This window comes from Fusarium solani (genome assembly GCF_023522795.1).
Source record: "Fusarium solani strain SB1 chromosome Unknown bctg00000010, whole genome shotgun sequence".
In the NCBI taxonomy this organism is placed as follows: Eukaryota; Fungi; Ascomycota; class Sordariomycetes; order Hypocreales; family Nectriaceae; genus Fusarium; species Fusarium solani.
The window spans coordinates 632,281-1,668,623 of record NW_027072147.1 but is presented as its reverse complement, the minus strand read 5'-3'; the positions used below and the strand labels follow the sequence as shown (position 1 = coordinate 1,668,623).

At 50.4% G+C, this 1,036,343-nt stretch overlaps 350 protein-coding genes across 350 annotated transcripts; 189 read left to right on the top strand and 161 right to left on the bottom strand.

Annotated features, from left to right (window-relative positions):
• Positions 1–40,217: 40,217 nt before the first annotated feature.
• On the top strand, positions 40,218–41,236 carry MRS44_014597 (uncharacterized protein; the record flags this gene model as incomplete). The annotated part of the gene is made up of 2 exons (XM_065618475.1): positions 40,218–40,323; positions 40,386–41,236. The coding sequence occupies 2 exons, from the start codon at positions 40,218–40,220 to the stop codon at positions 41,234–41,236; spliced, it is 957 nt and encodes a 318-aa protein (XP_065474547.1).
• Positions 41,237–42,431: 1,195 nt separating this feature from the next.
• On the top strand, positions 42,432–46,163 carry MRS44_014596 (uncharacterized protein; the record flags this gene model as incomplete). The annotated part of the gene is made up of 3 exons (XM_046284720.2): positions 42,432–44,608; positions 44,665–45,371; positions 45,424–46,163. The coding sequence occupies 3 exons, from the start codon at positions 42,432–42,434 to the stop codon at positions 46,161–46,163; spliced, it is 3,624 nt and encodes a 1,207-aa protein (XP_046127279.1).
• A 1,641-nt stretch (positions 46,164–47,804) lies between these two features.
• MRS44_014595 (uncharacterized protein) lies at positions 47,805–49,758 on the bottom strand (the record flags this gene model as incomplete). Its single annotated transcript, XM_065618474.1, has 3 exons — positions 47,805–48,860; positions 48,905–49,494; positions 49,545–49,758. 3 exons carry the CDS (start codon positions 49,756–49,758, stop codon positions 47,805–47,807), a joined length of 1,860 nt encoding a protein of 619 aa, XP_065474546.1.
• Positions 49,759–50,144: 386 nt separating this feature from the next.
• Positions 50,145–52,953, top strand: MRS44_014594 (uncharacterized protein; the record flags this gene model as incomplete). Its single annotated transcript, XM_046277279.2, has 3 exons — positions 50,145–50,217; positions 50,298–52,863; positions 52,920–52,953. 3 exons carry the CDS (start codon positions 50,145–50,147, stop codon positions 52,951–52,953), a joined length of 2,673 nt encoding a protein of 890 aa, XP_046127281.1.
• Positions 52,954–53,188: 235 nt separating this feature from the next.
• Positions 53,189–54,663, bottom strand: MRS44_014593 (uncharacterized protein; the record flags this gene model as incomplete). The annotated part of the gene is made up of 2 exons (XM_046277280.2): positions 53,189–54,327; positions 54,423–54,663. 2 exons carry the CDS (start codon positions 54,661–54,663, stop codon positions 53,189–53,191), a joined length of 1,380 nt encoding a protein of 459 aa, XP_046127282.1.
• Positions 54,664–56,043: 1,380 nt separating this feature from the next.
• On the top strand, positions 56,044–57,882 carry MRS44_014592 (uncharacterized protein; the record flags this gene model as incomplete). The annotated part of the gene is made up of 5 exons (XM_046271451.1): positions 56,044–56,090; positions 56,147–56,423; positions 56,493–56,815; positions 56,867–57,386; positions 57,439–57,882. The coding sequence occupies 5 exons, from the start codon at positions 56,044–56,046 to the stop codon at positions 57,880–57,882; spliced, it is 1,611 nt and encodes a 536-aa protein (XP_046127283.1).
• Positions 57,883–58,305: 423 nt separating this feature from the next.
• Positions 58,306–60,690, bottom strand: MRS44_014591 (uncharacterized protein; the record flags this gene model as incomplete). Its single annotated transcript, XM_046271433.2, has 4 exons — positions 58,306–58,432; positions 58,487–60,149; positions 60,218–60,524; positions 60,625–60,690. 4 exons carry the CDS (start codon positions 60,688–60,690, stop codon positions 58,306–58,308), a joined length of 2,163 nt encoding a protein of 720 aa, XP_046127284.2.
• A 1,653-nt stretch (positions 60,691–62,343) lies between these two features.
• Positions 62,344–64,513, bottom strand: MRS44_014590 (uncharacterized protein; the record flags this gene model as incomplete). The annotated part of the gene is made up of 4 exons (XM_046284721.2): positions 62,344–63,762; positions 63,814–64,223; positions 64,272–64,340; positions 64,402–64,513. The coding sequence occupies 4 exons, from the start codon at positions 64,511–64,513 to the stop codon at positions 62,344–62,346; spliced, it is 2,010 nt and encodes a 669-aa protein (XP_046127285.1).
• A 575-nt stretch (positions 64,514–65,088) lies between these two features.
• On the top strand, positions 65,089–66,194 carry MRS44_014589 (uncharacterized protein; the record flags this gene model as incomplete). The annotated part of the gene is made up of 3 exons (XM_065618473.1): positions 65,089–65,388; positions 65,449–65,511; positions 65,583–66,194. The coding sequence occupies 3 exons, from the start codon at positions 65,089–65,091 to the stop codon at positions 66,192–66,194; spliced, it is 975 nt and encodes a 324-aa protein (XP_065474545.1).
• Positions 66,195–66,253: 59 nt separating this feature from the next.
• MRS44_014588 (uncharacterized protein) lies at positions 66,254–67,944 on the bottom strand (the record flags this gene model as incomplete). Its single annotated transcript, XM_046277282.2, has 3 exons — positions 66,254–67,075; positions 67,140–67,598; positions 67,657–67,944. The coding sequence occupies 3 exons, from the start codon at positions 67,942–67,944 to the stop codon at positions 66,254–66,256; spliced, it is 1,569 nt and encodes a 522-aa protein (XP_046127287.2).
• Positions 67,945–68,333: 389 nt separating this feature from the next.
• MRS44_014587 (uncharacterized protein) lies at positions 68,334–70,225 on the top strand (the record flags this gene model as incomplete). The annotated part of the gene is made up of 3 exons (XM_046272274.2): positions 68,334–68,500; positions 68,562–68,757; positions 68,810–70,225. 3 exons carry the CDS (start codon positions 68,334–68,336, stop codon positions 70,223–70,225), a joined length of 1,779 nt encoding a protein of 592 aa, XP_046127288.1.
• A 306-nt stretch (positions 70,226–70,531) lies between these two features.
• On the bottom strand, positions 70,532–73,743 carry MRS44_014586 (uncharacterized protein; the record flags this gene model as incomplete). The annotated part of the gene is made up of 3 exons (XM_046284722.2): positions 70,532–73,470; positions 73,553–73,649; positions 73,711–73,743. 3 exons carry the CDS (start codon positions 73,741–73,743, stop codon positions 70,532–70,534), a joined length of 3,069 nt encoding a protein of 1,022 aa, XP_046127289.1.
• Positions 73,744–76,108: 2,365 nt separating this feature from the next.
• On the top strand, positions 76,109–79,574 carry MRS44_014585 (uncharacterized protein; the record flags this gene model as incomplete). Its single annotated transcript, XM_046274159.1, has 2 exons — positions 76,109–76,636; positions 76,731–79,574. 2 exons carry the CDS (start codon positions 76,109–76,111, stop codon positions 79,572–79,574), a joined length of 3,372 nt encoding a protein of 1,123 aa, XP_046127290.1.
• An 807-nt stretch (positions 79,575–80,381) lies between these two features.
• MRS44_014584 (uncharacterized protein) lies at positions 80,382–82,257 on the bottom strand (the record flags this gene model as incomplete). The annotated part of the gene is made up of 5 exons (XM_065618472.1): positions 80,382–80,863; positions 80,917–81,050; positions 81,104–81,701; positions 81,770–82,100; positions 82,168–82,257. The coding sequence occupies 5 exons, from the start codon at positions 82,255–82,257 to the stop codon at positions 80,382–80,384; spliced, it is 1,635 nt and encodes a 544-aa protein (XP_065474544.1).
• Positions 82,258–83,120: 863 nt separating this feature from the next.
• MRS44_014583 (uncharacterized protein) lies at positions 83,121–84,605 on the top strand (the record flags this gene model as incomplete). Its single annotated transcript, XM_046273004.2, has 2 exons — positions 83,121–83,171; positions 83,226–84,605. The coding sequence occupies 2 exons, from the start codon at positions 83,121–83,123 to the stop codon at positions 84,603–84,605; spliced, it is 1,431 nt and encodes a 476-aa protein (XP_046127292.1).
• A 174-nt stretch (positions 84,606–84,779) lies between these two features.
• MRS44_014582 (uncharacterized protein) lies at positions 84,780–85,773 on the top strand (the record flags this gene model as incomplete). Its single annotated transcript, XM_065618471.1, has 3 exons — positions 84,780–84,825; positions 84,895–85,204; positions 85,266–85,773. The coding sequence occupies 3 exons, from the start codon at positions 84,780–84,782 to the stop codon at positions 85,771–85,773; spliced, it is 864 nt and encodes a 287-aa protein (XP_065474543.1).
• An 835-nt stretch (positions 85,774–86,608) lies between these two features.
• On the bottom strand, positions 86,609–88,001 carry MRS44_014581 (uncharacterized protein; the record flags this gene model as incomplete). The annotated part of the gene is made up of 2 exons (XM_046281566.1): positions 86,609–86,704; positions 86,757–88,001. The coding sequence occupies 2 exons, from the start codon at positions 87,999–88,001 to the stop codon at positions 86,609–86,611; spliced, it is 1,341 nt and encodes a 446-aa protein (XP_046127293.1).
• A 1,147-nt stretch (positions 88,002–89,148) lies between these two features.
• MRS44_014580 (uncharacterized protein) lies at positions 89,149–90,537 on the bottom strand (the record flags this gene model as incomplete). Its single annotated transcript, XM_046271450.2, has 4 exons — positions 89,149–89,635; positions 89,683–90,055; positions 90,106–90,370; positions 90,436–90,537. The coding sequence occupies 4 exons, from the start codon at positions 90,535–90,537 to the stop codon at positions 89,149–89,151; spliced, it is 1,227 nt and encodes a 408-aa protein (XP_046127294.2).
• An 857-nt stretch (positions 90,538–91,394) lies between these two features.
• MRS44_014579 (uncharacterized protein) lies at positions 91,395–92,922 on the top strand (the record flags this gene model as incomplete). Its single annotated transcript, XM_046282393.2, has 3 exons — positions 91,395–92,184; positions 92,235–92,654; positions 92,708–92,922. 3 exons carry the CDS (start codon positions 91,395–91,397, stop codon positions 92,920–92,922), a joined length of 1,425 nt encoding a protein of 474 aa, XP_046127295.1.
• A 902-nt stretch (positions 92,923–93,824) lies between these two features.
• MRS44_014578 (uncharacterized protein) lies at positions 93,825–102,560 on the top strand (the record flags this gene model as incomplete). Its single annotated transcript, XM_065618470.1, has 14 exons — positions 93,825–94,002; positions 94,063–95,458; positions 95,512–95,617; positions 95,664–95,851; positions 95,903–96,038; positions 96,090–96,198; positions 96,252–97,004; positions 97,202–97,215; positions 97,537–97,611; positions 98,360–98,527; positions 99,211–99,498; positions 99,924–100,057; positions 100,114–102,435; positions 102,494–102,560. The coding sequence occupies 14 exons, from the start codon at positions 93,825–93,827 to the stop codon at positions 102,558–102,560; spliced, it is 5,934 nt and encodes a 1,977-aa protein (XP_065474542.1).
• A 1,536-nt stretch (positions 102,561–104,096) lies between these two features.
• MRS44_014577 (uncharacterized protein) lies at positions 104,097–106,001 on the top strand (the record flags this gene model as incomplete). The annotated part of the gene is made up of 1 exon (XM_065618469.1): positions 104,097–106,001. One exon carries the CDS (start codon positions 104,097–104,099, stop codon positions 105,999–106,001), a length of 1,905 nt encoding a protein of 634 aa, XP_065474541.1.
• A 630-nt stretch (positions 106,002–106,631) lies between these two features.
• MRS44_014576 (uncharacterized protein) lies at positions 106,632–107,658 on the top strand (the record flags this gene model as incomplete). Its single annotated transcript, XM_065618468.1, has 4 exons — positions 106,632–106,820; positions 106,877–106,930; positions 106,981–107,137; positions 107,195–107,658. The coding sequence occupies 4 exons, from the start codon at positions 106,632–106,634 to the stop codon at positions 107,656–107,658; spliced, it is 864 nt and encodes a 287-aa protein (XP_065474540.1).
• A 279-nt stretch (positions 107,659–107,937) lies between these two features.
• MRS44_014575 (uncharacterized protein) lies at positions 107,938–108,501 on the bottom strand (the record flags this gene model as incomplete). The annotated part of the gene is made up of 1 exon (XM_065618467.1): positions 107,938–108,501. One exon carries the CDS (start codon positions 108,499–108,501, stop codon positions 107,938–107,940), a length of 564 nt encoding a protein of 187 aa, XP_065474539.1.
• Positions 108,502–108,988: 487 nt separating this feature from the next.
• Positions 108,989–109,958, bottom strand: MRS44_014574 (uncharacterized protein; the record flags this gene model as incomplete). Its single annotated transcript, XM_046284290.2, has 2 exons — positions 108,989–109,861; positions 109,914–109,958. 2 exons carry the CDS (start codon positions 109,956–109,958, stop codon positions 108,989–108,991), a joined length of 918 nt encoding a protein of 305 aa, XP_046127299.1.
• A 1,487-nt stretch (positions 109,959–111,445) lies between these two features.
• On the top strand, positions 111,446–113,449 carry MRS44_014573 (uncharacterized protein; the record flags this gene model as incomplete). Its single annotated transcript, XM_046274160.2, has 2 exons — positions 111,446–111,670; positions 111,722–113,449. The coding sequence occupies 2 exons, from the start codon at positions 111,446–111,448 to the stop codon at positions 113,447–113,449; spliced, it is 1,953 nt and encodes a 650-aa protein (XP_046127300.2).
• A 1,153-nt stretch (positions 113,450–114,602) lies between these two features.
• On the top strand, positions 114,603–115,948 carry MRS44_014572 (uncharacterized protein; the record flags this gene model as incomplete). The annotated part of the gene is made up of 6 exons (XM_046271449.2): positions 114,603–114,646; positions 114,704–114,836; positions 114,901–114,983; positions 115,059–115,659; positions 115,716–115,847; positions 115,913–115,948. 6 exons carry the CDS (start codon positions 114,603–114,605, stop codon positions 115,946–115,948), a joined length of 1,029 nt encoding a protein of 342 aa, XP_046127301.2.
• Positions 115,949–116,585: 637 nt separating this feature from the next.
• On the top strand, positions 116,586–117,427 carry MRS44_014571 (uncharacterized protein; the record flags this gene model as incomplete). Its single annotated transcript, XM_046277284.2, has 3 exons — positions 116,586–117,127; positions 117,202–117,306; positions 117,364–117,427. 3 exons carry the CDS (start codon positions 116,586–116,588, stop codon positions 117,425–117,427), a joined length of 711 nt encoding a protein of 236 aa, XP_046127302.1.
• A 411-nt stretch (positions 117,428–117,838) lies between these two features.
• On the top strand, positions 117,839–119,065 carry MRS44_014570 (uncharacterized protein; the record flags this gene model as incomplete). The annotated part of the gene is made up of 1 exon (XM_046284724.2): positions 117,839–119,065. The coding sequence occupies one exon, from the start codon at positions 117,839–117,841 to the stop codon at positions 119,063–119,065; it is 1,227 nt and encodes a 408-aa protein (XP_046127303.1).
• Positions 119,066–119,073: 8 nt separating this feature from the next.
• MRS44_014569 (uncharacterized protein) lies at positions 119,074–121,150 on the bottom strand (the record flags this gene model as incomplete). Its single annotated transcript, XM_065618466.1, has 10 exons — positions 119,074–119,890; positions 119,937–120,037; positions 120,085–120,144; positions 120,209–120,370; positions 120,434–120,454; positions 120,510–120,635; positions 120,700–120,777; positions 120,831–120,928; positions 120,994–121,030; positions 121,088–121,150. 10 exons carry the CDS (start codon positions 121,148–121,150, stop codon positions 119,074–119,076), a joined length of 1,563 nt encoding a protein of 520 aa, XP_065474538.1.
• A 4,793-nt stretch (positions 121,151–125,943) lies between these two features.
• MRS44_014568 (uncharacterized protein) lies at positions 125,944–128,057 on the top strand (the record flags this gene model as incomplete). Its single annotated transcript, XM_065618465.1, has 3 exons — positions 125,944–125,971; positions 126,042–126,338; positions 126,394–128,057. The coding sequence occupies 3 exons, from the start codon at positions 125,944–125,946 to the stop codon at positions 128,055–128,057; spliced, it is 1,989 nt and encodes a 662-aa protein (XP_065474537.1).
• A 759-nt stretch (positions 128,058–128,816) lies between these two features.
• Positions 128,817–132,631, top strand: MRS44_014567 (uncharacterized protein; the record flags this gene model as incomplete). Its single annotated transcript, XM_065618464.1, has 8 exons — positions 128,817–128,898; positions 128,982–129,552; positions 129,612–129,838; positions 130,099–130,158; positions 130,240–130,372; positions 130,792–132,053; positions 132,103–132,500; positions 132,560–132,631. 8 exons carry the CDS (start codon positions 128,817–128,819, stop codon positions 132,629–132,631), a joined length of 2,805 nt encoding a protein of 934 aa, XP_065474536.1.
• Positions 132,632–133,334: 703 nt separating this feature from the next.
• Positions 133,335–136,902, top strand: MRS44_014566 (uncharacterized protein; the record flags this gene model as incomplete). Its single annotated transcript, XM_065618463.1, has 3 exons — positions 133,335–134,829; positions 134,886–135,967; positions 136,039–136,902. 3 exons carry the CDS (start codon positions 133,335–133,337, stop codon positions 136,900–136,902), a joined length of 3,441 nt encoding a protein of 1,146 aa, XP_065474535.1.
• A 1,253-nt stretch (positions 136,903–138,155) lies between these two features.
• On the top strand, positions 138,156–139,726 carry MRS44_014565 (uncharacterized protein; the record flags this gene model as incomplete). Its single annotated transcript, XM_046284726.2, has 4 exons — positions 138,156–138,459; positions 138,514–138,652; positions 138,702–138,908; positions 138,967–139,726. 4 exons carry the CDS (start codon positions 138,156–138,158, stop codon positions 139,724–139,726), a joined length of 1,410 nt encoding a protein of 469 aa, XP_046127308.1.
• A 361-nt stretch (positions 139,727–140,087) lies between these two features.
• Positions 140,088–142,832, bottom strand: MRS44_014564 (uncharacterized protein; the record flags this gene model as incomplete). Its single annotated transcript, XM_046271428.1, has 2 exons — positions 140,088–140,992; positions 141,044–142,832. 2 exons carry the CDS (start codon positions 142,830–142,832, stop codon positions 140,088–140,090), a joined length of 2,694 nt encoding a protein of 897 aa, XP_046127309.1.
• A 1,206-nt stretch (positions 142,833–144,038) lies between these two features.
• On the top strand, positions 144,039–147,892 carry MRS44_014563 (uncharacterized protein; the record flags this gene model as incomplete). Its single annotated transcript, XM_065618462.1, has 6 exons — positions 144,039–144,057; positions 144,113–146,262; positions 146,310–146,601; positions 146,660–146,814; positions 146,866–147,501; positions 147,557–147,892. 6 exons carry the CDS (start codon positions 144,039–144,041, stop codon positions 147,890–147,892), a joined length of 3,588 nt encoding a protein of 1,195 aa, XP_065474534.1.
• A 1,274-nt stretch (positions 147,893–149,166) lies between these two features.
• MRS44_014562 (uncharacterized protein) lies at positions 149,167–151,615 on the top strand (the record flags this gene model as incomplete). Its single annotated transcript, XM_065618461.1, has 3 exons — positions 149,167–149,199; positions 149,247–149,431; positions 149,485–151,615. 3 exons carry the CDS (start codon positions 149,167–149,169, stop codon positions 151,613–151,615), a joined length of 2,349 nt encoding a protein of 782 aa, XP_065474533.1.
• A 1,875-nt stretch (positions 151,616–153,490) lies between these two features.
• MRS44_014561 (uncharacterized protein) lies at positions 153,491–156,282 on the top strand (the record flags this gene model as incomplete). Its single annotated transcript, XM_065618460.1, has 5 exons — positions 153,491–153,503; positions 153,660–153,721; positions 153,837–153,868; positions 153,966–155,943; positions 156,010–156,282. 5 exons carry the CDS (start codon positions 153,491–153,493, stop codon positions 156,280–156,282), a joined length of 2,358 nt encoding a protein of 785 aa, XP_065474532.1.
• Positions 156,283–157,221: 939 nt separating this feature from the next.
• MRS44_014560 (uncharacterized protein) lies at positions 157,222–160,537 on the bottom strand (the record flags this gene model as incomplete). The annotated part of the gene is made up of 4 exons (XM_046284727.2): positions 157,222–157,468; positions 157,523–159,474; positions 159,527–160,033; positions 160,088–160,537. 4 exons carry the CDS (start codon positions 160,535–160,537, stop codon positions 157,222–157,224), a joined length of 3,156 nt encoding a protein of 1,051 aa, XP_046127313.1.
• A 906-nt stretch (positions 160,538–161,443) lies between these two features.
• MRS44_014559 (uncharacterized protein) lies at positions 161,444–165,865 on the bottom strand (the record flags this gene model as incomplete). Its single annotated transcript, XM_046271426.1, has 5 exons — positions 161,444–163,260; positions 163,316–163,661; positions 163,704–164,219; positions 164,275–165,405; positions 165,638–165,865. The coding sequence occupies 5 exons, from the start codon at positions 165,863–165,865 to the stop codon at positions 161,444–161,446; spliced, it is 4,038 nt and encodes a 1,345-aa protein (XP_046127314.1).
• A 4,327-nt stretch (positions 165,866–170,192) lies between these two features.
• On the top strand, positions 170,193–171,636 carry MRS44_014558 (uncharacterized protein; the record flags this gene model as incomplete). Its single annotated transcript, XM_065618459.1, has 4 exons — positions 170,193–170,487; positions 170,564–170,719; positions 170,784–171,338; positions 171,380–171,636. 4 exons carry the CDS (start codon positions 170,193–170,195, stop codon positions 171,634–171,636), a joined length of 1,263 nt encoding a protein of 420 aa, XP_065474531.1.
• A 337-nt stretch (positions 171,637–171,973) lies between these two features.
• Positions 171,974–174,068, bottom strand: MRS44_014557 (uncharacterized protein; the record flags this gene model as incomplete). The annotated part of the gene is made up of 3 exons (XM_046277288.2): positions 171,974–173,113; positions 173,161–173,555; positions 173,606–174,068. The coding sequence occupies 3 exons, from the start codon at positions 174,066–174,068 to the stop codon at positions 171,974–171,976; spliced, it is 1,998 nt and encodes a 665-aa protein (XP_046127316.1).
• Positions 174,069–175,775: 1,707 nt separating this feature from the next.
• On the top strand, positions 175,776–176,701 carry MRS44_014556 (uncharacterized protein; the record flags this gene model as incomplete). The annotated part of the gene is made up of 4 exons (XM_046271445.2): positions 175,776–175,787; positions 176,042–176,311; positions 176,444–176,576; positions 176,631–176,701. The coding sequence occupies 4 exons, from the start codon at positions 175,776–175,778 to the stop codon at positions 176,699–176,701; spliced, it is 486 nt and encodes a 161-aa protein (XP_046127318.2).
• An 833-nt stretch (positions 176,702–177,534) lies between these two features.
• On the top strand, positions 177,535–178,088 carry MRS44_014555 (uncharacterized protein; the record flags this gene model as incomplete). Its single annotated transcript, XM_065618458.1, has 3 exons — positions 177,535–177,552; positions 177,596–177,601; positions 177,657–178,088. 3 exons carry the CDS (start codon positions 177,535–177,537, stop codon positions 178,086–178,088), a joined length of 456 nt encoding a protein of 151 aa, XP_065474530.1.
• A 155-nt stretch (positions 178,089–178,243) lies between these two features.
• On the top strand, positions 178,244–180,271 carry MRS44_014554 (uncharacterized protein; the record flags this gene model as incomplete). The annotated part of the gene is made up of 6 exons (XM_065618457.1): positions 178,244–178,436; positions 178,485–178,853; positions 178,903–179,145; positions 179,828–179,934; positions 180,022–180,136; positions 180,186–180,271. 6 exons carry the CDS (start codon positions 178,244–178,246, stop codon positions 180,269–180,271), a joined length of 1,113 nt encoding a protein of 370 aa, XP_065474529.1.
• A 699-nt stretch (positions 180,272–180,970) lies between these two features.
• MRS44_014553 (uncharacterized protein) lies at positions 180,971–181,989 on the top strand (the record flags this gene model as incomplete). Its single annotated transcript, XM_046284729.2, has 3 exons — positions 180,971–181,015; positions 181,128–181,527; positions 181,586–181,989. The coding sequence occupies 3 exons, from the start codon at positions 180,971–180,973 to the stop codon at positions 181,987–181,989; spliced, it is 849 nt and encodes a 282-aa protein (XP_046127320.1).
• A 284-nt stretch (positions 181,990–182,273) lies between these two features.
• MRS44_014552 (uncharacterized protein) lies at positions 182,274–182,918 on the bottom strand (the record flags this gene model as incomplete). Its single annotated transcript, XM_046284730.2, has 2 exons — positions 182,274–182,599; positions 182,660–182,918. 2 exons carry the CDS (start codon positions 182,916–182,918, stop codon positions 182,274–182,276), a joined length of 585 nt encoding a protein of 194 aa, XP_046127321.2.
• A 922-nt stretch (positions 182,919–183,840) lies between these two features.
• MRS44_014551 (uncharacterized protein) lies at positions 183,841–185,701 on the bottom strand (the record flags this gene model as incomplete). Its single annotated transcript, XM_065618456.1, has 6 exons — positions 183,841–183,879; positions 183,931–184,214; positions 184,288–184,856; positions 184,946–185,251; positions 185,321–185,471; positions 185,533–185,701. The coding sequence occupies 6 exons, from the start codon at positions 185,699–185,701 to the stop codon at positions 183,841–183,843; spliced, it is 1,518 nt and encodes a 505-aa protein (XP_065474528.1).
• A 4,547-nt stretch (positions 185,702–190,248) lies between these two features.
• Positions 190,249–190,659, top strand: MRS44_014550 (uncharacterized protein; the record flags this gene model as incomplete). Its single annotated transcript, XM_046281568.1, has 4 exons — positions 190,249–190,263; positions 190,327–190,367; positions 190,427–190,495; positions 190,569–190,659. The coding sequence occupies 4 exons, from the start codon at positions 190,249–190,251 to the stop codon at positions 190,657–190,659; spliced, it is 216 nt and encodes a 71-aa protein (XP_046127323.1).
• A 907-nt stretch (positions 190,660–191,566) lies between these two features.
• Positions 191,567–192,766, top strand: MRS44_014549 (uncharacterized protein; the record flags this gene model as incomplete). The annotated part of the gene is made up of 1 exon (XM_065618455.1): positions 191,567–192,766. One exon carries the CDS (start codon positions 191,567–191,569, stop codon positions 192,764–192,766), a length of 1,200 nt encoding a protein of 399 aa, XP_065474527.1.
• Positions 192,767–193,591: 825 nt separating this feature from the next.
• MRS44_014548 (uncharacterized protein) lies at positions 193,592–199,055 on the bottom strand (the record flags this gene model as incomplete). Its single annotated transcript, XM_065618454.1, has 3 exons — positions 193,592–194,963; positions 195,017–198,736; positions 198,790–199,055. The coding sequence occupies 3 exons, from the start codon at positions 199,053–199,055 to the stop codon at positions 193,592–193,594; spliced, it is 5,358 nt and encodes a 1,785-aa protein (XP_065474526.1).
• Positions 199,056–203,144: 4,089 nt separating this feature from the next.
• Positions 203,145–208,839, top strand: MRS44_014547 (uncharacterized protein; the record flags this gene model as incomplete). Its single annotated transcript, XM_046274161.1, has 3 exons — positions 203,145–203,452; positions 203,513–208,752; positions 208,808–208,839. 3 exons carry the CDS (start codon positions 203,145–203,147, stop codon positions 208,837–208,839), a joined length of 5,580 nt encoding a protein of 1,859 aa, XP_046127326.1.
• Positions 208,840–209,775: 936 nt separating this feature from the next.
• MRS44_014546 (uncharacterized protein) lies at positions 209,776–213,220 on the bottom strand (the record flags this gene model as incomplete). The annotated part of the gene is made up of 3 exons (XM_065618453.1): positions 209,776–211,780; positions 211,846–213,007; positions 213,064–213,220. The coding sequence occupies 3 exons, from the start codon at positions 213,218–213,220 to the stop codon at positions 209,776–209,778; spliced, it is 3,324 nt and encodes a 1,107-aa protein (XP_065474525.1).
• A 456-nt stretch (positions 213,221–213,676) lies between these two features.
• On the top strand, positions 213,677–215,248 carry MRS44_014545 (uncharacterized protein; the record flags this gene model as incomplete). Its single annotated transcript, XM_065618452.1, has 3 exons — positions 213,677–213,869; positions 213,914–214,462; positions 214,518–215,248. 3 exons carry the CDS (start codon positions 213,677–213,679, stop codon positions 215,246–215,248), a joined length of 1,473 nt encoding a protein of 490 aa, XP_065474524.1.
• Positions 215,249–217,111: 1,863 nt separating this feature from the next.
• On the top strand, positions 217,112–217,363 carry MRS44_014544 (uncharacterized protein; the record flags this gene model as incomplete). The annotated part of the gene is made up of 1 exon (XM_065618451.1): positions 217,112–217,363. The coding sequence occupies one exon, from the start codon at positions 217,112–217,114 to the stop codon at positions 217,361–217,363; it is 252 nt and encodes an 83-aa protein (XP_065474523.1).
• A 524-nt stretch (positions 217,364–217,887) lies between these two features.
• On the top strand, positions 217,888–219,608 carry MRS44_014543 (uncharacterized protein; the record flags this gene model as incomplete). Its single annotated transcript, XM_065618450.1, has 2 exons — positions 217,888–219,200; positions 219,251–219,608. The coding sequence occupies 2 exons, from the start codon at positions 217,888–217,890 to the stop codon at positions 219,606–219,608; spliced, it is 1,671 nt and encodes a 556-aa protein (XP_065474522.1).
• Positions 219,609–220,521: 913 nt separating this feature from the next.
• MRS44_014542 (uncharacterized protein) lies at positions 220,522–222,173 on the top strand (the record flags this gene model as incomplete). Its single annotated transcript, XM_065618449.1, has 2 exons — positions 220,522–220,802; positions 220,856–222,173. The coding sequence occupies 2 exons, from the start codon at positions 220,522–220,524 to the stop codon at positions 222,171–222,173; spliced, it is 1,599 nt and encodes a 532-aa protein (XP_065474521.1).
• Positions 222,174–222,996: 823 nt separating this feature from the next.
• MRS44_014541 (uncharacterized protein) lies at positions 222,997–223,850 on the top strand (the record flags this gene model as incomplete). Its single annotated transcript, XM_065618448.1, has 2 exons — positions 222,997–223,101; positions 223,257–223,850. 2 exons carry the CDS (start codon positions 222,997–222,999, stop codon positions 223,848–223,850), a joined length of 699 nt encoding a protein of 232 aa, XP_065474520.1.
• A 741-nt stretch (positions 223,851–224,591) lies between these two features.
• MRS44_014540 (uncharacterized protein) lies at positions 224,592–225,534 on the top strand (the record flags this gene model as incomplete). The annotated part of the gene is made up of 2 exons (XM_046284291.2): positions 224,592–224,709; positions 224,759–225,534. The coding sequence occupies 2 exons, from the start codon at positions 224,592–224,594 to the stop codon at positions 225,532–225,534; spliced, it is 894 nt and encodes a 297-aa protein (XP_046127331.1).
• Positions 225,535–225,902: 368 nt separating this feature from the next.
• On the bottom strand, positions 225,903–227,239 carry MRS44_014539 (uncharacterized protein; the record flags this gene model as incomplete). Its single annotated transcript, XM_046277290.2, has 3 exons — positions 225,903–226,029; positions 226,079–226,908; positions 226,961–227,239. The coding sequence occupies 3 exons, from the start codon at positions 227,237–227,239 to the stop codon at positions 225,903–225,905; spliced, it is 1,236 nt and encodes a 411-aa protein (XP_046127332.2).
• A 1,241-nt stretch (positions 227,240–228,480) lies between these two features.
• On the top strand, positions 228,481–230,967 carry MRS44_014538 (uncharacterized protein; the record flags this gene model as incomplete). Its single annotated transcript, XM_046277291.2, has 1 exon — positions 228,481–230,967. One exon carries the CDS (start codon positions 228,481–228,483, stop codon positions 230,965–230,967), a length of 2,487 nt encoding a protein of 828 aa, XP_046127333.2.
• A 382-nt stretch (positions 230,968–231,349) lies between these two features.
• Positions 231,350–232,549, bottom strand: MRS44_014537 (mitochondrial 54S ribosomal protein mL44; the record flags this gene model as incomplete). The annotated part of the gene is made up of 1 exon (XM_046277292.2): positions 231,350–232,549. The coding sequence occupies one exon, from the start codon at positions 232,547–232,549 to the stop codon at positions 231,350–231,352; it is 1,200 nt and encodes a 399-aa protein (XP_046127334.2).
• A 349-nt stretch (positions 232,550–232,898) lies between these two features.
• MRS44_014536 (uncharacterized protein) lies at positions 232,899–233,358 on the top strand (the record flags this gene model as incomplete). Its single annotated transcript, XM_046277293.2, has 4 exons — positions 232,899–232,901; positions 232,954–232,973; positions 233,040–233,222; positions 233,295–233,358. 4 exons carry the CDS (start codon positions 232,899–232,901, stop codon positions 233,356–233,358), a joined length of 270 nt encoding a protein of 89 aa, XP_046127335.1.
• A 2,539-nt stretch (positions 233,359–235,897) lies between these two features.
• Positions 235,898–236,761, top strand: MRS44_014535 (uncharacterized protein; the record flags this gene model as incomplete). The annotated part of the gene is made up of 1 exon (XM_065618447.1): positions 235,898–236,761. One exon carries the CDS (start codon positions 235,898–235,900, stop codon positions 236,759–236,761), a length of 864 nt encoding a protein of 287 aa, XP_065474519.1.
• A 23-nt stretch (positions 236,762–236,784) lies between these two features.
• On the top strand, positions 236,785–237,681 carry MRS44_014534 (uncharacterized protein; the record flags this gene model as incomplete). Its single annotated transcript, XM_046278879.2, has 1 exon — positions 236,785–237,681. The coding sequence occupies one exon, from the start codon at positions 236,785–236,787 to the stop codon at positions 237,679–237,681; it is 897 nt and encodes a 298-aa protein (XP_046127336.2).
• Positions 237,682–239,529: 1,848 nt separating this feature from the next.
• Positions 239,530–240,006, top strand: MRS44_014533 (uncharacterized protein; the record flags this gene model as incomplete). Its single annotated transcript, XM_046284734.2, has 1 exon — positions 239,530–240,006. One exon carries the CDS (start codon positions 239,530–239,532, stop codon positions 240,004–240,006), a length of 477 nt encoding a protein of 158 aa, XP_046127337.1.
• Positions 240,007–241,012: 1,006 nt separating this feature from the next.
• MRS44_014532 (uncharacterized protein) lies at positions 241,013–244,472 on the top strand (the record flags this gene model as incomplete). The annotated part of the gene is made up of 7 exons (XM_065618446.1): positions 241,013–241,124; positions 241,172–241,290; positions 241,343–242,065; positions 242,116–242,161; positions 242,215–243,494; positions 243,546–243,742; positions 243,794–244,472. The coding sequence occupies 7 exons, from the start codon at positions 241,013–241,015 to the stop codon at positions 244,470–244,472; spliced, it is 3,156 nt and encodes a 1,051-aa protein (XP_065474518.1).
• Positions 244,473–245,098: 626 nt separating this feature from the next.
• Positions 245,099–247,769, top strand: MRS44_014531 (uncharacterized protein; the record flags this gene model as incomplete). Its single annotated transcript, XM_065618445.1, has 19 exons — positions 245,099–245,143; positions 245,268–245,415; positions 245,468–245,500; positions 245,551–245,590; positions 245,649–245,657; positions 245,717–245,781; positions 245,834–246,031; positions 246,081–246,109; positions 246,162–246,549; positions 246,599–246,707; positions 246,759–246,802; positions 246,863–246,906; positions 246,964–246,975; positions 247,033–247,059; positions 247,117–247,190; positions 247,244–247,358; positions 247,412–247,564; positions 247,617–247,675; positions 247,724–247,769. 19 exons carry the CDS (start codon positions 245,099–245,101, stop codon positions 247,767–247,769), a joined length of 1,638 nt encoding a protein of 545 aa, XP_065474517.1.
• Positions 247,770–248,334: 565 nt separating this feature from the next.
• On the bottom strand, positions 248,335–250,267 carry MRS44_014530 (uncharacterized protein; the record flags this gene model as incomplete). Its single annotated transcript, XM_046284736.2, has 6 exons — positions 248,335–248,474; positions 248,532–248,619; positions 248,678–249,544; positions 249,599–249,751; positions 249,805–249,927; positions 249,980–250,267. 6 exons carry the CDS (start codon positions 250,265–250,267, stop codon positions 248,335–248,337), a joined length of 1,659 nt encoding a protein of 552 aa, XP_046127340.2.
• Positions 250,268–250,818: 551 nt separating this feature from the next.
• MRS44_014529 (uncharacterized protein) lies at positions 250,819–251,546 on the bottom strand (the record flags this gene model as incomplete). The annotated part of the gene is made up of 3 exons (XM_065618444.1): positions 250,819–251,328; positions 251,374–251,426; positions 251,489–251,546. 3 exons carry the CDS (start codon positions 251,544–251,546, stop codon positions 250,819–250,821), a joined length of 621 nt encoding a protein of 206 aa, XP_065474516.1.
• Positions 251,547–251,991: 445 nt separating this feature from the next.
• MRS44_014528 (uncharacterized protein) lies at positions 251,992–257,166 on the bottom strand (the record flags this gene model as incomplete). Its single annotated transcript, XM_065618443.1, has 10 exons — positions 251,992–252,678; positions 252,862–253,130; positions 253,190–253,598; positions 254,095–254,179; positions 254,225–254,423; positions 254,479–256,200; positions 256,328–256,410; positions 256,466–256,848; positions 256,965–256,992; positions 257,045–257,166. The coding sequence occupies 10 exons, from the start codon at positions 257,164–257,166 to the stop codon at positions 251,992–251,994; spliced, it is 3,987 nt and encodes a 1,328-aa protein (XP_065474515.1).
• Positions 257,167–257,451: 285 nt separating this feature from the next.
• On the top strand, positions 257,452–259,941 carry MRS44_014527 (uncharacterized protein; the record flags this gene model as incomplete). The annotated part of the gene is made up of 6 exons (XM_046284739.2): positions 257,452–257,501; positions 257,664–257,868; positions 258,979–259,258; positions 259,313–259,371; positions 259,469–259,587; positions 259,647–259,941. The coding sequence occupies 6 exons, from the start codon at positions 257,452–257,454 to the stop codon at positions 259,939–259,941; spliced, it is 1,008 nt and encodes a 335-aa protein (XP_046127344.2).
• A 2,074-nt stretch (positions 259,942–262,015) lies between these two features.
• MRS44_014526 (uncharacterized protein) lies at positions 262,016–263,176 on the bottom strand (the record flags this gene model as incomplete). The annotated part of the gene is made up of 1 exon (XM_046284740.2): positions 262,016–263,176. One exon carries the CDS (start codon positions 263,174–263,176, stop codon positions 262,016–262,018), a length of 1,161 nt encoding a protein of 386 aa, XP_046127345.2.
• A 2,216-nt stretch (positions 263,177–265,392) lies between these two features.
• Positions 265,393–268,227, top strand: MRS44_014525 (uncharacterized protein; the record flags this gene model as incomplete). Its single annotated transcript, XM_065618442.1, has 1 exon — positions 265,393–268,227. The coding sequence occupies one exon, from the start codon at positions 265,393–265,395 to the stop codon at positions 268,225–268,227; it is 2,835 nt and encodes a 944-aa protein (XP_065474514.1).
• A 760-nt stretch (positions 268,228–268,987) lies between these two features.
• Positions 268,988–270,119, bottom strand: MRS44_014524 (uncharacterized protein; the record flags this gene model as incomplete). Its single annotated transcript, XM_046278880.2, has 2 exons — positions 268,988–269,025; positions 269,078–270,119. The coding sequence occupies 2 exons, from the start codon at positions 270,117–270,119 to the stop codon at positions 268,988–268,990; spliced, it is 1,080 nt and encodes a 359-aa protein (XP_046127347.2).
• A 3,733-nt stretch (positions 270,120–273,852) lies between these two features.
• Positions 273,853–274,782, top strand: MRS44_014523 (uncharacterized protein; the record flags this gene model as incomplete). Its single annotated transcript, XM_065618441.1, has 1 exon — positions 273,853–274,782. One exon carries the CDS (start codon positions 273,853–273,855, stop codon positions 274,780–274,782), a length of 930 nt encoding a protein of 309 aa, XP_065474513.1.
• Positions 274,783–274,829: 47 nt separating this feature from the next.
• MRS44_014522 (uncharacterized protein) lies at positions 274,830–277,956 on the top strand (the record flags this gene model as incomplete). The annotated part of the gene is made up of 5 exons (XM_065618440.1): positions 274,830–275,107; positions 275,172–275,317; positions 275,443–275,600; positions 275,648–276,796; positions 276,847–277,956. The coding sequence occupies 5 exons, from the start codon at positions 274,830–274,832 to the stop codon at positions 277,954–277,956; spliced, it is 2,841 nt and encodes a 946-aa protein (XP_065474512.1).
• A 472-nt stretch (positions 277,957–278,428) lies between these two features.
• MRS44_014521 (uncharacterized protein) lies at positions 278,429–278,779 on the bottom strand (the record flags this gene model as incomplete). Its single annotated transcript, XM_065618439.1, has 2 exons — positions 278,429–278,707; positions 278,756–278,779. The coding sequence occupies 2 exons, from the start codon at positions 278,777–278,779 to the stop codon at positions 278,429–278,431; spliced, it is 303 nt and encodes a 100-aa protein (XP_065474511.1).
• Positions 278,780–278,892: 113 nt separating this feature from the next.
• Positions 278,893–280,593, top strand: MRS44_014520 (uncharacterized protein; the record flags this gene model as incomplete). Its single annotated transcript, XM_046277295.2, has 5 exons — positions 278,893–278,958; positions 279,015–279,048; positions 279,104–279,141; positions 279,193–279,468; positions 279,526–280,593. The coding sequence occupies 5 exons, from the start codon at positions 278,893–278,895 to the stop codon at positions 280,591–280,593; spliced, it is 1,482 nt and encodes a 493-aa protein (XP_046127349.1).
• A 164-nt stretch (positions 280,594–280,757) lies between these two features.
• On the bottom strand, positions 280,758–283,711 carry MRS44_014519 (uncharacterized protein; the record flags this gene model as incomplete). Its single annotated transcript, XM_046279660.2, has 2 exons — positions 280,758–281,196; positions 281,247–283,711. The coding sequence occupies 2 exons, from the start codon at positions 283,709–283,711 to the stop codon at positions 280,758–280,760; spliced, it is 2,904 nt and encodes a 967-aa protein (XP_046127350.2).
• Positions 283,712–283,824: 113 nt separating this feature from the next.
• On the top strand, positions 283,825–285,773 carry MRS44_014518 (mitochondrial 37S ribosomal protein uS4m; the record flags this gene model as incomplete). The annotated part of the gene is made up of 4 exons (XM_046281569.2): positions 283,825–283,835; positions 283,943–284,120; positions 284,220–284,765; positions 284,823–285,773. 4 exons carry the CDS (start codon positions 283,825–283,827, stop codon positions 285,771–285,773), a joined length of 1,686 nt encoding a protein of 561 aa, XP_046127351.2.
• A 2,369-nt stretch (positions 285,774–288,142) lies between these two features.
• On the top strand, positions 288,143–290,834 carry MRS44_014517 (uncharacterized protein; the record flags this gene model as incomplete). Its single annotated transcript, XM_046284743.2, has 2 exons — positions 288,143–289,707; positions 289,754–290,834. 2 exons carry the CDS (start codon positions 288,143–288,145, stop codon positions 290,832–290,834), a joined length of 2,646 nt encoding a protein of 881 aa, XP_046127352.1.
• A 3,604-nt stretch (positions 290,835–294,438) lies between these two features.
• Positions 294,439–297,334, top strand: MRS44_014516 (uncharacterized protein; the record flags this gene model as incomplete). Its single annotated transcript, XM_065618438.1, has 4 exons — positions 294,439–294,784; positions 294,831–296,441; positions 296,549–297,138; positions 297,191–297,334. The coding sequence occupies 4 exons, from the start codon at positions 294,439–294,441 to the stop codon at positions 297,332–297,334; spliced, it is 2,691 nt and encodes an 896-aa protein (XP_065474510.1).
• Positions 297,335–299,326: 1,992 nt separating this feature from the next.
• MRS44_014515 (uncharacterized protein) lies at positions 299,327–300,603 on the top strand (the record flags this gene model as incomplete). Its single annotated transcript, XM_046272275.2, has 2 exons — positions 299,327–300,367; positions 300,421–300,603. 2 exons carry the CDS (start codon positions 299,327–299,329, stop codon positions 300,601–300,603), a joined length of 1,224 nt encoding a protein of 407 aa, XP_046127354.2.
• A 697-nt stretch (positions 300,604–301,300) lies between these two features.
• On the bottom strand, positions 301,301–302,002 carry MRS44_014514 (uncharacterized protein; the record flags this gene model as incomplete). Its single annotated transcript, XM_065618437.1, has 3 exons — positions 301,301–301,445; positions 301,497–301,722; positions 301,780–302,002. The coding sequence occupies 3 exons, from the start codon at positions 302,000–302,002 to the stop codon at positions 301,301–301,303; spliced, it is 594 nt and encodes a 197-aa protein (XP_065474509.1).
• Positions 302,003–302,864: 862 nt separating this feature from the next.
• On the bottom strand, positions 302,865–304,310 carry MRS44_014513 (uncharacterized protein; the record flags this gene model as incomplete). Its single annotated transcript, XM_046284746.2, has 2 exons — positions 302,865–304,015; positions 304,067–304,310. 2 exons carry the CDS (start codon positions 304,308–304,310, stop codon positions 302,865–302,867), a joined length of 1,395 nt encoding a protein of 464 aa, XP_046127356.2.
• Positions 304,311–304,991: 681 nt separating this feature from the next.
• On the bottom strand, positions 304,992–309,499 carry MRS44_014512 (uncharacterized protein; the record flags this gene model as incomplete). The annotated part of the gene is made up of 2 exons (XM_046284745.2): positions 304,992–306,112; positions 306,169–309,499. The coding sequence occupies 2 exons, from the start codon at positions 309,497–309,499 to the stop codon at positions 304,992–304,994; spliced, it is 4,452 nt and encodes a 1,483-aa protein (XP_046127357.2).
• Positions 309,500–309,537: 38 nt separating this feature from the next.
• On the bottom strand, positions 309,538–311,364 carry MRS44_014511 (uncharacterized protein; the record flags this gene model as incomplete). The annotated part of the gene is made up of 1 exon (XM_065618436.1): positions 309,538–311,364. The coding sequence occupies one exon, from the start codon at positions 311,362–311,364 to the stop codon at positions 309,538–309,540; it is 1,827 nt and encodes a 608-aa protein (XP_065474508.1).
• A 3,963-nt stretch (positions 311,365–315,327) lies between these two features.
• On the top strand, positions 315,328–321,018 carry MRS44_014510 (uncharacterized protein; the record flags this gene model as incomplete). The annotated part of the gene is made up of 3 exons (XM_046277297.2): positions 315,328–315,856; positions 315,916–320,858; positions 320,908–321,018. The coding sequence occupies 3 exons, from the start codon at positions 315,328–315,330 to the stop codon at positions 321,016–321,018; spliced, it is 5,583 nt and encodes a 1,860-aa protein (XP_046127358.2).
• A 513-nt stretch (positions 321,019–321,531) lies between these two features.
• MRS44_014509 (uncharacterized protein) lies at positions 321,532–322,141 on the bottom strand (the record flags this gene model as incomplete). Its single annotated transcript, XM_046277298.2, has 4 exons — positions 321,532–321,714; positions 321,776–321,826; positions 321,882–322,022; positions 322,139–322,141. 4 exons carry the CDS (start codon positions 322,139–322,141, stop codon positions 321,532–321,534), a joined length of 378 nt encoding a protein of 125 aa, XP_046127359.1.
• Positions 322,142–322,418: 277 nt separating this feature from the next.
• MRS44_014508 (uncharacterized protein) lies at positions 322,419–324,323 on the top strand (the record flags this gene model as incomplete). The annotated part of the gene is made up of 1 exon (XM_065618435.1): positions 322,419–324,323. The coding sequence occupies one exon, from the start codon at positions 322,419–322,421 to the stop codon at positions 324,321–324,323; it is 1,905 nt and encodes a 634-aa protein (XP_065474507.1).
• Positions 324,324–326,044: 1,721 nt separating this feature from the next.
• Positions 326,045–327,977, top strand: MRS44_014507 (uncharacterized protein; the record flags this gene model as incomplete). Its single annotated transcript, XM_046272276.2, has 3 exons — positions 326,045–326,954; positions 327,002–327,343; positions 327,394–327,977. 3 exons carry the CDS (start codon positions 326,045–326,047, stop codon positions 327,975–327,977), a joined length of 1,836 nt encoding a protein of 611 aa, XP_046127361.2.
• Positions 327,978–328,343: 366 nt separating this feature from the next.
• On the bottom strand, positions 328,344–331,897 carry MRS44_014506 (uncharacterized protein; the record flags this gene model as incomplete). Its single annotated transcript, XM_046277299.2, has 3 exons — positions 328,344–329,918; positions 329,969–330,957; positions 331,009–331,897. 3 exons carry the CDS (start codon positions 331,895–331,897, stop codon positions 328,344–328,346), a joined length of 3,453 nt encoding a protein of 1,150 aa, XP_046127362.2.
• Positions 331,898–332,211: 314 nt separating this feature from the next.
• On the bottom strand, positions 332,212–334,238 carry MRS44_014505 (uncharacterized protein; the record flags this gene model as incomplete). The annotated part of the gene is made up of 3 exons (XM_046277300.2): positions 332,212–333,468; positions 333,515–334,123; positions 334,173–334,238. 3 exons carry the CDS (start codon positions 334,236–334,238, stop codon positions 332,212–332,214), a joined length of 1,932 nt encoding a protein of 643 aa, XP_046127363.1.
• Positions 334,239–334,722: 484 nt separating this feature from the next.
• Positions 334,723–336,080, top strand: MRS44_014504 (uncharacterized protein; the record flags this gene model as incomplete). The annotated part of the gene is made up of 3 exons (XM_046277301.2): positions 334,723–334,950; positions 335,002–335,578; positions 335,626–336,080. The coding sequence occupies 3 exons, from the start codon at positions 334,723–334,725 to the stop codon at positions 336,078–336,080; spliced, it is 1,260 nt and encodes a 419-aa protein (XP_046127364.1).
• Positions 336,081–342,482: 6,402 nt separating this feature from the next.
• On the top strand, positions 342,483–344,400 carry MRS44_014503 (uncharacterized protein; the record flags this gene model as incomplete). Its single annotated transcript, XM_065618434.1, has 5 exons — positions 342,483–342,879; positions 342,957–343,010; positions 343,059–343,202; positions 343,250–343,716; positions 343,765–344,400. The coding sequence occupies 5 exons, from the start codon at positions 342,483–342,485 to the stop codon at positions 344,398–344,400; spliced, it is 1,698 nt and encodes a 565-aa protein (XP_065474506.1).
• Positions 344,401–345,617: 1,217 nt separating this feature from the next.
• MRS44_014502 (uncharacterized protein) lies at positions 345,618–346,240 on the bottom strand (the record flags this gene model as incomplete). Its single annotated transcript, XM_046284747.2, has 4 exons — positions 345,618–345,947; positions 346,001–346,094; positions 346,149–346,167; positions 346,222–346,240. The coding sequence occupies 4 exons, from the start codon at positions 346,238–346,240 to the stop codon at positions 345,618–345,620; spliced, it is 462 nt and encodes a 153-aa protein (XP_046127366.1).
• Positions 346,241–346,731: 491 nt separating this feature from the next.
• MRS44_014501 (uncharacterized protein) lies at positions 346,732–347,384 on the top strand (the record flags this gene model as incomplete). Its single annotated transcript, XM_046277302.2, has 2 exons — positions 346,732–346,758; positions 346,806–347,384. The coding sequence occupies 2 exons, from the start codon at positions 346,732–346,734 to the stop codon at positions 347,382–347,384; spliced, it is 606 nt and encodes a 201-aa protein (XP_046127367.1).
• Positions 347,385–347,715: 331 nt separating this feature from the next.
• Positions 347,716–348,480, bottom strand: MRS44_014500 (uncharacterized protein; the record flags this gene model as incomplete). The annotated part of the gene is made up of 1 exon (XM_046277303.2): positions 347,716–348,480. The coding sequence occupies one exon, from the start codon at positions 348,478–348,480 to the stop codon at positions 347,716–347,718; it is 765 nt and encodes a 254-aa protein (XP_046127368.1).
• A 1,113-nt stretch (positions 348,481–349,593) lies between these two features.
• On the top strand, positions 349,594–350,625 carry MRS44_014499 (uncharacterized protein; the record flags this gene model as incomplete). The annotated part of the gene is made up of 1 exon (XM_046271460.2): positions 349,594–350,625. The coding sequence occupies one exon, from the start codon at positions 349,594–349,596 to the stop codon at positions 350,623–350,625; it is 1,032 nt and encodes a 343-aa protein (XP_046127369.2).
• A 271-nt stretch (positions 350,626–350,896) lies between these two features.
• On the bottom strand, positions 350,897–352,825 carry MRS44_014498 (uncharacterized protein; the record flags this gene model as incomplete). The annotated part of the gene is made up of 4 exons (XM_065618433.1): positions 350,897–351,523; positions 351,576–352,535; positions 352,588–352,649; positions 352,699–352,825. The coding sequence occupies 4 exons, from the start codon at positions 352,823–352,825 to the stop codon at positions 350,897–350,899; spliced, it is 1,776 nt and encodes a 591-aa protein (XP_065474505.1).
• A 928-nt stretch (positions 352,826–353,753) lies between these two features.
• Positions 353,754–355,372, bottom strand: MRS44_014497 (uncharacterized protein; the record flags this gene model as incomplete). The annotated part of the gene is made up of 3 exons (XM_046284748.2): positions 353,754–353,842; positions 353,898–354,599; positions 354,646–355,372. The coding sequence occupies 3 exons, from the start codon at positions 355,370–355,372 to the stop codon at positions 353,754–353,756; spliced, it is 1,518 nt and encodes a 505-aa protein (XP_046127371.2).
• Positions 355,373–359,642: 4,270 nt separating this feature from the next.
• MRS44_014496 (uncharacterized protein) lies at positions 359,643–360,412 on the top strand (the record flags this gene model as incomplete). The annotated part of the gene is made up of 2 exons (XM_065618432.1): positions 359,643–360,061; positions 360,103–360,412. The coding sequence occupies 2 exons, from the start codon at positions 359,643–359,645 to the stop codon at positions 360,410–360,412; spliced, it is 729 nt and encodes a 242-aa protein (XP_065474504.1).
• A 13,434-nt stretch (positions 360,413–373,846) lies between these two features.
• MRS44_014495 (uncharacterized protein) lies at positions 373,847–375,013 on the top strand (the record flags this gene model as incomplete). The annotated part of the gene is made up of 1 exon (XM_046277304.2): positions 373,847–375,013. One exon carries the CDS (start codon positions 373,847–373,849, stop codon positions 375,011–375,013), a length of 1,167 nt encoding a protein of 388 aa, XP_046127374.1.
• Positions 375,014–375,848: 835 nt separating this feature from the next.
• MRS44_014494 (uncharacterized protein) lies at positions 375,849–377,396 on the bottom strand (the record flags this gene model as incomplete). Its single annotated transcript, XM_046277305.2, has 1 exon — positions 375,849–377,396. The coding sequence occupies one exon, from the start codon at positions 377,394–377,396 to the stop codon at positions 375,849–375,851; it is 1,548 nt and encodes a 515-aa protein (XP_046127375.2).
• Positions 377,397–378,065: 669 nt separating this feature from the next.
• Positions 378,066–384,115, top strand: MRS44_014493 (uncharacterized protein; the record flags this gene model as incomplete). The annotated part of the gene is made up of 7 exons (XM_046277306.2): positions 378,066–378,279; positions 378,334–382,672; positions 383,144–383,229; positions 383,312–383,352; positions 383,404–383,664; positions 383,715–383,849; positions 383,900–384,115. The coding sequence occupies 7 exons, from the start codon at positions 378,066–378,068 to the stop codon at positions 384,113–384,115; spliced, it is 5,292 nt and encodes a 1,763-aa protein (XP_046127377.2).
• Positions 384,116–384,311: 196 nt separating this feature from the next.
• Positions 384,312–384,985, bottom strand: MRS44_014492 (uncharacterized protein; the record flags this gene model as incomplete). The annotated part of the gene is made up of 4 exons (XM_046277307.2): positions 384,312–384,598; positions 384,648–384,738; positions 384,787–384,872; positions 384,922–384,985. 4 exons carry the CDS (start codon positions 384,983–384,985, stop codon positions 384,312–384,314), a joined length of 528 nt encoding a protein of 175 aa, XP_046127378.1.
• A 693-nt stretch (positions 384,986–385,678) lies between these two features.
• On the top strand, positions 385,679–388,381 carry MRS44_014491 (uncharacterized protein; the record flags this gene model as incomplete). Its single annotated transcript, XM_046277308.2, has 5 exons — positions 385,679–385,858; positions 385,907–385,922; positions 385,976–386,257; positions 386,307–386,374; positions 386,420–388,381. The coding sequence occupies 5 exons, from the start codon at positions 385,679–385,681 to the stop codon at positions 388,379–388,381; spliced, it is 2,508 nt and encodes an 835-aa protein (XP_046127379.2).
• A 174-nt stretch (positions 388,382–388,555) lies between these two features.
• Positions 388,556–390,339, bottom strand: MRS44_014490 (uncharacterized protein; the record flags this gene model as incomplete). Its single annotated transcript, XM_046277309.2, has 7 exons — positions 388,556–388,873; positions 388,920–388,955; positions 389,006–389,102; positions 389,190–389,545; positions 389,920–390,033; positions 390,087–390,234; positions 390,293–390,339. 7 exons carry the CDS (start codon positions 390,337–390,339, stop codon positions 388,556–388,558), a joined length of 1,116 nt encoding a protein of 371 aa, XP_046127380.2.
• Positions 390,340–390,832: 493 nt separating this feature from the next.
• On the top strand, positions 390,833–391,484 carry MRS44_014489 (uncharacterized protein; the record flags this gene model as incomplete). Its single annotated transcript, XM_046277311.2, has 3 exons — positions 390,833–390,957; positions 391,017–391,325; positions 391,373–391,484. 3 exons carry the CDS (start codon positions 390,833–390,835, stop codon positions 391,482–391,484), a joined length of 546 nt encoding a protein of 181 aa, XP_046127382.2.
• A 355-nt stretch (positions 391,485–391,839) lies between these two features.
• MRS44_014488 (uncharacterized protein) lies at positions 391,840–393,951 on the bottom strand (the record flags this gene model as incomplete). The annotated part of the gene is made up of 3 exons (XM_046272278.2): positions 391,840–393,500; positions 393,553–393,631; positions 393,682–393,951. 3 exons carry the CDS (start codon positions 393,949–393,951, stop codon positions 391,840–391,842), a joined length of 2,010 nt encoding a protein of 669 aa, XP_046127383.1.
• A 281-nt stretch (positions 393,952–394,232) lies between these two features.
• On the top strand, positions 394,233–394,817 carry MRS44_014487 (uncharacterized protein; the record flags this gene model as incomplete). The annotated part of the gene is made up of 2 exons (XM_046271435.1): positions 394,233–394,434; positions 394,492–394,817. 2 exons carry the CDS (start codon positions 394,233–394,235, stop codon positions 394,815–394,817), a joined length of 528 nt encoding a protein of 175 aa, XP_046127384.1.
• A 15-nt stretch (positions 394,818–394,832) lies between these two features.
• On the bottom strand, positions 394,833–395,990 carry MRS44_014486 (uncharacterized protein; the record flags this gene model as incomplete). Its single annotated transcript, XM_046277312.2, has 3 exons — positions 394,833–395,501; positions 395,550–395,875; positions 395,927–395,990. The coding sequence occupies 3 exons, from the start codon at positions 395,988–395,990 to the stop codon at positions 394,833–394,835; spliced, it is 1,059 nt and encodes a 352-aa protein (XP_046127385.1).
• A 502-nt stretch (positions 395,991–396,492) lies between these two features.
• MRS44_014485 (uncharacterized protein) lies at positions 396,493–401,268 on the top strand (the record flags this gene model as incomplete). The annotated part of the gene is made up of 3 exons (XM_046277313.2): positions 396,493–396,779; positions 396,827–399,732; positions 399,905–401,268. The coding sequence occupies 3 exons, from the start codon at positions 396,493–396,495 to the stop codon at positions 401,266–401,268; spliced, it is 4,557 nt and encodes a 1,518-aa protein (XP_046127386.1).
• Positions 401,269–402,467: 1,199 nt separating this feature from the next.
• MRS44_014484 (uncharacterized protein) lies at positions 402,468–404,176 on the bottom strand (the record flags this gene model as incomplete). Its single annotated transcript, XM_046277315.2, has 2 exons — positions 402,468–404,002; positions 404,128–404,176. 2 exons carry the CDS (start codon positions 404,174–404,176, stop codon positions 402,468–402,470), a joined length of 1,584 nt encoding a protein of 527 aa, XP_046127388.1.
• A 3,606-nt stretch (positions 404,177–407,782) lies between these two features.
• MRS44_014483 (uncharacterized protein) lies at positions 407,783–408,359 on the top strand (the record flags this gene model as incomplete). The annotated part of the gene is made up of 4 exons (XM_046271421.2): positions 407,783–407,833; positions 407,906–407,926; positions 407,981–408,052; positions 408,138–408,359. The coding sequence occupies 4 exons, from the start codon at positions 407,783–407,785 to the stop codon at positions 408,357–408,359; spliced, it is 366 nt and encodes a 121-aa protein (XP_046127389.2).
• Positions 408,360–408,385: 26 nt separating this feature from the next.
• Positions 408,386–409,267, top strand: MRS44_014482 (uncharacterized protein; the record flags this gene model as incomplete). Its single annotated transcript, XM_065618431.1, has 4 exons — positions 408,386–408,731; positions 408,785–408,901; positions 408,962–408,996; positions 409,067–409,267. 4 exons carry the CDS (start codon positions 408,386–408,388, stop codon positions 409,265–409,267), a joined length of 699 nt encoding a protein of 232 aa, XP_065474503.1.
• Positions 409,268–410,571: 1,304 nt separating this feature from the next.
• Positions 410,572–412,064, bottom strand: MRS44_014481 (uncharacterized protein; the record flags this gene model as incomplete). Its single annotated transcript, XM_065618430.1, has 2 exons — positions 410,572–411,249; positions 411,297–412,064. 2 exons carry the CDS (start codon positions 412,062–412,064, stop codon positions 410,572–410,574), a joined length of 1,446 nt encoding a protein of 481 aa, XP_065474502.1.
• Positions 412,065–412,202: 138 nt separating this feature from the next.
• MRS44_014480 (uncharacterized protein) lies at positions 412,203–412,598 on the bottom strand (the record flags this gene model as incomplete). Its single annotated transcript, XM_065618429.1, has 1 exon — positions 412,203–412,598. The coding sequence occupies one exon, from the start codon at positions 412,596–412,598 to the stop codon at positions 412,203–412,205; it is 396 nt and encodes a 131-aa protein (XP_065474501.1).
• Positions 412,599–414,648: 2,050 nt separating this feature from the next.
• Positions 414,649–415,341, top strand: MRS44_014479 (uncharacterized protein; the record flags this gene model as incomplete). The annotated part of the gene is made up of 1 exon (XM_046284751.2): positions 414,649–415,341. The coding sequence occupies one exon, from the start codon at positions 414,649–414,651 to the stop codon at positions 415,339–415,341; it is 693 nt and encodes a 230-aa protein (XP_046127391.1).
• Positions 415,342–417,725: 2,384 nt separating this feature from the next.
• Positions 417,726–419,176, bottom strand: MRS44_014478 (uncharacterized protein; the record flags this gene model as incomplete). Its single annotated transcript, XM_046284750.2, has 4 exons — positions 417,726–417,911; positions 417,979–418,279; positions 418,337–418,956; positions 419,009–419,176. The coding sequence occupies 4 exons, from the start codon at positions 419,174–419,176 to the stop codon at positions 417,726–417,728; spliced, it is 1,275 nt and encodes a 424-aa protein (XP_046127392.1).
• A 999-nt stretch (positions 419,177–420,175) lies between these two features.
• Positions 420,176–421,138, bottom strand: MRS44_014477 (uncharacterized protein; the record flags this gene model as incomplete). Its single annotated transcript, XM_046282399.2, has 1 exon — positions 420,176–421,138. One exon carries the CDS (start codon positions 421,136–421,138, stop codon positions 420,176–420,178), a length of 963 nt encoding a protein of 320 aa, XP_046127393.2.
• A 3,516-nt stretch (positions 421,139–424,654) lies between these two features.
• MRS44_014476 (uncharacterized protein) lies at positions 424,655–426,325 on the bottom strand (the record flags this gene model as incomplete). The annotated part of the gene is made up of 1 exon (XM_046278882.2): positions 424,655–426,325. One exon carries the CDS (start codon positions 426,323–426,325, stop codon positions 424,655–424,657), a length of 1,671 nt encoding a protein of 556 aa, XP_046127394.2.
• A 9,153-nt stretch (positions 426,326–435,478) lies between these two features.
• On the bottom strand, positions 435,479–436,408 carry MRS44_014475 (uncharacterized protein; the record flags this gene model as incomplete). The annotated part of the gene is made up of 1 exon (XM_046284753.2): positions 435,479–436,408. One exon carries the CDS (start codon positions 436,406–436,408, stop codon positions 435,479–435,481), a length of 930 nt encoding a protein of 309 aa, XP_046127396.1.
• Positions 436,409–437,787: 1,379 nt separating this feature from the next.
• MRS44_014474 (uncharacterized protein) lies at positions 437,788–438,171 on the top strand (the record flags this gene model as incomplete). Its single annotated transcript, XM_065618428.1, has 1 exon — positions 437,788–438,171. The coding sequence occupies one exon, from the start codon at positions 437,788–437,790 to the stop codon at positions 438,169–438,171; it is 384 nt and encodes a 127-aa protein (XP_065474500.1).
• Positions 438,172–443,325: 5,154 nt separating this feature from the next.
• On the bottom strand, positions 443,326–445,638 carry MRS44_014473 (uncharacterized protein; the record flags this gene model as incomplete). Its single annotated transcript, XM_046279661.2, has 4 exons — positions 443,326–444,899; positions 444,951–445,124; positions 445,174–445,369; positions 445,558–445,638. The coding sequence occupies 4 exons, from the start codon at positions 445,636–445,638 to the stop codon at positions 443,326–443,328; spliced, it is 2,025 nt and encodes a 674-aa protein (XP_046127398.2).
• A 640-nt stretch (positions 445,639–446,278) lies between these two features.
• On the top strand, positions 446,279–447,583 carry MRS44_014472 (uncharacterized protein; the record flags this gene model as incomplete). The annotated part of the gene is made up of 4 exons (XM_065618427.1): positions 446,279–446,587; positions 446,700–447,092; positions 447,143–447,457; positions 447,521–447,583. 4 exons carry the CDS (start codon positions 446,279–446,281, stop codon positions 447,581–447,583), a joined length of 1,080 nt encoding a protein of 359 aa, XP_065474499.1.
• Positions 447,584–448,600: 1,017 nt separating this feature from the next.
• On the bottom strand, positions 448,601–449,159 carry MRS44_014471 (uncharacterized protein; the record flags this gene model as incomplete). The annotated part of the gene is made up of 2 exons (XM_065618426.1): positions 448,601–448,997; positions 449,146–449,159. The coding sequence occupies 2 exons, from the start codon at positions 449,157–449,159 to the stop codon at positions 448,601–448,603; spliced, it is 411 nt and encodes a 136-aa protein (XP_065474498.1).
• A 2,174-nt stretch (positions 449,160–451,333) lies between these two features.
• Positions 451,334–452,878, bottom strand: MRS44_014470 (uncharacterized protein; the record flags this gene model as incomplete). Its single annotated transcript, XM_046284757.2, has 4 exons — positions 451,334–451,897; positions 451,948–452,192; positions 452,246–452,725; positions 452,785–452,878. The coding sequence occupies 4 exons, from the start codon at positions 452,876–452,878 to the stop codon at positions 451,334–451,336; spliced, it is 1,383 nt and encodes a 460-aa protein (XP_046127401.1).
• Positions 452,879–454,423: 1,545 nt separating this feature from the next.
• On the bottom strand, positions 454,424–455,629 carry MRS44_014469 (uncharacterized protein; the record flags this gene model as incomplete). The annotated part of the gene is made up of 4 exons (XM_065618425.1): positions 454,424–455,018; positions 455,070–455,157; positions 455,206–455,258; positions 455,307–455,629. The coding sequence occupies 4 exons, from the start codon at positions 455,627–455,629 to the stop codon at positions 454,424–454,426; spliced, it is 1,059 nt and encodes a 352-aa protein (XP_065474497.1).
• A 718-nt stretch (positions 455,630–456,347) lies between these two features.
• Positions 456,348–457,842, bottom strand: MRS44_014468 (uncharacterized protein; the record flags this gene model as incomplete). The annotated part of the gene is made up of 7 exons (XM_065618424.1): positions 456,348–456,426; positions 456,481–456,557; positions 456,608–456,987; positions 457,051–457,218; positions 457,271–457,608; positions 457,656–457,689; positions 457,749–457,842. 7 exons carry the CDS (start codon positions 457,840–457,842, stop codon positions 456,348–456,350), a joined length of 1,170 nt encoding a protein of 389 aa, XP_065474496.1.
• A 533-nt stretch (positions 457,843–458,375) lies between these two features.
• Positions 458,376–460,208, top strand: MRS44_014467 (uncharacterized protein; the record flags this gene model as incomplete). The annotated part of the gene is made up of 6 exons (XM_065618423.1): positions 458,376–458,469; positions 458,521–459,249; positions 459,372–459,543; positions 459,592–459,732; positions 459,780–459,844; positions 459,895–460,208. 6 exons carry the CDS (start codon positions 458,376–458,378, stop codon positions 460,206–460,208), a joined length of 1,515 nt encoding a protein of 504 aa, XP_065474495.1.
• Positions 460,209–460,982: 774 nt separating this feature from the next.
• Positions 460,983–462,212, top strand: MRS44_014466 (uncharacterized protein; the record flags this gene model as incomplete). The annotated part of the gene is made up of 3 exons (XM_046284758.2): positions 460,983–461,070; positions 461,120–461,707; positions 461,758–462,212. The coding sequence occupies 3 exons, from the start codon at positions 460,983–460,985 to the stop codon at positions 462,210–462,212; spliced, it is 1,131 nt and encodes a 376-aa protein (XP_046127405.2).
• A 2,443-nt stretch (positions 462,213–464,655) lies between these two features.
• On the top strand, positions 464,656–468,022 carry MRS44_014465 (uncharacterized protein; the record flags this gene model as incomplete). Its single annotated transcript, XM_065618422.1, has 2 exons — positions 464,656–466,897; positions 466,950–468,022. 2 exons carry the CDS (start codon positions 464,656–464,658, stop codon positions 468,020–468,022), a joined length of 3,315 nt encoding a protein of 1,104 aa, XP_065474494.1.
• Positions 468,023–468,351: 329 nt separating this feature from the next.
• Positions 468,352–469,697, bottom strand: MRS44_014464 (uncharacterized protein; the record flags this gene model as incomplete). The annotated part of the gene is made up of 3 exons (XM_065618421.1): positions 468,352–469,426; positions 469,481–469,569; positions 469,644–469,697. 3 exons carry the CDS (start codon positions 469,695–469,697, stop codon positions 468,352–468,354), a joined length of 1,218 nt encoding a protein of 405 aa, XP_065474493.1.
• Positions 469,698–470,190: 493 nt separating this feature from the next.
• Positions 470,191–473,211, top strand: MRS44_014463 (uncharacterized protein; the record flags this gene model as incomplete). The annotated part of the gene is made up of 1 exon (XM_065618420.1): positions 470,191–473,211. The coding sequence occupies one exon, from the start codon at positions 470,191–470,193 to the stop codon at positions 473,209–473,211; it is 3,021 nt and encodes a 1,006-aa protein (XP_065474492.1).
• Positions 473,212–473,281: 70 nt separating this feature from the next.
• MRS44_014462 (uncharacterized protein) lies at positions 473,282–474,241 on the bottom strand (the record flags this gene model as incomplete). Its single annotated transcript, XM_046271430.2, has 2 exons — positions 473,282–473,607; positions 473,656–474,241. The coding sequence occupies 2 exons, from the start codon at positions 474,239–474,241 to the stop codon at positions 473,282–473,284; spliced, it is 912 nt and encodes a 303-aa protein (XP_046127408.2).
• Positions 474,242–474,679: 438 nt separating this feature from the next.
• Positions 474,680–475,590, bottom strand: MRS44_014461 (uncharacterized protein; the record flags this gene model as incomplete). Its single annotated transcript, XM_065618419.1, has 2 exons — positions 474,680–475,083; positions 475,197–475,590. 2 exons carry the CDS (start codon positions 475,588–475,590, stop codon positions 474,680–474,682), a joined length of 798 nt encoding a protein of 265 aa, XP_065474491.1.
• A 2,330-nt stretch (positions 475,591–477,920) lies between these two features.
• Positions 477,921–479,802, top strand: MRS44_014460 (uncharacterized protein; the record flags this gene model as incomplete). The annotated part of the gene is made up of 7 exons (XM_046277319.2): positions 477,921–478,240; positions 478,291–478,492; positions 478,545–478,586; positions 478,637–478,784; positions 478,834–478,939; positions 478,988–479,347; positions 479,397–479,802. The coding sequence occupies 7 exons, from the start codon at positions 477,921–477,923 to the stop codon at positions 479,800–479,802; spliced, it is 1,584 nt and encodes a 527-aa protein (XP_046127411.1).
• Positions 479,803–480,005: 203 nt separating this feature from the next.
• Positions 480,006–482,054, bottom strand: MRS44_014459 (uncharacterized protein; the record flags this gene model as incomplete). The annotated part of the gene is made up of 2 exons (XM_046284292.2): positions 480,006–481,552; positions 481,601–482,054. 2 exons carry the CDS (start codon positions 482,052–482,054, stop codon positions 480,006–480,008), a joined length of 2,001 nt encoding a protein of 666 aa, XP_046127412.2.
• A 393-nt stretch (positions 482,055–482,447) lies between these two features.
• Positions 482,448–484,393, bottom strand: MRS44_014458 (uncharacterized protein; the record flags this gene model as incomplete). The annotated part of the gene is made up of 3 exons (XM_046284293.2): positions 482,448–483,540; positions 483,590–484,073; positions 484,126–484,393. 3 exons carry the CDS (start codon positions 484,391–484,393, stop codon positions 482,448–482,450), a joined length of 1,845 nt encoding a protein of 614 aa, XP_046127413.2.
• Positions 484,394–486,202: 1,809 nt separating this feature from the next.
• Positions 486,203–486,668, top strand: MRS44_014457 (uncharacterized protein; the record flags this gene model as incomplete). Its single annotated transcript, XM_046284761.2, has 2 exons — positions 486,203–486,495; positions 486,545–486,668. The coding sequence occupies 2 exons, from the start codon at positions 486,203–486,205 to the stop codon at positions 486,666–486,668; spliced, it is 417 nt and encodes a 138-aa protein (XP_046127415.1).
• A 125-nt stretch (positions 486,669–486,793) lies between these two features.
• Positions 486,794–487,699, bottom strand: MRS44_014456 (uncharacterized protein; the record flags this gene model as incomplete). The annotated part of the gene is made up of 1 exon (XM_065618418.1): positions 486,794–487,699. The coding sequence occupies one exon, from the start codon at positions 487,697–487,699 to the stop codon at positions 486,794–486,796; it is 906 nt and encodes a 301-aa protein (XP_065474490.1).
• A 253-nt stretch (positions 487,700–487,952) lies between these two features.
• Positions 487,953–489,164, bottom strand: MRS44_014455 (uncharacterized protein; the record flags this gene model as incomplete). Its single annotated transcript, XM_046277320.2, has 1 exon — positions 487,953–489,164. One exon carries the CDS (start codon positions 489,162–489,164, stop codon positions 487,953–487,955), a length of 1,212 nt encoding a protein of 403 aa, XP_046127417.2.
• A 336-nt stretch (positions 489,165–489,500) lies between these two features.
• On the top strand, positions 489,501–490,109 carry MRS44_014454 (uncharacterized protein; the record flags this gene model as incomplete). The annotated part of the gene is made up of 2 exons (XM_046281572.2): positions 489,501–489,536; positions 489,672–490,109. The coding sequence occupies 2 exons, from the start codon at positions 489,501–489,503 to the stop codon at positions 490,107–490,109; spliced, it is 474 nt and encodes a 157-aa protein (XP_046127418.2).
• A 928-nt stretch (positions 490,110–491,037) lies between these two features.
• MRS44_014453 (uncharacterized protein) lies at positions 491,038–491,700 on the bottom strand (the record flags this gene model as incomplete). Its single annotated transcript, XM_046281573.2, has 2 exons — positions 491,038–491,264; positions 491,316–491,700. The coding sequence occupies 2 exons, from the start codon at positions 491,698–491,700 to the stop codon at positions 491,038–491,040; spliced, it is 612 nt and encodes a 203-aa protein (XP_046127419.2).
• Positions 491,701–492,039: 339 nt separating this feature from the next.
• Positions 492,040–493,598, bottom strand: MRS44_014452 (uncharacterized protein; the record flags this gene model as incomplete). The annotated part of the gene is made up of 3 exons (XM_065618417.1): positions 492,040–492,929; positions 492,983–493,063; positions 493,115–493,598. The coding sequence occupies 3 exons, from the start codon at positions 493,596–493,598 to the stop codon at positions 492,040–492,042; spliced, it is 1,455 nt and encodes a 484-aa protein (XP_065474489.1).
• A 2,189-nt stretch (positions 493,599–495,787) lies between these two features.
• On the bottom strand, positions 495,788–496,779 carry MRS44_014451 (uncharacterized protein; the record flags this gene model as incomplete). Its single annotated transcript, XM_046284762.2, has 2 exons — positions 495,788–496,041; positions 496,095–496,779. 2 exons carry the CDS (start codon positions 496,777–496,779, stop codon positions 495,788–495,790), a joined length of 939 nt encoding a protein of 312 aa, XP_046127421.2.
• A 4,664-nt stretch (positions 496,780–501,443) lies between these two features.
• On the top strand, positions 501,444–504,893 carry MRS44_014450 (uncharacterized protein; the record flags this gene model as incomplete). Its single annotated transcript, XM_046277321.2, has 2 exons — positions 501,444–503,650; positions 503,696–504,893. 2 exons carry the CDS (start codon positions 501,444–501,446, stop codon positions 504,891–504,893), a joined length of 3,405 nt encoding a protein of 1,134 aa, XP_046127422.2.
• Positions 504,894–505,105: 212 nt separating this feature from the next.
• Positions 505,106–505,504, bottom strand: MRS44_014449 (uncharacterized protein; the record flags this gene model as incomplete). The annotated part of the gene is made up of 1 exon (XM_046284764.2): positions 505,106–505,504. One exon carries the CDS (start codon positions 505,502–505,504, stop codon positions 505,106–505,108), a length of 399 nt encoding a protein of 132 aa, XP_046127423.1.
• Positions 505,505–507,022: 1,518 nt separating this feature from the next.
• On the top strand, positions 507,023–508,831 carry MRS44_014448 (uncharacterized protein; the record flags this gene model as incomplete). The annotated part of the gene is made up of 3 exons (XM_046284763.2): positions 507,023–507,098; positions 507,142–507,660; positions 507,705–508,831. The coding sequence occupies 3 exons, from the start codon at positions 507,023–507,025 to the stop codon at positions 508,829–508,831; spliced, it is 1,722 nt and encodes a 573-aa protein (XP_046127425.2).
• A 407-nt stretch (positions 508,832–509,238) lies between these two features.
• Positions 509,239–509,962, bottom strand: MRS44_014447 (uncharacterized protein; the record flags this gene model as incomplete). Its single annotated transcript, XM_065618416.1, has 3 exons — positions 509,239–509,496; positions 509,734–509,811; positions 509,864–509,962. 3 exons carry the CDS (start codon positions 509,960–509,962, stop codon positions 509,239–509,241), a joined length of 435 nt encoding a protein of 144 aa, XP_065474488.1.
• Positions 509,963–511,187: 1,225 nt separating this feature from the next.
• Positions 511,188–511,983, bottom strand: MRS44_014446 (uncharacterized protein; the record flags this gene model as incomplete). The annotated part of the gene is made up of 3 exons (XM_046282403.2): positions 511,188–511,457; positions 511,513–511,882; positions 511,952–511,983. The coding sequence occupies 3 exons, from the start codon at positions 511,981–511,983 to the stop codon at positions 511,188–511,190; spliced, it is 672 nt and encodes a 223-aa protein (XP_046127428.2).
• Positions 511,984–512,519: 536 nt separating this feature from the next.
• MRS44_014445 (uncharacterized protein) lies at positions 512,520–513,433 on the top strand (the record flags this gene model as incomplete). The annotated part of the gene is made up of 4 exons (XM_065618415.1): positions 512,520–512,764; positions 512,821–513,082; positions 513,142–513,151; positions 513,306–513,433. 4 exons carry the CDS (start codon positions 512,520–512,522, stop codon positions 513,431–513,433), a joined length of 645 nt encoding a protein of 214 aa, XP_065474487.1.
• Positions 513,434–514,793: 1,360 nt separating this feature from the next.
• MRS44_014444 (uncharacterized protein) lies at positions 514,794–515,907 on the top strand (the record flags this gene model as incomplete). Its single annotated transcript, XM_065618414.1, has 6 exons — positions 514,794–514,960; positions 514,999–515,065; positions 515,260–515,581; positions 515,673–515,686; positions 515,762–515,806; positions 515,857–515,907. The coding sequence occupies 6 exons, from the start codon at positions 514,794–514,796 to the stop codon at positions 515,905–515,907; spliced, it is 666 nt and encodes a 221-aa protein (XP_065474486.1).
• Positions 515,908–516,222: 315 nt separating this feature from the next.
• MRS44_014443 (uncharacterized protein) lies at positions 516,223–516,870 on the bottom strand (the record flags this gene model as incomplete). Its single annotated transcript, XM_065618413.1, has 1 exon — positions 516,223–516,870. One exon carries the CDS (start codon positions 516,868–516,870, stop codon positions 516,223–516,225), a length of 648 nt encoding a protein of 215 aa, XP_065474485.1.
• Positions 516,871–516,944: 74 nt separating this feature from the next.
• MRS44_014442 (uncharacterized protein) lies at positions 516,945–517,875 on the bottom strand (the record flags this gene model as incomplete). Its single annotated transcript, XM_046284769.2, has 2 exons — positions 516,945–517,617; positions 517,676–517,875. 2 exons carry the CDS (start codon positions 517,873–517,875, stop codon positions 516,945–516,947), a joined length of 873 nt encoding a protein of 290 aa, XP_046127431.2.
• Positions 517,876–518,500: 625 nt separating this feature from the next.
• On the top strand, positions 518,501–519,601 carry MRS44_014441 (uncharacterized protein; the record flags this gene model as incomplete). Its single annotated transcript, XM_046280230.2, has 2 exons — positions 518,501–519,432; positions 519,484–519,601. The coding sequence occupies 2 exons, from the start codon at positions 518,501–518,503 to the stop codon at positions 519,599–519,601; spliced, it is 1,050 nt and encodes a 349-aa protein (XP_046127432.2).
• Positions 519,602–520,796: 1,195 nt separating this feature from the next.
• On the top strand, positions 520,797–522,702 carry MRS44_014440 (uncharacterized protein; the record flags this gene model as incomplete). Its single annotated transcript, XM_065618412.1, has 3 exons — positions 520,797–521,124; positions 521,171–521,396; positions 521,442–522,702. The coding sequence occupies 3 exons, from the start codon at positions 520,797–520,799 to the stop codon at positions 522,700–522,702; spliced, it is 1,815 nt and encodes a 604-aa protein (XP_065474484.1).
• Positions 522,703–525,634: 2,932 nt separating this feature from the next.
• MRS44_014439 (uncharacterized protein) lies at positions 525,635–526,921 on the top strand (the record flags this gene model as incomplete). Its single annotated transcript, XM_046272280.2, has 7 exons — positions 525,635–525,769; positions 525,819–525,978; positions 526,030–526,213; positions 526,264–526,324; positions 526,373–526,439; positions 526,485–526,546; positions 526,595–526,921. 7 exons carry the CDS (start codon positions 525,635–525,637, stop codon positions 526,919–526,921), a joined length of 996 nt encoding a protein of 331 aa, XP_046127434.2.
• Positions 526,922–527,750: 829 nt separating this feature from the next.
• MRS44_014438 (uncharacterized protein) lies at positions 527,751–529,416 on the top strand (the record flags this gene model as incomplete). The annotated part of the gene is made up of 4 exons (XM_065618411.1): positions 527,751–527,983; positions 528,032–528,415; positions 528,470–529,221; positions 529,265–529,416. The coding sequence occupies 4 exons, from the start codon at positions 527,751–527,753 to the stop codon at positions 529,414–529,416; spliced, it is 1,521 nt and encodes a 506-aa protein (XP_065474483.1).
• A 414-nt stretch (positions 529,417–529,830) lies between these two features.
• Positions 529,831–530,118, bottom strand: MRS44_014437 (uncharacterized protein; the record flags this gene model as incomplete). The annotated part of the gene is made up of 1 exon (XM_065618410.1): positions 529,831–530,118. The coding sequence occupies one exon, from the start codon at positions 530,116–530,118 to the stop codon at positions 529,831–529,833; it is 288 nt and encodes a 95-aa protein (XP_065474482.1).
• A 1,616-nt stretch (positions 530,119–531,734) lies between these two features.
• MRS44_014436 (uncharacterized protein) lies at positions 531,735–532,139 on the bottom strand (the record flags this gene model as incomplete). The annotated part of the gene is made up of 1 exon (XM_065618409.1): positions 531,735–532,139. One exon carries the CDS (start codon positions 532,137–532,139, stop codon positions 531,735–531,737), a length of 405 nt encoding a protein of 134 aa, XP_065474481.1.
• A 4,419-nt stretch (positions 532,140–536,558) lies between these two features.
• MRS44_014435 (uncharacterized protein) lies at positions 536,559–538,793 on the bottom strand (the record flags this gene model as incomplete). The annotated part of the gene is made up of 3 exons (XM_046282405.2): positions 536,559–537,165; positions 538,206–538,603; positions 538,659–538,793. 3 exons carry the CDS (start codon positions 538,791–538,793, stop codon positions 536,559–536,561), a joined length of 1,140 nt encoding a protein of 379 aa, XP_046127437.2.
• Positions 538,794–539,580: 787 nt separating this feature from the next.
• On the bottom strand, positions 539,581–539,910 carry MRS44_014434 (uncharacterized protein; the record flags this gene model as incomplete). Its single annotated transcript, XM_065618408.1, has 1 exon — positions 539,581–539,910. One exon carries the CDS (start codon positions 539,908–539,910, stop codon positions 539,581–539,583), a length of 330 nt encoding a protein of 109 aa, XP_065474480.1.
• A 2,909-nt stretch (positions 539,911–542,819) lies between these two features.
• MRS44_014433 (uncharacterized protein) lies at positions 542,820–544,249 on the top strand (the record flags this gene model as incomplete). Its single annotated transcript, XM_046271439.2, has 2 exons — positions 542,820–542,961; positions 543,015–544,249. The coding sequence occupies 2 exons, from the start codon at positions 542,820–542,822 to the stop codon at positions 544,247–544,249; spliced, it is 1,377 nt and encodes a 458-aa protein (XP_046127438.2).
• Positions 544,250–547,290: 3,041 nt separating this feature from the next.
• MRS44_014432 (uncharacterized protein) lies at positions 547,291–548,561 on the top strand (the record flags this gene model as incomplete). The annotated part of the gene is made up of 4 exons (XM_065618407.1): positions 547,291–547,412; positions 547,478–547,690; positions 547,759–547,820; positions 547,873–548,561. 4 exons carry the CDS (start codon positions 547,291–547,293, stop codon positions 548,559–548,561), a joined length of 1,086 nt encoding a protein of 361 aa, XP_065474479.1.
• Positions 548,562–550,677: 2,116 nt separating this feature from the next.
• MRS44_014431 (uncharacterized protein) lies at positions 550,678–553,675 on the top strand (the record flags this gene model as incomplete). Its single annotated transcript, XM_065618406.1, has 5 exons — positions 550,678–551,536; positions 551,593–552,495; positions 552,694–552,896; positions 553,040–553,296; positions 553,345–553,675. The coding sequence occupies 5 exons, from the start codon at positions 550,678–550,680 to the stop codon at positions 553,673–553,675; spliced, it is 2,553 nt and encodes an 850-aa protein (XP_065474478.1).
• Positions 553,676–555,513: 1,838 nt separating this feature from the next.
• MRS44_014430 (uncharacterized protein) lies at positions 555,514–556,485 on the top strand (the record flags this gene model as incomplete). The annotated part of the gene is made up of 1 exon (XM_046282406.2): positions 555,514–556,485. The coding sequence occupies one exon, from the start codon at positions 555,514–555,516 to the stop codon at positions 556,483–556,485; it is 972 nt and encodes a 323-aa protein (XP_046127442.2).
• A 454-nt stretch (positions 556,486–556,939) lies between these two features.
• On the bottom strand, positions 556,940–557,323 carry MRS44_014429 (uncharacterized protein; the record flags this gene model as incomplete). The annotated part of the gene is made up of 2 exons (XM_065618405.1): positions 556,940–557,130; positions 557,182–557,323. 2 exons carry the CDS (start codon positions 557,321–557,323, stop codon positions 556,940–556,942), a joined length of 333 nt encoding a protein of 110 aa, XP_065474477.1.
• A 3,499-nt stretch (positions 557,324–560,822) lies between these two features.
• Positions 560,823–561,593, top strand: MRS44_014428 (uncharacterized protein; the record flags this gene model as incomplete). Its single annotated transcript, XM_046282407.2, has 1 exon — positions 560,823–561,593. One exon carries the CDS (start codon positions 560,823–560,825, stop codon positions 561,591–561,593), a length of 771 nt encoding a protein of 256 aa, XP_046127443.2.
• A 509-nt stretch (positions 561,594–562,102) lies between these two features.
• Positions 562,103–562,962, top strand: MRS44_014427 (uncharacterized protein; the record flags this gene model as incomplete). Its single annotated transcript, XM_046277323.2, has 2 exons — positions 562,103–562,641; positions 562,689–562,962. The coding sequence occupies 2 exons, from the start codon at positions 562,103–562,105 to the stop codon at positions 562,960–562,962; spliced, it is 813 nt and encodes a 270-aa protein (XP_046127444.2).
• A 281-nt stretch (positions 562,963–563,243) lies between these two features.
• On the bottom strand, positions 563,244–564,699 carry MRS44_014426 (uncharacterized protein; the record flags this gene model as incomplete). Its single annotated transcript, XM_046273007.2, has 2 exons — positions 563,244–564,539; positions 564,592–564,699. The coding sequence occupies 2 exons, from the start codon at positions 564,697–564,699 to the stop codon at positions 563,244–563,246; spliced, it is 1,404 nt and encodes a 467-aa protein (XP_046127445.2).
• Positions 564,700–565,606: 907 nt separating this feature from the next.
• Positions 565,607–566,830, bottom strand: MRS44_014425 (uncharacterized protein; the record flags this gene model as incomplete). Its single annotated transcript, XM_046273008.2, has 2 exons — positions 565,607–566,720; positions 566,769–566,830. The coding sequence occupies 2 exons, from the start codon at positions 566,828–566,830 to the stop codon at positions 565,607–565,609; spliced, it is 1,176 nt and encodes a 391-aa protein (XP_046127446.1).
• Positions 566,831–568,345: 1,515 nt separating this feature from the next.
• On the top strand, positions 568,346–569,053 carry MRS44_014424 (uncharacterized protein; the record flags this gene model as incomplete). The annotated part of the gene is made up of 1 exon (XM_046282408.2): positions 568,346–569,053. One exon carries the CDS (start codon positions 568,346–568,348, stop codon positions 569,051–569,053), a length of 708 nt encoding a protein of 235 aa, XP_046127447.2.
• A 1,086-nt stretch (positions 569,054–570,139) lies between these two features.
• Positions 570,140–571,583, top strand: MRS44_014423 (uncharacterized protein; the record flags this gene model as incomplete). The annotated part of the gene is made up of 2 exons (XM_046277324.2): positions 570,140–570,479; positions 570,526–571,583. The coding sequence occupies 2 exons, from the start codon at positions 570,140–570,142 to the stop codon at positions 571,581–571,583; spliced, it is 1,398 nt and encodes a 465-aa protein (XP_046127448.2).
• Positions 571,584–575,375: 3,792 nt separating this feature from the next.
• Positions 575,376–577,414, bottom strand: MRS44_014422 (uncharacterized protein; the record flags this gene model as incomplete). Its single annotated transcript, XM_065618404.1, has 2 exons — positions 575,376–577,096; positions 577,156–577,414. 2 exons carry the CDS (start codon positions 577,412–577,414, stop codon positions 575,376–575,378), a joined length of 1,980 nt encoding a protein of 659 aa, XP_065474476.1.
• A 1,001-nt stretch (positions 577,415–578,415) lies between these two features.
• On the top strand, positions 578,416–578,764 carry MRS44_014421 (uncharacterized protein; the record flags this gene model as incomplete). Its single annotated transcript, XM_065618403.1, has 3 exons — positions 578,416–578,438; positions 578,485–578,653; positions 578,711–578,764. The coding sequence occupies 3 exons, from the start codon at positions 578,416–578,418 to the stop codon at positions 578,762–578,764; spliced, it is 246 nt and encodes an 81-aa protein (XP_065474475.1).
• A 488-nt stretch (positions 578,765–579,252) lies between these two features.
• Positions 579,253–581,161, top strand: MRS44_014420 (uncharacterized protein; the record flags this gene model as incomplete). The annotated part of the gene is made up of 3 exons (XM_065618402.1): positions 579,253–579,511; positions 579,574–580,569; positions 580,650–581,161. The coding sequence occupies 3 exons, from the start codon at positions 579,253–579,255 to the stop codon at positions 581,159–581,161; spliced, it is 1,767 nt and encodes a 588-aa protein (XP_065474474.1).
• Positions 581,162–581,356: 195 nt separating this feature from the next.
• MRS44_014419 (uncharacterized protein) lies at positions 581,357–582,763 on the bottom strand (the record flags this gene model as incomplete). The annotated part of the gene is made up of 1 exon (XM_046284772.2): positions 581,357–582,763. One exon carries the CDS (start codon positions 582,761–582,763, stop codon positions 581,357–581,359), a length of 1,407 nt encoding a protein of 468 aa, XP_046127454.2.
• Positions 582,764–585,205: 2,442 nt separating this feature from the next.
• On the bottom strand, positions 585,206–586,375 carry MRS44_014418 (uncharacterized protein; the record flags this gene model as incomplete). Its single annotated transcript, XM_046277326.2, has 1 exon — positions 585,206–586,375. The coding sequence occupies one exon, from the start codon at positions 586,373–586,375 to the stop codon at positions 585,206–585,208; it is 1,170 nt and encodes a 389-aa protein (XP_046127455.2).
• Positions 586,376–587,235: 860 nt separating this feature from the next.
• Positions 587,236–587,946, bottom strand: MRS44_014417 (uncharacterized protein; the record flags this gene model as incomplete). Its single annotated transcript, XM_046284773.2, has 1 exon — positions 587,236–587,946. One exon carries the CDS (start codon positions 587,944–587,946, stop codon positions 587,236–587,238), a length of 711 nt encoding a protein of 236 aa, XP_046127456.1.
• Positions 587,947–588,458: 512 nt separating this feature from the next.
• Positions 588,459–590,775, bottom strand: MRS44_014416 (uncharacterized protein; the record flags this gene model as incomplete). The annotated part of the gene is made up of 5 exons (XM_065618401.1): positions 588,459–589,566; positions 589,614–589,777; positions 589,831–589,926; positions 589,975–590,605; positions 590,687–590,775. The coding sequence occupies 5 exons, from the start codon at positions 590,773–590,775 to the stop codon at positions 588,459–588,461; spliced, it is 2,088 nt and encodes a 695-aa protein (XP_065474473.1).
• Positions 590,776–591,825: 1,050 nt separating this feature from the next.
• On the top strand, positions 591,826–592,722 carry MRS44_014415 (uncharacterized protein; the record flags this gene model as incomplete). Its single annotated transcript, XM_046277327.2, has 1 exon — positions 591,826–592,722. The coding sequence occupies one exon, from the start codon at positions 591,826–591,828 to the stop codon at positions 592,720–592,722; it is 897 nt and encodes a 298-aa protein (XP_046127458.2).
• A 1,993-nt stretch (positions 592,723–594,715) lies between these two features.
• MRS44_014414 (uncharacterized protein) lies at positions 594,716–596,176 on the top strand (the record flags this gene model as incomplete). Its single annotated transcript, XM_065618400.1, has 3 exons — positions 594,716–595,089; positions 595,142–595,922; positions 595,985–596,176. The coding sequence occupies 3 exons, from the start codon at positions 594,716–594,718 to the stop codon at positions 596,174–596,176; spliced, it is 1,347 nt and encodes a 448-aa protein (XP_065474472.1).
• Positions 596,177–598,394: 2,218 nt separating this feature from the next.
• Positions 598,395–600,773, top strand: MRS44_014413 (uncharacterized protein; the record flags this gene model as incomplete). Its single annotated transcript, XM_065618399.1, has 6 exons — positions 598,395–598,452; positions 598,518–598,726; positions 598,784–599,195; positions 599,242–599,694; positions 599,749–600,022; positions 600,470–600,773. The coding sequence occupies 6 exons, from the start codon at positions 598,395–598,397 to the stop codon at positions 600,771–600,773; spliced, it is 1,710 nt and encodes a 569-aa protein (XP_065474471.1).
• A 36-nt stretch (positions 600,774–600,809) lies between these two features.
• Positions 600,810–601,330, bottom strand: MRS44_014412 (uncharacterized protein; the record flags this gene model as incomplete). The annotated part of the gene is made up of 2 exons (XM_065618398.1): positions 600,810–601,202; positions 601,262–601,330. The coding sequence occupies 2 exons, from the start codon at positions 601,328–601,330 to the stop codon at positions 600,810–600,812; spliced, it is 462 nt and encodes a 153-aa protein (XP_065474470.1).
• A 56-nt stretch (positions 601,331–601,386) lies between these two features.
• On the top strand, positions 601,387–602,235 carry MRS44_014411 (uncharacterized protein; the record flags this gene model as incomplete). Its single annotated transcript, XM_065618397.1, has 1 exon — positions 601,387–602,235. One exon carries the CDS (start codon positions 601,387–601,389, stop codon positions 602,233–602,235), a length of 849 nt encoding a protein of 282 aa, XP_065474469.1.
• Positions 602,236–602,385: 150 nt separating this feature from the next.
• On the top strand, positions 602,386–603,006 carry MRS44_014410 (uncharacterized protein; the record flags this gene model as incomplete). The annotated part of the gene is made up of 1 exon (XM_065618396.1): positions 602,386–603,006. One exon carries the CDS (start codon positions 602,386–602,388, stop codon positions 603,004–603,006), a length of 621 nt encoding a protein of 206 aa, XP_065474468.1.
• A 130-nt stretch (positions 603,007–603,136) lies between these two features.
• MRS44_014409 (uncharacterized protein) lies at positions 603,137–606,521 on the bottom strand (the record flags this gene model as incomplete). The annotated part of the gene is made up of 3 exons (XM_065618395.1): positions 603,137–605,148; positions 605,195–606,354; positions 606,409–606,521. 3 exons carry the CDS (start codon positions 606,519–606,521, stop codon positions 603,137–603,139), a joined length of 3,285 nt encoding a protein of 1,094 aa, XP_065474467.1.
• A 2,090-nt stretch (positions 606,522–608,611) lies between these two features.
• On the bottom strand, positions 608,612–609,519 carry MRS44_014408 (uncharacterized protein; the record flags this gene model as incomplete). The annotated part of the gene is made up of 3 exons (XM_065618394.1): positions 608,612–608,841; positions 608,904–609,303; positions 609,364–609,519. The coding sequence occupies 3 exons, from the start codon at positions 609,517–609,519 to the stop codon at positions 608,612–608,614; spliced, it is 786 nt and encodes a 261-aa protein (XP_065474466.1).
• Positions 609,520–610,160: 641 nt separating this feature from the next.
• Positions 610,161–612,765, top strand: MRS44_014407 (uncharacterized protein; the record flags this gene model as incomplete). The annotated part of the gene is made up of 8 exons (XM_065618393.1): positions 610,161–610,360; positions 610,418–610,822; positions 610,879–611,512; positions 611,559–611,656; positions 611,720–612,064; positions 612,121–612,201; positions 612,259–612,426; positions 612,495–612,765. 8 exons carry the CDS (start codon positions 610,161–610,163, stop codon positions 612,763–612,765), a joined length of 2,202 nt encoding a protein of 733 aa, XP_065474465.1.
• Positions 612,766–612,872: 107 nt separating this feature from the next.
• On the bottom strand, positions 612,873–614,713 carry MRS44_014406 (uncharacterized protein; the record flags this gene model as incomplete). The annotated part of the gene is made up of 6 exons (XM_046273010.2): positions 612,873–612,944; positions 613,003–613,778; positions 613,829–613,920; positions 613,979–614,300; positions 614,359–614,523; positions 614,575–614,713. The coding sequence occupies 6 exons, from the start codon at positions 614,711–614,713 to the stop codon at positions 612,873–612,875; spliced, it is 1,566 nt and encodes a 521-aa protein (XP_046127464.2).
• A 376-nt stretch (positions 614,714–615,089) lies between these two features.
• Positions 615,090–616,809, top strand: MRS44_014405 (uncharacterized protein; the record flags this gene model as incomplete). The annotated part of the gene is made up of 3 exons (XM_046271456.2): positions 615,090–616,287; positions 616,345–616,531; positions 616,584–616,809. The coding sequence occupies 3 exons, from the start codon at positions 615,090–615,092 to the stop codon at positions 616,807–616,809; spliced, it is 1,611 nt and encodes a 536-aa protein (XP_046127465.2).
• A 416-nt stretch (positions 616,810–617,225) lies between these two features.
• MRS44_014404 (uncharacterized protein) lies at positions 617,226–619,031 on the bottom strand (the record flags this gene model as incomplete). The annotated part of the gene is made up of 6 exons (XM_046273011.2): positions 617,226–617,365; positions 617,418–617,627; positions 617,692–617,826; positions 617,873–618,079; positions 618,129–618,336; positions 618,399–619,031. The coding sequence occupies 6 exons, from the start codon at positions 619,029–619,031 to the stop codon at positions 617,226–617,228; spliced, it is 1,533 nt and encodes a 510-aa protein (XP_046127466.2).
• Positions 619,032–620,221: 1,190 nt separating this feature from the next.
• Positions 620,222–621,215, top strand: MRS44_014403 (uncharacterized protein; the record flags this gene model as incomplete). The annotated part of the gene is made up of 3 exons (XM_065618392.1): positions 620,222–620,378; positions 620,435–620,576; positions 620,657–621,215. The coding sequence occupies 3 exons, from the start codon at positions 620,222–620,224 to the stop codon at positions 621,213–621,215; spliced, it is 858 nt and encodes a 285-aa protein (XP_065474464.1).
• Positions 621,216–621,531: 316 nt separating this feature from the next.
• MRS44_014402 (uncharacterized protein) lies at positions 621,532–622,934 on the bottom strand (the record flags this gene model as incomplete). The annotated part of the gene is made up of 4 exons (XM_046274165.2): positions 621,532–621,835; positions 621,902–622,071; positions 622,123–622,556; positions 622,607–622,934. 4 exons carry the CDS (start codon positions 622,932–622,934, stop codon positions 621,532–621,534), a joined length of 1,236 nt encoding a protein of 411 aa, XP_046127468.2.
• A 512-nt stretch (positions 622,935–623,446) lies between these two features.
• MRS44_014401 (uncharacterized protein) lies at positions 623,447–626,995 on the top strand (the record flags this gene model as incomplete). Its single annotated transcript, XM_065618391.1, has 6 exons — positions 623,447–623,887; positions 623,963–624,140; positions 625,383–625,557; positions 625,611–625,888; positions 625,938–626,415; positions 626,470–626,995. 6 exons carry the CDS (start codon positions 623,447–623,449, stop codon positions 626,993–626,995), a joined length of 2,076 nt encoding a protein of 691 aa, XP_065474463.1.
• A 529-nt stretch (positions 626,996–627,524) lies between these two features.
• MRS44_014400 (uncharacterized protein) lies at positions 627,525–627,924 on the bottom strand (the record flags this gene model as incomplete). Its single annotated transcript, XM_046277332.2, has 2 exons — positions 627,525–627,579; positions 627,629–627,924. 2 exons carry the CDS (start codon positions 627,922–627,924, stop codon positions 627,525–627,527), a joined length of 351 nt encoding a protein of 116 aa, XP_046127471.1.
• A 499-nt stretch (positions 627,925–628,423) lies between these two features.
• MRS44_014399 (uncharacterized protein) lies at positions 628,424–629,365 on the bottom strand (the record flags this gene model as incomplete). Its single annotated transcript, XM_046277333.2, has 1 exon — positions 628,424–629,365. The coding sequence occupies one exon, from the start codon at positions 629,363–629,365 to the stop codon at positions 628,424–628,426; it is 942 nt and encodes a 313-aa protein (XP_046127472.1).
• A 1,125-nt stretch (positions 629,366–630,490) lies between these two features.
• On the bottom strand, positions 630,491–631,270 carry MRS44_014398 (uncharacterized protein; the record flags this gene model as incomplete). The annotated part of the gene is made up of 4 exons (XM_046277334.2): positions 630,491–630,751; positions 630,855–630,940; positions 630,995–631,086; positions 631,149–631,270. The coding sequence occupies 4 exons, from the start codon at positions 631,268–631,270 to the stop codon at positions 630,491–630,493; spliced, it is 561 nt and encodes a 186-aa protein (XP_046127473.2).
• A 754-nt stretch (positions 631,271–632,024) lies between these two features.
• Positions 632,025–634,089, bottom strand: MRS44_014397 (uncharacterized protein; the record flags this gene model as incomplete). The annotated part of the gene is made up of 5 exons (XM_065618390.1): positions 632,025–632,368; positions 632,422–633,028; positions 633,086–633,259; positions 633,315–633,532; positions 633,585–634,089. The coding sequence occupies 5 exons, from the start codon at positions 634,087–634,089 to the stop codon at positions 632,025–632,027; spliced, it is 1,848 nt and encodes a 615-aa protein (XP_065474462.1).
• Positions 634,090–635,090: 1,001 nt separating this feature from the next.
• On the bottom strand, positions 635,091–635,674 carry MRS44_014396 (uncharacterized protein; the record flags this gene model as incomplete). The annotated part of the gene is made up of 2 exons (XM_046284774.2): positions 635,091–635,383; positions 635,434–635,674. The coding sequence occupies 2 exons, from the start codon at positions 635,672–635,674 to the stop codon at positions 635,091–635,093; spliced, it is 534 nt and encodes a 177-aa protein (XP_046127475.2).
• A 1,326-nt stretch (positions 635,675–637,000) lies between these two features.
• MRS44_014395 (uncharacterized protein) lies at positions 637,001–638,594 on the top strand (the record flags this gene model as incomplete). Its single annotated transcript, XM_046277335.2, has 2 exons — positions 637,001–637,308; positions 637,361–638,594. 2 exons carry the CDS (start codon positions 637,001–637,003, stop codon positions 638,592–638,594), a joined length of 1,542 nt encoding a protein of 513 aa, XP_046127476.2.
• Positions 638,595–639,105: 511 nt separating this feature from the next.
• Positions 639,106–641,044, top strand: MRS44_014394 (uncharacterized protein; the record flags this gene model as incomplete). The annotated part of the gene is made up of 3 exons (XM_065618389.1): positions 639,106–639,242; positions 639,348–639,415; positions 639,474–641,044. 3 exons carry the CDS (start codon positions 639,106–639,108, stop codon positions 641,042–641,044), a joined length of 1,776 nt encoding a protein of 591 aa, XP_065474461.1.
• A 562-nt stretch (positions 641,045–641,606) lies between these two features.
• Positions 641,607–642,598, bottom strand: MRS44_014393 (uncharacterized protein; the record flags this gene model as incomplete). Its single annotated transcript, XM_046277336.2, has 2 exons — positions 641,607–642,192; positions 642,243–642,598. The coding sequence occupies 2 exons, from the start codon at positions 642,596–642,598 to the stop codon at positions 641,607–641,609; spliced, it is 942 nt and encodes a 313-aa protein (XP_046127478.1).
• Positions 642,599–643,811: 1,213 nt separating this feature from the next.
• Positions 643,812–646,020, bottom strand: MRS44_014392 (uncharacterized protein; the record flags this gene model as incomplete). Its single annotated transcript, XM_046284295.2, has 3 exons — positions 643,812–644,196; positions 644,250–645,563; positions 645,611–646,020. 3 exons carry the CDS (start codon positions 646,018–646,020, stop codon positions 643,812–643,814), a joined length of 2,109 nt encoding a protein of 702 aa, XP_046127479.2.
• Positions 646,021–647,244: 1,224 nt separating this feature from the next.
• Positions 647,245–648,907, top strand: MRS44_014391 (uncharacterized protein; the record flags this gene model as incomplete). Its single annotated transcript, XM_065618388.1, has 3 exons — positions 647,245–647,286; positions 647,334–648,076; positions 648,313–648,907. The coding sequence occupies 3 exons, from the start codon at positions 647,245–647,247 to the stop codon at positions 648,905–648,907; spliced, it is 1,380 nt and encodes a 459-aa protein (XP_065474460.1).
• Positions 648,908–649,802: 895 nt separating this feature from the next.
• MRS44_014390 (uncharacterized protein) lies at positions 649,803–650,279 on the bottom strand (the record flags this gene model as incomplete). The annotated part of the gene is made up of 1 exon (XM_065618387.1): positions 649,803–650,279. The coding sequence occupies one exon, from the start codon at positions 650,277–650,279 to the stop codon at positions 649,803–649,805; it is 477 nt and encodes a 158-aa protein (XP_065474459.1).
• A 1,594-nt stretch (positions 650,280–651,873) lies between these two features.
• Positions 651,874–652,608, bottom strand: MRS44_014389 (uncharacterized protein; the record flags this gene model as incomplete). Its single annotated transcript, XM_046282412.2, has 1 exon — positions 651,874–652,608. The coding sequence occupies one exon, from the start codon at positions 652,606–652,608 to the stop codon at positions 651,874–651,876; it is 735 nt and encodes a 244-aa protein (XP_046127481.1).
• Positions 652,609–653,970: 1,362 nt separating this feature from the next.
• Positions 653,971–654,783, top strand: MRS44_014388 (uncharacterized protein; the record flags this gene model as incomplete). Its single annotated transcript, XM_046282413.2, has 3 exons — positions 653,971–654,214; positions 654,266–654,548; positions 654,603–654,783. The coding sequence occupies 3 exons, from the start codon at positions 653,971–653,973 to the stop codon at positions 654,781–654,783; spliced, it is 708 nt and encodes a 235-aa protein (XP_046127482.2).
• A 691-nt stretch (positions 654,784–655,474) lies between these two features.
• Positions 655,475–656,449, bottom strand: MRS44_014387 (uncharacterized protein; the record flags this gene model as incomplete). The annotated part of the gene is made up of 1 exon (XM_046280234.2): positions 655,475–656,449. One exon carries the CDS (start codon positions 656,447–656,449, stop codon positions 655,475–655,477), a length of 975 nt encoding a protein of 324 aa, XP_046127483.2.
• A 658-nt stretch (positions 656,450–657,107) lies between these two features.
• Positions 657,108–659,636, top strand: MRS44_014386 (uncharacterized protein; the record flags this gene model as incomplete). Its single annotated transcript, XM_046284775.2, has 1 exon — positions 657,108–659,636. One exon carries the CDS (start codon positions 657,108–657,110, stop codon positions 659,634–659,636), a length of 2,529 nt encoding a protein of 842 aa, XP_046127484.2.
• Positions 659,637–660,986: 1,350 nt separating this feature from the next.
• Positions 660,987–662,155, bottom strand: MRS44_014385 (uncharacterized protein; the record flags this gene model as incomplete). Its single annotated transcript, XM_046284776.2, has 2 exons — positions 660,987–661,681; positions 661,732–662,155. The coding sequence occupies 2 exons, from the start codon at positions 662,153–662,155 to the stop codon at positions 660,987–660,989; spliced, it is 1,119 nt and encodes a 372-aa protein (XP_046127485.2).
• A 527-nt stretch (positions 662,156–662,682) lies between these two features.
• MRS44_014384 (uncharacterized protein) lies at positions 662,683–664,386 on the top strand (the record flags this gene model as incomplete). The annotated part of the gene is made up of 4 exons (XM_065618386.1): positions 662,683–663,384; positions 663,442–663,804; positions 663,866–664,241; positions 664,295–664,386. The coding sequence occupies 4 exons, from the start codon at positions 662,683–662,685 to the stop codon at positions 664,384–664,386; spliced, it is 1,533 nt and encodes a 510-aa protein (XP_065474458.1).
• Positions 664,387–666,011: 1,625 nt separating this feature from the next.
• On the bottom strand, positions 666,012–667,486 carry MRS44_014383 (uncharacterized protein; the record flags this gene model as incomplete). The annotated part of the gene is made up of 2 exons (XM_046282414.2): positions 666,012–667,135; positions 667,186–667,486. 2 exons carry the CDS (start codon positions 667,484–667,486, stop codon positions 666,012–666,014), a joined length of 1,425 nt encoding a protein of 474 aa, XP_046127487.2.
• An 898-nt stretch (positions 667,487–668,384) lies between these two features.
• Positions 668,385–669,734, top strand: MRS44_014382 (uncharacterized protein; the record flags this gene model as incomplete). The annotated part of the gene is made up of 3 exons (XM_065618385.1): positions 668,385–668,550; positions 668,866–669,355; positions 669,407–669,734. The coding sequence occupies 3 exons, from the start codon at positions 668,385–668,387 to the stop codon at positions 669,732–669,734; spliced, it is 984 nt and encodes a 327-aa protein (XP_065474457.1).
• A 1,696-nt stretch (positions 669,735–671,430) lies between these two features.
• Positions 671,431–673,149, top strand: MRS44_014381 (uncharacterized protein; the record flags this gene model as incomplete). The annotated part of the gene is made up of 4 exons (XM_046282415.2): positions 671,431–671,813; positions 671,862–672,343; positions 672,395–672,780; positions 672,838–673,149. 4 exons carry the CDS (start codon positions 671,431–671,433, stop codon positions 673,147–673,149), a joined length of 1,563 nt encoding a protein of 520 aa, XP_046127489.2.
• Positions 673,150–673,866: 717 nt separating this feature from the next.
• On the bottom strand, positions 673,867–675,238 carry MRS44_014380 (uncharacterized protein; the record flags this gene model as incomplete). Its single annotated transcript, XM_046284777.2, has 4 exons — positions 673,867–674,111; positions 674,167–674,758; positions 674,817–674,942; positions 674,993–675,238. The coding sequence occupies 4 exons, from the start codon at positions 675,236–675,238 to the stop codon at positions 673,867–673,869; spliced, it is 1,209 nt and encodes a 402-aa protein (XP_046127490.1).
• A 679-nt stretch (positions 675,239–675,917) lies between these two features.
• MRS44_014379 (uncharacterized protein) lies at positions 675,918–676,368 on the top strand (the record flags this gene model as incomplete). The annotated part of the gene is made up of 3 exons (XM_046277338.2): positions 675,918–675,969; positions 676,019–676,092; positions 676,144–676,368. The coding sequence occupies 3 exons, from the start codon at positions 675,918–675,920 to the stop codon at positions 676,366–676,368; spliced, it is 351 nt and encodes a 116-aa protein (XP_046127491.1).
• Positions 676,369–677,333: 965 nt separating this feature from the next.
• On the bottom strand, positions 677,334–679,415 carry MRS44_014378 (uncharacterized protein; the record flags this gene model as incomplete). Its single annotated transcript, XM_046277339.2, has 1 exon — positions 677,334–679,415. One exon carries the CDS (start codon positions 679,413–679,415, stop codon positions 677,334–677,336), a length of 2,082 nt encoding a protein of 693 aa, XP_046127492.2.
• Positions 679,416–680,089: 674 nt separating this feature from the next.
• MRS44_014377 (uncharacterized protein) lies at positions 680,090–681,585 on the bottom strand (the record flags this gene model as incomplete). The annotated part of the gene is made up of 2 exons (XM_065618384.1): positions 680,090–680,281; positions 680,344–681,585. 2 exons carry the CDS (start codon positions 681,583–681,585, stop codon positions 680,090–680,092), a joined length of 1,434 nt encoding a protein of 477 aa, XP_065474456.1.
• Positions 681,586–682,308: 723 nt separating this feature from the next.
• On the top strand, positions 682,309–683,118 carry MRS44_014376 (uncharacterized protein; the record flags this gene model as incomplete). Its single annotated transcript, XM_046282416.2, has 1 exon — positions 682,309–683,118. One exon carries the CDS (start codon positions 682,309–682,311, stop codon positions 683,116–683,118), a length of 810 nt encoding a protein of 269 aa, XP_046127494.1.
• A 477-nt stretch (positions 683,119–683,595) lies between these two features.
• Positions 683,596–687,277, top strand: MRS44_014375 (uncharacterized protein; the record flags this gene model as incomplete). Its single annotated transcript, XM_065618383.1, has 12 exons — positions 683,596–683,666; positions 683,722–683,800; positions 683,873–684,267; positions 684,316–684,358; positions 684,423–684,475; positions 684,532–684,654; positions 684,707–684,753; positions 685,535–685,717; positions 685,769–686,348; positions 686,420–686,663; positions 686,725–687,020; positions 687,076–687,277. The coding sequence occupies 12 exons, from the start codon at positions 683,596–683,598 to the stop codon at positions 687,275–687,277; spliced, it is 2,316 nt and encodes a 771-aa protein (XP_065474455.1).
• Positions 687,278–687,658: 381 nt separating this feature from the next.
• MRS44_014374 (uncharacterized protein) lies at positions 687,659–689,150 on the bottom strand (the record flags this gene model as incomplete). Its single annotated transcript, XM_046280235.2, has 2 exons — positions 687,659–688,958; positions 689,011–689,150. 2 exons carry the CDS (start codon positions 689,148–689,150, stop codon positions 687,659–687,661), a joined length of 1,440 nt encoding a protein of 479 aa, XP_046127497.2.
• A 473-nt stretch (positions 689,151–689,623) lies between these two features.
• MRS44_014373 (uncharacterized protein) lies at positions 689,624–690,913 on the top strand (the record flags this gene model as incomplete). The annotated part of the gene is made up of 2 exons (XM_065618382.1): positions 689,624–689,689; positions 689,810–690,913. The coding sequence occupies 2 exons, from the start codon at positions 689,624–689,626 to the stop codon at positions 690,911–690,913; spliced, it is 1,170 nt and encodes a 389-aa protein (XP_065474454.1).
• Positions 690,914–691,792: 879 nt separating this feature from the next.
• Positions 691,793–692,046, top strand: MRS44_014372 (uncharacterized protein; the record flags this gene model as incomplete). Its single annotated transcript, XM_065618381.1, has 2 exons — positions 691,793–691,833; positions 691,887–692,046. The coding sequence occupies 2 exons, from the start codon at positions 691,793–691,795 to the stop codon at positions 692,044–692,046; spliced, it is 201 nt and encodes a 66-aa protein (XP_065474453.1).
• Positions 692,047–692,628: 582 nt separating this feature from the next.
• MRS44_014371 (uncharacterized protein) lies at positions 692,629–694,840 on the top strand (the record flags this gene model as incomplete). Its single annotated transcript, XM_065618380.1, has 6 exons — positions 692,629–692,816; positions 692,863–693,378; positions 693,751–693,836; positions 693,889–694,515; positions 694,565–694,669; positions 694,722–694,840. 6 exons carry the CDS (start codon positions 692,629–692,631, stop codon positions 694,838–694,840), a joined length of 1,641 nt encoding a protein of 546 aa, XP_065474452.1.
• Positions 694,841–695,050: 210 nt separating this feature from the next.
• On the top strand, positions 695,051–696,223 carry MRS44_014370 (uncharacterized protein; the record flags this gene model as incomplete). The annotated part of the gene is made up of 1 exon (XM_046277340.2): positions 695,051–696,223. The coding sequence occupies one exon, from the start codon at positions 695,051–695,053 to the stop codon at positions 696,221–696,223; it is 1,173 nt and encodes a 390-aa protein (XP_046127501.2).
• Positions 696,224–696,783: 560 nt separating this feature from the next.
• MRS44_014369 (uncharacterized protein) lies at positions 696,784–698,810 on the top strand (the record flags this gene model as incomplete). The annotated part of the gene is made up of 6 exons (XM_046279664.2): positions 696,784–696,924; positions 696,981–697,275; positions 697,348–697,565; positions 697,615–698,356; positions 698,410–698,521; positions 698,570–698,810. 6 exons carry the CDS (start codon positions 696,784–696,786, stop codon positions 698,808–698,810), a joined length of 1,749 nt encoding a protein of 582 aa, XP_046127502.2.
• Positions 698,811–699,136: 326 nt separating this feature from the next.
• Positions 699,137–700,803, bottom strand: MRS44_014368 (uncharacterized protein; the record flags this gene model as incomplete). Its single annotated transcript, XM_065618379.1, has 5 exons — positions 699,137–699,530; positions 699,583–699,721; positions 699,778–699,825; positions 699,878–700,661; positions 700,714–700,803. The coding sequence occupies 5 exons, from the start codon at positions 700,801–700,803 to the stop codon at positions 699,137–699,139; spliced, it is 1,455 nt and encodes a 484-aa protein (XP_065474451.1).
• Positions 700,804–701,326: 523 nt separating this feature from the next.
• MRS44_014367 (uncharacterized protein) lies at positions 701,327–702,502 on the bottom strand (the record flags this gene model as incomplete). The annotated part of the gene is made up of 1 exon (XM_046281578.2): positions 701,327–702,502. The coding sequence occupies one exon, from the start codon at positions 702,500–702,502 to the stop codon at positions 701,327–701,329; it is 1,176 nt and encodes a 391-aa protein (XP_046127504.2).
• A 547-nt stretch (positions 702,503–703,049) lies between these two features.
• MRS44_014366 (uncharacterized protein) lies at positions 703,050–704,042 on the top strand (the record flags this gene model as incomplete). Its single annotated transcript, XM_046281579.1, has 1 exon — positions 703,050–704,042. The coding sequence occupies one exon, from the start codon at positions 703,050–703,052 to the stop codon at positions 704,040–704,042; it is 993 nt and encodes a 330-aa protein (XP_046127505.1).
• Positions 704,043–704,179: 137 nt separating this feature from the next.
• On the bottom strand, positions 704,180–705,700 carry MRS44_014365 (uncharacterized protein; the record flags this gene model as incomplete). Its single annotated transcript, XM_046280236.2, has 1 exon — positions 704,180–705,700. One exon carries the CDS (start codon positions 705,698–705,700, stop codon positions 704,180–704,182), a length of 1,521 nt encoding a protein of 506 aa, XP_046127506.1.
• Positions 705,701–706,502: 802 nt separating this feature from the next.
• On the top strand, positions 706,503–707,952 carry MRS44_014364 (uncharacterized protein; the record flags this gene model as incomplete). Its single annotated transcript, XM_065618378.1, has 3 exons — positions 706,503–706,912; positions 706,987–707,201; positions 707,246–707,952. The coding sequence occupies 3 exons, from the start codon at positions 706,503–706,505 to the stop codon at positions 707,950–707,952; spliced, it is 1,332 nt and encodes a 443-aa protein (XP_065474450.1).
• A 1,431-nt stretch (positions 707,953–709,383) lies between these two features.
• Positions 709,384–710,613, top strand: MRS44_014363 (uncharacterized protein; the record flags this gene model as incomplete). Its single annotated transcript, XM_046282419.2, has 1 exon — positions 709,384–710,613. The coding sequence occupies one exon, from the start codon at positions 709,384–709,386 to the stop codon at positions 710,611–710,613; it is 1,230 nt and encodes a 409-aa protein (XP_046127508.2).
• Positions 710,614–711,148: 535 nt separating this feature from the next.
• On the top strand, positions 711,149–712,525 carry MRS44_014362 (uncharacterized protein; the record flags this gene model as incomplete). Its single annotated transcript, XM_065618377.1, has 3 exons — positions 711,149–711,186; positions 711,348–711,733; positions 712,284–712,525. 3 exons carry the CDS (start codon positions 711,149–711,151, stop codon positions 712,523–712,525), a joined length of 666 nt encoding a protein of 221 aa, XP_065474449.1.
• A 255-nt stretch (positions 712,526–712,780) lies between these two features.
• MRS44_014361 (uncharacterized protein) lies at positions 712,781–719,291 on the bottom strand (the record flags this gene model as incomplete). Its single annotated transcript, XM_065618376.1, has 11 exons — positions 712,781–713,246; positions 713,308–713,431; positions 713,492–715,355; positions 715,473–715,597; positions 715,653–715,668; positions 715,745–716,520; positions 716,593–717,332; positions 717,611–717,807; positions 717,869–718,614; positions 718,670–719,112; positions 719,170–719,291. The coding sequence occupies 11 exons, from the start codon at positions 719,289–719,291 to the stop codon at positions 712,781–712,783; spliced, it is 5,619 nt and encodes a 1,872-aa protein (XP_065474448.1).
• A 2,712-nt stretch (positions 719,292–722,003) lies between these two features.
• Positions 722,004–723,660, top strand: MRS44_014360 (uncharacterized protein; the record flags this gene model as incomplete). Its single annotated transcript, XM_046277341.2, has 4 exons — positions 722,004–722,494; positions 722,547–722,731; positions 722,792–723,176; positions 723,231–723,660. 4 exons carry the CDS (start codon positions 722,004–722,006, stop codon positions 723,658–723,660), a joined length of 1,491 nt encoding a protein of 496 aa, XP_046127510.2.
• An 824-nt stretch (positions 723,661–724,484) lies between these two features.
• On the top strand, positions 724,485–725,798 carry MRS44_014359 (uncharacterized protein; the record flags this gene model as incomplete). Its single annotated transcript, XM_046271424.2, has 3 exons — positions 724,485–724,873; positions 724,934–725,408; positions 725,460–725,798. The coding sequence occupies 3 exons, from the start codon at positions 724,485–724,487 to the stop codon at positions 725,796–725,798; spliced, it is 1,203 nt and encodes a 400-aa protein (XP_046127511.2).
• Positions 725,799–726,450: 652 nt separating this feature from the next.
• MRS44_014358 (uncharacterized protein) lies at positions 726,451–729,159 on the top strand (the record flags this gene model as incomplete). Its single annotated transcript, XM_065618375.1, has 3 exons — positions 726,451–726,591; positions 726,644–728,627; positions 728,681–729,159. The coding sequence occupies 3 exons, from the start codon at positions 726,451–726,453 to the stop codon at positions 729,157–729,159; spliced, it is 2,604 nt and encodes an 867-aa protein (XP_065474447.1).
• Positions 729,160–731,397: 2,238 nt separating this feature from the next.
• Positions 731,398–733,659, top strand: MRS44_014357 (uncharacterized protein; the record flags this gene model as incomplete). Its single annotated transcript, XM_046284781.2, has 5 exons — positions 731,398–731,445; positions 731,578–731,815; positions 731,884–732,074; positions 732,161–732,272; positions 732,341–733,659. The coding sequence occupies 5 exons, from the start codon at positions 731,398–731,400 to the stop codon at positions 733,657–733,659; spliced, it is 1,908 nt and encodes a 635-aa protein (XP_046127513.2).
• A 636-nt stretch (positions 733,660–734,295) lies between these two features.
• On the bottom strand, positions 734,296–735,405 carry MRS44_014356 (uncharacterized protein; the record flags this gene model as incomplete). Its single annotated transcript, XM_046277342.2, has 1 exon — positions 734,296–735,405. One exon carries the CDS (start codon positions 735,403–735,405, stop codon positions 734,296–734,298), a length of 1,110 nt encoding a protein of 369 aa, XP_046127514.2.
• Positions 735,406–735,671: 266 nt separating this feature from the next.
• On the top strand, positions 735,672–736,372 carry MRS44_014355 (uncharacterized protein; the record flags this gene model as incomplete). The annotated part of the gene is made up of 3 exons (XM_046284782.2): positions 735,672–735,684; positions 735,743–735,945; positions 736,022–736,372. The coding sequence occupies 3 exons, from the start codon at positions 735,672–735,674 to the stop codon at positions 736,370–736,372; spliced, it is 567 nt and encodes a 188-aa protein (XP_046127515.1).
• Positions 736,373–736,443: 71 nt separating this feature from the next.
• On the bottom strand, positions 736,444–738,597 carry MRS44_014354 (uncharacterized protein; the record flags this gene model as incomplete). The annotated part of the gene is made up of 5 exons (XM_046282420.2): positions 736,444–736,683; positions 736,734–736,904; positions 736,952–738,428; positions 738,482–738,530; positions 738,588–738,597. The coding sequence occupies 5 exons, from the start codon at positions 738,595–738,597 to the stop codon at positions 736,444–736,446; spliced, it is 1,947 nt and encodes a 648-aa protein (XP_046127516.1).
• Positions 738,598–739,133: 536 nt separating this feature from the next.
• On the bottom strand, positions 739,134–740,212 carry MRS44_014353 (uncharacterized protein; the record flags this gene model as incomplete). The annotated part of the gene is made up of 6 exons (XM_065618374.1): positions 739,134–739,179; positions 739,234–739,361; positions 739,413–739,718; positions 739,770–739,830; positions 739,991–740,000; positions 740,074–740,212. The coding sequence occupies 6 exons, from the start codon at positions 740,210–740,212 to the stop codon at positions 739,134–739,136; spliced, it is 690 nt and encodes a 229-aa protein (XP_065474446.1).
• Positions 740,213–741,187: 975 nt separating this feature from the next.
• On the top strand, positions 741,188–742,340 carry MRS44_014352 (uncharacterized protein; the record flags this gene model as incomplete). The annotated part of the gene is made up of 3 exons (XM_046272283.2): positions 741,188–741,202; positions 741,269–741,622; positions 741,678–742,340. 3 exons carry the CDS (start codon positions 741,188–741,190, stop codon positions 742,338–742,340), a joined length of 1,032 nt encoding a protein of 343 aa, XP_046127518.1.
• Positions 742,341–743,095: 755 nt separating this feature from the next.
• On the bottom strand, positions 743,096–743,964 carry MRS44_014351 (uncharacterized protein; the record flags this gene model as incomplete). The annotated part of the gene is made up of 2 exons (XM_046284783.2): positions 743,096–743,748; positions 743,808–743,964. 2 exons carry the CDS (start codon positions 743,962–743,964, stop codon positions 743,096–743,098), a joined length of 810 nt encoding a protein of 269 aa, XP_046127519.1.
• Positions 743,965–747,490: 3,526 nt separating this feature from the next.
• Positions 747,491–749,361, top strand: MRS44_014350 (uncharacterized protein; the record flags this gene model as incomplete). Its single annotated transcript, XM_046284297.2, has 2 exons — positions 747,491–748,231; positions 748,288–749,361. 2 exons carry the CDS (start codon positions 747,491–747,493, stop codon positions 749,359–749,361), a joined length of 1,815 nt encoding a protein of 604 aa, XP_046127520.1.
• A 1,254-nt stretch (positions 749,362–750,615) lies between these two features.
• Positions 750,616–752,348, top strand: MRS44_014349 (uncharacterized protein; the record flags this gene model as incomplete). The annotated part of the gene is made up of 2 exons (XM_046273013.2): positions 750,616–750,676; positions 750,751–752,348. 2 exons carry the CDS (start codon positions 750,616–750,618, stop codon positions 752,346–752,348), a joined length of 1,659 nt encoding a protein of 552 aa, XP_046127521.2.
• An 842-nt stretch (positions 752,349–753,190) lies between these two features.
• MRS44_014348 (uncharacterized protein) lies at positions 753,191–754,610 on the top strand (the record flags this gene model as incomplete). Its single annotated transcript, XM_065618373.1, has 2 exons — positions 753,191–753,446; positions 753,496–754,610. 2 exons carry the CDS (start codon positions 753,191–753,193, stop codon positions 754,608–754,610), a joined length of 1,371 nt encoding a protein of 456 aa, XP_065474445.1.
• A 474-nt stretch (positions 754,611–755,084) lies between these two features.
• MRS44_014347 (uncharacterized protein) lies at positions 755,085–755,671 on the bottom strand (the record flags this gene model as incomplete). Its single annotated transcript, XM_065618372.1, has 2 exons — positions 755,085–755,589; positions 755,664–755,671. 2 exons carry the CDS (start codon positions 755,669–755,671, stop codon positions 755,085–755,087), a joined length of 513 nt encoding a protein of 170 aa, XP_065474444.1.
• Positions 755,672–756,041: 370 nt separating this feature from the next.
• MRS44_014346 (uncharacterized protein) lies at positions 756,042–756,872 on the bottom strand (the record flags this gene model as incomplete). The annotated part of the gene is made up of 1 exon (XM_046282421.2): positions 756,042–756,872. One exon carries the CDS (start codon positions 756,870–756,872, stop codon positions 756,042–756,044), a length of 831 nt encoding a protein of 276 aa, XP_046127523.2.
• Positions 756,873–757,449: 577 nt separating this feature from the next.
• MRS44_014345 (uncharacterized protein) lies at positions 757,450–759,427 on the bottom strand (the record flags this gene model as incomplete). The annotated part of the gene is made up of 4 exons (XM_046284785.2): positions 757,450–758,009; positions 758,064–759,100; positions 759,152–759,261; positions 759,314–759,427. The coding sequence occupies 4 exons, from the start codon at positions 759,425–759,427 to the stop codon at positions 757,450–757,452; spliced, it is 1,821 nt and encodes a 606-aa protein (XP_046127524.2).
• A 434-nt stretch (positions 759,428–759,861) lies between these two features.
• On the bottom strand, positions 759,862–761,406 carry MRS44_014344 (uncharacterized protein; the record flags this gene model as incomplete). Its single annotated transcript, XM_046284784.2, has 1 exon — positions 759,862–761,406. One exon carries the CDS (start codon positions 761,404–761,406, stop codon positions 759,862–759,864), a length of 1,545 nt encoding a protein of 514 aa, XP_046127525.2.
• A 1,495-nt stretch (positions 761,407–762,901) lies between these two features.
• On the top strand, positions 762,902–763,897 carry MRS44_014343 (uncharacterized protein; the record flags this gene model as incomplete). Its single annotated transcript, XM_065618371.1, has 2 exons — positions 762,902–762,997; positions 763,040–763,897. 2 exons carry the CDS (start codon positions 762,902–762,904, stop codon positions 763,895–763,897), a joined length of 954 nt encoding a protein of 317 aa, XP_065474443.1.
• Positions 763,898–765,188: 1,291 nt separating this feature from the next.
• Positions 765,189–767,813, top strand: MRS44_014342 (uncharacterized protein; the record flags this gene model as incomplete). The annotated part of the gene is made up of 3 exons (XM_065618370.1): positions 765,189–766,355; positions 766,395–766,975; positions 767,024–767,813. 3 exons carry the CDS (start codon positions 765,189–765,191, stop codon positions 767,811–767,813), a joined length of 2,538 nt encoding a protein of 845 aa, XP_065474442.1.
• A 1,503-nt stretch (positions 767,814–769,316) lies between these two features.
• On the top strand, positions 769,317–771,452 carry MRS44_014341 (uncharacterized protein; the record flags this gene model as incomplete). The annotated part of the gene is made up of 1 exon (XM_046277346.2): positions 769,317–771,452. One exon carries the CDS (start codon positions 769,317–769,319, stop codon positions 771,450–771,452), a length of 2,136 nt encoding a protein of 711 aa, XP_046127529.2.
• A 1,825-nt stretch (positions 771,453–773,277) lies between these two features.
• Positions 773,278–774,405, top strand: MRS44_014340 (uncharacterized protein; the record flags this gene model as incomplete). Its single annotated transcript, XM_046271459.2, has 1 exon — positions 773,278–774,405. One exon carries the CDS (start codon positions 773,278–773,280, stop codon positions 774,403–774,405), a length of 1,128 nt encoding a protein of 375 aa, XP_046127530.1.
• A 139-nt stretch (positions 774,406–774,544) lies between these two features.
• On the bottom strand, positions 774,545–776,784 carry MRS44_014339 (uncharacterized protein; the record flags this gene model as incomplete). Its single annotated transcript, XM_046271432.2, has 4 exons — positions 774,545–775,661; positions 775,714–776,207; positions 776,267–776,533; positions 776,626–776,784. The coding sequence occupies 4 exons, from the start codon at positions 776,782–776,784 to the stop codon at positions 774,545–774,547; spliced, it is 2,037 nt and encodes a 678-aa protein (XP_046127531.2).
• Positions 776,785–778,829: 2,045 nt separating this feature from the next.
• Positions 778,830–786,427, top strand: MRS44_014338 (uncharacterized protein; the record flags this gene model as incomplete). Its single annotated transcript, XM_046273015.2, has 11 exons — positions 778,830–779,269; positions 779,338–780,664; positions 780,737–780,946; positions 781,002–781,605; positions 781,662–782,023; positions 782,077–782,190; positions 782,243–783,030; positions 783,094–783,433; positions 783,489–783,575; positions 784,571–785,662; positions 785,717–786,427. The coding sequence occupies 11 exons, from the start codon at positions 778,830–778,832 to the stop codon at positions 786,425–786,427; spliced, it is 6,075 nt and encodes a 2,024-aa protein (XP_046127532.2).
• Positions 786,428–786,875: 448 nt separating this feature from the next.
• MRS44_014337 (uncharacterized protein) lies at positions 786,876–787,934 on the bottom strand (the record flags this gene model as incomplete). Its single annotated transcript, XM_046278886.2, has 1 exon — positions 786,876–787,934. One exon carries the CDS (start codon positions 787,932–787,934, stop codon positions 786,876–786,878), a length of 1,059 nt encoding a protein of 352 aa, XP_046127534.2.
• Positions 787,935–789,464: 1,530 nt separating this feature from the next.
• Positions 789,465–790,931, bottom strand: MRS44_014336 (uncharacterized protein; the record flags this gene model as incomplete). The annotated part of the gene is made up of 1 exon (XM_046273016.2): positions 789,465–790,931. The coding sequence occupies one exon, from the start codon at positions 790,929–790,931 to the stop codon at positions 789,465–789,467; it is 1,467 nt and encodes a 488-aa protein (XP_046127535.2).
• Positions 790,932–793,167: 2,236 nt separating this feature from the next.
• On the bottom strand, positions 793,168–793,995 carry MRS44_014335 (uncharacterized protein; the record flags this gene model as incomplete). The annotated part of the gene is made up of 2 exons (XM_046282422.2): positions 793,168–793,360; positions 793,418–793,995. 2 exons carry the CDS (start codon positions 793,993–793,995, stop codon positions 793,168–793,170), a joined length of 771 nt encoding a protein of 256 aa, XP_046127536.1.
• Positions 793,996–794,836: 841 nt separating this feature from the next.
• MRS44_014334 (uncharacterized protein) lies at positions 794,837–795,868 on the bottom strand (the record flags this gene model as incomplete). The annotated part of the gene is made up of 1 exon (XM_046277347.2): positions 794,837–795,868. One exon carries the CDS (start codon positions 795,866–795,868, stop codon positions 794,837–794,839), a length of 1,032 nt encoding a protein of 343 aa, XP_046127537.2.
• Positions 795,869–797,415: 1,547 nt separating this feature from the next.
• Positions 797,416–798,912, top strand: MRS44_014333 (uncharacterized protein; the record flags this gene model as incomplete). Its single annotated transcript, XM_046277348.2, has 1 exon — positions 797,416–798,912. The coding sequence occupies one exon, from the start codon at positions 797,416–797,418 to the stop codon at positions 798,910–798,912; it is 1,497 nt and encodes a 498-aa protein (XP_046127538.1).
• A 373-nt stretch (positions 798,913–799,285) lies between these two features.
• MRS44_014332 (uncharacterized protein) lies at positions 799,286–800,360 on the bottom strand (the record flags this gene model as incomplete). The annotated part of the gene is made up of 3 exons (XM_046280238.2): positions 799,286–799,370; positions 799,419–799,819; positions 799,950–800,360. 3 exons carry the CDS (start codon positions 800,358–800,360, stop codon positions 799,286–799,288), a joined length of 897 nt encoding a protein of 298 aa, XP_046127539.1.
• Positions 800,361–801,670: 1,310 nt separating this feature from the next.
• Positions 801,671–802,635, bottom strand: MRS44_014331 (uncharacterized protein; the record flags this gene model as incomplete). Its single annotated transcript, XM_065618369.1, has 3 exons — positions 801,671–802,113; positions 802,166–802,350; positions 802,610–802,635. The coding sequence occupies 3 exons, from the start codon at positions 802,633–802,635 to the stop codon at positions 801,671–801,673; spliced, it is 654 nt and encodes a 217-aa protein (XP_065474441.1).
• Positions 802,636–803,007: 372 nt separating this feature from the next.
• MRS44_014330 (uncharacterized protein) lies at positions 803,008–804,201 on the top strand (the record flags this gene model as incomplete). The annotated part of the gene is made up of 1 exon (XM_046277349.2): positions 803,008–804,201. The coding sequence occupies one exon, from the start codon at positions 803,008–803,010 to the stop codon at positions 804,199–804,201; it is 1,194 nt and encodes a 397-aa protein (XP_046127541.2).
• Positions 804,202–804,533: 332 nt separating this feature from the next.
• MRS44_014329 (uncharacterized protein) lies at positions 804,534–805,544 on the top strand (the record flags this gene model as incomplete). The annotated part of the gene is made up of 1 exon (XM_046282423.2): positions 804,534–805,544. The coding sequence occupies one exon, from the start codon at positions 804,534–804,536 to the stop codon at positions 805,542–805,544; it is 1,011 nt and encodes a 336-aa protein (XP_046127542.1).
• Positions 805,545–810,006: 4,462 nt separating this feature from the next.
• On the top strand, positions 810,007–813,198 carry MRS44_014328 (uncharacterized protein; the record flags this gene model as incomplete). The annotated part of the gene is made up of 8 exons (XM_065618368.1): positions 810,007–810,150; positions 810,205–810,574; positions 810,621–811,057; positions 811,105–811,299; positions 811,426–811,532; positions 811,579–812,389; positions 812,701–812,821; positions 812,876–813,198. 8 exons carry the CDS (start codon positions 810,007–810,009, stop codon positions 813,196–813,198), a joined length of 2,508 nt encoding a protein of 835 aa, XP_065474440.1.
• A 103-nt stretch (positions 813,199–813,301) lies between these two features.
• Positions 813,302–815,121, bottom strand: MRS44_014327 (uncharacterized protein; the record flags this gene model as incomplete). Its single annotated transcript, XM_065618367.1, has 2 exons — positions 813,302–813,652; positions 813,715–815,121. The coding sequence occupies 2 exons, from the start codon at positions 815,119–815,121 to the stop codon at positions 813,302–813,304; spliced, it is 1,758 nt and encodes a 585-aa protein (XP_065474439.1).
• Positions 815,122–815,573: 452 nt separating this feature from the next.
• MRS44_014326 (uncharacterized protein) lies at positions 815,574–816,193 on the bottom strand (the record flags this gene model as incomplete). Its single annotated transcript, XM_046272284.2, has 2 exons — positions 815,574–815,805; positions 815,856–816,193. The coding sequence occupies 2 exons, from the start codon at positions 816,191–816,193 to the stop codon at positions 815,574–815,576; spliced, it is 570 nt and encodes a 189-aa protein (XP_046127548.1).
• A 1,436-nt stretch (positions 816,194–817,629) lies between these two features.
• Positions 817,630–820,337, top strand: MRS44_014325 (uncharacterized protein; the record flags this gene model as incomplete). The annotated part of the gene is made up of 4 exons (XM_046280239.2): positions 817,630–817,739; positions 817,796–818,095; positions 818,153–818,968; positions 819,020–820,337. 4 exons carry the CDS (start codon positions 817,630–817,632, stop codon positions 820,335–820,337), a joined length of 2,544 nt encoding a protein of 847 aa, XP_046127549.2.
• Positions 820,338–820,995: 658 nt separating this feature from the next.
• On the top strand, positions 820,996–821,694 carry MRS44_014324 (uncharacterized protein; the record flags this gene model as incomplete). Its single annotated transcript, XM_046282425.2, has 1 exon — positions 820,996–821,694. One exon carries the CDS (start codon positions 820,996–820,998, stop codon positions 821,692–821,694), a length of 699 nt encoding a protein of 232 aa, XP_046127550.1.
• Positions 821,695–821,883: 189 nt separating this feature from the next.
• Positions 821,884–823,727, bottom strand: MRS44_014323 (uncharacterized protein; the record flags this gene model as incomplete). The annotated part of the gene is made up of 3 exons (XM_046272286.2): positions 821,884–823,210; positions 823,263–823,437; positions 823,487–823,727. 3 exons carry the CDS (start codon positions 823,725–823,727, stop codon positions 821,884–821,886), a joined length of 1,743 nt encoding a protein of 580 aa, XP_046127551.2.
• A 1,725-nt stretch (positions 823,728–825,452) lies between these two features.
• Positions 825,453–827,192, top strand: MRS44_014322 (uncharacterized protein; the record flags this gene model as incomplete). The annotated part of the gene is made up of 1 exon (XM_046277351.2): positions 825,453–827,192. One exon carries the CDS (start codon positions 825,453–825,455, stop codon positions 827,190–827,192), a length of 1,740 nt encoding a protein of 579 aa, XP_046127552.2.
• A 1,961-nt stretch (positions 827,193–829,153) lies between these two features.
• Positions 829,154–829,600, top strand: MRS44_014321 (uncharacterized protein; the record flags this gene model as incomplete). The annotated part of the gene is made up of 1 exon (XM_065618366.1): positions 829,154–829,600. The coding sequence occupies one exon, from the start codon at positions 829,154–829,156 to the stop codon at positions 829,598–829,600; it is 447 nt and encodes a 148-aa protein (XP_065474438.1).
• A 569-nt stretch (positions 829,601–830,169) lies between these two features.
• On the top strand, positions 830,170–831,054 carry MRS44_014320 (uncharacterized protein; the record flags this gene model as incomplete). The annotated part of the gene is made up of 2 exons (XM_065618365.1): positions 830,170–830,851; positions 830,897–831,054. The coding sequence occupies 2 exons, from the start codon at positions 830,170–830,172 to the stop codon at positions 831,052–831,054; spliced, it is 840 nt and encodes a 279-aa protein (XP_065474437.1).
• Positions 831,055–831,961: 907 nt separating this feature from the next.
• On the top strand, positions 831,962–833,532 carry MRS44_014319 (uncharacterized protein; the record flags this gene model as incomplete). Its single annotated transcript, XM_065618364.1, has 2 exons — positions 831,962–832,811; positions 832,865–833,532. 2 exons carry the CDS (start codon positions 831,962–831,964, stop codon positions 833,530–833,532), a joined length of 1,518 nt encoding a protein of 505 aa, XP_065474436.1.
• A 200-nt stretch (positions 833,533–833,732) lies between these two features.
• MRS44_014318 (uncharacterized protein) lies at positions 833,733–835,747 on the bottom strand (the record flags this gene model as incomplete). The annotated part of the gene is made up of 4 exons (XM_046277352.2): positions 833,733–834,850; positions 834,898–835,511; positions 835,559–835,636; positions 835,692–835,747. 4 exons carry the CDS (start codon positions 835,745–835,747, stop codon positions 833,733–833,735), a joined length of 1,866 nt encoding a protein of 621 aa, XP_046127555.1.
• A 1,203-nt stretch (positions 835,748–836,950) lies between these two features.
• MRS44_014317 (uncharacterized protein) lies at positions 836,951–839,632 on the top strand (the record flags this gene model as incomplete). The annotated part of the gene is made up of 4 exons (XM_065618363.1): positions 836,951–836,972; positions 837,460–837,954; positions 838,283–838,720; positions 838,947–839,632. The coding sequence occupies 4 exons, from the start codon at positions 836,951–836,953 to the stop codon at positions 839,630–839,632; spliced, it is 1,641 nt and encodes a 546-aa protein (XP_065474435.1).
• A 1,823-nt stretch (positions 839,633–841,455) lies between these two features.
• On the bottom strand, positions 841,456–846,196 carry MRS44_014316 (uncharacterized protein; the record flags this gene model as incomplete). The annotated part of the gene is made up of 7 exons (XM_046279665.2): positions 841,456–841,638; positions 841,694–841,975; positions 842,030–842,828; positions 842,878–843,516; positions 843,574–845,147; positions 845,209–846,013; positions 846,063–846,196. The coding sequence occupies 7 exons, from the start codon at positions 846,194–846,196 to the stop codon at positions 841,456–841,458; spliced, it is 4,416 nt and encodes a 1,471-aa protein (XP_046127557.1).
• A 671-nt stretch (positions 846,197–846,867) lies between these two features.
• Positions 846,868–851,722, bottom strand: MRS44_014315 (uncharacterized protein; the record flags this gene model as incomplete). The annotated part of the gene is made up of 8 exons (XM_065618362.1): positions 846,868–848,847; positions 848,942–849,233; positions 849,289–849,631; positions 849,682–850,131; positions 850,183–850,355; positions 850,406–850,672; positions 850,745–851,440; positions 851,547–851,722. The coding sequence occupies 8 exons, from the start codon at positions 851,720–851,722 to the stop codon at positions 846,868–846,870; spliced, it is 4,377 nt and encodes a 1,458-aa protein (XP_065474434.1).
• Positions 851,723–853,237: 1,515 nt separating this feature from the next.
• Positions 853,238–854,810, top strand: MRS44_014314 (uncharacterized protein; the record flags this gene model as incomplete). Its single annotated transcript, XM_065618361.1, has 5 exons — positions 853,238–853,264; positions 853,486–853,983; positions 854,036–854,218; positions 854,284–854,310; positions 854,421–854,810. The coding sequence occupies 5 exons, from the start codon at positions 853,238–853,240 to the stop codon at positions 854,808–854,810; spliced, it is 1,125 nt and encodes a 374-aa protein (XP_065474433.1).
• Positions 854,811–855,191: 381 nt separating this feature from the next.
• On the bottom strand, positions 855,192–856,589 carry MRS44_014313 (uncharacterized protein; the record flags this gene model as incomplete). The annotated part of the gene is made up of 1 exon (XM_046277354.2): positions 855,192–856,589. The coding sequence occupies one exon, from the start codon at positions 856,587–856,589 to the stop codon at positions 855,192–855,194; it is 1,398 nt and encodes a 465-aa protein (XP_046127560.2).
• A 509-nt stretch (positions 856,590–857,098) lies between these two features.
• Positions 857,099–859,655, bottom strand: MRS44_014312 (uncharacterized protein; the record flags this gene model as incomplete). Its single annotated transcript, XM_065618360.1, has 4 exons — positions 857,099–857,869; positions 857,915–859,339; positions 859,382–859,539; positions 859,589–859,655. The coding sequence occupies 4 exons, from the start codon at positions 859,653–859,655 to the stop codon at positions 857,099–857,101; spliced, it is 2,421 nt and encodes an 806-aa protein (XP_065474432.1).
• Positions 859,656–861,092: 1,437 nt separating this feature from the next.
• On the top strand, positions 861,093–861,913 carry MRS44_014311 (uncharacterized protein; the record flags this gene model as incomplete). Its single annotated transcript, XM_065618359.1, has 2 exons — positions 861,093–861,135; positions 861,189–861,913. 2 exons carry the CDS (start codon positions 861,093–861,095, stop codon positions 861,911–861,913), a joined length of 768 nt encoding a protein of 255 aa, XP_065474431.1.
• A 435-nt stretch (positions 861,914–862,348) lies between these two features.
• MRS44_014310 (uncharacterized protein) lies at positions 862,349–863,651 on the bottom strand (the record flags this gene model as incomplete). Its single annotated transcript, XM_065618358.1, has 4 exons — positions 862,349–862,360; positions 862,414–862,696; positions 862,754–863,083; positions 863,137–863,651. 4 exons carry the CDS (start codon positions 863,649–863,651, stop codon positions 862,349–862,351), a joined length of 1,140 nt encoding a protein of 379 aa, XP_065474430.1.
• Positions 863,652–864,263: 612 nt separating this feature from the next.
• On the top strand, positions 864,264–865,312 carry MRS44_014309 (uncharacterized protein; the record flags this gene model as incomplete). The annotated part of the gene is made up of 2 exons (XM_046280242.2): positions 864,264–864,374; positions 864,425–865,312. 2 exons carry the CDS (start codon positions 864,264–864,266, stop codon positions 865,310–865,312), a joined length of 999 nt encoding a protein of 332 aa, XP_046127565.2.
• Positions 865,313–866,551: 1,239 nt separating this feature from the next.
• MRS44_014308 (uncharacterized protein) lies at positions 866,552–868,302 on the top strand (the record flags this gene model as incomplete). Its single annotated transcript, XM_065618357.1, has 7 exons — positions 866,552–866,617; positions 866,663–866,931; positions 866,991–867,250; positions 867,298–867,409; positions 867,460–867,934; positions 867,988–868,077; positions 868,129–868,302. The coding sequence occupies 7 exons, from the start codon at positions 866,552–866,554 to the stop codon at positions 868,300–868,302; spliced, it is 1,446 nt and encodes a 481-aa protein (XP_065474429.1).
• Positions 868,303–868,925: 623 nt separating this feature from the next.
• On the top strand, positions 868,926–870,053 carry MRS44_014307 (uncharacterized protein; the record flags this gene model as incomplete). The annotated part of the gene is made up of 1 exon (XM_046277355.2): positions 868,926–870,053. One exon carries the CDS (start codon positions 868,926–868,928, stop codon positions 870,051–870,053), a length of 1,128 nt encoding a protein of 375 aa, XP_046127567.2.
• An 811-nt stretch (positions 870,054–870,864) lies between these two features.
• On the top strand, positions 870,865–872,164 carry MRS44_014306 (uncharacterized protein; the record flags this gene model as incomplete). The annotated part of the gene is made up of 2 exons (XM_046273017.2): positions 870,865–871,080; positions 871,130–872,164. The coding sequence occupies 2 exons, from the start codon at positions 870,865–870,867 to the stop codon at positions 872,162–872,164; spliced, it is 1,251 nt and encodes a 416-aa protein (XP_046127568.2).
• A 294-nt stretch (positions 872,165–872,458) lies between these two features.
• Positions 872,459–873,619, bottom strand: MRS44_014305 (uncharacterized protein; the record flags this gene model as incomplete). Its single annotated transcript, XM_046274166.2, has 2 exons — positions 872,459–873,519; positions 873,580–873,619. 2 exons carry the CDS (start codon positions 873,617–873,619, stop codon positions 872,459–872,461), a joined length of 1,101 nt encoding a protein of 366 aa, XP_046127569.2.
• Positions 873,620–874,214: 595 nt separating this feature from the next.
• Positions 874,215–875,872, top strand: MRS44_014304 (uncharacterized protein; the record flags this gene model as incomplete). Its single annotated transcript, XM_046281582.2, has 4 exons — positions 874,215–874,232; positions 874,289–874,376; positions 874,429–875,676; positions 875,730–875,872. The coding sequence occupies 4 exons, from the start codon at positions 874,215–874,217 to the stop codon at positions 875,870–875,872; spliced, it is 1,497 nt and encodes a 498-aa protein (XP_046127570.2).
• Positions 875,873–875,960: 88 nt separating this feature from the next.
• Positions 875,961–878,335, bottom strand: MRS44_014303 (uncharacterized protein; the record flags this gene model as incomplete). The annotated part of the gene is made up of 5 exons (XM_046277356.2): positions 875,961–876,623; positions 876,675–877,196; positions 877,243–878,011; positions 878,063–878,191; positions 878,250–878,335. The coding sequence occupies 5 exons, from the start codon at positions 878,333–878,335 to the stop codon at positions 875,961–875,963; spliced, it is 2,169 nt and encodes a 722-aa protein (XP_046127571.2).
• A 985-nt stretch (positions 878,336–879,320) lies between these two features.
• On the bottom strand, positions 879,321–881,835 carry MRS44_014302 (uncharacterized protein; the record flags this gene model as incomplete). Its single annotated transcript, XM_065618356.1, has 9 exons — positions 879,321–879,535; positions 879,592–879,739; positions 879,796–880,033; positions 880,089–880,292; positions 880,344–880,584; positions 880,632–880,698; positions 880,753–880,797; positions 880,842–881,398; positions 881,826–881,835. 9 exons carry the CDS (start codon positions 881,833–881,835, stop codon positions 879,321–879,323), a joined length of 1,725 nt encoding a protein of 574 aa, XP_065474428.1.
• A 477-nt stretch (positions 881,836–882,312) lies between these two features.
• Positions 882,313–883,389, top strand: MRS44_014301 (uncharacterized protein; the record flags this gene model as incomplete). The annotated part of the gene is made up of 2 exons (XM_046271422.2): positions 882,313–882,475; positions 882,530–883,389. The coding sequence occupies 2 exons, from the start codon at positions 882,313–882,315 to the stop codon at positions 883,387–883,389; spliced, it is 1,023 nt and encodes a 340-aa protein (XP_046127573.2).
• Positions 883,390–884,292: 903 nt separating this feature from the next.
• Positions 884,293–885,910, top strand: MRS44_014300 (uncharacterized protein; the record flags this gene model as incomplete). The annotated part of the gene is made up of 3 exons (XM_046284298.2): positions 884,293–884,598; positions 884,648–885,278; positions 885,333–885,910. The coding sequence occupies 3 exons, from the start codon at positions 884,293–884,295 to the stop codon at positions 885,908–885,910; spliced, it is 1,515 nt and encodes a 504-aa protein (XP_046127574.2).
• Positions 885,911–886,232: 322 nt separating this feature from the next.
• On the bottom strand, positions 886,233–887,704 carry MRS44_014299 (uncharacterized protein; the record flags this gene model as incomplete). The annotated part of the gene is made up of 4 exons (XM_065618355.1): positions 886,233–887,122; positions 887,169–887,264; positions 887,315–887,609; positions 887,669–887,704. 4 exons carry the CDS (start codon positions 887,702–887,704, stop codon positions 886,233–886,235), a joined length of 1,317 nt encoding a protein of 438 aa, XP_065474427.1.
• A 1,359-nt stretch (positions 887,705–889,063) lies between these two features.
• Positions 889,064–890,845, top strand: MRS44_014298 (uncharacterized protein; the record flags this gene model as incomplete). The annotated part of the gene is made up of 1 exon (XM_065618354.1): positions 889,064–890,845. The coding sequence occupies one exon, from the start codon at positions 889,064–889,066 to the stop codon at positions 890,843–890,845; it is 1,782 nt and encodes a 593-aa protein (XP_065474426.1).
• Positions 890,846–890,978: 133 nt separating this feature from the next.
• MRS44_014297 (uncharacterized protein) lies at positions 890,979–891,725 on the bottom strand (the record flags this gene model as incomplete). The annotated part of the gene is made up of 1 exon (XM_046282430.2): positions 890,979–891,725. One exon carries the CDS (start codon positions 891,723–891,725, stop codon positions 890,979–890,981), a length of 747 nt encoding a protein of 248 aa, XP_046127577.2.
• Positions 891,726–892,737: 1,012 nt separating this feature from the next.
• MRS44_014296 (uncharacterized protein) lies at positions 892,738–893,596 on the bottom strand (the record flags this gene model as incomplete). Its single annotated transcript, XM_046281583.1, has 2 exons — positions 892,738–893,266; positions 893,328–893,596. The coding sequence occupies 2 exons, from the start codon at positions 893,594–893,596 to the stop codon at positions 892,738–892,740; spliced, it is 798 nt and encodes a 265-aa protein (XP_046127578.1).
• A 1,958-nt stretch (positions 893,597–895,554) lies between these two features.
• Positions 895,555–899,463, top strand: MRS44_014295 (uncharacterized protein; the record flags this gene model as incomplete). The annotated part of the gene is made up of 1 exon (XM_046284787.2): positions 895,555–899,463. The coding sequence occupies one exon, from the start codon at positions 895,555–895,557 to the stop codon at positions 899,461–899,463; it is 3,909 nt and encodes a 1,302-aa protein (XP_046127579.1).
• A 3,618-nt stretch (positions 899,464–903,081) lies between these two features.
• MRS44_014294 (uncharacterized protein) lies at positions 903,082–903,876 on the top strand (the record flags this gene model as incomplete). The annotated part of the gene is made up of 1 exon (XM_046273018.2): positions 903,082–903,876. One exon carries the CDS (start codon positions 903,082–903,084, stop codon positions 903,874–903,876), a length of 795 nt encoding a protein of 264 aa, XP_046127581.2.
• A 2,029-nt stretch (positions 903,877–905,905) lies between these two features.
• On the top strand, positions 905,906–907,476 carry MRS44_014293 (uncharacterized protein; the record flags this gene model as incomplete). The annotated part of the gene is made up of 4 exons (XM_046284788.2): positions 905,906–905,962; positions 906,038–906,487; positions 906,540–906,668; positions 906,724–907,476. 4 exons carry the CDS (start codon positions 905,906–905,908, stop codon positions 907,474–907,476), a joined length of 1,389 nt encoding a protein of 462 aa, XP_046127582.1.
• Positions 907,477–910,991: 3,515 nt separating this feature from the next.
• On the top strand, positions 910,992–913,685 carry MRS44_014292 (uncharacterized protein; the record flags this gene model as incomplete). Its single annotated transcript, XM_065618353.1, has 3 exons — positions 910,992–911,344; positions 911,439–912,968; positions 913,025–913,685. 3 exons carry the CDS (start codon positions 910,992–910,994, stop codon positions 913,683–913,685), a joined length of 2,544 nt encoding a protein of 847 aa, XP_065474425.1.
• A 1,246-nt stretch (positions 913,686–914,931) lies between these two features.
• MRS44_014291 (uncharacterized protein) lies at positions 914,932–915,509 on the top strand (the record flags this gene model as incomplete). The annotated part of the gene is made up of 3 exons (XM_046284789.2): positions 914,932–915,034; positions 915,085–915,290; positions 915,348–915,509. The coding sequence occupies 3 exons, from the start codon at positions 914,932–914,934 to the stop codon at positions 915,507–915,509; spliced, it is 471 nt and encodes a 156-aa protein (XP_046127585.1).
• A 1,022-nt stretch (positions 915,510–916,531) lies between these two features.
• MRS44_014290 (uncharacterized protein) lies at positions 916,532–918,049 on the top strand (the record flags this gene model as incomplete). The annotated part of the gene is made up of 1 exon (XM_065618352.1): positions 916,532–918,049. The coding sequence occupies one exon, from the start codon at positions 916,532–916,534 to the stop codon at positions 918,047–918,049; it is 1,518 nt and encodes a 505-aa protein (XP_065474424.1).
• Positions 918,050–918,654: 605 nt separating this feature from the next.
• MRS44_014289 (uncharacterized protein) lies at positions 918,655–920,565 on the top strand (the record flags this gene model as incomplete). The annotated part of the gene is made up of 2 exons (XM_046284299.2): positions 918,655–919,068; positions 919,120–920,565. 2 exons carry the CDS (start codon positions 918,655–918,657, stop codon positions 920,563–920,565), a joined length of 1,860 nt encoding a protein of 619 aa, XP_046127587.2.
• A 945-nt stretch (positions 920,566–921,510) lies between these two features.
• MRS44_014288 (uncharacterized protein) lies at positions 921,511–922,857 on the top strand (the record flags this gene model as incomplete). Its single annotated transcript, XM_065618351.1, has 3 exons — positions 921,511–921,979; positions 922,230–922,419; positions 922,473–922,857. 3 exons carry the CDS (start codon positions 921,511–921,513, stop codon positions 922,855–922,857), a joined length of 1,044 nt encoding a protein of 347 aa, XP_065474423.1.
• Positions 922,858–922,947: 90 nt separating this feature from the next.
• Positions 922,948–927,517, bottom strand: MRS44_014287 (uncharacterized protein; the record flags this gene model as incomplete). The annotated part of the gene is made up of 6 exons (XM_046278893.2): positions 922,948–923,027; positions 923,090–924,729; positions 924,777–925,025; positions 925,077–926,111; positions 926,380–927,142; positions 927,505–927,517. 6 exons carry the CDS (start codon positions 927,515–927,517, stop codon positions 922,948–922,950), a joined length of 3,780 nt encoding a protein of 1,259 aa, XP_046127589.2.
• A 326-nt stretch (positions 927,518–927,843) lies between these two features.
• Positions 927,844–932,328, top strand: MRS44_014286 (uncharacterized protein; the record flags this gene model as incomplete). Its single annotated transcript, XM_065618350.1, has 7 exons — positions 927,844–927,954; positions 928,010–928,127; positions 928,181–928,339; positions 928,394–928,418; positions 928,478–929,074; positions 929,127–929,175; positions 929,239–932,328. The coding sequence occupies 7 exons, from the start codon at positions 927,844–927,846 to the stop codon at positions 932,326–932,328; spliced, it is 4,149 nt and encodes a 1,382-aa protein (XP_065474422.1).
• A 661-nt stretch (positions 932,329–932,989) lies between these two features.
• MRS44_014285 (uncharacterized protein) lies at positions 932,990–933,787 on the bottom strand (the record flags this gene model as incomplete). Its single annotated transcript, XM_046277359.2, has 1 exon — positions 932,990–933,787. One exon carries the CDS (start codon positions 933,785–933,787, stop codon positions 932,990–932,992), a length of 798 nt encoding a protein of 265 aa, XP_046127592.2.
• Positions 933,788–934,915: 1,128 nt separating this feature from the next.
• MRS44_014284 (uncharacterized protein) lies at positions 934,916–935,419 on the bottom strand (the record flags this gene model as incomplete). The annotated part of the gene is made up of 1 exon (XM_046282432.2): positions 934,916–935,419. One exon carries the CDS (start codon positions 935,417–935,419, stop codon positions 934,916–934,918), a length of 504 nt encoding a protein of 167 aa, XP_046127593.2.
• A 755-nt stretch (positions 935,420–936,174) lies between these two features.
• Positions 936,175–937,296, top strand: MRS44_014283 (uncharacterized protein; the record flags this gene model as incomplete). The annotated part of the gene is made up of 2 exons (XM_046281584.2): positions 936,175–936,580; positions 936,629–937,296. The coding sequence occupies 2 exons, from the start codon at positions 936,175–936,177 to the stop codon at positions 937,294–937,296; spliced, it is 1,074 nt and encodes a 357-aa protein (XP_046127594.2).
• Positions 937,297–937,642: 346 nt separating this feature from the next.
• On the top strand, positions 937,643–938,632 carry MRS44_014282 (uncharacterized protein; the record flags this gene model as incomplete). The annotated part of the gene is made up of 1 exon (XM_046282433.2): positions 937,643–938,632. One exon carries the CDS (start codon positions 937,643–937,645, stop codon positions 938,630–938,632), a length of 990 nt encoding a protein of 329 aa, XP_046127595.2.
• A 698-nt stretch (positions 938,633–939,330) lies between these two features.
• Positions 939,331–940,470, top strand: MRS44_014281 (uncharacterized protein; the record flags this gene model as incomplete). The annotated part of the gene is made up of 2 exons (XM_065618349.1): positions 939,331–939,455; positions 939,813–940,470. 2 exons carry the CDS (start codon positions 939,331–939,333, stop codon positions 940,468–940,470), a joined length of 783 nt encoding a protein of 260 aa, XP_065474421.1.
• A 1,027-nt stretch (positions 940,471–941,497) lies between these two features.
• Positions 941,498–942,608, top strand: MRS44_014280 (uncharacterized protein; the record flags this gene model as incomplete). The annotated part of the gene is made up of 2 exons (XM_046281585.2): positions 941,498–941,898; positions 941,957–942,608. 2 exons carry the CDS (start codon positions 941,498–941,500, stop codon positions 942,606–942,608), a joined length of 1,053 nt encoding a protein of 350 aa, XP_046127597.2.
• Positions 942,609–943,190: 582 nt separating this feature from the next.
• MRS44_014279 (uncharacterized protein) lies at positions 943,191–944,955 on the bottom strand (the record flags this gene model as incomplete). Its single annotated transcript, XM_046278894.2, has 4 exons — positions 943,191–943,302; positions 943,356–943,608; positions 943,658–944,688; positions 944,735–944,955. The coding sequence occupies 4 exons, from the start codon at positions 944,953–944,955 to the stop codon at positions 943,191–943,193; spliced, it is 1,617 nt and encodes a 538-aa protein (XP_046127598.2).
• A 1,382-nt stretch (positions 944,956–946,337) lies between these two features.
• On the bottom strand, positions 946,338–947,738 carry MRS44_014278 (uncharacterized protein; the record flags this gene model as incomplete). Its single annotated transcript, XM_046282434.2, has 1 exon — positions 946,338–947,738. The coding sequence occupies one exon, from the start codon at positions 947,736–947,738 to the stop codon at positions 946,338–946,340; it is 1,401 nt and encodes a 466-aa protein (XP_046127599.2).
• Positions 947,739–948,387: 649 nt separating this feature from the next.
• On the top strand, positions 948,388–951,124 carry MRS44_014277 (uncharacterized protein; the record flags this gene model as incomplete). Its single annotated transcript, XM_046277360.2, has 2 exons — positions 948,388–950,163; positions 950,213–951,124. The coding sequence occupies 2 exons, from the start codon at positions 948,388–948,390 to the stop codon at positions 951,122–951,124; spliced, it is 2,688 nt and encodes an 895-aa protein (XP_046127600.2).
• A 1,596-nt stretch (positions 951,125–952,720) lies between these two features.
• On the bottom strand, positions 952,721–953,967 carry MRS44_014276 (uncharacterized protein; the record flags this gene model as incomplete). Its single annotated transcript, XM_046272287.2, has 2 exons — positions 952,721–953,641; positions 953,701–953,967. 2 exons carry the CDS (start codon positions 953,965–953,967, stop codon positions 952,721–952,723), a joined length of 1,188 nt encoding a protein of 395 aa, XP_046127601.1.
• A 2,165-nt stretch (positions 953,968–956,132) lies between these two features.
• Positions 956,133–957,296, top strand: MRS44_014275 (uncharacterized protein; the record flags this gene model as incomplete). The annotated part of the gene is made up of 1 exon (XM_046271420.2): positions 956,133–957,296. One exon carries the CDS (start codon positions 956,133–956,135, stop codon positions 957,294–957,296), a length of 1,164 nt encoding a protein of 387 aa, XP_046127602.2.
• Positions 957,297–957,469: 173 nt separating this feature from the next.
• MRS44_014274 (uncharacterized protein) lies at positions 957,470–959,059 on the bottom strand (the record flags this gene model as incomplete). The annotated part of the gene is made up of 6 exons (XM_046284790.2): positions 957,470–957,899; positions 957,953–958,219; positions 958,279–958,420; positions 958,473–958,647; positions 958,699–958,805; positions 958,864–959,059. 6 exons carry the CDS (start codon positions 959,057–959,059, stop codon positions 957,470–957,472), a joined length of 1,317 nt encoding a protein of 438 aa, XP_046127603.2.
• A 1,122-nt stretch (positions 959,060–960,181) lies between these two features.
• On the top strand, positions 960,182–960,988 carry MRS44_014273 (uncharacterized protein; the record flags this gene model as incomplete). Its single annotated transcript, XM_046277361.2, has 1 exon — positions 960,182–960,988. The coding sequence occupies one exon, from the start codon at positions 960,182–960,184 to the stop codon at positions 960,986–960,988; it is 807 nt and encodes a 268-aa protein (XP_046127604.1).
• A 601-nt stretch (positions 960,989–961,589) lies between these two features.
• MRS44_014272 (uncharacterized protein) lies at positions 961,590–962,728 on the top strand (the record flags this gene model as incomplete). The annotated part of the gene is made up of 3 exons (XM_065618348.1): positions 961,590–961,711; positions 961,759–961,976; positions 962,022–962,728. 3 exons carry the CDS (start codon positions 961,590–961,592, stop codon positions 962,726–962,728), a joined length of 1,047 nt encoding a protein of 348 aa, XP_065474420.1.
• Positions 962,729–963,034: 306 nt separating this feature from the next.
• Positions 963,035–964,170, bottom strand: MRS44_014271 (uncharacterized protein; the record flags this gene model as incomplete). The annotated part of the gene is made up of 3 exons (XM_065618347.1): positions 963,035–963,155; positions 963,261–964,092; positions 964,149–964,170. The coding sequence occupies 3 exons, from the start codon at positions 964,168–964,170 to the stop codon at positions 963,035–963,037; spliced, it is 975 nt and encodes a 324-aa protein (XP_065474419.1).
• A 497-nt stretch (positions 964,171–964,667) lies between these two features.
• MRS44_014270 (uncharacterized protein) lies at positions 964,668–966,218 on the top strand (the record flags this gene model as incomplete). Its single annotated transcript, XM_065618346.1, has 1 exon — positions 964,668–966,218. The coding sequence occupies one exon, from the start codon at positions 964,668–964,670 to the stop codon at positions 966,216–966,218; it is 1,551 nt and encodes a 516-aa protein (XP_065474418.1).
• A 401-nt stretch (positions 966,219–966,619) lies between these two features.
• On the bottom strand, positions 966,620–967,756 carry MRS44_014269 (uncharacterized protein; the record flags this gene model as incomplete). Its single annotated transcript, XM_046282436.2, has 2 exons — positions 966,620–967,289; positions 967,353–967,756. 2 exons carry the CDS (start codon positions 967,754–967,756, stop codon positions 966,620–966,622), a joined length of 1,074 nt encoding a protein of 357 aa, XP_046127608.2.
• Positions 967,757–968,519: 763 nt separating this feature from the next.
• Positions 968,520–970,195, bottom strand: MRS44_014268 (uncharacterized protein; the record flags this gene model as incomplete). Its single annotated transcript, XM_065618345.1, has 4 exons — positions 968,520–969,293; positions 969,343–969,504; positions 969,554–969,976; positions 970,028–970,195. 4 exons carry the CDS (start codon positions 970,193–970,195, stop codon positions 968,520–968,522), a joined length of 1,527 nt encoding a protein of 508 aa, XP_065474417.1.
• Positions 970,196–970,876: 681 nt separating this feature from the next.
• On the top strand, positions 970,877–972,085 carry MRS44_014267 (uncharacterized protein; the record flags this gene model as incomplete). Its single annotated transcript, XM_065618344.1, has 1 exon — positions 970,877–972,085. The coding sequence occupies one exon, from the start codon at positions 970,877–970,879 to the stop codon at positions 972,083–972,085; it is 1,209 nt and encodes a 402-aa protein (XP_065474416.1).
• A 173-nt stretch (positions 972,086–972,258) lies between these two features.
• MRS44_014266 (uncharacterized protein) lies at positions 972,259–974,723 on the bottom strand (the record flags this gene model as incomplete). Its single annotated transcript, XM_046277959.2, has 8 exons — positions 972,259–972,704; positions 972,750–972,927; positions 972,975–973,153; positions 973,205–973,478; positions 973,532–974,064; positions 974,113–974,441; positions 974,494–974,616; positions 974,671–974,723. The coding sequence occupies 8 exons, from the start codon at positions 974,721–974,723 to the stop codon at positions 972,259–972,261; spliced, it is 2,115 nt and encodes a 704-aa protein (XP_046124199.2).
• A 467-nt stretch (positions 974,724–975,190) lies between these two features.
• On the top strand, positions 975,191–976,456 carry MRS44_014265 (uncharacterized protein; the record flags this gene model as incomplete). The annotated part of the gene is made up of 1 exon (XM_046277960.2): positions 975,191–976,456. The coding sequence occupies one exon, from the start codon at positions 975,191–975,193 to the stop codon at positions 976,454–976,456; it is 1,266 nt and encodes a 421-aa protein (XP_046124200.2).
• Positions 976,457–977,456: 1,000 nt separating this feature from the next.
• On the bottom strand, positions 977,457–978,299 carry MRS44_014264 (uncharacterized protein; the record flags this gene model as incomplete). Its single annotated transcript, XM_046283079.2, has 3 exons — positions 977,457–977,662; positions 977,714–977,779; positions 977,831–978,299. The coding sequence occupies 3 exons, from the start codon at positions 978,297–978,299 to the stop codon at positions 977,457–977,459; spliced, it is 741 nt and encodes a 246-aa protein (XP_046124201.1).
• A 1,860-nt stretch (positions 978,300–980,159) lies between these two features.
• On the bottom strand, positions 980,160–980,867 carry MRS44_014263 (uncharacterized protein; the record flags this gene model as incomplete). The annotated part of the gene is made up of 1 exon (XM_046279807.2): positions 980,160–980,867. The coding sequence occupies one exon, from the start codon at positions 980,865–980,867 to the stop codon at positions 980,160–980,162; it is 708 nt and encodes a 235-aa protein (XP_046124202.1).
• Positions 980,868–981,250: 383 nt separating this feature from the next.
• MRS44_014262 (uncharacterized protein) lies at positions 981,251–982,381 on the bottom strand (the record flags this gene model as incomplete). Its single annotated transcript, XM_046277961.2, has 1 exon — positions 981,251–982,381. The coding sequence occupies one exon, from the start codon at positions 982,379–982,381 to the stop codon at positions 981,251–981,253; it is 1,131 nt and encodes a 376-aa protein (XP_046124203.1).
• Positions 982,382–982,666: 285 nt separating this feature from the next.
• On the top strand, positions 982,667–984,271 carry MRS44_014261 (uncharacterized protein; the record flags this gene model as incomplete). The annotated part of the gene is made up of 9 exons (XM_065618343.1): positions 982,667–982,759; positions 982,808–982,848; positions 982,906–982,957; positions 983,086–983,130; positions 983,185–983,342; positions 983,413–983,469; positions 983,525–983,879; positions 983,933–984,123; positions 984,238–984,271. The coding sequence occupies 9 exons, from the start codon at positions 982,667–982,669 to the stop codon at positions 984,269–984,271; spliced, it is 1,026 nt and encodes a 341-aa protein (XP_065474415.1).
• Positions 984,272–984,349: 78 nt separating this feature from the next.
• MRS44_014260 (uncharacterized protein) lies at positions 984,350–986,528 on the bottom strand (the record flags this gene model as incomplete). The annotated part of the gene is made up of 11 exons (XM_065618342.1): positions 984,350–984,478; positions 984,524–984,653; positions 984,703–984,924; positions 984,978–985,055; positions 985,106–985,158; positions 985,213–985,416; positions 985,470–985,592; positions 985,663–985,969; positions 986,025–986,212; positions 986,269–986,354; positions 986,414–986,528. 11 exons carry the CDS (start codon positions 986,526–986,528, stop codon positions 984,350–984,352), a joined length of 1,635 nt encoding a protein of 544 aa, XP_065474414.1.
• A 1,183-nt stretch (positions 986,529–987,711) lies between these two features.
• Positions 987,712–988,623, top strand: MRS44_014259 (uncharacterized protein; the record flags this gene model as incomplete). The annotated part of the gene is made up of 1 exon (XM_046279169.2): positions 987,712–988,623. The coding sequence occupies one exon, from the start codon at positions 987,712–987,714 to the stop codon at positions 988,621–988,623; it is 912 nt and encodes a 303-aa protein (XP_046124206.2).
• A 364-nt stretch (positions 988,624–988,987) lies between these two features.
• MRS44_014258 (uncharacterized protein) lies at positions 988,988–990,164 on the top strand (the record flags this gene model as incomplete). Its single annotated transcript, XM_065618341.1, has 3 exons — positions 988,988–988,999; positions 989,057–989,179; positions 989,229–990,164. 3 exons carry the CDS (start codon positions 988,988–988,990, stop codon positions 990,162–990,164), a joined length of 1,071 nt encoding a protein of 356 aa, XP_065474413.1.
• A 472-nt stretch (positions 990,165–990,636) lies between these two features.
• On the bottom strand, positions 990,637–991,675 carry MRS44_014257 (uncharacterized protein; the record flags this gene model as incomplete). The annotated part of the gene is made up of 5 exons (XM_046277964.2): positions 990,637–991,037; positions 991,085–991,153; positions 991,213–991,296; positions 991,349–991,425; positions 991,476–991,675. The coding sequence occupies 5 exons, from the start codon at positions 991,673–991,675 to the stop codon at positions 990,637–990,639; spliced, it is 831 nt and encodes a 276-aa protein (XP_046124208.1).
• A 173-nt stretch (positions 991,676–991,848) lies between these two features.
• Positions 991,849–994,137, top strand: MRS44_014256 (uncharacterized protein; the record flags this gene model as incomplete). The annotated part of the gene is made up of 3 exons (XM_046268557.2): positions 991,849–992,467; positions 992,520–993,214; positions 993,268–994,137. 3 exons carry the CDS (start codon positions 991,849–991,851, stop codon positions 994,135–994,137), a joined length of 2,184 nt encoding a protein of 727 aa, XP_046124209.2.
• A 583-nt stretch (positions 994,138–994,720) lies between these two features.
• On the top strand, positions 994,721–995,458 carry MRS44_014255 (uncharacterized protein; the record flags this gene model as incomplete). The annotated part of the gene is made up of 1 exon (XM_046277965.2): positions 994,721–995,458. One exon carries the CDS (start codon positions 994,721–994,723, stop codon positions 995,456–995,458), a length of 738 nt encoding a protein of 245 aa, XP_046124210.1.
• Positions 995,459–995,895: 437 nt separating this feature from the next.
• On the bottom strand, positions 995,896–996,665 carry MRS44_014254 (uncharacterized protein; the record flags this gene model as incomplete). Its single annotated transcript, XM_065618340.1, has 3 exons — positions 995,896–995,935; positions 996,064–996,280; positions 996,347–996,665. The coding sequence occupies 3 exons, from the start codon at positions 996,663–996,665 to the stop codon at positions 995,896–995,898; spliced, it is 576 nt and encodes a 191-aa protein (XP_065474412.1).
• A 1,111-nt stretch (positions 996,666–997,776) lies between these two features.
• Positions 997,777–999,375, bottom strand: MRS44_014253 (uncharacterized protein; the record flags this gene model as incomplete). Its single annotated transcript, XM_065618339.1, has 4 exons — positions 997,777–998,237; positions 998,493–998,880; positions 998,931–999,107; positions 999,163–999,375. The coding sequence occupies 4 exons, from the start codon at positions 999,373–999,375 to the stop codon at positions 997,777–997,779; spliced, it is 1,239 nt and encodes a 412-aa protein (XP_065474411.1).
• Positions 999,376–999,534: 159 nt separating this feature from the next.
• MRS44_014252 (uncharacterized protein) lies at positions 999,535–1,000,548 on the bottom strand (the record flags this gene model as incomplete). Its single annotated transcript, XM_065618338.1, has 1 exon — positions 999,535–1,000,548. One exon carries the CDS (start codon positions 1,000,546–1,000,548, stop codon positions 999,535–999,537), a length of 1,014 nt encoding a protein of 337 aa, XP_065474410.1.
• A 946-nt stretch (positions 1,000,549–1,001,494) lies between these two features.
• MRS44_014251 (uncharacterized protein) lies at positions 1,001,495–1,002,733 on the top strand (the record flags this gene model as incomplete). Its single annotated transcript, XM_065618337.1, has 1 exon — positions 1,001,495–1,002,733. One exon carries the CDS (start codon positions 1,001,495–1,001,497, stop codon positions 1,002,731–1,002,733), a length of 1,239 nt encoding a protein of 412 aa, XP_065474409.1.
• Positions 1,002,734–1,003,152: 419 nt separating this feature from the next.
• Positions 1,003,153–1,004,395, bottom strand: MRS44_014250 (uncharacterized protein; the record flags this gene model as incomplete). Its single annotated transcript, XM_065618336.1, has 4 exons — positions 1,003,153–1,003,434; positions 1,003,497–1,004,047; positions 1,004,121–1,004,326; positions 1,004,379–1,004,395. The coding sequence occupies 4 exons, from the start codon at positions 1,004,393–1,004,395 to the stop codon at positions 1,003,153–1,003,155; spliced, it is 1,056 nt and encodes a 351-aa protein (XP_065474408.1).
• A 1,039-nt stretch (positions 1,004,396–1,005,434) lies between these two features.
• On the bottom strand, positions 1,005,435–1,006,670 carry MRS44_014249 (uncharacterized protein; the record flags this gene model as incomplete). Its single annotated transcript, XM_065618335.1, has 1 exon — positions 1,005,435–1,006,670. The coding sequence occupies one exon, from the start codon at positions 1,006,668–1,006,670 to the stop codon at positions 1,005,435–1,005,437; it is 1,236 nt and encodes a 411-aa protein (XP_065474407.1).
• A 1,938-nt stretch (positions 1,006,671–1,008,608) lies between these two features.
• On the top strand, positions 1,008,609–1,010,516 carry MRS44_014248 (uncharacterized protein; the record flags this gene model as incomplete). Its single annotated transcript, XM_065618334.1, has 5 exons — positions 1,008,609–1,008,696; positions 1,008,748–1,008,917; positions 1,008,982–1,009,506; positions 1,009,559–1,010,157; positions 1,010,234–1,010,516. 5 exons carry the CDS (start codon positions 1,008,609–1,008,611, stop codon positions 1,010,514–1,010,516), a joined length of 1,665 nt encoding a protein of 554 aa, XP_065474406.1.
• Between the last annotated feature and the right edge of the window lie 25,827 nt (positions 1,010,517–1,036,343).

Genomic DNA, 1,036,343 nt, shown 5'->3' with positions numbered 1-1,036,343 from the left:
AATAAATAATATCCTTAGATTATATTAAGACATAGCCTTTATATTTATATAGAGATATTAAGGGAATCTTTAAAAAAAAAGTCTCTTATTATCTCTTATTTTCTTAGATTAGCTATTTAAGGTCTTTTATATTTATATAACCTAAGATCCCTAATCTTATAATTAAGCTAATAAGTAATATTATTATTTTTCTCTTTTATTATAACTTTATTAAGTTATTTTTATTAATATAATATTAAGCTATTAGCTATTAATTAATAGAGGTATTTTTATATAATTTATTTATCTTAATAATATATTAATCTTTTATAAGGGTAAAAATTAAAGAATTATAAAGATATAAGCTTAATTAATATAAGTAAGGTACTATTAGAGATATAAAATAAGTTTATTTATTAATTAGACTTTAATTTAATAAAGTTTTTATAATACTTTATTAAGAAGTATTTTATATAGCTTAATACTTATATAATTATCTAAGGATTTCTTAACTTATTAATAATAGCTAGTATAACTTAAATATTTTTATAAAAGGCCTAAGGACTAAGGTAATAACTATTAAGAGAACCCTTTTAATATAAGGCTTAAGTAGTATTTTTTAAGAAAAAAATCCTTTTCTTAGGGCTAATATAAATAATAGCTAAAGAGCTAATAAAATCTTAGACCTCTTAATAGCTAATTTCTAGACTTATAATTTCTTATAAATCTTTTATAAATATTTCTTATTTAAATATAAAAACCTTAAGAAAAAAATTATAACGGTTTAAGATTAAGTCTTTAAGATAATTAATAAGTCTTTTATTTATTATTATTACTTAGCTAATAATATATTTATAAATTAAGTAAAATCCTTATATAAGGAATTCTCTTTAGCTATAATAAATAAGAAATAAAAAGCCTAAAAAGTATATAAGAGCTACTTAATTTAGTTTTATTAAAATTATTTAATTTCTTATTAAGCTCTTAATAAATAAATTATAAGGTAATATAATATAATTAATAAGGTAAGAGATATAAACTTCTAAGAAGCTAAGAAAGTAAATTAATAATTTTTAGACCTTCTTAAAGTATTTTATTTATTATTCCTTAAGTTATAAATCTTTACCTATAATATAATAAAAAAAATAATATAAAAGAAAATACATTTATAATAGCTCTTATAATTATAGATATAAGATAAGCCCTTAATAACCTTAGAGAATCCCTAAAGAGAGGGAAAGTAATATATAATACCTTTATAGTAATTAATAAAGATAACTTAGAGGAGGTTTTTAAACCTAAATAATAAAAAGACTATCTTAAAAAAACTTTAAGAGAGGAAAAAAAAGCCTAAAAAACTAGAGATAAAGGTATATAATTAATATACCTAGTATATAATTACTTATATCTCTTAGTTAATTATTATAATGTATTCCTAAAGAAGAGATATAAGAAATATAAATTAAATATACTTTAAGAAGAAATAATAAAAAAAAAACCTTCCTTAATATTAATAACTTAATTAATTAGATATAAAAAATTAAGCTAAAAAGATTAACCTAATTATAATTTATTAGTTCTTATAATTAAATAATAGCCTTATTAGCTATTAAGTATTACCCTCTAAGAGATAATATATTATTTAATTCTAAGGCTATATTATATATTTTTAGAAATACCTTAAGACTTAAAAACTTATAAGTTATCTTAATAAGGGATTTCTTTTAATTAAGAATAAATTAAATACTAATAGATAACTATAAAGATATTATTATTACCTTAAGAGGGGCTAATAGCTTAATAAAGAGGTTAAGGCTTTAAGATATTACCTTATATATTAATTTTATTATAAATTTTATCTCTTTTATTAAGCTAAGAAAATAAAGCTTTTAATAACATATAAGGCTAAGTAAAAATTACCTAAGAAAAATAAATAATAGCTCTCTTAAAAAAATAAAAGAAATTTATACATAATAAGTTATAAAGTATTAAGAGGTAATTTAATAAAGCTAGCTTAATTAAGCTATATTTATAATTAATAAAATAATAACCTTTCCTCCTAAGGTAAAATATAAATATATAACTTATATAATATAAAGACTACTTAAAGGAGATTTGTTTATATAATATTAATACCTAAGGCACTTAAGATTTAATATTTTTTAATACCTTATAATTACCTTAAGAGGTATAAAATTAAGGCTAAATAACCCCTAGGGTCTAGAGAGAATTATTATAATTAATTATAATATATATAATATAACTAAGGCTTAATAAATAATCTAGAGAGCCCCTAAAGAATTAATAAAAAAAATAAAACTAAGGGAATATATTATTATAAATTTTTACTTAATAACTTAAGGCTATAATAGCTATACCTTTATTTAGATCTTAATAGATAAAGCCTTAAGCTACTTATAGGATTATTATATTATTAATTATTATATAAGTATTATCCTCTTAGTAATAAAAGAATTCTTAAAGCTCTTAGAGGCTTAATATTCCTTAGTAATAAAAGTCTTTAAGTATAATAATAAGATTATAAAAATCTATCCCTAAGTAGCTATTTATTTCTAAAAAAGAGAAATATATTATAAGCCTTTTATATTAAATATTTAAATATAATATAATAAAATTAAAAAGATTAAAGTAATTATTATTTAAAAAAATAAAGTAATAAAAATAAAAATTAAGCTTTTAAAATATGCTTAATTAGAGATAATAAAAATAATAATATACTTATATAATTATATATCTTTAATTTAAAAAAAAAAGAAATTATTTTATAAAATCTTTTATTTTTAATAATACTTTAAGAATATATTAAAGTTAGATCTTTTATATGTATAAATATTTAGCTATAAGGTATATATCCTTATAATTAATACTTAGCTATAATAAAACTACTTATAAAAATAAGCTCTTTAAAGATAAATAAAATTCTTTATTAATTATACCCTAAGTAACTTATTTTATATATAAAATTTACTTTATAGGAAAGTAATTATAACCTAAGATATTATATTTAATAAAAAGGTAATTCTTTTATAATTAAGTTAAGTATTTAAGGTATAATTTCCTTAAAAAAAACCTAGAGGTAATTTAAAGATAAATCTAAGAGCTTATAATAAAGTAAAAGATATTAAGCTAATAAGTTATATATAAGCCCTAAATATAATATTAAATAAGGTTAATAAGTTCAAGTATAATAAAAAAGAAAAAATACCTTAGACCTCTCTTTAAAATTAATAAAAGAATTATATAAAAAAAGACTTCTTAAATTAAGAGAGTATATATTAGCTAAGTTTATAGTCTTTCTTATATTATTTAATTCCCTGCTAATAAGATTTATTTATACCTAGGTTATTTCCTTAAATATAAAAAGAGATAATAAGAAGGATATATATAAGGAAGATAAAAGTATTCTCGGCGAAGTATATTTAAATCTCTTTTTTAATATTATATTTCTCTTAGGGACCTTTTAATCCCTAAAGTATTATAAAAGTATTTACTAAAAGGTACTTAGAGGCTTAGCTAGCTCTAATTTATTATTACTAAAAAGAAATATAATTTATTTTTTCAAAATAAGTATATAAAAAGCCGCTAAGAGTAATATAAAAAGCCTTATATTTATTAATAAAAAATAGCTTAATATTCATATATATTAAAGGCTATTAAAATAATTTCTTAGCTTATATATAAATATAAAGAATTATTTATACTAAGATATAATTTATAAAGCTAAAAAGATATATCTCTAAAGCTATAAGTAATTATATATATAAATAGAAATCTTAAGGCTAATAATAAAAGGCTATAAGGTCTTAGGGTATTATTAAGTATATATTTATAACTTAAATAAATATAATAAGTTTCTTAAGGTTAAGATATATCTTATAATTTATAGAGATTAATAAATAAGAAATAATTAATATATATATATATCTATACTTATACGTATATTATTTAAAACCTTAGTAGTTATTATTAATTACTTTAATTATAAGATATTATAATATAATATAATTAATGCCTTTATATATACCTTATTTAATAAAGACATCTTTATAAAGATATTAAAGGGTTATTAAAAGCTAAGTAAAGTATTAAAGCTCTAAAAGGCCTTATATAAATTAAGAAAGTCCCTTTTATTATAGTAATATTACTTTAAGAGAAAGCTCTTAAATAATAATATAAAAAAAATATTAAGTAAAAATTATTATTAAATAATTAATAATATTATTTTATTTTTTTATATAAATAATTATATTTTTTATTTTTTAAAGTATAAATAAAAAAATATAATAATATTAATAAAGAATTTATAAGAATTATATTACCTTGAGAAAAAAAACCCTTTATTAATTCTTAGGGATAAAAGTTATATAAAACTAAGAGAGCTATTAATTATAACTCTTTTAAGCTATTTATATTAATAAGATATATTATTTTCTCTTTAATACCTTACCTTAATTTAAGATAATTATCTTAATACTATAAGAAATACTTCTCTTTTATAATAAATTAATATCCCTAGAGAGTATTAATTTATACCTAAGGAAAATAAATATAATTATATATACTATAGTAATAACTTAGCTAAATATTACCTTTACTATAAATAAGCTTATAAGGTTTAATTAAAACCTAGGCTTCTAGTACTATAAAGCTATTAACTAAGTCTTATAATATTTACTCTAGATTAAAGACTATACCCTGAGGTTTAATATAGACTAAGGGTCTAAGAAAGATATATTCCTTATAGCTATTAATATAAGCTTTATTAATAATAAAGAAGACTAAAAAAGCTTTTAAGTACTTATTATAAGGCTATTTAGAGAAATAATTACTTAGAGGGTAAATAAATAAAATATAATTATTATATTTATTATTAAGGTTAAAGCTCTTTGCCTTTATATAAGTAGCTAAAAAGGGCATTTTTATAAGCTATTTATTATCCTCCCTTAGAGTTAACCTTATAGGGCTAGCTACTTAGCGAGGCTTAGTAATAATATTAGCTAAAATTATTATTTAATATAATAATTAATAAATTATATATGTTATTAAGATAGAGCTAATTTAATTATATATAAAGCTTTATTATATAGATATATATAATTATTAGCTAAGGTAAGAGATTAAAGAAAAAAAATTAAAGTAAAATATATCTCCTTAGATAAGCTTATTATTAATAGCTTAATAAAGGTTTTTTTTATTAAATATGTTTAAATAATCTTATATTTAATTAGGCTTAAAATATATCTTAGCGAGGCTATAATAAAAAGAGGACTAAGAGCTATTTAATTAATAAAAGGAAAAAGATATATAATTATATAATACCTTTATTAGAGCCCTTAAATTAAAGCCTAAATAAAAAAATAAGAAGCTAAATTATTAGGCTATTAATCTTAAAGGCCTTAATAAAAATAATATATAATTATATACTTTTAATAAAAATATATAAATTAAAGCTTAAAAGAGAATATAAGAATTAAGTTATTAAAAGAAGAGGTATTAAGTAAATAAATAAAATATATAAAATATAAATAAATTTATTATAAAAAAATTATAAAATTAGTTTTTATAAATAATAATAAAAACTTATTTAATTAATTAAAGTTAGTTTATATAACTAAAAAGAGCTAAGAGGTTATTACTTTTTTTCTTAATAAGGCTAAAGGCCTATAGAATTAATAGGCCTAGGCTAAGAGAAAAAAAAATATAATAATTATAAAAAAAACTAAGTAAATAAGTAAGAGTATATTTAATTATTATTAAATAAATTATTACTTAAGGAATTATTATTATTATTATTAAGGCGCTATTATTAAGAGGGATAGCTCTTAGGAGCTAAGCCTAAAGTAGTTTATTTATAAGTATTATAAATAAATAGCTTCTTAGTATATAAAATAATATAATTAGGGGATAAGTTATTATAATAAAAAAATAAAAGCTATAAAAAGTTAATATTAATACTTAGAGCTAGCTTATTAGCGCTAATCTCCCTAGGATAAGAGGTATTTTTATAGTTATTAAGCTATAAGATAGCCTCCTTGAGAATATAAATAAGAGAATTATTAGAAATATATAAGGGTATAGTAATTATTATATAAGATTAAATCTTAGAGAGAGAAAGCTTAGCGCTTATTTATAAGATATATAAGTTAATTATAGAGACTTAAGAGAGAAAAAAATATATATATTAATTATAAAAAAAAGAGAATTAATAATTACTAAGAAAAAAATAAGCTCTTAGAGTATTATTTTATTTTTTAAAATAGCTTTAATAGAGGTACTTAGAGCTAGCTTAATTAAGTGCTTAAGGATTAAGTTCTAAGTAAAACTATAATTAACTAAGGTAATAGCCGCCTACTTAACTTAATAGCGAGACTAATAATTATTTAAGTTATTATATCGCTATTAAAGGTTCTTTATAGCTATTTAATAAGCTTAAGCTATAACTAAAAGCGCTAAGAGTATTTATCAGAGATTAATAAGAATAAAGAGAGATAGAGATCTTAGTTATTTATTATATTATACCCCTTATAGTTATAATTATAAAAAATATAAGTCTTTAGCTTATTATTAATTATATATAATAAAATAAAATTTTAATAAGTCTAAGTAATATAATAAAAGTATAATACCTTATTAAGTATATAATTAATAAAAATATAATTAGGGTTATAAGAGAAATAAGCTAATTTAATAATATATATTATAAAAAGAGATATAATAAAAGATAATATAGATATTTAAATAAAAAAAAAATAAAAAGAGGTTATATCTAATTAGAAATTAACCCTTATAATATTAAAGCTATTTAAGCTTAAGTATTTTAAGCTCTTAGTAAGGATTAAAATAAATAAATTATTATAGGTATAAAAGAAATAAAAATAATTCTATTTATACTTAAGTAATATAAAGACTTAGGAGAATATATAGAAATATCTAGGCTTTAATTAAAGGCTAACTTAATAAAAGAAGTTATTTTAAGATAACCTTAGTAATATTAAGGTAATACTCTTATAATAAAGGGGCATATTAGATTAAACCTTATATAATAGCTTAGAGGGTAATTATATGCCTTTAATATTAGGCTAAGTAATCTATAGATTATTAATATACTAGGCCTAATTAAGAAGGTTATATTATAGCCTAAAAGGGAAAGAGGGGATTCCCATAGGAATAATAATATATGTAATATATATAGGTTTAAGGATAAGCCTAGCTTATTAATATATAAAACTCTAACGCTAACTTTAAGAACTAATCCCTCTAAGTAAACCTATAATACTAATAACCTCTATTTCTTAATATTATGCCTATAGCTATATAGCTAGATCCTAGCTAGCTATAAGACTTCTTTAATTTTTTTATTTAGTCTTATAAAAGGTATTAATAATAATAATAAGGGTTATAAGCTATGCTTTATATTAGTTATTATCTTATAAGTCCTCGAGGAATATAATATTTCTATTAATAAGATCTTTCCCTTTCTTTAGTTTTTTTTTTAAGAGCCTTTAATAAAAAAAGCTCTTATTTAATAAAGTTAAACCTTTTATTAATATTATAATTAAGTAAAAAAAGGCTAAGAAAAAAAGAAAGATAGTATAATTAAAAATCGTAAGTTTAATTTATATTAATTAACTAAGCTCTATACTTAATTTAATACTCTAAAGGGCTTTATTTAATATTATTTTTTATAGCTTATAATAAGTATTTTTAATGCCTTTATGAAGCTAATAAATTACCTTAATAAAATTATCTAAATTATATTAAAAGTTATATTAATAGGTATTAGCTATATTATTTTAATTATTTAATTAAAGGTCTCTATAAAAAGCTATCGCGATTTTATTATTTATATATTATTAATTAATTAATTAATTATAAACTAATTAATTAATTAGTTATTATTAGTTATATTTAAACCTTCTCTAATAAGGATAAAAAAAGTTTAATCTTTTAAGATTTTAGTCTCTTTAAGTAATTAAGAATTATAAAAATAATTAAAAGGTTAATATTAAAGGGGAGAGCTATTATATAAAAGGGTTAAATTTAAACCTCTTTAGCTAGTTAAGATATAACCTATTTATTATAAATAAAGCTAGTTTTAATATATTATTAAAGCTATTAATAAGTATATAGATAAACCTTATTAATTTAAGCTTATTAAGACCTTAGGCTTTAGGCATAGAGCCTTTATTATTAAAATTATTAAGATATTAATTAAGATACTTTAATCCCTACTTTAAGTAAAATAAAATCTAAGAATAATATTTTAATTTATTAAAGAGGTTAAAATCTAACCCCTTTATATAATGATTCCTCTTTAATATTAACTTTTTAATTATCTTTATAACTTTTAATTCCTTAAAAATTTTAATATAATATAGCGGCCTAGTTCTATATAACTAGTCTTATAACTATTATATATTATAAAGGAACAACCTCTCTTATATTAGAGGCTAATTATATAAAAGCCTTAAGCTTTAATCTTATTATATAATAAATTATTACTTTACCTCTACTAAGCTATTATATTATATACTTATTTTATTATAATTTTAAAGGTTTTATATATATAACTTCTTAGAAATAAAATAATAAAAAAAGCTCTTTTAAATTAAAGAGCTTTAATTATATCTTTTTAGCTTAAAAATCTTATATTAAAGGGCTTCTTAGAGCCCTTATATAAGTTAATATCTATAATTAAGCTAAGTAATAATAATCTTATTATTATTATAGAGGATACCTCTAGGGATATTAAAGCACTTATATAATAAATCTAATTATATATAAAATAACTTAAGAAGCTAAAAGCCATAAAAAAATAGAAGGCAAAATATAAGCTAAGATTAAAGGGCTTTATATAAATAAAATTAAGTTAAAAACTTATTAATATAAAAGTAATTTATCTTTAAGTAATAAAAAAGAGGTTTAAATTTAAAATTTTATAAAGCTTATATTATTTATTATATCTTAAAAAACAGATATTTAATTAAGTAATTTATATTAGACCGTTATAAGGGCTTAATATAAATATAAAAAAGATATTAAGAAGATTTTTTTAACTTTTAATATTATAAATTAAAAGAGCGATATAAAATAAGATTAATACCTTAATAAATTACCTTTAAATATAAGAGAAGTTATTAAAGAAGATTAAAAGAAATTTAAAATATAAACTCTTAATTTAATTAAGGACTTAATTAATTAAGAGCTTATATTAATAAGGTAACTTAAGGATATTAAATAAAAAGAAATAATTTCTTTAAGCCTTTTATTAATATCTCAATTCCTTAGAGAAAAACTTTAATAAAAAAAATATTAAAAAGCTTTTATTTTTTATATTAAACTTATATCTTTCCTTTAAGATTACTTAATCATATATTTACTTAAGATTTTTAATACTTATAAGGCTATTATTACCTTAATTATATAAATTTAAGACTTTATAAAAAATCAAAAAATCAAAAAATAAAAAGCTAATTAAAATTATACTCTTAGAAAAATAATAAATATAATTAAGGAGAATTTATATTTATATCTCTATAATTTTAAAAGAAATATTAATTAATACTTATTAAGCTAAGATAATAATAAGGCTTTAAGAATCTTATAATTCTTAAGGTATAATAAATCTTAATTTATTATAAGTATAATAAGACTAAATACTTAAGGTAAGAATATAATAAGACCTGAAGGTCTTAGGTTAATATTTATTAAGAAAAAAAATATAAATAGTTATATAGGTATTAGGCTATATAAAATACTTCTTAGCGAAGTATTATAAAAGCTTTACTAAGTTAAAGTCTAATAAATAAATATAACTTATCTTATATCTCTAATATTAACTTAATTATATTAATTAGGCCTATACCCTTATAATTCTTTAATTTCTACCCTTATAGAAAATTAGCGCGTTATTAAGATAAATAAATTATATAAGAATACCTCTATTAATTAATAGCTAATAGCTTAGTATTATATTAATAGAAATAACTTAATAGAGTTATAATAAAAGAGAAAAATAATAATAATACTTATTAGCTTAATTATAGGATTAGGGATCTTAGGTTATATAGATATAAAGGACTTAAAATAACTAATTTAAGAAAATAAGAGATAATAAGAGACTTTTTTTTTAGAGATTTTCTTAATATCTCTATATAAATATAAAAGTTATTCCTTAATATAATCTAAGGATATTATTTACTTATTTAATAAGGAATAATAATAATAAAAGGGCTATACCCTAGGTATAATATTATATTAGAGAATAACCTCGCTAAGGTAATAATAAAGAAAAGTAAGCTTATTATTAATATCTTTCTTAGGTTTTTTATTTTTAAGAAGATTAAAGAGATTATAAAAATAAAAATAATAATATTATTAATAAAATAAATAAATAATAATAAATAATATATATAATAAGTGAGTGCACTAGATAAGTAAGTGTACTAAAAATCTCTACCTTAAAGATAGAAATCGCTATAAAAATACTATAAACCATTTAATTAATTAAAACTACTTATTATACTCTTCCCTAGATATTTTAATTACTACCTAATAAGTCCTTGTATTATAACCGGGCTTACCGTAGATACTATAATGCCGAACTCCCGCTTATGCTAACCTCTCTTAACTACTACTCTGCGACGATTCGGCTACTACCTATGCATTAATATCTATCTAATTAATTACTTGCTTTTCTTCCTCTATTATTATTACCCCTCTTTTTTATAGTTGGGTTCTTTTTGCCCTCTGGCGCTGGCTTAGTATCTTATTTACCTCTCGAAGGTCTTTATTCTTAGCGGTCAATAAGGTAACCTGATGTATAACTGCCTTTATCCCCTTTGTAAGAGACTATAAAGCTTCTAAAATTAACTCTAAGGAGCTACTTTAATGCCTTTTAATTTATCTTTCAAGGTATTTAGACTGAGATCTAGCCTTAAGCACGGTCTTTAAGGTCTTTAAGGCCTAAGGGGTTAATAATTTAGCTACCTCTTTAACCGGCGTTAGTATATATAGCTATATATTAAGCTTTAAGATTATATTTTCTATATTAAGAGGAATAAGCCTAGTTCCTTTAAAAGCCCCTTTAATATTTCATTTTATTATAATAGCTTAAAATATAGCATAGAAGGCTAAAAAGAACTTAATCTTTAAAATATAAGTTATAAAGTATTTAATTAGATATTTTATTTCTTAACTATAAGTACTCTTAAGTATATTAAAGTACCTAATATTAAGGGGCTAAAATAAATAAGAGGAATAAGGTAGCATATAAAGCCTAATAATCTTATTCTTCTTATAATATCTCTTAAATTTAATAAAATAGTAACTTTTATAATTATTAAGGATTAAAAGATAATAAATATTAATTAATTAATTAGTTATATATTAATTAAAGTATTTAAGTTACTTAAGACTAGTCTTATTATTAGTCTAGCTATTTTAGGTTATTATAATAGCCTAATTGCCCGGGAGGTTACTTTCTTAGTACTAATTAGCGAGATAATATTAGCCCGTATTAATAATAAATAGCGGGATTAGCTAGCCTTCCGCATTAATCGCCTAAATAACTATAATCTATTCCTAGTTTCTAGGCTATATTGCTTTTAGCTTTTTATGCCTTTTTATGCCTATAATAACTATTTCGCTTATAATTATACCTATAAGAAAGCTAATTTTATTAATATTATAGATATTATCTAATTAGATATTATACTTCGTGATTATATTTACTATAAGCTAAAATTAATCGCGGATAATAGTTAGATCTTTATACTTAGCTCTCTAGTAGTTATATTTGCGAAAAGAATACGTCTTAAGGTCTAGGTATCGCTTAATAAAGTTTAAAGCCTAGTATATGCCAACTAGTGACGCGTCGTAGTCAATAAGTAATTAATTAGCTATTTCTTTTATACTATATAGCCGAGAGAGAAATCCTCGCGAATCTAGGTTAAGAATAAACTAAATAATAATCTATTCCTCTAGATCTAATAGTTTATGTGATTTCGGGATAGTATCGCGTTGAGATTATATGCTATTATGCCGATGACGTAAGGCATAGTAGTTAACCTAGTAGAGCCTTATAGTTTATTATAGTTTTAAATCTGGGTTATTTTGAAGGGCCTAAAGTGCAAGAAGTAATCTAGCTTCTTTATTTAATTAAGATATATCTAGTTGTGAGGAATTAATTAATTAAATAGTAATAATATTAGATAAGGGATTTTTAATGCACTCGCTTATCTAGTGCACTCGCTTATTATATATATTAATCTAAAATTACTTATTATAATAAAATTAAATATTAATATAATTTATTAAGTAATTAATATTTATTTTTTATAAACATTATAAGAAATTATTATAATATAATTATAAGTATTTAATTAAGTATATTAATATAATTAAGATTAATAATTAAATTAAAGCTATTAAAGCTAGTAATTAATTAAGGCCTAATATTATAATTAAATAATAAATTAAATAACTTATAATTAAGCTTAATTATATATTTTAAATTAAATAAAAAATATATATTATTAGCTTATTAATAAACCTTTTCTCTTAAGAAAAATATTATATATTTATATAAAGATAATATATTAATTTAGAATTATATAAATAATACATAAGGGACTAATTTATAATTATTATATAAGGGAAAAAAAAAATTCCCCTTTAAGATTTTATATAATAATATACCCTCTATAATATATTATTAATAATATAAGAAAAAAAATAAAGGCATAGTCTATTATTACTTTTATTATTTTATACTTAGGGTTAAAAAAAAGCTTAAGAGAATTAAATAGCCTTTAGAGAGGGCTAAGGATATTATTAATAAGATAAAATATATCTAGAATTAGTCCTTAGTTAAGAATAAAGCTAAGAGGAAATATAAATTTAATATTTTTAAACCTTTAATAAAGAGATATTAGTTTCTTTATTAAGAAAGATATAAAAAAACCTATAAAAAAGCTCTTTTTTAAGGCTACCCTTAAGAATAAGCTTAAAATACTACTAAGAAACCTAAAGTTATTTAAATATACTTATAATAATAATATATTATATATAAACTAGCGAGAAATTAATAGTAATTAGATATTATAACTATAATTAATTAGGCTATAAAGCCTTAAATTACTTATTAAAAAAATAAAGTAATATAAATTAAATCTTTCTTAAAAAAAGTAATCCCTTAGTAAAAGTTAATTATATTTAAATTAAAAAATTTAATAATTTAGAAAATTAAAATAAATAAAAAAGGAAATTAACCCTTTATTTATAACTCTTATTAAATAAATATCTATAGGGAAAATAACCTAAGTAAGAGAATTAATTCTCTAAGGGCTCGCTAAGGAAGAGCTTAATATACTTCTTAATATAAGATCTAAGATTAATTTAATTAATATAGACCTTATTAGAAAGCTTAGACTTAAGCCTATAATAAACTATACCGCCCTAGGGTTAAAGTCTTTTAGAAGAGATAAAATAAACCTCGGGAATACTTATTAGCTTATATTTTTTTTTCTTAATAATTATAAAAAGCTATAAAAAATATAATAAGTATTTATAAGTTCTAATATTAGCTTAGGGAGGTATAATATAATTTTTTTTTATTATTTTATATGCTAAGAGGGTATTATTATTAATTATATTATTAACTTATAGTATTATAAAGAGATTACTTTTATAAACTTAGAATCTCTTTTTTAAGATATTATTAAAAACAAAGAGGTTACTTATATATTATATATTATAGCTATTTTTATATCTTAGGAGAAAAATATAGCTATATTTAATAAGTTATTAGATATAAGGGTAGAGAATATTAAAGGGCTTTTACTTAAACTTAAAGATCTAAAAGGGTTTTTTAATAAAGAAATAGCTAAGACAATATTATTCTTACTAGAAGTAACCTATAAGATTAACCTTATTTAAGAAAGTAAATTACCTTATAAGTTATTATACCTTATAAATAAGGTATAATATATTACCCTTTAAGAATATCTTATAAAGAATTTAATAAATAAATATATTAAGTATTTAATAAGTAAAATACATACCTTAATATTTTTTATACCTAAGAAAAATAAAAGAATATATTTATATATAAATTATTATAAGTTAAATTAGGTTATAATTAAAAATTAATATTTTTTCTCCTTTATTAAAGACCTCTTAGATTAATTTATTAAAATAAAATAAATCTCTAAGATTAATATTTATAATATATATTATTAAATAAGAATTATAAAAATAATTAATAAAAGATAGCTTTTTATATAAGATATAAGTATTTTTAATATATAATTATATTATTTAGGCTTATTAATACCTTTATTATATTTTATATATTATTCTTAGACTTTATTTTACCTAAAATAGGGATTAAAGTATCTTAGTTAATATCTTAATAATTTTAATAATAAAGGCTCTATGCCTAAAGCCTAAGGTCTTAATAGGCTTAAATTAATAAGGTTTATCTATATAATTATTAATAGCTTTAATAACGCGTTAAAATTAGCTCTATTTATAATAAATAGGTTATATCTTAACTAGCTAAAGAGATTAAAATCCCCTTTATATAGTAGCTCTCCCCTCTAATATTAACCTTCTAATTATCCTTATAATTCTTAACTACTTAAAGAGGCTAAAATCTTAAAGGATTATATTTCTATTATCCTCATTAGAGAAGGTTTAATTATAACTAATAATAACCAATTAGTCAATTAATCTATGACTAGCTAACTAATTAATAATATATTAATAATAAGATTATAATAACTTTCCGCAGAGACCTTTAACTAAATAATTAAAGCAGCGCAACTAATACCTATTAGCATAGCTTCTAATATAACTAAGATAACCTTACCGAGGTAATCTATAAGCTTCATAAGGGCGCTAAAAGTACTTATAATAGGCTATAAAAAATAATATTAAATAAAGCCCTTTAGAGCATTAAGTTAAGTATAAAGCTTAGCTAATTAATATAAATTAAACTCGCGGTCTTTAATTATAATATCTTTCTTTTTTCTTAGCCTCTTTCTACTTAGTTATAATATTAATAAAAGGTTTAATTTTATTAAAAAAGAGCTTTTTTTATTAAAGGCTCTTAAAAGAAAGCTAAAGAAAGGGGAAAATCTTATTAATAGAGATATTATATTCCTTAAGGACTTATAAGATAATAACTAATATAAAGCATAGCTTATAACCCTCGTTATTAATATTAATACCTTTTATAATACTAAATAAGAAGATTAAAGAAGTCTTATAGCTAGCTAAGATCTAGCTATATAGCTATAGGCGTAACTATATTAAGAAATAAAGGTTATCGGCATTATAGGTTTACTCGGAGGGATTAGTTCTTAGAGTTAGCATTAAAGTTTTATAAACCTAAAAAGTATTAGCGCTAAATTAAAACTTAATAGTAAATAGAGGTCTATAGGTTTAATTAATTAAACCTATTTAGTTAAATATATAATATATATATATATTAGCTTATATAAATATATAAATAATAGTAATTTTAATAGTAATTTTAATAATAATATATTTTAAATATATATTTATTAATTACTTTTTAATATATTAAATATATATTATATATCTTATATAAATAATATCTTAATTTATATATAAATAAAAAAAAATATATTAAGTATCTTAGAGAGGTCTTATAATAGCTTATTAAAATATAATTATATAATAAGTTATTTAAATATAATTTTTATTAATAAAGTATTAAATTCCTTAGGTATATTATTACCTAGGAAAAAATAAAAATAAATCTTATTTAAGTTAAATTAATATCTAAGTAATAAGCCCTAATTAGCTTTAAAGATATATAAGTTTTTTTAGGTTTTTATAACTTTTATTAGAAATTTATTATATATTACTTAATAATAATAAGTTTAATTACATTTTTATTAAAAAAAATAAAAAATAATAAAAATAATAATAAATTTACTTAAATAATTAATATAAAATAAGCCTTTTAATAATTTAAATAAGCCTTTTATTTTATAATAATTCTTTATTACTAAGACTTATTATTTTTAATTAAAATAAAAATAAATACTTTAATAAAAGCTATTTTAAATATTTTAATTTAATTAATTAATACTTAGTAATAATTAATTACTTATTAATTATAGAAATTATAAGACTAAAAGTAATAATAAGCTATAAGATAATAAGAGTTATTAATAATTATTAAAAGCCTTAAATATTAATTTTATTACCTATAAGAATTCTTAGAAAAATTCTTAATTTTAATAAATTATTAAATACTTATAAATATTATTAAGGTAGTAATTAAAGACCTATAAAGTAAATTTATTTATTAGGTTTATTAATTATTTACCTTTACTTTTAATATTAAATATAAGCTAAAAATAAAAAACCTTATAAATAATCTTTTAAAGAGACTTAATTATATAAAAAAAGAGAAATCTCTTATAAAAATATTTTATTTATATTAGCTAAGAAGTTAAAGCTTATATATAAGTTATTAAAATTTACTTAGTAATATATTATTATACTTAAAGATAAAATAAGTATCTTAGTTATAAATATTTATATAATATAAGCTATAATAAGAGGTCTCTCTTTTTTATAAATATAAACTAAAAAGTAATACTTATTATATAATATTTATTATAATAACTTAATATTAATAAATAAAAATATAAAAAAAAAATATTTTATAGATTATTAAATAAATAAACGATTCTTAATAAGCCTTTAAGGACTTAATTATAACTAAGGTTATTATTTTAGAGTAATATATCTTATACCTAGTTATAAAAGAACTTATAAGAGGTAAAATAATATTTCTTTCTTAGCCTTTTAAAAACTATAAGGTATTAATTAAGGAATTATAAAGCTAAGATTAATAATATTAAGAATTTAAGGTAAAGACTTAGAAAATTACTAATAAATATAAGAGATATATAATAAATTCTTAAGACTTATTATATTACAAAGAAAAATTAATTATCTTAGATTAAGGTATTATAAAAATAAAGAGCTTTTATTAATATTATAATAATCTAAGAGTAAACTATATAAGATTATAAAAAATATTTAATTTTATTTTAAGAAAGTTTTATTAATAAGATATTATAAAAAATATTAAAGAATATATTAATAGTTACTTAACTTATTAAGGTATTAAAATTCTTGGATATAAGCCTTATAAAGAACTTTAGTCTATATTATTATTATTATACTTATTTTAAGAAATTAATCTTAATTTTATTATTAAATTATTATTTAGTACTTAAAGTAATAATAATAATTATAATATAATTCTTATTATTATTTATAAAATAATTAAGTTTATATTATTTATTTTCATTAAGAAAAAACTTAGGGCTATAAAGCTTATAGCTTTTTTATATAAATATATTAAAAGCTATTTTAATATATTAAAAGAGATTATTAATAACTAAAATAAGCTAATTACTAATAAGTTTTAAATAAACCTTATAAAAATATAAATAATTTATTATTAATTATTAATTATATATTACCTTTAAATAAATAATTAAATAAAGTATATATATTAAATATTTAAGAAATATCTAAAAGTATATAAGAAAATTACTTAAAAGGTAAGTAATATAATTCCTAGATATTACTTTTATTTATAATAATAATAAATATTTAATTATTAAGGTCTCTTTAATAGAGGTATTATTTAATTATTATTTATAATATATAAAATATATCTTAATAAAAATAAAAATAAAAATATAAGATATTATTAAATACTTAATAATATTTAGCTATATATAAGCCTAAATATAAAAATATTAAAAGAGAGCTTTAAAGTTATAAGTAATATATTATAACTTTAGGTATAAGCTATAAACTTATTATTAAGAATAAATTATTAAAATATTAATAAAAAACTAAAAATTTAAATACCTTAAATTAGCTTTATAATTTATAAAAACTAAGGTTCTTAATAAATATAAAAAATAAGCCTATATCTTATAGTTACTAAAGAAATATTAATATATATATAATATATTTTATATATTATTTATTAAATTATAAAATAATTATAAGAAGATTAATAATATTATATAAAATTAATTAAAGCTTAAAAATAAGCTTAATAAATAAGAAATAAAAAAAGTAATCTTGTATAAAAAAATATAAAATAAAGCTTTTTATTTTATTAAATAATAAAAAATAATAATTAATATAATATATAAAAACCTAAAAAATACTTATAAAATATATAAATAATAATAAAGAAATACTTTAAGATTATAAAAAATAATTATAAAAAATAAGATAAGATATAATTAAACTTATAGTAAAAATATAATAAAAAAAGACTTATTAATCTAAGTATAAAAAATAAAGACTTAAATATAAAAATATAAATAAAATTAGATTATATTAAGTTATAAATTAATATTAAGGATTATTTATTAAAATATTATAATATAAGCATAAAATAATTAATATAAGGGCTAGGCCTAAAAAAATAAAAGTATAAAAAATATAAAACTAAAAGAAATAATAACTAAGATTTTAATAATAAGATAAAAAAGCCTTATTATAACTTAAGGGTTATTATAAGTAAAATAATATCTATTAATAAACTTAATAATATTAATAGCCTTAGGCTTCTTAGCCTTATAATACTTATTTTAAGTAATATTTAGTAAATTATTAATATTTTTATTTTTATTAAAAGAATATATATATTTATAATTACTAAGGGTTAATAAGAGATTAATAAGGCCTTAGAGATAAAAAATATTAATTAATAAAAGAAATAAAATAAATAAGACCTAAGTTATTATTATTAAAGGCCTAATTAATATAATTATATAAGGTATTAAAAATATAAATAATCTTATAAGTATTACTTTTAACCTTAATATTAACTCTTAATATATTTTTATAGTCTTTAAGATAATTAATTACCTTTAGTAATAAATAAGTAAAAGTATTATTATAAATATAAAAAAAAAATAATAATAATATAATTAATTATCTTAAATAAGGTTATTTTAATCTTAGCTTATATATAAAAGGTTAATTAATATCTAGGCGAAATAAAAGAAAAGAGATATATATTTTAAAGGTAAAAGAGAGATAATATCTCTTAATTAAATATAAGCTCTTATATTTAGATATAAGATATCTAGAGAGGTATTTTAATACTTTATAATATAAATTTATAGAAATAATTAATAAGCTTTTATTAAGCATATATTATATCCTTAAGAATATAATTAATATATTAGATCTAGGTATATATATAAATAGTGAGATTATTAAGAACTTTATTAATAATAATATAAATATTATTCTAAGAATCTTAAGTAATACCTTAGAGCTTATAAGAAATCTATAAAATATAAATAATAGTTTATATAAAATAAATAAAAGATAAAAAAATAACTTATAGAGCTATATTTCTTTTTATTATAAGTATAAAAAAGAAAATAACTTAGTAAGTTATTAGTAATATAAGGGATTTAAGGATTTTTATTAATATATTTTAAGTAATATATATTAGGAATCTTATTAATATTTATCTTTTAGAAGTATATATTAGGATTATATTTAAACTTAGAGAGTATAAAAATATAAATAAAAAAGAGAGATATTATTAAAAGCTCTATAATAATAAGATAAATAAATAAAGTATAAAAAAAAAAGATTAAAAAATCTTTTATAATAACTTAAGAAATAAAATAAAGGATAATTATAGAGGCTATAGTAATAATATTATAATAAGTAAAAGAATTATTATTATAAAAAAAAAATAAAAAAAAAATTATTATAGAAAAAAAAACTTTAATTATAATAATAATAATTATATTTAAGCTATTAATATTAAATAGTTAATAGTATAAAGTAATTATTAACTTAATAATTATTAATTAATTATAAAAAAAATAATATAATTTATAATAAAGACTATAAATATTATAATAAAAAAATATAAAAAAAATAATAAATAATTAGCGAGGTCTTATAAAAGAATATTAAAGCCTAAGATTATTAAAAGATAATTAAATTTAGATATTTTTTAATATTAAATAAAAAAGTGATATAATTAGCTAAATAAGCTTATAGGATTAAGCTCTCTAGAGAGGGGGTAATTATAAGAAAATTTAGGTTATATTAGTTATTACTAGTCGGTTAAGAAATCTTTAGATAGTTATATAGGTATTAGGCTATATAAAATACTTCTTAGTAAAGTATTATAGAAGCTTTATTAAGTTAAAGTCTAATAAATAGATATAACTTATCTTATATCTCTAATATTACCCTAATTATGCTAATTAGGCCTATACCCTTATAAAAGAATTAATAAAATAACTTAATTATTAGCTTAAATTCCTTAAATTAAGGTTAAAGGTATTTTTAATATTATAATAACTATTTATAAGTAATATTTTATTAAGACTAAGGCTATTTTAGACTTAGGCGCTAAGGTTAATTTAATTAATAAGATTTTTACTATTTAATATATATTAAAATAAGCTTATACTTAGAGGCTTAAATTTAATATAATATAAAGAGCTCTCTTAAGGGTTAAATATATATAAGAAATCCTAATTATAATAATAAATCATACTAATATTATATATAAGTTTATATAAGTATATCTTAATATTTATAAAAACTTAAGAAATAAAAAAAATCCCTTTATAGTATTAAAAAAATACTTTAATTAATATATAAATTACTATAAATTATATTATAAAAAAATACTATTATTATTATAAGTATAAAAGGCTTAGATCCTTATATTAAGGTATTTTTAAAAGTCTTATAAAAACTTAACTAAGATTTTTATTATTTTTAAACTTTATTTTACTTAAAATAAGAATTAAAATATCTTAATTAATATCTTAATAATTTTAATAATAAAGGCTTTATACTTAAAGCCTAACGTCTTAATAGGCTTAAATTAATAAGATTTATTTATATAATTATTAATAGCTTTAATAATATATTAAAATTAACTTTATTTATAATAAATAAGTTATATCTTAATTAACTAAAGAGATTAAAATCTAATCCCTTTATATAATATTTCTCCCTTTTAATATTAATTTTTTAATTATTTTTATAATTCTTAATTACTTAAAAAGGCAAAGATTTTAAAGAATTATATTTTTATTAATGTTATTAAAAGAGGTTTTATTATAATTAATAATTAATTAATTAATTAATTAATAATATATAAATAATAAAAGTATAATTACTTATTATAAAATATTTTAATTACATAATTAAAGTTATATAATTAATACTTATTAATATAATTTTTAATATTATTTAAATAATCTTATTAATATAATTTATAAGCTTTATAAAAGTATTAAAAATACTTAAAATATAATATTAAAAATAATATTAAATAAAACCCTTTAAAGTATTAAATTAAATATTATTCTTAGACTTTATTCCACCTAAAATAAGGATTAAAATATCTTAGTTAATATCTTAATAATTTTAATAATAAAGGCTCTATGCCTAAAGCCTAAGGTCTTAATAGGCTTAAATTAATAAGGTTTATCTATATAATTATTAATAGCTTTAATAATGCGCTAAAACTAGCTCTATTTATAATAAATAAGTTATATCTTAATTAGCTAAAGAGGTTAAAATCCCCTTTATATAATAGCTCTCCCCTCTAATATTAACCTTCTAATTATTCTTATAATTCTTAATTACTTAAAGAGGCTAAAATCTTAAAGGATTATACTTTTATTATTTTTATTAAAAGAGGTTTAATTATAACTAATAATAACTAATTAGTTAATTAATCTATAATTAGCTAACTAATTAATAATATATTAATAATAAGATTATAATAGCTACTTTCTATAAAGACCTTTAATTAAATAATTAAAGCAATATAGCTAATACCTATTAGTATAACTTCTAATATAATTAAGACAACTTTGCCGAGGTAATTTATAAGCTTTATAAGGGCGCTAAAAATACTTATAATAGGCTATAAAAAATAATATTAAATAGAGCCCTTTAGAGCATTAAGTTAAGCATAGAGCTTAGCTAATTAGCATAGATTAAACTCGCAATCTTTAATTATAATATCTTTTTTCTTTTTCTTAGCCTCTTTTTACTTAGTTATAATATTAATAAAAGGTTTAACTTTATTAAAAAAGAGCTTTTCTTATTAAAGGCTCTTAAAAGGAAGCTAAAGGAAAGGGAAAATCCCATCAGCGGAGATATTATATTCCTCGAGGACTTATAAGATAATAACTAATATAAAGCATAGCTTATAACCCTTATTATTAGCATTAATACCTTTCGTAACGCTAAATAAAAAGATTAAAGAAGTCTTACTATAGCTAGCTAGGATCTAGCTACATAGCTATAAGCGCAATATTAGGAAATAGAGGTTATTGGCGTTATAGGTTTACTTAGAGGGATTGGTTCTTAGAGTTAGCATTAGAGTTTTATAAACCTAAAAAGTATTAGCGCTAGACTAAAACTCAGCGGTAAATAGAGGTTTATAGGTTTAATTAATTAAACCTATCTGGTTAAATGTATAATGCGTATATCTTAGCTTATATAAATATGCAAATAATAGTAATTTTAATAGTAATTTTAATAGTAATTTTAATAATAAATTAAATTAAATATAAAACTTAATTAATTAATATATATTAAATTCTTAATTTTTAATTATAATATTTTTTTATTTTTTTATATTTAATTATAATATTAATAAAAGGTTTAATTTTATTTAAAAAAAAGCTTTTTTTTATTAAAAGCTTTAAAAAAATATTAAAAAAGTTTTTTTATTTATAAAATATTATATTTCTTAAAGACTTATATAATAATAATTAATATAAAATATAGCTTATAACCTTATTATTAATATTAATATATTTTATAATATTAAATAAAAAAATTAAAAAAATCTTATAACTAGCTATAATTTAGCTATATAGGTATAGGTATAATTATATTAAGAAATAAAGGTTATTAATATTATAAGTTTACTTAGAGGGATTAGTTCTTAGAGTTAGTATTAGAGTTCTATTAATAAGATTAATACTAGAGCTAACTTACTTTAGTATAGCTTATTACTATTATACTTAGTAAACTTAAAAAGTATTAGCGCTAGACTTAGTATTAAATAAAGGTCTATAGGTTTAATTAATTAAGCCTATTTAGTTAGATATATAATATATATATCTTAGTTTATATATAAATAATAATACTTTTAATAATACTTTTAATAATAAAATATAATAAATAATAATTATTTTTTAAATACCTTTAAGGCTATTTCTTAAAAAAGCTTTAAATAAAAATTTAATTATAATATTTATTATATTAATTATATTTATAATATTATTATATAAGATATTTTTAATAAATATCTTAATATATATTTCTCTTATTTATTTATATATATAAATAATTTATTTATTATTAAAATTACTATTAAAATTACTATTATTTATATATTTATATAAACTAAGATATATATATTATATATTTAACTAGATAAGTTTAATTAATTAAACCTATAGACTTCTATCTACCACTAAGTTTATCGCTAAGCCTTATATAAGGATATGGGTCACGTGCGAGGTCACGTGACCACGGAAGAGCCTTATAGATAAAGGTATGGCATAGTTAGGCATATTATACCGCAACTAGTTAATCTTTTGCAAAAGAGGTCTATTAGCTTAATTGGCATACTACCTAAATATATTATAATTATTGCGGCATAACGTAGGTCTCCTAGCGCGAGGTCGCGTATTTAATTCCTATTACGCGCGTATAGGTAACTAGCTATAAAACGGCCCATAATAGCGGCAAGGGCTCAGCGGCGAATCGGCTTATATTAGGCTTATAAGGCGGTATATAGTTGCCTACTGCGGCTAGCCTTGGGGGTTAACCTCTATTAGTATTACTTCTAACCCTGCAGCGGGGTCACATAGTTATATAAGCGTAATAATCCGGGGGGCTCTAATTGGTCTATAGGGTTATAGCTCGGATCGCGCCACTATAAGAAGGGGAGTAATTATAAGGATATAGGTTACGTGCGAGGTCACGTAACTATGGAAGAGCCTTATAGATAGAGGTATGGCATAGTTGGGCATGTTATATAATAGCGCTTAGAATAATTTACTATTAATAACCTAAAAAGATAAGTTATTTTTAAGCATAAAATATAAAACCTTCTCTAAATAAGTCTATTAAGAAAATATTAATTTAAGGTATTTTTCCCTAATTGAAGGATTAAAGAAATCCTCCCTTAAAATAAGGATATATTCTAGGTTATCTTCTATTAGTAATTAAAGTAATATATATAAGTATATAAAATAAGCTAAATAACTTATTTCTTTTCTAAGTTTTTTTACTTTTATTACTATAAGTAATAATAAGATATTTTTACGTATAATAATATAAAGAATTAGAGGCTTAAAAGCAAACTACTTTTACTATCTTTTTCTTAAGGCACCTAAAATAAATTAATAAATAACCCTAATATAAAAAAAATAACCCTTATATAATGCATTAAATAACTATTTACCTTAATTTATTTTCTTTTATAAGTAAAAATAACTAAGTAAAAAGCCTATATTTAATAATATAGATTTTAGCCTTTTTAGGGGAGAGAAATTAAAAATAAGGGCTATTTTCCTTTTCCTTTTAATAAGGACTAAAATAAGAAAAAAAAATAAAAAAGATAGCATTAGAATTAGATAATTAAGACTAACTTTGGTCTTTAAAGCTAATATAGCTTAATAATACTATTTTAATAATAAAGAAATAAGGTTAAAGTAGTAAATAAGGGTTATATTATATATAAGATAAGATATTATAATAATAATAAAAAAAAACAATTTAAAAAAGAGCTTTTTCTTATTATTATAAAAAAAAATTAATTAAAAATTAAAAATAAATTAAAAATTTAAAAAATAAGATTAAAAATTATTAAGAACCTTTTTAGCTAATAAGAGGGAAGATTACTATAAAAATCAATCTAATAACCCTCTCTAATTATATAATTATTAAGTAAAAATTAATTTATAATTAATTGATAATAAAGGCTTTACTATATAAGGTAGGTAAATAATTATCTAAAAAAGTAGCTTAATTATTATTTTCTAAGTGCATATTTAAGCTATATTTATATTATCCAGCACTAAGCTAGGGTTTTCTTACTAGAAGGCCTAGAAGCTAAAAAGAGGGGTAAAGAAAAATAAAGGTTATTAGGGTTAAAATCTTATTATTCCTTTAAAATTATATAAGATCTACTTATTTTTATATTACTAATTAATATATACTATATATAAAAAATACTATATTATAGTTTTTCTTTTATCTAAAATAAGGTTTTTTTATATAAGTTAAGGCCTTTTTATAATATCTATGCTCTAAAGAGCCCAATTAAAGCATTTTAAGATTTATATTTTTAACTAAATCATAGAGGGTTAGGGTTAGCTAATAATATTCCAATATATTATACATAAGGTAGGAGCACTAGTCTAGTTTATAATAATAATTTTTATATTATATAATATACCTTATATAAAGCTATAAAAGATAAATAAGTAACTTTTTGAAAAAAGATACTATAAAGTGCTTAATTCTAGCTTTTTAGAAATAAAAACTAAAATTATTATTATAAGGTTAGGGTTAGCTAGTAAAATTCCGATAAACTATATATAAGGTAGGAACACCGATCTAATTTATAGTACAAATTTTTATATTATATAATATGCCTTATATAAGACTATAAAAAATAAATAAGTGACTTTTTTAGAGAAGGTACTATAAAGGGCTTAATTCTAGCTTTTAAAAAATAAATACTAAAATTATTATTATAGGGCTAGGGTTAGCTATTAAAATTCTAATAAATTATATACAGGGTAGGAGTATTTATATAGTTTATAGTAATGATTTTTATGTTATGTAATACTTGTTATATAAGGCTGTAGAAAATAAATAAGTGACTATTTTAAAGATAATACTATAAAGCGCTTAATTCTAGGTTTTAAGAAATAAAATCTATAATAATTAATTAAAGGTTAAGATTAATTAATAAAGCTCTAAAAAATATATATATAAAGCAATAACCCTAATCTAATTTATATAAGAATCTTTATATTATATAATTAACCTTAATAAAGTAATAAGAAATAATTAATTAATTATATTTTATATATTTTTAAGGCGAATTATATAGTAACTAAAAAGGTAACTTTTTAATTACTTTTAGTTAAATTAACAAGTCTTAGTGAAAAAGGCAAGGTAAACCTTATTTTTAGGTAATATTTTTTTCATTCTATTAATAGGGAAAAATAATAAAAACTAATATTTTCTTAATAGACTTACCTAGAGAAGGTTTTAAACCTTATTATTAAAAATAACCTATCTTTTTAGGTTATTAATAGTAAATTATTCTAAGAGCTATTATATTAGTATAATAGGTATTTTCTTTTCTTTTTATTTTTACTTATTAAGCTTTTCTTAATTAATAATTTTTAGTAATTCCCCTATTATTAATAGGTAGAATTTTAAAAGCTTTTTAAAAGATATTTTTAAAATAGCTTTATTTTAGCTAAATATATACTTAAAAGAAAATATCTATAGTCTAGGGACTTTTTCTCTTATTTTTAATATTTAATCTTTTAATAGGCAAATTTCTTAGTTAAGAATTATTTTAGCCTATATTTCTTTTAACTTTATTTATAAATATAAGGTTATTAATAAGTTAAATAACCCTAGTTTAATTATATAAATATTAATACTTATTAGGGTTTAATAAGCTAAAAGAGGCTTATATAGGGTTATATATATATAACTAATTTAGAGATACCTTAAAGGATTTTCCTTTTATTCCTCTATATAATATTTTTAAATAAGCATAGTAATTTCCTTATAAGTTTTTTTATTATAATTTATATCTTATTATTATTATAAAATTAATAATAATAAGTATTTAATTAGTATTTTTAAATATAAAAGGATTTAATTAATACTTATTAGTATTACTCGGGATAATATAGCAAATAATAATTATTTATTAAATACCTTTAGGCTATTTCTTAAAAAAGCTTTAAATTAGAATTTAGTTATAATATTTACTATTTAGCTAATATACATAATAAGCATACGCCGCATCCAAGTATGCGCCGCACTTTTCCCTCTTATACTAAACTTTCTAGTTAATTAATTGATTTTTATACCACGAATAATATTAGACCTAAATACCGAAGCTAGAACCCTTCTTACCCTTTAAGCCCTTTAAAATAACCTAAAACTAAGCATCCGACGCGCCGCAGGAATCTATAAGATTAATAAGTAGCGGTTATATTATCGCAGATAAGGGATTTAATCGCGACGTAATTAGATCCCTAAGTCACGCCGACTATCTAATCTAGAGGAATAGATTATAGTATAGTTTATTCTTAACTTAGATTCATAAGGATTTCCTCCTTAATTATATACTATTAAAGAAATAGCTAATTAATTACTTATTAACCGCGATGCATTACCTATCAATAAGCACTAGGCTTATAACTTTATTATGCGATATAAAGAGCTTAAGACTTATTTCTTTTATAAATATAATTACTAGAGAGCTAAGTGCGAAGATTTAATTATTATTTATAAGTAGTTTTAGCTTATAGCGAATATAATCGCGAAGTATAGTATTTAATTAGATAATATTTAGAACTTTAATAAGATTAATTTTCTTATAAGCATAATTATAAGTAAAATAGTTATTATAGGTATAAAAAGGTATAAAAGACTAAAATTAGTATAGCCTAAAAGCTAGGAATAGATTATAGTGATTTAGGTAATTAATATAGAAGGCTAAGCGATTTAGCTATTTATTATTAGTATAGGCTAATATTACCTCGCTAACTAGTACTAAGAGAGTAACCTCCTAGGCAACTAAGCTATTATAATAACCTAAAATAACTAGACTAATAATAAGATTAGTCTTAAGTAGCTTAAGCACTTTAACTAATATATAATTAAGCGATTAAATAATCGCTATTATTTTTTAATCCTTAATAGCTATAAAAGTTATTACTTTATTACCTTTAAGAGATATTATAAGGAAAATAAAATTATTATGCTTTATATATTGCCTTATTTATCTTATTTACTTTAGCCTCTTAATATTAAGTGCTTTAGCCTACTTAAGAAGGCTTATAGCTAAGAAATAAAGTATTTAATTAGATGCTTTATAACCTATGTTTTAAAGACTAAGTTCTTTCTAGCCTTTTATACCGCTTATTAGGCCATTATAATAAAAAGAAATATTAGATTAGCCTTTAGAGGAGCTAGGCTTGTTTTTCTTAACCTAGAAAGTATAGTCTCAAAGCTTAATATATAGCTATAGACTTTAATGCCTGCCGAGGAGGTAGTTAGCCCTATAAACCCTTGGGTCTTAAAGACCCCAAAGACTATACTTAAGGCCTAATCTTAGTCTAAATACCTTAATAAATAAATTAGGCGGCATTAAAGTAGCTCCCTAGAGTTAATTCTAAGAGCTCTTAAGTCCCTTGCTAAGAGAACTATAGCAATAATGCATAAGAATGCCTTATTAAGGGCTAAAGTCTAAGACCTTCGGTAAGTAAATAAGATATTAAGCTAGCGCTAGAGGGCAAAAAGAACCCAACTATAGAGAAGAGGGGTAATAATAATAGAGGAGGGAAGGTAAGTAATTAATTAGATAGATAGTAATATATAGGTAGTAGCGGAATCGTCGAGAAGTAGTGGTTAAGGAAGGTCAGCGCGACCGGGGGTTTAGCGCTATAGTATATACGGAAAGATCGGCTATAATACTAGGACTTATTAAGTAGTAATTAAGACTTCTAGCGAAGAGTATAGTAATTAGTTTTAATTAATTAATTAGTTTATTATATTTTTACTATGGTTTTTAACTTAAGGGTATAAGAAAAGTATAGCATATACTTAGATGCGGCGTATGCTTATTATATATATTATATCCTTAATATTATTATATAAGATATTTTAAAAGAATATCTTAATATAGAATTTTCTTTTTTACTTATCTATATAGATAATGTATTTATAAGAGAAATTTTAGAAAAAAATACATTTATAACCCTAGGGTTTAATAATAAGTTTTTATTAGGGTTATTTCTTATAAAAATTATACTTAGTTTTTATAGCCTTTATTACTTAATTATAATAAATTATTACTATTATTAAGTATAATAGTAATATAAAAAGGTATTTCTTAAAGGTATTAAATGTAAAAAAGAAAAAAAAAATTACCTTTAAATTTTAATATATAATCTATTCTATTAGGTAAATTTAATCTTATTTCTAACCCTATTTTTAACCTTAATTATAACTCTTTTATTAATTATATTAATTTTATTATAAATAATATAACTAGGTAAAACTCTACTTATAATATAACTAATATAACCTTAATCTTTAAAGAGGTTATTAATTATAATATAAAAGTAGATTTTATTAATAAATTAAAAGCTATTACTTTTAATGAGCTTAATTAGGCTACTTTCAAAAACCTAAAATTAAATTTTATAGTATTTTTAAAAGTCTTACTTAAGCTTAAAGGTTAGGTTTATATATCTATGCCCTGAGGGCTATTATATATATATACCTTATATAAAGACCTTAAAAAGCTTAAAGAAAACTTTTAAAAAAGGTTTAAAATTAAAAGAGAAATAAGTAAATTAATACTTATTTCTCTAGGTTTTTTACTAATTAATTTATAAGAATATTCTTATAGCTATTATATTAGTTGTTTCTAAGAGTCTAGAAAAACTAAGAAAATACTTTCTTAGAAAGTTAGATTATAGCTTTCTTTTAACTTAGAAGTAAGTTTTTTTTTAATTATATAAATCTATATTAATTATTATATTTTAGGGCTTATATCTTTATAATGCTATTAGACCCTAGGTTTAAGATAGCATATTTGAAATTACTAGGTAATATATATTATTATTCTAATATAAATAATAATATAAATGAAATATTTAAAAAAGAATATAAATAGTATATTATTTTTAAATAGTTAATTCCTTATAAAAATATATTAATTAAGATTTTAATTATAAGGTTAAGGTAAAAAAAAGGCTTTTTAAAGACTAATCTATTAATTAATAAGTTAAATAGCGAGTTTATTTATTAAAGCCCTAATAATAGCCTTTTAGAGGAAGTTAATTCTACTAATAAGTTATATATTAAAAATATTTATAAATTTATGAACTATAATACCTATTTAAGTAAAAATACGGTTAAATAAAGGGTAAGCCTAACCTTAAACCTAACCCTTATTTTTACCTTTTGTATATTATATATTAATTTCTTTAATAAAAAAACCTATTATATTAATAAGAATGAAATTCTAATACATTTCCTACTTTAAGTATATTATTAGGTATTATTTAATTATTCTTATTACTTCTATCTCTATAAAAAGGATTTTCTCTATTTCTAGTTATATTATTACTAGAAACAGAAATGGAATTTCCTGTAGCCTAATTAAGTAACTTATTTTATAAAATAAATAAGAAATCTAGGACAAAGATAGCCTAATTAGGCTAATAAATAATAAAAGAAAAAGTAAGGAAGCTTAGAAGAAGCTAAAAAGAAAAATAGGGCTAATTATACTGATAAAGAGCCTATTAAGGTAAAAGATAATAATTCTAATAATATAAATAATAATATATAGCTCTTCCTTATATAATAGATTTCTTACTATATACCTCTTAGCTTATTCTAATTATATATATACTCTTCTATTTAATAGTCTGTTTTTTTATTTAAATAGCTATTTTTTTTATATAATTATTACTATTTCTAAGGCTATAAGTCTCTTAACATATATAGTGTAGCAGCATTTTAAAAGTTAAAGTTATAATTTATTATAACTTATTAGGGTTCAACCATTAAATTATATAAAAATATATATAAGATTTAATAAATAGTAGTTAGAATTATATTAACTCTCTTAATATAATATAATATAAGCTAAGCTAGTAAAGACATAATTAGGTGACTTTAAAACCTAAAAGACTAGAAAAGTACTAATCTGCCTTAAAACAGAGTAAAAAGTCTATTTTACTTTATATTATAGTTAATTAATATATTAAAATTAGGTAAAAGTATATATAAGATTTTATAAATATTAATTAATATTATAATTATTCTCTTATTATATAATTATATAAGCTAAGCTAGTAAAAGAATAATAAAATAGCTTAAAAACCTAAAAGATATAAAAAGCTCTAATTTACCTTAAAAAAATATCTATTTTCTTTTATATTATATTTCCTTAATATATTAAAATTATACATAAATATAGATAGGACTGTATAAATAGTACTTAATATCCTAACCTTTTTTTATTATATAGTTATATAAGCTTAGCTAATAAGAAATTAATTAAGTGCTTTTTTATTGAGCTATATTTTTTATAACTAAATAGCTAACTTTTTAGTTAGACTAAAAAGTCTTAGTCTTAATCTTAGTCTAACTAAGACTAAATAGCCTTAATTAAATCAAGGCCCTGACTAAGACTAAAAGAATTAGTTATTAGCTTAACTAGACTAAAATGAATTAATTATAGGCTTAAGTAAGACTAAAGTGACTAAATCATAACCCTATAATATATTAATTAAAAGTCTTTATAAAAAACTAGTATAATCTTATTAATATATTATTAAATAAATAATTAATTCTTATTAATTATAATTAAACTTTTTTTTATAAAAATAATAAAAATATAATCTTTTAGTATTTTAATCTCTTTAAGTAATTATTAATTATAAAGATAATTAAAAGATTAATATTAAAAAGGAAATATTATATAAAAGAGATTTTAATTACTTTAATTTACTAAAATATAACTTATTTACTATAAATAAAGCTAGTTTTAATATATTATTAAAGCTATTAATTATTATATAAGTAAGCCTTATTAATTTAGCCTATTAAGACCTTAGGCTTTAAGTATAAAGTCTTTATTATTAAAATTACTAAGATGATAATTAAGATATTTTAATGCTTATTTTAGGTAATATAAAGTAATAAAGTAATATTAAAATTATATTTAAACTTAAAGAATATAAAGATATAAATAATAAAAAGAGATATTATTTAAAGCTTTATAATAATAAGATAAATACTTAAAATATAAAATAAAATAAAAAGTTTAAAATGTCTTATATAATATTTAAGAAATAAAATAAAAGATAATTATAAAAGTTATAGTAGTAATATTATAATAAATAAAAAATAAAAAGAGTATTATAAAAAAAATTATTAATTATAATAATTAGAATTATATTTAAGCTATTAATATTAAATAACTAATAATATTAAATAATTATTAATTTAATAATAATTAATTAATTATAAAGAGAAATAATATAATTTATAATAAAAACTATAAATATTATAATATAAAAATATAAAATAAATAATAAATAATTAATAATATATTATAAAAAATATTAAAGCTTAAAATTATAAAAAAGTAATTAAATATAGATATTTTTAAATATTAAATAAAAAAGAAATATAATTAATTAAATAAGCTTATAAGATTAAGCTCCTTAGAGAGAGGGTAATTATAAAAATATTTAGGTTATATTAATTATCGCTAATAGGTTAAGAAATCCTTAGATAATTATATAGGCTTTAGGCTATATAAAATACTTCTTAGCGAAGTATTATAAAAGCGTCGCTAAGTTAAAGTCTAATTAATAAATTAAACCTATCTTATATTTTTAATATTACCTTAACTATACTAAATAGGCCTATACCCTTATACTCTTATTATATCTTATTCTTTAATATTAGTTATTTAAAGTCTTTTATATATATATAACTAAGGACCCTTAATCTTATAGTTATATTTATAAGTAATATTAATATTTATCTCTCTTATTATAATTATATTAAATTACTTTTTATTAATATAGCGCTAATTAATTATTTATAATATAATTAAGGTATATATATATAAATTATTTATCTTAATAGTATATTAATCTTATATAAATATAAGATATTTAAGAATTATAAAGATATAAGCTTAATTAATATAATTAAGGTAATATTAAAGATATTAAGGAGAAGTTTAATCTTTAATTAAACTTTAATTTATTAAAGCTTTTATAATACTTTACACAAAATAGTTTTATATAGCTAAGGGCCTATATAATTATTTATAGTTTTCTTAACCTACCGGCGATAGCTAATATAACTTAAATGCTCTTATATTATAAGGTATTTAAACTAAGATCTTAATTTAATACCTAAGGGGTTAAACTATTAACCCCCTCCTTAATAGCTATTAAGGCTTATACCTATGTATTAAGCTTTAAGTATTATAGCGCTAAGTATAATAATTAATAAGGTTAGGGTTGTGATTTAGTTATTAATTAATTTACTAATTAAATACCTAAGCTTATTTATAACTAAAAAGTTATTAATTTTTATCCTTAGTTTAATTAAATTATTTTATAAGTATAATTAAACAAAATAAATTCAATTAATTTATATAGCCTTTTTAACTAAAAGCTTTTTAATCTAACTATAAGTAATTAAAAAGTTAGATTTTTAATTAGTATATAATTAGCTATTAAAGTAATTTATTAAAAAGATTCTTTAATTATTTTTAGCTCTTTTAATAGGGCTAATTAGATAATAAAAAAGGTATTAATACAGATTAGGTTAGTGCCCTATCTTATTATATATTTTCACTAGATTTTAATTACTTACCCTCACCTTAGAGGAATTATTTAAAATATTATATTTTAAAAGTATAAATTAGAGAATTAAAAGTAAGTTATATAAAAAAAGATATTTAATTATTTTTTAGCTACTTTAATAAGGCTAATTTTATAGTAAAAAGAACCGTAATATAAGCTAGACTAATTCCTTAACGTAGCCTATAATTTTGTAGAATGTTAATAGCTTACCTTAACCCTAGAGGATTTAAATAAAAATAAAACTCTTAGAATACTTTAATTAAGGCCTTAAGAGTATAGATATTATTAATAGGCTCTATCTTAATTAAACAAAATCTTTTTTAAAGTTAAAAAACACTATAATATAGTATTTCTACTAAATAATATATATTAATTAGTAATATACAAATAGGCTTAAATATTTCTTTAAGAAAAAAAATAAGATTTTAGCTTAATATTTTATATTACTTATTCCCCCTCTTTTTAGGTTCTAGCCCTTTTAATAAAAGAAAAAACTAACTTTATATTAAATAACTTTAATATTACTAAAATATATACCTAGAAAATAAGAATTAATAGACTTTCCTAAATAATTATATACCTACTTTATATAAATATAGCTTTTTTTACTAATTAACTTATAATTAATTATAAATTAAATATTTTATAATTATAAAGGGTTGTTAGACTAATTTCTATAGTAATTATACCTATTACTAGTTAAAGAGGTTTTTATTAATTTCTAATCTTATTTTTTTTTAATTTTTAATATATTTTAAATTATATATATATTTCTTTTAATCTTAAAATTTATTTTTAATTATAATAATAAGAAAAAAGCCCCTTTATTAGCGATTATTAGTATTTTTATTATAATATATTATCTTATAGATAATATACATTTAATTCTTTTTTTTTAAAATAATATTATTAAGCTATATTAAGTCTAAAGACTAAAGTTAAGCTTAATTATTATTCTTAGACTTTATTTTACTAAAAATAAGAATTAAAATATCTTAATTAATATCTTAATAATTTTAATAATAAACGCTTTATACTTAAAGCCTAAGGTCTTAATAGGCTTAAATTAATAATATTCATTTATATAATTATTAATCGCTTTAATAATATACTAAAACTAACTCTATTTATAATAAATAAGTTATATCTTAATTAATTAAAGAGGTTAAAATTTACCCTCTTTATATAATAGCTCTCCCCTCTAATATTAACCTTTTAATTATCTTTATAATTTTTAATTACTTAAAGAAGCCAAAATTACTTTTATTATCCTTATTAAAAGAGGTTTAATTATAACTAATAATAACTAATTAATTAATAGTATATAAATAATAAGATTATAGTAATTACTTATTATAAAGACCTTTAATTAAATAATTAAAGTAATATATTTAATACTTATTAATATAATTTCTAATATAACTAAAATAATCTTATTAAGGTAATTTAGAAGCTTTATAAGGGCCCTAAAAATACTTATAATAAGCTATAAAAAGTAATATTAAATATAGCCCTTTAAAGTATTAAATTAAGTATAAAGCTTAATTAATTAATATAAATTAAACTTATAATCTTTAATTCTAATATTCTTTTTTTTAATTTTTTTTTAACTTAGTTATAATATTAATAAAAGGTTTAATTTTATTAAAAAAGAGCTTTATTTATTAAAAGCTCTTAAAAAAATTAAAAAAAGAAAAAATCTTATTAATAAAGATATTATATTCCTTAAGGACTTATAAGATAATAATTAATATAAAATATAGCTTATAACCCTTATTATTAATATTAATATCTTTTAGAATATTAACTAAGAAAATTAAAAAAGTCTTCTTATAATTAACTAAGATCTAGCTATATAGCTATAAGTATAATTATATTAAGAACTAAAGGTTATTAATATTATAAGTTTACTTAGAGAAATTAGTTCTTAGAGTTAATATTAGAGTTTTATAAACCTCAAAAGTATTAATATTAGACTTAGTAGTAAATAAAAGTCTATAAGTTTAATTAATTAAACTTATTTAATTAAATATATAATATATATATCTTAGCTTAGCTTATATATATAAATAATAATAATTTTAATAGTAATTTTAATAATAATAGTCTTAATTATATATTTTTAAAAAATATTATTTATTTAATTTTTTCTTTTTCTTTTTTTATATAAATATAATAAGAAAAATAATTTTTATTTTTAGTTTTTTTTTCTTAAATAAGTTATAATCTAAATTATAAACATAGGCTTTTTATTTAGCCTTTTTTACTTAATAATAAAAATATATTAAGAGAAATAATTTTTTAATATATTATATACGGGTTTTTCTTTATTAAGGTTATTTATTAATTAAGTTTAGGTATATAAAAAAAGATAAAAGTAATAGGCTTTTAAGTATTTCTTTTTTATATGAGTATAAGTAAAAAATATCTTATTATTACCTCTAGTAATAAAAGTATAAAGATTTAAAAAAAAAAGTAAATTATATAACCTATCTTATACCTTTAAATATATTAATTTAATTTACAATAAAATATAACCTAGAAATAACCTTATTTTAAGGTAAGATTTCTTTTATCTTATTAATAAAGAAAAATAATAAAAACTAATATTTTCTTAATAGATTTACCTAACAAAGGGTTTAGATTTTATTATTAAAAATAACTTATTTTTTTAAGTTATTAATACTAAAATATTTTAAGATCTATTATATTATTATATTAAGTATTTATTTTTAATTTTTTTTATTATAATTTATTTAGCTTTTCTTAATAAATAATTGTTAATAATTACCTTATTATTATATTAATATATAAAATTTTAAAAGCTTTTTAAAAAATACTTTTAAAATAGCTTTATTTTAGCTTAATATATAGTTAAAATAAAACTATTTAAAGTCTAAGGATTTTTTCTTTTACTTTTAATATTTAATATTTTAATAAGTAAATCTATTATATAATAATTATTTTAGCTTATATTTTATCTAACTTTATATATAAATATAAAATTATTAATAAATTCAATAACGTTAATCTAGTTATATATAAATATTAAGAATTATTAGGGTTTAATAAATTAAAAGAGGCTTATATAGGGTTATATATATATAATTAAATTAAAGATACCTTAAAGAAATTTTTTAATATTACTTTATATATTACTTTTAAGTAAGTATAGTTATTTCCTTATACGGTTTTTTTTTATAATTTATATATTATTAGTATTATAAGATTACATAATAATAATTACTAAATTAGTATTTTAATATATAAAAGCATTTAATTAATATTTATTAATATTACTTAAAATAATATAATAAAAAATTATTTTATTACTTTATATTACTTAAAATAAAGGTTAAAATAGCTTAATTACTATCTTAGGAATTTTAATATTAAAAGCTCTATACTTAAAGCCTAAAGTCTTAATAGGCTTAAATTAATAATATTTATTTATATAATTATTAATAGCTTTAATAATTCGCTAAAACTACCTTTATTTATAATAAATAACTTATAGATTAATTAGCTAAAGTAATTAAAATCTAATACCTTTATATAATAGCTCCCCTCTAATATTAACCTTTTAATTATTTTTATAATTCTTAATTACTTTAAGAGATTAAAATCTTAAAAAATTATATTTTTATTATCCTTATAAAAAGAGATTTAATTATAATAAATAATAGTTATAATTAACTAATAAATTAATTTATAATTAGCTAATAAATAAATAATATATTAAAAAGATTGTAATAGCTATTTTTTTATAAAGACCCCTTATTAATAAACTAAAGTAAAGTAATTAAATATTTATTAATAAACCTTCTTATATAAGTAAGATAATCTTATTAAAAAGGTCTATAAGCTATATAGAGATATAAAAAATACATATAATAAGTTATAAGAGATAATATAATATAAAGTTATTTAAAGTATTATAATAAGTATATAGCTTATTAAATAAAAGATTTAACTTAAACTTATAATCTTTAATTATAACTTTTTTCTTATTTTATTTAGCTTTTTTTTATTTAATTATAATATATAGACTTATTTTAATTATATTAAAAAAAGCTATAGAAATATAAGTATTTTACCTAGAAAGAAATTAATTTTCTTAATAACTTAAGAAATAATAATAATATATACCTATATAAGGTATAACTTATACTTCTTATTATTAATATTAATATTTTTATAATATTAAATAAGAAAATTAAAAAGTTTTATTATAACTAGCTAAGATTTAATCATATAGCTATAAATATAATTATATTAGGAAATAAAGGTTATTAATATTATAGGTTTTAGAGGGATTAATTCTTAGAGTTAATATTAGAGTTTTATTATTAAACTTAAAAGGTTTTAGTATTAAAGTAAAACTTAATAATAAAGAGAGATTTATAGGTTTAATTAATTAAACTTATTTAATTAAATATATAATATATATATCTTAGCTTATATAAATATATAAATAATAATAATTTTAATAATAATTTTAATAATAAAAGATTTACTTATAATTAATAATAACTAATTAATTAATTAATAATATACTAATTATAAAACTATAATAACTTTTTATAAAAACCTTTAATTAAATAATTAAATTAATATAACTAATACTTATTAATATAACTTTTAATATAATTAAGATAATTTTATTAAGGTAATTTATAAGCTTTATAAAGGTATTTAAAATATTTATAATAAGCTATAAGAAATAATATTAGATAAAGTCTTTTAAAATATTAAACTAAATATAAAGCTTAATTAAGTTATATAAGTTAAACTTATAATCTTTAATTATAATATTTTTCTTTAGCTTTTTTTATTTAAATATAATATTTAAAAAAAATCTAATTTTATTAAAATAAAGCTTTTTTAATTAAAGGCTTTAAAAAAAGAAAAAAAAAACTTTATGAATAAAAATATTATTAATAAAAATATTATATTTCTTAAAGACTTATAAAATAATAATTAATATATAATATACCATATAACCCTTATTATTAATATTAATATCTTTTATAATATTAAATAAAAAAAATAAAGAAATTACTTAGCTAAGATCTAATTATATAGCTATAAGTATAATATTTTGAAATAAAAGTATTAATATTCTAGGTTTACTTAGAGGGATTAGCTCCTAGAATTAATATTAGAGTTTTATAAACCTAAAAGTATTAATATTAGGGTTTAGCGCTAAATTAAAACTTAGTAATAAATAAAGGTCTATAGGTTTAATTAATTAAAATTATTTAGTTAAATATATAATATATATATCTTAGGTTATATAAATATATAAATAATAATAATTTTAATAATAATTTATTATAATAATAAAAGTAATTTATTTTTTATTTAAAATTAATATAAATAATATTAATTAAATATATTTATTATAATTATAAGATATATTTTCTTACTTAATAATATAAATATATATATATATTATAATATTATACTATAATATAATAGTTTTATAATTTATTAATTTTATTAATATTAAGTTTTTAAAAAGTATTTTAATAACTTAAAGATATAAATTTATTAAGGCTATTAAAAAAGAGGCTTTAAATAATCTTTAAGCCCTTATTAAATCTCTAGAGGGTTAATTTAATTATTTTTAATTACTTCTTACTTATTAAAAAATAAGTATTTAATAATAATACTAAAAGGTATTTTATTAAAATATAAAAATAAAACTTAAACATTTAATAAAGTAATTTAATTATAATAAATTATAAGCCTAAAATAAATTATTTCTTAGCTAATTATAATAAAAAGAAATATAATTATAAAAACCTTTTTATTACTTAAAGTAAGTCTAAGTAATAAGGTAATAAGTAAAAAAAGTTTTATAAGCTTAATAAATATAAATAAATTAAAAATAAAATAAAAATAAAATATTTATTAATATAATTTTAAATAAAGTTTTAAAATATAAATATAATAAATAACTTAATTAAATTATTACGAGATAAATTTAATATAAAATATATAAGTAATTTCTTTATTTTTTATATTATTTTAAAATATAAATCTTAAATTTATAAAAATACTCTCTTAATAATATTATAAATTAATAATATACTTTATAATTATATATTCTTAGCTTATTAAGTAAGACTTTAATACTAATTCTTATAATTAATTTTTTTTAATTAACTTATAATATTAATATTTTTTATTTTTTAATATAATTATACTTATAGTAATATAACTAGATCTTAATTAGCTATAATAAGACTCTTTTTAATTTTTTTTATTTATTTTAATTTTTTTTAATTTAAAAGTTATTTTTAATTACTTTTACCTAATTTTTTTTAATACTTAGTCTCTTAAGATGTAATATTTACTTAATTATATTCACATAAGCATTTAGGCACCTATATTACCTTTACCTCTCTATCCTTGACTTAAAACCATCTTATCAAGCCAACAATGGAGAAAAGGAGACCAACAAGTGACCCTGACGCCGGTGGCGATTTCCATCACCTGGAACAAGAGGGAGCGCATGCGCGAAACACAACACCACCACCATATTCAGGTCCCTCGACCTCGTTGATCGCCTCAGCCTCATCCCCCCCGAGGCCGAGACAGCTCCGAAAGGCCCAACACGATACCCTGGATTGCCACGTCTCGATTATCATCTTTACTCGCCTCCTCTCTTCAAGCTCTCCAATGACTTCAAGACGCTCTCATCTCGTGCCGAATATCTGTCGTCCAAGCCGACCGCCTTGGTCTCACTCATCCGCGCTCAAGCCTCGGTGCCACCCAAGCCCCAGATCCATGTCCGAGGCAGCCGGGGTCGCAAGGTTGACTTCGACATCAAGCTGAACCTGATGAGCCTACTAGTCCCAGACGATGAGAAGCAACGCATCGACTACATCCGCTGTGTGGGTGATGGGGAGCTGGCTTACCGCGGAGGCGCGAAACCGGATGTGCTTCCCGAGGTTGGCGATGGCGGGTTAGAAGAATGGTGTCGCCGCTTCGTGGAAGACACGGCTTCTGTCAAAATGTTTGCGCTTGATCGCGTCGTGGCCAATCTTGACACGTCTTGGATCGAGGGTCAGCTACGAAGCCTAGTTGCAGCGCTCAACTACCGCGGAGTGGTGGATGTGACGTTCGTCGTCACCCATAGCCGCGTCATGGTGCAGAACCCGGACAAAGTGAACCCATTTTTCACCAGCGTGACCAGCCTATTTTCGGGCAAGAACAAGTATGAAGTGGTGAAAGCAGTCTGGCCCTTTGCTACCACCAAGAACGGCGAGCCAGGTCGGCGGTGTGTTGTTCAGAGCGAGGAAATCTGGTGGAGAGAATGGAAAGACCCCATCAAATATGCCATCTCCCAGAAGCGCCATGGCTGGGTCACTGTTGAAGATAAACTGGAAGCGGTCATGGAGGGCAAGGGACACGAGACGGGGACAATCGACTGGGGGCCTGACAACATGGCATCATGAGGTATGAGCAGAGATGACTGTTGCTGAGTTTCGCAACTTTATAGTCTCAGCGGGACTACCCTGGGAGCTAAACCTCCGTGGTGCTCAATGACGTCCTCAGTCGAGATAAAATCGTAAGTCATTGGTAGTTAGGTGTCTGTTGTCTTCTGGGAGTAACGCGATGGCGGCAGAGAGTTTGGTCACGCATTTCAAGTCTACCGTCTACATTTCTCTCGCTTGAGGTAGAGCGCATATGGGCGGATATGTTGCAAATATTTTGTAATTTGTGGTTTTGGTTCTATCAATTGAACCGCGTCTAGAAAGAGTAATACAGCGACATTCCTTCTCGAGCATGATTGACAGATACAGATCGTGATCCAGGTCGCCGCAAAAGCTCAAAGCTACCCCAGTGCAAGACCAAGCATCGCTAAGAAGACAATGATAAGTAGAAAAAGTGAGAATAAGGCCAGACTGAGTCACATATGCATGTTGTTTGCCTATTTCTTAACCAGCGTGCTTGCTCACCCGGTTCAGAGTTACCTATTAGACATTGCAACAGCAATAAAGGAAGATCTATCTCCTCTAAGATTAGAAGTGATTTAATACAAAACTTGTTTAAGTAATAAAGGAGCTACCATATGTATTTTCTTTGTTTTGCGTCTATTATATCTAAGCCTTAGGGGAGGATATGCTGATGCCATTTTTCTGCTGCCTCTCGGGCTTTCCTTGCCCGCATGACAAGTAAGCGGCGACTCTCATGAGTCACGCCGCCTGCACCGCCGCAACTTCTCCTGAGACCCGTCGTCAATCACCCAGGGAAAGAACAAAGAGTGCCTATGAGTCAGTAAGGCATATTGCCGTTCACTAAGGCCTCAAATCATTAGAGTCAAGAATACATACATATGGATGCTTAGCCGCATATCTCTTGCAATTGAAGAAGACGCAAGCACCTCCCTCTCTCGTAATCATACATTGAGCTGCCATTCGCCAACAAGTACCCCTCGCTTGAGCCCCTGTTAAAAGAGGGGCTGGTTCACATCCGCTCAAGTACCTTTCTCTCCAGCACAAGTACCTGCCAGCCACTAGGAGACAGGGGTCGAACCAGCATTTCCCGCTTTACCTCACTGGGTAATAGATTCTCGATTTTGCTTCCCTTGTCGGCAGCGCTCTCACAGAACCTTAACACATTACGCCATCCAGCGTCTTGCTCACAAACATGGCGAATCCCGACCCCACGTCGCAATTCGCATTCAAATCTCATGAGACCGCGCTCTGTCTTATCCCGCCACGGTATCTTTGGTCATCAGTTGATCAGTTAAGAAGCCTATATGATAAGGCTTTCAGTGCTTGGCCTCCTCACATCAATCTTATTTATCCATTTGTCAGACCCGAGGTCCTCCCCGAGGTAACCAACCTTCTGCAGGATCTCTCGATTGAACATCAACCTCGCATCACCCTAGAAGGGGCGGATACGTTCAACCACAAGCATCACAACACTATTTTCTTCCGCCCATCCCAGGGTTCGACTGCCGATATCACACAACTTCGACGTCGTATTTGCCATACCCTTGGCCAGCCGCGGACCAACCATGGTAGCTTCAAACCACACATGACCATTGGACAGAGTGAAGACTCAAATGCTGCACCCCACCACTTTCTTGTTGAGAAAGTTCGTTTGCTGCCTCAGTTAGCTTGGGATGTGGACTCCATTGCAATTCTGGTTCGAGACGATGCAGCTTCAGGCTCCAATGGATCGCGACCGATGAGGCTTTGGGGTACTCTCGACCTTTCATCCCGTCTTCTCACTCGACCAACATCACCTCAGGATTTCAGAGACTCCTCTGAATCTACCTCCGATATCATTTTCCAACCGCCTTATCATTCACCTCAGCCATCCGGACCCTGGGCAGTCCTGGCGCCGCCTGCCCCTGTCACCAATGATGAGGAACTCATTCTGGGTCGATTGGTCATTGCATCATATAATGTCTTGGCCGAGTTCGAGTGGCCTCCTCAGTCAGTTCGACACTCGGGCTTAGTGGATAATCTACTTTCCACCCGCTCAGCAGCCGATATTCTCGTGCTTCAGGAAGTCACAGATCACTTTCTCCCTGTCCTGCTGGCCGACCAAGAAATCCGTCGTCGCTATCCATTTGCCACACACGGGCCTCCAGGCCAGTTTGGCATTGGGCCACTTCCCAGCCTTCTCAATGTCGTTGTCCTGAGCAGATTCCCCCTTGAATGGCATCATCTGCCCTTCCAGAGAAGACACAAAGGCTGCACGGTAGTCCGGTTCCCGACAATAGGCATACGTGACCGCAACGCGTGCTTCAGACCATGGATTCTTGCCGCCTGCCATCTCAGTCAAGGCCTCACCGATGGTGCTATTACTGCAAAGAAGCGAGAGGTTCAAAGGATGCTTGATCATCTGTCTGTTCACTTCCCGCAGCATCCTTGGATCCTGGCTGGTGACTTCAACTTGGCAACTTCATCTTTCACCATTGATGCGGCCAGGAAAAAGCAGGATATTTCATCACAGACCGTTGATCACTTGCAGAGCATCGATCACATGCTCCTGGATGTCGGTTTCACGGATACCTGGCTGGCAACAAGGCTCGAGTCTGGGGAATCTTCCGACGTTGTCAATGACAAGCGGAATGTCTTGGACTCCTTCCAGGGTGAACAAGGGGCTACATTTGATCCTCTAACAAATACTCTAGCATCTGACCTTGTGGGCAGTGGTTTGAACAATCGCCCTCAGAGGTACGACCGGATTTTGGTCAAGGTGAATGATCAGTACCACCCATTGGGATTCAACATGTTTGGCCAGGCCCCTTTGCAGCCAATGGAGCAAGGCGGGCCGACGTATGCTAGCGACCACTGGGGCGTACGCTGCCTTCTACTACACTCTCCGTCTACCGAGATATCACGGTCTTCTGTGCCAGCGATGGCCGTTCAACTGCAACGGGCCCCAGCGAGTCTTGCAGGTAACGAGGTGCTGGAGCATTTCCTGGGGAGTCAGGGGTTTCTTCCGACGGCCCATGAGAGAGTTACGAGGGCAGAAGCTCTCAAAGCTCTTGAGCATGCGCTTCTGGATGCTACGTCGTCAGTTTCACAGGGTGATGCCCGCTCTGGGCCTGTCCTAATTCTGGTCCCGGTTGGCTCGTATGGTCTTGGTGTTTGGACAAGCTCATCTGACATTGACTGCCTGTGCATTGGCTCTATAAGCCCCAAGACTTTCTTTGCTCTGGCCGTCCAGAGGCTGAAGCGAGCAGCAACAGGAGGCATCAGGATCCTGCGACGAGTCAAGGCCAACTCGGGATACATGCTGGAATTGGAGGTTCAAGGGATCAAGATGGATCTTCAGTATTGCGCTGCAGCATCAATTGCAGAGAGGTGCGTACAACAAATATGCACTGATGTATACTCATCATCCTAATCGTCACTCTTAGATGGCCTGAAGTCATGAAGCGTCCTGCAAGCGATCCTGCATTTGCTCTGCCCTTCCAGACTCTAGCAAAGCTGAAACCTGTTCGCGATCTCTTTTATTTGCGTCGCTCCATTCCTGACATGGTTCAATACCGCATGGCCCATCTGTTTATCAAGGCATGGGCCCAGTCGCGAGGTATATACTCAGCCAAGTTTGGGTTCCTTGGTGGCATTCATATAAGCGTCCTCCTTGCACCGTTGTGCAAGATGCTCGCCAACGATGGTGCAACCGTTTCGACAGCCGACATTATCGTCACTTTCTTCCAGCACTATTCACGGTTCGGCTGGAAGACCGCCCTCGTGTTTGATCCTTTCTTCCACAAAGACCTGCGATACAACCGGACCTTTCGAGAGCCCCTCTGTCTACTGGGCTGGCACGCCCCGTCACTCAACACTGCCGTGAACGCTTCTGTTCCCACTGTGGATGCCATCGCCGCCGAGTTTGAGAGAGCCGAAAAACTTCTCTCCGTGGAAAGTTTCTCATGGAGTAACCTCCTAGGCGTCGCGCCTGACAGCCCACCAAGCTCTTTGGGTGGTCCTGGGGCCACAGAGTTTCTTCAGAACTACAAAAGCTACATCAAAATTGACGCACACTACTGGGGCCCTTCCCAAGAGAAGAGCGGTCGGTTCATTGGATGGCTTGAGTCTCGATGCGTTATGTTGCTAGTTGGTAAGACAGATAGCATTGCTGGGTCTAATAGCCAAGCTAACTTTGAACACAGATCTTGATAGGAAGGTGAAGAATATCCATGCGCGGATCTGGCCAGCCAGGTTTTTGGACATGGCCTCAAGTGTAAAAGGTCCCGGTGCTGAATACCATGGGCAATACTTGATTGGTCTCTCACGAAACGGTGAGGAGCCTAACAAGGACGATGCCAAGGCAACGCAGGTTGCTTTGCAAGCAGCACTCCAGGAATTTGAGGCAAGGATCCGTCGCGACGAAAAGTACTACGATACGCAATTCTGCTGGATGAGCGCAGCCGTTGTCCGGGCTCCTGAGCTGGGCAACCTGGAGCTCGATCAAAGTCGATGGGGCGAATTTGCGGGTGATACGGATGACGAGGATGAGGACGATGAAGTGGAAGAAGAGGATGAGAACGACAGCGACGGAGAGTCCCAGTCAACAGCAAAGAAGAACGTGGCATCGTCTCACGGCTCCAGGGCTGCTGTTGTGAGCAAGACGCCGGGACTGGGTAAATTCCGTACTGCTGCTGACGTGCTCAACCGACTGCGATGGGATGCTGGCTTCGATGCAAACGACTTCATAGTTGGCTATGAAGACCGCTTCCTTGGACCTCGTGAGAGGGCGGTGGAACAGTGGAAGAGTGAGCAAACAGACGAGGAATTCATCCCGCAGCACCGGATACTCTACTTCAAACGCAAGAGCGACGGGGTTGTCGTGTGGGAGCGACGGAGTCGGATTGACGACATCTTTGGCAGCGGGATAAAGACCGACGGATGACGCTCGTGGCTGTGGCATCCATAGCCGGCGCCTAGCGCGCCAGGGATCCTGAAATCAAAAGGGCCACCCACCCAAGGACATGGATGTGCCTGGATGGATAGATGTATGTGATAGACTCGGTGAGCTGTCAGATTAGGCGCAGATAGATTTCACGTCTGCAATAGACTCATCGTGTTGTTCGATCAGGAGTGGCATGCTAGCGTCCAAACTCCTTGCGCTGCCACGTATTGAACTTTGCAATGAGGCTGGTGGTTACTCACTCGGTCGATTGGAAACGGGTCGGCTATTGAACTAGATATCAGGGTACAGCATAGGAGACAGACACCACACTCTCGGTCGTGATACGTCCGGAGCCCAAGGCAATGACTGCCTGTCGGTAGCTCAGCCAAGTCGGGCGGTTTTGATGCCCAGTCGGAGGGGTACAGCGCATTATAGAAGTGGAGGGAGGCCAGACGGATTCTCGAAACGGGTGCCAGGTGACAGGTGCCAGCTGCCGGGGTCTGTGGCATGGTTCCGAGTGTCGGGATTCCAAGTTCCAGGAACTTGGTGCCAGGTCTTCAGGGGTCAGAATCACGTCGTTTAGTGGTTGCAGCCCATGTGCCATGGCAATCTTGTTGGGCCGTCGCCCGTCGAATACGCTCGCTCTGGCTCGCACTCAAGCTGGTAGAGGCAGTGTCGAATCTGCGCATGATGACGCGCTCGTTACCTACGTGGGGTGTGGGCCTGTTTCACGTTTCAATCCATCCAGAGACCGAAGACTGCAGAATCCCTGCCCGAGTGCCCGAGTGCTGCCACCAGACCGTGGTTACCTCGACTGGACATACCATCAGCCTCACTTTCGGACCCACGGATGAGACCGTCGTGGCATTGCTGCCCCAGACCCCTGAAGATGGCTCAAGTATAAATCTTCGAGAACCGTCGATCAACTCCTCGTCGAGGAAGATATGAGCACCATCATCTCAATTCCGCACCAAGAACCCAGTCCACTGGACCAGACTTCTCCCACCAAACCATCCAAGAAGTTTCTCCCCCTCTTTATCTTCAACATGGCCATTTCCGAGCTTCAGCCACTTGTCGACGGTTGCTGCACTGCCTGTTGCAAGGCCAGTGACCTCGGCACTCACGACTATTGCGGCACTTGCCCCAAGTGCCCCTGATAACCCGGCATATAATTCGCCACTGTGTCTGCGTATCCAATTCGATTCAAGCATGTGAGAGGACTGAATGACACCGAGGTCATTTACTCGCCCGTGCCCATTCTCTTTCATACATTGCATTCAAAGGTTGCAGCGACGAGGTGCAGGCTCACCTTGTCGCGCGGTGTCGGAGGAGTCGGGAGTTTGGTAGGGAAAGCTGTTCTTTGGGTTTGGCGAACGCCCAACAGAATGAAACCAGAAGGGGTATCATGGTGAACAGAGGATTCGCGGTTTGGTGTGTCATTGGAGATGGTTTACCGCGTCACCACGAAGCATCGCATTGATATGAAGGATCCATGCATGGGCAGAATAGAGTACAAATAGCAGCAACTGCATCCATCGAAATTGGTAGTACCGTTCATTTGCACACGGGGCAGCGGGTTGCGCTGGCAGTCGTGAACAAGTCGTCAGTAGTTGAAACCATCGCGGTTCAGATTGAGCTTCGTTATGACGCAAGGCTGAGGAAAACGGCAGCAATCGAAGATTTGTCATACTTGACATATTTGCCTTTGCCCTTGTCAATTTCGTGGTAGCGATCCCAAAAGCGGTCGTAGAGCGGCTGCAGTTTCTGGCGGATATCCTCTCCGAAGATCTTGCGGACCTCACGTTCCATGCTGTATGACTTGTGCCGGGAGACCATGTCATCAAACGCACTGTTGAATTGCGTAAACTTCTCCTTGATCTTGTCCTTGTCTTTGCTTCCGAGCGCCTTGATGATGGACGCCGAATCAACGGGTCCAGAGGTGGGACGGTGTGAGCGATTTGTGTGGATAGTGTCAAAAAGATGCACTGAGAGGTCTTTGCAAATATCCGTGTATGCTGCTGTGCTCTTCTTCCGCCATTGATCGAGAACATCCAGCTTCGATTCCAACAGGGGCGATAGATCGGAGTCACGCACCATGCGTTGGATGATGATGACGGTGTTGGCCATGAATACTCCCGCAACCGCTCTTGTCTTGAGGAGCAACCGCGCCTTTTGGTCCAGACCCGAGAGAAGCGTTTCGATGGTGTCGAGACAGTAGTGGGCAAAAATGTCTCGGCCATCTGCCCCAATATCGAAAGACGCGAGGCTCGGGATCACATCTGCCGATCGGTTGTTGGATCCCGCGTTAGATTTCCATCCACCATTGCCGATAGATATCATGATGCTTGAGATCGGTCGCAGGAACTCCACCATGGTCTGTAAACGCTGCATCGTTTCCGAAACAAGTGGTATCGGTGCGCCATCTGACGGCAACACCTGCAAGAACGCAACCTTGCGTCTTGTATCCTCCAGTAATTCGGCAAGAGACGACTTGGCAGTCTCTCGAACGGGTTTCAGAGCGGCGGCGAGAGCCCCTTTTAGCTCGCCGGTTCGTGTGTCCAGGTTGCCGGACAGCGCCGAAACAATCTCGGTGACTTCGTATCCCAGATAGCAGTCTGTATTGAGGTGATTCTTGATGTGGGCATTCAGTTCGCGCAAAGTGCGTGCCAGCTCGGCCAGTGCTGCCTGGCATGTAGCCTGAAAGACGACGCCCCAATCCTCCCGGTGAAGATGCTGCACACATTGTCATACTCTGCTAGGAATAAACCCTCCATAGCCTGTGCGTAGGTCCCGATACCGTTGGTGCCTGCTCGATAGATAGCATCGGGATTCTTCTTCTTGGCCGTGTTGACGCTCGCAGCAGCTAGGTTGGCGAGGGATCCAGAGAGGTATGGCCCACGTACGTCAGCATAAATTCTGGCAACTGGGGACTCCGGTCCTCCTTGATGCTGACTTCCTGCCACGTAAGAATAGACAAGACCAAGCCGAGCGATCTTATCCTGAGGAAGCGCAGGGAATGGCTTGTCCTTGGTGATGAAATGTAAAGGCTCGATGGATCGTGGTGTTTCTGCGCGAAGGAGGGTATCGAAGTGGCTTTCGAGCTGATTGTTGCCCGTTTTGATCAGACGGGCCAGATCGGCCATCGTTTGCTGGTTCGCGCGCAGGTTAGATGCTTGCATCTCGTTCAACGCCTTGTTCAGACGTTTTATGGAAGCCAAATAGTTGGGAAGGCCGGCCTTTTCAGGTCCTACCCGAATGATCTGTTCTTCGTCATTCTTGCTATCAGCAGGTTGGCGGAGGCGCTCGATCGCAGCGAGGACAGAATCAACGTCTAAGCTATGTCAGTGTTGCGCACATGTCAGGCCTTGTCGTACCACTCACTATTTCCCAAAGTTTGTAGCCGCTTGGTCTCCCCAGTAAGCGGGCCAGCAACATCACGCACGCTTTTGCCAGTAGTTTCAAGCCGGTTGAGACAAGACTGGATTTTCCTGGTCAACTGTGTTGTCTTTTCTAGACGCGAGTTAAGAACATCGACCTCGGCCCTCGCCTCCTCGTCCAGCGTGTTGTGAGCACTGTTAACAAGTCCAACTGACATGGCTCCACGAATAGATGATGGCAAATAGAAATGGTGGCGAGTTTGTCAGGACTCGAAGCTCTCGGCAAGTGTCAGGAGGTGACAGGACGAGGTCATCAGCGTTGGGGGTAGCGACATCAGGTAAGGTACGCAGTAGGGAAGGTGCAAAGGTCATTACGGTATCAGGACTAGCTCAAGTCTCAGCCACATGTCAAAGCCACGGGCCATTCGTTGGCTCCACTCAACCACTTTACGCGAACAAGTCGCGTCTAAAGAAGCGCGACAGCAATTTCAAGGAGCCCCAGCAACGCCCCACCAGGTTCAGATCTGCCCCTCGATACACTGTTCGCATCGTCGTTGTGAGGATAGCTTGTTGTGAACAAAGGCATCACACACGAACAGACATCATGGATTCTTTCATGCTCGGGGATGAAGGCGTACGCGATCGCATTCGCCAGGCCGAGGAATTTTTAGATCCCAGTATGCCCACAACCCGCCCATGTTCCCGAGGCGGTGGTCGTTTGTTTGGTTCACTCCATGGCTAATTTCTGAATCTCCAGATGACCCTCAAGTGCGGAGTTATCGATCAGACATCATATTGATGCTACAGAAGAACCAGCGCCGCTTGACTGTCAATCTCGACCATGTGCGCAACCACAACGCAGACCTCGCCCAGGGCCTGCTGGAACAGCCCTTTGACTACACCCTGGCCTTTGACCAAGCCCTGAAGAACATCGTGCAGGCGCTTCCGCAGGCTCGGCCTGACCAGTCAGCAAAAGATACTGTGTACTATTGTGCATGGGCCGGCAGCTTTGGCCTGAATGCTTGCAATCCCCGCACATTGTCGTCACATCTGCTCAACTACATGGTTTCTATCGAGGGCATTGTCACTCGTTGTTCGTTGATTCGGCCCAAGGTTGTCAAGAGCGTTCATTACAATGAAACCAAGGATAGGTTTCACTTTCGCGAATACCAAGATCAAACCATGACCAACGGCGTCACCACCTCGAGCGTCTACCCTCGCGAGGACGACGACGGCAACCCTCTTATCACCGAATATGGTTTCTGCACTTACAGGGATCATCAGACAATCTCTATTCAGGAGATGCCCGAGCGAGCACCTGCAGGACAACTCCCCCGCGGAGTGGACGCCATCCTCGATGATGATCTTGTCGATCGAGTGAAGCCAGGCGATCGCGTACAACTTGTTGGTATATACCGGACCCTGGGCAACCGAAACACCAACCACAACAGCGCCTTGTTCAAGACAATGATCATAACCAACAATGTCGTTCTTCTTTCGTCAAAGTCTGGCGGCGGTGTGGCAACTGCAACTATTACTGATACCGATATTCGCAACATCAACAAGGTGGCTAAGAAGAAGAACCTACTCGAACTGCTCTCTCAGTCGCTCGCTCCCAGTATCTATGGGCACGACTATGTCAAGAAGGCTATACTTTTAATGCTTCTAGGTGGCATGGAGAAGAATTTGGAGAACGGAACACATCTTCGAGGAGACATCAACATCCTCATGGTCGGTGATCCCTCTACCGCCAAGTCCCAGTTGCTCCGTTTCGTCCTCAATACCGCCCCTCTTGCCATTGCAACGACAGGTCGTGGCTCCTCCGGTGTTGGTCTGACAGCGGCCGTCACTTCGGACAAGGAGACGGGCGAGCGGCGACTGGAAGCTGGTGCCATGGTCATGGCTGACCGTGGTGTCGTTTGTATTGACGAATTCGACAAAATGTCAGATGTCGACAGAGTTGCAATTCACGAAGTCATGGAACAGCAGACTGTAACCATCGCCAAAGCCGGCATTCATACATCCCTCAATGCTCGATGCAGCGTCATTGCTGCTGCCAACCCCATCTTCGGCCAGTATGACCCACACAAGGATCCTCACAAGAACATTGCTCTTCCCGACTCTCTTCTTTCACGATTCGATCTGCTTTTTGTTGTCACGGATGACATCGAGGACACGCGTGACCGCCACGTGTCGGAGCATGTTCTCCGCATGCATCGATACCGGCAGCCAGGGAGCGAGGAGGGTGCCCCTGTTAGGGAGCAGGGGGCGCAATCTTTGGGTGTCTCCGCCACCAACCAGGCAGATTCGCAAGGTCCGACAGAGGTGTATGAGAAGTACGATGCCATGCTTCACTCGGGTGTCACTGTCACATCCGGACGCGGCGCGAACAAGAAACCCGAAATTCTGAGTATCCCGTTCATGAAGAAGTACATTCAATACGCCAAGACAAGAATCAAGCCAGTCTTGACACAGGAGGCCTCTGATCGAATTGCGGACATCTATGTCGGCCTTCGAAATGATGAGATGGAAGGCAACCAGCGACGAACAAGTCCCTTGACTGTGCGTACCTTGGAGACCATCATCCGTCTCGCGACAGCACACGCCAAGTCTCGACTATCCAACAGGGTTGAAGAGCGGGATGCAGTTGCTGCGGAGCGCATTCTAAGATTTGCTCTCTTCAAGGAGGTTGTAGAGGATGCCTCTCGCAAGAAGAGGAGAAAGACACAAGCGGTCGACTTTGCTTCTTCCAGCGAGGAGAGTTCCAGTGATGACGACCAGGACGGAACTCAAGCCGATGGCACACGGTCAAACAGATCGACATCCCGAGCGACACGTACCAGCAGCCGTCTTCAAACGACCGCCTCCCGGGCAGCACGTAATGGAGGCGATACGGCATCCTCTAGCAGAGAACCAGACTTGGATGAGGAGGAGGAGGAGGACACTCTCGCACAGCCCACACCGCGCCGCTCTGGCAGACGAACACAGAACACCTCGCAATCGCAAACCTCATTCGCATCTTCCATACCCGCATCCCAGTTGCCATCCCAGACTCAGGCGGAGTCGCAAGATGACGATGAGTTGGCGGATGGCACCGCCGGACTGGCAATCGATGACACGCCCATCAGCACCCAGCGTCTTGGAACATTCAGGACAGCGCTTGGTCAGCTTCTTAGCACGGATCTGTTCGAGGACGACTCTGCCGAACTAGATGCCGTGGTGGAAGCGGTCAATCGCAAGGTTGGAAACCGTGACGGTGGCGCTTTCACCAAGGGAGAGGCCACCAAGGCCCTACAAAAGATGGGAGAGGCAAACCAGATCATGTAAGTTTCTACCCCTGAGTAAGACTTTGAGCAGGTTCGACTAACATCAATGGCAGGTTCACCGAGGGAGATCTTGTGTACAAGATTTGAGACAAGATGTTATTGATAGGTAATTCAACGAGTGTCGGAAGAAGTGTCAGTTTATTACGAGCATCTACAGGTCAGGACCTCGGTAGATTCGATTGAGACATGATGATTATGCTGGTTATGAACGGGATCTGGTCGTATTAAGTAGTCAGATGAAAGCAGGTAGACCAAGGTACTTTTCTATTCAGATTAATCTACATTGCACCAAATCGTGCATCTAGCCAAGGGGCGTCGTTATTCACAACCGCTGGCGGAACTCCTTTAACCGAGCATCAACATTGTGCCCATTCCATGCCTCGCGGCCGTCCGCATCCCTACCCAAGGTGGGAACGCCAACCTGTTCGATGGCGAAGCTTGCGGCCACAGCACCCCAAATCACAGCATCCTCCAGACTCTCGCCTCGCGCAAGGGCAACACCCAGGCCACCGAGGAAGGTGTTTCCGCCACCCGTAGGGTCAACAACGTTAGCCGGGTCTTCGTGGTAGGCGGGTATCCATCGCTCGATACCGGGATCAACCTCAATCTCCTCGCGGGCGACGATTCCATCTTCATCCTGGAGCAAACCAGCGAAGAGGGCTTCCATGTCGGTATCTGGCCGCAAGCCTCCTCTCACGTAATCCTTCTTCCGTCGTTTTGTCTTTGACTTGGGATCTCGCTGACGCTTCCTCCCACCGTTCTTTGCGATGTAGCAGCCCTTATCGCCCGCGCGAACAACTAGCGAAAATGACTGCAGAGGCATGCTCGCCAGTAGTTGTTCGCATGCGCGTTCCACTGCTACGGTGGATATCTCCCCCGTCTCCGGGTCCAGGCCGTCGTCACCCATGAAGCCAGCCAGCTCGGCGTGATTAGGACTGCAAACGTCGACAAGGGGCAAGCAATTGGTGCAATTCAACAGCTCATCCGGAGTGCACAGATCAGGGACCGGCTCCCAGATGAAGATGGGCTTCGTGTATGTCTCTAGGGGAACAACCTTTTTGCGGAGTGATGTTATCTCAGACACAAGCTCCCGGCATCGGTTGGGGGAGCAGATGAGGTGAAATGAACGCGACTGGAGCAACGCTGGTGTGAGGTCCTGGGCCGTCAGTCGCTTCTTTGGAGTCAGATACTTGAAGGCACGCTTTTCGGCGGCGCCCTCGTAGCCGTTCCATCCACGAGTCGTGAGTCGAAGGCCATCATGACGAAAGATGGCAGAGGTGGTCCAGCTGTCAATAAGGGTCGACAGTGACGGAGGGAAGTCGGAGCCTTGATCAATGATCCAACCAACTGAAGTAGACAGCGGTGGCGGAGAAAATAGGCGAGCTCCTAGGGCGGAATAGGTGCCAGCGCCACCGAGGATGTTCTTGACAGGCGGCGTAGGGGGGACAAAGTCGATATCATCTTTGAGGTCAGGTTAGCTTTGTCTTACGATACATCCATCTCTAAAAGAGCAGCAACCGCAAGGTTCAAGGATGGACTGAGGAGGCTCCGCTAACCAATGATAAACATTCCCAAAGTGACAAAGTCAATCGTGGCAACCTGGTCATCTGGTGTTTGAGCGTCAATCACCGACGAAGCTTGTTGATCTTCTTGTGGTTCATCGTGACTCGGGTCTGGGACTTGGTCTTGATCTTGGGTCTGCTCTAGATCTAGATTCTTTTCACCCTCTGCATGGGGCTCCTCTTCGCCATCGATGGGCAGTTCTGACTTGGGCCGATCATCGACAACGGCCTCCATGACGCTGGTGGTGGTTCAACCTCTCACTCAGCGGGTTGGTGGACGGCGCGACACGTAATGAGCCGATGGCAATCCGATGAGCGCAACAGCAACACAGAACCTCAAATTCAGGCCGGCCAGGCAGGGGAAAGAGGTTGGCTCAAAGGAATAGCAGGCTCGGCTGTGGCCGATCCTAGTTATTGCCCACGGACTTGGAAATTCCCAATAGGTTGGTGGTGGAGATGGTGCCGGGGATGGATGTCAGAGACCTGAGGGATCGTATTGCAGGGGTGGAAACGCTCAGGCTCAGCGAAGCGAAAGAGTTTATTCCGGTATTGCGAGGACACTAGACGAGAGCTCATGGAATGCGCTCTTTGGGCACTGTTCAGTAGGTATCTAGCGAAAACGCAAGGTGGAATTGGGAGGCCGTGAATGATGTGTTGGTGTTGTTTTCAGGTTCAAGTTCAAGCGGTGTCTGCGTTGGGCTGATCGGAGCTGCAGCATCTGGCGTATGGCCTTGAGCCTCCTCCACCGGTACCCAGTCTATCTTATCTAAGGTACCTACATACCTCCCCTGTCCTCCCAAGGCAGCTCCCGTTCTTTATTGGAAACCAAAGCCATTAATGTTTTCCGTGTTTTGCCGAGAATAGAGGCTTATATTTTAACTTTTACTCTATCAATATGGTGGTCGAGGTGCGATAAATCAATCCGGTTAAATGCCGTCAAGTTCCAAAGATAGGGTACTTTGAGACCAAGATGACCACGTGGCTCACAACCAACTGCGTGCCTGCCCCTGCGGGTACCTGGGCACCTGCAAAGACAGAGGAGGCTGCGCCGGAACCGGGCAGTCAAGCGCCGAGCAGCCAGGCCCAGGGGTGCTGGAATGGACGGAAACCTACCTAAGTATTTGGAGGCCAAGGTCATGGTGCTACCTTACCTAACGGGCTTGCAGGGGAGTGAGAGCTAGTCCAGCTGTACCTACAAGCTACCTACACTTCGCACCTAGCCAGGCGACCCAAAAAGTCGAGCCCGAGTACCTCCAAACCTCCTTACCACCTGCCTAGCTCATCCCTATTCCGCAACCTCCTCGGTCAAGCTCCCATCTCCTCACCTCGTACCATCGCATCGCATCCTCGCTGAGCTTTTGACTGTTGCAACATATTCATGGTCAAGGTAAGCGCCTAACCGGCAGTTTTTTTGCGTCTGCCTCTTGTGATGCCATGTCATTGACTCGTTCTCGACTAGGTGGCATAACCCTCGACGATTACGACTTGCGCAATCCACCAGGCAGAGCGAACTATTCTGTTGCCTGCGCACGTCGCCGTTCGCCGCGTACTGTATATATAAAGAAGGATTCTCCCCAAGCTCTCCCAGTGACCGGAGCGAACCGAGACCGACACCATGGCCGCCACAAACCACATGCATAATCTCACCACTCTGATCAAGCGGTACGGATTGCCAGAGTCTTGGTTTCAACCGCCGCCCATGCTGATAACATCTCCAGGCTTGAAGCTGCTACCTCTCGCCTTGAGGATATCGCTGCTTCTACTGAGCTTCCGCCCGATGCCCCCGCTACTTCGTCTTCCAACGCTGCCATCGCAGCACCGCCAGCTCCAGCCGCCCCTGCTGCTCCTGTCGCTCCTCCCAAGCCCGAACCTGTCCCTAAGCCAGTCGCCGAGCCACTTCCAGAGTCTATTGAGGAATTCGATGCCTTCCTGAGCTCCGCCGTCGAGAAATATGTTGAGCAGAGCCAGGAGCTTGGTGGGGTCATCGCTGAACAGGTACAACCAATTCCAACAACGGGATCTCTTCGAGGAAGACCAATAGCTGACCATTGCCCTAATGTCTAGGCATTGGAAGTTAAGAAGGGCTTCCAAGAGCAGCGGAAGTTTCTCCTTATCTCGACCAAGGCTAAGAAGCCCAATCTCTCGGGCCCCGATCTGCCCATGTACGAAAGCCTTCTCAAGCCCATCACCGACGCTTTGTCGGCTGTCACCACCCTCACGGAGGCCAACCGACCTGACCCTGCTTATAACCATTTGAGCGCTGTTTCCGCCGGTATCACGGTTCTGGCCTGGATCACTATTGACACCCGCCCCTACAAGCATGTCGAGGAGTCTCTTGGTTCGGCTCAGTTCTTTGGAAACAGGGTGCTTAAGGAGCACAAGGAGAAGTAGGTCGAATCCTAGGCAGGCACGTTTCGCAGTACTGACTGGATGCGCAGGGATAGCAGGCACGCCGATTGGGTTCAAAGCCTGTACCAGATCTTCCGCGATCTCGCCGACTACGTGAAGCAATACTTCGCCAATGGTATCCCCTGGAACCCTAACGGACAGCCAGCGCAGGAGGTCGCCAAGTCACTTTCCAGTGGTCCCAGCACTGCACCCGCTCCGCCTGCTCCGGCTCCTCCTGCTGGTGGTGCTCCGCCGCCTCCCCCGCCGCCTCCGGGCCCTCCTCCGGTTCTGGATATCAAGACAGAGCCCGCCCCGGCTGCGCCAAGTGGTGGTTTCGGTGCAGTCTTTTCGGAACTCAACAAGGGCGAGTCTGTCACACAGGGTCTCCGTAAGGTGGACAGGTCTGAGATGACGCACAAGAACCCGTCCCTCCGCGCGGGCTCAACAGTCTCTGAACATCACGGTGCTACCCGGGGCAAGAGTCCAGCGCCAGGAAAGAAGCCCAAGCCCCAGAGCATGCGTGTCAAGAAGCCTCCCAAGAAGGAGCTGGAGGGCAACAAGTGGACTATTGTATGTCTCAACCAGTACGATTAGGCGAAGCAGGTCACTAACTTGAGCTTAGGAAAACTACGAGAAGGAGCCCGAGCCCATTGAGATCGAGGCCTCCCTGACGCATTCCGTTCTGATCAGCCGATGCAACAACACAACCATTATAATCAGGGGCAAGGCTAACCAGGTGACGGTTGAGAACTCGACCCGCTTGTCCCTCATTGTCGAGACCCTTGTCTCTACGGTTGATGTCGTCAAAGCCCAGAACTTCGCCCTTCAAGTTCTTGGCACCATTCCTACAGTCATGCTGGACCAGATCGATGGGGCACAAATCTACTTCAGCAAGGAGAGTACAGGCACCAAGGTTTTCACCAGCAAGTCGGCAGGTATCAACCTCAACGTTATCTCGGGCGAGGATGAGGACTACAAGGAGGTGCCTCTGCCCTCACAGATCTGCTCCTACTACGATGAGGCCAAGGGCGACTTGGTTAACGAGATAGTGGCGCACGCCGGCTAAAGTAGTCGAGTTTCATCCGCTGCTTGGATCTATCAGTTTGTAGGAGTAGGATATACCGTAGTACCTTCATCAGCCATGTCATAAGTCTTCTTATCATGTACATCTAGACTTGTTGCGGTGACATGAGAAATGACAAGATTTTTTGACCTTTTTTTATTTATTGTTGTAGTTATCATCGCTCCAACTTTTGATCTACAGCTTCCTTCTGCCCCCCAATGCGTAGGCTCCAATTCATCGCTTTCAAATAAATCGCCAGGTCTTCTCTCCAGGCGGTAACAATATCATGTCTAGAATACATGCACAATCAGGTGAGAACGCCGCTCCTTCTCAGCCCGATACCATATCTAAACTACCCAGCCATAGTATTGTGTCATATGTAAAATTGGCATAACTCCGTCTAAGAAACATTGAAGATGCACATTCTTACAGCTTAGCCTTGGGAGGCTCAAGAGTGGGTGTCAGCAGCTCGCGCATATCGTTGGCGGCCTCGTTCAAGTAGTGGCTCATGCGGTCACTGCCTAGACCCTTGGAGACAACGTTGAAGTTAAGGCTATCATATGTTGTTAGTACTGCGCTCTAAGAAGATAAAAGTCTGGTTACATACCTGTTCTCGTTGATCATGTAGGCAATGCCAAAGCCGGCATCGATGACCTGGCTCCATCCGTAGCCGTTGAAGAACTCAGAGCTCAGCTGAGAAGTGGACAGATGCCATGAGCTGGAGTAAGCATAGGCAGGGTCCTTGTAGATAGCAGGGACCTCCTGGCCGGGCTCAAGAAGCTTCTTGAGGCCAAAGAGGTGTCTATCAACACCCTTGCCGTCTGAAGCGGCGGTGATGTACTCGAGGTGGGCGTTGATGGCCTTGCGGAATAGGTCAACACGAGACTTCTCATCAACTGAAGCATCTTCCATGGCCTTGCACCAAGCCGTCGATTCATCCGAGACAGTTCGGCATGTCTCGGTACGACCAAGCTGGAAGCGGCGTGTGGCAGCAGACTCATAGGTAGGGCGGTTCTTGCCGTACATCTTGAAGTAGGCAAGCTGGATGATCATTTGGACATAGGCGTCGGGGGAGCACTTGAACTTCTTGATGAGGCCCTTTCCGTAGCCCTGGTAGGCCTGGACAGCAAGCTGGTGCTTGCCGATAACTTCGTTAAAATCCTTGGTCGCACGGTCAATTTCGGCCTGGACTTCATTGTTGATCTCGAACTTGACGAGCTGAGGGTCGGGCAAGTTGGATCGGACACTGGGGTTGGAGTAGTCGAGCTTATTGCCAAAGATGAGGTCGTTGACGTAGTCGTTCAGGCGGTGAGTAGGAGTTCCGTCCATCATTGAGTGCTCGCCCATGAAACCAGAGGTGCCGTTGTCATTGACAATGAACTGCAGGGGTTTGTCGTACCATCGGTTAGCACCATCACCGTGCCAGTACTGGTGAGCGCGCTCCTCAAGAGTAACGGGGGAGGCATCGTCCAGACACACGACGAAAGAGGCTGACTCGATAGCCTCAAGAGCGGCCTTGTTGTTGGGGCTGGCCTGCAGCAAGATGTTGCGCGCATCAGTCCAGATATCTCGGTTCTCCGAGGTGAGAGCGCCGACAGCTGGGACGCGTCGAGCAACCTCGTAAACGTGCTTGAATTGCTGCTCAAGCTCCGAGGTGTTGAGCTGTTGGCCGTTGACCTCGTGCTGGATCTTGAAGAACTGGTTCTTGCGAATAGCAATGATGTGCTTGTTCTCTTCGGCAGAGAACTTGACGGGGTAGTCGGCAGGCTTGGCAGCGACACGGGAAGCGTTAAACATCCACTTGTAACTATCCATGCAGATGGGGAGCTTCTTCATGTACTCGGGCTCGAGGGTGCCAGCATCGACCTGCTTCTTGAACTCAAGAACTGAGGTGGTGATGGCAGCGGCGCGCTTTGCAGGATCTCGTCTGCGTCGGTCGTCGCGGTGGGAATAGAAGTAGCTGACATAGGGAACGACCGGGTCGCGATAAGACAGGTAGGCCGCATCATTCCACCACTCGTAGATCCAGTTCTTGGTCTTGGGGTCCTCGCGATGGGCGACGAGCTTGTCTTGGAGCTTTGAGCCGACACCGCCAGGGCGCACAAACTCCTCGACAGCCTTCTTGCTGTTCTCGTACTCGGCGGGTGTAAGGAGCGGATGAAGGGACTTAAGATAGCGTCGGGCGGTCTCATCGAGCGATGGCACAGGCAGACGAGGGAGGGAGTCCTGCCACCTAAGCATTGGGCCCTTGGACTTATCCTCGACGTAGCCTAAGACCGCGGCGCATCAGTATTCCGGTTCAAGACACAATCGCTCTTTGACACTGGGAGTGGCATACCTGAGGCAGAGGAACTGTTGGCTCGCTTAGCTGGGGCCATGATGAGAGTCTGTGCCTGAAGGTGAGTTAGCGAAAAGAAAGGTTTGTAATTATAGAAGATTGCTGCTGGGCGACGAATATGAAGATATGCAAAACGAGGGAAGGAGTGAAAATGGCCGTTCGGAAAGCGACCGAGGCATCGCTGGGCGGCCGGAGCCGTGGTGCGGCCGATCACAAGCACCGGCGGCTGGATGTAGTTCCCGCCGCCCGGCCATGACTCGGCATCCACCTGAACAGAGAATAGGAAGATGACAGAAGAGCATTCATTCTATTCCATGTCCTAGATGGAATCCGAAGCATGTGAAAGTCTTCCATGAAGAGCAAACAGATCGGTGTAGGTTGCATGGCAATGGGGAGGGCCAACTTACGGCGCGTGCTGATGTCAAGTGACGGAAGCTGTTCCTCAAGGCGGACGAGCGGGCTAGAGTCAACATGGCCGGCGCGAACAGGAAAAGGGTCTGGAAGAACCGAGAGGCAGGAGAGGGCCTTTTAGGGCGGAGGCGGCGATGTCGGCCTTTTATACAAGAGTATCCAAAGACCGGTTGACAGTCGACACGGACGTGGGACAAGCTGCGCTTATCACTTCGGCCTCGGTTGAGAGCGGTAGCAACTGGGGAAGAGAGACGGACCCAGGAGGGGAAACGGCTAGACAGGTTCAGACGAGTACCGACAGTGGAGGCGAAGCCAGGGGCAAGGCGGGAATATCTCCGGGGGGCAGTCAATGGTGCGCAGCAACGAGATGGGCGTGATGAGCTCGTGGTGGAGTATGGAGTCGGATGCGACGATGTCCCATGGGCAGGGGCAGGGGGGCACGTAGTCCGCGCCAATGCTCTTTCCTGTCCTTGGCTGCTTGTGACCGCGACCGAGGACGTCACCCCGCATCAGCCTTGGGCCGAGGTACAACGGTAAGGGCCGCCAGGGCAGGTGCAACCCACGGAGAAGGTACGTACATGCCTTCGTCGGGACAGTTCAAAGGAAGGAAGGGAAAGCGGCCAATCATGCCGCTTTATCTCGAACGATCTAGATCCACTCTCTCCGAGGCAAGCTTGAGGCTCTTCTGGGGTATGAACTATCCCTTCTCCAACTACAATATCTGAGAGGTTATAAAGTGCTGTAAGGATTATAGTTTGTCAATGCTCGGCTAACATTAGACCACTTTCCTATAACACTCGTCAGGTTTCACTCTTCTTCTCTCATAACAATTCTCTATCACTATCCTCATCCCAATTGGCTCTCCCTGCTGTAAGTTCACCACCACCTTGTTGAAGTGGAGTGAAATCCACGTCCCCTTTGCAAGTTTCGTTGGCCCACGTCCCACGCAAGCCTGCAGGATCTCTATCATATCCACGACCTCACGGAGCGTCTCCTCTGCCCTCCATAGGCCCAGTACCCTACGTGGGCGTTCTCGGAACAGCTGCACTCACACTGGTACCGTCCCGCTGGCCCGGCCCCGTCCGGAACTCGACCGAACCGATTCGACAGATCCTCCCACGGGGTCGGTAGTTACCCGCGCTAGTTTCGGCACCGCATGCAATGATCTCACTTGAATGAAGGCAATGCGTGGGAATACGTTGTGGCAGGATGGGGATCCCGAATCCTGAGCATAGTGTTCAACGGACAAAACAGACTGCAAAACAAATAGATCAACTACATATGTAAATCATTCCTATTCGCCCCATGTTCACAAACAAGGATGTCAGTAAAAAACAGCCGGGGTAGCAAAAAAACAACGACCAAGGCATCTATACCACATAATAGTACACCCTTTCGCAACTGATTATATCGCCATGCATGCCCATTGCCTTGGCAATGCATCCCCGGATAGCCACCCAGTCGGTATTTCCAACTGCTTGACGGCCTGCAACGGCTCTTCTGATCTAGACCTCTGTCATGGCCTGTCCGTGACAGTGACTGCAAACCAGTGGCGTTGACTCCGTGACAAGTTGGCACCTTTGGACCAAGTCAATCAATACACTCCGATCCCCCGCGCCAATCATACGCCATCATCGGCATTGAACCCAATCTGTCCTGTCACATCAGCTTTTCCCATTTCCTGTCTCGTGCTGTGCCATTCTTAACCCAAGCTTCTAAGCTTCGTAGCTCTTCACTTGGCCATCGTTGCTTGGAGGTGGAACGGCTTGCGCTCCAGGTGCCGGCTGGAAGCTCAATCGGTCACCCTCGTTCATAGCATCCTGGGCCATGCGTACACCCTGCTCGCCGCCAGCCGCTGCCGCAGCCTTGAGGCCTTCTTGGACCTCACGCACTCTTCGGCGGAAAGCCAGTCGGTCGAGGAATAATTGTTGACGCGCCCGCTCAAGCTCTCGTCGCTCTGCGCGCAGTACAGCCTCCATCTCATCAAAGTACTTCAGCTTCATTTCCAGCTTCTGGAGAGTCACATTAGATGCAGCAGACACCAATCGTGTCATTTCTCGCTCCTCATGTGATGCAAATCCTGCCGCCCGAGCGCCAATTGATGCCAGAGGGATCGAAGCAAGCGCGCTTGTCTTTGTCGTTGTTGTGGTCGTCGTCGTGGTTGTGGTGGTTGTTTCTTGGCGGACATCAATGTCCATCGAATCAGCCTTGGTCTTGCCGTCACCGTTAGCCTTGGCTTCATCGCCAGCCTTTTCGCCATCCAGCTGCTTGCGAAGCTTTCGCTTGAGCTCTTCAGCGGACTTGCTCGCCGCCGCAGCCGTGCTAGCTGGATCGGCTAGACTGGCCAGGAATCCAACGACCGACATCACAGGGTTATCCACTTGGCTGAAGGGAAGCTGTCCCTGTTGAGGACCAAGCATCGACAACCCAGTAGGACCACTGATGGGGGCCTCCGAATCAAGATATTTCTCCTCAATATCCAGCTGCAGGAACTGAAGGACACACTCCTCCCGCGTGCGGGTCCCGACATGCTCGGCAATCTCACCCCAGTCATCATCAAACCGCTCGAGACCTTCGAGCAGTCGCAAGATCTCGGCATCCGTCCACGGGGCGTCCCGGTCGAGAGTTGATGTGTATGTGGGGTTTTCCATCTTCACATACATGTTGCTGGTATGGTTGGCAGGCAGGCGACCCTCAGTGAAGCAGTTGGGGCAAAGATCGTATTTGGCCTTCGGGTTCGCGTCGGTGTGGTTGCTGTGGTAGTAGATTCGGGTACAGTCGTTTCCACACTGATGGCAGTGAACCTTCGCAATAGAGGTCTTGGTGGCATCTTCAGACCCAGGAACACCATTAGTAGCAGGAGTCTCTCCATTCGTCTTGCCCTCCGTCTTAGTGATGAGAGTGTTCTTAGCATTGGCTTCGTAGATGTTACGTCCAATCTCGAGATTCTGATCGGCCTTCGCTGGCGCGGTCGCGTTGGCCTTGTTGTCGGTATCTTGACTCTTCTTGCCCTCCAAGACCACTGGGTCAGCAGAGGGCTGCCATGCCTGAAGACCTCGGGGGGTGTCGCAGATGATCTTGAAATGGCCGGTGAAGGGGGGTCCAACATGCGAGGGACGTTGATCAGCATCAACCTGCTAAGAGTTAGAAATGATCACGATAAGTCGCCAAGCCACATGTCTTACCTGGTAGTTGATCAATCCCCATTGCTCCAAGAAAGCATGAACGCGCATGATGGCGCAAACGTCACCAGCCAGGTTTCGGCGACAGGCGGTCACCGTCAAGTATTCAACGGGATTGAGACGATATGTGTTGATCATGAAGTCGCGGTAGTCCTTGTAGACAGCGGGTGTCTTGCTACGGTTTCGGTTGTTGAAGAATTCGGCCATCGCCTTGCGCTCGATATCGTGGATGGTGTTCATGTCAAACCAAGTGCTGTAACTAGGAAGGACAATCGCGTGTGTCTGGGTCATGAGGTGCTCACGAGCAGCAGACTCGGCTGTCTCCTTTGACTTGTCCTGACCATCAGTGCCTCCAGCCGCCTCATCTTTGCCCTTGGCATCAGGCGCATCGTTCATCTCCTCATCGCCGCGAGCTAGCAATCTTAGCAAACTCTCCGTCAACTATCATCAATTCATCCTACCTGGAGCAGGAGTCGTGCTGTCCTGTTTAATGTTTGAGTCGGTTGCCAGTCCCTCTGACATCTGGACATCTAGATGACCCATCAGCAACATAAACGGGGGGGCCAGGGACAGAGCGTAATGCGCGCGTACCTTCACCATCGCCAGCACTTGGGTCTGGTTGCAAAGGAGGTTGCGCAAGGATTGGATTGCTGTTAGGCGAAGCACCGTTGCCGGGCGAGCCGTAGGTCGCAGTGTCATCCATCTTGATGAGGATCGCGATCGGCCAAGGGTCGCGGGCGACGGGTTACGACAGACGGTCAATCGAGCGCGCGCGACGAAGGCGTTGCGCGGAGACAGGCGAACAGGGAATGTCGCGCAACAGCAGACGTGACTGTTGGTTGGTGTGCCGTTGGGAAATCGATGCCACTAGCGTCGTGATGTTGATGGAGTCTGGCGATGGATGGGATGGGTCGCGTCTTGGAGAAATTTTGGCGCGACAGGAACGGGGAGATTGACTGGCATTCAGCTTCCTGGCTACTGCATCCTGAACGCGCAGCGCCAGCAGGGGATCAGCTATATCACGTGACTCTTATCAGTCACGTGTTTCACCTCTCCGTGATCATGTGATTGTCCTCTCAAGTCGGCTCGGCATTTCCGTCGCACCTGCCGTCAGTTCCCGGCGAGTGGCCGATGACGGGGGCGCCCCAAGAGCGATCAAGTCGGCCGCTACCTCGGGCCGTCACCAGCCGTCGCCGACTCACAGAGTGCCTTAAACAGCCATCATCTCCTCCTAGAGTTGGCAGCTGGCCAACCCACGCAACCAATTCCACCGACAAGATGCTTCCGACTGCGAGACGAGTATTGGCGAAGCAGGCCACTGGCCTCATGGGTCGCGCCCATGCCTATAGCCTCAACGCACAAGCCCGCCAAAGGCTGTTGTCGACCCTGGCCATTCTGGAGCAGAAGGATGGACAGCTCAACCACAGCTCATTGAGCGCCTTTACAGCTGCCAAGAAGCTCGGTGGAACGGTTCATGGCTTTATCGCTGGCAGCAACATCAAGTCTGTTGCAGAGGAGGCCGCCAAGGCTGAGGGCGTCGAGAAGATTATCGCCGTGGATAACGGCGCCTACGACAAGGTCAGCACCGTCGCAGAGTACATCCTCGACCTCATAGGCACAGACTAACAACTCAATCAGGGTCTCCCCGAAAACTATGCCCCTCTCCTAGTTGAGAACATCAAGAAGGGCGGCTACACTCACGTCATCGCTGGCCACACCGCGTTCGGCAAGAACCTCCTCCCCGAGTTGCTGCTCTTCTCGATTCGCAGCAGATTTCCGATATCACGGCGATTGAGGGCGAGAACACGTTTGTCCGACCCATCTACGCCGGCAATGCGATCGCCACCGTCGAGTCGTCAGATTCCATCAAGGTCGTCACTATTCGAGGAACTGCTTTTGCCGCTGCTGCCCTTGAGGGTGGCTCTGCTACTGTGGAGGAGGGTGTTGACCCCAAGACCGAGTCGCCTACTGAGTGGGTGTCTGAGGACCTGGCCAAGTCGGACCGTCCCGATCTTTCCACCGCCAGCCGCGTTGTCTCCGGAGGCCGTGGTCTCAAGTCCAAGGAAGACTTTGACAAGGTGATGCTACCTCTGGCCGATGCTCTTGGTGCTGCCGTCGGTGCCTCCCGTGCTGCCGTCGACAGCGGTTATGCCGATAACAGTCTTCAGGTTGGACAGACCGGCAAGGTTGTTGCTCCTCAACTATATATGGCCGTTGGTATCTCAGGTGCTATTCAACATCTTGCGGGTATGAAGGACAGCAAGGTCATTGCCGCTATCAACAAGGATGCGGATGCACCCATCTTCCAGATCGCCGATGTCGGTCTGGTTGGAGATTTGTTCGAAAAGGTCCCTGAGCTCACCGAGAAGATCAAGAGCTCTTAAGTATCTATGATGTACAGAGTGATGTGATATACAAATAGTTAAAAACGTCTTTTTGAGCGTCATCCAAGTACCGCGAGCATGTCCGCAGTGTTGGTGAACTTTTCTCTCTCCTTTCCGTTCTTTTGTCCTCGTTTTCTTTCTGCTTGGTCGATCCGACGCCAATCATCCCATGCGACGGCTTGAGAAGCCGATGGCCCTATCTCCTGCCTCAGCCCATCCCAACCACACACACTCGTCTCATCGGATGCGTTCATGAATTGGCCACCTGAGAGCCAGTCCTCTGCGATTGCCTCGCCCGTAATGAATGCATCTTGCATGGTTGATGCAATGACTCCAGTCGGACCTCTCTTGACCCAGCCTGCACAATAGAGTCCTGGAACTCGCTGGTTCCGGATACCTTCAGCGTGTGTATCAGACACCATTCTCGTGACTCTGCCAAGTCCGTCGTTGTCAACGACACCCCGACGCTCATCAAATTGAATGCCAATATCCTCAAATCCCGGTAGGGCCACAGACTTGTAGCCCACAGAACGGAAGACTACGTCGGAGGGGAGAAAGGTGGTTTGCCCGGTTGCCTTGACGGATGACTTTGGGTCGAAAGGATCTGCAAGCTCCGTAACGTCGAATTCGGTGCTCGCAACCTTGGAGGGTGCGTCCTGGTTTCCGAGGAAGTGCCTTGGGGAGAGACAGCTGTCCAGAGACCACACCTTGGACGCACTTTCAGCCGGTGTCGGCGAGCCCTTGACCAAAACTTCCATCAACCGCTTGGAAGCACGGGGCAACGTCTTGAGGTCTTCGGGGACCAGGGATCGATTGAATGGTAAGAACCCAACTTGGTCGAGTTTCATCAGCTCTCGGACCTCCTTGATCGTGAAGGCAGCCTGTACAATTTGACGTCAGCGTCTCATTCGTTGCCCTTCCGGTGTCGCTTAATATTCAACGTACCTGCATAGGTCCTCTTCTTCCCACAACGTGCACTCTTCTGACCCGACTCCGGGATAGTGTCTCGAGTGCCTGTTCTGTGATGTCTGTCTTTTTCAGAACATCAATGTCTTCCAGCAGCATCCTTGCAACATCAAGGGCAACATTTCCTTGACCGATGATGACAGCCTCCTCAGCCCGTGATAGGTCCAGGTTGAGGTTGGAGCAGTCGGGAAGACCATTGTACCAGCCAACGACTTCACGGGCAGAGTAGATTCCACTCAGTGTCGACTCGCCAGGGATCCCAAGTTTCTTGTCTTCTGAGGCTCCGTATGCGAATAGAATCGCATCATAATGGCGCATCAAGTTTTGCAACTCTATAGTACAATGGTTCGCGGAATGACCGGGATGGCCAATGGAGACATTGCCAATAAAGGTGAAATTGGGAGACGATGCAATCTCATCAAATTTCTCCTGGCAATTCTGGGGTAGAAAGATCAGCTGCGATCTTTTTTGCTCCATGTCTTGTAGGGTAGCCAACCTTGACCTCTGGATGGTCGGGAGCGACACCATGACGAACCAAACCAAACGGCACTGGAAGACTCTCATACATGTCCACTTTCGCTCCTGGGACTTTGCCCATCACCCGGTATGTGGTGTAGAATCCAGCCGGGCCGGAGCCCACTACCGCCAGACGGAACGGCGCATCCGGGGATCGGCTCCCATGTTGGCGGACTGTCGACGAGAACAAGCGGCTTGAGCAAGCTACCCGGGACAGCTGAGGGACCGAGATCAATCGGCTGAACTGCCGTGTCATAGTCAATGGCATCATGAGTAAAGCCAATTCAAGAAATCATGACGCGAAGAACAAGCAAGTGGCAGAGATGTGACTCTTTGGATTGGCCGGACATGTCTTCTTGGCTGGTTCTGGCTGATCGGCCTTCACCGGGGTCCGACCTCCGACTGTTGCCGTGACAACCCGGTCGACCCCCGCGTGTCCACAAACTAGGCATCTTCACCAGAGACGATTGCTCTCGTATCCATCCTAACAGTTGGGCCTTATTTCGCTCGGATAACTATCGCATTCCAAGTCCCGGCTCGATTGTCGGCTCGCTACCGCCGACTGGATTTCCCGTCAACTCACATCGACATCGCTCAACCACCGTTGATCAACAATTCATTCCACGCGCGAAGCGCATCGCCTTGCGACGCCCAACAATGCCTCCGTCGCAGGCGCCTTTCCTCTACAGCGCTGTTCAGCGCCACGACTCTCGCTTCCCGGAGCCCAAGTTCGATCCCAAGGCTGTCACGAGAGCAAGCTGGACGCCTCCGAAGCCAAGAAAGAAGCCATCTGGACCTCTCGTCTCCTTCAACAGGCACCCAGAGTAAGTACTATTGAGACAAGCGCCATGTTTCGCAAGTTGTCGATCTCTAACGGCCTTGTAGCGCGCACGAGGTTCTCACACATAGATCAACCGAGTATGCTTCTATGAGCCCTCTTACCAAGAGTTTTATCAAATGGCTACGTCGACTCCAATGTGCGCTGCGTGTGCTGCAGCTCATCGCCGCGGCTGGAATCTTGACGTTGATGATTCTCATCACCAAGACTGATGCGCTCCAGGGCTGGGTCCTTCGAATCACAGTAAGCTCCGGAACTCACTGTAGCATGGACATGGACTGATCATTTTGTATAGCCTGGCGTTGTGATGATCCACTGTGTCTATGCCATCTATCATCTTGCGCGTGACGCCGCTTCACGTGCGCCGGCCTCTTCTTCCGCCTATCAACTCTTCTCTTTCGTCTCGGATCTTGGAACCTGCTCGTTCTATGCCTTTGGCGCCCTTTCGGTATACAACAATGGTGATAAATGGCAAACGCGCCTCTCGGACCAGAGCCTCATGAACTATTTCAGGCCTACCGTCTGGTACACCCTACTCGGGTCTGGCGGAACTCATGTGATTACGCTGTGCATCGCAGGTTGGCTGTGCTGGACGTTCCGCAAGATTAGCCAGATGCCACCAGACATGAACCCCCTCGAAGATCATCTGACGGCACGCCCCAAGCACAAGAGAAACAAGTCGTCAATGGCCACATTCAGCACCGTGGACCACGAGAGCCGCATGTCTACGGCTGCAAGCGATCGCCGACAGTCTATCATCCCGCACCAGGGCATTCATGATGGGATCGAGCCGCCGCGTGCCGTTCCATTTACCCACACGCGAAATGGATCCAGCACCACTGTTGGAAGCAGAGCCTCTCGAAGCAACCCGCCGGCCAGCCCTCAGTATCACAAAGTTCCAGTTACGCCTCGTCGTGAACGCCGTGACTCGGCCGCATCAAAGGCAACCACTCGAACATCAGCCACACGCTCAGTCTATCACGATGCTTACATGGAGATCCCGCTGGATGAGCGTCCCAGTTCTCGACCAGCGAGCAGCTACAACAGGACAAGCCAGCCTCGACCTGCTAAGTTCACTGAGACGTGGATGCCTACGGATTCGCTCATCTCCCGAACTAACCAGCGGAATCGTCAAATGGAAGCGGCCAAGACCAGTGCTGCGAACCGAGAGAACAAGTCGTACGAGGCCTTGGCCCAGCGCTATGGCAACCTCGACGATTCCGACTCTGAATATGGTGACGAGAACAACCCGTCATACGGCTTTGAGTCAGATGCAGCTGACGATCTTCGCCCCCATCCTCTTCGTCTGAACCCACTGACAGCCGTGCGAGAGACTCCCCCTCGTGCCCAGACGCCTTACTTCCCCTCTGCTAACTCACTGTCTGAAGTCAGTTCTAATGCCAGACGAGTCAGCGCGAGCAGGGACATCGCCGATGAGAAGCCTGCATTTGCGCCCCGTAATCGACAGAGCTCCATCCAGCCCGAGTCCGATTTCTCTGCCAGACCCTACGGCGATCTCAAGAGCGCGACCCCTCCGGTGATGATGGTGGGCAACACTCGCAAGGTGTCGACTGGTAACGACTACAACAAGTATTCGTCAACGACGTACGAGCGACGTGTGAGTGGCAAGGTGGTTGAAGAGGGCCGAGGCGGTTTTGCAGGAAACAGGTTTTCCTTCCTTGATGGACGTAATCCGCTCGGGGAGCGATGATTGATTGGGGATCTTGGGTTTTGCAATTTTGGGTTTGATGAATATCTGTCATGAGTTTTATGTAGGATGGTTCAGCTTTGATGTTATGGGTCAGATACCTGTTCTGGTTGCGATGCGGTTCTTTGGCGGACACGGCGTGATCGGATAGGTGTTGTAATAAGGTAGATATCTAGGTAGTTATGGTGTTGGGATGCGATGAAAAAAGGTTTTAAGCTTGCAATTCTCTACTCCTGTCTCGCTGTGAATGATGCACTATTATACCTATCATGAGACATCCTAGCCTCCTAGTAATCTAGCCTACTTGTACTATTCATCGACGTATGATCGCCAAGACATTGGTGCTTGGTCTGCCTTCCAACCTCTCCCGTCCCAGGAGTCCAACTGACACAGATGTCTCATCGTAGGGCGTCCATGAGGGCAGTTCCAGGGCTTGTCCAAGTCTGCCATGTGACGAACCAGCGTCTCCATCTGCCCCTGTGTCAGGGGCTTGCCGATCATGACACTGCTCCGACATGCTCTCGAGGCAAACATCTTCCTGACCTTGGAAGGCCGAGGGACATGTTTCGACTCGGACGACTCTTCTCCGAGGAGGGCTATTAGCTCCTCGAAATCTGTCAGGGTGAAAGTCACCTCGCGGCTCATGGGAAGGGCCAAGACTTCACATCGTGAGCCAACGGGCTCGTCACCACTCATGTCAACATGGACCTTGAAGCCGTTGGCCTCGATGGCTGAGATGTTCTGCATCACGATCTCTTCTTCGAGAGCGGCCAGCTCGAGCCGTTTCGGGTGAACCAGTCGCTGTGATTGCACAGTCTGAGCTTGTTGCAGTCTTTCGAAGTTGTACTTCTCGTCAGTCGCGTGCTGGTCAACAATGAACAGCTCGTCATGCTCCGACAGCTCAAGTTCATCATCCGATCTCGCTTGTGCCGGCCGGACTGCAATGATGAAACCCAGATTAAACTGTCCAGCAATTCTCATCTTCAAAAAGTCCTTCCTTGCAATAGTGAGAGAGAGCTTTTCTTCGGCATCAGCTGCAGCGAGATCTGTCACTTCACCATCACTTGGTGAATGACCGCTGTCCATTGGGAGGTGGCCAGCCCAACTTGCCATTTGCGATCTGATCGATCGTTCGCTTGTCCTTAGGTGCTGGAGAATTTGAGATGTTGCATCCTTTTTGCGTACACCGGCCTTGAGAGGTTGACTTTTCTGCTCCGCTGTCAAGATTTCGCTGGACATGGGTGCAAGAGGGCTTGTGAGCGATGTATTCTGGGGTTGATCGTCCATTTCCTCGGTACTGGGCGAAGGATCGGCCAACTCGCGGTCTTCTCCGTGATCACTTGGCGCGTTGGGTAGCCCGGGTGTGTCGCGGCTCCTGATGTCATCCCCATCCCCATCCCCATCCTCGTCGTCAGAATCAGGTTCATGTTCGGGTTCAGGTCTAGAATCTTCAACGCTTTCATCATCCGAGCCATCTTGGAGCGGCACTCTACGATCCGTAGCCAATTTGCTTCCGGCAGCAAATATTTGGGTCAGCCTGTTTCCAAATGACGGTTTTGGTTCATCAATCTCCATCTCTTCAGCGTCGGCTGCTGCCCTCTCATCCACGTCGGGCAGGGGACTAGTGGGATCTTGCACTCTTTCGTTCCCAATGATGACTGTAGTGACTTCTGGGACTGCCCCTCTTTGGGTCGATCGTACCGGGCTGATGTGGTGATTGTCGTCCTGCCCACGTCTCAGGGGCTGGACGGCAGGAATTCGAGGCTCATCTTCGACTGCTGGCGGAGAACCAGTAGCCTCGGTGGAAGGTTTGGATCTTGTAGCGGTCTTTTCCTTTAACCGTTTGTTGAAGTCTCTGACGGGTAGTGGTTTGTCAAAATCGTTTTCGTCGCTTTCTGAGGAATCCGAGGAGCTTTCAAGGAACAAACTTGGCTCCTCTTGTTTGCTGGCCGACGCTTTTGAATCTGATTGACCCTGGGGTCGAGACGTGGGTGTTTCATAGCTCGTTTTTTCTGCTCGGCTCGTTGTTCTCATTTCCACCCAACCGCTAATCAGATTTTGGCCACTCGTGTCTTTCGACAAAGACCTGGACGCACGGATGGTCCTTGCCTGGCCTATTTGCACTCTGACTACTGGGCTCTCATGTCCACCAACTTCGTCTTCTGATCCCGAATCATCTTGGGGGCCATGATGGGAGTTGCTACGAGGTACAGAGAGCGACCCTGCGGGTGTGCCTCTGTTGGTCTGTTTCTCGAGGTTGGGCTTCGGTGCCAGGAGCTGTGCCGTGGGGACCGAGTAGTTCTGCGAGTCAAACAAGTCTGTAAGAGATGTGCGTAGATTGTCAAGAAGCTCGTTCTGATCGTGTAGTAGTATACTCCGTTTGTCGGGGCTGACATTGACATCATACATATGGGTATCAAGTTGAATGTCGGCCAGAATGAAGGGACTCTGAGAGGCGTTGTAGGATCTGTAGACTTCGTTGAATGCTTTAGCGAATTGTGGCAAACCGCAGGGTCTCCCGTTGACGAAGAACATCTGACGGTCTGGGGTTTGTCGGCCGTCACCATGGGAAGGCCGCGACACATGGCCAACGATACGGACTTCCTTTGAGCTTGCCGAGTCTTTTACATCTAACTGCAAGGCAGGGCTGACCTTTGAGGGCTGCATCTCGAGCCTCAGGTCCAGGGGAACCAGGACTGTCATGGTCTTTGCCCCAAAGATGTTGATGATGTTATCCCGAGTGGTTGGGTTTCCTTTAGTAGAGAAGAGTTGCATCCTTTTACCTTTGGTAGGTTGTTGAGACACAGAAAATTTGAGGTTGGTCTGGATGCAGGCATATTGGTTGAGCAAGGCGATTACCTTGTTCCACTCCCGCTTGATGTTTCGTTCAAGCTCCCGGCGCCGGACTGGCAAGTTGTGAAAGAGACGCTCGACTGAGACAGTCGTGCCCTTGGATGCCGCCACAACATTCGTCCCACTGAGCTTTCCTGAGGGTTCGAAGCTGAGTTTGCTCCCCTTAGGAGCTTCGCCAGCTTGGCACGTCGTCACAGTGAGGACGGACAGGGCACACAGGGAGGCCAAAGCCTCGCCGCGAAAGCCGAATGTCTGTAGTGTGGATATGTCGGAGTATGAAGAAAGCTTCGAGGTGTGATGCTTTAGAGCTACTGACGGGTAGTTGGCAGGGGCAATGCCACTTCCATTGTCCGCCACCTCGATGAGGTCAAGACCTTGGTTTTTGAAACGAACATCTACAGACACCAAGTGTGAGAATGAAACACAAGAAGCGGGCTCCTCAATTGGCAACCGAGAAAGGGCTGGTGGTCCACAAACCTATACTAGTTGCGCCAGCGTCGACACTGTTCTCAACAAGCTCCTTTACAACAGAGCAGAGGTCAACAATAACCTGACCAGATTGTATTTGATGAACCTACAGACATAGTTAGAAATACAGATATGAAGATGTATTGGTTCAATATATGTGGGCTTACCGTGCGGCCATCAATCTGTTTAATGGTTGCCATGACTTGACATTCACTAGCTGAGGCCAGGCATCTGCGTGTAGACGGTGATGTAGTAGCTAGACGGACCCTGCTACTTGCGATCAAGGCCTAATTGGCAAACCTGCATTCCGAAATCGCCAAATTTCGAATAAATGCGCTTTCAATATATGAAACGAGTTGTTCTGGTCAGTTGCTCTTCGCATAGCTGGGTGCGTGTACGTGAACGCGACTGGGATGACAGGGGCCTTCAGCTCTCTGATAGGGGATAAGCATTTACAAGATCTAGCCAACTACCGAGCTATGGTATTCGACTACCGGGGCTGTTACCGAGACAAGATTGAAGACATGAAATCCCGTAGCATCCACCTCGATATGGAGAATGGAAATCGTATAGCCAATGGGGAAGATCTGATGCAGGCACATTGAGCTGAAGGGGTCGCACAGCATTGAAAATGCCCGGGAGGGCCATTATAGATGTAACCCTCGATATTGCGGAACCCCCCCGAAAAGTACGGAGCGATAGCTGGATGACCACAAGTCGGCGCATACTCCAAACTGATTTGTCGCATCGTAGAGGACCCATACTCGGCTCCGAAAAGAGACAACTACGTACCTTTGACGGCGACAGGGAGACTGGTCACCGGCTGTGTGAAGTAATCAAGCTAATACGAACGGCGTCCCCTTCAAAGAAAAGGCGCCATTTAACAGCATTGACTAGCGTCGTCCACGCTCAATCAGCCAAAGAACAAGGTAAAATGATGCCTCTGTGCGCTCGCTGACGAGTGGTCAGGGATCGGCGGGCAGTTGGACGCACGCGACGCAACCTCCCGAGCACCTACAGGATGCCTCGAGCTCCCAGCCACCACATTTTCAACCAGCTTTGGGTCGCCGGTTGCGACCATACAGCAGGTAGTTGCAGAAGCGAAGACGCCGGCGCTGCTTTCCAGCAGATAGACCGCATTTGATCCCCACAAAGGAACGATAACCGCCGATTCCGCGTGAGAGCTTCGATCGGAATAACATCTCCAGTCTTGGCTCTCCAAACTTGGCTATGGTCCAAGCAAAGCTATCCACGTCAAGAGGTAACTGGAAAGGGAGAGGCGCCGGCGGTAGGGGCGGGACCACAGTGGATGGCGCGGTGACGCGGAACGTGGGAGCCGGGCTCGACGTGTGAGCTTTCATCTATTTCAGGTGACGCGGTTGGTGCCGCCGTTGGTACATTCACAGGCAAGAAGGTTGCAGGTATGCGTAAAAACAGTCGCATCAGCCTGCTTCGATGACGCAGATTTACGAGGACTCAACGCTCCCGTCCACCTAATTCGAAACCGAAACAACAGCCACGTAGCTGAGTCAAGCGGCTGTGTCTTGGTACATGGGCGGACCGAGGTACCCAAGGCTCTGAAGGAAGGGGTCTTGGACCAACATCTTGGATGATTCTGCCTGTGGAGTAGATGGGTTGGGTCTGTTGAATGCAGATTGAAACAATCCTTCTAAATGGCCGGCATGCCTGCAATTAAACAGCAGCGGGAACGAGGCCGACAACACGAGCCATGTGTGATGAGGGATTCCCTGCTTGTTGGGATTGACCTACTTCCTTGAAACTCTAGACGAGAAAATGGCAAGCGATTAAATCATTGGATGGCTCTTGGGGCGACAGTTCTTCTAGAGTGTGGCGCGGGAGCAGATGGAAGGGTGCGCGCAGGGGGAAGAAGGAAAAAAAAAGGGGATACGCAACGCTAAGTGGCTCCGACTCGGCTGACAGAGAAGCCATCAACATCCAATTTCCCACCCACATTCACTGGCTCCAGAAAGGACCGGGGAATCGGCATGTATCGCCTTGCCCAAGCGTTGCGGCCATCTTCTTGACCATCTCTTTTTGTGCTTGTTGCTGTACGGATAGCTAGTCGCTGCGGTGTTGTGCTAATGTGGTTGTCACCGTTGTCGCTGCCGTTTGATCTTGTCAGGAGCCTCTGACCGCAAACGCAAACGCTGCTGCATGGTACCGAGGTGAGTTAAATCGCCAGCAAAGTTCAATCCCGGCCACCCCGGTTGCTTCTGCTCGCGACCGGGCACTCAGGCCTCTCTTGGGCTTCCACTCAGACGTGCTCAATTGCGCCTTTAACAGCCCCCGTCAGACCCCTGTTGTCGTTGGTCTTGGTGGGTGCTTCTCCGAGCTGTGCCAGCCTGGCTAACCCTTCCAAGCCTTCTCGATCTCAATCTTGGCTTTGACCTTGACCTCGACCTCGTCCTCGATCTGACCTCGCTTCTGCCGACTTCGCGCCTCGACCGTCAGATCTTTGCGAACCTCGTCCGACACTGGTCGATATACCTTCATCCTCTTTGTACTTGGTCAGAGGCTCGCGGCGAGTCTTAACGCGCCTTCTCCATGAAGAGGCGCTCCTCTGGGTCGGCCGATGACGGTGACGAATCCTCCCTCGAGTCCGACATCCCCGACCCTGATTCTGGCTCAAAGACGCGTTCCTCACCTACACGGAGCCGGCGACCCGATAGCCTGAATTGGAAGCCCTCGAACGGCCGCAATGGCCACAACGGCCATGCTCGCGAAGAGCCTCAACCAACGACGACCCTAAAACCTACCTCTCTTGCCGCTCCTTCTACTCCCGACATGGCTCTCGCCAGGACGCCAAATCAGTCTCCCTCTCCGAGTCGTCGCACACGCCGTTCCTCGCGCTTCTCCCCCGTTGTCTTGCTCACATCGGCCCTGGGCATCGCGCTCCTTATCGGTATTCTCAGGTCTCTCGTGACTCGCCAACTGGACCCCAAGGGATGTCGAATGTCCTATATGCGCCCGTCATATGTGCGCTTTACCGAGTTCGACACTGAGCACACGCGCTTCGCAACAAAATACTCGTTGTATCTTTACCGAGAGCAAGGAATTGAGCAGCCGGACAAGGTATATCCCATACAACCCCTCTACTTCAGCATGCGGTCGACAGTTTTTAGTCTAGACTACTTTCGACGTCAACCGCTAATTCTCATGTGTTTAGTTGCGAGGTATCCCTGTGCTTTTCATTCCTGGCAATGCTGGAAGTTACAAGCAGGTTCGTCCGATTGCCGCTGAAGCAGCAAACTATTTTCATCATAACCTCGAACATGACCACGCCACTCTCGATGCTGGCATCCGGAGCCTGGATTTCTTCACGGTAGATTTCAATGAAGATATAACTGCATTTCACGGCCAAACGCTGCTCGATCAAGCCGAATACCTCAACGAGGCCGTGCGCTACATCCTTTCTCTCTACTCCGATCCCCAACGCGTCTCTCGAGAGGATCATCTTCCCGACCCAACTTCAGTAATCATTCTCGGGCATTCGATGGGCGGCGTGGTAGCGAGAGCCATGCTTGTTCAGTCCAATTACCAGGCAAACTCTATCAATACGATTATTACGATGTCGGCACCGCACTCACGTCCCCCGGTCACATTCGATGGACAGATCGTTCAGATTTATGACGAAATCAACGCTTATTGGCGTCGAGCATACTCGCAAAAATGGGCTAACAACAATCCCTTGTGGCACGTTACTCTGGTTTCAATCGCAGGCGGCGGTTTGGACACGGTTGTGCCATCAGATTATGCGAGTCTCGAGTCTCTTGTCCCTCCGACACATGGCTTTACCGTCTTCACTACGGGCATCCCGACCGTCTGGACAAGTATGGACCACCAAGCCATCCTTTGGTGCGACCAGTTCCGAAAAGTCATCGCGCGAACACTTTTCGACATTGTTGACGTCCATCGTGGCTCACAAACTAGGCCAAGGGCCGACCGGATGAGAACTTTCAAGAAACGCTTCCTTACAGGAATGGAATCGACCATGGATAAGGATCTGCCTTTCAAGGAGGCAACGACACTTCTCACACTCGGTGACGATTTCAACTCGATTCTCCCGGCCGGAGAGCGCCTCGTTCTCAACAAGATTGGGAAGCAGTCAAAGCCAAGAGCACACTTAATTCCCGTCCCACCACAGGGCTCGCCTGAGTCGAAGCGTTTTACTCTTCTCACGGATGCCCCCTTGGATGAGGCTGGCGAAAACGGAAAGCTCGAGGTTCTGTTTTGCAGTGTGTATCCTTTCCAGTCCGGACAAGCCAACTCACTCTACCCCTTCCAAATCGACCTTTCCAGCGACGACAGTGGCTCGACTAGGCTTGCTTGTAAGAACGCGGCTTCAGACCGAATTCTGCTTCCAGCGTCTACCCCATCGACAAAGTTCCCCTTCTATCTCGACCGCGAGAGAGAGATTGCTCCCTTTTCATACCTTCAGTACGACCTTGACCTGCTCTCGGAACATCAATTTGTGGCAGTTATAGAAAAGGCTAGTTCCAACACTCACGGTTTCCTGATCGCTGAGTTTAGCGATCAGTCTGCATTTTCTAGAAAGCAGGACATTGGTCTTGGCGGGCTGATTCTGTCTGGAGTATCAATCGACCTCCTGGCAAACCGCCCCATGGCAGTCGAGGTCACCATTCCCTCGCTGCAATCGGCTCTGCTCGCTTACAAGCTGGAAATTACAAGCCCAAGCTGCAAGGTTGAAAAGGCTCTCTTCAGCCCCTTGGTTCGCCAGTATCTCGACCGGCCGTACGAGTCAAAGTACTTTGTTAATGCGCAGTCTGCCGATGTTAGCCTTCATGGCGTTGCCCCCTATCTGCCGCCTCCTCTGAAACAGAAGCCCGAGAATGGTCTCACGTTCCAGCTATGGGCCGACCCCTCTTGCGAGTCCAGTGTCCATTTGGAGATCAAGCCGGATATCTGGGGCAGCTTGGGCAAGCTCTACATGAGGTATCGCACTGTTTTTGCTGCATTCCCTCTGTTGACCGTTACTCTTGTTCTGCGCAAGCAGTTCCGTGTCTACGACAGCTCGGGCGTCTTCATCTCTTTCTCAGAGAGCTTGGATTTGTGTCTTCGCCAGTCAATTCCGCTGTTGCTGGTGTCATTGACACTTCTCTCCATGTCGCTTGAAGGAGTTTCATTTTCTGGACTCGGCAAGTTTCTCGAGCAGGCGCATGCGGCTCCCTCGAGCGTCGACTTTCATCGACATGACATCTTGATTGGAACGGACGACCCCTTCTTTTGGTTCCTCGTCCCCCTCATTGGTGTTGTCTGCATCGGCGTTTGCACTGTTCTTCACTACATGACCAAGCTTCTGACCCAGATACTCGGTCTCTTCTATGGGTTGCTTAATCTGCTGTCTCTGGCCGGGGCGTCCGATGATCAGGGGCTCGCGAGATCTCCTGCATTTGTGCCATCGACCCCTAAGCGGCGTATGATAACGACGGCGATTCTCTTGTTCCTGGTGTCGACCTTTATCCCTTATCAGTTTGCTTATCTTGTGGCATGCTTGGTGCAGCTCTTTACCGTCATTCGAGCGCTTCGTATCAACAACACTGCCCCTTCGGATGCAAACTCGAACTACTACCACTACGCCCATTCTGTTCTCCTCCTAATGCTCTGGATTCTCCCTATTAATCTGCCTATCCTGGCGGTTTGGATTCGAAACTTGGCAGTTCATTGGCTCACGCCCTTCTCTTCGCATCATAATGTCCTTTCCATCATGCCGTTTATTCTTCTCGTGGAGAACTTGACGACAGGGAAGATGGTTCCTCAAGTCAGCAGGGGATTTGGCTATGTTACTAGCCTACTCCTTTTCGCCACGGCTCTTTACGCCGCCATGTATGGCGTCTCCCACGCCTACATGCTTCACTATCTGGTGAACATTGTGGCGGCCTGGCTGGTGGTGCTACATTCAACAAACGACCCCTTTTCACTCAGCGGGCTTGGCGCCATATTCGAAAGCAACTCGAATCCAGATCGAAAGGAGGGCAAGACGCCTCGATGATCAGGCTTGCTTCGAGAAGAATAATCGCCTACGGCAGTGCTTAGTAGCACGTTGTTTTTCGCCAACACTTTTGTGTATATCACCAGAGGATATAATGCAGGCTGTCACCACCTCATTTCCATGGCAGGACACGATCATTTCTCCGAACCATATACTTGTTTCCCACCATCCCAGTCGGTTGTCTTTCTTCCTTTGTTTTCAGCGCGGGCCCGCCCGATAATACCACTTTTTCTGTTTTGCATGGTTCTGGAGTCAACGTCCTTTTGACATCGGGCGAAGGGGGAATGCACCTAGAGTTGCGTGCCTCGCGTTGTCAGTTGACGATTTGAGCATTATTTCGGCGTTCCACAGGTAGACGGCATGATAAAGACAAAGACTGAGGAGCCTGGCTTCACTGGGCTTTTCACTCCTCACCTCAGTTCAACACCTTTCTTCCCATTTTGCTTTGGCTGGGTCTGTTTTCGTCGTCCCTGTTATTCCTTGCACTGGCATGCATGATGGCGGATTATAATGTCACAAGGCAATGTGGACATGGCGGTCCGGCGGCTGGGATAAGGGCCTTGAATATGGAACTGAGGGTTTCGTGGTTGTGGATGACGGATATCCTTTGGCATATAATCTAATAACTAGATTTTTCCGCGATGCATTCCTTGTTTCCCCATGCGCCAGACCGTTCCATCTATGTTAAATATCCATGAATCAACACCAAGCAAACTTCATCCAACGCCGTAGATCACTACCAAACTGACTAGCCACAACCTAATCCAATTGAATTGTCAAGCCTTTGTATGGATGCCAGGCACATGACTAGTCCTCCTCTTCGCCCTTGTTATGCTCCTTGAGGAGCTTGGCATGCTGATGGCGGATGCCCCAAAGAGTGATGCCGCTTCCGGCAATACAAGCAAACAGAGTAACCCAGTATGCCGAACGATAGCAGTCAAGACCTTCCAAGCATACCCTCTCGCCGTTGGGTTGAACAATGCTGTGTGAATCGTAGACTTTACCATAGAAAATGTTGAAGATGTTGGACGAGATAACCGGAGCCATGGTCAAGAAGCCCCAGTTCTGGCTCAGCCCGCGGATGCCAAAGGTTTCGGCCACAATCGAAGGGGAAACACCAAACAGGAAGCCGTATGCAAGACCGGACAAACCCGAGACTAGGCCGAGCAGGTTGGGGTTCACGATGAGCAAGGCAGAGACTTGGGCGAGGAAGAAGACGACACAAGCGACGGCAAGACACCAGAGCCTGCTGGCGTGAAGTCGGTTGACCAAGAAATCGGAGCCAACACCTAGATGAACTGTGAGACAATGAAAATACGGGGTATGTCGGAATCGGACTCACCGCTGAGTAGTCTACCAAGGAAGCTGCAGATGGAAAGGGTTGACACATGCATTTGCTGGCGGTGGATGAGGAACTCGTCGGTAACCTTCTTGTCAAAGTGTTTCCAAAGAGCCTTGGCGTCGTTGCCAATGTTGCTTGAAAGAGGTCAGCCGAGCTCATTCCCGAAGTGGAGGGAGGGGTGCCATACTTGATGGTCATGAGACCCACGCCAGCTAGTATTCCCATGATGGTAAAGAGCTGCCAGAAGCCGAGACTGCGCATGAGGGCGAGACCTCGGATGTCTACACGGTGAGATCGATCGTTATTAATGTGATTGTTTCCAAGAAGGGCTTCGCCGGTTCGTGATGAGGGGCGAGACGTTAGGGGGGACGTCTCGCCGGCCTCGAGGTCCTCGGGGTTCTCGTGAGTGACCACACGGCCACTTTCAGGCTCGAATGGAATTCCAGGAGAGGCCGTCAGATCCGGGGCGGGGGCGGATGAAGATGCCAGGGCGGGCACAGGGGAGCTTGTGCTTGTGCGAGTGCTACTACTACTACTAGGATTAGTGAACATACCGGGTTCAGCAACCGCCCGAGAAGAGCGGTAGACCTTGGGCTCGTCCGAAGAGCCCTGGCGAGAGTGGCGGGAAGAAGTCGATTGCCGGCCGTGGTGGTCTTCTGAGTCGGGTACGGCCTCATAGCTGGACTGGTGATGGACCTTGAGGAAGAAGAAGCCGCCGAGAGTCATGCCGCATGTTCCCCAAGCGAGAAGCTCCAGAAAAGCGCTTGGGTCGCCGGGGAAGAAGACTGAGCCGAGAAGAGAAAGAAGAAGGCGCTCAGACCAAACGCAGCGAGTGGGAAAGCCGTGGCGGTACCTCGATGTTGGGGCCAGTTGAGAGCAGACGTCTTGACGGCAGCAGCAAAGGCCATGCAACCACCTAGGCCTGACATGTACGAGAACAGGCACAGGAGAGGAACAGAGCCAGAGGCGCTGTCGTAGGCCTGGTGAAGAGGAAAGTAGCCGACAGCTAGGAGAACAGCGCCACCGAGAACAGCAGGTCTGGGGCCGCGCTGGTCGACGAAGATACCAATTGGAACTCCCATGGTATACTGGCCCAGGTTACCAGCAAGACCGATAAGGTTGCTCTGCGTGGATGATAGTTTCAACCGCTCGGCGAATTGGGGAGCCCAGGCCGAGTAGACATACTAGATGCGTTGTCAGGAACTTATCGCCACCCTCATCTCAAAGTTCATGATCAAGATAGGAACGAACATTTGTGCCACAGGCGAGGGAGATGACGGTAGCAGCGACGCTCGCAATGATGCGAGCATGATGAAGCCGCTGCTGCTGATTCTGATGCATCTTGGCTATGTGAAATGTATAGAAGATAGGAAGGCAGTTGGAGGGAGTGAGTGAGTGAGCTTGGTGCTCGAGGTTGAGGGGACACGCTTCTAGGGCGGGAAAGTTAAAAACATTAGTAGTGACAGCGATGCTGACACACTGACGAAACAGACAGCCAGCAATTGAAAGAGAGGAGCAAGACGATAGATAGGAAAAGAAAAAGATAAGTTATGAGATAGGAATAGGAAGAGAGAGTAGAGGATGCTGCAGCACGTGTAGCTACGAAGGAACGGGAGAAGATAGATCCCAGGATGTAACAGTCCAGGGATGGAAGAAGGGGTCAGGGAGCCGAGTTCGTTATCTCGTGGCTCTGGAAGCTGATAACTCACAGCCAACAAGGGGCACGCAACACGCAGTGTAAGCACGCACGCGGGCCGAACGCGGAGGGGGGTCCCGAGAGGGTCCGGGCTTCCGAAGGTGGGCCTTGTGACTGGGCCTGGAACCTCCTTACCGGCAGTGTGGGAGAACCCCGGATCTCCGAGACTCTACAGACAGCCACGCCCCGCTACCTGAATGCTCAGCCACGCAGAAGTCCAGCCACAGCTCTAAGGTGCCTGTCTGCATCCCACTTCCGCTTTCGGTGCGGTTGACGACGTAATCTCACGTGGACTAGCTTGCCCAATCCTAGCCTCAATCATCCCATCTCCTCCCATCTTCAAACAGACTCCAGGCTAGGCACAAGACCTTCAACGGCCTGAACAACACGACACTGAACTCTTGCGTAAAACTATACACCCGATTACCCACCAGGGCGCAAGTCTCGACATCGCGCCCTTTCCTAGGAGACTCAAACTTAACTCAGTCAACCTCTTCGCGCCGTCGCAATGGGTGCTCTGTTATCGTTGCCACTGCTCGCGGTGCCGAGCGCAACTACCGTACGTCGACTCTGCTCTCCATCAATTTCAGATGCTAACATTAGACGCCTTTAGATCATGTCCTTCGCGGCCAGCTGCTGCGGCGCTGCGACCTGCTCCATGGTCTGCAGTGCCTGTGGCAAGTGCGGCAATAGTGTCGCAACCCGTATCGCATACGCGCTCCTCCTCCTCGTCAACTCGATCCTTGCCTGGATAATGCTCACGCCGTGGGCGATCAAAAAACTTCAGAAACTTACCCTCGACTGGGTCACAATCAATTGCCCGACGGGGGCATGTCACGGCTGGTTTGCCGTCCATCGAATCAACTTTGCTCTCGGTCTCTTCCATCTCATTCTCGCCGGCTTGCTTTTTGGTGTTGCGACATCCAGGAATCCTCGCGCTGCCATCCAAAACGGCTACTGGGGCCCCAAGATTATTGCTTGGCTCGCCTTCGTTGTTCTTTCGTTCCTCATTCCCGATAGTTTCTTCCTGGTCTGGGGCAACTACATCGCGTTCGCCTGCGCCATGCTCTTCCTCTTGTTGGGCCTGATTCTGCTTGTCGATCTTGCCCACAACTGGGCCGAGTACTGCCTCGCCCAGATCGAGGATACCGACTCGAGATTCTGGCGATTTGTTCTGATCGGATCGACCCTGAGCATGTACATCGGCTCGCTTGCCATGACCATTGTTCAATACGTCTTCTTCGCCAAGCACAACTGCTCCATGAACCAAGCTGTCATCACGATCAACCTCCTCCTCTGGCTGGGAATCTCTGTCATTTCCGTCAACCCCACTGTCCAGGAGTATAACCCCAAGGCAGGACTCGCGCAGGCAGCAATGGTCGCTGTCTACTGTACCTACCTGACCATGTCCGCTGTGTCTATGGAACCCAACAACAAGTGCAACCCTCTCATCACTGGCCAGGGCACAAGAACAACCTCGATCATCATTGGTGCCGTCGTCACCCTACTCACCATTGCCTACACCACAACCCGAGCCGCCACCCAGAGCCTGGGCCTGGGCAACTCGAACGGCATTCGACTCCCAGAGGACGACGAGCATGATTTGGTTACGCAACAGCCGAGTGCTCGCCGCGAAATGCGAGCCGAGGCTTTGCGCCGAGCTGTCGAGGAGGGCAGCCTGCCAGCCGATGCTCTCCTTTCGGATGATGACGACAGCGAGGCGGGTGATTCCCCTGCTGGTGATGACGAGCGATCCAGGACCCAGTACAACTACTCCGTGTTCCACATCATCTTCTTCTTGGCGACGGCATGGGTGGCTACTCTGCTTACCATGAACTTTGACGAGTCGATCAAGGACGGTGACTTTGCGACTGTTGGCCGTACATATGCGGCAAGCTGGGTCAAGATCGTCAGTGCCTGGGTCTGCTACGGCATGTATACCTGGACTCTGGTGGCGCCCATTGCCCTGCCTGAGCGTTTCGACTTTTCCTAGGTTCGCATCTACATGGGTCGGAGTTTTTGAGAGAGCGCTTGCATACACTTTGTTAACTAGTTTGTCCGTCGATAACCGTAGCTTAGTCTAGCCATATGAATAACGTACACAGTTCGTTGATACAAAACCTGCGCCTGCGTTTAGAGCATGTTTCGGGGCGTGACACTTTGCGTGATGTCTTCTCAGCTGATCCAGCTTGAAGCGCCTATCCTCTCACCGGGTAAGCCAAGCAGACGCATCTACTAGGCATGCCCGACGCAGGTCTCGGGGACCGACTCCACGGTGACAGATGTGAAATGGGGGCAACAGGCAAACAACACCTTCAGGCCCTCGAGCCTATACGCACCCAGCGCCGTGGCATGCATAGCGCAGAGATTACATACCAACAACAGGCTCGCCGGTGGTCAGGTCAGTCGACGGCTTTCGCTCTGGAGGTTGTGCAACACCGGCGAGCTGCGCACGGCCGAGCAGAACAGACAGGACAAGTGTGCCCCAGCACGTGGATGGGTTCGGGTCGAAGTCGAGATAACGGGGGGCGTCATCGTGTTTGGCTGGAGAGCCGACGGTGGCGTTCTCCCTCCTGGTCGTTCTGGAAGGCGGTCTGTAGGGCAATATGTGTGGCGCACGTCACAATGTCGATGAAGCTATCGCGAGATTCAGTGGACGAGCTAGGCAAACGAGACGCGGACAAGGCCACGACATTCGATGGCGTGAGACGGCACACGGAAGCTCAATTCTGAGGAGCGATTGGTCTGGAGAAGCCTTTGGTCTCCCTGATTCGCTCTGTCCGGCTTGGCCGTTCTTGTTGTCTCATCTCTCAACTCCGCTCTACTCATGCCTCCATCACCACAACCCCCTTCGAATCTCTCTCACCGGAAATCTAACCCGTGCAGTCGTGCTCGCCTGTGCCACCTCAAACCTCCAGCCCTCCCTCCGCAAGAAGGGCACATCAGATACGTTACACCAGCGTGACCTCGCCCGTGACGACGTGCGTGATGCGCCCAATATGAGATGTGATGGAATCCCCTTTCCTCTCTTCCTCGCGACGCCGTCATACCCCAGAGGCATGGGCGCGATTCTCAGGTCCGGCACCCAGGGCTCGCGTAGTCTCGGCCAACCAGAGACGGCAGCAGTGAGGCCGCACCGAAAGGCTTCGGCCCCGAGATGATATCATGACGAACGAGCTGGGAGGTGGCTCCGAGGCATGGACATCTGCAATGCGATGAGGTCCAAGCTGCGCATCTATACACAGCTGGAAGTCCTTTACGTGAGGGATATATAAAGACTAAGGAGAGAATGGGAGGAGTTGGAAAACAATAGAGGTTGAGAAGTCAGAGCGAACTACTACCTTATAATCGATACTATTGAACTTGACTACAATGGCCAACAAGGCTGAAGCCAACGGCACACATGCTCAAAGGTGTCTGGGAGCTCTCAGTCTTCCCACAATCTTGATAGCCTAGACTGACACTCACTGCCAGCATCATCGCCACAGCCGGCTCATTCACCTCAGTCAAGGACTTGTCAAAGCCAACTGAGTCGAAGCCGAGCAAGAGCAGCGAAAGGCTTGCCGCCTGGGTTCACGAGACTGAACGACAACGCTTGACCATCACTGAACTTCTTCATCAACAGGCAAACATTGCTGTAAGGCCCTTCCACACTTTTTTATGTATTTTGGGGTCAGTCTCCAACCTATTGCAGGTCATCCCAGAAACAAAAAATTCTAACTCCATAATCGTGTCTGCCAACGCCAGCTTTGGATGATGATACAGGTCCTTCCTTTTTCTTCTTTTTTCATAATATCGCCAATGAGGCGGTACGCCATGGCCACCCCTTCTTTGTCATTCCTCCTTCTGGCGCACTCGTGGCAGGGCTCATTGCAGAAATGGCGTTCAGTAGAACTATCGGACTCGCTTGCAGAAATCAAAACGTTCCCTCACGGCCTCAATGGCCGAGACTCAAGTGCTCTCTTCATAGTTTCAATATGGAAATCCACACGTGCCTCATCGAATGGTGAGAGGAGTCTCTCCCAGCTCCTTGGCAGCTCCGGCTGCGTGGAAACCATCCATAGTCACAGTCACGGCGCCGGCTTGGACGAGCTATGGCTGGTCAGCGTCTTGTTCACAGTGTCACTGAGAAAGGAAAACTTACAGCGCGGGAAAGGTCCTCAATAAGATCGTTAACATCCTCAATTCCGACGCACAGTCGGATAATATCCTCAGGCATCTGTCGCTCTGCTCGTGTCTTGGCATCGATACTGGCATGGCTCATCTGGCAAGGCATGCTGATCAAGCTGTTAACACAGCCAAAGCTGACGCTGATGGCCCAGAGTCGGGCAGCTTCCACAATGCGCTCCGAAACAGCGGGATCGCCAGTCTCAAAAGAGAGAACCGCACCAGCACCACGGGCCATGGACCAATGCAGGTCATACTGAGGGTGAGACTTGAGGCCAGGGTATCGAACTCGGAATCCACGAGACTCGAGGAACTCGGCAATGGCTTGAGCGTTGGCTTGCTGCTTCTCCATTCGAATAGCCAGAGTCTTGACGCCCCGCATGAGGAGGAACGAATCATTGGGTGACAGACCGCAGCCCGTCGAGTTAATGACGAAGAAAAGCTTATCTCCGATCTGGGTGTCATTCATGGCAATCACGCCAGCCATGATGTCGTGGTGGCCCGACAGGTACTTGGTTCCGGACTCGTAGACAATGTCGGCGCCGACGTCGAGGGGGTTGAAGAGCATAGGCGAGAGCATGGTGTTGTCGACAACGACCAGGGCCTTGGGGTTGACCTCGTGAGCCAAACGGGCAATGGATGGGATATCGACAACCTTGATCAGAGGGTTGGTAGGGGTCTCGAGCAGAACCATGGCGGTCTTCTCTGAAAGGCGCGCTCGCACACTATCAACGGTGGTGGTGTCGACGTGGTGAACAATAATGCCCTGATTGGCAGCCAAGTAAGTGAGAAGACGGTGGCTGCCACCATACAGATCGTCGCCGGTAATGACCTCGTCTCCAGGACGGAGCAGGCGGGTAATAACATCGAGAGCGCCCATGCCGGAGCTGATGGCGAGCGCCCGGGAGGCGTTCATAATCTTGGCTAGGTGTCGCTCGAGGTGGGTGCGAGTAGGGTTTCCGGAGCGCGTATAGTCGTATTCCTGCTGGCCGCCATTGGCAGAGCTCTGCTTGAAGGTGGCAGACTGGTAGATAGGGACGCTGGAGGCACCATACTGGTCCTTGCTATCAGTGTAGACGAGTTCCGTGGCAAGGGCATAGCGCCGACGACCGTTGCGGGGGCTCGAGGGCGCGGGGGAGGGAGGCAAGTCGTGGCCTTCGTTGTCAACTCGCTTGAGCGGGTTGCTCGACTTTGCGGGCTCGTTTGGAGATGGAGCGGACATTTTCGGTCGAGGCGGATGGAAATTGGTTGAACTGCCGGGTTCAGTGCGAGAGGTCGCACAGCTGTGAAGTTGTATAGACGAGAGGCGATAGCGGGGAGAAGGGCGAAGGAGGGGTAAGACGCCAATTAGCAATTGGACTGCGCCAAAAGATGCGACAGGAAAGACCTGATTCAGCTAGTTCGAGGGATAGTTGAAGAAGAAAGAATTGATTTTCAGCTTTCAGGTGAGGAGAAGAACATTGGTAACGAGTCAGCGGTTGGGAGAGGCGGGAGTTCGGGAGTCGGAGTCATGCCGCTCCTCGGCGGTCTGAATGGAAGTCGTTCTATTTTTTTTCTGGGGCAATTGGATGCAGCCCGCCCCTGCAGTGCAGCACAACGCAGTTTGCAGGGCGTCTGCAGCGCCTTCGCAGGGGAGAATTGCAGCATCCTTCAGGGCATGCAGCGCTGTTTCAGCCCAGCCCAGCGGTCTAGGTGAGCCGCCTGCCGCCCACCGCCATTCCTCTGGGTCATCCGCCCGATTTACGGAGGTCAATTGATGTCCGGGTACCTGTGCTTACGCCGTATCAGACCACCATTGTCAGGTACCCGGCTATCGCAACCCCGGAAAGAGATGGTGGGGTATGCCAAATGACGTGATCAGACACCATCATGGCCCATCGTCTGCAATGCCGTCCCTTGCGTATGGAGTGCACTGTACGGAGAACCGGAGAACGGAACCGCGCCCCGGCTTCACCTTGTTCCAGTTGGGGAGAAACCAGTTTCAAGGTATCAGGTTGTCCTCCCCCAAAAGGATGAGTTATCATAAAAGAGCCCTATAGCATTGCCATTTAACAAATTGTATATATTTTATCACTTTAGTGTCTTACATGAATTATGATATCATGAAGGGGTTGTATTTGAGAAGAGTTAGAGCAGACTTTGCCCCTTGGGTATTGATCTCGTGCGTTTCTTGACCCGCGTATCTGACAAGACATTCGAGAAGTGCGGGTTGTGGGGAAGCGGCCAGACAGTGCAAAGAGTACCGTGAGGTCACTGATAGCCCAGAAACAGAAATCGTAGTGTTGCTGATTGGGCAGCGAGAGGTGATGTGATGGCCGGGGTTCGGTGTCTCTATTCAAGTTTATCGGTCCCCGTCAGTATTTGCTTTGCTAATCCTGCTCCTCCGGAATAAGCTCCTCAACCCCCGTCCTGGCAGGTCGTCGGGTCGGTTGCAACTTGATCTGACCTCCCTCCCGGCCTAGAAAGTCGTCCGACCTGATGCCCCGGAACTGTGTCGGGTCCACTGTCGACATTGCCTGGCCGCTCTGTCGGTGCTGTCGCATATACTCCCGCACAGGCACCATGGCGGCATCTCGGCAGGCCTCCTTAATGTCACTTCCCGACAGTCCAGCAGTGATATTTGCGATGTAATCCAAGCTAAAGTTCTCGGGGTCTGTCTTGGTGTCCTGCAAGATAAGCTGCAGGATCCGTCGTCGCTGCGCAGTGCCGGGCAATGTGACAGGGAACTTCTTTGGCATTCGACGGAGGATAGCCTCATCGATGTCGTTGATGCGGTTTGTGGCTCCGAGAACCATGATGCGAGCGGGCATTCCCGACGAGTTTGCAGACGTCAGTCCATCCCAAAGGGTCATGAATCTGTCGAGGGTTAGCAAACGCTTTAGTGCCGAAGATAGAGGACCTACTCTGCTTTAACCATGCCGCTGGCCTCATGCTCGCCGCTCCTTCGGGTTCCAAGCACTGCATCAATTTCATCAATGAAAATGATAGCGGGCTGCATCTTGCGGGCAAGGGAGAAGACAGCTCGCACAATCTTATTTGAGTCTCCATACCACTTCTCAGTCAGGGTCGAGATATGCAGATTGATAAAAGACGCGCCACTCTCATGGGCGACGGCCTTGGCCAGCATTGTCTTTCCACATCCAGGCGGGCCGTACAGTAGCACGCCCGAGGGGGCAGAAAGCAGTGGCGCAGCGTGTGAATAAAGATGAGGCATCGTCAAGGGATAGATGACTGATTCCTTGAGTTCCTCGATGATGGTATCCAATCCACCAATGTCTGCGGGTGTTAGTAAGGCATGAAACACCATCTCGTTTTGTCTCTCTTACCATCGAATCCAACAGAGAGGTCCTGAGGCGGAACCATCTCAAGCGCAACCAGGTTCTCATATTCATTCAGAACCAGCTCTGGCCCTCGTAACGAATCGCTGCTCTCGTCTTCGAATTCGCCTCCATCTCGTTTTTGTCGGTTTAACCGCTCTAGATGTGCCTTCGCTTGGCGTCTCGCTTGCTCGTGCTTCTCCTTGTCGGGATCGGCGAGGTTGCTGAGGATCGGGTTAAGAAAGTTTCGGGCGACGTACAGGCCAGCGGTCATCTAGTCAAGGGGATCAGTATGAGGGCTATTGCATGGCCGGAGCAGGTTGACGAGTATCTACTCACCATGCCAGCAAATAGCAAGATGTCCATGGCGACATCGCCGAGCTTGCGTCGCTCCCCCATGCCGAGGACCCAGCGCAGCCAGGTGGCTGACTCGGATGGCATGAGATGGCAAGGGACGGAGGGGATTGAGGATTTCGCTCGCCGAGTGTCAGTTATCGATCGTCATCGATCTATTTCGGTACGGTCTATCGCGGTGTTTCTTCTGGCAAAGAGGCCGGCCGACGTCGGGGGCGCCAAAAGTGTATTCGTTGATGGAGGCGGAAGAGATCAAGAGCCGTTCGGACAACGAAAGACTGATATGCGCGTCGCGGCAAGAATAGCCTGGCACATGCATTTAAAGCGATCAGCCGCAGGAAGGAAAAGGTTTAGGTACCTGCCCCAGATGCTTGGTGGCGGGCTGACAATAAGATTACAACGATCGTGCAGCGTCAATCCAATGAGTTATGGGGCTCATTAAATAGACAAAACGTTGATTGAGGAGTTAAGTAACAAATTTACTAGTACGGTATGTCTTAAGGTCACTTTAGCCGTTGTAATCTAATTTTCTTCCTTCATTGCAGTTGTCTCATGGCTCATCACCGTCAAAGCAGTTTTAGATAGGTAGTGATCGTATCTTTCTGTCACTCTAAGCTGCTTGTACAGTACTTCAGAGCGGCTGGCGCCAAAAGCGAGGCACGGGCCACGTCCATGTCGCTTGCCGCCAACACTGATGGACCGATTGTTTACATGGATGGGAACCCAGCGGGTTCCTCAAAGCCTAGGAAAAACAACCATCATACATATCCCCGCGACAAAGACCTTCATACCTTGGAATTGCACCAGCGCACGTCGAATACTCGAAGTTTAGGGTCACAATAAACCTCAGACATATCGTTCACTAATTTTTCCTTCGCTTTGACCTTGCGCCGCCTTTTGCGACACCTCTGGACCACTCAGTATCGACCATCACTACATACTCGATGCCACCACGCGCACGCGCAAAGCCCGCATCGGCCCTTGCTGGCCTGGTGGGATCTGACTCGGAACCTGATTTGGATGCTTTTGACGAGGCTGAGATTCAAGCTGCGCGCACAATGAGTGTTACGAAGAAACCCCGCGGCCGACCTCCGCGCACTGCAAACAAGGTGACAAAGACCACGGCTTCATCTACGCGCCGAGGAAGCGGCATGCTCTCGGCCGTTCCCGAGTCAGCGACACGACCAAGTACAACGACCAAGACAAATTCTGGCATGGCGGGAGCGGGGCGCAAAGCCCAACAAGACGTCCAGGATGAGACCGTCACATTCGATGATATCGAGGCGCTCCCGAGTGTCATGTCGACAGTCACGAAAAAAGGGACACGCGGTCGACCCAGAAGCGTACCTCCCTCAGCCTCGAAAAATGCCAACAACGATACGTCAGTGCTGGTCCCGCCAAGCGCAGCAAAACGACGAGGCCGACCGCCCCGACAAGCCGTGAAGCCACCAGAGGAAATCCCGGAAACACAACAAGAAGATGCAATGGAGTTGGACGTCGTAGTAGAAGAGGAGGAGGGAGATATTAATGGAGACGTGGCGCCGGTTGCTGAGCCACTTGAATCGTGGGCAGGATATGACGGAAGCGAAGTGTCACTGCGCAGGCGACTTGGGGAGCTCTCAAAGAAGTACGAGAACCTTGATATGCGTCACCGTGATCTACGCGAGGTCGGAGTGAAAGAGGCCGAGCGCAATTTTGAGCGGCTCAAGAAGCAAGCTGAAGAAAGAACCGCAGGTAAGTCTCCCACTTACTTGTTGTAAACACTATAATGCTAACCCCGACAGCCGCAAATCAATTGATTGCTGAACTCAAGGCTGAACTTGCTGCACAGACCGCTCTTGCCAAGGAAGGCGAGCAACTACGACAGCAACTAGAAGAGAGTGAAGCAAAGGCTGAGGATTTAGAGGCTACCATTGAGGAACTGACTGGTTCTTTGTCAGAAGCCAAGTCGGAAATCAAAACACTCTCTACGAAACTGGCCGCTGTCAGGTCAGGAGACGTAAACTCCAGGGTTCCAGGAAGCGCTATGAAGGCGGGTGGGTTGGCAAGCCGCACAGCACAGGCCGAAGCGGCACATGCTACGCAAGCCACCGCGCAAGCCAAGGAAGATCTCTACGCGGACTTGACAGACCTGATTATCCGTGGGGTGAGACAAGAAGAGATGGAAGATGTTTTTGACTGCATCCAGACTGGACGCAATGGCTGTAAGTTTCGGTGATGAGTGTGCTGGTTGATCGATTACTGACTCTATGTGTAGCTCTTCACTTCAAGTTAGCGGTAGAAACGGCTGAGGCATCAGACAGTTACGAGGATACACAGTTTACCTACCGACCACAGCTCGATTCTAACCGCGACGGGGAATTGATGGATATATTACCGGATTATCTCGTCGAGGAGATTACCTTCCCACGGCCCCAGGCTTCTCGATTCTATGCAAGGGTGGTCAAGTCTCTAACTGAGCGAATTGAATAAGTTACGAGGAGTGGTAACGGCGGTTCTTGTAGCAGGATTATTAGTTGTTAGTGATACCCCGGGATGTCATACTTACGTTGAAGATATACATCTGTCAGTCGAACCACAGCTGGATAGCTCTGGGTTCGCAATGGTTGAATTACCTAAATTCAGAAAGAGGCTGGCTACCGTGAGAACCTTGTTGGTGACCGTATGTGTCATGGCTCGAATGTGGTTATTTGTTCATCAAGGTTGCGAAGCGCTTGATCCGTCAAGGTGCTTGTGAATAAGCATAACCAAACCAATGTGGCGCTACATGATGAGATGCGAGAAAATATGTTCAATCTAAAAGACTCGCTTGTTGATAGGAATTGGACACTTGCTTGCTTCACACAGTGTCTTGAAGGTTCAGGGAGGCCCCTACGCCAGAGACACGTGCAGGCTGAATGGCTGTCAAGGTCAACTCCCCACCATCAAGTGTGGTTGTTTCGACGTCAAACATTTGAGCGAAGCTTTTGCGCAGCCAACCGGATTTAAAGAGGCCCGCTAGCGCAGGGGAACTGGAGTGCCACGGGGGTCCCTGGCTCAAAGACAGGCACTTCCAATTCGTCCCCTGCAAGTGAAAGCCCCAGAACGCGATGTCCACCCTCGCGTCCATCATCAGCCGTCACATCCCTACTGGCCACGGTATTTCATTTCGTCCTTTCGCGTCGCCATTAAGAGTATACGAGGCATTCTTTGCATCTGCCTTGGGTTCAACAAGGTGTTTCGTTTTGTTGATATTTTGGCCTTTGCCCTTCCATCGTATCGCAGTTATTTGTTGCGTCATGGGCTCTTTCTTCTCGGTTTAACTTCGAACAGTTCTTTCCTTGATCATACACTGACTTACACCTGCGTATCCTGACGCTTTCAAGCCCCTCGCCATGGCTGGCTTTAACCGCTTTGGCTTCATGGCCATTGCGGTCGTTTTCCATATCGTCTATATTTTCTCAATCTTCGATGTCTACTTTGTCAGCCCAATCGTTTCGGGCATGCGACACTTCAAGGTCGAGCGTCCTGAAGCTGCCAAAGCCCCTGCAGACCGGCTCGTCCTCTTCGTTGGTAAAGCACCCACGGCGCATACTCGAGTTGTTAACCTTCGCTAATCAACTACTTCTCCAGGTGACGGACTACGCGCCGACAAAGCCTTCCAACAGCACCCCGAGCCATACCCCGAGTCCGAAGAAGATCTTACCCCCCGCCATCTCGCTCCCTTCCTGCGTTCGCGAGTCCTCGAGCATGGAACCTTCGGTGTTTCCCACACTCGTGTCCCGACCGAATCTCGCCCAGGCCATGTCGCTCTGATCGCTGGATTATACGAGGATGTCTCGGCTGTCGCAACTGGGTGGAAGATGAACCCTGTCAACTTTGACAGTGTCTTCAACCGCAGTCGCCATACCTGGAGCTGGGGCAGTCCCGATATCTTACCCATGTTCCATTATGGTGCTGTTCCAGGCAGAGTCGACGCCTCCTGGTATGAACCCGAGTTTGAGGACTTCTCCATGGATGCTACGGAACTCGATTACTGGGTGTTTGACCATGTCAAGGACTTCTTTGCCGAAGCCGCCAAGAACGAAACCCTCAATGCTGCGCTTCATGAAGACAAGTTGGTTTTCTTCCTTCATCTACTTGGACTCGACACCAGCGGGCACGGTTTCCGACCTTACTCTAAGGAATATCTCAACAACCTGAAGGTGGTGGATCAGGGCGTCAAGGAGATTACCGAGCTCATCCAGAACTTCTATGCCGACGATCGCACTGCCTTCGTCTTCACGGCTGACCATGGCATGACTGACTGGGGCAGCCACGGTGACGGACACCCCGACAACACCAGGACTCCTCTCATCTCCTGGGGATCGGGCGTTGCGCCTCCTGAATTGCACCCCAACTCGGTCGCCCCTGGACACGATGAGTACTCGGCAGACTGGGGTCTGGATCATGTACGCAGGCATGATGTTGCTCAAGCAGATGTCGCCGCTCTCATGGCATACCTAATTGGCGCCGAATTTCCAGCTAACGGTGTTGGAGAACTTCCTTTGGAGTTCCTTTCAGCAAGCCCCAAGGAGAAGGCTGAGGCATCCCTCGTCAACGCCCAGGTGATCCTTGAGCAGTATCGAGTAAAGGAGGAGAAGAAGAGAGCAACAGAACTCCGCTACCGACCTTACGGACCTCTCAGTGAGGAGAACCTCAGCCCAGAGGAGCGCATCAGCCGTATCCGCGCTCTAGTCGAAGCTGGACAGTACGAAGAGGCCATTGAAGAGTCGGACGCCTTGATTGCCATTGGACTTCAAGGTCTCCGTTACCTCCAAACATATGATTGGCTATTTTTGCGTGCTCTTATCACGATTGGCTACCTCGGCTGGATCGCCTACGCTCTCACAACTGTCCTGAGTCTGTATGTGCTTCAGCACAGTGTCCCATCCCAACGCAATCTTCTGGGCTTCTTCTTCTTCTCATCCGTCCTCGTGGGGCTCTACGCATCTTTCATTGTTTCAAAGTCCCCTCCGACTTATTACCTGTATACTTTTTTCCCGTCCTTTTCTGGGAAGAAGTGTACGCTCGCAGAAACAGCGTCTCCCAGGGATGCCAGGCTCTGTTCGGACACATCAAGTCAGGAGGAGCGGTGGCTGCGCTAATCTTCAACATCGTTCTTTACATCGGTATCATTCAGTCTTTGGTATGGTCCTTTTCCCGCCATCTTGTCTCTTTCTAACTCGTATCAGGCGCTGGGATACATTCATCGCGAGATCTTGACTGGGCTGTTCGTGCTGGGTGCCTTCTGGCCTTTGACATGCGGTATCTCATTCTTGAGATCGCATCTATTCCTGAGCTTGCTCTGGTTCCTGTCTTGCCTGGCCATGAGCACTTTTACGCTCTTGCCAGCTATGAAGGTTGAAAATATCCCTCTCATGTAAGCTGCGACCACTCTCACTAAAACAGGGTTTTTGACTGACGGTGACAGTTTGGTTGGTGGTGGCCTCATAGCTCTTGTTGGTCTCGCATACTTGGTCCTCGAGGACTTTATCTTGTCAGACTTTTCGTCTTTCAAGACCAAGTCGAAGCGTCTTCACGGTAGCAGGACGGTACTTGGAGCACAGGTAAAATACGTTTTCTCAGTTGGTAGAAGCAAGGATAGCTAACGTGCGCAGATCGGACTCATCATTCTTTCGATGATAGTTACTCGGTCGAGTGCCATGTCACTACAGGCTAGACTAGGCCTTCCACGTGGGAACCAAATCATGGGTTTCATCATTCTATGTGAGATGAACTCTTCTTAGCCATGCTGATAGTTCTAAACTAACGAGTGCCAGTTGCATCTTTTCTTCTGCCCTTGGCATACCGATTGCAGCCCAACAGTCACTATATGCACCGTCTTGTTGTCATCTTCTTGACTTGCGCCCCGACGTTTGTTATTCTGACCATCTCCTACGAAAGCCTTTTCTACGTGGCTTTCAGCATTACTCTACTGGCCTGGGTTCGTTTAGAATACGCTTACCAGGCTTTCACACAGGGCAAGGCCAAGCGAGAAGGTGTCGTTGCTGAACAGCAGAAGCGTGAGCTGGAGGCCTTCCGGCCTTTGACTCTATCAGACGCACGAGTCTCACTCTTCTTCATGGTGTTGCTCCAGTCAGCCTTTTTCAGCACGGGCAACGTTGCGTCCGTGGCCCAGTTCAGCTTGGAAAGCGTGAACCGGCTGTTTCCAGTCTTCGATCCTGTCTCACAGGGTGCTTTGCTGATTCTCAAGCTGATGATTCCTTTTGTGCTGATCTCAGCCAACCTGGGGGTCTTGAATAAGAGACTGGGAGTGGCGCCATCAGCACTATTCATGGTGGTTCTAGCAGCAAGCGATATTCTGACGCTCTATTTCTTCTGGGTTGTCAAGGATGAGGGCTCGTGGCTGGAAATTGGGTCCACCATTAGCCACTTTGCCATTGCAAGTGGCTTGTGCGTGTTTGTCGCGGCACTCGAGGGAGTCAGTGCCGTCTTCATCGCTGGAATTGAGATTGAAGATGGAGAGCAAGTGTCAACAAACGGAGAGCCAGTGTCGAGTCCAAAGACGAACGGTAAGGCGTCGTTGACAGTAAAGGCAGAGTAGGTCGACTACAATATTAGAAATGATAGATTAATGTGTCTTGTTACTCTGGTCGTTGAGAGCCAGAAGAAGGCATGTCTTGAATAACAACTTGGTCAACCAGGATACAATATGAACCATGTGACCGGGGCGGAGCGTTTAACGTTGTAGGGCTGAGGTTAGGGACAGCACGGAAGATGCCCGTAAGTCCTGGTGACTTTGCTCTGAAGAGGTTGCAGGAGGGGGATTCAACCGTTTCTTGGCGGCATCCATTTGTCTTGATGTGCCTCAGCTCTGATCACGTACCAGGAACACAATGATGCGAGTCCGGGGACTGGGGCCGAAGATGCGGGGCACTTGCCCGGTTAGGAAGTGCGAGATGGCGGCCTGATTCACATGTGAAAATGCTCCTCAAATTTGAATGACACGACGGTAGCTTCCGGTGAGACACGCCGGAGCAGGGCTTTGCTGCACGAAGATCCATCCACCTGATGACATGGACAATGTCCTGCATGGTTTCTCAGTTGAGGCATCAGGTCAATGGTGCACCAAAGCCACAGCTGCCAGCCCTGGGAGTTTATGACGATGAGCGGCCAGGGGTAAGTAGAAGGCCCGTCTCTTAGTTGAAGGCCGGAGATTTTATAGTGACATAAAGTCCGCCGGGACGGGGAGAGTGAGAACAGGTACACGGTACATCGGTCCCAGACAGGCGGCTCTTCCGCTTCCCCAGCTTTTTCACGAGACATGTCATGCTCGAGTGAGTCCTGCTTCACAACCAAGCCCACTAAGCTAAACTAGGGACTACCGCCGCCGCCATCGCCCGCCAGGGTCCCATTCACATGTCATGAAGCGCCAGGACTCCGTGTCTGGTTCGTTGCTGATGTGTGTCGATCGATATTGCAACTTTATGCACATGCCTCTGGCTTTCTTGTGTGACGAACGTGTCGCTCTACTCGAGATCGTCAACGCAGGCACGCGCTCTAGGGAGCACATCACGCGCGCAAGCCGCAGCTCACCAAGAACCCCTCAAAACCACGATAAGCGTCAAAGTGATCTGGCATAGCTCCCGTCGACCCGAGCCGGGGTGGCTTTTAGGTGCGCTGGTCGACGTGGCGAGAAAAGTCGTGGTCTCAGATGACGTCGATGTCGCCAAGTCGCCCGAATCTATCACCGATGATGGATAAGTAGCCTGCGAATGCCACGCTCTCGTTAGATGGTTTATAGAGCCTGTCCTCCCGCCCGTGGGCCTTCTTGGTCGAACGTTGCATCCCCTGCCTGCATCAAAATCCTCCCTCAGCTGATTTGGCATCAGGTCCTCGTCTGGTCTGATGCTCTGGAACCTCTCAGCTGCGCTTTGATGTCCAGGCCCTTCCGCGTCGACCACTTACACGACCTGTAATAAACGCGTCTAATTCCACACCTGAAGAAGTTCCAAGATCACCTCTCGCCAAAGTGCCCAGCCTCACGGAGATTGTGCCTGATACGGCATCAATCATCAACCCAGCACACGGCCGAGTATAGAGTACAAGGAAGGGGTGGCAGGCCCGGAGCACGGAGCCACAGTGGAGCTGCGTCCTCCACCATCTCCGACGTTGCAGGGCCGCCATCATTACTGAAAATCTGGAGTCTGCTCCCCGACGATCCCGCGATTCTCTCCCTCCCCCTTTGAATCTCTTTGCTTTCCTGACGAGAGAGAAATATCGCAGTCTATTGTTTTCAAAGCTTATTCCTCTTAATCATTGCCAAAAAAAAATTCTCCAGTTCCAATCCGACTTTCCGCATTCCATCGCTTTTCCCTTCCAGAGTTGCCGAGTTCCAGATCCTCAACCGCCCCCGCTAATACGCACCTTTTACCTGTCCGTCGATTGCTCTACCTAGCGCGAGCTGCAAAGTGCCTTACCCACGTACGAAAAAACCGACGGACAAGCTGGCTTGCTTACATTCGTCCGGCCTGACCTGGCCTTGTGGATTCACGAGGCTTCATTGTTCATTTTTGCCTGCGGTGGCTCAGAGGCAAAGCTGAGTAACACGAGCTGGTGGGAGGCAAGGTACCCACAGGGTATTTCCCGCCTGCCAAGGAAGGCAAAGCCGCAAGGTTAAAGGACAAGAGTGTGACCTGGCCGGTACTTCGTACCTGCTCTTTTGGTTGGTGCAGTGGTGGTGTCGGTGTCGGTGCTGGCTGGTGCCTCAGTCCGTAGGTGGCCGCGCGCAGCAGCCCAGATCGCAACCTCCTTCGAGTTCCCCCTCTCTCCGATCCGACGATCCTCGACTCCCTCTACTTCGCTTCGCATCCTCGCCGTTGGCTGAGCCGACTTGATGGACGTGGAAATGTCGTCAGGGGACGCGCCGCCGCAGGCGCAACCGCAACCGCAGCAGCAAGAACAACCGAACCAGCAGTCGTCGACACCAGCGCCCTCGGTCGCGCCCGCGCCGCCCGCTCCCAGCACATCGACGTCAACCTCGACCGGAGCAATGAGCTTTCGGAGGTGAGTCGTTCGGATTCTGGCTCAGGTCTCAAAGTGCTGATCCCCTCTTTTTAATACACAGACAACGAGCGTCACGCGCATGCGAGGTATGCACCTTTTCTTTCAGACTCGTCTGCCGAACCTTGGCCCATGAAACCCCCCCGTTCCCCTCAACATGAGCCGAGGCATCAGCGGGCACCTCCACCTCATCATGGCTGTCCATCGCGACTCCCGCCATATGACAACGACAGCCTTTCACGCTCTCTTTTCCTCGGAATTGTAATGAATTGAATCAAATGATGCTAACGACTATCATTCTTAGACATGCCACGCAAGAAAGGTACATCAACTTTCGCCTATGAGCACCGGCGCTCATCAATCCGCGCCACTTTATTCGTCCTCGGTTTAACCATCAACTGTGATGCTAACCCACATCTCCCATCCAGGTTCGATGCGACGCGGCGAGCCTTGGTGTGCCCTGCACCAACTGTGTAGCCTTCCAGATTGAATGTCGCATTCCAAACCCTAAGCGCAAGAAGACTCAAGGTACAGGTAGTCAAGCCAACAAGGATTCAGATAGGTAGGCATCATCACCTAGCCTCATCGTGTCCTGCTAACCACATGATCATTCAACAGTGACCGAGGCGATGGCACTGAGGATCCTTCACCTCGTCCTGTCGCTCCGACTGCGACCAGCTTCGCCCCTCGGACGCCCTCTGTCTTCCACTCGCACAATGGCACTCCACCAACCACATTGACAGAAGCTCAGGCTCGGAAGGAAGAGGTTGATAGTGGCACATATCTCGATCTTGTCATGAAGCCCAAGTTCACACGTGCCCCGATCACCGAAGCTGGGAGAGTCGCATACCTCGGCGAATCTTCCAATCTCACACTTCTTGTTCACGACCGTCAAGGCTCGGCCGATGTCGTTCACTACCCGCTGCCCGAGAACGTTCGCGGCTCCCGAGCCCGTCTCACTGAGCTCGACAATGTCGAAATCGACATTTTACATCAAAGAGGAGCATTCCTACTTCCTCCACGCGCACTCTGCGACGAACTCATTGACGCCTACTTCAGCTGGGTGCATCCCATTGTGCCCGTCATTAACCGCACCCGCTTCATGCGACAGTATCGAGATCCTAAAAACCCTCCATCGCTGCTACTTCTTCAGTCCGTCCTCCTTGCCGGAACTCGGGCCTGCAACAACGCTCAGCTGATGGACGCGAATGGTTCTACGACACCAGCAGCCCTAACTTTCTACAAGCGCGCCAAGGCCCTGTACGATGCAAACTACGAAGATGACCGTGTAACAATTGTCCAGTCGCTACTTCTCATGGGCTGGTATTGGGAAGGACCTGAGGATGTCACCAAGAACGTCTTTTACTGGAGCCGCGTGGCGACCATTGTTGCTCAGGGCTCGGGCATGCATCGATCTGTCGAACAGTCACAGCTAAGTCGCTCAGACAAGAGGCTGTGGAAGCGCATTTGGTGGACGCTCTTTACTCGTGACCGATCGGTGGCCGTGGCATTGGGCCGACCTGTTCATATCAACCTCGACGATGCGGACGTGGAAATGTTGACGGAGGATGATTTCATCGAGGACGAACAAGACCGCGTGAGCGAGTATCCACCCGACCCAATCCACGTTCAGTTCTTCCTCGAGTATGTTAAGCTCTGCGAGATCATGGGCTTGGTGTTATCACAACAGTACTCGGTAGCCTCCAAAGGCCGGCAACGAAATGCCATCGATCTCACTCACAGCGACATGGCACTGGCCGATTGGCTTCAGAACTGCCCCAAGATCGTCTACTGGGAGGTGCCACGCCATCACTTTTGGTCCGCTCTCCTTCACTCAAACTATTACACGACGTTGTGTCTTCTACATCGAGCCCATATGCCGCCAGGTGGCTCTGCACGGTTCCCCGATCCCTCGCCATACCCGTCGCGAAATATCGCTTTCCAGGCGGCGGCCATGATCACATCGATCGTCGAAAACCTCGCCGCTCACGACCAGCTACGATACTGTCCAGCTTTTGTTGTTTACAGTCTATTCTCCGCTCTAATCATGCATGTTTACCAAATGAGGTCACCTGTGCCTTCGATTCAGCAGGTGACACAGGACCGGTTGCGCAGCTGCATGTCGGCTATGAAGGAGATATCGCGAGTCTGGCTGGTGGGCAAGATGGTCTATGCCCTCTTTGAGTCCATCATTGGAAACAAGGTGCTGGAAGAGCGATTACAAAAGGCTGAGGGCAAGCGACATCGAAAGATGCGTCAGACTCTCACAACACAACTGGAACAGCATAGTCGACAGGCAGAAGCGCCCAAGCGCAAATACGACGAGATGGCCATCGATTTTGGCACCAATACTCCTCAACCTCAGGAGTCATATGAGAGGTCACGCCCACAGACGCCGAGTGCCGTCAAGGCAGAAACAAATTCGATGCAGCCACCGCCTGTAACCTCACCAGGTGCACGACAGAGTGCGGCAGACACATTTATGGGAGGGACGAACTCGAGACCACAAACCCGACCAGCGACACCTTTTAACCCCTCATTCTCGGTGCCGCCAACGCCTCCAGATCTGTACCTTGTGACCAGAAACTCGCCGAACCTATCTCAGTCCCTGTGGGAGAACTTCCAGCCAGATCAGCTGTTTCCAGACAGCGCTGCTATGCCAGCATTCCCAAACCTATCGCCAATCCAGACGCACGCCTCCCTCGATCACAACGCGATGGGGCCAGTACCAGGCAACGGGCAAGGCGGGATGGCCAACCAGCAGGCCGGGCAATTTCAGCAGCGAGGAAATGGAATTCTGCCACAAGGCTTCCAAGGGCATAACAACATGTGGCAACCAAATCTTGATCCGAATTTGCCGGAAGGGCAGAGTCCTGATAGCTGGAGCAGCACTTCGGGCCAAGGCCAAGCGGTCCCGACGACACTTAATGTAGAAGACTGGTAAGCATTCATTTGCGGCGTTTGATTAAACTGTTCTCAGGCTAACCCTTTTCAATAGGTTCCAATTCTTCGGCATCAATGGCACTGATCCAAATCACCTCAATCTTGATATACCACTGGGCTGAGGAGATACACAGGGGCAGGTCTATAGCGTTGTCTAGGTCAGCTAGTATCGCGAGGGCATTTCCACCAAGATGGAGCGTGCCGGTGCTCAGCAGTGGACATGTCTTAGGGGAGCCCCTTGATATGTTGGATCGGTTCAAGCCCAGATGGTATCTAATGATGGGATGCGGGAGACCCAACACCTGGCCGGGGACAACGCTGGCTCGTCTATCACATCAAAGATGCCCCTCATAGAGCTTTGATGGATGTTCAGATTTTCGAGTACCAAGAGTACGGCACCTTGGGGGCTGTTTCTGGAAACAGGTGCTACTAATATCGAAAATGGCTGGGAATGTGTCTGAGCTAGCCTGGGCGGGCAAAGGGGCTGCATGAGACCAAACAGAGTCTCATGGAAGGTCGGTGAAACATTAACCAATCTACCTAGTTGGATACTATGGCCTCCATACTATATATATCAAACATGCATGCAGCAGTTGACTTCCATGCTGGGCCATGATGGATGACGGCAGCTTTGCGGTGACTGGCTTGGCCGGCCACCTGGTCATATCGGAGGAGGTCAAGGCGCCTTCTGGAAGATTTTCAGATTTTCAGGGGACTTGGGGACAGTTCTCAGGGGCTACAAGCGGCCGGGTTAGTGGGGGTGCACGTTATCTTGAAGCCAGAGACAATGATGCAGCCAATCCGCTACAGTCAAAGTTTGGGTCTACAGTGGACCAAGTTCCGCCGCCTCCACGCGGCCCTGTTCACCCACCTAACTCGTCACCCTCGTCACTTTGGAAGTCCCTCGATCGTTATGCATAACTTTGTATCCATTGTCTCCATAAGTAGCAACCGTTATTGACCTGCGTATGCTGCTCCGAATGACAGCAATTTAGCCTTTCCAGGGCAAAGGTCAAGACACTGCGCGGGCCGGACTGGAATGGATTGGCTCATTTACAGTTGAAAAGGTGTTGGTCGAGTCTAAAGACAGCGCGGCCGCTTGCATCATTTTCGGTCGCTCCCATCGCTTGGTGCTACTGCCCACTGCGACTGCTGGGCTGGCCTTAGCTATTCCCGGAGTTTGGCTGGCGGAGGCCCCGTTCCAAGCACAAGGAAGCAACCTTGTCCCGACCGACCACAACCACTCGAATACAACCTCGACCGAAGTGTCCACGACAAACCTTTGAGGCCACAGCGAACAACGGCCACGACGCAGCAGTTTCAATCCTACATTCATCCATTCTTGAGGGCCACAGGAACAGATGTTGCGCTGAACCACCACCAGCATTGGCTCTGGCACCTTACTCATCCTCCGTTCTCAAGTCTCCGCCAGCAAACGGCACCCCCCTGGCCACCGTCTGTCCCGCCGTCCATCCATTTCCGTCTCCGTCTGCCTCGTCATCTCGCCTCCTACGTCCTTTGCCGTTTCTTGATACATTGCCCCGAACTGAATGACTACAACTACGACGACAGGAGAGACGCCTTGAGTGCCACGCACTGATGCAAAGCCGCGAGTACACGACCCGCGAGCTTCCGTCGTCGCCGAGTTGGTGGCTATCATGACCGAACCGAGACGCTCTGCGAGGCCCTCGCCGCACAGGTCTTCGTCGGCCCTGGCGCCCGCTTCACGGTCTTCAGATTCCGCCTCCGTCCGGCCACGAAACCGCCGTCTTATCAGCACGGCAGACGGCGACGACGACACCGCCACGTCCACCAACCTCCACGATCGAGGAGCGAGCCGCTCCCGCCGCGGCCGCAATCCCAACAACGTCCACGACACGGCAGCCTCGCCCTCCCCTGCGCGGAGTTACGGCCTCTTGTCCGCCTTCAGCCCCGCCAACAGCAGATCCGCGAGCCCTCTACCTTCAGAACGAGGCGGCGCCAGCCCCCATCGCACCAGCAGTGCTGCCAACCTGACAAATTTCTTCAATGACTCTCTGACGCAGAGCTGGGCATCTGTTCAGGGGTTCGCCTCGTCCCTCATATCGGGCGACGACGGCCCGGCAAGGAGGTCCCAGTCCCATAATCGAGCGGGCACTCGACCTGGGAACTGGGGCATGGACTTTTCTAGCACCAGCAACTCGACAAATGCCGCTGCATGGGGTCCCGCGCCTCCCAAGGAGCCAGGCCTGGGCGACGTGGGTGCTGGTTCGCGGGAGGAGCGTGAGGCTGCGCTCAAGGCTGCGAAAAGAGCCATGGTGCTGGAGAGTCACGACGGCGTCAACGGGGGACTCGACACCAGTGGGAAGCATAAGCGCCGCAACTCGGACGAGTCCGCCGCCGAACAAGCTCAACCTCAGGAATACTTGGTCTACATCCACAAGGTTGAGCCCAGTGACACTTATGCCGGGCTCATCTTGAGATATCAGTGCCGGGAGGACGCCTTCAGGAAGGCCAATGGTCTCTGGACTCGAGACAGCGTACAGATGCGCCGATGGTTAATGATCCCGGTTGATGCTTGTGACGTCAGGGGACGGCCTTGCGATCCGCCTTCATGGCAAAACTCGCAGGGCGTTGACTTGCTTGCTCCAACTCCTGCGGCTGAAGAAAGTACAGCAACAGGGGCAACACATGACGATTTCTTTAGTCGGCCTACGAACGGGACGTCTTCGGAGTCTAGAGTGACCGACGAAGAGGAAAAGCGATGGACACATGTTCGCTGGGTCAAAATTGACTCGTTCCAGCATCCGGTTGAGATTGCGCGGGTTGCGCGGAACGCAATGGGATACTTTCCTCCTCGACGGAAGAAGAGCATTCGAACTATTTCAACATTCTCGACGCCACGGCAAAGTCTCGATTTATATAGCAACCCCCCTGGTTCCGCGGGCACCGCGTCTCGTCGTCAGAGCTCCCTCGGTCACAGACCCCAGTTCTCGGGAACAATAACTTCAAGTCCTGGGCGGGCAATCAGCGAGGGAGGCGAGTCTTTGCCGTCGTGGATGCGGCGACCTGGAGGAGTAGGCTCCATGGGCCTCAATTCGCGAGCACCAGGACCAGATAAGGACTATCTTACTACGTGGACCAAGAAACATCTTCCGGGGCTTAATCTGGATAGTCTCCCTTCCATGTCCGTCATGGGCTCGGAGACAGCGCATTTTGGATTCAAATCAGGAGAATCAGCGACTATTGTCGAAAACCACACCAAGGAAGGACATGACACCAACTCAACGACACAGCAGGGAATTGGGTTAGATAAGGCTGCGGCAGCTGTTGAGACTTGGCTCAGGGGTGCCCTCTCTCGAAAGCCGAGCACGCAGTTGGAAAGGATCCGTGGCAGGCCTGAACGAGACGGCGATCTCATCGAGCTGACGGATACGGGCAGCGATGATGGCAGGCAGATGATGGGAGGACCGACCAGCCTGATGGAAGCACTATCAATCGGGACCACCAGCCGAAGTGAGGGTGATGGAGCTCTCCGGGGACGGATCGTGGCATCAGGGGCCAAGGGTGGCAAAGATGATTAAACAAGGCCAACTATACCCCAGCTGGTTCGATGCTGGTGTCTCACACACGGAGTCATGTTGTTCAAAGTAGAAGTGCTTGGGTCGGATCAAGATTGACGGCGTTTAGTTGCTGGCGAGTTAATCACTGGGCTGTCTGTACAGGAGGGCGTCTGCATCCATGTTAAACTACCTTTAAGCTGCGAGGCGTTGGGAGGGCATTCGTGATTCTTCAGGATATTTGATACTGCATAACTTGTAGCAACTTGACAACCTAGCAAGAAACAGGTAGCAGATTTTACAGCATTGACAAACTACATGCCTATTATCTCGGTGTCCAATAAGATGAGCATGTCAATTCGTGATTCGAATGCAAGTAGGTGCATCTGGAGGTGCTTGCTGGGTTGCATGTGGTATGTGGTCCTTTGCCTTAGTGCATGCGCATGGAGATTGATCCATCCCCCCCACGTCATCCTCTCGCCCAATTATTCTGCGTGGCCGCTTCAACACCAACAAAAACCCCATACGTAGCTTGATATTTGGTTTCATTCATCAGCCATATCATGCCCACCACAGACGGCGCCTAATAAACACAGCATCTATCATTCATCGTTGGAGTAGCTCAGCTGCAGCTGCCGGCGAGCCGCAGCCGAGATGCCCATCTGCATCGAATGCCGACACCCCGTCAAGACGCTCTGGACGCAATACTCTGGAGCAGGGGACAAGGCTAGCGGGCACAACATCCGCCTCACTGTGTGTCGCAACTGCGGCCAGTTCTGCGACAAGTATGTCGAGCATGACTTTGTCGTGCTCTTTATCGATCTGGTGCTCATAAAGCCCCAGGTGAGTTTCCCTTTGTCCCCCTTACTTGGTATCAAACATTGACACACTCATGTCAGGTTTATCGTCACCTACTGTATAATACTTTGACGAGCGATGATGATCGTTTGGATGTATGTCTTTGGCCCTGAATTTATGAACTTTACTAATTGTCAACTCATAGCCTTCCATAGTTCGTCTGGGAATCCTTTTGCTTCTATTCGACGTCTACTTGACCTGGGCTCGCATCGAGAAGCAGACGGTGCCTGATGCCGCGCCAGGCGAGAGCAACCTCGGAAAGCTCGCGCAACAGTCGATTGTCTTTCAGTATCTCTTCTTCCGTGAGTTGTCCCATCTCCATTATTCATCTTCTTTGTGCTGAGATGCCATCCTTATAGTTGTCTTCTGCGCCCTGTCCACGGCGGCGTTTCATGTGAGCATCCGCTTCCTCACCTCATCCACATTTTCACCTCTCAACGCACTCGGTATCCTCCCTCGGTACTCACGGCCAAACTCGGTCTCGACAGCCCTGCTTGTCTCCTCCTACTCCAAGCTGTTCCCCATTCTCATGGTCATCTGGGAATACGACGTCCCTGCCGCCGCCAGGTCACTCGGCTGGGCCGTCGTGGCCAACAATGTCGAGGCACTGCGCATCCTCCTCGACTGTGGCTACACTACGGCATGTCTTCTAGCCATCGCAGGCGCGGCTTCGCGCTGGGTTGTTGGCCGTGTCGTCCTATACGCTGCTGGACTCGCCGATGTGGACTCGATAGGCGGGAGCAACATCGCCGAGGACGGGAGAGCATTATGGGCGCTGATGATATACGCGAAGGAGTGGGCCAGTCGGCTTGCTGTCGGATAGGGCCGTCCGCAGGTGGAGGATCATCCGTTGGTTGAGATTCATCCACAGGTAGTAGAGGATCACAGCATGGGCTTCCAAGAGAAGGATTGGGTCTGTCCAGCGCATTTCGGCTTGATAATAGAAGCGACCAACTCCGTTTGTAAAAAGACATGATACCTGTACGGGGGTAAAACAACAATATAAGATTACAGGCGTATCCCATCAGCCCTTCAGCGCGCAAGCAAGTCCATCAATCCCGTCCGCCCAGCTCTTCCTGACATGGTGTATGTATGTATCTATTCATCGAGGTACTCTTCGCGAATGCCGGTTCGTCTCGGCGCAATCAGGGGGTGCAGCTGGGCCATGAAGGTGATGGCCCACATCAGGTAGCAGCTCACGATGGCGAGAATCAGCGACGACCGCCAGAGCCTGTAGTAGTCCAGCGTTAGCAAATCCGGATGTCATGTCGAAGGGCGACGGCGATCGCAAGGCGGCCGAAACGAGAACTGACACTTGGTTTTCTCCCTTGGGGGCAAGGAACCACGACGCAACACACAGGGCCGCGATGACAACGAGGCCGATAAAGACGGCGTATCTGTGAGCATTGCGACTCTTGTTAGCCAACCCATCCACGCGTCCTAGGAGCAAGCTTGGACAAGCAGGGGGAGGAACGGGATTGCCATTTACCCTTGAGCCATGTTTGCGGTTTGCGCTTCTTCGAAAGATGGTCGAGTCGAGCTTGATCCCGCCGGCAGGAGAGCTTCGTTTGGGGCGATGGGGCGGACGTTGAAATCGGGGGCTTGGGGTGAGCTTCTCGGGAGGTTCGATGTCGGCGATGGTAGCTTGTTGCTGGATTGGTTGCATCACTGCGAAGCGACACGCAGGTCCAAGCTGAGTCAGCCAATTAGGCAGTGAGACTTACCCTGGAGCAAGATAGAGAGTCTTGACGGCAAGGATGAGTGGCAGACGTGTAAGCTATATCACCTGGAAACTAAATAATATTTAATGTCTATCGGTTGAATAATTAAAGCGTAGGCATGTTTCTATTTTATCTGACTCCTAGGTATTTATGCCTGATCGTTTGTGGTCTTGATACTCTTAACTCCTTCACTTACAAGACACTTCCCGCACAACGAACCAACAAGCCATCTCCCTCGTGCCAAGCTTGACGAATTTCAGTTCCCTCCTCTATAAAGGGGATGTCTTTTTACTAGGCAGGGCACCGTACACGCTCCATGGGCCTGCTTACATGAATTACCCACAATGTAGATGTTGCACATTCTGGCAGGTTGTCAGGATGTATGCATCGTCTAGGTGCGTATAGTAATGGTCTATTGAATCAACACCTTTGCTAGTTATTCTCATATTTAAGCCCAGCTTCCTTCCGCACCGCTCCATATATTCCAGTCATATCTACTGAAGGTCCGGCATGCCCCTTCAACTTGGCCAGATGCGCATCAACTATCTCTATGTTGTGCAGAGTAGCACCAACATCCTTGGCCAAGCTCAGGGCATGCTTGGCATCCTTTCGTGCTAGATCAACACCAAACAACGGCTCCTTCTTATGGTAGTCACCGCTGAGCATCTGAGCGCTACACGCAGCGTACGCACCCCCGAATAGAGAGTCGACGAACTGGTGGAGGACGTCAGTGCCGAGACCTGTCTTCTCCGCCACAACGTGCGCCTCGGCGAGCTGCTCAACCATGCTGAGGATAAAAGTGTTGCCCAAGACCTTGAGCTTTAGAGCCTTGCTGTAAGGTTCATCCGACATGTCGATCTCGGCCACCGCGGTAACGCCCTTGAACCATACCTTGGCCTTTGTGACACTGGCAGCGGGTCCGGCGAGCACTCCGATGAGGAGGCCCGCGTCCGCCATGACGGGAGTTCCAAAGATGGGAGCGGCGACAAACTCGCCGCCCTTGGCCACAACGTCCCTTGCGAGGGCCTCGGTGGTCTCAGGATGGATGGTTGAGCTCTCGATGAAGAGCTTGCCCTTGAGATCACCTTCGAGGATCGTCTTGTACGTCTCCTGGACGGCCTCATCGTTGGCGACGCACGAGAAGATAACGTCTGCTCGAGAGATCCCCTCAGAGAGGGATGTGACAACTTCTGATTTACCCTGGGGGAGACTGTTGCTGTGGTCGATGGCCCGCTGGGCTGAGCGGTTAAAGAGGAGAAGAGGACCGTCAAGATTACCCTTCTCGACTATGTTTTTGCTAATTCCCTGATTCTAATTAGTTCCACTCCATCTATATATCATGGCTATACAAACTCACCCTCCCCATGTTGCCAAGGCCAATCCATAGAAGCGTAGGAGCCATGATGACGGTGTAGGCTATGCGACCGAGTTGAGACGAATGGTTCTAGAAGCCAGTCAACTACCTAGATGTATTCTTAGAGCTATTCTCCCACTCTTGAGGAAGCTCTGTCTTTCTTTTATACTGCATTTTAGCCGCCCAATCCGACATAGGCGAGATCCAGCGCTTGCACAAATTAGAAGGTAGCTCAACAAAATACCTCCAATCGCCAAGCTATGAGTGGAGGAGTATCAGGCCCGCGACCAATTGACTATTTGTCCGTTGGCTCCTTCGAGATGGATAGAGATGGATAGAGCGGGATATTCTCGGTCTCTTTCACACTACTGTTGGTTACGGGGGTTGAAAGGTCATGTAGTTTGTTCCTTCGCGCGAATTTTCTCGGCCGGGGGACCTTTGCATCTCCGGCAGACTGGGGATATTGAACAACCCGGGGTGAGAATATTGCAGGTTACTTTGGCTTGACTTCACACGTCATTGTCAACTTATAAATGTCATTGCTAGCATGTGATATCTGTACAATTACGTGTTGTTTGCACAAGGGCCTTTCCCCTTCAACAACATAGACATTCCTTTGGCTCTCGAATGGAATCATAGTACCTAGATTTCCCATAGTCGGTACCGAGCCAAGCCACCTATTACCCAGTTTACATAGTCTAGATGCATCGAATGACTCCATTCTCAAACTCCCAGCTCCTTAGCCCAATTGTAGAATAACAAATCACATCAGCTGTTGAAGAAGGGCACAGCGAGGACAGTGCAAATCCACTTACCTAAGCAGATTGATGCCCGCTGAAGGGCTCGAGGTGCTGCGGAGAGACACCCCAGAGCGATGGATTCCTACCTGTCGCCATCACCCATGCCATGGAGCTCGGCATGACGCAACTGCCGAGCTGGGGTAGCCGGAGCTCCCATCCCCGGTCGTCTGAATTGACTCAATTGCCTGCCGAGTCCTCGAATAGGTACTTGGGCACTCTAACGCAATGCCCACTGTCCAAACATACAATTCGCCTCGGTTGAAAAAGCCACGACAGTCTAGAAGGTATAAAGCCCACGTTCAACCCCTGTCAAATTGCTAATAACCCCCTTATTATGGTTTAGTCTTGCCAGAGTACCGACGCTCTGCAGCATCACCAAGGCGACATCGGCGCAGGGCCGAGAGCTTATCGGCTTATCGGCCACATCTCTCCACTAAAAAAGTTGCTTTACCCCCACCAACTCACGTCCATCTTTGTAAGTCGCGCTGCTTGCTTTTTGACTCACGAACCCCAGGGTTGCATCCTGCCATCTTCCTCGGCCCCTTGAGAAAAAGAATATTGGCCTGGCCGTCCCTCCAGCTATGCTCTGCAGCTAGCATTGATCTTACTCCCCTCAAGGCCGCTCCTAATCGCTCTGATCGCAGGTCATCCGGGGGAGCTGCTGTATATCAACCCTCGTCCACTTATTATTCCGGGCTCGCCCGGGAATCGTCATTGCTCATCGTCACCAGCATCATGAGCTGGCCTCGCGTATGGGAGAAGGCCTCTCGCTGCGGTAATTATCGCCCAGTTACCGAACGGCGCGTCGCGGGTGCTTCACACGTCGCGAGCATCCTTCGGCCCCGGTGCCGCGGCTTTGCTTCACAAGCCAACAGCCCGAAATCATGTCTCGGCTCCGGTGCCGCTCGATACATGTCGGCGGCATCCATAGCCCGTGCCAAGAAGAAGGTTCTTGACCGAGTATGTCAACCACCTGGTGACTACATGACTTGCTACTGACTCGTTCATCAGGACTTCATAGTCTCTGTTCTAGAGGTGTCACCAACAAAGCGAGATGCCAAAGGCTATCTACAAAAGTATGCCGACAAAAGCCCCAAGTCTCTTGCCGAGGCGCCCAAGTTCTTCCAGGGCGATGAGCAGCAACAGACATCGTCTACTCCGTCAAAGCCCTTGCATGTGGCCATCATGAAGCTTCGTGCCCCACAAGAGCTCGACACAGAGACTCTTCGTGGGGTCGCAAATACCTTGTCCCAACTACACAAACTTGGCCTCTTGAGTGTCGTGGTTATCGACTGTGGCACCGATGAGAACCGCCTCACTTTCCAAGACCAAGCATTCCGCCTCTGCGAAGCCATTGACGGGTTTGGGGACATCGGAGCACGTCTGGTTAAGAACGCCATTGTGCGTTCAGAGGACAATTCGCCTGCTGACGTTCGGGTAGAGGACCAGGGCTTTATGGACCGCATTCTTCGGCACCGTATGATGCCTGTCATCCCATCACTCCTCAGCCGTAGTGAGACTCAGGCCCCTCAGCCGGTCGATTCGAACAAGGTCGTTCTGGCTCTCACTAGGTACTTTGCGGGTTTGCAGTCCAGTGGCATAGTTGACTCGACGGGCACGAAACTCCACCCTAAGACTGTTGCCTTGGTCGAGAGAATCATTATCCTCGATCCGCTCGGAGCCGTTCCAATGACAGGTCGACCGGGCGCTTCGCATCGGTTCATCAACCTTGAGCAGGAATATGGATCCATCCTGAAAGAGCTAATGGGCCCAGATGGCTCACCTCTTGCGGAAGAGAGCCCACTCCGTGCCTCAATCAAAGCGCATGCTGCGAACTTGACTCTAGCCAGGGATGCCTTGGCTATACTGCCGTCCACTTCGTCGGCTCTTATCACTACGCCTGATGCCGCGGCAAACGTGGTCGCTACTACAAATAGAGCGAGCCCAACGCTCGAGGATGAACCGTCTTTCGAGTTTGGTGGCATGGTCACAACCCGACGCAAGAAGAATCCCCTCCTGCACAATCTGCTCACGGACAAGCCCGTCTTCTCATCGTCGCTCCCGATCACACGTGCCCCGGCAAATTCTGGCAAAGCACCAGTCATTGGGGTATCAACGGGTTCGACACTGCTTAAACGAGGCATGCCCCTGACGATATTCCCAAATCCCCGCGAGAACCCATGGCGCCCACCTGAACCTGGAGGCCCTAGGCTTCGCCTGACTGACAAAGACATCGATCTCCCCAGGCTGGTTCACTTGATCGAAGATTCTTTTGGAAGGAAACTGGATGTCGACGACTATTTGAAACGGGTTAACGAGAACATTGCTGGTATCATCATCGCTGGAGAGTACGAGGGTGGTGCCATCTTGACATGGGAACGCCCGGAGGGTTTGGACGATCAAACTGCACACGAACAAGGCCGCTATGTTCCGTATCTGGACAAGTTTGCTGTTTTACGAAAGAGCCAAGGCAGTGGTGGTGTGGCCGACGTTGTGTTCAACGCAATGGTTCGGGGTTGCTTCCCAGATGGCGTCTGCTGGAGGAGCCGAAAGGACAACCCGGTGAATAAGTGGTACTTTGAGAGATCAACGGGTACAAGCAAGCTGTCTGGTTGCAACTGGACAATGTTCTGGACGACGCCAGAATTGGATCACCGGCACCCAACGCTTCGAGATTATGAGAGTGTGTGTCGTGGTGTGGAGCCTTCATGGGCGGACAACAAACACATATTGGACTGATTGGAGGGGGATACCGGTTTGGGACTAAAAAGACAGAGCAACGAAGGGAGGGAGAGATGGATTTCTGGCTCAGAATGTTGCCTACCTATGCTGAGCAATAGGAAATGGGTCTTGAACAGATATAACGAATCAAGCATAACGAATTAAGAGAAAACACCCATTGCCAATACTTCTTGGGTAACAGCGTGAGTATACCGGCTTATGTATTGTTTCACGCCCATTTGTGGTTATCAGTGGCTTGTTGTGTACAACTCGTTCGAGGCCGACATAGTTGAGCATTTTTGGCCTCCTTGGTTCTTGGCAATTGTAGATAGTGAGAGAGGGAGATCTCCTTTTGCTATTCCCCCGTGAAGGGAAAGGCAGGCCGGTCTCGACAAAGGCTTGTCGAGAGTATTAATGGTGCATTTTTCTTGACAACCCTCGATGATCTGCTTTCTCTATCTGAAGCTTTGGTTGTGTTATTGCTGTATTATTATTGCTGGGTTGCCTTGATCCCAGGTTGGCTCATAATTGAGGTTCTCATCTACAGCCCGTACTGTAGATGCCTTAGGTACCTAGCGTTAAGTAGATGCCTGGATCCTAGGCTCAAGATGACCTAGTGGTGATGCCGTTACGTGCTCATCAAGAGTGACTCGTCATCAAGGTGGCTTATTGTCCATGAGCAAGGGCAATCAAGTGGCTGATTATGCCTTCCCCTTTGGTGACTCTAGGCTCCCCAGGGATGAATTCCACGTGACTCTTCAGGCGTTACTCGTATGGCAGGTACGAGCGAGTCCCGTACAGCGTACCTTGCTGTAGCAAAAGAGCTAGGGCCACCTTGCGGATCTGCAGGTAGGTCGTCGGCCCGTCCTGGCTGGAGCCTTGGGGCCCGGGGGGGTAGCAAGCCCCTGGAAAAGGGAAAAAACTGGCTCCTGCTGCAGCTGCGACAGGGCATTTCGCTTCTGACAGCGCTCCAGGCCCATATCTAGTACCTGCCTGCCTCGACCTGCTCCGTACCTACGCTGACGCAAAAGCCAATTCTCCAGCTTCCACCATCCTCCCTTTCCCCCTTCAAACCTCCAGATATTCACCTCCTCGACCTCGGAAGCGCGAGCGTAAATCCCATTTCGACAGACCATTCATTTTCTCGAAGCGATCCGGAAATACCGCCAAGATGGATTTCAGCAAGAACTTTGGCAACATTGGCAAGAACCTCTCGTAGGTGCTCCCCTGGCGCCCTCGATGACAGCAGAGCTGCGCAATCTCCCCCCGAAGCTTTACCAGTGTCCCAATTCCACCCGACCATGGCTCACCACGTCAATATAGCAGCTTTGGGGCTCAGATCACCCCCTTCGCGTCGCGCACCTTTCAGTATACAAAGGAGCAGCTTGGTCAGGCTGAGGACAAGGTGGGTTGCGCCGTCTGCGCCTTATCGCGCTCCCGCTGTGGCTAACCTGACATGTGGCATACAGACCCAGCTCCCTCCCGACTACATTGACCTCGAGAAGCGTGTCGACGCCCTCAAGCAGGCTCATCAGAAGATGCTTGCTGTGACGTGAGTTTATTGCTTCTATGTCCTTGCCCCGGCATGGCTTCCCTTGGGAGCGTTTATCTGACACGACGCTTATAGCTCGCAATATTCTAACGAGGCCTACGATTACCCCCCTAACATCAAGGAGACCTTCCAGGACCTTGGCCGCACCGTCAGCGAAAAGGTCCACCTTCTTTCCTCTGCCACCTCCCCCGCCGAGGCCCAGGCCGCTCTCGTCGCTCCCCCTACTGCCAAGCCGCAGCCCAAGACCTTCAGCCATGCCGTCGCTCGCGCCAGTTTGTCTAGCAGCCAGCTGCTTCACCAGCACCACACTGGTGCGGGTGAGGACCCTCTGGCGACCGCTCTGGAGAAGTATGCGCTTGCATCTGAGCGTGTTGGTGAGGCCCGTCTTGCCCAGGACGCCCAGATTCAGAGCCGATTCCTGGCTGGCTGGAACACCACCCTCAACACCAACCTGACCTTTGCTACTCGCGCTCGCAAGAATGTCGAGAACTCCCGCCTTTCCCTGGATGCCGTCAAGGCTCATGCCAAGGGCACCACCTTCAAGCTTGGTGGCAACGCGCAAGGTGGTGAGCAGCACGACGAGCAGGAGCTGAGCCCCGAGGCCCAGGAGGAGATTGAGAAGGCTGAGGATGAGTTCGTAACCCAGACCGAGGAGGCTGTAGGTGTCATGAAGAATGTGAGTTCTGTTGCCTGAATGATATCTTTGAAGTGTGGTCTTGCTAACCAGACTAGGTTCTTGACACCCCTGAGCCCCTGCGCAACCTTGCCGAGCTCGTTGCCGCTCAGATTGAATACCACAAGAAGGCGTACGAGGTGCTGACTGAGCTCGCCCCCGTCATCGAGGGCCTGCAGACTGAGCAAGAAGTGCGTCGTGCCTCTGCCTTTTAAGTAAATGTCGATGCGTTGAAAGGGGCTGACATTCTGTCCAGGCCGCTTACCGGAAGAGCCGCGAGGAGTCTTCCTAAGTCAGCTTTGACCGGCTTGTGAGTAGTGACTTGGGATAGTGATGCTCAGCAGCTGCGTGACGGGATTGCTGGATCGATTTTGCGATGGACTGTGTGTGATCCCCGCAAGTGCTGCTTGTATTGTGCCTTTTCCTTATTTATTTTTTGTTTCCCTGTGTCGAGATTACTTGCTATTTCTGGCAGGTATCAGGTATTGTCTTGGCCAAGGTATTGAGATATCAACCAACTCAAGATGAGGGTTTCTTTTTTCATCCTTATTCGTGTACCAGTCCCGGGATTTGATAGTTGTCCAGGACCAAGACGCGCAGTGATGTGTGATTGCTTGAAGGCTGGATGTGAGGCCTACTTTGACCAGTTCACGAGTATTTGGATCCCTTAGAATAGACCAAGTCTAACGACCTTTACTGACTATTATTATGCCATCCGATGCCAATTGTTGAAGGTATCAATACCTCGAAATGCTGGAACCGCATGGTAGCCGGACGAGACTCGGAGCTCCGGGGCTCACGTGACCATACACGTGCCGGCCAGATCGGCAATGCTGGGGCTAGAGTCCAATGAGGTCAATTCAATTTCCTCTGACCATTCCATCAACCTCGAATCCACGACGAAGCCATTGCCAATTGACCTCGCCAGCATGCGGCCGACAGCTCGTGTGTTTGCGCGCTACCTGGAGGCTGGTACTCCCACCGGCCTCACGGGTCTCTGGACTCATGCCACGCCCCGATCGACGCTTCTGTACCTGTACGGAACGACCCTCAGCAAGCTCCAGAACATCCCCGAGACGTCCATGTACCGCCAATCCGTCGAGGCCGTGACCAAGCACCGCATGTCCCTCGTCGAGCAGCTGGTCCCCCCGGGCTACGAGGAGTGGGCGGTCCGCGCCAAGGAGCTCGTCAACAAGAACTCGTCACAGTTCCGCGTCGCCAGCGGCCGAGTCGACGGCAGCGAGGCCCGGACGGTCAAGATCGGAAACAAGGTCTTTGTGGTGGGCCGCAAGCACGAGGAGGGCGACATCCGGCTCGAGGAGTGGAACGGGGAGGTCAACGAGGGCCCCGAGTACGAGGGCATCCGGACGGCGGCCGAGCGAGAGGACCAGGTCGTCTGGGCGGAGCGCAAGCCCCTCGAGAACCACGAGCAGGTTGAGTGGGAGGATGAGCCCCAGCTCACTGCTGACCAGTGCGTTTTACCCGTCGTAGATACACGGCAATTGGAGGGGTATAGAATTGGGCTAATTAATTCCCGCGGTATAGGATCTCGGAGCTCGAGCACAAAATTGGCGCTGGCCTCATCGAGGAGGTCATCCAGGTTGCCGAGGGCGAGCTCAAGCTGATTGAGACCATGGAGAAGACCAAGGTGTAAGTTCTCATGCTTCCATATCGCCGTTTCGAAGCGGTACTGATTGCCAATTGCAGCTGGGAGGACCTCGAGGAGAAGCCCGTCGAGGGCCAGTGGACGTACTTTGACCGAACCAACTAAACCGGCCGAGAGGATGATTTTTTTTGTAAAAGTAGAGGGGGAGCTGTGTACATATGGTGATGGAGCTGGGTTATTGGTCTGGTCAATAGAAATGAGTTGAGAGCTCTGATTGATCTTGAATGTTGACGCAGCTCGTAACGAATCCCGTCATTCATTGTATTGCCTCCAATGCCATGACATTTACTGGATTGGATGTGACGGCCAAAGTAAAAGCACCTTTGCGTTCATACGTCCACTCTGGCCCCTCTGCAATTGGTTATATATTCTTATCATCCTCAATGTATCCATGAGATCATACCGTCCACAAGTAACTCAAGAGCTGAGATGGTGGGGCAACATTGAAGAACTTCAAGGCTTCTTCAACTTCACCTCTCACAACACAATTACCCTACAACTACATAAGAAAAAAAAATGTCTCTTCTAGAGCCACCATCTTTCTCACAGCAGAGCAGGTCAAACAAACGCAAGAGACCTGCATCTTCCCCTGACGATGACTTCCCTAGCTCACTTCCGTCTCATCTCCCCCACGACTCCATCAACCCTCACAGCCACACCCCCGGCATAGTCGCCCAGTTTGCCATCGCAGGCCTCTCAGAGACAGACTTGGACCCGGCTCAGCAGATCCCCGACTTTCCTCACCGGGGTCTCAACCGCAAGTCCGTAGGCCGTATCGAGATTGAACCTGAGCCTGAGGAGGATCCGGACACGGACGCCGACGAGGATGCTGCACCTGCAAAGAAGAAGACGACCCAGCGGAGGCGTGGCGGTCACTTTGATGTTCTACTCCAGTCCATCCACCATTTTCTCGATCAGGGAGAGATAGAAAAGGCCTCGCGCGCTTATGGCGTGCTTCTTCAGCTCCGACCCTCAGGAGGACCAGTTGATCTCCGCCACCATAGCCTCTGGGCCATCGGCGCCGAGATCCTCATGCGACAAGGCGAGCATACTTCCCCCGAAGACGACAAGCCCGAAGATGAAAAAAAGGCATTGCCAAAGAGATGGGGTCGCGCAGCAAACATGAACAAGGTCAAGGCCTACTTCGACACCCTCATCCAGCAGCACCCATACGACTACAAGCACCCGCAGAGCATCTCGGCGCTGGATTTTTGGCTCGCCCTTTTGAGCTGCGAGATCTACAATACGCACACGGAGCATATGTTAGCCCTAGAACGCCTGGCACGGGACGCAGACCAAGATTCTCGCCGCGGATCCTTTGGTCATGACGGCAGTTTCGGTAGTGACGACACAGAGACTCAAGAGGCCCGGTTGGCGCAGAGAAAGGAGGAGCTCAGGCTTCAGGCACTTGGTGCCATGAAGGACGTCACCAAGAGAATGGATGAGTTGATGCAGGACATGCCTTACTCGAGGAACCAACACTATCTTCGGCTTCGCGCCATGGCCTCACTTTATATCGCTGACCTGGTCCTCCCTACAGGACCTACCTCGGCTGCGAGGTTTCAACAGGCACAAAGGGCAAGGCAAATGGAACAGAAAGCGGCTAGAGATGAGCTGCAAAAGATCATAACATATGGAGGCGAACTAGACGAGGCTGCAATGGCCGTCCTCAACCCCTCTGAAGACTCTGAAGAGGATACATCTATACCGCTATACTCGAGCCTCCCTATCCGGGAGCTCTAATTATCGCCTCAATGGTCTAGATTCGGGGTGTTATGAGCCGTCCCCGAGGTCTTGGCCGCGGGCTTGGTCGCCCAACGTTGGAGGATCAACGCCTGGTTCGAGCTGCCCACAACTACACACCACTCACCTCCCGGACTCCACGCCGCCTGTCTGCCCACAAAGTTGGCTGATGAAGACTCGGTCTTATGTGCCTTGAGAGGCTCATGAGGATCTTCCTGGCTATACCTAGATGCCCAGGTTTCCAGAGTCTCAGCATTATACTCTCCAATCTCCTCAGTCGCAGTCGACCTAGCCCCATCACTTTGGCCGGCAACCGATGCCTCCTTGTCAACGGCTCCATGTCGAGATTTATTCCCTTCCGCCTTACGACGCGTCACAGGTCTCATCCAACTGGGATGGGGCAGGGGCTTGCTCTTGTCTCGAGCAGGATCTTTCAGTGCTTCCATGAACTCCCGGTATGCCATCAGCCGCTCCAGATCCCAGAAGAAGACATTGCCGCCAGCGTTGCAGAAGGCCAAGACTGGGTGCTGCCCGGGCACGAAATGTAGCTTGAAGCGCATGAAGAACTGCGGGCCACAATTGGGGGTATGGAATTGTAGCAGCATGGTATACTGGGATGGGCATTGTGGTGATATAGTAGGCACGAAGGCAGATCGTGTGAGTCGGCTGGCTTCGTCGTAATTAGTCGGAACGGTAGTCTGAGCTATAGGGGCTATGCTCTGAGGCGGAGGAGGGTTCTTGGACGAAAAGCCCTCAATCCTCCAGAGCGCAATGACGTTGTCGTGGCAGGCTCTGGACAAAATACAATCGCCATAAAATGCCACACTGTTCCTTGTTAGCTGTGAGACTGATAAATCAGTGTCAACCCTACCAATCGATGATGCCACTATGCACCGCTGATGTCGAGAAGTGAGGAAAATGGACGCGAATGGGGGTAGTAATAGGCTCAGTAGGAAGGTCGGGAAGCGTCCACTTCGCTGTGTTAGCTTGTTGACTCATGAGTTGGGCATATCAGTTACCATATTAATGATTTGGTCATGACCAGCGGACAGAATATAGCGACCGGTGTCATGAAATGCCTATTCGAAGAGAAAATAGGTGGTCAGCATTGCATAAAGGCGTCAGGGATTAACAAAAACCAACCAGACTCAAGAGATCCCAAGAGTGACCTTCGCCAGCGAGAATGACAAGACATGGGCGTTTGGTGTGGACTGGGTCGAGACTCCAGACACGTACACTTGTATCACCTGATGCTGAAGCGATGATAGATGGGTCGACGGGCGAGGTCACCAAGTCGTTGACGTCCTGTATGTTATAAGTCTATGCACGAGTTTATGCTTGAGCTGAGAGGGGGGCATATGGACATACACCTCCATGGCCAGTGAAGCACTAATGCCGGCAAAGTCAGTACGCGTCGTGTCACACATTGAATAGCCTGAAATACCCTGTAAAGCTTTCCGCTAAGAATGTCGTAGATCTTTACTTTCGCATCAACTCCGCCGATACAAAGATAGGGAGCCCCTGTGATGGGATCTTTGGTCCATGTGCAGCAGCACGCGGATGCCTCAACCTGAGTGGCTATTAGCTACGAGGGCCCTTCAAGAGTGAGCATAGACAGTCAAGTGAGAACTCACATCGTCGTCTCTTATCACCGACAACACCTCGCAAGGGGTGGTGTCGTTGGAGGTTTGGTTGAGTCTGCAGATGACGACCTAAAGGAAAATCAGGAGCTGATCTTGCAAGTAATAGCCCTTGCATAACTGACATGCTTTTTGCTGACCGCCGCAAACACAGGGCTCGCATCCAGGGGTTGGTAGGGACAAAACTTGACATCAAAGAACTCTGATTGCAGGAAAATAGTCACTGAGTTAGCAGCATGCGAGACTGGGCTGGCTTGCACCAGTGTTGGGGAAAAGGGGGAAACACACCTGCGACATTGTCATTTTCAAGATACTCGGTATCGTTCTGAAAGCATCTTGATTAGCCTATGGAATCGTAAATGACAGAGTATGCAAGACTCACCTCGAAGCCGAATGATGAGCGTAGCTTGGGGAGCTCAAAGGCGTTGTCGTCGGCGATGGCCATGTTGCCAAGCTAGATGAACGGCTACAGCCGTTACCGACTGGGTTCCTGGACAGAGATGGGGTTCCGCAAATATGCCATGTACTGGGGTAGACGGCCCTGCGTTGCGTGCTGCGCGGTTGATTGCTGGTGTGGTGGAGGCTGCTGCTGTCTGAGATGGAGGATTGAGATGAGAGGCTCAAGAGGTAAAGTTGATGGCTGGACGCCCCAGGGAGAAACTGGAGCGGCGTTGTCCGAAACAAACACGCAGGAAGATGTTCTCCGTCGAGATCCGATTCGTAAACGTCTGGGCCTGGCCAAGAAAAGAGTAAAGAATGGATGACGGTCCCCCTAGATCAAATCAAATCGAATCCCTGTGACAAAAACCGAGACGCGATGCGATGCGCGTGTGGTCGAGAATGAAGCCTGCCTGGGCCAGAGAAACAACGGCAAGTGGGGTCAAGGCAGAACCGCCTTTGCCTGTACTCGGGTTAGCGGGCAACGTTAGGTACCCCGTACCTGCCTGAGGGAATTGCCCGGCACTGCGAACTAAGGCAGCTTGCACGGGCTTGAGTCCTTGACCAGCCAGGAAAGGCAGCTTTAGCGGGCAGGTGCCACCGAAAAAGCAACGGCCAATCGCCCCTGCCGTTGAAATGCTGCAGCAAAGGACCGTGATTGGCCTCAATGAAGACAAAGAGAGACAAACCTGCCTGCCATTGTCCGTAAATATAACCTCGCAGCCTTGGGTTGTGATGGATGTCAAATTAGATCTGGGCTAATTATCACCTCCTCTGGATTCCAGCCTCTCCCCCTCCCTCGTCTCGATCTCATCGCTATCATACCGTAGGCCCAACGAGCTTATCACACCTAAGCGAGTGCGGTAAACAATCATTCCGCGCCATGAAGGCCCCGCCTACTCGACAGCCCGTATTGATACAGACTAGGTCCAGACGCAACGGCTCGAGCCAGCACTGAGCAGAGCCTGTCCAAGGCTTTTCGTAGACCTACCAACCAGGCTGTGGGCTACAATACTCGGGATTCTGAAGGGTTCCACAGGTTTTTGCACGGAAGCCCAGGACATCTGCAGAAGCAGTACCCATGAGCCTCGAGAACGCGGAGCAAGGAGACTAGGGTTGCCGGCATGCATCAATGTCACCTACATCATCACAGCATCGTACGGGCGCGTGCTCGATCTGATCTGGTCCGATCCGGATCTGGTATGATATCTGAGCCGTTAAGCACACCAATTCTGAACTTGTCAGCCCCGGATCTCAGTCAACAATGGAGCCCTGCGCCATCTTGTCTCGTCTCATTCTTTGACCTCATGAGTAACAGAGACGGGAGACTGAGAATACTGGATGTCTGAACCAATCCGGTGCCACAGCGCCGACGCGAGTCCTCGTTCTGTCGAACCCGAGCACTTCTAGCCTTGTCTTGTACGGCGAGACCAGGGCCAGCTTGGCGCGTCCGCTTGTCAAGGTCAACCGGAATGACCGCATTGCTCAACTCGAGGAACACGGATATCCCGTTTGGACGAATCTGAGCAGTCATGTCTGAATCCCCGAGGCGTTTCGGGGTGGACATTGTCCAAGTCTTCATCGTGCTAAGGAGGTTGCCGATACCCTAGCCGTCGATCATGCCAGGGCAGGACGAACAGGTCCGGCTCTAGTCGCGGGAAGCAGCCGATGGTGTTGGAGAGTGGGAATGCGTAGGCGTGCTCGCAATGTCTTCCTGACTGGTCAAGGGTCACTCCAGGGTCACTGTTGCATCCGCTACCGTAGATCCCGTACTGGCAACTTCAGGGTCACAACACATACGTTCGTCTGTCCTCTGTATTCCATGGACAAGGAACGAGACAATTATGCCTCCATCCGCTGGCCTATGTGGCTTGGAAATGGACGAAACTAGCTACCGGCTACCCACGAGTATCCGCAGTGCTACGGGTGAGGCGCCGTCGGCCGAGGCCATCCCGCGTTCTCATCACGGTTCGGATTTCAGTCCCGCAGAGAAGAAGGCGTTGGGACTGGGTGATGAGGTTGCATTGAGGCGTTGATGAGTTACGGAGGAGGCAACGTCCGCCGCAGCAAGGGTGTAAAGCAAGCAGCTAACAGCCTCGGAGAAAGACGGTCAAATTGGGCAAGTTGACCGTGGAGCAGGCATGTGTAGGTAGGTAGGTTGACGAGCACCCTGGCTGCTGCTTCTCTTGTTGCTCCTGCTGAGACGGACAAAAAGGTTTGTGTCTTGTACCACTCTGCCATGCCTCCATCCGGCTGAACATGCTCCATCCCTGGAGGTGCTTGCTTGCCCCAACAACACAACTGGATGCAGACACCAGTCTCTCGACTGCATGGATGGACTGGTTAGATGCGGTGTAAGATGCAGATGCGACTGGGCAGGCTGGATCTGTCGTAAAAGATACGGCGGGAGAGCCTTCACCGAAAGATGGGCCCCTTCGTCTTGTTTGCCCTTGGCTTGGGTCTCGCCTTTTCTTTGTCCATCTCGATGCAGAGTGGTAAAAGACGCATGCCCCATGCTGGGATGGGAAGGTCAAAGTACAGCAGCGTACATGATCCGAGGCACTGTTGCGTATTGCACATCATCGATCACAAGGCAATTGCATGGCAGGCTCTCGATTCTGGTGTAGATTTGGGGTTGTTGCGATCTCGACAATCTCAGTCGTCGTCTACCGTAACATCGGCGGTTTTAGGCCGCCCCTCCATCAAGCCATGATCGGCCTTGCCAATTCCGTCTTGTCTCGTCATTGTGCTCAACGTCATTGCTAATCCCCATCCATCCATCAATCCACCCATCCATCCCCCGCTTGTCAAGGCCAAAGCCAAAAAAGACGTCCAATTACTAGCGAGAAGTGGAAGCGAAAATGGGATTTGCCTGCTTGTCGATCCTCGCTTGCATGGGCTCTGCCTGGATCATGAGAGCCGTCGCAGAGCTGCTGCCAATGGTGAAGCAATGAAGCCGTGCTCTGGTGCCCTTGATCCTTTTTGCTAATAACAGGCTGTTGACCTTGCTCCTTCCTACTGGCAGCTGGCGTTTTATCTTGTCTCCGACTCCCCCCATCCGAATCCATTGATTGATTGCTTCTTTGCTTTTCCCAAACGACGACGCAACGCATCCTGATGGGACCTTGAACATCCCCGCCCTCCACTTACAAGCTATCCTTGACACCCTCGTTTCTGTCAAGCCACGAAGAAAGCAAATCCCCCTGCCCTGCAGCCTCTCGCCGTTCCCTAGAGGCTCCAGCAGCCCTTTGCCGAGCCCAGGCTACGACCAAGCGTGACGAGGGTCGAGGGTGCATCCGAGAAACGTCGGGGTTTCCTCATCATCGCTGCAAGCAACATCCTGTGCCTTTGTGGGTTGTACCTTGCACGTAACGCGCGCGAGCGCTTGCGTACATAGTACATGGCTGGAGGTGGAACCTGCTGGCATCCATCTATATGCTGCTGCCACTGCTTCGTATGCTGCGCTGCTGCTTGACATGACGATAGCCCTGTCGTTGAAGGCGTTTTCAGACGTTTTCTCGACACGGTCGTCTCTGGCGGGTAGCAAACAGAGGGATACGGCAGCAAGCCAGCATTAAAGAAACAGAACAAAACAAAACAAAACAAGCGAGCAGACTCGAGACGTCGAGGTCAAAGGCGTGCGACCTTGTCAACCGACCCTTCGCCCTGTCCAGCTGCACATTTCCGCGACCGCAATTTCCATCTGACTTCTCACTTGGCCGACCAGGCCCTGGTCGAGCCACGAACAAAGATCTCATTTTTCAGATTTTACTCCCTGTTGACAGACCTCATTTGGCTGCTCTCCTACTTGCTGCTGTCGTCTCTCGTCCCCCGGATGCTCGTCGCTCCGGCTCTGGTGTCTTCCTAGTTACCTGCCGACATATTTGGATTCCCACAGACCCTGGTCGTCATCAATTTCGCTGCTGGAGGTGTCCCCGCCATCAATCATCCTTCGCCTCCATCTCTTCCTGTCTTGCTCAATTATTGTTGTTCGCTGCGCTGCGCTGCCCGCACACGCGCAGACACATAAACCCACTCTCATCTCCCCATTCCCCTGCCCTTCCCTTCGCAGACGCCGCGAGAAAACAACACTTCTCGGACAAGCCACCACCGCCCTTTTTTCCTCCCCTTCCATCCAATTCCCGTCCCGTACTGTACCAAGACTTTTTCCACCCCAAGTCTGCTAGACTCGACGACTCGACGTCCCCTGAGCTGTCTCATCGTGGTAGCTTCGTCCGCCTCCAACCTCCCGTACCCGCAGCCCGCACCGCCACGGATCAGTAATCACCCTGACCGTCCCCCGACGCCGCCCACCCTTGCTTGACCCTCTGGCTTCTGGTCCCTTTTCCCGCGTCTTCCGGGGTCTCGGCCGTCATTGCCTGCCCCTGTCACTCAAATCCTCCCCCTGCCAGGCCCGTCACGTCCCTTGTGCCCAGAAGCCTCCGGGCTGGTCCTGGTCCTACTGCCGACTGGATCCACTCTTGGCAGTTGACGCCAAAAGAAACAGCCTTGGGTTAGCGGGTTATACATATCCATGGTTGGAGCTTCAACCCACTTACACCACATTTTCAAATCCTCCCTCGACTCTGGTTTTATTCGTTGCCGGCTGAGTCCCCCGCGTTGCGTTGCGCTGCAGCTTGCTTCCGCCCTTGATACCTTTTGAGAGAACGTCTCTGGAGGTCGAGCGGTATAAGCCAGCACCTGACACTCCTCCCTTTGATCTGTGTCGGTGAGGTACTACAAGGGCAGACCACTTAAACTGTTTCCGCACAGCTCGCAGCTGCTGCGCCATCACCCCCCATGGAGCAGACTTTCATGACAATACACAGTGAGTCGCGTCGGCCACTCCCAGGCCCCCCATGATACAGCTTCTCTAACACACATCCCCCAACCCCAAGACTTGGGTCCGGATGCAAATATCCTCTATGCGTCCGAGTCCGTCATCGACATCCTTGGCTACACTCCGCATGAGGTGCTCGGCAGGTCCAGCTTCGACTTCTTCCACCCCGACGAGGTACCTTTTGCCCGATCCGTGCATACTCGTGGCGTCTTGCTGGACAAGGCTGCCGTCCTGCACTATGCACGTATCCTCTCTCGCGATGGCCGTTGGGTAAGCTGCGAATGCTGTTTCACCATCGTCCACGATGTCCTCGTCGCATGTACCAGTATCTACCGCCGGGGTGAAAAGAGCGAGAGTATGTTTCTCGATGGATCAAGCTGCCATGCTCGGTCAATACTGTCATGTGGCAGAAACTAACCCGAGATACAGGGCGTGCTATAGAAGCACCGCAGATTCGACGCATCTTTTCTTGTTCCCCCGAGACCCGCGTTACCATATGTTGGAGCACCTGTCGCCTAAATTCAAGATGTCGCCGATGGAGCGCGAGCCTCGAGCGGCCCTTATCTTGAATCGATTCACCCGGACCCTGACTGTCATGTTCGCTACCGAAGCCATTGCCTCTATCCTTGGTGTGTCTGCCGACCAAGTCCAGCACAAGAGCTTCTATGAATGCATCCGAGAAAGCTCGCTGGACGACGCTTTCAAATGTCTTGAAAGTGCCAAAGCCAACGACTCGATTGCATATCTGCGCTTCTGGTCAAGAGACCCTCGAAGACCGGAAGACTTTGAGAACGAAGCTAGCGACGACGAATTGGACGACGGAGAAGACGTTGAGGAGGAAGAGGAGCAATTCGAGGAGGACTCTATCACACCACCTCGAAACCAAAGCACATCAGGACACGGGTCTTTAACACCAAAGAAACCGAACCATCTGCCTGAAAGTCGACGGTCCAGCGATTCGGAGGGAGGTGGCGTGAAGTTAGATAGAGCCATGGACCTTGACTCTAACCAGCAGCTAAGCCCTCAGATCAAGGTCGAGGCAGACATCGAGATGCAAGACAGTGGTTCCTTGAATGACGAGTCATCATTCGAATCACGAACTGCAAGCTCAGCAGCTATGGCTTCCATATCCCAGACTGACAGCTACCGAACACCTCCTACACCGCAATCCCCGAGACCAATGGAACGCTCTACTCCTAGCCCTCGAAGAGCGCGCAGCCAGCCAAGACAGCGGCTTGCCCCGTCTGTCGAATTGGAGGCGGTTGTTTCGTGCACTTCTGATGGGCTTGTCGTCATCCTGCGTCGAGCAAGGCCCCAGATCCCGAATCTACACCCTCCCTTAGTCCCCTCGCATTTCGACAACGGCCTCTTCGCCGCTCCGTGGGGCCAGCAACCCATCCAACCTCAGTGTCCACCAGAAGTGTTGTACAACTTTCGACCTCCACTGCTGCCGCAGCACATGCCACTCCGAGAGAACGTCAAAGCTGCGGGAGGTCCCCCGATCGACCAATTGATGCGGTCTATCCGAGATGTCGCTGTGTTCGCCTGGGCTCTCGTGGGAATAAATGGGAATCTGGCCTCATACAGTCACGGCCAACCAACGGGAGAGTCTCAGCCACCAGATGGTCTTCCCGTTTGGGATCCTGCTGCAGCGCAAACATCCTATCAAGGCCCTGAGAATCAAGCCGCTCAACGTTGGGCAAGAGAGCGCCAACAACAAGGGGCGCAATTCATGCGACGTGATTCATTATCTACAGGCTATCATGCGGATGGGCCTGGAAGTCGCAACACATCTGGCATGGGATATGAGAACTATTCCCTGAATGGCTATGGAAACCGTGGAAGCCAATGGTACTCGCAACCATCAGCCTTTCAGCAAAGCCAGGAAGCACTGGCACAGGATTACTGCTACAGAGAGCAGATGGATCCGAGAGCGACGGCCCCTTCGGATCACATGGGTACAACACTTCCGCCACTGAACGGGTGGAGTGACGTGCACCAAAGACTGGGGAGCTCTCAGATACCCTCGACACTGGCTGAGAACCCCCAGCACCACCGTTACAGGTGGTATTAATGCACGATTTTGGAAAGCGAGAGGTCAAAGGACAAGGAAGGTAATGTAATGAAGTATGACGAGCATAGAAGTTGGCGTCTTGATGCTGCTCCTCATCGTCCTCGGCAGAATTGGAAACCCTGGATTCAAGGGAGCTGCCCGGGACGGGTGCAGTGTTTGTTACAAGTGATGAACTCTTAGAATTTGTCCTAGATACCCATAATATTCGAGCGATAGCGGAAATGATAATTGTGTGTTTTAACTCTTTCGTTCCTGGGAATGGATCGTGATGTGAGGCGGAGTGGGTTTGCTGTCGATGTCCATCCTCCACCAATATAGCCCTACCAAGAAGACAGCCAATGAAACATCTAGCTAGCATTGGTCTCCATGCTGTAAGGCGCGGATTCTTTGGTTTTGATAAAGCACTGGACTGGAGTACAACGTCCTTAGCATTGGATTTCAAGGGATGATGGGAATGTACGTACCGTGTCCCGTTTGGGTTGGCGGGCGCATGTGATTGGTTGTGGCCAATTAGAAGCTTGGGCCACTCTTCGTCAAGGGGTTGTTTCTGTAGAGGCAACCGTGGAAGTTTCGCAGAGGGCGATACGTCAGCTCCACGCTCAGCAACTTTCAACCATCAAAGCCGCGACATCGTCGAGCGTCGACCGTAGCGAAAAGCCGATACGAGGAGAATCGCGAGACTTTGAAGACAGCCCTGCGACCGTCTTCAACCTACGAATCATCACCGAATCTCCACCACCCTCGCAGACATCTTGAACCATGTCCGCGTCCAGCGCTCGAGGGCACTATGCCAACCCACCCCTGGAGGATGAGGACGACGATCTGATTGACCCCGATGATGGTATGTGGCTACTATCTTTGCCTCAGCTGGATTTATGAAGCAGGGGATTCCTTGAGTGCTTGTGGAAGCTCACACCAGCATAGCCGATCTCAACGATTTCGATGACCCCCTTGCGACCAATTCATCCCGTCAGCCTCTGTCAGGCAACATCGGCTCCAGCTCATCATCGCAACCGTTGAACGAAGGCTACCTCACCTCCCGAATCCCCGGAGAAGACCGACGAGCCCCCCAGAACACAATTGACGAGTCAGTATGGGACACCCTGCGTCGCGACCTGCTTGCCGTATGGGCCAAGTTGAGGGAGGTTCTGTACCCGCGCTACCTCTTGGGCGGCACCATGTTCGATTCTGAGGGAGGCCTGCGGGGCGCGTACTCCAACATCCGTGGTGCCGGTATCTCGGGCACGAGAGAGGAGCTGACCGGACTGGCGAGCCGTATGGTGGATGCTGAGGCTCTGCTCCAGAGCAACATGACCCCTGGTCTACGCGACTGGGACCTCTGGGGCCCTCTCATCTTCTGTCTTCTCCTTAGTCTCCTCCTGAGCTTCACTGCTCGCGGCGATCAAAGGGATGCCGTGTTTAGCGGTGTCTTTGCCATGATCTGGCTGGGCGAAGCTGTTGTGACATTGCAGATCAAGCTGCTGGGAGGCAACATGTTCGTCTTGACCTAGGTTCCCTTTGCGTGTGTTGTGGATTCGCTAACATGTCATGCAGTTCCTTTGCCCAGAGCGTCTGCATCATTGGTTATACCCTGTTCCCTCTGGTCATCGCTGCGTTGATGTCTGCCCTGGGCCTCCACTGGATTGCCCGCATCCCCGTCTACATCATTCTGATTGCCTGGTCCCTTGCCGCCGGTGTTAGCATCCTGGGCGGAAGCGGTGTGGTGAAGAACCGAGTGGCCATTGCTGTCTACCCGCTGCTCGTATTTTACCTCGGCCTGGGTTGCTTGTGCTTCATCAGCTAAACCCCCACTCGTCTTTGAGAGGATGCTTGCTTCTGGTTTGCCGGGGCACGGAAAGGGGGGTTTCGAGCTCTCGAGGTTTAAAATCTGGCTCATGTACTTTTATTGTGATGAAAAGGGATTCTACTAGAACTGCGGTGTTGGACGCGGTCGAACAAGTGATGTCAGATGACAGACACCAAGGACTTTCTGTATCTCGTTGGGAATTTGTATCCATTGTTATCTCGTACCTACTTTTAGAATTTGAAGTGAAACATGCGCATGTTATTTTCCGAGACGCAACGCATCTTGGTGGACACGGTATGCAAAGGGGACAAGCTTTATCGTCTGTGAGAAGCTCAATGACTGCTCCACGGCGAGCTTGCCACTGACTTATACAAGCTTGCCATCTATCCCACACCGCCCTGTCTCCCGTCTTCCCCGGCGAGCTGCCTCCATGGATTCAAGGATCCAAGCATGCTAGAACCCCTGCCGCAGCAGAAGACGACGAACGGGCGGCTTGGAGATTGGCGATGTGAGCCATTCACAGCCACTGGCCGTGGGCTAAGGCAAGGGACCCGACGAGACGCCCTGGCCGAGGTGCTGGGGAACAATGGACGGTTGGTACATTAGCTCAAGGTACATGCTCCCTGTGTCGACCTCCCCTCCCCCGATTTCCAATTACGAGTACATCCATCTTTCTTAATGTCAACCTTTTTATCATACATAGAACCAAACGATCTATCACACTGTTGTTCGTTCCCGTTTCCTCTTTTGGGGGCTGAGATTGATTACCCCTCCTTCCGGCGCAGGCGCCAGCCCAGCCAGGCCAGGCCAGGCGTGGGCGGTGAAGGTCTAGTTTGGTTTTGGTTATTTTGACGTCGGCGACTCTACATTCTCTTGATTGGAGGAGAGCGCTCAAGTCCTCAACCGCCAGCCGACCTTCGTCCCTAGTCCAGCATTGACGAAGACCCAACTCACACAACCCGCGAAGCCTGATCTCGAAACCAACGCATCGCATCATTCCTTGACTCTAGCAGGAGCACGACCAAACCCCGTCTGTCGCTTCTTATTCGATCGTAGATCCAGTAACGAAACGAGCGTGAAACCATCTATCTCTGCCGTACCCGATCAGCTAGCAATCAATCTCGTTCGTGCCCTCGTCAGTCCCGCCGTCATCACGCCCGCCGAGCCGCGCAGCCAGCCCGCCATGGCCGACGACGCACCCGACGCCAGCCCCAAGAACGAGCCCCTCAACATCGAGACCAAGGAAGACGCCGAGACCCGCGCTGCTCGTCGGGAGCTTAAGCAGTCATCCATCTCCGACACAACACCGTCGGCCGCTGCAGAGGGCTCCGACACGGCCAATGCCTCTGATGCGCCAGACAGCGACCTGAAGGATCAGGTTGCGTCGCCCAAGAAGAAGCGCGCGCACGACCAGCTCGAGGGCGGCAAGGAGGCCGAGGACAATGATGCGAACAGCGTTGCATCGACCGATTCCGCCAAGGGCAGGGCCTCGCGACTAGAGCCCGAGAAGAAGCGTCCTCGCGATGAGGACTCCAACGACGCAGAGCCGGTATGCCGCCTCGAACGTCCCTTGAAGCGCGCCAGGCAGACCGCTGACTCTACACAGACCTCAACAGCTGCCTCGAGCCAAGAAGCGACCAAGGAGGACGAGGCCGGCAAGTCGCCAGCCAAGAATGCTCAACCACAAACCTCTGCCAGCGCCTTTGCCGCCTCTGGCTTTGGCAAGCTGTCCTCTGGATCATCGCCGTTCGCCAGCCTCGGCGGCTCTCAGGGTGGCAGCGTATTTGGCTCTGCTGCTGGCAAGCCCTCGCTTAGCTCATTTGCGTCCCCGGCTCCGTCCACGGATGCGCAGCCCCCCGCCGCACCGAAGTTGACCTTTGGCAGCACCGGCGGCGCATCGCCCTTTGCCGGTCTCTCTTCTGGTACTAATGGTTTTGGAAGCGCATTCGGCTCGAGCGCCTTTGGATCTGCCCTGGGAGGTGCTAAGCCCCTCTCGAGCTTCGCGGCCCCTGGAAAGGAACCTCTTAAGAGCGAGAAGCCTGCCAAGCCGTTTGGTGCTCCCGACAGCAGCGACGACGAAGATGAGGACGGTGATGAGGATGGCGACGAGAATGAGCCCCAAGAGGTTGAGCGCGCCCTGTCCCCAGAGAAGGATTCCGACGAGAAGAGGAAGCTCAAGCTTCAGAAGGGTGGGCACTTGTCGTTCATAACGTCAAACTTGATGCTGACAATAACTAGTTGAGGTGAACGATGGCGAGGACGGCGAGGCTACGATCATATCTGTGAGAGCCAAGATGTTCTATCACGACAAGGAAGCAGGCTGGAAGGAGCGTGGAGCAGGCATGTTGAAGATCAACGTACCCCAAGCCTGTGTCGAGTATGATGACAACGGTGCCGTCGTCCCGGGATCATTTGATGCTTCTGCGCTAGAAGTCGATGACCCAGAAAGCGCAAGCACTCACGGGCACAAGGTTGCTCGTCTTATTATGAGACAGGATCAGACTCACCGAGTCATTCTCAACACGGCGCTTGTTGCAGCCATGAAGTTCCAAGAGAAGGCTTCGCTGAAGTCCGTTGGAATTCTCTTTACTGCCTTTGAGGGTGAGCAGGCAAAGCCTGTGAGCATTACCATGCGGGTGAGTAGCAATGGCCTGGCCTCGTTTCTGTGCTGCGATACTGACAATCTACCGCTCAGATGACTGCTGCCAATGCTAAGGGCTTTATGAATGAGATCGGCGTCATCCAAAGGGAACTCCGGAGCAGCTAGAGGTTGCGACAGGATATATTCTCGGACACCACGCCGAGCCCATAATGATGCAACGTCCGGTCACCCAGCCCATGCGGGTTCGCGAACAAAGATTTGTATGGATGACGGCAAGGACAGGCAGGCTAGACGCCGATGCTGGAGCAATTGGCAGGGCAATCATCAGCCTGAAAGGATACAGGGCACCGCCCGGCTTGGAACAGACGTGCTGTGCAAGGGAACAAGGGATTTGCTTGCGCTACACTTCAGCTTGGTAACCGGAATCATGGATAGAATTGTGTAATCATAGCTGGGAGCATTGCTGGACCATATGGGAGCTATAGTACAACTCCCGGGCGTAGAAACAGACGAACGGGAGGGGAAACGCAGCCGTGTGCTGGTCATGCAGTCGTATTCACAATATAAATGCAGTTTGTATCTGACGAAGGTTGTAGACCGATCGAGTTCAGTCTAAGAAGAGGTCATTTACTACCCCTAGGTAGGCACCTCTGTTACTGCCAATATTCGTTGCAATTGGAGTTGAATGAACGAATCAGCCGCACGTGATTTGGCGTTGATTCCGCGAATGTCTGGGTCTGGATGACGTCGCCACTTTCACATCTCACGTTCTCCTTTTGGGACGACTCGAAATAAGGCACTATTGATTGGCAGAGCTTCCACATATCACTTCCTGAACACCAGTGATGATACCCCATTTTGTTACAACATGACAGACTCCCTTGAGCCTGGCATGGCTGACAGGCCTCCTCCTTCAGCGAGCAGAGGGAAACGAAAACGTGAGCCTGAACGGGAACCTGGCGATGAGAGCTCAGCTGCAAGTGAATCGAGCGGATCAGGATCTAAACGAAGCGCCAGAGGAAGTAAAGGAAAGCCGGGTCTCAAGAGGCAAGCCAGCAACGTCGTGGTGCCCTGTGTCATGGAATGGCCAGAAGCGTTCAAGCAACTAGAGCGGACACATCGCGCGCTCAACCTTGTGTATACCTTTTGCACCACGCGAAAACACCTCGCTACAACCTTTGATACGATAAAATCGGCCGTGGAAGCCCACACGAAACGAGACCTCGCAATTGAAGAGATTGCATCGATGGTAGCACTTCGCCCAGAGGGCATCTACTTCGCCTACGTTGACGAGATCATGCTGCAACTGGACATCAAAGGATCAGAAAGGAATGATGTTTTCAGAAACGGAAGGTCATCGAGATCACAGGCTCCAGCTCACGATGCATCGGTTGGTGGCTATTCCGGCATGGAGAGCCTTGACAAGCAACACGATCGGGAACTTGAACCTACAGGGCGGGAGGTGCTGTTTCTCGAGTTTCTCGATGGCGATCTGAAGCGTCAGGTCCCCAGTAAGACGGGGGAACCGACGAACCCGAACCGAAGGTTGAGAGCAGAGCAGCTGAGGATGCCTGTCTTCAGCCAGAAGCAGATGACAAACCTCATTGAGAGGCGGAACCAAAAGTTTGCGAATGCAATTAATGTCTTTCTGAACAAGTGTGTCGAAGACAAACTGGACCCGCAAGAGACCCTTATAGAACGAACAAAGAGCCACATCCCGATGCCATCGACAAACGAAGACTTTGCCGCAGAGAAGGCAGCAGACTCCATACCGGAGAGTATTCCAAAAGAACGGAAGTCAATACCTGAGATCGTTCAAGATCTCAAAGACTGCCCGTGGTACACGGGACAGATCGTCCCAGATGGACATCGAGTATTTGAGCAACAGGAACCTGTCTATGGCGACCTCAACTTTCTACTGAGCCAGGATCTGGTGAATGCTCTGTACAACGCTAAAGGGATCACTCAGTTCTATGCACATCAATCAGAAGCTCTCAACAGTCTTCATGATGGCCAGCATGTCGTGGTGTCAACTTCAACAAGCTCTGGAAAGAGTCTAATCTACCAACTTCCAGTGCTCTACGCCCTTGAGCAAGATTACAACTCCAGAGCCATGTACATTTTCCCGACGAAAGCTTTGGCACAGGACCAGAAGCGGAGCTTGAAGGAGATGATGGGTTACATGCCTGGCCTCGAAGAGACCATGGTCGAGACATTTGACGGAGATACTCCTATGACCGATCGAAACATGATTCGAGAGCAAGCGAGGATCATCTTTACCAACCCGGACATGCTTCACATCACCATCCTACCTCAGGAGGAGCGCTGGAGGTCATTCCTGAAGAATCTTAAGTACGTTGTTGGTAAGTGCCTAGGACAAGTGCTTATGTGGTGAGGCAGCACTAATATCAGCTTACAGTGGACGAGTTGCACTACTACAACGGCCAAATGGGATCACACATGTCATTTATCATGCGAAGGCTAAGGCGAATTTGTGCTGCCGTGGGAAACCGACGCGTTAAGTTTATCTCTTGCTCAGCCACGGTAGCCAACCCAGAGCAGCATTTCAAGACGATATTCGGCATTGACAACGTCCGCCTGATAGATTTCGATGGGTCCCCATCTGGACGGAAAGAGTTTCTCTGCTGGAACACGCCTTACAAGGACCCTGGTGACCCTGCTTCTGGACGCGGCAGTGCCAAGTTCGAGTGTGCGCGTCTCTTCTGCGCCCTCATGTTGAGGGGAGTAAGGATCATTGCATTCTGCAGGGTCAGAGCCCAATGTGAGGTGTTGGTTAGCGCCATCAAGCAAGAATTGGAGGCCTTGGGGCGCCTAGAATGCATCAACCTCGTGATGGGATACCGCGGCGGTTATACGGCACAGGACAGACGCAGAATTGAGACTGAAATGTTTCAGGGTCAGCTCCTGGGAATTGTCGCGACTACGGCGCTGGAACTGGGCATCGACATTGGCTCGTTGGACTGTGTCATGACCTGGGGTTTCCCGTATACTATTGCCAATCTGCGTCAACAGAGCGGCAGGGCTGGACGCCGCAACAAGGATTCGCTGTCAATCCTGGTTGGCGACGGGTTTGCTACCGACCAACACTATATGCAGAACCCGGACGAGCTATTTACCAAGCCCAACTGCGAGCTGCAGGTTGACCTGGAGAACATGCTGGTGCGTGAAGGCCACATACAATGTGCGGCTTACGAGATGCCCATACGCCCAAATGAAGACAGAAAGTACTTCGGCAAAGACTTGCCGAAGATCTGCGACGAGCGCTTGCTGAGGGATGAGATGGGGTTCTACCACTGCCACGATCGGTTTCGACCAATCCCTGCAAAATACGTTGCTATTCGAGACACGGAAGATGAGCACTTTGCTATTATCGACATTACAAACAGCCGGAACGTCGTGTTGGAAGAGCTGGAGGCCTCCAGGGCGACGTTTACCATCTACGACGGTGCCATCTTTCTTCACCAGGGTAACCCGTACCTTGTACGAGATTTCTCCCTGACAAGAGGATGGCCAAGGTGGAAAGGGTCAAGGTAGACTGGACAACTATGCAGCGCGACTATACTGATATTGACCCTACTGAGACGGAAGCCATCAGGACTATCCCGGGGTCACGCTCACATGCCTACTATGGTACTATCAAGATTCAGCAGAACGTATTTGGTTTCTTCAAGGTTGACCGGAAGGGACGGATACTTGACGCAGTGCAAGTGGACAACCCGCCAGTAATTCGTTTCAGCAAAGGGATGTGGCTTGACGTCCCTAAGAAGGCCATTGATATCCTTCAGACACGACGGCTTCATGTGGCAGCGGGGATTCATGCAGCAGAGCATGCCATCATGAGTCTACTACCGACATTCGTCGTCAGCATGCCCGGCGATGTACGAACCGAGTGTAAGATTGCGGTAAAGGAGTTTGCAAAAAAAGAAACTCAGAGAAAGCGGCCAGCGCGGTTGACATTCTACGACGCCAAAGGAGGCGCAGGAGGGTCAGGTATCAGCACCAAAGCTTTCGATCACATCGACCAGCTGCTGCGGGATGCCCTGCAGCGAGTTGAAGGTTGCCAGTGTGAGCGAGGCTGTGTGGAATGTGTAGCATCAGAGTTGTGTAAGGAAGCTAACGAGGTGATGAGCAAGGCGGGAAGCCAGGTGGTCCTCAAGACTCTGCTAAACATGGAAGTGGACGTGGACGAGCTACCGATGGGCCCAGAGCTGAACACGCCGGTGGGGATCGAGACGGTGGTGGTCGCAGAGGCTGTGCCATACCGGACCAAAGATGCAGTGTTTGGGAACAAGCCGGCAGTGCAGGAGGGCCAAGGCGAGTCTGGGGACGTTTCTGGGGACGCTGCCAAGCCAGGAGGTTCTGGAACTCCAGATGGCGACGGGGGGTTCGAGAGGTGGCTTGGGGGTTCAATGTAATCATATGGACTTTTGGGGGGCACCAGGGCGAAGCTAGCGTAGGACGGACGGAACACGGCACGTTGGTACGAGTGAGACGAGTTACCCCTGTCAAGGTTGAGGAACAAGCTTTTTTGAGTTCCGGTGCTAGACATCAAATGATGGCGGGCTAGTTGGCGAGATATGATTTGGTCTAGACCTTGGGATTAGTGTAGAAACAAGATTGAGGTTTGGAGATTGCAGCAGGAGAGCGGCGCGGAGAGAAGAGAGCGATGGATGAAGCGATCAACACAAGTTGCTAAACATGCAATGATGTCGTCGTCGAGCGGTAGTTGATGTACATGTTCCTTGTCGGAGTGAGATTGTGACGTAGCGCTGGCGATCTCGCGCATGCCCAAAAGCCAAGGCTGTGCCAAGCAATCTTAACCCAGGACCCGAAAAACAACGGCTGGGCCCGCTGTGGCTGGTCATAGACGCCCGCAGATTTGCCCTGGCGCCTGTTGCTGGAAAGATGGAATAAGGAGCCGAGACGAGACCGCTGGAGATGCCGAGCTCTGTGTTGAGTTGGGCCTCATGTGCTGTGGGGAGAAGGAAAAAGGATTCAGAGCCCTACAGCAGGACGTCGTCTGGCGGTCCATGCAGCTAGACTTGGCAGGGACGGGACAACAATTCGTTGACCGCACCCACAACCTCGAATCATCCCAACGTCCTCCCATTGGCATCGGATCTATTGGACCAAGCCATCATTGAACTTGCAGGGGCCAGACCCTTTGACCCGCCAAGACCCAGACACTGCGCCCAGAAAGGGGATCAAGGGCCAGCGCAGGATGGGGGGCCCAGGGTGAAACAACATTCAGCTCGGCAACGAATGGTCACTCAACGCAACGAAAAAAGACCAAAGTGCATTCATGCCACATGGTGGTGCCGTCTTGGCAACCAGAGCTAAAGATGGGGGATCCAAGAGTCAGACTATCCTTGCTTGCACCTTCCTCGGGTCAAGCGGCCTCCTCCCTCCTGCCTGCCCTGCCAGTTATATCATGGACGAGGGCTGCACACTAAAGCACGCTTTCGTTCCAGCCATGGTGGTTGTCCTCTCTTAAGCTTAACAAACAAGAATTCGACCGCCACAACTCAAACACGGGCGCTACGCATCCCGGAGCGGTCTGGTCTACACCTACTTTCGTCGTGTCTCGAAACGACTGGCCCCAGAACCAGGCCCGGCTCCCTCCCATCCCCTCCCCCCGGAGATTGGCCCGTACATATACCAAGTCGTCATGCCTCAACAATCCCCGCCCCCCTCGCCCTCGCGGGAGGCATATTACCCCCTTACCAACCTGCGAGACACTGGGAGTGAGGACCGCACTCTTCCTGCGCCTACCACCTACGACGAGTTCAAGAAGAGCAAGAAGATGGACCACTACACCAGGACCACGCGATGGATCAAGCCTGCTGGCGAGAGTGGCCGCAAGGGCTTCCATCCTATACACTTTACCAAGATCTCGTTCAAGTCGGCGAGTCGAGCTAGTTTGCTCTGCAATTTGCTCTGGCCTGTTGTCCCTGCTGCCATTGCTGTTCGCTGTAAGTCGAATTTGGTGATGATGTTGGACTCCATTGTTAACATGTCTCGACCAGATGCTCTTCCCGACCACCATACACTCATCTTTATTCTCGCCTACATCGCCATGGTCCCTTGTGCCAACATGATTGGTTTCGCCGGCCAAGAACTCGCTCGAAAGCTGCCTCATGTCTTTGGCGTCCTCACTGAGATCACGTATGGCTCCATCATCATTTTCCCCACTATCAATTCTAATTGCTTCCAGTATCGGTTCCATTGTCGAAATTGTTCTTTTCATGGTTCTTCTGAACAAGAATATGTACTTCGTTATCAAGGCCGCCATCCTGGGTTCCATCCTTGCCACTATGCTTTTCTGCTTGGGCGCCTGCTTCTTTGTGGGTGGACTGCTGGAGGAGGAACAGACATTCAACGAGGCGATTAGCGAAGCCGGAAGCGGTTTACTCTTCACTGCGTACGTTTCACTGGAACCATGTTGTATCCTGAATCACCAGCAACTAACACGTCACCAGCGGTGTCGTTCTCGCACTGCCAACCGTTTTCGAGCATGGTCGATTTGCCGGCAACAACGACACGGATGCAGAAGTTGAGCACCAGACGCTGCAGATCTCTCGCGTCATCTCAATCCTTCTCATCATTGCCTACATCGTCTACGTCTTTTTCCAGACGCGAACTCACCACGGTATCTACGACGCCATTTTCGAGCACGACGAGCACCGTGACAAGGACAAGCACAAGGATGTTGACAAGGCCAAGCTCACCCTGACCGAGTGTATCCTTGCGTTGGCAGTCTCTGTTGCTCTTGTGTCACTCATGGCCGTCATCCTGGTCTTGCAGATCCACCATGTTATTGAGAGGGGAGATGTGTCTGATGCCTTCATGGGTCTTATCCTGGTGCCTTTTGTCGAGAAGTTTGCTGAGCATCTCACCGCTGTCGACGAGGCATGGGACAATCAGATGAACTTTGCCCTCTCCCACGTTCTCGGTGCCACTCTGCAGACCGCCCTCTTCAATGCACCCCTGGCCGTCATCGTCAGCTGGGGTCTCGGCAAGGAGCTTGATCTCAACTTTGATGTCTTCAACTTGGTCATGCTTATTCTTGGTATCCTCACTGTTGGTCGATTCCTTCAGGACCAGAAGAGCAACTACCTGGAGGGATTCCTGCTCATGATTCTCTACGTGGCCATTGCCGCTGGTGCGTGGTACTACCCTGACCCCGTCGAGCACGGAGCTTCCGGCGGAAGTGAGGGTGCAAGCGAGGGTGGTCACTAATCAACAACAAACGGAACCCCTCACCATAAACCAGACGAAACATTGAATTACGATATGATGACTAGGAATTACTTGGTGTTTGCTGTCATCTTTGGACAAGCGCGTGAGCAACTACGGTAGTAGGACATTGGGTTCTGGTAGCGGGAGCATTGGAATACTGGTGACACTTTTTTGATTCTGGGGAGTTTTGCTCAAAATATTCTAGATTGCGGTTTGGTTACCTGCAATACCTATACGAGAAAAGAAACCTTAACAAACACCGGTTTATCACTTCAGTTATCCCGTTTCATCCCGCCACGCAATATCTCTTAATGAATTGTCCCTCTTCTCGTCATGAAGCCATTGAACCTCGACTGTCTGTTTAGAAAAAGACAAAATCATCTTCCTTCCAGCCCATTCCTGAGAGTATCTCTTTGACACTCTTCTCCATCGGACCAGGTCCGCATACAAGTACCAGCTCATCGCCCTCTCTATTGTTGGCGAGCTGGCCTATGTCTCTCTCGCACAATGCCTTGTTCACGCGACCAGTCACTCCCGTCCACGACGGTGATGGATTGGTGAGAGCATGTATGATGCGACACCTCTCAGGGTTGGCTGAAGCTATCTCATCGAGCTCTGTCTTGCAGAGAATGTCTTCCTCGGCGCGGTTACCGTCAAAGACGAGACAGGGTGTCGGATCAGTGGGATCGCGCATCACGGCACGGAGGACCTGACGAATCGGTGTGATGCCAGATCCGCCGCAGACCATGACGAAGCGGCGGACACGGCGTTCTTTGCCGCCGATGGAGCAGAGTCCACCGCCGAGATACTCAAACTTACCGACGGGTCCCTTAAACTCGACAAAGTGCCCGAGAGGAAGAGCGTCGAGAGCCTGCGTCATGACGCCGCCCTTGCGTTGGGGCGTGTCGTAGTAGATCTTGATGAGCACATCGAGCCGCCCCTTCTCCGAGCCGTCTGAGTAGGGTGTGTAGGCACGGATGATAGCATCGCGGGTCGCCGGGTCACGGAGGCGCACCATCAGATGCTGACCAGTAGGGAGACCAATCTCCTGATTGTCATGGTTAAGCTTGAAGGTGAAGATCTTTGTGTCAGACGAGATGGTCGTCTTGCGCTCCAGAATGGCTTTACTCCACGTCTTGGATTGGAGGAAGACGGGGCGGCTCAGATCCTCTTCTGCCGAGTCGTCGCCGCTGAGGGCGGCACGGGAGGCTTCGTCAAGGGTGCCGATGTGGTAGGCTGGCATCATGGCCTTGGCGTTTTCACTGTCTGAGAGTACTGTTAGTAAGTGAAGCTGTATGAACGATTCAAGCAACTTACGAATGGTCATGAATTCTTCAGTCACGTCTTGGCCAGCAGCACCAAAGATGGAGGCCGCACCACCGGGATGGCCTTCTAAGAAAGGCGTCCCGTCAAACACCTCGCCATTAACGACGAACCAAGGATCAACCTCGCCATCATGTTGCTTGAGCTCAGCGGCCGTGATTTTGCGGTCAACCTTGGGGTCGGTCAAGCAGATCTCCTTTTCAGGCTCCTGCTCCACGGCATCTTCTGCCTCACCAGAGACCTTTTCGCCCCAGAAGCCATTGGCGAGGTTCCCGCCGGCCTTTTTGACGCGGTCCATCCAGCCTCCTGGCATCAAGGCCGGTTGTGTAGGGTGCTCGAACCGGAGTGAGTGGGCTTCCTTGTGGATGACGACGCGGAACCAGGGGTTGTTCATCATACCGAGGACGCTCCAGTACATGTCACGAGGCTGGACCATCATAGATTCATCCATTGCCCGGATCATGATATCGTCTGCCTCACGGAGCTCGTCGATGGGAATGTCAAGTTCCCAGAAGCACCAGCAGAAACACGTCTCACGCCACCACATATCGACTCGTCCGCCATACAGAGTATCTCCCTCCGGCGCGAATCGGTAATCGTCTTCGGGATATCGAACAGTGGCTAGCCGCCATGACTTGCCCTTATCAAGGGTAACTTCTGCCCTAGTGACACGCTTTCCACCACCGGCATAGGCGTATCCTCGGACTTTGTAACTTGCTGGGGCGTCCAGGAACGGGACAGTCTCATCATGGGCGGGATAACATATGGCGCTGTTCGTGTTGAGGTCGTAGATGGCATAATTTTCATCCTTCCACACATCGGGCAAGTCGGCACTGGCCTCAGGGGTGATCATTGTTGGTAGGACTCGGTTGTCGAAGATGTGGTACCAGTTGTCGCTGGGCTCCGATGTGACAATGATCCTCTTGAGCCACTTCACACTTCGCCCACCGATCTGACCGGGAATGATGATTCGAACAGGCTTTCCGTGATCAGGGTGAAGCTTCTCTCCGTTCATCTTGTGAGCGACCATAACGCCGCGGTTGGGATCCATGCACCAGTTGAGCTTGATGGAAGTTCCATAGTATCCGTTAGGCAACTTGTCTGCTCCTTCGAAACAGACATATCTTGCTCCTCGCTTCGGCCTCGCAGCAGTAAGCAAGTCACTGATAGGGACACCCGTCCAAAGAGCCGTCGATAGACCAGCAGCGCCCCAGGAGAAGCCTTTTGTTTTCCGAACCATGTTTTGCTCCTTGCGGCGGTTTCCGGCACAGACCAGGGTGACGGGATAAGTGGCTTGCTCGTAGTCGTTGAGAAGATCCCGTACTGTCATCTTGATAGGATTATCGACGAGGCCCTCGACTTGAAACTCCCAGTCGAGCATATCGGCGTCCTCACACTTTGGGACGGCTCCATGGTTGCGGACATAGTGAAGATCCTCGTTGGTGAGGAAACCCTGATCGTATAGTTCGCTTAGGGGTGCTTCGACGTTGAAGGGATGAACTCCTGTGAGGCGGATAAGACGGGGGTCACGCTTGACATGGTTGTCGGGAGTCTTGAGATCCTCTGGTAGGACCTCTTTTGATCGGAACTTGGAAGGTAGGGCGTAGGGCTTGATGGACTCTATCGATGGCAACCCGATTGGGGGGATTTGTTGCAAGTCGTGAAAGCTACTTATTCGAGATGGCTTCGCTGTATCTGGGGGTGTAGGCGGAAGGCTACCGATAACTGAAAATTCAGAGCTTTCCGGGATGCTCTGAAGAGCTGTTGTTGGAGGAGTCTCCATGTTGAAGAGATGATACAAGTGATGATTATAGACAACAGATACGAATTCAGGAGGTTTGAGAGAACAACTACAAGTTCATAGTAAGAAACGGATGGCGCTCAATAATAACCACTATGACTGTAGATGGAGCGTCCATTTGCCCGTTACCCGGACCCGGAAACCCCCCTGTTGGGGGTCGTCGGATCGGACCAGACTTTGCCCATGGTGTCGTGTTGCTGGTGTCTCGAGCGAGGAGATGCAAATCACGAATGGGTGGGTGCATAGTCTCCCAGGAGGATCCGCGGAGGTTGTGGTATCGCCGTTATCAGGAGATGCTGGTGGTGGACGAATCATGGAGGCTGATGAGGCGAATCTGGCCGGAGATGTCAAAACCGCTGAGGGTCCGCCGTCGCAACTCGGCCTGATAAGAGATAAAGATGGGAAATGGAGTGATTGGGGTCCATTTTCGGAACCCATGCCCTTTAAATTAATTGCGTTTGTCTGGAGAGGCCAATGGATCTGAAGATGATCGTCATCTGTTGCGGGAAAAACCTCACCACGGTCAGGATATGCCGAAGAGTGGGAGGTCATGCCGTGGCTTCAGGGCGTGGGGAGCCCTTGAGATGACGTCTGCGCAAGATGAAATAGACCCCCATTGTGGCACTAACTGAGGTACCTCAGGATGAGATGATAGTAGGTTGAAATGTCAAAAGGCTATAGTGCCGAGAACCAATGACACTCTATTCTTTCGAATTGCTTGGCAGTGTAGGAGCATGAAAGCATCATCACCAAGTCCAACTTAGATGGAAGTCATGAAGCATGGCCGCTATAACATTGTTCCGGCGCATTATCTCAGTGGTTCAGAGAGCAGCAATTCAGAGCCTCCAATCCCCACATCCCGGCTACCAGGTCAGGTACGTACCGGGCCTCATGTAGGGCACCCGCCAACCTCTGACCGTATGCAACCCGAAAGTCAGTAATAACATCAAACTTCGAACATCGATCGACGACTCGCCCTGCCTCTTCGCAATTCCTCCGTCCTGGCCTGACGGAAGCACCCATGTCGGCTCTGTTGCCCTGTCTGCAGTACCACTTTCTGGGAAAATACATCCCTTAGCAGTCCGCGCGCGCCGAATGTAGCGCCGCCCTCCACCCACCTCAGATACGACATACACACACCCAACTACCCCAAGTCGCGAATCCCCTCCCACTCTTGTGTGGCTAGCCATGGATCGCGCAAGGAAGCGTATGTCTTTTTCGTTCTTCTTCTTACTGGGGCAGAGAGCTTATCATATTCCTAGGCGAACTGCGCGCTTTGAACGACAAGGCATGGGATGGCGAAAAAGGTGTGAATCACTTCCCATGTCTACCCCACCACTCCCCCCGCTTCCGCCTGTTGACATCAGATAATATAGATCTCTTCCCTGTTGGGAAGACGCTCGACTCGTCTCTCAAGAAGAATACCGCTTTTATTAAACGATTGCGAACCGCCATCACCGCTGCTACCCTCAGCACCTTCCTCCAGGAAATCCGAACTCTCAGCTTGCACAAGTACCTCTCCGAGATTATATCCGCCTGTTATGAAGGGCTATGCAGACTCAAATCGCCCGGCGAGATTGAGGCTGGCGTCGAGATTGTCAGCGCTCTGCACCAGCGCTTCGGTCCGAGCGAGTTCACGGAATACCTAGCTTGGCTACTTGGGAAGGGTATGGCGACACCAGACAAGAGTATCCTCAAGGCTCTGGCTCCCGAAGCTCGCGAGAAGGAAGAGAAGGAGCGCATCACCCGTCAGCGCGCATTGCTCCGTGTAGTGACCGAACTCTGGTTGGTTGGTGTTGTAAGGACTCTCGACGATGTAAGCCGACCCGACGATGCGACAAAGGGGGCAGCAGGCAAGGTCGTCGAGCTCAAGACTCGGACGAACAAAGGTGCCGGCGCAGACCCCTTCCCATTAGAAGTGCTTAAGGACCTTCTTGGATACGATCGCGAACACGCAAATCTCCCACTCCTCGTCATCTTTGTCAAGTCATTCAGCTGGGATATCCTAGGGGTCAAGCCGAGTGGTGCGGACGGACGAAAGACGGTTGAGGAAGACGGCACAACTGAGGGCAATGAGGACACCAATGATGAAAAGGACGAAAGTGGAATGTCTTCCGACTCAGACCAACCATTTACCGAACCCGAGATGCGAGAGCGCTTCAGGAGTGTCCTCAAGAAGTACTTCGACGACGTCAAAGGGCACATCACTCGAGATCAAAAGTCGATTCAGTCACAAGCCCGACGCAATGCCGAGGCGTACGTCAAGTCTGGCGAGGTTTTTGAAGATCGACAGGCAAATTATGAGAAACAGGTCAAGGCTCAGGAGCGCCTAGTTTCCAACGCCCAAGTTATCGCAGATGCCATTGGGGCTGAGATGCCTGACTTGAAGGATTCGGACGACTCACTCGGCGCATCCAATGGGTCAATTGGTCTAGTCAAGACTGGTGATTACTTGCGCTCGATGGGTGACGGAGCTGGTATCTGGGAGGACGAAGACGAGCGCCGCTTCTACGAAAACTTGGTCGACCTCAAGGGCAAGGTCCCGCCTATTCTTCTCGAAGACGGCAAGAAGAAAAAGACCGACACGGATGAACAAGTTGGCAAGAAGATTGATCCTGCCGAAGCTGCTGAGGCTGCCAAACCCGCTGATAGTGCTGATGATCAGTCAACGGCAATCGCCAACCGAACCATTGGTGCCCAGGTTGATGCTCTCCTTGCTCGCCTGCCAGAGCTGACCAACAAAGATGTTGTCGACCAGACAGCAATTGACTTTTGCTTCCTCAATTCCAAGGCTTCCCGCAATCGTCTTGTCAAGGCTTTGACCGAGGTTCCCAAGGGTCGAAGTGATTTGCTTCCATCATGGTCTCGTCTTGTTGCTACACTTGGACGGTACATGCCGGATGTTCCCAAGGGCCTTGTCGACTATCTCGATGCAGAATTCCGAAGTCTGCAAAGGCGAAAGGAGAAGGACTTCTTGGGCCAGGTTCGACTGAGCAACATTCGGTATCTTGCCGAGTTGACCAAATTTGGCATCGTCCCTGAACACGTCGTCTTTCATTGCTTGAAGGTCAGTCTCGACGATTTCTCGCGCATGAACATTGAGATTCTGTGCAATCTCATTGAGAACTGCGGTCGATATCTTCTTCGCAACCCGGAGACGGCTCCCCGTATGGTGAGTTTCCTCGAGACTCTCCAGCGGAAGAAGTCTGTTCAGCACATTGGACAACCTGAGCGTATGCTCATCGATAACGCCGTCTACTATGTCGACCCGCCTGAGAGACCGGCTATTGAACAGAAGGAACGGACACCAATGGAACTCTTTGTTCGCAAATTGATCTATGTTGATATGACCAAGAGAAATTACAGCAAGATCTTGAAGCAAATCAGAAGACTCCACTGGGAAGAGACAGAAGTCTGTATCCCTTGCTTCTCTATATACCAGAGACTGACATGGTTTAGGTTGTTGCCATTTTAGAAAAGGTTTTCTCAAAGCCTGGCAAGGTCAAATATGGCAGTGTCCATCTCCTTGGAATTCTGCTGAGCGCCCTCTATCGCTATCATCCTGCATTTGTTGTCAAGGTCATCGACAACGTCATCGAGTCCGTAACCTTTGGGCTGGAACAGAATGACTACAGATTCTATCAGCGACGCATAGCGGAAGTCAAGTATCTTGGCGAGCTCTACAATTACCGCATGCTTGAGCACCCAGTCATCTTCGACACCATGTACAAGATCATGACATTCGGATATGGTGGGCCTATTAACATTAACTACCTATTAAACAGGATATATGACTTATTGCTTCACAGGTGGTCCGCCCATCCCTGGCAAGTTCAACCCGCTTGATCCTCCGGATGACTTCTTCCGCATTCGCCTTGTCGCAACTATGCTGGAGACTTGCGGAATGTTCTTCAACCGAGGTGCAGCAGGCAAGAAGCTGGACTACTTCCTCTCTTTCTTCCAGGTATAAACTTTTCTATTCGGTGGACAGCGTCTTCTTACTGACTCGCACAAGTATTACATCTTCACAAAGGGGCCTCTGCCTATGGACATCGAGTTCTTGGTGCAAGACACGTTTCATCTCACACGTCCGCAATGGAAGCTCGCTGCTGGTTTGGATGAAGCCGTCAAGGCGTTCCAGCTTGCTGTCGCCCAAGATCAGAAGTCGGCAGGTGTTGACAAGACAGCCGATATGGATGACGCCACTAGTGATCCTTCGTCCGATGATGACAACGGCGACAATGACGATGTGGATGGTGATGACAACGACGAGAGCGCTTCCGAAGAGGAGGATGCAGATGTGAGCCAGGCAAGCACCAAACACCATCGTTTAGCTAACAAGCGGTTCCAGGACATTGAAGAGGAGTCTGACAGCGAGAGCACTTTTGAGGAAGAAGCTATTGTTGTCACTCGACAGGAAGAGGAAGTTGACCCTGAAGACGAGGCTGACTTTGAACGAGAGTATGCCAAGTTGATGGCCGAGAGTCTGGAGTCGCGCAAGTTTGAGCGCAAACAGCTCTTCGACGTGCCACTTCCAGTTCGGGCCAAGAATCGCGAAACACCGTCCTCGACAGAAGGGGCCAGCAGTGAAGCCCCTCCCAACCACACTATGGCGTTCTCGCTACTCACCAAGAAGGGCAACCGGCAGCAGGTAGGGAGATTTCCATTGGCTGGGACCATGACCGTGATGGCTAATCCCGCACCAGACACGAACTGTCGAGTTGCCATCGGACTCGACTTTTGCAATCGCTATGAAGAACCAGCAGCAGGCTGAACGGGAGGAACAGCAGCGCATCAAGAACCTGGTGCTCAACTATGATCTTCAGCAGAACGAAGATCCGGATGGTGGTACAGACCCTGGCTCCCCAGAACTTATTCGCAACGTCAATATTCACATGTCAACTCAGGCAACGAACGGCCGGCGACGTACTATCACAACCGTCTGGAAAGGTCGAACAAGGACCGCGGGCAAAGGTCCAGGAAACTCCAGCTCAGCGATGTCGATTGGTAGACGTGTGAGGATGGGTAAGGTTCACAACTAATCTAGCCTCGGGCTCTCATCCTTCTTGGAGGACATGAGAAAGATGGGGACTCTGACGAGTATCCTTCATCTTTATTGTGCCTCCATCTACAGGTCAAGATCATTCGAACGGTCAACGCGCGCCCGATTCGCGCCACGCGTACACGCTCACCGAGTCGGATAGCACCACTCACCAGCTAACCAAAAAGCACCTGGCATGATCCGTTCCGAGCGTCATGCCTGAATCGCCATGGATTCGAGGACAAAATGGGCTATCTCCATATCCCTTGGGACGTGCTCAACGCCTCGTTTGGCAATGGCCAGGCAAACACACCCTTTTACTCGTCACCAGAGCTGTGAGAGTTTGCACGGTTGATGATGCCAGGGGGAGGGTGTACTTGTCAGGGAGCCGTCGCGACGAACGAAAACCTATCAAATATTTTCATGGGTCTGATGATCTTGACAGGCTGTTGCCGTAAAGACACCGCATATTGCTTGACACCGCGAAATGAGATTTAGGTATCTGCGAATACGTCAGGTCGCTAGATGTGTTAGTTCGCTGTAGCCAAAAAACCAAACGTGCTCTATAAACGCTATTGATTCAGATTTACTACTGTATTCCTTGGCCAATGTAGTGTGAGTGCTTTGAAGGTCGTGTTGGTCTGCCAAGAACGGATACTCACGTTGTATACAATATTTGTTTGCCCTGATGGGAGAATTGTTTGCCTGCTCAGATGCTGCATACGGCTATTATTTGGTCAGTATGCTTCATTTATGCTCATTCGAGCAGTCAGCTGGTAATATTCATCTTGACTTGTACATTCATTCCTCCAAGCGCAAATTCAATGTGGTGATACCTACCTTCCCCCATTGTGCCTTCTCTCTCAAGCTTTCCTGGCGCCTTCCACACTTCAGTCCCCCCAGGCCAAATCATCCCCTTCCGTTCCGTACTCATCTTTAGTGGCTTGACATCTGTCAACTCGCTCCGTTTGTAACACCCTTCGCATCCTCTCATTCGAGACTCGCCATTACATGCGGGCAGCCGTCGAGCGCTCACTCGCTCACGGCAGCGCCACAGTAAGGAGGTGGTCCATTGGAAGAATTCATCCATCCGTCTTGGCTCCCGCGAGCTGTGAAGCTCTGTGGGGAGCCTGCAGACTCTCGCCCTTCAGGTGTCGAGTGTGAGGCCGTCCGTCCATTCTCACCTTCTCCCAGCCTTTGTCTCTGGGGAAGCACTTCCCGGCGGGATACAACCCAGTCAAGAGCTCGGAATACATTGATTATCCCGTTGCAATCATGGCGGTGCTGGATGACTGGCCTTTGGAAGATGTACGTATGCATGCACCCGAGTGCTGCCCACTCTCCCTATATCGAAGCTGATCCGTTTCCGAAAGATTGTTTACACGAGTATCGTGGGTGTGGTTCTGGTGATGGCCTGCCTCGAGTGGTTTCTCTGGCTGGCAGCTTTTGTTTACTGCCTCGTCAAGGTCTTCCAGAAGGCAGAACACTGGTCCATCAATGTACTTTGCGTCGTTGTTGGCGTCGCATTTGTTCTACTCCGGTAAGTTGATGCCTTGTATTTCACATCAAAGGGCACAGACTAACTCATCCCAGCGCCATCTTCCTTCCAATCATGGTAGTGACGCTGCCATTGCCGAGCCAAGTTACCAAGCTATGGCCAGAAGAGATGGTGGCGTTTCTCCAGTGGTTCGCCTTTTGGAGCTTCGCCATATTGCTCACAGTCCCTTGGCTGTTCTGCATCTATCAGCTCGTTACCAATCAGCTCGGCCGGACGAAGCGCATCAAGCAGGTTCTCGACGATGTGACTGCGCCTAAAGTAGTTGTTGTGATGCCCTGCTATCGAGAGGAGCCCGAAGTCCTCATCAAAGCTATCAATTCAGTCGTCGATTGCGACTATCCAGCCGCATGTATTCACGTTTTCTTATCCTTCGACGGCGAGCAAGAAGACGAGCTATATCTCAACACCATCGACCATCTTGGCGTGTCACTCACAATGGAGTCGTATCCTAAGAGCATCGACGTAAGCTACCGCTCAGCTCGCATAACCGTTTCTCGATTCCCTCATGGAGGCAAGCGTCACTGCCAAAAAGTGACTTTCAAGCTCATTGACAAAGTGTACGAGCAATACCTCAAGCGAAACGACAATCTATTTATCCTCTTTATCGACTCGGATTGCATCTTGGACAAGGTTTGCCTTCAAAACTTTGTCTACGATATGGAGCTCAGTCCCGGCAATACTAGAGACATGCTGGCCATGACTGGCGTCATCACCTCGACGACGAGAAAACATAGTGTTATCACCCTGTTACAGGACATGGAGTACATACATGGTCAGCTGTTTGAGCGGACTGTCGAGTCCGGGTGTGGCTCTGTCACTTGTCTACCTGGTGCGCTGACGATGTTACGGTTCTCGGCCTTCCGGCGGATGGCCAAATACTACTTTGTGGACAAGACGGAGCAGTGCGAGGATCTGTTCGACTTCGCCAAGTGTCACCTGGGAGAGGATCGCTGGCTGACGCACCTCTTCATGATCGGGGCCAAGAAGCGGTACCAGATCCAGATGTGCACGTCGGCATTCTGCAAGACGGAAGCTGTTCAGACCTATCGGTCCCTGATTAAGCAGCGACGCCGATGGTTCCTTGGCTTCATCACCAACGAAGTTTGCATGTTGACGGATTGGCGCCTGTGGAAGCGATACCCAATCCTCATTCTAGTTCGGTTCATGCAAAACACCATCCGGACGACGACCTTGCTATTCTTTATCATGGTCCTAGCCCTGATGACAACAGTCAAGAAAGTGGACGACCTTCCCGTGGGATTCATCGCCATCTCTCTCGGCCTCAACTGGATGCTGATGCTGTACTTTGGAGCGAAGCTCCGACGATTCAAAATCTGGCTGTACCCGCTCATGTTTATTCTGAACCCGTTTTACAACTGGTATTACATGGTGTACGGGATCTTCACGGCAGGGCAGCGAACATGGGGTGGACCGCGAGCGGATGCTGCAGCAGCAGACACGCACACGACCGCACGGGAAGCTGTGGAACAGGCTGAAAAGCAAGGTGATGAACTGAACGTGGTCCCAGAGACATTCAGAGCAGCACGCGAAGCTCGCAGAGCAGCGTCAAAGCGAGAGTCGGCCGTAACGAGCAATCTCGGACGGTCCAGGAGCGTGGTGCGACCACCAGACAATATTGATGGCAAGTTTTCAGCTCGTCAGAAGACGGCATCAGGAACATATCTACATCCAGATGAGCTGGATGTGAGTGCAGATGATGTCGAGTCAGGAGCATACGCCAGACCCCAGTTACGGGAGCGAGACTCTTTTGACAGTATTATATCTAGCGGAAGCATAGGCTTTGGGGTGTGCACGCCACGACGAATGAAGCTTCTCATGGGTGAAGAAGACCGTCGCAAGTACGAGATTGCGCAACAGATGCAAACGCAGGCTTCAGAAGTGGGCAACATGCAGGCGGTTCTGCCCGGCCGGGAGCTCTCGGATTCACCTCTGAGGCGAGCAAACTATCTGGCCAGCACAAATGCAAGGCATCTACATGATCAAGGGCAGTATGATCGAGTTGCCCAAGGCGAGTCAAGTGAGGGGTCCAACATTGGCTCGACGGAGGAGGTGGCCAGTCCAGCCCAGGAGAGAGGGCAATCCAGGCTTGGTGAGAATATGTCGTTTGCGAGCCGGATGGCGAGAGGGTTGAAGCAAAGCAGATAAAAAGATGACGACAGTTTACTCGAGATTGACTGCAACATATTAGCTGGTAGGTGCTGCAGATGGGAGTTAGATAGGTCTATGCTAGATGAAGCTATTTTGGTGGAAGAGGTGTGTGGTGCAGATTGTTGACATGCCGATCTTGCATGGTCATTGGCAAGTCAGAGTCGTACGGATGGTCTACCCCGCAATATTGGAGCCGGACGGTCCATGACAAGATAAGATGAGAGGGAAGCCCGGAGATGAGGATGAGCGGGCGTGACCGGGGTGGGTGCCAAAGGTGATCCAGGCGTTGTGTTATTATCCAGGTGGATGAGGTTGCTGGCGTGGGATGAGATGAGGCAAAACAGACCAGACCAGTAGGTAGGAGGACAGGTTTGACATGAAACGTGATGCATGGGTGGACGGTGATTTAGAAACAGGCTCTGCTAGCGGGATGGTGAATAATGCGTTATCATGACAAGCTCTTATTATTGAGGCCCGCATGAATGGATCGCAACTCGGTTCGCTTGTCCAGGGTAAAGAGCCCAACGATGATCACAAGGAAGCATCTGGTTTGTCGGTGAGCCGGTGGAAGAGCCGGCGGAGCAAAATGTGCCTGATGTTAGTTGTTAAAGGCTTGGCACGAGTTGAAAGGTTGTGTCAAAGTCATGCAAATTAATGTTGAGGGCTGGGTAGTTGTTAGTCATGGATGGTTAGCCGGGTTTAAGGCCGCAATCCACGGGATGGAATTCAGGGTTTGTGAGGTTTGTGTGTGTGTACCACGGAGTAGATATTGTCGAGAGAAGACGCTTAAGAATGGATGTCTTGATGCTATTATACCCAGGAGCCGGGTCGTTGCTGGGGTCTCGTCTCGCCTGGTCACCTCTGCCCCTCTATCAACAAACAGCTTGCCTCACCTTGGGGAGCGGGGGAGGGGCAGCATCTTTCGCCCAGGCACTTTTCTCCTCCCCTTGCTAGCACAAATCATTTTTCTCAACCAGACGAGGCGAAGTCTAGGTTGCCTTGGACGCGAGTCAAAAAAAAAAAAAAAAAGTACATCTGACATGCAATGACCCAATTGCGACTTTGATTAGGCGCCTTGTGCTTTGGCTCGGTGGAGATGCAAGAAGTACCACCCCTGCAAATTGCCTACCTCTTTTTTTCTTTCTTTGCCTTGCAGCTGGAGCTGGCAGAATCGCAAAGAAGACTATCGTCGTTTCCAGATTCTGATGGATGGCAACAACGGGGACCCTGGATGTTATATCTATTCCCACTCTGTTTTCTAGGCAGGAGGGGAGATAAGTTGAAGACTGAAGAGAATAAATAGTTTGCCTCGTGCATTACTCGCTTGCCTCTTTGTATCCTTTGTTCTGAAAGAAAGAAAAGGAAAAGACGCATCTTCTCGAATCGCCTCGAATCCAAAATCGCAAGTAGACCATACCTGGTTTACATCATCGCACTACACTGCACCTACACCACGTTGCACATCGACCCGCAGGTACCCTCTACCTGATTCATTCTTCCCGGCTACCGGGAAACCCACTGAAAGGAAACCGAATTTTCCAGTTTTAGCCACTGTTTGGGGGAGAAAAAAAAGCTGAGGTCCATCTCTCTCAGTAAGCGGCTTCCCCGACCCAAGGCTTGGTTGCCCCTCCCCTCCCTCACTTCCCCCTCCACCAAAGGAAAGGAAAGGAAAAAAAAAACCACAAGCCAAACCTGCGGCCCAACTCCCCCCTCCATCCTCACGATCTATTCCTGCCCTTGCGCTCGCCCTTCTCTCTGTTGAGCATTTGCGCGCATCGCTCATACTCTTCCCCCTTCTCTCCTCTTATTTCTTTCCCTTACCTTTAATACCCTCAGTTTGTGTGCGTGGGCAGATTCCCACCAGTCGAAATCATGAGTGTCGTTGGTAAGTTGCTTGCTGCCCTCTTCTCTTTGCTTTCGCAGCCCGTCCCGCAATCCGCTATCGCTTCACACCTGCCGCCCACCCTCGGTCTGCGGGAGAGATAGCCTCATCTTGTATCCCGGATAAGCTTTGCTGACCATGGCGCCTTGCCTTCTACAGGTGTCGATTTCGGAACCCTCAAGACCGTCATTGCCGTCGCCCGAAACCGCGGCGTCGATGTGGTGCGTATACTCCCCGTCGTCCTGATCGACCGCCGGCTGTCCTGTCATCTGCGGTCGATGGGATAAACACACAATACAATGCTCACCTTTGGCTGACTCTTGCTCTCCCATACAGGTCACCAATGAAGTCTCAAACCGATCTACTCCGTATGTTATCCCCCTCCTCTTGACCCCGCTGTCAAATCAAAACAACCCCGCCATCATCAATCAGGAAACATGTTTACTGACAGCTCTCGCTCTATAGTTCCTTGGTAGGCTTCGGCCCCAAGTCTCGCTACCTCGGTGAGGCGGCCAAGACCCAGGAGATCTCCAACCTCAAGAACACCGTCGGCTCCCTCAAGCGTCTCGCCGGCCGATCCTTCAACGACCCCGACATTCAGATTGAGCAAAAGTACATCACTGCGGCCCTTGCCGACGTCAATGGCCAGGTCGGCGCCGAGGTCAGCTACCTGGGCAACAAGGAGAAGTTCACGGCCACCCAGCTCGTCGCCATGTACCTGAGCAAGATCAAGTCTACCGCCGCTGCCGAGCTTAAGCTGCCCGTGTCCGACATCTGCATGAGCGTGCCTCCGTGGTTCACTGACATCCAGCGCCGCGCTCTCATCGATGCTGCCGACATCGCCGGCCTCAAGCTCCTCCGCCTCATCAACGACGGCACCGCCGCTGCCCTGGGCTGGGGTATTACCAAGCTCGACCTCCCCGGCCCCGAGGAGCGCCCCCGCCGTGTTGCCTTTGTCGACATCGGCCACAGCAGCTACACTGTCTCCATCGTCGAGTTCAAGAAGGGTGAGCTCGCCGTCAAGGCCACCACCTGGGACAAGGACTTTGGTGGCCGAGACTTCGACCGCGCCCTGGTCGATCACCTCGCCAAGGAGTTCAAGGGCAAGTACAAGGTCGACATCATGACCCACGGCCGTGCCCTCGCCCGCACAATCGCCGCCGCCGAGAAGACCAAGAAGATCCTGTCCGCCAACCAGCAGGCTCCCGTCAACATCGAGTCGCTGATGAACGACATTGATGCCTCCGCAATGATCACCCGCCAGGAGTTCGAGGCCATGATCGAGCCTCTCCTCGTCCGCACCCAGGCTCCCCTCGAGCAGGCCCTGGCCCAGGCCAAGCTCACCAAGGAGGACATCGACATCATCGAGGTTGTCGGTGGCGGTTCCCGAGTCCCTGCCCTCAAGGAACGAATCCAGGCCTTCTTCGGCAAGCCCCTCTCCTTCACCCTCAACGCCGACGAGGCTCTTGCCCGTGGCTCCGCCTTCAGCTGCGCCATTCTCTCCCCCGTCTTCCGTGTCCGCGACTTTTCCGTCCAGGACATCATCAGCTACCCCATCGAGTTCGCCTGGGAGAAGGCCCCCGATATCCCCGACGAGGATACCAGCCTGACTGTCTTTAACAAGGGCAACGTCATGCCTTCCACCAAGATCCTCACCTTCTACCGAAAGCAGCCCTTCGACCTCGAGGCTCGCTATGCTCAACCCGAAGAGCTTCCCGGCAAGACCAACCCCTGGATCGGCCGCTTCTCTGTCAAGAATGTCAAGGCCGACGGCAAGGACGACTTCATGATCTGCAAGCTTAAGGCGCGTGTCAACATCCACGGTGTTCTGAACGTTGAGAGCGGCTACTATGTCGAGGACCAGGAGGTCGAGGAGGAGATCAACGAGGAGGGTGATAAGAAGGATCCCGATGTGAGTTTTCTCGAGTCCATGCCACGTCCCAACATTCCTGCCCCGGACCAGAGTCCGGAATCTCCTTCATCATCCGCGTCGGTCGGAGATGGAGGTGGTAACCAACCCGCTAAACGTCAACGTCTCGACGAGGATGTACGGGTCAGCTCGCCTCAGCTCCCGACCCTTGTTCCCAAAGTCTCAGCCGAATCCGTCCCAGAACCCCAATCGCTAACATCTGCTTCCCTCAAGGCCATGGAGACCGACAAGGATGCCCCCAAGAAGACCCGCAAGGTCAAGAAGCAGGTCCGCAAGGGCGATCTGCCCATCTCGACTGGCACTGCTTCGCTCGACGAGGCTGCCAAGACTGCCCTGCTTGAGAAGGAGGCTGCCATGGTGATGGAGGACAAGCTTGTTGCCGACACCGAGGAGAAGAAGAACGAGCTCGAGGCCTACATCTACGACCTCCGTGCCAAGCTCGATGACCAGTACGCCGACTTCTCCAGCGAGGAGGAGAAGCAGACTATCAAGGCCAAGCTCGAGGCCACCGAGGTATGTTTTGGATCCCGATTCTGGATTCCGTGATCAACAAGACAATGATGCTGACCATGCCTTCAGGACTGGCTCTACGATGAGGGTGATGATACCACTAAGGGTGTCTACATCGCCAAGATCGACGAGATCCGTGCCATGGCTGGACCCATCGTCCAGCGCCATTTTGAGAAAGTCGAGGCGGAGCGACAAGCCGCTCTCGAGCGAGCCGAGGCCGAACGGGCTGCGAAGAAGGCTGAGGAGGATGCTCGCAAGGCTGAGGCTGAGAAGGCCGGCGTGGACCAAGAGATGAAGGACGCCGATGCTCCGCAACAGGGCGGCGAGGCTGACCCCCAGTAAGTTGTGATAGGAGGAAGATCATGACACAGCTGTATGGTACACCTCGGCTGTGGTCACGCACATGATATGAGACGAATGACGCCCGAAAAATATGTTAAAAGAGGCCATGAAGAAAGAAGCGGAGGAAGAAATAGAGCATGTTAACGGTTGCAACGGCTTTTTATTGGGAGAGGGAAGAGGGAGGGATCATCATGACGGATATGTTACCCGCTGTTAGACCACTTTTGCCTTTAGTAGCTAGGATCCATACACTCAGGCTTGGTTCAAGTCTTGGAGCCTTTGGACTTTGCCCGTGTCATTCTTTGAACTGTGCCATGTCGGTGAGAGAGGCAAGAGAGGTGAGGTGGCGTGAGGTGAAATGACGGTGAGATGGGCGAGACAAGGGGGGCCAGTTCAGTCAAGTGTGTTGTGAAGTTGGGTAGTTGGATAAGAGATGAGATAAGATGAGATGAGTAGAGTTGAGTTGATTTTATAGAATAAAGTATTGATTACAAACTGAGCCATACATGCATGAAGCCATCGAAGGATGGATGATGGATGTTAGTTGCAACTCGCTTTTGGATATAACCCTCTATATAAGACCTTGGACCCTCTCGCGCCTCCGTCTGATGCGTCCTCAATCTTTTTTTTTTTTGGTTCCCCAAACAATGCAACCGGCATAACATAACATACATGAATGACGTGATTCCATTCTTCGTAACAGATGCAATTTCTTTTCTCCATCCCCCCTTCCCCCAGCTCTCCCCCCTCCACATGCGCAGTAGCAATCTTCCTCTTCCCGACGGGAGCTTGACCCGACGCCTGAGCTTTATCTTGGAGATTCAAAAGACAGCTTCTGCGAAAGAGTCACTCGGGCCAAGCTCCCGGCGCCAATGGGTTGGGTGGGAGGGCCTCGCGCCACCAGGTGTTGCAAGCTCTGCCCGGCACTCGCTGGCCAGCTTATGAAATGTCAAAGAGGGGCTTGAGCTTGATGATGAGCTGCCACTCCTCATTGCTGACCTCCTTTCGGTAGAACTCCTTGAGGGTGTCGATGCTGGCTCGCGAGATGAGACTGTACAGAGTCTCCTCCTCCTCGAGGTGACGGCCGTACATGGGCTGACTGCTACCCATCTCGATCTTGATGGCAACAGAAGGCTCCTTTCTCTTGCACACGGGGATCTGCTTGTGCTCACGCTCGATGGAGGTTCTGTGATTCGTTAGCAAACTGCTGTTTGTATCATGTGAAACAAGTTGAACTTACACTCTGCCCAGCTTGATGATCTCCTTGGCGCCTGTCGTGGGGTTGCTCCTCACGGCGGCGATGGGAGCGTTGATTCTCAGCTGACCTTCAGTGACATCCACACCAATAACGATGGGGTCGTTCTTGTTGAAGACCTTGACGGGCTTGAGCACGCAGGGGAAGACAGCCAACATCTTGGACTCCTCCTTCTTCTTCTCCAGCTGCTCGTCCATGTGCTTGGTGAAGGCGTCGAACAGGTGGTAGATAATGTCAGCCGTAAAGATCTTGATACCCTGGTCCTCGGCGTACTGTTGCGCTTCCTTGTCTACCTTGACATCAAAACAGAGCATGATGGCGTAGTCAGGAGCCTTCTCCAACATGATACCACACTGCATGACATCACGCTTGTAGACGGGACCGATACCAACGTTGGCCACGGGAATCTTGCAGTCCTTGAGGAAGTCGAGCAAGGCCTCGAGCGAACCAAGAGTCGAAGCCTGGACACTGACACCACGACCCGACTTCTCGACTCGGTTGAACAGGACAGCGAGATCGGACTCGACCTCATCCTCGATGTCATCCTCATCATCATCAGGTCCGACAACCATCAGACGAGAACCGGCAATGGCGCCTTCAAGGCCAGGGGCACTGATCTTGACACCCAGAGCGGCCTTGACCTCCTTATTGTGAACATAGGCAGACTTGAGACGAAGTTCCCTGAGAGGTGCCGGGGTAAGCAGTGCTCTGATGTTTGTCTTGATAGCACCTTCAGTACCGCAGAGTACAATGCGGTCGCCTTCTCGCAGGATACCGTTGGAAAGGACAACATCAATGGTCATACCGAAACCCTCAATGGCCTTGACTTCCAGAACGGTGGCCTGGACCTCAGACAGGTACATGAGGGAGCCAACCATGCGCTCCTGGGTGAGCTGGACAATGAGCTTCAACATGTCGGGGACACCCTCACCCGTGTGCGCCGAAGTGGGCACGAGCGAGACGTACTTGGACATGGACTTGTTCTGGTAGAAGAGCTCAGAGTTGAAACCCTGCTCAGCAAAGGCAACCTTGGTCTTCTCCAGACGAGTCTCAAACTCGTTGCGGACGGCCTTGCTCTGGAGAGCCAAACTGTCCTGAAAGCCGTTGTTGTCAACCTTCTTCCAGCCGTAGAGTCGATCAATCTTGTTCAGGGCAACAATGAAGGGGGTCTTGCGCTCCCTCAGCATGCGCATAGACTCGAGGGTCTGAGGCTCAAGACCGTGCATGATATCGACGACCAGGATGGCGATGTTGCAGAGCGAGGAACCACGGGATCGGAGGTTAGAGAAAGACTCGTGACCAGGCGTGTCGATGACCAGGAGACCGGGAACCTTAAACTCGAACTTGCCATCCGGGTTGACGACGGCCGTCTTTTGTCGGATGGCCTCGACAGGGAAGTATGTAGCACCGATCTGCTGTGTGATACCACCGGCTTCGCCCTCCTGGACGTTGGTCTGTCGAATCTTGTCCAGAAGCTTCGTCTTTCCGGTATCGACGTGTCCCAGAATACAGCAAATAGGGGATCGCAGGTTGTCCTTGGATCGGGCAGCCAGAGCAGCTTGGTGAGCCTTCTCACGGCGCTCAGCAGCCTCTCGCTTTCGCTGGAGCTCAGCTTGCTGAGCAGCCGTAGCGGCCTCATCGTCCTCAGACTCCTCCTCAGACTCCTCGTCCTTGGATCCAGAGTCGGCCTTTCCGTTGGCCTTCTCAGCCTCATCCTCGGTGTCAGCATCCCAGCTATCCTTGACATCGCCGTCGGAGGCGGCAGCGGCCTCCCAGTCGTCCTCAACGTCACTCTCGGCGGCAGCCTTCTCAGCCTTGGCCTTGGCCTCGGCCTCAGCTTTCTCACGGGCGGCCTTCTCTTCAGCCTCCTTCAGAGCCTTCTCGGCCTCCAGCCTAGCGCGCTCAGCAGCTTCGGCAAGGGCCTTCTCTTCGTCGGCCTGGTTACGGTCAGTACAAGGCAGATCCATGAAACTTCAGATGAGTCCATACCTTTTGTTGAGCTCGGCCCTTCTTCTTCCTGTCTGCCGGCTTGCTCTTGGGGGCCTTCTCTCCACCCTCCGAGGGGCCAACCTGGATACCAGCGGCCAACATCTGCTGGAGCTTTCGCTCATTGCGGGCCTTCTCCTCCTTCTGAGCCTTGGTGAGGTACTTGCCCTCCTTCTTGAGCTGCTCAATGCGCTCCTTCTCCTTCTGCTTCTTGAGGGCCTTGGCCTCCTCGCGGCGCTTCTCCTCCTCAGCTGCTAGTCGTTCATCCTCCTCGGCCTTAGCCTTGGCCTCGGCCTCGAGGCGGACAGATTCTTCTCGCTGACGTCGGAGCTCCTCCTGTTGCTTCTGGAGCATAGCAAGGTGGGCAGGAATCTTCTTCTTCTTGCCACCGGCCGCGGCGGCGGGCTCAGCAGCCGGCGCAGGGGCGGCCTCCTCCTGCTTCTCGGGGGCAGCAGCCTTAGCAGGCTGGGGGGCCTTTGCGGCGGCACCTCCCTTCTTCTTAGCAGCAGCCTGTTGCAGGCTGTCAGTAAGGGGATATCAACAAGTAGATATAGCATCACGTACCTGTTCCTTCTTTCGCTGCTTCTCACGCTCCTTCTTCAGCTTCTCCTTCTCGGCCTTGGTCAAGATGCGGCCAGGCTCGGCACCATCGTCGGCGGCGGGCTCGGGCTGCTTGGCGGGCTGCTTGTTCTGCTTGCCGCCCTTACCCTTCTTTTGGGGCAGGTCGAACTCGTCGTCCATGGTTGCCTCGACAGGCTCCTTGTTCACAGGCTCCTCGGCCGGGGCCTCCTCCTCGACGGGAGCTGTGTCGACGATGCCCTTCTTCTTACGCTTCTCCTTGTTCTTGCGTAAGGTGGCCATCAGGCCGCCGGCGCCGCCATCGTCGTCGCCGTCGGCGTTGTCGTCACCAGCAGGAGCATCGTCGTTGGCGGCAGGCGGGGCAATGCTCTCGCCAAGCTCGGCCTCCCAGTCGTCCTGCTGGTTCTTCTTGTTTCCCTTCTTCTTGGGCGGCATCTCGGCGGTCTCTGTCGGCTGGTTCGAGAGATGCAGTCGTCGGAGGGGCTCGCGAATGGGCGAAGAAGGAGTTATGGATTTTTTTTTCGGGGGCGAAGTAGCCAAAGAAACTTGCCTGCAGACGGACAAGGCAACGGCTCTATCACACAGACAGACCAGACACAGCCAGGCACACACAACCTCAGCGCCTTAGGTTTGGCTTCTGTATGGTCGGTTTCGCTGCTCGTTCGGCGGGTGGGAGTGGGTTGGGCTACGGGGTTTAGGCGGGGCAGCCCACTACTGTAGGTAGGTATCAAGTCCAACGGGAACAGGGCTTCTTGAACAGCTGCGGCGGTGGCGAATCCAGCGCAGGGTAACGTCGTCGGGCTCTTGGGAGTAGCTTATGCGACATGCTCCGTCTCCTCGGGTCTGCAAGGAGATGTGTCGCAAGTCGAGTCGAGTCGAGTCTAAGCAATCAGCCAAAAATTCTCGTGATGCTGTTCGCTAACATGAAAGTTCCAGTGGAGGTTGACGATGAATCAAATCACTTGACTTCCTCTGCGGGGCACTGAAACCCAACCCAGTGGAAGGAATGTTTTGTGAATGTCATATTATGTAATCACCCGAACCTCCCACAACATCACCTCTCAAGAGCCTGACAACTCCATGATATAGCATCACCAAGAAGCAAGGGGTGATTGCTATCCTGCTTTGATTCGCGAGTATAGGCGACTAATTTTGAGTCCCTTAATAATATTGACAAAACTCTTTTTAATACAACGTGATCCCCAGACATCATTTTATTCTTTCCATCTTGTGACTGGCTACACTGCCTCATACACTTAGTAGCAGATTCCCTTCAGTGCACAGCTCCAACTCAGCATTAAAGCCTTAAATCCTGGCTCCAAACGCCCATATATTCAAGCTTCAGATAACTGGCGCTAAAACATGCTCCAAGATCTCGTAGCCCAGCTCGAGATACTTCTCATGTCCATCTTCCCCGTCAGTTCGGAACGCCTCTGTGTGTTTTCCTTCATCGATGCCATCTAGATACTCGCAAAACAAATCCAAGCCATCCCCCATGGAAACCAGCGTTTCCAAGGCGCGTCGGTCAAAGCAGCGCTTCAGCACATCGCCGTCAACGTGCATCTTGTCCGGAACCATCTGAGGCTCGAGATCCAAATACATGTCCTCATCCTCATCCCTCTTCTTCTTTGAGTCGTTGCCGGGCTCAAAGGGGCAGATGTCTTTGTCGTGCTTTGCCAGGTTCTGAAGAAGGCGTAAGAATCTCCACAGATCGAGGCCTATTAGTGCAAAGTGCTGTAGCGAGCCATCGAGGGACACGCCCAACACCTCGGCCTGGTCAACCGTACTGAAGAGGGTGTTGTATTGCCGCTGGCGGTTCGCAGCCACCCAAAATGGGCGTGTGTGCCCGCGCTGGAATCTCCTTATCGACGTGGGCAACTTTCCAGAGACGACTACCTCGAATTCCCTGTTCCGTTGGCCCCGAGGAACCCAAACTCCGGCAAAGTCTGCCTGGCTGGTCGAGAGGAGATTCAGTGGCCACTCGCCAAGCTGATCCTCTGAATCCCCCATCTCAACCATATGAGACGTGTGCCGCACAACCTGATCACAATGGATGAGGGAGGCCTCCGCGTGCTCGGATTCAACGTGGAGGTCGATGACCAGCATGGAATGCATCGCTGTCAAGGCAAAGACTTTGCTCCCCTCCACACGCAGTGACATGGCAGGAGAGTCTAACCGGAACTCTTTCATCGGCTTCAGCCTCTTTTCAGCGAGGTCGAGAACCTCCCAGTGCAAGGTATCACCGACGCAAAACAGGAGGCCCACAGCGTCTCCCACAGCCGAGTAGACTGGTGCTGAAAAGCCCTTCTTCTTGTACCGGGTCCAATATTGCAACTCCCTTGATGGCCCGTTCTCCGTCTCAACCTTCTTTTCTTTCACAGATACAATCATCAAGCGGCCTTGTTGCGTGGTCACGATGAGGAACGGGAAGGTCTTGCCATCCTTGACATAAAGCCATTCGTTCAAGCCGAAGATCTTGTCTCCTGCATGGCCTAGCCCAGAGATGTGCTGAGATGGTTTCTTGTTCTTGTCGGAAGCACTCGAAATCGTGGCCCCTGAGTCAGGGTCGATGAAGGAAAGGGTCGAGCGATCTTCCTCATCAAAGTGCGCCACCACCAAGCACTTCCAGGTCTGGGAGTAGATGACTCGCACCGGTGTTCCGTCAAGGGGAATGCTGCGGGGAACGGGGCCGACGTGAGGCCAGATATCCACGAGAAGGATCCGTGTTCCAGCCAGCAACATCAAAGACATGTGTTGAGGATAGTTGGAAAGGCTGTCTGCGAGGCAATAGACTGCGTGAATGGGCGGCGCTGGCAGGGATGGATCACTGGAATCAGTTGGCCAGATAAGGTTCTTTGTCTTGAACTTGGTCTCTTGATCCGAAAAGCCCGTCATCACCCATAGACTGTTGTCACAGCAGACGAAGAAGGCAGGGCCTCCGGCAAAGGGACCTGAAGCAGGAGACACCTTCGTAGGTGCCAGGCCAAGCTGCTCAACAGTCATCGAAATATCCTCAATCCCATCGTTTGAGATTCGAACGGTGACTAGGTGACCGCTCCTGGTTCCGAATACGAGTATGGTCTTGTTTGGGCCATCATTGACTGCCGAGATGCTTGTGAAAGCCTCCATTCGGAACTGGAGCTGCTGAGCATCATATTCTAAGAACCAATTAGTTTCCGTGGGCAACACTGCAATCCAACACGGGGACAATACCGCAATGTGACTCCATACTGTGGCTTCTAACCTCTTGGCCATCTAGAGTATAGTTGAAAATCCATGGTGTACCGTCGATAACGGAGCCTACTACGATATATGTGTCGCCTAAGAGGGTGAACAGAGAAAGACAAGTAACCTCTCCAGCTGTGTCTACCGAGGCAACTTCTGTCACATTCATCTGGTCGATCCGTAGGACATCCAGACGTGATGCTTGGCCGTTATGCGAGGAGATGACGACGATATCATTCTCGCAACATGCGTTATCTGCAACCAAAGAATCGAGTCCGCAAACATCGCCGTGTGTATGCCGGGAGCTGAAGTTGGTTAGCCATCCCTTGCGGATCTCACATGTAGATTATAAGAGTGCTGGAAACAAGGAGAGTACCTGCCTTTGTGAGGGGGCAACCAGGCTAGTGGATGTCTCTGTGACCTGTACAATTGTTCCTTGGTCGTTTTGGCAAACTGATATCGTTCGCGAGTTGGTATCAAAGGGTGAGACCTCCGAGGACAAAGCGCTGGCATTGCTGAGATTAGCAGGAAAGTGAAGGACATCAGAAGAATGTGGCATTGAGAGGATGGCATAAAAGCCTCGCTCTCCTTGACTCTCCACGGGGAACATCCATGACTGGCGGACAACCTGGTCGTAGTCAAATTCTAGTCCGATTCTGGCTTGAATGCCCCATCTCAGCTCCGTTAAGCTGGACCGGGGCCCACGGCCCGAGGTGCAGAAAATTCGATCCGGCTTTTGAGAAAGAATCGGCGACAGTTTAGATCTACCCGAACGATCCTGGCGTGCCACCCCATCTGTCCAAGAATCGTTTCCGTCTGTCGTGGCCATGTCGACAACGGGTGACCAGTTGGCGATCGTGCTTACTTGCTGGGGGTCACTTCGAGCGGCAAGCTGTTGTACAAGGTCAGTCGCCTGCGATCAGGGGGCTCCTATTAAGTCAGTTTACCTTCCAGATGCCCCCTGGGCCTGATTCGCCACCAATAATGAACACGTCTGAGAAGACATCATAGGCCGTTGTAAAGGCGGTGGAGATATTCGTGCTGATCGTCCCAACGGTGGTCACTGACGGAAGAAGGTTTGCTGAGTCGAGCTCGATATGGGCAATGACGCCGTCTTCGCGTGCCAGATAGATGATGTCCGTCTTTTCAAAGTACTTGTTGAGGCGGAAGGGTCTTGCCCAGGCAGTCCAAAGGGGGCCGGCAGCTCCATGATGCAAGTTGGTCTGGCTGGGAGAGTGCGTTTCCAGAGTGTCAAACGAGGTCTGCCCTGTAAAGGCGTTCTTGACAATCCCAATGGCATGTTCGGAGACAGCGATGAAAGCAGTATTGATTCTCAAAGGTATGATCATTAGTGGCATCCGATGTTCCTTTGGAAGTGGCGTTCCCGCCTTCTCTAGTTTGAGAATTCCCTCAACATCATCGCTGGCCTCCCAATCATACACCACCATTCGGGAAATGTGAGACCCCCGGATCGCCTCACGCCGGACGATGATGATAAGGAGGATGATGTGGTAGTCATCCTCAGGTCGCGGATACAGAAACTCCAACTTGTGAATGATTCCATCGGCAATTCGGACCTTGAGTTTTTTGACAGGTTGATAATATCCTTGGAGCTGGTACTGAGTGCTCATGTTCGCTAACGTTTCTAGCTCGTATATGATGAATGCACCCTCGGCAGAGCCAGCAGCTATGTAGCGCGAAGATGGGTTGATGATGAAGTGGTATCCCAGGTACTTGAGGTTCCTAGGGCTTTCATACTTGGTGGTGACGAATTCGAGAGTATGATCCGGGAGCTCGCGAACGAAGAGGAATACCATATCAGAGGATTCGAGGATCAATACGAGAAGTTGGGGAGGAAGCGGCTGACGGGCATTCCCTTCATGTGGCTTCGGGGCATCTTGCATGAGGATATCGGCGTCTTCGGTCTTGATAACGCTGGAAGCTGTACCATCGGGGCCGCCCTCAGGGGGTGTTCCGAGAACAAGGGCATTTCGGATTCTGGAGCCGAAGTCGGCTTTTCTTATGACCTCATGGGCTTGTCCATCGTCGCGAAGCTCACTGATTTGAACAAAGTGATCCTGTTTCCATTAGTGACAGTCCATCAGGGTAAATGTAAACAGCAGAAGGGCGGGACATCTCAACACATGGTGTTCAACTTTCGACCACGAGGGCCACTCCAAACAGTGAGCACACACAATGCCTCTAGGCGAGAGCGAGATTGAACGTCTAGGTTTAGCAACAAAAGCACCAGCCCCAGAGTTCAGAACATTTAAAGTTGTCGCAAGATTCGCACAAGGAGACAAGACTTACGCCGACAAAAGCAACATCATTGTGAGAACGGGATCGTATCCAGACGGGAAGAACCCAGTGGACAACGGGGCTCTCGATTAGGGTTCTAGTTAGAAGACCACAGACAGGAGGTTCGGCACGGGGCTTGGGATTGGTCTTGGGCGCGGTGGAGGCCTTCAGGGCATCTTGGAAGTTGACCGTCTCTGTCACCCACTCGCCATCTCTGAGAACACTGCTCTGGAAAGCCATGCTGGCCGCTTCATGGCATCAAGGGGCTAAGAAACTGAAGAAAGGGCGGTGGCCAGAGGAGCGAGATGAAGAGCGTCGGTGATGGGTAGAGAGTCCGAAGGCGGAGAGAAGGCTGCTGGTAGAGAAGTAGGCCACGCGGGGCATGCAAGTCGCCCCCAACACTGCGTTACTGGGTGGGAGTAACGAGCATCTAAGTAACGACGGCTTGGACGAGACGAGGTGAATGTCGGCCTTTGGCGGCTCGTTCACACGGCGCTTGCCTGGCCTAGTTCGGGCTGGTGTGGTCCTCTAGAGGGATAAGGTGAGGTGGCACTGGTCTAAGCACGCCAACAACACTTGATGGCCTCGACGAAACTCGAATAAGCTGGGTGCCTTGACCAAGCAAGAGGGGCGGAGGGGCGTGAGTTGCTCCCGGACAGAGCTCGGAGGATCTGGACAGGCGCGGACAGGGTATGGGCAGGCCCAAGGCAACCTGCAGGACAACTGGTTCACAGCTGGTACCCGGGATCCAGCGACTGGGAACAAGTCGAAGTCAGAACCAGCTGATAGCAAGGCCGACGTGTCGATCCAGGACAATGCGTGGTGCTGGCCTGGGCTGGTTTAGAGAGGCCGAAGAATCTCAGACCAGACCCAATGTTTTTCCTAGAATAAAGTTTCTGCCAAGTAGAAGAAAGGGGTGTGCCGAGTAAAAGAGCTCGGTCGATGTTGTTGCTGTTCTGTTCGGCTCCAGATGACTCTGAAAGGCCAACAAGTCTCGCTTTTAAAGGTTGATCGACCTGGGCCAGCTGAGGGCGCTCGCTCCAGTCACGATTATTGATCAGGGCGGCTGTGGCTGTCGTTGGATAGAACACCCGCGGAGGCAGGCACAGAATCAACCGGGTGACGACGCTCGCGGTATGGATGATACTGCCACTAGAAACGAAAACGTGATGGAAGGATTGCAGTTTGTCTGAGGCCTGATACTGCTGAGAGAGGTTGTGGATGGGCGGGAAGTGTGAGATTTAGAGGCACCTCAGATTCTAGCGCCCGACAGCACCCGCCGTCCACGGGTTAGGAAGGTACCGAGTACAGCGCACCCTCGGTGACAATAGCGGGCGGGCAGGCAGAGAGGCCAGGCAGTTCGAGGAACGTGCTGAAAGGCGGGCTGGCTGGCTGGCTGCAAGTTCCCTTGGAGGCTTGGTGCTTCGGTCCTCTTGATGCTCCCCAACCCATGGATGGATGGATCCATTGCACTCAAATTCACAATGAAACATTGGTGTACCTGCGACGTGGCGCCGAAGTACCTGTGGTGCACCAAGGGCGGTGGAGAGCTGCCTCCACTGAGGCTTGCACCAGCTTGCACCACCAAGATTGCACACCCACAAAGCCTAACCCCCAACCGCGAGATGGATCCTCAACCACCACCTACCTAGCAAACACACCAAACGTCCATCATACCACAAAGACCGCTGCGCTGCGGCTGAAGAATCCTCTTGTGCACCTTCCAAATTCAACCCTAGATCCCTGCCAGCTTTCCCGTTCCCCGTAGATACCGTGACGATCCGATACCCGAGCTCACAAGGGAGCAGCATCATCTAGCCTCGGAAGATTTCGACTGGACAACCGGACCATCCACAAACACCAGCTTCTCGGTGTCCAGAACAAGACGCAGTGCACATTATGGATGACCTTATGGAACGCGTCATTACTCTGCAAGCAGTCAGCCAGCCGGCAGCCTGCTCCTACAAGCTGATCAAGGTGCACATCGCAGCCTGCTTTCGAATCCCCCGAATGGATGCCCAAGAACCAGGACCTTGGTAGCTGGGGGATGCGCTCCTTGGGCGGATTGAGCCCCAGTCAGTCGCGCAGCTGTGAGCATCGTTCGCAACCCCTGCTGTCGTGGAGGTGATCGGATCCTACAATCCCTTCATGCAGCATGCCTTCACGCACGTCTCACCCTGTGTCAGTAGCAAGGTCTGCTTGTCCTTGGTCAAACCTGGAACCGTTTGTGCTTCGACAGGTAGTTGGTGTTCTGAGAAACGTTGCTCGCGTTGGACCGGTATCTTACACCGCACTCCCACGGATAGAATGTACAACTATTCTTAGCAACCTATTTAACTAACTATGGGTATAAACAGGCAATCGAAGCCCGTATCTGCCGAGATCGGAATACCGGATCTGCCACCCGACCCCAGAGAGGCTGTGAAATGTCCTTGCCGTCATTGACCGGTCTCTCCAGGCCAACCAACGCATTTGCTTCTTGTCACTCTCCCGCAGAACATGCATGTCCTGCTGTCACACCGACTTGCCTCGCCAAGGTTGTGGCTTCTCTCGTGATGACGTCTGTCGGCTCTGGTCACGGCTTTTGTGCTTTTTCCCCTGGTCTCGGTTGTCTTTGGCGTCGCAGGAGGCACGCTCCCTGAGTGGTAAGACTGTTGGTTGCCGCAATCTGGTGTTGTGAGCTGAAGCCGAGAGTAAGTCACCATCGCATCTTTACTGTGGCATCTCCTAGCTCTATCTATATCAGGATATCTGTATGAAACATAAAACAGCAGCAGTGTCGTAGTTAGCAATGGTTTATCCTATGGGTATCGGCGCCGGGCGTGTGGAAGCCGGTCTCGCTTGGTGGGAACAACAGGAGCGCGGCTATCTGCTGTGCATCCTCGCGAGGTCCGGTGGCTGCATTTCAAGAACCAAGAGGCCTTGGAAACCTGGAGGAAGGTGAGAAGGAAGACCAGTGTGGCCAGGGCATGCCAGCCAACCTTGTGCAACCCACAGCACCCCCATCCTATCGTTGCAACAGGGCCGGGTCCAGATGACCATGGTCCAGATCCAAACTGTAGCCCAGTTGGTGGAGCCGAGCATCAGCAAGGGTTCGATAGTCACTTCGCCAGTCTTTTAGATCTATTGTCCGTCATCTAGTTGATATCTCGCCAGGAACGGGATGCTAGCCGAATGACTCGTATCCGAGACCATCATTGGAGACTCCAACAAGAGGCACGACTCAAGGGCGCTACGCTTTCCTGCCAGCTTTACCTTTCTCGATGGCATGCTATAAAACAGAAACAGAATGGAGGTCGCCTGTGTAACGCGAGCTGTCAACTCTGCCAAGCCAAGCTAGGAGAGTTTTTGCTCCTCCCGACTTGACACCTGACAGGTCATGAGAAACAATTCGACGACGTTCTCTGTAATGCGAAGACTACCTTAGCTCCAAGGGGTCGAGTGTCGCTGAACAACCTGTAAGGCGGCAAGACAATGTGGGAGAGGTCTGTGGGGGTGGATGGGCGCTTGGGCATTGACCGCTGGCGATCTGCGACCCACGATGTTTCCGGTTTGCAGGTCTCTTCTGATTCGCTGCGTCCGACAACTCTAGAACCGGGGAACATGAAGCACATATCAGTCATTCTTCAGAGTGCCTTTGCTGTCTCAGAAGGCCATGGGCCGAAACCCATCGGGCTAGGATTCTAACGCCGCAACTTTGGAGATAGTAACAAGATTGGATCGCCAGACAAAGGGCTTCTATAATGGATACAGAGTCTAGAAAGCCGCAAGGCAAAGAAAGGCAACAGGGCATGTCTCAGCCCAATCACCTAGGCCGTGTGATTGTCCAAATGGGTAGTTAGCCTTCCATATTACTTTTCCAATCCCCCGTCACCCCCATGCTGCGATCAGCCCGACCCCCGAGACGCATCGATTGACGGATATCCGTGACGCATTTTAAAATGAGGGAGGAGTTGTGGCTGAAGCAGGTGGGAGGCCACACATTATCAGCGGGAGCATCGACGATAGGCTTGATCGTGTCTCTAAGTACGTAATGAACATGAGATTTAGAGTTGAAGCAATTGATGAATCCATGAATGCATCTGATATGAACAAATGAAACTACAAATCGTGGTCGTGGCAGAGAAAGTCGACGTGGGAGCTGGGCAAGTACGTACCTTACCGCTAGCTTGCATCAGCTGGGCAGGGATCAACCTTCCAAGGCAGCCACTAAGAGAAGCTTCTGCAACACTCTCGTGCTTCACTCACATAGCAAGTGACACGAATCACTCTCTGTCTGGCCCCTTGCGACGACGCCCAAGCTCATCAACGGCAGAACCCAGATTCGTCACATTTCATTTCGTTTTAGGGAAGCAGGAAGGAAAACTCTGAAGCAGGGGGGACTAAACTACCTATATCGGATCTGAGCCAGGCCAGACCAGACCATTCTGTCTCTCGGCCATGGTGTGAATTGGCTCCAGTCCATTCATTTTTGCATCCGTCCGATATCCCTCCCCCATCCGTCCACATCCACCTTTTGTTTTTCCTGACACACCATTTGCCCGCTCATGCTCTGATGGACCCAGCCATGGACAATCCCCGTCGAGGAGATCCCCCAGCGCAATCGCAATCGCCGTCGCCCTCGGTCAGCGGCCGCCAGACTCCGGCCGCCATCAGTCGCACCAGCAGCAGCACCCTCAACTCCAGGTCAAGATCGGGATCATATGCCGGCTCCAGCCACGACCGCAGCCAAGACGATGCCTTGTCGGATCCCAAAGCCGCCGAGATTCTCGACGCCTGCAGATGGAAAGACATTGGCCGTCTGCGATCCCTGGCTGAGGCCAGAGGTGGATTCCTGTCGGATGTCTTGCGTAGGCAAGCCTGTATGTCTGTCTTATTTCCGGCTCCAGCCACTGCCTACCTAGTATCCGTACTCCATACTTACACGACGTCTACTAGGGCCCATATTGCTCGGTCTCGATGCCCCTTCTAGTTGCCAAGAGGATCTAGCCTCGTCACAAGATGCCTCTGCAGACTGGAAAGAATTGCCTCGTCATCGCGATGAGGATCAGGTTCAGCTTGACGTCAACCGTTCTTTCATTTACTACCCAAACAGTATGTATCCGCCTCTTGTGTCTCCGAGCATCACAACGAGAGCATGGGACTAATGCGGTGATAGATGTGTCCGATGCAGAGTTGAGTCTGCACAAGTCAGAGCTATCCTCCCTCATCACCGAAGTTCTCCGTCGGTACCCTTACTTGTGCTATTTCCAAGGCTATCACGATATCTCCCAGGTCTTGTTGCTGGTGCTGGCACCGCCATGGAGGGCTCGTGTGCTTGCCCGCCTCTCCGTCCTGAGGATACGTGACTTCATGCTGCCGAATCTGGGCCCAACAACCGCTCAACTACGCCTTCTTCCCGACATCCTTCACGCTGCCGATCCAAAGCTGCGACGACACCTCTCGGGCGTCGAGCCTTTCTATGCCCTCGCAGGCACCCTAACCATGTATGCCCACAACATTGAGGGTTATCGAGACATCGTCCGTCTGTTTGACGTTTTCCTAGCTCGGGAACCCGTCTTCAGCGTATACGTATTTGCTCAAATCATCTTGGACCGCCGGCGAGAGATCTTCGAGATCGACGAGCCGGATATGCTACACGTCATCCTTGGCAAGGTTCCCTCCAAGATGGACTTGGACGAGCTCGTGGTCAAGTCGGCACAGCTCTTTGAACGTCATCCCCCGAAACACTTCGGTACTGGAGACAGATATCAGATTCCAGTGCTCTCAAGACGGCCCGCGATGTCGAGGCCTGTGCGAAGCAGACTATGGAAGACGGTGAGAAGCTCTTTGAGGAGCAGCTCCAGGAGCTCCAATGGGCGGAAATGCAAGACCGTGTCAAGTCGGCACTGTGGTCTTACCGGCGCCCAGCAAAGGCTATCGGTATGGCTCTCATGGTGGGTGCTTTGGCTATTTACCTTCGCCGCAACCCCGCCATTATGCATCAAACTGCGGCCTTCTTCTCTCGATAAACGGTCGAGCTTTGTCTCGTTGACCGTACAACTTCTACTTTGCTTCTTCTTCTTCTTCTTCTTCTTCTTCTTCTTCTTGGGATTGGCTAGGGTTGGGGTACAATGTGGCATAGAATCTGGGCAAAACGGGTGTGTGAGTGTGTGTGTTCATTCCGGACGGTCATAGACTTTTATAAATAAAAAAGGGGCAAGCTCCGTCTAGCACAAGACCCGTCATCTTCACCGAGACGCCATACAAATATCTTCCCATGATTACGCTCAAATCAGCAATGGGGTTCGCAAATCCTCATGCTCCTGTTAACCCGTCTTTTCCCTCTCCAGACATCACAAAGACCCTCTAGGCTGCCTCCTGGAATTGAGCCTTGAGCTCCTCAAAGTGCTCCTGTTGCTCCTCGGCCAGTGTCCCGCTCTCATCGCTGATGATGGTGAGGATGAGAGAGTAGTTGTTGTAGAGGAAACGCCCACTCTTGCGCTTGTCGCCGTATGACTCGGCCTGGCGACCGAGGAAGGTCTCCACCTCGGAACGCAGACGACGAAGGCTAGCAACGACGGGCCCATCGTCACCGGCATCAGCGCTGAGGGCTAGGAAACCATGGAGCAACTGGCCGAAGCGCTGCGTCACAACGTGAGGCGCAGCGGACAGCTTTGCCTGGTCTGCGCGATTGGGTTTCGAGGGCACAGCGTTGGTCAGGTGGCGGACCGAGTCGCAATGACGATCCATGATGACCTGAAGGCGAGGCCACAGGAGCATGGTGGTGGCGTTGATGTAGCCGTCAACAGCGGGGACCTTGCGGCGCTGGAGCTCAAAGGCAAAGTGCTGGTTGAGGCGGATGCAGAGGAGCAAGCCGAGGGCGTCGTAGGATTCTCCGACGAGAGACCTGGAGAGGGTCTGGCCGAGTTCAAAGGTGGGTTCAAAGACATAGTTGAAGTTCTTTGAGATCTGGCCAAAGGACAAGGCGGGTGAGAAAAACGTGGCCATGAAGGTGTATTCGGCAGTGGCATTGTCGATAAGAGCGAGGTTAAAGTTGCGGAAGGGGACCTCGAGGTAGTGTGTCGACTGATCCTCTTCGGCGAGGTACGAGGACAAGGCGGCTTGACTGTTGGTTTTGAGGAGGTCGATGCGACGGCCAAGGTTGAAGGCGTCATGGGGTGGACCTGGAGCCCGGGAGCTCGAGAGGACGGTGGCCTTGCGCGTTATGTCCTCGTGGCCGAGTGTGTCGTTCTTATCCAGGATGTGTAGTTTTATCTTGCCAAGTGCCTTTTCATACCGGGTGAACTGGTTGAGGTAGTACCATCGCATCGTGTTCATGTACGCCAAGGCGATCTCGTTGGCAAGGGTAGGATGATGCTTGTGAAGAAAGGTGAACAGGTCTTTGAAACGAAGAAAATTCTGTTGTTGGATGATCTGCGCATTGATGTGAGGCGATCGCAGAGCCTTGATCTGAGCGACGATAAAGTCGCGAATGCGCTCAATGGCCTAGTTGGGTCAGCAGGGATACTACGAGCATTGGGTCGCATTCGTACCTTGAGTGTGAGTTTCTCCAAGATCGGTTCAAGATCCTTGGCCGCCTTACTTGGCCTCGTCTCAGACTTCTTCTTGAAAGAAACAGTTTTCCGATCCAGCTCTGCGAGCATCTTGGCCCATGTCTCGTCGATGTGCCCTTCAGAGATCTTTGAGATGACCTCCGGAGACAGGCTCAGCTCCTCAACCAGGGGTCCCAGAGCCTTTTCAACCTGTTTCCGATTCTCTAGTCTCCTATTCAAAGCTGTCGATCGGGTTTGTAGAGACTCGATGTCGGCCGACACTGTAGCAAGATCATTGCGGAAACTCGCCAGGTTGATCTCGACCGAGTTGAGGACGTCGTCACATGCTTCTATTGACCGATGAAGATCCTCAAGCTTGGATCGTTCATTCTCGCCTGGGGAACAATCTTAGTCCATGTTTCTCCGTCGCAGAGCTACAACATACTCTCTTCTGCAGTTTGCGGCTTGCGCGTGTTGAAGGTGGCCGGCTCAGGGGCTTGCGACGCAGCTAGCTCCTTTAACGATAGGCCTCCAAAGTCCGCTTCGAAGTCAATATCATCCTGGCTTATGGTCTGTTGCTTTGTCGCTGAATCGCTGTCTGTCGAGAATCCGGCCAGTAATGTCTCTAATACTTCAAGAGAGTCTGGTCCCGTCTCGATGGTGGAGGTTTGCCTGAGGTTGGAGCCGTTCGGTCTTCGCGACGAGGATAGGAGGGATGAGGAGGAATCATTGGAGACGAGGGACAGCGAAGAGCCACGGGGAGAGACACCGCCACGTTGGGATGTGACATATGGGCTCAAGGAACTCGAAGTCCTCCGGGGCAGCGGCGAATATGCTCTGTTCCCGGGCTGGGGAGTGGAGGGTCCGGGGTTGCTGGCCGGCCCTCCGGCCAGTCGGTCGAGCCACATGGCGACGGAGGAACGGCGGCGATGAGGACGGGCAGGAGAGGAGAGGTTTATTCGACGAAACTAAGGACTCGATTCAGGACCAAGGCATTGTTCATCGGTATCGATAGGGCTGTCGACGAGTCCAAGGGTGAGATGAGTACGCAAGGCTGTGCTGGGCGCAAAAGGGTCAGCAGCTTGTCGCCAGCTTGCAAGCGAGGCTGTCAGCGGCCAGCTTAAAGGACATGTGATTGGACAGAGACTAAGGAGTTGTTGAGCCACATCCCCAGCTTGCCTCGTGTGGCTTGAGCTCCATGGGCCAGGTCGGTCGGCAGGTTCTCGGCCTTCCGAGGCCCGCCACAGAAAAGCGCCACAAGCGCCACAGGTCAAGTGGGTCTCTCTAAGCGCACGCACAAAGAACTGACACCCGAGATGCAGCATAAAAAGATGGAGACGCCACGAGAAAGCTTCATCTGCTTCGCGGACGCTGCGGATGATGAATGATGCTGCAGCTTGTCTTGCAGGCGGGCGGGACCCTCATCCATGGCAATACTACATGTACGTGGTAGTATGTACATCCGTTGTCGCGGCAATGGGATGGGTTTTCTCGGAAGGCAAGCTGCAAGTCGCGGCGCATTTCAAGGATGATTCTGAGCGTGACCCCGCGCCACGAGAGCATCCATCGGGTATCGATGAGACAGGTTTTGTGCGAAGGGAGGGAGGGGGAGCGAGGATGACAGGAGGCAATGCTCCCCGCGTGAGCACCTGCTGCAGTTGCATGAGGTTTAGTAAATGGACACCCCCTGCGGACCTTGACGCCTTGATGACCGCCGCCGTCGTTGTGCGTTGTGTGTTTGAGTGCTTGGTTTGTTTGGACTGGCAAAGCAAGGAAGCATCCATCCATTCGAATGTGGACTCTCTCGTGACCCTTTGTGGTTAACCAAGCAAGCAAGGCACGGCAGATGCATCCGGAGCTGAAGGGTTTGCCGCCAAGGGCATTGAATTGCTATTTTCAATCCGAATCCGAATCCCCTGCCCGTGGGTTTGTTTTTTTCTTTCAGGTCTACCTGACGTTGGAATTACTCTGTACAGAATAACCCCGCCGTGTGACTGGCTCCGGCAATGTTTACCTTTCAGTTCAACCCCGCCGCCGGAAGCTGGTCTGGCCGGCGACATCAAGTACATACAAGAACAAGACCGGGCTGACTGTCCGGGCGGCAAATTAACGCTCGCTCAGGCGGCTTCCGCTCCACTCCGCCGCCAATGGTTCCAGCGGATAGATGCCCTGGAAACAGGGACCCCTCTCTTCCAGCCCTCCAGGCTGGCTGCGAGAGAGCTCCATCGAGGCTCCAGACCCCTCCCCGCCCTCACCTGTAAACGCAGACACACAGGCAAAGACTCAGCGGCCAAAGAGCAGAGAGGTTGATCCAGTCCTAATTAATTTTGGCATCCCATCGGTAGAGTCCGTCCGTCCATCCATCCAGAGCCTACAAAAGCGTGTCCACTGCCGCGCCCATTGACGCCCAATCACAGCGCCGAGAAAAAATTCCGTCGAGGGCCTCGCACCTTTTCTTGCCCCCTCCATCTCTCTTCTCCCCGAGTTTGGCCCTTTCCTCTTTCTTCTTCTCTCCATCCCACTCTCAACTTTTTTCGAGCCATCCAATCCCTTCCTCCTCTCCCTCACTCCTTTCTCTTCTTCAAGACCTCGGTTTCTTGTCAAATCCCTTCACAATGGCTGACGATGTGAGTTCTATTCCGTCTCTTGCGCTTTCCTAGGTCCAGGCGCACGCGCCCACGAATTTCTGCCCTTGCGCCCATTTTTCGCCTGGCGAAGTCCACCCCGCATTGTGACTCGTGCCCCACGATACAATACTGCTCTCGACGCTGCCTTCACCAGCCATCAGCGGGCCATCGCCGGCGAGCGCTATTCCATCTCAGCCATCACTGTCATCTTGGGTCGAGAATTTTGCTAATTGCCGTGTTTTCCTGCTCCACAGCACCATGATGTTACCTTCGAGTCGGCCGACGCCGGTGCCTCGCTCACCTACCCCATGCAGTGCTCTGCTCTGCGAAAGAACGGGTTTGTCGTGATCAAGAACCGCCCTTGCAAGATTGTCGACATGTCCACCTCCAAGACCGGCAAGCACGGTCACGCCAAGGTCCATCTCGTCGCTCTCGACATCTTCACCGGCAAGAAGTACGAGGATCTTTGCCCTTCCACCCACAACATGGACGTTCCCAACGTCACCCGCCGCGAGTTCCAGCTGGTGCGTGAACCCTTGCCCCGCTCGCTCCCAACAGGGGAGGGGGAACAACAACCCCTCCCTCCCCCTCCAAGAGCGAGCTTTGACCCCGGCCATTTCCGAAGGCAAAGCTAACCAAGATGCGCAACGCAACAGCTCGACATCTCCGACGATGGCTTCCTTTCCCTCATGAACGATGATGGTGACACCAAGGACGACGTCAAGATGCCCGACGGTGAGATTGGCGACAAGATCAACAAGCTCTTCAAGATTGACGAGAAGGACACCAGTGAGTAGCCCACAGTTCCTGTGTCGGAATATCTCCTAACCCCCCCGTTCTTAGACGTCGTCATCCTTACCTCCATGGGTGAGGAGGCCGCCGTTGAGGCCAAGGAGGCTCCCGGCCAGAACTAAATCGCCTAACCTTTAATCCGCACCCGACTTGAAGTGGTCCCTGGCCCCTCGGAACGCCATCGAAAGATGACATAGACTGGGGGATCCCTTTTTGATGAAATCTTGGCGCATCAATATCCATGGGCCATGGGTTGGGCGTTGCGCAGAAGGATTCTATCTGGACAGGATTGTCTGCTGGTTATGATAAACGGCAATCCTTAACACCCGAGCCTTTTGGCTCAAAACTATTTCCCTTTGTTCCTAGCTCACAAGCTGCACATGCCATCATGTCACGAATTCGTAGCGGCAACTTTATGAGAGAAAAAAAAATGGGAGAGCTTTGGAGTTGACAAACATCTGTCCGATAGAAGGCTATTAAAACCTTTGACGGGATTGTTTCTTGGAGATTTGTGTGAAGTACTCGTGTGAATTTTGTGTGATGATTTGAAATTGAGAGGATGTGAGTTTGGTGTAGTTGGGACCGCTGGTTGATCCACACAAGCGACCCTTGTCAGATCTGAGAGCATGTGAGTAGAGGCAGAAAAGATCAGATTGATAAGTTGATGTTGATTTGGGCAGATTCAAATGAGTGCTGCTGTTCAAATTATCTACCTCCAGGGAAGGTTTGTTTCGCCTTTGTCGTGAAAGGTAGCTTACATGCTAGCAAACAGTGGCAAGCGAGAATTCCGAGCTTGATAACTTTTTCTCAAGGCAAACAAATTTCACCGTGAAACGCGCCCTCGTACCTCAGCGCCTCACCACTTCAACCCATATTATCGCCATGCTAAAGTCATAACAAGCCATGGATGAGCGGCGAGATCTTCGCAAATTCCCCGAGGGGAGAGATGCCCAGAATGTGGTGCTCGGAAATGGTACCTGGAGAACGGTCTACGGTTCTGCTCCAATGGACATCAGGTTGAGGTACGGCGCCAGTGTCAAGTCTCGTAAGAAGCATATATACTGACACTGGAAACAGGGCTTTGTCCAGTTTGACATGGGCGATGAGCAAGATGCGGGCAAGATGGGAAGCGTCGCGAGGCGCGAGAAGGAGACCAAGGAAAAGGAGCTACGACATCTCACGGGCCAGGCGGGAAAGAATCTCTTTCTCGAATCCTTACAGCTAATCCTGAGGAACCAACTGCTATGGCTCGTAAAGGAGAAGGGACATCGCGAGGAGCTCGAGACTGTGGTGCGCGACCTATGGGATCTTCGCACCCGCGGTTCCAGCTCGCTCGTCATCGACGACGCCCCAGCAGCCGATCTGGAGATGTTCAGTTCGCAGCCAACAAGCAATGAGAAGAATGATGCGCCGACCAAGTCAGCTTCGAGAGCTCAGAGCTGGGACCCAGAGAGGGGCCAGATTGGCCTATGCCCAAGATGCTCGACACGCTTGCCCTATGCTACTTAGGATGTTTACTCCTAAGAATACCAACGGGGATCGGAGAGCTATGTCTTTGGGTCAACAATGGCCATATGCCTTACAAGAGAGCAGTAAGTGACGGGGTCCGCGATGCTTGGATTAAGTGTTGACGAACCTCTCAGTATCATGATCTACAACAAGAGATGCAAGACCGTCTACCTTCTGCTTATACAAAAGCACTCAAGCTACCCCTTCGCTCATCTCTAAAAGGCTTCGATCTTCACAACGCTGTGATGGACTTGGCGCTTTCTTATCATCACAACTACGGAATCATCTTTCCAGACGTAAACGAAACACCAACTCTTGTCCATTATGTGAGGCAGTTGGCTTTGCCAGGTTTGTTCAATATCCTTCAGTGACCACCTTCTTACTAACCATGTCTAGTTGAGACACTCGTCACAGCCAGAAGTTTACTGTCAGTGATGGAGTGTTCCTTTCAACTCCCCCTTGAGAAACCTCGACGATTCCTACTCGACTATCCCGAAGTCCAAATCCTTTCCGCCATTCTTGTTGCGACCAAGTTATGTTTCCCTCTATCAAGAAACAGACCCCTACTCCAAGTTGGCAGCGAGCAGAGTATGCAGTTCAGTTGGCCGAAATGGCAGAAGGGTGTCAACAAACTGGTAGATGCGTCACAAGCGTCAGGCAAAGAACCGGATTTCAGTAGCGTCACCGTTGACCAGGTCACATCCATGACAATGGAGGAACTTGACAAGTATCTTGCTCACGTTGCGAGCTTGGTTGACAGAAAGAGTAGGTAGGCCGAGCAGTTGATCGACGACAGCAGGCTAACAAGGAACAGACGATCAGGCAATCACCAGGTTCTTCCCGTCCGAGGAAACCCATGTTATAGAACCGCCTTCAAGTGAAAATACAGACCAAGAAACAGATGTCTGGATACGACGTGTCCTTGGTCAAGCTATCAAAGTCGCTGGGGAAGAGGACTCGGATTCAGACGATGGTCCCCTAGAAGAGCCGAACTATGAGGCTTTCCGTTCAGTGGAAGACCTGACAGATACTGCACAGGCATTGTATAGAGCTGCCAGTAAGTTATTCTTCGCAACTTCAAAGAGTCTAAAGCTAATGAAGCCAAAGGTCATGTAGCAGGCTTATCACTTGATGAGACGGTGCAGGCAGTCTACATGTTGGAGCAGAGAATTTTGGCTTGGCAGATGGATCAGCGCAGGGGGTCAGGATATGATGCTTTACAAGATGGTCCCAATCAAGAATAGAAACATTGATCTTGGGAGTTCTACTCCGCCGTTGCAAAGACCATGAGCTCATCATGATAGCTCCGACCTGCGTGTAAGCCACGGTCCCACATTCGGCGTTAGGCCACCCTGCCTGTGCCTGCCCCCACACAGGGCTCGCATTTTAGCGGTGCGATGCAAAAATTCACGTGACTCGCTAGGGTTTCCTTTCCTTTGAAGGTTGCGCCCCACCAATATTGAGCGCGCAGTTTCGGCTTCTCAATCCTCACATCGTCAGCGTCACAAAAATCAGTCAAGAGTGAGTAGACCCCCTAGTGATGGCCACAGATACACCATGAAGATGTGAATACTGACTTCCTCGCAGTGCAGATGTAAGCCCGATCCCGCCGATGCCGAATTTTCGAAAATGTCGTCCCGAAATCCGTACTAACAGCGCAACCCAGTTTCGTGAAGACCCTGACGGGCAAGACCATCACCCTCGAGGTCGAGTCCTCGGACACCATTGACAATGTCAAGTCCAAGATCCAGGACAAGGAGGGCATCCCCCGGATCAGCAGCGACTGATCTTCGCTGGCAAGCAGCTTGAGGATGGCCGAACTCTCTCCGACTACAACATCCAGAAGGTGCGTGGAAACGGGCGGCTGAGATGATCCATCCGGGCTGCGGGTTTTGTGCTGGAAAAAGAGGTCAAATGCTTACGCGACATACAGGAGTCCACCCTGCACCTGGTCCTCCGTCTCCGTGGTGGTATCATTGAGCCCTCGCTCAAGGCTCTCGCCTCCAAGTTCAACTGCGACAAGATGATCTGCCGCAAGTGCTACGTACGTTGAGACCACTGACCTTGCTCCGAGAACATGCGCTTACATCCTCATAGGCTCGTCTCCCCCGCGTGCCACCAACTGCCGCAAGCGAAAGTGTGGCCACACCAACCAGCTCCGACCCAAGAAGAAGCTCAAGTAAACGATATCTCCATGGATGTGGCGTCTGGGTTTTGGCATTCGGGGTCGATGGCAGGGACAGAGGAGCCTTCTTTTGTTCACGAGGCAGGTTGTTTTTACTTTAGCATGTGCAGCTCAGGCAATACATTCTAGATGATGCCCATGAAGACGTGCCAGAAGGCATCCAAGCCAAGGCCCCCCCTCAAAAAAGCAATAAATGCATTCACGCTTCGAGTTGCTGCTGTGCTGATGGATATGTGATTGGAGATTTGGAGGTGTGTTCAAGGGCGCAAGGGTGCAGGGTCGATCATGAACTCTAGAAACAGGGCTCCATGGAGGCGATCTAAGAACTCTCTATTTTTGAAGCACCAAACATGGTATTCAGATCATGAGTTGGAATAACATCCAATTCCTTGCAATTATATCCATACCTCGATTCTAATTCTCAATGTGTCTCCGTGCTGCCTGCCCTTGGATCCACTGATGTCAGGAAGGAGCGCATGTGAAGCGCCGGATAAACCCCGGCCCCCTGACACGCCGCGCGCGCTCCTGAATTACGACAACTGCCAAACTGTCCCAATTAGAAGCTGACAGCGACCACTAACAGCAACTCTCCCTTGTTATACTGTCCAACTCTCGCGAGCTCCCAGCGTCCTCTCCTTTGCTTGCGCATTCTCCTCGAGTTGATCGATTAGAGGGAAAGAGGGAAACTGAGCTCATAATGGCCAGCTCCGGTTACGACGCCGTCGTCGATGTGGATGATGAGGTACGTCTTCATGATGTCTCTCTAGCTACACCAAGCTTCAAGCATCACCAATTCTTGGTCGCCTCTCTACTCTAATGCATCCCCAAGCTGACGCGACTCCTCTTTCATCTAGGGCGACCTCGGCCACACCGATCTCCAAGAAGACCTCGAGTTCCATACCTCCAACTTCAATGACACAAACCCCAACACCCGTAAGCCCCCGTCCGGAGGGAGCGGCCTCCCTGCGCCAGCTACGGCTTCCAGCTCGGGCTCGTCGAAGCGCTTCCTCTGGTCCATGAGCTTCTATGCCCAGTTCTTCGATGTCGATACTTCAGCTGTGCTTGCGCGCTGCTGGGCCGCGCTGTTCCCCCGGGCCAACTTCCTCGATGTGCTCGAGGGTAACCCTGACCTGTACGGGCCCTTTTGGATCGCCACGACCGTGGTTTTGATTCTCTTCCTGGGTGGAACTATCAGCCAGTACCTCTCCGACACTGGAAAGGGACCTTTCCTCTATGATTTCAAGCTACTCAGTGGTATGTTGCTGTTGCCAAGAAGCCCCCCTGTATCTTGGATGCTAACATGATGGTCCAGGCGCTGCCGGTCTTATCTACGGCTACACCCTCTTCATCCCCATGGGTCTCTTCCTCGCCCTCCGCTACTTTGGCAGCGAGTCTGCCAACCTCCTCGAGTGCTGGGCCCTCTACGGCTACTCCAACCTCATTTGGATCCCCGTCGCCCTCATCAGCTCGTCGCCCATCTCCATCCTCAACTGGGTCTTTGTCGCCGTCGGCTTCGGCATGTCGGTTGCCTTCCTGCTGCGCAACCTGTACCCCGTGCTCAGCGCCACCGATCGCCAGGTCAGCAAGATCCTGCTTGTCGTCGTGGTTGTTCTGCACGCCGGTCTGGCGCTCGCCATCAAGATCCTCTTCTTTGCTCATGGTAGCCCCGTGGCGAGCAAACCAGACGATGACAAGAAGGGCGGTCGCATGTTTTAAGTCAGGGAAGTGGGCATTTTGTAAAAGAATGTATACGGTGGAATGTAGGAAGGGGTTTGGATGACACCTGTAAGAAAACGTGTGCTCTTGAGATGATAGGCACAGATGGACCAGAAAGGAGTCTATGGGGGAACAGATCATTTGGCATTGTTTGTACAATAGAGGGCGCTTCTATCTGGCCGGTACTTTTTTTCCTTTTACTTTCAATTGATCCTCTCGATCATATTTGGTCAGAAATGCTCCATTATCATGACCTCGATTTTCCATGGACTCGTACACTCGGCTTATTGAGAGTTGCCCGAATAGCCATCCTCCTTGCTCTCAACCTTCTCAACCGGTCCGTTCTGTGCCTCCCAGTCCAGCCAGCTACCGGGATACTCACCGACGTTCTCCCAGCCGGCGTGCTTAGCCAGCCCGGCAGCAGCCCTCGCGCGCACACCGGCCTTGCAGTAGAAGAGTAGCTCGGCGTCCTTGGGGGGCCGCTCGAAGCCGTACATCTCCTCAAAGTCCTCTTCGGGGATGTGGAAGCTTTGAACGGCGCTCGTGATGGGGATGTTGATGGCGCCGGGGATCTTGCCCGTCTGGAAGAGCTCGCGGGGTTCACGGACGTCTAACATCGCACACACAGTTCAGCTCAGATATTCAATTGTAGTCGGGGGAATCAACGCACCGACAATGACAACCTTGCCCCCCTTGCCCTCCTCGACCTGCTTCTTGATCTCGGCAAACTCCCAAATCTTGCTCCCCGGTACTGTGTCCTCGGTCGAGTACCACCGAGCGGTCCTGGGCGCTACGAAGGCGCGGGGCACCAAGGGTTGAATGCGCTGAGCTGCTGCTGCTCGGCAGGCGAGGGCGAAGACGGGCCGCGCGGGGCGGATGGCCGAGGAGGCGCGGAGGGCGGAGGAGACGAGGGCGCGGCGGGACGCCATGGCCGTGGTTATTATGTGTGCGAGCCGGTTGTACAAGAGGGAATTGAGCGTGCGGGAGGCGGCGCAGATGGAGGAATGGACGGCGACGTTGAGCTGGTTGATGGGTTGAAGTTGAGAAAAGCTACCTTAGTAAGGGTGTTTGCCAAATCGGGGAGCTTGGGCCCGCCAAGACAGGAATGATATAAGGCCTGTTCCGACTGAGAGATGCTGATGAGGAACGTATTGCAAATCAGTTATCGGAGAATGGTTAGTTAGATGATATATATTACCTCTGGTGAGGTATTCTTCATAGAATTCGCATATGTACAACTAAGGCTTGCTGTTGCTAGGCATGACGTGGATCGGCCATGACCTTGGGCTGGTAACGTGACCATGATGGACAAAGCCCATGCTGACCATCCAAGACCCAGATCTAACGTCACTTCAACCAGACTCTCAACACCATGGCTTCTATCAGCGCCCTTTGCCATCGACAATCGTTATCAAGTCAAGTTTAAATCATTTTCTTAATTCGCTGTCCAAAGGCCTTGTTCCTGGCCACAATCATGCTTCTATGACCTTGCGGTCCCAAATCCCTAACCTCCAACTATATACACTCCGAAAGGGTATTACAACTGATATCCATCATGTCTTTTCGTCTTCTTGTCTTGGAGACATTTTTTGTCTCGTCAAGCTTTTTTCGAGGCTCACTTCAGTAGCTGCTGGGCTTATCCATACCCCGGCAGCGTTTCGTTCAACCGAAGGCCAGATGCTTTTTCTGATTCGTTCTTAGCCATCCTCATTGTTCTGTTTCTTTCCAGAATCACGACATAACCCAGCACAGGTGGTCTATCGTCACCAGTCTAGGCCAGTCCAAGGGATGGTCGAATCAAGGGTGTTTCAAAAGTCTCACAAGCGTGCGACAACGCTCGTTCGACACCCTTTACCACTTCCTCTCCTCGAAAGTAAGAGGGCAGTCATCCTATAACATGTCAGTCACTGCATCATTTCAATACACAATTATGACACGTACCATGGGGAAGATGGTGGCAAACACCTTGATCTCCTCAGATCGAGGGGTAGCATGGTGCTTCCAGTCGAGCATCACTGAGGCCTTTCCGATCATGAGAGCCAGGTTCAGTTGCGCATACACCTGGCCGAGGCAGTAGTGAGGGCCAACACCAAACACCAGGTAGTTCTTGGCACCCTTCTCCTCGGCATCACCCTTGTAGTAGCGATCGGGGTCGAAGTAGTCGGGGTTCTCGTACACATCGGGGTCGTGAAGAGCCATGTAGGTGGTGGGGATCAGCATGGAGCCTATCGTCATATTGCGGTCAGTGTCTATTGTCGAGGAAACACGGACAAGTGCATCCGTCACGGATCGACTTACCCTTGGGCACAGTGTAGGAGTCGGTGATGGGGAAGGCCTTCTTGGTGACATAGGGGACCATGATCACGGGAGGGCGGTATCGGAGAAGCTCGCGGACAACAGCACGGGTGTAAGTGAGGGACTCGAGCTGGTCCATGGTGATAGCGGCATTGGGGTCACCGTTGCGGACCTTGATATTCTCCTCTCGGACGCGGTCGAGGACGTCGGGTCGCTGAGCAGTGATCTGGAAGAGCCAAGTGGCCGCGCTACTGGTGGCATCCTGAGAAGCAAACAGGAAGGTGAAGACGGTCTGGGCAATCTCGTAATCGTTGAACATGCGAAGGAGGGGAGTGGGCTTCTCCATGCCGTCGGCCTCGCCCTTCTCGTCGGCCTCGCGCCATCGCTGCGACTGAACCATGGCCAGAACCCAGGCGTCCATGATGCAGGTAACTTCACCACCTGCAGCCATGCGGACCTTGCTCTTAGCAGCGCACTTGGAAAACTCGTGGAGAACCATGTCGGCGGCCTTCTTGCCGTACCAAGACTTGGTCCAGGGAGAATAACGGGGAGGTTGACAAGCTCGAGAGCGGCTGTGATGAGGTAGTAGTCGTGGGCAATCTTCTTGACGGCCTCGTCGGAGATGTAGTGGCCGACAAAGGTGCGGCAAGAAACGGCGCACATGACCTCACGGAACTCGTGCATGAAGGGGACGGGCTTGCCGCCAGCCTCCTGGGTCATCTGCAGGAAGTGCTTGAAGTATGTGTTGTACGACTCCTCCTGACCGGGCAGATAGCTCTCGAGGGCCTTGCGGGTGAAGAGGCCGTTCAGGCCTTTGCGGAACTCAACATGGGCCTTGCCGTCCAAGAAAACCCAGTTGTCATGGCCAAGCAGCTTGGGAGCGACGTCGACGACAGTGGGCTTGACATATCCGGGCGAGTTGAAGACCTTGCGAGCCATATCACGGGTGGACGCAATGACAACGAACCTGAAAACACAGATTGTCAGTTTTATCCTGCATCATGACTGGTTTCCCAGCAGGGGTAGCTGAACATACTTGTGGAAGATGGAAACACAGCTGAGAGGGCCACTCTCCCACTTGGCGTGGTAACCATCAAATCGGGGGTCCATAGAGTCGAGGAACGGGCCGATGAAGGGCATCTTCCACGAGGGGCCAACAAGAGAACCCTTTTGCATGATGTAGCTAACTGCAAAACAGGACGTGGTTAGTGATGCCGGCTTTGGCGCAGACAAGAGTAGAAGACGCACTCTGATCATATACGACGCAAATGGCGACGATGGTGGCGATCCAGGTCCAGATGCCGGCATTGGAAACAGCATCGATGACAAAATCGAGTTGAGGGGGGATGCCGACATTCGCATACTTGGAGTTGGCGAGGACCGAGGTGAAGCCCCCGGTAGAGTTAACGGCGGCCATTGCAGCGGTGATTGCGACTCGCAAGAGTCAAACCAAGGCTAAACTGGTACAAATCAAAACAAGGTCAGAAATAGGTCGAATCGCGTCGCGAAGCCGAGTTCGGGGACCGTCTGTGAGATTGAGATGTTGGTCTTGGTAACCGGACCAGGCCAACCTCGATGATTACTCTTTCAAGCAACCAATCGATACACTCTCTGCGGTCGGGGAGTGTAGAAGAGCGAGGGGTGATGTGGAGGGAAAGGAAGGGAGGGGAGGAGAGAGGAGGAAGGGGAAGGGCAGAAGTAATAGTGTTGTATCTTGTCAGGGAGGTACCAGAAGGGAGGGTTAGTAATTGCCCGCCCTCTGTGCTGCTTCTAGAGACGGGTCACTCGCTGTGGTCCGCAAGCGCCGAGACGAGAAGGGTACGAGCCAAGTTGAGATGCCCGTTGAAAAAAATAAAAGAGGGCCCTTCCGGGGTTCAAGGTCCCAGGGTGTGAGCGAGGTGTGAGGTGTGAGGTGTGAATCCGTGGGTGCAGCTAAGAGCGGAGAATAAATGGATGCAAGGTGTAGGAATTCGGCGGGCTCGGGGAATATGATGATGCCGGTATATGTGCAGTGTTTTGTTTTTGAATTCAATGGCAGATATTTAGGTTGCTGGTGCAAGAAAGAGAAGAGCTATCGCCCGTCTACATTGTTTTCATTGACGTCTGTCGTGACTTCTCTGAACAAAGTGGTTGACCGGGGGGCGTGAGATGGATCTGGAAGTGGACCTGGATGGATGAGAATGGTGGGGAGGTCGGAAAGCCACACACCCTCACAGAAACGAGACGCGCTCAACTGGGCTGTTTGGCACAGGGCTTGCAGCTATTCAACCAAGCTGTTGCGGCTTTCTGAAGCATCAATTGAGTAACCATGTTCTTCTCCTAGGTAATTGATCCTACTCAGTGCCGTTTCCCGTCAAGCCGAGACTGATCTGATCTACCAGCTCCGAGATGGTGACCGGCACCTCGCAATTTGGCCAGCTCCCCATGTCAATCAATTTGCTTGCTGGGCCTCTCATTTCAATTCCATGTGGTGCCAATTCTGCTTTCACTCGCTCATCATCCCCACCGCGTGCATTCCTATCGCGGTTTAGTCTCCGATGTTTAATTGGGATTCAGAGGCCGTGTCTGGGTGTGATGTAGTCGGCCGGGTGCGTCGCTCTCCGGGACCTGGAAAAGCAGGCCACTTTGCGGTGCGGTACGCGGTACGGTACGGCGACAGGAAGGGAACAAAGAAGGGGGGGCCGCTTTGCGCTTTCCGCATCTCGCACCTCGCACCTTCCCATCTACGTCGTCGCCGCTTTTAGCAGGACTTGTGACCACCCCTAGAGTTATCCTTCAACAACCCTTCACCTTGCTCTTAGCACCAATTGTTTACAGTCCGACAGCCAGCAACTCGCATTTATCGTATCCGTACTGGCGGAGCAGCCCTATGCCTTACCCGCTTCTCCTGCACTCCCTTTCCGCTTGACGCCCACCGCCTCGCCTCGAGTCCGTTAAATCCGCTTCGTTACAGATCTTAGCGGGTCTCTTCCCTTCCTCTCGGGACGGGCATCCTCGCCGTGTTGGAAACCCCGAATCTTTTCTGCATCGTACGTTTCTTATAGACGGCTGTGCCCTCTGCCTGCTTGTCCCCCTGACGCACGGCACTCAACAAACTCCCCGGCAGTATCCGACAAGCTTGTCAATGGGTGGCTTGGGACTGGCACCATCCATCCCATCTACCTTTTGTCAGCTGTCAAGCACCGACATCCAAGGTCAAGACGGCCGCGACATTGCCTGAAACAGTTCCTATCCAACCCGCCTACCCACTCGGACAACTCAGCAACCCATATCACGCATGGCACAAGTGCAAGGTCCATGTCTCCACGACCGACTCACTTTACCAGGTCAGCTTGATCCTTTCTCAATGGCATCATCTGACCGGCCGTTCGAATCGCCCAGCCCCGTCAACAAAGTCGTAGTCAATGCGCATGAGGCTGATGGATGTATTCATCTTGACAAACCTTGAAGGGTCTCGACTGTGCTTAAACCAGCATGTCCCTGCTGATGCGGGGAGGTGGTCTATTCATGGACCAGGGAACCGGCCTCTTGAGTTTTCAGACATGAAAATCATAGAGAAGCCATTGGATGAGACGATGAATACCCATTGTCGGCATGTGGGAAGGGGACATTCCTTTCTGCATTCTTGAGCTTACGATGGCTCACACGACTCATCATGAGCAACACTACGCTCTTTCGAGGTGTCATGGAGACTCGATAGCGGTTGTAATGGCCCGGTCGATCAGGGAAATGCACAAAGGCGGCGCTGCAAGCTAGCCTCACTTGGCATCGGCTTTGTGAAATCCCAGACTTCCTTGTGTTCACTCCCATCCACTCCAAGAAGCACCATCCGACAGAATGCTGTTATCCTATTGGTGCATCTGGGGGATTCAAGCTCACAAAGCCAGGGGCACTGCCAGTCAGGGACTGATGGATGGCAAAGATTCATCTCCAGGGACCTACCCTAGCTCGATTGCTCAGATTGGAGAGCTCCATCCCGTCAAGAACCAATCCACGGAGCCCCACCTGCGAGGAACGGCAGGTATCGTCGGTGCGACGCCAAGCACCCGGGAATACGACGTATTCGGTCGCCAGGAAATATCCCGGCATTATGCTGGCCGGCCTCAGTTGTTTCTTTCTAGGATACAAAACCCTGAGTGGTGAATTGTATTCCGAGTTGAACCTGCGAATACGCTTCCACGTATTACAACAAGAGCAGACCCTTTGGATCACAAACGAGTATCTGTATCTCGGGCACATCGCCGCTTTGCCACCCGGATTGGGAAATGAACCACATGGCTGGGACCACTTTTCGACGCCTTTAGAATGATCTTGTTGTCGTTGCTCCTCAACATGTTTTCCACATCGGCAGCCTCGGGGCTTGGAGGTTTCTCTCCTTGGAAGAGAATCGCCCAACTACGGGTCATGATTGGACAATCAAGACTTGCACGGCCAATGGAACTTGACCGCTTTTCAGATGACTAACCAAGTGGGTGTGGTCTTTGCTCTGAATCCCAGCTCATGATGGACGGACCGCGGTGGGACATGCAAAACTTCGATTGTCGAGACCGGATACGAATACGAACAAGGGCAACGCGACGGGACTGTGCCGCAACCCCCAGTCGTGGCGTGGCGTCCCGAGTGTGCATTCTCCAACAAGCAAGTCACTTTACAACGTCACGCCGGGGACCTTTGTGCAGCTGTACCTGTCCCAAAATCTGGAGGACAATGATAGGGACAAGGTCTGCACAGTGTTGGGATGGCAGTCCCTATTATGTGCTTTCTGCGCACCGAGCTTGGTCTGATAACAATAGGTACAGTACCTACTGTCACCTCCCCAATATTCAAGTCCAAGTTGGCCAAGCAGTCTGCCAAGGTTGTGCTGGATAAGCTTATTACAGGGCACTCTGGCGTGCGTTTGCCATGCTTCCGTTGCCCACGACCGACGTCACAACCCTCTCTCCCTCTCTTCCTTAGCGTCCGACGATATGACGGAGTGCGGACCGGAGCCCTCAGAGCGAGCGGTACGTACTCTCTGAGGCTAGAGGTGGGGGATCATCACAATCAGGAGGGGTTCAGCATCACATCATTTGGGCTTTTGCCTACCCTGCACTTCGACCACCTTGATGATGGACTTCTGTCTGAGCAGCATGGTTGATGGGCCCAGTTGTTACCCATTTGACACTTAGATGTGCGTCTGATGGTCTAGGCAGTGTGCAGAGCTCAGGGGGTTTCTCAGTCTACGGGGTGTTTGAAGGTTTAGACTTGCCGCCCTCCCCGCTTTCATCGCCTTGACACTTGGTGATATGCATGGCATCGGAGGGGTATATCAGCATCAGTTCTCTCCAATGCCTTTCCTCGACAGAGCAGTTCGCGTCCTTTCGCCCAGGGCCGGATAACTGGGCCGTAAGATGGCACATGCTATGGACCTATATCAAGGTACAACAACAGTCTTTGCCGCCTCAAATCTCACAACCACGTCATCGACTACCACATGTTTCACGGCTAATCCTGCGTCACACGCTTTACTGGCGGCACTTTTAACCCCTTGAAAACCTGGCCGTCGCTGGCAGATTGCGTCATGGCCTCACAGAGCCACGAGGCATGAAGCAAGAGTTACCCTATAGCATTCTAGGACTGCCATCTTGACTGGCACGATCCAGAAGGGGCAGCTGGAAAGGAGGGTATTCATTGGTATTCGTTGACTTGGGCATGGAAGAAAGTGGATTTCCCGGGCGAGCTACGTAGGCCTGCGCGTGGCTGCTTGCGGAACAATCTGAAGTAAGCCAGTGCTGGCAGGCAGTTTGAGTTAGAATGGGTCACGGTCACGCCTCAGGCCGACTGCGGTTTGTGGATATAATACTGGGCAGCATCCGCAACCGCAGCATCGTCAACTCTAAAGCTACATATACAACAACGAGATCCCGAGAGAATCATCAAAACCATCAAGACAACCTCAATACCCATCAACGAAACCACATCACCATGCCTACCTACATTGTGAGCTAGCCTCTGGAACCACAGCACCTGGACGAGAACGCCAAGCTGATATCTCCTCCCTAGGTCACTTGCAAGGACGACGCCAGCCCCGAGCAGGTCGAATCGTGCGTACTACGATAATGATATATGTTTGGAAGTGAACTGACAGAGGATCCCCGAATAGAGCCAAGCAGCACGCCAAGGACCAGGGCGGCAAGATCACCCACGAGTACTCCCTCATCAAGGGCTTCGCGTAAGTTCCCACTGGGAAGCATCCGAGCTGCCATGTCTCTTGATGATTCCGAACGCTGACAAACTGTGCGCAGAGTCGAATACCCCAGCGATGCCGTCCAAACCCTAGAGAGCCATGAGCACGTTAAGGCCGTCGAGGCTGACCAGGAAGTGAGGACGCAGTAGATTCAGGGAAGCGGCGATATACCAGATAGACGGTCGATGTGTCTAGAATTCACAGAGATCTGCTGCCTGCTGGCGTCTCGATAGAAGCACAATATCAATGAACACCATTATGAGGACGTTGATGCTGTGCCCCATGATGAGACACTGTTGCAGTGATCTGCGGCATTGCGTTGATGAACCAACAACGAAGCCCACCACTGCTTGTAGTCAAACCCAAGCTACTACTACTCCTAACCATATACCCTCGCGACAGATGCTATCAAGCACCTTGATATCTCGGCATGGCGATGCCCCTCGGCGGAAGTGGGGGACCGGGCCGGTAGGTGACGTATTGTCGCGGCCCCGCGGCCCTTGGATAGCCTAGAATAACCCCCGCAGCATCCCGGTCCCGTCGATAAGCCGGCCGCAAGCGCGCTAACGCTCCGCACCTTCCCCGGAAAGAGCGACGACAAGAGTCATTCATCCCAGTCCCAACTACCGATCGACATTTGACACATTCACACATACACACACATTGAGTTCAATCATATTATACACACGAGTGCATAAAGAGGGCTACATCCCCGCCCAGAATGCCGCGATGAATGCAGCATCCCACGCCAGGTCAATGACCCGTCGCGTCGCTCAGAGGCTTCAATCCTGGTCCCGGTCCCCAGCAGCAGCTCACGGCCCTTGGCAACGGCAGCATCTGTCCCAATGGAGGGCATATAGACACCTGCAGCGAGGCGCTGGCCTTGCGAAGCTGCCGACGCGGAGATGCATCCATACACAGCAGGTTTCGGATGACGAGATTGCGACCTTGGCTCGGCAGCATCAACATCCGCTTAGCCTTGCTGATCTTGTGAGGTATGTGTGGCCTCGAGGCTCATATCTACCACTATGATTTCAATACTGACATATCTTAGACATGGACGTCCTCCCCCTCGCTGCCGATTCCCTTCTATCGTCTGCAAACTTCGCCCTCTCCCTCCTCCCCGTGCGCCTCGCCCACCGCATCCAGGCTCTCCGCAACCTCCCATACATCGTCGTCGCGAACCCAAACATCTCGCGCATCTACAACAACTACGTCCATTCACTATCCATCCTACTCCCCTACTGGCATGCCACACGCGAGGGTCATCCCATATCGACAACCGAGGATGAGGTCCGCTTCACAAACGTCCTTGCCGAGCTCGTGGCAACGCATACAGATACCATCCCCATCCTAGCAAAGGGCTTCCTCGAGTGCCGTCGTTATATATCTCCCGAAGAAGTGACTCGGTTCCTCGAGCATCATCTACGCGCTCGAATTGGCACTCGTCTCATCGCCGAGCAGCACATCGCCCTGCACTTCAGCTCGCAGTCGCATTTCAACCCATCGGCCAGCCCCACGCCCTGCCCTGAGCATCCGTCCTACATTGGCGTTATTGATACCGCTCTTCGGCCTGCTCAAATCGTCGAGTCATGCGCGGGCTTCGTCGCCGACATTTGCGAGCTTCGATATGGCGTCCGGCCTCTGTTGTATATAGACGGCGAGCCAGACACCACATTCGCCTTTGTCCCTATGCATCTTGAGTACATCGTCACCGAGCTCCTCAAGAACGCCTTCCGCGCCACCGTCGAGAGCAAATCCAAGGAGCCTGTAATCGTCACTATTGCCCCTGAACCCGCGAACCACCAGAACCCCCCACCAGCGTCGTCAAGCCTTCCGGCCAAGGAGCCCGCTCCTGTTGTCCTCCGTCCTTCGGAGGACGATGATCGCAGTGCTTTCCGCAGTGGAGCTATAGCGCCTCTCGATGACAACGCACCCGGCGTGACGATCCGTATCCGCGATCGTGGTGGCGGCATCCCACCAGACGTGGCGCCTAGCATCTGGTCCTACTCCTTCACCACCTTCACCGACGACCCAGACAACGTCCCAGGCTCCAGCAGCGGTAACGACGGGCTGAGTGCCATCTCGGCCGCCAGCACAGGCGGAAGCTCCATTGCAGGCCTAGGCTATGGGTTGCCCTTGAGCAGGGCCTACGCAGAGTACTTTGGTGGTGGCATCGCGGTGCAGAGTCTATATGGCTGGGGCACCGACGTGTACCTTCGACTCAAAGGTGTAGGAAACCTGGATGGCAAATAGGAGACCACACGTTGGCTTGAAGGAGCTTCTATAACTGTGGGCTCACAGGACCCGACTGTGGACCGAACGAGGAAGTCAGGCTATGAGATGGCATTGGATGATCTATGGAGACAGCAATGACTGTGTCTATATGTTACGAGACAGCGAGGTAATGAGAGGATTAAATTAAAGAGCGTATGACAAGATCAATAGGATAACCAAACAGCGAATGAACAACAAGACTAGGAATATCTAGATAGTTGACAGGTAATCGATACTGTCTATAAGGAGTGTGTTCGCTTGACTGATATCATCATCCACTCACCAAAGCAAGACCACGCACTAACAACACCGATAATGACAAGTAGGAAACAATGTTAAGCAGAATAGATAGCATTAAGAATATTGAAGCGAGGGCATTCTCTTCCGAGTCCCAGCCAGCCCAAGTCCTGCCGTTGATGCCATTAAGAAAAAAGAGACTGGGACGGATCATGGATGTTTACAAGAAAAGTTGCAAAGTATAAAGACTTCTTTCCAAGGAATGACTCCCGTTCTGCCCAAGGTAGATAAAAAAAGAGAACACGATATAACGCCGCCGAGAGATTCTTCTTCTCACTTTCATTTTTGGAAAAACACCCAAAAAGCCCTTTCCTATCTCTTTCTTTCCCCCTGCCACCGATTTGTCGCCAGCAACTCTATTCAAGAAATGAGTAGAAGCGCTTGCTGCGAGGCGCTGTATAGACACCCAGCCAAAGGTATGTATGTGCCAGTATTAGAACAAGTAAATAAAAAAAAAGACATCTTTCCAAAATTCCTTTCTTTCCGATTCAAGTCAAGTCATTCAAATCACATGTTCTCCAACTCGTGATCGATCTGGCGATCCATGAATGTGCGGCGCTCGCCAACCAGCTCTGTCTGGAGACGCTGTTCCACGAGGGCCCTGACCTGCTTCTTGGTCACCGTGTCGAGGTCGACCTCGGCCAGGACAGAGCGAATCGACTCAACAATGGCCATGTCGTTGGGTCCAGAATGGCCTTGCTGGAAGTCGAACGACGACTGTGATCGCATGGCGTCAGGCATGGGAGAAGGAGTACCACGGTTGAAGCCGAGAGCAGTGCCCGAGCGGCTGTGACCACCCATGGCAGGCGAGAGGTTAGCCTGGCCTCGGAGGTTGTTCACGCTGGGTCGCTGTCCGGGGAAGTCTTGGTACGGCGACTGGCTGCGCGTGTCATGGATGCCCGTGCCCATGGACATCATGGACTGGCGGTTCTGCATGGGGGAGTCCTGGTAACCCATGGTTGATGTCCGGCCGTGGCCGAAGGCAGGGGACTGAGGAGGCTGGTAAGGGTTACCACCAGGCATGCCAGTCAGGACAGAGCCCTGGGGTCCAGCAGAGTAGACAGACTTGATCTCATCCATCTCATACTGATCTCCGAAAGAGTAGTCATTCTTCTCCTGGTAGCCGCCACGACGGCCGGGAAGGTTGTTGGCAAGGGCGTAGTCGTCCCATCGCTGCAGAGGAATGGAGCGAGGGTCGAAACCTTCTTCGTCGACAGCAACAACCTGCTTGTTACCCTTCTCTCCGATGACGATACGGGTGTTACCCCACGAGAAGTTATCCTGGTTCCAGAAGGAGTAGATGGGGAGAATGAGAGAGAAGACGGGGAAAGCGAGCAAGTAGATGATCATCCATCCGATGTGCTGCCACTGTCTCTTGAGGATGAAGATGAGGGCCTGAAGACCATACACAGCCGCAATCATGGCGAGCGAGATGTACGGAATTGGACCCGTCTTGGTCGCAAGCGTGTAGATGAGGTAGCCGATGTAGGCGCACATGGAGGGAAGAGTGATGGTACCGAACAGATCGACGACGACGACGAAACGCATGCTGAAGCAACAGAAACCACAGAGCTCCTTAAGCTGGATCAGCTCGATGAGGTTGTGGATGGTCGAGTTGATCCATCGTCGACGCTGGGACAACAGAACGCTCCAAGACTCGGGGGCTGCAGTCATGCACTGGGCATCAGGAATGAACTTGTAGGCCATGGTGGGGAAGTGCTTGGTCATCAGGGTCGTAAGATAACGATCCTCACCAAGAGCCAGAAGGTTCTTCTTGTGAAGGGTATCCACGTCGCAAACACTGTAGTCCTTGATGATAGCGTCAGAGATGATCAAAGGCTTGCCCTTGTCCGCAGTCCTGAGTCGATACATGGTGAAACTGGAGATGGGTTAGTGAATGGAACATTGGAATCGGGGACATAATTGACATACCATCCGGGCAAACAAGTAACGCTGCCAAAGAGAGACTCGAAGGCCTTGGCAAGGTGATGGGAGATGTAGTATTCGTAAACCTGGATCATGGTCCACCACGTCTTCTCATCGTTTTCGAGACTGGTCTCACCACAAATACCGGCAATCTTGGCGTTGTGGGCACAGGCGGAGACGAGACGGTTGAGGGAGTCCTCACTGACGCAGGTATCGGCATCAACCATCAGAAGATACTCGTACAGTTCAGGATCCACGCCGATGATGTTGTTGATCTGGTGAAACATCTCAAGCTCAAGGGGAGACATAGGAGCGCGGTGATGGACGCGGTTGAGGAAGCTCATGAGAAGAATCTGAGAATCACGCTTGCCACGGTTGCCAGGCTTGGCCTTGGACTGTTCAGACTCCTTGCCAACCTTGACGACGACCAGATAAGGGACAACATTGCCCTCATACTCGTACAGACCCGAGTAGACCTTGCCGTAGTTGAGCTGTTCGCTAGCGGTACCGACCGACTTGAAGGGAAGCGCAGGAGGGTCGACCTTTGGGTCAACACCGAGGATGTCCAGGACGATCTTGGGGGTGGGACGGTCGTTACCCTGACCGACAATGACACCATCACAGATGACACAGATGAGCTTGCGTTTGTTGTCATACTGAAGGGCAGTCAACGAGTCGAGAGCCTTTCGAAGTGAGTCTTCACCTTCGGTATAGGCAGGGACCTGGCAGATAACGAATTTGTCCTGAGGGGAGGGACGTCGCTTAGAGCCGAACTGAAGGGCTGAGATGAACTTGACGGCGATCACGGAACAGATGATGGCGGCAAAGGCCAAAAGCAGGTAGTTGTTGACTTGGCACCTGGGTGTGTCACGGAAATCGGTCACACCCTTGTAGCCAATGTTCTTGATGCAGGCCCAGCTGTTGACGATGTTGGCGTGCTCAGTCTTGTTGCCAGTCGAGTTTTCAATCAGAGCGTCCAGGTCAGCCTTGATGTTCTTGCCAGGGTTGTTCTTCCAGAGGTCAGACACATCCTTGTTCAGGAAGGTATACAGGGAGTTGTCGTCCATCAAGTCGAGGGTATGGAAGTAATCCGTAAGATCGTAGAGCTCGTTGCCGTACTTGGCCCATGGCTTCTGGTTGTTTTCGCCCTCATTCTTGATCTGCTTCTCCTTCCAGACAAGCTGGCCGTGGTAGTATTCCTTGATGCTGGGCTCGAAGGTGTTCCAGTACCATTTTTCATCATGAAGCTTGCTGGTGGGATCGGGTTGGAAGTATCCTGAGGTGTGGATAGCAGTGCGGTCGTCGATGGTCTCGTTGGAGAGGAGCTTGAGGGTCTTGGTGATTCCCAGTCCCTGGCAAGCGATGTTCAGGGGTTGTGGGAAGTAGCCATCCATCACCAGTCCGGCAAGTGGCATCATGTTGGTCTCCGTGGTATCAATGTCCGTGTCACTGTGCTGCTGGCGCCAAAAGTCACTAATGTCGTAAACCTTGCCATGAACAGCAACCCAAAAGTCCTTCTTGCCACTGTGGTTGCCAAGTTCCTTGGCGGTCCACGCCTTGTCGTTGTTCGGACACAGAAGTATACCAAAGCCAATGATCCAGAAAACGATCATACCGTTGAGAATTGCAATCAGGAAACACAGGACAAGCTTCTCACGCCAAGCCATCCGGACATCAGGTCGCCTCATACGACCGATGTACTTGAGAAGCGGGGAAGGAATCCAGAAAGTGAGGGCCCAGACAAATGTGACCCAAGCACGTCGACCAAAGGGCAGCTCCTTGGTCTCAATCTTCTTATCCTTGGCCAGTTCAGGGTCCAACATGCCCGTGAACTCGCCGTCTTCGTTGTAATAGACCTGGCCCTTGTAGGTGTCACCCTTGGTACCGAGACCGTAGTCACCGGCGCTGATGTTCCGTGATGGGGCAATGGAAGGTGCAGAGTTGGGATTCAGGTTGAGGTTGGGGTTGGGGGCCAGGTTCGGGTTCAGATGAGGGTTCTGACCAACGGTGACCTGGCTCATGTTGCCCTGGCTGAAGTTGCGGTTGTGCACAAGATGGTCGTTGCTACCATTGATGCTGTTGTCCATGGCAGGGGCAGGGAAGAATCCGCTGCCGTTGTTGGAGTAGCCGGTATCGAAGCCGGTGTTGAACGGGTTCTGGCCGATGCTCTGCAGACTGTGTGCGGGCTTGATATCGAGCATGCTCTCAGCCTCCCACCACGGGCCTTCACGGACCCAAACGCGCTCCTTTCCGATGAAGATTTCGCCATTGCTCCATCCCCGCTCCATCATCCACGTCTCGATGCCGTCCTTGCCATCCTTGCATCCCAGAGCACCATAACGCTGGACAAACTCGTCGACATCAAAGTCGGCTGTGTAGTCGAGGCTGCGGTTGCGACGGTTGGCCCACTCTGGAAGTCTCCAAGAACGGAGCTGTCGTGAAACTGTGCCAGCTGACCAGGCGGATGTGATGGCGGGCAGAGCAGCCAGGTTGGCCGGGGAGTCATCAGTGGGGTGGAGTGAAAGGTGGTACCAAGCACGGCTAGAGCTCAGCACGGCGGGCAGATCGAAACGTCCAGCCCGGCCCAGGTTGATACCTTCACCTGGGATGGGGAAGAGCAGCTTCTTCAAGAAACCGTCATCTTCTGAAGCATAAGCAACCTTCTCCAGGATCACTTCCCGCTTCTCAAGCTCATGCTGTCGGTCACGGCCCTGGGGACCGGTCATGATACCCAAATCAGGTGCGACCTCGGCGACAGCCTGCTGCATCTCTCGAACGACGGAGGATCCTGCGGAGTGAACCTCAACGCCATCTTCGATCATCTCGGCATTGATTCCGAGAGTATCATCAAAGATGGTACGCATGGCCAACGCCTTACCGAGAGCAGGATCAGGCACCTCAATAACAGAGATGGAAACTGTGTCGCCGGTATCCTCGTTGGAGTTAGGGGTGCGAACACCGCGGCCGTCAACGGACTCGTCGCCGTCTCGGATACGGAGCATCTGAGCTGAAATAGCGCTGTTGGCCTTGGAAATAACCCAGTCAACGAGAGCCTCGTAAAGGCCGCCGACCAAAGTTTGCCTGTCCTCGGTGCTGAGCTGATGCAGGAGAACCTCAGGCTCCATTCCAAGCAGTCCGCTGACATCTTCGCAAATCTCCTCCAAATCATCCGAATCGGCAGCGTAGTCGAGAGTGTTGCCGAGCTTAAGGAGGCCGGCGAGCGTGGAAATGAAGTTACGGTGGGCTGATCCCTTAATACCAATCTCCTTAAGAGCCTGACGGAAATCATCCGCGGAAGCAGCGTCATCAGCAGTCAGAAGGTAGGATGGCGGATCATAGGTGCCAGATCGAGCCAGCAGGGCGTATGCGGACGCCGACTTGAGTCCAAGGAACTCTCGCTCCGCAGGAGTGGAAGCTGAGGTGAGGAGGTAGTAGAACACATCGAAGGCTCGGTAGCCAGCCTCGGCAGGAATGTTCAGCAGACCCTTCTTGGTGTCGATGCCGCCCTGGGAAAGTGCTAGTGTGGCACCGGTAACATTTCCTGTGAGGTTGAGCGTGAGGGTGACACCGAGGGCGATCTGCCTTGCGGCCGAGGGGTTGTTGGGCGTCACGCATCGAAGGAACGGCCGGACAGCTTCCAGCGACTTGTGAACAGACGAGGGAATCGCGAAGGGAAATGTGTTGAGGAATGGCACGAGGAGAGAGGGTGTTGATGGGTGAAGCGAACTACAAGATGTTAGTCAAGCGAACGAAAAGCCAAGCCGACATGTTCAACGTACCCCAGAATCACACAACCATCTTCGGCTCGTCGTCGGGCGTGCTCCCAAGCACGAGCAGCGAGGGAAGCATCAACAGTAGGACCAACTTGAGCAGCAGTGAGCCAGGTGTTAACAACCAAGCTGGTGCTGGCATCGAGTTGATGAGGCTGAGAGGACAGGTAGATATTGTGGATGGCATTCAGGAGAGTTGTGGTGGACACCTGGGTAGGTTGAGCACCACCCAGGGCCTCTGATGCCATCGAGTACATGGACATTCGGTTCGCCATGGTTGATGACAGTGATGTCCTCACGGGACGATCACAGGAAGCGGCACGTCGCGATGATTATGTTGGACAAGAACGGTTTTCGGATCGAGGCACCGATGCTCAGTGAGACGAGGGAGACTTGGTGTAGAAGGGTTTCCAAGGGAACAATGAAAACGACAGACGGTAACGGGAGAATAGCGAACGGACGGGACAACGGTCGGCTGCAGGCGATGCGGCTGAGCGGCTGTAACGAAGTCGGCAAAGTCGTGAGAGGAAGGTTTGGTCGCTGGGCAACGCGGCCCTCCTTTTCCAAGTCGAGCAAGTATCACGGCCTTAGTGGCTGCGAAGTTGAGGGGAAGATCCGGGAATGACGATATTAACGATTGAGTGGACTCAGCCAGAGCGAGTGAGGCTGGTCAATGAAGCTGTAGTGAAAGCAATGGAAAAAATGCAGAACAACGCTCAAGACGAACGCTTTCCAAGAAGTTGAAGAAGCGACGGGGTCTTGGTCTGGCGAGGAAGAGGTAGCAGGCGTAGGTAGCGTGGTGGTAGCGTGCCCCAGCAGCAGGGCGAGGCCGAGAATGGATACGCTGACACTGGCGGCTGACAGGGCGCACTGTGTACGGCCGACCGGGCGGGCCATGTGCGCAGAAATTCAGGGCCAACGGCCCATCCGTGATGGTTTTAGCACCGGGGACGTGGCGCTTCAGGCGGGCTCTAGGGGGTTACTGCGGGGCGGCTGGCGGATGGCCCGATTCGACTGGACGGGACGGTCAGCTCTGCGGGACGAGCTAGGTGGCCATCAGAGGGCTTCCGGGGGCCACAGGATGCTGCTTTGGGCTGCGAGCCACCACACCCACACTGTAGCGTTCATGTCTAAACTTGGAACAAGGCGGGTGAGCCATCGCCTGTAGGGGCAAGGGGCTCTCGACCCGAGGGACGGAAACCTTGAGTGTTTACTAAGGGCGGGACTGGATTGGATTCGCTGGTTGTGGTGGTGGGCCTGTGATGGCCAAATACGAGCCTGAAGGCAAAGTGCTCTGCGTTGAGGTACGCGTCCAAGCCCCGACTTTCTTGCGATGCAATGCACAAATGCCGGTTTCGAAGTTGATGTAAGGTTCGTATCATGGTTCACTACGACGTTACGTGCCCGTTAGCCGCGAGGGAGCGGAGGCTGTGCTGTCATCGAGGTCGTGTGTGTGATCTTTGACCGTGATCCATCTTTGTCACCTCACAACATTTTTATCTGGTGGTGCTTTTTGCTGACATATGCCATCCTCTATGCGTCGACATGTGCTTAATGGGCGGGATCCAGACCAGCATTTTGAATGCGTGGATACGTGGTCCTATTCTAAGACCTGACATGTTGTGTACCGTTGCATTTTTCCACTCAGCCCTCTACAGGCTGCAGGGTGTTGTTGCACGAGCAAGAGGAACAGCATGATTCTCACAACCACGACACCTGAATCTGGACAGAGTCACAGATGATCGATGGATCGACTGCGCGAAGATCTTGTCTTTATACGTGCGTCAATTCAGGAGGTCTTCCGTCACTGATCAACACAGAGCCTTGTTGCAAGTCAAGTTAACCCTACCCTATGCCACTGCTGATAAATGAAAATTTCTTTTGCTTCTCTCGCTTATACTTGACGCGGCCGTTCGGAGACGGGCGCCCATGGCGCTTCCAGTTGGACGTCTGAGCTGAACCCATTTCAGCCAAGCCACGCCTAGAAGACCACCGTAGCCATCTCTTCAGCCGCCAGTCCGCTGGCCAGTGACGCTGAGTGAGTGTAATGATGGACGGGCTGGGGCAAGGGCCAAGGGGGGCCAGCGCAAGAATTCCCCCAGTCCCATGGCCTCATCACGTCTCGCAGATCAGTGAATGGGTGTCTCGGACATTTCCACACACAACACGTCTCTCCCACACATGCACGCGTCTCATAGTCTAGATTTGCTCCATCGTGGGGGAATCGGAGAGCCCAAGGGATGAAGGGCAGCCCAGATGGCATTTCATGGAGCTAGAATATGGGCTTGATGGACCGTCTTCCGTCATCGTTCACACTCTGGCTCCCAAAATAACAGCAGCAGGGAACGGCTTTGGCCCAGGCTAGCATCTCCGTCCTCGCATTCCAGAAGCTTGATCAGGGAGGATCGATCATTAAGGCCAGCGCTGATCCTAGCGAGACGAGGATGTGCTGACAGGCCAGGCCCTGGCTTGATCATGTCCAGCTGTGACGGGGTAAAGCGGGCTTTGAGTTGTCCGCAGTGGAGCAATGCAATCCCCTGGAAAATACAGAAGAGATTGCCATATCGTCCATATGTCCGCACTGGCCGAAGCAGTTTTTCAACCCCTTTGATCTTGGGTTATTCCCTTCCCTTGAGTGCCGTCCGCCACGTCTTGGATCCTGCTCATCAGAGTCGTGGAGGAACCCATAGTTGGGATGGAAAGGCAGTCGACCCGCTGCTGTCTCACCCAGGAACCCGATCAGCCTGTCATCCTGTCTCAATCCCTTCATGTTGTCTCGAATCACCCATCTCGAATTCACCCGTATCACATCACACATCGAGCTGTGGAACTCGGAACGCCATGTCTAGGGCTTTTCCCCAGCTCACTGGCCATGATGGAAGAGGTAGCGGACTTGCGAGCCCTCGGTTGGTTAAGAATTGCGGAAAATCAGACGCCAAGTCTCAAGCCTCACAGTCGAGGGCCTCGTTGGAAAGAGCCGTGTCCCAGAGTCCGTCCCGACACGGTACGGAGCATAAACAGTAAACAAGCCTTTTGCATGACCCGCCGCGTTGTCCCTGACCATGCGGGACAGCATCCGGTGGGTGCCGTTTGGGGAACGGCCGGTTGGTTGCTGGGCCAGAACAGACAGACCAGGGGCACTTTTCTTTTTAGGGCCTGGGTTCGTACCAACCATGATGGATCCATGACAAGTCGCCCGTCAGCCAGAGTCCCCTGATGATGCAGCCATCACGAGAGGCAAAGTACCGCCTCTCTCTTGCGGTCTGCTCCTCCGCGGCCTGGCGGATGAGTGTGTCTGTCTGACGGGAGACGATGGCTGACTAGACGCGCCATGAGGAATGCTTCCTAGACATTTGATCCTTTGGCGATAGACCGTTTGTGGCGCGGGATCAAAGCCAAGTGAGACCGAGAAAGAGAGACATCCATTATTAGAGGGGAGCCACCACGCCTTTGTCGCTTGGCTGCAAATCTGCCACACGGCCATCTCGCGTACAGTGCGTTGATCTCATTATGATTGCAGATTCGATTAGTCCCCAAAGCGCAGTTTCAGAAATCTCTAATTTTCCGTAGTCTTGGATGATATGACCGTTAAACTTTGGAACTCCGTCATCTAGATGAGGCTCTCCTGTTCGTCCAACGAAGAGCCAGTCTCCGCTTGGTGCTGTAGCAAGATCCAGGCTCTGACAGACTCGAGATCGGGGCAAGGCAGAGGAAGAAGAAAGAAGAGGGCAGATCCAGGGGAATACGCTGCCGGGCCTGCCGTGTGGCTATGGGCAGGGAAAAAGCTCGTATGGCGTCCGTTTTATGCCGTGGTCGTGGGACAAACATAGCAATGAAGGCCAAAGTGCAAAGGGGGGCTTGCTGCGCCCATGAGGTTCCTGCGGAGTTGGCCCCTGCGGTCAGCCGTACGGAAAAAACTGGCACCTCCCACGGTGTACGTACCCTCCTCCCCGTATCCAGCGGAGGCAGGATGGCATGTGGTCTGCCTGTCCCAAGAAAACAATCCCTTTTCCCAGGCTGTTTTTATTGGTGTTGTGAACAGTTAGTAGTGCCGACAACCTCACGACCTGGTGAAGGCTTCTGATCGCCTTTTTCCTCCCTTTAATCCTTTTCTTGTTGTTTCTGACGCTCGTTTTGTCTACCCGCACCCTTACTCTCGCTCAGAGTGCCCGTTGACCGTTCTCATTTGACCCGGTAACGTGGCCGACGCCATTCCCAACAACAGATTGTACCACGACTCGAAGACGGTCGATTTCCCATCCCCGATCCCCGAGCCCATCAAGTCATCTCCATCGACCATTGAACGAACCCTTACCGAGCCAGCTACTTCTTCGAGATAGCCAAATTTTGGCTTCTTGTGCATCATGGCCATGAGCCTGCCACACCTGGGCAGCGGAGGGGGACCTCACACCCAACCCTCGCTGCCTTCGCTCCCTGCGCATCTCCAATCCGACACGCATCTCACTGCCCATCTCGCCAGTCGTTTCCATGTTTCTCTTCCAACCGCCCAGCTCTCTTCTCACGCTCTCATCTCTCTCAACACCTACACTTCCTCGACCAAGGGCCCCGATGGCGGCAAGGAGGGAAGCGCCATGGCCGGCGCTGAGGATTTGGCCGACCGCGCATACCTTCGATTAGGTCACCGATCCGAGAACCAGGCCCTTGTCTTTCTGTATGTGATATCTCTTGATATAGAATCGAACATGTAATGTGTGGACACTAACAATGCCAGGGGTGAATCTGGTTCTGGCAAGTCGACTGTTCGAGCCCATCTGCTCACAGCTCTCCTGAACAAGTCATCAACACCACTGTCCACCAAGCTCTCGCTCGCCGCCTACGTTTTCGATACTCTCACGACTACCAAGACGGCTACGACCCCCACTGCTTCCAAGTCAGGTCTGTTCTACGAACTTCAGTACGACACTTCGGCTACAACCAACCCCATCCTCATCGGTGGTAAGCTGCTCGACCACCGACTTGAGCGTAGTCGTATTGCCGATGTGCCCACCGGCGAACGAAACTTCCACGTTCTGTACTACCTGCTAGCTGGTACCAGTGACGCTGAAAAGTCCCACCTGGGTCTGGAGGATTCTGCTGGCCCAACTGGCACCTCCCAGAAGCGATGGAAGTATCTCGGCCATCCCACTCAGCTCAAGGTTGGCATCAACGATGCCGAAGGTTTCCAGGTCTTCAAGAATGCTCTGCGAAAGCTCGAATTCCCTCGCGCTGAGATTGCCGAGATTTGCCAGATCCTCGCCAGTATTCTCCATATCGGCCAGCTCGAGTTCGAGTCGACCAGCCAGACCAGCGTCACCGGAGACGACAGCGGTGGCTTCTCTCACGAGGGTGGCAGCACAGTCACCGCCGTGAAGAACAAGGATGTTCTTTCCATCATCGCCGCCTTCCTGGGTGTGAGCGCTGCTGATCTTCAGACCACATTGGGCTACAAGACCAAGATGATTCACAAGGAGCGAGTTACTGTGATGCTTGACCCTAACGGCGCCCGTGCTCACGCTGGTGAACTTGCCCGCACACTCTACTCTCTTCTCGTTGCTTGGATCCTTGAGACCATTAACCAGCGTCTCTGCGCTCCCGAGGAATCCATTGCTAACACTGTTTCCATTGTGGACTTCCCTGGTTTCTCCCAGCAAACCGCCACTGGATCCGCCCTTGACCAGCTTCTCAACAACGCTGCCACCGAGAGCATCTACAACATGACTCTCCAGAACTTCTTCGACCGTAAGGCTGATATGCTTGAGTCAGAGGAAGTCAGCGTGGCACCTACCAGCTATTTCGATAACTCTGATGCTGTCCGTGGTATTCTGAAGCCCGGTAACGGTCTTCTCAGTATCCTGGATGATCAAACCCGCCGAAACCGATCCGACATGCAGTTTCTGGAATCTCTTCGAAGACGCTTCGATGGCAAGAACGCTGCCATCGAGGTTGGTGCTGCCACTGCCAAGCTGCCTGGTAGCAACTTCATGACCGAGAACACCTCGGCGTGCTTTACTGTCAAGCACTTTGCCGGTGAAGTTGACTACCCTGTCAAGGGCTTGATTGAGGAGAACGGTGAGATCATTTCGGGCGATCTTCTGAACATGATCAATGGCACCAAGAGCGAGTTTGTCGCCCGTCTTTTTGGCCAGGAGGCTCTGCAGACCGTCACCCACCCCAACGAGCGCACCGCTGTTATGCAGGCTAGTGTCAGCTCCAAGCCCATGCGAGCACCCAGTGTCATGTCCCGAAAGACACACCGAACCGCCAGGCCCAACACTGCCTACCGACGCCAGCAGCAGGATGCTATGGAGGATTTAGAGCAGAAGAGCCAAGCTGGGGAGTCAAGGAAGAACATCAAGATGACCATCGAGCAGGGAGCTTCAGGCCAGTTCCTGTCCTCCCTGGAGAATGTGCAGAAGGCGGTCACCGATCCTGGTACCAATTCCTACTTCATCTTCTGTCTCAAGCCCAACGATCGACGTATTGCCAATCAATTCGACAGCAAGTGCGTTCGAACCCAGGTCCAAACCTTTGGTATCGCTGAAATCAGCCAGCGGCTCCGGTCCGCTGACTTCAGTCTGTTCCTGCCCTTCGGCGAGTTTCTCGGCATGGCAGATGCTGAGACCATCCTGGTTGGCAGTGAACGCGAGCGTGCCGAGATGGTCATTGAGGAGAAGCAGTGGCCCAATAATGAGGTTAGGGTTGGTGCCACTGGTGTCTTCTTGAGTGAACGATGCTGGATGGAGGTTGCGCAGCTTGGCGAGATGGTCTCCGTGTCAGGCCGTTTCGGTGGTTTGCCATCCTCTGATGCTGGTGATGGTCTTACTCCTGCCGAGTCGACGCCCTTCGGCGCCTCCAAGGAGCACCTTGTCTCTGGCGGCAACACGCCTCTCATGTATGGTGAGAAGGCCAAGGGTGGTTACTTCACTGATGACAGCCGCTCTGAAGCTGGTGTCTCTGCCTTTGGTGGTGGTGACATGTTCAAGAACCTTGACACTCGTGAGCAGATGGCTGAGCGAGGCAACGAGAAGTCTTTGGAGGAAGTCGAAGAGTACAGAGACAAGCCCAGTCGAAAGCGATGGGTCGCCCTGGTCTTTGTGCTCACTTGGTTTATTCCCGATTTCCTCATCAGGCTTGTTGGACGCATGTCTCGAAAGGATGTTCGTATGGCCTGGCGAGAAAAGCTGGCTATCAACATGCTCATCTGGCTGATGTGTGGTATTGCCGGTTTCGTCATGGTCGGATTCCCTATGCTCATTTGCCCGAAGCAACACGTCTACAGCACCGCCGAGCTGTCTTCGTACGACGGCAAGAAGGGTAGCGATGGTGCCTATGCCGCTGTCCGTGGCTTCGTTTTTGATATTGGCGCCTACCAGATCAACCACTTCCCCAACAAGCTGGTCTCCGAAGACACCTTCCTCAAGTATGCCGGCAAGGATATTAGCGCCCTCTTCCCTGTCCAGGTTTCCGCTCTGTGCCAGGGCAAGGATGGCTCCATTCGTCATGAAGTTCTCCTCGAGAACAGAGATACCAACATCACTGGCCAGCCTCAGCTTCTCTTGCAGAGGGATGTGGATCTTAACTCCAAGTATCACGACTTCCGATGGTTCACCAACGACAGCAGACCTGACTGGTATTTTGAGCAAATGTACATGCTCAGGCACACCCACATGAAGGGTAGAATGGGTTACACTGCCAAGTACGTCAAGAAGCTCGCCGACACCCAGAGCCAGTACATCGCTATTCTCAACGGCCGTGTGTACGACATGACCATCTATCTGAACGGTGGCCTGCGCATGAAGGGCAAGAACAACAAGGACGCCCCAAACATTCCCGGTGCTACCAGATTCATGGACTCCAAGGTTGAAGGATTGTTTCAGAGCAAGGCTGGTAGTGATCTCACCAAGTACTGGGATCAGCTCCGGCTGGACGAGCTCACCAAAGCCCGTATGCTCACCTGCCTGAACAACCTTTTCTACATTGGAGATGTTGACACGCGAAACTCGACTCGTTGTCAGTTTGCCACATACTTCATCTTGGCTATATCTGTCTTGCTTGCCTCCATCCTGGTCTTCAAGTTCCTTGCCGCTCTTCAATTCGGAGGCAAGAATGCGCCCGAGAACCTCGACAAGTTCGTCATGTGTATGATTCCTGCCTACACTGAGGATGAAGACTCGCTCCGCCGTGCCATGGATTCGCTCTCGCGTATGAAGTACGATGACAAGCGCAAACTTCTCGTCATTATTTGCGATGGTATGATTATTGGCCAGGGCAACGATCGACCTACTCCTCGCATCGTGCTGGACATTCTGGGCGTCTCTGAGACTGTTGACCCCGAGCCTCTCAGCTTCGAATCTCTGGGTGAAGGTCAAAAGCAGCACAACATGGGCAAGGTCTACTCAGGTCTGTACGAGGTCCAGGGCCACATCGTTCCCTTCATGGTCATTGTCAAGGTCGGCAAGCCCTCCGAGGTTTCTCGTCCCGGTAACCGTGGTAAGCGAGACTCGCAGATGGTCATGATGCGTTTCCTCAACCGCGTTCACTACAACATCGCCATGAGCCCCATGGAGCTCGAAATGTACCACCAAATCCGCAACATCATTGGTGTCAACCCGACCTTTTACGAGTACATGTTCCAGATCGATGCTGATACAATGGTTGCCCCCGACTCAGCCACTCGCATGGTTTCCTCCTTCATCGACGACACTCGTCTGATTGCCGTCTGTGGTGAAACAGCCCTTACCAACGCCAGATCCTCCTTCATCACCATGATTCAGGTTTACGAGTACTGGATCTCTCACAACTTGTCCAAGGCCTTTGAGAGTCTCTTCGGTTCCGTCACTTGTTTGCCTGGTTGTTTCTCCATGTACCGAATCCGCGCTGCTGAGACTGGCAAGCCCCTCTTCGTCAGCAAGGAGATTGTCGAGGACTATTCCACCATCCGTGTCGATACCCTCCACATGAAGAACCTGCTTCACCTTGGTGAGGATCGTTACCTGACGACGCTGCTTCTCAAGTATCACTCCAAGTACAAGACGAAGTATCTCTACAGCGCGCATGCCTGGACTATTGCTCCCGACTCTTGGGCTGTCTTCCTTTCTCAGCGACGTCGTTGGATCAACTCTACCGTTCACAACCTGGTCGAGCTTATCCCTCTTGCCCAGCTTTGCGGTTTCTGCTGTTTCAGTATGCGTTTTGTCGTCTTTGTCGATCTTCTGAGCACCATCGTCCAGCCCGTCATCGTCATGTACATTGTGTACCTGATCTACCAGGTGGCCGCTAACCCCGATGTTGTTCCTGTCACGGCCTTCTTGTTGCTCGCTGCCATTTACGGTCTGCAAGCTATCATCTTCATCCTGCGCCGCAAGTGGGAGATGGTTGGTTGGATGATCATGTACATCTTGGCTATTCCCGTCTTCTCCTTTGCCCTGCCTCTGTATTCCTTCTGGCACATGGACGACTTCAACTGGGGTAACACTCGTGTTATAGCAGGCGAGAAGGGCAAAAAGATTGTCGTCTCTGACGAGGGCAAGTTTGACCCCAAGTCCATCCCGCGCAAGAAGTGGGAGGAGTACCAGGCCGAGCTTTGGGAGACCCAGACGGCTCGTGATGACGTTCGATCCGAGGTCTCTGGTTACAGCTACGCCACCAAGGCTCAGGGTCCCTTCTCTGAGTATGGCGGCTACCAGCCCAGCCGCCCTGGTTCCACGGTTGGCTTTGCTCCTCAGAACATGTCTCGCATGTCTCTGGCTCACTCTGAGATGCCCGGCAACCGCATGAGTCAGTTTGGCGGATCACAATTCTTCTCCCCTGAGGAGATGGTTGGCATGCCCAGCGATGATGCTTTGCTCGCCGAGATCCGCGACATTCTCAAGACGGCCGACCTGATGACCGTCACTAAGAAGGGCATCAAGCAAGAGCTTGAGAGACGCTTCAACGTCCCTCTGGACGCAAAGAGAGCCTACATCAACTCTGGTAAGTTTCTATTGTGCCTCACCTTTTCTGATCTCTCACTAACATGCTACCGCAGCCACCGAGGCCTTGCTTTCGGGTCAATTGTAAATGTCGTTTGAAACGACGATGCACAAATGGAGCGAACACTATAATGTCACAGCATTGCAATAATTTTTTCTGGATTTACAGAGGCGAATTTGGACAGGACGCTAAAACTTGAATAATTGCTCATGTCAAAAAAGGGGTAACCTCTTCTCTTGCCCTCCTTTCTCTGCCAAAGAGGAGCTCACAAGACGGCTCGGGCATTGGTTTTCTATACAATATCATAATAATGCGCGCGTGTGGAGAGGAGGAGGGTGTTTCTTGATCTCGGATGATCCATCGTGGAGCGAGCTTTGTGGTTGGGGATATCAGGATATTCAGTCCCTGAGTTTGGGGCGTGCTTTGCGTTTTTCATGGTGTTTATTCATTTTTTATATCGAGGTAGATGGACAGGACATTGTACATATTGTACACCGAGTTTGAACAAGTTTGACGTCTCATGCCAATATTCCCAAGTAGTTTCTTGATTATCTTGTGATGATGAGTTGTTGAGGTGATCAACACCGTCATGTCAACACCTTGGTATCACTGGGGTCGAGGAAAAAGGGAGACGCCAGTATAAACTCTTTAGCTCACACTCCCCTAAAGATAATAAATAGAGTATAGTATGCATAGGCAGGGAAGCCTTAAAGCCTTGTCTTTATTAAAGTATGCCCTCACTTACTTATTACAAGGTACTTAAGAGGAGCTAGGTAATCAAGCCTCTTAATGTTCTGGTGTCTTGTGTATTTCTTGACCCGCGTTGTTCAAGTTGACATATCCCTCACTACCTAAGGAGGAATGAGTATGCAAGTTGGAGGTATTATACATAGGCGACTACCTCGGAAACAGTCTATCTTGTCACTTGGATCACACTCTAGTTTGCTAAATAGTTCCGTGAGCCTTTTGTATAAACGCCGGGTATATATATCAACGCCTATATATCTACGCACAACAACCGCTCTACAGCACATGACCCTTAAGCAACCTCTCAACTCCACCCTTGCTCCAAGCCTTGACCTTTTGCTGATCGCACGTTTCCCATATCCTCCTCATGAGGGCTGCCAACACATCAACTTCTTCGCCGCCCCCAGAGGCCGCTCGCTGCGCATCTAGCCAACCTAGAATACCGAAGCGAGTGACGAGCGTGGTGCTGCCACCCTCGATGCAGGACGCGCGGTAGATTATCCTCAGGAGACGGGTGCGCAGGTTAACACGCAGATAGGGGTTTGCGCCGAGGGCGAGAATCTTTTCGAACCAGCGCTTGCGGTGGAAGATGCCGAGGTCAAAGGGCGTGCGGAGGCTGTCGAGGAGGTAGATGAGCAGCCAGGTGATCTCGGTGTAGTACTTGTCGTCCTCCGACGGTTCGCCGTGGAGCACATCGTGGGCGAGGGGTAGCTTGTCCGGGGCCCAGAAGGGGCTTCGAGTGAGGAAGCCGTTGACCTTGGGGTACAACGGATGAAGAGGGTTCTTGAGAATCTCGAGGGCGTGCGTGGCAAAGGCTGTAAAGGCCGAAGGGACGGGGCCTTTATCTACCTGCTCTCTTGAGGACTCGGCGAGCTCAGAGAGGAGGAGCCAGATCTGGTCCTTTTCCTCATACGAGGATTCCTTGAGCTTGGCAGCCATCTTCAGGATGTTGGTGAGAGCTTCCTTGCGGATGTTGATGTGGGTAGAAGACAGGAGACGGATTAAGCCTGCTGCCCAGCCGTCTTCGACGAGATCCTCTGCGTTCTTGCCAGACCATTTGGTCAAGGCCGTGGCATCTTCATCTTCAGAAAACGGCACGTGAAGCATCTCCTCAAGCCTTGAAAGGTCCACGGACGATTTGGTCTTCTCATCTTTACCGGTCTCCGCCTCGGCGTCAGGCATCTCCTCATCAGCATCCACATCCTTAGACTTGTCGTCCTTGAGTTTCTTCATCTTGATCTTGCTTGACGAAAACTGATCGCATATCCGCTTGTACAAGGCCTTGGTGAGTTGCTTGCCATGTTTCAACCGATACGACGCGGTAAAGTATGACGACAGGAACTTGCCAAGTGAAGCTTGCTCGGTGCCATCGGCAGAGCTTGTGGCGTACGACAGCTGCTCGACCATTGTCACATTGACCAAGGCAGTAGCACCGTGGGACAAGGACAAGTTTCCTTCCTGAGAGTATGTCTCCAACAAGTCGAGATACTTGATAGGTGAGGAGGCACATCGGTTGATGCAGTTGTCGACAAATGACCAGACCTTTTCCATGTCCTTGGACTTGACCTCGGCCAATGTTGTCTGCAACGCTTCATATAGAGGCGTCATCATGGTTGCCTTTGTGACCAGCTGGTTTTCAACAGCGACTTCGCCAAGAACCTTCTTGAGCTGGTGAAAGGGAAGATCTCGCTTCTTGTCACACAGCAGCCGCAGGAGAGCCGTGTACGGCGAGGAAGCTGCTCCATCGACGAGGTTTTCGATTCTTGAGAACCATCGCATGCCAGGGGAATAGCTGGCGATAGACACAAGGTTCTCGAGCTCCATAACACCAAGAGACTCATCCTCAGTCTTTTCGCTTCCTTGATTGAGCGTCTTGAGAACTTCGGTGAAGAAGGGTGACACATCAAAGTTGGCAGCGAGTGCGACTTGCGGAATCACCTCATAGTACAGTCGTAGCAAACGACTGGCCATGGTCTTGTGAAGGATGTTTTCCGCAGGTATTCCTTTGTAAGCCCGAACCACTTCCTTCATGTCAGGGATCCGTTGACAGAAGGCATCGATCAACCGACGGCTGGCCTCACTCCAGGTGGTGTCCTTGGATTTAGATGCCTCCTCATGCATCTTCAGGGCTTCGGCAAGTTTCTCGAGTGCCACGATGAGGATTCGGGTCGCAAAGAAGGATGTGAGGTGAGACTTGGGAGAGAGGCATCGGATGAGGACCTTTTGATTAATAGGAAGAGGAATGATGTTGCCGAGCAGGATGGAGGTAGGAGGAGGAGCCCTGGCGGAGCGAGTACGGTCTCCAAAGCGAGGGGGAGAGGGATTTGCATCGTGTTGAAGAGGAACGCGGCATAACCGATCCATGTCATGGAAAGCTTCGGTTCAAAGGTGAAGGATTGGTTGCTGAGGAAGTACTTGGCGGTGAGTTCAGGAGCAGCCGTAAAAATGGCAACCAGAAGTTCGTTGTGCTTGAGGCTTGACCAAGGACGGAGCTTCTGGGCAAACTCGGCGAGAACAAAGTTATACACGGGGATATCATCCTTGTATCTGTCAGTCACGAGTGCTCCATGAGCGCCGGCCTTTCGTCCACTTGGCACTGTGTCGTCGTCTGATTCCTTGGGATAGAGGCCTGTTGATGGATACAAGACACCAGCACTCGGGTTGGTGCAAGCGTAGATGAGGAACTGGTGGGCCTTGTAGCTCACTGTTGACTGCTCCTCGGTATCTTCACTGTCGGCGTACGAGTAGAGGCCCAAGATTCGCATTAGCGTCTTGGTGTTGAAGCTTCTGAACTTGATATCTCGAGGAATCTTGTCGTCCATCAAGACATGAGATTTCAACGAATCCAGGATATCTCGGACGAGATAAGGAGGGTCGGTCTTTATCATGTACGTCAAATGTGACAGAAGCTCCTTTTGTGACAAAAGTTCCTTTCTCCCATCGGAACTCAAGAACTTGAGGAGGCTCAAGAAGAACTTGACCGCGTTGGTCCTCACAGATGCCTTGCGCGCATCCTCCTGGGCGTCTCCAATGTGCCCAATCTCGAGATTTCTCCCCAGAGAGGTAAAGGTGAAGTTGCGCGCTCGGAAGATGCGCTTCGCGTAGGCGCCGCCGTCCAAGCAAGTAGCCTCTCGAAGCAAGCGGAGAGTAGGTGATAGAACGAATCCCTTGCTCTTCTCCACCGATAGGTTCTTTGCGAGCGACTTGAGCTGTCGCTCCTGGAGGAGCGTCTGGCAGATGCCCAAACCGTGGCTGACCAGCTGCAGGGAACCCGAGAGGACCTGCAGTAGCAGGGCCAGAACAACCGCGACGGAGGACATGACGCCGTCATTGTTGACTTGGACGGCAAAAGACCACATCTCCATGATATCGTTGAGGTAGACGGCATCTTCAGAAGCGTCCCTCGGCTTCACGGCGTCGAGGTACTGGTGTAGGATTTCGAGGTTTGCCCTTCGATCGTCATCTTCGGAGACCAACTTGTCGAGGAGGTTCTTGAAAGATTGAAGACCTGAAGAGTCAAGATTAGTCCACGCAAAGCTTCAGAAGCCCTCGTCGAGAACCTACCATGTCTGGCGCGGCGCAAATCCTGGTCAAAGGCCAGGAGCTTGCGCAATTGGTCGCTCGACGTCACGTCCTCGCTGGTGGGCGTCTCGTGGGTGATCTTCTGGCGCTTCCGAAAGGCGGTGGCGCCATCTCCGGTGTTGGAGACTCGTTTTCCCATTTTGAGGACCTGACAGCTCGTCGCGACTTGGATGTCTCGTCCATGAATTTCCTCGAGATTTTGGAGTTCTGCCGCCAACGACCGCTGTCCCGCCTGCCAGATTCAGCGGCTCGAGTGGGGCGTCGGCGTATTGATGATCCGCAAAAGCAACCGATTTACTTGAAATCGGTGTTAGTGGAATTGTTATTTTCCTTGATCCAGGCACCACCAAAGAAAGATATCATGATAGTAACCCTTTTTGCTGTTGAATGGACTTCGGAACACCATTCAATGTCATTTATATAGCTGCCGTACCTAGGTGGACTGAGGTTTCAGCCAAGTCGAGGTTCATAACATGCCACACCACAAGTCAGCCCGCATGGAAACTTACATGCCCTCAACTCCCGCGGACTAGGAATCTACAGTGTCTTCCTATATACTCTCTGGCCATCTTAGCTTTCAATCAATTACATCAACATGAATAAGCTTCCTTCAGAGATCATCTCAGTTATTGTTGGCCACCTCGGCAACAAAACTCATGATCCTCACCTCATCGAGGACATCTACCGACTTGCGTTTCCATACCGAGATCGGATCTTCAACAATTCAGTAGCGCAATATGCCTCTATATCCAAACAATGGCAGCATATTACCGAGACTGCGACATTTCGTCATTTTTGCTGACGCCGGTAAGACTTGAGACGGCGCTCCAAGTCATGACACCCTCTTGTCTTTCACGTCTCCGCTTCGTCAAGGTCGACTGCATATTGGATTCGGATGGGCCGACTGATATGGAATTGAATATGTCTGAGTACACTGACTCTTTACACGAGCGTGTCGAAAACATCATACGGTCTCTTTTTCGTCTCCTCGAAGCAACACCGCTTGCAGCAAAGCCATTGATTACAGTTCATCTATCCATTCCTCTGCCAGAATACATCATCGAGGCCAATTCACAAGAGCCTCCGTGGCATATAGCCCCTCGCCCAAACAATTTTCCAGTAATACACATTGACAGGAGTCTGATTGATGTTGGGACCAAATCTGTCACGTACCTCAAGCTTGCTCAAGAGGTGTATCAAGAGCTGCCGGACCTGCCAATGGTATCCGGTCTCATGCTCTCACTTGACGCCTACAGCATTGCCTTTGATCCTCGATTCATATGTCTCTTTGCAAGCAAGATGAGCCGCCTGGAAAAGGTGCAATGGGAACTTAGTGATGCCGAGAAGCGTGACACGGAACTTCGGGTTCGGCAGAGGGACGGTATGTTCCTTCTCCTCGCCCCCTCACACTAAACTTGACAACTCACTTGTATCAGGGTTTGCGGATAGCATCGAAAAGTTGCCAATGTCGGTGAAAGATATTGCCATCTGGCACATCAGGGAAATGCCAAGGGATGACACCATTGAGCCGCCCAGTATGGTTCCTGCTGGCCAAGTCGATCGTCTCAGCAGGGCACTTCGTCAGCTTAGTCTGAGGCCCGGTTTTGTCAACTTCTTCTTTGACGGCTGCGTGGACTCGGAGATTCTGTGGCCGTCCAACATTGATGACAAGCTTCCTCACTGGCCCAGAATGAGGCACTTCACGGTCAAAATGACGGGTGTGCTGCCATCAGGGAAATGGGTTGCTCTTCATGATCCCGATCGAGAAGAGAGGTGGGCCGGAGCCGAGCAGGTATCCAACTCGGTCCCAGGCGAGGATAGGCTTCTTCATCTGCGCGGTCCAACGGATTTGCAGTTGTTCGACGAGCTCTGCTTGGCTGTCGGAAAGGCCGCTGGACAGATGCCGAGCCTCAAGCATTTCTACATCGGCTTTGACGGCGGAGAGAACGATTGGAGCCAATGGGCGGATACTGAATTGTCCTCTGAGCCACGGCGGCTCCGGCATGAGGAACCGCCCCTCGAGATCAGGGCAGAGCCTGTGCTAGACCCAAGCGAAGAGACGATCAAGGTCTGGCGCGAGACTAGTGCCAAGCATGGTGTAGGCTTTTGGATGAGGTCAGGGAGTTTTGACGGTGCCTTGGAGGAAGCAAGTAGAGATGTTAGATAGTTACAGTTGTCGTTCGAGTACCTACGGACAAACAACATGTATGTATAGATATTAATGCACTTACAAGTAAAGCTTGGAATAAAACCTTGAAATGACTTCTTTTCTAACCTACCTCAACCAAACAATCATCTCGGTAGTGAGCGAGTCGAGGTCAACTCCGACTACGGAGTCGACTCCACCAAAAAAAGGTCATGAGAGGCCGCCGTGATGGCATCCATCACCTTGCGCCACATCCGCCGCAGCCGCTGCATCCACCGAAATCAGGTTCTCGTTGCATCCCGCAGCCATACAGAGGTCAAGGAATGAGACAAGATGCCCTCCAAAGCTGAGAAGTGCGCCCCCTCCGCGGATGGCATGACTAGAAAAAAAAGAATCCCCATGGATCCGGCGAGAATGAATGACCAGGGATCGTGAGGTTGCCACAAAATGACTTGCACTGGATCTTGGCTTTCTTGCTGAAAAAGATGAAGGCAAAACTGCATGTGAAGAAAAACAGTAAAAGAAAAAAAGGCCTCCAGAAGGGTCCGGCAGGCTTCTAAAGGCATCCCTGCTAGAGAAGTGCATCATGATGGGCTGAAGCTGGTCGCTACTATTCTTAGAATGGAGGGGGGCAAAGTCAGGGGCACCACCATTACGAAAGGGCAACCAAGCAGCTTCGACAGCCGACGATGGAACGCACCATGTTCGCAGGAGCAGAGAGAGAGTAGCAGGGAACGGTCCGTCCGTCGATCAGGCTCAACTCTGATTTTCTAGAGGGTCCCGAGGGAACGGAATTGGCCCATTCTCGCATTCAGCCTTGATGCAGCCACAGAGGGAACATTCCATGAAGAACAAAGCATGTCTGAAGCCCGTACTGTAACTCGTCGAGGCTGAGGCAACCATCAATGGCCGCTTACAGAGTGAGATGGTGTCGCCGGGAGGCCGAGGCTGATTTCTCCGTCAGCGTCGGAAGACAGACAGACAAACAACACGAAGAATAGAGTGTGATGATGCTTTCGTGAGTCAATCTCGTGTCGTTCACGCGGCGAATCGAATCGCGTCGCGTCCGTCCCGTCGTGTCAGCTCACGCCCAAGAACACACGGCCACGACACCAGAGGCCATCTGCTCGCACGCTCTATTCTTATTACGGGAGGCATGAAACTGCAAGACGACCGCTTTGGGAACTCTGCCTGGAGCCCAACTTGCCCAAACAAGACTCCAGACTGGCCGGATCAACAGGCTAGGCCGTTGTAGATGTATGCTCCCACGTTTCAAAACAGCTCAGACCCCGAACACGCGTCTACCCGTCTGTCGCGACTGAGCTACCTACAGTAAAAACTAAACGTGCAGGAAACCGATTTGACAGACGGAGAGATGAAGAAGTGACCATGTCCCGGGGTGCATCTGCCAATCAGCCCGGGGAGACAGGGGTCCTGTCTAAACCGACGGGAGGGGGAGACGAAAAGGAAAAAAAAGTTGGTGTGTGAGATGATGAGACGTCAGATATCGATTGATTGAATGAGAAGGAGCATTGAGAATTAGCAATGAAGGGAACGAGGCCAAGTTTGAAACATGGGTAATACCGACGGCGTCTTCTTTCTCTTGCTTCTGGACGGCTACAGGCGTATTGTTACACAGGAATACTTGTGTCATGTTACTCGAAACCGGCCTCTTTTTTTGCCTCATGATTGATAGCCTACTACGAGATCTCTACCTACTCCAAAACCCCTCGCCAAGATGCGGGTTCACACCAGTTCAACAGTAGAAATACGCAGCGTGACGACACACAGCCTCGACCATCCAGAAAAACAAACAAGGGGCCTCAAACCCCGTCATCTCGCGGAGGCGTCCAATGCCGACCCAGCACGAGACCCTCGACTAGAATGCACGACATCAACTTCGGGTCTCTCTTTTTTCCTGGGAACACCATTTTTCGATGTGATCCAGTCACAGCTGAGATCCTCTACTGCCTTGCCACGGTGGGCGGCGCTAGCATCGTCGCCGATATCGAGGAGGGCCGTCTTCTAAGCGCCGACTGGCCTGGCGTGACAGCCGACCCCGGTCCGTCACCTGCGCCGTGTGGTTCGCCGTCGCTCAACCTCGTCCACTCGATCTGCCCTGACGGCCCTCCTTGACGTCCGTCATGGCCGGGACCATCTAATCCTAATCCTCTGCTTCGAGATGGATGCCTTCCCTTCCAGAGGATTGGGGTGTGTGGGTGTGTGTGGACCTGGAGACGGAGAGAGAGATCTCGTCGTCGTCGCGGACCATCCGTCCCTCCTCCTCTTCTTCCTCTCATGGCTGGTCCGTTGCTTTTCCCTCTTCATCTGCCGGGTCCCTTGTCCTCTTATGCAGCTTTCCCGTCGTGCTTCTGTCCTATCCCATTCCTCTCCTTCTCCTTCGCCTCCTCTGCCAGGTTTCTATTCAATTCACCCCCTCCACTTCTGCACATTCGCTGCGTGCACCGATACGAAGTACCGCACATGCATATCAGTGCCATATATATGTATTAAGCATCTTTCCTCCTCCTCTTTTTTCATTGCCTCGTCGAATAGCGCACAGCCGCTTCACCCACTCGCTTCCTTCAGCTGCCCTATAACCAGCTCTCGCCTCCCTCTCGCCATCCTCGGTATGACGTGAGAGCCTCGCAGCAAGCAGCATGACAGTAGCCGGTACTAGTCACGGCGGCGCTGAAGAAGCCGCATGGTCGTCTTCCTCGTGGCTCTCGTCCTTGCCCCTCTGCTGCGCACCGCTGGCCACTTGCTCTGACAAGAGGCCGCGTCGTAGTAAGTTTCCGTCTACTTGCACTTCCACTACCGCCGTTGCTTGGGCTTCAGATTCTTCTTCTACTTTGATGAACATGCCCGGCGTCACCTTGAGCGACGAACAGTTGCTGATGGGCCAAGTCGATGAGAAGCATTCACACCCAGTCATCTACGACCAACCACTCTACCACCCACGCCCTGTGGCCGTTCCCATGGGTTCATCTCATCGCAATGTGCTGGAAAAGTACCCCAGAGAAACTGTTGCTCCCAAGAGGAAAAGGTTCTGGTCTCTATCTTCCGGTACTTCTGGTACTTCAACAACCTCGCGCCGGCTGCCTATCTCAGCACCTCAAGACTTTCGACACATTTATTCAGCCTCTCCCAAGATCCCCGACTTTCCTGAGCCTACGCCATCGAGAGCTTCCAACTTGAGGCCTGCAAAGCAGCTTCCGCACCGCCCATATCGACCTCTGGAGTTGAGCATCTATGGGCCAGAGAACCGGGTCTCTCCTATTCTACCTCACTTTCATGCGCCTCCCTTTGTTCCTACTTTCTCTTCGGAGGTGTCTTCTGGATGCATGTCGGATCGGTCAGAATGGCAGTCAGATAGAGGGAATCGCCCGGTTGAGCACCAAAAGAGCTTCTCCGACTCTCCCATGTCCTTCCACTTCCCCCGTAGGCAGGCTCTGGAGAGTTCGCCCTCTACCTCGCAGGACGATGAGATCCCACCCTTGATCCCTCCCAGGGCCCGGAGCCGTCCTCGCGCATACACATCGCCAGACTCATCGCCAGGCTCATCGCCAAACGTGGAAAAGATCAAGGAACGGGTGGCGAGCGCGATGCTCGAGGTTGAGAAGCTCCAGAAGCAGATCGACGACGTTATCGAGAGGCAGAGCCTCTACACGCCCAGCCGGCCGTCAACGCCTCACTCCACGGCCCGCACGATGCCTGGTATGAATTCTGCGCCTTGGCTTGCTTCTGAGCGTCTTTCGCTGACCGGCGTAGAACTGGAGCCGATGCCCTCGATTCCTGCTCTGCCCCCAGCTGCTCCGTCTTTTGCTGAGAGGCTCACTTCTGATATTGACCGCCCTCATACAGCGCCCATCAGAACTCCTCCTACCACTCCTCCTACTAGGGTTCCTGCCAACCCTCCTCGCCGAGCGAGGACTCCTGGCGCACCATTTACTCCCACGAGCACTCCCCTCGTGTTAAGAGGGCTGATGTTCCTCTACCTCCTCCTCTACCTCTTGTCCTCAGGCCTCCCTTGAGGAAGAAAAAGTCATTTTCCCGGGTATCGAGCTGGCTCTTCCCTGGGTCGCAGCACAGCCGGAACCTGAGCTTCGACTCTGTCACCAACGCGCCCCGTCCCATCAAGGGCAACGAGGGCTTCTACCAAGTCTCGCTGGGCGAGACTTCAGGCCGTCGACGGAGCACAGACTCTGTCGACACGGTCAGCACCTGGGAGTCTGACGACGAAGGCCGGACTGTTCCCACGACCTGCTCTCTGGGCAGCACGCCTGCGGTTTCGCAGGACGAACCACTCATTTCACGGTTTGCCACGTTTGGCAGAGGCGATGCCCGACCCAACCGGACGAGCGTCGGGGTCGCCATTTGAACAAGAAGATATGCTTGGATGTGTTCACTGACTGACTGATACCCCGTTTACTTTTCCTTTGTCCTGTTCTTTTGTGTATATTCGACGATGATACCACCTGTACCATATCAAGTCGCGGCTAGCAAGACTAGGCGGGCGACGGTTTTGGATCTACTTACTCTGTGAACGGATTCTGGGCTTAGAGCTGGTTTTAACGGATTCATGGGATGGGATGGTAATGAATTGGGCGGCAGGTTTGCTCGAAAATTGGTCATGTTTCGCTGGATGAAGCGAAGACCTGCTCTGAGAGAGGAGGCAGGAGTTTTAGTTGGGATTAAGACTGCCTAGAGCAGCTTTTTAAATACGAATCGCCTAGTGCGATCTATTATTCTCAAGCTATTTATTGACTCACATGAAGTTGTATGAGTGTAGATGTATGAGTGAATCATGCATGCGTGGCCGAGACATTGCGTGGTGCAGGGTATTTACAAGCCAAGCGATGAATGCATCCATCTCGTTCAGAGTTCAAGCCAATTGAATCCCCTCAATTGATCAGCCTTAAGAGATATCGGACATATTCTTCAACTGACTTTCAAGTATAAAATCAAAATAACGGCACACGACGCCCTTGTACACTCATCCATGTGCAGGGTGCTCAAAGTGGCTGACAAAGTGCCTCATTCGTCGACCAACCACGTGGTCCACATCGAGGCCGTGTCTTCAACGTCAAACATTCAGGGATAGCCGAGCAGCTCGTTCATCTCGTTCACCTCTAGCCCCGCAACCTGACTCGATGGAATCATCCCTTGACAACATTGACGCGCGCGACTCTACAGCATCTTTTACTGAAATACAATCAGCCAGAGCTGCTGAGCTGATGGGTCTCGCCAGCGGGAGCTAGCATATCCCCGTCACGATTACCGAATCACTGGAGATGGTGCATCTTGGGCGGCGCGCCGGAGACGAGGACGACGCGCCTCCCATCGCGGATCACCTGGACGACGACGACATGTCTGATTCTGACCCCGAGAGGGGACGCCTGCTTCATCATGACGACGACGATGGTGTTGATACCGAGAGCCGCTCGGACGCTGAGCGGCTTGAGAGCTGGCATGAGGAGCATCGTCGTCGTGAGACGAGACGATGGAGTTACCTCGTCATGGTCATCAGCACCATCGCATTGATCACAGTTCTTGGTTTCTGGGTCCGCAATGGGTGAGTTATATGAGTTGATGCTCGTCTTTAAGTCAAGCTGACACGTCTGATAGAACTCGACCCGCTGGGTGTGAGTATGATGGGAGCTGTAATGACATCTCCCGGCTCTGGGGACAGTATTCTGCATACTTCTCAATCCCGTCTGAGCTTGATGCCTCAACCCCAGACGACTGTGATGTGACCTTTGCCCTCGTCTTGTCCCGCCACGGAGCCAGGTACCCAACGGACAGCAAGTCTGCAGCGTACAACGCTACCATTGCCCGCATTCAAAAGTCTGCTACTATGTACGGCAAGAACTACAAATGGCTCAAGGAGTATACCTACACTCTTGGTGCTGAAGACCTGACTGAGTTCGGCCAGCAACAGATGGTCGACTCTGGCAGGGCCTTTTATGAGCGGTACATGGGACTCGCCGAGAAGACGGAGCCGTTCGTTCGGGCATCAGGCTCGGATCGGGTTATTATGTCGTCTTACAACTTTACACAAGGCTTCTACGCATCGCGAGGAGAGTCTGGGGACGATTATACTCGGGATGTTCTTATCATCCCTGAAGAACCTGGCATCAACAACACCATGTCGCATGGATCGTGCGCCTCATTTGAAAGCGATAGAGTTCCTAAAGACGCAGACGAAAAGGCCGAGGTTGCATGGGGAGAGAGATTCCTCCCCGAGATTCGGAACAGGTTGAATCACCACCTACCAGGAGTCAACCTGACGCTGGAGGAAACCATCTACATGATGGACATGTGTCCGTTCCACGCGGCCAACACTCCCGACGGTGCTGGTCACTCGAGGTTCTGCGACCTCTTCACCAAGGCGGACTGGCGAAGTTATGACTACTACATGACTCTGAGCAAGTTCTACAAGTTTGGCAATGGCAATGCGTTGGGTCCGACACAAGGTGTTGGATATGTCAACGAGCTCATCTCGCGCCTGACGGGGCAGCCTGTTGACGACCACACCACGACCAACAGCACATTGGACTCATCACCAAAGACATTTCCTCTCGATCGGGCCCTTTACGCAGACTTTAGCCATGACAACAGCATGGTCTCCATCTTCTCGGCACTGGGCTTGTACAACTCGACTACCCTGCTGCCAAAGGACCATATTGTGCCCGCCATCAAGGCACACGGCTACTCATCGACATGGGTAGTCCCCTTTGGAGCCAGAATGTACGTCGAGAAGCTCGAGTGCGGCGCCAGCAGGAATGATAAGAGGGACGAGTACGTGCGAGTGCTGGTCAACGACCGAGTGATGTCGCTAGAGACCTGCGGAGGCGACGAGTATGGGCTCTGCAGACTAGAAGACTTTGTGGAGAGCCTGTCGTTTGCCGCCGCGGGAGGTCACTGGGATCGATGCGGTGGATAAAGGTAGAAAGACAGGGATTAGATGGATATCAATTATTTGCACGAATTGAATTGGCGAGGCTGGTGGTGTCCGAGATGGACCGAAATAGAAACCAGACGGGACGCAAGGGAGTAATAGAGGAATACGGGATTGCTTTGAAGGAATGCTGGCGGAATGATTTGATAGCATGCACTTGAGAATTGGTACAGATATGAACGATTACTTTGCTCACTGGATAAATGAAGCTATATCGCATTCACAGGTGAATGTAACCATGAGAGATAGATATGCTCACGCTCAGGATAGTCGAGATGAAGCTGACCAGTCCGTGCATCCCTCCACTGCAAGCCCAGATCTCTGACCTCGTCCCAGCGGAGCCGGGGGACCTGGAGCATGCGCTAGCGGGACTCCACTGATGCTAAATTCAGCGCTGAGCATCAGCGCCAAGCCCACTGTAATCAGGTCTGTCTGTCAGCGGGCTTGAAGCTTGAACCCCCCTCCCCTCCAAAGTCCGAGAGTTTCGTAATTGATGCGAGCAGAGTTGAAGCTTTTCCCGAGTAAGCACCGCCACCCTCACTCATCCAACAAACAAACACAGAAATTCGGCAGCCTGGCGGAAGACAAGGCGCCCTTTTTCTCCCTCCTTTGAGCAACTCATCGCCTTGCTAAATCGCCCTTTTACGACGCTGGTAATCGTCAAGGATTCAGCTGCGCCTTTCGATTACCGACTGTGTTTCCCACCCCCAATCACGCGACCGAACACGAGGTTGAAATCGACAGCTTTGCTCACTCCCCCGGAGAGCTTCCAGAGCCGGGTTGAAGCTATCGCCGCTCGTCGGACAAGATGGTGTCGACGGCTGGAGGCATCGTCATTGCCATCTTTGTGCTGCTGATTGCAGCAGCTGTCGGATGGGTCGTCTTTACACAGCTGCGCGCCCGCAGACTTGGAGTACGTTTGATTGTTCTTTTCTGCGATAACCACTCGATTTCTCGATTCCTCGCTATCCGGCCATTGTATCCCCAGCTATGCGCGCCTCGTCGCGATATCGCAGCTGGTCCTCGCAAAGCATTCACCCAATTCATCATGCTGACCTCATCTTATAGCTCCCTCCCCCAAGCCTGAAGTCATACCTACCATGGCATAAAGAGGAAAGTCCATACGGGCCGCCGCGGCCTGCGCCCGGCGGCATCGTCGGCTGGTTCAACGACCAGGTCCGCAAGTTCAAGAACCGCAACAACCGGTCCGCCGCCGGCGCCTACGAGCAGAACCTCGGCGGCGGTGCGCCCCGCGGACGTCGTGGGTTCGGACCACTCGACCCCGATGAGGCCTGGGACACGCGCGTCGGCCATGAGGCGGATGCGTACGGATACTACGAGGAGGACGTTGGCGGTCGGGGCCGGGATACCGGGTACGGCGGAAGCAGTGGTGGAGGCTACAACATGAACCTCGCGGCTACGCCGGGGCTGTCGGGAGGACGATTCGACGAGGAGGAGGACCGAGGCCGAAGAGCGAGCAGGAGCCCTGCGTCCGGACCTGGCGGGCGAAACCCCTTTGACGACGACGCCGGCTCGAGCCTGCGGGGAGTCAGCCCGCGACCGATCGACACGGGCGTCCCACCATCGAAGCCCAAGAACAGAAGCGGCAGCGCAGACAGCAGCCCGACAGAGCGGAGGTCTGTGTTTAGGGAGGAGGTGTAACCCGTCTGGTGTTGACGACTGGGTGAGGCGAAGCTGCCATCTCGACGGAGCTATGCTTGAGTAACTCGCCTACTGTGCTGTGGGATTACGAGGGGATAAAAAAAGCTACATGGGGATATGAGTCTTGTCGATTTCCTCTTGTCTTTTTCTCCGCCATTGTTAGGTCACTTTTTCTTGTTTTTACTGGTCTGGGGAACCTGTGGTTCGAGCATGACTGTGTGCCAGTCTGGGTATCGCTGGGCGGAACTCTGATATATCATGACTATCTTCCTTCTTCCTGTTACCGTGTCCTCCGAGACGCGACTGTTTCTGTCATGGATATGGGAAATACTATAGTGTAACTTGCAAATCAACGGCGTTTTATGATGAAAGGACCGCCTGTGGATTCCACTTCTGTGGGGGGTTTGGGGATTTCCTTGGTCAACAGTCCAATGGCAGGGGGACAAGGGGTCAACGTGCTCCTTGTTCCCTGTCTGACAGTTCAGTTCTTATCAATGGCTAAATGTGACATCCTCTTTGCGGCAGTTTGATGGGCACTTCCGGCTGCGGAACCTCCGGACGGAGCTTGTTCCGGCCCGGCACCCCGGCCTTTTCGGCCCCTCCTTACGTCGCCGAGCTTTGCCCCGCCAAAACTTGTGCCCCTCCATAAATCACTCCTCCACCGCGACATCATCATCATTGTCAGCAACTGACCACCTTTTGGTATTTTTTTGCTCAATTGACCTCTACAGAAGCTACACAATGGCGGATCTCGATCTCAAAGCTGTTCATGATGAGATGGTCTCGGTCGCTTACGAGGCCGGCGCCATGATCTTGGCTGCCAACCCTGCCGAGCTCGACACGGACACCAAGCTCAACTGTACGAATCACTCACATCTGGTACATACTCACGGCTGACCTCTTGCTAGCTGTCGACATCGTCACCGAGGCCGATAAGGGCGTTGAAAAGATGGTCTCTGCCCGCCTCTCCTCCGCGTTTCCCTCCATCTCTTTCATGGGCGAAGAGACATACAAGCCCGGTATGAGACTCGGCCCCGAACCGACTTTTGTCGTCGATCCGATCGATGGAACCACAAACTTTGTCCACTCCTTCCCCTCGGCCTGCATCTCCCTCGGTCTCGCCGTCGACCGCCAACCCGCTGTGGGCGTCATCTACAACCCCTGGCAGGACACCCTCTACACGGCCATCAAGGGCCAGGGCGCCTTCCTCACACGGGGTCGCTCCTCGGAGCCTCAGCGTCTCCCCCTCGCGCGATCCCCGAGACCAATTGAGGGTCTGGGAAGTTCGCTCGTCGGTGTTGAATGGGGTTCCACGCGCGACGGCCCCAACTTTGACCTCAAGGTCGAGGCCTTTCGACGACTGGCCGGCAGCAAGGAGACGGGCGGAGCGATGGTGCACTCGCTGCGATCGTTGGGCTCTGCGGCGCTCAACCTGGCCGCCGTGGCAGCGGGCCAGCTAGACCTTTACTGGGAAGGTGGATGCTGGGCGTGGGATGTTTGCGCAGGGTGGTGTCTGCTGAACGAGGCCGGCGGTCGCATGGTGCACGGAAACCCGGGTGAGTGGGATGTAGAGCTCGAGTCGCGCGTGTACCTCGCCGTGAGAGGGGCGCCGAGTGGCCAGAAGGAGCTCATTGAGGAATTCTGGGGAGTTCTCAACGGTGGCAAGCTGGATTACTCCGTCTGAGCGAGAGGAGATATAGAAATGTGATACTTATCTAGAATGGAATCTTGGATAGAGAAAAAAAAATTGAATAATGAATGACGATACATGTCACGTCTGAATAGCCTCACTCGACTTGAAGCACACACGGTTGTAGCCATAATCAATTGTCATCAGGAAATTATGAGCCATTGATCAGATGACGGCACGCATAATAAAGCAAGCACCTCGTTGCTCCGGAAAAAGAAACCCATAATACAGTTGTAGTGGATCGATCAGTCCCCTTCCCTTGTTTCATCCCGTGAATCCCCTTTTTAAATGTGTGTGTTGGTATCGGAAACTGTCACGCCGTTTGTTGTTTGTATCCATCTCCTCTCCGCGACCGTCACCATTTAAGCGGCATCGGCCTTGACGTCAACCTTCTTGGCGACAGGCTCCCCGGCGGGAGCATCATCTTCCCGAGCTCGCTTGCCGTTGGTGTTGGAATCGTCGGCGGTGGATTGGATGCGAGGCATGGTGCTGCGAGCATGTTAGCATCTTGTCGTAACATCAGGGACATGGAACTTACTCATTGCCATTGTGCTTGACCTCCTCCTTGCGCTGATCCCGATCGCGGCCACCGTCACGGCCTCGGTCACCATCACGACCACCCCGGCCACGACCACGACCACGGCCGCCACGGCCACCGCCTCGTCGGTCCCGGAAGCCGTTCTTCTGGTCGTTCTCACGTCGCTTCTTCCAGTCGTCCTGGTCACGATCTCGGAAGTCCTTTCCACCACGTCCACGGCCTCGTCCACCCTTGTTACCGGACTCGCGACCTTCGTAGAACTTGCGGGGGTTGCTAGCATTGGGCTCAATCTTTCCCTGTCGGATGAGCTCGTTCTTCTCGTCGCAGTACGCGCGCTTGCTCATGATCTTGAGATCATGCTCCTTCCACTTGGGGGAGGGCTCGAGCTTGATGAACTTGTTGGCCTCCTCCTCGTCGGCAAAGGTGACAAAGACGGAGCCCTTGAAGAGGTTCTCGTTGGTGCGTCGGAGCTTGAGACCCTTGACCTCGCCGAACTGGGCAAAGAAGGTCTCGAGGTCGAACTGGGTGTTGGGGGTTTCATCGCCGAAGCCCTTGACGTAGACTGTGGCGGCCTCGACCTTGGCCTTGGAGGTGTTCATGGGCTTGTAGGGGTACTTGCGCTTGACCTCCTCCTCGCCCTCCTCGCCCGAGAGCTCGAGGAACTTGCTGTCCTTGATGGCGGCAACGACGGCGCTGTAAGGCTGGAAAGTGCGCATGCGCTTGAAGGAGTGGATAGTCTTGAGCTTCATGGGCTTGTTCTCGGCTCCACCGCACGACTCCCACATAAACTTGTCCTGGGGGAAATTCCAGTCGCCAAAGTAGAATTCGACCTGGGAGGTGTCAGTAAGAGCGCAATTCAAAGCGCATAGTGTCTGCCTTTACCTGCTTGCGGATGGCATCGGGATCATCCGTCACCTCGCGGGTGCTAGGGTCAAACTTGCGGTTGTTGCGGTGGTTCTCGTGATCGATCTTGGCAGTGGTCTTGAGGATGCTGGTAGACTTGGACTCCTCAGGCTTCTTCTCGGACGTCTCCTCAGCCTTCTCTTGGGGCTTCTCCTCAGTCTTCTCCTCGGTCTTCTCGACAGGCTTCTCCTCAGCAGGCTGGGCAGGAGCAGCCTCGGGGACAGCCTCGACGGGCTTGGGGACTTCAGCGTCGCTCATGTTGACGGCGCGATCGAAGATGGGAGATCAATAGTGATATGCGATCGCGTAATTGGAATCTGTACGACCCGAGGATTGCGAAAAGATGACTTGGAGGAGGAAAATCTAGAGGCAGAGGCAAGGTGAGACGAGTCGCGACAGAAAAGAGGTGGCGGGGTACGATGAAAAAGAGTCACCGGTGTAAGCCACAAACGGGTGCCTAAAGGGGAAGTATTGCTCAATAGGTTGAAAACTTACAAAAAGGGCAAACAAAGAATATCTTGGTGTTTGCAGACTTAAAATTTCCCAAGTTGGAATTGAGGTAAGGACATGGAAAAAACGCGAGAGATTCTGCCGGCGCTCGAGAAAAAAACTGCATCAAATTCAAAGGTCGACTAGCTCTTGCGATTTCACCGCCCGCCGCATCTGGCGCCTGCCGCACGCGCATTTCACCCCCCACCGTCGCCGTGAAACCCCACTTTCTTGCCGCTCCAGGTGCCTTGGCGCCAGATCTTGACTTCTGAGAAGCAATGTTCCAGGGGGTTCGGCCACTAAAGTCCAGTGAGAGTCCAGGGCCTTGATTGAGGTGAAGCACCCGTGAGGGGATTGGGGAACTCGAGGGTGGGCTGCTGATTGGCTGCTGCCCGGTTTGGCTCTTTGGAGCGGACTGTCCGAGTTTCCCATGTCGCAGTGGATGGGCTTGGAGATCCATGGCACATGGAAATTGATGGGATGGGAAGTGGTTAGAGGAAAGGATCTACGGTATTGAATGCCATTGGATCTCTTCATCTGTTAGAATCTCCTCATAATCGAGTCGACAACACTTCCATCTTGATCAAACATCAGTGGGACGATGCGGAACTGCCCGACGTGCTTGTGACCCGGGGAGTGGTAGGGCAGTACTTGCCGGATGCAGTAGTTGTGCTGTCACCCGAGGTCGCCTCCTAATTCCGTCCCTCTGCGCCCCTCTTCCCACTTTTGCCAGACGCGACTCTGAATGACATCAACGGATCCGGCTGAGCTGGCTGCCCTCAACAAGTTGCGCAACCTCGGGTCATTGCAAACCCTTAACATCCGATCTCAACTTCCTCTGTCACACTTGAGAGATCCTCTTCTAGATTCAATCTCTCTTTAAACTTGATTTACGACCTGTCTCGTCCAGCGACAATGCTCTGAGTTTTGGCTGGCCGCCACAAAACGCATGCGCCCAGTCAAACTATGATAAAACCAACCGCCAGAAACACCAATTGCCCCCTGAAACAATGAGACATTACCGAGCCTCCTTGAAGAGTCTGACTAGACTCTCTTCGAGGCTTCACACTCGTGCCCCTCGAAGGAGGATCTCCCGCTTGCCGATCCTCCCGCATCGACAGCACCGCCACCTCTTCACGTCCTCATCCAAGCGCGATGCCAAGCAGGACCAACAACGATCTACGTTGCCCGTTGCAGTAATCACCGGCGGACTTTTCATCTGGTGGCTTTACCCTTCTGACGACTTTGCACAGCTTTCAAGCAAGAAAGGGAAGGGCAGGCAACGAGAGGAGCATCACGAACAGCACCAGGATACGCAGAAGAAGAAGCCAGATGACGCCTCCAGCCCCGAAGATGACCAGCCCGCCTGGACCAACTTTGCCCGCCGCTTCGAGGCCTTTTGTACGATAAATGATGTCGAGTTTTCGACCTTTTCCGACAAGATTGTCAACTACTTCCTCCCAGAGTGGTCTAGAATGATACCCGGCTATGTTCGGAAGCTTCAGCGCGAATTGTCCATGTCACCAGGCTCTCTGGCCGATGAGATCTGGCAAGAGGCACATGATCCTTTAGTCAATCCTGAAATCCGGTACTCTGCCGAGGTTCGCGTTTCATCCGAACTTTGCGATGAAGAAAAGGCCTATCTGGCGAGACGAAAGCGAGTCGCCCGGATAGGCTTGGCAAGGTACCTCGGACTCGAGGAGGATGAGGTTCACCCCGACGATGTTCCAACCATTGCCATGTGTGGTTCCGGCGGAGGTTTGAGAGCGCTCATTGCCGGAACTGGCTCAATACTGGCAACTGAAGAAGATGGCTTGCTTGACTGTGTGACCTACACCTCTGGTGTGAGTGGTTCATGCTGGCTTCAGGCACTCAGTCTTACTTCATTCAACAAGGGAAGTGTTAGAAACCTTTTGGAACACCTCAAGGCCAGGGCATCAACACACATTGCCTATCCTCCAGTGGCTTTCCAATCTCTCGCCTCGATGCCAACCAACAAGTACCTCCTCAGCGGCATGGTAGAGAAGCTCAAGGGTGACCCCAAGGCTGATTTTGGTCTTGTCGATGTCTATGGTGTCTTGCTAGCTGCAAGATACTTGGTGCCCAAGGGAGATCTCGGGGTTAACGACCGCGACTTCAAACTCTCCAACCAGCGTCAGTACATTCAGTATGGACAGCTTCCTCTGCCCATTTACACTGCTGTCCGCCACGAGATACCGGACCTACCAGCATCCACGTCGCAAAACCCTATCGAATCTGAAATAGCGAAGGAAGAGGCTAAGAAGGAGGCTTGGTTCCAATGGTTCGAAATCACTCCTTATGAGTTCTTCTGCGAAGAATTCGGAGCCGGAATCCCCACCTGGGCTCTTGGTCGCAAGTTCAACGAGGGCAAGGATGTTCCTCCTGAGCATGGCTTCCACCTCCCCGAAATCCGATTGCCTCTTCTGATGGGTGTCTTCGGCAGTGCTTTCTGTGCCACGCTCAGCCATTACTACCGAGAGATCAAGCCTTTGGTTCAGGGCTTGGCTGGGTTTGGAACCATCGATGAACTCATCTCGACTCGCGACGATGACTTGGTAAAGGTTCACCCCATTGATCCCGCGAGGATACCCAACTTTGCTTACGGCATGCATGGCAAACTTGAAAAGACCACTCCTACCAGCATCTACGACAACGAGTACATCCAACTCATGGACGCTGGGATGTCCAACAACCTGCCCATCTACCCCCTACTCCGACCTGGCCGTGACGTTGACGTTGTCATCGCATTCGATGCCTCAGCCGACATCAAGACGGACAACTGGCTCTCTGTTGCAGATGGATATGCCCGTCAACGTGGTATCAAGGGCTGGCCCGTGGGAATTGGCTGGCCAAAGGAAGGGGAGACTGCCTCTCAAGTCGCTAAGGAGCTCGACGATGCTCAGGCCAAGTCTACCTATGAGGCAGAGGCCAAGCTTCAAGAAGCCAAGCAGGAGCAGAAGGAACTCCGTAAGGAGGCTCATGAAGAAGGAAAGGCCGTCATGGCTGAGGATGAAAAGACCAAATTTGAACATGGAGACCAAGAGTCTGGTGACCTGGGATACTGCACCGTCTGGGTTGGAACCAACCAGGAACGCAGCTCTGAGCCGCCTCCTCCATCCAAGGCCATCTCGGGCCCGACATCGTGGAAACTCATGGAGCCCGATGCCGGCATCACCGTCGTTTACATGCCCCTCCTTTCCAACGAGAAGGTGCCCGGTATTTCCCCTGGGTCTACCGACTTCCTGAGCACCTGGAACTTCATCTATACCCCTGACCAGATCGACAGCGTCGTCAAGCTGGCACGAGCAAACTACGAGGAGGGAAAGCAACAGGTCCGAGACACCGTCCGTGCAGTTTATCAGCGCAAGAAGAAGCTCCGCGAGGCAGCCGAGAAATCTCAGCGCCAGGACAGGTATAGAGCCCTCATGCGGAGAGGTGAGGGAGTTCGACTTGGCCAGGGGGATCATTTCAGTTGAGGTGGGAGTAGAGAATTCAACATTCCATGACAGAGTGACAGCTGAGGACATGGATACATATGTAATATACCCGAGACGGAAGCAAAGCAGAGCAGAGCAGTGCGTAAATGTAAATCTTTGATTTTGACTCGCCATTTCTCGAGGAGTTTTGTCATTGTTATACATTGTATCTTACATTGACATTTCCCATCCCGATCCTCTGGGGACCTTGTGCTCCCATGCATTTTTATACACGGCCCAAAGAGTTTTTGGGCCAAGAATTTGTTTGTGTTGTCATCTCATTATCCGCACATACAGGCAGACGCCATGCACCCATCACCGACATCCCTGTCATGAATACGTAAGGTATATATCCAACGCGGAGGCACTCCAATCCTCAAGCTTAGATGATCTCTCCGATATCAATGTGAGGCGCCTTCCAGGGCTTGGCGCCCTCCTCGAGCATGTCGCTCGGTACCCGCACCTTGTTGCTGGGGCTGTACAGGTACCACGCCTTGAGGGCGTTCATAGAGGCGTTCCACCTGGCGATGTCGAGGCTGGGGCCTGAGCCCTCGCCGAGCTTCTCGGGGCCGCTGTAGACACCGACGACGAAGACGGGAGTTCGTGAGAGACGACCCGTCTCACTCTCGAGGCGGGCGATGGGGGCCTCGAAGCCCTCTCGCGCGCAGAGCATGGCGAGCTCACGTGTGGGCAGCTGGAACTGGAACATGGAGGAGACGTCGACGTCCCGAGAGAGGATGTGGGACTTGACAAAGTCGCGGGTGGCATCACGGCCGCAGTGGGTGTAGATGGCGCCGACAGCGGCCTGGACAAACGAGGCATATGCCTCGTGCTGGTAGTATTTGTAGCCCTCCTCGCCCGTCTTGGGCATGGCCACCATGTCTCCGAACTCATCGTCGAGCACTACTCGGCTGCTGATGCCGCGACGTTCCACATACCGGTCCGTGATATCAGAATTGGCGCGGACGTAGCCCCATCGAGTCTGCAGACCCGACGCCTCCGGCTTCCACTGCAGCAGACCTGGGTCGACCTCCTCGCCAGGTGCAGCAGCGGCTTCGACACCCCAGCGGCGGGCTATTTGGTGGAGGGACTCCTTGCCGGCGTATGCCCGCAGGGCCTCGTAGAGGAGGGACATGGGCAGACGAGGCCACTTGCACACCAGATACTCGAGGACATGGTAGTTGATGAATGTGCTTCCGAGGAAAGCGAGGTTGGAGTTGTTGAAGCTGGGGTTCTTGTCGGCGGAGGGGACGATGAGGGCCCGGGCGAGCGTCTCCAAGGGGATCTTGCTGGAGAGGGATAACCGGGCATGGAGGGCCGCGAGCTTTGCGGACTCTGCGGCGCGCTGAGGGGCAGGAGAGGGGAGGGATGTGCGCGCCTGGGGGTCAATGGGGATGTCGTCGATGATATCGTGCGAGGCGGCAACCGAGGAGGCCTGACGTCTAGTGGTGGCGGTCGTGGGTGTCGTTGTCGTGAAGGCCGAGAGGACGAAGGGTTGCCTCGCCGCCGGTCTCGCCATGGCGGCGCCGGAGCGGGCACGCAGCAATTGGCCGCCCCATTGATCGAGCCGTACCCGCTTCATCGAGCCAGAAGATTCCCTCTGTCCCAGAGTTCCCAATTCCCGGCGTTGTAGGTTTGGTCGGATCTGTGGTTTGTCGCGGAGCGGTCGAAGGGCCGGGAGCGTGGGCGTCGAACTTCCGAAAAACTTCTGCGGGCACCAAAGCCTCGACTGGAGTCGTGTGAGCGTGGGTTCAGCCGGGGGTGTGGTGCCCCGGAATAACTCGCGGCCCGGGTATGCCTCTCGCCTGGGCGGGCCGCGGGCCAGCCTTGACGGGACCTCATCTGTCGAACCGGGACCTCACGACAACCAATTCAACGTCGCAATTGCGCTCTCTACCCCTTTCTCAACGTCCATTGTCAAGTGATTCAAGATGGTATGTGAACTCCTCACCTAGACCGATGATACGGCGCTGACAATTGACCTAGGGCGGCGGCGGAAAAGTCCCGTAAGTTGACCTCCCGACCGAGACGACGGCACCGAGATCGAGCGATTCTGACCCCGTTCCCAACAGCTACCCCAAGCACGTCTGGTCCCCGGCCGGTGGTTGGTACGCGCAGCCTTCCAACTGGCGAGCCAACACTCTGATTGCCGGCGTCGTCATGGCCGGCATCGTCGCCGTGACCTGGAAGTTCAGCGCCGAGCGAGAAACCTGGGCGCACAGGCCCGAGCCCGGACAGTGGTACGCCAGCCGACGGTACGTTTCGAACTCCTTCATGACTCGATAGATGAGTTTTATCTCTTCGGGATACTGACGTGATGGGTATAGCTGGTCGAAGCAGCTGGTTCAATGGGACAAGGAGGATGCGGAGAAGGCGGAAAAGAGCTCTTAGAGGCCGGATATAAAGGCACTGTGTATAAATTCCCGCGGCAGATGAACAACCTCATGTTTTGAAAGAGAAGCGCTCATGCCGTGGTCCTTCTGTGATGTTTCCTTGAATTGCGACACTTCGTCATGGGTAACCGGCAATCTAGCTTGTAGAGCCTCTAGCCAAGATTGACTGACTGAACAGATGCCGTTGAACAGTCAATATACTTGCTGGATCACATCTCAGGCTACGAATTACTCCGTTTTGAGGCCAACTGCTCGTAGAATCGCTTTTCTGTCATCGAGTTGATGGGCAAATCAGAACATCTCTAAATGTGCTTATGGTGATGCGTAAAGCCGTCTCATTTCCGGGACGGTTGCTTTGGCATTGGAACACAAATTGCCCTGAGCTCTTCACTTTTACCTCCAGTATTGAGATGCACTTGCTCCTTTCCTGACTTGACCACAGGAGTTGGGGCTGATATCTTTGCAAATCTTGGCTTTGAAGTACCTATGGTACAATCCCTCACTACCCACGCTTCTGCACCCCTCCCTCGAAATCAAGTGCCGAGATGCAATCAGCACTCCTTGCACAACTATTCACAAGGTGTGTTTCAATGTGACCCTCCTGGGAATCTCAGCAACCCATTTGCTTGTAGAGGAAATAGATTTGCAAGGCAGATTCAAGGCATAGTTGACGGTTGTAGTGATACTAAGATTGTGAATTGGAGAATTAAACCACCTTCACAGAATGTGTTTTCTGAGCTGTTCTTGAACTAATGGATATCTTCATGGTGTACGTTGTATTACTCAGGCACAGCCTACCAATATTGGGCGACATCCACAACCATCCGTTTGTAACTTGAGGAAATCTACGAACAAGCCCCTAAGCCACTTGAACAACAAACAGCCTTACATATGGATTCCTTATTGGACAGCCCTATGGCGGGATGGGCACATCATGCAGGAGGTATACTCTCTGTTTCTATATAGAGGATTCAGATATGGGTTATTCAAGTGGGGAACGGAATTAGACAGAGCAATTCTGACTTGTGATAGAACCATGTCACTTACATTCGAATGAATCATGGGTGATAACCAAACAACTCGCCAACGGCTATCGATGTTTAAACTTTGAACCCGGCCACTTAAGTACTTATTGCATCATCCAGATATCCTGGACACCCTCGGAAGTTGTAACTCTGATTGCCCAACTCCCAACTGTTACACCAAACTGAATTCCAGCCTGACTACCTAATGCACCTCGCGATAACGGGAAGCCATAGCCTTGTGCATGTTCTGACACAGCCCATCTTGCGCGCCCTGGTAGAGTGCCTTAGGCACTGCATATGCCCGATAATCACTCATTCATGCAGAGCCTTGCACATGACATACCGAAGAAACGAGCGCAACTAGCATAGGTCGGCTGTGAATCATTGGACCGTGAGGCTCCTTTCAAGACAAGTCGTGGTGGGGGGCAGTGCAGAGCCAGCCTACTTCAGTGAACCACAGTGAACCACATGGACGAACCAGGCCAGGTACAAGTCTCAGGGTCCAGGGGTACTTCGTCAGGGCAAGGATTAAGCTGTCCTCCCCCACTTTGTCCCGCTGCCACTGAGGTACTACCGGCCCCAAGCTCGGTACACCAGCTGGCAGTCGGCGAACTGTGTGGTTGACGGCACCCGACGGCGGGCATCTAGAACCTGTTTGCTCCGCCGTCATGGACTCGTAGAAGCTGCCTCGTTGGCTGCTTGCAGAAGCGATGTTTTATGTGCAGTTCCCCCCTCTCTTCACCTCAAACGAAATACCTATTTGCAGGGCTGTTGTCTTGTTGACCGTGGCCTCGTTTGCTCTGCTCTGAAGGTCCATGCGCGGGGAAACCTCAGGCTCGTCGTCATCTCCAAACGAAACGAGGCTCCGATCTTCCTCCGGCATCCATTGTCTTCCAAAACAACTTGATCACCGAATACCTAAAAGCTTGATACCACCTATCATTTTGTTTCTCTCTCTCCTCCTACAAAAAAGTATTGGGATCTTCCTCCATCTCTACATGCCTTGCACACCCTGCAGCACCTCTTGTTGTGTCTGCGGGAATCCATGTGCTAGCCTGTCTTAGCTCATCTGGGTCTTGCTGGCAGCGCATCACTCACTGGCACCTTTACCTGCTTGGGTCGCCTCCTCGCCACCGCTCTAACATCACCGTTTCCAACCTTACGTCGACTACACCTCCACGCTCTAGCAGCCCTGTCTGGACTGGAAATCGGATCTTTTGATACCCTTTCTTTCTCACCTATATCGCCTTCTTAATTCCTCGATTCTACTTCCCCCGCCTTATGAACCGATACCCTTCCTCCGGCCTGCGTTACTAATCCCCAACGCTTCTCGACCATCGACTTACGCAAGACCTATTGCGACCGCTCTCACCACACTCGGCTTCCATCTATTTCGGTACTCGATTCGCAAGCTCATCTTTCAGTCTGGCTTCTCGCGCTTTTCGCCTCGCTGGCCTTGCTGTCGGCCTTGGTTTGAGTGCCTTGACTGCGTACCAACGCAGCCAAGCGCAGATGGCTTCGCAAGGCGAGCACCATGTCCACCTCGATGCAACCGCAGGCCGCGAGGTTGTATTCTGCCACGCCTGCTCCAACGAGTGGTATCGTGACGATCACGGCTTGACGTGTCCGGAGTGTCATGGGGAGATCACCGAGATTGTATGCTACCCGTCCTTGCTGCACTATCCAGACTGCTCACTGAATGCCCAGATCGATCCCGACAACGATCCTCGCGACCTTGAACACCGTTCTTCTGCCTCCACCTCGCCTGAAATTGGCCCGTTTCGATACCACGATGACGACTCCGATCCGGAAGAGGGCAATATCGATGAGCACCTCGGGCCGCATGGCTTTGGCTTTCGGCGCAGCGTTCGGGATGGCCCGGACCCGCACCACCATAATCCTGCTGTCGACCCAGTTCTCGAGCGTTTCCTCGACATGATCCAGGGGTTTGCTCCCTCTCGAAGACCCGGTGGACCCGGTGGCTCATTTCCTTCAAGTCCCGGTGAACGACCTGGCGATCATGACCCCTTTGCACCCCGCATACACCGGACAACCTTCACTTCTGGGCCCTTTGGGGGCGGCACAACATCTGTGACCATTGTGTCAGGACCGATCCACGGATCGCGAGGTGGTCCTCCCATGCAAGGCGCCGACCCATTCCAAATGTACGCACAACCCCCTCCAAGTCGCCCCCAGGGACCAAACGGCCTACGGGTCATGGCTGTGACCATGACAATAGGAGCTAACCAACGTGCCAGGCTCTTCTCAAATATGATGCGTGATATTGGGCCACCGGGTGAGGGCAACCAAGGAGGCGATGAAGGGCCTGGGGAGGACCACCTCCTGGGTTCGCTCGAAGCCTGCATGACATTCTAAGCCTCCTTAACCCCGCGAATGCCATGGCTGGCGATGCTGTCTACTCTCAAGAGGCTCTGGATCGGATCATTACCGGACTGATGGAGGCAAACCCTCAGTCAAATGCCGCTCCGCCAGCCACAGAAGAAGCTCTCCGGAACTTGGAGCGGAAACCAGTGAATAAGGAGATGCTGGGAACTGAGGGAAAGGCTGAATGTACCATCTGCATTGACGAAATGAAGGAGGGTGACATGGCTACATTCCTGCCATGTAAGCATTGGTTCCACGAGGATTGCGTTGTTCTGTGGTTGAAGGAGCACAACACTTGTCCGATTTGCCGCACTCCGATCGAAAAGAATGATCGCAGCGGCAATAACAATAACGCCAGCAACAACAACAATAGTGGCAACAATAGCAGCAACCGACCTCAGGGACCGCCGTCGGGACAGAGCTCAGGTCGGCCGAGTCCATTTGGACCACCCCCTGGATTTGGAGGAGGTTCGGGCTGGTTTTCTGGGGGCTCACCCGGTTGGGGAGGATCCGCTGAGAATGCTGGTGGTCCCCCATCAAGGCCTGTTCGATACTCACGCCCTCCAAGCCAGAGTCAAAGTCGTCTGAACGAGGCTTTACGGAATATCTCGTCGATGCAACGAGAGCGGGAGCGTGATCGTGACCGAGATCGAGATCGGGGAACATCATCTGGATTCAGTTATGATACCTCTCGTATGCAGAGGCGTAGTTCGCACTCTCCCACAAGCCCCCGAGCGACGGCCCCTGGTGAGCATGGAGCGCGGATGAGGCAGAGAAGTCCTTCAGAGAGCAGTCGGCGGACGGAAGATTCGGATCAACGGCGACAAGGCCACGGGCCCATAAGCTGGCTCCGTGATCGGTTCGGCAGCGGCTCCGGTAATGGATCGTCGCGCGACGGAAGACGACAGTAGGGCTATGAATCGCCCTTCCGCTTAGGAATTGCTCTGGATGCGATTCCGGATGAACTAATTCTTCGCATTCTTTGGTTGACGGGTTTACGGGGTAGCACAACACCCGATGATGGTAGTCGCTGAGCACTCGGCATCTCAGCGTCACGTTCCTAGACGACTCGGCCACGAGGCTTGGGACTTTTGGAGAGGGGCCTGAAGAAAGATAACAGGCCCCCTGTTGGTTTATGTATGGGATAGAGAATCATGTTAGAGGATCGATAGGACAGGAACGGGGAGCGGACAGGCTTGGTAGTGAGCCGCGAGCGGCATTGGTGGTTGGTTGAATGAACGAACGAATCAAGATTAGGGATACCCACATTGAAACGAAGATTGCTATTGTCCTGATTCTTGACATGAATGTCTGTTTAGTGTGTGCTAAAGGATAGTGTGAAACCCAGGATAATGAACAAATGATGTTGGATGTCGGTCCTTACCTTTCGTATTGGTAGCATTGGACGTCTACAGATCTATACGAGTTACCCCTAGCTCTCCATCCACACCTTTTAGCTGAAGAAGGTTAAGTGTGTGGCCTCAACCTACATGAGCTGTGCTTCCTGAAACGCGAGGTTAGCGCCTCTCGATAAGTCGTGTGAAGGCAGGGGACACGCGTTGGACATGTTCACAAATACGAACTTCTGCATGAAGCCTTTTAAACTCAAACCGGTTATACCTTCATGGCCCCGTTCAGGCCTCCATGTCGCTGGGGAAAACCCTCCGATAGCCTGTGTGTGGGAGGCAGACTCCCCATTATGCCATCGGCTTAAGCGAGATCTCCAAAGAGAAGATGACAAGAGATAACCGGTGGTTCCACAGGTTGAGAAGAAGATTGCTTTTGTGCGGACAACTGTTTTTCATTGACCAATGGCTATGAATGCGCTTTGGAAAGTGAGAATACGTGAACTCAGTTGTGAGGCGAGTTGATGAAGAGGGAACATGGAAGCATCGGAAATTAAAGAGAACAAACTCTGGCTAGAGGAACATGTTTACAAAAATAGACCAGCAGTCACAATTGCGAATGTGATCGTATTCCAGTTACAGAATGCTTACAAGTCGAGAACCGGCAAGCAGCAGAGGCAACTTGTGGAGCATCACCCTTCGCGACTCCATCTCGGGAGATGAGGAAGTTGTCGATTCGCAAGGCTGATTCGGCAACAAGTGCCGTGCTTCGTCTCGTCCCTTGCACCTACAGCACATGCAAGTTGAAGCCTTGTTTGTGATATCACTGCGTTTTGTTTCAAGCGGGCAGGTGGACCCAGGTCTCAGTTAGGATGGATCCCTCGGGTGGTTTAGATCTCAACGGCACGAGTCAGTGGATGGGGGGTTCAGATGCAATTTCCCCTGTTGGATGCATCGGATTTCGTATAACAAGATTGGGCCTTTTTGACGACGGGAACTTTGTTGGGACGAATGCTATATCCGAACCAGGCTTCTTATTCGCGGCGCCGTCTGGTTAGTGTAGACGGAAACCCACTCAGTTGCTTCTGTCTAATCTTGGGCCTTGTCGGATTCGATGAGGCTAGTCCGTATACTGCTTCACGACTTGCCCTTTCGTATCGTTCTTGAGGACTCGGACACTTAAGGGATCCATTTCGGTTCCACGCCACCGTAGGCTAGCCCTGTCGGTAGTCCTTCTGAGGCGTTGTTTGACAGCTTCCGCACAGCGGGAGAGGCGTACCGGATTCTTGTCAAAAGGAGACGACGGGTATAAGAGGAGGCCGTGACAGCCGGAGAACTCTGGAGGTTGTCTCTCAACGAGCAATCCAACTCCTTACACTCTTTCCAAGCTCGACCCTTACACTCATTTTCACAATGGTTTCTTCCAAGACTTTCTTTGTCACTCTGGCTGCTCTGGCCATGTCTGGGGTCCAGGCCAGCCCTTGCTACCCTCCCAACAAGAGCAGCTCGACTGAGGTTTCGACCACGGCCACGCTCACCTCTACTGGCGTTTCTACCGTTCCCACGACCAGCACTACCGCCGAGGGCTCGACCAGCACCACCGAGGCCAAGGTCACCACCACCTTGTCTACTAGCACCACATCCGCTGCTGAGACTACCACCACGGCCGTCGAGACTACTACCACTGCTGTTGAGACCACAACTACTGCCGCCGAGACTACGACTACGGCCGAGAGCTCCAAGGCCACGACTACTTCGACCCAGCCAAGCTCTCCTCCCTACCAGCCTCCTTCTCCTTACAACCCTCCCTCTCCCTACAACCCTCCATCTCCATACAACCCCCCTTCAAACCCTTACAACCCTCCCAGCTATGAGTCTCCTAACTACTAAGATGGGAGGGCATAAACTGTTGTGAGGTTGAGTTGGAGTTGATACACATTGGGGAAACGGACCCAGTTTAATATTTCATTCTTTGGTTGGTGTTTGAAGAACGGACTTTTTGATGAAATGTCAAACTCCGGCCGCGGCGGTCGGAGCGTGGGAGAGACGAAAGCCGATGGAGAATAATTGTGGAAGAGTGGAAGAATGTCTGTAAGAAGAGAGATCGGCACTTATTGCAAATACATGATTGGTTGTAATTGCCCGCTCGGATAGATTCTTGACACCGCCACATATGAAGAGGGTGCGCGCCTCGGCTCCGGCCCCGGACTGTGGCGCCCTTGGTCGGAGGACCCATGTGGCCCGCCTCCCCGCTGCGCGAAAAATGGGACATGCCGAGGCATCGCGAACAGCGAGACAGCGACAATCTTAAACGCGACGTCGATCATTGGCCAGGGGGACTTGCCGCCTGTGGCTCTGCTGCAAGACGGATGTAACGGCGGTGATGCAGGCAGGCAGAATTGCTGCAGCTGCAGCTGTAGCTGTCCTGTAGCAGCGGACTGCCTGAGACGATGACCCCCGTGTCCGGTCGGGATTCGCGAGACAAAGATGGCGGCGCATTGCGTCGCCTTGACTTCTTGGCCTCCCAAATCCGTCCTTGTATGACGCAAAGTGAAGTAGGCGGAAAGTATAAAGGAGGATCCATTAAGGTGCTCGGTTACGTTGATCCTTACGCAGGTCAGATAAAGGTCAATCAACTCAGTAGTATCAATTCTTTTCTCTATTATTGATTCTCTCATCCATCTTTTATTTAAACGAGCCATTGTCTCGTGGCATTCTTTCCTTTCGACAGGATTCAGGGTGTTCCTTCCAGATCTTCAGCTACGCGCGGACCTTGAATAAGTGGGAAAGGACAACGACGAAGCACCTTCTCTCCGCACTTTCGTGGTGTTTCATGTGATCGCCGCCAAAATCTTCATCACCACATCTCCATCGCTCTTCACCTCAAATCGTCATCATGGCCGAGTCTGTTCCTATTCCGGAACCCCCTGGGTATCCCCTCATTGGAAACTTGGGCGAGTTCACCACCAGCCCGTTGGCTGACTTGAAACGCCTGGCCGATACCTATGGTACGCTTATACTTACTCTTAGGGAACCAAAAACTGACCCCCTCAAGGCCCCATCTTCAGACTACGCCTACCTGGCAAGTCTCCCATCTTTGCATCATCCAATGCCTTTGTCAACGAGCTCTGTGACGAAAAGAGATTCCAGAAGACGCTCAAGTCTGTCCTGGGCGTGAGTAGACTTGATCTTGGCGCCAAAACTCCCATTGACACGATGCAAACAGACTGTTCGAGAAGGCGTTCACGATGGCCTCTTTACGGCTTACAATGATGAGCCAAACTGGGGCAAAGCGCATCGAATCCTGCTCCCTGCCTTTGGACCACTCTCCATCCGCAGCATGTTTGATGAGATGCATGACATAGCTACCCAGATGTGCATGAAGTTTGCTCGCCACGGTCCTCAAACTCCCATCAACGCCTCGGATGATTTTACCCGTCTCGCCCTCGACACTCTTGCCCTTTGCTCCATGGGCTTTCGCTTCAACTCATATTACCGCGAGGAGCTGCACCCATTCATTCAGGCCATGGGAGACTTCCTTACTGAGTCTGGTGTAAGAAACAGACGCCCGACCTTTGCCCCCAACTTTCTCTACCGTGCAGCAAATGAGAAGTTCTTTGCCGACATCAAGGTCATGAAGGACCTGGCCGCTGAAGTTGTGGCCAACCGGAAGGAGAGGCCCAACGATCGAAAGGACCTGCTCACTGCCATGCTTGAGGGGGTTGACCCCCAGACTGGCGAGAAGCTCTCGGACGAAAACATTGGCAATCAGCTCGTCACATTCCTGATTGCTGGCCATGAGACGACCTCGGGTACACTGGCATTCTCTTTTTACAACCTACTCAAGCACCCAGAGGCCTATGAGAAAGCACAGCAAGAAGTCGACCAAGTCATTGGCCGTGGTCCCATCACTGTTGAGCATCTCACCAAGCTCCCATACCTTTCTGCTGTAGGTTCCCAAGGAGTCGTTTTCTTTGTGACTTGCTAATTGTTTCCTAGATCCTAAGAGAAACGCTGCGACTCAATTCTCCAATCCCCGGATTTGGTGTTGAGGCCATTGAAGATACGTTGCTGGGAGGCAAGTACCTCGTTAAGAAGGGGAAATCGTGTCTTGCATGCTATCTAAAGCTCATCTCGACCCTGTCGTCTACGGCGAAGACGCCGAAGCATTCCGCCCTGAGAGAATGCTAGACGAGAATTTCGAGAGGCTACAAAAGGAGCACTCCAATTGCTGGAAGCCTTTCGGAAATGGCAAACGTGCCTGTATTGGAAGACCCTTCGCCTGGCAGGAGGCCCTTCTCGCCTTGGCAATGCTCTTGCAGAACTTCAACTTTACCATGGATGATTCCAACTACCAGCTCCAGATACAGGAGACGTTGACAATCAAACCAAAACACTTCAACATGCGAGCAACTCTTCGGCACGGCATGACGCCGACTGAACTCGAGCATGCCTTGGCTGGCCGAGGCGGCCATAGTCATGCAACTTCGGGTACCAAGGCTTCTGCAGCTTCTGGTGCTGAGGGGGCCGGCGGAAAGCCCATCTCAATCTACTATGGCTCCAACAGCGGCACTTGCGAAGCCCTTGCTCAACGGTTGGCCTCAGATGCGCCAGACCATGGCTTCGCTGCTAAGAACATTGGCCCTCTGGACCAGGCCAAACAGAACCTGCCTGAAGATCATCCGGTTGTCATTGTCACTGCGTCCTATGAGGGCCAGCCCCCCTCCAACGCTGCTCATTTCATCAACTGGATGGAACGACTGAGTGGACAGGAGATGGAAAAGGTTTCCTACGCCGTTTTCGCATGTGGCCACCATGACTGGGTTGAGACGTTCCACCGAATTCCCAAGCTCGTGGATGCAACTCTGGAGAAGAGGGGCGGAACTCGCCTTGTCCCCATGGGCAGTGCTGATGCCGCAGTCAGCGACATGTTTAGTGACTTTGAGGCATGGGAAGACGAAATCCTCTGGCCTGCTTTGAAGGAGAAGTACGGAGATGATGAGGTCGATGGCAAAGCTAGCTCACAGCGAGGCTTGCTAGTGGAACTGTCGACTCCGAGAAAAACGAGACTTCGACAAGACGTTGAAGAAGCCTTGGTGGTTTCGGAGAAAACCCTTACCGCGTCGGGGCCTCCCAAGAAGAACATCGAGATCCAGCTCCCCACGGGTATGACATACAAGGCCGGCGACTATCTGGCCATCTTGCCCCTGAACCCCAAGACCACTGTCGGACGCGTCTTTCGCCGATTCAAGCTCGCTTGGGATGTCTTCCTCAAGATTCACTCAGATGGACCAACCACTCTCCCAACGAATACAGAAATCTCTGCGTATGACGTCTTCAGTGCGTATGTAGAGTTATCGCAGCCGGCAACGAAGAGGGTAAGAATTGTCAAAACCTTGGCCATGGATATTTGCTAACATGATAAATAGAACATTCTTGCCTTGGTCGAAGCCACCGAAGACAAGGCTATTATTGAGGAGCTTGAAAAGCTTACTGGGGATGCATACGCTGAGGAAATTTCGGCCAAGAAGGTGTCGGTCCTTGATCTCCTTGAGAAGTACCCGGCCGTCGCCCTCCCTATCAGCTCATATCTTGCCATGTTGCCTCCGATGAGGGTCCGTCAATAGTAAGTCAACATTCTCTCTCCTCTTGAAGGATCCTTGACTAACTCATCCAGCTCTATCTCGTCTTCTCCGCTTGCAAACTCTTCCAAGCTCACACTTACGTATTCTCTGCTCGACGCACCATCACTTTCTGGCCAGGGTCGCCATGTCGGTGTTGCAACGCACTTCTTGTCGTCACTTTCCCCTGGAGAAAAGCTTCACGTCTCAGTCCGTCCTTCAGTTGCAGCTTTCCATCTCCCAAGTGATGCCGAAAACACGCCACTTATCTGCATTGCGGCTGGTACTGGCCTCGCGCCGTTCCGTGGTTTTATGCAAGAGCGGGCCGCCATGCTTGCTGCGGGACGAAACCTCGCACCAGCCATGCTCTTCTTCGGCTGCCGCAACCCCGATATCGACGACCTCTATGCTGATGAATTCGATCGCTGGGAGAAGATGGGGGCAGTTTCGGTACGACGGGCCTACTCCCGAGCGACAGACAAGTCAGAGGGATGCAAGTACGTGCAGGACAGGCTCTATCACGACCGCGCCGACGTGTTCAAGTTGTGGGATCAGGGCGCCAAGGTGTACATCTGCGGAAGCCGGGAGGTTGGCAAGGCTGTGGAAGGTGTTTGTGTCCGTCTCGTCATGGAGTGGTCAGAGGAGCACATGAAGTGTGTTTCAACAGAAGAAAAGGCACGCGAATGGTTTGAGAAGCATCGCAATGAGCGATTCGCCACGGATGTATTTGATTGAGTGATTATGAGGACTGGGCATGATAGGTTGGAGTGGGGGGTTTAACGGAGTTGTGGTCGCTGGAGAAAGAATGTCATGTATGAGGTTGGAAGAACTATGCCGGATTCGTTTCAATGTGCTATCTATTATTTCCTCAGAGTGCTCTATCCTGTTTTTTTGACGTTGGGTTGGATCATTGCTCATGACAAGCTCGGTTTCCATGTCCTAAGATGGATTCATCACTCTCCCAGTCAAGCCTGGGAGGAGATGTCAATAACATCAAGAACCAAAAAGAAAGGAAGCAAAAAAATAAAACACCAGGTAACAGTGTAGTCAGGGCCTTCAATTCAGCGCAATTATTAGGGCTATGAATTGAGTTATCAAAATTTTATTTGCATTTGCTTGGACAGAGGGCGGTACACACACCATTCATCATCATTAGGCGCACCGTTTGCATTTGAGTCACTTACCGTCCGTGGTTACCCACTTACCCGAAAGAGATTAGCCCCGCAGCTGATAAACCCGATAAGATAAGCCTAAGTCGAGCACTGAGATGGAGGGGTGGAGGGGTCGTTCTTTTTTTCTTCAGCACGAAGACAACTTTGCGAATGCCACCAATCTGCTCGATACGCCGCTGAAAGATCACAATGGCTTCCACTCTTGAGGACGAGGTGCCTCATAAGAACTTCGACGTACGTACCGCCACTACCCTGTAGAAGCCTAGAATTAGAGCTTTGAGGCACCCCAGACAAAGCGTGCAGGGGCAGTCGATGTACAGTCGCAAGAAGAATGGACTAGCTGACCCTGTCTTTCCAGACCATCCTGGTGCTCGACTTTGGCTCACAAACTAGCCATCTTATTCTGCGACGGCTTCGCGCTCTCGGCGTCTTCGCTGAGCTACTTCCGTGTACCACTAAGGTCGCTGAGCTGTCATGGAAGCCCAAAGGAATTATCTTCTCCGGAGGTGTGAAATCTCGTGATGTATGACTTGTGCTGAGGTCTGACTGAGCTACTAGGCCCTTCCTCTGTCTATGACGAGGGTTCACCCCGTATGGTTTTCGTCTCCCAAACGTCCTGTTGCATGTACTCATGTGTGTAGATGTTGATCCTGGTGCTTTTGAACTCGATGTACCCATTCTGTGAGTGTTTTCTACCCTTCCCTTAAGTCCCTGAACCTAGATTAACACGGATGTACAGTGGTATTTGGTACGGCTTGCTCCAACATGCATCGATACACGCCATGGTACTAATATTATTGACCCCAGCTATGGTTGCCAGGAGATCGCTTGGCGAATCGACTCAAAGAATGTTGTTCGCGGAGAGGCACGAGGTTTGTAACGTTTGAAAAACAATCTGAAATTACTTCTGACCCTTCCCCATAGAGTATGGCCACGCGGATGTCACCATCACCAAAGTCAACAGTCATGCCGACAGGCTTTTCGCCGGGTTGGGAGACGGAATTTCTGTCTTCATGTCCCACTTTGACAAGCTAATCAGCTTGCCTAAGGACTTTGTGGTCATTGCTGCCACCAAGAACTCAGAGTTCGCCGGCATCGCCCACAAGGAGAAGCCTATCTTTGGTTTGTCTTCTTGTAGCTCAGTAAGGGAGGATGCTAACAAAGTGACTAGGTGTCCAATTTCATCCTGAGCTCGAACACGTTCGTCCCCTCAAGGCCTTACATTTGAACTCCCTCTGACATTCGGATCTAGACCCCCCGTGGAACCGATCTCCTGCAGAACTTCAGCGTCAACATCTGCGGAGCTAAACCAAACTGGAAAATGGGCAACTTTGTTGAGCTCGAGATCGCTCGCATCCGGGAACTCGTTGGTCCCAAAGCTCTCGTCATTGGTGGCGTAAGTGGTGGTGTCGACAGCACTGTTGGAGCGACTTTGATGCGTGAAGCCATTGGGGACCGCTTCCACGCGATCGGTGTCAACAACGGCTGTATGCGCCTCAACGAGTTCGAGGAGGTCAAGAAGAATCTCAGAGACCACCTCGGTATCAACCTCCATGTTGTCGAGGCCGGCGAGCTGTTCTTGAGTCGTCTTGAGGGTGTTTCCGATCCCGAAAAGAAGCGAAAGATCATTGGGTCGACATGTAAGTTATCTTGGATGGGTTCGCGACAGTGATGCTGACTACACCAAAGTCATCGATGTGTTTGAGCAAGAGGCCATCAGGATCGAGAAAGAAGCAGAAAACACACCGAATTCCGGGAGGGTGGAGTGGTTCTTGCAAGGGACACTATACCCTGATGTGTAAGTCATTTTTGAGCTTGAAGTGCTGAGTTCAAGCTAATAGCACTTCAGCATCGAGTCGCTCTCATGGAGAGGTCCTTCGGCAACAATCAAGAGTAAGTTGATGCAGCTCGACAAAGTCGTGTAGGAAGCGGACACCAGCTGACTAGAGATAGCTCACCACAACGTCGGCGGTTTGCCTGAGCGAATGATGAAGGGCGTAAGTCGAACACTGATTAGCCAAGTTTGATCACACTGACCAAGACGGCTCATTTAGCAAGGTTTGCGTGTAAGTACACTTATATCTTTCATGACGCCGTGAAATCTGACATGACTCCTATCACAGCTTATCGAGCCGCTTAGACTTTTATTCGTGAGTCTTGTCCTTGTCTTAACTACGCCCGGTCATGGAGCTAACAAGACTGCACAGAAAGATGAAGTGAGGGCAATTGGTCGGCAACTCGGCATCCACGAGTCGCTGGTAAACAGGCACCCATTCCCCGGGTATGTTGATCACCCTCCAGCTTTGAAGCGTCTGCTAACTAAATCGAATGCAGACCGGGAATTGCCATCAGGATTCTCGGCGACGTTACCCAGGAGCGAGTTGAGATCGCCCGCAAGGCTGACCACATCTTCATCAACATGATCAAGGAGGCTGGCCTTTACGACCAGGTAGGACGCGTCACACAGGCCAAGATGGGTACAAGCTAAACATACCCTCCTAGATGTCCCAAGCCTTTGCTGGTCTTGATACTAGCCGTAGTGTTGGTGTTTTTGGTGATCAGCGCGTTTGGGGTTACATCGTAATCCTCCGCGCTGTTCGTACCAAAGACTTCATGAGCGCCGAGGTGTTTAACTTTGACAACTCCTTCCTCGGGGTAAATCACCCAGCCCTTGTATCGTTCTTTCGCGTACTAATCACTTACCTAGGATGTTGCGCGTGCCATTTGCAACCAGGTAGATGGTGTGTCCCGTGTTGTCTATGATTTGTAAGAAACTGATGGCCCCTATGAATCTCGAGCTTGGTGCTAATACAGTCTTGCTAGAACTTCAAAGCCTCCTGGTACTATTGAGCTGGAATAGACGATATGATGGAATGCCTGTCAGCATGGGCTGAGAAGAAAAATAGAAAGTGGCAGACCTTGAAGTCATTCAGTATGACGCGGTCCTCATGGGAGAAGTTGGCACACTCATATCCACGTGTGTCGCAGCCGTCACAGCAGCTATTTGATGATTTCTAGATGCACAGAGCACCAGTTTTCTCACACTCACTGCACTTGCCTTTGCAAATGCGCAGATGATCCCTCATAGAGTTGTTCGAGAATGTCCTGTGGGGATAGCTTCATGCGCTGGCTCAATGACATGCGTTTCTAGAGATGGAAGGTTCTAAAATTAGAGGAAAGGACATCCAGTAATGGAAGACATTGAGCGATATAGAAGGGTTTGGCGGGACCCCGTATTTTCTACGAGCTATGGTCGTTTGTGATAGAACCTCGATTAGCTGCAAGCTAGGGCAATCGTTGAACGTCTAGAGAGTGTCGAGAACTCAGGGTGAGTGTGCAAGTATGTACCTATGAATCTTGGTTGCCGAGTCTAGACAATACGCTATCAATATGCATCTCCCTCCCCAGAAACCTTCCACTTCTCATTACATGTGAGCAGAAGCAATCTGCTGCCCTTTGATATCCCTGTCTATAATAGCCGCGGCCGCAAGACACTCCTCGTCCCTCAGTGACAGTGTAGCTACTTGAATTCCACATGGTGCACCATCCTGTGCTTCAGGGTCGTCTGCATATATACTCAGTCACACTTTCAGGTATGTTTCTTCAGACACAATTCACTTACAATCAGGGGTGAAACCCGCTGTCACCTTGACTGGCTCTGGGTCCAGGTGTTTGGAAACCTCTCCCGTGGGGACGAGGCATGATGGGAACTATACTGATTAGTTTTCTTCTGCCTTCACTGTTAAATGAATTGCCCATGTGACTCACATCTAACAAGTTGAACAGACACGTGTACGGCATCATACCATATGTGTCGTGTGGCACAGCTGTCTTATCCGCCCCGGGCGCCAGGATAGCATCCAAGCCGTTGTCGAACCAAGTCCGCTTCCACTCGGCGACGTAGGCGGCCCTCAGCCTATCCAGCCTGTCAAGCTTGTGCATGGGATCCGTTTCTAATGGCACAAGCCTCGAGACATTTGTGAAGGGGTGTGCATTTGCCGCCACTGACTTGACAAGGGGTTCTCCGAGTATGGCTGCGAGGTCTTCGCCTGGCTCGTGGCCCAGCTCGTAGTACTGGAACGCTATGAGGAGACCCTTCTCGACACCACGTGCTGGGTCGTGTGGTAGCCGGATCACTTTGTGGCCAGCACGGGTCAAGCTTTCGATGGTAGAGTCTAGGACTCTTCGGATAGGGGGGTGAACTGGGTAAGCTGGATCCTCGGGAACCACTCCAATGCAGAGCTTGGAAGGTAGTTTTGGGGTCCTCCAAGCCAGGTCCAACGCCGTGCTGTCGTACTTTGCCGGCCGTCCGTTGATGACGGCATCCATGAAGAGTTGAATGTCCTCGAGTGAGTTCGCCAACGGACCTGCTGACGGGTAGGGACCCGGGAGGCTCAAGAAGACTCCCTCGGATTGCTTCCCATAGGGTACTCGGTTGTTTGTAGGCTTGAAGCCATATGTCCCACAGCACATGGACGGGATACGTATCGAGCCGGCAATGTCAGTACCGACTCCAAGAAGAGAGCCGCGGAAGGCTATGAGAGCGCCCTCCCCACCTGAGGAGCCGCCAGCCGTCCACTTTGTGTTGTGAGGGTTGAGGGTTCGGCCAAAGATGTTGTTCTCCGAGTCAGCTGTCTGTTTGAACGCTTCAGCTCACAGCCCGATCTATCAAACACACGAGCTACTGACCATCATAGTCTGCGGGATATTTGTCTTCACGTACAAGACTGCTCCTGCACTAATCAACAAGTCCACCAGGGACGAGTTCTCCTTGGCGGGTCCGAGTTTAAGGCCCGCTACGTAACCTGCGGTGGCATCGTGGCCGATAACCTTGAACGTGTCCTATGAGAGAAGGATCAGTACTTTGATCTAGTGTCTGGATTAAACATGTTCACCTTGAGACTGATCGGTAGACCGTGCAAAGGGCCAATGGGCTTGCCATTTGCTGCGTAGTACTCGTCCAGACGTTGAGCATACTCAATAGCTTCTTGGAAGAAACTCTCAGTGAGACAGGAAAGCTAAACAGTATCAAAAACAGCTGCGCCAAAAAGTCGACTGTGTTTCACTCACGAGCTGCTGAGCGATGGCCGCCCTCTTGCAAAACGCTGTAACCACCTCGACAGCCTTGAGGTCTCCCCGCGCCATCCTACCCACTAACTGGGCCGCAGAGTATTTCTCGGTGATTTCAATCTCTAGTTCATTGAGGATTCCTGACTTTCTGACGGGGTCGAGTGCCATAAGACAACTGTTGCCCGTCTCGGTGAGGCTCGCCAGAACGTCTGGTGTGAGCCTCCATTCTTGGGGGATGGAGTCCCGGAGGCTTTCCTTTTTCTTAGACACGAGCTGTTCCCACGACATTTTCTTCAAAGGCGGCGATATGGGCACAGAGCAGGCAGGTATCAATAAATGGTGATAGGAAACAAAATGAGAGGGAGCAACGAGATCAACAGCTGCGGAGGCATACAGGTATACCTCCCAAGGTCACCCGATTAGACCTGGTCGTGAAAGCTGATTGGCTCTTATAACTTCCTCTTTTGGGATGGTCCTCCCCGCCACCCCGGCTTAGCGTCCGGGCCGGGGGAGCAATCGGCGGGGAAGGTAACATCCACCCCTCACGGCGGGACAGGGGCATCTAAAGAGACACCTTGATAAAGGCTTCGCTGATCAGAGACATGACATGAGTTTTCGGTTATCAAGAACAACATGAGACTGTCGATAAGGGGGGGCTAAGAGACAGATATACGGGGAGGCTAGTAATGTGTCGATTTAACAATGCAAGTGAAGCTCTGGGGCATTGGTTGATTCCTCAGCCCACCAGAATGTGTTACTACCAGTAATTCGATACAATCTGTGATAGTGACAAGATCATTCACTTAGAGAATCCAAGTCTTGACTTCCAACGGCATCCTTTAGGCACGGTTCACGCCGCCAACCTGAGCCAGCAAAGCATCGTACTTGGGCGCCATGGCAGCCCGGATACGCCTCCCCCAAACCATGAGCGAGATGAAGAGCAGAGCGAGGGCCGTGTTGAAGTTGTACGGCGGTTTCGAAAAGGCAATCGAGTTGATGGTTGAGAGCAGGACGAGAAACAAAACGCAGTTTGCGCACTGAATCTCCGTATAAAGGACGTGGGGGAACATGCCGATCTTGAGGGGCGTCGTGTAGTTGCGCCAGAGTGGTTCCTCAGTTCTTGTCAAGAAGCGCATGCGCTGTCTGTACGAGTTGGGAAGCGGGACGGTCACTGGGGAGGAATTGTATTCCAGGTCGGCTGCAGACTGAGCAGCCTTGGCATCTGGTTGCGAGTTCTTGTCAAGCCTCTCCAGGCTGTCTTGGTTGACGCTGACGTTCTCGGTGCTCTCGATGGATATGGGGATATACTTGGTTTCTTCATGGAAGAACGTAAAGAGGATAAACAGAATCTTCAGAGTACATGCTCAACATCAAGAGAGCCCATCGCAACGTACTAGGGGATCGTTTGGGTCGGCCGAGGGTGTCGGAACTTTCAAGGTTGAACATACTTGTTTAGGATGTCAGTAGGCCTTCAACGTCTTTAGACAGCTTGCCAAGTCGTCGTCTTACCCGTGACAAGTGGCATGCTCCCCGGAGGAAGTCGAACTTGACCGGAGGTTGCTGCCATCTTGTTTCTGGTATGAATCCGTTTCTGTGAACAAAGATCTCTCTCGTATTCGTAGTCTGGCCTGACAGTCTCTTGTTGCACCTGTCAAAGGTTGTGGGTTCATCTCCCACCATTGTCCGGGCATCATGTCTCTACTTATGAAAACCGGTCAAGCCTACGACCGACCCTGATACTTTATGAGCCTCAATAGTCGGCGCCGCCGGCCGTCAAGTCATACATAGTCGTTACCCCACGATTTGGTCTTAGTATCTGGGGTAAAGGAATACCACAGTGAAGCCATCACCAACATAGAACATCACCGGCGGCTATAGCAGCCTGTTCCAGTTAGCGTAGAGCCCAGGGGTCGGCTGTCAACTCTAAAGATTGGCGATCCGACTCTGATTGGCGTGTCAAGATGCCAACTTGGGCTAGGCAAGATATCAAAGATGGTCTATTCCGAGAGGGGTCAGAAGGTCGCAACTTCAGTGTTCCTGCGTCTGGCCTGCTCGTCGATATCGTAGTTGTCGTCACCCTTATCTAGCGCCTCATCCAGCATCTCATCAAGGGTGCAGAAGTTGGCCGTCATAGCGTACGGATCGCAGAGCCTGACGAGCCGACGCAGTTCCTGGACCCAGTCAGGCCGACGACCAAGTACCGCGACCTCGAGCCGTGCGGCTGTGTAGGGGTAGAGTATCGAGTTGGTGGCGAGTGACTCGGAGTACTGTGATCGTCTGCAGGTTTCGCATAGAGCATCTATGGCAGCCATGAGCCGAGACATGAGCACCTCGGTACTGGGGGATGCCAGGCTGGTGTCAGTCATGTTACTGCCGTCGGCGTTTGCCATGCATTTCCTCAGTCTTCGTCCCGTCAAGACTCCCGCAAGACGATATGCTTCCCAGAGATGGCAATGTGGTACATCTCCCACCTCGCCGGGCCACATCAAGAACAAGTCGTCAGCCTTTTCAGTCTGAATTTCCGCAAAAATATCGAGGAGGCTGCGAGGTAGACCAGTCACTACCTCGACGCCAGTTGTTCTTCCATTGGATGAGCCGTCTTGCGAAGCTCGGTAGCGAGACCATATCCCAAGAGTGACAGTTCTGCGGCCCCTGACAAGGGTTGGCAGGTCCATGACTCCCATTGTTTCGATCGGGAACTGCAGGTCTTGTGGCATATCTCTCAAGTGTAAGAGGTCAGATGTGAGACCATACACTCTAGTCATGAGGTCCAAGTGAGCTGACCATGGGGTTCCTTGAAATAACTAGCATTGGTGCTGTCAGTCAACCGTCGGCGAAACCTCTCGTTGCATACCCCAAGAAAACCAAAGACTTTTACTCACATTCAAGGTGCAAATGAATAGCCCTGCGCACATGATCCCCATATTAAGAGTGCCATCGTATGAATCAAGTTGCCCTCGAAACAAGCGAAGACTGCGGTTGTAATATTCTTCAAAGTCAGGCGCTGGATCTTGGGGGTTTAACGTGTAGAGATGTGTGGCAATGAGGATCGACAGGAGAGCCTCCGATTCATACGCCAGATGGCAAAGATGCGACTTGAACCAGTCATTACGGTCAGTCGAGTACAGAAAAAACATTGTTGTTTCGCAGACTGCAGAGTTTATCAGTATTTGCAAGACAAAAAGCACAGTTCAGTATCAATCAACATACACTGCTTAAATAGGAACCTTTCCCTCTCGGTTCTTCCTGGCCAGGGTTGATGCCATGTTGGAGTCTGGGGAGAATCAACCGTAGAAATGGATTGGGGCGAAGACTTTGCCGGCGAAGCGTCGGGGTTTCCGACTCCTCGGGTCAACCCTGTTGACAGGTCATTGCCCGGCGAGAGAGATTGCGAATTTGACCGTACGGCAGCGTCCAGCAACCGTCTCTGTCTCACCGGAGACATCTCAGAGTCTTGAAGCTGCGATTCGCCCTCATCTATCCTGCGCCTTTTCTTGCTGCGGTCTGGCAATGGACCCGCCGGAATGACGGTCCCAGCCGAACGGCGTTGTGATGGTATTCCCGCATCCCAGCGAAGCACAAGGTCATAACCCTCACAGACTATGTTTTGAGCCCGACACTGCAGGCAACTTGGCTTTGTCTCGTCGCATTTTCGGTGGCGTCGCTTGCAGGTTGCACAGCCAGATCTGGATCGAGACATGGATGACGTGTTGCTGTTAGTGTTGAGGGAGGTGAGGGGATACAACTACCAACCCCCATTGTGTAGATATCCAGAAAGCCCCACGTGATCTTATCAGGCACATGAACCTTCAACTTCAGGCGGATTTACACACCTACCAAATAAAGCAGTAGTTGTATCATTCAGATGGGGACAGTAGATGTTCATCTATCGTGTTTAACTCAATTATCTTTAGTCAATCAGCTCCCATACACTTCACCTGACGGCCATCCAATGTCGTGAGACAGAGTTCAGAAACAAAAGTTGATTCTGAAAGACATCAAATCACAATAACGAGCCGTCACATCTTATCTCGATACAACTTCAGGGTTGTTGGTAATGAGGGCAACGGATGCATGTCCAACCTAACTACCTATGTTGTCAAAACACCACTCACAAACATCTCGTGAGCATTAAGCTCACCAACGCGCCATGATATTTTCCCATTACTCCTGCCGTTACCTCCAGTCGTTACTCCTAAACTAAGAAACACGTAAGCGTTATAGGCGTATCAAGTATACACGGACTCGGTCCACGAATTGACCTGCAGTCCTCGCTCCGCCATTTCAGCGTCCCTCAAGAACTCAAGCGGAAACCACACTAGGTGACCCTGAATATGTGCCAGCTTATTCTTGCAGTCCTCGGGAGGCATGAATTGGTCAAAGACGTGACCAGCCTTGACGCCTCGTGGCGGAAGGTAGCGATCATAATCTTCAAAGGTTTTGACTGTGACGAAAGCAATTAGACAACATGAGCCAGTTATGAGAAAGGGAGTACTTACTGTGGTCATCTGGGTCAGCGTGAAATATATGTCTGAACAACTCCGTGTTCTTGGTAGCCTGGCCAGTCCACTTCTCCCAGAGCTCATCACTAAGAGGGTCTTCGACGAACTTGTAACTCTCGTCATCCTCATAGATGTTGTTCTCAGGGTTAATGGTTGGAGGCATGGCGTTGATGTCCTCAGAAGCATCATGCGGCTGCGGGGGCAGCATACCCATGTGTTCGCGCCATAGGTACCGCCGGAGGGTGGCCGCGTGATAACCAACCTCGAATGGTTTGCCATCCATGGTACTCGGGATCATTCGTGTGTCTTCCATGACAATACTGAGTTCGCTGTCATGATCACCTTGCTGACTTCGGTCGTTAAGGTTGCTGCTTCCACACACGACGATTCGGTCATCGACAATCAGAAGCTTGCCGTGGATATAGAGTTCCTCCTGAATCCAGTTCTTAATCTCGGATTCAGGGTCCTCCTCATCCCAGACTTCCGTAGTCAAATCACCACCAGCCATGGCGTGGTGAGCAACGGAAGCCGATGTCTTCACCTCCTCCTTTGGCAAAGCATCCTCGAAGATCTTGCGGGCTTCCATGGTCCTCTTGATAGATTCATCCAACTCAGACTGCTTCTTATCTCCGCGCATGTGCTCGTCGCCCTCTGAGTCTTCGGGGTCATAACTGCCGTGGATACCCTCTGCCATGATTTCCTCAGCTTCAGCACGTTGAACTTGCTGGTAGCTGACGCCCGTCTCCTTCTCAGCCTTGATGATGCCAGGAGTCTTGTTCAAACGATCGTAGGATCTCAAGTTGAAGAAGAAAATGTGCTTGGTGGGGTCGACACCTTGAGCGCGACACTGGCCAAAGATTGAGTGCTCGCCTCTGCAAATCGACTTGTACTGATAATCCATAATGGCTCGTGTGCCCGCAGCCGCATTGTCTCTAAGGTCTCCGGCAAAACCAGGCACGGCAGGAATCAGAACAATGACACGGAATTTCCGCTCTTCCTTGGCGGCGCGCACCACGGCATCGACGATGGCGCGGCCGATTGTGTTGCGAATAGGGGGCTGTTGGTCTCCAGTGGCCGTGATGAAGAACTGGTTCTCAATATAGACATAATGCTGAGCCTTGGAGATGATATCGATATAGGCGTTCTGGATACTCCGGTCTGTGAGAATACCGCTGGACCAATCTGCGCTCGATCGCACAATCTGAGCCTTGATTGTTCCTCGGTTTTCGATGTTCTTGGTGCTCATAGGGCTGTAAGGATGCTTGACGTATTCTCCGACTGGGTGCTTGGGACGTTGGACTCCGACTAGATCCTCATCCTCTCCTTCACGGCCTTCGAGTATTAGCCAATCGAACCGATCATCGCGCTTGTACTTGTCACGTTTGACAAAGTTCCAGCGCAGGATGAAATGTTCGGCGATGTCATAGACACAGGGTCCAATGACAGCCATGGCCACGTCATGCCACGGCATTCGCCCATAGTCGGCCTTGCTCAATTCGTTATCCTGCCACTGAGAGACGTTCTGAAAGTCCATGACTCGGTTGTTGTTGAAGTCTTGGCCCGGGAAAGTCTCATGAATAACGCCTTCGGGGTGAATATCCGACAACACATGCTGGTGGTTATCCCATCTACCGAAACACAGATCCAGACCTCCAATGAAGGCAAGGGAGTAGTCGATTACGATGAACTTTTCATGGTGGGCCCAGAATAGGGTCATGTCTAAGCGTAAGACCGTTAGAATTATGCTCAAACGTCGATACCGGCGCCACAGACGTCCGGATCACCGGGATCCACTCCGGGCCCGGCCCGCGCTTCGGAAGGGGAGAGCCCCAAATTGAACACTTACCACCTAAGTTTTCAAAGACATTATGATCTGGATGGCGAGCAACATGAATATTTCCATGGCCAGGGCTGCCCTTGGGGCAAAGTCTGTACAATGGCCGGTTAGTTTGGCATGCCGAAGGGTGTTACGTGGGTGGCATACCTTCGCAATGCATGCTTGGAGTGAGCCGAATTGCAGGTCAAGGCCTGCTCGACCTCCTTGTAGATGCTCACGTAGATCTGGACGCCCTCCTCGGCCTTTCTCTTGATGAGCTTGTCAAGTCGGTACTCCTGAGTCGCGTGCGGTGGGCGACGGAGGAACAGCTCAGGAGAAAGCCACCAATCGGTAATGTAGATGGACTCCTTGGCCTGCTCGAGGGCCATAGACACGGCCCAGAAGTAATCGCGACCGTCGACATACCATTTTACCAGGTTGCCTTCACGCTCGGGGAAGTAAGACTGGAAGCGGTTCTCCTCACACATCTTGGTGCGCTTCGCGTCGCACCGTTGTTCGTGTTCTTCGTCATGGCGATGGTTCTTGTTGAACTGAGAGTTGTGTGTTAGTTTCCTCTTGTAATCGGTGCGCAAGTCGTGTTTGGTGTTATTGCGATTGTGGCGAGACACATGATAGTGGGGCTAGGATATTGAAGTTGCGGTCATACCAGATTACCTAGCTTCCCAATCTTGTGTCTTGAGTGTGTCAGCAGCGGCAAAATTGAAGCGAATGTTTGAATTGACTGACTTTTGGTGGATGAGATGAACTTTGGCGTCCTGCAGTTGGTCTGGAATCTTAAGCCCCTCAAACATGGACGACAGACGTGACCCTTTGCTGCTCCCACCACCGTCCTTTTTGGAGTCGGACATGACCGCAGATCTCGAGATTTCGCAGGGGTCGAAGGGTGCGTGCGACAGACGAGCAGGCTTCAGGGTCTCGGGCGCGCAGAAGAGGATCAGATCGGAGAGTTGAGTGAGGGGACGTTAATTGGAGTGGAGAGGCAAGTCAAGGCGCAAAGAGGGGCAGAAAAATAGAAGAGGAAGAGGAAAGAAAAGAGGCTGGGAAGAGGAATCTTGAGGATGATGGTCGCTTTTTGAGTTTTGCTACTGGGTAGGATTTTCGTCTTAATTGCCTTGGCTCCCTCTCACGCGACAATGGATGCAGCAGCTGGTGAGACGGGAAAGAACAGAGCAGCTGGCGGAAGGTAAAAGACGATGTCATCGACCCCAGGGCCAGCTGAAAGGGCAGGAAGGGCAAGGGGGAAAGAGGACCACCAAACCTCGCCAAGCCGGGCTTCACGGCTGCGCGCAGGCAACATTTCATGGTCCAACTGTCCAACAGACAGGCGTGGCTGACCTTTGCCCAGGAAACCCAAGAAAAAAACAACTGCTTCTGACACTCTACGCGCTGCCCGGACGCACATCCCAGTCGAGGCAGCCAAGCGCATCACGGCACCTCATGGCATCCATCGGCCATACCTAGCCATGACCCGCACCGCACAGCGAACACGTAATAGGCCACGCACAGGGCTGAGAGCAGATGCGGGAGGCTGGGCTGTGGGCACACACTTTGTACGTACGGGCCAATTGCTGCTTCTCGAGAGGATGCGAAGCTTTAGCCTCTGGGTTTAGAGCTTGATCTTGTATTGCTTGTTGATTGAGCTGTGAGAAAAGCTTCCCCTCTAGATCTTGACCTGGACCCTTAGTTACTATACCTACATTGCCTATCCCTATCCGCGTATGACTGTAGCAGCTTGAACTGCATGCAACGTCCTGTGCCGTGTCTCTCCCTGCTTGCTTGCTTGCTTCTCCGAAACTGGTCGTCGGGAGCTACGCGGTAGCATCAGGGCGACATGACGTCACAAGCTATATCAGCGCGGTCCGAGATGCGTTTCAAGGTGATTCTTCCGATTCTTGTAAGCTTCCGACCTTCTTAATAGCCATTTGTATAGTGTTCCTCGATAATCCTGAGATCATGCAGATGGGCATTCAGAAGACTGACCATGCTGGCCACCTCAGCTGCCAAGACCATGACTGACCTAAGATTGGCCAAGAGTGAGCTTGTTGAGCAGGGTGGAGGAATGGGTGGATTAGCTTGAGGGAGCTCAAAACAACCAGACCTTCATGTCGCACAATACAGCACCAATTGAAGATCGACAGGATATATATAGATAGTATCAACCAAGTACAACATGCTTTCATCACATACGCGTCCATCTTATGACTTTTCAAGTCCCAGCTCCAACAACCGCAGCTCAACACCACGGCCTCGCCAAGGATCTAGGTCCCTCCCTTGGCGGTGTGCTTCCGCCATGTGTCTCTCGTATCAAAAGCAGTGCGGGTAAAACACATTGTCTTTCCGCTCAGCTCAGGTTCCGCCCAAACTCGTACCATAGAGCTTCTGTCTCCGCCCATTCTGCGAGCCGCTCAAGGTGGGAATGCGTGGGGTTCCTGGACGGTCCTCTTCGGAGGTTAGAAAGTCCGGCTCCGGAGAAGCACAGTGTGGGGTGCGCCATTGCCCCTCTCTCCCCCTTGCTGCACGCACTTTGGGCTCCCTATCTTATCGATCTGCACTGTGCTGTGCCCCTCCGTTCACCGTCTCAACCCCTCTCTTAGTGGCCCCCTGCCTTACCTTAGGTAGTCAGAGCCTAGACCCCTCCTGTACCTGCCTCAAGGGGACAGCTTGACCGCTCCGCTACCGCCACGGCAACCTCAAACGACCTCTCCTTTTTCCCATCTTATCTTCTCCCTTTCATCTTCAGCTTCTCAACTTTCCTCCAACTCTATCAATCACTCTCCTCGTCCATCCTTCATCATGTCTACTGCTGCGTACCCCCTGGTGGCACTATTGTGCAGACCCTGAAGCGTACCTACGCCGATGTCCCTGTCGACGAGGCCAACGGCAATGCTGTCTCTACCACCGAGTTCCTCGAGGCTTCCGAGGCCATGACCACCATCTTTGGTAAGAATTTATGCATAAAATGTTGATTTACACATCTAATTGCCCTCTTCTTAGATGCCATCGGTGGTGTTGCCTTCGGCCCCGTCAAGAAGGATATCCTTTTCAACATCGAGGTCCGTAACCTACCCCTTACTCCACGACTGCATCGACAGACCTACATTCTCCATCACGACCACATCCTACAAGAATATGCCTAACAATACTGGGTAGAAACTCCGTGCCCGTCAGGCCGCTGCTCCCGCAGAGTCTGGCAACATCCAGGACCTCTGCCGAAACGAGCTCAAGACCAAGAAGCACGAGGCTACTGAGGGTGCTCTGTGGCTCATCCGGTAAGGGATATGTCCTCCTGCCATAGTAGAATCATCGACTAACGTGACAATTCCAACAGTGGTCTCGATTTCACCTGCCAGGCCCTCGCCCGCAACGTCGCCAACCCCTCGGAGGAGCTGGCTGACTCTTTCCGCACCTCGTATGCCGACACCCTGAAGCCTCACCACAACTGGCTTGTCAAGCCCGTCTTCAGCGCTGCCATGAGTGCCGTCCCCTACCGCAAGGACTTCTACGCCAAGCTTGGCGAGACTCCTGAGCTCGTCCAGAAGGAGCTCGATGTCTACCTTGCTGCCTTTACCAGGATTGTCACCATCCTCAAGGAGTTCATCAACAGCAAGGAGGCCAAGTGGTAAACAACCCTTAGTTTACCATGACGATCGAAACCAGAATCTCTGCACGTACACTACGGCGGAGCTGAGCATGTAGCGACCAGCCATTTATCTGGAAAACACCGTGATTGGTAGAGGCGTCCTCCTTGCAAGAGGGATATCGAGATATTTAAACAACACAAAACAGCCCTGGCAGGCTGTGACAGCATAGAGCTGCTGCCGCCGAGTTAATGATAACGAATCTACGTTTGTGCAACCATGAGTCCCGTCGATGCAGTGTTTAGTCTCGTGAATAACCGTTCTGGACCCTGAAATGGCGCTTCAATGTCTCGGGTGACAGAACAGGAAACTCGCATAAGCTTAATATCATGTGAAGTAGGCCGATGTTCGGATGATTTGATTCAACCCGAATGGAAAGGAGCTGGAGCTGGACCGATCTTGGCGTGCCAATCGGCCCCGATATCGCTCTCTTAAGCTCAACCTTAAAAGAGTTGCCAAGAACAAGATGGTTTTGGTGATGACGAAATTCAGTGATGAGTGAGCTCAACGCTACCATTAGTGTTGAAGCAACGGCAAATCGAGATTCGTTTGAAATCCCATCCTGGCTGGGTTGGCGGTCATGATAATCATGAAGCTTCAGGCAGTGTCCCTCGTCATACATACTGTGCGGGAGAGCAGATGCGCCCGTCTTGAGGCTAGCCAGTCGGCAACCCGGAGCCGAGCACACCATCTCACGGCCGGGAGGCGTGGATCATTTCAAAGAAGGATCGACAGAAGGGAGGCTGATGGGATATTTTGAGATGCTTACATGAAGATTGTGAGGGGGGTCTTTAGAGCTTGGTAAGATCTTGGCTTGGGAGGAAATAGAGTTGGTTTATGCTCATGGGAAGGGCGTAGGGATGAGATGACCGCAACTGCGCATAATATGATGGCACCCACCGGTCAAGTTCATGATGGAAATGGCAGATTTCGGCAGTTTTGTCAAAGGATGACAATTTGTATTCCGAGACATGGGGATCACGAGCCCGATCGTCTCCGCAAGTTACGGAAGAGTAACAAAAGTCCGCGGCATTGCATTGTTGGCACTTACAAAATAAACCTTTTTTTTTAACGGAGATGCCGGGCTCCACGGAATGCGGACACGTCAAGAAACCCGGTCGCGAAAATGGGATGCTTACAAAGTCCGACAGGAGTCAGTCACAAGCCAAAGGATTTTTCTTTGAGGAAGAAGAGATGCAGGTGACCAACTTGAGCACTCCCCACAGGTCTAGATTCGCTCGCTCCCGTCGTTTATCGCTATCGCTTTTGTTGCAGTAACGAGAAGAATCGTGAGATTGTCGAGAGCTCGCGATGACGAGAAGTGGAATCATTATTCGCCCACGTTTCTCTCAGCGGCATGTCCCTTCTCAGATATCATTTGAAGTTGAAGCCAAGAAAACAAAAAGAGACACAAGGTGAAGCGCCCGCCGTCTAGCCTCCCGAGACCTTCACACACCTCCGACGCTTCCGAAGGTGGGCAGCATGCCTTTAGTCCCTGGACCCTTGAACCAGACCAGCGGATTCCTTTTGTTGCTTTGAATGCAGATGTATCTTTTCGGTGGATACAAGTACCTGGTTCTTCAATGAAGAATACCGCATTCACACCCGTGAAACAGACCGATCAGTCGGCCGCCGAAAACAGCGGGCGCCGATGCCGAGATAGGGCTGGGAATGCTTGTTTGGCTTTGAGTTGGCTCCAGAGGTTTTCTGACTCTTTATCCATGTGACAATTCTTGAACCGCCACTCCCCCGTGTGTCCTAAACTGATATGCTTAAGCATGTTTTTATTCTGTATCGTGTAGTGTATGCCATCAGTCTCGCGCCCGCAGAGTATAGTATATACTGAAACGCAATAAAGCAAATCGAGCGCCACCGCCGTCTATCATGGAGACTCCTCTTCCCCAGCCTTTGTTCTGTTGAGACCTCCGTTTCTTGCGAGAAAAAGCGCCACGCTACTTAATCCAGACAAACCAGACACCAACGCCAACAAGAGCAGAATCAAAAGGCAAACTAGCACCATTATCAAGACGACGCCCAAGCAGTAGCCTGCCAGGGGCCACTACCTCCCAGACCAGGACTTGAATGAGAGATACTTGGGCCGTTTCAGCGTCGGCCGCTTGAGTTTCATAGACCGCATCGACTCTGTGTCGGTCTCACACTTCTTCCCAAACCAGCTGGCCATTGCTTCGACAGCCTCTTGGTACTCGATGATGACGCTCTCTTTAGGTGACATGGGCGGAGGACAATCCCAGGCATGTCGCTCGCCCGCAACTAAACGCACAGTGAACCGTTTCTCGGCAGCCTTGAGTCGATTGGTGAATTTGAGACCTTCAGCCAGGAGCATGTCATACTCGCACAAGACGATGTGGACCGGGGGAAGCTTTCCCAAGAGCTCGTCAGGCATCAGACCCGGGGACAGGCGTGGGTCTGATCTATCCTCTCGGGGAATGGCTGGATAGATGAAAGATGCATCTATGAGATCTGTAAGCCCTTTGGGCAGTGTGAGGTCCGGCCGTGAGCATGTGAGCCGCTTCTCGGGGCGTGAGATGGTCCAGTCAAGCACAGGATAGAAGACAGCCAACCCCGCAATGCGGGGAGGCTCAATGGAAAAGTTGTAGCCCCAGCGGCCGGGATCCGTGAGGATGAGCCAAGTCGCAAGAGCATTGGTGGCGCCGGCGGAGAAGCCCGAGAGGATGATACGATCAGGATCAATGCCAAACTCTGCAGCTCGGTGCTTGATCTGGAGGACAGCATCGACACAATCCTCCATCGGCGTTGGGAAGGGACATGACGGTGCCAGTCGGTAGTTGACAGTAAAGACAACGGCGTCTAGGTTCGTCATGACAGCGCCGGCCCATCGGGCATCATCAGTGCCTTGCCCAAGAATCCATCCGCCGCCGTGGAAGTTGATGACAGCTGTCCGAGCGCCGAGAGCGGGACGGGGCGGCATCCATACTTCGGCCTTGATCTTTGTCTTGGCCCGATCCGTATTGCTTGTAGAAGCCTTGGCGAGCGTGGCATCGAGCCAAATGTCCCGCGTGGGCGAGGGTGCAGGAGGATCAGTGCGGTTGGCGATGCTGAAGCCCAGGCTCGCGGCAGAACGGATGGCCTGGGCACGGGCAATCAGGTACCAGCGTGAGCTGGATTCAAGAGGGTTGACATAGTCCGGGGGTTCCGGCGTAGTTGGATGTGACTCGGAGGGTGTGGCCTCGGTCTCCATCGCCATTTCAAGGGCAGAGGTGTGGTCCCAGCAGCCCGCGGAACTCGGCTGAGTGATATATGCAGGAGTGGTCTGCAGTAACACGCAGGGTAGTCTGGTAAGGATAGATAGGAATAAGGAGAGACGATGAAGCACAAGCGACCAAGCCAACCGCCAGCCAAGACGAGGCCGGTTGCAACGGCGAGGATAGACAGGCAAGCACCGCCAACGGGGAGCGGTGGAGGGAAACGGCCGCGTTCAAACACGTGGTCTAGCTTCTAACAGGACGGGGAAACAAGCCGGGGATTGGCTGCTACCGATGATCAGGAGGAATGAAAAGAATGATGGTTTGATGATGGGTGTCTGGAGACTTGTCGAGGAGGATGGTAAGCAGAGCCAGAGCGCGCCCATATCTACCTCAGTACCGCCCCTCGAGACTCAACGATAAGAACCGGTTTCCCCCTTGCGCCTGTATCTCTAGAGGGGCCACCGAGCGGTTTGCGAGCGATATGATGCGAATGGCGTCGAAGATGCGAGATGAGACGAGACCCTCAGGCTCTGGAAGGTTCAGGTTCCTTGGAGTGACAAATGACAATGACGTCGGTTGGCGGCTGCACGGGAAAAGTGGGGGCCGTTCAAGGAAAGTCGACAGGAACAAGTGGGAAGAGGCTTAATGTGGGTCGCGCCTTCGTGAGACCCGACGCTTCCGATCCCAAGTTCGATTGTTGACGTCACATGTACGAAAAAACTCGAGCAACTTTGGCAATCAAACCCTCCCGCCCCTGATTGTTCCTGGTGCTCTATCCTGTTTTGGTAGCTGCATCCATTTTGTTGCACGAGAATCATGACAAGAATAGAATACATGCTTTTTTTGCTGGCTCGTTTTGTTACAGTAGCCGCCAAGAGATTGCCGGTTTGTGTCAGAGGCTTGGCCGATTTCCCGCGGGCACCGGAGCTTCTCCACCGTTCTTCCAATCAACGACCCCCGCTCGGCGCCGATGCTGGCCCCGGAAGTCCGGGGTGCGGCATGAGAAGCGCGAACAACCAACCCTCCATCGCTGGTCACGGAATTTTCGCATCCCCCCGAGCGGGAAACTGTGGGCTTCTAGACATACGGTACACGGTACTTGGACGTCAACTGGAGGGTACTCTGCAACGTGCCGAGACGGCAAACGGCAGCTCACCCTTGGGTGGCTTGCCCGTTCTGGTCCAAGCCAAGAGCCAGCATGAATCTCTGGACATGGCAGCATCTCTAATGCAGACCCCAGTGCCGAGTTTCCCATCTCCCTGTCTCTGACTGGCCTGAGTCGTGTTCCACTGCCGTCACGCGGTTGCAGGTGATGCGGGATGGTTCAGCCACCAGGTGCCCAGTTCCGCGATACACGACGATTTCCTCGAGATACTTGGATGGTCAGAGCAAGTGTGAAGGTCGTGTCTACAGTAGCGTAATGCCGGAGATAACAGCCATGACGCATTGTGGTATTCGCTGTGTCCGCACGCCACAACTACCGACCCCGTTTGAATTGTCAGCACACCAGTCTCCCGCGCGGTCTAGGGCTGCTAGGCCCGAGTCTAATGGCCCATGCTGACAATACCGTATAGAATCTAGGGGATATCTCGGTACCGTCACTCATAATTTTCTTCTCCACGAGATGCCGACCTAGTCATTCTGCATGCACCCTCCACCGTCTCACGGCCTTTGCAGGCCGGGTCCGAGGCCGAGATCCACGGGCTAGCTGTGTAAGCTGAAAGAGTTTTTTTTAGGGAAAAGCAGGCTTCTAAGCAGGATACCCATCGGACCCCGAGATGCCCGGCAAGCATTGATGAATGATATAAACGCCACTGGGCCTCGTCTCAGGAGAGTGAATGACAGAACATCATCATTGATTGCCAGCCATTCACACTGCCTTGCCTTGCTTCCTTGGCACACGGTATCCGTACACGTGTATTAATTCCTGATCTTCCTTTCCGCCTTGAAGAATTCCAAGACAACAAGACATCATAGCCGCCTTCGAGCCGACTACATCAACCTGTCGTCCCCCCGGTCCTGATCCCCCGACCGGCGCCAGTTTAACCCAACCTCAAAAGGAGCCAGAGCAACCAAAAGCAGCCCACCCGATCGTCATCGACTCTCTGGTAGCACTGACAACCCAGCTTTTCCAAGTGTGGCTCGTTTCCTCGCAGACCCCACCGTGCCACACGCGCACGCACACCCTCCACCTGCACCATACCGAGCTATGACGGGCATCCTTGCTCCCGTCGCCTCAGCCTTTGGCATCCCGCTGGGACCCAAGCATCGAGTTGTTAAAGGCTCGGCCTCGTCCTCGTCTCCCCCATCTCCAGTCTTGGCAGTTGCTACCTCATCTGCATTCACTTCTGTTTCCGCCTCCTCCACCATCTCCTCCTCCGACTCGACCACCATAGATTCGGTTCTGTCCGAGGCAAGCCTTACATCATCACCGACGTCGATCCACAGCCCCGTGCCCTGGATGGCGAATAAAAACACCAACGTCGCCGTCGCGACTTCCCAAAGCGGTAGCACCACCAGCACCGTCACGTCACCACCCAGACACTCGACCACCGCCAGCATCCTCCGTAATAACATGCGCGACAGCGGCGTCGAGCTCCACAACAGGGACTCGGCCAGGTCGAGCATGGATGGTTCGACCAATCGAGATGCGGCCGTTAGCAGCAGCCGAACCTCTCTCGACAGCGGCCGCACCAGCATGAGCGCCGACTGGCCGGTGCACCCGGGAGAGATCAACACTGTCGCCCAGCTCGACTCTCTCCCCATCGGCACCGAGGTCACATTCCGAGCCCGTATCGAGACTCAGCGACCGCTGTCCAAGGTGCTTGACTTCCTCCTCCTCCGAGACCAGACGCACTCTGTCCAGGGTGTCCTCGCCCGCGATGCCGATAACGCCGACTTCGTCAAGTGGGTGCGCAAGATCAGCTCCGAGTCGCTCGTTCAAGTGTCGGGTATCCTCAAGCAGCCCCCACAGCCCATCCGATCGGCGACGCACTCTGGAGTTGAGGTCGACATCTGCTCTGTTCACCTCGTCAACCCTGCTCAGAACCTTCCCTTTAGCAACTACAAGCCTCCCGAGACCCTGCGCAACCGCATGTCCTCGCGCATTCTGGATCTTCGACACCCCTCTAACCAGGCCCTCTTCCGCGTGCGATCTATGGTCTCGCGCGTGTTCCGAAACACCCTTGAGCAACATGGCTTTGTCGAGATTCACACTCCCAAGCTTCAGCCCGCTGCCACCGAGAGCGGCGCCGCTGTCTTCCCCGTCAACTACTTTGGTCGCCGAGCCTTCCTCGCTCAGAGCCCTCAGCTCGCCAAGCAAATGTCCATCTCTGCCGACTTTGGTCGTGTCTTTGAAGTCGGCCCTGTCTTCCGCGCCGAGAACTCAAACACTCACCGTCACCTTACCGAGTACACTGGCCTCGATCTCGAGATGGCCATCGACACCGACTACCATGAGGTCATTCAGTTTATCGATATCTTCCTGAAGGAGGTCTTCAGGACCGTCTACTCCTCCCGAGAGCTCGAGGTCATTCGCAAGCGATGGCCCAGCGGAGAGTTCAAGTGGCTCGATGAGACTCCCATTATCCCCTTCAGCGAGGGTCTCCAGATGCTCCGCGACGATGGCCGCGACGTCGAGGAAGAGGATCTCTCTACTCCTGATGAGATCCGCCTCGGTCAGCTCGTCCGCGAAAAGTACAACACCGACTACTACGTCCTTGACAAATTCCCAGCCAACGCTCGTCCTTTCTACACGGCCAAGGACCCCGAAAACCCCAATTGGACTCGATCCTTCGACATCTTCATCCGAGGCCAGGAAATTTGCTCTGGTGGCCAGCGTATTCACAACATTGAAGAGCTCCGAGCCAACATGGCTGCCGCTGGCATGTCTGAAGATGGTATGGAAGACTATCTGACAGCCTTTGAGCTTGGTGCCCCTCCTCACGCCGGTGCCGGTCTTGGTCTCGAGCGCATCGTCGCCTGGATGCTTGAGCTTGGCGATGTGCGATACGCCTCCCTCTTCCACCGTGACCCCAAGTCTCTCCCAACCAAGGCTCCTGGTCTGCCTCACCCTGATGCTGATACCACTAAGCCTCACCACGCCGACTCTCCTCCCGCCCTGGAGAAGCTTATTGCCAACTACGGTGACGCTTCCAACACATCCTGGCTCGATGATCGCTTCAAGATCTGGCGACACGAGACTGGCGCTGCTGTTGGTTGGGTTCCCCAGGACAAGTTTGCCATGATTACCGGTGATCCCCTTTGCGACCGCAGCCAGTACCAGGAAGTCATCCATGCCTTTGTCAAGCACGTCACCGTTGACCTGCGCCTGACCCCTGTCTGGATGCTCGTCTCCTATGAGGTCCAGAAGATCCTCGCCTCCGAGCTCCGCTGGCGGAGCTTATCCTGCACTGAGGAGCAGCGCGTCGATGCCGACAAGCACAACCCTGCGCAGATCACTGGTCTTGCCGCCAAGGCACGCCGTGTTGAGCGCGAGGGTGTCAAGATTCATGAGGTCAAGGCCGACGAAGACTTTATGAAGCGCGCCAACCCTGCTATTGAGGAGTGGAAGGCTTCCCGCAAGGGCAAGCAGGTTCACTTGACCGAGGTGCGCCCCTGGGTTGACATGGAGCACCGACGATACTTTGCTGCTGAGAAGGACGGCAAGGTCCTCTCCCTTGTGGTGCTCGCCAAGCTTGCTCCCCGCCACGGCTGGCAAGTCAAGTGGGCTCTGGACTTCCCCGGCGCTGTCAACGGTGCCATCGAGGTTCTCATCGGCCACGCTCTGTCCAACGTCACTGGCCAAGTCACCTTCGGTGCTGGCGTCTCTGAGAGACTCACACCTGGCGAGCATGTCGGCGGTCTCCGTGCCCGCTTCCTCGCCGCTACCTACCGATCCATCGTCGACAGCCTGGGCCTCCGTCGCAAGGCTAGCTTCCGATCCAAGTTTGGCGCTCTCGGCGAGGAGGTCTACATCTGCTACCCCAAGCACGGTGTCGGTCTGCGCGACCTGCAGCAGATTGTCAAGTTCTTCCAGGACTAAGCAAGACTGTCAGTTGACCTGACTTGGAAACACATAGAAGACTAGGGGAAAGGGTGGTCATGGCAATGAGGGTGGAGGATTCAAAGATACCAAACGAGCGTTGGAATTATGAATGACGCACACGGCCTGCACTTGATTTTCTTTTACTGGAACGGTCTGGTTTTGTGGTCGGTTGGTTATAGCAGTTGCGTGGAGTTTTGCTTTTTCTTCTTTCTTCTTTCTGTACGAGTCTGTGAGAATGTCTCGTTACTCCCCTTTTAGATACCAAACCTGGATGGAATACCTCTCTAGACGGAGCATGACGGCGGGCTGTGCTTGCTGATGTATACTTATACCTCGATAAGAACTTTATATGTCAAAAATCTCTTGAAATATGGATACCAATGTTGAGTGTAGTGAAGCTCAATGTGAAAAAGTGGCAATAGTTCGAGTTCCAGGCAATTAATACTACACACTTGGATTATGCTTAAACCGTGATTTCCAAGTCGAACACTATTCATAAAGTCATTCACAATGTCTACATATGGATGTTCTAACAACCCCTCTCTCGGCTGTCGTGACTGAAAAGCCAATGAAGATTGATATGTGCTGTCATTCTGCCCAGTGTGGCCAGCAAAGTACAATATCATTACATTAATTCACCTCATTATTCAGCTCTCCCGGCCCCATCCCGATGTCTTTAAGCTCATAAATTGCCCAACATAGGCCAAAAAGCATCAACGCCCAAATGCGCAAACACACACCCCTCCCTTACGCAAGCTCACGGCTCGTTGCCAACAATGAAGCCTCTCCGGAATGCTGCAGACCATGGGTCAACAATCTTCGATTTAACAGAGTCAAAGAGACTTACCTCCCGGAATCAAAGCTGCAGCATACATGACTTGAGAAATCGGCCTCAAGCCATCCCTGTCATGCTGCTCCAGATGCTTCTCCCAAAAGCCCATCAACTGGTCAATCTGCGTCTTCAGAGACTCATCTGCCCCAACACACTGAACTCCCAGACAAGCGCCAAACTCCCTAAACGCCAATCTGTGGGAAGCACTGCCGCTCATATCCGCAGAGTCGCCGTCAAAGATCTGGTCGGCGAGTTCCAGCGCTTCCTCGGTGAAGGTGTCCGCCCACTCCTCGTTCTGGTAAAAGTGTGCGATCCACAGTCCCATTCCCAAATCCAATGGATCACCGCTTGGAGTCACGGAGCCCTTTCGGCTCATTATCTGCTCGTAGTCGCTGATCTCTTGTTTGAGCATTTGATCCTTGCGACCTTGTCTCACTGCCGCCTCCTGAATCATTCTGTAGATGGCATAGCCCGTCGCGGCGTCCAAGTGGCCTTCAGAGGGTACCAGAACCTTTTGCATATCCATGGATATCTTCCAGACCATCTTCAATCTGTTCGATGACCGAAAGACAAAGTGAGGATGAATCGATCTCGCAAGCTGAATCGCCAAATCGTTGAAGGAGGGGTCTCCGGTCGCCCATGAAAGACGGTTCAGGGAAAACATCCAAAGGGTCAGATAATGATGATACTGGCCATCTCCATCACTCCCCGACGCATCCATCTTGCCTATTCTCAACCCACCCTTCAACGGCTCTTCATCCGTCGCACCAGGAAGTCTCGCTGATCCGTCTCTCGTGCGGCCGAGCACATCATGAACAGTCTGAACGAGACGCCTCGCCAAAATCAAGTATTTCTGTGTAGTTGTCGCTTCAAATAGAGTAATCAAATTCACGACGCCGAAAGCGTCCGTCCAGAGGTACCGGCCGCGGTGGCCTCCGGCTCCGGGATCATCGGGCGGGACCCACCTTTCAGCGTCGGCGTCGGACAGTTTGTCGTAGTTGCCGTAGACGACGTGCATCGCTTTCGCGAAACGGCGGATTGCAATTTCTTGTGGCATTGTGCGTATTTGGCCTCAGGGTCTCGTTAGTTTCCTTCAAGGTTGTAGTGCCAAGTGTTGTTGAAGTGAAGTTTCGCCAACAATGGATGTGGGTTGTGAGCCCCTCTTGCTACATCCGATGACTTCATCATACTCCTCTTCTCTCGTCATTTTATGCCACGGCCCGCTACCTTATTTTTCAATCCTATTGAGTGGGTGAGAACTTTACTTGGGGGGGACGAGCCATAAGGGATATTGCAATATACTGAACTGCTTGCACAGCAAAGGGTCACTACCATGTCTCCAAGCCACAACAACTCAACCACCATATATCGAACTTGACCATCGAGGCAACATCTAGGGGCCTAGGGAACTATAAATACTCGAGTCTCAAACATGATCCTGCGAAGAGGAGAATCTCACCTGTAAATAAACACCGGTCTAGCTGTTTCTCTCTAGGGTAAGCTACTCATGCGTGGGAGACTCCAACTAGGTAGAGCTTGGTAAATCTTGGAAATATTGTTCCATAGCTCGGGTTCAAGCTTAAGCCTGTTCAAACGATCATTTTAAGTAGCTTGCCGGCAATGAAGCTCTTCTGCAGATTCATGATTAACACAAGCTAGGAGGCACACCGGTGGTTGATCATAGTCTACGCAGCCGGGTCGAGTTCAGCTTAACGGACCGCTTCTTCTGTCATGTCCAGACAACTTTGATGTTATTTACAAGTTAAGGGGTGCCTTTGACAGAAAAGCTAGAATAAAACACAACTCACTGTTGGTGAGTAGGAACGGAGTTAGGTCAAAACAAGCGGCTGCCGCTCGCTATGTATATATCCCATAGCCAGCCGGCATTATAGAAGACTCTCATTTGCATTAAAATGAAGAGCACTTATAGCGCATAGAACTGCACGGAATAGAGGACAAGATCATAAATAGACAGACGACAAACAGACAGTCAACCAATCCGTCGACTAAACGACGACACGACGAGCAAAAAGAAAACGTCTCTCCGGTACAGGGAATCGAACCCTGGGCTCCGCGGATAAGGATCTCTCAACTGAGTTGATGAGAGCGCGAAATGTTAGCCACTACACCATACCGGATGCCGGATTGTTGAGAGCCGGGGCTACAATTGGCAGCTCAGAATCCTTCCCAGTCTGTCCAGCGGAGATGTGAACAAGTCATCAAACCCTCGGCGGCCCTGCCCTCTAAGAGATCGTGGATATGATTTGCAGGAGTGTGAGTGAGTTTTGACATAGGTAGAGTTTTAGTAAGTAGTTCCCTGGCCTGTCCCAGTTCGAAGTCCCGGTCTATCGGCCCCACTGCCGGCCGCCGCAGAGCAATTTGTTAACCTACACTCAAATGTAGTGGTAGCTTGGAGTTTGGACCGTAAACGAATGCTAGCAGCCCTTCGAGTCAGATTGAAGATTCCGATAACTATGACTTGAATGGGATCATCATATATAGAAACGAGGCAAACTTAGAATTCGTGTATCATGTGTTGCTTCAGCCGTGCTGGAAGCCAGAAATAGTCTCCGAATAGAGGCTAGTTAGAAGGATATCCTTGCTACACTTCCCATCAATTGAAAGCTGAAAAGCACACCGTATCTATGCCAAGAGCATCGGTTCTGCTATATTCACCATGATCCATCTATCCGCAGGAGCACTAGCAACCCACTTAGACAGGGCCAACCCTCTTGGTTAAGCCTGATAAGAATGGGTGCATACAACACCGCAAGTTCTAGGCTGAATGACGTCCCGTGGAGCAGCATGTCGTCAGTTCATGTACCAGGCAACATGACCCCACTGCTTCCCGGCTCCCAGCAACGAATCAAACCAGGACAACTACTCCGAGACACTCGACGAGATAGAAGGACCCTGGGTCATGCAACGACAGTTGATATTCGAGTCATTATAAGGCCATACGTAGCAAGCTGACCTTGGATCGCAACACGTGGATATTGAATGCTGGACGGGTTTAAACTGGGATGAGGCACCCTGAAGCAACCCAGCTCGGCGAAGGCGACGGGATGGGCATAACCCCGTCGCCAATCTTGAATCACATCACTAGAAGCGGTCGGTGTTTGACAGTTTGCGGTGTGACAAGCGAGCCGTGGCTGGCTGGGGTATGGGCTGATGCAACTCTGTCAGTCGATTCCCGCAGGGAAACCCATCTGCCGTCTATGACGATAGCCAGCTCGCATGGGTAGAGCCCGCGTATTATGCCCTGGTATCGTGATACGTGCCGAGCATCTCCTGTTGTCGTCACATCACACTTAAACGAGAGGGTCCGGTGCGATATCGAGGTTCGTCGGATGTCTTATATCATGGCCGCATCTCGGCCCCCATGGCGCACGTTCCGCAGGCACCACTTACGCAAGAGATCAGAGATGCGGCCGCATAATAGGCCGCGGCGACCCTTTGAGAGGGAGCAGGACCCCTGCAGCAGCGGGCCGCTCGCTGTTGCGGATTGGGGCGGGACCCCGTGTTGGCGGTCATGGAACGGGCCAATAACACGTGGGATTGTGTTCGTGGCTGGGATGAGGCCAGTGTCACTTGCATTAGCTCCGAGTCATCAGACGAGGGTGAACGATGTCGAGAGCAAGACAATCGAGGACGGGTTGTGATTGTTGAAACTTGGAGGTCAAGTGGCCTGCCGGGGCTGTGCCGTGATAATGCGAGATGGCGGTGTTGTCTTGGTGGGACATGGTAGCATATTTTGCTAGAGGGGACCGGGCAACCGCCGAGAGCAACCTATATTGTCAACTGTAGAGTGTGGAGGTTACAGTCATGATGAACTGTTCATGTTGATTCAATATGCGCTCTCGAGTTGGTGTGACCAGGGCGCTTAAGGCGGCTGAGGCCTTCTTTCTGGGGCACATGGATGGAAAACTCGACATGTTTATACCTGCTCCGTACGGATTGCAAGATGTGATTCTCGGCAAGCTGTTTGGCTTGGCGTCTGGAAAAGTGACGGGTCTCTTTCGGAGGCGCACTTTAGGCGAATGTCATTGATGGGGTCGGCCGGTCAAGGGATCTCCCTGCAGTTGCTGATCAGGTCGGTAAATATGGGTTTGGTGAGGCTTTTTGAGGTGAAAGGACGCAGAATCAATAGTGATGATTCACTGAGACGACGGTATAGAGGCCATGGCTTTCGTCAAGAATTGTGATGCCTGGAGATACGAGGTTCAAGTGACGCGGCACCACGTCGCCCGGTTTCTCGACAGGCATCAGCGTTGCGCCCTCTCCACGTAGCCAATGCGTTGTATGCCATAAAATTTGAAACAAAAGAAACGAGACGGCGTGGTTAGCTCAAGTTGTGGCAGTGTGAATGGCATCCATCGTCGGATGATGGGCGGTGATGAAGAAGGAGGAGGAAGTTGGCGGGCGGTTAAGAAGGAGAGGCTTGGACAAGGCGGGAAAGGTCCAGCCACGAGGCACGGGACACGAGGTGGCTCATAGGGCACTTCAGCGACGTTACTGGCTGCAGGATCTGAGCCTAGGACAGACCGTCAGGCGGTTGTTAGAGTGATTAGGCACTAAAAGCTCCTGCCCTGGGGAGCCGGGTGGAGATTTAGATGTCCGGGCCATGGGTTGGAGAGGGCATGGTGGTTGGGATCCATTGACCCTGACTGAGGGACATACATGCGGAGAGGCCTTGGTGACATGCAAAAGAGCCCAATTAGTGGGAATCTCTGAGGGAACGCGGAAGAGGGCGGTGCGATGCATCTTTAAGCTTAGATATTGGCTGGGCAATGGGCGGTTACCGTATCTTGACTGGACTGCTAATTCTGGCGCTTCCAAGCCTCACCACTTCACTCTTCAGGGCACCCTCCACTGAAGGTTGCAGCCAACCAGCAGAGTCAAGCTCCAGCTGGCCTCCAGCTCGTGGCAACCCAACCAAGAGCTTCCCATCCTTTCCTTTGGACGCGCCGTGTCCTAAGAACTTGGACTCTTGCCCTCTCGTTCTCGTCCGATGCGGCGTTTTCGTTTCCCTTTTCCTCCTCTCCAACCCCGGTGACATTCTCCAGCCAAGGCCCAGCGTCTGGGGCCCTACCCCTACCCTTTCCAAAAACTATTTCGTCACCGCCGTGCGCCAACTGGGCCTGGGCCAGGCCTCCTCACTTTCCCGTCCAGTTCAGACCCCGCTCCCCATCAAGTCAACCTCGACCCTCGACCTCGATTCGGACCTTGATCGATCCCTCTCTCCCTCCCCCTCCAACCCTCACAACCTCCTTCGAGACCGCCTGTGTTCGACCTGCGGTACCTCCTCCCAGGCCACAAACCTCGGTGCCTCGCCTGACGCCCCCTGTTTACGGCGCAGCTGCACCTCGTTTTCAAGCTCAGCAGCTCCCGTCCCGTCACGGCCTGTCCCCCGCTACCGCCCCCAAATCATCCATCGTCCAACGACCCGCCGACTCGTTCCCGCTACGCTACTGCTACGAGAGATACCTAGATCGGGTCGCATTCTCCGCGACCAGCCGTCTATCGACCCTGCTTCCCGGGAGGCCCGATCTCGTCATTCCCCCGTCCGTCCTTTCGGGTCGCTCAGTCTTAGCTCAGCTGCAACCATCACCTGCATCCGCCCGACCTCTCGCCCGCGACCTCCTCCCGATTCCTCCCCACGAACCCGCATGCCCTTGGCTCCCCGGCCACAACTCGTCGGGCTTTCAATTCGCCCTTAACAAGCTTCCTTTTCGTGTACTCGGCTGCGCTCCAGCTGTCGACCGCCATGTCGCAGTCTCCGATGATCTCGGTGCCTCTCAAGGCCACCAACGAGATCGACTGGGTTGCGCCCCTCAAAGGCTATATCCGCGACACATATGGCGACGACCCAGAGCGCTACGCGGAGGAATGTGCCACACTTAATCGGTTGAGACAAGACGTTCGAGGCGCTGGCAACGACAGTACGTCTGGGAGGGATATGCTGTACCGTTACTACGGCCAGCTTGAACTTTTGGACCTGCGATTTCCCGTCGATGAACAACATATCAAGATCTCTTTTACATGGTGCGCTTTTTTCGACGACATTCCTGGCCTATGCATTCCAGTATACTAACATGGTCGTGACTAGGTTTGACGCCTTTACCCACAAGTCCACAGCGCAATACTCTCTTGCTTTTGAGAAAGCATCCATCATTTTCAACATCTCGGCTATTCTCTCCTGCCATGCCGCCATGCAAGACCGAGCCGAGGAGTCCGGCCTCAAAATGGCCTACCGTAACTTTCAAGCCTCCGCCGGCATGTTCACTTACATCAATGAGAACTTCCTGCACGCGCCTTCGTCCGACCTTAGCAGAGAAACTGTCAAGACCCTTATTCACATTATGCTTGCCCAAGCACAGGAGATTTTCTCGAGAAGCAGATCGCGGACAAGAAAAAGATTGGCTTGCTCGCCAAACTTTCTGCCCAGGCTGGATATTTGTATGGCCAGGCTCTTGAGGGAGTGCAAGAAAATGTGAACAAGGCTATTTTCGAAAAAGTGTGGTTGTTGGTGGTTCAGGTAATGCCTTGAGAATGATATTAGCTTAACTAAGCTGACAAGCATAGGTCAAAACTAACCTCTTGAACTCCATGGCACAATATTATCAAGCCATGACAGACGACGAGGCCGGTCAGCATGGTGTCGCTGTCGGGCGATTGCAGGTTGCCGAGGCTCAAGCAAAAGAGGCTGAAAGAGTTGCCAGGAACTTCCCCAGCTCTACGCCCCTGAGTTCTAACCTCGGTGCTGAGTGCGGTGGTGTACTTCAAGAAGTAACCAAACGACACCACTCAACCGTACAGAACCAGTTGCAGAGCCTTTTGAGAGACAACGACTATATCTATCACCAAGAAGTAGCCGCCGAAGCGAGCCTCGAAGCCGTTGCCAAGCTGCCAGCCGCCAAGCCCATCCCCGTTAGCGAATTGTATGCTGGCCAAGACATCCAGCACATCACCGGTCCCGACCTCTTCTCAAAGATCGTCCCATTTGCTGTGACGGAATCTGCGAGTCTGTATGACGAGGAGAAGGCGAAGTTGGTGAGAGCCGAGACGGAGCGAGTGGATACAGCCAACGGCGAGATGGCTGCCAGTCTGGATTATCTAAGGCTCCCTGGCGCATTGCAGGTGCTGAAGGGCGGCTTCGATCAAGACATTTTGCCCGACGAAGATTTCCGGCAATGGTGCGAAGATGTTTCAGACCATGAGAACCCGGTGGCCATTTTTGGGTCCCTCAAAACGGAGAAGGAGTCTATCATCTCGATCCTGGAAAAGAGCACTAAGCAGCTGGATATGGAGGAGGGTGTGTGCGAGAAGATGCGTTCCAAATATGAGACCGAGTGGACACAGCAGCCCAGTTCAAGGTTGACGACGACACTCCGAAGCGACATCCGCAACTATCGCGAAGCCCTCGACGAAGCCATGAGAAGCGACAACCAATTGGCAGGCAAGCTGCGGCAAAACGAGATGGACTTTGATGAGATGAGGCGGGCTGCCCAGACGGGTGAGGTTGACCGACTATTCCAGCAAGCTGTTGCAGAGGCACGGGCGCGGTCAAGCAACGCAACTAGCCCGGCTGGCGGTGAGCCCAACCTGTTGGATGACGATTTCGATGAGGGACCCAGCGTGATGGATCAGATCAACAAGGTCGAGGATATCCTGAAGAAGCTCAATCTTATCAAGCGGGAGCGAAACCAGGTGCTGAAGGACTTGAAGGACAAGGTGAGTGCATCACTGACAATTAGCTTGATACTGTGGCTGACCTTGACGAGGCTCACAACGACGACATCTCCCAAATTCTCATCCTCAACAAGAAGTCGATAGCAAACTACGAGACGCAACTGTTTGAACAGGAATTGGAAAAGTTTAGGCCTCACCAGAACCGACTGATACAGGCAAACCACAAGCAGTCGGCCTTGATGAAGGAGCTTACAAGCACGTTCAACAAGCTGCTGCAGGACAAGCGGGTACAGTCGGAGCAGAACAAGTACGAGACAATTCAACGACAGCGATCGTCGGTCATCAACCGGTATAAGCGGGCATACCAGGAGTTCCTGGATCTGGTTGCAGGACTACAGAGCGCCAAGAACTGGTACTCGGAGATGCGTGAGACGGTGGAGAGCCTGGAAAAGAACGTCGAAACGTTTGTCAACAACCGGAGATCGGAGGGCGCACAACTCCTCAACCAGATCGAACAGGATCGGTCGACGAGCAAGAACTCGCATGCCGAGATGGAGCGGGAGAGGCTTCGAGAGCTCATGGACCGAATGTCGATGGACCCGAGCAAGTCGGCATCACCTCAACCTCAAGCCACGAACCGACCTACACCAGCACCCGTGTTCCAACAGGGACAGGGCCCTCGATACACGCAGTCGAGCTTCCCAGGGCAGTATCAGGTGCCCAGCTCGCCGCCGCCGAACCAGCAAACAATGCCAGGGCAGCAAGGATACCAGAACTTCAGTGGTGCACCCACAACGCAGTCGTTTGGACCAGCCCCCATCAATACGTTTGTGCAGCCCACGTATAACCCAAGCCAGTACGCGACATCTCCGCCACCGAACCAGACGTCGTTTTCGATGGGCGGTTATCGAGGTGCGGCGTCACCACCTCCCAACCAGACAACGTTTGGACACCAGGCGCATCAATCATTCGGCGGATACGGAGCATCGGCGGCACCTCAACAGACGCAGGGAGGATACGTGCCTCCAGGATTCGTGCCGCCACCTCCTCCCCCAGGTCCGCCCCCGTTGGGACCCCAGCAGACGTTCCATTATGGAAGCCAAGAGTTTCCAAACAGCGCGCATCCTACCAGCGCGGCGCCCCAGTCAGCAGCGCAACAGCAGCCTCATGATCCATGGGCGGGCTTGAACGCATGGAAGTAATGAATGAATGGATGATGGAAGCAAAGGGACATGAGGATTGGATCACTCGGCGGTTGCATGAGTACTCGGTCACATGAGAGGCACTGAAAGTGGATTTTCAGGGGCTGACTGGGACAGGTATATATTGTCACCGGGGAGAGGGCCAAAGAGATGGATGAGAGGGAGGAGGAGGGAGAAAAGTTGTGGCGATTTAGCATTGCAGTGGGCGGCAGGAGTTGACTTTGAGCAATACATGTAGATAAATCGGAACCCACGTTTGCCCTACATGCAATGCAATGCAATATCGAGCCGTGCAGTGCAGAGCATAGCATAACTAATAAATAGCCTCGGTGGCTTTTGCAGTCGCCTTCGCGTGTCTTTATACCGAGAGGAGGTCGGGATGCGGTTCAAGACCCTTTTATGGAGTAGCTCGACGGCTGCACCCCGCACGTCATTGCCCCGACGGCCGAGCTGCGACCCCCAACGCTAAGCTCTAGCGGCGAGCCCACTGAAGGGACACCGCTAGAGGTGCTAATCCAGGTGGTTCTAGTGGCTGTTTTGGGGTCTGAGAGTGGGGCTCCTCCCCCGCAAGAGCGGGCCATCTCTTTCCGCCGTTTGTTGCTGCTTGCTCTCCCGAGTCGGTTCCGCTAGAGTCGAGGTCCGGGTCCGGAGACAGCGCGGCTATCTTGTCCCTTTTTGGGTCGTCTTCTTCCTCTGCTGCTTCTGCTTCTCTTTCTTTTCTCTTCTTCTTTTTTGTTATCGTTACTGTGAGCTGTGTTGTGTGTTTAGATACCTCAGCAATTGAACAGCGCCGACCAACCCTTGGACCACCAGAGCCGAGCATTTCGTCATTCAACCTCGGGCCAAAGGCAGCACCTTTCTAGTCCTGCCACTGCCTTTTTTTGCGCATCGCGACCAGACTCGTACCTCTCTACACACACAAAATCATTCTTCATCATGGTGTTAAAGGGCGCTGAAGTTGCCGAGCACAACAATGCCGACTCGTGCTGGGTCATTGTTCACGTTAGTAGCTGCGATTGCGTGCTTGCGCTCGAATGATTTACTTACTGGGGCGATAGGGCAAAGCGTATGATGTGACAGAGTTTCTGCCGGGTATGGTCAACAAGGGCAAGACTCTGGGAGACGAGATGGACTAACAGAGCTATAGAACACCCTGGAGGCAAAAAGATTATCCTCAAATACGCTGTACGTCCTTTGCGTTTCAATCTTTATAGTATACTTTTCTAACATGCGCAGGGCAAAGATGCCACCGAAGAGTACGAGCCCATCCACCCTCCCGACACCCTCGACAAGTACCTCGACGCCTCCAAGCATCTCGGCCCCGTCGACATGGGCACCGTCCAGCAGGAGGAGAAGGAGGAGGACCCCGACGAGGCCGCACGCCTGGAGCGCGTCGAGCAGAAGCCTCTGCTGTCGCAGTGCTACAACCTGCACGACTTTGAGGCCGTGGCGAGGAGGGTCATGAAGAAGACGGCCTGGGGATACTACTCGAGCGCCGCCGATGACGAGATTGTACGCCTAGTTTTATTCTTGCTTGCTCTCTGAAGCTATGCTAACTAACTTGTCTAGACCCTGCGCGAGAACCACAGCGCCTTTCACCGCATCTGGTTCCGCCCCCAGATCCTCGTCGACGTGGAGAACGTCGACATCACCACCACCATGCTCGGCGACAAGACCGACATCCCCGTCTACGTGACCGCCACGGCCCTCGGCAAGCTGGGCCACCCCGAGGGTGAGGTGGTGCTCACCCGCTCATCGGGCAAGCACAACATCATCCAGATGATCCCGACTCTCGCCTCGTGCTCTTTCGACGAGATTATTGATGCTGCCTCTGGTGACCAGGTGCAGTGGCTGCAGCTCTACGTTAACAAGGACCGCGATATTACGCGCAAGATTGTGCAGCATGCTGAGAAGCGTGGCTGCAAGGGTCTGTTCATCACTGTTGATGCGCCGCAGCTGGGACGTCGTGAAAAGGACATGCGCTCCAAGTTCACCGACCCCGGCTCGCACGTCCAGGAGGGCCAGGACACGGACAACAGCCAGGGTGCCGCCCGCGCCATTTCCACCTTTATCGACCCTGCCCTGAGCTGGAAGGATATCCCCTGGTTCCAGAGCATCACGTCTATGCCTATCGTCATCAAGGGCGTTCAGCGTGTCGAAGATGTGCTCAAGGCCGTCGAGTACGGCTGCCAGGGTGTTGTCCTGTCCAACCACGGTGGTCGTCAGCTCGAGTTTGCCCGCTCCGCCGTTGAGATCCTTGCCGAGACGATGCCTGTCCTGCGGGAGAGGGGCCTCGACTCCAAGATCGAGGTGTATATCGACGGTGGAGTGCGTCGTGGAACAGATATCCTCAAGGCTCTGTGCCTGGGCGCCCGTGGTGTCGGTATCGGCCGACCTTTCCTCTACGCCATGAGCGCTTACGGAGAGCCTGGTGTCGATCGTGCCATGCAGCTGCTCAAGGATGAGCTGGAGATGAACATGCGTCTCATCGGCTGCAACCGCATCGACGAGCTTCACCCCGGCCTCCTTGACACGCGGAGCTTGTTCCAGCACTCCTCCATCCCCACCGATAACCTGTCGACGACAGTCTATGACCCCCTGGCCGTGCCGGCCCAGAGGCCCAAGGCCAAGCTGTAGAGAGAGTTCCCTTTTGATGAGCCATGTTAACATTTCTTGGATACTGCTGCATGTGCGTTGGTATAGATGTATAAACTGTTAGAATACACGAGCGTCTTGATATAAATATTGATAAAAAATCTCATTCGCTACCTATGCACCTTTGCACCTTTGTTCCTTATTCTTTATAGACCTCTCATAAACTCCTGCAACGACATGGGTTTCCTCACAGCATTATTCAACCCTTCATGGTATGTCACCCACACCTTGCGCTCCTTTTCCGTCTTGCGCGCCCTCTGTTCCGTGCTCTCCTCGCCAGACTCTACAACTGGCCTTTCCACAATGATGCGGCCAAAGAAGTCTCGCTTGACGGATGATGCGTCCTTGGCAGATTCCTCCTCGACAATCTTCTTGTGCCTAGCTTCGGCAGCCTTGGTCAGGCTCTCAAGCCGCCCTGAGGTGTTGCCAGCTTGGAAGCGTGCCTGACGAGCAAGTGCTTCGCGCTCTGCATTCGTCTTGCGAAGTTCTTGGTCAAGCACCTGTCGCACAGCGTACCGCGTAGGCGCTGCCGAGGGGAGGAGCAGTGAGGCAGCAGTCTCGAATGTGGCGAGAGTGTCGAGATCCCTATAATCAGGATTAGTGGTAATTCGTATGTTGAAGGGGACATGACTTACGGTTCCATTCGGTAGACGTACTGCGCCCCCCGATTGACCAGCGATTCACTCTCAATCTTTCCCTTTTGCAAGGAAATTCCCACCTCGGCGAGTACTTCGGATGCACGCTTAACCATGGCACGCTCGCTCTCCTTGCGTACGCTGGCCGTGGTCCCCTGACTTCCACCCACCACGACAGGCTTGACGTCAGGGGACACAAGACGCACCAGGTACGGGAGGAATTCAGCAGCGACATCCTCAGCACTGCGGAACGATCGCATGAGCGTGGGGGTAAGTTGACTCTGCAGAGCCTGAAGCTGAGCTCGATTCTGTCTCTCAGCTTCGTTGGCTTGATAGTCGGCGCGGGGGCCCGAGAAGGGCATAGGAGGCGCGGTATCCTCCTCGGCTTCACCACCCCAACGACGGTCGTAGCCCATACTGGGCAGATACCGCTTCGGTGAAGCGAATAGGTGATGACATGCCAGCACAGGTTGGCTGAGATACTGCGAGAGTTCCCACTCTTGACTGGAGTAGAGCCGTGACTGGCAAGTATCGTGGAAGTGGAGCCACTCATACGCCTGGTTAGGCTTTGTCAGGTAGAGATCATCGTTGAACTCGCGGTTGGGATACTCGGCAAACACCTCGGTCATGATGTGACTGATCTCGCCGCTCGTGTCAATCATCTGCCGTAGACGCTCCATGGCATACTTCTTTTGGTACTCGCCAAAGCCCAGTTCCGCCTTTGGTTGCTCGTGCTTTGTCTTGGATTCTGAAAAGTTCATCGCCTGCTTGGGAAAGCCGCCGCCTTCCTGGAACAGACGTGAGATGATGTCTTTGACACCACCGCGACCAATCCCACGAGCGCCGCCAGCGCCGTTGGCAAGATCTTGGAGAACATTGCGTTCTATCCATTGTCGAGTAAGCCGACCTGAGCCATCCAAGGGCGATGCTCGGAAGCGTCCTGCGACCCATTCGCCAACCACCATGACACCTCGAAGGTCACCCTCGACAGTGCTCTCGGCGCCTCGTTTGGCATCAATGCCACTAGTCATACCCCATGCTGCCTCACAGAGCTTTCGAGCGGCGTCCTTGTCACAAGGAATACCCTCCTTCTCAAAAACAGCCTTGAGACGACCAACGACTGAGTCGATGGTGGGCTTGCCGACACGGATGATTTCGGCCAGACCCGACTGTCGGAGTGGTCGAAGTGCGGGCGCGTAGACATCGTTGCAGATGAGAATCAGGGGACGCATGAGTCGAAAGTCATCACCCTTCTTCTTGCGCCCATGATGGTTCGACGTCGTAGCCCCTGACGAGTTCTTCTGGTCCAGAAGCACAAGGTCTATGAGTGCCTTGACAAAGCCACCTTCACCTGAGCCTCCGGAGCCTGACACGACACCGTCGACTTCGTCCACCACGACACAGGCAGGCTTGGCCACCTTTTGGGGTCCATCGCCGTCTTTACGGTTGCTAACCGTCTTGACACTTTCTGTGCCCAAACTTGTCCGAATCCGGTTCTTCACGACATCACGACTTCGGTCGTCGCTGGCGTTGATCTCCATAACCTCGTAGCCAGCCTGTCTGGCGCATACATGTGCCAATGTCGTCTTTCCCAAACCGGGGGGTCCCGTAAGCATCAGAATCTTTCGGTGCGGCTTCTCTTCTTCGTCTTGTTGCTTCATTCCCGGTCGTCTTGCAATTGATGGCCTCGACTTGGCCGCTCCTGGAAACACAATTGGATCCCACTTCTTCAACCAGCGCAGAACCAGTCGATTGGTCCCATCATCGCCACATAGATCCATGAAAGTCCGCGCTCGGTATTTCTCCGTCCATAGTAGTGTTCGCTTAGGCTTCTTGCCGGTTGTTACTGGAGCTTCGATCGACTGTACCGGCACACTAGGCTCCTGCGGTCGTGTTTGTTTCTTAGCAGCGATCTCAGCAGAAGCAGCGCTCATGAGATTATGAATATCGATGCCATAGTAGCTTCTTTTCGCTCGTCCCTCTTTTGTCTTTGACCGAGCTGCAACCATTGACTCGTATGTGGGTGCCGAGCTTGTCTTTCGCTCCTTGATCGTTGTCGTGTTGCCTTTGCATGTCCTAACTGTGAATGATTTGGACGACAGTCTGCTGAAAATAGATGTGGAATAGAGATCTTGTTGAATTGGGAATACTGGTCGTCGGGCTTCCACGTCGATGATCTCTGGTGTTGGCTTAGGGTCATTGACGGGCTTTGCCGTTGTTGACTCGACTTCAGGGCTTGTCTGTGAAGGCTTCTCTTGGGGATCCTCGATCCTGGGACGCTTCGCTAGAGGTTGTGTATCCAAAGATTCCTCAACATCATCGTTCGAGTCGGAGTCGGAGTCATCGACCAAAAATGGTCCAGTTCGGGCTTTGGGTTTAGGAGGGCCATGGTCGTGGGGTTTGGCGCGCTTCGGGGGAGGAGGGGAGCTTTTGGGGAAGGTGATGGGTGAAGAAGCAGACAACATTTTGAAGATTATTCAGACACAAAAAGAAGGAGAAGATCAACAGTCAAAATGAGAAACAACAATCCGCGGTTGTTGGTGTTGGTGGGCTTGGTCCATTTCTCAAGCAAGTCAAGATGGTCTCCGGGTTAGCGACGCGTCGTGTTTAATTGAGTCGCGTCTCCTGTCCGTGGCTGCCCCACTACCTATCGCAAAGATACGTACCTTTGGCCCTCACACGCTCGATTATGTCAGCATTCAGCCCACCACCAACTTCACATCGGAGCGGCGGGATAATCCGTTGGCCCAGAATCGGCTCGAGACCAAAAATTTGGCTCCTCAAGCTCACCAAGACGAGCCCAGTTCCCAGCACCGTGGGCCTCAATTCGTCAAGATGCGCAAGCCGTGGAGATTCTACAGTCTCAACCGCCCAGTACGTTGGCCTATTTTGCTCCATTGACAAGTTTCAGTCCGATTTCGCTTTGCGCTCGCTCTCAATTTCACCATCGGCTAACCGACCCACGCGATATAGAAACTGAGGCAATCATGGAACAAGTACAACCTGTATAATATCGCTCGTGCGGCCGGCCGAGAGCCCCTCGTCAAGGGCCGAGCGACCTTTTTCCAGCAAAAGTGGGCGGCCAAGTCGAAAACCCGAGGCTACCACGGCGAGCACATTCCCGAGAAGAAATGGGTGCGACTGTTTTCCCGACGTCTCCTCTCCTCCGTCGACCTCCCCCCGGAGTATCTCGCCGCCAATGATGGTTCCGAGCAGGCGGCTGGTCGTGGTTCAGGCTTGACCACCTCCAAGGTGACGGCCGAGTCCTACTCCCGAGTCTCTCAAGGCAGCACCAAGGTCCGGAGTCTCTCCCATCCTGCTCAGCGGAAATCTGGTTATGGCGATGTCAACGAGATGCTGTCTCAACACTTTGAGAACATGACACCATACATGCAAATGACTTTTGCGCCCCTGGAGCGAAGACTCGACACAGCTGTTTTCCGCGCCATGTTTGCCAGTAGTGTGCGACAGGCTCGCCAATTCATTATTCACGGAGCTGTCAAGGTCAATGGCAAGAAGGTGGGTTTCTGATGATATTTGGAAAATCTGATATGAATTGCTGACATTATGTGTTAGATGGTTCACCCGTCTTATGCCTTGAACCCTGGCGACATGTTCCAAGTCCAGGTTGAGAAGGTTCTGTATGGAACTGGAGAGCAAAAGAAGCCCGATGAGTCGGTCAAGCAGAGCAGGGAATCCCTCAAGAACAAGGAGGAGAAGACCAAGGAGTGGGGTCTCAACAAGCGCTCTCGAATCCTGGAGCATCTGGCTGCCAAGGAGGGAGAGTCTGCCAAGCCCAGCGATGCGCAGCTCGCCGACGAATCGCTCGACGAGCAACGTGCTGAGATGCAGGTCCAATGGCGCCGTGTCAAGAACCTTCGAAGCACGGCTCGAGAGATTCTGAAGGGTGGCAGTGACCTCAAGAACCTATCCGCTAAGCAGAAGAAGGAGCTCCGTTTGTTCCGTGACACTGCTCAGCGTTTCCTCTCTCTGCCAGAGGATAGCAAGCTGAGCGCCAGGGACCTCCTCAACGAGATTCAATCTCAGATTGAGAAGCTGGGCTCTGTAGAGAGCTTCCGAAAGGCTGACCCCGCCCCCTCCGCAGAGGAGACCGAGGAGCAGAAGCTTCAACGAGAAGAGAAGGAAGAGAAGGAGCTGCAGTTCAAGACAAGGGTCTTGGAGGAGGGTATGGATGGTTTCAAGGACGACCGAGAGCGTGCCCGTGCTGCCCGCATTCTCGCCCGAGAAGACCTTACCCAGGACGAGATCCGCCGTCTCGCCGCCATCATGAGGAGGGACGCCGAGAACCCCATCGACGATTCAAAGCCTTATGCCACCCCCTGGCGACCCCGCCCCTACATGTCGGCCTTTGCCTTCATCCCTCGCTACCTCGAGGTCAACCCCAACATCTGCGCCGCCGTCTACCTGCGCCACCCCGTGGCGAGGAAGGGCATGGCCGAGGTTCCCACGCCTTTCAGCTACCTGACCAGCCAGCTGGCCCACAACTGGTACCTGGGACGGGGCTGAAGAAAATGATAGCATATGGTTTATGAGTGAGGATTCTGGCTGCTGGGTGGATGGGGCCGCCCGTGTAATATACCATCTTTTGGAGTGTACGGTAGACAGCCGGATGTACCTTGTATGTATCACCACTGTTAAAAGCATGCAAAGTGTGGATGAAGTCTTGAAGCGTTGAAACTTGAAGCAACTATTGAGCTGTGTATGCCACGAGTCCGAAGTGCCACATATCCAGGTTTGTGAGCATCCCTATCAGGTCAGATGCTCCCATAATGGCCTATACGAAATGTCGTAAGACAAATGACTTGACGGAATAAGGTGTTGGTCAATGACTCCAGATTTCATGGTGGCCTGATACAGAGCCCACACCAATACAACGAATGATCTCCCTTTGACGGCCTCGAACCATCCCTATCGAAACCTCAATCAACAAAGGATTATGCTGCACGCCCAAATAATATTGTAATGATGGCTAAAGGCTCCCCAAAGTGTAATGGGTTGAAGGTATGTGAGTGATCTGTTATCTAACTTCCACGTGTGTAACGTAGTCAACAGGACCCCTAAGGCGTTAAGAGTGGATTTCTAGCGCTATCATAACATGGAAATGCCGTCACGGGGCTGGGTTAACCTACGCAGGCGGTATACCTCGTTTGAGTACCCGTAGACGACTTGGAGCCTCATTGGAAGTTGATATAGAGAAACAACATGTCGCCGATTCCGCCTTGTTGTACTAAACAATTCGGAGGATTTCACCAATTTGTCTTATGCCAAGTAACGCATGATCAAGTTAGATACTGCAAATTCTAGTGCCCGAGATCACAAATCTCGGCGACCTCGCCCTTGACATGGCTTGAGCTGGACATATGAGGCTCTCTGTGAGTTCACCCTTGTGGATCCTCGTGCATGATCCACTTCTGGCAACTCTGGATGGAGGCTGAATCTTGTCGTTCCTGGACCTCTCAGAGGCTGTGAGATTCCAATATTGGACTGTTTCTTCTTACTGCCGGGTAGCAAAGTTTGGGCTCACATGGTTTCATGCTCTCGTCGTTGATCTGTCGGTCCTCTCAATGAATGACCCGACAACACCAGATCCCCAGAGTGCGGGACCCCCAGGCACGGATGGGGAAGCGTTCGGTACAGATATCAGGCTCAGGGGGAGAAAAGAGGGCAGCAGCAAATGCCGAACTGATACACCTTCCAGGCGTCTTGATACGTCCATGGCAGCCAATCTGGGGGCGTTGATGCGACCTTATCAAGAAGGGCTGCCTCTGTTATCAGGGATCCCGGGTCCCCCGTTGCGCTAGGAAGAGGAGCCACACCCTTGGCTGACCCGATCGATAAAGATATGAGCGACATGGGCGTTTGTCCCACTGGGATGGTATCGCGGGGAGGGGCATCTGGGGGAACTGCTGTATCTGTACCCTCGTAGGCAGGGCTTTTGTGCCTGGTGTTTCGAGGATGGCGGTGCTGGCTTCATTTCCCAAGAAGCCGGATACCGAGCCACTCCGAGTTAGTAGAGTTCCAGTGAGAGGGAGTTGGATTTAGGTGGTGGCTCATGGCACAACCAGTTACATAACGCCTTGTGCTGTGAGTCGCCAGAGGGGTCCGGAAGGCGGGACCCATCCAGCAGTTTCCCTGTCACGGCGCAGGAAAAAAGCCCTCCTCCACGCTGGGCTCGGTACTGTAGGTACCTCCTTCCTTCCTCACAACGCCGTCCTGGTTGGGTCCCTCCTTCTTTTCGACTCTGGTTCTGGATCCTCGTCGAACGTCCAATTGCCATCAACCTCGACAGACGCCGCTCTCGGCTTCTGCCATCTCCATCTCATCCCGTCTCATCTCATCTTTCATCCTCCCAAAAAAGATTCCGTCCCCGCCCTAAACTCTTACTCGTCATCCTTTTCGCTCATCGCATCTCACGCGTCACCTTGATACAATACTGGACTAAGAAGAACCCCTCGCCTCCCTCTCTCGGTACTCGCTTTGACTTGACAGCCTGACCCCTTCACTCCTCTGGGCCCAACCATGATTGATTACCAAGCACTAAACCGCGGGACGGATTAGCACCTATCTACGTTCTGGTTCAAATAACCTCATTGCCTTCATTCGCATCAACCGACCGTCGGATCGCCGTCCAACCGCAACGGGTTTATATTCGCTTAGCTCCCTGATTAATTGCTGATCCCCGTTCGCCCCGTAACCCTGATTCCTAGTCCCCCACGGGTGCTTGTGTGGGCCTCTCCCGACAACCAGCGCATCTTGAGTATCGCGTCATACCATCGTCTTGGAGCTGGTCTTTCTCATCCTTCATCTCCTCTGGCGCCTCTCTCACATAGCCTGCCCACATCTCATCCCTGGCAGCGCGCTTTATCACTGAAACCATGGAGGAGCCGCGTCTAAGCACGCCGCAGCAGCCCGGCCCATCGGCCCCCAACCCGGGCGCAACACGGAAGAAGTCACGCAGAGGTGCCGATCCTTCGGGCCAGAAGCGGCGATGCGTCAGCACAGCCTGTATCGCCTGTCGGAAACGCAAGTCCAAGTGTGACGGAGCTGTTCCTAGTTGTGCAGCTTGCTCCAGCGTTTACGGTACTGAGTGTGTCTATGATCCCAACTCGGATCATCGGCGCAAGGGCGTCTACCGTGAAAAGGTGGACAGCATGAAAGCTCGAAACTCGACTTTGCAGATTCTTATCGAAGCTATCCTGAACGCGGAGGAGGAAGAAGTTCCCGAAATTGTCCACAAGATCCGAACCTGCAACAGCCTCGATGCTGTTGCTGAGCAGATTCTCAAGCAGCAACAAACACCGGAGCCACAGCAGCAAGAAAATGAGGACAACGATGATTTGGATCACTCGAATGACAACTATACCACAGAGCCTGTGCAGGGTGAGAGGGATCTCGCTCGGAAGATGGGTGAGCTGAGACTCGAGAATGGCGCCGTTCGCTTCATCGGTGGCACATCTCATCTCATCTATCTGGGTGATCCGAATGATGAGGAAGCCGATCCAAACCCGGAACAATTTGTATCTGGAGAGGACCCCATAACATCCTGGACTCGCGTCACTCAGGACACTCAACTCATCACTCACCTGATCAACATGTACTTCAACTGGCACTACCCCTACTTTACTACTCTCTCCAAGACCATGTTCTTCCGGGATTTCATGAGAGGCAAGGCTGGACTGGGGAGGGGTACTGCGTATTGCTCGTCGCTACTAGTCAACGCCATGCTTGCCCTTGGATGCCATTTCACGAGCGTTGCGGGAGCCTATGGAACACCAGGCGATAACCGGACAAAGGGCGATCACTTCTTTGCTGAGGCGAAGCGCTTGATTGTCGAAAACGACGAATATGAGAAACCACGGTTAGTTACCGTCCAGGCCCTAGCACTCATGTCGGTCCGGGAAGCTGGTTGCGCCCGTGAAGCAAAAGGCTGGGTATACAGTGGTATGAGTTTCCGTATGGCAGAAGATATTGGCCTGAACTTGGACGTTGGCCAGCTTGACAAGGAACGCATGAGCGACTATGAGATCGATGCCAGGCGAATTACATTCTGGGGTTGTTATTTGTTCGACAAGTGTTGGTCAAACTATCTTGGAAGACTCCCACAGATTCCCAAGAGTTCTTTCAATGTCTCCAAGTTTGATGTCTTTCCTGGCGAGGATGCTGAGTCGTGGTCACCTTACACCGACAGCGGGTTTGATCAGTCATTCAAGCAACCGTCAAGAACCCGGGCCATCGCCCTCCAGATGTCGAAACTTTCCGAGATTAGCAGCGATCTGCTCGCATTCTTCTATCATCCGAGCACCATTGGCAAGTCCAGTGGCAAAGCCGTGGAGCTCAAGAAGCTGAGCGAGTTGCATCGCCGCTTGGAAGAATGGAGAAAGGAACTTCCAAAGGAGTTTGAGCCCAAGGATGGCCAATTACCAAATGTGCTCCTTATGCAGTGAGTAGAGCGTCCATGACTTGGTGACTCAACTGACCATATACAGCATGTTCTTCCATCTTCAATACATTCACCTTTTCCGACCATTTTTGAAATACTCGCCGGCGGCTTCTCCTCTCCCGCCGCACGTTTCACCTCGGCGCATATGCACAGCAAATGCGGGCGCCATCTCAAAGCTTCTCCGGTTATACAAGAAACTCTGGAATCTGCGCCAGATCTGCAACATCGCCGTTTACATGGTGCATAGCGCGTGCACAATTCACTTGCTAAACCTCCCCGAGAAAACCGCCAGAAGAGATATCACGCATGGAGTGAAGCATCTCGAAGAGATTGCTGAAGATTGGCTTTGTGCAAGACGGACTCTTACCATCCTGAGCGTTCTCGCTAGAAAGTGGAACTGCGAACTTCCTGAGGACGCTGCATTTGTGCTTCAACGAGCAGATGAGAAGTACGGAACTTACAGCACGTCTGATGTTCCTTCACCTCAATCGAATATGGCTGCTTCGCCGCTTTCGGATGGTGGCCTGGGCCTCAAAACAGGAGGCGACTATAGCCCCTTGACTCAGTACTCTCGAACACAACTCGCCCGGCCCATGCAACAAATCCAGCAACAGCAACCACAGCGATCTGTAACGGATCCCATGACGACGAGTGCCCCGCTCTCGAATGCTGGACTGGCTCAGCAACAAGGCATGTCGGCGAACGGATCCAACCTAGCTTTCTGTGCCGATTCGATGGGTGGATGGGGACCTGTCCCTGTATCGACGTCGATGCCATCCTACCAGCCAACGTTTGGATCTGTCAACCGCAATAGCATACCGACTAGCGGCCCGGGTATGTCTTCTGGTAACCAACCAACTTCAAATCGGCCAATGAGGATGGACGGCCAAGAATGGTTCTTGAATGACAGCGCGAGGTGGCACCAAAGCTTTGAAGCCTGGCAGATGGCCAACAGTGGGCAGGACAACTCAGTGTTTCTGTTTGGCGATTCTAGCAACCAAGATACGCCTGCCAGCAACCCAGAGAGCAATGCTAGCATGCAGAACGAGGTCAACGACCAGATGGCAGCATTTGATGGGCTAGGGGCGACACTATCAGGAGGCGGGTGGCTCCCTGGTCTGGACTAACGGATGGGACATTCTTTGTTCTGTTGTTGCAAGTAATGACGAATGAATCGGCCACTTCAATTTAATACAGAATCTCTTGGGGGTTAGAAGGTTGGACTCTGCCGTCAAAGGCATCAACTTCAATTTGGAATATTCGAGTTGAAATACCCATGCTAGTCGGATCGATAGAGTTCCTGTATATTAGACAATCAATAATGGCTTTCTTGGATGAGTATCACGGTGTCGTGTGGTCGGCCCCTAAAAGTAGTATAACCGAGGCATTTAGAGGGCGTCACTCACATCATATTGTCTGATGTAGAGTGCTATGTTGCTAGCTCTCTTTCTCGGATATGATGTCTGTATGATATTACTGAAAGGTAATAGTCTCTCCTGCAAAATACCTGCAATCTTGGAGACTCAACGCGAGCGTGTCATGGCACTTTAAAGCTGCCGGACCGACCATGCAGGCGGCTCTCTATTGGGTATGATACGCAGCACACATGTAGGCTCGTAATCGGACACGAAGCATTTGTAACTAGCTACACGCAGCTTTGTCAGAATGGTGGAGGTTGCCCTTGGGCAAGCAAGCACGTGGTAACTGGGAACAGGGCATGAGCAACCACATCATGACAGTTGGCTGAGAAAGCATCAGAACTCGAGTTCTGGGCAGTGGCAGGGGCTGTGCGGCACACACACACACACACGACAAAGGTCACGTCCAGGAGGTTGAACGATTGCCATGAGAGAAGACATGGGCTTCGCGACAGTCGCGCCGTTGAACTAGGGTTGGCGGGATTTGGTTGGAGAGGTTGCAAGGATGCACGAGAGGCGCATTAAGAGGAGTGTGGGGAAATCGGGCCGGCGTCCGTGGATTGACTGATGGTGTCGGCGCCACAAGCAGGACATTCCGGCGGTGGGCGCGTCATCCGTCAGAACATGAGCTTTGGGGGTTTTGTGATGGATGACTGGACAGTCCGAGGCGCTGGAGCTCGCATCCTAGACAGACTCTGGCCATCCCATCCCTTCCCAGCAGCCTCTGCAGAGGGGTGTCATGTCGCTACCCTGTGTGCCGCGCCGGCATCCATCCGCAAGTATCCGTCAATTCCGCAAGTCGAGTTGCGGGTGCGGGGGAATTGCATGTCCAGACCAGGCCAGGCCATACAGGGCCATATGCGCAATGCTATTGGCGCGCGAGTGCGGCGTCGACCATGCCAACAACAGCAGGTTACACAAGGGGCGAGCTTCTTTCGGTGTATTGTTCGGAAAAGTCATTAGTGAGAGGTGGTCGAGATGGAAAAGAGGAAGAGTTTGCGTTGGTGTCCGGCAGGGGAGATGAATGAAGAAGGAAGTGATGATCTGAGCGACCTGCTGGTAAGCGCCTTCCAACAGTGGGATTGAGGGGATGGGGTTGGATTGGATCTAAGAGTTTGGGGGAAGGAGCCCCCAATTGACATCCCGTCCCGTCAAGGAAGGCGCGTACTGTACCAAGTCTGGGGTTTCTTCCGTCGCGTCTCACTTGAAGCTTGGACACACACACTTACCAGCTTCCCCTCGATGAATCTTTTCTTTTCTCAGCCTCGATGGAAACTAAATTGACTACGGAAGATCCCCCATCGTGAAAATCCGGGGATGGATAGAGACGGACAATCTTAGGGCCTCCCACACCCTCTTCTCACCCATGCACCACTCGCGCGGATATGGGGATGGATGGCTCCGCACAATGTTCTGTTCAGGGCTGCCACGCCCAGAGTCGAAACGGGTCTGCGATGGAACCAGAGCGGCGACGATCCTTAGTTCTTCTATCGGGCCTTGTCAGGTAGGCGATGCGACGCGATGCGATGAAACCCAGCGAGAAATCAATGTCAGATCCTCCCCGCTCAGCCGTTTAAGCTTTCGCTCCTTTTGGGTGCGAACGAACAAGCTGGAAATTTGTTCCAGCGTCGGGGCTCGGTTAAGATGGAGCCGAACGTCAGGTCGGCGGCGACGGACGCGCTAGACGCCACCAAGTCCAGAGACCCTGACCCTGAGAGGAACGCTTTGGTTCGTTCGTGCGAGTCGACTAAACAATCTTCGCTGCTGGAGAACAGACACAAGCGTGGAATACAGCAGCTCCTTGCCTGGACCGGACGCAACTGACGCCATGAGGTTGTGGAAACCAACTCTTGCGTCCCCACCCCGTCTAGTCGTTGAATGGTTCTAGACGAAGAGATCCCTGAGATGGATGCCACCACATGGTCCTCTCGACGGCTATCGTCACGGCTTCTCCAGCTTCAATTCGTCTGACAACCCAACTCCTGACATCCGCGGTTCGCCTTGGCCCGCATAAAGGAGAAGATTCCTCGAACGAAATCCCAGTCCAAGTGTCATTCTCTTCGGAACAAGAACCGACAACGCCCTCGAGGTGTGAGTGGTACCCATGCTCAAAATCCTCCACCTCTGACCATACTCCACATCTGCCCATCAACCCACCCTCGGCGGGACCTCGCTCCCAGGCTTGCGAGCTAGGTCCTCACTACTCCGTACGGAGTAATAAGCGACCCATTTGGCATTCGGCAGCTGCCTGGTCACTCTGGGTTAGCAAATGCACTCCTCCCCGTCCCCTACAGGCCTAGTCCTGGCCACGCCCGACATTTCGGTCACGAGCCACCGTTGGGGTTTCTCCAGAAAAAAAGACGCCCATCTCTCCTTCCTCCTCCTGCCACCGACTAATTCCAAGGAACCATTGACATTGGCAGTTGAGACAGAGTAATCCAGACTGTCTTCTCACCTCTCCATCCAGCTGGTTCCATCGAAATCGCCATATCGACCTTGAGAGACACCATCCTCAGGAGCCCCTCGGAGATCCACCACAACAGTCTTCTGATCCGGCCTGGCCTGGCCTGACATTCTATCAACACAAGTATCAAACTGGACAACTCAGCTATAGGACCCTCCCCACGACTCCCAGCCATAACCTAGGTTCGCCACTTGAGCTATAGCAAACGACGAGGGTCATCATTGCCTGAAACGCTCTTGGGTGCACCGCAGGTTGGAATTGAAAGCGCACTCAGCAAGTTACGCGAAAGCCCAAACTATCTGGTTACGGTCAGCTTCTCCAGTGCCTTCTAGGGCAGCTGGAACCCTTTTGCCGGTCAGGGTAAGTCTATCTATTTCTCTTTCTCTTTAGTCGCGTCGCGTATCAGTCGTTCCTCCACCCCGCGTACCTTCTTCATCAACTCGCCTCTTTCAAAGAGACTATGATCACCTCCACATACAACGACACTACCGCCGTCTTTATGCCAAGGGACTGTCAGATGTCTTGTCAATCACTCTATGGTCCCCGCCTGCCGAGGTCTACCCCGGCCATCAACATGGTTGATCTTGTACTATTCTGATACCTCGACTCTTCCCATGCAACCGTCATCAGACTCAAGCCCCTGTCTGCTTCATCACTTCCCCGCAGAGCTTTTGGATTTGCTTACAGAGGCGAACTGACCATGTTTATCAAAGAATCTGCTCCTGCCATCGGTAGGGGAGGGGGATAACTCATTCCACCCTTGATCCAAGCCACCAAGACCTTGGTCCAACCGCAGCGAAAGCTTCATCCACCATCTTGCAGAAGACGTGATAACACGCGCGTGGCAAGATGTTGTCCAACCCTCTGCAACGATTTTCTCCCTACCAGAACATTGCCTCTTCAAACATCTCACCAGATGGCAATGTTCAACAGACTCAGATCCAAGGCAATGGACTAGAGACACTCGGGCAGAACCACCAGTATCCAATTCAACCGCTTTCACAGCCAGTTTCTATCCAGAACCCCCATCTAGCGAGGGCAGGCCCTCAGACGAAGAATCGACAACACCCATACGGAACTACTGCTCGTGGATCTGGGGCGTCAGGCATTCGTAGGAGGATTAGCCGAGCCTGTGATCAATGCAACCAGCTTCGGACAAAATGCGATGGCCAGCACCCCTGCGCACACTGCATTGGTAGGTCCTGAAGTTGAATGTTAGGAAGCGTTTCTGACTTCAGTAGAGTTCGGCCTGGGGTGCGAATACATCCGTGAGAGGAAGAAGAGAGGAAAGGCCTCCCGAAAAGAATTGGCCCAGCAAGCTGCTGCTCAGGCTGCGGCAGCCGGAAAAGGCCAAAACCCAGAGGAAATTGCGGGCGAGAACAACCAATCCTCCAACAAAGGACTCGAGACTTCCAACATCCCCCACTCTGGCGAACGACAACCGAGCACAAGCAGTAAATCGAGCAAGGATCAAAGCGACGATGTTATGCGACACACCCAGGGTCTGGAAGGTCTTGAGAACCTCGGCATGAATGAACAGCCCCAGCTTGGACGCCCTCCGGCCCTGGACGGCGAGCAAATGGAGAACCACGGAGGCCTGGATTTGAATGGATTCGGGAACATGACACACAACTACGATACCCAAGGCCTGGAGCTCAATGGCCAACCTTATGGTCCTGGTGGTCGAAATAGTATGTCGGGTTATTCTGAGTTTCCATATTCGATGCAAGCCCAGAGCCCACCGAACTTTGGCAACAACACGACTTTTCGAATGGGAAATAGTCCACTCGGATACTCAATGGGCAAGGGGGCATCTCCTGGCTGGGGAATCTCGATGGCTTCGCCACCAGGCCAATACCAATCCCAGGTCCCCCAAGCGAGCTTTGGCAACTCGAAACTGCGATATCCCGTTCTCGAACCTTTGATCCCTCACCTCAACAACATTTTACCAATCTCTCTTGCCTGCGATCTCGTCGATCTTTATTTCGCGTCTTCGTCATCAGCTCAGATGCATCCGATGTCGCCTTATGTTTTAGGATTTGTCCTTCGAAAGAAATACTTCCTCCATCCCACAAAACCGAGACATTGCCAGCCGGCCCTTCTGGCGAGCATGCTGTGGGTTGCAGCGCAAACGAGCGATGCCCCTTTCCTAGCCAGCACGCCTTCAGCTCGTGCTAAAACGTGCCAGAAGCTCCTCGAGCTAACAGTTTATCTTCTTCGGCCACTTATTCATACAACTTCAGGAGATGCTCCAAGCCCAGTGGCTGACGGAGTTGCGCTTGGTGGATTGGGTGTAGCCATGCCTGGGTCCATTAGCCTGGATGCTCTGACAGGCGAGTCAGGGCCATTCGGTGCCGCGGGAAGCCTGGACGATGTGATCACCTACATTCACCTGGCAGTTGTTGTCTCGGCGAGTGAGTACAAGGGCGCTAGTATGAGATGGTGGACTGCTGCTTGGGGCCTCGCGCGAGAGCTGAAGCTGGGACGCGAGTTGCCGGTCGGTCCATCGCCTACAAGCCAAGAAACCAGTGCCATGGACACTGAAACTGGGGATGATCAGGATGGCAACAGTGGCGGATACGTGACAGAGGAGGAGCGTGAGGAGCGGCGCCGGATATGGTGGCTCCTCTACATTGTAGACAGGCACTTGGCGCTGTGCTACAATCGCCCCTTGTTTCTCCTGGATATCGAATGCCAGGGTTTGCTGCAGCCCATGGATGACAAGGCATGGCAGAATGGGGATTTTAGCAGCCTTTCCAGCTCCAACACGGATCCCAGCCTACTCAACACTGGGCCCGAAGGATACGTCTCGGATTCGTCGCAAATATGCGGGCCCCAGTATGAGTGTCGAGGTCATAGTATCTTTGGATATTTTCTCCCCTGATGACAATTCTGGGCGAAGTCGTGGATCTGCACCACGCAAAGAACCATCCGCGATTTGGCATGGCTTTCCGTCCAGGGCACGAATGGGATGCCCAGACGGCAGAAATCACTCGACATTTGGAGATATATGAGCAGAGCTTGCAGGCCTTTGAGCTTAAGCATTTGCCGCGCTCCGGAGATGACAAGGTCGACGGGCAGCACGGCGAGAATAACGAGCTCTCTGGAGTTCCTGAAATCACGACACCGTCAGTTCACTCGGTGCATTCCAGTGGGTCAGGTCGACTCACGGAGGGCAACATTCAGACCCGGATTGTCATGGCATACGGTACACACGTCATGCATGTGCTGCACATTCTCTTGGCCGGGAAGTGGGATCCGATCAACTTGCTTGATGACGACGACCTCTGGATTTCGTCGCAAGGATTCATCACGGCAACAAGCCATGCGGTGGCAGCGGCCGAAGCCATCAACCAGATCCTCGAGTTCGATCCTGGATTGGAGTTTATGCCCTTCTTCTTTGGTATTTATCTCCTTCAGGGATCTTTCTTGTTGCTTCTTATTGCGGATAAGCTGCAGTCGGAAGCATCACCCAGCGTTGCTAAGGCGTGCGAGACCATCGTGCGGGCTCACGAGGCATGTGTTGTGACTCTGAGCACAGAGTATCAGGTGAGTAATGTGGACAAGACTGTATCGGGAAGGGAGACTAACAAGTCTGCAGCGGAAATTCAGCAAAGTGATGCGCAGTGCCCTCGCCCAGGTCAGGGGTCGTGTACCTGAAGATCTAGGAGAGCAGCAACAACGGAGAAGGGAGCTTCTGGCATTATATCGGTGGACGAAGGACGGAACAGGCTTGGCCTTGTGAGCAGGGCTCTGGTCGAGTAATGTTCCTGGCGTATCGGGATGTTGGGATTGGAATAGGGTTAACAGCCTTAATGGTTATAGTAGAGGGCGGAAACGGTGGGCGGCATGACTGTTTTTTTTGAAAAGATACCAGGAAAGCGAAGAGCAACTTTGTGGTGAAAAAACAAAGAGGCCGGCGCAGGAACTTGGTTGTTTATCGATGGGATTTACTTGGGGATGTCTTGATCTCGGTCTTGGTGAGCGAGGCTTGGTGGGATTGGATTCTTGGGCGTTGTTTAAGGTCGGAGGGTTATTTGAGTCGGCAAATCAGCGAAGCGGTCGCGGGTATTGGTTTTCTGGAAACAATTCAGGGTGGTTAGCGGACTGCTTGAAAGAAAGGCAGAGTTGAATGTATTGTGTTGTCTTGTTCCACATCGACTGAACAAGGGGCCATTGTGTGAGTGGTAGGATGACGGCATGTTCTCGCACTCTTGTTCGAGGGCGAAATACTCTTCTTGCTGGTGATCCCAAGTCTTTGTTGCTGATGCTTCTCAGAGTCAGTCGGGGGTGGGTGAATATGAGGCGTTGCTGGTGGTGGCAACGTCTGCCTTGATGCTGTAGATTCGCGTCAGGGAGTCACCATCAAGATGCATTGTCGCCCTCAAAGAAGGCGATGGGTATGATTCGCGGCGTTTGAAACCAAAGCAGAGCCGCACGAATGGCACCTAGATGAAGGAGTCCGCACCCTCAGGCGACACACAAGGATAAATCCTATCCCCGCGAGTCCCTTTCCACCCCCCGGGGCGATCCCGTAGCTTGGCAAGTGGATGGCTAGGGCACACTTATCTAGAGTGACTGCGGTGTGCGATGCAGGACTCCATTCGCGCTGATCTGTGAGTTGATGCTCGCGTCAACCGATGAAGAATGCCAACTTGAATCACGGACGGATAGCGACGCGACGAACAAAGGAGGCCACCTTGACGATATCGAACACCCGACCCGATGACGACGAAGTCTACAAGTTAGCAAAGAATACATGAAGAGAACGATACTTGACAGAGCGTGGAGAGGTGATGATGGGTGAGCTTGGGGTTGACGGTGATGTTTTTCGGAAGTGGCCGCGTGACGACTGACAGCTAGGGGGGAAATGTCAACAGCATCACGTTTTCGTGTGACTTGCAAAAGGGAAAAACAAAACGCTCTGTCTGCATCAGTCAAGCCTCGACAGAAACAGGTTGCGCATGAGTGTCGGAGAGTCATACCTATGTCCCTTGTGCACCCCTTCGCTTGACAGCCTATTGGTCATTCAACTCGGGGGGCGTACCTTGATAGTTGATGACGAAGGGAGTCAAGGACGAGGAAGTGTAGGTTTAGACGCCCATGAACTGCATTAGGGAGGAGATGCAGCTTGGGGTCATGTGCGAGAGACCTGATCAGGGCGTTTAGTGATTCACCTGCAGTGCAGATAGGGGGAGGTTTCCCGTCTGGCAGTGCAGACCGACTGCCAGTCTAGGGGTTTATTTACTGGAGGAGACTCGCTATTGTCGTTTTTGTTTTTGAGCATTCACCTCGCGGGTGGGGATGCGCGGCACCATTCTTTAGCTATTGTTATTTCTTGGGCTGCACTGCACGAGCTTCGCCTCTCTTCTTCTTCTCCTCTGCATCATCCTCCACCCTCCACTCTCCCTCCTCCCTCAAACATCACCACCACTTGCACTTTTTACAAACCTTCATCTTGGAACTTGCTGGTTTCTATCTGAAAAGGTATCTTGATTCCTATACACGCTGCTGCATCCATTCATCACAGGCGCGTATTTATTTTCTCTTCCTTCGCGGTCGCTGGGCGGCATCGTCACCACAGCGACTCGGCATTCACCATCCTGATTCCTAACTTCATTTCCTTTCTGTCACTCTCCATACACTTCTACACTCTTCCTGTCGTCTACTGCCTTCTTCTAACTATCGTGGTCATCTCTTTCATTCACTCTTGTCACATCTTTGCACTTTCGCTACCATGAACTCGCTGCCCAAGGGCAAGCAGTCTTACGACCAGAGCAATGCCGACCAGCAGCATAAGTACCAGTGGGTGAACTACAAACGAGCGGACGACGCTGAAGGAAGTGTTGTGACGCCTCCCAATAAGAAACGTTACGCCCCCAAGCCTACAACGACTGCGCAGCTCAACCTCGCTCTTCCCGGCCACTTCAACTTCAACGCTCAGGGTCCTGTCAACTCTGGTATCCCGATGTTGGGCGACAACCAAACTATCGATCCTCGTCTTACGCAATGCGAGTCAGGTCTTTCGGGTCAGCAGATGGGTGAAGCCCTCACTCTTAACCCTCACCTCACCCAATGTGAGCCAGTTCACTCCGGCGACAACGTCGTTGTTGACCCCCAGTTCTCGCAATTTGAGCCGATTCTCTCTGGTCTGACTACCAGTGGTAACGTCACTCCTGATGCTCGTCCCAAGAAGCGCCAGCCCGATTGGTCTGGTCGAAAGATCGCTGGCTACCCCTTCGAGAAGGCCGGCTTGACCATCCCAGACGTGGAGTCCGAGGCAGACTATGACAAGATCATCACCTCTATCGACTTTGAGCTTGCTCACCAGGAGGCCAACCCTCCCGTTCTCCCTCCGTCTGAGCTGAAGGAGATGGCAGCCAAGCCTCTGCCCGAGGCTCCCTACGAGATCCCTGAGGACAATCCTCGCCTGGCCGAGATTCTTCGAGCCAAGAATAAGCAGATTTTGGAAAAGGGAAAGATGCTTGACAAGGAGCGAAACAACCTTGCGGCCAAGGCGACGCGAGACCGTCGTAACGAGGTCATCTTTCAGAGCCGAGTCCTCTTGAACGACCGTGAGGCGGAGCTCAACTGGTGGAAGCTCCGCGCCATCACTCTTGGGGCTGAACCCAACGAGTTCAAGAACCTGCCTGAGGAACTGAAGAAGGCCATCTTGTCTGTTGTCGAACAGCGAGTAAGCGAGGGGGACGCAAAGAGGTCCGAAGACTCTGCGAAGAGCAAGTCGCAGAGGCAGTCCACCCGCACTGCCAAGAGCAACGTAAGTTGAACATATTCCACCTTAAAATATCTCATGCTAAGTATAAATCACAGAAGCATGTCCAAAAGGACAAGGAGGCTAAGGCTAAGGAGGTCACCCGGCTCAGAGCTGAGCTGGAAGCAAACGATGCCGCGGCGCTTCAGGCCGCTCAGAACGCCATGGCTCAGCAGTCAGTCATGGAGCCTTTCCAGCACCAGTTCAACCAGCAACCCGGACAAGTTGCTGCAGCCGCTTAGAATGCGTCTGCTGAGGACATGTCTTCGATGGCTGATGATTGGAGCAACACCTTTACTAACAACCCCATTTGAACACAATCCTGTTGGCTACCTATGGAGACGAAGAGTTGCTCTGTCTTTTTCTGGTTGATCATTGAACAAGCACAGAGAATGGAGATTTTCCTTGTCTGCTTGGCCTCGTCCTTTCTGGTTCACTCATGCATCGCGGCGCAGTTTTCACCACCTATACTAGACCACCATGGGCAAGACAACAGGAGCACACCGTCAGGCCAAAGGGTTCATAGAATGGGTGGGATTTTCGTTTGGTCACCAGTTTTTTCACTAGTGATCGAGGTCTTGGACTTGTCTCTTTGCTTCTCTGGGCTTTGTTTCTTCTTTTTCTTTCTTCGTCTTTCTGGTCATTTTCCCCATCTCTCAGGTTCCTTTTTTTCGTTTCCATCAGGGCAGATAGCAGAGGCGTACGGGAAAATCGCATTGTATAAACTCATGTAAGGTATCTAGAATCAAGGCCTCTACAGGCAAATCAAACACGTTGAAAAGCAGAACCGTCCTTCACCATTACACTCCATCATCACCAACCAAGCCCTGCCAAAGCCATCACAGGGGTCATAGACCCAGGGTATCATAGTATTTCCTTTTGCCTTTACCTCCTTTGTGTAGTCAACTGATATTTCTCAGAGCAGCTTGGCCTATTCAACTAAGCATACTGGGGCTGGGAAACGCCCTCTTGCTTGGGAGGGCCCATCTCGGGGTCGGTTGGGGCCCTGGGAGAGAAGGAAGAGTCTTGGGGAGAGTCCATGCAGGCCTTGACGAAGAAGACGGTGATGACGATGATGACGACCCTTTTGACAGTCAGTTTCCTTTCACGAGAAGAGACACACAAAGAAACTCACCAAGTGAAAGCGCCCAGAACAGAGCCGGCAAGCATAGAAGCACCCCACGCCTGCAGCTCGGCATACAGACCAAAGCCAGCAGCGTTGTAGATGGAGTAGTAATTCGAAGTCCAAGAAGCGGCCCAAGCCCAGGCAGACAGCCAAAAGATGGCGTCAAGAATGAGGGCGCCGACAAAGAGGAGGCGGAGGTACATGTGAGGCGCAAAGAACTCTGCAGCCAACATGCCTCCAAGGATAAGGAATGTGAAGATGGACTAATAAGAATGTTAGAGACATAGCAGACAAAGGATGTATGTGTGACTTGCATCAAAGATGAGGAAGCCGGCTGGGTTGGAGCCGACGTAGTACTGGCTCCAACCACCGAGGAGGGAGAGATGGTAGGCGGCTGCGATGAGGACGCCGAGGGAGAGAACGAGGGCTACGATGCGGAGTATGGTGAGCCAGAAAGGCATCTTGGGGACGCCGGTGGCCGTGAGGCCGTGGGTAGAGGTAGTAGTAGCCGACATGGCGATGTGTTGGTTGGTGGTTTACTTGGGAGGAGACAAAGATGGTGTTTCTGGATTTACTACTCTCTACTGCTGTGTGTTCCAAAGGGAGGGGGACTCCCCCTCTTCTTATGCTCCCAGTGACGATGCAACAATAGACGCCCAAGGACCGTTGCAGCACGGCGCCAAGAGCGCAGGGCTGAAGGGAAGCTGTCTCTGCCGTGGCAGGGATCCGCAGTTGACAGGGGCTGTCATTGGAGTCTTGCAGGCCATGCCAAGGTTCTGAAGCATCATGAGTCCCAGTCTATTCAGTTTATCGCCTAGTAGTCGCATTCAGCTGAAAGACGATGCGAGTTGGAAAAATCTGCCTTGTCTGCTGGCAGAAATGTGTCTTGTGGTCTATTTAGCTAGGAGCTAAAGATAAAGCTCCAAGTCCCAAGCTTGATATTAGACTTGTATCTAAGCCACTGTCATGAAAAAGTGTTTTTTATCTTTTGTGCTTAATGATGGATCAACGCCCTTGGCGGCGGCTGCAGCACCAGTCAAACGTCAGACGGCAACATGTTTGGCCGGGTCTTGGTCTCTGCATGAGATGATCCCCGTTAGGTTGAAACATCCCACGGCAGATATGCAGGGGTTAAAGCGGTTTTTGTTTCTTTTCTCAGTGCTCAAGTCTGTGGCGCACCCTCTACAAAACGAAAAACTGCTCTTGGAATGCGAGATTATGTGAAACGCGGTGGACATTTGTAGGGCTTAAGCCACAGGCAGATACGGCTTTCATCTCTCTATTAGCTGGAGGCCGCCCGTCTTGAGGCCACCCTTCCCTTTCTCTTGGCAGATATGCCGAAATAGCCTCTTGTTCCTTGGCTCCGAGAAAAGAAGTTCACCGCTCGTGAACAAGTCTCCCCCTCACCCACACCTTCTTCACATTCCGATCATCCCCGTTAAACAGCCACTTGGCCATCCTCTCCTCCCACGTCTCCCACCCAAACACGTCGACGTTGCCGTCTTGTCCTATACCGTCCTCGTCAACCTGTCCCAGACTGATCAGCTGCGCGTCCCACTCCATGCCCTCCTCGAACCCGCCCACGCGGTCCCCCAGGCCCACAACCTCGGCGCCGCCCCGCGTCCCCAGGTACAGCACCTCCTCCGCCGTAAGCTTGCTCCGCTCCCGCTCCGCTCCGGCTGCCACGCCCATGGCTACGTGACGGCTTACCAGAGCCGCCTGCCGTGCCGCTTCGAGCACCGAGGGGCTGTAACCTCCGCTCATGTCGGTGCCGAGGCCGACCGTGATGCCCCGATCCCACATCCACCGCACCCTCGCCGCTCCGCTCGTGAGGGAGCTGTTGCTGCATGGGCAGTGAGACACCTTGCTCCCCCGCCTGGCCACGAGGGCCGCCTCCTCCTCGCTCAGATGCACCGCATGCGCCAGGATCGTCCTCCGCGTCAAAAGGCCATGATCATCGTAAACCTCTGCATAAGAACCAGACTCGGGAAACTGCTTGGCCACCAGCGCAATCTCTCCTTCGTTCTCTGATATATGCGTCTGCACTGGCAGGTCCATCTCCCTCTGAATGTCCGCCAAACCCCTCATGGCCTCGCTGGAACACGAGGGCGCGAAGCGGGGTGTCAGGATGGGGCAGATGAGCTTGAAATCTGGGTCAATGTCTTGGACATGCTGGATCGTCTCCCGCGTCCTCTCCAATGACTCCTGAGCTGTGTCATCGCGGTAGTAAGAAGGGCAGGTGGTCGAATTGTCCATGCAGACACGCCCTACAAAGGCGCGCTGTCCAATATCGAAACAGATGTCGGCAAGGAGGTTCGTGGCGGCCACATCGATGGTCGCATAGTAGGCCGCGGTTGTTGTTCCATGGGACAGCGTCCGTCTCACGCATGCGGTATACACCCTGCGCGCCTTGTCCAGATCCTTGAGGCTCGACTCCATGGGAAAGGTGTACTTTTCAAGCCACTCCATGAGCGTCGTCTTGCCAAAGATGCCCACGTTGGGATACTGTGGCGCATGAACGTGAGAGTCTGGAGCTGTCGTCAGCAAGCGCATTCTCACAATCCATTATCCAAACTCACCGATGAAGCCGGGGAAAAAGAACTGTCCCGGCTGTGCCACATGAATGTCCACCTCGCTCGCAGCCCATCCAAGCGTCTTGAGCGTATTCTCCAGCTTGCTCACACTGCCAGGCTCCTTATCAACCCTGGCGATCCTGCCCTCCCCGTCGACGCAGATGAGGGCATTGTGCAGATAGTTGAGCTCCTGCGGGCTCTTGCTGGAGATGAAGGTGCCGGCAAAGACCTGCTTCCTCAAACCCGTCATCTCGGGGCTGCTGCTGCTGTTGGTTGAGTTTGTTGTATGTGCTTCCTCGGTTCAAGTTGCGACGCTTTGCCTGATTGATTCACGTGCCAAGAGCGAGAGTGAGGGTGATGAGGATGATGTAATGCCGAGACCGGACTTCATCAATCGCGAAGAAGAGAGGAAGGGGCAGAAATTCCAGCTCGTCTTGAGTCCTCTGTAGTTATTATAGACAAACTCATCCCCCTATCTCCCTCTGTCTACCAAACGCCTACATTGATGTAAAGGAGTTAGCGGCCAACCATGTCAACTCGTGTACCTCGGAGCTCGGAGTAGGCCTAACCCCCCCCTCTGATAGGCCGCCTCCACCTTGTTTGCTATCTCCCCGTTCACCGGCCGTCGCCGGCAGCCGACCCACGGGCCTGCCACCAACCGATGCCTCATTTCAAGCAAACGCCTTCACTCCCGTCACTTGGTCATGCGGCGCTGGCACCTCCGTTTGGTGAGAAATTACACAACATTCAACATAATAGAGTCTAACTGCGCAGTAAAAGCAAACGCCTCTCTAAGTAATACGATACATCGTGATATAGTTCCTTCGTGGAGTAGTAAACCGGTCCCGTCCATCGGGGAACCTGTAAAACCTTCTTCATAATCATCCGTCACTCTTCTCTTTAGTCATCTATCCTCTATTCATCCATCCATCTAAGCAGCAGCACCGGGGCCCTCGTAGTCACCGCCTGAGCTGCTGTCGCTACCCTCAACACCGTTGGTGGCCGCCTCATCCTGAGTGTACTTCTCCCAGTTGGCCAGGACAGCACCAATCTTGGGAGAGTTGGTCAGCTTGTACACATCCTCAAAGTACTCCTTGGTCAGCGCAAACGGCTTGGCCGTCACGTTGGGAATGTACTTTCCGACCAGCTTGGAGGGATCAATCGATGTCTTGTTGATCTTCTTGAGCAGGAAGGATCGGAAGGGCTTGACGCCCGATCGGAGGAAGGTAGAGTGGAAAGGCACGTCGATACCACGGAGAGGGATAGTGGCGAATCCACGCTCAAGCTCCAGAGGACGAGGCTTGGCCAGAGTCTTCTCGGCAGAGCCGCGAATGATCTCGCGGAGGTGACCCTTGGCCTCCTCAATGTTGTTCTTCATCTCCTCAATGTCGATCTTCTGCACCTTGAGGAAGTTGGTCACGCCCGCAAGCGTGTCAAGAGCCCGCAGGTCACCAGCGCACACGTACTGCATGTTGGCGATGTTGTAGTTGACAATCTCCAGGAGCCAGCCAGTCTCCTCGGCAATGTTGTCCACCACAAACTGCAGAGCAGCCTCGTTGAACGTCTTGCTGATGCGGCTGGGGTTAACGGCGCACATCGAGTAGTTGGACCGTCCGGCAGCGTCACGCTCCACGGCCACCTGCATGGTGAGACCACGGTAGAACACAACCGACACCAGACTCTCAATAGGCATAACCTCGGCCAGGGCAGCAAGGGCCGAGTATTCACCGAGCGAGTGACCAGCAAAAGTGCTGTTGTTGGGAACCAGGCCCTTGGACTTCATGTCCTCGAAGCTGGCCTTCTCCATCAGGGTAAGGGCGGGCTGCGTGAACTGAGTGGCAGAGAGCAGACCAGTAGGAGAGCGGTAAGTGTACGAGGTGGTGGTCTCGTCAATGTCCTTGAAGATCTTCTCCGACTTGATGCTACCGTCCGCAGCCACAGTCTCGAAGGTCATGGCAATGTAGTTCTGGCGGATAGCCTTACCACGGGGACCACCGAAGTGGATGGTAAGCTCCTTGGGGTTGTTCTTCACAATGTTGGTGATAGAGAAACCTAGCGATCAAGTCAGTATACACATGTTGCAATGCGCGAATGGGGTTTCAACTTACCATAGTTGTCCAGGAGGTACTTGTCGGCGCGATCCCAGACCTCCTTGGCAACGGGGCTGCTGGCGTACAGCTCCATACCCATACCCTGCTCCTGAGAGCCCTGTCCAGTAAAGACATAGGCGGTGACGGGCTGCTCAACCTCGGCCTCACCCTCGAGAACCTTGTCCTCAGTCTCCTTGTTGCGGACCTCGACCTTGATGATCTTGCGGCCAGAAACCATGCCGGTGTGCTGGAGCTTGACCTCAAGATCGTCGTTGGGCAGGACCATGCCAACCAGGGAGGCATGGAAGCTGCGAACGCGGCCAATGTTGTTCTCAGCGGCCCAGGTCTCGACGAGACTTCGCACAGCAGCGCTAGAGTACATGCCGTGGGTGATGGTACCGGGCAGGCTGGCGTAGCTGGAGAAGACACGAGAGACGTGAATGGGGTTGTAGTCGCCAGAGACACGAGCGTAGTTCTCGTTGGAAGCGGGGGCTCGGAGAGCCAGGGGAGTCCTGCCGCTGAGAGGGATGGGGTTCTCAAAGTTGATGGGCTGGTCAATGGTCTTGCCATTTCGCTCAAGGTAGTCAATGACGGGGTTGCCGTGGGACTCGCCGGTCTCGTAGTCAACGCTGGCAACCTGGATCACCTCCTTGGTGGGAAGCTCGAGCAGGACCTGACCGCGGGTCTCGATGCTGCTGAACACGTTCTTGTTCTTGAAGCGCACCAGGCTCTGGAGTCGGAAGGTCAGGGTCTGGCCGAGGAGCTCAATGTCGCGAGGAAGCTCATCGACGGAGAACCACTGCTTAGAACGGAGGACAGCAACATCCTTGGTGGTAGCAAGGTGCACCTGGATAGGGGTCTCAACCTTGCGCTGGAAGGTGTTCTCGTAGTCGGTGTAAGTACCTCGGTACAGGAACTGAGAGGTAACCTCCATGACAGGCTCGCCGTCTCGGACGAGGGTGCCACAAACCTCAACCATCTTACCAGCATCCTGGTTGATGACGGCGTTGATCTGGGCAGTGGTGGTGACCTCATCGCCCTTCTTGAGAGGCTCCGCACCGGGGATCATGCGGAACTGGTTGGACAGGTGGACAAGCTTCAGGAGATCGCCATCAATGGTGCGAGGGAAGATGGGCTTGGTGATAGCCTTCCAGCCAATGACAATGGCAAAGTCCATAGGAGCGTTGACAGTCTTGCCGGGTCGGTCAACAAAGGCCTCGCCGGTGTTGCCAACAGCGTGGACAAAGTCGTTGATGGCCTCGCCGGTGATGGTAGTCTTGCCACCGTCAAACTTGGCAGTAACATCAGCGTCAAGGTCAAGAGCCTCCTCTCCGAACCACGCCTTCCAGTAGAACTCCTTGATGCGGTCGTTGCGGCCCTCCATGACCTCACGGATAGGCGAGTAACCAGCCTCAGGGTGGTAGGTGAAAAGGAGAGGGAGGGCAGCAGGTTTGCCAAGAGCGGTGGTCTCCTTGATCATGTTGACCTGGATCTTGTTCTCACCGACCAGCTTGACCTCGATCACATCAACATACTGGTTGTGACGAGGCTGCTCGCGAACCACGATGGTGGTCTTGGCAGGATCGTTGGGGTAGGAGATCTCCACAAACAGACCACGGGAGGGAGCAAAGATGCGTCGGATGGGGTTGGTCTGGAACTTCTGGCCCTGGGCGACGACGTCCGACATGAGCAGGGCGTGGCGCCAGTTGCGGTTAGCACCAGCCAGGAGAGACAGCCAGGAGTCAAGCTCGGGGAGAGTGGCAGCGGCAGACGACGACAAGCGGTAGGTGTTCTTGTAGGTGTCGTAGCTGACAGTCAAGCCCTCAACGTCCAGAGGGATCTCAGGGTCAACCAGCTTACCGCCGAAGTACTCGGTGTAAGGGATCGAAGCCTTGTTGTTGCTGTACTGATCCCTGGTCAGGAACTCGATGTGAGACTCGTGGATGTTGTCAAGAATCTCCTTGATAGGCTGGTCAATGACAGTCGAGAACTTGGCAGCAGTGGGACCCTGGAGAATGCAGGTTCGGCCAACGTCCTGGTCTACAACCGCATCCAGATCCTCAGACTGCCACAGGGAGTCCTTCTTGAAGTAGAACTCGAAGTTGTCATCAAAGGTAGGGATGAAGGTGACAGGCTTCTGGGTGGGGCGCATGCACATGATAAGGAAGTGCTGGACGTCCTGGGCGTTGATGATCTGGGTCTCGGCCTCGGGGTAGGCAGCGATGACACGGTCAATCACAGCGAAGGGGTCGCTGAGCTCAGAGTAGCTCTGGAGAAGAGAAGCCTTTCCAGGAGACGTGGTGAAACGCTCCTCCAGACGGTGAATGAAGTCACCAGTAAGAACGGTGTAGGAGCGGTCAATCCAGCGAGACTGGTGCTTGACATAGAGGAGCTCGATGAGACGTCGCAGAACCTCGGCATAGGTCATGTCATCAAGATCAATGGCCTTGCCCTCCTTGTTGCGGCCGAACCAGACCTTCTGACAGTCATCGTTGAGCTTCTTGATGATGTAGTCCTTGTTCTTCTTGAGCTCAGGAACACGCTTCTCCTTGGGAAGGCTGAAGATCTTCTGGTCCATCTCGGCCCAGAAGCGAACACCACGAGTGGCAAGCTTGTGGATGGGCTCGCCCATCTCAGAGCGAACGGTGATGACACCACCGGCAGGTCCCTTGTAGGTCTGCTCCCACTCACCGTCCTCAAGACCAGGAGCAGCGACAATGGCCTCCTTGGCAGCCTTGCTGGTGTGGGCCTCCTTGGCAACCATCATGCGGCTACCGAACAAGCAACCGTCGAAAGGCATGGGAGGGTAGCCGTACTTCTTGGCCCACTGACCAGTAAGGTAGGGGTAGGTGTCATCGGCGCCACCGAAACCACTGCCGGCAACGAGGATGAGGTTCTCCTGTCGTCGAATACGGCCGTACATCTGGAGGATAGGCTGGTGGAAATCCTCGAAGGAGTGGTGACCACCACCACGGCCACCGGTCCACTGAAGGATAACGGGGAAGTGGGGGTTGGCCTTGGCGATATTGATGACAGCCTGGATGGCATCGATGGAGCCGGGCTTGAAGCTGATGTGCTTGAGGCCAAGAGTCTCAATGTACTCCTGGGCAACCTCAATGGAAGGAACACCAGCACCAATGGTGAGACCCTCGATAGGAACACCCTCGGAGCGAAGCTTGCCGATCAGGGGAATCTGCCAGGACATAGCACGGGGGTTGACGTAGATCAGGTTGACAGAGATACCACGACCAGCAGGAATGGCCTTCTCGATCTTCATGATGGCGTCAGTCATCATGGGCCCAATGAAGTAACCACCACCAGCAAGCTCGATGTGGTATCCAGCGTTCATGGTGGCAGCAACGAAATCCCACGGCACGGTAGCAGGAGTCATGCCTGCAACCACGATCGGGGGAGACCGAGAAGTCGACTCATCTTGGTGTCGAGGTATGTGCGTCCACTCTTGGTCGTCACGAGCTTGGGACCGAACTCCTTAACCCAGTCGATGGCATACTTGACGGCGTTCTCCTCGTCTCGATCGAAGATCTCAGGCTTGTAGCCAATCTCGCTGAGTCCACCGTCGACAGTGCCAGCAACGATAACACGGACGCCAGTACCCTCCTTGTTGCGGCTGGTCAGGACACCGAGACCAGAGATACCACCAGGACCAAAGTCCAGGATGTGGGTAGCATCAGGGAAGACAGTAGCCTTCTCCCAGTTGACGGGATCCCGAGTGATCAGACGAACAAGGGCGGGAACAATGTTGCCCTTGACCTGCTCACGGAGGTCGTTACCGGTGTTGGTGTCGAAGACGGCAATACCAAGATCGCTGGAATCAATGGTGATCTCCTTGAGATCCTCATCAATCATAGCCGTGGCCTCGGCGAGGTACTTGCTGTGGAAGGGAGCCGTAATGGGCAGGAATCGGTTCACGAAGCGGACCTTTCGCTCGGTGTAAGGAATTCGGTTCTGGTCAAGACCAGTGGGAGCCTTGACCTTGCGCAGCTGAGAGTTGAGACCATACAGCGAGGTGGGAGGACCAGTCACAACCAGGTTGCGAGGGCTGTTAATGAGGGACACGCTGATGTGACGGTCCTCAGGAAGGTACTGATTGGTAGCATCGATGTGCTTCTGGACCTCAGACTGGGAGAGATCGCGGATGCTAAGCATGGGAGTGGGAGAGCCCTCGCCGTGCTCTGATGACTCCCGGAGCATGTTGGGGGTCATGGAGGTGATGGGGAAAGCTTGCTGGCTGCGAGTTCCGATCCAGAAGAGCATGGTGAGGACGGAAGTGGCAATCTCGCGCCAAGAGTCCCAAGAGTCAGCGGCAGCGGTAGCAGCAGCCATCACGATACCCTGGGAGTGACCAGTGGTACCGGTGATTCTGTCACGGAGCATACCGGGGTGCACGCCGAGAACCTTACATGTCACCTCGTAGTGAGCGAGCTGGACAAGACCGATCAGAGGGAAGCTGACGGGGGCCGAGATCAGGTAGTCGATATCGGGAGTAGAGTCGGCGTGGTGAAGCCAGTTCATGACATCAAGACCCTTGGGGAATGACTTCTCGGCGGTGGGGTTCTTGGAGAGGTTCTGAAGGAGCTCGGCTGAGGAGCTGATCAAGTCACCCACAAAGCTAGAGTAGGTCTTGTAGATTTCCCGCAGCTCCTCGAAATACTCCTCGATGTTGCCCTGGCCACCGAAGATGGTGTAAATCTCGGCATCGCCATCCTCAGCAGCCCGGAAAAGAGCTGAGGCATGGGGCTTGATCGGTCGGTTGATAACAGAGCGAGCCGTGTAGTAGCTTCGGATGAAGTCGAGCTTCTTGGACTCAATGCCGGGCAGAGTGGCGGCAACAGCGTGGGCCTCGTTGCCACGGAGGAAGTTGCGCTCAAACTCGTTGAGGACGAGCTTCAGGACCTCCTCGTAAGAGCCCTGCTCATCATCCTCACCCTCGTCGACCTCGTGGGCGATGAGACCGAGGTATCTGGCGACCAAGTCGGGGACGGATGAGGGCTCGTCATCCTGGGCAAGCTCGTCGGTGGCTTCGGGTAGGCTGGCGATGAACTTGTCTTTCAACTGGGAGGCGTGGAAGTGAAGGTTGGTGGGGATGAGGAAAGAGGTCTCGAGAGAGCCGTGGGAGAGAGTCAACGGCCGGAGAGAAGAGCTGGATCTGGGAGTGGAAATGCCCGTCTGAGGGCCTGCTCCGGTGCCGTACATGGTGAGAGAAGGGGTATCGAAGAAAATCTGCAGGCGACGAGGCAAGAGCGAGCGGTCAGTTTATCTGGCCGATCGAGAGCGAGCTTCAACAAGAGCCAATGGCACACAAACCTATCAATTCAACTCGTAGCACCAGATGAAGATCTGATGCTTTCCCCAAGGACGCTGGTGAGAAGAATCCGGCGGTCCTGGTTTTGCGCGGAAGCTGGCTGGTCCCCTGGAAGGTGGGAGGGGGGAGGAAATTAGTAGAGAATAGCTTAAGAGTCGGTGGAGCGCGGCGCGGCACGAGACAAGACAACACCAGCCAGGCGCAAAGGGGACGAGGAGAGAGGATGGAGGAAGAAGGGAATAGAGAGGATGAGGATGAAGATGGACAATCTCGAGGAGGAAGAGGTCTAAGATGGCTCGAGGGCAAGATTGGTCCGACCAAGGTATAAGTCCAGATGAGAAAAATCCAGCTTTGGGGACGAGGCACCGGGAGCCGGCTAACAAGGGCGTGGTTGAAGCTGCCGGAGTCTGTGGAGGGGCCGCCTCAGCGAACCGAGTAGCAGGCCAAAATTTCAGTTCTGTTGGGGATATGGAGGGGTACGTATCCCAGCAAGCACTTTTTTTTTAAACCAACAATGGATGGAGGGCAGCTCTGCCTCCCTCCACAACCCGGCCTATCTTAGTGCACACCTCAATTGTCGAGAAGAAGAAAGGCATCCACCGACAAGAGGATGTGCCCGCCAGTTGTGAGACCGTGAGAGCCATTGGCATGCACCGCATTGGCGGCTCGCTTGATCCGCCGGCGCCCCACGACGTGAGACACCCCCTGCTGCATAGCACTCCCTACCCAGAGGGGCAAGGGACCATCCATCGCTGGGCAAGGGTTGGGTTCAGCATGGCCAACCACGAGAAGGGGTCCTCGAGGTCACTGAGATTGTCCAGGTACCGGTACTTGATGCCCGCCAGATGCGATGCTGTTCAGTTCCACAACGCCGTCAACAACGCCGTTCAGTCGCCCTACCGGGAGACTTCGGGGGTGTTCGCTCCCCTCCAGAGCCCCTCTAAGAATCGTCTAGAGCTGTTCTGGAGGGCTCGAACAGCGTTTTGGAGCTGCCGCCTGGGGCGTGTCCGGCCGACTTGGTGATCCTATGAGGCTGCTGTTGAGCCACGCCTGCAGCGGGCGGATGGACGGAAGGCTGATGGTAGAATTTTTGATGAGATGTCGATTCGTCCACCCGGAACAACAAAATTCTCCTTGCAGACCAATGGCCTGGGCACATACTCGGCACTCTCGAACGGTTCCAGCCATGGGTTGGGTCTGTTTGCCACGGTGTGGCCGGGCTTGCGAAGCAGGTTGCATCCTCAACTCAAATCTTCCCCTTCAAGTTCCTATCTATCCCCGACATGCCCATCCGTAAGCCATTGTGTCGATATTGAGTTGTATCCATATCTCTCATCAATTCGGAATTGATGATTCCCAGCAAGGGATTTCGTCATACCTTGGTAAGTTATCCTCAACCCTCACCCCATTCCAATTTGTACACGGCTTCGGTTAGGATATGGGACAACGTGAGGCAAAGCGTCCATCCGGTATCGATGCCCATCATCAAACTCCGGATGGTGTGTTGTTGACTGGATTTTTCCCCGTCACTTGAGGGTTGCCATTGGAACCGTTGACCCTTGCCGGCAAAGACCATGCAAAAATACGGCATGCATTTTGGGAGCCGATACAAATGTTGGTGCAACTACAGTGAAACCTTGCTTGGAAACTGCAGCCGTTATTTAGTCAACCTCTTCTTTTTATTGCTCCCTCTGGTTCAACCACCCCACCATCAGCACTGGCATTGTTTACGCCAGTTCGGGAGCTTCGTGGGACTCCCGCAGACCAGCATCAATCCCCGTTGCCAATTTCAGCAACCACCTCACTCTTGCAAATTAAGTCAACCGTCTCGGGCCTTGTCAGGAGACCTTTTCGGCATTGAATTTCAACTGACTCGGAACCTTGTCCCCTAACCATCAACTTTGATTGAGGATATGAAACTGTGTCATGGACATCCCTTGGTTGTCTCTGTTGGCCATGATGAATGAACCCTTTCTTTCTGATTCTGATGCTCGAAAGCCAATTCCAACCTCTCAACTTTGTGCCAAAGTCCACCGCCCAGCGCCCAACTCCCGTCCCCAACTTCCCCTACAACATTGACCGGCCCCCCACATTCTCCGTCCAGGCCATCTCAAGCTCCCGAACGTTGTGGGGCTCCTCGCTACGCGTAAAGTAACTGTACAGCGCCGCACCGGCTCGTCTCGGCGTGTTGCCGGCAGAAACTTGCGGAACAACAGCCTCTGAAAACGCCGTGATTCAACATCTACCTCTCATGAGCGCAGGTCTAGTCTTGCCCACACGCGGCATGGTGCCAAGTAGATCTCTTTGCATGCACCAACGACTGTGGCAGTGTGGCCAGCCGCGATGGCTTTTTGGGAGTGCAGTCGGGGAGCCGCAGTCTGTTCTTCATCATGACTTATACGGAAGTTGCTGGGAAGAGACAAGGTTTCAGCTATGGCTTCAGGCATCAAAGGGTATCTCAACGGTTGTGCATTCAATCAAGACTCGGCCGCGCGGAGACCGACGGGAAACGAGAAGTCGACGTGGAAATGTATCGGTACCTTGCCGAAACTCATCATGGGCATGAGCCAGACGCGAAATTGCATCGACAAAGCTGCTCCTTGGGCCCTCCCTTCAGTGTCCTACCCTACTGTTTAGTAGGGCCGCACCCTTTGTAGCCTTTCGTAACTGGTGGGCAAGGGTTAGCTGCCACATCCGTCAGATCCCTGAGCTGATGGTGGGAGGACTGTCGTCACCTCCCCTCGACCATTCCATCAAAGGCGGCGTTTCTTATCGTCCATGAAGGAAGATCTCTACTGCAGACCTATAGATAAGCGGTATAAGAGCACAGGCATCAGTGGCTAGCCACCATCATGAGCCCGCTCGGCCGAGCTATCAAGGGCTCACCAAAGGCAAATCCGTGGTGTTTGTGGTGTAGCCCAGCAAAACATGTCTGATGGTGCCCCAAAAGGTCGGTTTCTGGGGAAGCCGCTCCCCTGGCAGCCCCTGGCCGGTGCTCGCCGTCCCAGCCTGTCTTTTCCTGGATAGGACTAGCGCTGTAATATGGTTGAGGAGGGTGCTGCACGCCCATCAGTGAGGACCCGCAGCCATGTGTGGCTCGGGGATGTTCCACTCAAGGTCATCTCGCCCCAAGGCTCGAGAGAAAGTACCGGATACTCAACCGTGTTCCAGCGAGATGCGGGCGAGCAGGGCGCCCTGGCAGGCCTGCTGTAGGTACCGGCAGCTGCCTACGACAGGGCCCAGACGCCGGGCAGCACCATGGACGGGTGCCCCATGGCCCAGAGGTACCATGTACTGTACCTACCTTACCCAGGGGCCAATGTGGTGGAGGGAAGGAGGCAACTTGACAGGGGTGTGGTGTGGGCGGGCTACAGCTTCCCCCAATTTTTTTTTCTCTCGACGACTTTTTGGTGGGCCGGTTGTTCAACAATCGGCTCCTCCCTCGCCGTCGGCTACAATCGTGATTACCTATTCGTACCGGCCATCCGCTCGTTGGCACTCATCCTCTGGCTCCGTCTCTTCTCCAATTCCTCTCATTGCTTCTCGCTGGCAGGCAGAACGCATTTACAAACTTGGCCTTCATATTCATACACTCCTCGGCCTCTTCCTTCTGCCTCCATCCTCATCCTCCTCCCCTTCTTTCTCCCCTCCCGCCAGCTGCATATCCTCCCACCTCGCCAGCTTGGGAGCTTCCTGCGACGGCTCCATTTCTCTCTACGTTGGGGTTAAGCGGGCCCCTGGTATAATCACCACCTATTCGACCATTACCTCGCACCAATTCCTGGTTGCGATAGCCAATTCGGCCTTTTCGAGATACCCCTTTCAGATTCCTCCCCCGACCTAATTCCGCCAACATGCGTCCCGAAGTTGAGCAAGAGCTCGCCCACACCCTGCTCGTTGAGCTCCTCGCCTATCAGTTTGCCTCGCCCGTCAGATGGATTGAGACTCAGGATGTGTTCCTCGGTGAGAGGACCGCTGAGCGAGTCGTGGAGATCGGTCCTGCCGACACCTTGGGAGTGATGGCCAAGCGAACCTTGAAGTCCAAGTATGAGGCCTACGATGCCGCCAAGTCTGTTCAGCGAAATATCCTTTGCTACAACAAGGACGCAAAGGAGATCTACTACGATGTTGATCCCATTGAGGAGGAGCCCGAGCCCGCTGCCGCCTCTTCAAGTGATGCTCCCGCCGCGGCTGCTCCCGCTGCTGCTGCTGCTGCTGCTCCTGCGGCCGCTGCCGCTCCCGCTCCCAGTGCAGGCCCTGCTGCTGCCGTAGCAGACGAACCTGTTCAGGCCGTTGAGATTGTCCGCGCTCTGATTGCGCAGAAGCTCAAGAAGCCCCTCCTCGAGGTTCCCCTTAGCAAGGCCATCAAGGACCTTGTCGGCGGTAAGTTTTGTCTTTTTAGCTGCAATTGTAAGAACGCCATCTAATTTCCCCGCTTCCAGGCAAGTCGACCCTCCAGAATGAGATTCTTGGTGATCTTGGAAAGGAATTCGGTTCCACCCCTGAGAAGCCCGAGGACACCCCTCTCGATGAGCTTGGTGCCTCCATGCAGGCTACCTTCGATGGCAACCTCGGCAAGCAATCACAATCTCTGATCGCTCGATTGATCTCCTCCAAGATGCCTGGTGGTTTCAACATCACGGCCGCCCGAAAATACCTCGAGACTCGATGGGGTCTTGGTCCCGGCCGACAAGACGGTGCCCTGCTCCTGGCCCTCACCATGGAGCCTGCTGCCCGTCTTGGCTCCGAGGCTGATGCCAAGGCTTTCTTCGACACCGTCACCAACAAGTACGCCGACAACGCCGGTATTAGCTTGTCGACCGTTGCTGCTGCCGGTCCCGCCGGCGGCTCTGGTGGTGGCATGATGATGGACCCTGCTGCCATCGATGCCCTCACCAAGGACCAGCGTGCCCTCTTCAAGCAGCAGCTCGAGCTCCTTGCCCGATACCTCAAGATCGACCTTCGCGAGGGTGAGAAGGCCCACCTCAACTCTCAAAAGTCCGAGAAGGTCCTGCAGGCCCAATTGGACCTCTGGACTGCCGAGCACGGCGATTTCTATGCTGCCGGTATCGAGCCCGTCTTCAGCCCTCTCAAGGCCCGCACCTACGATTCCTCATGGAATTGGGCTCGTCAGGACGCCCTCAGCATGTACTTTGACATCATCTTCGGTCGTCTCCAGGTTGTCGACCGTGAGATTGTCAGCCAGTGCATCCGCCTCATGAACCGCTCCAACCCCAAGCTCCTAGACTTCATGCAGTACCACATTGATAACTGCCCCACTGAGCGAGGCGAGACTTACAAGCTCGCTAAGGAGCTTGGAGAGCAGCTTATCGAGAACTGCAAGGAGGTTCTCGACGTTGCCCCTGTCTACAAGGATGTCGCTGTTCCTACCGGCCCCAGGACGACAGTTGACGCCCGAGGCAACCTCAACTACGAGGAAGTTCCCCGTGCCAGCTGCCGTAAGCTGGAGCACTACGTTCAGCAGATGGCTGAGGGTGGCAAGATCTCTGAGTACGGCAACCGTACCAAGGTTCAGAGCGACCTTCAGCGCATCTACAAGCTCATCAAGCAGCAGCACAAGATGTCCAAGACCTCCCAGCTCGAGATCAAGAGCTTGTATGGTGAGGTCCTCCGCTCTCTCGCCATGAACGAGAGCCAGATCCTCCCCAAGGACAACGGCAAGGGCAGGAAGGGTCTGAAGGCTACCAGCCAGCCCAAGGGCAAGGTCGAGACCATCCCCTTCCTCCACCTCAAGAAGAAGACTCTTCACGGCTGGGACTACAGCAAGAAGCTCACTGGAGTCTACCTGAACTGTCTCGAGGACGCTGCCAAGTCTGGAGTCACCTTCCAGAACAAGCACGTTCTCATGACTGGTGCTGGCGCCGGTTCCATCGGTGCTGAGGTTCTCCAGGGTCTTGTCAGCGGTGGCGCCAAGGTCATTGTCACCACCAGCCGCTTCTCTCGAGAGGTTACCGAGTACTATCAGGCTATGTACACTCGCTATGGCTCTCGTGGCTCCCAGATCGTTGTTGTTCCCTTCAACCAGGGCAGCAAGCAGGACGTCGAGGCCCTCGTCGAGTACATCTATGACACCAAGAACGGTCTTGGCTGGGATCTCGACTTCATCGTCCCCTTCGCTGCCATCTCGGAGAACGGCCGTGAGATCGACAGCATCGACTCCAAGTCTGAGCTTGCTCACCGTATCATGCTTACCAACCTTATCCGTCTCCTCGGATGTGTCAAGGCTCAGAAGACCGAGCGCGGTTTCGAGACCCGACCTGCCCAGGTCGTCCTGCCCCTGTCTCCCAACCACGGTACCTTTGGTAACGATGGTCTCTACTCCGAGTCCAAGCTTGGTCTCGAGACCCTCTTCAACAGGTGGCAATCCGAGAGCTGGGCCAACTACCTCACCATCTGCGGTGCTGTCATCGGCTGGACCCGAGGCACTGGTCTCATGTCCGGCAACAACATCGTCGCTGAGGGTGTCGAGGCCTTCGGCGTCCGCACTTTCTCTCAGCAGGAGATGGCTTTCAACCTTCTCGGCCTCATGTCTCCTTCTCTGGTCGACCTGTGCCAGTCTGAGCCTGTCTTTGCCGATCTGAACGGTGGTCTCCAGTTTATCCCCAACCTGAACGAGACCATGACCAAGCTCCGCAAGGACATCATGGAGACCAGCGAGGTCCGCCGGGCCGTTAGCAAGGAGAGCGCCATTGAGAATACTATTGTCAACGGTGCCGCTTCTGAGGTTCTCTACAAGAAGAAGACCATTGAGCCCCGTGCCAACATCAAGTTCGACTTCCCCAACCGACCTGACTGGAAGAAGGAAATCGAGCCTCTCAACGAGTCCCTCAAGGGCATGGTCGACCTTGAGAAGGTTGTCGTTGTCACTGGTTTCGCTGAAGTCGGTCCCTGGGGTAACTCCCGTACCCGATGGGAGATGGAGGCTTTCGGCGAGTTCTCTCTTGAGGGCTGCGTCGAGATGGCCTGGATCATGGGTCTTATCAAGAACCACAATGGTATGGTCAAGGGTCAGCCCTACGCCGGTTGGGTTGATGCCAAGACTGGTGAGCCCGTTGACGACAAGGACGTGAAGCAGAAGTACGAGAAGTTCATCCTCGAGCACTCTGGTATCCGCCTGATTGAGCCTGAGCTGTTCCAGGGTTACGACCCCAACAAGAAGCAGTTCCTTCACGAGGTCGTCATCGAGGAGGATCTTGAGCCCTTCGAGGCCTCCAAGGAGACCGCCGATGAGTTCAAGCGCGAGCACGGTGACAAGGTTGAGGTCTTTGAGATTCCTGACAGCGGCGAGTACATTGTTCGCTTGAGGAAGGGTGCTTCTCTCTGGATCCCCAAGGCTCTCCGCTTCGACCGTCTTGTCGCTGGTCAGATCCCCACCGGCTGGGACCCCAAGCGATATGGCGTGCCCGAGGACATCATCTCCCAGGTCGACCCCGTCACCCTCTTCCTGCTCGTTTCCACCGCCGAGGCTCTGCTCTCTTGCGGTATCACCGACCCCTACGAGTTCTACAAGTATGTCCACGTCTCCGAGGTTGGTAACTGTGTTGGTTCCGGTATGGGTGGTGCTGCTGCCCTCCGTGACATGCACCGTACTCGCTTCCTTGACCAGCCTGTCCAGAACGACATTCTTCAGGAGTCTTTCATCAACACCATGTCTGCCTGGGTTAACATGTTGTTGATGTCTTCTTCTGGTCCTATCAAGACCCCTGTCGGTGCTTGCGCCACTGCTGTCGAGTCCGTCGATGTTGGTTATGAAACCATCATGGAGGGCAAGGCCCGCATCTGCTTCGTCGGTGGTTTCGATGACCTCGGTGAGGAAGGCTCTTACGAGTTCGCCAACATGAAGGCCACCAGTAACACCGTTGATGAGTTGGCTCATGGCCGTACCCCCAAGGAGATGTCTCGTCCTACCACTACTACCCGAAACGGATTCATGGAGTCCCAGGGTTGCGGTATCCAGATCATCATGACTGCCAGGCTGGCTCTTGACATGGGTGTCCCCATTCACGGTGTCCTCGCTCTCACCACCACCGCCTCTGACAAGATTGGCCGCTCCGTCCCTGCTCCCGGACAGGGTGTCCTCACCACCGCCCGTGAGAACCCCGGCAAGTTCCCCTCGCCTCTGCTCGACATCAACTACCGTCGCCGCCAGATTGAGCGTCGCAAGAAGCAGATTAAGCAGTGGCAGGAGTCTGAGCTGGAGTACGTCCATGATGAGATTGACGCTATGAAGGCTCAGGGTGGCGAGTTTGATGAGAAGGAGTATGCCCAGGACCGCTTCACTCACATTGAGAAGGAGGCTGCTCGACAGGAGAAGGAGCTTCTCCGCAGCATGGGCAACAACTTCTGGAAGAGCGACCCCAGCATTGCTCCCCTCCGTGGTGCCCTTGCCACCTGGGGTCTTACCGTTGACGACCTTGATGTCGCTTCATTCCACGGAACTTCCACCAAGGCCAACGACAAGAACGAGTCCAACGTCATCTGCCAGCAGCTCCGCCACCTTGGCCGCACCAAGGGTAACGCTGTCTTGGGTATCTTCCAGAAGTACCTCACTGGTCACCCCAAGGGTGCCGCCGGTGCTTGGATGATGAACGGCTGTCTCCAGGTCCTCAACACTGGTTTGGTCCCTGGCAACCGCAACGCCGACAACGTCGACCCCGTCATGGAGCAGTACGATCTCATCGTCTACCCCAGCCGAAGCATCCAGACCGACGGCATCAAGGCCTTCTCTGTCACCTCTTTCGGTTTCGGTCAGAAGGGTGCTCAGGCCATTGGTATCCACCCCAAGTACCTCTTCGCCACCCTCGATGAGAAGACCTACCTGGAGTACTGCAACAAGGTCGAGGCTCGCCAGAAGAAGGCCTACCGTTACTTCCACGACGGTTTCATCAACAACACCCTGTTCGTCGCCAAGAACAACGCTCCTTACAGCGATGAGCAGCTCAGCAAGGTGCTGCTGAACCCTGATGCCCGTGTTAGCGAGGACAAGAAGACCTCCGAGCTCAAGTTCTCCGCCGACTTCATGAAGAAGTCCGAGAAGGTTGTCTCGTCTACCAAGGCTAAGGAGACGGAGCAGGTCATGGAGGCCCTTGCCCTCAAGGTAGCCAACAAGAACAGCCAGGTCGGTGTTGATGTCGAGGATATCTCGGCCGTCAACATTGACAATGACACCTTTGTCGAGCGCAACTTTACCGCCCAGGAGATTGCCTACTGCCGCCAGGCCCCTAGCCCACAGAGCTCTTTCGCTGGTCGCTGGAGTGCCAAGGAGGCCGTCTTCAAGTCCCTGGGTGTCGCCAGCCAGGGTGCCGGTGCTGCCATGAAGGACATTGAGATTGTCAAGGGAGAGAACGGCGCCCCTACTGTCTCTGTAAGTTCATTTATCCCTACAAGTTCGAATAATGCTAACCAGTTTTCAGCTCCACGGTGACGCTGCCGCCGCTGCTCAGAAGGCCGGTGTGAAGGATATTACTCTGTCCATCTCGCACTCGGATAGCCAGGCTATTGCCGTGGCTGTTGCCAACTTTTAAATACATTAGGGAGGATTGTGTACATCTTTAGCCACGTGGGCTTACAACGGGAGTTTTGATAACCATCTGTTTCCATATGTTGTCTTGCGCGTTCTAATGAGGTATATGGACGGCCACAGTAAGGCCTTGTTAGGCATGTGGTGCTGATGGGATCTGCACGGAATAGACCGGGTAGAATGATTTATGCATAGAATAGACGATATTTCGGCTTCAATTACCGTAACTGCGCTGTCTTTAAATCTAGTGATGTTGACTGGCATACCTCGTAAGTGAGTATATGCCCACAACGTTGTACTATCCATGCCCGCCTGTCCCCCTGATTTGTCTTGTTGGGTGGGATTGTCATCCACTCTCTTTAGGGTAGGGTCCCATGAGTGAGAACCCGAGGCGTTGGCACGATATCAGAGGGACAGGTTCCCTTTATTGGATATCGAGCATTCCTCTGTGGCGGGAGTAACGCATAGCCACTTCCGACCGTGCGTGGAGGGTATCGTCAGAGGCATAGTAGCAATCTTATTGACCTCGTCCTCGTCCACGGCCTCTACCACCACCACGACCGCGTCCACGGTCACCGCCTCGTCCACCGTGATCGCCTCTTGACTGTCCTCCTCGTCCGCCGCGGAAGTTTCCTTGCTGACCTCTCTGGGACTCGCTAACCTGGTCGATAATCTCGTCTGGCACTCTAAGGTATTTGATCTATTCGTCGTCAGCGTTTCTCTTTGGCATATCGTGCGCAAGCCTCGAGATTGCAACATACGTTGTTTCCTTTGACATAAACCTCTGGTAACCGCACAAACTTATCGCCCTCCTGTGTCCCGATTAGCATCCCACTCTGTATCTGCCGTCCTCGTCGGGGTACATACAGGGCTGGTCTGGACCACCTCCCTGAGTGTAAGGTTCATCCATGTGTCGCAGGAAACCAGGTGTCCGTTGAGAGTCTCGCCGTTCTTGAGTTCGACCAGCATGGGGTGGCCTTGGGCCGCGTTTAGTAGACCGAGGGGTAGCTATGTTTGGAGAAGTGGTTAGCTCTTGCTGCGTCGTGCGATGCGCCGGGGAGTGAAGAGACGGGAGAGATGTTGCTGGCCTCGAAATCGGGTGCCGGAGGGTTATGCGAACGTACCATGGTGTCGGGTCTGCGCCAGCGGCTATGTGATGTGTGATGCGCGCGCTGGAAAGGGAATGTTGAGAATGGAACAACTCAGTGGAGCGGCTTCTCGGTGAATCCAAGGTGAGCGCTGAGAGGTGAGGGGCGGCTCTGCGCGGCTATTTACCCCCGCAATTGCATAAATACGTTTTTAGAGATATTCTCCAACGGCGGAAGTGTTCCGCCAAGGAATTCAACGCAAAGAAGTGCCGACCAAATTCAAGCTCCGAAGAACCATGATAATTCCTCAAAAACTATGAGCCGCCCGCAATTGTTGCCAGATGGGCTCTGGCGCTGCTTGCGCCCGGCATTGGAAGGATACTCCTTGCCTCGGGCTCTCAATTCGCAACTTCTCCTACCGACACAGCGAACATGGACCGGAAGACGACCGACCGTGACCCAGTGTCGCCGAAATACTACCAAAGCCTCGGGTGACAAGCGCCCTTCCCGACATGTGGGAAGTCTCGATCAATTCTTTCAAATATTTGAGCCAGGGAGTGATGGCCAAGGGACCATTTCCAAAGGGAAGAAGTCCCGATGCCCGGTCCCACCGGAGGAACGATACAGGACCGCCAGAGGCTCGAAGAATCCTCTTCTCAGGCTAGCATCGCCGCATCTTGACCATACAAGCACCGAAGCAATTGTGGAAGCTCTCAGAGTGCTACGGGCGCCAAACGGCCGTGGACAAGTTGGAAAAGTGCCGAACCGTCATAAGAGAGTGATCCATCTGGTCAAGTTCCTTGTCAGCCAGCACGACTACCCCCTCGATGCGTTTGTCTACGAGTGTATGATGGACGCCCTGGTAGATCCCGTAGGCTCAGCCCGAGGAGTTGACAGGCTGCTGGATGACATGGCTGATCAGAGCATTCCTCCTACGCCAACTCTATGCTACAGCGCCCTGCAAGCTTTGGCCATCCACCCCGACTACGTCGTACGCCAGCGGGTAATCGAGATAATGCAGAGTTACTGGTTCGAATTCACCAGAAGCGCCAGGCAAAACATTATTGTGGGAATGCTCCGGGAAGGACAGCACGAGCTCGCCCTGTCAAAGTTTGAGGAGTTCTTTGAGCAAGAGGGACGGGTTGAGCTTTGGGTCTACGACGCTTTCATCATCGAATTCGGCAGAGTAGGCCTCTTTGACGGACTGTTGGAGATGCTCAAGAAGAGGAGAGCTGCCAAGGGTACAGATGATGCCTTTAGGAGCCTTCTCTACCATACTCTGGATGTCTTCAGCCAGGCATATCACTACGAGGGGACGGTTTGGGCATGGACACGCACTGTCAGGACCCCTATGCATAACCCCTCCATTGTTACTCTCGACAACGTTCTGGGCACGGCAGCGAGACACGGCGACATGATTTTAGCCCATGAGGTTATCAACATTCTACGTAACCTGGATGTCAAAATCTCCAAGGAGCATTACGAAGCCCTCATCGAAGCCTCTGTCAAGGCGGGAAATCTGGGGGGCGCATTCCAGCATCTGAGCACCATGGAGCAAACAGGTCTTCATCCGGACCGAGGAAGCACCAGGACTATCTACAAGGCACTGAGGGAAAACCCAGAACGCATCGAAACGGCAGTTGGCGCTCTTGAGGAAAACAGGGGAAATCTTTCGGCGCAGGCTATCTCGGTTACGATGGAAGCCATGGCCCAAGAACGTGGCACGGAGGCTGCCATGCCTCTCTACCGCGATTTTGCCTTCCTCAGCGGCAAGAACCCTGACCATTTCCTCTTCAGGGACTTGTTGATGAACACTGAGCAGGCCAAGACAAGGTACACTCTGGCGAAAGACTACAGCTCCATGTTCAGAAACGAGGTGATGTCAAGAGATAGCATCAAGGCGTATGACGTGATGATCCTGGCCTGCCTCGAATTCGACGACCTCAACGTTGCGTTCAGGCTGGCAAGCCGTGTTATTACGACGAATAGATCGAGAAATGGGGAGGAGGACCCCAAGTTATGGCGGAGGGCGGAATGGGTCCAGCCTCTTGTCAAAGCTGGTCTGGAAGTGGAGGACAACCGTGTATGGCCGATTGTGGACGCGCTGGATCAAGGTGATGATGGGCCAGCCAAGATGGTGCGGTTGTTGCTTTCCCAGCGCCGCCAGGGAAGCAAGAGGGTTGACACGCGGGAAAAGAACGACACGTCTGATGCCTTGTAGGAGCAGCGCTTAGCGAATGAACTGCCGAGCGGAAGAGCACTAAACTACGAGTACTCACAGCTGCGAGGCCAGCCAATACACGGGTTACATTTTCAGTCAGCTCGGCAGCCGGCAACTTCGGGGCCTATCAGCTACGCAGACGCGGATAAGATGCTGTCTAGATCATCATGTGGCAGAGACAATTCCTCACTACGAGAGTCAATGACGTGACAAGCAGTAGGATGCGAGCTTTGACTGTGAGGCTCCGGCAGGATGGGCCCTATATGTTATGGTTATCGAGTAAGCCAGGTCAGCTCCGCTCCGGGCCTTCCGGGGGGATGGAGGTCGAGCAGAGTTCTGGTCCGCATGTGCGGTGGGCGTCGATCCCGTCAGCGGCCGGGCAGTCGGTGCCAATCAAGCCGTGGTCATGTCATCTCACGGAAGGGCGCACGTTTTGCTAAGCCGTTATGCTGGAATACGACCAGGGCTCTTCGGAGATGCGGCCTGATCCTAGCTGACGGATCAAGACCCGGCGGAGTGAGTCACAAAGGGTCCAGCAAGAAGAGATTCGACGGTATTGGCTCGAACCGGCAGAAGAGCAAGAGCCGTGAAATAAGCACCGTGGACCTGTGGATGCCGGGGCTTGGCATTGCGGCTCGTCCGGGGCACGGCGAGAAACTCTGGCCGAGGGTGATTAATTAGATTGCCCGATTAGGCAAGTCTGCTTCCGGGAGCACGGGGCGATTTCTAATCGTACCGAGCTAAGAAACGTGTGTGGCTTCAACGGCATGTGGCAGCCAGACGGACAAGGCATGACGTATCTATGGATGTATGGATGTCGACTAATACGAAGAAACGAATCTCCATCTTGTCAGAGTGAATGAGTTGGCAGTCGAGGCAAGAATCTGATGTGAGAACCACGCATCTTCCAAGGGCGCGAGAAGCACCTTGTTCCTTCTGGATGAAGTTTCTTATCATCATCCAGCTACCAGGCCAGATCCAACATCTCGTTGCCAAGTCGTGAGCCGAGATGTGTTAGTGCTCACAGATCCTCATGCATGCTGTCGATCTCTACAGTACAACATGGAATGTACATCTAGACCGTTCGACTGCAGGGGGCCTACACGCTCAAAATGTAATCATCATTGTGAAATCTCGGTCCCACGGCTCTGGGGGAGATAGCACGCGGCGATAACTCTAAACCTACGGTGCCGCTTCTCGCGTCAGCGTCAGCCCTAGGCTGGACCTAGGGCTAGACCGTCCTCTGTGACTGACTGAAACAAGAGGCAGATTTGCAATCTTGGGCTCTGTGGCGTGCATCCACTTGGATGCCACCACGCGGCTCTTGGCTAGCTCACGTCCTTTGGCCGAGAGCTCAACTCATACAACACCGAGCACCGAGCCAGCCCAACCAGAGATTGGTAATGGGCGCATACGAGTTAGTCCGAGTGCGATTTACAAGCGTTGAAGTGCATACGGTAGTGTGTGTCTCTTGCACTTCGCTCCCATCGTCAAGTCCGAGCTTCTATCTCCGTGGCGTCGAGGTTGATTACCCAGCAGCATGATGGATCGCGGGGAAGTATTGTGTGCGAAGGCCGGGTGTGGTTGTCTGGAGCGGACGTGTATAAGATGTCATGATGCCGCAGTAGTTGAAGAAGTAAACTCGACAAGCTTGAAGCTCCATCCGCAGCTCTGATATCACACAAGACACGAGTGTTATCAAGAAACCACAATCAGACACAATGGCAGACATAATCAGAGACGCCCCCCTGGGGCAAGTCATCCGCTTCGTCACTCGCAACAAATACCTAAAGTATCCAGAGGAGAAGGAAGACTTTAAGCTCCCCGACCCCTGGATCACGCTTATGAACAACCCCGACGCCATCGTCGAAGACGCCCCCGTCGAGAACCTAACAGTCGCCGCCTCGTCCGCCTCCTCCACCGTCGCAGCAGACGACGACACAAAGCCAAAGCCAAAGAACAGCGAGCCAGAGCACGACGAGGATCCTGAAAAGGCTGATAGACCTCCCCTGAGGCTGCAGCGGACTCGCTCGGCGCAGGATACGCAGGCTTATACTGCTGATAGACTGCACGCCGATGAAGAGCACGAGATCGAAAAGGTTCAGTCTATTCCCATCGTGCCTAAAAAGACAAAGGATGGTGCTATCCTCGTCGATTGGTACTACAGCGATGACGCCGATAACCCGCACAACTGGTCCAACAACAAGAGGCTGGGCATCTCGCTCATCATCTGTCTATACACCTTTGTGGTTTACACTTCCTCAGCCATCTATACGTCGTCGACTGAGGGTGTCATGAAGGCCTTTGGCGTGAGCCAGCTCAAGGCTACGCTCGGTCTGGCGCTCTATGTCCTGGGATATGGTATTGGTCCTTTGCTGTTCTCGCCCCTGAGTGAGATTCCTCGCATTGGACGTAACCCTATTTACATTGTCACCATGTTCCTTTTCGTCATCATTTCCATCCCGACGGCTCTTGTTGGCAACTACCCCGGCCTTATGGTTCTGCGATTCCTTCAGGGCTTCTTTGGCTCGCCTTGTCTTGCCTCGGGTGGTGCATCGCTTGGCGATATCTACAGTCTCATGGCCCTCCCCTATGCTATGATGGCCTGGGTCTCTGCTGCCTACTGTGGACGTAAGTATCCCCCATCTCCTCCCCCAACAAATACTAACATCTCCAAGCTGCCCTAGGCCCCCTGCTCAGCGGCTTCGCTGTACCCGCCAAGTCCTGGCGCTGGTCCCTATACGAAAGCATCTGGGCCTCGGCTCCCATCTTCATCCTCATGTTCCTCCTCCTCCCCGAGACGAGCGGCGCCAACATTCTCCTTCGTCGGGCCAAGCGTCTTCGCAAGCTCACGGGCAACGAGCGCTTCATGTCGCAGAGCGAGATTGATCAGCGCAACATGAAGGTTTCTTCTATTGCTCTGGATGCTCTGATCAAGCCTATGGAGATTACTATCAAGGATCCTGCTGTGCTTTTCGTGCAGGTGTATACCGCTATTATCTACGGTATCTACTATTCATGTAAGTGCTACTCTCACCCCCCTATAAGTCCTCAGTTCTAACTGTACTAGTCTTCGAGGTCTTCCCCCGTGTCTACCCTGTCTATTACGGCATGAACCTCGGCGAGATCGGCCTCGTCTTCCTCTGCGTCCTCGTCTCCTGCATCATCGGCGTAGCCATCTACTTCGCCTACCTCTACTTCTACATGGACCCTCGCATCGCCAAGCGCGGCTGGCCTGTCCAAGAAGCCCGTCTAGCTCCCGCTCTGCTAGCGTCCATCGGTCCCACGATCGGTCTCTTCCTCTTCGCCTGGACCGCCCGCAAGTCGATTCATTGGATCGCCCCGACTATTGGCATCACCATCTATGGTGCTACAGTCTTCATCGTCATGCAGTGTATCTTTGTCTACATCCCCCTAAGCTATCCTATGTACGCTGCCAGTCTGTTTGCCGCCAACGACTTCTTCCGTAGCGCACTAGCCTGTGGTAGCGTGCTCTTTGCTCAGCCGTTATTTGATAACCTGGGTGTTGCCAAGGGTACCAGTCTTCTCGGCGGACTCAGTGTCATTGGCATCATTGGTATCTGGCTGCTCTACTTTTATGGCGCCAGGCTGCGAGCTCTGAGCAAGTTTGCAATCTACGAGCATGTGGAATAGGGGTTGCCGACACTTGAATAACTGGTTTTCACCAGACAAACACCAAGGGAAGGGAATGCATTGAATAGTGATGGAAATACCATGGAGGACAGAGGATAGGATAGGATAGAGCTAATCGGATAGACAACGCAATGGATAATGATCATGATTTCAAACAAGGTATGCGACTGCTGTACACATCGTGATGGCTCAGTAATAATACGCAGCATCTGGCCCTTGACATTCCCATGGGTATCTCTAGACATGAATAATTATAAAGTCAAACATTGGCCGTGTCCGTAACCGCTGCCCTTGATCCATGGACCTAAATCAATTCCCCCAATCATCAAACCGTTGCTAAACGATGCTTATAGTTCCAAAAATACATTACACGCCTGACCACGACTCGTAGCTGTAGCCTGACGACTGGCTCCCTGGGTTGAGAGAGCTGTTGTGCGAGCCTTGAAAGTACCAGCTTGATGGCTGGTTACCTGTCTGACTCTGTTGTGTAGGCCCAGAGTAAGATGGATAATTATGCTGTTGCTGCTGGCCATAAGAGTTGCTGCTGCTCGTGCGAGTGTCTTGTTGTGTGCTTCCACGCATGTTAAAGTTCTGTCTAGACGCTGAGACGGACTTGGAGGATGCTGGTTGTGAATATGCGGATTGGTTATGATACGAAGAGTTGCTGCCGTAGGCACGATCGTTTCTTCCTGACGAGCTAGACCACTGGTTTGCGGATGAGGTAGTAGTGGGGTATGAGGTGCTCATTGTAGAGGGAGTCCCTGACGCCATCGACATAGCCATGGCAGCAGTCTGACTGGTCGTGTCAGTGTTCTGCTGCATCGTCGAATTTGTCTGATCATATCCCCGATGAGACGACTGGTGGCTTGCTGTGGTGTTGGTGCTACCATACCGCCCATGCTCGCTATAGCCAGAAGTATCCGTGATCTGGGATGTGTCATGGCGGGTAGATGACCTGGTGTTGTGTTGATGGCCCACATCAGCAGGGGGCTGATGACCTCTAGTCTGATCAGCAACAGGAGTCCGCGACTGGTTTCGCTGGCTCTGTCGGGAGGTGGCACGAGGAACAGCAACCTGTTGATACGGAGACTTTCGTGCCTGAGCCATCATGGCGGCGGCAGCTACAGGTGACTGACGAGCTTGTTGCATCACCGTATTAGACACGGCCGTTGCTTGCTGCATTCCATCGGCCATTTGTGAATGGTCCCTTGAGACGTTCTGGTTCACCTGCCGCGATCTCTGGTTGGCAGACCGAGAATATGCCATCTGTGGTGAAACAGATGAAACATTTGTTGCTGGCATAGTGTTGTTGGAACTTTGAGCCCAATCTGATGGTTGAGGGTTCGCAGCAGGCACGTTTTGCCCGTTGGAGTGAACGGGTTCAGACGGAAGACTTCGCCGCGTCTTGTTGCCAGGTCCGATGGCTGTCCATCGTCGTGACTCGATGGGAGCAATTGTGCCAGGAGGGGCCGGAGCTGGGGGTGGTGGCTGTGTTACTTCAGGCATACCGGTGTTATAAGTTTGCCTAGGTGGCATGACGAGCCCTGGATCGGCAGTCATGGGCTGTTGTGTGTTCGAATAGGGGTCTGGCTGAGGCAATGACAAACCCGAGGGGGGTTGATAGTAGCCATTCTGGGAAGTTTGGAGATCCTGAGATGTTGTATCTGTGGTTGTGACAATGTTTTCAATGTTCATCTGAGGGTATGAGTAGTCTTGTGAGGCGTCTTGCTGGGTACTGTCCTTTTCTTCAGGGGCGTCTTCCTCGGCATCTTCCTGTTGTTGCTCCTCTTCTTCTTCGTCTTCTTCCTCTTCATCGTCTTCGACAACTATGGGCTCCGACTTTTCAGGCTTCTTCTTTTTGTTTCTTGGCTTTTGAGGCGCATATTCACATGCAGTGCCGTGGCTTTCGCACTCGGTGCAAGTAGGGCTCTCCTTTGGACACTTTGGCATTTGTTAGTTGACACCGCCATTAATATTACCAGGATACTTACCTTGGTCTTTCGAGCCTTGCAAGGGAAGCAAGCTGTCCGTGATTTGGCCATCTTCTTCCTCTTGCCTCGTTTCGTTGTCTCCGGTACTTCTGCCACAGCCTCTGCCTCAGTGCTGGTAGGAGCCTCATTGTCTGTTCCCACGTTGCTCTGAGCACCGGACTGGGGCACGAGTTCCTTGGTCGTCATGGGCCCAGACGGTGTTGTCTGACTGCTCGGGGTAGAAGCAGATGCGTTTGTCTGCGCAGAGCCTTCCCTGTTACCAGGATGAACAATCCGCAGGCGTTCTGCACCATACTTGACAAGCATACCCAGAGACTCTCGCTGAAGTTCTGGTGCCTGGTTGGAGAAGATGTTGAACTGCTCAGCTGACAGAGTGGACGGCTCAACACCCGCATTGCTGAGCATCATCAGGGCTGCCTCTCGTCGACGTGCTGCTTCAGCTGCCGAGACATTAACTGGGTAGGTGACTGAAGGAGGTTGGCTGCCAGTCTGAGTAGTTGAGCCATTAGCCGCGGCCGGCGCGTCTCCCATCAAACCCTGGGGGTAATCGCTGAATCCTTGCTGGTTCTGCGCAGTGCCATCTGTCTGCTCCCCAGCGGCATAGGAAGGTCCTCCTTGTCCGTCGATTGGTGGCGCTCCAGGATAGTCTGGGGGTATCATGGGTCCATCAGCAGGAGCAGTAGCTTGAGCTGCGCCGTTATTCTTCTTTTTCCGCTTCCGAGGGTTTCCATTCTCATCTTGTGCCTTGGTTTCTCGCTTCTTTCGTTCCCTCTTCTCGCCCTTTCCCTTCTTAGGTGTCTTTTCCTTGGTCTTTTGTTGTTGTAGTTTCTGAGCGCCGGGACCCAGTTGACGAGGAGGAGGCTTGAAGTAATCGGCGAGCTGAGCAACCGTCTTGTGCATGGGTGTGTGATCGTACTTGACAGTGATTGCGCGGCTGTTGCGATTGAACGCAATAGTGACGCATCCACGGCAGTCAAACGCAGGTCGAGCTGATTTGAGGGATCAACGATTGAGCCATTCGTAGGACATTCTGAACTTACCATGCAGAACTGGGTCCGGGTCCCGTTGACTGAACTCGCCCACAATCGCCTTGGTTGGGTTCTTTGAAGTCTGCCGATCCCATTGTTGATACGAGTCCTTGCACAGATACGTAAAAGTCCAGCCTTGCGACCCGCGCGATACCTCTCGAACAGTCCAAGTGCTACCATCTGTTGCGCTGACAAGGCCGATAATATGTTTTGCGACAGATCGTTGCAGAGCCGGGTCATCTTGCGGTTGGTTCATCAGGGTGTCATTGGCAAAAACAACCCGTGAGAGCTGTCCCCCAGATTGATCAGCGGCAACACTCTCCGAGCGCATTCCTCCCATCAACGGGTCAATATTATTGAGATTATCGAGTGCACCATTCTCGGGCTCGGAGACGGAAAGCTGGAAGCGGACGACGGCCCTCAGCTCGAGGGTGATGGACAGATGCTCGGCGCGGTTCGGGGAGACCTTGGCGTCGAGAGCGCCGCGAAGGTGAAGCTGCAAATCCTGGACCGAGTCGCACTGCGGGTTACTGGACGCGGCGGGCGTCTGGGCGCCGAGATTGAAGCTCGCCAGAAAGTCGGCCATGGCGGAGCTGGAGCTGGAGCGTAGGGCGCGGCGGCATCGGACCAGGCGGAGCAGCCTGTCGAGATACTGAGCCGAGCCAGGCTCCTGCTGAGGCGACGAGCTACTGCTGCTGGCGGGCGCTGACGATGAAAGCCTGTGAGGAGTCGGCGATGGCGCTGGCGGGCCTGGACGCTTCGCGTTCGCGAGCCGTGGTGGGTTGGGGGAGGTGACGACAGGGGTGTGGGTTCTGTGACCAGGCGGCGGCTCCTCAGTGTGAGGCTTGGTGGGTGTGCGCCCGCCACTCAACGGTGGCGTGGGCATATCATCCATCACCATCATCAACGAAGATCAACTTCAATTGAAAGATGTTTTAAAGATGATTTTGATTCGTCTATTTCCAGTTTGACGAGGTTGAGAACTGACGGCGGCTGGTGGTTGTTGAAGATATCAATCGCATCGCCTGTGAATTGCAGCCGATAATCGCTACAACACGCACATGCTCGCGCTGAATTGAGAACAAGCACTTCCATCTTTACTCGTCTATACAATACAAATACACTCGGATTACCGCATGGCCTCACGGGCCAGAGAACGCCCCAACTCAACTATAAGCCAATATACAAGTACACACACAGCCATCAAGGCCATATCTAGGAATTTTCTTCCACCCACTGCTCGACTCTCTCAATCAGATCCATCTTTCGACCAGCTGTGCTCAAGCCTTTGGCCCCCAGCAAGTCTCTGAGTTGCACCACCGTCATCTTAGTGATGCCACCGCTCTCAATCGCTGCCTTCAACTGAGAGGTCGAGAGTGAAGACCCAGAGGGCTTCTCTGATGAGCCTCTGCTCCTCTTGGTTGGCTTCACATCGTCATCGTCCACTTCGCGCTTGGTGGACTTGGCGCTGGACACCCGACCGGCTTCACCTTCCAGTGTCTCCGACCAGTCTTCAAGGTAACCACCAGCTCTCTTGCTAATGGCCTTGAACTTGGGCTCAGTCGTATCTTCAGCCTTTTCAGGCACCTCCTCTTCCAGTGCAAGAGCCTGGAGAATCTTGTAGTGCCACTGAAGGGCAGGATTCGGGTACTTGGTCGGATTATACATGGCCTTGGGGAGTTGAAGCTGCTGCACAATGGTCCGCATTTGTGTCGTGAGCTCATCAGAACTTCGCATCACTTCGCTTGGGGCGTTGATGCTTCGCAGATCGTCCAAGAAGGGCAGGGGATAGATCCAAAGACCTGCGGGCAGGTATGGTGTTCCCGACTCATCATCAGACCGTTCCCTAGATGGAATGATGGCCGCGAGTATCGGCTGCGCGTTGGCTCGGGTGATGCACCATGCAAGACCAATCTTGTCGTCCTTAAGTAGCTTCTGCCACAATGCAGTAAAGACTCGAGTCGACCCGACAAAGTCCTCTTCGCTGGGGAAGATAAAGGTAGACTTCTTGACGCTCGCCCAGATGGGAAGCTGGCTCCGCGACTTGAAACCAATGATGCGAATGATTGGTGATCCAAAATCCTTCAGAGACTTTTGCTCATCAGGGGTAAAGTAGACATATTCGCCGCCAAACTTGTACGCCTTTTTCGTCTCTCCCTTCTCGACCGTCCGGGCACTATCCTCAGCGATTCTGGTAGTTTCGCCTGCGGCAATCTGGGGTTTCTCGCCATCGAGCCAGATGTAACAGGTGCGGGCGGGCGTTTGGCGATGGACAATATTGTATCCCTTGACCGAGATTCGCAGTCCGGGGGCAATCTCAAAGGGCAGGTTTGAGAAGAGTGCTCGTTTCGCCGTTTGTTTCGAATTCACATTCGAGATGAGCGAGTTGAGCAGAGTAAGTCCGTCTCCAGACTTGGAGGTGCGAATCTCAGACATGTTGGCTTCACCAACTGGGTCACGGTAGATGATATCCTTCTATTGTTAGCCGATTTGGCCATGCCTTGAGTGTGAGTCTTACATCATAAAACTTGTTCAGGTCAAAGGTCTCATCCCCTCGAGTGATGGGGAAGAGATCGATTATGATGCCAAGATCATACAAATCCTTTGCGCGGACAGCCGCGGCTGACCTTGCCTGCTTGTCAGACGCATGAGGATCGTCGTTGTCGGTCACTATGAACAAGCGACGACTACCAAAGTTTGCGGCTTTTGTTGTGAAAATCTGGTTGGCGCAGAAGAGCACGTTGGCCATGCTGGCAGGCTCCTCTGAGGGCGTCAACACTTCATCCTCGTCTTCCCCCTCTTCAACTAGAGCCTTCAGGGCCTTGACGTCCTCTGCCGCAGGGACGTCCAGATCAGTGAATAGATAACAATGAGGATAGCCGAGTCCACTGCGACCGTCGCCCGAGTCCTGGAACTTGGACTTTTCAGTGCCGAACAGGAGAATGCCCATCATGTCCTTGGGGTTGGAGATGATGCGCTGCTCCATCAGATGGTAGGCGCATTTCAACGCTGCCTGTACGGGACTGTCCCGGTCTGCCTTTTTGGAGTCCGAGTGCGGCGGTGGCTCCAGCATTGACTTGCTCACATCTATCGCGAGCAAGATGGCATCCTTTTGCGCCTTGTAACTCTAAAAGTGGATCAACATGGTGTATGAGAGTAAGAGCTTTGATACTCACGTTCTCATCAATCTCCTGCTCCCCCTCATCTTCATCTTCTCGGCGCCAATCTTGTTTATCTGCCATTGTTGATGTGTATGTGTGTGTTATGGCAAAATGATGGTTCTCATTGCGCGTCAGCTGGAACTTAAGAGCTGAGTGATCTCATCCTGCGGGCCATAGCTCTAGGCAAACGCGACCTCTGTAACAGGGGGGCGCGATGCTGCCTGTCGCGAGGTCACGTGAGTGAGTCTGGGGAGTGATTACCAACTTCATGATTGGCGGGGAATGTCTTGTTGAGAGGTACATGTGCTACTGCAGACATTCCGCAGTGGCCGAGGTTCCTGCTAGCTCCCAATATCTCCCGTCGGTGAAAATTCCGATAAGATGCGCTGCTGGCGATCCCGGAGCCCGTGGAAATGCGTGCATCATCGCCGCCCTAGCTGCCATACATAATAATTCTTGCGCCCCTCAGCTGTTTCTCATTACCAACCCTCACACCACTGCCAATTAACGTCCGGCCGTTTTCTTCTCTCCTTTTGTGCTTCACCTTTCAGTCTATTCACCAACAATGGCTCTGCGACGCTCCGGGGGCCAGCTCTACAAGGGCATCTCCCAGGCCAGCTCCCATCGTCTTGCGCTCCCTCAGATCGCCAGCCAGAAGCGATACCTGGCCACCCCAGTCCCTCCCGTCACACAAGATGCAACAGGCTCCAAGGGCCCGACCGCCATGGTCTTTCTCAACATGGGAGGTCCTTCTACTCTCGATGAAGTTGGTGACTTTCTCAGCCGCCTCTTTGTAAGTATCGCCGACGTCCCGGAACCCCTCGGAGATGCTAACTTGCCACAGGCTGACGGTGACCTGATCCCCCTCGGTCGATTACAAAACTACCTGGGTCCTCTCATCTCCAAGCGACGAACCCCCAAGATCCAGAAGCAATACGATGCCATTGGTGGAGGATCCCCCATTCGAAAGTGGTCCGAGTACCAGAGCTCTGAGATGTGCAAGATCTTGGACAAGATCTCCCCCGAGACCGCCCCCCATAAGCCCTATGTCGCTTTCCGATATGCGGATCCTCTGACCGAGGAGATGTACACTCAGCTGCTGAAGGACGGATTTGGTAATGGCCGTGGCGGCAGGGCCGTCGCATTCACCCAATATCCCCAGTACTCTTGCTCGACAACGGGCAGCAGCTTGAACGAGCTCTGGAAATGGAGGCACAGGCTCGAGGGTAAGACCAACAAGGAGTCTGGAGACGGCAGCATCACATGGAGTGTCATCGACCGCTGGCCAGTTCACAGTGGTCTGGTCGAGGCGTTTGCGCAGAACATTGAGGCGAAGCTGGCAGAGTATCCCGAGGAACGCCGCAAGGATGTTGTCCTGCTCTTCTCTGCGCACAGTCTGCCCATGTCTGTTGTTAACAGAGGTTTGTGCTCTACCCCGTAAATATGAACGGACCTAACATGTCATCAGGTGATCCTTACCCCGGTGAGGTCGCGGCCACTGTGTATGCTGTCATGCAGCGCCTGAAATTCTCGAACCCATACCGACTATGCTGGCAGTCTCAGGTCGGCCCATCCGCCTGGTTGGGACCTCAGACCTCAGATAGTGTGGAGGAGTACATCGCCAAGGGCCAGACAGACCTTGTTCTCATCCCCATCGCCTTCACATCGGATCACATTGAGACTCTTTACGAGCTGGACGAGGAAGTGATTGGCGAGAGTGGTCATCGCGATACCGTCAAGCGAGTAGAGTCTCTGAACGGTAGCCCCGTGTTCATCCAGGCTCTGGCCGACATTGCTAAGGCACATCTCGCCGAGAACCAGGCTTGCTCGGCTCAGATGGGCCTCCGATGCCCTGGCTGCAAGAGCGAGAGGTGTGCCGAGTCGAAGCGATTCTTTGCGAGCCAGCAGGCTGGTCTGGTTTAGGGGTCGATGTGTACAAGTAATGTTTATGAGTGGTTCGGCATGACACTGTATTATAGCTCGGGAGCGCGAGCGCTTATGTGTAATCAAAAGTGTAGTCTTTCAGGGCAGGTCTGGTGGTTTAAGGGTCAAGAGTGGTGGGATCTACTCCATATAGATACGCCGTACGGCAACTCTTCGCTTCATTCCCTGGCTCGGTCTGAGACTAGGTAAACTTGTGATCGTCTTATGATCATTTTATGTTTCCTTTTGAGTAGGTATGTTAGGTATTCTCTATACATACTTTATGATACCCTATCATGAGTCTCATACAACTTTAGGCCTTTTTTTAGACGAATGTGAGGTCTTTTAGGTAAGGCGCATTAAAGGTCCAACTCACAGGACTCCAGAACATAGGTATCCATAGGTACGGGCGTCTGCCAGTTGAAGGTCATACCCCGCGACGGCGGCCCGGACGGCCGCTTGCACGGCCGCCTCTGTGGCTTCCTTCTTCTTGACCCCAGCACTGGTTTGTTCTAATTACAACACATCTATTCTAGCTATTTATACTTGGCTCTGGACACCGGGCCTGATCCGATCATCCCGACATCCAAGACGGTGACGGGGCAACAAAGACCGCGATGTCAACAGGCATCGGCAGAGTGTCTTAGCTTGCGGTAACGCCTCATTGCGAGTTCGTGGGCCTCTCCCTCTCCTTCCTCTTCTTCTTCTTCTTTACCCCGCCACTAGATGATTCCTCCAGGTGCTGGGGGGCAGCATCTGAGGCCCATCAGCCACAACACGGATCAGACGAGTTGCGTAAGGGGGAAAAGACATATTTAGAGAAGCATATGCTTTTTTCTCCTTGCTGTGTCTGCAAGTATAAATCAGGCCAGCCACTGTGGTGCCAACAGGCATCGGTCGAGAGGCGGAGCCCGCGGCGACTGCCTCACTGTGTGCGCGTCCATGGGCTTCTTCTTCTTCTGCTTCTTCTTGGTATTTTTGACAATACGACTGGTTTATTGGCCTTGCAACACATATAGACTGCCTATTAATGCCTTGAACCCACAATCCCGACATCCAAGATGGTACTGGGGGGCTGCGATCCCTCAGCTGCCCGCCACCGAGATGCCAGCACGCCTCGGCCATATGGCCATACTTGCCGCATATGCCTCATTTCGGTCAAGATTTTACCTTGTCTAGAAGTGCCTTATATATTATACCTTTATGACTATCCTTAGACCAGAAGATGATCATCTTTTCTCCTTGTTGTGTCGGGGATGTTCAGCATCAACGTTGCGGCCCCACACGGCCCCACACGGCCCGGTCCTTACTTCCTCAGCACAAAACGGGAACAAAAAATTGTCACCCACGCCGGCACAGGGAACAACATGAGCAAGAAAGGCAAAAGAATGAAAAAGTGGGATGAATATGATGCTGCTTGGGAGTGTGCTGATGTCGTAAAGCTCCAAAAACCAAGATTTCGCCCGGAGCGGCGGCAAAACGGCAAGTGATGTCCAGATGAGCCACAAACACCACGCAGTCAGGAGAGCGAGTTCACCAGCAAAGAAATGATAGAAAAGAGCAAAAAGAACATCGACAACGGCAGGATTCGAACCTACGCGTGCGAACACAATGCCTAGATATGCAGGATAGCAGGGCATCGCCTTAACCACTCGGCCACGTTGTCTATTCCGAATTTGGTGATGGACGACCTCGATATCCACCACCATGTGCCCAGGGCAGGGGGCTATTACACGACGAAACAAGGGGGAAAAAGAAGGGGGAGTGATACAAACCTGGCTGCCAAATCGGCCAAAGCTCAAAGATCGCGAGGGGCTCTGCTCTTCAAGCAACACCCTCCTTTTTTACAGCCCAAAGAATCGAGCATCAGTAAGGCCTACTATTATACGTTCATAGCAATTGCCTACCGCATCCCCATTGCCTACATGCAGAAGGGCTCGACGTACTGTCGCCGCTGTGGCAAGTAGCCCTGTGTTGCTGCGACGAAAGAACAGTGAAAGCACCGGCTCAACAGGCCATGCCCATTGAGGCTTATGTTTTTGTTCGACAATGGAGCATTTACCTACGAGATGCATTACTACGCCATGGCTATCCAATGTTTTTGATCTATGCTGGCAGTATGATCTCCTTTGGTGGCGGTGTGCCGTCAAGCCGCTCCCTGGACCAAGTGACACTGCTGGCAGGCATGCGAACACTTGTGAGCATGAACAAGTTACAATTATGGGTAATTCTCATTCAAACGGGATTTCTGCGTAATAAAAAAATCAGCATGAGTCGCCTAATATTACCAGCCACCGACTAAAATTGGTCGGCGCCGTGCCGGTAGCGTTGACCACCATTGACCATGCGTCGACCAAGATAATCCTCCGACATCTTCGAGTTGCATCAGGTAGTCACTGAACTCTCTGCACTTACCAGGACGGAGCTCTAGTATAAGGATTTACCCATCATTTTCGCTCACGTCGAAGCAGCACCCTGGGAGCACATTTCGCTACCTGCAGGCCGGGGAGCACCAACAACGCTTCCATCACTTGGCGAAACTTGTTCCTGCGGTTGAATTGAAGCAGGTCACAGTCAAGGTTTCGCAATGGAAGCCTTAATTCACGGTGTGGCGAGCAAAAACGTGTTCCAAAAAGAAAAATTCTGGAAAATTCCCCAGAAGTCCGTTCAAAACGACAAGAGCAGGGTTCGAACCTACGCGGCCGAAGCCAATAGATATCAAGATCGTTTCAAGTCTATCTCCTTAACCACTCGGACATCTTGTCTTGAAGTTGGGATGGGTTTCGAGATTTCAGATTTGCTTGATATGGAGTCTTGTCCAATTCTGGACTAGCGTTGCGGGCTCAACGGCAGCCCGCGCGCCACCACACATGTCGCTCCACTTTTTTATCCTTTTCTTAGATCCAGTACGTATCTTTTGCCCGCCATCACTTGAATGAGATTGATCAAGATCAGATAACTTGAAAATCACACAGAGGTTTCCTCCCTCTGTCAAGCTTTCAGTCAATGAGGATATTGGAAAGCTACCAGTATATTAATACTGGAGGTCGGCTTTCCCTGGTTGCACAATGTATTCCTTCAATGCAACTCTCTTATCCTCCTCCGCGTAGCCTGGTTGTGCGACTAACAATGAGTCCTCAACACTTGACGATTCAACCCTCCCAGGTTTGTCTGGTCACTCAATCACATTACTCCTTTTCGCCCTCACATTCCGCCGGTGCTTTTTTTTTTTTTTCTTTTTTATCCTGCCATCTATTTAGATACCTAGCTTTCCCTTCCTTACCAACCTCGGTTGAGGGCATCCTTCGGATTATCCTTCAAGAAGGCGGAAAGCAAGTGACCAGAATCGGGAGAGCAGCCCACCGTCCCACGCTCACCCGGTATCAAGGGCCTCTGGCCCTCTACAACAGGACCTGTCGTCGACGACTTGAGCCGTCAGCTTCAGTTGATCTCACTGCCTCTCTCGATGTCAGTGGCTCACAGGCACTCGGCCCGTCCGTCATTGGGTCTTTTTGGGCGCTCAGGTACTCTCACGGCCCTTCGGGAGACAGGCCGACCATGAAACCATTACCTGGGACTTCAATGAGTTGAGATGATTGTTTTCATCCAGATAGGCATGGAGGCGAATCTGAAAGTAAGCCAGATTGAGGAATCAGTGTGATGCATGGCTTCCTCCACGCCAGAGGTCCCTGGTTCTTGGGGAGTTTTTCTCCTGTCTGCCTTGTCGTCGTCTTGTTTCATTGTCCCTTTGAAGCGCCCTGCTCTACTCTTTCCTGTACTTAACAGCTACCCGAGATTAGTCAGGTAGACTTCGAAATACGTTCCCATTCTGGCTATTGTCGCCAACCTGCTGCTTTACTGTGTATGCTGATATCTTTGACGGCCGTGGTTTTTCTTTCCGTATTCTTTTCTACGATCTTTTTTTAAATATAAAATAACATCTCATTCTCTCCTCTTGTTTCTTTAGACCTTGCTGCCTTTCTTTCCTCTTCAAAACCAACAGCTCAATCTCATGGACCGAACCGTGGCGGGATGATCATTCAGTTACCCTATAGCTAGCACTGACAATGAGAGCACTAGGAAACTGGTTTGGCATTCTGGCGTACATGGTAGAAAATCAACATAAAGACAATTGAACATTATCATAAAATAGGCGAGATATCATAAGAATCTCTTACTTATTATTTTGTAAACTTCACTAAACCTTTAGGATCACTCCTAGGAGAGGTTCATCTTTCTGGCGTCTGTCTCGGTTGGAGAAACGTGTTTCCGAGGACGCGCTCCGGATAGACCCTCAGAATTGGCAGTTTTTGCTGGGTCTTTGGTCGATGGTTTGCAAAGTATTTAAATCGAGGCGGATGAACAGCCACAGCGATACATGCGTCGACCACGTATTACCTACTGTAAGTGAGACGGGGTTGGCTCATGTCGAGTGACGTGGATGGATGCTATCGAGAGGCGGTCGAGTGGCACCTTGGCGGAGCCGGGCTGGGCCGGGGTCCAAGACCCACCATGGGAAGGGAAACAACTTGACGGACGGGAAGTTGGCTGTGTTTGATGTTTGACGGGGAATAAACGAGGGATGGACGGGCTCTAGCACAGACGTGGGAGCGGCCGAGGCGCGCCACTTGACAGCGTTTGGGCGATGTGACGGCCAGAGAAGACAAGAGAGTTTGGCACATTTGAAGACGAGCATGTCATTGTCGATACTGACTCAGTATCGATAGAACTCTGGAGCTGGGAGCTGGAGCTTCTGAAGCCAACTGCCTCACAACTCTGAGCTGAGAAAGGAGTTGCATACCCCAACGCAGACCGACTCTCTTCTGGTGGGCAAATTTCAAGCAGCGGGCATGTCTCGCTATGCTTCAGACCACTCGTTCACAGGCGCTTGGCTGAGCTCCTTGATGTCTTGCCTTGCTGTGCCGTGTTGCGTAAGGAATGGCGGTAGTTAAGACCATGATGGCTGAGATTGTTCGTGCCACCGCATCAGATTAAGAGTATGCATTATCCTGCGCAGAGATAGGAGAACTGCAACCTCCTTAAAGATGGTCGTCTCGAGATGCCGAATCCCTTGGCGCGTCGTCCCATGCGACGCGACCTGGACTGCCGTTCCCCTTTTGGAACCAAGCTTAAGCTCGGAGCCTAGGGAAGCTCCTAGTGACGGTGGGCTGTGAGCTCCATCAAGGGACTCCACGAACAGGAAACAAGATCAACAGCCAAACGACGCAAGACTCAGTGACTGCAGCCCAGAGCCTTATTACTACGTCTCACCAAGTACGGGTAATTTGCTTCACGCTTGAGGCTGGGAGATTGGGGGAGGGAGAGCTCCAGCACAATGCCATTTAACCCCTGTCAAGGCCGTTAATTGGACCCGTACCCCCAGCAACCAATCAGGAGCGTGGACTCTCAGTGGGCGTGCAGCGACCTTTCAGCAGCCCTGCCCGCTAATTCTCCAGAGCTTGCCCCTGGGCCTTGGGATTTGGGAGCCCGCCCCCTGAGACGCTAGTTCATTTGAGGCATAGCGTCACAAACCCCTTTTGTTGCAGGACCAGGCCAGCACCTCTGCCCAAGGACGCTTCTGCTGGGGGAGAACAGCGCATCAGAATTTCGTCTCCTTGTTCCGCCTGTCACTCGCACCCAAAATTTCCCTTCTTCTCCTTCGACTCTCTTTTACCCCCGTTCCGTTCCTCATCATTGCTAAGTTCTTTCTCTCGATCGCCTCCCATCGCGCGTGAGAGCAGGTTCCGTGTCGACACTTTGAGGCCTTCCTTCTAATCTTCGTCTTGCCTCGTTGCGACGCCCATTGACACGCGTCTCCTGGTAATTAATTCCGGGTGAGTTGCTGTCCTCGTTCCACCTCTCGACTCTCCCTGCCCACCCCGAATCTTCCACGACTCGAGAAAGCGCGCCCTCGATCGACTCAGACTCGCCTCGACAACTCCTCACCGGATGCGCCTGTAGCCTAGGTGGCTTCTGTGTCGACCGCGGCCCTTTCTCTCGTCGCCTCCCTACGAACCGACCGAGCTCGTATAGCTGGCCTTTCCCCTGACGTAGCTAACAACCTCTAGAACCCGTACTTTCCCACGAGTCCCTCTTCATCGATCGTTCTTGATACATCACTATGGGTAAGATGCCTCTTTCTTTTTCGCGTGCGCAGACCACGCCACATGGCAGCCGGCAGAGGCAGAGGAGGGGAGGAAGGAGCTGCCCCCTCCTGGCCACGAGGACAACTTGCTCTGGAGCTGGACCGCCTTCTCCCATCATCAACATCGCCTCTCGATAACGCGACGACATTCGTTCTTCCGCCATCTGCGCTTTCTTGGGTCCTGTTCTTAGCCCCTTTTTGGTCTCGAAGCATTCCTCGTTGAGAATCAGCTCTTCACTGCAACCCCTGGATCAGCCATGACCTTCGACCTGATCCAACACGTCAAGGCTCGCACTCGGAGTGTGCATTTCGACAAGGGAACCTTTTCTTTGACTTCTGCATCTCCTGTTGAGTCGAGTGCGAAAACATCCAATGATTCCAAGCGAGCGAGCAGCCTCCCGGTAGGACAGGAGAACCAAACCCTATCTCCTGATCCCAGCCGTGCAACCGTCCAACAGTATCGCAGCATGCTTGAGGTCGAAGCAGAGGAACCTCCTACATTGAGCCCGATGAATCCCATGAGCTTCGACGAGCTATACGTGGACCCTACTCAGTCGCCCGATTGGAATCAGCCCAGACCTTCGAGAATCGGCACCAAGAAAATCGCCAGATTAACCCTCGGAGGTGGCCAACCAAGTGCAGCAGATTCATCGAGTCAGGACTCTTGCCTCTACATCTGCCAGAATATTTATACATCAATTCTCCCTGTCATTTGCTAACTCTATTAATAGCTTCTCCCGGCAGCGAATCCCCGGCTCTGGCCCCTTCAGCCTCGCCCCCTAATGGTAAGTTACATCCCAACTTCTATCTAGCTTTCCACTAACCATGCACAGTTCCCTCCCAGCCGCCTCCCGCCGCTGACAACCGGAACATTGTCCGAAGAAAGCTCACTGGATATGTTGGTTTCGCCAACCTGCCCAACCAGTGGCACCGCAAGAGTGTCCGAAAGGGCTTCAACTTTAACGTGATGGTTGTTGGTAAGTTAAACGACAGCCATTTTACAGAGGTCTGCTAACGGTACTAGGCGAGTCTGGCCTGGGCAAGTCTACTCTGGTTAATACCCTCTTCAACACCTCGCTCTACCCTCCCAAGGAGCGCAAGGGCCCTAGCCTCGACATCATTCCCAAGACCGTCACCATTCAGTCCATCAGCGCCGACATTGAGGAGGCTGGTGTCCGTCTTCGCCTCACCGTTGTCGACACCCCTGGATTCGGTGACTTTGTGAACAACGATGAGTCGTGGCGCCCCATTGTCGACAACATTGAGCAGCGATTCGACTCGTACCTCGATGCCGAGAACAAGGTCAACCGTATGAACATTGTCGACAACCGAATTCACGCCTGTGTTTTCTTCATCCAGCCCACTGGCCACTCCCTCAAGCCTCTTGACATTGAGGTGATGCGACGCCTCCACACCAAGGTCAACCTGATCCCCGTCATTGCCAAGGCCGATACCCTCACCGACGAGGAGATTGCCAACTTCAAGGCCAGAGTAAGTTGTCTGCTATTATTCTAGACATCAAATGCTAACCACGCATAGATCTTGGCCGACATCAAGTACCACGGCATCCAGATCTTCGAGGGCCCCCGATACGAGCTCGATGACGAGGAGACGATCGCGGAGAACAACGAGATCATGTCCAAGGTTCCCTTTGCCGTTGTTGGTGCCAACAACGAGATCACCAGCGCCGATGGTCGCAAGATCCGTGGCCGTGCTTACCCCTGGGGTATCATCGAGGTGGATAACGAGGAGCACTGTGACTTTGTCAAGCTCCGACAGATGCTCATCCGAACCCACATGGAGGAGCTCAAGGAGCACACCAACAACCAGCTGTACGAGAACTACCGTACCGACAAGCTGCTCGCCATGGGCGTGTCGCAGGACCCCAGCGTGTTCAAGGAGGTCAACCCCGCCGTCAAGCAGGAGGAGGAGCGCGCCCTGCACGAGCAGAAGCTCGCCAAGATGGAGGCGGAGATGAAGATGGTGTTCCAGCAAAAGGTTGCCGAAAAGGAGAGCAAGCTCAAGCAGTCAGAGGAAGAGTTGTATGCCCGACACAAGGAGATGAAGGAGCAACTCGACCGCCAACGAATGGAGCTCGAAGACAAGAAGCAGCGCATCGAGAGCGGACGGCCACTGGAGAAGGAGGGCAAGCGAAAGGGCTTCTCCCTGCGCTAAGTTGCCTGCGCTCTAACGACCTGCGGACTGTTTTCTCCCTTCTTCGTTATCCATGTCTGAGTACCCATGATGCCCATACAATACCAGCTCGACGCCCCTCGTTGCATTCGATTCTCGTTTCTTTGTCGCCTCTTTCTCTCACCCTTTTTAATCAACAACAAAACCACGTCCCCTAATCGCATACGCCAAACGAAATGATTGTCGTACGGAGACGGAACAACAAAAAGTCTTTTATGAAGAATAGTCATGCAAGGCGGGATGTGCAGACTATACGGCCTAGCAGGTGTCTCGGCGTGGCAGGTTGTCTTGGCGAGCATTCTTCTTCGGACCATGCCCTACGGCACGCATGGGAACATGCTGTTCTAGCTCTCGGATCTGCTGCAAGAATACTTGGAGAAAAGGTAGCAGATTATGGCGAAAGGTGTTCGTGTCAGGAGCGCTGCTCGCTGGGAGAGACGTTGAGCGTCCATACGTGTCGGTCAGATGTGGGATGGTTAATACCTATCTATGGAGGAGATGCTGCCCAAGACGGCTTTGCCCTTTTACCTTTTCACCTGCTATGCCTTCGGATACCCCTCTTTCCCCGTTGCGGCCAGATGGAGCATCGGCCATGGATTGAACTAGACAGGAGCAGACGGATGGTTAGCACGGGGGAAGGTTGAGCAGCAACTTGTTGTATTTTAGCCGTGTGTTTGTTGAGACTGGGTGCTTTTTTATTATGTCTCAGCAGGCGACACGCCTCAGATGGTCATGCGTCGTCTCTTTCTTGTTTCTTAGCTGGCTTGATCTTTGATTTCTTTAACAGTGTTTCCGTTTGTTTAGGGTTTGAGTGTGTTTGCTGTGATTGTGTGTTGAGATGTACTACTTGCAAGAGTCTGAGCTAGATAATTGTGATTTGTGTTTGTACTTCCACTGCATCCTTCATTGTATCTAGGATAACAACTGTAGACTTGTATCGACTCACTGGCGGTCATGACTTGGTAGACGAGGCATAGAGTATGTGATGGATGTTAAGAGACGCTTGTTTCATATAGTAGTAGTACATTAACCCGCAAGGTCAAGACTCCGCCCGTTCCTCGTCATGCCGCGCTCCCCATGGTTAAAAATCGTCAAGAGTGAGTAGTATAGTGTAGTGTAGTCCTGGCAAGCCCACGCGCATTATGACTCCATTCCTTCTTCTTCGTCATGTTTCGTCAAACTCTACCTTTGACGGAACTCTACCTCTTTCGGGCATTCCTCAGCAGGAATGCCCCCACGACACCGGCGGCGACTCCAACACCACTGAGGATGGCGACGCCCATGAGGCCTTCGCGGGCAACCTTGTCGTCGATGAGCTGGCGCAGGTTGGTGGCCTGGAGGTTGGCGGGCTCCTTGTCGAGGAGGAGGTCGTTGTAGCGGCGTGCCTCGCCGTAGTTGCCGAGCTTGTAGTTGCCGAGGGCGAGGTAGTAGAGGCACTCGCGGCGGCGCTCGGGGGAGATGCGGAAGATGTCCGAGAGGAGGCGGACGCCGAGTTGCTGGTCGGTGCGGACGTTGGACTTGACGAGGCCCTGGAGGGGAATGTCAGTTGTAGGCAAGCGAGGGAGGGGAGGAGGGGTAGTACCCAGGCGTAGTTGAACTTGGTTTGAATGCCAACCATTTCTCCTTCTCGTTCATATTGGGCTCGTAGGACGCCGAGTTCCGAGGGGTTCAACGGCCTGTGGTAGGGAAAGTCAGGATATCGTTATGCATGGTCGGGGAGGAGGACTAACGTCTCGGCGTCGAGGGCATCTACAAGGTGTTAGCGAGGTTCATGATCTCGGGTGTAGAGAAGCGCAGACTCACATGGTAATTCGGTAACCATTTTGACTGTGGAGGGGAAGAGAAAGAGATGCGATGGAAGAAGATCAATTGTCCCAGAACGAAGACGTTGCAACGAAGCTCCCAGGAGGCAACAGTCAAAGAGTACGAGCACGTGCTATGCTATGGAAGCAAAAAGGCAATGAATGGGGGGACCCGTAAGCTCTTTTCGGGCATCCGATGCTTTTCTTCTTGGGCCTGGGGGGGTGGGTTGAACTTGTGGCGGGACAATGACGATGTGCGGCGTCGGCAAAAGACCGGTTATGGGGACGGGTGGGGGCACGTGCGCTGATAAGCTGATTGTCGTCGTGGCGACCGAGGCACGTCCCGATAGGGCTGCGCAAAACACCAGGGATATATCGCCGATTACGCAGACTCGCTTTTACTCCGACTTCAATTAACACATTCTTCGATCTGGCATTTGAATAAGTCTTGACTTGAACAAGAATACACGCAAAATACACACGGACAAAAGACCACATCAACACCGTCATCATGTTGCTCTCGGAAGAACCAGCAACCGTAAGTCCCTGACACTCTTTCCCCTTTCGCCCACTAACACCCTCCAGCTCATCCACCACACAATTAACAACTTCAACATCAACCCAGACAAGCTCGCCGTCTCGCGCATCACAGAGTCCCTCTCAACCCTCCAGCAAGCCCGCGACCTCCGCGCCCGCGAGGCCGAGACGGCACTCAAGAAGCTCAGCCGTCAGCTCGCGACCCATACGTCCCGCCACGATGACCTCGTAGCTTCGCACTCATCGGCGGACCACGCGTCAAACATTGCGCGCCTCGACACGCTCAAGTTTAGAACTGCAAAGGCTGCTGCGGATGCTGAGACGGAAGCTGAGCGGCTCGCTCTCGCCGCGGCGGACCTCAAGGCACGACTGCACGAGCTCGAACTACAGGGCGTTGAGGGTGATGCGGCTGCCGCGGCCAGACGAAGGGATCCCGTTGATGACGAGGTGCTTCTGAGGCTCAAGGTGTACCGTAGCCTGGGCATCGACCTCGAGAGGGACGAAAGGGACGGGGAGTGGTCCAAGGCGGTGATACGGAACGACCGCAAGGGGGACGTCCACGTGGTCAACATGGACAAGAAGTTTTCGCGCTTCTTTTACGCAAACTACTTCTGGCAGACTCTGTAAGGGGCGTGTCACGGATGTGTAATGTTTCATGAGGGAAGGACTGGCGTTAAGGGCGTTAGATATACCAGGATAACGACGAGTCGTACAATGTATTCATTCAACCCATGAGAAACGTCATGGTTGCTTCTACAGTCTTGTATCCCGCTGCTAACTACATTGTAGTATATGTGACATTTCCAAAGAACCCATCCAAGAGAGCATCATATCGCTCAAACGCCATTAAAAGATAGATAGCCTCGCTGGTATCGCGACACTTTTAATACCCTGCCTGTCCGTCCACCTATCCTCATCAAATCGTTAAAAATACACACGAGAACTCAGTCTCGAGAGATTAGGCGTCGACAAGACCCTGCGCTGGAAGTCTCTTGATACTCTTGGGCGAGGTCTTGAGGGTGGGAAAGTAGCTGTCGACAAATGACTTGTTCCCAAAGCCGATGCGAGGGCCTGATGGCGTCCTCGTGCGGGAACTGTTTGGAGAAGCCGAAGTGCGTTTTGTTGGACTTGGTGCGCGGCCCTTCATCATGAGGTACCCGCCTTCGCCTGGAGTTGTAGGACCAGAGGGCGAGCGATGGTGATTCCGGCCGTGGTGTTGCTTGTCTGGCAGCTCAAGCCGTGAGTTGATGGTTGTCCATGTCTCGTCATCACCCCCAAGACGCCATCCTCCAACACCTTCGAAATCTCTGTCCGGGCCAATGCTTGGAACCAGGCCGAATGCCTTTTCACTGACAGGCGTGACTGTGCCGGCAGTGGACAGGGCGCTGGAACTCCGACGGTGTCGACGACGCCGAAGACAGGACTCGAGAGCTGTCGATCCAGACGATGAGGGAGACGTATTATTAAAGAGCGAGCCTGGAGCAGGAGCGTCGAGGAATTGGTGATGAGGACGGTAGTTGTGAGGATGATAGGGACGAGTCTTGCGGCCGCCCAAGTAATGAGGAACGAAGGACAGAGCGACGTCGATGTAGACAGCGAGGACACGGAGGATGAGGACGGAAAAGGCGATTGTGGTGGTGACGCCGGCAAACAGAGCCAAAGGAACAGTAACAACGAAGAGAAATGGCACGACAAAGGCGTAGACGGGGTTGAGGAGCGCCATGGGAGGCTAGCAGGACATGGCCACGAGCAAAAGATAAGAGGATTGGGGCGAGTTATTGGTTACAGACGAGTTTATTTGCGAGACAAAGAACAAACAGAACTTGAAGATGGGAAGAAGAAAGATGGATGGATGGATATGAGGAGGACCGAGGGAGAGACACCCAGAGAACTACATGCCCGTTTCTAGAGGGATGTAAGCCGCAGGGACGTGATAGGACTGCCGAGAGAAAGACAGGCGCCGCGGAGGCTGGTGGTCGTTTCCGGTCTCGATGAGGCGCGTTAGCTTGAAGCGGGGGAAAACATCTGTGCGGTAGCACCAGAGTCTAGAAGAGGATAATAACTCGAGGGTATCAAGAGGGACGATCACATGTGAATGGCGCGGACTTGCACAAGCGCCGCGCTTCTTGGCCTGGGGCGCGCATATCGCCACAACCGTGCGGGGAAGGTCAATGCAGTCTGATACCAAGACGGAGAAGAATTGATTAAGAGAGGGATATCGTATGGTATGAGGTGTTTATCTGGCAAGCATGGTTGCGCCATCATGACGAGGGTATGGGTCGTAAGATATGAATACATATATCTCCAGGATATACAATAAACGGCAGATGAAAAAAAGATCCTGGATAGATATCTAGAGTTCGGTCAGAAGGTTGGAGCTTAGGCGTGATGTGGTAATTGGCACAGCCACGCACGTCACATGAGGAGGAAGCCGAGGTTCTGCGAGTACAGTACTGTACAGTATCACGGCAGGAGAAATGGAGGCTACGGTATCACGGCATTTATCAATATGTAGATGGCAGCATTAGGAAGGAACTAATTACTTTCTCCTGCTATTGCAGCTGCAGGCAGTTGGAATGCATGTCTCTCCTTCCCCCACTTGAAACCATGATCCACACACTCCACACCCCACTACGGATACCTTGCTGTGCATCACCACGAGAGCCTCACGCAACACCAACATCAACCCTCTGCATCACACACTCATACTGCCTCATTCGCACTCGATCTTCACAAACCTAATCGCGCCATCGAAGATAACGCAATCATGTCCGCTCAAGATCCCTTCCCTTGGCATCTCCCAATATGCGACGCCCACTGCCATCCAACAGACACCATGTCATCCCTCTCTGATATCCCCGCCATGCGGGCCTCGTCTCTCACCATCATGGCCACCCGTGCTCAGGACCAACAGCTCGTCGCAGATGCCGCTGCCGGCAGCACCACTCCCGGAAAGGCTGTTGTTCCCGCCTTTGGGTGGCACCCCTGGTTCTCCCACCTCCTCTACGACGACACCAGTAACTCCACTCCCGGTTCCAGCCCCGATAAGGAGGTCCACTACGCCGCCGTTTTACAGCCCGAGCCCGATGCCGCCTTTATCGCTTCCCTCCCGGATCCGACTCCCGTGTCTTCCTTTATCAAATCTACCCGCACCCTCTTGGACTCCCACCCAAAAGCCCTCGTTGGTGAAATCGGTCTCGACAAGGCCTTCCGTCTACCACAGCCATGGAACCCCTCCAACCAAGCCAGCCGTGACGAATCTCTCACCCCCGGAGGTCGTGAAGGCCGGCTTCTTAGCCCTCACCGCGTGAGAATGGAACATCAGCGTGCCATCCTCGCTGCCCAGCTCCATCTCGCAGCGGAGACCCGCAGAGCCGTCAGCGTGCACGGCGTCCAGGCTCATGGTGTACTGCACGAAACTTTCGCCGCGACGTGGAAAGGACATGAGCGAGAGGTCATCACACGCCGAAAACGTCGACTTGTTGCTCAAGGAGCAGAAGATTTCTCCTCAGATGAGGATGAAGATGAGGATAAGCCTTACCCCCCGCGGATATGTCTGCACTCATTCAGCGGTAGTGTAGAGGTTCTTAAGCAGTACCTCCACCCGGCCATACCCGCGCGCATATTTGTTTCATTGTCGTCAGCTGTGAATCTCAGCACCGAAGCTACGAGCGCACGCACTGACGAGGTGTTGCGCGCCCTTCCTGATGAGAGCGTGCTCATCGAGAGTGACTTGCACATTGCAGGCGAGGACATGGACGCAGCACTTGAGGAAATGTATCGGCATGTATGTGAGGTCAAGGGCTGGGAGCTCGAGGAGGGAGTGAGAAGGATAGCAAAGAACTATGAAGCCTTTATCCATGGGTGAGCAACATACATCACCAAGAGCAAGATAGACTAGACTTAAAAATATTGTATTTTCGGATTGCTATCTCGCTGTTGAGGGAGAAGCGAGAGCATCTCAGGACTGCTTTGTCCTTGACATATAGAGGTATACATCGCTACGTCTAAAAACAAACCATTACTAGGCCACCCACGTTGTTTGTTATTTGTTGAAAATCAAAGACCCAAGAAAATCGGTATAATGCAAGTAAAAGCGCCCCAAGGAAAAAGAAAATCATTTTAATCTTTGCTCAAGTTTAGTGTTTGGAATCGCCCAGCACATTATCGGCGTTGGAAGCCGTGTTGGATGGCGTATAGTCGGAGCTGCCGGGTGTGTATCGGCAGCCGTCAGTCACCACCGAGGCGTCGTGTTGAGGGTCGTCGTATGAGGGGAGGTTCTCGTCGGTGACGACGAAGCCGGGGTAGGCTGTGGCGGCAGTGTGGTGAGGAGGCATGGGAGGACGGGGAGGGACGGCGGGGGCGTAGGAGTGAGGTTGAGGGTGATAGTGAGTGCGGCCCTCCTCGGCGGTGACAAGTCCCTCGACCATGTAAGCGGCCTCGCGGAACTGGGCAATCTCCTGCTCCATAGTCACGCTGCCGGCTGAGGAAGTCCTCCGTCGTCGACCTTCACGGAGCATGGCCTCCTTCTCCTCGTCCTCATCGTTGTGTGTGAAGAATGCACGGATGGCGGCCTTGAAGGCCGAAGTGGGTCGCGAAGCTCGGCGAGCGCGGCGGTCCTTTCGGAGGGCTCGGCGGATGGCCCGGCGGGACTCGGGAGAGAGACGGTTGACTCGGCGGTGGATCCAGGCGATGCAGATTCCGCAGAAGATGGCCAGTGCGATGGCTCCCACACCAAAGATCATGACAATAGGGTTATGAGGGGGCTATCAAATGTCAGCATGAATCAGAAGTGATGCATTCCATGGGTAGACATACAGGTCCATCGTGGTGGTGGTTAGGACCGTGCTCGTGGTGTCCATGCTCCGAAGCCATTGAGTGCTCCTTTCCACCCTCATGAGGTCGGTGCTCAGGGGGGTGCTCGGGCTTTCGCGGGGGAGGGGGAGGTGGCGCAGGGGGTCCATGGTGAGGCGCACACTCGCAGGGCATGCACATGGGAGGAGGCGGCGGGTGACCTCCAGGGAAAGGAGGAGGATGATGAGGCGGGCCGTGATGCGTTCCGTTGCCATGGTGGTGAGGCCCGTGGGGGTGGTGAGGACCGTGGTGACCAAAGATGCTTCCGTACAGTCTATGAGCCGTGTGCTTCACCTTGTCGGTAAGGGTGTGCACGACACACTTGACTCCGTCGCACTGCTTGATAATCTTCATGGTCGAGGGCGGCGGGGGAGGGTACTTCTTGCCCAGCTTCTTGGACACGGAGGCCTCCCGCTCCTTGACGAGGCTCTCAAGCTCGAGGATCTGCTTGTGCAGGGCGTTGAGCTCCATCAGCTCGACCTGGAGCTCCTCCTCGGGGTCCTGAAACTCGTAGTGTGGGTGCTCCCAGATGGGAGGCGCGTTGGTGTCGTCATCGTTCTCGACCGGGACCTGAGCGTCGTCCTTGGAGGCGAAGGGCATAGACAGACTCCAGACGTAGGCCGCGTTGCCGACGTCCGAGATGCGGATGGGGGCCGTCTGCTTGAAGGTCATCCAGAAGGAGGCGTCGGTCGAGAGGGCCATGTCGTCGAGGGCGCGGACGTTGAAGCGCAGGGACTGGGCAAAGGGCATCTCGCGGGGTCCGATGCACTCAAAGTCCCATTCGGCCGAGATGATGGTGTCGTTGTTGAGGTAGAAGGATCCCACGCCGTGTCCGGTCGCGTCCTGGGTCAGCTTCTCGCCGTTGAGGCGGACGTTGGCGGGTCCGCAGACATCTTCCGACTCCTCCACGTCGAGTCTGAGAGTCTGTAATGGTTGATTAGTGGATGAATTATTGAGTCGAGATGAATTGTCGTACCAGAGGGTATGTCTCGCTCTCTCCCCACGGGACCTTGAGAGTGACAAACGCCGAGGGAGTTACTAGCACATGTTAGCTTCACTCTTCAAGGTCAAGACTCGATCCACATACCATCGAGCGCGTCAGGAAGAAATCCCATGGGAGGGGGAGGAGGCGGGGGAGGAGGAGGATGAGGGCCATGAGCCAGCGCCAGCGCTGGCGCCAACAAGACGGCGGCAGCCTTGGAGAGGCCGCGCATCATGAAGCTCGAGATCTCTTACACGTGATAGAGCGGGTAGGTGAGGTTAATAGGCAGTGACGAATTCAACAACTGAAGGACACACGATGGCAGGCAGAAGGAAAAAGAAAAGAAGGGATTGGGTGAATCGTATAGAATAGCCCACAGGCACAGGCTCAAGACTCGTGTCCAGAGATTAATGGAAAGAAGAGTGAGTGAAGAAATTGGGCTGCCTGACGATTCAAATGGCCGCCGGGATGTGGGAGTTTATCCCGGGGCTCTCAGACGCTATCTTCAGAGGCCACGAGGCCGAGGGGCTGACCAAGACAGATTCGGAAAGGCACCAAATGAAAGCGTCGTCTTCTCACTCTCTGCGAAACCGCCTGAGCCTGCTGTGGCCCTGCTGTGGCCCTGCTGTAGACAGTGGTAGCCCTGCTATGCCCTGCCTCGGAGCCCAGCTGGGCTGAGGGACATTATCCTCCAAAGGGTCGGGCTGCGCAATCATCAACCCACCAAGAGTCGTAGTCTCGTCCATCAACCAATCATGGCCCCCGAGCTGACGAGTCCTCCCTCACCCCCTGGTCACATCGTCGGTGGCGCCGGGTCTCTTCGGCAATTCCTCTTCCATCCTTCTTGGCGCCCATCTTAATACATTGCGCGTCGCCTCTGTTTTTCATCATCTTTCTCTCCCTTGCTCTTCCAGGCAATAATGTATTCATGTCGTGTGCCCCTCCTCTAGATAGTCATGTGCGTGCTTATGTCCAGCAAGAGCCCAAGATGACTCGCTCTGCTCCAACCATTGCATGGATCTTATACATATACAACAGGTATGCATCCATATCATACCAGGCCCATGTCTTGTGAGCCATTACAATCCGTCAATCTACACACCCATTCCTTCCATCGATTGCTGCTCGCATATCTCGCCCAAAACCACCTCTTTCTGAGCTCATGTCAGAAACTCGCTCAACACCTGCACTCGGGTCCGTGCAACTTCCGAGTCCTCGCCCATCAGTTGCATAATTTGAATCATCCGTGCTGTCAACTCGTTAGCCACTGCGCCAAGACGAAAACCATCTTCATGTCCGCTTACTAATATCCGCCTTGGCCCTCACAAGCAACGGATCCCTCGCCAGCATATCTGCACTTCCAGGCTCCCGACCCGCTTCTTTCAGCACGTTGCCGATGCATAACGCCTCCAGGAACGCCCGATGATTAAACACCCACCACACACGTGCTTCCGTCTCGAGCAGTGTGAATAGGAGGAAGAACGCTGTGATCGCGTCGTGCGCCGCTTCCAGGGTTCCACGGACATTCACCGGAACATCGGGACTTTCCGAGGCGTGAACCAGCATCAGGTTATGAAAGTAATTGCTCGTCAAGAACAGAGTCTGCCGAACCACTCTCTTATTTGTCTTGGCCAATGCCGTGATGCTGTCGGGATCCCACGAACGGAACACATCGGGGAATGATCGATATACGGCGCGGAAGTCGGCAATCAGCTTCGACTTATGTCTTGCCGTCGTGCAGATAGGTAGGTCCAGTGATCGGGGTGAGCAGATAGTCTCCTGAACCAAGTTGGCCAGAGTCCAAGATCCTCGGATATATGCTGTATCCGTAGGGTCGCTGTTGGCGATGGAGGAGCCATCATCAAGCAAGTCTTCAACTGAGACATCCGTATGTGTCGCCGAAGGGGGCAGTGAAAGCAGAACCGTTAGGAACGTGTCCTGGAGAAGAACTGCTTGCCACACCTTTCTCCGTTGCTGTTTTTCAAACAACGTGGCATTTGGGGTCACTATTCCATGTCAGTCATGGCTTACAGCAAGTAGCACTTTACCAACCAATATTTGGATCACGATGTAGTCCCATGGCATAGGCCTGCCGAATGAGGATACCCGCAAACGCCCACCCATCCGAAGCATGATTGTCGTTGATGAGGAAATAGGTCAACAAGACCATGGCCTGTATCGAGCGCAGCGAGGCGGTGCTGAGATATGAAGCGATCCGTAACGCCTGATTGCTTGCTGATGCATAAAATTCGGCCGTTTGCTTTCGTTCCCGAGAAGATGTTGTCGATGTCACGAATTGGGTGCCCAAACCCAGCATGACGAATATCAATGCAATAAAAGAAGGATCCGTATCGTTCTTTTCTTGCTGATTCAGTTGCCAAAAGTGCTCATAGTCGGCATAAAATGTCTGTCGATGTATCATGGGATATACGGGGTCGACACATTCGAAGTAACGGTTGAGCAGAATATCGGCCTGGATCTTTTCAGGCAGCACCGAGATCACTTCTGGCAACCCTCCCTCGCAGGTCCAGTAGTTTGCGAATGGATGTTCGGATCCAATACCAAAGACATTGCTCGCGGTGGGCAGCGAATATGGTACATTGGACAAGAGGCCAATTGAGAGAGCAATGGCACCTCGAGAAGACGCAGCTGGGTCGTTGGACATGCCTCGATCAGCAATATTTGGAATCGGGGACTTTCCACTGGAACCAGGCTTCTTCTTTGGAGGCTTCGTCATTCGGCGGCCATTGGCTGCGGACCGCGTTGTCTCCCTGCTCATGTTAGGTCAGAACAACAGAGGGCGGAAAGACCCATACTCGAGGAGATTTGCGACATGTGCATATCTGCATTCAGTCTGTCGTTTTATACCTGGCCAAGTTAGTGATGGAACGAGTTGGCAGGGTGAGAACTCACAAGCAAGGCAATGCGGCCGACCCCTATCACACTATAAAGGGTCAGCATTCATAAACATAGAGTCGCATGCATGACAATAAAGGTAATAACATTGAGACTCATGTAGTCCAGATTCAGATCTAACAAGCCTGGGGTAAAGTGGGCTCATATCATGCAAAATGGAGTGAGTGGGTAAATGTGAGATGAAAACAAGATGGATGAGGCTGCACATCACATGAAAGTCCCACCTTTGTCTTGCGTTCGACGCACTCATGACACGACAGAGTGGGCTTGTTGCGCTTCTGTTTCTTCTTTGGGGGTTCATCGCCGTTGACGGGGGTCGACGCGTCCTGGTCGTCGGCATCTGGAAGGTAGTCGCCAGTAGGATGCCTCGACGTGGTTGATGCAGAAGCTGAAGGCAGCCGATGTGAGACGGAGGCCGGTGACGTGGATGCTGAGCCAGGCGTCAGGGCCGAGGGCGGATGAGTGCCCGGGAGAGGAAGAGTCGGCAGAGCAGATGGAGGACCAGGACTGTAGGTAGAGTGATGCGCCGGGCGATGAGATGGTGATGGGTTAGAGAGCTGGGGTTGATGATGCGCGTGATGCGGATGCGCCCGCTGAGACAAATCCATCGATTGCGCAGTTCAGCTCACCAAGACGCTGACCAGTGAGCGAGCACCTTTTTGAGCGAAGCGAAGGATGCGACGGCGAGGGGATTGATGCGCGACAATTGGAGCGGGCCAGGTTGGAGCTGGAGCTGGAGCTGGATCTGACGAAACTGGGGCCGAGATCTGGCACTTGCGGATGGTCAAAAGGCACCAGCCAAACGAGACGTCTTTTGGGCTCTGGGGTTTGGGTTTGTTTGGCTGAAGGGAAGGGGTCGCCGGGAATAAAGATGCTGATGGACTCAGGGACCTTCTGACGAGGGCGAGTTGAGTCGTCGGTATTCGGCTGGCGCTGGAAATAACGGCCGGAGATGGGCGGCAGCGGCAGCGGCAGCTGGAACTGGAGCTGGAGCTGGAGCTGGCAGCAGCTGGGCTGGGGTAACAAGCGTAGGTCCTTCGGGGAGTTTTTGGCTCCTTATGACAATTAAAGGGGAACAGAGAAGCCCACGATAGCAGGCTCAGAGTGCAAAAGGGCAACACCTTTCACCTTTGGAACGCACGCGAAAAAGGTCGGGACGGGACGGATGGGATGGGAATAACAAGGCCTGAGGGTGGGAAAAAAAGAGAGATCCCGGAAAAGAAAAGGGAATTGCAGAGAGCGAGGAAAATCCAAGGGAAGGAATCGAAAAAAGAGAATTGAACCAGGGGGGGCAAAAAAAGGCGGGGGCGGAGCAAGCAGCAAAGTGGGAAAGCGCAGTGCAGCAGCGCAACGTACTCCGTAAACACAGACAGGGCAGTCAGTCAGGGAAGCCCGGGAATGGGATGGAAGGAAGGAAGGATTGGTAAGGCAGGTAGGTAGGTAGGTGCCCGGGCTGGCTGAGGTAGAAGCAGACGGGAAGCAGGAGCCCGTACAAGTATGTACCTTCCCTCCTCCTTCCCTGTCCTTTACCAGGCTTGCTTGCCTCTAAAAGGCAGCTACAAGCCGTTGGGTTGGGTAGGCATGGACCTAGTACGTGCGCAGAGCGCGCGCTTTCCACGCGGCTGTTCTTGTGGTACCCGAGGCAGGCATGGATACTGTAGAAGTACATGGGAAGGTACGGGATGGATGCTAATTAATTCCGTCTAGATGCCTACTAGCCTCAAGATACACCTGTTTGATAGACAAGACTCTCCTCGAGTGACAGACAGCTTTGACAGGTGTAAATGAGAGACGAGCTAAAACAAAAGGCGTAGTGACTGCCTGCCAGACAAGACAAGATGCCCACCCTCGGACGTTGGTAAGAGGACAGTTTACGGGGTTTGACGGCGCTTGGATGAGAACGGAACTTGGCCGTGGCATTGCCGTAACTGTAACCGTAGCCGCTTGCCGAGGAGACGGACAGACAGTCAGTCAAAGTACTGGATATCTACTATCCGTACCTAGATGTACAGTATCAGATTGCATCTGTGGATATTACAAGAATTCAAGTGGTAATATCGCTCATCTCATCTCTCTCTCCCGTCCATCTCCGACTCTCTTCTTGACCAAGTTACTTGTTCTAAGCGAGAAAGACGAGGCCTCTCACTTTCAGCCTCCTTTCCTGGCTCGGCCGGCCCCCGTTCCAGCGTCGCTAGACGGTGCACGCACGGATCGACATACGACTCTGTTCTTGTTGATGACCTCGACACAAAACAAGTGCCGGCTCCGGCGAACCGTAACCGATTGGAGCCCCCATGTCATCATCTGGACCTGGAGGGGGAGACGGCAACAATGGCTGGCCCAGGCCCTGATCTATTTACTGCCTGAGCCATCGTCATGGGTAAAAGGCGTTGCCAGCATCTCCACCGGGCTGGCGCCTCGTCCCCGAGCCAAACCAACAAAGACGAGGCAAGAGACTTGAGACAAGGGCTCATCAGCAATGTTGTTTCTGTCTCCTTGAGGAGATCCGAGCAGAGGCAGAGACACAAAAGACCAGACAGAACCCCGGTGAGTGTCACCGGCTTGGACCATGCTCATCTCCCCGTCCCGGCTCTGCAATATGGCCCCCCCCCCTTCCCTTCCCCTTCGCTCACCGGCACTTGGAAAAACGAGGTCGATTTCACCCCAGCCAGCCAAGCCATGGTAAAATTGGACATCCCTGTCTCATCACTCAGTTGTCCATTGGATCGCGCCGAGCCCCCAATGGATCGTCGCACACACGACGAGGGCGACACCCCAACAGGTGCCCCGGGACCCTGGTAGAGGAGTCGGGCGCCAGCGACATCGGTGACAGCCCGTCCAAAGCCAAGTCTTCTTGTCCACCACCTTGAGGCACAACAAATTCCTGCTGATCTCCGTGCCTGAGACATGCTTCTCCATCTTTCTCCGCCCGCTAGAGCCAGACTGGCCTACCAGGGCTCAACTTGTAGAAACTCAATATGAACTGCCTCCCTCCTGGGCGCATGTACATGTGAACCCTTTCCTTTCCGCGGGCACTCCACCCTTGCGGCCTTAGTTCCATCCCTCAGTCAGGGCGGGCGTTTTGGTCGTCGAGGCGTTTCGGTGAGCTCCATGGTGAGGAGAAATGCAGCGGCAGTTGGAGCCAAGCTTCGAGAAGAGGGCATAGAGCTTCACCAGTTCGCGAGGCGGAGGCGTGGCTGCTTATCAACACTGGCGCCTCCAGCCCCGGCACAGCCAGTCGGGGCGTGATAAAGGCCGAGACTACGAAGAGCGGGCATCCATACCTCTGACGCGCGGCATTTGCTGGGCGAATACACACTTCTCCCTACATACGCTGTCTGTACAGTGCCGTGAGTCCTCTCCTCCTTGGTCGACCTCCGTCAGTAGCAAGGCCGCTACATACCGCTCGGCTCCCCGGCTAAGCCCCTTCAGGGTGCCAACCCCGGACGGTCTGGACCCTCATAGAGAACTTGATGGACCAATCTCAAGCAAAGCCAATGACGTACACTGGAAATGAGGGACAGGCCTGGGTAAGGGCTTCTGGCCGAGTCCGCAAGGCATGAAGATGCTGTCGAGTCTTTGGGCTTCCATCGTCATTTCCGCTGTTGAAGATGGATGACCCGGCATTTGACTTGACGTCTGACCTCCTTGAGCGGCAGCATCATGTGGGCTCACAGACAATGTGCCTTGACCGTGGTAATAAGAATCTGTACTAGGCGTGAACTCTAGTTGGCTAATGTTACTCTGTTCCACAGACTCATGTTGTCGACAAGGTGGTGTCTACAGTACAGGCTTGGCGGAGGCTCAAGATCTGCACAGCCACGTGCCCAATTTCATAGCCAAGAGATGGATAGAAATGAAATCGTCAACTAGTAGATTGATGTCTGAAGTTATTCAAGTTGTCAATAGTTTCCTCAACTCATGACTCATAGATCAGACTCTCATTGAACTGTTGCGTAGTATGATTTGATGCTTGGCCATGAAGTGGGGTCTCACGGCTTCACCACTAATCAGCTTCACTCAGACAACTTGAGCCTGAAAGATCTCATGAGCGCACGAATTCATCACCCATGAAACCCATCACTTCCTCTGTCCAGCGTACGACTCAAATCCTTGGTCATCTCAAACACACGATGTCTAGTTCTCGTCCTACTCAGGCGGCGCCTTGGCGCTCTGCCTTCCTGACTCACGTCAACGAGTTGGATTCACCGACGTTCATGCTCAGCACCCTTCACCATGACTCGTCGGCCTCTGTTACCCCTCGATCTCGAACCGTTGTGTTCCGGGGCTTGTGGGCAGAACTCCCGGCCAACCCCAAGAACAAGGCGCCGCTAAACCCGTCCCTGTATGAGAGCGACCTCCTCACCATCACTACCGATGCCCGCATGGAAAAGATCCCCGAGCTATCCCCGGATGGATCCTCTCCCGCCCAGTCCGGCGGCGGCGGACCGGTAGAGGCCGTCTTCTGGGCCGTGCCGTCGAGGACCCAGTGGCGCCTCCGGGGCGAGCTTATCTGCTTGGCCCGGATATCAACGACCCTTCAGCCGCACAGGTCAGGGAGATCTTGGAGAAGCATATGCGTCGCAGAAACAGTGAGGATTCCGGCTCGTGGGATTGGGCGAAGGAGGTGACGGCTCACTTTGGCAACCTGAGTCCCATGATGCGAGGATCATTCCGAAACCCAGCGCCAGGGACACCAAAGACTGAAAATCCAGGGCCAGGACTCGGCTTGGGACAGAAAGTTGAAGACCTAGATGACGAGGTTGCGAGGAAGAACTTTCGTGTAGTTGTTATCGTGCCAGAGGAGGTGGACCGGGTCGACTTGTCAGACCCGGAGGAGGGCAAAAGATGGAACTATCGCTTGACTGGAGACTCCTGGGAGGAAACAGAGCTCTGGCCTTAAAAGCAGCTAAGGAATTTCAGAAGTTTACGGCGAGTGTAAGAACCAGGGTAGATGAGTTGCGAAACACCCAGCTGATGAATGCCTTGTAGGGACAAGCCAGCTGTATTTGGACGTTGAAAATCCTGTCAAGCTCTTTGCTAGAAATATGGATTACTTCTATTAATCGTGTACGTCCGCGGAAAATGTTTCCTCGTGTTCAGCAAGATAGGCGTATCAGTATCATATTTTGGTGGGATGAGAGAACATTTACCACCTTTAGAAGGACAGGCAAAAATAGAACAAAAAACATACAACATTGGGGATTCGCTAGTCGTCACCGACCTAGCTACTAATCCAACTCTTGCCAGGTTATCGATGGGAGATCAGACGGGATCCCGAGCTTTCTAGCAGATGTGGTCGTATGTACTCGGGTTGGGGACAAGAGACACTATCAAGGCGTCGGCTTGGAGGTTTGCTTCAGAAACTCAACTACTATAGCATCATTTTGAGTGGGAAACACAGAAACTTTGTAGCTATGTCGAAAGAGTTTCTTCCCTCTGTTGATATTCGCGACGATGTTGGTATAGCTGAATACTTGGGTATGTTCTTTCACTGGCGAGTTGATGCTGCTGTATCTAGTGCTTACAACTTTGTTCAATATTCGGATCCGTTGGCCAAGGTCCATCCCCATAAGTAAAGATACTGATTAACTTTGTCGGTGAAATTGTCTATGGTCATGTATTTCGCCCCTCACTTGTGGTCCCATAGTCCTAGAGAAGCTGCCACGGAGATCACACAACTTAGCGTCTGCGATGAAGCGAGGGACCTCAGATCTTCAAGTTATTCTCCCCATGGTTTTCTGCCCTTTGACACGAATATCATGACATTCCCTGTTATTCGAACGGTAGTTGCGTGGTGAGATGTGAACTAGCAAGCCTAGGAGATAGTCCTGCTCTACCGTGAAGGTCAGAGTGGCGGACTCCTGTTCATGCAATACAACGGTTGTATAATGCAGTCAGCTGGCCTCTACGTGGTATTGTTCTGCCTTACATATTACAGGCTGACATCTTGAGTCACATAGCCACTATGCCAAGCTATTATTGGGAAGCGAACGAGTGTTACCTTCGTGTGTTGACGAGTCAGCGTGGACTTTCTAGCTGAGGAAGATGGGGTCACATGAAGGCACCGAGGGCGCAAATCCTGTAATTGTCCATCGTAAGCCTCTTCAATTCAGACCCGCTATTCTGGATGCTCCCTCGGATGGAACAAGCTGACGAACGACGACCTTCGAGCTGACCTGGGTCGGCCCGAGGTGTCAGCCAACACACAACCTATAATACTCTAACCCATGCTATTAACTTGCGCTTATCCGACGTTGTATACTTAAGCTGGATGGCTTTGGTTACATGAAGACATCCTACCGGCGTGGCTTGAAGTTGCATTTATCCACCGGAATGGCTGGGCTGGGCACGTCTTACTTGACACTCATTACCATTGCAGGATCCGGCTATTTGGTCGAGTCAGGGACGTTACTCGGGTCTCTTAGGGGTGTTTTAGCATGCTATATGCCGCTTAATACTTTGTCAGAGTTGATGTTGGGTTGTCCATGTGGCAATTGGTGGTGTGAAGAGCTGACAGTGCAGGATCGCAACTCGCATGCAGGCTTAATATAAAAGAGGTTATCGTAGAACTACATTGCCCCTCATGGGTTCGCCCGCAGTATACAGTATAAACCCACAACATAGCAGAATGGTGCTCTCAAACACGGATTAGGTTGGAGCCATAGCTCAATAGTCGAGACAATGTCACCTATGCGTTGGAACAGTTGCAAGACAGTCGGTCTAGTTTAGAAACTATAGAACAGCCACTTTGCTCTAGGCAGCCATATTTACGGGAGGGTATATCGGAAGGAACGCCGGCATGCCAGCCAGACACAAGAGCGAACTTGGCTGTTCGGGTCATAACATATGAGACTGGTTCCGACTGCAACCCCAACACCCGACGCCCGATACCCGACGTCGTTTTGAATGACTGGTCAAGAAAAGAGCAAAGATCTCAGAATAAGTTGACCACTCGTTGGCGGTATCAAATCCCATGGTGACAACCTGTGCTGAAGATTACGAAGGCTCTCTCTCGACTGGTCTGGGTATTCTCAGCTATAGGTTAAGTAGACGACTCAGGATGATGCGTCGATAAAACAATAACGATTGTTCAGTTGCAATGTTCCAGAGCGTGGTAGCTTGAGATAGCCTCCATCTATTTGATTATTACGCTCGAGTTGGGAAGCTCGGAGAGCAACACAGTAACTCGAACTGGCGGAGTTGAAGACGAGTCTGATATCCGACAATCACCGCTTGCTAGTCATACTCACATCTTAGGAACAATCCATAAAAGCTGCGTCTTTTTGTCAATAGTCCTCATCTCCAACAGGTTAGTCGTCAATGCAGCTCTCCTGCTACCCTATCTTCTCGTATATCTATCCCGATACTATCTTATTCTCGGCGAGTGTCGGATGTATGTCAACAGATCAGCTACCCATCAGGAATAGAAACCCTCAACGGAAACACTAGTCTCACAAACCCACATAGAACGGCATCCTCAACTTCATTAGCTCCCGTCTGACATTTGCTTACCTACTGCACAAGCGACACACGCCATGCAAGTGAAAGACGCTTCGCAACCGAGGCCGTATCAAGCCTTACCTGCTCCACTGAAGTTCCCGTCACGAGGCCCGCAGATCTGCGATCTGATCCCGTTCGCGAACGGGGGACAAGGAAATATGGGCAGATGCGGAATTTTGTTGGACAATTTATTTGTCGGCGGCGATGCGGTGAGGGAAGCCCGCCTGCCCGCCCGCCCGCCCTGCAGTGCAGTCAGTGCCCTGTCAAGGCCGTGCATAAACGCAACGCGCAGCGCAGCGAGGTTCAGTTCAGGCGCGGTTGAGACATGCAGGACTAGTAGGAGCTGGGCTGGGCTGACGGAGAAGAGGCCTTGAGCTGCATGAAAGACCCAGATCGAGAGTGCGAGAGGAGAGGAGAAGAACAGGGGGGAGAGGGCGGGAAGGGGGAACGGGAAGGCTTGCTCAAGGGAATTTGTTCTAGGGATCGTTCTAGGGATTTGTTCTAGATGGATGGACAGTGAGACACGAGATTTGCTCGTTTCGTTCCTCCGGGGTTCTTGCCAGTTCGCACATGGGAATCTCTTGATCGACTCACCGATATGGATCCCAATACGGACATTGCCCTCAATGTGGAACTACAGACATGAAAATCGCGTCACAGGTTCGCGCATCAAGCATAGCACCCAACGACGCTTTTTACTCTGACAATCCTTCCTTCTGATGCACATTCCCCTTCTGTGGAGGTGCAGATGCATTACTTGGCCGTACCCCTGTATGTGCCCCCTCTTCATCCCTCCCCTCCCTCACTCCGTTGCATGGCGGGAGAGGCTGGGACTGGGGCCCTAGTAGATCCGCGTAAGTCTTGTTTTGTTCGATTTGATGAGGGACACCACTTCCCGGCTATATCCACCGATGATATGTGTTGTTGGTTGCTCACAACTGCCAATTGCAAGCAAGCCCATTCCTTTGTTTTTCCCTTTTTCCCTTCCTTCTCCAACACGGGACTTCGGCCATCCGGCCCGCCGATCGGCCCGGAGTCTTTCTACTCTGGTCGGTCCCGCCCCCGTGTCCGCGTCGGCACCGACCACGCACCAACCCTGTGAGGAATTTCTTCACTGCAACCTCGCAGCCGGGCATGGTTTAGCCAGAGGGTTACAACAGCACGCACTCTTTTTTCGCTCCGGAATTATTCCATTTCTTCGCTGCCTGCAAAGGAAGGGGCGTGGCCGCAGGGTACATACATACATATCTACATTTGACCTTGGAATGCTGGCCTGGCGTGTGCCGGACTGGACTGGGGAACTTTGCAGCGACACGTGCGCAACGTCAGCTAACCCAGGATCATGACGGATGTGGGATTTCCTCCTCCTCCTCGGCGGTTCCCGTCAAAGGTCTGGGGTGTCAGAAGGTTAACCTCCACAACTCGTCAGTCTTTTGAGATGACCAGTTTGTGAATTGAGTTGAACCTAAGCTAAGGCCCAAGGGAAGCTCGCTCCCAGGAGAGAAGCAGCAGGTACTTAGCCGAGGGTAATCTCCCGACGAGCCCATCTCCTTACTGACCAGGCCAGGACCGTGTCGGACCGGTGAATCTTTCTTCTCTTTTCCCCCCAAAGGTCCATCCACCACGACTCTGAGGGTTTCACCCCCTTGGAAGACGCAGTCAGTCCGTCAGCTGGGGAGCGCACAAACCACGCCACAGCCCATCGGCGGGTAAGAGACATGCCCGATCCGGAGTGGAGCAGCCCTTCCCCGGAGCGGTCTAGAAGGGCGCGGCATCTCACGCCAGGGCCGCCGCATTCACTGCTAGATCCTTGGCTGACCGAACCTTCCACGAGGCATTCTTGACCAGGGGGAAACGTAGCAAGCAGACGAGGGAAGAAAAAAGACATCTCGTTTATGGTTTGTGGTCCGTCAGGGATAGCATGAGTTGCTCACAACTGGGGTAGGCCAAGAAAAGACTATCGGCTTTCTTCTTTTGCTTTCCTTATCCCCCCTGGTCACCGAGTCTCCTGCGCCTTGACCAGTTCCAAACTCGATCCTGTCGTCATGTTAATCATGGCAAGTTATGGACATGGGTCCGAGTTGTATTCAGTCACCGAGCCTGACTTGAACGTCCGTCCAGTCATCTTGCCTAACCCAAGTACGTGCTGTCCAATTGCCTCACTCACAAGTAAATGACAGGACGAGATCTGCTGTCTTATTCTTTGTGGGGTTATCTATTCCATGCAAAGCCAACCTACAACTGTGTGTGTGCCGATAGGCGCTAGAAGCTCAGTAGCGTCTCTGTTGCTGACCAGCATCAGGGCGATAAGCATTGTTTCTTCGTCTAGTTATTCCTAAAACGTTCAATTTTCGCGAGATATACAGATTCAAGCTGATATGCTACTACCCTAATCAAGTTTGTGCCCCTGACACAAAGCTAATATACACGGCAGTTCGTCCGCCTAGATACTTACATGATACTGTACCTCTGATGATCTTAACGATTCGTATCCGCGTGCACGCTATACTCAAGTCTTGCTCGACACCCAATGCCTCAACCCATGCCTTCAGCCACCGTTGGCCCGTTGATGTACACCAACTGACAGCTGCCGACAAGACCACGCCTGTGCATTACTCGCGCAGATGTCATATCCCTCAACCACCGGAATTCGGGAAAGTGTCATGCCCCGGACTTTTTCAAGACCGCTGATTCAGTCATCCTCGTGTCCCGCTCACCGTATTCGAGTCTGCAAGTGTCAGTTGAAACGGGCCCCGGTTCGCAGATGAAGACTGGCAGCATCCTCTTTGGACAAGGACCCCGTCGGAACAAAAAGAAGGTCAAGGCGTGAATATGGTGGGCCGCTTATGTTCAACTGCCAATGCCATGTGTCGTAGATGATGACGTTGATGAATAACCGCCAGAGTATCAGCCATACTGGATATTGTCGGTCTTTTCTCCACCCGTCAAGATCAAATTGTTCGAGTCAATTGATGGAACACTGCATTTCTTGCCAATCCCTGGTCAAGAGTGGGTGACAGGGCTGAGTATCGGTCCAGGTAGCTCTTGTTTCAACCATTCCATTGACCTTGTCAACCTCGAAACTCGTATGACACGTAGAAAAGAACAGATCAAACAACTTGGAAGTTTCTCAAGCAAGCCGAGTCTGCCCAGAAGAAAGGTATGCCCAATACGTGTTGGTTCTTGATCCTCCGCCAAGGCCCTCTCAACCAACGTCAACCTGCCACAGAGCAAACAGGTGAAATCATCAACATCCAGAACCCGCTCCGGCCCAACAGAGTTCTGAAAGGATTGTGACAATCGAGACGCGGCTGGACACACGATAGGTCAAGAGCGCCATAGCCGTGTGCACCTCGGCGAGACACCAGCCAATTCCGCACGCTGGAGAGCAATCCGAGGATCCTGTGGAGTAGAACCTGGCCTGTCAAGCCACCTCGGTAGCCGCCGAGACTAGCAGAGAAGTAAGAGGGCGTTTAAAGTCACAATGCAGGTCGTGTCACGGGCAGATGGCCTCAAACGCTGGTTTAATTAGGTCGGCGAGGGAAGCGGCAGATGCCCCGGCTGCTGGTAACTCTTTTTGTAAACGTGCCTACAACTCGAAACAAGTCAGCAACATGACAACCCGCTGCGCCTCAAGAGACGTGATTCGAAATGTTGGGGTTGCCAGAGTCAGAAAGAGCGTAGCATCAAGAGTGACGAGACATGGCTAAGCGCCGTGAAGGAGCCGTAACCCTGTCCAGACGCGTCGAGTCGCGGCTCAGGCCTCATCACGTCGAGAGAAAAAGCCTCCAAAGTTGTAATCATGCTTAACCAAGTCGAGGAGAGAATCTGAGGGGTTAATGAGAGCTGTCGACAACTTAATCAAGCACTCCACCGGGGGTGTGGTGGATCTCTGCATGTATGTTGGGCTGTTTATCTGTGATTTCGATTTTCCTTTTTTCTCCCCCGCAGCTCGCTCTTCTGTACTTGAAATAGTTAAACAGCCGAGGCAATCGTTGGTAAATTGCGACAATATTGGTTGTTGGTGCTGGAGAATAACCCCCGAGATGCGATGCAAGGGACTCGCAGCCAACCTCGTCTTCAAGACTCGGCGGTTATAGGAGAATTCCCCACCATAAACAGCAAATAATAGGTTGACGTCTCCGGCAGTTGGCGGTAGGTACAGCACCAGACGAGCCAAGAGTCGAGATGGCTAGGTAGTTGACTCACATGAACCCACGGTCATAATGAACTAAGCAGATGATGTCGTGATGGATGCCCAACAAAGGGAGCTTGGCCATTCTTTCCCTTGGCAGCCACCGTCACCGGTTTAGATTGCGAAAGCAGTGGCCCAACCTTGGGAACCGACCAACATTAAACAGAACAACCAACAGTTTCGACAGCGGCGGTCCGGGACCACTCGGACCGGGGTTCGGGACGTGACATGCTCGAGCGTCCAGTCGGAATACAGGGTAGAGAAAGAGGGCATTCTTGTCACCGGTCAGCAAGGATTCTCTATTTCTTGACCTCGTCTGCCGGGTTACGATCAGGTGTTGCTGACATTTGTCGACAATCTCCGGGCTGCTGCCGCGGCTACCCAGGCATGGTTATTAGAAGCAGGTGCAATCAGTCGACGGCGGTGCCTGTAAGCCACATTCGCATTGTGAAGACGGAAATAGCGTGGCCCTGGCTGGGCTGGATCTCGGCGTCCAAGATGAGATGAGACGCATGTTTCTGGTGGCCCGTCTGCAAGCCTCAGGCTTACACGCGTTCAGCATTATTTGTGTGTCTCAGTAGGCAGACCAGCCTCAATGGCAAGCAAATTTCGAGGCTGTCGTGTGTGTCTACTCGTCATGGATCACCGTACAGAAGTCTCAGGTTGAAATGACTGCGTCGTCTATCATCCACACAAACAATCAAACAACAACAACATCGGCGGAGCGAGCCGAGGATCGACATAGACAACGCCGGGCGGACGCTAGGTATGTCTTCCTGCTTGGATCCACACGGTCGACTAAACCCTCTTGTCGCTAGAGGGATGCTTGTCCGTTTCAAAGGACAACTGGAATGGCCTTCTGCGTTCTGTGTCTGCGGGTTGACGGATTCGGGAGTTGTGACCTCGTCTCGAACCGGATGCTGCATTGTCGATGAGAGAGAAGTAATGGGATGGACACCAATTGCCTTTTGTCTCGTGGGCTTTTCTTTGCTACTACGTAGAGGTCCAGACCCGACATGTCAGGTATCCTTGCAGAGTGAAGCCACCAACCAACAAGGCCGAGATGTCCCCAGGACCAGCAGTAGAGAGCCTCACCTGAGAAACTGGGGTGTCCCTCTGGGTGGCGGGAGTCGAGCAAAGCACCACTGATCCATGCATCCACGCACGGCACTTTGAAGCGGAGCAGACCATGGCATGGCATGGCATGGCAGAAGCATCGCATCGTCGACGCCGCCAAGTGGATGCCCTTGGTACCGCAGGCAGGTCAGGTGATGCTTCGTCGACGCCTGCAATCCGCAGAAAGCGACAAGGGAATGCAACGCTGAGGCGACAGCTCACGTCGCCTGTTGGGCGGAAAGCAAAGGGGGACGAGTCGTGAAGCGAAGAGACGGGGGCTAGGGGATGCACCATGCGCGTCTTTGCCTCTTCAAGTGCCGAACAATGACACACCGTCTCGATGTATGGAGACGGGAGGCGTATGCGGGATGGAGAGTAGACGAGAAAAACGTTTTTTTCTTCGCGATTCCTTAGCTCCCGGCGCAGAAGTGAGTTGTCGGCCGTATGTGGGAGTACCCCCGGAGGACAACGGCGCGCTTACAAGCAAGCGATCAACCGGCCGATTCGGAGACACGGGGACCGAGCAGCCAGCAGAGACGAGACGGTGAAGAAGAGAGAGATGGCGTCTTGGTTCATGAATTGAAAAATGGATGGTCGAGGTTATCATGAAGGATGCAACAGTGACAGGCCTGCAATGGCCATGTCTCACTCCCCTTTCCCCTCTCTTCTTCAGGCCGTTGGACACGAGGGTAGACAAACGCCCAGCCTCTTCCTTTACGCCTCCCGCAACTTGACGTCTCTCACCTGCAGAGATGCTCTTCAAAGCATGTTGGCTGCATACGCACACACAAGCCTACCCTCCAAGAAAGTGACCGGGGGTTCGGAGGTCAGCATTTCCCAATTTGGGACACACTGGGTATGCTTTGTCTACGTTAAACTCGCAAGCCTGCTCTGCTTTTGGACTTTTGGGTTTAGAGCCAATATGAACTCTTCCATCTAGACGAGAGAGCGGAATTGACCAAGATGCGCTTGGACAGACCTCCTGTGATGAAAAAAACAACAACGCTGGAGCATTGAGGCAATTCAACTCGAGAGAGTGGGCCATCAAAGGGCGTCAACGCATGAAACAAACCCAAGACGCACGCATACCGTGTTTGCCATTCACCAGATACAGTGTCGTTTAACGGACGGGGCAATGGATGTCTTCTTTTCTGATGACATTTGCATGCAGATGCCATGCCACAGAGACCAAAGATCCAAGGCTAAAATAGGCGAAGGAAGCGGTCTCTCACGCTCATTGTTGACCAGTTCTCAAGGTACAATAAAAAACAAGGCTGAGTTCTTCCCGAAGACAACATGTTGCACAGCGTCGCATGCTGTGAGACTGCCATATGTGGGAATTGCAGCGAATTGGTAGCTCACGAGCTTTCCGTGATGGTACAGATGACGAGCCTGCTGTGGGAGGTTGCAGAGGATAAACTCTTGCCGTCCGTCCCTCTGTACCTTCCTACCTAGGTAGGTAGTTTCAGCGGAGAGATAAAAGAGATTGTGGCAGGGTGCGGCAGGGCGAGAGATGAGCGCTGGCTGTGTGTACATCCGCATGCAGTTGGGCACAGCGGTCAACCCAATAGCCAAGCTATTCTATTCCAGGCTGGATACGGAGAAAAGGACCTGGCAATATCGCATCCGCCATCATCGCATTGCATTGTTGGAGAGTGTGGAATGGATAATGAATGGTCAATAGCTGCCCCTGCATCAAACCGTCGGCTCCTCCGTCTCGCATCGGCCACTACAGTGCCAACGCCAATGGGACGTGGGGCCAGGGATGGGATGGATGATTACACAAGAGAGAGAAAAAAAGATCATCAGCAAGGGCTGTTCATTGTCGAGGCATCACAACACGTCAAAGCCAAGAAGTGCCTGGGGAACCTCGTCGCAGGGAGTCAGGTCAGGTGGTCCTTGTGCGAACCCAACCCAACTCAACTCATCTTACGCCATCTGGAGACCAAGGTGAGGGCATGGTCAGGCCAGGTTCAGGTCAGGTCAGTCCGGTGAACGAGTTCCAACAAGTGTGATCCTCAGAAGAGAGTTTGGGCAATGGCACGCTGCATTCTTTCTGGCCACCCTGGGGCTTTTTTCGCTGTGATGAGTTGGCAGACACAGACAGACATGATCGTTACAGTAGCCAGCTAAGGAAAAAAAAGTGACACATCCGACACGGCAAAAGATCTGGAATCTTGTGTCTCACTCAAATCATAAACAGCAGAAAACTCTGTTCAGGCGGGAAACTTTTTTTTTTTTTCAGCCGGTATGCAAACAACAAAGGGCATCAAAGTTTCAGCTCCTTTTGTTTTTGTAATGAGTCTCGCGTTTGACGAGCGCAAGAATCTCCTCATCTGGGGTTTGATGAGAAAAGAGGTCCCAGCGGTTCGGCACGAGGGAATGCCTTGCGGATATCGTGACAGGTGAGGGAGCATGAGGATGGGCAAAAGCCATGAGCAGCGGCGGCAGCGGCCCGATGTTGGACGAGGGAGATATGGCCCTTTGTGGTGCCCTATTCCTGTGTTGCGCGACGAGAGCGAGAGGATGATCGTCAAAGACTACGGCGGATGGATGTTGATGTCCGATGATGGGATGGGCAAAGGGACCCTGCCTTGTCCTGCCGCGAGAGCCCATCATCCATGTCACCCTGCCTGCCATGGCTCATGGATGACCTCTTGTTGGTTTGTGCACGCTCAGTCCCTCCCCCAGCAGCAGCAGACGGCCACAGCAAGCAGCGAATCCTTGCTTGACATGACCAGAGAGGGCATCATGGGCCGTCCGCCACCCCTTTCTCCCGTGCGGTGCAGTGCAGCAGCGTGCTCCACCATCCATCCTCCCCCGCTGGATGGATTGCTGTGCTGCTGCTCCTGCTGCGTTCTCTCTTTTTCCGAGTACGCTGGCGGTGGTTACGCACGCCCTGGGATGGGGGAACCCAAAATATACAGCACAGTACTAACAGCAGATGTTGAGGAGGGGCGGATGTCAATCCATCCATCCATCGATATCAACCCAAGACGCCCTGTTTCCACTCGGCGACTGCCCTGTTGGGGGGTTTCTACTCCCAGGGCTTCATGACCTGCGGCGTGCGTGTTTCGTGGGCGTTTCCTCTGAATGGGGAATGAGTTGGGTATTGTCTCATGGCAATCCGTGGATGGAAGGTGACTGGAAGGTGACCAACATGAATCAATAATGAGGTTTCCTCGGGCTGGTGGCCTCCATCACATCGACAAGTTGGATTGCCGTTATCTCGAAAGGCCTCGCCCGGCGGGCTTCCTTTTTATCTCGTTCTACAATGGATGTACTCCGTACACATTTGACAGGACGGAGAAAGCCCATTGTGCGTGCGCCATCCACGCGCCGTCCATCCCACACATCCCGCACACATCCCACATCGTGACCCCCCCGTGGCATATCTCATCGCATCGTCGTGCATCCGCATCACATCGCATGGGCCCTTGCTGTCGCCTTCTTTACGGAGTAGACTGGAGTTTCTGTTTGGTGATGGCATGGCATCTTCCGTGGTGTCTGTGTCTGTGTGTTGCTCGGCCGCTTGCCGAGGATGGATGAAGCCATCTTCAACAAAGTAGCACTCTCTCCGCCATGGGAATGTGTCTTTTTTTGGTGCTGTGCTCATCAACTGTGCCCTGCCCTGCCCTTTCATCCAGATGCCATGTCCATGCCGCCGCGGCCGCATTTCCTGCCGCCCTGCCGCCGTCCATCCATGCCTCTCTCTGCCTGTCTGCCCATGCCATGCCATGCAGTAGCAACCTAACCTTTCCCCCGCCGTCAAGTACCTATGGACGGGACTTGTTCCAAGGCGGCTGTTACTGTTACTGCTGCTGTTACTGTCGAGGGTACCCTCTCATCGTTTACTGTAGGTACTCTGAGCGAGAGCGAGCGATCCATTCCCTTGTGTTCTCCTCTGCTCACGCCCCCCCTTACCCCGGCCTGAGAAAGGTCCCCTTCCATCTCGCCGCACCCCCCAAGGATTCTGGATGGAGAACAGCACCCCTGGTTGTCTTCGACTCTGTTTTCCCCTTTGACCTGGTGTGCAGCAGTGAGTGCAGCGAGTGCAGTGTGCATTTAATAAAATCTCTCGCCATCCCGCCATCGCCCGCATGCTGCTGCTGTTGCTGCGCTTCTGCTGCTGCTTTGCTGATCCCATCTTCGTCTTTGGGTTAATACCACTTTCTCCTCTTTCCCTTTTCTTTTCTCTCTTCTCTTTTTTCCTTCCTCCCCCTCACTCTCAAGACCTCCATCTCCTCTCCCGCCCATCAGCAATTGCTAATAGCCACCAGCAGCCGATCTCTTGTTGGATCTCGGCTTCTTGGCTTTTTGGCTTGCATCTTTCTGGGGGTCAACTGACTTGACTGGACCGACTCTGGCTCATACTTTTCCTCCTCTCTGCCGCTTCGGGCCCAGTTCCAGCTCGCTCTCGCAAGGCAAGCAAAGCAAACTCTCAGCCCAGCCCGTCAACCTAGTCCAAAGCCCGCCATCCATCAGGCCCACCACTCGGTCGCTAGTGGACTGTGGCTTTTCCCTTCTCCCCTCCTTGGACCGAGATCCCCCCCTGGAGTAAGGGCCCTGGAGCATCGGACAATAGCTGCCAGCCGCGCCCTAGCCTGCCTGGGTCATCGTTAGCTGCCTCGTAAATAGCGAGTTCCAGCACAAATCCGCCTTCCGCGCCCTCTAGCTCCTCCCCGCCGCACCACCCCGGAGTACTCGCCTCGCCTCAACCTGACCTTCAAGAGTCTAGTAGTCTTTCGAGGTCAAGAAGATTCTTGGTTGCAGTGGAATTGGGTCGAATACACGACGACGACGAATACGAATAGAACGACTTGGGAGCCGCTGGATCGTGCTTTTACCGTTTGGCTGTTGGCTCATCTTACGTCCATCCATTCTTAGTGGACCCATCGACCTTCCATCGGCCAACCCAACCCAACTCGATCCTCGCCGAAAAAGGTCATCATTACCATTACCTTCAACCAACAACAACAACACCAGCCTCACGAGTCTTTCTCCTTCCCTGACCCGCGATCCTCGGCCTTTTTCGCTAGGTCCTCGTCAAACTCTGTCTCGTGCCGTGTTGCCCAACACAACGACATCCGCATCTTCCGCCCTACTCACCTATTTCATCCCTGAGCACCGCAAACCTGTACATCTAACGAAGACCACGACCGTTAACGACCATCACGAGACAAAGACCGTACGAGTCTCCGTCATAACCTGATTCATTCCTTCTTGGATGATTATGTTTATTGCTTCAACACATCTGCTCCATTGATACCTGCCGCTGTCATACACCGCACCACGCGATACGACGCCATCTCCAGACAAGTATTCGCCACTCACCACGCCAATTCCTCATCGCTCGTCCGACTGCTTCCGACGCGATACTGCATCAACGCAGTTTCTCCTATCAACTCTATCCGTCCCGTCGGTCCTTGCGCGACATTTGGGGCGTTGGGTGATAACCACCTAGCCCCCTTTCACTTAGCCAACACGGCTCCTCCGCGAGAATCAGACTTCCGCGACATGGCCATGGATGCGCTGAAAAATCTCTCGACAAACGTGCCCGACTGGCTCAAGCGCCTCGACAACCTCAGCGGCCAGATCGACCGTCGTCAGGCCGAGCTGGCCGCTGTCGCCGCTGCCGAGGGCAAGAATGCAGAGACCAAATCCCTTCGGAACAAGGGATCGACTGAGTCCCTAAAGCCCAAGGATGACCCTCTTGTAGTTCACGCCGAACCCCCCGCTGGGGATGCCATTCTCGAAGACCCTACCAACACGGAGCAGCCCTCAGAAACTCACGCAGAGCCTCCGAAGCACACACCGAGCCCCGAATCCATCCAACAGCAGCAAGAAGTTATCAAGGCAGCGCGTGCCCGAGCACGAGCCCAGGTCAAGAAGAAGCCCAAGTCACCATCCATGATGTCGAACGAGGATGCCCCCCAAGCATATAGAACACGCAGCTTGATCATTGTCTTTTATGACAGCTATGTACAAGGATTCTTTGACGAGCTTGTGAGGTTTGTCTCGTCAAGCCGCAACCTGATGCGCAAGGCCAAAATGGCCGCCCGAGTTGCCCAGATCAAGAAGCTCGCCGAGCAGGATGTGTCAGAGGATGGAAGCAATGGCGAGGACGAGCTCCCCTCATTGCGATATATGAGCAGCAGACGATTCGGTCCCATGTCAATATCCCGAAACGGTCCCAACAATGGACCACCCGATGTATACGACAACCTGGACAAGGGCCTCGAATTTGTGCAAAGCATGTGCGAGCATGGTGCCCACCAATTCCTCCGCGACGGAGATTGCAACGACGAGATCTCCAAGGTTCAGAAGCGACTCACCGAGGTCCTAGAGATGGCCAATAAGGAGATGGAGCGTGTGCAACGTGAGGAGCCTGAGCTAGCAAAGGAGACGGGTGAGATGGGCAAGGTTCGCACGAGAAGGCCTATCAGCATGCGCCGGGATATGAGCGTTGGCCTCAAGGAAGGCAGCCCGACACCTACCAAGGAGGAGAACAAGCTGGAGCCCGCCAAGGAGGAGCCAGGCAAGATAGAAGCTGCCGAGCCAGCCCAAATGGATCTTTCAGCGCCGCTAGCAGTGGATCCAGATATCATGGAGGCCGACGAGGGTATCGACATGGAGATCCCCAAGCTACAATATCGATCAACCCGGGCGATGCGGAACCGTGGACCATAGAATGGGCACGAACCGCGTGTCTGGGCGATAGCCATCGCAACGCCGTGACGGATATTCCTTGATACCTACCGCAACATCCATCACACATCCATCATATTGTTTGTTAGCCTCTGCTCTGCTCTGCTATTCATTCATCAATCACTGGCGGCGTCACGGACTGGGAGAAGAAGAAACTCGAGGGAAATGATTGGATATTATTTTGTCACCAAAACCAAACCCCCTTCTTTCACATCTCTTGTCTATCTACTATTTACGAAGCGCGAGCATTGCATCCACGCGGGATGTCCTTGTCTCATTGTCAACTTTTGTTTTTTGTCCCTTTCTCTCTCTTTTTGAACATCTGGAGCCTTAAAAAAGAAAGACCATTCATAGCGTGGGGTCGTTGCATGCTGCTCTCGGGGTCGGGGTCTTGTTGTTGATCTTTGGACATTATGTTCTATTTTTCCATATATCTTATCTTAGGTTCACGGTTACGAACAAATGGGAATACCTGAAAAAGAGGTTGCACGAGTTGCCATCTTGTGCCTCGACTGTCATCACTCTTGTCCCTGTGTCCCGTCTGTATATCTTGTGCTCTCATACGTGTGAATGCTACTAATATTATGATACAGGCCTGTTCTTTGGCAAAACCTTGGCGCAACTCGAGGGTCCCTGAACACCCCTTCATATCTCTCGGCGCCTCAATGCCTCCGTACAACAATGTCATAAGCTTTCATGACGCCTCGGCCTTTCCTCCGATGAAAGCTTGGTATAACTCGAGTCTATCCTAGAACAACCCTTCCTGTCCCTCAACGCCGTCACGACCGTGGAGAAAAATTGCGGCGGGCCCCGCCTCTTAGGATATCTGATTTGTTCGAGTTGTCGCATAGTCCCAGCGATCTCGAGGGTCCTGAAAAGCGGCTGGAATCCCGCTGTAGATGGGGTCCCGCATCGCATCCAAAGCAGCCCAATAAGTTGTGTCCGCCAGGGCATCACGACGCACTTCTGGCCACTGTGCCTTGAGCTCATCGGGCCCGAAGATCATGGGGTCGTCACCGTCCTCTGGCTCCAGCTTCCTCGCCGTCCACGTCACGGTGAAGGTGTACATCCTCGGCCCAAAGCCGTATTCCATGCGCTCGTAGGTTTCAGCACAGCACTCCGGCCTCTCGTCATCGTACCAGCCGTCTTCGTCAGAGTTATCTTCATCAAAGCTGTAGTCGTCGGAACCACGGAATTCCTTGGGGCAATCTTCATTGGGGCAGATGATCTTCCCTCCCATGTGTGGTGTTAACCCACGCCAGCTGATTCTCTTGATAGGGGTTCCCTCGGCGCTGAGGTAGTAGCCCTTCATCTTGCCGCCCAGTCGAAACGTCCAGACACGCTGCGCCCACTCGGCTAGCTCTTTGAGTGCTTCAAACTGATCCTCACTGTACTCAAAGTCCATGGTAAGCCGCTTCAGGTTCGGCATCATGCTGAGCGACTCGCCCCAGGTTAGCTCTCCGTACTCGCTTTCCCGTCTTGTGTATGGGATAGGTGGGATAGGAGCTCGGCCCTGACCATGCTCTTCTTCGAGCTGCATGTGCTCTTCCATCAATTGCCAGTCATCATCATCTCCCAAGTCGCGACCGTCGCCATAGGGGGTGAGCTGAGGTCCAAATATTTCTGACCCCTCACGCCAGTCCTCCTTGCGGAGGGTAATGCGAAGGTCTTCTACGCAGCGTAGGTTTTCGTATCGGTCGAAGCTGTCGAAGAAGTTGTCTTCTAGTTGCACTTGGGTGATATAGATCTCCAGCGATGTCAACCGGTTGGCGACATATCGTGTCATGCGCCCCATGCTGTGCACGGTCACTCTCGCATTTTTCATCTCGTGGGGAATGTCGGTGTCAATGAAGATGCGAAGCGTAGCGTTCTTCATCAGGAGATCTCGTGCTTCCAGAAAGATGCGTCGGCAGGTGCGCAAAATCGAGGTATGCTGAAACCTTACGGCCGATGTGCCGGGGCGGAGCCATACGGGGCACTTGCGATAGAACTCCTCAACGCGCTTCCTCTGCGGCGAATAATAGGAAATATCAACGTTTTCTAGGCTGCTATGTTCGAGCATGGGCTTGGAGGCGTTCTCGGGCAAGTCGCACACCAGCCAGTTTGGCTCAGGAATCGGGGACTGCATTCGGGGTCGGCCCTGGATGTCAAAGTGGCTATTATGCTCTGACAGAGCATGCGAGAAGATCTCCTGCCGAATCTCGAGGGGAAAGCGTGAGAAGAGAGGGCATGAAGCTTGGGGATTGATGATCCATCGAGCGGCTTGGGTGCTCATCGACTCGGTCGTCGGCAACATCTCTTGTAGTTGTTGGAGTACCACATTATAGCCCCCGGCCAGGTCGACGAGCTCTTGGTCGAGATCCATGGTTGCGGGTGTGCAGAAGGCAATGGCGCCAGGTGGTGATGAAGTTTAGATTTTTGAAAAGGCAAATGTGAATTTAAATGAGGATTTTGTTGACCTGCTCAGATATATGTTTGCCGCATCACAAACGCAGGCCGGTGGTGCGCAGCTGTCGGGCACTGCCGCTCCTCCACCTTTTCAGCGGCCTGCAGCAGCACCAGCTCCCGTTTTTACTGCATGAAATAGTTGTAAACAAATGCTTTGAACTCGAAATCGGCTGAGGTCGTGGCATATACAAGTGAGGCTCAAAAATATCTAGATTTAACTTACACACGAAGTCCTCGGGGTGGCACCGATTCACGAGCTAAAGCTTAGGCGGGTGTTGCACCAATAAAAGGTTGTTGCTTGCATGTGCCCCACAACTTGACCGCGTGAATGCAATCACTGGCCGCGATTCACAGGCACCACCACAATTACTAGATGACGTTCTGGGGGAGCTCCATCTTGAACCTACTGCAACTAAACATCTTCCCTCCTCCGCCAACCGTTGACACACTCGAGACTCTTGCGACACCGGATCACTTAAGACGATAGTGCACTCTTCCCACAGCCGCTCGTCCAAGATGACGACAGCTTCGCGCATTCTCCGATAGCTATCACGACAACTCTAGCTTTCCTCCCCCCGCCAAAACCATGGGTCAAGGCTTCTCCCTCGCGACGCCGTCCGTCGGCTCTGCGGGCATCGACACTTCGGAACTGAGCGATGTACACTACGAGAAGAGCATCGGCAATGCCCGGTTCATGAAGACTATCCGAGGACGCCATGAGAACGGTCTAGTTCTCGTCAAGGTCCTCGTTAAGCCCTACCCAGAGGTCAAGCTGGACGAGTACAAGAGACAGATAATTGGTAAGCTTCATGTCCACATGCACACCTCCCTGGATCCGCGCTGACGATGCGCAGAGCAGAGCAAGGCACTCGCGAATGTGCCCAACGCCCTTGGATTCCAGCGCATCATCGAGACCGACTCCAACGGCTACCTCGTCCGCCAGTTCCTCTACAGCTCGCTCTACGACCGTCTTAGCACTCGGCCGTTCCTCGAGGACATCGAGAAGAAGTGGCTGGCCTTCCAGCTCCTCTGCGCCCTGCGCGACTCCCATGCCCGCGATGTCTACCACGGCGATATCAAGGCGCAGAATGTCCTCGTGACCTCTTGGAACTGGTTGTACCTGTCCGACTTTTCGTCCGCCTACAAGCCCGTCATGCTCCCAGACGACAACCCAGCCGATTTTTCATACTTCTTTGATATATCGGGCCGCCGTACGTGCTATGTTGCCCCGGAACGGTTCTACGCCGCGGGAGAGGTGCCCCCGCAAAAGGCCAAGATGACTTGGGCCATGGACATTTTCAGCGCCGGCTGCGTTATCGCCCAAATGTTCCTCGAGTCTGAGATCTTTAGTCTGGCGCAGCTGTACAAGTACCGCCGTGGAGAGTACGACCCTGTCATCACACATTTGAGCGTCATCTCAGACAAGGACGTTGCCGACATGATAGCGCATATGATCCAGCTGGACCCCGAGAAGCGATATTCTGCGGAGCAGTATCTGGAGTTCTGGAAGGGCAAGGTCTTTCCGCATTACTTTTACAACTTCCTTCACCAATACATGGAGCTCATTACCGACCCTTCATCGGGTAACAGCCCCATGTCTGGTGCGCAGAAGAACCTAGGAGAAGCCGATGATCGGATCGACCGCGTATTTTACGACTTTGACAAAATCTCATATTTCCTTGGGTACCAGCCTGAGAAGCGCACCTCAAACGCCTTACAACCGACATCCAGGCTCAGTCTGTCTCATTTCCCCGTCAGACTCAACATACCTAATCACGACCATACCGTCTCTCCCGATCTGGAACCACCAGAAGATGACGGGACATTAATATTTTTAACACTCATTGTGTCACAATTGAGAAATACGGCTCGCGCCTCTTCGAGAATTAGGGCATGCGATGTTCTCCTAGCCTTTGCAGAGAGGCTCACCGATGAAGCTAAATTAGATCGGGTTCTGCCCTATCTGATGACTCTTCTCGTTCCAGATGAGACGGATCTGGTCCTAATTGCTGCTATCCGGACCATTACACAGCTCTTGCAGCTGGTCCAGATGGTTACGCCTATTAACTCCCATGTTTTGGTTGAGTACGTGCTGCCGAGGATGGAGATCGCCCTGGGAACCAGGTTAAGAGCATCCAGTCCCTTGGTCAGGGCGACCTACGCCTCCTGTCTTGGCAATCTTGCGATCACTGCCCAGAGGTTCCTCGATATGGCATCAAGTCTCCGGCCCGATGGCTCAATGCCCATTGCCGACCCTGAAGTTGAGCCTGGAGTGGATGCCAAGGCCAACTTTGAAAGCGTCTTTGACAATGCTGGCCGGCAGCTGTTTGAGCTTCTGGAAAGTCACACTAAGCAACTTGTTGAGGACTCAGATATCTCTGTTCGCCGAGCATTCCTGGCGTCAGTGCCTGAGCTATGCTTGTTCTTTGACGACCACTCCAACGATGTGCTCCTCACTCATCTAAACACCTACTTGAATGACCGTGACTGGACTTTGAAATGCGCCTTCTTTGACACGATAGTTGGCATCGCGATCTTTATCGGCAGCACGAGTCTAGAGGAGTTCATGCTGCCGTTGATGATCCAAGCCTTGACTGATCCAGAGGAATATGTAGTGCAAGCAGCTCTTCACTCGCTTGCTCAACTTGCCGGTCTTGGCCTTTTGTCGAGGCCCAAGATCACGGAGCTGGTAGACCTCATCAGCCGATTCACCATGCACCCAAACATCTGGATTCGGGAGTCAGCGACAGAGTTTCTGTCAATGGCAGCAAAGTTCCTGACGGATGCTGATGTCACATCAAACATTATGCCTCTCGTGCATCCATTCATGAAAGTCGAGGTTCTGACAGACTTTTCTGAACTCAGCCTTCTCGACACCCTCAAGAGACCTCTATCACGAAACGTTTTCGACCAGGCCATTACATGGGCCCTGAAGACGGAACGCGGCATCTACTGGAAGCCTTTACAGAAACTCAGACCGTTGCTGTTTGGATCTAGGGGATCAATATCAGGGCGATCGTCTCGAGATTTGTCGCAGAGCTCGCTTGGAAGGGTGGCTCGCAACGACGAAGACGAACAGTGGCTTGCCAAACTCAGGAACCTGGGGCTGAAGCACGAAGATGAACTGAAGCTTGATGCTCTGAGAGAGTTTATCTGGCGCCTGAGCAAGATGAAGGCTCGAGATGCCTCGCTTACAGACGGAGTCACACCTCAGGGGGTTATCTCTCTGAAGACATTGGGCATCACTCCTCAGACGGTGTTTTTTAATGATGCGCCTCTGCGAGATGCGACGGCGATTGTGGACGTCGACCTTCCGGCCGAACCTTACACTATCGCTGATGCCCTTTTGGATGCCTCGATGACGATTGATGATGCGATTGGAGGACGGAAGAGAGTCAGTCGACGGGTGCAAAGTGTTGGACCTCGTTCACCGCATCGGCTGTTATCGCCAACCAGTACTGGCCATGTGCATTCCAGAACATCGTCAACGACACGCGCAGGAGACGATGAGTCGTCTGTTGCAGGGGGATCTAACCCTTCTAGAAGGGCTGTTCGGTATCAACCGAGCGCACTAAGTCTGCTTGATCGCAAGGACAAGAACAAGTCCATTGCACAAACTGGCATGACAGATGCTAATGCATTTGGTCAAGTGGAAGGACCCTTTGCCCAAGCTTCACCGAGCAAGCCGCCGTCTGAAGGGAACGAGGGCGAGAGTACGCGTCCAAGAATATCGAAACACAGCTATGAAGGAACCGACCCGAATATCCAAAGGATGCTCGACAATATGTTTGTGGAGAACCTTCCCCGGGATGTCATCGAGTTCGGACCCATGGTTACGCCTATCAAGAGGACCAAGTCGGCAAATCGCATTAGCAATGCACATGGTGAAGACCCCTGGAGGCCTGAAGGGCAGCTTGTGGCAACATTTGGCGAGCATAAGGGCCCCGTGAACAGAGTGATGCCATCCCCTGATCATGTCTTCTTCATCACTGGCGGTGACGATGGTACAGTTAAGGTGTGGGATACGGCGAGACTCGAACGGAACATTAGCCAGCGCTCCCGGCAAACACACAGGCATGGCGATGGTGCGAGTGTTGTCGCACTCTGCTTTATCGAGAACTCACACTGTTTCGTGAGTTGTGCGGTTGACGGTAGTGTCCATGTTGTCAAGGTGGACACGCTCCCTGCCAGCGGAGTGATTAGGTATGGAAAGCTGCGTGTTCTGCGCGAGTATCAGCTCCCTGAGGACGAGTTTGCGGTATGGTGCGAGCATTTCCGGCAAGAGTCGAACTCTGTTCTCATTATCGCCACGAACCGGTCGAGGATCTTGGGGATTGATCTCCGAACGATGAACTTGTTGTATGTTCTCGAAAACCCGGTACATCATGGCACGCCTACTTGCTTCTGCGTTGATCGGAAGCGAAACTGGCTCTGTGTGGGAACCTCGCACGGAGTGATAGATCTCTGGGACCTGCGTTTCAAGATGAGACTTAAGGGATGGGGGCTACCAGGGAAGGGGTCCATCTACAGGATCTGCATTCACCCCACGAAGGGCCGTGGCAAATGGATATGCATCTCTGGCGGGACAGGTCAGGGTGAAGTCACCGTCTGGGACCTAGAGAAGACGGTATGCCGAGAGATCTACCGAGCTGGAGGCAGCAAGGACGGGTTCAAGGCCTACGAAGCGTGGGATGTCGATGAAGACAAGCGAGAAGGCATGCTGGGGAGATATGCCACCAATATCGAACACAATGAGCTCGCAAACGCGGACCGAGGAGTTCGGGCCATGATCGTTGGAACAGCGACGGCAGAGGACTCGAGAGACGTTAGACACGCTTTCATCATAACGGCTGGCTCAGACAAGATTTTGCGATTTTGGGATCTTTCGCGGATCGAGAGTTCGTTCATCTACAGCGGACTCTCGCCAGACTCACCGAAGCCGACTTACACAACGTCGAACCCAGTCACTGCGCTGACGCTAAACATTGAGCGTTTCCCTAGACAAGCCCCGACAGCTCCCAACGCGGGCTCGGGCTCCAAGACAAAGTCATCAAGCGGGCGGCAGCCACGGTCAACGGTTATTTCTGTCCAGCAGCAGCAGTTGCTGCAGTCGCACATGGATTCTATCCTAGACGTGGCGTTGTTAGAGTACCCCAATACCATGAGCGTCTCGGTGGATAGGATTGGTGTAGTGTATGTGTTTCAGTAGAATTGGGACGCGGTGAGGGTTGTTGAGCCGGAGTTTATAGGCAAACCGAGGTCGAGGACAGTGTGATTACGGCGTATTGCGTTACTGGATAGATATACATAGGTGGCTGATTAATCAAGTTGATATTTACTATCCTGGACTGACCTGCCTTGGTGAAATAAGTGAATGTTGAAAATAAATAAAGAGTAAAATTGTCTGGACAGTTGTGTGTCCTCATCTTCTATCATGAGTTTCCTTGAGTGGTTGAGGATGGAGTGGCTGGATGGAGCACATGGTGTTGTGGCGCCCCATGTCAAGCCACACATGCGACACCAAAATTTCCCCTCCGCCTCGTCAAGATCATCAGCCTCGCCATCCAACAAAACAACCCACCCGCCAAAACCCTCCAGCGTGCAACCACAACCCCTCTCCGAAAGACGACAGACCAGAAAATTGAATCCGAGGTAAACAAATAGACCCAAGATGCGGCTGACGGCCGACCTGATCCGGGATTCCCTATCCTATCTCAACCCTCTCAAGGAGCGGGAGCTTGATCTCCGAGGTGCGTTTTTGAAAAGGGCAGATGCTACACTTTTGATCCCAGGAGCGCAGAGTTGATACATTCGTCTTTGCGGCGTGAACAGGACACCGGATCCCCACGATTGAGAACCTGGGTGTCGCTGGCGTAGGTGTTTTCCACTCTCCAAACATTCGGTCTATAGCTGAGATGTGCTAGCCTCACGACGCCATCGACTTCACCGACAATGACATTCAAGTCTTGGGAAACTTTCCCCTATCGCCCCGCATAACGACTCTCCTCCTCGCAAGGAACCGCGTCTCGAGCATCCAGCCATCCCTCGCAAAGGCCATTCCCAACCTCAAGAACCTGGTGCTGTCGTCGAATAACCTGGCCGAGCTTGCGGACCTGGATGCGCTGGCTGGATTCCCGCGCCTGACGCACCTTGTGCTGGTGGACAACCCGGCCTCCAAGAAGGAGGTGAGCTTTGGATGCTGTTGGTACAGGTTGCGCGTACTGACGTGGAGTAGAACTACCGATACTGGGTGCTCTGGAGATGCCCCTCGGTGCGATTCCTGGATCACGAAAAGGTCAAGGAGGCGGAACGGGAGAAGGCGCGGGAGCTTTTTGGAACTGAGGAAGAGCCCACCGCTCTGGCTTCAAAGGTACGCAACCAACAACGCTGTCCTACGAATTGCATACTAACGCGACACAGATCATGGGAATCAAGACCACCAACTTCACCACCTCGGCCGACGGCTCAGAAGCCCCGTCCAAGCTGTCGCGGATAAAGCTCACCGACGCCGAGAAGAAGAGATTACAGGAGCGCATCAAGAAGGCCACGAGCCTGCAGGAGATTATCGCGCTGGAGAAGGAGCTTAACGAGGGGCGTCTGCCCTCTGGCATCCATGGGGATGCCATGGAGGAGTGATAATACCACGGCCGCATGGTTTCTGGGGTGGGAATCGGAAAAAAGGCAATGGAATTACATGAGCCAGGCTTTCAATAGCTGCTGCAATATCGGTGTTTGAGGCTGTATTATCAACTTCTTTTGCTCCTCTAGTGTACATGACGTGATATCAAAGCTACGGCTCGCGTGCTTCTCTCAAGTCCACGACCGTCTGGAACTATCCAGTCATGGTCACGTCGCCGTCACGGTTCGCCCCCGCCGCCTGTCTCATCTCCAGCTCGAGCTGCTCGTTTGGATCACCCTGCTTCGAGTCGGCGCGCGGACGGCCAGTGCCGTTGACGAGGGGCTTGCTGGCGCCGTTGGCGATAGGAGCCTGGGCGGCATTCTCACCGCGCAGGCGGGCCTGTGTCGCTTTGGAGGCGGCCTTGATGTTTTTGTAGGCGACTGTCTTGGGGACGATGTCTTCGAGGAACTCGAGGTTGTCCTGGTGTGAGACGGCGTTTGCTGGGGGTGTTAGCTGTGGGAATTATAGATTCGAGGTAGATTAGCTTACCAACGTCTTTGTATTGGATGTTTCGACGGGGCTTCCGGTCAAGCTTAGCCTGAGTATGTGATTCCTCGGCGAGATGTTGGACAAACATTTCCTATCAACAGTGAGACGAGCGCCAACTGGAGTAAGAAGCGAAACGCACAGCAGCGAGGGTTATCACAAAAGCAGCATTGTTGGAGCAAATGCCAATGTCGGGGTCTTGGGCAATTATCTTCTTTACCCTCGACACTGTGGCCATGTCAGTTGTGGCTAGTGAAGGATGGTGGGCGAAACTTACGTGGTAGTTGGGTTTGGCCCGTCGGCTCCTTTCGAGGAGGGATGGCTGTGGTGTTGTAGGGCATGTTTGGAGAGGAGGAATATGGATGGAGGAGAGAGTAATGAGGCTGTGAAAGTTAGTGATGCCCTGAGATGACTGGAGAAGAACTTGGTAGGGGGTTTGAGTGGGTGAGATCAAGGTCGCCAAAGGTGTAAACCAGTGATCGAGAAAGACAGGTACATAAGTGCACACAGCATGAATGACAAAAAGCGGAATGAGAAAAGTGGTCGAAAAGACCGAACCCTGAATTGCGAGACGTACCTTGTCTGCTCAAACTTGAGCGGACTATCAGGGCCTATCTTGCACTTGGGCACCTGTCAAGCCCAGATCGCAATGTTGTAATATCTCTGCAGAATTAAAACTGAGATGATTATGATCAAGCTTGTGGCCGTGAGAAAGCTGCTTGAAATACCGAACCCTGATCCTGGATAAAGTTGAAGTTACTCTCAGAAGCTCGGGGTCAAGACGCGGAAGTGGACGCGATGCTGCAAGCACTAAACGCGACCTACGCTGTGGCTGAAGCGTCCATCCCAGCCACATCTCAGCCTTCAGACCACATGCTGGCGCATTACGACACTCAACCTACAACGTAGACCCGAATCCATGAGAGAAGCCAGCCTCGCTCTCGTCTAACGTATTTCTACGATCTGATACCCTCGTTCACCCCGCGCGAGCTCGAAACCGCTTCTCCAGACACCATGATCCCTTCGCCGAAGCCATGAACGTGCGAGCATCATCCTTCAGCCTGGCGCCTCCTGCTGGGTTGGAGAGGCGCCCCTCGGTCGTCTCTCGTCTGTCCTCGGCCTTTTCTAATGCTGAGAATGGCGATTTTGGAGGCGCGGCCCCTACAGGTGCGGCATTGATAGAGGAGGAGATTGCCGAGATTAAGAGATACGAAGTAAGCTCCATGCGCGGTGGACTGGTGACCCTGTATTGACTTGTATAGGACTTTACCACGATAGGTATGCGAATCGCGAAACGAGCCCAAACCGAATACTGATATGTGGACCGATAGATTGGGTACAGGATGCGGCGCGAGAACAGGCAAAGCGCAAGTCGAGGAGGAAACAGGCTGTTGGCCTCTACGACAAAGGCCAGCCGGGCTGGCGATACCAGCTCTGGAAGAGCTACGATGCGGCGCAGGCCTGGATCGTGGTCACCATCATCGGCGTGGCAATTGGGTTGAATGCGGCACTGCTCAACATCATCACCGAGTGGCTCTCGGACGTCAAGATGGGATACTGCGAGACGGGTTTCTACCTGAACGAGAACTTTTGTTGTTGGGGAGAGGAGAATGGTGAGTTTGTGTTGGCCGGGGAGCTTGTCTGAAGCTAACAGTGCGACAGGTTGTGAGCAATGGCACAGGTGGACTGGTTTTGAGCCGCTCAACTATTTCCTCTACTTTGTCTTTGGAGTAGGTTCGGTGTCCCCCCTTAAACTTCATATCTGACCTTGCTAGACCTTCTTCGCCTTTGTCGCAGGTACATTGGTCAAGTCCTTTGCGCCCTACGCCGCTGGCTCTGGAATTTCCGAGATCAAGTGCATCATCGCCGGATTCGTCATGAAGGGCTTCCTCGGCTGGTGGACTCTGATCATCAAGTCCATCTGTCTACCCCTAGCCATCGCATCCGGCTTGTCAGTCGGTAAGGAGGGTCCCAGCGTGCACTATGCTGTGTGCACTGGAAACGTCATCTCCAGGTTGTTTGACAAGTATAAGCGAAACGCCTCCAAGACGAGGGAGTTCTTGAGTGCCTCGGCTGCTGCTGGTGTTGCTGTCGCTTTTGGCAGTCCTATTGGAGGCGTGCTCTTCTCACTTGAGGAGATGTCGAATCACTTTCCCCTCAAGACGTTATGGCGCAGCTATTTCTGCGCTCTAGTTGCGACAGCCGTCCTCGCCGCCATGAACCCTTTCAGAACGGGACAGTTGGTCATGTTCCAAGTCGAGTACAAGAACGACTGGCACTTTTTCGAGCTGGTATTTTACGTCTTGATCGGCATCTTTGGAGGTCTCTACGGAGCCTTTGTGATCAAGTGGAATCTGAGGGTTCAGTCGTTCCGTAAGAAGTACTTGAAGGAGTATGCTGTTCTCGAAGCGACCCTCCTGGCAGCAGGTACTGCCATTATTGCGTATCCCAACGCTTTCCTGAGGATCGACATGACGGAGAGTATGGAGATTCTCTTTTCTGAGTGCGGGCAGACCGAGACGTATCATGGGCTTTGTGACCCTGATAGACGATACTGGAACATGGTATCTTTGATCCTCGCTACTATCCTGCGAGTCTTCCTTGTCATCCTGTCTTATGGATGCAAGGTCCCTGCTGGAATCTTTGTACCCTCGATGGCAATCGGTGCATCGTTTGGAAGAACTGTGGGCATTATCGTCCAGCTCTTCTACGAGGCGAATCCTACCAGCGTCTTTTTCTCCGCATGCAAGCCCGATGAGCCTTGCATTACCCCGGGTACATACGCCCTGCTTGGAGCTGCAGCCGCGCTCAGCGGCATCATGCACATTACCATATCGGTCGTGGTCATCATGTTTGAGCTGACGGGTGCTCTAAACTACATCCTGCCCACCATGATTGTTGTCGGCGTCACCAAGGCCGTCAGCGAGCTTTTTGGAAAGGGAGGAATCGCTGACCGTATGATCTGGTTCAGCGGGTTTCCTTTCCTAGATAACAAGGAGGAACACAATTTTGGCGTTCCTGTTTCTCAAGTCATGAGAACTTCTGTTGTTTCTATGCCAGTTCACGGACTTACTCTAGGAGAGGTCCAGCGGCGACTTGCCGACGATCGATATCAGGGCTTCCCGGTTGTGGAGGACAACAACACCAAAGTCCTCGTCGGGTATATCGGCAGTACTGAGTTGCGGTATGCTATCGACAGAATGAGTCGAGGGAGCCCATTGTCCGAGACTGCAAAGTGCGTTTTTGCGCCATCAGCTATAAACCACTCGATGTCGTCAGTATCAGTAGGAACCATGAATGGCGACTCGTCCACATCCTCGACTCTGGATTTCAGCCGCTACGTGGACTCGACACCAGTTACAGCTCATCCAAGACTTCCCCTCGAAACCGTCATGGAGCTCTTCCGCAAGATTGGCCCTCGAGTCATCCTCATTGAGTACCACGGCCAACTCACCGGTCTTGTAACCGTCAAGGACTGCCTCCGATACCAGTTCAAGGTGGAGGCGGCCGAGAACCCCAAGGACGACCACCGCATCAACGAGGGACAGGAGCAGCTCTGGAACTTGCTGCGGCGGGCGGGCAACTGGGTTTCCGGCAAGGTCTCCAGGTACTCTGGCGGGAGGATCCGCCTCAGCTCACTGGACGAAGATCGTCCGGTTGCAAGAGGTGGTGGACAGATCCTGGACGGGGACGAAGAGGTTGGGGATGAGGGTGTTGAGCTGGAGAGCCGCCGGTAGTACGAGTTATTGAATCTGGGTCATGTAGTATAGTAGACGGAAGCGCGGGTGATGCGCTGGCGTTGGAAGGATGTTTGATCTGTTACTTTGAATCTACTGAGCGTCATCTCGACGACTTATACATACATACTGCTACAGTTATCCAACTCGGTCCTTGAGTGAACAATGCACTATCTATCGCGACCTTTCATCAGATAGCCTACCCAGGTCGATGATATCCTCATCATCATTCTTCCTGGCATCCTCTTCCTCCTCTGAAACAGGAGCATATGCAGGTCCCTCGGCAGCATCCTTGGTCTCGTCCTTTCTACCCACGATAACGTTGCCAGCCACGAGCAGAGCAGCACCAGCCCACCACAGAGGCGGCAAGGCCTCTGAAAAGATGAGGGCACCGAGAAGGGCCGTGACCATGAAGTTGGTTGAAGTGTTCATGATGGAGACCTGCGTGGTGGATGTGCCACGGGCAAGTGCCTTTGTGAAGAGCGTCCACATCTATAGTGTGTGAGTTTAGTTTCATGAGGCTATAAGGGCAACTTACCACGCCGTTAAAGGTGAGGTTGAGGGCGAAGAAGAGCTACGAGTGTCAGCTTAAAGGTTGATTAAGATGGGGAGATAGCCTCTTACAGCTCGAACGACATATTCAACAATGTGCTCATGGGAAGAGAGACCAAGGAGTTGAGCGATCCAGTTGGACAAGGTCGTGGTAAGCTCCGTGGTTGTCCTAGAGTTTTCTCAGCATAGTCTTCTCAGTCCATAATGGCTAACTCAATGTCGAAACCAACATGGAATAAGCCAGTTTTACACATACAGCTTGGCAAAGACGCCATTGAAAGCAGCACAAGCACCGCTCGCAACAGCAAAGAACATCCACCCGCTCGCTGAAGTCATCTCGTCTCCTAGAGGACTCTCTGTAGAAGCCGTCTTTGAGGCTGCAGCAGCTGTCTTTTGGCGTTTGCGGAGCATGGTGAATAGCTGTCGGAGGCTTCGGATGCGTGAGGATGGATAGCCCCCCTGATGAGGCTCGACTTCTAATAGGCGCCCTTGAGTGAGAGGGATGGAGGGAGAGCCCCCTGTGGATTTAGTGGGGGAGACCGCTGTGCCTGTGCCCCGGTTGAGCGGTCGGGTTTGGCGCTTGATGGTGCCAGCCTCATTATGAACCAGAATCTGGGGAAAGTCAACAGTTGCGTCATGTCACAAGCAAAAAGGAGTTAAAAATCAAAGCATGGGTTTTCAATTTTTCAATACAAGCTGTGCAAAGTCTCCAGATTCCACCTTGGTCCCTTTGGCCAAATAAATAGAGGTTCATCGTCACTTTAAAAAGGGTTCCCTAGCTTGAACCACACCCTCATATCCTGTATCTGTGTGTAATAAAAAGAGTAATGATAACCGTCCTTCCGTACGCCGCCCAATGCAAACAAAACAATTCTCGGCAGGTGTGTCTTTTTCCCAATCTATAGCCGGTGTGTGTGTGTCTTTGTCGTTCCGTCGCGCCTTGTCTCTGATCATGTACCCTCAGGCTTCTTGGCGTTGCAACTAACAATCTTGACCTTGTTGGCGGTGACGGCTTGGCCTCCAGTGTCCATCTTGAATGTCACGTTCTTGATGAGGAATGTCCAGACTTCGTCGCAGAATCGGTACGTGTCGAGGCTCCCCTGCGCCGCTCGTTAGTCTTGATCCGCGAACACTGCTGTTGTCGCCAACCCACCTTGAACTGGAGTCGCGCCTTGACGTTCTTCTGGAGCGCTTCCGTGATGGCCTGGTCAAAGTTGCCCAGGATCTTCATGGCGAGCTGCGGGTTGATGCGCTCATCGCTGATGAGGTCGTCGAGCGTGTCGGTCAGAGCGAGGCCGATGCTACAAGGCAAGTTAGTCTGGCTGTCGCAAAGCAGCGCATAGCAACTTGGCGCCGTACCTGCTTCGACGGTACAGCTCGTAGAATGATTGCGCGCCCGTAGCCATCTTGTATAATCGTCTTTCGAAGCGTGAATTCGGTCGTGGGCGTAAAAGGTAATTTCGTCGGTTGTTTGTTCAAAGGGCGAGGTTCATGAGGCTTGGTTCTGTCTGCCTATATCTCGAGAGGGGAGGGAGAGGGCCGGGCGCAATGACTAAGCCGTCAGCCTCGCATCATGTGACGTCGGTCCCGTTTAATTCCAGCTGCCTGCTGCTACTGGGACACGCATCGCCATCGCGGACTGGATCCCCAAGCTTAAGGTACCTCTTACAGGAGCTCAAGCTCGAAAAAAGCCACCGACCGTCGACGCCCGCCATCGCCAACGAAATCATCGGATCCGTCGAAACAACAGCAAAGAGCCGCCGCGATGAGTCTCTACTATGGATTGGGCGGCATTGGGTCCTTTGTGACCGTCGTCGGAGCGTGTACGCGGACCCTCGAGGGATAGGATAACCCATACTATCAAGATGAAAGCTGACCCATTGATGCCCGTGTCTAGACATGCTCTTCACCGGTAGCGGCGAGTCCTTCGATGTCGGCGCGTTCCTCGAGTCCGTTTCGCCTTATGCCTGGGCCAGTCTGGGTATCTGTCTCTGCATCGGCCTGTCTGTCGTCGGCGCCGCATGGTGCGTACCTCATCATCATCAACACAGATCCAAGGAGCAGTCGCTCTAACAAGCTACAGGGGCATCTTCATTACCGGCTCATCGATTCTCGGCGGAGGTGTCAAGGCGCCGCGCATCCGAACCAAGAACTTGATCTCTATCATCTTTTGCGAAGTCGTCGCCATCTACGGCGTCATCATGGCCATCGTCTTCTCCGCCAAGGTCGAGGCCGTCTCGGGCGCCGAGCTTTACTCTGCCAACTCATACTACACCGGATATGCCCTGTTCTGGTCTGGCGTGACAGTCGGCATGTGCAACCTCGTGTGCGGTGTTGCCGTTGGTATCAACGGTAGTGGCGCTGCTCTCGCTGATGCTGCCGACCCCTCGCTGTATGTTTCCCAGTTTCAAAATACCGCCCCCTACTAACAAGTTTCAGCTTCGTCAAGATCCTGGTCATCGAGATTTTCAGCTCAGTGCTCGGCCTGTTCGGCCTCATCATCGGTCTCCTGGTTTCCGGAAAGGCGTACCCGTTCGGCAAGAGCAACTAAACACAAACACACACCCTCTCCCCTACCTAACTAGACATGGACAAAGTCCGGCGGCGCTCGCAGCCGGCAATCGATTTTGCGTGTTCCAGCGAGAGATGGAGCGCATGCATGCATTGCGCCAATAATATTTGGTCTGGCGTTTGGAAGATTGGCTCGGGTGGACGTATTTTGGCTGTACCAGTATCTGTACCCTTGGAGGCGGAAGTGTACATCACGAGGTGGGATTTCTCAAGTTATACAAAATTAGGGCCTTGTTCGGGCAATTATGCCTTAGATGCTTTGATCTGATCAATTACAAGTTCTCATGACATTGGACAGTTGATTTCACCGGCTTATTACCCTCCAGCGTTGCTCCCTATGCTCCGTGAAGGGAGTTGAGAAGTAGCACATCCACCTTGGACCCCTTTTCAAGCGTTCCCTTTCCGCTGGGCAGACAAACCAGAGCGTTGGCTGATCTCAGGCTGCCAACCTTGGAGCTGCGCTGGCCGCCGGTGCTGGTGGCTGAGAGGAGGCCATCTCTGCCCACCGTCACAACTGCTCGGTGATACTCTGGTCGAGGATCAAGCGGGAAGTCATGGGAGACGATAGCAGGGACCTTTGGAAGACCGACTAGTGAAACACCAGACAGCTTGTGAAGAGATGGGAGCACAAAAAGGTGGAAAGTGACGAGGGCAGAGGCCGGGTTACCAGGAAGGGAGAAGATGACCTTGGACACGCGCTGGCCTGCATTGTCCTTGACCGGAACCGTGGCAAATGTCGTTGGCTTGCCTGGCTTCATGGCCACGCGTCCAAAATGAATGGTACCGCCGAGAGCACGCTCAATCGTGGGCTTGAGAAGATCGAGCTCGCCCATGGACACGCCGCCAGTGGTGATGAGCATGTCTGCTCGTCGGAGACCATCACGGAGCGTCTCTTCCAGAGATCCAGGCTTGTCTCTAGCGATGCCAAGATCAATGACATCAAAGCCCCATTCCTTGACGGCGGACATGAGAGTTATGCGATTTGTATCGCGCACCTCGCCGAGCTTCAACTCCCCTGGACGGTTGTACTCAACAATCTCATCACCAGTGGACAAGACACCTACCACAGGTCGGCGATAGACCTTTGCCTCTGATACACCCACAGAAGCAAGGAGACCAATCTCACCGCCGACGCCGCTAATGGTTTCGCCCTTGTTGAGGATGACGGTGCCCTCTTTGACGTCACTGCCGACTTCGCGGACGTTTTCTCCCTCCTTGACGCCTTCAACTTGGATCTCGACTTCTTTCTCCTCCTTGCCGTCTTCTGACATTGTCTTGAGGATTGTGTCTTCTACCATGACGACGGTGGTAGCGCCAGGGGGTAAAGGTGCTCCAGTGGTGATTCTGGCCAGTTCGCCTTCCTTGAGAACACCGACTTCTCCGGGTGCGGCATGAGATACTGCTGTGACGGGGAAGACACCCTTGAGTTGACCATCTTTTGGTGCCACAACGGCGTAGCCATCCACAATGCTGGCGCGGAAACCGGGAACATTCTCCTTTGCTCTCACATCCTCGGCCAGGACTGAGTTGATGACCGACTGATCGACCTGGGCGGTGATTATCTCTGGCTCAGGGGTGTTCTTGGAGATGACCTCGAGAGCTTCATCCACTGGAAGCATGCGATAGGGAGATTCTCGATATCGACGCGAAGGTCCTAGGGCAGGATCATTGGACAGGGCAGACTCTGGCTTTGTGTGTCTGACGAGGTTTCCGTGACCATGACCGTGCCCATGGCCATGGCCGTGATGATGGCAGCCATGACTGTGGCTAGGAGCAGGTTGGGGTTTTCCACCTGCCAGACCAGCGTCAGACTCTAGTTTCTTCACTCCCCCAGCGTGGAGAGCTCTCGAGTTGGCTCCTGAAGCCTGGAGACAAGCATGGGGGAGAGTCTTGACAACGGCCTGGAGATTCTCCCTGGCGCCCTTGGGCGAGCCAGGCAAGGTGATAATGAGGGTTTGGTTACGGACTCCAGCCACCGGGCGTGACATCATTGCAACTAAAGCTTGGTCAGTTTCGAATTGGAATATGAGATTGTGCATTCAACTTACAAGGGGTGACGGCAAGAGATGCTGCCAACATTCCGTGGACTAGACCTGGAGCTTGTTTGTGCAGCAAGGGTGTAACTGCCTGTCCAAGGAATGAGCATGCCAAGTCTCTTCAAATCTGTAGAGTCTCACCTCTGGAGTGCCATCTCCCGTTGCAAAGCCCGTCCCACCCGTAGTGATGACGAGGTTAACGGCGTCTGGCCCATCCGTCCAGGCCATTATCCGGGACTGGATCGCCCGAATATCATCCGTGACGATTGCAGTCTCGTGAACCTCCCATTTCCCCTCGCCCTCCTCTTTCAAGACCTGGCTGAGGATCGGGCCTGAAGCATCTGTGGATGGATCCTGGGCCGCCGTGGTTGAGACGATGAGGAGGGCGGCCTTTAGGGGACCAGAAGCCATGGTGGTGACGGCAGTGAAAGTATCCAAGTATGGCTTCCTCTTAGTAATGCGTATATATCTTCAAATATCCAAAAATGCCTGGGTTGAAAGATTGCGAGTGATGACTTGATCGACCATGATCAAGGTGGATGGCGGGGGAAGCTCCCCCAATCTGGCTGAGCGGCCCCACTGGCCCGGGATAAGTGGGTCCACCACCGAAGTCAGTCTAGTACGAATTGGATCTCAAAGATTCTCAGTCTTCAACCTTCAACTCCTTCGCAGCTTGACGCGCCTCAGCAACAATGGTGCGCATAAAAGAACGATATCTTCTTGTCAACATAATCTACCCGCCTGACCCTGCGAAGCCCAATCTGCCGGATCTCGTGGTCCGACATCAACCTACCATTGAGAAACTAACGCCTCAGGCTTTGCTCAAGGGGATTAGGACTGAGATCGCGTCGTTATTTGGTGACTATGGATCTGGAGCATTGGGCAACATTTCAGGTGAGATATGATGCTTTAGATGCCCAAATTGACGTGTTGTGCTCATGCGTGCTACAGTGAAATATCTGTCTCTGGCCACATCTACCTTTATCCTCAGATGCTCGAGAGCCCACTACCAAATGCTCTGGTCCGCCTTGACCTTTATGGATCACGTACCCGTCAGGGACGGCAGACCATGCATCTTTCGCGTCGTACGCGTCAGTGGAACCATCCGCAAGGCTGAGGAAGAAGCCATTCGCCAAGCAAAGAAGCTCATCCTCGCGGCCAAGGAGGAACCTGGCACCAAGAGCTCCCTCACCAGCGCGCTTGAGAGCCAAGAAGAAATGGTCCTCGATATCACCGACGACTCTGGCGACGAATCCATGGACGACGCGGATGGTTGAACGGGTATCATTTCTTTATTTCTTCCTAACTACCTTGATCCCACTGTCTGCCGGCACCGACATGTCCCCAAAGTCAGGGTCAAAGGTGCCTGGTTGAGGAGGTGGCATGGATTGTTCAATCTCCATGGCCTGTTCCTCCTGGATGCGAGCCTGCTCTTCTTCGGCCTCTCGCTCCATCTGGTCATATTCCGCCTTTTGATCGATCCAGCGCTCCTGGATATCCTGCACCTCCAGCATGGACGTTTCGTTCCTCATCGCAACCGCCCAGACAGTATCGTTGGCACCTTCAGCACCGCCAAAGACATAGCCACCAGCACGATCAATGACTCGGAGAATATGCATCATGCTCTTCTTGTTCTCGACAGCCAACACTTCGTACCGCACGAGGCCATAGCTCTCAATCAGATTCCCGATCGCCTCGTTGAGCTTGCCAAACTTTTCGCTTCTTAGCGCTGGCGATTCGGCCTCCAGATGGGGTGTCAAATATGTCAAGTCGTCAACGTCGGTGTAGTAATCGAGGTTAAAGGGTAGATCTTCGTATTCGGAGACTTTGTCGATCTTGGAGAGGATGTTGACGTGTGGCATGTCCATCTGGATCATGGCTCGCAAGGAGAGGAGGACGTTGGAGACGTATAGTGAGGGTTGCGTCAGGCAGAAGGAATCGGAGAGGTGGACGGAGACGAGCTATAGGCTGTTAGCTGGATATGTTTAAGAGCAGCAGGGGAAACCAACTCTGAAGCCAATCTTCTGGAGCTTGTAAAAGATGTTGCGCAACGAGTTATGATGCGTATACAACTCCACCTGTCCCGGACAGTCGAATAGAATATAGTCCTCGCCCAACTCCTTCAGTCCTTCTTCTAGCCACTCAAAGTTGTGCTCCAGCTCCTCCAGAGCATACAAGATACCGCCGTTAGGTCCTAGTTTATCATCCTGCATAATCTCTTCGAGCTTGATCAGGTTGCGAATATCGAGCGCCGCAGGGTAGTTGGTATGGTCGTTGGCAGGGTCGAGGTTCACAACGGAGCACGCACGCCCGATGGCGCCAAGGAACTGGTGCACTTGTATCGATTAGCACGATATATAGAGACTTGACATGAGGTCCAACTCACTGCCATCGCAGTAGGTACTCTTTCCAGAGCCGGGGCTGCCGAGGACGAGTTGCGCAAAGGGCATCTGGAAAGTTGTCGCGGGGATGTCGGGATCAAGAGCACATCGTCAAGCGAGACGCCAGCACGAAAAAAAGATAAGCTGGAACAAGCAAACAGACTATCACCGCCTGTATCAGCTAGTCCAACTCAAACAGCTCGATCTTCAAGAAAACGTGGTGTAGTATCGCGACGCAGCTAAAAAAGAATCGAGAATGACGGCAGCGGCAGACAGCAGCCCCTCCAGGCGGCACATGGGCAAATTCAGTGGCTAGTGGGGTCCGGTGGCGGCCGGTCAAACCTCGGCCCTCGAGCTCCCCCTGGAGCTCCGCACTCCGCTCCACTGGAATCACAAGCTAAAAAAGCTGCGCTTTGAGACAGCAGCCACTGATTTTTCCCTTGTTCATAATAAAACCTCTTCGCCTCTCCAATCTCCCTCCCTCCCTTCCTCCTCTCCCGCCCCTCCCCTCCGCCTACGCGGCTCTCTCCAGGATGCTACGCTATGATGCGCAGCAGACTCATCTTCAGCCATGGCATCTGATCCGTCAAATGCCGCCCGCGTGGCCGGCCTCGTCTCGGAGAGCGTCTCCAACGCCCTCAGCAGCTCAGCACCTTCTGCCGTGAGCGCTATGCCCGCCGCAGCCGCCCATGAGTCCTACAGTTGGCTAGGCCTCTTTGGATGGCTGATCTGGTCCATCTTCCACATCGTCTCGACCATCCTCTACTGGGTGATCCGGATCGCAACGATTAATTTTCCTTCCTTCCTGTACCACTTGTTCTCTACAAGCTGGACAGTCACCATGAACGCGACTACGCTGTATGTTGCACTACGCGCTTCACGATGCATGTCGCTAATCCCAACAGCATGTTCATCATGGCGGGCCTCGTCTCGGCGGTGAGCTGGGTCGTCAGGTATCGCATCCTCAATATGTACTCGCGTCTGCCTCCCGAGCCGCAACGCAAGGAGCCGGAGATCGACCTATTTCCGGATACCCACGAAGGTGGCACCAAGTCGGGTCTGGCCAATTACTTGGACGAGTTCTTGAGTGCCATCAAGATCTTTGGTTACCTTGAGCGACCAGTCTTCCACGAGTTGACTAGGAGCATGCAAACGAGGAAACTCATTGCCGGCGAAACCATCAACCTGGAAGAGGAGAAGGGCTTCTGCATCGTCGTCGACGGTCTAGTTGAGATTTTTGTCAAGTCGGGTCGAAGTCCTCGTGCAGCTGCCGCGTCTAGAGGACGTCTTGACCTAGACTCTTCTGATGAAGATGATGTCCCTCCTGGTCAGCAGACCTACCAACTTCTGACAGAAGTTCGCAATGGCGCCCCAATGTCATCGCTCTTCTCTATCATGTCCCTGTTCACAGAGGATGTTAGACTGCGTCCAAACGACGACGACGACGACGTGCATCCTGCAAAGAGCAGTGGGCTGAGGCACCCAAGTTTCTCGAAAGAGAATGTGTCTCGTGTCCCATCAGATGCCCACATCTCCATGCCGAGCTCCCCTCAGGACGATGACATGGATCCCGAGGCAAAGAAGCATAGTGGGCGCGGAACTCCCAATCTGGACAACATTGTCAACGCCAGAATCCCGCCCATGTCTCTGGACGGATCTACTCCTCCTCCTGGAAGACCACCTATGCCCACAAGGGCGACCTCGAGCTCGGCCCATCCAGACATCATCGCTCGGGCGACCGTTGATACAACTATTGCGATCATCCCTGCAAGTGCTTTCCGGAGGCTCATCAAGATCTACCCGAAGGCCACTTCGCACATTGTCCATGTTATTCTCTCGAGATTCCAGAGAGTTACTCTCTCCCAAGCCTTCAACTACCTGGGTCTCACCAGTGAGGTGTTGCAGACGGAGAAGAGCATGATCAAGTACACAATGTGTCAGCTCCCCAACATCTTGCGGGGTGATGCTCTGGAACGGTTGAAGGAAAAGTTCAATCGCGAACGGGAACGCACAGGAGAGGGAGAGGAGACCAAGGGCATCGCTCTACACAATTCTGCTGCAACTCGCCGACGAAGGTCTAGCACGACTCTTCGAAAGGAGGCTGTACTGCAGTCGATGACGAAGCAAAGACCGGCATCGGTTATTGCGAGCAACATTGCACCGCTTCGTGAACGGGCTTCACCGCATACCCCGAGTCCTGGTGACCTCTTGGCGAATATTCAACTCGCGCGTGGTGGCGGTCGCTTCCCTCCTGATCAGCGATCAGTTTCGGGAGCGTCGATGAGACGACAAGGAACCAACCCCTTGGATGACCGATTCTTCAATGACCCGTTCGATTCGAGAAGACATGCTCGCATGGCTATTGATCCGCGAGAGTCGGTTGATGAGGATAATCTTTTCCGAGCTTCTATCCTAGAGTGCATGTTCAAGTCGCTTGGCTTGGACTCGAACGCAGGTGCATCTCGGGAACCGGAATCAATGGAGGGTTCTCCCAGGCTTGTCTCGCTGGACCAGCGTCGATCGAAGAACTTGTACTCTCACAACAATGCCTTTGGATTCATGGGCCCTTATGATGGTTCTGCGGACGGGGAAACCGAGTCGGTGACATCCAGTGGGATGGCTCTTCATGCGCCAGTCAATGCTCAAGTCCTGGCTCACGACATGAGAGACGAGGTTGAGATTGTCTTCTTCCCCAAAGGCTCCGTTCTTGTGGAGCAAGGGGAGAGAAATCCAGGCCTGTACTATGTTGTCGACGGCTTCTTGGACATTGGCACAACGAGCGACGATGACCCACACAATATCTTGCAATCCAACGGCATCGGTTCACTCCAGCCGGACCCCTCGTCGCCAGATCCATCAGAGATGGGATCATTCCCCAATCTGGCAAGGACGGAGGCCGCACGAGACCGAGTTGAAAGCCAGAGTCAAACTCCAGCAAAGCACCGTCGAAGCGTTGCTCTCGTCAAGCCTGGTGGTCTGGCTGGCTACATTGGAAGCGTGTCCTCATACAGGTCCTTCATTGATGTTGTTGCGAAGACGGATGTGTATGTTGGGTTCCTGCCCCGTGCTTCTCTGGAGCGAATCGTGGACCGATATCCAATCGTTCTTCTGACGATGGCCAAGAGACTGACAAACATTTTGCCACGTCTCATCCTGCATATCGACTTTGCTCTGGAATGGGTTCAAGTCAATGCGGGACAAGTCCTCTTTCACGAAGGAGACGAAAGTGAAGCCATTTATATTGTTCTCAATGGCCGCCTTCGTCTAGTGCAAGACCGAAAGGGCGGCGGAGTAACTGCCCTGGCTGAGTTCGGACAGGGAGATAGTGTTGGCGAGCTTGAGGTGCTCACGGAAACTGCTCGTCCTGGGACTCTGCACGCCATCCGAGACACGGAGCTGGTGAAATTCCCCCGAACCCTGTTCAACAGCCTGGCGCAGGAGCATCCAAACATCACCATCAAGATCTCAAAGATCATTGCGTCCCGGATGAGGGTAGTGATGAATGACACAGCCAAGTTCTCCAACAAGGATGCTGGTGCTGGGCCGAACACGTTGATGCGGAAATCGACGATGAACCTTCGCACAGTCGCTATTCTCCCGGTGACAGCAGGCGTGCCAGTTGTCGAGTTCGGGAACCGCTTGATGAATGCCCTCGCACAGGTTGGTCCTGCAAATGGAGCCACATCTCTAAACCATGCCGCTATTCTCAATCACCTGGGCAAGCATGCCTTCAACAAGATGGGCAAGCTGAAGCTCTCCCAGTATCTTGCAGACCTGGAAGAGAAGTACGGTCTGGTTGTCTATGTCGCAGGTAAGCTCTAACCGTTCTCTTTTCCTTTCACATGTTATGATGAGAAATTTCACATCCCAGAGGCAAAGCCGATGCTGGTCATTTATACTCTAATTTTTTCCTGAATATGTTATTCTACACAACATTTCTTACAATGCTTGTCGAGACTTTCACTAACATGTCGGTCTCTTAGATACCAATGTCAATTCGCCATGGACGCAAACCTGCATCACCCAAGCCGACAGCATCCTGCTTGTTGGGCTTGCTGAAGGCTCCCCAGCCATTGGCGAGTATGAGCGTTTCATGCTTGGAATGAAGTCTACGGCCCGAAAATTGTTAGTATTGCTGCACGCTGAGCGATACTCGCGTCCTGGCCTGACCAGGTCGTGGCTTCAAAACCGTATGTGGATCAATGGCGGTCATTACCACATTCAGATGGCCTTCAGGACAAATGAGATGCCTGTGCATCCTCCTTCCAAGAGGTTGGGCCAGGCACTCAAGGAACGTGTCCAGGTGCTGCAGGCGGAAATTCAAAAGTACACATCTAGAAAGGTGCATCATACGCCATACTATTCCCCTGACACAACATTCAAGGGAGACTTCCATCGACTGGCTCGGCGACTCTGTGGAAAGTCTATTGGACTTGTGCTTGGCGGAGGCGGAGCACGAGGAATCACGCAGATTGGCATCATCAGGGCCATGGAAGAAGCCGGCATTCCCATCGACTTGGTTGGCGGTACTTCAATCGGTGCCTTTGTCGGAGCATTGTACGCACGACATGCAGACGTGGTGCCCATGTTTGGTTTTGCGAAGAAGTTTGCTGGGCGGATGGCCAGTCTCTGGCGGTTTGCTCTGGATCTTACTTATCCATCAGCATCCTACACGACAGGGCACGAGTTCAACCGTGGCATCTTCAAGGCATTTGGCGACACGCAGATTGAAGATTTTTGGCTTGAATATTACTGCAACACGACCAACATCAGCAAGAGCAGGGCCGAGTTCCACACAAGCGGATACGCATGGAGGTATATCCGAGCGTCCATGTCTCTGGCGGGCTTGCTTCCCCCGTTGTGTGATGAAGGCAGCATGCTGCTCGATGGTGGTTATGTTGACAACCTGACTGTTTCACACATGAAGGGCTTGGGAGTGGACATTATCTTTGCCATCGATGTTGGAGCGCTGGATGATGACACGCCACAGACGTATGGAGACTCCCTCTCTGGAGCGTGGGCATTCGTCAACCGATGGAATCCATTCTCGTCGCACCCCAACCCTCCAACCTTGGCAGAGATCCAGGCGCGGCTGGCGTATGTCTCAAGCGTGGATGCCCTGGAGCGAGCCAAGGCGATGGCAGGATGCATCTACATGCGACCACCGATCGATGACTACGGGACCCTTGACTTTCACAAGTTTGACGAACTATCTTCACTGGGATACAAGTATGGACAAGAGTTTTTGCAGAAGATGAGGGATCAAGGAGTTTTGCCATTGGTAGAAGAAACGGAAGCCAAGAAGGCATTGAGACGGACTATGGCACCTAGACGAGCGAGTATTTGATTGCGTTTACTTGAGCTGTTAAAGATCAAAGTACAGGGGCAAGCATAGACACCCTCGGTTATAGATAAGCCATTAGATTGACGTTGAATAAACGAGCTGACGTCTTACAACATGTGTCTTATTAAAAAAAAAGGAAGAAAGTCTCGTAGATCTTGTGTCACGGGCAACTGAGACTCTTGGCATGCGGGATGACGATGTTCCAAGTCCTGATGGTGGCCAAGGTCAGGGGTGACATCATGAAGCATGGATGAGGCTTCGAGTTGGACCCTGGGGCGTCACACCAACTGGCGTCAGCCATGGCCTAATCGTCACTGGTGACAGGCACAGCCAAGGATTTAACTGGAGATGATGAGGTTCAAGCTAAGAAGCATAGCCTTGAGTGACATGAAGCAGCCCTGCTCGTTTGCGGGGGCGGCGAGAAGTTTATAATGACGACTTGGGACCCTTCTTGATATGCTAGAGGCAAGCATCAAAGTTGAACAGAAACGCGGCTGGTGACTAGGACCGATTTCGTGTCGCAGATGAGAGACAATACGACATGCATTGACGTTGTCTGATCGGGACATCTGCATACACATGCGGAATACATATATCGACTTGCTTCACTCGTCAACTACACAACTACTAGCAACCATATCTCTCATTCTCAATATCGCCTTATTAAACACCAAATCTACATCTACAAAGCCGCCACTCATGGCAAGAAGACGAGACACAGCCTCGGAACCTCCCCGAAGCCATCGCCATCACTCTTCAAGGCAACAACCACCTCCCCAACGCCAACGTCCCATCCAGCAAAAAGAATGCGGCTTCGACTGGACGCCGGGCATCGTACTCGCTCTGCTGGGTGCCCTGACTCTTTTCAACTACGATTTCGACAGATATAAAAAGAAGCATGACGGGCGTGAGAGGGAGGATTGGGATGATGAGCGGGGGAGGAGGAGATACAGATCAAGAAGTAGGCGTGGGAGTGAGGATGATTATTATGACTATGGGAGAGGGAGGAAGTTCTCTCGATGAATGATTATGCAGGCACGATGAATTACGCAGCAACAGAAAGAACTGGCAAGGAATGTATTGTCGAGTTACTATTGTGACAGCAATAAAGAAGAAAGCACAAGGACAGAAAGACAGTTTTACGTGCACCATCTTACCGACCTCATCCCAGGATATATATACCACCAAACTCCAACACCCATCTACGCCTTGGTCGCCTGAGCCTTGGCCCCATTGACAAGGGGAGTCTCGGTCATGTTGGCAATCTGGACATCCGCCGCCCCGTTGGTCGCGGGCTTCTTGAGCACCCGGCTTTCTGCCTGCTCGACCAGAACCTCAAACACCCGCTGGACGTGCTCCTCTTCAACCTTTGCCACACCTGTGCACACGCGGATGGCGAACTTGCGGTTGATGATTGTCGCTGTAAGGAAGAACTCGCCGTCTGCGTTGATTTTCTCGTATACGGCTTCGGTGCGCTCGTTGATCTCCTCTTCGGTTGAACCGTTGACACGTAGGGTGACCAGTCCAAAGCGTGCTTTGGTGAAGACAGTAAAGAGATCCGGTCGAGATTCAATCTTGGCCTGCAGAGACTCGCCCAGTTCGACACCATGACGAACATGAGCCTGAAGCCCCTTGACGCCAAAGCTCCGGAGCACAAACCACAACTTGAGGGAGCGGAATCGACGACCCAGGGGGATCTGCCAGTCACGGTAGTCAGTGACGAGCTCGTCATCGCTGAACTGGTTGCGCAGGTAGGGCGGCTTGATGCTCAGGGCCTGGATGAGCCAGGCGCGGCGGCGGACCCAGACGGCGGAGCAGTCGAAGGTGGTGAGCATCCACTTGTGCGGGTTGAAGCTGAAGGAGTGGAAGGATGAGAAGGTCTTGGCGAGGTGCTTGTTCTCGTCGAGGAGGAGGGCGGTTCCGGCGTAGGCGGCGTCGACGTGGACCCAGATCTCGTTGGGGGTGTCAAAGGTGGGCTTGAGAGCCTCGACGACAGCCTCAAAGTCGTCGACGGCACACACGTCGGTAGACCCAAGGGTCGTAGTAATGTAGAAGGGATGCAGGCCCAGAGCACGAAGGTCAGAAATAGTAGTCTCGAGAGCGACGCGGGTCATGGAGAAGCCATCCTCTTCAAAGACGGGAACAGTAGCGAAGCGGACGCCGAGAACCTGAGCAGCCTTCTTGGTGCTCGAGTGAGTACCCGAGCTGCCAACAGCAACAAGCTTGCTCCTGAACTCCCACAGGGCCTCCTCCTTCTCGTCCGTGTCGTCGGGGAGGTGAGCAGTAACGGCGGCGAGGTACTTTTCACGGGCAGCCACCATGTTTGTGAGGATAGCCTCGCTGGCGCTGCCGTGGATGACACCGCCGCCATGGGTAGATCCTCCACTCAGGAAACACTCAGGAAGACCAAGAGCCTGAGCAAGCCAATCCATGACAATGGTCTCAAGCTCAGTAACAGCCGGACTACAGATCCAGTTGAAGTGGGCGCCATTGAAGGCATTGGAGTAGAGCTCAGCGAGAGCGGCCGGGTAACTGCTAGAGCAAGGAAAAAAGGCCATGAAGCGAGGACTGGCCCAGTGGGTGATGCCCGGAAATATCTTGGTCTCGATGTCGTGATGGATATCGGACCACGGCTCAGGATCCTGAGGCGGCGCAGAGGGGAGAAGAGGCCGGAGGTATCCGGGCTTCACGTCGGAGACGACGCGATGAGAGGCGACATTTTCATCCCAGTCGATGACTTTTTCATGTCAGTGAATATGATCTTCTTTGTGAAGTTGTGATGTCCGTGGAAAGAGTTCCGAATTCCGAGTGCGGGGGAGGGGCAACTTTCGAAAAGCATCATGACATGGAGTTTTTACTCACTCTCGTCGATGGCCGCCTTGGCCACTTGTCGAAACTCTTGAGCATCCATGATTTATAGAGTTGATCTTGTTGTTACTGTCCCTGTAAAAGAGTGTTTGTTGTTGTTATGGAACTTCCGAGAGGAAGACAGCTGCCCTTTTATTCTTAGTCCAGCTGAAGAAAAAAGACTCCACCACCCTCTGCGCAAATCGACCGAGGTCGCAGAATGACGGAACTGCACCATTCTTCCGCGTGTGGCGTGGGGAGACAATATCGCGAGTAAAGAACAATATCATGTCCCATGAGAGGGGTTAGAGAACAATACAGAGAATCATGCAGCCCGGCTAACACCGCACTGTTGTCATGATGGTCAACGCACCGCCATGGAACACAGCCTGGCCATGATGAGAATGATGAGAGCCGGCAATCACCCTGGCTAGCCGCGCGTAACAAATGCACGCATGTCAAAAAACATGGAGACTTTCGACGCCCTTAAGTAGACATTCATCCAATGATGCCCTGTCCCGGATATTCGGACAATCGGGGTTGTCAACGTCCGCCCGCACCAAGTTTTGGAGCTAGCGGAAGTCCGAAGTGCCGTGGCTTGCACTCGAAGAACAATAGAAACCTCCTCGAGGCCCCTTGCAGGTTTGCTTCGAGTTTAATTTGTTCTATGGTTCATCTAGAATTTAAACAGTGTTTTCTTTTCGTAGAGGGCATTCACAGTGTAGATAGCTCTGTATGTGCTATCTCGGGGGTCTCGGTTGTCGTACTTGAAAGCTAAACCTCCAAGGATAGCAGATGTCTACCTCTACAGAACATACAATCTTCAGGTCATACTAAAATGAAAACGCCTGCAAAGGCAACCTACCGGGCCGAATCACGTAATGAGAACTAGTATGGTGAGATAGCCTTGGTAGGGTTACCTCCGAGGCATTAGTCCTGTCTACATCCTCATACAGTGCCTGGCCTCAAGCACAGTAGGATCCAGACAACTCGGAAGTCAAAGAGGCTGTACTCCCAATACGAGGCTATACGTAAAATCCCACCGCCTTTTCCTGCAAAAGACATGTTGGTGGTGGGCCAAGATGTAGCCCCTACATCGAGGCGTTGTTTGCCTTTAGGAACTACACGGCAAAGCCCGTCAGCTCTGGAAACCACAGACTTTGATTGAACAGATCTAACGACTCGAAACTTGTACAAGCTGTCAGACCCATGGTCTCGACGAGCGGCTGAAGAACAATGAGTATGCCGGGGCCAAGAGGAGATCTAACCGACAATCATCATCAGCCTCTCTCCTTGGGCCAGTATCTTTGTGAGCCAATGACGATGGCTCATTCACGGAATGAATTTCCGACTCGCTCCCCACCTAGAGGCAACTTTAGTGGACAGTGAGGTGACTAGTTGTTGCATTTCACGGGTAGTTAGTTACCTGTGTCGTGGGAAGGGCGCACACACAATGAACCTCGTCTACGTCTCCAAAAGATTAACTAAATGTATCACATCTCCTAACAAGATGCTCCAGTAACAAGATCTATCGGCACGGTATATGCTCGGCAAATACGCCATCAGCTACCCAGTGACAACCGCATCCCTGCAATGATTATCACGACATCATCAGCTTATCAGTATCAACACAGATAGATTCGGCATGACTATCTCTGAAAGGTTCGGTCCAGATTATATATTTCGATAAGCCAGCGTATTAATAGAACGAGCCTTGTCAGCTTCAACTACCGGCAGCCGCATCTGGCTGCAGAGATTGCGATGCCGTAGTCATGCCAAGCCAGAAAGCTGGTCAAGATAGTTTCATCGTTCAAGGGGTAAAGTAGCACATCAAAGCTGTGTTTCGCATGCTATTCAATATCGCGCAGCATTCAGAAATAGGATGTGGCAAGCAACGGATGCACTGGGAGTCAGGGGGAGTACCCCATACTCCCCCTCTGACTCTAACCACTCGCGCAATCGTGACAGGTCATCTGTGTGGAAGTGCCAGACTATGAAATAAGCCTCTTGCGAGATGCCCTGCCGCCTTAGCTCGTCTGCAATCTGCTTTGCAGTCTTTGAGCCCTGAGGACAGTGATGTGCAACGTTTGTTCTCGCATATCTGATCATGGCTACTTGCTTTGAGGTCATACTTCTCAAGCGCGTTACTCAGGTCGAATTCAGTTTGACACGAGATGCATCTGGTCCGCATGTACGGTCCGCCTTTACCGCGGCGAAGAGCAGCGGTCTCAAAGCTCAAGGTCGCGGACGATGGGCAAGGTCTACTGATCATGTTATCGACAACTAGGCAAGGCCCATGCAGTTGAGGCCCAGATGAGCAAGGGAACGAGTCGAGAAGTCTAGATATTCTAGTTGTAAGTCAGTCATCGATAGTCGTTATGGACTGTACCGCAGTCGCATCCGCATCCGCAAAGTCTGTGCGTATGATGAACTCCTTAGGTTTCGGGACGTCCGTCAGAGTGGTGAAATGACCTAATTCTCTACGCTTCTTTTCATGCTCGAGATATACATCTCGATATTTTCCTCGGCCCATGACATTATCTCTTGCCTTGGATGACGAACTTAGATGTCAGGAAGCCCGATGTAATCAGAAAAACATCTAAAAAGCTGGAATACATCAGTAAATATCTTGCAAATCGAAAACGTTGGAAAGGTAAAGTAGTGAAACGGACTTACATATGTGAGTCTGTTCACAGGAAACCACATGCCATCTCTACCAGGGACAATAGTGTCGCTGTTCTCTTGAACAGCAACTCCAGTGGGTGGCAGGTGGATCGGCAGGGTGATGCTTTTGCTAAGTCGGGAGGGGGGTCTTTCGGCCACCTATGTTTTAGAGTAGCCAGGTGACTGTCACTATGATGTAAGCGGCAGATCATTCTTACTCACGTCGACGCGACACGTTACCATCTTCGCTCGATGCCAAGTTTCTCACCCGCTGCCAGCCCTCTCGACACGCCTCAAGCCCGCTGGTAAGATGCCAGACCGCTAGCGAGACACTCAACGCACTCCGTAAGCTGTCCGTGACCTCCGAAAAGCTCCAACCGTCGATACAAGCCTCCACGACCGCTACGAGCCACCACTGCCACAAAAGCGCCGACGTACTGGAAGGACCTGCGACACGACAACACCGCCAGGAGGATGGTGCTGCAGGGGAGCAGGGCTGGCAGCTGGTAGGTAACCAGTAAAAGCCATTTATGTGGTTCACAGAGGTGATCCCTGGTGCTTAAGAGGGCGACTCTTGAAGCTTGCCTTTGGCTGTAATATTGGGTGTAATGTGAAGTGGTGAGGAGGAGTGTTGCATCGATGACATCTATGAACAAGTGTATCTCCGTATCCGTATCCAACAGGCCGATCGAGGAACGTTACGGCCATGTGTATACTGTATGTATGAGATCATACCTATCCATCCATATTGCCTTTATGTGGTCCTGCTCTGTGCATCACCTTCGTTCCTTTCTTGAATTGAAGCGAGTTGAAGCAGGCTGAAGCTTCCTCTCCGATCTCGGCAGGTGGGGGCGGGGGTGAGGGGGAGGTTCCCCGACTTCGCTCTGCTATATATCTTGTCGAATAGATTCTTCAATCCCCTCACTTCCTTTTCCAATCTCCCTTCCTACGACATCCCTCATTGCTTATTGGCTAGGACGAACTCCGTCGGACAAGTATTGCAACCATGGCAGAACACAACATTGTTGTTTTTGCGGGCGACCACTGTGGCCCAGAGGTAACTGACTACCCCCGAGGTTTCCCACCGTTAACTCTGGACGGAGAGAGACTGACTTTGGTTATTTGACAGGTTGTTGCTGAGGCAATCAAGGTACGAGTCTAGCATTTGCGAACTGCAGTTGAGCACGTCTGACGCAGGATTCAGGTTATCAAGACGATCGAGGAGCTGAGCCCGACTGCTGGCAAATTCAATCTGCAGGACCATCTGCTCGGAGGGGTAAGTCATCCCCCGACGACGGATCACACGGGCCCGAAGACATCCATGAGAGAAGTCTCTTGCTAACCTCGGCGTTTCTCCCCAGTGCTCCATCGATCAGACCGGCACCCCCCTCACAGACGAAGCCCTCGCCGCCGCCAAAGCCGCCGACGCCGTGCTCCTCGGCGCCATCGGCGGCCCTAAATGGGGCACCGGCGCCGTCCGCCCGGAGCAGGGCCTCCTAAAGCTACGCAGTGAGATGTCTGCCTATGGAAACCTCCGTCCCTGCTTCTTCGCGTCCGACGCCCTCGTCGAGTCCTCCCCCTGAAGGCGTCCGTCTGCCGCGGCATCGACATGATGTTAGTCCGGGAGTTAACCTCAGGCCTGTATTTCGGAGAGCGAAAAGAGTACGATGGGCATAATGCGTTCGACACTGCTGTTTACACGAAACCAGAAATCGAGCGTATCGCACGGATGGGCGGCTACCTGGCCAGAACTAGGGGAGACTCGCGGGTTATCTCGCTAGACAAGGCAAACGTGCTGGCGACAAGCAGACTCTGGCGTTCTGTCGTTGAGGAGGTCTATAAAAACGAGTTCCCTGAGCTGAAGGTTGAGCATCAGCTTATTGACAGCGCGGCCATGATTATGGTCAAGAACCCGACGCAGCTGAATGGCGTCATGATTGCGCCCAACTTGGCAGGTGAGCGAGGCCCCTCGTCCACCTCGAAGGCGGTTTAGCTAATGTGTTTTCAGGGGATATTCTCAGCGACGAGGCGAGCGCCATAGCTGGAAGCATAGGGCTCCTCCCGAGCGCGAGTCTCTGCGGGATTCCGAGCTCTCCAGTGCCTGGTATCTATGAACCAATTCATGGTGAGACTCCTATCCTGTTCGAGCCCTCATGTAGACATCAGTCGCTAACGCAGATGACAGGTAGCGCGCCGGACATATCAGGGAAAGGGATTGTCGTGCGTCAAGACCCCGTTTTGGGCGATTCCTATCCATTCGCTGCAAGTACAGAGCTGACATGATTTCCAGAATCCCATTGGCACCATCCTTTCCGTGGCCATGATGCTCCGGTACTCTCTGAATCTCGCCCACGAGGCTAAAATCGTCGAGGACGCGGTCCGCGCCGCCATCGACGCCGGGCTGAGAACCAAGGACATGGGCGGCAGCACGGGCACCGCAGAAGCAGGAGATGCCATCGTTGCTGAGCTGGTCAAGATTCTCAAGGCTTGAGACGTCTCACGCGAAAAGGAGAATAGACAGAGAGGTTGAAAAGGGAAAATAGGGGTGGAGGGGTGGAAGATTTGAAGAAGATAGTGTCGAGAACAGAAGTGGTGGAGAAAAGCAGTGGTTGAGAGTTTATTAGCACTGGCGAGGAAATAAAAGGGTCCAGTCAGGAACCGGGGCCGTCGACCCCAACACATGGATTACAGACGGAGACGCAGCGGTGTCGTTGACAGCAATCAAGGACAATAACAATATGGTACTGATGAGAGCAGGGTCTAGTAAGTCTGCCCATCCACCCAAGTGAGGGGTTCTTTACATTGACAAGGCGGACGACACATAGTGAACTCATGATGATCTGCTGACATGGGACAATCCCCAACTGCATCTCTTGATTATCAGATCAAGCTCACCTTGCGAGTTTTATGTCACCGCAAGGCAAAGAGCGCTTGTGACCTGACAACCGCCAATAACCCGGACATTGCATCGTCTCCCGGCAGGCCGACATCGGCGCGGCCAATCAACGCCGACACCCCATGACGGATGTGGCCCGTGCGACAGGGCTTCCATCGGGGGACTTGGTTCCATTCCTTCTAAACGACCCTGTCACCAGATCAGCTCTCTCTATAAACAGCAGAAACGACGGCAACGTTGATGAATTGTGCCAGTGCGGTAGACGGCTAAGGTGCGTATGGCCGGGTGACCTGCCTGCCCCGGATGCGGGCCTCCAATGCATGGTACCACGTGGCTCTCAGTCCCATCAGCCGACGGCATTCCCGACAGGTTTTTTGGTGAGGTAGTGAGCCGAGAGTGATGTTGTCCGCCCTTTTTTCTTTTTCGCTCCTCGCTCTTACACCCCTCGACGTGCACGATCCAGGAATGCAACGTTTGACATTCCTACCCTGATCATGCATATTCGCGTAGCGCCGGTCAGATCTAGACTAGGATCCATGCTGCAGATGCACAAGAGTCACAGTTGTAAGATCAAGTTATTGTTCAAGTTTCAATTTCTCTAGACAAATAAAGGCAACTATTTCGTGCCTGATGCTGTAGATGTATAATGCTTCCCTTTGACCCCCTTGCTTTTTTTTCTACTCCTAATGATGCATCCTGTATCCATGCTATAGCAAGAAAACCCGCCTCAAAACTCCAAATGTGAAACGGCTTGCTTTTTGAAAAAATCCTTAGAAACTCCTCGCTGAATGATGCATCCAATCTTGAATCCACAGAAACAGGGTCATAAAAGTTTCTGTTCCTCCTCTTTTTGAAAAACAACCATTATGTCATGAAATTGTGTAGATCCCCCCTCTCCATTATGATCCATTATATGTGGTATTAAGTTGTCGGCAACTCTTAGGCAACTGCAACTTGGCGTCGTCGTGCATCGTCGTAGCCAGGGAGGGTGCTGGTGCCCTGGAAACGCTCCGAGGGGACCTGCGTGAGTCGGGGCTGGAAGTAAGAGTCGGCCTCGGCCTCTGCGACGGCGTCGTCAAAGGTAGGGAGCTCGTCGTCGACGGGCTCAAAGTGTTCTCGACGGCAACCTGGACGGGCACAAAGAGGTTGATGTTGGTGTTCATGGGGCCGACGGAGAGGGTCAGGTAGACGATGTAGGTGCGGGCGCTGATGCACGAGTAAAAGGTGGGGAGGAAGATCTTGTTGCCGCCCGTGGGCAGGGTGAAGGGGATGTTGAGGGTGGCGTAGCGGTGAACGTTTTCCTTGCTGGCCTTCTTATTGCGGCCTTCGGCGCCTTCGTTCTCGGAAGTAACCTCGTGCCAAGCACCGCTGGAGTATCCAGAGTCTCGTCGAGAGACGGGAGCCTCGTTCTCCCAGGTAATGTTTGTGTCGGGGTGCATGGGGATGGGTGTGGTGGTCGAGTATGTGAGCGAGGGGCTGCTCTGGTGCTTGATGCGAGCGCCCAGGTTGGGGAGATGGTTCATAGGGGCGCTGCTGAAGAAGGTGGTAGAGTGCAGCTTGGCGCTGACAGAGTTGATCTTGGGGGAGTGATATCGGTAGAGGCCGTGCTGAACTTGAGGTCGACCTTCAAGTTGGTCTCGGTAGCATTGAGGAAGTTGGCAGAGAGCATGATGGCACTAGGCTGGGAAGCCGTGGTGGTGAGCTTGCCCTGCTTGGCCGAGAAGAGGTTCTTGCGGATAGTCTTGGTCTTGGAGAGGGTGTAGCGCTCATCGTTGGGACCAATGTCAAGGGGCGCATCCTCAGGAAGCGAGGGGAGCACCTTGATCATGTGGAAGCCCTCGAGGGTCTGTGTTCGGCCCTCCTCGGCAGTGTCCTTGTATGCGACGGCGCGAACGGCATACTCGATGTGGGCCATGTCGGGAGACTGGTCATTGTGTTCCCAGAAACCCATGGTCGGGGGCAGCTGGAGGTGGTGATCGCGGACGCCAGCATGCTCAACCGGGTGGCTGCAGGCGCTGAGGGTGAGCTGGTGGGGAACGACAAAGTTGAAGGGGATGGTATAAGTGCGGCCAGCCTCAAAGACACGAGGGCTGGGGAAATCTGAATCTCGGATGGGCATCCGAAGCTTCATGAATGGCCGGGCGGCGTAGGTAGCACTGGAGTACTGGTTGACAAAGTCAACACGGGTGTAGGCAGTACCCGTAAAGAGGATCTCAAAGTCGTCAAAAGCGACATCGCGCTGAGTGTTGACGACGACGTGGCCGGCAATGGTAGAACCAGAGGTGTAAGCCTTGGAGTTCCAGTGCTGGTCGATCTTGATGTCGACGCCGGCAGATTTGACGGGGCGGGCCCGGTTGGTCCGGGGTCCGTTGTCCGATGTGAGGGAGGACATTTCGTTGAGAGAGATGTATAATGTGCGAGTTGACGATGACAAAAGGCGTCTCCATGGTGAAGGACATATTATATTTATATATATAGAGATGCGGCGACGGGATGGCCGTTCGCGGGACAGGTCCAGGTACAGGTACCGCTACTTTGGTTCGTCGTCTGGCACTGAACCCTGTCCAAGCTGCTGAGGTGCTTGCAGGGGAGGGGGGGTTGACGGTGCCAGGGGTGTGCGGAGAAGGGCCCATTGGAAGTGTGTGCAACCGCCAAGCCAAGAAGGGAGCGCGTGCTCGCTGGGGCCCTTCGGGTCTGCAAGAGTTGCTAGATCGCGGTCGAGACTCGGGGCCTTGAGTCTTTTGATGATGGCTTGATGGGGGCCGCAAGATTGCCCAGGCGAAACAAGACCTGAAAAGGGTTCAGGAGAGAAGTTATACCCACCAACCTCTTGATAATCCGTGACGATGAGATTCTTGGGTGGATTACTCATAGGAGGGGGAAATTTACATTTTTCTAGCTGGTATTCTAGGTAGACAGCCGCCATCACGGTGGCTTGAGCAAGCGGCGGATAACCTTGAGCACATCATCAGACTAACTCTCAAGGTGCGGCTCACGGGAATGACTTGGAGAGGGAAGAATTTTTTTTAGATCCCACGAGGGAGTTGTCTCTTTTGAAAAGGGGGGAACAGTTGGAGAAGCCACAGGCAGATACAGTACAGTAACAGGGACTATGGAATTGGAGAAGCTCTAGACGAAAAGCATGGACGGACGATGATCACCAGGCACAAGCACAACCTTAGGTACAGCACAGCAACACAACAAACCTCACAGCGGTCAGAGTGTTAAGCTAGGCAATATCAGAGCAGACACGGGCACGTCGTGCATTGGGAGCAAAACACACGTGTCTACAGAGCTTAGCTTGTTGGCGGTCCGTTACTCTAACTTCACCCAGGAGCGTTGCCAGATGAGAAACAGACCCTCTCTTTTTTTCTTGCATCAAGATTACTCACGATGCTGCCAGAAAGGTCCCCATCTTTTGGAGAGGTACTGTACCGGTACCTGGCACACCTCACTTCACTTACAAGCACCAGAAAAAGAAGCAGAAAAAAGAGAGAGAGCTGGTGGAGAAGAAAAAACTGACAGGGCTTCTAAGTTGAGCCCACCGCCAGAGACCGGGATTAGACACATCGTGCATGACTAGCGCCGATGGTGGAACCATCTGTGTCCGGTGCCGAAAGGCCAAAGAAAGGGTCCCGCGACGCTAACATCGTTGGCTGTCCGTTGACTCGGAAGGTGTCTGTAGGGCTCCTTCCATCCCATAGTTCCTCCAACCTTGTTCCTTCCTCGACAATCTCCAGCCGAGAAGGGAAAAGACACAAACCAATAGACAAGAGGAGCCTCTCTTCTATTAGCTCACTCAGAACTATTATGTGATTCTCTTATTTCGCAATCCATCGGGTTCCCATCCGAGCACGTAATCCGTGCGATTGCCCATCTAGACAAAGCCGGGGTGTGATGAGTCGAAACGGAGATGCACAGTTTCGGGTGCCGCCGCTCGGTCTCTTGTCGCTACCACGAGGTCACGATGGTGGCCAGAGAGAGAGGTTGGATGGGGAATGGGTTCGGGAAGAGGATCCCCCCTGGTGACTCTCACACTGTCTCTCCCACGGACTCAACCGGCATCGCATGGCGCATTACAATCGACGACACCATCGAGCACGTCAGGCACGACAACTGCAAGGCACCTAGCCACCATCCACCATCCACCACCCATCATCAGCGATCCAATGCCTTCTATGCATGGTTCTCGAGGTTTCTGTCTGGGCTGACCCAGTCTGGCCAAGCGAAAGCCGGCCCGTTTCGGAGACTTGTGCGCCAGTGAGAGAGCCTCACTCGGAGCTGGTCTTCCTCCCTTACCCACCACACACACACGCACACCACCAGGAGAATGCTAAACTTGGATATGGTTATCGAGATCCTTCACGTCACTTACGAGGCCTGACACTTGATGCCTTGGATATTTCATCATGATGAAGCATCAGACTGGAGAACAAGCGGTCCTTATGACTTCACGAATCCCCACCTCAGTCCATCCGTGTTGCAACATCCATCACCATTGCGCAAACACTTTCGGAGCTGACCTCCGTGGGTTGGGGGTTGACGCAGAAACACCAGAAACCGTGCAGCTTGCCATGACTGAGAGAAATCCGACATAGGCCAACCGCATGCCCACACATCAGAAATACGGTACGACCGCCATGGGCACAGTGAGTGCGGACAGACGGCTCGCACGGCAGAGGGTGGGCATCAGTCGGGAATGCCTCATTCCGGCGGTCAGCCAGACCAAGACAAACGGAGAGACGGGAATTCTCTGCTTCAGCTCGCCCTGTCTCGTCTCAGCGCCTTTCTCTATCCCCTACCTACCTTAGGCGAACTATCGTGAAGACCACCCAGGGAGGTTAGGTCCAGGGAGGGGAGAGCGAGCGACCGCAGCTGCTAAGCAATTCTTATTACATGATGGGCAAACATTGCATATCCGCCCCCTCGTCCCGTTGTTCGTCTTTTCCCCATTTCGAACTGGCTCACCCAGAAACATGCAACTCGATCATGCGTACGCACCCCCCAAAGCCGGGGTCCCGTCGGCCGTTTGGAAGTCTGTGCTTCGTTCTCGAACCAAGGCTAGCACAGCAGCCCATCAAAAGACTCCATCTGCCCTCGCAAACTCGACTCCGCCCTTCTCTCCATCAGGCCCCAAACAACTTCACGGAGACTACGCTATCCCTGCAAGACGAGGCGGACAAGCTTTGCTCCTTATGGGCCGGCCGGCATTACCTGGGGATGGGAACATGGAGACGGGGCGCGGACGGACGACCTGCCAGAGGTGCACGATGCATGACACGACAGCGCCTCGTCGTCTCTGCATCGTGAGTTTCTTCAAGCCCTCATTCAGTTGTCGTCGTCTTCTGCTACCGCCCCCGGTCCCGGTCTTTCCCCTCCCCCCTTCGCTTCTTTCTCCAATTGCCCCTCCCACCATCAGCTCTCATCACGATGCTGCCCGCCAATGGTCGATGGTGAACGGGCTTGCCGCTGACATGACTGGTCTAGCCGCGACAACGTGTTCTTATTTGGGAACTGTGGCTGCGAGGGAAAAAGTCTGGTTTGCCCAGCTCCGGGCCGGGGACCGTCGCAGGCAGCATCGCAACATCCAAAGAGGAAACCTCGCGAGCGTGGGATTCAGAGCTGCATCACGGGTCACATTCCACACTGATCCACCGCGTCTTGTCTGAGACGAGGGTGAGACGCTGCAACTCACTCAAGGGTCCTTTGACAACCGTTGAAAGCTCACACTGCTGAGAGGCGAAGCCATCTAGATCTCAGCCTATGGTCTGATTGCGGGGAGTCAAAGAGGGCAGAGAGACACGGGGAAGCTCAGGCCGACATAGTGGACCGGCGCCATGTGATGCATCTGGGTATACCCGCTCTCATGCATGCTGAGGGTGACAGTCTGGTGTTTAGCAGAAGACTAAGAGATCGGGCTAGCCTCCGAGATGATCTCCTCACCTTGTCCGCTGCTGGGCTCACTTACATGGCCATGGCGCGAAATGGGATGGTGTCAGTTGGTTGGCTGACTGCCCATGCACGCCTTCTTATTTCGGCTGGGCGCGTCAGCCCAACACGAAAACACCACGATTTCACATCACGATACTTTTCGAGACGACACCGATGAAGCATAAGCATACCTGCACGCCAGTTGTCGACCCCAAGTTTGGGAACAGGATACTTGGCCATGTCCCCTTTCGAACACGGCACTTGACCTCATCTCAGATCTCGAAAGTCGGTGAGTCAAATCTCTCGACTTACCCCCCTTTTCCATCCCCCTCCAACCTCTTCATCTTGGTGGCCATTTCCCATCTCCACCATTTATGTCCCCAAATCCGATATCGTCGACTCTTCCATCCCGCCTAGCTCACCCGACCAGAAGGGTTTTTCTCTCACTAACCACGTTTGCTGTAGACCAAGGTACGGGGGCGACTAACCCCCACCCCAGCAACCGCGCTCCGGTATTGAGCTTGGATTAATTTGGAAGCCAAGCACCATCGGGAGAATGCACGGGCCAGCTTCGGTAGGTGAGAGTGGCTTCACCTGGAGAGCCGCTCCCACGTTGCCAATGGTGGTGGCCCATCACGACATGGCCCTGGTTGACTGACAGCTGCGCAAGCTCATGGAGCACATGGGCTGCTGGCCACTCGTCCACGCACACGCAGGCGCGTGTGCTTCTCTTCTGCTTCTGGAGCTGTCCCGAAACGAAAGGTCTGCCCGAGAAAGGTCCTCCAACTCCACCACCGCTGCTCCGTGAGGCAAGGCGTTTAACTCTGACCTCGTCCGGTTCAGATTTGTGTTCCTGTGACGAGGCCCTGCCCGTCCTGTTCGTGCCGAGTTGCCTCCCCCGTTGTTGTCTCCCGTCTCTTCCGTCCAGGTCCGAAAAAGCCCTCGATGCTCGCCTGTTCTCGCCGTCGGAGCCGACCGTGCAGTTGCAGTTGGTCAAGGATGCCGCTAAGAGCCTCCGAAATGCTTAGCAAGTGATCACTGCTATTCCCGTGTCGCTCACCCGCGATCCACCGCGCAGCCGCTGTGCATGAAGCCGCCCTGGACATGTACCGTTTTCAGGGTCCAAACCCATCTCCGAGCGCACCGGGGCCGCCGTCCTAGCCCATGATTGGCTCCCAGGCTAAGGGCCTGGTGGATGTCGGTTGTCAACGAAAAGGCTTGTTTGTTTGAGGACTGCGAACTGCTGATTAATGGTTCTTTAGTTATCAATCTCGCCGAAGATCCTGGTGTGTTTCGAGCCTGAGGCTGGTTAGACAGCAAACTCTATCCCCATGACGAATTCTGTGTCATCAGCGGCGTCGGCTCTGAACGCCAAGTTACCATCTCCAACAGTTGGAGAAGCAAGAGATGGTGTGCACCAGCTTCTTCCCCTCATTCTTGGTCACGCTCTTTCCATTTTGCGCCCTGACTTGAATGCCTGTGTTGGCCTCGTGATGCTATTTATTGATCATTACCAGGTGCACTGATATTACCCTACAGCAGTGGCATTGGCATCAAAACACGTCAACCAACATCCTCACATTGGCACACCTAGGCGTTGTTCAGAAACAAGGTTTGGCTTCTGAGAACTCTGCAGAGCCAATCTCGATGTCCCGGAATGCCTCGAGGGGCCAGCAGGTTCAAGCTAGCGAGACATGGCAGACATCATCTGGCATCTTGGACGTCGTCATTCACAGACTTGGCGATCATGGGAACAACGCCCAAACAGTCCATGCCGACGCAAGCCCCCATGTATCGATACATCTAGACTCGAACCCCTCATTGAGGTCGAGGGTAGGAGACACCGGTGTGAACGACGAATCGAGCTTTGGTAATGTCAGAAGGTGGTTTTGAGCCCCTCCTTGGACTACAGTATTCGGCTTCTTACAACCCATCTACAACTGCTCAACTATGCATACGCAAACATCTCTCACCTCGATGGTACCCATCGTCAGGACTCTACCAGTCGAGGCCATCATATCTTCATCTCACATCTACACCAACAGCAACGCTTCACACCAACACCCTTCGCCGAATGCCATCTACACCAAATCACACCGTTTTACAGACGCCTCTATCCTATCTAATCGTGCCAGGAAATGTACAGCATGATGCCGGCACCCACGGCAACAGCCGTGAACTGAATTAGTGTCTTCTTGAGCTCTTGGGCCTTGTTGGGGCCGGTCTCAAGGAGTTCAGGGATGACGGCCACAGTTCCGACGTAGAGGAAGGTGCCGGCCGTGAAAGGCAGAAGCATATCGCCCCAAGTCTACAGGAGCATTGTTAGCAAACTGACATGCAGTGCGGTAGAGCCTAGAAGGGCAGAGTAAACTTACCAAGCTGGTTCCCCAGAGACCCTCGTTGCGGCCCATGGGCACGTCGCTGCTGGGGCTGCCAAACTCCTGGATAGCAATGCCGATCAGAGTACCAAGAAGAGCACCCAGGGCAGTGATGAACTGCGAACCCATGGCGGCACGCTTGGAGAAGCCGGACTGGATGAGCAGGGCAAAGTCGCCGACCTCGTGGGGGATCTCGTGGAAGAAGACGGCAACGGTAGTGGTAGCGCCAATGGTGGGCGATGCGTAGAAGCTGGCAGACATGGCGAGACCGTCGGTGATGTTGTGGGTGAAGTCGGCGCTGTAAGTCATGTCAGTGATGTTCTCGCGGAATCCATGCCGGTATCGGGGGACTTACATGAGGTTGAGGTAACCGCCCAGCTTGACGCTGGGGTTGATCTCCTTCTCAGTGTTCTCAACGGCATTGGAAACAACAGCGCCCTTGTCCTCGCTGCCCTTCTTGCGCGACTTGACGACAGAATCCGTAGCATCCACACCAGTTGAGATGGCCTTGTCCTCGGAATGCGAGTGCGCATCACCATGTCCGTGCGAGTGGTCATGTCCCGCTCCACCAGTAGCGATTCGGAGACCCTTATCCATAGCAACAAAGGTCATGAAGCCCACCATGATTCCGAGTCCCAGGATGAGGTTGCGGTTGGGCTCGACAAGGACAAACTTGACGGACTCGTCGTGGTCCTCACCAACAAAGATCTCGGGAAGCAGATGGAAGAGGGTATCTCCGAGGAGACCGCCGACGGCGAAGGCGACCATGACGGACAAAGAGGCGGGGTCGATGTTGGTCGGGCATAGGGCGAGGAGGAAGTTGGGGGGACCCGAGATGTAGAGAGTAGCGAGCAGGGCGTTGACGGCGGGGGAACCGGGGAAGAGGACGGCGAAGAGGCGCGCGGTGAGGGAGGAGGGAGCTGCGGCGTGGTGGGCGTGCTTGGCAGCGTTGAGGTCTTTGACGATGGGGCAGGTCTGGACTGCGGTTAGACGGCCTCTCGATGTCTGGTTGTATCGATATACATACCTGGAGCTGGGCGTCGAGCTCGTCAAGGCTCAGCTTGCCGACGTCGACGCCAGTGAGGCTCTCGGCATGCTCATGCTCATGGGCGTGGTCATGGCCGGCGAGGACAAAGCCGACCAAGAGCGCGAGGCACAGAGCGGAAAAGAGGACGCTCTTGCGAGGGAGCGCCATGGTTCTGGATGTGAATTATACGGAGGGAAGGACAAGAAGAATATTACAATACAATGCAAGGGAAGGGAACGAAGGAGCGTGTGATAGAGACTCAAGAAGTTGCAAGCAAGTGGAGGACACCTTGTAGAAGGAGCCAGGGGGCCAGAGACAGGTCGCCACTTTTTCCCTCCCAGCTGTAGTGAGTGTCCAGTGGCAGTGGTTGTGCGCGTGGCGCGCCGCGGTTGAGGCGCCCCATGCAGGGGAAGCTGAGCTATTGATCTGGGGCTGAGCATCGCCGGCGCCGGACAAGGCAGCGGATCGTCGGGCCTGGGCTTTCACGGTATCAATTGATGTCGCATTTAGCCTTTGAAGAGAATTCCGTCTCTATTTTGCCGGGTTGACTGTTTGGCAATGTGTTATCTTGTGTTTAATGGACACTTGTCAGCTTGTTTAACGATGACCAGGAAGGGATAGCTATTGTATACCCTGGTCACGCGACATTCTACTTTAGAGTCTAGACTTGCCTCTATTCAAAGACTTTTGTTAGTGTATCAACTATTCTCAATAGTAATTTCTTAAGCATGTCTTCAGCTCCCATCAACTCGGTATCACCAAGAAAGGCAATGCACAATACATAGGTATCTACCCCGAGTACATAGTTACCTGAGCGTTTCAGTTCATAGGAGTTGACATGGTTTTATCTGTCTATAGTACTTTCACTTGGTAAGATAAGGATGGTTCTAAGGAGAACTATTAGGAAAGTACATAAACATAAACTATAAACTTATATACATGATAGCTTTTATATAGTTTTATGATAATTCAAGGCATAGTATTGTACTCATAACCTCTTTAGGTAAGTGCAGGGATACTATCGTGCTTCAGCACTTCATCTTGAAACACCACGCCGAGAACAATGCTTGCGCCGACCGCCCGGGGCCGGCATAGGAGTCTCGGCGGGATCTCGGAGCCGGAGCCGGGGTCATCCCGATCAGTCCGACCCGGAAGTCACAGTTATCCCTAGGCCCCGCGCTTCTTCCTGCAACTGAGGTCGTACAACGGCTTCTTTGTCAACTTGGATCCCACAACGCCGAAGCTAGGATTCGACGACTGAGTACCGGCGTCAAGGAGAGTGTACCACCAGACGTTGGTGCTGCCAAACATGGGACAACCAACATCCTTCCAGTATGTGCGAGCGTTGCTGATCGAAGCGACAGCCTCGCCGGATGTCTTGCCGCTGATGGGCCAGCCCGTCTCTGTGATCCAAATCTCCTTGCCCCCAGCCACGGCCGCGACTTTGTCTTTAGCAGCACGGAAGAGGCTCGGGCCCTCGGATACGGGGTTGTGATTGGTATCTTCGTAGTAAGGGTAAGCGTCCATGCCGAGCCAGTCGCAGGCGTCGATGACGGCTTTATTAGAGCCGTTAACGTAGGCCGTCCACGTATCGATGTGACCAATTGGGATGGTCTCAAGACAGGTGCCTTTAACGGCATTGCGTGCTTGCGAGATGTAGTTTACCAGAGTGTCTGGGTTGACACCGGGATTCTCCTTGTTCTTGATGCCGATGGGCGAGTTGCGATAGAGATCCTCGCTGCCTACTGAGATGCCGGCGACGAGGTGGTCCAACTGACTGCAGTATTGCTCGGCAGCCTTCTTCAGGGCTGCAACCTCGTTGCCAAAGACTGCGTCGCCGCCAGAAGCCCAGAGACCAAACAGAAGACTAGTCCTGGTCTTGATAGCGGCAGGGATGGCAGAGACGGGATCGTTGGGCGTGCCCCCCTGGATCATGGTGTAAAGACGGGCGCTCTTGAAAGCGCCGCCAGTGCCTTCGAGGGATGCAGCTGTCTTGAACTCGTTCTCGAAGTCGGCCTGGGTCTTGGCACTTCCGTCGGCTAATGTGGTACCGTAGTTGAAGCCCTGAAAGGCGGCGCTGGCCGCCCCGAAGGTGACGACTAGGGTGAGGAGACGACTGATAGACGGCATTGCGATGTCAGATAGGACTGCGATGGACGTGGATGTCTTCTGACAAGATTCGCGCAGCTATGAGCGAGTGTATCGATATAGCGAGGGGATAGTGACCAAGAGCGAACGAGAATGTTGAGGGAGTGAAAGGTTGAAGAGAAGCTGCCATGCAAGAAGGAAATAGACGACGAATACACTTCCGAATTTGTTTTAGCATGCTGTGCAGGAGGGCATGTCTACCCAAAAGATACTCGAACCAACCTCGGATCCAGCGGCAATCAAAGTCACCTCCAAGTCGCCCGTCAAAGAGAGTTTCCAGATAGCCAACTCTTGCTCCACCATGAATACGAGGAATTCTACACTGTGCTACAAGACTTGACAGCCAGTGCGAGTGTAGTAGAGGTGTGGGCAACACGCGTCGCAAAGCTCCGGTCCAATCATGCTCAAGTCTAACACTGCCGTGCTAACCAGCGAAGAGGGTATTCAACAGACAAAGACTCTCATTACAAGCCTATGCTTAGGGCTCACTAAACGATTGCTTTAGCAATCCCTTCTTAACTCCCTGGTTGTGACCATGTTCAGCCGTGGGCATCGCCTATAGACTGGTTATCTCGTCATATTGACTTGATCTGGACGCCTATGCTGGTTCGCTCTACTAGCTGCTAGAGGGAATAGCCACGAGACTCTGACTTGTTGAGAATGTCTGGACGTCGCAGTATCGGACCTCGATGATGGCAACTCAAATCCTCCGGCTCTTGACGGCTGTAGCTGGCGCTGGCCATCTCATAACTTGGAGTGCCATTGGTTTCTAGATCACTTCTAAACCAGTGTTGTTGTCTATCAACAAGACCCAAGCTCATATAATTGCTATGATCTTGGCCTTCAATGGACTGCATACATAACCCTCAGAGCGTTTACCTACTCACGTTGAAAGAAGAGTTCCCGAGTTCAACACTGCCATCAGTCATTGCCGTTCAATTCACCACCACGCAACCGCCGAATTGGCAACCCCAGAGAGAATGAAACCATGTCTATTTGAAACAGCCACGATTTTGGTCTCCAGGCATCATCCTCTTGATACCCGAAAGTGAGAAGGATCATACTCAAACATAATGTCCATGTTTAGATGTTGTGATGCTGATGTTTTAAGCCTTGGACGATTTCGAGCACCGAGCCCCAAACCCATCAACCATCTCTATCAACACAGAGTCAGATGAGATCGAGCACTGTTCAACACAGATAACCCAGCCGCCCTTCCTAAAAAGATCTCGGGCTCTGGTCTGATGGTCAACGACCCTGGCCCGCTGTTGGCGGCTCAAGATGCCCAATCCGCACACCGGCCTTCAACCAGATCTGGTTGGCTTCCGTAGCTCAGTTGGTTAGAGCGTCGTACTAATACTTCAGTTTACACTGTAATATCGGTGATGCGAAGGTCTCAGGTTCAAGCCCTGGCGGGAGCAATTCCCATACGCCTCCCAGATCATTCTTTTTGCTCTTTTTGATTCCTGGTTGTGTGGTGTTGTCATGCCATGGTCATGATCCGGTGGTGTTGAGCGAGATTTGGCTTGGAGGCGGCGAGGGAAGTAACTGGGATAGATGTGTGCTAAATTTTTGAGAAACACCACGCGTGGTATAGGTCTAAAAAGAAAGGAAGTAGGTAGGCAAATTCATACCAATGGCCCCTGCTTTTCGTCGGACACGGGAGGCGAGCGAGGTCCATGGTTCTCACTCAGGTTGATGGCCAGCCGTTGTTATTGTGGGAGGAGAACAGCCACGCCTTCAGGCCTACTCAGGGACTTTATGACTACTTAGCCACCGAGAATAGTCAAGATGCCATCATGGACCTGGTGTTGGCTGGCATTCCACCACTCTACAAACCCCCAAAGCCGAACGGACTCATTGGAAGTACATCGCGGGGCCCAGCCTGTCAAGCTTCTCTCGCAAGTCTGAAGGACAACACGGCCAACTTGCCCAGGATCTATCCAACGTTGTCGTGATATCAAGAGGTCCAATTGGAATGGACCCCTTGATCTTCAGAGTGACACCGTGCTCAATTGTCCGAATGTGGTGATTGAGGCTTAGGGCTTGAGGGCCAAAACCCTGGCGAGCATCATTAGAAGCTTTAAAACTATATAATCATCTTTAAGTTTAAGAATATGAGGAATGCTAGACATAGTATTATAGTAGTCGTGGGCATAATCGTAAACTTATCGTCAACTCCACGCCTCAAGACGTAACCCCGTCTCGCCGTACTTGCTGGTCGCCCTACATAGAAGCAGTCTTCGATTGCAGGTCACACATGGCAGTATCTATGTCCTATCCAAGGAGCGACAGCGGTACAATACTGAAAGGCCATACACACAACCCAAAGAGCTTCCATGGCAGCATCTCAGCGGTGCACGATTCTCGATATTGGGTCAGTGATATTTGCGGGAAGGTAATCGAGGTTACACACTCTCTTGTGGGATCTAGGTCTGAGTCTCCAACTATCAACATCAGACTCGACAAGAAAGCGCTGCTGAGCATCAGTCTATTCACCTCTAGAGTCGTTGAAATATGACAGACCACCAGCTAGGTTCTCTTCTCCAGTTTCTCAGCGGATCCTTCGAGTCCCAAAGCGGCTCTATTACAGATGTCATCCTTCACTGTGAGTGCTTGATGGGGACCAACATTGGAAATGTCTTGTCAACTTGGCATTGCTATGACCTCTTCCAGTTGACTGACGGTGAGGCAAAAAAGAGTTGTGTTGACGTGCAAGACTCCTTGTCCATGCCAATCTTGTGACGGCGTCGACTTGTCAGCAATAATGCAGCACTACAAGTTGTCACACAGCACGCTTTGTGGCGTTCAATTTGTGATTGTGCCATTTCCTAAACTATCTATGCATCACTCTATCTCTCTGCCAGTCCATCCTGGTCTTGGGCTTCTCGTCCATCGGCGGCACTTCCTCCGCCTTGGTCAGAGACCACAAGACACTCACGCAGACTCAAGTCCGGGACCTTCAATAGCTAAAAGAAAAGACGTAAGATGCCATAAGGAATGCAACGAAAGCAAATGTCAAATTTGCCAGACATATTGTCCCTGCCGGGACCGCCGGCCGTGACTCACATCAGGGGGCTGCCCGATCACCTCACAGAGGTTCTCGGGCTAGGCTTGTCCCCGGTGAAATTTCTCATCCTCATTGGTATAAAGATTCCTCGTCAGTCCCCCAAAATAACCCGTTTGTCCATCTAGGCTGAGACAAGATAATCCCCGGGCCCTCCCCTAATGTCGTGGCCAAGTGTAAAGCGTCTGAAAGAGAGACTGTGAAGCGAATTATAAACTTCTGTAGGTAATAAAAAAGGTTCGGGTAAAAGACAGGAAAAAAGACGTGTTTTAATCCACCCCATGCAGAATGGTAACAAGACTCCCCAGCGTAAGAAAAGGACCAAACGATAACATCAAAATGCAATCCGCCAGTCCGAGCAGTCGTGTGAAAAGAAAAAGTCCGGGCGCATAAGTCGTGACAGTGAGAGAGGGGTAGCCGTAGCGTCACCTCTAAGCAGCGGGAGTGCTCTTGGTGAGCACCAGTCTAGGTGCCTTGCGCTGGCCATCAGCTGACTCCTGGCCCTTGGCCGCTCGCAGAGCGCCGTTCTTGAACACATTGGCAAAGGAGCTTGTTTCGCCCTCGCTCGACGCAATACTTCCCACACTGTCAACGCTCTTGCGGGCCTTCTGGCGCGAGCTGGGTCGGTCCGAACCGATAGCTCCCCAACCGCCGCTAGCAGAAGTTCGTGAGCTGGGGCACTCCATGTCACCAGCCAGGCTGCCAGAGCCGCTTCTTCCAGAGTCGGACTCGTTGTCGGTGATGGGTGTCGAAGACTCCTCAGCAGTCTCGGAAACAGGGCTCATGCTGCCACAGGAGCTACCAGTACCCTTGCGGCGCTCGAGGCCGGCACGGACCAGGTTGTGGACTGCAGATCGACGAGTGCGAGCGGCAAAGTTCTTGCTGCCCTCGATCTTGGCAGTGGGCTTCGACTTGAGCTCGTCCAGAGAGGGGGGGCCTCGGGGCTGGCGAACGGGGTGCTCTCCGGCACGAGCCTGGCCAGGGCCATATCCTCCGGTCAGGGGGCTCATGGGGAATGTCGAGGTCTTGGGGCCGGCTGACTTAGGAGCGTCCGAAAGAGAGGCAGCAGCGAGAGCGCTGTTGAGGGGGGCGAGGGACGACGCCTTCTTGTGTCCGCGGCGGAAAGCATTGACTGATGGCGGAGGAAGAGGAGTCACCTCGGTGGGAGAGTCGTAGCGCTTAGGGGGCGAGTTGCTGCGGAACGAGAAAGGCTGCGATTCGGCAGGAGGGGAAACCTGGACCGAGGGAGTGTTCTGCTGCTGTTGCTGCTGCTGGAAACCACCGAAACCGGGTGTCGAGGGCTGCTCGTTGTAGGGCGAAGTCATCTGGGCAGCGGCCTGTGGGGTCTCGACGTAGTACTGGCCGGTCATGGGGTTGTAGTACAGCTGCTGCTGCTGCTGCTGGGGCTGCTGGGAGAGAACAGCCTGGGCACCAAGTTGCTGCTGAATGTTGTGAAGTCGTTGCTGCTGCTCGTACAACGCAATCTGCTGCTGAGTGAGCTGAGGGTTGCTGAGGTTGAGCTGCTGGAACTGCTGGGCAGCAGCCTGGACACTACGCAGCTGCTGCTGGAGCCGCTGCTGCTGCTGAGCGAGGTACATGTTAGTAGCAACCAGCTGAGCATACAGGTTGGGGTCCATGTGCTCCTGGGCCTGCTCATCAAGAGGGAGCTCAGGAGGAGCCAGGACCTGATCGACAGTGTACTGCTGACCCATCATGGAGTTGAAGTTGTTCTGGGCGCCATACTGGGGAAAGGCCGTCTTAGGCGCATTGTAGATGTTGTCCTGGTTCATACCATAGGCGTTTCCAGCCATGGAGTTTCGGTTGAACTGCTGCGGGGGAACGGCACCCGTGGGAGACTGAGGTCCGAAAGAAGTAGCAGTAGCGGACTTGGGAGCCGTCCTAAGACCAGCAAGAAGGTGAGAGCGGCTGGTGCGCGGGGTGGGGACACCGGCATCCTTATCATTGCCCTGGTTGATGTTTTCAAACGAGAGCGGCTTGAGGTTCTGGCCACCCCTGCGAGCAGCCAGGCCGCCAGTGGGCATGGAGAGCCCGTCGGGAGCGAAACCGTTGGAAGACATTTGAGCGAGACCGCCTGCGTCCATTGCTCAAAGCTGGATTCGCGCTTGTGTGGGTGAGATTTGAGGAAAGGAAAAAGAATGAATGTGAGGTGGCTGTCTCTCGCAAAGAAAGCAGTCACACAGATTAGAAGGTAATCCTGCTGAAATCCAGCAGAGTAATTATGCGTTGAGTACCGGTCGAATCGACAGGTGTTGTTGGACCTCGGCTAGTGGGCGCGAAACGTATGTGAGAGATATCGTGACGTGAGGCCAAAAAACCGCAAATCCAAGAAAGCACACAGGTACTTGAGACACGAGAAAAGGTCGAGAGAGAGTCGGATGACGAGCTGTGAACTCGTCGAGAATTAGAACCGAGAGTAATTGCAACAGGAAAGAAGCTGGTGAAGGAAAGGGCGACGCGGAAACGCGGTCGGCGGAAGGAGGAGATCGGTTCGACAGATGATGTCGAAGGAGCAAGAGGGTCCGAAGGCGGAACCTGTGAGACTGGAGAGGCGAGAGGCCGGTCCGGAGCAGGCAGCGATCGAAATGTCGAGTGGCGACCGGGACGAGGTTTGCGAGGACGGTCAAAAGGAAGCAGGATTCCAGAGGATGCTGCTCCCTAAAGAGGCGTGAACAGGGTCGAGGTCAGGTGATGAGGAGACTGCCACGAACCCAAAAGAGTCGATGGCGAATGGGTTGAGGTTTTTGGCGATGGACCAAGAGATTCACGCTCAAAGCGGGCGAGTCGGGTGATTGACACACGACTAGAACACGCGAGCACCAGCTGGTATTGTCTCTCCAAGACAAGACAGCGTCCTCCTAACGATGTCGTTCCAGTTGTGAAAAGTTTGGGCTTTGCCTTGTATGACACCTCCTCTTTGATTTTTTTGGTGTTTGTTGAGTTTAATTGCCTGGTGGTCAAAGTCTGTTTCGGGGATCGTGGTTCCTTTTTCGATGCGGGTTGAGATTAAGCTTGGGCGTACGGATTTGTGGGAATAGGCGATGAAGCAAAAGAATCGACGAAAGAATAATACAGAGATTAAAAACTTTGGCAGGTATCGCCAGCTGATTGCGCCTTCCAGGACCTCGAAGTAGATCTGATCTTCTTTGTTGTTTGATTTTCTTTTCCGTTGTCGTGGGATTTGTTGGTTTGCAAGTGCGAAAGTGGGCAGCGCAGCGTGGGTGGGACGAACCGACTCGCAGATGCGAACGCGACAAGGCCGAGGGACGTTGCAAACGAGGCGACGCGGGAAAGAGAGAGAGATCGAGAGAAAGGAGAGGAAGAGGAGAGGGGAGAATGAAGGAAGGGCGCAAAATAGTAGGCGAGGCGAAGGGGGGAGAGGGGAGGAAAAAGGAAGCGGAAGTGGTGGAGCAAGAAGGAAGTCGAGACGAGAGGAAGGAAGGAAGGGAAGAAAGAGGAAGTGGAAAGTGCGAAAGAGCGAGCGAGGGTCAAACGCAGGAGGTGCAGGCAGTGAGTGGGCGGCGAGTTTAGGAGCGGAAGCCCTTTGGGCTTGGCGGGCGGATGTGCTGGGGAAGGAACGAACGAACGGGTGGATGGGGTGGGAGGGGGGGGCAAGGGAAGTGAAGGGAAGGGAAGGCGCGATGCTGATGCTGGACCTCCATGCCTGCAACCACGCTGCCAGTGCCAGCACACACTGGAGGAATCCTAGCGACTGGACCAACCAGAAGCAGCTTGGAGGGCTGTGAATGGACAGAAGCAGCACGGTGCATCACACACTGTTCCTGGAGCCACTGAGCGCGTGTGCCAGCCCCTTGGGCTCGTCGTCCCAATCCCAGGCATTGGCCCCCTCCTCCTCCCAAAATAAAAAAAAATGTCGCCCAGCAGGACGGATGGAATGAAAGCGACGGGCTACGGCACGCTCACAATGTGGCCAACGCGCTACGAGATGCTAAAAACGGGCCAGGGGCACGCAGTGGGCTATTTACAGTGTCTGAACACAGTACGAGATCGACCACCCACAGCTTCGTGCCCTGCCCTGCCCACCTCAATTTATTCTGTGCTGACGAGAGTGACAGGGCCGGGGAATATCTTTCAACTGCTCGCTCGGTTGCGTGAACCCTTGTGCCGAGGGCCTGACTCACCTCTTTCATGATTAATTAATGACGTCTTGAACCCCCATCAAAATCGCTTGTGCTCGAGCGATGAGGAAACAAATTAACGAGGCGAATCAAAACAAGCACGTCCTTCCTTCCCGTCGCTTTCGTCAAGTGAGCTGCAGAAAACAAACGTTGGAGGCAAAAAGGAAAAATCTCACCCTCGTCCAACCAATCGTGTCTTCGTCAAGCACCCGTCGAGAAACCGCTACCTGGCCGCGCAGTAGCTTCGGGCTCCAAATAGCGCGTGACAGCCCAGTGAGAGCGCAGAGACGACCTCTCTGGGTGGAGATGGCCACCTGGCACTGAGAAGCTCTTCTCTGTCGATGCACTGCAACTCCCCACAGCCGCCCGCTAAACAAGACACCTCCTGGCGCTCAATCGCAGTTGGACGACTCGCAGCACGACAGGGGTCGTCGACATGCCCACGTCCCCAATCAGGGACGCTTGCGGCCGCTGCGGCGGACGTGAGGCAGCCCCCCAGGGCGTGCAGGGGCAGCCAGGGGGGGCTGGGACGGACGGTTAGGGGCTAGGGGTGATGCGTTTTGGCGTTAGATGCCGCCAATCAGACGAGGCCATCCAGGGGATGTGATGGATGGATGGATCCTTGCAGCACTCTGCAACGGCGTGATCGGCGCCCGTTTTTGTCTCGTCTTGGACAGTCGTTCAATGCAAGTCCCCTTTGCTTCGAGCTCTTTGTTGCTGCTGCTGCGAGGGATAGGAGATTCGGTGGTTCTGATAAGGTGTACGTTGACATGTGGATGGGTCAAAGGCCGCGGCCGCTGCTGTGCGTCGAGAGGCCGTGATGAGGAAACGAAACAAAGCAAGACATCGGCGAGAGAAGCCGATACCAGGGATTGACAGATATTACCAGCTCACTAAGGAATGAACCGAGTCCCGGGCAGCAGCACAGACTCGTCAGCACAGCAAAAGGCCAAGGATGACGCTCGCTTTCATTATCAACGATCCATCCTACCGTCCCAGGCGAGGAACAAAGAAACGTTGGGCCCCGGTATCTTGCCTATCGAAATCGGTCCTGGTCACTGTGGCGGCTCCGCCATGCAAAGCATGTTATGGTTGCTTTTTCTTCCCTTGCAAGAGAGCCGGGGCTCATCGGACGAAACAGAGCAGGAACTGACTGACGGACAGTGACGGCGATATGGCGACTTGGCCTCGATCAGGGACGGCTTTCTAATCTGGGTAGCATCGTCAGCTCGTCCCTCACCGTGGCCACCACAATCACCACCACTACAAACCCCAGGTTGGTTGCCATCCATCACGGCCCAAGGAACAGTCCACCTTTGTCAACCTGAATCTCGGGGAGCGGACCATCCCGTCTTGAGCAGACGGAGACTGACCTGGCCCCTTCTTTCGGCTCTCGACTTCCCAGCTCGGCATCATGTTGAGCAGCTTTCGATGTGACCCCCTGTGCCCTTGTCAGCAGCCTCGTCGTTGATTGCCCAGGGCCCCCTTCCTTTCGTATTTTCCCCACGCCGGCGACATGTTTCACGACCGCGGACCTCCTGGTCCATTTCCCTTTTGGATCCCCTGGAGGCCCGGTCTTGGTACCCGTCACACGTGCCGTAGAAGGGGACGCGCCCTTTAGACGAACCGTCCAGGGCTCACGAGGTTCTTGGAGCGTTTCGCAATAACTGCTTCTCCAGGTTTCGATCGATATATTGTCTGATGGGCAGTATATTAATTTAATTGCGCATGTTCAGCTGGGACCGCGTTTCTCAGCATTTCAATAGCTCTCCTTCCTTGGAGCTGTATCCGCAGCCGAGCGACACTATTTGGACGTGGCGCAACTTTGGAATGAGCCCTGTGATGGACCATGGACCCTGTCAGGCCTGTCTCTGGAGCGCGTGAAACGAAACGCTAGCCACGGAAGAAATCAGCAAGCGAGTGCTAGTCTGCATCAGACGCAGGTACGCAAGAGAAACTCTGAGTTTGTGTGCGCTGGGAGGGGACGTTGTAACCCTGAGAGTTGCCGTCGTTCGATTTGGGTTTCTCTAGCACAACGGTTCTAATCAGGATAACACGAGCTCGCCGAGATAGCCTCAGATGTCTTGACGTGTCTCCAGATGTCTGAGATTCAGAGACAATGATCGAGAAAAGAGGCCCGACAACTAGGCTAAGCCAGATACCCGCAACCATGTCTCTGGCCTAGTTCAAATCTCCAGCAAGAGACGCGTCTCAGTCCGTCCCCCTCATTTCCCCTGGCTAATACGATACGCAAGCGCTGAAGAGTGTAAATTTCGCTGACGCCGGCAAGGCATGGGCATGGGGAATGCGAGTTTAGCCTGCGTGTGGCTTGGGCCTTGGGGGTTCGTATACGTGCTCAGTTAAGCCAGCCGTCTTTTTTCAGCAATCCTCCGTTCTCCGAGTCTCGGGCCTGTCTTGCTGTGTTGTCTTGTGTTGACAAATGCAACGACTCGCTCGGTACGTGGTACTCGGCGTCTAAGTTTGGGGGGGCATCAGGCGGTAGAGGCTTGTTGTGCATGTGCACAACCAACTCACAACCTATCGCGATACATCAAGAGGCAATGAGCTCGACGTTGGGAAGTACAGCCTAGCATTGCATACTGTGAAACCCAAGCTCGTGCTCTCAGACCTCTTGATGTTGTCCTCTACCGCCTGCGCCGTTACACCGCAACGCGTCTATCGTGCGTTGCAGCATCAGCCGCCCTTCACGCGCGTGCCCAGCGGCGTAGCTGTGGGCATCTCCAAAGACGACTGGCCACGGTTAAGCAGACTGCAACTGCAACACAAGTTTATCCCCACGGATGCAACAGCATATCCCTTCCCATGGTAGCGGGAAGCCATCCCCGGGCGCGAAGGTCCGCTGCATGTCCCGGCGCTTATCATTCTGGAGCGGGGATCCAATCGCGGTCGCGGCTCCGTCGAGATTTCGCTGCTTTTGCTTTTTGAACTGCCTAGCCCAGTTTGCCTTGCCGGTCTGGTCTAGAGCGTCTCGTCCTCGTGACTGGCATGGGATCCACGAATGTCTCATCCTCTTGCAGCGAGTGCGAGCGGTTATGCCCGAGTCTGCAGCATCATAGCGTCTGAGCTATCGATTCGCCATCTGTGTAAGGACCAACATCGTAATCTAGTCGAGACTGGGGCTGCAGTTCGGTTGAGAGCCAACCCCAGCTTTGCTTCTGGTCGGCATTGCCCGAAGATGTTCTGCTGGCATCCAATTCTACTGGCATTCAGCTCGACTCAGCTTACCCTACACCACCTTGACGAATTGCCTCGTGGACATGAATAAGCACTCAACTTTGACTTTAATTATAGATAAACTAATAAGTTTGATGACCATATAACCTTCAAGGCGTTTGTGGTGTTGGCCACGCTGACTCCACGTGTACTCTTGTTGGATGTGGAAAGCTAATTTTATTACAGGAGAAACTCTGTTTTCATCTCACACTTCTCGAAGCCTGCCACTCGGCAGCCTCAGCTAAGCAATATCAACATAGACAGGACTGATTGAACAGTGGTGACTGCCGTCCCAAGTCCCATAAAAACGGGCAACTTCAAAACTGGACCGGGTTGTCGGGTCCTATATGGAATGAGCCGAGTCATGATCTAGACCATTGCCTCGGTTGAGGCTCAAGCAGCCGGTGATTCCAACAGCCGGGTTAGGCATGACTCCAAACGTGCAAGTGCCGTAAACCCCAGATCTATTGAAGAACTGAAACCGAGACCATGATTAACGCTCGTGCCGTTGTCGTGCGATGCCCATTCCTCGGCGTGTCCGAACTACTGCGCACGCACGACCGGGGACTGGACGGCATGAGCCGAGATTATACGACGGATTATTCTTCCCCGTGAGCTTAGCTGATTCGAAATCGGAGACTCCGACACTTCGTGTTGAACTTCGTGTCCATAAGGCTGGGAGATGATGTGAGTGAGTCACCATGTTTAGAGAGCCATCTGCAACTCAGCTTAGCTGATGTTCAAGACATGGAGGCAAAAAAGCGTATCCATAGAGTTCCCTCTCATGCTGCGAGGTTTCCGAGGCAGGCCTTACCGTCTAGAAACTTGCATGATAGACACACGATAATGTAGTTGCCTGATGAAGTCGTCAACCCTAACAAGGAAGACATGGCGCCTAGCGACACAGGACACGAAGTCAAGTGGACATGAGCTATTAGGAGACCCGACTTTCGTTCCTATAAAGAAAATAGAAGTAACTGTCGGATATAACTCAAGTGATTGCTGCCATGTGTATCGAAACTTGGGCATGAAGCTCTTGTGGTGTTGCTGTGCTATCACCGCTGGGCCGCTCTGGGTCCCCCATTGGGCTCCTTTCAACCCCCCACGGACTCACTACAGGCTAGTGAAAAAGATCCGTCTGGCCAGAACAATAGAAGTTCCTCTTAAACTAGTCCTCATGAGCTCAGGTGTGTAACTATCTCCAGCTGCCGAGAGTTTCGGACGTGGCCTGGGCTGCACAGCCCACCCTAGAGGACTAGTACAAACGCACTACTTAACAACTGACACCAACGAATTACGAACACTAGCACAAGCATGGGGGGATTGAAAAGAAATCCTTGAGACATGGATTCTTCAGCCCCGGGTGTTCTCAGGGGCTAGCTCAAGCTCGGCCGCATGTGATAGCGCAGAGATGCCCAGACGGAGGTAAGCAACTGCACTGCCACCGCCTTTGGGCCTGTTCAAGGAAAGTTGTATCTCCCTGGAAGAGACTTGTATCTCGACTTGACGGCTGGAGAACCAAGTTGCCCCGGGCTTACTCACCCTCCTGGGTTACCTTTCTGGAACTGCATTGCTTCTGGCTAGGAAGCCACTGGTGGGATGGTATGCTCAGCGAGGCACATCCAACATGTCAATTAAATAGTACTAGCGTAGTTTTAAATCGAAAGTGTCTAAAGTAAGACCCTCGTCCCTGCGAGCGCGCATGTTAAAGGGATGGTAGGGCTATTGGCAGGGGCCCGACTACTCTACTGGACGACCGCCGTGGTCTTTTTTAGACTTGTACTAAGATCAATAGAGAAATTTCAAAGTGTCATTCCATGATATATGTTGTGACATGAGCGGTTTTGTATGTGCTGAGTTAAGCACATCATGCTGCTCCGACCTTCCATCTGACACCACTCCCACTACCAAGAAGCATAACGGATACGTGAGCTTTGGTATACTCCAATGTCTCAAGGAGACATGACAAACCTTATAAAAAGTACATAGATAGCAGGGAGTCAAAACTGGGTGTCTCTTGTAGGCAGCAGGAGAGCATTCTCTGCTTCCCCTGAGCTGATGGCAATACCGGATGCTCGGGGTTGAGGTTGAGCAGGTCACCAACCTCCAACATTATACAACCAACTACAGCCCCTCATGGCTATGGTCAAATCAACAACGTTATAGTAGACGTATCTATGCATAAACCAACCTCCTCATGCAAGTTACAACCGATCTATGCAATACTAGCCTGGGATCTCAAAGCAACAACACCCTTCGCGACACATGTCCCTGTACGGACAGTTATACTCTACCGTAAACGTCATAGAGACTTCCGTTTCGGAAACAAACAATCTCCCCCTCATGCATCATAGACGTCTCAATGACAAAAGTCCCTAAAACCTCTAGATCAGATCACATCACATAGTCCACTAGGAGACATTCTGCATGTCTCACACCTTCTCGATTGAAAAAAAGACAGAACATCCCTGGACCTTGAACATCACGCGCATCTTGGATCTTTTTCTCCACAAACGTTTGGAGGAGGGGAGGGGGCTGACCGTTGAACATGCAGAAGCTCTCGCAAGCAAACATACACACCCCCCTCTCTCTCAACCACCCAACCAACCGTGTGATGATTACTCTTTAGGATAAATCAACATATGCTTCCCACTCAGCCCTACACTAGATCATGCTCATCATCAGTTGCCGTCGTCGTACTCGTGAATCCCACAGCCCTACATGTACACAGCCCAACGTGACGCTCCCCCCCAACCAATTCCAAACAGCAACCCGTGATCACCCGCCTCACCACACTTTCAAAATCCCTGCCCGTCTCACGTCATACCTCTAAATCCTTCCATGGCCCACGCCGAGAAGTCGTTGCGAGACACGATGTCACTGTACCCAGAGCAGACTAAAAGGGGGGCGGCCGACCTGCGGGGGAAACGAAATCGAGCATAGCAAGATGTCATATCGTCGTTTCGTCGATCATGCGGCATGTCAGACTCGCTCGGACGTGTGTATTGGGCTCAAAGTGGACAAATCTTGTCTTGCATAGGGAAGAAAGCATGACGCGCGCCGACTCGGCTAGGACCTCGTCGATACACATCGTCTGACAGATATTGCGGGTAATCTGACTGGTTCTCTTTGCTTAGCGAGAAGTCGACTCTTTTCTTGATCTGGCGTGTTCTCGACAAGAGTCCTACGGATAAGCACTTGCAAGGGGAGGCTGCTGTTTGCTTGTCTGTAAGGCTGACGAGAGCCTCATGGGAGCCTGGGGGGATAAAGGGGAAACTGACGAGGCTCTGTGACTTGAAAGGTATTGGTTCGGAGCATCTGGGCCGGCCCAATACCCAAGGTAAACACAAGGAGGCTGAGGATAGAATAAAGACTCGAGAGTGGTGAGTTGGACTGGCATATGTGGGTATTATGGTAGAGACCTCATGCTACATCTAGAAGACACAAAACCACATGGGTATACCTGGTATGAGCAAGAAACAAACATCATCATACATCATGAGTCAGAGTATGAACCCTGACATATGTAACACTGTGAAATACAACTTTAACCCTCCCGTGTGGCCTAAAAGCTCACAGAGTAACCTTGAAAAAGGGTATTATGTACTAGACGGTGCCCCAAGAAACCAAAACAAGGACAGAAAAGGAAAAAGAAATAAAAATAAAAAACAATGCCGCCTCAGTATGTCACACGCCGTTGTGGTAACCAAGACGAGTAAAACCCTTGCCGCAAGTTGCACCCGTTGTAATGCGTCCACTCTAACATGAAAAGTCGTAAATGGTCGTTACGCCTGGGATCCCCCAAAGCCAGCCATCCCAGCCATGATGAAATTACCTGGTAGAAGCAACTTCCTCTTTTACCCATCACCGCATCTCCTCAGGCCGCACCGTTGCTCCGTAGAATCCGCCGCCGTGGTTGCCGCCGGAGGCCGCACAGGCGAGACAAACACCGCCGCCATAGACACGCGTATGTCTCGTCCAACCAGCGCCCTCGGCATCCAGAACGCCGATAATCTCGCCCTGCACGTCGATCCCCTTGGCCCCTGCGTTTGGTGGGGCAGGGGGCAGCAACGGGCTCGTGGGTGGGTAGGAACTGGGTGAAAAAGTAAGATCGGCAGCATCCGAAGTGCCTTGAGACGCGGGAACGGGAACACCGATGGGGAGCGTCTTGTTGTACGAGCGCCGGCGGGCGATGGAAGGAGATGCTGAGCGAGGAGGCAGGATGGCGCTGGTGGTCGACGACATGTAATCCGGATTCGGCTGGTGGATGAAGCTATCCTCCCCCGGTCGCGGCCGGTCGTCAAACGTGAAGACGGCGGTGCTCAACTCGGGCGGCGTCAGAGGCGGCGCAGGAGGCGGACGCGACATGACCTGCATTGGCAACGCGCCGTTCTGCCAGTTGGGGTTGATGACTAGTTTCTTGCCCTTGGCCGACTTGTCTTCCCCTAGACCCTCGCCGGGGACAAGGTCCTCCTGAGTGGCGGGCGGTGTAATGTCCTTCTCGTCCATTGTCCAGATGGGCCGCGACGGCAGCAGTTGTGGATGCGGTGCTGATAGAATATGCGATCTGCTAGTTGGGAGGATACTGGTATGCCGCTCAGCACCGCGGACTTGTCGCAACCATAGGTACAGCCTGACGACACAGAACCGAGCAATAACAACAACTGCAAAGAGGGCGAGCCCGGTCTGAAGAGTCGCCAACGAGGGAGGCAGGTTGTTCAAGTAGTTGCGAGTTGACGTCGCCAAGGTGGTGTCGGGTGTAAGTTGCACCACGCCTCGACTTGTTACAGGCATGGTTATTAGTGGTTGATGTATTCGAGGAAACTCAATTTGGCGCCAGTCAGCGGGGCCACTCCCAGGACGAAAGTCACTCTACTTTCTGCGGTCAGACGGTACTTCTGGGGGGATGCCTGCCCGTTGCGACAAGATCCTCGTATGGTAGGGCGGAGCCAAGAAGGTCAAGAAGGCTGGCGCTGGCGCTGGGCTGAACAGGGTTGTCGGCCAGCTCGGATGGCGTCGATCCAGGGCTCTTCTCCAGACTTGCGCCGTGAAATAGAGGGTGACTTGACAGATGGGGGGCGACTGAGTAAGCTCGGCGCGTCTTCAGAGTGCTTGCTCGGTCGTGGCTTGTATCAGATAGATTGAATGGCGGATGACTTCTCTCTGGAGCCCAAGGACTTGGTAATCTGTTGGAGCCGGCAACGTCCGACTTACATCAGAGCCAGATTCAGATTCGTCAGACGGGGTTGCAGCGATACGGATACGCTGCCAAGCGGTGCGACAAGCCGTCTCTTGGATCGAGTTTAAGTGCGTGGTGCCTGAGTCGTGGCGAAATAAGATGAGGCTGATGAGTTTTGCGAGTCGGCATGCAGATGAATCGACGAATGCGAGTGCGCGTCAGAGTATTCGAGCCGGAAGCAAGATTCGATCGATACTTGACCAGTCGGCATGGGTTGGGGACACGGATCTTATATGGCTATTATACAACGAACTGGTAGAAGCGGACATTGCAACCAAAGCACGACATGTGCGTATCGAGCCAAGCCAGACGCATCGCTCGCTCGATGTCATCCGGGGCGAAAGTTCGCAGGCGCACGATAGCACGACACCCCATGGCTGCCCTGCACGCCCCGACGCTTGCTGAGTCCAGGCCAGGACAGTTGAGCAAGGACTGTTCGCGAGGGCGAAAAAGGGCATGCCTCAGACAGCCTCTTTCGACCCTGCCACCAATGGAGGCGAGCTGTGGCTTCGGCTCCGGACCTGGGTACGACACTCCAGGACGTTTGGCTTTTAGGGGTGGCTTTGGGCGAGTGGAGAGTTGTGGATTTCAAGACGGGATGCCAGGGTTCAATAGTGGCACAAGGTGTACGACTCTACCAGGATGAGAGAGTCAAAGTCGCTCACCCTCAGCGAGAGTTTCTGTAGGTCGTTGACAGTCGCCGCTGACCCCAGCAAACTCTGAGTGATTCCATGGACCATCCTCAAGACATGGCAAGGCAAAACTTGCCGAGATACATACAGTAATTAACTGGGATTGTCAGACGAGACGTGACGAGACAAGACACGGGGGGTCAGGTCGCAATCCAAGGGGTGAGATTGCAAGGACATTGCAAGCTGGACTGGACTGTCTCAAGCAACCAAGTTGGACAAGCCCAACTCGGTAAACCGCCAACATGCGCGCAAACGTCCCAACCACCATCTCCATCCATCTCCCCTCCAGTCCAGCTGGCAAGCAACGCAACCACGAAGTCGGGTCGTCGAATAGAAGTCAGTGCGCCTCGGTTGATGGTGTGGGATGGTGGAAGGAAAGGGCCCGAAACTGTTCGCTCCGGGCCAAGAAGCACCCGAGTCGATTGGAGGGTGCCGTCTCCAAAAGTCGTTTGCTGCAAAAGATCGGGATCCCTGTTTTCAGCCCGAGACGTCGACAGGAAGGCGTCAGAGACACAGAAAGTTGTCTGGCCAAGTCGGCAGGTCAGGCAAAACGCTCGAGGACTAGCCGGGCGTCCCTGGCAAAGATGCCCCACGATCGCACTGCAATCTGTTTCGAGCCCCGGTGACCCATCAGTTGTGCAGAACAGTTCCCTGACCAGGCCCGATTCTGGTCAGTTTGGCGAGGGAGTGACGCCAGAGGAGCAGCTAAAGTGAGGATTTCAGCTGAGGTGAGCCCTACTCTAGCGACGCCATGGTCCAGAGACAGACCCCTGTCGCGAGCTTGTTCGTCGACAGGGACCGTCCCGGGGCTGCCATTGGCCACAGTGCCACGGAGGGATGGGGCAGAAACGAGCCCTGTGGCCTTTTTGGGGGGGACAAGAGAGCAGGGGTCCGTGGCATGGGATTCGGGCGAGCCTCTGAGCCTCTGCAGAGTGCGAGTCTTGCTGCAAGTATCGAACCCTTTCTGGCGAGCTGCAACGGGACTTTGGCCTCACTCCCCGAACTCGTGCGTATCCGACTGCCGGGGACGGGATCGCCCGAAATGGTTGTTTGATTGTGTCAATGAACTTTGTATGGAAGCTTCGCAGGATCAAGTAGCTTGGCCTAGCAGAGCGGTGTGTTGCCAGTGCTGCCATGGCGGCCCTTGAACATGAAATGTCCCTGCATGAGGCGCCTGGATGCAACCATGCGAGCAGAAATAACCATGTATCACTAGAGCTCATCAATGCCGACGTCCCTGGCCTAGTCAGGCCAAAGTAAGTCGGTGATATGGAGAATGTCGGCCAGGAAGAGAAAGGTCTGGCGAACGGTCCTTGGCTGGATTGCCAACTGTATCGACATTTCAGCCAGCCCGGCCCAGGGCAAAGCATCACAAGAGCGTCAAGAGCGGGGCGGGGGGCGTCTTGTCAATCTATCTCTGCGCCTGGCGGATAGATTGGTCGTGCCTGTGTCTGTGTCTGTCTTTCGACTGAGTCTGGATGGGCCATGCGTCTGGAATCCTTCGAGTGCAAGTGGTTGCCTGGCATCACCTTACAAGGCTTGGTCTTTGGGCGGTAGGGCGGTCTATTCCTCCAAGTCTGTCGACTCTGATCTGGCCGTCGACTGACATTTCGGCCGATCCGGGCAAAGATTGGCGACTTGATAATTAGTAGTACCTACTGAAGGTGTGCAGCAACGGAGATGCCATCTGCCTGCCGCGACCAGTTCATGACAGCGCGATTGCCGAGCCGATTCTCGATTCTCGTCGAGATCCTTCTCCATCACGGCCATGGCCGGCCAGGTCCTGTTAGGTAGGCTTGCAGGAGAAAAACTAGAAAACGCACCGAAAGACAAGACTGAACTCAGATTAGCCCCAAGCCTGGCTGTGGCGCGTGGCACATAACGGGACAATGGTGCTGTTGCGCGTGGATGCTGGGATCGTCGAGTGTGGGATGATCAGGGAGGGCTCAGCTGAACTGGCTGTTTGGGGGCACGTGATTGGACACGGAGGAAGGAAAGAGAGGAGCCGCCATTCCTGTTTGGGGTCACGGCTTGCAAGGAAACTGAGACTGACATCGCACGGGATGTCATTGGGATCTTGCTTTGTTGAAGAACCAAAGACAAGACAACAAATCTTCCATCCTATCCACCCTCGACCTCGGGACCGAAGCGATGGTGTGTGTGCCATGCCCTGTCCTGCCCTGCACTCGCTACCGTCTCCTTCCAGAATCGGGGACCGTGATTGTGCCCTGCGTCATGAAGCGTCGGTGGTGGCATGATATCCCGCTCGGCGGCAGGACGATTCACATCCATCCAAGCTGATGTTGGACCTCCTTCACCAAAATCGCACCCGAATTTTCCGAACCAGATGCCAACTCATTTGAAAGCCAGCAAATGTGATGCAGAGGCGACATGCTGCGCCCATCTAACAGCCAGTCACGCGCCTCAGGGACATGCCAATGTCTCGCTTTTCCCCTGCTGGCGTCTCAGACCTTCTCCAGCGTCTCGGTAGCGAATCATATATGGGCGATCGGCGGCGGCGGCAACCTTGCCCAGCTGACGGAAAGGGAGGACACGGAGGGAGTGCACCGGCACTCTTCGCTCCTGGGCACAGCACACACAGCAAAGCCCAGACCCGGACCCGTTGGCCGCACACCGTACTCTGCTGTAGCACTCCGTATCCAGCCTCGGCGAGCGGATCCTCGCTAGGCCTTCTCCCTGCCCCAAAACAGACCTCCAGAGGGAGGCCCTAGCTCACCTTCTAGAAGGTGGACGGCTTGGCGTCCCTTGCAATGTCTCCACCAACCTTGGGCTTGGACGCGATGGCCCCTTCGCATCTTGCCATGTTGGTTGCCACACTGCGCCTCCATTGCAACGCAATCTCTTTCTCAGCCTGTTTCCACGAGGGGAAAAAGCCTCTATCAAGACGAGACCCAAATGCTATGTACGCACCACCCCCATCGTCAAATACTACCCACACAAAACAAAGACGACTCCCGAGGATGCAAGGTCATGTAGGATTCCCGGTTGGGAAGGCTGGGTTAGGTTCCTTTTGGCTTTTTTTCAGCTGGGATGGGATGCGTGTTTGAGACACCATTTTATTCTCGTCCTTGGCCATGCGCATGGCAAAGAGCAACGATTTTCAGATTTGCGTCGCACATGTCCCGATCGGGGACCTTGTGGATGACTAGCCGAATCCTCAACGTTTCGACGCACGCAAGGATCATCACCAACAGATGAAATGGATGGCACGAGGGGGAAAGCAAGGAACGACAAAAGGTTGCAATAGCACGCGAAGGAAGGACAAGGGCTGGTTCTGGCTCACTCTGCATATGCATGCGGCTGGTGCGCGCGCTCTGCTCTGCTCTGAGGCTCGCTCACAGGGACTCAGAAACACGCCGACACCACTTTCTATTTTGTCTGTCCCTGACATCAATGTCGCTATTCTTGACAATGGATGCAACCGGGCTGCAGTTTGTTGCAGCTGCAACCTCGATTTACCCGCGACACCCACGCATCCATCGCATCAGACCAGGTCATAACATACTGTCCGGACCTTGGCAACCAGCCAGTCTTTTGTTGATTCTCAAAATCTCTTCCCTGGAGATGACCTGGTCTCGGCTTATACCAGTACAGGCAATGGACCCCGTCTCTCCAGGTCAGGCGAACCCCATTCTCCATAGCGATAGGATGGGATAACCATGTCAGCCTTGGGCATGACCGCACTCTACTCTAATTCCGCTCTTCGGCAAGACTTTTTGTCGCACTAATCCTCCATTCTTGATTGCCCCTCACGTCTCCCCCTCCACGTCGCATCGAAAATAGGTCCTTGTTCAGCCTTACGAGTCGGCCCCCACCACCCCCAGTCGCATCCTTGTCGCTCACTCGCTCGTCAGCAACTTGTCTAGTTCTCCCGGTGCGTCACACGGAGCATAGGCTACGCAAATGGAAGCCTCCTCCATGTCCAACGGTCGTCGTTGGCCTGCTTTTCCTTGGTCCAACCGCCAACCTCCGAGCATCCCGGGATATAATAGCAGCTCTCATATTATCCTCATTCGTATTGTACGTCCATCTTTTCCGTCTTGGCCACGGAATTGCCCCTTTGAGCGTTTCGCGCCGTCCCCATCCACTTCGCGTTTTGAATGATGATGGGCTTGCTGACAAGACCCTGACTTGACTTGCCTTGGACTTACATGGGCCAAGAGGCTCCATCAAGAGGCTCTCAGCGAGGCGCATGTTTCTCGGAGCGGTAACTGCACGGCATGACATTGGCTCGGTCGCATTTGATACCCCGAGTTGACGCAAAGGTCCACGACGCCTCTTGCCACTTTACGCCGAATCAACTCGTCGTCCTGCCGGCATTCAATCTCACGGTAGAACGCGTCTCTCGGCGTAATGCTTGACTCGACCGTGCGCCTCTTTAATTGTGGACGATGACATTCTTGCCCTCGTGAAGGGGCCAACCAACGGTCCGCGATCGCATCTCACCGCTCGTGTCAAGCGCCGGCGCAAGCACCGACCATCCAGCCAGCCTCATGACAAGCCAAGACGACGGGGCTCCCCAGGGGTTCCGCAACGCCCGGTTGTGGTGTCGGCCTGGTTCGGATCGCAAACCCTGCTACGTCACTTGGTCCATGTCGATGTACAGTGACAAAGGCATTCGAGGCCGATGGAGGTCGGCCAGTGGCCTCCTGGGTTGGTCCCAGTTGTTCAACTCGTACGCGATGTGGTGGAAGAAGCGCGGCTTGGGACTTGTTTGGGGATGGATGTGGACGATGGTGTGTGTCTGCCACACCTCTGACTTGACTCACAGACATGAGGCTCAACAGCGAAGTCGGATGATATCAAATCAAGGCGTAATTGGTTTAGTGGTAAAATTCTCCGTTGCCATTCGAGCAGCGTCGGGGAGCCCTGGGTTCGATTCCCAGATTACGCATTCCTTTTGCTTATCGTCTGGATGAGCTGTCTTTTTGTTGTTTAGCAATATCTCGTTTCTTTTTGTTGGTGTTGTCACAATCCAGGGGCCATAGGGCTGAATCCTAAAGCTTAGGTATGTATATGCCTACCTTGGGAAGGTGCTTATACTCGGCTACTGCACCTTCCCTTTGTCTCGCGGAAAGACAAGACCAACACCAACAACACAACCTGCCGCTCTTGGCAAATGTCACCACCCGCTTCAAATTCCACTTCTCCTCCCGAGCCCTAACTACTCTTGTCTCACTCTGCCGATGGAAATCAGGGATCCCCAAGTATAGAAAATAGCGAGGGCGAGAGGCTGGCTGACAACAAATAGGTCGGTCACTATTAGCCGCCGGACCAGGGGTCAGAGCGCCTCGCAACGTACGAATAGCAGCTCTAGGATGGTTCCGACAACGCGGATATCCCCTCTTCCGGCGTCTGAGCCGTGTCGGCCATGGTCAGCGCCCGTCCGCTGACTGTTGAGTGGCTGGCTAATCTCGGAGTACGCCTCTTCTTTTTTCTTGTGCGACATTGGACAAAGAAGAATGTGTATTTGTGTGTGTGTGTGTGTGTGTGTGAAAAAAGGACCATTTGCCTCGCTTGCGCTCAGTGTCTGTCCTGCTTTGCGCTGTGCTGATACACCCACCCGTTTCCCAGTCGTATAAGTCAGAGATTTGAAATGTCTACCACCCACGAAATACTGGCCTACCGCACCCTACCCGGAGACCAATGCCTGCTTTCCCACGCCCCTCCCGCCAAGATCAAGGTATAATGATGAGTGAAACAAGACATGAAGCGAAAAAAGAGATATAGATCCGTGATCAACGACCCAATGATACCCTCTACATGCCAACAGTCAGCTCCATTGGCTCAGCCTCCATCCCGTCCATCCCGTGCACGTCCCGCTCTTCCTCCATCATCTCGATCAGGCTGTCGAGGTTGGTGTCTAGGCTCTCGCCGTCCTTGGGGTCGAGGCACCGCTTCAGCAGCCGCCTGTACTTTTCAATCTTGTCGCCGGTGCCCACCATGCTGAGCGCCTCGACGTAGTCCGTCTCGGCCTGCCGCTGCTCCGCGAGCATCTGGTTGAGCTGCCGTGCCAGGCTCAGCCTCTCCTCGTATGACTCCTCCTGCACCCCGCCGTCGCCGTTTATGCGGCTGAGCTCCTGATCAACAGATTGCTGTACGTGCAGACGGTTCTGGTGTGTGATGAGCGAGAGCACCTGATGCTTTGACAGGTTGGCCTCGTTCATGATCTTGGACGCTGCGTCATCGGGCTCCAGCTGCGCCTCAACCTCTGCTATTTGTTGCCGCACCGACGTCAGCTCTGCTTGCGTGTTTGAGAGGATGCGCTTTGCTTCCGTTTCCGCCACATCCTTCTCGTGCCACTCCTCCTCGTAGCTCTTAGCCAGGTCCTGGAACTTCTCCATGATCAGAGGTGATATGCGTGACTGCACCGTGTTGGCTGCTGCCGACTGGAACACTGTCGTCGGCTTCCGAGCTGGTTTCTCGACGAGGGCGTCTCGGAAAGAGGCATGCCGTTGTGAGTCGGGGGCGAAAGGTGACGACGAGCGTTGAGGCCCACGATCCTTTTTCGTGGCGTTCAGATCCATAATCATATCCTCCGCCCGTATGCCATTATTGTTCGCAATGTCCGATGACGCATTGCGCCCAAGGAGCGCTCGTATACATTTCCTGGCGTTTCGGTCTGCGGCAAGGTGCAATGCTGTGTTCCCATCGTTGTCCTGGATGTCTAGTAGCTGCTGGAACGCACTCGGCTCTAACGTCTCTTGCAGCTTGTTCAAGATGTTGTCTAGGTAGTACCGTGAACATGAAGAGTTAAAGACCCTGCCGTTCTTCATCACAGCAGCATGATGAATCACTGTGCAGCCCATGTTGTCACGAGCATCAAACGTCTCGAAAAGTTCCTTCATAACCACCGGGAAGGTTTGCTTTTCATAACAATTGGTAAAGTTGACTGAATGCATAAAGGGGGTTTCGCCACGGATGTTCTTGACAGTGGGAGATGCGTTGAACCGCTTCAGCTGCTTGACAACGTCCACATCTCCCATAGCTGACGCCCAGTGGAGGGCAGTGTGATCCTCGGCATCGATAGGCCAGTTTGGTTGAAAGTTGGGTGGTGGCTCGGGCTTTACTGCTGGTTGCTCTGTCTTACTTAGGAGAAAGTAGTCGAGGAGTTCGTCGCCGTATAGTGCATGTTGCTGTTCGGTTAGATCCTGCAAGACGTCTTCCCTTCTACGCTTCCTGCTGGTGCCCGGCACATTGGTTAGGTCGAATCGCTCATCTTCGGCCATGTATGAAGCCGATGCTACAGTGAGATTGTCTGGAGTATCCTCTTCTCCCATCAAGGTATCGGGCTCCTCAGGTACCACAGCGGGTGGTGGAGGGGGAGGAGGATCTGAGTCTTGTTAGATGAAAACACTCCATGGACCATCGGTGATGAACATACTGTTCCATTTCGGCAGCGGAGGTCGTGCCTTTGGCCCTTTGGGCTTGCTAGCATGCCTAGGAGCCGGAGGAGGGCTTTCTGCGCCCGGAACGAATTCGAATATGGGTCGTAACCGATCGATCACGCTATGTCGCTCGGCCAGAGCCTGTCCGCTTTCGAGAGGGATCCAAGTACCTGGTAGCGGTGTAAGAAAGAGTCGCAATTGTGCCAAGGGGAAACCAACCCTGGTATTTTCCATAACCACCTTGGATCTTCTCATGAACATCCTTTTGTACGTCTCGTTTGAGGATCCTAGTCCGAGCTGGCTTGTCAAAGCCAGCAGCCTTCAAGATGTGTGTCGCATTGATCCAATTGTCCTGCCGTCGTCGCATGACATGTTCCTTCATATCACCGCCAAACTGAAATTCGTATACCGGTATCTAGAGATGGCAGCAACAATTAGCAGATGTCCCGGAAATCGGGTTGAGTGGGGTTGGTCGGCCTCATAGCCGGCTGCATCAAGAACGTCCGATGCCCCTGATACGTCGTCAAGAAGATCCAGCAGCAAGCAGCCCGATCCAATAACAACCAAAGACTGGGATTCCAATAGAAAGACGTCGAGACTCACTCCACTATATACGGCGCTGTAGATGCCTGGCCCTGAGGCGACGGCGGCGGCGGCGGCGGCGGCTGCATTGCCCTTGACCATCTTGGCGGCTAAGATGAAGCAATTCTGGAACCATGCGCAGTCGCTCGTTCGGAGGATGAATCGAAGGTTAGCAGGTGATGTAATGGGTCCGATAAGGCATTGATGTGAAATGCGAGGCTGAGAAGGCGCTTGCAGCGGCTCTTCGAGATCTCCAAAAGCTCTTCGTCAAAGGTGCAGTTGGCCAGGAAATGATGGCACGTCGGTGACGCGGTTCACGGTCGAGGAGACGCGCCGTTACGCGAAGCACTTTAATTGTGCCTGCCTGAGGCTTGAAGGGGTCGCTGGGTCACGTGACGGAGCTCCACGACTCCTGAAGCTGGCAGATTGGCGGACGCGCTCTGAGTAACAGGGGTACTTTGGCAACGGTAAAGCGATATCGACGACCTTTGAGCTCCCTTTGCGACCGTTTATGGATACGGGCAGCTCGAGGCGACCTTCAACAATCCCGTTCTGCTAACACGATATCGAAAAGTGGCCCGGGCAAGGTTGCTGCATGCTGTGAGAGCTTGAGGAGGACGCTAGGGAAGCTCAGGGACGGACCCCATGGTGGTAGCATGCGAAGCGATTGAGACGATTCATGACCACATCGACGCAAAACAACACGAGACGATAAGGGACGAGACCATCACCGGACACCAACATGGCTGATTCTCTGCACAATGCGCCTATAGTGCTGGACAACGGGTCGGGCACCATCCGAGCCGGTTTCGCAGGCGACGACCTCCCCAAGTGCTTCTTCCCATCATGGGTTGGCCGACCGAAGCATCTGAGAGTTCTTGCTGGTGCCCTTGAGGGCGAGGTGTTTATAGGACAAAAGGCGGCCACGGAGCTGCGGGGTCTTCTCAAGATTCGGTATCCGCTGGAGCACGGCATCGTCACCGACTGGGACGACATGGAGAGGATCTGGGAGTATGTGTACGGAGAAGGACTCAAGACTCTTAGCGAAGAGGTTCGTCAGAGGTGTTTTATTGCCTAGCTGATACTAACTCTACACAAGCACCCCGTTCTACTGACGGAACCTCCTCTGAACCCCCCGGAGTAATCGCGACACCGCCGCCCAGATCCTGTTCGAGACATTCAACGTCCCCGCCCTCCACACCTCGATCCAAGCTGTGTTATCACTATACGCCAGTGGCCGTACGACGGGTATCGTTCTTGACTCGGGTGATGGTGTCTCGCACGCAGTACCGGTTTACGAGGGTTTCGCTATGCCCAGCAGCATCCGCCGTATCGACGTTGCTGGCCGAGACGTGACGGAATATTTGCAGACGCTCCTACGAAAGAGCGGATATATCTTCCATACGAGTGCTGAGAAGGAGGTTGTGAGATTGATCAAGGAGAGCGTTTCGTACGTTGCTCATGACCCGAAGAAGGAGGAGAGAGATTGGGCTGGAGTGAAGCCCAATGATAGCAAGTTTGCTGAATATGTGCTCCCCGATGGCCACAAGCTCAAGGTAGGCTTTCTGCACTTGTCTGTTTATGTGGCAACTAACAAATGATTCAGATTGGCGCAGAGAGGTTCAGAGCCCCTGAGATTTTGTTCGACCCCGAGATTATCGGTCTTGAATATCCCGGTGTCCACCAGATTGTCGTCGATGCTATCAACCGAACAGACCTGGATCTCCGAAAATCGCTCTACAGCAACATTGTGCTCTCAGGTGGTAGCACACTCACCAAGGGCTTCGGTGACCGTCTCTTGACGGAGCTGCAGAGACTGGCTGTCAAGGATATGAGGATAAAGATCTTTGCGCCGCCTGAGCGCAAGTACTCGACATGGATCGGAGGCAGTATTCTGGCCGGTCTGAGTACTTTCCGAAAGGTATGCCGCCCCCAAACTTATCTACACACCCTCGCATCTTGAGCATGTTACTGACTTTTCTAGATGTGGGTGAGCATCGATGACTGGCACGAGAATCCCGACATCATCCACACCAAGTTCACATAAACACGCCCTACACCTACTTTCACACTCCCCCATCTTCATGATGTGGCCCCAAAGACGAAATAGCCGACCGGGAGCACGCTAATCCTCAACCTCTCTCGGCCTCGGCCCCATTCACATTTTTACGATCGAGATGAACCTCGCTGTGATGGATGTCGACATGCTCGCGCCGGCAAACCCGCCATATCCACCCACCCCCTCTCATGGATGTCAATAATGTGGTACATTTGAGCAAACGCATAAACCCCCTTCAAGTGGCACGGAATGGAAAAGTCATGGAGGCGTGCAGCGACATCAGCGCAGTTGTAGACGACATTTGCCAGATAGAGGAAGCTTAATGATACCCTGATGTATTAAATGTTGTTGTTTTCCCACAATGATATATGACTGATGTTTCGGTGTGTATAAGAGAGGTCGGTATTGCCGATGATCGCTCTCTGAATTGGATTGGTCACTGACGGCAGTAAAGGTGGACAGTCGCTGAAGTGCTTCAGCTCGCCACAACGCGATAGTCTACTTGGCGGTCTATAGTGAGCCTCGCTAAGAATAATTGTGTGACGGGGTGAAACTGAAAAGGACTAGTAGATAAAGTATGGTAGACTCAGCTGTGAAGTGTGTATATATCTCTAACCGATGTGGTTTGCATTGTGTGTGGGAGAGGTGTCTGGATAAGGGCACACCTTCAATCGCGATAACGTCACAATACAAATTGAGCTTAATTGACTAAAAATGTGAAATAAATCAAGGATTCATTGATAACTTTTATAATATATAAAGAGCAAATGCTCGGGGTATAGTAATCTTGACCAAAAACAAGCGCCCTATAAGACGATGAAAAAAAGAAGGTAAAGATCCCAGTCGTGTCCATGCCTCCAATCCCAAGTTACCCATCCCCCATTGATTTCCTCCTCCCCCAAAACGCCAAACGCTAGAGTTGATTATCGTGTGTCTCGTACATGTTGAAATTATTTTCTCTCCTTCTTTCCTCCCCCCTTTTTTTTTATGTTGAAGAGGTTTCTTTCAGTCTCTGCTAAAGGTGCTGCTGACACGGGCCCACAACTTGGTCTTGGAGCTCAGAGACGAGTCGTCGCTGGCGGTGGTGTCATCAGAAGCAGCATCGCTATCCTTGCGATGATAGACGTTTCCTGCACCGCCGATGCCCACGTGGCCAGCAGAGAGGTGGTCACGGGCGGCGATGCGGTCGTACTCCTCGTCGAGGGAGATGGGAGGGTGCTCGCTCGCCTCGTGGGCGTTGCCAGCTCCGCCGATGCCGCTGAAGAAGCGCCGCGAGGGGGCCGTGGCAGAGGTGACGGTGTGGGAGGTGGTTGAGGGCTTGTGCGACGAGTCCTTGGCCCTTCTGATGTTGCCGTAGCCACCGCGACCGGAGCGGACGTAGGCGTTGGTGGAGGGGATGGCTCTGTGACGATGTAGTTTGGCATTGTGGCGGTGGTGGTGATGTGTTGTAGTGTGTAAGATGTAGTTGAGGGAGCAACTGAAGAGATTGATTCAATGCTTGTATATCAAGTGTAAAGTGTAGAGTGTATAACAGCAAGTGTCTGGGGAACGCGAATGTTGTCATGATGGATTGGGCCCTTTATAACACACAAGAAACAACAAACAAGGTCACACAACCTCAAGCTTTTCCCGCTCACCCCACAAATGGGTCCGCTTCCGCTTCTCATTCTTCTTAATTCTTCCTTCCCCCGCATTTCGATCGTGACTGTCGTCATCCGCCAGGAGGCATTTTCAGCGTCTCATGACAGCACGACCAACAGCGTAGAGGAGAAATGGCGCTGTCACGCGGACTGCACGTTCCTGGACCGACAGAGTTTCTCCTATGTAAAAGTTACCCCATAGAAACCCAGACTCGGGTCTAGCGGCGCTTGGCCAGAGTGTGATTGGTTGGAGGCAGCAGGGATGTGCTGGATCCGCGGCCGATTAGTCCGTGTCTTGGACGACATGCCACGAATGCTTCGTTTTTTTTCGAGGGCATGCGGCGCTTGACCCAAGTCCCATGTGAGGTGTTGTGTTTTTTTCCTTTCCTCGCTATTTGCTTGGCGGTCAAACCGCCGAGGTAGGTCATGAGCATCGGTCCTATGGATGGGAAGTGAGAGGGGGTTTGTGAACAGCACAACACAGTCAAGTTGCAAAAAGGGGGCGAGAAGCTTTTCTGTCTTGAAACTCAATGCTTCCACATCAACAAGACTACCTTAGCCAACGGCTCCTCCCGCCCCTTCCACAGAAGCATTGCAAGTTGTGAAGCTTGACTCCATACTGACATTGTCTCAAAACTCGTCTTCCCCGTTCAGAACAAGCTTCATATCAGATCTCACGCCTTTCAACGCCTAATGCTAGATCCCTCCCGGTTCCTGCGTCCGAATCGTCGAACTACCCCAGATCTTGGCGCGTTTTCGAGAGCATGGGCAAGATCAAGCCGTTAGGTAATTGATGCACTGGGGATCGAAAACACCTGGGGCCTGGACCATGAGGCTCTACGGCTCTGGTACGTACTGTAGACTACCATCAAAGAGGAGCTATCCATCAGGAGCTATGATGAAACGAGCTGCCGTTGTTAGACCCGCTTCTCATGATGCTGGGGAAGCTCGTGATGCTCTGGGTTAGTCCGCGTGACTCTATTATGTGTTTGGAGGCGAGTGCCTCTCTCGCTCTATCCGTAACTTCCTCTAAGGAGCAACTCTGCGCTATGCTAGCAACGTGATCTGGCCCAACGCCTCTAATGCCGCTGCCGACTTTGAAATGCCGTCTAGAGACCCGGGTGAAACTCTTACCCCTCGACTCTGATGTGTTCTCCCCATGTCTCCCATCCCCAGCTAGGTATAGTATGATAAACGGGTATACGAAACCGTCTACCGCTCTTTCACAAATTCCATTGTTCAAATGGGCAAACAGATCAAACTCACAGCATAAAGCTCCCCAATGGACCCTCATTTAATTGGGCCAGTCGAGCCTGTAACCATGGTGAGGTCACTCTGACAGAACCTAGTGCTTGCGCCATCATATGGGGCATCATGCCGAAGGCCGACTGTTTCAAGATTGTACTACAATTGGTGCATCATCAAGTCTTAATAATGCTCTGTTTCCCGCCAAATACAAGTCAAACTGAGTTACGCGTCATAGCAATTCCCGCAAGACAATGTGTAGTAGAAGAGATGCAGTGAAGCGGTTATTCCCACACTGCTATCCAGCAAACTGACTTCCAACAGCGGACCTTTCAGAACTAGAGCCATCGCTTCAATATACTCCCTAACAAACAAGATTGCACTTCTTCTTGATCCACTTGAAACAGGCCAGGGTCTATCGCCAAGAGGCCTCTCATCGAACGCCATGCCAAGATATCACCACGTGGAACCGAGCAAGGGCAGGTTATCAAGCCCCAGCCAAGACGCGTGTTGATCGATAAACGACAAAAGATCAATTACACGACTATATATAGCTCTACTCTCGGGTCTAGCAATCCGCCCAGCCGTGAGCCATGGCTCTAATCGTTGATCAAGCGAGTGCCCCCCTTGGCTTGCAAATGGGGGACGCAGCTGTGAAGTAATGAAACATGATAACATCCAGGGAAATAAAACACCAGCCATGCCAGGCTGGCTAAACAAGTACTTTCCATCCAACGCCAGGAACACATTCTTTGTTCCTCCCAATCCCCCCCAAAAGCAGGCTGTAAGAGATTCAAATCCGGTGGCAATCGTGGCCCTCCGGTGGTATTAAATTCGCATCGTGGCACATCTCTTATTTGCCCATGCTCATCCAGCCAAACAAGCCGCATGCAACAGACAGAACAAGGAATGTCAAAATACCAGCGCCGGCCTTGTCGGCTGTAGTAATTGGCTTGTAGTGCTTGCCAGGCGTAGTGCTTCCGCTGCCAGCGTTGGGGTTACCCTTGGAGATACCACCCTTCTTAGCCGTCACGGGAGGATCGGTGTGTTCCATGAGCAACGACGACACGGCGGCAAGGACGTTCATTTCCTGACCAGCACCCGTCTTGCCGTCATACTTGCCCGATGCCCACTTGAAACCACAGGCACGTCCGGTGGTACCTCCGGTGCACTGCTTGATGGCTGCTTCAGCCGACGTTTGAAGTACGGGAAGAATCTTGTCCGAGATGTAAGGGGCGAGGTGAGTGGCTTGAGACATCCAACGGTGGACATAGCCCTTGAACGAAAGCATATCGGTGGTGCAGGTGCCGTGGTTTTCGCAGGCGATTTCGACAGCAATGCCGTCGGGGAAGAAGTTATCAAGGGTGGCATCGACGAGCTTGGTCAAGCGTTGCTCCCACTTCTTCTCACCATCGGTCTAGGAGACAGTGAGTTAATGCTGGACAAAGGCGAATGCCCGTGACTTACATAGTTGTACATGAAAGCAGCACCCTGCAGGTAGACACCGGCGTTGTAAGAGAACTGGGCCTTGTTGATATCGGTGCAGTTGGTTCCGACGTGAGCTCCGTCATAAATCTTGTAGCTGGTGGGATCAAGGAAGCCCACGCCCTCTACCCACTCCCACGTCTTCTCGGCCCAGTCGGCATATGTGGTGTTGCCAGTGTAACGAGCGAGTCGAGCGCCAAGGTTGAAGAAGCAGCCGTTGGCAATGCCTTGCATCAGGTTAGCTGAGCATACCAAGAAGTCTGGTGATGCAAGTACTGACTGTTCTTGTAGTCATAACCGTTATTCGTGGGAGGAATCTGCCATCGGAGACCTCCATTGCAAGTCTTGTCGTGTCGGTCGGGAGCTGCCTGGGTGTTGAAGACAGCCTGGGCGAGGGCCAGCCAGCCAGGTCTGTCCTCTGGAGGGTTGGGGAACTTGAGCTCGGCAGCGAGCATAGCCGACATTCCCCAGAAACCTTGATCGTCGTTTCCGAGGGACAAGGTAACGTTACCGGGTTGGTAGTCGTTATCGTCACCAGTTTGGAACTGCATGGCTTGAATCACCTTTGCATTGTAGGTCGCATCGCCGGTGCACTTCCAGTAATCCATATACGTCCCCCACATGGCACCGCCTTCCCACCAGTAGTAGTCACCATTGGGAGGAGGACCAGGGAGAATACCAGGAATACCGCCTGGGTCAAGACCATGATAGTACTCGATCAAGTCGGCGGCGAGTTGCTTGGCCGACTTCTTGATGTTATCTGGAGCGGTACAAGTTAGTCCCGTGTTGCAGAGCCCGTCAGGTGGTGTGAATGCGTACCGGTGGAATCAATGCTGTATGGCGACTGAGCACTGACGAGGCCGGCGGAAGCGAGGAGCGCCGCGGCGGCGCCGGTTGACAGAAAGGACTTCATCTTGAGAAGGGTGCTGTTGTATGTTCAAGCGAGCGGCTGTGGTGAAAATGAAGATCTGAAATGATGTGAAAAGCGAGCGTTGGGCGCGCCCGGCGAGGGCGATGAGATGGTGGTGATGCAATCGAGGCGAGCTGGGACAAGATTAAGGCGATATGAACCGGTCGACAAGCCGAAACGAACGACGGAGTAAAATTGTATTATTAAATGTCAGAGGCCAGGCAAAAGTCGCACGCCAAGGGCCAAGATTGGTGATGTCGATGCGTGGTGTTGATGAAGAAATCAAGTCGAAAATGGATGGACAAAGCACGCCAAGTTGCCAAGGAAGGAACGGGCGATGGGGGTGGGTTTGCATGGGAATAAGGGAAGGGAGGGCGAGGGAAGGAAGGGGGGAACGCAATTGCAAGGAGAGACAAGACAAGGAACCTGAATTAATTGTGGAGCCGACACCAAAGAGCTCAAGAGGAGGGTGAGACGGCAAGTTGAGTGGCTGATGGCTCGATCCACGGGGTGGGCTCTAGCCCGGGAAGCGTCTCATCAGGGCGTCAGTCGCTATTTTTTTGCGGGCTGGACGGCCTGGATTGCGCATTGCATTGGACCGTAGCGATACGAGCTTTTCGCTTTTGGGTGCCGACTCAGGGGTAGCATAGCATTGTTGTTCTTGAGGCAGTGCTGATGAGGTGCATCTGTTCCTGACAGGACGGTGATCATCTGTGCCGTAGTGTGCCTCGTACACACGCACAGAGGACGGCAAACTGCTACTGCTGCGTATTGCTGCTGACCACCTGTTGAGACGTTTCTCGTGGAATGAAGGTTTCCACACTCGAGAATGTCCACGTCCCTGCGGCGGAAATCGGCTATGCCGGAACCTGATGGATAGAATTCTCCCATCAAGCCATCCATCCCAAACGGGCCAAACTCATCCGTTGCATCCCGTGCGTGGATAAATCTGGGCCCAAGTACCCGCCAAGCGTTCCCAGAGCACTCTCTGTCGCTGTTGACGTTGACTTTTGGTGTTTTGCTTTCTCTTCCATCTGTTGCCCTCTCACCGTCGCCTTTCGCGACTCTCAGAATCAGCAGATGTCGTTCGTCTCGCGAAAACCACTTCTGCCCTGCCAAGGCGCTTATCGGCACTTACATCCGATCCACGAGCCATGGATCACTTGGCATGCCAAGGAGGCCAAGGAGCCAGTCTCGCTTGTCCCGCCTTGCAGCCGTTTGCACCTGGCACAAGCGAGCTTCGGGCTGGGCTTATCGATAAGACAGGGATTGACACGTGATGTTAGAGAGCTTTAATTATCACGAATTCCTTTCGTATTGAACTTCAATCGGTCACGAGTCGATGAAAGAGAGGTCATCCTGCATGCTTGTATTACTGGTCTATAGAAATTCTAGCACTGTTCTGGGTGGCTTCGAGCACATTCGCAAGCAACACCTTAAAAGTCACTCACCCATGACATCACAAGTTGGTGGTGACAGGTAAGTAAACATAGTATGTTGTTGTTGTAAGTGAATATTTCTACTCAAGTCTTGGCACTTGCAGTATATCTAGTAGCCAAGCGACTTTCTAACCTTGTTGATTGGCTGCTCCCCTTTGCTTCTCCTTTCCAAGTTATACGTCAAGATCTTGAACACCCGCTCATAAACATGGTTCGAGTTTCCAGCGCAGTGCGGCGTGATAATGACATTCTTGTAACCCCAAAGCTTAGAGTCCGAGGGCAGCGGCTCAGGGTCTGTCACGTCGAGCGCGGCACCTCGGATCTGCTCCGTGTCCAGCGCCGTGATGAGATCTTCGGTGTTGATAATAGGCCCCCGTCCGGCGTTGCAGACGTATGTCTTCTTCTTGCTCAGCAGCGCAAATTGTTCCTTGGAGATCATGTTTCTCGTCTGCTCCGTAAGAGGAAGCAGGATGACCAGAAGGTCAAGATCCGAGGCCAGGAAGTCGTTGATCTGGTCTTTGCCGTGGAACCACCTGCTGGGGAGCAGACCATCGGGGTCGCCAAGGCCAGTCTCGACGAAGCCATCGTCCTTCCGTGACTCGGCAGTGGCTCGCTCGTGCAGGGTGTATGCATGAACGTCCATGCCGAGACTTGTGGCGATCTTGGCGACTTGGCGGCCAATGTTTCCGTAGCCAAGGATACCACTAACAAGATGGTCAGAAGAGGCGCAAAAGAGCCGGTTTCAGATAACTTACACCCTCAAGCCCACAGAATCTTCGGTATCTTCATCCGAGTCAGGATCCACCCATTTGCTCTGCTTTTGAAGGTCGAGGTAGTGAGGGACTGGCTGGGTTAGCAGCTGGATACCGAATTGCGGATGGAGGAACCTACAAAAGTGCTGGTGTGCTAGCCACGTGCCAATCACCCATTCAGACACTTGAGGCCTGTTATTGTTAGTTATAATGAAGTCTGCACGGAGTAGGGCAACGTACGCATGAGAGCCGTTTGATGTAGAAAAGGCAATCTCAGTCTCCTCGAAAAGAGGCAGGCCAAAGATCTGGGCACACCCGGCACTAAGAAGCTGGACAAACTGCAAGTTGGGCACCCACTCCTTGGGAGGGAAAGCCTTCCAAGTGAAGAGGGATGTAGTTCGCTTCCACACGTCGGCGGGCACTTCCTTGGGCACCTCTTGCGCGTATAGCTCTGTAGGGTATGATATGACTTCAACACTGGGACATTTCGCCTTGAGATTGGCAAGCCATTCTGGCTTGGGGGCAAAGGGTGTTATAACTAAGAGAACTTCGGGGGAGCTCATCTTGAAGAATGATGGGGTGACCGATTGACAGAGCTTGGCCTTGGAGTGATTGCTTGATGAACCGACATTGTTTCAGCAGAGGTATATAACCTCGAGACTATTCTTGACTCAGCCCAAAGAAGTCATACAGAGGCATATTTAACTGACTCTGCTCAACTGCCATGTCTCGAATCTGATAAGCCCAAGGAGGAGGCATCCCCGGATTTGACTCGGCATGACTCGGCCCATGGCTATCGCAACTTACACCTGTGCCCCCACGCCTTGAAATGTGGGGGATTAGCGGAGACGAAGATGCACTCTGCTGTAAGCTGGTGACGTGCATTTTGCAAAAGGTTTTGCACGTTCGCAGTAGCGTAGCCGATAACGTTACGTCGGCAACGGTTCCCGAGATGTTGGAGGTGTTGAGGAGTCAAAGATGTGAGGATGGACATGGTCAAGAAACACCGACATCGGCGATAAGAGCAAATCTACGCAATTGACTTTCCGTTTAGTGTTCCTGGATTTGTACGATGATACGAAGGAAACACGACATTCACATGTAACTTGGATAGGCTCTCAACGGAAACGCATCTCAACCGAAAGCTATCCAAGACACAACGGTTTCTTCGGTGCATATGTACAGTTGAAAAATAATAGTCTAATTCCTCAATATAGAGTTCTCAATGATCTATTGGCAATATTCTATAATGTTGCGTATCTCCTCCACCCAAAGACACTCCTACAGCTTGGACAGAATGCCTGTCTCCGTCTGCAGTATCGATAGATGACCCTTGTTGATGTCCTTGATCGTTTTGCATCTGGACCATGGTTAGTTCCAAGTCAGTCTCGTGAACATGGGGTATAACACTCACCCTGCCAGAGACATGGCAATCTTGAACTCGTCGTGAAGGAGGTTCACTGCAAGCTTGACGCCCTCAGCTCCGTCATACTGTTTATTGGTCAGCCTTTGCACTCTTTGTAGGCACCCGAATAACTCACTGCTAAGCCCCAGATGGGAATGCGTCCGGCAAAGCAGAAATCCGCACCCAGGGCAATCGCCTTGAAGATGTCTGTTCCACGTCGAATTCCACCATCCACGGCGATCTTGATTTTTCCCTTTGCGACAGGGGCACATTCTCGGAGGGCGTCGAGAGTAGCTGGCACGCCGTCAAGTTGTCGGCCGCCATGGTTCGAGATGAGGACTCCAGCTACGCCGTGCTGGATGGCTAGGGCAACATCCTCAGCGGTATACACTACTCGAACGTTAGCGATTGCTGGATCACAACGACACTGGGCATGGTTGCCTCCTTTGAGCCAGATGTCAAGCTTGGTGACGCTCTTAACCCAGCCAATCGCCTCTTCCCAACCCATGGAGTCCTCTGCAAGCCGGTGTTAGCTAACCGTGGCAATCTAGCTGCACGACAACCAGTCAGACTCCTCACCATAACTCAAGTCGGCGGCTTGGTCCACCAGATTGCTAAAATCGACATCTGGGAGAATATTGGGATACCCCATGCCTTTGGGGATGCCAAACGAGTTGCGATACTCGTTGAGTCGTCGACCCAGCATCGGAGCATCCACCGTCATCATGACTACCTTGTATCCGGCCTCTGCAGACAAGGTTAGTGCCTGTGAACAAGTGATCTTCTCATGGTAACTCACTCTCAGCTCGCTCGAGAATCTGTCGAGAGATGGCACGATTCTTGAGGATGCTAAACTGCATGATGTAGGGGTTGCCCTTCTCCTCGGCAATCACATCCTCCAGCGAACAAGTGGCATACGCCGACAAAGCCATGGGGATGCCAGTCTCGGCCGCAGCTCTTGACGTTGCCACCTCTCCCTCGGGATGGGCCAACTTGTGGGTGGCCGCTGGCGAGAAGCCAAAGGGAAAGGTCACCTTTGTGCCGAATATCTCGGTCGACGTATCAAGGTTGGACACATCCTTCAAGACTCGAGGACGGATCTTGTACCGGTCAAACGCCTTTTCATTGTCGGCGACGCTGTATTCACGGTGAGCAATGGTCAACTCAGAGGTTGGACAACTTACGTGATCAAGTCCATGGCACCCTCATTGTAAAACTCTAGGAACAAAATTGTTTGTTAGTTGGAGTTCTGGGGTGGCGGGGATCGTGTTACCCACCCCTGTACGCCCTGGGAAGCTTCTTGGATCCCTTCTCCTTCAAGTCATTGAGACAAAAGATCTCCGAGTTTAGCGTCCTACCACGGTTGGCCATCTTGACAAGACAAAAGAATCGTGCGACTTGAACGTGATTGATGGCTTCAGATCGTCTGATGATTGCTCCATTCTAGTTATATCTCCCTGCGCATGTTGCCCTTTATCCAAGCACGTCCCTGCTTGAGCCGAGTCAAGACTGGGTGACTCGGCCTCTCTGATAGCGTTCAGATGGGGGATATTAGCGTGGGAGAGATGCGGGGTATTAGCGCTGCATGAAGGATCCATCGTTTAGCTTTAGTTCCCTGTTCTTATCGCTGAACAAGGTTATGTCTTCCGGACGGTTTCCGTCTGGCTGGCGGTGCCTATCTTGGACACCTCGGTCAGGCGGTATCATGGGCATGGTAGTCAGTGTTGGAGGCGAATGATAGCAAGAGTCATGTTTACTTGACTCAGCTCAAATTCAGCGTCGTAAGGACCAAGGCTTGGCAATTGTATATATGTCGCGGTTGTTGAGGGCTAAGTGTAATCGACATCAGTTTCAACAGTCAACAAACCAAACCAAGCATCAAAGAACTCAGTCCAGCTGCAGCCATGGATTCTTCCGTGTCCCAAACTCGGGGCTTCTTCAAGAATTACCGAGTGTACATTCTCGCAACCGTGTCTTACATGGGATCTCTGCTATTTGGTGAGCTACCCTAATGAAATTCAATCATCCGCACCACTAACGTGCTTCTAGGCTATGATGTCGGTGTCATGGGAGGACTCCTCCCTTTCGAAAGCTTCAGGCGAGACTTTGGAATCCCAACTGGTTCGTCTGGCTTCGCAGACGGCAGAGTGGCCGAAATTTCCTCCAACGTCGTCTCCTTGTTGACTGCCGGATGCTTCTTTGGCGCCCTGTCAGCTGCGATTGCGAACGATCGATACGGAAGACGATATTCCCTCATGGCATACTCGGTCATCTTCTTGCTGGGTGCTGCTTTACAGACCGGTGCCCCGAACGACTTGAGCTACTTGTACGCTGGCAGAGTCATTGCAGGCCTGGGTGTTGGTGGTATGAGCTCCATCACTCCAGTCTTTGTTGCCGAGACTGCCCCGGCAGATGTCCGAGGCCGTGTGACTGGTCTCTTCCAGGAGTTCCTTGTCCTCGGTAGCACAATTGCTTACTGGCTCAACTATGGCATCGAGCGAGGGATGCCCGTGTCGAGTGCCCAATGGAGAATTCCTCTGGGAGTCCAGATGATTCCCGCCGTCTTCCTCTTCATCGGTCTCATCCCTCTCAAGGAATCCCCTCGTTGGTTGGTGGAGATGGGTCAAGAGGATCAGGCACTGGCATCTCTGGCGTACATCCGCAACATGCCCGTCGACTCGCACGAAGTATCTCGAGAGTTTGTCGAGATCAAGACGTCCCTTGACGAAGAAGGAGGAAAGATGCGAGAGGCTACCTGGAAGGAGTGCCTCAAGCCTGGTGTTAGGAACCGCTTTGCTCTGATCTTTGCCCTGATGCTCTGCCAGCAACTTACCGGAACCAACTCGATCGGCAAGTACTTTAGAAATCCTATGCAGAATATTAACTGACTGTGATCGTAGGATACTACGCTCCGCAGATTTTCCAAACTGTGGGTCTGTCTGGAGCTGATGCTTCTCTGTTCGCCACCGGAATCTATGGCATTGTCAAGCTGATTTTCACCGCCATCTCCCTGCTGTTTGTCATTGACAAGATTGGACGACGGTGGGCACATGTTGGTGGTGGAGCTTGGATGTAAGTCGATAATCGAAGTACCATTGACCTTGGGCTAACTGGGGATAGGTCCGTGATGATGTTTATTCTGGCTTCAGTTTTGGCAACTCATCCTCCCAAGGAGGGTGCAGGTGTTTCGTCTGCGTCCATCGCCATGTGTGTCCTCATTTACCTTTATGTCATTGCATACACTGGCTCATGGGGCCCTGGGTAAGATTCCTGTTCTTGAAATATCGAACTTCTGCTGACATTCAAAGTCCTTGGATATATGCCGGAGAAATCTTTCCGACCCACGTTCGCTCTTACGGTGTGGCCTTTGGAGGTATGAGACCAAAGTTGTCTTCGAGATTTTAAATGCTGACAAGAAAACAGCGGCAACTCAGTGGTTATTCAACTGCATGGTAACTCGGGTAACCCCCCAGATCATTCATGATATTGGCTGGAAGACATTCCTTGTTTTTGCCAGTCTGTGCTTTGGGATGAGCGTGCTTACCTTTTTCTTTATGAAGGAGACCAAGGGATTGACGCTTGAGGAGATTGACCAGCTCTTTGGACTGTCCGATATGGGCCAGTTCCACAACGATGTCGAGAGGAGAATGACCAAGCTGGAGGGACTCGATCCTGTTGTGAAGACGGCGACGGCTGAGGAGGAAAAGGAGGGCGCTAAGCAGGAGGAGACCAAGTAGAGGATATCCTGGAGCTCTTCGATGTAAACTTTTCATGAAAGAGTAGAAATACAAGCAAACTGAGCTCTCCAATTGTATCTCGAGATCAAGATATATACCACTCGAATCAGTTTAGGTTGAGGCGTATGGCGAAGTGGGCTACCTCGCGGTACCTTGCATGACCCTGAAACTCTCCGTGTACAGATCAAATATGAGTATCTCGCCGTCCGCAAACTTGATTAGATGCCACGGAAAAAGCAGTGACATGTAGAAAAGCTTCAAATACCCGAAAATAGACAATCCTATGATTCCACCTGTTCTTGAGAGGTGTGAATTGGCATCATCACGTCGCGTCTGCCATAAGCTCGGCTCGGCGCGACTTTATCCCACCACAGCCAAACTCCACCAATCAGCGCGTGGACCCTGCGGCGCCTCAGCTTCAGGGGACGCTTTTAGTTGACTTGTCCTTTCTGATTGCGGCCGTGGAGCGCATTCAAGGCGACCCAGAACCTACGACATTCTTTGGGAATTCTCCTCCACCAGACACACGTGGCCGATAACCGAACGGATATAGCTTCCAGGCCACTGAGACCCGTTCCGATTGCTTCTTCCAATCGTCACTCCTTTATAGAGGCATGCGGTGCTGAGAATCGACTGGCGCTCTTTGTCGATAAGCGACTCCTTGGACGCTTTGCGACCACTTTGGAACCACGACGACGATCACGACCCCACGACCTCTTTTTCGAATCCGTTGTATATACATGAAAGCTAGCAGGGCTAGGAATCTTGGTTAACATGATGAACGGCGTTGAGAAGCCTGTCCTCGACGAGGACGCCTTTGGCGCAAAGACTGGAAGCATCGTCAGCGCTTTTGACGCATTCCGTACGTCGTCTCTTGCTTCTGCACCTTGCTCGCGCTGACATTGAAACAGCCAAGTCGAAACCTCAGTATATCCAACGAACCTCGGGCGGCGGAAAATGGACAGTCGCCGTGTCCATCATCTCCTTGATCCTCATCTGGGGTGAGGTCGCCAGGTGGTGGCGCGGCGCCGAGTCTCACAACTTTGAGGTCGAGGCGGGTGTCGGCCGTGAGCTGCAGATCAACCTCGACATTGTGGTGCGAATGCAGTGCGATGACATTCACGTAAACGTGCAGGACGCATCGGGCGATCGAATCATGGCTGCGAAGCGTCTCCATCGCGACAAGACTCTCTGGTCGCAGTGGGTTGACAGCAAGGGCATGCACAAGCTTGGACGGGACAGTCAGGGCAGGGTCGTTACTCAATCTGGCTGGAACGACTTGGGTTACGAGGAGGAGGGTTTCGGTGAGGAGCACGTTCACGACATTGTTGCGCTCGGCAGGAAGAAGGCCAAGTGGGCAAAGACGCCCAAGGTCAAGGGTCGTGCTGACAGCTGTCGTGTCTATGGAAGCTTGCACTTGAACAAGGTGCAGGGTGATTTCCACATCACAGCTCGAGGTCACGGATATATGGGCAATGGCGAGCATCTCGACCACAAGAGTGAGTTATGCCCAGAGATAAGGCTGCTCGTAAGCTGACAATCATCACAGACTTCAACTTTTCGCACATCATCTCGGAGCTGTCCTACGGCCCCTTCTATCCCTCGCTCGTCAACCCCCTCGATGGCACTGTCAACGCTGCCTCGGACAACTTCCACAAGTTTCAGTACTACCTCTCCATTGTGCCTACTGTGTACAGCGTGGGATCCAGGTCCATTCTCACCAACCAGTATGCTGTGACGGAGCAGAGCAAGTCCGTCAACGAGCACTACATTCCTGGAATCTTCTTCAAGTACGACATTGAGCCTATCCTGCTGACGGTTCACGAGAGCCGTGATGGTGTCCTGACTTTCCTGGTCAAGATTATCAACATTGTGAGCGGCGTGCTTGTCGCCGGACATTGGGGCTTCACCATCAGCGACTGGGTGAAGGATGTTATCGGCCGAAGAAGGCGCAGCAGTGGTGGCGTTGGTGTCCTGGGAAACAAGGAGGGCTTTGACGAGTAGATTGCCATTCTGATAATGGCCTACGTGTATTAGAAACGCATGCAGTGGGAGAGCCAAGAAGAGGGAGTTTGGGCTTGGAGGTTGTGCATATCTACCGCTTCGGAGTTTGGGTTAAAACATGGGGTTTGGTTTCAGCATTATAAAGAGGATTGACAGCCACTACACGCGCCATGATCAATTGTTGACCTGTTGACAGCCAGATACGGGCCTGCTACAAGCATATGTGAGCTCGAGCTCAGCGTTCTTACAGATGTCCTTTGATGCGGGAAGTGCGGCTTTGAGCTTAGCACGTCCCCCGTCTCGCCGTCCATTGGTAAGCTCCCTGCAGCTTAGTTGAGGCTGAGTTCAAAGTGAATGGCCTCTTTTCTGCATCTCAGACTTTATCAACTAGCACCAATAAAATGAGGCGGTGCACTTTCGCCCCGTTATCGTTCAATCAAGCCACCGCCATGCTGGTGATGCAGCACGATGAAAGGAAACGGACAGGCATGGAATATTCCAGTCATGGGGACAGACACGGCATAGCGTCGTACTACGGAGAAAGGCCCATCGTGGCCAGACCCTTGAGGCACCAGGGCATCTCGTAAGGCTATCTACGCTCGTTTCCTGTCAGTCAGTAAGAAAATTCCCATCCGGACTGGCCGGGTAGTCACCATCATGTGGCACAAGACAAAGGGCGTCTGGTGACTCAAATCTAAGGGTCTGCGTAATCGTGCCGTGTCTTGTGGGATTTCTGGTAATATGCATGCCGGCAGCCGAAAGCGGAGCCGAGTCCAGACGATGTTCCCTTTTTGTTTTTCTTTTAGAATTTTTCGTTTTGGTTCCTTGGCTGTATGAGTTGTCCTCGAGGCGAACGAGGGACCTTGGACTCGGAAGAAAAATAAGAACCAAGGACGGAGGATGTTTCTGTTCTGTCGACTCGGCATGACGGGGCAGGGGTTTCAAGGGGTGGGGCATACCCATGGCAGACTATGACGACACCGGCATAAAAGAAGGAGAGAAAAAAGAATGGAAGTGGAGGGTGGGGTTTTCCATCCTGGGACCTTGGGGCATGTTAGTGACGAAATGTTTCCTTCATGGGCCAAGGACGAAGTGACGATGGAGGCCAAGGTCAAGGTTCGTTTCGGTCCGGAGCGTTGAAGGGAGAGAAGGGAAAGGGAAGCTTCTTTTCTTTTCCGCCTCATTCCGTTACCGAGGGTTCCTGAAGCTGAAAGAATGCGGGAACTGTCCCTGTCGATGAAGCGCACTTTGTTGGCTGGGTCACCAGGCTTTCTGAGTTTGACTCTCTAGATCCCGAGATGGAGGGCACCTACGAGACCAACTGAGCGACCCATGTGATGGGGTCCTAGGAGAGCTTGTTTCTTTTTCGTTACTGCGCTCAACTTTCAGGTTTGTTGGGCTTTGTGCTGAGACAGGAGCCACGCTGGCAAGGCTGGGCCTCTGACCTGGTCTTGTTGACCTCGAGCAGGCGTCAATAGCGAGGTGGAACAAGGGGTCAGCATTGGAGTTTTGGCTGACGAGTGAAGCCCAATGAACAAAGGAATCGAGGCCACGAATGCTTCTTCTGCTGCTGGCTGCTGTTGTTATTGTCTAGGTACAGTACTTCGTAGTCTTTGCACCGAGTGAGGCTCTATCCGAAATGACAACCAAGCAAACTCCAGGTTTCCCTGGCACGACGTGTAGATCCCCATCTCAGAAGATTCAAGCCCGAGATGTCTCCTTCGACGCCCTACTCCCGTCTGTGTCCCAATCACCGCGAGTACCGTCCAGCGACCAAGCCAAAGAGCCCAACGAGAAAGCTCCCTTGCTTTGTATCTGTGCTCTCGCCCCGGGTAAGGTTGCATGGCTTTGCTCAGCCAGAGCCTTGATTGGGTCCTTGGCTGCCTGGCCTCGATGCCCAGCTCATCAGCCGGGCAGAACCAAGAGACCTTCTGCCATCCATCTCAGGTCGACGGCCAATCCCATGGCCTCCCGCATTGCACGGTAGCATCATCTTCCATCATAGCCACTGCGGGCCTGGACTTCTTGCTTGCCAGGCCGCGAAACGCCCCCTGCAAGTCTCGTCGCCGCTCACTGGAGCTTGCTGTGCTTCTGGGATCCACTCCCGCTGGGCTTCAGGCCGGTCCTGCGCCGCCGGGTTAGGCCCCACGCCCCGCCTGGCCTGGTTTCTTGTTAGACCAGCCTTTCTTTTCCGGTTCCTGCTCGACATCCATGGCCCATCACTCACATCCACCACTACGACATCTCTCTTCCGTCATCGTTCCCAACTGTTCCTCCTTTTCCCCTCATACAAACTCTAGATTTCGCTGTTTCTGCACTTTGGGCGTTTTCCATCAAACCCTCGATTGCCTCGCCATCCCTATACCGAACCGCCTTCTTTTGCTTGACTTGTACTGCAACTACACCACACAGCCCTCATCTGACCCCCCTGTCATCCCCCGCGATGGGTGAAGTCTACAGAGACACTCGCGTCTACCGTGAGTGGGATCGGGATGACAGCTCCTCGGACGACGAGCGCGTTCGCAAGACCACAATCCGACGATACAAGGTCACACCTAGTAGGACTGATCGAACCGAACGAGTATCCGAGTTTGACGATGGACGCTCCCGCGCCTCCCATTATGGTCGCACCTCGGGTGACCTGCTCGAGGAAGACCGTCGTTCCTATGCCGCGGACCGCCCTCGCTCTGCTTTCGAGTCCTATGCCGGAGCCCCTTCTCACGCCAGTCACTATGAGGATCGTGGCCGGGACCAGGCCCCGAGATCCTACGTTTACGAGAAAGAGATCGAGAGAGAGACTTATCCACCACCGCCGATGCCCGTTCCTCCGCCTCCACCTGTTTCCGCAGCTCCTACGCCTGCGCCCGTAGCTGTAGCTGAGCGACCCCGTACGACCACTTTTGAGAAGGAAATGGATCGCGACTGGGAGCGACGTTCCCGGTTTGATGGCCCACCTTTTGAGGATGACGTCAGAGTTGAGAAGCGCATCGAGCGTCGCGACGACGGCGAGTACCGCATCGAGAAGCGGGTTGAAGAGCACGTTGACGATACTCATGGCTGCGAAGTCGAGCGATACCGCAAGGAGACAGAATATTACACTCCCTATGACCCTCCGCCGCCTCCCGCTCCCGTCGTCATTCGACAGCGCGCTCCTGAGCCGCAAAAGATCATCGTCCAGGAAGCCCCTCCCCCGGCCCCTGTCATCGTATCGCCGCCCCCCCGTCAAGATCCCGGTGTGGTAGTGATTCGTGAAAAAGAGCCTCAACGCCAGATTATCAGGAGAGAAGTGCATGTTCCGGCTCGCCCTCAGGAAGAGGAGTATTATTACCGTCACGAGCGTCGGGATTCCCGACACAAGGATTACGCCATTGAGCGATATGATCGCCGACGCCGTGAGCACGATCACTACAGCGACGACGACGACTACTATGTGCGACGCACAGTCGTGCGCCGTCGCGAGCGCAGCGAGAGCCCTCATCACAAGAGATACCTCGCTGAGGGTGCCCTCGCTGGCGCCGGTGTCACAGCATTCCTCAACAGCCGCCGTGATTCCTATGGTGACCTGCCAGAACATCGTGGGCGCAAGGTGATTGCTGGAGCTGCTCTTGGAGCTCTCGGCACCGAAGCCCTACGACGAGCTCGCAGCGCTTATGAGGACCGGTGGCATGACGATGATCAGTCTCCTGACCGTCACTCCCGCCTCAAGCAGGGTCTCGGGCTCGCTGCTGTAGCCCTTGCCGCTGCTGGAGCTGCCAAGTATTACCAGTCCAACAAGATTGAGAAGGAAGAGGCACACCGAGGCAGAAGCCGTCGTCGTAGCCGTGGCTACTACTCTGGCGACGACTATTCTCGCTCTCGTTCCCGATCAATTATCCGGAGAACCACAACCACAACAAAGAAGAGCACTAGCCGCGGTAGCCGACGCCGCAGTCTCTCAACTGCAGCCAAGGCGGCCTTGGGCACCGTTGCTGCTGCTGGAATGGCCAAGCATCTCCGCAATAGGTCCAAGTCCCGCGGCCGCAGCAGCAGCCGGTCAAGCAGCAGCTCGCGCAGTCGATCTGGGAGCCGCTCCCGCAGCAAGTCTAGGCTTCGTAGGGGCGCCGAGATCGCTGGTGCCGCTGTAGCGGCCAAAGCGGCACACTCCATGTGGAAGCACCACAAGGACAAGAAGGGTGATGACAGCTCTGACAGCAGCGACGATGAGTACTACCGACGGCGCCCCTCGAAGAGCCGTAGCCGGAGCCGGAGCAGGTCCATGGCCAGATCCATTCGTTCAGAGCGCGGGACTGATCCTGAGCTAGGCCCCGTAGTTGAATACGGCACCGATCCCCTCGCAACGCAGCCGCCCCGCCCTGCGTCGCGAGGTTACGAATCCGAGGCGGAGGCGAGACGTAGACGGCGCAGACGACGCAACCGGAGCCGCTCGGCATCATCATCTGCGTCGGACCGCAGCAAGAAAAGGAGTAGAAGCCGACTAGGAGAAATGGCAGCTGCTGGTGCTGCGGCGATTGGTATCAAGGAGTATAAGGAGAAGAAGGACAGGGAGAAGAGGGAGCAAAGGTCAAGGGAACGTCGGCTGGAGCTAGAACGGGAGCGCGAGAGGGAGCGTGAGAGAGAGGCATCTCGAGACCGTCGTGATCGAGTTGCCAGGTCTCCATCCCGATCACGAAGCCGCTCCAGGAAACGTGAGCAGTCCCCTTTGGGAGATGACAGTCTTGACTGACAATTGATGACTAGGTTCCGACGTCGACGCCTTTGATGATCGAACACGCTCACCACCCATGGCATCTGGTGGTGCAGGCTACCCTCCTTATCCCCCTGACCCTTCTCCACCTGGCGGAGCTCCTTTCACACGATTCCCGAACCCTTCTAGCGACTATCAGCCATATGTTCCACAAGACTATACTGGCTATCCACCACCACCTCCTCCAGGGCCTCCCAGGGGCTTGTCCACCGGACCCCCTGCCTCCTACAATCCGCCACCACCGCCGCCGGGACCCCCTGGGCCTCCTCCTCCTCCAGGGCCTCCTCGAACAGGTGGTCCTCTGCCGCCTGACAATGTGAGTGACCCTATCCACGACCTCGGCTTGCGAGGGTTAGACGAGGGTGCGTTAAGCCGTACTACGGAGGAAGTTGGTGTCCGAGAACGAACAAAGGCTGACTATTTAATAGATATAGACTCTGAGGCGGAGTCCCACGTAGCCAAGTCGGTAACCTTTATTCCGTTGTCACCCAAAAGCTCAATGACAATGAAGAGGCACCGTGCGGAGGCGGCGGCCAAGGAGGAAAAGGAGAAACAAGAGCAACTTGCTTTTGACCAGCTTCACGCCCTTGTGCCTTTCAAGCCACGCTCACGAACACGCTCACGTCATCGGCGTTCCTCTTCCTCATCATCGTCTTCGTCGGACAACTCCGACACTGGCCGCAAACATCAACCTCGAGGCGATGGATCTAGCTCGGACGATACCGTTGAGATATTGCCTGACCGATTTGATCGACGTGGTGAGCCATTGGATGGGCGTTCCAACCGCAACCGTGGGTGGAAGAGTCGCAGGGGAGATTTTGAATACCGACCTAGGAATCGTGGTGACATGAACGTCAAGGGCGCGTGGCAAGTTGCTGGAACTGACGGTGAATCTGTGGACCGGCTCGTTCGTGGTGTCACTGGGGTGCTAGAAGGCAAACGCAGTTGGCTTGGCTTGCTGGGAGAAGTTTTAGGTGGACTGCAGGGAGCTGATGAGAGCAAGGCGATTGAGGACGGGCGTCATCACGAAAGGAGGCACAGAAGGACGAGGAGGCATTCGGATTGACGACTTAATGACTGTGAATATGTTTCTTGACTCGGTAACGATTTCTTTGGCTGGATATGGCTGATGGTTTCTGAGTTGGGTCGAACTTGACGACACGATGTAACGACTACGTATATCTAACGGCCGATATATAGATCAACTGATGATGTGTGTTTATATGCATGATTGAAGTACCCTCATCACGTTGGATCAACTGTGACTTAAATGGCTTTGAATTTGAAACGAAATGCATGTGTTGGTATCCCTTGATATCTACAATGTATAGGACATGACCTCCTCTTGAAATGATTCAACTCCCCACCCTCTACGCCATCCCACTTCATCCCTCATCATAACTCATCCCGCTGAGGTTGTGCCGTCCTTCCACTATCGGCTTGTAGGTCGACGCCGTTCTTTGCCCTCCACTTCTCCCACAGACCCCAGAAGTCGCTCTCCATGCTTGTGTCCATCTGGTCCGGAAGCACTACCTTGTACTCGACGTATAGGTTGCCAAACTCGGTCTTGTGGTAGACGCTGTCGCCGTCCTCGTGCCAGATGGGCATGCCCTCGCCGACTACCGTCTCGATATGGCCGGGCTGGACGACCTGACCGCGGGGACGTTGTAGACGGACGACGTGTGCGTCGAGATGGGTCAGGTTGCGGGTCCAGCCGCCCATCCAGGCTTCGCGGAGGGAGAGGAGTTCGGTCCAGTATAGATCATTGCCCTTGCGGCGGAAGAAGACGCCGTCGACCTTGTCGGGGTTGTTCTCGTGTGAGGGTGCCTGCTCGGTGAGCGTCACGATCAAGTCGCCAGGGACCCAGTCGGGGCTTTCGTCTGCCTCATTCTCGTATACTACACGGGAGTCGCGACCGGCTCCACGCTGGATGTTCAGCTGTACGTTGGTAGCCTTTCTCTCGACGCGCTGGCCTTGACAGACGGGGCACTTGTGCTTGATAGTCTTGCCCCTGCCACCACAGGCGTCGCACTTCATGCGCATCTGCTGGAACATGCCTGGCGCGAGCTGTCTCTTGATGGTTCGGACGCCGTGACCGCCGCAGACGTTACAAGAATCAACCTGGCCGTCGGCGCTGCCTGTACCCTCACAGTGCTCGCAGATGTGCTGCTTGTTCCAGGCGAACTCGGTCGTGGCGCCGTTGTAGAAGTCGCGGAGGGAGATCTCGACTCGGACCTCGACGTTGTGGCCTCGAGGCTCGCTAGAGGCTCGTCCTGAGTGGCCGTGGCCGCCGAAGAAGCGGCTAAAGAGGTCGAAGGGGTCGTGGCCTCCTCCGCCGCCTCCGCCTTGACGGTGCTGCTGGACGCCATCGTGGCCCCATTTGTCGTATACTTTGCGTGTGTCTTCGTCGCTTAGGACATCGTAGGCTTCTGAGACCTCGACGAACTTGTCGTGTGCTGTGTTGTCACCGCTTGAGGGAGGTTAATATGGTATCGAGGAAGAGGGGGGTCATGGAGGGGCATACGGATTCTTGTCGGGGTGGAACTTCTTTGACAGTTGGCGATACGCCTGTTTCAATTGCTTGTTTGAAGCTGATCGATCAACACCGAGAATCTAGAGATATGTTAGTTCTGAATGTCTGGGAGCTCCTCGAGATGTCTTGCCTTGTAGTAGTCCTCGGCGCATACAGCGAGCTGGACAAGAGCTAATAGGACCAAGATGGCCGCTCCGTGGAGCAACATTGCGCCGTCGTGTGCGCAATAAATGAAGCGTTTAAAATTTTCAAAGAAAGCAGCTTCGAAGGCGACCTCGACGATGAAAGAGCGAAAACCACAGAAGCGACGTGGCGGGAGCGAGAGGCGAGAAGATGACCAAGGACCGGAGAACAAAGAAATCGACTTAGAAATACCAGCGTGTTATCAATGCTTCGTTTGCCTCCAGTTCCAGGCAAGGTACTACCTCTTTTGGGAACGCTATCGGGCTTATCGATCAGCCACCCCTGCATGTGGCGCTTTATCGGGTGTTTTTGATTGGAGGATCGGATTAATTATCGGATTATCCTGCAACTAAATTCTTGGGCTGGACGTCAGCCAACTGCGTCGCGATGGAGCTTGTTCTACCTGGGGCTGTATCTTCTGCCTTCAGCTTGGTCTACTTGGAATTTCACCAATTCCAGGTATAAAGTCGACGATTCGTTTGCACTTTTATTACGGCGAAGCTCATCACATAACCACCATGAGCTCAAAAAAGTACGCTCTCCTCCCTATGGACGAGGATGAGGTCGGCCCTCAAAAAGTTTCCAAAGAGAAGAAGCACAGGCATCGACATCGCGACCGAGACGAGAAATCCTCATCTCGACACTCTAGGTCACGTCGTGATCGCAGTCGCTCGAAATCTCCCGGTCGAGGATCTTCATCACACCACAGCCGTTCCAAGCAGTACCGACGACGCGATGACAAGGCCGACTTCGACGATCGATGGGGAGACGAGGAGCCACCTTCCTCCGAGCCTGAGGAGGAGGAGGAGGAATTTGAGGAGTCGGCTAGCAAGAGGGTGAAGCTGAGCCATGATGAGCCAAAAGAAGAGGACCTTTCGGACGGCGCAAAGGAGGAGTTGGCTCGGAGAAAGGACATTGAAGAGCGCGAAGCCTTCGCGAAGCGACTGAAGGAAAAGGACGACAAGAGATCGAAACACGGCGAAAGAGAGGGAGAATCATCGAGGAGGAAACTCGCCGAGGATGCTGAGGCACGAAACAAGGCGCTTCCCGATATCCGAGAACGATCGCGACAGGAATACCTCAAGAAGCGAGAGGCAGAACGTCTCGCTCTTCTACGGAAGCAGGTCGCCGAGGAGACGGCTGAGTTGAGGAGCGGCGTGCGACTGTCGGAGAAGGAAAAGGCGGAGTTTGCCAAGAACAGGGAGATCCTGCGCCTGGCGGAGGAACGCCTCAAGATTGACGACCACCGCGATGGATATATGATGCCGGAGGATTACATCACAGAAAAGGGAAAGCTAGATCGCAAAAAGAAGGAGGAGGCACTCTACAAGCGATACGTTGAAAAGGATGAATATGGTCAGGAGAAATTCGTCACCGAGCATGAGGAGTGGGAGCGAGAACAGGCCTCGAAGGCTAAGGCGCAGATTCAGCGCGCCGAGAGAGAAAATGAGGACTACGACTATGTGATGGACGAGGAACAGTACATCCAATGGAACCTGGACTCACGGATGGAGGGCGATGACCAAAAGTTGACGAAGGAGCAGCAGTTCTTGGCGGCACAAATCGACGCAGCGGAGAAGAAGGCTCTGACCATCCAGGAGACGAGAAAGAGTTTGCCCATCTACCAGTATCGCGACGAATTTCTGGCGGCATTGGAGCAGTACCAGGTTCTGGTCATTGTTGGAGAGACTGGTAGTGGAAAGACAACACAGTTACCACAATATCTCCACGAGGCGGGATACACCAAGAACGGCATGAAGGTGGGATGCACACAACCTCGACGAGTGGCAGCCATGAGTGTAGCAGCTCGTGTGGCAGACGAAGTCGGTGTCAAGGTCGGCAACGAAGTCGGATACACGATTCGTTTTGAGGATTGCACCAGCGACAAGACCATTCTGAAGTACATGACTGACGGTATGCTTCTTCGAGAGTTCATGACGGAGCCCGACCTGGGAGGATATTCTGCGCTGATGATCGACGAGGCGCACGAACGGACAGTACACACTGACATCCTGCTGGCGCTGGTCAAGGATCTGTCCCGAGAACGACCTGACCTTAAGCTTCTGATCTCTTCGGCTACCATGAATGCCGAGAAGTTTGCGCAGTACTTTGACGACGCGCCCATCTTTAACATTCCTGGTCGACGATACCCTGTGGATATTTACTATACACCTGCCCCTGAGGCCAACTATCTTGCTGCTGCGATTACGACAACGTTCCAGATCCATACAACACAAGGCAAGGGCGACATCTTGATCTTCCTGACGGGTCAAGATGAGATTGAGGCGGCCGAGCAAGAGATTGCAGAAACGGCTAAAAAGCTTGGAAGTCGCATCAAGGAGCTTGTCATCTGTCCCATTTACGCCAACCTACCGTCAGAACTGCAGTCAAAGATCTTTGAGCCGACACCAGAGGGAGCTCGCAAGGTTGTCTTGGCTACCAACATTGCCGAGACCAGTTTGACCATTGATGGCATTGTCTATGTCATTGACCCCGGCTACGTCAAGGAGAACGTCTACAATCCTGCCACTGGCATGTCCAACTTGGTCGTTGTTCCTTGCTCGCGAGCCTCTGCCAATCAGCGGAGTGGTCGAGCTGGACGTGTCGGACCTGGAAAGTGCTTCAGATTGTACACCAAGTTTGCCTACATGAACGAAATGGACGAGTCGACGACCCCTGAGATCCAGCGGACCAACCTGAATGGCGTCGTGCTTCAGCTGAAGTCGCTGGGCATCAACGAGCTGCTCGAGTTTGAGTTCATGGATCCTCCGCCCACGGAAGCCCTAATCGGCGCGTTGAATCAGCTATTTGCGCTACAGGCGTTGAATCATCGTGGAGAGTTGACCAAGCTAGGTCGTCAGATGGCCGAATTCCCTACTGATCCCATGCTTGCCAAGGCTGTGCTGGCTGCAGACAAGGAGGGATGCGTAGAGGAGGTATTGTCCATCGTTTCGATGCTTGGCGAGGCTTCAGCGCTCTTCTTCCGACCCAAGGATAAGAAGATTCACGCAGACAGTGCCCGCAACCGGTTTACGGTCAAGGATGGAGGCGACCATATCACGCTTCTCAACGTGTGGAATCAATGGGTGGACAGTGATTTCTCCCCTGTCTGGTCAAAGGAGAACTTTTTGCAGCAACGGTCCTTGACTCGAGCACGCGATGTCCGTGATCAACTGGCCAAGCTCTGCGAACGTGTCGAAGTTGCCCCCTCTACTTGCGGAGCGTCCAACCTCCGTCCCATCAAGAGAGCCATCACAGCTGGCTTCTTCCCCAACGCGGCGCGACTACAGAAGAGCGGCGACAGCTACAGGACGGTCAAGAACAACACAACAGTGTGGATCCACCCGAGCAGTGTGTTGATGGCCATCGATCCGCCCGAGAAGATGGTGGTGTATTTTGAGCTTGTGCAGACTACAAAGGAGTATATGCGCAGCGTGATGCCGATCGAGCCTCGGTGGCTTTCGGAGCTGGCACCGCATTTCCATAAGAAGAAGGATATTGAAGCTATGGAGGAGAAGAAAATGCCCAAGCAGCGGTAGATATGAATACGGATATTGCGCCTGCATGCGTCTAATTACAATCTAACCTATTCCACGTCCCATCATCGTCTTAGTCATCTTTGTCTTCTGATGTTTCTTCATTGTCGGGAACCCATTTGTAGAGAATGTCGGTTCTCATGGTGTACTTTGTACCCTTGAGAACGGTTGCTCCCTCATGATAGAGACCCTTGTGCTGGAAGATGAGCACGCTGCCTTGCTTGGGGTTCACGTCAAACCTGTTGTCGCCTCTCATCTCAAGAAAAGAGGTTGCGCCGCCTTCAAGATCCGACTCGGGGTTGTGTTCCTTTGAGTCGTTGAGATAGAGGTGGACAGTGTAAAAGGTCTCATACTCGATGCCTGTACCTTCAGTGTAGTAGTAGGAGCCATCGCAGTGAGCTGGTCACGGTTAGAGATGCAGTAGTGATGAGTGAGAGGTTGGCTTACGCTTAAAGTACTGTCCGGGAGTGTATTTGAGATATCGCATTCGCTCGTTGAAACGACTGAATTTCCATTTTCCTCCGCGCATGTAGGGGTCAGGTGGGATCACGGCCAGAAGCTCACGCAGGCCCTCAGCTTGAGCGCACCGTTCCCACAGCCTGTCGACGATGGTTTGCTGGTCCCAGATGATGCGATCACTCTCACGATATCCCGGCGCTGGAGCCTCCCACCCAGGGCCGAGACTCACCAGCGCCGGTCTCCACGCTGAAGAGCCTTCTGGTCGAGGCACAGAGGCCTCAGCGAGAGAGAGGAGCTCACGGCATTCTTGGGGAGATAGCACATTGTCGAGGATGAGGGCGGTGTGGCCCTCATACTGAGGTAGAGGAGATGAGGCAAAGTCGATGTGGTGAGATGTTATGGGGGCGGCGGGAGGAGTGGTGAGGAATGAATCCGGAATGACTACATCGCTGCTGGTGTATTTTACTTGACGAGGTAGATCTTCCATCTTGGATGGGTTTCTGGGTTTTATGACAAAGGAAGATGATGAAGAGGAGGAGGTGAGGCCAAGCTTGGAGGCGAGGTTGGAGAGCATGGTTTTAATGCTGACAGTTGAAACAAGGACTTGATCTTGAAGGATTCGCAAGGATTTTCAACGCAGGAACCCGAATTGGCTCAATATATAGGTAAAATGACCAAAAAGGACACTTCTTTTTGCAGCCTAACACCCAGGCCTTCTTGTTTACATTGTTGCCTACGACTTGGAGCTATCATGAGCGTAAGCGTGGCTGTGTGGGGAACAGCCACCACCAGAAGATGCGACTAGGCTTTTCACAATTGCGAACCATGGGATTGGTGGACAAGGCGTTTTCTGGGGGTTATAATTGATGTTTTTGGAGGTGCTATTTCCGGGGTTTGTAAGTTGGTTTTATTTAAATAATATGGACGCATTATAAGGTAAGTAGCGGAACGCTCAACAACAAATTCCACACAGAGATGGATTGACCAGAATAAGAACATGCTAACCCACCATCTAGTCCTGTCGTGGCCTGTCACCGACCGAATATCCGGGAAGCTCAGCAGGCGCTGATTCGGCCGGCATCTCTGCCTTTGGTGCCGGCTGGTGATCATCTTTGTATCCATTCTCAACCTCGGGGACAACCCTAGAGCGGTCGAGAGCGTCCTTCTTGGCCTTTCGGAGAAAGAAGATAAGCCAGACACCTAAACCGCCGAGGAGAAACCCTCCAATCGAACCGCCGATGGCTCCGCCTAGGAGCGCGGGGCTTGGGCCCGAGTCCGTGTCTAAGTCCGTGTCTGAGTCCTTGTCTGCCGGTCCCGTCTCGTTTGGTGATGTGGATGCGGTGGTGCTGGTCCCATCATCTTTGGCGGTTGATGTTGTTTCTTGGCTTGATGATGCTGTAGTTGCTTCAGAGGTTTCTGTTGACTGTGTAGACTGAACCGACTTTGTTGCCGCGAGTATGGTTGTAAGGACAGAAGGTTCTTCTCATAGTTAGCAACGGAAATCGCAGGCCTGGACAACATGTACTTACCCGCGAAGGTGAGGGCCTTTGACTCATCCTTACAGACATTGGCATTTTGGCTCCTGGGACAAAAGAACCGATCCGTATACCCCTGACACCTCGTCACGTCGGTGCCTCCGGTCTCCTCCCCCTCGGCGTCGGTGCAAAAGTTGGGACATTCGCTGCTAGACCAGTCCTGGTTTGTACAGCTGCCGCGGGCGAACCTGCCTGTACCCGCGTACTCGACGAACTGGCACATACCCGTCGAGACGCAGATGTAGCCCTCGGCACAGCAGGCGGAAGCTTCAGCGTCTGGTTTACAGGGCACGTCGCGGGGAGCTTCTTGGCCATCTGGGTAGTAACATTGAGCGTGTACTAGGGTTATTGAGAGGGCAAGGGCGAGGACGAAGCGGGAAGAAGCCATTTTGCTTGCTGTCGTGAGGAGCATGGCTGAGGAGCGAATGTGTACAGTTGAAGAGAGAGTGTATGAGCGAGCGAGAGAACGAGAAGAAGATTAACGGGGCGGAGCGAGGAGATTGCATCCAGGGAAAAAGACCCTCCATCGAGACAATCTTATGACAAGAGCACAGGCACTCTTGTAAATAAAGGCATTGGCTCGAGATAGCTCATGGGTATCCGCTCTTGGTGCAGCTGAATGGAGGAGAGCGGCAAATGGAGCCCAATTCGGCAATCTTCAAGCTTATTTTTAAAGGGGGCACCTTGTCTCGACACAACGGCTGAGATGGGGCCTTCTTTATTTATCCAATCGTAGAGCTGTATAGGGGACTTTAGAACGATGTTAATTTTGCTTGTTGGATTGTTGTGGTTGCTCTGCGTGCTGGGTCTGCGAGATGTGAGACGTGCCATGACACTTGGCGGGGGATATGTCTGAATTGCCTCAAGATGTGTTTTGTTTGGCCTCGTATTTCCACTGGAAGGACTTTTGGCCGTCAAATATACATTGTCATTTTCTGCTCAAGACTAGGGCCATCATCAGACCAGAGCTGGTTCGTGAAGCTCAAATACCAGCCGCCCTCGCGCCCTGATGTTGCTCTTGAGGAGTTGTGAGTCTCTGATCAGCCCTTCTGGAGTCGGAATCGGTACTTGGACTTGAACGCGTAGTGGAGGGGGTATTCGAAGTATATGGAACGTCGTTAAAACTGTTAAAAGTGTCCAGTTATGGTTGATGATGTGTGGTGCCGGGGAGTAGCATGATGTCTGCCTTTATTTCGAGGCGAACACAAAATCTGGCTGAGGAGGAAGATGAAGCGATTAATTGTTTCTATATGGAAATCTGACCTTTATGGTATCTAAACTCTCCGCTTTATTAGTACTAAGATGTGGTTTGATGGGTGCCTATGTGGACGACGTGGCAGGGTCGTTTTCCGCAGGCGCTGGAGGACCAGAGATGCTCAGCTTTGGGAGAAGTTGCCAGTAGCTGCACCCGATAAGAACTCTGGGATCGAGTGTTGGCCTGCGGCTCATCGTGCAACTCCAACAATCGGAGAGCTGAAGCGCTGGTGTAACCATCGCCACCCTAGACCTGGCGGATATTGGCTTTGGACTGTTGGGAGGATGGTTGCGATCGGGTATTCGTATGTCTTGGAGGATCGAGGATCAATGGAATCAGCACTGGGTGGCGCAACAAGACTGGCGTTCGATGAAAAGAGAAAACGGTCAGTTCTCGTGAGTGAGTAGAGCATCAACTAGATGCGTCTGGACAGGTGATTCTGCAGCCGACCTGAACTGCGTGATAGACATGAACAGCGCGTCTTGCGCCATGATCAGCCACACTGTCGTCTTGAACAATGACACTTGAGAATTGATATTTCCGAAAACATGTGCTCATCGAATGCTCCTTCGGTGCTCGCTACGAACGGCGCGTGGGATGGACTCGACCTAAGCGAAGGCGACAATTCGGTTCCATTCCTTCTCAATCTCTCGATGGTTGAAGAACGAGGTTTGGGACGAGCTCGGCTTAAGAAGAGTTCTCGGAAAGCGACGGCGACGTGGATATGGATCCTCGGGAGACTGGCATGACCTTTATCCGCTGGAAATGCAGATGCCCAGAGTCGACGTAGGGCTTAGCTTGGATAAAACCGTTCGAGCCAAGACGGGAGCTTATGGTCTTGGGAGACAGGGGTTCATAAAGAGCCTCCTTGTTGAACATCTCGTGAGTATTTCAAGAAGAGAGTCAAGGGCAATGTTGTCAACTGGTGAAAGAATGGCGACATCGTTTGTGTTTAAATACAGGCTGCCATATGGTTCAAGGTCCCAGTTTTCAGAGCAATCTATTACCTACACTCTCCCGGTCGATTGGAAACGAAGCACGGGGCATACGAGCTTTTCCTCACAAGATCGGCCCGTATGCTACGTGTGTGGCTACGGCACGGCCGAGCCGAACATCGCTGTGACGTTACCAAAGGATCGGAGCCCTAGCAGTGCTAAGTTACTGCCTGGTGATCCTTGGTCTTTTACTGCACCTTCCGCCTTCTGTCTAGCGGATGGAGTGACGATCGCATCTGACACGGTCCGTTACATAACGAACCATGTCTTGGAGGTTACGTGCAGTGTAATCTGGGATATCTGTGTGGGTTTGCCTCTGAGCACGCAATTCCTCGTGCTCTGCCTTTTTGGGCGTTGGAAATGGGGATTTTCGAAGTCAAATACATGAGGTTTTCCAACAACAATATGGGGTTCAATATCACGGTCCAGACTTTGACATGTCTTTTATTGTTTAACTGATCAACAACAATGGCAATAATCAACCCAGACTCAAAAGACCTCGGCAAAGATGATGTCGAAAACTCGGCAGACCATGTCGGCCGGGGTCCGACCCAGTCCGACCTGCTGCGTCGCTCGCTCTCGGCGCGCCAGGTCCAGATGATTGCCATCGGAGGCACGATCGGTACTGGTTTGTTCCTGGGCACGGGAAAGTCCCTGGCCACTGGCGGACCGGCCTCGATTCTCATCGCGTATGCTATTGTGGGCTGCATCGTGTTTACTACCATGTTGAGTTTGGGAGAGATGGCTGCTTTTATCCCCGTCGCTGGTAGCTTCTGTACTTTTGCAGGGTTAGTGAAAGTTTGATTCTGGATGTGATTGGATACTGACGGATGAGTAGACGCTTTGTTGATGATGCTTTTGGCTTTGCTCTCACATGGAACTACTGGTTCAACGATGCCGTATCCACAGCCTCTGATCTGGTCGCTCTGCAACTCATTCTGCAGTATTGGACTGACAATTTTCCGGGCTGGGCTCTCAGCTTGATCTTTTGGGTTGTGTTGATTGGTGTCAATATTATTTCTGTGCGAGCATATGGCGAGGTATGTTTGAGGCATGGGCTTAGCATGAGCTCTCTTTACTTACAAGTTGCAGCTTGAGTATTGGCTTAGTTTACTTAAAGTCATCACCATTGTTGTAAGTGTCAGAAGGTCAATTGGCAAACAACGGTCTCTAATATTCCCTAGGTCTTCATTGTCATGGGAATCGTCGTCAACTGTGGTGGTAACGTAGACGGAAGATACATCGGAGGTGAAAACTGGCACCTCCCAGGTGCCCCTTTCGTGGGTGGAATCGGTGGCTTTGCCTCTGTCTTTGTCACTGCCTCATTTGCCTGTAAGTGCCCTGGCCAATATGTGTCAATAGAATTCGCTAACACTAACAGACGGTGGAACTGAGAGTATCGCCATCACGGCTGGTGAAACGAAGGATCCTACCAGGAACCTGCCCAAGGTGGTCAAGAATGTCTTCTGGCGTATTATTCTTTTCTAGTATGCTATCCACGGTATTATCCATTGTCTCGATGCTAACATTCGCAGCCTCCTCTCCATCCTCCTAATCGGCCTCAACGTCCCATATACCTACCCCGACCTCGACTCCAAGGAAACCCGTACCTCACCTTTCACTATCGTCTTTGAGATGACTGGCGCCCACGCAGCAGGAAGTGTTATCAACGCCGTCATTATGACCAGTGTTCTCTCTGCTGGAAATCACGCCCTCTTTGCTGGCGTGAGACTGATGTACACTCTGGCTTTGGAAGGCCATGCACCCAGGGTACTGGGAAGGTTGAACAGAAACCAAGTTCCCTGGATAGCTGTCCTTGTAACTGGAGCCGTTGCTGGTCTCTGCTTTGGGTCAAGCTTTATCGGCGCTGGTCAACTCTGGTCTTGGCTTCAAAAGTAAGCACTCCTTACATTTCAGAATTGAACCCTGTCTAACACCTCACAGCATCGTCGGCGTGTCTAACCAGCTGAGCTGGATCTCCATAGGCATCACATCCCTTCGCTTCCGCTCCGCCCTCAAAGTCCAAGGCAAAACGCACCTCCTCCCCTTCCGCAACTGGACCTACCCCTACGGCCCGTGGTTCTGCGTCATCCTCAACAGCTTCCTAGTCCTGGTGCAAGGCTGGAGCTGCTTCAGTCCCAAGTTTGACGGCGTCAGCTTTGTCAGCTTCTACATTGAACTTCCCATCATGCTGATCATGTATTTGGGGTGGAAATTTGTGAAAAAGACAAAGACTGTTAAGCTGGAGGAGATGGATCTTGTGACGGATACTTATACTATCGAGGAGAAGGTTGAGGAGGTGACAGGGTGGAAGGGCAAGGTTAAGAATGTGATTACTTGGTTGTTCTAGATGTTGACACATTAGAGGAAGATGTCTCTAGTTGGATGGGACCAAGGCGTCTAATTATCCCGTACAATTATAATATATACCAAGCCTATTTCTTTCAACACCATAATTTCGAACCCCCCGGCTCCCTGAGATACCATAACGAATGACCTGTGATTCTAATTGCTTTCCCAAACGCCGAGAAAAATTAAAACACGACCCGATAACTAGACCAGGAGGATGCGCGTTGACCACTTCCTCTTGATGGGATATCCAACAAAAGACCCCAGACGAACGTACTTTTTATACTCAGTCAAGGCCTGATAGGCTGATTGCAGCAGTCTGCGAGGCGGAGATCCCATATCATAGGCCTCTACGATGATGAGGCCTGAGCTTGGTCCAAGGTATAGAAACCAGACATCCACCAACTCAAGAGGACTATTGTCATCTCGTCGTAGTCGGTGATGAATAGGTACCGAGTCATCACTGTCGAGATAAGTCTTCATCGTCGTCGGTAAGTTCGTCCAAGGACTGAAATTATCGTAGCCTCCGTAGTAGCTCCCCGAGGTCGACAACCTGATCGTCTTGACACTGCGAAGATATCCATTGATCAGTAAACCTTCGCCCTTGGCCTTGGCCTGGATGTATGCCGGGTCCGCGCCTTTGAGAAACTTGATCTGTCCATCTGCAGATGCCCAAGACCATGACGGTGCACGACGCTTCATCTGGCAGGTGTAGACTCGTATCCTGTCAACAGTATGACCGCGGTGTTCCCACAAGAGTGACTCTGCGAGCTGGTCCATCCATACTCCGTAGAGGTAGTCTGTTGGTGAGCCGTTTTGCGCTATCTTTGCGAGTCCTGCTATGATTGGGAGCCTGTCGTTCGGACACGTGAGGCAGTCTTTACTGTATTCGGCCACGATGGACTTCCAGTTGGCTCGGATGTTGCTTGGTACATCGCGTTCTGAGACTTTGTGAGGAAGAGGTTCGCTTTCCATGAGGCCTTCTCGACATTGGCATGCTCGACATCTCCACGAAAGCTCCCCCTTTTCGTACGAAATGGATCTGACGCAGAGGAACGATTCCTGAAAGACCCATCCTCTCCGATGCAGCGGCTCATTCAAAGAATGAGGCTCTATAGCATTGGCACAGCGGCCGAGATAGACCGTGTCTCGGCCCTTCTTGTCTGCTGGAAACTCGTAGTATGAGCGGGAGAGGTTGTCTCGGTCACAGAGCAGTCCTTGGTGAGCATCCTCGCATGAAGACGCCGCTATCGTTAAGAAAGCGTAGCGGAATATGGTTCCCATTTGCTGTGCTTGCACTTCCCAGTCTTTGACAGCTTCTTCTTCTGAGCCTTGGATGATGCAGAGGGAGTCGATCCACACGTAACGTACATTGAGACGCCTGGTAATGATGATGGTGTCTTTAATAATCTCTGAAAGCTTGTCGAAGGGGATTCCCTGCTCAAGCTCGGATTTGTTTGCTGGGGTCAGGGCAAAGAATGGCTTCGGCCCCCAGCAAAAGCTAAGAGCGATGTATTTCCCACGCTGGTTGGGAGCTGTGGTTATCAACTTGGGAGATTCAGAGCCGTCAGAGGGTCCAACGTCGATCAATCTAAGAGGTAGAGGTGACCTGTAATTTGATGGACATGTTCCGTAGTGCTTGAATAGACAATCCGAGATCCATTGCTTGGCCAGGTCGAAACAAGCTGGGGACCCAGAATTGGTCTCGATCTTTCGGAACTTGACACGACATCTCCTGTCTTCAGGTTGTCCTAGAACAAATCAGCATCTATAAATTGCCATAGCGACGAAGAGCTTACCGCGTCTAGGGTCTGCGTATAAGACGATACGGCCTCGAGTCACCCACGGCTTGGCATCTGGTGGACCGAGATGCGAAAGACCCGAAAAGTCGAGGGCCCAACCCAAGTCTTCTCGCTTTTTTTTACTCACGACTATCACGTCGATCTGCTGGACTGGTGTACTGAATGGGGGGTTGCAGTACAGGGCGATGACGGGGTCGTCCATCGCCAGTATCTTGGCGGTGCGGTTCTTGAGGGACCACCATACTAGAAAGCATAGGTAGCATTCGTTTTCGCTTTGAACTTTTGCTTCTTCTAGAGTTTGTTTCACGTCAATGTCCAAGACGTAGCCGCGGCCTGTAATGTCGCATAGTGAAGCGTTCTTGCATCCAGGACAAGGCTTTGCGGAGGGGTTGCGTCGAAAGACTTGGCCGTTCATAGCCGACGGCTTCAGTATGGCTGATGGTCCTTCCATGGTTGAAGAGTCTGTGGTATCAATTCATAAGCGAAGGAGTTGATCTCGCAGCATCCTTATCACTGTCAGTCTTGTATAGGTTCAAGTATTGGTGGCCTCCGCTATGACACAGAGCACCATTACCTTTGCAGACATGAAACAAGATGGACGAATTCGTAAACGAGGCTGTGAAAAGAGGAGGTAGACTTCTCATGACCTGAATTCATGGTGGTCAGCACTGCCTCGCTTTCCACACTCGACTGGGTTTAGTGGGCAAGCCATCTGCAGCCTCGACAGCTGAGCACCCGTAGCTTCGCGGCAGAGTCACACTCTTATTTATGTGTCCAAAGTTAAAACAATATGTATTCAGTAATAATGATGTACTAGACATTTAGAATTTAAACATTTTGTACTTTAGTGGTGCCACTTCTTCCCACGTGTCCCCTGACGGCCAGGGGCGTACTCTTCAGGAACGGTTGGCCAGTGGTCGACGCCATCTTGGATCACCATCATCATACCTCCTACCATGTGGTTGTTGATATGGCAGTGCAGAAGCCAGGGGCCTGGGTTGCTGGCGTGGTATCGGACTACCACCCAGGTCACGTCCTTCTCTGCGGGAAGGGAGGTAAAGGCGTCTCTCCGAGGGGGGTTTACGATGTTGAATTGATCGGGGATTTCCTTCATGGCCTCTTCGACTGAGCTCCATCTGAAGACGCCAGTTCCAGAACCGATTTGGTACATCTTTGTGCCGTGCTTGTGGATGGGATGCGGCGGCTGGGGAACCATGGATGCGACGAAGACGAGGTCGACCCATTGGTTCAGCTTTGTTGAGATGGTCACATTGTTGTTGACGTAGGGCATCGGGTTGAACAGGGTAGGCTTTTGAACATCAAGCTCATCAGACATGAGTCGCGTATCGTTAAGCGCCCAGAGATACGTCGCGCCGTCGATCTTCATGCTCAGGTTGAAAGTGACATCGGCAGTGGGCGAAATGGGATCCGGTGGGAAGGGATAAGCCTTGTTCTGCTCGAAAAAGGCAACGTCCTTGGACACTGGCAGACCAACGAGGTTGATGTATGCCTCAGCTTCTTGAGCCTCCCCATACCCGTCGACCGAGAGGATGGCGTGTCCCGTGATGAGCTGCGGCGCGCTGTTGGCGTTGAAGCGCACCTTGAAGTCTCCCGACTTTTCAATCTTGACAAAGACCGAGTACCTGTCGCCATTTGTGACGGTGATGGCCTGGACCTTTTGGGGCTCGATGTAGGAGCCGTCCATGGCGTAGACCCAGAGCTCGTGGCCGTCGATGGAGAAGACGCCGGTGACAAAATTGATGGCGCCTACAATATCGAATGCCACCCACTTGGCTGATTTGTGGTGCTTGTTGGAGACCTTGATGACTTCGATTTGACCTTTGGTTTCCTTGCAGCCGGAAAATGTTCCTGGGAGGAGGGCGCTTTCGTTGCCGCCGCCTCCGCCGAGGGCCAAGAGGGCAGCAGCAGGGAGACAACTGAGAATTGTTAGTGATGGATCTTCAGTTTGCGACACCCATTACTCACGCCTTGTCAGTCATGGCACCGTTAGGTACGGCACCCAGATACGCCTTCTGCACCGGGTTGAGGTTTGCTTCCACTTCTTCCTTGGGAATACACTCTACCCTTCCCTTTCCATTAAACAGAATTGAATCATAGCACGAGTCTTCAACACCAGCAGCAAGCGTCATATCCCACTTCTCATTCGACGTGAGATGCACAAAGTCCGCGATGACAATCGGCTTGACACGCTTCTCAGCCTCCTCCAAGGCGCAGACAGTCTCGTAGTCATCCGAGATGAGGTGGAAGGGATTCGGGTCGTTCCGTCGAGGGTGGATAACGATGGGTCCGTATAGACCGTCTTCAATTTGGCCCTTGAAGTGAGAGTGGTACCAGTAGCTGCCGTGCTGCGTTGCCTGGAACTTGTAGGTGAAGCTACATCCCGGCTCAATGGGAAGCTGTGTAACGCCGGGGACGCCATCCGACCAAGGGGTTCCCTTCATCTCGATGCCTGAACTTGGTCAGTGATGTTAATTATAGGTAGACGTTTACGAGGTGCATACCGTGATAGTGAATGGTGATGTTCTCTGGGGAGTAGTTGTGCACTCGCACGACAACCCAGTCGTCTTGGTCAATCTCGAGGACAGGACCGGGAGATTGGCCGTTGACGAGCAGCATCTTTCGGGAGAAGCCATCTGGGGCATAGTCGTCCCATGTTATCTTGAGGTCAAACTCTTTGGTCTGTTTCCAGTGGCCACTGGCTGCTACAGAGGTGAATAAGGAGTGGAGAAGCAGAGGGAGAAAGACGAAGTAGGAGACAAGAAACGCCATCTTGGCGACAGCTACCAGGCTAGAGGAGTTGCGTGAGAGGAGTGGTCTCAACTGTCGATCTGCGGGATGCTCGCCATGATATTATACTCGCCGCACCCGTTGGACTCCCCGTCATTTCGTTCCATTCCATTGGGCCTGTCTCTGAGTGTTGCTAGGCGAACTTTTTTACGGCTTACATGGCGCCCAGTATTGTTGGGCTGCGCCGCCATGTAGCATCACCAAGGGATGGGAAAAAAGGTGCGCGAGTGAGACCTTGCCATTTCGTATCAGAGAAGCCAATAGAGACAATCTCTCCTTGTCGCACAGGTGGTGTCTTGTTCTCTGCCGCCGTGGGGTCAGCACTAGACCATGACCCCTTTGAGCAATTATGTGCGCGCATCTGGCGGGCGGCTATTGGGTGTTGATGTGCTCTTGGCTGAGGTGAGCTGAGATTGACGTGTCTAGAGGCCAACTTGGGTGTAGATCACAATGGAGCAAGCGAGGGACAAGTTGACAGCTGAAAGACATGTTAGCAGCTGAAGGCTTGCCGTGTTGGGAAGCCGGATAGCTCGCTTAAGAGACACCGAGGACGTGTTATCTTGGCGACTTTTTGGGTCCGGGGAATACGAAAATTGACGAGAGATATTGGCGGATAGGGCTGTGTTGGGTTGGGGAGGTCAGCAATTGGCTGTTGGATACGGTTCAGTTTGTCATACGTGATGGAGCTTATTTTATGCAGACTTGGCATAAAACTAGAGTATCACCTCAGCCAGGGGAAACGTTATTTAGAGGGTTGACTCGGCCGAGCGAACAAACGGCTGTCAGCAGTGAGATGGGATCGACGTCAGATTACCGCACACTCGGCTTGGCTTTGATGGAGACGAGATACGAGCTGTGTAGATATACAGCAAGATGTAGGATCAACTGTTCAAGAGTGTTTATGAACGGCACTGCTCAATGTCCGGCACCCGATGATCCGAAGGGTCGCGCTCCGAACGGCATGGGTAGGCTCGATAGTCCGGGCAATCTTACAAGGATACAGCCCCATCCTTGCCAAGTATCACCGTGAATCTGCATCCTCAGGGCTGAATCAGTCCAAAGCTTGGTCATTGCAGGGTATTCATAGTTCTTCTCATGTCAAGATGACAAACATTCTCTTCAACAGGATGAGGGAGAGGTCTCATCTCACCTCCTTGGCTTACAACATCAAACATGGTGCTTACTCCCCACGGCTTTCAACAAGCACCGCTTACCGCCCTAAACCCCACACTTCACTGTGTCCCATGTTATTTTACCTCTTCAAGGCGTGACTCATTCACGCGTCACCCAGTCGGAGCGAGTCTGTCGCGAACACACGTGCCCCGAACAGCGGTGGGCGGACTTCCCCTCATGTCCGGGTCGGGTAGATAGCTTGACGGCGCGGACATTGAGGGCATAAGATGAACGCCATGGCGGTGGTTCGAGGTCCGGATAGGCTGCGGCGTATTATACTGTGGATCAAAATGGACCAGACACAAGTGTTACTCTCGTGTTGGATCCTTAACACAATATGGAGGTTCAGCTTAACGTCTACAATAACGCCTAAACATAATGCTCGTCGTTGTATCTGGCCCTTTTTGGCACGCCACCCCATTTTCCTGAACGGCGGTCACTCACATGGTCTTATATTGGAGACAAGTATCGCCGTGAATGCGTTGCTGTGGTTGAAATACTTAAGACCAGCCATGTCCCATCTCCAACTCGAAAACACTCTTCATTCACATCAATCAAACATACCAATTTACTAAACACCATTACAAACCACAATCAATCACTTCCACCACCGCAATCATGGCCATTGGACACATTGGACTCCCCGTCGGCGACCACTACGTCGAGATGCGCGACTTCTACAAGGCCATCCTCGCCCCGCTTGGTTACACGATGAAGATGGAGGCTGACTATGGTCACCCGTTCTGCGGCTTCGGCGTCGAGGGCGCTGGAATGGAGTTTTGGCTCGGCGGCGGTTGTAAGGATGGTCTGCAAAAGTATGACGGCAAGCTTGAAGGCCGTGTCGCGCCTATTCATGTCGCTTTCAACGGAAAGAGTCGTGAGCATGTTGATGAGTGGTACGAGGCTGCCATGTAAGTCAAGATCCCTGTCATAAACTGAACGGTGCTGATGTTTGAGTAGCAAGGCTGGTGCTGTGGACAATGGCAAGCCGGGTCTTCGACCGGAGTACATGCCCGGCTACTACGGCGCCTTTGTCCTCGACCCTCTGGGCAACAACATTGAGGTTGTTCACTTGACATTCTAATTTTTGACACTGAAGCGTGAGTGTGTGGAGATGAGCGAGGAATATGGAGTCGAGTTGATGAAATGGAGGCGTTGCTAGTTGTCGTGTCGATAAGATGTAAATGAACAAATTGTTTCAGACCCTTCTTATGAATCAAATGTCTGGATCTGCGGGTTCTCGTGAACTGTGGGAATGCCATCTCTCAGTAGCCACCATCCAATCACCTCTGGAGGATAGTGATCAGTGTCATGTTCACGGTCCTGCCATCCATCACCAGGTTCTGCCTCCTCCCCAAAGCCCTTTTCAATGTCCTCCTTGACCTCTTTCCACGTCACCATCATCGAATTGAGTCCATTGTCGTGTCGAATGTCGTTGAGAAGCTGCACTCGATCGGCGCCCCGATTCCTTGTGTTTTCCCACGGGATCTGTGTGTTCTCCGGGAGCGTGATGAGAATGGCCTCATAGTTTTGTGCTTGATACGGTTCTCGTCCCCACATCATGCCGCCTTTATGCCGTAGCATAGGGAGGATGTAATTGACGGTCCGCATCCGCGGCATGTGCACATACAATGTCTCAATCGCCGCCCTCCAGTAGCGGGATGTTGTCGCGCCTTGCCGTGGGGTATCCCGAAAGAAGGCGCGCCATTCAACACCAACGTTGAGGACCCGGTCCAAACCACAGATGGTCATGCTCCCCAGGTTAGGTTTGAGCTGGAGCATATTGCGCTGGTTCCGGTCAAAGTAGAGCATGTCATGTTCCGTATTGAACCAGACACCAGGATCATTCCCATAGGGCGAGAGGAAGAAGCCCTTGCGCAACGCAACAGCGCGGGACTCCTTGCAGGTGGACAATGCCGCTGGGAGAGCGTGGCGGATGTGGAAGCGAAAGAACTTGGCCGGTCTCGATGCTGCTTCTTCCTGAGGGCGCCTTGAGACTCCTTTCACATGAAAGACTCGACGGGTGGGGAGACTAAACTCCCAGACGAGATCTCGTAGCTCAGGTGGGAGGTCATTGAACTCGAGGTTTCGTGGAGTGTCCATTTGACAAGACATGATTGTGCTTAAACAAGATTTATCAATTGAGTAAAAAATAACTTGCTGAACAAATTTAACTCTATAGTTGATTAAGAGATCACACGCGCGTTATAAACTCGTCGACTCTAAGGCACCGACATTTCGCGATACCTTCTGTTTGAGTCTGCCTGAAAAGCCTCGTCATCCTCGTAACCATGGAAACAGGCAACTGCATGGCTTGAAAAACTAACTCCAAATTTGGTGGGTATATTTAAAAAGTAAGCAAAACCGTTCAGCTCCCGCCGCCATACTGAAACGGGCTGTCGGGCTGCGCCTCGTATATGTACAATGTGCTGTTGTGCTGGTCCGGCATTAGGTACAGCCTCAGCTTTCCGTCTTTTACGCTAACGTCCATTGGATTTTGTGTCAGTCTAACTCCTAGGGCACTTTCTAGGTCGATGGGGACTTCGGCGAGTGGTGTCATTGTCGCGACATCTACGAGCGCGATGCCGCCTAGATTGTACCCGCCAATGGTGGCGACGCCAGAGCAGAGCATAATACTCTTTCCGTTGTAGAATCTGCTGTGGCCGAGCCACTTGCAGTCTTGGTAGTCGACAAAGTAACTCGGGTTTCGGACAACATGGTCTGGTTCGGGGCTCGCGTCGCAACCCGTCTCTGCACTCTTGAGGTCCCATGTTGAGGCATTGCGTCCTCCCCAGTTGAGAGCAGTGATGAGATGGTCGCGGGTGTCGTGGACCATGCCTCCCAGATGATCCCCATAGTTAAGTACCCTCTCAGGTACCAACGTGTTTGGGTCTGTCCGATAAACGTATGCCGTGCTGTTGGGGCGGTACTGGGCGATGGTTCCCCAAATATACTGGCCATCAAAGTCGATCCCTCCATTATGATATTCATCATCGCCTTCTTTCGTGATAGTGGCATCGGCAACAAGTTTGCCCTTTCCATTATAGACCATCAAATGGGCGAGTCCTTTTCCAGGTGTTCGGTCCGTCCCGTTGATAATCTTTCCATACTTCTCGGTAGGTTCGGTCCAATGACCTGAACTGACCACGTAACGGTCATCACCCAACCGCACCATGCCTTCAGGCTCAAACGTGTCTCCCTCAAAGGTGATGTTGGCAATGCTCATCCACACTGTGGATCGACCAAGCGTCTGAAAAATATGAATGATTTGCTCTCCATCTGATGCCGCATGAGCCGGAGGCAGGGGAGTGGGTGCTAATGGCTCCTCCATATGAAGGGAGATATTCCTAGCCATGGCCAGGGCGGGGCAGACTGTAATTGCATTTGAAAGCTTCATATCTGTGGAACCAAGATTGAATAGAAATTTTACAGGTGATGCAAGCATAAAGATGGTCAGGACAACGAGGAGCGGCGCCGTCACTTTAAGTGCCGTGCTGTCCCACCAGGACTCGCCCTTGGGAAGGGCATCCTCGTCCATCATCCGGCGGCGATCAGCAGTTGGCTCCGCATCTTCGGGCATGCTTGAAGCCTTGGCTCGATGCGATTCGATGTGATGATTGCGTGGTTGAAGCTGATTGTGGAAGGTCGAGGAGTGACCAAGGAGGCGAGTGGGCCAACCCCATGGTTCGGCGCTGTCACGTGGTGCGGGGCCCCGATCTCCGATGTTCCGGCAGTCTTCCGGGATTCGAATCCAAAGACCCACCTTCCGGGGCCGTGGATGCCGGGGTGTGTCCGGGGGTTGCTATAAGTTCTGTATTATTGCTAGGATGGCAGAATCTGGGCAAGTTACTTCTAAGGGAAGTGTTGAAGCATCGTAAAGGTAATTGTGGCCGTATGCTGCAAATACTTTCCAGTCATGCTTCGAGATGCGAGGAAGAAGTATCGTAGAAAGGTAACTGTGCTGCCTCAACGGTAGACATGTCTTCAATCCCAATATATAAACAAATCATTGTTTCGCTTAGTTTACATTGTTTTTCTTCGTCTACATCTTCTCTCATATATAAGCATCGCAACAATGACGTCCTAGACTATCAAGACACGATTTCTCACCCTCTCTGACACTCATAGCACACTGCAGCCTAAGAACAGAAAGCCTAAAGAGACTGTCAATGTGCTTATTCACTGCAGTGATCTTACCCAACAGTCCAAGCTAAAGAAATTTCAAACAGCCATCCGCCTCCTCAAGAGCATTGATGCTCCACTCAAACTAGTCATCGCCGGTAACCATGACTTTACCCTCGATACCCCCACGTTCAGGAGCAAGATTGAGAAATTTTGGCCTTCTATCGACAGGAAGCTCATAGAGCGAGAATATGGTGTTTTGGGGGAAGCAAGAAAACTTCCCGACGAAGCAGCAAAGGAAGGTATCACATTCCTCGATGAAGGCACTCACCACTTTACCCTAGCAAACGGAGCGCACTTGACAGTCTATGCAAGCCCATACACTCCGTCTACCAATGATTAGGGTTTTAAGTCAGACAAGGCCACGAATGGCCTATTAAACAGGACGTCGACATTGTCATGACTCACGGGCCCCCGTTGGGCATTTTCGACCGACAGGGCAGCCGACGGATCGGATGTCCTCGACTATTCAAAGGAGTCGCGAATTCAAAGCCCTTAATGCACTGCTTTGGACATGCCCACGACAACTGGGGCTCAAGGTTAGTGCGATGACACAAAACGATTCCCAATCCGCCATCACATTTCACAACCATGAAGAATAAAAAGTCGGTCACAATCGAGACTCTCAAGGCTCTAAAGCCTGCGAGATTTGACACAGTTGAGATGATCCTGGAAAAGTACGAAAGGGTGAAGCGATAGGAAGCGGATGGCTACTGCGAGACAAGACACTTTAGAGGTGCCAAACACCCTTTGGAACGCGGTGCCTAGGCACTCTTTGTGAATGCGCCTATTCAAGGCATAGAGGATGATCCTTTTCACTTTCCTTGGGTTGTTGAGCTTGACCTTCCCAAGTCCAAGGGCCCTTGCTATAGTTGCTTGCTTTAAGGGCTAGAGATGGATTGGCTACTGTTCTTCGATTAAATGCCCAGTAAGGCTCAGGACAACAACAGAATTAGACAAATGATCCGATCACAATTCTCTTCAATTTCAATCAGATGGCTCCTTCAGTGCTACTGGTCAATGTCCTGCTGCTTGACCCGATCCATCGCTTCCAAAGCCATCCGGGAAACCTCTCGAGTCCTTTGCGGAAGACTTTCCATCTCTGCCAGATGAGCCCATTTCTCCCTCCAAGCTTTCCACTTGTCTCCCGAAGGATCCTTCTCCCTAGCCAGAAGCTGACGTTCATGCTGGCCCCACACGCTGTGTATGTCTTTAGCGTTGGGGTCAGCTCTCACGAGGCAAAACAGCTCAGGTGCCGCGTATATAAAGAGTTAAACGGCTGCTTCGATGCATGTGGGGTCTGTCTCATGGTCGTCCTTTTCTAGATCCCTCATCGTGATGCATCCGGCTGTGTCGAGGGCTGCACCGCACAAGGCGATTATCCTGTCGCCGGTTGAAGCGAGCCGAGCTGCGAATCTGTTGGCGCCTATCCACTCTGCTTGACGTCTCTCACGCTCTTTGCCTTGAGACTTTTCGATCAGGTATTGTGCGCCGTAGTCTATCCAGCTGTGTCAGTTTATTACTTCTTGACGTATCAGTCTGTTCGTACGGTTATAGTCATCGGCCCAGCTACTGGCCCAGTCGGTAAGCTCCCGCCAAAAGAAGCCATCGTCAAAGTCCATAAATCCTTCTCCTTCACCAGTGGGCTCCTCCTCCCATGGAAGGGTACGGATTCTCTGCAAGATAAAAATGATAGTGGGCTGGGCATCGACTAACCCGACAGCGGTCGTGATAAGAAGGGTCCAGAGCCCTCCCAGCCGCTGCTGCAGCTCGAGGGGTGTCGATGAGGCTGACGGATATGCTGTCAACACCTTTGTCGCTTCCTCAACAGTTGTTTGTCCCTCGATGCATGTTTTCAGGACATCGATTTGGCCGCCCGAGATGCAATAGCCCTTTAGTTTTGGCGTAGCTCTGGTGAAGAACTCTTCGGTCATCTTCGATAATGCTTGTGCCTTTCAACACTATGATGATGATAAAGGATAGATTGATGACTCGAACCAACAGCCAGTGACGTAACTTGGTGATACTCGTTGGAGAGATGGCTGTCTTGCAGATACCCCACGTGAAGGATCTTGGGGTATGAGGAAAGGATTAGCGCCTACTCGGACCTTGTTCAGTCACTCTATACTTTGGGTAGAGATATCACATTCTTTTCCATTGTGTACTGCTTTTTCGCAATCCAATTCCCACTGTCACTATCAATGTCCCTTCGCCACAAACAGGGGACGATCCTGAAGCACGCACAACACCCATAGAGAGGCGCTCCATTCCTCTCAGTCAAAGTCCCCAGCTCTATCACTCAAGTCCATGTGCCCAATCATGGAAGTCAAGTCCTCAAGATCAACAACTGAGCCCGCAACAGTCGACCTCTCTGGCATCGCAGCAGAGTACGTGAACGAGTCATCGCCCTTGTAACTTGACGTCCCCTTCCTGGATACGATATCGAATGCTTCCTTTCGAACCTTTTCCAGCACCCTGTCAACCATGATCTGTCTCTTTTGGACGCCCATCTCGCCTTGAGACTTGAGCACGTCTGGGAAGCGCCAGTGCAGGTACAGGTTTCCGTGTGAGGGTCGATGTCCCACATTTGGGACGTGGTGCAGTGTAAAATAGTGGTGGCACAGCTTGCAGGTCGGCTTGCTGCTCCCAATGTACATCCACTCGTTGAAGAAGAAGCGTGGCTCCAGGAGACCCTTCTTGTCAAGATGGTCGAGAAGCAGCACCTCGGCGTGTACAATGGGCCGGAAATTGGGGTCCTTCCAAACCCCCATAATGAGGTCGTCCAGTTTAAACTTCTGAAGCTCGCGGGCAAACTCCCTGAAAGTCTCGATCATCTTGGCCTTCCTAGTCATCCTTCCGACGATGCTGTCGGCAGTCTGGCTCTTGTTTCTGAAGGGTCTCTCCATTCGTTGGCTCGACTCGATGAACGACACCTTAAATTTGTCAAACAGCTTAGGCCACCTGATCTTTGCAGCCAGGATGAACCGCACCGATTCCGAGTACGCAGTCGTGCGGTTGATCATGTGCTGCAGGTCAGACCAACATTCTTGGCTTGGGACTCCAAACTTGCGGCCTTCTCGGGCTCGCTCTGCCATGATCTTGCCTTCCGGTGAACGGCAGAGCTGTTCGAGTAGCCTAATGGCCCTCGCGCCTAGATGCACAACTATCCGACAGGTTAACTTTGTTGGCATGACAGAATACTTGGGCAAGGCTTACAGTGGTGCCTGGAGGTCGTTCTGGAGGTATCAAAGTCGATAAATTTGAGGAGCTCCGACAGCTTAGTCGTAAGTTTCGTATCTTCAGATAAAGATTAGAGGCATCACGTAAGGCAGTTCATTAAGCACTCACCTTCATCGTCTGCCGTGTCTAGGCAAGAGCCTCGACACTTGATTGCCCTGTCGGACATTTGACGAAAGTAGTACTCGAGCCTTGGCCGATTGAACCATAGGACATCGGAAAGAAGTTCCCTCTTGAGACCGACTAGATCTTCATCGGGATCCCCAGCTTTCCCAAGAAGCTCCCTCACGTACTCAGCCGTAGTCTCCAGCTCCTCGCGTGTTCTCTGGTTGGAGGCGAACCAGTAGTGAGCAGCATCGACATCCTCTTCATCTTTCAAGACGAAGAACGACGTGATGGTTGCCCCATAGTTACCCTTCACGCTGTCACAAACGTGTCCCAGCTTGTAGACAAAGGCTTGGAAAAGCTGCTGCGGATCCGTTGTGTCAATTGTTGCGTCAAAGTCTCCAGGCGGAGCTGCCTCCCTCTGGGTAAAGTTGAGGGCGTTGAGAAGAACAGCAGGTTCGTAGAACTTGTGAATGCCCCTGACAGTCATAGGGACGGTCTCTGGAGTAATTGTTAGCGGAGCTAAGCCCTTAATGCTTGGTAGGGTCTCTTGCCTGGTTCAAGAACAGCGGGAGACATTGTGAAAGTAGTAGTTGATAGTACGAGAGGCTACGGTGCAATTCGATTGGTGGAGTTGATAGGAGGCTTGTAGATGGACAATTGAGATTGTTTATTCACTCCCAGTGCACAGAACATCTCTTCCTATTTATCTTGCACAGCCCTCAACCCCAATGCCTCAATTGGACTTACACAGCAAAGATTCAAGCTACATCGCAAACCCGTAACGAACAATTTGGAAGCCATTGGAACGGGGGGCCGGCCGTCCACGTCACTCACCTACAGCAGCTGAGCCCATTTCCTCTGGGGGCCTTCCCACCAACTCGTCAACTCAGCCCAATCATGCCCGCAGCCCCTCCCCCAGCAAGGCGACCAGGCTCTTGGGCATCGACCAACAATGGTCACTATTTCTTACACTTACAGATTTGCGCAGTTGGAGATCCGCAATTGAGGCTTTTGCGATGTCCGAGCTAAGACAATCGCAAAGCCGGGCGAGGGAGGCCGGCAAGTTCAAGACTTGAGAGGCAGACTTGAGTTGATGGACGATTGGGGGCCAAGCAATGGGCATAAAAGCCTGAGGCATTCCTGTTCTAGGTGTTCTCTTTTATTCTCATAGTCAAGAAGCAATTGATCTATTCAGACACCGAGTCTCGATACAATTGCTCATCCTCTGCTGTTCGTTTGGTGTTGGTCAACATTAATTTCCCAACGCTGTGAACCACCAGCTCAAAGCGCCTCATTTGACAAAGCCATTCTTCATCTGAATGACACTCTAGTGACTTAATTGGTTTGTTTCATCCGGTCTCTTTCATTTCCATTCATCCTCTCTGTAGAACTAATCCCGAATACCAGGTCACCAGCATTCGCCTGACCAAAATGGCCTCGCTTTTTGGTCATATTGACATACACAACCTCTCTGCAGAGGGTATAGAGATTCTTTAGAATCATTTGTACTCACGCTGACGTTTGGAAAGAACTTAGCTCTATGGTCCCTGATGCATCCCTTGCCTCGCACTACGCTCACGCTTTGAGTGGCCCTCTTCCTACTCATGAGCAGGAGAACGTCGCTCTGCAATTCCAAGATTCTTATCCCAACTCAGCAGGAAGCTCCTCCTTTCGGCAGCCCCCAATACACCTTCGATTCTATTCCCCAGTCCATACGCCAACAACGCCATCGCGGTATCCTTCGAAACCACTCCCAGTTCTATGACTTAGTTTACGGACCAAGCAAGTACTATCGGCCTCGATACCCATGTACATGGTTTGGCTGATTCTCACGCGGGGAGTGTTCACGGGATGCAAAGCAACGGTTGGGAAAGTGGTCAGTCTGGCAACAACAGTTCGGAAGACGATGGGGCAGGTGTGTATATGACATTGAAAGCACTTACTGTGTTGGATTTGATTGACAGAGTATTAGAGTCGGAATATCAGTGGTGTTGCGGTAAACGGCACAAGAAGGGTCGCAATCTAAAGCAAGTCTCCTCCTAGAGCTTCACTTATCCAAGCAATTGCTAACACGCAGCAGCAAGCACAACCGGTCAATCCACAATCACAGATTCCCATGCAAGTTCTACAAGACTTGCGGAGAAGTGTCAGCTGACAATAAGGCCCTTTACCGGCACTACTGGGTTCATCATAAGCAGTACGCACAGGATAACGGGATACCGAGCTTGGAAGGGGAGTGCGAAGCCTGTGGGAAGAAATACAGTCGGAGGGATCGGGTCCTTCGCCATCTTAGGGGGTCTTCAGTGTGCCGTGAGAAGCTAGGCCTCTGAGAAGATGTCCTGCCTTCCCACGGTGCGAGAAGCGTCTTGACTTGGCTCTGATATTGGTTAGTTTCTTTGTGTGTGTTTAGCAACGAGTGTGTTTTGGTATTCAGCTCTGGCAGTTTGGCCATGGTTGGTGTGTTCAGTGATTTCATTTCATCAGACTACACCAGGATGTATCTAGCAATTTTCCTTTCATTTTACCCAGGCCTCATCGTATCTGTCCGAGTTGGCAGCCACTGCTCTCTGTTCCTTAGGTCATCCTTTATCTCGCTCATACTCAATCATCCTTGATCCTCCACCCTTCGCCTCCATGTTCACTCTCATATTCACCAGTACACTCATATCGGCGCAGTCAAATCTGGCTCTTGTTGATGTACTCGGCAAGAATAGCCGGACTGAGCGCGATGCTCTCCAGCTTAGCCCGAAGTTCCTCCTTGGGCGCAGTCGCAACGATCTGGCGAATCTTTGTCGAGCTAGGGGGGTCACTTGGGCGCAAGCTGATGTCGCAGGGCAGGAATCGGATAGTGCCCTTGGGCTTGCGCTGTCGACGGCAGACAGAAATGCTGCTGAGCTTGGCAACAGCAGCCGAGATAGCTTCTTCGATAGCTGTTGGGTCATGCCAGCTTTGTTTCTTTGTTCTCATCTGAGAGACTACTCACCTGCATCTGGCTTGCCTCGAAGTCTGGCTCGGACCTGACCTTCCAGCCTGATACGGTCGAAAGCAAGTCTCTCCCACATGGAGCAGCCAGGAATCTGGCGAAGCGTGTTGGGGTATCTAAAGTCGACAGCGCGGGAGATGTCGCTAGTGATACAATCGGCGCACTTCCAATACTCAGGGTTGCACATCCCTCCAGCTCCGATCACGTCAGGACCACCGAGAAGGATAAACTTGAGGTCGATGCCATCCTTTCTGACCTTTCCGGCAAGCTGAGTGCGGAAGGTCTCCCACTCTGACTCGGACTTGTCGTAGATCCAAACCCAGTTGACTGGGATGCCAGTGCCGCGCCAGAGGTTGACGCGCTGCTCGCGAGAGAGGATCAAGGGCTTCTCCTCAGTGCAGAGCTTGTCCTTGAGACGATCTTCATCAGTCATGATGACGGTGGCCGCGACGATGTTAAGGTCATCGCCCGCGTTGTTGAAGACGTGCTGGAGCAGCTTCAGATGGCCCTGGTGAGGTGGGTTAAAGGAGCCAGGGAAGAGAAGAATGCGGTTAACGCCTCGAGGGCGAAGGATAGGGGCTGCGGCGGCGCTTCCATTGTTGAAAGGCCTGTTGGTCAAGGCAGAGGCGTCTTTGCCTTGGAAGTGAATCGCTTCAGCGTAGTTGGCGAGGGGTCGGAAAGCCATCGTCACTGTCGTTGTTGTGAAAGCGATCGTGATGGAAAGGAAGAAAGTAGCGAAGAGAAGAAATGGCAGACTCGATGTTTTTATTTTGGTGCCTAGCAGCTTGCAGTGAATGCGCGACAGTGAATGAGCTGCCAACCCAGGGGAGCAAACGGAAGTGAATAATTGATGCAATGCATGGAGCCGCGCATTCACTTGCGCCTGCCCTAGCCGGTCATTTTCACCCTATTCCAGCAAAAAATCCTATTATGATATGGTACGTTTGTTTCCAAGATGAAAATGGTGTTGAGCATGTTTGACAAGGAAAGGTCTGAAAGGGGCACAACCAAGAGTATGAGAAGAAGCAGCAGGTCTTTCAATGAGCGTACTGTCAAAGGATGGGTGGCTAGGGTGATTTCCCAGCGCTTGTTGGCTGTGAATTCAGTGGGCGCCCAATGGTCCGAAGGCTTCGAGAATGTGAAGATGACATTCTCACGTTGTTGTAGAACGCTTCCCAGGAACAACCAGACTTGGAAAGAAAACCGGATCCCGTCATTCTGCGGTCTTCGCCTGAAGAAGCAAATGTGCTTCCATGCCGACATGTTGAGTAGTGTGCGTATATATATCCCTGCGTCGTTGTTGTGGATGGACTCAAGGGTTGATCCAGCATCCATTCCCACTCCTCTTTCTCGTTGGGGCAGTATCAAAGCCCAAATATATAGATTTCGCCTCTGAGTTCCTGAGCGTTGAAGGGCTGTTGGATTGCGAGACGATGTATCCGCGTTGATCTTGACAGGCCAATCATGTCCGAGTCCCCACGGGGGTGGATAGTCGTGAATCGATATAATATAGGGTTCTCCAAGGTCCAGAAACGACCAGTCTTCGATGCTGAAAAGGACTTGTTGTTCCCACTATTGCCATCGAAGCATCGCGTATATAATGTCGTCCTCGCATGTTGATCACACGCTATAAAGCCATGGTTTGGATCAAGTCAGTTCCATGGTCGCGGACTGTGGTGTAATGTCGCCCTCATCCTTTCGTCGGGAATTACCTCCCAGGATTGTTAATTCTCAGTTCCACATCTCTTCCCACCTTGTACCAACGTATTAAGCCCCCAAGATCTGGTCGGCTTCTTTCACATCTCCTTCCAAGTTGTTCGAGGTAATGAATAGGTCGCGCCAGAGATCGACCTATTCGGTCGCTACCTAAGACCTATCGGAGCGGAGCTTATATGGCTCAATGGCCTTCCAGCGTCGGGACTCACGTTCACCAGCCGCTTGCGACCGGCGACCTGGGTGAACTGTTTCGATCCGTCCTTTTCTCGGTCAATCTTAGCGGGTCTCTGTTTGTCCACTGCTGTGTACTCACTCTGTTTATATAGTACCCAGAATCAACTGGGATGCCGTCGATTCGCCGATGTCAGCATACTGTTGAGCCCTTGCCTCCCCGGCTGGAAGAGGACCAGTTTGTGCTCTGGTTCAAATGCGACATCTTGGGGGACGTCCAGTCGACCCGAAGGGAGGTCGTTCCCAACGACACTCCCCGACCTCGCGCCACAACTTGACGACCGGACTCGAGTTGTGCTCACTTTGCACCCCGGTGAGGGGGCGGTAATCTGCCAATCCGTCCGCCTCTTCCTGAGTAAGGAGAGTCCGGGTTGCTCGAATCTGGAGAAGGCTCCCTCGTGGTCTCCCGGTTCACTTGGGCTTGAAGGTTGTAAACCTTGGTGTCTCCGCTGGCTATAAGCAATAAGATTTCAATAGCCGCCCAAGTACCAATAAATTGTTCAGATAGTACTCGAGAATGTGACATACCTGTGTTTTCATCCGAGGTCTCTGTTGACCACGAGACCAAGCCGACCCAGCTCGTTTGGAATGGGGTCAGGCTAGATGCTAGATGGAACGCTATATAGAGGTGACCAAACAGTCTCACTGATTACTGAAGTTGGTGAGCAATCGCTGTGATCATTCTGGCTGAATCTTGAGACTCTGCTCACCTCTGATTTGGGCCGTGACCCATGAGACCTCCCTGCTGGAAGCTCAACTTCTAACGGTCTGTCCATGAAGTAACCGCTCAGGGGACACCGACATACATTTGTATATAATTGGTGAAAAGAATGCTCAAGAGACCAGTTCAGAATGCGCGAGTTCACCGGGTTCTTATACTTTGCGCGGAGGGCCTTGTTTGCTTTAGGGTAGGCTGATGCTGCTTGCACTCGCAATCAAATACACAACCCGGACAAGAAAGGCAATTGCTTGTATGATCACGGATACGAATACAGTTGCCGAGCAAAAGACCAAATGAAATCATGCTCCCTTGAACAAATAAAAGGCAAAGCGAAACATGGTCCCCGATGCTAGTTGCCATGAAACGTCCAGAACTCCACGCGCATAAACACCGTGATTTGTCCTTGCTGCAGCATAAATCAGATAATGAAAAACAAATCTTGCAATACCCAACTTCATGCATCAATCGATGGACTTATACGAAAGGATTCACAAACCCCTGCCGGTACTTGGTGAGACGGCGCCCTACGATCCATGGATGTGTTCGGTTCATCGATTGGCAAGGCAAGGCCCCGTCTTTTGTTAGCCACCACCACCATCCAACAACGGATGGAAGCCACAGGCACCCGCTGATCGAGCTGCAGTGATTGGCGCACGCCATGAATCCACTGCATGGCAAAGATACTGTACCTACAATGAAGCGGATAGACGCAGAGTGAGGGTTTAAGGGATGTTGCAGTTGTCGCAAACAATCAATCAATGTGCATGGATAGCCGAGATGGCTGGGACGGCCACAGACCTGATCCTGATCTAGGCGGTGAAAAAGAAAACAAGACGAATGGTTTCTGGGCTCGGCTCATTTCGCTGTTCCCATTTATGGAAACAGGCCAGGGGCGGGATACCGACATGCCAGCACTCAGCCAAAAAGGATATGGGGTAACGTCACTCCAAGTCATGGCAGAGATAACATGACAGGGTTAGCTAGCGAGCGATCCGCGAACGGGACTTTTTCCCCGACCGGGAGGGAGGACGTAGCGTTGGATCTATCATTATCATTAGATTAGCCCATTGAGATGGGATCGTAAATATCGATGGCTATGGTCTGGCATCATCGTGAAGAAGCCGGGAATACCAACGGCCATGACGAGGCCGCACAAAGTCTCGTCTCGGGAATGCGAGGGGAAACAGAAGTTTGGTTTGGCGGTGGGACACATGACCCTTGCGCTGGAGGGCATTTCGCTTGCCTCTTATTCGTCGGCATGACGAGGTCGACGGCAGACAAGGCGTTGAGCTGGGCCCATTTTAGCTCCGAAGCCTTTTGGAGTTTTTCTGGTCTCATGGGGTCACCGTCACCCACCTCACCATGATGAGGTTTTGCAGCCATCAAAGAGTGAAAGAGAGTCGTATCCTCGACGGACGGCCCTTCTTGTCTCACCGCGGGATCGGCGACGGGGCTGCTGCGCTTGCATGGCCCTGGCCTTTGAGTGACGCGATGACCCGAGAGCTGGAAAGACGAGAGCTCTGGACCTTGTCGCACTCGGGCAGCTCAAGCTTGAGCTCCAGCGCGTCAGCAGCGAGCGTGTCCATCTATCGGCTGCAGCCGTCCTCGGCTCGGGCGAGTATCGTCGAGGCCTGTGATGCGATGCTGCTTCTCCTGCCGGTGCTATTGCTCCGTCAATAAGTGCCGCTGAATCAAGGCCCCCAGTTCAGGCGGGCAGACCGTGTTTCTCTCCAGCCATCCCTCCATCCATCGACAACCTCCAACCAGCCATGCAACAAACGCATCGGCAGGGTCTTTGCTCATCGTGTGTGTGTCACTCGCCCATCCATGTCTCACTGCCCACTTAGCGCCCACCGCTCCCCTCCCCTGGTCCTGCCCCATGCCCACCGATCCCTGTCTATCCCTGTCCATCCCGGCGACGGGTCCTGGCTCTGCGCGCCCATGCCATCACGAGTTAGACTGGCCTGGCACACACACACGCACACACACGGTATTCGTACAGTACAGGCATCGTCCGTCTGTCTGTACAGACCCGGCACAGGCGCAACGACGAGACGATCCATTGGGCGGGTGAGCTGCTTGGTTGGGGTCACGCTCCGGCCAACGCACATCTTGTTCTTGGAGGTGGTGTTTTCCGATCGCGTGTGCGGTTTGTCGCAGGCAGTTGAAGACCTGGGGATTCTGCCTCCTGCAAAGAACAGGCAGGCACAAATCGGTTTCGAGATTTCCCCCAATCGTCGTCAGTATCACGTTGTTTACTGGACTGCTCTGCTCGACCTGGCACGTGTCGCCGTGGTTCCCCTGCGTTGTTTCAGCGCGCTCTGAATCCATCCTTTGCTCTCTCCAAGTTCTTGATCTTGGCCAGCCCAGCTGTTTGCGCTCCCCGCGCTGCTGCACCTGCTACCATCCATCTCCTGCATTTTGCTCTATCCCGCCCGCTCGAGGTGGATGTGCTCGATCAAGACTGACAGACGGCTTGGGGAATAGCTTCCCCAGCAGGCCACTCAAGTCAGTAGGCGCCAGCCATCTCGTTGGTGCGGCCTACAGCTTCAAACCTCACAGAGTGGGCACCTTTTTTTTTGTGTATTTTTTTTCTTTCCTTCTCTGGGGCGTGGGAGATTTTCCGGGGTGGGCATTGGGTGGGAACCTGAAGGGAATTTTGGAGCTAAAAAATTGGCGCCATGGATCCACGGCATCCGCCCAAGCTTCCCTTTTCGCCGTCGCCATACGCTCGTTCTCCTTTCCCTTCCGCTCCTCCAACAACACCATCATCAGCATCCTCCGTCACCGGCGTCATCGCGACTTCCTCTGCTGCAAGCGCCTCGGCCAGCGCATCAGCCGCAGCTGCCCTCTCCGCACCCGCTTCGACATCGGCTTCCTCGTCGGACCCTTCGTTTGTCCTCGCGCACGCGTCGTCGCATCCTTCTCATGCCCATGCCCAGAGTCTGAGCCCCGGCCAGAGCCCTGCGTATGCCGCCCATAACCAGTTTCAGCGACGACCCTCGGACACGCCCTTCCATTCATCATCGGCCCGCCACTTTCAAGATCCTGCTGCCGCCCCTCGCGTCCAGGGCTCATCGTCGCTTCCATCTCTTAGAAACCTAAATCGCGCCATGCCGCCTCCAAACTCGCCTCCTCAACCCGGTGTGAAGCAGCAGCAGCAGCCGCCCCCGGCGCACACCATGATGGGTTACGGTCCCCCTCCGCCGAGGGCACCTCCCGTCAGCGTTGGACCTCCTACGTCTTTCCCCCATAGTCGAGAGCTTCCTGCCTTGAATCCAATTGCGAGAACTGGCAGCAGCAACAGCTCCATGTCGATATCGGCCATGCTGGGCGGGCCGCCCATGCGCGACTCGCAACCTCCACCACCATCACATTATCCTCCACACTCAACAGCCCCCGGGTCCGCTCCAGGTTTTGCGCCTGCTGTGCATGCATCACCGCGGATGCACTCTGCCGCATCTGATTATCCTCCCTTTCGTCGACCTCAAACCCCCGACCATCAGCGGCCGTACGATCACCGAAACTCACCGCCCGGTCATTATTCTACACCCGAACTTCAGCGCTACGGCACCCCGTCTGCCTACAACTCAAGACACCCTACTGGCTCGGCCGACCACGCGAGAGAAGCTAATAGACTACCTCCTGCACCTCCTCCAAGACCGAGCAGCCAGCCCAAGGCTTATCCAGGGATGCCACCCCGGCCCATGGAAATGGGTAGGGCTCCAGGACCAGAGGAAGCTTATGGGAGGCGAGAAGAGATGGCAAGGCCCCCGCCGGGCATGGAATACAACCCTGAGAGGGCTGGCTTGCGTCCTTATCCCTTTGACGATCGATATAGAGCAGAGCGCGAACGGCAAGGTGAAGCAGAACAGCGCGAAAGGGAGAGGAGAGAGCGCGCGTATTCTGGAAGCGACTCGGGTCGACACCCAATGCACCCTGGTGACTACGCACATAGGGAGCCTCCCAGGAATCCGCTACCGTATGGCCGACCACCTGAGCGCGACCCTAGGGATGGACGCGACCCACGAGAGAGAGATCCTCGCGATCCTCAAGCTAGGGACCCGAGAGACATGCGAGAACGTGATCCACGAGAAGCCCACTGGCCCCGTCCAGGCCCCGATCCGAGCTATCGCGCCCCTATGGAGCATCAACGCCCGCACCCCGATTATCCTCCTTCCACGGCGCCGTACCCGGGTCACGGCCCCGCCTACCAGGCTGCGCCCCCGGACCGATACCCCCCGGCCTCGCACCCGCCTCCTGCTCCGAATGCGCCCACAGGCCCCCCGCAGCCTTATGACTCCCCCGATCGAGCCCGAATGAACCTGTTGCATCAACAGCAACAACCACCCCCTCCACACCGACGACCTGGCGAAGAGGGACCGCCGCCTCCAACGATCGCTTATAACGGAACTCACGGCCCGGGCCCATTCGAGTCACCTCGGCACCGGAATAGCGACGACGTGTCTGCTCCGAACGGTCAACGTAATTTGCTGGCTATTCAAGAAATGAATCGCAAAGGCAGGATATCGCCGCTCCCGCAAGCTGTACAGGGCGCACAATTGCAGCAGCCAGGCCCAACAGGCGAACCAGGAATTAAGAGCGAATTTGGTCGAATGTTTGCTGGTATTGGCAATGGAGTCATGGGCGTGTCAAGCCCCATTATATCTGCTGCCATGCCGTTTACAAATGCCAGCCTGGCCAAGCGGGAGGACTCCGAGAACCTGACACCAGAATCGGGTCCAGATGCAGGAGGCAAAGGCACCAAAGGCCGCAGGAGAAAACTCAAGGAGGAGGATGGTAAAGGCGATGATGACAGCTCTGGGCGACTCACCCCGGCAAACCGGGCCAAGCGACCCAAGACGCACCAACATCATCACCATCATCAGTAAGTTTTCAGGTCACTTGCCCATGATGTTTGCTAACTTTATAGTCATCCGCATCACCATCACCACCACGTCGATCCTGCGCAACCCGGTGGCGCTACTCCGTTTAAGAACATGAAAGGGGTCGTTGGCGCAACGGATAAGGGCCTCCCCATTCCGCACCATCATCATGCTCCTCGACCGATGCATACCCACCAGCCAGTGAAGCAGCCCCTGCAGAACGCCGCTCCGGTCATACCCCCGAAGCCGAAGACCATTGTATCGTCGAAAGCGGTATTGGAATCTGTCTCGAGTCGACCGCGAAACCACCTAGGAGACTTTATATACGAACCGGGCTTGAAGGCAGGAAAGCTCATTTCCCATGGCCCCTCCCAGCGGGCCTTTGCTTCAAACCCGAAACCTCTGCCCTGGGATTTGATCAAGGACAAGGAGAACTGTATCTTGACGGTAAAGGTAGCGCGCATCCATCTGTCGTCCATCTCGAGGGAAGAAATAACCTCCCGAGGGTACCTTTGGGGCACGGACGTGTACACTGATGACTCGGATGTGGTTGCAGCGTGCATTCACAGCGGATGGATCAAGGGTGAATGGAACGAGGACGTCGACAGTTCATTTTTGGAATTGGATCAGGGAACTGGCGATAAGCGACGTAAGAAGACCGCCAATTCGTCGATTGACCTGGAATCGGAAGGCCTCATCACAGCACCACCACCTGGCGGCCCGATGGCGGTACCAGCACGACGCGACCTTCATGTCAACGTCTTAATCCTGCCTCGCCTAGTCAAGTATGCTGCCTCTACACGGTATGGGATTTCAAGCCGAGAATTTGGTGGAGACTACGCTCATCGCCATGCGGTTCACGACGGCATTAGCTACATGATCAAGAGCATCCGATGGGTAGAGAATGGGGCGCAGCCACAGTCACGACTTCGAGGAAAGGCTCGTCGGGAGCGCATGCGAAAGGCCATGTGGGAGGTCAAGGGGGGCCATAATAATGCCAACGGGATCGATCGCGAGCAAGAGAAGGAGCAAATGGGGCGACTACGAGGCGAGATCTCGGCCACTTGGAGGAAGAAGGAAACAGAACAAAAGGAGCAAAAGGATAAGGACCAAAATCCCAACGCGGACGACAATGGGAACCAGGCCAACGACAGAGAAGCCAGCAAACCAGAGTCAAAGGAGCAGGACAAGGACGTCGAAATGCAGGATACTGAGCCGGCGAAGGAGGCGCAGACGGAACAATGATCTTGTTGCGATGCTATCACTTGGGCTGTCACTTGGGCATGAGAGGCGTTGGCGTCATTGCATTGCCGGGCGAGGTGACCGAGGTGTTGTAGTATTAGAGAATACCCCATTGGATCATGATATAGGAGTTTAATCATACGGCGTCTCTCCGTCTATGTCTATGGTACACTTTTGTACATTTCGCACCATTCTTGGTTTTGTTTTGAGTTCCTTCAGAAATCCGTTACTCGTCCATTGTAGCTCCAATCGCCTTCACCACCCCATCGGAGGGGTTCGTTCTTGGGCCCGCCGACCTCTCCCGTCTTCGGATTCGTATCACCCTCGAACTCGGGTGGCGCACCACGGAACAAGCCTTGGTTGACATCTTCAGACTTTTCGGGGGTCGTTACGTGACGGGCCTGCGATGTAGCGGGTGTTGTTGCGCCGGCTTGCTCCTCCACAGGCTGAAAGGCGGAAGATACGGCGGCTGCGCGCTGGAGACGCTCGAACTCGGCCTGCTGCTCAGCGGGCAGCTTGGGAGGACCGGGACGGGATTGGAAGGTCGAAGAGAGACGGGATGGAGTTGAGAGACGGAGGAGGGGAGTTATGCGGCGGGTGAGTAGTCGAGACATTTTGAATTGTGATTGCGATTTCGTCGTTGACGTGAGGATTGAGGCGATTGCGATGGCGAAAGTTGATGACGGAGAGTTCGGAGTAGAAACGGGCCGAGGTTAGATTGATTTGCTAACTCTGTGTGGGGGTCGGGGGAAGTGGGGGCGCGAGGTGCTTCCGCCGGTACGTACCGACGACGTTGGCGTCCCATCTTTCCCACTCATCGATGGCTGCAGATGGAAGTGCAGCGGTTCATCCAGGCACCGATCAACATGATCCAACGGGAATGCCCTCAACTGGACGGAACTGTGGCGACCCCCGTCATTCCGCGATTATCGACCCATTTTGTCTTTCTGCCCCAACGGTGGACATCGACAACGGTCTGCAGCCGCCTCATCTCGGTCGCCAGATCGGGCGGGCCCAAACGCACGTGGGATGCAAGCCCTTCCCTGAGGAGCCAAGGAGTTCTTGATGGATTCGAGGGACCGGGGGTCATGTCACTGATGCCTATGGCGTTGACCAAGAGGCGTGGCGCTCCTTTGGGGGGATTGTGCAGGAGATGGCTTGCGTCTCGGTGACGACGTCTTGAGTGGATGATGTGATATCACCGGATTCCGCGACATGGCCGTTACTTTGGGACAACGAGTGTTTTGCCAAAGATGTTGGACATGAGAGGTTCTACGGGGGGTTATCGCTTCGTGAACTCGGCAAGAAGTCTTGTCGATATGCGAGTCTAAGCGCAGATGATGGACCCATTATCATCTCCAACAACGAAAAAGATTCAATAGCTCACATCCAAGCATTGGAGATTTGCTCCAAAAATCAAGCTCTCGGAGCCGCTGTGTCACGCTGTTGGGCGTGGGTTGTCTTGGCCAAGCGGCTCTCGCTGACAGCCTCAACCTCGTGGCCGATCCGGTCCGTGTCATTGGCCGCTACATTGACAAGCCCCCGGTTCGGCGCGACATTGGATCGCTTCTTGGCCGGGCTTGGAAAGGTCTGAATCGGTCTTCTTCGCATGGTTCCGGATTTGCTTCTTCTTCCTGCCCTTTGTCATGGCGCGCAGCCTTGACCCCTGATGTCGTCTGTTTCTCCAACAACTAGTAAAGGTCGAGATCCTAATGTCCTGGATATCACCTCCGCAGACTCTTCCTCTCCTCGAATCACATACCCTCAACGCTGCACACACAGCCCGCCTTGACAGCCAAGAGATATCCGTTCGACGCACGTTGCGCGGTCCGGTGCGGTAGCGGATGCTACGGAACCCCATCGCATCAACCTTGACACACTTTAACCAGTCCCCTGGGTTCCTCAGCCAGCCCATTCTAGACTTTGGCCCTCCTCGCGAGTTTTGACAGCCCGTCAAGCTTGGGCCAGCGTTTCCTATAAGGCCCGTGGACATCCCCCAGAGCCTCATCCTAGTTTCTCACAGGCCACCATCACCATGGATTGAGCTGCAGTTGTCGTGGGGACACGACGACACAGGCTTCTTAACACTCTGATCTTATTGTCTTATCTACCTCTCAGAGTTTCGCCAGGAGATGGCGATACTCCATCAGTATGACTACATCTTTGCCCTGACCGTCATCTTTGCCTGCCTCGATGCGTGGAACATTGGTATGTGTGCTGATATGCTCTCGAATGATGACTGACTGTTTAGGTGCCAACGATGTCGCCAACTCCTTTGGCACGTCGGTCTCGTCGAGGTCCCTGACCATGAAGCAGGCGATGCTTGTGGCAGCGGTCTGTGAATTTGGCGGCAGTGTCTCTGTCGGATCTCGAGTGGCGGATACAATCCGGACAAAGATTGTTGACCCTCACCACTACGATACCTCTCCAGCAGTTCTTCTCCTCGCCATGATGTGCACCATCATGGGATCGTCACTCTTTCTCACCTTTGCTACTCGACAGGGCTTGCCTGTCTCTACTACTCACTCTCTCATCGGTGGCCTTGTAGGAGCCGCCACAGCTTCGATAGGCATCGACAAGGTCAACTGGGGATGGCATGGCGTCTCTCAGATCTTTGCCGCGTGGGTCATTGCCCCAGCCATTGCTGGGTGCATCGGCGGCTTGCTCTTTTTCTTTACCAAAAACTTTGTCCTGACACGGCACACTGCTGTCAAGCGAGCATTTTACTCGATCCCTTTCTACACCTATCTCACTGTAGCAGCACTAACCAGTAAGTTGTCATTGGCGTTGAAGTGTGCTATGCTGACAAGATAGTGCTCCTCGTTTGGAAAGGAATCCCTACCATCGACCTCTCTGCCCGTGATACCGTCATCTCCGTCTTTGCCACTGCAACTGGAGTCGTTCTCCTCCAAGCCCTTTTCTTACTGCCTTATCTTTGGACACGAATCATGCACGACGACTGGACTCTCAAATGGTATCACGCCTTTCATGGTCCAATGCTTTTATGGCGAGCACCACCTCCTCCAACACCTGCTGGCTTCGCCAAGCCCCGTATCAAGGACTACTATCGTGGACATCTCACACGTGAAGAGCTCGACTATGTTCGTGCATCCGAGACACTCCTCGAGTCTATACAGACACCGGACGGCCGTATGCCTGACTTTGATCGAGACGACCAATGGATTCTCCCCCCGCCAGCGATGACACCACCCAAGACCCCGCCGAACCGTTTCGAGCCTCGAGCTTCTTCAGAGTTTATCCCCCCTCGACCCGACGGCTCGTGGAATAGCCCACACGTGATGGCCTGGAAGGTCAACCGAGTACTCCTGCGTGGTCTGGAGAAGGATGTGGTGGCGATGCAGAAACGGAACAACATCCTCAACTGGGATCTCGAAGATATGCATGCCAGGTCGGCGCACTACGACAACCGAGCAGAGTATATGTATTCGGCCCTTCAGATTCTTACAGCCGCTACGGCGTCTTTCGTCCACGGAGCCAACGATGTCAGCAACGCCGTCGCGCCCATCACCACGGCATACGAAGTATGGCTCACCGGCGAGATTCCCGACTTCATCGACATACCCGTTTGGATCCTGGTGGTAGGGGGCTCATGCATCGTCGTTGGCCTTCTCACATACGGCTACCACGTCATGCGCACGCTGGGGAACCGCCTTACGCTCATCTCGCCCAGCCGCGGGTTCTGCATGGAACTCGCGAGCGCCATCACGGTGCTGATAGCGACGAAGCTGTCGCTTCCCGTCTCGACGACGCAATGTATCACCGGGGCCACGGTGGGCGTCGGACTGGCCAATGGGGATTGGAGGTGCATCAACCCCAAGCTCGTGGCGTGGATCTACATGGGCTGGGTGATAACGCTGCCTGTGACGGGGGTGATATCGGGGTGCTTGATGGGTCTTATTCTTAATGCGCCAAACTGGTGAATATCTGTCTTTACAGCGATGATACCTGTTGTTTATTTGTAACTCTGATATAGCATGGCGTTGGATGATAGCGTGGGCGTGCTTTGAGGCACTGGTTTTGGATACTTGGTAGATAATGGACTTCTATCGACTGCCTCGAATTTGTTTGGTCTACGTTGTAACAGGTTATTGAATCGACGGAATGATACATGACAAGTCTTGATTGTAGTGATGACGGGTTGGATCACCCACAAGACCGTTATTCCTCATCAGGCCACTTCCACACGGTGCCTCTCCTCCTCTCAGAGCTTGATCAAGGTTCCACTGCGATGGATTTGTCTCCAGGGCTTGAAAGGGGGTAGTCTCCTATCCGACAATGTGGAAGCCATATGAACCGAGCCAATTGAATATCCCAGTATCAGATGCCGTCACAACGCTGTCTCATCAAAGGCGGCCCAAGCTTCTCGCCAAATGTATTCATCACCCGTCATGTCCAGTTCATCAAACTCAACTCCCTGTAGGAGTTCGGCTTCAGACGTCATAACATCCGACGCGGGAGCGGCTTGAGTCTCAGCTTCAGACGTGGCGCCATCCGGCGCGGGAGCAGCTTGAGTCTCGGCAGGTGTTGTGTCCGTGTCCGTGTTCATTGGCCACGAGGGTTTCTTGTTCGCAGCTATACCCTCGTACTAGGCTAGAAAATCGTCAGGAATAAAATATCATAGAGGTGGAGCAAGATGCGGTAGTACCTTGGGCTTGTGCGTTCAACTCAATGGTTATTCTCCCCACCTCTGGAGGGGCGACGACCTCGCACTTGTGCATGTTGATGTAGTGTTGTCTCAGAGCTTGCGTCGAAACGAGTGGGCGCCTCTAAAAAAAACACATGATGAGCCTAACTCCATATAAAGTCTTGACTCATGACCTACACGAAAGCACATCAAGCCATTCTCGGAATCCTGCCAGCGGCAAAAGACCTCGCCTGGAGCGAGGTGAACTGGGCCTTCCTAACAGATATTTAGCAAAAGGGACGAGGTGAGAGATTCGGGAGATGCGAACCTTGATTGGTTTGAGGAGCTCGGTAGGGCGAAGCTCGTTGTCCAAATATTTCTGATAGGCTTCTGAGTCCAGGTAGTAAGATTGTTGTGGGACTGACATGGTGTTTTTGCCTTGAGATGGATGATGGTGATGATGCCAATGATTTCAAGTTGAAACAAGAAGAAGAATGGAAATGATAAAAAGAACAAAGAATCTATCCATGTAAATGAAAGGACAAGACGTCGTCGGGATCAAGACTTGGGAAGGCAGCATCAGGGCTCCTTTGGTGGCACTTGCTGATGATCATTGGAAACTTCAGCGACACGAGCGAGCAAAGACACAGAAGCAGATCGATCGAACGGGGGGCTATTGGCATCAAAAGCTGCGACACTGCAAGATCTTGGCCCCTGCCCCTTGTTACTGAATCACTTACCTCGTGAGCGGGCAAGCAGGCTCGAGCATGACATCCCTTGCCTTTCGATAGGAGATATTGGCGACCTGCTAACATCCCGATGGAGTGAACAGCTAGGAGGCAGGTACAACATGAGACTGGGCCTGGAGGGTGCGTTTTGACCAACTTCGGCTTTCTTGATGCTCTTCACATTCAGTCATGACCAACACCAGTGAAGCAGCAACATCCAAAAGCATCATCATGGCTACATTCCGGAAGAGCTCGGAATATAAAGATTACTTTGGGAAAACGGTTATCAGTCGCCCCCAAGATCAACTGCTCCCCCGACTCGATAGCCAGGATGGCCAGATCTACATGGCGCCAGGAGAGGTGTACTGCAGATTTCGTCACCCTGACGGCCAGCTCTGCTCGAATGTTTGTACAACGAAATGTTAGAACAGCGGCTAGACTGACATGGATCTTAGGATGCACGGTTTTCTGGAAGGTATAATTTGGCGAGGCACTATCAGATTGAGCATAACCTCACGGTTGCACACAATGCGACGATGTCCCACTCGACAAGAGGGAGAATCCTGATAGTTGGTAAGGCCCTTTATCCCTTTCGACACATCGTCGTGGCAACTTGGCTGACGAGCCTAGGATGGTATCGAGAGCTTATGGACGGACAGCAACCTTCCTGGCGCGCCAAAGACCAACAGTTCCTTCAGTCTGGCCAAGCTCAACCTACTCAAGATGATCATCCTCAGGCCGCCAATGAAGATCTCCCTAAAGACTGATCAAAAGCTTTAGGTAAACAGATTGATAGTTTCAAGGAAATGGTCTAAGAGCTGTCTATTCCTCCTTCAGTTGAAAGTCTAAAACTATGATGATACCTAGATCATTCTCTTCACCTCACGGCATACCCTTCCGTCTGAAGGCACTCACAATGGGCGGCTAAAATTGAGCTGGCGGATCAGCCTTCAAAATCGCCATCTTGGCTACCTCCAAAGCTTCTTCATCCACTGCAGGAATCCATTTGATTGGGATATTCTCCGTGATGGTGCGCGCCAGATGATCGTTGACAGGCTGCAGTGCCTTGAGGACGTCAGCGTGGAACTCGCGGACAGCGGAATTCCACACGAGATATTCATCATCGGACGCATTGAGTCTACGGGGCTGGTTCAAGTTCTTGTTGGCCGCAGGTGCAAGCGTACCATGATAGTGCTGCTCGGAGTGGTAAGCATATGAACCATCGCCATGATAACAAGTTGCAACATACAGCCAGTTGGACGATCATTCCCCTCTGTGACGCCTGCGTCTCATTAGAACTCTGAATACTTGCATCTTGATGGTTGACGGTCTGAGTACCCACCTTCTTTCTTTCAATTTCTTTCTCGATGTGGCATTCAACAATTTTGCTGACACGGGTGCCCAGCGTGATTGTGGCAACAACGAGGTCCTTTCGAGTCATAAAAGGGAGAACTCTGTATTCGTTTTGGGTACCTTCAGTTGGGCGTTCTTCGGCTCCAAGACATTCGTTCAGGATTCTCTCTTGCCGTCTCGAGGGACTGTCGAGTTTGATGACCATGCCGACATAGGCCATTGTGTCGATGATCTCCTTCGCATTTCCCTGCAGAAAGGTAGGGGCGCTTCAAGTGGTCAGTCATAAAGATTTAGCGATGGGATCGTAACGTTTACCTGCCGCAATTCCCACCAACCCTGCAGCACGGAGTGCATTTTCCATCACCATCGTCTGTGTCCTGCCAATGGCACTTAACAATCAGCAGCTTGTCCAGGTTCTTTCCACCAGCGCCTCGGATCAGGCAGCTCGCATCTTGAATGGTCCGCCTGACACATGGCCAGCAGGGGAAAAGGGGTGGGTAGCTCGCTCATTTCCACGATGGTTTCGTGCTGGCGCCAGATCGTTGGCAGGTCGGGGGCGGATGATGAGTGAGAAGTCCCAAGATGAGCAAAGGAGAAGATGGAATGGGAGAATTGGAGAAGTGAAGAAAGGGCTTTTAGTGTCTGCCTGTTCACTAAATGCACAATAGCAAACGGCACTGTCAAACGGCACTGCCAAACAGGTGCACTCGCTTCCAGGCTCATTCACATAACAGTCAGTGAATCACTGGAGAAACAAGTCTGAAATGAACAATTTATTTGCCACCCCAGGCATTCAAGCCATCTGAAGGACTCGTGCGCAGCTTTTCCCTTTCCCTCTCCTTCTCCCTTTCTCATCTTCCTACCTACCTGCTCCTCCCCCTCCTCAGTTGCGAGGTATCCAAGATGACCTCGCATGATCACAGATTTCCCAGATTAGACCTTCCCATGCCTTGCTTGAGATGTCTCCGGCACGAGATAAGACAGGCAAACAGGGCGATCGCGCGAGCGGAAGCGGCGCCAACTAAAGGAACTGGCTTACAGCTGCCAACAGCTTTGCCTATCACATGGCCCTCCATCGAATGCGACTGGACTGATATTTGCCGTTGTCAATGCGATTTGTGCTACGCAGAAAACAACATCTGTTCGCGGTAAGTGTAAAAACACTGACGCATCCAGCTCAACTCTCTTTGCTAAGCCCTTCAAGCGCCGGCCCTGGCATGATTATTGGCGACAAACAAGACATGATTGCTACTATATGCTACATCTTCGATATTCTATCTTTTCAGCATCCATCTAGCTCCGCTGTGATCGAGGAGGGCGACGGGTTCGCTCACCTCTTCTATCGCGCAACCCGGGCAGTCGTCGTCAAGGCTCTTGCCAAGCTTGGTGCAGCCTTTGATGTCATGGTCACCCGTCATGAGGGAGAGCACAAGTTGCTGGGCTCTCATAGACCAGAGATCATGAGGGTAGGTTGTTTCTTGTACTGGGCAGTGTTTGATTGTCCAATCACTAACTTTCCTCACAGCCGCGTGAACGTACCTACTAGGATAAGGTGCGTGCAAGGTACGAAGAGATAGATCAGGTTCGTTGTCCCTTATCCAAGACAAAGAAATGGCAGCTAATATTTTCCCTATTCCAAGTCCGGAGCTCGAAACGGGTCATCGTGGGATGGTTTGCGTCTCCAGTCAGGTGACGTTGGTTTCCTGGACTGGAACACCGCTGTGCAAGACTTCCGTGGCGCGGTTACCCGCGCAATGGAGGATGCGCACATGGCCCAAGGAGCCATCGACCTTGTCGTCTCGAAGTTGCCCATCTAATGGGCCGTCATTACACCACCCGGGTCACAGTTTGCCAAGAAGATGACGATGGACCATCTTATCAGCCCGTGTAACTTGATTGGTTTCAGGCCTGGGGCTACCAAGGAGCAAATAGTGGCCAGGCTTTGATGGTTAGGGATTCTAAGCCTGGAGAGTCCCTTTTGAGGGGGATAAACGTGCTGTATGAGCCTTTGTGTTCCTTGTGGTGACTGTGATATCTTTGACCGTTCTCCTCTTCCAAACTACCCTCGTCGGCATCGCCTTGATGGAGCCATGGTTTTATCCATGTCAAATGAGATGACACCTTGGTTGGCCGAAAATCCTCCTTTCGTCAATCACCCATCTCAAGTCAATACTACCCGCAATAGTGAAAGGTTCTCCCCATATCATAGGTAGCACACAATTCCTTGCACCAGAGAAGCATCACCTGGCAGCTTCAAACTTGAAGCCGGCTCGTAAGCTCTGTATTTCTTTGACAATCCGGATTGCTTCACGTGGTCCTTCATCAAAGTTGCTCCTGGCCCTGCTTACCCTGTACACAAATGTTGAATCTTGTCACATTCCGCACTTCCACATATATCACTCAATACAGGCAGGCTTTGATATAGAAACTCGCCTTGCTCTAGGACAGCACCGGGGCGCAGACAACTGCATCTTTCTTCCAGAGGTTCAAGTTGAATCAAGGGTCTTCACGTGATGGGTGCAACGGTCCGAGGTCTGGACCCTTCGGCTGATGAGGCAAGTCAGGCCGAGGGCGCGCTAGCCAAAAATAGTGGCCTACCCCATGCCTTCCTATCGCGGTCTAGCTTCACGTGGCATTTTCTTATCGAATGTCTCAAGTCTTCCTCTCCAGCGGGGACTAAAGTCAGCCTTCGACAGGGCTTGCATGACAATATGAGTGAAGTATTTAGTTAATTTCGCATTCCATTGAGATTCGCCTTGATATGCATATGCCTGAAAATGAAGCAGTTGCACTGTTGCCCGCTTGACATGGACAAACCGCAGATGTAGCCTCACCCCGTAGCGGAGCGTGATCCGCACCACCCCAAAACTGCACCCGCCCGCCTCAAGGCTGTGCCAAAAAAGGGTCCCCGTGTTTGGTGCCCCCACCCAAAAAAGCTTGGACTGACGCACTGTCCACGTGATCGCAAAGTGGTTCGGCCTCTCAACCGCATTTACGTACATATCGCCTTACGGCGAGACCGGAGTCGGCTCTACAATATCTATCCTCTAGATCCCTCCTTGTCCCTCTTGTCCCTACGACTGCAACCACTTCAGCTCGAGTCGCCGACCTCGAGACTCTCCGTCCCTCCCTCTATTGCCCCGCCTCCGAAGCGACAGCCGCCAATTTCGAGCCATCATGACACAAGCCCCGCCACCCCGCTCCTTGCGCGACAAGTGCATCGAGATCAAGGACAAGGTCGACGCGTTCCTGGCCGAGGACCCGGATACGCAGATTCTTCGAGATGTACAGGCGCAACTTCGCGTGTCGATAGAGGTTGTGGAGGAGGCGTTGGAGAGATACCGGTGCGTTCAAGTCTGAAACGTCTTAACACAGTCCCCAGGTCGCTGACCCATTTCGCGCCGACAGACCTGAACAGATCTCCTTATCATACAATGGAGGAAAAGATTGTACGTTTGCCTTGAGAGATCATTCTGGGAGCTCTAGGGGATCGGGCGCTTTCGGGATTGCTGTCATGAGCCCACTCCCGCCCCCATGAGCCCCTGCTTACCCCATTCACTCTAACCAATGCTGACCCATGATGTTGACAGGTCTTGTGCTTCTTATCGTGATTCTCGCATGTATGGGAAAGCGCTATTCCCAGACAACAGCCACCAATGGAACCTCCAACTCTGCGACCCCGGAGAAGCTCCAAGCCGTGTATATCGTTGCCGCGCATCCCTTCCCCGAGATTGACGAGTTTGTGGAGTCGTCTAGCGCCGAGTATAACCTCGAAGTGGCTCGTTATGTGTTGTCGATGAAGAAGGGACTGGAGATATATCTCGAGGAGCGACCGAGCATAAAGGCAATCTTTGTGGGGACGCGGAGGACTGATCCCCATGGAGAGAACTTGACACATTTTGATCCGACGGATTCTGGGTGGCCAGCTTTTATGCGAGTGCATCCGGTGATTGATTGGCATTATGGTATGTGGATATCGAAGCTGTTGCTGGGCCTCCCCTGGCTCTTGGAAATGATTACCCCTCTAAGCGATAATTGCTAACTGGAGTTTGATAGCGCAAATTTGGGCAGTAAGTTGGAATTTGACTCTGTTCGCCTGGGAGTCATTTTCAGGCATGGCGTTGAAAGAAGGCTAACATGTGCAGTTTATCCGACATTTGGGAATCTCATATTGTCCCCTCTACGACCAGGTTAGTCCATCTTTCAACGAGGGATTCGCTCTCCAACTAACATGCATCAGGGCTACACCAGTCTTGGCGGAAAAAGGATACCCACCCGAACCCTCACTTAAAGAAAGAAGGTCAGAACGGAGAGGGGTTCCGACCGGCATACGAGTTAACTGCAGATGACGAGGAGCGCTTGGGTCGTGAATCGTGATTGGGAAAAGAGGAGGAAGCTGTACTTGTAAGGACTTTACTGGCTTGCATGGAGAAGCGTTGAATAGAGTATAGACTCACGGCGTTAACTATCTTATGACTGAGGCAGCTTGTCTCTGTCACTTTGTGCTGATTACTAGGGTCATTGGCGCCTCTCATCCAACCCCGCTATCATAATTTACCCTTCTCAGAGATGTTGTCGCCTATGAGACCTTCCCACCACCAAACCCCTATACCTCATGTACGGGGACATCATCAACGTATTCCTCTAACCTCTTGTACGAGTCTTGTCGAATCTGGGCGGCCTCTTCCTTATGCCCCTCCCGCCGAAGTAAATCCTCCAACCGCCACAGTTCGTGTATCGTCTGAGGTCCTATCCGACTCTGCCCATACTCGCGCATAGCAACAATACTGCGCATCCTGTCCGTCGCAATCGTTGGATCAAACCCCATCTCGAGGTCGATATCGACAAGTACCTTCATGACGTATGCGATAATCCGGGCGTGGAACCGTGGTAGTTGGGGAGGGTATTGTTGAGGCATAGACGGCTCCGGTTCTGCTTCGATGTCGCTCAATGGAGTGAGGGTATTCTTTTTCTCGAGGACTCGGCATTTTAACATTCCAGAGAGGAGTCGGATCTTCATTTTCGTTTCTGGAAAGGCCATTGTGCTTCGGTGTTGTATAGCTGATACGCTGGTGTGCTTGAGCATCTCATACTCCTTGGGCGGTTCTCTCCCATACCCGTCGCTGGCCAAGAGGTCAGGGTGAATGCGAGCTATCATGTCCTCTGCAAAGGCATAATCCAACGGGACCTTGTTTTCCAGGAGGGCGAACCATCTGTCGGCATCCTCCAACTTATTCTGGGGGAGACGGACCATCTCCGAGTCCCATACCAGGCGGTAGTAGAGGATTAAGAGGCGAGTGTCAAAATTGTTGAAGATCGTGTTTGCGTTTAGTGACCAAGCTTGATGTAGCACCGCTGCTTGAGGGGGAGTGAGTCTTTGTGCCAGCCTTGGAGGAGCATGCGTAGACCGTGCAACATCTGCATGAGGGGGTGTCCTGGCTCGAAGCGATCCCTTGCTAGGTTGTTGAGGTGAAGTAGCAGTATTCCGAAAAGTTGTGTCTGCCCGTAGAGTGCCATGTAGTATAGGATCTCCAAGATGTTCCAGATGAACAGGGGTCCTTCAACTTGCAGCATGGCCTCAATCTGGAGGAACGCCTTGCGCGTTAGACGTCCCGCCAGTTCACCCTTGCCCCTCTTCAGCAGTTCAACAATGATCCTAAAGGCAAAGCTCAGACTTTCCGGATCGTATCGCCTCGCCGACACCATGTCGGTAGGAGAAGCTGGGGGGCTGGGCGGGGGTGGGTAGCCATGACCTTCTGGCGAGTCAAAGAATGATGAGCCCCAGTTCTGTATGCTTGCCAAGAACTCCAGGTTTGCGAGATCTGAAGCGCCTAGCTTGAGACATGCGGGTAGAGTGACTTGCACTGTACCCTTGGGTACAGCCTTGATGACTTGGCTATGAGTGACGACTGGGTCGCGACTCTGCGACTTCTTGGCGCTAGCACGTGGCTTATTCTTTGAGAAGCCCCATTTCGTGAACCTCTTCTTGTACATTTGAAGCCTAGATGCAAGTTAGGTCATATTCACGCCAGGGTCGACTCTAGGCTGGGAAGTCGCACGTTGCCTTGAAGTTGTACTCCGTCTCCATCGTTTCCATCACATGGCGTAGTTTCCTGCGCTCATGCACATATAACCGCTCGATATGCACATAAACAGCATCCCACTCCTTGTCGCTGTGATGTATCGGCAGGTCAATCTTCCCGACCGCGGGTTTCTCTACCCCTGGGCGCGGAGCCAACGAGGCGAGCTGTGAAGACATGGTGAGAGGTGCAAAGGGAACTTTTCCCACGACGGTGAATGGACGAGGAGGGGAGTTTATGAAGCCCGACTCTGCGGCATTGAAGGAGCCGACTGATGTTCAAGGGACGTCAGCACGGCGTGGAGTATGTACAGTACAAATCCTTGGCTGGTAATATTTACCATCTGGAACGATTTGACAATACGCGATTGGCCTGAGCTAGCAGGGGTCCTCAGAAGGATGAACACTATGCTATCTTAGCCAATGATTGAGCTTGAAAAAGTTCGGAATGATCGACAGAGGCGCTAAGCGACCATGTACTCTACTTGATCGGGATCGTGTAGAGTGGCGTTTTGGACAGATGCTGGTTATCAAGCAGCCTGAATTACAAGTTCCGAGTGAAAAAGTTCCTAGAAGCGGGTTCGGATGGTCTGAAAGGTATTTCCGTCGCATTGAAAGCGATGACTTGAATAGATAACGCCGTGTCCGTGGCAATTGGATATATATATCATACAGCAGTTGCCAGGCTGTTACTGGTGATCAAGCCAGAGTCTCAACACCTTCCACCAGCTCATCTTATATCAATCGTATTCTTTCATCTTTATATCTTTTACTTCCTATATAGCCCCATTAACACTCACAAATCATGTCGGCCAACTTGAAAGACAGGGCAGCCTGGGAGGCCGGCTTCCCCGGTCTGTTCTGGAAGCAAGTCTTCCACCGCGTCCCAAAAATCCCCTCTCATATCGACCTCCAAGGCGAAACCGCCATAGTCACCGGCTCAAGCCAAGGCCTGGGTCTCGAGTGTGCGCGGCAGCTCCTGCAACTCGGCCTAAACGAGCTGATTCTCGCTGTGCGGTCACAGTCGAGAGGCGACGAGGCCGCGAAGCAGTTGCAGGCCAAGTTCCCAGACGCGACTATCAGGGTTTGGATTCTTGATATGGAGTCTTATGATTCTGTGAAGCAGTTTGCTTCTAGGTGCGAGACCTTGAAGAGACTTGATGTTGTTATCCTGAATGCTGGGTGCGGCAAGGCATCACACCAGCGCTGTGGTGGGGACAAGGGTCGTGAGGTGACGCTTCAGGTCAACTTCCTGGCGACGATGCTTCTAACTATCCTTCTGGTTCCCATATTGAGAGAGAAGAACAGCGTCACCTCTGGAGGGAAAAAGTTTGCCTCCACGCCTGGCCGCCTGACCATTGTAGGTTCAGACATGGCTCTGTGGGTGAAGATGGAGGAACCATCTGGAAGTCTCCTGGATGTGCTAGACGCCGAAGAGGGCTTTGACGGATTTGATCAATACGGCAAGACGAAACTCTTGCTACCCATGTTCATATCGAAGCTCGCAGAGATCGTTTCCGCAGACGACGTCATCATCAACGTCGTCAATCCCAGCTCAACCAGAGGTACAGCACTCATGCGCGAGTCCAAGGGCCAGTACGCAGCACAGGCTTTTGTATTTATCACCGGGATTATATTCGGAAGGAATATTGTCGACGGGACGAGGCAGTATCTGCATTCTGCACTGGTGCTGGGCAAGGAGAGCCATGGGTCTTTTGGCGACTGGGTGATTCGACCGTGAGTTGAGAGTCTTCAGATCTGCGATGACTGCTAACATAAAGATGATAGGTATCCGCCGATCATGTATACCGAGCCCGGTCAGAGGATGACGGAGAAGCTGTGGAAGGAGACGCTCGAGGAGCTGGAGATTGGCGACATTGAGAGGGCAGTCGCAGGAAAGAAATGAGGCGTAAACTTTCGATTAAGGTGCATGATCTGATACTTGAACGGAATTCGATCGACGGGACGTGTGGAGTGAACACGAGTTCAAGGTTGAGCAGGTCGTTATTAGGACATTCTCTCAGTACACCACGACGGGAGGTTGGGCATTCGCAAGGTGCAGAACAAGGTTTCTTATTATATCCACTATCTATCATCTAATATCTCTCTTTCATTTCAACAGTTGGTCCTCATTAAAAGCAAGCCTTGCAGTTTTCGGCATTGGTCCCTCCGGCCTTCCATATCAGTCAATCAAACCGAGAGCCCCATCAACACCTTTCATCTCTTCTCGGATATCATCTAGAAAATACCGAACCTACTAAGACCGCTCTAGCGCCTCGCATCTGAAACGCGGAAGGGGAGACGATCGACGCTTGCTGGACTCCCGATTCGCGATGCGACCCAAGAGTTGCGTTTCACGGTTGCAGAGAGGCTCGTATATGAGCTTCTCATTGTGACCTGCTATATACGACAGAAGTTGAATAAGCGCGGCAATAGAGACTTGAATTGTTAACCGCCCGACGCAATCAGAGCATGTTCCCCATCTGGGGTGATAAGAGAACCCCTCAAATTCGCATTCAACTCCTCATCATTCGTCAAGCAGTCCGTTAATTCTCACAAGTTAGTCGACAATCAGGGGTTGACGGTAGCGAACTGCAGGGGCAAACGAACTGACGTTGCCGACAACCCGGTTCTCCAAAGAACCAAGGAATTTGGCCCGACTAACAGAAAAGCTGGGACGATCGTCAAAAGCTTCTCTTGTATTTTTCTTCTCATATCGCCTCATCTCCCTCGTCTGTCTTTCTTTAAGAGGAATAGCCCCCGAGGCGACACCCCTGTCGCGACCTGAGACAGGGCGGAGATGCCAGGACTGTGCGCCCATCGGAGGAATCTTGGACGGTTGACGGATTCGAGTTTTGCCGTCTGGGAGAATAGGGATCTGGTGCCGTACTTGCGTATACCGTGGGACGATCAACAAAGACTATCTCTCGATTGATCGGGTATCCCCTTGCTGTAGTGGATGTATTTGAAGGACAAGAGCCCGGACTTTCAAGATGGGATGAACTTGCCATTGACCTGTACGTGTGTGTCGTTCTTTGTTTTTGCCATTCTTTCTTTATTTTTTCTTGTTTAATTCACTCGCTCATTAAACAAATACAACCATGTACAAGACCGCCCTCCTTGGTCTCCTGGCCTCGAGCCCTGTCTCGGCCCAGCTCAACAGCCTGGCGCAGGCCGCCGGACTCCAGTACTTTGGCACCACCGTCGACAACGGATACCTCAGCGACGAGGCTTACAAGGCCCTCGCCGACGACACGGAAGAGTTTGGTCAGCTCGTCCCCGAGAACGGTCAGAAGTGGGACTCGACGGAGCCGACCAACGGCAAGTTTTCTTACCAAAAGGCCGACGTCGTTCCGGACCTTGCCAAGAAGAACGGACAGATTCTGCGTTGCCATGCTCTGACTTGGCACAGCCAGCTTCCCAGCTGGGGTAAGGATATTGTATCTTGGAAGATGAGTGGTGCTGACTGTTGTAGTGTCGGGTGGCAGCTTCTCGAAGGAGGAACTTACAACCATCATTGAAGCTCACATCTCCAACGTTGTTGGTCACTACAAGGGCGACTGCTATGCTTGGGACGTGGTTAATGAGGCCATTAGTGACGATGGTAACTGGCGGGATAGCGTCTTCTACCAGACTCTCGGCACTGACTACCTTGCCATCTCGTTCAACGCCGCCCGCAAGGCGGATCCCGATGCCAAGTTGTAAGTTATTCCCCCGTTGGTCCTGTTCAACGTCTAACTCTTCAGGTACTACAACGACTACAACCTCGAGGGCAACGGTGCCAAGACAGAGCGCGCCCTTGAGCTCGTTAAGATCATCCAAGACGCCGGTGCCCCCATCGACGGTGTCGGCTTCCAGGGTCACCTTATCGTCGGCCAGACCCCCTCGCGCGCTAACCTCGCCACTGTCCTGAAGCGCTTCACTGCTCTCAACGTCGAGGTCGCCTACACTGAGCTCGACATCCGCCACGCCTCTATCCCCGCCTCCGAGTCCGCTCTCAAGACCCAGGGTGACGACTTTGCCAACGTGGTCGGATCCTGCCTTGACGTCGAGGGCTGCGTGGGTGTGACCATCTGGGGAGTCTCTGACAAGTACAGCTGGGTGCCCAACACCTTCAGCGGTGCCGGTGAGGCTCTCATCTACAACGACCAGTACGAGAAGAAGCCCGCCTGGACTAGCATTTCCAGCCTGCTCGCCGCCGCTGCGACTGGCTCCAGCGGCAAGGCCTCCAGCGTCGAGGCTAGCAGCGTTGTTGCCACTGCTGAGGCTACCAGTGTCGAGGTTAGCAGCGTGGTTGCCACTGCTGATGCCACCAGCGTCGCTCCCGTTGTCGAGACAACTGCCCCAGCCACGACTCTCGAGACTCGAACCAAGCCCGTTGTCTCTATCTCTGAGGCCGCCCCTGCTCCTGAGCCCACCAGCCTCATTGTGACCCCCTTCCTGAACAACACTGCCACTCAAACCACTCTCGAAATCCGAACCTCTGCTGCTGCCCCCATCGCCTCTGAAATCGGTGACGACGAAGACTACGAGGGTGACGAAGACTGTGAGGAAGAGGGCGAGGGAGAGGACGAGGACGAAGACTCCCAAGATGACGAGGATTGCGAGGATGAGGAGGAGCAGCCTGAGCCCTTCCCCACCTACGCCGTCCCCGGCAACAGCACCACACCCATCAACGGCACCGTGCCCTACAACAGCCAAGCCCCAGTCTCCGAGGCCGCTGCCGCCTCCGTGACTGAGTCCCCCGCCGAGCCCACCGTCCGCGTCCCCATTATCCGCCACAGCAGCTCCGCCTACAACTACCCCTGGAACACCCAGCCCGCGGCCTCCGGCCCCGCGGTCCCAGCCCCGACCGGCACGGCTCCCTCAGCCCCCATCGGCACCGGCACCACCGAGCTAGTCAAGCACTACTACCAGTGCGGCGGCCGCAACTGGGACGGACCTACCCAGTGCGAGGCTCCTTATGTCTGCGAGGAGCACAACGAGTGGTACCACCAGTGCGTGTAATGTTAGGATCGGATTTGGGGTGATGGAACAAACTTACATTATGACTTGTAAATATTTGGCACGTTTATAGTTCTAGACTTTCTTCCCGGCTTGATGCGGGAACATGTAGATACGCGTAATTGAGGACAGGTCCTGAGTGTTGTATGCCGCGTGGTTGATTTGTGACCTTGGGCTCAAGCATCATTCATTTCTTCCTTTCGTCATTGATCCTCATCCAGAACAGCAAAAGATGCAGATATCAATACGACGACACTGAAACCTAACTATCAAAGTAATATTCATGGCTCTTGCTGTCCTAGTAACGGTAGGCAGCCATGTGCTGCCTATTGTCGCCGTGTATCTTGCTCTGTTATGGATATCCGCAATTGTGAGTGCTGGGTCCTGAAGAGCTTGAGCTGTCTCAAGAAAATTACTATTTGGGGTGACCGTTGAGATTAGTCAGCACCCGCCCCCACGTGCTGCCTCCAAAAAAAGACGCGATACCAAAAAAAGAACACCAAAAAGACAGGACAGCCACCACCACAATCAGTTTGAACAAGATACCGCCAGCTCTGATGAAGGAAATGCAAAAAACAAATCGACACAGGCCTGATTCGAACAGACGCTCCCGAAGGAAGTAGATTTCGAGTCTACCGCGTTAACCACTCCGCCACTGTGCCTTGAGTTGTTGTTGAAATGGCTGCTCAAAATTTGCATGATGTGGGCGATTCTAGAGACCCCCACGCCTAAGCTTGGTGTAGCGGGTCCAGTGCGACCCTATGATTCGTCGAGCTGCCGAAGTAACTGACAAGGAGCCCTAGGGCTCCTTGTCCTTCGTTGTTCTACCCTGGCTGTGTAATAAATCTCCTCCCCGGGTCCAAGTATAATCTTCCCAGTTCCACCCATTTCTCCTCTTCACTTATCCAAGTTTATGCTTCCATAAGTAGCTTGTCTCGTCATCGAACTGGTTCGAGATGGCCTGGGACTCTCTCCTCTAGCAGGCGGGTTGTTACGGTTGCCCCGTCTTAGGGCGCAATCAGCGCCCTGCAGGGTAGCTACCGTGATATACCGCGTTAGGCAGTTATGACCTCGATGGATCGAGGTCATAGGCGATCTTTTGGTCAAGTGGCCAACTGGCCTTGCTACCCTGCAGCCACTGCCTAGCTGCATGCGTAACACGGGTTCTCCAGCAGGGATGAACACTCTCAAACACATATGAGCACGTTCCGACAACGGTCCTAGTTGCAACAGCTTCGGCTTCAACTTCTATGGCTACTAATAAGTCTGGATCTACTTCTACTGTGCCCGAGTGGCTTCCCAGTTCGCAGGTGAGGTTCACCACATATCAGTGTGGCCATGTTGCTAGATTACTCTTCCAACATTTAGATAGAGTATATGGTAACATTGTCTAAGAAAGGCAACCTCTTTAGATGAATATCTCCTCAAATTTTGATTATCATACTCAAGGCCAGTGATGAGGCCGCAGCCGGGAGGCCGGGACGGCCCCAGTGGATGGTCGGCGTGGGACCGGCTCCGGGTATCCAGAGTTCAAGATGAACCGGAGTGGGGATGTGATGGTTGTGTGAGCGGGTGTGAATGGCATTGTTTGCGGCGTTGGGTTGGGCTTCTCGTACACCTACAACTACCAGCGCGGCACTTCCTCTGATTGGGTTACCACCTCAACAAACCAAGGCACAGTGGCGGAGTGGTGGTTTGAGCACCTCTCTATGACGGCCTATAGCTTCACAAGAAAGTATCCGAGGATTATGGCTGGGTTGTGTCCGACCATAACATACGGAAAGCTCGGTTGACTTTACAACTTGAAGAACGAGTTCACTTAAGCAGGGTCGTGCGCACTCTCTAGCTTCATTCGCCCCACCGAGATCTGACGATATGTCCGGCACTTCCACAGCTTGAAAACGCCTTGGACTTCATGTTGCATGTGTTCATGAATGATAGGGACTGCTCTATCCCCGTGGACCCATTGACCAAGTACGGCGTCGCTGGTATGATCAATTGGTCGTTGTGAACCTGACGCTAGCGCTATGGACGCGCTCTCAGTGCGGTTCTTACCACAGATTTTCGCGCACTATTCGCCTAAAATTACAGTCTCCTTGATAGGAGTAATAGATAACAGCTTTTTGCGTACCTTGTATTGAGGTCGGGGCAGGGCTGGTCTTACATGTACTATGGGCCATCTCGATTCGTCCTTAGACAAGAACAAGGGATAGCTCTTGTTCAACATCAACATAATATTACTATTGAATTATATGTTATTATCATAAAACTACTCTAAAAGCAAGATATTCTTATCATAAAACATCTACATTCTAACCAATTCTTTAGACAAAGTCCTCAGAAGCACTTCCCTACTGAGTGGACTCTGACGCGGGATTTTATCCGCATTCTTCGTCTCACTCTATAGAAGACTCGATGGATTCGCATCGCCAAGAAGCCAATTGACTCGGGCTTATCATGGAATTAAACTCGTTCATGGCAATTCCAGCTCTTTGGTCGACCTGCAGTAGCACCTACCCTTTTGGACATCGATTTCAGCATCTCCCGAGTCCCACGTGCCTCGATGTAAGATCACCAACTGGGCCCATCCAAAAGTGATCGGCATAACCCCCTGGCACGTGCTCCTCTTTTGCCTCGCCGTTGGAGCCCTACGCTTTATTGCCCCGGCCGGGGTGACGATCCGTCGCTCTCGGCGGGCACCCACTACGCCGGGTCCCGGGCTACCGGTCCCCACTTCTCCCGTTCTCGTCACCGAGGGCTCGGTTGGGTTCTTGTGCTACGGAGGCGTCATTGGTGTTGCTCCTCACGCGAGCTATGCACCCGATGCGATCTTCCCGACAAGCTTAAAAACACCCCGAGCGCCGGTGAAACTCTGAAGTTTGTTCAGATCAGCCGCAGAGTTTCTTCACAGCTGTCCACCTTCTCTCAAGTCATCATGGTTGCTACCTCTGTGCTCCTCCGTCTGGCCTTGCTACCCGCTGTGGCTCTTGGTTCTACCATTGAGCCCCGGGCCAAGTCTTTTGACTACGACTCTCTTACTCTGCGAGAGGTCGGAGCGCGCAACACCCTCGTCAGTACTTGTCTCTGTGAGATCGGGATATGATGTTGACTATCAACAGGAATGGCGCGTGTGGTTGGAAAAGGATGGCCAGCCCATCTCCTTCTGGCACGATGTTCCCCTGTACCCCGAGAAGGACAGCAACCGCATCGTGAGCTACGTCGTCGAGATCCCTCGATGGACTGACGGCAAGATCGAGACCAAGCGTAGCGAGCCTCTCAGTCAGTCTCCTCGTCTAGCTCACGAAAGACCCAAGCACTGACTCCGGCTAGACCCCATCTTCCACGATGACAAGAAGGACAAGCCTCGCTTTGTTGAGAGTGTCTGGCCTCACAAGTCTTACCCTTTCCATTATGGATCCATCCCCCAGACTTGGGAGAGCCCCAACTACGACCATGACTTTACTGGCTACCCCGGGGACAATGACCCTATCGACCTGTTCGATATCACTGAAGCGTATGTTCGTATTGAACGCCCCCGAGGTCTATGGCTAATGCATATCGCAGCCCTGCCCATGTCGGCCAAGTCAAGTCGGTCAAGGTTCTGGGTGGTCTCGCTCTGAATGATGTGAGTCTTCTGATAATTGATAGAAGCAACAATCTGATCTTCTCCTAGGGCGGCGAGACTGACTGGAAGGTCATTGCTATTGACACCAAGGACCCCCTTGCGGCCCTAGTTGACAGTAAGCCATGATGCCACACAAGCGGGATTCAGCTAACCCCTGTAGCTGTCGAGGATCTCGAAAAGTACCGACCTGGTTTGGCTCAGACCTTTTACAACTGGTTCACTGTAAGTTCCAGCCGTAAACACCATAGACTTTTGCTGACAAGTCCCCAGTACTACAAGGTCGCTCGCGGCGATGATGTACTCGAGATCGTGGGCGGCGACTACCAAAACGCCAAGTTCATGGCCAAGACCATCAAGAACAGTCATGGCGACTGGCAGGATCTCGTTCGCGGCAAGGTTGACTCCAACGAGATCAACTACAACCAGACCAGCACCAAGAAGTACAAGAAGAGCTTCATCCGCAGCAAGGATGCCACCAAGAAGTTCAACCTCCCCGCCAAGTCCAATGTCCTGCCTGCCGCTGAGAGGCCTGCCAAGTACGATCAGTGGTTTTACCTGGATGGCGACTACAAGTTGATTCAGCTGCCTGGTAACTGACTAGGTCAGCTTCAGCGGTCTTATCGCCAACGACCATTCTAGACGCGTGTGTAGAGGCATAGAGATTAATATTAATGGACCCCCACCGTTGGTGCATTCACGCTGAATGTCTGTCTTGGTAGTGTGAAGTCTACCCCTCATCATCGAAGAGTCTGAGGTCATCCTCCTCAGTGTTTGATCAAACCTCGGCAAAAGTCCATGACCAATTCAAACATCGGGTCGAGTTTGCCGTGTAAGACTTTCGCTATTTAATAATCTCAAAGGCGAGCTTGGCAATGTCCCTGGTGGTGTCTCAACAAGACGATGATCCAATGATGGGTGCGATTTCTAAGCGACAGAACAAGCCGAGGGACCGTTGATGCTTTGTATTACATGGCAAGCCAGGAAACCGTTTTCCTTTCATTGCAGTAGGTTACTAATCTGTTGCCAAGGGGAGGTCAACTTAAGGGCGCGACAGATGATGGATGCTAGGCCAAGGACGACACCCAACAAAAACGCAACCAAAACTCGGAGAAGTGACATAATTTCCTCCTAGGTTGAGCTCTGGCATAGTCATCATTTATTCCCTAGGCCAATGCCCGCGCTAGTGATGGGCTTGGCCGTGGGCAATACCGCATCAAAGGGATCAGTAATCATATTAACCGCCATAAACCCCGTCGGAATTATTTCCATTTATGCGCCGGATGACCACAATGTCGTAATTCCAGAGCATTTCCATTATTGAGCACTTGTTTGATCAGCGGGCGAGATCTTAGATCTTTTATATCCAGATGGAGGTGCTGTTCTGGAGATGAGAAACAAGCGCTTTGTGTGATATATCGCATAGACAATGGCGACAACTCTGATTGAAGATGCCGCGACGGTGAATGGGGATGTCGCGTTGGCCCCTTCAATTCGGAACGACTCTACGACTGAAAATGATGTCGAGGTTGCGCAGTCAAAGGAGAGTCCTGATGTTGTGGACGAGTTGGACTGGGACAACAGCCCGCACAACCCCTTCAACTGGCCAGCTAGGAAGAAGGCATTGCAAGTCGTGATGCTATCCTCCGCGGCATTTCTAGCGTAAGTGCGAATACCTTCTTCGAGACCATTCCTAACCTTGACATTCAGATCAGTTGGTACCTCCATCATGAGCGCCGCCCGCGGCCAACTTATGGCCGAATTCAACGTTAGCAGCACAGTCGCCCTTCTCCCTCTGACAATGTATGTCCTCGCCCTCGGCTTTGGCCCCGTCATCGGCGGTCCTCTGTCAGAGACCATCGGTCGGTACCCCATCTACGCTGCGAGCGTGCCCCTTGGGGCCTTCTTCACCATCGGCGCGGGCTTCGTGCACAACATGGGCGGGCTGTGTTTCCTTCGCTTCATGGCTGGGCTATGCTGGGGACCTGTGCTAGCAGTTGCGCCGGGGACGTTGTCGGAGACGTTTACGCCCAAGAATAGGGGGCCTGTGTCTGCCGTGTTTATCCTGATGCCATTTCTGGGACCTGGATGTGGGTGAGTATTCGACTTTCCATCACTCCTCTGTTAACGTTTCTAACTCCTTTCAAGACCAGTCATCGGCTCATTCGTTGTCAACCGCAAAGGCTGGCGCTGGACGCAATGGACCCTAATCTTCTTTGCCATCTTCGCCATGATCGTCGCAGCCTTCTCCGAAGAAACCTTTCATCCAGCAATCAAGCGCAAACTGGCCAAGAAGATGGGCCTCAAAGTCGAACCTTCGCCGCCTCTATCCGCTCGCCTCAAGGCCTTTGCCGTCGTGGCTGTTGTGCGACCGATTCGAATGCTTTTCTTCGAGCCCATCACTGGGTTCATCTGTTTGTACGTTTCGGCCGAGTTTGGAACGCTCTTTAGCTTCTTCGCGGCTGTGCCGTATACGTTCGGGAGGGTGTATCAGTTTTCGATCGAGGAATCGGGCTTGGTATTTCTCTCCATCGTCATCGGATGCCTCCTCGGTCTCGTTACGGTCATCCTCTGCGACGTCTTCCTCTACCGCACAAAAGCCCACAAGTATCCTCCCCATCAGATCCCACCTGAGCATCGTCTATATCCTGCGATGATTGGAAGTATCGGGTTGCCGATTGGCCTGTTCTGGTTTGCCTGGACAGCGCGACCGGGAGTATCGTGGGCCAGTCCAGCAGCATCCATGATCGCATTTGCCTGGGGAAATCTATGCGTGTTCGTCAGCACTATGCAGTATATCACCGACACATATCACGGAAGCGTGGTAGCGAGTGCAGCGAGTGCAAACGGTCTCGCGCGGTATGGCTTCGCTGGAGTGTTCCCTCTATTTACGATTCAGAGTAAGTGCAACCCACCCTGAGGTACAGGCGATAGCTGACTCAGTCTTTGAAGTGTACCGGAAGCTGGGAATCGACTGGGCGAGCAGTCTTTTGGGATTTATCGCACTGGCATTGCTCCCTGTTCCTTGGGTGCTGTTCAAATTCGGCTCTCGCATCAGAGCCAAGAGCAAGTACGAGACGGTTCAATTCAGTTAGGCATCGACACGGAAACATACGACGACCGTTTGTCTGATTCTGATTGATTTTTCTCATTCCTTTCATTATTACCTCTTATAGAAGAAAAGGTCACAACATCCATGTAATTCCAAGACTAAACCGCAAGCGACGACAAGAAGACTCCATGCGAGACAATCAAGAGATCAAGGCTTTCGACAGCGAAAGCAAACGACAACAATAAACTTTTCCATCATCCAAATAATCAGCGTGTTGACAATGTATCCTTCCAAAACGTAAAAATTGATGACCGAAGCCTAAGCTTCAGAGATTGAGTTTGTTGGGGGTGGACTTGAATGCGTCCTTCCCTGCGAGCCACCGCCTAGGTTGCTGGACAAGTTAGCTTCTCATCAACGTTATTTTCTTTGAGCTGCTTACGCTTGCGGCACGATGTGCCTAGCCACGATTCATCATTTGCGCGTACACGGCAGACGTCACCCACTCCTCAAGGCGCTTGATAGCCACGCCCTGGCCACACGCAGGCTTCCACTCTCCATCGTGCCGTTGGCTCCAGGAGACTCGAAGCGCCCTCTTGAGGGCGTCCCGGAATGCAGCTGTCCGAGAAAGATGCTGAAAGTCGGTAATGTCAAGCTTGGACAGCTTGAGCATCAAGTCGAGTTGAAATCTGCCGTTGAGCAGGCTGATAGCCTGCTCGGCAGTGAGGGTTTCGGAGTAGGAAGACATGGTGGCGTGCTGGCGTGTCGAGATGAGTTTGACGGGGTTTTATTTAGGTACGGGGGCGAGTAGTGGTCGTGGTCGAGTCAGAAGCCGAGAGTGCGTGATGTAAAAGGGAAGAATTCGTGTGAGATTCTGAGGGAGGAAGGCGGTTTACTTATAGGATGGGGGAGAAGCAAAGCCTGCTCTTGAAGTTTATTCTGCAAATTTTATGCTCTGGTCTTGCATGATGAGCCTCAAGCTTATCGTGAACCTTGGTGTTGATGTGTTGGGTTGTTGTCGGGGCGATGTGTGTCGGTCCATGGACTTGACCGGGTGTGGGCAGGATACTGATGTCCAGATGACTCTTGATGGTCAAAGATGGAACAACGCGTTAATCGAGCGTGCTCATAAGGGTTTAAAAGTAGTCGTCTCTACCTCCAATGTGGCTCAAAGAGCCGGCGTGTCATGTTCTTGACATGTTTGGTACTTGACCACACAGAAAGGGAGTGGCAGATGAAAAAGTCGAGGACTTTCTTTGTCTTTTTAAACAAAGCCTCACACAACTTAACAGTAGTTTATTCTTGGAAGAACGGGCAGAGGCCAGTGTGGGCTCAGATATCCCAAGAAAGGGGCGTATCATCGAATCGACATCAGGTTGCGCAGGCGACGCCCGCCCTTGGCAAGCTCGCTTTCCATCTGGGAGGCCATGGTTGTGATTCCATGCTCGATGTGTGGGTCATTCTGCAAAAGGACAACAGATTCTCTCTTTGATGGCATCGCTCTGGTCGTGAGAGCATGTGTATATAAAGGGAAGGAAAGGGAAGGTAAACCGGAGATCTCCAAGATGCTCGGGATGGAAAGAAGTCTCCTGCGCTCTGTCGGTGAATGAAGAAGCCCGACAATATCGTTGACTACAGCGGTCAATTAGCCGACATGAACAGCTCCAACCTAGGTTACAAAGCAAATAGGTACTTACCTGCTCTCTCGTCGCAACGTTGCTATGATCTTCTTTTCAGCCTCGCGAAATATCTCCATGCTCTTTATCCATGGAGCATGCACCATTGGATGGCGCAGACACAGTGACCTTTCCGATGCTTGCGCTATATATAAACAACGTGGCGATGGTAGAAGAAAGGTGTGACTTTCCCGAGCCGTCAGGCACGACAACGACTCCAAGGATAGGCTTGGAGAAGTATTTGCGGAAGGTATGTGGATTATACTCATCAAGCTTCATTTCGAATAGGTGGATGAAGAACGAAGCCTTCTTCCGCGAGAGGTGTGTCCTGGTGAGAGGACGAGGATGTCGACGATGTTCGAAGAGATACAACAACCCGAAAGTCGCTTACGGTGTATGAAGAGCTTCAACGAACAAAGATGTCAAGGGAATTCTTGATGTGTAGTGCCGTTGGCCGAGTCATCATGACCGTTGAACTGGGCTATAGACACGTTCATCCCGTGAGCCGATTTGCTCTGAAAGAGTCTCAACTCGACGACTGGAAGCTCTGGATCCATCCACTTCAAGACGATCCCAATAATGACTCCTGGGCAGCATGCAGAAAGAAGCGCAGCCTTCGCTTGCGTTTGGTATATAATGTCGCCGCACTCCGTTGATGGATCCTAGACCGTGACGATGGGCGCCCGTCCTAGGACGGCGACTGTTCCTCTCCTTCTAGTTGAGGGCTGAGCCATTTCACCATGTTGCCGGAAGCAATGCGATTCTGTACGAAGGGTGATTGATACCAGGAAATCTGGAGAAATGTTGCGTCTGGTTGGAGCAAACAACCATTCGTTTGAGGAAGAGCCTGACCCGATCTCAGAGCTGCTTCACCGGGAAAAAGTTCCCGTCGATTCCTGCCGATGTTTAGATTCGAGGCCATTGGCGAGAACGTGGGCGCATCCTCCAGTTCATCGAAGAGTGCGGCTAGGCCTTCGTCTTCAACCAGGACATCATCGGCGATGATAAGCCCGGGGATCGTCTCGAGACCTTCGAACAGTTCTTGGAGCTCCTCGTCCCCGACCGCTTCGCCTTCCGGGAGCTGGAAGTTCATCTTGAACGCTCATGAAGGCAAGGTGAAATTAGGGTGGATGGTGACAGTGTGTGAAAAGGAGAGGCGGCTGACGTATGTCGCACGTCGATGCGCAGAAACGTCGAACTGCTCGGGTTCTTCAGTTGTTTCTCTCGCCGCTTTATCCTGTTCTTCATGCTTGCACGCCATCTTTCGTTGTCGGGGTAGGCGGGCAGTTACTTGCACAATTGGTCGTTCCACAAGTACATCTCTCCTGGCACTTCCTCGTAGGGGTAGGCTGGGCTGCTTCTCTCCCCTGCCACTCCCTCCGTACGGGTAGGCTGGGTTGCTTCTCTCTCGGGACTTTCGCTATGAGAATATTCCCGTTATCTTTGGTAGCAGCGATAACGCGGCGAATAAGTTGTTGTAGGTGAGGCTAGGTCGGTTGGGGGGAACTGTCCCCGGCCCCTGAGACTCTCGATCTACCATACATATAGCCCCTCGAGAATGAACATGGCCGATAGGTTCTCCGTTAGTGAGAAGCTTGACGCAGTGAATGCAGGGGAGGCATACTTATTCTTCATCGAAAACGGTCCTCCATGACCAGGACGATCCTTTTTGTCCCGCCGGCGGGGATTGCTTTGAGTTAGGGTAGCTTGTTGAGGATCTTCCTAATAAATGAGAATGCCGGGTAGCCGAAAGATGAAATATCGAACAGAAGCGTGAAGATATGCGTTCCTGCAATGACGCCATGACTCGCCATCTTCCTGATGCTGCCGCTGACTCGAACAAGGGTGGCATCAGGCTCGCAACAGTGGTCGTCTTTACTCGATTGCGAACCCATAGAGGATACCCTTGGTAAGGCATAAAGAAGGCCCAAGGCGAAGAAGATAGAGTCGTTCTGGCTTTCAAGGTTCGAAACTGTTCATGTCTCGAGGGTGACGCGTGATTGAGGTGGTTGGTTGCAAGGGCGGGCTCGTTGGACTAACGATTCCTAGCTCATGATTGACACAGGAGGTTGAAAGAGTCGTTTTCGACTTGACTTCTCCCCTGAGCGCCTTGATCATAGTAGTCGAGATATCTTGGATTGCTCAGTTGGCATCTTCCTCCACGATTATCAGGTCGATTACCCACAGAACCCGATGTCGCGCACGTGATCAGACCAGGTCACGTGTCACCCCTGAGATGCTCCTTGCAAAAACACCACTTCCAGATGTGATCCGTACAGCTTCCATCGCCAAGGCATCGCATGTTCTCTGCGCTAGTGGCCTTTTGTGAAGAACGCATCACTTGGAACCCTTTTGCCAATCCTCATCGCCACAGTCCAAGTCATTTCGCTCCAAATCAGCTGCCCGGTCGTCTGTACAAGTATTCTGCGTAGCACTCCTGTGAGCTCACCCATAAGATCATTAGGCTGGTGGTCCATTGTCGCAACCACGCCATCGCCCATTTCTGCCGTGGGCACAATCTTGGGAGTAGCCTTGACCACCTTTCGTACAATGCAATCGCAGAGACGTTCCGTGCAAAGTTGACACTGTGCACTGGAAGCCTGGATTGAGGTTAGATTCTTTGTTACACCCCAGCCAGGACTACTTCTAGGTGTCCATATGCTACTTCCGATATCTAAAAGTCGGGACAGTCGGCGGCTTATCCCTCCACTTCTGGCTCTTGAGGGACTTAGATATATGTATGGTGGGCTTCCGCTGTGGAAGCGCACCATCTGTGCCCTTTCTTCCGTCTCGGTTGACAGACATATCGACTCTGTGATTAAGCTAGCCGCGGCCACTCTTCGCGATGATGGAAGGTGGGATAGCTGGGCGAGAGATACCAAAGAGGCACGCGGTCAGGCATAAAACCACATGCCAAGTTGAACAACAACCATCTCCAGGATTTGCGGAGGTGTCAATGGTTCGGGCCTTGAACTTATTCTTGGACTAGAACAGCCATGTCTTCTCCTAGGCAGAAGTGATAATCTTCTCTCTCCTGGGGCCAAAAGTCGGGTTCAAGGCCCTCTGTGTGGCTTGCGAGTGAGTATATTTGATGTTACTCCGGCATGAACATCGTGGGCGCTCTCATTATATATTCGAGCGTATATGCGATGATGGTGAGGATCCAGAGCCAGCCCTCAACCAACTAATCGCAGTGTTATGGTCGCCTTGGTTCATTGTGTACCCGTTCCGGTGCACGATAGCGTAATGGCATCTGAGGCCTGGAATGTCTTTGTCGTCATTCTGGGTGGCAGCGATAGCTTTTTTCTTCTTCTATAGTTATTATTTCTGCTGGTGGTGTTATTGCTGCCGCGTTTGGCGCCTCCGTCGTCTTTCTTTGCGACTTTCTAGGCTGTCGCCGTCGTCCTCTTCATCGTCTCGTTATTGCCTTCACTTGGGCTTCAGATGCCCGGCCGTTCAGGCCCCCCAAGGGCCCAAAGGAAGTCTGCGCGCTTCGAAGATGGATTATTCAAAGCGAGGGCTTCGTATGTATAGAAGTAACGAAGAAGACTGGTAAAGCGCACGCCTGAAGCAGATGTCAAAAGTTTCTCTGAGGCATCGTATATGGTCCTTAGTTGGCCACATCCTCCGAGGCTAAATGAAGAAAAGCTCAGGGTCCATTTGAGGAATACTGGTAGTAGTTGCTTAAGATGTTCTGACTGTAGAAGTCACCAAGTCGAAGGCAGGTCCAAAGAGAACCTCCATCTTGGACTGCAGTCTGACCAAATCGCATACCAGTATTGGCTCTTCGCAGGGCTTTTCGATGTCATGTGAGAGCCGACTAAGAAAGACAAGTCCACGGCCGGGTTCCAACCCAGCATCCCTTCGACAGACCATGGTTGCCTCGTGGCTGAGAGCTCACAATCCTTTAAAAGCTCAACAACCAGTGTGCTCTAGTGACCAATGCTTAGGTTTTCGAGAGAGACGAGCACACCCCAGCCAAGTTGAACCAGTTTTGGTATATGATTTCAGCCTGATCAGGGGTATTTCTAATAGTAGAATAGAGGCGCTGGTATATATATCTGGTGTTGTCGGGTGTGGACAACATGCCACGAGGAGGTTCTGGATTAAATGATGCCCAAACATAGAAGGGCAAGAAACAAGAGAGGCAATAATATATAGTATAGTGAAAGTGAAAGAGCTTTCGATTCGTTTGGTCAATAAGGTACAGGTATTGTGGTGACCGAACTCCGCTTCCCACGGCCTCAACTAGGCTCCCGGTCGTATAGTGTTTGCAATGCGTCCCTAAGGACAATCCGATCGGTGGAGCTGAAGCCCCAGGGGCCTCATTCGCATTCCATGCCTCTGTCTGGTTTGCGTGTATATATCATGGTGAAATGTCAGATCTCTGGTGAGATCCCATCCATAGGTGGACTCGAAGGGTTGACGGAATTTCTTGAATCGGCCAGTATATACCCTCGCTCTGCTGCATCAATGCCTTCAACTAACCTCGGCATAGTTATATAGCCTCGAGAACCCTGAAAACTTGGGCATCTGAAGTCCAGAAAACAACGACAAACAACGAGGGGGACTGCTTGAGTTCTTCTCGGCGGCTCTTAGGCGCTCGATTTCGTTGACAGCAATGGCTCTCGGGCCTTGCGTCTCCATCCCATGGGTAATAGAACAACTCTTCAGCATGTTCGACCGGCATTCAGGCGCTGGTATATATATCTAGTCGCATGAGCTGAAAAGCAAAATCCGTTTTGACATTTGTTACGCTCAATATCGGGTCTTGGTAGAAAGGAGACCGGAAAGGGTGTATTATAGGGAGGCGTTCCAGGTTGAAAGAAAAGCGAAGAACCGAGAGAGATAACAATATTCCCAACAGTGCGATGAGAAGAGTTTTCATTTCCCCTGTTTCTCAGTACGGTGGAGGATTTGGGCATGAATGGCGTTTTGGAACCCCATTTCGTTGGTAAGATACCATCCGTATTTCATCTCCAGGGGTTGGCGGAACTTTTTGAGGCCGACAAGTGCCAGTCCATAAATCAAATGCAGAGATAACTAATATATATAGAAGCGAAACCGACCCAGGTGAAAATGCCATCGACCGTGTCGTGGAGGTGCCAATCGGTAGTCGAAAAAGGCCAAGCAACAGCAACAACACCAAGATGACGGCCCGAATGCTAAAGACCCAGCAACCAATGAGCTCCAGATGGGTCTGGAGATGGCAGGCAGCGGCAGTGGTAGTCTTTGTTGCAGTATTGTCAGAACTGATCCGGTTCGAAGACTGATGCGAGTAATGGGATCGCTGTGCTCAGGCAATGCAAAGAGGATTCGGGTGACGTCTTTGAAAGGGACAAGATGTTGTAACATGAGAGGTTTTCAACAAATAATCATGCGTGGGATCAAATCAGATGAGTTTTGTGTTTTATAGGAGGCGGAAATTAAGGGCCCAAGGCCAAGGAGGTGTGTATTGGGGTGATCAGAAAAAATGAAGCTACCCAGATGTGCCCCTTAACGCCTCACCCTCTCACCAGTCCAGTTCGCCATAGTTGTCGCGGGTCGCTCTCCCGCGCGCTTGTCGCATTCTAACCAAAGCAGCGTATCTGAATTGGTTGACAGCGTCGACGTCGGCCTGGTAAGCCAGGTCGGCCGTGAGGTCCCACCCGAACTTGAACAGCAGCCGCCTCTGGAACTTGTGAAGGCGGCCATGGTTCGGGCCATAGATCGCCGCCAGGAACACCCAGTTGACATAAGTCAACTCCGTCATGGAAACGCTGTTAACGTTCTCGTCATATAGTCGGATATATATATGGTGGTGGTGGGGATCTAGGACCGATCCTCCGGTGTGGCATTGGTAGCCGGCCCTCAGCCGACTAATGATGGTGTCGTAGTCGTTCTGGTGCATTGTTTGTCCATGCCGGTGCAGGATAGCACACAGACGTTGGGCTGTGGCCAGATCTGCGGCCCCCAAGGGCCCAAAGGAAGGGATTCGGGCTCGGGTATTGGCTGCCGTGTCCCAGCGGCCGCGCGAGCCAGGGCATCTCTTCTGAACTGTTCTAAGTAATATGTTAGGGCCGGTTGATCCAGGAGGCTGAAAGAGACCATGATCTACCATCTTGCCGGGGGTTGGCAACCTGCGGTTCTATAGTCACGAGACAAGGGTCGGAGTGACGCTTGGATGTAAAGGAACGCAAGTCAGGGCGGAACCCAGGACGGCGGAAACTTGAAGATCGGCGTTCTAATCCAAGATACGAAACGGTCAGTATCAATATAGACTGAGCGCGCATATTATAGGGGAAAATCGCGATCCAGGCTCTTGGGTATTTTGGAAGAAGGTGAAGGCCGTGATGAAAAACGTTGAGGGTTCTTGGATCGGGACGAAGATGGAAGAGGGTAAGGGAGTCAGGGAGGTAGAGCGCAATAAATACTCACCAGCCTGGGAATGTTTGTTGATGTCGACGTAATCTCAATCAAACGATCGGTGCCGCTGGAGAGCAGAAAACAACACGCAAATGGGAGGAGAAGGTCTTTGCCTCTAGCAAAGATGTTGTCGTGATCAAACTGGTGGTCGAAGCGGACACGGGCCAGGAGGAAAGTAGCGATGAGGAAAACGGATGTGGCTGCTGAGGTGGGTGTTGTCGCCTTCGAGTGTGGCGAAGAATGGTGAAGAAGAAAGAAAGAGAAGAACAAAATGAGGAGAGAAGAAGAATAAATGTGCGGCTAGGCTGCAAGTGCGTTCGTTCGGATGAGGTCGTGCTTAATTTTCCACATCTGGTGGTCACTGGCAATGAATGGCGAGGCAGTCTAACGCCTGGTTGGAAATAACCCGAATAGTAATAATACAAATAAGCGCGTATTGAACAGGTAATATTCTTTTGTGAACAATAGATTACCTTTGGTATTGTCCCTTTTCGGACTGACCATGAACCTCCATTGTCTACATCCCCTAACGTGCTTGCCCAACGGACGACACCACGCGTGACGCATTCAGATTTCCCAAGTTCATCGTGATGGCAAAGAGCGGTAGTGTCGGGCAATCCGAAAACAATCACCATGATTTGATGTCTACCTAAACAAGACATGTGCCAACGTAATTTCTCCTAAGCCTTCACTCTCTGCCGCCAACGCGGGAGCTCGTTCCCAAACCAGCCATTACCAGCAGCTAGTATCATACAAGTCGATCAAAAACACCTCGTCTCTGTGTAAGCCATTCCAACTTTCATGGCTCTCGGATGTTGAGTCTCCGTCTTCAATCTCTGCCGGGTAGAAAACCCGTGTCATTAGAGCCTCGTGCTCAAAAACGGGGCCGAAGTCAGCAAAAAACTCCATGACTAGGCTGCTGTGTGGGCTGATGCTTTCGGCTTCGGGGGCAATGAGCTCCTTTTGGGGCTCGTCGGAGCTGTCGTGAGACGCTGTCTGTTCGACCAGGTCTTCACTGATGGAAAATTGGTATTCGTCATTGTGTTCCATCCAAAATTCTGTGTTTGAGGTGGTGGAAGGAGCTCTATGGCTTCCAAACGCGATCATGTCGTCATCCTCAGTGCTCAAACAAGAGTTGTTGGCACGATGCTCCTAATACCAAAGATTAGTACCGGCGTTCCCTTTCTGTGGTTTTGGCACAACTCACGACGAATTTCTCGTCGCCCATTACCCATGAGAAAACACGGCTCGCCCGGCTGGCCTCGTCAAGCTGTCTTATGTGGTCCTCATAGGGTCGCATTCTCTTCGGCCAAATGAAAAACAGTTCTGGAGACAAATCCATGCTGAGAGTTCCGACGTAGTGATAGTTCAGGTTCTGTATGTAGACGAACAGAGATAATAAATAGCCGAGTTTGGGTATTGGTGTTCAGTAAGGGTTGGTTGATGAAGGGAGGAGGGAGAGGAAGAAGAAATGTAGAATAAACAAAACGCGTCAAGATACCCTAAGATTTAGGGTGCACTGTGAATGGCAGAGCCTACAGGTCGTTGAAGGTCGTTGACAGTGCCAGCAGGTCAGGGCGGCCGCACAGCCTATGGAGGGGAGCTGGGTCGAGGATGCGGACGAGGGACTCTAGTTCAGTGGCTCGCGGGTCGCGGGGAGCTTTGGCAGAGAAGACTTAGCTGCGTGCACTAAGAATTGCTGAATCCTGCCGACGAAGCCAACAGTGATGGTGTTGAATAGGGGAGTGGGCGGTCAGTAGAGGGATATTGCCCTGGACACCATCACTCCCAAGCAGCATGCTCACTACTTGCGCTGCACCAAAAGCTGAGACGTAGAGAGGCCAAGTAGATATCAGTGCGACGTCTAGTTATTCTTTGTAATTTGGAACGACCGTGTCGAGCCACCAAGAATCCCAGGTAGATGTCACGATGTAGCTATACGCACCAACGAATCCCCCCGTCTTGTTCATTCGGATCCACCAGAGGTTCATTCTCTGCTCTTTATTACTCAGGTAATCCCAATACAGGCATTCTAAAGCACTACACAATCCCTGGATGGCTTCTTTATGGCGCCCGCTTTTCCAACCTCGCGCTTTGGTGTCGGGATTGTGGTCTCCTCTCGAACCAACTCAGGAATCCCGAACCACCTCGTTGAGCTTGTTGAGATCAACTACAACTCGCGCCTGCCCGTTCTTCCTCACAATTTTTATTGCAGAAAGTGACTTGTCGTCAGTGGCCTGGATCCTGTTCTCTTCTGCGGTTTGCAGCCGCTCGATCTCGTTCACTACCATGGCTCTCGGGCCTGGCGTATCGCCTCTACCATCGCCAGGGCCGGCAGCCGTAGGCTCTTCTGCCGTTGCTGCCGTTTTGTCTGCTGCCGCTGTCGTTTCTGGCATCTTGAGCGCCTTCGTCGTCTTCTTTCGCGACTGGCGCTGGCGTCGTCCTTGTCGTTTCGTCATTCTTTTTCGCCTAGACTTCAGGTGCCAGCTTCCAGGGCTCCCTAGACTACATAGCCATGTCAATATTAGTTGAAGCCATCGCTGCGGTAGAGCGAGAGTACATACAAAACACTCCCGTGTGGGTTGCTAGCGGTGATAGGGTGGTCGGGATCGGTGTCGGTGTCGGTGGCGGATCAAATGAATCAGAAGAGTCGATTTAGAGCTGACTGGTTTCGAATAGAACTTTTCTGGTTGAAAGAATACACGGGCTTAATCTGGTCGAGTTGGGTTGGTCATGAGGGTGAGGGTGAGGGTGAGGGTGTTCAGGGGCTGCGCGCATCAAAGAGAGGGCATGAACATTCTGGATCCTAAGCCTTAGCCAACATCACAAAAGCGCGGCATCGACCAATTTTCCCTAATCCATCCAACGCATTCGCCCATTATTTGGCACGGGAGCTCCTCTCGCCTCAGGCCAACTTTTCCCGCTTTCTCCTCCTTTTCCACCTCTCCTCCTCATGCCCCTCCTCCATCACCACCACTCCTCTTTGTCTTTTCTTTTCTATATTCTTCCTTCACGCAATGCTTGATGGGTCGCACGCAAAGATCGGGTATCTCTAGAGTCAGGCCTACCAACAGTACCCGAACGACGTTGTATGTAGGTCCCGGCAATATTGTGGCTGATGGCTTCTTGTCGTCATTGCAAACAATAATAAAGTCGGTTCCGACAGAGGTGTAAGGATGCGAACAAGGTGCCTTTCCCACGAGTTCATCGCCAGAACCCTTACTGACGTTTCCCAGGAGAATATCCACGTTCTGGGCTGTGGTGACGATGCACTTCGTTGTGAGCGCCGGCGCTCAACGCCGGTGGAGGCTTCTTGCCATTTCCAGGCTGTTGGCGCAGGTTTGTATGCTGCGCCCAACTGCAAGAAACAGCTATTGACATCGCGCAGATACGAAAGTTCCTGAACACTTCGAGCTATGGCATCGGTATCGGAAATCTCCCACGCCATATCGACCCGGAGTTGAGCTTCCCCTGAGGCATAGAACACGGGGCAGGATCAGTTGGAGGTAAGGATAGGCAACTCACGCCCAGGACACCTGAATACCGATCTAACGTCTCTTTCAATCAGGCACGCCAACGAGCGCATTGTACGTAATGCCGGTGGGCTACAGATTCATTCTGTGCAGGACTGACATGCCAAACAAGGTCAAGGCCACTGGCATTGCTTGCCTTTCTGGCTGATGGCCACGATGTTTCTTAGTACATTGCGCCCGCCAGTAACACCCCTATAAGAACATTCTTGGGGGGGCAGACGCTTGAGTCCCTCAAACACCACGACCCAACGGCCGATACAATGCAGATTAGGAACTCCCTTCGGGAAGGGACAGCTGCCGTCGCACCCCAACCTGTACCATCCGACACTCGATCCAGTGGACCCTTTCCTGGGGACCTTCTCCCGCTGTGTCTTAGGCCCTCTTGGGGTCTTGCTATGAAGACTGAGTTTTTAAAGCTTGCTTGTGGTGTAGCGATAGCTTTGAAGCACGGATTCTGCCTTGGATGCCTTCTACAAGGATATTTCGGAGGACCAGATATGGTTCAACTCGCCAGGTATGTCAGAGAAGTGAACGTTATGTGCAGAATTCGGAGCTAACATCTAAAAACAGACCGAGAAGGCTACGGCCGATGACATTGGAGCGTCTGAACGAACGGCTCTCCCCAGATGGCCAACTCCCAGGCAGGAACCAGCTGAAGCCCTCCGTCAAAGGGCGAGGGACGACGCTGTCACATTTACGGTCTTCTGGCTCAGTTATCCCATCGACGGCCGGGCTTCAACTATAATAAAGAACACATTACTGTCACCTTCATAGCGGTGGACAAATGATCTCGATGAGATGACATTGCTCCTTGGTCAAATGGCACGAACACGAAAAGACTCGTTGATATGAAGGCGAGATCTGATCTCCATCGTGGCGCCGGAATAGGGGTTGGCGAGGGACCTCGGGCTATGTTGCTGGAGGAGGGTGATTGCGATGACCAGAGCCCCATTGTTATTTTCAATGACCTCTTCGTCGTGCACAATTCAAAGAACACAATAATAAAGACATGCGAGCATCAAAACCCAATGCTGTAGACCAGAGCCCATCACCGTCTCTTCGCTGCAATGTTTTCCACATCCACCTTGCGTCTCCCCGAATCGTCTGGTCTGGTTTGCCAAGTTCTCCATGGGCTAGCGGATTCTTTTCTTCATGTGAGCGTTCTCTTCCGTCAGTTTACAACGGAGTGGTTTCTGGGCCCTTGCGGTCGTCAGTGCCGTGTGGAGGGAGCTGTGTCCTGGCTGGAAGCCTTGCTAGCAACACAGGGTACAAAGAAAACACAAGACGTCAGTACAAGGGCATTAACCTAGGTTCCTCTAAGGGTAGCCTGTAAGTTTTAATAAATAACAGAGTATCATCCCTGTTTAGGATATCTTCTTCATTATTCTGAATAAAGTTTATGCATATTTGCGTAAATTATTTGAGAGAAGTCAAGATACTCTTTGTCGTTCTGGTGTCTGTTTTCGTTGACCTGCGTGCCTAAGGGCTATTCGGTCTTGAGTAACCATTGTGTGATGCTGAAAGAGTGAGGCTTGCCCCCATGTCGAGGAACCCGAGATGATCGATCTCGGTGAAACCTACATGGATCTCGGTCAGCAAGCTCCCGTCGGCCCCACTCGGCTCCCGGACCCCCGAGTCAGCATGATCAACGTCATGAGGACGGACCTCTTATCTCGTGACCACCCCAAGCTAAACCTACAACCCTTATCACCAACACCCGTCACGAAACCCCCTAACGACGAGTTGAAGCCCCTCTCGCCCTCAATCGCCAAGCGCAATGTCGGTTGCACTCTCATAGCCATCGCGAGAGTGCTGATTGCCAACTATCTGTCGTCATGTCGGGCGTGTCACCTTCGTCGTCGGGGCTGCTCCCCATGCCAGGCTCGCCTTCGTCTTCATGGGCCGTCTACAAGGCAAAAATTGCGGCTATGCTGGGACATAGGGACATGAAGGTGATTGTGGCCTTTTGGCTGTTTGGTAGGGCGAAAATACCCCCTATTGCGACAACTTGCTGATCAGGAATGTGCCAGGCCTCATCAATAACGTCCTGTATGTCATCATCTTATCGGCCGCCCAAGATCTCGTCGGGTCGCTTCCGAAAGGCGTCGTCCTCCTCGCCGATGTACTTCCCTCGTTCCTCACGAAGCTCGTCGCTCCATACTTCATCCACCGCATCTCGTACCGCATCCGTATCCTCATATTCATCGCTCTGTCCGCAGTCGGTATGCTCATGGTTGCCTTGACGCCCCGAACACAATCCGTCGCCATCAAGCTTGTTGGGGTCGTCCTTGCAAGTATAAGTGCTGGAGGCGGCGAGCTGAGCTTCTTGGGGCTTACACACTTTTACGGACCGATCAGCCTCGCCGGCTGGGGGTCTGGTACTGGTGCTGCGGGCTTGGTTGGCGCGGGGCTCTATGTGGTGTTCACTGACTGGTGGGGTTTAAGCGTCAGAGACAGTCTGCTCATCTCGGCCTGCTTCCCCGCGATCATGTTCATCAGCTTCTTCGTCATCCTGCCGCTAGGGCCGTTGAAAGAGGGGACCAGGCGGAAAGGTTACGATGCCCTTCCCGAGCGGGACTTGGAGGATGAAGACGTGGACAACATGGACCAAGGAACTGCCTCATCTGCTCTCCTCGCTCCAGGGCCATCTGTTGCATCGACGGCGTTCTCTGCCAACAACACGCCGGAGACACTCACTCTCAAGGACAGGTTGAAGAAGGCGAAGGGACTGTTCATCCCATACATGTTCCCGCTCTTGCTTGTGTACGTGGCAGAGTATACCATCAATCAAGGAGTGGCACCGACCCTACTGTTCCCTTTAGACGAATCTCCCTTCGACGAGTTCCGCGGCTTCTACCCGTTCTACGGATTCCTGTACCAGCTCGGTGTTTTCATTTCGCGGTCCTCAACACCCTTCATCCGCATCCATCACCTCTACCTCCCGTCATTGTTGCAAATTGCCAACCTCATCCTTCTCACCCTGCATGCGATGTACTTCTTTATTCCCTCGGTGTACATCGTGTTTATCGTCATCTTCTGGGAAGGCCTGCTAGGTGGAGGCGTGTACGTCAACTGCTTTGCCGAGATCATGGAAAATGTCCCACCAGAGGAACGCGAGTTCAGCTTGGGAGCGACAACCGTCAGCGATAGCGGGGGTATCTCCATTGCAGGCATTATCAGCATCATCATGGAGACCCGATTATGTGATTACCAGGTGGCGCATGGTAGGGATTGGTGTCGGCGGATACATGCTCAGGGGAGTTAGGTCGTCGGACTTGGATACCCAATACATCTGGCGTTATGTCCGGGTAAGTTTGATACATATATCTGTATCTCGGTTACATACAGCGTATATACTGGATCATGCATTGCATGCAGGGGAGTTCTTCAGGTTATCTAGCTTTGTTCGTTGGTCGAATACAATCCCGGGACGTGTACCCCGGCCTTGCAAAGGAACCTCGGGGAAAGCAAAACTAGGGAACGTGCCTCTCTGTCCGCGCCAAAACGTTTATCCTTGCTGTATTATTTCGATCACCTCTTAATGGTCGATAAGCGGGATTACATCTATCTCATATGGGGCAGTTCATTGTGACAGTTGACTCAAAACCCTGCGACGGGAACAACCCCCAGGACAAGTTCATTACACCGCTTTCCGACCATTGTCAGGGAGCCTGGAGGAACAAAGGCCTTGCTCGCTTGTCTCAGTCCTTGAGACGATCCGGGGACCCGTCTACTGGTATGATGCCGCTCATGAAGGAAGAGAACTGGATCTTGATGCGAAACATGGGATGACAGAGAGCAGCCAATGAATCGGAAACACAGGCGACCAGAGACAGGTCTCCACGTTCCCGTCTCCAGTTAAGATACGTCCGGATACTGTACCATGAGGGGGCAAGGAGCTCCCTGCGGCAAAAAAGGGACGACGAGTTTAATTACCTGCAGGCGGCATAGCCGGGCTTTATCACGAGTTGGCGGGATCCGGCTTGGCGTTTTTGTGGTTCGAGATGAAGTCATTCCAGAAAAGTATCTATTCTGCGCTCCCCGAGACTTTTGACCTTGGAATAGGTAAGATCTGACTGAATTGGGTTTTCGAGTCCAAAAATACGGAGTGAACGGGTTGCTTGGTGGAAAGTTTCATTGCCGGGACAAGCGACGTGATGGCTTGTGGCTTTGATGGCCACGCCATCTCCGTTGACAGCTGCAGAACCAGTTCGAACAAAGACGCCAAGAGGCTCAACACGCGGGAGAGCAAGTGTCACTCTATATACGAGTTCAAGGCAGGAGACTTGTGATGGTATATCACGATGCCCAGACCAGATACGAGGCCGGTGCATCCAAGCGAATTACGTTACCTGATGGCCAAGGTGACAGGATGATTTGAATGGCGATAACATCGCATCGTGACTCTTGACCGTAATGGGCCTAGCGCTGACCGGGCCACTTCCTACCCAGTTTCACTCCCCTGCCAGATGAAAAGAGAGTTGGTGATCAGCAAATTCTCTATCCCACGCTAGGCTCACATTGCATTGATCCAGTGAGACGCGGCCCAGGCGCTACGGAAGCGCTGACGCGAAGGGAAGGGGGGAGGAGCAGAAGGAGTCCCGCTCAGCTGCTGACATCAGAATCGCGGTGTTGGTTTGCGAGGACCCCCTGGAAGGGCTGAGATGGATGGATGAAGACCGTGGGTCTGGAGAAGGATGCTTGTCAGCCGCAGGGCCAAAGTCATTGCGGTTAACGATGAGGCTTGAGACTCTGAAACGATCAGGCCTTTTTCTTGTTGATCTCGATTTTTATAACCGAGTCAAGGCTCGAGTTTTGCGAGGCAGGGGAGCGCGTTTGTCGGGAAGCAATGCGGCTTACGGCATTGCAGGGAGACCAAGACTTGAGAATGGCGTGCCCGAGATCTCAACCTTTCAAGGGATGCTAAATGCCTCAGAACAATGATCATCATTCTTCTTGAAGGTTGGGGCTATAATAATTATCGCCTCCTGAATTTCCTGGGGGAGAAACTGCACCTCTTACCGGAATGGCATCAGATCCTCTTGTCTGCCTCCTCTGAAGAAAAGGCCAAGCCTCATCTCCGCCATGGCCGACGTTGCAGCCAAAGTGCACCCATCAGCCGCGCCCTCATTGGTCAGACGAGAATGCAATCAAGGCCGGGGCTATGCAAGCGCGTGCTGGGCTGCCATCCAATGTTTGGCACAGATTTGAAGAAATGAGTTCTGCCCGCCCCCCTATCCTATCAGAGATGCAAGTCTGCGGGGAAAGGCCTTGGAAATTGCGAGCTTGATGAACCCGCATCGAAATTGTTCGGTGGGATCTTCTCGGGCAGATGATACAAGGCGATAAACCATAATTCAAGCTTCTCCTTTTTGTCTCACGATGGAGCCAGCAGTGCAGTGGCTGGGTCTACAGGGCTGAGTCAGCCACCAAGAGCCAAGTGTATTGGATGAGTTCCAGCAGCACTTGAGCCTGAATGCTCAGGGGGCTTGTCCAGCGCTGAGTGAGGACGGGATGGAGCATAGTGTCCACCTCGCCGAGGCCAGCGAAAAAGGAGACGTGCTCCCCCTGATTCACTAGGGACAAGTCAAATCGCCACCTCCAAACATTCGCCAAGTTGACTCCATGCCCATCCCATCCATGCCCAGGCTTTGACCCGCCTTCCGCTTCCTTCCTTCCCGAGTGAGAGGTCTGCTGCTGTTTCGTGCCACGCCATTCGCCAGGTCGCCACCCGCCCCCCTTCCAAAAAGCGTTTGGGGCGTTCCTGCCTTGCCTTGCACTTGCCTTGCTGTCGCTGGGCTGTGGGTGGTTCCGTTGCGCATGGTCCACGGTCCTTGCTTGAGTTGAGGTCAAGTCCGCCGGGCGCTCCTTCCCTCTCCCCACAAGCCAAAATCAACTCGCTTCTTCCTCTCATCATCATCCCCCCGGGCCCCTCGTCCTTTGCCCCCCCTTCCCCTGTTCAGATTTAATTAATCCCAGCAAGAGGAGCCTTATCTGAACCTTGTCCCTCTATTTTGTTCATTTTTCACTTCCTCCTTCCCTCACCGTCCCCGTCTGTCTCCTCTTCTCTTCTTCGAGCCCCTGGTAATTTGCTTGGCCCGCCAAACGTCGCGCCGCGCTTCGGGTTGATTTTTATTGCGTGTCCTCGTCGGCGCCATCCACTCGCTCTTCTTCCCACCCGGTCCGCTTCGTTCGTATTTCTTCGTCCCTCTTTTTTACTGCACGGCTCGTATCGCAACACGCATCGCAATCCCCATTCTCTCTCTCCAGTCAGTCAAGTCTGCGACAGAGGCGGCTATTGCGACCATGTTCGGACAAGTGCGTACAAATCGGTCGACGGCTTTAATGGCCGCCACCATCATCTTCCTCGTGGCTTTTGTTGGCCTTGCCTACAACCACCTGGATAAGTGGGAGCCTCCTGCTGATGTGTGAGTTCTCGTCCTCTTGCGACTGATCTGTGTTGATTTGGCGACTGACGATATGGAATCTACAGCACCGATACCGACACCGTCGTTGAGGAGCCTCATGGCGCTTTCTCCAAGCCCGATCGCCCTTCCAACGCTTCGACCGAGCTGGGCGATTACTACCTGAAGTACATCATGAGGCCCTCGGTCGGTCCTACTACCCCCGTGTACTCGTCCTTTGGCGCGTTCCCCTTCGAGCTGCCCGCCGACCCCAAGTGGACCGAGCTCGTTGGCGAGGACCTGTGCATCATTGATCTCGACAACCGACCTTTCAACGAGCCCGGCCAGATCTTCTCCCCGATTTGATGAGCTGGGACCGCGGCTCCGAGGTTCACGGTCTGTCCGCCGGTGTCTTGAACCACTGGGTTTACTGTGCGTTTTGCCGTTGTCCCGAAACTCTGCTCTTGTTGCTAACTCTTACCAGCCAAGATCCACGGTTACAAGTACTACTACGTCGACATCACCGATCCCTTTGAGGACCGCCGCAACTCGTGGAAGAAGCCCCCGATCCTGACCAAGATCCTCAAGAAGCACAAGGCCTGCATTTTCCTCGACTCCGATGCCATCTTCAACCGCCTCGACCTCCCCTTCGAGTGGCTCATGAACTACTGGCAGCTTCACCCCGATACCAACTCTATGGCCCTCGCTGCCGATCCCAACGCCAAGAACAACCAGGATAAGTTTGGAAAGGTTTATCTCAACACTGGTTTCATCATTCTCCAGAACAACGAGAAGACGTTTGAGATCTTGAAGGAGTGGGAGGACTGCCCCAACGAGGGCGGCAAGCACCCCGAGTGTGTCGATTTCCGAAAGAACCGCCCCGGCAAGCCTACCGACCAGGGTGGCTTCGGTACCTACATCCGCTACGATTACCCCAAGGACATCAAGGAGCTCAAGTGCACTGAGGCCAACGGCTTCCCAGAGAGCCGCTCGGGATGCGACGGCAAGTTCATCAAGCATCTCTGGACCGGAAAGAAGGACCATATCAAGGTGGCCATCGGCCAGCAGCTCCCCGGCGTGCTGCTCGAGACTTTCCACCGACAGTTTATGGACGAGAAGAAGGATTTCTTCGTGTCCGAGAGGGACCTGATGGGTGCACCTGACGCCGAATGAAATGCTTAACGAAGTAATAAAAGGCGGGCATGACATGGGGATGGCTTTGAATCTTTTTAATAACTGTACTATACCATCCAGGAGAGGGTTCCTCTCCAAGGGGTTTCACGGTGTTCTTGGGAGTGTTATGGTTGCTTATGGCCTTGACCGTTGAATTAGGGAAACTTGGATTTCCCATGATGCAAGATCAGATCATGCGTTTCTAGGAGACGAACGGAATCTACGCAATGACTCGGGTATATATGAAACGAGGCAATAGGGAATATCAGAGTTACGGATCTCTACGATGGCTTGACTGTGGATGTGTATGTCTTGATCGCGTGTTGATCATTTGGGTTGAGCTGGGGGACAAAGATGGTGCTCACCTAGCCACCTAACTCTTATGATAATAATAATATTAAGATATGAATATGCTTTCCAATCAAGGGCCGTGAATATTGAGCGAAGGAAGAAGGAATGTCTCATTGCAGTTTCATGCTTCGCAAGAATCGCCTTGTCAGATCAGACCCAGTCGGTTATCGACTCCACGTGGTGGTGCTACCCTATTCCTCCAGCACATGCAACGAAGGGTTTCCATTGTCGAAGACTGGACTGGTATGAAATAAAGAACTATTGAGTACACAATCCGTCTGGCTTGTATACACACAATTGCAAGATCTATTGTTTTTAGGCGCCCTTGACCGAGCCAAGTATCTGTGGTCTCAAACTGTTATTGGGAATGACATGCCATGTGGCCTGCATCCAACGCATTGAGACCCTTCCTAATGGATGACAACCGAGACTCCCTTCACTGTAGCACATCTTCTAACGTCGCCATCTGATCATTACACAGACTTGACACGAGACGTTACCGCCCAAGCAGCGGTGACACCACTTCCAACCGCGGGCCGGACGCCCCAGTCCAAGATCTTGGCGTCGGGAATCGGCAAGCCTTTTGCGTGTCAGTGCAGATCGTCAGTTGGTCCACTGAGGATATCGTAAATACTCTTGGCATATCTCCTCCGTACAGGAGGCCTCTAAATGTCGTGGAGGAGTTGAGTTCAGTGTTGGATCTGTAATCGCGTAGTTCCCGCTGATCTTTTCAACACACTGCTGAGCCTCGTGTCCTGAAATAGCGCTGACGGTAGACGTCGGGAGGATCCGGTTACGTGCTCAAACGGGCTGTGACACGGCCTTGATGTGCTGTGCTCTCGCTTTTCAGAGCTCATTGACGTGACGCCTTTTCCCTCGTTGGGCCGATGGCCGTTGTTAATGGGGAACGGGGCATGTTGCTGTCGAATAGCAACAGCTTCGAGGGGGAGAATTGAGGACCAGAATGGAAGACAGTATGAACCTGAATGAACAGTTGTAGAGGTACGGGATCGAGAGACACCCAAAGAGACTCTCGACTGTCAATGTGTTGATAGCTCTGTCTGAGGCATACGTTCTGTCGGCCGAAGCACGCATATCCTATCTACAGATGGTCAAAGATTATGATGATCATCTCCTTATTTTATGGCTATCTACTCTATTCATATGATGATTTGGTCTTTATTTTACGATTAATTACTCCTAAGTTTATACACATCTCCCTTCGTTCATGGCAATACGTCATCCATTCGAGGAGTTCTGTATCTTATCACATGACTGAGGTTTATCGGAAGCCATTCAAATGTGAAGGCATGGATCAAAAGAACTTATCCGAAAGCTCGAAAGCCTCAGAATGGTTATCTCTCAAGATCACGAAGTCTTTCAAGCCAAGTTGTGGTGTTGTGAGGGTGGTGGTCGCTCCTCCCTCACCTGTTGCAGCCACTGCAGACCCACTGAGCTTAGCCACATCGTGCCTTCCATCACTTCAACGACGCGGGGCACAGTGAACTTGGAGGAAACAAGCATCAAATTTCATCAACGGACATCCATTACTTTTACACCTACTGATCAACCCAGCTTTCCAGTAAATGTACCGACTCTGCTGCACATGCTTAACCGGCGCGACGGGAAAGTTTCCCGACCACAACATGCGGAAAATGTTGCAACGATGAGAGAGTGATGGAGTCCCGGCGCACCTCACCCATCCGGCCGAGTGCACCGCTCGGAAATCAAGCGAGTTTCCAGCGGACAAGTCGACATACAAGCAATGGCAGCACCATCGGGTCCAATGCGAACGAATTTCGAAAATCTTGAAACCCCTGAGTGGCAGTTTGAGATCGCAGAGGAAAAGGACACCCTTCTTGACGACCAGCCAGTTCCTCACTATGTACAACTCACGGCAAAGACACTGGGAATCACCACTTCAGAAACGACCTACGCCGGGCTCCTCTCCCGTGTGGCAGCTTGCTCCCTGAAGCAAAAACTCTTGGACTTCCACTCGCAACCAACCCCTCCCACCGACACGTCACTCATCCCCCTTGATGCGTTCCATGGCGTACAAGACCGCAAGGATTGGGATGTGCAATGCCCGATCGTAAAAGAGCGACTAGACGAATTCTGCCGAGAGATCCAGCAAGTTTCCGACGAGGTAGATATCCCAGCATTGGCGGCACCATCGGGCCCAATGCGGGCGTTACTTACATGTGTGGCACTACCCAACAACAACGTTCCGCAACACGCAAGCCCGGCCCTCGATGGGATAACTGAGCCAGAAGACCGTCCCGCAACACGCAATACTCCCATGTCATGGACCCAGAAAACCCATATCTTCGAACCCAGCAGGTATGTTTGCGTTGTTGTCATTGTCGGTGTTATCTCATCTAACATATTTGTCGCCAAGGTCAAGATTGGGCTGAACCCTTCCGTTCTCACTTTCAATATGATTCCAATCCGAATGAAGTACGATCCAAAGTCTAATCCGGACTGGAAGAACGAGTTCACAATTTGGCCGAGGATCGAACAAGCATGCGTCAAGTTCGCGAGCGACATCCTGAAAGAAAGCCGGATCATCATCGTGATAGGAGACGCGCAATTTTCCGACACTCACTCAATCCTTCAATCCCAGGGTTTTTCGCCGAAGCAGTTACCAGTCCATTGCAAGCTTGTATGAAGGGAGACGCAGTGCAGGTCTGCAAGATCGGGTACAGTGGGCGCAGCGCCCTCGAAGAAGAAATGTTCGGGAACGCACCTCACACCTTCGTGGCCATGGACGCCTCTGGTCAGGTGCGCCGAGTCATTTTCCGATCTTTCCATGGACAATACGCCTTCCGAAACGACAGCCTTCGACGAGGTGCCCTGTGGGACATGATTTACAACGCGGCCTGTGAAATGGCCGGTGTTGAAATCCAAAAACATACCTTTTTCGAATACCGTGCGATGGTGACCCAGGATCGAGCAGACAGCAGCCTTAAGGCAATGGTGGGCAATGTTACCGACCACAATATGTGGAAAGCCCTGCAGCGACGAGAGAGCGATGGTGTTCTCCTCATGACAATCCCCCTGCTCAAGGAAATGTTCCCTCGACTCCTGGCAAAGGTTCCGACTCTGGTGGCAAACATGGAAGATGCAGTCTTGAAGGGGTACAGCCCCCTTTACGCCATCACTTCCCACTTCTGTGGCCTAACGGAGGCTACGAAGACCAAGCGCTGGGCCGCAGAGGCGCCTCCAACAAAGGCGCCTCCGGCAAAGAAGAAGTTGTCGACCTGCCAGAGCACCTACCTGGCGTCCGACAAACACCGCGCTGCGATCGACAAAGGGAACGCGACCAAGAAGGGAATGCTTGAGAGCAAGTACCAAGCCTTTATGGGCTCGTATACCGTTCGGCGCCTACTTGCCAACCGAGGAAAGGGTCCTGTCACCCCGGAAGCAGCCAAAGTATTACCTCGAATCGATCGGATTGTTGGCTGGCACGATGCCGGTGAGGGTAAACGGCTGAGCACCGACCTCTGCCAGTTTGTCGTCTTTCGGTCCAAGGCTGCGCCCTTTGGTCAATCGGAGCCATATATCTGTGGAAGGGTCACGAATGGTAATTGTACATAGATGGAAATTAGACATGACTAGAAATAGCCGTCTATTGCCAAACCCCGACCTCGAAAGGGCCATCCACCAGGTCAAAGAACTATTCTCCTCTAAGATTAGTTGAAAAGATATGATAACTTTAGAAGATAGCAATCATAAATTTTATGTACTTTTTATCACGAATCATCACACAGTTTGGGTGAAGTTAGAAGAGCTGGCTCTGTCCAGCCTGACGCTATTCGCAACATGGCACCGACCACACCAGCCACCAAGGAACCATCCACGCCAGATCCTGATGATAAGATACTGCCCGATAAGGATTCTTTCAAGATCCATAATCTTCTGAGGATCGATGTTGGATGCAGGTTGCCAGGGATGGTTCCTAGCCAGTTCCACATTTCTATCGGGGTGATGAAATCATCGACGAAAGAATGAAATCATATAGATGACATCACTTCGACCGCAATCACTACAAATAGCCGACAATAGACTGCTTCCAGAGCTGAATAGATCAGATTCATCATCCTAAACACTTTATTCACTACACAAAGAAAAAGTCGCCCTTTACCACACTCAGAATGTCCAACTACGAACAGATCGCAAAGCAGGCCGAACAGGACCTGAACACCTACCAGGCCAAGACTGGCAACGCCCGACGTCAAGATGCGGACAATGCTGGCGTAAACCCCCTCGTTGAGAATCAGTTTGAGGGAGCTCAGGTCGAGTTTGGCGATGAGCTTAGCACGAACCGAGGCTACAACAAGCGCATCCCTCCTAGTGAGGGCGGTATCCTCGACGATCGAGGCCGGTAAGTACACTCGCTCTTTTTTCAATGGTAGTAACTTACACTTGGTAGACAAGCTCGTGGAGAGCAGTATGAGGGCGAGGGAGGCCCTATCGATAAGCTTAACCAGTCGTACCAGCAGCAGGGTGGCCAGAACGACAACGATGTTGTCAGCGGTCGCGTGCCCCAGACCTCGGGCTTGGGTAGCGCCAAAGATATCGCATCTCAGGGTCAGGAGGCGACGCGCGCAAATGTCGGTCGGAATCCTCCCGGCCCTGGCGGTTCTCAGTTTAAGGGCGAGGACTATTACCAGCCCGAGAGCGTGCCTGACAGCATCTCGGCTGAGGGTTGGGTTGCGCCCGACAGCGTGACCCAGGCGAGCAAGGAGAGTGAGCGACCGTAGAGGTGATGGATAGTGTGGCTGGAATTATATCCTGTACGAGTATCTTGAGTAGTTTGTAAGACTTGAATAATGAATAGCTGAATCTTACCACGCTCGAGAAGGCTAGCCAATGCTCGTTTGGTTGAGTAACCATAGCGCGATACTTAAAGGAGGTGTGCCTTGAGGAGATCTCAATACCGGCCCTCACACGCTGCATGGCACATGACGTCTAACGCTGCGCCTGAACATCGATCGGGAAGACAAGAATGAGGATTCAATGTCTTCGTGGTCTTTGAAGTAACGAGCGAGCCAGAGGGTTTGTCGTGCGTAGCAGGGTGCCGCCGGATCGGATCTGGTAGAAGGAATCGGTATTGCATGTCATGCAGAGCATAGTAGTAAGCAAAACCCTGTCTATGGGTACTGGAAGTCTCTTTCATCGTGAGATGTGTGTGTTATTGTGCTGCTCCTTTGTCGGGGAAGAATGTGAACACATCGTGAACGTTAACGGGGCTTTGAGAGATGCTGAACATGATGCCATGCGATCACAGCCTTGGACTGACAACTTTTTAGTACCAACTGAATACATACATACCAACTTCCCTCCATTATCTGCTAGTATTGGGTTATATAGCCGTCTTTTGCACGGCTGAGAGAAGTGCCCAAGAGATCCCCCGAAAACGCCCCCTGAAGCGATCGCAGACCGACCGATACACTCCTATTGAGCAAAACACCGATGTTGAACGTAAACAAGCATTCTTTTCAGACTTGAATTATGCAAGTGTTTGTTTACTACACGCTATTGTGAACGCGGGCCTGAGAATTGTGCAGTCGCGTAGCGCCAAACGCCCGCAGCCTGTTGACACTGCTCAAACCAACCTCACATTCAACCTCAGAAAAATGTCCCCGTCCGCCTATTGTCGACACAGTTTCTAGCTTCATACAAACACTGTGGCTCAAACACTGTGCAGCAGCTACTTTATCTTTCCTCCCACTTCACAACATCGCGACACGACTCTTCCTTCACATCTTCCTTGATCATCGACACACTTCGCATCTTGATATTGAAGAGCTGTGGTCATCGCACCTCGATTTACCTCATCGCAGAGAACTTCCACTGGACCCTTCATTCTTTGAAGCTCGCTATTCCCGTTTCTTTCTATCTCCCCAAGCACCGTTGGCGTATTCTCTTCTTCTGTCACGGCAATCCGGATCACACAGAAGAGCGACTCGTCTTCATCCTAAAGCGTCTTCGCCATTCACTACGGTGTCCTTCGCTTTGGATCATCGTTCCACTCTTGCCTATCCTCACCATTCGTTGGCTCTAGCGCACTTGCCCTTGACAGCAAGGACGCTTTTCTCACGAAAGTAGTCTGTGGCTTGCTTTTCCGCCTTCTTCATTCATCGAAGCAGGCTTCACATCTAGAGCAACTCGGCGACTCTTCCTTTGCCTTCACCTTTCTCTTGCAAACACATACGCTTCCGAGGATAGCCCCTTTGAGAGCTTTTTACTCCCAAGCCGCTTTTCTGCGTCGACAAAGCACCCAACCCGATCCGCTACCTCGAGGTTATTCGACACTGCCTCCGATCCGACATCCCGCCTTAGCCCTTGATCGTTGTAAGCAGCCAACTGTGATTCTGAAACCCCCTCAACCAACGTCCGGCATTAACAGCGACGCCAGAAGAAGCTTGTTATCTCTTCCAGATAGCACCATTGTATTCGTTTCTTACGAAGCTCTACGATTAAGTGCAATCACGATTTCTTCAGTCAACAACCAGTGTCCGACCCTCGCCGACAGAGATGTCATAGACGACGACATTCGCAATTCTCTTCAATATTTCACTTTCACATACCTGGAACGATGGCTCCCTCTGTTGAAACGACCCCGAGGAGCAGGTCCGGTAGCCCCGAGATCAGAACGAATCCTAATAGTCCCACCCGATACGCCCCCCAGCGAACCAGATCAACAGCTTCTATTCAGAAGCACACAAAGAGATTCCAGATATTCCAAAAGCTTCCCTTGGAGGTCCAAGACCTCGTGTGGCGGGAAGCGTTGGGCCTTGACTCACCTACCGTCCATGGAGTTACAGTTCGACGCTCGACAATCGGCGACACGGGAGTGCACATGGTTGCAGATCTGCTGTGGAATTCCAATACGGGTGCTAGAAGGACACCTATCTACCCAGCGAGGGACGCTCTAAGCCTAGTGTGTCGCCGTTCGAAAGTGGCCGGGGAACGCGAGCCCCGAACGTGGGAGGCAACAGAACCATACCTGCTACACTCTGACAGGTTTTGGGTTCCTACCCAGCAGGTCGATCTCTGGCGAGACCTGTTTGTTTTGTCGAACCACCTCCAGGGCGACATAAAACAAGCAGACAAAATACCAAAGGCCCAATACATTGGTGTTACATGGGAAGGAATGTGGGACCTCCACGTTGTTGAAAAGCTGGAAAAGGTGGTCGACCTATTCCCAGATGTGAATACGATATATGTCGTGGTCCCAGCCGCGTCTACGATTCATCCCCATCTGGAGGAATGGTCAGGTGAGGCGCTACCAGTTCTCAATGCATACGAGAGGGGGTGCAGGGCAAGAGTCATCGACGAGACGAACAGAGAATTTTCTTGCGACGACATGGTTTACAAGGAGATTCCGATCGAGGCTCTATCTTCCATGGCCGGGCTCCAGCAACCACTCTCATATATTAACGACTTCAACGCCAATCTTGACGTTAGATGCCAGGAGACTGAGGAAGATGGAGGAGTATTCAGAAGACCGGCCATTAGGGCAATGTCGTGGGAGATGGCTCATAGAGTGAGAGCACGTTTTCCCTGATGGCCGGCCTGACTGGAACTTGTCGGGAGGAATTCTGATGACGGTGATGCGCAGAAAGGGATTTAGTGTGTTATTGTACGATTCATGTAAGAGAGGAGACTGGGCGGAAAACAGGGATTCTTTGTTTTTCCTTGTAGGGAATGCTCATAAATGAGATGAGCTTGCTTTGTTCTGTTCTGTTCTACTTGTACTTCTAAACTTATGCCTACTGTATCCCTGCCAACAACATGATGTGCTTGGAAAGCTGTGAACAAGTTTCTTGGGGAGCGTGTCTCTGATCTGTAGTTCGGGTTAGCTCATTAAACTCTTGTGCTGACAGACCGGATAACCGCTTCGTCCCGGCATACTTCAGGTGGGCAGCGGTGGCAGAGTACTCACTCCTGTTTTCCAGCTCAACACACCATTGTTACCACCCTCGACAGTAGTAGTCAAGATGCAGCCTATCAAGACGCCCCTAAGCTTTCAAGAACCCGCCAGATTCGACTGTTTCAACTGAGTGCTGTGAAAGCTCACGAAGGCCCGCCGCGTCTGTCGCTGACTCCCAGCACTCCGACCCAGACCATGCGTCTTGTAGATCTTGGACTGCCACCGACCAGCCCTTAGTACAAACACGATCGTCATTGTGTCCTGGCTGGAGGACCTCAGCTGTAACTAATGTCAGATGATTCCCGTGAAGATGACTTGGTAATGACATACGGCTGTGTGCTGTAGAACAGAACTCCTCTTCTCGCGCGTCCTCTTTGACAAGTTCGGCCGCAGGGTCCGGAAGTGATAGGAGGGAGACCGGAGGCGGAGGGCGGAGCAATCGAGGTGAACGGGGTCGAGGCCTCTCCTTCATGAAGTCGATCTCCCTGAGGGAGACGATTGAATATGTGTATCTTGGATCACCGCGTCCCCGCAAACCATCTTTTTGGGCGGTGGGTGGCCATCCTGGCCGTTGACAGTTGCTTGAAGATCGAGAGCCAGGGTGTGAGGTAGTGGTCCCCAGTCAGTTGGGACTGGTCTGTCACTATCACCACTCATTAGCTATGTATTTCCACTGAGATCAGCTGTTGATGGCTAACTTGCCCTCATCTTGTGCGAGGCCCGTTCTCCAAAGGTGGTGAACGAGGCCAAGGCCAAGGGTCGTGCCTTGGTAGCTGGGCTCGCGGGGAGACAATCAAAGATGATTGTGTGTGTGGTAGCGGGTGCCCCGACGAGGAAGCAACTGGGCAAAATGCCAAGATGGAATATTGACTGTGTTTTTTGCTGTTGTGGCTGATGGCTTCTTGTCATCATTGCGGACGATAATAAAGGGGAAGGGAGGTCTTTCCATGACAAGATTGACGAGGTGAGAACTTGGGGGAAATTTGGCGATGTTTGGAGGAGGAGAAGGTGGAAGAGAAGGAAACCTGAGGCACGATGCAAGGTGGTAGCCCACGTGGTTCGGGCTCACCAGATCAGAACGGACTCATCGACCCCTTTGAGCATGGCATCTTGTATTTGAAGCCAAGACTGTCTTAATTTGCGTGCGAATCTCTATCAAGATTAGACGGAGAGGGACCAAAGGTACAAGACATCCGCATGATGGGTCCCAGGAGTTAGGCGGGCAGTGCCAGTCGACCTGGAGCTTTGGCACTACTGGCGGGGGGCCGTTTGCTGAAAATTACAGGGGAATCATTCACTAAACAATAGATGGCACTGCATTCAGGGCTGGATAGTCCATTCATCCGTGGGGGGCCTGAATCTATTGGAACTTGCCTAGCCGTAAGTGAGTGGACCATCACGATGAAGGCCGATGTGGTCACGGAAACTTGCCAGCACCCTGGCCGATGCCGTGCGACCTGGGCGCCCTTGGACGCTCCCAGAAAACAGCAAAAGCACCTCGAGCTGATGTGAAGACGACAGGACCGCGATGAGGGGGTTAGCCACATGGCTCTCGCTGCGCTTTTCCCTGGCGAAGAGATAAGCCGGTGGTAGGAACACCACAAGGAAGGCCGAGCCCCATATCTAACCGACGGAATCTAGCTTCACTGCCGCCAGGAGAGTTCGAGAATCTGCAAGACGAGAACAAGAGGCTCATAACAACAGCTACCTACTACGAGAATGATCCCTCCCTGAGTATTCCGACCTAAGTCCCTGAGAATCATGACACATCTACGGCCGAGTGGCATGGCAAGCCTGCGCCTTGCTTCCAGAGTCTCGATTCCCGCACAGGAACCAGAGATACTCTTGCAGTCGACTCCCTGGCCAGAAAGAGAGCTTGCTCGTCCCTTCGCACCCACCGGTTCTGGATCCTGGCTAGTAGATGGAGGTAGCCGCTACGCAATCCGAGGCCATGGCCGACCAAGCCTGCTCACTCACCTATGATCAGCCGGAAGAAGGCATGGCATTCGGATTCTTGTAGTGCTCAGCTGGCCAGTCTCCGTGTCTGGGGCCAGTTGTGCAGCGTGGCCCAAGATTCTGCCCCTGAGCGATCCAGACGGCAGGGCCGCGAGTGGCAGTGACGTATGGTTTATTCTCTCGAAGGCGGTTTACGGAAACGCTCAAGGATCTTGCATGAGAGCTAACTGTGACTCCATCTACAGGATCCCCGATTCACTGGCTCGATTCGACGACGCGAAGTACGCCCCGAGCACTTGGGTGACCTTTAGGGATGACAACTCCCAGCAGCTTGGATTTTAAGGAACCAGAAGGATGAGTGTGTTTTTCGAAGGGAGCTATCACGAATTTACGGCCTCGAGGGCTCTGTCGATCTATGATGCGTTTGAGGTATTCGTCTCGTTCGTTGCCCCGGCGGCTGGGTGCTTGGGTCGGAGACTACGACGATTTGGGCAATAGGTATCCCCTTCGCGACTGAAGGACATTTGGGAGGTTCTAATGTCTGTGTAGGAAGGCATGAAGTAAGTGATCTGACCTGAACCGGACTATTCCTCCGCTGACGATGCGCCAGGCACTGACAATGGCACCCCTATCACCCTGAGACCACGACCGCAAAGAAGCAGATAGCGGCACGAGTGTACAGAGAGTGCGAACCAATTATCCCGAGCTGTGGGATAGCAGTATCTCGGACCTCAAGCCGCGCTTTCCGATCGTTTATTGACGAGTTCCCGGGGCACCTGGGCCACCCCCTTATTCACTCTTCCTGTGCGGCCTCGATGATAGATGTACTGAATACCGAAGAAACCTTGCAATTCACGCGAGAGATCGACTGCATTTCTACGAAGGTGTGCGCACACGGGGGACAGAGTCTTGCTTCGGCCACGATGCCCCCTACCTGGATTGAGGAGCAGGTCCTTCTGGCTTTCGATCTTTCGTAAGATTCTTGGCACGCGTGATTTCGCAATGGATGCGTATTGTAATTTCAGATGCTAAATACAGCCAAAGATGCTCTGTGCCGGGAATTGTCGTGGGTAGTCATTCGTTGTCTCCTTTGTCACCGCGCAAGGCGAACAATGCATCACCACCACAGGGAAGAAAGAAGCATCAGGATCTCGGCCATCTGTGCGCACATCATTTTAAGCAGTCTTTGTTTCCGAGATATCATGGTAATGGGATTCTATACGGCCTTGACAAGGAGATCTCAGGACATCGTAGGCCAGCCAGCATGCTCCCAGGACCCGCCTCGGTACGGCCTACATCCCATCGCCAGGAACATTGCGTATAACATGCACTTAGACAGAGGCAAATTAGGGCTCGGGGTGACATGAATTTCTAGGAGGGGGCCTCAGGGCCTTCTCAGTTGGCCTTAGAGCCCAGGCAGCCCATATCCAATACCGCCGTGCGCTGCAGCATCTCAACCCCTGTGGCGGCCGTCGCCAGTGCTGGAGCTTAGCCTCAACCTCAGATGCGTTTGTGACAGTGAATCACTGCCACTGTCTATGTAAACAAACAAATTCCATCCTCAGGCTCATTCTTCCACGCTTCTGTCTTTTCTTCTGTTCCTCACATCTCTCTTCTTCCTCTCCTCTCTCCCGCAGATTTCTCTTCACCCACATCACCTTCATCTCCCCCTCTTCCTCATCTTCCCAAGCTATCATCTCAGCCTTCGGCTGGTCGATGATTGAGTGGCTCTTGTTCCCTTCAATCAAGCAAAAGGTGCACACGTCCAGCGTCCTTTGTCGATAACACGCTTTGTTTTGATTACTCCCTGTCCCCAGTACCGTGTCTCCGGACGCAGGACGCATCTGTACTCGCCTGGTCCATCGCCCAAACCAACGGCTGTTGCCCCCTGGCCAACATGGCACACCCTACGAGCCCGGGTCTTACAACCTTTCACATATTTCCCAGACTCCCGCAGGAAATCCAAGACAGGATTTGGGCCTTTGCCATTGACGTGGACAGTCCACGAGGCTATAATGTTGGATTCACAGCAACCCCAATCGCGCCAGGCTCCACGACTATCCGATGGGGTCTCAGAAAGATCCGGCAACAGAACACTCCGCATATCGGACCCAATGAAACCACCCGAAATATCATGGCAACAGGACTCGCTGGAGTTGGCGTTGCCAAGCTGCAATGGAGACTTTGGCGACCCCGAAGTTCCATTCCACTTGGAGGACCGTTCGAATGTGGGCGATCCCATGTCGCTCATAAAGGCAGAGTCGCCCACTGCCAGACGTATCAAGGTAGATGCTGCAAAGGATCTGATGGTCATACCCAACATTGGAAGATCCAAGAAGAATGACACCATTCCGGAGATTCATCTCCCTCACCAGATCGTGGCACATCATTCAGACTGTCCACTCCCGGGCGCGCCTGGTGAACTTTCGTACAGGCTGAAGAACATGCTTCCACTGTGCCCGGATATTCGAATTCTATACATCGTCATTCACAACTTCCAAGACTCGCAGTCACAGCCGCTGTCAGAAAATTTCGATGCAACAGCCGGTCACATACTTGAGTGGTATAAGAGGGAACTGAAAGTTCTCGAACCACAGACTTCCTCGGCCACCTATCCTCTAGGTGATCGGATTTACTATGAGATCAAGCCGGAGCATTTCCCCCGCACTGAAGAGTTCAGTCGGCTTCTTCAGGGCATTTCTGAGGTGAAAGGATGGCACAGGGGCGAGTACCCAAACCGCCAGCAACGACTGGTTTTCCGCGTCATGACGTGGCGCTATGCCTGAGAGCGAAGCCTTTCCTAGCATCGCAAAATTCTCTCACTCGGAGGAGTATGATGGAAACTCAGGAAGGTATGAGACAAAAGCATTCAGTTTGGTCATGTAAGGTTGATTGGAATTCGGAACTATGCACAGGCGTTGGGGGACTACGGAGAACAGGGGGTTGGCTGGACTGTATGATAATGATTGACAGACTTGTATGGTATCAAAATGTATTTGACTTGTATTTGAGCTGAACAGACATCAACCACAGACATTTGAGGTTGTCGCAAGTGAAGCCATCACCAAGTGAAGTTGAAGATGCCGAAGCCCGGCCGGCCCGGACCCGGTAAAAAACCGGCCCAATTTTTTTTTTATCCCTCCATGACAAAGACAAGCCAATCCATCCCGGCGCATTACCATTCATCCTCATCACGACGAATTACGCCATCACGACTTGCCATTGAACTCTCCCACGACACGATTCCGGAGAACAAACCGTCGATTGATAACACCCGTTCGAGAGTTGAGACGCAATGGCCGACGACAACTCTGCCTGTCCCGTCGATCACAAGGCCCGCGAGGCCTGGCTCGAACAAGCTCGTCAAGTTGAAGCCGCGAAGGCGCAAGCACAACCTGCAAAGTGCCCCGTCGATCATACAGCGCAAGCGAAGCCCAAGTCGTGGTCTCAAACCCTCACATCATACCTCCCGTGGTCCTCCTCTTCGCCTGCGCCACCGCCCGCCCAGCATCCTCCTACGCCCCAGAATGGTCTAGATACCGATCGCGTTGTTTCTACGATCCCGCGAACGTCTGGGGGTCCTGCTGTGTGTCCCGTGGATCATGGAAAGGAGGAGCCTGCGAAACCTGCGAATCATGAGATGGAGACGGGGTTGGACCCCTCGGGCAACTGGGTATATCCTTCAGAGAAGATGTTTTTCGATGCCATGAAGCGCAAGGGCTACGATGCGCGAGTGGCGGATATGAAGACTGTGGTTCCGATTCACAATGCTGTGAATGAGAGAGCATGGAAGGAGATCAAGGAGTGGGAAGCTCCCTATCTAAAGGGCACCAAGTAAGCCCCCAATCCTCTTATTCTATCCGAAATACTGACCGTTCAAGATGCGACGGACCCAAGCTTGAGTCCTTTGCCAACAAGATGGACCGCATGACGCCTACTGCCCGCATCAACACTATCCTCGGCTACACGGCGCCCTTTGACCGACACGACTGGGTCATTGACCGCTGTGGTACCCGGGTTGACTACGTAATTGACTTTTACGCCGGGCGGCCAGACGGCAAGGGCGGTCCCAGCTTTTACTTGGATGTGCGACCAAAGTTGAATACGTGGGAGGGCGTCAAGATGCGAGCCATGAGGTGGGCATATTTGGCGTAGGGTGTGTATGCGTATGTGTTGTATGAAAAGCTGTATGATGAATGAACTCGAATTAAATGGGCGTTGGGAAAATGTACAACATGGAAAGGCATATAGAAAAAGGGCGTAACGAGTCTGGGGGACTCTAGCAAAATCTCCAATTATCATTTTGAAAGCTCTCTTGAGCTGCATCTCTGGGTATTTTTTACTCTACACATGTCAAATCCATCGCGCGCTCATGAGGCAATGCCCTTGTTCCTCGACGCCAAAACTCCGTGTAATCCATACCAGACTGTACATCTTCACTGGTCCTTCTTGTCTTCGTGCAGGATGGCCATGCGAACAGGCGCTTCAGTCTCGAAGGCCTGGGACTCCAGGTTCCATCCCTTGGCGAGCATCTCCTCCCAAAGCTCACGGTCGTCGTACTTCTGCTGGTAATCTTCATCGATCTGATCGCCGTCCTTCTTGGGTTCAGTATTCCAGTTGCTAGGGCGAGAACTTTTGCCACAGAAGATGCGGTCGAGTCTCTCGGTGTAGCCCTTGCCCTTGTCCATCTGCCAGGCAATCTCCATGGCCATGAACCAAGCGCTGATGGCATGGACGGCCTCGGAATCCTTCCAGAGCATGATCTTGATAGGCATGTGCTTGTGGCTTGCGTGGGACCAGATGAAGAGGGTGCTCATCAGACCGTCGAGGATGGCGATGTTAACGCGGGCTTCCTGACCTCCCATGGCGTTTCCGAAGCTATCGGCCATCTCGATGCGTGCGATACGCTGTCCGTGTCGGTTTCGGACAACGGGGCTCCAGAATAGGATGCTCTCGCGGCGGGCGACTTCACCAGGAGTCAGGACGTTTCCTGACTTGAGATACTCCTCGAATAGGATCGTGGCGCGCTGTCGGTTGAGAACGTTCATGCAGACGCTGCGGACGCCCAGATAATTCATCCACAGGTGAGCGAGGACAAGGACCGTCATCAAATAAACGACGCTCGTGTGGTCTTCAACATGCTTGACGACGAATGTGCCAACGAGCAAGCCAATCAAGCCGACTGCCGTTTCCTGGCTGGCCTCCTTCGCGTTGAGCTCAGCCAGGTTGTCGTGCTTTGCAAAGTGAACGCTCAGAGCAGCCTTGCTCGCTCCACCGGCAACACCGCAAAGGGCGCGAAGAGCTTCACCAGAAGTGAGGGCCAAGATCTTGCCGTAGGGACCAAAGTAAGGACTGTAGAGCTCCAGGAAGAAGGCCGTATCGTTGAAAAGATCAGCCAGGAAACGGTACCGCTTAGCATCAGGCTCGATCCGAAGACCAAACTGCTGGGCGAAAATGATGGTGGCGACGCGAGACATGGCATCCTTGAGGACCGTGAGAAGCATGGCAAAGGTGGCTGACGAGTTGGCATCTCCGACGCCGAGACCTTGGAGGAGGGCTCTGTTTGCGAGGAGAGCGGTGATGGTGGAGAAGAAGGCCTGCAGAGAGTCGAAGAACTGATAGGCGAGGTAATCACTCGAGACAGAATGCGGATATCCAACGGGGAGAAAAGCGTCCATGAGGATCTTGCGCATCGAGCGCTTGAAAAGGCTGGGCTTGGCCTTGCGAATGATCTATCGCAGGTGGTTAGCTGGAAGGCTTTACTTGCGATGGAGGGCGACGTACGCGGTTGCTGGGCATGTGCACCCAGCGGCGGGCGACATTTCCTGACTTGTCGAGGTCGATGACTTCGACCTCGCGGCCGCGGCCGAGATGCTTTGTGAGGCCTTCCATCGCGATGGTGTTGATGCGAGGAGGAGATGAGATGAGCTGGGGTTGCGAGGGAGAAGCGTCACTTGTGGCACAGTGCTCAAACAGCTACCCGCGACCCATCACTGCTGTTCGTTTGAAAGGGTCAGAAGATGGTTACCTAACCTTAGGGACTAAAAACGAAAATAAAAAAAGTACAACATGTTTTTCTACTTCTAGTAGAACCATCTATCCTCACCTGAACTCAACAACCTGTATTTTGGGCCAGCTTCGCATGTCGTTGAGGTGCAGCTTGCTGATGTCGATGCTAGTGATGTTGTCTCAAGTCTTGTAAGACGACAGGGTATGGGCCTCCGTACGCTATGATGCACAGCATTCTCCTCGTATTTACAAGAGGCCATCTAATGGAATTGAACACATCAACAACCAAAAAGAGTGGTCTTTAGGTGGATGGTAGTTTTTTAGGTAGCGCCTGGTCAGAGGTGGATTTAGGTGAGCGGAGAGAAGAAGGTTTATAGGAGCAGATTTAGGAGAGGTATACCACTTGACCAGGACACACGCTGAGCACTGGTATGTACTTTTAGGGTGGGAGAGAAAGGGTTTAACCTCCTTATAACACTTTGGCAGGTCTGGTCTTGACGGCGAAGGCCTCTCTGCCTGCTTGTGTAAATGTGCATGTGACGATGGAGCTGTCAACCCCGTATCGACTGGATGTATGACCCATGATTCATCTTGGAAACCCTAACATTCTGGCAAGAGGATTAAAGGCCGCCTCTTTACTACCAACTGCATGCTGTGATATCCCCTTACCTTGTTGAGAAGTTGATCTGTCGGTATCGTACAATCACACTGACTTTGGGTCCTAATCGTATATGCGGTACTATTCCGATATGTATCATTTCTGTCGAATTATTTGCTTTTCATTCCCAATCTACCGTCGGACAGCCTCGCCATCCTCTCCAACCAGATACTCGTCCGTCTTGATAGGACCCTCACCAACGCCAGTCGAGATGACTCTGCTCACACCCTCCTTCAGCGTAGCGGCAAGACCACTGTCAAGCTCGAAAGCAGACTTGGCGCTGGCAGCATTCTCCTTGAAGCCATCCACACCGGAAAGAGCCTGGTAGAAAGTGCCGAGAACGGCGTTGGCGTTCTCCTCCAGGTAGTACACGACACAGTTGGGGCCAGCGTCGAAAGTGTAGGCAGCAACAGTCTTGCCGGCCTTGGTGTTGATGTCCTCGACGGCGCGGATGGCGGCTCGGGACACGTCGTTCATGTAAAAGATGGGGGGGTAGGTGTCAGCGCAGGTGGCGTGGAAAGAGTTGGACTCGCGCATCGTCACCTCGGCGAACTTGGCAAAGTCCTTGTTCTTGACGGCTTCCTCCATGGAGGCCATGTTGGCAGGGACAATGTTTGTTATCCTCTCCTTGAAGAGACCAGAGGTGGCGACGGTCTGCTGCATGCCAGAGGTCGATGAGACACCCTTTTTGGCGGCGCTGGCGACGAGGATAAGAGCTCGCATCTCGGGCCAGTGAGACGCGGGGGCGACAAGCTCAGCCTTGGAGTCGCTTCCATCGTCCTTCTCTCCCATTCTCCACGCGACATAGCCACCGAACAGACTGCGGCAGGCAGATCCAGAACCTTGTCGAGCAACGAGCGAGAGGTCCGAGGGTGAGTCAGGGAGCTCGTAAAGGAGAGCAATGGCTTGAACGAGCGCAGCGAAGCCAGCGGCAGAAGAAGCAAGTCCAGCAGCGGTGGGGAAGTTGTTCTCGGACACAAGCTTCAAGTTCATGGTGGAGAGCTTAGGCAGCGAAGAGTCGGCAGCCTCAAGAGCGGCGCGACGAGCCCGCAGCTCACGGAAGCAAGCCTGAGTTCTGGCGCCAGAGACATCAGCGGATTCTCCATTGAGAGTGAGGCTGTCGCCGCTGGTGTACGAGTTGGAGCAAGAAGCGGTCGTGAGGGTTCGGAGGTCGGCTTGCGAGAGCGTGACGGAGAGAGAGCTGTTGGTGGGAAGGTTGAGCTTGGGATCGCGCTTTCCCCAGTACCTGTTTAAAGTTAGACATGTTGAGAGTATTCAGACTCGGGAGATGTACTTGACAACGGCAATGTTGACGGGGGCCGTGGTGCTGGCGCGATAGACTTTGTTGTCGGCCATTTTGTCGCGGAGGGGGTATCTGTGGGTGTGAGGGTAAAGAAGATGACGAGAAGCAAAGTCTAAAGAAAGAGAATGTCTCAGAACTCAAGTACTCGCTCAATTGAACAACAGAAGACCAGACTCGTGCCCGAGGAAAAAGCAATCTCGACTACACCGACTTGTTTGATTGTCGGGAAGAGTTGGAGATGAGCACTCTCGGCGCCATACAGAGGTGGTAGCCTGAAGGGGCTTAGTGCGGGGTTCAACCCCTCTATTGGACCCCTGGGCTTGTGATCCGCGAATCCCCTCAACGTTGGATCCCTGTCGTTTTCGGGCAGATGCGACCGAGGCTGCCTGCGGGTGATCCTGAGTTTTCGATATCGACTCGGGACTTATCGTCGTCATACATGTTGGACGTTGAGGTTATCCCGAGTCACGCGGATATGCCCGCTTGTATCACCAAGCTTCAACTTGTTGAAAACGGGCGACATGCTCCTCAATTCGTGGTATTACTGCCGCTGTTGCTGGGTTACAGGACGATTTACCGTTGGAACATCTAATGATGCTGCAGAAGATTCTTAAATATGTAGGTTTGTTGTCGAGTTAACCTTGCCTTAGCATGTCCGTCTTTTGCAGAGTCCACACCCCGGTAAACCCCTCTCAATCACTCATGTAGCCATGCCGCAAAGTCAACTCTAATACTACCTACTATAGGATCAATGCCATTCTAAACTCGTTCATGTGAGTGTGGGTGGCTTTTACAGTTAGACCTTGCTCGAGGACTGGCTTCTGGCCGAGCCCCTGTCAACTCATGGAGGTATGATGGTCTACAGAGCTCAAAAGAACGCCCAATAACAGCATACGACGATCAAGGAAGTAAAACTATCACTGAATTTTGAATAAGAAAGTATTTGCCCCCTTAGAGGGAAGAGTCTATCACGATTGGGTCAATATGGGGACACGACTGTGGCTATAGTCAGGCTGGACAAGCGCGGAGGTCAACATCAAGACAGCACAGAGAGAAGGAGGTTTCATACAGCCTCCGAAACCAATGAGAGCAAGCAATCGACGTAGGAGACAAACTGTAATGGACACATTGGGTAAGGATGGCTTCTCAACGCTTGAGCTGGGGTGTATGAACGTCTATCCTACAAGGCCGAGATCGAGAGAACCTTTCGGCGCAGCATCGCATGCTTTCACAATTAAGTTCCACGGTGAATCAATTGGCATTCTGTTGCTTTTTTACTAGAGTCGTTGAGAAGACTGCAATTGGGAATGGGAAGTCGCCCCGGAGTGTCCATATAATCCCTTCGTCGCTCTCTCTCAGCCATCTTTCTCTTCTTACTCTTACATCAACTCAACGCTGGAGAATTGCCATCGACTTATGATTATTATCATAAACAAGCTTACTATCAACTTACGCTCTATTCTCTTCACACTTACCTACTGCTCATCTCAAGCTACACTGAGTCTTTGGTTCTCTACCAACACTTTCAACATCATACCAACTCGCTCTCGACTTCCCCGACTGCCACTATGGGTTTCGGATATTCATCAATCGGCAGCCAGCCAGGCTCAGCCCACCAGCCCGGATTCGTGGTGCCATACCAAGCCATGTCTCCATCCCCGTCGGTGAGTGAAGTGTCCCAGGAGGAGGCTCAAAATCCTACCATGTTGAGTCAATACTCCATCGGCTCGCAACACGCTCAAGCTCCCCTCATGATGATCACGATTGGTGGAGATAGACTTCCCATCAAAGTCGTCGATCCCTGTACCCCGACTGAGACCGAGGACAAGGACTTGGAGTACGAGCATGACCAGTTCCTGGTTCTCGACACGTATATCTGGGTCGGGGAGAAGAAGCGCAACCGGGATGTTTTGGCATGGACAAACACCCTGGGATGCAACAGATTCTGGACCCGAGAGCAGAAGAAGGGCTTCAAACAGACGGTCAAAGACCTGAAAAAGTTCAAGCCCAACCAACTCAGCGGTCACGTCAGCAACAACGTGAACCGGAGGCTCGCCAAGTTCGAGATCATGCAGATCCGAGTCATGGCAGGGCATGACAACTCGTGGCTGTTCCACTCGCTGTCGGAAGAAAAACCCCGGATACAAAAGACGAGACAAGCCCGGGAGGAAGAGGAGAGGGACAGACGGGACCAGATCAGAAAGGAGACGATAGAGTCGCTCATTCGCTGCGGCGTGGTGAGAGACAGAGATGTACGTGCCCTCAGCTGTGCCTAGACTGGCTCAGAGGGACTGGCCTATCTGGTGTTTTTAAGACGGAAAGGCAGACTGCTTCTTAGGAGTCGGTGAATAATTACTGCATGGGTTTCTTTGGCGATCTCGTTCGTGGCTATAGACAGAAAAGCGAATTGCTTCATGGGAGTTAGTGAATGATCATTACCTGTTGCTTTGACCACTTGAGCCTTTGTCATGGTTCCTAGGTGTCTAACCGTTGGGTAGTCCTGATGGATTGGGGAACTACATCAAGATAAGTTACCGAAGCTGGCTGTTGAGTGCTCGACATATCGGCGTTACATCAAACACCTATAGGGGAACCTAGGTAAAGGACTGATCCATCATACACTCACATTCACCTCTTCCGATAAAAGTCAACTATCCGGGACCCCCTGGATAAAGATCAATTTAGACGGTTATTAGATAAATCACAGAGGTATTGGATACTAGATGGGGTACTACGAAGGAGAAGCATCGTGATCATAGGCGTGGTGTCTCTCGTATTCTCGGGTTGCTGACCTCCATCTCGCACCCGCAGAGGTGGGATATTTCGGCCCTGTCGCGAGGCACAGAAGCTGAATCGGTCCGTAAGGGGCGTGAAAGAGACATTGAATAAGGCAAGGAATGAGTATACCTAAGTAAAGACGACGGATAGTGAAGCTAGTGCTATGCCGTTCTTGTGTCTCGTTCATTTCTTGACCCGTGTGTGGAGGAATGGCTGGCTCGAGACAGAAACCAGTGCTGGATGAACAAAATCCTTGCAACACATCAATTGACGAGAAGGACACCAGGAATCCCAGGAAAAAGGAAGATCACATTCAAGACACGGCCAATCAAAAGCTGGGTGCATGATTGTTCCAGGGACAGAGCTCTTAGCTACCGCGGATGCTGACGTCATGACCATCGACGGATGCCTCTGCCAAGTTGAGCTGAGCAGCTTGCGACGGCCGTTAATAGAAAGGCCAAGTGATACCAAGACCTGCAAATATTCTTATGTCCACTTCATACGTCCATTTGTCTGCTATCTTTGTCAGACAGCCTACCTCCTATCTCTCTTTCCTCATCGCTCCCTCGAGAACCACCTCCAAGATGAACCATGCACTAAGACGCGCGACGCTGCGCCTTTCTCCAGCTCTGCGAACCACGCGACTGCCAACCCAAACATTCTCCCCAACCTTTTGCGGATGCGAAACAGTTCAGACACCCTTCACACGAACATTCACAACATCAAAATACTTCCAGCAGGAGCAAACTGCGACTAGAGATGAAGACTTGAGCGACAGAGCGCACAAGAGACAAGTGCGAAAAGTCACCTCTGGCACAAGTGCCCAAACACTGGAAAACGACCGACCATGGCATCGAATGGACAGCCAAGCCGAGACGGGGGCAGGCGAAGAAGATCTTCCCAAGAAGGAGGATATGACCAAGGGTACATACCCAAGATGCCTAGATTGAACAGCTGCTAACGAACCCAGGCCGTCTCCTAACGACGCCGACTCGACTCCTCAAATTGATCCTACCGATGCCTTTCCATCCCGAGCAAGAACACGTCAATAGACCAGTGGGTGAAGATGTGAAGGATGTAGACGACACGGTTGAGCCATTAGCGCTGCTTGTCCACCCTCAACAACCCCTGTCCTACCTGGAGCGACTTATCCAGGCCGAGATCCCTCCCGTTCACTACAAGGGCCGTGAGAAGCTCCCCGATATTGTCTTTCGCGCCGAGGCAGATCAAGAAGAGCAACATGGAAAAAAGGATGACAAAAAGAATGGGGCCAATGTTGCCTCGTACTCTGGACTCGGCCACGAAGGTCCTTCTCGCAAGGAGGCCAACTGGGTGCGCTGGAGCGGCAGCACCGAGGTGGGCGACTTTATTCGAGACGCAGCCAGAGGACGTGAGTTTGCCATTGATATCGAGGGCTACAGCAAAGAGCTCCGAGTCGCCGTTCCCAGCTTCAGAGACCGCACATACTACATGCGCATGCGATTAAGACGCATGTCTCGCGACATTGATACCATGGCCAAGGTCAAGAATGAATGCGACGCGCTTGCTCACCAAGGAGCCCACAGGCTTGCGCAGGGAGGGTTTGCGGCTCTGGCTGGATGGTGGGGGGTTGTTTACTATGTTACATTCCACACGCAATGGGGGTGGGATCTGGTGGAGCCCGTGACATACCTCGCTGGCCTGTCGACCATCATGGGCGGTTACCTGTGGTTCCTCTACATCAGCAAGGATCTCAGCTACAAGGCCGCTATGAAGGTGACAGTCTCGAAGCGCCAGACGGCTCTGTACCAGGAGCGTGGCTTCAACCAGCAAAAGTGGGAACAGCTGGTGCACGAGGCCAATACTCTGCGGAATGAGATCAAGGTGGTGGCGAGCGAGTACGACGTTGATTGGGACGAGAACAAGGACCTTGGTGGTGAGGAAGTGAAGAAGGTGCTTGAGGAGGAGGAGAAGGGGAGAGATGGCACCAAGGCGGCCAAGAGCAAGAGCGACGATGAAGGGCCAAGAGAGGCCAAGAAGAAACAGTAAGAGGGTGTCGAGCGCTTAGACACAAAATAAAGCTTGTACAGTAAAGCATCAGATCATGGCGAGACTGGGAAGTTTAGAACAGACAATGGCTTATGGTGGTGGAGGGTGAAGATAGCTTGTTAGTGGTGAGGCACTCAAGCTGGGCTGTACATCAGATTGAACGAGGCATTGCGAGGGAGCATTTAGCGATAGCAAACGTGGGAAAGGACCAGAGTGACGCATAAGTCGGCTGCAAATTAGGGAATAATGATGACTCTCATGATTTTACGTTTCTTTTCTTGCTTTGCCGGACCGATCAAGGTCGGCAATTTGTCTTGTGATTGATTCATGAGGGAGAGCATTCTAGGTCCGTGGGCTGATGTTTTGGATGACGTATCACAAATAGTGAGATGTCATGTTCACACTGTATCGCACTAGTAAAATGGTGGTCACACAGTGCGCGCCTCAACTCCATCCCGCGCCTGAGATCCCACCACCCACCACCATCCCACCAACAACCACATAAAAGCGTCTCTCCCAACTCCACTGCAGCGTCCAACCATCTCTCTGGCGTTTGTCACGATCGCCTCGTCCAAGGTCAGCATGTGACCGGAAGAGGCAGTCTTCTGGAACTGTTCTCGACGTCTTCCAGAAGCCATGTCCCAGCGAGCTTCGGAGCTTCCCCTCTTTGAGTCCTCATCCGCACAGCATTAGCTGCTTAAAAGCCCGGAGGAGAACCCCCCGCAGAACCGAATAAATCGGAACGGAGATCGGAACTACCTAGAACGATGGCGCCCCAAGTCATTCGCCTGCCAGACGGCCAGACCTTTACCGTCACGCCTGTCTTTGCCGGCCTGGGCTTCAAGAGCCACGAGCTCAACACCCACCACAACGCCTTCCCCATCGGATGGACCGTCGTCCTCAACACCGAGACCGAGACCGACGCCGACTCGGGGGCGGATCCTACTTCGGAGGATAAGAATGATAACGATGTCGAGAAGCAAGGACCCGAGAATGAGGGCAACGGCGTCGCCCTCGACGGGGAGTCATCGTCGGCCACGCGCAGCGTGAAGCGCCATATTCACTCGTTCGCCAAGCCCACGCTGCAGGGCGACAACCTCTTCATCTCTTCCATCGCGAACCCCTCGAGCTCCGAGTTCAAGCCCCCGGCGAGCCCCACACGCCAGATCGCCATGATGCTGTGGATCACGCTCTACTGGTACTTCCACCAGCCCGAGCCTGCACCCCAGGTCCCTGCCGACGCCGCAAAGCTCACACCGCACGCGGCCAAGCCACGGGGCGAGTGGAGGATCAATATCAAGCGGGATGGCGTGCTCCGGGGCCGCAACCTCATCCCCAAGCTCGAGCGCATGGGCCTGATTGCGTCTGCCGACAGCGCCGTGGGCACGAGCCTGGACGACAACAGCGATGGCTGGTCCAACATGTTTGTGTCTCGGCGCATGTTCTGGCAGCTCCCGGGGAGGTTGTTTCTCTTCTCCCTGCAGCCCAACAAGGTTGGAACCTTTGACTCGATCCCTGGATCACCCATTGGTAGCCGTCCAGGTTCTCCCATTCGGGGTGAATCCCAGGCGCCTTTCCACAAGGCATATCCTCGTCATTCTCCCCATTCGTCCTATGGGCGATTAGACACGGATCTTCCTGGGGGTCCTATGCCGACCTCGATGACGTCGGTGCCGAGTTTCCCTATCGGTCCATTCTTTTCAAGTTCGCATCTGCCAACTTACTATCCTCCTCCGCCGCTGCAGTATGTATTTACAAACAATATTCGGCACCCCATGCGGCCCAAGCCGCCGAGGATGGGAGAAGTCTTCTATACCCGATTCGTTCCAAGTGTTTGCCAATACTTGTCCTTCAGAGTTGCTTCAATCTCGCCCAACCCAGTGCCATACCTGGGCCCTGTTGGACCCAAGCCTCCAGAGCAGACTCACTTGTCAGCGCTCAGCGACACGGCTCTGCTGAAGACTTGGATGAGTAAGCCGCGTGTGAGTGCGTTCTGGAATGATTACAATCCCCAGTTTCTCACCAACTCGTTGAACTCGACCAATTCTTTCCCTGTGATTGGAATGTGGGATGGTGTGCCTTTTGGATATTTTGAGATTTACTGGGTGAAGGAGGATATTCTGGGTCAGCACTTGGGAAGTGATGCTGGAGACTGGGATCGGGGTCTCCATGTCTTGATTGGAGAGGAATGGGCCAGAGGACGTGTTCCAATCTGGTTGACAGGACTGGTTCATTGGTGCTTGACTTCGGACTATCGAACAATGAACATTTGTCTCGAGCCGAGAGTGGACAATGCGAGGTAAGTCTCCTTTGATAGGAGTGAGTGCTGTTCTAACAATGCCTAGGTTCTTGCAGCGCCTCGAGTTCACTGGCTTTTCGCGGGAGAAGCAGATTTCCTTCCCGCACAAGCAGTCTTGGTACGTGCGCCTGCGCCGCGAGCAGTGGGATGGGCCGGCGCTTTAGGAGTTGATGCGTTTGATGGGATGCTTGTTTTGGTGACGATTGGGAGGGGATACCTAGAACCTATGGCGACGATAGAACGAGATACGACTTACGATGATGGAGTAGGCCATTGGCTGCTCGGAGCAGTGAACATGAATCGACAATATTTCTTTTTTCGAGTCTTTGATGAATATGGCATGTGGTGAAAGGTGGCTTGCTGTGTTCAGTGAGTTGGTGGGTGCTGAACAAGTCCGAGGGGACAAAGGCATGCCTTGTCGCAACCACATTGCGCTCTTTGATCTCTCGGGTATTCTCATCTATGTAATGGACACTTGAGAAGAGTCTTTCAACGAGCTGTGTTTATATATGACCGTTACCAGAACTACTTGGTTCTCAGAACACAACATCAGCTCCAAGCCATCCAATCACACTTGAACAAGCTAATCAGACACAGCACATCCAGATTACCCATCACATCAGGTAAGATGTCGCGACCAAACAAACCCAAACCGGATGACGAGAACGGCACCTACATCACCCGATTACACCAACGCGGCCTCCTCATCCCACCCCCGACAAAGACATGCTTCAACTGCAAAAACAACTTCACCGGTGCCTCCAACGTCTGCCGCCCATGCGCCAAAATCCTCTACCCTAACAAGAAACCCAAACCAGACGCCTACCTCGACGTGTGCAAGGTATGTCTCCCTGAGCTGGAGCCTAGAGAGGATAAGCGTACTCCCAAGACTCTGCACCTTGGTCCTGGCTGGTGCGTCAGGTGCAATGCGGTGCCTGGTAACGAGTTTCCGCTCATGTGTGATGAGTGCGATATTGTTGAGCCGCTGCCCGTGTTCGTTAATGATGATAGGGGAGGGAAGGTAGACATGCTCCAGGATGTTGAGACGCTGTGGTGCGTCAAGTGCGAGAAGCAGGCTGACTCGCACTGTCGTCTTTGAATCATTTGGGTTGGTATCAGCAAGTTCACACATAGAATAGCACTTTTTATGTACAAGAAAACAACATAGAGGAATAGTTTTTGTAAAGTTCTGTTTATTTGTTTATTTTTACACTCAGGTTGTTAACTCTCGCTTCAAACAAGACAATGAACACATCTCTGGAGGTTCCGTACATGTACAAGCGATGCTTCTGTCCTCCCACTGTAATAGTATAGTATACTCAAGTGCCTTACATGGCTTCATTTGGTTACATGACTTTCATTCAAATCCTTTTAACGCCCCCGTCGCCTTTTTGTACCTTTTTTGTCTATCCCTTCCTCCCCTAGTGAAGTGGTAGAAGAGAAGAAGTTCATCGCTGCGTCTCATGCGTGCTCTGTTGAAGATGGCACTGTCATTATGGTACCCGCCGCCACGGGTTTTGAACCGTCTCAGGGTAGTCATCTGCGTCGGAGGGTTGTTCGGGGTCTTGTGATAAGGAGTTGAAGGCCTCGATCCCACGACCGACGCTTAATGCAAAGGCCGCGTGGTCGAATCCATTTGTGTTATTATTTCTTCGAATGGCATTCCTGTTGGGATATTGGATGTTGATGGGATTCGAAGGGGGATGGGCCGAGGGTCCAGGGTTGGCCGGTCCAGAGTTGGTCAAGAGGCTAGGATTTATCGTACCCGTCGAGTTTCCAGGATTAGTCGGGGTTCCATAGTCCATTAGTCCAAAGCCGGCCTGTCCAGTGATCCTCAGGTACCCAGGGTCTGCTGTGTTCATCATTCCAGCGTTCATCGTGAGTGCGGGGTTTTCCAGGAGCCTCGTGTCCATCAACCTGGGATCTACTGGAAGCCTGGCGTTCGTAAGTCCGGGATGCCTCGCGAATGCAGGGTTTCCCAAAAGTGTAGGGTTCATCGGCATATAGTTTGCCGGAGGTCCACCGTGATTCATCCTGAGCCCCGGGTTTGTAGGGAATCTGGCCGATCCGGGATGCCGATCCGAGGTGTTTGGCGTTGGCCGGTGAGGTGGGGCCCAGTGACCGGCCGGCGTCCGGGTGCCAATAACGGGCCCCGCTGGAAGGGGTCTCGGTGCGGGTGTGGATGCCGGGGTTGTGACCGGGGCCCTGTGTCGGCCTATGGTCTGTGGGGTATGCTCCGGGGCGCGAGGCGTAGAGGGACCGGCATTCGCGGAACCCTGCCTGGCGTGTGCCGGAAACGCGCGCTCAATCAGGCGGCGGGTAAATGCTTCAATCCGATCCCGCTCCGGCCCTGGCGGCATTTGAGACAGGTCCTCCTCCAAAATGCCATCCAATCTGCGGACGTTGCTGGCCTCTATCTCTTCAGCCTCGTTGCTGAGATATGGCGAGTCGGGCCTCTTGTGTCCGGGGAACAGCTGCTCCCATACCTTGTACCACCGTTCGAATTCGCTGCCGGCCGGTTTCTCCTTCAATTTCCTTTTCAGTCGGCGGTGTTCCTCAGGTAGAAGTTTGCCCAGCTCCTCTAGAGTGACCCTTTCACAGGTCCTAACCCGTGTGTGCTCTTCCCACTGCGTGTCCGAGTTCCTGCCATCCATGGGCCACCCGAAACGGCAGTTATCGCAGTGGTAGTGTTTATAGTCTAGTAAGTGTTGGCGGATTATGTGTTGTAAGAAGTAGGCGACCGATTTGATCTCGAGATGCCCGCATTTCCGGTATTTGACTGGGTCGACCTTGTAGAAGGCGCAGCAATAGAGGGGTTCGTCCTTCTCTTTGCCTTTCCCGGCACCTTTCCCCTCGGGCGTCTCGCCGTCATTGTTATCGTTGTGCCCATTGTCGCGGTAGTCGTCTGGGTCATAGGGGTCATCGTCGTCTTCGTTATCATCCTGACGAGGTTTTTTGTTGCTACCTTGGTCGTTGCCGAAAGAGAGAGTATGCTTCGCATTAAAGGGGGTTGATGATGAAGGGTGAGACTCGTTTCCAAGGCATTGGATAATAAATAGCTTCAGCAGAAGGAAGGCCCAGAACCAAGGTGGAAATGGTAGGTTTCCTTTCTGCGACGCACATGGAGGGAGGGTGTTTGAACTGCTCAACAGCTTGATGTCGTTGACTAGGAAAGTCGATAAATTGGCCAAGGTTTGGTTCAAGTCCCAGTCAACTAAGATGCGATAGCGGTTAAGCAACGTTCAACGGGCCAAATGGTCAAATGAAACATACCATGACCGTCTACAGTTAACTGGCACTGGGTATAGAGGAAAAATGGGTCAGGGTAAAGGACGGCGAGGCACTGTCCCGTATCCTGCCCTCCTCCGCCATTGGCGTTGCAGGTAGACGGCGTTAGTGACTTGGATCCAGGTTTCTTGAAGGTGTTGGCAATATGACGAGTGCGATATGAGGGCTGGATAATGAGGGAGGAACATGGGCCCGAGTCCTCGCCAGGGGCCCTTAACAGATGCGGAAATGCGGAGAGGTACATTGTGGCTGTTTGCCAAACAAACCGGCCCTTGTACCACAACGAACAATGTTATCGAGTGGAAATGGATGAAGATACTTATTTTTGAGGCCAGCCGTATTGTTATGTTAATAGATAAAGAAGTGGGAGTCTAAGCGATGCTGGCCTCGAAGAGACAGACAATGCTGTGAATTTAATACAAGGCGGGTTGATTATCCAACCATCTGGTGGTACATCTGGAGGCTGAGTCCTCCTTTTTCAAGCACCTTGCAAGAAGCCAACCCACGCCTGTGGGCGAACCACCTGGCGAACAACTCGCCGCCGCTGCAAATCACTTGCGGCGACGCTCCCTTTAAGAACTGGCAGACTCGAGATCAAGGCTGACTGCCGCGGAAGTGACGGCCTCGGGGTTCGGTTTCGCCCAACTCCCTTATCTAGCGGGGCGTAACCATCACGAATGTGTTGATTGAGAGCGTGTGACTTTTTCGCAATGGGCTTAAAAGGCGGGTTGCGAGACGTTATTGGCCATCACAGCTGTGATGCTCACAGTTGAAAACGCGCGTACGCTACTGGGTACACCAGGTGAGCACCCCTGTCAACCACAGCTGTGGGAGAAACGATGTCGAGTGAACCCCGCCAAGAAGGCGTCGTTTCAGACATGGTATGTGTTAACACAGATGGGATAAACACCGCGACTAGACCTTGGATGGAGAGACAAGAGAATGCCTTGACACAGATGTTTGTGTCGAGTCTGTCTGTTAGCTACGGTGCTGGGCTTAAAGTCGGATCGCCCACGATTGAGTGAGAGCCCATCACAGCTGAGTAGTCAATCACTCAACTGTGGGAGGAAAATCATAGTGATAGTAGACGACTTTAATATATAAAATCTCTGTATATCTTGTAGTAAGACTGTTGATATCTGCATCTTTAAAGATTGACTCTGTCACCGTCATTCAGCTTCAATCCAGGGTATCTTAAAACAGCACCCAACGAAACACCAAGATCTCGGTGCACTTTGACGAACAATGTCCACGGCAACACAAAAAAGGTTAGCCCCCTCCTCACCGAGCATTCGCGCCCCAAACTCACACAAGGTCGCCCAGCGGCACAAGCCCTTGGGAGAACAAGCAGCCCTCGGAGCAAGAGTACAAGCAGCGGATCCAAGACTGGCTGTCAGACCCCGGTCTCGACATCCAAGGCAGACTTCTTAGCGGCCGCAGCAGGCCCACACCACCCCGAGGCGTCCGCCAAGAGGGCGAAGCAGTAGGCAGAAAAGTGAGGCAAGCCGTCTTGTGATGGGTGTTTAATAGGAGGCCGCAGGACGGACTCTGGGTGACGGTGTGGCGCCGTGTTTCTGATGAGCGTGCTCTGTAGCGATTTAACCATTTTAATTGATGATCTCGAGCGTAATCAAGTATGCTTTCCATACCTGTAAGACGGGGAGGTGAAGCCGCAATCCTGTAATCGTAACCATGACGGCGCAAGATACAACTCGGCCCTCCGGTCTCCGTGTCAGAATTAGGATACTACCAGTAATTGAAGGGAGCACAAATCCGTTAATGCATGTTTTATCCTTGCATAAAGGAGTGTCATGACCTAACGGCTCGGGTACTTGTCTCCCTCCAAGCCCTGTAGGCCCCAGCCTGATCTACTGCCCATGCCCAGCACCTCGCAAAAGGCGTCCCATCTTCTCCTGTTCTTTTTCCATTTTCAACCTGCTTCTTTTACCGAGGGCCGAAAACCTGCTTCATTTTTTGCCACTGAAGGAGATTAATTCTTCATTTCAACCTGTCTTACGAAATCGGCCTGGCCAAACTCGAGTCCATCCTCCCACACTGTTACTGCTGCTGCTCTGCACAGACATGGCATCTACACGTACTACGAGTCGATACCCTGCTCTCTCTGCAAAGGCTAGAAGGTCGAGGATATTCATCAAGGACAAGCTTAACATGCGGGACGAGATAATTGTAGCCGGAGATGAAAGCGACGCAAAGCATCAACCATCACGAGAGCCGCAGTCGTCGCCGTCGGTGGTCTGTCTCGATGGGACTACAATACCACCGACCGAGCCCACAGAGGCCAGTGACCAACACCCAATACAGCCCGATGGGGAAGATGCGTGTAAGATGGAACCATTTGTTGCAATTGTCGCGGATGCTGATCGTTGGGCCTGAGTGCTCCAGTATCTGAGTATGATCTCCTCTGCCCTGGCGACATAGATCGGACTGCACCGATGCCTCCTCCAGGATGGCCTTCGGATGACCAGAGGCGGTGGAATCCTCTTCAGAGGCAAATACCTTTGTACACATCCGTGTTCGGTCGCAACCAGCTAGAGCGTCCGAGTTCCTTCACGCGCCTCTTTGTCCGCACAACCGGCGACGGTTCACCTCATGACGATGCGTCCAGCGTAGACTCTCGTCAAGACGATATCAAACCCACCCTCGCGCAACAAGCTCCTCCTGTTCCTGTTAAGAGCAAATCTTCCAGAGTATCAGCCACCTCGAGACGAAGCACCAAACAGGCATCGGTCAGCAAGTCGTCCCATAAGCGAAGCCGGAAGGGCGCATCTCGCGATGACCATGACCAAGAAGGGGACTGCCTCATGGGCGAAGCTGATGTCCCCAAGAAGCAAGAGGATAATGGCCCTTGGGTGTGTCCGTTTTTTAGAAAGGACCCAACCCGTCATATGGACTGCATAACCCTCACGCTGAACCGCATCCAAGATGTCAAGCAACATCTCACTCGACGACATACGGCCGAGCTGTACTGCTCGACATGCTTTCAAGAGTTTCAGCTCCATCAAGAGTTGGAACAACATACTCAACGCAGGGACTGTACAAGGCGGCCTTGTCCGCCTCACCGAGTCACGCCACAAGCCCAAGACCGTCTTAAGGTCCGTGTCGATAGGACAATGACTGCTGCAGAGCAGTGGTATGAGATCTGGAAGATTCTGTTTGAAGATGAGAAACCGCCACATAGCCCTCAGCAGGGCAGTGTGATTGGGGAGGTGATTAGCATCATCCGTGATTGCTGGAATGAAGAGAGGGGCCAGATTCTGTCTGAGCTTGCCAGAGGTAAAGGAATATCGGAGGATGAGGCTGCTCTCCTTGGGATGCTTCTGCCTGGACTTCTCGATCGAGTCCAAGATCGGGTTGACCCTCCCCAGCGCGACTCTGGGTGTCTGAAACCCCTTCTAACACAGACAGCAGCATCCCAAGGAGACCAGCCTCATCCTCCGATATTCCTTTACCTCTGGCAGGCTCAGCATTTCTCGCGCCGACCAGCGACTATAGTGCTACTCCCAAGCTATCCAAAAGCCCTTCACCAACGACTCCGATCTTGCCCGACATCTCGGGCTCGAATTTCCAATCTTTGAAACTAGAACCATTCACATATGATCCATCTCCGCAGGAGGATTCTTTCGACCAGATGATGGAACCCCAGTACGCCACCTCGGCGGAAGATGACGGACTCGCCCCCATGGCATTTAGAGGCCAGCTCGAGGGGAACTGTCTGGAAACCCGTGGACTTCTCGGCTATATGGATCCTGTGATAGATTACCATGGTCTGGGCACATCGGGCTTTTCGCCTAGCAACCCTATTTGGGCCCAATATCCTGGGCACATCGATATGTTTGACGGGAATGATGTGACTGGTGAGTCGGTGCTGCCGCAACCATTCGATTATCCTAATGCCAGACGAGCAGATCTACCACCCATGGTGAATCAACCCTTGAAGCGAAGATGTCAGGGTGATCCCAACATACGTTAATTCAAACGCCCCTCGAAGGGTTTACCTGCCCAGGAAACAGGCCTGGATGTGAAGTGTGTGGAATAGACGAGGGTATATATCACAGGATTTCCGTAAGATTGAGATTGGGCTTTAATAATATACATATACCCGTGTTTACTCGCAAACAGATCAAAGGTAAAGAATCTCGATCAGTCTAGTTTGGAATCTCAGAGCCTAGACTTCAAACGGGCTCCAAAAGAGTCCCTCGGCATCCCACAGCTTCTTGACCTCTCTCAGCTCCGCCAGCCTCTCCTCATCAAACATCTCTTCCAGGTTTATCCCAAACCGCAAGTTATTTGGGAAGCTCCTTGGCACACTCTCTGGATCTCCTTTCCTGAGTTCAGCGACGGTATCATCCATAAACCCAGTGAGGGCAGCCATTGTCTCCTCCTTCTCGCAGATGGTCACAATCTGGGCGGAAATGTCCCTGTTCCGGCCCTCGACGAACTTGACAGAACCTGGATGTCCTTGACCAAGCTCTGTTGGCTTCGTGCTGTTAAGTGAAGAGAGGGCCAATGGGCTCTTTTGAGAATCAGGATACTTGGTCGTGACTGAAAGCCACAACTGGAAAGCGTTCTTGATGGCTTCGATGTTTGTCTTTTCCAGACGGCAAGATGCAATCGCCTTGTGCCCACCGTGTGTGTTGAGCGGATCAAGTTTATCGTTGATGTTTTCCATAGGAACAAAAAGCGTGTTCGCCATGACAGCCTTGCTGACCACGTCTTCCTGGAATAGCCGGGTGGCGTGCTTCTCAGCCTCTTCGGCAGGACCAAAGTATGAATATCCCAAGACGATGATGGGGGCTCCGGCTGCTGGTGTACCAGGTGGGCTGCGCATACCCAAAAGGGTGATGCTCGCAGCCGGGGGAGGACGCAGAAGATCCATGAATAACTGTGCAGCTGTGTCGATGGCTGAGACCGGAAAAATAAGCGAACGAGTCCAAACCTTGCCTTCCGCCATGTTGAGATCGGCGATAGGATAGGCAGATGTCTCGATGGACATGATGATCGAGAGGCCGTGTCCCGCTCCGCAGAGAGCATTGAAGAGGGTAAGCTCCTTTCCGGTTGATGAAGAGCTGACTTCGAGAATGTCACCTCCAGCAGTAACGACGCGGAATGAGACGACAATATCAGCCATCCATCCGTGGAGACCGTTCAAAGGAGTGTTGCCTCCCCCAATCACACATCCCACGACTCCCACAGCATTGGAGTTGGGAAGGGGAGTGTAATAGCCTTCCTTAGCCAAAGCCTTGGATAGCTCTCCAGTGACGACGCCACCACCGACTCGGACCGTTCCTTTCTCCTTGTTCAACTCGATGGTTTTGAACTCCTTCATGTCCAGGTACAGTGTCTGGGGGCTCACGGTAACAAAAGTGCCGTGGCCTCCACCGCTGGCGACGACAGTAAGGTTGTTGGCTTTGGCAACACGAAGAGCAGCCTGGACATCTTGCTCGGTCTTGGGCGTGAGGATCAAAGCAGGCCGCCCAATGTTCGTGTCAGACCAGCGCGATGGCCTTTCCACAGACGCGTCCGAGTTGATGAGGTGTTTGACAGAGTCAAGTCCCGTAAGTGAGGTTGCCATATTTGCAAAGGATAGCGTCATACAAGGAGTTGGGATGAAAGAATGGTAGGAAGCGCTCAAATTTCTTGGCAGAGAAGAGAAAATTGGTAATTATATGGACTCTGACGGGCCGTGGTTCAGCGCCTAAAATCTGACGTCAGGTTGTTGAGGTTGCAACGCAGACAAGATCGCTTACTAGGTCTTTGTCAACCATCATCATCTTTCTATTTATATGCCTCAAGATCGACAACTTGTCAAGAGTCTCTTCAGTTCTGCACCGTTTCTCATCTCGTCGCCATCCCGATATTCAGGAAATCGATCAGCATCGATCGTCCTCCTCCGCATGTTAGGGGACCATGAACAACCCCTACGCCATCGGTTGCTTTTGGGCCAATAATCAAGAAACAGCTGCTACAAATCGAACGGCAGGACGGGTATTGCTTCTGCTTGATGAACTCACTTGATGGGAGGTCGTTGGATGGTGTTCGTATGGCGTTTCGAATCTGATTTTGTGATACACATTGTTCAAGCCAAGGCTTAGTGGTATAGAATAAATCGCAGGAAACAGAGAAAACGCTCAATTTACATTTGTGAGCTTGAAACTGAAGGCTGTAGCTTGGAGTAGTGTTGAGTTGGTGGGTACGTTTAAGCATCTCAATGAAATGGTCGAAGGCTCTGGGACCGCTTTAGGGTTTGAATCATTCGAAGGTCTTTGGAAAGAAGACGGCAAAATCTTTTCCTTCGGCGGCTTTATTAGTTGATTGCAAGGCTATTTCGCGGAGGACGGGTAGTGTCGTCGTAGAGAGTACCCATTCACATATCTAGAGAACAGAGATAATAGAGATAGTTCTAGATATAGTAGTAACGAACATGGCAGTAAGACCAACACGAAAGACAATAAAGTAACTCCAATCGGTCATGATACCGGAAGGTGTGGGGATATGTGCCATCTCGGCGGCCGGCCGAAGCGTCTGGGTATCCGTGGACGAGACAGTGAGGGTTATAGATCGAGTGAGGAGATACTCAATACTGGGCATACTCTTGTTGGCCTCTTACTGAACTTAAGTCGCCAGCCGCTCTGGGACAGAGTCGCAGGCATTGTCTCTATTCCCGTTCATTCTGTTGGCTTATTGACTCGACTTCCCATCATCTCAAGCGGTTGTTTGTTGAAGCTGTCAGAAGATCCCAGAGACGAATTGCGCCACAGAGGAGAGAAACGTGAGAGAGTATACTCGGCTTCTAATTACCTGTATTCTTTTGAAAGATTCGGACCCAACTCTAGAGTACCGCTCTAGTGGCTCACCCCCCTTCTTGCAGACCTAGAGGGTGGTCTAATTATTTGATTCCCATTGAACATTCATTGTCCCTACTGTTCCGAGAAAATAGTATTGGTGATATATATCGGCATAGCGAGCGGAACACGTGAAGAGTTCCCCAGATTTGCAAACCGACGCATGTGGTTTTGATATGCTGGGCGAAGGTCTCAATGACAACAGCATGTGCTGATAATCCTAGCATAGTAGGAAGGCTACCGTTGGGCTAGATATTTGTTAGTTCCTTTTGAATCCTCATATTAAATGAAAGCCCTGTTCTTAATACCGCTTTGTACGTTATCTCTGGTTGTCTGATTTTCGAAGCGACTGAACTTGACTACCTTTGACTGTGGCTCTCCACATTCCCAGGTACTACTGAGCCGCATTAATAATTAAGAGACATATAGCTGCCGCATCTGGATATGTCCTCTCGAGATCTAGTGTTAATAATGGCAGTTGAAAGGGGATGACTCCTTAAAGTTACCGCTAGGATCTGTGGTTGTAGACCAGGTTTGTTAATAAATAAACCCCATATATATATGCAAAACGGCTTTCCAGTTAACCCCTGTTTCAATGTTTGATGATTCTTGGAAAGCTCTCATGGTCGTTGGGCTTCCCGGAGACTTCCCTTTAAACTCAACCAAGAGACTTCGTGGCATACCTATCCCATTGTGTTAACATTGAGATATGATGCTATGAAGTGATGCTATGAAGTTTTGATATTGTGATCTTTGTTATAGTCGAAGCCCGGCCCTTGGTGGGATGACTGAGCGGATAGATACTGGCATACCTATCGTATATCACTAGATCTCATGGCTAGAGGTCTAGCGCTGTAGAAACCTTCTGGGTGGTACTATCAACCCGTTGGCTGCTCTGAGGACTCTAAAGTCCAAAGGATCTAGATATTACACAACCTGACGTTGATCAGCAATGAAGGAGTTCGACATACCTGACATAATTCCAGGGCACGATTAAACATCCACTGGATATGGCACATGTGTGTCGTGCCTAACAAGAGAAAAGAGATGTTCCAATTACGTTCCTCCTTACAAAAGATACTATATAAGTATACTTCAATGAAATCATTCTATCATAACTCATCATAATCCATATCCGTGTATTCCCAATCCTTTCGTTCACAACGATCTCACTAACGCCCATACCGTCTAACTATTTCCTGGAGCACATCCTCCAATACCAGCTTGCACAATGCCTCTTGCGCATTCTCCTCATCCTCATCATCCCCGAGCAACTTGCGGCTCTCCAGGAACCTGGAGACGCTACGCCGGCCCTTTTCCGCCCAGTAATCTCGAGCCATGGAAACAGCTTTTCCACATCCTTTATCTAGGTACGGAGAAGGAGAACGGTCCGAGGTGGGAAACACGGTGGCATAGATGCGTCTCCAGCGCTTTGCCTCACCGAGATAGACCCTGTCTCGTCGCTTTAATTTGGACTTTTGGTAAAAGTTGATGCCGTCGATAGGCTGTAGGTCGCGAAGCTCACACTTCCTCTCCAAGATGTGAGAGTCCCTGCTGGACAGACTATCAAAGGTCCGGGAGCAGATAGGACAGTATGGTGGCTTCATGTGGTTGTGCCAAATATGGCGGATAACGTCTTCGTTGGACTGCAGGTCGTGGTGAAGCAAGCAGTCCTGATATTTGGCCGGGTTGGCAACGTAAAGCGGGCAGGCCAGGTGAAAGTACCCAGTCGGGGGGTCGACAACTACGAACCCGTCGTCGCTGTCTTCACCCTCCTGCCAGTGTGATGTCCGGAGTCGTTTCCGGGGAGGCAACCTGTCGTCAGGTGGCGAAACGTATCGAGTGGTTTTCATCCAGCGTTCCAGAGAATCTAGGATGGACTGTACCAGTTCCAGTCTGATATCATGGAACCGATGGTTTTGGGGCAAAACGTATGCAGTGACAGCGCCTCGCCAGCCATGCTTGCCCTCGCATGAGCTGTCATCTGAGTCGCTGTCACTGAATGAGGAACTGCTGTCCAGTTCGTCGTCGGAACTGGACCAGTCCGAGCTTTGGAAACGTTGATTCCGGGCAGGGGTCCTGGGTTGTCCGGACCGCTCCCGTTTGATGCCAGCTGAGTTGGCAGGTGGCGAGGTTTGAGATGATTCGCGTGGAGGACCCGATACAGGTCTGTATGGAATCTGGTAGATGGCAGACGTTGGTTGGTCGTCAGGTTCGTTCTTTGGAGTTCGCGGTTGGCCAGGGGAGCCGTTCCCCGGCAGGACAGAATCCGCCGGGCCATGATGTTTAGATGAAGCTACTGCAGGGGCTTCCTGGGAGGAAAAGTACAAGTAGAGAGCCATGCAATTTTCTGAGCGGTTCGGGCCGAGTTAACGTCCAGTAGTCTGTATTTGAAGTTTTCGAGTGCGCAATTGCGCACAGGAGAATTCGCACACCACAGCTGTGCGTTCAGAGGTTGGCCAACCACGGCGCCTGTGAAGTCAATACTAGCCAATCATGTCGCGCTATCCCGCGCTACCCCTGTCAGCCGATCCTTATTGTTGCAGGTGTGAGGTTCAGTCATCTCGCGATTCAACGCCTCCTTAGGCTTGAAATGAGGCTCAGTGGTCTGTTTGAAGGTGCACTGCACTATAAAGAAGGGTAGAGCCGTGAACTTTCTGCACGGCATCCGCGCGGTTCTACCAGCCACAGCTGTGTGGGTGTGTGACAATATCGTCAGTTTCCCCACGGCTGTGACTCTCCCCAGATATGGAGATTGTCATTCCCGGTTCATGACCAGATGACTTGCATCGGCAGTGCCCGACACTTTACGGCATTGGGGGCCAGGCTTCCATCATGTGACCCTTTACGAGTGCACGACTCACGCCGAGTGACCAAGGCCAAAGGAGACTAGGCATGTAGGACTTTCGGCGTACGTGAGAAACGACTTTGGTCTGTACAGTTTATTTAAAGTCAGCCTGGGCCTGCCAACCAATTTGCAAGTTGAAGGATAGGCCCCCAAATGGAAAAGACGGCTAGTTGCCCGGGCAGATAATAATGGTTGTTCAGCTCTCGGTCAGGGGGGTCAGGCAGAAATGCAACACCACAGCTGCGCGCATACACGGCTTATCTGAGACTAGTTTCAAAATAACAAAGCCACAACTGATGATGAGTCGCCCTCCTGAACTGGGTCACAATAGGGTGACCTTTCCATCACTGGCTCTCAGTGCTCAGACTTGCGGCCGCCAAGGGGAAAGGAAAAATCAGGCGCGTCGAGTTGCTCAATCTCCAACACCTCCTTGATGCCCTGCAGCTTCCCGAGTGCTTTGCCGTGCTTGTACAGAGCAGGGTACACAGTTTCAACGTCGACCTCGAGCTCAAGTATCCATCGGTAAAAGATGTACAAGGTAAAGTCAACCACCGTCAAAGCATTACCGACTGCAAACTCTTCGCCTTGAAGTTGGTTGTCGATTCTGGCATACGCTTCGTCAAGGACTTCCCTGCCCTTAGCACGGATACCATCGAAAGTAGCAGGATCATTGCTGAAACGTCCAGGTCTTCTCATCATGCCGTAGGCGCGACCGTGCACAGTTCCTGAAAGCCAAGCGAGCCACTCGGTGACTCTAGCCTTGTCAAGAGCTGTGACACCTAAAAGGTTCTCGTCGGGAACGAGAGAGGAGATGTAGCCCACCACGGCGGGCAGTTCGGTGATGACCTCGTCGTCGACGACAAGTGCAGGCACATAGCCCATGTGGTGAACTTTCCGGTACTCAGCATTTGTGAAGCTTCCATCTGCTGCCTCGAATCCATCAGGACCACTTCGCATTCGAATGGCTGTGAAGGGAATCTTGTAATGGAGGAGAAGAGCGTGAGGGATGAGGGCACAAGACCCGTTGAATCGATAAAGGGTGAGTTTGGGGATGTTGGCGGTCATGTTTATGAATCAACTGTATAGTGGATTGGGTGTACTCAGCTGTGCATGGCTTGGTTCTGCATGAGACACAGCTTCTTATACGTGTCCTCTCAGCCCTTGGTGATGTCGTGTTCTCAACGTCATTCGCGCCCTTGGTCGGATAGATTCATGTATCGCTGACAAATGACTTGGATTGTGTCACGAAATACCAAGGCCTTAGGCAGCGGTACATTGAACCGAATGCGGCACAATGGAATTCACGACCATAGCGCGAGAAATGGGTCTTGGCATCTGACGTTGATATACTACACCTTGGACCACTTATCATAACCGAAATAGAAGGTGAGATATTCTGAGGTATTGTCACCGGGAACCTCTTGATATAAAAAACCCTGACTTTTCTCAGACAATTGGTGCTGGGTGCAATGGCAAAGAGCCTGGCTTTCATTGCAACATTGGCATCAAACACAATACCACAAAACACCACAAAAACATCAGCAAACTTGCTTAAAGGGGTATCAATTCATATTTAATCAACTAGCCGCAGCTACGGGTTGCAAAATCGGAGCCACATCATCACTCAACTCCCACCTCCTACTCCCTTGAGGAAGCAGAGCATTGAACCTAGCCATCCACCCTTCAGCAACGCATCTACAGAGCGGTATACTGTGCAGTGCCGCCGTACCACCGGACTGTATCCAGTTCTCCAGCTGAGCCGTGCTCTGCAGATTCGTCGGGTCCACGCCGACGTTTATGTGGCTCAGGCTCGGGACGCAGTTGCAGGCATGCTCTGAGAAGATGAGCCACGCCCAGACTACGAGCGCGCTCATCGAGATTGTGAGGTATGCGACGGGGTCTATCGATTGTGTTTGAGGCTCGTTTGTTTGAATGTCAGCTTCGCATCCGCGTAGGACGCTGAGGGCGTGGAGGAGGGCGCGTCTGCTCTCGGAAGTCGTTGCCCACGCGTTGAGTTGAGCTTGATGTTTTTGAATTCGTAATGACTTGGAAGAATCTTCGCTAGATGCTTGAGCAGAGAACCTCGCAACTGTGTTCATGATCCGGATGTCGGAATAGAGCTGCATCCCTTGAAGGTGATACGTCATCATGCAGTCCGAGACGAGGCATTTGATATGGTTCATCGCCGCCACTTTGGCTCGTTGTGGTTCCTCTTCGTATTTCCCGACGTAGGCAAAGAAGGGAAACTCTTCGATCTGGTCAGTGTGGAAGCATTGTGTGCACTGATGAGAGATGCGCTCCAGGTCTGCTTTCCATGTCTCAAGTTGCCAAGCGAGCGAGGTGAGTGAATTCGGTATAGGCCTTCCAGCTTCGGTGGTTCGTCGCGCGATCTGAGTATGGTTCCATATTCCAGGAAGCAGCCCACATAAAGCGAGGTGAACGTCTTCGAGAAGCACGAGGGACTTTGCGGGCGAGTTTGGATTGCTGATGACTTCGGAGAGCTTGAATCCCACTCGATCAGTGGGTTCCTGTGAGAGCCGTCTAAAAAAGACGTTCAAGCCGTATGCGTTCCATAGAGAAAAGGTCGAAGGCATTGTGGCGTCAATTTCTTCCCGGTTGAGGGCTGCGGGCTGGCCGCGGGCTATTGAAAGATATACGTCGATTTTGTATAAAGCAACGATGAGTCTAAAGAGTCAATAAATGGTCCTTAGAGTTGAAGAAGGGATACTCACCTCTTCCATCGTTCACGGATTGTTTGTAACCATGGGATGAAAGTGCCTGGGAAGTGAACTCGCTGCTCATATGCTGCACTTTCACAGACAAAGAACTCCATCTCTCTCATGTAAACGACGAGCATTCCTCGTAATAATGTTGCCCTTGCAACCAACTTTTCGCTCTGTAGCACTCGTTTAGTTTCTGACATCTCCGGGGACCAGGTACTGCACTAACCCCGTAGTAGAAGGCAAAAATTATGTTGAGAATAATTCCCTGGAATACGTCCATCGGCCAAGGTTCTTGCAAGTTATGTCGAGGTCTAGGATTTGCCTGGGGTTGTTAGACACTGATGCTTCCTCCAGGGATAGCACAACTTACGATCCACTCAAAGAAGCGCTCCATCAAGACCTCGTGCAGTCTCAGCACAGACTCGGCCATTCCATCAGGGTTCTTTAACCATGAACTTATCATGACAACAGAGACCGACACAACAAGTGCATGGTCCATGGGAAAGAATGAGGGCGCGTGGAGTATCGGCCAAGAATCGTGGAATCGTTCAAAGAACTCTTTCGAACTCGCCTCCATCCAATCCTTGTCGGCGCTAGACATGCGGGTACTACCGTCGATAGAGATTTCCCGAGAGGCCAGCTCACCAGCAATTCTCTTTAGTCCGGCTGTCACTTCATCTTCTTTTGGACTTGATTGCAGTGTTGTTCTCATGTTGGCAGCAGCCGATGCAAAAGCCTCTCGGAATCCGATAGCTGCTGCCGGAGAAGGAGAAGTCGGCGAATTCGAAGGCGAGGCATTGCTTTTGGATGTCTTGCCGTCGCTGCTGCTTTTTGATACAAGCTTGTATGTGCAGCTGATGCCTCTCTTGGCACAGAGTGTGCACTGAATACCTCCATCGCACTTTGTCTTGTTCGCATGGCAGGCATCGCAAGCTCGACCCCGGCGAGGATCTGGAGCCGCCGGCATGTCATGGCGTGTCAGGTGACGACGGAGCAGGTCACTTAGAGTAAGTCAGCACAAGAAAGGAACCCGGGGCGGGCAAAGAGTTAACTGACTTGCGTGTAAACGACCGTTGACATACGGAGCAGACAAAGTTCCGTTCTCCGTGGGTGGCTTGATGCCGTCGAAGATGCTCCTTCCTGATAAAGCCTTTTCCACAGTGGCAGACATGGCGAGTGGGAGGTTGCTCGGCTGATGATCTGGTGAAAATGTGTCAGATCGGACGTGTGTAGGATTGTTGACATCGGAGATCCCACATCCAGAGATGTCATGATGGGAAGATGGACTCACCTATTTTCAGAGTATAACTCCTGGGTGCTCCCCTGAGAAACATCCACAGCGGATGCCATACTGAGCGAGGTGAATGCCAGTTGACTGACCCGAGTGGGATTGATCAATCAAATCACGCAAGAATGGGATACGTAGAGGTCCGCAGGCGAGGAGACCCAAAAGCTATGTAATACAAAAAAGAGGATCGAATGTAAAGGGCCTCTGGCGAGTTTATCCCACACCGAGACGCGCAAACTTGGTGGTATCCCGACTTGGTAATCCTGTCGGTGGGAGAGCGGGATGACCGGGATTCGAGTGGGATGAGTGGGATCGGCGACCTCGGGCGTCATTCTGTGGGATGGGATAATATGGGGAACGGAAGCCACACGACGCTATTGGATGTGATTCGTTGTCGGGCTCTCCGTTGCCCCAGTCACTGAATTGTCATCCCGCTCGGCGATCCCACTCGGTATCCCACTTCGACTGGGATCGGTCTCAGTCTCGGGGCCGGAACCAAAACACGGAGTCACGACGGGATGATCTGGATCGCGGACTTGAAGCAGGTGCGGTTCATGCCTCGAACCTGTTCTAGCCGATTCAGGCTCGCGTGAGGCGTTGATCTGATCGGTCAATCTTGCCCAGTCCGTCCATCTGGAGTAATTCTCCTGCTATTCGTAATGGATGTCTAAAGTTCAACCCATACCCTAGACGGTTTGTCAAACCTTGGGTAATGTGCCAATGGACGAAAATGGTGTCAACTCACACTATCACCTCATGACAAAGCATGTCCATGACGCCGTCGAAGTGCAGATTGAGCATATCAACGATAGATATATAACAAGAGACGAGATGCCTTCATTGAAAGATTCTTTTGATCATCATCAACCAGCTCAATACCCAATCCGACATCCATTCACCCCACAACCTTAAACACACCCACACATACAAACCATGTCTGCCATCAAGACTGTCGCCATCGCCGGAGCCTCTGGCGATCTCGGCTCCCACGTTTTCAAGAAGTTTGTCGCTAGCGACTTCACCATCCGAGTCCTTAAGCGCGCCGGCTCCGAGTCCACCTTTCCCGAGGGTACCGATGTCGTCGAGGTGGACTACTCGTCCCTTGAGTCCCTCACTGCCGCCCTGAAGGGCCAGGATGCCGTCGTCTCGACCCTCACAACCCTTGCCGCCGGTGCACAGGAGACCCTTGTCGATGCTGCCGTAGCTGCTGGCGTCAAGCGCTTCATCCCCTCCGAGTTTGGTTCCAACCTCGATATTCCCAGCGTTCGGGCGCTTCCTCTCTTTGGCGCCAAGGTTGCTATTCAGGAGAAGCTCAAGGCCCTTGCCAAGGAGGGCAAGATCTCATATACTTTCGTGTACAACTCGGTCTTCCTCGACTGGGGTCTGGCCCACAACTTCTTTGTCGACTTTTCCAAGGCTGAGGCCACTCTTATCGACGGTGGCAACGCCGAGTTCAGCACCACCACCCTCTCCAGCGTCGCAGATGCCGTCGTCGGCGTCGTGAGCCACCCCGAAGAGACCAAGAACCGCGTCGTCTACATCCAAGACGCCGTCCTCACCCAGAAGAAGGTCCTCGAGCTCGCCCAGAAGGCCAACCCCGACAAGACTTGGACCGTCAAGGAGGCTGTCCTCGAGGATCTCATTAACACTGCCAACGAGCGACTCGCCAAGGGTCTTCTCGACTGGGAGACCTTTGGCGCTTACCTTTACCGCGCCATCTACGACCCCGCCAGTGTGCCCAAGTTCCCCAAGCTGGACAACGAGCTGCTCGGTCTCAAGGGAAAGACTGATGAGGAGGTTTATGAGCTTATCAAGGCTGCGGCTCAGTAAAAGTGTTTACTTAATTAGCGCTATAGGGTATTAGCATGATGATTATGAATAGTTAAATTTCTCACCATTTGTGCTCCTTCTTCCGACGTGATGAGTTCTGAACGGTCTCTGGTCTTTTAGCATTCGTGAAACCCCGTAAAGACTCAGACCTTGTAGGTGTCTTTGCCCAGACAATGTAAATGATAGAAATGAAGGTTCCTCTGAGGGTTCGGGCAAGACATGTGGACGGACTTTACGGATAAAAGAACCAACACCTGGTTCGACGAGAATTTGCACAGGCCTACAAAGACAACCCCGAACGCTCAATTTTCCGGACACTAACAGCCGGATTTAACGGAGTCAATGCACGATCATGCACGGCCAGTTGCCTGGTAATGCTAGTCGCGTCGAGGCTTTTCGTCGAGACTATAGTGGACCTCTGGATCTGCGCTTGGTTGTTAACTATCCACTCACTCGTATTGAATAGTCGTATTCGAAATAACGGCCTAGATATTGCAAGAAGACGGCAATGACAAGCTTAGGAAATGATCTAGAGCTATTTCTCTGGTGAGTGTAGAACCGCCGTGTAGATCATTGAAACAAAACTCAAGAGTTTCAGGACATACACGAAGTGCTGCTGACAGCGTGTGACACTTGTTTAGATGCCTTGCAATATGCAGTCAGGTTAGAGATTTGGGCTAAGATCTGGGGCAAATCTCTACCCCTGCCCAGCGGAATCATCAGATCGGATCTGGTCTTTACTTTACACTGCAAGGATGAGATGTGCTGCTGGTTATTTTCGGCCTCGGACCCGATCACGAATGACTAGCGAGATTCACTCATTTTCTTTTTCGTGACTGATTGCGCGATTGCGTCTCTAAACGCTGTAACCGGCTGTATACAGACAATTGCGTGGGTCTTCAAGCCTCCTGGTCGGCACCAAGAGGGCTCGATGCATCACAAGATGGCGAAGAAATCCTGGATAACCGATAGTCTAGACAGGGCTTACAAATAGGACGAGATAATTACCCACAACTCCTCTGGCAAGCGAACTTCAGAGGCTGCTGTTCCTCTGAATCCTGAATGGCGTCATCTACATAGGGGTGTTGCACCATCGACATCCCACAAACACCTCAGTCCTTATACCCGAACCTTTCCGCCTAGGCAGGATATGCGAATGGAGAACCCCGCAAAAGCATGGTTGAGTTGTCGATGTGCGATCCTTGCCGGGATTGTCATGCTCTCGCGGGGTGAAATGCCGGCGTACATGTCCCGGCATCGCAGGGTGAACTCGAGGTTCTTGGCTCAGTCCGTGTTAACTCCGGTGCAGATAGGAGTCATGCTGAAGCTGACGAGATGCTTCCTGATGAATCAGATGCGTGCTTTAGTGTTGGTCGCTCCTAGATTGATACCCCGTCTGATGGAACCGGCAATGACCGGCCAAGCCTCAAACGGCAACTAAGAAGCATTAAGAAAAGATTCTCCCCAATCAACATCTTCAAGACCTCCATTGACAATTCCTAAGCGAGTTGATGAAGGGAAGGCTAAACCCAAAGTGAGCGGACATCCTGGGGGTTGAGTGATTGATAGGCGAAATAACACCATCGCCTCGTGTGGAGACGCCTCGATCTCAGCCCGACACCGGCAGACGACAACCCAAGTCACGTCATCTAGAAAATGCGGGCATGGGATAAGCATCTCAGGCTTGATTCGACAAGAGTCGCCATGACGCCATCCGCCGCGTGGGAGCGCTAACCGATGCTCGTCGCCGAATTCGACGGTTGGAACAAAATGCGCCCTCTTCCCACCCTCGGTTGTTGGAGGGTGAGGGATTGTACTTCTTACGTGTTTGCTCCGAGTCAGAGGCGGGCTTGCTTTTTGTTGTAGATCATTGAAAAGGGCGTTACCCCTGGTTTTAGACGTTGTCTTTTTTCAAGAGTCGATTCGATAATTTCGGCTTATACAACAACTACTCGATCGCCCTGACTTGGACCAAGCAAACGATTCGCCCACAATGAGCACGAGTACCTTTGTCACCCTCACACCCGAGCCTGTTCTCGAGGCCAAGTTCCCTCACTTGCAAATACAAGAGACCACACAGAAGGAGGAGCAACAGCCCGCCTCTCAGACTGCCCAGCCATCACCTGCAGCCCAACCTCAGCCAACACAACCTTCCGACCAATCGACGGACTCATCAGCGCCATCCCAAATACCCGAGACAACAAACGAACACACCATACCCCCCGCCCAGACAGTCCTATTACTACACGGTGTGAGACAACAATACGAAGTGACTCATGGCTACGCTATTCCCGATACCAAGCACGATCATGAGCTATTGGTGCGCACCAACACTATTGGCCTGAACCCTATTGACTGGAAGTCGCCGTGAGTAAATGAACTGAATGAGATTTTAAGGCAAGTCTAACCGGTCTCTCAGGGACTATGGCTTTGGTATCCCCGAGCTCCCCTATATCTCTGGCCGCGAAGCATCAGGCACAGTCGTCCGCGCTCCACTAGGCCCCTCCAGAGTCAAGGCCAACGACAAGGTCATTGTCATCTCCACCGACTACCGAGACCTTCGAAAAGCCACCTACCAGCAGTACGTCGTGGCATCCGACTTTAACGTTGTGAGGATTCCAAAGGAAATCACCGTCAACCAGGGAGCAACCCTAGGAGTCGCCTATGTCGCCGCGGCACTATCGTTGGGCGTGTGTCTCGGCGTTGATTTTACCAGTGTTCATGACGGACCTAATATCCTCAACCTTGTTCGGGAGGTTCCTGAGGAGTCACTTCCACAGGATATCAGAGGAGAGTGCCTGAATGGCATCCTTCCCGGTGAGGGGGCTAAGCCTGGAGATTGGATCGCCATCTGGGGCGGTTCATCAACCTCAGCCGTAATCGCCGCCCAGCTTGCCCGTCTTGTCGGTCTTCGAGTGGCTCTGGTCGTCGACAACGCCAAGCACGGTGTGCGTATCTCCGAGAACCCCGTCCTCCGCCCAGATCTCCTTGTCGACAGCCACGACCCCGAGCGAGCTGTCGCCATTCTACGTGCCAACACCAAGGGCAAGCTGCGTTTCGGTATCGACACCCGAGGAAAGGATACAGCCGAGATTCTTCTGCGTGCATTGGGACCGAGGAGCTCCACCGCAAGACTCCTCCGGTCAACTCGCCCCCGAGCACGCCACCCTCTGAGCCGACAGTCCCCGCTCATATCGTGGGTATGAGCGGACTGCCCAAGCAAGCGTCTGCGGGTGTGATATTCCACACCATGCCGGTAAAGCTGTACCATGAGGTGCCCGAGGTTGGAGAGGCCCTGTCGAGCTGGCTGGAGAGGCTGCTCGCTACCCGCGCTCTTGTACCTCCTAGAATCATTGACGTTGAAGATGGATTGCATAACGTCAACAAGGGCTTGGATAGGATGAGGAAAGGAGAGATCAGCGGAGGCAAGTTGCTGGTTGATATTGGCGTATAAGAAAGCCGTGATAGATAAAAGTACAATAAACTCAAATCAAATACTTCAAGTTGCGACCCAAGCTTTGACATTGACTTGAAATTTAATGATATTGAGAAGAGAATGGGACTCTATATTCGTCTCTCATCTCAACAAGATATTAGATGCTTCTATTTCAAACCCAACCCTTGGGCTCTGTTCCTTAATCTGCGCTCTCTTCATACCTGGTGAAGGAGATTTTTTTCTAAAAACTCTTCATCACCTTTAGAGAATCTCGGCTAGGTGTGCTTGCCATTATTCACGATGGCGTTAGTGTTTAACTCTTCAATTGCGGCTTTTTTCATCACAACGCCATTGGGTCGGGTGGCAAATGCATGGGTCTAGAGAACCCCGAGACACCAATCAAGATACTATCATTAATCTAAATATAACTATACTATTGATGTTTGTAAAGAATGAGGATAGAACCTTCTAGCTTGGGGGTGGTACTTGTTACAGGTGAGGATTGTTCGGTACGTCCTTAGAAAAAAGCTCCCAAAACCACCGAGGATCTAGTTTCAGTTTTGGTGTTTGTAAGGACGGGCGTTATGATTTTTGTACACAGCGGTTATCCAAGAACAGGAAAACTCAGAAGATACAATCATTCAGACTTTCTTGAGACTTTGCTCGGCTATGGCAGGCTCGGATGCTACTGATGTGCTTTCTATCCCAAGGCTCCCAGTTAAGATGTTCCCATGTCTTCACCCCAGTAACACGCTCGAAATGACAAGAGTCAAACCCTGGGCACATCCTGTACAACTGGGACCAGCTACTGGGACTTAATCAGCCTTAAAGAGGCTAGCCTGCTCTGCACAAAGTGGAAAACTGTCTACTGCTCCCGACCTTGACGTGCTCCGATGATTATGATGCTTCACGTTAAAAGAGGGCGTCAGCAAAAGTAACAAGACAAATAGGCGAATGTGCTCCAATGAGTTCCCTTGAGCGGAATACCCATTCTGTAGACGCACGTGCTTGTCAAACCTTTCGTCTCATTTCATTAGCCCAAGGAATCCAACCAGGCTTGAAGCCGCAGCTAGGGGGCCTCAATTGGCGTGATGTACCCTTCCCAGGCCAATGATTATTAATATCCTTGATGAGTAAAATATTACATCTACGTGGGGTATTAGAAGTTTATTGGACGTAAACTCTTTCTGGCCCATGATGTTGGCTTGGCTGGCTTGGCCTCCTCGATCATACCATCTCTGCAGACGCGGCAAGGCGAAGAGATAGATGAAAGCAGCAAACGGAGATAGAAGCCAAGGTCACGAGGGTCAGGAGCGGGGAAGTTTAAGGCAGGCTCTGGCATTTTGACAGAGGGTTACATGACTGCAAGCCTCGTCATAATGATAGGTGCTAGAGAATGATTACTGTGTCATGTGGCCTTGGTCTACCATGATGCCACTATTCTTGTGAGATCTGGTTTTGTGGTCCTTTTGCTGGCTCTCCGAGGGGAAAAGCGGAAAGATGAGTGATCGGATCGAGGAGTGTTGTAGTCGTATCCAGCGAGATTATTGTACATGAACAAACTCGCCGCATTGTATAATGCTTCCCTATCAATTAATTGTAGCCACTAGTGGTGCGCGCCTTGACTACCTATCGAATAATCGCTATTCAAACCTTCCGTCTCTAGAACGATTCCATTTGCGAAAGAATCTGGCAGCTGCTTTCGGTCTCTTGTTCCCACGAACTATGGCTACGTATACGGGAACCTCTCCGGTTCCCCGTCGTCTCCTAAAGCCTTCTGCACAAATTCTTCAGCTCTTCCTATCCGATTGGAGAGCTAGGTTCCCTGCAGTGTGTAAGTACCTTGCCAGAATTTCAGGCCGCCCGCCATATATGGTTGGGGGGCAAAAATGCAGAAGCAGTGTTTCTGGAGGGTAACCACGCAGGCAGTCAGCCAACAGCACACGGCAGCAATGCAGGTAGTCAGCTATGTAAGGTAGTAATATTGATATGTAAATGTCGCCTAATAGGGATGTCATGAACTTGTCTGACCATATGATGTGCGGTAGCCCAAGGGTCTCTCCCCTTCTCCTCTCCATTCTTATCTTTCGATATAAGCCCGCAATTGAGAACACAAAGAACTCGTCTAGGAAGACCACCGAGAATCTTCAGCTACTCAGCCACTTCCCATACAAGTGAGGAAATGAATACCCGGCGTAAACATGCACCCTCGCCAACTCGTCCGCCCACGCGCAGAATGGAAGCTACCACCAAGGGGGTAAGCAAAGAGTATGAGTTGGAGGAAGAAACCAAAGGTAACAGAGCAGAGTTCTTTACTTTTACAAGTCCTTCTGATGCTAATGTGGAACCACGAAACCAGATTTCAGAAATGGCCTCAGCACTTGGAGAATACACACGGCCTGGACCGGCCTGCCTGTGCACTTCAGAGCGTACCGGCTGCTTTTGGAGTATTTCAGACTTAATTCACCAAACGAGACACTTGAGGGTGACCTGTCAACCTTGGTATTTATCATTGAAGAGATGCTAGACAAGCTAGCAGTCAAAATGAAAGGAACGGCGAGGGATGGTGTAAGCCACTGGGGATGGTGATCGAGAGATTGAATTATTCTAATTCACTCGTGACAGCCAGGCGAGAGAAAAGTCCCTGTCAAGTGGACGAATCGAGACCATCGCTTCAATGGGTTGTCATATACACCACAGCCAATCTTGGTGAGTCGGGGCGGTATGCTAGAAATGAGACCGCGCATCGACAAAGACCAGCAAAAAGCCGTCATTTCCCGGTTCTCTCTGTATCTGGAGGAACTTGAGCGTCTCCTCGCGGTCAAATATGGGCCCCGGGCCGAGGACCTAGGGATTGCCAACCCATACATTGGCTCGGTAGACATGGTCGGCTGGTCTTTGGGGAAGCTAACAGATGAAGATGTGAAACCACAAGATCTCCATCAAGACCCAAACGCTGTTTCATCTGAAGCCCAGCTCGAGACCAGCGAATGCCGGCTCGAGTTCGTTCAAGAAGAAGATCTTGGAAGGTTTCGAGGTAAGCCACGACGACGTTGCCTGGACGGTTTTTTGATGGTTAATAGGTATTGCTCGTCTTTCAATGCGGTTTCAGGGACAAAGAACAGGCAAAGGGACGGGTTGGCTTGTTGACAGCAGGACCATCGCAACGGCTGGCCACTGCGTCTATGACCCAAACCTCGGCTTCCTCGAGTGGGTAAAAGTCACCTTCGGAAGCGAGACTGAAAATCCTATAGAGCTCCACGGAACACATGCTGTTGTTCACTGGTGCTACTACGTGGCGTTTTCAGGCAAAAGTGATCTTGGCTTCATCCGCTTGGAGTCAAGTGTAGTGGGTGTCTCTCCTCTGTCTTTTACCAGCACCCCATGGAAGTCGTCAACAGGAGGCGAGCTTACCGCTCGAGGCTACCCAAACGTGTCGGACCAACCGGAGAGGATGCGAGAGAGCAAATGTGAAGCCAAATACAATCTTCTCGACACCGACTGGTCTCTTGAGTATGAACTTGCCACAGATCGAGGTATGTGGCGTCTTCATAGACAGGCTTTATTTGATGTTAACGTTGAAATTGCAGGCAGTTCCGGCTGTCCCATCTTTGATCAAGATAGAAACGTGATTGGCACTCACTCGCGTGTCGATATCGCGAAAGGCAGTCACCGAAGGGGCAAACTCATTAACAAGGGTGTCATTATCGATGCACGGGACAACAACCCCGCCGCCTTTTGTGCCGTCCTGGACCATCTGGTCTCAAAGGACAAATTGGACGACCGAGATCCAAAGGGAAGATCGGACCCGAGATTTGTGGCCCGACCAATGAGTAATGGAGTCACGGGTTACACAGTTCATAGGTAGTTTTGACGGGGCACTGTACCTTGCTGATTACTTTCAAGTTTCTCCTATTCATGATTTCCTCGGGCGGCACACAGGGACTGACGTTTTAGATCAGATCTTTTGTGTATTTTGTCGGAAGCATTTACGGCTTTTCCCAAACAATTCATAATAGGAATATCTGGCAGATTTTCGGGCTACTTGCTGGGGGTGACTTTTTCTTCTCTCTTCTTTTTCTTTTTTGTTCTTTTTTGGAGAAACAGAATGACACTCGCGAAGGAATTTGGTTACGGTCGCTACCTCATGAGCCAAGCTGTTTTTACCCATTTTCTTCCGGTTTAGTTTATTAAACGCTGCGTGTTCGCCAACTTGACCTTTTTGACTGTGTGTGTGAACTTGGCGACCCTTCCAACAGAGTCACAATAACAAAGAACACCAACGTGACCTTGCTCTACACTTTGTACTAGTACTTATACTCTTTCACAGTCAGTTAAGGACTCGCATCTGCCCTTGAATTTATCTCAAAATCTCGTGCCCAAAGCTCAGGCTTCCCTTCAGCCTCCGATACATCTCTTCATGGTCTCCGCCCAACAGCATCACTTAGCTAGGAAAAACTGCAGCGGCTGGATCGTTGAAGGCATTGCATATAAGACATGGAAGAAAATCTATGATATATACCAACTCCCGTCTAACCCCACCTTTAACTCTAGGAGAATATTCTATGTCAAGTACGTAAAGGACCCGTCCAGTGACGCCTTCGCCGCCTTCTAATCTCCGACAACGCCGTAGAGTTGTTTATGTACAAGTTCATCCTCGATCCCGCTCCGCAGAAAGTGAGGCTGTTTCCGGGACACTTGAAATTGCAGTCGTCCATAGTGACATTCTTTCCGGGGTCGCGCCCGTGTTACCCTCCCAGTTAAGGGTGTCGCCGCACCAGCACTCTCGGCCATATTCGACACCGGCGTACTTAAACATCCAGCACTTCTCGAGGCAAACATCGATGGTCATGGCGTCGCCATCGTTAAGCATCTGTCGAGGAAGGATGCGGCCGTTGGATGGTTCGGAGATGCAGTTGTACATGGTAAAGTTCTTGTTGCCGGCCACGACGGTGGGAGTAGCTGCCTTTGTTGTTGTAGTGCTGCTTCTGGTGGTAAGAGTGGTGCTTGAAGTCGTAGTTGGTAGAGCAGCGTTTCGATAAAGCTGAAGCCTGTTACCAGCACCGCAGTACTGGGTCTTGTCTCCGGGACATGTGAACGAACAGTCCTTCTGGTTGTCGGCCTTGATACTACCCGAATTAAGGAAGTTTCCACAGTAGCACTCGCGTCCATATTCTGCTCCAAAGTAGCCGAAGCCATCACAGAAGGAGGCACAGTTGTCGAGCGTCATGTCGTCCTTGGCATACGCCTTCTGGCTGAGGGCTCGCATACTGGAGGCTTCGGTCCAACAACCCTGGAAGTCCCAGTTTCCGATCTTGTCAGAGATTTGCGGCCCCGTGGGGGTGGCCTTGGCACTGGAACTTGTGGTTGAGGAGGTTATTGTCGTGCTGCTGGTGGTCGATGCGGAGCTACTGGTCGTTGAGCTGGAGGAAGTTGGGCGCGATGTGGACGATGAGGTTGTCGAGGACGATGTGGAAGACGCTGCAGAGGATGCCGTGGATGAGGATGTTGAAGTCACACTCGATGAAGATGTACTCGAGGCCGTGGTTGAAGCGGATCGAGATGTTGTCGCAGAGGTTGAGCTAGATGAAGTTATGGATGATGAAAGGGAGGACGATGTAGTGGAGGATGTCGTAGAAGATGTAGTGGTGGAGCTATCCCTAGCACCAGCTGGATTCACTGTGACTTGTGATGTGGAGGAAGTTGCAGATGAGGATGTGGTGCTCGAAGACGAAGTGCTAGACGTTGTTGAAGACGTCGTAGTAGAGCCAGAACGAGAAGTGGTTGAGCTTGTGGTCGAAGAAGTAGTTGAGGATGAGGAAGTAGCTGAAGAGGTGGTAGATAATGAGCTAGAAGCTGTGGTGGACGTCGTCGATCGTGATGTCGTTGTGGAAGAGGATGTAGTCGAAGCAGAAGTAGTGGCCGTGCTTGATGTTGTGGAGGCACTTGACGTCGAGGAGCTTGAGGTCGTCAGAGAGCTTGATGCAGTCGTAGAGACACTTGAACTTGATGCGGTTGTGGTAGTGGATTGCGAAGTAGAAGTAGTGGTGCTGCTCAAACTGCTTGAACTACTCTGAGTGCTACTCGAGCTGCTCTGGATGCTGGCAGTACTACTTGAGGTACTTTGAATGCCTGATGTGCTGCTTGTGGTACTGCGAGAGGTCGATGTATTCGAAGAGCTGGTGCCGCTAGCAGTGCTGCTGCTACTAACGGTGTTGCTGGTAGCGATGCTGCTTGATGAAGTACTGCCTGATGAGGTGGTCGACATGCTGCTTAATACGCTGCTGCTTCCACCTCCTCCAGCAACATTGACGCTCACCGTACTTGAACTGCTGCTGGTTCCAGCGCTCGAGGTCGTCGAAGAGCTAGTAGTGCCGCTGGTCGTGGTACTGCTCGTCACAGCACTACTACTGGTGGCACTGCTCGATGTGGTAGTCGTCGCTCTTGTGATGCTGCTTGTAGATCCACTCGACGTGCTGCTCAATACTGTACTCGAGGTGGTGCTGCTACTGCTTAACACAGTAGAGCTACTGCTGCTAGTAGTACCACTTATCACAGTGCTACTACTGGCGGTGCTGCTCGTCGAGGCACTTGCCGTTGTAGAACTCGTGGTTGAAGTCGAGCTACTAGTTGTCAAGCTGCTGGTAGTTGAGCTTAAGACAACGCTCGAGATAGACGAGGTCGTTGAGAGCGAGGAGGAAGTTGAGGTTGAAGCGAGGCCGCTACTCATGGTGGAACTAGATGTAGACGATGAACTGCTCACGGGTGCATTAAACTGGTACACGTTCAGACGGTTGGGACCACCGCAAAACTCGGTTGTGTTACCTGATGCATGTCAGTATCTCTAATCAGTCAACGGGAACACGGGAACCAACCGTTGCAGAGCATGGCACACTCTCCGATGGGCGCAGGGACAGATCCAGCAGAGAAGTCGTTACCGCAGTAGCACTGGATATTGTTAGTACCTCTGTCAGCAATTCACTTTGAAGGTATACTTGCCTCTCCGCCGTACTCGACTCCAGCATATGTGAAGCTTCCAGCCTTGCAAGCTTGCACACAGTTGGCAACTGTGGGCGAATCTACACCCTTGCCAGTTCTGAGTGCTCGACCAGTAGTAGCCTCAGTATAGCAGCCGATACTGTTGTATCCGTAGACTCCAGGGTTCACATACGGACCCTTGGGACCATCGCCACCGCCAATAGTCCCAAAGCTTCCATCCCATGACAAGGTGTCCGCAAACAGACTGATGTAAGCACCAGCTCCGTCAATACCGTTGCCGCCGCAAATCTGGTTCAAGTCCCCAGCACAGTCAAAGTTGCAGTTCTTGTCGTCGACCTTGAGGTTGGGAATCTTGTTCCCGCTCCAGCACTCCCGACGGTACTGTGTTCCGCAGAATGTCGAGCCCTTCTGCCCACAGGCGTTGATGCACATCTTGTTGGTGTTTGTCCATCGCCGTACAAAAGGTTGGACAGCTGCCGACCGGGGTTGTTCTCTTTGAAGCAGCCCACGTAACGGTACTGGCCTAGGCCGTTGGGAAGAAGAGGCGCGGCTTGTTCTGTCACGGCGTTGCAGAAGAATTGGACAAAACTGCTTGTCCCAGGTAGGATCGTTGGTGTTCATGGTCCACTGCGCCGTTCCGTTGTAGGGCTCCAAGTTCCACTGACTCTTGGGAACAGTGCAGGTGAGCACTGCTGTCTGACTCTGGCCTGGTGCGAGCAGAGTTCCCTCGGCCAGATCGATCTGGTTGGCAGCCCGGATGAGACCGGCAACTCCAAAGGGAGGCTTGGATACGGTGAGAGAGAGTTTGACACCGCCTGGTGCAACGTTGTTGGTGACCCTGAACCGCAAAGACCTTGAAGTGTTCTCTGTGACGTTGCCAAAAGTAAAGGGTTTGCCAGATTCGTATGTCACCCATCCAGAACCATCTGGGGTCTGAAACTCAAGCAGAGCCGATGCTGGATCACCTGCTGAGGCTGCCATGTAGACAGTCCCGTTGCCTCCAGTTGTAACAAACTTGACCCATCCTTGGAAATTACCAGCAGAAGACGTATCAGGTCTGATGGAAACGGCAGTCGAGATGCCTCCGTCGATCGTAGCGGGGATGTCTGTCAATGAGAATTTGCCAACCTTGAGACTTCCAGTACCAGTCCAGGTGTCAAAAGGTCCATCGGCAGATGTGTTTGAGAACAACACGGCCGACACTTGGAGCTGATTGGTTCCATCGTTGGATAGAAGAACTGTCTCTCGGTCGGGATCCGTCCCTGTAACTAGTCCAGCAAACGTGACAGACTTTGGATTCACCGACAGCAAAGCATTGGTGCTCTTGCCAACTCCAGTCAGCCGAACTCTGGTCGTCTTGCTGTACGAGCCATCCGTGACACCGGTGGTTTGAATGTTGACCGTTCCACCAAGTCGGCCAATGCTCTTGGGGAAGAACTGGGCCTTGAAAGAAAATGACTTCCCCTTGGTAAGAGTCAATGGCAGAGCAGGAACCGTCGAGATGTTATAATTGGTGGCATCGGCAAGATCGATGCCAGTGACGGTCATGTCGAACAAAGCAGTGCAGTTCACCGTCTGCGGATTCGTAACGTCCTGAAAGTCGGCAGTTCCAAAGTCAACAGGCGAGGTACAGTTGAGAGGGACCTTGTTCGTAGCACCAAGGCCATAAAAGTAACCGACCGTCGTTCCGATGTAAGCCATTCCATCGCCAAATACTGGCCTGCTGAACTTGGTGATGCCAACAATGGTAAAGTTCCTGATTACATTCAGGTAACCGTTTTTGGGAATAGCGTCGTAGATCTTGAAGTTGGTGTTTTGAACGTCAGACACCCAGAGTAGACCTGTGCCTGGCTGCCCGTTCAAAGATGTAGTTGTCCCGTGGCTCACACCCAAGATGTACGCATTGTTTGTCGGACTATCAGCAACCTTGGTGAAGTAAGGAACGCCGTTGGTGCATGAGAACTTGAAGACATGCGTGGGATATTGAATGACTGCAAAAGTTAGTACCATAGACTCCCAAATATCCCGTGAACATACCGTTGATGTAGATATAGCCGCCCTCAAGGGGATAAACACCAGCGCCAGCGTAGACAGAGTTCTCGTTTTGAAACGTCTGAATCACCCTATCCTTGCTATTCGGTCCATTTCGATATCCGCCAAGATTGTCGAGGTTGAGCCAATATGTCTTGCCTGACTTTCCCGTCACGACGCCCATTCGTTTGACATCGCCGCAGGAGAATTGACTTGGCAGAAGTTCCAGAGGGCTTGTTCCCAAATCCTTGTCTGCACCATCCAGCTCCTGCTTCTCGAATGGCATAAAAAAGTCGATCACGCTGAGTGAACCATCGTCGTTGATCGACATATGAACTGCTGCTTGTTCCATGGCTGTGGGCGGCGTGAAGCCATTGACAGGGATCGTCGAGAGTTGGGAAGCGTAGCCGTTTCCACTGGCAAAGAACATGGATCCAGCATTGTCAGATGCAAGACCACCTCCAGACATCCAGACACCCGCGCCTTGAATGGTGTTGGGGACACCCTTGCCTTCCGCAGCCCACTTCTCAACAATCTTTCCAGTAGTCTTGTCCCAGCCAATGATCCAGCCTGTGAAGTTGTACTGGACGCAGTGGGAGGCGAAACCGGCATAGACGTACTGTCCCGTGTGAAGCAATCCAGGGCGCTGGTGGTGGATTCCACCCGTAAACATTCGCTCGGGGTTGTTGTTAGCAATCAACCCTTCGAGATTGATCGGGAAGTTCGGCCTCTCTGTGAGATCGTTGACGTTGATAGCATGAACGTAGTATCGACCTGCCGGCCTCCCCTGTGGGACCTGTCCAGCCGTCTGATCAAAGTACGTCTTGGCAGTGAGATACCAAGTATCAGTCGAAGGATCGATGACGCCCGTCGCAGTTACACCAACTGTCGGGTTCACGTCCACACAGCCGTCGAGATCAGCCGTCAGGAAAGGAATGTGGAGTTTTCGCGAGGCCAGAATCTCGCCTGTCTTGGCGTCCAGCTTGTAGATGTTATTCTGTGTCGTCGCGAGAAAGACGTACTGCGTGGTGCCGCCAGAAGGAGTGTAGACGAGAGGTTGTGAGAATATTTGCTCGGCTGCTCCGACGTATCGACCGGGGAGGGAAGTCTTGAAGACAATATCGAATTGAGGACTACCAACAACAGCAGGGTCCATGTTGTGGTTCCTGTCACCCTCCTGATTAGCATCACCAACTCACTCATCCTCAAGCATCACTCACGTCTGGTAACCTGTTCTGGAATTGTCACCACCCCAGGTTATCGTGTCTGTAGAACCAAGACCACCAACTCGGCCAGCTAGGGCCGAGAGGAGCAGTGCAACCAGGACCTTCATGATGGCTATGCAGCTGATACCTCGAACCTTCAAGAGTCGGAATTGCGTTTTGGCGAGAAGCTTCAACTTCTTCCCCTCGGGAGGCGTTTCGCGGTGCAAAGGTTCTTCATATATACCCTCAAAACGGTCGGTGGGGATCGGCGCCAGGGGCAACTCAGGAGTTCAAAGGTCCAGATCCTTCTTCTTCGTCACCGCAAGTTCGCCAAGGAGACCCCATCGCCCTCGGTTCAAACAGGGTGACCTGACATCTCAGTTCCGGCAGGTCATTCATGCTCCATTCAACACGCGTTTGGCCGTTAACCTTTTGGTCGGGCTCACCAAGCAGGGCCGCGAACTGGCGCCACGAGGCGGCAGCATTCCCGTGTCGTTCGACGGGCCCTTGCAGCTTGCATAATCTGGGTTATAGTGCCGGAGCATACGGAGCCAAGATTGGCGCCACGAGGGGCAGTCGATTGTTTGCGATATGGTTTCTATGCCACATGCGGGTAAGACATGGGGCGTGGTGGCGATGCCCATGAGACAATGATTCGTGCCTGTCAGCTGTATCGGGCATGGCGCTCTTCCCAATCCGATTGAGTTGGGGACCCTGAGCTGGCGACTCCTGTATTTGCATTCCATTGGAATCCTGGCGTCAACCACTTCTTTGTTTTTCTCCTGATGGCTGGCTAGCTGAGTCTGCCCCTGTTGCCACTCTCCTTTGTCTGCAAGGGGGAGGCTGTCTCACGCGGCCCGGCGGACGCAAGGGGGCTATTGAAGGTTCCTCGCGTGGGAGTGAACCGTCCCCCCGGCTGTTTGATCTCGAGAAGGTGGATATCGGCTCTTATATGTAAAGCTGCTATGGAATGGACAGCTCAAGGTTCAATGGCGGCCGAGGCGGCGCAAAGGATGCTGGGTGTGGCAAAGCTACTTGATGCCGATCCTCCGATTGAAGTTCAGATTGAATCAAATCTTGATCAAGAAGCCGTGCCTGACATGAAGTCATAAACCCTGTGCCTGGATCCCGACGCCTCGGTTAGGTGCTATCTGAGATCCCGGAGATAGCCGGGGTCTAATGAGACATTCCACTTGCCCAACCCTCATTCGGACTTCGACGTTGATGAGTTTTTTTTCTCCATCGCCTACCGCATGTCCGGGTACACTTCTGCACCTGAGACATGCCCAGAACCGGCTGTCTCAGTCCTGGCTTTGCCCAGCAAGGGACTCACATCAAACAAGCCCAAAGAAACGAGGGACTCCCCAAAAAATCGAATTGTGACACAAACTCGCTGGGTGTGCTCTAAAAAGCTTTCAGCATTTGGTCTACAAAAGGCCTTCTCCTTGTGTCTCTAGCGGGTTGCTCCAGCGGGTTGGAAAGATTATTGGCTAGGTACCGAGATCAATATGAATAACAATAAACCAGCTGTGATTATGCTTATATTTATATTACACGTGTGTAACATTTGTAGTCCTTTCGATCTATGTCTTCACGTACTCATCACTTACCGTTGTTTCATTTTACACTGGTTTTCTACCCCCTTGTACACTTTCGAGCATTACGTTACCTTTTCACTATTGACCCTGTGGCCCGTTGCTTCACGGGCCATTAAGTAGCAGAAACTTGTAGATTCTTCTTTGCTATTGAGACAAAGCGTGATGCCAAGCAGTCGTTATTTAGCAACTATGGATTCTCTAGCTGGGGGTCATACAGCCACCCCTTGGCAGCTATGCCTAAAGTCCATCCCATCTACCAGAACTGTTGAATGCTCTGCATTTCCCTGGACCTGAACTTTCATAGAACAAGGTTTATTACTCAGGACAAGTAGATATGCGGGCTGTGAAAGAAGGATAACCGGTAGCTCACTCAGACACGGGTAGGTCAAGGCGGTTGGCTGGGCTGATTGCTAATAGTCAACATTATCTAGTAAATCTTTATGTCTTTGGCATCAGTTAATATCTCTTTGTGTTCCACTATGCTTCCATCCTTATGGTCATTTTTTACCCCGTTCGTGGCTGATTCCTGCGTCAGTTCCTTCACTCGTCGTATCTCGTTGGACATGGATGTTGTTAGGGCGACAATATCGGCACCGCAATTGACAAAGTGAAAGCCTTGCTTATACTTTTGAGCGGCTAAGTTGAGGGTTAGTAAGATATCCGATTTTGATAAGTGTATGCGACCTGCCTGTCCCTGCTTCGAGAGCGAAATGTCCCGCGTACTTTCCGGCTGCCAATGCTGCATCAAGAATCTTTTGGGAGGCTTGCTGGACCTCGGGGATTGAAGCGTGGTCAAAAGCCACGTACCCTAAAGAGGATGCAAGGTCATTCGGTCCAATGAAGAGCATGTCTGGGCGGAGAGAGGTTAGTCAATAGATAGTAAAATGGGCAAGCAATCGATTGGAAGCATACCGATTCCGTCCACTTTGGCAATCTCTTCGACATTTTCGACACCCCTGCGAGACTCAATCTGCACAAAAACCATGACCTTGTCGTTTGCATTGAGAAGATAGTCTCGCCCGGTGAGGTTGAATGCTGCTGGGGCAAACATGGCACCGGTGCCCCGTGTCCCCTCGGGATGGGCTTTAGATGGGTACTTGGCCGCTCGAACCAGCTGCTCGGCCTGCTCCTTGGTCTCGCACATTGGCACCATGATAGCGTGGGCTCCGGCATCGAGGGCACGTTTGACCATCCAAGGCGCGTCGGCGGGGATTCTAACAACTGGAGACACTCCACTTGATGAGATGGCACCGATCTGGAGGTACATGTTGTGATCATCAATATTGCCATGTTCACAGTCAATGAGCACCCACTATGGAAGCAACATCAGTCTCAACGCCAGGGAGAAAAGGGCTGCTGGGAGGTCACCGACGTCTTGCCCTAGAGGTGCAATAGTTCTTGCAAGTGTATAACCTGGCAAGGCGAGCCACTGCCCAAGACTGGGGCCGTGGCCATCTCTGGCTCGCTCAAGGGACTGTTGGAGACGGGTCTTGCCGTCGATTATGGGGGATGCAATTTGATTCGACATGATCGCAGGCTGTCTACTGTTGATATGTATTGGACAGGTTGGCTTGGCCTTAAAAACAACTGCCTACCTACTTATCCTACCCGTCTGCTCCGGGGGTACACGTGACTGCATGGCCGACCGGCCGGAGCTCGGGCCGTGGCCTTCGCCCCGTGATGGATCCATCAACGATAACATCCATGTTCCTTTCAACTCCGAGTGATGGGTCGCTAGCCGCTCCCCTCTTGTTTTATCAGGGAATAACTAGCGAAAGGGATTGATGGTCAAACGAGGATAGGATAGGCGACCGTCCCCGCACTCGGCCCACAGATATAACCCCGAGCTCCAGCGTTATCAAATTGAGGATAACGAACACCGAGCCCGCGCCTGGGGCCCATTGTTCTGAGTCGAGATGGGCGGACGGCACCAGCAAGCGGCTATGTACCAATGGGTTAGACGGGCAAGGGACGTCTAGTGGAACCCGACCGCGCGACAATGGCATCCTCACCCGCCACTCACTCGGCGATCCATCTTGGACATCCAATTCATTGCCATTCGCGTTTTCCTGCTGCTGTTGCATTGCGCACCCTCGACCCATCGGCTTGACTGACGGATGCCATGAGTAAAGAGCCTGGTGACGGTGTTGCGCCTCGTGTCTGGCAAGCATGCCTCACTTGTCGGCGCAAAAAGGTGAGGAGCCGAGCAACCATTTATCGAGTCTTGTCTTACGGGCAATCCGACTGATACGAATAATTCATCTTTTCCAGATAAAATGCGACGGGAATAACCCTTGTCATAACTGCGGCTCCCGTCATCTCACGTGTGAGTACCCTGGAAGCAACGACAATGCTTCTAGCAGTCGCAGGTAAGCATTGTCCCCCCACTGGCTCACCGTGCAGTGCCGTTCATCTAACCGCCGTAGCTATGCTACCTTGTTTGAGGCTCGCTTCCAGCAGCTCGATACCCTGTGTCAGAGGCTGGAAGCTGTCACGGCTCAACTCACCCGCGCCATTGAGAAGCTGCCCAGTGAGGTCCAACCTTCACCCCATGGAGAATCTGCCGCCACGGAGCTGGAGCAGGTCTCTCAACATCTGCAGTCGCTCCTCGATCCGCTCGACTCGGGAGCAGCATCGGGCGCGTCTCATACTGAGTTTGCGCCATCTGAACCGGAACGTGACCCCGATTACCACAATGCATCCCATCATCCGAGTCCCGACCCGGAGATCGAGGTTGACCTGTCTGATGAGTCTGTCGACCTGGCTCTCCAGCATGACCCGGCCCTTGAGAGCTTTGGGTCGCTAGTTCCTGACTCGTACGGGAAGCTAAGGTATGTCTTCAGCCCCCAAACTGTGCCATTTCATAGCTGCTGACCTGTGTGCCTAGGTTCATTGGTGGTGCCAGCAACGAGCTCCTCGTCAAGTCTATCCAGAGCCTGGCTACTGATAACCCTCAAAAAGACCCAGGCCCCGGGGCCTTTGTCGCGAGCATGCGACATGGACCAGATCAGAGGGATGGTAACCCTTCAGTCGAGGTTCCTCTGTTCATCCAAGGCCTCAAATGGCGCGAGTTGCCCTACCTACCAAAGCCCGATGATCTAAACCTGCCCCCACGATACATTGCCGACATGCTCATTGGGCTCTACTTTGACCAACTACACTATACATTCCCAGTCTTGTTTAAACCTCACTTCATGGATCGATACACCCGCTTATACGTTACCCAAAAGCAGACACCCCGGGACCGAGAATTTCTCTCCGTCTTCTTCGCAGTCTGTGCATGTGCTTCAGGCCTCATCGCTTCCGGTGGAAACCAGTCGGCCTTCCCCGGCTTAGAGTTTTACGAGAAGGCTTTGCTGCTGCATTTCTCAACGACCGGCCAAGCAAGCGTAGAACGGACGCAGTGCCTGGCACTCGTATCTATGTGCTGCTCTGGGTGGAATACTCTGTCTTCGAGTTGGCACTTTGCTGGGCAAACCGTCAGAGCTGCCCAGGATCTCGGAATGCATCTCAGCAATCTCGTAAGTCTCCTCCACGTAGCAAAGCCGTCTCGCTGATGTAAAACAGACGGCGCCATCTCAAGACTCGACGAGGGATCCAGGGGCATCTCTCCTGGAAGCCGAGGTGTCTCGGCGAATATGGTGGAGCATATACTGCCTTGACAGGTAAGCCATCTCGTTATATACTTGTTGATAACTGTACCGGGCACCTGTTGATGACTCTGGCAGAGTTACGTCTGTCTGCCTTGGGAGACCAATGGCTGCCAACGATGGCGATTGCTGCTGCGCCTTACCTCGATCTATCTCAGACGAGGAACTTGAGGCCGCATGCGCCAGTCCAGAGGGTCTCGATGAGCAGCCCGTGTCGTCGAAATCGCCGTTGTCGGGCTTCCTGGCATTTACCCAGCTGTGTCAGATATCCAGTAGGATCCAGAATCTTCAGGCGCCGGCCAGAGTGGCAAGCCTCAGCTCGCCACAAGGTGGAAGACGGGTGGTGAAGTTGGCTAAGGACATTGAGAAATCTCTGGACGAATGGCTCGATGGCTCGCCAGATGAGATTCGTTTCTCTGCCAAGTATATACCCTGCTGAATGTAGCCATCAGTAGAGGATTCGCTGACCATTGTTACAGCACTCTAAATAGGGGACCAACCTTGACCATGTCTATTCTTGTCTTTGTCATCCATGCGGGGTCTCTCCTAAATCTATACAGGTAAGGTGCCCTGTATCGCTCGCAGATATGTCCCCGGCATGCTGAACAACGGCCTAGAACTTTCTCCAACGATAAGCTGACCTTTAGTCAACTCGACCCCGTGAAGAATTGTATTAGTGCCGCTCGTAGCTGTATCAACGCGGCCGAGCTGGTACGGGATTTTGTTCCGCCGTCACACTACTTGGCATTGTCCGTACACTGCCTAACGATATCTGGTTTGGCCCTGTAAGACATCATGCCACCATCTTTCAAGTAAAGTCTCAGAAATTCGGAACTGACTATGACGATTGTAGGCTATGGATGCAAGATCCATCACCCGAAAAAGCTGATCCAGACGTGGAGAAGTGTGTTCGATTTCTACATGACTTGGAAGGGGCATGCTCAGGAGCATCCAAGGGGAGGGCAATCATTGAGCAAACGCTGGGGAATATGACAAGAAACCGGCAAGGTTCTTCACTCGATCTAGATCTTCAGTTCTCAGCAATGCTTCACAGCCAGATGCCCGACTTGTTCAGCCTGGAGTCATCTGTGACGGGGTGCGCAAACTTCTGGGGCACATTGTGATGGATGGACTTTTGGGATTGAATCTGACACCGACGCTGAGCCTGAAGCTAGATGGTTCAGTCTCTGGTACATTGAGCGGAAGATAGGCAGGCTATTTAGGTAGTACCTTATGTTGTCTCCTCCCAGAACTGGCCCACGACTTTTCTGAGACGCTTTACGCCCTCGTGAATCTGCTCTTTCTAAATCACATCAGTATTAGCATCGTCCTCTTACAGGTCGCTGGGGTTTTCTACGTACCGTTGGAGTTGCAAAGGAAAATCGGAAGTAGGCGGACCGCGGATCTGCTTCTCGAGCCTTGGTCGAGACCTTGTCGGCGCCCTGCCAGGCATGGTAGTATGATCCCGGAGTCAGCAGCACGAGTCCCGCGGCCAAGGCTTCCCAAAGCTCCTGGGCAAAGGCCTGCTCCGGGTCCTCGAGCGACTGACTCTCGAGCTCGGCGAAGCGGGGGACCCCGTAGAAGTAGAACTTGGACCAGACGAACATGCCGGCCCCGGGGTCTACGTAGCTGAAGACCGGCCGCAGCTCGCCGTTTTTGCCCTGAAGACAGGCCACATAGCCCTGGGCGGTAGGTACCGGCGACTCGGTGGCCGGGACGACGGTGAACTGGTCGTAAAACGCCGAGAGGAGCCAGTTCCGCCTTGTCTCGTACTGATACTGCAGGTTCTGCAGCCACGATAGATACCCGTCAATTCCCCAGTGCTTGAAAAGAGCGATCGTAAAGGCCTGACTGAGGCCTGCGGGGTCCTGAGTCTCGACCTCCGTCACGCGGAGGAGTCGCTCTGTGAAGACGGAGTTGGCGACAAAGTAGCCTAGTCGCAGGCCAGGGAACAGCGTCTTAGAGAAAGACTCGAGGCGGACGACGCGGCCCTGGGTGTCCATAGAGAGGAAGGACGGGGTTAGTGACTTGAGGAAGTCTTGTGTGGGTACTGGCTGGAATGGCTTGTCTTCTTTTTGAGGCGAGTATCCCGGGAACTGTAGAAAGTAGTACGGATCATCTTCGACGATGATCAAATCTAGATGGTGTTAGCAGACGAACTACGAGAGAGATGAGCCGTGTACATACCAAACTCAACAGAAACGGCGTAGATTTCCTTGCGCCTCTGTGTTGAAATCGTGATGCCAGTTGGATTTGAGCCAACCGAGACGAGGTACAGTCTGCAAAGGCACATGGTCAGTTTATATAACCCGTCACCTGGATCGAAAAAGTGCGTACAGCTTGGGTCGCCCCCGCCCTCTGGCCTTTTCGTCCCAGTTCTCGAGAAGATCCCGCAGACTAGTTGCCAGGATCCCTTCTGCGTCGGCAGCCACGGGAGCCGCCTTGATCCCAAGGGGGATCCAGAGCGCCTGTGCCGAAGGGTATGTGTACTCCTCGACAATGACATAGTCGTTGTCCTCGCAGAGCAGACCAACCACCTTTGCCCATGCGTTTGTGTTTCCCGGGTGCAAGAGACACTCATACTCGCACGGCGGAGCGTGCACTCTCTCAGTGAGCTCTGTGGCAAGTTGAATCATCTGTCGGTTACCAGCACCGGATCCTAGGATTAGAATGTTAGTTAATGATGGCTACTCAAGACCAGGGCGAGCTTCTCATACCGTACTGTAGAAACTGCGTGAGGTCCAGATCCCCTGGTGATGACCCGCGGCCAAGGTTGAGGCTCACGAGCCCATCCTCAGTCGTCTTTTGAGACGAGGCGGCGGGAGGAGCGAGGCACTCAAACTTGGCTTGCTCAAGAGGGAACAGGGAGGGGTGAGGAAGACCTTGGGCGCATGGTTAGCGAATAATCTTGGTGGCTATCCTGTAAAAGGTACCTCCAGCTAAGCTGATCATGCCATCATAGCCCATAAACTTAATAATGTCCTTGAGTGGCGATGGATGGCGAGACTTGCTCTTGACGTTGATGTGGTGGGAGAGATCCACTGGCGTCAGTTTGTCCTTGATGCTGCCCATGGTTGCTTCTCTGTACTGTTGCGAGCAATTTGTTCATGCGTAGGGGCTGGTGTTAGTCAAGATCTGAGATGCGACCTGTTGAGCATCGCTCCCCCTTCTATGGTGTCTGACAAGGGTCTACTTAGCTATTCAGAAGACTCGCCAGGTTGCGTAGCCCGGAGTGAGAACAAGGTCCGCCCCGCTGGTATCTACCCGAATCCTCGGCCGGAGATCCGTGCGGGGGCCGGCCCGCCGCCGATAAGGAACGGATCTCGGCAGCCGACAAACGGATTGACGACGACCAGTGTAGATGATTCAATCATCAATTCCTCGGAATATTCCTTGGCTGCGTTTCCCATCGTTGTCCGGCAATTTGTACTCAAATCACACTATCAAGATGGGAAACACAATCTCGTACAACGAAAAGCCCTTTGATCTGGATCTGGGCGGCAAGGGAGTCATCCGTGGTCTCCAACTTGACGAGAAGTCGCGCCGATATGCCGGTATACCCTATGCTCTTCCTCCGACCGGGGAGCATCGCTGGCGCAAGCCGAGACCGCTCCCGTCAGGTTACACCTACGGAAGTGACGCAGGCGGCCCATTTGATGCCACCAAGTTTAGAGCCGTATGCCCCCAGAAGGCATTCCACGTCGGGAAGGCCGAGGGAGGCGATGGAGCGTACAGCGAGGACTGCCTTTTTGTCAACATATGGACTCCTGTGGGAGACGAAAGGCAGAGCAAGTGGCCCGTCATGCTTTGGTTGCACGGTGGATGGTTCCAGATGGGTGACCCTTCACAAGAACCTGGCATGGATCCTACAGAGCTCATTTCCACCGGTGGTCTGAACGCCATTGTCGTGGCCATAGGCTACCGTCTTAACATATTTGGCTTCCTCGCAGGTCAGGATCTAGTCAAGGAGAGCGGGGGCGTCTCTGGAGGAAATTTTGGGCTCTGGGACCAGCGATTGGCGGCAGAATGGGTCAAGGAAAACATCTCTCTGTTTGGAGGCGATCCGGAAAACATCACACTCGCAGGTCGCAGCGCCGGGGCCTACAGCGTCGAGGCTCAAATGCTACACGAATTCCGCCGGCCGAGTCAAGGGGCTCCCTTATTCCGACGCATCTTTATGGATTCGAATGCGATACCCGCGCAGCCTAAGTCCCTGAAGGATACACAGGCTCAGTTTGATGAGTTGTGCAGGCACTTTAGGATTCAAGAATCGTGGCCTGCCGATAAGAAGCTTGCATCCCTGAGGAAACTCGGCGTCCAGGAACTGATCGAAGCCATCCCCAAGTTGACGCACCACACCTTCCGTCCAGTCACTGATGACTTCTTTATTCACTCTGGAATGATGGAATATCTCCAGAGCAAAGAATTTGCCGACGAGTTCAAGGCCAGGGGATACAAGATTCTTATCGGCGAAGTTGCCAACGAGGAGACTCTATACTCTACATATAATAGCCCAGAAGAACCAACTCTGGAGTCTCTCAAGATCCAGGTGATGAACTACTATGCGCCGGAAGTCACAGACAGAGCAATTGACTGCTATCCACTGCCGACATCCAACGACTTGGCTCTTTGGAAGAAGCTCTTTGGTAAGACACTCCCTTCAACAAAAAGCGTCATCGGTAGGCTGATCCACCCATTTCTAGGTAACATCGTGTCTGATGGTCAGGTTAGAGCGCCGTCAAGAGCACTGGTGAAGCACCTGGAAGAAAATGGTGTGAGCCTCCGCGCCGTATGGCGCTATCAGATCGCCTACCGATTATCGTTTATCGATGAGACAGTAGCGCCGCTGTCATTTGGAGTTGCACACGCAATGGATAAGCCCTTTTGGAAGTACGTCGAGTCGCCTCAATTTTTTCGCGGGCATGGTTTAACGGTAAAGCAGCTTTTCGATATCATACGGTCCAACACCTAAGGAAAGGCAACTCATGACTGACTGGATTCGGATCCTGGTTGCTTTTGTCAACAACGACGAGACTTACGAGTTCGGGGCCAAGGCGGTTCAAGAGATAAAGGTTATCACGCCGGAAGGTACTATCGAGGTTCAGAAGGATCAGCGTTGGGATGAGCTTGTCAGAATCGGCAATATCTTTAGCGGTGGCAAGGCGTAGGCGAAAATTAATTATGATCAGCTTCACTGATAAAATTGAATGTTGAATAATGAGCGCGACTCTCAAAATGAATAAGTTATAGTAACTGAGAGAGGTTGAAAGAAGATGTTTAGCCCCAGCGTGGTGTCATCCCTGAAGAGCTGACATCGTGGGAAGCGCTGTGATGAACCAGTATACCGACACAACGATGACATACATGGCAAGGATAAGGGTAAATCTTTGAACCAGCTAGATCCGGGACATTAAAGGTGCCGAATAGGAGATTACATTGCTCATCAGCCATGGCAATTTCGGTAGTAATATTTGATGTGTTTCGGAGCTTTCCCCCTTCCTCAGCCTCCCCTAGAGACACGGGACAATTTATGCACAAAATTTTACCACTAGCAGCCTGTCTCTATCACAATCCTCAACATCGATCAATACTTGTACTTGAAGTGAATGTTCTCCCGATCAGTCATGTCAGCCTCCGCATTCTCCTTTCCGAGGCGCAGGCTCTCCTCCTCAGAAATGCCCTGGTCCCGAATCAACTTGGCTCGTCGACGGTTCTCCCACATGTCTGAGGAACAGAGTTAGTCTAGGCTAGACAGGAAGCGTCTCGGGGTACTCACAGTAGGCTCGCCACGTTCCCATGCTGCAGAACTCGACACAGTAGAGGACGGCGCAAGCGGTAAGGCCTCGAATGTATCTGGGCGCATCCGAGGCAACAAACATCTGGGCTCCGACGGCGTTACCGACACAGTAAGCGATGAAGAGAATAGTGGCCGTGACTGTTTTCTTGGTTCGGCCTGCGACGTTGGATGGTAGGAAGGTCCAGATCACTGGTGATGAAGCGGTGAGCAAGATGTGATATCATCAATGCTAGCAGGATGGAATAAGACTCACTGAGTCCAGGGAGTGATCCAAAGACTTGCAGGATATACATGCCCCATCTCGTCCACTTCATGCCATCCTTAGGCAAGAATGCAAGAGCCATCATTCCCGAGAAGGCCGGCACGAGGGAAAACATCATCATGACGACTGGTCTTTGTTAGCTAGGAGTCAATAGAAGGCGTCGGTAACCTACATCGAAGGTTTGGCTTCTTGAGAGTAACATAGCCGACCACTAGGAACCAGCAGATGCTCACACAGTAGTAGGGTGTGGACCCTTTGAGCAGAGTCTCCAGAGGCGTGAAGCCAAACGACTTCCAGATGAGCTTGGAGAAGGTCGTGTTGGCACCATTGGGGAGAGCGTTGATGATGGTGACGAAGAAGAAGAAGTAGGTCTGGGGGTCTAGACACGATGTGAGTAGTGTTTATTCGGTTTGGTCTGGATAGCTTACCCTTGAACGTGGCCCAGACCTGCTCCCACCTGAACTCGGATCGCTTCTCGCGATCAGATCCCGTCTGGTTGGCGACGACGCGGGCGATTGCGGCGCGCTTCTCATCCTCGCTCAGCCAGCGGACCTCACGAGGAGTTCCGAGCACAAACCAGACGAGGATGCCGCAGGTAATCGTCAAAGCTCCGAGCAAGAATGAGATGCCCTTCCACTGTTTCAGGGTCAAGTGGGTTAGCTATACGCTCGATTTACAGGGGGGCAGGGGTTGCTTACAGCAGCCAGACCGCCAGGGTGCTTCTCGGCATGGAGACCAATACCGTACATGCTAAGACCAGCCAGGATGTTCATGCCGGCATTCGAGGTTCCCCAGATCAGAGAGCGCAGAGTGTGCTCCTGGGAGGTATACCACGCGCCGGTGATGAGCATAAAGGTGGGAGAGATGGTGCACTCAAGGGCGCCCTGAAAAGTCCGAAGAATCATGAGATGGGCAAAGTTCTTTGCAAAAGCGATGCACAGTACAATGACACCCCAGAGAACCATGACGATGGACAGAAACTTGCCCGTATGGCACTTTTGCATGAGCCAGTTGCCGGGACCCTCGCAGACCATGTACGAGAGGTAGAAGATGGTGCTCAGCCAGTTGAACTGCTCGCCCACGAGGCCCGTGTCCTCGCGGATGCCAAAGACGGCCTGCACACTGAGGGACGTCTTGTCCGTCTGCTGCGTGCCGTAGCAGATCCACATGAGGGGCAGAAGCCAGAGGTCGATCTTCCAGAGGAGCTTGCGGTAGTAGGCGTCCGAGTACTCGACCGCTATGTCGTCGACGATGCCCTCTTGGACGTCTGCGTCGGAGGGCTTGCGCTTCATCTCGATGTCGTCGAGGGCTTTGGGGATGTCGCTTGTCATTGTTGCTACTCAGGGTTGTGTGCGAGGCTGCCGTGAAGATGGAGATGATGGATCAAACAGCCCGAACGGCCGATATATGAGTCAATCACCATCACCACAGCATCAAGGCGATATCACCATGTCCCCGCCGATGCTCGCTTGCTAACTAGCCTGCGATTCATATCGTCGGCCGGATCTCCTCCGGGCTCCTCCCTACGCAACTGATAGTGTACCCGGGATATTCCCACAGATAAGCTTGTCTGGAGCTAGAAAAAGCTCCGTTATCTGGGTCGCCTACTCCTTCGTATCTCCCCCGCAAACAAGCGAAGCTAGAAACGCGGGGAAACGAGACTACAGCTGCATGTCTGCGTGCAAGCGATGAGAGTCAATTGGGTTACGGCCTTTACGGTGTTGGGTTTTATGCGACCGCCATGGATTGAGTATGATGGTGGCTGATGGCCTCTTCCAGAGACGTCATTGATAATGAGAATGCCTCCAGCTGTCGGGTAGGGGTTGTCGGATGAGGGATGTCAGACTTGGCATTGGACCCGAGAGTCTGGCACTGGATGATCGCTGCGACTATTCCTCTGGTGTTGAGGGTCCATTGTTGGTGTTTGAGATACCGACGCGCCTTAATTGACATTGAATAAGATCGTTTTAGCAGGATAACATTGGTATCAGTGTCGCTGGAGTGGACAGTCAGGATCAATAGCTAGTTATCCTCTCGCCGTGGTACCTCCACTGGGCTTCCCTGGCCCCCTAAGACCGAGTTTCACGACTGGCTATTGTTGTTACTCTTTGCAGGGCCAAGTACGGACTAGATGAGTTCAGACACCTTGTTCGACATTGCCTATCCCCTGAGAGACCGGGAGGTGGGTCTCCTTTGCACTAATTCCGCCTTGAGGCTCATCTGACATCTGGTAGTTATCATGGCCCGAGGTGTAACTCACGGGCCGAGATCCGAGGAGGTTTACCCCAGATAAGTGGACTTGTCAAGCCTATATCAACATCAGGTCATTTCCGCCAATCTTTCGGGTAATGTACTAGGAACATATCCGCCAGCTCAGTCAGCTACGAGTCAGGTTCGTTGATATGCGGACATACTCAAGGAGATGATGTCGGCTGGGTTAACTGCGAGCTTCCATCGATTGATAAAGCCCCAGTGAGATTGAGCGTCCGATACATACACTGTCAATAACTACACACACATGATGCAGCACCCAGCAGCAAGTACCGCTCCCTTCCCTCTGGCCTTTGGGTTGGGGACGCTATGGTTCGAGGGGAGTCGACAGGACATTAGCCGCAAGATCGTCAATGGGATAAAGACGGCATTGGAAGTAGGGTACCGACACATAGATTCGGCCCAAAGTAAGCCTTTGACGAGCCATGAATTGTTTCTTGTACTGACGTGACTTAAAAAAAAGTGTACAACAATGAACGGGAGCTGGGGGTCGCCCTTGAGGAGTCAGGGGTGCCAAGATCCGAGCTGTTTATCACCAACAAGACTCTAAATCTCGACGATCCAGAGTCATCTCTTGCAGATACCCTCGCCAATCTCAAGGCATCGTACGTGGACATGCAAGTTATCTCCTTTCCCCTTCAATCCCTCTCACCCACGCATTGCAGAGCTGACCGTCTCCCTCCAGGTATCTCATACATGCCCCATTCCCAGCCACATCTCCATCTCATCTTCAGGAAGCATGGCGCAAGATGGAGGTCTGCGTAGACAAAGGCCTTGCCAGAAACATCGGGGTCTCGAGTTTCAGCGAGCAGCACATCGACACCCTTCTCGAGACAGCGAGGATACGGCCGGCGGTTAACCAGGTCGAGATGCACCCTTACCTACCACAGTCCCATCTCAAGACATACCTTACAGGGAAAGGGATCCCGATGGAAGCCTTTGGGTGTCTTGTTCCTCTCACGAATCCCCAACCTGGCCCAGTCAACGGCATCATCAAGTCGTTGTCAGAAAAGTATGGCGTGAGCGAGTCAACCATCTTACTCAAGTGGGTGATTCAACAGGAGATTCGGGTGGTGACTACGAGCGGCCGAAAAGAACGGTTACAGAGTTATATGGATGAGCTTGCTGCTTTTGACCTTGATGAAAAGGAAATAGAAGTTATTGCGCATGCGTCCGAGGACACACATGTCAGAATGTTTTTTGCAGAAGAGTTTAAAGCTATAGAGTTAGCTTCATCTAGTTAGTTCATGCCTTCAAGTCTCAGCCATCAACTCTCAGCTGGCTATGCTAACTCACAAACAATTGCTTCCAAGACAAGGCCAGATTGCGGATGCCACTTGCAGAGGTAACTGATTTTAAAGTAATAAACCGTGCAAATCTCGTCGGATCAGTGATAAGCATCTATATCCACGCTTGCTTGACAAGTTCAAGAGGCTCCAGCACCACCACGACTGACCTTATCCTTGCACATGACAACTTACTGAAATCATAGACATTCGCACTGATATGCAAGGCACAGTTTACTAGCTAATAATACTCAAACTCTTCTGCCATGATCGGTTACTTGTCCTCCATTTTTCTTCCCTCAAATTTGAACATTTCGTTGGATGGCACGCCGTTCCTGTCCCTCATCTTCACCGCAGCCTCTGGCCCGGCGACGGGGACTCGATACTCAAATGAGCCTGCCTTCGCGTCGGGCAGATCGTAAGGAAAAGGTAGATACTCGGGCATCAAGCCGAGCTGTTTCAGGACAGTGCCCTGATCCCAAGAGATGTGTTCATGGTACAGTCTATCCCCGCGGATGTTGACAACAGCTGTGAAGGGCACTTCTGCCTTTCGTCCTGTGGGAGGTACTCCAGGAATACTGTAGATACGTATCAGCAAAACCGTCGGCCTGTGATTTATCTCAATGTGTGTGCGAGTGACTCACAGCCAGTCAATCTCTCGATCGTGGGTGAATTTAAAGATGAACTCATCGACAACGGTGTTTATGCCTAGGGTGCGGCTAATGAGCTCCAACTCAGTATCGGCAGAGTTATTGAATATGAAATTGTGTCGGTAGAAGTTTGTCAGTTTCTGGCGGCCAATTCCGCCAGTCAACTGCAGCAGTGTCAGTCCGGTCCAGTATGAGCGTCACAGCTATCAACATACCGTGGGAACATGGTTTACATAGGGCTCTTGCACCATGGTGCTCATTGTATGCTCAACAGAGCGGTCAGCGAATTCGTAGTAGGTATGTTCTTCCCAAATTGCTTCTAGGTCGAAGTTCGGACCGCTCATCAGTGGTTTGAGGAACTGGAGGCTCCTCGTATGCGAAATGGATTCTGTGATGTAGTGGAAATGCTCACTGGCGGGTGTTGCAAATCCGTAGCTCTTCACCGTGGGATATTGGTACTGGGTGACGCCCTGTTGCTTGGTGGACGCAGCGGACGGACCAGCCTTTCCAGCTACATGGTTCAATGTGGGGATCTTGACTGCCACGAGGTTGTCGAGGGTGGATGCGTCAACATAAGTGATGCCAGCAATGACCTGGGGGATTTGGGCCAGGGCCGGGGCTGCTTGGTTCCAGAGATCGGGCTCGTAGGCTGTGGATGGTCAGCGTTGGGACGAGGGCGAGGCAGAGACTTCTACTTACACACCAGGCCAACATTGCCCTTTGGATCGCATTGGGAACACTGGTTGAGGGCCTCTACAGCCTCACGCAGTACATCCTCGGCCGGCCTGCCGTCGAAAGAGGTGGGATCCAGTTGCACAACAGCGTATCCCTCTTCGGCCCATTTGAGCAAGGGTAACGGCGCTCCATCATAAAAAGCCAATGGATCCTCTAAGTGTCGGTGCAGGATGATCAGGCCGGGCCCATGACCACGCCGCGAGAGGGGAGGCAGCAAGAACATGCCCTTGCTCAGCGTCGTGAGCTGCGAGGTGGGAAGCGGGGCTGGCGGCTTTGTGATGTCTGCAAACATGATGATCGTGTGCACAGTCCCTATGACAGTAGATTGGTAATGCAAGGATTGGTCGATACTAGTTCGGGGGGCTAGGTTGGGTTGGGTATGTAGGTGTTGGAGGATCAAGGAGCGGTTCAATATTTCACGACTCACCTATCCACCCATGTTCTACCTGTGGCATCCATCTTGTGTTACCTGATGAATGGCAAGAAGTCACTCGTCGATCCTGCCGGCTTCCATTTGTGGTGCCGATCGGCAACCGCTGCGCCTACCAACTGCACGGTGCCCTAGCCGACGATACACGTCGGGCCGTGATCCGTACCGACAATCCGTCCTGGCCTTGTCGTGGTCTCAATGCGGCTCCCAACTGGGAGTTGTGGGAAGGATTAAATTAAGCTGCTGCTGTGCTACCCCATCTTCTGTCATCCAAGTCACCATATCTTGTCTAGCAAGTCAAGTTCTAAGCAAGCACGGCACGCCAAGCATGTCCTCGTTTCCTCCCAGCCGGTGTTGTTCCCTTGGGAGCCTCCATGAGTAAGTCCACAGTCGCAGATAATGCCGAAACCAAATGCTCATCCAAGGACAGAGGCGAACCCACCGGAGACCTCATTGCTCTCGACGGTCAGGTCGACGCCTACCTAGCCACGCCGCCCAAGCAGGTAGAGTCGCTCAAAGTGGGCATCCTCTATGTACCAGATATCCTCGGGATATGGCAAAACAGTAAACTCATGGCCGACTTATTCGCCGCCCAAGGCTATACTACTCTGGTCTTGGATATCTTCAATGGTGATCCTGCGCACTTTCACATGCCTGACGATTTTGACATTATGGGTTGGCTATCTCACGGGTCCAACGGAAGCAACCCTCATACGCCAGAGGCCATCGATCCAATTATCCTAAATGGCATTGCTCACCTTAAGTCTCTCGGCTTGACTCGTATTGGTGCCGTCGGCTACTGCCTGGGAGCCAAGGTGAGATTCAGTTCCTTGTTATTCCTTGCATTATCGTCTCCGCATACCATTTAACAATACTAATCGCGTTTTCAGTACGTCGTTCGTCATTACGAGCATGATATCGAGTGTGGCTTCATCGCTCACCCTTCCTTTGTCGAAGCCGACGAGCTGGCTGCTATTTCTGGGCCGTTGTCGGTTGCTGCAGCCGAGAATGATGACATCTTCACTGTCGAAAAGCGTCACGAGTCGGAGAGGATTCTTGCCAAAACAGGTCAGCGATACCAAATTACTCTCTTTTCCGGCGTGGAGCATGGCTTTGCGGTGCGAGGTGATCCCTCTATAGCCGTACAGCGTTTTGCTAAGGAACAAGCATTTCTACAAGCAATCTCCTGGTTTAAGGATATATTTACATAGCAAGACTATATCCACTTGGAATACTAAAATATAAACAAGGTTCTTCCTTTCTCAACTAACCTTGCCTTGATACACAACTAATGATGTTAAGTGGCCAAAAGAAGACTTTTGCCCTCTCCTTGCCCTCAATCCCTTTTTTCCTAATTGAGCCGTGGTATCAAGAAACACTCCATATTCTAATTCCCAACACAAAAAGGCATAACCACCTTTGAGTCTGTCTTGGTGAGCCCGTCGTTTTAATGTTGTGTCAGGCTCGCTCTAGGGTAGTGGGCATGTCCAAAATCGCCTAATTATTTCTGTCAGTGATTATGCCAGTATATCGAAACTGTGGTTGTGCGTAATGCATGATGTTGTGTATGCGGCCACTCGAGTCTCTGCATCATGAGGTGTTGGCGCGTGGCTCGAATGGACACGTCGTGAAATGGGCCTCAGCTCCATCGGAACATGACAACAGTCCGAGCACGACAGTCAACAGCCTTTTAAAGAGTATTGATACGTTATTACGTCCTTTTAAATAGTAATGCTCGCCTCCACAATGGTCAATAGCCTCTAAGATGAGGAGATTCGCAAACAAGGTCATACAAGAAACATCCGATCGTCGGCCGTTGGAGATGGTTCCTTGGGGTTCTAGCCAGTCACAGAATGAGGCCATCCAAGCACCTCAAGACGCCCTTGTACACATCCACCAATGACATCACTCACATTTGCCTAAAATCGGAGCTGCTCTCACTTCACCCTCCTATTACAGTCTAGCCCCTCGCCTCCAACATCTGCTTCCAAGCTAGCTTCTAGAATAGCGCGAACCAATCTGCGGAGCTGTTCACTCGCACTGCGGGGAAGTTTGGGGGACATCCATGTGATGTGCCTGGATTTTAAAAAGACGAGGCCCGTCCTTCTTGTGTAAAACCCCGGCCCGTTCATGCGATCCACGGCCATAAACTCACGCCGTTCAGCGTCGATCGATCCGATTTGCTCACCAGCAAACGTGGGGGGTTGAAGAGTTGTGAATGCCATGCCGCCAAAGAAACGGCCCTATGTACCAAAGACGAAGGGTCAATACAGCTTCATTCTTGGTCGAAACAATCACTGACTCTCATAGGTTGCCACGAGTGCTCGAAACGACGCATTCACTGCGACCGCACCGAGCCTAGCTGCAACAAATGCGCCTCTCGTGGTCTAAAGTGCAGTGGACTTGGGATTCGTCATCGATTCAACAAGGGTGTTGCTGCGAGGGGCAAGTGGGCTGGAAAGACCATCGAGAGGGTATATGAAGAGTGCGCATACGCAGAGAGGCCGTCTATGCTGTCCTTGCTAACAGCAGTGGTAGGAATTCATGGAGTCTTTCCGGAAACGACAAACATGACACGATACCCTCAAAGTCGACTTCCACGGTGAATCTTGTCTTATCGGATAAGACAGGCACGCAGCTTGATGGCGAGACTGAGGAGCAAGACGATGACGACATCGAATTCATCGTATCAGACGTCCAGGACCTCGTCCCTGGAGGAATTGGTTGGTTAGAGGATCACACCAACTTTTGCAGTGTCTTTCTTCAGGAGATCCCCCAGAGCACACCGGGATGGAAGAGAAACTTGTTTCTACACTGTATGTGATTTCCACTGAACCGTCATATTCAACTTCTAACGAAATTCAGTCTCGCAGTACATCTCGACCGAGATGGTCGCCATTGACGGCGTACTCAACGACTGGCGTCACATACTACTCCCTCTAGCCCAGACCGACGAACTTGTCATGGACGCCGTTCTCACCGTCTCGGCCTTTCACTTTCACCTGAATAAGCTGTCCCATAACCTACACGCCAACAACCAGCAGCACACCATCTTTGGCGGAAGCTTTGGTATTCATGACTTTTACGTCCCGGATCCGTACCAGCTCTGTGGACGCACCCTCCGAGGCCTGCGACAGCGACAGGAGCTCGTCAATGCTGACCAAACTGAGAAGCACTCGGTTCTGATAAGTCTCTTGTTGCTTATCACAGCTGTGTTGGTGACTGGTGGCTCTGACTTTCCGGTCCTGTTCCGGATGATGGAGTCAGCGTTTGATGCTATTGGAGGCAAAGAAGGGCTTGGAACTGGGACCTTGGCCGAGTTTATCATGCGAGAGTTGCACAAGTAAGTTGACAAACACTTTATGGAGTAATTCTCGCGTCTAACAATGCTGTCTAGACTTCGAGTCTACGCTGCTCCACACCTCGGCGAAGAAACAGGCCTCGAGATGATTTCATCACAAGCCCGGACTGCCCAGCTATTCGGATGTCTAAACCACTGCATAGACCAATATCCCCAGCACTCATCTCTATCTTCACAATTCGCAGATCTCGTGTACCAGGCGCGAGACATTTATCTCCAGCAAGTCATGTCAGACCAAACCTCGGCGTTTTTCAACTTTGAGCCCGTCCCAGGTAACCCAGGCTCCGTGGCCCGCCTCGAAAAATTCATCGAGTCGCTCAAGAAAATTCCACACACGTCTCCTGTGGAGCACATGCTCATCTGGACTACTTTTGTGGCGGCTTCAGACGCGCAGCTTGATGAGCACAAGGCGTTTTTCGAAAAGGTGCTTCGACGACATCATGCGAGAAGTGGGTTTGGGAACTTGCTCAAGGGTATAGAGTCTCTCAAGAAGTTATGGAGTCGGAAACCGGGGGAGAGGTGGACTTCTTTGTTACCACAGGAAAAGGTCCTTGTTGCGTGATTTAAAGCTGGACTTGGGACGAAGACACGACCACCAAAATTGGATGTGAAGATAGAGTTTTTTGTATAATACCCTAATAATCTTGACTCTTTTCCCACCCCGGTATATCTTGTGCATGTAAGGATGGTCCAGGCCAAGACATGCATTCACTTTTCGGCAGTAGAATGGCAACACCATGACTTTCAAGACACGGCAATGCTGTACAGGGAAGAACCCAGCTGTCAGAACCCAAGAAATGCAGACGAATTCACGTGGACCGTGCTTGAGATTATGTCCTGACGCTTATGCCAGATCGCCGGCTAGCTAGGCCCCTGTGCAGGCAGGGTTAGCGTGACTGCAGTCAGCGCGGGGAGAATGGAATTGCTCAAGAAGTTTATTAAAAAGGTCACAGTATGCGGGTCTGAAATGTGAGTGATTGCTTCAAATACTATCGCCGCGTCAAGGTAACGAATGTGTAGCATGTCGCCGGCGTCATGGAAAACACCCTCCACCTCAATAGCTGCCCAAACAATAGCTTACAACATGTTGACTAAAAGTCCTCAATTCGATAAACCTGGTAAGCAACCTCTTCATAAGGATGCGCCCTGCACTTTGTCAGCAATCAGTCCCCCAACACCAACAAGACACACTCACTCCTTCAGCGCCGAGACAACCTTCTTAACAGTCTCCTCCCCCGCGCACACCGTCTCGACTCGGACCTCGGGGATCTCCTCGAGCTTGCCCACCTCCCCAATAGCCGGGTTGGCCGCGTCGCCCGGGCGAAACTGCCCCGTGCCCGTCGCCTGCCAGCAGCATTCCGTGTAGCCTCCGGGCCCCGGGTAGCGGCCCGCGCCGGCCTTGAAGATGGCGGCTTTGCAGGCGGCGACGGACGCGGGGGGCGCGTAGAAGACGAGGCTGAAACGTCGTAGAGGTGGGGTTAGTGATGCCATTTTTGATAAAAGGCGATTGCCGATGAGATGCTCGGGGAGATGCGATGGATGAACTGAGCTGAGGGTGGCGATGATACTGTTCCGGCCCGGAGGTGCGAGATAAGCGCCGAGATGTCCGAACGATTTTGCTTCTGTTTTTTTGATGGTTCGAGAAATTCAGCTAAAGCGTTTGAGGCACAGTCAAACAAAGATGCAAATCTCCACCAGATGCAAGCCTGCAATCATGTGACGTCGTCGGGCGAATCTGCGCAACCCATTTGGTAAGCCGCGAGGTCATCCATGGCACCATGTCTGCAGCTGAGGAGCGGACACGCCCGATGCGGGCGAATCATAGGCACGCTCTAACCGGCGCGAACTTGCCGGGCCTATGTTTTACGAATTCGAAGAGCATAATGGTTGTTGAGGAGGTGTGCGTCAAGTTGAGGTGCGGGTAGAGGTGGTATTCAGCAAGGACATACCCAAGAACCAATCATCCTTGCACTGGCACACTGATTCTATTCTAGCCTTTGAGGGTTGGTGCAAAGCATCTCGAGTCGTATCCTTCCAGAACAGTTGACCAAGCGTCCTCCACTTCATCGGGAATATCAACACGAGATGAACCAGGCCCTCGTCTATATCCGTGGTCATTATCCCGAATTCCCGGCATCTCTCCAAGAATACGGTCCAGGAAGCGATCCATTGACCACAGTCCCTTTCCGTCGTCCAGCTTGATACCATATGCCGTCGGTTCCGGTGCCAAGACAGGCCAGCTGGCTATCTTTGGTCTTTGCGCACACCTGCTATAAACGTTCTCGAAGCATGCGACTGTTCGCCTGCTCATGGCTGGATCTTGGACCACAGTGATGGAGCTGGGGCTGTGTATCCCATGGCTCTCCAGGACTTTTTGTGTCTCTTCCGGGCTGGCTCCACAGTTGACAGAACGGTCGGCCATCAAAATTGTAAACCCATCTTGATTCTCCAAGTCACTTCGTGATGGCGTCAAATTAGAGCCCCCAATCTCCAACCCATAAAACCGCTCCGCAATAACCTTCAAGACATGCGCCTCAGGTTTACCCTGAACACTGTCAAAGATGCACGAGTACCGCGCATTGGCCTTGACTGCATCATAGACGAACGGAGTAGAGGGCCCAATGCCGCCGCACAGGACAAGCACCATCCTCCTGGGATGTTCCTGGTTGCCGTCCGGGGTGGACTTTTGGATATGCCGGACGGCCCACTCGAATACCGCCTCGGCAATGACGAGGATTGCCGAAGCGCACAGGACGACTACATCTGTTGGTTGTGGTTCAGAGTCGGGAGTGGTGTTTCGGTCTTTTGACAGGGAGTGGAGGTATGTTTGGAGTTCGTTGGCGCTGTAGATTTGTTCGAGGGCGAGGAAGCGGGAGACGAGATTGGCCGAGCTGGAGAGCTCGTCTTTTTCATTGAAATTTTTTGAATGCATTTCGAATGCCTTGACAGGTAAGATATCAAAAAGTATGGGGACTAGAATGAACAATGTGAGAGATGTGGAGAGGAGCGTTGAGTGGGATATTTGATGCTTGAAGCCCCAACCACAATCTGTGCGTTGAAATCCCTAGAGGATTCCTCCCCCTCCTAGTATAGCCAGAGGGAAAGGCACTGGAATAAAAGACCGATATGTCTCAATCCCATCATCAAGATATCGACTTAGTAAGATTTGCAGTACTAACTAGCTGCGCCGGACATCGTTAAAGTTTGTGACTAACTCTAGCCTCACGTAATATGGACTACCCGCCGGAATCCCTTACCTCTTTGGGTAATCAAGACAACTCCACCGGATGTCTCTCGAGTTGCTATTATCCTATAGTTATTCAATCAATGGTCATTCTCTGGTAGAGAACGTCTGTGCGTGTCAGGTGAACCATTTGTGTTTGTAAAAAAGACGCTCTTGGTGTCGCTCATCATCTCGCAATTGGATGTAGTTGCTGAATCACCACGGGCGGGCGACGAGAGTGCCTTCATGGGCGCAAGTGCAAGTCTTGGGCTTGATGACAATTCGGCATTTCCATGCATCATACCGCGGCTTAAAAATAAACAAAAAATGATTCACACCAATACATATGCAAAAGATGCCGTGCAATGCTTGGCCGAGGATTTGCTTTGTCAAAATGTCTCTGTCGTGCACGCCAAGGTCAGCCAAGACGGCTATCTATACATCACCAAAGCTTCGCCAAAAAGAACAGACGATTCTTCAACGGTCAAAAATCACGGAACATAACGGAAGGCTTATGCACAAGACAAGTTAGAATTTCACGACGGCTTGGCTACTACCTCATGCAAGATTTCGTCGTAGATAACCGAGACCGAGTGGGGACGAGTCGTCGACGGGAATTTTTGCCTCCCAAAATTCATGCAGGTCCAAGAGATGGCTTTAGATTCGAATCTTGGTAAGAAATGCTTAATATTTATCCGTTTGTATATCCCAGTAAAACTTGTAATGCCCGCTCGCTATGTAATGAAACCGCCAATCCATACTCAAACATCCTTCCCATACCTAACCTAGATGTAATCCCTCAACGCCTGTTGTATGTACACTGTCCACACCCAGTTAAGGGCTGGAAGGCTCGGACTCGGACTCAACTGGGTCCTCGACCTGCTCAATCATGCCCGTCTTGACGTCGTACACGTACCCCGTGATGGGCACGTCCAGGACCAGGGGGCTCTTCCTGAGGAACGAGACATCGTCCAGCACGCTCTGCCGCAAATCAGAGAATGGCAGGAATGCCATGTGGTCGACGTCCTCCTTGAGCTCCTTCCGGATCTTGGACCGGAACTCGTGGTCGGAGAAGCTCTGCATGCCACAGCCGGTCTGTGTGTTGGAGCGTGGGGTTAGCCTACAGAAAACACCGGGCCGGTCGTTTTTTCTTCTGCCGGAAGAGGGGGGAACAACAAAAATCATGGGGTCATCTTACGTGGTGCATGACGATAATCTCCCGGGTTCCCAGCATCTGCTGAGAGATCAAGATGGAACGAAGAGCTTCAACAGCTCGGCCGCCAGCTAGAAGAAAAAAGTGTCAGACTCGGTGATAACAAGACAGGCGCAAGAACGGACCATTTCGAATGACATGGGCGTCGCCAAGATCTAGCCCTAGCATTTTGGCCGGGTCGAGTCGCGAATCCATGCAAGCCACAATTACCACCTTGCTGCACAGTCGCGTTGTCAGCCCTTGATCCATGTCATAATTCACTCTTCGTAGATCTCATACCGACGGGGCGGCGAGGGCAGGTGGGCCTCGTTGAACGTAGCCGCATACTTCTTGTTGGCAGCCTCAAAGTCGGACTTGACAGAGGAAGAAAAGAATTTTGTCGAAGGAATGATGGAAGGCATGCTGGGTAGAGGTGGGTGAGGCTCTGGTCTCTTGAAGAGGGAGGAGAGGACTCGGTCAACCAGGGAGAGGAAGTGTGGCATCTCAGCTGCTTCTTGGGGTGCGTCCCGTCCAAGGCCTTTTATTGTTTGATGTCTTGGAAGGCTGGGCCTCGTACGAAATATCAATATATACACGTTTTCTGGCATGTCCACCCGCAGTGGCGTTTTCCCTTGATCCGAGTGTGTGTGCCGTCATCCTTGTCCACCCTTCTCAACACAAAACGGGGACGGAGGGCCCCGACGAGGAAGCTGGAGATACCCCTCACACCTATGCCGGGGCAATCTTTCACATTCTGGGGGCAATTGGCTAGCTTCGGATAATACAGTACAGCGGTGGCCCATATCGTGCCATGCCAGGGACATCCAGGTCTGGAACCGGATGCATGGTGGCCCGCCCACTATCCAACTATTTGGCATCTGCATATCCATATCCCCCCCATGGCACCATCCATCTCGGCGATAGCCTCACTCCGACCTCGTTCTACGACCGACTAGGCGACCAACTCCGCCTCCCAAGAATTGTGTTGAAACGTCAGCTCTGCCCAGACAAAGCCACAACTGGGTCATCCGGCGCCTGGTTGGGCGAGGTCGAGGCCAAGATGCTGGGCCACAGACTGGGGGGGTCTATATCAGCGCCAGATTCAGCCAGTGACTGGTGCGCTATTGCCAAGGAGAAATCCGGGGTAAAATGGCATGCATCTTGACGTTTTTGTTATCAATGCGCAAACCGAAAGTCCAGACGCTTGTTCCCCTCATCAGTCGTCGTGTCGAGGTAATGCTGCCTTTGTTCTTCCGACATGGCGTTCCACCTCTCCTCACGCGTCTTGTTGCGCCAGACGTAATAACCCTTGACAAGTAGATACAGGCAGATGTTGACGCAGGCCAGGACGATCAGGGTCCTGTTGCCTCGGCGGTAGCGGGGCTTGTCGTCGGCCCGGTAGATGTTGGACGCCATTATCCCGGCGGTCTGGACGCACATGTTGTACATGGCCGCCGAGACGGTGCGCAGCCGGACGGCGTTGGAGTTGCGAGAGTTCCATCCCACCTGTATGGCATGTGCTGCACCCCACGAATTAGCGTCGTCATATTGTCTGATGTAGATGGAGCCTTACGGGATGGGTAGGCGAGTAACAATGTCAGAATCATCCATGCTGCCCACTTGTTAATCTGCGTGACATCTACTACATACAGAAAAATCAGAAACGGAAGCGCCCAGATCTGAGATATCATGGCTACGAGAGCCCTCTCGTCGAGAAGGTCAGACAGGTACGTGATACCCATGATGGAGCACATGGTCAGAAACGTGGTGGGAACAGTTAGCAGATTCGTGACAAGGGTGCTGAACCCCAGCTCGCGGAGTATAAGCGTAAGGTACTGGTGCGGCGGCGTCACGGGCTGGCCCCAGACCAGCCCGAGCGCGTACAGTGGCCAGAGGTCGTAGTCCAGAAGGCTCTGGGCCAGGAGGCTGAGGGTGATGGGCTGGCGGTTGTGCATGTCGCCCTTACTAGGGTCGTCCCTGATCACCCGATTAACCATGATCACCTCCTCTCTTTGGTAAAGGTCAGCAAGAGGGCTTCGAGAAGCTAGATATAGCAGGGGGGCAGCTAAATACCGCTCATCGAACCACCCCTGCTCCCCGCGGAACCAGTTCGCCGTCTGAGTCGGCGAGGGTGGCATCAGTCCGACGGCTAATAAGCCCACAACGAAAGTTAGAGCGCCCTGAGTAAAATGATGAGTCTCTTTTAATGCTCGACACGTTTTATTCCGCCCACTCACCTCGATCAGAAAAAGGTACCGCCACCCTTCAAATCCATGCAAGCCTCGGAGCTGCAACAGGCCAGCTGCGAGGAACCCAGCCATGATGTCAGAGAGTGACATGGCAGCCCAGAAAAAGGCAAGACGTAGCGAAAGCTCGTGAGATTTGTAAAAGTAGCTAAGATATAGAATGACCTATAATCTGCGTTGGCGTTTCGAAACCTGGTAAATGGTGTGGTGTCACACTCACGTCGGGGATGAAGCCGCCCTCGCATATCGCCAGCAAAGCACGGCTTACGAGAAAGGATGTCTTGCCTGTAAGCCAGAATTGGCTGGCTGATACCACGCTCCAGACACATATCTGCATGGGAACCCATCTGTCTGGGCCGACCCATTTGCTGAGGACCTGCGAGGGGAGCTCGGCGCAGAGGAACGACAGTTTGAAAACCGTGTTCCCGAGGTTATAATCTGGGGGACATCAGCTGTTGATCAAAGTAAGGGGTGAAACAAGGATGCGGACCATCAGTGGTGAGTCCGAGATCTGGTAGGAAATTATCCGAAAGGGCCTGGCTGAGGTTCGCCCTGTCCAGCTGCAGAGCCATAAACATGACACAAGAAAAGACCATGATGCGAATATCAATCTTTCTCACGAGCTTTCTCTCCTCGTTCCAGGTCCATCTAGCAGAAGGGTCAAAGCGATGAATGTTTTCCCAGTCTGGTCGAGGTTGATATCTCTTTGCGAGCTCAGGGTCGTCAAACACTGATTTCTGAGTCGCGATGGCATCACCATCTGGTTCATCACCTCGCTGCCACCAGTAGCGTTTCTCAGTGACTGTTGAAAGGGGCTCTAAGAGGTCGAGGTCTTTCGTGGAGACTGGTGGCGTTTTGCTGTCGCCGCTGAGGAGGGGAATCTCATCTTCTCTGCCAGATGTCCATATGACGGCCCCTGTGTCTGGGTCTTGGTGCTCGAGGTGCTGATACGTGGCTCTAGATGAACTCCGCGGCAAGCGAAAAGAAGAAGACATGTTGGCCTGAAGGACGAGGTCTACCTCGATAGATACACTCAGCTTTCCAGTAGTTTGGAACTCAAACTTGAGATCTAAAATGAGAAATCCAGCACCCAAATACCCCTACCCACGAAGCACGACATCGCGACGCCGTTTTGGGGTTTATGACGCCACATTCCTGCTCGACAATCTCACCCACGAGTGAGACCTGTCCTCGCAAGCCATTGGATAGAACACCCCACGGCGAGCGTGGGATTCAGCAAGAAGCGCTGGAGATTGTCGGAGGATGCCTCGCGACTCGGTCTGACAGTTGTCTTATTGGTCGGCTTGGGTCATGTCTGGCGCAATCGCCCTTGTGATACTTTCGTGATTGGAGCTTGTGATGACGAGTTGGTGCCCCGCTTGATAACCTCTCAGGAATGACAACGTTGGAATTACATATCACCACATTGCGCATTTTGTAATTAATCTCATCATCTAGAAATAATTGCTGTTTTGTGTTGGTGAAGTCGACAGAAGACGAAAAATCCGCTATCTTGTCGAGGCTGTGGAGTGGCAGGCATATCGAGACCCTGGCAGGTCACAATGAACTCGAACAATGGCAGTTTTGGATTTTAAGGTTTTAAATAGTAAAAGTCGGCCAAATACTCCATCATGTCAAGATCGGCTACCGGATTAGATTAGCGAAGGAGTCATGGAGCTTCTGATGTCAAAAGGGTTACGGGGCCGCAGGGTGACATTGCGGGATAACATCCTACATCGTTCGTCTCACTTCAGATCTCCGTTAATATCAATGCCTTGATCGAATGCTACCGTGAAAATGACACCTCGGTTCATCCGTAGTTCTTCTTAGCCGTTGAGAATGAAAATTTCCTAATCAACAGTATGCTTTGAGGGGTGTCGAGTGAGATTGGGCAAAAAGCGTAGAATCTTCATCATGAATAAATATCACGGCTTTCAACTCGAATTCCCACGTCACTTAAACCATTCTTCAGACCTATTTTATTCATTAAAAAGATCTATCTGTATCTAGGCGGACCAGTCTGCATGCCGGCCTGCGGCATCTGATTCCAACCCTGCGTGCGGTGTGACGACTCGTTGTGCCAGTAGTCGTGCACCTTTTGATTCTTGTCCCCCATTCGCGGCCATATCGCCTCTGGTAACCGAGCTGCCGTCGGTGGAGCGTGCCCTGCTACCTCTTGCAGCTTTTCGTCCATCATCTTGGGCATTTGTCGCTGTGCTGCGCGGTTCTTTTTCGCTTTTCTGTGTCTTGTGCAGAGGATGATGCTTGCAACCAGGATGGTCAAGGCGACTACGCACTTTGTTAGACAGATATTTCCAGAGATCAACAAGATAACTTACCCAAAATGCCAAATGCAATGGCAATCTCTACAGCCCCAATAAACTTCATGCCACCCCCATTGTGATTCTCGGCGTCCTCAGCAGTGCTCTCCGATGTGACCGTGACCGTCGGTCTTGGTAGAACCCCACTTGCAGCCTCAGTTTGCGGCACCAGACGAGGTGTAATGGATGTAAAGAGTGTTGTTGATTCGACTGCCGAAATGATTTGGGAGACTTGGTCGTAAAGTGCTATGCTCTCCATTTGGTAGTGTGTCGTGTGAGGTATTCGAGATAGGGAATCGATAAAGGAAACGATCGATGGATCAACTGAGGACGGAGAATGTCGTTGAATTCGTTTTGATGGCCAGCCAATGAAGGAAAAGGTGAATCAATCACGCAGTTGAAGAAAATTAATAGGCCGTTAAAGATAGTCGTCAAAGAGTCCGCTCATCCATCAAGGATTACAAGAAAAGAAGGACATCCGTCAAGGATTGCGATCCAAAAAGAAAAGAAGAAAAAAGAGTGCAGAACGACGGCATGATATGTGGAGTCTAAAAATGCGGTCAGTTGCAGCTGTTTGAGATTTCCTAGATCCGCTTGTAAGGCGAAACCGGGAGTCGCTCGAGGCGGCGCTGGTGAGACGGCAGATCAGACACTTTGACCCCTGGACGGCCTCAAGCCAAGCCCACGTCTCAGCATCATCTGCTGCTAAACCTGGAACTTGGCAGCCCAAACTGAGTCAATGCATTGATCTTGCAGGCTTAGCCGGTTACCGAGAGGTAACATCGAGTCGGCTGGTGCAGATTCCGCGCCCGTTGCGTGGCTGAGGCCCCCTTTGCAGGCGCGTTTAGAGGCCATCAGGGACTGGAGCGCCACGGTTTCAATTTTTCTCCCTTTTGCCCAGCCAACGATGCATTTCAGAATCAGGCTCTTCAAACGTCGACAGAAATAGCATCAGTCAGTTTTAAAATATGAATAGTCCATTATTAGGCGCAGCGGTCTCACGTGCTCACCTTCTCGGCACCCTCACCGACCGGCACACCCGGCATTCCACTCATCCTTTGCCGATTTCAAATCCCGAGTCTGCGCTCCCCGCAAACTCCCTCCACAGGCGCAGCAACCTCTCCAAACTCTGGGGAAGCTAATCGCAGGATATGATTCGTCCAATGCCAGCGACCTTCATTGTTTCTTTCCATTTTCAGCATGTGAAAGGATCTCAAAAAGCTTGAAAAATGGCTGACGACTGCTCTCGACGGACCATCTTCATTCACCGAACTACCGAACTGCGGGGCAAGCGGAGGCTTCGGGTATATCCATCTAGCGCGCCTGACGGAAAATTCTCCTCTGTGATCTTTTTCTTCATGATCAATTAGAAGCTTGTTAATGAAAGAGAGCATTTAATGACCATTGAGTCGCCTTCAATTGGCCTTCCAACAGCCGTTCCATCGAGTAGAACCTCCTCGGGTCCCCTCCACCAAGAATCGACTTGCAGAGGAAGAGGAACAGCTCTCCCACATCCCGTGAAGCTTATATATCTCACCTCCCCTCCGCAGCGAGATCCCCTCACTTGCCAAAAACAACCCTTACCATGGCCATAGTCGACCTCCTACTGTCCTGGTGGGCGCTGCCCATCGGGGTAGCAGTGCTCGTCGGCACGTACCTCTGCACGTACTTTGTCACGTACGGCTACCTGAGAGGCATCCCAGCGCCCTTCCCCGCTCAATTTTCAAATCTATGGCTGCTGTACGTGTGCCGACGGGGTGAGAGGTATGACGTTATGGATAAAATCCATAAGAAGATGGGCCCTGTTGTTCGAATTCAGCCAAATCATGTGTCGATAGCTGATGATGAGGCCATTCCCATCATCTATGGCCATGGAAATGGCTTTCTGAAGTCGTAAGTCGACAAGATCAAATGTTGGTCTCTTGTCACGGCTGACAGATGACAGCGAGTTTTATGACGCCTTTGTGTCTATCCGCCGAGGACTCTTTAACACTCGAGATCGCGCCGAGCATACTCGCAAGCGCAAGCTCATCTCTCACACCTTTTCAACCAAATCCATCAGCCAATTTGAGCCATACATCCACTCCAACCTCGAGCTTTTCGTCAAGCAGCTCGACAAGCTCATTATATCAGGCACGACCAAGGACAAGCAAGGTCGTCAACAGGCACTGATCGACTGTCTTCCTTGGTTCAACTATCTAGCTTTTGACGTTATTGGCGACCTCGCGTTCGGTGCCCCGTTCGGTATGCTCGCAAACGGCGCCGACGTAGCAGAAGTCAGAGCCACGCCAGAGTCTCCCCCAATTTACGCCTCAGCGATTGAAATCCTCAACCGGAGAGGCGAAGTGAGCGCTACGCTCGGCTGCTTCCCCCAGCTCAAGCCGTACGCCAAATGGCTTCCGGACCCGTTCTTCAGCAACGGCTTGAACGCCGTTCAGAACCTGGCGGGCATCGCCATCGCTCGTGTCAAGGCAAGACTCGACAACCCCCCGCCCGTTGAACGAAAGGATCTCCTCGCGCGTCTCATGGAAGGGAGGGATGAAAAGGGCGAACCGTTGGGTCGTGAGGAACTTACTGCTGAGGCTCTGACGCAGCTCATCGCCGGTAGTGACACGACCTCCAACTCTTCGTGTGCGTTGCTGTACCATGTTACCCGAACTCCAGGGGTTCTCGAGAAGCTTCAGGCCGAACTTGATGCTTCTATTCCTTCTCACATCTCAGTCCCAACGTTCGACATGGTCCGTGACCTTCCCTACCTCAACTGCGTCATCAACGAAACTCTCCGGTACCATTCCACATCAGGCATTGGTCTCCCACGACAAGTGCCCGAAGGTTCTCCCGGCGTCACCATCCGCGGACACTTTTTCCCAGCGGGCAGCGTGCTCAGCGTTCCGACATATTCAATCCATCACTCCAAGGAGATCTGGGGTCCTGATGCCGATGATTTCAAGCCAGAGAGGTGGGAGGATGTGACTCCCCGCCAGAAGAATGCATTTATTCCCTTTAGCCATGGACCGAGGGCGTGTGTCGGGCGGAATGTGGCCGAGATGGAGATGAAGTTGATAGCGGCGACATGGGCGAGGAGATATAATGTTGAACTGAAGCAGGAGATTATGGAAACCAGGGAGGGTTTCCTGAGGAAGCCCTTGGGTCTGGACATTGCTCTGAAGATGAGGTAACGGCTCAACAACCGCACACTCCTTGAATAAGCTATTAGAAAGTAGGGTTAGGCTAAACGTGATATTAATTATTTTTTTTTCCTTGAGTTACCTCAGGGGCCTTAGATTAAGGAGGCTTTAGATCTAAGGCTTTACTAAGGTCTTAAAACCTTTTGCCAGCTATAATTAATCCTATATATATAGCCTTAACTCATAATTTCATCCTTTTCTTAGTTTCCTATTTTATCTCTAAGGAAGGCTCGCTAGGTATCCTATGTATCGCAAACAAATGGCCATAGCGCTATAGCCAAAGGTTTAAGAACCCTATACTCGTACTATGTATAAGCAAGTCATTCATACTTTGAAGCATGAAGTGTACCGGAGATAAGTCAGATAACGGTAGCTGCTGGGCGCCAAGGATATCACGTGAGGCCCCATTCCCTTATGCCCAATCTCTAAGTCCTATTGCGTTGGGTTGAGCCACCAGCCCCCAAGCACACTCCATAACACTTCAGCACTATCAAGAGCCATCATGGCTGCCCTTCAGTCTCCATCACCGTTTGCCAGACTCTGCCAGAAGTGCAAAGTTCTTGAGCTAGACGAAAAATCACTCCCCGGCCCCGCTCTGGACGCATCGGTGCCTCAGTATGAACTCGCCCTTAACTGGGGGTTGGTGCCAAAGACGGGGAGCTGCGATTTTTGTTGTTTTGTATCCTTCATCATATTTTCTTGGCAGGCACACCGTGATCTGGAACATCTCCCGGAACACGATAGGCGTGTGTCACTATGCTATCTTATCCGTCAAAAGAGACTGAAAGCTCTCCGTGTCAATATTCACCACGGTACGAGACCCAGGCACAGTTAAACTCTTGATTAACACACTAATATCCAAGTATTAAGATGGGATGGAGGATATCCATTATGATTGCCCTATCGCCTCCACCACTGCCCATCCCCAAGGACCGTCGATAGGCCTTGAGAGTCCTCCAACACACCTCGATCCCAAGCCACTTGCTTGGATGGAATCGAAGATTGATTCATGCGTGGCTCATAACCACACGCGGGCACAGCGGAACTTTGTGCCTGACCGACTCATCAGAGTTGGCCAAGACAAACTCTCTCTTATCCTCACAAAGGACTCATTCAACTCGCAGTTCCATCAAAGCCCAGCTACTGAGCTGCCATACTACGCTGCTCTCACTTACTGCTGGGGCCCGCCTCCACATTCGGATAGGCAGCTCAAGACAAAGCAAGCCAACCTCTCAGATCACTTGAAGGAAATCCCAGAGGATAAGTTACCTCAAGCCATTAAAGATGCCGTTTTGGTCACCAGAGCGCTATCTATTCCATATCTTTGGATCGATGCTCTCTGCATCCTCCAGGATGTAGACTCAGACTGGGCCTATCAATGCACCCAGATAGACAACATTTATGGCAATTCACACGTCACCATCAGCGCTGCAGTGTCTAAGAACTGTGAAGAGGGCTTCATTACGAGGAAGGATATGATGACGGTTCCCTTTCATCTTCGAGACGTCACTGTTCCTCCGATGCCTATTGCTATTTATTTCCCCTCGTACCACAACACGACCGCCGAAGACATTGGAGCCGTGGCTTGGGTGAATAGAGGCTGGACGTTCCAAGAGAGGATGGCGTCAACGCGCATGCTCATGTTCGGAAAAAGCAATGTACATTTCCAGTGTCGGAATGACGGTTTCTCTATGAGCAAGTACCAACTTGAATATCACTTCAAGATGGTCAACCGGGACCTCCTAAACGAAGGTGATGTTGCGCTGATCTACGAGGAGTGGGCTACCGAAATTTCCGAGGGGTTCAGCTTCTACAGGCTTGAATTCACGCGCGGAACAGATATCTTGCCGTCAATCGCCGGGCTTGCCACTTTGTTTTCTCACCGCTTGCGCGATGACTATGTGGCTGGTCTGTGGAAGAAGGACCTATATCGGTGCCTCAAGTGGGATCTGGACCGTTCAGACAGCCTCATGGGATACAAAGACCTCCTAGACGGGCTCCAGCATCCTGCTCCGTACATAGCGCCCTCCTGGAGCTGGGCAAGTCGATCGGGCCTGGTCATGTTTTCTGTGTACCGGAATGGGTACATCACCAACACCCGGAGCGAATGCGCCGTCCTAGAAGCTGTAGTTCAGCTAAAGAGCACGAGCACGTTCGGAGAGTTGACGGGAGGGTATTTGGACATTTCAGCCAAACTTTACACCGGATCACGACAGTTGGTGTACCAGGAGATGGATGGTGAGGGGATTCCAAGACAGACGTTGCACTTGGGAGATCAGTACCTGGTGGACATTGAAACTGATTGCATTCTGGGTGAACTCTTTGAGGAAAGAGACGGGAAAAGCGAGCTAAGCGTACCGATTAGCTTCCTGCTCATCGGAAGTACCATAGAGGAGGAGAGGAATCAGGGGAAAGAGGTCAAGACGAGTTTGAAGGTCTGAGGAAAAGGTCTGTCACGGATGGCCGAGGCTCAGAAGATGGCGCCGAGCCGGACAGAATGGCGTATGGACTTTTGATACATCCGGCAGAGAGGCCTGGCGAGTTTGTTCGAGTCGGGACTTTTAAGTTCCAGTGTTCTCAACTTGGAGGTCTTGGGTTCTTTGAGGGATGCGAGACCAAGACTGTACGGCTTATCTGAGTTACCTCTGGAGCTAGGGCTGGGTATTAGACCAGAGAGCTTAGAGTACTTCCAACTAGCCGACCTAATAGACTTGGTGTGGAACACAATAGACCACTATGCCATACGGCAAAAGTAGAAGATGCCTTCTGCTAATGCAGAGGCATTTTAGGCCTTGTAATGCTGCTCAATACTTAGCTATCTTGTAATTTTATAGATTACCTAGCTTCTTGGGTCAGCTCGCCTAGCCCTTGGCCCATATGAGCCAAAGGGTAATCAGATTAACGATAGCTTAACATTAAATATTCCTCTACACGCTACCCAAGGTATACATAACCCTCTGCGCCCGCAAATGAAGTTAAACCCACACCTCCCGACTTCCCCCACTAGCTCCTCACCGTGTGAGACGGCGTGTGTGAGCCCTCTAGCTCAGGAGTAGCCGCCTCCAGCTCCGCCGGAGGGTACCGTGGTGTTGAGCCGTCCACTTCCGAGATGTAGTTGCCTGGTGACTCCGACTTGGGCTCCTCTTCTGTGGGAACAGGTGTCCGCGTGTTGCGCTTCCTTCGCCAGAAGTACAGACCCGCTCCGATGAGGAGGAGGCCGGCGACACCCACGCCCACGCCAATGCCTGCCTGGGCTCCCGTTGATAGACCTGATGATGGCTCGGTATCAGCGTCGGATGTATTTGATGCCATCGTTTCGCGGGTGCTGCCTGTGGTCTCTCTTGATGTACCGGTCGAGGAGGGAAGGTCTGAGGATTGGTAGTTGAGCTGGAACATAGGGGCCCTAATTGTGACGCCGTCCATCGTTGACACGCTCTCTCCGTCGCTGCTCGTCTTTGTAAAGGTCGCGGGAAATGTGAGCCAGTTGAGGATCGAGTCGCCCTCGGAGCACGATACGAATTGCATTGAGCCCCTCGACGCGACACTCTCGCACGTCTGTGGTCCTTCAGGCTGTTGGCAAGTGTAGCCACTGCATCGCATCAGCTTCCATTCAGCACGATGGGCTTCCGTAGAACTCACCTCGGACAACACCCAATGACGGTCTCGTGATCCAGGACGGAGAATTGGAAGTTGAAATCGCCCGTCATTGATCCGGTCGCACTACAGGCGGGCTCGTAACCATCGGGGCACTCGAGGCCGGGGGAGTAGTAGCCCCATCCGTTGAGGGCATATGGAGCCGTCCTCGACGTCGCTCTCGGCGGCCAGCAGTCTGTGTCATCCTGAAGACGTTGCGTGTTTGCCTTGTTGAGCGTTCCGCACGATTGGGCCTGCCATCCCTTAGTGCAGTCGGTACAGTCGAGGGCTGTCGCACTGCACTTGGCTGGGTATGTGAACTTGGTCGTTAGAGGACCGAGGTTCGTTCGTGGGGACACCATGGCTCAAGAAAAGAATGACGCTATCTTGAGGAATCGGGGTCGAGAGGAGTGCGTTTGTTAGGAGTGGGAGTTGCTGATCTTGTCATGGTTTTGCGCAAGAAGAAGGGTCAGACCATAACGACAGGCGGTCGGCGATTCCCAAATTAGGCACCATCGAGCGGTGCAATCTGCAGATTAAACTAGTTCCAACCGAGGCAGGGCTCGAGTGGACGCGATGGGGGCCAAAGGTGGCAGTGATGCGAACATTTGGTGTCGATAGGTCTGTGGAGATGCGCTTACTCCAGGGACCATCCATGTTGTGCTCAGGGGTCCTGCGCGAAAAAGGAGTGCAGTCAGGCTAGGGCTTCTAAAGAAGAGCTGAAATATCAGGCTCCTGTGCGACTCGAGATTCTGAATCAATGACGACCACGTAGATGAGGATTGTCGTCAAGCAAGAACCAGCAAAACAAGCGTGGGAGAGGCTGCGCCCCAGATTCGAGGCTGGGGTTACATCGTCCGAGGAAATTAGCCCAGCCCAGTGGACACGTTGGAGCTCGATCCTTGCTCATTCGCCCTCTTGGCGGGGCTAAAACGGTATTCTGCGCGACCCAATCTCAGCCTCAGGAAGCCAACCGAGGAGTCCGTGGGCAAATCTTGGGCTAATACGAGATCCATGTCAAGGACTCCCAGCCCTGTAGGGATGAAAGGAAGGTGGAGATGCCCCGAGTCCTTCGGACTTCGGGTTTGACCTCTGAACCGCACTTATCGTTTATCTTATCTCTATCTTATCTCTATCTTATCTTATCGAACCAATGAGGATCAAAGAACAGCAACGCCTGGAGGGAGACCTCATCTCCACCATTCAATCTAGACATCAATTCACGCATCACCTACCTACCTAACTACCTATTTCAAGGTCCGGTTTCTATTTCGAATTTAGGTTCATTGGCTATTTCATAGCAGTCGTTTTTAGAAACCTTTTTACTACCTACTCTATTATAAAATGTCCTTCATTCCTTGTTTTCTAATACTCATTCACCTTCTCTCTCAGCGCTGTGAATACCCTACAGTGGCCGGCAATGCATCCTCAAAGCCTTATTTTCTCTGCTTGTGGCTACTGGGGTAATCACGGATCATTCTATGTTTACAAACCATTTCAAGCCAAAGATAGCTAATCATTATGATGTATTACAATTAAGAACACTTTTCTTCCATTCATCCCTACAACCAACCTTCATTGTCTTCTCCCTTCCGTCTCCCACTCATCAGCCTCCGGCATTGGAATGTACTCATCAGTTTGTACCGACCCTTTACTAAACTTGACTTTCACATCCTTAATGTATTCAGGGAGTGGATCTCGCCCGTCTAGATCAACCTTTTCAATCTCGCTGCTTAGACTTGCCCCACGCGACAGTCGAAGCAAGGTCGAAAAGGTGTTACTAAACGAAGCTCCGTTCATGTAGATTGCAACCATTCCGATGCCTACGATGAGTGTAGAGCATGCGATTCCAAGGCCGTAGGCGAGCCAGAGGCGACTTCGGGCGTAGATGTAGACAGGATGCATGGTTGAGAAGGTGACAGTTGTGTTTTGGGGCTTAAATGCGGAGTGTTTGTTTGGCCTGGGAAGACGGTTAGTCCTATGTGCATGTATGGAATATGAGCAGAGACTTACTGTAGGAGTGGCGAGCTCATGAGACTTATTGTGGCATTCTGGAAGAGTTCTTCAAGTGCCTCCTTCAGCGGTGTAGTTCTCTGCTCCCCAGGTCCGTTCCATAGTCCTTTATAGACCCACTCACGCTCATCCGGCTCTACCTTCTGGAGTATAGGTAAATCTTTGGATAAGAGTGTCAGGTTGCTAAGAATCTGAAGCTCAGGCGTGGCGGTAAGAACTGTGCTCTGGACACTCGTGTTCCCGTGAAAGACGAGGGAATCATCCTCCTGGCGGCGGCGAAGAGTCAAACTGCCGATGAGCATATCGGTAAAGGCATCCATTAGAGCCTGGTAAGATAGGTGGCGAAGGATAGAGGGATCAAAGGTGCATTCAGAGTCCATGTTGAGAGGCGTGCAGCTCGTGTTGTTGCTGTCTGGGTTACTGCCCCAGACGCCAGTGATGACATCGAGCGTTTTCTCTTCAATCTCTTTTACCTTTAGTTTGACCTGCTGGTTTCCATTGGTGACGTTGAAATGTGCCTCGTACGTTGAGTTGCGGAGGTCGCAGCGTAACACCGAGGCTGTCGAGTCAAACAATGCCTTGCTCAGCACCTCCTGGCCTTCACTCCTGCTCTTTGAGGCCATTTCGCATGCGAATCTATCGTCAGGCCTCGAGCCCAACTTGAGTGCCGCCGGGACTATGGCCATGAAAAGAACCAAATCATTTCTTTCATTCTGTCCCTTATCAACGGCCTCCCATGCCTTTCTGCCTTGACGATCAAATATGGTGAACCCGTTATAGACGAACTCGGTCATTTTGCCACTTTTGCTATTTTCAACGAGGGCATAAGGCAGAAGAGAATCGGGCTCATTATTGAGCGGTGTCCAGGCCACGTAGCCCGGCGCCTGTTCGCAATAGCGGTCCGTGAAGTCGGTGATGCTTTCTTCAATTCGGCGTCTGGTATTTCCAGTGACCTCGTCGCATCGCAACGCCGGAGCTAGAAACTCAAGACTCCAGCTCGAATTTGGAGCAGGCGCATCTACCGCAATGATGTTTCCCTCAGCAGCAGTAGCGACAACTACTTTGCTGACAGCATCACTCGGCCCGTTATACAAGTAGTTGGTTAGATCATTGTCGCACTCGGTTGGACGGTTAGGGTTGTTCCGGTCACGACATGGCGCAGGTGACATATCCCGCCCGGGGTTTCTCGGCATCATACGAAGGAGGCTGAGTCCAGTAAATGCGACATGTGGGACCTGTAGAGACGCATCTGGGGGAGACGCGAAGCCGACTGAGAGAGTTGCAGGGGTGATGATGGACACGATGGGAACAAGCCTAAACAAGTCAGATGCTGTGATTTTAGGCTTTATGCGCGCACATACCACGCTATCACGGCGATAAGAAGAAGTAGAGGCCCTTTTAACCACGTCGAGAAGCTGACCAAGGAGATGGCATTGCCCAAGGCCGACAGCAGAACATCCATGTTGGAGATGTCGATGTCGCGTTTGCTGCCCTTGACGACATGCCAGACAGCCTGGAAATAGGCAATTGACACAGCAGAAACCACGGAGCTCTTGAAAAGAAATGCAAGTGTTGTGCCAGCCGCCAGGTTCAGCTGCTGTCTTGATACCTCGGCGCCAGCCAAATCGAAAGAATCTGCCGCAACTGCCGTTCCCGCCAGGTTTGCATAGAACAGATCATGACCGAGTGCGAAGAGACCACCAAGCAATAGGGCGCCGACCATGCTCACCGGCGTAAGCCAGTGAATCTGGCGGTTGATGTGTCGGGCCATTGCTGCAATTTTCTTGGTTAGACCTGAGACTATTGATCACCTCTGATAAGGACTCACCGAGACAAAAAATGACCACAAATGGGGACAGCCGATGTCTTTACTCTATAGAGAAGTTCTTGTTCTTTAGTTTATCTTTCTCTCCACAAACGAAGCCAGTATGACGGGGGTTGATTGCCCGTTCTTATGGACAGCTCACAGCCTGATTGTAATTTTTGCAGTATTTCAGCCCCCTTCACGCAATATGCCTCGGTACCTATTTTTATCGAGCCTAGGCGAATTTCGACTTCACTGCGGCCGAAGGGTACTTGACAGCCGACTCTCCTTCTGCAGCCAAGAAGTAGTCCTTCCTGATTGATACAAGGCGCTGGCACCAACCATGCAGTTGCTTCGCCTCTGTGCGTTGTTATCAGTTGTGACAATGATTACGCCCATGTGATTGGTTGGAAAACGAGCAGCCGCTCGCTTAATTGAGTCCCATGTGTTCAGCCGGGCTGGGGAATCTTGATCTTACACCTCACACCTCTCGGCCGAGGAGACTCTTCAGGGTTGGGAACATTGTGTGTTCTAACCCACATATAATCGAAATAAACTTTGAGACGGTAACTTTCCCGCTTGCTTGCATATTTATGCCGCTCGCTAGATCCGGGTTTCATGTGTGAATTGGTCAATCCTGTCAAAGACTGCAAGCTTTACAAGGCCGTCAGTCACCATGGCATCGACCTAACAACTTTTACACGAGTTTGGCTTTAACCCCGATATTCTTGGCTTCTCCTTCCATAAATTAAAGACTTGGAAACTTTTTCCGGTTGGCTGGAGGAGCGCTTAGACGGAGCGCAGACCAGACCAGTCAACCAGCAGATTTTCTCCGTCGCTTGACAGCAATCAAGTGAAGGATTGCGATTACACAAACACTGCCGATGTGTTTGATCCAGCAAGAATGCCTCAAGATAGGTAGGCAGTGAAGAACAATGCCCGTTTTCATGATGCGAGGGTCCCACTACAGTGTGAGAGAGGTCAACTGGCGCTTAGTTGCTGAGGACGCGCCTTTGTTGGCAGAGCAAACTTTGGGCACCGTCTCAAAGAAAGATTGGTATTGTAGAAGAGGACCCACGGGGTCATTCACCTGGAATACTCCCGCGCCTTCCTGGAATTTCCATCGGGCTCTGTCTTTTTGTCCTGACGCACTCTGACATCTACAACCCACATTTCGATACACTCGCCACAATGGAGTCTCCATTGGAAGAAGCATTCATGGGTTTTGAGGAGGTAGGATCATGAACTGAACCGTTCATGAATACCGCTCACATATACAGAGGACTCAAAGATGCCGGAAGCCGATGGTCATCGGACTCTACGGCATATCGGGCTCGGGAAAGTCATTTTTGATGAACCATCTAAAGAACCACACCCTAACCGATCATTTCGCTTTCTATGAAGGCTCCGATATGATTGCCAGCCTCGTGCCGGGCGGCCTTGAAACATTTCAGGCTCTGGGCGAGCAACGAAAAGCTGGCTGGCGTGGAAGAGCCATCGAAGAAATCAAGAAGGACGCACTTGCGAACAAAAAGATTGCTGTCGTCACCGCGCACTTCATGTTCTGGTCTGAGGAACAGGTTATCGGCCAACCGGTGTATACACTCAATGATTTTAGTGTCTTTACCCACATCATTTACCTGAACACACCACCAGAACTCGTCTCTCATCGCCGCTTGGACGACAAGCCGAGGGATCGACATTCGGCTTCTATTGAACATTTGAAGAAGTGGCAGGAGGCCGAGATCGTTGGTCTGCGCCATCTTTGCCCCCAGCATGGTATCTTGTTCCATGTTCTCACGCATCCGGCATCCCTGTGCAGCAAGGCCTTGGCTGCAGTCGCGCATTTCTGCCAAACCAACATCGCTTACTCCAACCACAACAACATAGTTGATCGAGTCGAAAATCTCATTGCCGGAGTCGAAAATGATCAACTGGAAACTGCTTTGGTTCTGGATGCCGACAAAACCCTGACGCCGATGGACACGGGCGTATTGTTCTGGCAAACCATAGATCGATTCTGGTCACGGGGTACGAGCACCCGTCCGCTACAGGAACTTTTTGGTGGCCCCCTGGGCTACGCAGACAAAGCATTTCATCAAGCAACCTTGCTTTGGTCAAGGCCCTGGGGGAGAGGTATCCTTTCAAAGCACGACAAGCTTTACTCCCTTTTCATGTATCTCCCCGTCTCGACGAGGACAAGCTGCCGCGAGTGCGGCTTGATGACCCAGACTTTGTTGAATCTGTCTTATGTCACAGGTTCAAGATGCTCCATGCCACGGACAAGGATGCAACAAGGTTGCTGATGTTCCCAATGAAAGATGCGGCTACTGCCTGCCCCGCAGTGATGGACATGAAGCAAAGAGTGGGACTGTATCTGGCTACCGAGTTCGTCACCCAGCTGATTGGTCTCGAGGAGTATTTTATCCTAGAAGAGCCTCCAGATGAGATCAGGAATGAGTTGAGGGCTCGCCGGCTATTTGGTGAAGAAGACACCTTGATCATGGGCGTAATGGGTGATGGGAGGTCCATGGCACGCGGTGTCCGCGAAGCATTCCCATCCACCATGCTCATCTTCGCCGCATCTACATCTGACATTGCGGATCATGATGTGCATTACAAATACACGGTGATCTTGGTCGACTCCTCCATCAACAGTGGTCAGACGATGATCAGATTCATTAGACACATCCGCAACTGCAATCCTAGAACGCGAATCGTGGTCATGACTGGGGCTGTCCAGGCCAAGGCAATCGAGAGAACGGGTGCTCTGCGTTCAGCCATGCAGCATTCGCACTCCAGCCTCGTTGCGCTCACGGTATTAGAGGACAAGCCGACTGGTACCGATAACTGACTCTTTAACACGAGACTTGAGACGGAGCTTTCTTTAGCATGTAGGAGAGCAAAGGTAGCATTAGCTAGTTAGTGTACTAGTGGATAAGAATCGTGAGAATTGGTCATTGGCTTGGGCTTGATTTCACTGGCATTGTACAACATTATCGCAATAGGCTCGGTAAAGCACTCTGCGAGGCGTTTTAAGTGAGCAATCTCCAGATCGATTAGATAAGCTAGTAAACCTCAACTTCTTCTGCATCTGATGCTATGTTGTGCACAAACAGCCAGGCTACACGGACTCGAACATAAACCTCCCTCCCCTCTAACTGATGCCCAGGCAATGTGATAAGGAGAACGTAGTGCATCGGCTTCTGCAGTTCTCGGCACTTATCCTTACCAATTCCAACCCTTCACAAATCCGAGGCCTTAATATCAACCTGTTGATTGAGTTTGACTTTCCGCGCAAGGTCAAGACGTGTCAGGGGGGATCCCTCGCCAATGCCTTTAAAGCAGGTATCTAATGTCCGAGACAATCTCAGCGTCGGATGAAAGAAGGCACTCATTTCTCAGGTCGACCTCGTCAAAGGGAACTTCCATGTGCGTGATTGGGCTCCGATAGGCCAGGCAAAACGCTTATGATGTCACCAAGAAGAGCTCTAGCGAGGCAATCGTCCTACCAATGAACGCATTGGATTCAGATTATCAGTCATTAGTAGCTACCGCATCAATGGAGTGTGCATTCCCATTTGCTCCAACTGGTAATACGGCAGAACGGTCCCTTTCTATACAACATTAGGAATCGTCCCCGTTTGAGCAACTGCTGACTCTGCACCGGAAAGGACGACTACTTCACCTTTTACAAGCTAAATACTTACTTAGCTCGCTGCATAAGTAGCAAAACATGAATATGATAACTAATAGTAAATCTCACCCCAGTCCTCACAACTGTACCCACCATCGGCTGCGCTGGGCCTCAAATATTGGGCACCATGTTTCTGGAGTAGCTGAATGATAGAGTCGTATCCTTTGTTTCGTGCAATATCCATCGGACGGTCTTCGTCTTCGTACCATCCATCCACTTCGGCTCCGGCCTTGAGGAGCATTTCCACAATCTGCGTGTGTCCTTGTTCAACCGCCTGTAATACTGCGTCAAATAGCTCGGGTGAACGGTTGATGAACATCTGGAGCTTGTAAGTTTTCCATTTTTCGTTGATCAGGGCCTTGACCCAGGGAACAATGCCCATGGCACAGGCTATAGGGAGAGGATGATTGCAGTAGCGTTGGAGGCGTGTGTAGAACACCTGACTCTCCGAGCAATAGTTCTTATACCGCCAGATGGAAACACGAGAGGATGAGAAGAAAGGACGCGAAAAGTTGAATATCCCCTGCATATCGTCTTCGCAAAGCCTTCCATGCTCCAACCACCCCGTTATCGCGTAACGCCGGAACAAAGGGTCCAGTGAGCAAGGTATTGGCTGCCAGTCTTTGCTGTGAGGCTGCTCCCATTGGCTCTCGATTGCTTCTAGGCATCTGTGGGCCGCGTGTCGGTGACACGGATGTCTGTCGATTCTGAAGATTAAGTGACATAGGTGTGAACACAAGGGTGATTTGTTGAATGAGACATCCTCAACTTGGTTGTTTTGCCCTCAACCATACGCAGCAATTCTGACATTACCAAGCCACAGCCTATCAGAGGGTTGAAAATATGCGTACCACGCCAATGAAGTTGATGCATGCCGGGATTGTTTCGCCCACTTCAGTTGAGCCACTCACCGGCCTGGCACAACACACATGACCCTTGCAGAAGCCTGAATCTGTCCCAGAGCAAATTCACAACCCATGAGACGGTAACGGCTTCGTCTGCGACGATTTCAGGAGACCTTGACTCTGTCAGCTTCGACTCCGACGAAATATACCACAACCGCGTTACATGTTCCTTTTGCCGGCTATTATACAATGCCTCCCACTCAGACACTGGATCTGGCATGTAAGATAAAAGGTATTCTAAGTGAGTTAATACTTGAATTCTAGATATAATTCCGCTTTTTAATATTATTTCTAAGACCTAATTTAGTATAATAATTTTCTAGAACTTATATTTAACATTTTGTTTTGCTTTACCGACTCACGTCCTCTGCCTCTTTACTAATAGTATGCTACAACTACGCAACCTCTAGTAGCCGGCAGTGTCACACCAACGCCTCAAACATATCCCTTATGGCCTGTGTTTTCAGGCTGCCGCCAAGGTAATCACGACTCCATTTGGTATTCAAGACAAGCGATTCTGCAACCAGCCTCCTGATATGATCCATCAAGCTTGCAGCATCAGAGTCGCCCCTAGTATGTGCCACGCGTGGAGGATTTTTGATTTTGCCAACATGGATGTGAAGGCAACATGAACTCTCTAGCCCAAAGAGTTCTGCTCCGGTGGCATCACTTCCTGCGCCTTTAGAAGCAGCAATCTTCCTGGTATAAAGATCGACTACGAGAGGAGCTCTACGAAAGGAGGCAAGCAATGACCCCGTGTCAGAAGCTCAGCGAGATCGCCGACGTCTTCTACATCATCAGCCGCTCGCATCACGATGGATACCCCCTGCGACACCTACACAACTTCGCCTTCTCGCATCTCTCGGTGTACGTCGAGTTTGCCGCCGAATACGATATTTCTGGCCCCTTCTGGACAAAGTCGACTTAAACTAGCAACCGGCTCTTTAACACCACGCATCTGGCTTGAGTTGAGATTCTTTCAAGCATGTAGGAGAGGAGGGTGTGTGGACTGGTTAGTGTAGCAACGGATAAGAACCGTGGAATTGGTTATGGGTTCAGGTTTTGATTCCACTAGCATTACACTATGGTCCTAAGCTGCGTCCCGCTTCGCCCTCTATCGTCAAATAGACAAGCAGCCCCTCCACAATAACTGAGGGACGAAGTTCTCAGGTATCTGGCAACAGCCTAAGCCTGCTACGACCGGCTGCGCGTAGCCCGTCAGATTTGCGCGAGGCCGCCGTCGACGGCAACCTCGCTGGCGGTCATGAAGCTGCTGTCCTGCGACGCGAGAAAGGCAGCCACCGCTCCAATCTCCGCTGGATCGGCCATACGCTGGAGCGGATTGAGCGAGGCGAAGACCTTCATGCCCTCCTCCCCCAGCGCTTCCTTCGCGAGCTCAGTCGCCGTCGGCCCGGGCGACAGCACGTTAACCCGGATGCCGGTGCCCTTCAGGTCCTCCGCCCAGGTCCGCGCGAGGTTGCGCACGGCCGCCTTGCTTGCGGCGTAAAGGCTGAATGCTGGGGAGCCCGTGGTGCCAGCGCTCGATCCGGTCAGGATGATTGAACCGCCCTGGCCCATCAGCGGCAGCGCCTTCTGGACCGTGAAGATCGAACCCTTCACATTGGTGTCGAGGATTTCGTCACAGTGCTCGACCGTGATCTCGCCGAGCGGAAGCTGGTTTCCCGTCCCGGCATTGGCAAAGACGATATCGATGGTTCCGCGCTCAGCCTTCACCGCCGCGTAGAGTCGGTCGAGGTCGGCCAGATCGGAGACTGAGCCCTTTACCGCGCGGGCATTGGGCCCAAGGTCGGCCAGAGCCGCGTCGAGCGCTTCCTGTCGGCGGCCGAAGATGAAGACGAAGGCACCCTCCTCGATGAAGCGCTTTGCCGCTGCGAGGCCGATGCCGGTAGCGCCTCCGGTGATGACAGCCGTCTTTCCATTCAGTCTAGTCATATTGTGCATCCTTTGTGAGAGTTGCACGGATCGAGGTGACGGGCTGGCTGGCAGGAAACTATTATGTTGAGACAGGACCAATCGCTGATATCGTGAGGTCTGCTAGGCTGTTTTTTTACCATGAAGCGGTAAATGACTTGATAGAGCTGGTTGAGGGCAATAAAGGGGTGAGAGGTACCATTTATATAGAGATGCTACTAGAATTCTAGCAGATCTTATCTATCTTATCAATCAGGTTAAGTGGTTTATAATCCTTCATTATGCAGGCGCGCGCTCCGGAATATAACAAGCGCCTTGTATCTCCCCTGCGCGCGCTCCGGATGTAACAAGCGCCTTGTATCTCTAGATCAGTCATAAATTGCTCTGAACTACCAGATGCGACTTCTTCCCTCACGTCTGGTTGACTAATCCTCAAGTACAATCTGTTGTTTGCCGAGCGGGGCCACGTCTGCTGGATCTGCAGAAGTGCCAGAATTGTCAAGGGAGGATGCTCTGTCTGCAGCTGATACCACGCTGGTGAAGCTTAGATCTAGGCTATTGACTTCGTCCCTGGCCGCCTTGGCTCTTTGCCGTTTCGCCCAATCCCTGCCATTACGATACGCAGCAGGGCCTTGTTGAAAGGTATTGAAGTCGTTGGTCATGGCAAATGCTTTGGGTCATGACATACCTAGGCTCTACTCTCGGCCCGGGTGGTTCTATCGGGTGAGTGGTATACATCTTCAGCTGTCCATCTGAATATGAGCAGCTAATAGTGTAAGCCTTGTTGTCAAAGATTGGCTGTGGAGCCTTGTAAGAGTGAAGAGTATGTTGGCCTCTCGCTCCGAGTGCCATATCATAGGCAAGTTGACGTTTAGCAATACTACGTAGCTGCTACCCTATCTGACCCTTTGACCTCGAGCAACATATTTAGTGCTGCGGGCAGGTCATGCTGGGTAGATGGAATGATTTGGCTATAGGAGCAACGACTAGCATCATTGCTTGATTAAACACCACACTTCCATGTTGCCCCCCACGTTTAACAGAGCTAGGGCTTATGATCAGTGGTTCAGCCACCGGAGGAGACGTTCTTTACTCTCCGACTGACAAATTGCTTGGGCTGACAAATTGCTTGGCTGACAATATCACATCAAAGACGGCCATGACGTGCTATGGCTTGATAAGGATTAACATACGAGTCATATACCACTAGAAGTCAGAGTATAGAGTGCTATAAGTACGACTGTATCCAAGTACTCGACTATTTATAACGGCTAGAAGGCTTTATGCTGAATAGAACTTGCGCCTAACTACTCCCCTTTTGAGGCACAACAAAGTACGAAATACTCCCAAGTAACTTATCCTTGGTCGATCCAGCATTAAACCATGGCCGCCAAATCCCCCGTTGTCCTCATCCTCGGCGCAGGTCCTAATATCGGCCAGGCCGTCACCCGCACCTTTGCCTCCAAGGGCTACAAGGTCGCCCTCGCCGCCCGCTCACTGAAGGAGGCCGACAGCACCGAGAACCAGCTGAACATCCCGAGCGACTTCTCCAAGACCGACGATGTGGTCAATGCCTTTACCAAAGTGAAGAAGGTGTTTGGCATCCCCAGTGTCGTCATCTACAATGGTAAGCCCTCGTCCCCCACGGTGCCGTTGCTGGCCGACTGACGCATCGCAGTCAGCGCCGTGCACTTCACCCCCGCCGACGACCCCTTCGCCATCTCCTTTGCCGACTTCAGTGTCGACACGACCATCAACATCCACAGTGCCTTTATCGCCGCGCAACAGGCCGTCTCGGGCTTTGCACAGCTTCCGGCATCGGCCGCACGCGCCTTTATCTACACCGGTAATGTCCTCAACGTCGCCATCCTCCCTAGATTTCTCGCAGCGGGTGTCGGCAAGTCGGGCGCCGCTCACATGATCTGGGCGGCCTCGGCGGCGTACAAAGACCGTGGATACAAGTAAGCCCTCGATCCGCTTCCGGAATTCGCGCCTGGGAGACTAATGACGTGAAGATTTTACTATGCCGACGAACGGAAGGCAGACGGATCACCCAAATACCGCGTCGACGGCGACGCACATGCAAATCTCTACTGGGAACTGGCCCACGCCAAAACACAAGGCCCGTGGCTGCAGACATTCGTCCAAGGTGTGGGATATAAGAGTTTCGACACCATATATACGCCTCTCTCGTGAGGCATTACTGACGTGGATGTTTCGGCCTCACCGACAAGTTGGGATCTGGAAGGAGGACACCAATGGAGAAACTAGAGCCGAGAGGGTTAGATTAGCCAAGATCTATCAGTCTTCGTTTTTTTAGCAGGCCTTCCAAGCCGTGTCCTTGGAAGTGCATTGTATTAGGCTGAGCGTTGGAGGTTCTCCTATGACCAAGTCATGCCTAAGGTTGTTATTATAGTAGCCAAGCGATGATCAAACCCATCCAACACTTCCGCAAATGCTCTCCTGGAGCCCGAATCGGTGTGTGAACTTGGTGACGCTTCTCAATGAAGCCATCAGCCATAATAACAAAAAACATATTTATTACACATGCCAGCATTAACACCCAATGCGGAAAAAGGCCATAACCTAATTAAAATCCGAATCGTGGTTATGGTCGAGTTATCCAGGTCGAGTATCGCTGACATCAATGCAGAAACGCCACAGCTGTGAGCGGACTCGACTTCTTTCAGAGCACAATCCTCGGGATGACGAGTGTAGGCTTTGGCCGTCCTGACCAGACTAGGCCCCCAGGTAGTGGTGATAGAGAATCGTAAGTTCTTACAACGTGCTTGCAGAAATGAAGAATGCCTGCTGATTTACAATGTATACGAACAAAAAGAGACAAGAATGGCCCACCCGTGATGACATGACATAGCGCCCCAACTACTTAATACAAACTGACTCGCCTTGAAAAGCGACGCCGCCAGATTATCACACACATGAACCCCAGAGCCAGAGCCGACGACCCAATAGTTAACCACTTGGTCACCAGCTCCACATGATCTGCCGTCCAGTTCAATAACTGCCCATCCAGCCTCTGCCACGACCGTCCCGCGGCGTGGTGAACCACGGAGTCCCCATAAAGGTCTTCAAAGATGCCCAAATTGCAATCTTTCTCGTCATTGAGCCATAGATACTGCTGGAGGGCTGACGTCATCATCATCGGACCTGTCGACCAAAAGACCTGAAGGTATGGCAGAAGTATCCATCGTGATGCTGCACCTCCGCGACGCTTGGCTTCTTGCAGCGCCCATAGAAGAAATTTCGATCCTTGTTCCGCCATGAAGAAGTGGTTGCTTATCCCAGCGCCGTCTCCGGTGGGAGGAAAGAGTTCTTGGAAGCCGAGATGCTGTAGACAGATGAGTCCATCGGCCGACATTAAAAATGCGTCCAAATCCGCGTACACGCCTCCCTCTGCATGCACCACCACAAGTCTGGCCATATCTGCCCGCTGAATGTTCTCCGGATAGCTCTCATAGGTCGACCAGAGCCAAGTGTAGTTCGTCCTGATAAGCGAAACGACATCGTCCTCGGTCCATAGCTTGACAGTGTAATCCAATGGTTCAAGTGCTGCCTTCCAAGATTCGTGTGATGCTTCAGCTGGGTAGGTGCTGACGTCGGCTGTCTTCCAGATCTGATGGATCACGTTGGGAATGAAAAGTGCAGATTGATAATGCGTCTCGTTTGCTGAGTCGGGAGGAGGGACTTGGCATTTCTTGACCGTCTTGGCCGTCGCTGATCTTGGCTCGGCTTCGACATTGCTGTTGGCGTAGCTCAGAAGATGGAGAAAGACAAGCGCGGCAAGAAGTATAGGTGTGAGTAAAAGGGTCTTGTGCAAGCCCCTACGAAGATGCTTCTGCATTATCCACAACAAGACCACGCGAAGCGAAGAGAATGGAGGTGCAAATCTGCAGAAACGACGAGAAAAATCAAGGGTCCAGCGCTAGATTCAGAGAAAGGGCTGAAGTGGGCACAAGATCGCCCTGCTTCAGGTGGAATGCACTTTGTCTCAAACATATTGAGAAGGCGGCGCCCAGTCAGTCATTTGTATCACACGCATTCGCTTCCTGCAGTCACACGAACGAAGCTGCCAAGACCATCATCAACAGGAAAGATCAAACGAGAAGCCTGTGATACGCCTGTTGGTTAGAGAGCCAAGACGGTAGTTTGGGCATCACGTTGGCGGGCATCACAGTGTGACACCGCCTCTGCAACCACTCTGCTTCCTTTTTCGCTTTTTTCTGTCACGGGGCAACGGGCTCAGCCTGCCACGTATTGACGCCTCGATACCAATCAGGCAATTTGGTCGCGATGGCTGCTAGGGCTGAGGATTCTAGACCTCGAGCTGAGGTGGGCGGAGCAAGCCCCCGAGGCAGAGTGGAAGACTGTGGCTGTCAGTACCCGCTTCGCTTAATTAAACCTCAAAATGACAGGGCACGTGATACCACCCCTCCACCTGTGAAGTGGATCCTCCCCCACCGGCATTCAACTACCGGATGTAGACACGTTCAAATATCACCATGCAGCCCAGACGAGATTTTCGATTTGATCCCTTCAATTCCGACCAAGATCTCGGCATCCCTGATGACTTTGGCGATGGAATCCCTGACGGAATCGATTGGTCCAACCCCCAGAGCTTCCTCCAAGCCATGGGAGGTCCCATGCCCAAGATGCCCTCCCCCGCAGAGGTCAGGCGCGAGGCCAAGGGAAGATCTCGCGATATCTTCGCCGCTTACGACACTCTGAGCAAGATACTCCAGCGACACGAGGCCACGATCCAGAAGAGATGGTCCAAGAAGACAAGGCAGCAGAGACTGCAGATCCTCCTCAATGCCTGGCCAGGGATGCCACTCTCTCACCGCCCAGACTTTGAAGCCTTCCGAAAAGAATCCAAGGAGCAGCGGGAGAGGGGGACCAGATACAAGGATCACTTCATGTGGCCCTATATCAACCAGGAGGATCTCTCTCAGCCGAAAGTGATGCCATTGCTGCTCAATTCCAGAGGCCGTCATCCTCCCCCGGCGTTCGCTGCGGCCGACAACGACGCCGTGCATCTTGGTCTCGTATCCAGAGCATTGGTCCCCATATTTCTCAACCAGTATGTGTTGATTCTTCATGGGGCCACCACAGCAGATGAATACGGGAAACTGATTTCATGGGACGATCATCCTGATGCCTTTGACTGGATGCACACGCGAAAGCAGTTCCTCCCAGGAGAGGGGCTTATTGTCCTCGAGGTGCAAGACCGTCTGATGAAATTTCTTGTCGACTGCTGCCATGAGATCCTTCACGAAATCCCGGCAATCGACTTGATCAGTGATGCATATGGCGTTCAGTTGGAACCCCCTCTCAAGACGGATAACGACTCCTCTGGGTTCGCATCGCTGGCAGTAATGGCCGCAGAAGCTCCGTATAGACTCCCGGAGCGTCTTGATCTGGCAAGGCTCGAGTTTTTGCTCGAAGCCAAGAAGTCGGCAGCAGAGGATCACGTTTGGGCTCTTCGTGAAGATCCTGCCTACTTCGCCCATCAGTTCCTGGAGATCCAGGATCACCGACAGGAGATGCTCAAAGACACCCAAGGACGTTCACACCCTGTAACTAGCAAACTGCGGGAACATCTTCTCTGGGCTCGCATCACTGGGACCATCCTCACTGATGCTTACATCAGTCTCGAGTCCTTTACCGAGCTTCATCGACAAGCCCAGCATCTGCGTATTCTTCAGAACAAGTACAAGGCGGATATATCACCCACAAAAGACTTGCCAGAGGAGTACTTGGTCGGTCTGCTCCGATTTAGGTACTTTCTTGAGCAGATGGCAAAAGGTCCCATGGGGCAGCTCAAGATGGTGATCGCCTCATCACCCCCTATGCACAAGTTCTTTGTCCGCGAGCCCCCAGTTGACGCTGATTCGACAAAGATACTGATCAGGCTAAAGGCTGGGGTCAAGAGGAGCAAGATCGAGGAACATCTGATCTGGATCCTGCAGACTCTGTGGGAAGACGACTATAACTTGTTCTTGGTCGGCCTACCTCGCCTCATGGATGAGCTTGAACGTCTACTACAGTCAAGTCCCGAAGCGGACGCATTGATATCAGCACACGTGATTAAGATCCTTGGTGATTTGTCCATCATTGCTCAGTGTTCAAGGCAACTTGACCTCTACCAACCATGGGCTCAGACGTTCGAAAACGCATCAGTGGAACATCTGGATAGCTTCAAAGCGGAACACACTCGGTGGGGGGAGCCCTGGGCACAGCTTCTTCCTGCTATCAGGGAGCAGAACCTGGCCAGCGCTGGGAGACTCGCTGAGCCTTCTGGGGGCAAGTTTACTTACCCCTTTGACAAACGCCGGACGAGGGAGACGGTGAATGCGTTGAGGAGAGCAGAGGCCAACCTGGATGCCGTTTGGACCAAGATTGATGAGCTTTTGCGGTCCAAGGTGCCGGAGCTGCAAGGAACAGCTGTTCATCGCTTCCTTTCGAAACCGCGCATGCTCCGGAGAACTGCTGAGTGGATTGAACCGACGGCGCCGACCAAAGACAAGAAGGTCGCGGATCCTGACCTTGACACCTTGAACCGACCGCTTTCAAATGTGTTTTTAGATCATTCAGAGGATAAAGTGGAGGGGCCAAGGGCTCAACAAAAGGTCAAGACCAAGACTAAGGGCGTCTCATCCGCAAAACCTGCTACGGCACCTGAGGTTCCTGAACCTGAGAACCCGGATCCCCAACCAACATTCCACGTGGATGCTAGAACGCTCAAAGTATTCCGCACCCTGTTCTTCAACCCCGAGGTAAACTCGACTCCCGGCTCGGTTCTTTGGAACGACTTCCTTCACGCAATGGTGGCCACGGGATTCCAAGCAGAGAAGCTGTACGGCTCCGTCTGGCAGTTTTCGCCCACCACGTTGGACGTGGAGAGGAGCATCCATTTCCATGAGCCTCACCCCAAGGGTAAGATTCCTTTTGAGGTGGCTAGACGGCATGGGAGACGGTTGGCGAGGGCGTATGGCTGGTTTGGGGGAATGTTTGTCTTGAAGAAGAAGTAGAGCCGTGCTCTCTTGAAATATTGGGAAGCTGCTAGAGTCTTCTACTGCAGGCAGCAGAAAGGTTTTGAAAAAAAGGCCAATGTGTTAGCATTGGGATATGATGCTATGATGTGTTGACAATGTGTTCTTTATTATAGTTGAAGCCCGGCCCTTGATGGGTTAACTGAGCCAGAAGATCGGAAAACTGCTAGAGAGATGCATTTGAATCTCTATAATATGTGCCTCCGGGATGTCCTTCAGAGCTTGAGGGGGAAGTAGTATTCAAGGCTAACGGAAAGGAGAAGGGCCGTGAGTAAGACGATGACCATTCATGTATCACCAGACCCCCCGGGTATTGATCAAGAATAGTCATTGACACACCAAGGCATTGAAACCCAATCATCAAAAACCATACTCGAGAATAATAACTCTCTATGGCTGTTGCTAGGTGAATAAACGGCGCAAGCTTTACTATTGCGTTTGGGCCAAGATGCCACCCTTGCTGTTTAAGAGGAGGATGAACACCCTACCCGTTGCCTGCTTCCTCTTCTTTCTGGCGTTTAGAACTATCTTGATCCCCTTCCTCAAAATAGCGGCGCATGGCAATGGGGCTATGCAAAGTCGATCAATTGTCAAGATCCGCTCAGTGACCAGTCGGGGTTGGCAGGAAGATTGATCGATAGGTCGTACAATGCACGTCATGGGGCATCAACGACTACGAGACACTATGGGGCCTGTCTTTAGAGATGGCAGTTCATAGGAAAAAGGCTTCGGGCCTTGAAGAGCCACTGCGTCAACTCAGAGCTTCAGGCTTCCTGAGTGGGTGGCTCCTTTCAAAATCGATTGATGAAAACAGGTCGCTATGGCGGCTGGTTCACGAGAGAACTCGGTTCCCAGTTTGAGCGAGTCCTACACGCCTGTTTGCTCTCCAGCAGGGCGGGTCGCCCAGAGTGGACATAGGCCAGCACGAGATGGCAGAATTGCATCCGGATCGTACCCTGGCCTAATGACTGATGGGCACCCGATCGTTATCTTCAATGGCGAGTCCAAAAGAAGCTACCAGCCATAACAGCCAAAGATATAGTTATCAACATACGACGGCATCAAAAACTAAGACCGTAAAACACCGTAACCTAGTTACTTTGACCTTTTATGGCGGTAGCGATCGAATGGCCTCCGTCTGATGCTTCCATGGCTGCCGCCACAAAAAGTCAAAATAATTAGGTTACGGTGTTTTACGGTATTGGGTCTTGGTGCCGTCATGTATGGATGCCCGATCAGAGTCATGGAATCGGCAGTCGTTTCTTTGCTTGTGGTGGACTGAAGACAGTCATTTAACTAGTTGTTCAGTAATTCGGTAGTATGCGGATGTCATGTTTTCAGTTCTCTTGTTGCGGATCGGGCGGATATTCGGTCACTCCTTCTTTGAGGCGATACGGTGTTCTCTCCAATGCTTGGTTCTGGTGTATAATGTTTCGTTGATGGTCGAGTCGAACTAGGATTCTGGCTGCTCGATTTCCTCCTCTTGGTGTTAGAGCGCGACGGGGATTGCGGGGACAGTCTTCGAGAGGCTTCTTTAGCTGCGGATTTTGGATGAACGGGTGATAAATATGGCTGGGGATCGAGAGTTGGCGGTATGTCCGTGTTTTGGTCGACAAAATTGTCTGCGCTATGCTTGTTGCGTTGGGAAGAGAATTCGGAGACATCGTCTTCACGATTCGTCTCTTCCGAAACGCCAGATGTATCTGCCTCATCGCGTTCTATGCCGTCGATAGATTGCGGGCGCGGACGTTTCACTTGCGGCGAGTCGTCGGTATCAGAGTCCACAGAGTGTTTCCTCTTTCGTCTTATGGGCGTCTCGGGCGCACATGATTCGGGTGGCAGCGTTGTCGAGTCTCTTCCAAATGTTGTCGAAGGCGGGCACTCTCCATCACCTTCTGGTGGTGATGGAGGCAATTCGGCATGTTCTAAATCGCGGGAATCGGGGGTCGAAGGCTTCAAGCTGGCAGCTAGACCTTTGAGCAGCGAGCTTCGGGCGTTGCGCTCTTCGGATCGCAGGAACATATCTGTGATCAAGTTAGCCTCCCTTGCTGCACTGCGGTAGCAGCAGACTGACCCAGAGATGGCATCATGCCCTTTTCATTGGGCGCCAGAAGCGATGCGCAAAATGCGACGAGACAGTCTAGACTGGCATAGCGCTGGAGACGTAGACGATGGAACCGTTGGTTCTCGGCGAGTCGAGTGTAGCCCGAGAGGTGAAAGACGCCGATCTTGTCTTGCATATCCTTGAGTTCATCCAACCTCTGATCTCTCCTCTTCTGGAGGCGGGCGTAGAAGTCCTCTTTGTCGAGAGCCTGGCGTGCGATCTCGTTGACGTCGTGGTGAAAGGCGTCGGGGTCTTGGATGAACATGGGAACAGTGTTGAAGCGCTCATGGAGGTCCCCAAAGAGGTCGTCTTCGTCGAGGTCGACTTTCCAGAACGGCCACCGGTACTCGGCCTGCTCTTCGAAATTGACGCGTGGGGGGTTTCGCCAAGGCATGTTGACGATATCTCTCGGGATGATGGTGATGGTGACGGCGATAGCATTAAGTTGTGGAGCCGCGTGATGGAGCCTGGAGAGTTGGCGGTTTAATATTAGCCCGGTCCGATCGCCCTCCAGACGCCACTTGGGTGAAGAAATAAACGAGACACCAGAACCGTGAGGCACTCTAACTCGTTTTAAATATTGTGATGATGAGTAACTAAATTTTCATGAGATAATTTTAGAATAACAAAAGAATGTTATGAGATGAGTCAATCCTTACGTTAAGTTCTAGAGATTCTTAATAAGTTTAAGTGTATTTCTACACATGTGAGACTTTAGACATGCCGAGCCTAGCGCCATTGTGTCAGTATCCCTCTTTTTTGTCACCTGTTAGCCTTGCGTGCAAGTCGAGCATGGAGATCCAATCAACGCCGGCCTTTTGTGACCTGCTGAGACGGCGCACGGCATCAATCGAGGGTTCGTACATATCATAAGTTGTCCCCCCATGTATCGCCCCTCAAAGGATACCCAGCGCTGGCACAATGTCCAGAACGGCGCCGTCTGAAGATAATGGCTCCGCAACGAACCCATTTTCGTCTGGTTTCTTCGAAGCTCATCTCACCTCGGACCATATTAACGATGCCGCCCGGGCTGAGCCAGCCGCCCGTGAACCCCTCGGCGCGCCCATTGCGATACAAGACCTATCCCTCAGTGAGATACCAGCTGGAGCCGAAAATGCTCGTCTCGTCATATCTCCGCGTGGGCCCCCGCCACTAGATGACAGTGAAGCACTCGTGCCGTTCGGTCACGGAGAGCTGCTCGCTGTTCTGCAGTCTTCCAAGTCGGCCTGGTTTTCTCTCACCTTAGCCCCTGACCTTCAGTGCACCTTCTACTACGATCCAGCAAGTGACGATCTCGTCTTACGTAGCTCAAGTCGACAGCCGATACAAATTGGCCCCATCCAGGACGACGATGGCACCTCTGACCCGAGCCTGTGCACCCTGGAGTATCGCGATGTTCACCTTGTTTCGCCTGGCCCGTGGAGGATTTATTCAGCGGATCATGAAGTGCTTGTTGACTTTCTCGTTCTCCGACGGCGGTATCTTCTTGAGACACAGACGGGAGGAACGCAGGCTGGGTCGAAAAGGAAAGAAATCCTGTTGAGCGAAGCTCCGGCTAAGCGACATCGCATCGAGGCCGACATCATCGATCAGAGCATAGTGCTAATTAGCAAACCACCCAACGTAAGTGACGTAAACTCCAGCGTATTCAGGTGTATTTGATCAACTCAACCCTCTCAGAACCCGAGAACAGAGACCCCCCAACTGGAACTTGTCCGTACCGGCAACCCCCTGATCAGCCTCCAACCTGGGCAAGCGGTTTTTGTCACAGCCCCGGGAGAAGTCCCTCCAGCTGGAAATCATTCCCCCAAGGAGGCTGGCGCTTCATATGCTCAAGCTATGCTCGAGAGCTATTCACTCCTCCATATGCGGGACATTGCTAGCACCAAGGGGTTTGCGTCCGTCTTCAGCGCTCGCCACGGCGTATTTGGCGATACAGCAGTCAAGGTTATCCGGACCAAGCAAGCTTCACAGTATTCTTATATCCCGACCATGGCTCAGAACTGGAAGCACGAAGAACAGATCCTGCGGAAAGTCAAACATGTCAGTGAATCATATTATCCATATCCCGGCCGCATATGTATTCATTACTAACACTGCGAAGCCGTCCATCATTAGGTTTTTCGGGTCGGATGCTCGCCTCTACTCTATATATATGGAGCACTTGCCCTTCCCGGATCTTAACGCGTGGAGGAACCGACCCCATGATCACTATTTTGTCGGCACTGCTGATGATGCTGAGCGCATCCTTCGTGATATGGCCTCGGCTCTCGAATACCTCCATGGGCAAAACATCCAACACAACGATATCAAGCCGGGGAACATTCTCTACGACCGTGAGCGTGGTCCTGTCCTCATAGACTTTGGTCTAGCATCTTCACAAGGTGGGCAGCTATGTAGCGGCGGCACACCGTGGTACGTGCCACGCGAGTTCATCGACAATCTAGAGCGGGGGCCGAAAAGCGACGTTTTTGCCCTCGGTGTGACTATGTTATATCTGCTGAGACGGACCCCGCTGCCTGATACCACCCAGCGTGGCTGGATAATCTACAAGGCCCCTCGAGAGAGTTCGGAGACGACGCATATGGAGGCATGGCTATCGAAAGTGGTGGCGATGCGGTCTGAGCTCGACGGGGCTGGTCATATTGAGTCTCTAGTAAGTGACATGCTGAGTCCGTCACCTCGTGATAGAAAATCGGCAAAAGAGATTGTAAAGGCGATGTTACAAGAATAGTGAGAGGCTGCAGGGTGGGAGTTAGACTCACAAATCCACTCTGCCGTCTGTTTAGGTGCCCCTCAACTTGATCCAACTGCTAAATTCTACTTTCTCTTCCCTCGCAATCATGTTCAGACCCCAAGCTCCGCTGCATTTTCGCGTCTGTAGATGGCATGACCCTGGCCCAGCTCCTCAGGTGGCTTTGGTGATGGCATCGCCTGGGACATGTCTGGCGCCTCAGATTTCCCGCAACGACCTCTCCTCAGCAGCCTGCTTCTGTTGTAGTCTTAAGCGCAGCAGCAGGCCAGTCGCCATTGGCGCACACTCTTTCCCGGCGCGTAGTGATGTGGCCAAGGCCCCTATAAGCAGGTCACACAGGTTTTGCACTGGCCGGCTTCAATTCCGCTTCAATAGATTCGGCGCGGTAGATCCGTTCCTTATGGTGGCTGTGGGTTTGTATATGCAGAAAGCGGAGTTTCGAGGAGCAGGCTGGCGTCTACCAGTCTTTGTATAACGAAGCACAAATAGTTAATCAAGTCCTATTCTATTCCCGTTTTCGTTCCAAACTGGTCAACTTCTCCAAGCATAGGGCATGCAAGTCGTGGCACAAGTCGGGCTTAGTCTCAAATGACTTAGGCATGAAGGATATGTCAGGCCATAGATGTGCCTCGGCGAGCGGAACGACGTCAAGTGGCGGTTTTCAAGAAGATCCTTCAAGTCATGCCGCCCCGGGGATGCGGCAAGGCTCAGGCGTCGCCCCGAGGCCATTGATGATGGTTAAACGATGAGGCTCAATGCACTTGCTCAACCAACACTACGGTAACCTTAAGCGCGAAGGGGGTACATCGGCCAGTTCGGCCGAGCCAGAGCTTGGGGAGCTGCGGCATAGCCAAAGTGTGTGCCGGAATGTCGTGCTTCTGACACCAGGGGAAGCCGCCTTGGGCAAAGAAACAAACTTCTTCCATGTCTTCTGATGGGCTTGCTCCTATCGGACGTTTTGTAAGAACAGCTACAACTCAAGGATGCTTTGGGCTTTCAATAACAGAGACATCTTGGTTGAAGCGCGACTGGGCGAGGACGCAGAGAATGCTTGGGTCGTGAGGCGACTTGCGGTTGTCATTACGATTGGAGTGGCGAGTAGTCAAAAGAAACAAATAAAAGAGAGAGATAATAAGTCCTTCATGGACTTGCCTGCACGATGGTATGGGTTTTTCTAAGTTACTTTACGTAAGGTATTGCAACATGGCATACTCTCACGACCCTAATCATCTGCCGCGTAGGTATGGGATATCTGGTTCAAATAAGCTCGACCAATAGGCTAACACTTTGCCGAGATGCAACTGCTGCCCTATCTCTAACTCCATAGCCCAGAGAGCTAGATATATATAAAGTGGGTATCTTGTTGATTCTTGACATGATGACTTCTCCTCTCATTGAAGTTGAGTCCCGAGCAAGAACGGAATGCTCAACTGTGGCACAATCAAGTTGTCTTGGTTCACATAACATCGCATTGTTTATATATGAATTCTAACCTTCAACTCAGGGTTTCGTTCCATGGCCGCCAGGTTTGATGCTGGAAATCTGGCATGCACCTCACCTCACGTGGAGGCTCCAAGACCCAGTCTATTCTGCTACTCTCCTCATCCTGCTCCTGAACCATCTGCGACACGTACCCCTTGAGGTTTTTGATGTCTTCCCCGCGCTCGTCCGAGTATTCTAGGTTTACCGTTGGCACGACGGCAATCTTGCGATATCCCCTGAACCAGAGATCCTTGCAGAACAGCTCTGGTTCACCCTGGAAACACTCGCCCTTGTCGCCGTGAGGAGAGCGGAAGCGAAGTCCATGGAGCAGAGGAGCTGCAGTGAACGCGGTAGCTCCATTCCAGCAGGCAAATACCTGGAAGGGCAGGTGACTGTTGTATCGGTCCTTGGTTTCTGGGGCATTCCAGAAAAGATTCCACGCCGAGTTCCAATTGCCATCATCGCCAACTCGGAAGAACGAGTCGCCCGACAGAGCTCGAGCGACCCAGATATCATAAAAGGTGGGATCATTTCCCACATAAGTCCAGTCCATCGCGCAGGTCATGTCAGCGCCAATGTTGCGTCGCTGGAGGACGAGCTCAAGGAGGTCTTCGGGGCAGGCAGCCACATCGTTGATAAACAAGACAATGGTCTCTTCCGTGACTGCGACTTTTTGCTGATATAATGGCCTGAGTGCCAGGTTTCGTAATTCAGCTAGCTTCTGAATGCGGTCGCCCTTGGACGGGTTGACTTTTGACCTATTGTAAATATAGGTCACGCCGAGGTCCTTAAGAATGGGACGCAAAGCGAGAAGAACATCGCCTGTTCCATCTGGCGAGTTGCCCTCCACTATTGAAAGGGCGCAGCGATGCGGACCCAGGAAGCGGATGGCTTCGACAACACTGCCTAAAAGGCGTGGGAGAAGGTGTACGCATTCGCGCAAGTTAAGGGCGAAGAAGTAGTCAATTCGGTCGCCCAAAGCATTTTCTTGGTCGTCTCGCTCTTGCCGCACTTCTTGGAGAACCTTGTATCTCTCTTTATCTAGCGCAGGGCACTCAAGTCGTGGGAGGTCTGTCGCAGTGGGATCGAGGATGGCTGATACATAGCGAGAGATCTGCTCGGCTGAAAGGATGGTTCCTACAATCCGTGAGAACTTTGCTCCTTCTGGTCCGAGTACAAATGCTCACCATTTTTTATTGAAGGGGCAGATGAAGCCGTCGCAGGCGGAGTGGAGGTGCTTGCTGGAGGGACGAGGGTTGGTGTGATCGACGCGCTTGGCGTAAAGGCACTCGTTTGTTCGGGGTCTGAGACTGGCGTCGTAATCGAGATCTTGGTGGGGCCCAGTGACGATTGTACCGGTTCGTTCTGGAGCGGAAGATAAGTGTGGGAGATGCGACTCAGATGATCACGACCCAAGTAGAGACTCGTGGCGACGAAGAGGAAGCAAAGAGCCGGCACCACCAGCACCAGCACAAGCTTGTGACGCATGGCTGTCTCGGGATGTTTTTTAACAAGTTCATTGTTGAGCAGAAGAGGAGCGGGGAAATGAAGAGGGACTTGTACGCGCAATGACCACAGGCAGTGAATAGCTGCATGAATGCTACCCAGCAATTAACTTTGCTGAGACATCTCGTTTCAGGTACAGTACCCTCTGTCCACGGTATCGAGCCTATGAGAAGCCGGCGGGCCCCTGTTGCCTGTTCAAGTTTCACAGAGACTAGCCATTGGAGGTCATCAATCCTTGTCAGTTCTTCGAGTTCGCGCTTGCGTGACTTGCATCATCACATCGGATGGGCGCATGGCATCACGCCTTTTCCAAGATGGAGGTAGTCTGATTGGTTGTACCCTGGATGTAACTCGGCAAGACACGCTTTTATCATGCTTGCGCGGAAGATTTTCACGGGAGTCCCCGTCGTGCATCGCGGGAAGAGATCCATTTTCGACGCGTTCGCCATCGATAAGCGCTCCACATCCCTGCTTCATCACAAATTTCTCAGTCGAAGGTCACAACTTTAGCCGCGAAGAGGTCGCAAATCCGCTTCTACCGGCTGTGACAGTCCCTCAGTTGGTGGGTTTTGCCGGTGACCTGACAAGGACTTGACCTCCAGCCGAGCCATCGGCTCATAGGCAACAGAAGTTGGATTGATACCAAGCGTTAGGAACGGAAGTTCAGATCAGCTTTCCATGTTCATTGTCAGAGTAGCTAAAGTGATCGTTCTGAAGTCTAATTGTGTCGAGGTCTCCAACTTGTCCCTCAGGGCAATACCCTCCTGTTCGCGCTTGTGAAATGGATTCCGCGCTTAACGCCTACAAATCTGCAAGCCATTGGATATGCTCTGCCCCCATGGTTAACCGCTGAGTCTAATTATGACGCCATTATCCCGGTATGGAGAATGTCGATTGTGGACAGCTGAATGTGGATGTTACCTCAACTGAGACATCCCGGTTGATGATCAACTTGGCCAAGACGTGGGTTGAGAGGGATGAGAAGCCCCCGAACATAGGCACTTTTTATAATTCAGAAGACATGGGAAACCCAAAAATAAGCTCAAGTGCGTTATTAACAGATAAACTCTCCTCCGGCCATTCCTAGCAGGAAAAATCATCATCTTCTTGACGTTTCGACCTGGTGTAGGGTACACTCTCGACTGACCATCGGTCCGATGATGTTCCCCACCCACACGAGCCAGGTGTTGAGTCGGCGCTTAACGCGAAACTCAAAATATTCTCCGTCTTTGACCCCTGGAAACAATGGAACGAGCCTCCCAGAGCCAGCCGGATGCCATCGCCGAGGGCAGGCGCATCTACATAGGCACGACAATCCTGAGCCTAGACTCGGGCCTTAAAGGCTGACCATTTGAGCTCAGGTAACCTCCCTTACGAGGCCAAGCCCTACGACGTCGAGGAAGTCCTCTCCAACAATGGCTTCGGCAATCTGGACAAGATTCACATCTCCATCGACCCTGTTAGTGCCCGGAACCCGGGTTACTGCTTTGTCGACTTTCCCGACCGTGAGACTGCTCAGAATGCTCTTGAGTCGCTGAGCGCAACTATTCGTGGACGGTCCATCAAGGTTGGTCCTTGTGAGCCCAAGAAGCCTCGACGTAACTTTGGCGATGAGCCTGCTACTTCTCGTCGATGGGGCGACTGGCGCACCAAGTCGGAGGAAGGCGGGGTTCCTATCGGTCAACTCAACAACAAGGGAGAGGAGAAGGGTCCTTACTGGGCAATGGATCACTTTGACGATGCCATACGCAGCGAGGAGGTTCGGAGGCTGTATGTCGGTGGTCTGGGCAAGATGATTGACCAAGCTCAACATCAACGTGAAATCACCGAGATTTTCACTGGCTTCAACCCGTATGCGACACCTCTACCTGGAGGGTATGTCCTTTGGCTGACATGTGTTAGAACTGCAATTGGCAAGCGAATCACACCCCATGAGAGCACCAGGGCACAGCCTGGTAGACACCACTACTGCTTCGTCGACTTTGAAACCAAGGAGGAAGCTCTCGCCGCAGCCGACGCTCTGAACGGCACCACCACCACCACAGGGGGCCCGCTCAAGGTGTCTCTGGCGGAAAAGACCCCCGCAAAGCTGGTGGCTCGGCATCCAGATAGGAGGAATGGTCGTCGGGTGTATGACAGGGCTAACGCGCGTCCGGGGAACACTGGATCTGAAAATGCGGCGGAAGCGAGTAATGCTATGGCATCCAATAACTGGCGTAGAAGAGATTAGAAGTGCGCAGCAACACCTTCAGTGTTTGAACTCTCCATTGAGACACGAGGAGAGTTCGCTGAAAGGTGATATATACGTTAGAGAGTTAGTGAGTAAACGCTACAAGCACTATAGTTACGAAGGGCTGCCAAATCACGGGTCTGATTGGTGATTCCCTATGATACAAATGGCTGGGAAAGTGGTTACTTGTAGGGACACAATCGTTTTTCTCGTTTTTAATGTGAGGGCCTCATGATGTGCCCCGGTCTTGTCCGCCTCTAGCCTGGCTGGTGGAGGCGTCTGACTGGACCATGGGCAAACACAAACAGGACCCTTATGGATTCTCATGAAATTATGATTTTCGCTATTCTTTCCGACTTCTTCCAATTAGGAGCAACTCGTTCAACGACTTCTCTGGAGGTGGCAAGCCATCCAGTCCCAAATTGCAGCCTCGAGTTTCAACGAATCACAAGCGTCCAAGGCGTGGTGGCAGAGTGGTCTAATGCGATAGACTAGAAATCTATTCTCTTCGGAGGCGTCTGTTCGAATCAGGCCCACGTCGAGCTTGTTTTTTTGCCAAATATCACCAGAGTTGTTGGTATTTTTCTCTTTTTGCTGTCATCAACAAGCTTTTCTTGTCTTTGGTAGTCTCACCTCAGCTGCGTAGAACTCCAGGAAGCTTGTTTCTTTCCCTTATGTGAAGGTATACCACATAGGCAACTATTGGCGAAAGTCAACCCAAAACTACTGCCCTCAGTCAACTCTCAGTCAACTCTCTAGTCCAGACAGGGCAGGAGATGTACCTACTTCTAATTGCTTACTTCTGTACCTGGATGGCGCGCTTGCCACTTCCCAAACCTTGTGCAGGAGAATTTGATATCGATGTTGGTGTTTCGTAACGTTACCAGTGACAGCTGAAAGTGAGCACCAATTTAGTAGGCCCACAATGATGTCAGCATGACCATCGCTTGTTCTACCCGATGCTGTCTCAGAATCGGCCAAATTAACCGAAGTCTGTGATCCAAGGATTCGAAAGAAGAGTATTTGCCCTCAAGAAAGGCGGGGATGAGACCTCTAATCTTATTCCCGGTCGCTGCACTCTGTAAGCGAGCGTGTTGGATGATGTTCCATGTCTCCGATCCTACTCAGCTCTCAGTGTCGTATGTGTGTATAACGGTGTTCCGTGACACTCCTCGCTACTGAATAGCAACCTGGGGTAATAACTGACTCGAGTCCCTCCAGAATGAGGATCATTATGAGTCGTTCGCATACGGGGTTGTGGAGAAGGTTAAATGGCTGCCTGAGCCTTCAGCAAGGATTCAACCATCAACCAACACCGAATCACGAACACCGAAGCTTAAACCTACCTCTCTCGTTCCTGACCTGGTGATCTGGATGCTTCACATTCCCTGATTCGGCAGGTGATGTAACACCCGTCCAACATCTTGCCCAGGGTAGAAGTTGCAAGCACCACTCATGCTGTGATGACCTTGGTCGGTTCCCCACATGGAGCAGGGAACGGGTTCCCTTCCCCAGCCTTTCCATGTCGATCTCTGGGGCCTCCATGTTCCCCAAGCCCGGCATGTTTCCGAAATCATGTACTGGTATACATGAAGAATGTTTGACATTGGGGCAACATTATATAAATCAGCTCAATCTGCTGTAGGATCGTCACTCTGCTTTTTAGACATAATCAACACCAAGTTCACCAGTCAAGATGCGGACTTGGTTCGGCCGCGGCAAAAAGCTGCAACTCGCAGTAACATCATGCTGTCTCTGCGCCTTCGTTCTTTACGGGTACGACCAAGGGGTTTTTGGTGGTATTCTTGAAAACGAGGACTGGCTGAGACAGTTCAACCATCCCGGCGATACCCTGACCGGCTTCATCACGTCGAGCTACAATCTCGGTTGTCTGGTGGGCTGCTTTGCCAACTTTTTTGTTGGCGAGAAGCTCGGTAGACGACGGACGATTTGGCTCGCTATGGGGTGGATTATTGTTGGTGCTGCTTTGCAGACTACTGCGTTTACTCGTGGGCATTTGATCGTGGGGAGAATTGTTACTGGTGTTGGAACTGGCCTCAAGACGTCTACCGTCCCAATGTGAGCATACTTTCAAAGAAACAAGTTCAGATTTGCTAACCCTGATAGGTATCAATCTGAGCTTTGCGAAGGCACAAAGAGAGGCCGACTCGTCTCTGCCGAAGTCATGTTTGTCGGTATTGGCATTGCCTTCGCCTACTGGTGGGACTTTGCCTTTAGCTACGTCGGAGGCGCCTTCGCATGGCGATGGCCCCTTGCCTTCCAAGCCGTCTTTGCCTTGTGGGTTATCGTGGTTGTCTTTGGTATCCCAGAGTCACCACGTTGGCTTCTCAACCACGGCAACAGGGAAGAGGCAATCGATGTGCTATCGGCAGTCTACGACAAACCTGTTGACCACCCGGATATTCTCCGAGAGGTAAATGCCATCGAAGCGGCTCTTTCCATGGAGGCCGAGGCTGAAGGAAGTGCTTCGTGGGCGTCCACCTTTCGCAACGACAAAGTCAGCACCCGATATCGAGTCTTTCTCGCTTGGTTCGTGCAGTTTATGAATCAAATGGGAGGTATAAATTTGGTCGTATATTTCATATTGAGTAAGTGCGACCCGTTGTCTTGTGTCTGAAGCTGTTTCTAATTTCGTGAAGCTGTCCTGACCGACAATGTTGGTCTTGAACACCGGCTCGCCCAAATCATCGCCGGATGCATCCAGCTCATGTTCCCGATCGGCTCGCTCCTTCCCTCTTTGGCTCTTGACCGTATGGGTCGTCGGTCAACAATGATGTGGGGATCTGCAGGACTCTGTGTCTCGATGCTCATGGTTTCTGCTCTGCTGTCTCAGGCCGACGACACTGCGAGAGGAAAAGCATTTGCCTCTGGATCTATTGCCTTCTTCTTCACTTACATGCTTGTCTTTGGAGCTAGTATGAACTGTGTTCCTTGGGTCTATGTGCCTGAGATTCTTCCTCTTCATGCTCGAACTAGGGGAACGGCTATTGGCGTGAGCTCAAACTGGCTCTGGAACTTTACAGTTGTAAGTATTTGATACATGGATCTTCTAAAACTAATAGAAACTAATGATAGAAATTAGGTCATGATTACTCCCATCATCATCAACCGTCTCAAGTGGAAGGCCTACTTGATCTTCATGGCAACCAACCTGGTCTTTATCCCCATCATCTACTTCTTCTACCCCGAGACCTCGAACCTTGCCTTAGAAGAGGTTGACTACATCTTTGCTCGTGGAGAGAACGCGGTGGAAGTTGCTCGAGAAATGCAAAAGGAACTCGCCAGAGAGGGACGTTTGGATGTTGAGAGGTCCCTTGGTGGGAAGACTGAGCCGAGCGCCTTTGTTGACGGGACGGAGAAGCAGGCTGAGACAGTGGAACATGTCAGCCCTTAGTGTACTTGGCAAGTAAAGCTTGATCTTTTTTGGAACTCGGGTATATGGCTCCCGAGGGTCATTGATGATCACGGAGGCGGAAATAGCTCTAGGTGCTGTGGGGAGCCAAGAGCGAAGGCTTGGTAGTCACTTTTCTTGTTAAATATAACTATCTTGCAGAAAGGGAATATTATGTATCCCATTAAAGTCGTTGAATAAGTAGCTTCTTCATTCTTGGAGACACGGTCGGGCATTATAGTTTACAGACGTGGCGATGTGTGCAAAACTTTCAGCAGATAAATTCCCTACGGCCTTCTAATGAAGCTATTGCTGTCCTATGACTGTACTTTGTAGAAGTTCTCCTTAGGTCATAGCAGCCCTGAGCTAAGAAGTTGATGCGCCACGTCTCGTGGACGTGGGGTGTACCTGCGACGCTTGATGAATGCTGTTGTTGCGTTGAAAGGCATTTGGCTATGATGACTTTGTTGTGCTGATGTCCGTGTTTCCATTGATGAGCTGGCTTGACCTATTCCTAGGGTATGGAAAAAGGTGAAAAAGCTGGTCGAGTGAATCAAGGATGGATCATCACCGATCATTGTTAAACACCAGGGACAGACGTATACTTCAACATTGTCATATCGATAAACACTAAACTACGCAATAGCTAACAACTCAAAATGTCGCGTACGTGATGCAAACTCTTCTCTGATGCATATTCTTTTCTCCCTCGCGTGTCGCTTAAACAGGCAGAACAACCTTGACACCCATGTACTCTCGCTGGTGCATAAGCTTGCCATCAATCAGAACCTGATCAGCACCGACCCGGTTGCGCACGGTATCCGTGGGATCCGTACACGTCGAGATCTGGATCTCGCGCCATTGACGGTTTGTGGGGACGAGCTGGCCCTGCGATGTGCGCTTCTTGAACTCGGAGTAGACGCCCTGGTCTTCGACGCAGCCCTCGCGCTGGATGAGGGGAGAATCTGGAGGTTGTGTTAGTATGTGGGATAGCTGGAGTTATGTTGTTGGGTGGTTTACCTTTGGCGGGTGTCATGCGGAGGTCGCCGACGGAGCTGTTGAATAGAACGAGAGAGAGACGCTCTTGCTGGCGCTGGTCGATGGGAGGCTTGAAGACACGGTGACGAGTAGCCTTGAAGTGGCCACCAGAAACGATCTCGAGAGTATCACCAATGTTGATGACAAGAGCACCAGGCTTGTAAGGAACATAGTACCACTTCTCATCCCGACCCCAAATCTGAAGACACGAGATAGGCACAGAGAACAGCAGCGTCGTCAAGCCAAAGTCTGTGTGTCCATGCATGCGCAGACCCTTGGAAGCCTCCTCGGTAGTCTTTTGCACGGGGCGGAACAGAGCGTGGCGGAAGTATCCCTCGCCGGTCGGGCTGCCGTGGGACTGGACATTCTCCCAGAGGTAGTCGTCGGGGAGCTCGAGGACGCGGGAGAAGAGGGTGAGGAGACGGCGGTTGACAGACTTTGTGAGGTAGTTGGCAAAGGCCTCGATCTCGTCCATGAAGGGGTGGAGGCACGTAGGGACGCGACCGTTGACGTCCTCCCAGTCGGGCTTGTACCAATTGAACTGCTCGATGCCATCAGGGGGGCCACGCTCGCGCTGGACACAAAGGAGTTAGTCATAATGCATGGGTGAAGATGGGAAGGCGTATGTGTACCTTGAAGCCGTAGGGATGCTTGTAGCCGGACCAGACACCGGTCTCGGGGTGGAAGAGCAGGCGTTCCTTGTCTTCCTCGGTGATGTTGTGGTACATGTACTGCGCAATAGAGAATTGACGGTGGAGCTATACCTTGTCAGTCGTCATGAACTCTTGCCCAATGCTCTGTCACATACCTGTTCTAGCGAGATACCATAGTTCTCAAGAAACAAGAAGCCATCATCGCGGATAGCCCGCTTGACCTGCTTGATCAGGTCCTCAACAACAGCAGGATCCTCCGAGTCAAGCAGCGAGAGGTCAATGCTTGTGAGCTCTGCAAAGTTCTCCTTCTCCTGCGTTACCGGAGGGGGAACCCATTGAGGGACAGAGGGCTTGCCAGGGAGGTCGGCGGCGGGGGGGTTGAAGGGTGCGGCGGGAGCCATTGCTGCTTAGACTTGTGTGATTGATAGAAGAGGTGTGGATGGATGGTTGGTTTGGTTTGCCTGATGCTAGAGATAAGATGGTTGAATCGCGTTCTTCTTATACATCTATGAGCTAGAGACGGAATTAGACAAGCCGTCAAAGGCTTCAAGTCTAGCCGGCTCCTCGGATTCGAGCTCCGCCACCAAACGAAGCAAAGAAAGGGTGTAAGCCAAAGATCCGGTGTTTCCAGCTTGCCGGTCGCGTGCAACTCCTCTACCACATCGATCGGCACCCAATACCATCTCCGACGCATTGCTTTTGCTCCTCCTCCAATGCCGACCAACCTCCTCCCCCAATGTCTGTCATGCATCTCCTCCGCCGCTATCTATCGCCCCCTCCGCAATCTCTCCTCCTCCCTCCGCCGATGATCTTGCCCATACCTGCCGAAAGCGGCTAGTGCCCCCGGGCCACGGAGGATGGGAGGAGCTCCTCCCGGACCCTTGACCACGGGCCCGCTGAGCTCCTCCGAGATAAGCCACAAGATCCAATCGGTAGTCGACCGATTGAGACTTAAAAAAGCGACAGAAGAGACAAGGGATACTCTTCTTGTTCAGCATCAAGCATTCTAGACCATCTCACGATTATCACGCCTTCATCGTACCACCTTTCACACCTTCACACCCTTACACCTCAGCAACCATGTCGCGCCAACTCATTTCCAGCGAGAAGTTCCCTCCTAAGCCCCACAACTGTAAGTCGAGTGTGTCTTGGCTCTCTTGACGGTTTGCTAACATTGACAGGCCCCGCTACCAAGGTCCCGGGTCTTGTGTTCTGTGCTGGTCAGACTGCCACTGGAGAGATTAAGCAGGCCACGGTACGTCTTACCCTTGATCAGCTACCGAACAAATCACTGACTTGATTCCAGAGAACTGTGCTTCAGAACCTCAAGGAAGTCCTCGAGCTTTCAGGATCTTCCCTTGAGCAGGTTGTCAAGTACAACGTCTACCTCGCCGACATGAAGGATTTCGCCGCCATGAACGAGGTCTACATCGAGTTCCTTCCCAAGCCCATGCCCTCGCGATCTTGCCTCCAGGCTCTTCCCCCTGGTGATGGCACTGTTATCGAGATTGAGTGCATTGCTCAGGCTTAGAGTGTGGGAAATGGATATAGTAAAAGATAGATAGAAAGGAATGCATTAATGTTTTTCGTCACAATCGTCATGAGCCGCCTTGCACAACTATTTATGTTACCATCGTGCCTCTTTAGCGAAAAAATTAGCCTTGCAAACTCTTTCGTGACTAAAAAGTTCCCTGTCTTGTGTGGTTTGAGGATATCGTTGTTTATCAATGTATCATGGCTCCCCTGTCCTGTTCGATTTGTAGTTATTGAAAGAGGAAGCAGTCTTTTACATGCTCTCAACCCATTGATAGAAAAAGGAGAGATGGCAAGGTCTCTACTATCTAATACTAGAAGAAATACTGCCCTATCCTGAAGTTACTGGAAAAAAAGACATAGGCAGCTCTCTCTAAGGGGCATGTGCTAACCTGTACCATACTAACTGCGCACAAGCCTTGATAGGACTAAAATTGTGCTTTTGCATATCACAAGCTTAGTAAGGGTCCTATTGTTTAGTGGTTATGACGTCGGATTTTGATTACTATCAAAAAGCCTTCCGAAGACCCCGGTTCGAACCCGGGTAGGACCTCATATTTTTGCGTTTTGACCACTGATTGATTTGCTTCACAGCCCATGTCAATGATCGAAAATCGAGTCTTTTTGTCCTCCCTTTTCTTTTTTACGTTTTTCGGCTCTGTTGGTTCCATAGATGCTCGAGACATCATTACTACGCGACCGTGGTATGGCGCAAGTCCTTAGGAATTCCACGTTCTGCGCCATCTCAATGTCTACCGGCACGAACCCACCCATGCTACCGATCAGGCCATTCTTTAGGTTCCATCGGAGGATAAACCCCCTCGGAGACACCGGAGAACCCCGTCCCCCATGTCTTTTTTCACGAGGAGCTCGCCGGTGACATGAATCGACCCAAATTTCTTGTCTTTTGTTCTTTGTGTTATACATTTAAGCTGTGGTGACCTACTTATTTCTGTAATGAATCTAAGCATCCCATGATGATCTTGCCCAACTGCCACCGCTGCCTTCGCCCGAATACCTTTCTCGCCCACGCCAGCGCGCCTTCAGCGTCTCCATCCTCGACCCCCACAGCCTGCATTGAACCCAACATGCTCCCCGAACCAGCTGCCAGGCAATCATGAACGCCTTGTACGCATACAGCGTTATCCACGGTGCCTCGGCGTCTGGCTCAATTGTTGCATCGAGATAGCGCAAGAACCAGTCGACATGGGGCTGTATTGTCTTGGCAGTGTTGGATTCGCACAGAAACTCGCAAGACGGCGCCAGGTAGCTCAGCTGATGCAGCACCGCATCCATGCTTCCTCCCACGATACCCCCGGTATGCGACGGAGACCATATCTGCACCTCAATCATGGCCGACTCCCATGTCGCTTCACACAATGCCGCATGCACTACGTCTGTCGATTCGGGTTTCGAACGGATAAAAGGACCGAGCGCCAGGAGTGATGACCGTAAGGGTTCAAGTCGTTCTGTGCTGAGCATTCCCGTCATTGTACACCAGCCAGAGATCTCTTGTGCGCTCGAGACGAGAAAGTGAGTAATGTTGATGGCGCCGTACGGGTCGAATGCTGGGAGAGAGCTGAGATCTGCACCTGACAAGAACCGTCGAACAGCATCCGGATATTGGACCGACGTGCCAGAATTCCCCGCGACCAGCTTCCGATGCGCCCATTCGACCGAAGAAGACGCTGTCCAGTGGTCTTCTGGACATGGTAGCTCGTGCTTGATCTCCAAGTGTGAGAATTGGCGAGGGATTGACAAGAGCTGGTACCACAAGGTATCAATCTGATGGGCAGCAAACAACGTCCGCTTATGCGATTCGGTTCTGATGAATTCCCGCCATAATGAATCGAGGTCCTTGGTCGTCGTTGGCTCCGTCGGTATCGGTTGCGACAATCCGCTTGCTCGGGCAAGCGAGATCATCTTGGAGTGCGTCTTGAGGGCATACGCCGAGTTGTTTCCGCAGAGATACATCATGGCGTAGATCTGGAGTAGCAAGTATGCCTGGACCATGGAGACATTATGTGCTGGATCATCGGTTTTGTCCTCATCGGCGAGGACGACAGTACGCGCTCGATGGAAGCACCGCTCGGATAAGCTCACTCCTGATCCCGGCTGACCAACACAGTCCGGGTCTTCGCCGTATTGGTAGGCGATACAGAGCATGCTAAGTAGTAAGTGGTTGGAGATGTGGGCGGCGTCAAAGGTAGGTTGGTGGAGGAAGGGTACGAAGTGGGAGATGTGCGTAAAAAAGAGTTGGCAGCCATGTGCAATTTGTGAGGTGGAGGGCGACCAGTCCTCCTGGGCTTGTGTGATGTCAATTGATCCGTATAATAACCTCTCGGGGCTGCCTTGGTCGAAGCTGAAGCCGAGAATGTTGGTGCCAAACGGAGCAGAGTGTGGTATGGTGACGGCATCCATCTGGGCATTGCTGGCGTGCTCGAGAAAGTCGGCACCCAGTAATTGCAGGTCGGCCGAGCCTTGGACGATGGAGGTGATGCATGATGAATCGCTGATGGATGTTGGTAATGTCAATGGAGCCGTAACAGTCTGGGTATGATCGCCGTCGGTGGTGGAGGGCGCGACGGCAAGGGTGATTGCCTCTGGGTTCTGGTCATTCTGATCGAGCCATATCCCGCTATCCATCTCCAAGTCATCTTGGTGGCTCTGCGCGGGCGAAGCAGATGAGGCCTTGTCGCCCTGAGATCTCCCATCACCCCCCTGCGAAGGCGGCGTCGGTGCCTGCAGGTCTCGTTGTCGCTTCCCCTTGGAGCGCTTCTCCAGATGACCCATGTGCTTTCGCTTCATGTGGCGATGACGTAGATCGGGGCGCGAAAAGGTGGCAGAGCAAAGTTCGCAAGGGAGAGAGGCCTCGCTGGGGGAGCGCGTGTGAAGCGCAGCATGACGCTTCAGGTTCTCATGGCGGGTGAAGCGACTGGAGCAGACAAGACATTGGAATGGCTGATAGGAGGATCTCCTCTCGACGGCGGGAGAAGCAGGTATGGCGGAAGCGAGGGCGATATTCCCGGCGTGCGGCGATGCCATTTTTATCGTTGTCTGTTCCAGGTGAAGATGCGGGCGGAGAGAGACTCGACCGGGTCGGGTTGGACAGGCGCAGGTGACGCTTTCCCTTTCCCCCAGACAATTCGCTTGCCTTCCCCGCAATCTAATAGTGGAGCCTTGACTTATCTGCTGATCCACTCCGGTGGTTCTCCTATCTTTTTCGCGCCTTTTGTCATTCGTTGTTTGGAGAGTCTTATCACGAGGGACGCTGAGTAATTTCACTATCGATGGGTCTGTTGATAGCGTATCTATGCGTGCTATGCAAGAATCTTTATCCTCTATTCAATTCTCCTTTTCTTTAACTTTCGGTCCGATATATATCCCTCAAAGTCTCTTCCTGAGTGGTGCTTCTCAGCGGTGTGCCGACCCCGTTGCAACCCCAAACCGGCATCGTTTCTAGTCCCTATCTCCGCACCCGGACCGCTAATCTGTATTCCGTCGGTTCCTCGGCCCATGACTTTGAGATCATGAATTTTGACAATTTGCATTCACAACTTTGAGAGTGGCATATTACGGGGTTTTGATCCAACACTATTGGCTCTAACTAGAACCTATGTAACGGGAGACCGTCCGAATTTACAAGCTGACATGGTCTAACGAAGAGAAGAGAATTCCTACTACACCCAGCACTCCGGGACCTGTTCCGATACGTTTCATCAGTACATCTCGTAGCGCCAGCCGAGCTGAACCATCTCCTCGGTGACGCCGCCCTTGACAACCTTGGCAATCTGATCGGGATCACCCGAATCCAGGCGCTTGTTCTCTCGGAGCACCAGCCAGCGGTAAAACGTGATGGTGCCAGCAAACAAAAAGGCGCAGCCCATCAGAGTGCCGAATGCAGCGTAGAACTGAGGGGGGCGTAGTAGAGGTATGAAGCCCAGATGTTGGATGTGCCACCGATGGCATTGACCAGGGCAGAAGCGGCCGCTCGCTTGGTGACGGGTCGTGCAAGATGGAGGTTGATTGTCTTGAACAGGACGAGCTGAGGACCGACCGAGGCGAATGGCAGAATCATCATTGAAAAGTACCGGGCGGGAATGTTGAGAGTCGACATGGGGATGATGTACATGCCGATCGCAATGGCGATGCATCCAAGAATGATGGGATACGCCGTGTTCTTGCGGTCAGAGTACCACATGAGAACCCAGTAGACACCGCCAGCAAGGACGTAGGGAGGTGCGGTGAGAAGCAGACTGACGGTTCGGTTGAAGTTGAGAGACGCGACAAGCGTGGGGAAGTAGTTGGCGATGGAACCCTGAGCCTGAGAAAGCATGTTGCAGAGGATGAGAAGCAGAAGCTTGGGATCCTTAAGAGCACTGGTGAAACCCTTGAGGGTGCTCTCCTTTTCGGTACCCTCAGCTGCACCCGCGTCGGACTCGACACGCCAGACGGCGAGATCACGCTCGAGCTGGGACAGGATTCGGCTGTTGTAGGGGAACTCGGGCATGAAGAAGGCGCAGACGAAACCAATTCCAACTGTAGCAGAACCTTCGATGATGAAAAGCCACTGCCAGCCGCGAATACCATGAGCACCATCGAGCTGGAAGATTCCGGCAGCAAAGAGACCACCGAACGCGTTGCCGACTTGCTGGGCAATGTACAGACTGGCAATACGCTTTCCGAGCTCAGTCTTGGTGTACCAAGCAGAAAGGTAATATATGGCTCCAGGGAAGAAGACAGCTTCAGAGACACCTAGGATGGCACGAACAGCCAACAGTTGTCCGTAGCTCTTGACAGCAGCTGTGCAGGCCGAAATGGAGCCCCAGATAACAACAGCGCAGCAGATATACAAGCCCGGTCGAGCAATCCTCGAAATAATGAGGTTGCTAGGGATTTGGAAGGGAAGGTAACCGACGAAGAGGATCGAGATGGAGGTGGCGAATTGCTCGGTTGTCATGTTCAGGTCCTCGGTGATGCCTTGAAGTTTGGCAGCGGCCAAGTTCTGGCGATCGATATAGTTGAGAATGTAGAGGATACCGATGATGGGAAGGATGATGAGATCGATTTTTCGAACGAGCTTCTTGTTCATGGCGGACACTTCAGCTTCGCTGAGGTGAAGGAGGGACTCTGGCATCCGCTGGTAGGCGGTGCTGGTGCCCTCGGCATGGGACGAAGCAGGCCGTTTGGCATCCTCCAAGGTGGCGGTCGTCATGATGACAAGTGCAGTTGGATAAAAGAGATGTTGAAAAGGTGAAGGATGTTGTGAGAATGAGTTGTGAGTTGTCGTCGGGCAAGCGTGGTATATATCGACGAACGAGTCAAGAGATAACGCTTATCTCGCCCACTAGTTCGGCGTTATCTTGCCAACTCTAGGGAAGACGACGAATGATTGAGACTCTTTTACAAAAGGATCTTGATTTGTCGATATCATCCCCGATTAACGGGTCCCTTTTAACGCAGGTTGGAATGATAGGAAGCGGTGGGGGAGAAGAGAAAAGATTCGGAGGAGCCCCAAAAACGACGATCTCTAGCCCCATTCGGCCGTTACCAAAATCCGGGGTCCGGGGTTGGCGGCGCGATAGCGCATTGGCTGGGCTTATCGGAGGAGGAGCTCATGGCTTGCAGGGAGGCGTTGTTCCATGGCCTGCAGGGAAGCAACCCTGATCGGCGCTCATCGTGCAGCCATCTCGGGGGGAGCTCCTCCCAGTGGGGCTGAGATAACCAACATCGCGAAGAGATGCTGTGAGTGCAACCTATGGATGCCATCTTTATCTAGATGACGACTTTATCTCGGCGAGTAGAAAAGAGAGGCTTGGAAATCATAAAGACCCTTGCTTTCTGAACAGACCATCTCATCATCCCCTCCTTATCATCATCAGCCCATTTCAAACCACCAAGAAAAAACCAACCAATCATTTCTCTCTATTCATCCATCATGACTCAAAAGACCTATCCCACTGCCCTCACTACCGAGATCGAGAACCCTCGGTTGAGGTTCCTCAACAAGATCAAGGCGGGTGAATACCCCCTGATGACCTTTGTGGCCATCCCTTCTGTCCGCCAAGCCCAGATCGTTGCCCTGACTGGTCTCGACGGTGTCATTCTCGACTGTGAGCATGGTCACATTGGAGATGACTCCATGCACAACTCTGTAGCTGCCATCTCGGCTCTCGGAGTCTCCCCCATCATCCGCATTCGCGGTCCCGCCCACGACATCATCAAGCGCGCTCTTGACACTGGCGCCCACGGCATCATGGTTCCCCAGATCAACAACGCCGAGGAGGCCCGACAGATTGTCCAATCCTCCAAGTTCCCTCCCCAGGGTGTTCGCGGCCAGGGCTCAGCCTTCCCCGCCATCGGCCACGGTCTCACGACCCCTGAGTACATGAAGTCAGCCAACGAGACGATCCTGACCATGATCCAAATAGAGACTCGCGCAGGAGTCGAGAACGTCGATGAGATCTGCGCGGTCCCTGGTGTGGACATGGTCTTTATCGGTCCCAACGACCTGGCCCAGTCCCTGCTGGGATACGTTCCCGCCCGGGGAGACGAGCCCGAGTTCCTGGCTGCCATTGACAAGATCATTGCTGCGGGACGGAGACACGGCAAGTGGGTTGGTCGCATGGTCAACAACGGTACTGCGGCCAAGGAGGCTAGGTCGCGGTATGACACTGTCGCTATTACTGGAGACACCAAGGCTATTCAAAATTGGTACATGGCTGAGTTTGAGATTGCGCGGTCATAGAAGTAGTATTAGATGTCTTGAGGGAAAGGTTTAGATGCATATAGATTGGTGTCAATTCAATGTTGGTCAATTGTTCTAAACATTATCCGCCATGATTAAACAAAGGCTGCCTTGCCTGCTTTGAAACCCTGCCAGCATCTTGTAACAAGATCTTGTTCAAACCCATGCCCGAGAGGACACATCCACAATCACTGACCCTGCTGATCTCATATTTCAGTCTCCGTACAATCTGCCATGTCCTCATGATCGGCGCTGTCATTACCGCTCTTATTAGGCCCCTCCGACGTCGGGTTATGCAGCCACGGCCTTCCCCCGATGCGAACCCACCCACATGGTGTGCTCCTCCAACACCTTCTCCGCACCTCCTCCTCCAAGACAGCCCGCTAATTATTTATTCGCCCGACTTTTCTAACCAGGGTCTGCATCATCCTTGTTATCTCAATCCCGCGTTGCAAAAGTCATTATCACACCAACGCCATGTCTACTTATCACATCCGAGAGGTCGATAACCGCCTACAAGGGCGTCTTGCCCTTGTGACTGGGGCCAGGTGAGTTATCTCAGCTCCATTGTTTCGGATCAGAAACTGATATCATTACTTGAAGTGGAGGCATTGGTTCCGCGATTGCTCGAGCTCTAGCCGCAGAGGGCTGCGATGTCGTTCTTCACTGTAACTCAAGTTTGGTATCTCACACTCACCCTTGCATCACGGCAGTGATCTTGTAAGAGGGCCATACTGACAATTGTTGTGGGCAGCACAAAGTTGAAGCGCTTTCCAAAACCCTCCAGTCCACCCACTCCGACCAACTCTTCCCCTGCGTCTCGGCCGATCTCAGCTCTCGCGAGCAAACACGCGGTCTCGTCGATGCCATATTCCAGAACCCGACAGTCTCCTCAAAACACAAGGCTATATCCATCCTTGTGGCCAATGCCGGCCTCGGCAAGCGAATCCGGGATGTGCAAGAAATTGAGGAGGAGAATTGGGATGAGATGATGGAGGTGAACGCCCGAAGCCAGTTTGTGGTGACAAAGAGCTGTTTGCCTGGAATGAGGGCGCAGTCTTGGGGACGAGTTATTCTCGTAGGGAGTATCGCAAGTAAAGGCGGTGGCATCAATGGGTGTCACTATGCTGCTACAAAGGGGGCGCTCACGTATGTTGACCTCCCCCCTTGAGATGTGATCTTGCTGACTGTCACAAGCTCCATGGGTTTGAACTTGGCTACGCTGCTCGCCGGTGAGGGAGTAACAGTCAATACTGCAAGTCAATGCCTTGGCTCTGTTGGTCATCATGTTAACGAGAGTCTAGATCCTCCCTGCAATGATTGGCGCAACAGATATGATTCCAACACCAAAGTCTACGTGCGTACACACACTGCCTTGGGGAGACTGAGCTACTGACGGATACCCCCGACTAGAACATGGACAAGCGATACCAACCTAGACGCGCTCAAAGCCTCAGACCCGGGTCTCGCAATTGCTGCAAGCATCCCAGTCCATCGACTCGGACAGCCCGATGAGGTCGCCAACGTCGCCGTCATGTAAGTGGCAGACCTGTATCGTGACAGTGAAGCATACTGATGATGCGAAAAGGATGGCGAAGACGGGTTATCTTACCGGACAAGAAATCGTGCTCTCGGGTGGGTTGAAGTAGGACAGTGATTGAACAACGGACTGACGGCTACACACCTTTGAGTTAATTGTCAATCAAACAAAGCTTTTAAACACTGTAGATGCGCTGTTCCAGGGACAATAAGACTAGTACCTGAATTACCGTATGCGTCATGCCCATTTGTCGCCCATGATCTCGTCTTTTAGATTTGCCTCCAATTGTGCCAGCTCGACTGAACTTGGGAATCGGAAGGACCTTTCCATATGCTACCTTCCGATTCTGCCCTCTCGCGTTCGGGCATAAGAAGACGGAATCGTAGAGGAAAGGGCCATCTTAGGTGATTCCTGTCTGTCCCTGTCTCCCCATGTGTTCGCGGCAAGACGGGAGATAATCGCTCCCGCCGTCTGCCTTTGATTTCTCCCTTACCACCATCAGCATCCATCGAACTGCACATCTTGAACATCCTTCGCGCATAGAGTCTTCAGGCCCCATCGATATTCGAGTCGGAAACATCCCCTACGCATCGACTATCCCGGAAACGGCGACGCTACATCGAGATGTCACAATCACAACAACTCAACTCCACCTTACAATACCAATCCCCCTTTCCTTGCGCCAATGTGAACGGAGGGATCGCCTGTAGGGGTACTGGTGGGCTGGTATGCGCATCTTGCATGTTGGTTGCAGTAAGTCCCATCATCTGCTTCTGCCCAGGGGAGTTCCTAAACAGACATCCAAGTATTGCGACCCTTTCTGTCGGTTTCAAGATCGGACCCATCATGCACCATATTGCACGCTCCCGTTCTTAGATTCGACATGGGTCCCATCCTGGTCAGTCGAAGGCCGACAGCCCACGTTCGGTCGGGAAGGCTACGTGGCACCCTTCGCGACACACAAAAACATCTGGGGCGATGTTCCGGCGTTGGATATCCTGAAACTGGACCAGAACGAGGGTGTGCAATACCATAAAGACTTGGCACTCTTGTTTGCTGGTAGGAGTGGCCCTAATCCTCTATGGTACTGTTAACACTGATGATCTCTAGCATCTGGAGACCTTCGCAATGTCATCAAAACCGTTACCTCCCTCCCCCGGACGTTCCGAAATGATCTCACCATCACAATCAACGACAATGACCTTGATGTCGTGGCAAGAAACATCATCCTGCTTCTCACTGCCCTCCTCAGTGCCAAACCTGAAGATGCAGCCACCCGTATGATTCACATCTGGTATTCTGCCTTTATCCGACAGAGTGATCTCGAGTTTTTACACGGCGTGGTCCGCCCCAACATCGAGAGAGTTTGCAGCAACCTTGAAGGTGAGGATTTGGATCGCCTACACTCGGGAACCTTTTCAAGAGGGTCCTACTCCGGGGTCAATGTCGTGCTGCCAAAGAAGTCGTGGCTTGCACTTCTAAAGTACCTTGAGGTGCCAGATGGCCTGCCTCTTGACCAAGCTCGACAAGTCCGAACTGCTGTTACCCTACCAGCCGGCCACCTTGACTACATAGAACACAATTATTTTCCCTTGTTGCCAGCACAACGCATCTGCTGGCATCGGTTCCGTTTAGATGGTGTCTTGTTGCCCTTTGGGGCATCCAGGAAGCCATTTGACACACCAAATCCGTTGGTGAACCCCCCTCTCTTGCCCAAAGTGATACTGATACGAGCAATGTTACTAGAACATTGTTCCATAGTGCCAACTGGCCGTACAGAGGTGATTCACAGCCTATCCAGGGATGGGGCTTTGGTGAAGTCATCAAGGTGTCGACTGGAGAAGCTTCCATGGACCACTATGGGAAGCTCTTCTACTATCTTCAGGAGGTCTTTGTTAAGTTTTGCAGAGATCTGAGATCGAGAAACCTATCTTTTTGCCTCTACAACCAGGACATTCAGCACTTGGCCAGAAACCTAGGGGCCCAGTCCTTTGCAAGGATCGAGGTATGTCATCGGCTGGGCCATGGAGGGTCACAATGTTTTGCCCTCGACTGACACTGGATAGTTATCCAACCTCTCAGAGGAACCCTACATAGACCCTGACCTTGTCTCGAGATGTCTTGTCCCTCTGTTACAAGTTCAAACCATGAATCCTTACGCCACACTCATCATGCTGTTCACAAAAGCTGTCTGGGCCCAGATAAATACTTCCTACGAAATTCCAGCCATGGCCAAATGCGCACCCACAATGGCGACCTTGATACCTCAAGTGGTGATGCCACCGGGTGAGCAGGACCCGATAGTGTCAAAGTTTCTTTTGGGGATGGGACTCATCATCGACGTCGACGATTTATTCGACAAGTGAGTTTTCATTGCCAGAAGCAGGAGAGGATGATGGTCCTAACGCGTTTCTTAGGTATTTGGATTCAAACCAAGCCCATCGCATGAATTGCGATAGCACGGCTGTCAAGGAGAATCACACGATTGTAGAGAAGTGGCCCTTTCGGCCCAAGCTCACGCCAGGGCAGTATGGTACCCCTGGGGAGTTGGCGGTTATGCTGAGCTCTGCAGCTCTAGGACTGGCAAGATACGTGGAGTACAAGTCTCTCTTATCCTGACACCTTTAGCCAGCGCACAAGTATTTTTTCTTTACCTTCCTAGAATGCTTCCTTAGGTCGAAGGTGGCTTTGAGGAGGACTGAAATAGGTAGTCTCGAGACAAATAGATAAGAATCATATGGCTTGCCTTGAATTCTTTCAGCGATGATGCCCTAATTACCCAGAATAAAGATGCCTCACAGCCAATTTTTCTTTGATGACTTGAATCTGGATCAATAACAGCTGGTAATGTGAAAAAAACCGAGTTACCACTATGGCCGGTCCTCGTTGTTCCCACCAGGACATTCCGTCTCATCCGGACAGAGTGTCAATCACAGGATGTCCGAACTTGGAGATTTTGACCAAGTCCGTGACGATATATGCCTTGTGAGAATCCTTTGCTTACAGCTTCCACTTCCACCTCCGCTTGCCGTCGGTTCCAACCATGGCCTCCAGTCTCACCCAAAGGACGGCAACAGTGGCGGCACACATGAGTGTTCCAACCAGTATCGACATTCGCTCATATGCCTTAGGTCCAATGTTCGTGCTTGAGGTCCGGATGAGAACACCGCCTACTGGGGTACCGATCATGGTGGCCATGCCACGAACCATGTATAGCACGCCGTTGACAGAAGCAAAGTTTTGCGGTCCGAAGAGCTCTACTAGGCTGGCGGGGAAGAGGGAGATGTAGGCACTAGCAAAAATACCGTAGAAGATGGTGAAGGTGATGAAGAGGTTTTGGGAACTGGAGGCTTGGCCATGTAATGTTGAGGGAAACCAAAAGCTCAAGGTGACTACGGCACTTAGAAGGGTGGTCATGAAGAGTGAGTTGAGCCGTCCGATACGATCCGCTGCATGACCAATGACGATCTTTCCAACGGCGTTGCATGCGTTGCTGATTGCGATAAAGTTTGCGCCCGCTGTAGTGCTGTATCCAAGAGTGGCAGCGTAGGATGCAAAGAAGAAGACCGGGGTGTAATATGCGGCTGCTTGGAAGATGGCACTGAGAGCCTGCGCCAGGAATCTCTGTGACTTTGCGACTCGGAGATCGACGAGAGGGACGTTGAAGATGCCATCGGCGCGGCTGACGCGCGCTGCATTGACGACTTTCAGTTGAGCCCTGGTTCTTGGCTCCCAGGCCATGGCAAAGCTTGCAGCTGTGATAAGGAAGAATGAGATACCGCCTGTGAGTCGCAGGGTGTTTCGGAAGCCGATTTGATCGTTGCATGCCTTGAGAGCTGGTGCCCACACGAGACCTCCAACGCCGGTGCCGGAGAGAATGATTCCCATTGCCAGGCCTCGATGCGTAGTGAACCAAGTCGGAGCAACTGTTACAGCCGTCATGTATGATGAGCAGGTACCAAAGCCAAGAAGCAAACCTTGACTGAGCGTAAAGTGCCAGAGGCTGGTGCCAAAACTGGCGAGGATGAGGGATAGCCCGAACACGATACCGCCGACAAACGAGACCCTGTGGGGAGAGAACCGCTTCGCCCAGGCAACAATAAAAGGAGCCCCCATTGTCATCAGCGATATTGACAGCGTGCCTATCAAGTCGATTTGCGCGGGAGAAGCGCCCGTGAAAGGCGTGTTGGGCTTCAGAGCCATGGCTTCGTACAAAGCTTGGTAGACGCCAAAGGCAAAGTTGAGACCGCAGCAGGTGAATACTATCGTGAAGGAGGAGACGACCATGACAACTGACTTCCTGCTGAGATGTTAGCCTTGGACAAGTTGGCTGTATGGATTGAGTCACATACCACTTGGGAATGTCAAATTCGTTGGTCGAGGCGGCATGGCCAGAGGTGGAGGGTGGTTGCTGCAAGTTGTCATCAAGTCGTATGGGGGTTGAATTGAGGGATTCGCCATCGCTTGGCGCTACAACTCTAGAGGAAGCCATCGTTAAGATATGCGATGAGGGTTCATTGAGATGATGGAGGATGGAAGTGCTTTGTCGGAGTTTGCAATTAAATCCCCGAGTGGGGGAGACCGGATCGGACAGGCATGATTCACACCTTCTGCCGAGAAAGGGCGTAAAAGACAATATGAATGGGCCTGGGGACTGACATTAACCTCATTTGCTCATTATGTGGTGAGCTGCTTGAGGTAGTGCTTCTCTCTTCGTCTTATCTGAAGGGATTGCTATAGCCCATTGGACACCGCTCAGCCGGGACCCGAGAACAATGCGTTTGGGTCCTGTGTGATGTGCTCATCACCAGCTGACAAATGCCATTTCTCGTCATCACGGTGCCCACATCTCTACGCAACAGATGCCAACTCAAGCCAGCAAACAACACATCTCATTTTCAACTAATTTCCCCATCAAGATGGTTTCCGGACAGGATAATGGTGGTAGCGATGCTTCTGCCAATCATGTCGCAAGGAAGTAGACGTCGACGGAAAGACGAATACAAAACTGCAAGGCGCAAAAGGCATACCGTGAGTTCCACAAATGGAGTTGAGTCGAGGTACTGACCGAAGTCAGGCGATAGAAAAAGACAAAGACTGCAGGAGTTGGAAAGCAAGGTACATGCTCTAGAAAGTGCATCGTTTATACAGCTTTCAACGCCGCAGTCTATTGGCAACCTCAACACCACACCAAGTCAGAACATCGATGCCTCTCTCGGCCTTCTTGGAGATGCTCTAAACGGTGATGCCGTACAAGTCTTCTCCAGTCCGACAACTGGTTTCACCGAAGCTTCAAGTTGGAATGATGCCGACATGTGGGTAAATCCAGTACAGCTAGATAGCAATCCCGAAATCAACAACGCTTCTAACACGGAGGAGCTATCTTTATTGAGACAGAATCATACTCCTGAATACCCAAGCTCTACCACCCAACACACGACCTCTTTGATGACAGATAGAAAAGCCATACAGGTATCTCGTCCTAGCGGGAACATGATGGCTCTTAGTCCTCGGGTTCTCCGAGAAGCCTACACATCACTACCAAAAACTACAAGGGACGAACTCCGAGAATTGGCAAAGGCGGGCGACTTTTCGTTTGTAGATGTCATCAAGTCACAGCTTGGGCCTGGCAACAACTTATCCAGTCGAAGCCCAAGGCAGAAAAGTTTCGAAGATTCAACGTACTGTCCCTACCGGAATGTCATGCACATTGCACGATTCTCCTCCTTTGCAGCACTATTCGCAAACTTTTGTTCGCTCGGTTTCGACTTTTCGTTATTCCTTGACGAGGCAAGCGTGTCTCCTTTTGTAGGCCGCTCTGATCTCGATGATACCGACGTTCCCTCCAGCCTCCGGCCGTTGGCATCACAGCGTTCTATTTCTCATCACCCTTATATCGACTCGCTTCCGTTCCCCGAGTTTCGACGTCGGGCACTGGCAGCTCTATCGACGGACCCGCCGCTATTGGATGAGGACGATCTCTGCATCGACTTGATGTTGAACGACGGACTTGTATGCTGGGGGTCGACAAGTGAGAATGGTATGGACCGTGGAACGCCCTGGGACAGTCGAAGCTGGGAAGGCAAGGGCTGGTTTCTGCGGAAATGGTGGTGGCTCGTGGGTGGCCAGGATGGAGAGCTCTGGCAATCGTCCACGTGGTGGGCGTCGCAAAGGGGAGAGAAGATATCGACGCGGGAGAGGAACACCGAAGGTAAGGATATCGCCGTGGGGGTCTACGTGGGTGGTACACCTTGATGTCGGTGAAGCTCCCGGGCTTGCATACCCAATTGGAGACTGACCACGGTGTGTTGTCGTCCCAGAACCGTGCTATCGGAAACAAGTAATCTGGCCAACTAATACCTTTACTTATCAAACGTTTTTCACGTGTCACCGCTCGAATACAACGGACAACGCCAACGTCGCGGTTATCCCGGCTAAGGAGCCGCACCAAGATGAGCCCACTCTCGAGCCATGTGGTGTAGACCCACGGGCAGAATCCGGGGTCGCGCGAAAGCATCGACTTAGGGTCAATTGGCAAACGCGGGGAAGATTAGTCTAAAGATGCATTGTAGTATTGAGAGGCTCGAAGGATTGTTCTGGTGGTTGCTTCTTCCGCGCTGGGGTTGGGCGAGGCGAGAATATCCCGGAAGCCGCGGCGTGGTTCCATGGTCACGGTATTGCGACACGAGGGCGAGCATGTTGGGCATTGATTCAAGGGATTGACGTCTGTGAGGTGAGGCTGGAAGACGGGCCATGTCATAATCAGATGAGTCTGCTTCCTCGCAGTCATCCGATTCGTCGAGAGGATGCGGCAATGCACGATGACTTCCTCTTCAATCACTTCCAGGCCTCGCCACTGGCACGTCCCGGAGTCGCCCGACCAGGGTCTGACATGCGCCGTCACGGTACTCGACGGTGATCATCATGCCACCGGCAGTCGTAAGAAACGTTCGATATCAGACAGCCGAGGGTCGAATCATGAAATTGAAGCATTTGGAACGTAATTATATAATACCACCGTTTCCCTCTCGGTTTTGCATCATCATCAAGCACAATTGCAATCATCCAAAGCATACAAGGCCACCATTGCCTGCAATCACCATCAAAACAATCACAACACCCACAATCTTCCCAATGCTTCCTGTTGCCAACACCGCTGCTCCGGTCGGTTCCAAGTAAGATCACCAATTCATTCAATCCTAGCACAGCGAATACTGACCACTCCCAGGGTACTGCCCGTCGTTCTGGCCGTCGGAGGCGCCACAGTAGCTGGCGGCCTCGCCCGATCGCAGCAGCGATTAAACCAATTCAACGCGGCGCAAAACAAGACACTCGCCGCGCCCGATGCCAAGTTTGTCAACGTGGTTCTCGAATCGATTTTTGCATAGGGAAAAGAAAGCGGCGCTCGAAAGAGAGTGCGGGTACGATATGGATAGTGTACGACATAGGATAGAGCGAAAGTCTGGACGCATGCAGTTTGACATGCCTTTACGAATGATATTTTATGAACTTGTCTTGATTCATCATCGTCTGTGATAATCTCACCCGGCGTAGTATCTCATCTTCAGTCTTGACGTCACAGGCTGAAGCCCAGTAAAAAGACAATCTTGTTCCCAAGATCGCCTTCTATGTAACTCGATAGCATTGTCTGTCAATGCATGTGATGTATTTCGCCCGTGGTAATTGCATGCATCCAATGGTGTGCTAGGCCGCTGTAACACCAAGATCTTGTCACAATCTCACTGTTTCTCTCATCAAAACATTGAATCTGCAACAAATGTGGCGTCTGATGCTTTGCGTGCTAGACACGACTCCAAGCGCGCTAGAACAGGGCCGATGTCTAAGATTACGTAGCTCAAGATTGTTGGGGTAAGGGAGATGATAAACCGGCCATTTCTTGCTGTGTCCTGATCATCGAGTCCGCTGCATCCGGACAAGGCACATTCTCTCGTTAGCAAAACCTCTCCACGATGAGACTGAGTATCTCATTGGTCTTGACTTGCGGCGCCTTTTTGGCGTCTGCATATCCTCGTCCACATCGCCTCTTCTCGCGATTGATCGTGTTTGGCGACAGCTTCAGCGACAATGGGAATGGGGCGTGGGTCGCAAGCAACGGAACGTGGCCGGTAGATCCGGCCTATTTCAACCACTCCTTCTCGTAGGTCAGCAACCTCATCCTCATTGATTCCAATCTGACTGTCTAGAAACGGTCCAAAGTGGAATGATATTGCCGCCGAAGTTCTGGATCTCGAGCTCATCAACCTTGCCACTGGAGGCGCTACCACAGACAACGACTTTGTGGCTGGCGGCACCGGAGCCAGCTCAACAATCCCAGTTCCTTCTGCCGATGACCAGATCACCGCTTTCTTGTCGCGGGATAAACCAACGGCAACTGACGTCTTTGTCCATTGGATCGGAGCCAACGACATCCTCTTCAATACGAATATCACGGGGATAGAGGTCACCAGTCTGATCTCAAAACATGTGAACCGATTGTATCGTGCGGGAATACAGAATCTTATCCTGGCCAATTACAACAATGCCACGACCTTTCCGGCCACGTACAACTCGTCCGAGTACACCGTTCCCAGTGTGCAGGCCTTTGTCGACGATTTGACCATCGGACTAATAGACATCGCCGCTGGTTACTCAGGGTTCTTCCGAACCGCCTTCGTTGACATAGGGGCTCTATTCCTGGATATTATGGAACGACCAACCAGGTACAACATTGACCAGAAATACGTCGATCCGCCAACTGCATGCTTGACGGGTGTGTACACGAGTGAGGACGTGCCGCGGCATTTATGCAGCGATCCCGAGCGTCATCTGTTTTTCGACTCGTATCATCCTGTGAAGGAGGTGCATGCAATGATGGCGAAAATGTTTATCAAGGCAATTCAGGGCTTAAGTCGTGGACGTTGAGACCCTGGCATGTTCGCGTCAGCATGCAGCCAGCGGCAGATGGGATAAGCAGCTGGCGCGAGGACTTTGAGATTATTGTTATAAAATAAGAGACTTGCCTATAGACATGAATTCAAGCTGCCAACATTTTATCCTTTTCAATTACTCAATTTGCATTACCGAAACCACAGTTTCTGCACCATGGCATCTTTCGGCTTCCACACCACCTCTGACCAGGCCTGTGAGGCTCTCAAAGAAAACATCACCGGCAAGACGAGTAAGATAAAACCAATCTGTTCATCACTTTTGTATGTACTAAGGAGGTATAGTCGTCATTACGGGCGTCAGTCCAGGATCCCTTGGTGCAGACACAGCCCGGGCTATCCTGGCCCAGTCCCCTGCTAAGCTCATCCTGGCCAGCCAAACAGAGTCGAAGCTGCACGAGGTCATCAAGTCTCTTGATACTCCTGCAGGGACTTCTGTCTATCCCCTGGTACTAGATCTTGCCTCACACGATGCAGTTCGCAAAGCTGCTGCCGAGTTGTCGAGCTTCGTCGATGTTGTTGACGCCATGATCTGCACCGCAGGCGTCATGGCTATACCTTCTTACCAAAAGTCCAAGGATGGCATTGAGATGCAGTTTGCGGTCAATTATCTTGGTCACTTTTTGTTCATCAATCTCTCGGCCGACAAGCTCCTTGCTGTGGTCACTTATACCAGCGAAGCCCACACGCGCGCCGACCTGGACTTTCTAGATGACCTGACCTACAGCGAGGGGAACAATTACGAGAAGTGGACTGCATACAGCAATTCCAAGGCTTGCGACATTCTGCTTTCAGTTGGGTTGGCCGAGAAGTTTGGCAAACGCGGCCTTCGCTCGTTCAGTGTCGATCTGGGAATCATCGTCAGCACGGTACTGACTCGAAGCGTGCCCCAGGAAGACTTTCGAGCTATGGGTATGCTATCCTTCTGTTTCTTAGTGTGATCTGTGCTCATTAATATTAGGATGGATTGACGAGAATGGCAACTTGAACTCAGCCATCAAGGTCAAGACGCTGGCTGAGGGTGCCGCCACTGGCATCATTGCTGCATTTGACCACAGAATTTCCAGTAAGTTTAAACTGCTTGCCTCCAAGATATACCAAGACTGACAATCTTTTAGATGAACAGGGATGCTTTCTCGCTGACGGAGCTCTCACCGAACAAGGCCTCTTGCCAGCTGCAGTTGATCCTACCATAGCGGCAAAGCTGTGGAGTATTAGTGAGAAGTTGATCAAGTAACTGTAGTTCGAAAGATGGACCTGATTTGGGCTGGGCAAGAGTGTTGTTTCGAGTTGACGATGGGAACGAGACACAATTGGCTCATCATGATGGACTATCAGTTATCCCGATGCCGGCTGCTGCCTGCTTGCTGCTTACACCGCATCTCGGCACGAAACATCCATATCTGAGAGTTCTTCTTTTGAATTATTTCTTACTCTGAATATGACAATGGCGCAGTGCCTTCTTTCCATCCAAAATGGTTCTTTTCGACTCGAGGCACTTGAGCGGGACCGCCAAACTCAAGACCCCTCGGCCAGAGACTGGATGAAGTCACACCTTGACGACATATGCCTTGAAACGTTTCAGACATCATCCCCTCAGCTACAGCCACATCACCGCAGCCATGGGAACTCTGGTAGACTGCCTAGGAAGCTTAGGTCACAGTCTCGCCTAGTGAGCCCAGCTGGCGTCGTCGCCATTACAAGCCCTCGAAGCTGGTATTCTCAGTTGACAGGCAAACGTGCCGCTGTCAATGTGGAGCCCGAGCATCGGGATTTCCGGAGTCCCTTCTTCGCGCTGCCTGTCGAAATACGACTCTGCATCTATCGCTATCTGCTCATTACCAAAGGCCTCGCTGTTCTTTGCCCAGACCCGGATGGGTTCCGTGTTCTACCCCGCGAGTATTACGATGGACACTTTCGACTATACCCTGAGATCCTCGCGACTTGTCGTCAGATCAACCGAGAAGGCACTTCGGTGTTATACTCGGAGAATGTGTTTCGACGGGAATTTCTCTGGAGACGCACTTGGACCAAAACTGGACGCAAGCCTTTCCCACGCTACGAGAGCTCCCCGCTCAAAGAGGCCAATCTGCAGTGCATCTCGCGGATTCGCATCTTCCGAACCTACCACCAATGGTTCCGTGATGCAAACCTCAAAGTCTTGCGCGACTTTCCAAACTTGAAGGAGTTGCAGGTGCACATTGACGACAACGACATCTGGGGTGACCTAAACCCGGATCGTCACTGGAAGGATAGCATGAGGGCTATCAACCGTGACCGCCCCGACTTGGCCTGCGTCAAGACCCAGATCCGACTCGCCTTTGATCGACGCTATCGCGATTGGTGTGATCGCTGCACGAATAGACGCCTGGACTTCAGTGTGCACAGGATCAAGAAGGATGAGCTTGAGCAGTGGATACGGAGCGAGGGCTTGTTTGCTGGTCGGGAGCTGGTTTGGTCTTTTAGCACGCAGACTTCTGAATATTGTGGACCGTCTTGCATAGTTGCACTCACTGTTGATAGCAGCCGCAGGGGGACAGATACCATCGAGTGTCGCATTGAAGGAGACGAGGACATCGAGTATACTACAGAGCCAGCCTACCTTGACAAGGAGGTCTAGGCCAGGGGGCAAACAAGCATCATTTTGAATTGTTAAATATGCAATAACCACACCGCGATCAGACAAGTACAACACAGCGACTTTTCACGATCCTAGTGTTAGCGGTACCTCCCGAGATGCTTCAGGGGGAAAACGGAAACCATAATTTAAGCTTTCGAGGCACAAATTAGTGGCGCCTCGTGCCACGTTCTGGCGTCTAGCCCCCGTACATGTACGCGAATAACATCAAGCCCAGAGTCGGCGAAATGGTATATTGACTTTTCTGAAAATACGGTGTGGAAACTATTGCTGTCCAGACTCGAGCCGGGCCTCGACGATGCCTGAATCGGCGGTGAAGCATGACTCGGGCTGGAACTGACGTCGTTCTGACGCAGTCAAAGCACTCTTCTCGACGAATTGGGGAGTGCCATCGGCCTTGCGCCAAATCAGATTGCTGCGAATGCAGGCCTCAAAAAAGGATATTGTACTTATAATACCCCTTCACGGTGTCTCTTGATGAGCTGTCAATTAACTCCAGCTTCGTGGATCATACTTTACTGTTAACCCCTTGGAATGAGATCATGGCGATGAACTACAGACCCATCAAGCCTGCTCCCCCGATGGATGGGAGCCATCGAGTCGATAAATCAACTCGATCAGCACCAAAGAGACCACCAACAACCAAGACGGCTTGCTGGGGATGTCGCAAGCGAAAAGCCAAGGTATGTCATCCACTGGACTATCCCGCACAGACGAGCGTACTCACGTCGTGGTTCAGTGTGACGGGCAGCGACCAGCATGTGCAAACTGCATAAAGTCAACCAGAGAATGCGTCTACGACACCAATATCAGGGATTCCAATACACGAGCTCTTCAACTCGCCAACCAAGAGCTTCGTGAACAGCTAGACGCCTCAAATCTGCTTCTGAGACAGCTAGCGTCAGGCGCTCCAGAAGTCCGAGGCCCTATTCTCGAGTTTTTGGCGGGCAACAAGCAGCCTCAGGAGATCATTCGAGCTTTGAGGATCGATCATAGCCTTGGGCTTCGGCCCAAGTCATCAGAGCGGCGGCAAGGTATGTGACACTTTCAGAACCTTACTCCTTGCCTTTTCGTTGTTGAGCAGAATTCTTACACGAACTTGCAAGACAAGATCGTCTATCGATTGCTGGGCTCACAGACTCCGGACTCGGCGAGTCATTACACGATGGGAAGTGACAAGGATTATGTTCCATTGTCGCTTCCAACCCCGGCCAACTCGGTTACTGATTCCACCGCTTTGCCCGCATTTGGTCAGTCTTCATGGCGTCCTACTCGGACAGATTCTTCAGGAACCCCGGTTTCCAATACTCTGGATAACTCTCCTGTAAGAAGCTTGTCTTCATTGGGTTCTGGCTGCCTGTTAACATGAGCAGATGCTACTGCAAGGGCCTTCCTCTCTCGAAGCCGTGGCATCTAGCTTTACTTCTCGGAACGCAATCACAGTTAAGCCGTACTTACAAAGTCCAGTTCTCATACCCGAAGCATCTCGGATCAAACGAGAGAGTCTCTTGTTTGTGTTTCCCTTGTTCAACCGTTTGGATTATCTCTTGGGTGCTCCCACAGACGATCATGATACAAGTCCGGACCTCCTCAGAGACACAGATCAAACGGTTCGCTGCTTTTCATCCACGCGGGCTTATCGAGGAGCGCCATCTTTGAACCTTCCCAACTCTCACAGTTCCTACTCATCTCCCATCTTTGATCAGTTGGCTAGTCTCGGCGAATCGAGAGTACCCGTGCAAACCGGTCAAAGCCTAGCTGCCTTTCTCAGAATCCATTCCAACTACGGGAATTCTTTTGGCAATCTTCCACTCTCCAGCAGCATCCGAGCCAATAACTACCCTCCGGACGTTCAAGATGCACAACTCAGAAACTTCACAGTGCCTATATGGGCTGTGACGACACTGAACACCCTGCCTGACCCAGGCGGCCTGCGAGAAGCGTTTACCAGCGTGTACAACGAGGCGACGAGGTTACTCCAGGAAGGCGCCGCTCTTGACAAGGTAGTTGGGACACATCCTGAGATAGCGGCATTATTCGATCAAGATGTATTTGACAAGTCAACTATTCTTTCGAAATGGGCTGCACAGATGGTGCATAGCGTTAAGCTCAAAGGTATTTCCGCCATGCAGACGTAGCTCGAGATCTACAAGCTCACCAAGTGACAGGATACGATTTTACCTGTTTTGCATCGATGTACGTCTTCTGGTATCTGATGCGGTGGATGATCAGTCCAACTCCCGAGACATATGCGGCCATGCCAGAATGGATCAGGCCAACGTGAGGACTGCGGCTCCTGTGGGCAGTACACCATACTGACCTGTACAGACCAAACCAGCTTTTCACACCTCATATCAACATGGTCGACTTTGCCATCTGGCCCGCCTTCCGCGAGCTTGTGGTTCAGCTACCCTCTATGCAAGAGCACATGGAGTGGCTTATTGATTTGTCCAACTCGATTCAGTGCGAGTGGCCATATGAGCTCGATCAAGCACTGTACAAGGACGAAACCACTGGAAGCATTGATCTTGTTGACTTGGCCAAGGTATGCTGCTCTTCATGGATTTAGACAACGATGCTAACTAGCAGTAGCAACATGTGTGGACTCTGGGGTGTTGGTCCGTCGGCCCGACGTTTCGGAGCTACTTATTGAACGCCGACAACTATGTAAATATTAGAGTTGAAGACCTGGAAGTTGGCTCATCCACATATACTGAGCTGGGGCGAGAGATGTGACAGGGCGTGCCGCATGATGAGACCAACTCTACAGAAGAGGCTGTAAACTTGAACCAATTTTGCGTTTTAAGAAGCTTAAACGCCTTTTAATTGTACACAATGATGCTTTTCTTCTATCCTCTCCCATATTCGTCCAACTGTTTCTACACAACCAGCTCATCATGCTGCAACAGCCAGACTTGGAGGCCGGGCAAGTTTTTGACAGAACGGACTCCGTTTCCGGAGAACCTCTCCGTACCGAATAAAAACAAACGGGATCAATGCCAGCGCCAAAGTGATAAAGGCAAGCAGTGAGCATGCCCACTGGATCCCAAGTTTCTGGTACATTTGGGGTGCCGCCAGGGGTAGGCAGACAGCGGTTATGGACCGCAGCGTGCTGGCAGATGCTTGTGCGGAGGCAGAGAATTGCCTGTAGGCGTCGGTGATGTAGTTTAGCAGCGCCATGAAGATTACGAGGTAGCCAGTTCCAAAGAATAGGCCTGAAACTGCGGGAACCGCTGGATGAATATTTGGGTAGGCTGTCCATCCTAGCCAGAACAGAGATATGACGATCCTAGATTCTGTTAGCACACCTCTGGTACTAGAATTTGAATTGAGTCATTCACATTGGACCGCCTGCACAGGCAAGGGGAAGTCGGCGGTACTCAATCTTGGCCGCCCAAGGCGCACCCGCTTTCATGGCCGAAGAGTGGTAAGCACTATACCAGAGGAAGATAACAAGAGCAAGAACAGAGCCAGCAGTCACTATCGTGTTGTTAATACTTGGCGGGGTACCTTGATCTAAGGTTTGATCAACATACCTGGGAGAAAAGTCAAGCCGACTTCACCATACGACAGCCCATACACCCCTGCCAATAGTGAGAAAGAATTCGTGATGCAACAGCAAAGGAAAAGACTAACCTTGAAAGATGATCGGGTATGCTTGAAAGAATAGGTACAGCGTCGAATAGATCAGCGCCAGGTAAAGGGCCGAAAAGAGGACGACTGGTTCCCTCGTGATCATGACAAAGGGTCTTGAAAAGATGGTTCCGAGTTCCTGCAGAAGCTGATACTTTTTCTTTTCTGGGCATGGTAACTCCAACGATATGTCGTCGCCTTTTTTTCTGGCATACTTTTTCTTGAGGACGGGGACATATGTCTCCGGGAGAAATACCACAAGGGGGAGGCAGACGCCGGCAATGGCGAGGCCGATCCAGAAGGTTAATCTCCAAGAGACTCCAGTTGAATATCCCGAGATTATAGGTCCAAAAGGCGGCGTCATCGAAGTGGCGCACATAAAGTAGGCCATCGACCTGCCTCTGGGCTCAGGGCGATCATATATATCGGCAAACAGTGGTCCGACAACGGCGTTTGGGGCTGCAGCCGCTATGCCGCACAGGAGGCGAAACAGTAGCAACGTGCCATAGGTAGGGCTTACGGCGCAGCAGAGCGTAAAGATCATGTAGGCGAGGTACGTGCCAATAAGCACGAGACGGCGGCCGACATGCTCGCTTAGAGGTCCAAAGATGAGCGGCCCAATCGCAAACCCAAGCATGTAGATCGAGTTAAGGAGGACAAGCTGCAATGGAACAGTGACGGAAAACTCTTTGGCTATGTCGCTTGCGGCCCCAGAGGGTAACGACGAGCCGAGGGCGCTGTTGACGATAATGGCGACACCTGCTGCAACGACCCGGGCCTTTTTCACCTATAGTCTCTGGTTAGACAAAACACAAGAGAGTCATGGGTTAGTTGCTCACATTAGAAAAATCGACAGGGTTCTTGTCGTCTGGGAGGTTGACGGTCTCGTAAGGGTCTCGCCAGAGACTCGCTTCCGGCGCCGACGCCATCTCAACAGCCATTCTCCAAGATGGGCAAGGACAGCGACGATTGCAGGGCCGTAAAGAAATCTTAGAGTAACAAATAAAAAAGGATTCAATGTTAATAAAATCTCTTTCCGCTGATAGGCCTCGCCTCTTTTCGCCTGTAGCTCACGCCCTACGCCCCACGGATGACATTCGGCGGCCTGCCCCCGATTTCACACCTGAATGACATGCCCGATCCCGGCCTTGGCAACGCCGTCTTGGTTGATGTTCTTCGGATTTTAGGGAGATAGCTGTCAGCATCGAAAACAGCCTATCGGCTGGTCATCTCACGCATCTGCCTTCGAGCTGCAAGAATAAGTGGTTGGCCTACACCTGTTTCTTGTGAAGATGGTCCCTTGGATATTAGAGCTTCAGATAGAGCTTGATTGTTGCACACAACGCAGTCGCCAAAACACTGACATCAAATCTCATGCTTCATGATCACGATGCAGACCTTTATTAACAGATAAATATCCTTCATTGATGCTTTTCCATGGCCGGTTCTGTCTCAAGGCTCTTCTACAATATCAGCCCAGCTGTTCTCTTCCCGGCCATACATGATATCCGACATCCGCTCCCTGAGCAGCGAAACATGCCGTGCCGAACCCATGCCGACCTCGATTGTCTGCCCATTATACATGATTTCACTGACCTCCTGTATCCAGAAAGCGGTGCCAACCACAAAAGCACCGATCAGTCGGCCCTCACGAGCGGCACTTTCCACCTCAGCCATGGTGATGACTCTTTCAAAGACCTCACACACCATACCCTCCTCCGTTTTTCCAGGAGCAAACATCTCGTGGCTCAGCTCAATGATGCTGCGTCTCGTGTTGCCCGCCAGAATGAGATTGTTCTCATCCAGCGGGGAAGTGACCATCTCGACTGTGCCAGAAGCCGTCTTCCACATGACGAAGATGTTAGTGGAACCAGCCTCAGTGATTTGACGGTCAGACCCGTAGAGCCAGAGAACTTGATCATAGCCCTGCTTCTTTGCAAGAGCATGCTCGACGAGAGCTGATCCATAGTTGCCTCCAACCTTGGCAGCTCCAGTGCCTCCAGGCCACGCCCTTACTGCCGACTCACTGCTAGCGAGCAGCCTAGTTCCGGGCGTAGCGCCTCCATTAAGAGCAGTAGGCTTCGGAGATGGCCAGTATACCATGAAGATGTACAGCGCGGCCTCATCTGGGACCTTGAAGCCCAAACTCGAATCCGTTCCGATCATGGTCGGTCTGAGGTAAAGTGCAGACCCAGGCTTATCCTTAGGGAGCCATTTGGGTGCCTCAAGGATGCACAGCTTTCGGATGAGCTTGAGAAGTTCTCCAGGATCGAAACCAGGTAGGGAGATGCGAGTCGCCGACTTGAGCATGCGCTCGCAGTTGTACAGGGGACGGAAGAGGCGCAGACGGCCGTCGTACCCACGAAACAATTTCATACCCTCGAAGCACTGGGTTGCATATTGCAGGGCGCTGGCGGAGGGCATTAGAGGGACCGGACCGTAGGGGACCACTTGGGGGTTGGCCCAGCCTTGGTGAGCGGTCCAGGTGGCCACGACCATGCGATCCGCTGAGACCTTCAGGCTGGCCAGTTCGGGGCTTTCGACATCTGGAACAGGCTTTGGAGTGTCATGTGCCTTTATCTCGAGCTTGGAAGCATCCAAAGGCGCAAGAGAGGGTTCGGCTACCATGATTGCTTTGGGCTTGATTGACAAGAGTTGGTGATGAAACTTACTCGGCAACTGAATAAAGAACCGCCAGCTACATAACGGAATGAGGCTCAATAAAAATACTCGGAGAGCCTCTTTAATCCTTCATACCGGTTGCACAAAATGTGTAGATTGTCAGGGCGTAGGGCGTAGGGCGGCCGTCTAGTTGACAACCGCTCTGTTATCGCCAGACATTTAACACTATTTCCGCATCTTCCCCTCACATTGGGTAATTCTTGTGGAACTTGACAACACTTTCATGATTACAGTCAAGTTAAGAAGGGCGTGCATCATCTGTAGCCGCCGTGGCATCCCCACAGCGTGTAGATATAAAGGCGTGGGGCGTAGGGCGTGCCACAGAGCGAACATCGGCTTTGGGCTCGATTGCTCCAACCGACCTTGGGTTTAGCTTAAACGGGTCAAAATTCGTCTTTCGGAGATCAAATGTACAAGAAAATTTGGACGTTTGAAGTTTTTACAGTATCCCAGCTTTCACAAACATGGTCATTTGCTAATCTCTGACCTGACCATGTCTCCCCCTTACACGGACATGTCCGTCTTGATTTACGGAACCGGTAGTATCGGAGCCATCCTCGCCTACCTATTATCCAAGAGTATCCCAGACAAGAACATTTATGCCGTCTGCCGCTCCAACTATGATGCCGCCAAGGAACAGGGCTTCACCATCGACTCGGATCTGTGGGGTACTGGCCTATCTGTGCGCCCATGCATCGTGCGCTCTGTCGAAGAGGCCGTTGAGTCATCACCTCAGCCATTCAGATGGCTTCTAGTTGCTACAAAGGCTACTATCGATTGTCCCGAGGCCGAGGCCATCAAACCTGCTGTCTCACCCAACACAACAATCGTCATCCTGCAAAATGGCATAGCCATTGAAGAGCCATTCCGAGCTGCATTCCCTCAGGCACCCATCCTTAGCGGTGTTCTGTATACACCCGTCAGCCAGACAGGGCCTATCACCTTCACGCACGGCACTCTAGACGAAGTGTTCCTGGGAACATTTCCGGCCGAAGCTCCTGTCCTCCACATGAACGCTTGTGCCAAGTTCACTTGTCTGGTGAGAACAGGAGGCGCAAAGGCCCACCACGTCACCGACATTCAGATTGAACGATGGAAGAAGCTTCTCATCAATGGATCTGAGAATCCAATCTGTGCTCTCTGTCGTCTCCGAGACGCCGAGTTCTTCCGGAGCTCTTGTGGGGCGACGGCCTTTATGAGGGATGTCATGTCGGAAATTGCTGCGACTGCGCGAGCTGCTGGCTACACTGCCATTGACGAGGGAGTGGTTCAAGAACAGCTGGAACTGTTGACCATAAGACGGCTGCCCGGAGTTATGCCCAGTATGATGGCTGACCTGCTTGCAGGGCGGCAGATGGAAGTTGATGTTATCTTGGGGAATACGGTCAAAATTGCTCGAGAGCACCGGGTGGCTACGCCTCTTCTCAAAGCACTGCTTGCTCTGACTACTGCTCTCAATAAAAGCATTGTAGCTGAAACTAGATAGATAAAGCATTGTAAGGAGGGGATCACGGCACTTACAGGCTGGGTTAGGCCATTAGAGAATCGATTTTTCATCTATTTATCCAGCTTTGTTTCTGGGGCTTGTGAAACAATAACCCTCCTACTTATCTATTTGTTCCCCTAATCCCATAGTTCTGGAGGATTCAGCCTGTTCCGCTGCTTCCTTAGCAACAGCCACTCAGCATTCGTCTCCGCTACAGTGTCTCTACCACCTCGTAACTCCCGGTTTGTGCACTGAATCACCACCCGCTTGTAAGTCGTCAGACTAGGAGTCCCGCTATCCTTGACCTCCAAGACGATGTGGTACTCCTGTCCCTTCTCCAAGGGCTTTCCGCTCCGCTGCTCGAGACACGAGACCTCGGGTGGTGGAATCGGAACCTCCACCTTGCGTCTCAAGCCTTCTGAGTCAATATCCTTGATCTCAAGGTCAGGGACCATCTCTCCTAGGAGACCAGAGACCCCAGTTGGCTCCCTGTACTGGAACCAGTGAAACTTGATCTCTTCGCCATCTGGGTCGTAGCTCTTGGAAGCATCCAGTACAATCTTCTCACCTGCCTCCACCTCGATGAGCAGCGGTTCAGGGCCTCCAGTGCTGTTGTTGACAAACACAACAGGGGCATGATTGGCATCTTCAAACTTGTTGGTCAAGGTCCACTGCATGCGAGCGGCAAAGTCATTCTGAAAGGCCGGACGCCATCGCCAAATGGTAGCCCAGTTGCTCACATAAGTCTTGCCGTCTATTCCCACAGCAGCTTCGACGGCATCTGCAAAGTGTTTGCCACTCATGCTTGGGTCAAAGTAGGTGTACCGGCCACCCCAGCTGCCCCAGTGAGGATGTTCGGATGAGCCGAGGCCGTTCTGGATGAGGTAGAGAAAAGTGGGTGTATCGCCTTCGACTAGGAACTTGAAGTCGGGGTATTTCTTGCCCAGAGGCCCGATCTGAATATTCTTCTTGATCCATTCTCTCGTGAACTGGCTTGGATCTGAGCCTCCCACATCAGTAGGACCCGAGATGCCTGTCCATGTTGCGCAGTAATATTGGCACCAGCCGTGGATGGAGCAGATGTAAAAAATGTCTGGGTACTTGATCCTCATCCACGCGCCCGTGTCGTCTTGGTCAGAGATGGCGTAGACTCTGAGCTTTGAGCGGAAGTGGGCACTCTCGGCGGGAGATCTTGTCTTGTCGACGTGAGCAACAGCCTGCGCAAGGGGATTGGCACCACCCCAGCAGAGGACCCAAAGCGGCTCCTCGGACTCGTCGACACGGTCGATGAGCAGCTCTGAGCCACCAGAAAGTGGCTCATCAGGTTCCAGGGCGAGTTTTCCATAAACAGGTGGTCCGCTCCTAATCATGTCGCGAAGAGTCTGAGGGTCGGGGTACTGGTTCTCTGGATGGGTGTGGGCATTCAAATTGGCCACAACCTCGGCGTATCCGTTGACAATGTCTTCAATCTCCTGAGGAGCCACGCGGGACATCATGTGTGTGGATGTGCATGCCACGAGACCCCTCGTGTCGAATTCATTGCTGTAAAGAAGGTAACGGACCAGCGACTCCGAGTCGTCAGGTTCGTTAGTGATGTCGGTGAGGATAAAGACTCTGGTCTTGTTCTTGCAGACACGGAGCTTGGCTTGTTGAGACATGACGAAATATTGTGAATAGCGTGTTTGTCTTGGAGTAAATGGCTACGGCAGACATTGCCATGATCATATATATAGTCTCTTTGCATCGTGAATACGAATAGATGCGAATAATCTAACGCGGAATAGCCATGGACAAGATCCCTCCCCCGCATAAAAGAAGTCCACCTGGACCTCCCCACGGCGCTTAACCTTGCCTTTCATAGCGCACAGTTGAACCGGCGGCCCATTAAGGAACCGTTAACCCCGCCATTCTGCCTGAATGAGCCGCTGGCAATATCTGGTCACGAGCTTCGGTGGGAGATAGGCCGAGGGCTGACGATAGACAATGTCAAACCTAGATCAAAGTTTTAACCCCGTAGCCATGTTAGGTAGAGGCTCGTGTGTGACCAGTTTACGTAGCGCTGTGCTTGCGACCTTGAGCTATGGTCTGCCAATCGGCGAAATACATCGCCGATAGTGACTGATGCTTACTGTTGAGCCAATTGAAACATCAAGGCGTTTGTATTGTCTATCTTTGCGATCAAGAATTATTCCTCTACTCAGGCATTCAATCTAATTCACATAAAGCTTACACATCGTTTAAATCGTCTCACTAACCTTTGTAAACGTACAGCGACTTCTGGGCATGAATGGCTTCATCCCGCACGAGCCAGCTCCAGGCATCGCCGATCTGGCGAACTCTAGGCAGTCATGCATACAACGCAAGGGTTATACTAATCCCGCTCCGCTTCCGGTTGGTTCTCAACCCAGATTTTTATCAAGTCAATCTTGACTCACCTCAAAACTTGATCACATATACAACATGGAGCAACTCGCCCCCGAGATCTTGTCCAGCATCGCCTTGTGTCTGTGGGAGGACTCGGAAGGCTCGCTAGCCCCATTCGCAACTCTATCGCGGCAATGGCAACCTTACATTGAGGCTCAGACGTTCCGGCGCCTATTCCTAAACCCAACCAGACTTTCAGAGGCAATAAGTCAAAACCTTCTTACTTCAACACGCCTTTCATACCTCCGCTACTTGCGGTGCGAATTCATTTTTCCCGCTCATGAAACTGATTCCACAAATCCGGACGACCCAGATGATGAGACAGTCTTTGTCAAGACAGTTACCCAGCTCTTCAACCTATTAAGCAAAACGCCATCTTGCAAGGATCCCCTGGTCTACCTTTGCCTCGAGATTCCAGTACCCGGTGTTTTTGGGTCTTCAGAGCAGTATGCTAGTGACTACGGGGAACCTGTAGACTACCCATTTGTCGCTCAAGGACAAGTGCGAACTTCATATCTAGACTTTCCCCGGACTATGAAGCAGAGCTTCCAGAACTACCTATGGTGTACAAAATGTCGACAAGCCTCATCTCTAGAAGTGTCGTCTTTTCCCCACGTTCCATCTGCTTGATGGCGAGCAAGATGCCCGGGTTGAGAAAGGTGAACTGGGAGCTCAGCGATGCAGAGAAACTGGATACAACTGTCAGAATACAGCAAAGAAACGGCAAGTCTCTAAGTTTACCCCGACAGTTTGCCCACAACTAATTGTGCTTTTCATAGGTCTTGCCAGCACACTCCAGAGACTTCCAATGTCCCTAGAGATGTTTCATCTCATATATGTTCGAGAACTACCAAACAACCACTCTTTTCAACCTCCTAGTATCATCTCGCCCGACTGCCAACAAGATCCATTGAGCGAAGCACTTTGCAAGTTTACGCAAAGGATAGGGCTTAAAGACTTTACCTTTTCCGGCAGCGTCGACCATACCATATTCTGGCCTTCGTCGGAGAGTTCGGATGGACAACCCCACTGGCCGAGTCTCAAGTCAATAGATCTCTATCCCCACGAGGTTCTCCCCTCGGGGGAGTGGCTCACAATGCAAAGACCCGGCAGCCGCCTTCCCCCCAGCGTAATGATACATCTCGCAGCCGACATCCCAGGCGAGGGACTCGAACGTCGGTTCCGGGACTATCCCGTCTACTCACTCATGGATCCCTTCTTCCGCAGTATGGGAAAATGCGTAGCACAGATGCCAAAGGTGGAATATTGCTCTATCAGCTTCAGCGACGCATGGCTCTCAAATCTCCATTTCTGTACAGAGTTTCCCGAGATCCCCTGCTTGGTACTAGCTGGTAAGCCAGAACCTGAAGTGAGCAAGGAGACGTTGGATATCTGGCGCGAGGCTGTCAAAGTGCACAACAAGGACTTTCGGCTACAGTTTAATGCAGACGATCCATTTTCCTTGAATCATTTCCCGGGGGAATAACAAGAGGTAGACTCTAGGGAGAACATCATGTAATGAGGAATTGAGAAGAAGCGATGCCCAATTCAAAGTTCACAGCCCTGTTGTCTGTGCCAAGTTCTCTCGCCGTTACCTCACTTCTCCAAGACTATTGACTTACAAGTTCCATGTCAAAATGTTCAACAGCTTTGTTGCCTTCCAATACGACAGCACTATACAGGTGGTGAAGGCAGCTCTAACCAGCTCAAAGATTGTCAGCTAGGTGCCTTGTGATGCCCAAGAAAATAAGGCTCCCCAACTCAAGGTTCATAACGGTCATTCCGATGGTCCAACAATGTTTCTGTATGCAGGCTGCTCAGCCAAGTGCGACTCTAAATGAACAAGCACTGGCCCAAGAAGGCTCGGTGTCTGGCCTCAAGAGAAGTGTCTTGGCGGTTAAAGCAATTGCACACACCGAGTTGACATTCTCAAGTGAGGCTGACCTCAGGCCCAATAGTGTCTAGTCGCCCACCTCCAGATAATCAACTATTGCATGTGTCACAGCCGAGATGGCCCGATATTAAGGCAGGCTCTGAGAAACGATGAAGAATGAGGCTCTTTGGGCCTCAGCTGATCTCGGCAGTGTCAGCATGGCACAGCCTGCTCCCGCAGTGTCTACTTCCCTCCTCTATTTAAGTCTCTGCCTTTCAGCTACTTCTCAAGTTCTAACTCACACCCCATTGTACACGCAGAAGCTAGCACAACCCCAGTCAGTGTCACAATGCCGAGGTTCCCCACAAAGCATCACTGTCCAATTTGTAAGAGTATCACCAAGACCATGTCCAAAGCAGGCCATTGCACCAAGCATCAGTGGACGTGCACCAACGAGCATAGCGAGTGGGTTCAGGGAAAGAATCAGGCGTGCGAGAAGTGTGGAAGAGAATACGACGACAACTGCGCCAGATGCGACTGATAACTCGTAAGTATTCCGGCGTGACTCAATCGTTTCAATATCATCAAGGTATAATCATGCCTTCCTGTTGGAATCCACGTGGCACGTTTGGAAGCGTTAGGTGATGTGTTGTCTGTTTCAGATCCATAGGAGCTGGTAACATTCGACATTTCGTCCTCAAGAAGGCACGACACAACACAGTGGGGTGATAAAGTGGAGATTGGATCTTTAGTATGCAGTAAATACTATCACTTAAACCAAAAATGCACCCACTAATCTCGCAGTATTGGAACTGAAGATGTCCAAGGTTGTTAACCCAGAGCCGCTCTTCCAACAGCGCCGTGAATCTGTATGATACCTGAACGCATTTCTCTGTCTTGATCCAGCTTCATAGATTGCTAACTAATGCTTCGACTGATTAAAGATATCAGGCTACGAGGCTTTGTCCTCCTCACGTGTTTGTTTCCCCTCCCAAGTCAGGTTTCACTCGTACACCGACATTCCCTCTCTCCTTTCAACGAAAGATGTCTTCCTACTCAAGCGCCGACGAAGAGTATGACTCTGACGAGCCACCTAAACTCGAGCTCAATATTGATAGCCTGAAAGATGTCTCCTCAAAAGTCTTGCAGGCCCCCTGCATCAGTGCTCGGCCAATGACACGAGGCTCCTCACATGAAATCTTTGCCCTCGAGTTCCAAGAATCAAGAACTACTTCATATCAGTCTCTGGTGCGCTCCGGGTACTCCTGTATAGCCCGCTTTGCTCGTGTCAGGGGGACTTCGGCCAAGGAGGAGAGCGAAATTGCCACCATCCGGTATGTCAAGCAACACACCAGTATTCCTGTGCCAGAGATATACTACCAGGATCTGAACCCCGACAACGAGATCGGCGCGGCCTTTGTTCTGATGGAGAAAATTCCTGGTCGGCATCTCTACAAGATCTGGGATGGTTTATCACTCGACCACAAGAAGGTTGCACTTTCACAGATTGCATCCGTCATCGTCCAATTTTCCTCCCTTCGCTTCGACAAGATTGGATGTCTCACTAAAAACGGAATCGGCCGTGTCACCAGCCCTTGCTATACCTCCCCTCAAGGACCTTTTTCCTCAACACTTCAGTATCTCGAGTCGTTTATCTCGTCCGATTCTGTCAACTCATCCGAGGCAAAGGATCTATTCGGACAGATTAGAACGAAACTGGCCGAATACGCCAAAACAGAGGCCGCTTCCTATCTCGAACCACCATTTTCAATGATTCATGCCGACTTTGACGCCCAAAACATGCTGTTTCTAGATGCCCCAGACGGTTCAGGACCCAAGCTCACGGGGCTAATCGACTTTGAGTACGCCCACACTGGCCCAGTATACTTCCTTTATGAGTACCCAATATTCATTCAGGATGTCTCCTGGTCCAGTCACCTGTGTACCAAGAATAAGGCCCTGAGGGCGCATTTCGTGTCACAAATCTTCAACGGCCTGACAAGCCCAAAGGAAAAGGCTACCTTTATCTCGTGCATCAATTCCAAAAGCTTCCTACTCAACGGCTTCCGGGATGCCTTCATGACCATACAATGTTCTGAGAGAACGCGAAAGAACTCGGCGTTTTACTATCTCGAGTCATTAAAGGACGGGACGGGCTCGCATACTCTGGCCGGGTCGACTATAAGCCAGAGTACTACTCCAAAGAGGGACGGCCTATGCGACCGATGGATAAAGGCCTTTGAAGGGCTGATGGGGCAGCCGTTGGATGCATGAACAACCCAAAATAGCGAGCCAAGAGAGGTATTCGGTGTCTACATGTGCGTAGGGCGCGGGGGTTGCGATTGCTATGAGTGTTCTTGTTTCTTAAAGGATGTTGGAGCATTAAAGGATTAGAATCACGAGTATTTCTTTTTATTTCTTCCTCAATAACAAGTCCGAGGGGGGCTATCAGCAACAACAGCAAAAGGCACTGTTATCAGTACCTAAATAGATGTTGACATTAAAGCCCAATGTTGTAAAACACCGTGGTACCTGTCATCGGTGGTAGTACTTTCAGGCTACTCGCGTGGTAAAAACAGGTCAGGACCTCTCGATTCTCGAGCCTGGGCTTTTCAGGAAAATATGCTGTCGGCACGTACTCTGGATTATGAGGATGACCACACTACTTGGCGATGCTCGACTATGAACAACCTAACTGATGGATGGCTGAGCACCTTGGAGTTCTTGCATATGCTTGGTTTTGCATCGGTCCCTGAAGTTCTACGTCCTCGCTCGGCTGTGAAAGCCACCGATGAGACCGAGCATCGCCATGAGTGACAAGAGCTTTTCCAACAATGGCGTAGGCTTGTTAGTTATTACGGCCGGCTGGAGCTCTCCTTTCCCAGTGATAAACTACCAGCAATAAGCGCCATAGCTGGACGCATGGGCTCAGCTCCGGGAGAGGAGTATCTCGCCGGAATTTGGAAATCACGTCTACCCCAGGACCTACTCTGGGACGTACGTCATAGGCATCCCAGGCCGAAAAGGTTCAGGGCCCCTTCATGGTCATGGGCAGCTATCGATGGTGATCCGTCCCGGATTACTACTATCAACGAGTCATTCAGCCTAGAGGTGCTCGAGCGTCGGACGGAACTTGAATCCTCAGCTGCACCATATGGCGCTGTAAAAGGTGGGCATTTGGTTGTGAGAGGGCGACTGCGGCGAGTTGTCCTATCAGGTATCAAGGGACGTGTATACGCCCCTGTCGGAAAGTCGGAGCCCAAACTTGCAAACCTTTTCCACATCGTGGAACCTGGCTGGGAAGGAGCTGAAGCCTGGATTCTAATGAGCTTCGATGCAGTGGAGCAAGAGTTCCAAGACAATACTGATATGGATATCGCCATGTTGGAAGAGTGTAGGCATGAGTCTGGGCCTTGCTATGGGCTTATTCTACGACCGGTTGGGCCCCAGAGGTTTTCAAGGCTGGGTGTCTTTAGCTATTTGTATGGCCCAGAGTACCTTGATCTAGGTAGAAATCAAGAATCTGATACTGATGGATGCCTAGAGAGGGTTGAACAATTGGAGCCATTATACGAGAATTGGCTGGAGGGATTTGGAGGGTGCAACCTGACGACTCTTACACCTGTCTAGACTATTGCTGTTATTGCAATGTCGGCTCCAATTTGATAGGGCGCCATGATCAACTTTTGGGGCTGGCCATGCAGTTACCTACAACCACGTATCGATCATCTGGCCAGATTTGCTGGGGTTGTGTGGGTGGCGACGTGTACTTGTTTTGCATCAACCACTTCTCAACCCAACGAGCATCACGTCAGCGCCAGATGGCGAGGTACCTACTTGCCGTTGCTTCGCCAACCGCTTGAGCCAACAGGTATGTTTCAGCTTCGACAGCCGTGCTGCTGTTACCCGATTGCCATGCACTCTTATGTTTAACATTCCCAGAGTTAGGCCTTCCGCGCTCCCTACAGGTTCATCGTCCACCTTGTCTTGGGTGACGGGCCGCTTTTGGCTGAACTATGCGGCTAGGAAGAGTTGGGCGTTTGACACTATCTTCTGGAAGTATCTAGACGAGAGATTTTTCGGTGAGAGGGAGAAAGACATACCCAAGGAGGCGCTGTGGAAGGATAGTGTGCATCTTCTAAGTGAAGAGGAACGAGCTGCAATGGGAACCCCTAGTTCAGGCTAAGATGGAGGAGTCAAAGGAATGTATCTTGGTCGATTGGTATGATGAAGAGGCAAGAAACCATCTATCAACTTTTTTATTTAATTAATCACCATGGGCTTAAAACAACGCGAGGAATTTCACACCACTTAATATATGAGGCTATATAAGAACTTAATAACCCTCCCTTTGATAATTCGAAAGAAAAAAAGAAGAAATAAAGAATTAACTCGAACGCTAAGCTAATGCTAAGATAAGTAATATATACCAGGTAGCTACCTAAAACTCAAAGGGCCCTTTGTACTTGAATGGATGGTTGCCCGATCCGTTGAAATTAACGCTGAAGTAAAGTCCCATACCCTCCTCTGTTATGTTAAACCCAACGCAGGGATACATTTTCCCATACCTAAACCTCTCATCGCGTTCCTCGAAAGCATTTCCTATTGTGGAGTTAGCACGGTGGATTAAGATTTCGCATCTCTGTGCTGGTAACTTGCCCATATTCAACTTCTTGCCATTGCGCGTACAGAACCCTTGTCCTGTATCTACGTTCAAGCAAACACCCACAACATCACCAGACTTGAATTTGCCAGAATCTCCAAAGTCTGAGCTCGGAATGGTTTGTTCAGTGCCCGATTCGATGAACAGCGCCCCATCGCCACCATGGTATCCCCATGATCCCTTGAACCAACCTGGTAATTGATCATTGATCTTGCTCAAGCCACAAAATCCGATCCCAAGCCATCTGTATTTCATCGTGAGCTCTGGCATTTGCGGGAGGTGGCACAATGTCGATTACAACTTACCGACACGCTGAATCTTGAAGGACCTCCACCTCAAAATAAAAATATTTTTTAGATGGGGGAATGCTATGATCGCTGCGCATGCACGCGCGGCTGGCACCCCTCCACGCCCCAATAACCTCGACATCTGCCCAAGGTTGGCTGTTAGACTGTTGGGTTTCTAAGTAAAGAAACGAGGACAACGTACCGTGTACTTTCGAGCAATGGTCATGACCCTCGGTGGTGCAGGAAGTGCCTTTGACAATCGACTCAGAATGGGTCCCGATCAGGGCTGTCGGCTCCCTATGTTTGTGTTGCATCTTGGTGTCTGAAGGCTGTAAGTTTTCGACTAGGCTTATCAAAGTTCCATCACGATCGAAACGTGTGGCGTAGTCCACCAAAGACCAGTTGTCTTCGTCCAGCCCCCCTTGAGGGGCATCTTGCTCCTTCAGTATCTGCACGAACTCGGCATCACCAAGCAAGATCGCTAGATGATAAGGGGTCCTAAACTTCTTCCATCCACCTCGCTTTAGATCCGCCACGAATTTTTTGATTGGCTCTTGAGCGTCTGGATCAGCTGTGTAATTGACAAGCCATGGAAAGGATTCGAGACTCAAAGACGTGTCCGCAAACATCCCAAGTATACCCCCAATGAGGCAGTGGAAGACACTGAATGATGAAGGGGTGAGTTCTTCAAGGAAGCGGAGTCGATGTTCAGGGGTAGTTCGGTGATCCTGGAGTAGCATTCGGGCGGCATCTTTGCGGCCATACCATACAGCTTGTCTTAGTGGCGTTTCGCCTGTTCTGCTTTTTTGGTGAGGTTTGGTAGATGGCTGCTCGAGCAGGAGAGCCAAGCTTTTGGAATCTTCCGCTTTGACAGCATAGTGTAATGGGGTATACTCCCACCACCCCGTATCAATCTTGTTCACATCAACTCGTTCACTGCCTTCGTATTGTAGCAGCTTTTCCACAACGTCGCTATTCCCATTCACACACGCCCATGAGACAGGTGGCTGCCCATACCCCCCGCCCCTAGTGTTGATGATGTTGGGCCATCGCTTCAGGATTTCTGGAACGATTTCGGACAAACCGTGTTTGCATGCGGTGACGAGTAGCGACTCTTTTTCATTATCAAAAGGGCATGTTTGCACCTGGTGTGGATCTTCGAGTCCTAAAAGATATAGTGCAACATCGCCTTTTCGTCCAATGGCCGTGTGTAGTGCAGTCCTGCCATCCGAATCTGTTGCCAGCAAGTTGCATTCATTCGTGATCAAGAAGTCGACCATTTCTCGGCCACGAACGTAATGAATCGCAGCCTTCTTGTCATCGTCAACCTCATCAACAGAACTGGGACCGGACGCATCTAATAATGCTCGGGCGACATCGATGTAGTTTTCCTGGACAGCGAACATGAGCGCTGTAGTGTTGCGAGAGTCCTTCGCTGATGGCTTCGCTTGCAAGTCTTTGATGAGAGTGTTGGCCACGCTGGGACGGCGGCTGAGAATTGCGTAGTGCAGAGGCGTTCGACCGTCATTATCCCGGGCCTCGACGTCAAACCCTTTCTCGCGCACCAATGTGCGAATGTTGTCGTCGTTTGCGACCTCGACTGCAAAGTGAAGGAAGGATTTTCCGTTGCTGTATCGACAGTGAGGCTCCATCACAAATTTCAGAAAAAGGTCGAGGCTTTCCTTGCTTGGATTCTTGGGGAACTCGTTGCTGGGAGAATCATTGGCCTCTGAATCGTTGCTGTGCTGCTCTTGGACGGCGCTTTCCGGACCCTTCGCTTTCCACCTTTGCACGAAGTAGTCGACAGGGCATCTCCCGGCATCGTCGAGCTCATCAGAACGCGATCCCATTTCCAGGAGTTTAGCGGCAATCTCTTCATGCCCGAGCTTGGAAGCGATGTGAAGTGCTTGGCGACCCCAAATGTCTTTCTTGGCGAGAAGTGCCTTTGCTTCAGCTGTGGACATGGATTCAACAATTTCCAGACAATCGAGGTTCCCGCTTCTTGCAGCCAAGTGAAGAAGCGTCATGCCATCGATACCACTTGCTTGGATGGCCCTCTTGCGACTCTATTCGCTCAGCTCGTAGAACATGTCCAAAAGGGTGTCGCCCTTTCCTGCCATGGCAGCGATATGGATTGGACTCCGCCCTAAATTATCAAGCATGTTGGGCAACCGCTCAATTACTCCCTGAGAATACCGAGCGACGATTGAAAGATCAAACCGGTCATTAAAAGCACAGTAATAGTGGTACGGAGTCCATCCAAAGAGGTCGCGAGCTTTCGCACCCTTTTCTGGTTCCATAATAGATTCTGTTAGCAGAATTGACTGTTCATGGACGGATACAAGCGGAAAGCCATAACTAACCAGCTCTCATGATTCTCTGTAAGATGTAACGTTGAGACTGTTGTGCTATAAGCCGAGGCTACTCATCAGGGTAGTTGCTTCGTGTCACTCACGTCCTCCGAGTCAGAGATTTGAAACATCGCAAGGTGGCACCACGTAAACCCCAGAATGTTCTTGGCAAAATCTTTATCTAGGTCAAGAACCGGGCCTGTTGGATATTGAAGAACGCTGTAGAGTAAGCTGTGGCGGTACTGGCGGCGGTAAACAGGCGCAAGCTTTTCCATGATGGTGGTGAACTTGGGCGAGAGAAGTTCTTGCGCAATGGCTTCGAGCTCATCGTCCAGATCCCGTGGAGACTTCATCTGTTCATCGTACGGCTCATAAGCGAAGGAAAGGAAGTCCATTGAAGCCACAACAATGCCAACGCTCAATCTGTCTTCCTCGCTTACCTTGTCTGTTTTGATCGTTTCAAGGAGCTGCTCATGGCAGATGGCTGTTTCTACCCATCCCCGGCCGGAGCTAACACGGGGCATGAGCTTGAGGATTGCCTGATTCGGCAAAAGGTTCCTAGAACTCAGCGCTGGTATCATGCAGAGAAGTATGTCGGTAGTGCTTCCTAGGCCGTAGGATTCCATCTTTCGGACGACTTTGGTGAGTTGACGGTGGCGAAGCTTGATTCGGAGCCAGTCCTGGGCAAAACTGGAATCGTATGCGTTGAACTCCTTGGGGCTTTCTATCTCTACCTCTTGTTGGATTTCATCAATGCCAGGGTTGAGGCAGTTCTTCGGTAGGAACTCAACAACAGTCCACATGAAACTGGTGAAAAGGTGCTGCGCCAAAATGGTGTGGAGGCAATCATTCGAGGCAATACCAAGCTCCCGCGCGGGGCCTGTGCATGTTTAGATCGATCTAGTTTTGACATGTGTAGGCGGGTTCAAGGGATGGGCCATGGGGTGCTTACCATTGTGCGGCTTGTTGCCGTTGAAACCAATCACAAGATCAACATCACTGCTCCTTGCTCTGCTCCAAAGTCGTCCATGGCCCTCGGCGTTGTTGGAGTCGTCACCGCTGTTGTTGTTGTCTTCCACCGCAGGATCACTCTGCTCAGCGATAATGCTGTCGACCCACCAAGAGATATCCCGCTTGAGTACCTCATCGTTCAAGTTGTCTCCGATGATACGGCCAAAGGTGCGTCTTGAGTCATCACCAACCTTGATGCGCCTCCAATCAGGCGATGGGTCACCAGAATCCTGTACCAGACCTGTGGCTGATCTGCCTTTTCCCAAACCCCGTCGAGCGCCCCTACGCTGTTGCGCATCCTTTGCGTCTTTAGCCGTCTTGGCCTCGTTGCTAGCCATCCAGAGAGAGAGTACCGCATCGATCTTGGCAACATCCACTTCCCACTTACCATCTGAGCTCCTTCGTACCACTGGAATCTTTACCTTATCTGGTCTTTCAGACACGCCAGTGGATGTGAGTTCCGTGGCTTCAATCCGCCAGTTCACATACGAGAGTGGCCCTTCGCTTTTATCCCCTCCCTTAGAGCGTGGCGAAAAGTTGTTCATGAAAAGCTCAATGGGCTGCGATAAGGATAGAGCGCTCTCTGTGGACTTGGATGTGAAGTGGCATAAGTCGCCTAGTCTCTCCCGCACACGGATGAGTTGTTGGCTCGATGATGTTTCGAAATCTGGACCGGTTCGACTGTTTTGGGATGTAGTACTGGAACTTTGTCGTGCTGACTCGGAAGTGGCACTGGAGTGTTGTTCTGACTCGGATGTGGTCGCTTGACTGGTAGGCGTTGATTGAACAAAAAAGGCATTCTGCTGCTTTGGATCCGCAGTCCTGACTCTCCATCGGCAGAAATCGCTTGGTAACTTGTCTCCCCCATAGTTCTCCTCTCCTCTCCTTTTCTATGCTGATGGGAGGTTCGAATCTTTGGATAGAAAACGAGTTGTGTCGCCAGAAAGTCGAGCTCGTACCCTTCAAGCGCAGGACAATGTGCCGGGACCTTGCCTAGGCGTCTTCGGATGCTAGCTCGAATGAGTGCCATGATGAAGATAGCGCCGAGCTGAGCAATGGAGCAAGGGAATGCAAGGCCACGGAGGCCCATGAACTGGGCTACAAACCCAAGGCCTGCCGAAAGAGCAGCGCCAACAGTAAGCCACTGCCAAAGCCCCTGAGAGTGTTAGACACAACATTCTATCACTTTCAAAGTGATAAGGTGAGAGGAGATATACTTCATTTTTCCCGCCGCTACTTGAGTATGAGCCTCCAGATGCCGAATCGTCGGTGAGATGATGCTTCTTGATGTCATCATCTCGCCTGGAGGTAATGACCCGACGCTTCGGGCCAGCCAGTATGATGTAACCTTTGAAGGATTGGTCATTTACCGTCTGGTATCTTTGGATCCATACCAGTCGAGGAGCATTCTGCTGGGGCTTCGCTTTCTTTCCGTCCGTCTTCGCTCCGGCAAGGTTCACTGCCTCCCAGGAATGTTCAATAGTGCTGTGTTCGACGATAAATGAACAAAGTCCCGTGCCAATCGACAGCAAAAGAGAACCAGCAGCATAGCAAGGAAACCCGTAAACTTTGATCTCGAAGAGGCTGGAGGATCCAGGGTCCAGGCGATAGGCTATCGTAGCCGCGATGACAATCAGGCCGGTTTGGAGAAGGACAGCGGCGACGGCTGCCAGAATGAGCTCGTGCCGCTTTTTCAGCGTATTTTGATCGAAGTGATCGGATGAAAGGTTCAGCTGAAGATTCGGTGGACCACTAAGAGCCGGCTCTGTTTGGGGAGGGAGAGGGGGGTGGCCGGAGTCAGTGGAGGCAGTCCCTGCACCCTTTTCATCTCCTGGAGGTGTCAGAGACGCAGATCTGAACAGATCCTTTATCGTGCTAAGGGGGTATCGCCATAGGCGGCGGGAAAATGCCAAAGCCGACTCGGAGCATTCTTGAATCATGGTCACACTATCACTAGAGTAGGCTTCACGGGCATAGTTGTTAGCGAACATGGCCAACAAAGTGCGGTTTTGACATACGTTTGCACACCATCAGTTTAGACTCTCCTGGCTCTCTTGAAGTAGCGGTCCGAAGAGAATGGATGCCACACGACTTGTCCTCGAGCTCTTCACCGGCGTCATCGGAACGTTTGTACTTCTCCTCGAGTGCGTCATACTCATTTGGGAAAATGAGATATTGCTCAACTTTGGGCTTACCCATGGCCCGGACGATTGAATTGCCATTGAATAGTTCGCAGACCTCGCCGGACGTGGAGGACATCAGCTCGATTTCCGCAAGGGCTCGGTTCTCCCTCGCGCGTCCAACGAAGGCCTTGGCAACCTGCATGCCCTGGACCCGGATGGCGGCCGGAATGGCAGTAATGATGCCCAAGGGCACCATTGCAAAGATGAGGTGATCAACCCATGTCAGGCTCTCGCTCATAAACTGCTTTGCAAAGGCATCTCCAAAAAGCGCAAGGATTCTGGTGATTGTGTTGGTCAGCTAAGTGCGTCGTCGAATCGATGGTAGGCAGCCCTACGGTGCAACGTCTGTGAGGAGATTGAAGGCGAATTCGGCATCATCTGCTGCGGCAGCAGGAGTCGCCAGGACTGCCAACAGCAGGAGGCGAACGCCCCTGGTCGTCGCAATATGGTGTAACATCGGCACTTGAAGCGAAGACGAGTAAAGAATTGGTCATGATGGGTGAAGATAAGGCGGGAAGGGGAGGTAAGGATCGTCACAAGTTTTTGTTATCGAGGCCTGTCTTCCAGCGATCAGGCTGCCACGTCTCATCTGCAACTCTTTGCATTTTCAACCCGGGCCCGTGATGTACTGAGACCCGAGTCATCATTTAGAGAAGCTGATAGGCTCAAGGTGTAGAGCGATGCCAATAGGAATCCTGGTTTGAGGCAGGAAATGGAGTGGCCGAGATAATGGCGTCCAGTATTAAGCAACCCCCAGCCCCCCAAGACAAAACTCCTACCAGTAAGAATAATTGACGGGCAAAGGTAAGCGCGAGCCTGCTTTTCAGCTGGCCAGGGTCCTTCTGATTTGAGGGCATGATCAATGTCGGCACCTTTCGCAGGTCGTGATTGGCCCAGCCGCGAGGGAAAACCAACATTCAATGTTGTTGTCCTACACAACCTACAGGAGACCAGTTGGGCATCAAGCTGATCAGTCCTGAGTAACATTATCTCCAGGGACGAAACTGGAGACTTTTAAATAATATATGCTCACCGTATGTAAGCCTAACTAGATATTATATACCCGAGTTCGGTCGGGGACTGTCGTGTGCGAGTCGCTCATTGTGGAGGATGCGGCTAGCTAGAAGTACCGAGGCTCCGGACCGGTTGGATAAGGGAACAGAGGGAGTAAAGGTACATAAGGGGGTGGGATCTATAGGAAGAATCAGGAATATTACATCACGTTACCTACCTTCTAGAAGCTCTATAGCCGAAGGCATCAAGCATCCGGTTCAAGGAACTCTAGTCCATGTAAACTATTTAACAGAGGCCACAGCCAAAGGAATATAAGCAAGGCGACGCCGACGAACCCAGGACAGCCGGCGTCGATCACTCAAGACCCCGAGGCAGCACGTCTTATCACGGGTGTGACCAATCTTGTGGCAAATCTTGCAGCTCCTTCCGACAAGATCAAGTAAGACGCCCAGAGATATCCCTACCAAACCATGCTCTACCAAATGAATTCAAAAGAACATAATGGGCTTGCAGGCGCAAACGTGCCACCAGTCAGCAACGATCTAAGCAGGTTGGAGGCACTCCTGTCCGAACTGGCTGACGGTGTCGATGATGATCTCAAAATATGGTTGAACGCATACGCAGAAGCTTACCTTGCAAACAATCCATCTGCACAGAGCAAGTCGCTGTAGGAACGATCTTCTGGCTTAGTTAACCCATCAAGGGCCGGGCTTCAACTATAATAAAGAACACGTTGAGCTGTAGGAACAGTTCAAGGCCGTCTTCACAGAAAACGACATCCCCCCCCCCCCCAAAGTACTTTTATGGAGGCAAGGGCCGAAACTATCTCGCCCATAATCCCCTGTGCAAGCGGTTCAACAAAATGGCTGCAGTGAATGTAGTCCGATGGCGAGTCTCGAAGGTGGTCGACTACATCAGGCATATCCAAGGTCAATGTGCCTACTGAGAAGGATGGCGAGCTACTCAAAGGCGCGAAGGGTGGTGTAAAGTGGGTGTGTCTCTACCACCATGAGATTATCACCAATCATATTTCTCAATCCTGTTCCCATTCTGTTGCCAGCGGTTGTATACGAGGGCTGAACATGCCGACATGTCAATCCCCTTTGAGACCGAGGCACTGAACATGTTGCTCTGGAAGAGTCGAGAGATCTTTTAGGGCCAGGAACTGAGAAACAGAGGACAGAACCTCTGATTGACAAAAGGCAACTCTTGTCCTATGCCAGGCATTGTCGTATTGGCTGCAAGAGTCCGGGCACGGGCCGAAGGTGCGCGGGGAAAGACAAGACGAGCAGGTCAAGCAGCTACTTGCGGGGTCTCCACGCCCAGAACTGATCTCCAAGGGCCAGTCAGGGACCGAGCTGGAGTCTGGGGAATCAAGGAGGAAGATAAGGTGACGTTGAACAGGGATGATCCCCTTGTCAGAGAGATCATCTGCAAATACCAAAAAATGATCTACCCCCACATCTTCTTCCCGCTCGGCTATGACCCAGATTCTCGGTCCGGCCGCGGTCCGGCTGCTGGTCCGCCACAACTGAGGGGAGGCGGAGCTTGACCAAGCCAAGAAACAACATGGAACATGGCGGGCGAGGAAGGCTAATGTAGTCTAAATAAGTTTAATTTGACCCTAGTGCATAATTCTCCCCGTAGGGAGTTCGTGGTGATCAAGATTCTGATCTTGGGATCAAGTGTGCTTGCTCAGTATAGCATAGGTAGATACCAGTGCAATAAAGTCTCTCCAGAGCATGTATACATCGTGCTCAGACTTGTCGCCTCCATAGACTCGCCGCCAAGTGACTTGTACATAGCCCCTCAGAGCCAAGCAATTATGTCGCAATGGATTGATGCCTTGGCACCGACTCGTGTAGGCCCAGGCTAGCTCCCCCTCCCCGCCTGTGTTTACCCCAGAAACCATCGCCCCATGTCGAGTCGATCAGTCGATCCGAGGATAGATGTCGATCCGAGGCTATGGGGCGGCCCTTGGATGTACTTTGACCGTCTCATGGTATCATGTCATGGACCAAGACATCTTGGCCGGGCCTGGCTATAAATATGTATGCCCTGACGGGAATCCTCGCATATCCATCACTCCTCAAGGCCATTGTCTCGACATCTTCTACAACCCCTTTTATTTTAACCCTTTGACTCGCACTTCGCCATGAAGGACAAATCGCCAGGCAGCGCCGCAGCAAGCGTCCAGATTGCTGAACGCCCCGACAATGTGAACCTTTCCGACAAGACCGGCTCAGTTGAGAATGCGGGCTGGAGCGAGGCAGACACAAAGAAGTTGATCCGCAAGATTGACTGGGTCATCATACCTTTTGTGGCTCTGCTCTATCTCCTGTCCTTCCTCGACCGCACCAACATTGGCAACGCTCGGCTCGATACGCTTGAGGCTGACCTTGGCATGTCGGGCCTCATGTATAACAATGCCCTGGCCGTCTTCTTCCCTTTCTACGTTGTGGCCGAGATCCCATCCAACATGGCCATGAAGAGGTTCAGGCCATGGATCTGGATCCCCTCGATGATGGTTGCGTGGGGCATTTGCTGCACCCTGATGGGAATTGTTCAGAGCTACCCGGGTCTGCTCGTTGCACGAAGCTTCCTCGGTCTGACTGAAGGTGGCTTGTTTCCTGGAATTGCCTACTAGTTGGTGCCTCGAACACTCATGATTGTCACGTTTTTGGCTTACTTTGTATAGTATCACAATGTGGTATCGACGCCACGAATGCGGCTTCCGCATGGCAATTTTCTTCTCTGCAGCCACAGCTGCAGGTGCGTTCGGCGGTCTACTAGCTCGCGGCATCATGGAGATGCGTGGTGTCGCAGGGCTCTCTGGCTGGCAGTGGATCTTCATCCTTGAGGGACTTCTCACAGTTCTGGTTGGTACGTTGACATACCCTCCAAGCATGACCATGTCATCTCTAACCATATTTCTCTTACCAGCCCTGGCGTCTTTTAAGTTCATGGCCGACTACCCCGAGCGAGCAAAGTTCATAACCGAGGAAGAGCGAAAGCACATCCAGGAACGCCTGAGGCTTGACCGATCGTCACTAGCGGATGAGTTTGACACAAAGTACGTCTGGGACGCTCTTCGTGACTGGAAGATCTGGATCCACATGTTCATGGCCACTGGAACCTTTACTGGAGTCTACTCTTACTCTTTGTTCCTGCCGACAATCGTTCGCGATCTTGGATACTCCAACACGACAGCTCAGCTTATGAGCACTCCTCCATACATCGTGGCATGCGCAGTCTGTGTTGGAGCTGGTTGGTGGGCCGACAAAGTGCAGCAACGAGGCATCTTTATGATTGTCTTTATTGCTATGGCGTAGGTTCCCGAAGCCATGTTGTCTACTATGGTGATGTGCTAATAATCTTTCAGCGCAGTTGGGCTCATTCTACTCATGGCGGTCCAACATGCCGGAGTCCGATACTTTGGCTGCTTTCTTCTCGCCTCGGGTCTTTTCCCCAGCGTGCCTCAGGGAATTGCCTGGAACAGCAACAACATCGGTGGTGCCCTCAAGCGAGGTGTGGGAATCGCCATGAACGTGAGCTGTGGTAACCTCGGAGGTGTTGTCGCAGCATACCTGTTCCTGAAGAAGGATGCTCCAAGATACTTCCCCGGCTTCGGCACGCTCCTGGGCTGCCAGACCATGGCGTTCATACTGGCTGTGGGCATGACCATCCACTTGCGCCGCGAGAATGCTCGGCGAGATGCATCGTACAAGCCACCGAGCGAGTACACTGAGGAGGAGAAGATTGCTGAGCGGGAGAGGGGCGATGATGCAAGCTTTTTCCGATATACGATTTGATCGTTGGGCGCTTTGGATTGAGAGCCTAGGATAGGATACCACATCATGAATGAACACGCATGCTCCGGTCATTTCATCACATCCGCGGCTCCGATTGATGTATCGTGGGACTTGGATGTATTGGTGCAACTTCTCTTTAAAGGCCTCGTCAATTTTAGTACTCAAAGTCGGCGAGGCTCTCTCAGAGCATAGAAGTGTCTAATGTCTTTCACCGGCCATCAGCCAATTGGAGACTCGGGTCCGCGCAGTTCAACCAGCCGAGGGAGGTCATGCTGCCCCTAAATCGGCTTCTATCGAGTCTTTCACACAGATATCTTCGAGAAAGAGACAAATGAAGGAGACCCCAATGAGCCGCAGGCCTAGGAAATCAGCCAAGTCTGCGACGCAAGATGGCAGTTCATATAGTCAGAGTTTCTCTAATAAACCCAAACGTAATTACCTTCCTTATCCGTCCAACACGTCTCCATTACAGCTTCCAAGCATACCGGGTTACTATGCTTAACTTGCAGGGTTGTTCAGGCTAATCGAGCTGACCAATCTTGACTGTTCATCACCAAATTTCACAACGGAAAAATAAACATCGGAAAACGTGAAACCGGAAATGCTGTTAAACTTTTCTTATAGGTGGCCTTTGCTCAGGGCTTGACTTGATGGGGCAATCATCTCCCGGTGCTAGTTGGGGTGTATTCGCAATGGGCCGGGGTAGCCATGTAAAGCCTATTTTGAAACGTTGACACATTTAAGAACCGTTCCCCACAAGATGCTGATTGATATCGTCTCCCATCACTCATACCTTCTTATATTCTTCAGTTGGGTGATTGAAAATGCGTTGTGGAATTCTTGAGTTGTTCCTCACCTCGGCCCTTTGGGCTGCTTCTTCTGGTGCCGTGACACTCTTTGTGGCAGACTCGGGTGGTAACCTGACCACATTGGCTCTCACTGGCTCTGATGAAAACTATGATCTGGCTGTCACTTCGAGGACGACCGACTGTCAGGCCAATCCTTCGTGGCTGACGCTCGATCACCCAAACCGAGTGCTCTACTGCCTCGACCGCGGTGCGAGCACTTCCGTTTCGGGATCCCTCAACTCTTTCTCCATCGGAGAGGGTGGAGTCTTGAGCCGTATTGGTCGGGTTACTGCTCCTTTGAGCGGCGTTGCTGGCGAGATCGTCACCACTGGTAGCGGAGCGAGAGGTTACGTGAGTGCTTCATAGTAAGTAAACAGACCTACTACGTTGATTAGTTGTCCCAATGAGAGCTAATATGGCTGTAGTAACCGAAGTGCGGCGGCTGTATATGCCCTTGGTGAGAACGGTGCCCTCCCAGGGACCGAACCTCTCCAGCAAATCTTCCCAAACATCAGCAAGACGGGCCCAATTCCTTCCCGCCAGGACAGGAGTTATCTTCACCACGTCATCATCGACCCTAAGCAAAAGTACATTGTCATCCCCGACCTCGGCGGTGACTTGTGCCGTGTCTACACCTACGACAATGACAACGTCGCGCCTATCAAGCAGGTGGGCGTTCTCAAAGCTGATGCCGGTACCGGCCCTCGCCATGGTGTCTTCAGGGTCATGAAGAATGGGGAAACCTTCTTCTTCTTCAATGGCGAGCTTAGCCAGAAGGTGTACTCTTACCGTGTCAAGTACAAGAGGAATGGTCTGCAGTTCACCAAGGTCTTTGAGATCCCTGCGATTGATGCCAGCCTCCCTTCTAACACGGCTCCTACCAGCGAGATCGCAATGAGTGTAAGTGCCACGACTTCCCGTTTCGAGAAATGAAACTCACCTCTATTTCAGCCAGATCAACGATTCCTAGTTGTTTCAAACCGTGAAAAGTCATTCGCCAGCTCCCCTATCAAAGGATCTGGTCCTGATGACACCCTGTCGACTTTCCGCATCAAAGAAAGCGGCAAGCTAGAGCGCGTGCAGCTAGCCCCGGCCGGCGGTTGGCAGCCCCGTCAGTTCTCATTCAACAAGGCCGGAGACAAGATTGCGGTTGGTCTCCAGACTAACAGAACTGTGGTCATCTGGAAGCGGGATCTCAAGTCCGGTAAAATCATCTCGGAGGAGGAGGGTGGTAAGCTGGGACAGGTGCAACTTACCGGATCTGTGGTTGCTACGATCTGGGATGAGTAGATAGTTTACCTAGGAACATATTAGGTAACCTCTCATTAGCTTATCTATACTTAGTTGCTTAAATTACCATATAATTTGGAGACGAAACTCACCTAGGGGCATTTACTGTCAATGACAGTCAGGAGAAATGAACGGCATGTCGAAAAGAAAACGCCTGGCACTCAGCCCAGCCAACCATCTGCGCTGTCGTTCCAATTCAAGCACCCACTGGAAGCCTAGCAGTCTGCCTACGTCAAGGCTGGTAGACAACTGAGCTCCCAACCGCTTGAAATTTTGAAGCTACAAGCTACAATGTGCCAACTGCGCCCGGCACTGCCACACGGGTCGGCATTCAAGAACAGTGATTGCCTCGTTTCAATATGCACCTCTTGGGTTGTTTCGCGGGCAACAAACGCCATATCTGCAACGGCAAATCAGCTCGACCAAGCCCCGCTAGGCATTTTCTTCTTATTATCTCCAATTCCGGCGTGCTTCCTCAGTGGATAGCCACCTTGGCGAGGCACTCTAGGTTGACCAGCCCATCTTGGCAGCGTGATGATAAAATGGTGTGCCATATGCTCACTAAAATAATCGATGCGCGACAGATTACCCTTTTTCTATCATACAATCCAAGTCCTGTCCCAGGACCTCTGAGTCCCATCCAGCAGCCGCTATGGCCGAAATCCTTGGTGCAACTTCTAGCATAATCACCATTTGGGATGTGGTGAACAGAGCCAAGAAATTGTACGGCAAAGCTAAGAATGCGCCAGCTGCGTGGAAGCGATACTCGGAAGAGTTGGAAAGCCTAGCCCATGTGAGACACAAGCTCGCCGCATCCAACAAGACGCGATTCTGATGCAGTACAGGTCCAGACAGTTCTTGCGAGCATGATCCAAAACTCACCTTGCATCAGCAGCCAGATGATTCAGATTGAAGGCAAGAGCCAGAGTCTGGTGGCGTTCGTCAATGAAAGACTTGAAACCGTCAGAAAGGAGGCAGCGAACATCCTGGACCAGTATAGAGGACTGGAGAAGAAGTCTTCCACATCTGAAAAGTTCATGCTGATATTTCAGAAGTGCAAATTCGTCTTAGCTGAACAAGACATTCGGGACTTGATACAGGCGGCTGAGCATGCCAAGTCCTCCCTACAATCGGCACTGTGTTTAGTGCACTTGGAGACCCTGGGTTCTTGGTATGGTGGCCTTTGCAAATGCCGAATACTCGTCCGGGCTGACACAATGACTTTAAGGCAACAGCAAACACAACAAGACTTCCAAATTATTCATGATAATATGAGAAAGCAGGCGGAGGCATTGCAGACACTTGAGAACGGCAAAAAGCTCAGCCAGATACCTCTACCAGTTTCTCCTCCTTCCAACTGCCAAAGCCCTAAGAGACCCGTCATAGGCGTTCGCTCACTCACAGAGAAGCTCAGGTTTGGCTCAAAGTCAAGCACAAAGACGTTTGCCAGACACCAGAGACCGGGGTCAAAGACGCCATTGCCAACTCGTACCCAGCCAGTGCTCTCCGCCAGGCGGACTGGGGCTGGGCTGGAGAAGAAAGGAGGAGAAACTCAATCCTTAGGCGGTCTAGAAGCGCCTATTGATGTCTACGACGCGGAAGATGAGGACGCGGAAGAGGAGACAGATGATGAACCCAGTGACGGTGGTGGTTCATCACCGAGAGAATCTGAGATGGCGGGCCTCGACGACGGGACCCAGGAACGGGAATACGATATTATCTGCCGCAATGGCCAGATACTAAGCATCGGCACTGACACTGAAGAGTACCGATCTGCTTTCAGTGATGATGAGACACGGGATGCGACGACCACTCGACTTGTTGATGTCGTGGAGGCCATGACTGACGAAGAGTGGACAAGATGCGTCGAATCTGGTCCCGAAGAGCTTTACGCCTTTCTTACTTCAGCTCCATGCACGGCCGCTTGTTCCGACGTGGAATCCATGGATGAGGAATCTCCTATCTATATGGACCTCCAACAGCCGACCTCTGCGTTTATTGGAGAGACGGTTCACTTGCAGGCATGTCTTTCTCACATATCGAAATCCCTTTTATTTTGTGTTTGGTATATTTCCCTCACAGAGACATGCCAGACCCTCGCCATCCAGGAGCCGTGCCAGCGTTCATGCCAGCATGTAACTCTGGAAATAATGGACACCTTGTCCACCTCGAAAACGCTCCCCTACACCATTCCCCTCGAGTCCATGAGTTGCGATGCGCTTCCAACTGCAGCAGCCGGGACCGATTCAGAATCAAGCTTCATCCTGAAATCCTTTGAGAGATGCCAGGGCGGGAAACGCTGTGTTCATACCGTAGTGGAGGCTAATTCCTTGCCTCAACCACATGCAAGTTGCGTACTCCCGGTCAGCATCCAGGCTTGGTTGGATGATAATGCATGGGAATCGGACACGCCGACAGAGAGAGCCGTCTCGGATGCAGAAGACCGCGCTTTCCCTTCCGAGCCTGGGCAAGGGGATGACGAGCTTGCTTTCGCCTTGTTGGAAGCTATCAAGCGTGCGAGTTGCTCCGAAAGCTCCGAAATCCCGGATCAGGTCCAGTTCGATGTCTTGGTCGGCTTCTTGAAACTGACAAAGAAGTACAGCCTTGGAAAGCCGTACTTGACACAAGGCAAAAAATGGACTGCAGCCCTGCTACCAAGCATCCCAAAGTCGCTGGATAGGGACGCGGTAGCCTGGCTTTGGGTTCTCTGGAAATTTCAGATGGGCCCCGAGTTCAAGAAGTTGTCTGGTATAATACAGCAGCAGGCGACGCATCGCATCGATCAAGAGCCGAATGAGTATGGGGTTGAGATGCCTAGACACATCGTCGGTATGTGGGAAGCATATGCTCACACCTATATGACCTAGCTAATGACCTTTCAGATACAATCGAACAGAGAAGGATTTCAGTCCTCTCCCAAATCAGGGGTTGTCTCACTTCGTTGATCAAAGCTTCCCGGGACCAGTACGCAGATTCTTTCCAGGAGGAGGAGGAGTTTTGGATTCATCACCGAAATGTGATGAGTTCTGCCTTGACGGTGGGGTTCTTGACACTTGAGAGCGGGAGATTCTTGCCAGATGATCAACAGGCCGGGAATCCCGACTTCCACGGCGTGAGCTTTGTGGATGCCTCCAGGTGGGTTAGATCGATGATAGATCTAGGAGACTGGATGGTGAGAATCGTGCCGCCGGCTAGCAGGATGGCCGCTATTTTGGCGACCCTATTGTCCCCTGTCCCGCTTTTCGGTGTTGCCCTGTACACAAGTGGCATTTCTGCTTGTTTATCTTCGACGGTCTCTGAGGAGCTACGGGGTCTGATTGCGAGGTTAGAGGCTGAAGATTGGGGAGTTGATTTGGTTTGATATGGTCCCAACCATTCTTTCATAGTCGTTTCTCATGCCCTCCACACTTTTTCTTTGACAGGTTGTTTCTGTTCTTCCCTTTTTTGGTCAAGAACTCATATCCTTGAGCGTGCAAAGGCCCCAGCTGGTCAATGGTCTGGCTGTCAATCAAGGAAGGCTTTGCATCAAGACTACTATATTTAATTCGTTTTTATTGCGGCGTTGATGCAGAATGACAGTCAGAACTCTGATCCCACGGTTAGGGAGTGATACTTGTCCATTGATTTCCACTCCTATCTAAGCTGATTTCTTGAATCTCCATCACCTGCATACCCATGACACAGTCACTTTCACAAGATAGGTACTTGGGAGGCGACATTTGCTTGGAATTAGGAGTTTCATCCCTGGCTTACACGGACGAAGCAGAGTTCGCGTTGACAGGAATTCTCTCTACTGTACCTAACAGTAGTCACTGAACTGACTCGAGGCCACTGTGTTGAATTGGGGTGTGCTACCTTGATTCCGATGCTCGTGACACAGTAAGCTGCCCAATGTAAAGCGGGTATCTTCTCACCGTAGCATCTGATCAGGCTTTGACTGATTGGCTTGTGAAGTGGGCGCAGACGCAGCTTGGCTAAAGAACACGCAATCACAGTGTTGCTAAGCCACCCAGATGTCTGCACATATCTTGGAATTGTAAATCTGCGACGGAACAAGTCCACGGCCACATGACAGCTTCCCTGTGCGAATTCGCCGTCATTCACACCTTTGCGCGTGAAGGTATAGGGTGAGGATGAGGTGAAGACAAGAAAATCAGCCGAGGATCAGCCACGGCGAAGAACCCCACAATTCCCACCCGCCAGCAAACCTTTAAATTTTGCGCGGGTCGCGTTCCTTCTCTTCTTCTTTTTCTTTTCTCCTCATGACCCTTCCATTCAAATAAACGTGAGTCCCCCCAATCGCGCAAAAAGCGCACGACACCACCGAAAGCTTCTCTTGCTAACAATCTATCAGATGATGAGAACCGCGTGCCTAATATGATGCAGATGCCGCCTCTCCGGACCTCGAAACCCTCCTTCCTTCGGGTCGGCTTAAGCGGTTCCGGGGCGAGGAGAGGTCGGTATCATGAAATGGGCGTTCGACACACCGACCTTGTTAAGCATCGGACGCGATGAAAAACAGCTCTGACTTATGACGAATGGAAAGGGATTCTTGATCTTGTTGGCTTTGTGCGGCTTGGGGAGACCCGGCAGCAGAATTTGAAGCTTCGAGTACCAGGTAAGTATGGCGGGAATGGTTGTTTGCAGATAGCTTGGGAGAATTGAACTGTTTCACATTGTTTTCCATCCATGTCAAGTTTGCCGTGTCAGTTTGCCGTTTGCGTGATTGCCATGAATGCTCCAAGCCGAAATGAAGAGAGACATGCTGTGCCACTTGCAGACAATCAGCACCGACATGTCGCACAGTCGAGTAAACAAACAGCGGGACTCCTATTCTCTGCATCCGAGATGCAAGAGCTAAAGAGAATTATCACCCCTGGCTCTTGTCATTGTCAATCTCTGGGCGGCGTCAATCCCCATTATCCTTCGGGCACCATCATCTCCATCTCCATCTTCAGTGGAGCTCACTTGATGGTCCCTGAGAGAAAGCTCTGTGAGGTGGTGACGACATCTTGCCCGAGACCCCGTAGCGTCCCCTGGACTCATTACAGTGGCAGCACCGGATTCAACCACCAGTCCGGCGAAGGGGAGTTATAGAGGTACTTTCATAATCTCATAAACCACGCGAAAGTGGAGGTATCATCCTATCTACCTTCCTCTTCCAAATCTCCACCTCCCAGACAACCACCACCGCCCAACCTCCAACCTGACAACGCACACCCCCTCCCCTGGTCCTGCCACGCCCCAAATTCGTCCACGTCCCCCGGCGCGGATGCGGATCCTTGGGCACTCTCTCTCTTTCCTTTCGTGTTCCTCTATCTCTGCGCTGGCGATTTGAAAGCCCTCAACTCCAACTCGACGTGACGGCTACCGCCTGCGACGATCACTTTCCACCAAGACACCATCTCGAGTCGATCCTCCATCTCTTCCTCCTCCGCCTCAACCTCCGACCGCCGGCCCGTCTGCTTCCTCATCCCGCCCCGGTCTGCCAGTCCAACCTCAGTGCTCCGATCCATCCCCTCTATCATTCGGCGCCCACGAATCCCGAAGCTATCTTCTCTCGTCACACAGCTCGACCGAGGTCCCAGTAGCTAGCACAATGTCTAGCTCTTTCGAAAAGTCCGTCAAGGGCGCAACCAAGATCAAGGTGCGTTGTCTGAATGACTGCTTGCATGCAGCGGCCAGCACGGGATTCGGCATATCTAGCTCTCAACCCTCGCGCCTCTCGTCTTGTTCTGCGACCTGTACTTGGTATGCTGACGCAAGCTCCTCTCCTTAGAATGCCCCTCCAAAGACAAAGTATATCGAGCACATCCTCGTCGCTACCCATTCCGGCGAAGCTGGCGTCGGCGAAGTCTTTCGCGCCCTCACATACCGCCTCCGCGATTCCACATGGACCGTCGTCTTCAAGAGTCTGATTACTGTGCATCTCATGATTCGGGAGGGTTCACCAGACGTCACACTCGCCTTTCTCTCAACGCACCGCAACGTGTTGGCAACAAGCAGCTTCACAGATGGTATGTGGTACTATCTATGACAAGGGTGGAGCGGACATCTCCGAACGTGATGATTGACGAATTTATAGCCCAAACTCAAGGACGCAACATTCGACATTATGCCTATTACTTGTCCGAGCGAGCGCGCGCATACCGAGATACCAAGACCGATTGGGTCCGCGCCCCCGAGTCAAGACTGGAGAAGCTTTCAGTCGAAAAGGGTCTATTACGAGAGACGGAAGTGGTGCAACACCAGCTCGAGGCCTTGTTGAAGTGCGATGTACGTGCATACAGAGAACATAGCAGCTCGCCTGTTTGCGCTGCTTCCAACGTCTTCAGACATTGAAGCGCTAATACTCCCCCTAGGTCATGGAAAACGAGCCCGAAAACGAAATCACTATAACCGTCTTCCGATTGCTTGTCTTGGACTTGTTGGCGTTGTTCCAGGTTCTCAATCAAGGGTTGATTAGCATTCTCGGTTGGTTCCCCTCCCCCTCCCCCTCATGTCTCAGTCCGCGTCCTTTACTGACCAAGACCCGTCTCTAGGCCACTTTTTCGAAATGTCAAAGGTCGATGCCGAGCGTGCCATGGCGATTTACCGCAAGTTCACCAAGCAGACAGACTACGTGGTCCAGTACCTCAGTGTTGCCCGGCAGTACGAGCACCACACACGAGTCGAAGTTCCAAAGCTCAAGCACGCCCCTGTTAACCTGGGACGCCAGCTTGAGGAATACCTGAATGATCCAGACTTCGAGGTCCACCGAAGGCAGTATCTCGCTGAGCAGGATGTCAAGAAGCACGGGGGTGGGAGCTCGAGCTCTAAGGGGGCGGGTCTCAGTAAGAAGAAGAGCCTTGATTTCCCTGAGCCATCCTCCAACAACCCCTTCCCGAAGGTTATCAAGGCTTCTTCAACTGGTGGCAAGCCTTCCGAGTCGAAACCTCAAGCCAACAAGGGCCCTGATCCTGATTTGATCGACTTCTTCGACTCAATCGAGCAGAACCAGACACCGCTGGGTGTGACCACCAACCAAGCACAGCCCTTCCAACAGCAACCGACAGGCCTGCAGTTCCAGCAGAATGGCTTCGGTACTCAACCTACAGGCTTTGCAGCCAACAACAGCCCCTACCAGCAACCACAGCCTACAGGCGCGCTTGTGCAGCAACCTCAAATCCTGCAGCCCAGCTTTACCGGCGCCGGCTTCGGAGGGTTCACTTCACAACCTGGATTCCAGCCGAGTTCTCTTGCGCCAATTCCCCAGGACTCTGTGGCCAACTTCCCTACTGCTGCTTCTCCAGCCGTTCAGCAGCCAGTGCAAAACGGAGGACTTCAACCCGTGCAGAATGGAGGTCTTCAGCCAATGGTAACAGGGCAACAGAGCACCAATCCCTTCAGGCAGTCCATGCTCCTGGCCCAGCAAACGGGTGTTCAGGCGAACCAGATGCCCTCTTCCGTTTCAACACCTGCACTGAACCGGCAATCAACAAACCCGTTCGCTCGATCACCAGGGCAGAACACGTCGCCATTTGCTCAAGCTTCCAATTCACCTTTCCAACAACCTACTCAACAACAGCCTCAACAACAAGCTGCTGCTTTACAGCCAACTCCAACTGGTACAAACCCCTTTGCTCGGCACTCGATGCTGCCAGCGCAAACTCAGGAGCAGCAAAGGCCACAGACGGCGGGAGCTGCGCTGGTCGCTCAGCCCACTGGAAGCACAAATCCGTTCCGTCACGGCGCCTTTGTAAACCACGCCACAGGCACCGGATGGCAGCACAATCAAGCACCGATCGGAGGTGGTCTCGATCAACTCGAAACAGTGCCCGTATTCCCCCGACCTGCGCAGCAGACCCCCTGGCAGCAATAAAGGGGCATAATTCTCCACCACCTCACATCTACACGACACTATACTCAACACTCTGAGCCTTTTTCTCTCACATCCACAACCCGCGTTTCTCAGCGCTCTCTTTGTCTTTTTTTGGCTGTACAATCCTCCCTTTCCATATAGTAAGCGAGGCGTTTTTCGGGAGGGGATGAAGAAAGATAGGAAAAGGGGATCCCCGCAAGGTGAAAGGATGGTTTTTGATACGCAAGGGGGTGTTTTTGACTCTCCAGTAGCAAATTATATTTAACCTGCCCTGGCGAGAATCTACTCCCTTTGCGGACCTTTGCGATCCTCTGGTCCCTTTTTTGTCGGTGTTTTTATTCTCCTTGGTTTAGTATAGTAGCAGTCATAAAAAATATCATTGGTGTTATTATATTAACTCCCTTGTCTCCTCCTTTTATATATCCTGGTCTCGATCGAAATTCTGGTTTATACCCATTGTGTCCATGGTATCGTGCCGTGTTTTTGTACCCCTCGTGAAACTCCTAGTCTCTATAGCGAGTGTCGTCTCGTACCTTGTTCCATTTGTTTCCCCTATACGCCTTTGAACCGTAAACGCCGTAGCTATGCTTCCAAGTGCAATGTTCCCACCCAAAAAAGACACAAAGTTGCAGTCCTCTAGAAAGGATCGTCGACGTCCATCTTGCCTCCAGTATCCCCTGTAGCGGCCGCCTCTCTTGCTCCAGCTGTAGCAACACTCCTGTCTGGCTTCTCCTCGCCAACAAACACGCCCAAGCCAGAGAATGCCTCGAAGAGTGCTCGGGAGAGGTACTCGTCGGGACTGTATCCTCCAGCCTTGAACTCGGTCTTTGTCCTTGTAATCTCGACCCATTCGTTCGAGTACGCCGCCAACTTCTCGGGCGCGAGGTCGACGCGCTGCGTCGTGAGTCGCACTCCTCCGTAGGGATCGTATGGCTTGTCGTCGGCGACGTGATGTGCTGGACCCTTCTTGTCGCGTAGTCCGCGGATCGAGAGTCCTCCTGCACCGCCAGCTGCACCCAAAGCACCATCGCGCTTGGTTTGGCCTCGCTTCTTGAGCAGGATCTTGTTCATTGCCTCGCTTGCGCGACCGTCTTCGGCGCTCTGGAGGGAGTCGAGCATCTCTTCGCGGAAGCGCTTCGCGTTGGCTTTCTCTTCCATCTCGGCCTTGTGCTCCTCCATACGACGCTGTCGCGCTTCCTCTGCTTCAGCTGCCAGACGACGTTGACGCGCTTCGTCTGATTCTCGGGCGAGACGTCGGTTGCGCTCAATGTCGGCCTTGTGCTTCGCCTCCCACTCTGACAGCTGAGCCTCTGCCTTGCGCTTCGCCTCCTCATTACCGCTGACAATATCGCTCGTCAAGCATTCGACCATCTCAAGATACTCATTATAATCCTCCAGCGTCTCAAAGTCCTCCTCAACCTTGTTGAAAACAGCCGCGACACGTCTCCGAATGTCGACCTCGCGCTCAACACCCAGGTCCGCAAAGAAAGCCGTCTTGAAGCCCCTAAGACGCAGCGTCTTGTGGCAGCCGGCGTAGGGGCACTGGTTAGGTCCGTCCTTGAAGATGCGCTCGACGCACGTCTTGCACATGCGGTGGTAACACTCGGGGTTGATGCGGAACTCCATGTCGCGGTTGAAGTACCGCGTCGTCTTGCACACGGGGCACGTCTCGTCTTGGTCAGGCGGAGGGGGAGCATTGCTGCTAAAGTCGGAGTGGCGCACCGAGATGGCGCCTGTTCGAGACATGGTTGCGGGTGTTGAGGGATCGAGATGCAAGGTTGAGGGCGAGGACAAGGCAGAGGCAGAAGCACGCTTTGTTTAGCAAGATGAGAGTGATTCACTGTTAGTTCTGCGCGGCTGAGGCTACAGGGATTAGAAGTTTGATGGATTACTTCCTATTGGCTAAAGCTTGTTACCCGCTAGCCCCACGCCGAGCCTGCCCCTCCATCGAATTGTCAGCCTTCTCTCATACGAATCGCTTCCATCATCTTCTTCTATCACGACAACTCAAAATGGCCGACAAAGGTGTGTTCCTGACTCTACCCTTCCGTCTCTCTACTGTTAAACTAAACTCCAATGGCAGAACCCACTCCCGTTGAAGACGCTGCCGCTCGTGCCAAGGAGGCCGAGGAGCAGGCTGCTCTGCCCTACAAGTGGACGCAGGTCATCTCTGAGCTCGACATCACCTTTACTGTCCCTGGGAATTTCAAGTCTAGAGATCTCGTGATCGAGATCAAGAAGAACAGCCTTCAGGCGGGTATCAAGGGCCAGGAACCTCTCATCAAGGTACATACACCCTCACTCACGACTTGACTTCCGCCTCCATCGCCGCCAGTCTCAGCTCCAAGCTAACACCTCCCAGGGCGACCTCCCCCACCCCATCCACGTCGACGACTCAACCTGGACGCTGAGCACCAACACCGACGGCACCAAGACAGTCGAGATCCACCTCGACAAGGTCAACAAGATGGAGTGGTGGGCGCACGTCGTGACCAACGCGCCCAAGATCGACGTGACCAAGATCCAGCCCGACTCGTCCAAGCTGTCGGACCTCGACGGCGAGACGCGCGGCATGGTCGAGAAGATGATGTTTGACCAGCAGCAAAAGGAGCGCGGCCTGCCCACCTCGGACGAGCAAAAGAGGCTCGACATTCTGAAGCAGTTCCAGGAGCAGCATCCCGAGATGGACTTTAGCAAGGCCAAGATTAACTGAGCGAGAGCAACCAAAAGTGTAAATCCTGTCATAGCCAAGACAATGGTTATTTGAGTTACTTTGACTGTCTCTCATCTTGTTTCCAGTGCCACTGCTGCCCGTTCCAAGAAAGCGTTAAACTCCTTGACCTGCTGGAGCATTCCGCCTGCTGAGCTTGCAGAGCTAGCTTCGTTTGCGATGCGTGCCACAAGTAGCTCGAGGTTTGCCAGCTCGGCCTTTTTCTCTTGGGCGCGTGATAGTTCAGGAGCATCTCGTCCCTGTTCAACCGCAAGGTCTACATCATGCATGATAGCAGACGTGTCGAGACGGTACTAGGTAAAATGTTAGTCAAGTACAGCGATGAGAAGTCTTTGCTACTTACTTTTGACTCTTTGGTGTCTTCCTCGTGCTTGATGCGCACTGCGTCCATCCGAAGAGCAACCTGCTCCCTCTCCGCTTTGAGCTGGAGAATATCTTCCCTTAGCTTCAGCTTCTCCCGTTGAATTAGGCGAACTCGTTTTCTTAGTGAATGCCAGTCATTGAGATGAGTGGCCTAATCATGTCAGCTTCTGGACTCTGTAATCTGGTAACGCAACTTACTAGCTGAAGTAGTTGCAACGTCAACTGCTCTTTATACGCATTCACAGCTCGTATCTTGATGCGGCACTCCTTCTTCTTCTCCTTGTCTTCTGTGCTGGTCATTGTCTCATAAAGCTTGGCCAGCGTAGTCTCAACAACCTCCAGGCACACCTGCGAAAACACATCCACAACGGTTTCTTCCTGATTTTGGAATGGGACTTCGCTCGCAATAGGATCCTCCTTGCCATCACCTTGTCGAAACTGCTTGGCGTTGACCCATCTCTGTACGGTAAGCTCAATGGCCGTGCCGTCACTGATGCGCCTGTCCTTGGCGGCTTTCTTTGCCTTGCGGGCCTGTTTTTCCATCGTCTTGGCTTCTGAATCGCGAGCCTTTGCCCTTGTACCAGCTTTCGGTTTCGTTGTCGGCTGTTTCTGTGTGGCGGGGCTTCTTGATGGTCGTCCACGACGTCGCTTTGGCGCTGGCTCTTCCTCTTCGGCCTCCTCCTCAACCACCTCGGAGGGTTCTACTTCAGGGGAGCGAGAGGATAGACTTCTTCGAGGACGCTTCCTTCCAATGGTTTTGGCGGCTTCCACCTCGTCAATCTCCTCTGCCACAGGGTCTTCAGGCGCTTCCTCTTCTTCTCGAACTTCGGTCTCTTCGGGTATTTCATCCTCTACTACGGGTTCTTCTTCGGTTTCCTCAGCATCGGCCGCTTCGACTTCAGCTTCAGCTTCGATTTCCGGCTCCTCCTCCACTGGGTTGGTATCTGAGAGTTCATCATCCGCAGGGTTGTAGTCGGTCGGTCGATCGGGTGAAAGCTCGTCTGCATCCTCCTTCTCAGCAGCTCTAGAGCTCTGGCGTCGACTCATTCTCGCTCGGATAGAAGCAGCTCCTTCGCTGCGCCGAACCTTGCGCACTAATGGCGAGGACGAGGGCGGTACCTCCTCTTCCGTGTAAAGCCCATCGTGTAGTCGAGTGGTCGAGGATAGAGCATCGCTCATGCGCACGTTTCGTCTTCGATCTGGAGGGCTGTGAGCACCGCCTTGAGCGCCATCTCTCGATCGTGGTATAGCTGGCGAGCCAGAGGCATTCTCGTTCGGTAGGACTGGTAGCGCAGCGTCTGGTTCGTCTTGAGGCTCCTCGGTCGGACTTGGTATCTGAGGCTCTGGAGCCTCTATATTATCAACACTGGGTTCCTCCTCTTCCACCTCCGTCGCCTCTGCCGTGGTGACCTGCGCGGCCGATTCCTTAGAAGAGTCGGGCAGATCGTAGGGGTCTCTCGGTGCGGATCGCGGTGATCGTCTGCGCGCGCTCCCTGGCGGCTGTGCAGAGGGCGGTACGTCATTCTCTAACCTCCTTCTCTTGGCTGATGTGTTTGGTGTACGACGCGCCGAGGGTGCTGGAGGCGCGGGCGCTGACGGAGCGGCAGGAGTCGATCCGGCAATGTTAAGGCCGGCGATGTCGAGATTGAAGGAATCGTCTTCGATAACGGCGCGTCTGGATGATATTAGTGTCTAAATCGGCGATTTTCGAGAACTGGCGTGTCGTACTGGGCGCCTCGAAGACGTTCGTTTAGCCGATCAGCACGGCGCTGTTGGCCTGGGCGACTATTAGCAACAATCCAAGTCGATGCTTGGCAGCTCGGTGTGGGCTTACCTGTGGCCATTGTGGGATAAAAAGCGGCCGGCGCTTCGACTTGCGCATGCGTATTTCCTATGAGAAATTTCGTAGAGACGATGCGCGAATGTGGTGTTGCGACGGAATTCTTGGGTGATGGTGTAGGAGCAATGTTTGAGCTCTTGTGACGCGTGGGGCCAGACGCGTTTGGAGTCGCGGGGCATCAATTAACTGATCATGACCACTTTAACCACGGCCATGATGAAACATGTGTAAATACATATACCGCAGCTGAAACGGCATTATTACTATAATTTACCAGTTTTCTTGCTAGAAGAAATGCTCGTGGCTTTGGGGTGACCAGATTACCATGAATTTGGTCTCTGTTCATCTTGAGCGCCAAAGTAAACAACCCATGATGCAGTGTATACAGTAACCCTCTATTGCTTGGCCGGGTATCAATTAATGTACAGAGGCCTTTCTATAACCTCGTCCAAGGGATCTACCCATAAATTTTGAACACTTTCCCATCTAAGTTTGACCTGAACGCCCCTAAACACTTGCTGTTTGCTTGACCTCGCCCACCTAGTTGATAGCAACCCATTCCATCTTCTTTGGATCAAACCTGTGACTATTTGGTTGTCAGTAAATGGACCCAAGCCAATGCTTTGAGATAGAAACATACTCATGAAACTCTGTCTTTGACAAGGATGCTTTGCCATACTCGGAAGCGAGTATCTCCTTGTACTGATAGGGGATCTTGGCAGGGAGGCCTTCGAATGTCGTATCGAGCAGAGGAAACACGTACTTGTCCTGTTACACAAGAGTTAGAGAACGTACAATACAAGAAATAGAACTACAAACCTTGAACTCGTGATCGTGCTTGTCGTAGAGGACTCCTTCGCCCCTTATGTGGCCAGGATCATACCTCGCCGCTGTGATGTCGATAAACAGCCCAGTCTGCATGTCAATCCACCGAGCATCAATGACATTCAGAGTGTCATCCCGGCCGCGGTGCTCAAAGTAGGGGTTGATCTCAAGCTGAAAGAAGCGACCTTCGGGTGCGTTCTCATATTGGTAGTAATAAACCGTCATGTTGTGATATGCGGCCAAGAAGTACATGTCCGCCTCGGTCACCTGGACATCGGCATCCAGGTCCCACGGCATGACCTGGCAATCGAGTCAGAATGGAGAGTAGACGACAGCTGTGAGGCTTCTTACCTTTTCCCCCACCACCAGCCAAGCAGGGAGCCGTGCATCAACCATGTCTGGACGCCGAGATCTCGAAAGGTGGCCAGATATGTTTGCATTAGAACTTTGATGCCTGCGTTTTGTGCGGCGAGCTCGAGGGGCTCTTGCATATATCTCCCGTCATAGTGCGGATGGTATCTTGGCGCATCATGGGTTAGCATGGGGTTGTCGAATAACAGCAATAAACTCACGCAGCCTCTTCTGTAAGGTTGTTAGTCTTGGTTTTATCATCAAAGGCTTCAGGTAAGCCCGTGAGTTCGTGTTTGAGACTTACTAAAGTATTTTGGTGGTGGAGGTGAAATACTTGGAATTTTCTGCTCCAGCTGCTCAATCTTCTCAAGAACGTCCGGAATGACCGAGGCGCTGGCAGAGGAAAGCCATGCGGCAAAGGTGCAGACGGCCGACAACTTCATGCCCGGCGCAGACGAGATCTCTCAGATACAGGCGCGGTACAAGAGGTGTGAGCTGTTGAGGATGAAGCAATGGAGCTGATGTCGACGTGGAAGGGGATGATAAGAGTCCGAAAGATCCGCAGGGGCACGTCACACACTCGGTAGTATTGATCGCCAGCATCAACAAACGGCCAACAGCGTTGAAAGAGATGAGATGAGACGCAAGTGAGTATATGATGAACAATTCCATGAGTCTAAAGAGCAAACAAGACTTATCCAATGGTATGGCGCGTCAAAGGGCAGCGTGAGGGCGCTTGACTTGCCTCCTGTGGAATTGTCCAGTCCCGCTCCAATATGTTCAACCCCTGATTCCCTACAGTGCGGCCACATCCCGTCCCTGATAGCCGCGTCACCTGTAAACGCATTCACAGTGGGTTCAAACGTTTTCAACATCAATGAAGCTATTCAGACACTGGTATGTACAATTCACTTAGACGCAATTAATATACTATGCACTCCTCGTATAGAATGATCCTACTCAAATAACCTTAACCACAGACTTGGCTTGAAGAGAGCCATTGTTACGAGCGAACCAACCGCACCGCTTCTCCCGCCAAGCCCCCACTTCCCCGTGGCGCAGCAGAATCCCGCTCGTGCATACTGTGGCTAGTGAGGCTAACCCCCAAATGGGCAGCTGACTGACGCAAGCTCAGCCCCAGCTCCTCCTCCATCATCGCATCGTGGAGAGCTGCCTAGGCAAGCAACTTGTCTTCTTCTTCTTCAACTTTGGATCTTTGTCACGTTGTCAATCCCTCTTCGCAAGCGATCCTAGCTGCTTGCGCTAGATCGCTTCTTCGAGTTCTGTATACTTGCCACTGGCAGGTCCTCCTGGTCCAGCAAGGCCCAGGCCTCAGCGACTCCTATTCGTCACTCCCTTGCTCCCCTCAACATCGCCATCAGCTTGAGTCTACTTGATTGAGCAACCCGCCATTCACAATGGGCGCGTGGAACGTACGTCGCCAGCCTCTGAAACATGTGCTCCCCATCCTCTCGATTGCAGACTGACACCTGTTGTAGCTCTTCCGTATCTTGGGCGACTTGTCCCACGCCCTCTCGAAATGCATCCTCATCTTCGCCATCCACCGCAACCGCAGCGCCGAGGGTGTCTCTCTCATCACCCAGATCCTTTACGCGCTCGTGTTCTGCACCCGCTACCTCGACATCTTTTCTGAAAAGTTCCCATGGAACTTGGTCTTCAAGATCTTCTACATCACATCGTCATTCTACATCCTCGGTATAATGCAATGGATCTATCCTCGATCGCGCGAGAGGGAGATTGCCTGGAAGATTGGTGCCATCATTCTCGGCGGCTCTTTTGTTCTGTCGCCTTTTGTGATGCTGATCTTTGAGAGATCCAAGGGCTTCCTGACTGTAAGTCTACTAACTTCGTGATCTTGAAGTCGTCGCTGACTCTTGTCTCTTTCAGTGGATGTGGGTCTTTTCCCAGATTCTCGAGTCCGTCTGCGTCCTCCCCCAGCTTCTACTCCTCCGGCAGACGACTGTGCCTACCGTCATCGACTCGTTCTACCTCCTCGCCCTCGGCTCCTACCGCGCCCTCTACTGCATCAACTGGTTCCTCCGCGAATTCGAGGTCACTGGAAAGAAGCCCAACACGGTCTCCGTCATCTTTGGCATCATTCAGACCGCCCTGTACGTCGACTTTGCCTGGGTATACTACACCCGTCAGCGCGTCAAGCTCCGTGGCGGCGGCATCGTTGACGCCGATGATATGCGCCGTGGCTGGCTCCTTCGTCGCATCTTTGGTAAGCGTTTCGAGACCTCGGAAGATGACGAGGAGAGCGGCCCCGGCTTCGACGACGACGACACCGGCGCCCGCCGTAGCGCCCGGCCCAAGTGGGGAGCTCGGGGCATCTCTGTCAGCGCCGATGACGGCGTTCTCGAGCAGGAGCGACACAACCGTGAACAGGACGAGCTTGGCGGGCCTGTCGACCCGGATGCCAAGATGCAGGACCCTGACGAGCTTGCGCGGGCTCTGGATGATGACGACGATGAGCAGACCCCGCTGCGCCCCGGTCAAACAGAGGGCCAGCCCAGTGGGCTTCGAGGTGGCGAGGAGTGGCGCGACTAGACTCGCAAGCTGATCCTCTGCCCTTTTTCATTTTGGGAGATTTCACGGTTCAGAGTATAAGGCTGAGACGGAGTATGACGGGTTATTTGTTTGGGACTGTTTGGAAGGTATACAATTTCTACTTGGGCTGCCATTTTGGGAACACGACACCATGTCAGGACTGCTGTAGAAGACGGAAGAGGAGGGACCTTGCTGTGGCATACATTGTCAGCAGGGCGGGCTGTGGAACGCAAGGGGGAGGGATATCAGGGGATTTCATTATTCTAGGCTCAACGTGTATCGATAGCGCAATGCTTTTAACGAGAATCTCAAAGCGAGATGAACTGGAAATCAATCACTCAGAATCACGTTACCAAAAGTCAGACACACATGAACACAGAGGGCGGTTGATCATATCATTGACGCAGGGTGCGAGGGCCAGCTTTTTTAAATTTTGCCCTCGAGATCCGTTTCGTTCGCTAAACCAACCCGCACTTTTGTCAAAGGGGAATCGTTCGTTATATACAACCAACCACACAAACAGGCTCTTGTCGAGCACTTTGTCCCATCAATACGCGCCATGTGCCAGTGCTGTCTATCCGACAGACTGGTCTTGTTGCAACTCCACCAGCAGCATCCAGAAAGCTGCAGTAAACTCCAGAACAAGAAAAAAAAGAGCTATAGAATAAACAGATACATGCAAAAACGTGCAGTAGAAATAAAAATGGGGCGTCTTGAAGGCGCTGGGTATCCTTTCAACAGACGAAGCCACTTTCTTAGTCGACAAAGCGCTTCTCAAACTCGTGGAACAGCTTGGGGCTGATCTCATCGCTGCTCATGCCCTCAATCTCGACGAGAACGCCCTTCTGGGCGTAGTGGTTGAGAACAGGCTCGCTCGTCTCCTGGAACTTCTTGAAGCGAGCGCGATAGACTTGCTCCGAGTCATCAGCGCGCTGGATGAGAGGCTCTCCGGTAACATCGTCGATTCCAGGGACGCGAGGCGCATTGAAGGAAGTGTTGTAGACTCGGCCCGAAGGCTCGTGAACCCAGCGACCAGCGATTCGCTCCAGGATAACAGATACAGGTGTCTTGAGAGAAACGACAAGGTTGATGGGAATCAGCTTGTCGAGAGGAGCAGCCTGAGCGGCTGTTCGGGGGAAACCGTCGAGGATAAAGGAGGCGTTAGGGTCTTCGGAGACTCGTGGCGGGACATGTTGGTCAAAGAGGGAGGGATTGCTGATGAATGAGTCCACAGGAGGGGCCCCATCGTACGAATGTTGGCCGATTGCGGTCGCCTCGGAGGCGAGGGTCATGACGGGTCCTCGACTAGCCAGCCATCCGCGAGTATAGAGTTCGTTGGAAATGAGTCGCAAGATGAGATCGTCGGCGACGAGACCGCCAGACTTCATCGTAGTCTCGACCTTGATGCCTGCGATTGAGAAAGTTAGCATTGACATGGGGAGGTAGGGCTGGATGCTGACAACTTACCGAGAGGTGTCCTTTCCTTGACATTTCGACGGAGGAGATCGCCAGTGCTGACAGAGTTGAGTTGCGGGAAGCGCGCGAGCAACCGCTCGCTCTGGGTTCCTTTACCAACGCCAGGTGCACCAAAGAGGATAACTCGAGCCGCCTTGTTCAGTCTCATTCTAGGCGTTCTGGAACGTTTTCGACCGGTCGCGAGATATGCAAAAAATTGGTTGACTATTCAATTGCGAAGGAGAAAATCGATTCGTCTAGGTACAGTTTCGAAGATGGGAGGCGGATGGAGTCTGGTGGATTCCAAGGATACTGTCGGCTTTTCGTTGAGGGGAGTGCGCGCTTCGGTGCAAAGATAGCGCGGGGAGTTGTTGAGACGGTGTCAGGGATGGTTTAAATTGCGTCGACAACAGGATGACGGGATTCGAACAGGCCAAACTAAGGAATAAAGAGATGCCCAAAACAATCGTACACACGATGATGACAAAAGATCAAGAGGAACTAGGAGCTTAGGTTGGAACAGGACGGAGAGCAAGTTATCGAGGAAAAGGTGGGAGGTGGGGGGGGCGGAAAGCACGGGCTGGCGTGGTGTTGAGTTGTGTCGATTTGTTTTGAGTGCTAAGGCGGTACCTGCCGACGCGCGTGGTCTTTCCCTGCGACACATGTACCGGCCGATGACGGATGAGAACATGCACCGTGGCGTGGAACGTGCGCAGCAGGAACGGTCAGGGTGGGCAAGGACCAACACATCATCCTTCCCTGCCGGTCCGGGGCAAGGACTCGTTCCGTCTCTTGCCGTTGCAGCGTCTAGAGCCCTCTCGTTTCTAAGCAGCCAAGAAAGTCAGCCCAAGAACGGGGCTTAGATCTATGACATCTATTTCTAGACACAGATATTGGATCTAAGACGTCTTCCAGAAAAAAGGTTCAACCATCGCAAATCCCCCTTCCCCCTCCCCTCGTGCTCAAAATCCGGGGGTTTCCGGGGAAGATGTGAGACGGTGCTAAGGATCGGCGCCTTCGCGTTAAGTCCGGGGTCGTCCCCAAAGTCCAAGTCCAACGAGAGGAGGGGAAACGTGCGCCCCGGGACAAAGGGCATCGGAAACAATCCGATACTCGAGGCACGAGCTTGGCTGTCGGCAAGCAGGTCCCGTTTGACAGGCGGCATGTGAATCCATGCGGTGCCACTGGGTCCGTTCCGTAACTGGCGCCGTTCATCCGTGGGCAAACGCTTGGTACTTCTCCCGCTGTCCGATCTTCCCAAGGCATTGCGGCTCTCGCGCCCTCGGGCAGAGGTATCATCGGCACATCCTGAGAGCGTCGTTTAGTAACTTTTCAATGGCTTTTTGCTTTGTAAACGGCATTCCAGCATGAAACGTGAAGGATTTCTATGGGCCAATCACCTAGCGTGAATTTGATTTCCAAGCACTGGCGCATCGGACAAGCCCCCCGAACCTTGTGAGGTGAAGGCTCGGCGGCATCGGCAGTGTGGGGAGTTCAGATCGGTTGTGAGCGCCAAGTGATAATGTAGCAGCTTGGAAATATCACAAAAAAGCTCCGACTAAGTAGTAAAGCTCGAAACTTATAAATAATGGTCCTATGATGTCATTGCCTATTTCTATACCGCGAAATGGGGCATCGCATTGTTGCTGGGTATTCTCTTCACATCGCCAAGCGCTATGCCGTGGACACCAGCTGACTCAATGCCAGCATCTGATGAGAATATCCCGATCTCTCATTTCATCGAAGAATATTCCGAGTGAGTATGGCAATTTTGTTGATGTTTGTCGCTTTTCTTCTGGGATTTTATTTGTTAAAGTGGTTCAAGAAGCGCTGCCGTTCCCTGAATCATCCACTGCTCAGCCAAAGCCAAGCCAATCATTCAAGTGTTGTTGAGCCACGACGGATTTTCTCATACAAACTTTCGCCGCATAAAACTGGCTATCTCGTATGATAGGCGCGAAGATATATAAAACAGATACCCAAATATCATTCACGTCTCTAAACATATTAACGAACTAGGTACATACACACTCAGCTTTTGTCACATGTCGCTCACCTCCATTGCCTACCCTAGTCCTCCAAGCCAAGTTTCCAAGACAATTACAGCGTAACCTATGTCGATCATGCCAAGACAACAAATATTTCTCACTACGATAAGCTGGTCTTCGGCTTGGATTTATCAAGCCCACGTCGTCAGTCAATGTAGACGTCCATTGACGAGTTGTGGTTGTGATGCTGGTGTGCTAGGATCGGGGGTCCTCAAGTCACCATGGGCTGAAGTGCAATGAACCCTCATAAATTCTACCGTATTCATACGTATCAAAGAATATTGTTTCCATAAATTTCCCATACTTTTTCCTACGACGGCTACACCAAACAGTCTCGCCCATGCGCATGGTGGAGAACCAGTACGCGAGCTTCGCTGTCAATCCCCAGAACCCAAATAAGCTTACTTTTGAGCTTAACCTTTGACCTCTATCACAGCTCCCACACCGTTTGCAATCGGCGATATATCTAAATGTGATACGGATAAAAAGCTTATCGCTAGTTGTACAAGTGCTTGCGATAACCTGATTGGCACTGATTACTCGTCATCCGATAGTTCACGCCGATATGCATGTGAGAAAACCCAGTAGAGAGGTTCATCCATGCCAGCGGGCTCCTTTAAGCCTGTCTTCGTAATAAATGAAACACACTCAGACCTGAGAACAGCACAAGAGACCTCTGCTCTCACGGGCTTGAGCGTGCCAACATCTCCCCCTTTACCTCGGCAACTCAGCAGCTCAGCAGCTCAGCAGCACTCGAGTAAGTACTTACTCAATATCAGCAGGTACATCGTTCTGAAAATCTGTTCCAACCCCGTGCACTTGGAAACCCAGGGAATAAAAAACCCTTGTCAACTGCCGAGACACAGTCCCGAGGTGTCCGACCACCTAGGGTAGTAGTGCGGGATCGGCGGAGCTGTATCCATTTTGACCCAAGTCAACCCATACATCATGCTATGGAACCAACCTCGTTCGCCGACAGGAAAAACTGCGCTTAAGAGTACCCATTGCGGAATTAAAACTTCATAATGGACCAGTTATGACTGCCAAAGCTCATGTCAACTGGCCGTAGATACGCCGGCTTGGCTCTTGATACTAATCCACAATCCCACCAACACCGCTTGTCTGCTCGTATTGTTCTTATGGGTGAGTCTCTTGAACCGCATGGCGTCCAGAGTCATGGGATTTGCGAAACGGGCCGAAACATAACGGCCTCCCCGCACGTTTATCCCAGGATTCTTCATGATCCACGCGGGTCCCCAGATTTACACCCCGCGTTGCACTTACCTGTCATGAGTGGTCCGGGGGAACGTCGTGTATTTGGGTTCTTTCCCAGTACAGTGGGTTTGGTCATCCGCTCCTCTTCAACTCAGACTCTCTGATGTTGGAAAAATGCCACCACTAATGCAGCTTGGGGTCGAATGGTCGGTCCGAATGCTTCGTGGGAACCGCGGGAACGGTTTCCCGAAGCGTTGACGATAGGATGATCACGCTTCAACTTCGGAAGAGAAGATGCAGTGTATTAGATGAAGTTGAAGTTTATGGTTGCTCTATAAAAGCGAGTCAAAGTCTTGCCCTTGTGTCGGTCATCATGGTTGTTCCAAAGTGACTTGGGCGCTATCTACTAAATCAAAAGAGTCTATCATCACCATGTGGTCTCATCTAGTTCTCCTGGGAGGCATCTCACTGGCTCTTAGTAGTCCTGTTGTTCGTCAAGATGCAAACCCTCCCCCATATCGAAACACATCTCTCTGTCTAGACAAGCGTGTGGATGACCTCCTTTCCCGCATGTCCCTTGAGGAAAAGGCAGGACAGATGTTCCATGCCCGTACTCAGGTTGTCAACAACACATTCGACGAAACCATTGAGGGATACGTCAAGGACAAGCGCATAACTCACTACGTTTTGAGTGGAGGTGTCAATGACGCTCGCGCTGTGGCAAACTGGTACAACAAGCTCCAGAAACTGGCCCAAGATACATCTCTGGGCATTCCCATTACTATCTCTTCCGACCCTCAACACGGCTGGACGGATGATGCTGCAGTGTCAGTTGTTGCCAACGGCTTCTCTCGATGGACCGAGCCCCTTGGCATTGCTGCCCTGCGGTCCCCTCAGCTGGCTCGCACTTTTGCTGAGATTGCCCGCGAGGAGTACGTTTCCGTGGGAATCCGCCAGGCTCTTCATCCGCAGGTGGATCTCTCGACTGAGCCTCGATGGGGTCGAATTGGTGGTACCCTGGGTGAGGACGCCAACCTGACAAGTGCCCTGCTTGTCGAATACATTAAGGGCTTTCAGGGTGAGAAGATTGGACCTCACTCGGTCATTGCAACAACAAAGCATTTCCCCGGTGGTGGCCCTATGGAGGACGGAGAGGACTCTCACTTCCCTTGGGTATGTAACACTTATCAACCAACTATGGACAATCTTCTAATGTTGATATCATGTAGGGCAAGAATCAAACGTACCCTGGTAATAACCAGGCCTATCACTTGATCCCCTTCAAGGCAGCAATCGCTGCAGGCACAAGGCAGATGATGCCCTACTACTCACGGCCCATTGGAACCTCATGGGAAGAGGTTGCCTTTGGATTCAACAAGGGCGTTGTCACCGACCTCCTCAAGAACCAGCTGGGCTTTGAGGGTATCGTCGTTACGGACTGGGGCATCGTCACTGACCGAGCTTGGGGCCTGGAGGACAAGACCGAGCTCGAGCGTGCCCGCCGTGTTATTGAGGCCGGCTGCGATATCTTTGGTGGCGAAACAAAGCCTGAGCTGGTTATTGAGCTCGTCAAGAAGGGCTTGGTGTCTGAGGCTCGCATCGACGAGTCTGTCCGCAAGCTGATGAAGGAAAAGTTTGAGCTGGGACTCTTCGACAACCCCTTCGTGGATGCCGACAATGCTGCGCGCGTGGCTGGCAATCCTTACTTTAGCCGTCTGGGCAACGAGACGCAGCGCCGGGCTTTCACTCTGCTCACGAACCAGAACGACATCCTGCCTCTGCCTCTGTCGGCGCTTGAGGCCAAGTTCTACATCGAAGGCATTGAACCTGAGGCTTTGGAGTCGCGAAACCTCAAGGTGGTGGACAAGCCAGAGGATGCAGACTACGCGTTCCTCCGTCTCGCGTCTCCTTACAAGCCTACCACTGGCACTGGCCTGGCTGCGATGATCAACAATGGCACTCTCGAGTTCAACTCGACCGAAAAGGCGCGTCAGGCCAAGATCTACGAGACTGTTCCGACTGTCGTGGACATTAGACTCAACCGACCTGCTGCGGTGCCTGAGATTGCAGAGAAGGCGGCGGCGCTGTTTGGCAACTACGGCAGCAGCCACGATGCGTTCCTGGATGTCGTGTTTGGCGTTGACGGCTGGGCTCCTGAAGGACAATTGCCATTTGACCTTCCGCGATCCGACGCTGCGGCCGAAGCGGCTTTTGAGGATGTGCCGTTTGATACACTGAACCCGGTGTTTAGATTCGGACACGGATTGCGGTATAAGGAGGAGTGCAAAGCAGCTGAAGCGTGATGTGGTGAGATTTAGATCAGAATTGAGATGAGACTCGATAGTCGAGATGAGACCAATTAGCGGGAGATAAGAGACAGGAGGCGGGCTTATGACGGTGGCATTATTCCTAGCGTACACATTAGACGAAGAAATGTAGTTCCAATTTTACTGAACTCGTTGCCAAGTCAACTAGTAATGATCATTATAGTGTCGAATTGCTAGGTATCTTGGTGATCAAGATCATCTTTGCTTTGCGACAGCGGGAACAGACTAGGCAACGGGGAAGCTGGCAAGGTACCGCGGACACGTGTTGGAGCATAGGTACTGATACCTACTCTGCAGTTGGAGTGGGATGAACAAGTCAATGGGTGTTGCGACACGGGGCGACGTTCTTGGCTATAAACGCAAAAGATGGTGTAGACGGCGTCGCAAAGTATCTGCATGCACGTTTTGGCGTGTGTGAATGCGGTTGGTGAAGATGCAACAAGACGAGCATCAGCCTCAAAGATTATACGTGGATGGCTTCAATCAAGTACACGACGCAAACAATCCCGACCAATGCCCAAATGTCTCATGACTCTGGGCTTCCATGCCAGCTCAGACACACCAGAAGCAGCCCATGACATGGTCAAGGTGAGACAGCGATGAAGCCACCAGGCAACCAATTGACTAGGGAGTGATAGCTCAGAGCAGCAGTAGCGGCTGACAAAGGAAAGGGAAATCTGCATAAAAAACTTAACTCGGCAAATGTCTTCGGAGATATGGCGGAGTTCTTGTCTCTTCTCGTCTGTTGAGAGCTGGCCTCGACCCGTAAATTTCACATGCAGGGGATTTGTCTTCTTTTGTTGAGGGGAGACGGGACTCCCGGCAAGGCACGTGACTGTTGCTCCCTCATCTCTGCTGACGCAAGCCCAAGTCAAGGGCAGGGATTGGACGTTTCCAACGGGAGGCGACATAGATTGAGGGGGTTGCGTCGGGCCCGCGACCGGAAAAACAGATTCTACGGATGCGGCGAACCCCGGCTCGCCTGTCGGATAACGGAACGCCAGCTCTTCCGCCCGGCTGGGCTTAGCACGGGATGGGGGAGATCCAATATCTCGTAACCACCACTACCACCACCTTGAGAACTTAGACTGCGCATCCACTCTGTCCCTCATTCATCTTCATCGTCTTTAACTTAGACTGTGTCATCGTTTTAACCCCACGCGAGATCGATCGAATTCAGCCCTTCACTTCGTTTCACAATCTAGATTCTTCTCGACACTTCGGCTCGCTATGAGCGCTTCCTCCAACGTCGCTCGCAGGGCCGTTGCCCGGAACCCCTTGTTGGGTAATGGTGAGCAACTGCCTTATCGGCTTCGCCGCCGGTCATCATCGCCATTGAGGCTGTTTTACTGACTTTTATCGCAGCCAGGGCTCTCTCTCGCGGTGTTTCTCCCGCCGTTCTCGGTCGCCATGTCAGCCGCCATGCAAAGGTTCCGGCCATTGCCATCTTGATCCCGCTCCGATCAATGGGCACCGAGCACCATCGCCCCGACGGTCCCCTTTCCGGCCCACCCCCTGGATTCAACGCCGAGATGGCTAAGAAGCCTCTCCCGAAGGATCCCAGCACTACAGTCGCTAAGAAGGAGGAGAAGAAGCTTGATGCCCAGCCCAAGGAGTCCGCGGTTGCGAAGCCCGCTGAAGCTTCAGCCGAGGCGACCAAGGCAGAGGTTGTTGCAACCAAGGAGGGTGTCATGGAGAAGTCAGATGTCGCCAAGAAGGACCAGGAGGAGAAGAAGTTGACCATGTGGCAAAAGGTCAAGAAGGAGGCCCAACACTACTGGGACGGATCCAAGCTGCTCGGCACCGAGATCAAGATCAGCTGGCGATTGGCCCTCAAGATGGCCGCTGGATACGAGCTCACCCGTCGCGAGAACAAGCAGCTGCAGCGAACAGTCCAGGACCTGGGTCGGTTAGTGCCCTTTTCCGTCTTCATTATCGTCCCTCTCGGTGAGGCGCTTCTGCCCCTCGCCCTCAAGCTCTTCCCCAACATGCTCCCCAGCACGTTCGAGGGTGCCAAGTCCAAGGAGGCCAAGGCCACTCTTTTGCGAGCGACACGAAAGGAAGTCAGTACTTTCCTTCGACAGACACTCGGGGAGACGGGTCTGCCTCTGAGCCAGGCTACAACACAAAGAGAAGAGTTTTCCAACTTTTTCCGCAAGGTGCGGGCCACCGGCGAGGCTCCCACTGCCGAGGATGTCATCAAGGTCTGCAAGGTGTTCCGGGATGATTTGACCCTCGACAACTTGTCACGACCCCAGCTCGTTTCCATGTGCCGATACATGAACCTCAACACATTCGGAACCGACATGATGCTCCGATACCAGATCCGTCACCGTATGCGACAGATCAAGCGAGACGACAAGGCCATCAGCTTTGAGGGCGTTGACAGTCTGACCGTGGCCGAGCTCCAAGGTGCTTGCGCTGCCCGAGGTATCCGAACACACAGCGTTTCCCCCGCCCGGATGCGAAGCGATCTCCAGACCTGGCTCGACCTCCGACTTCGGGAGGGCGTTCCCTCAACACTGCTCGTGCTGAGCAACGCCTACATGTACGGTCAGGGTTCGGGTGAGGGCTCCAGCCAGATTGAGGCCCTCGTCGGTGTCCTGTCGGCCATCCCCGAGGAGCTTTACCACGAGATTGAGCTCGAGGTGCACACCGCCGAGGGTGCGGCTACCAACAAGCAGCGACTCGAGGTTATCAAGGAGCAGCAGGATCTTATCGAGGATGAGGCCGAGCAAGACCACGCCAGCACAAGCTCTGGCTTTGCCACACCCCGAGATGTTGACGACATTGATGAGAAGGAGGAGAGACAAGCTCTTGCTGAGGCCGAGGGTCTGGGCAAGAAGCAAGTTGGTGAGATGGTGGATGCAGAGAAGGAGCTGAACAAGGCTGCTGAGACGGCCGAGATAGTGGAGGCTGAGATCAAAGCGAGCGCTGGCGCGGCGAAGCAAGAGCAGAAGTGAGAGGCCGGCCACGGAGCTGGCTCATGTACCACGAACACTTGAACTTGGGATTGGGAGTTGTTTCATATGTATGACTGTATGGTATGGCATCAAGGGTGGGATGGATGGGAACAATGGCGCTGTATCAAAACGGACTCCCCGAGAGGTCCGCAAGAGATTACTACTACTACTGGGATAGACAACTCTCGACACAGGAAAGCAATAGATTCCACTGATATTTTTTTTTGTACATACGTGGCTATAGCCCAGATTGGATGAATACCACCGAGAGTCTTATGATTGAATGCGTCTTAGTGCATGTGAAGCTGAATGTCAAGGCGCGGGAGCAAAGTGGAAGCCTGAGATGGAGCCGGCTGCGTCATCGTGGCCCAGCCTCAGTTGCGTAGATCATTGGTAGGGGATACTTGGCGAGGGAGAGTAAGGCATCAAGTAGGCTGCGCATCACTGTTTTCAAATGAATCTGAAATTATCAACAAAATTGAGACGCTGTATTAAGTACATAGATGATTTCATTTGGCGTCAATACCCCCATATTGACGCACTTAATCACTGTCTCCCCGACCCTCCCAAGTCATCTCCATCTCGACTTGGTCCCTGCGCCACATACCAGCTCCCCACACTCACTTACGACCTCTCGAGCTTCAACCTCCCGCCAACTCCGCCCGCGTCAAACCCTCAGCCTCTCTCAACCTGCAGCCTCGCGATCGTTTTATCTTTACCTTTTCCTCTATCTCTCCCCGCGCGAGTATCAGCAACGTCCCGCGACCTCGCCCGTATCCCGAAATCCTTGATAGCCGACGGCCCCGCGCTGCCCGCACCCCCGGTCCACCTCAATGACGGCCATGGATCAAGACGACTTCTCTAATGTCTCGTGGAGCGACCACGTACATGATCAGACTTCGAGGACTATCCCACCTGCTGAGCAGCCTGGACATGATATGAATGGACCTGGTACTGGCCTCGAAGCCGATGCTCCTTCGTTGGGTAACGAGAGGCTCGAGTGCACTGTCGGCACTCCCATCAAGGAGAATGACGGCACCAAAGACGCATTCGTATCGTATCTGATCACCACCAACGTATATATCCTCATTACCTCGAGTATCCCTCCAGATGCTAACAGCGACAGTCCACCTTCTCCTCCTTCCAGCGCTCTACCACCACCGTCCGCCGACGCTTCACCGACTTCGTCTTCCTCTACAAGCAGCTCACCCGCGACTTTCCCGCCGCCGCCGTCCCCCTCTGCCCGACAAACAGCGCATGGAGTACGTCCGCGGCGACCGCTTCGGCTCCGACTTTACCGCCCGCCGCGCAAACTCTCTCCAGCGCTTCCTCGTCCGCCTGTCTCTCCACCCCACGCTGCGCCGCGCCCCGATCCTGCACGTCTTCCTCGAGAGCCCCGACTGGAACGCCACCATGCGCAGCCGGGGCGCGAGGACTAGCTCTACGAGCGATGCTGGGTCTACCGGCGTGTTTGATAACTTTGCCGATACCTTTATTAATGCCTTTACCAAGGTCCATCGCCCGGATCGCCGGTTTATTGAGGTCAAGGACAAGAGCGACAAGTTGGATGATGACCTCGGTCATATCGAAAAGGTCATTGCGCGTGTGGCTCGTCGCGAGACAGATCTAGAGGTTGATCTGCGCGACCTTGCTGAGCAGTTCCAGAAGCTCATTCCTCTCGAGCCTCATGTTGAGCCTGCTGTCCATGCTTTTGCTGCTTCCATTGAGGATACGGCGACCCACCTCCGGGAGCTGAAAGACGTCACAGATCAAGATTACCTCGGTTCTCTCCGGGATATGCAGGCTTACTCAATGGCACTCAAGGGTCTTCTCAAGGCTCGCGAGCAGAAGCAACTCGACTATGAGCAACTGACAGAGTATCTCAACAAGTCTACTACAGAGCGCGACACGCTACAGTCTGGCCATGGCTCCGGTGGCGGAGCAGGTGGATTCCTGCGTGCCAAGATCGAAGACGTTCGCGGCGTGGACCACGAGCAGGCCCGACGAGAGCGCGCTCGCAAGCTGGAACTGCGGGTAGAGGAGCTCACCCACGAGGTAGAGAGCGCCCGCAAGACGAGCGACATGTTTGACGACGAGGTGGTCAAGGAGGTGGCCGACTTTGAGCGCATCAAGCGCATCGAGATGAAGACGCAGCTGGGCGGTCTAGCCGATGCCCACGTCGAGTTCTACGGCCACGTCGTCGACATTTGGGAAAAGTACGTTCAGGAGATGGAGAAGGATGGCGGTGCCGTGCGGCCGTGAAGAGTAAGGGATTGTTTATCTTGTGCGGGCTTGAGGCGTTTAATGGGACTTGGGCGTTTCGGGATGAAGACGAGGATAGTTGGTGAGGTAGCTAGCCGTGATATCAAGACACTTTGAACGAGGTCTGGGGTTTCGTCTTTTGCTCTTGATAATTCGTTGCCTGTACTGCTACCGTGCGGTCATACAGCCCCGGCTCTCAACACCAGATTGCCCTCATCCTCGCGACGGACATTTTTGCGGTGATTGAGGCCGGAGTTAGTAAAGTCTATATGCAAGATTTATACATTTAGGATGATAACCATCACGGGTTTACTATGTATTAGACAAAGATGCTCTCAGTCTTAGGCCAAGGTCACCAGCGGTTTTCACAGTCAATGACACAGGCACAATGCAAGCTGGGTTGACGCTGTTATATTGATGTTGTTGTTGACGCTATTGTAGCGATGTTGTAATGATGTTGTAACGATGTTGGTATCATGTTGATAAAAATATCAACCATGGCGGAACACCCACGCCGCGGCCAAAAACAGCAGGAAACAAACCAACAGCAGCAGCAAGACAGCCACCACCACCGCCACGGACCACCACAACCACGCTGGACCAGACCCAGCCCGCAGAGACACCTCCCAACCCCCCTCGGGTATAGCCGCAACCTCGACTTGGAAGAGGAACGGCCCAGCCGTGGGGTCCGACGTGTCGGTGCCCCTGGTCACCCCTTCCACTTGGCTTCTGCAGGACGGGGGTCATCGTCAGTGAGTTCACAAAGGGTTGGATGGGATGGGCTGACTTACTGAGTGGCCTGGGGTTCCCGGGGGCCCGACTCGACGTCGGGACTGGGCCGCCTTCCAAGCCCGAGGTGCGCTGTGGGAAGGGGGAGAGGCGTGCGGGCTCGGGTCTGGTGATTGTTGTCGGTGGTGGTGATGGCTGTTGTTGCTGCTGCTGTTGGCGGCCAAAGGCCACGCGGGAAGAAAAAAGTTTGCTGGTGATACAAGTTAGCATGGCCACGATGAATCACGGACTGGACTGTCGTGTGTTGGACGGAAGGATACTTACACGGCCATGGTGATATTGGACTTGAGGAGAAAAGAAAGAAGAGAAGAGAAGAAGAGGACGAGCAAGATCATAAGTACAACGATGAGGACGAACTAGAATGGGAGGAAAGTGCAATAGGGGTCAGTTTGAGGATGAAGAAAGCGCTATGCGGCCAGTTGTATGAACATGAGGAAAGCTATCTGCCTCCAGTGAGAGTTGGACTTGCTAAGGCAGGTAAGAATTGTTTGGTTCAGTCACTTCTCTTCTTGAAGAGATGGAGAGAATGCTGAGTAAAGTAATGTCCCAGGTTACTACCATATGGATCGTAGACTGCCTGGGTCTTTCAGGGCCTAGATCCCTAGGGTCATAAATCTATCCATGCCACTATATTGGCATCTGTCAATCCCGCCACGAGTCAATCAATGGGTCTTCAGACCCCCAAGTTGAAAAGGAGTCCATCTCTTCCTCCTCCCACGCAGTATCCCCCTCGTCACTCTCTACCTCGCCTTTCGCCACTTCCTCATCTTCCTTCACTTCCTCGCCTTTCATCTCCCCTTCCTTCTTTGGCCACGGCCAGAGCCCATCGAGGGGCATGTCGTCATACATGAAATTTGCCTTGTAATCTGGGTAGCGTTCGTCGTAGCTGTATACCGAATTTGACTCATGGTTTGCGGCTGTAGCGACAAAGACATTATCTGGTGAAAGATGATGAAGCCGGAAGTTGGCAATTGGTTTGACCGTCCTTGCGCAAACATTCAGGTTCCCTGACCACGTCGAACTGGTTACTGTGTAGCAGCGGTTGTACCAGAGCCCAACTCCTTCCATGTGGCTGTGCTTGACGTAGTTCTCCTGCTCCTTAACATTTTCGCAAGTCAAGAAGAGGCCGTTGCGCAACAGGGAAGGAAGATCGCAGGTAAAGAGATCCAGTTGGGCAGTCCATCCCGACATCTGGTCGAGCGGAGTTTCATTCCGTAGCTCGTCGATATCCTGGGCAAAGATGAAGACGACTCGCCCCAATACCGGTGATGACCCAGCTTGATCCCAGCTAGGGGGTACTATCGGGGGCCAACGCCGGGAGAGGCGGTCGTAGTATGACAGCAATAACTCTGTCTGAGGTTTTTGACTGGGGAGGCGCGAGTTGCCATCAGGGGTGGAGTTGTCATTGGGAGTTGAGTTGAATCGGGCAATCAAGACCCGATAAATGCTCTTGAGAAACTCCAGTATAGTCATGGCGGCGAGTAATGAATTTCTGATTCGGGTGAGAAGCGATGTGATTATGGTGGTAGATGTTTGACAACGGGAGCTTGAAGGGCATGGCGGGTGTTATATATCTGGAGGCGTGGGGTTCTACACAAACTTTTGTGCCTCAACAAACCTTTTTTTTTTTTTTGCCATGGATTGTTTATAAATTGTGAAGCAAAAGAAAACTTTTTTTCTATCTCGATAGGAAACATTGAGCAAGGTTGTGGAAAAGACGCATGTTGAAAGTCTGAATCAGTCGACTGACTCAACACATTAGGTTTCCCATGCCAGGGTTACAGCCGAGGAGCAGTGAAGTACACTTTTTTCAAAGGTTTAGGTCTGCCTAGTCAAGAGAAAAGCTAAGATTGGCAGAAATTTTGAGTATGAACGCTATGAGTTTGTATATGTTACATCAAATATCATGGTAATTGTAGTCAGAGTCAAGAAATTTCCACCGAGATGTCTTGACTTAAAGTTATCGATTACATTCCGTCTTACCTTTCTTGCCGAAAAGAACATGCTTGCTAACGCCGTGCCGCTTATGATGGGCCAGAAAGTCCAAAGCTCATGTCGTAGTTGAAAAAGAAATCGCCCGCCAAATCAGAAAAAGGTTATCCACGCCGGGCATCTGACCTGTCGTGTCCATGCTCGGATCCATTTCGAGACCTGTTCCTATCCCCGCCTCCCCTGGGGCAACAGGCTTGAGCGTTTGCGCCATCCTCTCTAGTCCACTGATCATTAGGTTGGCTAGATGCCACTTTCCAGCTGGTTGTGACCGGAATTGTTGTACAAGGCCTGTGATTAGATCGTACACCTTTTCTTTCTCAATCAGATCATCGTATTTGGTTGCGACTTTGGTGAGAAACATGGAAGCGAATGCCGTCATTGAGTGGACGTATGAGGGCATGCCGACGATGCCCAGGGCGACATCGGGATCGTTTATGAACTTGTCGATGATTGTTGTCGCAGTCGAAATAGCGTTGAGGGCACAATCGAGAAAGTAGTGTGGAACAGGGTCGTTCTTTGACAAGCCGCGGAAGACGTGCGAGTAGAGGTAGAGTTGGGCAAAGTTGTAGTGGAGGATGATGCCTTTTCGAGGGAAGCCTCCGATGCCTGGCCATTGTTCTAAAAGTTCCATTAATGGTAATTCCAGAGGGTCATCTTGAAAGCAAAGCTTACCTTGCACCTGTTTTGTCCAAAAGTCGAACCACTGGTCAAGCTGCTTCCGAAAGTGTGTGATGTGATTCAGATGCATCCTAGGTATTGGCTTGCCCTTGTTGATGCTGAACAACTCCCTGATACTCCTGAGAATACTAACTGACGCAACTTGACTGAGAAGTCGCCGGTCCTCTTCATTCGCGACTGGACAGTGGAGAAAGTTTATCACGCTCTGTGTTGCAGCATCTTCTTGTACGATTGATGGCCGGCCATACAGGGTTGCTAGTTGTTGGTCGCAGACATAGAGAATGTACCATATCCTTGCACAGTCGGCGTCCTCAGCGCTTGAATCCTCGATGGCCCTGTCGTAGCTATTGTGAAGATCAAATTCAGCGGCTCGGCGGATCGCATGCCCAGAAAGCATCCACGAGACATCACTCAGCCAGTACGAGCCAATACAGAGAGCCCGCAGGTAATCACGGTCCAGTCGTCTCTCAAAGATTGTCATCTCGACGAGCCTTCTAAACTCGGAGCTGCAGATTGGATACAGGGAGTCGGCTGTTGAATCGTGCAGAGAAGCAACTGTGAGAATAGCTACAAGCAAGAACTGGCTTTTTTGTCTTAGCTCTTGTAATGACTCGTAGGGGCAGCCGATGAGGTAGATGTATGGATTTAGGCGTTTCCGGTAGAAGCTGAATAGTCTCTCTGCATCAGCCAAAGAGATGGAGCGTCTTGTGATGAAGTCATCGATGCCTTGGCTGTGTTGTGAGTCGACGTCGTCGGGAGATCGAAGAGCCCGTAGTTTGGTAAGGGCATATAGAGAGTGGATGGGCACATAAGGGAGGCCCTCATCTTCTGGCATCAGCTTGGGTGAGTTATCGCGGGATGGAACATGATGGCCCTTGTTGGAGGGAATTGAGTGGCCGGGTGAGTCTTCTTTAGGGAGTTCCGCACCAGCGGATGAGCGTAATGCTGGTAATTCGAGGTCAAGCTTTCCGGCGACTTGCTTCAGAAAGCCATGCATCTGCTCGAGGTCTTGTAGCACATCCTGAGAGAACCTAACTTTTTGTTAAAGAATGTCAAGACTCAATTGGAGATGAATAACCCACTGTGACTTCTCATCCAGGATGGTCTGAAGACTCTTGCCCAGGACACAACTCAAATTCTTTTCCGCGCAACGTCGACATGGCGGGCCACTCTCGTCAATCAAGCATTTTATCTAGCACCCATTAATCAACTTTACCCGTCACTATAGCCCAATGAGCTCTCACCTTGTGTCTCCGGCAAGCCGTGCAGGCCTTGACCTTTCTCGAGATCTGCGGAGGAAACTGCTGCTCAGCTCCGGCGGTGCCGTTCTCAGTCTCAGACCAAGTTCGTTTCGACATGACGGCTTCAATTGCAAGACCCGCCTTCTTCACTAGCTTTTGTGGAAAGGGATGTTTAGATATCACGACAGCCTGGTTGGCGGAGAAGTTGAAAGTCGGGGGGCAAATTAACAAGCGGGGTTTTTCCGCGGCGACCTCCGAATTGAGTGAGGTCAGGTTGCCACGGAACTCCCGGCAAACTCACGATGCCTCCACCCTCGGTTCACTCACACCGCAAAAAGATGCAAGCGGTATCGGGAGCTTCGGATGACTTGTCCCGGCCGTTACATATCATACTGCCGGATGCGGGGCTTCGACTGCGCCGCCGGGATGGTCTTCGGGCTTCCGGGCCGAATCCACTTTGACCGAAAAGCGGAACGGAACGGAACGGCAATCACGGGATAGCATCAACTCGTTAAATTGGTCTTATTTCTGGGGCTTGCGCCTTTCAAGCTCTATTTGGGGTTTGGCTGTAAATCCTTGGGCTTATCCGGGTCATATCCTACCAGGCAATTGACCGTCTCGTTGCCCTCTCCGCGATCATTAATCTCCTTGCCTACGGGGCCACGCCAGTGTCCAGTCAGCTTAATGTAGCCATCGAGAGCATTGTTCAGGGTATGCCCAATCTCAAGCGCCTCAGCTGCACGCGTGTGCGAATAAAAGGTCAGCAGACTCTGCGCTGCTTCCCGTTCACCCTGCTTGATCATGGTCAAGGCTGTCTTCTCCACCCAGCCGTGGACTTGAACCCTAGACGCGGTCTCAAAGTCCTTAAGAACGTCTGTCACGATCGGGTGGTATCGGTTCGGGTCTGAGCACATGTAGTATAGCACCCGCTTGAACACTCGGCCAGCAAACTCGGAGGCTTCCTGAAGTTGATAGTCGGGGTTCAGGAAGCTGCTCGAAGCGCCGGTAGTCAAGTATCGGTGCTCGCCATACTCTGGAGGAATTGACTGAACACCAAGCCACCAGGGAACGAATGGCGCCGACACAGAGCCAGTCGGGGCATTCCAAATCCGCAGCATGTCGCAATCGATGCCAGCACGAAGACTGACAACCTGTCCGTAACCAGCCTCGTCGTCGGCAATCCGAGGATCTCGCACTCTCTCCATCATCTTCTCCTCCGTCACGGGGACCATCTCGAGGGTAGCATTCTCCAGCGCAGCCTGCGACATGAACTTGTATCCTCCGTCGCGGGCCTTGTATCGAGGATCTTGCGGCCCGTAGACGTTGAAGATGTTGAATGGCTTGCCTGAGCTCTCATCCCACCACCCTTGCTCAACAGCGAACGACACGATATTGTCGGAGCCCATAAAGTCGGGATCTCGGGCAAAGTTGACGGGAAAGTCCTCGATGTATCCCGGGTAGAGGACTTTGACATCATTAGGTCCCAGTCGTTGCGCCGCCCAGAGCTTCTTGCCGCCAGCCATCTCCCAAACGACCCAGCCCTCGTCCTTGTCGGCGATGAGATGAGAGTTACCGCCGTAAGTCGATTCGCCATACTTTTTGATCAAATCCCCAATAATCTCGACGCCTTCGCGGGCAGTCTTAGCCCTCTCCATGACAATGCGGGCCAAGTCGCTGTACTGCAAGCCATGTTGAGGATTCGGCGTCATTTCGAGAAGCTCCTCACGGTTATCCGCCCAAACATCACGAACAGTAACGCCCTTTTCGTTTAGACCGCCATTGGTCAACGGTGCTGGGAAACCCTCATAGTCCGAGTACTCCATGCTCATGTATCGGAGGGTATGGTTCACTTGGGGGATCTGAATGAGTTCTCCGGGAAAGGTAGCGTCCTTGGTGACACCGACGCTGATGGTCGCATTTGGTGGATGATCGCGGGCAGGGAAGAGCTGAAGCCAATGGCTAGAGACCTCTTCTCCAGTGCCTCCGACAATAACGCTGCCATCCTTGGTGAGGTTCTTGCCGACGTAGAAAGCATAGCTGGCTGAGGCTGGACAGGCCAGCGAAAGGGTCGCCGCCAGAACAATGTAATTGAACATGACCCTTAAGCTTCAACCTTCATAAGTATGAAGGAAAAGCTGCAAAAAGTCGGGGAGCCAAGCCTGACGAAAACACCGCAAAGAAGCAGGCCTCACCATGTTATAGCCTCAGTTTCCGCACGTGACTGTCGCTCAATTACTCAGTAAGGTAGCATGAGGCCGAAATTGCAGAGTCAAAAGTCTCCCCACAAGCGGGGAAGAGACGGGAGGCTGCTTCCAAGCGTAGCCTAGTGATGGCTAGGAACGGGAACTATACGATGATAAGAACTTGAAAGGTCGGTCTGGGAGTGGGCTCCAGTTTGGCAGTTCGTCTTGGCGGAGGCCTAGGGTAGTATGGATGGATGAGCTACGGAGGAGTTGTCGGGGAACCTTGAGAGATACGAGTCAGTTAAACGCAGTTAATAAAGAGTCAGCTAGCTCGAGGGATTTATAGCTATAGGAGTGACTGTTTCCATAAGAACAAATGCAGGGTTGTTGTGCTAGGTCAATTTGACCATGGGCTTGGGACTTGTACCAGTCTGTTACTCCAATACTACGGAGAAGCACTCAGCTTTCGGGCACTGTGAAGCCAATCTCCATACCCCGCTTCATCCACCATCTGAAGCCTCTACTGGACACTTGTAAAGAGACTGATGTACGAAGGAGTCAAGTTAGGTCAAGCCAATCGCTCGTGCCTCTTGGAAACGCTTGCAGTATAGTGTTCAATAAATCGCTTGCCTTCAACAACTCAAGGTGAGATGGCCGAGCGGTCTAAGGCGCTGTGTTCAGGTTCCACAAGAACTAGCAACGATTCGCAGTCTAGAAATAGGCGTGGGTTCGAATCCCACTCTCATCATCAATTTTTGACGTTTGCTCAAGCATTCTTCTTTTTGCTTTTTGCTGTGATGAAATTGTTGCTTCGCTCCTTTGAACGGTGGCTGGGTGGCACACGTGACCGAGTTCTTGGGCGTTGTGCGTGAATGGATGGACATCGAGTAAGAGCCGATAACAAAGCCGAACAAGCGAATTGCCCATTGATATCACATTTCATTATCGAAAAGGAACCGCCGGACACCTTGTGATGTCATGTTATGCCGTGTTCCGGAGACGGAGCGGCTCGCCGTAGTCGGTGCCGATAACAACGAGATTCGCCATCCCGCATTGGGGCGCCGATCTGTTCGACGGTCTTGGGCGCCAGGTTGCGACAGAGGACCTCAGCGCATTGCTCTTGAGATCAACGACGGCCTACCTTGAGAGAAGGCATAAGCTCAACTTGCGCGAGAGATGGACTTGACCCTTTGCTTAATTTCTATACAAAAAACATCTCTTATCAGTAAAGAAAACCCCCAAATGTCAAAGCGGCCCGATGACGGCAAAAGCGCCGTGTCGACGGCCGTGAACCAAGGTTTCCGATCGGCTGCCACGGAACGACGTCATCAAGTCTCGCAACATAAAAGCAGCCAAACGCGACTTTTTCAACACCGCAGCATGAGCCTCAAAATAAACGACATTCAAAATGGCATCCAAGCAATCTGAAGTGCCCAATTTCACACCTAGTGACTATGTCAAGTTCTTTGGTGCCGGCGCCCTCGCGGCAACGTCTACGCATGGTGTAAGTGCGTCCTTCACATGCCGCATCGCTTTGAGCTAACAGTTAAAGGCCGCGACGCCAATTGATGTCGTCAAGACGAGGATTCAGGTCGATGATGCCTTGAAGGGATACAACATGCTCAAGGCTGGTCGTACCATTGTCGCCAAGGAGGGCGCATCAGCGCTTCTCACGGGTTTTGGTCCTACGGCTGTTGGTTACCTGGTCCAGGGCGGCGCCAAGTTTGCCGGCTACGAGTTCTTCAAGAAGAAGTACATCACCCTCGTCGGAGGACCCGAGAAGGCCATCGACCGTCGAACAGGCATCTACCTCGCTGCGAGTGCATCCGCTGAGTTCTTTGCCGATATCCTCCTCTGTCCACTCGAGGCTACGCGTATCCGTCTAGTCTCTCAGAAAGGTTACGCCAATGGGTTGGTGTCGGGCTTTGGGAGAATGGCACGTGAGGAAGGTTTCAAGGGGTTCTACTCTGGCTTTGTTCCCCTCCTGTTCAAGCAGGTTCCCTTTGCCGTTGGTCAATTCTCGGTCCACGAAGCAGTTAACGAGGTTATCTATCGTGCCATGGGCCCCGAGCGCAAAGAAAAGCTCACACAGCTCGAGTCAACAGCAGTAGAGCTCACCTCGGGCGTCACGGCGGGTGCTGCAGCGGCCGTGCTCTCCCACCCTGCCGACACGCTCCTGTCGGCCATCAACAAGGGCGCCGGCGATCCGAAGCAGGGCGCGACGAGCCGCATGTTCCAACTGGCGAAGGAATTTGGACCCAAACGGCTCCTGCTGTCGGGCCTGGGACCTCGTGTAGTGATGACATGTGGTCTCGTGGGAGGGCAGTTTGTGATTTACGCACAGTGCAAGGCGTTGACGGGGGCTCCTCCAAGCATTGAGATTCACAAGGAGGCATCGCTGTGAGAGGTGAGAGGGGGAATTGATGATTGACGCACGTGTTTGAGAAAGGCGTTGGGGCGCTAGGACAAGATCATAGAGGTAATAGGCATTTGTATTGTAGAAAAGATCCGTTAGAATTAAGAGGTTTGATGCTATTGATGCAAGAAATGCCCGACGTAAGCTGTCACTCCGATGGTCTATCAATTACAGGGGTAATCTCGTTGCAACCTACCCAAAACGATGCTCATTCCCCGACATGCCCTTGTTCGGGGCCGTGCCGCCTATTGAGCCGCCTATTGATTTACCGTCTCGACCGTAGCGCGCCATGCAATCTTGAGCACAGGTCGAGACCTGGCCGCTGGGCCTATCCCCAAGCCGGGTTGGACGAGATCCATCAGGAGTGGCGTCTCAGATGGCGGAGTTGTGGCGTCGTTGAATAAGAGATGCTGTTGGTGGGAGCCATCATGAAGTTTTGAGCCAGCCGGTAGATGGTTACGCGTAACCGAGGGGGACACATTGCGATGTGTCAAGGAAATAAACAGAGGTAAAAGAAAAGGAGAATGGAATATGCCATTCCAGGCAGAAGAATTATTGTCAGCATTCACTGGCTGACGATCCTGTTCATCTTTGTCTGAGAAGAACTTGTCTACTTCGGCGATACTTTGTAGTCAGCATTTCATGCAACCAAAAGGCGCCAGCTGGCCTCGCTCCCAGATTTAGATTGTGGCGCAGTCGGGGGGGGGGGGGTTATTGTGGCATTGCCTGCCCAAACAGTGGAAGGTGGCCGCGTGCCTCGTGCTCTTCCCTGTAGGCACCCAGTAACTAACGCCCCGGCCGTGGTCCCCTATTCCAGGTTCCAGCCGCAATTTGGTACCTGTCTTGTACATGGTAGCCTTCCGCTCTCAGCTGGAGGCCACGACATCACCAGCGACGCAAAACAGCTCCCGATTTTGGGCTTCTCTTTCTCTCCATCCCCGCCCCTGGAGCCCGCGCTCATCACCGCGTCGTTTTTGGCCGATTACTAGGTACGATTCCCTGTTTGCTCAGAATCCGCAGTGCGACCTTTGTCGAGAATCCACTGGTTGTACCGGCCTGTTCTGTCGGCCTGCGCGGCGTGGCAATATCCGACCCGTCGGCGTTCTGTTGAATGCAAATCGCGACGTTTTGATCCCTTCAGCGCTGACACTGTCGCCCTCTATAGTTCTCGATTCTTTGTTTATCGTCCGTTTCAAGATTCTCTGGATGTGTTAGACTCGCTCGATTCCGTTTTCTCGCGTCGTCTTTGCGCTGCAAAGACTCCCTCCCTTCCTTCAACATGAAGATTGCTTCGTTCCTTAGCATCGCCGGCTTGACCGCGCTGGCCCACGGTTCCAAGGTCGCCCGAGACTACGCCAATAATGACTACTACGTCCTGCATCTCGACAGCTCGACAGCCCCCGACCAGATCGCCAACCGCCTCGGACTCACCCACGAGGGTCAGCTTGGTGCACTCGATGACCACCACGTATTCCGCGCCCCCAAAGTCGAACACGATATAGTAAAGCGAGAAATTACTGAGCGCAGGAGGAGGAAACGAGACATTGGCGGCTCAGACCCCCTCGATGGTATTCTCTTGTCCAAGAAGCAACTTGCGCGCAAGCATCTTGAGAAGCGAATCATCCCTCCGCGCCCGAGAGATTTGCCTGTTGCGAGCCGAGGCAATGGCCATAAGACAATCGATGTTGCGGCTCGAGACCAGGCTGCTGAATACCAGGCTACGCTCATGAAGAAGCTGGAGATTGCCGACCCCATCTTTACAGAACAATGGCATCTTTTCAACCCCATCCAGCTGGGACACGATGTCAATGTGACTGGTCTTTGGTTGGATGGAATTACAGGACAAAACGTTACTGTGGCGGTTGTCGACGATGGTCTGGATATGAACAGCGATGATCTTAAGCCCAACTACTTCGCCGCCGGTTCCTGGGACTTTAACGATAACGATCCTGTCCCCGCTCCCGAACTGGACGACGATCGACACGGAACTCGCTGCGCTGGCGAGGTTGCGGCTGCTCGTAACGATGTCTGCGGTGTTGGTGTTGCCTACGACTCCAAGGTTGCTGGCCTCCGAATCCTCAGCAAGCTTATTAGCGATGCTGATGAGGCCGAGGCGCTCATGTACAAGTACGACGACAACCACATTTACTCGTGCTCCTGGGGCCCCTCCGACGATGGCCAGACTATGGAGGCCCCTGATGTGGTCATCCGGAGGGCGATGCTCAAGGCGATTCAGGAGGGCCGTGGTGGCCTGGGCTCCATCTACGTCTTTGCCAGCGGTAACGGTGCCGGTGCTGGAGACAACTGCAACTTTGACGGATACACCAACTCTATTTACAGTATCACCGTGGGAGCCGTTGACCGTACTGGACAGCACCCCTACTACTCGGAAGAGTGCTCAGCTCAGCTGGTTGTTACCTACAGCAGTGGTAGCGGCGACGCCATCGTAAGTATTTCGGATGACTTGGACGGACCTCGCTAATAGGAGCAGCACACAACCGATGTCGGAAAGAACAACTGCTACAAGGCCCATGGTGGCACATCCGCTGCCGCTCCTCTTGCAGCTGGCATCTTTGCTCTAGTGCTGCAGGTTCGTCCCGACCTGACTTGGAGAGACTTGCAGTACCTCGCCATGGACACCGCTTTGCCCATTGAGGGCGACGAAGCCAACCAGCAGGATACGGCGATTGGAAAGAAGTTCAGCCACACGTTTGGATACGGCAAGATTGACTCATGGGCTCTGGTCGAGAAGGCAAAGGACTGGGAGTTGGTCAAGCCTCAGACATGGTACTTTTCTCCTTGGATCCACGTCAAGAAGCCCATCCCCGAGGGCCGAGACGGTTTGAGTGTCACCTTTGAGGTCACCAAGGACATGCTCAAGGACGCCAATGTCGCTCGCCTGGAGCATGTCACCGTCACCATGAACGTCGAGCACCAACGACGCGGTGATCTCAGTGTGGATCTCATCAGCCCTGAGAACGTGGTGAGCCACCTTGCAGTGTCGCGAGAGCGGGACGCCAAGGCCGAGGGCTATGTCGACTGGACCTTTATGAGTGTGGTGCACTGGTAAGTCTCTTGCGCGTCGCGCTGTGGATCTACGCTAACATGAAACAGGGGTGAGTCTGGTGTCGGAAAGTGGACCATTATTGTTCGCGATACCGAGAAGAACCAGTTCAAGGGCAAGTTTATCGACTGGCGCTTGAAGCTGTGGGGTGAGGCCATCGACGCCGACAAGGCGACCAAGCTGCCCATGCCCGATGTTCACGATGACGATGATCACGACAAGATTGTCGAGACCACAACTCTGCCTGCTTCTACAACTTCGGTGGCTGAGGCCACTAAGGGGACCTTGGTGGAAAAGCCTACCGGCCACCCTGAGCGACCTACAAACCCAGCTAACCCTAGCACCACGGAAGAAGCAAGCCCCTCTGGCACCGAAGAGGCGGCCCAAGAATCTACATCGGCCTCGTCATCCTGGGTCTCCTGGCTCCCCAGCTTTGGTGCCTCCAAGAAGGCCCAGATCTGGATCTACGGAGCCATCGGCCTGATCTCAGCCTTCTGCATTGGTCTCGGTGTCTACTTCTGGATTGCCCGTCGCCGTCGTCTACGCAACAGTTCCCGTAACAACTATGAATTCGAGCTCCTTGACGATGAAGAAGCCGAGGGCCTGAACTCTGGTGAGAAGGCTGCTGGTGCCAAGGCGCGCAGGACCCGGGGCGGAGAGCTTTATGATGCTTTCGCCGAGGGTAGCGACGACGAGCAGTTTGAAGATTATCGAGACAACCGAGACCAGTCATCCGACCGATTGGCGGCTGACGACACGGAGCATTACGCTGTTGGGGATGACAGTGACGACAGCGAGGACGAAAAGGCCGAGACAAGACCTCTGGGAGGCGGAAGATGAGGTGCATCAAAATCAGTACAGGCAGGCATTGGATCATGATTCCTGATACAATAGTGCGTGCTGGGCATCTTGCATGGGACGAACGGAGTTGATGACTCTTTTGTTTATGTTGGTACAAGTCGTATAATCAAATAGATGTTGGATTGGCGTTTTTGGTCTTGGTCCATTCTTGTTACTTAGCTACCCACTCAAATACGATACATCTATACTATGAATGTGAGAATTCACCTCTACCTTGGTACGCACGGCCATGGCAAGCCCTGCTTGCGTTGGCATCTTAATTCAACCCGTGCAGACTGTTTGGCCTGCGGTATTGAGTGATATGAATCATAAACAGTAATCTAGGGTCTTCTTCGTATTAGGATATCTCTTCTCCGCTTTTGTGTAAACTATTTATTACATTTTACTATTATCTTCTAAGAGTTTTATATCTTTTTATTCCCTGAAAAACTTGGGATACTTAACCATCCTCTGTGTCTCTATGTAACGAACATATGATCGCTCCCGGCCCGCCATACACGACCCTAAAGCTCGCGATGTTCACCTTGTACATCTCACCCACGACCAAGCATCTTTCCCTTCAAGTTGTGCGCAGGCAACACCATCATCATATACTCCACGCCAGTGCCACCAGCGAGCACTGTGGTCCGCTGAGCATGACATCGCAGATATGCCACCGTGTAGCAGGCCACGGCGACAGTAAGACAAGTCCCAGACATCATATACGGTAGATCACAGGCGAACGCGATCCAATGTACGACATCCCAGGCAGCCCAGAAAATGACGTTGAATAGGGTGTCCCCTATGGATCGATCTATGCGGGTTTCAGTGACATCAACAAGCCAGAGTTGCAGAGAGATGATGGCGAAGATGGATGCGCTTGCAATTCGAGGTTAGTGCAAATAGTGGGAGGAAGAATAAGACTGGCGACATACGTGCTAATAACCCCAATGAATACATCGCCTTCTGGACGGATGTAGGTTTTCTCAATCACGCCTGTTAATAGCAGAATGACCGTCACAATCTCGGCCATCAATGTTGCAAGAAGCCACCTAACCGATATTGCAGTTAGTGTGTGTCCCGGGAATTATGACTTATAGGGGCTGACCATTGTGCGTAAACATCTGGAGCTTGCAATTAGTGAACATGACTAGTGCGCGGGTACGTTTAACTTGCAGAAGTTCAATGACCTAACCTCGTCACCAAATAAACGTACAGATTCCTTGAAAGAAAGCCCCATGGCTCTGGCGAGAATATCCGCAGCGTGCTTAGCAGGTTGCAAAAAAGAGGCGGGCAGGCCCTGTATTATACCTGTCCATGCCTGGTGGCTTGGCGGACTTTCAGCTTGGGTCGCCTCACATGGCCGGTTGCGTATTTTTAGAAATCAGGCTGGCGGCAAGAGAATAGCAAAAAAGGAAGAATTTCCGCCTTTGATTCTGCTTTCTTTCTTATCAATGTGAACGCCGTTGAGTCCAAAACAACGACGCAGCAGTCCAGCCAGGTATGAGCTCTCAAATTTACCAGAACCTGCCGAATCCGGCAACCTCGATACGTCTTCTCCGAATAGAGCCCGGCTGGCCAACGGATCCCCTCTCGGTTCAACTCACAGTGGTTCCGGACCGAAACACGGCGCCTAGCTACGACGCTCTCTCGTATGTCTGGGGAAAGGATTTGAGCCCTGACCCTATCTCGTGTAATGGTTCGTCCATCACTATCACTGCGAATCTCGAATCAGCCCTTCGCGCTCTTCGACCGTTCCCTGCTGTAGGAAATCCTGCCCAGCACGGCGTGGATGTCATCAATACGGACCATCTGCTTCATTCCAGTAAACATCCATGGAAGACCTTCGCCCACAATCGCAATGAAACGGAAGTTATCGAGTCTCGGAGAGTCAAGGTAGACGCAGATCAAACAGCTGAGTTTGTATGGATTGATGCGCTTTGTATCAACCAGGCAGACCTGAAAGAGTGCGCGGAGCAGGTTAAGGGTATGCGCGGTATCTACACGACAGCCAAGGTTGTGCGTGTATGGCTCGGTACAACACTTGTTACCGCGGAGGGCGTACCGCGAGTCTTTCCCGATGTGAAGACTCGCAAGCTCGATGCTGCCTTCGGTCATATCCGTTTGACTGAGCTTGGCCACATGCCTGTGGTATTGAGCTTTTTAGCTCAAGCCCTGCGGAACGAAAGACGAAGCCTCGAGGAAAACGGTCCTACCTCTGTCCCGGGAGCTACAGTTGAGACTGAGCAGGGTGAGCTTCGCTCGGTCGGCTTCCCACAGGCTTATGCTCCCGAATGGGCCATACTGATCGGGTTCCTTGAACAGCCATGGTTTCACCGTGTTTGGATTGTGCAAGAGGTTGTCATGGCTCAAGAGGCCAAAGTCATGATGGGTGACTGGGAGATGCGGTGGGAACCCTTTGCACGAGCCATTGATATATTGGAAGAAGCAAGGCTGTCAATTTCGCGTTCTCTGAAAGTGCATGGTGAAGAGGATCTCTGGAAAGGACTACCCCTTCTCGCTATCCGATACCTCGGTCACATACGTCAACTACCGGGCCGTACTAATCACCTCCTCCCTCTCCTCAACGATTCACGTCAGCGCAAAGCCACGAAACCCGCGGACCATGTCTTTGCCATCTTGGGCATGGCTAGCGAGGTTGTCAACCCAGATCCTAAACGCGTTGATCTATCGAGGCTAGTCACTATTGACTACCGTAAACCAACGGCTCAAGTCTTTCGAGATGCGACCTGGTTTATTATCCTAAGCCATGCCACACTTTATCCGCTCCATATGGTGGAACTAAACGACGGCCAGTCAATGCAGGATTGTCCCTCGTGGGTTCCTCTCTGGACGGAACCCCTAAAGGCCATGGGTCTGCATCGGGATCTTTTCAATGCGGACCTGAGTAGGAAGATGGATATTGGTTATCATGACGACAATACACTTCAGGTCTCGGGGTACGCCTTCGAGCGTGTACAAGCCCTGAACACGGGGCTACAAATCGCGGCACAGATAACTGCGAACATGAACAGCAACCCTGCTACGCATTACCCACCTCGCAGCGAGGACATCGAGTTTGTCACATCAGCCTGGAACCTCGCAGAATCCTTCCAAACCACGACGCCAGGAGAGGCTGGGTTGTTGCAACGGCCCTATCACTCACCTGATGCCGTGCTGGAGGCACTTGTTTACACCCTCTGCGGTAACTGGATCGACGGCGACGAGAGGGCCGACTCATCCAGCGAAGTCATAAACTCGGCAAAGGCCTGGCTCGAAAAGTTTGTAGATCAATTTTCCCAGTCCACCTCTTGTCTTAGCAAAGCGTGGCATGCTTTTCGAGAAGCCGTTCTTCTGGATGATCTGCTGATTTTCCAGGCTTGCCTGTTGAGAGCTTGCATGTCGAGGCGTTTTTTCATGACATCGGGTGGCTTTATGGGCATTGGCCCTGAGTCCATGAAGAAAGGCGACGTAGTCGTCGTGATTTTTGGCTTGTCCTTACCTTTCCTGCTGAGACAGAGCCAAGCAGATGCAAACAAGTTTCTCGTTGTTGGGCCTTGCTATGTACATGGTATCATGGATGGGGAACTAGTCACAGTGTTAGAAGGTCAGCCTCCCCAGGTATTTGACTTGGCTTAGTCAAATGATACGCCCATATTTATGTTATTGTTAGTGATGATACCCGCAGAGCAGCTCACTTTGTTTCAGAGGTGTTCTGAGTCTGGACGGAATGGGGGCATTGGTTAATACCAACCGGTGTGTCGTCGGCTCGAAAACACCCAAATCAGATTGGCGGAGGAAACTTCGAGGGTATTTTGGGCCATGTTAAACTACAAGATACGGCGTGAGCTTGAATTTTTTTAGCTTGTGTTCAAGATTGATCGTAGAAACAGTTTAGCCAGGACGTCTTGTAATTCCTTGAAGGAAGCTTTAACAATGCTGAGCCACGTGTTAGCAAACCCAAATGTCGAGAGGCCAGCCACGTTGCTGCCATGCTTACGATTAACAGATGAGACACAAAGGAACAAGTCTCATACACTCTCGTTACAGTCGGGGCGCCATAGTTGCTCCTTGCTGCATCACGGGATGTCACAAGTTTTTCGAGCCATAGAAAGATACCAACCTCTTAGAAGATAATAATAGAACAGTGTGACCTAATATACAATAATTAGTCCAAACTCAGATTGCCTTGGTTAGTTGGCCGGCTGCCTACGCTTCACCCAGTAAACTCTGAGCCTGCTTGACCTGCCACATCGAGACTCCAGGCTAATGCGCCACGGCTGACCCAGGCAGACTGACAGCAGACACCAGAGCTCCCACCGAGCTCGCAACTCCCAGTTGAGGCCGGGGCCACCCTCGGATATCTATGAATTAGGTCGTGTGAGGAATGTATTCTCTTGGCTCGAGTCCTTAACAATTATGATGGAGTGTATCAAACTGTGGTGTAGGAGAAGAGGCGGTTATGGCGATCTATTTCCCCTTTTAAGGATTGTAGGTCTTGAAAAGCGTTGGAATATAGCTTTTGATGAAAGGTAGCCAAAGCCTGTTTCATAGAAGCGAGATTCGTGGACGGGTTGGGGTGTATGGTTCTCAAGTCTATACCTCGACACTCCCCAGCCTTCACTCCTCAGCTTTACGTTGAGTTAATTGATCCCTGTCTTATTACCCATGTCTACTACTGAATAATATTAAAGAATTTTAGCTCTACCAATTCTTCTTTCTAGTGCTCACAGAGCCTAGGTTGACGTCTGGGGTGCGTATGAGGTCTGAAGACGGCAGAAGCTGCCTTGCCGTCAGTGGAAAATGCTATCTCGGTGGTGAATTGTCAAAGCTGAACAAGGCCATGCGCCTCAGCCCCGCAACACAACGAAGTAATTTCTCCGAGGAGTTCCAAGGGCGGCGCATCTGAGGATTCACCTCCGCTCTCATACGGATGGCGGTGGGGGAGGCTGATAAGCTAGGTAGGGCTTGAATATGCGGTGTACCACTCATTGAGGCGTCTGGTCTGGGATTCGGGCTCTGAGCCTCAAATGACATGCAATATTTGTCGTTGAGCGTTTGCTGCGGGAAGTGGTTGGTTTGTATAGCGGTGGCCACAAGGTTCGTAGAGTGCGGTGCAGTAAGACGGATGCTCTGGCGTCGTGCTGTTCAGAGGGGCACCGTGGCCTAAGACAGCTTCATAAACTAAGCCACCAACGCAACATCTATCACATACCGGTTGACGCGAAGAGGAGCTAGTAGATTCGACCTATCCCTTGACCCTTAGGTGGCGCCGCGCCAACAACAAGGCTCCAACCTGCGCCATAGCGCCATCGCGTAATTTCGACCATGAGCTCCCAAAGTGGACGTTCAAGGCGTTCAAGGCGTTCTGTAGGGCTTGAAGCAGGAGGAGAGGAGTCTGAGGTATAAAGATGTGAGTCATGACAACATACACCAAAGATAGCGACCAAAAAGCAGACGCAAAATGAGATTCTCAGACACGCTCTACTTCAACAAACTCGAATATTCGAACAAGCTCGAAGGACTCGTTGCATGCCATCGCATCAATGAGGTCCGAGAGCGCGAGGTGCTCAAGAACCGTCAGATATACGGCTACTCCACAAAGATCGGGATGGGCGCCATCCTCTGGATTCCTACCGCGGGATTGTCGACCATCACATCCGTTGTTGGCTTCCGCCAGCTCTGGGTCGCCTGCGCAAAGCTCGAGGTGATCAATAGCATCATCAAAAAGTACGGCATTACACCACATCAATGTGGCTTCCGCGATCGTGTTGTTCCCATTGTTACCAACGTGCTGACGGCTGGTATTGGTTGCGGTATGTCATTCCTGCTCAGCGATGTTGCAGCAATGGGTGTCGAGGGAGCATCGGCGCAAGGTGTAACGTTCGATCCGCCCACCGGTTTCGGGGAGGTGGTGAGCTCTGCTGCAGCGAGTCCCGGTTCATTCGTTGATGGCTTCTTCCACGGCGTTGAAGCTCAAGTCGATTCAGTTTCCGCGGCCCTCGACCCCGGTAATACTGCTGCCAATGTGACCCAGGCGACTATGGAGAATGCTGTCCCTCTGTCAGTGGGCGCCGAGTTCATGGATGGCGGGAATGTGGGATTCTCAGCAGCCGCCGTCGTGGAGCGGTTCCTCGTGCAGCAAGCCGTGGCAAGCTCCCTTGAGCACCTGGCTGACCAGAGTGCGCGCAATAAGCTCTACAGGAGAATCGCCGAGGAGGATCAGGTTGCTCAAATACATCCCTCCGAGGAGATGTATGAGTGGCAGCAAGACCTAGAAGAGGTTCACGATGCCCTTCATGTGCAATATGCCGAGTTGATCACGGCACACTCAGAGTTGCTGAATAGGAATAGGGGCAAGAACGAAAAACAGCATCTTGTTATTCAGTCCAAACAGATGCGAGATGAGGTAGTGTCTTTGGGCGCAAGGGCACGAGACAACCGTTCGAGCGCTGAAGAGTGCCAGAGAGCTCGGTTTGTGAGCGCGTGGGTTTCTTGCCTGAAGACGTGGGAAGAGACGATGAAGGAACAGGCTGGTGTGCAGGCGGAGTGGGAGATAGTTATTAAAAAATGGAAACGGGGTACTTATTGACTTCCTATTAAACATATAAGAAAGTAATATAAATAAAACACATGGTCCTTTAGTTCAAGCATCTCTCAAAGGGTCACAAGCTCTGACTGGGGCATTTATTCTCTACTCAAATGAGTCTGCACGAGCCAAGAATGGACACTCACGCATTATCTTCTAATTTGACATGGCCCAGGATGCCCTCAAAGTCTCCTCCGCCAATCACGTTCAACGGAGCTTCAACTGCAATCTTGTCCCACACATATCGCCTACCACGGATGCCAATCTTGGTGAGAAACTCCATTGGCTCTTGGTCGTTAACAGCGAGGAAGGTCCCGGGTCCTTTGCCTATCAACTTGGCATTCGTCCACTTGTTCAGGGGAAAGGTGTAGTTTAGGGTGTAAGCCGAGTCGTCTGCCACGAGGGTTACGTTGGTGGTGCTTCCGTGTCCGGCCCAGAGTGAGCTGTCGGGCCCGGTGAAGATTGGTCCAGGGTTTCCCGATGTTGGGTTGATGGAGAATGAGAAGGCGTAGTCTCGTCCCTTGGACGATAGAGGAGTTGTCACTTTGCAAGAGCGTGAAAGAAGGACACCGCTCTTGGAAAGTTTGCAGGACGATTTGGCATCATAGTCGTTGCCTGACTTGTCCTTGACCAAGCCGTGAGGACCAGAGTGGGAGAAGTCGTATTCTAGAATCGTGGGGCCATTAGAAGGAACCCGGCGATCCAGATTCTGGTCAGGAACGAAAGGTTGAAGGGCTTCAAAGAGTGACGGATATTCTTCCTCAGTCAACTTGCCGCCCCATTGCTTGTCAGCAAGAGCCGGAAGACCATCTCGCCAACTGTAATATGTCTCCAAGATAGTAGTCGAGTTGGGGCCCCAGTCAGTCCACAAAGGAGCGATGTGACCTTCGATCCTCGGATCATCGCGCGCTGTATTCTCGGTCTCGTTGGCAGGATCAAAAATGTTTGGCGCAAAAGCGCTCCCATCAGGAGACCCGTGGAAGATGAAGGTCTGATTCAGGTTCTGGGGGTAGCCAGATGACCATTTCGACACAACGTACAGGTCATCTCCCGAGTTCAGGACGTTGTAGTCGTTGGCGAGCCAGTCTGTGACGGCGTGCGCTTCAAAGTTGGCCCAGTGCTGGATCAAGACTGACCTGTCCACGTGGCTGCCTGAAGATGGAGGAAAGGTTCCCCAGATGCGGACTTTTTTTCCGGATTCCTGAGTGATGAAATGGTTCAGCTCGTTCACGAACCTCTCATACTCAGCTGTTAGAGCACTGAAGTAGAGTAATTAGCGGATGTATATCAGACCAAAGCCTTTTTGCTCACTTTTCGTCGAGGCTGCTGTCTCTGTATTCGTCTGCACCGATGGAGACAGTTTTGCTATGAAACCAAGGCAAAAATACCTTCCACACCGTCTTGACGGCTGGGATTGTTTCCGGGTGAGTGATGTTGAGCAGCGTGTAGTCAGAAGACATGCCGATCTGAGGTTTCCACTGAGAAAAGACCAGAGCATGACCTGGAGCCTCAATCTCGGGCAGAATAGTGACTCCACGGGCAGCACACTTGGACTGAATGTCGTCGAAAACCTGACGGGTATAAGACTCCTCTGGCCTCTTGTTTAGCCCTTTGACTCGCGGGTCGTCAGAGTACAGCCGGAAGGTGGCGTATAGCTTCATCTGTTCTTCAAAGTCGAAGAGTTCTGGATTGTTCCAGAGGTTATCGCTAAGATGAAGGTGGAGAGTATTTTGTTTGAAGAAGGACATGTATGAGCAGAGCTCCACGAGAAAGTCGGGAGGATAGTACTGTCGAGCTGCATCGAGCTAACAGTATGTCAGTGAGAGGGTTCTAGTTCGTGGGATGTTTATATCACGAGGCTTACCATCATGCCACGAGATCCCCATCCGGGACTATCGTGAATACTTCCAGACAGCAATTTTGCATCTGTAAGTAAAATCTGTTGAAGAATGGTTCGAGTCCCCCACCAGACACCAAGCGGACTGGCGCCTCTCACCGTGATGGACTTGTCGATATCAATCGAGTAACCCTCAGAGACATCTCGGCCAGCGACATCCAGATAATCGCTTGTTCGGCCGAGGGTCAAGAAGATCGTCCCTGAACGAGGCTTGGCACCCACCCGTGTCGACAGCTTGAAGCCCAAAGAAGATAAGTCATCGGCAAAGGTTTCAGCAAACTCGGCTAACGAGGGGGAATCAACGTCTGCCCATTGTTGTCACGGACATTGGCGTATTTAGCATCGACAATAATGGAAGTGAATGAGGAGAATTCAACCGCTTTGGCATGTTTCCGGGGAACAAAATTGGCCGTGGGGATACCAGGGAGGATCGAAGCAGCTGACAAGACGACAAAAGTCGAGAGGGTTAAGAGGGAGAGACGCATTTTGAGTTCATCTCAATGCGACTTGAGACTTCTACTGCGAGCTAATGACCAGGTATCGTTGTGGAAAATGCCTTGATTTATATCATGTTTGCATGTTGCATCCCCTCATTCCCATCCCGACATGCTTCCGATGGTCATGATGGTCCCCCGCCATTTCCCACTTCCCCATGGGACGCCAAGGGGCTTATCTCTAGGTTCCCGGTGACATCGGATTCTCGTGATTGATTGAACTTTCCTCCAAAGGGGGTAGGAGGGGGTTGACAGGGAGCCTGGCGGATAAACCGACAGACGCCAACTAAGTTGCGTCGGATAACCCGAACGTGACTCAACAATGGCAACGTTGCATGGTATGGGTTTGAATATCAGAATCGGACGATGGAAAACTGTAACGAAACATCACTCGGTATGTAGACATCCTTAGAGACTACGACCCAGTGCTCACCTCTGGTCCCCTGCTCTGTCAACCTTTCTGTAGGTGGTCAAGTTTTCTTGCGGGTATTAATTAAAAGGAAAAAAACTAGCGCTAGCTAGTAGAAGCTATTAATAAGATATCTCTATCCTAGCTACTGATGGATTAAAATAACTATTGATCTGTTAAACTATGGATCCTAATACGGAGGACGATTGTGGGCACTGGATCGACTGCGGCTTCTCTTTGACCATCACTGCACCAAGCCGCCGTCGATTAAAGCAGACGGCTGAATCGTTTGCATAAACGCGGTTGCGATCTCCTGTCCAACCTCGCAATCGCTTCGTTTTTTCTAGCACTGTCTACCGGCTTTTGCTGCCCGGTTAGCAAACTCACATTGGCAACATGGCACTTCGCTGGTTGAGGGATGCACCCACTACTATGCACCACCCCCTTTTGGTTATACCCCCCCTTCGGTAACCAAAAAGTCGCCTTCCCATACAAAACTCGCCAAGTCCAGTGATAGCCTCAATAAATGAAGTCCTGTTACGGGACTGGGGACCCTTGAGTACAGCGCGTCGTTTTGATCTAAACTCCCAACCACCAGGCTATCCAGACCTAGCAAACAAGCTTGATTAGCTATGTTTATGAATAGAAAGTTAGATACTCATTAAAACCGGTCATAATACCGCCCTCATCAACGTTCACGGTGTTTTCTGCCTTGATCCACCCATACTCCTCTTCCCTGATATCAAAGTACCAAGCACCGCTTTCGGAGTGAATGAGTTGAATCTTTTAGCCTCCTGGCATCTTCCAGGTTTAGACTTGAGCTCCGGATGAAGTTTGATGAAATTGGCTACCCAGTTGCGTCCCAATTCCTGCTTCTTGTTTTGTTGTTTCAAGAGGCCACGCAACAGGCATAATAAAACTACCTACCTACCTAAATTGATCAATAGTAATCAATATCAATCTGCTCTTCCGCAGAGCCGCATCAATCAACTGCAATTTGGCCAGAACTGAGTTAGATTGATCGATTAGCAAGCCTATGTGGTTTAGTATACAGTCTGGCGAGGTGCACCCTTAGTCTTTCATTCCCCGACCTTAGTTTTTGCAACTGTTGTCTGTATCTTATTAACGATCTTGATCTACTCGCCTTATTGATATCATGACGACACTCTCATTACAAATCATACTTGCCGGGCTGTTTTGCCGGTCTCTGTACTTAACTGCCGGTCATCCGCGGGGCCCCGTGGGGTTGTTGAGTCGGCAAGATTTAGGTGTCCCTGCCACCATGTCCCTAGTCTGCTGCAAGACGACATCACTTGCGCATTGGCATGCCCTTGTCGGAAACTTGCTGCGATAAAGAGTGGAGATATTGGGGAGGGCAATGGAGGAGACAAGCCACCCGGGAAGCAACGCATCCCGCGGGAACCGGTTACCTATATTTCTCAATCCAAAAGTCTCGTTCTCACGGGACCACCACTGGTCTCCCCTTAGTGTAACTAGGGTACAAAATACGCTTGCGGGAGGAAACAACTGTGTCTCCATTCTTAAATTCAAGGCAGCCTTGTTCGAGTGAATGATTTAGGAACGTTCAAGTCACCGATTCTCTCAAGCCCGGTTTATAAACGCCAAAATGCGCCCATTCTTGTCGCCAATGTTGCTCGCAAATTCCAACCATGGTCCAGGATTTCATGCGGGCGAGCGTGAATCGGGCCACAATTCACACGTTATCGTTAGTCAGGAGGCAGAGGAGGCCATTGCCGAATTGCACAACACAATCACGAATGAGTCTGACCCTAGGATTTCTGAGCTAGGAAAGTACTTGCGCAATGACCAGCAGTCCAGAATCAGGGCTTTCCCACTCAGCGTCTGCTTCAAGTCGGTGTCAGCCTATGGCCAATCGGGAGGGATAGCGCGGGTGAAAACTCTCAGGCATGCGATCTGGAGAACATTGACTTTCCAGGATGCCTATGAGTGGACCTTCAAGAGAGTGATATCTCCCGACAGGGGAGAAAAAGGTCAGGCTCTGATTCGCGACTTTTCAGGAGTCGTTCGGAGTGGGGAGATGATGCTGTAAGTTCACAGAATTGTCATACTCGTTCGGGCCATCATAAGACTTGATCATTAATCATCAAGCGTAGTGTTCTCGGAAACCCTGGCGCTGGATGTAGCACTTTCTTGCGCATAATTGGAAACGACCACTCCTCATTCCTCGGCGTCAAGGGATACATTGCCTACTCTGGCCTCTCCCCTGACGAGGTCCAGAAGCGATTCCGCGGTGCAGTCTCATATGTGCCAGAGGATGACATCCACCTGCCAACTCTCACTGGTCGCCAGACATTAGAATTCGCCCTCCAGAATAAGACCCCTAAGAAATGCTCTGACCAGATCCCCCGGTTTCTGGACGAATTTGGGAGAGCTTTTGGGATGACTCAATCGATGGATACGCTCGTCGGCAATGAGTACATCAGAGGTATCTCGGGCGGCGAGAGGAAGCGCATTTCAATCTTGGAATCGTTGGCATCCGGTGCCTCGGTCCAAGCCTGGGATGGCTCAACCCGCGGTCTTGACGCCTCTTCCGCTCTTGATTACATCAAGTCTCTCCGTCTCATGACCGACGCTTGCCAGCGAGCAACAATCGTTTCCTTGTATCAAGCATCTGATACCATCTTCGGCCTCATGGACAAGGTCATGCTCATCGACCAAGGGAGGATGCTCTATCAAGGCCCTGCGAAGACGGCTGAGGCCTACTTTAATGCCCTCGGCTACAACCGTCTTCCCCGACAAACCATGAGCGACTTTCTCACAAGTATTGCATCCGGACAAGTGAGTAGCCTTCGCGTTAGAAATAACTCGAGCGTACCCAAGTCTGCTCTGGACCTTGAGCAGGCGTTCAGGGCCAGCCAGGCGTTCAAGGATGTTCAAGATGACATCCATCGGTATGAAAGTGAGTTTGAGGAGCACCAGTCTAGCTCCCAGACCGGTGCCGAAGGGCCTTCACGAACGTCTAAAGCCTTGAAACACCACACTAGCCTGCAGAAGTCGAAGTATGTTGTGACCACGTCCTCTTACAACACATCTTTCTTTCGGCAAGTTCTCTGGTGTGCTCGGAGGGAATTCTGGCAACTAAACGGACACCGAGCACCCCTCATTTCCAAGCTTGTGTGCGTTTTTGTCTGCGCATTTCTGCTCTCCTCAATGTTCTACAACATGCCAGACGATACAGATGGCATCTTCTCCAGAGGTGGATTCTGCTTCTACGCTGCTGGATTGGTTGCCTGGTTCCAGTTGGGGGAGCTGGACAACGCTTTCTCTGGCAGAGATGTCGTCAGTCGACAAAAACGATATGCTATGGTTCGGCCCAGTGCCGTGGTCGCTGGGAAAACGTTGATGGATATCCTCATCGTTTTCATCCAAACAGCAGTCTTTTCGCTAATATCTTATTTTCTCAGCGGATTGAGGTCAGATGTACGTTTCGAGCCTCGTATTTTGCCTTGGTGGCTTATTATTACTCATGAACGAAGCTAACAATGAAGGTAGGCGGGGTCATTTTTTGCATTCCTGAGCTCCATCTTCCTCTGTACCATGGCATTCACGGCATGCTTTCGCGTCTTTGGGGCGGCGTCTGCTCATCTTGAAGTTGCCCTCAGATACTGTGGCCTCTTTTCACTTATTACCATGGCATGTGGAGGCTATCTGAGACCGATTGACCGCTTGGTGTCAGATGTGCCATGGGTTGGATGGCTTGGAGTGAGTTACAGACCTTGGTGGCAATTTTGCGGCTAATAATAGTGGCTCTTGACAGTACCTGACGCCAGCGTTCTACACCTTCGAGATCTTGATGGTGGTCGAGTTCCGTGGCCGCGAATTCCCTTGTGGCAAGGCCTCTATCATCCCTGCTGGCCCAGCTTACAACGATGCGTCCTACCAGGTTTGCGCTTACAGAGGCATTTCCCCCGGACAATTGAGCTTGAATGGAGATGATTACGTCAAGGACGAATTCGGCTTCAGCTTTGACAACGTTGGTCGTAACTATGGCATCCTGATACTATTCCTTGTTGCTCCTTGCCTCCTCAACATGTGGCTGGTTGAGAACGTGGATTGGGTCAGTGGACAAACCCAAGCCCTCGAGTCCGCTCACGATGTCAAAGCACCTCTCTCGTCCCAAAAATGCGACGAAGAAAGTACAGATGAGCGCAGAGTACAAGAGAGAGAGAAGCCGGACATGACTACGCGACAAGCGAACGGCTCTTTTCGGGGGTCTGGCATGACATTTTCTTGGCGCAATATCAACTACAGTGTCCGACAGCATAACAAAGACAAGCAGCTTTTGAGGAATGTGTCCGGGTTTTGCAGGCCAGGAACTCTCACTGCTCTTGTTGGAAGTTCCGGAGCCGGCAAAAGCACCCGTAAGATGAACTTGGGGATACACGTGTGCAGGTTGGATTGCTGACGGTGATTGAAGTGATGACTGTCCTGTCTCAGCAGGCCGCGGGAGATGTGTCAGGCGAAATAAAGGTTGATAATGACGAAATTGACCCCTCGTTTGGACGCCGGATCGGGTTCTGCCAGCAAATGGACATTCACCTCGAGACAAGTACAGTGCGCGAGGCCTTTGAGTTCTCCGCACTCTTGAGGCAGAATTCGAAGATCAGCAGAGAGGACAAGATCACATATGTTTCCAAGATTCTAGACATTCTTGAAATGTCCGAATTACAAAACATACTGATCAGGTCGCTCTCGCTCGAACAGAAGAAGCGGACAACAATTGGTGTAGAGCTCTGCGCCAACCCAGATCTCCTACTGTTTCTGGATGAGCCAACAAGCGTGAGTTGGGCATATTTTGACGACCTGAATTGTTCAAACTAATTTTCGATTAGGGTCTAGATGGCCAAGGAGCAATGAGCATCGTCAGATTGCTTCGGCGTCTGGCAGATAGCGGTCAAACGATTCTATGTACAATTCACCAGGCCAGTCAAGAGCAATTCGAGCTCGTAAGTTCACAACTATTTCGGGTAACGGACATTCACTTACTTGTAACACAAGTTTGACCGTGTGCTTGCCCTCGACCGAGGCGGTCAAGTTTATTATTTCGGAGACATTGGCGTTAACGGCAGGGCAGTCATAGATTATTTTACCAGACACGGCGTGACAGTCGAGCCAGACAAGAACGTGGCTGACCTCTTAATAGAGGTCGCTGCCCGAAAGTCAAGGGATACAGAGCACGACTGGTGCCAGATTTGGCAGGATTCGGATGAGGTTGCTGTGGTCCTGAGAGCGATTGACACTATCACTACCGCCGTGCGACAAGCTCCTAGAGAACAGGGCCCATCAATGCCGCACGATCAGTACGCCTCACCGACATACCAGCAAATACTCCTCTTGACGAAAAGAACGTTGTTGCAATACTGGCGCACCCCGGATTACATTTACTCGCGACTCTACTGCTCCTTCGCCCACTCGCTCCTGAATGGGTTGATTTTCCTGAGACTGGGCAACACGCGGGCCGATATGCAGTACCGGATCTTCTCATGCTTCCTGATCTTGATGATCATACCCGAGTTCATCAATGCATGCGCAATGATGTTTGATGACAACAGGAGTGTGTGGCTCGGGCGGGAATACCCGGGCCGAATTTACGGCTGGGTCGCCTTCACAACAGCGAATGTCATCGCCGAGATTCCTTATGCCCTTGCCGGAGGAGTGCTCTTTTACGTCTTGTTCTACTTCATCGTGGGCCTCCCGCTTGGGGAGCCGGCAGGATACACATTCCTTATGATGATGATGTTTCATCTCTTCTCGACTTCATGGGGCCAGTGGATCGTAGCGCTAAGGTAACATCCCATGGGTGTCCGTCGATACCCGGCCGGAATGATGCTGAGACTGACAATGTGCAGCACTGATAAACGCATGGCTGCCAATATAATGCCGTTCTTTGTCGTTATGTGCGAGTTTTTCAACGGTGTCCTACAGCCGAAGGAGCTCATGCCTGCTGTGTGGCGCTACACGATGTACTACATTGGGCCGTTCACCTACTGGATCTCAGGGATTGTGGCAATGATTCTCGGCAGAGTCTCTGTCAGATGCCTCGACTCAGAGTTGATCCGCTTTGAAGCGCCTCCCAACACAACATGCGGCGAGTATGCCAATGACTGGCTTTCGGGCAGTAAAGGGTACTTGGAACACCCTTCAGCTTTTGGCGATTGTGGCTACTGCCAGTATGCCGCCGGTGAGGACGTAAGTAGCTGCTTCAATCTACCCTTAACTTGCACCAGGACTGACGGCTTGTTAGTATTTAGATTCTATCAGTCTTGACAAGGCTGTTGGTTGGCCTTATCTGGGTATCTTTGCTCTCTTTACGGCTACCAACTATGCCTTGGTATATTTGTTCGTGTATGTTAGATCGGCTAGAGGTTGGCTACCTTGGTAGTAAGGAGGGGCAGTATTGTGCCATCATCTTGGCATTGATTATGAGGCGAGACATAGCTTGAGTGCTGCAAGGAGACGCCTGCGCTATTGCACAATTTTCCGCCGAAGTTCTCGAGAACAACAGCTATCATACTTGGTGCCTGTACAAAGTTTCGACTCCTAACCAGGTATTTTTCGCCCTTGCCAGACTTGAGTCAGGGTTCTCACAAGTGGAGTTCAAGTAATTACCTCTCAGCCCCTGCCGCTCTATGTGTTTGCTTGCCACCTGGTAGGTCAGAGTCCCGCGACCTCCGTATATGATGCTAAGTGGGCTCGCCACGACAATAATGCATGCCGAAACTGACCGCATACTTTCAGTAATAGAATATTTATTTAGCAGGGGATCGAAGCTAGTTCTAACAAAGAGTATGAGCATCATTTAGGGCAACTGTGCTATGGATGTGTTTCTTTCTCCACAGCATCTCGACGGCATGCTTGCCATCGATAAACTGGCCGAGCCCACTCGCCAAGATTTCCGCGGGCTCCGTCTACCCCTCAGTCCTCTTCTTCTTGCCGCTAGACGTTCATCATGAAACAATTCTGCGTCTTGGCCTTGCCCCCAATGTGACGGGATCCGCAGGTTGCGCTCGGGATCCGCGGACTACGCCCTGGCCTTGCGAGCTCTGGGTTTATGCGAGCTTTGGCTAACGCTACTTGCGCTCGAAAAAGGAGATGTAACGGCTAAGAAGGGCTACGTCACTGAAACTTCCTGGCTGCGGAATCCGACAAGCCCGGATGGCTGACAAACGTCGCAACGGACGTTGGCTCATCGTACTTGCGGAATGGATAAAGGAAAGACTTGATATAAGTGTAGTTGACAGACAACAGCCAAATGCAGCAGCAATTTCATCAATCTAGTTTGGACACAACTGGTTCAGCATTGTCACCTTGCACTTCAAATCACAGCGCCACACAATGGAGAAGACACACATCCTCGATCAAGCGGAGATTGGGCTCTCAGTTAATCGTCCAACTGCCGTCTACACCATCTTCGGGGGTCTCTTCTTGATCGTTTTGCACGCAATCTACCGGTCACTTCTTCCAAGGCCGTTTCCAGGAATTCCTTACAACAAATCTGCCGTCAAGAGTGTTTTCGGCGATGGACCGGAATTGACAAAGTTCTTCCTCGAAACAGGAGAGGTCGGTCACTGGCTTTCGCGCCAGATCAAGAAGCACAACAGCCCTATTTTCCAGGCCTTCGTCCGACCTTTTAGCAAACCATGGGTTGTCATTGCAGATTTCCAGGAGTCACAAGACATATGCCTCCGCCGAGCCAGGGAATTTGACCGTTCCCCGTACTGGGCTGACCTCTTCGCTGGACCGGCGCCTCTCGGACACATCCACTTCCCTTCTAACAGCGTATGGAAGGGACATCGGCGCCTGCTTCAGGATCTCATGCTTCCTGCGTTTCTGCAAAATGTGGCTGCCCCAGCAATCTACTCGAACGCTCTGGATTTGCTCCATCTCTGGCAAAACAAATGTGACATTGCCAACGGGCGGCCGTTTGACGCGGAAAAGGACATCTTCTACACTGCGCTTGACGCGGTCACCAGCTTCTCTTTCGGCGCATCATTTAACCACAAAGCTACTGTTCCACAGCTAAAGGAGCTAGAGGCCCGGCGGAAGAGCATCACCATGCTTCAAGGGTCGATTCCCAGCAGGGATGCGGAGATAAAATTCCCAAAAGCCCACATCGGCGACGAGCTCCAGGCCGTTCTTACCATCACAGATGCGGTTGAGGGACAGAACTCCACATTATTCCCCAGGATCAAATGGTGGCGAAGAGAGACGTTCGAACCGGGCCTCCGGAACGCATGTAACATCAGGAGAGAGCTCTGCCGAAAAGAGATCTTCAAAGCCGTCACTCAACTTGAGAAACATGGTGACGATGAGAATTGGGCCCGCTCTGCCATAGATCTCATGGTCCGCCGGGAAAAGTTGACCGCTGCCAAGGAAGGCCGCGAACCCCAGTACTACACCGACCACATGATTGACGAGGTAAGCCTTTGCGAACATTACCCATGCCATCTCTATTCTCACGCTCCTGTTCAGGTTTTTGTACTCATAGTTGCCGGGCACGATACCACGAGCACGACTATCGTCTGGGGCATCAAATTCCTGGCTGACCACCAAGACGCCCAAAGGAAGCTACGCACTGCCCTCCAAGTCGCCCATCCCGATGCCTTTGCTGAGAAAAGAAACCCAACTACTGCCGAGATCATGAGGCCCAACGTGGCCCCTTACCTTGACGCAACTATTGAGGAAATAGTTCGCCTCAGCGGCACATCGGACGGCGTCCAGAGGGTTGCCACGGTGGACACGGAGATCCTCGGCCACCCCATCCCAAAAGGCACCGAGCTTTGGCTGCTGGGCATGGGACCCAGCATGCTCGAGCCGGCTTTCAAGATAGATGATAAACTTCGCAGTGAAAGCTCCCAAAAGGTCGGCGTTGAGGGCCGGGTTCGCGCCTGGGATGAGACTTCCGACATGGCTGCTTTCACGCCCGAACGCTGGATGCAGGATGAGAACGGGAACCCCACATTCGATGCTCTCTCTGGGCCATCGCTGACCTTTGGCTTGGGTACGCGTGGCTGCTACGGGAGAAAGCTGGCGTATGTGGAGATGCGACTCATCTTCACGCTCATCATTTGGAACTTTGAGCTTTTGCCTTGTCCGCCGGAGCTCTCAGGATATGAGGCGATTACTGGTGTTACCCGAAAGCCGCAGAAAGCCTATGCTCGTCTTCAGAAGGTCATTCTTTAGGATTAGATTCAACCATGAGGATCATGGCCTCCAGTATGTCAGAGATTGTTACGCGGGAAGCTGGACAAGAATGAATACAAATTTGATCCCTTCAGCATTTGAGGACAATATGTTCTACGGTTGATGTACCGAGTTAACTATCTACCATGTAAGCGCTTTCTTAGTCCTAAAGTCTGTGGCGGCGAAGAGGATCCCGCCGTGAAATAAAGAGAAGGGGACGGCCGAGAGGAACAGTGATTCCTTGCGGCGAGATCTGATAGCCTTGTAGCACCGTATAGCTAGGTATTTCTCTCATGGGCAGAAAACCCATTCTCCCACCGAAAGAATGAATTAGTCGATGTGTTGACAATGTGTTCTTATTATAGTTGAAGCCCGGCCCTTGATGGGTTAACTGAACCAGAAGATCGAATGAATTAGTCAAGGTGTCTAAGATACGCATCGTCCCCTTCTAACCAGTAATACGCCCAAGAAACTCGCCGGCTAATTTGGCGCCCAGCACCGCCTCCTTTTCAAACTGCAACAAGGGGCCCGAGTTGAGGATATCGTGGGGGGCAAGATCCTCGACAGCTAATTCAACGCTCGTCCCAGCGCCGCGTAAACCCTCCAGTAACCTCATGATTTCGCCAAATAGCAATTCCTTCCCACCGACGTGTACCCATATTGGTGATTCACTTCGAAAGGGGCTATATACAGGAGAAATGTATGGATCCATCGCTGATACGGCCCCGTCACCTGTGAGCGCCTCGACGCCCCAGACACCGAAACTGCTGTGAATGTAATCCGAGGAATAGTTTGGGAGCGCCTCGGCATTTTTTGGGCCCTTGGCCAAGGCGAGGTCAACCCACGGAGACCACAGCATCACGGCGCGTGGCCACGGCAAGTCGGCCTCGGAACCAAAGCTAGATACGTAGCGTAGCAGAGCTAGTGCGAGGTTACCACCAGCAGAGTCGCCGCTCAAGACGATCCTGGATGGCGCGATTCCAAGCTCGTGAACCAAGTAAGAGTATGAGGAGATGGCGTCTTGGAGAGCAGCGGGGAACCGGCCCCCTGGGTTGTTAGATAACCTGTACTGTGGGGTAAAGATGTGCGTGCATGGCGTATTCTGAAGCAGTGTTCGAGAAAGGAATCCCATGTCGTTGTCCCGGCCGTCGCCCGCTACATACGCACCGCCGTGAAAGTGAAGGGCCACGACTTGATCCTGCTGTGCCCTCGGCAGTGCGGGTATGGGAGCCGGAGACCAGGTCCCGCCGACCTTTCCTGGTTGGATGGCAACTCCGTCAGTTGGGCCTTTGAACCGCGCCGGGGCTGCTGGGGACACAACGACGAATCTGTCACCCTCTGATCCAGGCTCGAGAGAAAGCGGTGCTGGCATGCGGAGTGCAGATTGGTGCTTGACAAGGGCTTTGACGAGCCGCAGAGCAAACGCCTGCCGGAACGACCAGGAAGGGTGTGGACGACTGAATCGCATCAGGTTCGCGAACACGGCATGGGCGACAGCTAGTAACATGGCCGGCGGTATAATAAACAGAATATACATAGCCTTGAAAGGCTGCCTCGACCACAAAGAGTGCATCTTTAAGATATATCAGTGTTCGAGTCTAGCATACGGTGAGGAACAAGCAGTGATGGCTCCCACCGCACCAGGGACTGGCCCGGGTGTTTTATTGACATCTTTCTCTTGAGACTTTGTGCCATCACCCCTTGCAAGGGCCAGCACACAATTTGATAGCTACTCCATGCGGCAGAAGTCTTTTGGCTTCGTCACGCCATTTGACCAGAGTCCGCGGGCTCCGGGGGGCATGCTTCCCCGCAATGATGTCTCTTTGTAGCGAACTACGGACGCAGCGAGCGGGACACGTCGATGTTGTCTCTTTGTAGCTCAGAAGCGGGATCGATGTTGTCTCCTCAGTACATCAAGAATGCCGCCTGGAGTCCGCGGGCTCCAGGCAGCAACGCAGCATGATGCAGTGCATGAAACTGGATCGTCGACGGTCAGTGCTTTGGATAAGGAAATCAAACAATCAACCAAGCATCGGACACTGTACAATCGAACCGTCGCCGCTGATCGCTGGGCCCGGGTCTAACCGCGAACCCAGAGACTGCTGGCATCTTTTCGACACGGCAAGCCCTCGCACCCGCCCATTCTCCAGGCTCCCATCCTAGACAGCGGACTCTTCCCAATCCTTAACCTTTGCTAGGACCCTAGTTCGATTTACAACACGGCTGCCTCTACACAACGTCCGTGCTGGAAGTTTGAACCTCCAATACGGTCTTTGAAGAAAACATACCTGCCTGTCGTACATCCGCTGGAATGATGTACCCGGCCGAGAACCACCAGTTTGACGTCTTTTGTCACTGGCATGCCCTTGCTAGAGACTCGGAGAGTGCGTCTGGTAACGACTGGCGACGAAATTTTTGACGAACCCTTTGTGGTGATACTGCCAGAGTCCCCGGGCCTTTCCATGGATGCAACGATATTGAGGCCCCACTGCGACGAGTTCCCCGGAAAGAGGGTGGCAGATCAGAAGAAGAAGGGCGGCAGCATGGGGCTAGCCCCTGTTCCCTGGGGCTCACGTAGCCGGCCAACGACGAGATCCTCGTCTTCGCTGGCGGTAAGGTTATACGACATGTTCCCGGCCGGGGCATGCACCCCTGCCACCAGCTGGTTTGCGATCGTTATCTTGATGCAAGCGCCTATATGGATGGCAGGCGATGGACGATCTACGGCAAAGAAGCAGGTTGTTCATCTTGTTTAAGCTGTATCCTGTCGTGAAATTGGCCACTTGTTACGCAGGCACGTACCACAGCTTCCGGAGATCTCTTCTTCGATTCCCTGTCTCTTCATTCTCACCATAATACGGCAATTACGATCATCAGTTCTCAAAGCACCTCCATGGGCACTGTATCAGTGGCATTTCTATTGGCTTCTCTGTTTCTGACGAAAATCAATTCCAAGCACATCTGACGGCCCATAGCATGGAGCAATGTTTGCGTACACATTGAATATTGCGGGAGTCTTCTCTGGACAACGAGTGAATCAAGAATACTCCAATCCAGTCTTGATGTCTCCCCAGACCGACTTCCAGTAATCAGGCAGATAATTCCACCTGTGCGCCCACGGGCCCGTGCCTCCCTGGGGAAACTTGGAGTCTGCGTCTCGCACATACGTAGCCGAGATTTGGAACAAAGGCCGCGGCTGCATTCGCTCTGGGTGTTCCAGACGGGGTGTGGCGCTCAAAGCGCACTCTCGCTTTATTTGGTGGAGAATGCGCACGACGGCCTTTCCAGTTACCTCGGCCCCCAAGGTCCAGGACGCGTTTACATAACCAAGAACAAGCGCTAGGTTCGGGAGGTCCTGAAGCATGAAGCCCTTCCAGAGGAACTTTTTCGAAAAATCCACAGCCTGACCATCCACGGACACACGGATGCCGCCAGCCAATCGCAGCTTGAGACCGGTGGCGGTAATGATCATGTCTGGCCGTAAGGTCTCTCCAGAGTCCAGTTGAATCGCATTCTCCGTCACCTCCTTGATAGTATCAGTTACCACGCTTGCTTTCCCGGACCTCAAGGCAGCGAAGAAGTCGCCGTCGGGGCAAGCACAGAAGCGTTGCCTCCAAGGCTGGTAGCGCGGCTCGAAGTGCGGATCGACAGGAACAGACGGTGGAAGAAGATTCGCCGTCTCGCCGCGGATGAGTGATCGGGCAAATTCGGGAAAGAAAATGCAGAAGTAATAGAACAGATAGTCAACGATCATGTGGCGAAATCGTGTGACACCCCAAGCAAGCCTTGATGGCAGAACAAAACTCTCCAGCTTGGCCAAGCTGTCGTGTTGGGAAACCGAGCCGACGTAGGTCGGGCTGCGTTGAAGCATAGTGATGTGCTTGGCCTTCTCGGCCATGGCGGGAACAATGGTGATGGCGGTGGCGCCGCTGCCGATGACGACGATGTTTTCGTTGGTGTAGTCAAGGTTCCCCGGCCAGAACTGTGGGTGGATCACAGGGCCCTGGAAGTTTTTGATTCCCGGTATGTGAGCTTGGAGAGGCTCATCGTAGTCGTAGTATCCCGTACCTAGGACCAGGAACCGAGCGTGTATGGTCGAGTGGCCTTCCCTCGTTTGGACATCCAACACCCAGAGACTCTGCTTGGAGGACCAGTTCGCAGAGACAACTTTGTGATTGAAGCAGATCTTTTTATCGATGCCGAATTTCGCAGCAGATTCGGTCATGTAATTGGCGATTTCAGATCCGGGCGCCAGAACTCCATCTCTATCCCAGGGACTCCATGGGAAGCCGAAAGTGAAAATGTCCGAGTCGGATCTGATGCCAGGATACTTGAATAGATCCCAGGTGCCTCCGATGTTGTCTCTTGCCTCGAGTATAGTATAGGACGTGGGCTGGGGCGCCCCCTTCTGGATATGGTATGCTGTGTTGATGCCAGAGATTCCTGCTCCGACTATGACAACATCGAAGACGACGGTAGGAGACTTGGGGTTGCCGGTTGTCATGATGGAAGTGTTGGCTGCTGTTGTGGTCTTGACTGTGAAAGGGCCTTGAACTAGAACTAAATGATGTTTCTGTTGTACATGTACTCATTATTCCGTGTAGAATCTACTTAAATATCCCAATGCCACTGGGTTGCCTTTCCGTCTCGGTGTCCGCGGATGTCTCGTCTCAGAACCCCTCTCTTCCGCCACTAGAGCAGCCCCGTCAACTCCAGGATCGACAACCTGTTAGCTTTACAAGATGGCCCCGGCGCAGACCGAAGCGATGAAATTTAATTAGTAACATAGATGCATCTGAATACCCCACGGGGTCCGGGGCCCCCGGCTCCAAGACTCTGCATCACATCTGTGGGGCTGAGATCTGGGTTGCCCCCGAGGTAGGCCTTCTTAGCGGCTTCTGGGAAGCACTGGTGGATAAGGACCAGGCGTCTGAATCTCAGCTGATCGCCGTCGCGGTGCTGGCCCATGTACAAAATACACATCCCCTCCTTCGGCAGCAAGTAGTTGAAAGGTCTTGCCAACCTCGGGTCGGTAAGGAACGGCGCCTCGGCGCAATTTTCAAACTCAAGTCCGGTTCCTGTGCCCGAGCCTGGCCCCTGCGCCGAACTGTGCTTGACTCAAGCGTACGTCAGTCATGATATTTGTTGCTGATAACGACCCGTCCAAAATTGTTGAATATGTGGCAAAAGGAAGCTATTGGAAGCTGCGGGAAGAGGACGAATTAGCCATGGGAATATCGCCACTCAAGATGATTCCACATCTCGTAGAAAAGGCATGTATAACCTCGCTTGAGCCCTGAAAGGAGAAGGGACGCACAGAAAGAAATACACACACAATTCATCTCAATATCTGACAACACCCCTCAATCATTCTTGTACGCCAGAGGCAGCCGTCCTCCAAACCATCAGCAGTATCGTCCTAGTTTATCGTAAGGTATTGCAGGAGTACAATGCCCAGTTATTGGGGTATATATGATAGGTTTGGCACGCAGTAGAGCCGGGCGAGGCCGAATTCTCCAGAACTCAGCAACACAAGACATGTCAATGGAACTCTAGCATGGTTGTTGGGTGTATCTTACTCAGTGCCTCGGCACCTAAAGCGTCAGATGATCCCCCAAGGCATTCGTCTTGTGCCAACATAGTAACTATGGGCACAGTAACAGTGTCGACGTAGGTGAATGACTGCCTCAATAGGCGTCGGCCTCTACCTGGGCCAAGCTGCAAACCCCCATCCATTTCGACAACCCTCGACATGCCCCACTGGCGGCTCGAGAATCTGTGACTCTCTTGTCTCAATCATAGAGAGTGTTCTGAAAAATTGATCTCGGACGCTTGGAGCGGAACGAGGCTTCGGCGAGTGAGAAGATGCAAACGACACATATCGCCCCGCCCACAGAGCGTGGTATCGACGATCATGATCCAGTAGATATCTAGGAAACCGTGGCATCACTAAGAGAGGGCTGGAGCATGTTGGGAGCACAGCCGGTGACGACTTCGCCCACAGGGATGAGGGTGGTGACGAGGCCGATAACAACAGAGATCGTCGGTATGAGACCGGACCGTCCGGCATTTTTGACTTGGATTGCTAGCCGGACATAGCAAACGCAGAGAGGCTATGATATCTCTTCGAGCCCTTGGGTAGCTGGAGCAGGCAAAGAGCGGCTACCAAGAATTTGCTTCTCTTCAAATCGGATAAACGATGGCCTCTCCTGGTCCATATATCTACATGACAAGTTGCCTAGTGGCTCAACTTTGCTTACGGGCCATCCCGCCCTTTGGGATGACGAGACTTGCCAAGGCTCCACAAACGTGCACGGAAGGCCAGACGGAGGCTTTCTGTCGGAGCCAACAGAGGTTACAGCAGAGCCGACGAGGAATTGAGTTTGGTCGGGTTGGGCTGGCGGGCTGAAACTCACTGGTTTTGCACCCTTTCGTTTTCCCTCCCTCTCCAACGTACTTCATCCACACAGCTCTTCGAGGTTCTACATTGAGCTAATACCAGTCACGGTCCTGATGGAGTCAATTCCTTCTTGGTGACTTAATCACACGCCGTAGGTCATTATGCCAAGCTCTTGTGGCTGCACCTGGACAAATTATGCCAATTTTTAGGCATCTAGGCGGCAGAACATCGGTCGTGGAGAAAGAATCGATTAGTTCTTGCAAGCGAGACATGGCTTAGATTTCTATCTATAACTTCACTACTCTAGCCCTTATGGCTAAACCCCCACTGAGTTTCAAAGCTAACAAAGCAATCCTCCATCAATGACAACCGAAGTCCCGCTAATATAGCGAGACTCGTCTCCCAGCAGGAACCCAATCAATTGCGCGACTTCCTGGGGAGCTCCCCATCTAGCGATAGGGGGCTGAATGTATTCGGGCAAGGGATTCTGTTGACCGTCATACGAACCCATCATGGGGGTGGCAATCGCACCTCTTTCCATGAGTAGTCAGCTTTGCTCTCATCCTCAGGCCAGACTTGATTTAACTCACGGGTTGACGCAGTTGACACGGATGTTCTTGTGGCCATACTCTCTCGCGACGGTCCTGGTCAATCCGAGTACGCCGTGCTTGCTGGTAACATACGGGCTGCCTCCTGGAGTAGGCGAGCTGCGCAAGCCCAGCACGCTCGAGGTGTTCACGATTGATCCGCCTTCAGAAAGCACCCGAAGCTCCTCGCGAAGGCAGTACATTGTGCCCGCGAGGTTGATATTAAGGACAAAGTTCCAGCCGTCATCAGTCTGGGCGTCCAGGGGAACAGGCTCTTCACTGCCACCCGTGCCAGCAATATTGGCAGCGCCGTCCAATTTACCGAACTCGGCAGCGGTTTTCTCAATCCACGACTTAACCTGATCGGCCTTGCTCACGTCCACAGCCGAGGCGATGACCTTGGCGCCAGGGACTTCAGCGTGGATTGCGGCAGCGACGGCATCCACGGAGGCCTTGTTAACATCTGAGATAGCGAGGGAGGCACCCCGCTGGCCTAGGTAGAGAGCGGTGGCGCGGCCGATTCCACTGCCGGCGCCGGTGATGGCGATAACCTTGTTGGCAAAGGGTTGCGGGGACGCCATCTTGAATTGTTCTCGTAATTGGGCTAAAAGGAGTTGGGCCGGTAAAGGGAGGGTGTAGAAGAAATGCTGTGATGCGGGTTGAAAAGGGAATGCACTGTTCTTGAAGTTTGCACAGGTGCTTTATACTTGACTTCACTGCTGTGCTGTCTTTGGGTAACCGGAATCGGGGTCCGCGGATGGTCCCACGACACACCTGGCACGCCGCTAAGGCTCATTGATGCTAAATCAGTAGACCTGAGACCCCCGCTTTAAGAGCGACAGAGACGGAGAAACTGTGCTATGGTTTGCGTCCGCCTACAAGGAATATGACCCGATGTTACGGACCGCTTGCCTGGCGGTGTTCCGCGGGTTCTGATGTGATGATTGATTTCTATGTCCGCGGCATTTATTAGAACCCGAGATTGGTCAACCTGGACCGCAGTTGTCTTGGGCAGATACTCAAAGTGATCTGCGCCGCTCGTGGGGACAAATACTACAGGGTAGCAAATGGGTAGGGTGGGGCACCAGAGCTCTGCTATAGCCCTTATTAGTTAATAATTTAACTTAGATATAAAAAGACTAAGACGAAGAAATAACTCTTATATATAAGAAAATTATTTTTAATAATATATAATTATATATTAAAATTATAAAAATAATTAAATCTTAATTTTAATAAGAGCCTTAGCACTTACTTTGTAATAGCTTAGCTTAAAGTCATAAAAACTTAGCTTTAAAAATAAAAATAAATTGTAATATACTTAAGTTTTATCTCTAAGTATAATAATGTAGCGCGAATTTAGTACCTATCATAGAAATCTAATACAAAGAAGATCGGTTCCAGACAGAGAGCATCCAGACTTCACGGCCAATAAACATCCAAAACATCAACAGGAGAACCACCCAGTCTCGTGCCTCCTCCAGGAAGGTAGATTCCTTCATTGACCGCCACAGCCGACCCTCCGTGCCTGGGAAGCCTCATGGCATCGAGCTTCCTCCAAGTCTCGGACTTAGTGTCAAATACCTCAACGTCGCTAAAGACACCTTCTGCTCCGGCGGCCGTGTTGCCCTCGCCTCCCATGATGTAAACCTTACACCCGATTGTGCCTGAAACGACACCTCCACGGGGAGTGGGCATTCTCGCCTTGCTGGTGGTCCATCCTTTGTGCAAGTTCCTGAGATCGAGAATGAAGACGGTGTCTTTTACGTTGTGCTGGCCTCGGAGTCTTCCTCCGAGAACGTAGAACTTGTTTCCTACGACAGAGACACCGGCATGATCTCGTCCTTCGGGAATCTTCTTTGCGGGCTTGGGAAGACTGATCCACTTCGACGAGACTGTGTCAAAGGCAGACACAAAGCCGACAGTATCTTGCTCCCCGCCTGCCCCCGGAACCAAGGTGCGCATACCTCCCGCCATGTAAATGGTGCTTCCGTAAACACCCATGGCGGCACTACCCCTCTTTTCGCCGTCCGGAATAGGATCCAGCGGCGACCACTCGTCTCGGTCAGGATCGTAGACCCAAGAGTCCGGGAAGGCTCTCCAAGCGCTGTCAGATGCGACAGAAAGACCACCCAAGAGATAGATCTTGCCATCAACCGCCGCAACGTTAGGGTGATTGACTTGGATAGGCGCCGGAGCAACTTGTCGCCACGTGTCGGAGGGGATGTCGTAAAGCTGTACCATAGAGGTTGTGTTGATACCCTCCCCGTCTGGATTTGGGATGATCCCACCGACAATGGCAAGAGTGATATCCGAGAGGGCAGCGACTGAATGCTCCTGTCGCGGTGCGATGGGTATAGGGGATAGGATTTCCCAGGTGCCTTGGGCGTGGGGAGTTGGACTGGCCAATGTGGCCGCCCAGAGGGTAGAAATGACAGTAAGAGCAAGATGCATGCTTGTTGTTAGTGCAGCTGATGGACAAAGATGCAATGAGCCTAGATGGATGTGGTTTTCGATAATGGGACACACGTTCACTCGTTGTTTATTATACTCGAGACTACAACTTAATGCAAGTTTCCCTTGCAGATGAACTCAGAAAATGCCTCGTAATTGTCGTGGCTGGTAACTAAGACACATCATCTGCAGCTGCATGCCAAGAGAACATGATCAGCATTGGAGCTTCCCTTGCGTCAAGTTGAAGTTGCTCATGCACCAAAGTCATCAATTCACAAGTGCATAAGCCTGTCGCGCTGACGCGTCAGATCAAAGTCTTGTCGGCTTTATCTCAACTTGCTCAATAAACCCGATGCCAAGGTCAGATGTGAGGGGAGTAAATCCCGATGTTCTGCTGTCATTGGTCTTTATCCTCGCCTCAGCTGTAGCTACCAGAGTCACGTTTGGCTGGCGACTGAACTGTAGCAGCAATTTGAAAGAATAGCATACTTTCCAATGATAGCCGACGTAATGCGAAAGCTGTGAGAGACTTGAAGACTTCTGAGAAGAATCACCCGTTGATCTACTTGGCTCTCTATTTGGCTCTCTATTTGGCACGTAACTGAGGATAGCTACTCATATTTAGCAGATTTCCACCAGTATCTTATGATCCTATCATGTAATATCAGTCCTATAATGTTAGAAAACTGCCTTGAGAATTTAAAGAATTATCGGAAAATAAAAAAGATACAGCCTCTAACTTATTCTTTGACCCCTACATTATGCTCCATAAAGAGCCTTAACTATTGACTATCTCTAATCCAACAAGAATAATGGCATATTAGTAGCTAAATGAGTGTGTTAAACATTCACTACAACTACCAATAGCCGCACTGGGCTGATACTGCACGCCGATGAATGCCGGGAGCGCTCCGGCAAGATAGTCCCAGCAAGTCCGCTGCCCGAAAGACACGGCCGAGTGGGGTTTCTTGTGACCGAGAAGACGAATTTCCTCTTGGAGTCAGTCAAGATTAGGTGCGGCATTGGCTCATGGGCTCTCCCAGTGTCAGCCTGGGCTGAGCCGAGCTAATGGCATGGCTGGTTAGGCCTGCATCACTGAGCCATCCCTGTCTCTTCCGACCAGCGAGCGATTTTCGTAATGCGCAGCTTACCTTAGCAGATCATTTTGTACAAGGGATCTTCAATGATTAAATGAAAGACAGGGAACCAGGTAATGATCTGCTTCTCCGCTTCTGCGCCTCGGTTCTGCCTGACTTGGTTGGGGGGCAGTGCTGCGACACAAGGTGCCACACAAGCTAAACAAGCTTTGAGCTAACCTTAATCGATGTAGGCTAAATGTGCCTTTATTGACAAAACGCCTTACTGTGACGTTGGGTGACATGCAAGGCTCACCACTCAGTCTAGTCCCTGCAAGGCAACCCACCAGGGGAGGCCTCCTCCGCAGTTGACGCCTGATCGTTCGACTTAATAGCGCTGCGTTCGAGCATCATTGCACATCTTGCTTCGCTATTCACATTTGATCAATATCGACACTCGTACCAAGAACCATGTCTGGACAACCTCCGTATTGGCAGGCGCCTCAGGGCCAGCAGCAACAGGGCTATCCTGCTCAGCAGCCCTACGGTTATGCGCCCCAGGGACAGCAACCGAATCAGCCCTCTCCTTACGCGACCCCGCAGCAGTCGTATCCTCCACAGGGCCAGCAACCGAACCAGCCTTACTACTCGGATCCATCTCAACAACAGTATCCTCCTCAAGGTCAGCCAGGTCAATATCAGCAACCCCCTCAGGGTCAGCCACAACAGCCCTATTACGGTCAGCAGCCTCAAGGAGCACCGGCCCCCTACGGCCAACAGCCTTCTCCGGCTCCATATGGACAGTGGCAGCCGCCTTCCAACTATCCCCCTCAACAACAGTATGGTGCACCTCAAGGTCAGGCACCATATCCCGGCCAGCAACCCTACCCAGGACAGCAAGGACAGCAATGGCAGCAGCCACCATCACAGTATGCCTCAGCGCCAGCGCAGCCTCCCGCACAACCCAAGCCAGTCAGCATCCCGGAAAAAGCATCACCGGGATATGATCCTCAGCAGAAGCTCGAAACAATGGCTGTAGACAAAGCCGCCGATGTTGAAGCTGTTCGGAAAGCTATGAAGGGCATGGGCTGTGATGAGCGTGCCTTGATTCGCGTTCTCACAAACAGCAAATATCGCAACCCCTGGGCCATGGCGCAGTTTGTCGAGGCTTACAACAGCCGCTTTCTCCGCGATCTGGCAAAAGATATTGAGAGCGAAACTCGCGGTAACTTGGAGACTGGCCTCCTTGCACTGATCCGCGGACCTCTGGCAAACGACGTGTATGTCCTGTCAAAAGCCTTGAATCGGCTGGGTACGGACGAGGAGGCTCTTAACGATGTTCTTCTCTGCCGCTCGAACGCAGACATTCGTGCTATTGCTGCCGAATACAAGCGTGTCAGGGGCAAGGAGCTGCTGTCTGATATCAAGGACGATGTCGACGATACTCTTTTCAGACTCTACAGCATGGCCCTCTCTGGCACCCGCTCTGAGGGCATCACGGCCATCGACCCTGTGGAAATCGACCAAAAGGTGACGGAGCTTCAGAATGCAACCGAAGGCCAGATTGGCGCAAACGCCATTGTGGTGGCCCAGATCTTCACGAGCAGTAGCGACCTACAGCTTCGCGCCATCAGCGATGCGTACCAGCAAAAGTACCACCGCAGACTGAAGGACGTGATCGAGAAGGAATTCCGCGGCGACTTGGAGGACGCTCTGCTTATGATGCTCGACCACGCGACGGACCCGGCACTCTTTGTGGCATCCAAGCTAAACAGGCCCCTGAGGAGTTCACGCAAGGAGAAGCACTTTATCAACAGGCTCCTCGCGCTTTATTGGCGCCCCAACGGAATTCAACTAGCACGGACAGGGTATGAGACATATTTCAGGGTTTCGTTGAGGTCAGATATCAAGGCTGGTTTGGATGGAGACTTTGAACAATTGGCTCTGGCATTGATTGGTGAGAAGTAGTTCATTTGTAAGATATTTTGATGGATATGGAGGATGATAAGCGATGAATCAGTTAGCCAAGTAACTTTTCTTCTTATTTTCATGTTATTCACGATTATGAACGAAGCTCATTTGAACCCTCATCTATAGAAAGTGTTCCTAGTATGTATTTCGAGCCAATGGAGGCACATTTCATAGCTAATAGTCACTGAACGACATGACTGTTTTCGAGGTCAGAGGACAAACATATACAACCATCCATGGATTCATCAGTCAAGGAGAGTAAATGGAGAGCGAAGAGGCATCTATATTCTGCGAGTTGAAACACTTCATTATCCGTAACACATCGATAAACACTTTTGCATCAGTCCATTTTCCTGCACCCGATCCCTTCTCAGATAGCTCCCCCAAAGAAGGCACCAAGTGCCGACAGAACAATTCGGATTCCGGCTTGCAGTTCAAGCTCAGGTACGCAGTATCTGTGAAGGTTAGTCAAGCTTGAGTGCCATGTATGGATTGCAACTTACGTATCACCGGCGAGCTCAAGGAAGCCAGCCCAGAAAATCCAATCAGCACAGAAAGTGAACATTCCCAATACAACACATATACAGATCACATATTTCATCCGAAGGTGCTTGGATAGCTCGATGGAAGGAAAAAGGCCCGTGCAAAACACGATCAAGAAAAGTAGGGCGACGCAACTGCTCCCGAGGTGATAAAGAGCAGCGCCGTGCATCATCTTTGCCGCCTTAGGAACTTGACTGTAGTTTGAGTCCGTGGGCAGGTATTTTTGGCTGAAGGCAAAGTAGCCTATCTTGCCAAGGTAGTACAGGAGAGGGATCTGAATGAGAAGCTCGGCGATCAAGGCGCTTGCTGCTGCTGATCCGTGGGCGAGTTCAGCGACCAAGCCTGTGTCAGCCGCGTTTACCTGTGTGGTGATAAAGATGTTAGCTTAATCTCGAAAAGACAATGTAGTATCGGCAAGAAGGCATCAGGAGATGGCACCCAGATAACTATTGCGGGCTGCCCTCCACAGCCTTGCCTAATCACGAACGTACCCTAGGAGACACGGCAAGCAGCTGTATCCAGAAGACAATGAGCAGGCAGAAGAAGGACATCCTCGGAAGGGTCAATTGCAGCAGAAAGAGCGAATGTCTTGGATAATCGCTGGAACGGCCCTCGTGCTGTGCAATGATGACGACGTTGATGGCTGCAGCGGCGAGCGAGAATCCGAGCGGAAAGACCCATGTCAATCGCCAGGCCCAAGCTTTTTCGCTATCAAGCTTTCCAAAGGTCAACCATCCGGCGATGTCACGGTGGCCGACGAGAAGGCACAAGGCGCTGATGATGGCGGCGGTGACGGCGTATGTGGCGAGGACTCGAGCCTTGGAGGGGCATGACCCGGAGGTTGAGGTCAGTGTGTAGTCCCATGGAATGTATGCCTGATACTGCGTTGAGTATTGAACCATGTTGGATTGATTGACATAGAAGGTGGTGTTTATGGAGAGTGGAAAAGAAACTAGGTTCAAAGCAAGGGGGTGAAAGGTAAGCAGCCTCCTTATACCTACTGTAAATATGCCAAGTGACGAGCACAACTCGAGCTGAGGCTGAGTACACAGGTAGATCGCAGGCCGTACGGAGCAGAAGCCGGTCTGATCTTACTTGCATCAGAGGCAAATGTCTCCTGTAGTGGCTGGGCTGAGGCTCTCTGCACATTAAAGCACCTTGTCGTTCGCATTGGATGGCGTAGTGGTCTTGGAGGCAAGCACAGCCTCTTTCAACTCATTTGGGCATGGTTCTGCCACCGCCATGTCTTGGAGCGCCAATATTTGGCAAAGTGCCATGGCTTTCAAAATCAGGCTCTGAGGGCCAATACAGGCCAAGTCAGAGAGCCATGGACCCTCGAATCAGCTAAAGTTGCTAAAGTGTCGGCTTGCGCTGGGTGCGCATCCGTTCATCAGATTGGCGGCTGATTTGAGCGGTACTGGCCATATTAATTGTGTTCTTCAGCCGGTATAGCTGTGGCTGCATATACGGCTGTTGGAGAACCGGTTCGACGGCCTGCCTTGTCGGCCGGTTCACCCAAGTTTGGGGTTGACCACACAGCTCGGTGGAGCTGTCCAAGACCTCAAGTTTCTACGGACTGGCCGACCAAACCAAAGTTCCCTTTGCAAAGTGCAGATAAGCCTGGGGGCTGAAATTCTGGAAATTGCGCAACTGCAACTAGCTCAGCCTGCTCGCGCACACCACACCGGCCGCGTCACTCGGAGAGCCTGATTTATCAGCCCCCAAAGAAGAACCAATAAGGACACTTGCATGAGCCACATTTATTAGCTGGTTAGTGAAAGTGATGTGTGGGTTTTCGGTAGTTGTCTCTGGTGCCTGACAGGCGTTTGTTGAAACTCTGCCTTAGCCAGGTACTATGAGTTCAGGGGCAAGGAGAAATCTCGGCCCGCATACGAAAGCTAACGGTCCGCAATTTTTTTTGACAAGATGCCCGAGAAGTAGCCTTATCTGTGGATTTATTCTTGTCCTTCAAAAACATAAGGCTTTTGAAAGCCGGCGATTGCTGAGGTAGCTTGAGTCTATGAAGTGCAAATGAATGTGTGTCTATATACTTGTTCCATCATGATGGACCGAAGTGTGATTTGGTTTGGTTCATGGTAGGACCGCGAGAGAACGAAGTGCGGTCCTCTCGGTCCATCCACCCTCTTGCCTTTACTAAAGTGTCTGTTTCCCACTCTGCTGGTCGTCACCGCCCGGTCTCCTGGGTTGCGGCCTAGGCTGTGACATGTAGATCAACCGAGGTATCGTTGTTTGAGAGAGCTATTAACTTGTCTTCCACCTGAATGATTCTTCCTGGATGATATACGTTGAACATAGCCGCTGCCAGAAGCATCAAGGTCGCGTCGAAGACATAAAGATATACTTCGGTGGCTAGCAGTGGTCCATCGCTACCCATGACATACTCGGCGACTCTAAAGACAGATCGAACCATAATTAAGACGCTGGTGCCATAGAGAACCCGGATAAACCGTCTCCAAGGAACCTTGGTATAGTAACAGACATTCGTGGGAGAAGCATTGATCCGGTAGTGTAAGACGCAGATGACAACAGTGAAGACCCCAAAGAATGCGATCTGAATGCAGAGACCTGCAATGATGATGTTCTCGCCGAGCTTGAGGTCACTCAATGACTTGGCCCGGGCAAGGATGGCACCACCTTGAACTTTGTTAGCCTAGTCCCCTCAATCCAAGTTTTAGGGAACACTAACCGGCGCCTTGGGTTAAAAAGGACAGAACGTCGCCCAAGACGAAGATTTTAGTTAGCCAGTTCGCTCTAATCGGAGAGAGACGTTCGGCCTCGAGAAGTCTAACCAAACGACCTAGGATCATGTAAATGGAGGCGGCGAGGAGGGCGGGCCCAAGAAGAAGGGTCAGACTTTGGATCGTAAACGACCTAGTGGTCCAGTCCGGAGTCTCAGTCGCAGATAAAGCTCGGCCTATATATCCGACGATTTCAACTAACAAGACGGTCAAATTTTAACAATCCAAGGCTTAAGTGTGGAAACTTGCAGACGCAGCCAACAAGGAAGGGTATGAAATACCAGGCCCGCCATTTGATGAGCTGATAGAAATGAAGAAGAGACGTTATGCCGAAAAGACTGATGAAAACAACGGCGGCCGGGAGGGAAGGATCGTAATGATAAAATACAAACTCTCCTGGTTCCCCGTTGGAACTCATGATGTCGTAAGATTTCAAGCTTGGTTTTCAGAGTCTGTGTCTTTGTACGTGTGTGATTGGTAAAATGAGGCTATGAAGCTCAGCGGTCGACTTCTTTTATATGTACAATGTGCGTCCTCTTAATAGGGACATTGATGTTTATCGCATTAGTTTATCCCTATTCGGCCCTCGGGATCTTGGTGTCTCCGGGGCACTAGCAAAGACTTGGCACGAAATTAGGTTTCAAGTAGGATTTATCTCGGATTCCTCGCCCCACGTCCATGGCTTTCCCCCTTCAAAATCCATCTGACCAGCCAAACTGTCAACACCCAGATCCACCACGCCCTCTGACACAGCGTTCTCCAGACAACCAAATACTGCACAGTGGTTCCAATGGCGAGAATTGGGCACAAGAAGTCGCGTAATGGCTGCTCCCGCTGCAAGCAGAGGAAGGTCAAGGTTCGTATGCCTGGCTTGGTGCCCGAACCCGAACGGCTGACACCCCAGCAGTGTGACGAAAAACGTCCATGTGGCGCCTGCACTAAGCGGCACCTCTCATGCAGCTTGATTTCGTCACCTCCTTCTGACTCTGCTTCACTAGATGACCAGGTCAATCCGAACCCGAAATCAGAAGTCAAGGTGCCTGATAAGGGCATGCCCATCGCCCCTAAACCCGAGCAGCCGTCTTGTTGGACGCAGGACCTGGGCCTGATGAGCCACTACTCCTCCATCACTTCAGCTACTCTCCCTGGAGCTAATCGCCACGTATGGCAGATCGAGATTCCCAGTGTGGCGGTCGCCTATCCTTTCCTCATGCATCAGATTCTTGCCGTCTCGGCGTTTCACCTCGCAAGTTTGAACCCATCTCAAGGCCAAGCACATTTATCCAGAGCGTTTCAACATCAGCATCATGCAATATGCGGCATCAGAGCAGAGGTCTCGGCTATTACTGCAAGGAACTGCCATGCTCTTTTCGCCGCCTCGTCTCTACTGTTTATTGGAGCTTTCGCTGCGTGTTCTCCGGCGAGGGGCAGAAGCCTGCGGCAAGAAGTGGACGACATGCTAGGTGTTTTTATTCATGTTCGGGGCGTCAGAAGCATTCTCAATTCCTTCAATGCGGCCATTCGGGATGGAATATTGGGGGACTTTATGGAATGCAATTCACATACGGGAGGGACAGGTCTACTCACATCACTTCTACAAAGGCTTCCTCGCATCACAGAAGACTTTGGCACGAACAAGATGGACCCTGTGGCCAAAGCCCTGGCAGAGGAAGCAATATTCGCGTTGGGAGAGAGTGTCGCGAGGGCTTCGGCCGCGTCTCCCGAGCTAAACGTCGCCATCATCTGGCCCATGGCCCTCAAGGACGGGTTCCTAGATCTGATCCGTGCCCGTCACCCAGCCGCTCTAGTGGTGGTTGCGCATTACTGTACGGTACTCGATGCTGTGGGCTCCAAGTTTTGGTTTCTGGAAAATTGGGGGCATCGCCTGCTCACCGCCATCGTAGAGGCTCTTGGGCCTTGTTGGCACGAGTCAGTCAGATGGCCGATGGACTGCGTCAAATATGGTGTAGCTTCAATCTCTTGACTGGGAACAAGATATCATCAACCGGTCCCATGGTATGATTCCGCAATCTAGGGACGCAGAATTGCGTTTGAAGCAAGGATGACGACGATTGATGATACTGGATATATTGAAAACGACCAATTAGACACGCGCTTGAATCCGAACCCGAAGTTTAGTCTCGGACTTGGCATCCACCCCTGTAATCCGACGCAGCCTCCTTCAATCCGAGAAGTTGCTGGTCAACGTGGCTACGTTCAGTAGGTTCAATAAAGCCTGTTTCTCCCTTTACATTTGTGCCATGCAGCTTCGTCAGTTCATCTTTTCTTTCATAGCCTAACCTTGTTTCGGCAAACATGCAAGCTTGGCAGTACACGACCATTAAGGATACTCTTGAGAGCTCTCTCACTCTCAATGAGAAAACCACCCCGCCAGATGCGCAATCACTACCCCCGGGCCATGTCCTGGTTGAAGTCGTTACCGCCGCCGTCAATCCTGTCGAATATAAGCTGCCAGAGGCTCCTTTATACGGAAAGTTCATGGTGCAACCACCTGCCAGCCCGGGCCTCGACTTCTGCGGTCGTATCAAGGCCATAAATGACACGGATGGCTCACTCAAGGAAGGCCAACTTGTGTTTGGCGCCTTGAGCATTACATCGAAATTCCCCAAGTTTGGTACTCTCGGCCAAGTCATCGTCGCGCCCGTTTCCCAGCTCACGGTTCTCCCTGCCGGTGTCACACCTGATGATGCGGCAGCGGTGGGCACGGCTGGCATGACGGCATATCAGTCTCTGACACAGGATCTGATCGGGCCTGGAACCAACATCTTGATCAACGGCGGCAGTGGAGGAGTGGGCTCCTTCACAGTCCAGTTCGCCAAGGCTCTCGGTGCCACTGTCACGACGACCTGCTCCACGGCAAATGTACAGCTCTGTCGCGACCTCGGGGCCGACGAGGTCATTGACTATCGTAAGCTCGATGTCATTAGCGAGTTGAAGAAGAAGGGGCAGATTTTCGACCTCGCTATCGATAACGTGGGCACACCAGCTGGTATGTACGAGCAAAGCCAGCACTTTCTGAAGCCCGACGGTACATTTGTCCAGGTTGCCATGCAGCAATCCCTGTCTGGAATGGTTCGCAGGAGCCTGTTGCCATCGTTCCTGGGCGGCGGCAAGAGACAGTATCGTCTTGTAAGGGTGAGCATCAACCGCAAAGATTTGCAGCAAGTCGGTCAGTGGATGGCTGAAGGCAAGGTCCGCGCGGTGATCGATCACAAGTTCGAGTGGAAAGAGGCTCCAAAAGCGTACGAAAAGCTCAGGCTCGGACGAACAGTGGGCAAGATTGTTGTTCATGTTGGTCATGCCTAGAATACGCGCGAATGGGATCACTGAGGAATGTTGTATAAATGACTGTGCCTTGAAATTGAATCTGGCTAACTCTTGCTGCGTGTGCTATAGAGATAATTTACTGTATTGTAGCCACAAGTCCGATCACATAGTGGTCCTACTACATGAGCACACAACACGAGTTCTGTTTCTTTGCTTGTTCTGCCTCCCGGTCGATTAGCATCCAGAACCGAGTTCGAGAAATGCATCGTTCTGTCTATTGCGCAGGGGAGGCTACGGTGATCAGAGAGGGAAAGGGGAGACCCACGGTAGAACATCTTGCTCTGGGCACTCAAGCCGTCACTTTTGGCGACAAGATCGTCAATCTTTTCCCCGCGTTGCAGCACGCTTTCAATTGTCTTGTGAAGAACGATCTTCGTCTCGTCCAACTCCTTTTGGATCTTCAAGATGCTGTCAGCTTGCTGCGGATCCTGATACTTGGACAGGTAATCCTTCAATTCTGGAAAGGCCAAGGTAGGCTCGCCAGTAGCCCAGGTAGACCGGGGATGCTTAGAGAGGAATTCGTCCACTCTGGGTGCACGAGTTAGTTTAAAGGTTGGTACCGTGTGAAAGTTGGCCATGGTTCTCAACATACACTCTGGAAAGCAGCTGGTGCGCGACCAAGGTGGGATATCGGTGGTCGGAGATTATGCTTGTCGAAGGAAGGCCGTCAGTCAGTACTACAAAGCCAGACAAGAGGTAATCAAGGTCCAGTAGCGACAAGTGATCCGAGTTGGGATTTGAGAAATAGGAGACACTCACATGCCGCAGATGCCCTCGCTGCTTCCAAAGGCATGCGAGACGAGATCATGCTCCTCCACATCCAGACGTTGTCCCGGTCGGGTCCGCTCTGCCACTGTCTTGGAAAAGAGAGTCATGAGTTCGCCATAGCTATTGAAAGCGACGGATACCAGCGAGTCAGTGAAATATCTGCCTGAATCTCGGGAGGCTTGCCTGTTTTTCGTGAAACGCGAGTACGCCGATAGCTCCTTTTCGCTGACCAGTTCAACGGCTGGCTTGTCCTGGTTGCGGACGATCTAGAGGAACGAATGGTTAGGAGCGTATTTCAATAGTGAAAGTTTGTACGTGTGATTTGTCTTACACCGATATAAAATAGTTTCATGGTTTTAGCAAACTGGGAAATATCTACTGGCGGTTTGCTTCTCAGTGGCAGTAGATCTGGTCCGGGCAGCGCAAGAGTAGACAGGAAGTAGAAGAGAAAATAAGAGGGAGTAACGGCTTAAATATGTCCAGGGGAATAGGAGACTCACGTGCTAATAAATAAAACATACTAAGAAAATAAGAGAGTTATATATAGGCCCTAGTTAAGTAGTATAATTATATTAAATTTGAATTATAAGTACTACTAGGTAGGGGTAAATAATAAAGTAATTTCAGCTAAATGCTTTTTTAATATAATTTTTAAGTAATTAACTATAATTATTCTATTAATTTAATAAATAATATCCTAAGCTTTTTATAATAAATTATAATACCTTTAGTTTCTTAAGAGAGATACTTAGTATTTCTAAGTCAATATTAATAATAGGAGTTAACGTATATTATTAAGGTGAGAGAAATTTTATATTTAGTGATACTATTATTATCTCCTTTTCGATACTCTCTCAATCAAGCGCTTCCACCACTTTTGCTTCTTGGGATAGTCCTTTTCTGAGTTGTCTCCCAGTCGCTTAAACATGCCCTCCTCTCGTGGCGGGTAGAGCAGGGCGAGGATTCTTTGTCTCCCTCTGACAGGACGACGTTGCCGGGAACCATTGCCTTGCTGTGGAGCTCATCGCCCTCTTGGATGAGGTAGTGCATGATAGACTTTGGATCATAGGGCTCCTAAGTCTTGCCTTCGGGTGAGTGAGGGGCATAGGAATGGTAAACCATTTTCTGAGACCACCCAGTTCTGTATTGAAGAAAAGTCATGTCCCACTTCTTCCCGCAATTCGGATGCTGATGCTCGTGGAAAAGGCCAAGGGCATGTCCGAACTCGTGCAGGACGAAGTTTTGAAACAGAGTCGTCGATCTTGGCCGTTGAAGCGCTTCGGAGTCTCAAGGCCCAGCTTCATGGTCGGTTTGCTGCTCCGGCGAACTGACTTGGCAGCTGTTCCTGCATAACAGCGAGACTTGTTTGAGAATTTGATCCGGATGTCGGCCTCACCGGTCTCGCCCCTCTGGTAGAAGTAGAACTTGATGCCCATAGGCAGGGAGTTGAAGTGCTCTTCCACAATCGACCGCACAAGCTCCCTGTTGTCCCGGCTCCGTTGAGGAACCGGACATTCAGCCAGTGCTTCTCGATAGGCCACAGCAGTCTGTTCTCGGCCATACCGCACATTGGGGTGTCTGGCATCTTGTCTCCGCTCTATATTGGTTGTTGTTGGTTGAGTAATGTGATAGTGGTGTGTCCGTATTGACTCGGGCTCAGGTCAAGCTAGCAATCGTTCTGTCGTTGATGTTGTAGGTCCAAGAAAAGAAGTTTCAGAAGGGTTTCGTAGTTTATATATTTCATGATTTTAGAATTAAAAAGTTTTCGTTCTTCTTTATGCTTCGTTCGTACATTGACATCTTGCTTGGGCGCTGAGAACCTTACTTGCTTGAGAACTTTACGTGAATGATAACCTTATGTGACTGAGACCATTACTTGGCTACCGAGAAGAGTGTCAACTCAAGCCATCATTGCGGAATCTGATAAGTTCGTGAAGAAGCCTTGACTCATTCTTTCTTCTATTTGGTGCTCTTTCCAACAGTTGTGAAATTGGCGACCCTTCCAAAAGAAGCCATCAGTCACAATAACAAAGAATGCAGTTATTGACACATGTCAGCATTAAAATCCAACGCCGAAAAACCCCATAACCTAGAATAACCTTCTATGGCTGCACCTCAACGGTTAAATAGCAGGAAACTTACTCTCACACTCAGATACCATGTCAAAGTTACCAGGACAAAGCGATATGACTGTTCGTTATCCTCGGTATTAACATTGCACTCACCCAAGTTGATTTTTGTTAGGAATAAGGTGCCAAATTTAACTGTTTAGCTTACTTGCCCAGCGAATCGTTCTTTGCAAAGCTACCAAGAAGCCACCACAAACAGCGCACCCTCCAGCACATACCAACGAGAGCCATGACACCAGGGGTCCCAGGTGACTTGACGCGAGCGAGTGCGACTCGGATAGTAAAAAGGAAGGCGTAAACCGCAAAAATAGAGCTGACAAGAGTGGGATTCGAACCCACGCCTCTTGCGAGACTGCGAATCGTTGCTAGTTCTTGTGGAACCTGAACACAGCGCCTTAGACCGCTCGGCCATCTTGCCTTGTGATTGGATGAGAGCTGGAGAAGCACAATGGGAATAAGAGTGGGAAGACTGGAAAGAGGGGCCGGTGTTGTTTTGTTGTGGACTTGGATGGTCTCTGTGCAGGTGGAGAGGATCGGAGAGTGGAAGGGCAAGTCGGTGTGGAGATCACAGTGTTAATGGACTGTCACGAGCAAGAGGAGGGAACGACGGGAGAGATGGCTTGTTTTTGAAGAAAGAAACAAATTCCAGGCGTCTAGCAGTCTCTCGAAGGAATCCGACGCTTAGACCTCAGAACTACTTGGGTTGCTCTAGGGTGGGTTAACCATGAATGTGGACAAACAAACCTTCGACAGCATTATGCTTTAGCAGTAGAGACTATGGGTCTTGTTCTTTTTCCGTTTGCAAATTTTCAAGTAAGTTTCCAGGCTAGAGAAGAATTCATTCCCTTTCATCCCCGTTCTCATCATTCTTTCAGCATCTTATAATCCCATTACTCTCTCAAGACCGTTGCACATACTTGAGCAGTCTCGTCTAAACATGAGTCTTGTTTAAGCTCCACGTTCCCGCTCTTCGGGCCGTCCCTCATTGGCCACTCTATTTCGAAGCGTTACCCAAAAAGGAAAGTCTATGGAACCTCACAATGGGGCACAATGTCAACCGTGAAATCTCTGCTCCCAACCACCCAATTGACAATGGCAAGCACTCACACCATGTCATTAGGGCTCCGTCCCCTCCACTCAATCCCCAGTCAACATAGCACCCAAATTCTTCGCTGGAATCCAACAACCAGTAAGGTGAGATGGCCGAGCGGTCTAAGGCGCTGTGTTCAGGTTCCACAAGAACTAGCAACGATTCGCAGTCTAGAAATAGGCGTGGGTTCGAATCCCACTCTCATCATCACTTTTTGCCTCTGTCCCCGTTGAATGGGTGCAGTGAGGTTCATTTTTTGCCGGAGGGTTGGATGCTTGGGATAGGGACAGTCTGTTGGAAACTCTTACTGTTGAGCTCCGGAGGGTTCTCGGAATGTAAATTCCGCAAAAGTGGGCCCCCGCGCCGGAGCATCCTCGTCCTTGACGAGATTCGACTCGCTCTCTTCCTCTCGCCTGATCCCGATCATTAGTTGCTGGTTCCTCATTATATCAAGATGGCTGATACGGTGCATGTTGGCCGAGGATCAGCCCCCCTGTCCTCCAATCCCCAGCAGAATGCGGCCATTCCCGGCAAATCCGGAGCTCGGGGCCGATACGCAGCAAAGGCTTGCCAAGAGTGCCGCCGTCGCCGTGCAAAGGTGGACCCATGCGTTTATGCCATGATCTAGCATGTTATGCTAACTGGTGGATAGTGTGATGGCCAGAAGCCGGCATGCTCACGGTGTTCAGGCCGCCAACTGCAATGCGTCTACACCACAGAGGATGACGGCCGTGGAATGGCCCCCAAGGCATACGTTCGACAGCTACAAGCTAGAATTCAAATTCTAGAGGAGATTCTACGCATGCATTCTATTGATATTGATGCTTCTGCGGCCCAGCTGATGCAGCGGAACGTTGTTCCACAGAACTCCGCCATCGATATCTCAGCGACTGCACTTGATCAATTGTGTGACGCTGTTGAGGGGGCATTGGCTCTTGATGAATCAATGAACTTTGACCAAGACGGTGAGGCACGGTATTTTGGTACTACAAGTGGTCGTCTTGAATTTCCGGCTTCTGATGGTGTGTTTTCTGTTCATCCCTTTCATCTTCGCCTGCTAGTCCACAGACTTGCCCCTTGTTTGTTCAGAGCTAAGGAAACTCGCAGTTGCACAAGATCTTTCACCCCGGGGGGGCCCTTCAACACTCACAAAATTGCATGAACCGGCATTTGGTGACCAAGTGATTGTTGACCAAGAAGTTGAGGCTCACCTCCTGGACCTTTACTTTATCTGGGACAACCCCTGGTTCCAGGCTGTCGATGAGGCACTATTTCGTGATAGCAAGAGCAACAAGGGCCGGTATTATAGCCCGTTGTTGCTACAATGCATACTTGCTTGTGGCTCTCGATACTCAGATCGTGCTGAAGCACGCTCGGATCCCGACGATGCAAACACAGCTGGTCGCCCTTTTCTCGACACGATCGAGGCCCTTCTTCATGATGAACTCAAGCGACCGAATATCACGACGATTCAATCACTCGCTATCCTAAGTATTGTTTACTTTGTGAGCGCCCAAACTCCGTTGTGTGTGGCTCATTCTGACACCGACAGGGTTCCGGACAAGATGCTGCTGGATGGCTGTACTCGGGCATGCCGAATAGGCTCGTCTTTGACATGGGTCTTCATCTTGACCCAGACTCTCTGGCTAGCTCAGTTCGTATGACCGTGGAAGAAGCAGGGCTTCGGAGGCAATTATACTGGGCATTGTATGCTGTGGACAAGACGTCTGCCGGCTACACAGGACGGGTATGCTCCATGTTGGTGAGATCCCCTCAATAAAAGGATACGAGTCCCTGCTCTGACAATGACGGCGGACTGAAGGATTTTCAAGGGGCTGTTAAACTACCAGAGATACCAAAACATGCCCAGCAGAGCGACTCTCGCCACGCACTTTACTCAGTCAGCCCGAACATATCGGTCGGCCTGCATACCTCCTGGATCAAACTGAGCCAGATCATGGAAAGGATCCTCTCGAGCCTGTAAGTCACGAACTTAAGGGAAATGGCTAGCGACTGAAAACTTTAGATATGCCCCGAAGAAGCTGTCACTCGGTGATCAACGCCGAAACTTTTTTGACTCTACTCTTCTCGGACTAAAGAGCTGGTTGTATGGCCTATGCACAGAGCTCAAGCCAATCCAGGGCGGAATCCCCAACAAGTTCCCGCAGGCCTACACCCTCTGCATGGTATACCACACGGTTGTTATTCTTCTCGCAAGGCCGTTCATCCATCGCCCCAGACCTTCCAGCTCGCCCCATCCACCTTTGCAACAGATTGACTCTCTAGGACCAAGGGCGGTCACTATTTACATCGAGGCTGCGAGGAGCATATCTTCCCTTGGGGATCAATATCGCCAAGTATTCGGCAGTTTTCGGAAAAGTCCATTGGTGGCAACATATGCAAACCTTTCAGCGGCGCTGGCTCTACTTGACCCCGTGTGTCAAAGCAGAGAGAGCCGTGGACTCAGTGAAGCGGATGACGATAGGATCAAGTCCTGCCTACAAACACTGAACGAGCTATCGGTTGCATGGAGGCCCCCTGCCAAATATCATTGCAGTGTTATGAGAATTATGCACAGCCGGATGGGGAGCAAGCGAAGGGAGGGTACAGCATCGGAATCTGTTGCGAAACAAACCGGCCTTGATCGTGAACCCAACGGCCAGATAGAAGAGCATGATGCTGGGCCTGGACAAGCATCCCGGAATCTGGACTTGCCTTTCTGGATATCAACGGCGGAGGGCGGCTCGAGCAGGCTCCAAGCATCGCCAGATACTCTGTCATTTTCAGATGTCGATGTTAGCACTGAACTGTGGAGTGATATGCCATGGGAGCATTTTGTATGGAACTGGCCCGATCTATCATTCTTAGATGATAATATAGAGAGCTGAAGCGGAGATCTGCGAATCCTTGGAGAGAAAAGGGGTTCTCACAACCGTGCAACCGAAAATGCAGTGGTTCTCATGTAACTTGATGAACTTGTCACAGGCAGATAGAGTTCAGGATCCATGTATGATGCGTCATGAGTGATACAACCAACCCTGCGGGGTCACGGAATATAGATTCCGCACAGCTTATCACGTCATGTATAAGAAGCATAATAAACCGTCAAGCAGGATTCCAACGACTCTTCCTCATGCAATTATTGTAGCTCTGCAAGATGTCGGACCTCCAGTATTACAGCTACCCCGGTGTTGGCACCAGCAACAGAGAACAATTCTCGTACAGCCAAGCTGTTAGAGTTGGAGATAGCATCCACTGTTCTGGACAAGGTGAGTTCAAAGTGACACCGGCCCCTAATATTGACAAAAGCTGACCTCAACCAGGCGGGTGGCGTCCTGAGGGCAAGGTGGCCGAGATCCCCACCGAAATCAACGAGCAAATCGATCAAGCCTTCAAGACTGTTGACCACAACCTCAAGCACGCCGGCGGCAAGGGATGGAGCCAGGTGTTTCGAGTCAACTCGTATCATGTTCCGCTCAACAACGAAGCCCTCGCTGCCATGACTAGGAATTTTAAGAAGTGGATGCCGGATCATCAACCGATCTGGACCTGCGTGGGGGTTACGAGACTTGGTGAAGATGATATGAGGGTGGAGATTGAAGTGGTGGCACATGATCCGGAGGGTGCAAAGGCTGCCAAAGCTTAGATACGAGAGAATTTGGGGGTTTCATGAGTTTTATAACTGTCAAATTAAGAATATGAAGATTTTTAAGAACATTGCTGAGTTATTTACTGGCACATATTCTGTATTATCCTGCCCGCCCTCCTATGCGCAGAGAATCAATCCCCGAGGTCTTATAGACTTTGCGATAGGACAGGAAAATCACATAATCGTAACGGGAAGACATCGGAAATCTAGCCTCTGAAGGTGGGTTGACGGAGACTGAAACCTCATGTTTCACGTAGGACGTACTTGGGTCCTCGACGACAACCAAATCGGGCATCGTTGTCTGGCTGATATGCCCAGAGTCGTCTAGGTACCGCTCAAAGACGTAATCCCGAAAGAATTCAGTTCTCTCTTGCGAACTAACCCCTCCGCCTGTTGGTTCTGGGACAAAAAGGTCCTTGTAGGAAGCGGCTCGCGGGACAGATTCGAGCAACTGTTTCTCCGAGCACAACAGAGCCCAAGGGCTATCTTGAACCCCTCACCCCTCGTATGAACTTGCAATCCACAGACTAGGGCCATGCGAAAGACCTTGGATGGCCTCCCCACATTGAACGCAAAGAATCGTAGATGCATACAGCTGCGCAGACCCCCAGATCCAAAGCCGTCCACACCGAGCGGTTCATCTCTGAATGAAGGGTCCGACATGTACCCAGTATTCATGATAGGAGATCTTGGAATGCTGTTGTAGTATATGCCGACCATGATATTCTTGGTGATTATTTCGGCGTCTGAATCGGATAGGGATGCTGCAATATAGACAACTTGCCTGACCTGAGAGACTTTGTGTGTAACCATGGAAGAGCAATATTGAAGAACGTCGGGAAACAACCTCAGGTAGGTCGTTCCAATCCTGCGCAGTGCAATGCCGACCCATCTCGCCTCATGACGGGTGCGTTCGCTCCTCTCGAGACAGTCCAGCCTCATGAATAAATCACCCTCTGGTAGATGATTTTCATTAGAGTCGAATCCGGGGTAGCTCACGTCAAAGTTCCTATCGAACCGTAGTCCTCTGTTTGTCAGGGTGAACTCGGTTTCTGCCTCGAGCTTTCCCCGGGGAACAAGTAGTTTGTCGCAATGACGAAACTCGTTGGGCGAGGTGGCAAAGATACCGCTGAGCTGCCAGTTTGACCCGGCCGACTTTCTGGATTGCTGCCAGGCAAACAAGGTGAGGTCGTTTGTTGAGCGGGCGATCTCCTCCTGCAGCCTGATGAAAGCCCTGGGACCCTCTCCGTAAAGTAGAGGCATGTTAATGCCAAAGATGCCCAAGAGACAGTAGGCAATATCCTCAACTCTCTTGGTCTCCCGCTTGGCTGCCCATGAGAATCTCTTGCCAATATTGATATTCTGCAGTGTCTCAACACTCTTGAGAACCACAGTGTCGATTCCAGTGATCCTTGCCAAGTGGTCCCTCAGTGATTCTTTGGTTCCTAGGATTTCCCAGTTCTCGTTAAAAAAGCTCATGTGGGATGGTGCAATCAGCTCCTGGAGGGTCCAGCCTCTCTGAAACCACCTGTAGCTGGCCAACTCGTCGTCCAAGAGGTTGCCACTGGTATGTAACTGCGGCTCATGTATGCGAGTATACAAGTAGACGAAACATATCTTGGAATCCCGATACCATGAAAACATGGAGTTTATAGCCTCACTCAACTCGGCGCTGCTGGTTTTATCGATACAGCATGTGTCGACCCAGGCGTAGTCCAAGCCCATGTCCTTTGCGAGCTGGCACGTCTTTTTTATCTTTGCCCAGCCGACTTTTGTCTCGCGGTGAGCGATATCCGCCATGTCCTGGAACGTGACTTCATCATCGTCACCTCCCCAGGTGTGCGAGAGGATGGCATATTCGACGCCTTCAGAACGAGCGAACAGTTGAAGTGATAGAGTTGTAGTATCAATCAGCCACATGGCGTCGGCTGAATTATTGCGGCTTCTTGTTCTGGGAGAAAATGGTGCTATCTCCAGCGGCCTTTTCGCTGACCATAGCGTTGCAGTTGCAACGTGTAGGTGAGTGCTGCCTGAGGCATAAAGTTGAGCAATTCGCCGGATTGGTCAGCTTTTGAGGTCAGACCTGACGCACGACTTTTACTTCAGCGATGAGTCCTCTGCTATCATCGGGGCGGTCCTAGGCGGCGATAGAGTTGGCTTTAGTGTATCAATGAGCTAGAGGCCCGGGGCGCGGAGTTCATAGCAAGAAAGTCTCACGGAGAAAGCACCCATAAACAACAAGAGTACGAATTCAATCTGCTCGTCTCAACTCAAGAATACCTCCGAGTAACCCAATAATGAATCGCCTGTGTATGTCCTGTGTCCCTTGCGTCGCGTAAATTCAGTCCCGAGCCCCTTTCGAGATGGTGTGCCTAATACCATAAGCCATCGTTCGGCTTCAATCCCTTCTCCTTGCAATGATCGTAGTACATCTTCGAAAAGGTAAAAATATCCATCGTATCTTTTAGACTATCATCGTCGTTGAAGAACTCGAGGCTGCCAGTAATCGTAAACACAATCTCAGCACCACCGCTGACGAAGAGTGTGTGGATCGTGCCGGGGTTTTCGACTACGTAGTCTCCTGGTCTGGCAACCCAATCATACCTGGGCATCTTAGCATACTCAAATAGTAAATTAAGGTGGCTGTGACATACTCTTTATACCTCCAGCTTCCCGAGACGGTGACTGCAGTCACACTTCCGCGGTGTCGGTGTTTGCCTAACCAAGCATCGACGGGGGATCGCAGGACAACCACAAATGTTCCAGTTCTGGTTTCCATGCGCAGTGGCTTCAGCTCGATTGGGCCTACCCACGGAAACCACAAGGTATCAGTTTCGCCGTTGATGTAGACGTCGGGTGAGCTGTATTTGTCCGTGAAGGCGATCTCAGCATGATCCTTTTCTGTCAAGACTGATTCGTTTTTGGGAGGTTGAGGAGCATCAGCACTCTTTTGGGACACTTCCGGAGTGTCGTCGCTCTTTGAGGGAGCCATGGTCTGCGTTGGGCTAGGGAGGTATACACAAGAGTGATAGCAAGGAGCACCGTCAGTTTTAAGGTGGCTAGATGCTAAGGAAAGAAGGCGAACCTCGGGCCGTCCCTGGTGGATGGGGCTTTTATAGACCAAGGATTCTGGGGAAAATGGTATGGGGAGTAGATGACTATTCATCTTATAGTGATTGGCTGTTCTCCAAGGATTGAAACGCGATCGCCATACTGTCCCGGCACCACAGTGGGAACTTCTGTACTAACAGCATGCAACCTTGAACCCTTAGGCTCTTTGCGGGCAAGAGGCGTTATGCTAGGAGGGTTGCATCTCGGCCGAACTGCCCTTTTGGGTGTTGAGGGAGGCCAGTGCAGTGAAGATCTTCAGCAACCGTGCTTTAAACCGCCCACCGGCTGATGCTGTAGCTTGGACGGCCATGGAGGCGTTCAAATCACCACGCTGCTGCCGCATGCCATTACATAGAAATTGCGAAATGCATTATCATGTGCCGTCTTGCGCCAAATACAAATATGCTTTCTCTACGCTGCGGCTGACTGACAGCTGGGCTGCTTGGTCAAATATAGAGTTCGCAAGCTCTGACAAGGGCACACACCGCTTATATCCTGATATGATGATGACGAAGGACACGCTTGCCAAACCCTATGGTCCACCTGCACCCACGTCGGCTGCGTGCCCAAAAGGATATAGCATGGTTTATTCGCGCCAAGTCGTGCATCAATGGCTCAGATTTGAGGAGGAGGACAAGGTTATTTAGTCAAAAACTGTCAGTCTGCCATTAAAGCTTGGGCGTATCGTCGAGTTGTGCCTCGGCTGTGTTATTTCTGTTGAGTTGCTCTGAAGCCCCTGCTCCCAGGCCCAATGGAGCTTTTTTGACCAAGTTCGGACGAAAACGGCTTCTTAACCGTTGTTATTACTGCTGTTAACTGCTGGTGGAGATCAATAGTAAGATCGACATATACACCGGGCCCGGTTCTCCTGGAGGCTAGAATAGGCCCTGACTATGATAGATCTAATCTGATGCTACAACTCCTTCCACTCCGCGACCGTCAACGAGAATGAGAAGTATACAGCTCTTTTCGAAGAGTAGACAATGGTGCAATCCCCACGCTGTTGGTCAAGCTCCAGCTGGGAATCTCGCCCTGCACCGCCACGCATTCATACTGGTTCTTGCGCCCCAGTGGCAGGAGGAAACTTGTCTTCTTCTGCCAAGCTCAGACAAGAGGATTATCTGGCTTCTGGTTGGTTATGCAGTTTCCATGGCTGACTGGTTTTCAGCTGGTCATCTTTCAGCTGATTATCTCTCCTGCATAAACCCCGCACCTTCTAAATCTCTCAAGAGCCTGACGGGTGCCCAAGTCGCTGACTCAATACAGCTACCTCTTATGGCTTAGGTTTTGCGCAGGTTCCAAAGCGAACATACCAAGATGAGCTTCGGCTTCAGTGTTGGCGACTTTATTGCGGTTCTTCAGCTCGTTAATAAGGTCCGCAAAGATTTTCAGAGTGCTCCGAGCCAGTTCGAAGACATCTCCAATGAGTTGGTTGCTTGGTTGCGTTGAGTCTGCTAAAGCGTCTGTTGACTTATTGGAATAGGGTTAGAAGCCTCTCGATCGTTCTATCCGATGTCGATGTCACCGTTTCCGAGACCGAACTCGATGCTTACCAGCGGTCAGACCTGCAGCATCTAGTTAGTAGCTGCCGAGATGTGCTCGAGACCCTGGAAGACACGTTGGATAAGTATAGGGACCTGCATCCAGGCAGCGGAAGATTGGGAAGTCGGGTAAAGAGGGCTTGGAAGCGAATCAACTGGGAACCAGATGATATTCGAGAGCTACGGGAGCGGATCACGTTGAACACAACGCTGCTCAATACATTTCTTGGCGGGATCTCCAGGTAACGATTACACTGCCTTTTCTGGAGTATCTGCCCGATAAATGCTAACGCGGACAGTCAAACAATTTACGCTATCAAACACGGCGTAGATCGGCTAAATCTTCAGCAAGACAACGAACAGCGTCTCAGGACCCTTGACTGGCTAACGCCGCTTGACTATGACGATCAACAGCAAGAGTTCATTAGTCGACGACAACCGGGCACTGGAAAGTGGCTCTTGGACTCGAAAGAGTACCAAAGCTGGCTGACGACTGTGGGCTATACCTTGTTCTGTCCGGGTATGCCAGGAGCCGGAAAGACAATCCTTACCTCGACCGTGGTCGAAGATCTTACAACGAGATTTCGTGGCGATAAGAACACTGCCATTGCGTGCATATACTTCAATTTTCAAAGGCAGGATGCTCAAAAGCTTACCAATTTGCTGGCATGCATCTTGAAGCAGTGTATTCAGCACTTGGCCCAAGTACCGGACAGCGTGAGCGCTCTCGAGACTCGGTGCGGAAACACCAAGCGGCCGTCACTTGATGAACTTTTGAGAACACTCGATTCTGTAGTTGCTGCCTACTCACGTGTCTTCATCGTCGTTGACGCACTTGACGAATGCCAAGCTTCGGATGGCTGCCGAGCTCGTCTCCTCTCAGAGCTGTTCAAACTCCAGGCCAGGTGTGGCGTGAATATCTTTGCGACATCAAGATTTATACCCGATATTGTTGACACGTTCGAAAACGGCACAACACTGGAGATACGAGCAAGCAGTGAAGACATCGAGAGATACGTACAAGGGCGCATGGAGTATCTCCGACCCTTTGTCCGCCAGAACAAGCAGTTACAAGAGGAGATCAAGGTCGGGATATCAGCAGCAGTGGATGGAATGTATGCGTGAAAGAAATCTCGCTGTCGACATTTTGCTAACCATCGGTATAGGTTTCTTCTAGCGCAAATCGTTCTCGACTCGCTTAATGACGAGCTGGCGGCCAAGACCATCAGAAGCCGCCTGAAGGCCCTCCGCAACCAAACTCAAGGACCAGGGGAAGCTAGCAAAGCCCAAGCGCTGGACTGTGAATACGAGAAGGCCATGGAAAGAATCAGCAGTCAAAAGCCAGGCTTGAGGGATATTGCACTCCAGGTTCTGGCATGGATTACCTGCGCGAAACGACGACTTACTCAACTAGAGCTCCAGCACGCGCTCGCAGTGGAGCCCGGCACCATTCAATTCGACGAAGAGAATCTCCCCGACATTCAAGGAATGGTTTCTGCCTGCTGTGGATTGGTGACGATCGAAAACGAGAGCAGCATCGTCCGGCTGGTCCACCACACCACACAGGAATACTTTGAACGGACACAGGGAAAGTGGTTCCCAGACGCTGATGCAGAGATTACAACAACTTGCCTCACATACCTTTCGTTCGACGTTTTTGAGGCTGGGGTTCTCTATGGGGACAAGGAGCTCATCGAACGCCTGCGTTCAAATCCACTCTATGACTACGCCACGCAGCACTGGGGCCACCATGCTCGCAAGGCTCCTCCCACTCTGGCCGAGGAAATCATGGAGTTTCTCGAAAGCGGCCCGAAAGTCGAGGCCGCCGGCCAGGCGCTACTGTGCTCGACTCGCGATCAACCAGGCTTGACTACCGGCGGCGGCACGGACCCATATGGCGTGACAGGATTACACCTGGCAGCGTGCTTTGACCTTGACACTATCATGAAGTCGCTGCTTGAATCAGGTAGCATAGATCCAAACTCGGCGGCTAGGTTCAAGTGGCATGCAGACATGACGCCGTTATCTTACGCCGCCCAAATGGGCCACGAAGCCATCGTCAAGCTGCTTCTCGAGAAGGACAATGTCGACCCCGACTCCAAGAATGCTGCTCACAGGAATTGGGGCAGAACTCCGCTGTCGTATGCTGCTGAGAATGGACATGAGTCGATCGTTGAGCTACTCATCAACACGGGTAAAGTCGACATCGACGCTGTAGATGGGATAGGGTCTTTCGACTTGTTCACGTGGCCTGGTGACGGATTGACGCCTTTATGCGCGGCTGTGGAAAATGGCCACCTTGGCGTTGTCAAGATATTGCTTGCTAAAGGAGCGGATCCTGCCTACAAGCATAGCTATTCGGAAATCAGTGGAGACACCGAAACACCACTGGCCCGGGCTACCAAGAGTGGACATGAAGCTATCACCAAGCTGCTGGAGGAGAAAATCAAGTCTAACGCTGAGTCGGAGAAGCAATGCGATTGAACATTTGCCTGTCTTGTATGTTATAGGAGCCAGCTTTTATAGCGAACCCAGTTAGCTTCTCATTACATGTCGGGCCGCTGTCAGCTTGATGACCTTGTGTGCCGTTAATAAAGGGTGCAATAGTGACTCGCCTAAAATTGCCTTTCAAGGATGCGCCCCATGAAGCTGCACATGATCTGTTCTTTGCCAGTGTGGCTGATGCTCGCTGGGTGAGGGGAGAGAGAAGTCCCATGATGAACAAAAACAATGTTTGGAGAGTGTTATGGAGGAGGCTGAGTGAATTGATGAGAAAAAAGACGGTGTTGATTTCGCAGCGTGCTCGGAGACAGTGATTGGTGGGATTTGATTGAAGAACTCCCTCTTAGCCTGACCAATTGTGACACTTGAAGAAACGATCGTCGCTTTAAAGCCTCATGACATCTTTTCTTCGCGGATGGTAACATGGCAGGGTCTCGAGGCTATTCTATATTGAGTAGAATATCCGCGAATCACGACTGCAGGCCGTTGAGGTAATAATCTCGGCCATTGGCCCGGAAGTAGCAGGCGAGAGTCTAATAAATGACGAGACAGAAAGAGAGCTGTCTATATAATTCGACAACACGGCGAATTATTCTCTTGGAAGGGCTCATCTGCGTTTCTTTCTTTGCACCTGGACAAAATGCGATCTCTCCTTCTTTATCCCCTCATGCTGGCTTCCTCAGCTATGGCGGAGAAGCTTCTCTACCGAAATACCTTTGACAGCAGCGATGCTGTTGCAGATTGGGTCGCAGAAGGTCCTGTCAATGCCACTATCAACAACCACACCCTGGAATTGAGCGGCGCCGGCGGTATTGACGACCACTTTGTCTTTTGGGCTCCCGAAGTCTTCCCTGACCGCATTCGCATCACCTGGGAGTTTACACCTATCAATGAGCCTGGTCTGGCCATGTTCTTCTTTGGTGCTGCCTCTGTAGCAGGTGGTAGCATCTTTGACAAGAACTTGGCTCCTCGCAACGGTGCCTATCCTCAGTACCACTCTGGCGATATTCGAACTTTGCACGCCTCATACTTTCGTCGGCGATGGCCTGAAGAGAGAGCGTTCCACCTCGCCAATCTCCGAAAGTCGCCCGGTTTCCACCTCGTCTCCCAAGGCGCCGACCCTATCCCTTCTGTTGAGGATACCCAGGGAGCCTATTACAAGGTTGAAGTCATCAAGGACAAACGGGATGTTCGATTTTCGGTCAACGACTTGCTGTTGTTTGAGTGGGAGGATGTTGATCGCTCTACGGGTCCTGTTGTTCGGGATGGGCGTATTGGGTTCCGCCAGATGAATCCGCTTGTTGGACGGTATCGCAACCTGGAAGTGTGGAAGCTGTGAGGACAAGGCTGTATCTGTGTCCAAAACTGGGATGCATACTACGAGACGCATTTATCTAGCTTAGAGGTGGGAAGCAGGATTGCACATTCTTTCGGCTACAAACTTGGTATTCTGAATGGTCTCAGGTCCACAGTGCCAAATGGTATATATCAGCCTCTAAGTGGTCACTACATAAAAAACCTTCTTCGTTTATGTGGAATACCCACCAGAGTTTGGCTGCCGGGGCTCTCCAGCTGCGTCAAACGATCCATCCGGTAATCGCCTTAAAGCCTGAGCGGTGCTCTGTCCCGGCGCCACCCATGTGATGTTGCATCCTATCTCCTTCATGTATGCCACGGTCGAATTGTCAAATGCGTACTCGAATCTGACTTCTTGTGGCACAAGCTGGTCATGCATTCGTGGTGCGGCCAATGCCTCGTGGGCTGTCATGTTCTTTTCCAGAACATTCAACATGACTTGGAGAGTCGCTGTGATGATACGGCTGCCACCGGCGGAACCAGTGACCAGGGATACAGTACCGTCGGGACGTTCAACGATGGAGGTGCTGATACTGGAAAGAGGTCGCTTGCCGGGGCGGATAAAGTTGGCCTCGCTCGGGATATATCCAAAAGCGTTAGACTCTCCAGGGATACTGAAGTCGTCCATCTCGTTGTTCATGACCACGCCTGTCTCCGGGACCATGACCTGAGAGCCAAAGATGAGATTGACGGTAGTAGTGAGAGAGATGGCGAGGCCAGACTTGTCCATGGCGACCAGGTGCGAAGTTCCAGGTGTATCCAAAGACTCCAGGCCCTGGGGGTCGTACGCCTCGAGGCCCAAAGGTTTGCCCGTGATTTTCGATCGGACCTCCTCTGCTGTGGCGTTTGAGAGCATCTCAGCCTGGTACTCAGACAAGCCCTTGACGAAGCTTGGGTCACCCAGCTCGCTGCGCATGCCATAACCAAACTTCATGGCTTCGTCAATCAGATGAGTGCTCTCATTTACTCGGGCTGGGTCGCCGATGAAGTCATAGCCACTGAGGATGTTCATGATGGTCGCGGCAACTGCACCGCTGGAAGGAGCGGAGCCACTCGTGATCTTACCGCCTCGGTAGTTGATCTGAGAGGGTTCTCGGATGACGACAGAGTAGTTCTTGACGTCCTCTGTTGTCATGATGCCGCCCTTTTGCTTAAGTGCCCGAACCATGGCATCCGCAAAAGCACCCTCGTAGAAAACATCCGCGCCATTGACAGCAATTGCTTCTAGGAAATCAGCATACCTCTTGCGAGTGATCTTCTCGCCGAGTTTGAGCAGACTGCCTGAGGGGGCAAAGTCAATTGACCAGGCCGGGTCTGTGACTAGGAAACTCTCGTTCTCGAACTTTTTGTAGGTGGTTTTCATGAACTTGACGAGGTCGTCATGAACGGGAAAGCCGTAGCGAGCAACGTTGATGGAGGGCTGCACCAGCTTTGCCCAGGGCAAGCGACCGTACTTCTTATGCAGATGCTCCAAGCCTCGCAGCTCTCCAGGGACGCCACTGTACCAAGTCAGGAAGCGTTTAAGGCATGGGTATTTTAGAAACAACATACCTTGCCTGGCCCCCATAGATGCTGGCGTTGACATTGTCCTTGAACATGTCTTCGGTGGCCGCAGCCGGCGCCGTTTCACGAAAGTCGACAAACTCGTATCGTGAAGCATCCTGCTTGCGAGTGGGCTTGTGAACGAGCATAAAGCCGCCTCCACCAATTCCAGAGTGATACATGCCTGCCGAGAGTTGGTTACTTGCCAGCGTAGCTGGATATTAGTCACTTACTGGTTGTCCCGACACAGAGAACCGATGCTACCATAGCATCGGCTGCATTACCACCAGCACGCAGAATGTCGACACCGATCGTGCTACAAATTTCATTTTCACAAGCAACACCACCGAGCTTGTTGGTGTAGCGGTTCGAGTGCGATGGTGACGTAGCTGGGGGGTAGTAATTCGGGTAAGGGTGAGCATGGACTTGCTGTGCCAAGAAGCTCAAGAGAGCACCAAGGACTTGAGACTTCATCGTTCAGACTGTCCTCTGGATGCGCCGAGAAGAACAGTAGACCGATGATGAGGTAGAAGGGGAGGGGAAGCTTCGCCTTGTATAAATATTGCGCAACGTGACACCAAAAATTGGAGACTCTTGATAACAGGGCAACACCATGGTTGATCCTAGCAGAGAGGAAATGCGGGGGTGGGCAATTACGCACGCGAGCAAGGGGTCATAGATACGGACGAGCCTTGGTAATATGGCCATATTGTAATGAAATCTCGGGCCTTGAGCTCTTTGAGGAGGGATCGGCGTGTTAGGGTGAGCCGATATCACCTCACCTGGCACCTCCCCCAGTCCCCTCTACTGGCCGATAGAAAGGCATGGCGAATTCCGTTGTCGGTCTTCTCAACTTTCTTATGCTCGGGAAAGTTTAGTCACCGTTCTGAGCACAGCAAAGTTGCAAGGACTCTTCGAGTATAGCAAACCTTGGAAGACCAAAGACGGGACTCGCTTGGCCGGTCTACATGCCCCCTCAAGTTTTCACTACTCATGGCTTCTCCACCAAGCTTCCCAAAGAAGAAGGTCATAACTGATTTGTCAATTGCGCCCAACCAGGGCGAAATCTAGGTTTGGAGAGTCAGATAGAATAATCCCTTATTAACTATTAGGAACGAATGATTACTAGTGCTCAGACCATGGGTATCGGCAGTGAGCTCTACTGAGAGATCCAGGTCTTCCACATGTCAACAAAGATGGAAGCCCTGGCCAAACTAGTGGCAGAGGAAGCCGAAGAGTCGGCCAGGAAGATGGCCGAGGCGGCCAAGCTGTTCTTGGGGCGAAGCCGGAGTCGGAGTCTCAAAAGACGAGCTGTGCAACGGAGGGTGTGATCAGAAGAGATTTCATTGCGCTGCTTAATTCTATCTAAGGGAGCGACGAGGGTCGGCCTCTTATACCTATATTCAGTCTTCCAATATCATAGGCAGCAGCCTGCTGCCTCATGCTAGTTATGGTCGTTCACGAGCATCGTGATTTTGCCTTATTTCTATCCTCATTCCAACACGGAGTCGCGGTAGAGGGCTAGCGGTACCTCAATGAGGCCCTGAGATGGGAGGAACGACCTGCGAGAAAACGGCATGATTTGCTGTGATTGTAATGGCGGACCAAGGCGGAGATTTGATTTTCTCGGCCTCGCACCAGATAACAACGGCTTGGATGGGGCCTGAATAGCTGTACGTTGCCGTCGAAGTGGACGCAGACGAGTGTGAGGAGGCTGGAGTAGGTAGCACCGTAGCGGGGTTGCTTTAGGCGCAAGCGCCTGCTGAGATAACATCTCTGGCTCGGAATCCGTATCTATATTGTGCCATTTCGAGTAATCTAGGTGCCATAGAATCATCCTCATAGAAAAGACCCTAGTTGTGGGACAGCCCGGCTTGCACGCAGGACCTCAAAACGCAAGGTCATCCCAACACTCGGATCACCTAACGACCAATGCGGTCCAAGCCAAGCCGTAAGCTTCGTTCCGAAAGGTGTTGGCGGGCCTGTAGGGACCCGTCTCCACTGTCAGTATCTAATTTCCAGGTCTCGGTGTTCTATTGTGCCGATTCCAGTGGGGAGCTGACAGCCAATGTCGAACCAGAGGTGATCTGAAAGCTCATAACCTCCTCTCTTCTCCCCTTAACATCGTTCTCAGACGCTCAAGTTTGACCGCAAGCCTGAGATGAGCTACAATCCCCTTCCGATATGACAATGCCCAACATGGATCCAGCCCAGCGTCAAGGCGAAATTGGGGCACAGCGCCAGGTATATCAACCACTGAGCCCTCGGCAGACAAGAGCGCTTCGAGTTCATTCTGCGACCGACTCCGAAGTCGAGATTGAATGCGACCTGTTCACGGTAGACCTCAAGAAGAAATCAGGCGCAACAGTTGCGGGAAGCTCCAAGAAGGCTGGGTACGAGGCATTGTCGTACACTTGGGGGGATCCCGAGCCAACCAAGAGAATCTTGGTAAATGGGCTACCGTTCTGGATCTCTGCAAATCTCTTCGCGGCGCTGAGACAGCTTCGGCTCCCGGAACGACCTCGAGTGTTGTGGACAGATGCTATCTGCATCAATCAAAACGACCTAGTTGAGAAAGCAGGCCAGGTGGGGATGATGTTCAGCATCTATCTCAAGGCGTACAGGGTCGTTGTCTGGCTGGGTCAAGCGACTAATGATGACGAATATCTCTTCAGCCTGATCAAGACCTACGGCACGGAGGGTATGGGTGGCATTCGTGGAGGGGTCGAGGACCCAAGAGCACGCAGAGCAGCGACCGAGCTCATCGAGACCAAGCCATGGTTCCAGCGGACTTGGACCCGACAAGAGGTACATGCGGCTCACAAAGTCCACGTGGCCTGTGGAAGCCAGGAATGTTCTTTCGAAGACTTTCAGTTTGTCATGGATCGCCTGCTTCCAGACATGGATGAGATTCGGGATACGTTCAGACCCCATCGCGACCCTCGGGAACGAGCCTTGAGCGCGAGGAGAGCATACGTCTTCTTCAAACAGCATTGCGAGAGCGACATGTACACTGAGGATGGCGGATTTCATCAAGCTTGGTTCAGGATGATTATGCGAAGCAGTCTATATGAAGCGACTTTACCACAAGACAAGGTCTTTGCTGTCCTCGGAATCATTGCAGAGATGACTAAGGAGTCCTACGACGTTACAGAAGGGTTCCCGGAGATTGATTACTCAAAATCGGTTTCGGCAGTATTCGAAAGCTTCCAGAAGCACACAATCAACATCAGCCAGACTCTTGCCAGTCTCCAGATCTTCTACGACAGAGATGCCATCGAACAGGACTTGCCATCCTGGGCTATCGATCTGCGCCAAAACGTTACCCGCTTGATGCTTCGATTCGGCGTATTCCACTTTGACATGCCCTATACGGCGCCTCCAGTGCAGGCATATGACGAGGATGGGCTTTTGCGTCTCGAGGGAGCACGGATTGGAGTTATCACCTCAACAGAGAGTCCATGGAAAGGCGGAATGCACCGGGAGTTCAACTCCGAGATTTTGGGATCTTACTCTTCAGGGGTTGGACTGGAGAGCTGCTATTCGAGCCATGACTGGTGGATGCCCGATAATCAAGGCAACAAAGGCATCGAAGAGGTATACAAGATTCTTGAGAAGCGCTGCTCGTACAATTGGGCAGCCTTGGAACCCAGGAACAGCAATGTCATCGAAGAGTACAATATATCTCAACATCGCTGCCTAGTATTTGTGTCGCATCTGGTGCGAGAGGGAGATATCATGATTCATGCGTCTGGTGCCGAGATGCCTTTCATCTTGCGGCCGGATACAGAAGCAGGACGCTTCAGCTTTCTAGGTCCAGCTATCATCGCGATGGGAGTGGTGAGGAAACTAAAGGATAGGGATATGTTCACATATGCTTTTCCTCGCCGTGGAAGTGGCTGCGATGTCGACTCGCCCGAGAGCTTTGTACTCATCTAAGGCGAACTTTGGTCTACGTTAACAAGTAGCAACAGAGCATCGCTTGACCGTTATAAGTAGGAGGGTCTAACCTTGGTCTCATATTTATGTAAGAGTCGGTTGAAGAAGTTTCGATACATGTGGCTAGTTTAAGAAGCGAGAGATTATACTGATTCTCGCAAGTTTTTTTCTCGACGGGCGAATTAAGGTCCGGCTTGTGGTTCTAGTACCCCTCCATGAGCTGATCTCTTTACTACTTTCAATCACCGCCGAGGCTTCCTTTCATTATTTAAGCCCAACCCTAGATGGCGAAATATGCATCGTTCAGTGGATCATGCCTACCGAGAATGATACCGTGAGAAAGTATGCCCAATACTTCGGCCTTTTCAACGCCATTACCAGCCTCAAAGAGGCGGTGGACGGAACATCCATCAGTGGTCTGACGAGGAAATACAGGATTGCTGCGGAAAGACTTCACTCCTCCGCGCGGCTTTGTCTGGGAGCTTTCCCCAAACGGTATGTGCTGGCCGGGGCCGCAAAGCCTCATAAGATTGATGGCTGACTGAAACTTCGAGACCGTACCCTTCGAACAAGTGCCCGGGACCTACGAGTGTTGTGTAGCCGGCAAGAATGGTCCAAGTACAACGGCGCAGCTAGACTTGTAGGATACGGCCGGAGTCTCTGAATATAGCCACCTAGAGCCACTAAAATGGGCGAAAGTAGACGTATTTGTCGTCTGTTTTGCGATCGACTCAATGGATTCACTAGACAGAGTTCAAGAGAGGGTAAGTTTGGCTGTGAGTTTCTTCAAATCCGATCAATCTCACCCGACTAGATACTGGTCACTTTGTGTGTAGTGGTTGCCAGAGATCGACCACTTCCACCCACTTGTCCCCATCATCCTGGTTAAAATAAGAAAGGACTGTCACGACAGGGGATATGAAGATGGGAAAGTCGAATTGTGACTCCGGATATAGGCGAGCAAATGAAGCGGATGAATAGTGCCTACAAGTATATCGAGTGTTCTAGCTTGAAGGGCGAGGGTGTCAGGGAGGTGTTTGGGATGGGAAGATCGTGGGGGTATTTGAGCTCTTGTGTCTCGCCGTAGTAGAACTGAGCAGCTGGCCATAGTGCAATAACAATAAGGATTCTGAGAACGCAATGTGTCTTCTGTTGAAGGAGGGCCTCGGATAATTCCTAGCTATTTTATAATAAAATCCTTTTAAAGTTACATCATGCTTGTCTCACGATCCCCCCATTTTCTCACCCTTTCAAACTGCCATTAGACTTTTGCATAGCGTGCCATGCGCCACCAGGATACCCTGGACACATGTAAGCGACCAAAAACAATTCCGGACGGGAAATATAAGACGACCCACGCAACCTTGGGAATGGCACTTGTGAAAATCTCCGTAGCGGACTCTTGGCCGTTCATGCTATATAAAGGCACATTGAAAACCGCCCTAGCCATCTTCATTCCTCAAGAGATAATGTATCAACTCACAACGAGACCAAAGATTCCTCCGTGCGATCCAGACAAGGAATAGAAAGACGGCTCACACAGCCGAGCATATAAATCTGAGCCTCCAACCTCCTGACAGCGGTCTTAGGGCCAACGTGGCTAGAGTGAAAGAAAAAAAGACAATAATAGCCCACCCAGGCCAGGTTGACAGGTGCTGAGTAGTGGGGACTCAGGCAATTTGGATGGGAATTATTGGAAGCGTCAGGCGTGGCGTCAATAGTTCTTCTTCACCTTGCCTTTTCAAGTTGGGTCAGCCCGGTGCCAAGCAAATAGTCTTTAATGAAGACCTAGCTCGACTAACCAACAACAAACAGTAATTATCATTTCGGTATCTACGCAGGGGTACCTATCAACTATAAGAACTCCATCTTGCGTCGTGCCAACGCGTCGCCACAATTTGCACCGACACCAATAATTACCGCTTCATTTTCTACCCAACCTTGAAGCCTTTTTTGCAAGAATGCCTTCGCTCAAACTTATCGCCGTTCCCCTCCTAGCATTGGCTTCTTCGCTGGCCAATGCTAGCGTCTGCAAACCATCAAGCACGTCGTCGTCTCCGGAACCTACTTCAACCCTCCCATGCCCAGCCTACACGCCCGCTGCTACGGCTCCGGATGGCACAGTCTGCGAGAAGGGAGTCCAGCGCTCAGGATACCTACGAAACCTCCCCATCCTGTATCGTCCGGCAAGCCTGGAGGCATGCGTTAAGTTGTGCGCAGAGACACAAGGCTGCGTGTCACTTTACGTGGAGCTTTATGATCCCCGCGAGAGCCCCCCGTACCCGTATTGCTACATCTTTCCTCAGAAAATGGATGACAGCGAGTTCTTCCTTCCAGCCACGCCACGCGTAGGTGCCGGAACCTATTATGAACTTGGCTGCTATGAATGTGATCGGAGCGGGGAGTGAATGGATATGCACTACGTATCGGTGTAAATACAGGGGACGCATAGGGGGGTCCGGCGGCCGTTGCAGTGGATGATGTCAAGACCAAGGTGTTGTGGTTTTCAGGATCAGGCTAAGATTCAGTTCTGACCTATGTACGGAGTAAATCAGCAGGCAATCCCTGCACCAAACACTCACCGTCCTCACTGCGTCGACAAATTCTTCGCCACACTAAAGTAATAGCCAACTATCCAATACCAAGTTGGGTGTTTTCACGGATGCATTACTTGAAGAAAAGCCATGGGCCTTTCAACACATCACCAGATTGAGAGGTGTAAGAGAGACCATGACAGCACGTGACCTATGGCCACTGGCGAAATTCTCAAAGTCAGCAGCAAGCGACATTTCTTTTCCCGTCAGCACTTCGCACAACTTGGCTCAACCGAAAACAGTCTCATTGTTGAAATACGGCATGCTATATCATACCTGCAACCCCCGAGCACGCGTCTCGTCGGAATCCGCACTGCAGCAACATGTTTCATGTACCACTTGAGCCAGCGCCCACTGTCAGGGAGAAAGAGATTCATGCCAAAATGCTCGACGCCGCAAGAGATAGAGACATGCCACGCCTGCGGCAGGAGCTTGAGCGATGGCACAGGTTGAAGGATGAGGAGCTGAGACCACCTGGAAGGATAGTCCTTCGATGGCCGAAAATCATTCACCGCGAGTTCGTCTCTGTGGCTAGAGAGATGGCCAACGAAGGCAACTCTGAGGTAATTGGATACCTGCTCAACATGGGCCTGATGTTCCAAACCGACATCCTCGTGAGAGCTGCTCGCCGCTGTCATTGGGGGGTTATCAAGGCCCATATGGACAGCGGATGGTGGATTGACGGCTACCTCGGCAGTGATTCTGAACCTCCGCTCTTGGGGTACGCTTCCTCGGATAACAGGTCTATCGTTGTGCTGACAGTGAAATACAGGCGACTCATACACAAGGAAGAATGCGTTCGTGGGCTACTAGAACTTGGTGCCAATCCCAAAGCTATGTATGTCGATGATAGCTATGACATCCCACACTTGGCTGGAAAAGCAGCTTCACCTGCTGTCATGCAACTGCTTCGAGAGTACGGAGTCGACTTTAAGGAGACGAATGCGCTTCACGAGGCTGCTCACAGGGAAGGGGATCTTCAAATCGACACCATGACCTATCTCCTCGACGAGATCGGTGTTCCCATCAACAAGCTCACGTTCCCATACATGATGGAATTTTCATGTACGTGGATTGGTTGCTGTTGCGGCACGGCACTCCACTGCGCAGTTGAGACTGGAAACATGGACAAGGTTGAGTTTTTGGTTGGTAGGGGAGCGGATCCCAACGTGAAGAACGAGGATGGTAAATCTCCCCTTGACTTGGCCAGGGAGAAGGGATTTGCGGATGCCGTTCGGGTGTTTGAAGAGATTAATAACCGGACGTAAGCATTAAAGTGTAGATATTGACAGAATCTAAAAGAGCTCGCGCTTGAATCGGAGCGATGGCTATCGGAATGGATGCTTTGAACGAAACACATTCAAACGGGACTCACATGTCTCTCTTCTGAGAAGTGGAGGTTCGAGGCTGAGTGCCAACTCATAAGCTTGGAGGCCAATAGAAACATGACATCCCAAGCCACGGCGTGTGGCTGCCTGCTGTGGATGACAGGTGGCGGGAATTTTGACCAGACGCTGATAATTTCACCATTTTCAACCAGATGAGCACTTTCAACCATTCTCTTCACCATGTCAAATCCATGTGTTTACTGCTCCAAGTTGACCATCGAGTCACTTGTTGCACTCGCACGTCAAAAAGCCAAACGAGGGCGGGCGTATTACAAGCATCACAATTCCTTCGGCGACCTCGAAGTTGCGGCGCTTGCCGGTTGCGATATGTGCCGGCTGGCTCTTGAATGCTTTCAGCGGTGGAGTCTCTACGAGAAAGCCAGGAATCTTAAACGGTCAGATGTGAAGGTATGGATAGAGCTGCAACATGGGAATGCCGACTCCCTTAAGCCGCCTGAAGTGCTTGACACCATCGGCTTCTGCGTGGGGGAGACAAGCGTCGAGGACCCAGATGGCTTTGCGGAGTTGAGAGTTAGATTGATAGCAAAAGAAGGTATCAGTGCTGTCCATAACCGTCAATCATGCCTCGAGGCTAACAGGGAATCTCCATCTAGATTGTATTCCTCAGCTAAGTCCGTTTTCGGTCAACTATACTGTAGAAGATCAAACCCTCGGCTCAGCATCCAATTTTGCCACAGTCAATCAGTGGCTTCATCGTTGTGAGAAGAACGGTTGCTGGCCAACCCAAACGCCAATTCTTCCTACCCGAGTTATCGACGTTGGAACCATGCCAGTGGACGCCCAGAATGACCAAGTTCGCCTCTTTTGCTCTCAAGGAACAAGGGCCAAGTATGTTGCATTGAGCCATTGCTGGGGAGGCAAAATCGAGCTTGTGCTGGAAACGGGCAACTTGAATACGTTCCAGAACTCAATTCCTTGCTCGTCACTGGCAGCTACCTTTCGAGACGCCATTACCATCACGCGAAACCTGGGCATCCGGTATCTATGGATTGACTCATTATGTATTATTCAAAACTCTCGAGACGATTGGGAGCAAGAGTTGAACAACATGGGTCCCATATTTCGCGATTCCACCCTAGCCCTCTTCGCTGCAGCGTCTAAGAACAGCAACGAAGGAATTCTCAACAAAGAGCCTTCTCTTTTATACCCAAAAGAGGCTCAGCTCAAGGTCTTTTCCGATCCTGAGGATTATACCACTGTCATGGCATCTATGAGATGCTATTCCCCAGGGGAGTCATTCGAACAGATGTGGTCGCAAAGTCCCCTGGCCACTCGTGGCTGGACGTTTCAAGAGCAGGCTCTGGCACCGAGGTGCCTGGTTTACGGCGAGAAAGGGATATGCTGGAAATGCCCTCGAGGTCTTAGCACGTCCAAATTATCTTATGTCCGCGATGTGCTGCGCAGGGCTAAGACGATAGACCCCATCCTTCACTCTCCTACTCCTCCTTGCGACCCTAGCATCTCCATGGGTTTACTCAGATTGATGGACGAATATTATGAGCTTGTTTCTGCTTACTCTCGACGAGCTTTGACGCTCCCCTCGGACAAGCTACCCGCCATGTCAGCGATAGCAAAAGCTTTGAGTCACAAGCTTGCCCAAGAAACACATCGCCCACGTATCTCGCAGGGCTATGGGAGATAGACCTTCCCCGGAACTTAATGTGGGAAGCTATATCATTATCATACGCACCACACGTGTCTACTTACCGGGCGCCCTCATGGTCATGGGCAACTACAGACAGCCCCATCACCTTTGCTGGGATCTGTGATACGGATTGGGACAGGAGATGGCGCACGGATCTAAGAGTTGTGAGCTGCGAGGTATTTCCTTTAACCCCTGGCTGCCCTTTTGGAGAGGTCAAGAGCGGTCGACTTGTGGTGGAGGGCCGCATGATACCGCTGGTACGCAGCAGACAAGTGGTTCAGACGGCTGGTTTTGAGTCCATATCCATGGGGCGGTGCAAATACGACGAGTGTCTAGATGGGGAGAACCCATATCACTCTGAGTCACGCATATTTCCAATTATGAAGGGCGAACAAAGACTTCTCTTGACCTTCGTTGAGAAGTCTAGAGCATTCGGCGGATCCAACCTCCGTAAGTGTGGCGAGCTGGAGATTGATCAGGAATCATGCCGTGAGGAGGAGTACAAGGCCGTGATCATCTCTATCGCGGACATTGATCCCCAAGAACCCCAAGAAGAGATGGTGGCAAGAGGTATTTTGGTGCAAAGGCGGCCAGGGTCTGAGGAGTATGAGAGGATTGGCTCTCTGTACAACCTTTATATTTCATGCACGTGGCTTGATTCAATCCAGCGAGAGAAGTTGGCCATTATTTAAGTGTTTAATGGCAAAGGAAGATGCATTTTCAGATGAAGTCACTAATTTACTTTTCTGGAGTGGAACATCGGTAACAAGAGACCGAATAATTGGCCAAGAATAGCTGGAAATTGGCAGGAGGCCAAAGGCTGTTTCACTCTTTCTTTCTTCTCGTTGTAGCTAGTTTAGTAGTCTCTACAATTGCCTGACTATCATTGTCCTCATAAATCTCCATTGACGCCGTTCCCAACAGCCTTATTGGTTTTGGCCTCCGTCTCAGCTCTCGAGATAATGTCCTCCCAAATGGGAGGCTTGCAGCGTCGATCCTGACCCGCGGCCTCAGCATCGAAACCGAACCGCAACAGCGCATCTTCACTGCACCACTCGCCCGTTGCCATGAGCCCGACGGGCACCATTCCTTCAGTATCCTTGGTGGCGATTTCTCCAGCCCCCTTGCTGCCATTGGGAATCACATAGCCAGCAGGCACGTTCAATGCCGGAAGGCCGCAGAAGTTGGCTAACCAAACGTATTCCATGCTTTCCAAGGTGCGGCTTCCGTCGTTGAGACCATATGATAACTCTGATTGGCCAGATTTGACAGGCCAGCCTGCGCAAGATGTCGTTGGTGTAATTATAATCATCCCGGGATGTTGCTTCCAGAGGTACGCAAGATGCTGCATAATCAAGTTCCGTAGCTTCTGCGCCAAAAGGTAGTCTGTCGACGGGGTAGTGCGACCTAGGGAAAGCAGAATCTTGTTGGCAGGAGTAATGGTCCGAGTGTCAACAAGTAACGTTGAGGCGTCAGTTAGAACAGTGAGAGCGTGAGCCATTTGGCCTTCAGCGGCAAAAGGGATTTCGATAGGGATAACAGTGTAACCATGCTGAGCAACCAAGGAGTCGACAAGGCCACGGACCAATTTCTGTACACTGGGCTTTGCGCGGGAGAACCATGCTTCGTAAATACCGAGGACCTTTGTCACAGGTGGTGATGGCTGCAAGGCCAATGGTGGGTATTGAGTTGATGAGTGCGGCTCTGCAATCGTCTCGTAGGCGGCCACTAGAGATTCCATATCGATGGCGAGAGGGCCCTGTACTGCACAAGTTGGGGAGTGGTTCGGACCAGGCCAGCATGTAATACGGTTGTGAGTTGGCTTGAGTCCAAATAATGAGCAGAACGACGCTGGAATACGGATGCTGCCACCACCATCGCTGCCAAGAGCAAGAGGGATGATTCCGCTGCTAACGGCATAGGCTGGGCCAGAAGAGCTTCCACCAGTGTAATAGCCGGGATTAAATGGGTTAGGAGGCGTGCCATGGTGTGGGTTATTTCCAGTGGTGTCTGTCCTCGTCAATGATAGTTATAAAGTAAGGAATATTTCGACTTACCCAGACCATACTCATGCATATGCAGTTTACCAATGATAATGGCACCCGATTCCTCAAGTTTACGGACAGCCCAGCTTGTCGATGATGTTCCATCGGCGGCCTCTTCAGAATAATCATTGACGGACCCAAGACTCGTCGCATATCCATCATAGTCATAGTCATCCTTAATACTTGATGGAATGCCGTCCAGGGGTCCAATAGGCTGCTTATTCTTATACCGCTGAGTGGACTCTTCGGCTGCCTTGAGAATTCTCTCAACCTGTATTTCCCTCCAAGCGATGGAGTGCTTGCCCGGTTGGCCGCCATCGCGACGGATAAGAGGTAGGATGGCTCTGACCACATCGGTAGGGGTCAGCTCTCCAGAGAGGTACTTGGCACGATAATCGGCCACCGAGTACAGCTTGAGAGACTTCTGCGACTGCGAGAGGCCTTCGGTGGCTGATAGCGGAACCCTTTCACCGCCAGCCTCAACTTCCGACTGTGAAATAGGCAGCGGAACAATGGTGGGATCATAACGTGGCTCAATATTCATGAGGTCGGGCAAGATCTTCCGGAGATCGGAAAAGCCAGCATTGTGCCAAGCCATCTCACGGATGAACCGGATCCATTCCATCCTTCGAAATGTGAGTCAATGTTGGTGGAGCAAGGTCAAAGGACTCACAAGAAGGCGGCGACAACAAGAAAAGGCCCCGTGAGGACGGGATTGGGCCTCCTCTCGACGGCATATTGAACATTTGGCCTAGCAGCACTGTCAGCTGCAAGACCACCAATGCGGGGAACAGTGTGCACTGCACCCTTTCTTTGGCTCGGGATAGTTGAAAAACCTCCTCTCCTCTGGTTCTTTGCTCATGATGGCGATACAATACCTGGTGTTGAAGTCGTCAGTTACGTGTCAATTGTCGAGTGGTGAGTGTGTTGGTTTTATTCTCGGAGACGGAGAATACGGCAGCCGCGGAATGCCGATTGACGTCTTAAACGCGTGATCTGCATGTGCATGGATCAATTGAGCCTCGGCCGTTGGAAAAGTGACAAAAATATGCAGTCATTTGTCTTACAAAGACGAACGTTATGTGACGTCGCATCTTGATAGCTGGCGATGATGTGATGATGCAGAAGGCTCCTACCTAAATTTCTAATAGACTTTTTTCACTGAAATTTCATTGATCTCCCCTATTAGGCTCATTGGCATGTTTATCGAGGCGTCTGTCCAAAGCTGGTGGCAGCTCGCTGACTATCTGATTCATATAACCCTGCTTAATTGTCCTTCAAGGTCTCCCCATCCAGCCTCACGATATCATCACCAGATATCTGTTCGTAGTGGGGAGAGCTAAAATTAACGGGATCCTTTCAAGCTCCGACTTCCTTTTTTTTTCGATTTCTGGAGCTACCAACATGTGTGAGGCCTCATATCTGACTTAGAGGCCGTGCTAAATCGGACTTTTACTGTTTATCCGAAACTCCAAGTTATCTCGACCAGCACCCCGGCCAAGAAATAAACGAGACAACAGAACGGTATAGGGTATTACCTCACTCATATCAGGTATAGTAAATAAGTTTATACAAAACATTAAAAAGAAATACTATTATCATAGTAATACTTTCGAGCTCTTTTTATCTATTTTCTTATATTTTATTAATGATCTTTAGAGGAGCATAAGCCGATGTGCTTGTCCTGGTGTCTCTTTTTTTCTTGACTTGGGCTACCAGGAGCTCCGCAATCCATCACACACGCTGCCAGCCATGCCAAGACTAGCGCCCCAATGCCAGTGCCGCTCGTGTGAAATCCGACAAGAGAGGGTTCGATACCCGAGTAGATGATTATTGAGGTGGGCAGCGCGTGCATTGCTGTGGCTTTTATTCATTCTCTAGACCTCTTTACACTATTGAAGCATTGGATGCGCTAAACTTGCAGGATGGCCAATTGTATAATGCTTGAACAATGAGTTTTGATATGGTGTAAAGCATCTAAACCCGTATTCGGAAGCAGATGGGACCGAGGGTCCATCTTGGCGCGTCTATTGCCGTACTCTTCTATATTCTGTTTTGATGCGCCATGATCAGATTTTCTCTTAAGTGTAGGCCCTCCTTGCAGCTAATTTTGGGCGCCTGATTCTTCCATGGCCGTTAGTAGGGCTGATACGCTGTGTGTCATATTGGCGTTTCGCCAAAGCGCAAGCCGTGAACCCAAACCGTGTACGTCAGATCTGAAGCCTTTGCTGCGCCTTTTCCCTAGGCATAGGCGAAGGTCTCACCCCCGTTCACTTACTAGTATTGTAATTAAGCCTATGTAATGCGAAAATGCCTCGCCCTGAAGGACCCTAAAATCGGCTGAATTGTTAGACGATGCATCCGTAAGCGAGGTGTGATCGTCTCACTACACTGCCCCTCAGATTATCCAGTTTCCTAGTGCAGTACACGTGTATCTGCATTGTTGGCCCACTAAGATATCCCCATGGAATAGATCGTCGCTGAATAGCAACAGCCTCAATGTTAGGCTGACTCTTACTTGTAATGACAGCCATTAAATTTTCTTATTATGTGATCTTTCTTAGTTTCCTACAGCCGACTCCCTTCTTCCTGTCATTCATCTGCTAGCGTGGAGAGTTGTAGAAAGAAAGAAGACACGCCCAAACGCCGAATTCTGGGGTCCTAGAAGCGAGCTATACTACCAAGACGAGCCAGACGACATTGGTACCAGTGGTACTCTACCGATAAAACCAGACGGGATTTGGCAGAGTTTGCCACCTTACTCGACCCGGGAATACTCCTTCCCCCGCGAGCTGCCTGATGCGTCGATTGTCGTGGCTGAACACGAGGAATCAGTGGAGGAGGCATTGTGTGAACAGTGTGCCAAGATTCCTGTTGGAAAGCTGCTTCTGTCGGAGCAAAGCTACAAGCTGTACGATAAGGCTTCGTATCTGGATGTAAACCCGTTCCGCCTCTGCTGCATGATATTTCGACATATTAAGAACAGTATCCCCTCCCAAGGCGACGAAATCTCTCTGTCTGTGAAACCAGCAGATGGCATCTTATCACCAAGACTGGTCATTCGAACAGGTACACCAAATAACACCGTTTCGAGCGCCATGGAAACTGGCACGATAGTACAGGTTCGCAGCAGAGCGAGAAAGTTCCCTCGCCATCCTCCATCGGACGGGAAGTAAAGAGTATTTTCGCCTGATCCAAAAATGGCTGGATGAATCAAGCGCCAGCGGCCGCGACATCCGTCCATATTATTTACCATCTCGGTTGATTCACATCACTCGTTCCGAAGATAGATTCAAATTGCGGCTTATTAAGACGGAAGAGTTCCAGTATAGCTCGCCGCGATAAATCGCCTTGTCTCATCGCTGGGGCGGCATCGATACGTTCTGTACAACCGTAGATAACTTCCACGAGAGTCTTAACGACATTCCATACTCTGAGTTGCCGAAAACTTTTCAGCATGCTGTCATTACTACTTGGAATCTTGGAGTCAAGTACCTCTGGATAGACTCGCTCTGCATCATCCAGCGCAACGACAGCGACTGGCGCCGCGAGTCGGCAAAGATGGAGAATGTCTTTGCCTACGCTCATTGTACCCTTGCTGCTGCTTCAGCGAAGGACTGTAACCAGGGTTTCCTTGATAGGTCAGCCGAAAGCTCTGTCAAACTTATGGATCGCGATTCAAACCCTGTACTGTCTGTGTACATCAAGGAAACGGAAAATGATTTCGACAAGGATGTAGCTCAAGGCCCGTTGAATAAACGGGCATGGGTGTTTCAGGAAAGAGTTCTATCACGCCGAACTATTCATTTTGTGGCCCAACAAACATACTTTGAGTGTAGGTCGAATATCTGGTGTGAAGCCATGGGCCCAAGGATTCGTAAGTACCCCAGGCCACGCTTGGGCTCCTGAGTCGTGGGACATCACTAAATCGGTCTCTCATAGGTCAGAGAGTTCGTTACAAGAACTTCAACTGCGATTGTTTGAAACAGGGGAGTCTTCTCCAAGGGAAGATTCTTTATTCGAGACCTGTTTTTCCCAATGCGCGACCCTGGATATCACAGACTGCAGGGATCGCCCTGCGGGCATTCTTGGTCTTGAGTCCAGATTGGCAGAGTCGTACGAGACGGCAAGTTTGTATGGGATTCTCATCATGTCATTCTACAATAGCCTTTTCTGGCATCGTTCAGGAGAGAAGAGAATGAAAGCGATTGATTTTCCAGAAGAAAATGTGCCGTCTTGGTCTTGGATGGCTTACGAAGGAGCCATAAACTATGGTTTCTTGCCAGGTTCCTTTTCAGGTTCGATCCAATTCGACTGCGCGGGAAAGGGAGATGAGGACATCAAACTCACTAACGCCGGACAACTCGCCCCTATCAGAGAGTCAGGCTTCTTGCTTATAGCTCCACTGTACCAAGTTTCTGGCAGCTGCATCATCGAGCCTGACGGCAACTCTAACTGCAAGATAATAGCTGGGGACAACTTCCTTGGGTGGCTCAGATACGATGGTGAATACAAGAAGGCTGGCATCGACTTGCTTTGTATCCGTGTTGGTCGGATCGACACTGAAAAGGAAGATGATCTGAAGAGTGGCGAGCTGGCTCAGAGAGACTTTGCTACGACTATGCTTGTCACGCCCACATATAAAGACGGGAGGCATGTTTACAAGACATATCAAAGGCTCGGGGTGGGCATCATTAGAGAAGAATCTTTAGTGCGCGATGAGCAAGGACTGGTTTGGGTGGCGTGATTCTGTACACACGTCATCAAACTCATCTCAGGGTCACTAGTTTCCAAATGGGATTATCCGATTGAGCATGAACACATTCGGCGATAGTTTTAATCCCTGTACCATACAAAACATCCTCATTCCACTCTATAATAACAATATGCAGCATCTATTGACTTGGTTAATCTCCGTACCCCATAAAACAGTTCCCAATCACAATCACTTTTGCCTCTATCGTCGACTGCAGGTGCCACTTATATTCAGCCTCTGGTCTTTCTCGCGCAGGTTCAATGTGCGTTCGGCATCAATTATGCCAAGTAATGGTAGAAACTGCCTTCCGATAGACTCCAGATAGCGGGTTCTCCTATCAATGCCAAGAGAAGATTGGGTCTACTGGTGAAGGCCTTTAGCCTGTCGGGCTCCAGGGGTAGGAAATTGTCTCTTTCCCTTCATCCATAGCAGATGGTCGAATTTCATGAGAACAGATTTGATAGTTAAGATGCGGTTTCAAACAAACTGGATAGCAGTGATAAGCTTACATGCAAAAAGTGCAGTGTTGACCGTTTTGACAGAATGATTGTCGTCAAGAATATCACTCATGCATCCTTCTTTAATAATCGTCCTCGTCGTCTCTCCGCTTCTTCTTCCCGCCTCCAAATCCATAAACGGCGGGTTGGGTTTGTAGGTGAACAACCAGCCGCGCCCAGGACTCCTCCTTTATCCCACTCGAAGCCAGCCAAGTAAGGCTTGTCGAGCTCATCATCTGACTACTCCGTGTGTCAGTAACCCGGCGAATATTTTGGTGGAGAGAGCATTATACACTTTTCTTGTCAGCCTTGTGAATGGCGTCGAGTGCGTCCTTGATAGTCACTCCCCTCAAGTTTCTGGCCGTAACCTCCTCGCCCAGGGGGAAATGCAAGTCGATCTTTTTGACCGGGGGTTTTGTCAGATGAAGCTTAAGAATGGACGGGTCTTCGACTGTCACCGAAGACTTGTTGATTTTCCTGGAAGGATATGAGCATCAAATGTAGATGAATGAGATGACAAAGTGAGACACACCATCCTGTTTTTTTGGTCTCGGGAGAAATGTCAAGCTCGGTACCCTCACTCTCTACCGACGAGCATCATCAGTCAGATCTTCACACCAATTTGATCGGAGTTCTTACCCAAGTCATTGATGTCGTAGACCCCAGGGTAACTTCGAGCGCCGTCATGATGGCCTCTTCTTTCAGAAGGCAAAGCCCGAAGCCCTTCGTCAAGGCTGTCGACTAGTTCCTACATAGTGAGTGGTTCGGCTGTAAGGACACAGATGTTAGCATTATCTAGAATAGAATCAGGGTCTCACCAAACTGACGTGATTTGATCAAGGCGGTGAGGCTATTTGAGATGTTGGTGGATGGAGAGGGAAGAAAAAGGCCACTCCTGCAGGGAGGAAAGAAGGTAATAAATATCTCGAAGTCTGAGACATTGACATCATCACCAAGGCCATACGAGTGTTGCTTGGGCTAGGTGGCTTCGCTGATCAGGATCAAAAGCCTCCAATTGCGATATGGGAACATCCGCCCAAATGGTCACCCTGCATTAGAGCTTCCCGCTCATCATCAGAGGCTTTTAGTCCAAGGCCCCTCCAAGTAGATCTGACAAGAAAACAGAGTCGAGGATACGATGGGGGTGGGGGACTGAGTTCAAGATCCGCGGTCATCATTAGCGTCGATCTGAGAGTTAATCTTGAACCAGTAAGCCACTAGCAGAGGTAAAATACGTCAACCTAGCCTGGGTAGTTATTCAATTATACCCTATATCTACACTACTGCACTGGCTTGGCTAGTAGCCCCCCCTCAAGTTTATCTAGAATCTCCACCTCCTTCGCAAACCTGGTATCCATGAGGCGAGGTAAACGTTAGAAAGCCATTGAGATAAAGGCTCCATGGGCGTGGGTAAGCCTTGAGATCTGGGTTCTCCCCCTCGATGTCGTAAACTCGCAGAACAATATATGCGTTGTTGGGGTCGTCGTCAAACCTCTGCATCTGTAGAAATCATCAGCTCAATTACCAAGCAAAGAATTTTTCTTAGAAGCCGTACCATGTTGACTTGATTTTGGCTAACATAGAATATTTCCCCATCGCCACCAGTGGTAGTCTTGACCTCCAGGTGATACGTAGTGTTGCTGGCATAAGCTGGGGTTAGATCCAGGCCGGCTCGTAAGAGGAACTCCTTCATGTGGCCGTGGGTGTCGAGGTACGTAAAGTCGCTAAAATCTCTCTCGAGCCCAGTGAAAGGCGGATGTCCGTTCTCGACTCGTAGCCTACTGGTCCAGTGTTGAAAGGACCAGTCACTGACATTGCGTTCAAACAGCGCATAAATCTGCAACAAAGATGAGCATAGTTGGAACAAAGAAACAAGCGAAAGGTATCTTACGAAAGCCTCTCCGAGGAAACCGATCTTCCTCGTTCTAACTTGATGAGCAGTTGATGTAGATGTCAATTCTGGAACGCGATCCTGATCTTCATCAGCCTCTGTTGAGGAGACTGGGAAGCCTTCTGCTATGGGGATATTTCCTTGAGCATGAGATTGTTGAAGGGGGTGTAGATGTCTTTCGTTTCGGATCCGTGCTTCAATGAAACCCCGCGTTATGGGACGTTTCGATATCCGATAGTTTCTTGCACTTCTAGCCACGCTCTGAAGCCGTGACTGGAAGGAAGGGATCAACTCGCGTAGGGGGTACTGGGCTTGGATCTGTTCCGAAAACGTGGAAAGATTCTGTTCGGAAAGTCGAGCCGGCTGGCCGAGGGCAACGAATTGTCCATTTGGTTCATCTAAAACCATCGCGTCGGAGTCTGTTCCAGCCGAGAGATTCAGGCTGTTGATGGTTCCCGCATCTGGTGGATAGCGATTGTGTTTAGCCATGATGGTGTTCAACTCATCAAGGGGAGCAGTCAACAGGAGATTGAAGAGGTTGATGTCTTGAGGGTTGACATTGTGCTGTTTGGAAAAGAACTCGGCCAGCTTGTAGTTGACCTCGGCCTGTTTTGACCGAGGCGTGACTGCGCGAAAGTGGATCTCTGTGTAATCAGTTGTTTCCTGAAACGTGACGAACTCGTTGTCCTCTTCGACTGTGATGGAACCGAGACTTCTGGTGATGACGATAGATGGTATAGACCATACTCGCAAGGGCCTGGTGTCCTGTCTCGGACCAAGATCGGGCGGTTGATTGAGACTGTAGATGTGAGCAAAGTGTACATGGACTAAAAGTCAGAGTTGCTCACAGAGAAAAGTATTGCACTCGGATCTTGAGATCTCGTTCGGTTGACATGTCGTGGATTGGCGTTCCTCGTGGCTCGACCGTCTCTTCGATGGCAGACGAAAGGTACTTGTTCCGGGAGTTCATCCTTGAGAAGAAGGAGTCAAGAAGGTTTACCACTCTGACGGGAAAGTTGAGGATGTTGACCTTGCCTCGGAAGGCTGCCTCCAATGTTAACCTGTCAGGGATGTACCAATCCGCATCGTGTAGGGATCTCAGGAGCATCTCGGACTCTGTATTAGGATGCTGGGTTCGCACAACGGGAAAGACTTTGGCATGCAGAATGCGCAAGTAATGTGTCACTGGCAATTCAGATCCTGCGGTCAGACGTTCGCTCAGCATCGTCAACAGTTCCTCGCAGCGTTCGGCCATGCCGTCTGAGGTTTCCTCCTGCAATAAGCACAGCTCATCCGCAAAAGTTTCTATGCTGGCGGGGCCAACACCAAGAATGTTACAGAATAACTTCCTACAGTCGCCGTAACGGCTCGAGAGCCTGGTAACCTGCTTGAGGGCTGAAGGTGCATTCCACACACAGGACCCATGCGTGACCCATTCTGGGTGAGGTCTAGCTATAAATACTAGAGGCCTGGAGTTGAATGTCTCCCTGAAGTTATGTGTTAGTCTCAATACAGAAATAACAGTGGACAGCCGAAATTCTTACAAGATCTCTGGACTTTCTCGATCCAGGCTTAGGCAGAGCCCATGGTAGGTTTCGTGAACGAGGTGTCTGTCAACCGACTCGATGGGGATACTCGCGAGTGCCTGAAGCTCCTTTAACCTGGCAGTGGTATTGGGTGCCGTGAGAATCCCGAACTGATCGAGAAATGCCCACCTCTCGGGGGTTGGGACGTTAGCGAAGTCAAGATGTGGACACGCCCGTACGAGATCTAGTGTTGGAATGGCCAACTCGCCAAGTAGTTGACGGGTACCATCACGGCAGTCTACCTGAAGCTCAGGGATGGCAGGCAATAGCCGAGGGTTGACGTCGTTGTTTTTGCAAAGTTGTTCAATCACCAGCAATAGATCTGTCACCTTTGTGTCTCTCAGGAACAACCACTCAGCACTCAACATGTGGTCCCGGACGAGGACTGGAACTGCCGAAATGTTCTCAGACTTCAAGAGCCAGTTGTAAAATTCGTCCTTCAAGGCACTATCCTCGGCGCAGATGGTCTTGACGTATCCTTCATCCAGCATGTTGAATGGATTTTTCGGTGTGTCCTTGTATTTGTTGATGAGACGGGGTTTGGCAGTGCGGACGTCAATGTAGACTTGAGTCTTGCGTCGAGTAGAATAATCAGGCTTATTGACATAGAAGTATATCTCGGGAGGCCCTTGCCCCGGTCGTAGATGTCGATGCTTGAAGAAGTAGCCGGCATCACTTATCAGATCTTCCGGTTGGCGGTCTGACAGGTCAGAACCATTGCCGGAATGCAGCTCCATGATTAGACTGCAGACCTGAAATGGAGTGTAGGCTAGGATACCCAGGAACTGGTAGAAGTTTCGTCTATCCGAGTCTTGACACGCGGTCTGGTCGATGATCGATATGCTGATACCGCTAGGAACGTATTCGTCGCCAGTCTCGGAGGCCATGTAGAGGCGTTCTGTCCTCGCACTCACCCAAGAGCCATCTCGAAGAGGGATGATTGGGAGGTCCATCAGTTTCTCCTTGAGCTCCTCTTTGCCATAGAATAGACGGGCAACGTGCTGATGCCACTCTGCAGGTTTGGCGCCAAGCCCAGAAGGGCCGACCTCTGTGACCCACATCGAGAACTCCTCACACAGCTCATATGTTCCGGTTCTCTGGACTCCAAGAAGGGCTAGCTCATCGTAAACGCCATCGTAGTTGAACGACAGATGCTTGGTCCGCAGAGAGGGGCAGTCAAAGAGGGCCTCGCCTTGAAACCTGAACTTGCGGGGCATGAACTTGAGCTCTCGGGGTCGACGAGGACCAGCGGCATGATCCCGTGATTCGAGGATCGCTTCTTTTTTGAGATCGGTCAAGATAACCTCGTGCAACGTGTTCCAGAAGTCATGTGCGTGTCGATGGTGCTTGATGTACTTGGGCCACGAGTATCGTAGTCCTCCTTCTGAGTGACTCGCTGGAACAGCGGCAAACCGTTTCACAGCCCTTAAGAAGGCATTTTTAATGGCTTGCACCAGGGATGAGTTCCACTCACAGCTATAATCGAGACCTTCACGACTAGCGACGAGTAGAAAATCGGCATGGATGAGAAACTGTGATTAAGAATGTCAGCGAACCGTGCTCTCCCTTTCTCGCTGGACTATTGCAACTAACCTTGAAGCCGAAGTCGTCAATCGGCAGAAAAGCAAACACTTTTTGCGGACTAATCTTTGGTTTTGAATTTTCAATAGGAAAGGCCAGAAGAATCTCAGACGTCATGATTCCCTCTCTCCGCTCATCCTTGGGTATATCGCTGGTCCTGTATCGTGCGATGGCATACTTCATCTTATCAGATGCACCTTCGCCTTGGTGGCTGGAATGAATAGTCGCAATCTCTCCCAGCACAGCCGAAATATCACCTTCAATGTGATATGACTTTCTGGTGTCGCCAATCTGAACGTTTAACCCTCGGAGGTTCTTCAGGAAAATGAGAAGCTGAGGCTCAATATTGCGCAAGTCACTCTCAATCTTGGTGTAGTCCTTCTTATCTCTCAGCTGCAGCAAGAATTGGGTATGGTCCCGAAGGCGTTGTCCGCTGGGGAAGGCAGAGTGGATGGGAAGAACCATGCCGAGGTGCTGGTTCCGGTCGAGTTTGAACTCGTAGTAGCCGCTGGAAATATGGACAATGTCGGCAGCCTTGAAGACTGATTTGAACCCAATCCCTTTCTCACCTATGTAACCCCTCCGTCCGTTGGTGGCGCCCTTCTTGGTACTCTGACCAACGTGAGTGATGGCGTTAATGTCTGCAAATGTGAAGCCAGCTTCGTTGCAATCAGTTCGTAGATATCCGTTTCCAGATGCCGAGAACAAGTTCAAGCCAAGGCTAGGTAACACCCCAGGCAAGAACCTAGTATCGTCGGCATTTTGAATGAGTTCGAGAAGGAAGTGTGAAGGGTTTTGGTAGAGCGTATCCGAGACACTAATTCGTTGTTAGTTCTTGGGTTATGGGTTGAAAGAGAATCTCATACAGGTTAAGAGCTGCAATGAAGCCCAGTTCTATGCGGTCTGGCTCTGTATCTCGGTCTCTTCCGGCACGTAATTGTATCCGGATGTGTTCAATCTGAGCGTCCGCAGATGCTTTGGATGTTGCCGTGTCGCTCATCGGAAATGTGGTGACGCAGAGAGAAGGATAATACGGGAAATTATTATGCAAGGTCTAGAGAGGAAAGACAGGATACGACTCTGTTTGAGAGCTTCAGAGATAATAAATTACCAGAAAGCTGCTATTTTTGGCAAGGCATTCTCCGGGAGACCATTCAAGAGGCCCAAGATCGATAACATGTTTCTGAAGTAGGTAGGCCTTGGTATGGCCGCATGATTCAGGCCCATTAACCAGGCCGAGTTGGCTCTACGCGACCCTCCATTCTGCTATTATATGAGTTAATTGGACCATAAAATGGAAAAATGTTAAATTTAGTTATATGCTAAGCCTCCTAGTAAGACTTCTTGAAACATGTTCAACCAACAACACTTTTTTCGCTTGCATCTTTCTTGATCATCGCTCCCTATCATTCCATCTCAAGATTTCTCCTCTTATGACTGCCTCAACGTAGGACTTGCCGAAGAAAAACTGTAAAAAAAAAAAAAAAAGAAGAAGAAAAAAAACAAGGGTTCAAGTCTAGTAGTTCGTTTGTTTTCTTGGAGAAAACGAAAAAAGATTTCTACGCTACCAGCCTCAGCATCGAGGCGATCACTACAATTCACGTGGTCCACATTCTCCATCAAGTAGGTATTGAATAGTAGTTAAATCTTCGGCCCTCTATATCCATTGAATTATGTTTCCTTTGTCGTGTCTTTTGCAAGTTTCTTGACCTCCTCTGGACTGAATAAACTGGGCCCATCTTCGCTCTTGGACGAAGGCCACACAAGAGGAGCATTCGGCCTGTTAACGCGGTGTTTCACATCTCCCATGTGCGTAATGTTCATTACCGCTGGTGCCAAAGCTCCCTCGAGGCCTGCCCTGGCCTTGAGAGAAGACGTGCTGTACGCATACAACCGCAAGAGAAGACAGCCTCCGGTTATTGGAGGATCAAAGACGTATGCTCCACCGAAACTGGATGTCGCATCTGGATCAGTGCAAAAGAAGGGAATATTCCAGGCTCTGAGACAGGACTTAAAATTTGATTCGTCATCGGCAAAGTGGAAAGCCTCCTTCGTTCCGCATCCGGTCTGGTCAGTTGCCCACTTGGCCGAGACCACGACGTTGTAGCCGTCCGCTTCAAGGGCATCGGCTTGACCGACGGTGTTTCCTGGTTCAAGGACGTAGCTGGAAGAGCAGAAAGATCCAATCACTTGCTGGGCTTGACTCTGGGTGAACTTGAGGAAGCCAGACTTCCCCGAGTAGCAGTACCCATCGCCTGTAAAGGTCGTGTGTGTCGGGTATGCTGTATCAGTTGATGTCTTGGAAGGTTCTATCGTTGTTGTGGCCTTGGGCTCATCCGAGGTGGAAAGCTTGATGTTTGAAACTGTGATCGAGATAGTGGTTCCAACAAAGGAAGGGATAATGGTAGCCGAGGTCCCATCAATCTTGGTCTTGATAACTGACGTGGCAGATGGAACCGGATAGGCGGTCTTGTCAACCGTCACGTATCCACTCTTGACACGGTACTGAGTTGACTTGATAATGGCAGTAGGAGAGAAAGTGGTCTTGTAGGCTGTCCCTATCCTGCTGCCGTTATCATCGCCATTCTCATCCCTCTCTGCATCGACGGCGGCCAAGGGGCAGTATGAGCCGGTGGTTGTGGCAGTTGCAGTAAGGAAGCAGCCAGTGATGACCTCGGTGGAGGTAGTAGTGCATGATTGGGACTTGCAAGACACCCAATAGTCTGTGACTTTGGACGTTGTGCAGTCACATCCGATAAAGGTGTTGCAAACGGTCTTGCAGGGACTTGTCGTGCAAACCTGATGACACTCAGTGTTCGTCTCGGTGGCACAGTCATCATCATCATCATCATCGTCATCGTCATCGTTGCCATCGTCACCACCACCTCCTCCGCCGCATCCAACACCGACGCAGTTCTTGGACCCAGGAGGACATCCCAAGCCGATACATCCACCACCACCGCCTCCACCTCCGCCTCCACTTGAGCCACAGCCAATGAGGCAAATATGACCACAACCAGACTTGCAGACAGGTCCAGGGCCACTACCACCACCAATGACATGAATGTCACCTGGGTTGTCACCAGGCGGAGGTCCAACTTCGGTGGTAGTTGGATAAGGCCCCGGACTGTATGTGTAAGTGATGCCGTGGGTGGGCTCTGTTAGAGTGACTGGAGGCGGAATGATGCTGGTCCGTACGGGCACAATTGTTGTGGTAGATTTGCTCACAATGATGTTGGACACCTCGATTTGAGTAGTGGTGATTGGTGGCAGTGTGATCCGGACCGTGATCGTGGTTGTGCGATATGTAGTGACACCGTCGGTGGTCTCAGGCCAGGTTTCCTTGATAGTTTCGGTAATTACCGGGAAGCTGATGGTAGTTTTGGAAGAGAGCGGCCAAGGTGGAAGAACAAGTGTGCAAGGAGGACGGCAACTTGCGGTGGGCTCGCTGGACTTCCAGATAGTTGGATCAATGTAGACGATGCCGTCACCATCCCCGCTGCCGCCTCCACTGCCGTCATCGCCACCTCCAGAACCACCGTCGTCTCCGCCACCGCCTGAGCCGTTGGGCCAGCAGCGGTTGTGCCAGAGATTGAGTCTACCGTTGTCAGGGTTGATGGAGACATAATCCGCACGTTTGTCACCAGTCATCTGAGTAACGTTCAGTTAGCTTAGAGGGAAGGTTATTAATCCGGGAAGAGTGACTTGCCTCTGTGATTCTGATAGCGGATCCAATAGACCCAACACCGTCAGCGAAACTGAGAGGTGTGTTCCATCGGATAGACCCATCGTCTCGGAATCCAAGGTGATGCCACGTTCTTGTCATGCCTGTCGTAGTGCCAACAACGACATAGTCAAGTTTGCCGTCGCCATTGGTGTCGGCAAACTGAACATTTTGTGCGCTGACGCCAACTGGTCCATCGGCTACCAAGTGCGGGATGCCCCATGATGGAGGATTAGTGCCCAGATGCCGCCACATAATGACAGCTCCTGTGTCACTGATGTAGAGGTAATCATCAAGACCATCACCATCCAGGCTTTTTTCACTTCTGTCAGTCGATCTGATATGAAAAGGGAGGTGTCAAGACTTACTCTGCAAAACGAACGTTCTTCGCCTTAAAGTTGAACCCGAACTTGGTCTCAACAGTGTTCTTAGGTCCCGCAGCAAACTCGCCACGAGCCTTCCAACCCCAACCTCCGTCAGGCCCAAGGTTCTCAAACCAATCGGATCTTCCGATCTCTGGGTCGACAACGACGTAGTCGGCGCGACCACTTGTAGTTAGAACTGCCATGTGCATCTGCTCTCTGGGATGATCTCCTTTGGCGATCATGCCGAGGTCGTTCCACTTGTTCTCGCCTTTTCCTACGTTGAGGTACCCATAGCCCTTGCCCGTGTGGTCAATCCAGAAGTAGTCGCTGGTACCATCACCGTCCACTAGCGCTCAGAGTTAGCATGGGCTTTGAGAGGAGATCAGGGCCACTTACAATCGCAGAGAAACACGCCATCGCCTGGCTGCCACTTTCCACCAGTTCCAAGGTTCTCCCACAGCGTGACTTCGCCGGTCTTCTCATCGACAAGCAGGTAATCAACCTTGCCGTCACCCGTCATGTCAACCAAACGAACTTGGTTTGACTTTGCACCATCCGGTCCCGCAGCAACATTGAACATCTGCGACCACCGGGGCACCATGCTCGTTTCTTGTCTTCGGTTGATGAGGCCGTTGACTTTACCGCCAACTCCAACCATCATGTAGTCAGCTCTGCCTTCACCTGTCAAGTCTCCTAGGATGACGGTGTCTCCGTCTGACTGAGAGGCTCCGGTGGCAATGATGCCGATCTTGTGGTAGTCAGGCATGGCCTCGCCGCCAGTGTTTAGCCAGGCCGTCACTTCTCCGGTCTTTTTGCTAACGATAAGAAAGTCATCTCTTCCATCACCTATAGCACCATTAGCACCATTTCATTTTGTGAAAGCAATAGGCTGCTTACCATCAATGTCAACCATCTGAAGTGTCTCATTGGTTGCGCCAACACCCCCGGCAATACGACCAAGACTCTGCCACTGCCATACGCCATCCTTCTCAAGGCGGTTGATCCAGCCGTGAACATCCCCCGTGTCAGGATCAACCCAGATGTAGTCGTCTCGGCCGTCGCCATTGAGACTAGGCAGGTTAGTCAAGAGCAAGGCAAGATAGAAAAGAGATTTACTCACTCGGCAAACATGACACCCCATCCATCTCGGGGCTCGGTTGGGTTAACCACAGTCCTGGGTACCTTCCAGTTTCCAGAAGTTTTCCCGTCCGCGTCAGGAATGTTGATGTTCACCTTGACCGCTCCTGTCTTGGGATCAACGCAGGCGTAATCCTTCAGACCATCGCCGTCGAGGTCCATGAAGTGAAGTCGAGCGCGAGGGCAATTGCCCTCAGCAACGACACCTCGCTTGTTCCAAGCGGGCACGAAAGGACCGTCAGAATCAGCCCTAAGAGAGTAAGTTGGCATCCTTCTTTTCATCGTGGATAAGTATTGTACTGGGGGTCATAGGGCAACATACACTTTTGCGCCAGTTGCGATCATACCAACGTTGTACCAAGACGGCGTCGACTTGCAGTTCTCAGGACTGGTAGAATCCGGAACTGGTGTCTTCTTGCCCGGCGGGGAGATCCAACCTCGCTCATCCACGGACTCAATGGCGGAATAGAACAGGTCAGCCATTTTCCCGTAGCCAACATCGTTGGGATGAAGACTATCAGCCAAGTCGTTGAGAGTAATCCCATGGTTCATTCCAACCACGAGCATCTTCTTTTTGCGGATAGTGATGTACTCGGTTGCTATGACGGGGATGGCTTCGTTGAACTCGTTAATGCGTGGGACTGTGGCAGGGTACCTATCAGGGCCTGCCGGGATGAGGTTACACAAGAGAATGACAGCATCAGGAGAAAACTCGTAAATCTCATCAATCAGCTTCTTGAGACGTTCCGGTGCACCGGCGGGATTGATGTCGTTCTTCATGTCGTTGGTTCCGGCATGGAGCAGAACGATGTTGGCGCCCGCGTGAATGCCGACACCACTGACTTGACGGATCTCATCGATCACATAACCTCGATGACCTTCGTGGTTCTTGTCGGCCATTGTGCCCGTGCTCATGCCGCCGACAAAGTCAACATTGTTGCCTCGTGCAGCGAGCTTGTCAAAGAGCTTCTTGCGATAGCCATTTTCGTCTGAACTCTGAGCACCCCAAGTGATGGAACTGAAAGACGTCAGAAACACATTCAAAAGTTCCAAAGGGTATATGAGAAGGTAAGGTGTAAGTGTAACACCCGCTGCATAGGTAGCGGATAAAAGGCAAGACATACTCTCCTATGGGAAGAACTCTCAGATCAATGCCATCAGCAATAGGAGCCCGAGGCTTCAAATTCGTCGTTCGGGTAGCAGCATTTGCAACCGGTACCCAAAAACTAGACACAAGTATAATTGCCGTCAAAGTGTTCCAGACATCCCACCATCGGGTGGTCAGCGCACTCGGCACCATGTTGACTGTCTGTACTCTGTGCAATCTGACTTTGTCTTGGAAGCCAGGTCAATTTCTTACGCCACAGTACAGAACCGGATGCCATGAGAAGATATCCTTCTTACCAACCCCTGCCACAAAGCTCCAGGAACACGAGTGACATACCCACCAGGGTCCCGCCCTCACGGCCCGGCCAGCGTGGGATCATGGACTCTTGGCATTGACAGCATTATCTCGCACCAAACCTAATCCAATGTTAGAGCGGAAAGGAAAGCCGCGTCTAGAGCGGCAGGGGGCGGCTGCAGCTTCTCGGGCGTCTAAATCAACCGACATGTGCATATTAGCTCGGCTGTGCTGGCAGGTCGCTAGTTCCAGTTTGTCTAAACGCCGATTAGCACCGGTCCGATGACCTTCGGGGGCCATTCCCGCTGTCTTTTCCCCTGCTGTCTTCAGTGTGTGATTGAAGCTAACAGGGGGGTTCGGCGGCAGCTGAAAGAGGATACCTGTGCGAAAATGCTCCCCTGCGAGGTGATGGGACTAAGAAGGTTTAAGGGTTGGATGAGTCTGCGTTTACTAACATTTGAGCGACCAACGCTAGGTAGGAATAAGGGAATATGTTGCCTACTTTGTCCAATCAAGACTTCTGCACTGCCCTTGCGGCCAACCCACGATCGCCAGTACTTGCACCTTTGTCAGGCCAGGTTAGTATTCCGTAACCGGAGAAGCGCCTGGCAGGTGAAAGTACTTTGCAGCGTTGATAATAACCGCGGCAAAATGCTTGAAATAGTCTAGCCCTCCAGTCCTGATACACTAAAGGTCTATCCCCGATACCCTTGACAGATAGCAATTGGGGGCGACAGGGTTGCATTCAGGACATTCCAGACGGAGAACTCCGGTTGATCCGGGACCATTCATCCTAACATATTTCCCTGTCTGAGAGTCACGTATGAAGTAGATAGTTATGATGGTTTTGTATAGCCAAGTTTGCCAAAACACCGGCTGTCGAGATCAGTGGTTCCATAAAAGTAGACATTCCCAAGACGTAAGAAATAAGTGTTCATAGCCGCGGCATCAGTGTCAGATGTTTCTTTCATAGCCGCACGCGCTTAGGCAAGGGCGGGGAAAATGCCGCACTGCAGATCGGAATTGTGAGAAAAGAGCGGAATTCGAAAACTGCCGAAACTCCATATCTTACCCCCAGCATGATGCCCGATGAACTTTCGGCCCCGAAAGGATCCAATGGGCTAAATCAGCCTCGACAACAGATCATGCGATAGGATCACTCGGCCCGTCCGGACTCGGATCCCCAGTCTCATATGCACTGAGCTTGGCATTGGTTGGTTCTTTCAACTGTTGTTGGTTCTAGCATTTTGAAGGATGATACCGCCCCACTGGTTCCATCCATTAAGCATACTACGTAGTAGCATGCGCTCAGATGATTCCCAACGGCCGGCTACATCCGTCTCTTGTGATCCCACAAAGCGGCCTTTTCAGGGGACTTTTTCTCTAGCCTAGACCATGGCCAATCGGGGCAACATGCATGGCGCGTGGTCAAGGCCCCTGGTCATCACATCATGGCTGTCTAGGCCCTCTTTTTTCCCACTGGGGGACGCAACCCTGGCAATGGGTGAGAAACAGCATTGCAACTCGTCCGCCCACATGGTTCACCCATTAATATCGGACAACTTGGGGGTTTTGCCCACGTCAAAAGGTATACCAGCTGCTCTGCTACCTTTCCTCTCCATCCTACACAAACAGGACCTTGGATAACTATCTTAAGACAGGATGGGTACAGGACCTCAGTCCTCGTGGAGGCCACTCCTCTCCTTCTTTCCGTTGCCCTCTTTTCCCTTCTTCTACTTCTCTATGTTGGCCCGTCTCGAAACTTTGGTCAGGACCTTTCCGTCCCATTCACAGAGAGAGACGTCCATGACGATGCAGTCACAAATCTCACCAAGCGGGCAAGCGATAACTATGAGAAGGCTCGTGAAAAGGGAGCCAGACTGCATTGTCTGATGGCCATGTCTTTAGAAGACGCTGTGCAAGTCCCCGATGGCGCACAGGCTGAAGAATACTTGGAATTCGACGGGGTGCAAGAGAATGAGGGCTGGACGGAGGGAACAGACTCAGATGCTCCATACTATCGAAACTACTTGGACGCAATGTTTAACAGTCTTGACATCTCCACGGATAATACCCATCATTTCCATTGGGTGAACGATAAGGGAGTTGAAATATTTGACGATCCTTTGGACTGGGACGGGCCATCAAAGCCAGGCTTTGTAAGTTGCTGAAGCGTTCCGACTGATTGATGGGCCAGCCACGGCAACACAGATGAGCACTACTGACTTTCGGCGACGCCGCCCCCAGCCCTCCCAAGCATACTTCACCAACTCGTACCTTTTGAAGTCGGGCGTCATCATTGCGGACAACAACTTTGCAGTCAAACCGGCTATGGACAAGTCCGTGCCGGGTTGGGAGACAAATAGCATGATTACAGTCACCCACCTTCGCCGTGTAAGTCGTGCCCCCAGTCCCTTCCGGTTATTCCATTTCCTTCAACAGCTAACTCTTGGTCTTAGTGGAGTGACGCGGCATGGATTCAATGGGTGAGTTGATGGTTTTCTGCTCTTTGCTCATTGATGAAATCCGTCTTCGGGCATCACCCCCAACGTTCCTTCTTATCAACCCGCTAACCTCCCTATTCACAAACTCATAGTACAAAGCTTGCAGGCAAAACGGCGGCGAATCAAAGAATGTCAAGTACATTGTTCGCTCTCGTATTACGAACGAGAGGACTCTATCCCTCATCTTTGAGGCCCTGATCAGCAAATTTGGTGGATTCCCGACAATCGGCAGATGGGGCCAGCGCCTTACTCTTGATGTGGAAGAGAGCCGAGATGAGTTTCATGCTGTTCTCGGCAGCCCCAACGGAGCAGGAGCGGCGTTTCTCCTGCTAACTCACAAGGAGGCCCTAGGGATCAAGACCATCAACAAGGTTGATATATTCGTCCCCAACATTGGCTACCCAGTCGTTGGGACCAACGTTGACGACATTGCCAAGAATGCCAAGATTATGTTGTTGTTTACCGTTTCTTCTGTGGGTTGAATTGGCTGGCTAGTGGCAACATTCAGTGTCAGTTGTCATGAAACAACGGTTTGGGGGGATGAGTATAGGTCTGAGATTGTGTAGATAGTGACAAACCGTTCTGTATGCAAGTAATCATCCAGATAAAACAATACACGTGGTTCCAAGAGCTCGAGTACGTTTTAACATATCCGTACGTTACACCCTAAGCAAAAGCACTATCGACGGACGATCAGATCTTTCTTCTCGTGCAGGTAGCGAAAACTCCACCGAAACCAAGACCCAACGCCAGAAGACACTGTAAATTAACGTGCAACTTGAAATTCAAACAAAGCGTCAAAATATTGAGGAATTTGCTTTGTAAACGCAGATCCAACCGTGACTGGCGCCAGTATAACAGGTCTACCTCTCCCGGGCACGCGACGCGGCAAGCCTAGCGTTATAGCTAGCCATTAATTTCCACCACTTCTCTCGAAGGGAATTCTTGATACTCCTAACTTCTTCTGGCGGCAAGACACTTTCCCACGCAAAATAGTAAAAGTCGTCGTTGCGGATGTGAATAGGAGGTGCCAGACCCAAGAGGTGCATCCTCCACCGATCCCAAAAGGCAAAGCCAAGCGGACGAAAAGAGTCAAACTTGACACCAGTAATCGGTGACTCTCTAGGACCGGCTCCGTTACTTGTAAGGTCTCTGAAAAAGTCGACGCCAAAGGTGTCGTACTTCAGAGCGGTTTCCGTCTTGCCCCAACTATGATCTTCGCTGTACATTGGAGCTTTCATTGGTCTGGCACCCGCTGGCACAGGAGAGCCCGGGCGCAAACGATGGAACTCTCTGTCCTTAACATAGCCACTCACAACCCAGGTAGTGTCCTCTGGAATTGGCAAGGCCGTTGCCCATCTCGTAACAGGCGAGGCTGGAGGCGGCCGGGGCAAACGGTAGTATACATCGTTTGTCACCTCCTCAAGTGTCGTCAGATATTCCATGGCTGACCTGATCTCTTCTCCTTGATAGTTTGCGCGGTAAGCACGAAAGAGATCTATCAGATCCATTTTGTTTAAGCTGTCGATATCTTCATCTGGCCAGTCGATCATAGTTGCCTTGTTTGCAGAGAGGCGCCGCATTTCGCCCACAATCTGTATGATCCAGATAGCGCGAACGACCCGCATCTCTTCCACCCAGGTGGGCTGCCCTGCATCAGCCATCTTGGCGGGTGCACCGGGATATTTACGATCAAAGGCTCGAATGATCTCGTCCGGACGATCATAATCATCTGTGTAGCAAATCTTGGGATCGACAGGATGCAAAACCCTGAGAGCTCTGGACCGTTCCAAACATGATGCCAAATATGCTTGCGAGAGAGCAGAGACTTGGTATGCTGTCGCGATAACAGACCGAACCACGGCTACCGGTAGGTTTGAGACTGATAAAGTTCCAGGTCCGAGAGGTATGAGCTCTATATCCCTCGCTACGAAAAGATCAAAGAGCCCACACATGAAGCGGACTCGAAAGTCGTACAGATTCTTGAAAGGAAGGGCTTTGGATCGCGAAAGAATAACTCCGCGAACGAGTTCTTGGACTTTTGGTGGCAGTATAGAATTCGGGCCTGAAAGTATTCCTTCAGTGACGGCGATAGCATGGCAGTTGAAAAGGTGGAACGTGTTTGGTGATGCCCTCATTAAATTCCAGAGTGTGTCGAGGCCAGGTAGACTGGTGACGATGGGGAGGAGAAGCTCAGGTGGTAGTCGCTCGATTGACGCCGATTCGTCAGGCCGACCCTCAGGCGTGGCTGGTTGACTCATCATGTGCACATATAGGACCGACTGGATTTAAAGACGTTGTTTATGGGAGAATTGAGGAGTTGAGCGATTTCATGTGTTGAAGATGTGATGCGACGTCGTCTGTCTGTTGGCTCTGGGCTGATTCCACGTGATGCGTGAATGACATAAGCCTTCTTCAATATTGGCCAATCACAGGCCTAAGACCGACATTTCAACCAGTTGGCAGATACCCTAGAGCAAGGAGCAACGCTCATGTTTGCTCAGGATGATTAAGGATGCAAAAACAGAAAAAGAATAGCGTTCTAAATTTCTGCTTAGTACAAGTTGGAGAATTTTGGGACGCATCGAATTTCTCAACAAGGTTAACATCTGAACATAGCCTATTACCGGCGCCGTGATTTATCGGTTGACTTTCATGCAAGGCAAAATTATTACCCTATTTCATCCGCTAGCAAAAACAGAATGATGCTTGATAAAACCATGTAATAGAATAACAAAACAGAGCAAAGCAATCAAGCCAAGCCAGAAAATTAACGACCCGATCTGTAAAACTCAAAATGCCTCGCAGGAACGTAAACCACAATGGAAACAACGGCGGCGAGGATCCAACTGATGTCCGTGCCGGTTGGGGACCCCCCAATAGCAGCCGCAATAGGACCAACCCACCATGCCTGGCTCATACACAGGAGTGCTACCAAGGTGCCTAAAACAAAGCTCACCGAGGCGGCGACGCCGAGGGGGAGCCGGGACCCATCATTCCAAGCCTCCAGGTCATACTTGAAGCCACGTCTCCAGATGTAGCAGTCGGCGAGGACGATTGTCGTGAAGGGGGTAACGTAGTAGGCACAGATATTGAGGAAATTGGTCATGACAGCCTCAAGGTGGTCTCGGCCAGCAACAGAACACACCAGAAAGACGGCACCGCCGATCAGAGTGTAGACGAAACGGGGAATCAGCAGGGCCTTTTTAGAGACCACCTGCGCGCTGAGACCGATTGAGTACATGCCCACAACCAGGACGGCAGCGGTAGAGAAGGCCAGCACAGCCTCGACAAACTTCCCCAGCCCGCGAACACCAACACCATGACCAGCAAAGGTCTCGCCAATCAAGCCACCCATGCCAGCTGCCTCGTACGCGCGCCCGAAGCGCTCGTCACTGCTCATGATGAGTGTGCCAAAGGCTGCACCGAGAATCTCGATGAGGAACTGGCTAATGAAGAAGCCGCCATAAGCACAGCCGACGACGGATGTGTTGTTGGTCGTCTCCTTCATGTAGACACTGTAGTCAGCTGCGATGAGGACCTATGCAAGCTCGTAACCCATGATGACTGTGCCGAATGAGAGAACCGAGGCAATCTCGAGCGATCCTCTTCCCATGGGTACATTGGCAAAGTGCGGCGCCCCGAACCCGGCGAGGATGGTGAGACACACCACGACGGCCATCCACGAGTATCGCTCAAAGGCGTGGATGTAGTTGTACCCGAACAAGGCGATGATTATGGCCACAACGCGGATCAGGATGACGCACACAGCAGAGGGCAAGTCTCCTCCGCCCACGTCGTAGAGAATGTCGGCGCCGGAGAGGTCATTGACGATGGTCCATCCAATTTGCGTGATGACATTGATGATGCCAATGGCTTTGGCAGGCCACCAGCCGAAAGAGTATCGAGGGACCGTCATAGTCCGAAGCCCCATCCTGTGACCGAATTGCACCAATAGAGCCGGCGGCACGGCGCCCAGGAGGTTCAAAAAGAGGATACAGAGGAACGAGTCCCACCAGCCCAGATTGAAAACAGCTGGGCCCAAGTATCCGAGGGCGAGTGTCGCCGTGGTGCAATTTGCGCTGAAGAAGATGACGAACAAGGTCCAGGGCCTCTGATTTGTCCGGGAACCCTCGGGGATGCGCTCGATGCCAGACTCCTCGGCGCCAATTGCCTTGATCCAGCGACGGACCCGAGTCATGGTGTTCGAGTAGTTGATGACTTCAACGGGGGCCGAGTCGGCCTCAGGGGTCTGCGGCTCGCCGTTGTACTGTTCCCCGGACTTGTGGTCCATGGTTTGTTGATCGGGATGTTTGGCTTTCTCTGAGCTTTCGACGGACATTGACATAGGGGTGGACATGGTGGCAATGTTGGAAAGATGAGGAGGAGTTGGAAATGGTGGTAGAGGTCGATACTGCAGAATAGATGGCCACTGCTTATCCAACCTCTCAAGCTCAGACTCAAACTCCCACCCCTTACCACCCTCAACGTAGACGGCGAGGCCGGTTTGGTCGCTCCCGTCTGCCTGGCTCCTCGAGGCTGTGAGAGTGACGGCATAGTCACTCACCTCGTCGGCTGTATTGATCGGTAGGCCCTTCCCCTCCCAGACGTGCTGGATCCTCGAGGACATGCCGGTGCTGATAAGGGATGGACAGAGGATATTGACACGGATACCGTGCAGGGAGTATAGGTTCTTGCGTGTTGACCTAAAAAGGCCCATGACACCATGTTTGCTTGGCTGGTACACGAACAGGCCGGCCTGCTCTTTGAACGCAGCCAGCGACCCGGTCAGCAGCAGCGACTTATCGCCCCCATCTTGACCCTGACGGAGATACACGGCGGCGATGCGGGCAAAGTAGAGAGCGCCGAGCAAGTTGATGTCTACCACGGCGGTGGACGGGGGCTGGGCGACGGACTCTAGGTCGAGTTCGGGGGCAAACCAGTTCTGGCCCTCAGTCACGCCGGCGATGGAAAGCGCGTGATCTACGCGACCGTGGGTGGTCAAGGCATCCTAAAACAGAGCGAGGTTATCGCCGTAGTCTCGCACGTCAACACGTCTAAAGCGCAGCGATCCTGTGCTCGTGGGCTTCTCCTTTGCGAGATGCTCTGCCAACTGACGGCAGGACGGTTCGTCAATGTCGCCAAATACGACATGGGCTCCGACCGAGTACAGGGTTTTGACAATTGATTCTCCAACACCATGCGCACCACCTACACAAGATAGTTAGCCCAGGTCAGGGATGTGCCAGGGGTGCCATACCAGTAAGCACAACCACCTTGTCCTTAAGGTTGGCAAAGAGTTCCGGCGTCGATTTGTATTCAGGCATTGTCTAGGTATTGGTTGCTTTAGTGCGGAGGGTGTATGGCTCGTCTCCTCTCGTGACAGGGAGGAACATGATGACCATTGGACTGCCCCCGAACCTGTTTAATTATGCGCTTGGAATCCCTCTGAGCGATCGGCGGTTATCGGGCATTGCTTTGTCCACCCAGCAAAAATGGATACTAAGGGGAGTTTTCGGCGGTTTCGGCCAACTCCCCCAGATGGCCGATCCTGGCCGACTTGGCGGCCACCAAGGGGGTGGGTGTAATGGTTGACTTTGGCTTAGGCTGCTTACAACTCTCGGTAGCAAGGCGGTGGTCCCGCTAATACTTCTCATCTTTTACCTTTTATTTTCGTCGATCGGTTTGACTGTGGATTTCCCCTTACGGCCCTTTCCACCAGCACTCGTCGTCTTGCCCGGCGCGGTGCTTCACTTACAGCTTGAACATAGGCTATTATATGCCATCACGCTTTAAGCCTTTTTAAAAACAACAAGAATGGGACGAACCACCCTGGAAGCTTTTGCATCACATCGTTTATTGCTTCTAAATGCCATGGCTACCAAACTCTCCATCCACAAAGTCGACAGCCTGAACCTGCTGCACTACAGTGTCGCTCCAGTTAACAAATTCCAAGTGTACAGGATCCTCCAGTGCGTAGTAGTCCCGATCCTCAACCGTGTCAAACGTGACAACAAAGACGTGGGTAAGCCCGTTCTAACCCGTCAGTACCGGCTACTGGCAGCACGTGAATAGTTTTGGGGCCTGGCTTACTTGTAGTCCCTGGACCGAATTGTCCCGGCCTCCAGCACAAGTTGTCAAGTATGGCTTCCCCGTGGAGGTATGGAGGCACGTTTCTTTCAGCGCCAACATTCTGGAGATGAGTTCCTGTGGAAATGAACGATAAGCCAAAATTTGATTAGGAGGTACGCATAGAGATCCATGAAACATACAGCGACCGAGTCTGGCTTGATGCCTTGTTTGAATTGGAATGATACGATGTGAGTAACCGTCATCGTTGCTGCGTTTGTATCGTGGGATGTGCGGTCCTCGGAAGCTTTGTCCACTACTTAGTATGGGGAGCCAGGCTGGGTTCTTGTCTTATCTACTCTCTTTATCCATTTCTGTTTCCCTCTCGCCGCTGCCGCTTTGCAGGCCGATGATGGCCGGTGGGCCTGACGGCCGAAGTAAAGAGATACACACACGACCCAGCCGACTAGCCCCTTCTGAGACTATGCGACATTCAGCTAGTTGGCCGGCTGGGAGGCAGCGTTTTCGGGTATGGAGAGCACCGTATCTTCATTCTCAAAACACTTTGCGTATCGGCCGACGGGCACCTTGAGAAGGCCGGTTGCGATGAAGAGGGCCTCCGTCATCTTTATCACTCTGAATCGCACCTCCCTGCACATATCCCTGATAGGAACATTTTAGACACGTACCCCAATATGCCCCCTCCCCGAGGAAGTTGGAATCCTCTCGAGGGACCAGGTGCGCCCACCAAATTCTCAGAGTTCAGGAATGCACCACTAATCCAAAGACAGGTGATTATGACGTTACTCCAACCGTCTATAACGATACCTATCGAGCTATCGATCCAGTGCAATTTAATCTTGGCGGGAGGGCCGTCTTGATTGTAGGGGCATCCAGGGGCATAGGACGGGCCATGAGCGTGTCCTTTGCCAAGTCAGATGCAAGCAAGATTGCCATATCAGCAACGTCGATGCCCTCCGAAACATGTCTAGAGATGTTGGCTGCCACTTCTGATCTTCCCATTCCTAACCCCTCCATCCTGCCTATTCAGATGGAGGTGACTGACCAAGCGAGCATCGCCAGCGCCGTCGATGTGGTGCGGGCTGAGTTTGGCCATCTGGATATCATAATCATCAACGCTGGTGTGTTGACCAAGGGTAGGATAATTGACAGTAGCCCTGAAGATTGGGCGAGGAACTGGACCGTCAGTGTCATGGGGCCCTACCTGCTAGCGAAGGCCTTCTTGCCACTGATGCTCGCGGGAGGTGAGAAGATTATTGTAACTGTCAGCAGCGTTGAAGCCCACATAGTGCTACCCGGCTTTAGCGGGTACGAGATGTCCAAGTTGGGCGTCCTCCGCCTCACAGAGTTCCTCGCTGCCGAGCATGGCGATGACGGACTCGTAGCCTACTCGATCCACCCCGGCAACGTCCCGACCGACATGGTTGGAGGACCAGGAGGAGTTGATCCCGAAATAAAACATGGTGAGTTAAGTATGCATTCCGGTTCTGTCTAGACATGCGCGTTGACGCGGAGAACGTTGTCTTAGTTTTCGTCGAGACCCCTCAACTGAGTGCTGACTCGGTTGTCTTTCTGACATCTGAGGGACGTCCCTGGCTCAATGGGCGATATATCAACGTGGCTTGGGATCTTCCAGAGCTACTAGAGGAAAGACGACATTGTAGGGGGCGATAAGCTGAAAATGCGCCTTGTTCTTTAGTATGGTGCCAGGACTCAGCAGTTACACGAATTTGGTGGACATTTACTGTCATTCTCCAACTGATGAATTCCTTACTATGCTTAAAACACAGCCAGGAAGTTAGATGCAGATATCTCCTATTCTTGCAACGCAGTAGCATCACAAGTGATCTCTCGTCTTTCCTTGACGTACGCAGCCTGAGTTCAGCGCGAGCCTGCGCATTCTGGAACTAGATCTCAACGGCAAACTTCCTCAAGCACGTATCTGCTACATTTAGCTTGCTTTCCCTCATCTTGATGGGCTGATATACATCCTACCGTCCATCTCTGAGCAAACATGCGTAGTGTTGGGGCAAGTTGAGCAATCTCGTCGGAGGCAGGGGCGCTTCCAGTATCGTTTACCAGTGCGGATACACAATGAAACACGCAAGAAATACTAATCAAGGACAGCTGATTTACATCAGCGCCCTTGTTGCTTTCGAGGGATTCTCTGCATGTGTCCCAGGCCATGCGACGGCAGGCTTGCAGAGCTAGGTCCGCTTTGGAACCCGGTTGAGTCTTTCGTTTTCTCACGCGCTCTTGGCGGATGATGAAAAGGCAGCTAGATAAGGATCAGTGTTAATAGGCTCATGTCTAAATTGAGATCAGTGCATCTTACCAGAGTGCCATGGTTGTAGGGTCGCAGTATGATCCGGAATAACTGTCGTTATGGGAGAGCAGGTGATCCAGCATACTTTCAAGGTCACTGTCAATTGAATCATAGTCGTCTTTGGTCCCGATTGCCAACTTAGAGCCTTGCAAATACTCTAGGGCTCGTCCAGCGAGCAACACCACCTGGCCCATTGAGCGGACTCTCTGGGAGATTGGGTCAAGTGGCAAAGACTCCATGATGGGAGAGTTGAGATACGCACGGGCTCGAGTACTCAAGGTGCTGGATGCCGGGCAAAGCGGGGGCAAGGTGTCGTGGATAGTTGAAAGCACGATTAATCTACTCGGTTAACCAAAGTACGTGAATCATATTCAAGGGTGCAATTCGCCTACCGATCAAGTATCATCAAACACACCTCCAAGTGTATATGTCCCTCCGAGCCCTCCGCATCAGCACCAAGTAGACTTATCATGGCCACTGTCGAGCTCAGAGTCAAATATGCTTGGCTTGTCATCCCATGACCGCACTCGTACAGTGTCATGAGAGATTTTGCTTCAACGAGAGGAACTCCGATGTCGTTTCGGGATTGCAAGGCCGCGCAAAGGCACTGAAGGGTCATGTACAATCTTTTCTGACTCAAGTGCTCGATATGGCCATACTGCGGAGTGATGACGAGTAGCATAGCTAGACATAGCAAGGTTGTTGATGTCTCTGTGCCAGGCGTTGATGGGTTGTTGATATGGGGTCGAAAGTGATCAAGGTTGACGATAGGGAACCAGTTATGAATTGAACGTGTGTAGTCTTCGACAAGACTAGGAAGCGTGAGATTGACTTCAGAGAGGATATTGCTCAACTTTTCAAGAGGCTTATTTCCAATGCTCCAGTGTCGATCAACAGGATCGTTCATGGCGAGCTTCATGAGTTCGCTCTGCCCCAAAAGCGACAGGTCCCAGCCACAAGCCCCAAACTCAATAAGGGATCCGGCTAACTCCGTACAGGAATGACCGTTTGGAGTCGCGGAGTAGTCACATCGTACCAGCTTCCTATCTTTTTGTCAATAAGCGGAGTACATGGGGATGGCGGGGCTTACAGGGTGCATCGAGAGCATCCTGGTAACAACCGGTCGCACCGCTGTTTGCGGACGCGACATCGGGTGCAAGTGCGAGATGCTTTCTCGACGAGTTGAACAGAGGCTATCATTGCAGAATTTCGAATATTGAAAGAGGATGTTTCATGCATCGGCCGATGCAGATGGGAGCATACGCTGATGAGAGATGGTGCATGGCGTTGATGCTGACAAACTCGTGGCGCCTGAGTTCATCCTGTAGCCAATAAGGTGAACGTCTGGGGAGACAGGGGGACGGCCGATGCATGAAATAGCGCCGATTTGACAGTCGTGACGATCCACTAATAAGGAAACCCATCTCGACTGGAAGACAGAGGAACCGGCAAGGAGGTTTCAAAATCGGGTTGTGCTCCTCTGTATAAATATGACATCCTTCGTAGATCAAGTCTCAAAATGGCCTACATTTCACCCTCATCTCAGAACCAACTACCAACCTACCCTATAGATCACCACATATCGACCAGCGTTGTCATGTCACCCCTCAAGAACGTCGCTATCCTTGGTGTAAGTTTTCTGACCTGACATCTAAGATATTTTGTTGACATGAAAATCAGGGAACGGGATCTCTGGGGGAGGTTCTCATACCCGCCCTGCTCAACGCCGACTTCAACGTCGCCTGCATTACTCGTCCTGACAGCTCAGCTGTTCTCCCAGCTGGTGTCATCAAGAAGACAGCCGACTACACGGACTCCGAGGCCCTTACCGATGCTCTCAGAAACCAGGATGTTCTCGTTGAGGCCTTCAATCCTGCAGCCGCCATTCATCAGGGGCTGATTGTCCGCTCCGCTCTCAAAGCCGGCATCAAACACATCATCACTCCCGACTTTAGCGGCGACACTTTCCACCCTCATATTGGAGAGCTCCTCATCTTTGAGCCCAAGCTACGCGCCAAGCGCGAGTTTGAAAAGATCATTGCTGAGTCTGAGGGTCGACTGTCTTGGACGTCTATCATCGTTGGGCCATGGTTTGACTGGACCATTGAAACTGGCATCTTCTGGATCAACAAGGAGCAGAAGAAGATTTTCCGCTATGGATCTGGCGATCAAAAGTGCAGTATGAGCAGACGAGCACTGAATGGCGAGGCTCTAGTTGCAATCTTGCAAAACCCGGACAAGTACCAGAACCGACCTGCGTACTTTGCAAGCCACACCGTCTCAACCAACGAACTCATTAACATCATCAAGGGCTTGGGTCTTGAAGGTTGGTCGGTCACAGATTTGCCGATTGGGGGACTCTACCAAGAGGCGCTCAAGCTCTGGGAGGAGGACACGGCGAACGGGGTTGAGAATAGGCTCGGCTCCAAGGCATATCCGATGCTTTCGACTGTGGCTCTTCTGGATGAAAACAACCGCTATGGGTCCAACTTTAGTGACAAGGTTGAGCCTGGATGGGATGAGGGCGAAGATGCTCTGAAGGAGTCACTGAAGAAGTTGCTTGCATAGGGTTGGTCTCTAGGATTGTGGGTATTCTAGATGGGTGAAATCGGGTGGTGAGACGTTGATACCTACTGAGTTTACCCATGAAGACCCTCAATGTCATTTACCTCTTGTTTGGGAATCCAACTTAAGCTAAATCCCGAGATAACACGACCTCGGGGAATGATTTTGATACGGAACCGCCGATTTGTCGATGAACGAGGATATGTGAATATTGGCGATATTAGCCGACGAATCGCAAGCCCTGGGCACAGGTTGTGCCAGAAATAGGGAATTGGCAGTCAAGCAGTTCAGGGATCACTGCATCTCTGGACATAGCCCCCTTCTAGGTAGTTCAAGGGAACTCTTGGATAGAGACCAATGTTACGGATAAGTTTGCTTTGGCAGATGCTTGACACCTTGGCTGATGCCGACGTCCTTTCCCCTTTTGGATAAACTTCGTGATCCTTGTTCCTTGTCAATTGACCCGCTGTTTCCTTGAAGGGTTTCGATTTGCTGAGAGATTTCTCCTCCACAATGGCTGAAGATTGCCAAGGTGCAAGGATCTCGGATGACGCCGAGGGAACCCACATGTCATCCTGCCAACAGCGAATTTGATGCTTCGAGGTTGCAGAGCTGAGATTGCCAGGTTGCAATTCAGCTTCATCAGTGTTAGATTGGTCATGAATTGAATGGTAATGTTGTTACAGCACCCAATGGACTCGATAAGTTATAGATCGCTAATAGAGTACAACTTGAAGACGATCTTGGTTCGGCCATAAAGTTGGTCAGCCAATGCAAGATCACAGCAAATAGTGCAGAGCTGGACCAAACAGACTAATCTTATCCAACGCAGTCATTGATGCGGGCCACCCAGCAGTACCCAAGACCTTTGGCATATGGCGCGGTGAGGTGATTTTAAGAGGCGCAATTATCATTATGTTGAAACAAGAACCACCGATGGTCAGTCTTGAATAGAGACGTAAAGGGGCCAATGTGATTGAATCCACGGACATCAGCCCTACGACAGGGGTCGCAGATTCCTTCCAAGGAGAGCATCAATTCTCACATCAAGCTCTGTCAGATGCCAAGACTTGTAGGCTGAGCAGATGCGATCCAGGGTATAGGTCTTCAAGAGACGAGACGTGATTGCGGTGCCCCGTAAGATAGTGAGCAACGTCGAATTTACGTATGTAATCTGCAACAGATCCATTCAACTCTCGGGCTTCATTACCTTCAACCTTATCGACATAACCGACAAGCACCATGACACGCCTCTCCCACTGGCTTCTTGCACCCATCTGCCTTCTCGGGCTATCCCAGGCAAAGCCTGTTGACAACCATCTCAACGCCCGAGCAGACACGATAAAATGAAAGAATTGTGTCCTCAGCAAGAATCAGACTCTTCCCAGAGAATGTGCCAAGCTCAAGGTACCCCTCGACTACACCGACCCAGACAACAAGAAGGAAGTCGCCCTCGACCTCACAAAGATAGAGGCGCTCAACAAACCTTCGAAGGGCTCCATCCTCATCACCTTTGGAGGTCCAGGAGAACCTGCACGCGCCAGTCTCACGTCGAACTCGGCGGCCTTGAAATTGCTGGGCCTGACGGGAGGTGAATACGGCCTTATCGGCTTTGATCCACGGTAAGATTATATGCTGAGATATGGAAAGCTAGAGCGACTGACTGAAAACCGGTACACAGTGGAACTGGAGATACGCTCACCTTCTCATGCTTTGACACAGACTTGGAGAGGACACAGTTCACGAACGGCGAGTTCAAATTCGTCGCTGGCGCATTTCCTCTCGCAAGAGGCCAAAACTGGGCCTCGAGTGAGATCTTTGCCGAGACATGCGCCCTCAAACAGAACAAGACTGGTCAATTCCTCGGTACATCCTTCGTCGCTCGGGATATGATGCAGATCGTTGATGCCTTGGATGAGGACGGCATGTTGCGCTACTGGGGTATGTGTACGGCCTCAAACTCTTGACAGGGTGCTAAATGTCTATAGGAATGTCCTATGGTACCTATCTTGGCGCCGTGGCAGCCAACATGTTTCCCGACAAGATTGACAAGATGATGCTTGACGCTGTCGTCAATCCCTTCGACTGGCGCATCAACCAGTAAGAACATTCTTTCTTACACGAGGACCATAACTGACTATGTGATGCAGTGACTTTGAGTCTCTTGTAGATACAGATGCGACATTTAGCAGATTCTGTCAAGAATGCGTCGAAGCACGGGACATCTGTCCTCTCGCCGGCAAATTCAACGCCAAAGACCTTGAGAAGAAGCTATACAAGTTCTTTGACGATCTTCGGCTCGAGCCCATCGTGTTTCAGGGCACAATAATCGACTACAGGTGGATCAAGGTGTTGCTGTATGCTAACCTCAAAATGCCCGAGACATGGCAGAAAATGTCGAGGCTCCTTAATGCCATGATGAAGCGAGACCCGAAGCTGCTTGAGGCGGCGCTAACTCAAATGTCGGAAGGGGGCGGCGGTGGCGGTAGCGGCATTACCAAGGAGTCTCTTTGGGGAATTCGCTGCAGCGATATGACCGGGCAGACTGATGATATTCACGACATCATCCCTATACTGAACAAGCGGTGGGATACAAGCAGATTCGCCGCCGACACTATTGAAGACGTCGTCATGCGATGCTCGAGGTGGAAACTCACCCAGTACTCGTTATCGAACAGACTGCTGACCCCATTACTCCCCTGGCGTCAGCCCGCAACCTCACCGGGACCCTTGAGGGCAGCGTGCTGCTCGAGTTTGACATCCCCGGCGTAGGTGACCCCTTTGGCCGTCTATTGGTGAAAAGCTAACAACGTCGGCAGCACTCGATTCTCCGCCGAAGCTCTGAGTGTGTTATCAAGGCTACCGCGGCTTACTGGAGTGAGGGCAAGCTTCCCAAGAATAACACGGTCTGCAAGTCCGAGGTTGAGCCTTTTTCGACCGACTCAGGCTGGCCTGAGATGATCAAGGAGCTTGGCATGGGCCCCAAGGAATAGAGAGACGGCTGTGTAGAAGAGAAACGTTGAGGCAGATCTGAGCTGTGGGAGGATTGGTGAATTTTGTTTTGTTGATTTAAGATGGTTTAACTGTCTTTACCACATACGTCCAAGGCAATAGATATACGCAAGCCTTCATACCCACTACCTACTTTGACTCGACCATAATAGTTCCGTGTGTGAAGCATACCGAAGACGCCGTAAAAAGGCTGAAAATTGAGTCCTTTCACCCGAAATGTCTGATAAAAGCCCTCATTACTCACCCTTGTCACCGCTGCCAAGCCCGATCCGAGGTGAGTCACCTGAGGCCGCAAATGGCTATACGGGCAATACGCATCCAACAGAATTGATGCTATACCCATTTAAGATGAAATGCGCCCTCTGACAGATGCAGTGGATTTGAATGCGGTAAGCTAGTCAATAAGTTGCTGCGCCCTTCGGCGACTGTCACCGACACCGAGTCAACGTGACTCAGGTCCGGTGAACGCAGCTTCAACATCGGCGTTTGTACATTATAAATCAACCTAGTAAAGAGTCATGGGATATCATGTTAAAAATAAGCTCTTGGCTCAATTCGGATGTCTCGGCATCAATCGTATATCCTCAGTTCTACCCTCATCACAATGTCTCCCTGGAGTCCTCGGCGGCTGCTCTCAACCCGGCAGCCGAACCAAACCCCGAGTCGGCGAACCAATTTAAGGATCGAACTCGAAACTCCTACCGCCATTCTCCACGGATATTTCAACAGTAGCAGCGATGCTTACGTCTCAGGGCGACTATTGTTCAACGCGGAAGAGGCCATACAAGTTGAAAGCCTCGATGTTACACTACAACTTCATGTGCGGTACAAGCGTCCTCGGAAAAAGAACTGCGCCAGCTGTGCGCAGGACTTGATCCAGATATCCCAACAGAGCGTTATTTCCACCCTGACACCACTACCTAAAGGGCAACATGACTACGACATGTCCTTTATCATCCCAAACCACCTTCCTATCTCCATGGATACGCCCCTTGCAACAGTAGAATACGAAGTTTGCGCCAAGGCTGTTTGCACAGAGCGAGAACCCATCATCTCAAAAAAGCTCTTTCAAGTTGAGCGGATACTCGAGGCCGAATCTAACAAACAATTTCACGCCTACAACTTCAACTCCACCAACATGACGGCCACATTGTGCCTCAGCAGTGTCATTCGCCCCACTGGAACGAACTCAGTCTCACTTCGTATTGATAACATCACCTCGAGCCTAGCCATTGGACTTGAGGTATGGAAACTTCACAAGGTCACTTGGAAACTTGAAGAGTCTGTTTCTGTCACCCTCCCCACCTGTCCTCGTCATCCGACAACCCCAGCGGCTAGTCAGGGAACCAGTAACGACCCAAGCCAACAGTCAGAGACTCGGCTTCTTGGAAAAAGGAGTCTTCGTCATGGATGGGAAGAACACTCAAACGAATCCCAACCCCACATTACCTTCAGCTTCGACTACAGTCTCAACCGAGTTGGTTCCGAGACTATCTATGCATGTGAGGAGAGTGCCGGTCCACAGGTCACGCACGCTCTTCTCGTCGAACTTCACCTGGAAAAGCATTTTGTGCTACCAGAGGCCCCCTGGATGACGTCGCCGCCAAGGGCTGAAACTACACTGCGCATGACACGGCCAGTCGTTTTGACGGAGCTGGTTGAGCCGAGTGTCCCACCAGCTTACGGTAACTCGGCCGATAGTCCACCCGAGTATGTCGATGTGAGTTATTGAGAAACAAGCTTCCCTGCCGACAGAGTTGTGGCGGGATTAAAAGAGAAGGGGGAAAAGAACTTGGAGCGAGGATTTTCGATGTGGGAAGCTTTTTAGTCGTAAAAACAATCAGCATGTGCGCAGCCTCAGCCTGATGGCCAAGCCGCAATAATTACCTGAGCTACTACTTAATTTGAATTGATTCCCACTTGAGATTTGCTTCGGTGCTTACTTGAGTGTCTTCGTTGGAGACATGGAGACGGATAACGACGGCACCGACTGCCTTGCTCCAAATGTGTCGTGAGAACCCCCACGTAACGATGAAAGTTGGATCATAGGTGGATTAATACTTGTGTAGAAATGCCCTTTTGCTTGTTGAAAGGCGTAATCAATTCTTGAGTAATGGGTGGGAATTGAGTACCTAGGAGAGGAAGTTGGTCACAACTGTGATGAACTTTGCATCTAACCTTAGCCTCACGCTATTCTCGCACAGGTCATGGCAAGATTGACCTCAATTAAATAATACATATATTACATAGAGCTTCAACAAAGCTCTTTCATCAGAAGGCCGCGCGTATGAAACATTCTTGTTACATAACGCGCAACGCCCTTCTCTTGACACTGGTCGACTAAAAAGTGCCCTGCTCGACATAGGGCGCTCCCGATCAGGGACGACCCCAGCTCTTGACATGTGCCCCTCACCAATGATTCCCCGCATCATGATAATTTCTGAATCGCGTATAATTCGGTGAGGGGCTTATATAGAAGGGATTTGGTCCATTGTCCCGGCCATCTCGCGTCCCAATTGCTATAACAACCATTGAACGAGAAAATGGCGTCTAACGAAGGTTCCAAAAAGTCCGGCAACTTTGTGTTGACGGCAGAGGCCTTGAGCGAGGCCCTGCCCAAGTTTCACTTCAGCACTCAGGCTGTGCATGCCGATGACTTTGTTAGTTCCCATCGGGCCATCGCACCGGCGATGCACCCGGCCGTGAACTATCGATACGCCCGAGATCCGGATGACTTGGTTGAGATGGAGAATGACGATGTACGTGTCTCAATAATTGCCAGTCATTAACTATGCTGATTCTCGATAGCCCAATGCTCCGTTCGACTCTCACGTTTACTCCCGTTACACGGCACCCAATTCCAGCCGCTTCGAGATCGTCCTCAAGACCCTCTTTGGCACCAGCGTCGTCTCGTACTCTTCTGGCCTCTCAGCTTTCCACGCCATGCTGGTCTTGGTGAACCCGAAAAAGATCTTTCTCACGGAAGGATACCACGGGGTCCATGGAGTTATCGACGTCATCTCCAAGCTCAACGGCCTCAAGAAGTTGACTCTTGACGACATCGATCAGATGGGCCCGGGTGACATGCTCCACGTCGAGACTCCGCTTAACCCGACCGGCGAGGCTCGCAACCTTGCTTATTATAAGGACAAGGCTTGTGCTGTGGGAGCTATTCTCACTGTCGACTCGACCTTTGGACCCCCTCCTCTGCAGGATCCTCTGCAGTTTGGTGCCGATATGGTGATGCACAGTGGAACCAAGTATATCGGAGGCCACTCGGATATGCTCTGCGGTATCGTTGTCATCCACCCCGATCGTGTCAAGGAAGGATGGGAGGAGACATTGCGGGAGGAGCGTCTGGTCTTGGGAAGTGTCATGGGCAGCTTGGAGGGATGGCTGGGCATCCGATCCCTGCGTACCCTCCATCTGCGCGTAACGCGGCAGGCCAGGACGACTGAGGACCTCGTCGCATGGCTCCATAATGGTATCCAGGACCCAAACTCGGTCATTGGAAGAGCAGTTCTAAAGGTGTCACACGCCTCGATCCAAAAGGACGCCCTGGAGGATGGCTGGCTGCAGAAGCAGATGCCTGGTGGTTACGGACCCGTGTTCAGCATGTGGCTCAAGAAGGCTGAGTATGCTAAGCGGTTGGCGAGCAAGCTGTACATCTTCCAGCACGCTGCAAGCTTGGGAGGAGTCGAGAGTTTGGTCGAGTGGCGTGCCATGAGCAGCAAGGGAGAGGATCCTCTTGTCATTCGTGTTAGTGTTGGTGTTGAGGACCTTGAGGATATGAAAGCGGACTTCACACAAGCGTTTGAAGCTCTTCTGAAGGAGGACTCATAGATAGACCATGAGTATTGTATCCGTTCTTTAAAACTCAAGATACTGTTCCCCTAACTAATTGCCTCTGTTAATGCGGTGAGTCACCAAGATGACCTCGTCTGAAGTCCTGCTAAACAGGGAGGTTCACGAAAGCCTGAGTACTTGATCATCCACAGACCTTGAAGCAAAATGATGCCAGACACGGTCGACAGCCATCTCTATCCTGGAAGATAAATGCAGCCATTGATTATTTCAATATCAAACCGGAAAGTCCAAACTCAAAGAGCAAAATGCTTATTCTATTCGTCTTCTACTCTACGCTATCCTTGTAAGCACCTTGAGGAGATCACCCAACACGCCCATAGCCGTAACAGGACCACCGGCTCCAGCACCTTGAACAATTAAGGGCAAATCACCATATCGCTTAGTATAGAAGCTGATGATGTTGTCACTTCCCTTGAGTGAAGCAATGGGGTGCGACTTGTCAAAAGCCTCAAGGCCAACCTTGAGCTGCTTCGTCGTGACGTCCACGGAACCAATGAACCGCACCACCTTGCCGGACTTTTCAGCAGCTTCCTTGTGCTGGTTCATCTGAGAGTCAAACTCGGGGAGTCTTTGAAGGAATTCTTCGCCGCTCTTGACACTCTCTAGCTCCTTGGGGATGAGGCTCTGGACAGAGAAAGCTGTTGCGGACTTGATGGGAAGACCGGCTAACCGGGCGAGGATGGTGATCTTACGGGCGACATCGAGGCCGTTGAGGTCATCACGAGGATCAGGCTCAGTGTATCCCAACTGCTTCGCCTTTTTGACCTCATCTGACCATTTCCCGCCGGTTCCCTGAGTAGGGGCAAAGTTATTGAAGAGATACGACATTGTGCCGCTAAACACACCCTCAATTCGAGTGATCTCATCCCCGGTCGCGATGAGCTCCTTCAATGTCGAGATGATCGGCAAAGCGGCGCCAACCGAGCACTCGTGGTACACCATAGAACCAGCAGTGCCCTCAGCAGCAAAGATGGCTTCCCATAGCTTCCAGCTTCCAGAGAATGCCTTCTTGTTGGGAGTAACGACGCTGAATCCCTTGGAAAGAAACGAAGGATACGCCTCTGCAACTGCCTGGCTGCTGGTGTTGTCGACGACGATGACCTTACCAGGTGCACCTGTCAGATACTCGATGGTTTGGGGGATTGTAGGTAGTGGCCCGCCCTTTTCTTCGAGCGTCGGCACAGCGGACTCAATGTCGATAGATGCATAATCGGCGTGATAGAGAGCTTTGTCGATGATGGCGACGTAAACGAGTCTCAGGCTGTGCGAGGTCTTGTTCTTGGCCACCCAGGCGAGTTGCTGGAGGAAGACGGATCCGACGCCACCAGCGCCTATTTCAAGTGTTAGTGGCTGATTCTAGGCAATAGCAGCCCTTAACGGTATCTACTCACCGATCACGGCAATGGAAACCTCCGGAATAGAGCGCGTCATATTTGGATGAGAGTAGTCTTCTTGTGATGGATTGGGAGTCTGAAACCAGGATCCATATCTAGAAGGACAGGATGAGCCATGTCTTTTAAGAATGGTTACGCCATATGCTTGATATCTCTGGGTCCTAAATCGAGTGCCCATAGTCTCGGAAGGGATTCGGCTTGTCAGTGCGACGCGCCGTCCTCGTGAGCGGCGTAACATAAGCACATCATGATTAGCTTGAAGCTTGGCATTTCAAAAAAGATAACAACGATGATATTACTACAGTTTCCTTTTGTAAGCTCTCCGGCTACGGACGGAGTGGAGGCTGAAACGGTTCACGAGTTCGTTGACATAATCAGTTGCTGATGAGACACTATCCGCGGCAACAACAATTACGTTGTGCTCAACGGGTCAAACATCCGCGGAACGATTTGTAAAGCTTCGACATGTAACACACAAAGTTCGGTTTTAGATGTTTGGAGGCCGGGAAACATCAATAGCCGAGCCCGAACGAGTGCCATATAAGTCCCTTTGTCTCAACCTCACCATGCCAGTTGACGGACAGGAATCACAGACTCTTCAGTCAATCAATCTACCTACACAGGAAGCCACAATGTCTCTCCCCTTCACAGTAGTTACTCCGACCCCTCATCCATGGGGTGTGCCCCTCACTGACCAATCTCCAAGTTAAACGACCCCTCACTCCTCCATGAGGCTTCCCTGCTAAACGGTAAATGGGTACAAGCCCAGGCTGGCAAGCGTTTCGACGTCGAGGGTGAGTTCTCAAACATTCAACTTTACCAAGTGAGATTGTGTAACATGTGTAGATCCCGGTTCTGGCAAAATCTGGGCCACCTCGCCCACCAACCAAGTCGAAGATGTCGACCAGTACATCGAATCCTCGCAAACCGCATTCAATAGCTTCCGCTATACCAACCCCCGCGAACGAGCCAAGATCCTACTGAAATGGCACGAGCTTATCATCAACGCCCGTGAGGACATTGCCAAGATCGTCGTCTACGAGACGGGAAAGCCCATGGCCGAGGCCGTGGGCGAAGTCGATTATGCGCTTGGATTCGCTTGGTGGTTCGCTGGCGAAGCTGAGCGTGTTCGCGGCACAATTGCTCTACCGTCTGTGTCTAACCGGCGGACGTTTGTTATTAAGCAACCCATTGGTGTGAGCGTCGCTCTTGTGCCTTGGAACTTTCCTGTTGCTATGATTATACGCAAGGTCGCTGCGGCTTTGGCCGCCGGCTGCACCATGGTTGTTAAGCCTTCTCCCGAGAGTCCCTTCAGCGTCATGGCCCTCGCTGATCTGGCCCTCCGAGCTGGACTGCCCGCCGGTGTGCTCAACGTCATCTCGACAGACAACACCAACACACCATCGGTCAGCGAAAGGCTCTGCAAGCATCCCTTGGTGCGAAAGGTCACCTTCACAGGAAGCACCAACGTGGGCAGCATTGTCGCCAAGCATTGCGCCGAGGGCCTGAAGAAGGTCACGATGGAACTTGGCGGCAACTGCCCGTTCCTCATCTTTGACGACGGTGACCTAGACCAAGCTGTTGCCGCACTTATGATCCTCAAGTGGCGCACAGCTGGCCAGGCTTGCACACATGCCAACCGAGTTTACGTGCAAAGCGGCGTGTACGACAAGTTTACCCAAAAGATGTTGGAGGCCACGCAAAAGCTCAAAGTGGGCCATGGCGCCGAGACAGGGACGACCATGGGTCCCCTGACAACAGACCGACAAGTTGAAAAGGTCGAGAAGCATGTGTCCGATGCCGTTAGCAGGGGAGGCAAGATCCTATGTGGCGGAAAGAGACCGTCTGGGTTAAAGAATGGCTACTTCTTTGAGCCTACCATCATCGCGGGGATGACGCCTGACATGTTGACTACACAAGAGGAGATATTTGGTCCTCTACTGGGTATCTACAAGTTCGAGACGGAGGAGGAAGCTGTGGAGTTGGCCAACAACACATCTATGGGCCTAGCTTCGTACTTTTACACCAAGGATGTCAGTCGTACATGGAGGCTTCTCGAGAGCCTTGAGGCTGGTATGATTGGAATGAATACCGGTAAGCATCTCCTCATGCGACTACAAGAGATATTAGGACTGACAGATTTCAAGGAAACGCATCATGCGCCGAGTCTCCTTTCGGCGGTATCAAGTCTTCGGGCTATGGCAAGGAGGCCGGGAAGGATGTTGCCATTGAAGAGTATCTCATCTCCAAGACGGGGACGCTCACAGTCGATGGTGTTCCCACACCTTGACCAAGCATGAGGAAGCGTGGGGGTCGATAAAAGAGTAGATCAAAGAGTAGAATTCAATCACTTTCAAGTCGCGTTCCCAGGTATTATATCAGCCGTTCATCCATCCTTGAAATCCCTCATTAGGCCAGAAAAAGCCCGGAAAGTCCTGATCATTATTAGATGACTCAAGAAACTGAAGATCCAAATCAGACTGGGACAGCAAGTCTTGGAATGAAGGCTCCGTCAGTGCCATTCTCGCTGTGTCCGTGGGTGCATCGAATATTCTCGGGTCGTGGAAAGAGAATGGGCCCCCACGCATGGCCATTGAATCAGGCTCTCGGTTATCCTGACCTGCTTGATTTCTTTCCGCAGCGATGCTGTCAAGGGCGGCTCTGGTGGCTTCCATGCTTTTCAAGAACTCTCTCGCGGCGAAATTGCCGCTCTCGTCAAGCTGCTTGAGTATTTGCATCGCAGCATCAAAGTCATCGCTATCGCTTTGAGACTCGTTTGTGTGAGATAGACTAGATATGGCGAGGACGATGGATGATGAGAAGAGGTGGTGAACGTAGGAAACATCGAACGTGGGAAAGGATCCGTTAATCCATGACTCTACCAGAAGTCGGCAAGACCGTCGAGCACATTGGATGCAGGCATCTGATAGAGTCAGAGCAACCTCGCCGATGAGAGGGCGGTCTTCCTCGATAGACTTGCGAGCCTCTCGACGCATACGAAAGACATACAGCACAATTGGTCTCGCCGCCCGGATTAGACACTGCATGGATTAGGGGAGTGTTTAACAATGGATATATGTAACTCAACTGACCTGGTTAAAAAAGAGATGCAAAGCGGTGATGGGTGCCGTCGCGTTAGGGGGAAGTTCCTCCATGGCAGCCCGCAAAGAGTCTGGTAGGCCTTGAAGCCAGCTTGTCAGGTCTCTCAGCGCTTGCTGAACCCTACTAGAGAAGGAGGTGCGCTGATTCTTCCGGCTGTAGATCAACGACGCAATCTGAGCAGCGAGATTAGTCAACCGGTGGTTGGCTGTGAGATACTCTGCGTCGGCAAAATCCTCAGCCGCACTTTCGGGGGACAAGCCCTCGATGGAAGGCGGATCGACGTCGATGTCCTCGTCTCTGATGGAAACTGGCTGGCCGATTTGAGCTCCCCAGAAGCGGTCAAGAGTATACACCGACCACCATATTCTCTTCCGGTGTTCTTGCTTCTCGCGGTCGGGCATCAGAGACAAGGGCACATTTTGGTGTAGGCCAATCATGGTGCTGAATTTGACAGCAGATCCGACCATGCAATATGCATTGTATCGCCGATTCATGGCCAGAGAGTATAGCGACTTTCTGATATTAGCTTTGCAGCACTAGCAAGAGTAAAAGACTCACCAGCATCAAGATAACCTCAACGCAGTCAATGCGAGGTTGCTCGGTGAGGACCCGAAGGAACCGACTGGCGCGTACATAGTATGAAATACCAGGAAGTTGGTTCTTATCCTTGGTAGGCGATGTCCTCGTCGAGTAGACCTCACCCAATGCAAACAGAACGAAGAGCTTGCACTCAGATACAAGATCACACATGTCGGGGTTGTGGATAGCTTGCTCCAGTAAACGCTGTGTAGCGCTCCTTCGGACGAGGTAGTAGCGCTTACATACTGTGTTCAGTGCCACCTTGAGCAAGAAGCGAGCTCTTGATGCAGGCGGCCAGGGACAAGGGGTGTTCCATGACGATGTCAATGCTTCATCGGTCACATTTTCAGTTCGTGGAATATGTCGTTGTGATTTTCCAGACAATTCTTGACGGAATCTAGTGGCGAATGGTGCATCTGCGGCTTCTTCGATAAGCATAGGCATCTCGGGGGTCAACGAGAAGAACCAAGGACGGTCCTCGAGGATCGGGTTCCGGATAGAGTCGTCGGTCTCTGGAGCAGGTCTTGTCTGGTCAACAACGACGGTGGCTTCAGGATTGGCTTGTAATGCGCCCGTGTCAACGTTTACGACAGAGGCGGCAGGCGATTCCTGGTTGACGGCATCACCATCTGAGACGAAAGACTGAGCTCTGGTCTCGTGATGCCGAGACGGTGTTGAGTTGGCAACTTCAGGGGTATGAACCGCTTTTTTAAGAGTATGAATCTCTTCTAGTAGTTCGTCGATATAACTAGCCCATAATTAGTAGTTATCCCAAAGGACTGTTGACTTGCTTCCATACCTCTGATCGACCTTCACTCGCCTGATGCGCCTTGGATAGGAGCATTCAGCGCCGATATTGGCCTGTAGACAGTTGGCACAAGGGGTGCCGCCTGAGCATTTCACTTTGCGAGCATGACATTTCCGGCAACTGAAAACGTTAGTAAAGATCCGCCCCATTGGTAAGTAGCAACTCGTCGCAGACATACGCAATGCGTGCGTTCTTCGGCGTTGCCCTTGAGGCTCCGAGAGAACGCCGAAGTCGCTGGCCCTCAGGCTCTGGTGTTTCAGGCATGGGTATTACAACAGTGATGGATCACAATAAGGGTTGGTTGATCGGATATGACCAGAAGGATCCGAGAGCTGAGATGATGGATCAAGTTTGAAGAGGTGATGAGGTTCTAAGCCGTACTCGGCAAGGATGAAGGGAAGCCCGAATTGTGGAGGATGACTAAGATAAGATGGATCGGCTCCAATGTGGCACAACCGAGACGCAAGGCGGCGGCGGGGTGGGAGAACCGAGTGTGGTTAGAGCGGGAATGTCTTTTGTGGGGAACCTTTGATTGGTCAAAGTCAGTCAAAGAGCAAAGAGGTAACAGTGGAAAACCGACATCTCTGGCAACAAAAAGGCACTGTTGTGGTGGCTTGGTCACAGCCGTTACTGGGACATGAAATTTCAGCACAAAATGCAAAAAGAAATGATGAGACTGGGACTCGAACCCAGGAGGATTGCTCCATCAGGAATCTTAGGTTGTTAAGGTGACCTTAACCTGACGCCATAACCAACTCGGCCATCTCACCAACCTTATTGGATGTCAAGATGCGATCAAGGAGAGTCTATATAGCAGAGAACACAGACAAGCCCCAGCTAAGCTGCCAGGTGAAGCTCAAGCATAGACTGCTTCTTGTATTGGCTTCCTACCTTCCTTCAGCTCTAGGAAGATGATCCTCGATTGAAGTTGAATGGCATTTTTGAAAATATCCATGGTTATCTTAAATTACGAATTACTTTCACGTTTTGTGTTGCTCCAACGGCCCGTTTCTCGTCGCAACATCATCCACCCTATTAAACAACTGATGAGATCATGGTATTATCAAGTACCTCGAGAGAGATAACGTTTCAAAAACACCTACTCACAAGCACCACTGTTTAGAGCGTAATGCAACATCGATAAAGGCCCCATTTCCTGTGCAACTTCCAACATATCCCGTCCAAACCTGCCAGTTCTGCCATTGTAGACATTCTGTCTTTCGTCCCTGTTCTCCCAAAAGGAATCGGATCAGGACAAGTGCTCTTCGTAATTTGCCTTCACAGCGCCAAGACGCTCGCCCCTGTACTCTACCACAAAATCAAGTGTTGCATTTCCCAAGAACACCTGGAGGTCCAAATCCATCGAGCGCCACTTTCCCGGCTTAGCATCACTCTTAAAGCTCTTTTCACGCCAGATTATAGACTCGTTGACGGAAAATCCGATGCTACAAAGCTTCTTGACGTCTGAACACAAGATATCAGCCGGGCTCAGGTAGCATAAGTGCGTCAAGGACACTTACTGTCTTCTTTGCGCGGTGGCGGTTCCTTGTCCTGGCAGTAGTAGAGTGACTGCGCAAAGTGTCGCTCGCCTGAAGAGGTCCAGCCAACCCCGTGCACGTCCTTGGAGACTCGAGTTCTCAGTATAGTCCCTTCGGTAATTCTCTCACCCTAGGCATCTATGTTTTAGAACTGAGCCGTCTCCAAGTTTAAGGGCGAACGCTTACCTTGCGTAGCAGCCATTTCATCTGATTGGTTGCAAAATAAGTGTTGGTTGCGAGGTTGAGATGCCGATCGTCCCAGAGATGCCGTGAAGAGTCAAAGGGTCTTTTGACGCACACACCATAGCTGTACATTGAGATCCGTCCAACAACGGTTGGTACTGGGGCCATCATTGAAGCGTCAGGCCGCCTTTTTGCATGCTCGAGCCCCCAGCGGCAAGCACCCCTACAGATGGAACTCCAACTATCGAGATATGTAAGCATTGAACGTGAAGACTTCCTTTTTAGGGTGTACTAACGCTCCGTCAACTTGAAGAACGGAAATGCCCCGTGACGAGTATGACTTCTCAAGTCGATGATGGAGATACTTGCTGGACCCAAAACCGCCCACGAGGAGGATAGATTTGACGTTTAGCCCATTTGAAGCTACTTCGTCGGTCTGATTCTGAACCAGGGTTTCGATTTGACCGCAGACGTGATCAAACAAAGTTCGCAGCATGGAGCTGCATGGTCAGTTAGCCATGGCATCGCGGTCGGTGTCGATTTTGACTCACTGATCCAAGGTGATTGTATCGTCCTCGATACCGTGCCTTTCGTTGTCCTCGACCCCCTTGAGATCCACCGAGTACTCTTTGGTCGACTCGAGGGTGAAGCACCGTTTGACGCCGTACTCGAACACTCGCATCATCTTCTTCTTGTTGATCTCCTTTAGTTTTCCGTACTGATTCTTGCCCACTAGCGTTTCGATGTATTTTTCAAAACATTTATCCAATCGCGTGGAGCCGCAGAGGTCACCTAGGAAGTGTCAGAATTTGTGTAGAGGCGTCCGAAGATCCACGTACCATCGCCAATGGCACACTCCTCAATCTCAAGGGGGGAGGTGTTGTTGACTTTGTAACTAATGAGGTCCTATTACACACTATTAGCAATACATCCAAACCAAGGACAAGGCATCTGACGTACCACGGTCCCACCTCCCGCATCGCAGACAACGAATGCATCTCCCTTCTAAACAAGGTCAGTTTGATACAAACTCAAAGAATAGTACATACCTCGAGCGAATTTTCCTCAGCTTTGTCATGTAACGTGGCTAAGGCGGCAGCTTCTGGCTCAGTCACCAAGCGGATGTCCTGTGGAAGACCAGCCCTCCGGGCCGCCTTGAGGGTCTTGTCTTTGGCCGCATGAGACCACATGGCTGGTACCGTCAGCACCACTTGGAGAGTAAAGCTGTTCTCCCAGTCACTGTCACCGACGCGCTTGCGGATGTTCTCCTTGGTATACGTCCAGATTAGCCTGAGGTAGTCACTAACAACCTCCTCAACCGTCTTGTTGACCTTGCCCAGGAGGTTGCTACTCCCCTGAGCATGCAGCTCCTCGTTGGCGTACTTGGACTTTGGCTCAAGAAGGATTTTGATCCATCGAAAGGCATCTTCCTTGAGACCGACCTCGTAGCCCCAGTTTGCGACACCGCCATTCTGGTATGAGATGATGGTTGGGACTTTGTCGGCATTAGCAATAGTGGCTGCTGGGTTAGGCCAGTCAGTGATGAGTCTGATCTTTTTCTGCCCTTCGTTGATAGCCCATGACACGCCAGAGTATCTACGGAGGCCTGCATTAGTCTTGTGCAGCTCAGGTCATGGAGGGTACTTGCGTCGTGCCAAAGTCTATCCCGACAACAATCTCGGAGCTCAGAGACGAGGGCATCTTGGTAAATGGGATGTGTTGGAGGAACCCAGTTATCTCTGAAAGGCAACTAAAGCAGCTGGAGAAAAAAAGACAGTCAAGGGTTTGTCGTCTGTGCCAAAAGTGCTCCGGGTGGTGATGATTGACCTCGCCTCTGAGTTTAAGGAATGTTACCTCTATGCCCACGAGCCGCAAACGGGTCGTTTCCGCGGAACCTTGCGCCGAAAGGCTATCAGTCTGCCGGCTGAGGCTGTGCGCCTAAAAGAGGCGTTATGGAAAGAGGTGAAATGGCGAGACACATGCTTCAGCTGCTGAAAGCCACCAAGGGCCCATGAATCAGCCATTCCTCGTACCATTGGACATGGTCGAAGGTTATTTGTCTCATGTCTCACTCGTCAACGCAGCAGAGCCTCGTTTCCTCCCGACCCTGATGTAGTTCGTCCAATAACCGAAGCTGTTGCCACAAACTATTGATTCTCCCTCACATGAAGGCGTGATGTGTGGAGGCGGTCTGGACTTGAAAATATGACAGAGTTGAGCGCCGTGGCGAGAATGTGTCAAATTGACAAGGTATTGGCTTACTCTGCAGCTTGTACATGGCTTGTATCACCATCTGGAGAGGCATTCTCACCCAGCCTGATTTCCTTGAACATGTGAACTGTGCTGTTGGTACGCTTCATTCCCCCCGGAAGGCCTTGGATCACTCAAAGCTAGACCTACATCTTGCATAGTTCAAGATAAATCGCCAGGATCAGCAGTGTCCTTTACACCCCATCAACGGCATTTCTTGGTTGCCCAAACCCCAAAATCCGATCATAATATCTACTCTGCTTCGTCACCATGGGCTCTCGCGAAGGAAACACCCTCAACAATGACGGTCAAAACAAAGCAGATGGCATGAGCATGATTGTCGTCATGGGCGTAACCGGCTCTGGCAAGAGTTACCTCATCAACCGCCTTGCTGGAAGACAAGTTGTCGCCGAGGGATGTACTCTTGACTCATGTAAGTACGTATCCTAGGTTTCCAGGCAGCTAGGTCTGACCAAAGTATCCCCAGGCACCCAAGACTGCCAGATGGTTCCAGCCAACATCGGCAATTCCAAGGTCATGTTGATTGACACCCCTGGATTCGACGACCCGGATAGGCCTGATGCAGACATCTTGAGTGATATTGCCCGCGTACTAGCTGCTCAGTATAATCTGGGGTTTGAACTCAAGGGTATCATCTACATACACCGGATAACAGACGTCCGCTACGCTGGATCCAGTATCAAGACGTTCGAGATCTTCAAGAGGATCTGTGGCGAGGAGGCGCTGAAAAATGTCTTGCTCGTCACGAGCCGCTGGAACGAAGTGGATGAGGCGACCGGAGCTGATCGTGAACGCGAGCTTCGAGAGAGGATCTGGGCGTACATGCTCGGACGCGGATCCTGCATGAGCCGATTCCACGGAGACCGGTCGTCAGCCGTCACGCTTGCAAGCCAGCTCCTAATCAAGGACCCGGTTGTGCTACGCCTCCAGCATGAGATGATCGACGAGGGCAAAAATCTCAATGACACAACGGCAGGCTCTTTTGTCGACGACGGCCTTACAAAACTCCGTGAAGAGTACCTCGGCAAGATTGAAGCCCTCGAGAACCTCAAGAGGGAGCTAAAGGAGTCTGACAGAGTCATGAAGCGCCAGATGCAGGCTGAGTGGGAGCGGGAGCGGGCCCGGCTCCGCAAGACAGAGGAGCAACAGGTCAGTCTCCGGCGGGACGTCTACGAGGAGGTCAAGACCGAGATACAGGACAAGACTAAGACCAAGCCCAGGGGGCTTAGACGACTGATATCATGGATCCCGGCATCGTTAAGCCTGCTTGGTATGTTTGTGGGCATTCCGCCAGGCTCTATTGAGCTGCTTTCGGAGTGGTTCTAGGACACCACCTCGTTTGGGGGCTGAATGCATGTGGGTTGGGAGCTGATGGACCTGTTTGATTGGGCGATCTTCACACATGGTTCGCGGTCGTGGGGATTTCATCAGAATAGCTTTCAGTAGGCGATTCAATAGTCGCTGTGAATGTATTCTCTACACGAAGTCACTTTCGTACCAAGCTGTCTAGGTCAAACACTGGGAAGTAGGAGAGGAGGATGTCTCAGTTACGATGTTTCAATACCTTGGGCTTCATACTGGCGTTGTACTGGCGATTCACTGTTTTCCCCTATCCATGAAATCCGCTTTGGCCTCTTAGGTAGATGCGGAGAGGGCTGGAAGCATCATTAGGAATGATGTCTCAGTTGGAGCTCACTCCGCCTGGGCGTGTTAATTGTCGGGCAAAATCATAGCTTGCGCATCCCCACGAGATACCTGAGCATCCTGGGCTGAAACAGAACGATGGGTTCATTGGTTAAGGCAAGATTCCCAGGCCAAGGGGCTGTGATCGAGACCATCAAGTTAACTGCGAGGCGTAACGAAACTGGCAATGGGCGTCACAGCCTGCCTTAGCGTGATGAACTGAATTCAACGCTTTTCTCACCTGACTTCAGCCACTTTCATGACTATTGGGCTGCGCTTAGGGCTGAATTTGTTGTCTCTCCAAGACCGCCACGGTTGCGTGGTCCCCGGTACCTGTCAAGTACTCCTGCCAAAGCCTCACCACTCAACAAGGCAGACTTGTAGAAGCCCAATGGCCCGCAGTTCGGAAAGTGTAAGAGGAACGAAAAGAAAAGGCCTAGCAAGGGGAGAGAGCTTGGTGCATCATCTCTCAAACTCACCTTCCGACACACCTTTTCTTGGTCCTTAGCACGAGTATCTTCTTGTATCATCCCATCAAGAGCTACCATGGTTTGGAAAAACACGCATTACCACCAGGAACAGTCTCACTACCCTCCTCAGGGGGCTGAGAGGCGACAGTACGAGCACTACGGAGATGAAGAAATGCAGTACGAAGAAAGGAGCCGCGGCCGCCCAGGGGCCCGTCCTAGCTCGAACAGCGGCGGATATCGCTCCGCCAGGCCTCCGAATCTGCCACCGCACTCAGGGCAGATTGGCGAGTCACCTGGGCGTCCCGGTCCCTTGATGGGAGGAAGTCGTGATCCCCGATGCAACAACGGAATATGGACATCCTTTTCTCAGGGCGCAAAGAGCGTAAGATGACCCAGAAATTTTCAGACTCTTAAAGACTAACACTTTGTAGGTGGGCAGCTTGTTTTCATCAATCAGTGATAACCGCCGTGATGGCCATCGTGATAACCGGCGAGAGCAGTATAGAGCTCAGTCGGCGCCTCGAAGTGACGCGCCCCGGGACCTGTCCATCAAAGAGCTAATGCACGACAATCAAATCCTTCAAGAAAGCAAGATGAAGCTCGAGGGACATATGCAGAAGCTCGATAGCGAGTGTAGCCGGCTAAAGAACCGCGTCGAGGCTATGCAGTCGGCACGAGACGCTCAGGAGAGCCGTCTGGGGCGTCAGGAGCAAGATGATTCTATCAAAGAGCAAGTCGCCAACGTGTTCCAACCCATCAAGAAATGGACCACGAATTTCTGCAGAGATGCCTTACAGCCTGTCGACGTAACCGGCATTTCGTCCTCGTTTACACCCCTGATCCAGAGGGTCATTCCGAGCATCCACAGTCTCGAAGGCTTGCCAACCTTTCTGTCAGGCAGTAACATGAAGCGCCGCAAGATGTTTGTCCGAGGTTGGATCGCATTTAACGTGACTCGAGTCCTGTCCGATCCCAGGCAGTTGGACTCTGAGTCCGACCTATGGTTGCCAAAGATGCAGAGGGACGCTGTCAAGAGCCTAGAGACGGTATTCATTTCCTCTGGTGAGCATCCATTGCCCTTTAGACAACAAGATTGCAGTTAACCAAAAGCCGCAGACGAAGAAATCGACCAGTCCTCCTACCACGAGTGGAGGACACTAACGCTTGCTCTGTTGGACAAGAGATTCCACTCATGCCCCTGGACCCAAGATACCATGGAGACGTTGGACGGCATTATGCAAACGACATTGGAAGTGATTAGACCTTTGGGTTCCCCGACTGCTGATATGGCCGAGCTGAAGCGCACCCTTTTGCAGAATGTCTTCGTACCCGCCGTTGAGTTGTCTCAAGTACTGCGTCGTCAGCGCGCGTACTGGTCTGTGCAGTTCCCGCACGTAATGGCGACCAAGGATCTTCTGAGCGATGAGCACACGCAGCCTTACATCTTCAAGCCTGATCAGATGGCAGACATTGATAGTTCCGACGAGGAAGCGGACACGCGGGGTCAATGCCTCAAGAGTGTCGACATTATCATTTTGCCGGGTCTTTACAAGTGCGGTGATAATGACGGCGAGCGGTATGAAATAGAGTCTGTGGTTGAGAAGGCTCAGGTCTCATGTGAGGACATTGAGGTAGAGACGTTGTGCGAAAGACATGACGGCAGTGTGGATTTGAAAGATGGGTCGGGTTTCTGACGGTTCTCTCTTGGGAAGTGTATCTATTTTAACAAATTTGACACTGATTACAATGTTTCCAATCTATGCCACTGTGTTAGCATTGGGATATAATGCTATGATGTGTTGATATTGTGTTTTTTTATATAGTAAGCCCGGCCTTGATGGGATAACTGCGCCAGAAGATAGATTGTTTCCAAGCTATATTGAAGTTTGTGCACCGAAAAACAGTGTATACCTTCCTGAAGCTTATTCAATCAGAGGTGAGCTCACTGCTCTTGACGGAGATTGATGCCGCACAGTCCGATAGACCACTCGCACGAAAAGTCTACCAGCAGTCTTCCTAGACAAAAACCTCTTCACCAGTGACATGACTTGTCCCTGTTTGACTGATCCCCAAGATTCCGGCCTCGTACAAGTCCTGAATAAGTGAAAATAACATGCCATCACAACCTTTAGCGGCCATCATGTCGACGGTGATAGGCAAGTATTCTATGTGAGAAGCAACCAAAGAATGATAAGCCATCTGACCAATCGGCACAACCATGTCAGGCGTCTCACTCATTACTGATATTCGGCTTGTCGAAAAAGCTTTTGGGACTTGGGGGCCTGCCCGGTAGGTGTCTCTGTAAGCTGGCTCAGGCGTTCTCGGAACATAGATGAGCAGGTTGTCAGAACAAGACTCCGTGTCATGGGCTAGTACTCTGGTGTTGAACCATTCCATGAACCGAGTCTTGTTTGCGATGCCCTGCTCAACGGTTGCCGTTGAGTTATCGCCAAATGCCCAACGGTTCAGGGGTGCAGGGTTAACATGGGGCCGCCTCCCAGCATGGGCAGCTCCATAGTCTCTGAAGAAGGGGTCTCGCACAAGCCTTGCTTGCTCCTTGGCTGATACAATCTCGTATGTGTGGTTGAGCAAGGCCGAGACAGAGGGGGCGCCAGGGTTCGTGCGATTCCAGTGCTCATCAAGGTCAAAGGGGGTAGCTTTGGCCGAGAGAAAGTTGGTTAGGTTCGCCAGAAACTGGGAGAGGATGATATCCAGCTCAGATTCGGCCTGCTTGGGAAAGCCAATCGTAAGGATATTTGAAGGGTACGAATCATTGAAGCTGATGTTTGTGCCATACAACGCCTGGGCGGCTGTTTTCCAAAGAGCAGGATCACGGGAGAACAGGCCAGCCGTGTCAAACTGAGGTGAGAGAGGCATGGTGTCGTCCAGGGAAACCATTCCATGGCCTATATCAGTTAGCTTCATCATTCGAAGTGTCAGGACCTGGCGTACTCGGCCTGTTCCCATAGATCCCTTGAACTTGACTTGGTGATCTTATGCTACCTCCAGTATCGGAGCCAAGCGCAATGTCCAGCCATGGATAAGCAGCTGTTTACTTTTTCAGCATCGGCCATTTACGGCTTTCCTGCCACACTTACCTACGCCAGCAGCCGGACCAGCTGAGGAGGAGGATGGGTCCTGGTACCCGTCTCCTCGGGGGTTGAACGGTGCGTGATAATCCACCCAATCAGCAGTAGCCGACTCTCCGTTTGCGAACTGACTCGTCTTCATCTTTCCGACAATTGCAGCACCGGCATCCAACAAGTTTTGGACAGCAGGTGCCGCCCGGTTGGCTGCAGGATAAAGATGATACCAAGCCCTATTGCCATTCGAGGTCTTGAGCCCCTGGATATCGAAAACGTCCTTAACCCCAAGTCTAACACCAGCCAGTGGCTTGTCAGTAGTTTTTCTAAAGTAGAGTCGTGAAGGAACGGCAACTGCAAGAGATTGACCAGGTAGGTTGGCTGGAAGAACTGAATACGAGCCATCTTGGTTCAAGATTGAGGATTCACTGAATGCCCCTTGACGGTCGGTATACAGCCTATAGGCCTGGTAGACGCGTCCAGTAGTAGAGACGAAGTATGGGCCATCCGGGAGAGGATTGCTATCTTGAGCTTTGGAAACCCAAAAAGCGGTAGAGTTACCCAACACCGTAATATCAGCTCTCTCATTGTTAGCACTCCTTCTCTGCACGTAGAAGCCTGCATAGAATTAACATTTTGCTGAAATACAATATCTCAAGTAAGGAGACTTGCCTTGGGCGAAACCAAGTTGATAAACATCATCCGTCTTCGAAAACGTTGCCGTGATGTTATTGACAACATCAAGACTCAATGACTGTTCGTGCGTGTTGAGAACAGTAATTGGAAGCAGCCCAATGTTTTCATTAACCTCAAACACGGCCCTCGAAACTTTTCCGACTGCATGAGGCGGTACGTAGTAAGGGATGCCATTGAGCTGCAGGGTCGTTCCGGTGGTTGAAAACGAATATGCAGTGACCACAAAAGGCCTCAAGAGGGCCGCCGCCACCATATACCGCCAGTAATTCATTGGCTGTAGCTCTGAAACAGCATGAACAATTCGTGTGATGATACTTAAAGTGCTCTTCAAGAATAGGGGCAGAAGGAGAGTTTCCAAAGAAAACAAGGAGCCAGGTCACTAACTCGCAACGGGTGCTTAAGTGAGAAAATATCCCAAGTTGTCTTTTCTATGCCATTATTCAGGTTATTTCAACATCCACTTCACCATACCGCTACATCGATAGGAAATGCCGATATCGTCTTGTAAGAACCCTGATGGAAAGCCCCATAATCACACAGGACAACAGGGATCTAGAGAACGAGAGTATGCAGATCTCCGAAGTGCGGGAACCAAAATCATTTCTCTTATTCGACGATCCAAAAAACCGAGGGAATCGACAGGAGGATATGAATAATCCTTGAAAGGGAACGCCCCGCAGATGCTGAATTAGCGGCTTCGATGCCAAGCCATCCGGGTTACCGGCATCATATACAGTTACATTTAACCATATTCAAGTTTCTTTACGTTTGACTAAAACGTCCGGCGACATGATTTCAACGCTGATCTTCATGGGTTATGAATATCCCTCATGGAAGCACGGGAAACGCCAAGCCATCAAGGTCAAGTTGAGGCTCCGCAAGAGTAATCAACACTTCCATGGCTAAGACAGCGTGGGACGTCGTAACATTGACTCGGATCAAACTTCAGATAGAGATATGTATATATAGGCTGCTGTATTCTCTCTAGGACATTGCTCTCCAGCTCAAAGGCACAGCTCAGCATTCTCAGCCCCTTTCTTCAATCCTTTACTGCCTCACACCCAAATCATGGTCGGGCTATCAAACCGTTTATGGAAGAGTTCCTTGATTCTCCTAGCAACACTGTCCTTCCCTGAGTGTGGCCAAGCGGTACCGCACGCGTCCCAACATGGAACCGAAACATGTTCAAGGAAGCCATTGATGGAGGACTTTGACTCCATCGGGGCTTGGTTTGATGGCGTCGCAGCAGTCAACTGCACTTCAGTCACCAGAAACTCGAACGTTTCTATCGCCATCGTGGGCGGAGGTATCTCTGGTCTTACCACAGCCTTGATGCTCGACAGTATCGGTTTCCATAACTGGGAGATCATCGAGGCAAGTGAGAGAATCGGCGGACGGTTCAGGACCAAGTTTGTCGGGGGGACTCAGGAGTTCGCCGAGATGGGACCCATGAGACTTCCTCATACTGTCACGTACAAAAGCGACAACTCGACAGAAGTCTATACTGAGCACGGTTTAACCTACCAACTGGCAAACACCCTCAACGAAATGAACAAGAACGATTCAAAGTGGAGGGTTGACTTCATTCCATGGATTCAGCATCACCCAAACGAACTCATTGCTTGGGGAACTGGGAGACATCCAGACGGCAGCGTCCCAACTCGAGCAGACATCCTCGCCAATCCTAGCCTTGGAAGGCCTCCAGCGTTGACCTCTGCGGAGTACAACGAGACCAAAGCCCGCATGAACAAGATCCTCAAGAACGAAACCATGCTGAGGGAGATTCAGCGAGATGTCTGGCGCTCACACAAACGCGTCATGGACATGGGTCTCGATGACTGGAGTCAGCAGTGCATGATGAGGGAAGCCCTCCACGCCACTGAGAATGTGACCGATGCCATCTGGACTGCTTCTGACTATGACGTCTTCTGGGATGAAATGGTTCACAACTCGAATCTTGGACTGGACGGGACCAGAGATTCGCTGGGAGAGACCGAGTGGAAGTGTGTCGATGGTGGCTTCAACAGACTGTCGGATGCCTTTCTCCCCCATGTCTCTGACAGACTCGTTCTGAACCGGAAGATCAGAAAACTCGAAACTGTGGAGGACAAGGATGGTCACACTCACACTCGACTATCTTGGTATCCCGGTGTCGGCAACCGAACCTTTGAGTCCAAGGACTACGACTACACCATCATGGCAGTTCCTTTCACCATGACACGATTCATGGAGCTGCCAACTTTTTCCTCGGTTCTCGGCCGTGCCATCAGCGAAGCAGGCCTCAGGTTCAAGTCTGCCTGCAAAGTGTCCCTGCTCTTCTCTGAACGCTTCTGGGAGAAGGCCGAGAGGCCAATATTTGGTGGCTATTCGATGCCAACCAGCAGGCCAATCGGGGCTCTCTACTACCCCGTCTATGGACTGAACGAGTCGCGGCCGGGTCTCATTACACACTATCGCGGAGGCGACTGGAGCGATCGCTACGTCAGCTTTTCTGATGAACAGCATTTGCAGATGGTGTTGGATTCCATCGTGAGCTTGCACGGAGAACAGGCGAGAGAGCTCTACACGGGAGACTACGAGCGTCTCTGCTGGCTGCAGGATGAACACACCGCCACATCATGGTGCCGTCCAGATGTTGAACAGCACAAGCTCTACATCCCAGCTTATCATCGCACCGAGCACAACACCATCTTCATTGGCGAACACACAGCGCCGACGCAGGCCTGGATTAGCTCGGCCATTCACTCGTCCGCTAGAGGAACTATCCAGCTTCTTTTAGAGCTTGGCATGATTGATGAGGCAAAGAAGGTGAACGAGGAATGGATGGGGAGGTGGATTGAGCATCAGTAAATCGACGATGTTGATAGTCTAACGCACCTCGAACATAACTCTTGTCTCTTCTCCAGATACAGGCAACTTCCTGAGTGACGAAACGTTAAGCTAGAGGAGAAAGTTAAAGGTACCTTATAGATCAACATCATCATCACTCATCGTGTAAGAACAGTCTCATCCACGCAACGGCTGCATTCTTGCCCCTTTCCATAGCCGCTCTCTCGCCCTCTCTCTCCTTATCTCCTCTCACCAAACAGCCATGGGCATGACCAGGAAAATGCTGGTAGTCAAATGGCAGCCCTGCAGCTTGCAGCCTCTGAAACGTATGAAACTTCAGTTCCGCCGTGTACACAGGATCAAACTCGGGGGCAAGCATCTGCACTGGGACATTAACTCCATCAATGTCTTCCACCTTCAGCAAAGACGGGTGCGCAGATGTTACGCAGTCCACAAGCGGTGGTGCATGTTCCCCAGCTCCGAGTCGAAACACAGCCCAGCCGCCATAGCAAAAGCCAATTGCGCCCAGCTTGTCGTACTTCTCGCGAAGAGCCCTGGCAAAGGCGAAAATCTGTGGCTCACGGATTTCGCGGGAGTTTCGTCCCAGAAACCCCGGCATATCCATCTCACCCCATTTCTCTGCCGTCAGAAGATCAAGAGGAAGAGAATCACCCTGGAAAAAGTCGGGGACGTAGGCTGTCACGTCGGCTTCTTTGGCGTAGTGATCGGCTAAGAGGCGGATATTTGGCAACGTCCACCCAAAAAGATCGTAGATGATGAGGACTGCTGCCTTGGTGTTTTCGCCCGTCACATAACAATCCAGATCCACGAGCCGTTCAGTTCGCCCTGTGGGTTCTCCATCCCATTTGAAACCTTTGGTGCAACAGGAGCTGATTGACATCTTGGAGTGATGGCGAAGATGGTGGATTAGTCCCAAGTTTGAGGCGAGCTTAACAGCTATGTACTATCGACGTCACAGGGTATCTGAGGGGTAGCGACAGATGCATGAGTCACGTCGGATAATGGCTCGATAATTAAACGACCCAGTTAGACACAATGTTCGATCTTGGATACCGATCCTTCGGGGAACCATGTCACTTGCTCGGGACCGAAACTGTCGTTGCCTGGCTCCTTGCCAAAAACAGAGGGTTTCAATTCACGTACCCGAGGTAGTCCCAGACAATCTTATACGCTGAACACCTGAATTGCTGACAAGGTTCCAGGCGAAATTGTCTTGACGAGACGTTGAATGGACGCCGCGCCCTCTGGGCATCTCCCCAGAGCGCGTACCACTTCTCTCTGAGTGGTGTGAATGCCTTCATCTCCGGAGGTATAGACCGACCTACCCTACGGCTAAAGGTATCTTGTTTCCGCTCGGGCAATGACTGAAAAGCTAGGACCGAGCTACTATAGAAATGGTACAGCTTTCTTCTTGTCGCGAACCTTAAAAAGAAGGTTACTTCCAGTCGACGACTCTGAATCATATACTTTGCATCACGATAAAAACCGATTTCGTCGCGAGTTGCAAAATGGGGGCCAACGGAGATAGCCTTAATGCCGGCTTCCATGTCCGATCCCTGTTCAAGCTGTGGCCGCCAAATGTGAAGCCCGCCAAGGAACCCTTGCGTTGACTCATTTTACCATCATGTTATAGGAACGGTATTGTTTGCTTCTTTGCACGGGACGATTCGTTGTTGTCCGCGCGTTCCTGAATCCAAGCCGCTGTCCCTGCGCTAAGCGTCCAGTCCTGGGCGGGAAACGCTACCACTGCAATCCTCAACACCAATTCCAATGGCCAAGAAAATAATCTAAGGTATTGTCAGAAAGAAATATGTAATAAATAATATGTATGAGGTATCAAAAGTATCGCTTTGTCAAATCAGCGCTGTCGTGTAATCTCGCCATCCACCTCTTCAATCCACCCTCTCTGCGTACGCATACCAGTCGTCCTTGAATCCCCATTCACTTCCCTTCGTTTTGGTGCCATTCTTGAGCCAGCAGTTGACACCCCAATGTCCCAGCTCCTCCGACATCCTCTTGCCAAAGACCACACTCCTGCACTTGACTCCGGATCCCTCATTCTCGTCCTTGTCGATCATGGCACTGCAGGCGTTCAGGCAGTCCTGTAGAGTGTACGCGATGAGCGGGGAGACGTCGGAGATGACGCCGCCCTCCTCTGCTTGTGCGCCAGCGGGTGCGTTAACACCGCACCACCACTTGAAGTCGTATCCCTTGCTTGACTTGAATGACGTTGCTTCGCTCTTGTCCTTGGGACAGTCCAGTTCTAGAAGCTGGACCTCGTCGGCTGGTCTGGGAACGTAGGGGGCGGTATCATTATCGGCGGAAGTCGTGGTTGTTTCGGGGGCTACTGTGCATTCTGTTGGTGTACTTGTCTCTACAGGGGCAGCAGAGGCAGCGGTAGCAGCAGGGCAATTGTCGTCGCTGAGGTCAATGTCAGTATACACTCATGTAATGAATATTGGAATGAAGAAATAATACTCACGATTTAGCATTAGCCAGAGCTGCACCAAGCCCACCTCCTACACCAGCTCCCACGACGATGGCGGTAAGGAGAGCTACGAGAGCAGCAAATGTCCACACACCGAGGCCAAAGGGAATATTTTGAGGCTTTTGGCCTGAAGACGGTTGATATCCAGGAGGGAGATAGTAGGGATTGCCATCTGGACCATATTGAGCGACCTCTGGGGCCTTGGCCGCCTGTTGGGAGTGTGTGTCGACCTGAAGGCCCTCACTGTCTTGAGGCTGATGCATCTTTGTCTCGTCTGGTCCCGTACAGTGGAAGATCATCAACAACAGGACGAAGAAAATCTCAAGGTGCCCACCGCCGAGCCATAGGGCGACTTTTGAGAAACCAGGGAAGTGGGCGAGCACAGGGTCGGACTGTGCTTGGGGGCGAAGCCATCGTAGCTTTCGGATCCACAAACAAGGCTAGTATTGCCCTGTCCTTGTTTCATACAAGCATTAAGGTCATTGATCGGTAAGCTGACTGCATATTTCCGCAAATCATGGACCAGTTGAACTCGCGTGGTTGTAGCCGATGTGAACCCCCTGCTGGGTAGAGGGCGGCTCGTCGCGCTTGTGGTTGGCCATGGTTGGCCAGCCTTAACAGGCGTTGGGAACCACGGCTTGGGTATCCACTAGCTCAAGTCAGGGAGCCACTACGCGCCCTCGGTGAGATTGCCCGAAACAGTCGGCTACGAAGATGCTTCCAATTTGCCCCGTATTCTCTGGACAGGGCCTCATCAACGTGCATTTAAGGCTTCATTATCCATTCAAACAGCACGGACTTCGAACCGACAAGTTGCTACTCTCGTTGAGATTCTGTTCGAGGGAAAGAAGAGGAACAGAATCACCGGTCTTATAACCAAGAAGAATGCGGCATTTGAGGCCTCGCCTGCGAGTCTCCTACACAGACAGTTTCGGCGTCTTCAAAGGTTTGAGAGGCCAAGCTAACGCGCTTCGGTCTTCGCGTAGGAGCCATGCTGCCAAAGGCTGCCTTGTGTTGCGACGTTGGAGCAACACGAACTCAGAGTTTAATGATACAGCGGGCGCCCAATCGCCATTGTCAAGCCCAATCTTTAGTCTCGCCTACAGGACAGGTATCTAACCCACACTGACGGGTGTCTCTGGGGCAAACGATCGCGCGATGAAGAGGCAGTGCAGAGGGAAGTTCACCAATCACCAGCGACTGCAATAGAACCGTGTCTTGCTGGCATTTTGTAGTGTGATACGCGATGGATTCGAGTACCGGTAGGAGCCGCGATCATCTCAGACCTCTCGATGCCACTAGACGAGCTGTGCGGCTTGTTTGCAGATTTCAACGGATATCTACAGACCTTGAGAGGCTGAAGGATCCAAGCCTCGTCCAGAATTGGACAAACGAGACGCTTCGTGAACGGATTGGGTCGTCGTCAAAGTAAAGCCTTACCAAGTCTCTCGTCCAAGGCTGAAATTAAGGGACTTGCCAAGGCGGGTAGACCCACACGCCACAAGAGGACTCCGGTCGAGTCCAACACTGAGTCCGAGACTGCCGTAAGCTTGTGTAAGCAGGATGAAAGAGTTCACGTCAGATCAAGGAACACAGCTTGATGACTGGCTGAAGACGATCGCGATTACCTGCCTTGATGGTTGCGGAGGGTTGTTTCAGCCTGGATTGGACCATTAAGGAAGGTCGCTTGTGGAGGACAACGCAGCTGCCGAGGGCTGATGTGTCTACATGATCTTGGTATAAAATGAGCCTCTCTCCGAGTATGACATGCCGATAGAAATCGGCGATGTTTAACTGCCTAAAAACCCAGCGGTACGAACCCTCATGGTGTAAGGAAGCCAACATGTCTCGGTCATGAGGGCGCCTGTCTGCTGCCAGAACAGATTCGTCTAGGCTGAGCACCAATGATCAGGACCACGTACTGACTTAGTTATATCTGATAGACAGACAGCCTCTTGGTCATCTGTCAACAGTATTGAGGCCGCCAGAATCGGAGGAGTGAACCGGTGTCAACAATCCGGGGCATCACGTGAGCGCGCACTAACAATTTCCCCTCTGTCTTAGAGCCCCACAGAAGCTCCCTCGGCCTCTCCAGGGCCACACACCTCAACCACCACTCGACAGTATCGCGATACCCGCCCCGCGACGCCTCGAACATGCCGAAGCTGGCCCATTGAACTGACTCCGATGGCGTCGCAAGCGGCCCGACGATACCGCAATCATGTATAACCGCGAGTCCAAGATTATGCGCAAGCTGCTCGGCAAAGCCGCTCCCGAGACTCCAGCCGGCGACCCGAGCAACCTCTCCATCACCAGCGCGCCCGCGTCCACCATCGGGGCAGCGTTCCGCCCATCCAAGTCGCAAGATGCCGAGTATAAAGCAGGCGTGCCGATTCTGAGCTTCGATGTGTCCCCCGACCGACGAGCAGCCGTCCTCGCTGGCGCGCACATTCTCAAGACGGTGGTGCTGGACGATCCTCACAACTTCAACTTCAACTTTCGCGAGGGCGTGGATCTGAGGGCTGTTATAACTGCACAACCTACCACTTCGAAGGGTAGCCAGGTGGCAGACCAGCTCAGTATACGGGATGTGAAATGGCACGGTGGCTCGACTATCTTTACGGCTTGCGCCAACGGCAAGATCTTTGCATATGATGTGGCAAGAGTAGGATCTGGCGCGGCTGAGCCCTTGGAATATATACAGATGCAGGAGGATTCCCGACAAGTCACTACTCTGGATGTTAACCCACACCTCAAAAGCTGGCTTCTATCAGGAAGCCAGGACGGAATAGCGCGCGTTTTCGACACATCAACTGCCGTCCCAGGCCGCTCGGGCGGTGTCACCTTTCGCCAGCGCTTTGCGCCTCTAAAGTGTATCGATCCGGTCCGACAAGTCAAATGGTCGCCTAAGGTTGGACATGAGATGGCGTGTTGTACAGAAGGCGGAGTGGTTTTGAAGTGGGATGTGCGACAACCAGGGAGGCCGCTACTGAGGATTAATGCCCACGAGAAGGCATGCGCCTCTATTGCGTGGCATCCTGACGGAAATCATCTCGTCAGCGGAGGCGCAGACACGAAACTTCATGCGTGGGATCTGGGGAATACGGCCGACAAACGGCAGAAGCCAAAGTGGTCGGTTACAACACCTGCACCCATCTTCTCGATTGCCTGGCGGCCTGGCCTATGGTCAGCCACAGCTCAGAGCAAGCGTGTTGCACAAGTCGCAGTTTCCTATGATGACACTAGTTCTCGACGCTATGGAACATCGGCAGTGCACATCTGGGATCTAGCTCGGCCAACGATGCCGTACAAAGAGATTGAGAGGTTTGATACCTCCCCGGCGGCCTTGCTCTGGCAAGACCAAGACATGTTATGGACTGTGGGCTCAGATGGACTCTTTACCCAATGCGATGTCGCCTTTGCTCCCAAGGTGATCGACCGACAGTCAACGTCCTCCATGGCATTCTCACCTAGAGGCGACGTGATGATGTTTCTCGATGAGCGACCTCATTCGCAACGACCGCGACCTCCTGTCACGCATCATGCCGAGATCGTACCTCGAGGGACTTATGGCTCTAGCCCCAACGCCCCCATGTTGAGTATCAGCAGAAGCGACTCAGAAGAGGATGTCGTCGGCAGCTTTCTTGGCCCTCGACGAAAGTTGAGTCGAAAGAGAACGGCGGGGAGATCTGCTCCTATGAGCACAACTCCGCCATCTGGTCCGAGTCTTGGTGATGAGCACAAACCCCTGGGACTGGATCAGGCAATCAAGGTGACGGGTATCTTCAAGACCCAACAAACAATGGCATTTGGGCGTCTACCTGCCTCACGAACGGCACAGATATACCAGCATCTCTCGGGGATTTATCTCGAAACGCTCCAGCGTGAGCTTCCATACGTTAAGGACGGCAAACCACTCATCAAGCGGGTGGCGTCCATTCTAGAGCAGTACGCGAGGGCAGCAGAACACGTCTCACTCTTCAGACTCGCCCAGACATGGCGGATCCTGTCGTATGCAGTAGACCTGCTCCTTGCACGACGTGCTCAATACCATCTCGACATCCGTCTCGGTCGGTTCCAGAAGGTGAAGATAGAAGACAGGAAAGGAAGTGGAAGACTGAGACCCGTTGACTATACTGCCAGTCGAAGCTACGGCGATGAAACACCTAGGCGTCCTTCTGGACAGAACAGTCTCGGCGGCCGCTCCCTAAGCACTCGATCTCTTCTGGCCCTCGGATTTGAGAGCACCTCGAACGTCCCAACTCCAGTTGCGCGACCGGTAGACGGAGCAGACAGTCAAAACGGGAACTCGCAGCAGGCTGGCAAGAGATTGGCGTCGGTCGCGTCCGATGGTTTCACGCTGGGGCCCGGTATAAACGACAGGTTCGAAGATACCCCCCGGCAGCGCCTCGACTCGGTCCCCGTGTCGGATATGAGCCATGAAGTTGAACGCTCACAAATATCTAGCACCGAGGGTTATGACTTTTATGATACGGAATCGTTGGCCAAAGCAGTGGATGTCCCTGCACCCAAGAAGAAGGAGCCCTTGTCCTTGGGTTATGCTGGTCCTGTGAGCCCCAACATTCGGAGAGTGACGAGACACGACTCGGACGAGAGCTTTGCTCAGATGTTTTCCACGTCTGATGCGACGAAAGAGCGCTCGACATCGACCCCGAGTGCTAGCGGCCCATGGCGATCCAGCCTCGCAAGGCACGCCTCGGACATGGACAAGGAGGGTCAAGAGTATCCTAGCCGGATACGCGGCGAGGAGGTTGATGCCTCGACCGAGACCCCCAACGATTCGCCTAAGCCACGCAGCAAGAAGGCCGTAATTGACTCTCCGGAAGAAGTGTTTATGATTTCACAGACAACAATGGGAACAGACGATACCATTCCCTCTCAGACCTCTGAGTTGGAGCTCGACATTCCAGCGCCGAAATCTGCTGAGCAGTCCCCACCGACCGCTGAACAAGTCCCAGTGCCGGAACAGCCCCAACAGCCCGTTATTCTGGCTCCGGCTAGCCACCCTAGCAGATCACCGAGTCCCCTCAAGGGACCGTTTCCCGCCCAGCAAGACGTTCGACCCCATGTCATCGAGACAGACTACCTCCCATGGGACGATGATCCGCCCTATCCTCACCCGACCGCTGCCTCTGGGACAGATGCCGTTATCTCGCCCTTGGATCCTTACTCTCTTATAACCAAGGCCCTAGATTACGAATCGCGGACCTCTGCTTTGAACGCCTCGGCCATTATTCTTCTCCTCAAGCCGCTGGTGCCGGAGTTTGTCATCGATCACTACCAAGCCAGCGCGATTCTCCAGCAGCACCACTCACGCCTCATGCGAATGAGCCTCTTCATTGAGGCATCTCTTCTACGTAACCTCTGTATCCAAGGATGGCCAGAGGGCTTGCCTGAATGGGGCGAGAACTACACGGCCATCTTTAGCCCAGCCCAACAGGGAGGAAAAGTCAGCTTCTTTTGCTCCTCGTGCCGCAAGCCCAGAGAGCGCGACCCCAAGCATGGGCCCGATGCCATCTGGACATGCGAGCGTTGTCGCACAGCCATGGCACCCTGTGCCGTGTGTCATCATCGGGATCCCGAACAGTCAAACTATATCCCGGCTGAAATTGTCTCCGCCATGGATTCTGCTGGTTCCTGGCTATCGGAGTGGTGGTACTGCCCTGGGTGCGCGCATGGTGGCCATGCCTCCTGTCTCCAAGCCTGGCATGCCCCCACAGAGCCGTTTGAGCCGAGCAGCGGCCCATCTACATACAGCGATGGATGCTGTCCCTTGGACGGCTGCGGACATGCCTGCCTCCCTGGCAAGTACCGAAACGAGACTACAACGGCCCGAGCTGATGAACTCGGCCGCGCTGCTGTGGAGAAGACACGGGTCCGGGACGAGCGGGGCACCAGCAGTAGCCGACGATCTAGCCCGCGGCCAGGATTGGACCGGGCAGTGAAGAGCGATGGGAACGACATCCCGCAGAGCCGAGCTGTGGGCATGGCACGGGAGGCCCTGAACAAGGGAACAGGCGGGATCCTCAGCTCAAGTCCGGGGAGGGTGGTGGCTACCGGGGAGAGGGAGAGGAGGAAGAGCGTCAAGTTTGCAGGAACGGACCGTTAGAATTGGCTGCGATGCATCATGGGTGGGCTCGTTGGGTGGTGTGCTCTTTACAGCATGGCGTACGGGAGACAAGGGATGATGGACCTGATGATGGGACCGTTGGTGGATGATGGATCTTTGGTGACAGCGGATTATTACGAAAGGGGGATACTAACTTACTACTACTAATACTATTTGATACCCAAGTACCACCACGTGTAATGCAACCCTGGGCTGCGCTGCGGGTCGATCCTTGCCTGAGGCTTGTGCTTCTCTGGAGTGAGATCCCTGGAGGATGAGAGGCTTGCTCTGCCAAGCTTCGTCTACATGACCCCGGCAAACCCGCCTCCGCCTCACCGGATCCGACCCACCGACAGGTAATGGGCTAGTGGGTGTTTTCTGGTCTAATTTGAACGTCATCTTTCAGGCTGGATCTTTATTCCTTAGTCTTTGGTGTTGTGCATGTGACTAACTATGATGGATTATGACGGCAATCTCAGCAGAGCATTCTGCCTGCCGAGTGTGTTACACACGATCTCTTACCCACCGTGGGTATCATTTATCTGTCAGGTTAACGTTGCATAAGGGGTGAGATTATCAAGGGTGTAAAGGTGGTAATTTCAAGATATATCCGGAGGTGCGCAGGATATACCAGATAGAGAAGTAGACCTCTATGTCCAAGCAATCCCATAATCTATCAGTATCAAATGCAGCAAAGTTCCTTTCGGCACTTGTGAAAACTTCCAAGATAGGTGAAGTTGTTGATATCATCTCAGGACTTTCGTTTCTTCTAAAATTAGGAAACCAATAAAGACGTATCGTCCAAGTCTCGTCTTCAGAGATGTTTTCTCATATGACGAAAGTGAGGCTGTTTGTACTCGCCGAGAGTTGATCATTCTATTTTCAAAGGACTTTTGAATCATGTCTTGACCGCCTTGTCAACGTAGAGGAGGTACTGATCATCATGTTTGGTTGTCTCTTGGAAGATGATAGATTGGGGCTCCTTAGGCAGACACCAGCATCTGAGTCATGGGTATCAGTTTCAAGTCCTAGCTGAGCAAAACAACGTCCATTGTCTTGTGGAAAGTTTGTGTGGCAAACTGTCGGCCCAGGCAGCATCCGGCTAGATATCGGGTGACCTTGTTTTGCCTGGCTTGTTTCTTTCAAGCTCGATTGGTTTCCAATCATTATGATTCATGATGAGCTTCATTTCAACCTCCGTACAGGCTCTTACGAGTTACAGTAGTATCGAAGAAGCATCCAATACCATTGAGATGTAGGCTGTAGCAGTGGATGGTGTCTGTGACACCCCCCACGTTGTAGCCATATTGCCATGGCTATCCGGCAGGCATATTCCTAGAGAGACAATGGACTTCCACAGGGCTTCCAAGGATAAGACCAATTCAGCTGACCAACTTGATCCAGTGAAGTTGAGAGACATGAGGCTAGAAGTCGGCACCGATGTACGCTTTTGGACATGAGATGTATTGTCGATCCGAAAAAGCGCCTCAGCTGAACGTCTGCAGTACTTCTGATCTACGACAGCCTCAGGGACCATGGATCCAGATCCCGGAGAACATCAGGGCAGTACTTCGGCCGGGTAGACAGTCCCGTATGAGATTTCGCATACATGGAGGAGCAGAGCTTGGACGATATGCGCATTGCGCAAATGCCGCACTCGAGTACCAACCAAAGGTCCTTGGCGATCTTCCAACAAGGGCACATTGATTATCTCGTACATATTCCTTCTTGGGACAAAATGACGTTGTAAATTGGCACTTTGGTTCGAGTTGGGTTGGTTCTGTTCGGAAGATCCTCGTGAGATCTAGATGGTTCGACCATTGGTAACCCCTGATGACCTGAGAGCCATCAAGACAGAACAGAGGATCATGCAACGTACCGATGATCGAATCCTGCAATGTCAAATGTTCCTCCTGTAACCCTAGATCCGCTGTTGGTTGTGCCAGAAGGGGTCACATGGTCCAGCTTACTGGGGTGGGAAGCTGTTGGACAAACTCTATACCTGGTCGAAGCCTGCTTGGGCTGAAGAGGTTGTGTCTGTCTAAGAGGTCTCATTGGTAGCCCTGATTCTGGGATCATCTGCGGGCTTGGGGCCTTTCCGTGGGATGGGTACACACGATCGGGACCCGGATCAAGACATGTGTCATGTGGTGAGTCAAAACAGGGGCTTCCAATAAAGACACTGATTCTGCCTTGTCCGCGACAACAAATGAAGCCAAGCCCGCATGAAAGGCGAGGATGAGTAGAAGGTTTTGAGCGGCAACATGGTACGAAAGAGGAAGGGGTGTGTTTGCTTAGACCCTGATACCAAAGTTCGATGCAGAAACAACGAAACACGGATTCTTCTAAGCACTTTATACACGAACCCAAAGACCATTCCTCGCAGAGGGTAGCCAACCAAGTCACAGCAAGCCACAGCAAGCCACGTACCTGAAGGAGCAGACTGCATCTGAGCCTCCCAAAAGGACTGCGCCCTGGACTTCGGAATGGCGCAAGATGCATATGGGTGCTATACCAGGCCCTTGGGAGTGCGTGTGAGGACCCGCCGCCATCAATCTGGGCTCCACAATTTGGGCTGAAAAGTGTGCACAGCCCGTTTTCCCGCCTGTCAATCGATGAGGCGTTGTGATCTGGGGTGGTGGCTTTCCAAGTATAGGAGGTGGGATTATGTGTTGTGGTTGGTTCACGGCGGGCATCTTTGTAGGCTTCTGCAGGGGAAAACGACGGATGTAGTGTAAGGAGGGGCGTGGAAACGAACGAGTGTACGGTAGGTGAGTGGACTGTATGAGGTGTGTAGGGGATTATGTGTATATGAGTGTGTAGAGCAACGCCGTTGGATAGCATCACCAAACGCCAAGACCCAATATTGCAAGGGACCGCGAAATTCAACTCGATTGGTAACCACCCCTGTACGCCATGTGGTGCCAGCTACACGCCTCCCCCTCCAATGAGTCTCCTACAGAGGTTGATCATGACGTGTTGCTGCATGCACCGGACCCATGCCAGCGCAAGATGGACCCGATTAGGGAAGGTCCACCAGTTGAAGCTGTAAACCACACGACAAGGATAAACCACAGCGGGAAGACTGTGGCTTTTTAGTTACCAACGATGAGGGATCTTCGGTAGAGCCAATCACTGCCGATGTGCTCGATGGTGTCGGTAGATGCTCCATTTTAGGGCTGAGAGGAAGAATCGCCTGGTGTGTTTTACAGACGCGAAATGGGCCCGGCCCTTCGGTTGTCTTCTTCCTGGGGTGTGTCACCTCGTCCCCTTGTACTGGAGCCAACCAACCAACCCGTTCACCGGCTTGAGCCCGCTAGTTAGTTGGGTAACTCGCGCCGCTAGCTACCTGGATTCTGGGCAAATTAGGTCATACCAAACGGTCCATGGCCAGGTACCTGAAAACGCCTGCTTGTGCCAGATCTGGGTCGAGTCTTTGTTTCTTCAAGATGGACGATTCTTTTGTATATAACACGGCCGCCGGTATCCCGTTGTTCGAGGATATTCAACAGCAATCAGACAAAGTCTTAATACAAAGCTTCAAGAGCAAAGCAACAAACACTCGAGATCGAAAAAGCAACAGCAAACTACACCAGGTTTTCCTTCAACACGACCAAGATGCTCTTCCCACTGTTTGTGCCAACTCTTCAGGATCCCTACTCCCTTGGAGAAGGATCTTGGAGACCGGATAGTCCTATAGAGATTCCTCACGAGGTGGCTCTCATGGGTCTCCCTCAAAACATACAATTCACCTGGATGAACTCTTCCTCCAGGATGGTTCTACACATCGCCGCCCCTGGATCTTCAGCTTTATACTCTGCCGACATGCCTCAGGGTTGGAACGGTCCAACGATTCTCTATGCTGGCTCAAGAGTCCAGGGCAGCCCAATGCTCTATGTCGAGAGGTCTGGTCATGAATCAACCTTTCACCTGCCCGGTGTCCCGAGCTGCGGTATCATGCCTTGCCAGATCGTTCTGCAGTGCGAGTACGCCGACCCTGTTACCTGGTTTAGGTTCACCATGGTTGTCGGAGACGGCACAAACAACCACTTTGAAACTTTCGAGTGGCGCCGTTCTTCAAAGTCTGCCGGAAAGTGGAAGCTCACACGTCTCGGCCCCGGTGGAGAGGAAGCCATGTCGCAACAGTGGTATCCCTCTCCATACGGCCAAGAATACTATGGTTCCCCTGCAGCAACAGAGAGCGGTTCAAGCAGCAGAAAAGAAACGGTGGCGATTCTCTCCGAGGAAAAACCATCGTCACGATCAAATCACAGGTCTAAAGTCGGCGGGTTCCAGTTCAAGGGTTCAGGCGCAACGTCTGAGCTTGGCTACCACTGGGCCCTGATGGCCGCCATGAGCGGCATCTTGATACTCCAGCTAATTGGTGCTGGGGAAAGCAGGGCGAGTGGATGAAACAGGCGCTTGGGAACCAACTAGTGTGTGTGTGGCGCACGCAGGGTTCGAGTGGAAGTTTGGGAGGGATATAGGGGGGGTTCATGCAGGAGTGCCTAGTAATTGGGAGTGGCGTGCAGAGACATTGGGGGCCGCGAGGTAAGTGTCTATGATTGTATGGTTTTAATGATTAGCTACATTCCTTTATGATTCTGTAGATAGTTGTTTGAGGCTACTCAAGAAGCTAGATTTCATTTTGTCAATTCATTACCATAACTAGCACACGAAGCACCTGAAACATCGTGTTTTGTGAATCACTGACTGTTCGTGCCTGGAGCCTGGAGCTGGAGCCTTGGTGTCGAGGCCTCCCTGACTTTCGAGCCCAGATGAATCACGACATGCAGATCCGAAACTGATCCATTGGCCAATAAGATAAGATTATCGACCCTGCAAGTGTTAGCAGTTCTTTCAAGTTCCCACACGAGCTCTCGTGCATATACGTTGCGTCACGTTGACCATGCGTCATTCAGAGCATCTTGCAACTACGCAATCTGTTTGGTTATTCGATCTACCGAAACGTTCTAGTCTATTCTTTTGCGAGGTACAGAAAATATGTACGATTCGTGCATTTTCTAGGCTGCGGTGTTGCTGCCTCCCAAGCCGCGCGATGGATGCAAAAATCCCCGGCAGGGCATCGGGCATACCGGTGGCTGATTACTGTGGCTGGGGTCCTCACGATAGGGGTCAGATATGAGGCCTCGCACGCGCTTGTGGGCTTGAAACGGTGAAAAAAGAAGCCGAAAATGGGGAAGTGGACGTGTTCTGCCTTCTCGGCCGAATGATGGTGTAATGGATGACTGTGCAGTTGTGATGAAGAGGATTCTTGTCGTGTCAAGGTGAGGCCTCTGACTAGGTAGGGAGTGGGTGTTGGCCTGTGGTCTCTGATGGGTTCGTTGCCTTAGCAGGTGACGCCCGCAGATCATTCAGTTGACGCACTAAACAGTCTCCAATAGTCGAGAAGACACTAGAAGACTCGGAAGACTTAGAACAAGTCTTGTGTTGGGCATGGAGAGTATATACATCCTCCTCATGGATGTTACCCTAGAGGTGCGCGCCACACATGACCGACTATGACTCTCTCGCTGTGGGTGACAGTCTCCCAAATGCCGACCTGTCAACCCGAAGGAAGACCTTTGGTGCACACTCTTCCCGTGCAACACAGCACCACCACCCAGGCCATCCTTGTCCCTCATCCGCGTCTCGTCCAACGCACGGTTCCACTGAAACGCAAGTCACTGGCATCCCCTGTCCGGCCCCGTCCGGTGATACACAGTTAGCTCGGACACCAAGTGGGGAAACGTCCAGCCGCAACGGGCTATCAATCGTCGCTTGGCGACGAGATTGGTCCGTAGCCGCACTTAAGGGTCTGACCACCTTGTCACCGTCGACAGTTGGCGCTGGCTGTTCCGTCTGGAGCCATGCTCGTCTGCAAATTGATCTGTCGTCGTGGGCAAATTACCGCTGTAGACTCCAGGGATTGCGTGACTTTTTCTCGTACCTATCCTCTCTTGTCCCGCTTACTCAGGTCAAAGATCTTTTCTACCATATCTAATTGGCCGTCTCCAGCGGAAGGGTTACCATCCGGAAAGTTTGTCTCTCCGCAGATGTCCGTATCTTGACCCCAAACCATCTCAGACGATAAACGCGCCCTTGTCCTGTCATTTCGAGGTTCCTTTTTTTAGCCGTCGGCTATAAGGCTGAGACCCCTGGGCCACGCACGCACACAGCCCCCCAGGGCGGAGTTGGGTTAATTCAACCTCAGCCCGCATGCTCGCTACGACCGAAACCCATGTGCTGCAACTCTGCAGCGACAGATCACGTCACGTGCTGTGGAACCTTTGTTGGCATGCTGATGCTGATGCGCGCGTTATATACCGACCATTGTCACCTCTTCCAAATTCTGTAATCAGGTCAGCACATGTCATCACGGCCGTCGCGTGTCTTTACTTCGTTCCACTACCCCAAATACCACCGCCTGAGCCCCTGAAACATGCCCGGAACTCCCTCTAGCACGGGCTGCGAGGCCTGTAGGAGGCAGAAGAAACGGGTAAGCCCAGCCACCCGCGGGAGGATGCGCGCCTAATAGCGACCCGTCCCACGCTAACCATGGAATGGTGGGTAGTGCGACAAAGTCCAACCAAAGTGCGGCCGATGCAAACGACTATCGATTAATTGCGTTGGGAATGGCGTCAAGCGATGGAAGTTTCAGTCTTTTGGAGTTGAGGATCAACGCCTGACTCCAACACCGAGACGGAGTCCCAGCAATGGCAAGACAAGAGTCGCATCGTCGCTCGTCCACATCCTCGGCATCGAAGACATTCGATACGATCTACGCGCCTTTGGAGGCAAGCTCATCCCCGATCTTCCCCAACAACTGGGTTCCAGTCCAGCCCTCGACGCCTGCGTGTCCGCCATGGTCGCACTATACAGATCTCGTCAATACCAACAATCCAAGGTGGATGCTCTCTCCAAGTACGGCGAAGCTCTGGCCGCGACTCGAAAGTCGATACAAGACCCTTCAGAACCTGTCGTCACAAAGATGCGCACAGTTTCGGTGATGTACATTTGCCATGTGAGTATCTGCAAGCCACAATATGCACCCATCCATCCACTAACGCCCTCAGTCTTGGCTGGACCGCAAACACGCTGAGCAGCATCGGGAAATGATATCACATCTATTCCGTGAAGCCGTTGAAGCTGGAAAAGCAGAGGATATTGAGCCAGAATACTTCCAGGGACTGACTCAATTAGCAGTAAGTGTTCTTGGTGAATGTATTCTTGCACCCCATACTGACATCAAGTCTCTAGGTTCTAGCAAACATTCTCAACCCAAGCTTTGAGTTGGGCCCATGGTTTTGGAATGCCTGCAAAAACACTGGCACTCCTCGCCCTGTCCGGTACCACCAAGGCGCATTTTTGAGCCTGGAGCCCACAACAATGGCAGAAGCGGCCATCTACATTCGTTCGCCGAGGCGTTACCAGTATCAGCTTCGGTGCATGTACAATCTTGTACAGTCCGAAAAGGCAAGAATCCGCCAGCTCGTCACATTTGCAACAATGGCCACCATGACACCTAAAGCGCCACCCATGGCTATGAGAGTCTTGTCCTCATACCGATTTGCGTGGGGGTTGCTCTTGGGTCTGGGATCCATTTTGAACCACGTCCTACGGATATTCGACCACGATCTAGACCTTCTTACCGAGTCACACCAATATGTCGACGAGGCTATCGTGTTGACAGAGCAGACTGCTCCCAGCCGACCCAACGGTGCTGCATTTACACCAGACTACCTTAAGATGGTCTGGGCATCCATCACAGACTCTTACCGATCTGCTGAGATAGAGGCAATTCTACTCGACTATGAAAATGACGTAGAGGGGGCCGAGTACCTTGAAGAGGCTCTCGCCATGAAGAGGAGGCTCTACCGAATGGCAAGACGCGAGACACAATTTCAGGTGCAAACACCACCAGAAGCACCGATGCTGGGATGCATGCAAGATCCATTGGATGATATGCGGGTGCATGATATTGGAGCGCCGAGTGAGTGCGTGATACTTTAGCGAGAGCTTACGTGAGAGGGAATGCAGCGTGGTGGATTTTCAGCTTGACAGGGGACAGAAAGAAGAGACTAAGCTTGAAGAGGAACAAAAAAGCTTCAATGACAATTTTGTCACTATCAAACACAAACGCTGTCCACATAATCCCAAATGGATTTGGACTACGAGGTTATGATCTAGGTAGCGAGATAAATCTTGATAATTTGAGTTACTCAGGTATTTACTACCCAGGGTTGGCAAACAAGTCAATGTTTACCAAGTAGAGGGGTGTTGGTCAGCCCAAGCAGAGTATTGCAGCAGTCAGCCAGCCACATCCCGTACTTGAAACGATAAAGCTTACCGCCCATTCACATGCGGCTGACTTAAGGTTACTTGTCTGATTTACCCAAGGTAACGTTACCAAGGCTTACTTGCAACTCATTTGGGCCTCGGATGCCTTCTCAAGATAGGCATTTACGAGTTATCGGGTTGCAACTCTGCTCTCGCCTCTTGAAGTTTTCAAGTCTTGACTTAGCATACCATAGCTAATACGCATGCCCCAATTACAGGCTCTTGGTCTTGCCTTCAGTTGCCTACTTTTCAATTTGAAAATGCCTAGTGATTGGAAACTCGTTACTTTCGGTGATATGATATCCTGTGTCTGTAGCCAGAACTTCTATATGAGCTACGATTTTATCCTCTTTTAACTCTCTAGAAAAGCGAATGCGAAACCTTTGTTACCAAGACTTGAGGCCCAGGCAACTAGTTATGATTGTTTGATCGCGGGAGCCACAACTCAAAGAAAGTTGCAGACAAATCTGTAAACTCAAAGAAGCATCGTTTATCCCGGAAAAGCCAGGAAACTCGCCAATTCCTTCATCCAGAGATTTGTTTCATGCAAAGCTTCCAGAGATAGGGGTGCGAAGAAAACAGTGTTTGAAGCAAGATCGACATCAATCCCAATGCAGCAACACACTGCGACGCCGCAAACCGCCGTAGATAACGCATGGCCGCCGTGCCTCATTGCGCCACAAAGGAAGGCACCCCTTGCAAATGGATCTTCGGTTCCATGCTTGAAGTAAAGTTTTTCTAGCTAGAAATGCGTGGTCAAGCTGTAGGTGGGATGACAGAGTCTGCGAAGCTTTCGGATGTTGGGCTTCCGGCTTGGAGATGCTCCGGCACTTCCTGAACCCGATGCAAGCCAAGCCTTCCTATGGCCAATTACAGGAGTTATGTTGTGAATATGAGTTGTCAAGTTCTATTTTGAGAGTGTAATCGCACTAGTTTCGATGGGCAGCTTCTTGAGGATGATCTGCACTATGGGATGGGACAGACAAGGCATGGAATCGTGATAAGGAGGTGCGGCAGATGGTACTTGGACACTTCATGTATGAAGCTACAAGCTAATAAAACTTGCGAGACTGAATTCATGGCCCAAAAGCCGGGTCACTGCTTGGTCTTCCAACCATGGGATGATGCCCTGATGCTCAAGAAGCAAACAATGCATTTATTGAAAGAACGGCAATTGGTACTAACTGGCCGAACAAAGGAGCCTTGCCTTGAGCATATCGTTGTAGTAATCGGCCATCGTCACGGGCCAGTTCCCCTTCACTTTTACAAGAAGCCTTGTACTGTCCGATGCCGGCTCAAGTTGCAGATTAGACTTTTCGCTAGATAGAACAAGACTTGCTTCTCGTCTAGGGAGTAAGTAGTGGCACGAGGAATTTGGCCGGTACCTGGGTAAAAAATACCCTAGCCATTGCTTGGCTTGATGTACTTACCTATCACCTTTGCGGCTAAAGATGGGCACTAGTTGAACAACGTTCCCGTCTCTCGGCAATTGTTCAAAGCATCATTTGACAGCTACATAGCTGACTTCAGTGCACTCTTCTTCATCACGCTTCCACCGTTGGTGAATTTGTGGCGCACGCAAGAATCTTGTTGGTAAGCTACAGTGCCCTTCCAGTTCAAGCACGATACCCAGCCACCCGGGCGTTTATTCTCCCGAGTGAGTAGGTTGTAACTACTTCCAAGGCCAACGGTCATGGCTCATCCGCTAGGTTGACCAGAGTATCGATCGGGAGATGAATTACTAGACTAAATTTCTTTAAAAGTAATGAGGCATTAACCTAGTTCTTGTTCTTATCGAGCCATCCAAGCCCTGAGTCTGTTCGGAATCTTAGGAACCTCCTTGAACAACCCCTCCTGCCCTCTCTGCACACATACTATGCTGGATGGGGCATCGAGAGCCGGCTGCGAAGAATCGGAAGACACAGCCGTGCTTACCTGAACGGATCATTGATCCCGAGATGTTTCCAGCTTGTCAACTCGATGTCGCCTTCATGTGAAAGAGGGGTAACCAGGGCGAGAGTGCCAGGACGGATCATCGGATCCTGATAGAGTCTATTCATGTGACAACATGAAAATTCGATGGCCTGAGCGTGAGCTAGCTGGAGCAGCCACAACGCATAGATTTGGAACCGAATCCTTTCTCGACGCTCGCCAACCCTCATCCACATATCTCCTGTTCTTCGCATTCCTTCTTGGTTTTGGCTCACTTGCCTGATGCCTCCTAGGTCCGGGCAAGGTTTGATCAAACCTTGGACTCGTCAGCTGCTCGGGAGAAAGGAAGGCGGAAGAGAGGAGGGTGTAAGATGATGGCACTCGTGAAAGAAGATTGAAGCCACCACTTTTGGTAGCATGGCTGACGACAGTTTACGTGGTTACATGAGTATGACCTCCTTCTAATATCGCCTTTCGGGATCTGCAAAGTTCATAGTAACGACCAATAGTAGTGCTGAGTTGACGAATTCACACTCTTGGAGTCAAAGAGCCAGATCTTAGGACATATCTCGGCCTTGTTGGTGCGGGGGACGGGAAGTTATGATGTGCAATATGTAGTAGGTTCCTGACTAGAGAAGTTCCATTCATCCGAACGCGAGTTGACACAGCATATGTGACGAGTTTCTTGACTCGTTTCATATGACGGCTCAGGCTGCATCACTCATATGCCTAACCTGTTCCAAATTAGACGAATGCGGGGTATCAACATGCCGAACTGCATGTTGTGCATCATGGTAGAGAGAGTTGTCGAGGTATTGGATGCCACAATATTCAGCTTGGACACCGAGGATGCCGAGCTATGCCCGCACGTGCTGAGTGTGACAACTCTGGAAATCATACCCCAATTGAACGATAGCTTCTTCTTCAATCAATCGTCTGGCCGGTGAGGTGAGCATCAGTCTTTTTCGTCAACCACTCACCGTCGCCTTGATGACCCTGCCTTTGCGGAGGAAATCGGGTGGATCCGGGCTGGACCCCGATTTGGCCGGGGAAGTGCCCCTCTAGCGGGCTCAGAGGCCGAATTCTAGTGGCTCGGGGTTCGAGTCCGCTACTGTTCAGTGGGCCGTTCACCTAGAAATATGGCCCGATGCTCCCCGCAGGAATGGCAAGACACCCGACCTGACGGCAGGAGAGACGCTCACCGAAATAACCGGCGACCGATGCCGCTCACCTGCCATCCACATCCGATTCGATCCATGCCCCAAGCCCAAGCCCAGACCCAGGGCTTGACTAACATTTCGCTCAAGCCAACGCCTCAACACCACGAGATTCCCTCCAGCCTCATCACCATCACCACTACCGTCGCCTGCCGTGCTGACCTCTCCCCGCCCCCGACGAAGCCCGCGCCTGCGGCACACAAGAGGCGATCGCAAATGACGGGCCCAAACAAGATTGTGAAACGCACCGGACGAGACTCTAGGGGAGTTTCGCGCCCTTCGTCCGGTGGCGCTCTCTGCAAGACTTGCACACCATGTCGCCAGAAGAAGGTTCGCTGCGACGGCGCGCGACCCCAGTGCATCGAGTGCAGCACAAACAACCTTGCCTGCGTGTACCCTCACGATGCCCGACGTGAGCCCCGTCCCTCTCGTGCCCGTGTGCAGAGTCTGGAGGCGACCATCGCAACCATGCTCGACCACATGAAGGCTGCCGGAATCCTCACCCCCCGAGATGCAGGCTGCGTGGACTGCCGAACTCATGGATGCCGATCATCCTTCCCGCGCATCTCAGGACTACACCACACATGGCCTGAGCCGTCTGGCATCGACCGCCGCCATCGCGAGCCCTCTTCCGACCCCGACGGCCTCGACAGCGGCGCAAGAAATGGGCGCCAGCTTCCTCTCCTCGCCGCCCCGAAGCAGCGTTGGTCCGACCGACGGTGAGACCAAGCCGCGACTCGACAGCTTCAACACTATCCTCTCGCGAACAAATGCACCTGTCGACTCGACCGAACTTGCTCCTGCGAAGCTGGTACCTCGCCCCATCAGCAACGACGGCAACGGCGATGGCACTGGCTTGTCACCCAGCGAAGCCCGAGTCGCTGGTGTCTTCCATGAAAACGGCTACGTTTCTGCAGTCCACGGTCTCGCCAGTATCATGAACCCCACGTCCCGCGCCCAGCACCGAGAAAACATTAATACCATGACCCGCAAGGGCGACGATGCCATTTCCGCTTCGAAAGCCCGCCTCATTAGCAATGCCGCGCTTCAACGACAACGAGAGGCGCGCATGTTCCGCAACCCACGAGACTTGATGGACCTGGACGGCGTGGATCCTGAACTGGCCAAGCATCTTCTCGACCTGCACTTCAACCGACAGCACTACGCCTACCTCATCTCGTACCGACCTGCCATTATGGACAGTCTCGCCAGCGGCGGTGGACCTTTCGCAAACAAACTCCTCCTCAATGCCATCTTCTACTCGACTTCTCTCTACAGCGATCGCCTATGTCTTCGCGCGGACCGGGATGACCCCCAAACCGTCGGCAGACGCTTCTACGATCGATTCCGCGAACTCCTCGTTGACGAGCTGGACAAACCTAGCATCCCTTCGGCCCTCGCTCTGCTCTTGACCAGCGTGTCGCTCGTGTCACAGGGTAGACCGAGCGCCGGCTGGAGTTTGTCAGGAACTGCGCATCGCATGATTATCGACCTGGGCTGCCACCTGATGCTGGGTCCTGACTATGAGAGCACGGGCGGTGTCACCACTGAGCGAGTACTACGGCGGGACCTGGAGCAGGAGATGCGCAAGCGCCTATACTGGGCCGCCTTCACCACCGATGCTACCCAGGCCCTGTACCTCGGACGCCCCTGCATGTTCGCCTCGGCGCAGGCCAGGGTGCCACTCCAGCTGCTCGACACCTTTGAGGAGCTCGAGGAGTGGGAGCCCTACGTCGATCCCAAGTCTCCGGCTTCGGCTCCACCTCCGTATGGACGTCAACCTGCCCACGCCGTGTCAACGTTTAGCAGTCTCGTCCGTATACTGCAGATCTCTACAAGGATCAATGACCTGTACGGCATCCAGTGTGTCAAGTACACGACCGAGTACCTCCTCAACAAGAAGGAATCGATCGAGAGGGAGTTTGAAAAGTGGCAGAACAGCTTACCCAGCCACCTGCGATTCGACCCCGATGATACTACCACCATCACGCCTCCACCGCATCAAATCACCCCACAGTGAGCTTACCCCAGTGCCCCCACGTAGGGGTCCTATTTGCTAACAGTCGGTACAGTACCACGTTCCATGCGCTCACCATCTTGCTACACCGCGCGTTCCTTGAGGAGGGTCACCTTAGGAGGCACACCGACGAGAGCTCGAAGCGACGCGGTGAGGAGGCATGCATCCAGAGTGCTCTGATGATCCAGAAGCTGGTCCGGCGATATCGGGAGTCGTTTACTCTTCGCCGCGCGCCATTCCTGCTTTCGTATGCTGTCTACTCGGCTGTCATTGTGATCCTTCGCCAAGAGCGTCACGAGAGAGGCCAATTCACCGAGCCCATCTCCTTCTTCTGGACATGCCTCAGCGAGCTGCAGCTTGGATGCAACTTTGGCCTCAAGAAGCCGCTCAGTGTCCTCCAAGATATGGTCCGTGAGTTCCAGACCACTCTGAAGGAGAGCAGTTCCGCAGGCCCGGAGCAGGGACCCCAGCCGGCAGGCCTTGACGAGAGCTTCTTCTTCCCTCTGGCCATGACCCCTTCGGCTCCCGGTCTCGCGCCGACTACGACAGCATCGACGGGTACGTATGTTCCATCTGATTACATCCCTCACATGGACCATTTCGATCCCGCTTTTGGCACATCGCCAGGACTGCTCGACTTTTTGAACGACCAAGAAAAGGACATTTCCCAGGACGCGCTGTATGGACTGTTTGCGCCCTCGCAGCCGTTCCCGTGACTGGCGGGCGAGCCTGGCGAAACCTTTGGTGCAGGACCAGCCCCAGCGGCTTGACATTACTGTCTGGCCTAACGTTGTCCCTCTGAGACTGTCCTCCCCCGTCAGACATCGGCACGTGTCGATGCCTCGGTTCGCCGGCTTGCTGAGACAGGTTCGGTGCAAGAATCCGAACGTTGAAAAACTATATTCGCAGGCCTCGTGCAGCCGAGGCATAACACAGCCTTGTAGCGGGTTGTCGCCCGTGATGTCGAGGAATAGATAGCTGCCCTTTCAAAGGTTGGTTGATGAGCCGTCATTAAATGAGGCTCTGTCGACTGTTCTCTGAAAGTGTTCCAAGTCGAGTTGTTGCTGTGAGACAGCGAGGCTCGGCTAGCCACCCTCTTTCCTACGAACCTCCATCGTCGTGGCTGTGGGCATGGACGCCCCATCGCAGGCAGAGCGCCAAGGCACATGGAGTATCTCAGAGGCTTCACATTTAGATGCTGTGAAGCTTCTTGTTTGACGGATTATTTACGACTTGATGAGAGCCGTTTTTTGTTGGCAAGGCCTTTTTTCTTGTTTCTTTTGCGCATAGACCATCAGAGTTGTTAGAGCGTTATTTGGCCATGTTCAATATTAGATGTGTTTACGAGTAAATAAATGACGAAAAGTTGCTAGAGTGTTGTGGAGATGGTGGTGATGAGCAGCAGTTGCACAATGATCATTAACCTTTGAATAACAGCCCAAACAACACAAAAGAACATCATGAGGCCTCTGTCCGTAATTGGAACTGTAAATAAACATCATCAGCACTAAACAGAAGCTATGATGAGCGTTGCTAGTTGATACAAATGATTCGAATGGTGACGCCTTAGTGCACACCCTCAATTACCCTGAACCACCATATAGGAAAATCTCGACAAATATCAACCCTGTAGCCTTAGAAGCTCCCGATAGCTAGTATAGAACCTGGAGAATCTGTACAAGGCATATCGGCACTTCCATCTACGCCCACTAATCTTCTAGTTCAGTCAGTCCTATTGATCCACGATCGCCGTGTAACAAAATGGAGGCCGCAGAAGGCAGATTTTCGGCGATGACTCAGCGCGCTGCGCCGCCTTAGGCGCCCTCACGAAGGATCGATAAAGGTGATTCTTACCAGCTCAGAATCTGTCACATTCATATCCAAATTATCGCATTCACCTCATTTTGAACAAACCTAATCCATTGGTTCAACAATTTCGCTCAAGCGTTGATCCAAGTCACAATGTCCTCAACTGCACCAAACCCCCGCGTTGGCGTTTCTGCCATTATTTATGGGCCTGACGGCAAGATGGTCACTGGGAAGCGCAAGGGAAGCCATGGAGCGGGTGAGTCACGTTGATACTATACAAATAAACACAAGCTAATAGGGACATAGGCACCTGGCAACTCCCTGGCGGCCATCTCGACTATGGTGAGAGCATCCTCGTGTGCGCTGAGCGCGAAACCCTCGAGGAGACAGGCCTCAAGGTCAAAGGCGTCAAGGTCGTCGCTGTGACAAACGACATATTCGAAAAGGAGGGAAAGCACTACATCACCCTCTTCGTCCTCTGCGAGATGGAGGACAAGACGGCACAACCCCAGGTACGTCAAATACGAGCTACTCCCCCCGCGCGCTCACCTGACTAACCCACAACGCAGGTACTAGAGCCACAGAAGTGCGACGGATGGTATTGGAAGACATGGGACGACCTGAAGCAGCTTCTACCAGCCGTGTCGCAGGGCGAGCAGGGAGAGAGCCTGTTCCTGCCGCTGGTGAACCTGCTTGAGCAGACGGACAACTTGGATACCCTAAGACCATAAGTTGGAGGGGGCCGAGGGCCTGGTCGACGGGATAGAACGAGAGGGGGATACTAAGCTGAAGCGATTCACACAAAGCAAAGCAAACAAGGGCGCCACTAGATTTTCCGTGACGCCGAGATGAACAATAGACTTGTTTCTGTCTCAGCTGCAGGGGGGACCCGTCACAACGGGGTTCGCCCCTCTGTATTGTCTTGGAGCTAGCATCGTGCCGTCTCACTATTTTTGACCTGTCAGGCACCCTTTTCAGCAGGGTTCAGTTGAATCAATGCGTTTTTTGGTGTTTTGCATTGTCGATCATCGGTTCGGGGGGCTGGCAAACTTTGCTTTTGCGGGTGAGGGCGATTTTCAGGGACGGGGGGACTCCTTGCGTTGGAATACGTCATGGAGGGAGTTGTGGAGGGGAAGAGGTGAGTGCAATTGAGTGCGATTGAAGTTGACGAGAGGAATTGAAGCGATGGCATTGAGACTATCATGGCCTTGCGATTGTCTATGCAATTGAACAATGCCTCTATCGAGACTGACCACACTCTGAAGCAGCGAGATCCGTCGCGGCCCAGCGCCAATGAGACACTCATTGTCGGCTGGAGCTGTTGTCTCGGAGGCACAGCTAGGCCGACCTCCTGGATGTCCATCCCGCAGACTTCGCTTCTCTACGATCGGCGGGATTGTTTCTTTTCCTCGAGGAGGCTTTGGTGAAGGATCAATCTCTTGGTTAGTCGTGACCCGAGATTGACTAGGGAGTCTATGATCAATCGACCGAGATTAGCTTCGGACGCGGAATAGAGAGGTCTCAGAATGAAGGATCTTGCTGCGAGGATGGGGTTCTTGTGAGAGCTTCAAGGGGCTTTGGGTTGCGAGATCCGGGGTATATAATGGGATGGTAGTTCCTCCCAAACCAACTCTCATCATCACACTCTCAATCATCTCATCTCATCCACTCTACTCTCCTCTTCATTCATTCTTTAATACACACTTCAGTCACTCCTTCGACTACAAACCAACTACAACTTTTTAATCTCAAGATGCCTTCCAACATCATTTCCCAGCTCGAGGTCATCAGCCGTGAGACCGGTTGCCTCCTCGACGTCTCGACCCTCATCGACCTGAGCATCTGCCCTACTCTCGACATCATCACCAAGAAGCCCAACAAGGTCGAGGCCAAGGACAAGTACATCACTGTCACTCCCACCACTCCTCAGAAGTCGGTCCACTACCGCCGAGGATGCAGCACCGACAACTGCTACCAGGTTCCTGAGAAGGTGTGCAAGAAGAACACTGTCATCCACGACATTCAGATGCTTGTTCTTCTCGGTCTTCTCAGCAAGGAGGATCTTGAGAAGTACCTCCACATCACTGGCGAGCTCCCTGAGAGCGAACACATCGACGAGGACAAGGATGGCATGACTGTCGACCCTCTCCTTGGTCTCGATGTCGGCGAGGACGGCTCCCTGGCTGATCTCAAGGTCGGCGGCAAGGATGGCCTCGTTAACCTCAACCTTGGCAAGAACAAGGATGGCAAGCCTCCTCTGGCCAACCTCAACCTCCTCGGCCCCGATGGTCTTCTCCGACTTGACCTCAACGGCAAGCCTCTCATCGACCTCAAGCGCCGATCCGACCGCCTTGTTGACGTCGACGTCGGCGGCAAGAAGGACACCGACCAGGCCACCATCGATGTCGATGTCGCGACCCACAAGCGCCGCGGTCTCCTGGATGGCCTTCTGGGCGAGGATGGCGTTGTGCCTGAACTTTTGGACGGTCTCCTGGGCAAAGATGGCCTGAACCTTGAAGATCTCCTGGACCTTGACGTTGGTGGCGAGGCTGATGATGATGAGGCTGCTATCGATCTCGATATCCTGACCACTCCCAAGGACAAGGATGGTGAGAACGGCAATGGCAACGGCAGCAACAACGGCGGCAACGGCAACGGCTCCAACAATGGAGGCAATGGCAATGGTTCCAACAACGGTGGTAACGGCAACGGATCTGGTAACGGATCGGGCAACGGATCTAACAACGGTGGCAATGGTAACGGCTCCGGCTCTGGCAACGGCTCTGGCAATGGCAACGGATCTGGAAATGGCAACGGATCTGGCAACGGAAGCGGTAACGGCTCTGGTAACGGATCTGGCAATGGAAGCGGCAATGGCAACGGATCCGGCAACGGCTCTGGCAGCAACAACGGCCACGGAACTCCCAGCTACGGCCCCGGATCTCAGTACAGCAAGAAGGACCTCAGCAGCCACTACCAGCCCATCTGCAACAAGGGCTTCAAGAAGGAGTACATCACCCGCACCAAGCAGGAGCACGCCAACGACGTCAACCACTGCCTCGCCATCTGCCAGGCTCAGGGTGCTCTCCAGACCATCCACTCCGGCACCAAGCGCGGCGACATCGCCCACATCCTCGTCTGCGCTGCCATCCAGTTTGACCAGACTGCCGAGAGCGGCAACTGCCACTACATGGTCGCCCCCGAGACTGAGCCCTGCGAAGAGGAGTACCTCGAGGAGAAGAAGGACTGCTACTCCTTCATCCGCAACTAAGCGGCACAAGATTGCAAAAACATGGTGACGACTGACGGCTTTACTGGCTGGGATATGAACGGTGTACAGGCAATTGGGAGGTACAAACACCACATTTGGACAAACATCCAGCCGGATGATATTTCATTTCTTTCACAAACTTTAGGCATTTACAGTTTAGACTTAATACATGTTTCCTTTTGTCGATGATCAATCGAGTTCTCTTTGAGATATGACAATCATCCAGTGACAGTAGGGGCTCCAGTGTAGTGGATTGACGTTTCTTGGCTCCATTTGACCAACAATAGTGATGATTATAAATCGGAACAATCCATAGACATTAATTGCTACTTAATTTAAGACAATTAACCTGTTTGTGTTGTTTCGCAAGACAATCGTTGCCCTCGTGTCGCAATCGCTATAGCCGAGTTGCAACTATCGCGGCTCGTGACCTCGAGTTTAAGCTCCGAGCTTCCCATACCTCCATGACGCCTCCTCTTCACGTCAACAACCAAGATATAGCCCCCGTTTCTCGCCTTCACCATCGATCCGTATTCCTTACTCGTCCAATGTCATAGTCAGCTACACTTATCAGCTGCGCGCACTAGCAGCATGCTATCGTCACCATGTCTTCTCTAGCTGAACCCCGTCGCCCCCGTCTCCTCGCCCGAAATCGCAAGCTCCGCCACTTGCGCGGTGTCTGGCTGCGCAACCTGTCGTTTGCGCCGACGAACCTTAGGACTGCCGACGATGCCGATCTGAATACGAGTCCCAAGAAGCTGCCTGTGGTGAGGGAGACGAGCCAATTGCATCCGTCGCGATCGTCGGAGAGCTTGAGGAAGGATGGTACGCGGCCTGATGCTTTGCGACCCCAGCAAAAGAGGAGGACGAGTCTGAGCTTGGCGCATGCGAACCCCGTTGCGAGGCAGAAGAAGCTTGAGACGTTGATAGAGGAGTCGGTTGGAGATGTCTTTTACTCGCTGCACGTCGAAGGGGAGACTGAGCCCGTCTACGTCAGCGAAGTTCGCGAGAAGGCGGCGGTAAGACGTGTGGACGCCCTCAAGCTGAGCAGATATCTGACCATGCAGTAGAACTTTAACTTTAGGTTCTTCAGCCTCGAAAACTCCGATTCGACCATCTCGAGAAGTTGCGCCTTGACTGTCCGCGTCTGGGTCCGGCGACCGAAGCACACATCGTGGATCTTCCTGCTCGAGGAATCGATAGACCTTCGTCGACTCAACTTTATAGGGACGCTCCTAGACCGAAACTTTCCCCCGAACGCACTCGTATTTCACCTTGAGGATGGTGTTTACTCGCTCGATTTCCCGAATAAGATCTCGGAACCCAAACAAGCTCCGCAAATGGCCACGTCGTCATACAGTACACTTATGAAGCTGGCCAATCTAGAAAGCTCGATCGAGGACGCGATAGAGACTCAACAACGACTCATGGAGGAGATAAATCAGATATTAGCTTCGAGGCCAAAGGACAGATCGGGGACAGCGCGCGAGTCGGCTTCGCTAGTGGAAAAGTACGTCGCTATGCAACGGCGCGCGAATCAGCAAGCGCAAAAGAGACGGGATGAACTACAAGAGTCGCTCCAAGGTCGAAGAGAGGCTATAGCCAGGGGAAGAGAGCTTCAAGCCAAGGCCGAGGAGGATATTGCCAACAACAAGGAGCAGTTGGAAGCTTCTAAACAGCTTCTTGAGACGACACAGCAGCAGATCCGCGGCCAGCGAAGACGCATATGCTCCGACCTTGCCGACATATTTCCCATAACTCCCATACCGAACTCGCCAGCGCTTTCTTTCAAGATCTGCAATCTTCCTCTCCCAAACTCGACGTACGATGCAGCCACGGCGAAACAGATCCCCGAGGATGTCTTGTCTGCTGGACTTGGGTATGCGACAATGCTTACCCATCATTTGCAGTTTTACCTATCTCACCCGCTGCCATACCCTCTCGACTGGTTCGGCTCTCGCTCATACGCCCGCGACCATATTTCTCAGCTGTCAGACAAGCAGGTCTCGCGGAGAGAGTTTCCTCTGTATCTCCCACGGGGCGGTTCTACGGCAGGTCAGTGGCGCTTCGAGTACGGCTGGTTCCTCCTCAACAAAGACATTGAGGCTCTTTGTGCATCCCAAGGGCTTCGGGTTGTTGACATCCGTCATTCGCTCCCCAATCTGGAGTACCTGCTCTATGTGTGCAGCGCTGGCACTGACCAAGTTCCTGAGCGCAAAAAGGGTGGTGTCCGTGGCCTATGGGCTGGTAGAATGAAGGGACGGATGTCGACAATGTCGGGTCAAACGGATGGTGATGGAGGCAGCATAACAGAGAGTCGAAGGGGAAGCATGGACAGTGAGGTTATGAACCAGCATGGCGACGCCTTGAGGACGGCCCTGTTGAGGACGAACGGACATACCAGGGATAATTCCATCACTGACAGCCCAGATGACAACCTCTCGCTGCCGTTTGGGGAGGGCGATGCCAAGTTCACGCTCAGGACCAAGGGCTTGAGGGAGAACGTGTCCCGTTGAGCAAGGGAGAGTGCTTCAATTAGCTTTTAGAGCTGGACATGGCAACATAACATCTTCATGATCAATCATGCGTTTCAAGAGCTTCAATAGCGATAGGTATAGCTGTAGGCTATAACCTCACAGCGTATTAATTACCAAGTTTTGCTACACTGTTGCGACTGACCCTGCCATTACTCTACTACCTCAAGTGCTTGTCGAATGATCAGTAACAATGATGCATGAGGTGTATTGCTCAATGACAACCTCTGGCTAATTACTCTCGTATTTCTGGTTTACTCTGCTGTCCGGCATTTTGGAAAAGCCCGACGGGACGGATCTATAGTTCTGCTATATTGGCATCTCCATAGACAGCAAGGAGCAAACCTCGGCTGGAACAAAAAGTCACTTTCACCGCCGGAGCTTATGGTGTCCGTAGATGCTCTGCAAGCTAGAGACGGGGTCATCTCGGCGAGTGTTGCTGGGTTGCCCTTGGCTGGCTCGTTGTGTTGTCCTGAATGAATATCTCCACAATACAGTGTCAAAGTCAAGGATCAATATCATACGCTCCTGTTTTTACTTTCACTGGACTCTTTGGATGAGCTGATGCGAGCCTGACACATGGCGGAACGGCCGAGATGGCAAGAGTAACTCCATCACGACGGGCTACGAAATACGAAGACACCCTTGCTTGCCACTTTGCTCGGAGAACAGCGCTGGGACTTGGGGCCGCCGGGTCTTTCATGATCAGTATTTCGACCGAAGGAAATACCGAAGTGCTGTTCATGGTCCGGTATCCACACGTTTCACAACAAGAAATCAAGATATAAAACCTCAGCTCAGTAGGGGCAGTGAGTTAGAGCTCCCATCCAACATACCGAATTATCTATCATTTTCCTTACTACACTTTTCTTGCCTTTACCAATCAAACCGCAACTCGACACCACCAAAAAACATGGCGGGATCGAAATGAACATTATCATTGTTGGCTCGGGACTTGCCAGCCTTGGTGCAGCAAGTGTTCTCCGGGAACACCACAACGTCACCGTCTATGAACGCGGCGGTCCTGAAGCTGCCACTGGTGGCCAATGCATTTGTCTATTCTCCAGCGGCGTCAAGACTCTTCAGTCCATGGGATTCGACGCTGATCGCAGCGGTGGCGTCCCCTGCCACGGATATCGTCTATTCGACAAAGCCGGCAAGCGGCTCAATGATTTCCCCATTGACTTTAAAGGCCGCTATGGAGCCGATCCCTTGACTATGAAGCGGTCTGATCTCAGGAAGGAGTTGCTCCGGCTGGCAACTGCGCCACCTGCTGATGGTATCAAGGGAGAGCTTGCACGCATAGTCTTCAACACTGCTGTTGCTGACGTTGGCCCTGAGGCTGCTTCTGTCACCCTGCACGACGGGTCTATTGTTCAAGGTGATGTCGTTATCAGTAAGAAGATTTACCTGGGCACCTGATATCTTGGGGAAAAAGTTCCATGACTAACACAGGGCCAGTCGCTGATGGTGTTCACTCACGTCTCCGTAAACGCATCACCGGAGACGAGACCCATCGAGCTAAGAAGAATGGGAACACTTGTTACCGCATCGCCATCTCATCCGCCGAGGTCAACGACGCCCTTGGCTACCTTCCCGAGTGGTGGGACCCCGAGACGGCTGATAATCGTATCAACGTCCTACAGGCTTCGATGGCACGAATCGTCTGGTTGCCCCATACCCCCTGCGACATTACGAGTACATGAACATCTCATGTCTCTTCCCTACGCGAAAGGACCAGGGAGATATTGAAGAGTCTTGGTATGCAGACGGCGATCGCAAGGAGCTGATTAGCACCTTTGACGACTTTTACGAGCCCATCCGAAAGATACTTAGGTAAGCCTGTTTCATTAACCTTCAACTAAAATCAGGAGCGCTGACAGCCATAGCATTGCCAAAGAGGTCAAGGTTTGGGACCTTCAGGACATGGATCCTCTCCCAAACTGGCACAGGGGACGCGCCATTGTGATTGGCGACGCAGCACACGCCATGACGCCCATGCAAGGCCAGGGAGCCAACATGGCAATGGAGGATGCAGACAGTCTTAGGCTGTTGCTTCCAGGCATGGGCGAGGATGAGATCAAATCCGTGCTCGCGAAGGTCGACGCAGTTCGGCGACCACGTGCAGCCAAAGTGCTGCAGGACACAATATCCAGTACGGTTGAGCAAACACGCTCGGCTGCTGATGAGATTACCATGGAAGAAAGACTGGGTAATATGGATTACAACTATGGTTACAATGGAGTGTACGAAGCGCTGAAAGCCCTGGAGTAGAGTGTTAATAAGAGCAGTGTGGACAGATTCGGGGAGACCTGGGTGTCTTTTTGCCTCACATTTGAGATATTTCACCCAGCACACCTGCTATCATCTTCGTGTCTTGAACAATCTCTTCTCAAATTTCCAGGTATCGATCTGCTTGATATCAAGCGAATTACCCTTCTCGGCTATCTGATTATGAGACTCCGCCTAACCATCGGCAGATGTCTAAAAAACCGCTGGTCTCTACCACATGTGGCTTGACAAGTGATGAAATCATCACCCCAGTCGTACGAGTCTGTCGAGGCCGAGTCGCAGTCGGAGTCTGTGTCGTCTCCGCCGTCAAAGTCAATACCGAGGGAGCTCCTTTCGGGCGAATTTGCGTCGGCCTTGGAGACGACCTCGAAAGTGCTCTTGTCAAGTCGCTCAGAGTTCTTGTCCTTCCCCTCGCCAAGTGCTTCTTGTTTATCAAGCATCGTCTGCTCGGTCTCATCGAGAATAGCTGTATGTGCCTTGCTAAGGAAATCAAGGAAATCTTCGTCTTCATCAAAGATGTCTTCATTCTCGTCGAGGCCCTCTTTATTACCCTTACCAAGGGACTCCTCTTTCTCATCAAGAGGATCTTCAACCCCCTTACCTTGCGTGGTAGGTTCCGGAGGAACCCGTGCATTGGTGCTCATACCATGTGGCCGCAAAGGATAGGTCCAGAAGCCATCCCAGGTCCGTGATGCTTCCTCCTGAAGCCTCTCCGCCTCCTCTCGAAGTCTTTTTGCCTTCACGGTTCGACATCTCTCCTCTGCTTCAGCCCGTTGTCGTTCTCGCTCTAGCTCAAGTTGCCTGACTTCTTCAATCGCCCACCTCATTGAAGGCTTCGGAATGGTCTGTACTTGACGGGTAGCCTCTCTGTCTGCTCTCGGGATCCTTTCCACGTATAAATCGTGGATGTATCCCACTCTCTCGTATACATCGTTGCTGGGACGCTCTGGATCGTCTACCTTGACCAAGATGACTACAAAAGGTGTTTTGTAGAAGCTTTTCGGTATGTAAACTATGAGAGCTTGCCAGCGCTTCTTGCTGTTTTGCGTCTCAGATAGTATTGTGCAAACCTCTTTGTGGTGTTCTCTCGAAAGGGGGTCGAGCACGAACCGGCCTTTGAGCCTGTACTTTTCTTCGCCGAGCTCGACCAATGCCTCTCCACGTGTTGGGTCGATAATCATCGCGTCTCGAAGAGACCAACCGTCCACATGCAGGTACCGCGAGGGCTCGCAGGGATAACCCTTTCTGAGATATTGAGAGATGGGTGCAACTCGTCCATCCACGTCTTCGATAGAGACGGCAAGTTCTGAGCTGATCCATTCCTTTTCGGTCTTGCTTGGCCATTTCGTAAGCAGAAACTCGACTGAGCCATCTGCGCTGGCCCACGACCATGTTGGGAAGTATGTGCGTCGCTGTGATGTCTTGGGTGTGGCTTCGGGATTACGTCTGGAAGCCTTCCAAGCTAGGCCGTAACAAAAGACTTGAGAAGCAGACTCAATAGGATCCTCGCTGAGTCTGGATGCGTGGGTACGAATTTCGGAGCTGTCCAGAGGACGCGGAGATTCTGCAAATGGAACTCCCCACAAGAACGCTGCCTGCCCGCCTGAACCGCGGGTGTATGTGCTCATTGTGGCCTTGATGGCGTCGAGGACGTCAGAGTCGTCGGTCAAGTTACGCTTGGAGAAGGCTTCAATGTGGTTCCAGACTGACAAGTCACGGACGCACAGTGGCTTATTGACTTGCCACGAGACTGGCTCAGTGAACATCTCGGATTGCTGACCTTCGGTGTAGTGAAACAGCACTTGATGAGGAGTAAAGATGAGCTGGCGTGGTGAGAACAGTCCCTCTTGGTACCTGTGAGTAGTTAGCATTTATTCTCGTTGTCAGAGTGATTCACTTACGTCCATCCGCGAGTGTTCCACTTGCACTGCGATGTAGGTAGGAACGGCTCAACTGCAGAGACGAGGAGATGACTGTTGATCTCCGCACGCGTCTGCTCTCGTCGATCTCTCATCGAGACGCCAGGCAAGCCATGCCACGCACGTGTGCCGGCTGCCGCCACGATGGTGAACAATGCCTTCTGATAAATGAGGTGCATCTGACAGAGATGCTCATGGAGGACTTTTTCGTCACCTTGCGGGATGCAATATCTGCGTATAACGTTAGCCAAGAGAGCGGATTGTTGAAAGGGAAACGCATACTTGTCTACCCATAAGTAACGATACCCCATCTGGTTCACCACTCGCATGGCATCCTCGATGACCCAGGGGGTGTGTGGAAGTTTCCCCTTTTTAAGCTGGCTATCATCAAAGAGCTCTTCATCGCACTCTCCCCAGACATAGCTCAGTGCAACGAAGGAATCTTTTGGAGCAGCTCTCTTGAGCCTTCTCGTCTTGCAGTCAATAAAGCGAAGGTTTTTAATCGGAACTCGGTCGACAGTCAAATTGCATGCTGAATGATTCTTCTGGCACTCTTCCAGGAAAAGGCGCAATAGACTGTAGTTCGGGAGCCGGCTGCGCACTCGACGGGCCGGTGATGGGATATTTGGGGTTGAAAAAGCCGGGTAGATGCTGCCAAAGTATGAAAGCACTTGTGCGTCTCGGGTTTTCTTTCGCGCAACCTTGAGGGCGATGAAAGTCCCTTTCTCGAGTTTTCCAGCTGGGAGTGCAGCAGAGGCCTTTGCCTGGGATTTGGAGCGCGAGGGGTTGGCCTTGAACATATCCGTTGTGTCCATGTATTCGGACGACTCTGAATGACCAATTGAGTCCCTATTCTTCTCGAGAGGGATCTCAATGGCAACGAGGAGGTATGGCTGGGGTTCGTCATCTTGCTCAGAACCCACTTGCTCACAAAGATCGCATCTGTCGTGATACGAGGCAAGATCCTCGTTACAGAAAGGTCTGTAAATAGCTTCGGCGATCAAGCGGCAGAGGCCACACGATGACTTGCGCTGCTCCTGGGGAACATCACCAAGCTCGATGACCAGATGAGGCGTTTCGTATCCGCCTGAAAAGACCTTGTTGAGGTCAATGTCTGAGCACCTCTGGCAGGGTTGATCCTTCTTTGATGCCATGGTGGACACTGTGTTGGGCACTTGTGAGGTATAAGAGTAGTTGGCACGTTGAGAGACACAGCTGGGCGAACTGTGAGGTTGTGCTTGGTGGTGTAGGATCTGATCCTTGCAACCCTTACCCTTTTTATGCTTGTAAACAATTGGCCTTGCGAGCACGACAGAGCTATCATATGCATTTTAATTAACTGGACATTTAAGCATTAAAGTTCATCTTGTTCGGCCTGACTCACGCCGAGAAAAGGGAAACGTAGCTGGCTTAAGACAAGGTTCAGGCAAGATCCGGCCGCATACCCCGAAAGGGTCATAGAAACCTAAAGTTGACTACCAAGACAAGATTCCCGCAATGAGGCAGGCAAAGAGTTGACTAAAAACAAGACACTGTGGCCAGAAAAGCTCCAACAAACTGAAAACTAGTCCTGACCCTTCCTTACTCCTGTCTCTGCGGGTTGGAAGGCTGGCCTAACCTGGCCAAAGCTACCGCATCAGATATCTCATACTGATGGCCGACCTTGAGGGTCCCACTGACATCGACGTCTGAGACGTCGGCACCAGGTGCCAGCGTGTCAAAAACGTTCTTGAACGAATCTCCAACGGTTGTCAGACCGTCTTTCTGAATCTTGATGCCCTGCAGCCGGTGCCCCTTGGCTTTGACCTCCTCGGCCAGAGCATGGTTGAGAAGCTTGTCTTTGTCACCGAGAACTGCAACGAGAGTAGGAATGACCTCTGGGTCGATTTGCTCAGCCTCCTTTTGGCATAGGGCTTCTTGCGCTGGCTGCAGGGCTGGGAAGAGCACCACCAGCTTCTCGACAAGCTCCGAGATGTCCTTGACTAGCTTGTCAAAGTCGTCCCTTGCATACAGTGCCCACTTTGTTTTGTTCGCGGTACTAGTCTCTTTCTGTCGGCGTTGGGTAAGTTTGCGTATAGAATAGACGAGCTTCTTTGCGCCGTGCTTGGACTTGTCGAGCGCTGTGGCCTGATTGGGCACCTCCAAGAGCTCTGGTTCGTCGTCCTCATGCTTGGATTTGAACCTATTGGTGGCTTTCTCGGCATCTTCGAACAGGTCGCTGATGAGGCAGGATCCATCTTGAATGTTGGGTGCTCGATATGCGTGACTCGTGGGTTCCGGGGGATTGGGGTTACTTGCTTTCAGACGAAACCAAGTAGAGTTGACTAGAGGCAGGCAACACTCTGTACCTTTTATTTACCAGTCGTCACCTTGCAGAGCCTGGCTTCGTGACTCTGACTTCTGCCTATACGGCCGCACTTCCGACCACCCCCTCTCATCGGCTCTTGGTAAAGAACGCAAGGTCTCTTGATGAGCGAGTAACAGAGCGGGGAGAGGTATTGATTATCTTGGCGGCACTCTAGCCGGGCGCCGGGCGCAACACGGCGTTCTCAAAGGTGGTCTCAAATGGCCAGCGGAGTGGCTTATCGTATAAGCATGGCGTCGTCTGACTGACTCGAGCCATAGAAAGCCGCGTATGTTCGGAGCTGAACGGAAGCAGCACGATAATTCTAAGATCGAGCGATTGGACGACAGCATCGAACAACGATACACCGATGTGCCATTTATGCGCGCTGGGCTGCAGGTATTTCACTTCTTCGCCTCGTGACCTGGCCGTGTTTGGGGGCTGAGGAAGCAGGCTGTGAGATTCATCCAATGAAGGTTGCCCGGATCTCAGCTCTGCTCTGTCGCAAATCCCCAAAGCGAGATTGCGTTGAAACTTCGAAGGCTTGATCCTCGCTGGATTCAACTTCTTTTTCCTCAGTCGTTGCCAGTACCCACTTGAGTCTGGCGTCGACCGTATCATCCAATACGCCAGATCCTTCTGACAGTCACAGTTACACCTTACTCAACTTCTGGCGAGCTACAGGACGTCACCTTGAGGACAAAAATGGCGCAAGACCGGCGGCAGTCGGAGCGAATGCTCCATGACGCCCGTCTACAGGTCAGGGAGGCTCTCGCTAGACATGAGAAGGCCTTTATTCCGGAAGGCCATGGACGGGTAATATTGATAACTCGACGAAAAGAGTTCTGAGACTAATGAGCTGGGCACGTAGGGACATGCCGTTCACAACTTCACCGCCAGGGACGACGCCAAGGTCGAAGTTGGTGATCATTATCACTACACAATCAACAACCGCGCCGACGAGCAATCAGACAAGGCTTCAAAAGAAGGTTGGTAGGCACCAACATAATATCAGTCTACTGGTTGCTTAAGAGGAGTGTAGAAATCATGGAATGGATGAAATGCACCGACTTCACTAAAATATACAAAGAACGACATTTGCCGAACCTCTTCCCAAACGTGGGGGAAGCGTCGCTGAAGAGGGATGAATTCAAGTACTGGTATGACGGAACCAAAAAATGGCTCTGGTGCCATGGGATGCGTAAGTGTATTTTCAAGCTCTGAGAAAGGGGAAACGCTAAGTGACGGGGGAAAGCTGGTGTTGGAAAATCTGCATTTGCGTAAGTGTTGTCATTACACAATGCCTGACATCCATTGAAAGGAACTGACAAACAACTAGAACCATCGTCATTCGACACATTGTGAAACTTCAGAACGAATTGGCTGCCGAGAAAAGAATCGGTTTGGCGTATGTTTACTGTGACTACGCAACCAAAGACCAGTCAGCTCTGGATTATGTCGGAGCCCTCCTCCGCCAGCTTGTCAACCTGTCTGATGAAGTGTCACCTGGGGTTAGGACCCTGCACAATGAACACAAGCCGGGTTCCTCGCCACCGCGTCCTCTCCTAGAAAGCTACGAACTGGCGTTCCAGGCAGAAGTACGTCGATTTGACCCAGTCTATATCGTCGTCGATGCGCTTGACGAATGCAGAGACGACGAGAACGAAGAAGAGTCTTATTCTTGCACAAGAACTAGACTATTAGAGTCTCTCGGAAATCTTGGAGAAAAAGTTCATCTACTGTTTACCTCGAGAGACGAAGATCCTGCAGCAACCCTTGCAGGCTTAGTTGCCACATTGAAGGTTTCAACTACAGACGACGACATTCGGACCTATGTTCAGGCACGGATCAACAAAAGCAGATCGCTTCAATCCTGCACGGATAGTGAATTGAGAAAAAAGATTGAGAAAATCGTCACGGAAAAGGCCGCTGGCATGTAGGCATCCTCCAAAAAATCCTGGTTGAACCAATGCTTACGATAACAATAGGTTTCTTCCAGCAAAACTGTACTTTGAAATTCTGGCCAGTACTGTCGATGTGTGCCAACCGAAGAAAACCAATGTTGATGCATTGAGAAGTGCATTGAAAATTCTTCCACAGTTCGGCCATACCCAAGCCTGGGAGACCTATCAGGAAGCGTACAAGAAGATCCTCAAGAACATCTGGAGTCAAAGTACATCAAGAGTCAAACTGGCCCGTCAAGTGATGTCTTGGGTAATTTTCACGCAAGAACCTTCCAATCTCACTCTTCCCGTTCTTCAGCGAGCACTATCGCTGCAGAATGCAGGCGACACTGTACGACAGGATCTGGAACCTACGAATCCCTGGGACTACGCCGTTGATTCCGGAAGTGAAGATGGCTCGGAGGCATATTCCATATCGGCTTCGGATGACGATTTGAGCAATGTTTCAACATCAAGTCAGGGCGATGTCATCCCGAAGGGAACACTGCTCTCTGTTTGTCGAGGACTCATCACGATGGACAAAGACAGTACACTTGTGCGGTTGGTCCATTACACGGCCAAAGACTACTTTGACAACGAAAGCGTTCGTGCGGATTCATTTCCTGATGCTCAAAGCCAACTCACGAGGTCGTGCATGGCCTCTCTCATGTCGGCAGAAGCCGATTACCAGTTTGACCAGTACTCACATAGGCATTGGGGACATCATGCCCAAGTGGTCGAAAATCAGTTCCAAAACGAAATCATGGATCTTGTGCAGGACCAGAAGAGAATTGCAAGTTCGTTTCAACTCGTGGTTGACTCTCTGTCTCCTGCCTGGGCAGAATCGCGCGAGCCGTCCAAGCACTGCCTTACACCACTTCATGTGGCGGCATATTTTGGATTGGAGTTGACTGCCACACATTTGATGAAAGGCCTCGAGCCTGAGGACATCAAAGCAGAGGACAGCGGAGGCTGGACTGCAATGAACTGGGCAGTCGTTGGTGGTTCGAACACACTAGTACGGCTGCTGTTCCAAAGTGAGAAAGATCTCCTTTCTAACGACATCGCTTTCTTGGCTGTCGGATCCCGGAGGCATGGGGTCAACATCGACAGTATACACATCGAGAGTGGAAAGGTTTCTCTCGGTGCTGCCCTGACCTTGAAGACTGGACTGTCCTTCACCAAGGCACTGCCAAGAGCAATTAGACCCAACGCCAGGGACGAGGTGGTCAGATTTCTCATGGAAAACATTCCGAATAAAAACATTGATGTGAAGAGACCAGGCGATGAGCGTACGCTTCTGTCCGTTGTGGCCGAAAATTGGCAGTGGGGTTACGTTGGAATTCTGCTTGAAAGAGGTGCGAGCATCAACGTGAAGGACCGCCGAGGGAATACGCCATTGCTATGGGCATTGAATTGCCCTCGACGTAAGCTTCAAATCCGGTCGATCACTGTGTCTGGTGAGAGCTGCCTGAGCATTGGCGAGATATTGAGTCTGGATTCTTCCGCTAGAGCCAGTATCTCAGACCACGGAATCTCGGAGAGAGTCCTTGAGCCCTTCATTTGCAAGTTGATTGGGAGCGACCTGGAGGCCACGAACGAAGACGGAAGAACTGCGCTTTCGCTTGCGTGTGAGTCCCGGCTCCATGACGTTGTAAAGGAACTCGTGGAGAAAGGAGCGCACTTGAACACAACAGATGTCCTTGGGATGACACCGTTGCATTATGCATGCTGTTTGCCTTGCTTTGAGACCGTTAAGATTGAGGCCTTGTCGTGCTCAAAGCGGTCAAAGACTCGCCTAGGAACAGCCAGATTACCACAAGTGCCTCTAGGCAAGCACAATAGCATTGCCAGACCGATCGGAAGGTCTGTGGCGTTGTTATTACAATCAGGAGCGGAGGCTGATGCTCAAAACTGCCTTGGCGAGACGCCGTTTTCGCTTGCAGAAGCAGATGGACTAGAGAGTTGTGTGCGACTTCTCAACCCTCTCGGGCCAAGGTCTTGTGAGCAGGCTGAAGCAGCATCGGCCTGTGGTGAGGAAGGGGATTATGCCAAGCTCTTGTTGGCAATGTTGGATCATCGAAGCCGATTTCAAGTGCATTTCTCGATGATACGAGACGACTCGACACTTATAATCTACTCGTCGTCGGCCATCGAAACCCTTTCTATCTTTGACGAGGCATCCGTTGTTCTCTCTGGTAAACCAAGTATCCGATGCCTCTGGACTTTAAACAAGTCATGTATCGAAATCCGTGAAGCTGCGGTCATTGAGAGCCTGCAGACATATGATGAATCTCAAGCAATCATCCATGGCTCGTCAAGGATTCAGAATCTAGCGGGCGTAGACATGTCTACGCTGACCATCAACGCCCGGGCGAAGATCCAAAATCTCGGGATCTTTGATCACTGCGTCGTGTATTTTGGGGGCGATTCACAGGTTGAAAAAATCACAGGGCTTCAAGAGTCAACTCTTATCATTACAGCAGAAGCCCGGGTTGAGAAGATGCATATTGATGAGGGTTGCACCGTATTCTCCAAAGGGAACTCTTGGGTCAGCGCGGCTTCGGGAACTGGAGCATCAAAACTTACCCTGATGGGGCAGTCGTTCATTGGAGACATCTCAGTGTTTGACACTTGCGCGATCATTTCCGAAGGCCAAGCCGAGGTGGAGCGTATCACCTGTAGCAACCAGTGTTTCGTCTTGATGAGAGGAGGGGTTGAAATCCACCAAATCTACACGGAAGATGAAGCTATCGTCCTGGCCGAGGGCCAGACCACCTTAACGACAGCTTTAGGGATCAGCAACTCTATGTTGTTCTTCGATGCTGATACCAAGATCGAGACCATTGATGTGTCAGACGAATGTGTGGTGGCCTTACGGGGTCGCTCCGAGCTTACCACAATGAGCAGTAGCGATCGCTCGGTCTTCTGCTTTGTTGGCGAGGCCACTATTGCAAACTGGGTACATTCTGACAGACACCAAATATCCCTAGATGGCAGTTCTTATGGTTTCACTAATCTTCATGGCTCTTTAACAGTGGATTGGTGTTGGATTGATGATCAATTTAACGGGGTAGTTGAGCTTGGTAGAGTGGCGTGGACCTCAGCACAGACAAAGCTGTCTGAAGGTGAAGAGCGACGAAAGAAGGCTGAGGACTTCCAAAGCAGAGGCGAGGAGTGGAGTTGGGAGCCTACTGGTGAAGAGCCTGACGTGGAATACATGACATGGCCGCCTGGCAGGTCTTGATATTCGTGGTTCTTGTTGCTTCGGGACTGAGAAGGATTTAATGTTGTACTCTGCACTCTCCTTACTACTAGGAGAATAACTGAGTTTTATTAATATTTATCTACACGTAAAACAAGAAGAAAAAATACCCACCGTCTATATGTAGTTCATCAAATCACTAGGAATTCCATCTTACTCCAATCCATTACATCACTTCAAGACTTTACAGGGTCCTCGAGCCCAGGCTTCAAAGTCAAAGCCGGTATGTCGTAGGCTACAGGTGCGAACATGGCCACGGAAAGCTCAACTAGCCAGTGTGTGGTACAAGGATCTAGGGTCGATTGCGTTGAACGTTTGTGAAATGGAGCGACTTGATTTGCGTACTGAATGTCGGCACAGAGGCGCCTGAGACTTGGGGAATTAATCCTAGCAACACTGCCATATCGCAAATAGATGAGCCGCTCCCCCCACTAGTTTATATTGACTCTCATGCTGTCTGTCTATTAGACGCCAACGTCTGTTAACTGTTCTCTTGCTACCTCACTACCTATGCATTGATGACTTGCTCAATAGTATTAACGTAAAGCTTTATCTACCGGTATAGTCAAGTTACTTCGGTTAAACCCCCAGCCATGCCAACTAGCATGAAAATAATTCCACCTAACTAGTTTGCTGGGACATCTTAAGATCCTGTTGCGTCGTTGTGGCTATGTAATGAGAAACCTGAAGTATTAGGATCCTCAAGCCCAGGCTTCAGAGTCAAAGTCGGTATCTCGTAGTCCCCGCCATTCTGTCGCCGATAAGCAATAGGCTTTGCGGTGAACAAGGTTTTCATCCTCTCACGGAGCTCGCCGGCCGCCTCTTTGAACTGCTCATCGCCTGCTCGATCCGATTGATACATGGCAAACGACGGCAGAACCTCGAGGCCAGTGTAGTAGAGGGCCCCGTGGGTTATAGGGAATAGAACATGCTCGAGCGGTCCGCTGATTCCTCGGGTAGAGTAGTGTTCTTTCCAGCCTCCAATCGTCACGACTACCATGCCGCGTTTCCCAAGCAAGATTCCCTCTCCGTATCGATCGCCCCAGTGGGTGTCGCTGTGCTCCCCGATACCATACCCGAATCCAAGGGAAAGGACCCTCTCAACCCAACCTTTCAGGATGGCAGGCATGCTGTACCACCACAAAGGAAATTGGAGAATGACAAAGTCAGCCCACTTCAACTTTTCTTGTTCTTGCTTCACGTCGTCGGTGAGGGTGTTTGAGTAGGTTGCAACGGCGGATGCTTTTGTCACCCTGAGACGCTCATCGGCGGGATGTTGGGGAAAGTCTTCGCGGTCAACCTGGGACTTCCATTTCATGGCGTATAGGTCAGAGACCTTGACTTCGTGGCCTTGGTCCTCTAGTTCTTCGACTGCGACTTTGAGGAGGGAGCCGGTAAGGGACTGTGGCTCAGGATGAGCAAAGACGATAAAGACCTTCATTTTGGCAATTTTGGGAGTCTGGGTCTGAATAATAAGATTGGCGCTTGAGAAAAAATAGGCAGTCCCTGAGCATACTAACCCCTTCCTTTTATATTGATTAGTTTGTCATGAGGTGACGACAACGCGCTCAGATCTCTTGGCTGCATACCAAAACTGGAACAGTACCCAGCTGACAAAAGTATCAAGCACAACATTTGTGAAAATTCTTATAAATCATCAGATCATGACGGAAACCGCGCAACGGTGGCGTGATCTGATAAGAGCCTATTGCGTCTGACATCGCAAGATAAGCTCGCTTACGGAAAAGGGATGGGTCAGGCTTGCGTGAAAAAAACAGGCCGACTTTTTGCTCGCAAGTTTATTTCCTAATGGCGTACGCGTCGACGAGGGAGTTGGTCCACATGACAGATGGATCGGAACGTTGCGTTGCCAGCAGGCAGCGAGATCGTACGGTATTCGCGTATCTCAGATACTCCTTTTGGAGTTTCCAGACCATACGGTCATGCAGTGGTACTGTAGTTTTGCAAGATGGATATTATAATTCTTGGTAAAGAAGATCTGACTCCTCTTAAGAAGTGCACGTAAATTCATATATATATGTTGAGGTAATATCCTAAAATTATAGTGTGTTATGACAGGTAACTTGTAACACCCTCGTGTGTTTACGACTGTGTCTTTTGCTGCTGTGACCAGTATATTCCCTTTAAGCAGCATTATACAAGGTGCTCCTAAGCCAGAAGCTGCAAGATCGATCGCCCGACGAAAGCGTCGCCCGTGAGCCGTCTGAGAACGGAGGGCGCCATATCCAAGTGGATGGTTATTGAAGTACCTATTCTACACAGGCGCTACAGGGGCTGTTTTTATTAGATGGAGTTAAGCTATCAAAGTATCTAGGGGAAACACTTACAGGAACGAATCAGAACTTGGCTCAGACCAGTGATACTCAAAAGGGATGGAGGACACAATAACTCAGCTGGCGCCGGACAAGACTTCTTAAGGTTGGTATCATCAAGAGGAAACAAATCTATTCGCCCTTGAAATAAACAAATCCCTTCGCCAATTCAAGCTGTCTAGTTCTCTTCTTTAACGACACCCAGTTTTCCTTCAAACACTTGAGTTAGCCAAGGATCAAGTTGGCAGAGAGGTAACCCGAGATATCATTGGCCTTGGAGAGCAAAGGCGCGAAAAGGTCGACAGGATTTCTTTCAGGACAAAGCTGTCTCTCCAAGAACCCAAAGACAACCCATCTTGTTCTGCCAAGATTCTCTCGCCTGCCAAGATGTGGCGCCGTGCACTGTCGCTGCGGTTCTGAAGCTCGTCGCAGACGGTGAGCAAGACACAGGCGATGAGTATGATGATGACATCGACGTTCTGAGAGCGACCCAAAATCTGCAGCGCCCTGCTGTAGTGGGCAAGGAATGGAACATTGTTGCTCGAGCTCAAGTTTGATGCCGCAATGACCAGGTGCTTGATGCTTTCATCGACATGGCTGGCCTGGAGCACAACCATGCCCCAGAAGTCCTCTGTGCCATAGCCGGAAAGCATCGGAGCATACAGCTGGCTGAACAGCTGGAACGACTGCCTCGACCTGGCGGGACATGCACCAGGGGTTGAGCAGGACCCTGAGCCCATGACAACTATCGAGACTGTATCTAGCCTGGGCTTTGGTTGGGGATAGCCGTCACATTTCCGACCAGTGGAGGTACAGCGCTTGCATGATGGTTTCTTCTCATCGCACTTGACACGTCGGATCCTAGGAAGGTTAGATGCTTCGGAGATAACCTAGGTGTATCTCTTGATTGGCCACTTACCTACAGGTGATGCACCCGCCGTTGCTCCGCCTGTGCCTCATCGGCCCGCTGCATTCTTTACCAGGTGAAGCCATATCATCGGTTCCTAGTCAGGGAGAAGTTGACTGAAGGTTTTCACGTCAACGTGGTATGAGACCCATTAAAGCTGGGTCCTCAACTCGGAGATAATGTCGTCGAGGTTGGGCGCCCACAAGTCAACTTTGATTGGTCTGCTCGCTAACTAGCATCTAGCGTCAACCGGGGTGGCATGAAATGGATACAGCGTCATCGTTGATTGGCCAAGACGGTAACCAACTTGTTCATCGTGGATTGTGTCCAAGGCATGAGACGTATCTGCAGCGATGATTCTGTAGATGAGAGCCCGGATTTTACTATTCGACTCTCCTAAAGCCGTTATGAGCTTACAAATGCGTCGTGCTTGGTGGGTGAAGTTCAATGAACTGCCTGGTGAAGTGGGATTATAATGAGTTTAGATGCTCATGATCAAATGTTAACTCAACATTATCACAACCTCAAGAAGTCACTCAGACGGCTCAAATCTAACCATTGCCTAAGCCTATTTCCCTTTTAAACATCATGGCCTCCCAGAATCTCCCAATCTCCCTCAAGAACAGCCTGGATACTACGAAGGTGGACTACGCCCAACTGGGAGCATCTGGACTACGCGTCTCAGTTCCGATTCTCGGATGCATGTCCTTTGGTTCCAAGAAGTGGCATCCCTGGTTGATCGAAGAGGAGGAAGCTCTCGAGATCCTCAAGGCTGCCTATGATCGGGGTATCAACACATGGGACACAGCCAACATGTATTCTAATGGCATCTCTGAGGAGATTCTCGGAAAAGCTATCAAGAAGTTCAACATCCCTCGCCACAAGCTCATCCTCATGACAAAGTGCTCCGTCTTCGTCGGCGAGGATCAAGAGGTCGTGGGTCCCACTCATGGGCAGTACATGGCCCAAAGCAAAGATTATGTCAATCAGGGAGGTGAGTAGGCTTTTTCCTGGCAACTAGATCTCTGTACTGAGACATCAGGTCTCTCTCGCGCGGCCATTTTCAACGCCGTCGAAGCATCGCTCGCTCGCTTGGGAACTACCCATATCGATGTCCTTCAGATTCACCGTTATGATCAATCCACTCCCCCTGAAGAGACAATGAAGGCACTCCACGACCTTGTACAGAGTGGCAAGGTCCGCTACCTTGGCGCAAGCTCGATGTGGACTACGCAGTTTGCAGGCCTGCAACATGTAGCAGAGCGCAACGGTTGGACCAAGTTCGTGTCGATGCAGAACTACTATAACCTGTGCTACCGTGAGGAAGAGCGAGAAATGAACCGGTTCTGCAAGGGAACTGGCGTTGGCATTATCCCGTGGTCGCCTCTATTCGGCGGTTTGCTGGCTCGTCCGTTCGGTGTCCAGGACACGGAGCGCTCAAAGATTCCGTCTCCATTTGGCTCGGCAATCACTCAAGCCGACGAACAGATCGTTAAGAGGGTGGAAGAGGTAGCCGGCAAGCATGGCTGGAAGATGGCCCAGGTGGCTCTGCTTTGGCTGAGGAGCAAAGATGCGATTCCAGTTGTCGGTCTGAACTCCATTTCCAAAGTTGAGGAGGCTGTTGAGCTGCGTGGCAAGGTGCTTAGTGCCGAGGAAGTGGAATATCTAGAGGAGCTGTACATTTCCAAGCCCATTGCAGGACACTTTTAGATTTTTTCATCTCACTAGGTAATTAGCTACTACCCCGGGCGATCGCTTGCGTTTCTCCGGTATCAATCACAGCCGCTCCTAGCTTAACGCCTCAGGCCACACGTCAAAGTATCCTGCTCAGTCTGACGTGAGATGTGAGAATCGAATGGGCTCCGGCGCGACTTGTTGCGTCTGGGCAGAGACTGGCGAAGAAAACCCCATAACCATGGTTGCAAGATATTCTTACATCTCTATTGGCTGCCAGTCCCGTTGCTGCCTGCAATGCCCCTCCCTTTCCTCACCTCACGGCTCAACTTCTTCAATCTCTTTTCTTTGTCAACTTCTCTTATTGTCGTGTTTTTCAATCATGAGCATCCATTATCTTGAACGCATTCAGTTTGGCAACCGAGATGGCTTGTCTCTGTGGATTCGCTGGAACAAGGCACGAATGATTGTGCACATTGATCCATCCCCAGCTGGGGACTTGATGCAGGATTCTCTAATCAAGGAGTACGAAGACGCGGCTTGTAATAGCCAGCGAGAGGAAGAAGCTATGATGGACAAAATCTTGGACACCGTCGTTGAAGTTGGGAGGTCAACCTTTGACCAGACTGTCCCACCGAAGGACAAGCCTGCTCCCCCGCCGTCCCTGCATTCTCTCCTTTTCCCAGAAGAATTTACCTTTCTCTTTTACACGCGACACAAAGATGGAGAGTGGATCCTCGACACCAGCGCCCAGAGCCCCGACGTCTCGTTGAGGGGAGCACTGCCACTCAATCTTGAGCTTATCCAGGGTGCGGATCTGCCCACAGTCTCGACCAAAGACATATTTGTGGTGGATGAAATCATCAGTGACGGACGCGTCTCTCGTGTTCTTGTGGAAGATCAAGAAATGTGCGCCAAAGTCGGGATTTATCTGCCCACCGAGTCTATCCAAAGGGAGCTGCATACTCTTTTGAAGATTCGGGCCTCCCAATATGCCGACACTCTTCGGGTACCAAAAATTCTCGGTTTGGTCAAGAGTCCAGTCCATGACAAGATAATCGGGTTCGTAAGTGAATACATTCCGCCACCGGATGTTCTCTCCCTTGTCAGTCTCGGAGATGTCAGGGCTTCCTCGTTTGCCGCGAGCAGGAGGAAGAAGTGGGCGACACAAGTGCGAGAAACGGTCGAAAGGTTGCATGAAATTGGAGTCCCATGGGGAGATGGGAAGCCTTCTAATGTCTTGATCCATAATGATACCGATGATGCGTGGGTCATTGACTTTGATGGTGGATGGGTGGATGACTGGGTGAAAAGGACTGTTGAAAGGGACGAAGAAGAAGTTAGGAAGATATTTGAGTTTCTGGAAGTTTAATGCCACTTTTGTATCATAGTCATCCAAAAAATGCTATCTCCGAGAGATAGAGAGTCCTGTATTGCCGAGTTGTCTCGGAGGAATGGCTAATACGCTACTCAGGCTGCGTAAGGGAGAGCAGGGTTTGTATGAACTAATCATTGCATCTTGGATCGCTACGTTGGTGCTTCAGTCTTGAGCCACATATTAAATCGAGAGGTAAAAATTCAATCATTAAACGAACTCGGTCCGCTAGAGTAACTACGATGCACACACAACCTGACAGCATGTAGTCGAGTGGGTCATAAAACGAGCATACCGTTTTTCTTTATATACAGGCTTTAAGTATACGTTACTGGAAATACCATAGCAGCCGGGCGTGTGGCTTTCTCCAGTTTTAACCAAAGCGGGGAAAACTTCACAAGATACACGCCGCCTATGCCGGCTAGACGAGTCGATTGGTCACTTGGGCGCAAAGAGACACCTCCCTGAGGTTGGCCCAAAGCCTCTTTAGCATCCTCAGCCTGATATTGAGTCTTGGGCCGTTGTCGTATTTGGCGATGGCGTCCTGAGACAGCCATCAAGTGGAATGGCCAAGAGTTAAGCCCACGGCCACAAGTGCACAAGAACCAATCAGTGAAAGCTTAATTGATATCTTTGATATTTAATTGCCTCTTATTCGGCATCCAATTGGCCTTGAGCTGCTAATGTGTATCATCATGCCTTGGCCATGGCTGAAGCATCTATCTCGCTTACCTGCGGAGGCCGATGGACTTCTTTCAGCTCATGCAAGCCACTCCATAATTGACGGTGGCGCCTGGTCACGCATGATTGATGTGTTGATGTTAATTATCTGATAGGCTGGCCTGCTCCGTTCTTGTCTGTTCATCTTCTTCTCCAGTTTGTATGTATCTCACTCAAGCACGTCCCCGCGGCCTTTGAGAGCCCGTACAATGCTCCTGTCAAGAAACACAAGGCTAATAGCCATGGTAAAGATGCTTGCCTAGGGGGCACAGTACTTGTACTGTAGACACACGCATTATCCACCAATTTCGACAAGCAGGAAAAATCAACCCTGTGTTTTGTGGCCTGGAAGATATCACCACTACCCGCCTTGACCGCTCCAAGGCGACGGACACAGATATTTGCGACTCGGACTGTACCTCTAACACTATATACAACAAATTCTGGTGAGCTATAGTCCCTATGACGTTCTTCCAAAGGCTGCCGCTGATACTTTTACCGATAGCACATACTCCGACGAGCCGTACTGTCAACTCATGCAGCTCGGTGTGGGCATGTCTACTTGGGAGTGTGGATCCTCTTTACTCAAGCGATACTATTCTAGCAGCAGATCCAAAGTGACTCGTTACTTCAGCACTGTCGTTCTAGTCGACGGAAGCCCTAATGAGACATGGATCAACATATTCAAAGTGCCTTCATCGGGCATTTTGCCTGAGATAGCGCCAATAATACCTCAATTGGTCACTGCTCAACCAAGTGGCAACCCGCCTCCCCCAAAAGTCAACGTTGGTGCAATCGTGGGAGGTGTCGTCGGAGGTGTCGCCGTCATCTGCCTAACGATCTTGGGAGCTCTGATGATCGTGCGCCGGAATCGCAGCCAGCCAGCAGCGCATGACCCTCTCACTGTTTCCACTGTCCAACCTAAGGCACCAGATACAGCGACCGTGGCGGGCGCTCCAGCGGTGATGCAGCCATATTCCCCCAGCAGCACAACCTCGCCTGTACAACCCCACGAGGCGGGAATGCCTCCCCCAGGGGCTTACACAGCGCCCAATGCTCCTGCTATAGCTACTTCAGGCCATGTAAATACGAGCGCTCACGAGCTTGGAGCATAAGCGGAAGACTAACGGCATGTGCGGAGGCAGGGGGCCCGATAAGTCATGAGTATACACGTATGTATTGATCTTGCACTTGCACATTTCCGGCCTCCCATGAGGATTTTGACAGCACACGGTGCATCGAGCGCTGCCCTGCTACCCACAACGGAGACCCGGAGTGTCCTCAGTAGAAACCAGGCTGCGTTCAGTGGGAAGACAGTTGGGCGTCCCTTGAGGACTCTTCAGCCAGCCAGTTTGTAGTTACGCAGCCACTGGGCTGTTTTTAACGTAAAATACATACTCAAAGAGAGAGCTAACGCGTCCATTCTGGTCGTTTTGTAGTTGGTATAAAGATAGTGTCCTGAGCCATGATATGCCCTTTGACATACCTCTACCGTGAACTACCGTCCATCCATTGTATTACATCCGAAAACCATCATCATTTTTCCCTTGAGTATGGTCTTGGATAGGTTAGGCTTTACTGGGAGATCTCTCGATAACGAGGCGCGTGGCTTCGTCCGACCCAGCCAAGATAGGGAAGTCTTGTACGGTCGGTACAGTTAGGGATTCGGGCGCACATTAGCGATGTCACCTGATTATTTAAAAGTCTTTAGGCCATTCAGGCTGAGTCTGGAATTGAGGCTTCGCCAGTTGGCGTTTTTGGCTAACCTTGAAGGACCAACGAACAGGACGGCCAAGAGTTGAACCGCTAGCCACATCTGCTTCATAACCAACAAGCAAAGCTTGTTGAACGATTTTCACCCAAAATAAACAATTAGACGGCATCCACATGGCCTTGAGTCGCCAATGTGCACCATAACATGTCGCCGGTAGCTAAAAGCATCTGTCTCGCTAATAGACAGAGGACGAAGGCCATCTCTCAGCTCATGCAAGCCTCCTCATGGCCGGTCACAGCATGTGAAAACTGAAGAGCTGATACATGGCTTTATTTAGTCAAAGCAATACCGGCCTTGTTTTGCACCGGTCACTCCTGTCTGCAGCGCTTTTGCATACCTTCAGATCCACCGTCAGCCATCTCAACGCAATGCTCTTATCAAGATTTGCAAAGGTGGTGGCCGTGTCGGAGGGGCTCATTGGAAAAGCTATTTCCATCGCCCCTCGTACACGTACCTTTCCCGACAGTGTCGGGGGCCCCGACTCTGGATATCTGAGGCTTGACCATGGACTTCATCGGCGAGAGAATAGCCGCCTGACCGCGGGTACCCTCACCATTACTGTAGCCCCCGATCCTACCTGCGGCTTCGACGCAATGGAGGATGTCGTAACGTGCCCCAGCTCAAAGCGTTGTTCTTGGGAATCCGGTCGGATCGATAATGTCTTTTGTGACTTGAGATACATCCGAACCACCTGCCTCGACCGCACCGATGCGTTAGACCCGGATCTATGCGACTTGGATTGCGTTGAGGATGCAAATACGTTGCGTTGGTGAGCTGAATCTTGCCTGATAATTTTTCGAGACAGCGGCTAACGTTTCGATCTACAGCATCGAGTCCAGCTTCCCCTACTGCCTCCCGGTTGAGTTCAGCGGCAGCATCAGCCAGTGGATTTGCCACTCAACTTCAAGTTTCCTGGTTCTTTTTAGCACGCTCGATATGCAACCTCGAGACTTCACTACCGTTGTCCTGGTTGATGGCAACCCTGTCACGTCGTGGACGAATGCCGTGACTATGGACCCATCAACTACATCGACAACGAGTCGAACGGTCACAGTTACGGGGGAATCCACCGAGACAACTCAGACAAAACCTCCGCCCCCTGGGGTCAACGTCGGTGCAGTCGTTGGGGGTGTAATCGGAGGTGTGGCCTTCGTCAGTCTGGTGGTCATTGGAGTCACGTTATTCTTGCGACGAAAACGCGAGAAAGCTGAACCAAATGACTCTCTCCCTGACTACGCCATCCAGTCGAACATGCCAGATGCGAAAGCCATGGCAGTCTCTCCAACTATAACCCAGCCATACTCCCCCACTTTGATCTCGTCGATCGAACCTCAGAACGGCGGGATACCCCCTCCGGCTTTCTATCAGCATCCAGAACCGTATGGGACAGCTAGCCCAGGCCACCAGAGCATGGAAGCCCACGAGCTTTCGGGGTGGGTGGGAGATCACCAATCTGGGTCTTCTCCAGGAGCGAAATGAGCGCCCAGTATGAGCAACACTTACACGTGTCTAAAAGTTCACGAGTGCACTCTACGCATCCAATGTATCGGGGGCTGGCGATGGCGGAGGGAGGAGGGAAAGACAGGCCCTGGACAATGATGAAGAGAAACGAGGCTGCGGATAAACTGCAGACAGAGGATTCCCAATTAGGTGTTTTCAGCCAGCCAATTTTTATGGTTATACAGCCACTGGCTTGCTTTTACGTAAAGGCCTTACTCGAAGAGAAACCCACTGCGTCCACACTGGGAAGTCTAGGTTCAGCCATGGCAACACCACCCAACATTGCAGTCACCAGTGGGAGGAGTATGCCAGGCTTATTTCAACCTCACCCCGAATTACATGTGAATTCTCTCCAACAGCCGAGTCCAGACTCCCTCCTCCAGATAACCTGACTCAAGTGCACAGCCATGTGACAGAGCCTCAACTGTCAGCACTGCAATACCTGACCTGTGGAAGGGAGTGCATGGTTCGTACAGACTAATCGCTGTATATCTACTGAATAATTCATGGGCACCGACGATTTTACTTCATTTGGGCGCAAATAAAGCGTCTAACGGGTCCTCAATACTTGTTCTGCACCTCCACAAGGCGCTGGGTGGCTGTCTCGGTCTTGTGGAACCTCCAAGCCTTGATCTTCCTCTCAAAGAGCTCATCCAGCTCGGCAGCAGAACGACTGGAGAGTGACTTGTTAGCATCGGTTATTTTTGTGATTGCAGGTTCACTCACCCTTTGGTCTCAGGGATCAGAAGCCACATTCCGATCACGAAAGGAAGACCGACGCCGGCGTAAAACCAACCCGTCTTGAAACCCCAGTTCCACTCATGCTCGTTGACCATGTAAGGAACAAGGACGTTCATGACAATTCCGACTACACAGGTGATGGCAGCACCAAAGCCAGCGGTATAAGGTCGCAGTCGCTGGGAGGAGATTTCGCCGATGTAGCCCCAACCTGCCGCTCCGTTGGCGGTCATACCAATGTCTGTGACTGGAGTTAGCTATGAAGAGACTGAGGGATAGAGCACACTCACTCCAGAAGCAGGCAAAGAGAACGAAGATGTAGTCCATTGCCTTTGTCTTCTTAATGAGACCAAGGACTCCGATGACTGCGCAAGCGAGCATTTCCACCGTGGTAGATGTGCAGGCGATCCATCTTCGGCCAACTCGATCAGCAACGAGAATAATAATGATGATGGTGGCGATGTTGATGCCAGAGGTGATACACTTGACTGTGAATGGCTTGGCAACACCTGCCTGCTGGAAAAAGTAAGTGCCAAAGCTAGAGAAGAGGGTAAGACCGAGGAACTGCTGGGAGAGATTGGCCCAGAGAGCTGTCACGGTGCGTCTGCCGTCGGTGCCTCGGAAGATGGACATCCAACTCTGGCGTTTCTGCTCAACTGCGACAGCTTCTTCGTGTTCCGCGGCGAGAATCAGGACCTGGAGTTGCTGATCGATGTTGTAATCGGGTACTCTGCCGTGCAGTTGCTGCATCGCTTTGCGGGCTCGCTCGTAGTTCTTCCTCCCGACACACCAGGCTGGTGACTCGGGTAGGAAGACATAGATGAGAAGCATGAGTCCGATCTGAGCCCACTGAGTATAGATCGGGACCAGCCAGTCCATCTCATGTGTTTTGTTGAGAACGTTGAGTGCCACATGGGCAAAGAAGGTGCCGACAGTCCACCAGAAGCTATAGCACATGAGAAGACCACCGCGGATTCGCACTGGGGCAACCTCAGAGATATAGATAGGCAAAGTCGACTGAAGGCAACCGACACCGATGCCGGCGAGCAGCTTGCCAACCAGCCAGACCGGCCAAGTTCGTGCGAGGGATTCAGTCATTACGCTCATAGCCAAGATGAACCAGTACGTATACATGGCAACCTTCCTACCGAATCGGCTCGAGACGAAGGCGAGGGACGTCATTCCGATGACTTGACCGACGGACATGATGGAGCTCCAGGCGCTGAGGATGGGAGATTCGAGGAAAGGGTTTCCTTCAGCGTCGTGCTTGGTGGCAAACTCGTGGACGAAGCCCTTGTTGGCAACAATGCTGGCGTTCATACTAGAGGCTATCAGTTATTGCTTGTTAGAGGTGAGTGATGTCTTACCCAACTTGGAAGCCATCAGTTGCGGCACTAAACGCGGCAAAGAAGCACACAGCAGTGGCCACCTTGAAGGTCTTGACAGTCTGCCATGGCGTGAGATGTTCATAACCAGATGCTGCCTGACCCTTGCTGGCGGCGTCAACAGCGGCTTCGGACTCTTTAAGGCCCATCTCCATGGGAGCTTCTGCGTGCTCGACATTCTCTGTTTCCTTTGGCTGTGCCATGGTTGTAGATGCGGGGAAAGTTCCTGCAGGATCTGGGGCATTTGGAGAAACTAGCCGTGCTCCCACGAGGCTTTAATATTAGGTGACTCGGGTGACAATAAAGCGAAGAACGAAGTGTCTAGCTGAATGCGGAGGTGACTTGGGTATATCTGCCAAGCCCAAAGTGGAGGATCACGTTGGTTCCGGGATGGTCATCGAATGAGGTGGTGATCCGGTCGGAAGTCGAGTCATTCCGGCTTGAGCTAACGTCCTGACCCCGGAGAGTCTATCCCCAGGTTAACCCACTCCCCGCATCATCTGGCTGGCGGGAAAAGGCGGAGAACCAGGGGGAGGTTAGTTGGACAATGTGGGGCAAGTTCTGTAGGGTATCAGGAGAGAGCAACTTGTCTTTTGTCATGAACTGATTGGATAAAGATGAATAGCTTCGCTATTGTTTGTCCCGAAGGTTGAATTGTCTGGCGTAACGGGTACAAGGTTGGCTGAACCGTTGGTCCGGCAGTTGACAGCGGGATCGTCATAACGGGATACCATCACGGAATGTCATGGCGGAAAAATATCACAGATTTATGCGACGGGTCGATGAGGTTGTAAATAGCACCGCTGGAAGTGTACTGGAAGAATTGAATATAACGCAGGATGGCTCCCTTAAACGGTTCTCCCACTGTCTGGCATATTCCTTCATACCCCATCTCCACCGGCGATGGAGTGTGGACAGCCTCGGTTAGGATTTGGCCTCAATGAGACCCCAACAGTTGACCAATGGGATGATGGTTGCACCACAGGTTGTACCTGGGTTCAAGGGCAGAGAGAGCGACAGTATGGGGCGTGCTTGCGAATCGTATTAGGTAATCGTACGGGAAGCTCAAGGCCGGAGACCAGCATCGGGCTTGTCTGGCCGGCCTGGGAAGATTTAGCTGAACCCGCGTACTCGGACGGATCGCGAGACTTGGCGTTCAGTGAGTGTCACGGACTGTTGCCCCACAAAACCAGCGAGTTTAGGGCTCGGGCAGGTCTACCAAGGCCCGTTACTGCAGGAATCGGGCAGATAACTGGAATTGTACTGGAGAGCGACCTCTTGTGTTGTCCTTATATCTAATCCCAAGGGTTCTTCTACCAGGCCGGAGTAATTCCACCGGAGCCAAATCCCTGAGTTGTGACTTGTTTCTATATGCAAACACTAAACGAATCCCAAAAATTCCTGTCCATCAGCTTCAAATCTTTCCGCTGGTCTTTTGAGATCGACGTTTACGAAACGTTTCCCGGAGGTAACGCGACGAGTCTTTGGGCGTGCGCTTCAACGTCGAAAAGTCGACGTGGGTTATTCCGAACCGTGGCCCAAAGCCAGCAGACCACTCTTGTGAGAAGTTAGTGTTGGCGATGTTTTAGAGATGGGAGGGGGAAAACGCACCAAAGTTATCCATCAAAGTCCAGACGTAATACCCCTGCACAGGCACACCATCCTCGTAGATGGCTCGAGAGATGGCATCGAGATACAGACCAAAATATCTGATGCGGAACTTGTCGTCCGCAGCCACCTGAACGTCATCTTCGCCAGGGCAAGGGCAGCCATTCTCGGTGACGATGACTGGAAGATGGTACCGGTTCCACACCCAGTTTAGCAGTTTGCGGAATCCTTCTGGCGCAACACGAAGCCACATTGTGCCGGAGACGGGACCAATCTCAACGCCGGCATGGTTGACTGAGCCTTCTTCGATGTTGCCCGTCCAGTCGTCGTCAGCTGGGGGATCTGGAAGAGCGCGGGCGTACTTTGTTGAGTAGTGATTCATGCCGTAGAATGCGTTCATGCGACTCGTGTCGCGCAGGAGCTGGCGCTCCTCGGGTGTGAACTCCGGCAGTCTCGCGCCGAGATATTCTCTCATGGAGGCGGGATAGTCTTGGCCAAGAAAAATAGGATCGCCGAACCAGCCGATATAGAACTCCAGCCGCCTTTGCGCAGCATCAATGTCTGCCTTGCTATCCGAGTATGGCTCGTAGAAGTGTCCATTCAGCACAATAGAGATGTCGCCTTTTTGAGACGCGAACTCTTTGCTGTAGATATGCACCACTTCAGCGTGAGACAAGATGAGAGTGTGTCCTACGCGCCATGGCTCCGTCTTTGTGTCGTTGCCGGCAGCAGCACATCGCCCTGGAGCGAGAACACCATTGTGATGAGCAAAGATGGATGTGATGTAAGGTTCATTGAAGGTGACCCATTTCTTGACTCGATCACCAAACCGCGAGAAGCATAATCTCGCGTATCGAATGTAATCAGCCTTGAACTCTTCCGTGTTTAAAAAGGCGCCGTATCGATCGTAGATGCCCTGAGGAGTATCCCAATGATAGAGAGTTGCGACAGGCTCAATGCCTTTGGCTAGGAGCTTATCGATGAGGTCGTTGTAAAAGGCGATTCCCTTTTCATTGATGGGATCGTCACGGCCACCGCGGGGGATCAAGCGCGACCAAGAGATGGAGAAGCGATACACGTCGACGTCAAACGACTTCATTAAATCGACATCCTCCTGGACGCGATTGTAGTGATCACACGCTACATCACCGTTCTGGTTGTTTGTCCGCGACGGGGTAAGATGCGTGTACGTATCCCAAATGGAGGGACCCTTGCCGTCTTGAGTAACAGCCCCCTCGACCTGGTATGCGGCCGTGGCGGTGCCCCATTTGAAGTCTGGAGGGAGGGGAAGATCCTGGACGGGGAGGTCATGGCCGGTTGATTTGCTGTACGATGTGACGACATCGTCAGCCAGGAACATGGACGCCTCGTTGGCCATGGTGAAGAGAGGAATAACGTGGTGTGAGTTGACCTACCATCGGGTAACCCAAAAGCTACTTGATCTTTTATAGAGCACAAAAAGCACCCCATCAAGGATCTTTACACCCAAACAGCCTATCTGGCCAGTCTCACACCATGCTGAGGCTTTCATGGCTTCTCCACAGGGTTAACGCCCCTGGTCAAGTTTCCCGACGGGTTTCCCGACAGGTTTTCCGCCGCTAATGCACATCGTCTACCCTCCCTGTCATGCGGAGTTGAGAGGACCGCCTTGGGAAATTCGGTAGCACGGGGTTTTTAGCGTGGCCAAGGGTTGTTTCCGTGTAGGTGATTACTCCGATAGGACAGTCCTTCCGATTAATCAGCTAACGGATTGGCTAATTTGCATCGTTGGTTCGGTATTTCTCCGTATCCGAGTCAGAATCCACGGTTGAGTCCCTACTTGAGGGGTTATTCTCCCCCGGGATTGCCAACATGGGCTTGCCAAAGACTCAGCTCGCGTCAATTGCTCCCGAATCTAGTCATATGATGGATTCCATGGCGGGCACTTGCGAGGGGTTAAATGATTGAGGTTTGATCAAGGGTGGCTCGCGACGACTCTGCAGCCAGGGTCGACACTCTTATCTCGTTTCCCAGGCCACAGCGCAAAAATGGCCTCCGTCCTCGAAGTTCAGTTTGAGCACTACCATGCCCCAAACACGCTGGGCGTCCAGCATTCTACGCCAAGAATCTCGTGGAAGATCAAAGATGCGACCGGCTTGTTCAAGCAAGCTAGCTACGAGATCGAGGTGAGCGATGGCAACGCCAATCAGCAACAACGCCTTGCTTTGACTGCGAAACGAACGTCAAGTCTCTCAACGCTCGTTCCATGGCCCTTCGACCACACTCTCCGCTCGCGGCAGAAGATATCCATCAGAGTAAGACTCTATGACAACAAGGATATCGTTACTCCTTGGAGCGAACCTGCACATCTCGAAGTTGGCCTCCTCGAGCGCAGTGATTGGCAATGTCAGCGTATTGCTGCACCTTGGGGCCCTGACACTTCTGAACCAGACCCAGAACAGCTCTACCGAAAAGAGTTCCAGCTTTCCGGCGAAATTGAGCAGGCGAGACTCTACATCACATCTCAGGGCGTCTACGAGGCCGAGGTCAACGGGCAACGCGTCGGCGACTATTTTCTCGCTCCTGGATGGACTGCCTACGACAACAGACTACAGTACCAGACACATGATCTCACCTCAGCACTCGTTGAGGGCGCCAACTGCATTGGTGTTCGCCTTGCTGAGGGTTGGTTCTCTGGCCGAATCGGCTTTGAGGGAGGCCATCGAAATATCTGGGGTCCGCACACTGCTCTTCTGGCACAGCTTGAGGTGCATTACGCCAACGGCCATTCTGAGACTATCGTCTCTGATGGTTCTTGGACCGTAATTAAGGGCCCGATCAAGCTTGCTGAGATTTACGACGGGGAAAAGTACGATGCACGAGATGAAATCGCATCGTGGTCAACCCCCGCGATGGACAAGGCAGCCTCCAACTGGAACCCTGTTCTGGTGATGGAGAGTCTACCTCCGGAGATAGAGCTTACAGCCGGCTACGGAGAACCTGTCCGCCGGGTTGAAGTGATCAAGCCCCTGGAGAAGATCACCACACCATCTGGAAAGACCATCCTCGACTTTGGCCAAAACCTGGTCGGATATCTTCGCCTTCGAAACATCAAAGGCCCTCGGGGACACAAGATCACGCTCCGCCATGCCGAAGTCCTAGAGAATGGGGAACTTGGCACGCGTCCGCTCCGCATTTGCAAGGCGACCGACGAGTACACTCTAAAAGGCGATGAGAAAGGCGAAAGTTACGAACCTCGATTCACATTCCATGGTTTCCGATACGCCGAGGTTAACGGATGGGTTGGTGATCTGGACTTGGAATCAGTCGAGGCTGTTGTTTGCCATACTGATATGAAGCCCGTTGGAGGGTTTGAGTGTTCGGAGCCCTTGCTCAATCAACTTTACAAGAACGTTGTCTGGGGAATGCGTGGAAACTTTCTCTCCGTTCCCACTGATTGCCCTCAACGTGATGAAAGACTCGGTTGGTCTGGAGACCTAGCCCTCTTTGCGCCGACTGCGACTCTTATCTACGACTGCTTCGGCATGTTGAAGAATTGGCTCATTGACCTGGAACACGATCAAAATGTGCTCGGAGGAGTGCCACCCATGGTCAGCCCCAACTCTACAATCCCAGATCCAATTTGGTGCCGGAGAGTGCCTTGTGCTATTTGGCACGATGTCACGATTCTTGCGCCTTGGGCTCTTTATCAGGAGACGGGGGATGAGAGTATTCTTGCCCAGCAGTACAATAGCATGACGACTTGGATGAAGGTTCTTCCACGAAAGGACCATTTGTGGGATCCGAAGCCGTTTCAACTAGGAGTGAGTACAGTCCTTGACTTATTCGACCTTGGTTACTGACCTGTTCAAGGACTGGCTAGACCCAGCAGCACCTCCTGATGCCCCATGGAAGGGAGCGACAGACGCCAAAATGGTGGCCAACATGTTTCTCATCCAAAGTTTAGACCTGATGGTCAAGATATCCGCTATCCTCGGACACAAGGACGACAGTGTCACGTTCCAAGCTGACTCTGAAGCTGCTCGGAGCGCATTCCAAGATGAATACGTCACACGCAACGGCCGTCTAGTCTCTGACTCTCAAGCGGCATACGCTTTGGCAATTTGTCTCAACGTTCTTTCCCCTGCACAGAAGAAACACGCGGCGGATAGACTTGCGTGGCTGGTGCGAAAGAACAACTTCAGGATCGGAACAGGCTTTGCTGGAACGCCGTATCTTTGCGAAGCTCTCGCCTCCACAGGCCATTACCAAGTTGCTTATGCCACGCTGCTTGAGAAAGGCTGCCCCTCATGGCTTTACCCCGTTACCATGGGTGCGACTACCATGTGGGAGAGGTGGGATAGCATGCTTCCCGATGGTTCCATCAATCCAGGCGAGATGACGTCGTTTAACCACTATGCGTTCGGTGCCATCGCCAAGTTTCTATACGAGAGACTTGCTGGACTACAGCGGCTCGAGCCAGGGTGGAAGCGATGCCGGATTGCTCCCACTATTGGGGCAGAGTTTACAAGTGCCGCGGCATCTCACATTACTCCTTACGGCAAGATTTCCTGTTTTTGGGAGACATCGCCAGTTAAGGAGTCGCCTCAAAGCGAGAACATCAGGCTTCGGGTCACAGTGCCCCCCAATACCACTGCTGAAGTGGTTGTTCCTGGGAAGGATGGAGAGAGAACGGAGGTTGTAGGGCCCGGTGAGTGGGATTTTGAGTCTGTTTTTCAAAGAGACGGCTCATGGCCAGTCTTGGCCTTGCCACCAAAGTCTTAGTGATCACAGGCAGAGTAAGGCAAGAATCAAGACCGTCACTCCTCATTACCTACCTACGTGAAGCTCTCAACCAGTTCGATTGGACCACGATACTCGACACTTTTCGCGCCCGGAAATAGAGTCTCTCAAGAGACAACCCTAGTGACTCACCACGAGCTCCATGTAGACATGCCCATAGAAATGTGGTGAGAACATAATGCCTTAGCTGCTTGATATCAAGCTTTTCCAGGCGTATTAGAAGTCCGTATCCCTGGAAACAATGATATGCCACATATCTTAATTCTTCGTGAATGGTCCTTTGGCGGAATTGCCAAACACGGTTGGAGTCGATCTCTGAATTTGGCATCGTAGCCTTTCCGTCAGGGGACTCGCCATTGCATACAATTACAGCTCGCAAGTGCCAATCAACTCGTTGGACAAGCCGATGGTACTTGGTGGACATAAATCTGAATATTGATTTCAAGCGGATAGTGCCCCAGAGAACTCCTTCACAATATATGATTGTTGATAAAAACGACCGATCGTAGAATAGAGCATGACGACAGTGTTCAAACTCCATGAAAGTCGCCCTGAGATCGGACTTAACCTCTTCTAGGAGCCTCGAAGAGGTTAGACCTATCTCCAATATAAAATGTTCGATATAATCATTGGTCTCTGATACTAAGCAGAAGAGGTCACAAAGGATAGGGAGATTCCCCTGCCACTCTTCTGGCTTTAGCTCTGGAAGGTCATCGATTTGCTCAACCTTGGCCTTAGCCTCAGCAGGCTCTAGGTAGGGAAGAAGATGCTGAATGGATCGAAGCCGAGTAATTCGGGGTGCTATGAGAATCGAAAATTCATGTTCAAGCCCCTCTAGCACCAAGTCCAGGTATGGTTGGAGTATATGACAGCGATGAAAGTCGAAGTACTGAAAGGCCCCTAGGCAGGCTATGAGGAATGATCGGAGATCAAGAGGGGAGTCTAGCGTCCGAAGAAGCTGAACCATAAGCTCGGCTGGTAGCTTGTCGAAAAGGGACATGTTGGTGATATCGTCTAGAGAAACTGACCTGAACTGATTTGGCTGAAGAGGACGGCGAGTGTTGAGGTTGATGCTGTGTTTCTGTTGCAGGAATGGAGAAGACTGGGTTGATATAAGTCTTCAATCTCATGAGTCATAGCACGACGACGTAAAAGCTGTTGAGCAGCTTAAGTTTATGATCTGTGCAGGTGACCCTTTGCCTCACGGGGAAATATCGAGACAAGGTTCAAATCATACAGCGTTTTTCGGCATTAGGTCTATATGCCGATATCTGTCATACCCTTATTGTTTCTTATTACCGATAATTACCTCCTTGCAGGCGTCATTAATAATAACAATGGCGGGGACGAAAACAATGAACACCTATGGCTAGCAGAAATCAGAGCCAGTAATAACATTTGATGATAAGAAGAAGAGGGTCTGATTATGCTGTTAGTATGAGCACGTTTATTATCACTTAATACTTTGAGTATTTTGTTATCTAAGCAGGGCTAAGGCGTAGGCTAACGCATCTCTAATATACTTAAATACCAGACGTGATTAACTTGAGCCCCCGTTTCTGCTAGCTCATGGGATAGCTAACTCGTCTTTGGAAGGTCCATAGTGTATAGGCTAAGTCTCGACTGAATCCATCGCTCAATGAAAGCCTGAATCTCATCACTGTTCTTCTCCATGAACATCATGTGCCCGTTGCCATGAATTCCGACATCTCCAAGCTCTACATGCTCAGTCTTGGAGCAACCAGCCTGCTTGAGGTAACTAGCCGTACAATAGTCGTAAGGCATGTGATAGGACGCTTCTCCCGTGACCATAAGAATGGGCTTGTCAAATAGATTTACCAACTGACGGGGCTGGGGGTCAGCAGCTTGCAGAGTACAGTCACTATAACCCTCTCCCTTCGAAGCAACGCGCGTCTTGACGATATCGACAGTGGGATCAGTTACGGCAGGTTCGTATATGAGGGGAATGTCCGTCAAACCCCATTGACGGGGATTCTCGCCACCGAAGACAAAGATTTCGTCGACGAAAGGCGGTCCACCTGCCTCGAGCAGGATAAGGGCTTTGGATAGCGCAGGTCGGGCGTCGGCAATGAGAATAGGCATGAAACTGCCTTGGCTATGACCTAAGAGGATGACAGGCCGGCCGATCTTGTCCAACAGAGCCGCCCCGGCCGCCTGAACAGCAGCCTGCTGATACGTAGTGTTGCCGATAAACTGTACGTTTGCGCTATAAAAGGCATCAAAGATTGGATCACCTCGGAGTCCTGTGCCGGGCCATTGAGTGTGGTTCACAGCCTGGGGCCAAATATTGAACTTGTGCGTGGCAGTAAATGCTTTCTCGATCGTCTCAGCTGAGAGGGTTGAAGGTTGCTTAGCCCCGTATGAAGGCATCCACGCCGAACGACCACGGAAGGTTTGGTCGACGATGTATACTTCATAGCCTTGACTGATGAACTGAGAAGCCCAGCCGCGGCCGCCGTCTGGCTTGTTCAAGAAATTCTCGGACCAACGTTAGCACCATGACATTTTTAAAGGGGCTGTAATCTAATTATACTCACACTGCCAGTTTGAGCTTGACCATGAATGAGGACAATTGGTGTGTCTTGGGTTGCACCACTAACTGGCAACAGTTTCTCAACGTACATCTGATCGCGAAAGATGTGACCACCATTTCCATCTTCAACATATTCGCCGCCGACATAAAAATAGGAACGAATGGAAGGGACCTCGGCATCGGATCTGACATGTTGCGAAGAGGCTGCCACTAGAGACGAGGTGAGGGTCCAAGCAGCCACAGCCGCGGCCGCCGCAGTAGCGAAATGCATCAGGGACGACTTGATTTGATAGTCTTTATCCGGATACGCGGTTTTTCGTAGCGTGAGGGTGGAAAGATGACCTTTCACGTGGGTGCAGTGAAGTCAAGAGGGGTTACGATGTCGATCACAGGATATCACATGACATTGAAGTTTCGGCCCCCGAGTTCTTGAGGTGTTTGTCTCACTTTGGCTGCCGTGCAACCGCCTTTCTCCGCTGTGCGATGTCGCCGATTTTCAAACTGACTTCTTACATGAACAATTGAGCTTCTTCTTTCGGCAGGAAACACAAGAGTTTGTACGATACCGTGAGCTATGAGATGAGAATTCATCCAAAAGAAGCAATTCCTCGAGGAACTTGGGTGCCGCTGATGTCAACATTGACTTTTGCACTACAGTACTTGGCCGAGGCCCTGGACAATCTCCTTGACTCGAACGAGGTTGGGATAGTTACATGGCTTCGCCGTTAAGCCACCAAGAAATTGCATCTTCAGCCGTTATTCTTAGTGTCGACGAACTTATGTTTCTCTGAGGCGCAAGAGATTACTTCAAATACCAGGCCTGATAACCCGTGGCGTCGAGACGCTCGAGTAAAAAAAGAAGCAAGACCAAGACATACACGGAGTAGATCTACAGGACAGGCCCCTACGATTCGCCCTATTGTGTCGATCCCTCATATCAACTACGTGGCGCTTTTGTCACCGAAGTAACACTCCCCAAACAACGCCGCACGACGACATGTCACCCTGACACCGGGGCCGTAATCATGCAGATACAATGTGACTGCGTCTTGGCACTGGATTGGCCTTCTGTACGATGGGAACGGGGAGGAGTTACATATATTACTCGCCCCGTATCCACCTAGAGTGCTCGCTCAGTGCTTACTCACGAGTCAGCATCCACAGCTCCGCGCTGGCTCGGCCGCCGTGCTGACGCTTGCTGGAGCCTCATCTATCGCCAAGGCGCAGCGGCGCAATCCTTGGCGGGGCCTCTAGTCTTTCCTTGTCGCCGGATGCTACCCTGGGTAGTGCGTTTATACCAGGGGGAGTGCTGAGAGGAAGGGGTTTCTAACGTAATAAGGGATAAAACTAGTAGAAGGAATGTCGATTACACGTGTAACTCTTCCAGGAGGATGTCTTGCAGCAAGGCTCAACCCTGCCGCTAGCGCTTCAAGTGCCGGCACCAGCGGGATGACGCGGGCCAAGGCGTCAGCCCGCGGGAGTCAACGTTGCTGCTATCAACCTCCCCAGGCTTGCCCCAATGGGACACTCGTATCTGTCGCCTTTGCAATGGCGAAAAAGACCCCAATTAACCCCACGCTCACTCATCCCGAACAGCAGCAGATATGATATACGACAAAGTTCTTTTAATACCTTCCATTTGCAGCCTGCATGCATGCGGGTTTATCCGTATCAGACGGGGACGGAGATATGTAAGCGCCAATCTCCCCGCCATCGCATCCGATTCGCCTCTCGCAGGGTTGGCAGATCGCCTAGATGCCGAGGTCCGTCGTAGCCCTATGGACTTTCAACATCTCCCCATGTCAACCCATGTCAAGGATACCTGCGAGTGAATAACCGAATTCCCTGCTCGCCAAGCCGGTTTTTTCGATCTTTGCCGGGGATCCAGCTTCTAATCCAGGTAAGGTGTCTCGGCGCCAGGTAAACAAGCTTTTCTGCTGTGCTCAGCCCTGGACCAAAACTCAAACCAGGAGGCTGTCTAGCGTGAATAACATCCCTTGCATATACCCCCCCAGGCAGATTCGAGTCTGAAGAATCAATCAGTAAGCCTGAGACAGCTGTAAGCAGTTGGCCTCCGTGGAGCTGCGAAACGGCCTCTCCACTGTGGCTCATTCCAGGAATGGTTGAGGGCATAAGCCCATGTTCCTCTTTCGGTCTGCAACGGGGCCGGGGGTACTTGCATCGTTAGGCGGCGAGCCGCTGCTACATTGACTGGCAGACGTCAGCCTCCGGCTTACCGGTCCTCCACGGCGGGAAGAGAACGAGGCTTGGGGGTTCGAGGTTTGTATGCGACCCTTTATTTGCGGATGATTTGCAGTCCCGAGGCCTTGCCCCCGGGTGCTTGGCCGTTAAACTTGCGGATTACTCCGGCGTATACTAAACTATCGGGTTCCCTAGCCTTTGTTGGGTCAGAGAATCATCGAAACTACCCACACCATGACCATGCTATCAGATCCGTTCCGAGTTATCGACGACCATGCGTCCACCATCACACCACCTGTACCGCGCCCGCAGAAACCTGTCCGACTGAGACTCGCTTGCGATGCCTGCACCGCAGCCAAGGTTAGGTGTAGCAAGACTCACCCTTGTGAGCGGTGCATAGACAATGGGCAGGAGTGCTTTTACAGTGCTTCTCGACGACATGGCAAGAGATCTCGACATAGAAAAGCCGAGTCTGATGCTCAACGTTCTTCTTCGAGCGAGGTGCCGACGCCCGGGGCTATTCCAGTGCCAAACGGCATCAAAGGCATGTCTTATGGCTCCGAATTCTCTTGGGAAGAAAGGGAAACTAGCCCGCAGTTGTCGAGTTACCAAGCACCCACTCTGGGCAATGGTATCGGAAAACTTGACAACTGGGCATTCCACGACATTGACATGATGTTCGACTTTGACGACACGTCCTATATATCCCTGACCGAACCGTGGAAAACAACACCCGGATCCCTCACGAGCCAACAAACCCTCAGCGAAACAATCACCCCTCCCGAGCAACAGACGACACCTGCAGAGCAACCAACCAATGCTACCTCGACGCCGCCGATCGAGCCCCACGATCCCAAACAAGCACACGACTGCGAGGCTCTAGCTCTTGGCGTTCTCCGCTCGCTGCATCACCACAATGCCGATGGCATCTGCAAGGGACCTGCAGCCAACGGCATGAACCTCGCCAAGCCGATGCCAAGCATCGACACGGTCCTGTTCGCCAACAAGGCTGCCCTGACCAATCTGATCCCCCTGCTCAAGTGTCCCTGTGCGAGGAACCCGCATATTGCTCTTTTGCACAGCACTATTCTTTCCAAGACCATCTTTTGGTACCGCGTTGCCGTCACTGCGCGGTATCATGCCGAGGGTGCGGAATTGCGGCCGATGAAGATACAGCTGGGGATGCTGGATCTTGACGATGACGATCAGGCTACGCTGCAGCGAGCTGTGCTTCTTAGGGAGCTCCGCAAGGCGGAGAAAGTCATGGAGACTTTTGATGAGTGTTCTGCGAGTGAAGATGAGTTGCCAAAGTGGCATGCTACGGCCATTCAGAACATGAAAGAAGAGCTTCAGGCGATTATTCAGAAGATCAAGAAGGGTCAGGGAGAATGGGCATAATTTGGTTATCGCTTCTTACACAGTTGGATAGCGACGTAGAATGGCACTGTTTGAAGCATTTCGGTCAGGGCAGCATACAGAGGAATGCATTCATGTCTATCAGATAAAGATTCGGCACTTGAGCCGTAGATGTCCTAACACCCTCAATTGATGTCAATTTCTACATTCTGTTCCTATATCTTCTTTGCCAACTTCACACCACCAAGCAAGATCCGCGTAACGGCATACATACACGCACCCGCCATCAAAATAACTCCCGTCCAAATCTTGATATTAGTGTACCCTCCATCATCGCTAGCGATAAAAGCGCCACCAATGGGGTTGCTGACAAGAGCTGGAATGGCGAGAACTCCAAACTGCATGCCGTTTCGTAGCCCAATTTCACGAATGGGCGAAATTTGGGCCATGAGCGTTGGACAGAGAGTCACAAATGCTCCGGAGCCAAAACCGTAAAGGGCGGCGAAAACGATTACGGCGGCGTTGCTTGATGCGGGGAGCCACAATGCCAGAACCAAAATGGCAGAGAAAAATGCCATGACTGTCTGGGTGTTGTATGCGCCAAACTTGTCAGCAGCGATTCCAGGCAGAATTCGTCCGAAAAGGCTTGTGACTGTCAGCATTGTCTTACTTTCTGCATACTATCGTGCAGATCTTACCTCGCTGCGTTCAGAATTGGAATGAGATACTGCGCCAGGTTCTCGGACATGCCGAGTTGGGCTGCCTGCGCCGCAATGTAGTTGATGGGCACAAAAAGGCCCAGAAAGTAAATAAATGCGGATGTCACCGTGAAGAGATACGCACGCTCCGTGAAAGGCTTAAAGAAGCCTTTGAGAGGTAGAGGAGCAGGTGATGGCGGCAGGCGTGAAACGATGGTCAAGTTGGCGATGATGAGCAAGCCCAAGATCAGAAACGCACAGGCTCGCCTGTGCAAGTCAGTTCAGCTCTTTCTGGCAGCCCATGTAGGTTTGTATGGGTTACTCACATGGCCCATGGAAAACCAATCTGCTTGATTAAGCGGTTAAACATGATAGGCAGGAAGACACCACCGAGACTAGAGCCACCACTGACAAGGCCCATTGCAAGACCTCTTCGCTTTTGAAACCAGGTGCTCACGCATGCAACAGCTATCATTAGTTAGCGAAAGTGCTATGAGTATGATAGCCAAAGAATAGGTACCTGGTGTAAAAAGGCAGCATATTCCAATGGGACTGCATATGCCCTGTGATAGAATGATCTGATAGTACTTGGTGGAAAGCGAGGCCATCATCAGTCCAAAGACATGCATGAATGTGCCGAAAGCCATTAGCCACCGTGGGCCATACTTGTCGTAGATTCGACCAACAACAAAGCCCTGGGATCTTGGGTTAGGCAGTTCTCGATGATCCTGATATGCGAAACTCACGCCGCCAAAGAGAATCGACAGTTCCAAAGAGGCAATCCATGAGATCGCACTAGGAGAGTAGCCTTTCAGATACTTCTCCTGGTAATAAGCCTGGAAGACTCCTATGCCTGTTCGCACACAGAATGTCAGCACTTAAAACTTGTGATTCCGCTAAGATGCACTCACAGTTAATCCATCCAAAACTGCAAATATTGGCTGCCCAAGCCCCGAACACGACTAACCACGCTCGCAAGCCGTCATCTGGAAAATCGTTCAGAGATGCCCCGCGGCGATGGTCCTCGGTTTTCTGAGACTCGATGGACGGGAGGGTATCGTTTGATGACCCTAATAGGTTGTTCACTGAAATCTGTGTAGGCTGCATGATTGTTTTGCAAAGAAAGTTGTAAATTTTTGAACAAGGAGCTTCTGGCTTCTTTGAAAGAAACAAAAGACGATGCCAAGCTATCTGGGTGATGGATATGCTTATCCTCGGACACTCATATTGTTTCGGTGACCTCTCGGGAATACAGAAACTTGCTCTGCCTCGCCTTTAGGTGTTGTGAGCGAGGCCGAGCGAAGATCCTTTTCTTAATCTCACACAGCTGACTACCCGGGACCCAGGCGAGTCGTAAAAATGTGTTACTATGCATGATGCGGTTACAGATCTACTGTCTTGGTTGTGTGTACTATGCATAGGCAGGCCCGGAAATTTTAGATCGCCAAGCTTGCCAAGACATGGTTGATCATTGATTACCGCATATGTGTGTAAAACTGTCTGGACATCATCTTCGCAGTAGGCATCTGCATCGCGGCATGTGATTACGAATTGTGAAACGTCTTATCGCTGCAGTAAGATATGAGATTTCCTATTAAGCGACAATACGAATTGCTGCAAAGCGCGTCGCTGCAAAGGGCCCTACAAAGGACCCAATCCCCAAGTCTAGAACCAACAACCTGCGGGTAATATGCCACGTTCAACCCCTCTCCTGCCTCAAACAGACAACCAACATACTATTCAGGCTGTGAAACTCGCGTCTCAAAGCCAGAGGCGAAAGGGCCGAACCCAGGATTCGGCCTCGGCTTTGAGCCAGATTATCGCGATTGGCGTGCGTGGCGGGCACTCATGCGGGGAATCAGCCGGGCATCGTCGGGTGTTGCAGCAGCGAACCGTCGAGCTGCAAATGGAACCCTGGAGCCCCTTGCAGCGGGCGGTCAGAGGCGTGGCCCCCACTGTAAATGGGCTGAGTTAGTGAGATGTAGGCTGAGGAGTTGGGGAGTCTGCGTCGCACACCGCAATCAAGAGGTCGGAATTGATACACAAGGTAGCAGATATGTTGTTGTAACCAACACTTGCAGTATTGGAATGTTGATCCCTTGCATCTCGAATACCTACTTAAGTTGAGCTGCACCCAGCTGAAAGTGTGTCTCTCAATTCAGCATCAACAACTCATCACTCAATCACCCCTCCATTCCCCACCCCCAAAACCACCACAAAAATCACAAAATGGCTGCTGCAGTTGGCAAATACGTCTCCAAGCTCGCCGGCAAGCGCGTCCTTGTCATTGGCGGCTCCTCTGGTGTCGGCTTCGGCGTCGCAGAGGCTGCCCTCCAAAACGGCGCCTCTTCCGTCTTCATCTCCTCCTCCTCTCAATCCAAGATCAGCAGCGCCATTGAGCGCCTCAAGAGCAACAACACATCCACCAAGACTGAGGTCCAGGGCTTCCCCTGCAACCTGGCTTCTTTTGACACCCTCAACTCGGAGGTTGAGAAGCTCTTTTCTGAAGTCGCCAAGACTGGCAAGCTCGACCATGTTGTTTTCACAGCTGGTGACCAGATTGCTGTTGGCAAGCTCGAGGACTTTACTCTCGACGCCCTCAAGCAGGCCGGAGCTGTGCGCTTCTTTGCACCTCTGGTGATCGCCCAGCAGCTCCGCAAGAATCTCAATGAGAGCACCACATCCTCCTACACCATCGCCACAGGTGGTGCTCAGGAGCACGTCGGCAAGGACTGGACGGTGATGCAGTCGTACCTTGGCGGCATCCGCGGCATGACCCGAGGCTTGGCGGTCGATCTGGCGCCCATCCGGGTCAACGCCGTGGCCATGGGTCCCACCGACACCGAGATCTGGGGCAAGGTCAAGGAGATGGGATACTGGGACCACGTGACGGGCAAGATGAAGGCCAGGATGACTACTGGTGCTATCGGCGCCGTTGAGGACGTGGCTGAGGCGTATGTGTATCTGATGAAGGACAAGAACGCGTCTGGTAGCATAGTTGAGACTACTGGTGGTACTCTGATGTCGATGTCTTAGATTTGAGGGTGGTGATACAGGGTAGATAGATAATCATGGCGTTTTGGGCAATACACCAGTTTTGGCGCAAGTTACTTCCTCCCTTCTAGTGATATGATCTCGTAAAGCTCTGATGAAGCATTAGCAACAATTAATCAGATCAAATAAAATATTAGCAAGATCAATTGTTATTATTCCTACCCTCTCGAAGCTGTGATAACCCCCGCCAGATCTGCGTAATCTTCTCACAGCGGGTCTCTGCGCGTAAGCAGCCACCCATGCTCACCACCTGTCAACAGTTTCATGAGAATGCTGTTGGTTCACGCATCTCGCGTCTCGGCATCATCACTCAATGCCCGAGATATTCCCCGACATACATGGATCCTTCTTTCGGCACTTCGCCTTTTTTCGCTTCTCGGATTTTAGCCACCCGAATCGTTAAGCTCCGTGCGTGAGATGTGATGCATTCCAACCCCGATGGAACATGGAGATCATTGCTGTACAGCCTTTGCTTACCTTTCCATTGTAAAGCCCTGTGCAGGTCAAAATGTTGTCTCGTTTCCCCATGTCGGCGTCGAGGCGGCTTTCAGCTTTGTCAGGGCAAGTAAGAGCAGCGAGCACCATGAAGGAAGCAATCGTGTCGAGAGGACCCAAGGTTGAGATTATCGACAGCCCCATCCCCAAAGCTGGGCCTGGGCAAGTTGTCACTAAGGTCGTCTTCTCGGGTAGCAATCCCAAAGATTGGTGAGAGATCTTTTGACGCATTAACGCGAAATACTAAATAATTCTAGGAAGCGACCAGAGTATTGGGGCGCCAGAGGCACTGGCAACCAAGGCGATGACATTTCAGGCATTGTCCACGAAGTTGGTGAGGGCGTCTCCGAATTCAGGCCTGGCGACCGCGTCGCAGCCATGCATGAAATGAAGCAGCCGGGAGGTAGTTATGCCGAGTATGGTGTCAGCTGGGCGTACACGACATTTCGTCTGCCTGACAAGACATCTTTTGAGGGTGAGTTTTTGGGCGCATGTGAATCATCGTGACATTCATCACAAGCTGACAGGGCCAATTTAGAGGGCGCTGCACTGCCTCTGACTGCCTTGACCGCTGCGTGCGGTCTCTATGCGCGTCTCGGCCTCCCCGAGCCATGGCTTCCTGCGTCTGATTCTCAGAAGATTCCACTGGTCATTTGGGGCGCCTCATCAGCCGTTGGCTCATACGCCGTTCAGCTCGCCAAACGTTCCAACATTCACCCCCTCATCTGCGTCGCCGGTCGCGCCCAAGAGCATGTGGAGGGGCTGATTGACAGAAGCAAGAGCGACACAGTCATTGACTACCGCAAGGGCTACGAAGCCGTGGCTGAAGAGATGAGAGCCAGTTTGAACGGGGCTAAGCTCGAGTACGCATTCGACGCTATTTCCGAGGATGGTTCGTACCAGACCATCTGCAAGGTTCTCGACCACCACACGGGAAAGATCACCAATATTGTGCCTGCGCAGTCGTACTCGGATATTCCCAAGACGATTCAGAAATCGGTCACGACGGTTGCTAGCATTCACGAGGATCTGAAGGATTTTGGTTATGTTTATACGCGGTATTTTAGCAGGGGTTTGGAGGAGGGCTGGCTGAAGGCGCAGCCGCAGGAGATCATCCCAGGTGGATTGGCGGGCGTTGAGAAGGGCCTTACGAACCTCAAGAATGGCACCGTGAGTGCGGTCAAGTATATTTTCAGGATCGCTGACACTCCAGGTGTACAGTCATGAGATTTCTCTTGAGTCTTTGCGTTATGATGGCCGTGGGATACGCGCACGTCGGTCGGGGACTCGGGGCGAACGTGCAATTGAGGCTGGGTGCGCTTGAACGGAACAAAATGCAATACGCAACGATGGCAGTAAAATACACGATTATTTATGCCCTAGTAGTTTGAAGGGGTTCAAGACATGATGGAGAATTTAATAAGAAGTGAGAACTCCATGACCACTGCATCGCTGAGAGCTTTGGACTGCCCGACTATCTAAGGTAGTCTTGTGCTATGCTTTCGCATAAACGAAGCTATTTCGGATACAACCTCATTTCTTGAAGTCGTTCAGGATCTTTTGCGCTCCAGCAAATTCGAACTCTGCCATCGTTTCTTGCCACAACGTCTCGCGGGCCGCCTCCCCCTCGGGCGTGTAGACAAACGCGGCAAAGCTGGACAGCATGTTAGCCATTCAGTTATGCACGTGAATCTAGATATTTGAAAACAAGGAGATATTTGTATGAACGGGGAATGTGATGATCACTTGGGGTACTTACGGCGCAATCTTCCAGTTTGACACGAAGCATCTATGGGACTCTTTTCCCTTGACAGCAACTGCATCGACATACGTCGACGCACCAACAGGAAGAGACCGTCCGAAAATTGCTTTGAAGATGTAAAAGAAGGCCACAACAAGCCAGGGTGCAAAGTTCTGCAAGGCAGTATCCTTGACCAGGCCTGGGTCGGCAAGATTGACGACGACATCTTCACAGTCAACATAGCTGGCCAGGTTGATGACAAACAGGTGACCCAAGAGCTTGCTCACGGCATATCGCTCAACAGGCTTCCATGGCCTAGTTTTGTCATCAAGAGCAGCCAGCATTGGACCGCCTTTTGGTTCCGAGAGAGTGGCTCCCCGAGCTGTGCCAGAGCTGACGATGGTTAAACGACCTGGCTCGCCGACTAGAGACTTGGATTTGAGGGTTGGCAAGAGCAGAATGGCGAGGAGAGCAGTGGAGAGATAGTTGACTTGGATCAACTTCTCGTGGCCAGTGCTAGGTACCGTAACGAAGTCGGCTCCTTGCACTCCGGCATTCAAGATGGCGATATCCAGGCGAACAAGTTCGGCTTCAGCGCGGCGAGCAAATGCCTGGATAGAGTCATACGACTCCATCTCAAGAGGCCAGACCTGGATATTGGCATCGGGAAACTCGGCCTTGAAGTTGGAAGAGACCTTCTCGCCCCTTTCTTTGGATCTCACGGCCAAGATAAGGCCTGATAGACCGTATGATAGGAGCTGGCGAGATGCTTCAAGCCCAAGACCGCTGGTGGAGCCCGTCACGACGGCAACCTTGCCTTTGAGGTTGGTGTCTTTGGGAGGCCATCGGACTGGGCTGCGGAATTGGGACTTGAAAAAAGAGAGCCGGGGCTCTCCTTTGGAGGACCGAGATCAAGAGATGCGGACATGAGGGCTGGTGGGAGTGTGTATGAACCAAGTGAGGGAGGGAGTTGGAAGGTGGGTTATGAAAGAGAAGGGTTAGGAGTCTCAGTATTGAAGAAAGCATAGAAATAAGAGACAATGCGGGTTACTTTGAGGGAAACTGGTGACTCTAAATACTTCTCCCTGATACTTCTCAACTCTCTTCGAGTCTTCATCCCAGCATCACAGCTCTGCGAATATTCCAAATTCGGCAACGCTCAAGATCGTTCAACATCCGCTAAACCAAGATCGGACTTCACTCTTGTCTTGGCATTCTGGCTCGAGCGTCTTCCGAAGGCGGTCCCATATTATCTCTCGCTACCCATGCCCCCATTTCTCTCCTGACACTCTGTCTTGTCCCATTCAAGGCACTACTCTTCTCTTTAGACGACCCTATTCATAGTTGGATAATCTTATTGTATTGTGTTACTACGCTTATGCCTTGCGCCGGCCCTTGCAGTTACCCCGTTTTGTTGTCCCGAAGATGCCGACATTCCCGTCCTCCAGTGACAAGCTCCCCTTCATCGTCACCACACCAAATATGCAATCCGTCGAAGCAAATCGCAGGACTATACGAAGCCATGCGATGCGTGGAAGGAACCGAAAGAAGCGTCCGATTAGACCGCCATCTTGGATCAATGGAGGGAAAGCAGAGACTTCTGGTAATCCGAACTTGGGCCAAGCTTTCTCTATCATGCCCAAGGTTGGTGGTGAATTCTCATTTACGGCTGTTCCTGAAGATCTTGGGCCGGCAATGCTGGAAATAGTCTGCAAACGTAAGAAAGGCCCCAAGTTTGGGTGTGATGGATGTCCCAAACTAACATCTGGATACCTAGTCAGGCACATAACACCTTCTTTGGAGTTTGGCCCGGCATCTGGCCAAGAACAGTCCCTTTGGCTCGAGCCGATCCTGAGTGATGTCGCTTGTTTCCACTTTACCATGTTCATATCGAAAATGTACATCGATTACCTTGAGGGCCACACCGGGAACACCCAGAATGCTCTAGCTCACCACACCAAGGCTTTGAATGCACTTCAGAGGCGCCTTTCGGCAGGAAACATGGACATTTCGACTTCAGACTCAACCGTGTTAACTGTTGTTGGTCTCACCACTGCGGCGTTGGCATTCGGCGATGTGGACATCGCTCAAAAGCACATGAGAGGCCTACACAAGATGGTCACTTTGAGAGGGGGCATCTCGACATTTTCGAACGATAAGCGACTACAAACAAAACTATGCCGGCAAGTCTTAAATCTCATTTATTGTGGAAAATTCCTCCTAATGAAAAGCAGTGTTGATCTTGGCGTGTCTCTCAGTACAGGAAGCGAGCCTCTCTTTTTCTCGGAAGAGCTTTCGTGGAGTTCCTACCTCCCCCCGCAAGCACCAAAGAAGACACAGACTACATATGAAGCATCTTCAGATCTTCTCAATTTCCTTGCAAGTTTAGATGCACGGCTACGCCTGGTTTGGGATGACCTAAAGACGTATTCACAATCAGCCAACATGGCAGCACACGGCGGCCTTGACATGGACACTTTGCTCTACCAAGAAGTCATGGTGTCTGCCCACTATCGCCTTATTCGTCTCAGATTTGAGCTGGGTACCATAAACAAGACAATATGCCTTGCACTACTAGCTTTTGCCAGCTCTGTTTTCCTCCAAGGAGGTGGTGTCTGGATCCGTCACGAACATCTCTATCGGCAACTGAAGAAGTCTTTTGCTGTGACCAAGGATAGAAAGGATGATTTGCCGCCCCAGGTGAAGCTGTGGCTGTCCGTGTTTTGCGTGGCTTTTGATGCCCACAAGCCCGGCCGCAGCTGGCTTCGGTCTGGGCTGGCCGAGCTTCTCCAGACCCAAGGATTGAGATCGTGGGACGAGGTAAGAGCCTTGTTGAAATCTGTTCTCTGGGTGAATAAGATACATGACGCTATAGCGAGGGACTTTGTGGAGGAAATGCTAGGTGCAGCGGAAAATGGGAGTCAAGCGGTGTCTGAACTGACAGCTGAGGCTCTATCACATGGTTGTGATACTTGAGTCAGGACATCGGGTAATGGGAGTCTAGACTCGGCAGTTGAGAAATTCACATGTCATTCGGGACGAGATTAATTTAAGCTTGGCAGCGCCTCAGAACAGATGGCTGCAAATGTTGGCTGTCTATGCCATGACTGAACTTGGATATTTCAGAATGGACACGTCGGATATCCCTTTGGGCATGGAATTTACGTAAATTAAGACACGTGGCTGCATAAATGCAAAATTGTCTGCCTGAAAATTCCCAGACAGGATTCAACTGCTTTGCCGTTTGTGCACAGCCTTGTTTCTCGTCGTGACGGCCCAAAGTCCGCTTCCGCCCCCGTAAAAGTCAATAGCTGAGTCCCCATGTATTCCTGGGGCTATAGTAGTGTAACCATGTACTGTCGTATACTGAGGACTTACTACCTCCCCGGCGTGGACGCATATTGGCCATCTCCGACCAATCCTCCAAGCTCGTGGGTGCTCGCACTCAGATGGTCGCTAGTGGCTGCTTCAAGAGCATCGTGATTAAAGTAGACTGTCTGAGGAAGCGTTGCATCGTTCTGGGGTTGAATAGGCGAGATTGTGCGGGGGGAATATGGTTGGGTGATGGTTGGAGAGCCCACGACTTTCGTATCGGGTACGCTTGAATGAGCGGTGGACTCAGGCAAAGAGCTATGCGACTGATCTCTTCTGCGATTGCGACGCAAGATGTATAGGATTCCCAGGATTGTCAGGCTGATAACAGCCAAACCTCCCACAACACCTCCCACAACCGCGCCAACGTTGAGTCCAGGGGGTGGGGGCGGAGGCGGAGCTGTTTTTGTCTCACTGAGCTCCTCTGTCGTTGTCGTCGTTGTTGTTTCGAACGTCTCACTCGGGTCGGTTGCTGTGCTCTCGGTGGTTGGTGTGAACATGGCGTCAACCCACGTCATGCTCGGCGTTCCATCAACGAAAACAACGGTCTTGAACTCTCGAGGTTGCCCATCGTTGGTGCTGTAAATAGTTTCCGAGGTTCGGAAGTCACTACAGACCCAGGCGGTAATGCCCCCAAAGTGCCACTCTGCACAGTAGGGGGAACTGGACTCGGTGCTACATGATGAGGGATTCTAGTCACTGCCTTGAGAAAGGTGTTGCGGAGTTGAGATGACTTACCATTTTAAGATGTAATCGTCCCAGGAACAATCATCATCGCATATGTCTGTGTCAGTTGCATCTATGCGGTCGAGGCAGGTAGTTAGGATTTCCTCAAAGTCGCAAAACACATCGGCGATCGAATCCAATTCCCATGAGCAAGAGGTTGAAGGTAAGCAAGTATACCTGTACGCCTGATCATCAAAACCGCAGGTCTCATCAGGAGCCACGGTGACAGTGATAGTTCCCGTAGTCAGGTTATCGTCATACTGCCGCCGACGAAGCCCCCGCTCTGGCTCTTCAGAGCGAAGTCGCGCATACTCAAGATTGTTGAATGATGTGAGGGTCTGGCGGGCAAGGGAATTCACTTTTGCAGCCAAAATGTCCACTATGGCGATTGCCTTTGCGAATCTGCGCAGGAGCATTGCGTAGGTCAATGGGAGTCGGTAAAGGCGTGTATAGCAGCTGACAGTAACCAGCTGAGAGATTGGCGGGCAGTGGCCCCTAAGTAGTCCCACGAACCGGAAATTACGTGTTTGGGTGCTCGTCCCTTCATCAAGTGGCTTGCAGGAGCTGAAGGAAGGCCTTCGCCCTCTATCTATTAGCAAGACAGATGCTTTAGCCACCGTTAACGTGGTCTGGTGGCAGCCCTAAATTATGTGGAGGTCGGCTGTTTGTGATAACTGTGATTTGAGTCAAAAGCCTGGATTAAGCTTTGTTTGTGGCTGCAGTCCTGCGGTGGCTATTGGCTGAACTCGTAGCCATCCCTCTCCTTGGCCCTTGAAGTGAAGCCGAATGCGCCAGCCAGTGAAGCCTCCATACCAGACTGAGACTACCGAAGGGGCTTTGGGCTGCTTACAGGGCGATTTTCCATTACTTTCGAGCCTGCGCCGGATTTTCCCGTACAGAATCTTCTCATTTTGGTTCACGTGGATTGAGCCACACGCCCAGTTCATATGGGATTCTAGAGTGGTCTTCCTCCTTCAAGACTAGGCTTGGGGATAGATATTACGTGGACTTCCTGACCTGTCACATTGTACGGTCTCAGGAGTCATGACGCTTGCAGAACGGATGAGGCAGTTCGTGGGAAAGGGCCGGAGTGGTTGAGGCTTCGAAATTGCTTTCTTTCTGGCTCCTGTCTTAGTGATAACTACAAATTTCCCCTTCAGACCAAATGCCCTGTCTTGATTAATAAGTATATCGAAAGTTCCTGTTCTCCTTATCAGTGAGGTCATCACGAATGGCGTCGAGACCAGCCGTGATTCGGGTGCCTTCAGAGTCTACGGCGCCGCTCTTTCGGTCGCGTCGCTTGTTTTCAATGGCACAAATGATGAAGTACAGAGTACCAGTGCCCATCATGACTGCGAAACCGCACAGCATTGCACCGATACCGAGGCTGTAGTGGGGGCGCTGGCTCTCGAGGAAGAATTGAGGTCCGACAATGTTACCAATGGCTAGGCTATCGTTAGCGATGAGTTCTTGGAAACGGAAGATGATAAACATACCGTAAAAGCAAGCTGCTGAAATCGAGACAAAACTCTTCTTTGTCATGCCGGTCACGTTTGAGGACTGAAGACTGAGAGCCATGACCCACGAGACGTTGTAAAATCCCATCAGGTATACTCCAGCGAGAGAAGCGTCTCTGTTAGCCACTGGATCCAATGTTTTGACCATGATAGCACCGGCCACGGCGATTCCACTAGAGATGACCCAGAAAATGCAACGCATGTTGGGTACAAAGAGTGTAACGGCAGTCATCGATGCTTGGGCAACCATAGCAACAGCGGCCTGGGGAGTGGCCATCAGGACGGTCTTGGCTTGTGAAAAGCCGTAACCGGAGATGATGAGGGGGTTGAAGTTTGTTATTCCAGCGTTCGTGATGGACTGGGCGATGAAGAAGATGGCCAGGCACCAGTACTTGGTGTCCTTGAGAGCTTCGCCGATTTGCCCCCATCGGAGTTTCTTGAACTGAGTTAGCTGGGATTACCCGGGCCAGATAGCGTCAACTTACCGTGCTTGCTTCTGTTGCAGTTTGGTTGGATGCTAGTCGAAGCACCGCTACAGACTTGAGCTCATCGTTGAGAAACCAAGCCTGAGCAGGCGAGTTGGGCAGCAGGAAGAACACCGCGATTCCCACAACCAGAGTGAATGCTCCGTAGATAATGAAGATGTACTACCATCGTCAGTCTTTGAACCGAAGACACGGGGAAAAGTATACATACCTTCCAAGTGGACAGGCTTCCGTTGATCCGGCCAATGGCATAGCTCAGGATGCCTCCAAAGACACCCGCAAACGTATTCGCCCAGAACGCAGTTCGTAGCGGCTGCTCTTCACGACGGTACCAAGTCGAATTAACCAGAATGAGACAAGGAAGGATGCTAGCCTCAAAAGCACCAAGAAGAAATCGGATAACTGCCAGTCCAGCAAAATTATGACAGACGGACATCAAACCAAGGCTAATTCCCCACGCCATAAGGCAGGCACCCACGTACTTGCCAGCCGGGAACTTGTAGATAATCCAAAGGTTGGGAAATTCCATAAAGAGGTAGCCAAAGTAGAAGATACTGCCAAGCCAGCTGTATTCTTGCTTCTTTAGGTTCGTGTCCTCTTTGAGACCGTAGATGGCCGCATAGGCCAAGGCATTCTGGCCGATTTGGTTAACATGGGTCGTTCACAGGAGACGGCTGGTGCTCACCTTGTCGAGAAACGCCAGTGTCATGGATATGGTGATCAGGGGCATGACGACCAAGTCTGTCTTGATCCGGACTTGTCTGCATTTGGCAGGACTCGGGACATCGACCTGACCTTCGGCCCCGTCTGAGCTGACAGCCATGTCAAGATTCTTCTTCAGTTCGGTGTCCATGTTGATGCAAGTGATTCGTCTTGAAAAGTTGATGCAGAGAGATGCCTGGAGCATGGACCGTGGGGTAGACCGCCTTATAACCCCATGAGCCCCGAAAATAATGTCATTTCGAAAGATCAAGATTAACGATGGTGGTTGATAGCGCCTGGGAAGACCCCAGCAAAGGCCGGGCCGACATGGAGCTAAGAGCGGACAAGCTGGCGAAGGGCGGCCCGACACGGGAACATGATTGGATAGTGAGCCGACTTTTGTCGGTCCAGGTCTTGAAAATCGGATCTGTATCATCGGCACGCAATCTTTTGGCTTCGATAAGCGCCATGAACTTGTCATGGACCAGATAAAGCGTCAAACTGAGGCGTGATTTCGGAATGAACTAACTCGATAGATTGTATCTCTGGTGAAGTAGAGCGTAAATAATGTGATAGGCTTCTCATTGTCGTTTCATCCGACACCTTTGCCTATCCTGCTGAAATGATCACCATGTTAATTGTCGGGCCGTATCATAAACCAGGGGGGAACATCGGTCCGTAATGGGTCGGATTCCATCCCCTCAAACCTGAGTCCATAAATCTCGCCTTTTTATCTACAATTGCGTGCTTGGCCTGTATGCTTGGCTTCCCTAAACTGCAATCATCTAGGTCTGGCACTCCTACGCCATTTCCACTACCCTGAGACTCCAACATGACGGTGGACACTAGTATTGAGTGCCATTCCCATGGCGCCATCTCCTGCATCGAGACTCACACTGTCGGTATGCCCTGTCGAATCGTCACCAAGGGCTTCCCGCGCCAAACAGGAACCCTGCTAGAGCAAAGATGCGAGGCAGAAGCCAGTTACGACTATATCCGAAAGCGTCTTCTGCTTGAGCCTCGAGGACATGCAGACATGTTTGGTGCTGTTTTGAGACCGCACACTGAGTCTACAGTATCTGGGGAAGCTCACATGGGTGTGTTCTATATTCATAGGGCAGGATACAGCAAGATGTGTGGCCATGCCACACTCGCTGTTAGCAGGGTCCTCATCGACATACATGACCCTGAGATCTTTCCTCGGAGGCACCTTGTCAGGAATGATCCCGTCACACAGACCTCTACAATTATTCTGCACACACTTGGAGGGCTTGTCAAGGCCATGGTCCCTACTACTGCCGACGGCCAACGGTCAGACCCATCACGTCCTGTCACCTTTGTCGCAGTCCCATCTTTCGCCATCGCGACGGACCTCAACGTGGCCATCCCTCCGGAGTGTCGGTGGCCAGAACTTGGCAGCCGAAGCAGCATCAACGTGTCTCTTGCATATTGCAGCGCTTTTAGCTGTCAGACGCAGCTGCACGAAATAGGCTTTCCACCAGGGACGTTCCAAGGCGGACCTGTACCGTTTCAAGACCTGAAATATGCTGTGTCGCAGCTCAAAAAAGCTTTGGGGGAGCCAAAGTACCAAGATTATTTCAAGAACCCTTCTACTGGCGAATCTGGATCCTGCTTTGGCGTCTTGATCGCGGATAAAGGGCTAGGCCAACTCAGCAAGGGGTCGGAAGGCGTAGAGACGGGACTTTACATCTTCGGTGACGGTGTACTGGATCGGTCTCCTACCGGGAGTGTCTCAGCAGCAAGAAACGCCGTTGCATTTGCCAAGGGTGAGCTTTGTCCCGGACAGTCGTGGACTTATCATAGTCTCCTGTCCAATACGCTTAAGAGGAAAGAAGGATTCACTGCTACGGTTGTACGTGGGGAGAGAAGAAGGGAGCTTGAGGAAGGGGGGTATGCAGCGGGTCCGGTTGTAGTGGAAGTGCAGGGCTCTGCATATTATACTGGTTTTCATACTTTCGTGGTCGAAGATGAGGATCCGCTGGGTAGCGGAGGGTTCACATACGGACAGCTAGCCAACTGAAGCGATGCCAGGGTTTCGTAGCTGACTTTTGTTGTAATTTGAGCTTGGGAAGTTAAAGTTCCTCTGTTCAAGGAGCCGCAATATGGAAACCATAATGAGATGGCTTCACTCAATCAAGTTCACTATTAAAGCCTCGTGTTGTCTAATAAAGAGCAAGAATAGTCAACTCTGATTTAGACAAAATTCTGCAAGTCCAGTCCCTCAGCCAGGGTCAATAGCCCAGAAGGCGACACCGTAAAGGAGTCCTGCAGGTCCAGCAAGTTCCATGCCTCCATATCGCCAGCAGGGGAATAGTCCTGCATCATAGCCGAGTCGTCATCCTGATGCGTGACTCTCGATGCATCAAAGAGTCTCGGTGCCTCTTCAGGTTGTGACGCTTGGTTGTTTGCCTCGCCAGCCTTGACCTGTAGATACGAGAAGAATATCCTCTCTAGTCGCTGCAGCTCCCTCTTGCGGATCCGAGCCCCGTGACTGCTCCCTGCTATCATATTGTTGAGTGTCAGGTACGCCACAGGCAGACAGGGTCGATCTTGCAGCCAGGAGGGGACGACTGAGGCGATGACGTGGAGGATGAACGCGGATGAGAAGGCCTCCTCAAGCTGAAATGGGATGAAGCAATCTGATATTGTTAACATGCATGGCTTGCTTCTGATGGATGACCTACCAAGCTGATCCGCATCACTCAAGTTCTTTAGCGTGGCGAGAATGGTTGATGCAGAGTCCACACAGGTCTGTAGTAGAGAACTAACTGGGCCCTCTGGTATGGGTTCATCTGCAATACCCTGAGCGAGGTGCTTCTGCAAGACACACATGACGAGAGGACGCGTTGCCAGCACGATACACTAGTTGCGTCAGTGACCTTCATCCGCGAGTGATTGCCAAAACATACGTGGTGATAAGACAGAAGCAGACGCGTCGCAATTCTTGATGACGACTTGATGGTGGTGCCGTGGACGTTTGTCTGCAGGTATCGGTTGAGATCGCTCGACAAGTTTGCAGTGCTATGCAACATCGACTGAGTCTTTTTCACCAGAGTATCGCTGACTTGTGCATCTATCCCATATACGCCTGGTTTATCGACGTTAATCCGTCATCTTCTCGAACATGGGGCAAACTCACCCGCTAGAATCTCAGCTGTCAGGCGTGAAAGGCGAATGTTGAGTGTCATTGCAAGAGCCCAGGAAGAGTTCACAGTTTCTGATGGAAGTTTTGCTGTGATATCCTCATCACGTATGGAGCTCGGTGCTCCTACCAGCGTAGAAAAGTGTCGGTCAAGGATGTAGGTGGCCCAGAACATGGTATTGCAGCGACGGGAATGTGTTGGCCCGACTTCAGCTGGAGATGCGTGTCTGTGAAACCCTTCCAAAGTGCAGATGCGAAGAGCTTGACCGATCTTTGCAATGATTGTGGTGAGTAACAAGATCAAGCTGGGAAGGGTCAACCTACTGTCTGAAATGCCTCGAGCCTTAGGTCCAATGACTGGAGATACAGCGCTGCTAGACATAACGTTTCGACTGCTAGTATGGAGTTCTTGTTGACGCGGAAGAAGTTGGGGATCAACGACATAGCTCGTGATGCATATTGGGTTCCCGGGGTAGCCGAAGCCCCCTTGGAGTTTACAATGGCTTCTCCAAAAGCTAAAACGAGCAGAAACTGTGCATACCAAAGCCTTGACCGTTGGACCTCGGCAGCAGGATCATTGTACAGGTCATTGATCCGCGCAAAGAACACCTCATCGTCGAGAATAGGTGACAGAGTGCCTAGGTGGTATTTCACTGTGTGAGCTAAGAACGTGGCATAATCTTGTGCTGGCAGGTCGTTGATAGCCGGCGACTCGTCTGCACCTAGAGGGCTCCAGTTGAGTTGGAATTGGGCGAGTGTCCAGGGATCTGGGGGCACATGGTGTTCGGGGAGGCGACTGGCGATCAGGGAGAGGACGCGTCGACAGAATGACCAAGACGAGGTTGGTCCCAAGAACCCTGATCAATGAGAATCAACGACAAAATAAGATAGTCGGAACAACTTACAAAACTTTCCGTCTGAGCCAACTGCAAATGTTTCATCACCACCAATGAGAGGATTCGTGTTAAACTCTGCATTGGATGAGTCGGTGGCGGGTGTAGGAATCCCGCTCCTTTCGGGCTGCAGCGACGGTAATGTCGCCGATGGCAAGGTGCCAGCTCGTGCACCAGTGGTCCCACATGTTGCTAGCCCGGTCTGACTGCTGCAGTCGTCATCCTGCCCCGGATTTGCTTCATCCGGTGTTGCTCCCTGATTGCGTGAGGCCAGTTCGGCATCGGCCCGAGGTCTGGGGGATTGGTCGTCTCGTGCTCTGCTCTCCAGCGACCGCAGATAACTAGACCCTAGGGTCAGTCATTCTACCTGTGATACAGAATTGAGTTACCTACCTCCTTGAGATGGAAACGCGACTTTCAGTAGACTGAAAGTCGCACGTCTTGCGCTTCCGTTGACAACGGGTGCACGGGAACGTGCCGGAGCAGCGAACCTTCATGTCCCGACACCGGGAACATCTAAAATAACATTAAGTTCGTCTTTCTCTTATGAATGGGATAGAGATTTCTCACGCTTTTTGACATCTTTGACTCCTGCGGTCGGTATTCTCCTGCACCGGCGACATGGTGGATATCACTTGCAGTGCGGATTAGAAGTTCGGGCCGACGGTTTGGAGAACGGCGCCATGGGGTTTTATTCAGCGAACCGCGTATTATGTTTTGCGGGGAATAAATGCTTATCTCAACCCTTGCAAGCTAAGCTTATCAAAGGTTAGTCTCTTATCAGTCCGCCACTCGCTAAGGTTTAGACGAGAATAGGGTAACTCGATGTTCACACCTGGGTCTTGATGCTCAGCTACCTGAGTACCCATTCGTCAGACAAAGCAAAAGTAACGAAAATTTCCTGAGTTCATAGTATATACTATTATCCAATTTCAAAGTAATGCAAACCTCAATGAGATGAAATAGTCAGGTGACTATCAAGGTAGCATCTGACACCCTTAGTGGCTTGGCCCGATTTATGGCAGCCTAATTCTCCCTGTTCTTCCACGTCAGCCTCTCTCCACGTACATCATCCCATTGTCAAACAATCATGGCTCAAAGCCGTGGCATTATCAATACAGTGCTAGATAGCTCTATTGGTTGGCTCCTTGGGTTGCCTTCGGAACGATGCGGCTACACCACCGAGACTGCTTCGATCCCAATGAAGGATGGCGCCATCCTAGCAGCCGACCTGTATAAGCCTGCCGGCATGGAACCCCTCGGGACTATTCTCGCCCAGTGTTCGTACGGTCGAGGCATTTTTATGGCCGCCGGAAACGCTCGCATATTTGCTCCGAGAGGTTACCAGATTCTTCTCGTCAGCTGTCGCGGAACCTTCGGATCGACTGGGGACTTCAATGGAGGTTTCTCGCAGCTTGAGGACGGACAGGAAATTGTCTCGTGGATGCGTGAACAGCCATGGTATACGGGGACCTTCGCCACACTCGGGGCTTCGTTTATGGGATACGCGCAATGGGCACTTCTTCGTGATCCGCCGAAAGACATGGTCGCCGCCATCATCACCATTGGTCCACACGATTTCGCCGAAAGCAACTGGGGAACGGGAGCACTTCGACTGCAGCAGCGTCTCTCCTGGGCGGATCTCATAGTGCACCAGGAAACCGCAACTATGAGTGATCGGTTAAAGATGATGGGCAATACCAGGATCGCTCCAATGATGAACGCAACGCCGTTGCAGGAACATGTGGATGCCTACTTTGGTGATAAAGCACCTTGGCTCACTCACTCACTCACGCACCCAGATATTACGGATCCAAGTTGGGAACCACAAAGACATGCCGAGGCCCTTGAAAAGGCGGATATCCCAATCTTGCTCATCTCGGGCTGGCACGACGTCTTCCTAGATCAGACCATGTATCAGTATCAACGCTTGCACGAGCGAGGGTGCAACGTCGCGCTCAGCATCGGCCCTGGAGCTCACATGGATGTCCAAAACGGCGACAGCAATCGTGACACCTTGGTCTGGCTCGAGAAATATCTTGCAGGCAAGGAGGGTGTCGAAAGGAAGTCACCGGTTAGAGTTTGTGTTGGAAGTCCTGGTCAGGAGTGGTTAGAGCTCCCAAGCTGGCCTCCACATACTACGCCTTCAGAGTTTTACTTGCGCCCTGATGGCGCTCTCGAAAAATCCGCGCCGTCAGAGGACGCATCCTCCTCCTTCACTTTCAATCCCGAAGATCATACACCAACTGTTGGAGGACCTCTCCTGACTGGTGGCGGAAGCGCCGACGACACAGCACTAGCGGCCCGGGACGACACCCTTGTATTTACGACAGAAGCTTTGAAGGGGGAGTACTAATCCTGGGTCAACCAGTTGTCAAGCTAGAGCATTCCACGGATCGACCCTACGCCGACTTGTTTGTTCGTCTTAGCGAAGTAAACGCAAAGGGCAAGAGCCATAACGTGACAGAAGCATTCACGCGGCTTCCAGTGGAGAGGGATAGTCGTTCAGTGACTATTCCAATGCGGCATATTGCTCACAATTTCCCCGTGGGCTCAAGGATTCGTCTCCTTATTGCTGGAGGATCTCATCCACAGTTTGCTCGTAATTATGGATCCGGGGAGCCACTTGCTACAGGGACAACCTTGATTACTGTGAAGCACACGGTCTATCATGGCACTCAAGGTATCTCATCCATTGTTCTTCCAGTTGGCTGAGTGTCTTTGGATGAAAAGACGTGGTAGCAACGACGGGCAAAGTTGGGCTTTCGGTTACGGATGGTAAATATTGATGACGATTTCAGTGCATGGAACGTGTAGGTGAGCACTTGGCGGGAGAACTCAACTCTGCGAGCTTAACACTTTATTACATGGCCATATATGCTAGCTTTCTTACTCACTGTTCGATTAATTCTTGGTGTGGCTGAGTATTATGGAAACCGGGTGGGTTCCCGGCGTGGGTTAAAAATGCAGTGAAGGTGTAGTAGTACGCCCCCCCAGCTGTCTGAATAAATGACAAGCATGAGAATACTAAGACCCTAAGTTATAGTAGAGCAGTATTTATTCAAAGCAACTCCAGGCTGTGATAATTGCGTGCCTCTGTGGAGTCGCCTCAGACAAGTTGTAGCGTTTCACGGCTCTTTTAACGTGACAGCGAGTCGGGATTAACTAGGAGATATATTGGTCTAGCTAGACAAGACTAACGTTGCTTGAGTGCTCTTGTTTTTCATGGTAGAGATCGGCAGTTCAGTACAGAGAACGGAATGATGAGAGTTGGGTTGTAGAAACCCGCTGAGGGACTTTTCAAGCCATCGAGGATCGCGCGCGCAACAATCCTTCGTAGGCTCCAGGAAAGTCGCTTACTTCTTGACGGCGCAGTTCCACCGGTTATCGGAAAGACCGGGGGTAAGGGTGTGGGCCACCTTGCGCTCGTAGAGCTGGCAGTTAGTCTGGTAGATGCCGTGGAGGGCGTAGGTGCACCAGCTCTTGGAGCTGCAGAGCTTGATGCAAGCGGCCATGGTGTCGACGTTGTTGTAGGTCTCCTTGGGGGCGGAGGTGTCGTGGTCTGTTTTTGGTTAGTCCTGAAAACGCGGTGATATGGCGAGGTGGTACTCACAGCGGGAGCACCAGATGCGGTACTCCCTGCCGCCGACGGTGGTGTACTTGGTGTGCTGGACGGGGCCTAGGAGAGCAGTCAGTACAGGGCCTCATAAATATCATCTTGGTGACTTACAGCTGGAAGCAAAGAGGTCCTTAGAGTCCTCAGCCTCATTGTTGGCCTTGGCCAGCTCAGCCTGGAGGTTGCTCTCACGGAGGAGGCAGGCAGCCTTCTCGTCCTCGCAGTCCGTGCCAAAGGGGTCCTTCTCCTCGGCGAAAGGATCGTAGACATCCTCCTCAACCTTTTGCATGTAGATGGCGCCAGCACGGGGGATATCTCTGCCACCCTCCTGACCAACGACGCATCGTCGGGTGGGAGGATGGTAGGTGCAGACAGAGCGGCCGGCGTTCTTGCAGAGCTCGGCACACTGCTGCTGGGTGGCGATGTTGTTGTGGACATCTCCCTGGCGGACGATGTCGCACTTGTACTCAACCATGTAGTCGGCGCCTATCATCTCACGATGGCCGTCGACGCACTGGACGGAGGCCTGAGCCTGGACAGCGCCCAGGGCAAAAGTGAGAAGATAAGCCGCCGAAGCCTTCATGGTGAGTGTAGTGCGATGTAAAGTGTTTATGGGTTTGTAGAGAAGAGTGTGTTGTGATGATGAGAAGAAGGTCTGGATGAGAGGGGACATCTGGGGGTTTATATACCATTTTTTATCTATCCTTTGCCGTCTTCCTTCCTTCAAGTCCTGCTGATGATATCATATGTCTTGCATCTCCTTCCTATCTTAAGATTGACAGTCATGTTCACCGCTTCATCCGCGTTATGGCTATGATTGGCAATGCCGTGAACGTCCGTAGTGCCTGTTTTGGTTCATCCTGCAGCTTGTAGGCCTGCTCATACAGGTCACCAAGAGTTACTCCGCTTTCATGCTCTACTTTTGGATCAGGATCTAAGTCATTTCAGGGATATCCTGGACGCTGATCAGTCAGTTGACGTTTGCATTCCTCAAGTGCGACGTATATCTCAGTACCTATCCTCGTTGTTGTCAGTTTGGTAGTATATGTTGCCATCCGTTGGAATACCTCAAACTACGCGATGATGCATACTAGGGCATGGAGATGGATCAGACTCATCTCATCAAACTTGAGGATTGCGGCTATGGATAAAGCACACTCTGGCCTCCAGGAATTTCCATCGTGGTTGCTGAGTGGCATATGGTATTGACAGTTTGAGACATGAAAAAGTCCTCACAGCGCGAACTTAGATTGCCATGGAATCACGTAGGTAGATCAAGAAGTGGCAGGGTCCTATCACTGGATATGGTTGAACCAAGGAAAATATGCTATCACAAACGGGAACAGCATTACGCGCCATGTCTGAACTTTAGCCTGCATGACCCGTGTGACTGTCCACAATCATCCATGGCCTTATTCCTAAGAAGGACTACTATTGAGGTGTTATTCACCGATTGGCCAATGGAAGTCATGACATCTGCGGAGTTGTCTCGGGGGATCCCTCTGTTGATCTGCATGATAGCTTCCCCGAGGGCTTGTTCGAGGCGGAACTGTATCTCTTCAGCTGCGCCTCTTCCAGCCATTTTACCTCAAGAAAAGCCATTTAATTGGTCAGATTAACCTGCAAACGAGCTATCACAACGCCACATCGTCGTGCCGAAGGATTTAGAGAAAATGTCTTGGAACGGCTCTGGCCCGCTCATGTCGGCACTGGGGGACGCAGCGAGCCGTTCCGCAGGCAGATGAAAAAAGCCCGCAACATTCCGGTACCTCTAGAAGAAGATCCTTCATAGGTCACTCGGCACGTCGGGGCATGCATGGCTTGTCTGGCCCGCAAAGTCTCTGCGGCTGGGAATCCAAGTCCCTAAAACAAGGGAGAACAAGACTTAGCGACATCCGGGTCATCCCATCGCCAAGAAAGGGTGCTAGGGAGGACTTTGCGGGGAAAGCCACAATACCACCTTTTGATTGAGTGTCTGGAGTTTGTCGTGATGACATGTGCTCGGATCGGATACCTTAGAACTACAAGAATGCGGAATGCCCAAGGGCGTGACTGTCTCTTGGCAGATCTTGGAATTCGAGATCCGTGGACGCGGGGTAAGGAAAGCTTTTTCGAGTGACGGGAGGAGAGATGTGAGGATTGGGCCATGGAGATGGTTGTGGGTTGTTGAATCATGCATCCACCCGTGGACCGGAAGTGAGACCGGAACAACGAAAAGCTGCTCAAGATTTGCACAGGGTTTCATGAAGCGTATACGTCTCTTATCATTATGCTAGATGGAGAGTTGGCATTATCGGCATTAAATTTGCATAGAGGAGTGCGTAGACTAGTGCATAGACGAATGTATAGACGAATGCATGAGTAGACGAGGTGAAATATGTTCCTATTAAGTACTTCTTTATGCTGCACCCCAAGCCAACTTGGATTGTCCTGACCAGGAGCCTCATGATGGCGAAGGTGCATCGATATAAGACCCGGCCTCTACGCTTTCCACTTCTATATCAAATCTCCCCTGACTGGTGCGCATCACAAAGTCGCTATTTCGCATATCGTTGTTGAGCGTTCGCCCAAGTGCCTTCTCCATTGTATTCTCAATCCCTGCTTTTAAATGGCGATTGGCGATTCTCCTGATGGCGACGTCTTGGTCTACTGTGACCAGCCATTTCTCGTCCACAAGTCCAGCAATGGCATCCCATGGTGCTTCGTTGCTAAGAAGGTAATTCCCCTCCACGAGGCAGACCTGAATCTCAGGTCCTATCGTCAAGCCGTCTGGGACTGGATCCTTTTTCGCATGGTCAAAAGTTGGTGCTGTGATGATTTTGTCGGGCGAGTTTCGAAGCCTCCGTATGAGCTCGACGACTGCATCCCCGTCGAATGTCCAGGGGGCCCCTCTCCGCGCGATGAGTTCCTTGCTGTTTGGCAATGCGCGAAGAGTGTCAAGGGAAAGATGGAACCCATCGGCGGAAATCGATGTGATCAAAGGGCCGTCAGGAAGACCTGCCACGATACGGGCAACTTCCTGCGCAACGGTTGACTTTCCAGATCCCGGAGGACCTGCAATGGCAATAATGACACGGCTATGGCCTTTTGCGCGTTTCTTGTCCCAGATTTGCTGAACGCGATTTATTAACGAGTGGTAGGTTGACTCCATTGTAGGGATGGCCTGGTCGAATCTCGGCTGGAGTAATGTCAGCTCCGGAGAGAACAACAGGGGTTTTTTCCCTCTAACCGAAGCCTCTTCAACTCACTACTCCTGGTTCTAAGGGGTTTCTATTGAGAGGGGGAGAGGGTACTAATGGGAAATATATCCCCATACGGGCGAGTCTTACCACAGGCGGAGAACCTAAACTCGGAGCACTGTGCTCCGATTGAGTCGGGCAATAGATTGGATCGGTCCGAGAGCTACGACTGGTCCACATGGTAATAATATTCAGAGTCGCAATCTAATTCTGCTCGTTATCCAACCCCAACAGTACAGCAAGCGTCGACTTTGCCTTTCGGGATAGCCTTCATATTACCCATTACTGAATGACCTTATTTCTTCTGGCCAATGCAGCTCTCCAATGTCCACGGTCTTTGCCCATTCTTCAACGCCTCAAGCTCATCCTTAAAGTCTTGCTTCCAAGCCTCTTCCAGCCTGGTCGGATTCCAGCCCAACAGCCTCTTTGCTTCTCTCCCTTTCATCAACTTGGTACCTGCCCAGCCTCGCTCAGCCATATCCGTAAGTCCGGCAGTAATCTCGTCAGCGAGTTCCTGCAGGGTCACCTGTTGAATCTCCTTTGAAGAAGGCGTGCCTTCACGAGGCAATATTCCCTCTGCGAATGCCACATCCAAACAGTTCTGCATGATCTCCAACTGCAAGGCTCGTCCGGTAGCCGGAAAGATGATTCCATTATTTCCGCTAGGAATATAACCAATACCGCGGTCCTCCCTTTCCAAGATAGTGCGCGTCAAGAGAACAAAGACATCGGCAAGATCCTCAACATGAACCCAGTCCCAGACTGAGGTCTCATTGAGTTTGAAGCCGTGCCCGTGCTGGATGACGTAGCGCATTATGATTGGAATAATAATGCCTTGTTGATTGAATAGTCCCGTTCCAGTCCCAAAAATGATTGGTGTGTTCAAACTGACTGCCTGGACGCCAGTTTCTTGGGCTGTTGACAGCACACGGACCTCGGTGGTTCTTTGAGGATATGGCTCGCGTGCGTCTTCAGCCTTCAAGAATTCATAGACTGCGTTGCCATCCGTGTCATCCCATTCCCTATCCGGATACGCTTCCTGAGTGAGAGGTCGATCGGACAGATTGCTACAGCCAGATATATGCAGCATCCAAGGCGGTGAAGCACCTGGCTTGACCCGACGAGCAAGGCCCTTGACGAAGGCTTCAGCTCCATCGGTGATGAACCCTGAGCCCGTGCTGATGATAATGTCATAGTTGGAAGCAATGTCACTGATGAATTCGACATCGTGAAGACCTGCCCACTGAATAGGATTGACGCGATCACCATAAGCTGAGCGAAGTTTATCGGCAGCGTCCTCGCTTCGGACAAGTAGGTCAAAAGTGAGGGTTTTCAGAACCTCATCCTGGGCTTTGATGAAATGATCGAGAACAGTGCCGCCGACATAGCCGGTTGCGCCTATGAGAAGAATGGCCTGAGTGGACATGGCTGCCGTGATGAATGCAGAAACAAGATGTGATTGAAATGACTGAGCGAATTTGGGAAACTGGAGGGGTAAAGTGTACAGGGATGAATATCAACCGAGGTCGCTATCATACGTTCACCACTCGTTCATTGGACCACGTATCGCCGCCTCTTTTAGCGATTGGACAGCCTTGACAGGCCTTGTACAGTAACCGGGGTAACACGTGATGAACGGCGGAAGATAAGTATTGATGGGATCCCGACGCCCCACAAACTCGCACCTCTTTTTATATTGCGCCTTTTTAGCATGGCCAATAATACCAGCCCAGATCCGGGCTCAAGCCCGGAGCCGACGGTTCCAGCTCAGCCTTTGCCATCAGAAGGTCCCCTAGAAGTTGACGTGGGTCTTGAAATAAACATTATCTCCTCTTCTCTAATGACTTTACAGGATGATGATGCGCTTGATCGTGACTCCACTTACAATCCCTCGTGAGTTATTCTTAGGCCTGCCCTCTCCTTAAACTGACCACCATCCTTTATGAAGAGAAGGTTCTATCAGCGAAACTTCTTCGATCCATTCGAGCATTCTGGACTACAGGTGAGTACTCAGAGTATTATCACAGTTCCTAGCTCAATGAACATCTGACACGGTTTTCTCCATCAGATACAAGGTAACATCTTCTCGACGCATTAACTATCCATTTCACTTACTGATAAACTGCTAAGAACGGGCGACGGTACCACGCATTCCGCGAGGGTGCGTACTTTGTTGTAGGTGGCCTTTACACCACCTGATTGCCCGACACTGACCTGAACTGCCCCAAGCCTAATGACGAAGAAGAGCAAACGCGGATGGACCTGGTTCATCACATCTACTCCCTGATTCTCGATGGTAGTCTTTACCTGGCACCCATCGGCGATAACCCTCAACGTGTCTTGGATTTAGGAACTGGTACTGGTATCTGGGCGATAGACTTTGCCGAGTGAGTTTATGCTGCTGTCTTTCCACAGTCTTGCCGATAGTACCGGCTCTGACATGATAATATTCTTTAGTGACTTTCCATCAGCCGAAGTTCTTGGCACTGACCTGAGTCCTATTCAACCCGAGTGGTATAAATACCCACCCCCTTGGTGCGAAGAGATGCCAACCATGAACTCATTGCAGGACACCACCCAACTGTGCTTTCGAGGTGGATGATTTTGAAGCCGAATGGCTATACCACACTCCCTTTGACTTTATCCACGCACGCGAACTGGAAGGATGCATCGGCGATGACGACCGATTTTTCCAACAGGCACTGCATCACTTGGTCCCTGGTGGTTACATAGAGATGCAAGCTGTCGCTGCTCCTTTCTTATCTGATGACGGCACCGCGGAAAAGGCCGTCAACGCACAGCTGTGGCTAAAGACTCTTTGCGAAGGATCTGCCAAGTTTGGAAAACCGATTGATTGTGCCCCCATGTGGAAGGACAAAATGATAGCTGCAGGGTTTGAAGACGTGCAAGAGGAAATACGCAAGGTACGTGATTCCAAGCCACACGCTTCAGGCGCAATACTCAACTGTTATATCAGATGCCCCTCGGCGCGTGGCCTAAAGATCCAAAGCTCAAGGAGATTGGCAAGTTTCAGGCTATCCAGGAAGCCCAGGCAATCGAGTCGTATACACCTCAGATATTTTCCAGCGTTCTTGGGTGGACTCAGGAGGAGATACAGGTCTTTATGGCAAAGGTCAAAAACGAGATCAAAGATCCTAGTATCCATTTGTATCTTCCTGTTCACTTTCTTTGGGGAAGAAAACCTAGACTGTAGGGCTAGGCTAATAAGCATTATTTGAGCGACATTCTCACCTGAAGTTTACGTTATCTACTCTGTTATAGGCTCGGTACGGCCGGGAGGCTCAACATAACTTAAGGGATAAACTGCAGCATAAAGATCATCCCAGCTTATCGTGCTACCATCGGAGCTCATGAAGTACATATTCTCCCTAGCCTAGCCAGACATGACCGCTTTATCCTTGTGGCCGTTCTCCTCAGTGAGAGTCTTGGTGTTCTTAAACCTCCAGGCGGGGATCTTTCGCTCGTAAAGCTCGTCGAGCTCCCAGTAGGTTCGGCCATAAGTCTAAAATCTGTTAGCCAAAGCCTGATTTGCATCTACGTGACGTACCTCGGGATAGAAGAACCACAACAGGATCGTTGTAGGAACCAACATGCCAGCCCATACATAGACGGCCTTGATACCCATATTCCCTGCATCAGGGCTAATCATGTACGAAACGGACCACTGAAAGGCAACACTGGTACTTCGTTAGCTTGAACGGGAGCGTCGATGTAAGGGCAACCCACAAGCCGATGCCATAACAGCCCAGGTTGAAGGACGTTGTCTGAGCTCGGAGACGAGGAGTCGAGGTTTCTCCGGCTGCGACGAAGCCAATGGGCCCAGCTGAGCAGCCGTAGCAAATTACCCAAAGCAACAAGAAGGCAAGAGCAGCCTTATCTGATGCGTCTGATTTGAAGAAGCCGGTCGTTCCAAGTCCGACATTGAAGACCATCATGAAGAAGCATCCACTGAGTGAAGACATTAGCACTTGGAAACAAAAGTAGGCACAGATAACGGTTACCCGATAAGAAGGGGCCTGCGTCCGATATACTCGCATGCAATCAGTGACGAGGAAATAGTGACGATGAGGAGAACAAAACTAGCAAGATTTAGCGGGACTGTTCGGGCAGGTGTTGAGCCCGTACTCACGTAATAATGGTAACAACAAACGGGTCTTTAAGGCCCGCAACTTTGAAGAAATACTGTGAACTGGGTCAGCCTCCGCAGCGCCAGTCACTAGCCGAGTAAATACTCACTGTCGAATACCCGAATACGATCGGGGCACCCGCAGCCCACTGGCTGCAAATACCCAAGCAGCCTGCGAATGTCCTGCGCCAGTGAGCACGCTGGAAGATTTCCAAGAAGGACGACTCGTTGGCTGTCTCGTTAAACTGCTTTCCTGCCTCGTTAAACTGCTTTTCTGCCTCGAGACCATGCTGGATAACACGATACTCGTGGTCCTGAACGAACGTCATCAGCGAGCTTCCGCAACTCTCTTCTTTCGAACACATACCACATCATAGCCGGGCGCAGTCCCATACAGCTTGATCATGCAGCTCTTCGCTTTCTCATGGTCGCCCTTTCGAGCGTGGTAGAGGTGGGATTCGGGGACGAAAAAGATCAGAATGATGAGGACCTGTCAGAACGGGAAAATACGTTAGCCGGAGGGAGAGAACTAGGGGGTGTCAATCTCAGGTAGAGCATACTCCTGTGAAGATGAACTCGGTAGCGATCAAAGGCCTCCACTTGGTTGGCTGGTAAACATCAACGAGCTGAGTAGCGACGGCACTAATGAGCTGGCCCAAGGCGATGAAGAGCTGGTAGGCACCAATCATCAAACCTCGAATCTGGAACGGCGATAGCTCAGAGACGTAAGTGACGAGGATGGACTGAGCCAGACCAACGCCTAAACGGACGAGCACGGCAGCTCCGAGCCAGCTCTTCCAGTCGAATGCTGCGATCTGGGCAACCGAGCCACCGAGTAGAATCACGATAGCACCCATCATGGCTGGCCTGGAAATACCGGTTAGTGGAAAGGGCGGATTACTTTTTGAAGTGGACAATATACTTTCGGCCGAAGCGGTCAGCGAAGTAGCCCGCTGTAAACATGCCCAGAGTCTTGGACATTTCCGCAAATCCCTGCCAATACGAGATGACTTTGGCGCTGATAGCCGGTTCGCCGTCGAGGGTCGTGTCGGCCATCTGGTTGATGAAAGCCTGCATGGGAATAACGTTGCCGGGAACCTGCTGCTGGAACTGTAGAACACGTACATCAGCCCTGGCCTTGCTCGTCTGAACCGAAGTGTACTTACCCCGTCGTTGAGGGCTGCCCAATTCAGGATCAAGCAGAAGATGGTAGTCCTCCAGAAGACTTTGGCCACCTCCCATTTCCCGAGAGCTGAGAGGCATGTTAGACTCGCGAACCGTAGATGGCCCGGATGTGTCAGTTCAACTCACAAGCATACTTGGTCTCCAGGACCTCGCCTCCTTCTACATTTCCCACCACATGTTCAACGTGACTGCTATCTTCAGAAGGCTTGACGGCAGGTTGGGCTGAATCCTTGGGACCCATGTTGGCGATTTGGATAGATGTGTGAACTGAGAATCGTGATAAGGGATGGATAAGTTGGAAGGTTGATCCAAATGGAGCGGTTAGAATTACAAACGTTCAAACGTCTACTTATACTGTAGAAAGCCACATGGTGAGTAGCGCCACCGAGCTGAAGTTGCCCCGGATTTGACCCCATGGGTCTGGGGAAGAGGAACTTTTCATCCTGTGGGGGATAGACCTTCCCGGTTACCGTTAGACCGGAAGCCGGTAAGCTCTGGGGATAGACCAAGGAGACAGCCATCGGAGCACTGTACTCCGAACACTAGGCCAGTGCTTAACCCATTTCCGAGGGCTTTCTAGCTTGAGCTACGCACTAACTTGGAGTTTCACTCCATAATACTCTCCATGCTGACTCGTGGCTCGAGGGAACCCCTGCTTTGCGCAAGGGCCATAGGCCTCGGGCGACAGTTGTCCGACCTTCAGTGTGGTGTACAGTAGTTAGCGGGCAAACCGCACCTGAAACTAGTTCCCCTCATCCAGAAGCCAATAACAGCTTCATTACCTTTGCCACCATCGTGTTGCCTCCTTGTGTCTTTCGATCTGGGGTACCAACGAACTGGGCCTGTCTCATGGCGTGACATGTTGAGGCTAACCGCGGAAAAGCTGCTGGTGTAGTTCATGCTCAGACTATCCGATAATCTTCATCAAGTAGACAAGCCGACAGTCGCCTATGAGTCGAAGCATATTCGTCTGAGATCCAAAGACGGACCAGTTCTCCCGACAGCCGTACGGATACTCACTCTTGGCCATGCTCTACATACGATGTTGATATTGTTCCAAGCGACCTTTTCAAGGGAACTGTTGGATGATCTGCTATGATGGCTAGCACCTCTGAAAATGGATGTGCCGTGCCGTGACGGATGTCATGTTATCCTGTCGTCTCTTGACATGCAACCCGGACCGGAACTTGCGATCTCGGTCGGTGGGGCCCCGAATTGAGCCCCATGCTGCCCCGGCCGGCTGTGCTCCGAGCCGGAACAAGAGAGGAAAGAGAACAGCGTCACTGGAAGATCCAGTCTTGACAACAGGCCATAAAGCATACCTCATTCAGACCTAAGGTGGTGCTGTCATCTACATGCGAATTTCCCCTCTCCCTTTCAATCATAGTCAGCATCGTCTTCGTTCCATCCCGGTCACACTCAGGATGTCTCCAAGCGCAGAACTGGATGCCCGCGAGGCCCTCACCCTTCGCAGCGTCCCAATGATGATTTTCAGCAACGGCAGTGCTTCCTCCATGACTCCGCCACCAAAGTCAGCACTCGAGTCCGATCCCGCCGTCGGTGCACAGAAGAGGTTCTCCGTCACCGGAAACGCCGTTGTTACTGGGGGCGCCGGCGTCCTCGGTCTCCATGCTTGTGACGCCCTCCTAGAGCATGGCCTAGAGGGTCTCATGATCTTGGACGTCAACCCTGCTCAGTCGCAGGAGCAAATCGCCAACTTGCAAAACAAGTTTCCTAGAGCCAAGATCATGGCGCTCAAAGTCGATGTCACGGACGAGAATGCTGTCAACGCGGCCATGGAAGAAACGGCCCGGGTTCTAGGATCCATCGACACTGTGATCTGCTTCGTTGGTGTTGTAGGGTGCGTCGAGACATTGGAGATGCCAGTTCCTCAGTGGCGAAAAATCCTTGATATCAACACCACCGGCTCTTTCATCTGCGCCCAGGCCGCGGCTCGACAGATGGTGAAGCGAGGGAGAGGAGGGTCCATCGTGTTTGTGGCGTCCATCTCTGCCCATCGTGTCAACTATCCTCAGCCCCAGGCAGCATACAACGTGAGCAAATCAGCTCTTCTCATGCTCAAGAGTTGTCTCGCTGCCGAGTGGGCTCGATATGGGATTCGGACGAATAGCATTAGCCCGGGATACATGGACACTATCCTGAATGAGGGAGATGGGATCGCCGAGCACCGTAAGATCTGGGCTGAGCATAACCCTAGCGGGAGAATGGGCGCTCCTTCCGAGCTGACGGGGACTGTCGTGCTTCTTGCCAGCTCGGCAGGAAGTTACATCAATGGTGCTGACATTGTTGTTGATGGAGGTGGGATTGTTCTGTAATTAGAGCGAGTAACTACGTGAAACACATTGCCAAATCCTTGGTTGTTCAAACAAACCATACATTTTGCATCTACCATGCTTGTAGAGAACTTGACCAACCTCGGACATATTATCCTAGATCGGCCTTCCGCATAAGAACTGTGCAGGACCCAGAATATGATGTCGTTACCCCGTCAGGTGAGGGGAAGAAGGGCTTCGATCCTCGTTCGGGCGACAGTGCTCCGATGCGGGGTTGGGTCCTCACCAAGTACCTGCTAGAGCCAACTTCTTAGTTGAGGATCTCAATATTTCAAGGGCTGTCAATGTGTAGTCCATCAGCTCCAGACTCGCTAGCCTTTGCTACCATCTTGACTTTCGAATCAAGATGAGCCAAACAGTGAGTAAACTATGAGCCCAACCGCCATTGAAATTCCCGAGTCTCATGTCCTGTCAGAATCTCTCTTGTGTCCTCTATGGTCCCGGCAAAGCCCGTTTTGAGGATCGACCGGTCCCATCCCTCAAAGATCCCCACGATGTCATCATTCGCATTTCCTACGTCGGCGTCTGTGGCAGTGATGTGAGTTTCACCCAAAAACATGACACCGTTTAGATGCTCACCTCTTCAGGTTCACTTTTGGACGGATGGCGGCTTTGCGAGAAAGGTTTCCGAGGACCAACCTCTCGTCATGGGCCACGAAGCATCCGGCATTGTTCACTCGATTGGGCCTGATGTTACGCTTCTCAAACCCGGTGACCGCGTAGCTATCGAGCCTGGGTTCTCCTGCAGAAGATGCAAGCAATGCAAAGATGGAAGATATAACCTCTGTCCTAAGATGAAGTTCGCCGCAGATCCTCCCCTTACGCAGGGTACACTGTCTCGCTTTTTCAGCATCCCCGAGGACTTTGCATACAAAATTCCCGGTTCTCTCAGTCTTGAAGAAGCCGTTCTCGTCGAGCCTCTGGCAGTTGCTGTCCATGGTATTCGCCTTGCAGACCTTGAGGTTGGGCAGCGTGTCCTGGTACAAGGCGCTGGGACCATTGGTCTCCTCACTGCTGCGGTCGCAAAGGCGTACTGTGCGAGGCAGGTATACATCACGGATGTTAACCTGGACAAGATCACATTCGCAAAGAAATATCTGGAATGCTCTGCGTTTGTCCCGGATCTCGGGTCAACGCCAGAGGAAAACGCAGCCAGGTTCAAGACTGAGACGGGACTCGACGATGGCGTTGAAGCAGTCCTAGAATGCACCGGCGTTGAAGCATCGACTCAGACTGGGCTTCTTGCCCTCTCCACCGGTGGTGTTTTTGTTCAGGTCGGGCTGGGGAAGCCGGTGCAAGCGATTCCTATTCACGCCATGTCTGAGAAGGAAATCGTTCTCAAGACGTCATTCCGTTATGGGGCTGGTGACTACGAAATCGCACTCGAGCTGCTTGAGTCTGGTAAAGTCTCTGTGGGGCCTTTGATCAGCAGTATTATGCCGTTTGAAAAGGCAACCGAAGCCTGGGAGAAGACCAGGAAGGGTGAGGGGATTAAGAACTTGATCCGGGGGGTACAGGATTGAGTCCGTGGCATAACATCAGCACTTCATAGTCTTATTATTATCTCCTGCTGCCAAATTTAAACCAGCCATATGCCCTGTTACTATCTGTCTATCGGCTCAGTTACCCCATCAAGGGCCGGGCTTCTACTATAACAAAGAACACAATAATGCCCTGTTAGATTCAATCCTTTTCCAACAGACGCCAGACGTCTAGTGGTGCGGTGATGTTGTCCATATAAGCCTGACCCTCAATAGTCGAACTTGGGGCAACAGCAATTCCTGCCCTGGGGATTTGAAGGAGTGCGATGAAGAACCTCAAGTAGGAAGCTCAAAATCAAGCTTACCTCTATACAATAAGAATTCTAGAATATTCCCCTCGCACCTCAGGTTGCAGAATCATAATTTGTGCCTGGCGCGCGTGCTCGTGGTCACGTCTTCCCTGCGATGGGACTTTTTAGGCATCATGATTTCTTTGCAGTTTGAGATAGGTACCCTAAGGCAAGACATATCCGCCATCGATCAGGATATCGCTTCCCGTCATGTAGGTAGATGCATCGCTAGCGAGGTACAAATAGAGACCCTTAATCTCCTTAACGTGCCCCTGTCTCCCAAATGCCGACATGCGATAAGCCTCATTGATCGCCAGAGGGCTCGCACCCATCTTCGTATCAAAGAACCCAGGGGAAACAATATTGACGCGCGCAAACTCCCGCCACTCTCGAGCGAGTGACTTGCCAAAGTGCGTAATGAAAGCCTTGGTGGCATTGTAAACCGGTTGATCCGTGGGGACGTTTACGATGTGAGCGCTCATGCTAGAGGTGATGATGAAGTTGCCGAAACCTTGACGCTTAAAGATCTCGCCGGCGTACTTGGCTGTGAATACGACGCCGTCCACTAGGCGGGAGTTAGTTGAGCTCAAGAGCTGGCAGAGACTCGCTTACTATTTACAGATAGCTGCTTCTTGTATTCGTCGATCGTCTGCTCTAGAATCGGCTTCGAGATTGCCATTCCTGTGTAGTATTCACCATTAGCCTCAGGGTGCCACGAATAACCTGTCATGGGTACTCACCCGCGTTGGCGACGAAAACATCAATCTTTCCAAAGTCCTTCAGCACAGTTTGGAGAGTCTCCTGAACTTGGCTCACATCCGAAACTAACAATGTTGTTAGGATTGACCTGAATTATCAGCATCTCATGGTGCGTACCGTCGACCTTATAAGCAGATGCTTTAACTCCATGCTGATTTACCAAGTCCTGGGCCCTGTCGACAGCGGCGGTGTTTCTGCAGATGTTATAGTTGATGCGTTGCAACGAGGCCCCAAGGGTACATACGAGTTATACCACAGGGCAACATTTCCGCCAGCTTCAGCCATGGCTGTAGCCACAGCCAGACCAATTCCGTCAGCAGCACCCGTGATAACGACGACCTTGCCGTTGAGGCGGAGTTGCTCAACAGCGTTGGACGGGGTGTCTGGGAAGGGCTTGGGGAATCCCTCCCGGACCTTGGCGCAATCCTCGAATGTCATGGACATAGTGGCGGTTAAAGTTAATTTGGTGAAGAATTTCCTGGTTTCGCTAGATGATTTCAATTAAGAAGGAGAGAGTTGATGAATTCTCTGGTTATATGTTGGGCGACGTCGTGTCATCTGACCCACGTCGGAGCTCTCTGCTCCGATACCTCTGTTGATCCAACCACAGAGCTCCGATGTTTCTCCCCCTCCGTTTCCATCAACATCTGAAGAGGCAACCTAGTCCATCGGGCGACAGTCAGCCGCCCCCCGTTACCTCGCCCTTGCATCAGCAAACAACGGCCCCGGCCCAATACCAGGACCTCCGCAACGCCCCACTCGGTGCTCAACCCCCGAGCCGATCGAACATGAGTCGTCCCATGGGGAGGGATGGGCCACGGCTCCAAGTCAGCCGAGCCTGTATCCACTGCCAAAGGCGCAAAACACGCTGTGCGGGGAGCAACAATGGCCAAAGAGCTTGCAGTTACTGCTTGAGCACTGGGAAAACGTGTAGTTTTGACCAGCGCCCGGATCGAACCCCGCTCACTCGCAAAAACCTTGATGACGCTGAGACGCGTTGCATGCAGTTGAGGTCGCTTCTAGAGAAGTTCAATCCTGGCTTGGATATTGACGCCGAGATCGCAGCATTCGGTAGTAGTTCTGATGTTGTACAAGATTCGCCCGATGGCGTTGAAGATGGCGTGGCTCGAGAAGATTATGAGTGGAATGAGGCCTCATCGCACGTCTCGCCCGGTTCCTCAGCTATGCACAAGGATGGCATGGCAATTCTACCTAGCCTCAATGCTGGATATCTCGGTAAGCTCCTTCCGTCGCGCATCCGACTTGAGCTGATCCTGTTCGCATCAAGGCCGAAGCTCAGGGTCCGAGATCCTTCAAGAGGTTACGGCCTTACTCCCGCCATCCACGATTCTATCACCCAGTGGCAGTGATGAATCCCACCCGCTTCCCGCCCAGCCTGCTGCGAGAGGCATTGGCCCTGACCCTCCACAGCTTGCATCTTTGGCTATCATCAACACGTTGATTGATGGTTATTTTCGCCTGTACAACACCTCTTACCCAATTCTCCACGAGCCAACATTCCGAAGCGAAGTCGCCAACCGAGACAGGGTGTGTGCCAACCCGACCTGGCGTATAATATATTATATGACTCTGGCCATTGGGAGCTGGCTGCTGGACAATAACACAACTCCCGAACAATGCCCGTTTTACTCTGCTGCTAGATCACGTATCTCGATGCAGGTATTTGAGGCCGGTACTATCAGAACTGTTCAGGGTTTGCTTCTGATGGGCAACTATCTGCAAAAGCGAGACAGGCCGAATACTGGATACAGTCTCATCGGCCTTGCCCAAAGGATCGCATTCGGGATTGGTTTGCATCGGGAAAGGCCGTCGGCTGAGGACAAGGTCGTGTTCGAGCGGCATCGACAACTGTTCTGGGTCGTCTACTGTTTTGATAGTGGTTTCAGCATCACCACTGGTCGCCCAATGGCAGTTCTTGAGGGTTTTATAGATCAAGCTCTACCCCGGAACATTGACGACCAAGTGAGTCATCATCTTGCGAATATGTTCCTAGAATACTAACACGGCTGGCCTAGGACTGTGATAATTCATCCGTTGTGCCGGCTCCTGTCAACTACCCTACCACTTACTCCGCCCTCATTGCTCAAGCTCAGCTAGTCAGGATTGCAAACGGGATTCACCACGAGTTCCTCTCCGCAAAGACGGCCAACCAAAAGATGGAATACCAACTGGCTGAGATCATGGCCCAGAAGCTGGACGTGTGGAGAGACAACCTCCCGACATACTTTACTAGCCCAGATGTCCCGGCCTGGTTTCTGGGCCCGCGGTCAATCGTTTTGTGGAAAGAGCAAAACTTGCGCATTCTACTATGGAGGGGAACCAAGAAGGTTCACCCATATTTGCCAAGTCGCATGGATGCCAGGAGTCGCTGCCTTGACGCCGCGATGGAGACTATACAGTCCATCTCCTCCTTTGTCGCGTCCTATGAAAGTAGCCTGCACCCTGGAATCGTTTGGTATGGGACCTACTTCATCTTCCAGGCAATCCTCGTACTCGAAGCCAGCTGTCTTGGCCGAGATGGCCAACCTGACCAAGATTTCCCGTGCGACTCTGGGGGCTGGGAGGCCTCAATATCTGCCGCCACCCAATGTCTTGAGTCACTTGCCCGAAGGAATAGCTCCGCTGCCCTCTGCCTCGAGTTCATTGAGAGAATTCATCGTTCAGCCGGATCGAAGGCTAGAGAAATGCCTGGTACCCAGATGGACTCTGCGCAGCAAGCCACGGATGGTGTCCTCACCTATGACTATCTTTTTGATCCGACGGCTTGGACGTCGGAAATGGACAACATCGCCACTGACCCAGTTTTACGGGAGCTCATCGGCGAGGCCTTTTTGGACTTTGAGGCTGTACCAACTGTGGCTTGTGACCTCGACTTGTCTGTTTGACTCAGCCACGTCTCCGCAGCGCTCAGGACGTGTTCGTGGAAACCCGGGCGCCACCTCCCCCTCATGATACAACTCCTCCTCAACGAATTTTCTTCAGGCGGCGGCTTGATCATGTTTATACGATTAATAAGAAAATAATCCTCAGGCTATTCAAGGGCCTATTATCAACACAAATAAGGTACTATATTTACGTACTTTAGGTCTAAGCGTACAGGGTAAGTAGATATAAGTAACTTAGGGATCTAACCCGCTATTCTTTCAAGCTGCATCTCTTTACCTATATTCCTAGAAATATTATCCTTACGAAATAGGTGAATTCTTACTCAGTAGCAGGAGTTTGACTCCCACTATTGACCAGCATCTTGTGTTAGGCTGCAGCTGGCTAAGTCGAGGCGTAATCCGGCACATTCCGGTGTTGTGCTTTGACAGCTAATGTCACTAAATCAGCCTCACACATGCGCACGATACTATCGGGATCTTGGATTTATTTGCCGATCAGACTAAACTTGTTCCATTATTTTCGTGTCGTTCGAGCACTGTCTTTGGCTTCAAGACATTCGCACTGGCGTGGTTTGGTTCAAGCATGTCGACCCCTCTCTATCAACCCCTCAACACTACGAACGCCGAGATCAGGCTCATTGGGATTCTTCCGGAAGGATTCAGCATGATTACTATCCCTCTTCACAGCGCACCGAAATATGCAGCACTCTCATACGTTTGGGGTGACCCTCATAACCAAGAAACGATCGTCCTTCAAGGCCGCAACGTCCAGGTTGGGGCGAACCTTGCCTCATTCCTCGCCCGGATTCGGCGTGGCCAGCCAGGCCAGGATCACCGCTTGCGCAATTCGCTCCATCGCCTTCATCAGCTAGCCAATTCGTTAATTCTCACCATTGTCCTCCAACGCTATAGCACCTGCGCTTGGACAAACCGCCTGGGTCTCCCATTGCGCAATCGACTGCGTCTCGACTACCAGCTGGCCCAGTGGTTAGTCGTGGCCGTCATTCGCTTCTTGTTTCGTCAAAAAAGTCATTCTGAGCCCCAGGTAGAGGAATTCGATGTGGGAGTCAGCTACTTTTGGGCGGATGCGATATGCATCAACCAACAAGATATCAAGGAACGTACCCAGCAGGTGCAACTGATGGGTCAGATTTACGGTTCCGTAGAGACTGTCTACTCTTGGCTTGGCCCGAGGGATCAGTCGCTGGCCTTTGAATCCATCAAACGACTTGCTCGTCTTTGCCGGCTACGGGATCCCGAGGCTGGCGAGAGAAACAGAGAGACCCACAAAGCGCGCCGCATGCCCCCTAGGGAGGCCTAGAGGGCTTCGCTCTCCCCGTCGCTAGATACACCACCCCCTAAGGAAGGATAACGAACAACTAGAGAAGTACGGACCCTATGTAACGTTAATGGCATAGTTTGAAAAAAAAAATTAGCTACTGAAGTGAAAACAGAGCAAACTGGATAAAGCCGAGGCATACTAAACTTCGTCGACTCAATCTGTGATGATCCTACTTTACCTGGCGTTCTTTCTAACCATATATAGATGGCTATGACGAATCGGCCACATTATGAATGACCGTCAACTCCAAAACTATGAACCTTACTAGTGTAGGCCACCAAGCAAATAATCATGACAGCAACACGACTTTTACCTACGGTCGCCGACCCTCATTCGCCTGCAGGTAAAGGATCTAATTCATTGCGATATCTAAGACTCAAGAGGCCAAGGTAGACTAGCGCTATTTGTTCAGCCAGTCAGTGGCGGGTGGTATAGTTGAGACTGTCAAGGCCGTTCCTATGACACTATTCCCGCTGGGTGTGAGGCACCTTTGGCTAGCTAACAGTCTCGATTCTATTTATCACCGAGACACCATTTCCAACACCCCACTGGAGCTTCTTTACAATTGCAACATCAACACTAACCCGGCCCCTGCAGCAGCCATGATGGAAACAGCCATCTTCCCAGCGCCACTGCCAGCCGATTCGGCGGAGGACGACGCACCAGCCGTGGAAGTTGATCCAGAAGTCCAAGTCGTGGCTGGCTTTGTTGCCTGAACCTGAATGGCTGAGACCATGGCCGTGGCTGAGGGCACGTACGAAGTGGACGTGAAGGAGCATTGCGACATGATCTTATCGACATCTATTACTCGATTATCAGCAATCTACATCTAGCCATCCTCAAACGTGCCATCTCAAGCGTTTATACCTTCCGTCTTCTGGCTATTCTGAGCCATGCAGCTCGCGCAGAGCGCCATCACGGCAGCAACGTCGAAGCTCTTATTCGTGCAAATACAGTTCGCCTCGATAGTCTCATCAGCCTCGTCGCTTTCGCGGAGGCGCAATTTCCTTCTTTTGTCGTTATCTTTGTCCGCTTCGTTTGGGTCGACGTCGCATGTATTGGTGAGATCGACAATGGGCTGGCAGATCGTCTTGCATGCTGATGGTACATCACCTGCACCGAGCTCTTCTGCCAGGGTAGCAGGGATGACTGCAGCCAGGCCAGCGAGAAAAATGGTGGGATGCATTGGGAGAAGAATGTGCTGAAGTAGTAGTAAGACCCGGAGAGTTGATTGATCTGAGTTGGATCTGATATTAGGGGTATCAACTCGAGAGAAGCTACGTCCTTTTATACTCAACACAACATATATACAAGTTAACAGCCCTGAGGAATGTCACCGTTCGGGAGTCCCGGTTAGCCAATAGTAACCGGCCTAAGTCAGACTGGTTGATAGGCGTCCCCAGCGTTGTCAGTGATGTTTGAGCTATTTCAGGGCTTGAAACAGATCCAATGTCTAAAAATACCTACAGCCATCTGTAGCTCTATATAGAATAGATACCAGGAGCTACCAGTTTCGTCGAGACGTGAGACAGCCGCCACGCCATTCTGTTCCGTAGTCCCCTGGTGTTTGAGATAATATATTATGAGTCTCCTCGTTGAAACGAGTGTTTGAGAGTCCGGGCGCCTGAGCTTTTTGTATTTTATTTTAAGCCTCACTAGCACAAGTCTTCGCTACGTTGATTAATTCTAAAACGTATCCCTTGAGCTAGCCAAGTGCTAAGACGATGGCGCTCAGACTCCCCAACGGCTTAGTAGGGTAACAAAGGGCAGTCCTCGTCGCACCGTCGTTTAACCCCGCGAAACATCCGGAGTATCAAACAACTAGCCCTAGCCGAGGGCAGCAATATCGCCAAGAGAGCAGAATGGCCAAACACTCAGGCCATCCCCGCAATAAGCTACCCTACAACTTAGTCGTCGCGCAGGAGATATTGGAACTCCTAAATGAGGCAACAATCAGAGAGGTGTTGAATCCCGGAAGTGGTCAGGAGAGAAAAAAAGGAAGAAAAAAAGGTTCGTGGTAGAGCCCTCAGGCAGCTACGGCATGAGGGTATTACGGGATCAACCAGCATAGGATTACCCTTAGCCCGAGGAGGAAGACGAGCTTGATGAGAAAGAACTGGAGATGAGAAGCACCCGCGTCATCCCGGACCCCTCCAGGCGGTTCACCTACACTGAGACGACAGTGGATGCTGTCACTTTACCATGCCCGGCGGTGACCCCTTGCGCAGCTGGAGCAGAAATGGTTTGGGGCACCTTCGATGCGTGATGCTGAAGTGAATGAAGGAGAGCGGACGGAATCATCCTTGGTGAGGCAAGGCATCCGGCGGGAGGCCAATAGAGCATATGGTCACCCCAACGTGGTCGAAGGGACGACTCTTGGCCAACTGGCCGATGCACTCTTGGAAGACCTCGACACATTGAGAAGACAGGAGGATCAGGAGCGGCCTGTGTTGTTCGTTGCGCACAGCGTGGGAGGCATCGTGGTCAAGATGGCGCTGGTCAAGGCGAGTCGGAATCCTACGTATGAAGGGATTTGGAGGATCTGCTACGGTATCGCGTTCTTTGGTAGGCGACTCTGATACTCTTGAGTTTTGCACACGTGCTGACGACAAAACACAGGCACTCCGCTCTAAGGCTCTAGCTATGTTGCAATGCCGAGTCTGACACTCAGTATCCAGCGTCTTCTTCAGCGCTCGAGCCCTTTGCCGATTTCGCTCGCTGACGATCTGCGTGTGGGAAACAGCTTTCTCCTCCATATCTGTGAAGACTTCAAGGCCATCTCTAATGACTTCCGTATATGGACCTTCTAGGAGATAATGGACTTCTGACTATGCGGTAGCGGGTTCGGGCGCTGTCTACTTCACTGCGCCCCTCACGCCCATTAAGTCAGCCATCTTGGGCTTGCGGCAAGATCACTTATCCGTCCAGATCTACCGGGCCCGCGGCCGCGGCGCCAGCCCCCGGATCTCTCATACAATAGTCGAAATTCCCATCCGCATTGTTACCCCAGTACTTGGGAAACTTGATCTCCGGACCAACACCGCCCAAAACGTGTACGTGAAGAGAAACACGAGAATCTGCGTGCCACCATCGAGCGCGGCCGCCAGGACGTAGTTGTACTTGACGAACCAGTCTGGCTTCCATCGACGGAGCCAAAATTGGCTCGCGAGGCCGATGGCAAAGTATGAGATCATGGAGGAAGAGATCCCAACGCTAAGAATCCCCGCGTATGCGAGGATGATAGGCGTGTTGATCTTGGAGAAGCCGATGATGGGATATGCCCGATGAAGGGTGTGAAAGATGAGCGACGGGAAGAAGCCGAGGAGCAGGCCGATGGGCACGAGACCGTAGCGGGAGCCCGGGGAGAACATTTCCTTGGCTAGAGCTCCCCATGCGATGGCCTAGGTGGTTAGTTCCAGTCGAGGATAAGCAGCGTGAGTGGGCGACGTACTTGGGAGTTGAACTGCTGGATGTTTTGGCCGGACCAGATATTTGTACCCTGGATGGACAAAAGAATGTCCCTCTGGTTGGTGGTAATTTCGACCATCATGATGTAATTAACAACAGCACCAACCAGGGTCCCGACGACCTGCGCGCAAAAGGTCGCTTTCGGCGGGAGCTTCGCATACTGCCCAAACTTTAAATCCTGCACCATGCTGATGCCATGAATGACCGAGTTGTACCCAAAGAGCGTAAAATGCATATTTGCCAGCGGCTGGCCGGGATGGAGGTAGCCCCCAATCATCTGCACGATCTGCTGCACGTTCCCCCTGGTATCCCGTGAGTGCGACCTGCGCGCCGAAGAAGAGGATAAAGGTGCCCGCCACGGCGAGGCTGGCGAAGAACCCGTACCAGGGAAGAGTCGACTTCGCTGTGTATACGGCGATGAGACCCATGATGACGGACAGAATGAGAATGCAGGTGTACCACCAGCTGGGGCACTCGGGATATCTCAGCATTAGTTGGTAATGGGGATCCTTTTCCCCGTCGATGTCTCGGCTGCTATTATCCCGAGATTGCCAGAAATTCAGGTTCCAGGATCGCGGCGAGAGCAGCTACCGAACGCTGCTGGGTGAGAGGAAGGAGTACCCAGTCTTGAGATCATCCCAGTTCCAGAGCAGGAGATGGCTGATGGTTGCAGTGACGGCAAGGTTGGTCGTAAAGAGGAACATGGCATAAGTCCCCGCGAAGAAAGGAAGCCCCTCAGTTTCCAGTGCGGACGGCAGCAAAACATTCTCATCGTTGAGGATTTCCGTCTGGTTGTACAAGACATAGTTGGAACTCGTCGAATCTTGAGAGAACAGCAGCTGGGAGAGGAATGGAAAGTCTTGAGCTCGCCATACATTCCCATAGTAGACGCCGAGGAAGAGGAAGATGCAGATGATATACCCGACCAGGCTGTTTGTCAGGGTCGCGAGCGGCGTCCACCACGGCTTACTGGAGATGAACTGCCAATCCAGCCCTAGCGATAGCACGCCGAGGCCTTCGTTACCGTTGGATCCGCCAAAGATGTTGGTGAAGATCAGACTGTCTTGCTTTGCTAAGCAAAAGACGCTGACGCTAGTCAGGATTGGCATGACGCACTCGGGCAGGACCTCCCAGAAGAAGGCAGCAATAAGGATCCACAAAAAGAAGCGGAGGCGGTGCCTCGTCTCCCTGCGGTCGCGATGGAGTGTCTCGAGCAAGGTGTTCATCGGCAGGAGGCTGGGCCAGACCATCTTGGTCGGATACAACAAGACCCGGCGCAGCAGCCCGGCAAAACCATACCCCACACACTGCGAGGAGACGACGACGAGGATGGAGACGAGAAAATTTGGAGCACTGTCGTAGAACAGCCTCTGGACGGCAATGACCTCGACGGCAAGGGCGGTCTGGGCCCCCGACGATGCGATTACGACCATGGCTGCGTGCTCCTTCATATTGACCGGGTGAGGGTTGAACCACCGCCCGACGAAACATGTTTTCGGAAGAGCCCACTCCAGGAAGGTGCCGAAAATGTAGCTCAGGAGGGCGAGGAAGATGTTGGATACGTCTAGTGTGACGGGTCGAAAGAAGTAGATTGTCTCCATGATGGCACCGAAGATGTCCAGGCCAGTCCCTACGAAACAAATCAGGAGACGCCGTCGAGGATTTGAGAGTGGACTCGCCGATGAACCACATCCGGAAAGTCCATGGATTGAGCAAAGGGTCATCGTCGGCATGGATCACCTTTGTCACCAAGTCTTTCTCGCTTTCGATCACGTCTGGCTTGGCGGACCACCTGGCCCCATCGTCCGGGAGGCTTTCGTCCTCGAGAGGAGCCAGGGTTTTCTCAGCGGAATCGTGCGAAATGCATAGTCGAGTCAAGGTAGTGCGAAAGATGCCGGGTTTGGCTGAAGGCATCTGGAGAGACGCCATCTACTCGACTTGGACTGCGTTTTGGGGGGGGGGAACTTGTAACATAAACAGCGCCAGCGCTGCAGTGAAGAGATGGAAGAAGAAAAGGACAATGGAATGACTGCTTGCAGCGAGTCCGGATAGTGGTTCAACAGCCGCATAACTAAAATATATACCTGGGGATTGCACCTCAGAGGCGATCCAAGTAGATTGCTCCAAGTCATCGTTCTCTGCCGTGAAAAGGCCGATGTTGAAAGTTCATAGTGATAACTATTAATAGGCGCTATACGTATTGAGCCTGAATTTGTTGCACATACACAAAACAAGGCGTCACCAAAGCGTACCAGGTCTGTTTTCATGCAAATAGTCCGCAACATATATAATTGATAGCAACTTGACTAATGAAACGGCCCGGCGTTTTATCAAACGAAACCAGCCCCCAGTTCCCCGACCCCAACCGCCACTAGCCATCCCACGCCGTCCTCTCCCATCCAATACGTCAGCCACGACGCTTCAGCCGCACGAGCTGCTTGAAGAAACATTTAAAAGCGGTTCACAGTTCGACATTCAACAAACCTCAAGCCGGCTTCTCTACCGTCTCATTAATGCCCATCCTGATAACCATCCCCATCCTCCACCATGGCGCAAGCTGACGTGGTTGCCTTCAACATTGCCACATTCCTGGCGGCCCTGTTCCTCCTCGAGTTCGGCGCCGATAAATTCATCGACCATACGGCCATAGTTGCACGTCGTACGGGACTTTCTGAGACCGTTGTTGGGCTCCTCACAGCCGGCGGGGAGTGGGAAGAGGTAAGCGTTCAGCGCACTTTATCATGGACTGCCGCTGATGAATGGCAGCTGGCGGTTGTTGTAGCGTCCCTGGCGCGGGGTCGCTCATCACTGGCCATGGGCAACGTGATCGGTGCCGCCATCTCGAACATCCTGGGCGCCTTCTCGCTCGGCCTATTGTCCTTTGAGGGGGGCAGGGCGGTTCAATTTGATAGGAGCGCGCGGATATACTCACTCGTGCTACTCATTCTGACGACCTTGGTCACGCCAATTATCTGTTTTCCGACCCATGTCACCTGGGAGGTGTGCGGTCCTGTTCTCATCGGCACGTTTGGAATCTATCTCCTGCTCGTGGGCCTGGCGATTGGGCGAGGGGTCCTCACGGCACCAGAAGATTCCGACTCGGACAACGACAGCGACGGCGACGGCGACGCGGACAGGGACACTGACAACGACCGCGGCGACAGTTCTGATGCAACAAGCGTCGTGGGCCGAGTCGAGGCTACAGAGACGGATCCACTCATCATCAACCCCTGCGTGCCAAAGGTGGGAGCCTCTAGCCCAGGTAACCACCCAGAAACCACACCTCATCCTGTTCCGTCGTGGCGACGCAGACCCCACACGCTCAGGTACCACGGCCTCTACCTACTCCTCGGATTCCTCGCCATTTGTCTCGCCGGCTACATCCTCTCCCAAGCAGCGACAAACATCACAGACCAGTTTGGCACCTCAGACGTCCTCTTCGGTGTCGTCATCCTCGCCATCGCCACCACGCTGCCCGAGAAATTCGTCGCTGTCATAAGCGGCTACCGCGGACACCCCGGGATTCTCGTCGCGAATTGCGTTGGCAGCAACATCTTCCTCCTGGCGCTGTGTGTTGGCATTGTCATGGTTGACACTAGGGGTGCTCTGGATGGAGGTAACGTGACGATGCCCGAACTGGTGACTCTGTGGGGGTCGACGCTGGGTTTGACCCTGACAGTCTGGTTTGGGGCCAAGTTTTGCCGCTGGATTGGCGTGGGCATGCTGGGTGGCTATGTTGCTTTCATTGTGCTCGAGGTCATAGTTATCCATGGTGTCGCGGATTAGATGAGGTGTTGCTTCTGCATAAAGTCAGCATCTCCCGCCCAAGCCACGACATTTCGTTCAGTGGGCTAAAGCTCTACAATTCGGCATTTGTTGCCGATCGAGGTTGCACTCGGGGCGCCAAGGCCACCGCTTTTGAGTTGGTTAGTTATATCGGAAAGTAACCACTAGGCCAAAAAGCATGGCGCGCCACTTTAGTTAGTAGTGCTTCCCTTATTGCCTACTATGCTGCCAATTCAACAAAACCCTATTAGCGATAATTCGTCGGATAAGACTATCTGAAAGCTCGGAGCAGACCTAGTTAGTGATAATTTGCTAGACTAGATTATCTGAAAACCTAGAGCAGACTATACCAGCGAAAATTCGCCAGGGGCGTTTGCTCGAAGTTCTCGGAAAATCACCGCCATCGAAGTCCCTAAACCTCAGAGCTGAGCAGCAGGATTTTTCCCTTGAAGACCAAGTGCGTGGGCCTCTTGAGTCACCACTCGGGGGATTTCGTGCTCTAAATCCTCCTTCCGCGGCGCCCAGCCCAGGACCGCCTCTGCCCTGAGTGCCCGACCACGAGCGTTGGTTCCGTATAAGACACTTCCATGAGGGAGCAGCTTATCCGCCTCTTCTCCACTTACTTGGTCAACTTCCTTGTTGGGTAGTAATTTCAGATCGTAAGCTGCAGCTGTGATGCGTCGAGAGATCTCTCCAAAAGACTATGATAAGGGTATTGTAGTCAGCGTTCTATTTGTGGCGCTCGAGAAGCAAGGACACTCACCAGTTCTCTAACTCCAGTGAGGTAAAGCCCATTTGATCCCCAGATTCTGTCGTCCTCTACATCTTCAACCGCCTTTTCAACCAAACGAAGCAACAACTGGCTCAAGTCCTGGATGTGAATGTTACTCCAACGACTCAGGCCTGAGCCGACCTGCAGGCCCTTCCGACGTTGCAGCGTCACTTTGGCGAGTTCTGGGATCTGGATGCTTCTTCGGTTCCCAGGTCCGCGTCCTTGACCGTAGATGATCGGAGGCGCAACAAGAGCTGTCTTGACATGCGGGGAGTTTGTTGCAATTGAGAGCATATAATTGTCGACGGCGCGGCTTGGATGTTGTTTGATCAGAGATCGGATTGCTTCGATGCCCGACAGATCGTTGTAGATGGCATCACTACCGGTCCCGGATACTCGGGATTTGTTTGCCAGCTCAGGAGCTGCGAGCATGCTCCCTCCAGATATCTGAATCCAGTACGGCGGCTTCTCACCCTTGGGCTTGCTAGAAAGAGCTTGATGGATAGTCTGTACACTCTTCAAATGTCCAGTCGCTGCCAGATCTAGATTAAGGTGAAATAAAATCAGTCACGAACATTTGATAGGACAGGCTCCGGGCTCGTCGCGCCAACTCACGAAGAATGACGTCGGCGTCTCTTGCTTCTTGAGCAATGAGATCGATATCGTCAAGACCGCCCTTCACGACTTGCACCTGGCTGAAGGACTTTTTGACGGCTTCACACTTGGCAGCATCTCGAATTAATGCTCTCACTCGGTATTGGGGATGTGATTTCGCCAGCAAGTGAAGTAGATCACCGCCGATGTAGCCAGAGGCTCCGGTACTGCAAGCTGAGTGTTAGCAAAGGATGTCAATCTAAGCGAGGATGCACCGACAGGAAAATCTTTGTCATGTGTACTTATAAAATTGTTGATTGAGTTTGGCATCTAGTTTCTTTCAATGTGGAAGCTAAGATCGTCTTATAAAAAGAAGCTCTGCTGACTGTAACTCGTGACCGATTGTAGCCGGCTGAGAAATTCACACGGTTCTCTTCCACACAAGGTTGGTTTCTAAGCAGCGGCTTTTCTATTTCGGATAAGCCGTCTAGAAAAGAGAGGCTGATATGGGAGCATTTTGCCAAAATTGGAGCTTATCTAAAGATTGGACGGGCGCAACTCCGCGGATCTCCGTCTGTTCGAAATCCGTTAAGCGTCCCAGATCTTCATTTGTAATGTTCGGCGAAGGTGGGTCCATCAACATCCGGAAGGTTATCCCGATGCAGGCTCCTTTTCCAGCGCGGGAAGATGCTGTGAAGAGAGAGCCTAAACCAACCAGCCAAAAAGAAGGAAAAAAAAGGAGGAAAAAAAAAAAAAAACCGGAGGCAGTCGCTTAAGGCCATTGATGGGCGCTACTTGTTGGGCAGGGGACTTGTGGAAGCGATCAACCTCGCCAAAGAGGAGCCCGGAAACACAAGACGATTCGTCAATTCGAGGATTTCCTCGAAATGCAAGGCAGTAATGTCGGAGGCACGGACTACCTACGCGTAGTCTCGTAGTCTCATCGCATCGGCAAATAGATCGACTGTGGAAATGGCCTAGATTACTTAGTTTGGCCAACTTTCGCCTTTCTCCATCCTGAATGCGACTGGCCGTTGATGGAGAAGCCTCACAGTCTGTGGTCAGTGTCATGCGCCGAGGCTGATGGCAGAGACAAGCAAGTCCACCGGTGAGCCTCAGATCTGTGTTATTTAATCGAGCCCATGGCAATACGCCATTAGGTCTGGATGCTCACTAGACGACGCACACCAAGCCTCTTCTAGTGCTTCAGAGAGTCACTTTGTGGTGTTACGTCAACAACCCGACGGTTTTCATGCGTCACCGCGAAGTTCTCAACAGATTGAGGAGTGACATCATGAGCAGTATCCAAAATTTGATGTGTCTTATGCTTCTAAACTAGATTACAGCGCGTTCAACCAGAGGCTCATTCTTAGCAATGCGAGCGTAAGACAAAGCCGATAAGTCCAGCGTGCGGAAACGACCATAAGTGATGAGCTCTGCCACTCCCCGTCCACATGCCGGCGCCTGTTGGCTTCCATGGCCCGAGAATCCAACACAGAACATCAGGTTATCGACCTCGGTGTGCGGACCAATGATGGCGTTGTGGTCAAAAGTGTTAAACTCATAGTGGCCCATCCAGGAGTGAGTGACCTTGGCGGTAGAAAACTGAGGAACGCGCTTCTGAAGAACTGGAAGCATCTTCTTGTTCCAAATATCCTCAGCGTAGCTGAAGTCATCGGGGTCAACAGCCACATCAGGACCGATAGGCGGGCAGCCGACGAGGTAGTCCTTCTCACGGTAGGAGCGCATGTGGACTCCGGTAGGATCGATAGTGAGAGGCAGGTCTTGGGGAAGCGGTTCATCAACTGAGAAGATAAAGGTGTACCTGCGGCGGGCCTCGATGGGGAGGTCGATACCAGCTAGTCGGGACACCTGGGCTGCACGAGTTCCTGCAGCGTTGACGACTGTACCGACACTGACAACCTCGCCAGTCTTCAAGGTGATGGACTCAATTTTGTTGCCGTTCAGGTTTATCCCGGTAACCTCGTTGTGGATGTAGTCGACACTATGCTGTTGCGCCTTCTTGCGGAGGCTTCGAACCATACCAAGGGCGTCAAAGGCACCCTCATCGACCATGTTCAAGCTACCCGCTTTGATGTCGTCAAGAGCAAAGAAAGGATACTTGGCAGCGATCTCTTTGGCAGAAACCATCCTAGTGCCAGCTCCACAAGCGGCCTGAAGTTTCTGGTCCTCCTCCAAAGTGCCAGCGAATTCTTCATTGTCGGCAAGATAGAGGTAGCCAAAGCTGCGAATCGGAATGTCAGGAATGCCGTCTCTGTCTTCGCAACCAAGATTCTTCCGAAAGTCTTTGACAAAATCGGCCGCATACTGGGCTATCTTGATATTGATCTCGGTTGCAAATTGCTGCCGCATGCAGTTGTTGCTTGCCTGGGTTGCGGAGTACGAGAGCGAAGGATCTCGCTCCACGACAAGAACTTTGCCCTTAAAGTCGGGGTTTGAGGCAAGGAACCAAGCAATTGCTGACCCGCTTGTCGCACCACCCACGATGGCGACATCGTAGGCACGGTAGTTAGGGTGCTGAGAAAAGGATGGGATACCAGGGGTAGTCATGGTTGAGAGAAGGCGTCTCGAATCGGTTCTCTGGATTGGAGAGGTAATGTCGCTGGGTTGTCTACATGTGTGAGATAGAACGTCGACTTTAATACTTCTTGGTTTGCTATCACAGACGGAGATGTTTCTTTGAAGGATGCTTCAACCTGAACGGTTAGATGCGGCATCCGAGCACTATCTAATAATGGATTATTATCCCTTGAGTTGTGTTGAACCTCCCGCCAGGTCGCGGCAAGGAGGTGTAGCCAATTAAAATGCGTCAATCAAAAGATACCTGTTACCCCCCTATTTCAGCCTGTGATAGAAGTGCCAGCAATCTCTCGAGTTACAAATCGCTACATCACACTGCTCACGTTCCCAATCTATTACGAGGTTCCACCCATGTACATCCTAGAAGATGGTGAGCATGTGGGGTCTGGTACGGCCGGGAGGTTCAACACAACTCAAGGGATAGATCGGTTCTCATCAATCTGTGGCGATCATCTCCAAGGGAAGGGCAAGTTTGTCTCAGCCAGTGGCTGATGCTGGGTTCAAAAGTGGGACCAACCTTTACCGCACCCATGATGGCAAAAGGGTACATTCGGGCTGAGTAATCGCTCAAATCATGAGTGTTGAAAACCGTGTCTCACTTTTTTGACGACAGTAATCGGCTTAATTGATTGGTAGAGAATGAGTCGCCACTGTTGTCATCGGCTCATCGGCGTCGGCCGAAAGGGGAATGGAAGGTTCGCCCACGGAGTTCCACGGAGTTCCACGGGCGACGCTAACTGTAATTAACGAGCACCTTAATTGGTAACTCGGATGTAGAGCCGTACTCTGCCGGTTGACATCCGAGCCTGGTTCTGTTGGCCAGGTGAAGGCGTGAAAATCGGGGAAGACCACAGAATTGGACTGCCGGGCAAGATATAGGAAGTAATCTGGGCGATCGGACAGACTCGCGAGGGCCAAAATCTCTGCCTCGAGACATGGATTGACTTGGAATTATTGGTTGTACCTTCGCGTCCTGACGACACTGAACTTCTTGCTCTATACTTATCCACGGCTTTAGAACTTGTGCGTGTCTCTATGCTGCCAGCTATACTGTCTTTCAGCCCAGAACCGGGGGAGCCCATCCCGTGAGTGCCCACAGGCCTGCACCAACGTACAGTAGGCGGTGTCGGCCCAATCAAAATGCACTAGATAAGAGGTATATTATTGCACTCTCACTTCACCATAGTAACAGAAGTCTTGCCAATATCTACACTTACGTAATATAACCTTAACTCTATGACATAGTCACTTGCCTCTCCTGCTCATGAGTTATCGATTCTGTAACTAGCTTGTACTCCCGTTATGCGGAGCAGTTATGGCTGTGCAGGCTTGTGGGTACTCATGGGATAAGCCTCCAAGCCCGGTCGCGACGGGGGGCAGACCAATCAGAGGCCTCATTAGAGGTGATACCTTCTCCTCGCCAAGCTTCCACCCAAGGAGTAGGTAGAGCTCTCATAAGACCTTAACAGTTACGATCCCTAAGACCCCCTACAGCAGGCGCTAACTGTTAAAGGCATAACACTGTAGGAGGTACGCCTTGGAGGCTGTGGGCATTGAGGAGATAGGCTCCGGCTCTGGATGACTCAGCCTAGGCTGTTTGACGGAATGCTTGCTTCGGTTGGTGACGGAAAGGAACAGACTGATTAGTAAAGACATACGCTAGTGACGTATCCAGATAACCTCCACGAGTTCCCCATTCCTCTTTTGACTCTCCTTGTAGAAGTCTCGGCTCGAGCATGGATGTCGCAGCTCACGCCCGCAGGCGCAAAGGTACTGTGTCTCCAGCATCGCATCTGTCCTGACTAGCAAAAGCTAATATATTATCTTGTCAAACAGCCTGTGACTTTTGCGTCTCTAGAAAGATCAAATGCGACGGTTCGAAGCCGACATGCTCCAATTGCAGACTCTATGGAGTCGAATGCCGAATCACTGCCGTCACCAACACGAGCAGGAAAAGGATACCTCTGGCGCCCGAGCTGGGCTCTGCAGCATCACGGTGAGTCTTCAATTAATATGACAGGAGGGCACATCCACTGAACCTCCATAGGGCAGATCACGATTACTTATTCGAGGCCCGTCTCGCCAGCATCGAGTCCCAGCTGGATCAGATTGCTGCGGACAAGATTAGCAGCGGTCGGCCTCGGCAAGTTGCTACCATTTCTCCTCCCCCCTGAACAACCGCCAGCTCAGCTTTCAGAACTTCCCCGAGATACGTGTGTACAAGGCATCAGATATGTGGAATCAAGGATCAACGCTGCCATGCCTTGGAATATCACCACAGCTCCCTTCTGGGGCCATGATGATGAATACGGCCCAACTTGAGCTTCCGCCATTGGTGGAGATTTTACCAGAGTTGGACAACTACTTCGAGAACTACAACTGCTTCATCCCTCTATTTGACCGGGCGACCTTCATGCACATGGTCATAGACTGGTACTCCTCGCCTGCGAAAAAGTCTTTGATCCCGTGGTCTGCCATCAACATCGTTCTGGCAATCAGCTACCGCGTGCTCGACGATTTACCGATAGACGACCCCAGACTGGCCCAGTGTATCCGCAATGTCCAATCCGTTACAACTGAGCTCATGGCGTGGAGTGAAGATCTTCTGGGACTGCAGGTCTTGCTCGGTATGGTCATTCTTTTCCAGGGAACTACTAATCCACAACTCGCGATAGTCTTGATTGGAAGTGCCATCAGACTAGCCCAGAATATGGGATTGCCCTCACGGAACGCCAATGTCAACCTTGCTCTGGATGCATCGCTACATAGACGTCGGACCTTCTGGATCGCATACATCCTCGACAGGGTACGTTGCAGTACTCCCCTCGACCGAGAAAAGACTCACTTTGACGCATTAGGACTTGTCCCTTCGTGCCAAAGCGCCCTACACTCAATTCGACGCCGAGACGGACCTTGAGCTTCCAGAGCAAGATGCTCAGGACCGCATTGGGATCTTAACTTCGGATACCGACCATGTTCAATTCAACTACCTCCGCGCCCGCGCCGAACTTGCAGTGATCCAAGGAAAGGTCCACAATCTTCTCTACAGCAGGACAGCCCATCGGCTAAATGAGGAACAAAGATCCGAGACGTTATCCCGCATTGAAAAGATGCTCTCTAACTGGCGCAATGCGATTCCGGCTGAACTCATGCACTCGAACGGGCTGTTCAAGCGGTTCTCGCGGATGCCCATTCAGTTGATGATGAACATGTACAACAGACACCTTGAGTGTTTGTACAGGATCCACGGTATCTTTGCCTTTGACGAGGCGTGGATTAGTAGAATCCGCAGTTACCTGTCTGCAACAGTCATTGAGCTCGGAGAGGATGGAATAGACGGCGAAGTGAATCACTCAGAGATCGCACCACTGCCCGGCGAGTGGGCAGAATGCGTTCAGCACTGCAGACTCGGATTAGAGCTGTCTGCCTTTGGGAGAGAGACCGAGTATTCTGTTTGGTGGGTTCAACCGTTCACAAGCCTTGACTGGCCGTGGCTAATGGCATAGGCTCCATGCATGCTGCAATCTCTCAAGTCTTATTATCCTGTTGGTCAACATCATCGAGTTTCCTGACCATCAACTCGTAGTGTCGGACTGGGACTTGATTGCTCGAATACGCGGACTGTTTGAGCAGATGAACGCCAAAGCTTCACAGGAGCCATTCTTTCTTCTCGCTATGGCTCAGGAACTGGGTCGACGAGCTTGGGGTCAGGTAAAGCGCATTACTCACCTTCGCACGATGGAATTTCAAGAAGTGATGGGGCACGACTCGACGATGGCTGAGACCTGGATGAGCCTAGATCTGATGCACACGTAAGCGGGATATTAAGACTGTCTCTGGATGGGTTTTCGGGATTTCAAATTGTTAGCATGATAATTACCAAAACCTGTCTACTACGAGATTCAATTGTCTGCATTGGAGCTATAGATGGAATTTACACATTAAGGCTGGCTTAAGCATGCTATAAGCCTCGGCGTAAACCCTATTTTCCTTAGTGTCACGGCCATAATATACGCCAGACGGGGAAGCCCGGCAGAATCACCTAACTAAGCAAGGAACCAAAGGGACTAAACTTCGCTCCTATCGGTCCATAGACTAATAGCTAGTAATATTAGTCCTACCCCGGACTAAACTCCCTAGGTATTAATCTAAGGACTAACTCTAAGTATATAAGATATACTTATTATACCCCCTTATATATTAGCTATCTTAGCTATTAATATAACTTAGTTCTACTTAATACCTTTAAGTATATTATTAAATATAATTTATACCTTATTTAAGATAATATTAATATCCCCTCTATAAGTATAAACTAATATAATTAGTTTATTCTCCTTAAGACTTATATAATTAATATATATTAATAGCTCTTATTTAAAGGATTACTTATATTACCTTAAATAATATTTAATATAATAGCTATTTAGGCTACTCTTAGTAATAACTACTAATAGGTCTAACTTATTAATTACTTTATTTTATTACTTTATGCTACTTAAAATAAGGATTAAAGTATCTTAATTAATATCTTAGTAATTTTAATAATAAAGGCTTTATACCTAAAGCCTAAGGTCTTAATAGGCTTAAATTAATAAGGTTTATCTATATAATTATTAATAGCTTTAATAATATATTAAAACTAGCTCTATTTATAATAAATAGCTTATATCTTAATTAGCTAAAGTAGTTAAAATCCCCTTTATATAGTAGCTCCCCTCTAATATTAATTTTTTAATTATTCTTATAATTCTTAATTACTTAAAGAGGTTAAAATTGCTTTTATTATCCTTATAAGAAGAGGTTTAATTATAACTAATAATAATTATAATTAATTAATTAATTAATCTATAACTAGCTAACTAATTAATAATATATTAATAAGATTATAATAACTTTCTATAAAGACCTTTAACTAATAGATTAAAGTAATATAGCTAATACCTATTAATATATTATCACGACCTAATAAAACACTCGTCACGTGACTAATAGGGGATCTACTATTACCTACTAATTAAGGCACGATCACCCCTAGGAACTAAATAATCATAGTAATTACTTCGTGATTACCTATAATTACTTATATAATTACTCTAATTAACCTCTTAGAATAAGTAATTATAGTAAAATCCCTAAGTATATAAAATATACTTATTACACTTTCTTATATAATAGCTACCTTAGCTATTAATATAACTTAGTTATACTTAATACCTTTAAGTATATTACTAGATATAATAACCCCCTTTATTTAAGTATAGCGCGACTAATCTTTCTACTAATATAAACCTAGTATAATTAGTTTATCCCTTAAGAATATATATAATTATTATATACTAATAGCTCTTATTTAGTAAATTACTTATATTACTTTAAATAATACTAAACGTAATAGCTACTTAAGTAACTCCCGCTAATAACTACTAGTAGGTTCTACCTATTAATTACTTACCTACTATACCTATATAGGCTACTTTAACTAATAAAGATATAAAGGATAAAAATAATAATAAAAAAGATATTAAATAACTCCGCGTATAAATTACCGCTATAAGTATTAAAATAGATATTATGCGTGAACTTATTAAAAAAATAAATAAAATATAGAGGGTATAAAATGCCTAGTATATAAATAATATCTAGGAAGTTAATAATATAGTAACCGCCGCTATAAGAGGTAAGGATATAAGAGAAATCTTAAAGCTAGACCCCCTAGAGAAATTTAATAGAATTACCTATAAGCTACTTATATTCCTCATATAGCTACGCGCCTTTATAACTTATTATCTAATATAGTTTAACCTAGCGTCTAGTAAGGTCTAGTACGCTGCGAGGTAACTTACTAAGTATACTATAGCCTAATTTAAACCCATTATAAAGGAATACCTTATTATCCCTTTCACTAAACTCTTACCTAGGACTATTAACCTCTACTTAAGCTTTAAGACCTTTAAGGTTATACTTTAATAAGTATTTAGAATAATTAATAAAAAGGCATAAGCTAAAAGAGAAATTAAGGTACTCTAATAAACCCACTTAGCCTCTAAATATAAAATAAAATACCTTTAACTTACCTCGAAGCTTAACTAAGATTAAGAACCCCTAATATTATTTTTCTTTAATAGTCTTAAAAAGAAAGTCTAAGTAGAATTATATAAGAAAAACTAACCTAATAACCTAATTAATTATATTAATAAGGTAATTAAGATTAATAATTAATAATTCTTATAAAAGAAATTATAAAACCCTAAGTTTAATAGTAATAAAGCTAATAACCCATAATTTAATATTAACTAAGGTAAGAAAAAAAATAATAATACCTCTTATAATACTAAAGCCAGTCTTATAGTACTAGGAGCTATATAGAAAAGTAAATAAGACTACTATAGCCTTAAATATTAGTATTACTATAAAATAAATTATATCGAGAAGGTCTATTATAAGAAATAGCGAGATATTAAGGAAAGATATTATTAATTAAACTAACGGCGATCCCTCCTAGAAGGTAAGAAATATACTAATGCGGCTTATTAAGCCTAATAAGAAGACAAAGAGCCCTAAACCGCGATCTAATTAACTAAACTCATCGCAATATCACGAAGTAGATATAATATATTAATAAGATAAGGTTAAAATAAATATAAGTAAGAACTAGATAGAGGAGTAGCCTATAGCTAGGTAAGACGCGCTAAGAAATAACCTAAGGAAACCTAGGATATATAGTAGTAATTACTCTTAAAACTAATAAGATAAGGGACCCCTATGCTATGCGTAATAAATAATAGGAAGGTTACTACCGCGGTCACTTAGAAGCTTAAATAGAAGGAAGAAGTAATACCGGTAGGATAAAAATAATAAATACCCCTAATACTAGCTAAGTAAGTAGACTATAAGGAAGCCACTATAAAAGGCTTTTACTATAAGAAATAAGTTATAAGATATAATAAATATTCCTTACTATTATTTATTATATACTATAGAGATTATTAATAAGATAACCTTATATAATATAACTATAATTTATATCTATAATATTAAATGAAAGTATTATAAGAATATAATAAAACCTATAAATAATAGGAATAAGCCCGTAATAATAAAAAACCCTAATAAATAGATTAGCTTACCTAAGTAAATAGCGCTAATATCTATTAAACTAGCTTTAAATATAGGATAAAAAAACTATAGAGGGAGCTATATAAATTATATACTTAATAATAGAAGGTAAAAAAAAGCGATAAAGAACTATAGAAGGAAGAAAATTACCTCTATCTATATAATAAAAATAATAACCGGTATTAAAATAACTTACGAGAGAGATATATCCAGACTATATAAGAATATATAGATATAGTAGATATATAAGAAATCTATATCTAAGCCTACTATAGGGAATTAGCTAAAAACCTATAATACTAGGAAGTACTATTTAACCCATAAGATAATATAAGGATATACCCTATATATAAGGAATACCTTAGTATTTCTTAGATATCTTATTAATATTACTAATATAAGAAATATAAGGAGAAAAAAAAAATAAGACTATTTTCTTATTACTTTACTAGCTTAACTAAATAATAAACCCTATATATAATATAAAATAAAAGGCTACTAAGTATTCTATTAGTATAACGCTATTAGCATTATATATATATAATACTACGAAGACCTATATTAAGCTATTTAGAAGCATAAATAAATTATTTATAAGGTAAAAGACTAATAAAAATAAATTAGCTAGAAAGAAGCACTAAAAGAATAAGAATTAATAGCCTAGTTAAAAGATAAAAAAGACCTAGGATAAGAATAAGAATAATAATACTAAGACTAGCTATATAGTTAGGATAATATATATAACTATAAAGCATATAATAATAGTAAATGCGAGTATAATTATATTAGCTATATATTATTAAAAAACTAAGAAACCTACCTATAAAAGGGCTATAGGCAGAAGAATAGACTATAATGCTATAAAAGGCCCTATATATTACTAAAGGAGGATTAATATAAAGATATTTTAAAATACTAGTATAAGTTAAGGAAAAATAGCTACGCGCTTTAGTAAATAGTAAAGCTAAGTAAAATCTATTTAACCCGAGGATAGCAAATAGGCTTAAGCTATTATAGAGGTATAAGGCAAAGCCCTATATAATAATTAACCTTAAAGGGAAAATATTTAATTATAATAATAGAGTTATTAATAATAAGATTAATTACCTTAAAGTTTTTATTAAAGGAAAGAACTAAGAAATCTTATTTAATATTATACCTATAGAAGGCTATAACCTAATACTCGGGTACCTATAGTTATGCTAATTTAACCTATATTTTAATTAGTAGACTAGCTAAGTACTCTCTTTTAATAATAAGGTATCCTCTATAATAAATAATAACTTAGAAGATAATATAAGATCTTAAACTTTTATTAAAGACGCTAAAGAAGTTAAGCAAAGGTAAATATAAGATACCTCTTTACTTAAAAGGATATAATATAAATATTATAATAAATAGAAATAATAAAATTAGCGAATAATTATATATATTATATAATAATTTTATAAGTTAGAAGAAGACCTTAAATAAGTTAAAAAGATACTAAAAGTAAAATAACTTAAGAATATTCTATTATAATACTATATTTATAAGAAACTCTTTATAGAAGAACTTAAAATAGGTCTATTATTATATACCTACTATAATTTAGAAATCAAATTTATTAATAAGAAGTAACCTAGCTTTAATAAACTCTACTTACTTAATGCAGTATAACTATTAGTATTAAAAGAATATATTAAAGAAATATTATAGAAAAGATATATTAAAGAAAGTAAGTTATTTATTAGATACCTTATTATATTTATCCTAAAAAAGAATAAAAAACTCTAACTCTATATTAATTTTAGAATACTTAATACTATTATAGTTAAGGATTATATATTACTACCTCTTATTAGCAAGCTAAAGGATTAACTTTTTAGAATAAAGTATTTTATAGTATTTAACCTTAAAGGAGCTTATAATCTCATTTAAATTAAAGAAAGATATAAATAGAAAACTACTTTTTATACTAAGTATAGACTATTTAAGTACCTTATTATGCCTTTTAGACTTACTAATATACCTATTATATTCTAATAAATAATTAATAATATACTATAAGAATATCTAGATATATTTATTATATATTACCTAGATAATATCTTTATCTTTTTTAAAATAGAAGAAAAATATATAAAATATATCTATAAGGTATTATAAATACTATAAGACGCTAACTTATTAATAAAACCTAAGAAAAGTAAGTTTTATGCCTTAGAGGTAAAATTCCTCGGATATATTATCTCCTATAATAAGATATATATAAACCCTAAGAAAGTCTTAGTAGTTAAGGACTAGAAGGAACTAACTAATATTAAGGAAATATAAGCTTTCCTCGGTTTCGCTAATTATTACTATAAATTTCTTAAATAATTTAGGAAGATCATAGCACTATTAATTAATCTTATAAAGAAAGATAAGATATTTATATTTAGAAATAAAGCATAAAAAGCTTTTTATATAATTAAGGAATTTATCCTAAGTAAGCTAATACTTAAGATATTTAACCTATCTTAATTAATAAAACTTAAGATAGATATATTAGGCTTTGCGCTAAGAGCTTAGATTAGCTAATAAGATAATAAAGGACTTTTATACCTAATTATATTTTATTCCTATAAACTATATAGAGTAAAACTTAATTACTTTATTTATAATAAAGAATTCCTTGTAATTATTAATACTTTTAAGGAATTCTAATATTATCTCCTTAGAAGTAAATATTAGATTAAGGTATATATAGATTATAAGAATATTACTTATTTCGCAAAAATATAAGAACTTAGTAGATAATAATTATAATATATTAAATACCTCTTAGAATTTAATTATATTATTATCTATATTAAAGGAATAAAGAATAGCTAAGCTAATGCTATTAGCTAATAACTTAACCTAGATATTAGAAAGATTAAAGCTAAAGAGTAATTCTTATATTTTACCCTAGAAGGATACCTTAAATAGAAGTTTATTAGGTAAATATAGAAATTAGTATCTCTGCTAGAGTACCTTAAGCTTATTAAAGATTGCGGAGAATAGGTTATTAACTTTATTGACTATGCCTAAGGATATAACTATTAGGAAGATAAACTCCTTACCTTTAAAGGAAAGATTATTATACTTAATAAAGTTTTTAGATAAATCTTTAATTATTATTATAATTAGTTTCCCTATAACGGGAACTATTAACTAATATTTAAAGCTATGAACTAGATCTATAATAATTACTTATTTAAGGAATAAACCTAAGGTAAAATCTAATACTACCTAGAATATAGAAACTATAAAAAACCTAAAATCTATAAATAGGATAGAGTTATAGGGATACCCTATTAAGTTAACGAAGTAGCTTATATAGTAGAATAGGATAACCTACTCTTATAATAAATCCTAGAATATAATAAATAACTCCTAGACGATAAAAAAACAAATAAACTATAAGTACTAAATAAGCTATAATATAATCTTATATATAAAATTTATAGCTATTAGCTATATAGATACTAGGGGATTAATAAAACCCTTAAATAAGTTAAGATAATATTTACTTTTCTTAAAATAAAGAAGATTATTTTATAAATTATTAATTAATATTACCTTTGCGTAAAAACCAAGGCATAACGCTATAAACCCTACGGAAAACTATAGCTACTCTTAGTTATATAATAACTATGGGATTTTATTACTATGGATTTTATTACTAAACTACCCCTATTAGAAGAATTAGCTACTAGAAACTTTTATAATAGTATTCTTATTATTATAAATAGACTTATAAAATTTTTTTATTTTATACCCTATAGAGAATTAATAATAATAAAAGAATTTACTTACCTATTTTACTTTTATATCGCTAAAATATATAATATATTACTTAAAATTATTACGGATTAAGGATTACTATTTGCCTTAAAATTTTAGTAAAGCCTTATAAGATACTTAGGAATTAACTATAAGCTCTCTACTATATACTATAAGGAGACAGATAGATAGATAAAATATATAAACTAAATATTAAAATAATACCTTTAATGCTATATTAATTATAAATAAACCAACTAGGTTAAAAAGCTACTAGCTACATAGCTAGCCTATAATATAGCTATAAATAAAAGTATAAAGATTATATTAATCTATGCTAATTTTAGATTTATACTAGATATATATTATTAGATACGAGATATTATTATTAACCCAAAAGTAATCCTCGCTAGCGATTAACTAAAGAACCTATATAAAGAAATAAGAATAAAACTTAAGTTTATTAAGAATAAGATAACGAATTACGCTAATAAGAAAAGAATTAAGAGATTAATCTTCTCAGAGGGAGATATAGTCTACCTTGTAATAAAAAATATTAAAATAAAATAATAAAATAAAAAACTTAATTATAAATATATTAGACCCTACTAAATTAAGTAGAAAATCTTAAAATATAATTATAAACTAAACTTATTACCTAAGGTTAAGCTTTATTTAATTTTTTATATTTTATTACTTAAATTAATAGAAAATATTATTTAAGTTAAAACTAGTAATAAGCCTAAAATAGAAGTTAATAGACTAGAAGAATATATTATAGAAAGTATCCTTAATATAGATAAAATTAATAATAAAATAATATATTTTATTAAATAAAAGAATTATTTAGACTTAGAGAATATATAAGAATTATTAGAATACCTTATTAATATATAATACCTCCTAAAGGACTTCTATTAATAATATTAAAAGAAGGAATAAAAATAGTATTTTAGTTAATAATATCTATAGCACTAATAAGCTACATAGCTATTATAGCCTTTAATTTTACTCTCTCGGCCTCGTCTAACTTATCTAATAAGTTTAGACCCCGATATATTATTACTATGCCTCGCTTATAAATTTGCTTCTTTTAGCGATATAAATATATTAGGCAAGAAAGCTACTTATTTACTTACTACTACAAGGCAATTAATTCTTCCTTAGCCTTTTCCTCTTTAAGCTTAAGATAGTATTTCTTAGCTATAAGGCGGGATACTATTAGATAAATTAATAGGAAAAAAGAAATATTAAGCTAAAATTATACTTACCCGCGGAAACTAATACTTCTAAGCCATTATAAGCGCGACCTTAATAGATATACTCTAAATAATAAGATATGCCCTTAAGTATTTTATATTATAGATATTTCTAGGCATAATTTAAATAAGGTATAACTTTAAAACCTATTTCCTTAATTAGTTTAAAAAGATAATAATAGCACGCGGCTAATTAAGATTTTATTTTTAGTATATTATTAGTATCGCTAGAATATTTAAGGAAAGAAGTTTTAATAAACTAAGAAAAGTTAGGCGACTAACTTTATAGGCCTTAAGGATAAGACTTAATAGAGAGGAGATATTATATTATAACCTAATAAAATATTTATTATATAACTAATAGGGGATCTATTATTACTTATTAATTAAGGCGCGATTACCTCTAGGAATTAAATAATTATAGTGATTACTTTATGATTACCTATAATTACTTATATAATTACTTTAATTAACCTCTTAGAATAAGTAATTATAGCAAAATCCCTAAGTATATAAAATATACTTATTATACTTTCTTATATAATAGCTACCTTAGCTATTAGTATAACTTAGTTATACTTAATACCTTTGAGCATATTACTAGACGTAATAACCCCCTTTGTTTAAGTATAGCGCGACTAGTCTTTCTGCTAATATAAACCTAGCATAACTAATTTATCCCTTGGGAATATATATAATCGTTATATATACCTTCTTATATAACTAAGATAACCTTACTAAAGAGGTCTATAAGCTTTATAAGGGCGCGAAAAATACTTATAATAAGCTATAAGAGATAATATTATATAGAGCTATTTAAAGTATTATAATAGGTATATAACTTATTAAATAAAAGGTTTAGATTAAACTTATAATTTTTAGCTATAACTTTCTTTTTTTTCTACTTAGCCTCTTTTTACTTAGTTATAATATAAATAATTAATTTAATATTATTAAAGAAGAGCTTTTTTTATTAAAGGCCCTTAAAAGAAAACTAAAGAAATATAAGTATCTCGCCTAGAAAGAAATTAGTTTCCTTAATAGCTTAAGAGATAATAATAATATATACCTATATAAGGCATAGCTTATAATTCTTATTATTAATATTAATACCTTCTATAATATTAAATAAAAAGATTAAAGAAGTCTTATAGCTACCTAAGATCTAGCTATATAGCTATAGGCGTAACTATATTAGGAAATAGAGGTTATTGGCGTTATAGGTTTTAGAGGGATTAATTCCTAGAGTTAGTATTAGAGTTTAAACCTAAAAAGTATTAGCGCTAGGGCTTGGCGCTAGACTAAAACTTAGTAGTAGATAAAAGTTTATAAGTTTAATTAATTAAACCTATCTAGTTAAATATATAATATATATATCTTAGCTTATATAAATATGCGAATAATAGTAATTTTAATAGTAATTTTAATAGTAATTTTAATAATAAAACTTATTAATTACTTACCTATCTTAGTAGCGCTAACTAATCCTAATAATAATATAAAGATAAATAGTAATAATAAAAAAGTAAAGTAACTTAAGGCCTAGATTACTATTATAATTACTAAGTTAAAAAGACTTAAGAGACTCTTAGATTACTTAGCTATAACTTAGTATACCTAGAACTAATAATATATAGAGAATATCTAGCTAATTAATAATATAGCTATTATAGCTATAAAGAGTAAAAATATTAAAGAAATCTTAAAGTTAAACCCCTTAGAGATATTTAATAAAATTATATATAAATTATTAACCTTTCTTATATAATTATATATATTCGCGGTATATTATTTAATATAATTTACTTTATTATCTAGCTATATTTAATATATAATAAGATAACTTATTAAATATATTACCGCTTAGTTTAAGCTAATAATAAGGGAATATCTTATTACTTTATTAGCTTAATTTACCCTAAGGATAATTAAACTTTACTTAGATTATAAAGCTTTTAAGGCCGCGCTTTAATAAGTATTTAAAATAATTAATAAAAAGGTATAAGCTAAATAAGAGATTAAAATACTTAAGTAAACTTAGTTTACCTTAGAATATAAGACTAAGTATTTCTAGCTTACTTTAAAACTTAATTAAGACTAATAACTTTTAATATTACTTTTCTTTAATAAGCTTAAAAAAAATATTTAAGTAAAACTTTATAAAAGAAACTAATTAAATAACTATATTAATTATATTAATAAGGCTATAAAAATTAATAATTAGTAATTTTTATAAAAGAAACTATAAAACTCTTAATTTAATAATAATAAAATTAATACCCTGTATTTTAATATTAACTAAGGTAAGAAATAATAAAATAATATCTTATATAGTATTAACCTAGGATTAATAAAACTAAGAGCTACTTAATAGAGACCCTAAGATATTAAATACTATTATTATTATAAGAGGGGCTATAAGGCTAATAAAAATAAAAAGAAGTAATAAGATATTAAGGAGAAATAATACTAGCTAAGACTATAATAACCTCTCTTAAAAAGTAAGAAATACTTAAATATAATTAACTTAGATTATAAACTATAGATAGCTATTTATACCCTTAAGGTACTTAAAATATTATAAAGTAAGTATAATATACTATTAAGATAGAAAGAGAATAACTATAAGCTAGAAAGGGTAAACTCTTATAGCTAAGTAAGATATAATACTAAGCTACTAAAAGAAAGAATAAAGGTTTAATAATAACCGCTCTTAAAACCTATAAAATAAATAAACCCTAAGTAAAATAAGATAGGTAAATAAAAAGCTATTATTATAATAATTTAAAAACTTAAATAAAAGGAAATAATAATATTAATAAAGTAAAGATAATAATTACCTTTAATATTAGCTAAATAAGCTAATTTTAAAGAAGTTATAATAAAAGGTTTTAAGTATAAAAATTAAATTATAAGATATAATATTATAGTACCTTATATACCCTTTATTATATATAGATAGGACTATTAGTAAAATAACTCCGCGTAATATAATTATAACTTATACTTATAATATTAACTTAAAGCATCGCGAGAATATAATAAAACTTATAAATATTAAGAATAAAAATATAATAATAAGCCTTAATAACTAAGATAGCTCGCTAAATTAATTAATAATAATACGTATTAAATTAAATAAAAATATAAAGAAAAAGAACTAAAGAAAGAATTATATAAAACTTAAATATAATAATAAGGACTATAAAAACTAATAAAGAAGTATAAAAACAAAACTACTTTAGATTATATAATAAAAATAATAAATAATACTAAAATAACTAATAAGAAAGGTATATCTAGATAGCATAAGAATATATAGATATAGCTTATACCTAAGAAATTTATATCTATGCCTATTATAAGAAATTAGCTAAAAACCTATAATACTAAGAAATATTATTTAACCTATAAGATAATATATAAATATACCTAATATATAAGAAATATCTTATTATCTTATAGATATCTTATTAATAGTATTAATATAAAGAATATATAAAAAATAAATAAAAATAAGATTACTTTCTTATTGCCTTATTAATATAGCTAAATAAGAAACTGTATATATAATATAAAATAAAAGGCTATAAAGTATTTTATTAATATAATTTCATTAATATTATAAGTATATAATACTATAAAGACTTATATTAAGCTATCTAGGAATATAAGTAAATAATTTATAAAGTTTAAAACTAATAAAAATAAATTAATTAAGAAAATTAAAAAAAATTAAATAATACTTAATATAAAAAAAAATAAAGTAAGAAATAAAAGTTATTAATAATAATAAATAGGCTTAAGCTATTATAGAAATATAAATAAATACCTTATTTAGTTATTAACCTTAAAAAAATCTCTTTTAATTATAATAATAATAATATTAATAATAATAAGATTAATTACTATAAAGTTTTTATTAAAAGAAAAAACTAAGGGATATTATTTAATATTATATTAAATACATAATATAACCTTATACTTAGGTATTTATAATTATAATAATTTAACTTATATTTTAATTAAAAAATTAACTAAGTATTTTCTTTTAATAATATAATACCTTTTATAATAAATAATAACTTAGATATAAGATCTTAAACTTTTACTAATAATAAAAAGGTTAAGTAAAAGTAAATATAAAATATTACTTTACTTATAGGGATAAGATATAAATATTATAATAAATAAAAATAATAATAATAAAAAGTAATTATATAAGTTATATAATAATTTTATAAACTTAAGAAAAACCTTAAATAATTAAAAAAATTATATAATAACCTAGAAGAAAATAAATAACTTAAGAATATATTATTATAATATTATATTTATAAGAAACTCTTTATAAAAGAACTTAAGATAAGTTTATTAAAATATATAGATTATAACTTAGCGATTAAATTTATTAATAAAAAATAATCTAGCTTTAATAAACTTTACTTACTTAATAAAATATAATTATTAATATTAAAAAAATATATTAAAGATATAATATAAAAAAGATATATTTAAGAAAATAAATTATTTATTAAATACCTTATTATATATATTTTAAAAAGAAAATAAACAGCTTTAATTTTATATTAACTTTAAAATACTTATTACTATTATAATTAAGGATTATATATTATTACCTCTTATTAATAAGTTAAAAGATTAATTTTTTAAAATAAAGTATTTTATTATATTTAACCTTAAAAGAGCTTATAATATTATATATATATAAATAAAATATAAATAAAAAACTACTTTTTATATTAAATATAAATTATTTAAATACCTTATTATACCTTTTAGACTTATTAATATATTAATTATATTTTAATAAATAATTAATAATATATTATAAGAATATCTAAATATATTTATTATATATTACTTAAATAATATATTTATTTTTTTTAAAATAAAATAAAAATATATAAAATATATCTATAAGGTATTATAAATATTATAAGATATTAAGTTATTAATATAACCTAAAAAAAGTAAGTTTTATACCTTAGAAGTAAAATTTCTTAGATATATTATTTCTTATAATAAGATATATATAAACCTTAAGAAAATTATAATAATTAAGGATTAAAAGGAATTAATTAATATTAAAGAAATATAAGCCTTTCTTAGCTTTATTAATTATTATTATAAGTTTTTTAAAATATTTAAGAAAATAATTATATTATTAATAAAACTTATAAAAAAAAATAAAACCTTTATTATAAGACTATTAATAAAATAAGCCTTTAAATAAATAAAAAAAATTATTTTTAGTAAATTAATACTTAAGATATTTAATTTATCTTAATTAATTAAACTTAAAATAAATACTTTAAAATTTACCTTAGGTACTTAAATTAAATAATAAGATAATAAAAGACTTTTATACTTAATTATATTTTATTTCTATAAGTTATATAAAATAAAACTTAATTATTTTATTTATAATAAAGAATTCCTTATAATTGTTAATACCTTTAAGGAGTTTTAATATTACCTCCTTAGAAGTAAATATTAAATTAAGGTATATATAGATTATAAAAATATAACTTATTTTATAAAAACTTAAAAACTTAATAAATAATAATTATAATATATTAAATATCTTTTAGAATTTAATTATATTATTATATATATTAAGAGAATAAAGAATAATATAGCTAATATTATTAATTAATAACTTAACTTAAATACTAGAAAAATTAAAATAAAGAAATAACTCTTATAGCTTATATAAGAAAGATACCTTATATAATAAATATTTACTTATATCTAGTAATAAATATTATTATATTATTTAATAAATAAATAAAAAAATAAAATTATTATTAATCTTACTTTTAGAGAACTTAAGAGACTAATAATTAGATAAGTAAACTAAGTAAGAAGTTAATAAGAAATATTTATATATTAAAAATATATTTTTATACCTTAGAAATATATAAAAGAATTTATTAAATATTATTATTAGATTATAAAATATAATAAAAAACTTAATAATAAAGAATTCTAAGAAATAATATATTAATACTTTAATTAAGAAAACCTTAGTATAATAATTATATAAGTCTTAGGGGAATAAACTAATTATATTAATTTATATTTATAGAGGGGATATTAGTATTATCTTAAATAAGGTATGAATTATATTTAATAATATACTTAAAGGTATTAAGTAGAACTAAGTTATATTAATAGCTAAAGTAAGTAATATATAAAAGAATATAATTAATATATTATATATACTAAGTAAGTTACTAAGGCCTAAATAAGTAAGTTATAATTACTTATTACTCTTATAATAAGTTATATATATTAGCTTATATATATAAAAATAAGGTATTTATTATTACTATTAATTAATAAGTATTATAGGGCTATATAAGGTATATAATTAAGACTTAATTAGGCTATAATATAATATCTCTTTTTTTATTAGTCTTATTTTTAAGGCTATTTCTTATAATTATAATAATTTTTTCTATAAGTAATTAACTTTAATTTATGTTATTACTTTTATTATAATATTAATAAGATATTAAGCTATATAATTAAAAAATCTAATATCTTTTTTATTAAAAACTATTATATTTTTACTTTTAGTATTAATTAGCTTAGCTTTAAGGTTATATCTTATTTTTATTATTTAAAATACGGTATTATTTATAAAATAGTCTTATATTTTAAGAAATATAATTTATATATTTATCTAACTTATTCTTATAATATAATAAGTATCACTTTAAACTCTTATATATAGTTTTTTATTTTTCTCTCTTAGGGCTTTTATTAATAGCGCTAATATCTTATATTATTAAGGAGGCTTATTATTTAAATAAGTAAGAGGCTATTATTAAAGAGCTATTTATCTCTTATTATAAGGTCTTATAGAAAATATAATAAGACTTAAATAAATTACTTTCTTAGCTAGAGTTATATTATAAGTATAAGTAATAATTAATATTATAGGGTATAGAGATAATATTTTAACTCTAGAAGAACAACACAACACACAGACCACCCACACTTAATTAAGGCTGCGAGGGCTGCTTAATAAGCAGTTGAAAAAGAGGTAAATTAGAAGGTAAAGATAAAAAGAATGCCTAGCTAAGAGCTGGGCGGAAGATGCCTCTTTTGATCAAATGGTCACGTGCTCAAGCACGTGACTAACAAGCTTGCCCAAGCCCTAACTTAATATATAAGGGTTTAATTTCCCTAGAGGAGCTTAAGTAATTAGAGGAATAAGAGTCTTTACTTATAGAGGATATTTAAATTATAATTTATATTAATATCTTAGATTTTAGTTTCCTTAATAGTTTTATTATTCTTTTTAATATTATTAATAACAATTCTTTAAAAAGTATTATATATTAATAAGGTATTTTAATAATTCTTATATATTTTCTAAGTTTAAGTAATTTTTTTATTTAATAAAATATATTATTTTATTATTAATTTTATCTTTATTAAAAATAGCTTTTATAATAAATTTCTTTAATTTATTCATTTTTATATTAGTCTTATTATTTATTTTTATTTAGATAATATCTTATATTAATTTAAATAATAAGCTATAAAAGATTAAATAAAGCTTAATTTTAAGTAATAAGTTTAATTTATAATTATATTTAAAGATTTTTTATTTAATTTTATAAGGTTTAATATATTTATAATTACGTTTTTTATTTTATTATTTTATTTTAATATTTTTTATTATAAGGTAAATTATATCTTTCTCTAAGAAAATTAATCCCTTAAGTTCTTTTTATTAATATAAGTTATTATTTTATTTTTAATAAATTTAAGTTTTATTTATATTTCTTTATATAGGTTTCTTAATTTAGTATTAATAAGGATTATTTTTAGGTTAATAATAATATCTCAGGATTATTAATAAGTATTTATTAAAGTATTTAATTATTTCTTTTTAATTTATATTTTTAATTTTAAGTATTATTACTTATATACTTTATTTATAAAGTAAAAGGCTTTTTAAAATAATATATCTTTATATTTATTTACTTATTACCTTATATTAAATATAGTATTTAGTTTTTAAATATTATTATAATGTAATTATAATGATTATATTTATATTTATTATTTATATAGGCTTTATAATTATAATTAGCTTTTAAGTTATTTTATTATTATTTATAGCTTTTTTTATTTTTTTATATTTTTTATATTAAGTATTATTATATTTTCTTTATTTTTATTATTATAATAGTTTTAAATAAAACTTATTAAGGTTTTTATATTGAATATAACTAATATATTCTTATAAGACTTTATTAATTAGCTTATAATCTTTTTAAAGGTATAATTAGATTTTTTCTATATTATTTTTTATAAATATTATTATTTTAATATATAAGGAAATTAAATCCTTTTAGTATTATTTATTTTATTTTATTATTTATAATAGAAACTTATTATTTATATTATAGGTATATTTCTTTATAATATAATATTACTTTTATATTAAAATAATTTCTATAAAGTCCTTTAACTTATTTTATTATAATTTATTAAATACTAATAATAAATTATTATTTAAGGCTAATAGCTTTTTCCTTTATAAGCTAAAACTATAAGGTAATAATATTAATTCTTTTATATTATTCTTTTACCTTATATTAAAATATTTTATAGGCTAAGTAAGATCTAATATTTAATTATTATACTTAAACTAAGAAATAATTATTTTTCCTTTTATTTATAATATATATATTATATTAATAGCATATATAATAAGCAAGTAATATAGATAAGCGAGCGATATATTTTACTTTATAGTAGGATTTATACTAAATTTAAAATAACTTAAAAAATTCTTAGAAAATCTAGCTTAACTTTTAATTAATTAATAACTTAGAATTAGGCTAATTTAGCTATAAGGAATTTATTATAATTTTATAGAAATTTTAAAAACAATCTCTTATAAGGTAGTTTAAAAAAAAGTTTATTTATACTATATAAATAGCTTTTTCTCTATAAAGGAATTTTTTTTAAAAATCCTAGAAAATTATATATAGTTTATTTAAGAGTTAGTAAGTTAGAGGAAAAGGGTACTAAGCTGTTTTAGGCTATTAGGTAATTTCCTATATATAGAAAAGGGTTAAAGGCTAAGATACCTCTAACTATTATTATTATCTTTATAATAATTAATAAGAAATAAATAGCTTTTAGGCTCTTTCTCTAGCTAGATTTTTATTATTATTAATTAATTATTTGCCCTTATTATTTTATATTATATTTACCTTATTAAGAAATATATAAGATCCCTCTTTAAAAATCCCTAAGAAGAATTATAAAGTATTTTAATCTAGCTATAGTTAATATATTTTATTTCTCTAATAAATCTAATACCCCTATATAAGATATTTAATACTTTTACTTTAATAATAATTAAAATATATTATTTAAGGTAAATCTATTTAATTAAATAAAAGAGTATACTCTTATATTATTAATTAATAAATTATAAATATAATTATTATTATTAAGCTAAATAATATAAAAATATTAAGTATTATTATAAGAAAAAAAAATAAGTAATTAAAGAGACCCTAAAAGCTACTTAGCTATAAAATAAACTAGCTATAAATAAATTTTATTTTCTTTTAACCCCTAAGTATATAGAATTATTTAATTAAATTCCTCTTTAAGCTTTAAGATTAAAATAAACTTTTTTTATACCCTATAAAAGGTAAATACTAAGAGAAAAAGAAATCTATTAATTATAAATATAAAAAAAGAGATATTATTAATATATAGCTTTTATAAGAAATACCTTTTCTTAATAAGATTAAGGGTTTAGCCTTATTTAAGCTATTAAAAGGAAGTTTAATAAAGTAATAATAAAAGATTTTAGTTATTAAAATACTTATCTAAATAGTTATAAAAAATAAGACCCTTATTGCCTTTATTTTAATCTTTATAATATTTAAGGTAATTCTTATAATAAGTCCCCTTTGCGCTCCTTAAGGCATAAATATAAATAATAAAAACCTTAATTACTTAGAATTAATTAATTAAATAATAATTACTATTAATATTATAATAATAACTTAAAATAATAAAAGACTTAATCTAATATTAAAAAATAAAATTAATTAAGGTATAGAAGCTAAGAGTAATAATAAGATTATAACTAATATAGCCCTTATTAACTTATTTTAGAAGGTCTTAGCTAAAAGATTAATTAGTCCTTTATTTATTATCTTATTTTACTTTTTTCTTCCCTTTAAAGAAAAAAATATAATTAAGTATTTATAAAACTTTAATTAATAAGTAAAGCTTATAAATATCTCTAAGGAAAAAAAGGTAAGACTTTTTAAGTTATATATTAATCCTAAGGTTAAAAAAGAAATCTAATAAGCTATAAAAGGATTTAATTAAGAAAAAGCCTAAGAGAAATTAAAAAAATCTTTTATAAATAAGGATTTTAATTAATTAAAAATAACTAAAAAGAAACTTAAGATACTTAATAAAATATAATTAAAGGCTAATTTTTATATTATTATTAAGTAATTAAATATATATTAATACCTTTTTAAGTAAATTAATAAAAAATAAAAAGATTCTTAGAGTTAATCTTAAGCTATTTATAAAGTATTACTTAAGGAAATTATTAAGGGTATTTATAAAAAGTATAATAAAAGTATTAAAGAGATTATTATTATAAATTATAATAATCTTACTTAAATAATTAAATAATATTATAAAATTAAAATTAAAATTTAAAAGATTTATTACCTTAGAACTAAGGATAATACTTATAAGGTTACTTAGGCCTTAACCCCCCTAAGAAGCTCTAATCTTTCTATAAAGATTACTAAGACCCCTAAGATCCTTAAGAAAGAGCCTAATAAAATAATTAATTTAAAGATTAATAACCTTACTATATAGCTTACTTAGCTCTTAATTAATTTAGTAAAGAGGTAAGAGACTTAATTATAACTTATATAAATTATCTAAAGGGAAAATAATAAATAAATAGCTATAAAGGTAGCTTAATCTTTTAAAATAAATATTATATTATTTAATTAACTTAGAGACTATAAAAACTTCTATATAAATATAGGTTATAAGTTTAAGCGAGGTAATTATTAGAGTTACTTAATATATTAATATTATATAAAAAGAAATTATTTCCCTAATATTTATATTAACTTAGTTTATAATAAAAATAATAATATTATAAGCTATAACCCTTAAGGCAAAGTAGTCTTATTTAAAAGAGGTAATATAATATTATTATTAAATCTTATATATTAATTTAAAAGATTTAAAGTCTAGAAACTTATTTATAATTAATTAATATACTTCTTATAATTAGATTTATACCTATTAGCTAAGTAACTTAAGTAATATAATAAGACTAGGCTTAGGCTTATATTAACTTAATTTAAAAATAATATTATTAATAATTTTATTTAAAAAAACCCTAAGGCCTTAGACCTTTATTAACTAAAGTATAAGTCCTTAAAAAGATTTAATTATTTACCTAAGGAAGTTATATAAGAAAATTAAAATATTTTAAATAATTAAAACTTATTACCTAAGACCTTTATTAATATAATCTTAATTAATAAGGACTTTATATTATTTAATTAAATAAAAGTGCCTTAAATATCTATTATTATAATTATTATTATTAATATTAATATAAGGAAGAGGGTTTATATAAAAGATATTACTAAGAAATAAGAAGCTATTTAGCTAATTAAAAAATTAACCTTAATAGAAAAGATACTTATTATTAATAAAGAAAAAAGCTAAAGGTTTTAGATATTAAAGAAAAAATAGGCTTTAATTATCTAAGAGCTAAGAGATAAATATTAAATAAAAAAGATTTTAATTTTAATTAATAAGTTATTTATATTATTACTTTAGCTAAGTAAAGAGGTAATAAAAGATTATTAAGATATTACTAATAATATAAAATAAATTATTTATATTAAACTTATATTATATATTACTAGAGAAAAATAAGAATTATTTAATTAAAAGCCCTATAGCACTAATATAATTTAAGTTAATAAATAAGACTAAGAGGAGGCCTATTAAGTAATAATTAATAAAAAAGCTAATATAAATATAATCTTTATTAATAAAGAAATTATAATTAATTAAACTAATAATAATATAAAAGACCTTTAGCCTAGTAATTATATTATTATAATTAATATAAGTATTTTAGATAAAGAAATAAGAATTATAAAAATTTATTAAGATAAGGCTAAAGCTATAAAAAAGGCTATATTTATTATAAAAAAGGGAAAATTAATTAATTAAAAGGTTAATAATATTAAATTAATAATTAAGAACTAAGAGAAAGTAATTATTTAGTCTTAGGAGCTACCTTATATTCTTATATAATTTAATAACTTAGAAGGTAAGGTTATTAAGGCTATAATAAATATAAGTTCTAAGGGAAATATTATCTTATAAAAACTTATAAAAGCCTATAGCCTTAAGATTACCTTAGCCTATGCCTTAATTATATCTTTCTCTTAAGACTAAATTATTATATTAAGTTAAACTATTATTTAATTATATCTTAGTAATATATAAATCTAATAAAGGATATATATAGCGCCCTCTAAGGGAATCTTAATTCCCTTTATTTTTAATATATTATTTATTTATTTAATAAGAATATTATTTAATTATTTAATAAGAGATAATTTTATATTTTTTTAATATTAATTAAGTAATACTTATATTATTACTTTAATAGCTAAGTCTATTAAATAAGAGGCCTTAACTTATAATATAAATAATAATATATTATTAAAATAAATATTAACCTTTTTTCTAAACCTAAGGTTAATTAAAAAAGTAATTTAAAATTAGATAATATCTTAATATTATTATAATAATTAAGTTAAGAGTTAAGGGAAAAAATAATAAGTAATATTAAAGTAAAGATAATTAAGTAATATTATATAGCCCTAGAAGATATAAATTAATTAATTAAAAAGTAAATAAAGAAGAAATATAAAATATAAAAAATTAAAGATTTATTTAATAATAATAATTTAAAAAAATATTAATTAATACCCTTTATAAAAAAAAAATTAAGATTTACCTATAAGATAATATCTTATTAAATAGATTTACCTTAGAAAGTAACCCTAAGTAAAAAATAAAGAAATAAAAAAAAATAAAAAAAAAACTATAAAAAGATTTAAAATATTATAATTAAATTATATTAAAATTCTTAGAAATTAAATAAGAGACTTAAATCTATAAAAAATAACTCTAAGGATTAATTAATTAAGTAAATAATACCTTTATTTAAAAAGAACTTAATATATTCCTTAAGATTATATATAATAAAAAGATAATATTAATATAAGAATTTTTAAAATATAAAAAACTTAACCTATTAATAATACCTCTATAAGTTATTAAGGTAATTAAGTATAAGGCCTAATAAGTAAAAAGTATATTTATTCTTAAAGAATATAAGAAAGAAATTATTAAACTCTTAAAAACCTAAATAAAAAAAAAAATCTTTAAAGAGGGTTATAGCCCTTATAAGAACTTATTTTTTCTTATGTAAAAAAAGAATAATTAGTTTTAATTAATTAATTTAATAATATTAATAAATAAGTATATAATCTAAGATAGCTTTATCCCTCTTAGTTATAATAAGTTCTCTATAGACTTTATAATATATAAAATATTATTACTTTTAGATTTCTTCTTAAGATATAATTAAATAAAGCTTATAAAAATTAATAAAGATTTAATAAGTTTATAATATTAATTAAGTTATTAAGGATATATCTATTATTATAAGGAGCTATAAATTCTATTACTTAGTTTACTTAAAATATTCTTTAAATCCTAAGAGACTTAATCTTAGATATATATTAGTTATTTTTAGATAATATTTATATTAAAGGACGTATAATAGATTATAATAGAGAAAAGGTAGTCCTAGGGATATATTATTTTATCTTAAAGTATTTAATTAACCTTAATAAGGTATTAATAAATATTAAGCTATTAAGATATATAATTATAAGCTAAAAGTCTTAATTTTATAAAAAGATAATAATAATAATTAGATATTTTTATAAGACTTATAAGAAAAAGCTAGAAAAAAAGAAAATTATAAAGATTTTAAAGTAAAAAGTTTATCTTAATATTAAAGAGGTAAGGTCTTTTTTTAGTATTATAAGATATTATTATTAATAAATTAAATAATTTATATAGATTATAAAGGCCTTAATAGACTTATTAAAGAAAGATATTAAGTTTATTTAGGGATTAGATTAAAAAGAGGCTATAGAGATATTAAAGAAAAAGGTTATAGCTTTATTAATTCTTATTACTTTTAATTACTTAGAAGAGGCTAAGAAGGTAATTTAAATAATTAGTATAAGCCTTTTAGGCTAAAAATATATTTTAATATAAGTAATTAATAAGAAATAAAAACCAATTTAGTTTAAGTCTAGATTATGAAACCTAGCTAAATTTAAGTATAATATAATAAAAAAAAATATAAGGTAATTCTCTATACCTTTTACCGCCTTAGGGGTATAATTTATAGTATTTCTTTTATCCTTAAGACTAATTTATAAGTATTAATTTATTAAATTAATAATAAGGTAAATAATATACTTAGATTCTTTATTTTAAAATAAATTAATTACTTTCTTTTTTTTAATTTACTATTAGGTATATACCTAAAAAGAAGAATTATATAGCTAATAGATTATTATAAAAGTATATAAGACTATATAATTAATTAGATATATAAATTAAAAGAGATATTAAAGATTTTATAAATCTTTACCTTAATATAATTTATATTAATAATAAACCTAATATCCTTAATAAGGTTTACTCTTAGGAATATAAAAATATTACTAAATACTTATATATCTTTTAAATACCTAAAGGATTAAATTATTTATAATAATAATAATTTAAAAAGAAAGTATTTTTTATTTATTTAAGGGTAATACTTTTAAAAATAACTAAAGAGAAACTATAATATACCCTTACTTATAATAAATAATTATAAGATATAAAAGAAGCTAATTAAATTATATTATTTTAATAATAATTATAAGAATAAGAAAATTACTTATAACCTTATAAAATAAAAATATTTTTAAAATACTATATAAAATTAAATCTTTAAAGTAATATAATATTATCTTACTTATTAAGCCTATATTTCTTAGAGGCTATTAAAGTATATTTAATATATATAATTATTTAATTTAATAATTAAGGTTTATTTTAATTATTAATATATATTAATAGACTAAGGGTTTAAATATCTTATAAAAGTAAGATATAATATAATAAGATAAATAAAAATAATTTCTTTAAAAAAGATTATAGCTAATATATTAAGGCATTTTATAATTAACCTTATTTATTAATTTAATATAATTTCTAAAGTAATTATAAATAATAGACCTAAATTTAAAAAGGAATTCTTACTTTTACTTAAGGAATTAAAGGTATTATATATTATTATATCTCTATATAACCCTAAAGTTAATAATATTAATAAAAGGGGATATTACTTAATTTTTATAATATTAAAGAAGATAAAAAAAAAGGAAAACTAAGGTAATATAATAACCTAGAAAGAGCCCTATTTATAAATAAAATAGCCGCGAAAGCATTATATAGATATTCTCCCTTTTACCTTATTTATAGATAAGAGCTAATATATTTCCTTAAGGTTAAAATTCTAACTTAATAATTAATTAATTAAGATAAAATATTAATAATTAAAAACCTTATTTTAATAAGAGTTAAGGTCCTTAAAAAGAAAAATATAGATATAATAATAGTATAAGAGAAAATTAGAGTATTTAAAGTAAAAGTAATAAAAAGGCAAAATAAGAAGAATATTTATAGACTAAGAAAGATCTCTCTAAAGGTTAGAGACTTAATAGTAAGGTTTAATATATTATAATTAAATAATATATCTATAAGTATAAAAATAATATATAAATAATATAGCCCTTTTTATATCTTTAAATACTATAAAGGGGTAAATTATTATAAGCTTAAAATACTTAATAGCTATAGAATTATAAAATCTACTTATAAGGATTACTTAAAGAAATTTATGAAAAATAAAAATAATTAATAAAAAGAAAAATTAAATAAAAAGGAAATACTTAAGAAATTAAAAATGAAAAATAGAGCTTCTAAAAATAAAAAAAAATAAGAGAGTATATAAGTTATAAAGAGTATAAAGGTAATTATTAATTAAATAATTAATTAAGAAAATAATAAGAAAAATAAAATAAAAAAATAATAAAAAAGAGGATTTTAATAAGAAGAGTAAGATATTATACCTAAAAAGAAGAATTCTAATAAATATAAAAGTATAGCTCCTAAACTTAATTACTAAGTAAGCTATTTAATATAAAAGCTTCTAAGTATAATAATATAAAAGAATAGTATTAAAAACCTATAAGGAGCCTTAGGTTTTTAATAAGAGAAAAAGAAATAAAGGAAGGTTTTCTAGGTTATAATATAACTATTATAATTTTTAATAAATATAAGTATTTATTTTATAAGAGATATAATAATTATTTAATTAAATATTAAGGACCTCGCCTAAGATACCTAAGATATTATTTAAAATAAGTAAGATATAATAAAAAATAATTATAATATTATTTATAATAATTTTAATACCTTATTAAGAAATTATTAATTAATAAAAATATAAGAGACTTATAATTATAAAAAAATTAAGTAAAGAAAATATAATAAAAAATAAAAAGATTAATAATAAATAAGAAATAAATAATTAATTAAAAGTAATTATAAATATAAAATTAAACCTTATTATTAATTAAGTAAAAATAATAAAAATACTTTATTATATATAAATCTATTACTTAATTAAAAAGACTTAAAACTTAATCCCTCTTAAAGTTTATTTAAATTAACCTTTTTATTAAGAGCTAGCTTATATATCTCTTAAAGGAGCTTATAGTCTTACTCTTAATTATTATTTATAAAAAGGTATAAATAAGAAATATAAAAATAAGCCACTAAGTTTAATTAATTAATTTTAACCTTATTTAATAAATCCTTTAAGGTATTTTTCCCTTATAGAGGCTAATTTAAAGAACCCTTATTAATAGACTTTAGCTAATACCCTAATAAAAACTCTTATTTATAAGGCTTTTAATACTAAATATAATTAATATATTTCTTACCTATAAAACCCTTAATTAAGATATAAAATAAAAAGAAATAAAAGATATATTTCTTATTTTAATTAATATTAATTAAATAAGACTAATAATAATATTAATAAAAAATAAAGTTATAAAAACCTAGAAAAGTAATTTTAAGGGCTTTTTAATACTTTAAGTAAATAATTAATTACTTAAAGAATTACTTATAAGAATAAATAAAATGAATAAAGATATAAATAATCTAAAGAAAATAACTTATAATTAAT